Genomic DNA, 1,153,433 nt, shown 5'->3' with positions numbered 1-1,153,433 from the left:
AATGTTCTGATCACCAGGGAATTTCCCTTAATTATGTTTCTTGGTATTGATCCCCAAGCTATATGAATATATGTGTGGAACAGATCACACCATCAATAACCGAGAAAGTTTTGTTGGTAGTTTATCACCTATGAAAAAAGTACAGAATAATAAAATGAGTTGAGTGATACCAGGGTTGGAATGAAGAAGGTGGCAGATGGGCCTGTGGAGAGACTGCCAGTAGAATCTGAGACAGAAAACCATTCAGAAACGTTCCGTCTTTAAATAGGATATGGTAGGAACTTCCGAGGAACTTTATTTAGGACCAGCAGGAAACATTCTTGCCTTGCAACTTCTTCTGCTCGAAGGTCCTAGTATTGTTCAGGTCATCCACCACTTAGCGTTCGCCCAACGTTTGTTGTCTTTTCTCTCTCCCTCTTTGGGTTTTCCTCTGTAAAGGACTTTTCTGACGTTTGGTCAATTTGAAGAATTTCCCTGGCACTGCCATCTTTGCCTTTGCTCTGATGATTTCTGGGCTCCTAGCTTAAAGAGAGACTCCTGGTTTTGTCCGAGTTTTGCCATCCACCCATTCTCTGGAGCATAAGCATTCAAGCATTATAATTTGATTAGCATCAAGGGTTACTGGTATTATATGTTTTATGAATCCTAGCTTTCTTAAAGCTACCACAACTCTACTGTGAGCCGTTCTATCGACTAACCTCCAATTAGTGAACTACATATCTAGCCTAGAAGTTTAGAAGACAGATTGCAGAAGTAGTGTTTTATCTTCTCACTTAAATCCCTTAGTTCATTTTTCCTGGAAAGATTATGATGGTGGTCTATCCCTTGCCATTCACTTACCTGCCTCCACAGAGAGGATTGGTGGAATTTCATCAGACATCTGTCTCAAGTGCTGACTGTGGCAAGCGTTGGCACTATGCCAAGAACACTTGACTATTTATGCTTGAAGAGTGCAGGTTATTTATATCCTAGATTGGCTCCATCAAAGAAAGAAAATAAAGTAGTCAGCTTTCAAAATTATGGCCCTCATTACAACCATGGCAGTGGGTGATAAAGCGGCGGCAATACCTCCAACAAGCCGTGGTAACAAAAATAGAATTATGACCACGGCGGAAACCGCTCAGACAGACACTTTAACACACTGACCGCCATGGCGGTAGCAACAAGCACCATGGCGGTAACCGCCAACAGCCAGGCGGAAGACAATGCACCGCCCACTGCATTATGACCAGCCTATCCGCCAGCATTTCCAGGGCAGTACCAAGGACATCAAAAGCACGGCGGAAACAGAACACAGAAGTCAAAGGACTCACCTCTGGAGACACAGGGAACAACCACGACGCCATGGAGCCCGAGTTGCACATATTTACCATGCTCGTCTCCCTTTTCCTGCATTATGAACACCAACGCCGGCGAAGATGACCACGGTGATTACTACTGCCTAGCCCACATGGGAGGGGGGAGGAAAAAGAAAGTGACACACACACACAACACACAACACCCCCACCCCCAACACCATACATACAATCAGATGCACAAACATTACATATCCACCCGTACCCCTCAGGAATAATGCAAGGACAAAATGATTGGAAGAAAGTGAGTGTAATAGGATTAAAGAACATGAATAAGTGCATTAAATTACAAACGTATATACATATTTACAAATGGAGGGACCCTGCCCCACCTCACTCCTGCAACAACACAGAGAGAACACTGCAGGGGCATCAGGTCTAAAATACACAGGCACCTCAGGGGAACAGGGAACGAGGGGCACCTCAGCCGGAAGATGGTACAACACCACTGGTCCTGGAGGGGGCTACATGCCCTGTGCGATGTCCTGGGGCGTGCAAGGCCACAGTCTCTCTAGTGGGTGGTTTGACCACTGCTTGGTCCTGGGGAGTGCAAAGCCACAGTCTCTCTAATGGGTGGGTTGCCCACTGCTTGGTCCTGGGGAGTGCAAATCCACAGTCTCTCTAGTGAATGGCTTCTTTCACTGGTTCTGGAGGGGGCATTGTGCCCAGTGCGCTTCATCCTGGGAAGGATGAGGTGAGTGGATGGCTTTTCCACTGGTTCTGGAGGGGGCATTGTGCCCAGTGTGCTTCATCCTGGGAAGGATGTGGTGAGTGGATGGCTTCTTCCACTGGTTCTGGAGGGGGCATTGTGCCCAGTGTACTTCGTCCTGGGAAGGATGCGGTGAGTGAATGGCTTCTCCACTGGTTCTGGAGCGGGATTGCGCCCAGTGTGCTTCATCCTGGGAAGGATGCGGTGAGTGGATGGCTTCTTCCACTGGTTCTGGAGGGGACATTGTGCCCAGTGTGCTTCATCCTGGGTAGGATGCGGTGAGTGGATGGCTTTTCCACTGGCTCTGGAGGGGGCATTGTGCACAGTGTGCTTCATCCTGGGAAGGATGAGGTGAGTGGATGGCTTCTCCACTGGTTCTGCAGGGGGCATTGTGCCCTGTGATGCAGATCTTGGGGAGTGCAAGGTCACAGTCTCTCACCTGGGTGTCAGACCCACTGGATTTTCAGGGGCCAGGACACACAACAGCCCATGGAGGCAGGACTACACACTGTCCACCGACGGTGACAGGTGCTCAGTGGTGGCAGTGAGGGTGCTGGTGTCGGTGCTGGCAGTGATGGGGGAGAGGCTCCAGTCCACCCCCTGCAGCCTCGGACTGCTGCCCACTGGGGCTGCTGCTGCTGGCAGTGGTGCTGGTGGCGGTGCTGGCAGTGGTGGGGGAGGCTTCAGCCCATCCCCTGCAGCCTCGGATGGCTGCCCACAGGGGCTGCTGCTGCTGGCAGTGGTGCTGGTGGCGGTGCTGGTAGTGGTGCTGGCAGTGGTGGGGGGAGGCTTCAGCCCATCCCCTGCAGTCTCAGATGACGGAACCACCATGATTGGTGGTGGGGGCTCCGAATGAGTCCCAACACCAGACCTCCTGTCCTTCCTGCCTGCTGGTGCAGGCCCCTTGCCCTTCCCATCAGCAGCTGGGGATTGCCCCTTGCCCTTCACACCTGCAGCTGGGGGTGCCTCCTGGTCCCTCCCTGTAGCAGCAGGGGGTGCATCCTTGCCCTTCCCTGTAGCAGCTGGGGGTGCCTCCTTGCCCTTCCTAATCACAGCTGGTGGTGCCTCCTTGCCCTTCCTTGATGCACCTGGTGCAGGCACCCTGTCAGTGTTGCTGACTGGTGCCCGGGATCCTCTCCCACCTGCAGTAGCTGTCAACACTACTGTGCCCCTGGACTGGGTGACTGAGGTGCTTGTCTGGGTTTTCTTCACCCTGGCCTGATGTGAAGGACAGGGGAGGAGGGGTTGGGAAGAGGTCAATGCTGGAGAGGAAAAGCTTCTTAGGGGCATTGGGGCGAGAAGAGGGCGAAGATTTGGGAGTGGAGGAAGAGGAAGTGGTTGTAGGAGGTGTCTGTCTGCTGTGTTTGGGTGCAGGTGCATGGGCTGGATGCTGTTGTGAGGTGGATGGCTGTTGGGTGTCTGAGTGCTTGCGTTTGTGTACCTTGGAAGGAGGGGGAACAGACACAGTGGGAGAAGGCACAGGGGACGTGTGCATGGAAGTGGGGGTCGTGACTGCCAGTGAGGGGCGTGTAGTGATAGGTGTGATGGTGGTAGTGGATGAGGATGTAGTGCATTCAGGTGTGAGTGTAGACGCTACTGGGAGGGAGGTGGACGAGGAGGAGGAGGAGGACACAGTGGAGGCAGTGGATGTTGGTATGTTGCATCTGGATGGTGTTTGTGTGAGTGCCTGTGTGATGATGTGTGGTGCTTGTGTTTGCTTGTGCTTGTGTTTGCCTGAACCAATCCTGTGTGTTGTCCTGGGTGCATGCTGGTCTGTCTGTGTGCTTGGGATAGGTTGGGGTTGAGGGGAATGGGATTTTGCAGAGGAGGTTGGAGGGGAGAGGCTAGAAACAGGGACAATGGCTGCCATCACAGAGGAGGCCAGAGCCTGGACTGATCTCTGTTGGGCCACCATGCCAGAGTGAATGCCCTCCAGGAATACATTTGTTTGTTGCAAATGGGCTGCCAGCCCCTGGATGGCATTCACAATGGTTGACTGCTCAACAGAGATGGATTCAATGGCCAGACAGGAGGTCAATGGCCTCTTCACTCAGGGCAGCAGGGGTAACTGGAGCAGGGCATGAGGTTCCTGGGGCAAAGGAGATGCCCACCCTTCTGTGGGCACAGGAAACAAGCCGAGGGGCTGCTGGGAGGGCGGTGCTGGTTCGGGGGGTGGCAGTTGTACCTGTAGTTGGGGTGGGCATAGAGGTGTCCGCCACCACCAGGGAGCTTCCATCGGAGGAGGTATGACTGTCAGAACTGTCCCCTCCAGTCTCCGTCGTGGTGCTCCCTTTGCCCTCCATCCCAATGGTGCCCTCACCATCGGTGGATTCGGCCGGTGCCTCTGCTCGTCCGCCAGATGATGCTAATGCACATGAGGGCAGGGTGACAAAATAAAAATGGGGGGATGACACAAAGGATACCCTTGGTCACTGGCAGCAACAACTCCACAGTTGGCGTATACAACACACCCACACACAGGGAACAGCCCTAAGCACTAGGCAATGCACTATCATTCACAATGCTAGTCACCAGCCCATGGACAGGGACACCTAACGCCAATTGCAGCATACCTGAGACCCACAGACCCCTACCCAGTAGTGGGGGCCTACTAGCTTGTTTGGAGGAGGTTGACATCAGTCCCTGCCCAACATGAGCCCTAACCTGCACTGGCTGGCCTGGCCTAGGGGCATCCACAAGCCCACATCCCCCAACCGGATGCCACCCCACCACGCGGAAGTAGTAGATTGGGGCACTGTACTCACCACCTTGTGGCTGCTGTGATGCCCCCAAGTGCCCATCCAGCTCCGGATAGGCCACCGCCAGTATGCAGGCCATCAGGGGGGTCAGGGTTCAACGGGCACCCCTTCCTCGTTGGGAGGCCATCCACAGCTGGGCCTCTGCTGTCTTCCATGCCCAGCGTCTCAGGTCCTCCCACCGTTTGCAACAGTGGGTGCTCTGCCTGCCGTATACCCCCAGTGTGCGCACATCCTTGGCGATGGCACCCCATATACCGTTTTTTTGATGGGCGCTGACCTACAGAGAAGTACACATAGGAAAAGGTATCAGTCAGACCAACCTGCCTGTTACACTCATGGCCCACCACAGCCCCCACATCCCCTTACCCACAGACATTGCCCACCATACATGCAGCACGCTGCCCAGGGCCCTTACCCCAACCCCCCAATACACAAAGCCCTCACACACAGCACTCCATGTATTCATGCCCCATTCATCGTGCTCACAGTGTACTCACCTGTTGGTCTGGAGGCCCATTCAGCATTCGGTACTGGGGTAGGACCCCATCTACCAGTCTCTCCAACCCTGCAGCGGTGAAGGCAGGGGCCCTTTCCCCAGTGACACGAGCCATGGTCAGTTCAGACAGAGGTCACAGCAGCACTTGCAGTGTAGGTCCTCTCCTGTTGAAGGTCAGGTAGCAAGTGGGTGAACAGATAGAAAATGGCGGTCAAGTTCGCGGCGGTGCATACCGTCACCGCCGACGTACATCACCATTGGCCACTGTAACCCAGATGGCCCAATGGGATCCCGTGAGGATTTGCACGGCGGTTTTCGACCGCCTCCCGCAACGGCACACAACGTCAGCAGAATTACCACTTTTCCACCTGTCCCTCCATACAGGACTAGCGGACGCTGTTTGCGGGGGGGAGGCCATGGCACCTAACTGCATCACAGTACACATAGACACCATTTGGGCCTATACAACAATATTGTGTTACAGTCACAACATGCAATGCAGTGTAGTGTTTGGAAATGTGGAATACTGACCAGCTACTCAACGGTTTCCCCCTAGATAGCAACCGCTGCGGATGAATAGGAGATGGAGACATCTCCCTGTGTACAGGCCCCTGGTGGACTTGACAACAATGGATGACAGGCACATTATCCTCACCTATGGACTGGACAGGGCCACAATCACAGAGCTGTGTGCCCAATTGAAACCTGACCTGATATCTGCTGTCCGTCAGCCCACCGGGATCCCCCCTCTTGTGCAAGTCCTATCAGTGCTCCATTTCCTGGCTAGTGGCTCCTTCCAACTGACAGCAGAAATGTCTCAGCCAATGTTCTCAATAGTGCTGACCACTATATTGTCTAGTATTGTCTACCCTGATTAAACACATGCACAGCTACATTGTTTTCCCCCAGGTGGAGGATTTGGCCACAGTGAAAACTGATTTCTATGCTTTGGGACATATCCCCAACATTATTGTAGCTAGTGATGGTACACATATTGCATTTGTCCCCCCCAGAGAAATGAACAGGTGTTCAGAAATTGAAAGAGCTTTCACTCCATGAATGTGCAGATAGTGTGCCTGGCGGACCAGTATTTCTCCCATGTCACTGCAAAGTATTCTGGGTCTGTGCATGATACCTTTAACCTGAGGAATAGCAGCATACCATATGTGATAGCTCAACTCCAGAGGCACCAAATGTGGCTAATAGGTGAGCCCTGGTTCCCACCCAGGGGTTGTTGGTGTATGGGTATGGTGTGGGCCCTAACGGTTAGTATGTGTTTAACAGTTGTCCCTCAATATTTTCAGGTGACTCTGGTTGCCCCAACCTCTCATGGTTACTGACCCCTGTGAGGAGTCCCAGGACAAGGGCAGAGGAACATTACAATGAGGCACATGGGCAAACAAGAAGAAGAATAGAAAGGACATTCGGCCTCCTCAAGGCCAGGTTTCGTTGCCTACTTCTAACAGGTGGATCCCTGTACTACTCACCCAAGAAGGTGTGCCAGATCATCGTGGCATGCTGTATGTTGCAACACGTTGCCTTACGTCGCCAGGTGCCTTTTCTGCAGGAGAATGAGGCTGGAGTTGGGCGTGTGGCAGCAGTGGACCCTGTGGACAGTGAAAATGAAGAGGCAGAGGATGAGGATGAGGACAGCAGAAGTGCTATAATACGACAGTACTTCCAATGACACACAGGTAAGACACTGTAATTACACTTTACATTGACAGTTTTGTATTTGACATTGTCACTGGCCGGCTGATTTTCCCACTTCTATGGCCACTTACGTACCCTTTGGCATCTCTGTTTGCAGATATCTTGCCTCAGTATTGCTCCTGGTGTGTTGACTGCAGCAAACTACAGGTCATTCTTATGTATACATGACTGTACAGTTATATTGCAGTGTTTAAAGCTTGTTACACGAATAGATGGTTAAATGATTTGACAGACTCCATACTTGTATTTATTCAACTGGTGTCTATTTAAGTGCTAATGATTAGAGGGGTATGTGCAATGGGCTGGGGTGATGATGGGAGGAATGTCCAGGATACATTCCAGTCTATTTGTATCACAGGTGCATTGTCCAAGGGGGCATAGGAAGGGGAGCAATGGCAGTTCAAGGTGGACAGAGTGACAGAGTGGGACACAAGGGTGACATTCAGGAGAGTCTTATTTCCTTGTGGGGGTCATGGCATTGTTCTCTGGCTTCCTTCTGGATTGCAGGGACAGTTTGCAGGGTGGTTCTCCTTCTACAGGGGGTGGGGTGCTGGTGGCCTGCTGTTCCTATGGCGGGGCCTCCAGTCCACTAGCAGCAGCGGAGGTGGAGGGCTGTTCATCAGTTTGGCTAGTGTCAGGGGCCCACTGGTGTGTCACTGCCTCCCTCATGGTGTTGGCCATGTCTGCCAGCACCCCTGCAATGGTGACCAGAGTGGTGTGGATGTCCTTCAAGTCCTCCCTGATCCCCAGGTACTTTCCCTCGTGCAGCTGCTGGGTCTCCTGCAACTTGTCCAGTATCTGGCTCATCGTCTCCTTGGAATGGTGGTATGCTCCCAGGATGTTGGTGAGTGCCTCCTGGAGAGTTGGTTCCCTGGGCCTGTCCTCCCCCTGTCGCACAGCAGTCCTCCCAGCTTCCCTGTTGTCCTGTGCCTCTGTCCCCTGAATCGTGTGCCCACTGCCGCTGACCCCAGGTCCCTGATTGTCCTGTGGTTGTGGGGTGGCCTGTGATCCCTGTAGTGGTGGACACACTGCTGATTGGCGTGTCCTGGGGACAGAGGTATGGGCCTGCTGGGTGGGTACTGTGCTGGTGTTTCCTGAGGGGGGAGGATCTGTGATGGTATGGGACTGTGCTTGGGTTACCGACTGTCCGGAGATCCCTGATGGGCCAGGTTGGTCATCCAGATCCAGACATCCAGAGCTGCTGCCATCACTGTGGGTGTCTTCTGGGGGTGGGCTGGAAGTTGCTGGCCCCTCCTCTCTGGTGACCTTGGGTGGGGGACCTGTGGGGACGTAAATGAAGTGTTATTTTTCTGTGTGTGTCATCTTGTGCATGGATGTGTTGCCCTGTATGGTTGTTATTGCCCTGACAGCTTTGCCTTGTGTGAGTAGTGATTTTCTGGGCTAGGTGATTCTCTCTAATGTGCATGCTTTAGTGATTGGTGTCCATGCAGGTCTGTGAGGGGTGTCCATGCATTGGTGTTGCATGCAGGGCTTGGTATTGGGATGAGTGGGTTGTGATGGTGGGGTATGTGGGAGGTGGTGGAGTGATGGTAGTGAGAGTAAGGGTGGGGGTTTGTGATGGCATGCAGGTAGGGGGGTGATAGTAATAGAAAGTTGACTTACAAGAGTCCAGTCACCCTCCTACTCCTGCCAGGCCCTCAGGATGCATGATTGCCAAGACTTGCTCCTCCCATGTTTTTAGTTGTGGGGGAGGAGGTGGGGGTCCACCGCCAGTACTCTGTACAGCTATTTGGTGTCTTGCTGCTGTGGAACGTACCTTCCCCCGTACGTAGTTCCACCTCTTCCTGATGCCATCCCTTGTTCTGGGGTACTGTCCCATGGCGTTGACCCTGTCCGCGATTCTCCGACATAGCTCCACCTTCCTAGCAATGGACGTCTGCTACACCTGTGATCCGATTAGCTGTGGCTCTACCCGGATGATTTCCTCCACCATAACACTTAGCTCCTCCTCAGAGAACCTGGGGTGTTGTTGCGGTGCCATGGGTGTATTGTGAGTGGTGTGGGTGAGGATGTGTGGGGTGCTGTGTTGGGGTGTGTGATGTAGGGTGTGTGGATGGTGTATAGGTGGTGGTGGTGTGTGTCTGTGGTCTTGTCTGTGGTCTTGCTGTCTCTCTTGTGGCACTTGTTTGTAATGGCAAAGGGTTGTGGGTAATGTGGGTGTGTGTTTTATAGTGGTGTGGGTGTGTGGGTGTGTGGGTGTGGTGTGTTTATCAGGTGTGTGTAGTTTGAATTGTCCAATGTGTTGTAATTTTGTTAGGTTGTGTGTATTTTGAGCACGGCGGTGTGCACCACCAATGGTTTAGCACCATTGAAGGTCCTCTGCGGTGATTCGTGGGTCATAATGCGGTGGGAGTAGTTCTGTTGGCGTAACGGTGTGGGTTTTGCTACCGCTAGTTTATCACTGACCTTTGGGCTGGCGGACTTGTGTGTGTGGCTGTATAGTGACGGATTGCTATGTGTGGGTCATAATATGGGTGGCGGTAATCTGCTGCGGCGGCGGTATGTTGGCGGCAGTCAGCATGGTGGTAAGTGGGATTTACCGCCAATGTCATAATGAGGGCCTATATCCCTACTCGAGGGGTCAGATCTCAAACCTCCAAGTGAATGGGGGACTAAGCACCTGTTAGGGGTACCCTATATCTCTAATATTCATCTAGTAACTGCAGGATCATTGCATGTTACTAACCCGTTGTGCTACTTAGTTGAAGCTGGAATTCTCCAAGCATGTTAATAATGTCCTATCCTTGAAAGGATGGCCCTTTTAAGATTTTGTATAAAAAGTTGTATTAATGTGTTCTACCCATGGAAGTGTGAAATGAATTGACTTTCATGTGTAAATTGTATTGATTTTGAAGAAGAATTTCAACATACATCATAATGATTGATTATTATATGTAAATGGAAAGTTAATACCCCTGTATAACCAACCAGCGGTAGTGAGTCGTATTTCAAAGTTGGAGGAGATGTATTAGTCAAGGTTTTGGGGGGCCACAGCAATCAGTGGGTTGAATTCGAACGCTGACTATTTACTCTGTGTGTGATCCGACTTGTAAATTTATTTTACATTTGTTGTTATTCTTCTTTACATATTCGTGGTGGACTATTGTGATCACTTCTTTTCAAAAGTCAGCTTTTCGGGTATATCGTGTTTGCTGTTGTTAAATAGTATTCAAATACTGCAAATAAAAGTATACACCTATACAGTTACAGTTATACAGAACATGAAATTTAGAAGCTCGAAAATGAAAAAATGTGTTTGCATTTTTTTAAAAAATTGAAGCGTAGAGAACATTTTTGCAACCAGGCTTGAACAAAGAATTTCTACTCCTCTTGAAATTTAAAAGGAAAAAGTGACCTTGCACATGTTTTTTAGCTGCAGTGCGCTGTCTTTGACAAATGACACTTGTAAATCAGTGCTAATGTGATGCATCCCAGCTGCCAGATAAAGTGGATGTTCTTCTGATGAGCTTTAATACAGTGCAGTTTAGCAGGGATATATATTTTTGGGTGATTAGACTTCATAAATCTTCTAAAACAGAGGACCTTCTTGCATAGCCACAGTTTAAAGATAAAACACCAATATAATTCAGTAACTTATTAACAACGGGGGAGCCAGCATCATCTTATTTTTAATTTATTTCCTTGCATCCATCCACCTCAGAGCCTCAGACCCCACATCTGCCTATCAACTCTATTACGTACATCATTTCGTTTTCACTATCAAGATTACTGTATCAGGTAATGAACTAGAAAGGTATTGTTTAAAACACAATGAAAGTGTTATAGGTTTTCTATATCTCTTTCAAAAATGCCAATCTATATTAGTCTTCTTGGAATCATCAATATCAATGTTGTTAGATGTAGCCGTTTTCACTGATATGAAGGCTTCTAAAATAATAGTCTTGAGGTACACAGAAAATGCTTAACTTTATACCCGTACCCTTTTGCCTACAAATGGATGTAGATTTGCAACTTTTGGCTAGCCTCAAAACATTCCAGTAGTGGATCAGTAGAGCTGCACCAGTTGCACATATTCCAGGCATAGGCTTGGAACAGTTATGGAACCTTTTGTTACTAGACAATTCCCCAATGATGCATTGGGGAAAGGCAACATAACTTTGAATTTGCATAATATGTCCTGGCTGTAAGCAACCAAGTAGACCAAAGAAGGTATTGTAAGTGTGCATAAACTGATGATTAAACATGCAACTAAAAAGTGCACTGAAATGATGGAGAACTTGGCCGTTCATGACCTGAATGTTGTTGCCCTGGGTGAAGGATGAAACTGAACTCTTTTAACCTGTTGAAAAAAATACATGATCCAATATGTTCTGAAGCAATGAGTAGGTGTTTAAAGCCATTGAGCTTTTATTTTTTCTCATAAAGCTAATCCCGAACATGACATTACAATACAATACATATACATAAAAGATACATTTAATGAACTTCTATACTTACAGAAATTACTTGAAATTGTTGAAGAAGACAATGCATACAAAGCAAAATGGTTAATTGTTGCCAATCGGTATGCAAACTTTGGGTGCGTTCTTCCTGCTATTGGACATTTCGCCGCCTGAACAGCAATGCCTAATTAAATATCACCAGTCGCGGCTCGCCAGGGCTACCGTGGGAGGGGCGGCACACGGGGAGGGTGCGGGGGGGAATGTTAATATATTTTTAAAATTAATAGAAAAAAAACAGACTTCAGCTCCTCCGTCTTGTCAGCAGGCAGGCACAGGCTCCTAGCCTGCCCTGTGGCCAGTTCTGAAGCTGCTCAGAGCAGCGTTAGGATTGGCTGGAAGTGCCCAGCAAGGGTGCTTGCAGGGTGACTGGGAGGCTGAGCCGTCTCTCTTCAGCCCGGCAACACGGTGCAGGGCTGGAGAGAGCACACTGCGCATGTGTGTTTAGCCGGCACGAGACGGCAGGCCAAACAAACATGCACACTGAGGGGAGTGCTGTGTGCACTCCCCTCACTGCTCGTCACCCCTATGGTCCCGCCCCTTTCACAACAAAAGGATAATAAACACAGTTTATCATCCTTTTGTTGTAAAAGGTTTGTAGCTTCTGCTAATGGTGGGTGGCGACGCGCCTCCGCCAAAGCTGAGGAGCTGTCACTGAATATCACTGCAATTGTAGGTGGCGAAAGGCCTATCAAAAGGTTGGGAATGGGGGCAGGGTTTAGAGGGGTGAGGCACCCCTGTTAAAAAAATAGAAAGCAGCAATCAATGCAAGACAAACCCCGGCGTTGAGAGAGAGTCGGTGTTTGCAGTGGAATACTCACAAATCTTAATTTTGTCAATCTGAAGCTGGGAGCACCATGTGTGGCAGAGCTTTGTAGTTAATAGTTATATTTCATGTACAAGTCAGGCCCCTTTGAAAGCATGAGAGCACTAACCCTTTAGAGTTTGTGCATGTCAGTCCTAGGCAGATGCACTGGAATAATGTGATTCTGCAGCTGTGGCGTTTTTGCATAATTATGAATTTGCCGCATTTGCCACATAATCCATCATCTGCTGCATAATGTTCTGATTTTAACAAAAAAAATGTGAAACAGATCAAAAGTTACTAAAAATGCTGTGATGCTTGCTGCTGTGCAGTAGGAGGTGATTGGCAAAGGTTGACTGTACACCTTACAGTTACATATTCCTGTATTTGGGTGTTAAACTAGTATTAATCAGATGAAAACGTCCAGACAATGTTAATGTGTAAAAATGACAAAATAATGAATTGATACTATCACAAAATGTGCTGCGTTATGCTGCATGTTTTGCATGTTCTTGCCGTATAATTTAGTAAACCAGGCTGCATAATATAGCCCTACCTTGCACACAATGCCAGTGAGTCTGGATTTAGGGAATTCTAATAAGAATTTAGCCAATATGATAACCATGAGGCTGATAACATAGATGTAGATATTAGGTAGGGACTAAAATGAATCTAAAGTAGGGATATGTGATGTAAAGTGTTCGAAGTATTTCTAATATTCATTCTATTCTATATAGTGATTCCTGAAATTACAATTTTTCTGCTACATAAGATTTATGAATGATTAATGCATGTGTAATGCTATGTGTATTTAACCATCAACTCCAATTTTGACCGTCGACCATGCTGTGTGAGTGATTTCATTTTGTGTTCTGCTACGGTTGTTAGGCAGCACATATGTTCTTTCACACAAAGCTTGTTTTCCACCCAGAACTTGTTTTTCTCTTCTCATACTGTGCTGGAACATATTATGGGGGATGCGGACTAGATACAAATGTACAAGGCTGAGAATGCTTTCATTAGAGGAATTTACAATTCTGCCTCATAAATAAGCATGGGGAGTCTGGCCAACTCTCTTGCATGTTTTGGATGCTGACAAAGTACAGCCAGCTTTTAATTTCATGACAGAGGGGAGGGGTTTTCTAGACATCTCTCCTTTAACTTGTTTTAAGGTATAAAAGCCAGAGAGACTTGGCATCAAGACATGAACTCACCTGTGGATCGTACACGCTGCCCAGGCTCTATTTGATCCCAATTTGGGGGACTCCTGCCTTTGCTGAGCCTGGGTTCCCCAGTCTGACTGGCGAGGATGATGAACCTACCCCCTATGGTTGCATATATATATATATATATAAATATATATTTATATATATGTCTATATATATATATCTATAGACATATGATAATGTTATGCCGGTGTTTCTTGGCTGCATCCACGTTAATGGGTTGGTGCGATAAGCGGAAGCCAGCCAACGCTTTACAAATGAGAAAAGGGAATCTGGCACCTCCGTCCCGGTACCTGATAAAAAACGCACTCCACAGGCTTGTGATCAGTGATAAGAAAAGTTTTTAATGGCAACTCATTTCGATCTACTAGAGATCTTACTCACAGCCAAACAGTGGAAATGGTACGCAGTACCGGAATGGAGGTGTCAGATTCCTTTTTCTCATATATACATATATATTTGTTTATGGAAAGTGGGATTATGCAAAAACTCTTTATGCAAGAAATTTCTATGAAAAAAAACTGTTTTGGAACAAAGTTTTATGCAAAACGTTTTTATGCTGTAAATCATTCCTTAAGAAATATGCATATCATTAGCATTTCAGGGGATAATATATGTGAACATTGTTGGATTCATATGATTAATTGTACAAAAATTGCACTTTATATCAGAGATTAAATCATCTTGATTATTTTTAGGGTTGGAGATCGACCAACATGCTTATTCAAAGATGGCCGCTGCCTTTATGAATACTAGCGTATAATGGAAACAGATGACGGCTCACTGGTGGCACATTTATAGTGGTGGTCTGTGAGGGGGTAAACATGTCTGGTTGAAGGCGTTTGCCGAAACGCATTGACATTTTTATTGGGTGATAGCGTTTTTCTTGTATATCGTGCTTAATAAAGCAGATGAATTTCTTGGAAACACTTTTTCCTTTTTTAATACGTCGATCGATGGTACGTTGTGATACGGTGCAGCTGGTCTGGTGAGCGGATTTCACCTTTCTGAAGCATATGAATCGCGTTTCCCCTGTACGCGTTACAGCTGGCACACCGAGGAGAGTGCGCATGGACTTACCTTACGGGTGGAACTAAGTTTTGTTGGAGCACGCAGCACTGCATCAAACTGTTGGGAACCATTGGAGTGCTACTGACTTACGGTAGGAGCTATTTTGTTTTCTGGGGGGTCGAAGGGTGCCCATAGTTCACAGAATCCCTACCTGCGGTAACAGGAGTTCTCTCCCTTTACCATTGATGCTGGTCCGGGCGGGGCCCATTTTCTTGACGGCCGAAGCCTGGCGTATCGATTAATATTGAACATTCATACGAATTGGCTTTGTGGTACCATCTTTTGGACTGATTGGCGTCTGCTTTACGGTATGAATGATAAGTGAAAACATACGCTGTCCCCTTCCCCTTCTTCCTTCGCTTCCTTTTCTTCTTGAAATTTCGTTTGGACATTAATCTGTTATCAACAGTTCAACACTTCTTTGGACTCCACTATATTCTCTGCATGTTTGATGCTCTCTAGTCAATACCATCTGTGCTACTGTATCACAAGAGGCACCATTAGAATATTTGGCAATATATAATTTTGTTAATGACATGGCTGAACGCAGGCTGCTATGGGAGCGGGCAGCAGCTGAACTCTTCAATGATACCAATCATGATCCTGATGCCATTAGACCCGCCACTACTAGATTACGCACTAGTGTTAACATCATTAAGGACTTGGAAAAAGCACGTATTTTGGAACTTAAAAAATGGTGGGAAGTGACATCATCAACTAAGTATATAGAAAATGATAGAGTACCAAGAGGGTTGCATATTCTGATATTACCAACCTTAGGGGATATGGATCCTGACCTGTTAGAAGAATGGAGAACTCACACTGCTGCATGCTCCCGCAAGCTAATGGGCACCCTCATTACGCAAGCCAAAAGACGCATGGAGGCACAAATGAACAACATAGAGATTTTGATTAAAGAACTGGAGGGCATTTCCAATCAGCAAGAAGTTCAATTGCTATTGGAGAAAATGGGAGAACGTACCAAAAAGAAGGAAGATGAACTAAAGACACGTAAGGCTCACAAATTTCACAGAGACAAATTGGATTATGAACATGGCAAAATGTATACTTTTGCACATAAATATGACACCTTGAGAACAAAGGACAAGTTGGACACTAGAGAGAATATAAATTTAACGCTCACAGATGTGAGTTCAGATCCAGGCTCCTCGGCTGATGAGGCACCACTCTACCAGTTGGATTTACAGGGGGAGATGCGATTGATGCAAATGGCCACACCATATTCAGGCAAAAGCAGAGGGCGAGGGCGTGGAGGCACAAGTCGAGGCGGGGTAAGAGGAAGAGGCAGAAAACATCAAGATTAAACCAGCCCATTCAATCAGAGAATTTGTCGAATGATTCTAACATTATTGTGAACATTTCAAATACTAGTCTCACACCAAATCAACAACGCATTTTGAATTTAGGACTGAGCTTCTGTCCAACAACAAAGTGGGATTATGTGAAAACACATATCGAACTATACAAATTTGTTCATAAATTACATCTAATGAAACACTTTTCTAGTAAAACCACTACATCTAGTGCAAATTTGGAAATTGTCAGTCCTGAATTGTCAGGTTTTACCATCGAGGATGCACCTGCCTTAGTCTCGATTAATGACTTAGCTGAAGAAACAGCAGAGAATCCTATGACATGCAATAAAGAACGCGTGGATGGAGAGATTCTTAAAATTATGGGCTTTACTACCAATCTGACTTGAAAGAGTATGTTGAGACCGTCTAGTAGATTCAATCCCCAATTACCCAGCGGTAATCTGATTGATGTATTTCATGAACTTAAAGTGGGTGATATAGATACATTTCGCACAAACTGTAAAATCGAGAACACTGGATCTAACAGAGATATCTCCAGTAATTTTACAACTAGAGATTGGAGGGATTTAAACTCCCTAAAAGCTAATAACTCCATTATTATTAAACCCTCTGACAAAGGTGGTAATATTGTCATTATGGATATGGATGATTACATACAGGAGGCGCAGCAACAACTAACCAACAAGAGTCACTATGAGAAGCTACGCACAAACCCAATTGGACAATGTCAGAAGACCTATCATGATTTGTTAGAACATTGGTTTTCCGACAATTTGATTGACCATAATGAATATCTTAATCTAAAAATTGTTTTTCCCAAAACTCCTTGCATCTACTTCCTGCCCAAAATCCATAAAAATGTACAACATCCTCCTGGGCGACCTATTGTGAGCATGACCTTGTCTCTTTTGGAAAACACTCCAAGATATTTGGACCTTTTCTTATGTCCATATGTAACTGAATTACCATCGTATCTGTGTGATACTAATGATTTCTTAGCCAAAATACACAATATTCTGTGGGCGAAAAGTTATTTGATGGTCACTATGGCCGTTGCTTCCATTTATACATAGATAAAGCACGAATATGGCATGGAAGCATGTAGATATTTTCTTAAAACACGTCCCTTAGAATTTCTACAACATAGTGAGAAGCTCATGTCTATGTTATCATTCTGTTTGACACATAATGTTTTTTTGTTCAATAATGAATATTATCTCCAAAAACAAGGTACAGCCATGGGTGCTTCCTTTGCTCCCACATATGCTAATCTCTATATGGGATGGTGGGGAGAAAGAGATAGCCTAGTCAGATGCATATGATACGTTCATGGCAAGGTAGTACTATGGGTACGCTATATTGATGACCTGTTTTTGATATAGGATGATCAAGAAGAATTGTTACATGTTACATTCAGGTTCTTAATAACAACAAGCTGAATATTCGTCTTGAGCGTTCTGGAGCAGAGAGTCCATCAGGTTTTTCGATGTCCAACTGCTTTTAAAAATGATAAATTGGAAACCACTGTATATCGCAAACCTACGGCATGCAATTCTATACTGCATGGCAACAGTGGTCATCCGAAAGCTCTGAAGTGGAGTATACCCTACAGTCAATTCCTGCGGGCGCGCAGGATATGTTCTGAAGATGATGGCTTTGGGGTAGTCATGGAAGATATGATCCAAAGATCTTTGAAGAGGGGTTATCCCCATAAAATTCTTGTTGATGTCTATAATAGGGCCAAAAATAAAAACAGAGATGAATTCCTGAAAATCTAGCTAAGTTGGACAGCCCTGACTCTGACCAATCTCCACCCAGACTGTTTCTGGAATTCAATCAGCAACACATGACCCTAAGAAATATTTTACAGCGCAATTGGCACATTTTACAACAGGATTCTGGAATCAAGGTCAAGATTGGTCAACATCCCCAACATCCCCAGATTACTTTTCGTAAGACCAATTCACTGGGAGACCATCTGACAAGAAGTCTATTTACAACCAAAGATAATAGGTCATGGTTGTCCAGGACAAGTGTAGGATTTTTCAAGTGTGGCCATTGCAAGGCCTGTAACTTTGTACGGAGTACACAAGAGTATCTCACATTTGATGGAAGAAAATGTGACATCAAAGAAAGAATCACATGTGATACTCAATATGTCATATATGTGATTGAATGTGGCTGCCATAAGAAATATGTTGGAAGCACCATTCATAAACTCAAAATAAGTTTTTTACAACATCTCAGAGCCATTAGGAATCAGGATAGAACCTATCCTTTGGCCAAACATTTTTGGGAGGTACATGGAGGTGATTACAGCAAGCTGAGTTTCTATGGCATTAAATCCATCACACTGGGCCCGAGAGCAGGCAATAGACTATCTGAATTAAGACAAACGGAATCAAAGATGATTCTTTTATTGTGATTTTACTGTGATATGTCATAAATGGACATGAAGTTCAGCTGTGGGTGTCAATACACCTGAACAATGGTGTATACTTATTCTGACTATTTGATTGCATTTCCATGTAAACATGCTACTCAGTTCCATATGATTAAGACACTAGACTTATTGATGTTGTACTATGGTGTTCCATCCCATATCCAAAGTGATAATGGATCACATTTTAAAGTTGGTGCAAGACTACTGTTCACAGCACAATATAGAGTTGATTTATCATATTCCATATTAGCCACAATCTGCAGGATTGTTTGAGAAAATTAATAGATTGTTGAAGTCTCAGTTGCGAAAATTATCCTAGGGTTCACTGAAAAATTGGAAAGATCTTTTACATGAAGCATACAACCATATGTAGCGACTAATACTATTATGTATTGGGAGACAAAGACGAGCTCTAGCTCCGTACCAAGCGACACCAGAATCTCCAGGTCTTGATTTGCATGTTCTGAACATGTACAGATTGAAGCCAAGAGATATGGTACTCATTGAAACAGGTGTTGGGATACAGATTCCCCCTGAGCATTTTGGATTGATTGCCCCTCGATTACAGCTGGTACTCAAGGGTATTCAGGTCTTAGGGGGGTAACCGATGCAGATTACCAAGGCAAAACCAAAGTAATATTAATGAACAGTGAAGACGTTGATTTGATAATACAACCTGGAAATCAAATTACCCAAATTATCAATATTCCAGTGTATGGAGGAGGAGTCACAAAGGGAACTGCCCCAGCACTTCTTACAGTGCGTGGGGAGGGAGGCTTTAGCTCCACTGACAAGAATCCCGGTGCTAAGGTGTGGGTAGAATCCCCAAGTCTTCCCCCTGGACCAGTAGAAATCATAGCCAAAGGAAAAGATAACAATCTGATAGACATGAAACCAGGACAAAAAAAATGGGAACATGTACCAGCTGATAAATGTTAATTGCGAGAATAATCATACTTGTCTCTTTTATAGATCATACTATGAGGTGACTTTGTGCTGACTGTGGTCGATGGAATATTTTCGGACATGTCTGAGTGGGTTCGGGAGGGACCGAAAGCCCCCAGCTCTGAAGTGACTAACCAACAGTGCCGATCAACACCTCTTCTGACCCAGCCAGAAAACATCTAGATCTACCTAGCACAAACTGTGCTTAACAGGTCGGATTTCTGCATGACGAATATGAAGAGCACCACTGATGTCATTTTCACCTGCCTAGTTGCCATACCGACTCCTGCCAGTGTTTTGCTGCCAATATTCAACAGTACCAACGCTGACAGGGTGGTGGAAGAAAGTGATGTATTAACTGACCTATCTCCCTATGAGTACTGTCAGTTTTGCCAAGAAACTACAGATGATAAATGGAACACCCTAACACACATTTCTGCTTACAATGTCACCTCAGGCGACGTTTGTTAAAATCAATCAGGTGACACCAAAAAGATCGGGAAGTGTGCTCAAATGCGACTCGAAGCGACAATGGTTCCCCCTCAAGAGATCCTATGGGAACAACAAGTGTTAGGTCAGAGACTAACTGACAAAACCTGCAAAAATTTAAATAATAGCACAACTTGCAAGAATACAGTATCTTTTGCTAGTCATAGTAAGCATGTCAAATTACCTGTTGGATGTTTATTTTCTTGTGGGAATATCACATATACCTATATCCCTGCAAATATCACTGAAGGACCGTGTGCATTCACGCGGTTGGGACTTATGATGTTTCCATTACATTCTGCATTACATACACGAAACACAAGGAAAACCATTCAACTTGGTGAAGATTGTGTCTCTGAAATAGCTCCTTTATCTAAAGCAGAATATCTAAGCTTAAGTCTTTCTATAGTAGGAGTAGCAGGGTTAGTTGTTTATAATACTCAGGTTATTAACAAACTAGCATGTTTAATTGTCAAAAATATTAATCATACATCCGTTGCTTTAGCTGAACTGTTACTAGACATACGTGGTACTAGAAAGGCTGCTCTTCAGAATTGAGCCGCCATTGATTATTTGCTTTTGAAACGCAATAAGGGATGCTCAGAATTTGAAGGAATGTGTTGTTTTAATTTGTCTTATATCGTCAGGTGAGTTCTGTTTATGTACTATCATTGTTCAATACTAGCGAACACTGTACGCCTTTGTGATGACTTTGTGTTGAGTTTACAATATGTATACCTATGTCAGGAAATGTCTACCTACACACTGTTAATACTCAATATCACCTCACGGACATAGTATGGTGGGCTTTACTTAACATTACCTTGAATATCTAAATATAAATACAGTGTTTTACTTACCCCTCCTGATCACTCCTCGTCTCCATCCACCTCTAAACATTTAAAGCTACTGTCCTACTTTACTGAGCATGTTCTCTTCCTCTTGTGACAGGTGTTGGGTCTTGACGCCTGGGTGCACTATGGATGTAAATAGCACATTTTTACACCAGCCACTTGTGCCTTTTTCCTTACCTCTCAGCCCAAGTTTTGGACCGCAGCTTTTTTTCTTTTACTGTTTTCATCCAGCATTCTTCATTCTGGCCCCCTATTGATGCACGTTGCCCTGCAGACTCAACTGCGATATTTTGGGATTTCTTTTCTTTAACTGTTTTTTTTGTGCTAAATTTCATCGGACTTTCTAATACTGACCAGTACGATCTAGTCTCTACTTGGACATTCGTTTTGACACCAATATGGCCCCAATGGTGCCCTCATTCAGTACCATGCCTTCCCTTTACACCATCCCTCTCTGTCAATTTGCCATGTTGGAACCTAATTAAGTCCTCTGGCTATCCGTCCGGCTTGTAGGTCGGACTCCATTTCCTGCATAGACTTGGTCGACATAGACCAGGTATTCCATACTACCCAATGTTATTTTGTGCCCTGTTCACCTCCCTTTTCATTAATACCCACCTCGTTCACCCTGCCACCTCATTTTATGTCACTCTCTTTGGTCCATTTTTGTGGACCATTTAGTCAGACGGTTTAGATTTTTTTGTACTCTTTACATCTAGTTGCCATGTAATTGTAATTTGGTAATTTATAAAGAGCATGGCTGCCCGAAGACTTCCCAGTGCTAATGCAGGTCCAAATTAAGCAGACAAAGCTGGAACCCTATAAAGGAAACAGGAAAGTCTTCAGCAGTTTACGGAAAGAGAGTTCAGAATCTTCTAAGCGAATTTCAGCTGGAAGGGAATTCCATAGCTGGGCTGCCCTAAAAGCAAAAGATCTACCTCCCCATTTTCCCTTCTTAACCCGAGGAGTATTGATCAGGGACGCAGAAGAGGATCTAAGTAGGCGTTGGGGAGTATACAGGGTTAATATTTGTCTAAGTAAGGCCGGACCTCTAATCTATGGAGAGCTCGGTGGACAAAACAAGCAGCTTAAAAGTTAACACGCTTTACAACAGGTAGCCAATGTAGAGAGGCTAGAGCAGGTTTTGCTGAAAAATGTCTGGGAGTGCCTATCAGAAGATGGGCGGACGCGTTCCGTACAACCTGCAACCTCTTCAGAACATATTTAGGGCAACTCATGAATAAAATATTTCCATAGTCCAGCCAAGATAGAACTAGTGCCTGAACAATAAGTCGTTTGGCTGAAAAGGGCAAAAATGTAAAGATTTTCCTACAGGTCCTCAAAATATAGAAACAAGAAGAAGCTAGTTTCTTTGCCTGGCATTCCATTGTAAGTTGTGTGTCCAACCAAAAACCTAGATTTTTAATAGTATCTTTAGGCGGGGGAGATTGTTTAGTCTTGCTGAGGCTAACATAGGGGACTGCATACGCGGAGAGTTCCCTATCAGCAAGACCTCTGTGTTTCATCATTTAATTTCAATTTGCTATCAGCCATCCAACCAGCAAATATCTGACAAGCATGAAGAGAGGACAGCAGATTCCGAATTACTGTCAGTAAAAAAAGAGAATACCAATTGAGCATTGTCAGCATAGGAAATGAGTGATAGCCCATAGGGTTCCACAAACTCTGCCAATGAGGACATATAAATGTTAAAAAGTGTAGGGCTCAGTGACGAGCCCTGTGGAACACCACATGTCAGGGGGAAGATATCTGAGTAATATGTCTGATCCAGGACTTGAAATGTCCTCTGATCAAGAAATGATGACCGCCATTTAAGGCAGATTCCTTCAAAGCCCGTTTGAGTGGTTCTACATAGAAGAGTTTTATAGTCCACAGTATCAAAGCAGCACTCAAATAAAGAAGAATGATGGCTGCATGTCCGCCTGCATCTAAACGGTGTCTAGTGTCTTCTGTGACAGCCAGAAGGGCAGATTCCGTGCTGTGGAGTGGCCTAAAACCCATTTGAGTATTATGAAGAAGATTGTGTTTCTCCAGAAGGCCTATTCACTGCCTCGTTGCATGCTGCACTGGGCCTACTGCTACAGGTCTCAGGAGCTTTCTGGCAGTACTCACCCACCGGCCCTTTTGTTTAGTCTGTCCTTTCTCTCTCAGCCAGGAGTACATTATTTGCTAATGTGCTTTCATTTATGTGGCAGTATTATCCGCCCCTTTCTGACTACACCTCATTTCTCCTAACCTGTTCTGACGCCAGTCTTTTCTTTTTTCTTTTTTACTCTCTTCGCCATAGGAACAAGACTTACAACGGTCTTGGTCAGCAGGGTTTACCCTTCACTTTGTTCATTTTACTATTGAATTACCTTATTTATTTCCCTACTTACTGTGTCATCGCACAAGTGAGTTCCCAATGCATAGTTTCGTCTCTTTTACACTCAACTTACCTATTATTCTGTGGGGCTTTTGATGAAAAAATATTTTTGTCAATTCCCTTCTTTTAACTGAAGTTTAGTTTCTTCCGAGCATGTCTACTTAAGGAGGCACTACCGTCCTACTACTACCCCTTCATACGCATTCATTTTGTTTTTCTGTTAATACGTGGTCTCCCACTAATTGGTCTAATCATGTTTGGGCTTTAAGAGCACATAATTCCCAATTCTCCTGTGATGGTGTTATGGTTTACTCACTTTGTAACAGATATCAGGACACTGCTATGTGGTGGGCACACTCTATGAGGTGGCTCTTGCTAACCTGCGCAGGTTAATCTGGTTAGATTGCCTTCTTTCAAGGCCACTTTGTGCAGATTTGCACGGGCACATCAACACCCGCCCTTCACTTAATTATGGACGCATGCCCCTTTTCAAGTGAATTCACACATGCAATCACTATGCTATCATCCTCTATTTTGATATATTGGACTGGCCAACTACATCTCTATGTATATTTTGCAGCCTTGAAAAAGTCACCTGTTGTGATGAAACACGTGTTAGCTGTATATATGGAACTATGCTCAACTGACTACATGGCTGTATTTCTGGAACAATGCTCAACCGATCTCTTTTGATTCCCTTGGCTACTAATTAAAGGAATCCACTACAACCAACTCAACTGGAAGACATCTTTATTATGAACATTGTTTTGAGTGCTGCGGCATCTGTGCTAAATCTATTGAAAACTATCCGGCTCAACACTTTCGTCCTTTTGGTTGCTCATCCTGAGTCTGTGTACCTACCAAAGAAATCACCTCTGTTCCCTGTGATACCTCCTCAACTCAGTCCACCTTGCACTTTATGCTGCCTTGCACATTGTTTATCATTTCCATTGCCCATCTTGCACTCTTCCAAGAACACAAACTGCAGACCTGCCTTGTTTAACTTTATTTGGTGGTAGCAAATTTTATTCATCACTCTATTAAAATTAGAAGCACTTTGTGATGGGAGAGCGAGGTGGCCCATGTATTTATTAGATGATGTTTCTTAAAGATGCTGAATTCGGCTAGTATTCAGATGTCCTGCCAGAAGTAGGAACATGTTGTTTAGTTTGTTTTTATCAGCTAACTTCGCATAGTGGAGATGTTTATCAATGATGATTTTATGTTTATATTACGACTGGTGCTGTGTTTGAATTGTTTTATGTATCTTTCATGGTAATAAAGAATATTTGAGTGATTGAGTGACATAAATGATGATGACTGAAATTAACATTTACAACATGGAGACAGAATAATCACAGTGCTTATTGAGGCAGACTATAAGATTAATTTTAGGAACTCCAAAATATGCATTTTGAAGGTAATATTTTAAGATATAAATTTTCCAATGAGGGAGAAGACTTGCAGCTAGGTTGTTGGAAAAATGTGTGGGCACGTAACCCTCCCTTTACTCTTAGGAAACTACTAATGTAAATATGTAAATTTTGCACTTGTATAGCGCACTACTCACCCGTTAGGGTCTCAAGGCGCTGTACTCATACCACTATGGAACCCCTCCTGGCTTTTCCCTGTGAGGTGCCCCCAGGGTGAAGCCAGGCATCCAAGCGCAGTTGGGGCCCGTTGTGGAGATTAAGCAAGCTATTGCCCAGAGTTGCAGAGTGGGACCCATTAATTAGATTAGGCACCGAGGAAAGAATTATCTGGTCCGAGGGAATTGAGCCCAAGACCTGCCGAAGCGGGACTTGAACCTTGGTCTTGAGCCAGATCTCTGCTTCAGGGTCTGCCACTCTAACCATTGTGCCACACTTCTCCACTGGGATGCTTGAATTTTGGCAGACCATATTTGAAACACTATGCAGAAAGTATGAAACCCTTGTATCAATTAACACTCCTACAATTACTAGAAAAAACTGGAAGAATGAACATACACACATTTTAGAGAAACAAGCTCACAACGGCACATCTGTAAATTTAAGAAAGTCCATTTTATTTAGTAATCAGTAGGGACACAATCAGTCAGGACATACTTATAGGTCATTTAATGAAGGAAAAACTATATTCAATGCCTGCAAATTACACTTTTATACAACAGCGAAAAGCAATTTGCTCCGATTGAAAAAATACTCACTATAGTGTGCACTGCAATCATTAAAGAATGATACCTAGCCCAAAGAAAGAAATTCATTGTGTTAACAACCATACCTTTCTTGGAAACTGAAATAAATGCAAACATGCCAAATTCCCATGCATTAAAGTTGTATTGAGTGCAGAAGACCGCTAGTCAGTCTCACACGGATGTTACATTTGAATATTACCCTACATTAAGAACATAGGAGTTCTTGTAGTATCAAAAGATAATACCAAACACGGTCTAGAAAATAACTGCACTAATATGTTTGTCCTTTCATGGTCTCTAGAAGATCACCTTGTCCCATTCCTGTTTTAATATAGTAGCTCTTGTTCACCTATGGGCAAAATAAAGGCTGCAGAGGCTCTGATCAGGAAAATACCAAAAGTTCAAAGCTCTCCAGGCCAGATGCAGCTGTCTCTCACAAAAGCTCCCCAAGGCTAAAGGACACCCACAGTGTAATAATGAAGATGAAACTGCAATTTGATGAGTAGGTTCTTTTAATAGGAGTATCTTATCCACAAACAACGAAGACACCATTTGACAGCCAGCTCTTCCTAAGCTCCCCTAGAACCTCGATCTCCAACACTCTAATCTGATGTCATACATGACATCAGCCTCAGGAATGAGATCCCTCACATTCTACCATTTACCACATAAAGCTTGATTGAGGAAGTTAAATAGTTTTAGGGGAGGGCCAAATCAAATCCTCAGCCACAAGGAAAATGCCCTGGTAAGATCGCTCCTTTGTTTGCCATCAAGTCAAAAGGTCTTGTGGATCAAACCTTAGGTGAAGCTTCCAGCTTGGACATAGCTGCAAAAAGTGTGGCGGAGGAGGACTCAGACATGCTTGCTTCAGCCCACGACCCTTTGCTTCCACTGAAGCCTGTAGTCATTATAACTAACAGATTTGCACCCCCTTGCAGACATTGTGGAGGATGATGCCCAAGATGGGACACCACAATGGGCAAATTCCTGGAGAAATTTGGGTGACGCTAATTTCATGAGGGCCTGCAGGGCAGGTGCAAATATGCCTCCCATTAAGATATGCACAGAAGTAGTTTACCAGATGCTGTTATTCACTCTGACCCATGGTCTGTGGGCCTGTAATGGCCGCACCAAATCAGATCTTCAGGCGCACATACCAGTAGGATAGATTACATTCTTGTATCCCTGCCTCTGTGGAGATCAGTGGTATATATGAAGATTATCTTAAGGAAAGATAGTGATCACAACGCTATCCACTGTACGATGGCCAATACTATGCTACATTAGAAACCCAATCCCCTATCTCGTAGTTTTGACATCAGTCTTGCTAACAACAAACGAGACATGAAATGGTCCCAAATTGTTGCCCAGCCCGAGATATTAGATAATAATATGAGGCTTTTCTGTCTGTCTTGGAGGACATAGATAAACTTCCCAATCCGTCAGTAAGAAACCAGGATATCCTTGTCATCCATGGGATTTGTACTCCTTGATCAGCGACCACCTCCAGAATGTACGTAGGAGAGTTAGTTCTAATTGTACTCCCAATGACATCTGGTTTAACAAAGATGGTAGAATAGCAAAAAGGGTTCTATTGACAGCCCTAAGAAGTGGAAATGGTGAACTGATCAAGGATAGCCAGACGAGGTGTAAAGAGATGCAGCAGAAGGTGTCAGGTTAGTCTTAATTTTTCTGCATGAGTGATTGTGAGAAAGTAGCCTCTTTCTAGCCTTGTTACCCCCACTTTTGGCCTGTTTGTGAGTGTATGTCAGGGTGTTTTCACTGTCTCACTGGGATCCTGCTAGACCGGGGCCCAGTGCTCATAGTGAAAACCATATGTTTTCAGTATGTTTGTTATGTGTCACTGGGACCCTGCTAGTCAGGACCCCAGTGCTCATAAGTTTGTGGCCTATATGTATGTGTTCCCTGTGTAGTGCCTAACTGTCTCACTGAGGCTCTGCTAACCAGAACCTCAGTGGTTATGCTCTCTCATTTCTTTCAAAATTGTCACTAACAGGCTAGTGACCAATTTTACCAATTTACATTGGCTTACTGGAACACCCTTATAATTCCCTAGTATATGGTACTGAGGTACCCAGGGTATTGGGGTTCCAGGAGATCCCTATGGGCTGCAGCATTTCTTTTGCCACCCATAGGGAGCTCTGACAATTCTTACACAGGCCTGCCACTGCAGCCTGAGTGAAATAACGTCCACGTTATTTCACAGCCATTTACCACTGCACTTAAGTAACTTATAAGTCACCTATATGTCTAACCTTTACCTGGTAAAGGTTAGGTGCAAAGTTACTTAGTGTGAGGGCACCCTGGCACTAGCCAAGGTGCCCCCACATTGTTCAGAGCCAATTCCCTGAACTTTGTGAGTGCGGGGACACCATTACACACGTGCACTACATATAGGTCACTACCTATATGTAGCTTCACAATGGTAACTCCGAATATGGCCATGTAACATGTCTATGATCATGGAATTGCCCCCTCTATGCCATCCTGGCATAGTTGGCACAATCCCATGATCCCAGTGGTCTGTAGCACAGACCCTGGTACTGCCAAACTGCCCTTCCTGGGGTTTCACTGCAGCTGCTGCTGCTGCCAACCCCTCAGAAAGGCATCTGCCCTCCTGGGGTCCAGCCAGGCCTGGCCCAGGATGGCAGAACAAAGAACTTCCTCTGAGAGAGGGTGTGACACCCTCTTCCTTTGGAAAATGGTGTGAAGGCAGGGGAGGAGTAGCCTCCCCCAGCCTCTGGAAATGCTTTGTTGGGCACAGAGGTGCCCAATTCTGCATAAGCCAGTCTACACCGGTTCAGGGGACCCCTTAGCCCTGCTCTGGCGCGAAACTGGACAAAGGAAAGGGGAGTGACCACTCCCCTGACCTGCACCTCCCCTGGGAGGTGTCCAGAGCTCGTCCAGTGTGCTCCAGACCTCTGCCATCTTGGAAACAGAGGTGCTGCTGGCACACTGGACTGCTCTGAGTGGCCAGTGCCACCAGGTGACGTCAGAGACTCCTTGTGATAGGCTCCTTCAGGCGTTGCTAGACTATCCTCTCTCCTAGGTAGCCAAACCCTCTTTTCTGGCTATTTAGGGTCTCTGTCTCTGGGGAAACTTCAGATAACGAATGCAAGAGCTCATCCGAGTTCCTCTGCATCCCTCTCTTCACCTTCTGCCAAGGAATCGACTGCTGACCGCGCTGGAAGCCTGCAAACCTGCAACATAGTAGCAAAGACGACTACTGCAACTCTGTAACGCTGATCCTGCCGCCTTCTCGACTGTTTTCCTGCTTGTGCATGCTGTGGGGGTAGTCTGCCTCCTCTCTGCACCAGAAGCTCCGAAGAAATCTCCTGTGGGTCGACGGAATCTTCCCCCTGCAACCGCAGGCACCAAAAAGCTGCATTACCGGTCCCTTGGGTCTCCTCTCAGCACGACGAGCGAGGTCCCTCGAATCCAGCGACTCTGTCCAAGTGACCCCCACAGTCCAGTGACTCTTCAGTCCAAGTTTGGTGGAGGTAAGTCCTTGCCTCACCTCGCTGGGCTGCATTGCTGGGAACCGCGACTTTTGCAGCTACTCCGGCCCCTGTGCACTTCCAGCAGAAATCCTTTGTGCACAGCCAAGCCTGGGTCCACGGCACTCTAACCTGCATTGCACGACTTTCTAAGTTGGTCTCCGGCGACGTGGGACTCCTTTGTGAAACTTCGGCGAGCACCGTTTCATGCATCCTCGTAGTGCCTGTTTCTGGCACTTCTCCGGGTGCTACCTGCTTCAGAGAGGGCTCCTTGTCTTGCTCGACGTCTCCTCTCTCTACTGGTCAAATTTGCGACCTCCTGGTCCCTCCTGGGCCTCAGCAGCGTCCAAAAACGCTAACCGCACGATTTGCAGCTAGCAAGGCTTGTTGGCGTTTTTTCGGCGGGAAAACACTTTTGCACGACTCTCCATGGCAAGAGGGATCCGTCCACTAAAGGGGAAGTCTCTAGCCCTTTTCGTTCCTGCAGAAACCTCAGCTTCTTCTGTCCAGTAGAAGCTTCTTTGCACCCGCAGCTGGCATTTCCTGGGCATCTGCCCATCTCCGACTTGCTTGTGACTTTTGGACTTGGTCCCCTTGTTCCACAGGTACCCTAGATTGGAAATCCACAGTTGTTGCATTGCTGGTTTGTGTCTTTCCTGCATTATTCCTCTAACACGACTTCTTTGTCCTTAGGGGAACTTTAGTGCACTTTGCACTCACTTTTCAGGGTCTTGGGGAGGGTTATTTTTCTAACTCTCACTATTTTCTAATAGTCCCAGCGACCCTCTACAAGGTCACATAGGTTTGGGGTCCATTCGTGGTTCGCATTCCACTTTTGGAGTATATGGTTTTTGTTGCCCCTATCCCTATGTTTCCCCATTGCATCCTATTGTAACTATACATTGTTTGCACTGTTTTCTAAGACTATACTGCATATTTTTGCTATTGTGTATATATATCTTGTGTATATTTCCTATCCTCTCACTGAGGGTACACTCTAAGATACTTTGGCATATTGTCATAAAAATAAAGTACCTTTATATTTAGTATAACTGTGTATTGTGTTTTCTTATGATATTGTGCATATGACACTAAGTGGTACTGTAGTAGCTTCACACGTCTCCTAGTTCAGCCTAAGCTGCTCTGCTAAGCTACCATTATCTATCAGCCTAAGCTGCTAGACACCCTATACACTAATAAGGGATAACTGGGCCTGGTGCAAGGTGCAAGTACCCCTTGGTACTCACTACAAGCCAGTCCAGCCTCCTACATTGGTTGTGCAGTGGTGGGATAAGTGCTTTGAGACTACTTACCACTCTTGTCATTGTACTTTTCATGAGAGAAAAATATACAAAACAAGGTCAGTGTATATACACATAGCCAAAAAGTTTTGCATTTCCTCTTTTCACTCTTTTCTAAGTGCTGAAAAGTACTTCTAACTTTCTAAAAAGTTCTAAAAAGTTTTTAAAGTTTTTTTCTCTGTCTTTCTAAAAGCTCTGACAAAGTTTTTATCTTTTACTATCACTTTAACTCTCTCTAAAAATGTCTGGCACAGGCCAAAATGTTGATCTGTCCAAACTTGCATATGACAACCTTAGCTGGAAAAGAGCAAGGAGTCTCTGTATAGAGAGAGGTTTGAGTGTAGGGAAGAATCCTTCCTTGGAACTGTTACTTAACATGCTTAGAGAACAGGATAAGGCCATAGGTGCCTCATCTGTTGAAAAAGTACCTAATAGTTCTCAATCTGATCCAGGGACTCCCCCAGGAAAAGATTCAGGAAAGAAACTTCCTAGCCTGCCCATTACTAGACAGCCTAGCATAGTTGGTAATGATGATGAGCCACACCATACAAATAGTGTTGTCTCACATCATAGCAAAAGCATTTATTCTCACCATACTGGTAGTAATGTTTCAGTTAACCAAGCTGTTAGGGTGGCTTCTGTAAGGGACAGGTCTCCTTCTGTTCATTCCCATCATACCTCTGTATCTAGGAATGTCCCTCCCACCAACCCTGATGACAGAATGTTAGAGAGGGAACTCAATAAGTTGAGGGTGGAACAAACCAGACTGAAGCTTAAAAAGCAACAGCTGGATTTGGATAGACAGTCTTTTGAACTAGAGAAGGAAAGACAGAAGTTGGGTTTAGAAACCCATGGTGGCAGCAGCAGTATTCCCCATAGTCATCCTGCAAAAGAGCATGATTCCAGGAATCTGCACAAGATAGTTCCCCCTTATAAGGAGGGGGATGACATTAAAAAGTGGTTTGCTGCACTTGAGAGGGCCTGTGTTGTACAGGATGTCCCTCAAAGGCAGTGGGCTGCTATCCTATGACTATCATTTAGTGGAAAAGGTAGGGATAGGCTCCTTACTGTGAACGAAAATGATGCTAATAATTTCCAAGTTCTTAAGAATGCACTCCTGGATGGTTATGGCTTAACCACTGAACAGTACAGGATAAAGTTCAGAGAGACCAAAAAGGAGTCTTCACAAGACTGGGTTGATTTCATTGACCATTCAGTGAAGGCCTTGGAGGGGTGGTTACATGGCAGTAAAGTTACTGATTATGAAAGCCTGTATAACACAATCCTGAGAGAGCATATACTTAATAATTGTGTGTCTGATTTGTTGCACCAGTACCTGGTAGACTCTGATCTGACCTCTCCCCAAGAATTGGGAAAGAAGGCAGACAAATGGGTCAGAACAAGGGTGAACAGAAAAGTTCATACAGGGGGTGACAAAGATGGCAATAAGAAGAAAGATGGTGAAAAATCTCAAGATAAGCATGGGGATAAGGGTAAAACCAAAGATCCCACTTCAAATCTTAAACACTCTTCAGAGGGTGGGGATAAAACAAATTCTTCCTCTTCTTCCCAACCTGCACACATTAAAAAGCCTTGGTGCTTTGTGTGTAAAAACAGAGGCCATAGGCCAGGGGATAAGTCCTGTCCAGGTAAACCCCCTGAGCCTACCACCACTAATACATCAAGCTCTAGTGCCCCTAGCAGTAGTGGTACTAGTGGTGGGACTGCTGGCAACAGTCAAGTTAAGGGTGTAGTTGGGTTCACTTTTGGGTCCATAGTAGAAACTGGGGTAGTCAGTCCCAAGACAGTTTCTGTCACACCTAGTGGCATTGGCCTTGCCACACTGGCTGCTTGTCCCCTTACAATGGATAAGTACAGGCAGACAGTTTCAATAAATGGTGTTGAGGCCTTGGCCTACAGGGACACAGGTGCCAGTATCACTTTGGTGACTGAAAACCTAGTGCACCCTGATCAACACATCATTGGACAACAGTATAAGATTATTGATGTCCATAACTCCACTAAGTTTCTTCCCTTAGCTATAATTCAGTTTAGTTGGGGTGGAGTTACTGGCCCTAAGCAGGTGGTGGTATCACCTAGCTTACCTGTAGACTGTCTCTTAGGTAATGACCTAGAGGCCTCAGGTTGGGCTGATGTAGAGTTTTATGCCCATGCAGCCATGCTGGGCATCCCTGAGGAATTGTTCCCTCTCATTTCTACTGAAATGAAAAAGCAAAGGAGAGAAGGCCTGAAAACTCAGGATCCCTCTCCATCAACAGGTAAAAAGGGTATCACAGAATCCCCTAACCACCCTACCATTCAGGATACCAGTCCTGTGGTGGGAGAAACCTCTCCTGGGGTGGCACCTGTTCCAAGGGAATCATCAGCTGGCAAAGCTGGACTCCCTGAGGTAGAAGTACCTCTCTGTGGGATAACTAACATTTGTGACAAAAAGAGCACCATTTTAGTTAACATGGAGCATCCCTCCAACCCTCCCAGAGAAACTTTAGTGCAGAAACCCTGCACTGCCTCACAACACTTAGGACAGCATCCCTGCCCTAGTGTGGAGCTCATAGGACAGCATCCCTGCCCTGCTCCAACTAAAGAGAAACAGCATCCCTGTTCTCTCTTCCAGCCATATGGACAAAGTTTTTGCCCAGCTATGGCTTTATTGAGACAGCATCCCTGTCTGGCATTTCCATCATTACAAATAGGTTCAGTGGACAATTCCCACTGCTCTAAACTAAAACTTACTGATAGAAACTCTGAAAATACATCTTCACATTGTTGCTTAGCTAAAAAACTTCAAACAGGGTGGTTTACATCCCCACAGGGAAGTAACCATATAGTGGATGATAAAGGGAGTAACCAGTCTATTGCAGAGCTACTCTCTACTTATCACCACTTAGACAATAAAGTCTCAACTGGCCAAGGTTAGCCTTATTGTCCTTCGTTTGGGGGGGGGTTGTGTGAGAAAGTAGCCTCTTTCTAGCCTTGTTACCCCCACTTTTGGCCTGTTTGTGAGTGTATGTCAGGGTGTTTTCACTGTCTCACTGGGATCCTGCTAGCCAGGGCCCAGTGCTCATAGTGAAAACCCTATGTTTTCAGTATGTTTGTTATGTGTCACTGGGACCCTGCTAGTCAGGACCCCAGTGCTCATAAGTTTGTGGCCTATATGTATGTGTTCCCTGTGTAGTGCCTAACTGTCTCACTGAGGCTCTGCTAACCAGAACCTCAGTGGTTATGCTCTCTCATTTCTTTCAAAATTGTCACTAACAGGCTAGTGACCAATTTTACCAATTTACATTGGCTTACTGGAACACCCTTATAATTCCCTAGTATATGATACTGAGGTACCCAGGGTATTGGGGTTCCAGGAGATCCCTATGGGCTGCAGCATTTCTTTTGCCACCCATAGGGAGCTCTGACAATTCTTACACAGGCCTGCCACTGCAGCCTGAGTGAAATAACGTCCACGTTATTTCACAGCCATTTTACACTGCACTTAAGTAACTTATAAGTCACCTATATGTCTAACCTTTACCTGGTAAAGGTTAGGTGCAAAGTTACTTAGTGTGAGGGCACCCTGGCACTAGCCAAGGTGCCCCCACATTGTTCAGAGCCAATTCCCTGAACTTTGTGAGTGCGGGGACACCATTACACACGTGCACTACATATAGGTCACTACCTATATGTAGCTTCACAATGGTAACTCCGAATATGGCCATGTAACATGTCTATGATCATGGAATTGCCCCCTCTATGCCATCCTGGCATAGTTGGCACAATCCCATGATCCCAGTGGTCTATAGCACAGACCCTGGTACTGCCAAACTGCCCTTCCTGGGGTTTCACTGCAGCTGCTGCTGCTGCCAACCCCTCAGACAGGCATCTGCCCTCCTGGGGTCCAGCCAGGCCTGGCCCAGGATGGCAGAACAAAGAACTTCCTCTGAGAGAGGGTGTGACACCCTCTCCCTTTGGAAAATGGTGTGAAGGCAGGGGAGGAGTAGCCTCCCTCAGCCTCTGGAAATGCTTTGTTGGGCACAGAGGTGCCCAATTCTGCATAAGCCAGTCTACACCGGTTCAGGGGACCCCTTAGCCCTGCTCTGGCGCGAAACTGGACAAAGGAAAGGGGAGTGACCACTCCCCTGACCTGCACCTCCCCTGGGAGGTGTCCAGAGCTCCTCCAGTGTGCTCCAGACCTCTGCCATCTTGGAAACAGAGGTGCTGCTGGCACACTGGACTGCTCTGAGTGGCCAGTGCCACCAGGTGACGTCAGAGACTCCTTGTGATAGGCTCCTTCAGGTGTTGCTAGCCTATCCTCTCTCCTAGGTAGCCAAACCCTCTTTTCTGGCTATTTAGGGTCTCTGTCTCTGGGGAAACTTCAGATAACGAATGCAAGAGCTCATCCGAGTTCCTCTGCATCTCTCTCTTCACCTTCTGCCAAGGAATCGACTGCTGACCGCGCTGGAAGCCTGCAAACCTGCAACATAGTAGCAAAGACGACTACTGCAACTCTGTAACGCTGATCCTGCCGCCTTCTCGACTGTTTTCCTGCTTGTGCATGCTGTGGGGGTAGTCTGCCTCCTCTCTGCACCAGAAGCTCCGAAGAAATCTCCCGTGGGTCGACGGAATCTTCCCCCTGCAACCGCAGGCACCAAAAAGCTGCATTACCGGTCCCTTGGGTCTCCTCTCAGCACGACGAGCGAGGTCCCTCGAATCCAGCGACTCTGTCCAAGTGACCCCCACAGTCCAGTGACTCTTCAGTCCAAGTTTGGTGGAGGTAAGTCCTTGCCTCACCTCGCTGGGCTGCATTGCTGGGAACCGCGAATTTTGCAGCTACTCCGGCCCCTGTGCCCTTCCGGCGGAAATCCTTTGCGCACAGCCAAGCCTGGGTCCACGGCACTCTAACCTGCATTGCACGACTTTCTAAGTTGGTCTCCGGCGACGTGGGACTCCTTTGTGCAACTTCAGCGAGCACCGTTTCACGCATCCTTGTAGTGCCTGTTTCTGGCACTTCTCCGGGTGCTACCTGCTTCAGAGAGGGCTCCTTGTCTTGCTCGACGTCCCCTCTCTCTGTTGGTCCAATTTGCGACCTCCTGGTCCCTCCTGAGCCTCAGCAGCATCCAAAAACGCTAACCACATAATTTGCAGCTAGCAAGGCTTGTTGGCGTTCTTTCGGCGGGAAAACACTTCTGCACAACTCTCCACGGCGAGAGGGATCCGTCCACCAAAGGGGACGTCTCTAGCCCTTTTCGTTCCTGCAGAAACCTCAGCTTCTTCTGTCCAGTAAAAGCTTCTTTGCACCCGCAGCTGGCATTTCCTGGGCATCTGCCCATCTCCGACTTGCTTGTGACTTTTGGACCTGGTCCCCTTGTTCCACAGGTACCCTAGATTGGAAATCCACAGTTGTTGCATTGCTGGTTTGTGTCTTTCCTGCATTATTCCTCTAACACGACTTCTTTGTCCTTAGGGGAACTTTAGTGCACTTTGCACTCACTTTTCAGGGTCTTGGGGAGGGTTATTTTTCTAACTCTCACTATTTTCTAATAGTCCCAGCGACCCTCTACAAGGTCACATAGGTTTGGGGTCCATTCGTGGTTCGCATTCCACTTTTGGAGTATATGGTTTGTGTTGCCCCTATCCCTATGTTTCCCCATTGCATCCTATTGTAACTATACATTGTTTGCACTGTTTTCTAAGACTATACTGCATATTTTTGCTCTTGTGTATATATATCTTGTGTATATTTCCTATCCTCTCACTGAGGGTACACTCTAAGATACTTTGGCATATTGTCATAAAAATAAAGTACCTTTATTTTTAGTATAACTGTGTATTGTGTTTTCTTATGATATTGTGCATATGACACTAAGTGGTACTGTAGTAGCTTCACACGTCTCCTAGTTCAGCCTAAGCTGCTCTGCTAAGCTACCATTATCTATCAGCCTAAGCTGCTAGACACCCTATACACTAATAAGGGATAACTGGGCCTGGTGCAAGGTGCAAGTACCCCTTGGTACTCACTACAAGCCAGTCCAGCCTCCTACAGTGATAGGATGTCAAGAAGAATGATCCCAATGTCACCCGCTACCTAGGCAGCCCAACAATGGTCAAAGCCACTCAATGCAGACTGGGGGGAGAGGGCTGGGAAGAGAACAAGAAGACACTGGTTCTGCAGCGGTGATGCAGTGTGATTCATGTACCCAATAGTATCCTGTGCATTTTCTCTAAAAAACGTAAAAGGGGAAAGCAAATTAGTGTTCTGTATTAATCAAATTGTGAATAGGCAATACAGTGAAAATAGATATAGGCAACGTGAGATATCTTGTAAACCCCTCTTTTGTCATATGTCACATGAGTATTAGATAGTATGTGTAGAAAGTATTCTAGAAGGAAATACATAAAGTAAGTATGATCATTACAGGAATATGTCTAACTTCCCCAGACTGCATACCTAGTTTTTTGGTAAAGGATGAACAGAAAAATCAAATAATTAAATCCTGCTAATCTGCACAAGTAAAAAACTGACTTTAGAAGAAAATGCCAATAATGAAGGTAAGTGATAACTTAAGAGTTGAACTCAAACCTTTCAATAACACAAGTCGCTCATAATGTACATACAACTCTGGCGGTCGGTGTTAAAGCGGCGGTAATACCAGCAACAGGCGGCGAAAAAAAAAATGGGATTACGACTATGGCGAAAACCACCAACATAGACAGCCACTTTAACACTCCGACCACCACGGCGGTACAAACAAACAGCACGCCGAACACCGCCAACAGACAGGTGGGCGGGAGACAATGTACCGCCCACCCTATCACAACAGGCCTATCCGCCACCTTTTCCGGGGCGGAACCAACGCGAATAAAAACACGGCAGAAACAGTAAACAGAAGGGAAAAGACTCACCTCTCCATACCCCACAAGGAACCAGGACGCCATGGAGCCCGAATTGCAGATACTGCCCACGATGGTCTTCCTGATTCTCTATCAGGAGCTCCAACAACGGCAGCAACAACCACGGTGAGTACTGTACCTACAACACAGGGGAGGAGGGAGGGAAAAGAGAGTGACACACACACGCAACACGCAACACGCAACACCCCCACCCCCACCCTCACCCACAATACCATACACACAAACACATGCTGCAACATTACATATACACCCCCCCCCAACCCCCTGGAAGAACGCAAGGACAAAAGGAAATGATCTGAACGAATGTAATCATGTGAAATATCATTATCAAAATGCAAAATCCATTATATACAATTATGTACACCAAATACACAAGTCCGGATAGTGCACCAATCATTGTCCGTGGACCACTGGCCCCAAAATGCATGGGCGAGGCCCACACTAGATACCTGACTCCAAACGGAGAGAACACTGGAGGGGCATCACATAGAAATTATACAGGCATCTCAGGGGGATGGAGAGGGGGGGCACCTCAGCCTGGGGAACGCATGACCCCACTGCTCCACGAGGGGGCTCCATGCCCACAGTTTGGTCCTGGGGAGTGCAAAGCCACAGTCTTTCAAGTCTTTCCAGTGGGTGATTTGCCCACTGCTTTATCCTGGGGAGTGTAAAGCCACAGTCTCTCAAGTCTTTCCAGTGGGTGGTTTGCCCACTGCTTTATCCTGGGGAGTGCAAAGCCACAGTCTCTCAAGTATTTCCAGTGGGTCGGTTGCCCACTGCTGCATCCTGGGGAGTGCAAAGCCACAGTCTCTCTAGTGGATAACAGTCTCCACTGGTTCTAGAGGGGGCATGGTGCCCAGAGTGTGTCATCCTGCCAAGGACTGAGGTAGCGGATGCATCTCTCCACTGGTTCTGGAGGGGGCATGGTGCCCAGAGTGCTTCATCCTGCCAAGGACTGAGGTAGTGGATGTGATACTCCACTGGTTCTGGAGGGAGCATGGTGCCCAGAGTGCTTCATCCTGCCAAGGACTGAGGTAGTGGATGTGATACCCTACTGGTTCTGGAGGGGGCATGGTGCCCAGAGTGCTTCATCCTGCCAAGGACTGAGGTAGTGGATGTATCTCTCCACTGGTTCTGGAGGGGGCATGGTGCCCAGAGTGCTTCATCCTGCCAAGGACTGAGGTAGTGGATGTGATACTCCACTGGTTCCGGAGGGGGCATGGTGCCCAGAGTGCTTCATCCTGCCAAGGACTGAGGTAGTGGATGTATCTCTCCACTGGTTCTGGAGGGGGCTTGGTGCCAGAGTGCTCCACTTGCAGTGTGGCCAGAACAATACACTTGCCTGAGTGTGTGTGCCACGAGATTGCAGAGGTACAGGTAGCATGATACGCCATGGAGGCACAGACATACCCCACACTGCTGCGGCTTCGCATTCCATATGCAGGTGACAACTGTGATGACAGTGATGCTTCATGGAAGTTGCCCAGGGTCCTGGAACTCACCACCAGCCTCGGACGACTGACCACTGGGGATGGTAGCCATGTCAGCGGTGGTGCCACTGTCTGAGGACGTTGTCGGGCCGCTGGCGGTGCTTGTGGCGGTGCCAGTCGCGGCGGTACTTGCGGCGGGGTCTGTGGCAGCGGTGCTGGCTGCGAGGTCTGTGGCTGCGGTGCTGGCGGCAGGGTCTGTGGTGGCGGTGCTGGCTGCGGGGTCTGTGGCAGCGGTGCTGGCGGCGGGGTCTGTGGAGGCGGTGCTGGCTGTGGGGTCTGTGACGGCAGTGCTGGCAGCGTGGTCTGTGGCAGCGGTGCTGGCTGCGGCGTCTGTGGCGGCGGTGCTGGCAGCGGAGTCTGTGGCGGTGCAGGTTGCGGTGCAGGTGGCGGTGTTCTCTGCCATACAAGTTGGCGTGGACGTGGACAGAAGGTGTGACACTGGTCCCTCAGTCGGTGCCACCATGCACTCTCCTGACATGCCCTTCAGTTTTTGGCCCTTCCCCACCTTTGATGGTGGCGCAGCTGTCTTCCCACTATCCCCTTTTGTTTTCCCTGACCCCTTGGTGGCAGGTGTTTTCGGCTTCTCCCTCCAGGATATGGGCACCTTTTTCACCTTGGCAGGTGGTGGAATGTCCTTGCCCTCGCTCCGTGGCACACTGGTAGCCCTGATGGTTGGCGCACCCCATGACCCCGCAATTGTTGGCACCACTGTGCCTGGGGATGTGGTGGCTGAGGTGCTGGGCTGGGACCTGGAAAGCCTGGCCCTAGGGGAAGGACGGGGGGAGGTGTAGGGAAGAGGTCAATGTTAGCATGGGCTGGAGGCTGTTGTGAGGTGGATGGCTGTTGGGTGGGTGTGTGTCTGCATTTGTGTACTTTGGGAGGAGGGCTCACAGACACACTGGTAGAGGACACTGGGGATGTGTGAATGGTAGTGGGGTGGTGAGTGCACGTGAGCGGTGTGTGGTGATGGGCGTACTGGTGATGGAGGTAGTGGCTGAGGATGTAGTGCATGCAGGTGTGAGTGGAGACGAAACTGGGAGGGTGGATGGAGACGTGGAGGAGGGGGACACAGTGGAGGCAGTGGATTTTGGTATGTGTGCGTGGGTATGATTCTTGTGTGAGTGCCTGTGAGATGTGTGGTGCTTATGTTTGCCTGAGCCACTCTTGTGTGTTGATGTGTGTGCATGCTGGTCTGATGGTGTGCTTGGGATAGGCTGCGGTACAGTGGGTTGGGTCTGGGTGGAGGAAGTTGGAGGGGGGAGGCTGGACACAGGGACAATGGCTGCCATCAGTGCTGAGACCAGAGCCTAAAATGCTCCATGTTTGTCAACACCAGAGCAGTACGCGCTCTATTGGCGACAAAAATGCAAAAACCCAGCACTCTCAAAACAAAGTAATTTATGCATTGTGCTGATATGTTGTGGTTTAACATTTTGCATTGCAGAGTTCAATCCTGAAAACGTATTTTTAATATGCTTACAAATACTTTTTCTTTGCAATGTATTGCTGCAGGTTTTCAGAGTGTGTTAGGGTGTGGCCCCTTTCCAGGGCCTTCCAGAGACTTTCCCTGCAACATGCCTGGGCGTGGTTCTGGGCTGGGCCAAGACTCTATAAAAGAGAGCCAGCCCAACTCCCAGTGCTCACTATTCAGAGGTCCCGGTGCAGAGCAGCAGCTTCTTCCTGAGCTCCTGTCCCGGTGGCCTATTTGGATCTTCCAGTCTTCTGCCCTAATCCTTCATTGGTGATCATTGTTCCAGACAGTAAGACGGTGGTTGGACTGTCCCGACACAGTTATTTAGAATTTTCGTATTCTTGGTTTAAATTTTTAAATGAGTAACAGATTACTTGTGCGCTACCATTTCTTGACATTTATATGGTAGTTTACAAATAGGCAAGACGCGCGATTTATTTCATAAAGGTTTGACTTTGTTATTCATTGCACGCTACCATTTCTTGACATTTACATGGTGGCTTAAGAATCGTCAAGACGCGCAATTCGTTTTATGGTGTTTAAACATTGTTGTCCATTGTGCGCTACTATTTCTTGACATTTACATTATGTTTTACGAATTGGCAAGACGCACAACTCGTTTCATGAGCATTTAACTTTGTTGTTCATTGCGCGCTACCATTTCTTGACATTTTACATGGTGGCTTAAGAATCGGCAAAAGAAGCGCGATTCGTTTTATTGTACTTTGATCTTGTTATTTATTGTGAGCTGTTATTCCTTGACATTTACATCGTGTTTTACGAATCGGCAAGACGCGCGATTCGATTAATGCTGATTTGACTTTGATATTCATTGCGTGCTACCATATCTTGGTATTTTACATGGTAACACTCAAATTGGCAAGACGCACAATTGTCTCCTCGAATTTAATTAATGTTGTTTATTGTATGCTACTATTCTAAGATATTTATTATGTAATATTCGAGTTGACAAGTTATGTGATTTGTTTCCTGAATCCATATTGTGTTATTCATGGTGCACAATCCTTTTATGGTGTTTACTATATATATATATATATATATATATATATATATATGTATATATATATATATATGCAATATGCGCAATTTGTGTTGAAACATTTTAAGAGTACACAGAAGGCCAGAGTTTCTAGATGCAATATTGTATGGTCCTAGTATACATTCTCAAAACAGGATTTATATGACTGGTTTAAAATTTTGTCAGAATGTTTTTTCTGATTCTCATGTAAAGGAAAGTACTTGAATAAGAAAGTTTTCATTTAATTCATCTTGATTCCCCTACAGGTATCCAGCCATCTTGAAACTTAGTCATTTTAAACTTAACTCTTAGATTGTTCATGTTTTCAGAGTGACTAGACTTAGAATCATAGTCTAGTATTGATTTCAGGAGATGTAATTTTCATATTGTGTGTTCTAACCTTTTTCTTACTACAGGGCTCCTTCCCAGCTGTTCCCTTCCTAATCCCCTCTTCCCCTCTTGAACTCTCTCAGTCTCTGTGATTTATCTATCAGAGTCTTGGAGCTGTTCAGTGGTGGACGTGTTGGGAACGTGCACAGACCCCGAGGATCTGGTGACTCTGACAGAATAGTGAGCCCACAAATTATTATCCTCCTGGCTTGTGTATGTTCTCAGCATGGCCACGCTAGACGAGTTAGTCAAGGCTATCACCCAGCTCCAAGCAGAGGTGGTATCATCCAAAGAATTGACAACTAGCTTAACAGAGAGAGTGAGTCAGTTGCAAGATAAGGTAGAGAAGAAGGAACAAAGTCCCACAGGTGTGTCTTGGCCAGCTACTTCTTCTCAGGCTTCTGGAAGTGTAAGAGAATGCATGTAGTCCCTGCATGTTATTACCAGATTATTCTATATTTCTGACTGATACTGCCAGCAAATGTGTTCAGGTTCTGCCTATGTAGATGAATTATTGATGACGTCAATAACTACCCATAATTTTTCTCATTTTCAAGATTTTTAAGATGAAAAATAGAATAAAGTAATATTGAAAGGCAAACCTTAATTGTTATTGACATATTTAGGAATGTGTCTCCTGAATCTGGAAACATTTATGTTTGGTATTCACAAACAAATTCATGTTATAAAAGATTTGCTATACACATAGCAGGGCCAGTATCAATCAAAGATGACATTCAATAAAATTAAATACATATTAATACATAACTGGGTGTTTGAGTTGACATCCTTGGTGTGGTTCCCCTAACTTTTTGCCTCTGCTTCCCAGGTTGTTGATGTGTGCTAGACTCTGTTTTTGCTGTTTTTTTGATACTCTGGGCACTTTACCACTGCTAGCCAGTGCTAAAGTGCAAGTATTCCTATGTAAGCTGTATGTGTGATTGGTTTTTCCCTGACTGGCATATTTGATTTACTAGTTAGTCCCTAGTAAAGTGCATTAGAGGTCCCTAGGGCCTATAAATTAAATGCTACTAGTGGGCCTGCAACATTAGTTGTGCCCCCCACATGAGTAATCCTGCAAACATGGCTCAGACCTGCCACTGCACTGTCTGTGTGTGTAGCTTTAAGCTGCTAATTCAACTTGGCCAGTGTACCCACTTGCCAGGCCATTCTCATACATGTAAGTCACCCCTAAGGTAGGCCCAAGATAGCCCCATGGGCAGGGTGGAGTGTATGTTAAAGGTGGTACATGCTCTGATGTGTGTTACATGTCCTAACAGTGAAATACTGCTAAATTCAGTCTTCACTGTTCCAAGGCCTATCTCTCTCATAGGTTAACATGGGGGCTGCCTTTAAATATTATTACAGTGCAGATTCCATTTGAGAGCAGATGGAAATATGGAGTTTGTGGTCTCTGAACTCACAATTTAAAAATACATCTTTTAGTGAAGTTGTTTTTTAGATTGTTAGTTTGAAAATGCCTCTTTTAGAAAGTAAGCAGTTTCTTGCTCAAGCCATTCTTTGACTCTGCCTGTTTGTGGTTTGCCTGCCTGGGTCAGTTTGAAAGTTGGGATGTTTGTGAATCCCCTCTAGTTAGGCAGGCACCTCAGGGGACATGTGGGGTGGGGGGTTTCTTCTTGGGAGGAGGGTCCTTGGGCTTGGGTTTGGGAGGGGGCGGGTCTTTAACCTTCTGTTTAGAGGTGTGGGCTTGGGGTGGGGGGCCGGAATGCCACCCTTGTGCTCCTTAGTGGAAGGTTTATTTTTTGCGGAGGAACAGGAGTCGACTGGGACCTGGAGGTACTGGGCTGGCAGGGAGGGGACATTCTCTTACGTGCAGGACGGGGAGGGAAGAGGTCAAGGTGGGAAGGGAAAAGCTTCTTAGGACCAACAGGGCAGGGTGTGGGAGGAGGATTGGGAGTGGAGGTAGAGGGAGTGGTTGTAGGAGGAGTAGGTGTGCTGGACTTGGGTGCAGGTGTATCAACAGTGTGCGTGTGTGAGAGGTGGATGGTTGTTGGGTGTCTGAGTGGGAGCGTTTATGTGTAATTGGAGGGGGGCAGCCAGGGTGGGAGAAGACAAACAGGACGTGTGTATGTATGTTGTTGTGGTGTCTGCAAGTGAGGTGGGTGTGCTGCATGAGGTTGTGATGGTGGTGGTGACTGCACATGTGGTGTGTGGGGTGCATGTCTGAATGTCTGCTGTTGTAGGGACTGTGGCAATGCTGTACAGGTGGCAGAATCTGGGATTGATGATACAGTGCATGCAGGTGTGAGTGTTGATGTGACTGTGAGGGAGGAGGAGGGGGAGACAGTGGAGGCAGTCGCTGTTGTAGTATGTGCATCGGTGTGTTGGCTGTGTGTGTGTTTCTGGAGTGAAGTGTGCTGCCTGTGTTTGTCTGTGCGAGTCCTGTGTTGTTTTGGGTGCATGCTTGTCAGATTGTGTGAGTGGGATGGGTTGGGGAGAGGGCTTTGGGACTGGGAACAGGTAGTTGGAGGGGGAACAGAAGAACCGGGACACTGGCTGTCGTCAGAGAGGAGGCCAGAGCCTGAAACGATCTCTGTAGAACAGCCAAGCCACAGTGAATGCCCTCCAGGTAGGCATGGCACTGCTGCATCTGGGATGCCAGCCCTTGGATGGCATTCACTATGCTTGACTGCCCTACAGAGATGGATCTCAGGAGGTCAATAGCCTCCTCACTGAGGGCAGCAGGGCTGACTGGGGCAGGGCCTGAGGTGCCTGGGGTGAAGGAGACGCCCACCCTCCTGCGTGAGCAGGCATGGGCAACTGGGTGGGGGGCTACTAGGAGGGCGGTGCTGGTACCGGGATGGCAGAAGATCTTGTAGCTGGGGTGGTCCCAGAAGGGTCCGCCACCACCAGGGAGCTTCCATCGGAGGAGGAATCTGAGTCTGTAGTCATCACTCCTGTCTCCCCGTGGTGCTTCCCTCACCCTCCAACCCACTGGTCCCCTCGGCGTATGTGCTCTGTGCCTCCTGAGTCCCACGGGCTGCAGCTCCCCCACTCGCCGGTGCCCCTGCTCCTTCGCCAGATGATGCTAATGCACACAAGGACAGGATGAGAAAAGGAGAAAGGGATTGGGGAGAAAGAAAGTGAGCACAGGTTCAATCACAGCAACAACAGCACATATGGCATACACATCACATTCACACATAGGGACTAACACTGTGCAGTATGGACCACAATTACAAACCATTACCTGGGTACAGCATCAGTAAAGAACCCAAACACTACCATCTGCACACCTACTGGGACTCACTAAGCCCTGGCTGCCATGGTATGTTAGCTGCTTACCAATACCAAATATACATACCTCCCTACGTAGCTAAGCAGGACCACACAGGAAAAGCGAAACCGGCATTTTGGGGAACCGACTGACTACAACCTTCAACCAAAACCCATGCTAGGCAAAAGAACAAATAAATACCACACAGTCTGTACTCACACCCTTGTGGCTGCTGTGCTGCCCTCAAGCGCCTATCCAACTCAGGATTGGCCACTGCCAGCATGCGGGCCATTAGGGGGGTCAGGGCCTGACGGGCACCCTTCTCTCGTTGAGAGGCCGTTTCCAGCTAGGCCTCTGTGGTCTTCCGGCGCAGCATCTCAAGCCCTCCCACTATTTCCTGCACTTTGGGTGCTCCGCCGGCTATAGACCCCCACGGTCCGCACGTCCTTGGTGATGGCATGCCACAACCCTTTCTTTTGATGGGCGCTGACCTGCAGAGGAGACACAGACAGAAGGACACCATGAACTTAACTATCCATTCTGTTACACAAATGGCTTACATTCTTCATATGACCCACATTAAGCACACACATGACCCTAACCTCTGCAATCAGATTGTGTGCACCCAAATGACACACTGCCAGCACACACATACATCTTCATGCAGCCATGTCACATCCAGTGAACCCATGATGTACTCACCTGTTGGTCTGGAGGCCCATACAACTGCCCATACAGGGGTAGGACCCCATCCACAAGCTTCTCCAACTCCTCTCATGAGAAGGCTGGGCCCCTTTCCTCTGTAGCACGGGCCATCGCAGATTCCAGACACAGGTCACAGCAGCACATGCAGTGGAGATGTACAACCGTAGAGTCAGGAATCAAGTGAAGTGGTACAGAGAAAATGGCGGTCACGTCTGCGGCGGTGAATACTGTCACCGCTGTACTCCATAGAGCTCCATGTTAGCCAATGAGGAGTTGCACATCGGTGCAGACCGCCTTCCGCCATGACGCAAACGCCAAGGGAGTGAGGTCACTTCCACCTGTCCCTGCATACAGAACAGGTGGTTGCCATTTCCTAATGCTAGTACTCATGTTGATGTGCGTCGTTGGTATCGTTTGTACACACCTAGACTATTCCAGATTTATACATACATACATGCTCTGTGTACTGTGATATTGTGTGTCCATACTTACTGTAGTCACACACATTTTAATTATGGCTCACTTAGATATCAACCACTGCGGAGGATGAGGAGGAGGAGGCAAGCACCCGTGTACTAGTGGACTTGGTTACACTGGAGAACCGGCACATCATACTCACCCATCGTCTGGACAGGGCCACAATTACTGAGCTGTCTGCACAATTGGAGCCTGATCTAATTCCTGCCATCGTAGCACTACAGCAATTCCCCCTGTAGTACAGGTACTCTCAGTGCTCCACTTCTTGGCAAGTGGTTCTTTCCAGGTGACAGTGGGCTTGGCTGCAGTAATGTCATAACCAATGTTTTCAATAGTGCTTGGAAGGGTTTTGATTGCCTTGCTCAAACACATGAGCAGCTCCATCTCATTCCCCCAGAGTGAAGATTTGCCCACGGTGAAGGCTGGATTCTACGCCATGGGACACATACCTCATGTGATTGGGGCCATTGATGGGACCCATATTGCCTTGGTCCCTCCCAGGGAAAATGAACAGGTCTACAGGAATAGGTAGAGTTTCCACTCAATAGAAACTCCAGAGGGTGTGCCTTGCAGATCAATACATCTCCCACGTCAATACCAAGTTTCCTGGATCTGTGCTGATGATTATGTATTGAGGAATAGCAGCGTCCCACAGGTGATGGCACTACTACAGGCACAGAGTGTGGCTCATAGGTGTCATCAATGTATGGCAGTGTATGCCAATTGGAGTTGTACTCCACGCCACTGTAATGTGTAAAGTGTGTCCCTCACTACTTCCAGGTGACTCCGGCTACCCAAACCTGTCCTGGCTGTTGTCCCCTGTTAGGAATCCAAGAACAGGGTCTGAAAATCGATACAATGAGGGATATAGCCATACCAAGAGGGTTGTGGAACGCACATTTGGTCTACTGAAAGGCAGGTTCAGGTTCTTCCATTTAACAGGTGGGTCCCTATGCTACGCCCATAAAAAGGTCTGCTGCATGCTGCACAATTTGGCCCTCAGATGCCATGTGCCCTACCTGCAGGAGGAGGGGGAGACAATACACCTGTGGCAGCAGTGGACACTGAAGACAGTGAGAAGGAAGAAGAGGAGGAGGATGTTGACATCAGGACACACATCATACATCAGTACTTCCAATGACACTCAGGTAAGACTGTAGATCTGATCATATCTCTATTTAAGTTAAGTGCTGTGTGCCAGCTGTGTTGTGCCAATCACTGCCTTTACATTTCAATTGACTGTCACTTATGCCTTCCCTTTTCGCAGTTCGTGGTGTGATCACAACTGTGTACTTATGAGATGATAATACAGTTCATCAAATTGCACATTTCTGTCTGACAAAGCACTATTACTCCAGTTGTGTTCAAGAGTGTTTATTGAAGTGACAATAATGAAGTGATGGTGCAATAGAGTGGGGTGATGGTTGAGGAATACTTCAGTGTAGCCCAGTTGGTTTGTAGCACACGTCCAGTGTCCATGGGGCCATAAGAAGAGGAGCAATGGCAGTCCAAAGTGAACAAGGTGACTCAGTGGAACACAAGGGGGACATTCTTGAGGGGCTCATTTTCTGGCAGTGGTCTTGGTCTTGGCAACAGTCTCTGTTGTCTGTCTGTGTCGCAGAGAACGTTTGCGGGGTGGTTCCTCTGCTGCAGAGGGAGGGGTGCTGGTGGCCTGTGGGTCTTGTGACATGTCCTCCTGTCCACTAGTTGCAGCAGATGTTGATGGCTGGTGTGTGGACTGGCTAAAGGAAGTGGGCCCATGGTGTGCTCTTTTCTCCCGCATGGTGTTGGCCATGTTACCCAGCACCCCTACAATGGAGGCCATGTTGGCAATTAGGCCCTGCAACTGCTGCATGACCTTCTGGTGGTGTACCCCCTACAGCCACTGGTTCTCCTGCATGATGGTGATCACCTGGCCCATCCTGTCCTGGGATTTTTGGTATGGCCCCAGGACATGTGTAAATGCCTCCTGGGCAGTCTGTTCCCTGGGCCTGGCCTCCCCTGGCACACAGCTGGCCTCCCAGTGTCCCTGGCCTCCTGTGCCTGCATCCCCTGAATAGTGTGCCCACTCCCGCTTACATCAGGACCTTCACCATCTTGCCTGTGTGGTGTTGCCCTGTACAGGTGGGCACACTATTGATCAACGTGTCCTGGGGACATGGGTCTGAGGACATTGAGTGACTGCTTAGGTGTTGGAGTCGGGGGCTGTGGTGTTCTGACTGTGGGATGTGGAATCCGACTGACCTGTGGTCCCAGATAGGCCAGGGAGTTCACCCAGCTCGGGACGGCCAGAGTTGCTGTCTTCACTGAGAGCATCTTCTGGTAGAGGACTGGGTTGCCGTGGCACCTGCTCGCCGTTGACGTTAGCTGGGGCACCTGTGGGGATATAAGTGATTTGTTAGGGTGATTGTCAGTCACATTTTCCCCATTTCTACCTTCCTTACTGTTTTGGTGTTGTCCCCCCACCTTTGGTAGTGTATGGTGATGGATTGTGGGATTGGTAGTTCTACATGCTGTCCATGCATTGCTGGTGGGTGTGCATGTAGAGATGGGAGAGGTGTGCTTGCAGTGAGTAGAGCATGCAGGGGTACAGATTTAGGTGTGGTCGTTAGGGTGTGCACTGTGTGGGATGGAGTGGGGTGTAGGGAGTTGGGGTACGGAGGGTGACATGCCATGCTGGTATCGGTGGAGGTAGGTTAGCAATGGTGACTTATCAGTGTCCAGCCCTCCAGTGACTCCAGTGAGGCCCTCAGGATGCAGGATTGCCAAGACTTGCTGCTCCCATACTGTGAACTGTGGGGAGAGGTGGTGGTCCACCGTCAGTCCTCATGATCGTGACCTGGTGCCTTAATGCATTGTAACGCACCTCCCCCATAGGTCGTTCCACCTCTTGTCGTCCCTTGTGCATGGATATTTTCCCACAGAGCTCACACTGTCCACAATCCTCCACCATAGCTCCATCATCCTGGCAATGGAGATCTGCTGAACCTGTGCACCAAACAGCTGTGGCTCTACTCTGACGATTTCCTCCACCATGACCTGCAACTCCCCATCTGTAAAATGGGGATGCTTTTGTGGGGACATGCCTATTGTGTGTTGTGTGTGTTATGCAGAGGGTGTTCAGTGTTGTGGTAGGGTGTGATTTGTGACAGATGTATAGGTGGATGTGGTGTGTGTGATCAGTTCTCTGTGGGATTGGCGTGGCAAGGTGTCGTAGTCTTTTCATGTTTGCAAAGGATTGTGGGTTATGTGGTCCACAATATTTATAGGGCTGTTGGTAGGTGTGTAAGGTGGGTGTAAATGTGTCAGGCGTGGGTTATTTGATCTGGCCAATGTTGGCTTGAAGTGGTGTTGTGTGCCCAATTCTGCCGCAGTGGTGTGCACCACCAATGGCTGACCGCCGTTGAGTGTCCGCTGTAGTGATTTGTGGGTCATAATTTGGAGAACGGTGTATTGCTAGTATAGCAGTGAGGGTGGTAGGTCCGACAGTTTATCGCCTCCGTTGGGTCTGGCGGACTTGTGGTTGTGGCTGGTTTCTGTCGGTTTTCTGTTTGTGTGTCATAATCTGGAGGGCGGATAACCGCCTCCACAGCGGTCTATTGGCTGCCGTCACCACAGCGGTCTTCTGAATAGACTGCCAATGTCATAATGACCACCACAGTCACTGAAAATATTCAGGGAACATTTAAGTCATAGAAAATAATTTAAATGGTAATGAAAAAAGATATTCAATTTCCGAAATGACTTTTTTAATATTATGAAGATGCATTAATAAGTTATAAATATGAACAGAATCAATTCTAAGCTATATTTGCACTAAAAGCTTCTACACACTTGAAATCACACAGAGGTCTTTTGAACCATATTCAAGTTGTGATATTTAAGCTACCCATATCGAGTGATCAGCAGAAAATGCTAAGTAAGTGAGATTTTACGTATACATTAGTTTTAATACAATTCAATATAGGAGTTTAAATTGCTACCTTGTACTGCTTATAAAGGGTATAGTATCACATGGTTACTTCACAGGTTTAAAATGATTCCTATTATAGTTTTGCAACTTGAAGGCCGTATTATGAAAAAAGATGCTGGGTAGCAAACACAGCTGGGAAGTTCATTTTTCAAACATACTTTCAATAGTTAATGCATTATTTTCTAAAGGAACAATCCTTATTTTAAGTTCAAAAAACTGTTCAAACCCTTTGAAAACATCATGTATGTGTAAACAGATAATTGTCTGTACTGAATCAACATAATAAATGCCAACAATATTTGTAACCTGATGGCATTACAGAAAAGAGAAGTCACTAAAATTTGAGAAATAATGAAGGGTAGTTCATTTATTATCAGGTTCGCAGGAAATTGCTGATCACTCAAGGGATGTTATCAAAATTTAGGTAATGAGTGAATAGATTGAGTGTTGGGTTATACATTACACCCATCAACACAGGAAATAGTAACAAGACTTCATTGATCTACTACAAGCAAGCTTGTGTCTGTGATTATTGACAAATTGGCAACCATAATTCTGTTGTCATCAAAATAAGATTTAATTCTAGAATCAGTGAGTTATTATTATCCAGTACCGGTTCCACATAGTGTACATGGTGTAAATTAAACTGTACAGTTACTACAAACAACATATCCAACTTCTAATATTAAAGGTCCAGGAACTATATTTCAATCAATAAATCAGAATTTGTAAAGTGCGACACTGTCACCCTAGGGATATCCGGGGCTGTGTCTCTGTTGAAGGCCCAGGTCTTGTGCCTCTTTTTGAAGTCTGCCAGCGAGAGGGCTGTACGGAGCTGGAGGGTAAGGTTGTTCCAGGTCTTAGCAGAGATGCAGGAGAAGCAGTGGTCACCGCTGCAGCTGCGACAGATGCGGGGGGTTTGTTCAAGGGCGAGTGAAGAGGAGTGCAGGTACCCAGAGGGTTGGTGTTAGTTCATTTGAAAGTTGAAGTAGGCAGGTCCTGGGTCATGGAGGGCTCTGTAGGCATGTGTGAGGACCTTGAACTGGCATCTCTTATGCCGGGGAGCCAGTGGAGGTCTGTCAGGAGGGGAGCAATGTGGGTTCGTTTGGGGAGCTCCAGGAAGAGTCTGGATGAGTTTCATACATTAAACACAACAGATATAATAACATATAAACGCTGCAGGAAAGGGCATGCTAGGGGTAGTCAAGAAAACATCAGGGTCATGGAGAAGGGTGTATACTTTATGGGGGTCATTCTGACCTCCGCGGGCGGCGGAAGCCGCCCGCCTGGCGGGAACCGCCAGAAGACGGTCATTCTGAGTTTCCCGCTGGGCTGGCGGGCGACCGCCAGAAGGCCGCCCGCCAGCCCAGCGGGAAACCCCCTTCCATGAGGATGCCGGCTCCGAATGGAGCCGGCGGAGTGGAAGGGGTGCGACGGGTGCAGTTGCACCCGTCGCGATTTTCAGTGTCTGCTTGGCAGACACTGAAAATCTTGGTGGGGCCCTGTTGGGGGGCCCCACGACACCCGTTCCCGTCAGCCAGGTTCTGGCGGTCAAAACCGCCAGAGCCAGGCTGGCGGTAAGGGGGTCGGAATCCCCATGGCGGCGCTGCCTGCAGCGCCGCCATGGAGGATTCCCTTGGGCAGCGGGAAACCGGCGGGACACCGCCGGTTTCCCGTTTCTGACCGCGGCTGTACCGCCGCGGTCAGAATGCCCATGGGAGCACCGCCAGCCTGTTGGCGGTGCTCCCGCGGTCGTTGGCCCTGGCGGTCCATGACCGCCAGGGTCAGAATGACCCCCTATATTTTTTATACTGGGTGCAATCACATTATTTGCAGTATTTCTGTTGAAGAAATAACGAAACTCAGTAGACTGAAGAAGGTATCAAAGTGTGGGTTTGTTGAATGAAGAACCGGGTTAGCCTTAAACCACAACTCTAAATTTGTGGAGCACTAGGTCATTTCAGACCTGATAGTTGTCCGATGATAAAATGAAGGATACAATTCCCTTATACCACTGAAGGATAACACCATGACGCAATATGGTCTGAAGCACTGAGTAATAGTTTAAACCAGCTGGGCTTTCGTTTTGCTCATTAAGCCAATCCATAACATGACAATACACTACCTTACGTATCCATAAAGAATAGATGTAATAAATAGCGATGTTTACAGAGATTCTTGTAATTGTTAGAGAAGGTAATGCATACAAGATGGGTAAATGGTGTTCAGTTTAATAATTGTTGCACAAGATGGGGGTGTTGTGTGTGGCAGGGCTTTTCAGGTAGCACATACATGTTACATACAAGTCAAGCCTTCGTGTATGACAACATGAAAACATTCACCTTTTAGAGTATGTGTGCATCAGGATTAGGGCATAGAAAACTAATATTTTGAAGGGTGATGTTAACCGCGTGTGCAAGATTGCCATTTTATTATCAGTCATTATTTTCAGTGCTATTAGAAGACATCAGTTGCACTAACAAAACAGAGGACTGAGATTTTCATTTCTCCAAAAGGATTCTTGTGGATCTCCGCCGGTTCTGTATATTTCCCTCGAAGAAATGTGAGGAACAAGCCTGATGTTTAGCCAAAGGTTAACATTTTTGCAGAGTGGGTAAGAAAAGTTAGTCGTTTCCACACAGGCCGAGAACAAGCCTGCCCCAATTCCCAGAGCTTTCAGGTTTGAAGTTAATGTGCAATAATAAGTGGCCTTGTTCTCTATCTAAACTTGTCAATGGTAAATGCAGGGCTGTCTTGTGAAGTCATCTTGCTTGTTATGGTTATTGGAGGCATACAGGCTGCCGTTTTAAACACTGTTATTTTAAATTAATTGAAAAGCACGAGTTGTTATTTTATTTTGATCTTTCACAATAATCATCTCTAGGTCTGGACATAAAAAGATGTAATTCCGCAGTGTTAGAAATGGGGCCTTTGGTTGACAGTCAGGTTACCCCCTGTTCAAGCAAGGACCCTCACTCTAGTCAGGGTAAAAGAGAATCACCCTCAGCTAACCCCTGCTTACCCCCTTGGTAGCTTGGCAGAGCAGTAGGCTTAACCTCAGAGTGCTAGGTGTAAAGTATTTGTACCAACACACACAGTAACTTAATGAAAAACACTACAAAGTGACACAACACCAGTTTAGAAAAATAGGGAATATTTATCTAAACAAAACAAGATCAAAACAACAAAATCCAACATACACAAGTTAAGTTATGAATTTTTAGAGATTAAACTCAAAAATAGCGCTTAGAAACAAAAATGCTTCGATGAGATGTTAACACGGCATCGTGACGGAGTCGTTCCCAACAAGCCGACACCAGCGGCGCCGGACACGGAGTCGTGTAGACCCCCAAGTACAGTACCTTTGGTGGAGAGTGAAAACAAGCCAATGCGCGAAGTCGGGGATCGCGGCGTCTGTGCGAAATGTTGAATCCGTGCACTTCGAGCAGCGTCGGTCACGACGTGGTGCAGCGACTTCCACGGAGTCGCGGACTTCAGCGGGGCTGCAGCGGCGTTGGGCCTGCGAAGAGCGTCGCGTTCCAGCGAAGGTCACGGCGTCGGGTGCAGGCAGCGTCACCGGATTCAGCAGCGGCGTCGGTCCGGAGTCGTCCGAAGTCGATTTCCTTGGATTTACACCAGCTTTCCTTTCAAGGGCCCAGGGACTGGATAGGGCACCCCTTGTCAGAGCAGGAGTCTCTCCAGAGACTCCAGGTGCTGGCAGAGAGAAGTCTTTGCTGTCCCTGAGACTTCAAACAACAGGAGGCAAGCTCTAAATCAAGCCCTTGGAGATTTCTTCACAAGATGGAAGGCACACAAAGTCCAGTCTTTGCCCTCTTACTCTGGCAGAAGCAGCACTGCAGGAAAGCTCCACAAAGTACAGTCACAGGCAGGGCAGCACTTCTTCCTCAGCTATCAGCTCTTCTCCAGGCAGAGGTTCCTCTTGGTTCCAGAAGTGTTTCTCCAGTCTGTAGATTTGGGTGCCCTTCTTATACCCATTTTAGTCTTTGAAGTCACCTTTCTTCAAAGGGGACTCACACCTACTTGTGAAATCCTGCCTTGCCCAGGCAAGGCCTCAGACACACACCAGGGGGTTGGAGTCTGCATTGTCAGAGGCAGGCACAGTCCTTTCAGATGAGAGTGACCACTCCACCCCTCCCTCCTAGCAGTGATGGCTAATCAGGAAATGCAGGTTACACCCCAGCTCCCTTTGTGTCACTTTGTGAAAAACAACCCAACTGTCAAACTGACCCAGACAGGGAATCCACAAACAAGGCAGAGTCACAGAATGGTTTAAGCAAGAAAATGCTCAATTTCTAAAAGTGGCATTTTCAAACGCACAATCTTAAAATCAACTTTACTAAAGATGTATTTTTAAATTGTGAGTTCAGGGACCCCAAACTCCACATGTCCATCTACTCTCTAGGGGAATCTACACTTTTATCATATTGTAAAGGAGCACTTGCACTTTAGCACTGGTTAGCAGTGATAAAGTGCACAGAGTAACAAAAACAGTAAAATCAGAGTCCAGCACACATCAAAAACCTGGGGAACAGAGGCAAAAAGTTAAGGGAGACCACGCCAAGGATGAAAAGTCTAACACGTGTCCCCCCCAGCTAAAAGTGGGGAGCAACTACCCAACCTCATGGGAGTTCTCATCACTAAGGCGGAAGAACCTGGACAGACCATCAGCATTGGCGTGCTCTGTACCAGGACGATGTTCCACCGTAAAGTCCATCCCCTGTAGGGAAATGGACCACCTCAACAGTTTTGGATTCTCACCCCTCATCTGCATTAACCATCTGAGGGGCCTGTGGTCGGTCTGAACTTGGAAGTGAGTCCCAAACAAGTAGGGTCTTAGCTTCTTCAGTGCCCAGACCACAGCAAACGCTTCGCGTTCTATGGCACTCCACCTTCGTTCCCTGGGTAGTAACCTCCTGCTAATGAAGGCTACGGGTTGATCTAGGCCCTCTTCATTAAGCTGTGAGAGTACTGCTCCAATACCATGCTCTGAAGCGTCTGTTTGCACAACAAACTCCTTGGAGTAGTCAGGTGCCTTCAGCACAGGTGCTGTGCACATGGCAGCCTTCAGGGCATCAAAAGCGTTCTGGCAAGCCTCTGTCCAGATCACTTTCTTGGGTTGCTTCTTAGAAGTCAACTCAGTTAAGGGGGTAACAATGGTACCATATCCCTTAACAAACTTCCTGTAATATCCTGTGAGACCTAAAAAGGCTCTCACTTCAGTCTGAGGCTCCCAAGCCAGAATCATGTCAATCTTAGGCTGTAGGGGTGCCACCTGGCCACTCCCCACCTGGTGTCCTAAGTACACCACAGAACCCTGCCCTATTTGGCACTTGCTCACCTTAATAGTGAGGCCTGCCTTCTGCAGGGCCTCTAACACTCTCCAGAGGTGTTGCAGGTGTTCCTCCCATGTGGAACTAAACACAGCAATGTCATCCAGGTAGGCGGCACTGGACTCATCCAGTCCTGCCAACACCTGGTTGACCAACCTCTGAAAGGTGGCAGGGGCATTCTTCATCCCAAAGGGCATCGCATTGAAGTGGAAGTGCCCATCTGGGATAGAGAATGCTGACCTGTCCTTTGCCCCCTCAGTTAAGGCAATCTGCCAGTACCCAGATGTTAAATCAAACGTACTGAGGTTCTTGGCAGCTCCTAACCGATCAATGAGCTCATCAGCTCGGGGGATGGGGTGTGCGTCAGTCTTGCTGACCGCATTGAGACCCCGGTAGTCCACACAGAACCTAAGTTCCGGAGTGGCACCAGGAGCAGCAGCCTTTGGAACCAATACCACTGGGCTGGCCCAAAGACTGCTGGAGTGCTCAATAACCCCTAGGTTTAACATTTTGGAGACTTCCTCCTTAATGCAAGCCCTGACCATGTCAGTCATCCTGTAAACCTTATGTTTAACAGGTGTACTGTCCCCAGTGTCCACATCATGTGTGCACAGGTGTGTGACTCCTGGGATCAGGGAAAACAGCGAGGCGAACTGTCCCAACACGTGGCGACAGTCCCTCTGCTGTTCCTCAGTCAGGGAGGGGGAGAGGATCACTCCCTCCACAGACCCATCTTTCTCTCCTGCAGACAGGAGGTCAGGAAGAGGCTCACTCTCTTCCTCCACCCCGTCATCTGTCGCTAGGAGCATGGATAGCTCAGTTCGCTCAAAGTGTGGTTTGAGGCGGTTGATATGTAGGACCCTCAAAGGGTTCCTGGGGGATTGCAAGTCTACCAGATAGGTGACCTCGCTCTTTCTTTCCACCACCTCAAAAGGCCCAGTCCACTTATCTTGGAGAGCCCTAGGCTCTACTGGCGCCATGACCCACACTTTTTGTCCAGGCTGAAACTCAACCAGAGTGGCATTCTGGTCGTACCACTGTTTCATATCTTCATGGCTTGCTTCCAGGTTCTCCTGAGCGAGACTCCTGAAGCGGGCAGTCTGGTTTCTTAGTGCCAGCATGTAGCTAAATACATCCTGGGGTGGTTTACTAGGAGCTTTCTCCAAAGCCTCCTTCACCAGACTGAGTGGTCCCCTCACAGGGTGGCCATAGATGAGCTCAAAGGGGCTAAAACCAAGTCCCTTTTGAGGCACCTCCCTGTAAGCGAACAGAAGGCATGGCAAGAGGACGTCCCAATTACGCCTCAAGGGCTCTGACAGGCCCTGAATCATGCCTTTCAAGGTGCGGTTGAATCTCTCAACCAGACCATTACTTTGGGGGTGGTAAGGTGTGGTGAACTTGTACGTTACCCCACACACCTTCCACAGAGACTTCATATAAGTGGATATGAAGTTTGTACCTCTATCAGATACCACTTCCTTGGGGAACCCCATGCGGGTGAAAACTCCCATCAAGGCACGTCCCACCACAGGGGCAGTGACCGTCCTTAGAGGAATGGCTTCTGGGTACCGTGTGGCATGGTCCACCAAGACCAGGATGAACCTGTTGCCCATGGCTGTCTTGGGATCCAGAGGCCCCACAATGTCAATTCCTACCCTTTCAAAGGGAGTACTGACTATCGGTAAAGGTTGGAGGGGAGCTTTGCATTTCCCCCCACTCTTGCCACTTGCCTGACAAGTCTGACAAGACCTACAATAAGCAGCTGACTGCTTGTGCATCAAGGGCCAGTAAAAGTGGGAGACAAGCCTCTTATAGGTCTTGTTCTGCCCTAGATGTCCTGCCAAAGGCACATCATGAGCCAAACCCAGTAGGAAGGCCCTGAAGCACTGGGGTACCACCAGCATACGAGCTGACCCTGGCTCAGGAACCTTAGGCTCACTATACAGGAGGCCATCCTCCCAATATAGCTGGTGAGTACCTGGCGCCTCGCCAGCCGCCTGGGCTGCAGCCTGCTGCCGCAGCCCCTCGAGAGTAGGGCCCTCCTTCTGCGCTGTGCAGAATCCTTCCCTGGTGGGTCCCCCTTCCTGCTGCCACTGTGACAGCTCAGGGACCTCCCCCAGTTCAGCCACCTGCTCCCTTGTAGGTTCCGGGGCATCACCCTCAGGCTCCGCCTCCTCCTGGACCGTGGGAACCTCGGGCCGGTTTCCCGCGCCCCCTGCCCTTCCTCTTCTTGGCGGTCCCCTGGGCCACTGTTTCAGGCTCCAGGAGCTCTTGACTACCCTGATTGGCTGCCATAGACCGGGTGGATACGCATACCCACCCAGACAGACCCAACATCTCCAAGTGAGACCTGTGTTCCACCTCCTTCCAAGGGGAATCCTCCAGGTCGTTACCTAGCAAACAATCAACAGGCATGGTTGGACTCACAGCTACTTTCCAAGAACCTGAGACCCCCCCCATTCAAAGGGAACCTGCGCCACTCTGCAGAGGCGCTCAGAGTTGTCTACCACAACTACTTGGTGAAGTACCCGGGAATCAATCTGCTCTTCAGACACCAGGTGACTCCTCACTGTAGTCACACTGGCTCCTGTGTCTCTCAGAGCCTCCACCCTCTGTCCATTGATGGTCACCCATTGCCTGTTCTTCTTAGTGTTATCAGGCACTAGGTTTCTCTGGACCATCTCACTGTCCCCTAGTGAGACAAGGGTCATTTCGGCTGGTTCCCACCCAACTGAAACCAACTCCTCCCCAAGCGCTACACTGGCCAAACCCTGGGACGGTGCACCAGTGGGTGCCGGTGTACTTTTGGGGCATTTGGGGTCCCGCCTCACATGACCCACCTGGTCACATGCATAACACTTACGTGGGGGACCACCTGCCACTGGCTTCCCTTTGGACAACCATGGCTTCTTTTCACTGGGGGGTTGGGAATCCTTACCCTGGGAATCAGTTTGGGGCCCTTTAGAGAGCTCCCCCTGTTTGCCCTTACCACCCCCTTTCTTCTGAGAGGGACCCTGCCCATCCCTGGCGTGGTCTTGCCCCATACCTCTTTTGGACCCTGGTGCTCTCCCAGCAGTCCGCTTCCTGCGCAAGATTCCTGGGGTCAGTCAGCTTGCTGTCAATGAGGTGCTGGCGCAGCTCTGGAAAACATAAACTGTACAAGTGCTCCCAAGCAATTAAATTGTAAAGCCATTCCAGTGCTTCTGGTTGTCACCCAGGCCCTCAGTGCCTTTTTCAGCTCATCCTTCTTGGAAGAGCTCTTAATGGGACAACCAAAATTTTTACAAAACTGCTTTAGCTGAGCCTTGTTATAACTATCCAATTGCTTCAGGTCAAAAACAGCTTCAACTGATGCATCTCCAAGTAGAGACATGATAAAAGGTTAAAACAGTGCAAAGTTCCAAATGCAAAAAAGCAAGTTCTCAAATGAAGTTCCAGAAAAGTCAATAACCGGATCAGCGAAAAAAGAAATTGAATGCAGAGCAAAAACAGTCCAAATAAAAAATATAAAAAATCACAAGACTAGTGGTATGTGGTCACGTAGTGGTCTGAACTCAAACAGTAGTGTACACTAAATCACTGTATGTCAAGTACAAATACAAGTCCAAATCCCAACCGCTGATCACCAATGTTAGAAATGGGGTCTTTGGTTGACAGTCAGGTTACCCCCTGTTCAAGCAAGGACCCTCACTCTAGTCAGGGTAAAAGAGAATCACCCTCAGCTAACCCCTGCTTACCCCCTTGGTAGCTTGGCAGAGCAGTAGGCTTAACCTCAGAGTGCTAGGTGTAAAGTATTTGTACCAACACACAAGATAACTTAATGAAAAACACTACAAAATGACACAACACCAGTTTAGAAAAATAGGAAATATTTATCTAAACAAAACAAGACCAAAACTACAAAAATCCAACATACACAAGTCAAGTTATGAATTTTTAGAGATTAAACTCAAAAATAGCGCTTAGAAACAAAAATGCTTTGATGAGATGTTAACACGGCGTCGTGACGGAGTCGTTCCCAACAAGCCGACACCAGCGGCGCCGGACACGGAGTCGTGTAGACCCCCAAGTACAGTACCTTTGGTGGAGAGTGTATACAAGCCGATGCGCGAAGTCGGGGATCGCGGCGTCTGTGCGAAACGTTGAATCCGTGCACTTCGAGCGGCGTCGGTCACGAAGTGGTGCGGCGACTTTCACGGAGTCGCGGACTTCAGCGGGGCTGCAGCGGCATTGGGCCTGCGAAGAGCGTCACGTTCCAGCGAAGGTCACGGCGTCGGGTGCAGGCGGCGTCACCGGATTCAGCAGCGGCGTCGGTCCGGAGTCGTCCGAAGTCGATATCCTTGGATTTACACCAGCTTTCCTTTCAAAGGCCCAGGGACTGGATAGGGCACCCCTTGTCAGAGCAGGAGTCTCTCCAGAGACTCCAGGTGCTGGCAGAGAGAAGTCTTTGCTGTCCCTGAGACTTCAAACAACAGGAGGCAAGCTCTAAATCAAGCCCTTGGAGATTTCTTCACAAGATGGAAGGCACACAAAGTCCAGTCTTTGCCCTCTTACTCTGGCAGAAGCAGCACTGCAGGAAAGCTCCACAAAGCACAGTCAAAGGCAGGGCAGCACTTCTTCCTCAGCTATCAGCTCTTCTCCAGGCAGAGGTTCCTCTTGGTTCCAGAAGTGTTTCTCCAGTCTGTAGATTTGGGTGCCCTTCTTATACCCATTTTAGTCTTTGAAGTCACCTTTCTTCAAAGGGGACTCACACCTACTTGTGAAATCCTGCCTTGCCCAGGCAAGGCCTCAGACACACACCAGGGGGTTGGAGTCTGCATTGTCAGAGGCAGGCACAGTCCTTTCAGATGAGAGTGACCACTCCACCCCTCCCTCCTAGCAGAGATGGCTAATCAGGAAATTCAGGTTACACCCCCAGCTCCCTTCGTGTCACTGTCTAGTGCGAGGTGAAAAACAACCCAACTGTCAAACTGACCCAGACAGGGAATCCACAAACAAGGCAGAGTCACAGAATGGTTTAAGCAAGAAAATGCTCACTTTCTAAAAGTGGCATTTTCAAACGCACAATCTTAAAATCAACTTTACTAAAAGATGTATTTTTAAATTGTGAGTTCAGGGACCCCAAACTCCACATGTCCATCTACTCTCTAGGGGAATCTACACTTTAATCATATTTAAAGGTAGCCCCCATATTATCCTATGAGAGAGACAGGCCTTGCAACTGTGAAAAACGAAGTTGGCATTATTTCACTGCCAGGACATATAAACCACATTACTATATGTCCTACCTTATCCATACACTGCACCCTGCCCTTGGGGCTACCTAGGGCCCACCTTAGGGGTGCCTTACATGTAAGAAAAGGGAAGCTTTAGGCCTGGCAAGTGGGTACACTTGCCAAGTCGAATTTACAGGGTAAAAATACACACACAGACACTGCAGTGGCAGGTCTGAGACATGATTACAGGGTTACTTGTGTGGGTGGCACAACCAATGCTGCAGGCCCACTAGTAACATTTGATTTACAGGCCCTGGGCACCTCTAGTGCACTTTACTAGGGACTTAACAGTAAAACAAATATGCCAATCATGGAGAACCAATTACATACACATATTGTAAAGGAGCACTTGCACTTTAGCACTGGTTAGCAGTGGTAAAGTGCCCAGAGTAACAAAAACAGTAAAATCAGAGTCCAGCACACATCAACAACCTGGGGAACAGAGGCAAAAAGTTAAGGGAGACCACGCCAAGGATGAAAAGTCTAACACGCCGCCTCGAGTCATTGTGTCTTTATTAAATATAGATTGGGTCATTTTAGTTCTTTCTAAAAACATCCTACCTTTCTTTTTTCCCCATTTTGTGCATCATTTGAGTGTGAGAATAAAAACATGGGATTTTTCAGTGGAGGGTTTCTTCAAGCCCTCATAGCATAACACAACAATACTCTGCAAGTATGGTGCTTCTAAATGTGTTTTACTATAAAGTGGAGACGTAAGTCAGAAGGGTGTTCTGCTCTCCTATTAACTTTTCTGAAATTTTGGGGGAAGAAGATCTATTGATGTGTGCAGTTCTGTATGGCAGTATATGTTCTTCCCATCATGATCGGCTGACTTTTTAAGTAATGTACGTTTATAGTCGTGTTGCAGATATTCGCCTATGAAATGCTGAGATTAACAAAAGCAAATTAAAATTTTCTTCCTAAAGCAATGAAGTATAACAGAACTTTTTCGTTCAAGGTATATCTATCTGGAAAGTTCGCTTTTGCTGACATCGCTACGTGCACCTCGTGCTTTAAACTTTAATTTGACCCTATCTTCCTTGTAGTTGGAGGATCCAAGATCTCCGTTTACTTTAATGTGCCTTTTATTCCTAATGTTTCATTTTCACTTCTTTAGTTTAAGTTTGTGCTAATTTCCCAGTACTCATGCTGTAAGGGGAACCTGCCGAGAGCAAGAGGAGCATCTGGGCTCCAATTAGTCCATGCTATCACCAGTCTTTCTTCACTCTTTAGTTCTTTCTGCTTTAATTGTTGACTGGGCCACTTTCTTGCTCAGGCGTATACATTAAGACCAATGATAGCATGGAAATACCTAAGGTGCATCCAAGGCAAGTTGGTCTGAGCCTGTCCCACACCAGCAGAGCACCGAGTATGGTATGCTGCCTGTTTTCAGACATCTACTCCCACTGGGAGCTCAATGTGATCGAGTCAGGAAGGCCTTTTGAACAAAAAGTATTCCTTTTCCTCCGTGGCAGCCTGTCCATCCTTTCCCTCACCTCCCTTCGCCTTTCGGCAATCACAATGCTCTTTTGTATGTACATTCTCTACACAGACTCAAGAATGAGATTCAAGACGTTTTATATGACAGTAAACTTGACAGTTTTATATTTTTTCCTCCACTAAAACATGGCACTCTGGTTTTTGCAATTGCAAATAGCTTTTCTATTCTTTGTGTCAGCGCTCACATCGTCATGGAGCTGGCGTAGCTATTTTATGCACAGCTTGATTGGCCCCTTCCTCTATCACTCTCCCTCCTTGTGGTTTCTTTGGACCCCTTCTATTTTTTCAACTTGTGCAAACACTTTCTGTTTGATTTATGATCTAATTTTGTAACAATGTTAATTAATTTATTAGACTTTTTCATGCTTAACAGCTGATACATTTAACATTTGGTCATTACAACGTTTTCCAAACAATCCTCTGTTCATCACATATGGCTGGTCATATCTTAGACCACATTTATGCTCAATTAATTACATTAACATCTTGAAGATTATAAACTAGCCTTGGACTGCCCATTAATTGATCTAACTTAGATCCGTAATCTTGGATTTGCATGAAGCATACAAATACCCTTCTTGTCACCAACTGTCAGAGTTCAGCCTTCCTGACAACGGGTGGTGCTCCCGAGGACTCGGTCGAGTCTAAAAAGTATACCAGAATAATTTAATTACACCTGCCATTCCCAACCCCCAAATCACATCCTGGTCCAGGTTTCTAAACCGTCTTCCTGATGCATTGAGGTCCTCGTAGTCCTTTCTGTCTTCAAACCCTGCCCCGGTAATGGCCTGGTGGTGGTGCTCTGTTCTCTCTCTTGATTCCTGGATACAACAGACTTCCTGATCCTTTTATATCTGCCTTTTGGACTTTTTGCTCTCTTGTCTCTGATCCGTACTCTGTTCCTTGCTTTCCTGTTTCCTGACTTGTGCTTCTTGGTTTTGCCGGTCTTTGCCTTCCAAGTGCTAGTTCAGCCTTCCCTTCATTGGTGGTTTCCTGATTCCATGCACTTGGTTTATTTCTTGCACCTTGCTTGCTCCCTGCAACCGGTGTTCATTTCCAGAGCTTCCAGCTGTCTCTGCCATGTGAGCCCAGAGTGCAGAGGCTTGCAACTGACCTTCTTTCTAAGTCTCCTTATACTATGTTGTGATCCTGCAGCTAAATTTCCAGACTTGTTCTTTGGTTTCTGTTTCCATTCTTACTTGATTCCATTTTTCTGTTCTGGCTAGTTATTTGTATCTGTTGTCTCTCTCTTGTTTATGCTGCTTCTCTACCCCTCTCCTGATCTGTCCAGTTATATGGAGACTCCAAGCCTAGTGTTCTGCGTCCCTGTTGGCCTGCATATTTCTGTCCTAATACTGTGTGAGTGCAGAGTTTTCTTAGTCTTGTTTCAATGTTCATAGTTCTGTGTTTCCCAGTCCTGCTCCTCACCTTGATTCCAGTCCTGCTTTTCCTTGACCCTAGTTTCTGTTTTGGTGTTTCTTGTTTGTTCCCTGTTGTTCTGTTTTCTGTTTATATTATAATCTTGATTATCATTGCTTTTCCAAGGGTGCCAGTGTGTCTCTGAGGCCTTGTGCCTCTAGCACAGAGAACCACACAGTGTTCTTTTTCCATAAGAGTTGTGGGTGTCACCCTAAACTCTGTGAGATTAACCTGCTCCTTGCCTTAGTGAAAGATCTTTTTCACCTCACAGAGAGATCACTTCCAAGGGGCAGACAAACTATCACTTATGATAGTTTGTATATTGTTTTCATGTGTTTACCTTTATGTTGTTTATATTTGTGTTATCGTCACAGTTTCCCTTGCAGATTTCACAGTTCCCTATTTACTGTAAATTCCAACCTGCTTCAGAACTCAGCTTGTATCCTGCCTTCCATTCAGTCTTTAGATATTTTAGGCAGCCAATAAACTTCTTTGTAAATGCGCCAAATGGCCTTGAAGGAAATATTTCCTTGTTGGTGACAGGCTGATTCATAAGGCCATGCAAAATGCATACAAAATGACTGCCAATTATATTTTCATAGAATTCTTGACCCCCCATTACAACCAGAAATTGTTTTAAAATTGTTTCTGAGCTTTCCACTCAAGTCTGATACTTCACAAATACCAGCTTCAGTAGATCTGTGTGATAGAGGTCACAGTTTTTTCAAACTAAAAATAATGTAATCTACTGTACTTTTATTTCTGAACACCTGAACATTCTGCCACTCTTCATTCCAGTGATGTCATGATCTTGTCAGCAGGTCTGTATAGTTAACAAGTCTGGGGTTTTCAATGGATTTCCTCCATTCCAAATTTCTTTCTATTTGATCTGGATCCCATTTGCATTGTCGACCAGTAAAAAATCGTAAAAGTGCTGCTGATATCCTCTTGCCTTTACTTCTCAACACGTGCATTCTATACACTGTAAACAGGCATGACACTCTCACATAAAGACTTTGAAGGACAAAAGTGTATTTGACATTAGAACATTGGAATGTTGCGAGCTCCATTGGAGACAATGGAGTGGTCAGGGCTTTTACTGGTTGTTAAAAGTCTGCAGCGTCAATATTACAATGGTCTTTGTTCACAGCGACAGTTGTGAACAAAGGCCTCATGGAGGCAGAGGGGATTTCAATCCCCTCGGGCACCGTGAGGACTTTGTTTTAGTTATTAGAACATTCTGCCCTCTAGTGGCAGAATGTTCTAATAGCCTTAAAGCCTTTCGTAGCTGGGCTATACCAGCATTTAAAGTCCTGCTTACTTAACTTTGGAGCAGGCCTTTAATGGCCGCTATAGCCCGCTACGGTGGGCTCTAAGGCTATATATAATAAACAGCGAGATTCATCTATGCCCTTTATGCTGTCACAAAGTTTTAAACCTTAACATTCGGCATCATGACACCTCCAAGGGTCTAAGAACCACAGGCTTGAACTTGGTTATATTTAACAAGACCATTTACATTATTAAACACTATAGGGGTCATTATGACCCCGGCGGTCGGTGTAAATGTGGCAGTAGTACAGCCAACAGGCTGGCGGTACATACCGCCACATTATGACATTGGCGGGTTGGCTGAAGGCAACCCACCAATGTACCACACAGACTGCCATCTCACATACAATCTCCAACCCGGCGGCCGCTACTGTACCACCGGCGGAATTTTAACCCTGCCTACCGCTATGGTTTTCGTGGTGTTCGTAACGCCACGAAAACCATGGTGGTAGGCCCTACTAGGGACAGGCGTACCTTTTGGTAATAAACTTTAATTCACGGATTATACAACTAACCTGTCCTATTCATTCATTGACCCTCTACAGGTCCTGTGGAAGATTTTTCTACAGCTGACAACTTCCTCCCACACAACAGATGTTCAAGTATTGACCTCCTCACAGCAACACTACAGTAAAGCATTCTCTCTGGGCCTTCCACTCTACCTCATTTGACATATTCAACTTCTCCAAAAAAGGGCCTCTCATTCAGTTCTCAGAATATCTTGTTGATAATCTATAGCTAGACACTTATATGCTCTTGACTGCAGCATTGGAATGGCAGTACTGGGCACTGGGAATTTCCCCAGAAGGCTTGAAGAATGAGGGTTAGTATTTCTTACTGAGGGAAGATTTTGCAGCAGGGCTGCAATATCAGCCCACAATAACTAAATCAGCAGGTCACCAGCAGCAAATCCTGTCGGCTCACTCACTTTCCAGCTTCCCTGGGACAGCGCTTCTTCACACGCGGATTTCACTGCTGCTGTTTTGAAAACATTATAAAATTGAACACTACCCGTAGACTGTGGGTGTCACTCCTAGACTAGGGCTGGTGTTAAATTTGATAACGTTTCAAAACAGCAGCAGTGGTATGAGCTGTTTGCTTTGCTCAAAGGGCCATCAATCTGCAGTGCTGGAAGGCGCTACCCATATCGGCCCTGCTATTACTTACACTGGCCTGCCCTTTGCTCCCCGCCCTCCCTTGTGCCTCGCCTTGTCACCAAGTGAAATGGCGGCACTTCACACAGCCTCGAGTGAGTCCCACTCAGATCTCACTCATTGTCTTTATTGTACAGCAGCTCGAGAGACTAGTACTAGTAGACTAGTAGTACACCACCACCAGCTACTAGTCTGCTATTACTACTACAGCGCCTCATCAGCAGCTACACAGCTACTTTGGTAAGTGGTTATGGGATTGTGGGATGGACACTGTAATCATTATCTTTGCAATTGCGATTAGTCAAGTCCCTCACAAATTATCTTTGTGATTGTGAGTTGTTAAGTACCTCACAATGACCCCAATCCTATAAAATGTTCACCATTTCAGAACGGCATCTTTTTAGGTAGAATTAACCAGTGAAAACATTTCAGTCAACATAAGATTGGTGTATGTGGAGGTCCTGGGCGTTAGTTCCCTATTTCACCACTTTTTAGTGTCTATTGGGAAATTATGACGGCCTGGCGCCTGATAACAAAGATAACTAGATGAGCTAATAACAAAGGGCACTGTTAGACTTGGCATCCTTGGTGTGGTCTTCCCTAATTTTTTGCCTCTGTTTCCAAGTTGTTGATGTGTGATGGACTCTGTTTTTGCTGTTTTTGTTACTCTGGGCACTTTACCACTGCTATCCAGTGCTAAAGTGCAAGTGCTCCTATATAAAATGTGTATGTAATTGGATTTCCATGATTGGCATATTTGATTTACTTATAAGGCCCTAGTACAGTGCACTACAAGTGCCCAGGGCCTGTAAATGAAATGCTACTAGTGGGCCTACAGCACTGGTTGTGCCACCCACATTAGTAGCTCTGTAAACATGGCTCAGACCTGCCACTGCAGTACCCACTTGCCAGGCCTAAACCTTCCCTTTTCTTACATGTGAGACACCCCTAAGGTAGGACATAGGTAGCCCCATGGGCAGTGTGCAGTATATGTTTAAGGTAGGACATATACTAATGTGTTTTATATGTCCTGATAGTGAACTACTACCAAATTTGTTTTTCACTGGTGCAAGGCCTGTCTCTCTCATAGGTTAACATGGGGGCTATCTTTAAATATGATTTAAGTATAGAATCCCTTTGGGAGTATATGGACATGTGGAGTTTGGGGTCTCTGAACTCACAATTTAAAAATGCATCTTTTAGTAAAATTGTTTTTGAGATTGTGTGTTTGAAAATGCCACTTATAGAAGGTAGGCATTTTCTTCCTTAAACCTTTCTGTGACTCTGCCTGTTTGTGGATTCCCTGTCTGGCTTAGTTTGAAAGTTGGGCTGTTTGCACCGCTCTCTAGACCAGTGGTCTCCAAACTTTCTAATGCCGCGCCCCTCCAGTTGGAAAAATAAAAATCATTGGGCCCCCTCAGGATTTTTCACAATTATTTTATAAAGATGGCAATGTTTAAATATGTCTAGGCCTATTTAAACATTGCAGTTCAGTACGGTTACCTTTTAAAAAATGCTGTAACGTGCTTCTGCTTAAAACAAAGGCCTGTTATCTGTGTAATGTTGCTTTTGGCCAGAGTCTGGCAACCCCCCTAGGATCACTTGATGCCCCCCAAGGGGGGCCCGCCCTCCAGTTTGAAGTCCTCTGCTCTAGACAGTGACACAAAGGGAGCTGGGGTGTAGCCTGCATATCCTGATGAGCCATCCTGTCCTAGGAGGGTGGGGAGGAGTGGTCACTTACACCTGAAACAGCTGTTCCTGCCCTCTCACAATGCAGTCTCCAACCCCCTGGTGTGTGTCTGGGGCCTGGCCTGGGCATGGCAGGATTTCACAAACAAGAGAGACTTTCCTTTGAAGTAAGCCTACTTCAAAGACCAAAATGGGTGTAAGAAGAGCACCCAAAACCACAGACTTTTGATCACTTCTGGACATCAAGAGTAACCTCTGCCTGGAGAAGAGCTTAAGAGCTGGGGAGAAGTTCTGCCCTGCCTGTGACTATGCAGTTGCTACTTCTGCCTGGTGAAAGGGTACAAAGACTGGACTTTGTTGTGCATTTCTGCTTGGGAAGAAATCTCAAGGGCTTGTCCTGAGCTTGCCTCCTGTTGCTGAAGTCTCAGGGCCATCAAAGACTTCCCCTGCCATCACCTGGACTCCCTACTGAGAGTCGAGTCCTGCCCTGCCAAGTGGTGCCCTATCCAGTTCCCATGGCCTTAACAGGTGAAGCTGACAGACCAAGATTGAAAATCCATGCACAGACAACCGTGCAGGGAAATTTCTGATGCAACCTCCGTGACGCAGCTGAAGAAACGACGTGCCACCGGCTTTGCGGCTGAAATCGATGCGCTGCCTGCAGCGCGGCTGGAAGATCAACGCACGTGGCTGGAGAAACGACGCGCCACACCGCTAACGTAGGCTGGTAACATCGCAGCCCACACTGTGCGGTTTTGCTGATACCGTGCGGCAGGATTTTCAACGCAAACCTTGCTGAGCATGGAAAAACCATGCAACGCCTTCCTGAACCCGAGTGCTAGCCCGGATCGACACAGCGCTCTCCTGCGGAGACGAAAAACAATGCACGCCTACCCGACTGGAGATGGAGAAACGGTGCACGCTCTCGCTTGCGAGTGAGAAATCGACGCATCGCTAACCGTTTTCAACGCACACTCGCCCGTGCATGTTATTTTGACACTACCCAGGTACTTTTCAACGCTAACAGTGTTTTTACTTTGCTTTTAAAGTTAATAGCTTAACTTGTGTATGTTGGATTTTTGTCATTTTGGTCTTGTTTTGTTTGGATAAGTATTTCCTATTTTTCTAAACCTGTGATGTGTCATTTTATAGTGTTTTCACTGAGTTACTGGGTGTGTTGGTACAAATACTTTACATTTAGACTCTGAAGTTAAGCCTGCCTGCTTGTGCCAAGTTACCAAGGGGGTGAGCGGGGTTAACTGAGGGTGAGTCTCCTTTACCCTGACTAGACTGAGGGTCCTTGCTTGGACAGGAGTTAACCTGACTGCCAACCAAAGACCCCATTTCTGACAGTCACTGATAGTTATTTCTTTATTTATGACCTGCGTTTATTGCCATGAAGAAGTCAGGGTGCTCTGAGGGATAAAGCACCTAGTTATTCGTTAATTATGAACCTGAAAGAGGGAGAACTGCACAGTGTAAGAAACTAGAAATCTCTATTAAAAAAAAACTTGGCACATTTAGACTTTGGACAACACATGCCAAATTTCTTTTTTTCACGCCTTTTGACAATAATCAATAATCAAGAAATCTATGTCTTAACCCAGGTACTCAGTGCCTGCTTACTCTTTTTGCAGTAATTTACAGTCTGTACACACACCTGGCTTAATTCCACAAATATTGAGCCAGTAGGGGTTCTGAGTGCAATGAGGATGAAGATTGAGGTACGTCGCCTTGCAGTCTCTTTTTGCTGTACCTGGAAGCTCTCTGCACCTTTAAACCATGTATGTTATGAATGCAGGCCTTTTTCAGCGCTTTCTGGATTGTATGTAAATTGTATCCATTCTGTGAAGCGTGCTGGTTTCATTCCTCTCCAAAGGATAAAAGGCTGAGTAAGTGCTGTTTCCACTGAATCCATGCCATTCAAATTATACATATTTTTCTGCAAGAGGCGTTAACCTGCTGGGTGTTCCTTATGTCACGTAGAGCAAACGTCCTGCAGGTTGCACAGGTCTCTGCAGCAGGCACATTGACACGGTACCTGAGAAAGAGTGGTATGGAGAGTATATCTGATTCCTTCCAGCCATGTCTTCTTAGGTGATGTCGAGGGCAGCAAGACGAGTGAGTCAACTCTAATGCCCCATATAGGGATTTAGAAAATCTTATGGCAGCTAAGGTCCGCAGTACTATGCAATCTACCAATTCCTTGCCTTCTGGAAAACGGCCCAAGATTCCTGTAAAGTGGTTCGGGATACATTGCAGATTAATCGTCACTACAGTGATCCGGTGTGCACTGTATGCGAAATGCTTTTAAAGTGTTCTGGGTTCATAATAACAGTGGGTTCTAACATGTTTTTGTTAAAGTTCATATTTAGAATTTGTAAAGTGCTTTAAGAGGTAGTGTAGCTGCGAGGCTTCACAGGTTTTCTGAGATCTTTGAGTAGTTTCTAAATTGCCTGACAAACATTTATGGTTGAAACTTATGCAGAGCTCTGTCATACAGTGGTTATATCGGAGGCTTGGTTTTAAAGCGCTTTGTGGTGTAGTTTTCTGTGGGGATTGTAAAGTGTTCAGTGGAGCAGTGCATGATTAGCTTGTAACATGCTTTGGCGTAGCATACAGTGCCTGAGAGGCGTGTGGTGTACTCTAGTTTGCAATTATTAAGTCTCTCTGAGTGCAAGGACCTCAAATGTACTTAAGGACAGGGCAGTTTTAGAGCATGTCATGTGCACTATGCCCCGTTGCACTCTGCAGGCTCCTCGTATTCACTGTACAGAAGATAGTGTTTTTGGCAGGCTTGTAAAGTGTTCAATGATAGAGTGTAATTCACTACAGCCTACAATTACCACAGCATATTAACAGCAACTACCTTTAGTAAGTGGCTATAACAGTGACACATAATCTTACTGTGAGTAAGTAGTAAAACCCTTCACAATAGCCCCTAGCCCATAAAACATGTCTAGGAATACATAGTGCATCATGTGCATTATGCATTGTCTTTGCCTCGCAGTATAATGAACGTAAGTGCTTTATTACAGCACTTTGTCACAATAACAACAGGCACTTTGGCACCAGGAGGGTGTAATGAGATCTATCAAATAGTTTAAGACTTGTCTAAGAAGACAGTCGATGCCTTTCCATGGTGGGCATGCAGTGTTTCCTCATACGAGCTGCCTGGGTGCCGCGTGGCACAAGAGGACAGTATTCACTTACTGTAAGGATGTCTGTGGGTATGACTGGATATCCTGATGCACTGTAAGGTCATCTTTTACTATGCTTTAAAAGTTAATACATTTGAATATATAATGAAAAATGTGTTGTAAAATGCACCATGTTAACCATGTTTTGTGGGGGAGAACCCCACCACCACCGGCCTTGCAAGGGTCAGGTTTGCTCACTGTGCTTGCTCACTACACACACTACTGTATGGGGACTGGTCTGTCTTATTTTTAGTGTTCTCTGTAAGAAGGTCTATGGGTATGATTTGGTATCCTGGTGCACTGTAGGGTCATCATTTACTATATTTTACAAGTTTTTTGTTGTATTTTTTTTTATTGTCATTTAGAACGTTGTTACATACAATATGTCCGGAGCAATGATGGATAAGATCACTGTTGTATTCATTCTGGAATGAGATTCATTCTGGAATGGGGAATTGAGAATCCTGGGGTGGTGGAAGATACAGCAGTTGGGGCGAGAGTCGGACCGGAGAAGACACTGCTGTGTGGATGGGTTGTTATTCGTGTAACTACAGCTTACTTACAACTTACTTGAATAAAGGAGCATTTCTAGAGAATACTGGAATCGTGCTTTATAACACTGGCGACGAGGATGGGATCTAAAGCAACTCCTGGCCCAACACACTCTGATGACGGATCGTATGACAACGCTTATCGCTTGGACGGAGCTACAATCTTTGATTACGGAGCCATAACAACGGACTTCGAACAAGGCAGGAATTGGGGTAAAGTTACCTTTAATTTCCATCTGGCGGCACCCTGACACCTCGAGCACCTCCGTTGTTTGGTTTTTTTTGTGAGAGGGGTTCACTTTCGTGTCATCGCGCGCTGCCTGCCTACCCCACGCGAGCGCTGTGCCTCGAGATAGCGGATGACAGTTTCTACGCTCGCGTGGGCACATATGCGTTACTCTTCGCTCGCTGCTAAGCGACAGCTTACGCTAGCTTTGGCACACGTGCATGCGCTGTTCCTCACACTGTGCCGCTTGAAGGTTTCCAGGCTAGCATTGACATGCGCGCATGCGTGGTTCCTCGCGCTGTGCCACTTGGAGGTTTCCAGGCAACAGCCTGCCTGCGGCTGTTGCCTGCATGTAACGCTACCAGATATCGTGTAGCGGACGCGCCCTTTGGTTGCTGAGCAACATTCAGCGCCCAGTGTAAACTTTCGTTGAAGCTTCTCAATTGATTCCACCAGTTTAAAGAACACCGCCTGCTTAATAAATTAAATTGTTTCTACAACGTGGAGTCCTGGACAATATTCCTCTCATCCTCAACAATTTGGGAAGTATCATCATTATTACAGGGACTGTGTATCACTTTCAAATTCAAGTATTTTACGCTGATACACACAGCTTTACATCCCAGACTTGGTACCATCTAGTTCGGGACTCAATCTAAAGTTTGTTTTACTAGACGTTGATAATGCAAAATGTAACTGCACCTCTGTTTTTTCTATCCTCTCCAGGAGAACCACCCATTAAATGGTCAAAATGGAAAAGGGTTTTTGAGAGGTATGCCAAGGTCTGTGGCACCTCACTAAGTGCTGAACAACACACGGCCTTATTGCTTTGCAGTTTGGGTTCTGAAGGCCAAGACATTTTTGATCACCTTCCAGATATTCCAGACAGTGAAGCAATAAACTTAAATGAATTTGAAATTTGTATGCGCAAATTGGACATGCATAACCTTCCCAAAGTCAGTACTATACTAGAACGTTATTACTTTGGCAAAAGATTACAAATGGATGGTGAATCGGTAGAAAACCATGTAACAGATCTTAGACGTCTCGCGTCTTCATGCAAATTTGGGTTGCTCACTGATGAGAGGATAAGGGACCAATTCATGTTGGGTTGTAATATTGGGAAAATTCGAGAGGAATTATGGCTTAAGGATGAACCTTCTTTGGAAGACATATTGGTGGTTGCAAAGTGGATTGAACACTCGTTAAAATGTGTGGATGTAATTAAGAAAGTTGCCTCTACTTGTGATTATTTGGGGGTGGTGTGTTCCATAGCGGAGAATTTAAAAAAAAATGGCAATACGCAAAAAAAAATGTTGGAAGTTTCATCTACAGTGAGAGACAAACGGTGTTTTCAATGTGACAAAATAGGTCATCTAGCTAACGTAAAAAATGTCCAGCTCTCAAAGTAATCTGTTCTTACTGTAAAAAGCGGGACATTTCTTTTCTGTTTGTAGGGTACGCAAAGCTAAATCATCTGTAAATGAGGTCCACACTGATGCTGGTGAAGATCCTGGTCTTTCTGATTTTGATTGTGGACAAATTGTCCTTCAAGTAGGGAACAATAAAAGGCCCCTTGAGATGATCACAGTAGAAGGTATGCAAACACAAGTTCTATTTGACTCTGGGGCAAAAATCACCATAGTCTCCCGTGATTTCTTTTCTCGTTGCTTGAAAGAGAAGGTTGCTCTGTGTAAACCTGATATAAAACCCTGTGCATATGGGGGTGAGGTAATACCTTTACTTGGCTACTACATAGGTTTAATTGAATTTAGATGCCGTTTTACTTCAGGTCAAATTTATCTCTCAAAAAAAGGCGATAGCATATTTAGCTGGTGGCATCAGAAAGACCTGGGAGTCATGTTAGACCCCAATAGTATGGATCCCATTGTACTAAAAGACATTTCCCAGGTTGAGTCAGTGCCCTCACATCATTTTGATGTGGGCCTTCATCAGACATTATTTCAAGAATTCCCGAGGGTGTTCAGAAGCGAGCTAGGTTGTTTAAAAGACTAGTGCCATGACATTAAAATTGCTCCAGGCTCTGTCCCTTTTTGTAGTAGGGTTAGGAATGTTCCAGTCAATACTAGAGAAGACATGTTGAATGAATTAAATAAATCAAAATCACAAGGCATCAATGAGGAAGTAAAAGGCACCCCTTGGTTGGCCCCAGAAGTCATGGTTAGGAAGCCCAATGGATCTATCAGATTATGTGTGGACCTCAGACAGCTGAACAAATGTGTAATGGTAGACAGATACCCGTTACCAAATATTAGTCAATTGTTAATGATGATAGGAGATGCAAATGTCTTTAGCACTATCGATCTGGCTTCGGCCTACCATCAAATCCGACTCACAGAAGTGTCCATGGACCTCACTGCTTTTATTACACCTTATGGCACTTTCAGATACACCAGATTGCCTTTTGGTCTGATCTCAGCGGCATCCGTTTTCCAGAGGGTCATAGAGAAAATTCTGAAGGATCTAGAAGGTGTCTGTGTGTATCAAGATGATGTACTGGTATATGGAAAGGATCATGCAGAACATAACTACAGAGTCAAGCAAGTGCTAAGGAGAATAGATGATCATAATCTGACGGTCAAGCTAGAGAAATGTAAATTTGGCACTAAAACAATTGAATATCTAGGGCACACCATTACAGGTGAAGGGGTATCTCCAAAGGCTGATTTGGTTAGTACAATTCAGACAACCGTTTCACCTTCTACAAAAGAAGAACTTTTGAGGTTCCTAGGAATGGTGGAATACTACCATAAATTTATCAACATTTTGCAGATATTACCTACAACATGAGAGGTTTGCTCAGAAAGGGTGTTGAATTTGTGTGGAATGAGATGTGTGAGAGAGAGTTCAAGGTGATCAAAGAAAAATTCACATTGGCCCCGTGTCTTAAGAACTTTGATCCTAACAAAAGTTCCATTGTCACCACCGATGCCAGTTTAAAGGGTTTGGGTGTTGTATTACAACAGGGAGGATGTAGTCCCCAGAACACCATCATGTTTCTTTCGAGGAGTCTAAAAGGGGGGGAAAGCAAGTATTCTGTGATAGAGAGGGAGGCACTAGCAGTCCACTGGGCCTTAAAGAAATTGAGGAATTTATTGTGGGGATCCTCATATGTGGTAAGAACAGACCATAAACCTTTATGCAAGGTATTCAATAAGAAAGGGGTCGATGCCATTTCTTCCAGGATATCTAGATGGGTGATTGACCTTCAAGAGTTCAATTTCGAGGTCAGGTATGTCCCTGGAGTTGAAAATGTTATAGCAGATACATTATCCAGCTTGGTTACAGAAGACTCCTCGGTTTCTGTTAAGGAGGACGAGGATACGTTAGATTTGGTTTGTGAGATTAACCAGGCAGCAATATCAGAGGAAAAATGGCGGCAAGAGCTAGCAGAAGATTCCACCCTACAAAAGGTAATTTACCTCATCACAACTGGCTGGAAATTTAAACAGCAAGGTGGTGGGCTATGTAAGGATTATTGGCTGGTAAAAGACCAGTTAGCTACCAGGATGGGCTGTTATTTTGAGGTACAAGACTGGTGCCCCCAACCAATTTGAGAAAAGAGCTGTTAGAAATTGCACATGAAGGACACTCAGGGATTTCTAAGACCAAAGAAAGGTTGAGGTCTAACTACTGGTGGCCGGGCTTAGACATCCAAGTTGAACGTGCAGTGACAGAGTGTGTGCAATGTTCTGTTAGTGAAAAGTGCAACAAACCACAAATCCAGCCCATGTTAATGAGGAATCGACCAGAGACGCCGTGGAAAGACATTGCATTAGACATTCTTGGTCCCATACACGGCAGTGGCCATCAATGGTTCATCATGGTTGTTATTAATATGTTTTCACAATGGCTAGAAATGTATTTCTCTAGAGGGGTTGAAACTGCTTCAGTAATACGCTTTCTCAAAGATTTATTTTTGAGGGAAGGCTTACCTGAAATACTACTCACAGATAATGGCGTCCAATTAGATTCCAAAGAGATGGAAGATTTCCTTCAGTTTTGTGGTTTTAAGCACAAAAAATGTGCCTGGTATCAACCAGAGGCCATTGGGATGGTTGAAAGGTTCAATAGAACATTGAAGGAAACCATAGCATTGGCCAAGAATGATAATAAGGATTGGAAGGAGGAAGTTATTAAAAGAGTTGGTATATATAGACTGACACCACACACAACCACCGGGGTATCTCCTTTTGCTTTATTCCGGGGAAGATGTCCTAACTCAATTCTTGATCCTGGTTGGGTAAACCAATTCTTGGAAAATACAATGAAGGGTAAGAAGGGTGCTTATGAGAAAGTAAGAGAACTGTCCAAGGTTAGGAAGAGCAAGATTCAGTTTGAGCGCAATCATGCCGTTAAGGTGACTAAGGTCAAGGTTGAAGATGTAGGGCCTGATTCCAACTTTGGAGGACGGTGTTAAACCGGCCCAAAAGTGGCGGATATACCACCTACCGTATTACGAGTCCATTATATCCTATGGAACTCGTAATACGGTAGGTGGTATATCCGTCGCTTTTGGGACGGTTTAACACCGTCCTCCAAAGTTGGAATCAGGCCCGTAGTCATGAAAACGTGTCCAGGGTTGTCCTTTGCTGGCAGTAAGCTGTCTAAACCGTTGAGAGTTATTAAGATTTTCACTGATGCTGTCAAAACCTGTGATCATCGGATATGGAACCTCAGCAGAGTAGTTCTATATAAAGGAAGTGCTGCACAGGAACATCAATGTAACAATGAGAATGTGGGAGACAACATGGGGACTGACAACTTGGCTAAAGATGGAGACAGGGAAGATGGTAACAAAATGTTACAGAGGAAATCCACCAGGAAGACTCAGAGTCCAGCCTACCTTCAGGATTATGTATAGACTTTCTCCCTCATGCCAATAGTCGTGATGTTGGTACTTGTTATATCCTTTCTTTCACATTGGTTTTGCATGATCTCTTTTTTATTTGCTTTATACATACGTATATATTAGTGTTTTATTATTGTTGTTTTGTGGTAAAGGGGGAGATGTGTTGTGTTCATTCTGGAATGACATTCATTCTGGAATGGGGAATTGAGAATCCTGGGGTGGTGGAAGATGTGGCAGTTGAGGCGAGAGTCGGACTGGAGAAGACACTGCTGTGTGGATGAGTCGTTATTCGTGTAACTACAGCTTACTTACAACTTACTTTAATAAAGGAGCATTTCTAGAGAATACTGGAATTGTGCTTTATAACAATCACATTATAGTATAGATAACATTCTTTCAAGACATTGTAGTAACTGTTAAACTTTATACTCCCAGTGCGACTCACTTCTTGTATATTAAAGGATGCATCTTCCTTCTGCCTGCGTCCCCGTTAATGTGTGTGTCTTTGGAAGTGCACCTCTTGTTATCTCCACCGTGTGGTTCAGTCATTAGTTGTGTGTAAACTTTGATATATGAAAGTCTAATTAGATCTTATAGGTAGTCTATTAATTAACCGGGGCTAATTGTGGTGTCTTGCTCCTGTGGGTCGAGATGTAATAGTGTTTGGGTCATGGCCACCCAGGCTTTCAGTACCACCTCTGCCCTTGCATCCTTCCTGGTTTTTCTCAAATGTGCCTCCTCTGCACCTGCCCATTCAAGTAAATCCTTTTTTGCGGTCTATAGCTGTCGGGGGGTGAGGGTTGATCAACGTATGGCAATGAGTCCTTTGGCCACCACCAAGCCAAAGATCGTATATCGTCTAGTGATTTTTCTTCTGGGGTTGTACGCAGGTGTCCGTGTATGCAGTCTGTAATAGTTAGGAAACATCCCATCCCATCACCAATTTTAGTTGGGCTAAGATCTGTAACCAAAACTCAGATATTTTTGGGCAGTACAAGACCATATGGACATAATTCACCCCTACAGCGCTGCATGTAGTTCAGGAGACAAGTCTAGAGGGGTAAATTCGGCAGAAGCGTTGACGGGAAAGATATGTCATATGGATAAAAGTATACTGGATTTGTTTAAATCTTGCAGATGTGGCCGTCCTACAGACCCCCTTGTGTATTTTCTTCCAGTTTTGGGGAGAAATCTGTTCCATACTATATAGGTGCAACACCTGCTCAATTCTCAATGCGTTTTTGTGTCTTTCAGTTCGAGGAGCACAATATATGTGTGTAATAAATCGTCTTTCCCCCGCCATATCTAAGAGTGTGGTCAAAGTGCAGGTTGGATCCGGTGCTTTAGGGAATGTAAGCCTTAAATTGGCAGGCCCTGGAGGATATTTTGGCATATTGAAGAAATTGTCCCCTTCCTAAGTGGAAGCTTGTTTGTGCCTCCTGGAAGGATACAAAGTGACCCTCAGGCTATAAATCTGCCAACATTATGCAGCCCTCATCCTGCCATTTATCTGTTGTCATCACTTGGGCTATGCACCCGAACTGAGGGGGTATCCATGTATCTAACTCTAAGTCGAAGGGGACTCGTTTCAGGACTGTTCTGACTATTCATTCACAGATCCAACCCATAAAGCTTATTAAATTTGGGAAGTGCTTAGGTATTCCTGCCCCCAGCAACAAGAGTTCACCTAATTGGAGTCCCTCATGCGATCCTTCAAGGAGGCGTCTCTCCAGTTCCATTTCCCTTCTAACCAAGGAGATAGTATGTTGGAGCTGGGCTGCAAAGTAGTACTGCTCCAAATCCTGGACGTCTAATCTCCCCTCAGCCCATTCTTGCTTTAGGGTGGCCAGGCTGACCCGACATCGCTTACTATGCCGTAAGAACTCTATCAAGATTCTGTCCAGCTCGCGGAACACTCCCCTCGGAATTTCAAAGTAGGAGCCTTGCATTACATAGAGACATCTGGGCAAGATGACCATCTTCATGAGTGCCACTTTCCCCATTAGGGACAACCCGAGGGTGTTCTAAAATATTACAGACAATCGCAGTCCCGTCAATACTCTGGCCATATCATTAGTGTATAATAAATCCTGGGTCTGCGTTATGTACAGGCCTAAGTATTTGACCTTATCTAACTCCCACCTAAGTTTGGTTTTGGGGAGCGCTTCACAGGGCTCCCCTGTCAGCAGTTCAAGGGGAAAAGTGTGGATTTCCTCGCATTGACCTGTAGGCCGCACACCTCTCCAAATTTGTCCATAACGTTTAGCAGTAGATGGAGCGATATATCGGGACGTCGCAGGTCGATCGATGCATCATCCGCATATAAGGAGACTATGGCCCTCATTATGACATTGGCGGTAAATGCCGCTTACCTCCACGCTGACGGCCGCCAACTTACCACAGCAGCGGCAGTTATCCGTTCACCATATTATGACACACACACACCAGTCTGACAGAATTCAGCCACATACACAAATCCGCCAGCCCAAAGGTCAAAGCTAAAGTGGTGGTATCAAAACCCACACCGTTACGCCAACAGAACAATGCTCATCACAATATGACCCACGAATCACCAAGGCGGACATTCAATGGCGGTAAACCATTGGCGGTACATCCCGCCGAACTCACAATGGACACCCACAGACAAAACAACACCACATTGGACAATTTTTTTAAACAACACACACCTGACACCCGTACACACACCACACCCACACCACTATAAAATACAGACCCACATTACCCACAACCCTTTACGATTACAAATCGTTGCTACCAGAGAGACATCAAGACCACTGAGACAACTAGAGCCACACACTACTCACACCTATTCACCACTCACGCACTCTACATCACACACCCCAACACATAACCGAACACACCCTCACCAATGCACCTTACATAACACCCATGGCACCACAAAGACACCCGCGTTTCACAGAGGAGGAGCTAAGGGTCATGGTGGAGGAAATTGTCAGGGTAGACCCACAGCTATTTGGAGCACAGGTGCAGCAAATATCAATAGCCAGGAAGATGGAGCTAAGGCGGAGAATCTTGGACAGGGTCAATGCCGTGGGACAGCACCCCAGGACTAGGGATGACATCAGGAAGAGGTGGAACGATCTACGGGGGAAGGTACGTTCCGTAGCAGCAAGACACCAGCTCGCTGTCCAGAGGACTGTCGGTGGACCCCCACCTCCTCCCGCACAACTCACTGCATCGGAGGAGCAAGTCTTGGCAATACTGCATTCTGAGGGCGTGGGCGGAGTCGGGGGAGGACTGGACTCTGGTAAGTCAACTCTCTACTATTATCAACCCCCATACCTGCATGCCATCACATACCCTCACCCTCACTCCCATCACTCCACTCCATCCCACACACTCCACCATCACATCTCACTTATCCCAATGCCAAGCCCTGCATGCTGTACCAATAGCATGGGCATCTGTGACAGCCCTGCATGGACACTCATCACTAAAGCATGCACAGCATAGAGAACTAACAATCCCACCATACACTAACATACAAAAGTGAAAGCTGGCAGGGCAAATCCAACCATAGAGGGGAAGCCAGGGATGTACAATATGTCATACACATAAACCATAACACATCATTTACATCCCCACAGGTACCCCAGCCAATGTCACCGGAGAGAAGGTGCCAGCACTATCCAGTCCCCCAACAGAAGAGGCCCACAGTGATGACAGAAACTCTGGTCTTCAGGATCTGGACAATCTACCTGGCCCATCAGGGACCACTGGACAGCTGGTTACCCAAGTCCAGTCAAAGACCACCACAGAGCCTTCCCAATCAGGAAACAACACCACAGCACCCTCCCAGCGTGCCCACACCTCTTTCCCCAGGACATGTCTACCTCTACAGGGACCTCAGGCCACACCTCGCACACAAGACAATCACGAACTTGGGGTCAGTGTCAGTGGGCACACGGTTCAGGGGACTGAAGTACAGGCCAACAGGGAAACTGGGAGGAGTGCTGTGCGCCAGGGGGAGGACAGGCCCATGGAGCCAACTCTCCAGGAGGCACTCTCAGAGATCCTGGGAGCCTACCAACATTCCCAGGACACAATGGGGCAGATCCTGGACAATGTGCAGGAGAACAGGTGGCTGCAGGAGGGACACTGGACCAGGGAGGACTTGCAGGCCATCAGCAACACCCTGATCTCCATAGCAGGTGTGCTGGCAGACATGGCCAACATTATGAGGGAGGCAGTCTCACACCAGCGGGCCCCTGCCACTAGCTAGACATCTGAACAGCCTTCCACTTCTGCTGCCGCTAGTGGCCAGGAGGCCCCGCCACAGGACTCACAGGCCACCAGCACCTTGCAGAAGGTGAACCACCCCGCAAACGTTCCCTGCGATCCAGACAGAAGCCAGAGGCACATGCCAAGACCCCCACCAGGAAATACGACTCGCCTGATTGTCCCCCTTGTGTCCCACTCAGTCACCCAGTCCACCTTGAACTGCCATTGCTCCCCTTCCTATGTCCCTTTGGACAATGCACCTGTGCTACAAACAGACTGGAACAATGCCATGGATTTTTCTCCATCATCACCCCATCCCATTGCACTTTTCCCCTATATGTTAGCACTTCAATACCCTTTGGAGTATGTCACGAATATCAAATATGGATTTCTTGTAACAGGTACAAACATTGCAAATGAACTGTACATAGAATGAGCATAGATTGATGACCTGTAGTTGGCTGTAGTGATCACACTAGGAGTATTTGTCAAATCACCAACATGAATTGCCAGAGGGAACAGTAAGTGGGCATAGAAGTGGGAAATATCAGCATGCCATTGCCACACAGATTACAACCAAAGTCATTGAAATGTAAAGTTACACTGTCCTACCTGGACGTACTGGCGGATCACAGATTGGAAGTACTGGAAGTACTGACGGATCACAGATGTTCTGTGGTCCCCGTCCTCATCCTCTGCCTCCTCATCCTCACTGTCCACAACAGGGTCCACTGCTGTCACAGGGGCATCTCCAGTCTCCTCCTCCTGCAGAAAATGGATATGGCATCTGAGGTCCAGGTTTTGCAACATGCAGCATGCCTCTACTATCTGGCAGACCTTCTTGGGTGAGTAGCACAGGGATCTTCGGTGTTAGATGGAGGCACCGGAACCTGGCCTTCAGCAGACCAAAGGTTCTCTCAATTATCCTTCTGGTTCGCCCATGTGCCTCATTATAACGTTCTTATGCCCTTGTTCTGGCATTCCTCACAGAGGTCAGCAGCCATGATAGGTTTGGGTAAGCAGAGTCACCTGCAAATATTGAGGGACATCATTTAGCCGCACACTATCCTATATGGCCACACCATACCCATACACCAACATATATTGGGTGGGAACCAGGGCTCACCTATTAGCCACACCCTGTGCCTCTGTAGTTGGCCCATCACATTTGGGATGCTGCTATTCCTCAGGACAAAGGCATCATGAACCGACCCAGGATACATTGCATTGACGTTGGAGATGTACTGATCCGCCAAGCACACCATCTGAACATTCATGGAGTGGAAACTCTTATGATTCCTGAACACCTGTTCATTTTGGCGGGGGGACAAATGCAATATGTGTACCATCAATCGCCCCAATTATGTTGGGGATATGTCCCATTGCATAAAACTCGGCCTTCACTGTGGCCAAATCCTCAACCTGGGGGAAAACAATGTAGCTGCACGTGTTTTATCAGGGCAGATAACACTCTTGTTAGCATGTTTGAGAATATTGGCTGTGTCATTCCTGCTGCCATGCCCACTGTCACTTGGAAAGAACCAGTTGCCAGGAAATGGAGTACAGATAGCACTTGTACAAGAGGGGGATCCCAGTAGCATGACGGATAGCTGAGATCAGGTCAGGTTCCAACTGGGCCACAGCTCTGTGATTGTGGCCCTGTCCAGTCTATAGGTGAGTATAATGTGCCTGTCCTCCAGTGTAGCCAAGTCCACCAGGGGTCTGTACATGGGGTTATGTCTCCATCTCCTATTCATCCGCAGCGGTAAGTATCTAAGGGACACAAGAGTGAGGAGGCTGTCACAAACTGAATATTGGAACCACAACAGTAGTTTGCATTCTGTAAACATGTAATGGGTCAATGTGATTTGTCCAGCATGTGCCTATTTCTCCTGTGATGCAGCATGATTCCATAGGGCTGCCCCCCAATGAAATGGCGTCTGCCTGTCCTGTGTGGAGGGACAGGTGGAAGTGAGGTAATTCCTCTGACGTTGTGCGCCATGGCAGGAGGTGGTTGGGAACCACCGTGCAAATCTTCGTTGGTTAATATTGGGCCCTATGGGTTACAGTGGCCAATGGTGATCTACGCCGGCGGTGACGGTATGCACCGTCGTGGACGTGACCGTCGTTTTCTGTCTGATTCCTCATTTGCTACCTGACCTTCCATAGGAGAGGACCTACACTGCATGTGCCGCTGTGACCTGCCATGGCCTGTGTGACCGGGGAAGAGCCCCAGCCTTCACTTCGGAGGAGTTGGAGAGACTGGTGTATGGGTCCTACCCTAGTACGGACAGCTGTATGGGCCTTCAGACCAACAGGTAGGTACACTGTGGGCACGATGCATGTGCCATGCATGTATGGAGGTGTGTGACGGCTCCGTGTATGGGGGAGGGATGTCCTGCTGGCTGGGTACACATTGGGTACTGGGCTATGTGTGTTCCAATAGTGCTATAAACGGGTATGGTGGGCCATATGTGTAACTGGCTGGACTGTTTGTCTAATGGTGTTTTCCTGTTTGCCTCTGCAGGTCAGCGCCCATCAAAAGAAGGGTATATGACGTGCCATGGCCAAGGACGTGTGGACCCTAGGGGTCTATGGCAGGCAGAGCACCCACTGTAGCAAACAGTGGGAGGACCTGAGACGCTGGGCACGGAAGACGGCAGAGGTCCAGCTGGGTATGGCCTCCCAATGAGGAAGGGGTGCCCTTCAGACCCTGACCCCCTGATGGCCCGCATACTGGTGGTGGCCTATCCGGAGCTGGACTGGCGCTTGAGGGCACCGCCTGTCTGCAGGCAGCTACTGCCGTGGTGACTGTGGTTTCCATCCTGGCGGTCGGTGTGTACTTTGGCTGTCTTTCGGAGATCTTTCCGCCCATGGTCATAATTTGGCAGTAGTTACCGCCGGCCTGTTGGTAGTATTACCGCCACTTTATCACCTACCCCCAGGGTCATAATGAGGGCCTATGTGTTCTCTCAGACCTACCTGAATACCCCACCCTTGTAGGACGTGGCGGAGACTAAACGCCAGGGATTCCATTGCTATTGCAAATAATAGGGGAGACAGAGGACACCCCTGACTTGTACCTCTTTGTAGTATGATTTAGTCCGAAATATAGCGCCCAGTGCAGACCGTGGCTCAGGGCTGAGAATATAATCTAAAAAGGCTAAGGCGTATTTATCCTGCCAGAGCTGTGGGTCAAGGAGCACGTGTGTGAGTCGACGCAAATTACAGAGGGTGTTTCTGAGTGGAATTAATCTCGACTGGTCTTCATGAATAAGGGTTGGGAGGTGTGGAAGCAGTTGCGTTGCTAGGCTGCTTCTTAGAATCTTTATATTGATATTAAGCATTGATATGGGTTGGTAGGAGCTTGTATCTAGACGATCTTTGCCCTGGTTTAGTTATTACTGTAATGGGCGCTTCTGTCATAGATTGGGGAGGTGTCCAGTTCTATATGCTTCATCATAGACCTCTTCGAGTCTCTCTGCCAAGACTCCTGCAAATGTTTTATAAAATTCCAATGGCAAGCCATCACTTTCAGGTGCCCTGGCAGTCCTCAGGGCTCAGATAGCCAACAAGGCTTCTGGTTTACTAATATAGGCTCCAATGTTTTTACAATGTGTTTCTGAAAGTGTTTTAGGGGTAGAGAATGTAAAGACTTTTGCCTATCTGTCTCATCAATATCTGTGTGTTGTTGGGTATATACCCTCAGTAGGTGGTCCAGGAAAATGCTGTTGATGGCCTGTTGGGTGTAGACCTCCCGGCCCCCTTGGTCTCTTATGGATAGTATGGGCCCAAGTGTTTTTTCTGCCTTGATTAGGTGGGCAAACATCCTCCCTGCCTTCTCCCTTTAGGTACGATTGTTTACGAGCCGCTGTTTTATTGTGTTTATCGAGTTGGAGCCAACATTCATTCAGCGTACATTTTAATTGCTCCCATTTCACCCTGAGCTCTGGGGCATCAGGAGGCCCTGACCCCAGCTTCTCCAGCTCCCGTTCTCTCTCTGTTAGCTCCTTTTTAGGCACTCAACACACACCCACCGAGGTAGCCATACAGACCCCTCGGAGGACCTCTTTCATAGCATCCCATTCAGTAGCTCAATTCCCAGTAGTGTGCTTATTCTCCTTGAAATATTGTGTTAATGTTTACTGGACTGTAGCCTGAAATTCGTGGTCGGTTAGAGTTACCGGCTGTAGTCGCCTTAGGGGCACTTCAGGGGGTTGTCTCTGCAGTGTGTAGGTAGCAAGGAGTACGGAGAGGGCTGAGAGATATCTTTCCAGATAATGTATGTGTGTTATGGAATGTGCAGAGGTCGCTGTAATAAAAATATAGTTCAAAAGACTTTAGGTCGTTATTGGAGGGGAGTAGTATGAGTAGGCTTGTGCGTGTGGGTGATGTTGGTGCCATACATCCACCAACCCAAGTGTATGCGTGATCTGGTAGAGGGAGGCAGTCAAACGAGGCTTAATATTAAATTTAGGGGGTGATCTGTCCATATTATCATTGAGTACATAGTTAAAGTCACCCGCCATAATTAATTCGGTGGTAGGTGGGATCTGAGCCGTCTTCATCAACGAACCCAGGAAGTCACCATTACCAGTATTTGGACCATACACATTAACAATGCAAATATGATGTGCATCTAACGATTCGTCAAGTAGGACATTTCTTCCCTGCTCATCGATCAGTGACCTAAAAACTTTAAAGGGAACTCCAGGGCTACCCAAATGAGCACTCCCCTCGTGCATCCTGAATAGGAAGTGGCAAAGATCTGACCACGCCATCTTCTCTGCAGGTATTTAAGACATTGTCCCCAGAGAGGTGTCTCTTGTAAGAGAGCTATAGCCACCCCATAACGTCTCAGGAAGATGTAGACCCTGTTCCTCTTAGTAGGGTTACTATGGCCCCATACATTCCAAGTCAAAATTTTATAATTTGTTCCTAAGCTCGTCATGTGTAAGGTGGCCAGTAGTGTGTCATGTCTTTTATGTGGGGTACCCAAGGAGGCCGAGGGGACACATCTTTTCCCGGTGGGTATGTTCTCCCCAGTGGACAGGAATTTGTGTTATGTAAACCTGTTTTAGGTTTTGGGGTGGGGTTGGGGGGTGGGGCGTTTTTGGTTTTGGGGAGGGGGTGGGGGGTCACAGGGTTTTAGGTTTTGGGGTGGGGTTGGGGGGGTGGGGTGTTTTTGGTTTTGGGGAGGGGGTGGGGGTCAGGGGGTTTTAGGTTTTGGGGTGGGGTTGGGGGGTGGGGCGTTTTTGGTTTTGGGGAGGGGGTGGGGGGTCACGGGGTTTTAGGTTTTGGGGTGGGGTTGGGGGGGTGGGGTGTTTTTGGTTTTGGGGAGGGTGTGGGGGGTCAGGGGGTTTTAGGTTTTGGGGTGGGGTTGGGGGGTGGGGTGAGGAATGTAGGGTGAATGGTGCCTATTACTAATGCTTTTATCAGGAATGCCTTCACAACGAAATATCGTTGTTAAGGCATTCGTGGTAAAATCATTAGTAGTAAGAACGAGGTCGGTGTTCCGACCTCGTTGTTAAGGCAGTCGTTGTTTTTAAAGTCGGTGTTCCGTCGTACAATCAATGAAAACATATGTCACAACGGTAGGAAGGTGGCTATCTTCTAGCATGGTTATCACCATTTTTGCCTGTTTGTCAGTGTTTGTCAGTGTGTTTTTACTGTCTCACTGAGATCCTGCTAGTCAGGTCCCCTGTGCTCATAGTTTGTGGCCTATATGTCAGTGTGTTTTACTGTGTTGTCAGTATACTTGACTGTGTCACTGGAGTTCTACTAACCAGAACTCCAGTGCTTATGCTCTCTCTACTTACCAAATTAGTCACTACAGTTTAGTGACTCCATATTCAAATTCCAATTGGCACACTGGACCCCCCTTATAAGTCCCGAGTATACGGTGCCTAGGTACCCAGGGCATTGGGGTTCCGGGAGATCCTTATGGGCTGCAGGATTTCTTTTGCCACCCATAAGAAGCTCAGACAAACCTTTCTTCAGAACTGCCACTGCAGCCTGAGTGAAATAGTGCCCACACTATTTACAGCCATTTTCATTGCACCGGGTAACTTATAAGTCACACATATATCTAACCTTCGGTTACTGAAGGCTAGGTGCAAAGTTACTGTGTGAGGGCACCCTTGCACTAGCAAAGGTGCCCCCACGTTGTCCAGGACCAAATTCCCGGACTTCGTGAGTGTGGGGACACCATTATAAGCGTGCACTGCATATATGTCAATACATATATGTAGCTTCACAATGGTAACTCCGAATATGACCATGTGAGGTGTCTAAGATTGTGAAAGTGTACCCCAATCCAATTCTGGTATTAGCGGCCCAATTCCATGCACCTTGGGGGCTCCACCATGGACCCCCAGTACTGCCAAACCAGCTCTCTGAGGTTTCCACTGCAGCCCCAGCTGCTGCCACCTCACGGACAGGTGTCTGCCCTTCTGGGGATTGAGCAGCTCAATCCCAGGAAGGCAGAACAATGCATTTCCTTTAGGAGAGGGGTGTTACACCCTCTCCCTTTGGAAATAGGTGTTACAGGCATGAGAAGGGTATCCTCCCAGAGCCTTTGGAAATGCTTTGAAGGGCACAAATGGTGCCCTCCTTGCATAATCCAATCTACACCGGTCCAGGGACCCCCAGTCCCTGATCTGGCACGAAACTCGACAAAGGAAAGGGGAGTGACCTCTCCCATGTCCATCACCACCCCAGGGATGGTGCCCAGAGCCCCTCCAGAGTGTCCCTGGCATGAGCCATCTTGGATTTCAAGGTGGGGGACCCACTAGGAGCATCTGAGTGGCCAGTGCCAGCAGGTGACGTCAAAGAACCCTCCTGATAGGTGCATACCTGGTTAGGTAGCCAATCCCCCTTCTCAGGGCTATTTAGGGTCTCTCTTCTGGGTGTTTCTTCAGATTCGGTTTGCAAGACTCCACCAGGACTCCTCTGCATCCTCTGCTTCAGCTACTGACCGTCGGATCAACTGCAGACTGCTCCAGGACTGCTGTAACTGCAACAAAGTATCCAGGAAGGTTACTATGACTGTGCAACTTCAGCTCCAGCCAGCTACTGCAACAGTTTCCAGGTTGTGCATGCTCTGAGGACTGCCTGTATTCATTCTGCACCAGAAGGACCGAAGGAATCTCCCATGGAGTGACAGAGTCACTTCCTTGCTTCAGCAGGCATCTTTCTGCAACAACAGCTGATACTCTGGGACTCCTCTCCTGTCGACGAGAGTGATCCCTGTCACACAGGTGGTAGACCAAAGTGATCCTGACTGTCCAAAGGTCCAGCTGCCCAGATTTGGTGGAGGTGAGAGCTTGCCTCCTGTTCCAGACTGTACCTCTGTGCACCGCATGTTCTGCAGCTCCTTGGGCTTCTGTCCACTTCTTCTAAAAGTCCTTTGTGCACAGCGTAGTCCAGGTCCCCAGCGTTCTATCCTGCGATGCACAGCTCCCTGAGTTGTTCTCCGGTGGTGTGGGATCCCTTTGTGTAGTGCTGTGACAACCGCATTCTGCAACTCATTTGTCCCCATGTTCTGGGACTCCTGTGGGTGCTGCCTGGTCTTCTGATGGCTCTCTAAAGTACTGAAAGCCCCCTCTGCCTCCTCAGCCCGAGTTGAGGCACCCAGGTCCCTCCTAGGCCCAGGTAGCACCTTTTCCCCCCAACTGCAACATTTTCGTGAGCCAAGGCTTGTTGGCGGAATCCAGCGATGAAAACCAGCCTGCATCCAACAACTCGACGTGGGACATCTCTTGCACCAAGCAGAAACTCACAGCTGTCTTCTTTGGTGCATTTCTGACTTCTCCATCCAACCGCAGAATCCACTTTTGAACATTCATCTGGGTTAGCAGGGGCTCCTGTTCTTCCTGGACTCTTCATCGACTTCTGGACTTGGTCTCCTCTCTCCGCAGGTCTTCAGGTCCAGGAATCCATTGTTGGTTTCTTGCAGTCTTGCTTGGTTTTTGCATAATCCTTTACCACGGCTCCTAGTGTGTTCTGAGGAAACTTGTTGGACTTTACTCCTGCTTTCCTGGGCTCCGGGGTGGGGTAATTTACTTACCTGTTGTGTTTTCTTACACTCCTGACATTCGCATTCCACTATTTTAGGATATGGTTTATGTTGCCCCTAGGCTCATTGCAACCTATTGTGTTTTTCACTGTTTGCACTATTCTATGACTGTTTACTTACCTGATTTTGGTTACTAGTGTATATATTGTGTATAATACTTACCTCCAGTAGGAGTATTGCCTCTACAATATTGTTGGCCTTGTGTCATTAAAATAAAGTACCTTTATTTTTGGTAACACTGAGTATTGTCTTTTATTGTGTATTAGTACTGTGAGACTATAGTGGTATTGCAAGAGCTTTACATGTCTCCTAATTCAGCCTTGGCTGCTCTGCTACAGTTACCCCTAGACAGCCTCGGCTGCTAGACATTGCCTACATTTCAGGTGGATCACTGGTCCTGGTATAAGGTGTAAGTACCCCTGGTACCCACTACAAACCAGGCCAGGTTCTCACAACAACCCCTAAACAGCCCAGGGAATGGCAACTCCTGCCCCTTGCCCCAGTCCCCCCCACCCACAGGCAGTGGCCGCATAGCCCTCCCGATATACCTGTTACCAAGAGGGTCAGAAACCCCGCCTCACGTATCCCACCAAGAACTTAAAACTTAACTATACAGTATTAGAACTTGTGGTATTGCAAAATCTGTCCAGGACCCCTGGTGACCCTTCATTACAAGCCCACCCGGGGCTCAACAATTCTGGGGTACCCTGGTCCTGAACCATCCAGAAAATTATGAATATCATTCCCTTGCTGCATCTCAGGAATATGTTATGCACCAAATGTCCAAACCAGGTAGAATGACCAAAAAAACAATTTAACCATACCGAAGGAGTGAGGTAAACATGAGGCACTGTCTCCTCTAAGATGACAACCATGTTTCTAATCTAAGTGGGAATAGATGAGCCCCGTATGCACAGGGAGTCCAGTAGTTAGAAGGCCCAACCATCTTTCACACTGTCAGATGGGCGAGCACTCCAAGGTTTGAGTGTCTGCGAGATGAGTCAAGGGGAGGAAGAGGCTGGGGGTTGATTGCAGATCATTCTCTGTGCCAAGTGTTGCGTCTTCTGCCATGTTTACATTGTTGACGCCAGTCGGTGCCGGAGCTCGATTTCCTCCTTTAGAAGTCTGAGAACTGCGGGAAGGTCGTTGTATCTTTCCTCTCTCAGGTTCCCACCAACCAGGAGTATGCTCCCCCTGCGAGAGGCCTTGGGCTTCCATCCAGTCGAACGGAGTCTCAAAGAATTGTACCAACTTTTCATGTTGTATCCTCAGTTTAGCTAGAAAAAGGAGACTGTATTTGATATTGTTGTCTGTCTGCTTCCTTTTGACCCCTAAGAAGTCTGTCCGGAGCTACTGCACTTTTCTTGTGTAGTCTGGAAATATAAGTATAGGTGTACCCTCATAGTTAGGGGAGCCTCGAGATCTCACATGCGGAAGGATTAAGTCCCAATCCCTATAATTAAATAGGTGTGCTATAATTGCATGCGTGGCACGCCAGGTTTCGGGCCAGGCCCAGGGCTCTATGTGCTCCCTCCACATGAAGAATTTAGAGAGACTCACAGGCTGCAGGACTGTAGTAAACCAGTCTTCGAGGAAAAGTTCCATGGATGGTCCCTCCCCCATTCCGGAAACCCCACCAGTCGGAGGTTGTTATGGTGTGATCGGCCTTCGGTGTCTTCCAGTCTCTCCGAGTTTTGGATAGCTACTTTATTGAGTTCTGCCACCATTGTTTGTAACTTTTTAACCGTGGCTTGTGGCGTAGTTACTTCTACCTCATTGTTCGTAACCCTCTCCACCACTTTCCGAAGGTCAAGGCGGAAATGGTTTATGTCCACTGCCATAGTGACCATTTTGGTTTGAAGGGCCTCTCATGTCCCTTCGATTGCCTCAAGTATGTCAGCCATGTCTTCTGAGGGCTGGGTTGGGGGGTTCAGCCCCTCTGCGGCGCCCAGGGTTAATGTACTGCACAATCTTGTTTGTTTGGGCTCCTTTGTTCGTTTTATCTCTGCCCATGTTAGCGCAGCTCGGCCCACAGGTATTATCTTCAACCGGAGTGTCACAGCGTTTATTATTGTTACTTTCGTTGCACTTTGCTAGTTGCTAAGAGGGTTGCAATCATTGCCCTGGCTGTGGACCATTGTCCCCCATTGTTGTGCACAGGCCCCGGAGGACCCTCAATCCGATTGTAGAGTATTATAAGGGAAATGGGGCTTTGGTTGTCTCCCCTGCGAAAGATTCAGCATCACAGTGCAGGGAATATGTGTTTCTAGTCGTGCAGTAGGTTCTACCCTGGAGGTGGAGGGGCTTCTCTATCCCCCTCTCTCCATTATCTGAAGCACTGTCCCAATTTTATGTGAGCTTCGGTTGATGGCAATCTTCACTCACTTTCCCTCCGTCTTCGGAATGTAGACAGGGTTCTGCTGTGTGGTCCCGCCTTGTGCCTTCTCCCGTAAATTTCTGTAGGATCAGGGCCTCGGAGACTTCGATGGTTGCTCCGGGCCCTGTCTCCGCAGGTACGCCACCTTGGTCTATTGTTTCACCTCCATTTAGGCCCTAGAAGGCCCACAGGCTGCCATTGTGCGATTTCCGTCCTTACAAAGCCTTTCAGCAGCCCCGGCTCCTCTCCTCCTCCAGTCGCTGTGGCCGGTTACTGCTGTGCTACATGTAGGGCGGGCATCTCGGTGTTCCTCTGATTTATGTGGGGACACTGCTTCTTCTTCTCCACCGCCTCCAACTTCCTCCTCCGTTGCGTATTGGCCCGTCCGATCACCATCTGCCCGAAGACTCCATCTTCTAATCAAGGGGCGGAGGTGGGGGAGAACAACCCCGTGCCGAGGTAGGGTGGTGGCATGCCCACGTCTTCCATTGTATTTTTGTGGTTTTAGGGGCTGAGGGCTGCAGGATAATGCTGGAGTTTGTAGCTTGGGTCAGGAGCTTTCACAGGACACATTTAGGCGGCCATCTTGTTAAGCCCCACCTCCATGAATCATATTTTACAAGTTAATACATTTTAATATATAATTAAAAATGTGTTGTAAAATGCAATTTTTTTTCCTTTTTTCCACATTTATTTGAGGAGAAAATCCTCCCAAACCCCACTTGCAGGTTCACTACCATGGACATCATTTAGGGGTCACTAGGGGCTGCAGCTGGTTTGCCCCTTGCGACCCCTTGCCTCAGGGGGGCAAGATCAGTGTCTGAAATAGAGCTGCAGTTCTTCCTAATGGATGTTCTTTGGGGCGCAATTCTCCCTGTTTTCTATCAAGTTTTTATTAAACAGTGAAGAAAATTATATTTTTCACTATTATTGTGCGCGGCTTCTCCGGCGAAGGAGCGTCAACCCGCTGGCAGCAGCTGAAAAATCAAACAATATTTCATTTTCCTTTTATTTTTCAGCTGCTAGCTCAGCCTACATGTACAGGGAGGGGCGGGGCTGTGCCATGGGAAGGGTGAGAGGAGAAGGGGTGTGGAGTGCGTGTTTACAGATGAGAGTGTGTAAGTATATATGGAAGTGTATGTGAAAGTGAAGGTCAAAGCGCGTGTGGTGTCACGTCTGCTACCCCATGTATTTTGGTGAACTGACTCCTATGGTCACTACGCACCGTATGGGGACTGGTCTGACAAAATTTGCCAGGACTGCTTTGAGTTCCCAGCCGTCCCTGCTTGACTAGCTACAAAGCTGTGAAAGACTTCTATTCAAAACAATTTGTATCTGCCACAAAACCTTGGCCAATACAGGCATCGCCTTTATGACTGCGATATTCCTCATACATCGGAGGAAGAACTCTTACATATTCTTTCATAAAGCTTGACTTGTCGCAGATTAAACGTGGCAAAACAGGAGGTTGTTTTTACCCTATTTGGATTTAAAATCTGGGAATTGTTTCCCAAACCTGGTCAGAAATCTTCCTAATCGCGCTCCCGTAACAACTTTAAAGCATGTTTATTCATTCGTGCGTTCAGCTAATTTTTCCAGCACACAGGACAGAAGTTTTTACTAACCATTTTGATAGCTGCCTTTGACGAATCTGTCCATTAGGATGTTCAGTTCAGTAAAACAAATAGAAGAGTTCAGAAGTGTACAAACCGTTTTCTCTGATACATGAAACATTTAAATTATGATTGAAGAATCCGCAATGATTGTATTGTTTATCATCTTGCAGTGTTTCATGAATAGCATGTGTCATCTCCTGTACAACTTTGGAAACGCTGCAAGGAATATGTAATTTTGGAGGCATTCATCTGATAAAGCACCCAGCTGGATATGTTTAATGTAACATTATGATTCTGCTAGCGATAAAAACAACAAAAGGCAGTATTTACTGACACTTTCTACAACTCTCTATGATTTCGTTCAACCATTCGCTGCTGTTGAATATTCCATTTTCATAGAGTTTGTCTTTATGCTGGTGAATAGGTATGCAAATGAAAGATTTTTTTTAATAACCAGCTGTTCTTATGGAGTTCTGCCGCTGTTTTACATGGCAAGCAATTCTACTACAATTGGAATCAAATTTGAAAATATGTATTCCAAATACCGGAGCCCAACAACTATTTACTAAAGTATTTGAGATTTATTCAAAGGTTGGAAGGTATCTCACAAAATTCTTCAAATATTAAAACCACTACTTAAGTTTAAATTTTTCCCTTTCAAACATGTATAATGATGAGTCCACTAGGAGACAATTAAGTGTGACAGACAAGATAGAGTTTGGCAAATATCTGGTCAACTAATTTTCAATTCCTAAAAGCAAGAGTAACTAACATTTTACTGTAATCAAACATTTCAGCAGGCCAACATTTAGTATGCATTGCACGCTTAGACGTCGTGATTAAAGTAAATGGTTGAGATGATCAAATAAATCTCAAGAGCAAAATGTGAGCAAAACCAAAAGTGGGACGTCATTCCAATGTAACAGAATGATACCAGTCTGTGTCCAATTATCCATGTCCACTATGATATTGTTGGATCATAGGTATTACAAAGATATTAATGGATTAACACCTTTGCTTATATTTCCTCCTGTCCTTTAAATTCCAATGTTAATAACATCATTTAGAGGGGGTGGGGCGTCTGTAATAAATCAGTGGCTGCACCATTCCACCATCCTCATGATCCCTTTTTCAGAGGTGGGGGGACTGCTTTGTTTTAAAAGATGGGGCCTCAGCTGGCTTTGCTTTCAGAAATGTTTAGCCAGTGGCCCATCCACTTCAGGGCCAATAGCATCTCCGCTTTGGAAGACAAGAAATATTTAAGCCAGGCCTATCTATGCTCCACATGCTGAGAGAATACTCCGAGTGCTTCAAGGCCATTGGTATAACGTTTTTAAGAAACAGACCCTAGTTTGGGGCCTTTCTTCTTAAAAACTAAAATGATGCCAATTGGTCCACCATGACTCGCGGCCCACTAGCCAATACATTTTTGGCAAAAGTGCTCCTGTCACTATGATGTGGGGAACAGTTTAGCAAGAAAAAGTCCCATCATAGTTGCTTTGATCACATAATGCAACTGGTGGGCCGTCATAGGGCTGATGGAGGTGTCACCTCAATTACCCAGCAGTTGGTGAGTTGGGTGAACCACCCAGCAGGCTTTAAATGAGCCTCAAAGTGATTAACTCAATTTTGAAAGGACACGTCATACTGAAAGAATTAGTCAACCAGGTCCTGCAGTGGACAAAGTGGCTGGAAAAATTCACTGAATAAATCTTCACTGCAAATGCAATTCAGCACAATGAGATTCCTTATGAGACTGAAGTAAAAGGGGAAGTGCTTGCTGTGCCGAATCACGAGCAGATATAGCAGGGCAGTCATCTCTCCTAAACCTGCACTCAAGTGTATTTTCTCTGTTTTTGTCTGATCCCCAGGTAAGACTTATTAGCTGGGAATACACATCTATTATATGTAAGACAGACTCTTCCAAGTTAAAGCTTGGCTAAAATGTATTCATTTAAAGAGCTGACACAGATGTGAAAATGTGTGCAATTGTAAAAGATGAGTCACATAAATTGAATAAAGTTTATCACTATTTCACAATATATATATATATTGTTTTAGTGTAACCAGTGGTGGACCCCACAAATCTCAAAGGGGGAGAAAGGGGATAGGGAGTGGAAGGGGGAAAAAAATACCTATCCTCTTGCTGCAGGCCGCCTCGCACCTCTTCTCACTTCACAGCACAGGCTCCCCATGCAATCCTGGTGCTGCTCTCATGCTACACTTAGCATGAGAGCAGTGCCAGGACTGGTCAGAACTGCTTGGTCTGCCACTCAGACAGTGCATTGGAGTCTGTGCTGTTCCTCCAACCCGGCTGTGCAACACAGACAGGTTGGAGAAATCTAAGTTTGCATGTCAGTTTGGCCGACGTAAGACAGTCAGACAAACTAACGTGCACTTAAGTGCACTCCACTCCTCCTCCTCCCTGCCATGACCTAGTCCCATCCCTCCCTGCACGCGCTGGCTGAGCCAGGAGCTGAAAAATAAAGCAATTATAAAATATCATTTTATTTTTCAGCTGCTGGCTCTTAGCCAGTGGGGCGATGCTCCTTTGCCACTGCGGAGGAGATGCCACTGGGTGTAACCTCCTCCTAGACCGGATGTATGAAAGTAAAGATGCCCAAATTAAGCGTGAGACATTGATCCCAGGTATAACTTATAGGGGAACTATGTAATAAATAAATAAGCATCCTAACTGCAGTAATAGCATCAACCAAATTGTTAAGACTACCACTGTATACAGACTGCCAACATGCTCAGCTTATTTATTTGATGATTTGCAGTCCTTTACAGATAGTAAATCTATTGCTTCAAACAAAAGATCCTCGTTGGAGGCTTCAGTCTCCAGTATGAAGACTCCCCTCGAGCCAGAATTTCATTTAAGTCCTTAATGGACTAGACCATATTGGATGTCATAACTTAAATGGAGATCTAATACAAGACAAGGGTTGCAAACTCCATATGATCTGTCTTTGTAACAACTCATCGACACCCCCAGAACCTCACCACAAGCATGGACTTGTCACTATTTCATTCTTATCATAAACCATTTATCCTTATATCCACCAAAACATCAATACAAACCAATTAACCAATGGCTCCAAATTTTCAAGAAATTAGATCCTCCACAGTTCACAGCATTCATTTAAAACCTCCCAAATCGTCTGCATCTCCTAAAATAAAAGAAAATGTCAACAAAAATGCTTTATGACTATGGGGTCTTAGGAATCTGTCTCTATAGTGCATTAAAATGAAGTACACCGTGCAGAGAGTCCAGTGGATCCCCAAAGCTTTGCAGAGGCAGAAAAAGATAGGTCTAATGCTCTATTTGTTGTGGTGTGGGCAAGCAGTTAGGCTTATCAAGGAGTCATGTTAAGCATTTGTAGTACTCACAGAGGCAAAAAGTGAGACACACACTCAAAGAATAAATCTGAGACCAAATTAGAAAAATACATTTTTCTTTTATATATGCTTTGAACTAAAGAACTTTGTTATAAGGTAAGCAGTTTTTAAATTAAAAATACTTTTCAGTTTCAAAAATCGACACAATGCAGTTTTCAGAGTCTTCAATGTTAACCTAAGGGAGGAGCACAAGAGTGCAGTTTTGCAGGTAAGTACTCGACTTACAAATCCAGTCTTCGGGGTTTCAGGTCAACACTAGACAAGGTTCAAATGAGTACCAAGAGTGCACCCACAGCAACACAGGGGCGACTGGGTGCAGAGGTCAAATTCAGGATTGGGTGCCCAATGTTAACCAATGGAGTCTGGGGTGAATGAAGATCCGCTGCTTACAGGTGAGTAAAGCGGTGCCAGGGGTCAATCTCCTGGGGTTAAGGTAAGCACAAGGGGAGCCACAAGGCAGTACCAAACTTACCGCCTCAGGGCATGGAGGTGGCCGGGTGCAGAGTGCCAACACAGCGTCAAGCGCCCAATGTTAACCAGTGGGGGAGATTGGTTTTGGAAAAAGGCTGCAGACTCGGGTCAGGAGGCTGGACAAAAAAAACCACAGCTGCTAATGTAAGTTCTGATGTTGAAGGACTCAGAGACACCATCGGTCCAGCTCCCAAAGGTCCAGAAGCTCCAGATGCACAGGTGTCCTTTGACCTCAGAAACCAGCGTACCGGGTTGTCGTGGTCAGGGGGAGTCTTCAGATGGAGACCGCCGGCTTCAGGACAGGCAGGCAGGAGTCAACCCACGGTGGACTCAGGCTCAGAACTGCTGGGGAACCTTCACAGGACCAGTGGGCCACTCGGACTTGGGCCATGGGTGTCGGGTGCAGTGTGGGTCCAGATGCGATTTTGCAGTAATTCAGGGCAGAGTTTTTTTTCTTTAAAGTTGGTTTCTTCTTGAACAGGTCCACGGTTCTCGGGAGATCTTGATCTTTATTGAAGGTAGACAGTCCGCCCAAGGCTCTGGAGGTCACTGGGCTGCAGGACAGGTCATCTTTTGGTGCAGGATCGGCAAGGGCTGCAGACAGGTCAGTAAGGCTGGGGCCAAGTCAGTTGGTGTCTGCAGTCTTCTCTGCTGATGTGTCTCTGTAGTGTCTGGCTCTTCTTAGGTCGTCAGGAATCTGAGTTCTAAGGTTCAGGGGTGCCACATAAATGCTGAATTTACTGGCGTTATAGGGGTGCCAGGTGGTAGCTAATGGGCTACTCACTTTTAGGGTGACTACACACTTCTTAGGACCACTTCCTTTGGGAAGTGGGCATAGACCTAACCCTATTGGTTTAATTCCTTCCACACAAGGTGGAGGAATTTGAAAGGTAGTGTCCACTTCAGCTCGTCCACCTTAGGGGTGGGACTGGCATGAAGTGGGCACTCCTCCTAATCTGCCTAATTCTCCCGCTAGACCTGCCACCAAAAGTGGGGTCAGGAATGGGGGTCAGCCTTCTCTACCATTTGTAGAGGTCTGGGTCGATTTCAAAGAAGGAAAGGCCTTTGAAGTGCCCCACCCTGGAATGTCCATCCTGCCTGCACGAGGTGCTATCACCTCCGCCCAGATCAGGTCTTTGTTCTGAGCCCTCAAGTGCGTTGGCTCTCACCTCAAGGGGGCCAGACACTGTCTAAGGTGGCTGCACTGGTTTGCACCACTCCGTGACTGTTGGAAAGTTATCTTTTTGTCCTGCTCACCCCAATGTTTGTGGTTGACTGGTGCTGATGGTAACTGACTCTGACTGCGCCCTGGGCTCTGTTAGCCAGACACAGGCCAGTGCTATGTTAAATCACACACATTTACTAGAGTAATCTAGGTATCATGGTACACTTCCAATTGGCCTGACAGATCCTGTAAGTCCCTAGTACAAAACAGGGCAAGGGGGTGCCAACTATAAAACCCTAGTATAATAAGACATTGAAGTAGAGGCCCAGCAGAATTGCTGCACTTTGCATGTTGGCACTGCTGGGGGGTTTCTGTAATTTTCTAATGTAACCTGACTCTGCAGACTGCATTTAAATGGAATGGTGCCCCAATTCCACTTTGGTGCTATGGACACTCAAAAAAGTGATAATCTACCTTATTTTCATATATTAGGAATCCCCAGGGCCTCCCATAGTTGTCCCAGGTGTGGGGGGGTCATGTAACAATAATCAGGGTTCCTATAAAGATGTTTTATAAACCCTGGTGAGGGAACAAACTGCTCATTTCCTTTTTCCCCCCATTGTGGATACCGGGCTGCATAGGCTAACATTGCAATACTATATTGTATTGTAAATATAGGAGTGAAAAGCATAAGCAAGTCATTCCAGGACTTCAAAGATTTGTTTTGATAAATCCAGCAATTTACCATTGGTGAATTTATCATAACTTGTACATAAAATAAGTTATGAGGTTTTTCTTTCTGTAAGCCAAAATCCAGCCTTCTGAAGGTCCCCTCCGATTGGCAAGTGCTAACAAGATTAGCAGAGCTGCTTGATTAACTGATAAGTGGCTATCCACCGGAGAAGCTATCTGGTGAAGAGCAGCTCTGGGGCTACACAGGAATGCAAGATCAGGGGGAGGGGTAATAAAACATACAGCCTCAAAGGAGAGCAGGACAGGCAGGGAATGCCAGATCACCTATCCCCCACCTTCTTGACCCCTCAGCCAGATACCAGGCTTAACCCCTTTGCTGCCAGGCCTTTTCCCCCTCAGGTGCCAGACCTTGTTTTGGCTATTTGGGGCAGGGTGCGCTTAGGCCCTCATAACATTTTGTCCACATAAGCTTTTTCCAACATCCTCGGGATTCTAGATGTACCCAGACTTTGTGGGTTTCCCTGAAGGAGACCAAGAAATTAGCCAAAATACAGTGAAAATTTCATTTTGTTTTAAAAAAATGGGAAAAAAGACTGCAGAAGAAGGCTTGTGGTTTTTTCCCTGAAATTGGCATCAACAAGGGGTTTGCAGTGCTAAAATTACCAGCTTCACGGCTTTCAGGAACAGGCAGACTTGAATCAGAAAACCCAATTTTTCAACACAATTTTGGCATTTTACTGGGACATACCCCATTTTTACGATTTTTTGTGCTTTCAGCCTCCTTCCAGTCAGTGACAGAAATGGGTGTAAAACCAATGCTGGATCCCAGAAACCTAAACATTTCTGAAAAGTAGACAACATTCTGAATTCAGCAATCGGTAATTTGTGTAGATCCTACAAGGGTTTCCTACAGAAAATAACACTGCAATAAAAAAAAAAATGAAATTGAGGTAAAAAAACTGCAATTTTTCTCTACGTTTTACTCTGTAACTTTTTCCTGCAATGTCAGATTTTTTAAAGCAATATACGGTTATGTCTGCTGGAGTCTTCTGGTTGCGGGAATATATAGGGCTTGTAGGTTCATCAAGAACCCTAGGTACCCAGAACCAATAAATGAGCTGCACCTTGCAGTGGGTTTTCATTCTACACCCGGTATACAGCAATTCATTTGCTGAAATATAAAGAGTGAAAAATAGGTATCAAGAAAACCTTTGCATTTCCAAAATGGGCACACAATATGGTGTTGAGGAGCAGTGGTTATTTGCACATCTCTGAATTCTGGGGTGCCCATGCTAGCATGTGAATTACAGAGCATTTCCAAATAGACGTCTTTTTTACTCACTGTCTCATATTTGGAAGGAAAAAATGTAGAGACAGGCAAGGGGTAATAACACTTGTTTTGCTATTCTATGTTCCCCCAAGGCTTCCGATAAAAATGGTACCTCACTTGTGTGGGTAGGCCTAGCGCCCGCAACAGGAAATGCCCCAAAACACAACGTGGACACATCACATTTTCCCAAAGAAAACAAAGGTGTTTTTTGCAAAGTGCCTACCTGTGGATTTTGGCCTCTAGCTAAGCCGGCACCTAGGGAAACCTACCAAACCTGTGCATTTTTGAAAACTAGAGACCTAGGGTAATCTAAGACGGGGTGACTTGTGGGGCTCTCACCAGGTTATTTTACCCAGAATCCTTTGCAAACTTCAAAATTTGGCGAAAAAAACACTTTTTCCTCACATTCGGTGACAGAAAGTTCTGGAATCTGAGAGGAGCCACAAATTTCCTTCCACCCAGCATTCCCCCAAGTCTCCCGATGAAAATGATATCTCACTTGTGTGGGTAGACCTAGTGCCCACGACAGGAAATGCCCCAAAACACAACGTGGACATATCAAATTTTTCCACAGAAAACAGAGGTGTTTTTTGCAAAGTGCCTATCTGTGGATTTTGGCCTCTAACTCAGCCAGCAACGAAACCTGCGCAGTTTTGAAAACTAGAGACCTAGGGTAATCTAAGACGGGGTGACTTGTGGGGCTCTCACCAGGTTATGTTACCCAGAATCCTTTGCAAACGTCACAATTTGGCTAAAAAAACACTTTTTCCTCACATTCGGTGACAGAAAGTTCTGGAATCTGAGAGGAGCCACAAATTTCCTTCCACCCAGCATTCCCCCAAGTCTCCCGATGAAAATGATATCTCACTTGTGTGGGTAGGCCTAGTGCCCACAACAGGAAATGCCCCAAAACACAACGTGGACATATCACATTTTTCCACAGAAAACAGAGGTGTTTTTTGCAAAGTGCCTACCTGTGGATTTTGGCCTCTTACTTAGCCAGCAACGAAACCTGTGCATTTTTTAAAACTAGAGACATAGGTGAATCCAAGATGGGGTGACTTGTGGGGCTCTCACCAGGTTCTGTTATCCAGAATCCTTTGCAAACCTCAAAATTTGGCTAAAAAAACACTTTTTCCTCACATTTCGGTGACAGAAAGTTCTGGAATCTGAGAGGAGCCACATATTTCCTTCCACTCAGCAATCCCCCAAGTCTCCCGATGAAAATGATATCTCACTTATGGGGGTAGGCCTAGTGCCCGCGACAGGAAATGCCCCAAAACACAACGTGGACATATCACATTTTTCCACAGAAAACAGAGGTGTTTTTTGCAAAGTGCCTACCTGTGGATTTTGGCCTCTAACTCAGCCGGCAACGAAACCTGTGCATTTTTTAAAACTAGAGACCTAGGTGAATCTAAGACGGGGTGACTTGTGGGGCTCTCACCAGGTTCTGTTATCCAGAATCCTTTGCAAACCTCAAAATTTGGCTAAAAAACACTTTTTCCTCACATTTCGGTGACAGAAAGTTCTGGAATCTGAGAGGAGCCACAAATTTCCTTCCACCCAGCAATCCCCCAGGTCTCCTGATCAAAATGGTACCTCACTTGTGTGGGTAGGCCTAGTGCCCGCGACAGGAAATGCCCCAAAACACAAAGTGGACACATCACATTTTCTCAAAGAAAACAGAGGTGTTTTTTGCAAAGTGCCTACCTGTGGATTTTGCCCTCTAGCTCAGCCGGCATCTAGGGAAACCTACCAAACCTGTGCTTTTTTTAAAACTAGAGACCTATGGGAATCCAAGACGAGGTGACTTGTGAGCTCTCACCAGGTTCTGTTACCCAGAATCCTTTGCAAACCTCAAAATTTGGCTAAAAAAACACTTTTTCCTCACATTTCGGTGACAGAAAGTTCTGGAATCTGAGAGGAGCCACAAATTTCCTTCCACCCAACGTTCGCCCCCCCTAGTCTCCCGATAAAAATGGTACCTCACTTGTGTGGGTAGGCCTTGTGCTCGCAAAAGGAAATGTCCCAAAACACTATCTGGACAAATCAAAATTATCAAATAGAAAACTACCTGTTTTTGCGGGGGGCACCTGCGTTTTTGGTCCTGGGCTCAGCAGCCATCTAGGGAAACCTACCAAACCCAGACATTTCTGAAAACTAGACACCAGAGGGAGTCAAGTGAGGTGTGACTTGCGTGGTTCCCCCAATGTTTTCTTACCCAGAATTCTCAGCAAACCTCAAATTTAGCAAAGAAATTACATTTTTCCCACATTTCTGTGTGGGATCACCGCACCGGGACAAATGTCCTACCACTCAACGTTCCTCTCAGTCTGCCGGTAAAAATGATACCTCACTTGTGTAGGTGGGCCAAGTGTTTGTGACAGGGAAGAGACAAAAACACGTCGAAATTGAGGGGGAACCAAAGTGGGTCCAAAAGGACATTTTTAGGCTGACAGGTGCAGCAGAAATTTTATCAGTATAGATGAGAGAATACTGGGTGGTAGGAATTTTGTGGATTCCTGCAGATTCCGGAAGGTTCCATCACAAAAATGTGGGAAAAATGTGTGCTTTCCAGCAAAATTGCAGGATTGCAGATCATTGTGGGTAAGGAAATGGTGCGGGTGCATGTGAAGCACGCCACCCTGGAATCAACTGGATGTTTAGTTTTCAGATGTGTCTAGGTCTTGTGAATTTTTCTACATGGCAGCGTCCCAAAGAAATGTGCAGCCCTCACCATTCTAAGTGGGACGATTTTGAGAGTTACCAAGCTCTCATGGCCCAAATGTAAACCAAAAATAATCAAATCTCCTCTTGCTTGCCATGCGATAAGATGTTTTGGTGTGCGGGGAGAGCTGAAAGACTGCTAGCCCCTTCAGTTCGGGTGGGTGCATAACCAGGCCCATATTGGTTGGTAGCCACCACCCCACTATTTTCTTTTATTTATTTTTTTATTCCCTGGCATCTAGTAGACTTTTTGTCCCCTGAGGGTGTGGATCGGGGGTAATTGCCCAATCTGCCCATTGTTGGGCAGAACAACTTTGGCCCCATTTATTTGGGGTGGGGGTATGGCCATACTACCAACCTCTTATTTTGAAAAAAAAATCTTCCTTGGTCTCTGGTGGGCTTTCTGCCCCCCTTGGGGCAGATGGGCCTTCCAAAAATAGGCCAATCTGCCCCCATGGGGGGCAGTTATGGCCAACAGTAATGTGCCCCCATGGGGCACGACCCTTGCCCAAGGGGCTGCCTCCAAACAAAACACACACAGACACACACACCAATCCATGGTGTCTAGAGGTTTCTGCCCCCTTTGGGGGCAGATTGGCCAACAAAAATAGGCCGATCTGCCCCCAAGGGGGGCAGAAATGGCCTAAATATAATTTGCCCACCAGGGGAGTGACCCTTGTCTAAGGGGTTGCTCCCCATACATAAAAACATAAAGTAAATAAAAAAATATATGTATCTCTGGTGTCTAGAGGTTTCTGCCTCTCCGGGGGGGGCAGATCCACCTAATTATATTAGGCCGATCTGCCTCCAGGGGGGGCAGAAAAGGCCTAAAAATATTTTGCCCCCCCCCGGAGTGGCCCTTGCCAAAGGGCCCCCCCCCTTTATTCGTTAGTATAAAAAAAAAGATCCATGGTGTCTTGTGGTTTCTGCGCCCCCTGGGGTCAGATCGGCCTAATTATATTAGGCTGATCTGCCCCCAGGGGGGCAGAAATGGCCTAGAAATAATTTGGCCCCATGGGAGCAACACTTGCCTAAAGGGTCGCGACCCAAACATAAAAAAATAAAAGTGAACAAAAAAAAAATCCATGGTGTCTAGTGGTTTTCTGCCTCCAATGCAGGCAGATCGGCCTAATACTTTTAGGCCGATCTGCCCCCAGGGGGGGCAGAATGGCCTAAAAATAATTTGCCCCCCTGGGGAGTGGCCCTTGCTCAAGGGGTCGCTCCCCAAACATAAAAATAAAAAACAAGAAATTAAACTATCCCTGGTGTCTAGTGGATTTCTGCCCCTGGGGGGCAGAAATGGCCTAGAAATAATTTGCCCCTCGAGAAGCGGCCCTTGCCCAAGGGACCGCTCCCCTTATTTGAAATAAGAAAAAAAAAATCCCTGGTGTCTAGTGGGCATTTCTGCTGCCCAATCGCGATGCAGAATGCTCAGAGAGACATGAAAAGAGAGGAAAGTCCTTTCCTCTCCTTTCATGCCTCTCTGCCCCCTCAACGTGATCGGAGGAGAAATGCTTTTGCATTTCTCCTTCTATTGGGTGCTGGAAGCTGAGCGGGGGGGAAGGCCTCTGATGATATCATCAGATGCCACAGGAGGGTGGGGAGGGGCGGGGTGGAAGGGGATTACCCTTCCATCTCTGCCCAAGGGGAGGGGGGTGGTTGGCCATCTGGGGGAGCGCTAGAAGGAGACCAGCTTGTCCTGGGTGTCCAAGCGGTTAAGGGAGGAATTTGCAGATGTTAGGAGGAGGAGAGCTATGGAAATGAGCCACACTGGGGGTTGGTTTAGTCAGCTGTGACTACTCTGTTAAAATTTCAGCTATCATGGATTTTGGAAGAATGGTACTTTCTGGGACAGGAATATGTCACACTTTGGAGGAAGTGGTCATGCATCTGCATCAGGAGCTGGGAATAAATATGTGAGAGGTGCATAGCCACTCAGATCTGCTGCTTGAAACTACAAGAGGAAGAAGGACTGCCGTACTGGAATCTGGATCTGCACCCTTGGCCTGCACTTCTGAGTGAACTGTGCCTGCTGCACCATCTGATACTACATCCCTCGGGGTGGGACCGTGCTTCAAGAAGGACTCAGAAGTGGACTCCCTGCAGCTACAGGTTAACAGAGCTTCACTTGCATCATATCCAGTAAGAATCCCGAGCCTAGAGTGCATCCAGCGGACGTTTAAGGATTTAGCCAGTTGCATTATGGGAATTGTGGTCCAACTTTCCAAGGGCCATCCAGGAGATTCCACACCCTTGGATTTGTGTTTTAGACTCGTTGAACCTGCAAGGAGGACTTCAGGAAACACCTCTTGAAGTTTGGAGAGGTTTGAAGAATTTTGGTACAGTTGGCGCTTTGTGTTTCTAAGCACTAGAAAATGTTTATTCTTTTAAAATTCATATCTCTTTTTCCATACATTGGATTTTTGTTCTTTTGGTGTCTATTTACTCATAGAAATATAACCTATTTTTATAAATTGGTGTGGGATTTGTATTGTGTTTTGTGTCTCACTTATTTACTGTATTGGCGTTTTTGAATGCTTTACACTCTTGTCTCCTAAGTTAGGCCTGCCTGCTCCAAGATGTGAGCAAGGGGCTAATTTACTGAGACCTTTACTGAACCTATATTTAGTTAGTGGCCTTATTGCCCAGGGTAGGTTCATTCTTACCACCACCAATAACCCACTTTCCAACAGTGACCATGCTAGGGGTTCGTAGGCTTTCATGGGCTCCTCTGAAGTGCCCTTTGTGTGCATGTATTAATAAATCCATCACTGGATTCAGTGAGGGTTTATTAATATGAGATGCTTGATACCAAACATCCCTATCTTCAATGAAGCCATCATGTAGCTGGGAAACTCATAATGACCAGTATCTAGCACATGTACTTACTATGTCCGAAAATCGACAAAGACAAAACAGGGGCATAGCTGCTCATGCAGCTGTGACCACGCATGTAATTTAATGCACTCTGTCTTAGGGCTGTAAATGTATATATTGCATGCAGTATTAGGGGACATGGCACACAGGCTGTGGGCCATGTCATATTTTCATTTTATCGCTGCACCAAGACACACAGTCTGCAATGGCAGCTCTGTGTGTAGTTGGTGAGAGGGTCCTTGAGGGTGGCACAATCTGTGTTGCAGCCCTCAGGGGCCTACTTTAGTGCCGGATACCCTAGGTATCAAGGGTACCCTTACTAGGGACTTACACTGGCAACTAAAGGGTTTGTCAATTGGCAGTTTTGGGGAAAGAGATATGGCACTGGGGACCTGTTTAGCAGGAACCCAGTGTACTTTCAGTTGAAATTGCATTAGAAACCAGGCAAAAAGGGTGGGGTAGCTATGTCACAAGAGGCACTTTCCTACATCACAGCCCCCCTCCAGATGTAAGAGGAAGAAGCTAACCCTTCCCAGGGAAGTCTTCTTCAAAAGTGGAATAACCTGGAAAGCCCATCTGCATTGGCATGGCCAGTCCCAGGTCTGTGGTCCACTGTAAAGTCCATTCCTTGTGGGGAGATGGACCACCTTAACAGTTAGTAGTTTTCACCCTTCATTTTCATTAGCCATCTGAGAGGCCTATGGTCAGTTTGAACAAGGAAGTGAGAGCCAAACAAGTATGGCCCCAGGTTCTTTAAGCACAAGACCCCAGTGAAGGCTTCCCTCTCACTGGCACTCCAACGCTGCTCTTGGGGAGTTAACCTGCTGCTAATGAAAAAAACAGGTTGGCCATGGCCATCATCATTGATCTGGGACAGGACTGCTCCTATCCCATGTTCAGAAGCATCTGTCTGCACAATAAACTGCTTAGAATAATCTGGAGCTTTTAGAACAGGCGCAGAGCACACTGCTTCTTTCAGAGTGTCAAAGACATTTTGACAGCTGATTGTCCAGTTTACCATTTTGGGCATCTTTTTGGATGTGAGTTCTGGGAGGGGTGCCACAATGGTGCTATAGCCCTTCACAAATCTTCTGTAATACCTGGTCAAGCCAATGAATGCCCGGACTTGGGTCTAGGTTATTGGAGCTTTCCAGTCCAGAATAGTCTGGATCTTGGGTTAGAGTGTTTGAACTTGGCCTCCACCAATAAGATGACCCAAGTCAGCCTGACCATGCCCTATCTGGCACTTGCTTGCCTTGATAGTGAGACCTGCCTTTTTCAGAGCCTCAAGAACCTTTCTGAGGTAGATCGGGTGATCCTGCCAGGTAGAGCTGAAGACAGCAATATCATCAATATAAGCTGCACTAAAATCTTCTAATCCAGCCAGTAATGTATTCACCAACCTCTGGAAAGGGGCAGGGGCATTCTTCAGACCAAAGGGCATAACAGTGGCCTGATAATGCCTATCAGGAGTGGAGCATGCTGACTTTCCATTTGCCCTTGGAATCAGGCCTATCTGCCAGTACCCTGATGTGGGATCAAAGGTACTCAAATATTTGGCTGCTCCCACTCTTTCAATGAGTTCATCTGCACTTGGAATTGGGTGGGCATCCGTCTTGGTCACTGTATTAAGACCCATAGGGTACACACAGAACTTCATCTCTTTCTTTCTGCCCAGGGAATAAAGTTTGGGGACTAGCATAACTGGGCTTGCCCAGGAGCTCTCTGAGTGCTTGATGACTCCCAATTCCAACATCCTGCTGACCTCAGCCTTGATGTTCTCCTTGATTGGTCAGATTGTCTGTATATTTTGTTCTTGGCAGGCAAGCTGTCTCCAGTGTCCACGTCATGTGTACACCCAGTGGTTCTATCAGGTGTCAAGGAGAAGAGTTCAGCAAACTGATGTAAGTCTTGCTTAGAATCAGCCTGCTGTTGGTCAGAGAGGGTGTCTGAAAAAACAACTCCTTCAACTGAATCATCCTTGGAATTGCTGGAGAGGAGATGAGGGAGAGGCTCACTGTCAATTTCCTGTCTCTCATCTGTGATCATGAGAATGGTCACTTTAGCTCTGTCATGGTAGAATTTCAGGCGGTTAACATGGATCACCCTCCTGGGGTTCCTGGGATCCCTGAAACTGTCAAAATCCACCAGATAGGTTACTTCCCCTTTTCTCTCTAGGTTGGGTCCACTCCACTCGTCTTGGAGGGTTCTAGGAGCCACAGGATCCAACATCCATAACTTCTGCCTTGGTTGATAAACAACTAATGCAGCTTTTTGGTCAAACCAGAGCTTCTGAAGCTCCTGGCTGGCCTCAAGATTTTTGTTTGCTATTTCCATGTACTTAGCCACTCTGGAACGAAGGCCAGGCACCTAATCCACTATGTCTTGCTCAGGATCTCTGAGCGGTCTCTCCCATCCCTCCTTCTCAAGACAAAGTGCCCCCCTAACAGGATGCCCAAACAAAAGTTCAAGCGGGGAAAACCCTACTCCCTTCTGTGGCACCTCCCTGTAGACAAAAAGCAGGTGAAAGAAAGTGGTACATCCCATCTCCTTCTGAGTTTTTCAGGGAGCCCACCAATCATGCCTTTGAGGGTCTTTGTCAACATCAGGACAGTGCGCGCTAGAGGGCGACGTAATGCAAAAAGCCAATCCTTATGTAATGTAATAATTCATGCATTATGTGTTAATGCAGTATGTTAACCTTTTGCATTGCAGAGATTCATCTTAAAACGTCATTAATGCTGTTTGCAATGTATTGCTCATTTTCAAGACTTTGCTGCAGGATTACAGGGTGTGGTTAGGGTGTGATCCCTATTCTGAGCCTTTCTAGAATCCTTTCCTGCAGTCTGGCTGGGTGTGGCATGTGGGCGGGGCCTGGGTCTATTTAAGGGGCCCAGCCCAACTCCACGTGCCCACTATTCAGAGGTCCTGGTGCAGAGCAGCAGCATTTTCCTGAGCTCCTGTTCTGGAGGACTACCTAGGATTTCCAGGCCCTGTCCTCATTTCCTTGGTGATCTTCAAGCAGGGCAGTAAGGCGGAGGTCGGGTTAGGCACCGACTCCGTTTTCAGAAATACTCAAGTTTTAGGCCTTTTGGTTAAATTGCGTGTGCAATGGTTTTCTTGGCATTTAACTCTTGCAGTTCAGATCGGCAGAGTGCGCGATCGTATCCTGGCATTTAAACCTTGATGGTTGAATCACAGCAGTGGGCACGATTCATTCTTGGCATTTAACTCTTGCAGCTCAGATCGGCAGAGTGCGCGATCGTATCTTGGCATTTAAACCTTAATGGTTGAATCGGCAGCAGTGTGCGCGATTCACTCTTGACAATTAACCCTTGCAGCTCAGATCGGCAGAGTGCGCAATCGTATCTTGGAATTTAAACCTTGATGGTTGAATCAGCAGCAGTGTGCACGATTCATTCTTGGCAATTAACCCTTGCAGCTCAGATCGGCAGAGTGCGCGATCGGATCTTGGCATTTAAACCTTGATGGTTGAATCTGCAGCAGTGTGCGCAATTCATTCTTGGCAATTAACCCTTGCAGCTTGGATCGTCAGAGTGCGCGATCGTATCTTGGCATTTAAACCTTGATGGTTGAATCGGCAACAGTGTGCGCAATTCATTCTTGGCAATTAACCCTTGCAGCTCAGATCGGCAGAGTGCACAATCGTATCTTGCCATTGAAACCTTGATGGTGAAATCGGCAGCAGTGTGCACAATTCATTCTTGGCAATTAAACCTTGCAGCCCAGATCGTCAGAGTGCACAATCGTATCTTGACATTTAAATCCTGATGGTTGAATCAGTAGCAGATTGCGTGATTCATTCTTGGCATTTAACCCTTGTGTTTCAGATCAGCAGAGTGCGCAATCATTTCTAGGCATTAAAATCTTGATGCACAGTTTGATATTAAAGTGTATAATAATTTCTAAGCAATTGAATCCTGAAAGTTAAGACAGAGTGTGTCCTTGCAGTATCATTCATGAGTCTATCGCAGTTTATTCCTGAAAATTAATGTGTTCATTGGTTACTGTTATTATGTAGTTGCTATTCCAAGAGATTTTATTCTACAAAACGCTCATATGGAAGTTTGTATTATCCTTTATTTTCCAGGTACCCAGAGCTAATAAGGTCATGATATAGGAAAGCTCCTGATCATTCATGTTATCAATATATAAATATTAGGAACAAAGCTTATGAAAGTCAATGTGAATAATCTTGCTATTGTGTTCTTAACATTTGCTTCCACAGGTCTCCTTCCCCGCTGTTCCCAACCTAAAACCCCATCCTCCACTTGGCCATTCTTTAACTCTGTGCTATAATAGCTAGTAGAGTTTGGAGCTGCCAAGAGGTGGACATATTGGGAACAGGCGCAAACCCTGAGGATCCGGACTCCCTGACAGTCTTGTTAAATCTCTCAATAAGACTGTGAATGATATGGGGCTGTTAAGTTATAGGTCACACCACAGTCTGCCCACATATGCTTCTGGCAGCCAGACATGAAGTTGGTACTTCTGTCTGACACCACCTATTTAGGAAAGCCCACTCTGGTAAAGATAGCAATGAGGGCCCTAGCTACTGCAAGAGAAGTAGTGGCCTGAAGGGGAATTGCCTCAGGGTACCTAATGGCATGATCCACTTTCACTATTATATATCTGTTCTCTGATGCTGTTTGAAGGTCAAGGGGACCAACAATGTCAGTCCCTACCAATAGGTCCCATGGGTACCACTAACATCACCTTTTTCTTGTGAAGTAGCCTGCTGCCTCAGGCCTTCAAGAGTGGGACAGGATTGCTGTCCCTGGCTCAGATCTTCCCTAGAGGGTCCCTCGGCTCCTAGAAGCCCTGCCGTGTAAGGCCCAAGCTCCTGAGGCTTAGTTCCCTCTGGGGCTATAGGGCCTTCTCCCTGAGGAAAGAGATCCTGCTCTGTGATCTGTGGTGAAGCTGGTCCCCCCGGTCTTCTTGCCTTTTCTCTTGGTAGACTGGGCCGCTAGTCCAGGCTCCAGCTCTACCTTTTCACCCTGTGCTGTGCTCTGTGCTCTGGTTTTGAGGTACACCCACCCAGGGATGCCCAGCATAGCTGCATGGGTCTTTCTTTCTACCGTAGACCAGGCTGAGGACTCCACATCATTCCCCAACAGACATTGGACAGCTATAGCAGGTGATACCACCACCTTCTTTTGGCCAGTAACCTCTCCCCATTTTAAGGACACAATTGCTATGAAATGGGCCTTATCCTGATTGTCAGCACTGAGGTCAGTATATGTCTCTCCAGGAAGATATTGGTCAGAGGACACCAGTTGCTCAGTCACCATGGTGACACTGGCACCAGCGTCTCTCAGTGCTTCAACTTGAAACCCATTTATATGAGTCTGCTGTCTGTATTTCTCCAGACTACTGGGCCAGACTGCCAGGGCAGCTACATCTACCCCACTCTCTGAGACTGAAGTTGCCTCAGTAGGCTCACTGACATGGTCAGAGCATACTTGGAATCCCATCTGGAGACTTACCCCTGAAGGTACTGCATGTGCACTAGAGGCATTCATTTTGTTAGGACAGTTAAGATCTCCAGTTAGGTGCCCATTGATTTTACAAGTGTGGCACCAAGCCATTGTGGATTTCCATTTTTCCCCTTGTACTCACCTGTGGGCTGGGTAGAATCTCAGGGCTGTAATGATATCTGTATTTAACCACTGACACCATCTTGCGCTTAGCTTAGCCACTAGCACACCATCACATTGGCAGCCATCAGTTACAGACTCCATCTTGTGCTTAACTTAGCACCGCCGCCACGTTAAAGGTGCCAGTATTTTTCCGTGCACAACATATTATGCAGTGTGTTTTTCGCTCATGTTTTTACTCTATGTGCCTGCGTGTTCTTTCTCATCCAAGGCATAACATGGGGGAGTCAGAGAGATAAGGATGTGCTAGAATTATGTTTATAGTACGCAAGGAATGGTTTGGTTTTGAAGAAGCACCTTGGGATCTTGGCCAGTTCCAACATGTTCCATTCAAAACTGACCTGACGTAGCCAGCATTTTTGAACAACAACTTACGGAGTTGGAGGAGTTTTCTAGAATTCTCCTCTCTGGCTCATTTAAGGTATATAGGAGACCAAAACCAGATTGATCATGGAGTGAATCAGATCTCTTGCAGGATCAGGACGCTGATGCCTGTCATCTTTCCTGTGAGAGTAGATGGTCTCTCTTCACGGTCGAACCGGGGTTTGGCCGCCTGTTGCTGGAGAAGAGATGAAGCAAATTCAACTGTGCCCCATGGTGATGCATTTTTCATTCTTATTATCTGCTTTGCATGGGCATGAATATATGTGTACACACACACACACACATATATGTATATATATATATTTATATATATATATGCTGTTTACAGATTGAAGTAGAAAATTCTTCGTACATATTTTCAATTCATTGCTGCGAACATTTTTAATCATGCACTTTCAGTTGTACTGACCTTTCTCTATGAGCCTTGCAGAGTGATATAAATGTATTTCTCGGACTAGGATTTGCATTGCAGTAATTCTTTTCAGTGTGTGTGTCTGTGTGTGTGTGTTTCATCTTGGTCCGTAGTGAAGCAAAACAGGTGCCCACCCTCCTGTGTAGGTTTTTGGGGACCTTTAGAAGACTCTTTGTTTTTGTCCTTCTTTTGGTTACCCTCTTTCCTTTGTGGTACTTTTTGGCCTCTTTCCTGTGGTTCCCCCCACAACAGTGGAAGTTTTGGCCACCCTTGTTTTGACCCAGAGGTCAGCCATCTTCCCCAATTCTTGAGGAGAAGGTGGACCTAGGTCTGCCAGGTACTGGTGCAACTGTTACAAAAAAATTACTCTTTCATTACTAAGTTATACAGCCCTTCGTAATCATGCACATAGTTACCTCCTAACTAGTCACCTAGTGTTCTCACTGAGAAGTCCACAAATTAAACCCAGGACTGACTCTGGGTTTTTTGAGTCACCCTGAATTTGATTCTGTACTCCTCAGGAGTCTACCCCCATCTCTCAACCAGGGTAGCCTTCATGAGATCATATAAGGTTGCATCTGACTCATTCAGTGTAAAGAGTCTATCCCTACACTTTCCTGAGAACAGTTCCCAAAGGAGAGTTCCACAGTGCTCTTTTGTAGTCTTCTGGAAACACAGGCCCTCTCATAGGCTGTGGACCATTTGATGATATCAAACCCCCTACTCATATTTGGGGGCAATATCTTTGGGGATTTTAGGATCAAAGTGTTCTACTCTTTCCATAGTTAGAATATTGCTGCCACCATTCATGGGTGCTAACCCCATGTCTTTTCTTTCCCTCCCTGTATCTAGGATCCTGTCCTCCAGGGCAATTCTCCTAGCCAGTTGCTCTATAAGTATCTTCCATTCAGAGAGTCTGTCTGTGGATTTGGGAGAACTTGTACCCTCATCTCTAGAATGGTGTGTCCTGGACCCTCTGGGTGCAGGTTCTACCCTTTCAATTTGAGGGGGATCTGGATCCACTTCTTCTTCACTTTCTTGAGTTATGGGATCAGTGGCCTCCTCAGAGGTATTGGCCAGATCACACTCTGTCAGAAACACTTGGAGTTGTGCACTGGTAGGGTGTGAACCTGTTTTGATCTGATTTGATTTACAGATGGCCCTCAGATCTTTGTGTGAAAGCTGAAGGTAAGGGGTGAGGCTGAGCGCCACAACCCTGACCACTGAGAAACTCATTATTTTACTAAAGTTGGGACATTTTTGTGTAAGAAAAAGAAAATCCTAACACAGGTTTTGCAGTCCTAATCTACAATAAGTTTTTTAAACAGTTTTTAAACACTGTTAAGCTACAGGGACCTAACCAGGGCCCTAACAATTCCTTTTAGGAATTTGGCAAAATGCCCAATCCAAAAAATCCAATCAAACTTAAGGCAAGTTTTGGATTTCTTTGTGTATTCACCTATTGACCAAGTGTTACCAGCAAATGAAAAGCCACAGACCCCACCGCTGTTCTGCCAACTGAAGATTCACTGGACTCTCTGCACAGTGTGCTTCTTTTTAGTACACTATAGAGAGAGACAGCTTCCTACAGGGGTCATTTAGAGTTTTGCACACATGGAGCATGGCCATTGATAGATCTGTTATGCACCTTCCCTGCCAAAATCACAGTTTCTGCATTCTATTTTGAGTTGGGGAAGCACAGGGTTTACATTGGCAGTGCACCAGCATGGTCTGCTGGTGTAATCCCTTGATCTGGTGGCCCGTCTGCCCCTCCAAGGCCAAGGTAAAGTGATGTTCACCCACTGTCTTTACAGTAGGGCTACCATCACTTGTTTTCCCTACCTGGGGCTGAATGTGAGGCATGGTGGCCGTGGGTAGAAAAAACTACCAATGGCACCCATGGGCAGGGAGAAAACTCACTGAGTATCTGGGCCATTGCTTTTTTTCCTGAAAATAAACTCATGTTGTGGAAGTTTGCAGAAAACAAAAACATTTGTTGTGTGGCTGCTTAAAACACAGCACTCACAACAGAGTCAATAGAGTTTAATGGCTTTATTAGGACCAGAGAACCTCACCTTCATGGCGGGGATTTCTAATTATTGCTAGCAGGCTTTTGCCAAGGCAGCAGAGGCCAGAGCCAGGTTTTAAATGAGGGTTTACATGAGCACATACGTCCAATATTTACTATACAGATCAATAACCTAACCCGAAATTAGACAATCATATCAAAGCAACAGAGCAAAACTACTTTTTTATCACGAAAATGGAATCTGTAAAAAGAAAGGCAATGCTCTGGAAAATCTCCTTCCATTGAACCTGGAAAATGATCAACATATTGATTGACATTTTGAGACAGGTCACTATAATTGTTTTAAGTGGGTCATCCCCAAAAACTGTATATGTAAAATGAGCAAGTACAGAATTGTGCTGCCAGAGTATTCACCAAACAATATTTCTATGCCATGTCACCTTCTAATATAGGGTATACAGTAGTAGCTTGTGAGTAGAATCATATTCAAACATATTTAAATCAAACACCAAGAGATTTATTTGGAGCGCGGGTTGGAGCCCACCAGTCTACCATTTCAACAGAGACTGACGGTCTCCATTCCCCTGGTAGAAGACCACATCACATATTTTAAGAGCCCTGACTGGCATATTGGGATTCTGTGCCTTAAGTGGAACCACAGATGCTGTGGCTTCGCTGAACCCACTAATCCTTTGATGAGTGTCATTTGTGATGTGTCACCTCAACAAAGTAGTTTCTAATGCAAGCTGCAGCAGCAGGCTTTTGTTTTCAAAAAACTAAAAAAGCACAAGTCTGAAGGCACAAGGGGTTTTCTCCTTGGGTTATGTGGGCCATTGTGTGTTTTACCTGCCTGTAACTGCCAAACCTTGCTGTAATCTTCACTGTGATATCTAGTGATGGTCAACGTGCCCTTAAAAAGGCAGAGTGACAGTCACTATGGCTTGACAGCCCTGTGACAAAAAGGGCATCATGTTAAGGGTTTATGCCAGCTGAGGCTCCACATGTGTAAACCCAACACTTCCTCCAAGCCTATATACAGCAGTGCTCCCACCCTGCCAAATTCTAAATAACTCCCTAAGCCTTTTGGAGTCCACCACTACATTCCTTTGGGTCTACTACAACCCAGGTTATTTGCCCAAGCTGCATTTACGACTGTCAATAGAGCTGCTCAGTAACCTACCTTGGAGTAACCCTCTGCAATGGCTTATTGTGGGATCTTGAGCAACTTCAAACTATTCAAGAAGAATAGCAAACTATTGTGCTTTAGAAATTGTATAGCTGGTAACTTACTCCACAAACCCTCTAATTAATTTTTAGCAAGATATTTCTGGCATTGTGAGTTTCCTACCTTATGATCCTATTCAGCAAGTGTTCCTTTTCCTTCCTCTTCCTCAACTATTCCACCTTGACATTTGAGCACTCTACAGCAGTCTTTTGTGGGAAAGTACTATTTAAAACTACATACAGTGAAGAATAATAAGCTGAAGGCATTTGTTGTGAGCCATGCTCCCAATAAAGAGGTGGAAGTAGGTCCAAGGGCCCGAGGACCTTGTATATATTCAAAAGGTCATATTTAGTGGCTTAGCATGGCCCAAGTAGGTCATAGCGGGAGCATCCATCACAGAAAGTGCTTAAAGGTTGAGGGCTGTATTTATACTGTTTGACAGCAGAGGGCAGCAAAATCTAGTGTTTTCTGGTTTCTACAGAAAAACATAAATTTACCTTTGGTGGTGTTTGATCGGTTACAATCGGGTTTAGCTGAAAACCAGAAATCCTAACTATAACACTTAGGATGGTGTGAGAAAAATGAAAAAGAGAAGAGGCAGACAAACAAGCTACTACAAAACAACACTGATAGATTTCATTCTTAATGCATTTACTCTCGTTTAAGTACATAAATGTAGAATTAGAATCAGGTTTACCGTGTGATTAATTAAAAATGTTACAATTCTTATAAACCGAATTAGTCAAACACATACAGCCAAGTGCTAAAAAAATATTTTTAGGTAGAGCAGGCCATTGGCAATTATATAAACTACAATAAATACATGTATTAAATATTGGCTTGCCACAGTAGAAACAAGGAATCACCATTATCAAAATGCCCTACTGGAGTCTTTCCAGAAGTACTTTCAGCTTTAATATTGCACATAAGGAAGAAACTTAAGAAGATTGGCCTACCAATTCCCTTTTTATAATCAGCTTAAAAGATAACTTTGAAGGAGGTTACAATTTAAATTCATGAGGAGGATTACAGGTTTTATTTTTTATATATTTGTTTGAATATGGTGTACGTTGCTAATGATTAAAAACCACAAGAACAATACTGTAGTGAGCAGTCATCTCCAGATGGCTGGAGTTAAAAAGTTGCACTTTGAATAAAATAAACTCTCTACGGCCCTGTCTGAGTAGGACTGACCTAGAAAGGTCTGCTTTCCACATGTTAATTAAGGGAGAGATATAAGTGTAACAAGGTGCATCCATGATAGTATGGGTAACAAGGGATTCCCACCTAAATGTAGGTACAGGCAAGCCTTAAAGTGAGAGGCCATGGCACGCCGGCAGCCGCTCTAGCTTGCTTGTACATCAGCTATACACAGTCTGTAGATAACAAGCCAATATACATGTCTGCTCATCAGTGAACTGGGGGCTATTGGAAATTAAGTGAAGCTCCAGCAAACTATCACTAATCTCCCAGTTCCAAAAGTACACTCTGAAAATGAACACTACATGATGAGACCAGTTGGTGCAATTGCTGACTGGTGTTAAATTGTGTATTCACAATGTATTGCAGAAGTAGTATAGACTTGATCAGGCTATATTACAAGTTAGATGTAATCCTACCCACCTCCTAGGCTAAATCACAGAGGTCCTTGGCTTTCAATTGGTTCATAGACAGGTGAGGTACCATCACAGTTGAAGATAGGGGCAGCAAAACAACTTTTGGAAATACTACCAAAACCAAACCTCTTGGGTGATAGTGAATATGGGACCAGCGAACAACCTGACAATAAAAACACGAAACAGAGAGCTGGCGCTCGACTGTTGAAGGATACACAGAGCCATTGAGCCCCATAGAGTAACTTGCTTGTCTGTAAATTCAGGGGGGTTTCTGGATATGAGTCACTGGCTGTACTGTTAGCCTGCAGAGTCCAGATGAATATTATTGCTGGAAGAAAAATCCTTCATGGGAAAGGAAACAATCAAATAGTCCAGAAGAAATAAATGATCCAACCACAAAATAAAATATAAAATAGTTTTTAGGGGTAAGTTCCTTCTCAGACTCTCCTTCCATGGTTGAATGGCCAATCTCCCCACCCACTGGTTCTTTGTTGCCAGTCCGCAAGGAATCTGAACTCAGAGTGGAAAAAGAACGAATGGTTTTACAGTCTCCCTAAAGTTAAATCTGCAAAAAGGCTGGAGTTCAAAATCATAATGAACTGAAATCAGTGGCGGCCATCCCAAATCTCAAGAGGAGGTGAAGGGGTGGAGTGGGGTAATAAGGAAAAAAAAATACCTGCTGTCCTGTTGCTGCTTGCCGCCTTGCTCCACTTCCTACTTCTGAATGTGTCCCAGCCATCCCTGGGACACCAGCACAGTCTCCCCCCACACAATCCTGGTGCTGCTCTCATGCTATATATAGCATGAGCGCTGTGCCAGGATTTTTTCTGAGCGACTTGGTCTGCCACTCAGACAGTGCATTGGAGTCTGTGCTGTTTCTCCAACCTGGCAGTGGCCCAGCCCCTCCCCTCCCTGCACACGCTGGCTGAGCCAGCAGTTGAAAAATAAAACAATAATAAAATATTGTTTTATTTTTTAGCTGCTGGCTCTTTGCCAGTAGGACGACGCTCCTACACCATTGCGGAGGAGCTGCCTCTGACTGAAATACCATCTGAGTTTGCAAAGCTGATTAGAAGTTGTCAGGAATCCCAGGGCTTGCACTCCCCAGAGTGGCACGTATCAGGAAAGTGCTCTCACTTGACCCAAAGTCCACAGCTTAGGCTTACTATAGGCTGGCTTTTGAAATTGTGCCAGATGGGCCACTGGTGGCTGTGGGGTTGAAGGCAGGTGCTAACACAGAAGATTTAATGAAAATTACTAATTAATCTTCGTGTATTTGAGTGTTGGATTTGCCTAGAAAATGTATTAACTTAGAGAAAATAATGCACGTATTTGAAAGTGTGACCATGTGAGTGGCCACCATTGTTCACAAAGTGTACTTATTAATGGCTTATGATTATGAAATGGTGAGTTTATGTTTGATTAATGTAGTAATATGTCATATAAAGGGTTATGAATTATGTATTAGCTGTATTAATTGTAGGCCTTAACTTAGCAGAGGTCTTGGCCTAGTTGCACGGCCTCATGTCAAGCTGTATTCTTAGGCATTTAATGAAAATTGTGATTTTCCACTGTGCTGACCTAATGTGCTCATAGCTAAAAGTCTTTCTCATGAAAACTGATTGCTAGAAGATGCTGTTCTTTCTAATGCAACATTGTAAATGTAAAGTGTGTAAGACTGACTTTCCCAGGAGAGTACAATGAAGACACTGACTGGGGTATAAGCTGCAACAATGACGAGCCGGATGGATGAGACCAGTACGGAAGGGGCCAATCATCGATATGTGAACCGTGAACCAGTAGAAATGTAGATTTTAAGTTTTAGTTTTATTGGACAAAGTGTGAACATGCAATCCCTTGACCAATAGGGGCTTGGGAAGTAGTTTTAGGAAATCTAACTTAGCCAATCTGCACAGAGAGAAGACAGCCCCTTCTTGTTCACTTTCCGCCTTGAGAAGATTTGTGGTTAACTTTATTGCTTAAAGACTTTGCTTATTCTGAACTTTGATGCTGAATCCTGATGCCTCGCTGACCAAACTGATGTCCTGATGACGAGGACTGTCACAGCTTGCTGATCCAAACTGAGGATAGGTATGTTGACTGTGATACTGTTTGCTATGTCTATTTGCTTTTGTTTCCAGGTACCAACCGCGCTGTTTTGATAGAGCCATAGATAGATGTTTTTCCAAATTTGTGTTGACTAAAACTGTTTAGCATGAAGCCCCAACATGCTATTCTAATCTGGTGTTAGTTAGGATCCTCACTAATGAAATTCAATATATGGAGTAACCTGTAATGGCTTTTCTTTGTTGAATCTAAATGTATGTAATATCATTTGCACAGTTATTCTTGCTATTAGTTTGCACTGCAACATTAGAATGTATAGTAGCTCAAGCTTTGATTAGATTGCGATTCTTTCGTCGCTTTGGTCAGCCAGTGTTGTTTCTGTATAGTTATCAATTGATTTTGAGATTATGTTACGTGACATTAGCATTGTTAATATAGGGAAATAAATATTCTAACTTTTACATAAAGGTGTGGTTATTCATGAATGTAAGGTCATGGTGTGGGGCAATTACTGACTCCAATTGATTACTAATTATTGATGACTAATTATTGATTATTGATTTGCATGTGCGGGATATATGGTCGGAACATCTTAAGCACACACTTGTAAGTTTACTCATTAAGGTCAGACACACCAAAACGGCAGGCCACAGGAGCATGTGGGCTATCATTTCCGGGGTAAGAAAGAAACAGTAAGAACAGAGTGATGAACTTCTGAGTCAGTTGGAACAGGGGAAGATTTAAGCACCAGTTACAGCCTTACACTTCACCTGGCAACACTGTTGATGGGTTCGCTACTCAAATACAATTACTTTGCTGACACATTTTTCATTTTAGCCTTCATGGCTCCCCTTACCTTGGCATACTAGGAAAGTTTAGGTTCCATTGTCTTCCTGACCTCCTGCTCTCTTATCCTTCATATGAGGCCTCCAAACTACTGTTGACAGCCTGCATGTCACAAGAATGGAGTTTCACCTCTGACTCTGTAAGTTCAGAGCCTGGTAATAGGTCTGATTCATGATCGAATGATAAGGAAAGGAACAGGATTAACATCCGAATTCAGTGGTCTGCACTCAGCTTAAATTCTAACAGACGTATCACCGTGCAGGCAGAGGAGGAGGCAGCATCTACTCAGATCCCATCCAGCACTGTGACAGTAAACTGAGAAAATGAGGAGCAACCCAGCAAGATCATCCCCTCACCAACGTCCCACCAGCTCGTAAACCATTCAGAAGATTTCTTATTAACCATCATTTGTCAAGTCAATTCATGAGGTTGAAAGAAACTTGTCATGTATGGATGCCATGCTCCATACAGAAAGATCCTACTCAGTGCTTAATTTGTAAATAAAAATGTGCCGGTGCGCAAAGCTCCCCTCTGAAACATGCAGCTAGGGCCGGCTTTAGGGTACTATGACTGCTGCGGCCACAGCAAGTGCTGACTGGATGGGGGGGGGGGGGGGGGGGGGGTGCTGTGTTTAGCAACAACATACGAAACTTGCAAATTAAAAGCACCTGCTGAAAAGTTCCTTGTGATTCCAGTCTTCAGGAAGCAATTAAAATGTCAAGATAACTCTGATTAATTCTTTTGCTTGCGAGAGAGAGAACGGAGTTTTGTCCAGTGGCAGTTTTGACTCGATATAAAGTAGCGCAGAAGGTTAGTATGCCTGCTGTAAAGAACAGAACTATGTTTTATGCTGATAGCTGAGTGGATTAGTAAAGACAGCCTTTACCAGCACTCTAAAACAAATTAAATGTCTATGAGACGGGCTATGGCAAGATGAGGGGTACTTTTGCCTGGTGGCAGTGAGGGGATCCAAGGAGGTGGTCAAGGGGTGGTGACCGTCAAAAAAGGTTGCTGCACGGGGCACCACCAGCATTAAAGCCGGCCCTGCACACAGCTGCTGCAATGAAATGTGTGAGTACAGAATACTGAAGCAGCATAATGCAAAAAACATCCCTGGCCTCTTTAATCCATTCACGGCCATGCCCTTCCCCTTCCTCTCACTCCTGAAGCTTTCTGCTTTCTCTCTTTGTGACACTTTTCCATCTTTCTCTTCCTCCGTTTTTCCTATATGAGTCCTTTGCTCAAAGGAAATGCCTGACGCAGAAAAATAGGTGCTGACCCCCCAAAATAAGTGTCAGTGCCCCTCACGGCAACCACCGGCTCAAATTAAGCACTGATCCTACTAGCTCCCTTGACTATAATGATTATGTGACTCACGCACCTGAATTCAATCCGCTCCAGTTAATTTCACCAGTTTAGACTTAGAAGTTAAACCAATGACATTGCAGGCACAGATTCTGAAAATGTTTTATGAGTTCCTGATGTTTTCATTGGCAAAAAAAACCTCCACCAGTTTCCTTAGATTTAGGGCCAGGCCCTAGTGCCGCCTTGAGCCACACTAGTGTAATTGTTTTGCCGCTAATGTGGCGTTAGGTTGGCAAAAAACGCTGTGCTATATTTACAAAGTGGTGCAATGCACGCATTGCACCACTTTGTAAACCTGCGCCATTCATAATGTGTGCAAAGGGGGCGTTCCGGAGTTAGAAGGCCCAGAAAATCTATGAGATTCCACTGCGCCATTTCTAGCGTCATTTTTAAAATGAGGCTCCCATTGTTTTCAGTGGGCCTCTTGTCACTTTGCAGGATTAGCTTCAATATATTTGGCGCTAATCCTGCAAAGCGCCAAACTAGCATCAAAATTTATAGCACTAGTTCCCTAATGTGCGCTATGGTGCTCTGCATCTTAAATATGGCACACATATGGTGGTGTTAAGGGTGCGCATTAGGGCACAAGAAAAATGATGCATCATGACATGATGCGCCACTTTTCATAAAATTGCCCCTTAAATTTTTGCTGCTCCTCCTACTTGAATTTAGGAAATGGTGGGGTGTACGGCGTGAAAAGACCTTTGATGTTGCATGTGTAAGGATCACCCAAAAACATTTGCTGCCTGGGTTGTTTAGTTGTGATACACTGCTGGATGTAAGATAAATGTAACACAAATGACCTGAATTTGTATTTTTAATGAATGGTATTTGTAATTACACAGAAGCTGTAAGCATCTGCACAGAGTGGAGCGGACCCAAACATGACAACTTGTTTGGTGACGTTTATGAAGATTACACTGGCGTCATTTGTGTTTAATAAGTTTTATGTTGCTATTTCAAATAGGATGAAGTCTTAATTTAATGTTTGGTGTTCTAGTATGAGGGTTTTCTTTATTTATTTTAGTGATATTTGTTTGGTTTTAATTAATCACCAATAACCTAATCAATCAATCAATCTAAAGCCCAATATGGCCTATGCTGAAAATGACCAATAATTGGACAATATATATGAAACTTCTGGCCCCAGGCCAGGAGGGAGTGTGATTGCACCTACTGACGCGGCCAAAAGTCAGAACGTAAAACAATTATTTTCAGAAATTAGTCCACCTTGCTCCAGCCCCTCCCTATCTTCTCACCTCTACTAGTGCTTAGTTCGAACCTGTAGTTTCTGTTCCTGTGCAAACACTTAATTCTCAACAACCTAACTAATGACAGACCATCACATGGGGGCTCTATCTGTCTACTTTGAGATGAGCACCACAACAGTGTATACTGTTATACTTTTAAGTGGCCTGGAATAGTAAGAATTGTCACACTTGTAGGATTGCAATGGTTAATAGGTGTGATGGTACTGTTATTGGCAGTGCTTGCAAGAGGTATAGGTGGTGCAAGCTGCCTCCTGAGAAGGGCCCTGGCACCTACTATGTGGAACATGTTTTTATACAAATTATGGAGTGCCCCATCACACTAAACATATACAGACACTAGCTAGCCGTGAATTCAGATGGTGAGAACTGGCTGGACATGTGTAAGCAGGCAAAGGTCCTCATGTGTATGCCCTGCAGCTGGGAGGGAAGGGGGTATCAGTCTATCAGGCTTGAAGGTAAGAAACAGAGCTGGGACCTATGTTTGCACTGAGGTAGCAGGCCTCTTTGAGGCTTATTGAGAGTGCCACAGAATCTCCAGGAGTCTCCCTGGGTCCCTAGCATGCTCAGGTTGGTGACAGAATCATTGCCTTAGTTGGTAGTGGTGATGGCCCCCTTCTTGCTCTTGAAGACTCAAGAGGCTTGTGAGAAAGGGATTTTGCATGGGCAGATGTTGGCCACCCCAGCTCTCCCAGACAGATCGGAGCTGTGTCTGTCCTGCAGTGATAGGGGAACGTGGTCTGGGGCCATAAAAAATGACAGATGGACTAAGAGACTATAAGGCTGTAGGAGCCCTTGTACTTTTTCTTCAAGGAGATGAACCCTTCCGAGTAAGGCATGGGACCCTTTAAAAAAAAAAAGAAGGCTGTATATTTACATATTTAGGAAAATGCAACATTTTAAGATCATAAATACGAGCGTGCGAAGCTGCGATGAAATAAAACTTGCAAAGCTTAAAAAAAGGAGATAGTTGTTAACCACACAAGATGAGAAGTGCAGGTCTGAAAGAAATTGACACAAATATTTAATGACTGCTTTGTCTCCCTCTCAACAGCGCTCTGCTAATAGTTCTTTGTTTTTAGAGCTACAAAAATATGTGTAATAGATTGAACGATTTTTTTAAACAGAACTGTGAAACGGTCTCAAACACCCGTCTGACTCTTGTTACAGATATTTTGGGCACTGTGGTGTTGTAGTGCTCACATGTAACAAGAAGTTCAAAATTATCCTTCAAAAGTCATAGAAATACTAAACACTGCTTGTATTGCATCTAGCAACGGTTTTGAAGAAACGGTACAGTTGTCCAATTTCATTAGTTATAAAATAATTATAAGGATTGGAAACCAAGCACCAGCTCAAAGAAATCATATTTCACAACTCATTTAACCGCCAAATTAGGCACAGCTAATTTCGTATTATTTCTTTTTAAGGGCAATTGGTCCACAGTCAGCTCTGAAAGTGTGAAATATGAGTTCAGTGTGTTTGTAAATGAAGGAAAAACCTATGTTCATTTTGAAATTTCCACAGTAGAAAGTACGTGTACCAGCACTGGAGTCCGCACCAAAGTCAGATTGAATTGTTTCCCACCCAAGCAGAGTGCCAATGAGTATTACCATCCTTCGGTGATAGGAAGGTACATCTAATCAGATGATCTTTGAGTGGTTTTAAAAAGAACATCTGTTCATGTTAACTGTAAGTGCATGCATGACAAGTTGGAATCTATATACACTCTTTCCAAGACTTTGTGGAGTTATAGAAGTGTCAAATTAATAAAGATACACGGTAGTCAGATTCTAAGTGTACCTTTATCAAGGCTAGGGTGGACTTGCTCTATTACAGATTCTAATACATATTGCTAAAATATATAAATGATACATAGTCAATAAGAGCCAGTTGCTTGGCGAATTAGTAGGTGTTTTCCAATCGTTTATCAAATCATTAATCAGAATAAGATATTTGGCTATATTGGGCATTGATTTATGAAATCAGCAACTAAAGCATAGCAACTGCTTGTCACAAACATTTGTGGCATTATCATTTCTCAAGGTCCTGTCTCACCGCAAATGTACAGACAGTAAGTGTTCCCTTAGAGGCCAGCAGGCCTCTTCACCTTCTGCAGGCTTACTCTGTTTAGTGTCAAAAGATGGACCCTGAACCAAAATGGATTCCACTGGGGCACTGTGGAAGAACATATTTGTGGGCCAGATTCACAAGACCCTGCTTTGAAAAGCTTCATATGTTTGTTTTCCCTCTACATTTTGAGTAGATTTTTTTTTGGGTGGGGGGGAATTCACAAAAATACCCAGGAGTTTTTCTAGAAATCTACCAAAGTTCTGCTGGCGATCACTTTCTCTTGCAAATTTTCATGTATGTGGGAAGTCGGTCTCAGTGAGTCAGAGGGAACGGCGATTTTCTCAATCAAATACTTCCTATTTTGCCTCTACATGCCAACATGTTCTGCCTGTTATGAAACTCTTTTCCTTCAACCCCAAGAAATTGCGGGATGTCCCTCATTCATTATCACATTAGGAAAAAAACTTCTCCAACCTTTAGTACGATTAACTTTAATTGTATGTCTAGGATTGCAAGCTTTTTGTGGATTCCCGCAGACTAATGCATTTGTGAGTGCTTCCTCCATTGTGAATGACTTGGCAATCTAACTTCCATACCCTATTACCATAAACGTACAATGCCACATATCTAAAATTTCATTATTCCTCATTATGTGAATTAGAATACAGTACTAGGGACCACAAACACCTATTTTTGCAAACGGAGGTTTTACTACAGTGCTCAAAATCATTTGTGACTCAAAGGTGAGAAGGTAAACTATAGGTAACAAGGGAAGATGCAGTTTATTTTAGCCATCTATTTTATTTATTGCTTTTGGTAGTACTAGTGCAGCCTTGAGGATGCTTTAGAACTGAGCAGCGAAGAGTTCCAGGAACAGTATAATTGGATAAGCAGCATACACAATGTATTACAGGATCCAGTAGCCCCTGAAGTCAATGTTGTTAGCTGATGTGTAGAACAAAAACTTGATGTAATTTGCATGTCTTCTGGGATTGCCTACATTCTGGATCATTGTTTCTGTGTAAAGGGGTAAAACTAGTGAGATCTAGAAGGAGTCTTCAGCATGAAATGAACGCCACCAAACCTTTGTATCTCTTAGAATGCATGTAGAGTAAGATTTTGACAGCAGACCTGATGCACCTTGTCGACTGGTACCATTTCTGCAATCTATATCCCAGTAGGACAAATCATACGGTAAACTGATAACCCTCTGTGAGAAATAGGGTTAATAGTTGATAGGGGTGTGAGCACTGGTCAAGCCGCAAACGCAATCCTTGTCAAGGTAAGGCACAAGCAAATCCCAAATTAACCTGTGCTCAACCCCCTTGTAGCTTGGCACAGAGCAGTCAGGCTTGACTTAGAGGCTATGTGTAAAATATTTGTGCAACACTTCAAACAGTAAAATAGTGAAAACACCACACAAAAAGATCCCACACCAAGTTAGAGAAACAACAAAAATCGAATCAGTGTAACAGAAGTTATGATTTTTTATAAAATAAAGTGAAAAATAGCACCTAAAGGCACAGAGTGCCAACCGCAGATATCTGGTCGCGCTGGGCCTCACCAAAGTCAAAAGCTCAGGCTGACCGCAATTGAGCGTGGGTCGAATACAGTCCCAGAATAGTCCTGCTGAAGTTTTACCATCTCAAGATTTGTACTAAGAGTCCCGTTTGCATTGGAGTAGGTCGCAGGGAGCGAGGAGAGCGTTGCAGGCGGTGGTCGGCGTGGTGTGAGGAGCAGGTTGGGCATCATGGACAGGAGGACTGGTGCTTTGCATTGGCAGTCCTCTATGGGTGATCAATGCTTGCTGTGTGAAGAGATGGACTAGCGGCAGCTCATGCTGAATTTCGGTGCAAGTGGTGCAGTCTCATTGCAAACTGACACATTTGCGGTCACACTGAGCCCAAAAGCTTGATTTTAAGAACCATAGGCCCAGATTTATACTTTTTGATGCAAAACTGGACTAATGCAGTTTTGCATTAAAAAGTTTAGTGCCGGCTTGCACCTTTTTATGGCGCTAGCCGGGCACCATATTTAAGGAATGGCTCAAGCCGGTGCTAAGCTTGGGTTAGTGTAAAAAAAAAGCCGCTAGCTGGGTTGGGGTGGCAGTATGGGAAAAGGAGGTTGTGCAACCGAAAATGACGCTAGGCTGGTTAGCAGCAAAAATAATGCCGCTAACCAGCCTAGCACCATTTCCTCACGCATAACCACCCATAAATTACTCCTGTTTCAGTAAAGACAGGAACCATAACCACCACTCCAATGGCCATCACAGGGGACCAGTGTCCCCTGTGCATGGCCATTATACCCAGTGCGACACAGGGGGACCATGTAAGGGCCCCCAATGGCACTTAAAATAAAATATAAAAAATACTTACCCTACTCACCTGGGATGGGGTCCCCCATCCTCTGGTGTCCCTCTGGTGTGGGTGGGGTTGTTCCTGGGGATTGGGGTGGGCACCTGTGGGCCCATTCCATGGTGTTTGGCCATGAAAATGGGTCCACAGGTACTTTAACACCTGGTCTGACCGAGCTGTTAATTAATGATGCTAAGCAAGCTTAACGTCATTATTTGGGTCTGCCTCCCACCATGCGTCATTTTACCTCAGGGAGATAAATATGGTGCTAAGACGATAGCATAATTTTTTGGACGGGAACGCCTACCTTGCATCTCATTGACGCAAGGTGGGTTCGCGTATCCACAAAATGATGCAAATTCCAATATTTTGATGCTAGAGGAGTCTAGTGTCAAAATAGAAATAAGGAGTTAGGACTGCGACATTTTATCGTAAAAAAATGACATATAGATATGCCCCTTAGAGCCACACCAACAGTCCAGGACCTGAAAGGCACCACTTGGGGGTCAGGAACTTGCTGCAGTTGGGTTGAGGAGTTTGTTGGGGATCTTTTTCTGTTCCTGAGGCTCAGAACAGGAGGCCAGAAAACTAGCCCTTTGAGTCACTCTGGGGTCCTAGGTTCAAGATAGAGTTGCAGGTCTAGTTTTGATTCCCCAGGCAAGAGGGTAGCAGGCAGCACATCAGCAGGGCAGCATGCCTTTGAAGTGCATAGATGCCCTGCCTTCATGGCCCTGCATCCAGAATAACTAAGGGAGGAATGTAGTCCTTTGTGTGGAGACAGGACACAGCCTATTCAAGTGAAAGTAGGGCTGGGCCCGCTCCTCCCACCCATCCTGCCAGTGATGGCCCATCCAGCCACACTTAAGCTCCCCATTGTGTGTGGCTGTCTAAGAGAAAACATACAAAGTCCAACTGTCAGCTACACCCAGTCATGTGACCCATAGAGAGGCTGCAGGTACAAAATGGCTAAGGCAGGAAAATGCCAACCTTTTAATAGTGGCATTTTCATAACTTCACCATAAGTTAGGATTTTAAATTGTGATTGCAGAGACACTAAACATTAACTGCTTATCTATTTCCATTGGAGGTGTCGTGGGTACACTAGCACATCCAAGAGCTCAATTAGAATAAGATGCTGTTGCTTGCAACATTCAGACTTATTTGAGTATATTCATTACATCCTTGAATATCAAGTTTGCAATAGCCAATGCTTGTTAAATGTCTCCTTTATTATAACCAATGCTTATTGATTATGCACATTGTATTACATCTGTTCCAACTGTAACTGCCAAAACATGTGCTCTTCACAATGTGATCTGTGTTGAACATGTGCCACAATCAGAAGGATAACTGCCCCTTTCCCTAACAAGCAATCAACTGCCAAAAAACACATGTATATACTTGATTATTTAAGGATGCTTGTGAGTCTGATCCATGCTTGGCTTTGTACTTATTCTCTGCTCACCTGTTTCCAGCCAAGTCAAGTTCCTTATCCTCCAGCCTGCCTCCAGTCAAGCTCCAGTTCAAGTCAAGTTCCTTGTTCTCCAGCCTGCCTCCAGACATGTTCCAGTGTTCCTCATTCTCCGACCAGCTTCCAGTCGAGTTCCAGCATTTCTCTTCCTCTGGACAGCCTCCAGTCGAGTTCTGGCGATCCTCACCCCCGGTCGACTTCCTGCAGAGTCCCGACTCTCCCCTTCCATCTTCTGCCGATAATCCCATATCTCCTGTAAAAGAGAGAAAATAAGAAAGGTGAAAAAAAAAACAGTTTGGGTTCTTCTGAAATTTTCAAGAAAGTAACTTAATTTCAAGGCAAAGAAAGATTAAGCGCTTAAATGAAACAAAACAGAGCTCTGACTTTTAAATAATTTATGACAAGAAGAACAAGCATGATTTATCATTTGGATGGAAATCCAAATACCGCTAAAAAGACTTTAAGGAAAGACGTATTTCCTATCACAAGCGCTCCACTGAGAATTAGGAGATTGCAAATAGAGCAAGTTTATCACAACTATTATTAGCAAGACATTATACCAGAACACAAAGAAGCCCTTTAGTCAAGTTGATTGTTTTGAAGTGTGGACATTGCTTCAGAGACTCTGAAATTATTGTAGAAAGAGGAAGAGACTTGTTCAGCTTTACTGTATAGAACCGCATGTACACTGTGCCAACAATAACTGACATTATGCAATAATTAGGCCCAGATTTATGTGGGCCTAGCACTATTCCAACGCCACATTAGTGTCATTTTTAAGACGCTAATGTTGCATTGGAATCTCAAAAACGCAGCACCATATTTACAAAGAGGTGCAATGCTTGGAACCCCTTGTACCACATTATGCCTGCGCCAGGTATAATGTATGCAAGGGGGAGTTCCAGCACTAGGGGGGCTGTAAAAATGGTGCAAAGAGATTTCATTGCATCATTTTTATCAGCATTTGTTAACGGCTGCTAAGACCAGACATTAAAAAGAGGCTCTCATTGTGTTCAATGGGCCTCTGGGTGCTTTGCAGGGTTAGCATCATAATTTTTGACACGCCGGACTAGCGTAAAAAATGATGACGCTATTCCCCCTAACTACCGCCATGGTGCACCGTATTTTAAATTCGGCGCTCACAAGGTGGTGTTAGGGGGTGCTAAGGGGCGCAAGAAAAGTGCTGCTGCCCTAGGTGCAGCACCACTTTTCATAAATCTGCCCCTTAATTTTGCAGTAGTTTATGCAAGTTCAAGGTATGTAATTCTTTTGCAGCCCAGAATCCTAAAAACCAAGAACCCAGTATTTTGGGAAATCAGAAGTCCTGACACCCAACACAACATGTAGTCCAGGGTCCAGCATTCCGATTCTGCAGTCCACATAGCAGAAGCTGGATTTTCTCTTTTTCTCTTCCCAAAACTCTTCCCCTTGAGGACTTGTGGGAGGGCAATGTACTCTACATCGCGGTCACGTTAGTCTTCACCGGGATTGGGAAATTGTAATTGCCTCATCTGAACGCTTGTGATTCTGTTGAGTGGCTCACACAGAACAAGCGGTTTCACTTATATAATGTAAGCATAATAAAATGTTAATATTATCCTATGGGCAAGAAAGCCCTTGCAGTAGTGAAAAACTAATTTAAGATTTTTTCACTACTATGACATGTAAAATTTAAAACGACATTTCCTATTTTTCAAATACATTGTACCCTGCCCTCTTGACTGCCCAGGACCTAACCTGGGATCACTTATGAATATTAAAAAGGAAGGTTCAGGCCTGGCAAAAGGTTGACTTTGCCAGGCCAAAATGGCAGTTTAAAGTTGCACATACACAGGCTGCAGTGACAGGCCTGATACATGTTTAAGGAGCTACTTAAGAGGGTGGCACAACCAGTGCAGTCCCACTTGTAGTATTTCATTTATGGGCCCTGAACATATGTAGTGCTACTTTACTAGGTACTTAAAAGTGAATTAAATATGCCAGTTGTGTGTAAGCCAATGTTACCATGCTTTAGGGAACAACCACAAATTAGTTAGCACTGTTTAGCAGTGGTAAATTGTGCAGAGTCCCACGGCCAGCAGAAACAAAGTCAGCAAAAGCAGGAAGTCTAAAGGCAAAAGTTACGTGGAAACCCATGCGCAGGATGCCAGGTCTAACACCTTTCTCCTGCATCATTTATTGAGAGTACTCTTATTGGGGGCTTGTAAACGGTGGCATTAATTTTCAGGCAAGGTCTATGTCAGAAGCACCAAACAATGTTTCAGTGCTGTGGAGGTCTGTGTATAAGAGTCAGTACATTGGACCTTGCAGCACAGACTTCTAACGGGGGCAGGAATAATCGTGGCTCATGGCCTGTTTCTGCTGTGGGGAACATAAACTGTTTTATGGCAGGACATTGATGAAGTCTAAAACAATATTGGTGCAAATGCCTGTGCAAAATAGCTGCACAAGTGTAAAGTAATCTGGGTCCAGAACTCACATCAATGGTAAATAAGGGCAAATACTTTATAGTATACATGCACACAAGAGATAGCTAAAAATAGGACTATATTTAATTGATTGAGACTGGAAACAAACTATCAACTGTTTCCCCCACAGGAGACATCTACAACCATTTTACAGGAGTTCACAGGCTTGAAGCAAGATGTAAGCAGAAGCTGGTATGTTCATCTGAAATGCAAATGAGACCAAGATACCTCACTTTGTAAGAGATTTAGGCCCTCATTACAACCCTGGCGGGTGGGGGAGAAGTGGCAGTAATACCGCCAACAGGCTGGCGGAAAAAAATGGAATTATGACCATGGCGGTTACTGCCATGGCCATCCGCCACTTCTCCACTCCGACCGCCAGGGCGGTGACGACCGCTGGGCTGGAGACTTCGGTATCCAGCTCAGCGGCCGTCACCAGACCGCCGGCGGTATCAGGACCCTGCATACCGCCATGGATTTCATGTGGTTTGGAACCGCCACGAAATCCATGGCGGTAGACACTATCAGTGCCAGGGAATTCCTTCCCTGGCACTCATAGGGGTCTCCCCCACCCGAGTCCTCCCCCCACACCCCTGACCTACAACCACCCCCAAAGGTGTCAGGACCCCCCTCCCCACCTCCACTCCCAACATCAACATACACCCCCCAACCCCACCCCCAGCATCAACATACACACACTGCTACACGCACACATACACTAATACACATACCCGCACACATACAAACAGACATGCAAACAGACCGACCCGCACACATTTTCCAGACACACAATACGCCCCTGCATGCATACACACACTCACACACCCCCTCTACATACTCACACGCACACCCCCATGCACGCACACAACACACAACACCCCCCCACCCCCGTCCCCTAACGGACGATCACCTTACCTTGTCCAGTGATCCTCCGGGAGGGGACAGGATCCATGGGGGCTGCTCCGCCGCCAGCTCCACGTAACCAGAACACCACCACACCGAATACTGGGTTGGGATTCTGTGGGCGGTGTCCTGATGATGGGCGGTGGAGGTGGAGCAGCCTCCACATCCCCGCCGACCGCCAGTATGACTGCTGGCGACTCTCTGTCCGAAAAAGGACGGAGGGCTGCCAGCAATCATAATTCACTACACGGAAAACCACCTGCACTGGCGGTCTTCAGCACAGCGGTACCTCAGCGGTCTTGGAAAAAGACCGTCAAGGTTGAAATGAGGGCCTTAGATTCTTCAGATTATGACCATGACTCTAGATCATTGATTCCCAACCTTTTGACTTCTGTCGGCCCCCATGTTATCATTACTGGATCCCGGGAACCCCCACTGAATCATCATTGGAATATGGGGACCCACCCCACTGAGTAGGTACTTAAAGCTGGGGATCTAATCTGTTAATCTTATTTAATTTTCTAAGCAGTCGCGGACCCCCTGAGGAGGCTTCACAGACCCCCAGGAGTCCCCGGACCACCAGTTGGGAACCACTGGTCTAGACCAAATCACCCCTACACAAAAAGGCACATTTACAAAATCTTTTAAAGAGCCAATGGTTCTCTGAGGACTTCTGCTTCCCGAAAGGCAGACGAAAAGCAGTAGAGGAGTGGGCTTCAACTTGGGAAAGATACCTTCCTGCTGACCACACAGCATGTCTCATAAATCACAGGTGTTCTGCCATAGAGTGAGGAGCAGCTATAGAAGGTAAACCCTGAGCCACCCCACCTTCAGCCAATTTGCTGGTAGTGAGATACATATCTCAGGAGGCAAGCTTCTATCTCCTTTGAAAATGTCATATTTCTCCTGTAAATTTTTGCAGGATGCTAACAGCCCAACAGGAGGGAACAAGATCGCCTTGAAGAAAACAAAACTAAAAAGGCACCTTGTACGTGTCTGGGGTGTCTGGTAAAACAACAGGAAATGACAGCGTTGTTATGGAGTCCCAAATCTGGAAGTTAGCACAATTGTGAAAGTACAATAAGAATTCTGCTTTCCCTTACCCAGTGGATATTTTACTTAAGGTATGTGTCCTGATTCTTTGAAGGCAGGCTCAGTATTGACAATTTTTAAAACGCATATCTTTGGTACTCAGCTTGAACGCTGAGCAGCAGTGAAAGTTTGTAAGTATATCACCTAACAGCTTCTCACATTTTAGCAAATTGTTTGATGTTGGTGTAGAACTAAAGTGGATTTTATATGTCATGGATTATGACATGGTGTGCTGCATGATGTAGATTGCTGGTGCCTATCAACTGATTTAAGTAGGATCCTCTAAGGGTGCAGTAATTCCAGTTTTTCCATTCTCTCCACTCTCCTGGGGGTGGGGTGTGTGTGTGTGGGGGGCAGGTCCGAAAGGGTTTATAGTTTATATGTCTAGATGGCCCCACTCTGTTTATCACAGTGGCTCCAGGCCCACTACAATCCCCTTGTGATGTGCAAAGCTCAAGGGTTCAATCATTGCCCCCTTTAATTTAAGTGTTGTGGCTGTCTTTCTGGGAATAGATGTTAATATGCATTGTCATGTGTTATTTGCCCAAACGGAGGCTCAATTCTGTATCATACGCTCATGACCGTCTGTCTATATTTCTTTGATTCGTTACTTATGTTTAAGTGGCTGATAAAGAATTTGTCTGCAGTGAGTATATGGTTGTTGTGAACCAACTTAATTACTGATAGATTGATTAATTGATTTGTCACATTGTTTATATTTGTGAGTTGTAGATCTCTCATCCTGAGGGTGGTGTTACCCCAGACTTGTTGCCTTTACCTCCTGTTTTGTTGCTGTATTTGTTTGTTGGCCTTAAGACTCTGAGCACTTTACCACTGCTAGTCAGTGCTAAAGTGCATGTGCTTCTTCCCTTAAACATGGTAACATTGGTGTATCCACAACTGGCATATTTAATTTACCTATAAGTACCATGTACAGTGGTATACCATTTAACCAGGGCCAGTAAAGTAAATTCTACTGGGCCTGCAGCAGTGATTGTGCCACCCACTTAAGTAGTTCTGTAAACATGTCTCAGGCCTACCACTGCAAAGCCTGTGTGCAGTCTCACTGCTACCCTGACTTGGTATATAAAACCTCGTCCCAAGCTCAGAACTCCCCTTATCTTACATATAAGTTACCCCTAAGGTAGGTCCTAGGTAGCCCATAGGGCAGGGTGCCATGTAAGCAAAAGGCAGGACATATACCTTTCAGTTTTCATGTCCTAGTAATGAAAAACTCCTAAAGTCAGTTTTCATTACTGTGAGGCCTGCCCCTCTTTATGCCAGCATTGAGAATTCCCTAAAGATGCTTTAAGCCGTAATTCCTGATCTGAGTGGAGTAGCTGCATCGTGTTAAGTACCATTAGAATGGTAATAATAAAACCTCTTTACTGGTAAAGTCAGATTTATTATTACCATTTTAGAAATGCTACTTGTAGAAAGTGGAACTCTCCGCCCTGTGTGCCTACAGCCTATCTATGGTACACTTCTGGCTTGGGATAGGTGAAAGCCACACTTGTGTGTTCCCTCCAGACACCCACAACACAAGATTCTCAGCTACATCTGCATTCATCTGCATACTGATGGGTCTTTCTGGGGAGGAGGTTAGGAAGGGCTCACACTTACAATCCATATGATAGTGATTAGAGTTCACACAAAGGGGCTGATTACCTCCCACTGGCAGTCTGGAGCCGATACTGACCTGAAGGGGGTACCTGTGCACTTTACAAGAACTGTATTGTAGTCACCCCCACATCAAAGGCACTTGTCAGTATATGTACTGGGTCTCTTGACCCACACAGGCAGTTCGCTCCTGAATCAAGAAGAAACTCTACTGGATTAACAGCTGCTGCGCCATAAGGATTGCCACTTTGCTTTGCCAGAGTGTCCCCAGGGACCTCTGCCCTGCTTTGTGAGCTTCCCTGCTGACCTCTGCCCAGTCCAAGGAACCCTCAAGCTAACTCCAAGGTGACTCCAGGGGATTGCCAGCTAGCTCCTGCTCAAGACTGAAGTCTCAGGAGCAACACCGCACTTGAGACTATGAACTGTTCCCCCGTCAGGCCTGCCTGCATTGCTGTAAAGACCTGCCAAGGTGCAGGCCGTGCTCCATCTTCTGAACAACTGAAAAGCAACTGAACAGAAAACTGGGCAGGAGCTAGAGAGACTGAGATTGTGAGAGACTGAGAGTGAGAGGGACTTACTGTCCTGCCTCCTCATCACTCAAGGTTTTATATTAAAGTCTCAGAAAAAAATCTAAATTGTCTGCCATTGGACAGATACTAGGGTGACTAGGAAAGAACCAGTAAAATCAAAAATGGGTTTTATAATGTAACAGCTTTCTTCGGTGGCATCTTCTCAGGCTTCTACTCTGAAGCAGAGATTTTCACCAACTGCTTCTCACGGTGTTCACAAAGTGCAGACAGTATGCCACTGGCACACTATCAGCTAAGAAAGTTACAAATATGTTGCCGCTAAGGAACATTTCCCATGTGCTGCACGATGCTTTGGGAAAGAATGAGATAGCTTCTTCTCTTCACATCATAAATTCTAAACCTTTTCTACATGTCGAGTTAAACGTGGGTTTCAGCTGAAAGAAAACACGCATTTAAAGTGTGCATTATAAACATTTCATAAGCTATGAACTAAAGCATTTTAATTTCATACATCATTAGTTAATCATTGTACAGAGTTAGTAAAATAAGAAATACATTTCATAGTGTGTTTCTTTCAATAATACATTCATGTAACATTGTGCATTTATTAGTAAAGTGTAGGCTACATTTAAAACCTGTGCTCATGTTATTTCATTTGAGCACTGTTTAAACATATGCAAACTATATAATTAGTCACACAAGTGGTTAACACTAAATTACGCTCTCTCAATCCCTCCTCTGATGACTAAATATGTCATCACAAACGTTACATCAATTCTTATATTAATTCTCATTAGTTTAAAATTAAGTTTTTCTAAAATCTCTATTAATTATTTTATTCATCTTTCTGTCGTTAAGTCTCAAATCATAATCATGTTTGCTTCTCATTTTTTCAAGTCGTATCTCCTCCCTCCTCAGATCATTTCTCGCCCATTTTCTTTTAATAAGTTTGAAAAGATAATAGGATCCTGTAGTACAGATGACACATGCAATCACAATCAAGAATGGGGTCAGTATTTTCCCTTAGATTCCTTTTCCAAGGCTGCTTAGCCAATTTTTCACACTTGTAACACCTTTTCCAATTTTCTCCCAAACCCCAGGCTCTTTCAGATCCTTTAATTCAGTACTTAAATTTGTCAGGTTCTTAATAAGATTCCCAATCCCCTTATTATTGTCAGGGATATATGTACAGAAATGTCCAGATTTTAAAAATTTACAGACTCCGCCTTGCTTCGCTAAAAGGATGTCCAACGCAAGGCGGTTCTCAAGAACCATTGCTCGTACCACGATCATTTCAGTATTTATCAACGTTTCAGCTCCAGTAAGTTTCATCAATATGTTATCCACAATAGTAGACAACTTTCAAATTTTTATGGAATTCTGACAACTCCTACATTTGGAATTATTGCTCCAAATATATCCCCAACTATGCCAGAAGTACTTTCCTTTTTCGATCTTAGTTTCGGGATTTCCTTCAAATTTGGTTTGTCATCTATTTTATCAACCTGATATATCTTTGGGAATACAACTCCCAGGTAACAAGTCCCATACCATCCTTTAGGAAGACAATAAAAGGCATTTTTCCAACAAATATAGTAAACCCCAGGAACAGCTGGATCCTGACCATTAAGCATAAAGTCCCATGTATTTTTAAAAAGGAATAAGTGTCTGCATTCACTCGTTCCAACAAAGTTAGTATCAGTCTTCACGTGTGGTCTAAATATACACAGCTTTCCTATGTGTAGGGCATCTAAAGCAAGTTTCCCTTGTGTTTTGACTTCAGAATAAGCAAATTCATTCTGGTAGGTCCTCAACACTAATCCCTTCTCTATGTTCTCCTTCAATGCTTTTCTCTTGTCGTCAGTGTGATCTAAGAAACCTTTACTACTGGCGAAAGCAAGCATGTTAAGTTGTTGCGATGTGCACAGGCTGCCCCAAATGTTTGCGTCGGCTCAAAGAAACCTCCCACTATACCTATCTTCTCTTTGGCCATTTTACTCAAGTGCGGGATAAGTGGAATATAGGAAAATACTATAGGGGTCATTCCAAGTTTGGCGGGCGGCGGTTGCCGCCTGCCAAACTTCCCCCGTCAAAAGACCGCTCCGCGGTCAGAAGACCACAGGGGCCATTTCGACTTTCCCGCTGGGCCGGCGGGCGCCCGCCAAGGGAGCACCCGCCGGCCCAGCGGGAAAGGCCCTGCAACACAGGAGCCGGCTCCGAATGGAGCCGGCTGTGTTGCAGGGGTGCGACGGGTGCAGTTGCACTCGTCGAGATTTTCACTGTCTGCTAAGCAGACAGTGAAAATCATGCTGGGGCCCTGTTAGGGGGCCCCACGACACCCGTTCCCGCCATCCTGTTCCTGGCGGTAAAAACCGCCAGAAACAGGATGGCGGGAAGGGGGTCAGAATCTCCATGGCGGCACTGCAAGCAGCGCCGCCATGGAAATTCAGCCCAGCCAGGGGTAATCCGGCGGGAAACCGCTGGATCCCCTTTTCTGACCGCGGCTTTACCGCCGCGATCAGAATGGGCAGGAAAGCACCGCCAGCCTGTTGGCGGTGCTTTCCGTCGGTCACGGCCCTGGCGGTTTTTACCGCCAGGGTCGGAATGACCCCCTATATCTAGGTTAGAATAGAAGTACTGAATGTATTCCTGGTTATAGAATCTTGTTAGTAAAAGACTGCAACTAATGCCATACATTAAAGGAAGAATATGGTAGTCATTATGACATTAGCGGTGACTGTTAAAGTGGCAGTAATACCGCCAACAGGCTGGCGGTAATTACCGTCAATTTAAGACCATGGCCGTGATAGCTCCCATAGACAGCCAATGTGCCACACCAACCACCAGGGTGTTAACACCATGCACCATGGTGGTAACCATCAACAGCCTGGCGAAAGACAAGGTACCGCCCACCATATCATGACACAGCAAACCACCACGATTTCCGGGGTGATACCAACGCCATCAAAAGCCAGGCGGAAACAGAACACAGAAGACCAAAGACTCGCCAACAGAGACACAGAGAAGATCAACGCCGCCATGAAACCGGAACTTCAAGTCTTCCCGATGCTCTTCCATGCCATGCTCCACCTGGAACACCAACACCGACAAAGACGACGACGGTGAGTACAGCTACCTAGCACACAAGGGAGGGAGGGAGGAAAAGAAGAGTGACACACACACACACACACAACACACAACATTCACACACACACCATACACACAACCAGCTGCAGATGTAAACCAATGTGACAGGACACACGGCATAATAATACAAGGACCACAGGTCGGCAGTACTGAGATTGTAATTGCATGTCAACAGCCACCATATGAACCAATTGGAAAACAAAGAAATATGAACAATTGTTGAGAAAGGTCCAATGCCCAGTACAAAGTACAAAAGGCCCAAATGGCCACCGGGCACAGTCTAAGCCCCAACTTGATCCTGCCTAACTCAGCACAAAACTGTGCAGGGGCAACATCTCAGAAGTGGACCAGCACCTTAGGCGGAAGGGGGCAGAGGGGCACCTCAGCTGAAGTCGGGAACTTACCCACTGGTTCTGGAGGGGATCCATGCCCATTATCCTTTGCTGGGGAGTGCAAGGTCACAGTCTCTAAGGTGGGGAACTTGCCTACTGATTCTGGAGAGGCCTCCATGCCCATTATCCTTTGCTGGGGAGTACAAGTCCCCAGTCTCTGAGGTGGGGAACTTGCCCTCTGGTTCTGGAAGGGGCTCCATGCCCATTATCCTTTGCTGGGGAGTGCAAGGTCACAGTCTCTGTGACAGGTAACTTGCTCACTGGTTCTGGAGGGGGCTTCATGCCCATTATTCTTTGCTGAGGAGTGCAAGGTCACAGTCTCTGAGGTGGGGAACTTGCCCACTGGTTCTGGAGGGGGCTCCTTGTACATCACTCCCTGGAGGGTGGCCTACATGCCCTCTGCTGGAGGTGAGGGCTGCTGTGTCTCAGCAGGGGATGAGGGCCCGTGCCCACAGGGGGTGATGGTGTTGGTACCCTGCCAGCCTCTGCAGAAGGTGAGGGCTGCTGTGTCTCAGCAAGGCATGAGGGCCCCGTGCCCACTAGTGGTAGTGGTGGTACCCTGCCAGCCTCTGCAGGAGGTGAGGGCTGCTGTGTCTCAGCTGGAGGTGAGGGCTTTTTCCCTTTCCTGGCTGGTGGAGTGGGATGCCTCCCTTTCCTGGCTGGTGGAGTGGGATCCTTCCCTTTCCTGGCTGGTGGAGTGGGATTGTTAGAAATTGGGTTTTTGATTAGCAGTCAGGTTGCCCTCTGTCCAAGCAAGAACCCTCACTCTAGTCAGGGTAAGTCACACACAATCCAAGATTATCCTGTGCCCACCCTCTGGTAGCTTGGCATGAGCAGTCAGGCTTAACTTAGAAGGCAATGTGTAAAGTATTTGTGCAATAAATCATACAATAACAATATAGCACCACAGAGATACACCACACAGTGTTTAGAAAAATATATAATATTTATCAGGATAATTGTAGGTCAAAACGAATAAAGATGCAATGTCAAATTGTAGAGATATCACTGAAAAATGATATAAAGTGTCTTAAGTCTTTAGAAAGCAAACAAAGTCTCTTTCAAGCACAAAGTACCTGGTTTCTGGTGAAAAATCTCCGCACAGGGCCGCAGAAGAAGAGATACGTGGAAAAATGGTGTGTGCGTCGATTTCTCCCCTGCACACACGGACTTGCGTCGTTATATTTCACGCGGGGAAGTCGAGTGTCGTTTTCCGGCGCACGGACAGTCTCTTTCTATGGGTCGCGGGGATTACCAGATGTCCCGGGTCTGTGCGTGGATTCTCCTGCTTGTTTTCCAGCTGCACGTCGTTCCGCGGGGCTGTGCGTCGAAGTTTCGCCCTCACGGCAGGCATTGCGTCGATTCTCCCTCTGGAAGTCGGGCGGCGTTGTCCTTGCGAGGCAGTGCGTCGAAGTTCCGGCCGCCCCGAAGGCGTCACATCGGTCAGCGTCGGTGTGCGGCGTTTTTCTCGCCACGGAACAAGCTGTGCGTAGAATTTTTCGGCGCACGAAGAGTCCAAATTAAAAAGAGAAGGCTTTTTGGCCCTGAGAATTCAGGGAACAGGAGGCAAGCTCTAGCCAAGCCCTTGGAGAGCACTTTTACAGCCAGACAAGAGTTCAGCAAGGCAGCAGGGCAACAGCAAGGCAGCAGTCCTTTGTAGAAAGCAGTCAGGTGAGTCCTTTAGGCAGCCAGGCAGTTCTTCTTGGCAGGGTGCAGGTTCTGGTTCAGGTTTCTTCTCCAGCAAGTGTCTGATGAGGTAGGGCAGAGGCCCTGTTTTATACCCAAATGTGCCTTTGAAGTGGGGGAGACTTCAAAGAGTGGCTAAGAAGTGCACCAGATCCCCTTTCAGTTCAATCCTGTCTGCCAGGGTCCCAGTAGGGGGTGTGGCAGTCCTTTGTGTGAGAGCAGGCCCTCCACCCTCCAAGCTCAGGAAGACCCATTCAAAATGCAGATGTATGCAAGTGAGGCTGAGTACCCTGTGTTTGGGGTGTGTCTGAGTGAATGCACAAGGAGCTGTCAACTAAGCCCAGCCAGACGTGGATTGTAAGGCACAGAAAGATTTAAGTGCAAAGAAATGCTCACTTTCTAAAAGTGGCATTTCTAGAATAGTAATATTAAATCCAACTTCACCAGTCAGCAGGATTTGGTATTACCATTTCTGGTCATACTAAATATGACCTTCCTACTCCTTTCAGATCAGCAGCTACCACTCCAATACTGTATGAGGGCAGCCTATGAAGGGAGCAGGCCTCACAGTAGTGCAAAAACGAATTTGGGAGTTTTACACTACCAGGACATGTAAACTACACAGGTACATGTCCTGCCTTTCACCCACACAGCACCCTGCTCTAGGGGTTACCTAGGGCACACATTAGAGGTGACTTATATGTGGAGAAAGGGGAGGTTTAGGCTTGGCAAGTACTTTTAAATGCCAAGTCGAGGTGACAGTGAAACTGCACCCACAGGCCTTGCAATGACAGGCCTGGGACAAAGTAAAGGGGCTACTTAAGTGGGTGGCACAACCAGTGCTGCAGGCCCACTAGTAGCATTTAATCTACAGGCCCTAGGCACATATAGTGCACATTACTAGGGACTTATAAGTAAATTAAATAGTCCAATCAGGTATGATCCAAGGTTACCATGTTTAAAGGGAGAGAGCATATGCACTTTAGCTCTGGTTAGCAGTGATAAAGTGCGCAGAGTCTAAAAGCCAGCAAAAACAGTGTCCAAGAAGTGGAGGGAGGCAGGCAAAAAGTTAGGGGTGACCACCCTAAGGCTGTCAGGTCTAACATGTGTCCCCCCCCAGCTGAAAGTGGGGAGAGCTACCCGACCTCCTGGGAGCTCTCATCGCTAAGGCGGAAGTATCTGGAGAGACCATCAGCATTGGCGTGGTCAACCCCTGGGCGATGCTCCACCGTAAAGTCCATCCCCTATAGGGAAATGGACCATCTCAAGAGTTTAGGATTTTCCCCCCTCATCTGCATGAGCCATCTGAGGGGCCTGTGGTCTGTCTGAACCCGGAAGTGAGTCCCAAACAGGTAGGGTCTTAGCTTCTTCAGTGCCCAGACCACAGCAAAAGCTTCTCTCTCAATAGCACTCCACCTCTGTTCCCGTGGTAATAGCCTTCTGCTAATAAAGACTACTGGTTGGTCTAGGCCCTCCTCATTTAGCTGTGCTAGGACCGCCCCTATGCCATGCTCTGAAGCGTCTGTCTGCACGATAAATTCCTGGGAGTAGTCAGGGGCCTTGAGCACGGGGGCCGTGCACATGGCTTCCTTTAGAGCGTCAAAGGCTTTCTGACAAGCCTCTTTCCAATTCACCAATCTAGGTTGTTTCTTGGAAGTGAGTTCTGTCAAGGGTGACACAATGGTACCATAGCCCTTGACAAATCTGCGGTAGTATCCGGTGAGGCCTAAAAAGGCTCTCACCTCAGTCTGTGTTCTAGGTGGTTGCCAGGCCTTGATAGTTTCAATCTCGGCCTGGAGTGGCTGCACCTTGCCACCACCCACTAGGTGTCCTAAGTACACCACAGAACCCTGCCCAATCTGGCACTTACTAGCCTTGATGGTCAGGCCTTCCTGTTGCAGGGCCTGAAGCACCTCCTTGAGGTGGAGCAGGTGTTCCTCCCAGCTGGAACTGTAGACAGCTATGTCATCCAGGTAGGCTGCACAGAAGGCATCCTTGCCAGCTAGGACCCCGTTAACCAACCATTGGAAGGTAGCGGGCATTTTTCAATCCAAATGGCATCACTCGGAACTGGTAATGGCCATCAGGGGTTGAAAATGCGGATCTCTCTTTGGCCCCCTCAGTCAGGGCGATCTGCCAGTACCCTGAAGTAAGATCAAACGTACTCAGGAACTTGGCAGCGCCCAGTCTGTCAACGAGCTCATCAGCTCGGGGGATGGGGTGAGCATCAGTCCGTGTGACTGAGTTGAGACCCCGGTAGTCCACACAGAACTGGAGTTCTGGCTTCGCACCTGGGGCAGTAGCCTTAGGGACCAACACCATTGGGCTGGCCCAGGGACTACTGGATTTCTCGATAACCTTTAAAGCTAACATCTTGGAGACCTCCTCCTTGATGCTGGCCTTCACCTTATCCGATGACCTGTAAATCATGTTCTTCACAGGGAGGCTGTCACCTGTGTCAATGTCATGAACACAGAGGTGGGTCAGTCCAGGAGTAAGGGAGAACAGGGGGGAGAACTGCTCCAACAGCTCATAGCAGTCTTCCTTCTGGTTTAGAGTCAGGGAGTCAGAGAGAATGACCCCGTTCACTTACCCATCACCTTCTTGGGCAGAGAGGAGGTCGGGGAGAGGTTCACTCTCCTCTTCCATTCCTTCATCTGTGACCAGAAGCATGTTCACCTCAGACCTCTCAAAATGAGCCTTTAGTCGGTTGACATGGAGCACCCTTAGGGGGTTCCTAGGGGTTTGGAGGTTCACTAGGTAAGTGGCCTCCCCTTTCCGCTCCTTTACTTCAAATGGGCCAGACCAGCGGTCCTGGAGAGCTCTAGGCTCTACTGGCTCCATTACCCACACTTTGTCTCCAGGTTGAAACTCTACCAGGGTGGTCTTCTGGTCATACCAGCGTTTCATTACCTCTTGAATGGCCTCAAGGTTACTTTGGGCCTCTTTCCAGAAGCAGGTCATCTGGTTGCGGAGGGTCAACATGTAGCTGACCACATCCTGAGGGGGTGCCTTTGGAGCTCTCTCCAACCCCTCCTTGACAATGCTTAAGGGTCCCCTGACAGGGTACCCATAGAGAAGCTCAAAGGGACTGAACCCCACCCCCCGCTGGGGGACCTCTCTGTAAGCAAAGAGAAGGCATGGTAAGAGGATGTCCCACTTACGCCTCATGGCCTCAGGGAGGCCACCAATCATGCCTTTCAAGCTCTTGTTGAATCTCTCCACAAGACCATTAGATTGGGGGTGATAGGGTGTGGTGAACTTGTAGGTTACACCACACGCATCCCACAGAGACTTCATGTATGCAGACATGAAGTTAGTGCCTCTGTCAGACACTATCTCCTTTGGGAATCCCACACGGGTAAATATCTCCATCAGAGTTCTGGCCACCACCTGTGAAGTTATGGTCCTCAGAGGGATTACCTCTGGGTAACGGGTGACATGGTCCACCAAAACCAGGATGAGCCTGTTGCCTAGGGCAGTTATGGGGTCCAATGGACCAACAATGTCGATGCCCACCCTTTCAAAGGGGGTGTCAATGACAGGAAGTGGAATCAGGGGGGTTTTAACCCTTTTCCCTGCCTTACCACTGGCCGGGCAGGTAGGACAAGATCTACAGAACTTATCTGAGTTTGTCCTCATTCTGGGCCAATAAAAGTGGGTGACAAGCCTGTCAAAGGTCTTGCCTTGCCCCAAATGTCCTGCCAGGGGAATGTCGTGAGCCAGACCCAGTAGGAAGGTTCGGTAACACTGGGGGACCACCAGCACACGCGCTGACCCAATGGCCGGAACCTTAGGCTCACTGTAGAGGAGATCATTCTCCCAATATAGGTGGTGATCACCAGAGGCTTCACCTGCTGCCTGCTCTGAGGCTTGCTTCCTCAGACCCTCTAGAGTGGGACATTCTTTCTGCGCCTTGCAGAATTCCTCCCTGGTGGGTTCACCCTCAACTTGCCAGCCAGCAAGCTCAGGTAGGTCACCTAGGGTAGCAATGTCTTCCCCAGTTGGCTCGGGGGCCTCCTCCTCAGGAGCCCCGTCAACCACTGCGGGAACTTCTGGGACCGGTTTCCCGCACCCCGTGCCCCTCCTCTTGGCAGTTCTTTGGGCCATTGTTCCAGGCTCCAGACGCCCTTGACTTCCATCTCGGTCAGCCATGGACCGTGTGGTCATGCAGACCCACTCAGGTAACCCTAACATCTCCAGGTGAGATCTGAGCTATACTTCTTTCCAAGCAGTATGCTCAAGGTCATTGCCTAACAGACAATCTACAGGCATGGCAGGACTCACAGCTACTTTCAGAGTACCATAGACCCCCCCCCACTCAAAGGGAACCAGAGGCACCGGTAGGTGACTCTCACGATTGTCAGCGATTATGACCTGGTGGAATGTATTAGGGACTATCTGCTCTGTTGACACCAGCTGACTCTTGATAGTAGTCATACTGGCTCATGTGTCACGCAGAGACTCCACCTTCTGCCCATCAATGGTGACCCACTGCCTGTACTTGGAAGTATTTTGGGGCATGTGGGCTTTGGGCACCATTTCTCCTTCTCTCAGGGACACTAGAGAAATCTCTACCTGTTCCCAAAAGCTATCTGGGTCCATCTCCCCCCCAAGCGCTACACTTGTAAACCCAGGTGTCTGTCCAGTAGTGCCCTCTTGGAGCACTGGCGGTCGCCTTTATAGTGTCCATATTGGTAGCACTCTAAACATTTGGGGTTGGATCTCCCTGATTTGTCATAAGTCCCTGGCTTCTTCCCAAATCTGGAAAAAGAATGGTTGCCACCCCCTCCCTGGGAATTCTTTTGGGGGCCTTTGGAGAGTTCCTTATCTGTAAGTTTATCTCCACCCTCAGCCAATGTTAGCCTATGAGGGGAGCAGGCCTCACAGTAGTGCAAAAACGAATTTGGGAGTTTTACACTACCAGGACATGTAAACTACACAGGTACATGTCCTGCCTTTTACCCACACAGCACCCTGCTCTAGGGGTTACCTAGGGCACACATTAGAGGTGACTTATATGTGGAGAAAGGGGAGGTTTAGGCTTGGCAAGTACTTTTAAATGCCAAGTCGAGGTGACAGTGAAACTGCACCCACAGGCCTTGCAATGACAGGCCTGAGACAAGGTAAAGGGGCTACTTAAGTGGGTGGCACAACCAGTGCTGCAGGCCCACTAGTAGCATTTAATCTACAGGCCCTAGGCACATATAGTGCACATTACTAGGGACTTATAAGTAAATTAAATAGTCCAATCAGTTATGATCCAAGGTTACCATGTTTAAAGGGAGAGAGCATATGCACTTTAGCACTGGTTAGCAGTGATAAAGTGCGCAGAGTCTAAAAGCCAGCAAAAACAGTGTCCAAGAAGTGGAGGGAGGCAGGCAAAAAGTTAGGGGTGACCACCCTAAGGCTGTCAGGTCTAACAGGGATCCTTCACTGTTTTAGCCTCCACAACTAGGAGGTGCCTCCACTGTCCCCGTGGACTGTTTGGCTGAGGTGCTGGGCCGTTGAGACCCTGCTCTTATGGGCAGGATGGGGGGGAGGGAAGAGGTCAAGTTGGGCAAGGAAAAGCTTCTTAGGAACGGTGGGGCGGGATGAGGGAGGAGGGATGGGAGTAGAGGTTGAGGGAGTGGTTGTTGGAGGAGTACGTCTGCTGGACTTGGGTGGAGGTGCATCGGCAGTGTGCTGATGTGAGGTGGATGGCTGTTGGGTGTCTGAGTGCCTACGTTTGTATTCTTTAGGAGGGGAGGACAGACAGGGTGGGAGAGGACACAGGGGACACATGGATGGATGTTGTGGAGGTGTCTGCTAGTGAGATGTGTGTGCTGCTTGGTGTATTGATGCTGGTGGTGGCTGTTGAAGCAGTGCATGCAGGTGTGAATGTGGAAGTGACTGGGTGGGAGGTGGAGGAGGAGGGGGAGACAGTGGAGTCAGTGGATGTGGATGTGTGTGCAACTGTCTGTTGTTTGTGTGAGTGCTTATGGACTGAAGTGTGGTGTCTGTGTTTGACTGTGCTACTCTTGTGTGATGTCTTGTGTTCGTGCTTGTCTGTATGTGTGCATGGGATGGGTTGGGGCTGAGGAGACTGGGAATGGGAAGTGGTAGTTGGAGGGGGGACGGTAGGAACAGGGACAATGGCTGCCATCAGAGAGGAAGCCAGAGCCTGAATAGATCTCTGTTGGGCCACCAATCCACCGTGGATGGCCTCCAGGAGTGCATTACTGCATCTGGGATGCCAGCCCCTGGATGGCATTCACAATGGTTGATTGCCCTACAGAGATGGATCGCAGGAGGTCAATAGCCTCCTCACTCAGGGCAGCAGGGCTGACTGGGGCAGGGCCTGAGGTGCATGGGGCAAAGGAGATGTCCACACTCCTGGGTGAGCGGGCATTGGCAACTCGCTTAGGGGCTACTGGGAGGGCGGTGCTGGTACAGGGGGTGACGGCTGTACCTGCAGCTGGGGTGGTCACAGAGGTGTCCACTACCCCCAGGGAGCTTCCATCGGAGGGGGAATCAAAGTCTGTGTTGTCTCCCCCTCACCCTCCATCCCACTGGTTCCCTCGGCGTCGGTGGGCTCTGCCTCCTGGATCCTGTGGGATGCAGCTCCCTCTGTCGCCGGTGCCCCTGCTCCTCCGCCACATCATGCTAATGCACACATAAACAGGATGACAGAAGAAGAAAGGGGTGGAGGGAGAGAAAGGGAGCACTGGATTAATTACTGCACCAAGACCACAGTTGGCATACAAAGTACTATCACATACAGGGATCAGGATAGAGAACTATGCATTGCACTGTCATTCAATTGGCTATATGCCACAGCAAGATGAGGGCCAACCACTGCCAACTGCACCCCTCCTGGGACCCACAAAGCCCTGACTGACATGGAATGCAACCAAGCTAGGTTACCTGCATTTGCTATGTAGCCATTACCCTTGAGCTGGTTCATGCTGCAATGTCTGTCCTGGCATTAAGGGGCACCCACTAACTCACACCCAACACCCGGATCACATGCCACCTACCAATTATTGTAGTAACGCCCACTGTACTCACCCCCTTGTGGCTGCTGTGATGCTCTGAAGCACCCATCCAGCTCTGGGTAGGCCACCGCCAGTATGCGGGCCATCAGGGGGGTCAGGTTCCGAAAGGCACCCCTTCCTCTTTGAGAGGCCATCCCCGGCTGGGCCTCTGTGGTCTTCCGTGCCCAGCGTCTCAGGTCCTCCCACCGTTTCCTACAGTGGGTGCTCTGCCTGCTGTAGACCCCAGTGTCTGCACATCCTTGGCGATGGCACACCACAACCCCTTCTTTTGAGAGGCGCTGACCTGCAGAGGTAATACAGACAGGAGGACAGCATTACACATACAATCCAGCCTGTCACACATATGCCCACAAATCCTGTTTCCAACTCCACTGGCACACACATCGCCCAGCTCCCACCATGTATACTACCACCAGACATCCCCCCCAAATGACACAATGCCTGCGCACACATCTCCATGCAACCTTCCCACATGCATCGTGCCCAAGGTGTACTCACCTGTTGGTCTGGAAGTCCATGCAGCTGTCCATACTGGGGTAGGACCCCATCCACCAAGCGCTCCAACTCCATTGAAGTGGAGGCAGGGGCCCTTTACCCGGTCATACGAGCCATGGTATGTTCCAGACACAGGTCACAGCTGCACACGCAGTGTAGGTGTTGTCCTGTGGAGAGTCAGGAATCAAGTGAGAATTCAGATAGAAAATGGCGGTCACGTCCGCGGAGGTGTACACCATCACCGACGCCGCTGATCCCCATTGGCCACTGTACTCCATAGAGTCCCATATTAGCCAATGAGGAATTGCGCGGCGGTGCAAGACCGCCTTCTGCCACGACGCCCAACATTGGCGGAGTTACCTCACTTCCACCTGTCCCTAGATACAGGACAGGAGGTCGCCATTTCATGGTGGTGGACAACATTCAGATCTTCCATAACTGCACATACATTGCCATTCCCACTGTCCCATCACATTCATGCTGTATGCACACTGAGGTGGTGGTTCCATTGTTTAAATTGTGACAGCCTTCTCATTCTTCTGTGCCTTAGAGACCTACCACTGCTGACGAATAAAAGGAGGAGACAAACCCCTGTGTACAGACCCATTGTGGACTTGGCTACACTAAAGGACAGGCACTTAATACTCGCATATAGACTGGACAGGGCCACAATCACAGAGCTGTGTGCCCAATTGGAGCCTGACCTGATATCAGCTATCCTTCATCCCACTAAGATCCCCCCTCTTGTGCAGGTTCTATCAGTGCTCCATTTCCTGGCAACTGGTTCTTTCCAAGTGAAAGTGGGCTTGGCAGCAGGAATGTCACAGACAATGTTCTCAATCGTGCTGGCAAAAGCCTTGGTGAAACACATTGATTTCCCCTAGGTGGAAGATTTGGCCACTGTGAAGGCAGGATTCTATGCAATGAGACATATACCCAATATTATGGGGCGATCGACGGTACACATATTGCGTTTGTCCCCCAGCCAGAATGAACAGGTGTTCAGGAATCGGAAGAGTTTCCACTCACTGAATGTGCATATGGTGTGCCTGGCGGACCAGTACATCTCCCACATCACTGCCAAGTATCCTGGATCAGTGCATGACGCCTTTGTTCTGAGAAATAGCAGCATCCCAAATGTGATGGCCCAACTACAGAGGCACAGGGTGTGGCTAATAGGTGAGCCAGAGTCCCCATCCACTATATGTCATTGTACGCCTTTAGGTGTTATCCCCATAGCATTGTCTAAGGCTAATGTATGTCCTTCAATAATGGCAGGTGACTCTGGCTACATAAACCTATTGTGGCTCCTGATCCCTATGAGGAATGACAGGACAGGGGCTGTTATAATGATGCACACAGGCGAACCAGGAGAATAATCAAAAGGACCTTCAGCCTCCTGAAGGCCAGGTTCAGGTGCCTGCATCTGACAGGTCCATACCGAAGTATGGACCTTTCAGATGTCAGATCCCTGTGCTACTCACCCGAGAAGTTCTACCAGATAGTAGTGGCATGCTGCATGTTGCAAACCTGGCCCTCAGACGACACATGCCTTTTCTGTAGGAGGAGGAGACTGGAGATGACCCTATGGCAGCAATGGACCCTGAGGACAGTGAGGATGAGGAGGTAGAGGATGAGGATGTAGATAACAGAACATCAGTTATACGTCAATACTTCCAATGACACACAGGTGAGACAGGGGAACTGACCATTACTCTAACTATTGAATTTATCTGTGTGGCTGTAGCACAAAGGCATTCACTTCCTTTGCCTCTCAACTTATGGCTTCTCATTTTACAGATGGTGGTGATATGACAACAGTGTCCTAATGTGATTACTACAGACAGCTACAGGTCATTACTTGTATGCTATCACAGTGTTCAGATCATTTGCACTAGATGTGACTGTTCCCATAAATGCACATTTACAACACATAAAACAGTTTCACTCAAGTTGTGTTCAAGGGTATTTATTGCAGAGCAAATAATTGAGGGAAAGGTTCAATGGAATGGGGTGATAGTAGAGGAAAGTCCAGGGTATTGTTCCAGTGTGTTTGTAGCACAGGTCTAGTGTCCAAGGGGCAATAAGAAGGGGAGCAAATGCGGTTAAAAGTGGACAAGGTGACAGGGTTGGACACAAGGGGGACAATCAGGAGGGTCTCATTTCCTGGCGATGGTATTGGTCTTGGCAAGTGTCTCTGGCTTCAGTCTGGGTCGCAGGGAATGTTTGCAGGGTGGTTCATCTTCTGCAGAGGAGGGCTGCTAGTGGCCTGTGGGTCCTGTGGCGGGGCCTCCTGCCAACTAGCTACAGCTGAAGTGGAGGGCTGATCAATAGAATGGCTAGTGGTAGTGGCCCGTTGGTGTGCTGTTGATTCCCTCATGATGTTGGTCATGTCTGCCAGCACCCCTGCACCCCTGCTATGGAGATAATGGTGGTGTTGAGAGCCTGCAAGTCCTCCCTGATCTCCTGATGGTGTTCCTCCTGCATGTTGGTAAGGATCTGGCACATCGTGTCCTGGGATTGTTGGTAGGCCCCCAGGATCTTGGTGAGTGCCTCCTGGAGAGTCGATTCCCTGGGCCTGTCCTCCCACTGGCGCACAGAAGTCCTCCCAGTGTCCCCGTTGCCCTGTGCCTGCCCAGGTCCCTGATTGTCTTGGGGGTGAGGTGTGGGCTGGGGTCCCTGTACAGGTGGGCACACTGCTGATTGACATGTCCAGGGGACAGAGGTGTGGGGATGCTGGGTGGGTGCATGTCGTGTTGGATACTGATGGGGGAGGCTCTGTGGTTGACTGGGAGTGGGCTGGGGTGACCGACTGACCAGTGGTCCCTGATGGCCAGGTAGTTCATCCAGATCCAGAAGTCCAGAGTTACTGTCATCACTGGGGGCATCTTCTGTTGGGGGTCTGGTTTGTCGTGGCACCTCCTCTCCGTTGACATTAGCTGGGTGCACCTGTGGGCATGTAAGTGATGTATTATGCTTCATGTCTGTGACATATTGTACATCCCTAGCTTCCCCTCTATTGTTGCTGTTGCCCTTCTACCTTTGTATATGTATGGTGATGTATTGTGGGATTGTTAGTTCCCCTATGCTGTTCATGATTTTGTGATGGTTGTCCATGCAGGGCTGGGAGGGCTGTCCATGCCTTGGTATAGTATGCAGGGCTTGACATTGGGGGTAGTCAGAGGTGTAGGTGCAGTGTGTGGGATGGAGTGGAGTGATGGGAGTGAGAGTGAGGGGGTGAGATGGCATACAGGCATGGGGGGGTGATACATAGTAAATCTTGACTCACCCGTGTCCAGTCCTCCGGCTACTCCAGTGAGTCCCTCAGGATGCAGCATTGCCAAGACTTGCTCCTCCCATGCTGTGAGCTGTGGTGGAGGAGGTGGGGGTCCACCAACAGTCCTCTGTATGGTGTGCTGGTGCCTTGCTGCCACAGAACGTACCTTCCCCATAGGTCGTTCCAGCTCTTCCTGATGTCGTCCCTTGTTCTTGGATGCTGTCCCACGGCGTTCACCCTGTCCACGATTCTCTACCATATCTCCATCTTCCTGGCAATGGATATTTGCTGCACCAGTGCTCCAAACAGCTGTGGCTCTACCATGACTATTTCCTCCACCATGACCCGCAACTCCTCATCTGTGAAACAGGGGTGCCTTTGTGGGGACATGGGTGTTGTGTGTAGGTGTGAGAGTGTTGGGTAATGTGGTTGGGTGTGTGAAGTGGGGTGCGTGAGGGATGTATGGGTGTATGTGGTGTGTGTGTCTAGTGGTCGCAGTGGTCTTGGTGTCAGTCTTGTGGCAATAATTTGTATTCGTAAAGGGTTGTGGGTAATGTGGGTGTGTGTTTCATAGTGCTGTGGGTGAGTGGGTGTGGTGTGTGTATTAGTGTCAGGTGTGTGTTTTTGGTATTGGCCAATTTTGTGTAGATTAGTATTTGGGTGTCCATTCTGAGCGCACCGGAGAGTACCGCCAATGGTTTACCGCCATTGAATGTCTGCTGTGGTGATTCGTAGGTCATGATGTGGTAGGCGTTGTTTTGTTGGTGTAATGGTATGGGTGTTGATACTGACACTTTAACACTGACCTTTGGGCTGGCGGATTTGTATACGTGGCAGTATTCTTTCAGATTGGTATGTGTGTGTCATAATTTGGCGAACGGATGTTCGCCTCCGTGGCGGTATGATGGCGGCCGTCACGGCGGGAAGCGGGAATTACTGCCAATGTTATGATGAGGGCCTATGAAAGGTAACTCCTTCCTGGATAGAAGAAGGAGATTGCGTGCACACATAACACTCTCTCGCATCCATTGTTTTAACATAGTCATACAGCAAGCAATAGAAAACGTTAGAAGAAAGGTCTTCTTGTGAGTTGTTTATGTGTAAGTATTTCTCATCTCTATTAAACTACCCTGTCTTTGAAAGTGTAGTAGTAGTTTCAGTAGGACTAATGTAACTATTCTCTGGTGTGTAATGAACAGTCATACTTACAAGTATTAACAAGCACACTAACACGCACACAATTGCCAATGCAACACACACACATTTACAACATCCTTTAGGTTTTAATTTAATTGGATTGTTATCCATCCTGTAAAAAATCAGAAAGTTGAAGTAATGAAAAGAGAAACATTTATGCTATGCAGCGAAAATCCAAAACAAAAATATCTACTTTGCGAATATTTACAGCTACCAGCTTTTGTTCTTTTCCCTGGCTGTCATCAAAAATCAGTTCAGCAGCTTGTCAAAGTCAGTTCAACTTTCTAAGTCTCTTTCAATAGATCATAGTCTTTCAAACAATTATTTTCATTTGCACCTGCAGCATGTAATGTTCTTCTTGTTCAGCTGGCACTTTAGTTCCAAATTTCAACTCAAAGGCAAAGTCAAGTTCCAAAATCTTGAACTGGAAACTTGCGATCAAAACAAAAAGACAACATTTCTTTTTTTCAACTCATCTATTGTCCAATATGCCCATTCAGGACCAGACTACTTTGAGTTGTAGTTCTCTTCCTTTTCGTTCTTCTGTTCACACGTACTTCTCCGTCATTCAGATCATCGCCTGTATTTGCTCTTGTTGTTGTGTCTGGCTCTTCGCTTATTGTCTGCAGTGCATCTGGAACGTTTTCATTTGTTTGCGACTTAGGCCACTTATCTTCTTTCAGTGATTTGTCAGACAGTGTCTCTTGCAAAGCTGGACTTATTTCTTCGACAGGATTTACATGTTGACTTGATGTACCTGCACCATCCGCCAAATCCGGAGGAGTCAAATCGGCATGACTTTGATCTAACTCAACCCCTTCATCAGCTGCTTCAGGAAACATAATACGTCTCAACTGTTCTTCCCACTCTTCTGCTTCTGGGAGACTTCTCCTCTGACTTCACTTTCCTGCTACATTTGGTGATTCTCCAGCAGCTTCAGGAACCCCTATTTCATCTCTCAGTGGTGTACCTGAATATTCACCAGTTTCCACTGTCTCTGTCTCCGTCTCTATAGTCTCTTTCCTTGCCTTTTGAGACTTCACATCAGTTGTGGGTACTCTCAACAACGCATCTTCCATTTCTTCTAGTGGGTAGGACACTTTTCTCATGTTGCTGGCATGAATCCAGTTCAGGATCCCTGCACGCTTCACAACAGTCATTGTAACAAGGACAACTTGGTGTGGCCCCTTCCACCTAGGTTCCAGACAAGTTTTTCTCATGAGCTTCTTGACCACCACCCAGTCACCTGCCTGCAGACTGTGACACTGGTCGAGGAATGGGGGCACGTTTGCCGCTTCCACCTGATGAGAGAAAGAGCAAAGCACATCAGCTAGGTTCTTGCAGTAATCCAGCACCATATCATCTATTATGTTTATAAGAGCATTTGCGGTGACAGCTGGTAATCTCAAGGCTTGACCCATGAGGACTTCATGGGGAGAAAGTCCTGTTCCCCTGTCAGGGGTGTTTCTCATGCTCATCAGGACCAAGAGCAACGCATCTGGCCATTTCAAATTCGTGGAGGCACACCTCCTCGCCCTCCGTGCTTTTAGTGTACCATGCATTTGCTCTACCAATCCAGATGCTTCAGGTCGGTAGCTACATTGCAGCTTCTGTTCAATGGTCAATGCTGAACACAGCAATTTTATTACTTCACTGTTGAAGTGATTTCCTCTATCTGATTCTAAAGAGGCTGGAAAGCCGAACCTTGGTATCAATTCCCTAAGTAAAATCTTTGCAACCGTGAGACTGTCATTTCTACGTGTAGGGTAAGCTTCAATCCAATGGCTGAACATGCACACAATCAACAACACATATCTCAAGCCACCACACACCGGCATTTCAATGAAATCCATTTGCATTCTGTTATATGGTCCTCCAGCTCTTCCAAGGTGACTTTGACTAATAACTGTCCTTTTCCCTACGTTACTTCTCTGACAAATGATGCACTTATGATAAACTGCTTGAGCTACTTGTCTAAACTTTGGATTAAACCAGTATTGCTTAAAGGTACAAATCATCCCATCTCTACCAATGTGTGCTTGACCATGATAATGTCTCGCCATTTGCGTCAGTAGACTGTTTGGCAAAACCACTTGTCCTTCGTGTGTAACCCATAAATCATCAGCGTCCCTTTGGACTTATTTTAATTTAACCCAACTTTGTTTTTCATCATCAGGCACATTTTCCTGCAAATTTGTAATTTCATCCCATGTGTCAACTGTTGACAGCAGGTAATTTGCATTTTCCTCATTATCCTCAAATTTCTGACATTCTTCAGTAATAGTTATACAGTTCAGGGCACAATGTCTAGCTACTTGATCAGCTTAGGCATTTCCTCTTGAAATGGCATGAGTGGATCTCTGATGTGCACTGCATTTAACTACAGCAATTCTCTCAGGTAACTGTAGGGCTTGTAACAAATCATGAATTCTATCACCATTTTTAACCGGTGAACCAGACGAGGTCATGAAACCTCTCTGTGACCACAGCTGCCCAAAATCATGCACTATTCCGAATCCATATTAGCTGTCAGTGAAAATTGTAACTTTGTGTTGTGTACTGACACAACAGGCTCTTGAGAGGGTTACTAATTCAACAACTTGTGCAGAAGATATTCTTTGAAGCCATGAAGCTTTGAGTCTGCATATACAGCTCTCAGGTCACTTCCGCTATCCCTTAAACAGGAACGATTGACAAACATTATTGGGTCATTCCCTTCTAAAGGGGTGTCTTGAATATCAGGTCTGGGTTTCGTGCATAATTCAGTCACTTCCAAACAATCATGTTTGACTTCTTGCAACTTCTCAGGCTCAACATTTTCAACGGGAAGTAATGTTGCTGGGTTAGGTACTGTATACCTTTTCAGAGTTACATTGGGTGAGCCCAGTATAAGGGACTCATATTTGGTCAACCTAGAATTAGTCAAGTACTGGGTCTTTGTACGTGTCAAGAAAATTTCAACAGAGTGAGGGACCAAAACTGTAATGTGATGTCACATTACTATGCCTTCGCATTGGGACAATGAAACACAAACCACTGCAACAGATTGCAACCAGGTAAAGCTGATGCGACTGGATTCAAAGAAGCAGAAAAATATGCTACGGGCAGTTTACACCACCAGGTGCCTGTACCAGGACAGAAAGTGTGCAAAAATTGTGGTCATGACGAAACAACATAAATGTTTTTGTGTAATCAGGAATTCCCAAAGCTGGTGCTCTGCACAAACTCTTTCTACTCAGTAAAGGCTTTCATGCAAGCTTCATCAAATGGGACCGGTTCTGGGACATCTTTGTGTGTCAATCTTTGCAAAGGCTTCAAAATCATAGAGACATTGGGAACCCACTGGTGACAATAGCTCACCATTCCCAGAAATATCCTGACATTTTGCTGTGTAATCGGGGGATTCATTTGTAAGATGGCTGTAACCCTCTTTTTGGAAAGTTTACTTACATCTTTTTCTATTTGGTGTCCCAAATAATTCACTTCTTTCTGTCAATACTGTATTTTCTCTTGGGACACTTTATGTCCGTTCTCTCCCAAAGGATTCAATAAAGATATTGTATCTTGCCTGCATCATTCTCTCATCTTTGATCAACCAAAAGATCATCAATGTACTGAACTAATGCTGATTGGAAAGGCATTTCCAATGGTTCCAAATTATTTTTCAACACCTGATTAAATATTGACGGTGACTCTGAAAAACCTTGTGGGATCCTGCATCAACTGTAGATTATATTACAGAATTTAAAACTGAAAAGAAATTGGCTATCATCATGAAGAGGCACGTAAAAGAATGCTTGTGAAAGATCCACCACTGTGAACCATTCGGCATCACATGAAATCTGAAACAGATTCACTGCTGTATTAGGTACAACTGCATAACAATTCACTACTATGTCATTAATGTTTCTCAAATCTTGAACAATTCCGAATTCGCCACTTGGTTTTCGCAAACCCATAATAGGCGAATTACATGGGCTGCTCAGCACTTCTCTCAAAACTCCCTATTCTCAAAATCCTCAATTACAGAAGTTACTCCTTCTATTATATCTGGTGCCATGTGATATTGTGGGGTTTGTGGAAAAACTGCACAACTTTGACTGGATCAACTCATTTGATCAGACCCATATCTTTTCCAGATAGGTCTTTCAAATAAACTGTAGCCTGTAAATCAGTCAGCAAATCTTTTACTGTGAAAGCAGGATAGAAACTAATCAGTGGAAATTCTTCATTAACTGAATCATATTCGGTTTGCACAGATGAATCATCCTCATCATCACTATTCATCTGAATAGCAATCCCATCATTTGAACAGGTGATGATATCATTTCATTTTGCAAAATAGATCTCTTCCTAGCAAAGAGACTGGACTTGAGTCACAAACTATAAACTTATGCATTCCCTCAAAATTTCCAATTTTAACAGGGACTGGTTGAGTAATCGGGTTCGTCAGGAACTGATTTTCTACTCCTGCAATCTTGATCGTTTTCTCAGAAAGTGGTACATTCGGAACTTCTGCTGTTCTTACTGTGGAGCGTTTCGCTTCTGTATCAACTAGAAACTACACATTATGACCCATTACCTTTCCGTTAACATAGGGACCTTTCTGATCCACTTCTAATGAAGCTGTCAACACACATTCTTCTTCATCCGAACTCTCACTAATCGTTTCATCATTCAACTCATCCTCACTGTGAAGTGTAAATTGTTGTGCAGTTTGATTTCTGTGATTTAACTTTTGACCCATGTTCTGCTGAGGAAGCATCGTCTGCTTCTGGACTATAGGAGCTTGAGGTATCTGCATTTGCTGCTTTGGTAGCATTTCTACCTGAGGCTTCATTAACTGTGTCTGTGGCATCTGATAGTGTGGCATCTGCATTTGTTGCATCTGTTGGGGACTTTGCATTTGCTGAGGAATCTATATCTGATTACTTTTTACATTAAACTTTTGACACCTCATTGCCAGACCTTTCGAATTTGGGAAAAGATTGCTTTCATGCATCTGTGTAACTACACCATCCTGCACCATCATTGGACATTCACGCTTCCAATTCCCAAAATTTCCGCAACTGTGACAAGGTAACATCCTTTTCATTGCCTGCATATCACCTGCATTGACCATCATTTTCGAATTGACGCGATTACCATCTCCATTTCCACCTCGACCTCTACCTCTTGCCTGATTCTGAAACAACATGTTTCCCTGCTGCTGAAGAAAAATTCCCTGTTGCTGTGGAACATTACCCTGCATCCCTGATTGTGCTGCTTTAATCTGAATAATTTCAATCTCATCACTACAGTATTTGATGAACTGCAACACCTCATCAACCGGTTTTGTTTGCCAACAAATCAAATGACTCTTAAGCATCTGGCCAATTTCAGGTCTGACACCTTCAACAAATCTAAACACAAAGTGAATCATGTCTTTCAGCTCAATTGTCTTGGTTCCACTATAATGTCTAAACGTTTGCAGCAATCTCTCATATTAAGTACGTATGGACTCTTTCACTTCCTGGGCTGTCCTATCGATTCTCTGCCAATCAATGCTCTTGGGGGAAATTCTCATTTTCAGGAAATCAATCACTCTGTAATACAGCTTCATTACCTGAGGCGACGGTGCAACTGTGACTGGATCTCGTGGAGGCTCTTGTGTTGGCCAATCTACACTCCTTTTACATTTGACCCACAGGTCTGCTGAAACAGCAATCTTTAATAATGTATTTAGGTCCTCCCACAGGCACTTTGCAAGTTTCACAAACCTAACTGTTGCTGGTACCACTCCACTGGCTTCTCTCTCAATCTCACGTAGTCATTTGTAAATCACAAAATATCACTTCTGCTCCAAGGACATGTACAAAATTTCCTTCTGGAATTTCTCTCATCGGAAACGCCCTAACTGAATTATTATCTGCTTGTTGTACATTCAAATTCGAGGGTGTATTCGTGCGTACAGGCTCCCCTTTCTTCTTATCGCTCTTCTTCACCCATCTGCCTTCCCATTTATCTAATGCTCCCCATAGTTGGATACATTGAATTAATTCCCTAATATGAATTTTCCTTCCTGTTATTCTCATGTTCTCGAAATCCTTTGAGTCAAATTCTAATCGATAACTTCTCCTCAACTGCTTCGTTTTGTCAAGATCTACATCATATTTCTCTGCCAGGTCTGTTAATTTTCAGTGAGTCAGTCCAGCCCTGTGTGTTATTACTCTGCATGCATAACGTAGTTCATCTTCAGTGTATGTATCTCTCCTATGTACATCAATCCCTCCTTCAATTATTTCATCTAACTCACATTTAAGCATTGTCATGTTCATTAATTTCTCCCTTTCAGTGAGTGTCCTCGTCCTTGTTTCGCTCAACTTTTCTACCCAATCTGTCAATTGTTGGGCTGTCATCCCCTGCAATTAAATGTTATTATTGACTACCCTTCATATATTTTGAGGTGTTAATCTCGGTGTTTCTGGAATCTGTGAAGACCTGGAGCAGCTCAAATCAATCAGTGGATCTGTTCTGTCAAAAGCTTGTCTTGCTGGAGTCTGGATCACAGGCGTCTGGTTCATTGGAGTTGGGCTCTGTAGAGTTATGACTTCTCTATTAACATTCAATCTCTCCATTACTGTGTTCGAAGTGAATATACTCTGTACTCTATTTTGGGTATTTCCCTGGGAAAACAACGGAACAACTGGACCAATGGTTACTGGTACTGCTAATGCTTCTGGACTTGTCTGAGCATTCTCATTTCTTGCGTAAATTATTCCTGAACTCTGGCATTTCAATACTGTAGGAGTTGGTTGTGGATTCATCACATGTGTATAACTCGGAATGTTCTGAACTCGGTCAGGAGATACAGAAATCTGAGCATCTCTCTGAACATTCTGAACCTGTACTGGGGACAGTGATCTAGGTATGGGCTCCATCTGGACTATCACTGGTCTCTGGTAAACATGTGGTTGTATCACAGGTACTGTAATAACTGGCTTATGACTTACAGCCGGAATAGTAGGATAAATCTTAGGCGGCTCCACAGTCTGAATCATAGGTGTCTGGGTAACCGTTATAGCAGGAACATTGGTTGTAACCTGAACTTGGCTCTGAGTACCCTCAAGCAGCAGTGACATTGGGGCACTTGGATTAGTACTAGTACTTGACAGTAGTTCTAGTTCTGCATATCGTGGGGGGCGATTCCTCAGTAACTGTAATATGAACTCCTCATCGTCCGAATATTCATTATAAGGCAATGATTTTCTAGCTTCAGCTGACGTCGACCCCTCATCTTCTGAAGAGTCTCTGTAGTTTGTCTTAGCCCTCTATTCGACACAGCTCCCTGTCTCTTGTGTAATTGCAGGAAACATTTTAATTCCCTGTAAAGTTTCAGTTCTCCAAAATTTTAACTCGTTGTCCCATCTAGCTTCTGTTAAAGTCTTTTCCACTTTTCTCATTCTTCTCTCAAATTTTAATTTCTGTTTTTGTCTGGCCGCTAATTCCCAAATGGCTAAAGCTTCAAATTGTGCTGGTCTCGGCAGAGGTTTTAAATCATACAGCACTTGTCTCAAATCCTGCAATATTCTCAAGTAAAAGGTTCCATGTACAGGAAACGCTAAACTCCCTTCCTTCTCTGTGATTCTGCACCAATGTTTTAACCAAAGACATGCTCTAGTACCTTTCTCCTCAATTATGATGTATGCTGGGGTACCTTGTGGCAGACAGATTTCTCCTACTCTGGTTGGAATATACTCATCTTCTCTAAGTGCACTCTCTAATGCTTTGACAATTTTCATTTTTTGTTCAAATGTGACTCAAAACTACACATTTTAATTTCAAAATAGGAAGTAATTAAATCCCAAAATCCTTTTTGCTTGTCTCCCTAGACCAATAGTCTCTCACAGTTGTCCAACAATCCACTTGAGACTCTTTTCACCAACCAACCGATCTCAGCATGGACATATGTGACGTCACTCACACGGGCATGAGGTGACAAAGTCTTGCGACTTGTCCTCCTGACACTCAAAATCTCACAAAACTAATGCGGAATATTGCGAGCACTAATAAAAATCAACAAACCAATTTGTCTGCTTGCTACAGGTAGGGAACACAATCACCTCGGAAGCCTCACAGAATGTTCAATTGCAGCATTTAGCTCTGACAACTACTTATTCTGAAGCTTTCTCTGACTTGCAAGTAAAATCTGACCAGCAAATTTTACCCTTGACCAATATCAGATCCTCCTTGGGCCTTCAAGAATTACCAATATCAGTCAAACTATCACTCCCTTCAACACTCACAGACTCAGGAATTGTTGTCAACCACGCCTGATTGACCTACTGAAACAGACAAATGACAACAACCAAGTATCTCATATACTTGTAATACTCCTGAGTCTTAGACCATCGCAGGGTCCGTACACCAACAACCACCTGGGCAATTTTTGAGCACAAATCGCCACTCTCAAATGAAGTTCGACAACTTCCCTATACCCAAACTTTGGAGTATGCACACTCTCTAACAAACTACGTTGAAGTATGCAAACTCCCTAATTCTCACAAACATCACAATTCACCTGCAATTTGCTTAAGCTGTGCAAGAGCAAATACTAATCCATTCACAGAATCACAATAGGAACACTGAGAAACATTTCAAAAAAGCATTGGCAAATCCAAATGTCAAAATTTCAAATTTTCAAACAAGCATTGGTAAAACCAACTCTCACCAAGAGAGAACCTTAATCCTCGCACTATAACGACAAAACCGTCCTCTGCTACCAAAACTGCTGCCGCGTCCTTTAGACCTTATATTTCTGTTGATATCTTCTTTTATAAGGGGACACGTTAGGGGAGATCGCATGGACCTTTGAACTTTGACAGTGAGAAAGGGTATGGTCTCAAACAACTCATCAATAAACATTTCAGCAAAAATATAACAAATTTAGATAGGGAATCAATAACTTGAATGCACCATGGCCTATGTGGCCACGAATTACCACACCAGTTTAGTATAGTTTAAACATTTATTTCCCTAGATTAACAATGCTAAGATCATGAAAAATCAAGCACAGAACAATATGATCAAGATACACAAATAACACTGGCTGTCCAAATCTCCTAAAGAAATTCAGCTTCCACAAAACATGTATTGTTAAACACTAAAGAATAATCGTGCAGAATAACAAACCATATCAAATGAATAATTGCAACAGAATACATTGAGTTATGACAGATGAGTCAATAACAATCAGTTTCAAACAACAGTCAAATTTGGAATGTGTGACACCCTAATCTATTACCCTAATCAGATTGCGACTGTTTGGGCTTCATGCAAGAAGAAAAATCAAGCCAAAATATAATTTTAAAAACATCTACATATGGTGCTAATAAAAATCAGCAGTTTGCTTCTAGATGGGAAAACATAAAAACCTGCAAGAAAAACAGATACACATTTGTATACCTGTCCATAATTGGGTTCAGTAGGCATTGAGGATTTTCTTCAGCACAGCATCTTCACAGTCAGCTTCAGATGGGCAGTGAGATAAGGGAAATGGTTCAGTAAAAGTGGGCTTAAAGTACCTGAACCATCAATGGCAGTAAACAAAAGAATAAACATCAGGTAAAGTAGGAAGAAAAAGATTTAAACGCAGTCAAAGAAAGAAAAGCCACTGAACATTAGAAAGGCTGAAAAACAACAGTAAGTAATTGCAGGGTTTTAAAAGATAGAAAGACAACTGGAACAACTGAAAGGCAACTGAACAAAAAGCTGAGCAGGAGCTTGAGAGACTGAGATAGTGAGAGACTGAGAGTGAGAGGGACTGACTATCCTGCCTCCTCATCATTCGAGGTTTTTTATTAAAGTCTCCGAAAATATCTAAATTGTCTGCCATTGGACAGATACTAGGGTGACTAGGAAAGAACCAATAGAATCAAATAAGTTTCATAATGTAACAGCTTTCTTCGGTGGCATTGTCTCAGGCTCCTGTTGTCACGCAGAGATTTTCACCAACTGCTTCTCACGGTGTTCACAAAGTGCAGACTGTATGCCATTGTTCTCCACCATCGCACTATCAGCTAAGAAAGTTACAAATATGTTGCAGCTAAGGAACATTTCTCATGTGCTGCACAATGCTCTGGGAAAGAATGAGATAGCTTCTTCTCTTCACATCATAAATTCTAAACCTTTTCTACGTGTGGAGTTAACTGTGAGCTTCAGGTGAAAGAAAACACGCATTACAAATGTGCATTATAAACATTTCAGAAGCTCTAAACTAAAACATTTTAATTTCATAAATCATTAGTTAATCATTGTGCAGAGTTAGTAGAACACAAACACATTTCATAGTGTGTTTATTTCAGTAATACATTGATGTAATATTGTGCATTTATTGGTAAAGTGTAGGCCACATTTAAAACATGTGCTCATGTTATTTAATTTGTGTACTGTTTAAACATATGCAAACTATATAATTAGTCACACAAGTGGTTAACACTGAATTACGCTCTCTCACTGCGCGAACCTGCAGATCCCTGCCCTGTTTAGAGGAGGGCAAACTTTCGGTGCACAATCATTCACTGTGGTCTGTCCCCTAAGGGGTTGCTACCTTTAATACATTGAGAGCTCCACACTATTTAAGGTGTCCTTCCTAATGCAGATTTTTCCTTCCTAAATCCTCCATGTGAGTTGTGACAAGCTGGGCAGGGAAAATCAGAAATTGCTCCCACGTGTAACGGTCATTGATTATTTTGTTTTTCAGAAATAACTCCCCCGCTCCAATGGTTTGTTTCAGCACATAAAACATTTGTCCCATCAGACATTCATAAATAAACCTCTGCAGTGGTGCTTCACCCTCAAAAGGGCAGATGGTTGAATGGAAGCAGGGTTTCTGCCCACAGTGGTCTAAACAATCCCCTTAGTATTTTCATCTAGGTGCACAAAAGTGTCTATACTGTTACTTCAAACAACATAGCAGGGTGTCCTACAGGACATGCATTAAAATGGCCACCCTTCAGAATCTTCTAGAATTAAAAGATATTTGAAGGGCAAATAATGCAGAGTATTTATGCATCATTGCAAATCAGATGCATAAACCAATATGTGTTATATGTGGGCTGTGGTGCGTATGTACACTACCCGTATATGTGACCAAAAAGCACTGCAGCAGATGGCTCCATTGTGTTCTGACTAGGCTGCAGTTTAAATGCATTGAAGTACTAAAGCCAAAGAAAAGTGCTTTGCCATGTAGGAAAACCTCTTTTTTAGGTCAGCACCACGTTTGGCTTGGCTGTTTTCTATTTAAAAGGGAAACATGCTAGACGTTAAGGAAACTATTTGTCACATTGTATGTAAACTATGTTTTTCTTAAGAAGGCCTAGATATGAATTACCTAATTTATCCAACTTGACTTGTGAACATGAGAGAAGTTTATACACAGCTATTTTCCACTTGTTAATAAGCTGATTTAATGTTGATAGATTTTTGATTAGTTTAGTGTTAAACACTTTTAAAAATTATTTTGTGCTGCCTGTGAGCAAATTGGTTTAGAACCAGTTTGCTAAGTAGTCTGCCCCAGGGACTGGAATACATATTGCAGACTGACTCTTAATAACTAGCCTCTTAAAGGACAAAGAGTTTTCCTCTGGGAGCAGGAAGGCTGAAGCCATGTCAACAGTGACAAGGAAGGAAGACAAGAATAAGACCCTAAACTTTCTCAAAGTGCTTCCAGTAGGAGAGGAAAAACGTTCTACCGCTGACTGGGTAATAGAATACTACGTCTCCACAAAGGAATGGCTGCAAGGGAGTACAAGGGTTCTACATGTGGAGGAAGATTAGGACCCTTTGGGATGAGGGACTCTAGGAAAGCTTTCAGTGAAAGGAAGTGCTAATAAAAAGGAGGGTGGGTTTTCCACAAAACACCAGGATTGGATGTAGGTTATTGTCCAAATGCTAGTTAGTGCACAAGAAAACACTGGCATATCACCACCACCTCCTCAGAATATTCCTGGGAAAAAGCATCAAGAAGGCCAAGCTGTTGCAGAAAGAAGTTCCAAGGGCTCTTTTGCTGGAACTATGAGACTGAAACTACTCTCAAGGGTCAAGAGGCTGGCCTCCTGCTGCTGGAGAGGGACATTAATGGCAGGAGAGCTCCGTGATGAAGGCTCTGGCATACTCTGTGAGCTGGACCCTGAGAGAGTCCTGTGTCAAGAGAGACCTGGACACGTATTATGGATAAAGTAACTGGGTGCAGACCAGGTCAGAGCACCCTAACATAACAACTATAATGCCTCCAACTGCAAACTAGCATCTGATCTGATGGCAGTGCTTTAATCAAAGCTAGACTGGCTGTTTGAAGCCACCGGTGTGCTTTTCACTCTGCAGAAGACAACATTTACTGCTTTTGAAATGAGACTGATGGTATGTACAGTGAATGACTTCACCCATCTACAGGGAGAGAGACGGCTGGGGGGTCCATATAAACCTACATCCCTTTTCAATGGGCACCCTCAGTGCACACTGACTGTGTGCCACCTTTATAAGGTGCATAGTCAGTGCTCCTCCTGATAGCATATTTGAATCAATAATAAGATGCAGGGCATACCACCTTGAGATCATACCGTCGTACATTTGTGCACTGGTGCAACCTGTATTACAGAAGGAACTAAGCAAGCCTCTGCAGCCCCTTCTGTAATAAAGTGCCCCAAGGCACAAAAAGAAGGGACACACTTGTTTTGGTCCATGTTTTCGTCCGTGGCCTTTGAGAGTGTGAATTTTCTAACATGATTAATAATGATTGTAATGAACTAAATGTATGATGCATTAACATGTAAAATGAGTGTGTTTGAAAAGTCCATTATAATTCATTTTCTGTCTCTATCTGAGTAAAATTCGAACTAAATAATGTGCTATTTTCCATGATTCAATGCTTTTATAAAATGTATTTGGAGTTTGAATAGATGTGTCCACAGCTACCCCTAGTGGGTTGCTGCATTATGTCTTACAAGGTCATGTTTTAACCGAGCATTGTATAAGTTGAATGTCTCATTGAGGATGTTACTAATACGTGGTTTTTCCTCGAGGATGGAAGCAGAAAAGTAACTGTAAAAGTTTCTTCCTGAAAAGTGGTGTCCAAACGGAGATGGAACAATGGGGCTACAGATGAGACGGAAGAGGAAGAGATTAACACGAAGAAAATGTTTTAGTTAATGTAGAATTGTCGTATTTTAGGGTATCAGTTATCAGTTTAGTTGTTGATTGGCTAGAGCATAACCACCCTATGGACTGACCAATCATAAGCTTTTAGAGTTTATTATAACAAGTTAGAGAGGTTAGGAAGAGTTAGAGGGAGATTGATGACGAGAGTCAGGTGAAGCAGGAGGCTAACAAGTGTTCCTGTATCAGAGGGTTTAGCTATCGTTAGGCCCGAATTCCGAGGACATAACTGATGGTGTCCACTGGCTGAAGTAGACTGCTTGTTGATGTTACTATTAATTGGGTAACATATAATATTGAGATGTTATGTTTTTTCTATTTGTTTTTCATGTACCAGTTGCAACATGTGACATGAATGCTGCATAACAATATTAATAATAATAATAATATTTTTTTCTTTTATTAATCCAAGTTAAGAGTTTTTCTAAATTTATGTTACTAAATTCTTTTTACATGAAGCCCAACATGTTAATGCTAATTTGTGGTTAGTAATGGTCTGACTTAGAAGGCAAATGATTTTTTTATTGACATCATTTGAGTGTTGTACTAATGAATATTTTACCATTATTACCTGTTTTGGTATTATTATTGAATGTGATTCTCTTGGAAATAATTTGTTTGGTTGTATTAATCAAATTGAGATATAGTAGACATTTTAATCAACCGTTTCTGATTCTTTATATTTTCGTGACATTAGCATTTTTAATATAGGGTAATACATTTTATAATTCTTCTTAATAAACTGGTGTGGTTATTGAATAAGATTCTAATTTTGTTAAATGTTTGATTATTGTTGGTCTTCCCATACCTCATTCATGACATCCCCTCAAACCTATGTCGCTTCCATCCATCGTCCTCTAGCTCAGAATCCACTATTGTTGTGAGCTATAGCTAGGAGTCTGTGGCGCGCTAACAGTTTTTGGTAGCAGATTACGGTTACGTCATTGTTTTGATGATGTCGTAATGTGGTTGTGAGATTCTTTTGGTAAATATAAAATTGAGAAGTGTTGGGTTTTCTTTTCTAAATGATATACGGAGGTAGCAAAATGAGTTGCTAGTTGCCGTAAGTGACTTTCCCAGGTTCCTGGAAACCTCCTAGGTTGAAGGGTATGTTCTTAGCGGTGTTTGAATGTATTGATTAAAAGTGAATTTGCGCTTGCACAGCTTTAGCTAATTTGCAGACAATTAAAGTGAGAGTGAGTTTAGAGGAGTATAAATACTCAAAATAGTTTTAGATGATTAGAGATGAGAGTAGGGAAGCGGCGTTCTTCATTTGAGTGTGGCGCTTGATGCAGGAAAAAACATCCACGTGGTTTTTGATGACAGACCTAAGGAGAGAGGTCTGGGACTCCTGAGTATTTTGACAAGTGTACAGAGACACTTGGTATATGTTGTAATTTGCTCATTTAATAGACCGATCCGGCGTGATTGGTAAGTCGAGTTTGTGAGAATTAGTATGAATGAAACTATACTGAAGACTTGGTGAGTACTAAGGGCACTAGACAATATTCCAAGGAACAGTGGAGAAGTGAAGTTTGCGGGTCGAATTTTACTCACGATTGTGGAAACTATGAAAAAGTGTAGGCGAAAGCAGAAGGTTACTTTGGAAGGTTCTGAAGCAATTGTATTTCCCTACCTGTAGTAACTGAGTAAATTTGTTTTGTTTATGTTGGCTTGCGAATTAATATTGCGTTGATTTTGCGTTTGAGTTGTGAAAGAAATTAGTACGATAGGCTTTGTCAGCGTCTCAGCAAGTGTGCTGAGGAGGGGTGAACGTGATAGTGTGACATAGTTGGTGCCGCGCTGAGATTGGTCGAGAGTAGGATTCGTTAATCGGTCTGAATATGAAAGAACGCGATTGGAAGGTGAGGGGGTCGAAGAGAATTGTGGGATTGTTGTCACTTTTCACGAATGATTGCTCTTTCCTTATTATTGTTTATAATTGTTTTGATTCAATTGAGTTAATTAATTAATTAATTTTGTTGAAATTGTTAAGTTTTGAATAAATTGCAGTCGAAAATGAAGTTTTTCAAACCATTGAGAAGCACGCTGAGAGGTGATGAGTATATTCCGGCACTGGAGGCGGAGGTTTGTCCACCAGAAAATACTCCAGCATATATGGTGTTTGAAGAGAAGGGTGCAGGTGCATGTCTTTGGTTGAAGCATTGGGTCAAAATTACAAAGAAAGAAGGTTGTCTAGCCTTTCCAGGACATGGTACGTTTAATTTGAGAATTTTGGATAATTTGAGGTCAAAGATGTACAGTTTAAAACCCTCACCGAGACCAGCACAATACGAAGCTTTAGCAATATGGGAAAAAGTAGCTAAACAGCAACAGGCATTGAAATTCGAAAAGAGAAAGAGGAGAGTGTGAAAGTCACTAGCAGAAGCTAGATGGGATGAAGAGCAGAAAAGGTGGAGAGTAGAAACATTACAGGGAATTAGATTATGTCCTGTGAGAACGAGGGAGGATGAGACTGAAATAAAAGACGAAAAGAAAAAGAAAAAGGGTTTAGCAGAGACAAAGGAGAAAAACGTGAAAGACTCAAAGCTAGTCATGTTCAATGATGATAATGAGTTGATGGAGAGTGAAATAATTACTCAGATTTTAGAGACCTATCCTCCACCGAGTGCAACTCAAAGGAATGATACTGGACCAAATGTGAGTAGGGTTAGTAATATAATTCCTACTGCACCATCAATTTCAGAGTCATCAGGGAACATTCTGGATAAGGAGAGAGTTCAGATGCAGAGCAGTTTCAATGATTCAGTGAGCAACAGACAGCAATTCAAAATGAACATCTGTGAAATACGTTCAGAAGCTCAAATTGTGAGGTCAACTACTGATTTAGGCCCTCATTCTGACCTTGGCGGGCGGCGGAGGCCGCCCGCCAAAGTCCCGCCGTCAGGTTACTGTTCCGCGGTCGAAAGACCGCGGCGGTAATTCTGACTTTCCCGCTGGGCTGGCGGGCGGTCTCCTTCAGACCGCCAGCCAGCCCAGCGGGAAAGAGGCTTCCACGATGAAGCCGGCTCGGAATCGAGCCGGCGGAGTGGAAGCTGTGCGACGGGTGCAGTTGCACCCGTCGCGTATTTCACTGTCTGCGCAGCAGACAGTGAAATACATGTAGGGGCCCTCTTACGGGGGCCCCTGCAATGCCCATGCCAGTGGCATGGGCACTGCAGGGGCCCCCAGGGGCCCCGCGACCCCCCCTACCGCCATCCGGATCTCGGCGGTCCGACCGCCGGGATCTGGATGGCGGTAGGGGGGGTCAGAATCCCCGCGGCGGTGCAGCAAGCTGCGCCGCCGCGGAGGATTCAATGGGGCCGCGGTACACTGGCGGGACCCCGCCAGTGGTGCCGGTCCGACCGCGGCTTTACCGCCGCGGTCGGAATCCCCATTGGAGCACCGCCGGCTTGTCGGCGGTGCTCCCGCGGTCCTCCGCCCTGGCGGTCAAAGACCGCCAGGGTCAGAATGAGGGCCTTAGTGTTGACACAAGGTAAACAAAGGATGAATTTGAAAGAGCCTGTTCAAATACAGATTCCACAGATGCAGAACATGACTGCAGGACAGATGCAGAGAGTTAGATATTTAACAAGTCCAGATGCAATAACTGTGCTTATTACAATGGGTCTGATAACTCCATTATATACTCATGTAGATAATAGTGGAGTTTGTTCATTAATGAATATGCAGAATAGACAGGGGCCGAGTTTAAATGAGACAAATTCTTTGATTGATTTATCTCCTGATGAGGATTCTGGAACTATGTTTTAGAATGATCAGGGACAGAGAACAACGGTTCCATCACATTGTGTGAGTTCAGGACAAGAACAAGAAACTGGTGCTAACGCGCCTTGTGCTTAGTAAGTAAACTTACAAGGGGACGCGTACAGGTCGATGAATCTTTTGGATCGCATAGAGTATCCTAGTTAACAGTGACCAATGGAGCATCAAGAAACATTATAATCAACAAATAGACACCATTAAGAAACTTTGTCTAACAAGAAAAATACCATAACTCTCAAAAAAGTATAATTCTAATCAAAACCTTTATTCTGATTTTATTGTTAATCAAACTTTATTAGCATCATGAATAGCAATTTCACCAAGTGTTATTGATAAGCGAAAAACAATCATCATCATAAATCAGCAAATCCTTAAACATAGAATAATTCAGCAATGCAAGTCAGTCGGTCACCCATCACCATTAAGTCGCCCTTGTCAGCCTACCAATCTCGAATTACCATCAGCATGTGGGTCTTCATGCAAAAACAATTTAGTCAAAAAGTGTTAATTTGGAAAAATCTATCTAGAGAGAAAAACTTTTAAAAACACAGCGCAGTTGGTACCTAGAAGGAAAAGTAAACATTAGTCAGTCAACATTTTATAGTTACCTATCCAAGATAGATCAGCAACGAGTCAGTCTTCGTCTCCAGGTCATCAGTCATCAGCAAGTATCAGTCTCACAGTGAGTAAACCCAATTATCAGCACTTCGGACAGTGTCTCTCGACGTCATCAACTTTCGCCTCTTATTTCCTTCTTGTGTCATGACTTTTTATTAGGGTCTCTCAGTCCGTCCCACAAATTGCTAATTGGTCAACCTCATCAGGGGTTATGATTCTAACATATAGTTTTTGTTTACCACTTGTTTGCGTCGGTTCAAGCATCAAGTTCCATTAATATGATTGGTCCTTCTGTCGATGAGAACATCATCCGGCTCTTCAGGTAACAAAATTGTTGCCCACAGTCTTTTAGTCAGTGCCTCCATTGTTCAAGTCTTGGGAAATTACATTAATTGTATCCTGAAGGGCAGAATTAGAGCTTAATACGCTGTGCTCTATCATAACCTAGGTAGGAACTAGTCTGTTGACTCTAGTGACAATATTGTAACATTATTTTTATGTTTTATTATCCTTGTCAGAATGATAATCTTGTCATGCAGTACTGTCCTGGTTATTGCAGTCCACACTTTTCTATCTAAGATGCACTCACTTTATTAAAGCATTGTTGAAATATATACTGCCTCTGTTTGTCATTGTGTATGTGAGACTAATGTACCTGAGAGAAATGGATGAGACCTGAGTGACCACGGCTTCCCTGAGAAACCAGTTATGTCATGCGCTCAGCTGCCCAATCACCCCTGCCCTTTGGTAGAGATGAGGCACTGCTAGTTAGCCGGAGGTTCCCCTGGGAAGACATCATCCCCCATACCTGAGCAAAGGCCTGAAGTCTGTGAAGACAGCTGTAGTGAAGCATTCGGCAATCAGCATACAGTCATGGTTTTCTGGCTGGAATCTCCCTCTAACGTGTAAGGGACAGGGAAGTGTTTTTATAATAAAACAGCTGGTGTTCTAAGAAAATGTCCCTACGTAAGGATGTGTATTTTCTATGAATTTCAGAGACTAAACTTATACCACGTTCACCGGCAACCTATTTTGCTGCAGCCTTGAAAGAAACACAGGGTGAGCAAGAATGTCTTGTTTGAGAACAGAGTGCTGGCCTAGGCAAAAACAGTCAGATGGAGAGAAAATAATACAAGGCCGTAAAAGTGGCTACTGTAACAATAATAAAGCAAAGCAGAATAAAATACATCTAAGTTAAAGCACACATCGGCAGGTCTAGTATGTTAAAATAACGTGCATGAAGCTATAACTAAAATGGCTACACAGCAGTACAACCCAAAATTCAGACAAGTAGCGGAGCTGGTTTGCCATAGGTGTGTAATATGCCAGCAGATGAATGTTGGCAAAGGAACGGTAGTCAACATGGGACACGTAGGTATGGCGTGAGGTCCATTCACTAGAATGCAGATGGATTCAATTGAGATGGCCGCATGTGCTAGTTTCAAATATGTGCTGGTGATTGCGTGCATTTTTAGTCAGTGGATTGAGGCATGTCCAACAAGGAGAAATGATAGTCTTACAGTGGCTAAATTGCTTTTGCAAGAACTAATTCCATGTTTTGGTTTCCCGGTTTCGATTGAATCAGATAGGGGAACACATTTCAATAATGAGGTGATAAAATTGCATTTTTCTGCATTAAACATTCAGCAGAGACTACATTGTAGTTGTCGCCCTGAAGCTTCAGGTCTTGTGGAGCAGATGAACGGAACACTAAAATCACAATTGGCAAAAGTATGTGCATCAACAAATCTAAAATGGTCAGATGTTTTACCATTAGTGCTAATGTCAATGAGGAGCACTCCAGATAAGAAAACTGGGTTATCCCCGCATGAAATTTTGATGGGGAGAGCAATGAGGTTGCCAGCAATTCCTGCAAATGCACTTGTTAATATTACAGATGATATGGTGCTAGATTACTGCAAAAGCCTGGCTGATGTGGTTCGGTCTTTTTCCCATCAGGTGGAAGCTGTAACAGTGCAACAAACGCAAGGTCAAGGCCACAGTCTGAGAGCTGGTGACTGGGTGCTTATACAGTGGCACGTGCGAAAGTCTTGCCTAGAACCACGTTGGAAGGGACCTTATCAGATTGTGCTCACTAAGACGACAGCTGTGAATTGTGCTGGTTTGCCAAATTGGGTGCACGCAAGCCATACGAGAAAAGTGCATGATCCAACAGAAAGAGAAACACTGAGAACAAAGATAAGGAAAGTGAGCAGAATGTCGAAAATGTCAGAGATGTGCCTACTCCTATAACAGACAAGAAAAGGCAAAGTACTGAAGAAGTTGAGCAGTCTGTAAAATGGGTGGAGGAGTCAGTCCAAGAAGAGGAGAAGACTGATTCTAATCTGAGGAGGGTGTCCTCGACTGAGAGTAAATTACAAGAGTCACCTGAAGAAAGATCTGCTCAGAGGAGGGTATCCTCAGAGGCAGGTGGTTTGACATACCAAACAGAAGAAAGGACAGACTCCATTGGGAAAGGAATTGAGAATAGTCCTGCCCAAGTGGATTATACTCTTCCTGAACCAGTAGCGGGAACATCAGAAGAGAAAGGTCCGAAGGCAAGTGAAGATTCAATATTGAGAAGATTGTTGACAAGGAAGCCACTGAAAGGAGACAATTGGCCAGAGAAAAGTGTGCAGGGTGGAAGTGTTGATTTAATTCCACCAATACAAAAGGAAAGAGAATTAAACGAAGGAGAACATGCTAGTAGAGAAGAAGGTGAAAGTAGTAGAAGACCGAAAAGGAAACGAGTTGTGAACAGAAGATATGCAGGTTCAGAATGGGCATATTTGAATACAAATGAATATCATAAAGAATTTCTGAATTACTGTTTTGACAGAGACACTGACAGTTTTTATTTTGGTACGTGAAGATTCCAAAGAAAGAATTGGGAAAAATGAAAGTCGTACTGTTGTACTTAAAGAAAGTCGCACTATAAGATTCACTTGAATGAACAAATAAATAACTGAAGCTGCTATACTGAAATTGACAAAGGGACTGTCCAAAGTGAATGAATTTTTGAAAAAAAAAAATAATAAATAAATACATTTAGGAGGGATTGTTTGTTTTGAAATTTTTGAAATTGTGAGAAAATTTTTTCGTAACTCATATAACCAAAATGGTAGGATTAGTTGTTGTAAAGCGTTAAGTATTGGATGAGTAGTGAAAAGTGTGTTGATATGTTTATTATTGTTCGTAGGAGTGACTGTTTATGAGATGGATGGAGTCAATCAGACTACAAGGATTGATAATTCCTTGGATATTACTGATACATCACTAACAAAAGGTAAGTTTAGAATAAATGTCAAATACTTACATGAAGAGAAAGAGCTTTCCTCTGATGTTTTCTATCGCTTATTTCACGTGTATGTTGAGGTGATGCGGGTACATCCAGCTGTAGTGGCATTGGGCAATAACCCCCAGACACCGGAAAAGTATTTCTGCCACAGAGAGAGGGCAGAATGGGGTTTTTATTCCCTTGCTGTCAGCTCATATGTCAAAACTAAACTCTAAAGCATCTAAATATCCTTTAACTCACCATGACGATGGCTACAGTCTTTGTGCGCTAAGCTCCATAGGGGCAGAATGACTGTTTAAACTCCTGTGGTGGGGAGTGTAGCCTGATATCAGAATGGACCAACCCACACCCATTTAAAACAAAAAAAATCCTGGGCCCAAATTACATATCTGATGTTCCGTCCTGTTTGAGCGTTGGTGCACCCTTAATTCAGTGAGCCTACAATGTACCAGTTTACAACAAATGCTCTGACATGTGGTGCCATCATTGAGGAAAGGGCATTAGTGAAACTCCTGGCCAGAGTTGAAACCACAGCACGTTTACAGGAAGTGCAAAAGTCTCTTGTTAAATAGGATGATGTCTGAGGGCCCCCTGGGGCAATGTGTCTCCTGCTCAAGGGGTAACTGAGGACTTTGCACCTCCTCTACGTCCTGCACAGTCAGAGAATATTTTGTCTCTGTGCCCATGTTTGTAATATGGTGCAAGTGCAAAGGCAAAGTGTTCCCTCATTTGCATGGAACCACAACCACATGCTACTGGGGGAGTGATCCCTCATGATGACACCGGCCTCATCCATATTGCAGAAGGGGGTACACAAGCATTTGCGGCCTCTTCCACAGTACCAAATGCCGGTGGGGGAGGGGGGTTGGAGGGGGCTATAAGGACTGGGCACAAACACCTGAAATGCACTCGGCGACTTTCTTTAATATGGCCCATAATATACAGCATCGCGCCTAGAGCGATTTTATCCCACCCCTGTGGGAGTTCAGACTGGGGGTATATTCCCCAATCTGCTGTCACAAGGCAGGGTAGAAATTCTGTAGGGACCTAAGTCGTGGGTTTGCGGCCAGCTATCATGATGGACACAGCCCCACGGATTCTTTTTGTTTAATGTATACCTGTTGTCTAGTGTTCAAGTTTCCCAACTTCACCCAGTTTCACTTGCAGGAAAAGTATCGAATGAAAAAAGTTTCGCTGGAATATCTTCCAGCAAAACTTTTTTTGCAATATCATTCTCCCACTAAAAATTGGATTTTTCTGAATTTTTCTCCTGCAAAATGTATTTAGTGGGATTTGGTGGCTCATTCATTTCATGTAGGTATTATTTCATCAAATTGTCATACTTCTGAATCCTGGCTAGTTCACTCAACCTGTCACTCTCATGAGGATCATCAAATGATGACAACATTAATTATTCAATGGCATCTAGTGAACGAGCACTTTACAGATGCCATGTAAACTGAAGTGTTTCACAGCTCTTTGATTTGGTGAAAGCTTTGTGAAGTTAGTAAGTTTTTAAAAACAAACTTCTTGATATACCGCTCCAATACTCCAGTCACTCCAACTAACAAACTCACATATTCGCAGCTCAAATTAACTCATAATTATACAAAAACTGTACTCATATTTCCCTATACTCATCCACCACTAATTCTTTTTGGGTTCCGGAGTAGCGTGCTACTCGCCGGAAATCGCTTTGACGCCTCATCAGGAGTAGTAAGCGCTATTTGAATACTATTACAATACAATATAATACAATGGATGCAAAAGATTGTTATGTGTGCACGCAGATTCCGACTTAAGTAGAAGAAGGAACTACGTGCCATAATCTTCCCGTAATGTATGCTATAAGTTGTAGGCTTTTGCTAATGCGTTTCTATAATCAAGAATATATTCAATATTTCTATTCAAACTATGACGTGGTATTTTCATTTGCACCTGTCATAGGTTATTTGAACAGAATAGCCAAAGAAAATGATATAGTAATTATGAGAGATTTCTTTGAGCCTACTTTAACTTTTGGTACAGCATTTGCACATCAAAATAATCTAACATATTTACTAACTCCTATAGAAAATATTTTTTTAGATAACACTGAAGATAGAAGAAGGGAAATAAAGATAAGGGAACTATAAGTAGAAAGCCTGGAATAGATTATGCTTATACTGATATTACTAAATAAGGAAAATTAACTATAGATGCTGAACATGTAGGGAAACTTTGTATATACAGGCCCTGGAACAAGAATGATAGAGTGTTTGTTGGAAAGAGTGAATGTAGACATGTTTTTATGTTTAGGAGTAAATGGGATTTTATGATGAATGGACAGGATCCTCCAGTTCCTGGGTTTTATTATATTTGTGGAAGAAATGCATATTACCGTCCTCCAAGAGGATGGTATGGAACATGTTATTTGGGAATAGTCTTTCCAAAAATCTATCAGTTGGAAGACTTGAATAAGATTCCTGAGACAATGAGATTTCAAACGAGACACAAGAGAGAATCAATTTCTGGCATAGTGGGTGACATTTTTGGGGCTATAATTCCTTCAGTGGGAGTAGTTATAAATGCGATTAAAATACAGAATTTGTCTCCTATAGTGGATAACATGTTGACAAGGTATTCTGGAGCTATCATTCTTCTAGATACTGAGTTGGCTGCTACAAGAGCTATGGCACTTCAGAACTGACTTGCATTAGACAATCTTTTAGCAAAAGAGGGCAAAGTTTGTAAATTACTTGGTTCAAATCACTGCTGTTGATTTATACCTGATAATTCAGGTAAAGTTAAAGAACTAATCAAGAACATAACCAATGCTAATAAAGAGAACTTAGAAGAACTAACAGAAACTACAGGTTTGGGAAAAAGCTGGGAAAGGGATTAAAGCTATGGGAAATTGGTTTAGTAATGTGGGAAGAAATATTATGCTGACAATAGCAAAATGGGTGTCAATAACTGTGTTTTGTTTAATTGGGATTTGGGTAATATACAAAATGCTAAAGTGTTTTAAGAGAAAAAAATTGGAAAGGAATAGAAGAAATTTTGAAATTCAAATGAATAATCTCTATAGAGAAAATAAAAGAAGAAAGAAAAATAATATGAAAATAAATGAGACAAGATTTTAAAATTGATGATAATAAATGAATTAATTATGGGAAGATGTGATGACATAAATAGTCATCAGAGGAGGGATTGTGAGAGTGTGAATTTTCTAACATGATTAGTAATGATTTTAATGAACTAAATGTATGATGCATTAACGTGTAAAACAAGTGCCTTTTGAAAAGTCCGTTATAATTCATTTTTTCTGTCTCTAACTGAGTACAATTCTAACTAAATAATGTGTTATTTTCCATGATTCAATGCTTATATAAAATGTATTTGGAGTCTGAATTCATGTGTCCACAGCTACCCCAAGGTCATGGTTTAACCGAGCATTGTATAAGTTTATTGTTTGAGAATGTTACTAATACATGGTTTTTCCTCGAGGATAGAAGCAGAAAAATACCTGCAAAAGTTTCTTCCTGAGAAGTGGTGTCCGAATGGAGATGGAACAATGGGGCTACAGACGAGAAGGAAGAGGAAGAGATTAACATGTTTTAGTTAATGTAGAATTGTCGTATTTTAGGTTATCAGTTTAGTTGTTGATTGGCTAGAGCGTAACCACCCTATGGACTGACCAATCATAAGCTTTTAGAGTTTAGTATAACAAGTTAGAGAGTGTAGGAAGAGATAGAGAAGAGTTAGAGAGAGATTGATGACGAGAGTCAGGTGAAACAGGATGCTAACAAGTGTTCCTGTAGCAGAGGGTTTAGCCCGAATTCGGAGGACATAACTGATGGTGTCCACTGGCTGAAGAAGACTGCTTGTTGATGTTACGATTAATTGGGTAACGTATAATATTGAGATGTTATATGTTTCTATTTGTTTTTCAGGTACCAGCTGCAACATGTGACATGAATGCTGCTTAACAATATTAATAATGATCATATTTTTTACTTTTATTAATCCAAGTTAGGAGTTTTTCTAAATTTATGTTACTAAATTCTTTTCACATGAAGCCCAACATGTTAATGCTAATTTGTGGTTAGTAAGGGTCTGACTTAAAATGCATATGATTTTTTTATTGACATCATTTGAGTGTTGTACTAATGAATATTTTACCATTATTCCCTGTTTTGGTATTATTATTGAATGTGATTATCTTGGAAATAATTTGTTTGGTTGTATTAATCAAATTGAGATACATTAGATGCTTTAATCAACCGTTATTGATTCTTTATGCTTATCATTTGTGTTTGAGAGGTATTTTCGTGACATTAGCATTGTTAATATAGGGTAATAAGTGTTATAATTCTTCTTAATAAACTGGTGTGGTTATTGAATAAGATTCTAATTTTGTTAAATGTTTGATTATTGTTGGCCTTCACATGCCTCATGGATTACATCCCCTCAAACCTATGTTGCTTCGATCCATCGTCCTCTAGCGTAGAACCCACTGTTGGTGTGAGCTATAGCTAGGATTCCGTGGCGCGCTAACAGCCCTTAGTGTAATACGGCACCTGGTGCTTAAAAGCTTTCCCTCAAGCTCTATGGGCTATAGGAGAGACCCTGAGACACTTTTAAAGCAACAAGAATTCTTCAGACTTATTTTTTTTAACCTACAGATGACTGGGACACAGTTTTATGGCTTCCCCAGACAGAAGTGTCTCTTAGAGGTAAATATATCCTAATTAATCATGCTCTGAGCTTGTTGCTCCAAATTAAAAAGCTTTAGCAGTAGTCTTGATGAAGGTATCCAGCCTCAAGGAGCCTTGTCCAGCTATAGCATCAGGGCCTGCAGCACTGAAGAATTTCAAAAAGCAAAACAGTTTCTAATGGGATTCAGAGTTTGGGAGGCAGGGTAATCCAACACTAATGTTGTGGAGTACACTGTCCGCCAAACTATTGGTTTGCATTATCTATTTAGAGTTGGGCTATCTGTCATGTTTTGCCAGTGGACAGCCCTCTGGTTCCACCAGTAGAAACCTTAGACCGACAGCCCCAAGGACATCAGAATATCATTCTAAGTGTGTCTGACCATCTGCTTTATTTATTTATGACTTACTGTTTTTCCTGTTTGGGGCCATGAGGAAAAGCCTGGCAGTCCCATCAAAAAAACTAAAACTGGCCCCTAAACCCTGGGAAAAAACTCCCAGGGTTTCAAAGCCATTAGATTTTTTGAAAGACAAAACAAAATTCAGAATAGTCACATGAAACATGCATGTTGACCAGTCAGCCAACTCACAGTGCCTTCAGAAGAGCCGCTGTGATGGCGATTTTTCAGAAGTTATAGAGATCTCCAACATACAGTGGGGGATTTCTAAATATGGCAGGCAAGTGTAGTTCAGTACGTGCCTCCACTGCTCTGGTGGGCCAGTGTACAGTCTGCCAAACCTTAAATCTCACCACAAGTGCAAAGGTAAAGTGTGGGTGAGACAAAAATCTACTTCAGCAGTTACCTTGGCACCTGTGGAACCCTTTTTTTGGCACTGAGAGCTTTTGGCACCAAAACTGAAGGCTTCAGCAGGAGCTCGACAACAGTGCCTCTGTCTTTGAGGGAAGCTTGCTGGCATCAGAAACCTGCCTTGTTCCACTAAAGGAACTAGAGAATAATGAAATGTCTATCATTCAATGGAATTTTACTATGTTGCATTCTTGTTGGTACAGCTTGAACTTTTTTTGAACCAAATTTTATTAAAAGTGCAAAAAGAGTACAGTGATAGTCATCATGATCAGAGCTTAGTTATCATTGACAAGGTACCGTATGTTGTTAGGATTAACGTCAGGTATACGTGCACAGTAGTCGGTAGGAGTCATTGGTTATCACAAACAATTAAACAGTATGATAACAACCAAGGAGCCAATAACAGTTGTCATGTAACAATGAATTAAGCCCACGTAGACACAATAATGCAACAGCAAATAAGCAGCAAGTACGGGCATAGAGGAATCAAGGCAATGTGGTGAGCATGTGGGTGGTACGGCTCAAACTTAACATGCATTTCTCAAGGGAACTGCCTGCTGCTTGTGCCATTGCCACCAACGGTTGAACAGGAATTCTCTCAGAACTGTGTTGTAACCTAACAACAGTGTGTTTATTAAATTGGTAGGGTTAACTTCCACCTTCCCGAATCTAGAAACCCACTTGCAGACAATGGTTTTTCAAACAAGTACATTTTAAGTTTAAGCAAGCATAAAGGTTTATTAGCAGATTAAGTAAAAACGTTACTGTAAGTCAGTAGGTCTATTTATCCAAAAAGCCTGTATATCTCTGTAAATGTGTATGTTACAAAGAAAAAAATGTCAAATATAATAATGTTGAGCACACAAAGTATAATATAGAGTGCTTCCATAAAGGAATTTCCCTTTTCTATATAAAGCATCAAAAACTAACAAGGAGAAATTGAAAGAGGAAGGTGTCAAGGTTCATGGGGAAAGAAACGGGCATGCAAGCATGAAGCTAAGCACTCAGAGCAGGGAAAATCAGCAGAGTTGATAAAGGTCTTCTCTCAGCGAAGTCAGGACAGGCAGGATCTGTTAAAACTATTCTAAGAGGCACACAATTAACACACAAGAGAAGGTTATGGAAGCTCCGTCCCTCCAACCTCTGTATGGTCCAATCAGAAGATGAGGTTCTCTGGGAGCAGGTACACACCCTAGGTTCCCATCATCGAGAAAGGATTGTGCAGATGTGAGACCTTAAAGTTAGCAAAAGTTTGGTCTGTCTGGTACAGGAGGCTCACTCTCATCACTACAAGCTAGATGTCTATCGCTAAAATTTAATTAGACAAGATCAACCTAACACTTCTCTACAATGAACAATTACCTTATTCTTACTAAAAAAACACTCCACAATAAGGCAACCGTAGAGGAAAAAAAACATGAAACTTGAAAAGCATTTATTTAAGAAATAATTTCAGGGACTGAGGCCTATGCACCTCATGTCATCCATGAGGGAAAAACAGGGCAACCAACTAATACAGTTAGCATGAGAGAATACAATGTTATAATATGGTTATATATGTTGCTCTTACTACTTGTAAATGCAGTCATCTACTGTTAATTGATTAATATGAAGTACACAGATTAACATTGTTATCTTATGTAAATTTGATGCACAATTGCAAGAAACTCTAAATTGCACTGCACCACTACCACACCCTTCCTGGAGGAAATAGAATAGTAATAACATGCTCAAAATTGGATACAAACACCCACTGTGCACATTATTCCCCATTTCCCTGTTCGAAAGACATTAAGAGCCTGATTTATGAAAAGTTAGCGCTGCCTTTGCATCATTTTTTGACGCAAAAGTGGCACAAACTTACAAAATATAATTATATTTTGTAAGTTTGAATACAATATGATTAGCTTTTCTATGCCTTACTCCACATTTGTATACCTCAACAATGTGTATATACATATATATATCTAACTATATATATCTATATATATCTATATATATATAGATATATATATAAAATCACTTTAAAAAACAAAGGTTACAAGGACTTTATAGTTAGGCTCACATTTTAAATGTACAAAACCATAGAAATTCACCTGTTATAGTTATAGTTATCCCGAGGGTGGCCCCACATTTTTCATTCTAATCCCCCAAGCAAGGTGGTGCCCCAGGGCTAAGAGGAGCCCTAAAAGGGGGGCCCTGTGCACCCACTTCTTTATTAAAGCCCCCAATGCCCCCGGGACCTCATGCACCTGGGGGCTATTTATTAGAAAAGGCTAAAAATGCTTTTTAGCCTGGCGGATCCCTCTGGGACCCCAGTACAAAAGCTCAGGTGTCAAGGAGTCCCTAACCTGACCCCTATTCTTTTTTTAAACTTTTTTTTCTAGGACTCAGCTGAAGCCGAGTCCCAAGATGGTTGCCAAATCTTCCTGCTTGAAGTGTTGGCAGCCAATCAGATATCCGCATGATGATATGAGAATATATATCGATATTTTTAAACTCAAATTTCTCCAAAACTACTGAAGAGATTTACACCAAATCACAAACTTACTATCTGGACCAAGACCTAACTTTCTTCGAAATTTGGTGTAATTCCTTTCAGGGGTTCGGGCTGTAGTCGTGTTTAAACATTTTTTAAATCTCATTGACGTAAAATGGTAGAAAACTCTTTTGGGACCCCCCCAACTCGTTTTTCTCGGCATCCGCTTGACAGATCGCCCCAAAAATTTCAACACACCAGCTGAACTGATCAAAGTATAACTTTTGAACATTTTGGGACGATTTGTCAAGCACCTTTGTCAAGCAGTTTTTGGCAAAACAAAAAACACTCTGTCTCTGGAAAAAAAGTGACCTAACTATAAATACCTAATGGCAACTGCCTGTAGGATATATCCATAAATATATATATTGATATCTTCAAAGCACATAGATTTGAAGTTAAGAATATAAATCTATACTTCTTAATATGAACTTACCTTTCGATATTTTGTCCCTCAATATTTGGTCCACGATATTAATGAGCCACAGTACTCTTGTACTTGATATTCCGGGGTACATCTTTTGATGACAATCATTTTCTTTGGCAGTAAAAAAATTGGTTATCGATTACATAGACAAACACAAACTACCTTTACACAAATCCATCATCATAAATTTACACCAATTAGGCTAAATATTTTTTCTGATTTATAATACGTAATTTACGCCTTTTCATAATTTATCTTTGTAAGTGCGTGGAATATATTACTAAACCTCTCGCACGCTTCTTTTCATACTCCCTATGTGCTAGCATTCTGTACAGTGTGTACATTTTGAATGAGCAGAATAAGAAAATGTCAGGTTTTTCTGGTTCATGTGAATATGTTGGTGAGATTAAGCCAGATATGTCATTGTTTATAAGAGACCATAGGTGATTGGGTCCATCGTGTTTGGAGTTAGATAGCACATAGTCGCGCCTAAATCGTTTCTATCCAAACCTTCCTTATTTTAAAACTTTCACTCGTTGATCGAGAGGCGTGAACTAAGAGGTATATTCCACTCAAATATTTAACAAAAAAAGTGAGCCACTGCCAGAGATAACTTACTTACTCAAGTACACTGATTACAGCAGGATCATTCAATCGCAATTTAAATCTGCCGAAAACTGTGTGAAATCCTTCCACAGCATTTTGTGAAATACACCACTCAGTCAGTGCACTCTTTAAGCCTCCTTTTAATGCTCCGGAGAGGAAAAATGTCTAATAAACTGTTTACCAGAAAATGTTTAATCTCGAGTTCTGTAAATAACATGGGAAACCAAACTACAGGGAAGTGTAACACACCACACCGCTTATAGATTTTGCTAGATTTCGCCAGCGTCGCTGACAGACCTTGGCTGCGTTTGGGAAATTTGAGGAGACGACTAGTCGCAATAATGTGCACGTCTTATTCCCTATCATAACATCTGAACATTTTGAAAATACGGGGAAATGACTGTCTGTAAGTTATCTTCCATAAAGCCCAGTAAGTTATACATCAGGGACTAAGTTTAGAACTTGGGTGCTCACGACGTTTGCACAGAGATAGTTTGTCATTCGGAGTTGCCTTCCCACAACCAGATGATAGTGCTGCATTCCCCCCCACCCCGCATCCCATTATTAGTCTTAGGGGGGGCTTTAAAATGATGAGAAGAGGTTATCTGGCAGGTCTTGCACCCTGAAGACCTAAGCAACGAGCCCATCCACGAATTTTCTTTACCAGCCCACTCGGATTCCTGTTTTTGTTCATTTTGGAAGAATTTGAAAGTCAGCACTACTCAAAAGGAGATGGTGTTTGAGAAGGCAGAAGTGTGTTTTTCTAAGCGTTGGAAGCAATCGGAAAGAACCACATTTACATTCCACCTAAATGAGTTTTTGGAGTCTTGACTGAGAATAATTTTTTGCTGAGCAATGCTTGTCACTTCCCCTTCTGTGTTTACATCCTCAAATTAGCACAGAGAAGTTGTTATTTACCAATGCAATCTCACACGTGTAGAATCATACATTGGTTTGCATGAGGTAAAACATTGAATAGAACTATCAGATTGGTTGTTTCCTCATTTTACATATGTGGGTGTGTGTGTGTGTGTGTGTGTGTGTGTGTGTTAGTTAGACCCGGCATCCTTGGCATGGTTGCCCCTGTCTTTTTGTGTTTTGAATGTATGCTGGACTTTGTTTTTTGCTGGTTGTGGTACTCTGGGCATTTTACCACTGCTGACAGTGCTAAAGTACAAGTGCTTTCTGTGTCAACTGTATGTGTAATTGGCTTTTCCATGATTGGCATACAGTATTTGATTTACTAGTAAGTTCCTAGTAAAGTTCACTCAGGGTCTGTAAATCAAGTGTTACCAGCGGGCCAGCAGCACTGATTGTGCCACCCACATGAGTAGCCCTGTAAACATGGCTCAGACCTGCCACTGCAGTGTCTGTGTGTGCAGTTTTAAACTGCCAATTCGACCTGGGAAAGTGTACCCACTTGCCAGGCCCAAACCTTCACTTTTTGTACATGTAAGGCACCCTTAAGGTAGGCCCTAGGTATCCCCATGGGACGGGTGCAGTGTATGTTAAAGGTGGGACATGTACTGATGTGTTTCACATGTCATGACAGCGAAATACTGCCGAATTCGGTTTTCACTGTTGCAAGGCCTATTTCTCTCATAGGATAACATGGTGACTTCCTTTAAATATCTTTTAAGTGCAGTTTCCCAGTGGGAGCAGATGGCGATTTGGAGTTTGGGGTCTCTGAGCTCACAATTTAAAAATGCATCTTTTGGTAAAGTTGGTTTTCAGATTGTCAGTTTGAAAATGCTACTTTTAGAAAGTGGGCATTTTCTTGCTTAACCATTCTGTGCCTCTGCCTGCTTGTGGAATCCACGTCTGGGTCAGTCTGACAGTTGGGTTGTTTGTGAATTCCCTCTAGACAGTGACACAAAGGGAGTTGGGGTATAGCCTTCATATCCTGATGAGTCTCCTGGGCTAGGGTGGGGAGGGAGGAGCTGACACTTACATCTGAAAGGGCTGCACCTGTCCTCACACAATGCAGTCTCCAACCTCCTGGTGTGTGTCTGGGGCCAGGCCTGGGCAGGGCAGGATACTGTGAACAATAGAGACTTTCCTTTGATGTTTGCCTACTTCAAAGGCAGAAAAGGGTATACGTAGTGCACCCAAAACCTCAGGCTTTTAGATTTACTTCTGAATCAAGAGGAACCTCTGCAAAGGAGAAGAACTGTAGAGCAGGAGGATGAGTACTGCCCCTTTGCCTGTGAGTGTGCTTTGCTGGGTTGGCCTGCAGTTGCTGCTTATGCCTTTGAGAGGACAAAGACTGGACTTTGCTGTGTTTTCCTGCTTGTGAAGTGTCTCCAAGGGCTTGGACTGAGCTTGCCCCCAGTTCTGAAGTCTCAGGGCCATCAAGGACTTCCTCTGCCAGCACCTGGACCCTGTTGCTGAGACTCCTAACCTGCCAAGTGGTGCCTAGGCCCTTGAAAGGAGAAGCTGGTGGAAACAAGACTGAAATCCATGCACATCAGCCATACAGGAGAAAACTTGATGCAGCACTTGCTTTGTGGCTGAAAAATCGGCGCACCACCTGCTTCGTGGCTTGAAAATCGATGCAACACCCACCAAACGCAGCTCTTCAACACCATGCACTGGAATTTCGCACGCATCGTTGCTGGGTGTCAAAACCACAGTGAACCTGCGTGTACCCGAGGTGCCCGTGTGGAAATCAACTCATCGCTCTTCTGCGGGGGAGAAAAATGACGCATCGCCTACCTGACCGGAGAAGAAACAATGCACGGCCTCACTTGCGAGTAAGGAATAAACGCATTGCTGACTTTTCTGACGCACACTCGCCCGTGTGGCTTTATTTTTTATTGATTTCTATGGATTAAGACTCTCTTTAAATTAGAAAATCATAACTTTGTTTGTTAATGTTGGATCTTTGTTGTTTTGGTCTCGTTTGATTAGATAAATATTGGCTATTCTACTAAACTGGTGTTGTGTCTCTTTTGTAGTGTTTTCATTGCATTACTGTGTGTGTTGGTACAAATACTTTACACTTTGTCTATGAGATAAGCCTGACTGCTTGTGCCAAGCTACCAAGGGGGTGAGCAGGGGTTGTCTCAGGAATGTAACTCCCTTTCCCAGACTGGAGTGAGGGTCCCTGCTTGGACAGACTGCCAACTAAAGACCCTGTTTCTAACAATATTATGAATATATATATATTTTTTTAAACAAAGGGTTTGACAGTGAATCGCTTTTATCGGTGGTACCATTGTAAGTGTTTAGCTCACATCCAAGTCATTCTGTACCTCAAAGCAATGATAAGGTACTCGGAGGCTGAATTGAGAAATTCCCCTTTATTCCAACAGCAACATTATAATAGACTCCACAATGAGTTTCAACACATAGACCCTCATTTTGAATTTGGCGGCCTTTTTCAAAGACTGCCAAAGCTGTGTGCGCCAGAAGACCTTCCGCCCACCATATTACGAATATTGCTGGACTTCCACCACATTTTGGGTGGAAATCCAGCAGTAGTTGTGCTAGCAGGCGGATGCGCATTGGCAGTTCCACCACCGCCCTCCCCGCCAGAAGGACTCCACCAGCCGTATTACAACCTGTAATGTGGCCTGGTGGTGTCCTGATGGCGGGGCACTGTCAGCGGTGGAAGCGCCCGTTCGCTGCCGGACCACCTCTGTGCCGGATAAGGTAAGTCGGGGTCCGACAGGGGAGGGGGGTGGGAGGGTGTTGTGTGTGCATGTGTGAGTGGGTATTTGTCTGCGTGTGTGTATGTGTGTTTGTCTGCGTGTGTGTATGCATGTTTGCATGTGTGTATGTGTTTGACTGCTTGTGTGTGTATGCATGTGTGTATGCGAGTATGAATGTTGAAGTGAATGCGTGTATGAGTGTTGCAGTGAATGCATGTAGGGATGCATGTGAGTGAATGCATGTATGTCAGTGCTGGTGAATGCGGGGTGCGTGTGGGTGTCTGTGTGCGTGTGCAGATATACGGGGAGGCAGGAGGGGGCGCTGTAACTGGAGATGGGTTGGGAGGAGAGGGGTGCTGTACCTGGGGGGGTGGGGGTGCTGTACTTGGAGGGGGTGGTGGGAAGGAGGGCGCTGTACCTGAAGAGGGGGTGGGAGGGGGGTGCTGTACCCGGAGGAGGGCTAGGGGAGTGGGGACATATTGTGTTCGCTGGTGGGGTGGGGGAGTTTTCTGCCAGTGACAGGGAAGAAATTCCCTGTCACCAGTAGCCTTTCTGCCAGGGTTTTCGTGGTGGTGCTGCCGCTGCGGAAACCCTAGTGGAATGTTGGCTCAAAATACCGCTGGGGGTCTTCTGTGGACCACCGGTTCAGAGATGCTCATCTCGGGCCCAGCGGGTCCAAGCAACCTGGCGGTATGAATGGGGATGTGGCGGGTTAGCCCCTGCCAACCCACCACACTCATAATGTGGCGGTCTTCACCGCCAGCCTGTTGGCAGTGGAACTGCTACCGTGGCCCTGGCGGTCAGAAGACTGTCAGGGTCATTATGAAGGCCATAGTCTTCTTCCAGGTGGTTCCATCCATTAACTTTCATAATTGTTACTGTGTGGTTCTTAATAACTCTCCAAGCATTCTGGGAATTGTAGTCCAACCAAAAATCCATAAGGTCCTCCAAGCCCTCAAACACTGAATAAACACTTAGAGAAGGGCCACAATGGCATCGCATATGCTTATTGAGATTAAAATCACAGTTCAGGAATGGCACGCGGCATCTTTTGAAGTCACAAAAATTATCATAGTATCTATTCGTAAAGTACATATTGCAGGTGATTAGTAGTTCCTTGCCTCCCGAAACAATTTCCAAAGGTCTCACTGATGTCAGATACCATCACTTACACTAATTTTGAAAAAAAGGGTCTGACAGTGATGCCCTTTCATCGATGAGGCCAGCGTATGGGTACTCATGTGATGTGGTTGACCCGAAAAAAAGTAGCTCCAAAAAGGGAGCAGCAAAAGAACACAAGTACTTGGCCCATGCTCCAGAAGAGGGCCAAACACAAGCAGAGGACATGACCCACGCATGCAAACGGGGGCAAAGAAAATTAGATCAATGCTGAAGCTAACCAATGGTAAATTATGGGTGGGCTGTAAGCCCACTGTATGTAAACAAAATGTCTCTCAGAGACAGTGCATGCGCTGTCTAGGTGAAACCTAATAAAGTGAAAAGGAGAGGGGCTATAGCTTAACAGAAAGTGTTAGGAAAACAGGGGAAAAAACAAGAAACTCAGGCCCTCATAACAAACGGCCCAGAGTCATATGCTATAATAATAGTACAACAACAACAAGGTATTTGAAATTTATCGGATGAGATATATTTTTTGCCTATTCCCACTTTGCCTGCAAAAATGGAACATAACTTGTTGAGCTTGGTGCTTGTCACAATAAAATCAGTATGTCCCAGCATTCACTATGTAGTTTTGTGGTTGTGGCTTTTTTCCACAAAACTAGGAATTCCAGTGTGTTCAGTAACAGGGGTTACAACAGGTCCAGGCCAGAACAGTCATTTATCGCATCTAGATATTTCCCCAGGCATTCTGGAGCTACTGAATGCCGGTTTTCTGAAGCTCCACAGCCTCTTGTTGGTGTCTCTGTCACTTTCTTCAGTTCCTGGGAGTTTATTGCAGCAAGCGGTGCAGAAGCATAACCAGAGCTATAGAGAAGGAAGGGAAAAAAGATAGAAGTGAAGAAAGGGGAGCAGAAGAAAAGAGTGAAGTGGAGAGAGTAAAAAAGAGAGGAGAGAGAGAGAGAGAGGCCCAAAGAGTGAATGGATGAAAAAAGAGAGGATGAGAGCTAGCAGGTTAGAACATTTTTGTCAGGACTGCGTCTGTTTCCTAATCCAACTCAGCATTCATATCAGAATTTAACAGTCCACTCATGATTTTTTTTGTTAACATATTTTTTATTGTTTTCAAGGCGATACACACATTACCATTCATTAGACACATTCCAATAGTATTTGTTATGGTATACAAAACAACTTTTCTTTATACATTTGCAGTATTATCATATAAAGGTTCCCAAATGAGTCTTATTTTTATTAACATGTGACAATATTTTTACCCTGTAATTGTAACATTTTCGCCTGTTTCAACTTTAACCATTTAACATTTCTGTTCAACTTTTAACTACTAACTAGACATCCTTGCCAGGTGTTTGTAGGGGTTTCCAGTTACTATGTCATGAGTTATTGCTTTTCATCTTGTCTTATCTTAACATCTTTATGATTTTCAGTTTGTTGGGAGACGTACCAATTCTTTTTCACTTGTTTAGTGATTTAGTTCCCAGCGTGACTTCCTGCTTATCATGGATTATTGGGGCTTGTAGTTGTGCCTTAACCGATAGAGCTTTAGTGTTTGGGATTTCCTATGCTTCTACCTGAGTGTCTTCTTCCTTACTCATTGTCGCAAAGGCATCTATCAGATCATCCCAATCTGGGGCCATAGGGCAGCGTCTCACTCCACTACTCTCTTCCCGTCTAAGGGTGGCTCCCTCTGCCTTCCCCCATTCCAGCACTTCTGTACTCCACTGCGCCACTGTGGGGGCTATTGCAGCTTTCCAGCGTCTTGTCAACAGGCGTTTGGCTAGTATAAGTGCCAGATTTATCAGTCTGAGGAGTATTTTCCTTTTTTATAGGCGTGGGAGAATGCCAAGTATACACACTTCCACTGTATAGTGTATGGTATTGCCTGTTATTTTGCTTAATATGGTAGTTAGTCCCTCCCAGTATTTAGCTATGCCTGGACAGCTTCAAAGCATATGCAGGAGCCCTGCCTCCTCCACCCTGCATCAGGGACACTCCGATGATACTTCTGGATATAGGATATGTAACCTATGTGGTGTGAGATATGCTCTGTTTAGTATGGCATATTGAATAAACTTAAATCTCGTATTACGAGATATTTGGCTAGGGTATTTTAGTACGGTGGCCCAATCTTCATCTGCCAGTTCTTTATTAATGTCTGCTTCCCACTTAGTTTTAAGCGTTGTCAGGGAGTGTGACAAATGGGTTCTGAGTCCCTTGTAGAGCCATTTTATTAAGTGCTTACCTTGGCCTATAGTGTATATAGTAAGTACAAGATCATGCGTAGGGGGTTCCATATTGTCCGGGCCCAATATTTGTTAACATAATGTGTGATATTAGCTTGGAGGAGAAAGCACGAAGATGACAGGCCATATTCGCAGATATAGTCAATGTGATAACAGTCCACTCATGATGTTTGTGATAGCTATAGGTCATTTTATTGTTGCTGCTTTCCACGGTATATATTGTTATGATGGAATTATATTCCTACTGGACACAAGCAGAGCTCCATATCAGAGGCACAAGCCAAGCAGAGGGCCCAGTGAGCTGTGTGCAATGTCCTAACACTGTATTTGAGTGACATGTGTATTGTACACTGGTAGTGCTTTAGGAACACATCGTTTTGTTCTGATTTGTCAGGTAATGGCAGTGCTTAATTTGAGCTGGTGGTTGCCGGTGGGGGGCACTGGCACTTATTTTTGGGTGCCAGCACTTATTTACTTGCATGAGGTTATTTCTGTGAGCAAAAGACAAAAATGTGAATTACGGAGGAAAAGAAATACCATAAAGTGTTACAAAGGGAAAAAGCAGAAAGCTGCGATATGGAGCTGAAGCACAGGTAGTGGCTATGAATGGATTAAAGAAGCACAAGATGGCTTTAGGATTGCTGCCTCGGTATTCGGTGCTCGCACCTTTCATTGCAGTAGCCCAGTGTTTTAAAGGAGAGATTTGGGCAACGTCATGTTTTTCTTTACAAATTAACCACTGGCAATGGCAGTGGCTGCAAATCTCAGGGGGAGGGGCGGGGGGATGGAAACGGCGGGGGTGAAAATAAAAAAATAAATAAACTTAGCCTAACGGATGCCGCTGTCTCCTGCCATCTTGCGCTCTTCTTCCCTCAATGTGGTGTCCCAGCATTTAATGGGACACCAGCACAGGCTTAGACTGTGGCTCAGACACAACCCTGAGGCATGAGCAGCTTCTCCATCCTGCCTGTTAAACACAGCCAGGCTGAAGAAACTTAAGTGCGCATGTGTGTTTGGCCGGCCTGAGACAGCTGGCTAAACACGCATGCACACTCAGGTGCACTCTCCCCTTCTCCCCCACCCACCTCCTGGTGCCCAGCCCGCTCTACCCTTCACATGCTGCTGGCTGAGCCAGCAGCAGAAAAATAAAATAATAGTGAACAAAGGAGCCGCCCTTGGATAATGGCTCCCATCAAAGTCATAATCACAAATAATCAGCTACCTGGGTACTCACTGCTATTATTTAACACCTCATTGCTGGATTTTGTTGGAGCGATAATTACTCCATATGATACTAGGCCACTTTTCATGAGGGCAAAAATGTCTTGCTTTTTAACACTGTTTTTGGCGATCGTTCCTGTTGGGTGATCAACCCTATGCCTTTTTCTTTAAATGCCACTTTGAATCCTAGGCCAGTGAAAAGTTTAGCTCCATCATCACCACCCCAGTGCTTCTCAAATTTAGAAAAGGGCTAAAGACGCACCACTTTAAAGAATACTACATCACTGTGCATTAGCAGTACACTTCTGATACCAGAACCTACCTACTTCTCCTATCATTCGTCAACTACATGCTTGCCTTTACCACAGACTTTTGATTATTATTTATGCTCTACAAATACCAACTACTTACATCAAATCCAAGTATGGCTTACCAAATAGATATAACCCTTAGCACAAGATCATCTTAATAAACTGAGTGATTGTAGGGAAATAAAAGTTGTTTCCCACTTTTCGGAAAGAAATCACATCCGTTATGTCCCTTGCCTTGCCTGAGTCTGTGGAGACTACAGTCTAGCGATGGAATGGTGACAGGTGGACTCACTCACCTTTTCTTGGCACGCACTGGTATCCACAGACCCAAGGACGATGGGACAACATGGGTAGAACAGTGCGTAGCCAGCAGCAACATCCCCTGTGAGCTTGGGTCTCTGTAGAACCTCGCCCTCATGGGAAAATATTTTGCACTGATCAGCAGTTTTCACAGAGCCACTGTCAATGCGGTGCTGGCTCTCTCCACTCTCAATGTGAGAGTGGTGTATGTGGCTTTGGGCTGGAAAGGGGAGGTCTGGCATAGAGAGGTGGGGTGGGTAGCAGGAGGTGCGATAGTTTTTACATTTTTAGGCAAGAGGGTATATGTAAAAGTTGGTGAGGTGGAGGTAGCCAAGTAATTTTTTTAAGTTGGGCTGGCATCCATGTAGAGTGTGGTGAGGGAGAGAGGCGGTAGACAGATATTTGTTTTATAATTTGGGCAAAGTAATGCCACTCAGAACGCTTTGATGAAAAGCAAAGGAACCATGGGCCAGATGTAGGTAAGTATCATTTTGCGACTTGCAATTTGCGAGCCATAGCGACTCGCAAATTGCAACTCGCAAAATGTAATGCAGAAAGGTGTCTCAGACACCTTCTGCGACTCGCTATGGGGTCGCAAAGATCCACCTCATGAATATTAATGAGGTGGGTCGCAGTTTGCAACCCCATAGCAAGTCTAGGCACTCACGGGGATGGTGGCCTGCTGGAGACAGCAGACCACCATGTCCGTGACTGCTTTTAAATAAAGCAGTTTTTTTTTTCTTTTTGCAGCCCGTTTTCCTTAAAGGAAAACGAGCTGCAAAACGAAAAAATTCCAAAACCTTTTTGTTTCGGTTTTTTCAGAGTAGGCAGTGGTCCATTGGACCACTGCCTGCTCTGAAAAAATATTTATTTGGGCATTCACAAAGGGGAAGGGGTCCCATGGGGACCCCTTCCCTTTTGCGAATGTGTTACCATCCACTTCAAGTGGATGGTAACTGCGAGTTGGTTTGCGACCGCATTCGCGGTCACAAAGCAACTCAGCATCGCGATGCGGTCGCAAATAGGAAGGGAACACCCCTTCCTATTTGCGAGTCGGAATCACATTTTGTGAGTCGGTACCGACTTGCAAAATGTGACTCTGCATCGCGTAAGGCCTTTTGCGCCTCGCAAACTGCATTTTTCGCCGTTTGCGAGGCGCAAAAGGCATCCTACATCTGGCCCCATATTCTTTACTGTTACCAATATATAATTATATTTGTTGCATATGGCTTCTGCTGGCAACTTTTAAAGGAGGGTGATCACCTTCCTCCTGCTCATTACAGACATTGTGGTGATAGTATGTTGTATGTAGGATGTTTTGCTACTGTTTTGCTTACACTAAATGAAATAGACTATCATACCTAAAATCAATGATTTGAAGGTAAAAAGGTCAGGACTGAAGACAGTTTCTGTATAGACCTGGACTAAGGTGGATTCCCTACAGCACCATTGATACCAGATTCCAAATCCAGTGATTTACTGCTATTGTAGCACAGCAATAGGAAACAAACATTTTCCCACTGTTGTGATGTCAGAGGGAATACTAAGATGTGCTGGCAGGGCTTTCAGAGAAAATGTCAGCATAGCTGTGGCTTCCAGCTCCAATGGAGAGCAGAGAGCACAATTTAGACTTGAGTGTGGGGGAGGTGCATGGCTAGAAGGAAACCAGGGATTCTTTTTTTATATCTTTGGGTAGGAAGGGTGGTGGGGTGGACGTCAGGACACCAATGATTTCTTTTAAACTCAGACAGGGAGGGTACATGCAGATGGTGGTGAGGCAGGGTATCCGGACATGTTGGAAATTGCCTTTCTGCAGGGTCACAGCCAAACTTTTTGCCTTCCTCCTTTTCTTTTTCTGACCTCATTTTTTCTGGCTTTAGGACTCTGCGCACTTTACCACTGCTAATCAGTGCTGAAGTGCATATGCTCTCTCCTTAAAACATGGTGATATTGGCTCATACCCAATTGGCTTATTTAATTTACTTGTAAGTCCCTAGTCAAGGGCACTACATGGGCCCAGGGTCTGTAAATTAAATGCTACTAGTTGGCTGCAGCACTGGTTGTGCCACCCACATAAGTAGCCCCCTTAACCATGTCTCAGGCCTGCCATTGCATGGCGTGTGTGTGCAGTTTCACTGTCACTTCAACTTGGCATTTGAAAGTACTTGCCAAACCTTAAGCTCCCCTTTTTCTACATATAAATCACCCCTAAGGTAAGCCCTAGGTAGCCCATAGAGCAGGGTGCTATGTAGGTAAAAGGCAGGACAGGAACATGTGGGTGCTATATGTCCTGGTAGTGTAAAACTCCTAAATTCATTTTTACACTGCTGTGAGGCCTGCTCCTTTCATAGGATAGCATTGGGGCTACCCTCATATACTGTTTGAGTGGTAGATCCTGATCTGAAAGGAGTAGCCAGGTCATATTTAGAATGGCCAGAATGGTGATACAAAATCCTGTTAATGGTGAAGCTGGATTTTATATTACTATTGTAGAAATGCTACTTTTAGAAAGTGAGCATTTCTCTACACTTAAATCCTTCTGTGCCTTCCAATCGACGTCTGGCTAGGTTTAGTTGACAGCTCCCTTGTGCATTCACTCAGACACACCCCAAACACAGGATACTCAGCCTCACTTGCATACATCTGCATTTTGAATGGATCTTCCTGGGCTGGGAGGGTGGTGGGCTTGACATACATGTCAAAGGACAGTAGCCTGCCCTCACACAAAGGACTGCCACACCCCCTACTGGGACCCAGTCAGACAGTATGGAACTGAAAGGGGACCTGGTGCACTCCTAAGCCACTCTTTGAAGTCTCCCCACTTCAAAGGCACATTTGGATATTTAAGCAGGGTCTCTGACCCTACCAACTCAGACACTTCTGAGGTAGACACTCTACTTCATCAAGACACTTCCTGGAGAAGAGAACCTGAACCAGAACCCGCATCCTGCCAAGAAGAACTGCCTGGTTGCCCAAAGGACTCACCTGACTGCTTTCTGTGAAGGACTGCTTCCTTGCTGTTTCCCTGCTGCCTTGCTGCTCTCTGGCTGTGGTGAGAACTGCTCTCCAAGGGCTTGGATAGTGCTTGCCTACTGTTCCCTGAAGTCTCAGGACCAAAAAGATTTCATCTCTGCAAGAAGGATTCCTTGTGCAGCAAAAATCGAAGCACAGCCTGCCAGAAAACGACACACAGCGTGCATCGCTGTGAAAAATTCACTGCACGCCGAAACGGAACGATGCAGCCCAACTTCGCAATGAGAAGATCGACGCAGCGCCAGCGTAGCGACCGGAAATTCACTGCACAGGCCACTGGATCGATGCACAGCCGAGCCGGTACGATGCAGCCTGACTTCCAGAGAGGAATCGATGCAGTGCCTGCCGTGCCATAGAAATTTACATGCAATGCCCACCAGATCGACGCAGCCCCTGTGACTTTAACCTGTCAGCGATGGAAATCCACGCATTGACCCCAGGGCGTCTGAAAACCCCACAACCCGAAGAGGATCCAAGACCGAGAACCTGAAAATGACGCACAGCCTTCCCGTTGTGAAAACTAAACGATGCAATGCCGTGTGCGGCCCCGAGAAATCGACGCAGACCTCTGTTTTCCACGCATCTCCTCCTTTGCAGTTCTTTGCAGAGATTTTGAACGCAAACCAGGTACTTTGTGCTGGAAAGAGACATTTATTGTTTTTAAAACACTAAAGACACTTTACAGTGATATCTCAACATATACTTATTGCATTTGTATCGTTTTGACCTGCATTTTATCAGATAAATATTATTATATATTTTTCTAAACACTGTGTGGTGTATTTTTGTGGTTTTCTACTGTATTATTGCATGATTTATTGCACAAATACTTTACACATTGCCTTCTAAGTTAAGCTTGACTGCTCAGTGTCAAGCTACCAGAGGGTGGGAACAGGATAATTTAGATTGTGTGTGACTTACCCTGACTAGAGTGAGGGTCCTTACCTGGACGGGGGTAACCTGACTGCCAACCAAAGACCCCATTTCTAACAGGACACAAGAGATCCTTTTTAAAATTTTGGTGCAGGAGAGGATGGATGGCTAGTGGGTGGTGGAGGTGTATGAGACTTGAGGTTCTGGAAGGCTATTCATCTTTAGCCAATGACCATCACAAACCAAAGAGACTGAAACCCTGAGAGATGTGGCCAAGGCAAACAGTTTGGTGTATTGGATAGTCTTTCTTCCTTCACTGAATAACCTCTGGTTGAGATCCTTTTACTGTTTGTCAAGTTGCTTCATTGAAATCTCCGATTCAGCATTTGTGATTTTATGGATACTTCAATGGAAACAGACTTGAGATGAGGATATTGAGGAACAAATATTCTAAATTGAAGATAACTTTTCCCACACAGTTAAACCTCCAACTCGTGCCCTTGCTGGTTGACATACATTTTTACCAAGTTATGCTATTAATATCCATAACAACACTTTGAATTTTTCTGACTTTATTACTGTTTTCATAGACTTGCATTGCTTACTAGTTAAGTTATGTTATGCAGATTTGTAGAGTGCCCTATCACTTGGGAGGGTATCCTGGCACTGAGCAGGTGCAAACCTAGGCACACCTATGGCCTTGATGGCCTCCTCTAAAAGCTAGGTCTTCAGCTTCTTGCAGAATTCAAGAAGAGAGGAGGAGGTTCTTATTCGTGGTGGCAAGTCGTTCCAAGCTTTAGGAACAACGTAGGAGAAGGCTCAATTGCCGTATCTGGTTTTTTGTATGCATGGGATTTGTGCAAGTAGGATTCCAGATGAGCAGAGATGTCTGGAAGGTTTGTGAAAGCAGATGTGATTGTTGAGGTATGCTGAGCCAGTGTTATGTAGTACCTTGAAAGTGTAGGTGAGGAGTTTGAACTGTGCTCATTTGTAAATCGGGGGCCAGTGGAGCTTCTTCAGTTGTGGTGTGATGTATGTGTGGCATCAGAGGTTGAGAGTGACTCTGGCCGTTGAGTTCTGAATGGTCTGCAGCCTTCTGCTGAGCTTTGTATAGATTCCAGCAGTGGTACCCAAACATTTTCAACCCGCGGCTCCCTTGATCTATTGGCCATTGGCTGCGGCTCCCCATTACGATACTTTTTTTTGGCTGGTGGGGAGATGTAAGCCCGGCCTATTGAATACGTCCATTTTCTCCCTGAAAATAATTGGGGTGAAGCTGATGAAGGTATTGTAATCATAGATAAACAGCAAAATGAAAATCTAACAGTTATTTATTAGAAAACTTTAATTGGTTGAGTCAGACACAATGATATTCACCACTTGGTTCTGCATGCCATATGGAATTTTTTTTAACTATTTTTGTTTTAAAAATTCATTTAGTGTAATGCAGTGTATGCAATTTGCAGGAGGCCTCCCAATTTTAAATATCTGCCTCCCCAACCTTCTGTTACTACTGTTGTATCAAAACATACTCTGTTGTGTTGTGTTTCTGTGGTAAGTACAAAAAAATAATTAATTAGACATCAATCTTTTCTTTCAATTTGAAGACTTTTTAATCCATTTACCGCCACTAGTTTCTTTTCCATTGTGCCACCACTATGAATGACATAATGCTGTTCATTAAAATTATGGCCTACATCATTTGTTTGATGTGTATATGATGCTAAAGGAAACCATCACCAGTTAAAATGGCTTTCTCTGACTGTTTCAATTGAAAATTGGAACTTATGCTGTGTACAGCTATACTTAAAATCTCAGATTGGACAACCCTGTGCTGTAATTAGCTAAGTAGACTATAATCATAGGAAATACCATAAAGGGACCCACAGAGCTGTTCAGAGCTACCATAAAATATAAAAATGATTGTGTGTTGGGTGACACTTCATCACCCAACACACTGCTATGCACTGCATCCCATTACACAATAACCATACCTCAGTGGTCATTAAGCACGATAATGAAACACTTCCCACACAGGATCAAATAAAAAAATAACATCCTTCCAAACACACACCCTACATCGTGTAGCATGCTACTAATGTATGCAAGCGTTTCAGAGCCCCATAGAAGGGTAGTAAGTGCTACATGGATGCTACAATACAATACAATACAATGTGTATTTGCTCTGTTGCACAGTAGGGTGTCATGATCTAAGCTTGTCCAAAGTTGTTTAGGAAGAACAAGGCTGGTTTTGCATAACAGGTGATCTGCAGCAGAAAGTAGAGAAGGTTCAAGATAAACAGGTGTATCAAGCATAGTAGGTTAACTAAAACAATAGAGCATAATTGTCCTAGATGGTTAGAGCTGTCCAGGACTGACGATTGCAACTCTGTTCAGTGATTGAAGGATCTGGAAGTAGCCAAAGTTGATTCCAGTAACTCACACATCAAAATAAATATGTGGAATGGTGAAAATGATAAGAAGCATGAGCTGGAGTCATAGGGCCTGATTACAACTTTGGAGGAGGTGTTAATCCGTCCCAAAAGTGACAGTAAAGTGACGGATATACCACCAGCCGTGTTACGAGTCCATTATATCCTATGGAACTCGTAATACGGCTGGTGGTATATCCTTCACATTTGGGACGGATTAACACCTCCTCCAAAGTTGTAATCAGGCCCAGAGTGTGGCAAAACAAGAGTTTATTACACACAAGAGGTAAGTTCTTGTGCCTGCCTAGTGCAAAGGTTGAAAAAACATTCACCTGCCCATTTTTAAGATTTTATTTATTTTGCATTCAAGGAGCAGAATATGTCAGATTCTGTTTTAATTTTATTATAGCATGACATCACTATTGATGATTTTGCAATGCACATTGTTTACTTTGAGTGCTGCTCTGCCTCCTTTCCATCTGGATACGTGCCTAAAAGCGGTGTTCCAAATATTGTGTTCCCTTAGTTTAAAACGATTCTGTTAAAACAGATTGCACTTCCTATGCAGCTGTAATCATTTTCAAAGCGCTGTTCCTATTCTGCCCTCTTGCGACTACAGCCTGTAACATATTTTCAATTACAAAAAGTAAGTTTTTCGTGAAATAAACATTAGGCTAATAAAAACAGGCCTTGAAGGAGAGAATATCCAATTTTGAAGATGGATTTAAGGACTTTGTAGGCTGGCTTAAAGGAATCCTAAGATTAATAAGCTCATGCATCTTTGTTGATCCTCAGCCAAGCTATGAATGAGAAAGTGCAGCTTTAACTGCTTCCTCAGTGTGAGCAAAGACGGAGTGCTGAGAAATAAAAAATGAATTTTCTACAGGTCCAGTCAGCCATTATTTGATGTGTTAGAGTCAGTGGTTCCCAAACTGTGCGTGGCACCCCTGGCTACTTTTGATGGGGCACCGGGGTGCTGCGATGCCCAGATTGGGAAGCACTTGATTCTGGCATAGAGGGCGTTCCCGTAGTCCAGCTTGCTTGTGACTACGGTGTGAGTGACGGTTTTCTAGGTGCTGATTGAGAGCGATTTTAAAATCTTCCTCAGCCTTTTCACTGTATGGAAGCATGAGGAGGTGATGGCATTGGCTTGGACGGCCATTTCGAGTTTCCTGTTGATTGCCATCCTGAGGTTCTTGGCATGGGTAGTGGGCGTGGATGTCAGTCATAGGCTCTGTTGGCCACCAGGTGAGGTCCCACAGTGATGTGCTCTTCCTGAAGATCACAACTTTGGTCTTGTTGGGGTTCAGCTTTAGACAGTTGGTCTTCATCCAGTGGGAGATTTCAATCATGCAGGCTTTGAACTTGATCCAGATATTGTGCGTCTTGTCCTTAAGGGGAGAACAAGTTGTGTGTTGTTAGCATAGGAGAGGACGTTGATATCCTGGAGGGGTATGATGCTGGCTAGACGGATTATGTGTGCGTTGAAGAGGGTCAGGCGTAGGGAGGATCCTTCCAGAACTCCGCTGATGAGGTCGCAGGCATCTGAGATGTACAGTGCCAGGCTGACTGACTGAGTCCTTCCAGTCCGGAAGGAACCGATCCATGGGAGTGCATGTCCTTTGATTCTGATGTAGGAGTTGGAGGAGGCCCAGTGGAGTGGCAGCCTGTGTCAAATGCTGCAGAGAGGTCCATGAGAATGAGAGCTACCATGTCTCCTATGCCCAGAGTCATGCAGATGTCATCTGTGGGAGTGGTGAGGACTGTTGCCGTGCTGCAGTTGGGTCATTGGCTTCTACTGAAAACAGTTATACACATTTTAGCCCCTCATCTATGGTGGTATTAGATCATATATTTTCACTGATTTAATGTACTAGGCTTGGGATTTACATTCTTCAGTCTTTTAATTTACTGCTTTTTATTTTTTGTTTCCTGACCTCTCTGAAACCTCTTTATGATTAAGAGGATAATTTAGGGTACAGTGGAGAAGAAGAGTGACTGTAAACCCACTGACACAGTCTACCACCTCACCAACATTCAGTTCCCCTTCCTCATTTAAAAGTGGTGAAACCACCAGGTTTTTGACACTGGAGCCTCAGATAGCTTAGCTATTGGCAACCTTTGGCAGACACCCCATCCACCAGGAGACTGATGGTTTGTGTACTACGAAATTGTCAAAAGGCCCAACATAAAGAAACTGACACATATTTTTCCTGCATCGAACCGCAAGGAAAGCCATGATTGACTCTGGAAACAAAGTGAAAAAAATGCCCCCAACACACAGTGAAAAAAACATATAGCTAGGGATATCTGTTTTTGCATTTCAGATTAAAAAAAGTTTGGAGGTTTATTTCTGCAATGTAAATACACACGTCAAGCGGATTTGAATGCTCCTGACTTGTCAGTGAAATTATGTTTATTTAAACTACTTAGCCATGGCTGCACGTAACTCAAAATACAACAGGCAGGAGTTGGTAAAGGCTGGTCCTCTTCCACCCTAACTTTAAATAATCTTCAAAGGCCCCACTACAAGTGATTATTATCACACCTGAAACAGGGACGTGTTTGTATTGTATCTGTTGCAATAATGGTCACATATTGCAAATGTTGCCTTTTAAACGGGACATACATTGTACATTTCGGTGTTTATTGCAAAAACATCTGCGTCTCCCAGTATTTACCAGGCAACCTTTCACCCTTTAAATTCCCCAAAAATTAACAGCAGAATGTACTTCATCGCACAAATTACCAGTTGTAATAAATAACACTCATAATTTTGATTGCACGGGAATCAGGGCTACTACTTGTAATGGGGGTTTGGGGCGGGTGAGGGCTTGCCCAGTCTCCCACCAGGTTGATCAGGCGTCGGTGGTAGAATCCACCACTCGATTTTCAGGGATTGGCTTAATTCAGCGGAAGGGGAGGAATAAGGGGGTGTTTATATATAGGGGCAAAGTGTGGCCAGCCTCTTTGGCCATTTTGTCACACCTAGTATAGGCGTTTTTGAATTGGTACCCTCCCACTTTTTTGTTAAGGTTCTTTATTTTTGAGTTTTCTGCTATTTATTAGTTATTAAAAGTTTTTATTATTTTATATTATTTAGTCGTATTTATTAATATATAGGCCCTCATTACAACTTTGGCGGCTGGCAACCGACGCCCGCCAGGTTGTAACCGCTGTGCGGCCGCCAATGCAGCCGCACTCCCGCGGTGGCCGTTACGACCGAGTTTCCGCCCGCCGGCCCAGCAGGGATGACGGCCGCAACATGGGAGCAGGCTCCAAATGGAGCAGGCGGTGTTGCAGCGGTGCGACGGGTGCAGTTGCACCCGTCGCGCTTTTCACTGTCTGCTATGCAGACAGTGAAAAGGCTTCATGGGGCTGTGCCGGGGGCCCCTGCACTGCCTATGTCTAAGGCATGGACAGTGCAGGGGCCCCCAGGGGCCCCGCGACTCCCCTTTCTGCCAGCCTTTTCATGGCGGTTCCTACCACCATGAAAAGGCTGGCAGGAGGGGGACTCGTAATCCCCTCGGCAGCGCTGCCCTGGGGGATTGAATCTGCCAGGACCAACGTGGCGGAAAACCGCTGGTCCTGGCAGTACGACCGCGCCGCTTCCGCCACATTTGTAATAACCGAGAATTCACCACCAGCCTGTTGGCGGTGTAACCTAAGCTTATGGGTCTCCAGTTTTCGTTAGAGAGGCTGCACTTATAAGTTGTTTTTTAGTAATGGTTTTAATAGGACAGGTCTTACCATTTCTTAGATAATGTTTTTTGCTGTTTCTCATGCTGCTCGTAGGCAGGTCTGGTTTATGCAGGTTTTTCACAGACAGGCTTTGGGGGGGAGGGTATGGATGCACAAAGATGTGATGTCAGGGATTTTTGACAAGGAACAAAAGGGAGGAAAGGCAAGGGTAACTACAGAAGGTGGACAGCAGGACAGCTGGGTACTGGATTGGTTGGGTCAAGGTGAGGATGGGAAGGGGGTATTTATGAGGGGTAAGTTTTTTAGAAGGTAGGGGTGGGGTCTAGGAAGATATATGTATTAGTGATGACTTTAAGTTTTGTATGGCTTGAATGCCAAGGTTATTGTTTTATACCAGACCTGTGCTATTAAAACAGCCTTTTACCCCTAAATGGTGAGTTGTGGTTTATATGCCGTTTTGCCCGATGAGCTTCTTAGTCTTCTGCTTAGTTTAAAGTATGAGCCAAAATACTTAAAAGAAACACTAGGCTCTCCTCTGTAACCATTCCTGGCTCGAGTGTTATTTAAACTGAGATATAGTATGCAGAAATGTTTTAATTGCTTTCTACCCTTGTTTTCGCTTGGGTATTTTACATTTGAAATGTATCAAAGATGACTAACAAAGAAAGGCATACACATACAACAACTTGTGATAACCAATTGTTGTACTGCATGCAATTTGCACCGTGTGGCATTGTAGCACGGTTGTCTTGTGTGCGATCGAATAAAGCAAAGCATGCATGATAAGTCATTGGAGAGGTGGAAGAGCGGGGTCCAACGTGGAACTAGATGTGTGTTACATATTGTAGCAAGGTGGCAGTATGATGTGGTATGACTGGAGGGTCTTACCATGTAATACTAACACATTACCCAGAAGAGGACCTAGGGTTCATATCAGTAAACCTTAACCAATTCTTTGTAGAGTGGCAAAGAGCAGTGCGTAAAGCATTTCACAACACCAACATGGACGATAAGTAATTGACACAACTCAAAAGAAATCCAGCACCAATTTAGAAAACTAAAGCAGATTTTGATCTTAATTTAGACACCAAAATGAACTTGGTATCTTACATGCAACTGGAGTTGTGGATTTTTAAAGCATTTTAAAAATATATGAACGTTTAGTTGTCAAACTGATACTATTGAAGTCAATGGGGGGAAAGCACAGTGTGTAATCAGTCACTTGGGGGGTGAGTTCCGTGGAACCCACCTGGAGTTAGGTTCTTGCTGGTCCTTAAACCAAATCCAAATAGACAGTATCTTGTTACCTTGCCCAGGGAGTCTGGATGAAGAGGTGTTCTGGCTGTCCTTGGTGGTGACGGGATCCGCAGGCGCTGTCAAAATTGCAGCACTTGACAAAAACGCACTTCGAGGTGAATCTACACTCTAACGTCAGACAGTAGAAGGCTCTGGAGTCCCAGGACCTGGATTCCACACCTGGAACTTTACTACCATGTCCGGTGGCTTCAGGTGCAGCCTAGCAACTGTCAATCATGGGAGGGTAGGGATAAGATAATTTGCCACTTGGTCGAAGTCACCTTGTTCAGGATGCAGGACCTCAGCAGTGGGGTCGTTGCTGATGTTGGTCACCATTGCTAAGAGTTGCTCTGAAGTCAGTGATACCTGGGACTGGGTCGGTTACCGGCTGGTGACTGACAAACCTTGGCAGTGGCAAAAGTAATCCACAGGTACTTTGTTGGCTGGAGGTCGACAGGAGTGATGCAGCGTCTCGAAACATGGTGTGAGCCTCACTACAGCTCCTGGGGTGGAGGTCACTGACTTTGACTGGGCTCACACAAGAGGTGCCCCACGGGTTGCACTTCTTAAGACGCAGCATGACGATTTTTCTGCATGGTGCAGATGACTGGTTCCATTTTCAGGGGAGTCTGCATCAGTTTCTGGAGTCCCTCTTGCTGGGAGCAATGAGCTTTTGCCACGGGCACACATTGAACACAGAGTTCGAGTATATGGTCTCCTTAGGGCACTTAAGTGCCCTCTCTTTGCGCTGCGGTGGAGACCAAAGTCCTGTTGTCGATGACAGCATCTTCTCTGTGCCTCTTCACAGATTCAAAGCCAGAACTGAGGTTCTGTTGCCAGAGGATCCCTTTAAATCCTAGTTTTGGGGGTGTTAAGGGTATGAGGGACAGTGGCCAACCGGCTACTGGTCCCTGCGGCTAGTCCGCCCCTGAGGTGATGACTTCTTGTGGGATTACATCACTTTTCTACCCATAATCCTCTAATTTAAAGGTTTGCCAACTTGTCAGAACCTTTCCTTGGCTGTACAGACGAGGTACACACCTCCTGAATAACTAATTTTCCCACCTGTCATCCTGGCCCAGGCAGGAAGGGCTTTGTCCTCGAGAGGGAGACAAGAGATTACATATCAAGGGCGGTAAAAGTCTTTGAGGCTCACCTCCATGATTACTGTTCACACTAGCCATCCTGGGAGGGCGAAGGTGTGACCTCCTCCCTGCCCAGGTCCTTTGTCTTCATCCTGAGGGAAGTGTTAGCACAACCAGCAGGAGTGCAGACTCTTGTCTTGGTGGCAAATGGCTAGGGGGAGCCAGCCAAGGCAAGAGAAAGCTGGCAACTTAGTTGGTATCCTCTAAGGATCCCACCAGGGTACATGCTAGCTAATCCTGAGCATGAGAATCGTGCCAGGGTTAAAAACCATGGCGTTTGACACTAACTACAGGGGAAATTGGTTGGGCCATCATGGATCTGGACATCTGGGGTTTGCCTGGGTGCAAGCCCCTGTTATCCTATGGACCCCCGCTCACTTACGATAGCATCAAGTTTTAAATGCTATCACATCATCACATGTGCTCACTCATAACACAGTGCACCCTGCCTCCTGGGCTATAGGAAGCCTGCCTTACAGGTGACTCACCTGTAGTGTGGGCAGTGAAGGGACTCTGCCTGCACTTAGTGTGGGCAGAGTCAAACTTGAACAGACAGGCTGCCAGTGCAGGCTGACATGACAGCTCTTCGGGCTTTGCTTTTACTTGGGCCAAGCAGGGTAACACAATCAGCACTGCAGCGCTGGTGACCCCTTTACCATTCCTGCCCTGGGTACCACTGGTACCATTACTGGGCCTTACAGGGGTGGTAAAGTCCTTACCAATTGGGTTAACAAAATCACAGTACAATTTAAGGGAAAGAGCACTGGCACTGAGGTCAGATTAGCAGACCTCAGTGCATTTTAAATTAAAAAACAATAGTATCAAGCATCAAAAAGTGAGGGTTGGCCATCCAAAATGGGGACTTTACAACATGTATGAAAAGAGAAGATGTGCTTTGGTTGTATTGCAGTGGACTTAGGGATTTAGTGCTGCATGTTAGCATAGAAGTGGTGGTGCTAGATTGATGTAAGAGCCGTGCCTGATAGTGTGTTCCACTGGGAGAAGTATGGAGTAGTGGATGAAGGCTTGTGATGTGCTCTATTCATGTTGTAGGTTGTGACTGAGGAAGTTGGTTAAAGAATGTGAGGCCCATAGCTATACAGCAGGAATGATAGAGCACCACCTCCACTATCCCAGCAGTGGCTGTTCATCAAACACAGAGGTCCCTGCCATCCTAGAGGAGAATGCTCACCTGAAGTTAATTCACCAACACAGCACTTCACTGAAAACATGAATGCCAGGCAGACCGTTATACCAAAGCTGCCTCATTGGTCTTTTCTTGCACTAGGGAAAAACTCCCTGCACATCATGGACATTTCATTTTGGTTTTTCAGAAGAAACCCCTTGTTTTGGGGTTTGTTTGGAAAAATAAAAACGGGGCCAAGTGAGGTGCCATGACAGGTGGTCTGCCTAACATTGAATTTTCACCGGACGTGCTCCTTTAATTTTGAAAGGAACCCTTTTGGAATGGGGGTTGATATCACATAAGCAGTTTTGCAGCCCAACTGGAAAAATTTAATCTAACCCCTTTGTCTCCAATCCCCTAAAGAGCATTCTGGGCCAGTGGCAATACAAGGTGTTAGAATGCTTTGAAGTGGAAAAGGCTGAAATGTTTTGTAGTGGGTGAAGTTGGAGAGGAACACAGAACCTCTTAGCTACAAATACGCACCCTACCTCGTCTGGATTTTAGTTGACTATTGGAAAATTTTTGAACCACTCACTATAACTACATTATAATGTCATAAAATGTTAGAGAGGCTTTTGGATGTCTTTTAGAGAAAGGTTTTCCATCTCTCAGCAATAGCATGCAAGCTCCCCTTTTAGAAATAAAGTTTAAGGTTTTCAGTTAAAACCTTTGTAATAGACACAACACAACTGAAGGGAATATTTGCTGTACCTTTCCTGCTTTGGCATCTTCTGCTGTCAAGCATTATAAATGTAGCACCTATCTCAAAGTACTTTTCTGTGATGGATGCTCCTCCTCTAACATCCCTCAGGGCATACTAAGCCTCTAATATGCCCTTGTGGCCATCTGAAAGATCGCTCAACCCCTAAGATCTACTCCCACTCCCAATTTGAGAACATATCCCACCAAATATGGCTTCAGCTTACAGTTAATGGAAATTGCTGCATAGTGATTAGCAGGTTTGCAACTGAACCCTATGGAGTTTCTCAGTCTATGGAAAGTAGCACATTCATGATTCTATCCTCTTCATTGAGAGCAGAACACAGCTTTGCTTTCTGAAAGCTTAGCTATCGGGATTGTGACAATAATCACTGTCCATACTTACACCTTAAGACTCAATGTCCTCCCATAAAAAACTACACCAGACACTCCTGTTCTTAGGTTTACCTTGTGATGGTCTAAAACACATGCTTATAGAAACTGGATCCCTTCATAAAGAAGGAATAAGGGCTATATGGACAAGTTCATTTTCCATGCACCAGGCAATGTGTTCCAAACTCCGTCTTTAGAAGGACTGTGCTGCTTTTAGAGCATATACAAATTCAGAAAATGTATGAGTTAGCCTGTAATCTGTTGACAGTAGAACTCAGAAACATGAAGAACAATCACTACTTTGTGTCTCTGAATAATTGCTGCAGGTGGTACAGTTCAGCAAGCAGTGGTATGTGAACCTATTCTGAGCCTAACCACCAATTGTAGATACAGATCCCAAGACCATAAAATTCTAATTTAATTCCCACTGTTTCCATGTGAAATGAAGCTTGGAACATATTGTGCTGAGTGTTGGCAATATTGCCTGTACAAAACACTGTTACCTCATGTTAGGATGAGAATGTTACCTGATTGTGCACAGTTGCGACCCTTGCCATGCCTCCCCAACTTCAACTGTCTGGTTTCCTTATTTTCCGAATTTGGCCCCAGCCTCACACTAATCTAGGATGTGAGCGAAGGCATAAGGCTGCCCTTGACTTACCAATGGTCTTGGACCTTTCCTGGATCTACAGGAATTCAGCAAGGGACCCTCTGTACTGACAGAAGACCCTCTGTACTGACAGGAGAACCATTGTCCCAATTACGAGTTCACACATGTAGCACAGTGGTGACAGTAGTGATTATAGTATGGCGAGGTCTTTTTGCCTGTTTCATCTGAATGAGAGTCTAGGTGCTCCTGCACCTAAAGTTCCGCTGATGATGGTGAACCTAGAAATCTGACACCAAGATTCCATTCACCTGGTTGCTTGCATATATGCCAGTGAAGGTTTCTATACATTACATGAGGATCTGAGGGACACAGGGCAATGATCTCCCCTTTTGAAGACTTTGATCTGTGCATGTCCAAAGAATGTAGTTAAGGTTGCTTTCCCAGACAGTAGAAGTGTATTGCTGACATTCCTTAGACTTGAGGGAAGGGAGTTGGACACGAGGTGGGCAAAGAGAAACCAGGCCTCTACTCAGAAACTCAATTAGGTCCTTACTGATGCAGAGTGAAGCTAAATAGTCTTCCTGAGGCTGCTATTTGGTGAATATCAGGGGTGATGGATGGGACTTAAGTTTCTGTTGTTAGAAGGGAAGCAGCCCTTTGTCTCTCTTTCCGATCACCATAAAATGTGGATGTTGATAGTCAGGTGCAGACTGATCACATCTCTGTGTGCCTCTGATGTGGCAGAAAACCCTGCGATGAAGAGCATCACACAAGACAAAGGCTAAGGCTGAAGAACAACCCGAGAATGACACATGAACAAAGAATCGACCCAAACTGGTTCTGCAAAGACAGAGAATTCGCATCCCCAGTGTGCTAACTTTGAGTAAAAGGAGGAGCTGTTGACCCACTTATTGTTCCAGTTCCAGGTTCTTTGTCACCAAGCAGGGGGTCCAGCACTGAGTTCCCATAGGACTACTGGACAACTAGGGATGCTCTCCTGAGAAAATCACACCCAAGCATCAGATATGTAATGCAGTGTGCAGTATTGTACCGTATGTATAATATAGTACTTGTCTTTCTCAAAAGAGAAGCATCGTTTGGACAATAATCTTTTTTAGCAACCGGGGGCCACAATAACATTCCTGAAAAGCATGTTACTGCGCACCATCGCTAACACTGACAGTCAAGTGCTCAAAAGACTGTACATGCCCCAATTTGCAGAATTATTGTAGGGCAGACCCCAGGACTGTAGAGGCAAATGATCCCAGCCCCACAGGTCCAGTCACCCCTGCCTGCCACGTGGCTCCTAAACAGGGTCTGACACCATATTTAATGGAAACATATTTAGCGTACTTGTTCCCTCCCCAAGGGTGGATAATGCAATGCAACAGAACCCAGAATACAAAGGTGCCTTGCGCAACTATCACAAATCCCCAGCAGGGACAGTCACCACACTGCTCTTAAAAAACAAGGACCTAACCACGTGCTAGTAAAAATCAATGGTGAAAGGTGCTTATAGGTCCTTGCGCTAGTTTTAAAATGAATGCAAAATAGAACAAATATGGCCCAAAAATTTAAAACAAACTTCATTCCCATTATGAACTACACATGCAAATTACCCCAGGTATCCTGCAGGTGTTGAAGCTTTCTTTACTCCCTTAGCTGCTTCTTCATACAGCAGATCAGGTTGCTGTCACCAAAGTTGCTATAGATAACAGAATAGATATTAATTTCTTAGAAAGCTTCTGCTCTATGAAGAGAAATAGGTTCAGATCAACCAGAAAGCAAAAGTCGTATTAGCCTGGTTCTTTCTTGGTATGTATTTCAAGAAAAGAACAGGGCAGAGTGATGCTTGCAATACGTGAGCACTGAGCACAACACTGTGTATATATAGGGGCTCATTTACAAGCCCCTTGCGCCGCCGTAGCGTCATTTTTTCTGATGGGACGGCAGCGCAGAGCAGTCCTCCACCCCGTGCAGTATTTACAAACTGGCGCAATGGGGCCATTGCACCAGTTTGTAAACATTTGTGCCACATTATACCTGTGCCAGGTATAACATATGCCAGGGAGACGTTCCCCTGCAAGGAGCCCCTTAGGAATGGCGCAGTGAAATCTACAAAATTTCACTGCGTCATTCTAGCATCATTTTTTAATGCCTGCTCAGTTCTATGGGCCTCCCCACGGTTTGCTGGAATAGCGGCAAAATGTTTGACACTAGTCCAGAAAAGCGGCACAACAGCGTCAGAAATTCTGACGCAGCTGTGCTAACGAGCACCAGGGTCCACTGAATGGTAAATACAGCGCTACCTTGGTGTCGCTAGGGCGGCACAGGGCAGCGCATTCTTGTAAATGAGGCCCTTAACGCCCTAAACCTTCATTCAGCAAAATGCTGCCATTTGTCTGAAGAACAGAGCAGTAGGGACGTGTGTTAAATGCCCACCACTAGCCTTTTTAGGTTTTTAAATGGAACTTTATTAACATTTAGATTGACATAGCTCTCAATTCTTCTGCACATTACAGTATTTGTCAGTTGCTCTATAGAGTCGACATTTGCTTTTCCATTTTACTAAAAAAATTGAATGGGATTTTGTGACTCTCTGCACTGCAACAATACGTTTTAATGGCATTTAATGTTTTGCCAATGGAAAATGCTGATAAAAACTGATTTTTTTTTAAACGATTGAATGGAAAAGAAAAGGGAGCACAACCGAAACATGGATAAAATCCCTCTCTGCCCTCCCCTCCTATCTGTTTACTGTTAATTGTTTCTTCATAGATTCAGACATATGTGCCACTACATACATTTGTTCTCATTTGTTGGATCTCTTGATACATTTCATTATTCAAACTGATTGACTACTTTTGAGTTGAAAAACCAGACCTTTGGTGATTTGACTCAAACCTGGTGAGAGCCATAGGCTAGCTTCGACTACGTTGTAGCGGTGCATGCCATTGCTGTAGGCAGGTTAACATAAAAGTGCACTCCATGTTCGGGCTGGTCAGTTTACATGACCAATAGGAAGCCGTTTGTTGCTCTGTGTGATATTTTTATCAAGATGTAAGTGCCACTTAGGTGAGTTTTGTAGAAAAAAAGGAATTGGCAGGAAATATGGAATTTCAAACAAATTAACTTTGGCCCTTAGCCATATTATAATTTCCTTTGGATTGGTTGCTTGTAGGCTTTGGCATGCAGTGCAATGTGTCTTTCATGAGCTCCTTCATGAGACCTGTAGCCAGTGGAGTGTCTGACATACCAGACACATTCGGTTTAAAAGCGCAAAGATGCATTATGAGTCTGGTTGCCAAGTTTTTGATCTACTGACATATGCAGAATGGACCTTATAACCACCAGGCGAGAAGAGTTTGTGTAATTCAGCAACTCAAGAAGAGACAATACCATCCTCGGAGTCTGATGGTGGGGAAAGATTTGACCTGATGACGCAGAAAAAGAAGGTCCGACATATATTCATGTATACCGTGTAATCAAATACACATAATGAAGTGTGATTTTAGTAAAAGAAATAATGTACGAGGGAAATTGTGCCCTCGGGGTAGTTCGCCATCATTATAAACGAGCTTTATTAATCACGAAGTATTAAAATTGTACTAATCCGTCATAATCGCAAATGTATGCCATGATTTCTTGTTTGAATACTGTTTTGCTTAGCTTAAATTTAGTACAGGCTTTGGCCTAGTTGCTTGGTTTCAAATTCTAACTGCGTGATTTTTTTTTCCTTGAACTAATGAAACATATATTCTTGCTTGAAGTTGTATTTTTCCAGTAGAAACTGGCTGGTACACTTATCTCCAAGGTTTCGTGCTAGGCCGGTTACATCCCCTTTGATACAAGGTCAGTCTCTGCAGGTGCGGACAATGAAGGTACAGATAGTAAAATAATTGGCAAACCATGATACAAATTGTGTTCCAAGGCTCCAAGGACAGTGTATGCATAAATGGGCGCTAGTAAAAGACAATTTTTGATTGGACAATTTGAAGCCAACCTATGAACCCTCCAATGGAAGACCCTACAGAATTTGGAATGTTTCTTACTTAAACCCACCGGACAAAGAGAAGTCAGCCATTTTCCTCGATGCCAGTTTGAAGCCTGATGCCAGACTCCATTTTGGACGACACCCTGATGCCCTTTTCTCTATCTGAGAGAAAGAGACTTTAAGAATTCTCACCCTAGAGACTTTAACTTTGATTTGCCCCCGTCTTGCCCATGCAGTAACTTTGCCCCATTCTCCTTGCCGCTGCAAGGAAACTTGCCCTTAACTTTGCCCCTTTGAAATTTGACCCATGCTGATCAACCGGTACCTGAAGGACGAAGACTTTTCTTGAATGCTGATTGTATTTGGTAAATATGAAAGGATAAATGTATTATGCATTGTGTTTTTCCTTTTAGGTACCAACGGCTATTTTGATAGGGTCCTAGCAAGTTTTCCAAATTTGTGTTAACTAAATTCGTTTTGCATGAAGTCCCCACATGCCAATGCTAATTAGAGGTTAGTCGAGGTATTCGTTCAATGTATCATGAAGAATTGAAATCTTGTTATGCTGACCGAATGTATGCAATTAGTCAAATACAGTTAGTCACATTGGTGATTTGCATTGCTATAACAGAGTGTATCATTATCCAGATTTTACGTAGATTGCGTTTCTTCCGCCGTTATGGACAGCTAGTAATGTTCATATACATATATCAATTGGTCTTGAGACATATATATATTGTGCTAGCTTTGTTAATATAGGGAAATAAATTCACTAACTTTTAATAAACTGGTGTGGTTATTCATGACTGAAAGGTCATGGTGCGCCGAAATACCAACTGTTATTGATTTCTGATGTGTTATATTGATCTATTAATTGAGTACTGATTACCGATTACAACAGTTATTGATTATTGATCTGAGTGACTCGACTATTGAGGATGAGGAGAGCCCGACTCGGTTAAAAGATTCACCGACCTCCAACGTGTCCAGGTACAGGTAATTTATAAGGGCTGGACGCGTTATCAGACCGATTAGACCAACTAAGGCCCAGATTTATACTTTTTTTTGCGCCGCATTTGCGTCATTTTTTTACGCTAAAGCGGCGCAAACTTACATTTTTTGACGCAAAAGCGGCGCAAACTTACAAAGTACCATTATATATTGTAACTTTGCGCTGCTTTTGCGTCTAAAAAAATGCCGCTAATGCGGCGCAAAAAAGTATAAATATGGGCCTAAGGTGTAGAGGTGAGGTCTGAGTCCAGTGTGACTCACATGCTCTTCACCAAGCAGTCCCCGATCCATTGCCCAAGGCAGAAGTTGTTAGGAAGGAGGCGAATGCCAGAGGTCAGTGTTCCTATCCTGTTGAGATTCGGAGTTAAGAGGGTCTGGGTCATACATTTCCCGACTCTTAGGAGGCGGGTGCTAAGCGTTGGAGTCTGACAAGGTTTGGGGTTCCGGATGGTCTGGGTGCTGTCTGCGTAATCATAGCAGGTAAGCATATAAGATTGCTTCATGAGGGCAATGCGGTCCGATAGCGAACTCTCGCACGACATCACAACTACTCGTTTTTAATACTGAAAATTAAAATCCTGCAGATCAAAAGAAGCATTTATTGTCCAGTGTCCACGCCTTCCCTTCAGTGCTTTTCAAGGCTTTGGTGTTTCTTTTCATTGTCAATTCTAATGACTGCTGTGACAGCTTGTGAAAGAGATAGTGTACAACACACTGACAGACGTCTCTCCAGTGCCTGGCAGCCGAAAGAGCGCATTTCATCCAATTTCCTTTCCCTGCAGACAACCACTCTTCGGATAAAAGAAATGTCATGTTGGAGTCAAGGTCGACATTATCACCTGTGTGGTAACCAACCACTGCAGAGTCTGACTATCAGAAATGGTTATAAATACGGAGAGAGTAATAATGACTTTTTCTGCCACTGTTCGTACAAAACACACTTCTGCCATCTTCCTGGGATTCAGTGTTAAAAACGAATGCATTTCAAATTGTTTTAGCACAAGAACAACATGCATTGGCAAACCCAATAGGTTTCCCCTTTGTTTTTTCTTTTTATCTAACTAGATTACAAAATATTAGAAAAATGTTATAATAATGTTTGTTTTAAATTTGTTAAACCGTTAACAGATGTTTATGTTGTTGTTTATTAATTCAACATAAATCACAACATAAAAAAACTAGCAACGGTTTATCAAATTTAAAACAAATATTATTATTAAAATGTTCTAATATTTATAATCCACTTAGATAGAAAGAAGAAGAAAGAAGACAAAGAAGGTGGCAGTGAAGAAAGAAGAAAGAAGAAGGGCAGTGAAGAAAGAAGACAGCAGACAGCATGCGGTGAAGAAGAAAGAAGACAGCAGCGAAGAAATAAGGCAGAGAAGGCGGCATGCAGGGAAGAAGAAAGAAGAAGGGCAGCAAAGAAAGAAGACAGAGAAGAGGGCATGCATCGAAGAAGAAAGATGACGGCACCGAAGAAAGAAGACAGAGAAGACAGCATGAGGCGAAGAAGAAAGAAGATGACAATGAAGAAAGAAGAAGAGAAGATGGAAGCAAAGAAGGTAGAAGGGCAGCGAACAAAGAAGATAGAGATGACAGCATGAGGTGAAGAAGAAAGAAGGCGGCAGCAATGAAAGAAGACAGAGAAGGCAGCATGCAGCAAAAAAGAAAGAAGAAGGGTAGTGAAGAAAGAAGACAGAGAAGACAGCATGCGTTGAAGAAGACAGAAGAAGGGCGGAGAAGAAAAAAGACAGAGAAGATGGCTACAAAGAAAGAAGACGGCATGCAGAAAGAAAAAAGAAGTACCTTCAGTGTCATAGCTAGAGGAAGGACACTGGCCAGTGTCCAATCGCAAGTGACCGAAAGGAGTACTTGGTCCAGAGGCAACATGACAGCATGAACGGCAAAGAAGACTGCAGGAAGTGAAGCAAACAACGCGCAGCTGACATGCTGGCCAATCAGAAGCACGTAAATTAGAGTGACATTGGGCCAAGCCAATGGTAAGTTCAGGTCAGTAAATTGCACTTTCTAAGCACCTTTTAAAGTTTTTTTTAATCAACAAAAGATTTCGCAAGCACAGCGCGCAAGCGTGCACGTGCAGGCGAAACATAAAAAACAACTGGCATCAAGCCTACATTCAGAGAGAGGGCTATTACAGTATGCAAACTAGGACACATTTAAACAAATTCCATTACCTTATATGCTTCTCCCTTTTGTTTTCATTTCACTGGGTCTGTGTCACAGAAATAAGAATGAAGCTAACAGCGTAGGAATAAGTATAGCTGTATTGCGAATTGCTTGACGTTCGTAAATTCCCAGTTGCAACATTCTTCCCTCCATCCACACTCGTGTCAGTAGCCTTAGTGTGTCACCAATAATGTCACCAATAGTGGGTGCCGAATTAGAAGAAAATGGCTGATAAATTACCTTTATATTTGTAAATTGGGGGTCTGCTACAGCGGTAAAATTATATTTTTCCCTGAGCGCCGATCAGCATGGCTCCATTACCACTCATGCGGTTTATAAGAACGCTCTAAGGTGTACTTTTACACAAAAGAATACTTTTCTCTGTAGACAAACCATTTATCCTACAACCCTATAAAATGAGGCCGTGCTTCCTTTCCCTATGCACATTTGTAATGCACATCTGGGGTTTGCAACAAAACTTTCGTATGTTTTTTTTTATGGCGGGAACCGCACTGGAGAAGAGTTGTAACTATCAACCTTATTTGAACTTTGTGTGAGTTGGCCCGATCCTGCATGCCCCCCCCCCCCCCCCCCCACACACACACACACATACTAGTTTCCCTATCCAGCATTTTACCACCCCTGACCCTAAAGGAAAATGTTCCCCCTCGTAGGCAGTTTTTTTGCATCAGCAGGAGGGTTTTCTCACAGAAATTCTGTCCTCTGAATTAAGATTTCCCTATTGTATGCTGGATTTCTCACAATTGCACCGTAGGCGACATGTGCAACAACTATAAACAAACCTCTGAACAGGTCCCATTTAGGTATTTAAGACTACAATATACAAACTAAACCACGTAGGCTGGGAAACAGCTACAAACAAGCAGGGGCAAAACCAACAAGTCTGGCATTAGATGTTATTCTTTTGGTTTGTCAGTGCTTGTTTTGTTCTGTCAGGTTTTTGTGAACTTATTGTTGGGGGCACTGCTGGGTCCTCATCAACCTAACATAAAAATGGCTGAAAGCAAAATGTTTTTTGTCTCAGAACGCACACATTGCTTGCCACTTAAGGGACTACTTTGTGTGTGGATATGCTCCTTGTGAAAAGTCAGTCTGCCATAACTCAGAGTGAAGTTAATTCAAAGGTTGAATGTGGGCTAACCCATTTCCCCATGGTATATGCTGTAGTGTGGTAAATTACACAATAATAGACCAATGGATGGAGAGGGCTGTCTGGAAGCCCTTATTGGTAAGTATATAATCCATACAATTTAAGTAAAAGACACAAGACCTAAAAACAAGGAGAGCTACAAATAAAGGAGCTGGTAGGAGATGGAGAAAGGTCAGAGGTCATGCTGAGCATAGCATCGAGATAAGTTTTACGATCCTCACTAAAAGTGAGTAGTTAAGATGTCAGGAGCATTTCTGAAACGTAATTAGCTGCACTCCCTGGGCCATATTTATGGCCAGGAGCATTTCTGAAACGTAATTAGCTGCACTCCCTGGGCCATATTTATGGCCAAGTGGTGCAGTGCAGAGCAGCATGTTACCTTGCTGTGCTGCACTGCATCACAGGGAAAGGGCAAGAATCTCAATACAATGCATTCCTGTTCTTTACCCAGTGCTGGAGCACAATGCGGTGCCTAGCTCCAGCTCAGGCACCCTTGCACGATGGTGCAAGGGTGCCTCTGTTGGATGTAGGATTGTTTTTGTGCAGGGAGGGGCACCTTCATGCACAAAAATAATCCACAGAGGCGTTTTCCTCATTCCATGCATGCTTCAGAATGCAGCACACATAGAAAGTGGAGAAAACATGGCATAATTAAGATATTTATCCTTCTTAAACCTCGCTTGGGGAGGTGTAGGTTTTTGGTACATTCTCAGTTCTACCACTTTTGCTAAATCTGGGAATGCGTCAGCATGCATGGATACTGCGTGGCAGACTCATGCAACATCCATGGAATGCCTCCCTGGTGTAGAGTAAGGTAACACAGTGATTTGTACTGCCTTGCTTTTCTTGGGATTTATGAAGCTACTCAGGGCTATGCAAGGTGGCCTTACTTGGCCTCACAAGTGTCATTCTTCAGTTGCATGGTACATGCACCACATTAAGTGGTGCAAGTGCGACACAACGGGGGTCATAAATATGACCCCATATTTTTTACTAGCCTAAGTTTAAAAAAAATATATTTTCATTTTGTTTTATTTAGCCATTTGTTATTAATAAAATCTTACTCAAGAAAACTTAAGAGATATTGGGATCAAGAAGCAACTACAACAAAATGTGAGCTGAATGATGGAGGAAACAATAGCAAAGTAGCTGAATGACTTCTCAGCAAAAAATGAGTGGTTTGAAACCTTGCCTACTTTGCCAAAATCCAGCTGGCCAGAGAGATTACACCATGTAGGGCAACTCTGTTACTCACCCCAAGCCCTGCTGTGAAAAAAACTTTGCCAATTGGGTTCCATTCCTTCAAGTACAGTCAGAAACAGACTACTGAGGTTCAAAATTGGTATGGTAGATAATGCAGATAGTTGGACAGAACCTGGAAAAAAATCATGCATGCATTTTTACAGGTTCTCTTAGGGATTATTTCAGTGGTATTACATTATGCAAGTCATAATCCTTTTAGTTCCTATTCGAACATTAACCATGTTGCTATAAACTGCTGGCAGCTTAACTGAAATGTTTATAGATATGTTTTGTGATGTCAGCATTGATTGTAGCTTCACAATAGTTGTACATGATCAGGACGGAATACTTACTAGTCGGAAACTTGCCAATCACATATTTTCTTTCAACCACATTTCAACGCACTTTAAAAAATACATTCACCAGGCTATCTGAGAAGTGCGACATCTGGATATCAAAAGAAACACTCAGGCTCCAGTAGCATAGCGTTGTGATGATAGATGAGTTTATTCTCTATGTGAGATCACACATAAGCCCTATGCCAGCCTCCAAATCCTTTCCTCCCTTCAACGGTCCTTATCTCCCCATACATTCCAACCTCAGCATTCTGGATCACATCTCTAGAATGCGAACCCAGAACACCTACAACATTGCTTAGATACCACACCACCTCCCCCATACCAACCTTCATGCCTAAGCAAAAATGTATGAGTAAACACTAAAACATCCTCACAGTATCAGACAATTATAATCCTACAATTATAGAAGTAGATTAATACAGGCAAAAACAATCTCGTTTCACATATATAATCGGCATTTGCAAAGCTATATATAGTCCTTCAACTGTGACGGCTTTGTTACATTTCTCTTTGGCCGAGAACTTACAATACTCTGTGATCTCGAGTCAGATAAAGTGTTTTGAGTGTTTTGAGCATCTGCATGGGGCTTGACACACTTTGCCACCCTATTTAAATTCCATATCTTGTGATCACTCGTCTTCACTGCATTCCTAAATACCTTTGTAACCTCAAATGCACCCCTGAATTTAGACAGTTTCTTCTCTTTCCTTGGAGATCTTATTTTTACATAATCTCCCACTCGTACAACAGTTTCCTTCACAGCCTTCCGTATATCATACCATGTCTTCCTTTTGTCTTTATCTCCTCTCGCTCTCTCTCCAACCTTAGATATTATCAACCTGATCATCAATTTCTTTCCTTTTCTCTATTACCCACCGCAGCTCAATCTCCCTACAAGGTACCCTACACTTGAACAGCTGAAATGGAGTCACTCCTGTGGTAGAGTGTGGTATCATTCGATACTCACACACTTTCTTCCTCAACTCACCTTCCCACTTCGCACCAAGAACCTGTGCTAATTATAAACTCTTCTTCAGAACATTTATGAAGCATTTCACAACTCCATTAGACTCTGGATGATACAGAGAAATTCTCTTGTGCACAATGTTTCTTTCTCTTAAGAAAGACTCCATTGATTCAGAGGCAAACTGTACACCATTGTCAGTTAGGATCGAAGAGGGGAAACTCTCCCTCTCGAATAGCTCCTCAAGAAAGTTGATCACATACTTTGACTCAATCGAACTCACAATCTTAATCACAGGCCATCTCAAAAACAAATCAATACACACTAAAACATAGCGATCAACAGACTTTAGCCGGACTATACCCAAAATGTCTAATGCTATGTCGTAACCTCTCTAAGACCTCCCTTTACCTCTCATTATGTTCTTGTAAATCATCCCCAAAGATCAATAGGTCATCCTAGAATACCTTCACTCTCTTTGCACCCTTCAATATTTTTTCTGAAACACTGAGGCAGCTGATGTCAAGCCAAATGGCATCCTGAGAAACTTAAATGTTCCAAAAGGAGTTATTAAGGTAGTAAGTTCTTGAGATGAGCTGTGTAAGTTTATCTGGTGGTAGGCAGAAGTCAAATGAAGTGTAGAGAAGTGTTTTGTGCCATTAAGAGATCACAACATCGCAGTTATATTTGGGAGAGGATAATGATCTGCTATGACTGACTTCAACACAAAGCCTGGCCTCCCCACTGCCCTTCCTTGCCATAACACCAGTACCCCCCATTCCGAAGCTTCCACTTCCTGAATAATCCCATTCATAATGAGTTTGTCAATCTCAACTTTAATTTTGTCTCAAACCATCAACGGGACATTCCTCAACCTTGCTGCCTTGGGTACTGCTCCAGGCTTGAGTCTGATTCTGTGCATATAATTCTTAAGGCAGCCTAACTCTCTGCTCAACACATCTGGAAATCTATTCACCCAACCACTTACAACCTCTACCACAGCTTCAACTGCGGCAGCATATTTAAATCTAACTGGTGGCTCTCCATTTGGGTCTAGCAGGACACGCAGATCACGCTGATCAAACCAACTAATTAAAGAATCTCCCTTCACCGAGATGTATACTTTTGCCGGTATGATGTGTCCTTTAAATCCTATGCTTCCCCAAAAGTAACCTAGCAACTTGATCGGTTGACCACCATAACCTTTCGGTTGCACATCTGGCTTCAACAAGTTAACTTTCCCCTTGAATTGCTGATCATAGAATGACTTCAGTATCAATGTGATCTTTGCCCCAGAATCAAATACAATTTTGATCGGTTTACCATTAACTAAGATTGATTCTACAGGACCATCGAAAGACCCACATCTTGTTTTTATAATTTGCACCTCACCTACTGCCTCTACATTGCTTGTGTCACATTTGCACACTATCTCCCTTACTTTCTTAGTGTTACTCTTTGTCCTGCAACAATTTGCAAGATGACCCATTTTACCACAACTTTTGCAAGTCATCCTCCAATCGGGACACTCTTTGTAGTTGGCCATGTGACCAACACCCCCACACCTAAAATATTTCCCAGCAAAGGGTTTTCTCAATTTCATACATTCATTACCACTTCTACTGTCATTATACATCATTGTGCCGCTCTGTACTGCTTTTACAGTAACGTCTTCTTCCTTTGAAATTGTGTCAGTGCCAGCACTGTCTTTACGAAGTACTTCAACATATTTTCTTGAGTGTTCGCAAGTTTTTGCTACAACCAAAATTTCTTCTAAAGATAGATTGTCCTTTTGCCACATACTCTCCTTTGCCTTCTCTAGTGAGCGGCCTAACATAAACTGATCCCTCAATCGTTCCTCGTAGGAGTTCCCAAACATGCAAGTCAACGCAAGTTTCCGTAGCTCTGTTATAGATTGCTCTGCTGTCTCACTTTGACATTGCATCCTTTTCCCAAACTGGTACCGTTCGAGAACAGTGCTCACTTTAGGCAAGTAATGCAAATCAAGTTTCTTTTATACAGTACATATTTCAAATTCATTGAGCCCTGTTGACTCTCCATCCGATAGGTCTGGCAAATTTTCCAGGTATAATAATAATGTACAAAATTCATAGTGAGCCAGAGATGGATTTCAGGGAATAATACTATATGGTGTGTGTATCACCGCAAGACACACACAGGTGACCCAGGGGTGGATATCAGGGAATAAGACCGTTGGTGTGCATATCACCGTATGAAACGCATACCAAAACCTTTTCCACACAACAAAATAATCACACTGTTGGTGTGCGTATCACCATATGAAACGCACACTGAAATGTTTTTCCACTCATTACTATGGTGTGCATATCATCACAAGACACGCACCGGAGATTGTCTTATCGAGACATCCAAATCTGATGCATCGCGTACTATTTGTTGATCTCCCCTTGTCAAGGAGACCAAGCGTACGTGATGTACAGTTGTAAGTGCTCGTGCCTCCAGAGCCCACGTGCCTGCGTAGCACGCTCGTGCAGAAATGATTTTCTGGTGAGCGCTCTCTGACCCAGAGGAGCTACGTTTAAACATAAATCTAAGAAAACAATGTACCTTTTAAATGTACAAAGTGTTTCTGCAGGCACAATGCTCTTCAAGTCAGCGATTTCCTTTGTTGAGGAATGTTGTGTTGTTAGGGCTTCTCTTCGCTCCTGTCGCCTGCACGTCACTTGTCGCCAATGAGAAGTGGGATATCCGGATATCAAAAGAAACACTCAGGCTCCAGTAGCATAGCGTTGTGATGATAGATGAGTTTATTTTTTATGTGAGATCGCATGTAAGCCCTATGCCAGCCTCCAACTCCGTTCCTCCCTTCAACGGTCCTTATCTCACCGTACATTCCAACTTAATCGTTCTGGATTGCATCTCCAGAATACGAACCCAGAACACCTACGACATTGCTTAGATACCACACCATCACATCAAATCTAGTGAATTAATGCCTTTCATATAGAAAACTATCTGAGATATCCGTTTTTTGCTCAGGTGACATAAATTCTCACTATTGTACCTTTTGTTGGAAGATGCTCACTAAACCCCTCAAATTTGTACCTGCTCTACTTCACTGACCCTCCTTTTCAAAGGCCTGCTTTTTCCCCAGCTTAGTGCCATCTTCCTCATTTTCCTCTTTCATGTCCCATTTTAAGTGTTCAATACATGTTTATTGACACTTTTTAAAAAGCACACAAAATTGACAAACAAGAAAATTGTTTAAGAGGACATACCTCTCACCTTCTCAACCCCACCACCATACTCCACTAGACCAGGCTGCGGTGCGACTGTCACAGGAAGGTGCATATCAAACATCTGCTTTCTCAGAAGGCTTTGTTGATCTTCCAATGGATAAGATTGGCAGTGTTCTCTATGTTCTTGTGGAAATCCCTTCTCTGCAGTCATTAGCAAAATAGTCCAGGAGTGGGGATCATAATATTGATAAGGATCATTCTGTACCTCTGATGGAGGGCATTATTTTTTTCCATGCCAAGAATATTACATAAATGCCAAGAATATTCCATAGTGTGTGGTGCCTCTTGTGTAGGTGGAAGATAGATGCTGTGCCCATTTGGCCTCATCTGATTTGGTGACAGGAGCATAATACTGATCAGTGCAGCGGACCACTTCATGATCACCAGTTTACATTCACAAACCACCCTAGCAAAATTACTTCAGGATCCTCTAGAATCTGTGTCTTCATCTCTTCTATTGCTTCTAAGATTCCTTTCCAATAGTCCCTTAATGTATATGTGTAGCGTGTAATATATTTTTCTTGGCATACCTCATTATTGTCTGCCACTGATTCTTTGTACAAGGCCTAACTCAACACTTATCTACATTTTTCTTAGAATCGCGTCCTCCTTCTCTCTCCATCCTCGTGGAGCAGATTGTAGCTTTTAGGAATTCCGGTAGGCACCGCCATGGAAATGCTGACGGTAAGGGGACTCGGGGTGCCCTTGGGGGCCCCTGCACTGCCCATGCGCTTGGCATGAGCAGTGCAAGGGCCCCCAGGCATAGCCCCATCGTGCATTTCACTGCAACCGCTGCACATCAGCATTGCCGCTGGCTCTATTACGAGCCAGAAGCAATGTTGATGTGACTTTTCTGCTGGCCCAGTGGACGGTAACAATGTTACCGTCCGCTGGCCCAGCAGAAAAGTTGAAATAGGGAGCCAGACATACCGCCAGCAATGGCGGTATTCTGGTGCCCGAAGCCTCAGCGGTCTTCTGGGAAGACCGCTGAGGTTGTAATGAGGGCCTAAGTGTTTAATTGCCCCTTTTTATACATAGCTCCTATCTTCATGCCTTTTACCAGACATCAGCTGAGGAAAGCCTCCTTTCTAGATCTAATGTAAATTTTGGATTACCTGTGATCAAGTGAGCAGCTTGGGATGTGAGCCCCAGCTTGACCCCACTTGATCCCACACTTTCAGAGTTGGACTTGTGATGAGAGAGCCAACATATCGAGGGGTCTGTCTGCCAGGAAAAGCCAAGATATCCTCCAATAGGGGATGCCCTGCCAGTATGTGTTTCGTAGAAATGCTATCCTTGGCTTGGAATTCCACAGGCCTTTTGCTTTCATTCCTCCATTTTGTGTTGAGCTTGTTTTTGTAGGCTTTAAGACTATGTTTTCACAAAAAAGTGCTTTATAGCAGTACATGTACCCAGGCCCTGTAAATGTAGTACATGTACCCAGGCCCTGTAAATTAAGTGCTGCAAATGAGATGCAACACTCATTGTGCCACCCACAAAAGTAGCACAATAAAACATGTCCCAAGCCTGCAACCTGTAGTGTAGGTTTAAACTGCCATTTCAACCATATGAAAATAAACCTTTTGACAGACTTAGAACATGCTTTTTAATGCTTATAGGTCACCCATAAGGTAGTTAATAACCACTCTTATGGTATGGTGCATGGTACTTAGAAACTACAACTTGTGTTTAAGTTTCACATGCCATGACAATGAAAAACTCCTAAAGTTAGTTGTTTTTCACTGTTGTAAGGTTATCTCACCCACAGTATAAGACTGGGTTACCTTATTACTGTTAAGAAGCGATAACTTCAGTTTGGGCCAAGATAGAGAAAAGCTTCTTTCATTCTTTTGAATTGTAATTTATAATCCTCTTTAATGTTAAAATCAGATTTTAAGTTACTATTCTGAAATTTCTTGGCAATGTTCTGCCGGCGCCAAATGGGGCTTTCTGCCACTGTCCAGAATTACATGACTTTGAATCATTGTGCATTCCTTACAGACAAGGAGACAATAGGGACTTGGGTGTGAAGGGATTAGGTCGTCTTGACAGGATCGCTGGGTAGGAGCTATCCGCTGCCTTCATTACACTTCAAAGGACCATGCCTCCAGCACAAACTAAGGAACCTAACACCAGGCCTGGCCCGGCCTTTAGCACGCTAGACAGTTTAGAACCAAACCCTGTGGAAGGAGAAAAACTGACCAGAACCAGTTTGGGCAGAGGGTCAGGGAATTCCCCCGCACAAAGCCTGGCACCAGCTATAAATGTGGCACCTTCAGAACAACTCATCAGAACACTCCAAGACCTGGGGAAGGTTCAGAAGAAGGACAGCCCTGTTGTCTGAAGAAGGAAGAGTGACCATACTTGCCTTAGAAACTGGCTTCTAGAAGTGTTCGAAGGTCATTTGACTGACCTCCTTTTTGAGCTACATGGACACAACAAGCTTCAAGAGGCCTTTCCTGTAACTGGCTAGCTGTCCAGCACCATCTGGACCTGCCTGAGCCCGGCTGCTGGCTTCTTCTGGAGTGATTCCTGATCACCAAGAGGTGCTGCCAGGTTCAGACCCTTGGCTCGCAACAGAGAGTACTACTCCTACCCCACAACTACAAGTCTTGAGTGCCAGGAGACGACCCAGAGGTTTTTAGGCTCTTCGCAACTGCAAGTGGACTCCTTGTGTCACTCAACGACCATCGGTGATACCCACCAACATTAATCTCTACTGATGATTTACTGTTCTTGTCAGCCCCGAAATTCAGCTCCAACAGCATCAGTTCGGATCAACTGCCAAACACAAAGCTTCTGCTATGACTGACTCTTCACCCCAAACAGCAACTGTTTGTAATACCTGACCCCCCCCCCTCATGCCAACATTGTTCTCCTTAGGTCTACCATCAACGCAAAGCCCCACTTCAGCTTCTCATGAGGACATGGACTCAGAGAAGGTAAAACCCTACACCATGATGAATCTGGTCCCTGTGTCTGACCTGCACTACATCGCGGTCGGCGCAAACTTATGACTTTGACTTGATCCAGCATGACTAGATAACCACAATTGACAATTTGTGCTTTTTGGCGCTATTTTCACTAGAAACTTTAAATATTCTTAAGTATGGTTCTACAGATTTGATTTTTGCCATTTTGGTGTTATTTCATTTATTACAATTTACTCTGTCTAAATTTGTTTGGTATTTTACAAGTGTTGTGTTTTCACTCTATTACTGTTTGAGTGCTGAATAAATACTTTACATATTGCCTGCTTTTGTGCCATGCTACCAGACAATTGAGCACAGGTTATTTAGTGACTTTGTGATTCACCCTCACAAAGGACTGTTGTTATTACTTGAGTAGGGCTCTCAACCCCATAGACTAATAATCCAATTTCTAGCAGTGGTCCAAGAAAAACATCAATATTTTATTTTCAATTTCTGTCTTCAACCATTCAAGGTTAGTGGTTAATCTAGTGGATATTGTGATTGGAGTCATACACTCTCAAGAACAAAATGTGTGCATTTATTCTGGTTACATTGTGATGTGTTAATACCAGATAGGTGTGATCATTAGTGGGGACTATGTGGTTTCAGGTGAATGGCTGGTGAGATGGATAGGTTGGTGGATATTAGGGAATGCTGGATTACAGAGATTGAATTTTAAAGAGAAGAGGTTACCTCTAACCTTGGGTTCTGGAGTAGCTTGCCACTTGCCATAAAGCGCTTCAATGCCTCATCAGGGGTAGTAAGCGCTATATAAATACAATTAAAATTTCTGGAGGTGTCTCAGTACTATAAGTACTGTACCTTATGTACAGTAGAAGAATGGGCCCCAGAGCATCCCCTTTCAGGACCAAAGCCAACGCTTGCTAGTACTCTTGACTTTTTCCTCACCCAAAGAAGTCTTTGTAGGTGCTTTGGTATTGTTCTAACAATTGGCTATCGATGGGTTGGAGGCGCACTTGGAAGAGACACAGCAACAAAGGCAATGTCACCATCTCGACAGTTGCAATAATGATGAAGCCACAATAATGTGAGATATCAGCCCTACGCTCCTTAATAAGTGGTGGGAAGATAAAGGCATAGGTCCCCACTATGGACCTGGTAAGCAGGACCCCCAGGTATTTAATTAAAAACAAGAAACATTTGGGACTGAGGAAATAAGAGAGACACTATGCTGTTTCTTTTCAGGATATTGAAGATCCTGAGACAGTGTTAAAATATTGTATCTTACACAGGAGGGGCAGAAAAGATCCCTTGGTGTTGGCCAGGGAGACTAATATTTAATCAGCAAACAATTTATAATTTTAATTAAACTCTCCCCAGTTTCACATCCACACTATCCATCTCATCTCATTGTACAGATGATCAGCGCATGGCATGACAGATGGCCAGTTTCCATAAAGGTAAAGCCAAAGACATAGTCAAGCATTATCTTCTCGATTCTGGAGTGCGACCTATGCATCTATCTGTGCTACTTATGAAAACCATTAGTTCCAATCTTTGGAAATTGTTACTGAGTCCCCCAAATGTTTCACCCGATCTGTCCGTGTACCCATCTAGTATCATATTCCAATCCTCACTAATAACAAGGATCAGCATTACTAAAGTAAGCAATTTGGCATCATTTGCTACAGAAACCCCTCTTAACCTTGGTTGGACACATACACTGCTACAAGGGATACTGTTTGTCCCCTCAAAGATGAATCCGGCTTGCAGGGAGCATAGCTTACCTACCTAATTCTTCAGAATTAGTTTTAGCTGAGGACAAAAATGGCTGGGGAAAAGACCGGGAGCAGTATCCATGCATCACATGCAAGAAGATTAATTTCTTATATGAAACAAAAGTACCATTTCGTGTATTTCAGGGCTGTAAGCATTGCCGATCTTTTGTTAGGTCAACTAGCCATAGTGAAACTCTGAATCCCCCAACTGTAATATGTTAGGAACTTCTGCATCCTTAAACATGTTCCAAGGAGGAAGTGCCAGATCTTTATATGATCTCCCTTCATAATTGCATGAGTACAAGGTCCTTTTTGGTAGTATAAGTAGTCTAAGTAACACCTTGGAAATGATGCCAATCTCCTCCTCTGCACCTTAACTTAGTGTTGTAACTTAGTGTTGTACCACCAGTTCAAAGTGAGCCAGGTTGTCCCTCTCCCAAATTTATGTTCAGTCGCTCAATTTTGAACATTAGTGATCAGCATTGAGAATAGAGCTTGTGTTTGTGCAGTGTCGTGCAGTGATATGGTGTATACTACCATCCCATATCTAAGACTAATTTGAGGAGGAAATTCTCCCTGATTGGCCTCTTTGTTTTTCCATATTCATTCCTACTCCACCTGATTGGCTGTCTCTGTGGCCTCACCTGTAAAGATGGAGCTTAAGGCGGCCAACCTGAAAAGCTACACTGTAGCTGAGCTCAACAAGTTTTTCAAGGAGTGGGTGCTGCCTGCCAAAAGAAACACTAGGAGGCAGAGCTCCAAAAGGCCTTGAGGGCATCTGCAGAGGCCTACCAAGAGCCAGCAGTTGATGAGGAGGGAGAGGATGATGAGGAAGGATCAGAGCAGGGTCAGCAGGAGGATCTTGGAATGCAGCCTGTTGAGATAGTTGGTACCCTACTCCCAGACTTGAAAATTCTTCACTGTGCAGGAAGCAGTGTGTGTTTCAGGGGCTTGACCCCAGGGGAATTGAGGACAGGAAGGAGGAAAGGAAGCTCAAGCTAGAGCTGGGTTAAGTTAAAATTGGAGAAGGATGAGAAGAGGGCTCCTACTGGAACTGGTCCATGAGATCCCCCTAGCAGTACATGTGGGGTAGGACAAGACATTTGACAGGCTTGTCACACACTTTTATTGGCCCCAGATGAGGACAGTTACTGCTGCCTTTTGTAGGACTTGTCTCACCTAGCTAGTCGGAAGACTGGGAAAAAGCTAAAACCTCCACTGACTCCCATGCCTCTTGTTGGCACACCCTTTGAGTGAATTATATTATAGGATCCTTGGACTGTAAGACAACCTTAAGCAATAGGCTTGTCCTAGTCTTGGTGGACCGTGCCACTAGGTACTCAGAGGCTACCCCACTGAAGTCTATTACTGCACCTGTAGTAGCTGGGGCCCTAATCAGGATTATCACCAGAGTGGATCACCTCAAAGAAGTGGTTTCAGACAGGGGGCTAACTTCATTAAGTTTATGTGGAAGGAGTGCAGAGTTACCTTTAAGTTCTCCATGCACTATGTTAAACTTTTCATCATTGGTGTGGTCTCCCTTAACTTTTTGCCTATGTTTCCCAAGTTGTTGATGTGTGATGGACTCTGTTTTTGCTGTTTTTGCTGTTTTTGTTACTCTGGGCACCTTACCACTGCTAACCAGTGCTAAAGTGCAAGTGCTCCTATACAAAACGTGTATGTAATTGGTTCATCCATGATTGGCATATTTGATTTACTAGTAAGTACCTAGTACAGTGCACTAGAGGTAGCCAGGGCCTGTAAATCAAATGCTACTGGTGGGCCTGCAGCACTGGTTGTGCCACCCACATTAGTAGCTCTGTAAACATGGCTCAGATCTGCCACTGCAGTGTCTGTGTTTGCAGTTTTAAACTGTAAATTCGACTTGACAAGTGTACCCACTTGCCAGGCCTAAACCTTCCCTTTTCTTACATGTAAGGCACCCCTAAGGTAGGCCCTAGGTAGCCCCAAGGGCAGGGTGCAGTGTATGGTTAAGGTAGGACATATAGGCCCTCATTTCAACATTGGTTGAACAGCCAAACGGCCGCCTATGCGGCCGCAAACCCACCAGCTGCATTTCAACATACCCGCTGGGCCGGCGGGCGCAAACAGAGTTTCTGCCCGCCGGCCCAGTGGGGATATGGACTGTAACATTGCAGCCGGCTCCAAATGGAGCCGGTGGCAATGTGGCGGTGCAGCGGGTGCAGCAGCACCCGTCGTGCCTTCCACTGTCTGCTTGACAGACAGTGGAAATCGTAATGGGGCTGTGCCTGGGGGCCCCTGCACTGCCCATGCCAAGTGCATGGGCAGTGCAGGGGACCCCATGGGCCCCGCGAGTCCCCTTACCACCAGACTTTCCATGGCGGTGTCTACTGCCATGGACAGGCTGGTGGTAAGGGGAGTCAAAATCCCCAGGGCAGCGCTGCTTGCAGCTCTGCTCTGACCGATTGCGACCGCCAAGACCTCCATGGCGGTAAACCGCCAGTCCCGGCGGTGTGACCGTGGCAGTACCGCCGCAGTCAAAATGTGGCATTTTGTACTGCCTGCCTGTTGGCTGTACGATCGCTACTTCAACCCTGGCGGTCAGTGACCGCCACGGTTGAAATGAGGCCCATAGTAATGTGTTTTATATGTTCTGATAGTGAAATACTGCTAAATTCATTGTTCACTGTTGCAAGGTCTGTCCCTCTCATAGGTTAACATGGGGGCTACCTTTAAATATGATTAAAGTGTAGATTACCTTTGGGAGCGGATAGACATGTGGAGTTTGGGGTCTCTGAGCTCACAACTAAAAAATACATCTTTTTAGTAAAGTTGATTTTAAGATTGTGTGTTTGAAAATGCCACTTTTAGAAAGTGAGCATTTTCTTGCTTAAACCATTTCTGTGACTCTGCCTATTTGTAGATTCCCTGTCTGGGTCAGTTTGACAGTTGGGCTGGTTGCACCTCTCACTAGACAGTGACACAAAGGGAGCTGGGGTGGAGTCTGCATTTCCTGATGGGCCATCTGTGCTAGGAGGGAGGGGAGGAGTGGTCACTCACACCTGAAAGGGTTGTGCCTGCCCTCACACAATGCGGTCCCCAACCTCCTGGTGTGTCTGGGGCCTGGCCTGGGCAAGGGGGGATTTCACAAACAAGAGAGACTTTCCTTTGAAGTAAGCCTACTTCAAAAAGCAAAATGGGTATAAGAAGGGCACCCAAAACCACAGACTTTATAACACTTCTGGAAACCAAGAGGAACCTCTGCCTAGAGAATAGCTGAAGAGCTGAGGAAGAAGAGCTGCCCTGCTTGTGACTGTGCTTTGTGGAGATATCCATCAGTTGCTTCTTCTGCCTGTGCTAGAGGACAAAGACTGGACTTGGTGTGCCTCTCTTCTTGTGAAAAATTCTCCAAGGGCTTGATGTAGAGCTTGCCTCATGTTGTTTGAAGTATAAGGGACAGCAAAGACTTCTCTCTGCCATCACCTGGAGCCTCTGCTGAGACTCCTACTCTGCCAAGTGGTACCCATCCAGTTCCTGGGACCCTGAAAGGAGAAGCTGGCAGGCCAAGTGTGAGATCCACGCACCGACCGCCGTGCGGGTAAAAGATCGACGCAACTCCGATCCATGGCTGAAAAATCGACATGCAGCCGGCTTCGTGGCTGAAAATTCGACACTCGCCTGCAGCGCAGCTGGAAGATCGACACACGCGGCTGGAGAAACGACACGCAGCATCACCGACGGAGGCTGGTGAGATCACAACCCGCGCTGCATGGTTTTTGGATCATAGTGCAGAAGGATTTCCGACGCAAACATCGTTGGGCATGTAAAAACAATGCAAGGCCTGCTTGGACCCGAGAGTGCGGTTCGAATCGACGCACGCCAACTCGACTGAAGGAGAAACGACTCACAGTCTCACTCGCGAGTGATATCGACTCATCGCAAGCCCTTTTTGATGCACACTCGCCCGTGCGAGTTATTTTAGACACGCCCAGGTACATTTCCACGCTAACAGCATTAGCATTGTGTTTAAAAGTACATGAAGACTCTTTGTAGTTTTTAATTGATAACTTGACTTGTGTATTGTGGATTTTTTTCGTTTTGGTCTTGTTTCATTTAGATAAATATTCTCTATTTTTCTAATCTCGTGTTGCGTCATTTTGTAGTGTTTTCATTAAGTTACTGTGTGTGTTGGTACAAATACTTTACACCTAGCACTCTGAAGTTAAACCTGCCTGCTCGTGCCAAGCTACCAAGAGGGAGAGCGGGGTTAGCTGAGGGTGATTCTCTTTTCCCCTGACTAGACTGAGGGTCCTTGCTTGGACAGGGGGTAAGCTGACTGCCAAGCAAAGACCCCATTTCTAACATGCTACCATTCACAAACAAATGGGCTGTTGAACAATTCAACAAGACCCAGAAGGGCATGGTTATGGGCCTGCCTGAGCCCGTGAAGTAGAAATGGACTTCCTCCTACCACGTCTGCTCTTTGCTTACATGAGAGGTGCCACACAAGGAATGGGCTGTAGTTTACTTGAACCTTTGTATGTCCACCCCATAAGAGGACCTCTCAGTCTGGTCAAGGGGTGGTAGAAGCAAGCTCCCAAACCCCCCCACCCCAACATGTGGTAAGCTACATGCTAGCCTTCAGGAACCAGATGGACAAGTTATGGAAAAAAGCTTCTAAGAACTTGGAGGCAAGACAGGAGGTTATGAAGTAGTAGTATGACCAGACAGCCCCCTGTAGTGTTTCATCCTGGACAGAAAGTATTGTGATGACATAAATGGAGCGCAGGGCTCTTTGGGATCACTGGACTGGACCATATGAGGTGTGGAGAAGAAAGGGGAGCTCACATACCTACTGGATCTCATTTCCCACAGGAACCCCTTCAGAGCACACCATCTCAACCACCTCAAACCCACCATGAGAGGTTTGACTTCCCTCTGGTCAAACCTCTCATGCTGGTCACAGATGATAGGGTGAAGCATCCCTGTGATCTCCTATCATCTAAGGAGAAGGATGGGTCAGTGGAAGGTGTCAACCTCTCCCATTCCCTGACCCCAGAGTAGCAGATGGTCTGTTGCTAGTTACTGGCACAGTTTGCTTCACTATTTTCCCTCACTCGTGGGCTTACACACATGGGTACCCATGATGTAGATACTGGGGGCAGCCTGCTTGTCAAAAACAAAATGTACATGCTGTCTGACGAAGTAAGGGCCAACATCAAAGCAGAAGTCCCCAAGATGCTGGAGTAAGGTGTCATTGAGTCCTCCAGTAGTACTTGGTCCAGGCCAGGGGTGCTGGTCCTGAAGACAGCACCACTGGGCCCTGCCCCAGAACTCAGGTTCTGTGTTGATTATCAGGGACTCAATTCAGTCACCAAGCTGATGCACACCCCATCCCCCTGAGCTGAAGACCCCAGGAGTTAGGGGCTGCCAAGTTCCTGAGCACTTTTGATTCGACTTCAGTGTACTGCAAGATTGCCCTTACCGAAGAGGCTAAAGAAAGGTCAGCCTTCTCACTCCCAAGGGTCACTTTCACTTTAAAGCGATGCCCTTTGGACTCAAGAATGCCACTGCCACCTTCCAGAGGCCGGTGTACCAAGTGTTGGCTGGGATGGAGGCCTTCAGTGCTGCCTATTTGGATGACATAGCTGTCTTCAGCAGCACCTGGCAGGAACACCTGTTTCACCTGAAGGAAGTGCTCAGGCCTGCAACACGCAGGCCTGTCTATCAAGGCCAGCAAGTGCCAGATAAGTCAGGGGTCTGTGGTGTACTTAGAATACCTGGTGGATAGGGATAAGGTGTAGCCTCTCCAGGCCAAAACAGAGGCTATCCTGGCCTGGGAACCTGCAAAACTCAAACAGAAGTGAGGGTATTCCTGTGCCTCACTGGGTACTACAGGAGGTTTGTCAAGGGTATGGCACCATTTTTGCCCCATTAACTGAGCTGACCACTAAGAAACAGCCCAGGAAGGTGATCTGCACAGAGGCCTGTCAGAAAGCCTTTTACTCCCTAAAACTGGCCATGTGCACAGCCCCTGAGCTAAAGGCCTGTGTCTTTTCACAGGAGTTTATTGATCAAACAGATGCTTCAAAGCATGGTATAGGGGCAGTCTTATCAGAGCTTAATGAGGAGGACCTGGCTTAACCTATAGCATTCATCTCTAGGGTTTCTGGTTGGTTAGGGTATACACCTAAGCCAGGCAGAACCCACCACCCTAGTCAGGCTACACACCCAAGAAAACCCCTACTCACCCCTTTGGTAGCTTGGCACGAGAAGTCAGGCTTATCCCAGAAGCAATGTAGAAAGCGTTTGCGCAACACACACCCCAGTGACACAATAAATACACAGTAAAAGAGACTCTACACTGTACTATGTAAAATCATAGTATATATTATTCATACGTCATAGGCCACAACCACATAAACAATTATTACTATTCCAGTTCCAACATCATGATGAGTGCAAATACAAGAAACATTTCTACATTGCACATATCATGAAAACACCATCAGTGAGCATGTTATACTATCACACTATATGTTACATGTTTATCCTGGCAAGGCATAAAACCACATATTACAGTGAACACTGAGGGCACTGAGGGCACAAGATGCAATAGTTAGATGCAGGACGTATACACATGGACCTCAACAGCCTTATTCCATTTAATACAGTAAATAGAAATCCACCACGTAGGGCAAAGAGACTATTGCGCACCTACTACCATAATTACAGTAATGTATTTGAATCGGAAAGACCTGGACCTCTGTCGAAGATTCCTCCCCAGCCTGCCAGCTGATCCCTCAGGGCCCCACAAAGGTAGACAGAAATATGGAGGGGAATGGCACACACAACTCTTTCATTGACAGGGAGACCTCACTAGGGCCTCTGCATGTGAAATCATGGGCCGCTGAGACCACTGCAGGTTTCCAAAGTGGAGACCTCCTTCGGTCCTCCCCGCAGTTAGGGCACCGCCACCCTGCAGCCGCTCTCCCTATAGACCAGGGGGCCACAGGGTAAGAGTCTGCACACAGCTCCTGCTGTCAGGCTCCCTACTCACCAGGACTGGCTTCCCACAAGCGGGCAGCACAGCTCCTGACAACCTGCAGCGACCCGCAATATCCATGGCAGACCTCGCTGAGTGTTAGTCAGGGAAATGAGGCGGCCAGGGAGCTCCCTGCGAGGGAGCGTAGTTTAGCTAAGGGTTTCCTCCTGGTGCTCTCCCATGAGCCCTTATGGTACTCTGCACCGAGGGCTGATGGCAGTCCCAGCACGGTCCTCAGTGCTTCTCCATGTGACTCTGTCCGTGCCCACCGGCAGCTCTCCTCCTTATTCTATCTCTCAGGATGACAGCACTTACCACGCACTTCTTCGTGGGGCCAAAATCAAATTCTCTATGAAGCACTCTCCACACACTAACGGCAGGGGAACATTTTGGAAAACAAAAAAAGCAAGGGAGAGGGACTCCAGTAGCTGATGTGGGCTGAGCTCACGAGTCCCATGACCTTGGGTCCAACAACCTGTCCAAGCCCCTCACAAAGACAGGGGGGGGGAGGCAAGCCCACAAAACCCCAGGAGAGCAATGGGGGGCACCAATGCAGGAAAACAAGCAGCAGGCCAGCACATAAGGAAGCAAGGTGAAGCGGCAGTCCCTTCTGAAGCCCAGCAAGTAACAGGCAGAAGACCAGTTCCACGAGTCTAGCAGTCCAGATGGCGGTTCCTTCCTGGCAGCCCAACAGTCCCTGGCAAGGTACGGCATGTAGACCCAGCAGCATCTGGTTACAAGTCCCACACAGTGTCTTAAAACATGGGGATACAGCAGCCTGCTGTACTTATACTCAAAATGTATTTGATCTAGCGGGCACTTCAAAGGAACTTTAGAAGTGCACAGCACCCCCTTTCAAACCGAGCCCTTGCTCCAGACATCAGTAGGGTGTAAATGAGCCCTTTGTGTGAGGGAAGGATACAGCCTATTCAACTGTAATGGTGCCTTGCTTCCCAATCTCCCAGTCCAGGAAGACCATTCATTATGCAGATGTAATCCTGTTACAACTCCACCTCCCTGTGTGATGGCTGCCTAGAAAGTAAGCACAAAACCCAACTGTCACTCTACCCCCGATGTAGATTCGAGTCAGGCTGCTAAGCACAAGACTCATAAGCCCAGTGAAATGCCCACTTTCTAAAAGTGGCATTTCCACAATAGTAATAAAAATTCCACCTACACCAATAAACCAGATTTCTCACTATCATTCCAAACATATTAAACATGCCCACGCTACTCTTCAGAGATTACCACTTAGACATATATAAGGGAATTCCAAATGCAAACCTATGAGAGGGGCAGCACTCACAGCAGTGAGGGCCGACCTTAGGGGTGACTTATCTGTAGTAAAAGGGGAGTTCCAGGCTTGGCAAGTTATTTTAAATGCCAAGCCAATGTGGCAGTAAACTGTGCACGCAGACCCTGCAGTGGCAGGCCTCTGAAAGGTTTGAAAGGCTACTTTTGTAGGTTGCGCAAGCTGTGCTGCAAGCCAACTAGTACAACTTAATTTACAGGCACTGGGTATATGGCATATGGTGTACATGGAACTTATATGTGCCAAACAGGTGTAAGCCAATTGTACTAAGTTTAAAGGAAAGAACATATGCACGTTAGCACTGATCAGCAGTGATAAAGTGCCCAGAGTCCTAAACCCAACAAAAGAGGGTCAGAAAAACAGGAGGAGGGAGGCAAAACATTTGGGAATGGCCCTGGAAAAAGGGCCAGGTCCAACATACCTTATTACAGAGAACTCTCATGGGGTAAAGTAATTCTCCCCTCTTTCAGCTAGCGGCGGGAACATTTGTTAGACCTGTCAGCCTTAGTGTGATCTTCCCCAAAACCTTTTGCCTGCCCTCCTCCATTTTGTTGGCCTTAGGACCACTGCTAACAAGTGCTAAAGTGCTTGAGCTCTCTGCTCAAAACATAGTAGAATTGGCTTACTCAATTGGCATATTTAATTTACTTATACATCCCTAGTAAAGTGCACTACATGTGCCCAGGGCCTGTAAATTAAATGCTACTAATGGCCCCACAACATTGATTGTGCCACCCACTTAAGTACTCCTTTAAACATATATCAATCCTGATGTTGCAGAGCATGTGTTTGCAGTTTTAACCTGCCATTTCGACCTGGCAAAATAATCATTTTGCCAGACTCTAGCTTTCCTTTTTAATACATATTAGTCACCTCTAAGGAAGGCCCTCAACAGCCCCAAGGGCAGGGTATAGTATATTTGAACAGTTGGGCATGTACTTTTAAGTTTTACATGTACTGGTAGTGCAAATTTCTTAAATTCATGTTTCACTACTTCAGGACCTACCTCTCCCCTGGAGTTGCCTTACATGTTATAAGTGTAATTTCCAAATGCAAAGAGATAACAGGCTCATGTTTTGGTGTCTCGTGAATCCTAATTTAAAAGCCTATCTTACGGTGAAGTAGAATTTTAAATTGCAATTCTGAAAACGCCACTTTTAGAAAGTGGGCATTTTCTTGCCTTAGCCACTTGGTACCTGCAGCCTTTCTCTGGTCACATGACTGGGTGTAGTTGGCAGTTGGACTTTGTGTATTTCTCCTGGACAGCCACACACAATGGGAGCTTGGGTGTGACTGGATGTGACATCACTGGCAGGATGGTAGGGAGGTGCTGGGCCCAGCCTCACTTACACCTGAAAAGGCTGTGTCCTGCCTCCACATAAAGCTTAACAACCCTGCATTGTCACTTCAGCCAGCTTAGAGCCAGGGCAGAGGAGGCAGGGAATTCCATGAACTTCAAAGACACTGTCTATAAACAGACCCTTTTGGTTTTCATGGTTAATGTTGGCCAGGAAAGACATTGCTAGGGAGTGGAAGTCGAAGGTCCCCCCTCTTTGACGGTGTGGAAGAAGGGGCTGGACCATTGTATGGGTCTGGAGGTGGCAGTGTATCAGGCTGGGTGATGCCCCCGAAAACATAATAAGATTTGGCAATGTTGGGCAGACAATAGGGGAATCATGCTACAAACCATTTGGCCAATAAACTCTTTACTTAATGCTGAGATTAGAGAATATGGATATGAGGGTACAAACTGAGTCACACACATGTAGAATGAAGTCTAATTTAAATATACATGGGTGTGGTGGGGTGGTAGGGAGGGGCGGTATGAATCTTATGTGCAGTTCTCATGTTTATTGTTATAAAACAGAAAGAGAGAGAGAGAGAGACAGCTAAAGAAAGAAATAAAGCTTTTTTAGCCTTTGGTGAATGATATTCTTAGACTCAGTTATTTTTGCACACAGGTAAAACAAAAATGTAATTGACAATCAAGAAGAAGGAGTTCACCATACTATTACTTACAATTTGTACATTTTCTAGCTGTCCATAATTTAAATGCAGATCCCAAGACTTCAACCCTTAATCCGTCAGAATGAGGAGCTAGGATCAGAACTGCAGGGCCACAGACCACTCTGCACTGCCATCTCCAAAACAGATACATGACATTTGTATCAAACATATGGAAGTGGAGATAGTTCAAAATCCCTCAACTAAGTAGCCATTGCTTTTTGCACCTGTGCTGGTTCCTTCCTGACAATCACCTGCCCACAGTAATCCTATCAGTCCAGTACCCCTAGGTGGGTGCAATTACCCCACAGCCACCCGAACCGGGTGAGTACGCCACCCCGGGAGGCTGTTTGATGCTCTGGCATGGCATGCCGCAATTGGAACAAAATGGTGGCGAGGCGGGATACTTGCTACAAATGATCCCGGCGGCTGCCCCATGACACCTGGCGACTGAGGAGGCTGCACGAAACGGATGCAGAAGGGCGGCTACAACTCGAGTTGCCCGTGTAGCCTTGGAGCAACGTAAAGAGCGGGAATCCCTGGGGCAAAGTACGAGGAGGCACAGCGTCCCAAGATGGAGGCCCCCAGTCGGAGGCTCACTTATTAGCCAGAAGGCCCCAATATTACCGGGACCATAACAGCGGATCGGTGATCTGGCTGCACTGGCCCCTGGGCCTCTGCTGATCCTGATAAGAGGGCTGCACCATCAGCATGGAGCAGGCCTGCGAGCACCCAACAGAGTGCCTTAACTGTATGTTCCCGAGGCCCAGTGCTTAGAAGTGATGTGATCAATGCGGGACCTTGGAATATCTTGGTTGGCCCCACTCGTCACCACAAGACCCAACGAGCCCCTTGAATAGCAGTGGCTGAGACTGCCCACCTGGGACTACAAGGGCAGGGGGCCCTGTTTGCACTACATGAAGGGGGGGTCTGCACTCACTTGCAGCGCCTGTTGTCAGAAGTGAGGCAGGACCGTAACTTTGCACTGCCACCATCACATCGACTTAACCTGGTAGCTGCCTGCACCAGGAACAATGCATGATTGTTGAGAGGAAGCAGCTGCCCGGGGGGTTCTGAAACCTTAAGAAGGGACTGGCTGCAGGGGGAGAATGAACACCTTGAATGGAGCATCAGGGATCTCCAGCCCCCCTTAAAACCCTGTAATGGTGGACTGATGCTGTTGTAGTTGGACTCTTGCTCTAGGCAAGACTGCTAGTTCAAGGATGACAGTACTTATGTTTGGGGGCGACTATGCCAGTCCTACAACAAATTGCAACTGTCGTCCCAACCCTTCCAGCTCACAAGCAGTACCTCACCAAAAACCCAAAACAGTAAAAGGTGATTTGTCGCAGCCTTTACTCATGGACTCAAGAGTGTGACATCTCAGGGAGTGTTGTGGTTAAATGGAGATTACACCTTTCTCACATTAACAACGTGTCTCAATCAAACACAGGCAATGAAGAAGATGCAGCAAAGTGTCAATAGATTTTATTTAGCAAAACTGCAATCTGTATTAAGTTGCATGGGCTGCAATGATTAGGATAATGAACAGTGCAAGAAACAGAATGGTAAAGACAAGAGTCATTAATACAAAGCCCCGCACCGTCTTGCAAGAACATGAGATGACATGAAGTGTGAAATATGTCCAAATACCCTAGCATGATAGGCCTAAACTCTAACCTAAAAGAGAGCTAGGTATGTTAAACCTAATCTGCCAATACCATGTCCAGGAGAAGAGCCTCCAACCCTTGTTACCTTGGAATGAGGTTACTAGCTCAGACTCCGTAGGAACACGAAGACTGGGTCAGCGTCAGGGCGACATACAGCATCGATAGCGGCAATGGCTTCTGGTCGGAATCCCTCTGACTATCTGTTTAAGTGAGGAATATTTATACAGATCTACTTGGACCCCTGACGTAGGTTTGTTCCCAAACAATAGATAACAAGACATGCTTGGGACAGTAATTTATATAAAGAATTCCCTCTAAAGCGTGAAGAGGGAAAGTACCCAAAGTAAACACCTACAGTTTGTTTATCTTTGTCACTTGATATTGATGCCTTAGCACAGTGACACTTATAACGCAAACTAAAACATGGGTATAACTCAAAACAAGGGAGGCATCTTAAAAGATTTAATTAAATAAATGTGCTAAAACAGAGCAAGCTAAGTAGATTAAAAGTCACTAAGTGACCGGGGCATGAGTCTTCAAGCCAAAGGCTGAGAAAACTCCTATAACCCATGAAAAAAAAATAGGATTCACTGCACCCTCCCCATTGCCTTAACAAGTATTTCGCCATAACTTCACGCCACCGAAGGTGAACGAATCCAAATGCTAAAAGTGCTCTGGACTAAAGGCTAAAATCATAAAAACTAGATAAAAAAATCACAATATAACAAGTGTTAAAGTCAATAGCTAAAAAACATATGAAGAGATATAGGCCTCATTATGACATTGGCGGTAAATCCCACTTATCGCCACGCTGACTGCCGCCTACATACCGCCGCCGCAGACATCCGTTCACCATATTATGACACACACACACCAATCCTTTACTATTCAGCCACATACACAATTCCGCCACACCAAAGGTCAGTGATAAACTGGCGGTATCCAAACTCACACCGTTACGCCAACAGAACTACACCCATCCCATTATGACCCACGAATCACCACGGCAGACATTCAATGGCAGTAAACCATTGGCGGTACATACAGCTGCGCTCAAAATACACACACACATACAAAACAACACCACATTGGACAATTCAAACTACACACACTATACACACACATCACACCCACACCACTATAAAACACCCACCCACATTACCCACAACCCTTTACCATTACAAACCATTGGCACCAGACAGACACCACGACCACAGACAAGACCAAAGCCACACACCACCATCACCTATACACCATCCACGCACCCCACATCACACATCCCAACACATCACCCTACACACCCTCACCCACACAACTCACACAACACCCATGGCACCACAAAGACACCCCTGATTCTCAGAGGAGGAGCTGTTTGCACTACATGAAGGGGGGGTCTGCTAAGGGTTAATGGAAATCATCAGAGTAGAGCCACAGCTATTTGGAGCACAGGTAAAGCAGATATCCATTGCTAGGAAGATGGACCTATGGCAAAGGATTTTGGACAGGGTCGACGCCGTGGGACAGCACCCAAGAACTAGGGATGACATCAGGAAGAGGTGACATGACCTATGGGGAAAAATACTCATTGCAGCAAGACACCAACTCATTGTATAGAGGACTGACGGTGGACCCCCACGTCCTCCCCCACAACTAACAACATGGGAGTAGCAAGTCTTAGCAATCATGCATACTGAGGGCCTGACCGGAGTAGCAGGAGGTCTGGACTCTGGTAAATCAACTCCATACTACTATCACCCCCCTACCTGCATGCCATAACATACCCTCACCCTCACTCCCATCACTCCACCACCTCCCACACACCCCGCCATCACATATCACTCATCCCAATGCCAAGCCCTACAGGCACCACCAATGCATGGACACCACTCACAGACCTGCATGGACACCTATCACTAAAGCATGCACACTAGAGAGAATCAGCTAGCCCACCACATACCAACTTACACAAGTGAAATCTGCCAGGGCAAATACAACCAAAGAGGGCAACCCACGGATGCACAATATGTCACACACAGAAACAATAACACTGCATTTACGTCCCCACAGGTACCCCAGCCAATGTCAGTGGCAAAGAGGTGCCAGCACTATCCAGTCCCTTAATAGAAGAGGCAACTCTGGTCACCTGGATTTGGATGACCAACCTCTCTCATCAGGGAGCTCTGGACAGTCGGTTACCCAGGCACAGTCACACACCACCACAGAGCCTCCCCCTCAGGAAACACCACCACAGCACCCATCAAGTGTACCCATACCTCTGTCCCGAGGACACGTCAATCAGCAGTGTGTCCACCACTACATGGACCCCAGAGCACACCTCGCCCCCAAGACAATCTGGGACCTGGGGTTAGGGGCAGTGGGCACACGGTTCAGGGGACAGAGGCACAGGACAACAGAGAAACAGGGAGGAGTGCTCTGCGCCAGGAGGAGAACAGGCCCAGGGAACCGACTCTCCAGGCCACACTAACCAAGATCCTGGAAGAATACCAACATTCCCAGGATACGCTAGGCCAGATCCTGGACAGCATGCAGGAAGAACAGTACGAGGGGATCAGGGAGGACTTGCAGGCCATTAACACCACCCTGGTCTCCATAACAGGGGTGCTGGCAGACATGGGCAACATTATGAGGGAGGAAGTCTCACAACAGCAGGCCCCTGCCACTAGACAGATATCTGAACTGCCTTCCACCTCCGCTGCCACTAGTGGACAGGAGGCCCCCGCCATAGGACCAACAGGCCACCAGCACCCCTCCCCCTGCAGAAGGAGAACCACCTCGCAAACGTTCCCTGCGATACAGGCACAAGCCAGAGACTATTGCCAAGACCCCCACCAGGAAATGAGCCTCTCCTGATTGTCACCCTTGTGTCCCAATCAGTCACCCTGTCCACCTTGAACTGCCATTGCTCCTCTTCCTATGTCCCCATGGGTAATGCACCTGTGCTACATACTGGAACAATACCCTGGACTTTCCTCCACCATCACCCCATCCCATTGCGCCTGCCCCTCTCCATCTTAGCACTTCAATAAAAACCCTTTGAATAAATAAACGTATGGAGTATGTCAAATGATTTAAGTATGTATTCGTTTTACTAGGTTCAAACATTGCAATTCAACTGTACAGTAATGTTCATATATAAAAGACCTGTAGTTGTCTGCAGTGATCACACCAGGAGTGATAGTGGGGCACCAACATCTGCAAAATGAGTTGCCAAAGGGTACAGTGAGTGGGCATAGACGTGGGAAATAACAGCATGCCAGTGACAAAGATAAACCATAAAATGACAATGAAATATGAAGTAACACTGTCTTACCTGTGTGTCATTGGAAGTATTGTCGAATCACTGCAGTTCTGTTGTCCTCATCCTCATCCTCTGCCTCCTCATCCTCACTGTCCAAAGGGTCCACTGCTGCCACACGATCATCTCCAGCCTCTTTCTCCTGCAGAAAAGGCACATGGAGTCTCAGGGCCAGATTGTGCAACTTGCAGCATGCCACTATTATCTGGCAGACCTTCTTGGGTGAGTAGCACAGGGATCCACCTGTTAGATGGAGGCACCAAAACCTGTCCTTCAGGAGGCCAAAGGTACGTTCGATAATCCTTCTTGTTCGCCCATGTCCCTCATTGTAACGTTATTCTGCCCTTGTCCTGGGATTACAAACAGGGGTTGGTAGCCATGATAGGTTTGGGTAACCAGAGTCACCTGCAAATATCGAGGGACATTTAGCCATACACTATCCCATTTGGGCTACACCATACCCATACACCAACAACTACAGGGTGGGAACCAGGGCTCACCTCTTAGCCACACCCTGTGCCTCTGTAGTAGGCCCATCACATTTGGGATGCTGCTATTCCTCAGGATAAAGGCATCATGCACCGACCCAGGATACTTAGCATTGACATGGGAGATGTACTGGTCAGCCAAGCACACCACCTGGACATTCCTCTTTCGATTTCTGAACACCTGTTCATTTTGCTGTGGGGGGGCAAATGCAATATGTGTACCATCAGTTGTCCCAAAGATGTTAGGGATATGTCCCAATGCATAGAAGTCAGCTTTCACTGTGGCCAAATCCTCCACCTGGGGGAAAACAATGTAGCTGCGCATGTGTTTAATCAGGGCAGACAACACTCTGGTCAGCACTATTGAGAACATTGGCTGTGACATTCCTGCTGCCAAGCCCACTGTCACTTGAAAAGAACCAGTTGCCAAGAAATGGAGCACAGATAGGACTTGCACAAGAGGGGGGATCCCAGTGGGGTGACGGATTGCAGATGTCAGGCTCCAATTGGGCACACAGCTCCGTGATTGTGGCTCTGTTAAGTCTATGGGTGAGGATAATGTGCCTGTCCACCATTGTTACCAAGTCCACCAGGGGTTTGTACACGGGGGTATGTCTCCATCTCCTATTCATCTGCAGCGGTAGCAATCTATGGGGCAAAAGAGTGAGGAGCCGGGGACAAACTGTACATCGTAGCCACAACAGTAAAATGCATGATGTTAATTTTTAATGCATAAGTGGCATTTGTCCTGTATGTCCAATTTTGAACTGTGACGCAGTTATTATCCAGGGCCTCCCCCCCCCGAAATGGTGTTTGCCTGTCCTGTGTGGAGGGACAGGTGGAAGTGAGGTAATTCCGCTGACATTGTGCGCCATTGCGGTAGGCGGTCGGGAACCGCTGTGCAGCTCCTCATTGGTTATTATTGGGCCCTATGGGGTACAGTGGCCAATGGTGATGTACGCTGGGGGTGACGGTATGCACCGCCGTGGACATAACCGCCATTTTCTATCTGATCACTCACTTGCTACCTGACCTTCAACAGGAGTGGACCTACACTGCATGTGCTGCTGTGACCTGTGTCTGGAACCTACCATGGCTCGTGTGAATGGGGAAAGGGCCCCTGTCTTCACCTCGGCGGAGTTGGAGCGACTGATGGATGGGATCCTACCCCAGTATGGACTGCTGTATGGGCCTCCAGACCAACAGGTGAGCACACTGTGAGCATGATGCAATGGGCATTAATGCATGGAGTGGTGTGTGTGAAGGCCTCATGTAGAGGGTGTTGTTGTATGTCCCCTGGGCAGTGTGCAGCTTGTGTGCTGGGCCCTGTGTGTGTAAACGCCAGTGTGAAGGGGTATGGTGGGCCATAAGTGTAACAGGCGGAACGGTCTGACTGATACCTTTTCATGTGTGCATTTCTCTGCAGGTCAGTGCCCATCAAAAGAAGGGTATATGGCGTGCCATCGTCAAGGATGTGCGGACCCTGTGTGTCTACGGCAGGCGGAGCACCCACTGTGGGAGGACCTCAGACCCTGGGCAGACAGCGGACGCCCAGCTGGGGATGGCCTCCCCACGAGGAAGGGGTGACCGTCGAACCCTGACCCCCCTGATGGCCCACATTTGGCGGTGGCCTATCCGAAGCTGGATGGGTCCTTGAGGGCATCACAGCAGCCACAAGGGGGTGAGTACAGTTCCCATCATTACAACTTACGCATGGTAAGGGGCTACCTGGGTGGGGTATGTGTGTCAGTGGGTGCCACTAGGCCAGGCCTAGGGGCACCCACCCCTAGGTCCCATGTTGGACAGGGTTCTGAGGTGATAATCCTTCTACCTAGCTTGTAGGCATCCACTACTGGTCAGAGCTGTGTGGGTCCCAGGTGTGCTGCAGTTTGCAATATGTTGCCCTCCCCATGCCCTGGTGGCTAGCATTCCTACTGGTAGTGTACTGCATTGTGCATAGGGCTGTTCCCTGTGTGTGATGGTGGTGTGTACGCCAACGGTGGTGTTGGTGCAGCCATTGACCCAGTGTACTTTTTGTCTCTTCCCCCCCTTTTTGTTTTGTCATCCTGTCCTTATGTGCATTAGCATCATCTGGTGGAGGAGCAGAGGCACCGGTGATGGAGGGAGCTGCATCCCACTGACTAACGGTGAGGGCACCAGTGGGACGGAGGGCGAGGGGAGCACCACAGCAGAGACAGGAGGGGACAGTTTGGACACAGATACCTCCTCCGATGGAAGCTCCCTGGGGGTGGCGGACACTTCAGTGGCTACCCCAGCTACAGGTACAGCCAGCACCCCCGTACCAGCACCGCCCTCCCAGCAGCCCCTCATCGAGTTGCTTGTGCCCGCTCACCCAGGAGGGTGGGCATCTCCTTTGCCCCAGGCACCTCAGGTCCTGCCCCAGTGAGCCCTGCTGCCCTGAGTGAGGAGGCTATTGACCTCCTGCGATCCATCTTTGTAGGGCAGTCAACCATTGTGAATGCCATTCAGGGGCTGGCAGCCCAAATGCAACAGATAAATGTACTCCTGGAGGGCATTCACACTGGCTTGTCGGCCCAACAGAGATCAATCCAGGCTCTGGCCTCCTCTCTGATGGCAGCCATTGTCCCTGTTTCAACCCTCCCCTCTCCAACTTCCCCTTCCCAATCCCATTCCCCTCAACCCCATCCTATCCCAACCTATCCCACGCACACAGGCAGAAGAGCATGCCTACAAAACAAAACACAAGAGTGGCACAGGCAAACACAAGCACCACACATCATCTCACAGGAACTCACACAAACACCATCCAGATGCAGACATACCAACATCCACTGCCTTTACTGTGTCCCCCTCCTCCTCCTCCTTCACCTCCCTCCCAGTTGTGTCAACACTCACACCTGCATGCACTACATCCTCATCCACTACTGCCATCACCACCACACCTAGCAGAACACACACCTCACTGACAGACACCACAACAGCCGTGCACACGTCCCCTCCGACCCCCCCCACTGTGTCTGTCCCCCCCAAGGTACACAAATGCAAGCATCCAGACACCCAACAGCCATCCACCTCACAACAGCATCCAGCCCATGCACCTGTACCCAAACACAGCAGACAGACACCTCCTACAACCACTCCCTCTTCCTCCACTCCCAAACCTTCTCCCTCTCACAGCCCCAATGTCCCTAAGAAGATTTTCCTCTCCACCATTGACCTCTTCCCTACCCCCCCCCCAGCCTTCAGGTCTGGCCCGGGTGACAAAAACCCAGGCAAGCACCTCAGCCACCCAGTCCATGGGTCCAGTAGTCTCCACACCCACTCGTGGTGGAAAAGGGTCCAGGGCACCAGACAGCCTCAAGGAAAGGGTGCCTGCGGCAAGTGCTGCTCGGAAGGGCAAGGAGCCATCCCCAGCTGCTGCCAGGAAGGACAAGGAGCCTCCCCCAGCTGCTGCCAGGAAGGGCAAGGAGCCTGCCCCAAGTGCTGCCTGAAAGGTCAATGAGCCTGCCGTAAGTGCTGCCAGGAAGGAGCCATCCCCACCTGCTGCCAGGAAGGCCAAGGGGCCTGCACCAGCAGGCAGGAAGGAGAAGGAGCCTGGTGCAGGGACTCAGTCAGAGCCCCCACCATCAACCATGGTTGTGCAGCCATCTGAGGCTGCAAGGGATGGGCTGGATCTTTCCCCCACCACCACCACCAGCAGCAGCAGCACCACCACCATCAGTGGGCAGCCGTCAGAGACTGCAGTGGATGGGCAGGAGCTTCCCCCCCCACCACCACCAGCAGCAGCACCACCACCAGCAGTGGGCAGCCGTTCGAGGCTGCAGGGTATGGGCAGGAGCTTTCCCCCACCACCAGCAGCAGCACTACCACCAGCAGTGAGCAGCCGTCCGAGGCTGCAGGGGACGGGCTGGAGCTTCTCCCCACCACCAGCAGCAGCAGCACCACCACCACTGCCAGCAGCCATCCGAGGCTGCAGGGGATGGGCTGGAGCTTCCCCCCACCACCACCAGCAGCAGCACCACCACCACCAGCAGCAGCACCACCACCATCACCAGCAGTGGGCAGCCGTGCGAGGTTGCAGGGGATGGGCAGGAGCCTCCCCCCACCAGCAGCATCAGCAGCACCACCACTAATCAGCCGTCACCGCCAGCAGACAGTCTGTAGTCCTGCCTCCATGGGCTGCTGTGTGGCCTGCCCCCTGCAAATCCTGTGGGAATGACACCCAACTGAGAGACTGTGAACTTGCACTCCTTAGGATCAGAAGCACAGGGCATGATGCCCCCTCCAGAACCAGTGGGTATGACACCCACTCACCCCACCCTCTCCAGGATCAGAAGCACAGGGCACGATGCCCCCTTCAGAACCAGTGGGTATGACACCGACTTGAGAGACTGTGGCCTTGCACTGCCCAGGACCAAGCAAAGGGCATGTTGCCCCTTCCGGAGCCAGTGGGCAACTCACCCACTTGAGAGGATGTGGCCTTGCACTCCCCAGGACCAAGCACCGGGCATGTTGACCCCTCTAGGACCAGTGGTGTTGTTCCATCTGCTGGCTGAGGTGCCCCCCATTCCTCATCCCCCTGAGGTGCCTGCCTATTTTCCAACCGATGCCCCTGCAGTGTTCTCTCCATGTGACATGCGGGGCGTTGGACTTTGGCCTGTGGCCCACGCACATTGAGGACTGGGCAGTGTCCCTTGAACTGTACATATGTATATACCATTAAATTGAATTTTCATATTTTTACTGTATTTATATTATTACACTCACTTTTATCAATTCCTGTTGTCCTTGCATTATTCTTGAGGGGTACGGGGTCAATATGTTTTATTACTGCATCTGATTGTGTGTATGGTGTTGGGGTGTGTGTTGTGCGTGTGTGTCACTCTCTTTTTCCTCCTAGGCGGCTGTACTCACTGTGGTCATCCCTGCCATAGTTGGTTTTCGTGGTGGAGCAGGACATAGAAAATCATTGGGAAGATCTAAAGTTCATGCTCCATGGCGGCGTGGTTGTTCCTGTGTCTCCAAAGGTGAGTCCTTTCCCTTCTGTGTTCTGTTTCCACCAGGGTTTTGATGTCGTTGGTACTGCCCCAGAAAAGGTGGCAGATTCATGTCTCTTAATATGGTGGAACATCGACTTCCGCCTGGCTGTAGGCGGCTACCATCGTGGTGGCTGTTATTTCCGCCCTGGCTGTCAGTGTGGTAAAGTGGTTGTCTATCTGAGTTCTCACCGTCATGGTCATAATTTGGCAGTAGTTACCACCAGCCTGTTGGCGGTATCACCAACCGCTTGGGTTGTAATGAGGGCCATAATGTCGACATAACAAGCAAAGCAGGCCAAAGTAAGGGCAATAAATGTATACTTTGAATTTGGTATAATAAGCCAATCATCAAATTGTTTAACAATAATCATGATCTTGAAGAGCATCTTCGAAGCGATTGAATCGAAAGGACCTCAGGAAAGAGGCCACATCGTCAGATGTTAGATCGATCACAGGATGAGCAGACGGATCCACGGAGCAGTAGTGTGTAGTAGTCTCTTGTGCAGGTCCACCTGCAGTAGTGCCATCGTCCATAGTTCAAAGAGCCAACTTGTTCAGCAAGGAAGGCTCATAGGTGGCCTTGCCAATCAGCTTTAGTCTAAAGGGGCCCGACTGTGAACGAACCTTCATCTAGGACATAAGCAGTTCTTGGTCCACAGGAGGCACTGGCAGAACAGCAAGACACACTGTAGGAAAGTGTTCGAAGAGGCACTATACGCAGCGAAAGACTGGTTGTACACACCATAGGAGTGGTCGGAATGACAATGACCAATCACACTCCAATTCCTCCAGCAAGGAAGCATCGAATACCTGAACCATGCCTTCAAGGCAGAGTTAAGCTGGTGGTAGCGGCCCTATTGCTTTGCATAGCTGGAAAGACACAACCACTGCAAATCAGAAGAAATAGCAGCAGTATTTTGCCAATCAATGCCAAAATTATAGGAAAGCCACCAAATACACTTGACAAGAGTGAATGGATGGCCGATGGGATGACTCCGAAGACAGTCTGGAAGATGGACACAAATCCAGACCCAACACCCTTAAAGAAATGAACAATCCCAGTAGTGCTTGAGGCGTTGAAAATTCTGGATACCAGCTCTCCAAAGTGCTTGGGAAAGTTGGTGTTTAATAGGGATTGTATCTCGGCTGATGATTTCGCCTTCTGGAGAGCTTATGTCTCTCTACCTGATGTCAACGCGACTTGTTTTTGAAACAGTAGCACCTTTAGTCTGCTCAGCTTGTCATAATTTACATTAACAGTATCAATGTGAGGCCACATTTCTGATACTTTTATCTCCCGTGTGGGGGTGGGAACTTGTCCACAACACGTAATGACCTTGGAGACTTAAATTGCGTAGGCAATTTCTGGTTGCATCCCACAACAGCTTTGGACGTTCAACACCTCATAACTTCCATTCGAAAGTACATGAAATGCTGGTCGAATCAAAGAGACTGGAATACCCTTCAGAAAACAGGCCAAGTTCGCGACCCCTGCATTGCAAAAGCTGTGAAGGGACACCTGCTTGCAGATCAAAGAATGACTAACAGTAGTCTCACATTCGCTTCTTCTAAGAAAGACCTCTGTTTCGCCGTTCAGACATTTATGATCAAAGAGCAACTCCCACTCTTCTTTAATATAGCTATTGCCTAGTCGCTTGTACCAGCCCACGGCAAGATGTTTTAGGCATTTTCAAAAACGAAAAGTGGAAATGGGCAGATTAATAATGCCATGTAGGAGCCATACTGTTGAAGGGCTCTCTGCAACTGTGAGAGGCAACTTTTCTAACTTCTCTATTGGAAGCATGGTGAAACTCACTTCCTTTTTAGCCATTGTCTGTTGTTCCCTGGATAAATCAAAGGTGATGAACAATTCACTACCGTTAATGTACTTTCATGAAATTCAGCCATTTTTCAATGTTTGTAACGTCCAAACTAGCTGCATAATGGAACGCAGCTGACTTTGTCCATGGTATAAACAGGACGTGTCTGTTTGAATAATATCCATCGCAGACAACACTATCCTTGTCAGTGAATAAATTCTGCTGGACAGAGTGTTCATGCCATTATCGACAGCTAAGGCCTTTTTTAAGTTCTCCTTATCTATGTGCCTTAAATGCGCAGCAGCTTCTATCTGAGAAAGCTTCCTGATCTCATTATACATAGCATAGATGAATCTTTTCAAGCACGGCTTCCTAGGACCTAACAAAAAGTCCTGCAAGTCTATATCCTCAGAAAGAGTGTTAAGATGTTCTTTAACTGCGGCTAACGTGTTAGACCATACCCATTGTTGGCACCGTTTACCTACACTGTATGTTGTAACTAAACCCGTGTGTTGACCCGAGACAAAGCGAGGGTCTGGCCGGCTACTCTTGAAATGCCCTGAGGAATTTAAAAAAACATGCCTGACATCCATTGGTGTCTATTGGCCAAATTAACCACCCTCCGGGACTGGAAAGTGAAGAATTATAAGTACCAGCCTCAACCTTTGGATCTAGCTCTTCCTCTGTGACATTCAGGAAGAATTGCCAATCATTAAACTTTACTGGTGTGGGGATACTGGGTGTTTTCATTTATTTTATTTTTGCTAACCCCAGACAGCATCTTTGTTGAATTGTGTCATTTAAAAAAATCATTTGCACAGGAATCAGGCATGCTCTACATAAAGCATCCCTACCCTGTATCTGCCAATCTTGTGTTCCCCATACACTCTTTAAATCAACGGTGTTCTTCCAGTATTTGTAAACTTCAACTGTAAGACGGGAAACAAAGGAATCTGAATAAATCAGTTTTGTATCAGTTAGCAAAATGTTCCTAATTTTTGAAGAAGGTAATTTGAAATAGGATGACGCTGAACTTTTTGTGTCATGCCCAGCAAAATAAGTGAACTTATCTAAGCAGCATTTTAGGCTCCCCACTGGTGGTGTTGAACAGTGTTCCCACTGTATGTAGTTAAGTACTGGTCTGTGTCTAGTGGTCCGGTGCAGGTAGTAATGCCCCCAGTTATTGTAACAGAACATTTCCCCATAATTCATTGTATGTATATATACATCCTCACTTTCAAACACCGAATAGTCCTTCATTTTAGTTAACATGGAATCAATTGTCTGGATATCCCAATCATTAGATACAACAACTGGTGTGATTACATCTGTCATAGAAATTTTAAATACATATGGAATTTGAATGACTTCAGTAGGCCCGTATATATCAAATGGAACGTTGTCCCACACAATCCCATCAGGAATTGGCACAGCCAAAATGTTCACAAGGAACAAGTCTCTTCGGACCTTATGTGAGGAATGATATGGAGTTAAGACTTCATCCACAAGCTCAACTGAGGAGTGTTTAGGAAGGTAATGACCATTTATAAGCAAAAAGAAAACCAATCCATAGAAACAATGCAAATGAATGTCAAGCAGAACCATGAATAGTGCCATGGGTGGATTAAATAGGTATTTTTAAGCAATAAATACAGCTTACGTGTCTTTGAAACATTTTCTATTACTGGAGTGGAAGAGTCTGAAGAAAAGTCATCAATGTTGATGAAATGACCAGAATCAGTCTCTCCAAATGCAGGAGCAGGTGCAATTCTGATGGATGGATCCACTTCATGTGGAGGCTTATAGTAGATGGTGCCATCAGTCTGTGTAGTGTTGGTGTAAACAAATATCCACATCTTGGACAGGTGCTGTCGTTGGAGTGGTAATCGGAATCAGTAAGAGCTCATTTTCCGCCCTTCCCACTGTCGGGGAGGTATTTGTAGCATCGTTGGACATTGTTGTGCAGTCCGAAGTAGTGTTGTTAATTCTACTTTGAAGAGGTATGTCCTGTTGGGTAGTGAGAGGGGATTGAGAACTACCCAAGGGACCTCTGGGTCTACTGTGCAGGATCGGCCACATGGTGAACTTTGATGTCATCAATGGAAATTAATCTGTTTGCTCTGGAACCAGGCAGTGGTGGTAAGATGACAGTTCTGGTACCTTGTTCTTCTTGTACTGGGACTGGTGCTCTGTAGGATGGACCAAATTCCTTCTTCATAGAGATCTTCGACTTTAGGAATCCAGCCAGTGGAAGTTGTTGGTAAAATCCCTTATTCCTAAGGTGGCAGCACTGGCAGATGATTTATCATCACAGAATTGCTGAAGCTCCTGTAAAACAGTGAGACATTCATTTATGTCAAAAGGTGTGTCTGCTGCCACAAAATCCGGGCCATCAAGATCTGGGACATACATAGGTATCCCAAAGAGAACCTCATAGGGAGTGCGTCCCCCCAAGGACCATCTTGGCAGATTATTCAGTGCTCTCTGGATCCCAGGTAGGTGATGAAGCCAGCTGCGGCCAGAACCTAATACTCTACCTGTTAAGGACTGCTCTAGATCACGGTTCCGCCTCTCCATGACCGAATTTCCCTCGGGATGGTATGGTGAGGGGTAATGGAGTTCAACACCCATCGTCCCCATGGTGTCCATGAATGCCTTAGAGGCAGATGCAGGGCCCTGCTCAGAGTGGAATGCTGCAACCACATATGTACTGATAAAGATCAGCAAGTCTTTTATAACAGTTCGAGTGTCAACTGACCGCTGAGGCCATACCCACAGGAATCTAGAACAAGAATCTACAGCAACTAAGATGTATTTGTATGCACCATCAGCTTGAAGTGGACCGCAATGGTCCAGGTACACACTTTGTAGTGGCCTACTGGACACTAAGAGGGATGTCTGCGGTGGGCATTTGATATTAAAGCCCTTTATTTGCTGGCAAATGTCACAACAAAGGACGTATTGTTTTGTCTGTTTATATAGACCTGGCCACCAGAAGCGTTTCTGTAAGAGTGTTACTGTGGCTGCAATACCAGAGTGAGCAGAAGCGACACCCTCATGTGCTGCTATTATTAGATCTAATCTCTGGTCTTCGTTGGGGATCGCTCGATCTCCAACCCCAGTAAGTGATGCATAGGCAACATTCTGTGCACTGATGTGGTAAGAATGTTTTGAAGGGTATGCTTTTGGGTGAGACTTGTCCTCAGCCGAAGCTTTCACGGCAGTCAGAATTTCATTATCCAATCTCGTCTGGGAGCAAGTTGCTGTAGCCACAGAAGCCATAGCTACTGCGGATTTGGCTGCTTCGTCGGCCAAAGTGTTGCAGATAACGTGTACTCTTACACGTTGGTGGCCCAGTATATGTAGCTTATCCTTAAAATCAGCCACCCTACCCCACAATGTTTTGGATTTTATGGTGTTCCCCTTGGAATCTCTAAACCTGTTCAGTTTCCAATGATTGAGGTAATCATTGTAGGACTGGACGCAGTAGTATGAGTCACAGACGATTAAAGTCAGCAATCCTGGCTCTGTGTGTTCGAGCGCTAGAAGAAGGGCTTTAAGTTCGGCCAGGTGAGTTATGCAGTACCCTGGGGTCTGCGTGTAGGTATTGTGAGGATGGAAAACTCCATCCTTCCTTACTCCACTCACGGCTGCACAAGCAGCTGACTATTGATGTTTGGTACTTACAGCTGATTGTGCTGAACCATCAGTATAAATTACAGTATGGTATCTGTCAAGTGGCAAAATATATAGAAGAGCAGGGTACTCCTGTTCGTATTTGAGAAATTCTTGTGTCTAAAGTTTTGGATCAAAGATGTAGTCAACATCAGTGGCAGTCAGAGGGGTTGCCCACTGAATCCAGCATGGTTGTAATGCTTTAGCGTTGGGAACACTTGCTTTGGTGACAGCCTCTAAGCCTGGCACCAGGGTAACGACAATGATGCATGTCCCTTGGGCAAGTGGCCTCTCCTTAATGACAGCCATCTGAACTGCAGTTAGAATTTTTTCTGTGGGTGCAAAACGTTGTTCTGCACCGGAAATTATTCTGATGACCAAATTTGTTTTATTGTCACGTGTGTGCAAGTGTTTGGAGTCTAGCATGTCCTGATGCAACTCCCTAAGGATGCATGTGTGTTCAACTGTCCATTGTTTGCTAGAAAAATCTGGGCGTATTAGACTGTAAAGACTGTAGTTTCTTGAGAGTGTTAGGTGGGTGAAGTTGTCAACATTTCTCTAGAAAGTGCGGGACCAGGCTCTTCCTCTCATTTGACAGCTCGTATTCCAGGAACAGTATGCTGAGAAAGGCTATTTTAGTTTTCCTAAAATTGAATTTGTAGCCAAGGGTTGCAAATCCTAAAACAATCCAATTGACCCTGACAAGATGAATGTTGAGGTCGCCATCTGTGAGATAGATGTCATCCACATAGGATAACGCCTCAGGATCAATATCATATAATATTGATTTTACTCAAGCTGAAAACAGCCCTGGGTTGTTCTTGCAGCCCTGGGGCAAACAGCAAAAGCGTTTTTGTGAGCCAAATGAGAATGCACTCAGGTCCCGACTTTTGTGTGCTAAGTTCTGGCAGAAGAACCCGTTGGAAATATCCAACGTTGTTTTGTATTTTATGGGCACTATATTGTTAATTAGTGCTGTGCTATATGAATTTTGGATAGCGTATGTACGTGTATGACTGTTTAAGTCTGTAATCGAAGACTATTCGGGAAGAATGGTCTGGTTTTGCAATGGGGAATAACGGGTTATTAATTGCAGAGACACAGGGCTCAATTACTCCATGGTACTCGAGCTGAGTGAGGATCTCCCTCACTGGAGCTTTTGCTTCGTGTTTAACAGGATAGTGTGGCTGAGGTTGGGGAGTGGACCTGATAGGTATAACATGACAAGGAGAGTCCTTGTCCCAACCTACATGATTGCGGTACAATGCAGGTACCTGCGCCAAAGCCCAATTGACTGCGTAGGCTTGTTTTACCGCTTCTGGAACAAGATCAGAGAAAGAAGGCAAAATGACATCTTCCCCACGTGGGAGCCTATGGGCGTGCTCAGGTGGCCAGTCCCTTTTATCCAGCAGGATATCACAACTAAGTTCATCCCAAAATATCACACCAATGGTGCGCTCTACGTCTCCCTCAATTTGGATTTTAAATCATAAACCCTATCGGGTGGGAGAACATGGCCATCCGCAGTCTCAACTGCAATGAAATCACTAGTTGTTGTCACATCCAGATGATCTTTCAGACTCTGGCAACATATCGTGACCTCTGCTGCACTGTCTAACAGTGTCACTGCCCACGTCTTGTTCTTCAGCAATGTTCTCAAGTGTACTGGCATTTTTAATTGACAGTGCTGCCACCTTTTTCTTTTTAGACTGTGGCTTTTGTTGCAGGGACCTTTCTTTTTTTTTGTCAGAAGACTGTGGTGAGTCTTTCTTCTGTTTGACGTATTCAGGACGTTGATTAGGACGGCCCCCTCTCTCTCTATGTCTATCCGGTGCGACCTGAAAGGAACGAGAGGGACGTGAATCAGTATATCTTTCAAGAGCTTTTATATTTTCTCTATTTCTTAGAGTACATCTCCTGTCGGAGTTCTCCGGATGTGGAGAATCAGCTCTCTGATTTTGTCTATCTTTAAATTGTTTTTCTTTCTCCCAGCGCTTCTTAGGACCCTCCTGTGCTTGTTTACTACCTTCCTTAGGGGTGGTGCTCTGTAATTCTAGCTTCTTCGGCTTGGCTTCCAAGCTATCCCGTCCTATACTAATATAGGTATCGGAAATTATTTTCTGTAGCTCTTTCTCCCGGTCCAAGGGTGGAATCTCTCGGAGGCACTGGCGTATATCCAGTGCTACTGCTTCCCTTTTAATATTACTGAGTAATATTGAGGAGACCACGTCGAAGTTACGCATTAATTTCATCCCCAAATCCAGGGCTGTTTCTGCATTTGTTTTAACACTTCCGACAAATTGGCAAGTGTCGGGATACCATGTGTGGTAGTATATATTGCAGTGAAGACTGTACCCCATGTGATGTAGTATTCCACTGTGGGAACCATCCCGAAGGGCAAGCACATTGTGAGAATTCTATGTTTCTCTTCTGGTCCCGTATGGGGAAACACAGCTTCCAGCTGATTTGTTTTCTGGGCTATCCAGAACAGGATTTTCTCTTGTTCTGTGGGCACCTTTCCCATGATAGTATGCATAGTTTGTGGACTAATCCCAGTAGCCAATTGGTATCCAGCCGGTGCTGGTGGTACTGGGTGGGCTGGTGTTGTGTTCAAAGTTCGCATTGCGAACTGAACAAGTCATCTGTGAAGTGTTACTAATTCAAGACATAAGTTCCACAGGTCTGCTGCCTGCATATTTTGTATACCTGGGTGAGGTGTGTATGTGGCAAACATAGGCCACGTTGGTCCATCGCTACCTAAGGGACCTAATCTCATGGGTTGTATTACATGTGGTAGGGCGCCTTCAAATCAGTTCTGATGCTCCTGATAAGAGAGCGGTATTTCATGATACTGGTATGCTTGCTACCGTATAGTTACGTTTGCAATTCTGTATGTGTGGAATGTGAATGTAGTGTTGTCTTCCTTGGGAAAGTGTACCCAAGAATAAAATGTTTCTGTTTGGTAAGCTTCACTAGCTTCCACTATGAATGTAACATCCCCACCCTCTTCTCTTAAGCCATGCGCTACTAGATGTAAAAGTAATGCATGTCTAGCATTGTCAGGAATGTGTGTGGCGTTAGCCATATTGTATTATGGGTTGAAGAAATGGAACACCAGATGGGGAGTAAAGTCCTTTTATGAGTTCGAGCTCGAACAACCTACAGCCTAATTAGATGCTCTCTGTTCAGCTGAGGAGGATCGTACCCAAGACCACGGACGTCGCTGTATAATGGCTGTTGTCTGGGAGACAGTGATAGTCAGGGTATCCATAAATTAGTGCCTAAACACCATCGTTGGTGGCGCCATGTCGTAGTTGGACTCTTGCTCTAGGCAAGACTGCTGGTTTAAGGATGACAGTACTTATGTTTGTAGGCGACTATGCCAGTCCTACAACAAATCACAACTGTCGTCCCAACCCTTCCGGCTCACAAGCAGTACCTCACCAAAAACCCAAAACAGTAAAAGGTGATTTGTGGCAGCCTTTCCGCATGGACTCAAGAGTGTGGCATCTCAGGGGGTGTCCTGGTTAAACGGAGATTACCCCTTCCTCACATTAACAACATGTCTCAATCAAACACAGGCCATGAAGAAGATGCAGTAAAGTTTCAATAGGTTTTATTAAGCAAAACTGCAATCTGCCATAAGTTACATGGGCTGCAATGATTAGGATAATGAACAGCGCAAGAAACAGAATGGTAAAGACAAGAGTCATTAATACAAAGACCCCCACCGTCTTGCAATAAGATGAGATGACATGAAGTGTGAAACATGTCCTAATACCCTAGCATGATAGGCCTAACCTCTAACCTAAAAGAGAGCTAGGTATGTTAAACCTAATCTGCCAATGCCATGTCCATGAGAAGAGCCCCCAACCCTTGTTACCTTGGAATGAGGTCTCTAGCTCACAGACTCCGGAAGGACACGAAGATTGGGTCAGCTTGCAGGCGACGTGCAGCATCGATAGCGGCGATGGCATTTGGTCAGAATCCCTCTGACTATCTGTTTAAGTGAGGAATATTTATACAAGTCTTCTTGGACCACTGACGTAGGTCTGTTACAAAACAATAGATAACAAGGCATGCTTGGGATGGTAATTTATATAAAGAATTCCCTCGAAAGCATGAAGAGGGAAAGTACCCAAAGTAAACACCTACAGTTTGTTTATCTTTGTCGCTTGATATTGATGCCTTAGCACGGGTGGCACTGAAAACGCAAACTAAAACATGGGTCTAACTAAAAACAAGGCAGGCATCTTAAAAGATTTAATTGAATAAATGCTCTAAAACAGAGCAAGCTAAGTAGGGTAAAAGTCACTAGGTGACGAGGGCACGAGTCTGCAGGCCAAAGGCTGGGCTAAGTCCTGTAACCCATTAAAACAAACTAGGATTCACTACAATGCCTTTAGGAATAGGATGTGTGGTGGACGCAGGCAAAAGTGCACTTGGAAGAAACGCCGGGTGGGATCCATCTGGGCCCACCCTACCTTGGCTACTGACTCTTTGCAGACACAGAAGGCCTGCACCCACCGGGACCGCAGAGAAGTGTGCGGAAGTCTGAGCGGAGGCCTTTTGGGCTAGGGCCCACTGCTGGCTGAGACCTTACCCTCAGGAACAAGGGTGGGGAGAGGCGGCTGAGCACCGATCCAAACATGGCCAGTTGGCATCTCGAGGGAGGCCGTGCTCCCACCGCCCTGAATTGCACGAGTCACAAGCATGCCCAGATGGGTAAGGTGGCCAAGAAATGGGAAATCACTCCCAGCTCTTAGACCCAGAATGAGGTAGCCTAGGATTTGTGGCCTGCAAGCGACGTGCCATTAGGGCCTTCCCTCCAAGATATTTTTCAGGCTGTCACAGCTACCATAGAACTGCTGGAAACAAAAATCAACACGCTGGGAATGGACTTAACCCTTTTGAGAGATGACCACAAGCACCTAATGGACTGTGTGACTACAACAAAACAAACTTTGTGTGACCTCTACCCAGATGTGGGCGAAATGTGTGCCAAAATGACTGCATTGGAGGATTATTGAACCCACGGGTTATTACGTGATCATGACAGGAAGACTAGATGAGTGTGATATCGTTCTGGACAGCATTTACAGCCCGAAAGCTGGCCATCTGGAATTTTTTTAAGAGCTTTCCCCAAAAATCGCTCCACACTTGATGTTATCGGTCCTTCAAGGTGGTGACTATAATTGTGTTGCAGACCTGGAGTTGGACCAAACTCACCCCCCTAATCAGGAGGCGCCAACCACGCGAGTGACCCAGGCATTTGCGAGCTGGCAACAAGAGTGGGGTCTGCTCGACTCCTGGAAGCAACAACACCAGCAGGATTGAGATTATTCATTTTTCACCAGTGTCCACCATCGCCATGTAGGACTGGATGGCCTTCTCTGCACACCAGACGTAAATGTATAGGTGTGCATCACTGAATATTTGCCCAATTCCATTTCTGATTTTAATGGGAGAAATACCAACATAATGCATGCACTCGGACTCCTTGGTCGATCCTGTCTTTAGAGACATGATCAGAACCGGCATAACACAATATTTTGAGGACAACACAGGCAGTGCTTGCTATCTGAATGGGATGCCTTCAAGGTGATGCTTAGGGGACGGTGCATCTCGGAGGCAGTAGGAATCTGACGGACACTGCTTAAGGAGACACTGAAAGCAGAGGAGGACCTCACATAAATGCTTTTAGTATTTTAATGAACTGTTTTTAATGAATTTGAATGATTAATTGAATTTGAATCTGAAACTGTCATTACTAGAAAGTTACGCGCTGCTTTTTTTAATATTCTTCCCACTCACCGCTTGACTATTTTATTCTAAAGGTGCTTCTTTCACCATTTGGGGGACAGTTTTTCTGGAGGGCAGTCGGGAGGAGGCTTATTCCTCTTTCCGGCGGTTTTTACTATTTAGGATTTTTGGGGGCAGGAAGTTGGGCTGACTAGAACCCACTTCCGGTTTGCAGGTCGGCAGAAACCGCGGTGTGCGGTATAGTTGTTCTGCCTCTTCTAGGGGGATAAAATGAGGGCTGAAATGCGGCCGCGCAGCGGGCGCGCCGCTGGCGCGCCAAAGGCAAGCCCGTCTGCGCCCATCCGCGCCGGTACGGGCCTGAGGGCCAGGGACCCTATGTCTTGCACTTCAAAGTACAGGTATACTATTACGGAACTTAAGAATTTGGCAGGCCCCCGATGTATGAACACACTCACTATGGATGTTGGTCATACCTGGAAATGCGCACAGTGTAATTGGAGTGCATTAACTCCTTCTGTGGCGGGAAGGCAGACTACTCAGGGAGTGTGGGGAGGAGGAGGCAACAACATAGTACACGCCTCAGGCAAAAGTACTAGGGACTTTAAATCGACGGGCTCTTTTGCCCTTATTAATGTTAGATCCCTCCCCAAACATAAATTTGAAATTAATGAACTAATTTCCTCCCTGAATATTGACTGCCTTTTCCTGACAGAAACTTGGGCAAGGCCAGACTCTGATCCCGATTTTATTGCGGCGGCCCCCATGGGCTTTTCCTTCTATAGAGTGGATAGGAATACAGGCAGAGGAGGAGGCTTGGCTATAATATGTAGATCTGAGCTCACTTGTACCTGGAATAATGCTAGTCATATGCCGGAGGTCTGTGAAATTATGGCATTTAAACTTTCTTTAGGCAAATCTCTTATTTTTGAAGGCTTGTTAATCTATCGACCCCCCGGCCCCACTTCCAAGTTTCTTTCAATTTGGACTTCCTTATTGGAACCGTTAATGATGGCCTCTAAAGCCATCATTCTAGGGGACTTTAATATTCATTTTGATAATATGACGGATCCGCGGGTGGTGGAATTTCTTAATTTGATGGCGGTCCTGGATTGGGTCCCAAAGAATGGGATGGCCACTCATAGAGCCGGCCATACCCTAGATGGGATTTTTGCCCGCTCTGAGGTTGAAATTAATCTCCTAACATCCCCATTAGAATGGACGGATCACTCTCTTCTGACATTTAAATTTTTGGTCAGGCAGCAGCCGTCGATATCTACTCCCCAGAACAAATGGTTGAGACCATGGAAAAATATTAAATCAGAACCTTTAGCAATCGCATTAAGGCACAATTGGAATGACCCTAAGGTATCCACTCTACCCCCTCTTGCTAGATTTAATCAGGGCATCATTCAGGCAATGGACTCGCTAGCACCGGCGAGGGCTGCGGCTCCTCGCGTTACAAAAAAACGTAATCAACCTTGGTTCTCTAAAGAGCTTAAAATATTACAAAGAAAATACCGGCAGAAAGAGCGCTGCTGGAAACTTAACCCTCGGGATGAGGAGAGAGCGAAACTTAAATCAGCTCTAAAAATTTACAAAGAAGCTTGTTTGACAGCTAAATCGGATTATTTCACACTTAAAATTAGCGAGGCGGCCAATTCCTCTAAGGAACTATTTAAAACCATCAATGCCCTCACCACCCCCCTAGGCACTTCTAAAGGTGAAAATTCCCAAGACTTTTGCAACAAAGTTGCCAATTTTTTCGAACGTAAAATTCGTAACATCTACTCTAGTTTTGAGTCGGACGATGAATATGTTAACCTATCCTTACGGTCAATTGTGCCCCCATGCCAGGGATTGACACCCCATGGGTCGCTGGATGAGCCACATTTATTATCTAGGTTTAAATTGCCATCTAAAGAGGACATGCACAAGCTTTTACTTGAATGCAAATCTGGCTCCCCTATGGATCCTTGTCCTCCTGCTATCCTGCGACTTGTACCCGACTTAGTGGTACCTATGTTGACCCCTATTTTTCAGGAAGTTCTTATAACAGGTGTGTACCCCAAGGCATGGAAAGAAACTACGATCATTCCTTTAAAAAAGAAGGAAACTGGTAAACTTGACGATTTGACTAATCTACGCCCTATAGCCCTTCTTCCCTTTGCGGCTAAAATTTTAGAAAAACATCTCAATAAAGGATTAGTTGATTTCCTGTCAGCCACTAAGGGCTTAGACAGTGCGCAACATGGTTTTCGGAAATTGCATAGCACGGAATCGGCTCTCATTGCATCTTCCGACACCATACGCAGATTGGTTGATGAGGGCCAAGGGGTCTTTTTGGTTTTGCTAGATTTGTCTACAGCATTTGATACCATCGCCCCCCATATTCTATTAGATCGTCTGCACCAGGCTGATGTAAGAGATCAAGCTCTCAAGCTGATTGAATCCTTTCTGTCCGACAGGTGGGCTACGGTTAGTAGTGGTGATTTTAGATCCCCAGCTTATCTGCTGCCGTGTGGGGTCCCTCAGGGCTCGTCACTCAGCCCTACGCTGTTTAATGTGTACGTGGCACCGCTGGCAGAATTAATTCGTACTTTCGGCTTCATTCCCACCTTGTATGCTGATGACACTCAGATCATCATCCCTATCGATAATGATTTGGAAGAAGTGGCTATCCGCTTTAATGCTTGTATGATAGCAGTGAACAATTGGATGAGAGCCAATTGGCTAAAACTCAATTGTGAAAAAACGGAAATCCTGTGTTTCGGGATGAAGAGGGATCTCTGGTCTTCCATGTGGTGGCCGAAAGAATGCGGCACCCTCCCGGAGCCAGGATCCACCTCGAAAAACTTAGGGTTATTGTTTGATGACCAACTGTCATTTAAACCGCAGGTTAATCTGATAGTTAAGTCCTGTATGTGGATGCTGAAGAAATTAAAGAAAGTTTTCCCTTTTATTCCACCCTCCTGTAGAATTGCCGCTACTCTGGCTCTAGTCATTTCTAGATTGGACTATGGAAATGCGCTGCTGCTTAACCTGGATAAAGCATCCCTCAACAAGCTACAGGTGATGCAGAACACCGCGGCTAGGCTTGTATTGAAGTTACCTCGTGGGGCCTCTGCTAAGAGCTCCCTCAGAAGCCTTCATTGGCTTCCGGTAGCCCAGCGGCTTTCTTTCAAGGCACTCTGCATCACTCATAAAGCTGTCCATGGGATTGGGCCCAACGTTTTGACCTCCAAGCTACAATTCTATAGGCCTAATAGGCCGTTGCGGTCTGCTTCTGCCTATCGAATTCAAACCTTCCGTACTAAGAAGGCGAAATGGGGAGATAAAGCGTTTACCATCGCGGCCGCCAAAATCTGGAATTCACTCCCTGTAGGAAGTTGGCTCTGTATGTGCTATTTCAAAGTAAGGAATAGCATGCACAGAGTCCAAGGGTTCCCCTTAGAGGTAAAATAGTGGTAAAAAGAGATAATACTAATGCTCTATTTTGTGGTAGTGTGGTCGAGCAGTAGGTTTATCCAAGGAGTAGTGTTAAGCATTTGTTGTACATACACATAGACAATAAATGAGGTACACACACTCAGAGACAAATCCAGCCAATAGGTTTTTATATAGAAAAATATCTTTTCTTAGTTTATTTTAAGAACCAAAGGTTCAAATTCTACATGTAATATCTCATTCGAAAGGTATTGCAGGTAAGTACTTTAGGAACTTCAAATCATCAAAATTGCATGTATACTTTTCAAGTTATTCACAAATAGCTGTTTTAAAAGTGGACACAGTGCAATTTTCACAGTTCCTAGGGGAGGTAAGTATTTGTTAGGTTAACCAGGTAAGTAAGACACTTACAGGGCTTAGTTCTTGGTCCAAGGTAGCCCACCGTTGGGGGTTCAGAGCAACCCCAAAGTCACCACACCAGCAGCTCAGGGCCGGTCAGGTGCAGAGTTCAAAGTGGTGCCCAAAACACATAGGCTAGAATGGGGAGAAGGGGGTGCCCCGGTTCCGGTCTGCTTGCAGGTAAGTACCCGCGTCTTCGGAGGGCAGACCAGGGGGGTTTTGTAGGGCACCGGGGGGGACACAGGCCCACACAGAAATTTCACCCTCAGCGGCGCGGGGGCGGCCGGGTGCAGTGTAGAAACAAGCGTCGGGTTCGCAATGTTAGTCTATGAGAGATCTCGGGATCTCTTCAGCGCTGCAGGCAGGCAAGGGGGGGATTCCTCAGGGAAACCTCCACTTGGGCAAGGGAGAGGGACTCCTGGGGGTCACTTCTCCAGTGAAAGTCCGGTCCTTCAGGTCCTGGGGGCTGCGGGTGCAGGGTCTCTCCCAGGCGTCGGGACTTTAGGTTCAAGGAGTCACGGTCAGGGGAAGCCTCGGGATTCCCTCTGCAGGCGGCGCTGTGGGGGCTCAGGGGGGACAGGTTTTTGTACTCACAGTATCAGAGTAGTCCTGGGGTCCCTCCTGAGGTGTTGGATCGCCACCAGCCGAGTCGGGGTCGCCGGGTGCAGTGTTGCAAGTCTCACGCTTCTTGCGGGGAGCTTGCAGGGTTCTTTAAAGCTGCTGGAAACAAAGTTGCAGCTTTTCTTGGAGCAGGTCCGCTGTCCTCGGGAGTTTCTTGTCTTTTCGAAGCAGGGGCAGTCCTCAGAGGATGTCGAGGTCGCTGGTCCCTTTGGAAGGCGTCGCTGGAGCAGGATCTTTGGAAGGCAGGAGACAGGCCGGTGAGTTTCTGGAGCCAAGGCAGTTGTCGTCTTCTGGTCTTCCTCTGCAGGGGTTTTCAGCTAGGCAGTCCTTCTTCTTGTAGTTGCAGGAATCTAATTTTCTAGGGTTCAGGGTAGCCCTTAAATACTAAATTTAAGGGCGTGTTTAGGTCTGGGGGGTTAGTAGCCAATGGCTACTAGCCCTGAGGGTGGGTACACCCTCTTTGTGCCTCCTCCCAAGGGGAGGGGGTCACAATCCTAACCCTATTGGGGGAATCCTCCATCTGCAAGATGGAGGATTTCTAAAAGTCAGAGTCACCTCAGCTCAGGACACCTTAGGGGCTGTCCTGACTGGCCAGTGACTCCTCCTTGTTGCTTTCTTTGTTCCCTCCAGCCTTGCCGCCAAAAGTGGGGGCCGTGGCCGGAGGGGGCGGGCAACTCCACTAAGCTGGAGTGCCCTGCTGGGCTGTGACAAAGGGGTGAGCCTTTGAGGCTCACCGCCAGGTGTCACAGCTCCTGCCTGGGGGAGGTGTTAGCATCTCCACCCAGTGCAGGCTTTGTTACTGGCCTCAGAGTGACAAAGGCACTCTCCCCATGGGGCCAGCAACATGTCTCTGGTGTGGCAGGCTGCTGGAACTAGTCAGCCTACACAGACAGTCGGTTAAGTTTCAGGGGGCACCTCTAAGGTGCCCTCTGTGGTGTATTTTACAATAAAATGTACACTGGCATCAGTGTGCATTTATTGTGCTGAGAAGTTTGATACCAAACTTCCCAGTCTTCAGTGTAGCCATTATGGTGCTGTGGAGTTCGTGTAAAACAGACTCCCAGACCATATACTCTTATGGCTACCCTGCACTTACAATGTCTAAGGTTTTGCTTAGACACTGTAGGGGCACAGTGCTCATGCACTGGTACCCTCACCTATGGTATAGTGCACCCTGCCTTAGGGCTGTAAGGCCTGCTAGAGGGGTGTCTTACCTATACTGCATAGGCAGTGAGAGGCTGGCATGGCACCCTGAGGGGAGTGCCATGTCGACTTACTCATTTTGTTCTCACCAGCACACACAGGCTTGTAAGCAGTGTGTCTGTGCTGAGTGAGGGGTCTCTAGGGTGGCATAATACATGCTACAGCCCTTAGAGACCTTCCCTGGCATCAGGGCCCTTGGTACCAGAGGTACCAGTTACAAGGGACTTATCTGGATGCCAGGGTGTGCCAATTGTGGAAACAATGGTACATTTTAGGTGAAAGAACACTGCTGCTGGGGTTTTGTTAGCAGGGTCCCAGCACACTTCTCAGTCAAGTCAGCATCAGTATCAGGCAAAAAGTGGGGGGTAACTGCAACAGGGAGCCATTTCTTTACACAAGCCCCCCCCAGCCCACAGGCCAGGAGACTCAGCCAACGCTGGAAGAGTCTTCCTAGTCTGTCAGGCGAGGAAGAGTAGAGGAAATGGCTGGTTTGTTGCAGGGCCTACTCTGCCTTACATCCTCCTGTTCAGGTCATTCCCTCTGGGGAACTGACCCACTTCCACAGTGATAGGACCTAGTCTGAACTGCCTCTTGTCTGTGCTTTTTATGTCTTCACCCATTCTCTCTATTTTGAGGTTAGAGGTATCCACCTCTGCTAATCTTATCTTAGCCAGGGTCACCCCTAGCTTACCCAAAGAGGTTACCCAGAGCTGGAGTAACCCCACCATGACCAACAGGGTCAGGGGGCCTAACTTGTTATTTGGCATGGGGTCAGACCACCAGGCCAAGGATAGTGCAGCCATAAAGGCTAACACCCAGCAGAGGCCACTGACAGCTGTCAGTGCCCAGAACCACACCTTTAGCTCTTCACCTAAAAGGGAAGGGGCTAAGTTACAGGCTTCTTTGGGTTCAGGTTGCCTGTCTGCTGTATTGGAGTGGGGGGTTACCACATCTTGTAGTAAACACCCTTCTTCCACTCTTGCTTCTGTTAGCTGAGGAGCCACCCACTCAGGTTTAACAGTTGCCTGACTAGCCAGGACTTCTTGTGGGTCAGGTTGGACTTTATCAGGGCCATTTTTGGAGTTCTCCCCTACTGGAGCAGAATCTCCTTGGCTTGCTGTAACCTTGGCTAAAGGTTGTCCACCCTTCCTACTCTGTTTTCTTTTCTTCTTCTTCTGGGGCCTGCTTGCATTTACTGCAGAGGCAGGACTTCCAGAATCCTTGGGAGAGGACTGGCACTGGGCCAGTTCCTCTCTTGAGCTCTGACTAACCTCTGGGTAGTCATTTCCAAGGAGACAATCAAGGGGGAGGTCTGTACTGACTACTACCCTTCTCCAGCTAAGAGTGCCACCCACTTCTATGGGCACTAAAGCCACAGGCCTCTTAGTGACCCTGTCTAGGCTAACTCTTACCCTGGCAGTCTCACCTGGGATGTACTGGTTTGAGAGCACCAGCCTGTCATGCACAATAGTGTGACTGGCACAAGTGTCTCTCAGGGCAGTGGTTGGGATTCCATTCACCAGTAGGTGGTGGAAGTGTCTACTTCCCTCTGGAATCTCCAACTCACCTGTTGGGCCCTGTTTCCAGTTGAAGGCTAGGAAGACCTCCTCATCTGAGGAGTCATCTCCCATGGCTACACTGGTTACCCCTGGAATTTTGTTCTGGGGTTTGTTTTTGGGACAAGAAGTGTCCTTGGTGTGGTGCCCAGACTGTTTACAGTTGTGGCACCATGCCTTAGTGGCATCCCAGTTCTTACCCTGGTACCCACCTTTGTTTTGGGTTGTGTCTTGGGGCCCACCCACCTGTTCTGGTTTTTGGGGGCCTACAGAGGACTCTTTTTCTTTGTTTCTAGTGTCACCCACTTTCTCCTGGGGAGTTTTTGTAACCCCTTTCTTTTGGTCACCCCCAGTGGAAGTTTTGGTTACCCTAGTCTTGACCCAGTGGTCTGCCTTCTTTCCCAATTCTTGGGGAGAAATTGGACCTAGGTCTACCAGATACTGATGCAACTTTTCATTGAAGCAGTTACTTAAAATGTGTTCTTTCATAAACAAATTATAAAGCCCAACATAGTCACACACTTCATTTCCAGTTAACCAACCATCCAGTGTTTTTACTGAGTAGTCTACAAAATCAACCCAGGTCTGGCTCGAGGATTTTTGAGCCCCCCTGAATCTAATTCTATACTCCTCAGTGGAGAATCCAAAGCCCTCAATCAGGGTACCCTTCATGAGGTCATAAGATTCTGCATCTTTTCCAGAGAGTGTGAGGAGTCTATCCCTACACTTTCCAGTGAACATTTCCCAAAGGAGAGCACCCCAGTGAGATCTGTTCACTTTTCTGGTTACACAAGCCCTCTCAAAAGCTGTGAACCATTTGGTGATGTCATCACCATCTTCATATTTTGTTACAATCCCTTTGGGGATTTTTAGGATGTCAGGAGAATCTCTGACCCTATTTAAGTTGCTGCCACCATTGATGGGACCTAGGCCCATCTCTTTTCTTTCCCTTTCTATGGCTAGGAGCTGCTTTTCCAAAGCCAATCTTTTGACCATCCTGGCTAACAGGGGGTCATCTTCACTGAGAGCATCCTCAGTGATTTCAGAAATGCTGGACCCTCCTGTGAGGGAAGCAACATTTCTGACTATCATTTTTGGAGACAGGGCTTGAGAGGCCCTGGTCTCCCTATTTAGGACTGGAAGGGGGGAATTGCCCTCCAAGTCACTAATTTCTTCCTCTGTGAGGTCATCCTCAGAGGGGTTGGCTTTTTCAAACTCTGCCAACAGCTCCTGGAGCTGGATTTTGGTAGGTCTGGAGCCAATGGTTATTTTCTTTATATTACAGAGAGACCTTAACTCCCTCATCTTAAGATGGAGGTAAGGTGTGGTGTCGAGTTCCACCACCTGCATCTCTGTATCAGACATTATTCTGCTAAGAGTTGGAATACTTTTTTAAGAATCTAAAACTGTTTCTAGAATCTAATTCAAACTTTTAACAAACTTTTAAACTCTAAAAAGACAATGCTAAACAGGGACTTAACACACAAGGCCCTAGCAGGACTTTTAAGAATTTAGAAAACTCTTCAAATTGCAAAAATCAATTTCTAATGACAATTTTGGAATTTGTCGTGTGATCAGGTATTGGCTGAGTAGTCCAGCAAATGCAAAGTCTTGTACCCCACCGCTGATCCACCAATGTAGGAAGTTGGCTCTGTATGTGCTATTTCAAAGTAAGGAATAGCATGCACAGAGTCCAAGGGTTCCCCTTAGAGGTAAAATAGTGGTAAAAAGAGATAATACTAATGCTCTATTTTGTGGTAGTGTGGTCGAGCAGTAGGTTTATCCAAGGAGTAGTGTTAAGCATTTGTTGTACATACACATAGACAATAAATGAGGTACACACACTCAGAGACAAATCCAGCCAATAGGTTTTTATATAGAAAAATATCTTTTCTTAGTTTATTTTAAGAACCAAAGGTTCAAATTCTACATGTAATATCTCATTCGAAAGGTATTGCAGGTAAGTACCCGCGTCTTCGGAGGGCAGACCAGGGGGGTTTTGTAGGGCACCGGGGGGGACACAGGCCCACACAGAAATTTCACCCTCAGCGGCGCGGGGGCGGCCGGGTGCAGTGTAGAAACAAGCGTCGGGTTCGCAATGTTAGTCTATGAGAGATCTCGGGATCTCTTCAGCGCTGCAGGCAGGCAAGGGGGGGATTCCTCGGGGAAACCTCCACTTGGGCAAGGGAGAGGGACTCCTGGGGGTCACTTCTCCAGTGAAAGTCCGGTCCTTCAGGTCCTGGGGGCTGCGGGTGCAGGGTCTCTCCCAGGCGTCGGGACTTTAGGTTCAAGGAGTCACGGTCAGGGGAAGCCTCGGGATTCCCTCTGCAGGCGGCGCTGTGGGGGCTCAGGGGGGACAGGTTTTTGTACTCACAGTATCAGAGTAGTCCTGGGGTCCCTCCTGAGGTGTTGGATCGCCACCAGCCGAGTCGGGGTCGCCGGGTGCAGTGTTGCAAGTCTCACGCTTCTTGCGGGGAGCTTGCAGGGTTCTTTAAAGCTGCTGGAAACAAAGTTGCAGCTTTTCTTGGAGCAGGTCCGCTGTCCTCGGGAGTTTCTTGTCTTTTCGAAGCAGGGGCAGTCCTCAGAGGATGTCGAGGTCGCTGGTCCCTTTGGAAGGCGTCGCTGGAGCAGGATCTTTGGAAGGCAGGAGACAGGCCGGTGAGTTTCTGGAGCCAAGGCAGTTGTCGTCTTCTGGTCTTCCTCTGCAGGGGTTTTCAGCTAGGCAGTCCTTCTTCTTGTAGTTGCAGGAATCTAATTTTCTAGGGTTCAGGGTAGCCCTTAAATACTAAATTTAAGGGCGTGTTTAGGTCTGGGGGGTTAGTAGCCAATGGCTACTAGCCCTGAGGGTGGGTACACCCTCTTTGTGCCTCCTCCCAAGGGGAGGGGGTCACAATCCTAACCCTATTGGGGGAATCCTCCATCTGCAAGATGGAGGATTTCTAAAAGTCAGAGTCACCTCAGCTCAGGACACCTTAGGGGCTGTCCTGACTGGCCAGTGACTCCTCCTTGTTGCTTTCTTTGTTCCCTCCAGCCTTGCCGCCAAAAGTGGGGGCCGTGGCCGGAGGGGGCGGGCAACTCCACTAAGCTGGAGTGCCCTGCTGGGCTGTGACAAAGGGGTGAGCCTTTGAGGCTCACCGCCAGGTGTCACAGCTCCTGCCTGGGGGAGGTGTTAGCATCTCCACCCAGTGCAGGCTTTGTTACTGGCCTCAGAGTGACAAAGGCACTCTCCCCATGGGGCCAGCAACATGTCTCTGGTGTGGCAGGCTGCTGGAACTAGTCAGCCTACACAGACAGTCGGTTAAGTTTCAGGGGGCACCTCTAAGGTGCCCTCTGTGGTGTATTTTACAATAAAATGTACACTGGCATCAGTGTGCATTTATTGTGCTGAGAAGTTTGATACCAAACTTCCCAGTCTTCAGTGTAGCCATTATGGTGCTGTGGAGTTCGTGTAAAACAGACTCCCAGACCATATACTCTTATGGCTACCCTGCACTTACAATGTCTAAGGTTTTGCTTAGACACTGTAGGGGCACAGTGCTCATGCACTGGTACCCTCACCTATGGTATAGTGCACCCTGCCTTAGGGCTGTAAGGCCTGCTAGAGGGGTGTCTTACCTATACTGCATAGGCAGTGAGAGGCTGGCATGGCACCCTGAGGGGAGTGCCATGTCGACTTACTCATTTTGTTCTCACCAGCACACACAGGCTTGTAAGCAGTGTGTCTGTGCTGAGTGAGGGGTCTCTAGGGTGGCATAATACATGCTACAGCCCTTAGAGACCTTCCCTGGCATCAGGGCCCTTGGTACCAGAGGTACCAGTTACAAGGGACTTATCTGGATGCCAGGGTGTGCCAATTGTGGAAACAATGGTACATTTTAGGTGAAAGAACACTGCTGCTGGGGTTTTGTTAGCAGGGTCCCAGCACACTTCTCAGTCAAGTCAGCATCAGTATCAGGCAAAAAGTGGGGGGTAACTGCAACAGGGAGCCATTTCTTTACACTCCCGTTGAATCTTAGGCAAGAACATAACCATTTAAGATTTAGGAGATTGGTTAAAACGTGGCTCTTCCCGCAATAACTGGGGAGTCCCTTGGTAAATGGATTCTGCCCCACCTCAGTCAGCGCTTCGATGCCCACGGGTTGGAATGCGCTTTACAAATACTCAATACATACATACATTAACTGGGCATGTGGAAGTCCAACTAGAACTACTTGCAGCATGGAAGGAGGTGGCCGTGAAGGCAGAACAGCTGCAGTGCTTTGATTATTGCAACTATATGATACAGGCACATGCTGAGTGCAACCGCCCTAACCCCTCCTGGCATGGCTCACAAACCCAGCCAAAAATGGGTTGACAATTGTGGAATTAACGGCCGATGACGGCCAAAGGTTGCACTGTCAGGTTGAAATTAACATATATTCCACAACTACTATACTAAACTGCACAGCAGAGCAGTAGAACCGTATGAGGCCCAGCAAGCTGAGCTTCTTAACCCTTTGCGTCATCCGAGTGTAACCTGATCGGACGCAGATGCCCTCAGGGAGATAATCACCACCCAAGAGTCAGAGCAGCTGTAAAGGCCATGGCCTGGAATAAAACGTCTGGGACAGATGGACTACCCGTGGACTTTTATGCTGCTTATGCGGAGATACTGGCCCCTGAATTCGTAGACATGTATAATACCGCCAAAACTATAGGTCTACTCCCACAATCCACTCAGGAAGCCCTGATAGTCCCCTTAATGCCTGGGAAAGAACCTCATGATAAGTGGGCCTATAGGCCGTTATCAATACTGAATACGGACTATAATATATGGAGCCAAATTTTGGCCACGCGCCTTTTGCCGCATATGTCAACTCTCATCCACACGGACCAGGCTGACTTTATTCCAAGGTTCAACACAGCCCATAACATCCAACAGCTGTGCGCGATCCTAGGGCCTAGTACTCTGGAGGGAGGGAAAGCATTGATATTAGCGATAGATATCGAAAAAGCCTTTGATAGCCTGGAGTGGCAATTCCTCTATGGCATCATGGAGTGGATGGGCTTGTGGAGGGGCTTTATAGCATGGATTTGCCTGCTCTATGTTAGCCCAGTGGCTAGAGTTTGCACTGGATAATCGAATTAGGAGAGATGAGTAATAGAGAGGTGACCAGGCAGGGCTGCCCGCTCTCACCATTGCTCTTCCCTCTGGCAATGGAGTCCCTGGCATGTTGGGCCCGCACGGGAACCTTCTACAGTGGCCTCGAATCTGGAGGGCACACCCATCATATGGCCCCGTATGCAGATGACCTGCACCTATTCCTCTGGGATGACCTGGATGACCTAAGGGGACGCTGTGATATGATGGACCACTATGGGTCCCTATAAGGGCTTAAGGTTAATTGGCGCAAGTCTTGCCTGTTTCCGATGCACAACTCGAGGCAACCCCCTCAGGACTTGGGACACTTCCTGTGGGAGCCTGATTACTTCCAATACCTAAGAGTCTGAGTATACCATAATCCAGATCACCTGTTGAAGGGAAGTATAGGTAGAGCAATCAGGTCCCTCAAGGTCATCACTGCTTTCGGGGCGACACCGCCACTCTCAGTTGCCTGCTGAAGATGGTGGCACTGCCCCGCCTGTTATAGTTCTTTACAACACTCCTGAGGTGGATTCCAGCCTGCTACTTTTGCGACATAAACAAGATTCTAATGGGCTCTATCCGGGGATCGGGCCTACGCAGATTGGCCTTGGCCACCCTGCAGCGCCCAGTGATGGAGGGAGAGCTGGTGGACTAAGATTTTGAGGCCTGTTAACTAGTGGCACAGATGCAATGGCTTACCCAATGGGGGGATAGAAAGCAGCCACCAGGCAGGGAAATACTACCATCACCTCCAGAGGTGACTAAGTTGACCCTGGCTCTGCTTGGCCTCCCATCGCCCAGCACCGTGCCGAGTTCCAAGTAGCTCAGCAGTGTTGGACTTGCAGTCTCCATAAGGCACCTTACTCTCTGGATATTCCTCTCAAATTCCTTCAAGAAATGCCTCATGAGGAATGTGGAGCAAGCTGGCAGCTTGGTGGGAGGCAGGAGTAACTACGGTGGGAACCTGTGAAGACACCCCCTCCCCAGTTCCCTCCTTACCTGAGACCTCTGTAGAAATCGCCACTAGACACCCTCTGATCGTCCGTCAAGGGACACACCTAAAAAGCAGTATAACCCGTCCAGCTAATGTCTAGGAGGAGACTCCCGAGGATACAACAAACTTAACAAAGGACTTTCGTTTTCAGGAGGGTCAACCCGGAACACATCGACAGGATGTGAACGCCGAATGGAAGAAAGGGGAATATACAAAGGTCACGAGAAAAAGGGGCAGAGAGACCCAGGAAGGATACCATCGTCGATTGACTGGGAAAAGACTCACGGAGGCCCGGAGGCGGGGGACTACATGAAAAGGGCTCCACTGGTGGAGCCAGAAGACGGGGTTGACATCTATCCTGGGACAAACAGCGGATGCGATCACGAGGAGGAAGAAGATGCTGACCAAAACGCCGAAGAGTAGAATTGTCCGTAGGAGGGGTGGAGCCCGACGACGACGTATAATGCGTCAACGCCCGCCACAACTCAAGGAGAATTGTGGCAACTGCGGTGAGTGGGAAGGGGCCTGCTACCAACAAAGTTGCAGTTTTTCTTTTTTCTTCCCCACCCTTTTTCTTGCACGGATCTGGTGATAAACTGAGAACATATGTCTTGGTGTTGAACCTAAATGTGAGGTCACTATTGGACATTCGATTCGCTATATATTTTTTTTCCCTTGCTCTTCCTTCCACTGCTGTTTTCTCTTTGTACCCTTTCTTGACATCCCTCCCTTTCTCCCCCCCTTTCTCACCACAGAATTTACCTTTTTCTCCTGGGACTGGGGTCTTGATGCTAAATCCCTCCATCCCAAGCAAGCTGAATACCACCTTATGGTGAGATGATGATGGTTTGTCCATTTTAAATAAGAATAACCCATTTACCGCGTTGTGTCTCCTTCCTTCAAGGCTGCTGGTGGGCGATATTTCCAGATTCTGGGGAAAAAAGAGAAAACAGAGAAAATATTCATATCATATGTCCGCTCCAACCTCTCCAAGTGAAAGAAACACAGCCTTTCATGGTTGGGGCAACTAGCCACTGTTAAAATGACACTGTTACCGAAGATCCTTTATGTCGTACAAACGTTGACACTTCGACCCCCCCCCCCCACACGTCCTTCACAAAAAATTAGGACTTCATTGGGGATGGGAAGAAAGTGCTCATGGCGAGGAAGCAGGCATGCTCACATCATTCGGAGGGTGGGCTGGGCATTCCTCAACTGCTATGCTATTTATTATGAGACATCACAGCTGCGTTACATGGTCGAATAGTCTAGGCCTAGCACTGAAATAAATTGGTGCTTCATAAATCAGGCTGTGGCTGGCATCTATTTCACACAGAGCCCTGTTATAGGCAACCCAGATACCCCACCCACCCCCCCTGCTTTCCGCGGATCCACGCTCACACAGTAGCAAGAAGCCAACTGCAAGAGGGTGGGTGACTTCTTTGATGTGGATGGTCTTATGGACTTTACTCAAATTCAATCTGCATATGGTCGCCCACCGACCACCTTTTGACCGTATACTGCTATCTTACAATGGGTCTCCCACCCTCCGGTGTGCTCCTGTGCCGCTAGACCTCTTATGCCTTTTGAAAAATGGCTTCTTTCTTGTTCCTCCAGTAAACGCCTGCTTTCCTACATTTGCACATTCCTCAGTGCCCTTTACATCACCTGCACAGTGCTGATGGGAGGAGGAATGCGAGCGCACTTTTAGCGCTAAAGAATGGAGAGATATCCTCTACAGAGTCTGTGGTTCTGTCCCCAGTGCCTCTGGCAAAGAAATACTTCTTAAAATTGCACACTATTGGTACTATACACCAGCCAGGGTTGCCCAGTGGAAGAGGGGCAATGACAATACTTGTTTGTGGCACTGCGGTCAAATTGGTACTCTTACACACCTCCTTTAGCATTGCTCCAAAATAATTCACTTCTGGAGGGAGGTCTTAGCGGCCATTGATGAAATATATGATACTGGCATCCCTAGATTCCCTAGCTAAATCCTACTGGACCTTCTGATCCCTTAACATACTCCCTAAAATCCACAATGAGGTGCACCATCAGTTTAACGCTTGGAGTCGCCAAGCAACCTCTGCTGTCTCAATGAGGCTCACATAAAATCCTGATGAAAAGTGATTGACTGTGTAAACTATGGAAGCTACTGGGAATGGAGAAATTGACAGTGGTCGTGACTAAGATGCTAACATAGTTTGAATGATATGGAGGCCCTGCATATGGTACATCTCAGACGAATTCAGAGAACTGACTTTCCAATGCATCTGCGTGTACTCCGCCTGACACACTCCAAACACGTGCCTATCTGACTCAGCAATTGTAGGATATCCCGTGTCTTCCTCTCCCTCCCCCTTATTTTGTGACTCGTGCCCAGTGCACTACGATTGTTGACATTCCCTTAGACCAGCCCCACGGACCCCCTCCCTCTCAGACCTCTTCCTTCCCACTCCCCCTTGATTGTTTTTCTTGTTATAGTTAGTTTATTGTTTTCCCATCGGCCACTGGATGTAGGTTGGATGATTGATGTACCTTATGTCTAAAATTAATAAAAAGATTTAAACCATAAAACTGCACACACAGGCTCTGCAACAGCAAGCCTAAGACTTGTTCAGTGAACTGTATAAGTGGGTGGCACAATCAGTGCTTGAGACTGGTTAGTAGCATTCAATTTACAGGCCCTGGGCACAGGTAGTGCCATTTTACTAGGGTCTTATTAATACATTAAATATGTTAATTGTGGATAAGCCTATATTACCATGTTAAGAAGAGTGAGCAGAAGCACTTTAGCACTGGTTAGCAGTGGTAAAGGGTGCAGAGTCCTAATGTCAGCACAAGCAAGGTCAGAAAAAGTGAAGGAGGAAGGCAAAAAGTTAGAGGAATACCACCCTTAAGGCTGACTGGTCTAACAATAGCAAAATATGCCTACTATCATACACTGAAAAGCTTATGTTAAGGAACCAAATTATTGTATTTTCAAATATAAATTTAAAGCAGATATTTGGTCTGAAACCTTAACCATTAGATTTGCATAATCCATCAACTATACAAATCTGTAAGATCTCAGTATGGGCCTATACAAACTGTCTAGCTGCACTGAATGACCGGAGAGTTCAAGATTCTGGGTTCATTTTGTTTTTTCAGTGCCTTCCCTTCAAAGCAGGTTCTCGTTTGCAGCATACAGTTACGAACCTACTTGGGAGGCACAGGTTAGAAACATGAAGGTAAGTGAATTGTAAGTGTATAAATGGTATTTTAAATGATAAACAGCCATAGGTGACTTAGGAGAGGAGCTTCTCCTCCGAATGGACGACATTAAGAAAGCACTAATTTTCCACAAACCATATGTGGCCTACTGTTGATAATACAAAGTTACTGGATAGGCTGGAAAAATGTTCAGTATAGCATGTACTGCTCTGTTCTCTCTCGATCTGCAGGGGAAAAAGGAGGATTTTAAAGAAATGAATCATCCATACCTGTCATGCAGAACCCTCCCACGAGTATCATCTCTAACCTGACCCTTATTTAACATTTGCTGAAGCCCCCAGCACAGCTTCTCCAGCTGTATCAAGTCACTTGCAAATGCACATATATAAAACACAAGTCCACTATCAAGTACCCAACAACCCCAATCATATCACCAAACGTGGATGACATTCTCCACAGGATGAAGGAGAGCTCCTCTGTATTGGATCCAATTAATGAGATCATCGTAGTGGAAGAAATGAAGACTGTGTCACTTTCTCTTCGACTGGGCCCAGCAAAGCTAGATACCTGACGGTACGCTTTGACTCAGAACTATTGTTCACTTCAAGTCAATTAAGTGGTCAAAGGGATCAACTGAACACTCCCCCTGTTTTCTGAAATCCTCCCATTACTTGAAACTGACCACGGATGAAAAGAGCCCTCGCAAGGTCCTTCCTGGACTATTGTAATTTCATCTACTCTAACCTCCCCAAAACACTCATTGTCACTATCTGCCAGTCAAATCCAGAACAAAAATCAAGGTCCTTGGCACAGTCTATAAAGCCTTCCGGGGAAAAGGCTAAAATATCTGCAGAAGTTAGACCAACACTAATTCCCTTCTAGAAATCTCTGCTCAATGGTTGCTAACTTGAAGCAACAACGTTCCTTCAAGTGGATGAATAATGGAGATGGATCCAGTAACGTTAAAGTCCAAGATTATGGAATCGCCTTCACCCCTCCTTGACATCTGAATCCAGTCACATGCTTTTTAGGAAACTTCTTAAAACTAAATTATTCAGACTCACTTTCTGACAGTCCTCTCGGGATCATCAGGGGCTGGAATTGCAGAACATCCGCTAGCTGAAGCTACCCTACCTGACCGCACATTCTCTCCCTCTTTCATCTTCTTTTTTCAATTGAAGACTTTTTTTTTATCTCTCAGCTTGTGTTCTTGAAGTAATTGAAAGCTTACATGCCGTGCTTTATAAAACTTCCTTAAAAATAAATAGCCCTTATGAAATTACATACCCCGCAATGCATGGAGCACCCATGGCTTTTCAACATTATTAAGGGAAATCAGGGTGAAAAATGCAGCAACTTGCCATCTTTGTTCTCAAAATTATTTCAGAGCAGGTGAATCTGCAACACTCTTTGGGAGGGTTGAATTTGCTTGGCACACAACGTAAAGGGACAGAAATATTTCATGAGTGTCCTTTCAGAGTTTCTGATTTTGAGCTAATGTAGGAACAAATCTCAGGACGTCACTGTGCCCTTGGGCATTATAAAATATTGACCCTATATATGTTTTTTTGAATATCCATATCAATTGAGCACTTCGTTCAAGATGCCTGGATGAATACTTCAAAGTTATGTGTTGTTCCAAATGTACCATGTTGTAGGAATCTATAATTATTGTTCACTAGCCAACTCAGACTAGTAAAGGGCATGTGACAGACATCCAACTACTGCATCGTTCGGTTTACAGCACGCTTGGGGTAATAGTTTTCTGTGGTTTATATCATTCATTCATCATGATGCTGTCTTGTGTTTCACATTTTAGAATGATGGATGCACTTATAAAGATCTGCTACCGGTGTACAGAGTATCAACCATACCAGACGTGTTTAAAAATTAGAAGACTCATGTGACCAGTGCTTAATTTGTAAATAAAAACGTGCCGGTGCCCAAAGCACAGAATACTGAGGCAACTTAATCCTAAAGCCATGTCAGGCCTCTTTTAACCATTCACAGCCACTCTTGCCCATTCAGCTCACTCTTGCAGCTTTCTGCATTCTTCCTTTGTGACGCATTTTCGTTTTTCTCTTCTCTTTCCCATATGTGTCTTTTGCTCGCAGCAAATGCTTGAGGCACAAGACTAAGCGCCGGCCCTCAAAAATAAGTGCCGGTGCTCAGCACCGGAAACAACAAGCACAAATTAAGCACTGCATGTGACATGATATAGTGCCCTAAACAAGGTTTACAAAAATATAGCCCCATTTGACATGTACATTTTTAGGCTCAGTTTAAGTAAATGACTAACAGAAGAATGTCAAGCATTACTGTCGGCACAGCTCAATAATACAAGTTCAATACAGTAATTGTAAACCACTAGGTCGACAACTCTATGTGTGGGTCTGCTTGGGTTTCACTGGAACTCCCTTTCCAAGTTTTAAACATACTATGGAGACTTGGCATATATTTTGGAGTAAATCCTCAAATGCATGGCCCTTCCTTTCAGGCTGGGGGCCCTGGTCTTTCAGGGTCACTTCCTTTAAGGGTGCTGTCAATTCCACGCCACCCTTGCCAGGCATGGCAAGGCAGCACCCCCCAAATGTGCTGCGCTGATTTCAGAGAACAACTCTCCACTAATTCAAGAATAAACTAAAACATATTAAGAAGTCCCACAGGTACACTCTCATACATTATAACTCAGCCAAAAACAAGAAAATACTGCCCATGGCAAACACGAACCCCTCCTTTTCAAAGTTACATCGTTTGCTTCCTCCCAGACGCCTAAATAAGAGGCTTCAACACATCATCTTCTGCAGCCTTCAGGTTCTCTGTGTGTATGTGTCTCTCTCACACACGGACACACAGACACACACCAAATGAACCTCAGCCTATTCTTCAGACTGGAATTTGAAATAAAACATAATCAGGGGCGTAGCTTCAGGGGGGATGTTTGGGGTGTTACACCCCCCTAACAATGTATTATATAGTACTTAGTTGGGTACAAGTGCTTTCAGTCGGGTATAGTGAGATGTCAGTTGGAATTCACCTGGGATTTTTACATGCCCACACTAACAAAAACATGCACACACACTTGTTGTGGCTCGCAGAAGTCACTTTTTGAGATGTTCATGTGGCGCTAAGCACAGCGCCGTATTTACAAGGCAGCATTAAGCCACTTTTGGTGGCTTAACGCCACCTTGTAAATTCAGCCCCTTCGCACGCAGCACTGTGCGTGGCAGGGGTTTGTAATGGATGTTGCTGTGGGCGTGCCACAGCAACACCCATTGCATTTTGACACTGTCTCAGATTTATGAAATTTTGTAAATCTGAGGCAGCGCCAAAATCTAACACCACCCCCATACTTCTTCCTCATTTTTTTGCTTTTTGTATGTGTGCTGCATTCTGATGCACGCATAGAAAAAGCAAGATGCCAGAAATGATTGTTTATGTGCGGGAAGGTGTCCCTTCCTGCACATAAACAATCATTCGAAATGACATTTTGGCACGCACACATTGAAGTGTCAAAGCGCCATTAGTGATTGGTTATGTGCACAAGGGACACCTTCCTGCACATAAACAATCACACTCCTCAACACAGACATCCTTGCACGATGGTGCAAGGATGCCTGCGTTGGTGCTGGTAGCTAAATTTAGCTCCAGCGCAGGGGTAAATGCTGGGGTGCACCATAGTCCTTTAAATACGATGCATCCCTGCGTTTCTAAAGTGACGCAGCGCTGCCAATTTTGGCGCAGCACAGCGCTGCGCCACTGTTCTTTAAATCTGGCCCTTAGTTTATTATTCTTTCCTTGTTAAAGGATTTGCAGCGGTTGCTGCTGGCAGGGGGGGCGTCACTCCTTCGCCATAGTGGAGGAGCCACCACTGACACACACACACACACACACACACTCTCCTGTCTGTTTTGAAGGCCTTAAAATTGATTAGTTTGAAAAATATTGTTTTTAAGTACCCCAACAATGCACATTCCTCTCTCTTTTTATTTCACCTGAGGCCCTCCTCATGTCTTGCTGCTCATATAATATATAATGTAATAAGATACCCCAGCGTGCTTGTAGGGAAATCTGAAGCTCACAACCCCAAGTCTTACTGTTAAAGCTACGCGCGTGATTACGTAGTATGCGTAGTTCTGCTATGAACAGTTCTTTTAACAATGTCCCATAAAGATACTGCAAACGCGTTAGTTCTAAACCATTTTTGAAACATAACTTCAATGTAACTTCTTTTTTTAACATCTGCACAACTTTGAAATCAAACAGGGAGCAGCATGTCGGAGCTAGAGTGCCTTTCACAGGCGCACCGCTGTGCACTGAAGTATGCCCGGAGCGCTGTCTAACTGTCTTGTTAGTGCAGACGTGCACAGACCGGTACCTGCTCTTAGAGGTGCACTGCTGAGATGCTGGAAAACTGACAGCTGGATTTGACAAGCGCTACACGACAAGGCTGAGAGTGAAGCTTTTCCCTTATAATTTAATTCAAATGACGGTCTGCGTAGGTTTACCAAGTTAGTCACTGCAGTGTTTTTGGAGAACGGGTCTCCTCCGCATTACCAAACTTTAGGAGTGAACGGTTTAGGCTTCTTCTACCTTACTCTTTCTGGGAAGGGCCGAGCATTTAAGCATTCAAACTTCCAAATGAATTAGTTTCTCTGCAGACGCTCCAAATGGCCGTTGCTGGTTTGGGTGTTGTGGGTTTGGCCTTCATAATGTAGCCTCCTTTTCCCCTGTGGGAGTCTATTTCTGCACAAGTTTACAGAGCAAGAGAGGGACAGAGAGACATATTGCTATATACCCTAAATAGGAGTCAGTGGGTCAACACAGTAAAGGCAGACAGGAGAGAGGAGTCAACCCTGGCCTTGGCAGGTACCTCCCGCAGTGGCAGGCCTCTCCCTTCTGCAATGGCAATCTGCCGGGAACAAGTCCTAAAAAAAGAAAAGGAAGGACCAACCAAGTTAGGCAGTATGCAAATGACATCACACCACGTGGCATCACGGCACTTGACATCACATGTGGCATCACAGGAACCTATGACCTAACTGGAAGTGACATCACAAGAAGTGACATCAGATCTTATGACCACACACACATGTTTTTGCAGGTCTATCATGAGTGCCTTTGAGTACATTACATTATTTAACAAATGAGACTTAAACTCTACCACAAAGAAATTGACAGCAAGGAGAAACGAGGCAGTAAATCTCTTCTACTTAATTGGTTGCAAAGTCTGCTTTTTAAAATATCTTGGGTTAAGACACCTGCTGCAGAGAACACTGTGTGCCCAGTAAATCTCAAGGAATAATAATAATGGTTCTATAACTCTGGAGGTTAACACATTTTCTGTAGAGATTTGTGTCTTGTTTAGTCCCAGTTTTGAATTAAAGTATAATAGAGTGTTAATATATTTCTGCAAAGCACATCCTGTAACATGCTGATGACAGGTTTTTATTTTATGTAGGTAGGTAAGTGGGTTGCTGCTTTTAACACAATGGTCCTTTTGTTACTTGCAATTGGTAAATTGTAATCCTTCTAATATAGAACAGTGAGCTATCAAAGATACGTGACTAATACACCTTGTAACCCTCTCTGTCGCATGTAACACACCATGTACATTGACTTACACAAATCTGATTTATTGTCATATAATGTGTACGTGTGATGTGACGTGCTCTGATATCCTGCGTGGGGATGACCAGCACTACAAAATAAATGAAACAAAATAGTGGTATTTAAATTATTATTTGTATAAATACTGGGACAGATCAACACATCTGACATTCATACAGTGCATGCATATCTATTAGTTACAGGGCCTGAACAAAGTCAAAAGTATGCCTCTCTTAAGTACCTGTGAAGACATAAACTGTATGCCTTTGTTTCCCCTTGTGGCATCTTGGTTTGAGGCTCAAGAAAGCTCCCTGCCAAGAGACTTGAATAAAAGGTTGCCTGATGGCCCCTTAAATGTGGCCTTTTCTTTAGGCCCAGCTGAAATTTAAAATAACAAAACAACCTAGCCACCTGCATTTTGCACTCTGCTGAATGTGTCCACAAATTCAACTTATTTCAGTGGCGCCAACTTCTTGGCATGGTAGATGGCACCCCTCCGTGAAAAGAGTGGGTAGACTCAGCCTATCTGCGTGCACCCCCTAACTTGTGCCCTGGCCGCCTGTATTGGTTTGATTTTGGGACAATCAGCATTGACCAGTGAAGTAATGAAGCCACACACTGAGAGCTTGTGAGAAATAAATAATTGTAGTTTTATTCCAGTAAGGACAAGCGCAATCCTTCCTTCAGCCAGCCACACTCCAACTGACTCAATAAGAACGATCGCAGTTCACCATTCCAATTCTAATGGAATGTTGCCTGCAACCCTTTCAACACAAAACCACTTGCAATAAATATAACACCCCCCTCCTTTCCAGTTTACATATCAACACAACAATAACCCTACAAAGAAAATATATGCATACTACCAATAAACAGAAAACCCAGTAAAATGTATACATGTACGTAATCTTGCAAATAGTAAGGTGGTCTAAGAACTCTCCGACTATGACTGCCACTTGCTTCACCATCCTGGGGAGAATGGTCTGCACTCCTTTGAAAATGGTCTGCACCCCTTACAACAATTTCTCTACCCTGTTTCACCACTCCTTCACACACCTTTCCTTGAGGCCCACCTACCTATTCATCATCAGCCACACTCCCACTGAGGCCTTAGTATAAACTGGGCCAAATCCAAACTCTTCCCTTACATTGATGCCACTAAGCCTGACCCCCTTGAAAGCCCTTTGGTTTGGTGCCAGACTCCACCAAATACCTGGGCATTACCCTCCACATGGAAAAGAAGCAGGTAATCTGGTTCAACTATGGCCCTGCCTTCAACTGGCTGACCACGCAGATTGATCATTGGATAAAACTTCCACTTTCCATGGCAGCTCGAGTGGTGATCATAAAAATGGTCATCCTCCCTCGCTTCCTATATTTTTTTCCCAATTTACAAATCCCACAGACTGAGGCCTTCTTCACTACCATATGCAGTCTTTTACTGCGCCTTATATAGGAAGGACGCAAACCCCGGATTAACTGGGGCACATTGCTGCTCCCATACGAACAGTGTGGTTTTGGTGTGCCATATCTCCGCCTTTTTTACCTTGCAGCACAGTGTCAGTTTGCGTATCATTGGTATCACCCTGATGCCCCGTTCCCTATACCAGGCATAATAACACCCCCAGAGCTAAGCTCTTGTGAAAATTGATTTGCATAAAAGAGTGTTCTTATACCTAACATTGTAGGCATTATACCTATCGTACCCCTGGGCATCATGTTACTGTATACTATTTAAATGCAAAACTGATTGCATTTTTTTTTAAGTCACAAGCAGGGACAACAAAACCCAGGGATGGTCATAAGGAAGCCAGAGTAACAAAGTAAAGAAGGCAAAAGAAAATAGAAAGAGATCCTGAGAAAGTTGAAAGAGGAGAAAAAAGGGCAGAAGGCAGTGGGAGTGTACAAAAAGAGAAGGAGAATGGCAAGGACGGAAGTAGGGGAAAGAGTCGAAATCAGAGGTAAGAAAAGAAGGGCAGGTGTGGAAGCAATATAGAAGAGAGGCAGAATAATTGAGGAAAAAGGATGGAAGTTGTAGAGGAGGATTAGGAAATGAAGAAAAGAAGAGCAGACACAGGGAGAAAAATATTTTGAAAGAGACAGGAAAGACAGGGCATGGAAAGAAAGATGGTAAGAGCAGGGAGGATGGAAGGAAATGTGGAAGAGACAGTGAGGAATATGGAATATGTGTGTGTCCAGAGAAAGGAGGGAAGAAACAGAGAAGTCAGAGTTTCAACAACAATGATCTTCGCAAGGTACACCACACACCAAGCAGTGGCATAGAGTATGGGTGAGACCTACTAGGTTTTCCATCACTTGTTTTCTAACCTGATGCAAGGAGTCCTAAGGAACAAGATGGAGAAGGAATGGGTGGAAGTGGGAAGGAGGATGTGGTGCTGTGGCCAGAGCTGCCTACTGGGGTACTGAGGAAACAAGTTCCAGTCTCGGTATTGTGAGGGCGCCCAGGCTTATCTGTTTAGTTATTGTAACTTATAAGCAGATGCATTCTCAAGGCCGATGAACCTTTGGACTCGTTTAAGATGATCATACCCTAAGTAGCACATAAGTCATCAATATTAGGCAATACAAGTCATTAGAGAGTCAGAAAAGAATGCACCACAACCCATTTGGCCACAAATAACCACACCTTTAATTTCAGTTAAAATATTTATTTCCCTATATTAACAATGCTAAGGTCACGTAAATTAGTCTCAAAACCAAATGGTACATGTAAAGAAATAACATCGGCTGGCCAAATCGCCTAAAGAATCTCAATTTAAACAAAGCAACTAAAACAATGCTTTCAATAGTAAAAACACAACTTATTAGCAACAATATTAGGGCAAGAGTAATAACGTACATTTATTCAACAATAGAATGACATCAAATCATAGGTAATGAAAAAACGCCTTACTAACTCCAGATTAGCATCAGCATGTTGGGCTTAATGCAAACGCTTTATTAACACAAATTTAGAAAACATCTAGCTATGGCTCTATCAAAAGCAGCAGTTGGTACCTGGAAAACAAAAGACAAAAACAACAATGCGCAGTTTATTCATATTACCTATGCTTACGGATCAGCAAAGCAGCTTAAGCATCTTCAGGAGGACATCAGCGTCAGCATCAGGGAAGAGGATTTTGGGACAGTTCAGTATTTGGACTCTAAGATCACTAAACCATCAAATCATTAGTTTAGCATTGAACAGACAAAGTAAACTCAGAGAATAATAAAGTACCAGAATGTCAGTGGACAGGCTGACAAGAGTCAAAATTGGCGAAAGACGAATGACGACGAATGGCCATAAAAGACTGACCAACTCTTCGTACCTAACCGTTAAATTAAAATGATCACACATTTGCTATTGGTCAGAAACATCTTGTGATGTAGATTATCTAAATACAGATTTGCTACACATCAGAACAATATGCTAGACAGACATCTGCACATCGATGATTGTTTTTTTCCAATTGCGTACATCCAGCCGATACAATAAGAATCAACCTGTGGAACCTTCCATCCATTATCAGAGAACTCACTGTTCTTCTTCATTCCTAAATACGCTTCAAATCAACTGTTATAGTGATGTAGAAACATTCTTGGATTACACCATTTCCTCAAAAGAAAATACAATTGTTAATACAAGCTCTGAACAATTTTTGAGATTCAGACAAAGAACTCGTTATACAGCGGACATGAGATCACTTTAAAGTTACTTTTCAAGAACACTGGCAGCTAGATAACTCCTCTTAGTGGCCTTGTGCTGCTTGAGACCTAACAGTCAAATGAGAAAGCTAATAATATTCAGCCATTCATTTGACATAGAAATGCTTTTTAAACAAACAAGATTCTCAATACAGCATTAGTACATTATTTATGAAAGGGCATATGCAGGCCTTACATATGATGGTGGCCAATTTAGTAGGCACATTATGTGCCACACGTCAATTTAATCATTAATACATTTCATATATTAGAACATTAGTATGATTACGTAAAAGATAATTATTAATGTTAATTTCAGTGCTCACAATCCCTCCTCTGATGACTATATATGTCATCACACTTATATTTCAAATAAATTGATTTATTTTGCTACAAAGTTTCTAAAATTTGGTCCCTTGCACATATTTTCATTTCTTCTTTTTCACCTTGAATTTTCCCTAAATGATTTTCCCATTCCAATTTCTACCCTCCTCTAATTCTTTTTAAATCTATTCTTTTTAATCACATTATATAATTTACATATTCCACACATTCCAATAAGACAAATAACAAAAATGAAAATCCCTTGTATTATTTTTGTTAAGATACCTTTCCCCAGGTTGCCAAGCCAGTTTCACACAGAAACAAATCATTTGACAGCTTTTTCCCAAATAGTGGGTTCTGTTAGTTCTTTTAAATCAGTTTTATCTCTGGTTATATTGTTAATAAAGCCTCTAATTGCTTTGCTGTTGTCTGGTATGAATGAACATAAATTTTGCGGACTAAGCAATTTACAAACTCCGCCCTCCTTTGCTAAGAGAATGTCTAACGCAAGGCGGTCCTGAAGAGTCATAGCTCTTACTGTAGCCAATTCAGTGTCCATGAGGACAATGGCTCCTGAAAAACCTGTCAGCATGTTATCCACTACAATAGACAACTATGACATTTTAATGGAATTCAGAACAACTCCCACTGAAGAAATTATTGCTCCAAATATGACACCAACAATGCCAAAAACTGATTCTCGCTTTTTTCTCTTGTGTTGTAATTCAGTCATTTTAGGAACTGTATTCATATCCTCAATTTAGTACATTTTCTGGAAAACTATCCCCAAGTAACATGTGCCACACCATCCTCTAGGAAGACTGTAATATGCATTTGTCCCACAGATGTAATAGATACCAGGCACTGCTGGATCTTGACCATTCAACATAAACGCCCATTAATTCTGAAACAAAAACACATGTTGGCATGCACTCTTTCCCACAAATATTCTATCAACATAAGACTATGGCCTATATATACAAAGCTTAACTACATGTAGTCCATCTACAGCTAATCTCTCTTGCTTAGTGATGTCAGTAAATGCATAATCATTCCCCGGTTTTCGCAAAACTACTCCCTTATTCTTTTTTACCTTTAACGTTCTTTTTCTATCTTCTGTGTGATCTAGAAAACTCTTTTCTACTGGTGTAAGTAAGCATGTGAAGTTATTACGGTGCGCATATGCTGTCCAGAACGTTAATGTAGGCTCAAAGAAACCCTAACTATTTCTTTGTTACTTTCCTTAGCTCAGGTACTTAATTATAGGAACAAAAGAGAACAACATGTCATAGTTGGAGTAGAAATATTGGATATATTCCTAGGTATAGAATCTTGTTAGTAAAAGACTACAACTAATACCATAGCTTAAGGGCAAACTATGATATGTTACTCCCTCCTCAACAGAGGCTGGAATATGTGTACAAACATAATACTCTCTCGCATCCATCATATCAACATACTCCCCCAATGAGTGATAAAAAACATTAGAAGAAAGTTCTCCCTGTACGTCGTCCACATGCAGAATTTTTTCATCTAACCTAAATCTAACTAATTCTGAAAGCGTAGTAGTTGTTTCTATAACTGATGTATGGTTGGCCTCACTCTTTTAAAAAACAAATACACACACAATCAATACCAAGCATATTATCACGCATACAATACCTATGTCTTTACAGCACCTATTCTTTCTACTTTGCTGGTTAATGTTCTTCATGGTCTGTATAGAATCTGAAAGTAAAAGCACTTAAAAAAAGATTATAGCTATACAGCAAAAACTAAAACTTAAAAACAATATAATAATCTTCAAAATCTTCAATCAATAACTTCCATTTTCCATCCTTCCTTATTTTGTGTTTCTTCTCTTTTTTTCTCTTTTCTATTCACAGCTTTATTCACACTTTTAGGGCTCTTTGTCAAAAATCAGTAAAGTTGTCAAAAATCAGTTTCGCAGCTTATCAAAATCAAGTTATGAAAAGTATTTTCCGATTACAATTTTCAACAGTTTCTTTCTTTGTACTTTCTCAGTTTGCAGTTTCCAACGATTCTCGTTCATTGACTTTCTTCAAGTGCCAAATATTGACCTGGAATGCCTCAATCAAAACAAAAACTCAAAAATTATTCTTGCCATTTGTTGGACGTTACATATGCCCAGTCAGCACCTGAGTATCTTCTCTTTACAATTCTCTTTCTTTTCAACTTTTGTTCTTCACTTAATTCACATCACTCAGATCTTCTTTTCTGGTGGTGTCAACTTCTTATTGAATTGGTGGTACCAAGTTTATCTTCTTTGTCTTTGATCTTGTTTCTGACCATTTGTCATCTTTCAATGATTTTTCTGTCAGTGCTCTTTTCATTATTGGACACGAGTTACCTTCTTTTGAGATTCCCGCAACCGGTTGAGGAGGAGTCAAGTCTCATTGGCTTTGATCTGCCTCAACTCCTGTCCTGCTGGGGTCAGTCGTTTCTTTTGGTCAGTCTTTGAAAATCATCTGCTTCTAAGAAAACCCTCCTCTGATCAGGCTTTCCTATTCTTCCAGATGAAATTGGTTCATTTTCATCCTCCTGTACCTCCTCCACTTTGTCTCTCACAGGAGTAGACAAATCTATTGAAGAATGCTCAGGCACCATTTCCAGTTTGGTTCCTCTTTTCTCCAAGCCTAGGGTTTGTCTGGACGTTGTTGGTATTTTCAACAACTCTTCTTCTTCTTCCGTAGGATTGGTACTTTCCGGGTGTGGCTGGTGTGGTTCCACTTCGGAAGTCCAGCACACTTCACAGCCGTGGTAGTGATTAATACCACCTGGTAAGGTCCTTTCCACTGAGGTTCCAAACATAACTTTCTCATGTGCTTTCGGATCACAACCCAATCACCTGCTCTCAAGTTGTGTCCTTGGTCTTGAGATGGTTGCAAAGTGGTAGCCTCCACCTGATGAGAAAAAGAGCGAACCACATCAACCAGACCTTTGCAGTAGTCCAATACCATATCATCTGAATTGTTCACAAGAGCATTTGCAGGAACAGCTGGCAATCTCATGGCTCTTCCCATGAGGAATTCATGTGGCGATAATCCTGTTTTCTTGTCAGGGCTACTTTTCATTGACATCAAAACTAGCTGTAATGCATCAGGCCATTTTAGATTTGTGGATGCACACATTTTTGCCATTCTCGATTTCAAGGTACCATTCATCTGTTCTACAAGTCCTGATGCTTTAGGGCGGCAACTACAATGCAGTTTCTGCTCAATATTTAAGGCTGAACATAGCAATTTGATCACTTCATTGTTGAAGTGGCTTCCCCTATCTGATTCTTAAGAGACTAGAAAACCAAAACGTGGAATTAATTTTCTAAGTGATAACTTTGCTAATGTGAGACTATCATTTCTTCATGTGGGATAAGCCTCAATCCAGTGACTAAAAATGCACACAATCACCAAAACGTATTTCAAACCTCTACACACAGACATCTCAATGAAATCCATGTGTATTCTACTAAATGGTCCTCCAGCCATGCCAATATGGCCCATATTGACCACTGTTCCTTTTCCCACATTCACTGCTGGCATATGATGCACCTGTGGCAAATTGCTTCGGCAACCTGTCTAAATTTTGGATTGAACCAATATTGTTCAAATGTCCTGACCATGGCTTCCCTTCCCACATGAGTCTGACCATGATAGTATCTAGTCATTTGAGTCAGCAGGCTGTTAGGCAGCACAACTTTCCCCTATGCTAGATACTCAAACATCATCATCTCTTTGCATGCATTTACATTTTTGCCAATTTCTATGTTCTTCCTTTGGGACATTATCCTTTAAGGTTTTTAACTGTTCTAATGTGTCAATAATGTGCATTGCATATTTTGCATACATTAAATCATTCTCTGGTAACAATCCCCACTTATCTTTGAATGATATGCCATTCAAGGCACAAAACCTTGCAACTTGATCCACATATTCATTTCCCAATGACATGTAATCCTGTGATCTCTGATGTGCACTGCATTTTACCACAGCAACTTTCCTGGGCAACTGAATTGCTTGTAATAGTTCATGTATTCTTGCACCATTTCTTACTGGTGAGCCAGATGAGGTCAGAAACCCTCTTTGTGCCCACAACTGACCAAAATCATGCACAATGCTGAATCCATATTGGCTATATGTGTAAATAGTAACTCTCAAATGGGTTGAAATATGGGATGCTCTAGTAAGAGCCGCCAATTCTGCCACTTGTGCAGAAAACAATCCTTGAAGCCATGAAGCTTCCAATATGCCAGAGCTGGTACATACTGCGTATCCTGCTCTCAATGCGCCCATGTTATCTCTCAAGCAGAAACCATCAACAAAGACAATCTGGTCATTTTCTTCCAAATAAGTATCTCTAATATCGGCTCTTGGTTTTGTGCACAATTCAGTAATTTCTAGACAATCATGCTCAATGTCATTCATTTTATCAATGTTAATATTTTCAGTTGGAAGCAAAGTTGCTCGATTAAGCACTGCACATCTCTTAATTGTCACATTAGGAGATCCCAGAATTGCAGTCTCATAGCGAGTAAGTCTTGCATTGGTCAAATATTGAGTTTTGGACCTGGTGAGCAAGATTTCAATAGAATGGGGAACCATGATGGTTAGGGGATGACCCTTCACAACACTCTCGCCCTAAGCGAGGCCCTGCTCAACTGCTGCAATGGATCGCAAACAACCTGGTAAGGGTGCTGCAACAGGGTCCAGAGTGGCTGAAAAATACACCACTGGGTGATTCACACCACCATGAGTTTGAGTCAAGACAGACAAAGAACATGCATCACGTTCATGACAGAATAACAGAGAGGGTTTTGTGTGATCAGGCATATCCAAAGCTGGAGTTTGGCACAAACACTCTTTCAGATCGGTAAATGCTTTCACACAGTCCTGATCTAATACTAAAGGATCAGAAACATCCTTATGAGTCAGTCTCTGCGACGGTTTTGAAATGACTGAAGAATTCGGGATCAATTGTCGACAGTAACCCACCATTCCCAGAAACATCCTCACATCTTTCTGGGTAGTTGGGGCTGGCATCTGCAATATGGTTGTAACTCTCTCTCTTGAGATTTTCCTTATTCCTTTCTCAATCAAATGACCCAAGTATTTCACTTCTTTCTGACAGTACTGCAATTTAGCCATGGACACTTTATGACAATTGGCTCCAAAGAATTTTAATAATGCAATTGTATTGTATTTACATCCTTCTCTTGTTTCGGACACGATCAGTAGATCATCAATATACTGCACCAATGTCATTTGGTATGGCATCACTAATGATTCCAAATTCTTTTTCAAGATCTCATTGAAAATGGATGGTGACTCTGAGAACTCTTGTGGAATTCTACACCAACAGTAGGCCTCGTTAAAAAATTTCAAACAAAAGAGATATCTGTTATCCTCATGAAGAGGCACAGAAAAGAGTGCTTGACAGAGCCACCCCAGTGAACCATTCAGCATCGCATGGAATCTGAAACATAATCACAGCTGGATTTGGGACTACTGGGCAACATTTGGCCACAATGTAATTTATTTTCCTCAAATCCTGTAGAATTAGAATTTTCCCACAGGGTTTTCGCAGTCCTATTATTGGTGAATTAGACGGGCTGCTCAACACTTCTTTTAAAATTACTTTCTCCACAAATTCTTTAAACTCTAACTGGTTCTGTAATTGGGTTAATCAAATATTGATTTGCAACTCCTACAACCTGAACTGTCTTCCTTGATAAGGGCAAGTCTGGAACTTCTGCAGTTCTCACTGTAGAGCGCGTGGCTCTAGTGTTGACTAAAAATGAGACTTTGTGGCCATTCACCTTTCCTTTAACATAGGGAACTTTCTGATATACTTCTAATGAAGCAGCTAACACACATTCTTCTTCATCTGAACTCTCATTCAGGCAATCATCATTTACTCCATCCTCACTGTGTAGAGGTTATTGGTGTACAGTAGTATTATTCTGGTTCAATTTTTGACCTGTGACTGTCTGAGAAAGCATCACATGCTGCTGATCCTTAGGGGCTTGAGGTATTTGAATTTGTTGTCGCGGTACCGTTTGCATCTGGGTTGCATCTGCTGTATCTGAGGCACTTGTACCTGCTGATTGGGTTGCTTGGGCTGGAAACCTTGCATCGGATTCACATTATTCTGAAAATTTCGATTTGGACCTCTCATTCTTGGCCCTTATATGTTCTGGAAAGAATTGACATAATTCGCTTGTTGAACATCACCTTCTTGATTTACCATCGGACACTCCTGTTTCCAATGCCTGAAGCCTCTGCAAGCATGACATGGTAACATCCTTTTCATCCCTTGTGCTTCACCTTGCACCACCACTGTATTCAATTCAGTACCATGATTTACACTTCCCATTCCACCACGTCCTCTACCTCTGCCTAGATTCTGAAACAGCATATTTCCCTGCTGCTGTTGCTAAAACAGAAAACTTCCCTGAATCCCTGTCTGTGCAGCCTTGATCTGCATCACCATCGCCTTCTCCTTCAACTTTCTTCGTTTCAACTCAATTTCATCACTACAGTATTTCACATACTGTAATACTTCATCAATCGGCTTAGCTTTCCAGCAAATCAAATGGCTCTTAATCATCTGACTAATTTCTGGTCTAAGTCCTTCAACAAATCTGAACACAAAACGAATCATGTCTTTCGGCTCAATTGTTTCCGTATCACTGTAATGTTTAAATGCCTGCAACAATCTCTCATAATATGTGTGAATTGACTCTTTTGCTTCCTGAGCTGTCCTATCTATGTGCTGACAATCTACGTTCTTGGACGAAATTCTTGTTTAAAAAAATTCTATCACTTTATAGTAATATTTAATTACTTCAGGAGACGGTGCACCTGTTGCTGGATCTCTCTGTGACTAGTCTACGCTTCTTTTGCATTCAATCCATAAAGCTGCTGGAACAACTATCTCAAATAGAGTGTTCAAATCCTCCCACAGGCATTTTGCAAGTTTCACAAACCTATCTGTCTGCTGATACCATTCTACAGGTTTCTACCTCAGCCTGGGGTAATCATTTGTGAATGACAAAATAACACTTCTGCTCCAGGGGTAATGTACAAAATTCCTTCCTGGAATCTCTCTCATTGGTAGAATTTTCACTGGATCCTCAACCTGCTGCATGTTTTCAGGCGGAATAATAGAATCCCCCTTCCCCTTTTCCCGTTTCTTTACCCATCTGCCTTCCCATTTGTCTAATGCTCTCCATGTCTGAATGCTTTGAAGTAACTCTTTAAGATGCGTTTTCATTCCTGCAGTTCTCATATGTTCAAAATATTTTGCATTGAATTCTAACTTTGTCTATGTCTATGTCATATTTCTCTGCTAAATTGGCTAACCATCGATGTACCTCACCTGCTTCTTTTGTAATTTTCGGACACAAGTATCTCAATTCTGCTTCTGTATAGAATTCAAGGCGATTTACACCTATAGTTCCCTCAATGAGTTCACCTGCTTCCATTGAAAGCCTAGAAGAGTTCAAGTAATCTTCTCCCTTGGAAGCACATTGTGGACTGTTCTATTTATCTAACCAATTGGTTAATTGCTGAGCTGTCAAACCTCGTAGTGCAATGTTATTAGGCTGAGCACCTGATAACTGTTGTACAGTCAAGTTCGGAAGTTGTGGAGTCATTAACTTCAAGTTGGGACCAATGTGTGATCCTGTTTCAGCATTCAGAGGATCTCTGAAAGGATTCAAATATAACAATGACCCCATTCCATCAACAATCTGTCCCACCAGAGAGACTATTCTGGCATTTTTATTGATAACTTTTCCCCCTCGATTCTGACTCAGAATTCCCTGACCATTTGTACCAATGCTTTGCTGTACAAAAGATGGTATCTCTGGACCAATAGTCACAGGTACAGACACAGTGTCTGGACTTGGTCTAACACTTGTATTCTGAGAGTGCATCACTCGTGTATTCTGACTCATCAATACAGACCTATCTGTCTGGGTTCCTGTTACAGGAGTGTATTTCGAAATCACTTGTGGCTGCATTTGAGGCAGTAAGAGCGGAGTTGGCTTTGACTGAACCAATGTTCGTTTCTGGTAAACCTGTCCTGTCGGCATTTTTAGGTTTGTTGTTGCATCTATAACAGGCACATCTGGATAAATCCTAGGAATATTCAGTTGTGGCATCTGATTTTGTACTGCAGATGAAGTAGGCAGGTTCAAACTACTGTGCATTGGTACCTGCACTAAATAAGGACTAGTCTGTACTGAGCTCTGTGTCATATCAGGATTAACCTATACAGAACTCTCAGTCATGTTAAAATTGCTCTGTGTAGAATTTTGTGACATGTTAACCAGTGTCGGTGCAGAAGGATTCATACTAGTGCTTGGACCATTCTCTTGTGCCACATATAGTGGTGGACGATTTCTCAATAACTGTAAAATAAACTCATCATCATCCGAATCCTCAACAAGAGATAAGGACTTCTTAGCCTCTTTTAATTTCTGCTCTTTATCCGAAGATGAACTCCCTTTTGATTTCTTGGAAGCCTTCTTTACTTCTTTCTCACTGTCTTCTGAAATCGCAGAAAACATCCTCATACCATGTAAGGTATCTAACATCCATTGCCTGTAGTCATTATCCCAACTAGCTTCTGCTAGTGTTTTCTCTGCTATTCTCCTTTTTCTTTCAAATTTCAATGCTGGCTGTTGTCTGGCTACTAGCTGCCAGCTTGCTAATGCTTCAAACTGAGCTGGTCTCGGTAGAGGTTTTAAACCATACAGTACTTGTCTCAAATTCTTCAAAATTCTCAAATTAAAGGTTCTATTTTCAGGGAACGCTAGGCTCCCTTCCTTTTCTGTAATTTTGCACCAATGTTTTAAATATAGGCATGCTCCGATGCCCTTCTCCTCAATTACGAAATATGCCAGAGTACCTTCTGGCGACCAAACTTCCCCTACCCTAGCTGGAATATATTCATCTCAACTAAAGGCGCTTTTCAAAGCTTTGAAAAACTTCATTTTCAAGACTTTATGTCAAAAATTTATAATCAGGAAATTACTTTTAATCCCACAATCCTCTTCGTCTACCTTCTCAACTAATCACGCTTCACCAATCCGTGCGCGACCCTTCTCACTAGCCAACCTATCGCAGCACGACTAAAATGACATCACACTCGCACACAGTGGCTGACAAAGTCTTGCGGCCTGTCCTCCTAAACTCAGATTCACACTAAACTAATGTAAAGTTATTGCGAGCACTTCAACAAAACTAATAAAACAAATCTGTCTGTTTGCTATAGGTAGGGAATCACAATCGCTTCAGGAACCTTACAGATTTTTCACTGACGGCTTTTGCTCTAGCAGCTATTCTTTCTTTCTCAGTTCCCCAGATTCGCAAGCAAAATTCGACCCGCAAATTTTACTCTCAATCTGATCAATGGGTCTGTCCTGGTGCACATAGGACTCGCCAAATCTCAGTGGAAAATTCTCTCACTCACTTTGACTCTCACTCTGACTTGTCGACCACGCCCAATCGACCTACTAAGCTTGACAGATTACAACAAAAACCCAAGTGTCTCATACACGTTTCAATATACTCCGGAGTCTTAGACCTTGCAGGGCCCATATACCAACAACTACGTAGGCTATTTTTTAGCACAAAGCGCCACACACATGTGAAGTTCACCGACTTCCCTACTCTCACACTTCAGAGTATGCACACTCCTTCTACACCATCATTTGGAGTACGCAAACTCCCTCTCACAAACAACTCAATTCATCTGCGATTAGCAAAATCTGTGCAAGCGCATAACCTACTTCATTCTCTCTCTCAATAGAACGCTGAGAACACTCCCAACAAAACATAGGCAAACTTCAAGGACCAAGGACAGTCACCCTGGGCATTTAGGGACACATCTTCTCTCTATTTTACATCATTGAAATAAAAAAAAATCAACTATGAAGGATGTGCTCTTAAAAAGACATAACCGTCAAACTCTGCTACCAAAAACTGTGAGCGTGCCCAGGCTTATCTGTTTAGTTATAGTAACTTATAAGCAGATGGGTTCTCAAGGACAATAACCCTTTGGACTCGTTTAAGATGATCATAACCTAAGTAGCACATATGTCATCAATATTAGGCAATACAAGTCATTAGAGAGTCAGAAAAGAACGCACCACGACCTATTTGGCCACGAATAACCACACCTTTAATTTCAGTAAAAATATTTATTTCCCTATATTAACAATGCTAAGGTCACGTAAATTAGTCTCAAAATCAAATAGTACATGTAAAGAAACAACACTGGCTAGCCAAATCGCATAAAGAATCTCAATTTAAACAAAGCAACTAAAACAATGCTTTCAGTAGTAAAATCACAAATTATTAGCAACAATATTTGGGCAAGAGTAATAACGTACATTTATTCAACAATAGAATGACATCAAATCATAGGTAATGAGAATACACCTTACTAACTCCAGATTAGCATCAGCATGTTGGGCTTCATGCAAAAGTTTTATTAACACAAACTTAGAAAACATCTATCTATGGCTCTATCAAAATCAACAGTTGATACCTGGAAAACAAATGACAAAAACAACAATGCACATTTTATTCATATTGCCTATCCTTAAGGATCAGCAAAACAGCTTAAGCTTCTTCAGGAGGACATCAGTCTCAGCATCGGGAAAGAGGATTTTTGGAAAGGGGACAGTTCAGTATTTGGACTCTGATGGGCATATTTATACTTGTTTTGCAACAAATTTGTGTCATTTTTTTTACACAAATTCGGTGCAAAACTAACTCCATATTTATACTTTGGCGCTAGACCCATCTAGCGCAAACATTTATGGAGTTCAAATCACGTTTTGAACGTGGAAACCTACTTTGCGTCAATGAGATGCAAAGTAGGCGTTGCCGTGCAAAAAATGACTCTATGGCCTCAGCACCATATTTATCCCCCCATGCTAAAATCACGCACGGGGAGGAGGGGTCAAATAATGGTGCAAAGCTTACTTTGTACCATTATTTAGCGCCTGGGTCAGGGCAGGCGTTAGGGGACCTGTGGGCCTATTTCCATGGTGGAACACCATGGAATGAGCCCACAGGTGCCTTCCCCAGACCCCAGGGACACCCACACCAGAGGGACAGCGGAGGATGGGGGACCCCATCTCAGGGGAGTAAAGGTAAGTAAGGTAAGATTTCTTTTTTTTTTTTAGTGCCACTGGGGGCCATGAAGTAGGCCCCCCTACATGGCAGTGGGTGCAATGGCCATGCCCAGGGGACCCTGGGACCCTGGTCCCCTGTTCTGGCCATTGGGGTGGTGGGCATGACTCCTGTCTTTTAAAAAACAGGAATCATGTGGTATGGGTGGTTTTGCATCAGAAAATGACGCTAGGCTGGTTAGAGTCATTTTTTTTACTCTAACCTGCCTAATGTAATTTTTTGGTGCAAAACCCCCTTCTTCCATACCACCAGCCCCACCCGGCTAAAGTCATCTTTTTGTACGCTAGCCTACCCTTTGCACCGGCTTACACCATTCCATAAATATGGTGCCCGGCTGGTGCTCAGAAATGGTGCAAGCCGGTACTAAACTGTTTGGTGCAAAACTGCGTTGGTGCAGTTTTGCACCAAAAAGTATAAACCAGGGCCAAAGATCACTAAACCATGAAATCATTAGTTCAGCATTGAACAGACAAAGCAAACTCAGAAAATAATAAAGTACCAGAATGTCAGTAGACAGGCTGACATGAGTAAAAATGAGAGATCACCATGAGAGAATGAGCGGCAAAAGACAAATGACGATGAATGATCCTGAATGGCCATGAAAGACTGACCAACTCTCCGTACCTAACCGTTAAATTAAAATTATCACACATTTGCTATTGGTCAGAAACATCTTGCGATGAAGATTGTCCAATTACAGATTTACTTCATATCACAAAAATATGCCAAACAGACATCCGCACTTCGATGATTGGTTCTTCTCCAATTGCGTACATCCAGTCGATACAATAAGAATCAACTTGTGGAACCTTTCGTCTTATATCAGAGAATTCATTGTTCTTCTCCATTCCTAAATACTCTTCGAACCAACAGTAACAGTGATGTAGAAACATTCTTGGATTACACCATTTCCTTACAAGAAAATACAATTGTTAATACAAGCTCTGAACACGTTTTGAGATTCAGGAAAATAATTTGTTATACAGCGGACATGAGATCACTCTAAAGTTACTTTTCTAGAACACTGGCAGTTAGAAAACTCCTTGCAGTGGCCTTGCTCTGCTTGAGGCCTAACAGTCAAACGTGGAAAGCTCATATTATTCAGCCATTAATTTGACATAGAAATGTTTTTTAAACAAACACGATTCTCAATATAGCAGTAGTACATTATTTAAGAAAGGGCATATACAGGCCTTATGTCAACACCAGAGCAATATGCGCTCTATTGGCGACAAAAATGCAAAAACCCAGCACTCTCAAAACAAAGTAATTTATGCATTGTGCTGATATGTTGTGGTTTAACCTTTTGCATTGCAGAGTTCAATCCTGAAAACTTATTTTTAATATGCTTACAAATACTGTTCCTTTGCAATGTATTGCTGCAGGTTTTCAGAGTGTGTTAGGGTGTGGCCCCCTTCCAGGGCTTTCCAGAGACTTTCCCTGCAACATGCCTGGGGCGTGGTTCTGGGCTGAGCCAAGACTGTATAAAAGAGAGCCAGCCCAACTCCCAGTGCTCACTATTCAGGGGTCCCGGTGCAGAGCAGCAGCTTCTTCCTGAGCTCCTGTTCCGGCGGCCTATTTGGATTTTACAGTCTTCTGCCCTTCATCCTTCATTGGTGATTATTGTTCCAGGCGGTAAGACGGTGGTTGGACTGTCCCGACACCGGTATTGAGAATTTTCATATTCTTGGTTTAATTCTTAAATGAGTAACAGATTACTTGCGCACTACCATTTCTTGACATGTATATGGTAGTTTACAAATAGGCAAGACGCATGATTGGTTTCATAAAGGTTTGACTTTGTTATTCATTGCGTGCTACCATTTCTTGACATTGGCATGGTGGCTTAAGAATCAGCAAGACGCGCAATTCGTTTTATGGTGTTTAAACATTGTTGTCCATTGTGCACTACTATTTCTTGACATTTACATGATGTTTTACGAATTGACAAGACGCGCAACTCGTTTCATGAGGATTTAACTTTGTTGTTCATTGTGCGCTACCATTTCTTGACATTTACATGGTGGCTTAAGAATCGGCAAAAGAAGCGCGATTCGTTTCATTGTACTTTGATCTTGTTATTTATTGTGAGCTGTTATTTCTTGACATTTACATCGTGTTTTACGAATCAGCAAGACGCGCGATTCGATTAATGATGATTTGACCTTGATATTCATTGCGTGTTACCATTTCTTGGTATTTTACATGGTGATACTCGAATCGGCAAGACGCACGATTCTCTCCTCAAGTTTATTTCATGTTGTTTATTGTATGCCACTATTCTAAGATATTTATTATGTAATATTCGGGTTGACAAGTTATGTCATTTGTTTCCTGAATCCATATTGTGTTATTCATGGTGCACAATCCTTTTATTGTGTTTTACTATATATATATATATATATATATATATATATATATATATATATATATATCTGCAATATGCGCAATTTGTGTTGAAACATTTTAGGAGTACACAGAAGGCCAGAGTTTCTAGATGCAATATTGTATGGTCCTAGTATACATTTTCAAAACAGGATTTATATGACTGGTTTAAAATTTAGTCAGAATGTTTTTCTGATTCTCATGTAAAGGAAAGTACTTGAATAAGAAAGTTTTCATTTAATTCATCTTGATTCCCCAACAGGTATCCGGCCATCTTGAAACTTAATCATTTTAAACTTAACTCTTAGATTGTTCATGTTTTCAGAGTGACTAGGCTTAGAATCATAGTTTAGTATTGATTTCAGGAGATATAATTTTCATATTGTGTGTTCTTACCTTTTTCTTACTACAGGTCTCCTTCCCAGCTGTACCCTTCCTAATCCCCTCTTCCCCTCTTGAACTCTCTCAGTCTCTGTGATTTATCTATCAGAGTCTTGGAGCTGTTCAGTGGTGGACGTGTTGGGAACGTGCACAGACCCCGAGGATCTGGTGACTCAGACACCTTACATAGGATGGTGGCCAATCAAGTAGGCACATTATGTGTCACATGTTAATTTCATCATGAACACATTTGCTATATTAGAACATAAGTATAATTATGTAAAAGATAATTATGCATGTTAATTTCAGTGCTCACAGTATCAGCCGCTTCATCTCCCCATTCCTTATGTTCTTTATGGAAGAGAATAGGCCAGGTGTACCTCATGGTGTCATTAGTGAGCAAGGAAATACCCCACCTTGTTATCTGCGTTCATTTCCAGAACAGGGCAGTAAGACATCTTCTGAACAAAGTTTGTTTTTGTTAATCAAAGTCTTTATTAATATTAGAACAGCAAATTGCTTTGTTTCATATCTAGTAGTAAAATTATACAGGTTCTACATTCACAGTTAAATCAGTTCAATTTACAAACATGTTTAAAATATAATAAAACTTTTTATGGAATATTTAATTTTTAAAAAACTGAATAAGTACACTAAACTACACAATCAGAGAATTATGATTTAATAGCAACTATGCAATGTTTGTTATAACGCTATACAGGAACAGCCATAAGGAAGATATTTTCAAGTCATATGGCTCCAGGAAGTCAACGGAAATACACCCCAAAATTTAAAGTAAACATTTTCACACAAATATGGAAGAGAAAGTAAACCTTTCAATGCTGTTACAGGTAGTTCGGCTCTTTGACAATTCGATCTACTGCTCCTTCCTTGGCCCGTGATAGTGATTGGTGTCTGGGAAATGCTACGGTCTGCTTGTTTGTTGTACAACTATCAGCAGCAGCAGCAGCCGGCTAGTGCACTGTATCCCTTTTTCTGCACTTTAGTACCTCCTAAACTTAAAATGTTTTCTTTTACGAGCTGAGGCCCACACTTTTAAGAATCAACTCACAGGACTCAGACACCCTACATTCCTCACTGCAACTCAGCAGCACCAAGTTTTAGTCATTATCCTGCAGAAAAACAACTTCTTTAAACAGCATCAGCAGCAATAAAATGCCCTCAATACCAGCTAGGCCATAGGCACTGCCAGATGACCTGTCCCTGCTGTGCCCTGGCCTGCTTTCCCCCATCCCATCCAAAAAAATGGAAATAGGGTCACACTGAAAAAGTGATCTCCCCCCTGTAATTATCCTGACTTTGTCAGCTGCTCTTGAACTTTGAGATGTATCGAGAGGCATGGGCGACCTCAAAATACTTGCCATGGGATGTATCCAACCAGTAGTTAGGTATAAGACTTTCCACCCAACACTATGATATGACATCTGTTGCCACATTGAAGCTTCCTCCATGGAATGATCACACACCAGAAACCCACCTTACACATTTAGACATTCTGACAGTGGGAAGCTAATGTTCTTCACAAAGTACTGCTTATAACTGAAGGCGCAAAATAGCTAATGACATATATATTTATGATTTATTTAGTTATTTTGCCAAAGTGTTTTACACAGACTATTTTTTATCGTTCACTGCTTACCCATGATTGAAAACAACAATAGAAACATATAAACAATACTCACTGAGGAAACATGCCCGATGAAACATGGACGCACATAGTCAAAGGTACCATTATCAAACTATTGTAACTCACTCTCTGCCTATATCAGCAATACTTCACCCTACGGAGATCTGCAGGAAACATTGCAGTGATGCATTGTGCAAAGAACAAACAAACTCTGCATTGCCAGTCCATGATGGAAAACAAAAAGGTTGCTTTGCGCCACACAGAGGCTTGAGCAATGGCACATGTAAGACCCAATGGTGGTAAAATACCACTAGAATTGCAAGCCACTCACAAAGATCTAAGTAACTCGCTATATGTCTTGTTAGTATGAAGTACTTGTAAGTCAGCCCTAGTCTTCCTTTTATACATCAGTCTCTTCAAGGTAAAGGCAAACAATTGGTACCAAGTAACAGGGTTGTTGAAAAGGATCTGAAGCCCAACAAGCCAATCCTCCTCCAGCATAAAATATAATTATATTTGTGTTCACCTTTGAAGGTGAAGTGGGGTTCACCACTTTCCAACCAAATAAAGTGTTATAAGGAACTGGAGCCTAACCTACTGAAAATAACCAACACAACACTAAATCCAACAATAGAAGTACTGTCTCTTAGTGCTAGCAACTCCTACCAGACAGAACCTTCATTTTTTTCATTCAAGAAGTTAGAGGTGAAAGACAATTTTAATGAAACCCTAAGCTGAAGGATGGTGGTTGTCTTGGTATGGAAGGCTTCACTACTGGGCCAGAGAAGAAACAGCCAAAATATCTATTAAAATGGCAGAATAAATTGCTTATGTTATTCAGTGGAAACGGCTAGGAGCGATTTGGGAGTCTGTGATAATTTGTCATTGAAATGCATTTGTAAATGCTATTAATAACTTTCTCTAAAGACTAGTACTGCACGTTTATCATTACCATTGAATTCACTATCCCCGAATACCCTTACTTGAGTTTTCACTTCAGCAATAAACAATTGAGTTGCTTAATGTTATACTATATCTACAAGGGAGACACAATGCACCTAAACTCTTTCATTAACCCACAGTTTACATCATAATCTTTCATGACACTAGTGCTCACCAAAGTTCACAAATTTCTTCCATTGCCATTGGCGAGATGACAGGAGTTAGAAGAAACTGCAGTGACGACAATGTCTTCGAAGAAGAAATAACCAAAATTGAAAGATTATATCAAGAAAGAGGATGTCCCCAAAAGCTACTGGATGAGGTAACATATGAAGTGCATAAAGTTAAAAGGAAAACACCCCTGACTAAGAAAATTTAAAAAAAGTGGTACTGATAAACTGGCCCTCATCACTTCTATTAATACCCAAAGCACTAATATATATATATAACATCCTTTCTAAATACTGCCATAGTGCGATAGTTGGCACAATCAGGGACAGAAATGTAAAATAAAAACATGTATTACATCACAGAGGTAAAACAATCAAAAATCAAATTTGTCATAGTTTCCTAACTCCAAAGGCAGATAATGCCAGCAGGCAGGCACACCTGGTTCCCTAGAGCACTAAAAGGGTTTTACACATGAGGCACTTGTAACGTGCTAATTTGCATTGGACAAAACATTTGAGTTTCAGTAGAATTGTACTGTTACTTATAAAATACAGAATTTCATTAACTGTAATTCCAAATATGTAGTATATCCAATTATGTGTTTCTGTTCCAACGCCTATGCAGACAGTATCGTTTGTCTGCTTATATACTTGATCCCAAATCATGTTGCATCTATATAGAGCTACAATTATAAATATCTTATAGCTAGGTACCACATAAACACACATGGGTTCCATGAACAAATCTCATGCAGATTTCATGGGCTGGCACTAGTGAAACAAAGCAATAATGTTGCGTAGAACTGAAGAAAAATTGATAATGGACTTAGATCAGTAGCTAGAGGTATTAATCATGATTGAGAGCTATATCGCTTTCTCATGAATTGCTATATCACCATTCCAATTTAGCAAAGAAGAAACTATTCTGCAGCTTCTCACAAATATATGACTTGTTTTATTTGTACAATCTTGTTCTTTAACTAACCATCATGTCTACTTTTAAATTGGATATTTACAACATAGTTTATATTCACTTGTTCCATTACCTATTTGGTACTTTAACCTTTCATTGATACTAGGGACTGAATAATGTAGCACTCTGCTTTGTAACTTATACTGAAAACATAAAACTCAGCTCAATTGTACAATACCTACGTATGTTACAATTACTTTATATTCATCTATTTTGTGTCAGTACCATTATTGTTGATGGCATTGACTAACCATGTATTTCTAAATTCAGAACTCATAATTAATATGCTGTTGTGATAATCAACCCAGTAAAACATACAGATTGGGTGATACTTAAAAAATACAACATCTTTACAATGTTGTATTCAATACATATTAAGGTCATCTGATGTTGAATATCACTTTCAATACTGTAATAATATGGCACATGTGTCGGCTTTCTATTACTGGATGCTTTTGTAGAAGATGAATTTTAGATACCCATCTCAGGATACAAACAACCGTTAGCCAGCTCTTCCTGGTAGACAAAAAGGTTTATTTAGAAACAACTAATACATGTACATGGAGACTGAGCAGCATAAATGTAGCATGAACAGTCTGAATAAGGATAAATGGTCTTTTATAATATCAAACCACAAACATAATCGAGCATTTCATTGGTCCTTGACATTGACGTATGATCATTTCTTCACTGTTGCCAAAGGTGCTAAAGTCAATTCTTCATAACGCACCATATATTTTAAATTGAAGCACAGACAAGGAAGTTACCTAATATGTCCTACCTGTCTAATATCGCGTGATACATCTTATGACAGAACTGAGAACAACATGTACACAAATGGTATCTTCAAGAAGGAAGACTGCTTCAGCTAGCATGCAATGACAATGATATTTCATGGTGGCTGTTCTAATGGCAAGCCTTGCAATATAGTGCTTTTCAGGCAATATCAGAAACATATCAGTAAGCATAGTTTGTGTTAGTTGTACATTGTCCCACTGAGATAGGCCCAATTGTCATTGTGTATCACAGGGCCCATTAGGCCCAACTTGGTGAAGAACCCAATGCAATTCCACACTTTCTACAGGGAACCCTCTGTAATATTTAGTGGTTGCTCTTGTGTTTAGTATTTTCAATTAAGATTCTGTTAAAACAGCATAATCATGTACGTACCCCCCATCGTTTTGTTTGATGAGACATACCCTTTTTCTCTATACTCAGAATCACTACATATACCTAAACAACATTGAAACATATACATAACATAACTAATGTATTCATTTCATTACCATTTGATGCCTTATTTGTGAGCACTTTTACAAATGTGTCCCTTCAGTCCTATGAGTTCCGGTGTACACACTACATTAGCATCTACCTTTCTGTTATTCCAACCTACTTTCCACTCTCCAATCAAGTTCACATAAGGTCACTACCGGCCCATTAAATGAACATTTTTAAATTTACCATAATACAGTTTTCCCGTTTAACCATTTCAGCTTCCATTTCTCATAACATGCCTTACCTATGATTGTGATAATACTTTACTGTAATTACTCCTTTCTGATTCCCAAAACATATGTGCACATGTTCACATTTCTAAACAACTATGACAATACTTACTCCTCATATTAGAATCACTCTAAACCAGTGATTCCCAACCTGAGGTCTGAGGGCCCCTGGGGGTCCACAAAGTCTACTCAGAGGGTCCACGATTACTAAGAATATTTAACAATATTAACTGATTAATAAAGTGTATGTAAATAAAGAAGCTAAATGTACAATTTCAAAGTTTAAAATGTTCTGTAAATGTGAAACAATTTGAATTTGGAAGGTAAAAATTAAGTTAGTATCTTCAGATTGATTTGTGAAAGCAGTGCATCATACAGAATGGACGATGAGTGGCCTCATTTGAATGTAGAAACGCTCAAACCCTCCTATTAAAATTTAAATTTTGTTTTTTGTTGTATTTGATTGTGCACTAAATTAATTATTTCATCATTTGTGTATGTGTTTGATTAATGCGTATTGTTCGTGTATCGTTTAGCACTGAGTGACTTTTCATATGAATATTTTTATTTACCCCAATTCTTAAGGCACGCCACCCACACACCAGTCCACCATAATATCCTGGACAGATATTTAGAAATATAAATAATACACATGTTCTGTTACCAGATCTATATATATAATTCACTGTAATGTCTATCAACCTTTTCAACACAAACAACGTTTCTCAGAAAACACTAATTTTGCCAAACCCATTTTTATTAAAGGAACTTATCATTACTCCAACTTATCACAGACCGGATATGAAATACAACACTAAGGGCCAGATGTATCATCACGGCCCTTTGCGAGTCGGAAATTTTAAGAAATCGCTATTTCTGACTCGCAAAGTGCCATGTATCACATTTGCGATTCGGTAATAGCGATTTCTTCAAAATCGCAAATGCCATTGCTGAATCGCAAATTGCGATACCGGCCCCATTCGCAGCTATGGGCCTGTTGGACCGTAGCTGCAAATTTTTTGCATTTCCAAAAATCTGGACCAGAAATCGCAATTTTGGAAATGCAAAAACCCAGGGTGCTGGGGGCCTAAGGCCCCCTCTGCTGCACCCCAAAAATGCTTTGGGGGACATGTAAGGTGCACACATGCCAAAAGGGCATGTGTGCTTTACATGTTCAATTTAAAAATGCATTTTAAATGCATTTTTAAAATTTGCACCAGGTTACCACCTGGTTTCATTTCATGGTACTTTGAATGTGCAAAATTCCATTCTGCGAAAAATCGCAATTTTTGATTTTTTGCAGCATCGCCTTGCGATGTGGATTTTGTGAATCGCAAATTGCTACTCGCAAAACCAGGTCGCAACACAAGAAATTGCATTTCTTATTTGTAGTCATGCATCGCAGACCACTTTTTTGCACTCGCAAACGGCCAAATTTTGTGATTCGCACCGTTTGTGAGTGCAAAAAATGTTCATACATCTGGCCCTAATTTCTGTTCTGCAATTTAAGAGATACTGACAATTCTATGTCGGGACCTGAGGCTTTGGATTAGGCTTTTCCTTCTTTGCTGTTTATTACAAAACAAAACACACCAGTCAATAACATCTCTTAAAATGAAAAAACTACATGTCCCAACATTACATGATGACATTTCCCTGCGTCCATGACGTCCCATAACTGCATCCATATATATATATATATATACATATATATATATATATATAGATATATACAGCCCTCAGCATCATTGTCCTCTTTCTTTGCTGCTGGGCACCAGATAAGTTCCTTTTCATTCACCTATTCATGCTGCGCACTTAGTTTTCACTTAACGCGCGTCCCATTTAACATTACTGTGTTGAAATAATGAGCCGCTGCATATCTAACACCCAACGTGGGTGCAGAGCAGCAGGGAGACGCCACACGCTAGTGCAGGGACGACCCAGTCTATTTTGAGCTCACTGCCCGCATGCACGCCTTCACGTGCCCGAGATTGAGGTGCAAGTTGTAGGAGGCTGGCTCGGTTTGTAGTGGTACCAAGGGGTACTTACACTCTGCACCAGGTCCAGTTATCCCTTATTAGTGTAGAAGAGGTGTCTAGCAGCTTAGGCTGATAGAAAAGGGTAGCTTAGCAGAGCAGCTTAGGCTGATCTAGGAGACGTGTGAAGCTCCTACTATACCACTAGTGTCATATGCACAATATCATAAGAAAACACAATACACAGATATACTAAAAATAAAGGTACTTTATTTTTATGACAATATGCCAAAAGTATCTCAGTGAGTACCCTCAGTATGAGGATAGCAAATATACACAAGATATATGTACACAATACCAAAATTATGCAGTAATAGCAATAGAAAGCAATGCAATCAATGTACAGTCACAATAGATTGCAATGAGAGCACATAGGTATAGGGGCAACACAAACCATATACTCTAGAAGTGGAATGCGAACCACGAATGGACCCCAAACCTATGTGAGCTTGTAGAGGGTCGCTGGGACTGTAAGAAAACAGTGAGGGTTAGAAAAATAGCCCACCCCAAGACCCTGAAAAGTGGGTGCAAAGTGCACCTAAGTTCCCCAGACAGCACAGAAGTCGTGATAGGGGAATTCTGCAAGGAGGACCAACACCAGCAATGCAACAACGATGGATTTCTAGACGAGAGTACCTGTGGAACAAGGGGACCAAGTCCAAAAGTCACGATCAAGTCGGGAGTGGGCAGATGCCCAGGAAATGCCAGCTGTGGGTGCAAAGAAGCTGCCACCGGATGGTAGAAGCGGTGGATTCTGCAAGAACGAAGAGGACTAGGAACTTCCCCTTTGGAGGATGGATGTCCCACGTCGTGAAGAAGCTTGCAGACGTCTTTCCGTGAAGAAAGACTGCAAACAAGCCTTGCTAGCTGCAAGGGTCGCGGTTAGGGTTTTTGAATGCTGCTGTGGCCCAGGAGGGACCAGGATATTGCCAATTGCCTGAGGAGACAGAGGGGGCGTCCAGCAGGACAAAGAGCCCACTCAGAAGCAAGCAACACCCGCAGAAGTGCCAGAACAGGCACTATAAAGAAGAGTGAGCCGGAGCTCACCCGAAGTCACAAAGGAAGGTCCCACGACGCCGGAGGACAACTCAGGAGGTCATGCACTGCAGGTTAGAGTGTCGGGGACCCATGCTTGGCTGTGCACAAAGGAAATCCTGGAAGAGTGCACAGGAGCTGGAGCAGCTGCAAATCACGCGGTACCCAGCAATGCAGTCTAGCGTGGTGAAGCAAGGACTTACCTCCACCAAACTTGGACTGAAGAGTCACTGGACTGTGGGAGACACCTGGACAGAGTTGCTGAGTTCCAGGGACCACGTTCGTCGTGCTGAGAGGGGACTCAGAGGACTGGTGATGCAGTTCTTTGGTGCCTGCGGTTGCAGGGGGAAGATTCCGTCGACCCACGGGAGATTTCTTTGGAGCTTCTAGTGCAGAGAGGAGGCCGACTACCCCCACAGCATGCACCACCAGGAAAACAGTCGAGAAGGCGGCCGGATCAGCGTTACAAGGTCGCAGTAGTCGTCTTTGCTACTTTGTTGCAGTTTTGCAGGCGTCCAGAGCAATCAGCGGTCGATTCCTTGGCAGAAGGTGAAGAGAGAGATGCAGAGGAACTCTGATGAGCTCTTGCATGCGTTATCTAAAGAATTCCCCAAAGCAGAGACCCTAAATAGCCAGAAAAGGAGGTTTGGCTACTTAGGAAGGAGGATAGGTTAGTAACACAGGTAAGAGCCTATCAGAAGGAGTCTCTGACGTCACCTGCTGGCACTGGTCACTCAGAGTAGTCCTGTGTGCCAGCAGCACCTCTGTTTCCAAGATGGCAGAGGTCTGGAGCACACTGGAGGAGCTCTGGGCACCTCCCAGGGGAGGTGCAGGTCAGGGGAGTGGTCACTCCCCTTTCCTTTGTCCAGTTTTGCGCCAGAGCAGGGCTGGGGGATCCCTGAACCGGTGTAGACTGGCTTATGCAGAGATGGGCACCATCTGTGCCCATCAAAGCATTTCCAGAGGCTGGGGGAGGCTACTCCTCCCCAGCCCTGACACCTTTTTCCAAAGGGAGAGGGTGTAACACCCTCTCTCTGAGGAAGTCCTTTGTTATGCCTTCCTGGGCCAAGCCTGGCTGGACCCCAGGAGGGCAGAAACCTGTCTGAGGGGTTGGCAGCAGCAGCAGCTGCAGTGAAACCCCGGGAAAGGTAGTTTGGCAGTACCCGGGTCTGTGCTAGAGACTCAGGGGATCATGGAATTGTCTCCATGATCTTAGACATGTTACATGGCCATGTTCGGAGTTACCATTGTGACGCTATACATATGTGGTGACATATGTAGAGTGCACGCGTGTAATGGTGTCCCCGCACTCACAAAGTCCGGGGAATTTGCCCTGAACAATGTGGGGGCACCTTGGCTAGTGCCAGGGTGCCCACACACTAAGTAACTTAGCACCCAACCTTTACCAGGTAAAGGTTAGACATATAGGTGACTTATAAGTTACTTAAGTGCAGTGGTAAATGGCTGTGAAATAACGTGGACGTTATTTCACTCAGGCTGCAATGGCAAGCCTGTGTAAGAATTAACAGAGCTCCCTATGGGTGGCAAAAGAAATGCTGCCGCCCATAGGGATCTCCTGGAACCCCAATACCCTGGGTACCTCAGTACCATATACTAGGGAATTATAAGGGTGTTCCAGTAAGCCAATGTAAATTGGTGAAATTGGTCACTAGCCTGTTAGTGACAATTTGGAAAGAAATGAGAGAGCATAACCACTGAGGTTCTGGTTAGCAGAGCCTCAGTGAGACAGTTAGTCATAAAACAGGTAACACATACAGGGCACACTTATGAGCACTGGGGCCCTGGTTGGCAGGGTCCCAGTGACACATACAACTAAAACAACATATATACAGTGAAATATGGGGGTAACATGCCAGGCAAGATGGTACTTTCCTACACAATCCCCCCCCCCCCCCAAACGAAGGACAATAAGACTAGCCATGACCTGATGAGTCTTCATTGTCGAAGTGGAAATATCTGGAGAGTCCATCTGCATTGGAGTGGGTACTCCCAGGTCTATGTTCCACTGTATAGTCCATTCCCTGTAGGGATATGGACCACCTCAACAATTTAGGGTTTTCACCTTTCATTTGTTTTAGCCAAAGTAGAGGTTTGTGGTCTGTCTGAACAATGAAGTGAGTGCCAAACAGGTATGGCCTCAACTTCCTCAGTGCCCAGACCACAGCAAAGGCCTCCCTCTCTATGGCAGACCAAGGCTTTTCTCTAGGGGTCAACCTCCTGCTGATAAAAGCAACAGGTTGATCCTGGCCCTCAGAATTAAGTTGTGATAAGACTGTCCCTACCCCTAATTCAGATGCATCAGTTTGGGCAATTAATTTTTGGAGTAACAGGGGCTTTTCAGGACAGGTGCAGAGCACATGGCCTGCTTCAGCTCCTCAAAAGCTTTCTGAAAGTTAGCTGTCCACAATACCTTTTTAGGCATTTTCTTAGATGTGAGGTCATTAAGAGGGGCTGCTATGGAGCCATAGTTCTTTATGAACCTCCTGTAGTACCCAGTGAGGCCTAAGAAGGCTCTCACCTGAGTCTGAGTTGTAGGGGGAACCCAATCTATAATAGTTTGGATTTTCCCCTGAAGTGGTGCAATCTGTTCTCCACCTACAAGGTGTCCCAGATAAACCACTTTCCCCTGCCCTATCTGGCACTTTGAAGCCTTGATAGTGAGGCCTGCCTTGAGCAGGGCCTCCAAAACTTTCCACAGGTGGATCAGGTGATCATCCCAGGTGGAGCTAAAGACAGCTATATCATCTAGATATGCTGCACTAAAAGCCTCCAACCCTTGCAGGACTGTATTCACCAACCTCTGAAAAGTGTCAGGTGCATTTTGCAAACCAAAGGGCATTACTGTGAATGTGTAGTGCCCTCCAATGGTAGAAAATGCAGTTTTTGCTTTAGCATCCTCTGACAACTTGATCTGCCAATACCCTGCAGTCAAATCAAAGGTGCTTTGATACTTGGCAGATGCCAGTGTATCCATTAGCTCATCTGCCCTGGGTATAGGGTGAGCATCAGTTTTAGTTAATTGGTTGAGACCTCTATAATCTACACAAAATCTCATTTCCTTCTTTCCATCTTTGAAATGAGGTTTTGGTACAAGTACCACGGGAGAGGCCCATGGACTTTCAGAGTGCTCAACCACTCCCAGTTGGAGCATTTTCTGAACCTCTTGTTTTATGCAGTCTCTGACATGGTCAGGCTGCCTATAGATCTTACTTTTGACAGGCAAGCTGTCTCCAGTATCTATAGTGTGCTCACACCAAGAAGTGGTGCTTGGCACAGTAGAAAAGAGTTCAGAAAACTGACACAGGAGATTTATGCAGTGGTCTTTCTCCTCAGCAGTAAGACAATCTGCCAGAACTACACCTTCCACAAGAGCATCTTGTTCTGTGGAAGAGAAGAGATCAGGGAGAGGGTTACTCTCTTCTTCCTGTCCTTCATCTGTTGCCATGAGCAGGGTGAGATCAGCCCTGTCATAGTAGGGTTTCAGGCGATTGACATGGAGCACCCTAAGGGGACTCCTGGCAGTGCCTAAGTCAACTGAGTAGGTGGCTTCTCCTTTTTTTTCAACAATAAGGTGGGGTCCACTCCATTTGTCTTGGAGTGCTCTTGGGGCCACAGGCTCCAAGACCCACACTTTCTGCCCTGGTTGGTACTGAATCAGAACAGCCTTCTGGTCATGCCATTGCTTCTAGAGCTCTTGGCTGGCCTGAAGGTTTTTACTGGCCTTTTTCATGTACTCAGCCATTCTAGATCTTAGGCCAAGTACATAGTCCACTATGTCTTGCTTTGGAGCTTTTAAAGGTTGTTCCCAACCCTCCTTCACAAGTGTTAGAGGACCTCTAACAGGGTGTCCAAATAGGAGTTCAAAGGGGCTGAAGCCCACTCCTTTCTGGGGTACCTCCCTGTAAGCAAAAAGGAGGCAAGGTAACAGAACATCCCATCTCCTCTGGAGTTTTTCAGGGAGTCCCATTATCATTCCTTTGAGAGTTTTATTAAACCTCTCAACCAGTCCATTTGTTTGTGGGTGATAGGGTGCGGTGAACTTGTATGTCACACCACATTCCTTCCACATGGCCTTTAAGTAAGCAGACATGAAATTGCTTCCCCTGTCTGATACCACCTCTTTTGGGAAGCCCACCCTGGAAAAGATTCCCAGGAGGGCCTTTACCACTGCAGGAGCTGTAGTGGTCCTTAGAGGAATTGCTTCAGGATATCTGGTGGCATAGTCCACTACCACCAAGATAAACCTATTACCTGAAGCAGTAGGAGGGTCAAGGGGGCCAACTATGTCAACCCCTACCCTTTCAAAGGGAACCCCAACCACAGGCAGTGGAATAAGGGGTGCCTTTGGGGTGCCACCTGTTTTGCCACAGGCTTGACAGTTTTCACAGGATTTACAAAATTCCTTTGTGTCCTCTGACATTCTAGGCCAATGAAACAAGGGAACAAGCCTGTCCCAAGTTTTCATTTGTCCCAAATGTCCAGCCAAGGGAATGTCGTGGACTAGAGTTAGGAGGAACTCTCTGTATTGCAAGAGAATGACCAATCTCCTGGCTGCTCCAGGTTTAGGGTCCCATTGCCTCAGTATACAAGAGGTTGTCCTCTCAGTAAACTCTGTGAGAGTCACTGACATCCCCATTTTGCTGTTTGACAGCTTGCTGTCTTAGACCCTCTAGTGTGGGACAGGTCTGCTGTGCCACACTCAGTTCCTCCCTGACAGGCCCCCCTCCACCCAAAAGCTCAGCAGTGTCTGCTTCCAGCTCCTCTGGTGTAGGTTCTGCACAGGGTGGAAATTCTTCTTCCTCAGAAGTTGAATCCACTGTAGAGGGAGGGATAGTAGGTAGTGTTTTACCTTTACTAACCCTATCTGTAGGGAGCACTTGGTCCATTGTTCCAGGATCCAAGTCACCCTGTCCTTTTTGCTTTTTGGCCTGAGCCCTTGTCAAAGCAAAAATATGCCCAGGAATGCCCAGCATTGCCGCATGAGCCTCCAACTCCACTTCTGCCCAAGCTGATGTCTCTAAATCGTTCCCTAGTAGACAGTCTACAGGTAAATCTGAGGCAACCACAACTTTCTTTGGACCAGTAACCCCCCCCCCGAGTTGAGATTCACAACAGCCATGGGGTGGCTAAGAGTGTTGTTATGAGCATCAGTCACTTGGTACTGGTGACCAAGTAGGTGTTGTTCAGGGTGGACCAATTTCTCTATTACCATGGTAACACTGGCACCTGTGTCCCTGTAGGCCTGAACCTCAACACCATTTATTAGGGGAAGTTGCTTGTACTTATCCATATTAAGGGGACAAGCAACCAAGGTGGCCAAATCAATGGCACCTTCAGAGACTAACACAGCCTCTGTGGTCTCCCTAACAAGACCAACCCCAAATAAATTACCAAAAGTGAGCCCAGCTACTCCCTTGGATTGGCTATTAGTAGGTTTGCTCCCATTGCCACTGCTATTACTAGGGGCACTAGGTGTAGCAGCAGAGGTTGTAGTGGTAGGAGGCTTGGTGCTTTTCTTTGGACAACTGGGATCAGTTGTCTAATAGCCTTTTATTTTACATAAATAGCACCATGGTTTCTTTACTTGATTAGAAGAGGATTTGGGCCCACCACCCCCACCAGAGTGTTTTTGTGGGCCTGATGAAGACTCATTTTTAGATTTGTCCCCACCCTTGTCTGAAGACTTACCATCCTTCTTCTTGCCATCCTTGTCACCCCCTGTATGAACTTTTCTGTTCACTCTTGTTCTGACCCATTTGTCTGCCTTCTTTCCCAATTCTTGGGGAGAGGTCAGATCTGAGTCCACTAGATACTGGTGTAACAAATCAGACACACAATTATTAAGAATATGCTCTCTCAGGATTAAGTTATACAGGCTTTCATAGTCAGAAACTTTACTGCCATGTAACCACCCCTCCAAGGCCTTCACTGAATGGTCAACAAAGTCTACCCAGTCTTGTGAAGACTCCTTTTTGGTTTCTCTGAACTTGATCCTGTACTGTTCAGTGGTTAAGCCATAACCATCTAGGAGTGCATTCTTAAGAACTGTAAAATCATTGGCATCACTTTCCTTAACAGTAAGGAGCCTTTCCCTACCCTTTCCACTGAAAGATAGCCATAGGATAGCAGCCCACTGCCTTTGAGGGACCCCCTGTACAACACAGGCCCTCTCAAGTGCAGCAAACCACTTGTTAATGTCATCACCCTCCTTGTAAGGGGGAACTATCTTGTGCAGATTCCTAGAATCATGCTCTTTTACAGGATTACTATCTGTAATACTGCTGCTGCCACCATGGGGTCCAAACCCCAACCTCTGTATTTATTTTTCTAAGTCAGATGCTTGCCTGTCTAGATCCAGCTGTTGCTTCTTGAGCTTCAGCCTGGACTCTTCCACTCTCAATCTATTGAGTTCCCTTTCCAACACTCTGTCTTCAGGGTGGGTGGGTTGGGCATGCCTTGACACAGAAGAATGGTGAGAATGAACAGAGGGAGACCTGTCCCTAACAGATGGCACTCTAACAACCTGGCCTAAAGGATTAACCTCTATACTATGATGAGAACTCACATCAGTACCAGCCCTGCTAGGTGGCCTGCTAAGGGGCAGGTTGGGAAGGTTCCCTTCTAACACTTTTACTGGGGCTACCCCAGAATCAGAGTGTGAACCATCAGCTAATTTCTCACCAGATGTGCCAGCTAAGGTCTTATCATTTTCAATGAGCATATTAACCAACAATTCTCTAGAGGGATTCTTCCCTACCCCTAAACGTCTATCAATGCAGAGACTCCTTGCACTTTTCCAGCTAAGGTGGTCATAGGCAGTGCTGGTCAGATCCAGAGTTTGACCTGTACCAGACATGATAGAAAAGGTTTAAGGGACAGAAAAAGTTTCAGAACTTTTTAAAGAACAGGAAAAAAAACTTTTTCAACTTTTAAGAACTTTTTGAAAGTTTTAGAGGTACTTTTCAGCACTTAGCAAAAGAGTAAGAGAAGAAAAGCAAAACGTTTTGGTTAGGTGTACATACACTGAACTTGTTTTATATATTTTTCTCTTATGAAAAGTACAAAATGACAAAGTGGTAAGTAGTTGCAAGTACTTATCCCACCGCTGCACAACCAATGTAGGAGGCTGGCCTGGTTTGTAGTGGTACCAAGGGGTACTTACACTCTGCACCAGGTCCAGTTATCCCTTATTAGTGTAGAAGAGGTGTCTAACAGCTTAGGCTGATAGAAAAGGGTAGCTTAGCAGAGCAGCTTAGGCTGATCTAGGAGACGTGTGAAGCTCCTACTATACCACTAGTGTCATATGCACAATATCATAAGAAAACACAATACACAGATATACTAAAAATAAAGGTACTTTATGTTTATGACAATATGCCAAAAGTATCACAGTGAGTACCCTCAGTATGAGGATAGCAAATATACACAAGATATATGTACACAATACCAAAATTATGCAGTAATAGCAATAGAAAGCAATGCAAGCAATGTACAGTCACAATAGATTGCAATGAGAGCACATAGGTATAGGGGCAACCCAAACCATATACTCTAGAAGTGGAATGCGAACCACGAATGGACCCCAAGCCTATGTGAGCTTGTAGAGGGTTGCTGGGACTGTAAGAAAACAGTGAGGGTTAGAAAAATAGCCCACCCCAAGACCCTAAAAAGTGGGTGCAAAGTGCACCTAAGTTCCCCAGAGAGCACAGAAGTTGTGATAGGGGAATTCTGCAAGGAAGACCAACACCAGCAATGCAACAACGATGGATTTCCAGACGAGAGTACCTGTGGAACAAGGGGACCAAGTCCAAAAGTCACGATCAAGTCGGGAGTGGGCAGATGCCCAGGAAATACCAGCTGTGGGTGCAAAGAAGCTGCCACCGGATGGTAGAAGCTCTGGATTCTGCAAGAATGAAGAGGACTAGGAACTTCCCCTTTGGAGGATGGATGTCCCACGTCGTGAAGAAGCTTGCAGAGGTGTTTCTGTGCAAAAAGACCGCAAACAAGCCTTGCTAGCTGCAGGGTTGTGGTTAGGGTTTTTGGATGCTGCTGTGGCCCAGGAGGCATCAGGATGTCACCAATTGCGTGAAGAGACAGAGGGGGCGTCCAGCAGGACAAAGAGCCCACGCAGAAGCAAGCAGAACCCGCAGAAGTGCCGGAACAGGCACTACAGAGAAGAGTGAACCAGAAATCACAAAGGAAATCCCACGACGCCGGAGGACAACTCAGGAGGTCGTGCACTGCAGGTTAGAGTGTCGGGGAGCCATGCTTGGCTGTGCACAAAGGAAATCCTGGAAGAGTGCACAGGAGCCGGAGCAGCTGCAAATCATGCGGTACCCAGCAATGCAGTATAGCGTGGTGAGGCAAGGACTTACCTCCACCAAACTTGGACTGAAGAGTCACTGGACTGTGGGAGTCACTTGGACAGAGTTGCTGAGTTCCAGGGACCATGCTCGACGTGCTGAGAGGGGACCCAGAGGACCAGTGATGCAGTTCTTTGGTGCCTGCGGTTGCAGGGGGAAGATTCCGTCGACCCACGGGAGATTTCTTTGGAGCTTCTAGTGCAGAGAGGAGGCAGACTACCCCCACAGCATGCACCACCAGGAAAACAGTCGAGAAGGCGGCCGGATCAGCGTTACAAGGTCGCAGTAGTCGTCTTTGCTACTTTGTTGCAGTTTTGCAGGCGTCCAGAGCAGTCAGCGGTCGATTCCTTGGCAGAAGGTGAAGAGAGAGATGCAGAGGAACTCTGATGAGCTCTTGCATTCGTTATCTAAAGAATTCCTCAAAGCAGAGACCCTAAATAGCCAGAAAAGGAGGTTTGGCTAGTAACACAGGTAAGAGCCTATCAGAAGGAGTCTCTGATGTCACCTGCTGGCACTGGCCACTCAGAACAGTCCAGTGTGCCAGCAGCACCTCTGTTTCCAAGATGGCAGAGGTCTGGAGCACACTGGAGGAGCTCTGGGCACCTCCCAGGGGAGGTGCAGGTCAGGGGAGTGGTCACTCCCCTTTCCTTTGTCCAGTTTCGCGCCAGAGCAGGGCTGGGGGATCCCTGAACCAGTGTAGACTGGCTTATGCAGAGATGGGCACCATCTGTGCCCATCAAAGCATTTCCAGAGGCTGGGGGAGGCTACTCCTCCCCAGCCCTGACACCTTTTTCCAAAGGGAGAGGGTGTAACACCCTCTCTCTGAGGAAGTCCTTTGTTCTGCCTTCCTGGGCCAAGCCTGGCTGGACGCCAGGAGGGCAGAAACCTGTCTGAGGGGTTGGCAGCAGCAGCAGCTGCAGTGGAACCCCGGCAAAGGTAGTTTGGCAGTACCCGGGTCTGTGCTAGAGACTCGGGGGATCATGGAATTGTCTCCCCAATGCCAGAATGGCATTGGGGTGACAATTCCATGATCTTAGACCTGTTACATGGTCATGTTCGGAGTTATCATTGTGACGCTACACATATGTATAGTGCACGCGTGTAATGGTGTCCCCGCACTCACAAAGTCCGGGGAATTTGCCCTCAACAATGTGGGGGCACCTTGGCTAGTGCCAGGGTGCCCACACACTAAGTAACTTAGCACCCAACCTTTACCAGGTAAAGGTTAGACATATAGGTGACTTATAAGTTACTTAAGTGCAGTGGTAAATGGCTGTGAAATAACGTGGACGTTATTTCACTCAGGCTGCAATGGCAAGCCTGTGTAAGAATTGTCAGAGCTCCCTATGGGTGGCACAAGAAATGCTGCAGCCCATAGGGATCTCCTGGAACCCCAATACCCTGGGTACCTCAGTACCATATACTAGGGAATTATAAGGGTGTTCCAGTATGCCAATGTAAATTGGTGAAATTGGTCACTAGCCTCTTAGTGACAATTTGGAAAAAAATGAGAGAGCATAACCACTGAGGTTCTGGTTAGCAGACCCTCAGTGAGACAGTTAGTCATAACACAGGTAACACATAAAGGGCACACTTATGAGCACTGGGGCCCTGGCTGGCAGGGTCCCAGTGACACATACAACTAAAACAACATATATACAGTGAAATATGGGGGTAACATGCCAGGCAAAATGGTACTTTCCTACACAAGTCAATTTCCCTAGTGGTATCAGGAAAAGTGCACAAGCCTACGCTACCAGCAAGTTGAGCCTGCTGCCTGGAGGCCTCGAAAACGTCAACAATTACCTGAGCCAGAATAAAAAATCGTCTCCCCTCTGCCATTATTAATAATTGGCTACACGATATTCCCACAGTTTCTAACTGTGGTCAGTGGCTTGCCTCCACTACTGCGGCCAATAATGAATTGAAAAATTACCTTAGGGTTGCCCCCCTCTGGATGCCCCACTTCTCGAGAGACTCTCCGAGATGGCAGAACATACTATGCCAACCGACCAGCCCAGTGATCAATAGGGCGGCCTCATGGTGGCCAGTGATATCATCAATGATATTGTCCATGCCCTAGATGCATCGGTCACATCGGTCACAGTCGGTAAATAGAGCACTAGCTTTAGCCCTGCAGCCCATTGCCCACCAACTTAAAAGATACACCCTGTCAGTATCCCCTATGACCCTGCCCCTCTCCCACATGACGAGGATGCTCCCAACACTTCAAACTGGCCACATGCGGCAGCTGTGGCCCGTATATCAAGTGTCATTCTCGGAGCACGCCTACTCAGCCCCCACCCCTTCCACCTCCGACCTTTCTCCCGCTTCCTCTCCCGGCTAAAGAAAGGGACATCTCCCCCTCCAATTTGTCCAACTCAGACAATGACTTTCATCAGGCCCATAAAAAACGTTGCAGCAGCCCCTAAGGTTCGGCTGTGTGCTCCACCCCGACGGCCCCCTCAGACCCCTTCCTGGACTTTGACTTGGACAGTATTGTTCACCCACGCTCTTCAGACTGGGTCCCCCTCCCATCTGTCACAGAATACGCACACAACAGGTTACGCAAACCCTTTGACAGAGAGGTCTGGAACTGACTGAGATCAGAATGTCCACGCCTTGACATCCCCCACAAAGTGGCAGAAACCCCAGAACTGGACAGCAACCTTGGCACTTTCCTCAAAAGATCATCCAAAGGCCCCAAGAAGGGCATTAACAGGTGCTGTAAGGCCTGTCAAGACAAGCTATTAGACCTTTCCGGACCGTTTTGTAAAATCCTTGACCAGGCCGCCACGGCGAAATAAAGCACCACTCTCATTGATCCTGACACACTGGCGGGCTGGGGGCAGAGGGCCTTATGCATTCTAGTGAATGCTGATTGTGCATTGTCTGTAGAGCACAGACGCTCAATTCCAATGCGCATTGATCCAAAGATCCCGGAGCTTGCTAACAAAGAACCCAGGCCACTTGCAAATGGCATGTTTGGCGAGAGATTCGTCAAGGACCTGGGAAACTTCATCCACACTTTCAACGCATTGGATAAGACGCAAAGCTCCATCCAAAGGGTCCTTAATCAATGCCTTTTTTCCAAGGCCGGCCATTATAGAGGGCGAACGTCCGGCCCCATACCTACCAAGGCATCCGGAGGATGTGGCTATGCCATACCAGCCAGACACGCCTTCTACCCTGCCAGAGAGCGAGGGGGTCGACCTTGTTTCACCAGAGGTTCCTTCCGCACCCAGACCGGGTACAAACCCCAGACCTAACATGCAAGGTAAGTCTGCTTTCTCCCGACTCTGTGGTGCTGGGTGGCAGGACTCAGGGGTTATTGGCCAACTGGTCTTCCCTGACATCCGACACATGGACACTAGAGACCTTTATGGGATACAGGCTGGAATTCTTTGGCCAACCACATTAGGCAGTACCCCCTCCCCTTTTCCATTTTTCCCAACAAGATCTGAGTTTTATTCAACAGGAAGTAGACCAGTTGCTTCTGAAGGGCGCAATCGAACCTTGCAATCCAGACCCCTCTGGTTTCTGCAGCAATATCTTCGTAGTAAGCAAGAAGGGTGTGGGCTCCTGCTTGGTCATCAACCTGAGGGATTTCAACAACTGGATCCTATACCGCCACTTCAAGATAGAGAGGATCCACCTCCTCAGAGACATCCTTCGGAAAGGCGACTGGATGGTCCGGCTGGATCTGAAAACCGCTTATCTGTCAATCCCGATCCGGCCCCTTCAGTGAAAATTCCTCCAATTCAGGTGGAAGGGCGGTTGGTTCCTCTTCAAAGTGCTTCCCTTCAGGCTCTCCTCCGCCCTGTGGTGCTTTACCAAACTCATGCACCCAGTAAGGGAGAGCCTCCGATCCAAGGGTGTTTGTCTGATTATCTGGACGACATTCTTCTAAAGCCCAAAACCAACAGACTCTAATGTGTCATCTGGAATGGACCATCCTGCTCCTTCAGAGCCTAGGCTTCATCATAAATGCCAAGAAGTCAGCTCTTGTCCCATCTCAGTGCATAGAATTTCTGGGTTTCCAGATCAATTCAGCCATCTCCCAGTTGCTTCTTCCCTCTCCAAAGTTAAAAGCGATCCAAAAAGAGATTGCTTCCATCCTTCGCAAGACCCATCTCTCTCTCAGATCCTTAGCCAGGATTGTAGGACTCCTGGCTTCCTCAATCCAAGTTATCTTCCTGGCCCCGATTTAGCCCTCCAACGTCTAAAGGTACACCATCTCCAAAGAGGCGTGAGTTACTCGGACCTCTTCACCCTCAACCCAGAGACCAGGTCCGAACTGCAATGGTGGTTAGACCACATGTCCGCCTGGAATGGCAGAGTCATTTTTGGGTCTCAACCAGACATCGTACTGGAGTCAGACACCAGCTGACGGGGTTGAGGCATCAGATGCAGCACCATTACTACCGGGGGCCAGTGGTCTCCGGAGGAGTCTCTTTTGCACATAAGCTGCTTTGAAATCTTAGCCGGTTCCTTTGCCATTCAAGCTCTGGCCCATCATTCCAGATGCTGCATCCTGCTGAGAATGGACAACATCTCTTCAGTCCAATATATAAACAAACTGGCGGGAACAAAATCCAAAATCCTAGCAGAGATTTCTGGCAGTATTGCCTCCAACAGCAGATTTCCGTGACAGCAGAATACCTCCCAGGTCAGTGCAATGTGGTGGCGGACTGGAACTCGAGATTTCTCAGGGATGCCAGTGAATGGAAACACCACAGTTCAGTCTTCCAAACCCTTCAAAGCCGATTGGGTCAGTATCACATAGACGTATTTGCCTCCCGTCTGTCTCACCAACTTCGCCAGTTCTTCTCTTGGAAAGCAGATCCACTAGCCACAGACGCATTCCTCCAACATTCCTCCAAATGCTTACAAGGGTAGCTTCCATCAGAAAGCAGAACTGATCCGTATCACACCCTTGTGGAGAGCTCAACCATGACTCCCTGTTGTTTTGGAGATGTCATGCGAACCTCCACTCCAGATCCCCTCGTCCCCAGATCTATTGTTGGATCCAATGGGGAAGGAACACCCCCTCCTGCTTCAGGGCTCTCTCCAGCTCATGGCTTGGTGCATTTCTGGACACGTTGGTTTATGCCAAACCTTTCAGAGCAAGCTGTTAAAATAATTTCCGCTTCATGGTCAGAGGCTACCCATAAACGATATGCCTCAGCCTGGTGCAAGTGTTTGGGCTGGTGCAACCAACGGGGTGTGGCTCCCTTGGGGGCCCTCATTGCATGAATCATCAACTTCCTAGCGGAAATGGCATCCGGAGGTCTTAGTTATAATTACATCAATAACTACCGATCGGCGATCTCTGCAGGCCACAACCCCATTGAAGGCAGACCAATTGGCGAAGGCCCATTAGTTAGTAGAGTCATGAGAGGGATTTGGTTAACTTCCCCGGCCTCCCAAAATATTCAACCTTGTGGGAATTTAATCTCATCCTCAGATTCCTGCAGAGATGGCCGGCCAATACTGACTTGTCTCGGAAACAATTATCTGCCAAACTGACCATTTTATTATGTCTAGTATCCTGCAGAAGGGTATCTGACATCAAAGCCCTGGAGTTTGCGGATAGGGTGTATTCTCTGGACAGAGTTACCTTTTCCTTGACCAGACGTACCAAGACACTCCCAAGACAGATCACTTACCCCTTTTTCCCAGAAAACCCTAGGTTGTGCATTGTCCAATGTATGAAAGAATATGTGGACCGCACTAGAGAGTTTTGCCAGTCCTCTGGAGGCCAACTCTTAATTGCTCTTCAGAAACCATTCCGACCGGTTTCTTCAGCTACACTAGTGAGCTGGGTAAGGTGGATCTTGTCGAAGCTTGTATAGACACCTCCAAATTTGGCGCTCATTCAGTTAGAGGCGCCATGGCCTCTAAGTCCCTCAAACTAGGTTCACATCTCCAAGATATCATGAGAACAGCAGACTAGTCCACTGATTCCACCTTTAAAACATTTTACTATAAACCAATCATTGATGTTCTTAAATTATCCAACAGCTTTGAACTAGTATAATCCTAAGCCTCGGGTCCTGACATAGAATAGAAAAAGTTCTAGCTATTGAGTAAAAGAATTTTCAGTTGTTTTAAGGACTCGGAAATGAGGATTATCCCACCCATCTATCCTCAATATAATAGAATGTGTCACGGTGTAAAGACTTACATGTATTGTTGTTGACTTGAGATTACGTCCAAGACTATGCATTTTGGTCTTTTATTTTATCTTTTCAGGTTCTGAACATAAAAATGGTTAACAGAAGTCAGGACTTTGGGCGCAAAAAAGACCAGACTGGCCGGTTGCCGGTGTTGCCGGTGTTGAGTTTTAATGACACTAGTTGCAGTGGTTGTTCTACGTTCAGAGCCCATATCGTCAAGAAGTTCAGAAAATGATAAAACGATGAGCCATCAGGCACAGAAAGAGGATGATCACGGAACTGAGGGCTATGTATATATTTGGAGGCACTTATGGGATGTCATGGACACAGGGAAATGTCATCATGTAATGTTGGGACAGGTAGTTTATTTAAATTTAAGAGATGTTATTGGCTGTTGTGTTTTGTGTTGTAATAAACAGCAAAGAAGCATAATCCTCACCTCTGTGCCCTTAATAGAATTGAAAATTATGTTACGCAATAGCTAGACTTTTTTTTATTGTATATCAATACCACTAATTCTATTGTGAGCAATCGCTATCTCTATACCGATAGTATATATATTGCATCCTAGGAGTCTATACTCTTTAATTGCTATACCTGTTCCCTTATCACATTAGTGTCCAGTACTTCCACGTTTTTCAACTTACATTTTCAACAGTTCATAACTAACAGTTGATATACCACAAGGCAAGGCTTTTCTCCTATTTGTAAGCATTTATTTACAATACTCCTAATACCATCAGTTGCAGTAGAGCAATTCAAAGCCCTTTTCCTATATTGTTTTCTCTTACTGACACACAGTTATCTACATAATCATTAGCACAGTGCAACAGGTATTTTTCATGTACTTGCAAGTCACTCTTTTGTGGTTAAAATCCCATTTTCAAGATAGTGGCAGTGTAGATGCACCATTGGTTTCATTAGATCAATTTACGGGTTCCAGGTTGATCGTTTCCACCTCTCTTTCATAACCTGCAGTTTGATATTGGCTTTTACCTCTTTTTAACAACTTTTAGACTGGTATTATCTTCTAGACCCGAGCGCTTTCATGAGCACTCTACACTTCTCAGTGACACTGTTCTTTATTCTTAGTTTACTTCTTTTTCTTTTCTCAAATTCCATTTGTTGGCCAATCCCTAACAGTAACCCAATTTGGCCCAACTATCCATATGCAGCTCCCATGGTATGGTTTTCAGTGTTTTTGGTAAAACCAATGAATTCTAGATTACTCCAGAGGGAACACTGGTGAGCATGATCAAAGGCCTAGGAGAAATCCCAAAAAACACAGTTGAGCTGCACCGCACCCTCAGTCAATGATTTCCTGGCAAGGACTGCAAGTCTTGCTATACTATGTGTTCTGGACATTCCTCCGTTGAAAGTCCGTTGGCATTGGTTTGAAGATGGCGTTTTCGATTATCCACTCAATGCATCCAAAGGACTCCAGCATAGATTTCAGTCAGGTTGAACAGTGGAGGTCACTGATTGGCTAAAAGCTGAACATGGATGGGAGGAGCAAAGAAATAGGAAGTCCCAGATACGAGGAGACAAGGATACAGAGAGACAAATGGAGAGGCATGGGGACCTGGCATAGACTAAACAGAAAAACACAATATTACAGGGAGGCACAAGTAATGTGCAATGATCACAGAGGAAACTGGTACATGAAGTTACACTGTGAGACAGGAAGACATTAACACTAGTGCAGTGGCATTGCACTGCTTGACAGGGAAACAAGGTCAATAGGATAGGAAGGCACAGGCTCTAGGGCAGGAAGTCTGTTACTAGAACAGGGAGGCACAGGCATCAAAACAGAGATACTCTAACACAATAAGGATTCAGACACTAGTAGTGGAAGCCATGAGGTCCACAAAAGGGAGTTTCAGCAGGCACTGAGGTGTGACGAGATGAAATGGAGAATGAGACAGGAAGCTACAGACAGCAATACAGGAGATATTAGCGGGGAGTGGCCAAGATGGTGGCTATGTCGGACGCCTAGTGAATCGCTCCGTCTGGCCCTTACACTTTCCTAACTAATCCTGCCTGTCCAGCATTAGGATCGCTGATAGCAATTACCAGACATCATGCCACACTGAGGAGGCGAGAGTAAGGTGATGCCCACCAGTGGCGAGCAGCAACAATCAAGGTGACGGTGCGGTGATCGAGGCTCTGTGGGCCTAGGGGTGCAGCCTGTGCCGGAGCGTACTGACTTGATCAGGTGGTGTGACTTCGGCTGCACACGAGGACTGATTAGCAACACCCGCTGCCTCCCAAGAAAGGACTCAGCGACTGGAGTCGCAACTCCACTGAGGCGCGTGGGCATCAGAGGCAAGACTCGGGGAGGCGTGTTACTCTGAGGTGCGCTCCCTCGGCCTGAGTGGGAGACTCGGCTGGCGTTGCCCGCAGTAGGAGCGACACAGCGGGCTCGAGGGGAGAAAGGTGCATGGTGGCTCCGTCAGCCTTACCGCTGCGTGTGGGATCTCTGAGCAGAGTTGCAGGGACCTGGAGGAGGGGCCTGCTGGCTAGCATGGTGCCGCTGCTGGATTGAATGCCAGGGTCTCAGCGGTGAGAGAGAGAGAGAGAAGTGGCAGAGAGTCCACTGGGGTCCTAATCGCCCATACATGCTGGAACAGCGAGGGTCGGCGGCGCACACTGCACATTCTGGAAAAGAGGAGCTATCTGTGAGGCACAAGGCCTAGCACCATAAAACAGCAGTGATAGTCGTGGACCACTTGCCCTTGGTGCTCGGGAGGGGCTTGGGGCTGTTAATACTATTTTTATTCTCCAGTGCACGACATTCATACTCGGATAGACTTTTTGTTGGGTACCGTCACTATGGGACATAAGATAGTTAGAGTAAAATACCTTGCCCGCACCTTGTCTGACCAGTGCCCACTGATACTAACACTTCAACAGGAAGCACCGCACCCTAGAATACCTACATGACGCCTACAGGACCGCCCCTTTAGGTCGTAACTCTCACCTGTATTGTACATTACCTGGAACGTAATAGATTTTCAGCAGCCCTCCGTGCCACTGAATGGGATGCTCACAAGGTGGTGGTGAGGGGCCGTCTGTCTATGACATGGGGAGACAAACATACACTACGCAGGTAAGTGATGTCACTGGAGCGCCAGTTGCGCGCACTGGAAAAGATGATCGCAAGCCAAGGGACTGACGCGGCTCAACTTTGTGAACTTCGCAAAATCTACAACAAGGCCGAATCACGCCTCCACACACATGACTATAACTTTCATCTCACTAGACTACATGCGGAAGGCGATCAAGCGAGTGAACTACTGGTCTGGCTTGCCTGCGAGGAACACCATAACATGCACATAGTAGCAATCAAAATTAGTGATAGCACTTTGGCCACTACACAATCTGCTGTCAATGAAGCCTTCTGTGACTACTACCACACACTATATAAAGCATCTCCACACTCCACAATTATACAATTGGAGAAGTTTATGCGTAATGTTCCTACATTCCACCTATCCGTAATGCAGACAGCTACTCTGGAAGAACCCATCCAGATTGAAGAAAGACGCTTAGCTATAGCCCAAATCTTGAAATAAAATACCAGGCACATTTGGCCTATCGATAAATACTACGCATCATACGTAGCCCATCTTGCCCAACCACTACTGGAAGTTTTCCAAGAGACATAGACAAGGGGAGAATTATCTACCTCTCAATGTGAGGTGCTGATAGTGGTACTACCCAAACAGTGACAAGATCCCATGGATATAAGGTCATATAGGCCTTTATCCTTGCTTAATATTGACTGTAAAAAACTGGGAAAAATGTTAACAGACTCCTTCCCCTTGTCAAAACATTGGTCCATAAAGACCAAGCTGGGGTTCAAACCTGGCCGTAGCACTTTTCTCAACATTAGACACCTCTTGTCAGGAATCCCCACGGTGCCTCCTGCGTTATCTGTCAGCATCCCCAGGGATTAGGGTTAAATCATATCTCTGTTCTTGGTTAAACCTTCATGTTTCTAAGTAAACATAATGTGCTGTGTTACACAATTGGTTTTATCAATGCTTGTTTTACTGATGCTTGTTTGCTAATGTGAGCAGGTGTAGACATGTGCTTCTAATTGAGTGTGGTGACTCATCCACATGTGGAAACTCAACTGCTTTCCTGATTGGCTATAAATAGCAGAGTGAAGCATGCCTCCCTGCTTGGCTTTGTTTTGCTTCCTGATCTCAGCATCTGATTTGGCAGCCCAGCCCCTGCTGTCATCCTCGTATTCAGAACTTTTGAAGCAATTCCTTTCTTCGTTCCTATACCAGCTGACACCAGGCATCCCTCCAGCACTCCGGAAAAGACTGCAGCTAAGTGACGAGTATTCTCCAGAGAGTTTGTTTTTTGAGTGCCGCGCTTTCCTAGAACAGCTGGTGTATTTCAGACCTCGTATTTTGGCAGAGTGCTTATCTTGAAGATACAAATGCATTTCTAAACATTCTACATTATTATTGTAGTTACTTGCCTAAACGTGCTTCAGGAAATCGGCTTGAGCTCAAGTACTACAAAAAGTGACAGTGCAATTTTAAAAGAGCATTTATGTGACTTTTCTTTCTCTAATAGCATAACTCTTGGATTTAAATTGTGTCATTCATGCCTGTGTTTTAGGTTTGAGGAATTTGCTTTTGAAGGGTTTTTCACACACATAGTGAAACTAAACCAAACTGTGCCACCCTAACTGTTTAAACTCAGAGTGAACATTTGTATTTCTTGGATTGTTTTTGTTCCTTTTAGTTCAACCCTGTTCATGCAGGAAAGTTATACTTGATATAATGAATGCCCTTCTTTGTATTTCTTATGCATGATAAGTGCAACCACAGTTCTAATTGTAGTGTGCAACAGTGAATCTCTGTGAAGCCAGCCCTAGTGTCGGAGTACTTATTGTTATGGTACTCAGTTTGGGTTTTTGGTAATGCAGTGTTAGTAATTGTGCCAACATTTATTATTATCCAAGAAAAGTGCTGGAGCATCCCGGTGTTCTTCTACTGCTCCCGTGCCCATATCAGAAAGAGAGATTCAGTTTCAAGGAAGTTGAGTGCACTAATTCTACTATCACTCTGTCAACAACGACCTGCCCCCCTGAAGATACAGGGTGCCTGGCTGAACCGGCAAGACGTGGCAGTGTTTTGTCTCTTTCTCTTCTACTCCCCCTTTCCTTTTGGAACACCTGTTGGGTTTATGTGTCCACCAGGAAGTGCCGAGAGGTGTTCCAGCAGGTCAGGGGGCATACCATCGCCCCTGAAGACATTCTGCTTTTCAGGTGAGTGGCCCCGTCTCGACACCTCTTACATGTCATGCAAGAGACCCCCTGAGGAGTACGATTGAGTGGCAGTATCATTGGATATCAAGAAGGCATTTGATACCCCAGCTGGGAGTTCTTGTTTGTGGTCCTTGGGCATATGGGCTTTGGCCACAACTTTTGGAGGTGCATCCACCAAACCCTACTACTAAACCAATGGCCCAGGTGAAAACAGGACAACTTATCTCGAACTGCTTCTCGATTTCCAGGGACACCAGGCAAGGTTGCCCACTGTCGCCTCTGTTATTTGCCCTGGCCATGGAGCCCTTGGTTTTCCACTTGCATGCACATGCTGAAGAATGAGGGATCCCAGATAGGGACAATTATCAAATCGTCTCATTGTATGCAGACGACGCACTGATATATCTTAGAGACATTCACATCTCCTTGATGAACGTGATGGAATTACTGGACACATTTGCGGAACTGGTCAAAGTCATGCTTATTTCCCCTGGTCCCGATTCCGTTACACCTTAGAACCACAGACATGGGGTACCAAATATCCTAGTGCTTCGAATCCATTAAATATTTGGGCATACTAATATACCACAATATGGAGGCTCTCAAAGATGGGAGCCTCGGCCGAGCGCTTCAAGCGATCAGAGGCTCTCTCTCCCCTTTTGGAGTTTCCTACCACTATCGCACATAGGAAGAGTGGGGATTGCTAAGATGTTAATATTACCTACGTTGCTTCATTTCTTTGCCGCCCTTCCTATTTGGCTCCCCAGAAGTTACTTTTGTGAGTTGAATGGTCTGATACTTGAATTGATATGGGGAAAAGGAAGACAGCGGGTGGCATTAACTACCATTCAATGTCCATTCGCAGAGGGAGGTCAGGGAGCTCCAGATTTTGAACTGTTATTATGCTGTGGCACAACTACAGTGGCCCCTACGCTGGCTTAGCGCACTCCCGAACCCGGAGCAAAAATTAGTGGGAGAAAGAATAGGGATACCCCCTTGTATGTGTGGTTGACTGGTAGCACACACCTATCACAAGGGGAAGTGGCATGATAGAGAATGCCCAAAGGTGCTCAGCTCGATTTGTACAAGGAACGTCACACGTTCCACCATACTCACCCTTGATTCCCATTTCTCAGATGCCAGGGAGGCCCCAACTAGCTGCACCACACAACTTGCCACCTTGGACCACAGGGGGATCATAACACTGGGGGATCTTTTTAAAGAAGGGACTATTATGTCCTATGCAGACATTATGGAACTTGGAGATCTGGGACCAGGACATTTCTTGACTTACCATGGCATTCGTCGATTACTACATGAAACATAGAGTATAGGTGAAACGGAACCATCACAGTCACCTGTTCTTCATACTTTGCTTTCAGCTATTGGCCAGAAAAAATAATAACACTGTTATACACAGCACTGCATATTAATACTGGTGCCAGTATGACTGGAGCATTGGCTAGATGGCATGCTGTTCTCCCACAACAACTCACACTACCACAATGGGCAGATGTATTGCATCAGGTAAGGGAGGTCTCCGGAATCCTTGATTCCGGTACATGCAGTTCAACTATATACATCAGGCCTACCTATCCCCATATCGTATTAGTCGCATGTTTCCCGATTCTGCGCCCCACGCCCAAGATATGGGTTACTTCCAGTTGTATTTTAACACATGGTGTGGGAATGTCCCCAAGTGCTAAATGCATGGCAGTCAGTAGCCATTCAGATCATAGAGATAACAGAACACCAGCTGATCCCTACTCCTGAGTCGTGTGTATTGGGAATGCGACCCAAAAACAAGAAAGATAAATATCTCCACAGATTCATTGATCCAGCGTTGGTTCTGTTTAAAAGGCTAATAGCTATGCAATGGAAGGCATCCGCTCCGCTGGACATTAGTAAATGCTCCCATACTGTCCTGTGATGGGCAAGGACAGAGGCAAGAGTTTTGCGCTCGTTGCGAGATAAAGGCCAATCATGCACGGGCAGTGAAGACTGGGATGCACTGGTAGCGAAATGGGAAGCTAAAGACTATACTTATCCGAGAAGGGGATCATATTACATGACAATACATTCTTGGCTACAAACTTCCACTTCTTGGTGGAATATTGTAAAGCACACCATAAGCAAAGACCCCAACAGTATTTATAATTCCACTGCAAAAACTAACCTGACGACTAAGAAGATCACCTTAATTTAGCATACATTATACATGCAACGATTTACTATCTTTGAAGTGCTATGTCCACAGAAATTGAGACAGCTGCATACACTTTTTTTATGTGATTATGATAAGCACTGAATGTTATACATGCATTTTGTTGTGCAAAAGGGGATGCCCCGCTTTCTGTAACCTCACTCCCTCTCCCGGGATACTGTTCTGAAATCTGCGATTGTTCATGTTTGCGGTTCGATACATTAATAAAAAGATTTAAAACAAAAAAGGGATGTACTAGCCTTGGGACACAGACACTCGAGTATGAAGGCAAGAACTGGTAGACATGATTGCAGGAAAACATGAGAAAAACAGGTGGCAAACATGCACACTGGGAGGAATGGGATATATGAACAAAGACATGTGAATCCAAGAGCAGAGATTCACATACCCTAACCTGAAAGCACTTCACCGTGCACACCAAGATAACCTCAATAGCACCCGGCACCGCAAAGCCAAGATATTGGCTGATCTAGAGCATTGCATACAGCATGTAAGTGAAACCGGCAGCAGCGGTTTCTTCTCGAGGGTGGGGGAGCATCGCCCTCACCCAGTCCAAGCTGCACAAGCAAATATAAAATGACAATGACAAGATTTTATTGTCATTTTATTTTTACCACTGCAGCGCCAGTCCTGAGCCTAGAGACATGCTAGGCGTGTCCTTTGCTGCCAATGGGCACCAGAGGAACGAAGCAGGACTGAATGGATGCTCCAAGGTGTGCATATCACTTTGGCAGGCTGTTTTGTGCCAGCCAAAGTGCTATGCACACTGTGAAGCTCTCCACTCAACTGTCTTAAGATACCTGGGTGGAGACCAAGCACAGGCCTCCAGGGCCTGAAGGAGCATCCAGCCAGCCTGCTCCATCAAATTCAGGCACTCCTCTCATGCCAGTTAACAACACCAGAGCAGTGTCTGGATTGGTTAGGAAAGGTCTTCCTCTATCAGACAGCAGAAGAACATGAGGAGGATGTGCAGCCCGTGGGTAAGTGCAGTTTCATTCAATTTCAAATGTGTAATGCATATATGTGTGTAATGCATGTAAGTGTAGTGGTTGTGTTTTATGTTGTAGTTACTGGTATGCTTTAGAGGGGCTTTTGGAGGGAGAGGGTATTTTATTTGGGGCTTTTGGAGGTAGGGGTAGTTTACGTTGGGATTTTGGAGGGAAGGGTGTTTTATTTTTTTATTTTTTTGGGGTAGTGGTGGGGAACTTCATTCACCCCACCACTTTCAAAGGGTATCAGCCGCCCCTGGAAATCAGAAGGCAAAACTAAGAAAATGTGGTTCATAAAACTATGTATTGTCCTCTGCTCCTACCTGAACTCCGCAACAAACAGCTAGCATCTCTGCCCTGAAGGTGAGTTTGGCACTTCAGGAACTTAGAATGGGAGGTAAAACCAGGACTATTATTTATATTCGCTGAAGTTTCATGCATGGAGTAATGAGGCAATTGCTGAGGCTCTCATTTAAACTCCACACCTCTGCAAAGGTCCACCATCAGCCACCTGCCTTATAACTCCATGGGCAGTGGTAAAGGTCGGAATACTACTAAGAAGAAGAGGTTTTCCCTGCGTTTGCTACTGCCAGCGGCCAACCAAACCCCTGCAAATCTAATTTTGCCAGCTGGTTCGGATGTTACCTGGCAGAGTCGTATTTGGATGGTGGTGGAGCCCACATGCTCATAGCTTGCAGTACCATTACCACTTACCCTACTCAGGGTTGAAGAAACCTTTGTGTAATGTTTTTGATATCATGCCCTCGAGGTCCTGGGGGGACTCCAAACAGGAAGTACTTAATTGGATGAGAGGTGTTAAGGTGTAGTTATAAAAGTTATGACGCCATGTGTGAGGAACATCCAATAGTATGTTGAAGAATAAAGACGTCTGTTACAGAGCTGTGTGTGTGGTCTGTTTATTTACAGGCTCTCGGGCAGGGAAGGACGTTGCAACTGGCGACATGTAGGGGATACGTGACCCGAAGAAACAAAGATGCTCTCCGTGAGATTTTGCAAGAGGACAGTAAACTGCTCGTGCATGCCAAGTGTGCCCCAAAATCGATGCAAAGCGGTCTGGGATTGACGTATGTGGAGTCAAAGCCTCACACCAGTGCATACACAGCCATCAAAGAAGTTGAAGACCCTGCAAAGGAGCACATTCGAAAAAGCCCACTAAAACCTGTTGGTAAATCTGAAAGAAGAAATACTGCGCTGCGCCATAACACAGAGCCATCATCAATACGGAGCAAATGCTAAAGAAGGTGACAACCAGGTACAAAAACAGAAATCTACTTACCAGCACCAGAGAGTGAAGTAAAATATTACCTTGAAAATTGGTGTGACAACCAGGCCCAACAATAGAGAGGTTGCCAATCCTGCTTTACAAGACAAACGCTGCCTGAACAGTACGTTGCCCTGGATGGGGACAGAAGAAAATGAAAAGTACAATGAAGTAGCTTCCTTCCTGAAGCCATCACATTTTTTGAGACTGCGAAGGTGGACTGCATGGATCGAAACATTCAATTAATTCAAAAATGTGTAGAAAGTTTCACAAGCTGATGAAACATCATATCAAACGATAAAAGAAGCGTTGGATGACAAGTTCAATCCGATGCCGAATGTCGACTACAAAAGGTACATCTTCAACCAAGCACGACAACAAACTGGTGAAATGATGGATGAATTTGTTGAGAGAATTGATGCACTTCTCAAACACTGTAAGTTCTATGACTTAATGATGAAGAAGCATGAACGTCTGAGTCACTAATGGCTGCCTTTCAGATTCCTTCCTTAGAGAAAATGCTAATGACTGCAAGGGCAGAAGAATGAGTAGATCGACAAGCTCCTGACATGGAAGCAGGAACAGCCCATAATGAATCAGCGTTGATCATGAGAAGCAAGCAAAAGCGCAAAACAGATGTGTACAGGTCGGCGTCTATGAAGAAAAAAAAGTATGCTTCCGACGTGGGTTTTCATTTCCCCATGAAGGTAAATGCCTTGCAAAGGTTGTGGGAAAGAAAACCAATTCCTAATGGTTTTCAAAGTGAAAGAGAAACCAAATGTGTCACTGCAGAAGGAGAAAATGCCAGCCCGAAGGTTCCAGAAGCATTCTCTCCAAGATTACAAGGCCAAAAGGCAACATCAGTTACGACAAGTAGAAACCAAGCACAGCCAATCATCCTCACGTTCATCATATAAAGGCTCTTCAACATCATTATCAAGCACTAGTGAAGAAGACGGATGTGCGCTGCTGATATCGACCAAGAAACAACATGCACATGTAGGGTTGGCTTCTTGCAAGGAAGATCAAACATCAAAAGAAAGTCACAAAAAAAGTGACAAAATTCCTTTGGACATTGTCCTAAAATCACATTAAAAGTGAGTGGTTGCCCCAAAACCTTCTTTATAGACACTGGTGCATTGATTAACATCATGCCAGCTGAAACGTTCAACAACTTGTCACCTGTGCCATGCCTTACTCTGTCAAACACAAAGGTATACACGTGGGCTGTCACAACCGTCAAGGGTCATTTACAGCAACTGTGCAACACAAAACGACTTCAGTGCGAGCACCAATTCATGTCCTTCAAGGAACTTCACCTAGTGCATGGTTGGTTAACTTTGCCACTGCTGCTGACATGGGACTGACATCACTCAGCTACAACATCCATGCTCAGGCTGATATTGTGAGTCAGTTCCCTTTGTTGTTCCATGGCCTATGAAAACTCAAAAAGATGAAAGTGCATTTGTACTGTTGCCCAACTGCACCGCAGGGAAACACTGCTGAAACATCATATCATTGACCACTCCACTGGTCCGACACCGTGGGCTTCACCCATAGTCGTGGTTCTAAAAAACAGACAGTAGAGGTGCAGTACTTATTTGTGTTGACATGCACCAGGCCAACAAAGCAAGACATCCTGACCCCCACATAGCAGACATGATCATGCAGATTAATGGAGTCTTCTCCTGCCTTGACCTGAACAAAGGATATCATCAACTCAAGCTGGAAGAGAACTGCAGGTACATTACTACTTTTTTGACTCATGTTGGTTTGTTCAGATACAAAAGTCTGAGTTTTGGAGTATCTTCAGCTGCAAAGATAGTTCAGGATGTTTTTCGCCAAATTATTCAACTTGTTGCGAAGGCTTTCAATTACAGTGATGACCTACTGGTATTTGGAGCAACACAAAATTACATGAATAGGTTCTTACGCAAGTGTGTCAATTACTTGCTGATGCAGGTCTCACTCTGAAAACATTAAAGTGTGAGTTTCACAAAACAAAACTTAAATTTTAGGGGTACATATTCTCTGATGGGGGAATGGTTCCTGACCTGGCTAAGGTGCAAGGGTATGCCCAGACGTGGGTCCCATGCTCACTGTGCCACTAATTTCAAGCTAGCCTGGCTGATGAAGGGTGATACCCTGAACCCTGTCTCAGGATGCTTTTTTATGGTCCAGGGAGGACACTTGCTTGCCAGTTTGGCCTGGACTGTTCCATGGGGAACAGGGTCAAGATTGATTTGCATATGGCTAGGTTGAAAACTGGGGTAGCATGGTGAACAAAAGAACGATGGATTAAACTCAGTTCTGTGACTGGGGGTAAGTATTTGAAAAGTTCCAGCCCTCGTCCATCATCCTTTCGTGTTGCTAAAGGTGCAAGCACTGTCATGTACCTGCCCCCCACACAATGTAACCATGCTACGATCCTTCCTACCCATGGCCAGTTATTGCTCAAGGTACATTTGTGACTTTGCTTCAGTGAGCGCCCCATTGAAAGACTTAACATAACAGAATGACCCATTTCAATAGTCTCACGAATGTGATCACAGTTTCAAAGAAATAAAACATGTGATTGAGAATGCAACTGAAATGGCCTATTTTGACCCCAAGTTCATACAGAGATCACAGTAGATGTGAGGCTATTGGGACTGGGGGCAATCCTTGCTCAGCACAGTGGCCATCCAAATGCCCAGAGACAGATGCCAGTAGAAGCCTGTCTGAAACAGAACATGCCTACTCTCAGCCGGAGAAGGAGAGTCTGGCTGTAGTGTGGGCCTTCAAACATTTTCATGTGTTTCTAAATAGGAAACACTTCACTATCATCATTGACCACCAGGTGTTGCTCACTATCTTTGGAAACACAAAAACAAAAATGTCCCTTCACATGAAGAGTGACTAAAAGAGTACGACTACATGATTGTGCAGAAGCCGGGTGAAGGACAAAAACTCACCAGATTACTTTTCACGAGAGCTGCTACATCGCCACAGATCGACATCCAAAGAGGCTGAAGAGTATCTCTGTTTCATTGTGAGGTCCAGCACAGCAGCAGCTCTATCCACTGAACAGATTATTGCTGCTACAAGAGCTGATATAGATATGCTCACCCTCAAAGACCTCATTACCACTCAATCTTGGAAGACAAATGTTCAACCTTTTGCTGATGATGTTGTGTTCCAAAAATAAAAAAATATACAAGATTGTAATGAAGATCCAATCCAAAGAAGGTTTAGCAGGTTCTTTATTAGGAGTATCCCAGCCACATCAGAAACGCTTTCAGTCACAGCTCTCCTCCAGTCCAACCGACATCCACAAGAATCTCTCCAGAACTTGCACTTCTAACACTCTAACATGATGTCACTGAGAACTAAGCCCAGCACCTAACATTCTATCCATTCTACTTTCAAGCACACAATCTACCACACACCTTCCCTCTTAAAGAAATTAAAAAAAACATTAGAACAACTAATAATAAATGTAAAATCTACAAATAGGTATGTACAGAAAATCAGTCCCAACTGAAAATTAACTTCATGAAACTTTCTTTGATGCCACCACTCGATTAAGATTCCACACTCTTCCATCTCTGATCTTTACAGCATTTCTAAACAGTTTTATGACTTCAAAAGGACCCATAAATCTGCTTTCACTTTTGCGCAACATTGGTTGATTAATTAAAACTTGGTCACCAACTTTAATATCAATTTCACACGTGTTCTTCTTATCGTCATAATATTTCTTCCTCCTCTGCACACATTTCTTTTCATGCTCATCCCTGTCTCTCATGCCATCCCACAACACACACTCATTCTTTCCCCAACTTACCCATCCTGGTGCTAATAAAGTATTAGCTCTGTGTCCCCTAAACAATTCAAAAGGAACCTTACCAGTTGTAGTGTGGGGAGTAAACCTATATGCATGCAGAAAACATTTAAGACCATCCTTCCAATTTCTGTTAGCTGCAACCTCCAATTGTATGCACTCCTTAACACATCTGTTAAACCTTTCGACCATACCATTACCTTCAGGATGATATAGTGAAGCCTTTTTATGTCAGATTCCTCTTTCTTTAAGATACAATTCCATTTCCCTTGACACGAACTGAGGATCATTATCTGTCACAATAACATTCGGATAACCTTCACGATTGAAAATTTCACTGAGAAAATCAAGTATCTTCCTTGTTTCCATACTGCAACTAATGCATACTTCAGCCCATCTGGAAAATTGATCAACCAATACCAAAATATAATTACAACCACCCTTCATTTGAATGGGTCCAACCACATTGAGGGCCACAATTTCCCATGGTTTATGTGACTCTACTCTAACTCCCATTGGAGGTACTCTAGTCTTATATACTTTATCACTATTGCAACAATCCGAACAATCTCTAATTTTTCTTTCAATCATGAGATCCATCCCTGGACACCAGTAATTAAGACGGAATCTGGCTTTGGTTTTGCCCATTCCCTGGTGCCCTTCATGTCCTAAATCCATTATCCTCTCCCTCAAAATGGATGGAACTACTAATCTTGAGCCTCGCAAAAGCACACCACTATCTATAGATAACTCATCTTTAACTTTTACAAATCCTTCCACTTCTCTCTCACGCTTGGCATTCCCACTCCATCCCTCACAAACATTTTTACATACTCGTTGCAATACATCATCCTCTACAACTGCTTTCTCCCATTCCTCTCGACTTACAATTCCTTCTGTTATACTACACACACTTATTCACTTTCCTGACTCCTTTCTAAACACACCTCTGTCTCAGTACTAAGGACCAGATGTAGGAAGCCTTTTGCAAGTCGCAAACTGCGAAAAACGCAGTTTGCGGCATGTAAAAGGCCGAACGCGATGCACATCCTCAAATTGCGAGTCGGTACCGACTCGCAATTTGAGGATGCGACTCGCAAATAGGAAGGGGTGTTTCCTTCCTATTTGCGACCGCATCGCCATGCTGAGTTGCTTTGTGACCGTGAATGCGATCGCAAACCAACTCGCAGTTACCACCCACTTGAAGTGGGTGGTAACACATTCGCAAACGGGAAGGGTTCCCCATGGGACCCCTTTCCCTTTGTGAATGTCGCCGAAAATATTTTTTCAGAGCAGGCAGTGGTCCAATGGACCACTGCCTACTCTGAAAAAATGAAACCAAATGGTTTCATTATTTTTTTGAATTGCAACTCGTTTTCCTTTAAGGAAAACGGGCTGCAATTAAAAAAAAAACTGCTTTATTAAATAAAGCAGTCACAGACATGGAGGTCTGCTGTCTCCAGCAGGCCACCATCCCTCTGAGCGCAGGGACTCGCTATGGGGTTGCAATTTGCGACCCACCTCATTAATATTCAAGAGGTAGGTCTTTGCGACCCCATAGCAAGTCGCGGAAGGTGTCTGAGACACCTTTCTGCATGCACTTTTGCGAGTTGCAATTTGCGAGTCGGTATGACTCGCAATTTGCAAGTCGCAAAATTTTGTTTTGCTACATCTGGCCCTAAGTCTGGATAAACAGTCAGCCAACCTATTATCAGACCCTGGAACATAAAGTACTTCAAATGCAAAATCCTATAAACCAACAACCCACCTACTGATTCTACTGGAAATCGTATCAAGACCTTTACTCCTGAATACTTCCACCAATGGTTTATGATCAGTGAAGACCAAAAATTGTTTTCCCCACAAAAAATTCCTTAATTTGTGAACAGCCCAAATTACACTTAACGCTTCTCTCTCAATCGTGGAGTATTTTATTTCCGCTCCACACAACGGTCTGGAACAATAAATTATAGGTTTGAGAACCTTCTCATCTGCTTCTTGCAACAACACAGCACCCAAACCACACATGCTTGCATCAGGTCATAATGACACTTTGTTTATCTGGATCAAATGACTTCAAACTTCCAGCATCAGATAGATCCTTCTTTATACTATCAAACTCATTCTTACATTCCCCATTCCAGATAAACTCACAACCCTTCTTAAGTAACTTCCGCATGGTGTCTGTCTTTGAGGCTCAATTTGGTAAAAACTTGGCATGGAATTCTACCATTCCAAGAAATTACAACAATTCTTCTTTTTTTTCTGGATTTCGTAGGTTTAAAATGCTCTTCACTAAACTCTCCTTCGGAGACACTCCTTCTGACGTTATCTTGTGTCCCAAATACTCCACATCAGTTCTGCAGAAAGAACATTTTTTAAGCTTCAAAGTTAAACCCTTTTCCCTCAAAATGGTAAGAACCCTTCTGACTCTCATTTCATGTTCTGCCTTTGTTCATCCATGAATAAGAATGTCATCTTGGAAGCATTTTACTCCTGGCTCCAAACCAAACAAATTGTACATAATGCGTTGGAACACCGCTGCTGCAGACACCAAACCAAATGGCATCCTCTTGTATCTGAAGGTTCCAAACAGTGTGATAAAAGTCGTAAAATTTCTGGAATCATGATCAAGCATGACTTGATGGTAAGCCAACGTTAAATCCAACTTGCTGTAAAATTTTGACCCATGGAGCAACGTGACCATTTCAGTGATATTTGGCAGAGGGAATTGATCACTAACAATACACCTGTTTAAATGTCTTAAATCCACACACAACCTAATCTCTCCTGTAGGCTTGCACGCGACTACAATGGGCGAAACCCACTCAGATGATTCCACTGGTTCAATGATGTCTTCATTACACAATCTATGTACTTCTTTCGCAACATCGTCCTTCATAGAGATGGGAATTTGATGCACTTTTGCCACCACTGGGACTGATCCCTCCTTAATTCTTATGCAATGAACATACTTTTTTAAGCAGCCCAGCTTTTCACTAAATACCTCACTGAACTCTTTAACAAAACCAGGTGCTTTTTCTGCATTTACAGCTTCAATGGTAACTGCAGAATTTTTTTGACACTTTGCAACAAACTCCTCTTTAATCATAACAGGCGTGGTAGAATTAGGACCTAGAATAACATTTAAGTCCCTTTGATGCGGCCAGCTCAACACACTGTCTCCTTTGATAGGAACATAAATCTTTCCAACTACAGTGTTCGTTTTGTATGTGATCTCTGACTCAAAATATCCTCTTAAATCTATGCTTTGACCACCGTAGGCACCAGGAATGACATCCGGATCTTTCAACTCAACCTTATGTCTAAGATGTTCATCAAAAAACTCACTTAACACTAAAGTTAACCACGCTCCTGAGTCAAATAAGACTTCACTTTTGACTCCTAAAATGGTCACTTTATCCTTTGGGTAATTCTTCTTTTGAACATTGGATGAGACGGATAGTACACAATCTTCATCCACTTTCACAGACGCTGGACTTTTAGATGATTTACAGCATTTAGCAAAATGACCCTTTTTGTTACAAAGTCTACAGGTCACATTAATGGCTGGGCATTTCTTATAGGAAGCGTAATGTCCACTGTTGCCGCAGCGAAAACACTTAGCATCTTTGAATTTGGTCCATTGATCTTGACTGATTCTGTTGTCTCCTTTGTCACAATCACTTTCTTTCTTTACATTATCTTTTCCTACAGTAACCTTATTTATCAATAGGTTTCTGCCCCTTTCCAATTCTTCGACACATGCTAAAGTATGTGCAACACTTTTAGCCAACATTATAACTTCATGTAAAGGTGGGTCATCTTTACTCCACAATTCCTGTCTCACTTTATCACTCAAACATTTGAGCACATTCTATCCATTCTACTTTCAAGCACACAATCTACCACAAAGATGAGCAATTCATCACTCAAGAAGGTATCATATTGAGAGGCTTGAGAATTGTCATTCTTGAGAGCCTGAGGCAGAAAGTCTTCGGGCTAGCCCATGAAGGACATCGTGGCATTGCAGCCATCAAAAGAGCCCGAAGAGACTGAGTGTGGTTCCCTCGCCTAGACAAATGAGTTGAGAGAGAGCGAAAAGCATGCCACCTTTGTAACTGTTTATCTCCCAAGGTGACGCAGCATCCAGTGACTAAGTCTGATCTCCCTGCGCATGCAATTGATTTCTTTAGGCCTCTAGAAAATGGATATCATCTCACGTTAGTCATTTATGAATCCTTGTGTTTTCATTTGGTGTAAGACTCATCATCGACAACCCATGATAAAGTAATTGAGTGGCTTGATGGCATCTTTGCAGCGTGGGACACCCTCGCTATTCTCAAATCTGACAAAGGCGTGCTTTTCAATGGCAAAGAAATCAAGGAGTTTCTTGAGCCATTCAATGTTAAGCACAGAAAGAGTACACCTCTCTGGCCCCAATACAATGGTGTTGTTGAGCGATTTATGTGCACCCTCAAGAGGTAATTCAGGGAGCATTGATGGGGGGGAATCAATCTAAATCAAGCCCTGTGCCCAGCACTTTGTGCCTATCAATCAACTCCTTATGGTTATAAAAATTATGACGCAATGCGTGAGGAGTGCACAATAATATGCTTATGAATATGTTTAAGAGTAAAGACATCTTTTACAGAGCTCTGTGTGTGGTGTGTTCATTTACAGGCTCTTGGGCTGGGGAGGACAGTACACCATGGAATATTCCCACCAGCAGTTTTGGCTAGTGTAGGAAAGTACCATCTTGCCTGGCATGTTACCCCCATTTTTCACTGTATATATGTTGTTTTAGTTGTATGTGTCACTGGGACCCTGGTAACCCAGGGCCCCAGTGCTCATAAGTGTGCCTGAATGTGTTACCTGTGTAGTGACTAACTGTCTCACTGAGGCTCTGCTAAACAGAACCTCAGTGGTTATGCTCTCTCATTTCTTTCCAAATTGTCACTAACAGGCTAGTGACCATTTTTACCAATTTACATTGGCTTACTGGAACACCCTTATAATTCCCTAGTATATGGTACTGAGGTACCCAGGGTATTGGGGTTCCAGGAGATCCCTATGGGCTGCAGCATTTCTTTTGCCACCCATAGGGAGCTCTGACAATTCTTACACAGGCCTGCCACTGCAGCCTGAGTGAAATAACGTCCACGTTATTTCACAGCCATTTTACACTGCACTTAAGTAACTTATAAGTCACCTATATGTCTAACCTTTACCTGGTAAAGGTTAGGTGCAAAGTTACTTAGTGTGAGGGCACCCTGGCACTAGCCAAGGTGCCCCCACATTGTTCAGAGCCAATTCCCTGAACTTTGTGAGTGCGGGGACACCATTACACGCGTGCACTACATATAGGTCACTACCTATATGTAGCTTCACAATGGTAACTCCGAATATGGCCATGTAACATGTCTATGATCATGGAATTGCCCCCTCTATGCCATCCTGGCATAGTTGGCACAATCCCATGATCCCAGTGGTCTGTAGCACAGACCCTGGTACTGCCAAACTGCCCTTCCTGGGGTTTCACTGCAGCTGCTGCTGCTGCCAACCCCTCAGACAGGCATCTGCCCTCCTGGGGTCCAGCCAGGCCTGGCCCAGGATGGCAGAACAAAGGACTTCCTCTGAGAGAGGGTGTTACACCCTCTCCCTTTGGAAAATGGTGTGAAGGCAGGGGAGGAGTAGCCTCCCCCAGCCTCTGGAAATGCTTTGTTGGGCACAAATGTGCCCAATTCTGCATAAGCCAGTCTACACCGGTTCAGGGGACCCCTTAGCCCTGCTCTGGTGCGAAACTGGACAAAGGAAAGGGGAGTGACCACTCCCCTGACCTGCACCTCCCCTGGGAGGTGTCCAGAGCTCCTCCAGTGTGCTCCAGACCTCTGCCATCTTGGAAACAGAGGTGCTGCTGGCACACTGGACTGCTCTGAGTGGCCAGTGCCACCAGGTGACGTCAGAGACTCCTTGTGATAGGCTCCTTCAGGTGTTGCTAGCCTATCCTCTCTCCTAGGTAGCCAAACCCTCTTTTCTGGCTATTTAGGGTCTCTGTCTCTGGGGAAACTTTAGATAACGAATGCAAGAGCTCAGCCGAGTTCCTCTGCATCTCTCTCTTCACCTTCTGCCAAGGAATCGACTGCTGACCGCGCTGGAAGCCTGCAAAACTGCAACATAGTAGCAAAGACGACTACTGAAACTCTGTAACGCTGATCCTGCCGCCTTCTCGACTGTTTTCCTGGTGGTGCATGCTGTGGGGGTAGTCTGCCTCCTCTCTGCACTAGAAGCTCCGAAGAAATCTCCCGTGGGTCGACGGAATCTTCCCCCTGCAACCGCAGGCACCAAAAAGCTGCATTACCGGTCCATTGGGTCTCCTCTCAGCACGACGAGCGAGGTCCCTCGAATCCAGCAACTCTGTCCAAGTGGCCCGCACAGTCCAGTGACTCTTCAGTCCAAGTTTGGTGGAGGTAAGTCCTTGCCTCACCTCGCTAGACTGCATTGCTGGGAACCGCGACTTTTGCAGCTACTCCGGCCTCCGTGCACTTCCGGCGGAAATCCTTTGTGCACAGTCCAGCCTGGGTCCACAGCACTCTAACCTGCATTGCACGACCTCCTAAGTTGTTCTCCGGCGACGTGGGACTTCTTTGTGCGACTTCGGGTGAGCACCATTTCACGCATCCTTGTAGTGCCTGTTTCTGGCACTTCTCCGGGTGCTACTTGCTGCTAAGAGGGCTCCTTGTCTTGCTCGACGTCCCCTCTCTCTCCTGGTCCAATTTGCGACCTCCTGGTCCCTCCAGGGCCACAGCAGCGTCCAAAAACGCTAACCACACGATTTGCAGCTAGCAAGGCTTGTTGGCGTTCTTTCGGCGGGAAAACACTTTTGCACGACTCTCCACGGCAAGAAGGATCCGTCCACCAAAGGGGAAGTCTCTAGCCCTTTTCGTTCCTGCAGAAACCGCAGCTTCTTCTGTCCAGTAGAAGCTTCTTTGCACCCGCAGCTGGCATTTCCTGGGCATCTGCCCATCTCCGACTTGCTTGTGACTTTTGGACTTGGTCCCCTTGTTCCACAGGTACCCTAGATTGGAAATCCACAGTTGTTGCATTGTTGGTTTGTGTCTTTCCTGCATTATTCCTCTATCACGACTTCTTTGTCCTTAGGGGAACTTTAGTGCACTTTGCACTCACTTTTCAGGGTCTTGGGGAGGGTTATTTTTCTAACTCTCACTATTTTCTAATAGTACCAGCGACCCTCTACAAGGTCACATAGGTTTGGGGTCCATTCGTGGTTCGCATTCCACTTTTGGAGTATATGGTTTGTGTTGCCCCTATCCCTATGTTTCCCCATTGCATCCTATTGTAACTATACATTGTTTGCACTGTTTTCTAAGACTATACTGCATATTTTTGCTATTGTGTATATATATCTTGTGTATATTTCCTATCCTCTCACTGAGGGTACACACTAAGATACTTTGGCATATTGTCATAAAATTAAAGTACCTTTATTTTTAGTATAACTGTGTATTGTGTTTTCTTATGATATTGTGCATATGACACTAAGTGGTACTGTAGTAGCTTCACACGTCTCCTAGTTCAGCCTAAGCTGCTCTGCTAAGCTACCATTATCTATCAGCCTAAGCTGCTAGACACCCTATACACTAATAAAGGATAACTGGGCCTGGTGCAAGGTGCAAGTACCCCTTGGTATTCACTACAAGCCAGTCCAGCCTCCTACAGCTAGTCATTCAGACCTGCAATAGCAGTTGTGAAGGGGTCAGAGTACATGTGTGGGTGCTTCTTAGCTGTCTTCTAATGCCCACCGTCCATAGACCAACTCTCCCAGTCAAAAAAATGGGGGCTATACAAAAAATATGATATACCAACAAGGAGGGGGGAAGAGGGAAAAAAAGAATCAAGAGAGCATGCACGCAGGAATTATTATTTATTTGCACAAACACTTGCACCGACATCTTTTTAACCGTATGATAAGCACCCTTAGGCACAACCCCACATCCTCCCTCTTGCAGGTAAACAGGATAGAAACAAAAAACTATATACTCACCCGGTCCCTACTTTCTTTTTCACGCGTCCTATTCCTGAGAATCGTCACGAAGAAGCCTACAAGAAAGAAGAGAGAGCGAGAGAAATTAAACAAAAGAAAGAAGAAAACAAATGTCAGACATAGAGAGCAAAGAAGAGACAAAGAGAAGATAAAGAAAGCTAAGAAGCAGTAAAGACTAAGAGGAATAAAGAAGTAAAGATAAGAGCCTATACAGGATTGAAAATCACTCAACTAAGTAAACAAGAGACAAGTACAATATCAATAAAATAAATCAAAAAGTTTATTTAGCAATATCGTGGTTGCAATTCATTTTTCCTGTGCTACGTCGCTATTCTCGACATATACCAGCCACAGTTGACTACATGGAATCACAGTTTTTGGACAAACTGAGTTGGAATTGGGATTTACACAGTTTTAGAATGAAGACCTTCATTGATGCATGCATGTATATGCTATTGATATATGTTTGATGATGTTACATGTGACTCAGGCCTTGCTGCATGTTAAGATGGTCACTGTGCACTGAATTCAATGATATGCTAGACCTAACCCAGGCCAATACTAACATGAGCTTCTTTATTTCATTCCCAGCTTCACTTCTAGCGCAGTCTAACATAATTTCAATATGAAAGCCTGAAAGAGACTTTACTTATCATTACTTACCATTCATTAGCACCCACATCACTCTTGTTTCCTTGCTTCTCATTGGACAGAGCCTCCTCCTTTCCTCAACTTCCTCCTGGAGCTTCACTGCATGTCCCTTTTCGCAGAGTATGGGCCAGGTACAGCTTCCTGTCTGCTGCCAGTGTCTTTCCACATGTCTGCAGTCCCTCCCCATCACCCCTGCCCTCCTCCCACTCTCTGTTGTTTTAACCCACTTCTTGCCTTCCTACTTTTTTCTGTTGTTTTTAAACCACCCTGGGCCTCCTCCCATTCTATGCCGTTGTTTTAATCCTCTCCCACTCTAGTCACGTTCTCCATTATTTTTAACCCACCCCCTCCTCCTGGTCACTGTTGTTTTTAACCCATCACCGCCCTCCTCATACTCTCTGTTGTTTCAACTACCCCCTCCACCTGCTGTCATTTGTTTCACCTCCTCACTTCCTCACCTCCTCACCCTTCACCCACCACCCTGCCCTCGTACCGTTTTTCGTTGTGTTTCCCACCATCTTCCCTCATATTGCTTCACCCTCCCCCCCACCACCACACTATGTTTGGACATCCTGCACAGCAGCGAGAATGCTTTTTATTCTTTTACTTTAAGCCACGTTGTAAAAAAACATTGACAAAGCCAATAGATTTTGCATAGGCGAAACCTTTTGGCTTTGCCAATGCTTGTTTTGAATTCTGTCACAGCTCGGCTGATCCGGGTGTGGCTAAGCAAGTCCAACACTGACCTTGCCAGAGTTCTATGCAGATGAAATGAAAAAGATAAAACAGTAGCTTCTGTGAGCTGCCTAATTGAAGCATACGCTTTTTGGAGTAACAAATGTAGATGTTGGGCATATAGGCTCGCCTCCAGCCCTTGGGCCTTTGCATTAAAACGTTTTACAGCATCCTAACACTTGGGTGTAGCGATCAAATTGACTGGTTGCTGGGAGAGATGATCAGAACTTGGATTTGAGGCCTACTGGCACACAGGTACGAATGGGGGCTACATGACTCATCAAATATTATAATAGAGCACTATATCAACCTGTAAGGCAGCTGAATCTAATACAGGTGGGGAATTATACTGATGGTTTCAGGATGTGTGATGAACAGTATTTAGGGTGTATCTAGCATTCACCTTCATTTCATTTTAGTAGCTGAGATGCAAGCGCGTAGCTTCAGGAGGGTGTCCGGAGTGAAACACCCCAATAAATGTATTTTGTGAGAAATAGGTGCAGGGACTTTCAGTCAGGTAGGGTGAGATGTCTGTCAGATTTCACAAGAAATACTTTTATACACATAGACAAAAACACAAACACACACTTTCCCTCCCTCTGTTTTGAAAGTCCTCATTTTTTTTTGTTATTTTACAAAACATTGTTTTCTCTCACTTACTACTCCTACCAGTCCACACTCCTCTCTCTTTCCACTGCTCCATTGGCCCCTTCAGGACACCCCGCTAGTCTTATAATGTATTTTCACATCATATGCTGCGTGATTGTTGGACAATCTGAAGCTCACCCCCCACCCCAATCTCACTGTCCAAGCTACGCCCTGCTGAGGTGTTTACAATGATCCTTCTCGCTCACTTAATCTATGCGAAAATAGCGCATTACAAATATGAATACCTGATAAAATTCCATTATTTATGAGCATACTAATTCTGTGGTTTGGGGTGGAGCACTGCAGTATCTCCTGCAGCTTTAAGAAATTATCCCAGGAGTGGGGATTGAGAGACACCTGACAGAATTCCACTCATCCAAAAAAGTCACAATTTCCTTTCGTGGATTATGAAATCTCGTTTATCTCCAAAATTCCTGTGGGACACAACATAATAATATTCAATTTACCAAACTCAAATGAATGGAAGGCAGAGTTGGCCCTGCTGGGATTTAAACCTGCAGATCACTAGATGCAAGTGCAAAAAGTTAACTCGGTGAGCCAACCTGCCGTATGTACTGTACAGTACAGAACTTTTACTACCTGTCTACTCAGTGCCACCATTCATTATAATTATTCTATTTACCAGCTTGTATTTTATTGCAGAACATCGGGACAAGCGCTACACATGATTGAAATTCCAACGTAGATAAATTGCAAACACTTGAATTCGGATCTGGGGTACCGTCATTTGCGGCAGGAATCCAATCAACTTCGCCCTTACAAGGTTCCCAAGCAGGGTCTGGAATAAGGGTTTTTCATATATTCTACTTGATTCCCAAAGCATAGAAATAAGGATGCCAACTGAGTTGATGCAGCCTGAGTCAGCTATTGCAGTGGTATAAACTGAGGAGAGTACACCATACAATCAACAGATTAAATATTAAGGAATCTACATAAAGCTCTAACTTTTGAGTGGCTATTTTTTGAGTCTGGACCGAGTTTCAAGTTTATTTAGAATCGCTTAGTTAATGAAAACCTTTGCAACGTGAAACAATAATAAAAAAACGGAAATAGAACCATGCAAATAGCAGTTTCTCCATTTAAGCAAAATGTGTTTTTAAACTGGCAAGGGTGCAAAGTGAATTAGTCACTTAAAGTGCAAAATGGCGGTCCTATGTCTATTAGCCATTAGACAGATTAAAACATAAATGAAATAGTTTAAAATAACTATGCAAGCTGTTGGAAACGAGCAATATGTAAATATGAATAATAAGTTGTTGTAAAATGTTTAATTAAATTACAGGATACAACAACAGATAGTCCGGTATGCGTCAGGGTCATTCCAGCTAGGTGCATGTGATCCGTTCAGGAGGAATTTTCTTTCCTACCTTAGTCAGAAATTTCACGATGTGACAGTTCAGTTGTGTGTCCGTCGACGAGAAACAGGCTAATGCCGCTTGTCTATATGTTCGAATATGTCTTTGATAGAAAAGAGGGCGTAACATGGCACTACGCTAGCCGCTAGCTCCCTGCAGATGCACACTAAGTGAACCATAGCTTATTTTGCCTTACTACACAACCAGCAATCGGAGGCGGTGGTACGTTTCTAGGGCAGATAATGTAGGAGTGACTGTAGTATTCCTAATAGATATCTGAAAATTTTTCTTTTATAGAACTGGAATATCCCGTGTGAAAGAACGGTTATGGCAATACTGTATCATAGCTGTGCAGCACGTGTCAGCCATGGTCTCTGTTTGCCACAACTGCCTTGTTCTCAATAGAGAAGAGCAATTTAATAGTCTCATTGATGACCTTCTTGCAGCTGAGATGCAGAGGATTCCCACTGGTCCTGGAGGCTGAGCTGAATAACTAATTTGTTGAGCTAGGAGAAGTTGGTTCTGTTCATCAGTTCCAGCCGTAGATGTATGTTTCAAGTGTTTAGGTCAGAGTTCCTGATTTTGTGCTAGCATTTGATGTATGCTCCCCTCGTGGCAAGGGTTTGCCTTTGAAGTCCAAACTCCAGATGTATCTGGGCTGGGAAGGTTTATTTGGGGAGATCAGCTGAATTTAAGAACTACTGGCCCATCTCTCTGCTCCCCTATGCAATAAAAGTCCTAAAAAAGCGATCAACCAGCAACTCTAGAAGACCACAACCTCCTGGACCCATCCCAATCAGGATTTCAAGCTAACCACAGCACCGAGACAGCCCTGATTGCAGCCACAGATGACATCAGAGTCCTCCTGGATTGTGGGAAAAGAGCATGCCCTCATCCTCCGAGACCTGTCTGCTGCATTTGACACTATGTTCCACCATATTCTGAACAACAGACTCCACCACATTGGGATTCAAGGAAATGCCCTCAAATGGATCGCCTCATACCTCACTGACAGAACCCAAAGTATTATTCTCCCACCATTCACCTCGGAGCCCAAGAAGATAATCTGTGGAGTCCCTCAAGGATGATCCCTCAGCCCTACCCTCTTCAACACCTACATGACCTGGCCTTCACCATCAGATCACATGGACTCAACATCATCTAATATGCAAACAACACACAGCTTATCCTCTCTCTGTCCAAAGATCCCTCCACCACAGAAGCTAACTTCCACAGATGCATGATGAAAATAGTGGAGTGGATGAAGGACAACTGTCTCAAACTCAATACCGAAAAAACTGAAGTCCTCACCTTTGGGAACAACACATCACCATGGACTGACACATTGTGGCCCGCAGAGCTCAGCACCCCACCCACCCCAACAGACTACACCCACAACCTCAGCATTATCCTGGATAGCAAGCTTTCCATGAAGAAACAAGTCAATGCAGTCTCATCCGCCTACTTCCACACCCTCTGCATACTCCGCAAGATCTTGAGGTGGCTCCGAGCAGATCCAGGAGGACTCTCACACAGGCACTCATCACCAGCAGACTGGACTACAGAAACAGACTCTACATAGGAATCACAGCACTCCTTCTAAAGAGACTCCAGACAACAGCGAACTCAGCAGCAAGACTTGTACTCCACCTCCCAGAAGGACCCACATCACACAACATCTCAAAAAACTACACTGGTTTTCGATTTAGAAGAGATGCCAGTTCAAGATGCTGACCCACATCAACAAATGCCTGACCTTCCACCAACCAACCAGACACATTTGATTAGTTTCACTCCATCTCGCAGACACCCCACGGATCTGTCGAGCCAACAACGGAGGACGCTCCTTCTTGCACCTGGCAGCCAAGGCCTGGAACAACCTCCCCTGCACCTCAGGACTCCACTATCACTCCAGCTATTCAGAAGAGAATTAAAGACCTGGATGTTCAAGTGATCATTCCTTCAAGCAGTAGCATACAGCTCCAGCGCCTCAAGACCCTCATGGGTGATTTGCTACACTCTATAAATGTTTGATTGATTGATTGATTGAGACTGAAGATCATTCTAAAGGATCCTACCATCAAACCATCTAAAGTTGATGTGTCCCTGCAATGCAATGACTCGCTCCCGTAGGTTATTATCAGGATCAATTTTGCTTGTGGGACCTGGAGCAATGGAGTTTAGGTGGGCCCTGCCACTTTCTTCTTGAGGTTACTTAAAGATAGTGCTAGGGTATTCCCTTTCTGTTTCAAGGCCTTTTTATGCCATGTGAATGAACCTTTGTTATCTATGATGACACCTAAATATTTATAATTCGACACTGACTCCAGACGTTGGTTGGCAATGTGCCAGCTTAATGCTTCTCTTCTCCTGCTGTTCAATGACATTGTTTTTGTTTTTTTGAAGTTGATCTTTAGACCTTGTTCTACTGTGTATTCTTGAATGATGTCAAGCAAGTGCTGCAAGCCGATCGGAGTAAGACTTAATAGGAACAGATCATCTTCTTAGAGGAGATTGGAGAGCACTAACCCACCCAAGTTTGGGATGTGGGAACTGAGTCTGAACCAGTTATTGATGAATCTGTGTAAGTCACACACAGTGTGTTTGAGTGGTTCAAATGCAACATTTGAGTGAGTACAGCTGCTCTATTTATTTCAAATATATTATCACTAATTTTCTGTATTTGATGCAGTGTGAATGCAACTAAAAGAAGAAGTTGAAAGTCTAACAGGTCACATGTTTATTGCAGTCAAAGCATCTCAAAGTCTTAAACAATAGGGACCAGATTTACCAGCTTGGCACGCAGCGCAGTGCAGCAGCTGCCTTAGAAGGAAAGAGCAGGAGGGTGACATATTTGCAGAAATATGGCACTCTCCTCCTATCTCCTAACGCCTGCGCAGAAATGTGCTGCTGTGTGCCACGGGCACACCTTTGCACCAAAGTGCAAGGGTGTCTACGTGAGTCTAGCTTAGGTTTTGTACCGAAAGGATTCGCTTCCAGTACGAAATACTATGCTTAGACTAACATTAAACATTTCCCACTTTTTATGTGTGCTGTACAGTGCAGTACGCATGCAAAGTCGGAAAATAAAGGAGAAAAAAAGCATTTCTCCTTCATAGCGCCTATCTAAAATGAGTGCCATTTTCTGATCCTAAACCTTGTCTACTTTTTTAAGTGAATAGGGCTTAGCGTAAGAAACCTTGGGTGGTTGCATGGGAATGCCCATGGACCATCCATGATACGCCCCCTTGGCACTAAGTAATGCAAAACAGTGCTGTCAGCTTCTTTGCGCTACTTTTGAGTGAATTTCCAGCGCTAAACAAGTTTAGCGCTGGAAAGTAAATTAGTGAAAAAAGATTTTGCATTGTTTTGTGACACTTTTGTGATGCAAACACGGTGCTAAAACGTAGTAAATAAACACCTAGGTGTTATTCAAAATATAGAAGCTGATGCATGAAAAACTTAGTACACCAAAGCAACTGGTGGCTTATTGAAAAACCCTAATCAATGTTATCATCAGATTCAGGGGGATAATTTCAGGGAAGGGTGGTGTTTGGGGTGTGTAACCACCCAAATAAATGTATTCTTGGCTAGGTAATTGGGTGTGGGACCCTGAGTCATGTTGCTATCTCTGTGTTGTTTTTTCTCGTTTTGAGTCAAGAAGGAAAGACAGAACAGTGAATGTGAGAGAGAGAGAGACAGAGATCCCCACCTGGTGGAATAATTTCAGAATGTGAAATCAGATAACCTGAAATCAATACCGGTTTTCCTGATTGCCCAAATTGTGTGATCCTAGGCACATATTTAATTTCACAGAGCCTCCTTTTTCCTTATTATCACTTATGAGCTTACTTTTAGATACATTAGTACAGGATGTGGACTGTACAAGCACCTCATATTTGATTTATTAAATTATCAGGTCGCTCTATCTATAATAAGATCTAGACCACGTTTAGGGTTTACATGACTACTGACTTGCTTCTTAGTTGTCGTTTGGGGGCGAGCCATGAATGTTCAATATGATTTGTAATAAATGTCTGTCTATGCAGTGATATAATCTCAGGTACTGAAGTCAAACATGTCTGTTAAAGAAATACACTTTTTCGAATTTTGAAGATATTGTATCATATGTTTACATTATGTTTGTTGCCCAATATACATGCCAAACATTTTCCATTGCCTGACTTGTGCATAGACTCTTAGCGCCAAGCCAGACCCATAGCTCGGCTCTTGCTCAGCTGCCTCTATTTCTTTGCCTGCGCACCGTCCTCTATTTGAGCCTTGTGCTTAGTAAATGGGTCTGTCAATCACTTGATAAAATGATTTGTAAAAAGTGAGGATTAGACACATGGAGGCTTTCCCACATGGGCTTATTTGACAACTTTACCATCAAGGTTTCTTGTAGAAGAGACAAAGAAGAAAGCATGAAGTAAAAATACTTTTAAAATCAGTGAGCCCTAGACAGGAACTCCAATTATGTTGTACATGACCACAGTCATGAATTCCCAGGGAGAAATACCCATCCCAGGTGGAACGGACAGGGGCATAGATAGCTCCAGCAAGTGTGTTTTGGGTGTGACACCCCTCAAACGCTAGACACGTCTACAGCCTGAACTCCTGGACACCAAATATGGCAGAAAGCTAGCTTTTGGTACACAGATTATGCTTTTGCTTATTTGGAGTAAATCCATCAAGTAGAGGATTCGTTGTGACTATTTTGCGGCGTTGGAGAGGTATTCGTGAATGTACGCGACAAAAGCAGTTCTGTGATTGGCTGGCCACAACCTGAGCAGAAAGTTGTGGCTGCCATTTTGTATAATGGGACACGGTGACCGAGGAGGATAGCTCATATAGAAAAAGGAATAAGGGGTCAGAAGAACCCCAGGGCAATTATGTACAATTGTTTCTAGCTAAAGTGATGGTTTTGGATCTTGCTGGATACTGGGGATAGGAAATGATTTTTTCTAGAACATGACAACATTGAAATTAACAGTGTAAGTATTTCAGAATATATCAAAATTAGAAACACAAATGTAAGACAATTTTGTGTTACTTCTGAAGCATATTGGAAACAAATACTTCAATATGATCAAACAAGTCATTACACTAGGTGATGTGATGTAATTTCCACACATTTCCATGCACTATATAGTTTTATTAGTAAAGCTGTATGTCTGTGTGTAAAGAAATGGCTCCCTGTTGCAGTTACCCCCCACTTTTTGCCTGATACTGATGCTGACTTGACTGAGAAGTGTGCTGGGACCCTGCTAACCAGGCCCCAGCACCAGTGTTCTTTCACCTAAAATGTACCATTGTTTCCACAATTGGCACAACCCTGGCACCTAGGTAAGTCCCTTGTAACTGGTACCCCTGGTACCAAGGGCCCTGATGCCAGGGAAGGTCTCTAAGGGCTGCAGCATGTCTTATGCCACCCTAGGGATCCCTCACTCAGCACAGACACACTGCTTGCCAGCTTGTGTGTGCTGATGGGGAGAAAATGACTAAGTCGACATGGCACTCCCCTCAGGGTGCCATGCCAACCTCCCACTGCCTGTGGCATAGGTAAGTCACCCCTCTAGTAGGCCTTACAGCCCTAAGGCAGGGTGCACTATACCACAGGTGAGGGCATATGTGCATGAGCACTATGCCCCTACAGTGTCTAAGCAAAACCTTAGACATTGTAAGTGCAGGGTAGCCATAAGAGTATATGGGCTGGGAGTCTGTCAAAAACGAACTCCACAGCTCCATAATGGCTATACTGAATACTGGGAAGTTTAGTATCAAACTTCTCAGAATAATAAACCCACACCGATGCCAGTGTTGGATTTATTAAAAAATGCACACAGAGGGCATCTTAGAGATACCCCCTGTATTTTACCCAATTGTTCAGTGCAGGACTGACTGGTCTGTGCCAGCCTGCTGCTGAGAGACGAGTGTCTGACCTCATGCGGTGAGAGCCTTTGTGCTCTCTGAGGACAGAAACAAAGCCTGCTCTGGGTGGAGGTGCTTCACACCTCCCCCCTGCAGGAACTGTAACACCTAGCAGTGAGCTTCAAATGCTCAAGCTTCGTGTTACAATGCCCCAGGGCACTCCAGCTAGTGGAGATGCCCGCCTCCTGGACCCAGCCCCCACTTTTGGCGGCAAGTCCAGGAGAGATAATGAGAAAAACAAGGAGGAGTCACTGGCCAGTCAGGACAGCCCCTAAGGTGTCCTGAGCTGAGGTGACTCTAACTTTTAGAAATCCTCCATCTTGCAGATGGAGGATTCCCCCAATAGGATTAGGGATGTGACCCCCTCCCCTTGGGAGGAGGCACAAAGAGGGTGTACCCACCCTCAGGGCTAGTAGCCATTGGCTACTAACCCCCCAGACCTAAACACGCCCTTAAATTTAGTATTTAAGGGCTCTCCCTGAACCTAGAAACTAGATTCCTGCAACAACAACAAGAAGGACTGCCTAGCTGAAAACCCCTGCAGAGGAAGACCAGAAGACAACAACTGCCTTGGCTCCAGAAACTCACCGGCCTGTCTCCTGCCTTCCAAAGAACTCTGCTCCAGCGACGCCTTCCAAAGGGACCAGCGACCTCTGAATCCTCTGAGGACTGCCCTGCTTCGACGACGACAAGAAACTCCCGAGGACAGCGGACCTGCTCCAAAAAGACTGCAACTTTATCCAAAGGAGCAGCTTTAAAGAACCCTGCAATCTCCCCGCAAGAAGCGTGAGACTTGCAACACTGCACCCGACGACCCCGACTCGGCTGGTGGAGAACCAACACCTCAGGGAGGACCCCCGGACTACTCTACGACTGTGAGTACCAAAACCTGTCCCCCCTGAGCCCCCACAGTGCCGCCTGCAGAGGGAATCCCGAGGCTTCCCCTGACCGCGACTCTCTGAAACCTAAGTCCCGACGCCTGGAAAGGACCCTGCACCCGCAGCCCCCAGGACCTGAAGGACCGGACTTTCACTGCAGAAGTGACCCCCAGGAGTCCCTCTCCCTTGCCCAAGTGGAGGTTTCCCTGAGGAAGCCCCCCCTTGCCTGCCTGCAGCGAGGAAGAGATCCCTTGATCTCTCATTGACTTCCATTGCGAACCCGACACTTGTTCTAACACTGCACCCGGCCGCCCCCGCGCCGCTGAGGGTGAAATTTCTGTGTGGGCTTGTGTCCCCCCCGGTGCCCTACAAAACCCCCCTGGTCTGCCCCCCGAAGACGCGGGTACTTACCTGCTGGCAGACTGGAACCGGGGCACCCCCTTCTCTCCATTGGAGCCTATGCGTTTTGGGCACCACTTTGAACTCTGCACCTGACCGGCCCTGAGCTGCTGGTGTGGTAACTTTGGGGTTGCTCTGAACCCCCAACGGTGGGCTACCTTGGACCAAGAACTGAACCCTGTAAGTGTCGTACTTACCTGGTAAAACTAACAAAACCTTACCTCCCCCAGGAACTGTGAAAATTGCACTGTGTCCACTTTTAAAATAGCTATTTGTGAATAACTTGAAAAGTATACATGCAATTGAAATGATTCCTAATGTACTTACCTGCAATACCTTTCAAACAAGATATTACATGTTAAATTTGAACCTGTGGTTCTTAAAATAAACTAAGAAAATATATTTTTCTATACAAAACCTATTGGCTGGATTTGTCTCTGAGTGTGTGTACCTCATTTATTGTCTATGTGTATGTACAACAAATGCTTAACACTACTCCTTGGATAAGCCTACTGCTCGACCACACTACCACAAAATAGAGCATTAGTATTATCTATTTTTACCACTATTTTACCTCTAAGGGGAACCCTTGGATTCTGTGCATGCTATTCCTTACTTTGAAATAGCACATACAGAGCCAACTTCCTACACTGTGCAAATGTAATGGTGATTTCAATTGAAAATGTGTTGTCTATAACAGCAGTGTGCTGCCACACCATGAATACTCCACTCTACACCACTCCACTTTACTCTGCACCACTCCACACCACTGCACTCTACACTGTGCCACTCCACATTACACCACTCCTCTGCACTCTGCACTACTCCACTCTATGCCACTGCACCCTTCATCAGTTCACTCGGCACCTCTCTACTCTATCCTGTACCACTCTACTCTATGCCAGTGCACTCTTCGCAATTCTACTCTACACCACTGCACTCTACACCGCTCCAGTCTATGCCACACCAATCTACCCTGCACAACTCTACTCTATGCCACTATACTCTGGGCCACTCAGCAACACTGCACTCTATGCCACTGCATTCTACAACACTTTACTGTACGCCATTACACTCTACGCAACTGCTCTCTACCCTACACCACTTCATTCTGCTCTGAAACAATCTAATCTAACTCTACTCCACTCTGCGACACAGACCTCTATGCCATTGCACTCTATACCACTCTAGTGTTAACCACTGCACTCCCTGCCAGTGCACTCCACACAATTGCACTCTGTCACTGACCCCCACACCACTGCACTGTACTCTGCATCACTGTACTCTGTGCCACTGCTCTCCATGCCACTCTACTGTACACAACTGCACTCTGACACTCTACTCTGCAACACTGCACTCTCTGCCACTGAAATCTATGCCACTCTACTCTGCACTACTCCACTCAACACTACTCCACTCTACGGCACTATACTCTACTCTGTACCATTCTATGCTATTCTACACTGCACCACTCTATGCCACTGCACTCTATGCCACTCGACTCAACTCTACACTCTACACCACTACACTCTATGCCAGTCGACTCTCCTGTGTGCCACTGTCCTCTGCATCACTCAACTCTATGCCCCTTCACACCACTCTACACTATTGTACTCTGTTCCACTTCACTCTATGCCACTCTTCTCTTCACCATTGCCCTCTGCTCCACTGCCCTCTGCACCACTGCACCCTATGCACCACTCTAATCTATGCCACTCCATTTTACAATGCTGCATTGTATGCTGCTGAATTCCACTGCACTCAGTTCCGCTGCACTCTATGCCACTATACTCTGCAACACTCTACGCCAGCGCCACTCCAGTATATGCCACTCTACACGGACACTCTCTGCCACTCCACTCATTGTCATTCGACTACATGATACTCCACCACACTCGTCTCAGCGCTACTTTTAGCCATGCTGAACAACAGCCACGCGGGGGTAAAACATTGCTAAAACACATTGGCAAAGCCAAAAGCTCTTGCGTAGCCAACACCTATTGGCTATGCTAGTGCTCGTTAGCTAAGAAATTTGAGATTCACACCCACCGTACCTCACTGACAAAGCTACACCCCAAGGGTAGGTCGCTTCCCCTGCCGCTACAGCTCCTCCAGGTTCCTGAGTTCCTGAGACCCACCTCACAGTAAGTACCCCCCCCCCCTCCCAGCCCCTCGCTCTGCCCCGCGCTACTCACCCTCTCTCCTGCTCCTGCTTCTTTTCTTCTTCTCTGTTCTTCTGTTCTTCCTCCTCGCTCCTCGTCTGTAATCTTCTTCTGTACTCTTCTTTCCCCCGTCTTCACTCTTCTTCTCTTCTTCCTCATCTTCTTCTGTGGTCTTCTGCCCTCTGTTCTTCGTTTTTCTGTATCTTCTTCTGTGTTCTTCTGTGTTCTTCTGTGTTCTTCTGTGTTCTTCTATGTTCTTCTATGTTCTTCTGTGTTCTTCCGGTCTTCCTTTCTTCTCTCCTTCCGGTCTTCTGTTCTTCTGTTCTTCTGTTCTTCTTGTCTTCTGTTCTTCTTGTCTTCGGCTCTTCTGCCTCCTCCGTCCTCTTCCCCCCGCACCTGCCCCCCTGCTCCTGCCTCATCCCCCTCTCCCACTCGCATCCCCTCTCTATCTCTCCTATCTAACCCGTTCACTATCTACCTCCCTCACTCCTCCTATCTACCTATCTCTCTATCTCTCTATCCCACTATCTAACTCCCTCACTCTCCACCTCCTCCTATCTTCCTATCTCTCTATCTATTTCCCTATCTATCGATTTCCCTATCTATTTTCTCTATCTATTTCTCTATCTCTCCCCCCCTCCCTCACCCCCTCTATTACCTATCTTCCTATCCTCTCACTCTACCTCTCACCCACCTCTACAACCCCCCCTCCCCTATCTTCTCAACCCTACTCCTATCTTTCTCCCTTATCTCCTAAACCTCCTAACACTCACCCCCCTCCACCCTTAAGCCCCCCTCCCCCAGCTCTTCTCACTCTACCTGTCCCCCCCTCCCTCGCGCTTTCCCGCCGCGACCTCCTGCACGCCCCCCAGCTCCCATTCGCCCCCACCTGACCCCTCCCCCCCCTCCTACCTCATATGGCGGCCGCTGCGCGACAGTGGTAGCGACCCTTGACCCAAGGGTAGGTCGCTCCTCCTGCCGCTACAGCTCCTCCAGGTTCCTGAGTTCCTGAGTTCATGAGACCCACCTCACAGTAAGTACCCCCCCTCCCAGCCCCTCGCTCTGCCCCGCGCTACTCACCCTCTCTCCTGCTCCTGCTTCTTTTCTTCTTCTCTGTTCTTCTGTTCTTCCTCCTCGCTCCTCGTCTGTAATCTTCTTCTGTACTCTTCTTTCCCCCGTCTTCACTCTTCTTCTCTTCTTCCTCATCTTCTTCTGTGGTCTTCTGCCCTCTGTTCTTCATTTTTCTGTATCTTCTTCTGTGTTCTTCTGTGTTCTTCTGTGTTCTTCTGTGTTCTTCTATGTTCTTCTGTGTTCTTCCGGTCTTCCTTTCTTCTCTCCTTCCGGTCTTCTGATCTTCCTTTCTTCTCTCCTTCCGGTCTTCTGTTCTTCTGTTCTTCTGTTCTTCTTGTCTTCTGTTCTTCTTGTCTTCGGCTCTTCTGCCTCCTCCGTCCTCTTCCCCCCGCGCCTGCCCTCCTGCTCCTGCCTCATCCCCCTCCCCCACTCGCATCCCCCTCTCTATCTCTCCTATCTAACCCGTTCACTATCTACCTCCCTCACTCCTCCTATCTACCTATCTCTCTATCCCACTATCTAACTCACTTACTCTCCACCTCCTCCTATCTTCCTATCTCTCTATCTATTTCCCTATCTATCGATTTCCCTATCTATTTTCTCTATCTATTTCTCTATCTCTCCCCCCCTCCCTCACCTCCTCTATTACCTATCTTCCTATCCTCTCACTCTACCTCTCACCCTCACCTACCTCTACAACCCCCCTCCCCTATCTTCTCAACCCTACTCCTATCTTTCTCCCTTATCTCCTAAACCTCCTAACACTCACCCCCCTCCACCCTTAAACCCCCCTCCCCCAGCTCTTCTCACTCTACCTGTCCCCCCCTCCCTCGCGCTTTCCCGCCGCGACCTCCTGCACGCCCCCGCCCCCCAGCTCCCATTCGCCCCCCCTGACCCCTCCCCCCCACTCCTACCTCATATGGCGCCCGTCCGCGCCTGGCCCGCGCCCAGCGCCACGACCCCTGGTCCCCAGCTCTCCCAAGCCCCGCTGACCCGCTACGACCCCACCACCCTCCACGCCCTCAACCCAGGACGCTCCAACACCTGCTTCCAAGCTCACCCCAAACGCACCCATGGACCCTTCGCCTGCAACTCCTGTAAACGCACCTTCCACCACGCAACAAACACGACCACAAGCCCACGCGCCATCAACCACCTCAAGTGCATCCTAGTCAACGCTCGCTCCGTCCACAAACACGCCTTTGAACTCTGGGACCTCCTGGACTCCATAGCACCGGACGTCGCCTTCATCACGGAGACCTGGATGAACGCCTCCTCGGCCCCTGACATCGCCACTGCCATCCCCGAAGGCTACAAGATCTCCAGAAAAGACCGCACCAACCAGGTAGGAGGAGGTATCGCCATCGTCTTCAAAGACTCCATCAGCGTCACCACCTCCACCGAAGACACCCCTCTCACCGCTGAACACCTGCATTTTCAGATTCGCACCGATCCGAGGACCACCCTCAGAGGATCCATCGTCTACCGTCCTCCCGGGCCACGCGCCCCTTTCAGCGACGCCATTGCCGACTTCATCTCCCCGCACGCCCTCGCCTCGCCGGACTACATCCTCCTAGGTGACCTCAACTTCCATCTGGATCAAAACAACGACCCCAACACCACCACCCTGCTCGACAACCTCGCCAACCTCGGCCTCAAACAACTGGTGAACACCGCCACCCACATCGCCGGACACACGCTTGACCCCATCTTCTCCGCCAGCAAACACGTCTTCTTCAGCCACGCCTCCGTCCTACACTGGACCGACCACAGCTGCGTCCACTTCACATTCCGACGCGAGACCCGCCACCTCCGAACCCAACCCATCCCTCGTCGACAGTGGAACAAGATCCCCGAAGAGCAACTCTTCTCCGCACTCGCCGCCAACCAACCCACCCTCACCACCGACCCCAACGACGCAGCCCTCAACCTCACAAACTGGATCTCCAACTGCGCAGACATCCTTGCTCCCCTCAAACGCACGCATCGACAGACCAACACCAAAAAACCTCTCTGGTTCTCTGACACCCTCAAAGAATCAAAGAAAACTTGTCGCGCCCTTGAGAAAGCCTGGCGCAAGGACCGCACCGCTGACAACATGACCGCACTCAAGAACGCTACCCGCGAACACCACCACCTGATCCGCGCTGCCAAAAGGAACTTTTTCACCGACAGACTGGACAAAAACAGACACAACAGCAGAGAACTCTTCAGCATCGTCAAGGAGTTCTCCAACCCCAGCGCCAATGCCAACGCCGTCACGCCCTCACAGGATCTGTGCGAATCCCTCGCCACTTTCTTCCATCGCAAGATTAGCGACCTCCACGACAGCTTCGGACACCAGACCCATCCATACACCACCGAACCGGCATCCACGGCCATCACCCTCAACAACTGGTCCCACATCAACACGGAAGAAACCAAATCCATCATGAACTCTATCCACTCCGGCGCCCCTTCGGACCCCTGCCCGCACTTCATCTTTAACAAAGCCGACGACATCATCGCCCTGCACCTCCAGACCGTCATCAACTCTTCTTTTTCTTCTGCTACCTTCCCCGAATGCTGGAAACACGCCGAAGTCAACGCCCTACTAAAGAAACCTACGGCTGACCCGAGCGACCTAAAAAACTTCCGCCCCATCTCTCTTCTGCCTTTCCCAGCCAAAGTAATAGAGAAGACTGTCAACAAACAGCTGACCACCTTCCTGGAAGACAACAACCTGCTCGACCCCTCACAAACCGGATTCCGAACCAACCACAGCACTGAAACCGCCCTCATCTCAGTCACTGACGACATCAGAACCCTGATGGACAACGGTGAAACAGTCGCCCTCATTCTGCTCGACCTCTCGGCTGCCTTTGACACTGTCTGTCACCGCACCCTAATCACCCGCCTCCGCTCCACCGGGATCCAAGGCCAAGCCCTGGACTGGATCGCCTCCTTCCTCTCAAACCGTTCCCAAAGAGTTTACCTCCCTCCGTTTCGCTCAGAACCCACCGAGATCATCTGCGGCGTACCCCAAGGCTCATCACTCAGCCCGACACTCTTCAATGTCTACATGAGCCCCCTCGCCAACATCGTACGCAAGCACGACATCATCATCACCTCCTACGCCGACGACACCCAACTTATACTCTCCCTCACCAAGGACCCCGCCAGCGCCAAGACCAACCTACAAGAGGGTATGATGGACGTCGCATATTGGATGAGGCTCAGCCGCCTAAAGCTGAACTCTGAAAAAACGGAAGTCCTCATCCTCGGCAACACCCATCCGCCTGGGACAACTCCTGGTGGCCCACGGCCCTCGGCACCGCACCGACCCCCACAGACCACGCCCGCAACCTCGGCTTCATCTTGGACCCTCTTCTCACCATGACCAAGCAAGTCAACGCCGTGTCCTCCGCCTGCTTCCTCACCCTCCGCATGCTCCGCAAGATCTTCCGCTGGATCCCCGCCGACACCAGAAAAACCGTGACCCACGCCCTCGTCACGGGCCGCCTGGACTACGGCAACACCCTCTACGCCGGGACCATAGCCAAATCCAAAATTGCCTTCAACGCATTCAAAACGCCTCGGCCCGCCTCATCCTCGACATACCCCGCAGCAGCCACATCTCCGCACACCTGAGACACCTGCATTGGCTCCCTGTCAGCAAAAGGATCACCTTCCGACTTCTCACCCACGCACACAAAGCCCTCTACGACAAGGGACCGGAATACCTCAACAGACGCCTCAGCTTCTACGTCCCCACCCGCCTCCTCCGCTCCTCTGGCCTCGCACTCGCTGCTGTCCCTCGCATCCGCCGCTCCACGGCAGGTGGGAGATCTTTCTCCTTCCTGGCGGCCAAGACCTGGAACTCCCTCCCCACCAGCCTCAGGACCACCCAGGACCACTCCGCTTTCCGGAGACTCCTAAAGACCTGGCTGTTCGAACAGCGATAACCCCCCCCTTTTTCCCCTAGCGCCTTGAGACCCGCACGGGTGAGTAGCGCGCTTTATAAATGTTAATGATTTGATTTGATTTGATCAGATCTCCTGGCTTCGTTCTGCAAAGAGTTTAGGTATTAAAAGTATAGTTTTACACATTTAGCCCTACGTTCGACGACTGTTACCAATTTATTCTAGGCTCATATTTAATAATTTCAGTAGGATCGTTTTCGCGTTCATTCCTTTTACCTTTAGTGTATTGGCTCTCCCCAGTGGCTAAAATTAGTATATTCAATTTTGTTAAACACCTCAACCCATTCACTCTCCATTTATTTAGATACCGAGGTATCAGTTTTAAATAACATTCTCAGTTAATACAGTTGACACGAGGGGCATGGCTATCTCTTTAAATCCGTTGTTTTGCCGGCTTCAAATAATAGGCGTTTACCCAAAAATATGTAGAATACAGCAGGAACGAACATCATCATCATCAGCTCCTTCCTATTGCACGTAAACCACGGGAGGACACACAAAGCTCACACACAAGAAACATGTAACATGAAGTAGGAATAAGAAAGTCAAGTGATTTCAACATTAGGAAAAAAGGCGTAGGTGAGGTTCTTTCAATGTTACCATTCACTTAAATCTATTTACTCCAGCACGCTAGATTGCACGTTTGTGTTGTATTTAGGTATCTCCGTGACAAGGTATTATGTACACGTAGATGTGCCCGATACACTTTCCCATCAGTGACGTAGCAAAGGTTGTTCCTTTCAAAGAGAAAAATACCGACCATTTGTTGTTGTTGCGAGAGCCTGCGAAGGCCCGGCCAGGATTATAAATAGGTCTGTGGTATTGGTGTATATCGTATATATTTAGCTGTAGCACTTCTTTTCTTCGTTTGTTTCCTTTGATTATTAGTCAGGAGTCGTTAAGGTAGCCCTTAAACACGTTTAGGAGTGCTTTCTATTTATAGTTGTTGTGAAATATGTACAGATAAGAGCTAATAATAGAAGCTCTGGTGATTTTGCTTATTTTTGTACCGGCCTAGGACATTAAAATACCGGAAGTGCCAGTAAAAAAAGGGTTCAAGCGGCAACCCTAGGCGTAGCAAGAGTGCTCTAAGCCCCCGGGTGCAGAGGTCCGCAGCGCTCCTGGGCCCCGGTGTCATGGCAACTGCTGCACTAACGATAGGTACCCCCCACTGCTGTAGAATAACAGAAACACAGCCTCAAAGATCATCGCGCTATAGAACAGAAGAGGCAACACGTATTGGCGTCCTATTTTTCAAACAGTTGCCTGCATAGGTATGTAAGATAATTAATGCCCACATATTTAGGAAAGAAACTCCCCTAACCCTGCCATACACCGCCCCTGCAGAGCACAACAGTGTACGTCTCTCCCCCTTCCTGCCTTTTGGCCAGGCACTAGTAATCCATGCAGCTTTTCTGTTTTCCTTACTTCCAGGAGAATGTGATGTATTTGTGAGGACTTGACCGAAGAACAAATAAGACAAGATTTCTCTGTTGGAATACCCTGATTTATTGCTGAATTCTAGAAGTAAGCTAGGTATTCCTGGCTTAATTCTGGAATTCAGTAGTAAGACCGTGAGAGAGCGTAGCATTTATACTCAATATTAACATGAAATGTTTATGAACTACTGCATAATAATGCCACATAGAAAATGTATTAATGTACTTTTGCTAAAAACGCGCTTGAAATGTGCCCACGGGGAGTGGTCACCAAGGTATACAATGACTAATGAAACTGACTAATAATAATGAAAATAAGATGTTTAATGTATGATTTTACACTAATATTAATTATATGTTAAGGTTTTGCTAATAAATCCTTAGGCTTTAGTTAGCATGAGTCGAGGCCTAGCTGCCCGGTTTTTCATATTAAATGTGTTTTTCTAACGTGCAGTGTGCTGACTTGCTGAAGGACATGTACTCGTATTTTTACAAAGCTAAAGGATGAATGTAACCGTAGTAGATCCGTTCTCATGAAATTCGACTTGCTAGGAGAAACATTTTTGCTAAATGCAACACTGTAGACTAGTAACAGGTACAAGGTCACCTGAACCAGTACAGACAATGGACCTACTGACTGAAGATGCGAGAGGACCATGAGAGTATGAAATCATACCGGACATTCTGCCCGCTGGAGACGTCAATCATAAGAACCAATAAACTATGTGAGAACTGTTATGGGGTGACAATTTTGATGAAATCATTGAAACTCTATTGGATGGAGATAATGGGGTGCCAACACTGACCAATGAAGAATTAGGGGACTGTACAACAGAAAAGGGATAAAAACCTTTGACACGAGGAACCATTAGGAGAGATGCCATTGCAAACTTGGTATGACCCAGACACTTTGTCACTCTGCATAGAGACTTTGCTGTTTGGTTCTTCAAACCATCCTTGCTTTGCCTTGCCCGATATATACTTTTCCTCCTTATGAGGGAAGTGTCCCTTTTTACCCGTCTTGCTGTGTTTCCCTGACCGATGGCGAATCAACTGATGTCCTGAGGACGAAGACGGAATCTGTATGCTGACCCATTACGGAGGGGAACTATATGATGACGAAACTGTTATTGTCTGATTGCCATTCCTTTCTAGGTACCAACTGCTTCTTTTGACAGGGACCATAGTTAGGTGTTTTTCCAAATTCGTGTTACCAAATTGTTTTTCATGAAGCCCAACATGCCAATGCTAATTCGAGGTTAGTTAAGGGGTTCAGTAAACGGACGCAAACAGACAAATGACTGGTTCAATGTTTTGTTGAATAACTCACTAATGATACTCTGCTGAGGTTAACCTATGTTGACGTTGTGCTATGTTCTAATGTTTGTGATTCTCGCCTTATTGAAATCTTATTCGAGTTGCCATATTATGACTATGCTAATGTGTTTCTTGATTTTGAGATTAATAAACTTGCTAGTAGAATTGTAATCAATAGGGAATAAACTTCATATAATCATACTAAACTGGTGTCGTTATTCATGACTGCAAGGTCATGGTGGTTCTTGAGTCTTATTGATGACGTTATTGACTTATTGATTGACATGTTGATCAGCCCTCTCTCTTTATCTCCTCATACAAAGTCTCTCTTTACATCCATCCACTCTCTCTCTCCTCTCGCTATTGTCCCTCTCTGATCAAGTTCTGTATACCTCCACCCCAGCTCGTTCTCTCTCTTGAAGCCTCTTGTGTCTGCTGCAGATAAACTGAGGGAGCTGGAGAAAGTGACAAGGGTACCAAGAGCACCCCTGCCTTACAACAGCTTCCAGGGGCTCCAGACAGCCCACTGGGGAAAGGCCTGTTGTACAAGCACAAACACGTACACATCAACACCCACATCTATACTTCATGATTCCTGTCAGAGCACCAAAACAATCTACACAGTCATTTCCAGATCTCAGAGAGGTCTGAAACTGTGACGCAAAGCACCTGCAATCACTCACAGTGTGACACAGAGCTGCTGTGTGACCTGAGACCTTAGAGTGCCTGGGCTGAGGTCAACCATCCAAACAGCAAGGCCTCACCTTCTACACGCGTCCAGCCAAGAGTGGCCGCACAGTTCCCAACCTGAACACCCGAAGCAGGGCTGCGCCAAACACCCACCAGATTAGCCCTGAGAAAATCCATCACTCCATTACCCAACTGCAGTGGCATTGCCCAGATGCGACTGCAGAGGACGTAAAGTAACTGTTGGCTTGAAGGCAGCCTGGAAGAGGGTGAACAAGCGAGCATCTGAGGAGCAGGGAAGCCTCCCCGGGAGCACCGGCCAATTTTCAGACTGAGTCATTGGGTGAGAATCAGTGAACTGAGTTACAAAGACTGTGCACTAACGCAAGAGTACAGGAGGCAATCTGCACCTGAGCCTAATGACCCTCGGATAGCCACGGGGAAGTAAGTCAGGCATACCCCCAGGGAAGCCAATAACCTCATGGCAATCTAAGCCAATTATTCAAAATAAATGTTAAGAGCCAAGGAAGGAAGTTGAAGATGCCACAAGTCAAACTACGGGGAATGAACGAAGCTCTGCTTGTTTAATTGCACAGAAAGAAAAATAAATATTTAAGAAAAAGTGAAAAAACAGTGTCATATGGCATGATGCATAAAAAAGCCCCAGTATGCTAACTCACTTCTACACGCACTTCTATTGTATGTATGTGGGAAGACTGGAATGGATATAAAATATGAAAGATGATGGGAAGAATACTTGCAAATAGTCTAAACCACTGGCAATCACTCTGGGTAGCATTCCAACCCATCGTACTAAACCCACTGTGCCACTTTAGACATAGTCCCATATTATTCAAATCAGTATTGACTTATGGAAACAGTCCATCTTGAGCTGCCAGGCAAGGCCCTGTCCAGAAAGGAACACAAGGAACCGTGGACCAGTTTCGGCTTTGTTAGGCCACATCAGTGAGGTTCAGCTTGGATCCTGTGTCACAGCGAGGAAAGGGGCCAACATCTGCTCATACCCTTGGTCACTTAGGGCAATACATCAAACACATAAAAGGTGACAGGGTGAATGCTTGAAAAATATTTTAAAACACTGGCAATTGCACTCAGTATCATATCAATCCATCGTTTTTCACCCCCTGTGCCACTCTAAATTGAAGCCTACCTTATGCAAACCCGTATTGACGCTGTGTTATAATTACCATGTTTTTTTCTTTTCTAGGTATCTCCTTTTTAAGTTACACGTGGTAATCGTTTACATATGAATGACAAATAGAGAATGCATGCTTTTTAATGTGACTCTTCCTTGCAACGTGATAATCAAGTCTGCTCAAATATATTCACATTATTTAGTCTCTGCTTCATTCTTTATTCTAAAAAATGATTGCTTAGTTGTGAACAAGGTATCATGAAAACAGATAATTTAATTTCTCACTTACTATTGCAAAAAGGACATGATTTCACAGAATGAAAATAAGCGAAAGAAAAACTGGGCACTTTCTGATAATTGTTTATTCTAAAAGATGCAACAAAGGCCTAATCATGTCATATAAATTAAGCCCTTCGCTGCCAGGTCTTTTCCCCTCAGGTGCCATGCCTTTTTTTGGCTATTTGGGGCAGGTTGCGCTTAGGCCCTCATAACGTTTTGTCCACATAAGCTAACCACGCAAAATTTGCGTCCTTTTTTTGGAACATCCTAGGGATTCTAGAAGTACCCAGCCAAAATACAGCAAAAAAAGTTCATTTAAAAAAAAAAAATGGGAAAAAAGGGCTGCAGAAAAAGGCTTGAGTTTTTTTTTTCCTGAAAATGGTATCAACAAAGGGTTTGTGGTGCTAAAATCACCATCTTCCCAGCTTTCAGGAACAGGCAGACTTGAATCAGAAAAGCACACTTCTCAACACAATTTTGGCATTTTACTGGGACATACCTCATTTTTACTATTGTTTGTGCTTTCAGCCTCCTTTCAACTAGTGACAGAAATGGGTGTGAAACCAATGCTGGATCCCAGAAAGCTAAACATTTCTGAAAAGTAGACAAAATTCTGAATTCAGCAAGGGATAATTTGTGTAGATCCTACAAGGGTATCCTACAGAAAATAACAGCTGAAATGAAAACATATTGGAATGGAGGTGAAAAAAACAGCCATTTTTCTCCACGTTTTACTCTATAACGTTTTTCTGCGATGTCAGGCTTTTTAAAGCAATATACCGTTACATCTGCTGGACTCTTCTGGTTGCGGGGATAAAGAGGGCTTGTAAGTTTATCAAGAATCCTAGGTACCCAGAGCCAATAAATGAGCTGCACCTTGCAATGGGTTTTCATTCTATACCGGGTATACAGCAATTCATTTGTTGAAATATAAAGAGTGAAAAATAGGTATCAAGATAGCCTTTGTATTTCCAAAATGGGCACAAGATAAGGTGTTGAGAAGCAGTGTTTATTTGCACATCTCTGAATTCTGGGGTCCCCATACCAGCATGTGAATTGCAGGGCATTTCTCAAATAGATGTCTTTTTTACACACTGTCTTACATTTGGAAGGACAAAATGCAGAGAAACACAGGGGGCAATAAAACTTGTTTTGCTATTCTGTGTTTCCCCAAGTAGACATAATGCCTGTGACAGGAAACACAACATGGACACATTTTTACATTGAAAACTGATGTGTTTTTTGGAAAGTGCCTACCTGTGGATTTTGATCTCTAGCTCAGCCAGCACCTAGGAAAAGCTACCACACCTATGCATTATTTTAAACTAGACACCTAGGGGAATCCAAGATGGGGTCAGGTTGTGGGGCTCTGACCTGGTTCTGTTACCCAGAATCTTTTGCAAACCTTAAAATGTGGCTAAAAAAATACTTTTTCCTCACAAAGTTCTGGAATCTGAGAGGAGCCACAAATTTCCTTCCACCCTGCGTTCCCCCAAGTCTACCGATCAAAATGGTACTTCACTTGTGTGGGTAGGCCTAGGGCCCGTGACAGGAAATGCCCCAAAACACAACGTGGACACATCACATTTTCCCAAAGAAAACAGACCTGTTTTTTGCAAAGTACCTAGCTGTGAATTTTGGCCTTTAGCTCAGCCGGCACCCAGGGAAACCTGCACATTTTTTAAAACTAGACACCTAGGGGAATCCAAGCTGGGGTGACTTGTGGGGCTCTCATTAGGTTCTGTTATCCAGAATTCTTTGCAAACCTCACAATTTGGCCAAAAAAACACTTTTTCTCACATTTCGGTGACAGAAAGTTCTGGAATCTGAGAGGAGCCACAAATTTCCTTCCACCCAGCTTTGGGTAAGCCTAGCGCCCGTGAGAGGAAATGACCCAAAACACAACATGGACACATCACATTTTCCCAAAGAAAACAGAGCTGTCCTTTGCAAAGTGCCAAGCTGTGGATTTTGGCCTCTAGCTCAGCCGGCACCTAGGGAAACCTACCAAACCTGTGCATTTTTGAAAACTAGACACCTATGGGAATCTAAGATGGGTGACTTGGGGGGCTCACACCAGGTTCTGTTACCCAGAATCCTCTGCAAACCTCAAAATTAGGCATACAAACACCTTTTCCTCACATTTCAGTGACATAAAGGTCTGGAATCTGAGAGGAGCCACAAATTTCCTTCCACTCAGCGTTCCCCCAAGTCTCCTGATAAAAATGGTACCTCAGTTGTGTGGGTAGGCCTACCGCCCGTGACAGGAAATGCCCCAAAACACAACATGGACACATCACATTTTCCCAAAGAAAACAGAGCTGTTTTTTGCAAAGTGCCAAGCTATTGGATTTTGGCCCCTAGCTCAGCCGCCACCTAGGGAAAACTACTGTGAGAAAGTAGCCTCTTTCTAGCCTTGTTACCCCCACTTTTGGCCTGTTTGTGAGTGTATGCCAGGGTGTTTTCACTGTCTCACTGGGATCCTGCTAGCCAGGGCCCAGTGCTCATAGTGAAAACCCTATGTTTTCAGTATGTTTGTTATGTGTCACTGGGACCCTGCTAGTCAGGACCCCAGTGCTCATAAGTTTGTGGCCTATATGTATGTGTTCCCTGTGTGGTGCCTAACTGTCTCACTGAGGCTCTGCTAACCAGAACCTCAGTGGTTATGCTCTCTCTTTACAAATTGTCACTAACAGGCTAGTGACCAATTTTACCAATTTACATTGGCTTACTGGAACACCCTTATAATTCCCTAGTATATGGTACTGAGGTACCCAGGGTATTGGGGTTCCAGGAGATCCCTATGGGCTGCAGCATTTCTTTTGCCACCCATAGGGAGCTCTGACAATTCTTACACAGGCCTGCCACTGCAGCCTGAGTGAAATAACGTCCACGTTATTTCACAGCCATTTTACACTGCACTTAAGTAACTTATAAGTCACCTATATGTCTAACCTTTACCTGGTAAAGGTTAGGTGCAAAGTTACCTAGTGTGAGGGCACCCTGGCACTAGCCAAGGTGCCCCCACATTGTTCAGAGCCAATTCCCTGAACTTTGTGAGTGCGGGGACACCATTACACGCGTGCACTACATATAGGTCACTACCTATATGTAGCTTCACAATGGTAACTCCGAATATGGCCATGTAACATGTCTATGATCATGGAATTGCCCCCTCTATGCCATCCTGGCATAGTTGGCACAATCCCATGATCCCAGTGGTCTGTAGCACAGACCCTGGTACTGCCAAACTGCCCTTCCTGGGGTTTCACTGCAGCTGCTGCTGCTGCCAACCCCTCAGACAGGCATCTGCCCTCCTGGGGTCCAGCCAGGCCTGGCCCAGGATGTCAGAACAAAGAACTTCCTCTGAGAGAGGGTGTGACACCCTCTCCCTTTGGAAAATGGTGTGAAGGCAGGGGAGGAGTAGCCTCCCCCAGCCTCTGGAAATGCTTTCTTGGGCACAAAGGTGCCCAATTCTGCATAAGCCAGTCTACACCGGTTCAGGGACCCCTTAGCCCTGCTCTGGCGCGAAACTGGACAAAGGAAAGGGGAGTGACCACTCCCCTGACCTGCACCTCCCCTGGGAGGTGTCCAGAGCTCCTCCAGTGTGCTCCAGACCTCTGCCATCTTGGAAACAGATGTGCTGCTGGCACACTGGACTGCTCTGAGTGGCCAGTGCCACCAGGTGACGTCAGAGACTCCTTGTGATAGGCTCCTTCAGGTGTTGCTAGCCTATCCTCTCTCCTAGGTAGCCAAACCCTCTTTTCTGGCTATTTAGGGTCTCTGTCTCTGGGGAAACTTTAGATAACGAATGCAAGAGCTCAGCCAAGTTCCTCTGCATCTCTCTCTTCACCTTCTGATAAGGAATCGACTGCTGACCGCGCTGGAAGCCTGCAAAACTGCAACAAAGTAGCTAAGACGACTACTGCAACTCTGTAACGCTGATCCTGCCGCCTTCTCGACTATTTTCCTGTTTGTGCATGCTGTGGGGGTAGTCTGCCTCCTCTCTGCACCAGAAGCTCTGAAGAAATCTCCCGTGGGTCGACGGAATCTTCCCCCTGCAACCGCAGGCACCAAAAAGCTGCATTACCGGTCCCTTGGGTCTCCTCTCAGCACGACGAGCGAGGTCCCTCGAATCCAGCAACTCTGTCCAAGTGACTCCCACAGTCCAGTGACTCTTCAGTCCAAGTTTGGTGGAGGTAAGTCCTTGCCTCACCTCGCTGGGCTGCATTGCTGGGAACCGCGACTTTTGAAGCTACTCCGGCCCCTGTGCACTTCCGGCGGAAATCCTTCGTGCACAGCCAAGCCTGGGTCCACGGCACTCTAACCTGCATTGCACGACTTTCTAAGTTGGTCTCCAGCGACGTGGGACTCCTTTGTGTAACTTCGGGTGAGCACCATTTCACGCATCCTCGTAGTGCCTGTTTCTGGCACTTCTCCGGGTGCTACCTGCTGCTGAGAGGGCTCCTTGTCTTGCTCGACGTCCCCTCTTTCTCCTGGTCCAATTTGCGACCTCCTGGTCCCTCCAGGGCCACAGCAGGGTCCAAAAACACTAACCGCACGATTTGCAGCTAGCAAGGCTTGTTGGCGTTCTTTCGGCGAGAAAACACTTCTGCACAACTCTCCACGGCGAGAGGGATCGGTCCACCAAAGGGGAAGTCTCTAGCCCTTTTCGTTCCTGCAGAAACCTCAGCTTCTTCTGTCCAGTAGAAGCTTCTTTGCACCCGCAGCTGGCATTTCCTGGGCATCTGCCCATCTCTGACTTGCTTGTGACTTTTGGACTTGGTCCCCTTGTTCCACAGGTACCCCAGATTGGAAATCCAGCGTTGTTGCATTGTTGGTTTGTGTCTTTCCTGCATTATTCCTCTAACACGACTTCTTTGTCCTTAGGGGAACTTTAGTGCACTTTGCACTCACTTTTCAGGGTCTTGGGGAGGGTTATTTTTCTAACTCTCACTATTTTCTAATAGTCCCAGCGACCCTCTACAAGGTCACATAGGTTTGGGGTCCATTCGTGGTTCGCATTCCACTTTTGGAGTATATGGTTTGTGTTGCCCCTATCCCTATGTTTCCCCATTGCATCCTATTGTAACTATACATTGTTTGCACTGTTTTCTAAGACTATACTGCATATTTTTGAAATTGTGTATATATATCTTGTGTATATTTCCTATCCTCTCACTGAGGGTACACTCTAAGATACTTTGGCATATTGTCATAAAAATAAAGTACCTTTATTTTTAGTATAACTGTGTATTGTGTTTTCTTATGATATTGTGCAAGTGACACTTGTGGTACTGTAGTAGCTTCACACGTCTCCTAGTTCAGCCTAAGCTGCTCTGCTAAGCTACCATTATCTATCAGCCTAAGCTGCTAGACACCCTATACACTAATAAGGGATAACTGGGCCTGGTGCAAGGTGCAAGTACCCCTAGGTACTCACTACAAACCAGTCCAGCCTCCTACATTGGTTGTGTAGCGGTGGGATAAGTGCTTTGAGACTACTTACCACTCTTGTCATTGTACTTTTCATAAGAGAAAAATATACAAAACAAGGTCAGTGTATATACACATAGCCAAAAAGTTTTGCATTTCCTCTTTTCACTCTTTTCTAAGTGCTGAAAAGTACTTCTAAACTTTCAAAAAGTTCTTAAAAGTTTAAAAAGGTTTTTTTCTGTCTTTCTAAAAAGTTCTGAAAACTTTTTTCTCTTTTTCTATCACTTTAACTCTCTCTAAAAATGTCTGGCACAGGCCAAAATGTTGATCTGTCCAAACTTGCATATGATCACCTTAGCTGGAAAGGAGCAAGGAGTCTCTGCATAGAGAGAGGTTTGAGTGTAGGGAAGAATCCTTCTTTGGAATTATTGCTTAACATGCTTAGAGAACAAGATAAGGCCATAGGGGCCACATCTGTTGAAAAAGTAGCAAATGGTTCCCAATCTGATCCAGGGACTCCCCCAGGAAAAGATTCAGGAAAGAAACTTCCTAGCCTGCCCATTACTAGACAGTCTAGCATAGTTGGTAATGATGGAGAGCCTCACCATACAAATAGTGTTGTCTCACATCATAGCAAAAGCATTTATTCTCACCATACTGGTAGTGATGTTTCTGTTAGCCAAGCTGTTAGGGTGGCTTCTGTAAGGGACAGGTCTCCTTCTGTTCATTCTTCTGTGTCTAAGAATGTCCCTCCCACCAACCCTGATGACAGAATGTTAGAGAGGGAACTCAATAAGTTGAGAGTGGAACAAACCAGACTGAAGCTTAAAAAGCAACAGCTGGATTTGGATAGACAGTCTTTTGAACTAGAGAAAGAAAGACAGAAGTTGGGTTTAGATACCCATGGTGGCAGCAGCAGTATTCCCCATAGTCATCCTGCAAAAGAGCATGATTCCAGGAATCTGCATAAGATAGTTCCCCCTTATAAGGAGGGGATGACATTAACAAGTGGTTTGCTGCACTTGAGAGGGCCTGTGTTGTACAGGATGTCCCTCAAAGGCAGTGGGCTGCTATCCTATGGCTATCATTTAGTGGAAAAGGTAGGGATAGGCTCCTTACTGTGAAAGAAAATGATGCTAATAATTTCCAAGTTCTTAAGAATGCACTCCTGGATGGTTATGGATTAACCACTGAACAGTACAGGATAAAGTTCAGAGAGACCAAAAAGGAGTCTTCACAAGACTGGGTTGATTTCATTGACCATTCAGTGAAGGCCTTGGAGGGGTGGTTACATGGCAGTAACGTTACTGATTATGACAGCCTGTATAACTTGATCCTGAGAGAGCATATTCTTAATAATTGTGTGTCTGATTTGTTGCACCAGTACCTAGTAGACTCTGATCTGACCTCTCCCCAAGAATTGGGAAAGAAGGCAGACAAATGGGTCAGAACAAGGGTGAACAGAAAAGTTCATACAGGGGGTGACAAAGATGGCAATAAGAAGAAAGATGGTGAAAAATCTCAAGATAAGCATGGGGATAAGGGTAAAACCAAAGATCCCACTTCAAATCTTAAACACTCTTCAGAGGGTGGGGATAAAACAAATTCTTCCTCTTCTTCTCAACCCACACACATTAAAAGGCCTTGGTGCTTTGTGTGTAAAAATAGAGGCCATAGGCCAGGGGATAAGTCCTGTCCAGGTAAACCCCCTGAGCCTACCACCACTAATACATCAAGCTCTAGTGCCCCTAGCAGTAGTGGTACTAGTGGTGGGACTGCTGGCAACAGTCAAGCAAAGGGTGTAGTTGGGTTCACTTATGGGTCCATCATAGAAACTGGGGTAGTCAGTCCCAAGACAGTTTCTGTCACACCTAGTGGCATTGGCCTTGCCACACTAGCTGCTTGTCCCCTTACAATGGATAAGTACAGGCAGACAGTTTCAATAAATGGTGTTGATGCCTTGGCCTACAGGGACACAGGTGCCAGTATCACTTTGGTGACTGAAAACCTAGTGCACCCTGATCAACACATCATTGGACAACAGTATAAGATTATTGATGTCCATAACTCCACTAAGTTTCTTCCCTTAGCTATAATTCAGTTTAGTTGGGGTGGAGTTACTGGCCCTAAGCAGGTGGTGGTATCACCTAGCTTACCTGTAGACTGTCTCTTAGGTAATGACCTAGAGGGCTCAGGTTGGGCTGATGTAGAGTTTTATGCCCATGCAGCCATGCTGGGCATCCCTGAGGAATTGTTCCCTCTCATTTCTACTGAAATGAAAAAGCAAAGGAGAGAAGGCCTGAAAACTCAGGATCCCTCTCCATCAACAGGTAAAAAGGGTATCACAGTATCCCCTAACCACCCTGCCATTCAGGATACCATTCCTGTGGTGGGAGAAACCTCTCCTGGGGTGGCACCTGTTCCAAGGGAATCATCAGTTGGCAAAACTGTACTCCCTGAGGTAGAAGTACCTCTCTGTGGGATAACTAACATTGGTGACAAAAAGAGCACCATTTTAGTTAACATGGAGCATCCCTCCAACCCTCCCAGAGAAACTTTAGTGCAGAAACCCTGCACTGCCTCACAACACTTAGGACAGTGTCCCTGCCCTAGTGTGGAGCTCATAGGACAGCATCCCTGCCCTGCTCCAACTCAAGAGAAACAGCATCCCTGTTCTCTCTTCCAGCCATATGGACAAAGTTTTTGCCCAGCCATGGCTTTTCTGAGACATCATCCCTGTCTGGCATTTCCATCACTACAAATAGGTTCAGTGGACAATTCCCACTGCTCTAGACTAAAACTTACTGATAGAAACTCTGAAAATACATCTTCACATTGTTGCTTAGCTAAAAAACTTCAAACAGGGTGGTTTACATCCCCACAGGGAAGTAACCATATAGTGGATGATAAAGGGAGTAACCAGTCTATTGCAGAGCTACTCTCTACTTATCACCACTTAGACAATAAAGTCTCAACTGGCCAAGGTTAGCCTTATTGTCCTTCGTTTGGGGGGGGGTTGTGTGAGAAAGTAGCCTCTTTCTAGCCTTGTTACCCCCACTTTTGGCCTGTTTGTGAGTGTATGCCAGGGTGTTTTCACTGTCTCACTGGGATCCTGCTAGCCAGGGCCCAGTGCTCATAGTGAAAACCCTATGTTTTCAGTATGTTTGTTATGTGTCACTGGGACCCTGCTAGTCAGGACCCCAGTGCTCATAAGTTTGTGGCCTATATGTATGTGCTCCCTGTGTGGTGCCTAACTGTCTCACTGAGGCTCTGCTAACCAGAACCTCAGTGGCTATGCTCTCTCTTTACAAATTGTCACTAACAGGCTAGTGACCAATTTTACCAATTTACATTGGCTTACTGGAACACCCTTATAATTCCCTAGTATATGGTACTGAGGTACCCAGGGTATTGGGGTTCCAGGAGATCCCTATGGGCTGCAGCATTTCTTTTGCCACCCATAGGGAGCTCTGACAATTCTAACACAGGCCTGCCACTGCAGCCTGAGTGAAATAACGTTCACGTTATTTCACAGCCATTTTACACTGCACTTAAGTAACTTATAAGTCACCTATATGTCTAACCTTTACCTGGTAAAGGTTAGGTGCAAAGTTACTTAGTGTGAGGGCACCCTGGCACTAGCCAAGGTGCCCCCACATTGTTCAGAGCCAATTCCCTGAACTTTGTGAGTGTGGGGACACCATTACACGCGTGCACTACATATAGGTCACTACCTATATGTAGCTTCACAATGGTAACTCCGAATATGGCCATGTAACATGTCTATGATCATGGAATTGCCCCCTCTATGCCATCCTGGCATAGTTGGCACAATCCCATGATCCCAGTGGTCTGCAGCACAGACCCTGGTACTGCCAAACTGCCCTTCCTGGGGTTTCACTGCAGCTGCTGCTGCTGCCAACCCCTCAGACAGGCATCTGCCCTCCTGGGGTCCAGCCCGGCCTGGCCCAGGATGGCAGCACAAAGAACTTCCTCTGAGAGAGGGTGTGACACCCTCTCCCTTTGGAAAATGGTGTGAAGGCAGGGGAGGAGTAGCCTCCCCCAGCCTCTGGAAATGCTTTCTTGGGCACAAAGGTGCCCAATTCTGCATAAGCCAGTCTACACCGGTTCAGGGACCCCTTAGCCCTGCTCTGGCGCGAAACTGGACAAAGGAAAGGGGAGTGACCACTCCCCTGACCTGCACCTCCCCTGGGAGGTGTCCAGAGCTCCTCCAGTGTGCTCCAGACCTCTGCCATCTTGGAAACAGAGGTGCTGCTGTCACACTGGACTGCTCTGAGTGGCCAGTGCCACCAGGTGACGTCAGAGACTCCTTGTGATAGGCTCCTTCAGGTGTTGCTAGCCTATCCTCTCTCCTAGGTAGCCAAACCCTCTTTTCTGGCTATTTAGGGTCTCTGTCTCTGGGGAAACTTTAGATAACGAATGCAAGAGCTCAGCCGAGTTCCTCTGCATCTCTCTCTTCACCTTCTGATAAGGAATCGACTGCTGACCGCGCTGGAAGCCTGCAAAACTGCAACAAAGTAGCTAAGACGACTACTGCAACTCTGTAACGCTGATCCTGCCGCCTTCTCAACTGTTTTCCTGTTTGTGCATGCTGTGGGGGTAGTCTGCCTCCTCTCTGCACCAGAAGCTCCGAAGAAATCTCCCGTGGGTCGACGGAATCTTCCCCCTGCAACCGCAGGCACCAAAAAGCTGCATTACCGGTCCCTTGGGTCTCCTCTCAGCACAACGAGCGAGGTCCCTCGAATCCAGCAACTCTGTCCAAGTGACTCCCACAGTCCAGTGACTCTTCAGTCCAAGTTTCGTGGAGGTAAGTCCTTGCCTCACCTCGCTGGGCTGCATTGCTGGGAACCGCGACTTTTGCGGCTACTCCGGCCCCTGTGCACTTCCGGCGGAAATCCTTCGTGCACAGCCAAGCCTGGGTCCACGGCACTCTAACCTGCATTGCACGACTTTCTAAGTTGGTCTCCGGCGACGTGGGACTCCTTTGTGTAACTTCGGGTGAGCACCGTTTCACGCATCCTCGTAGTGCCTGTTTCTGGCACTTCTCCGGGTGCTACCTGCTGCTGAGAGGGCTCCTTGTCTTGCTCGATGTCCCCTCTCTCTCCTGGTCCAATTTGCGACCTCCTGGTCCCTCCAGGGCCACAGCAGCGTCCAAAAACGGTAACCGCACGATTTGCAGCTAGCAAGGCTTGTTGGCGTTCTTTCGGCTCTAGCCCTTTTCGTTCCTGCAGAAACCTCAGCTTCTTCTGTCCAGTAGAAGCTTCTTTGCACCCGCAGCTGGCATTTCCTGGGCATCTGCCCATCTCCGACTTGCTTGTGACTTTTGGACTTGGTCCCCTTGTTCCACAGGTACCCCAGATTGGAAATCCAGCGTTGTTGCATTGTTGGTTTGTGTCTTTCCTGCATTATTCCTCTAACACGACTTCTTTGTCCTTAGGGGAACTTTAGTGCACTTTGCACTCACTTTTCAGGGTCTTGGGGAGGGTTATTTTTCTAACTCTCACTATTTTCTAATAGTCCCAGCGACCCTCTACAAGGTCACATAGGTTTGGGGTCCATTTGTGGTTCGCATTCCACTTTTGGAGTATATGGTTTGTGTTGCCCCTATCCCTATGTTTCCCCATTGCATCCTATTGTAACTATACATTGTTTGCACTGTTTTCTAAGACTATACTGCATATTTTTGCTATTGTGTATATATATCTTGTGTATATTTCCTATCCTCTCACTGAGGGTACACTCTAAGATACTTTGGCATATTGTCATAAAAATAAAGTACCTTTAATTTCAGTATAACTGTGTATTGTGTTTTCTTATGATATTGTGCAAGTGACACTTGTGGTACTGTAGTAGCTTCACACGTCTCCTAGTTCAGCCTAAGCTGCTCTGCTAAGCTACCATTATCTATCAGCCTAAGCTGCTAGACACCCTATACACTAATAAGGGATAACTGGGCCTGGTGCAAGGTGCAAGTACCCCTAGGTACTCACTACAAACCAGTCCAGCCTCCTACAACTACCAAACCTGTGCAGTTTTGAAAACTAGACACCTAGGGGAATCCAAGATGGGTGACTTGTGGGGCTCTCACCAGGTTCTGTTACTCCGAATCCTTTGCAAACCTCAAAATTTGGCCAAAAAAGCACTTTTTCCTCACATTTCGGTGACAGAAAGTTCTGGAATCTGAGAGGAGCCACACATTTCCTTCCACCCAGCATTCCCCCCAAGTCTCCCGATAAACATGGTACCTCACTTGTCTGGGTAGGCCTAATGCCCGCAAAAGGAAATGTCCTAAAACACTATGTGGACACATCAAAATCATCAAATACTAAACTAGCTGTTTTTGCTCAGGGGACCTGCGTTTTTCATCCTAGGCTCGGCAGCCATATAGGGAAACCTACCAAACCCAAACATTTCTGAAAACTAGACACCCAAGAGAATCCAGGGAGGTGTGACTTGCGTGGATCCCCCAATGTTTTCTTACCCAGAATTCTCAGCAAACCTCAAATTTAGCTAAAAAATCTAATTTTTCCCACATTTCTGTGTGGCATCACCGCACCGGGACAAATTTCCTACCACCCAACCCAGGTGGGTCAAATGCCTGTGACAGGGAAGAGCCGAAGACATGCCGAAATTGAGGGGGAACCAAAGCGGGTCCAAAAGGGCAGTTTGAAAAAAAGATTTATCTGTATAGTTGAGACAATGCTGGGTGGTAGGAATTTTGTGTATTCCTGCAGATTCCGGAAGGTTCCATCACAAAAATGTGGGAAAAATGTGTGATTTCAAGCAAAGTTGGAGGTTTGCAGGGCATTGTGGGTAATAAAATGGTGCGGGTGCATGTGAAGCACACCACCCTGGACTCACCCAGATGTTTAGTTTTCAGATGTGTCTAGGTCTTGTGGATTTTTCTACAAGGCAGCATCCCAAGGTCCAAAAGGTGCAACACTCACCATTCCAAGTGGGACGATTTTGAGACTTAGCCAAGCTCTCATGGCCCAAATGTAAAACCAAAGCCCAAAATAATCAAATGTCCTCTTAGTTGCCGTGGGATAAGATGTTTTAGTGTGCGGGGAAAGCTGAAAGACTGTTACCCCCATCAGTTGGGGTGGGGGCATAACCATGCCCATACTGGTTGGTAGCCACCACCACACTATTTTTTGTTTTGTTTTAATTCCCTGGCATCTAGTAGACTTTCTGCCCCCCCTGGGGTGTGGATCGGGGGTAATTGTCCTATCTGCCCACTGGTGGGCAGCACAACTTTGACCCCATTTATTTGGGTGGAGGTATGGCCATACCCCCACCCTCTTATTTTGAAAATAAATCTTCCCTGGTCTCTGGTGGGTTTGGGCCTTCCAAAAATAGGCCGATCTGCCCCCAAGGGAGGCAGATATGGCCAACAGTAATGTGCCCCCAAGTGGAGCGACCCTTGCCCAAGGGGCTGCCCCCCCAAACAAAACACACACATACACACAGGCCAATCCCTGGTGCCTAAGTGGTTTCTGCCCCTCCCCTCGGAGGCAGATCGGCCTAATAAAAATAGGTCGATCTGCCCCCAAAGGGAGAAGAAATGGCCTAAAATAAATTTGCCCCCCAGGGGAGCGACCCAACCCATGTATAAGGGGTCATTCCCCTTGCGTGAAATTGGCGCCAAAAAAAATCCCCAGTGCCTAGTGGTTTCTGCCCCCCTTGGGGGCAGAATTGGCCTAAAATAAATTTGCCCCCAGGGGAATGACCCTTGCCTAAGGGGTCGATCCCCATACATTAAAAAAAAAGTAAACAAAAAAATATATATCCCTGGTGTCTAAGGGTTTCTGCCCCCCTGGGGGCAGATCGGCCTAATTATAATAGGCGAGTGTGGTGCGAGGCCCCCGGGGGGGGGATCGCTAGCGCTTACCCCGAGCGCTTCCCCTATCTGGACGTAACAGTTACGTCCTGGGCACCCGAGCGGTGCTGCCCAGGACGTAACCGTTGCATCCAGGTCACCAAGGGGTTAACAATGCAGTGTTGAGAGCTAGACAGGACCTTTGTGCCAGTAGATGGCACAAAGCAGGCTAGACAGGCCAGGCAGAATTACAACACCTAATTTTGCAGAAGGCTAACAGGATGCCCGTTCAGCTTTCACCTGCTGGAGGCTTGTCAGCCTTCCCTCCTGCAGAGACGAGAATGGCAGACTAAGCTACTATATTGACAAATAACCTCATTATTCAAAACAGGTATGAGAATGTGAATTATCTTTGAAACTTGAATTAGGCTTTTCTTTTTTGGTGCTCAGTTTATCTTAGTAAGCCAATTTTATGAAGGTGAGATTGATTAGCCGATATGCTGGAACATGGTTTGCTGTTTTCATTGCTCGCACACATTGCTACTACAATTCTGTTTGGTTTTATTATAGTTACAGTCCATTACATGCGCACAAGGATAAGATTTTTCTTTTAAAAAATGTGTGACTTTCTATCATGAAAGAGGGTTTGGGTTCCAGTAATTTTCCCCGTGACATTTTGCAGGATTGTTTGTTACCTGAAAAGCTTCTCAATCAAGTACTGCTCAGTGGGTTGTGGGGTGGTTATAGTCCAATTGGCTTTCTGTCTAAGGTTGGCACACTGACAAAGTCCTGATAGTGGTAGAGTATCTAGAAAGCCTAATTTTCAAGCATGTATTCTAGAAAATTTTGAAAATACATCACTTTGGCGCCTAGTGTGGGGCATTCTTCTAGACCTTTGAGTAACTTTAGATGCCACACCCAAGAAACCAATCTTTACAGTTAGCAGTGACATCCCTTGTAATATTGGATGCCTCCTTCAACTTAGATAGCTTCTTCTTTTCTGCTGTGGGTTTGTCAAGTGCTTAGCTTATGAAAGGTTAGTACCCGTTTTGATTTCCATTTTGAATCTGTTTGTTTGATAATGGTGCATGCTGCTTCTGTTCCAATATTGAGTAAATTGCAGGCCACCAATCACACAAAATCCCCTTGCTATGGGTGTCTTTAACACGGGGTTGGGTAACTTTCAATGTAAATGTGCATGCTGTATACATTTTTGAAATATTCTACTCATGGGTAGAGTTTGATGCTGTAGATCCCAATACTGGGATCTTTCATATATATAGAATATTGTGACTTAGAATGCCCATTAGGGCATTAAGAACATCAAGCATGTTTGGTGGACAGTTCCCTATCTAAATCAAAACATTAGGAGGGGGTTCCTTAAGTAAAGGCAGGGCTACCTGGTTTGTATTGGATGGATATACACTATATCACAACACAGCAAATCTGCCAATTGAAGAAGTAAGATAATCACCAAATCAAGCAGTGGCTATTTATTGGTGACTTCAACAGTATGTCCTAAAATCAACTGCTACGGGACCATTCACTCCTTGTCCTGCACAACATGCACATCCTGCCATGCAGGCAGTAAGTCCACAGACTACTAATGTTGTCATGGGCAAAGAGCCTACAAAGCGAGACAGGATTCTGTTCTGGATTACCCATTAAACCAATTTGGAGGTGGCCTACCCTCACATGACGTCTCAGGATAGGAACAGGATCTAACTATGTGTGGTTCATTTCAGATGGCACCACCCATAGAAGATCACTTGGGGAACAATATTTCTGAGTAAATATTCTACTACGCATGGAACGCTCTCATCAGTGATGTTACCAGAGGTGCTAAAGAAGATACAGAATGAACATGGAGCTGCACCTGCTCCTGTGGCAGTCTCAATTTTTGGAGTGTGGCATGTAAGAAGTGTCATTTTAGCAAATCAAAGGCCTTCTCTGTGTCAAAGAGGACGACCGCCGCCAGAACGTCCCTGGAGATTCTGTTCAGTACTAGAACAATGTACACAAATTAAGAGAGGTGGAGCGGTGCGGGATGAACCCTGACTGGAGGAACAATAAAATTGGCTCCAGTAAGAGCAAAAGTTGGGATGCAATGATTTTGGCCAGGATTTTAAGTAAGGACAGGGATCTGTATGACATACAGCATTAAGGGTCTTTGCTGGGTTTCAAAAGCAATATAATAACTGCCTCTCGCAGGATGGGGGCAGGGCCCCAGTTCCAGGGATTCGACATACATAGCCAGTAGGTGTAGTGCAAGTAGGTGTTTATAGGTTTTATAAAAAAAACTCCCACTAAGCCATCCAGGCGGGGGGCCTAACACCCATCCAGGGAGTCGACTACATTTATCACCTCCTCTACAGAGATAAGCTCACTTAGAAACTTCTCCTGTGCTTCCGACAGCCAAACCGTGGCCACCACAGCAACTTAATCAATCAGGTCTGTGTTGCTCTCAGGGGAGCGAGTGGTGGACAAATGTGAATAATAGCAAAGCAGCTCCACTAGGATTGTACAGCTGTCCATTGTCTGCATCCTGTCCTGGAGCAACAATTCAGGAATATAGCTACTGCCCCTTGGTGGATGGAGTAGCCATGCCAGGGTACGGCCAGGCCACTCCCCCTCTCCATAGCGTGGGGCCCTAGCGCACTTCCCCATATACGTCACCTCGCGGGCAACCAAATCCTAAAATTCATCCAGCAGGTTGGTGCGGTGCAGTAGCTGAGGGCCATGTCACTGTTTAGCATCTGCACTATTAATATCTTCCAGCTCCTGCTCAACTCGCGCCAGGGGTCTACCTATATCATGCAGCACTTCTGTACCCTTTGAGGTGCAAATCCCGTGAATGTAGGCCCCCCATAGGTTGGCCTGCGTGGAGATGGATCCCGCGTTTAAGTCAAAATAGTCTACTATAGCTGCACACAGTTCTTCTCGAAACACCTCATCATGTAGGCCTATGCATTATAACCACCAAAAGCGCTCCACTCCTCCGCCGAAGTGTACAGTCAGAGCAATCTGGGCCAGGGAGTGATCAGACAGAGTGCACAGTAATGGGGAAACATTATCAAGCCATAATAGTGTATTGGCTGAAAGTAACCAATAATCTATGTGGGTCCATGTATTGTGTGGAGCAGAATAAAAGGTATAGCATGGGGTCATTGTGTGGCAGAATCTCCAGGTTTGTAAGTGTGTGTGTGTGTGTGTGTGTGTCACATATGTCATGGAGGGCTCAATGGGAGTACGGCTTGCAACTGGGGGATGGGGCGGTCATGTTCAGTCGTGGGTCTGAAATCATGTGGAAATTGCCACCTAGTAAAACGTGGAGAGGGCCTGTAAATCGTGAAAAAATTCCAAAGAGTCAACAATAGGAGCATAAACATTAAGGAACAGGACAACACAACTGGCCAGTAACCCCTAACCACGACATATCTGCTGTTGTCATCAGTATAGCTAGCACTGAGGGGAGAAGGGAATGAATTTGTGAATTAGTATTCAGACTTCTCAGAAATATGTGCCATAAGTAGAGTGATACCTTTATGGGCCCAGGAGGATGCAAAGGTGTGTGTGGTCCTGGGGGGGATGTGTCTCCTACAAATAAGCTATTTTTAGATTATGACGGGTAAGGTATTGCAATACCTGTTTACCTTTGCAAGGGTTGTTAATTCCCCTGATATTTCAGAACAAGATGGACAGCCCGATCCCTGTTTCAGTGGTGTTATGTGGCATTACCATGCAAGACTATGAGTAATGACCTACCATCATGAAAACATAAAAGTGGGCCCTTCCAAAAGACAGACATACAACCATAACTATATTAAGCAGTAACATCCCTGTTCCACTCCCTTCCTGCCCTAGGCTCCTGGAAGCCCAGTAAATCCCTACAAACTGAGCCCAGAAACTAACAACAAAAACACTAATAATAGGTGAAGCGGTGTACACCTCTGGGGGTGAGCAACACTATAGCAACTGTTTCCCAAAGTCAGGATGGAAGTGAGTCCATGTGAACAAGATTAAGGCCAATAGTTAGTGTAAGGTTGTGCATCAGTCAGATTGGCTAGGCAATGTAAAGCTGTGTGGCTAGTGCGGCAGTCAAGCAATGAGTGTGTGGTGGGAGCCGGCTCAAGAGGTGGGCCACTAGGCAGCTCAGTCCGATAGGATGAGATCCAAGCCAGCTGATGCGCGAGATCCAGTTGGGAGCACTCCAACATGCCATGCAGAAGGATGGGTGGTCTTTAGCGTGCTACTTACAGAAAACTTGGGCATCGGCATTTGTGTCAAAAATCCTTGGCTTGCCATTTACGTCAACCCGTAAGCAGTCCTGGGAGAGCATTCTGTACTTCAGGCCCAGCCCTCTAAGCATGTTTTTAGCCTCTGCATACTTGTGGCGCACCTCCTGCACCGTCAGAGTGAAGTCTGGGAAGAAGGAGAGTTTGACTCCCTGATATTGCATCTGACCCTCCTCACACGCCAGGTAATGAGTAGTGTTGCTGTCCCTAAAGTAGAACAGATGGTGAAGCCCCTGGGATCGGCCATGGGCCTAGAGAGCTTTGGGCCCACTACATCTTAAAACATTGGTGTGCAATACTGGTGACCAAACAGGTCCGAAAGTAAGCATTCAATGAACAGATCCATCCTGCCTGTATCTGTGGATTCCGCCATTCCAACTATGCACAGGTTGTTGCAGCGAGACTGGGCCTCTTCATTTTCATTCTTTATGGCCATTTTCTTGAGAAGATGATCCAGTTTGTCCTGCTGCTTTGTGTACTTAAATGCTCCATCCTCTAGTGTTAAAAGGTGTTCCTCAGCTCCATCCAGGCTAACCTTAGGGCAGTACAAGTGCTCCCCATGGCATCCAGTCTACCAGTGAGAGTGACAAACCACCCATCTATAGCATGGAGCCCTGCGCAGATCTCCGCCTTGATGGCCTCCGTGCTGCTCGGCTGCGACAGACCAGAAGGCCTGGTCACACCTCCCTCCATGTCTGCCGGGGCCTCCATTCTGCCAGGGGCTTTTGTGCGGTCAGAGGGTAATTTTCATTGATTAGGATCTCCCCGTCCTATGCTATATAGGCCGTCAGGTGTAAACACACCACTGAGCATATGGCCGTTGAGTGGAGCCCCAGGGGGAACCAGATATATCCATCCGGCCAGTCTCCCACAGAATGCCAGAAGGTCCTAAGGAGCCCGCAGTAAAGTGGAGTATTTCAGGAGGGGCAATGTGATGAGGGGCCGGTAGTGTTTCTTCCTCACAACAGGGTGGGGATGTAGGTAATTAGCAGGCCCACCTATGCCAGCTGTGCACACCAAAAACAGACAGCGATATGCAGGCCCCACCCGCAGGTCCAGGCGTAGTCCACACCATAGGCTGCCATAGTAACAGGTGAGGAGATACTGTGCGCTCCAATGCGGCCCGAGTACGCGAGGATCTAAGCACTGCAATAGGCCCCAACATGCGGCACTTCAGGAGCTCTCACAAGGTCACACAGACAGCCGATACTCTCTGTGTAGCAGCTGAAGGTCCCTGGGAAACTGAGTCCCAGGCACGAGTATCCATTAAGGACAGAGTAGGAATGTTATCCTAGGAGAGCGGTAAGTCTTGCAGTAGTGAAAAATGAATTTTGGTGTTTTTCACTATCAGGACATGTAAAACTTAAAAGTATGTGTCAAATCTTTTAATTATAATGCATCCTTCCCAGTGAGATGCCTAGGGCCTTCCTTAGGGGACACTTATATGCATTAAAAGGAGAGTTTAAAGCTTGGCAAGGGGGCTATTTTGCCAAGTCGAATTGGCAGTTTAAAACTGCATTCAAGCTGCACTGGCAGGCCTGAGACATATTTTAAGAGGCTATTAAAGTTGATGGCACAAATAGTGCTGCAGGCCCAGTATTAGCATTTAATTTACCAACCATGTGTGTATATAGTATACCACTTTACTAGGGATTTAAAAGTAAAATAAATATACAAATTGGATGTAACCCAATTTCCCCAAGTTTTAGGGAGTGTGCACAAGTACTTTAGCGCTGATTAGCAGTGGTAAAGTGTACAGTACAGTGTCCTAAGGCCAACAAAAACAAATCAGGAGGCTGAGGGCTATAAGATTCAAGAAAGACCACCCTAAGGCTAACAGGTGCTCCACCCCCAAAGTAGAAAAGTTAGTTAAGGAAAGAATCCCTGACATAAAAATCTTCAAACCATCATGAGTTAGAAGTATTTCAACAAGTAATTTTGCAGCCACTGCCTGGTGCAGTGCAACGAAATACAAGAAGGTGTCAATTGATCAAAAAGCATTATGTGACTGATTCTGTTCAGTGGAGTCCTATGGACACCAAAGTGCCTCCAGATTACATCAATCCATCATACTCTGAAGGAACTACTCCAAGAAGACAACAGCCATGCTGAAATACCAAACCCCATTCTGGGGATTGAGGAGCCTGCTGTCTCTCCAGCTTTACCCTAAGTGTCAAGTTCAACAAGTGTACCTGATTCTACACATTCAACTATTGCAACCTCTGATGTGATATACTATGAGCCTCCCACGGAACCATAATCAATTGTAATGAAATTACTACAATAAATTCTGCTACATATAAATTACTCTGATGCAGAATTTGAAAGAAGAGACATAATAATCCTTTTTCCAGTCAATTATTACAGATGGCTTCTTGCTTGCTGTTGGTTTTGTGACAGATAAATTTTCCCACCATAGACATACATCTGGATTTTTACTACAGTTTTATTCATTTTAATGTGGATCATAAGGTTTACTATGTTTTTACTCCTTCTGCAATGGGAACTACATCCCTGACAAGACAGTACTATTTCCTGTAGTTCGAAAATTGATGCTGCATTCTTCCTCTCACAGGGCATGTCCGGATCATCATACTGTGGACATCACTGCATATCTTGTGCTGGACGGTGTTGCTTGGGAAAAGATTCCCTATCAGACGATGGGTCCTGCAGAAAGTATTCAAATCCGCTATGTTTTGAAAAATTCCCTAGATTATATTATAATTCCTGTCTCCCCAGACAATGATGATCCTTATTTAAATGCGGAAATAGTCCCAAAAGCTACCAGAAAAGGTTTCCTAATTTCAGTAGCGATGACAGGTCTGGCCCATCTGCTTTTTATTATTCCCAAGAACCAGAGAAACTCAAAAAGATCTTAGTCACCAATCACAGATTCATTTATTCTGCACAGTTCAATGATTCACTTGAAGTTCATGGTTATGCATACTGGAAAGAAAATATGAATGAAAATAGTATTTGGGAACCAGGTTTTGTCAAATTAAATGTGCAGAATCCCTGATTAAAGCAGGCATGATTCTCAGAGCAATTATGTTATTGAACAAAGCAATTCAGCAGACCACATGACTGGGCTTTCCATCTACTAGAGACCAAGAGACTCCATCCATTGCAAAAAGTAATTCAACACAGTTCTCAGATTAGAAGTGTAAGGGAAACATTATTGATGCTGACCTGAATGACAGTGCAAAATGTAATGTATAATTCAACTGCGTTTAATTCACATGGGATTGCTCTGCGGCCAATAGATACTGATGGATGTATAAACAGGTTCTGTTCTAAGTTGTTCGACCATTAGTAAATAGGCCAGATTTTCAATACAGCATGTACTCCCCCATAACAGTAGCCACATATACTTTTGGTACGTTGAGCCAAAGAGATGGCAAACACACTTTAGTTCACATTCTGTAAAAGAATACCTATCAATGATTAGTGAAGATATGATTTGAGTGATTTCCTCTAGGTCCACGCATAATCAAAAAGAAATGGCTCGTATGCACTTTAATATATGCCCCTATAAAAGAAGAACAGGCATATTCAGAAAGGGACAAATTCTGAAAGACAGTGAAACTGACAAGGAAATATTACAAACCACATTAAAAGTCATTGACAATTGCTTTCAGACGCTCTAAAAATTAGTAAATAAAATTTCATCTACAGTTTCTTCCGCCCTAAACCATTTGAAATAAGGTCTACATTTTCTGCCAAAAGGACAAGCTTAGATGCGAGTTAAACACAATTACAACTGGGTATTACAAACTCTGAAAACCATAAAAGTGCCCCGGCAGCTCATAAATGAAAGTGCCAAATCTGACCCTCATAGTTTGATCTCAAAACAGATAACAATGGCTAAAAAAAGAGGCATTCTACGCTCTCTTGTCCAAAAGCTAATGGGTAACCCATTTTCTGTGGAAGATTGCCCTCATGTTATGTTGCACCTACATGGAATAATTTTCTTGCCAATAACTGCCTTCATTTTGGCGATTGCAAGAAACAAATGTCCTTTGGTTGGCACAGAAAAATACACTCTGCCTTCCTTTATCATGCCTGGAAGTTTCTATTTGAATTCCATTGCTGGATAAAATCAATGCTACATTCATAAGAACATTTGTGTGCACCCGCCCACTACGACATTCACTCCTCTGTGACTATCACTCTGCACAGTCCATATTACCCTTTGAATTCCAGTTCTGCACGTAAAATAATTGCAGCACCTGCTCCAGTCATTCCCTCTGATCACACACTCCTTAGAAACGCGTCTTATTCAAGTGGAACACACGAAAGCTGTCATGGGAAAAATCTAGGTTTCACTTTGTGTTCAGAAAACAGTAAAATGTTGTGGTATTACATTGTATCATTCTCAAATGAAATTGTTTGAAAAGGTTTTGTGCAAAAAAAAAAAAGAGACACAGTAAATATACACTTTGATAAGCTAAACAAGCGTGTTGCCATCCTAATGCAGAAAGAGCTGCCTTTAACCTCTGCAGGGAACTTTTGCAGCCTGCATCTGAAATCCAGCAATTACTTCAGACACAATTTTCAAAACATTTTGCTGGCTTAATGGACACTCTTCCATTCATCAAATACAACAGGCATAACTATAAATAGGTCTTTCAAACTATTGGATCTGGCTTATTGATGGCCACTAAGAACGTATTCCTTCATTCTTCAGCTCATGTTTTCAAGTCTGTTTGGAGGAATTTCAGCCACCAGGCGGATAGTTGGTTGTGCAATTCTCATTCTTTCTCCTAGTGAAGAAATATAGTCAACACGAATGTCATTGTGAATGAAAGTAACTTGAACAACGTCACAAGACTATGGCAAGTGAAACGTGGGCCGGGTCCGATACTGTGAATTAATGGAATGACTGCCGCTAATTTCTTTTTACTGTTTTTAAGCTTCCTCTGTTTTTATCTTATGGGGCATACTAGAGCGGGATTGTCAACTGTGAGGCTTATTGCGTGAATTAACTTTCAGATGTCTATACTTTGCTGTGTTGCACTTTACTACCTGGTGTGACTATGGTCCGTGGGGTCTCCTTGCTGGAGGCCCTGCATAGCCTTAGCAGCTGCCATCTTTGGAGGCACTTCTGCTCTTTCCTCTACTGTGGCCTAGTGGCTGGCCTCATCCAGCTCTTTTTAGTTTACCTTCGAATGGCAAAAGTTCAACAGTGTGGAAGCACACCAACTTGTTCCCCCTCCTTAGAAAAAATTGCAGATCCATCAGATTTATTAAACTTTTCTCCCCTACCGCTGCTCCCTTTCTTGGCAAAAATATTCAAAAGTTATTAATCATCAGTTATCCTCATATTTAAAGTCAGACAACATTTTAGACCCCTCGCAGTTGGATTTTAGGGCAGCACACTGAACTTAAACCACTCTCTTAGTGGTAACTGATAAGATTAGCTTGAATCTGGATGGCAGCAAGCCTGAGGCCCTCATTGTACTTGACCTCTCTGGAGCTTTTGATACTATGTCACACACTATTCTGATCAGAAGTCTACATGAGATATGGAGCTATTGTAAAGCGTTGGCTGGGTTTCAGTCTTTCCTGACAGAAAGAACATACGGTATCCATCTCACAGCACTCCAATCTAACGTTGTCCTAACCCAGTGTGGGGTGCCACATGGGTCAGCAGTTATGCCCACAATTTTAAACATTATATGGGCCTGGCAGCTGCCATTTTCAGAGCTTTCGGGTTTGAAATTTGGTCCTATGCTGAGGACCCTCAACGTATCTCTATTGCAGACAATTCTGAGATTACAAGAATTTCCGTCAGTGTCTCATATCTGTGGCAACATGGTTGAGGGCTAATTGTCTCAAACTGAAGAGTGATAAGATCGAGATTATATTCTTCTTTAAAGCAAGTTCCATCTGATTCTCTAAATAGAGGTTGGGGAAGTTAGGCTCCTCCACACCAAAGAAGGTAGCTAGAAATCTGGGGATCGTGACTGACAACGCTCTTACCTTGAAAGAAAAGCGTGAAAGAAAAGATCTCAGTTTGTGGTTCCTGTCGCAGTATCTCCTGCGTATGTTAGGGAATATTTTCAACTAGGTCCCCTTACTTTGAAGGAAAGCATTCATCCAGGCCCTTATCACAGGCCTTCGGGACAACATTCTGTATGCAGGTATTGATAACAATTCACTTTCCTGTCTAAAAACCATTCGAAATACTGCTGCCCGACGACTGTACCGTTTATCTCCTAGGACTGCACCAACTCCCATTTTGAAAGCTTTTCACTGGTTTCCTAGTCACATGCATGTTATCTTCAAACTTTCCTGGCATGTTCAAATAGTTCTCTACACTGGTGGCCTCCTTTATCTTTGCAGCAAGATCATTTTTTACAATTCAGCCAGGGCACTTAGGTCTTATACTTTTGTATCGTTCATTTTCACATCTAGCTACTCTATATTGTATTGTAATCGTATTTATATAGCGCTTACTACCCCTGACGAGGCGTCGAATCGCTTTCCGATGAGTAGCATGCTACTCTGGAACCCAACAAGAATTAGTGATGGATTAGTATCTGGAAATAATGAGTACAGTTTTAGTATTATTATGAGTTAATTTGAGCCGCGGATATGAGAGTTTGTTAGTTACATTGACTGGAGTAATGGAGGTGTGGAGGAGGAAAGAAATCCAGAAGTGTTAATTGGGAGTATATTCTTCATTTACTCAACCCAAAGGCTTGGGATGAGTAAAGGGGGGCGGAGGAGGGAAGAGTATGTGGAAGGTTTAGGGAGAGCATAGTAGCAGGGTGAGATAAATGCGGGAGAATTTAGTTGGGCTGTGTGGGAGGTCACAGTAGTAGAGTGAGGTTTGGCGAGTTAGATGTGGAAGCGGAGGGAAGAGCTTAGGCAGAGTTATTTAGGAGATGAAAGTAGTAGAAGGGATTTGGGATGAGTCAGATTGAGAATGGAGGATAGTTTGATAGAGACATGACATATGATGATGAGTAGATAAGTGTGATAAGATGAGAGCAGGAATTCATAGATATTTAGTATATAACAACCCACCCAGGAGCCATGCAATGATCCACGAACATGCCAAGCACAGAAACAACATATAAACATACATACATACATACATATATATATATATATATATATATACACACACACGCACATGAATACACACACATATGCACATACAATACATAATTAAAACCATGGGTAAAAAATACTTAGTCAAACAGGTTTAAAGAGTGTGTGTGTGTGTGTATTTTATTGTTATGACATAGTAGCGATACATATTTTCTAAAGAAACTATAAATAAATAGAAATATACACATAATCTGAAACAATATTTATCAACATAGGCATATGCAGTTCATAGTTGTTTGAATATGGTGGTTATGAAGGAAAGAGCCAACTCTTGAGTAGTTTTCTGAAGACAAGAAAGTTATCTGTGGCTCTTATAGTTGGGGGTAATGAATTCCATAGTTTGGCTGCTTGGACGGAGAAGAATGTACCACTTATAGTCTTTTTCTTGTATGGTGGTGTTCTAAGGCGGGGTGCCAATCTTGAGCGGAGGGTTCTTTGTTGGATGTATTTGGTCATTTTCTTTCTGATAAAGAGCGGTCCTGTTCCATGTATAGCTTTGTGGGTGATACAAAGCAGCTTGAAAGTGCATCTTCTAGCAACGGGTAACCAGTGTAGTGCTCTCAAGGCAGGGGAGATGTGGGCTTGCGGCTTTACATGTAATAGTAGCCTGGCTGCGGAATTCTGGATACGTTGTCGTTTTTTCATAACAGATAGAGATGATCCATGGTAGAGGCCATTGGCATAATCCAGTTTGGATAGTACAAGCGAGATAGTAGCTTGCACCTTGTGTGGAAATCCAAGGTGGGGGAAGATGCGTCGTAAAGTCTTCAAGGTGATGAAGCTTGTTCATGCTAATTTGTCTACTTGGGCATTCATAGTTAACTTGGAATCCATGGTGATTCCTAGGTTTTTAACTTCCTTGGATAATTGAGGAGGTGGTCCGAGATCGTCAGGCCAGACGCACAGAGGGTCATAATTTTTCCAGTCACCACATATGAGTATTTCTGTTTTGGAGGTATTTAGTTTGAGATGGCTCCAGGTCATCCACTGATCAACGGCACTGAGGCAATTGAAGATTTGTGAGTTTTCAATGTTTTTGGGGCATTCTAATTTAGGTAGTATTTGTGTGTCATCTGCATAGTTGTAGCATGTGAGATGTAAATCATTGATCAGTTCTGGTAAAGATATCATGTAGATGTTGAAAAGCAAAGGTGAGATGATTGACCCTTGGGGGACCCCTGCTTTTGTGAGGTAGGGTTCGGACGAGAAGGGGGGCGAGTGGATGATATTCGATCTTTTTTTAAGATAGGAAGTAATCCAGTCGAGAGCAATCCCTTGTATGCCGGCTTTGTGGAGTCTTTGAGTTAGGGTGCCATGGTCAACCGTATCAAAGGCAGCTGAGAGGTCCAAGAGAAGAAGTGCAGGAACTCCATTTCGGTCGACTGTGTTTTTAAGATCGACCAAGATTGCAATGAGTGCAGATTCAGTGCTTCTTCCTGGGCGGAATCCAGTTTGGAAGTCTGGAAGTATAGAATTGTCTTCAATGAATTGTGACATCTGGGCGAATGCTGCTCTTTCTGTCAATTTGCCCAGGAAAGGTCCATATGTGATTGGTCTGTAGTTGTTGGGGTCTTGCGGGTCTAGGTTTGTTTTCTTTAATAAAGGTTGTATGTATGCCTTTTTCATGTTTACAGGAAAAGTTCCTGAAGTTAAAGAGTTGTTGATGATTCTTACAGGTGTGGCAGCAGAAGTAGACAGAAGAATGTTCTTGAAGATTTGTGGTGGGCAAGGGTCAGAAGGGCAAACCAGAAGGTCTGCTTGCTTTGACCAAATCCATAAATTCGTCCTGGGATATTTGTTTGAAGGACTGTAGAGGTTGGGTTGTTTATTCTTAAAGGGTATTTTAGGAAAGGGGTTGGTGCTGATGGTTTTCTTCTGTTTTAAATAGGAGTCCAATGTGTCTGCCTTGGTTGTGTAGTGAGTTGCCAATTTGTTTGTAAGATATTGAGTAGTGGGATGACTTCCTTCCATGCATGTAGGTTTTCGAAATTCATTGAGAATTTTATCAAATTCCTTGGTTGTAGATTGAGCATTTTGAATTCTGTCTGAGTAGTACCTTTTTTTAGCTTTTTTGATTGATGATTTGTATATCCTGTTAAGTTTGTGTAGCTGCAGTTTGTCTTGACTGTTGTTTGTTTTGAGCCAGGTCCGCTGCAACTTTCTGATTTGTTGCTTTATCTTTTTAAGTTCTGTGTTTCTCCAAGGTGTTGTTTTTCTTTTGTCGTGTTTAGTTTTTCTGAGTGGTATTAGGACATCAAAAGCTTCCTGTAGCCACTCATAAAGTTTTGGTACAGAATTAATTGTATCTAGATCTGTGTTTGCTGTTAGTTGTGTTTCTAAGTGATCCAAATTGAGTTTGCTCCATGGTCGATAGGTGTATGTATGTAAGTAGTTGTGGGGTGTGTTGATTTGTGGAGTTGTATGTCGGAAAGTTATCATATGGTGGTCTGACCAGGTGATTGGCGTGATGCTGTGAATAGTAACTAGTTCAAGCTTAGCAAAAATGACATCTAGGATGTGACCAGCGATGTGTGTGGGATTGTGTACAATCTGATGTAGGTTCAATGCGACTAGGCCAGTGGTGATAGCTTTTGGATGGGGCATATTGGGTTTGTCAAACCAAATGTTTAGATCCCCAAGAATGCATAGATTGGAGTATAGTGTAATGAGATTTGAGACTGTGTCTAGAAAAGCATCTGGGAATGTGGAGTTGTTAGGTGGAGGTCTGTAAAGGAGGAGAAAGCTACAGGAGGAAGTTGGAGTAGGGTGGCATCTGGTCAGGAGGGCGTCACAACCTTGTATGGAGATGTTGTCTGTTTTACTGAGGTTCGTTGCCTGTTTGAATATAATAGCTAGTCCACCTCCTCTCTTGCCTATATGCTTTTGAGCAATGGTTTGACAGCCCGGAGGAACGGCTTTGTGCAACACTGGTGCCATGTCATCTGCCAACCAGGATTCAGTTATGAATAGTAAGTCAGGTTGTGTGTCTGTGAGCAGGTCATAGATGTGGTGCTTGTTTTTTTTAGAGTGATCAAGCATTTATGAGCTGGCAGTTTAGAAAAGGTGTGTTAGTGGTAGTGTTGTTTTGTTTAGGAGAAGGGTAAGTAGTATAATGTGAGCTTGAAGCAGGAGTGTTGCTAGTTGTGATAACTGTTTGAGGGTCACAATAGTCTTGCTTTTCAATATAGTGTTACTCTTCCAGCAGGTTAAGGAGGCATTTTGTTGAGTCTGTGTGTGTGGGTGGTGGACTTGGTGGCTGAGAGAGCCATGAGGAGTGTACTGTTTTTTGTAGGGTAGTTTTATTATGTAACAGACAAGGATGCGAGGTTGCTATGAGTGGCATGTTTTTTATTTTGTTTGCGTTTCTTTAGTGTGGATGGAGTATGGGTTAGGGGTGGTGGAGGAGCATGTGGATCACGATGTAAGGCTCTAAATTGTGCAATGGAGGAGAGGTGAGTGAATGAAAGCTGCTGGGTTGGGGTGCTTGTGGTAGGTGTTTATGAAGAGTGAGAAAGTAGAGGTGGAGTTAGAATGGAATTTGTATTCTTTGTGTAGTCCTGGGGGTGGGAGTGGGTATGACGATAAGTGTAATGTAAGTTTGTGTGGCTTTGATGTGCTGATGTTTGTGGTCGGTATTGTTTTTGTGGAATAGTGAGAGGGGATATTGGTGTAGTTGTTTTTGGTGAGGGATTTGTATGCGAGTTAGTGCTGGTAAGTGGAATTTGAGTGTTAGATGGGTGTTGATGTGTTTTGGGGATGAATGTACGAGGTGTGTAAGAGGTGATGGGTGTGTGTCAGGGGAGTTAGTATTAGTTGCGATGACTGGAAGAGGTAATATATATGGTGGAGTGAAATGTGGGGATTGTATGGTTGTGTGTAATTGGTGAAGAGAGGGGAAGAGTGTTTGTAGATGATGTGTTTGAAGGCAGGGTTTGGGCATTGTTATGATGACAGGTGGTCTGTGTGGAGCAAACAGTGGGTAGTGTTGTTGGTTAGTATGAGCAGAGAGTGTGTATCTGGGAGGCTGAGACTGAGAGAAATGTATGCTGTAGTTTTGTGTTGTGTGGGTGATGGCGGGTTGTGTTAGTGGGAGTGGACAGAGTAGTGTTGGCTGTGAGAATGCAGGTGTTTTACTGTAGTAGTTGTGGGGGATATGTGTATATGTGTTGTATATAGGGTATTGTGTTGGGTGATGGGGCAATGCAATCTGTCTGTGGTCAGTTTGTGATGCATGTGTTGGATGTCTTTGTAGAATATTGGAAAAAACGTCCTGCCTATATGTGCAGAAATGTTTCGACATTTAAAAAGTTACTTGAAACATCGATGTTCTAGCCCAACTCTTTGTAGTTTCATCTGTTTCACCCTGTTTTCTAGTTCTGTTATTTAGTAGGTCGGTTTCTGATTTTGCACCAGGATACCCTTTGCCAAGTGACTTGTTCATAATAAATTAAATAACATAACATAACTCCATGTACTTTCAGCAGTTTCCTTACTGTTTTATTTCACAGTCTTAATTACAGGGAAACATTTGAAAAATAATGGGGCTGTAAGGCATAGGCATCTTGAGTTACAGTTCTTTCCACCCTACTAGATGCTCAACCTCTCACAGGGTTCAGACCCTTTTATTTTTTATTTTTCAGGTTTCGGCCTTGAAGTGCCATGGAACCCCCTATCAGCAGACCTTCGAGAGAAACAGAATGCCAGGTGTCATTTGCAGTAATAAAAATAATCTTTAAAAAAAAAAAAAAAAAAAGGTTTGTTTTGTAGGTCTTTCCTTTACACTATTCTGTGTATGCCTCCTTAATTTGTCTCCCATTCCACTCACAGGATGTAGCTTCCCTCCTTCGCTAGCCAGCGTAACCATTGTGTGCCCCTCCGTGTGCCCAGTGGACTTCACCTTTTCGGGTTACTCCCTACCTCCTTTTCGGTTTGTGATAGGCAACACAATCCGGGGCTTCAATGGATAAGTAATTCAGCCTAATCATTTTAAAGCACATGGGTCAACAACATGGATCGCAAGTGAGGCCCCGTATTTAATGGAGTTCACAAGGTTTACGCAGGCTAGCCCCTTTTCCCGCCACCATTTTGTGTGCGCTTGGCCATGCTTTCGCGAGTACTTGCACCACAAAAAAACTTTCAAAGAAGGACCCAAAAGTGAGAACAGAAAAAAAAACATGTGGCAGAGTACAATTGTGTTAGGGAAATGAATGGGACTACCATCTAGAGACCCACCTGGGAAGCAACTACTCTCTCTTGGTCCAAGGCGGGTCTGTGACTTTCAGAGGTGGCCCTCCTACAGTGCCTCCTTGTCTGGGTTGCAGGTAGTGGTTTTTCTACACCCAGCCTATAGTGAGCATCTCCACTATTCTTCCGGTCAGCGGTGCCATCAGTCACTTCTCTCCTCGCATTTGGTTTCCACTTCCTGGTCTCCTGCTTCCCAGCCAAACGTCCTGAAGTCTTTCTCCTGCGTTTTATAGTAATACCCATGCATGACTGTCGTGTCTTGTCTGTGTTCATATATTTTCTCCTGTATGCTTTCTATGTTGGAGTTTTAGGGTCTTTCTTTCTTTGTTTTCCTTTTCAAACCGAGGGACAGACGAAGCCAGCGAGCGACCGGGTATCTCTGCCATTATAGCAGGTAAGGGCTTTTGACATGGCACTCTACTTTAGAGGAGAATTACTGAACCAGATAATTGCAAAGAAGACTTATTTCGTCGAGGGAGACCTACTTTCTGGCTCATGAACTGTTTTGAAACAATCTATTGGGATGTGCATTGGAACAACAATCGAGAGTATCACATAACATGAGAGAAGTGATTCGATAAGCAAGGTTGCATCAGATAGTTTTGTTGAGCTGTACAAATAATTGATGATAACCTCTAAAGGCAGGTTTGTGTGGCATTTAAGAGCATCGTCATAACGAGTGCCCCATTTGAGCTCCCCTTATTTACAAACAGCTTCGGCAAGTTAAGCCAGTAAACCAAGGTGCAATGGCATTTAGTAATGGGAAGGTGAGCAATATATTTGAATGGGTCGAAAGCCCATCTGTTAACATGGGACTCTGCCATATTAATATTGTTGCCGACACAAGGTGGAGGTGATAAGATTGTAAGCTTTCTAGTGTGGCCTCCTCCTGTAAGGTTTATTTTGTATTTTATTAGAACTGGAAGGACTAGGAGAATGGTAATTCAACTTGAAAGGCACCACGAATTAATCGGTCCAAAGGAAGGTGCGGATTTTTTTATATATTGTAAAAAAATAAGAGTCAGGGGGTGTTCTGCTTCGTGCGAACGCTTTAGTGATAATAATGTATGACCAAGGGTCTCCATTTCTTGGATGAATGGTTCTGCTAAAGAATCGGAAGGAGCTTACTATTGGTGATAAAGGTCGTCTAGTACTATGAAGTTAAGAGTCGTGGAGCACATAAAAAGCAAAAAGAGCCACCAAATCTGTGAAGAAGGCGGTCTTGATGCCTGTGGACTTGTAAATCAAAGCTCCTAATAAAGCCCAGTGCGAGGGAATGTTAAGTTGAAACATTAAGATGTCCGCATCAAGATAGCTAATGTATTGCGATTAAACCCGGCTCGTTAAATGACAGCCCTTCCGCCTCCTGATTTGGAAAAGTGATGTTATGACCTGGGGAAGGGCCAGGGGAGTTCTGGGCTGGGGGCGCTGGTAATAGGGGTGCTTGCGGGAGATCAGAAGGAGCACTATATAGGCCTTTGCATTTTGTCACATTTGCTGTGCATTCAAAGAATATGTTCAAATGTTGGCTTGTCTCGTTTGACAAACTGCTGCTTATTCTCGGAACATGGAGATTGGTGTTGGATTCTCCTTTCCCTGCTGCAAGATGAGGGAAATGTGCCATGTGAGTCGAGTGAAAGAGGGGGTTGTAGGATGTCACAAGTTAACAACAAAAGGTAAATAGTCGTCAATATGCAATACAAATATTTCAGGACAGCAGCAGAAAAGCACAAACTAGTCATTGTGTTTTTGTTTGTTATTGTGAAGTACAATGGAAATAAAGTTATTAATAGGATCCAAACAAACCAAGACACTTTAAACATGTGATAAATATTAACTGAAACCCGATTTACTTTTCGTTTGTGCGTAATACGTATTTAGCAGTAAAACTGCGTGTCTGGTGTAAACGTAGAGGCCGATTAAATAAAAAAAAGTGCTCAAGTGAATGGCAGCACCCCACTTTTACTCCTATATTCGGGACAGTGTGCTCCGAAGTTTCCACTCGCTGAATGGGCGTGGCTTACTTGCTACACTTGTTCTTCGTGTGATTGCTTGATTTTACACCGTCGGATTGACTTCAGCGACATAACATTGATGGCAGGTCTCCCACGCTGAAAAATGTTCCTGCACCACTGCATCAGGGTTGGAACCTGGGTGCTGGCAGGTTTCAGACATAAATAAGACCTCTGGGTTGTAAGAGTTTAACCGGGCCCAGGCTTCTAATTGGTATTTAGACGTGGATAACACTTCTACTCCTTGGGGACCGATCGGCTGGGGCCAGAGATTTGAGCACGAGGTCGGCAGGGCAATTTGTGTAAATTGAATTTGGAGCAGATACCCGAAAAATAACAATTCGGTTTAAGGACGTGTTGACTGGGACAAATCTTACTTTTATGATAGAAAGCAAGAATTTGAGGTGTGTAGGTGACGTGAAATGGCGTATCTCGAAAAGGCTGGCCAGGGTCTGAGGAGAGCGTCTCAATCCGGGCTCAGGCGAGCTTGCCTTTGGTGCGCCTCTGACGTGCAATCACGTCATTTAAAAAAGACGCCATACATTTAGAAAGTTAAAGATAGGGGATTTTTCCTGCCGAGACTAGCCATTTCCTGAAGTCAGTAAAAAAGCAGGGCAACTGAGAAAGCCAGCCCTCTAACGTTCTGCAGATAATGAGAAATATACACAAACTAAAACAATTTAACATTCCTAAAGGAGCCTGAAGTTACTTCACTCCATAAGGGCGGAGGTGCGCTGCCCCTGCCAGCAGCAGCAGCTGCAAACCTTTTCCCCTAAAACTATAATAAACCATGTTTATTATAGTATTGGGGAAAGGGGCGGGGCCACGGGGTGACGAGCAATGAGGAGGATTGCTCAGCACTCCCCCTTACTGCGCCTGTATGTTTGGCTGGTCGTCTCCGGCCGGCCAAACACACATGCACAGAAGGGTCTCTCTAGCCCAGCAACTGTGTTGGGCTGGAGAGACCCTGCACAGGCTCCCAGTCTGCCTGGGAGCACCCTGGCGGGGCGCTCCCCGCCAATCCTGATGCTACTCTGAGCAGTGTCCGGATTGGCCGCAGGACAGGCTGGGAGCCTTTGCTGGAGCGAGACCGAAGAGCAGAGGGGCGGAACGGGAGCAGAGGTAAGTGTTTAAAAAAAAAAAAAAAAAAAAAAAGTTTGATGTTATGTGCCCCTCCTCCCCCCAACCCCCCCCGCGCGCTACCACGTCCCATCTGAGACCCGCGACTGCTGAAGTCACAAATAGGTTCAATTGAAACACGGCATCAAGATACCTTCCCTTCACATTGAGATAATAGTGCTCTTTTTGACAAAATTTATAATATAATTTTAGTTTTTTTTATCTGGTTTATATATCTGGAGAATTTTTTTTGAATCATTGTAAAAAAAAAATGCCTGAATAAACACGAGATTATATAATTTTCCTCTTGGTATATTTAGAATTACAATTGGTGTACACGTTACAAAGATTACTGATGTTGGCCTTCATGTGTATTCTGCCCAAGATGCCACTGTCCGTTTCGACCTTCATACTGGGGCTATTCTTTGTAGCATTGGTAATGTGTATAATTTAGAAAGTAACTCATTTCAGTGCCACGAGCTCATAGGCCAATTTCTGTTTTCATTTATTAATTCATCTTTGCAATGTTATTTATTTCTTTTAAATGAAAATGTAAACATGCATGCACCTTTAGACATTTTTATTTGTGTTTTTACTTTTCTTTATTGCTTTTGCATTTTTAATTATATTGCATATGTCTGAAAAAGAGAAATAAAAAAAATAAAAAAACACAGGGTTGTGAGACTAATTGGCTTTGTCAATTCTCTTTTTTACCAGTGTGTTACTTTGTTGTAAAATATCAAGAGGCTTCTCTAAAAGCAATAGGCACCAATGTATTTCTTAGAAGAAAAATGAGGGAAAAAATTGAAAATTCTGAAAAATAAGAATCAGCTCAGCACGAGGATTAATGACTAATCCAGCGTCAAGTTTCACCTTTGAAGCTGGGCTCCAGCTTAATGAATAAAGAACGAAAAATAAAAGAAAATAATAAGGAAAGGATCTGTTCGGGGAAAACACCTCAGATTCAAATCCAGCGAGTCTCGTTAGAATCCTTTATTGACTAAATAACTTCTCATTACTGCACAACACAAGTACATGAAAAGTGAAATTCTTGATCCCTTTTACACGCAATAAACCTAAATACAAAAACACTTTTTGAAGCTATTTTACTGAAGTAGTTTCAGGTGTGTTTAGTTGTAGGTCATGTATCTAGGTGTTGCACTGAATTTGGCATACGACTTGATGACTTTATTCACAGCTTCAAGGAAGTCCTTCTCGGTGGCCACTTTTCGACGAGCACGAATAGCAAACATTCCTGCCTCTGTACACACACTTCGGATTTCGGCGCCTTTGAAACGGGGAAAAATAAATCAGAAAAACATATTGAGTTTAGTTTGATTCCACATAAATGAAGTGACAGAGAAATTCCTGGGATCATAAAGAAGGCTTACCAGTGCTGTTGGGACACAGTCGTGCCAGCAGCTCAAAGCGAATGTCTCGCTCAACACTCATGGAGCGGGCATGAATCTTGAAGATGTGAGTACGACCCTAAGATACACAAAAACATTTTTTTATGGAACAGTTTATATTCTGTGGTCAAAATGGTTCATACCGGTGCCAATACCACATAAAAACATTTTTTTATAGAAATAAATATATAAGCTTTGTTTCAGACATCACAGCTTAGTAGTAAGCACTATATATATATAAATACTTACATGTCAGTGAAAGTCTCAATGGTATTAGCAAAGCATACAAAAGGGGGGTGCGTAGTGGGTTGGGGGGCACTGGATGGAAAATGTTACTTACCCAGTAGATATCTGTTTATGGCAGCAGCACAGGTGGAAAAGTCTGTCAGATAAGGAGTTGTGCCCAGTAAATGCCAGTTCCACCCCTAAGCTTTTTGATGGAGAAGTGTGGCACAATAGTTAGAGCGGCAGACCCTGATGCAAAGATCTGGTCCGGGACCAGGGTTCAATTCCCACCTCAACAGGTCTTGGGCTCAATTCCCTTGGACCAGATAATTCTCGCCTCAGTGCCTAATCTAATTAATGGGCCCCACTCTGTAACTCTGGGCAATAGCTTGCTTAGTCTCCACAACGGCCCTCACAGCGCTTGGATGCTTGGCTTCACCTTGGGGCTGTCCAGGAGTGGGCTCCTCACAGGGAAAAGCCAGGAGGGGTTCCACAGCAGTATGCGTACAGCGCCTTGAGACCCTAACGGGCGAGTAGTGCACTATACAAGTGCAAGTTTACAGTTTTAAGCTGGATGAGCTGAGTGGACACTACTTTTTAAATTCCTCCATCTTGTTTGAAAGAAATTAGGCCAGTAGGGTTAGGGTTATGTACACTTCATAGCGGAAGTGGTCATAAGAAGAGTAGTCACCATAAAGGTGGTCAAGCCCATTGGCTACCACCTGGCACTCCCTGTAATGCCCCTAAACTGAGTATTTAGGGGGCACCCCTGAACCTCAGAACTCAGATCCTGACTACGTATGAAGACAAGGACACAGAGGAGTCGCACCTGCAGAAGAGGAAACAAAGAAGCAGCTTACTCGGTACCAACCCCACAAGTCTGACTGCTCACCTTGACACACTCTGCCCAAAAAGGCAACTTGTCCTGCAGCTGAGCCTCTATGAAACCCAGGAGGATTGCCTGCCTTCTACAAAGACTCAGATTCCAGTGAGCAGCGGAACTGCGACAAAGTTTTAAAAAAAGAACTCTGCAGCCCCGGGAACGGCAAAGACCCGCCACATCTGCACCAGACGACCACGACCCAAGGTGAAGCCAACCAACGGTGCCAGCCAAGTTCCCCTGCTGTATAGAGTCCGAGTCCACTCAGGTTTCACCCCTCTTGTCCTTACCCAAGTTGGCTGCAGCCTCTGCAAAAAGGCCCCCTCTCCTGCAGCCTTGTGGTGGGAGAAAACCCGATACCTCCAGCAACCACTGCACCTGTTGCAATCTGAGGTGGGTAACCGGTGCCAATGATGTCCCCCAGCTCTCCAGAGCTCAAGTCCACCCAGAGTCCCCCCTTGCAGGACTCCCCAACGACGCCTGAAGCCTCAGCATGACACCTAAGGGCACCCCTGCATCCTTCACCCCTGGGGAAAAGGACTGAAGGTGCACCTGCGTCCCTGAGCACCCAAAGTCTACCTACATGTTTGTTGACCCAAACTGCCTTCCTAGCCAGATCCTGCAGGCTATCTATAGGAGGTCCAACTCCCATAGGAAACCCTTGGGTACCCAATACTATATTGCACCCCTGCACCTGGATGCCCCAGTGCTGCCTGGAGTGATCTGCTGGTGTGGTTCTGATCAGTGCCCAGTACTTACCTTAACTCTCTGAGATTGGCCTCTTAAGTTGTTGTTAAACCAGTGTTTGCGGAACACTGTTTTCTTTCACAGGTTAACATTGAAGAACTCTGAGAATTGCACTAAGTGTTGATCTTTAAATCTAAAAAGTATTTATGCTTGAAAAAGTATTTACCTGATTACGAAGTTCTTGGGTTTGAAACATATATAAACAAAAGTATTTTTTTTCTAAATTGGTGTTGGATCTATTCTTGAGTGTGTGTATTGCCTCGGAGTACAACAAATGCTTAGCAGTACCCTCTGATAAGCCTAACTGCTTGCCCAAACTACCACAAAATAGAGCATTAGTTCTATCTGCTTTTGCCTCTGAAAACCAATTAGGGATCCACTGGACTCTCTGCATAGTGTACTTCTTTCTAGTGCACCATATCGAGAGTCGGCTTCCTACACCTCTGTTACAAGATGCCTATGTGTTTTCCTTCTCATTAGGAATTTCGTTAGAACGTTCTACCTTTAAAGGGTACTGTGTTTTATTGTATTTATTTTCTTATTACCCAACATTTACATAGCACTACCATTTTGACTAGAGGGTATTTCAGATTGCTCGATTAAACATGGACAACTGTGGTTGACTTGGTGGATAACCAATTGATTAACAGAATTATAAATCTGAGGTGTGATTTGGGTACATTTCAACAGGTTTCTGACATCAAATAACCTAGAAGTTGAGGAAGGGTGGGGCATGGTGTATGAAGAAATACAGTTTACTGTACAAGGATAGTGCAGATGGAGGTACGTAAAGGAAAAAAGAGGGTCCATTGCTCAGCCAAGGTATTTGTTGTGTCATCACTTTTCTCAGCTCTTTGAGACATGGATGTGTGCTAGTGATCTAACAAGATTTAGGATGAGGTCAGATTGTTGACTAGGCATGCCATGAGATGGTCTCGAGGCTGTGGTTCCCATGTCTGCATGATGCAGCTCACCTGATTGTTATCCGCTGGCTGGATTGTGAAAGGATCACTAAATCCACTTTAGAGCTTCAGAGCAGATGGTTTAATCCACTCTTTTTAACTTGAAACTAGAAAGTTATGGTTCACAAGATCTGAGAGTAGCAGTATCAAATGACTGCATTCATTTCAGGAAATAAGGGGGTTTTCTGGATTTTGGTCAGTATGGTTTTGTGCCTCACTTCAGTCTAATACCGACCACCATCTGTGAAGGAGGTTGAGGGGTAATTTCACCTTCAAGAACTCTGCTGGAATACAGCAAGTAAGAGCCTGCTTGTTAGGCAGCATTGTAGCAAATACAACTGGTTTGGAGGATTGTTGGATTTTTTCAGAAAGGCTTACAGCAATTGAATGCTTCAGAGACAGAGGACTAGAAAGTTATGGTTCACAAGATCTGAGAGTAGCAGTATCAAATGACTGCATTCATTTCAGGAAATAAGGGGGTTTTCTGGATTTTGGTCAGTATGGTTTTGTGCCTCGCTTCAGTCTAATACCGACCACCATCTGTGAAGGAGGTTGAGGGGTAATTTCACCTTCAAGAACTCTGCTGGAATACAGGAAGTAAGAGCCTGCTTGTTAGGCAGCATTGTAGCAAATACAACTGGTTTGGAGGATTGTTGGATTTTTTCAGAAAGGCTGACAGCAATTGAATGCTTCAGAGACAGAGGACTCTTCCGCCAAGTAAGGAAATATTGCCAAGGTTTAGGTTACCAGTGATAAAAGCTTGGAAGCAAAATGAGTACATGCTCTTTGGGCAGTGCAACTTCATTGTAAAAAGGATGGACAGCTATTAGCTGCACCTCTGCATAGCCAGAGCATGGGCCTGTTTGCCACCATAATATATACTTAATGAGAGGTTATAAATCTACATCTCAAATAAGCTGCCACATGCTTATTATTATTATATATACAGATGTTGTGCTAGCCTATTGGGATGTATTAGTACTCTACATGAACTGTAATTTGCCAGAATGGTATGCTAAATTATTCCTAATTATTCATGTTGAATCTCGCAGCCAACCAACGTGCTTTGCAAATGTCATATAATGACCACCATTTTCCTAAATGTCTTCTGCAGTAATGATTAAATCACTGAATTAAACTGCAGACATTAATACCAGACACTCAAACTCTAAACCCCTTTTGAGTGCTGTAAATCATTCTCAAGGTGTGACTAAGTATAGGGCACATTATTTAAAGTGCGAGTAAAAGTTCACATTCTGACCTCAAGATCAGGCAGGCTAAACTCAATCTTTCTGTCCAGTCGTCCAGGACGCATCAGAGCAGGGTCCAGTGTGTCGGGCCTGTTGGTTGCCATAAGCACTTTAATATTGCCTCTAGGATCAAAGCCATCCAGTTGGTTGATCAGCTCCAGCATAGTGCGCTGCACTTCATTGTCACCACCAGCCCCATCATCGAAACGAGCACCTACATGGGATTACAAGGACTGTTTAATATCAAAATAATTTGATGGTAAGAGTGTAATCATTTCAGATCCAAGACGGAAGAACACGGCAGAACGAGAACATTTACTGTTAAAGTATTTGTATCATGTTATTTATAAGACACTAGATATATATATTTATTTTAAAACATCCTAGGGTATACTGAAAGACATCACCATTCCCACATTTGGTACAACTTCTCAAAGGACTACTATGCGCAAATATCAAGCAGCACTCATATTTGCACATGGCAAATCTGAAAAAACATGGACAGTGACACACTCTAACAAACACTAACACAGTATGGCTCCTTAGGCTCAAGAGTTTTGCACTGTCTTTTGAATTCCACTTCGTGATCCCAGATAATAGTGCTACGTTTAGAATTGGTCTAAGCATAATCTACTGTCAAGAGTATCCACTTTAAGTCCTATACAGACTGTGGTTCTCACACTCACCACTGGGATCGACAACTGTGCCAGTTGTTAAGGGGGTCATTTGTTGATCACAGGATGAGTTTTGTGAAGCAATTGAGCAACAAAAAAAAACACATCAAACCACCAAATCAATCTAATAAAGAATCCACTATCTTTCTGTCAATCAAATTTTGATGCACCTTGATCGGGGTGTGGAATACATCTAGATGTGACTATTAAATGGTGTCTTATTAGAGTAATCCCTTATGCCACTAGAAAAAGACGATAATGGAACAGCTGTGTCTGTCTACACTATTAAGGCTTGGAAGCATATTTCCCCTGTGGAGTGCAACATTCAAGGAAGAGCCGTGGCCACCTTACGTGATATTTGCTTACCTATACTACCACCCTAACCATGTGCTCCATTAAAGGCTGGTTGCTATTTCACAGGGACTAAAACGGCAGTCGTTGCTTGGCAGTCTATAGTACAAAGAAATGAAGAACGACTCCTAATTTAGACATTGGGCTCATTGTCAGCCACCATATTTGATGGCCACAAACCAAAAGCGTGCAGATTCGAAAGCAGAGCAAAGAACCTTTGGTGCAAGCACTGTGTCCCAAAATAATTAGGATTCCGATTGCCTGCATGGCATCAGACAGGATCAATTATTAGCTATTGTTTGTATGAGATAGTCAGGGGGTTGGTGTCCTCCTTGTGTCCCCTAGATGTGGAGTTAGTGGGACTGGAGTAGGTTACCTGTGCTTGTGTACATGATTAATCAGTGTTGCTGTTGTTGTTGCTGCTCTAATTTCTTGTATAAACTGGACGATCATATAAAATTGACATTCATTTTATATCACGCCGTATGTGGATTTATTCAAACATAGAATTGGTCCATGCCTGGATCAGAACATTAAATGCTGATATTCATCTGTATTGAGTTAATTATCAAAACGAGTCCTCCTTGAGCGTGTTACATTAGAATTATAAGTACCCAGTTCTTGGGGGGATATTGGGTTACCCTGTCTATTATGGTAGTTACAAAATAATCAGTGGCAGTAAACAACATAACAATCAATAGTTTGGGGGGTGTTTCAAACAAAGGGCTGCTGGAATACTGAGAAGCAGCAGGCTACACCTTCTAAGGGTATTCCATACGTGGTACAAGTCTAGGGCTATGGTAAGCCTGGTTCAAACCAAAAGAAAGCCGCACAACAAACAGCTAGAACTTGCTGAGACCCATGTTAAGTCTATTGCTAGGAATATCGCTTAACCCACCCTTAAGCTTGTACCTTCTCTCACTGCGTGGTCATTCACTCCTGGATGAAGGGGCACCACTTCAAGGCCAGTGGTGAAAAAAGCAACTTCTTGCTGTTTTTAGAATCCACAATAGCAAAAATCCACAAATCAACTATAAAAATATTGAACATCTATCATATACCATCTCACCCATTCTGTTTACCTCTCTAGAGCAGTGGTTCCGAACCTGTGAACCGGGGACCCCTGGTGTTCCACAAAGCCTATTCAGGGGGTCCGCGACTGCTTTGAAAATTAAATAACATTAACAAATTAATAAAGGGTATATACAATTTAAAAAATCTAAATGTGAACATTTTAAAATGTTCTATAAAATGAAGGAATTTAAAATTAGAGGCTACAAATTAAGTTGGTGCGCTCATTTTGATTTGCATCGAATATAATGTAATAAGAACAACTAGTGGCCTCAGTTTAATTTAGAAAAAGGTCCAACCTCCCCATTAAAATTTTGCTTGTTTTATATTTGTTTGTGAATTAAATGAATGATTAAATATTTTGTGTATTTATTTGATAAATGTTTGTTTCTCTATTTTTTGTGTATTGTTTTGAGGTTCAAATACTTGAAAATGCTTAGGCTGGAGTCTCCTGCTTCAAGTAATGATTCAGTGGAGATCCCCGGATTCCAATAGTAAATCATTGGGGGACCCTGGGTTCCAGTAATGATTAAGTGGGGGTCCAGAGGAGTCAAAAGGTTAAGAACCACTGCCCTAGAGACTTTATTCACTACAGACTGCTCTTATATTCCAATAGGCACAGCCGCTCATGGAGCATGCTAGGGTTCAACCAGGACCCTTTTGCTTCCTGAGATGGCTGCTGTTAGGAGGAGTAAGGTAATCGGGTCCCTCGAGGGCCACTGTCCTGCTCCCACCTAAAACATGAGAGTTTTACTTAATTGAGGGCCAGGGCTAATATTTAACATCCGGGTGGTACTATATGTTTGCACATGAAATGTGTATTAAACTGGAGCAGAAGCAGAACCATTTCAGTCCAGTTAAAAAAGCTAAATCTGTGACTCGGCGGGAACTTTGGTTACATTTTTGGTCGTTTTGCACTCCTTATACTTTGAAAGGCAGTATGTGACACTTCCTAGAGGGCCTGAAAATGGCAAAACCTGGGGCCAGATGTATCAAGCGTCTTTGCATTCGCAAAGGGTGCGAATGCCCGTTTGAGAATGCAAAAATGCCTTTCGGTATGTATGAAAGGCATTCGCTATGCAATTTTAAGGAATCGCTAAAATAGTGATTCCTTAAAAATGCGAGCCCTTTCAAAAATCGCAAATTGCGATTCCCTAAATAAAAAATCGCAAATAAGGAATCCTTATTTGCGATTTCTTAAGCACATGTATTAAGCTTTTCCTTAATGCGAATTGGGCATTAAGGAATCGCAATTACCACCAAGTACAACTTGGTGGTAACCATCTGCAAAATTTAAAAATGCATTTTTGATATTGACATGTAACGTACACATGACCCTTTGGCATTTGTGCGCCATACATGTCCTAAATTATAGTTTTGGGGTGCAGCAGAGGGGGCCTTAGGCCCCCAGCATCTGGGGTTTGCATTTCCCAAACTGCAAATTCCAGTTAGGAATTCGCAATTTGGGAAATGCAAAAAATTCAGGCCAATATGTGCGAATGGGGTCTGTATTGCAATCTGCGGTTCGCTAATAGCATTTGTGATTTTTAATAAATTGCTATTACCGAATCGCAAATATGATGCATACCATTTTGCGACTCAGAAATAGGGAGTTCTTAAAAATCGATATTACCGAATCGCAAAAGGGTTAGATGACTCATCTGGCCCCTACTGCTTACCATTTTAAATGTAGCTGGCTACAAATAAATACAGAGAAACACAAACATGCACACAAACGTGCACCCATACACATACACACTTAACAAATAAGGCCTACAGTAAAACAAAATTCAAGGAGGTGCAGTACAGACAAAAGGACCAACTTCTTCGTGGCTGTGTTACTTGCAACTATTTAAAAGGCATGCAAATTACTAACTGGGGGGAAAGAGCTAAGCAGAGCACAGCCTACCCCCAATGGCATCAATTTCATCGAAGAATATTAGACAGGCTTTCTTTGTTCTGGCCATTTCAAAAAGCTCCCGGACCATCCGTGCTCCCTGCGTGAAAAATTATGAAGAGAAAATCAACTGGGGTAGAAAAGTAATATACTGTACTTTAGAGATTGTATTAAATGGCTTCTTAGTGTACGGAGTTAGAAGAAATGCAATCTGATAGGAATTTCTACAGCAACACGACAACAAGGAAGATTTATTTTCACCCCGAAAAAAGTATTAATTTGCAGCCTACGACTGCAAAATAGTCCTGGAAGCAAACAAGGGACTGGTAATTATCGACTGCTGTGCAGCACCACATAAAACAGAAAAGAAATCTGAGGCAATTTAGCTGAACTGGGGTTGGCTTATTTCCAGAATTAGAAACAATATGACATTACCTCGCCAACATACTTTTGCACCAACTCTGAGCCAATTACTCTGATGAAGCAGGCATCTGTCCTGTTGGCTACAGCACGAGCACACAAAGTTTTTCCTGTACCTGGTGGACCAAACAGCAGAACGCCTTTTGGAGGCTCAATCCCAAGATTGACAAAGCGCTCAGGCTGCAAAGATACAATAAATATAATTAGACAATAAGCAACAACTCACATTTCAACAGATCTGCAGCTGTCCAACTATATCCTGCATATTACAGTTGTCACAAATGACGTGCCTCGAGACCAAGGACACTGGATCCAGTTTTAATGATCTACGCCCATGCAATTAACAGCACATTGCTAATAACACTGCTCAAACTCCACCTTGTGCTTTTAAGTTTTGCTGTCGAGCAACTCTTCCAAGCACCGGAAGATGTGATTCTCATTCAAAGAACATAGGAAGATGTCAAATTCTTTCCACGTACGAGGTTTTTCTTTAAAACAATAATGTATTTGGGAGTAAAGTATAAGGTGATTATGAATTAGGTAAAACATTGCTTAACTACAAGATTTTGGCAGCTCCAGGCTAGTCTAGATTCAACTGGTGTGCATCATCCCATGATCTAGCGGTTAGGTTTGCAAAAGTTTATAGTTAACTTGAATAAGGCATTTTGCGCAGGCACTGATCGCAGGTGGATTCAGTACAAATCATAACGAGGCCAATGAGAATAAGTAGTCCCACACAGAAGATAACATCTTCAAAGTCCGTTTCCCCAGCACTCTGTAATGTGTACAGTTATTGTGCAGTAATGTCACAGATTTGTTTCTTTAGTCCAGAAAGCACATACACTTCTGAATCCACAGCCGAAAATTAATCTAATGATATTGTCCACTATGTAGGGCATTCTTGGTTTCTGATCCATGTCATCATGAATCATGCTGCACCCACTTTTTGTCGACATCTAAAACATTTTATTCAAGTAATCCAAACGCTTTTCCTAGTCCAACCACTAAATGGAGGGCAGATGCAAAGCATGCCAATCTAGAACAGGTTAACACAGCAGACTACTGAAGATACTGTAGCTCCAATACTGGAGACCGCAAAACATTTTTCACTACCACTCAGTCCGTCCTTTATATGTTGGAAAGTAAACATTGTGGACTGAACATGTAACTTACATGAAGCAGAGGAGTTTCGACAACCTCCCTGAGTTTCTCTATCTGTTCTTTGCATCCCCCAACATCGCTGTAAGTGACATCAGGCTTCTCCTCCACCTTTGTGAAAACAAAAGACATATTTCATCAAATGCAAAACTGAACTAAAGCGTTCCTTTCACTGTTCTGACACAAGAAGAAGCTACAGGCACTTACCTGCATCATTGTGACGGTTGGGTCAATCTTCGGAGGAAGCGGTATGTGGATCTGATACTTATTTCTATCTACACTAAAATACAAAAGAAAACAAGGTAAGGAAATGGTTTTCCCTTAAGATGAAACTATTTTAGCGTACTGAAGCTCAGACTCAAAAGGTACAATTTCCAAATTAATACTTATTGTGGCCAAAAGGGATCCAGTATGAAAATCCTGGAGGAAATAAAAGCAATAGTTGCATTCCCTGAACAAGGCTATTAACTATTGAGAATGTGGGTAGCTGTAAGTCGTACGTTTTCAAAACAAACTTTTATTTATCAAATCTTTTTCAAAGACCAACTACCTCCCCAAGAATGCATTTTAGGGGGAACGTGGTACAGAGGCTCTTCTTTAGAATCCGTGAGAGTTGACATGGTGTACAGTAGACATGGCAAAGAAAGACGGGGAAGACAGTAAGATATCTTGGGAAGTGTTAAGCCTCAGATAAGTAACAATCAGGTTCTTCAGCCTGACAAGAGGCCTCTAGGCACCAAAGTTAAATGTGGCAGTACCAGTGAAGAACACGTTACTTACCCTTTAGTAATGCCTTATCTGGTAAAGACTATCTAGCTGCAGATTCCTTATCTTAGAATATTTCCTAGGATTCAGACTGGATCCAGAAACTTTGCTTCGGTAGGTGGTGGTGTTCGGCTCTGTGTGTGGTGGAAGGGACGTGCACAGTGCCTAGACAGGCGTCACCTCTGCGCGCTGACGTCAGTTTCATTTGTTTACTTTTCACACCAAAAGAACACTAATCACTGTTGCACTAAGTTAGGGCCCTTAAAAAAGGAACAACCGTTTACTATAAAACCTGTTTGCAGAGCGGGGAGGATTGGTGGTTTGGTAAGGAATCAACAGCTAGATAGTGTCTCTACTAGATAAGGCATTATTGAAGGTGAGTAACTTGTTCACCTGATCAAGACTTTAGCTACAGGTTCCTTATCTTAGAAAAGATACCCAAGCAGTACCTCCCCAGAGGTGGGGACTGTGGTACGGATTAAACTAATAAGTCCTGTAGGAGCGAACAGGGAAAATGACGATCACGCCGGACCGACTGTCCAGAGGGTACTGCTTTGTAAACATATGCAGGGAAGCCCACGTTGCTGCCCGACAGATATCCAGGACAGAAATTCCACAAGCTAACGCATTGGTCGCAGCCTTGGCTCTGATGGAATGAGCCTGTAAGCCTTCACTATGTTGCCTTTTGGTCAATGCGTAGCAGATCTTGATGCAAAGCACTATCGATCATGAGATGGTCCGTTTCTGCACCTCATTCCCTTTCTTTGCTCCGACGTACCCCATGAAGAGTAGATCGTCCACCCGGGCGTCTGTTGTGTAGTCAAGGTAGAATGACAATGCTCTTTCTGGGTCCAGTTGATGAAGTCTTTCCTCTTCTTTAGTGGGGTGAGGCAAAGCATGAATGGTAGGTAGAGTGTTGGATAGTCCTACATGAAAAAAAGGTTACCACTTTCATAAAAAAAAAAAATAAAAAAAATAATAATAATATGCTCTAGCCCAAAGGACCAGCCTGTCTGGGTACATGTTGACCTACGGATAATGTGCCAACAATGCCTGTAACTCACCTACTCGCAAGGGAGATGTTATTGCTACTAGTAAGGTCAGTTTTATGGTGAAAAGCAGTTGTGTAGTGCTCATAGGGAGCACACATCAAAAGTGTGAGATCTAGGTTGAGGTCCCATTGTGACATAACGAAAGGTGCAGGTGGGAACATATATTGAACACCTTTCAGAAACGTATGTACAATAGGGGATTTGAAAAGGGATGGTTGACCTGGCAACCACATAAATGCAGAGATGGGGGAAAAGAGATCTATTCAGCAAAGTCAAAGCAGAACTGTGCTAAGGTAAGAATATACAGAACTTGGGAAAGGGGTTCAGATAGACGGCCAACATGTTTATCTGTGCACCATGTCACGAACTAGCTCCAAAGACAGACGTATACCATCTTTATGGAAGAACACCTGCTGCTAAGATAACATTGCAGACTTCGGGCAGAAGGGTGAAAGCAGTCAACTGTCTCTGTTCAATCTCCATGTATGAAGGCTAGGTGTTTTCAGGTTCGGGTGCAGAACCCCGCCCTGCTGTGACAGAAGATCCTCCCGAAGAGGCAGCATGATCGGAGGACCAGTGTTTATGCTAAACAGCTCATGTTACCAGGCTCTCTGTGCCCAATCTGGAGCCAAAAGAATAACTTAGGCCCAGTCATTCCTGATCTTTTTGAGAACTCTGGGCAGGAGTAGTATTAGCAGAAAGTCGTACAGGAGGCCGGAAATCTGCTTGAGACGAAAAGCATCTCAGAGCGAGAGCAACCTTGGAAACTCCAGCGTGCAAAACTGCTGACATTGCGCTTTCTCTGCAGAGGCGAACTGATTTAACCAAGGGTCTCCCCACTCTTGGAAGAGATCTTTCGCCACCCAGATGGAAACGCCATTCATGATCTGCTGGAAGGAAGGCTGAGTTTGTCCACTCTGGCATTCAGAGAGCCCGCCAGGTGTTAACCTAGTATTCCAGCCAAGTCCAGAGGCGCAAAGCCTCTAGACAAAGGGTCCATGACCCCACACAGCCCTGTTTGTTGGAATACCACATGGCTGGTTGTTGTCTGTGAACACCTGTACCAGCCTTCCCCTGATCAAAGGAAGAAAGGTTTTCAATGCCAATCGGATCACTTGAATCGCCAACGGTTTGATGTGGAGCCCAAATTCTGCCAGAGACCAGAGTCCTCTGATCTCCACTTCCTCTTTCAGAAGGCCACCCCAGCACAAATTCATCTGTCACTACAATCAGTTATGGATGGGGAAGAAAGAGGGGTCTGTCACTGACCGAATCTCAGTTCGTTAGGCACCAGAGCAGGTCTTCTGCAGTTCCCTTCAAGATTTGGACCATGTTGGAGAGATTATCCTGATGCTGTACCCAATGGAACTTAAGGTCCCACTGCACAGCGTTCCTATGCCATATGTCACAAGCAGGATGCAGAAGGCCATGAGGTCCTGCAACCTCAGAGCCAGTTTCACGGAAATCCAGGACAGAGGCTGAAACATCAATATAATATCCTGAATATCCTGGACTCGCCAATCAGGAGGATAAGCCTGAAACAGCACCATGTCCAGAACAGCTCAGATGAAAGGGAGCGTCTAAGAGGGAGTCAGGTGTGCCTTTGGCACGTTGATAGTGACCCCAGCAAATGCAGAAGGTTCGCTGTAGTCTGGGGGTGGGAGATTACTGCCTGTGGCAAGCCTGCCTTCAACAGCCAATCGTCAAATTCGGAGATGACTGGAACACCCTAACCTCCGGAGGTGAGCGGCGACCAAAGGCCAAAGGGGAGCTCAGAAAACTAAAAGTGCTTTTGGCTGACTGTGAACCACTGGTAATGCCTGTGGGCAGGCAGGACAGCGATGTCAAAATATTGGTACTGAAAGTCCAGCTATATTATAGAGTCTTCTGGGTCCGGGGCAGGAAGGACTTGGCGAGCATCTTGAATGTCTCCCTTTTCAGGAGGAGATTTAGAAGGCACAGATCTAGAATGGAACGAAGGCCTCGCTCATTCTTGGGCACCAGAAAGTAGTGCGAATAGCAACCACACCCTACATCTGATGCTGCCACCTTCTCTGTAGCTCCATTGGCCAAGACAGCTAACACAGTTCCTGACTGTGAGAAAGTAGCCTCTTTCTAGCATGGTTACCCCCACTTTTGGCCTGTTTGTGAGTGTGTGTCAGTGTGTTTTTATTGTGTCACTGGGATCCTGCTAGCCAGGACCCCAGTGCTCATAGATAAAATCCTATATGACAGTGTGTTTTGCTTGTCTCATTGGGATCCTGCTAGCAGTGCTCATAGTTTGTGGCCTAATGTGTGTGTTGTCATTAGTGCTTACCTGTGTCACTGAGGCTCTGCTAACCAGAACCTCAGTCCTTATGCTCTCTCTTAAATTTGTCACTATAGGCTAGTGACTTCATTTACCAATTTCAATTGGCACACTGGGCCCCCCTATAAGTCCCTAGTATATGGTACCTAGGTACCCAGGGCATTGGGGTTCCAGGAGATCCTTATGGGCTGCAGCATTTCTTTTACCACCCGTAAAGAGCTCAGACAAACCCTTTCACAGGACTGCCATTGCAGCCTGCTTGAAATAGTGCACACACTATTTCACAGCCATTTTCACTGCACTTAAGTAACTTATAAGTCACCTTTATGTCTAACCTTCATTTAATGAAGACTACGTGCAAAGTTACTAAGTGTGAGGGCACCATTGCACTACCAAAGGTGCCCCCACATAGTTCAGGGCCAATTCCCGGGACTTTGTGAGTGCGGGGACGCCATTACACGCATGCACTACCTATAGGTCAATACCTATATGTAGTTCACAATGGTAACTCCGAATATGGCCATGTAAGTTGACTAAGATTATGGAATTGTCCCTCCCATTCCAAATCTAGTATTGGGGAGCCAATTCTATGCATCCTGGGGGCTCCACCATGGACCCCCAGTACTGCCAAACCAGCTCTCTGAGGCTTGCAATGCAGCTACAGCTGCTGCCACCTCACAGACAGGGTTCTGCCCTCCTGGGGTCTGAGCAGCGCAGTCCCAGGAAGGCAGAACAAAGCATTTCCTTTGGGAGCAGGGTGTTCACCCTCTCCATTTAGAAATAGATGTTACAGGCTGGGGAGGAGTAGCCTCCCCCAGCCTCTGGAAATGCTTTGAAGGGCACAGATAGTGCCCTGCATGCATAAGCCAGTCTACACTGGTTCAGGGACCCCCCCACCCCCCACAGTCCCAGCTCTGACGCGAAAGTGGACAAATGAAAGGGGAGTGACCACTCCCCTGTCCATCACCACCCCAGGGGTGGTGCCCAGAGCTCCTCCAGTGTGTCCCAGACTTCAGCCATCTCGTTTTCCAAGGTGTGGGGACACTCTGGAGGCCTCTAAGTGGCCAGTGCCAGCAGGTGACGTAGGAGACCCCTCCTGATAGGTCCATGCCTGATAAGGTAGCCAATCCCCTCTCAGGGCTATTTAGGGTCTCCCCTGTGGGTTCTTTTCAGATTCTACTTGCAAGTTTCCAGCAGGAATCCTCTGCAATTACTACTTCATCCTCTGGCCTCGGTTCAACGGCATACTGCTCCAGGAACTGCTGTAACAGCAACAAAGTATCCAGAAGGGCTAGTTTTCCTCTGCAACTTCAGCTCCAGCCAGCAACTGCGACAGTTTCCACGGTGTGCACACTCTGGGGACTCCCGGTCGTCAACCTGCACCAGAAGGACTGCAGAAATCTCCAGTGAAGTGGCGTAGTCACTTCCCTGCTCACGCAGGCACAGTCTAAGTCGACGACTGGTTCTCTTGGACTCCTCTCCTGGCGACAAGCGTGCTCCTTGGAACACAGAGGGTGGACCCCATCGACACAGACAGTCCTGAAGTCCTGAAGTCCTGCTGTCCCAATTAGGAGAAGGTAAGACCTTGCCTTCCCCGAGAACAACAGTACCCCTGTGCACATCATCTTCTTCACCTCCTGAGGCCTCTGTGGACTATTTGCAAAATTCCTATGTGCTCAGCCTGGCCCAGGTCCCCAGCACTCTATACTGCGACGCTCAACTCACTGAGTTGTTCTCCGGCGGCGTGGGACCTTCCTTTGTAGTGCTGCACCAACCGCATTTTGCACCTCCTTTAGCCCAGTGTCCTGGGACTCCCGTGGGTGCTATCTGGTGTCCTGAGGGTTCTATGAAGTGCTGAGAGCCCCCTCTTCCTCCTCACACAGCGTTGAGGCCCCCAGGTCTCTCATGGGTCCAGATACCGCAAATTTGATGCAAAACGCGACTTTGCTGGAACCAAGACTTGTTGGAGAATTCCAGTGCCAAAATTCACCTGCATCCAACTTCTCTTCGTGGGACATCCAGTGCATCACGCAGGAACACTTCCTTGGGTGCATTTCTGCATTCTTCATCCAACCAGGGACTCTTCTTTTGCACCCTCTTCTGGGTTGGCAGGGGCTCCTGTCCTTCCTGGAACTTCTTTCGACTTCTGGACTTGGTCTCCTTCCTTTGAAGGTCTTCAGGTCCAGGAAACCTCCATTTGTTATTTGCAGTCTTGCTTGGTTCTTGGAATAACTCTAATCACAACTCGTAGTGTGTCCTAAGGAAACTTGCAGTACTTTACTCCTGCTTTTCTGAGCTCTGGGGTGGGGTAATTGACTTACTGTTACTGTATTCTTACTCTCCCGGCGATTCTGCACACAGTACACTTGTCTAGGGGGGAATTTGTGATTTGCATTACACTTTCTTAGTATATGGTTTGTGTTGCCGCAGACCTATTTTCTCCCATTGCATTCTATAGCATTTCCTATTTTTTGCACTATCCTATATCTAATTACTTACCTTATTTTGGTGTCTAGTGTATATATTGTGTATAATACTTACCTCCAGAAGGAGTATTGCCTCTAAGATATTTTTGGTACGGTCACCCAAATAAACTACCTTTATTTTTGGTAACACTGAGTATTGTCTTTACTTGTGTATAAGTACTGTGTGACTATAAGTGGTATTGCAGGAGCTTTGCATGTCTCCTAGTTCATCCTAAGCGGCTCTGCTATAGCTACCTCTATCAGCCTAAGCTGCTAGAGCACTACTACATTTCACTAATAAGGGGTAACTGGCCCTGGTGTAAGTACCCATGGTACCGACTACATACCAGGCCAGCCTCCTACACTGAAGGAGCAAGGAGAAGTGATCCTCCGTCAGCTTGTTCTAAGTAGGTGGCATAGGTGGTCACAAAGGGGAGGGAGTAGCCCATCTGGACAAGATGCAAAACCCAATGGTTGGATGTCACTGACCTCTAATAGTACATGTGATGGCTTCCCCTCGCCGTCCCCCCCCCCCTAAACTAAAGGGGTTTAGAAGCAGAGGCAGAGGCTGCTGGGAGGTGGGTGGTGGTGGGAGGGGGGATGGTGAGGACTGTGTCGACTTCTGGCTACCTATCCCATGTTGTCTGTGTAAACCGCATACTTGGTCACAAAAGGATTTTGAAGCTTGCTGGCTGTGGTGAGTGGGAGTGTAGAGACATGGTTAAAAGTCCCAAACGTGGCCACGAAAGAGGCAGAAGGCAGACTGGGGTCAGCAAGGGGCCATGGAAAGGACCTGGCTGTAGCCCTGCTGTCTGTCCTTCAGGCGTTCCAGCGCTGAGTCCGCCTTTTCTCCAAACAGGCAGAAGCCATCAAAGGGCATGTCGATGAGCAAGACCTGGACAGCTCCCGAAAAGCCAGTATTTTTTTTAACCAGGCTACGGTCTATGGGCCACTGACGATGAAACCGTTCTGGTCAGCACGTATGTTGTGTCTAACCCACATCTGGTGATCTACTTGGCTGTTTCCATCCCATCAGCAATTGCTTGAGAGAGTATGGCTCGGGCCTCCTCTGAGACCATGGGCAGCACTTGCACAACTGAGTCCCATATTTTATGGGAGTATCAGCCTAAGAGGCACACAGGGTTTACCTAACGCAGTGCATGGTCGGCTGAAGAGAACATCCTCTTACTGAAGGTATCCAGCCTTCTGGATTCCCTATCTGGTGGAGTGGAAGAGAATGCTCTGCAGTTGATTTTTGAGGTAGAGGCCTGTTCCACCAAGCTCTCTGGGGTGGGGTGCTGTGTGAGAAAACTGGCGTCCCCTGGGGTGGCGTGATGGCAGCAAACAATTGTCCTATGATCTGGAGAGCCTGTGCAGGGCTTGAACCAGACTCCGAGTAAGACGCAGATAAGAAATTCATTAATTGGGAGTACTGGTTCGGCTGGAGTACCTATGTCAAGACGTTTGTCTTGACTGCCACTGAGGGTAGTGTAACTACCAGGACCCTCAGCTGTCCTCCGCAATACCACTTAGAATAAGGCACCCTCCTCCACAGCCAAGGTAGAGGGAGAGACCAGGCCAGTGTCTGTGGAGATGACAAGTCCACTGGTATCTGCCAGATCCTCATACCAGTCACTTCCGGGATCTTATAATGCATGGTATCTATAAGGGTCTACTGATCCCTCCCAATCACCACCCAATCCAGGCCCGTCATAAGAATAAGGCACTTGTTCTGATATGTGGATTCTGCCCTCAGTCAGCACCGGAGCTGTTATTGAACGACTCCCATTAAGCTCCATATCTGAGTAGGGTATGATGATGGGGGCAGCATCACCACTGGGCGCCGGTGGCACCGGGGGACATCGGTAAGACGTCAGGGAAGGGCAAGGTCGTTCAATCAGTGCTGCTCCGGATCCTTCAATGGATCCTCGTGACCTGGCTGATGACCAGGGCAAACCTGTCACCAGAAGAGCAGCAGGGACCCCTCCCTGGCCCGTGGGCACTCCAAAGAGGTAGCGCCACACTAAAATGAGGTACAATTATTTAAGCTGGGTCGGGGTCACTCCGGCTCCTGGAAATTCAGGACGGTGCAGAAACAACCCAGGTGGAGCCTCCACCACACTGCTAGGTCTTGATTGGAGGTGTCCCCACGACTCAACCAAAAACTTGCGTAATGAGGTCAAAGACCTCTTCAACATCTTTGTCTTCTTGTGGGACTTCTCAGACAGCTTGAAGTGAGACGGCGATCGCCGGGTACCATTTCGCAAACGATCTCAGGATCTTCCGGGTGACTGGGAGCTGGAATGTCACAGAGTCGACTGATGCTAGGTGGCGAGGTGCGCTGCCTCACTGCCTTTGGATGCATACCGCGGCAGTCCTCGCAGGTCTTGGCATTGTGGTCTCGCTCAAAACACCAGAGACAAACCAAATGCAGATCAGTCATCGACATCTGTCAGTGACGGACACAGAATGGTTTTAAAACCTGCCATTTGGTGGACATCCTTCACACCAGTAGACAAAGTCTAAAATAATCTTCGACAAAAGGTTGGAAGAGGTCAGTCAAAAAGTGACCAGGGGTAGTTCTTCTCCAGATCTGCGATCACTGGCGTAGAAAAAAAAAAAAAGAACTGATGTCAGTGTGCTGGGGTGGCACCTTTATGGGCACCACGCATGTCACTTTCATTGCAGACGTCGCCCCGCAGAGCTAAGCGATGCCACCTACTAGCTTGCAGGGGTACTGCTTTCTAAAATCTCTGGATCAAATCTAATGCCTGGGGAATATTCTAAGGTAAGCTATTTGTGGCCAGAAGTCTCTATCGGATGTGGATGCCAAGTTCACAAATCACTTCCCTTTCATCAAACATACATAAATCCAGACTGAGCAAGGATAGCTGCTCCTTTACAATGCAAAATAGTGCTTCAGCCTGTCAACATTTTTGAGTAAGGGCAAGTACGTTTTCCTGGTGCTAGAGCTCTGCAAACGATTCACAGAGTCTGACTGCGATTCCAATAATGCCAAAAATGACCTACTATTCTCTATGCACCACAAGGTATCTCGCGCACGTCTGGCCTTCATTCAACACTGACCTCTCATATTTTAAATGTTGGCATTTATTTAAACATAGAAGTAAATAATTAGGAATGCATAACAGCAAGTATTGTGATAGAATAACAATGTAAGTACCCAGATAGTTACATAAACATTTGCCACCAATTGCTAGAGAGAGGCCAGGTATCCCAAAGCTCAAGTTACAAACCTTTAGATAGAAAACAGGCAAAGAGAGCATCATTCAAAGCAGAAGCTCCAGTTTACAACTGCATTATTCACGGCAGCAGAATGCCTCCATGATAAAGGAGAGACTTATTCAAGATACCACCGATTTTTGCCAAACCGCTAAGATGCAATTCAGTGTAGCATAGCTAGGAGTCAACTGCATGCGGACATCTTCGGCTGTTGTTTATTCCAGTATGTCACTAATCCAGTCTTTACATTTTTAGCACAAATCCTCTACAATCCAATTCTTACCCAACTCGCATTCCTTCTTCAATGTCTGTGGGAGCTACTTGATCACTGAGATCCACTACAAACTTGGCAAACTGTTTGACATTGATGATATACTTTGGATCTTCTGAGTCGGCATTGATTATCTTTGTACATCTAAAAGAAGAAAAAAAAAAGTTAAACAAGTAAATTAGAATGTAGCCGAATATTATCTTTTCACATTGTTAATGTAAAAGCAATTTAATAGTCAAATAAAAGAAGAGACGTCTCGGGCAGGGCGGGGGACAGAGGGGAGCTGTCCAGGCTGCATGGAGCTGGAGGGACAGAGGCATCAGGAGATTAGAGGCAGATAAAAGATTGAAGTTGCAAATCCATTATCCCTCTAGATGCTTATCAGTTATCCACAGTGCTGCTGATAAGGGAAAGCAAACTAGAAATGTGGATAGAGGAAAAGCTGTCAATAGGTTAAAAAACAACTAGGAGATGGAGAATATCAGACGTTGTTCTAAAGAAAAGGATTCCAAACTAACAGCCAATGTCTTTTGGGAATTGCAGTTGGATATAAAGGGAATGTGGCAGGAATTTCAGCAAGCTCCAGACTTAAGGGGTCTGAACATGAGTAGGGTGTACAAAAACTAAGGATTTTAAGGTATTTGTAAACACAGTGCGACCAACCAAAGTCTATGCCAGGAGGATAGGGTAGTGGAACACCAAGTTTCCTCTATATTTGTATTACTTTATTTACGGTAGTTTGATCAACAATGAACATTACAGACAAAAAAAGAAGCAGATTCAAAAGCAATGACAACGCACATAATGGATAATGTCCTCCCTTACTCTGGCAAATGAGCCAATGGATATGGGTTTCAGCCACTATTTAAGACAGTCTGACCATGAGGGCATTCACGGACCTCTGACCGCGAGTCAGCACTCATTTCTCACACACATTCCATGGGGGATTCATCCCACTTTCCTACAGGTGTGTCACAGGAGCCAACCACCAGCCAAAATCGTTGTGGTTTGTAGGAAGATGTGGAGACCAAACACATTTGGGTCGGCTGGTAGGAGGTAGCATGGAATAATAGAGGTTCAACTGCTCATCACGGCAGATCAGATTTACTAATCAGCCTTTGATTGTGGGTGAGCCCCCATACACATGCCTTCCTCCTCTTAGCTAACAAGAAGGCCACAGATGCAAGACGATGCATACCCACAGAGAAGAGGCAGTGTACCCCACGAGCCCAGTCAATGGTTAAGGAGGTATATCTAGGTCCAACATAGAGGACATATGCTTGGATATTTCCATCCAGTATGCCTGTGTAGTGGGACAGAGCCAAGCAGGGAGTATAAAGTTATTATGCAGATCATGACAGCTCACACAGGTGGAATCCTAAACCAACCCTCTCCTATGCAAAGGCGCATGTGTGCTATAAAAAGGATGCAAAAATTTGAAGTGAAGTAAAGGTACCCTATTGTTGAAGGAGGTTGCTCCTGTTTGAGCACAACAGTAAAGTTTGGATAATATGTTCCCATTATTCCTTCACGCAGGGTGTCACCATAATCTTTTACAAACTATGCTTTTAACAACTAAGTAATGTCCTGAAAGTTAAGTAGCTTCTTGAAAAAAAGTGAAAGGGACTTATCTAGGAGTAGTGTAAAGCACTTGCAATACCACAGCAGTTACGCAGCAGCTTATCACTCCTCAAAGGAGCCACAGAGTGTTGCAAAAATAAAGGTACTTTATTATCATAACACTGAACTAGATTACTTATAGGCAGTCCCCCGAATGGAGGTAAGCACACACACACACACACATACACACACACACACACACACACTCTGATTAATAGGAATTAGCATATAGAAACAACAAGCAATGGCAAAAAGTAGTGAAAAATAGTTAAGTCCCTACTTTGGGGGTGGGGGGAGCATATACTAAAATAGTGGAATGTGAAGTGAAGGCCCCCACCCAAAAATATGGAGTGGTTAGAAGGGAGTTGTAAGAACGTGGACACCCAAAGGTGAGTAACTAGGTGACCCCCAGTGGCCAGGACAGCAGAGGCAAGTACCTGCTCTTCCTAAGAACTAACAAGGGTCGCCGGGTCGCAGTTGGTCAGTGGACAGGAGGACGACCAACAAGCCTTGGCAAATGCAAGTTGAAGCAAAAAAAGAGTTGCAGAGTAGAAGAGGACCAGCAAGGTCCAGGGGACTTGACCCTTTGAGGGGAGTCCAGGCTGACCCTCGGCAGTCGGGAGAGCCAGCAGAAGCAGTTGCAGCCCCGACAGCCAACCCACTGGCAGCAGGCACAGCAAGTTGCAGTGAGGCCCAGTCAGCACACTTGGAGGAGTCCCACATCGCTGGAGCAGCAAAGGAGAGACCGTCCTTGCAAGGATGAAGTGCTGGAGGCCAGGGCTACCTGAAGATCCCTTGGAGCAGGAGTCAACAAGACTTGGCTGCTCCAAGAGTCGCAGTGCACAGAGGTACTGTCCTGCAAGGAGAGGCAAGGGCTCACTGTCTCCCAAGTTGAACAGCATGTAGAGAGGACTAAGGGGACCACTCATACTCACCTCCTCTGTTGGAGATTCTTCCAGGAGCCAGATGACAGAAGATACCAGCAGCCGGCTGTCGTCGTTTTAGTTGCCTGCGGATGCAGTGGAGTGACTCCTTCACTCCAAGGGAGATTCCTTTTTGTTTCGTTGGTGCAGCAGAAGTCTTGCCGACCCCAGAGGATGCACAGTCATGGAAATGTTGCAATTGCTGGAAGAAGCCAGAGAAACAATGCTGCAAGACGAAGGCCTTTCAGGAGTTGCAGTCTTGTTTGGTTTCTAAAGAGTCCACCAGCGGTTCCGGTGGCCAGGAGCAGAAGAGGTTGTTGCAGAGGAGTCCTAGTGGAGTCTTGCACGCCAAATCTAGAGACCCAACCGGAAGGGAGTCCCTAAATAGCCCCAACAGGGAGATTGGTCACTCTGCAGGGAGACCACCTATCAGACGGCGTCACTGACATTAGTCATCCGTCCTGACAAACTAGATGCTCCCAGGGGCCTCTGAACATCTTATATTCAAGATGGCATAATCGAGTGGCCACCTGGAGGAGCTTTAGGCACCATCCCTGGTCACTCCTCTTTCTTTTGTGTGCTTTTGCACCAGAGCAGGGACAGAGGTCCCTAGACTGGTGCACACCAGATTATATACAAGGAGGGCACCAAATGTGCCCTTCAAAGCAAGCCGGTGGCATGGGGAAGCTTCCCCTCCCAAGCCACGTAACACCTATTTCCAAAGGAGAGTGTTGCCTCCCTCTGCCACAGGAAATCCTTTGTTCTGCCTTCCCCTGGCTTGAGCTGGTCAAGCAGCAGGAGGGCAGAAACCTGTCTAAGAGACTGCAGCAGCGTGGGCTGCCTACAAACCCTGGATGACTGGAAGGAGCAATACTGGGGTGTCCTCAGAGTGCATGGAATCATGCCACCAATACTGGCATTAGTATAGGGGTATGATTTCGACATGTGTGATACCAACCATGCCTAGGTTCGGGGTTACCGTTATGTAGTTGGACCATATGGAGTTGTGGCCAGTGCATGGGTAAAATGTCTTCCCCGCACTTACGAAGTCCAGGGCATTGGAACTAGAGTTCGTAGGAGCCCCTCTGCTCATGCAGGGGTGCCCTCACACATAGGAACTTGCACCCTGCCCTCTGGGCTAGGAGGGCCTCCCTTAGGGGTGACTTACACTGAGCGGGTACAGTGACCAGTAGTGAATAAGTGCATGCACCTTTTCACCCAGGCTGGAACACATTTTACATGGTCTCCTATGGGTGGCATTATACATGCTGCAGACGATGGGAGACCTCTGGTGTACCAATGCCCTGGGTAGCATATACTACATACTTATATGGGTACACCAGTATGCCAATTGTGGGGTGTAAAGGGTGCAAAAGTAACAAATTTAGAGGAGAGAGAGAGCACAATCACTGGGGTCCTGGTTAGCAGGATCCCTGTGAAAAAAGTCTTAGCATGCTGATAGCAGGCACAAAGTGGGGGTAACCATGCCAAAAAGAGGGTACTTTCTTACACCAGGACAAAGATAATATAGTAGAGACATTAACAATTGGTCATTTTCACTCATATGTGAATCCAATGAGTGGCATGATGCTGGAGTGTGGGTTGTATCCATCACTAGAATCTTTTTTTATGATAGGGTTAGACCTCTGCGCAGACATGAAGATGTGGGGCTTATTTTTATAGATGATCTTGAGCTGAACTTGATACAGTATAGCATACTTGATTCCCGCCTGGCACAATTTCTATTTTAACGGCAAGTACTCACATGAAGCCTTTCGTACTGACATTGTAAAATCTGGGTAAAGTGATACTGAGAATCCCTTGTCAGGAATAGTTGCTCTCGTGCCAGACACAGTACTATAGCCCAATCTCTAAAGTTCAGCAGCTGGGATATAATGGGGAAGTGGGCAGCAATGGGAGGTGGTCTGGGCCCCTGGGAAGGGTGCGCTTGTTCAATAGCAAACAGAAGTGAGAACCCAAAAGAGTGCAATAAGGAGTATTTTTAAAGTAGATCATGAGATCGCCTACAAAGGTCGATACCAGGATACAAGATACCAATCTAACATAAATTGCTGCAGCGAGATCGAGGCCCTAGGTCCTAATTTTTTGCCCTGATCACATTGAGGACTGTTAAGAAGCTTCTCCCGCCTGTGGAATGAGTCATCCTCGATTGCTGAGATACTCGTTTCCACTGCTGTGAACGTCCATCTTGCTTTTCCAAGGTGTGTTTAACCTGGCTCACCCTATCTGTTATTAAGTCCAGTTTGGTATCAATAGAAAGCAGACTCTTTTGCATGGTGAACAGAAGAGTCTTAAAGCCCCAAAACTTTATTGGCCCCACTCCCGACTGTGCTGCTTTGCTCTATGACTGAGACAACTGTCTGAAGGCCCATCTGGCATCAAAGGCAATTTTGGACTGCTTAAATTCATGCTTCTCCATATCTGGTTTGGAGTCACTCTCCGTGCTGCACCCTCCCCCAGTGTAGTGCTGGAGCCTCTATGGACGTGAAAGAAGGGCCACGATTAGCAGTTACCAGGATGTATAATGTGCTGCAGACTATGCCATCTAGGTGAGGGGGAGTCTCGCAATTAGGCTGTGCCCCGTTTTATGTATCCCACATGGGTTGGTCCAGCCTCGCGCCAGACGTTCTGTCCAAGCACAGTGGAATCTAGGTGGAGGGTCGCAGAAGTGACAAACAGGGCATGGGAATACGCAGACCGGAGCACCACACATCACCAATGGGACTGAGGTATAACTATAGGTATTCGTCAGTGATGCAAAGTCACTCTTGATGTTCCCCCCTGCAAATGAGTGCCTGACTTGCCAAGGACGTAAAAAAAAGCCAGCAGCCATCACAGTGTAAAGTGTGTAGTAATCTATGCCGTCTTGGTGAGATGTCCAGGAAATATTGGCTCGGTTTCACCTCAGGGTGTCTCACCAGCGCGGGGTGGGCCACAACTCAAGGCCTGCCATCAATCAGAGACCTGAACTAAGTGTGTCAGAAGTGTCTGCGCCCATAACTGGTTGAAGGTGCAGATACAGGGCCTCACCGCTGGCGTTCTCCATATGATGAAATGGGGTGACCTCTGCTGGCTCAATGCTTCTAACCGCCCACATGCATTTCCTCACATTAACAGCAGGGTGTCAAGGACAACGCTGGCAAGTTTGCCGCTCCAGGCTTCAGTCACCAAAGAGCGCTCCAGGGTTCCAACACACCACTCTATCTATCTACCTATCAGGGCCAGGCTCCCGAAGGCTCCAGGCAACAAAGTGAATGTGAAGTCCACCGCAGCATGCAGCCCACCGCCAACCTAGCTGTAACTTTGCACCTGGGTGCAGTGCAGGGGAAGCAGGGCTGTCCGCGATGGGCCTACCACAGCTCGTCACCACTGCCTCAGCAAACCAGCGAGGCCACTCTTTAGGACCCTTGCCCTCCAGTCACTACTGCCCCCCCAGATGATGGTGGATCACATGGAAGCAGGGGTTACTGGAATGTCGTTGGGGGCCACCCATACATGTACTAGTGTAAGACCATCAGATAGGCCTGTCTGAGGCGATGATGGAAGATTTTAAGTCATGGCACAAGAAACCACACAGAAGGGCAGCCATCTTGAAGGCAGGTACTCTGGGTACTCCAACAAGTTTCCTGTTTGTGTGTGTCTCACATCTTTGATCCTGAATTGCTTACCATCTGAGGTTCTCTTTGCCTCAGACCAGTTTGGAAGTGTGAGCTTCCCTTACACAAGAGAGCACTGTAATCAAAGTGAGTTGCTGGGTATGGCCTTATCCAGGAACTCCATTAAGCCAATGAAAGTAATGAAATTTGACTACATCTAATTAGATGTCATTTGTTACATGAAGAAATGTGCCCTAAAAATCTACATGTTCATACTTTCCATCCTGTCATACATTGGCTGTTAACTGGAGTACCAACAATGTGAGCTAAATACTCTGGGGTCCAACGCCCTAGGGACACTGGTATTCCCAGGGTTTTAACAATCTTTTCGTTCGAGCTTTACTATGCAGTTGATCTTCAAACAACAAATGCCCATCATACCAGTAACAGGATGATGAACATGGCAGAGCTCTAGCGTACTGTTTGTAACAGCTTGGCCCCATTCATTCTTACTGTACAAATCTCTGGAGTTTGCCGAGTGTGGGTTTGAGGACTGAGGGACAGCGCAAAGGGATATCAGCAATATTCAACACTTCTTTGCACAGTCTCTCCTCTGCTTTCAACATATATTTGTGTATGCTGCGGACCGTTTTAGTGAGCACTTCTTTATTTAATAAAAACAGCTCATAGCAGAACTAAACGTGCCACCTTGCCACTTATGCTCGACACTGTTCATATCTAATATAATGGCATACCTAGTAATCCTACAAGGGAATCAGATTATAATGTACATAAAAAAAAGACAATGTTCCCTTACAAAAAAACATTTTCAGAGTAAATTTTTATCACAAAAAATAGTAGTTCATAATAGAAGAGAAACCCATGTCATCTCTGCATTTAAAACACATCTCAAGATATCCAATGTCACCTGAAAGTAGTTCATACAGTCCTGCCCTGTTCATGCCATTATCACTCTGAGGTAGATCAATTAAGGTGCTGGGAGCACATCTATGGAACTCATTGCAACCAGATCTCAGGAACCTTCCAAGCCTAGCATCATTCAAGAAAAAAATGAAAACTTGCTTTTTCAAGAGGCACTCCATTGGTTCAGTGGAACAGGTGGTACTAGCTCCCTCTCTCAGCCTCTCTAGAAAAGGAGTTGCAAAGTGCAATGTACTCTGGTGAAGATCGCTCCTGATTTACTCTCCAGGAAATTTCTGTTATGTGTAACTTGGCCCCCATAGAAATGGGACTGTGGACTGGTCATTAGTGTAGATTTGTCCTGTGCAACTGCAGCAGCACTACAAAGTAAGTCAAATAACAAGCAAGTGCTTTACAAAGTAATTAAATAGCTTACATCTGGCATTGGCTGCTGACCTTTGACTTTGCTAATGTTTAGGAATGTTTTTATGAAGCTCTGTGAGGGGACTACTTTTGTGTGAAAGGACATATTGTGCAAGAATAGAATGTCTTCACTCAAAGAATTGTTAGCCAATGGCTGACATGAGCTGACTCACTGCCATGCTGTATTCTGTGGTGGGCGAAACAAGAGCAGGAATCACAACAACCAACAAATGAATAAAGAAAGCTGAGTGGAAGCCTATATATGTGTAATAATACTTTTTTATTAAAATCAAATTGTCTTCCCTAACCCCCAGAACTAAAAATACCAAGCACTGGCAAAGCTAAGAGGTTCAACATGAACCACCAGTATTTTGGCTTTGTCAATACTTGTTTTGCAATCGTTTTTGCAAAACTTTATTGCTTGGGAAACTGCTAGGAACTAATCCGGTAAACAAAGTATTGGCTACAAGAATATATATTGTTTTTGATCTCAAAAAGCACATATTGCTATAGTAATTCAAGGTAACTACTCTGTATGTGGATGTGCTCCTTGTAAAAAAGAAGAATGCTGTCACTCTCAGTTAAATTAGCCAGTGGCTGAAGGAGGCTAACCTACTGCCCATGCTGTACTCTGTAGTGAAAATAAATAAAATGAGAATGACACAAGAATAAGTGAATGGATGAAGAAGACTAGCTGAAAGCTTCTATCAGTAAGCATATTATACATATGCCTTTAGTAAAATTAAAAGGTCATTGCTAATGCCAGACCTAGAAAGGGATGGAAAATCTATATATGATAAATTATGGAAGGCAGCAATGCTGTAATAAGGGGCCCCCTATTAAAGATTTTTTAATTACCCAAATATCATTTAACATTCTTTTAACAATGCCATTATGAGACATAGAAAAATAGTGAAATTGCATAATACCCCTAAATAAACCTGTATTCTACCTAACTCAATCTTGCCCTGCCTTTTACAATATCCCACACCGTTATTCTAACTCTAACCATTTCTTTAAACTCATTAACAAACCTTATCCCTTTTATGACAATAACAAATGCTTATTTTTCAGCACAGTAATGTGTTATATCTCTTTACATATATTTTCCTCGTTATTGGTTTCTTCATTTTCATTTACCCTACTAAAAGAAGACATTGAGCAAGCAAGCATTTGAGTATAAGGAAGTGGGTGCAAATGATGCGAAAATTGGCAGTGGAGGTGAGATCATGGTGCACCACGGAACATCACTCATTTCCTCACCTTGCAACTTGCAACGGCTGTTCACTTTGAAGTGTCTGCTTATCTGCAGCCAAATCCCAGAGTGCCGGCGGTGCCAACCCAGTGTCAGACTCCTTAATTCCTGAAAACAGAAAAACAAGGTAAGGAGAGTACTGTGAAGAAAGAACACAGTCATTTGTTCCCACAAATAAATACCAACATAAGGAAGTATCCAAGTTCATTTTTAGGAGGCGTAATCAAATTGCCTATCCTCTAAAACATGTAATTACAAAAAATAGAATAGAAATCGTTCACAGCTGCCAGAGTAACAAAAGTAATATCTGATTCTCAATAGTGCTGTATCATCAAAGTCAATTTACAGTTAACATATACTCCACTATTAATTGTTTTCGAGGTCAAGAGCCTCTAAGTCATCTTGAATAGCTGCATTCGAGCTGAAAAACCTTTTATATAGTCAGCGGTGAGAAGAAAAACATTTCACATTTCTTAAGGTTTATCAGGACACTAGTCCCCATAAATGACAGCTCTAAGTGGATTTATGTTCAACAGAATTTAATAGGACATAAATGATGACCGGATAGTAAAAAAAAATATATATTATGCTGGTATACCTAAAGCCCTACTGGTGGCATAAAGCAAAGATTCAAAAGTACAACACCTTAATTAGTATCTCTGCATTTAACAAAAAATGGCAGCTTCTCCAAAACTTTTGTGTGAGGTCGGGAATCTGGGCAGAAGGGGACAGAGTGTTGGGAATGATCAATATCGTCACACACGTGTAATAACCGTCTGGCTTCATACCTCACAGTGGACAAGAGCATCAAACCCAACACCGTGCTATCTCTCAGGAGTCCATCATATCCCCTCTCTATCATTCAACATCTACCTAAGCTCATAACCAAAACTGATTAAATCATTCAACCTCACCCGGTACAACTGTGCAGATGACACTATCATCTGTTAACTGGAGAAACTGCTTCTGGGTTGTGAACGTCTGAATCTCACTCACCCTTCTAGCAGATGTCGGCACCAACAGCGTAGCTACCTTCCAGGTAAGGAATTTTAAATCTGCCTTGCGAATTGGTTCAAATGGCAGTTGGATGAGCTGGGAAAGAACAACATTAAGGACATTCTGGTGGAGGAGCTTGGACCGGTAGGAAAACTCGGAAAAGTCCTCTCATGAATTGTATCACTATCCTTGTGAGGCATAGGGATGGAGCTTATGATGAACGTCTAAATCTGGATATTACTGTAAGATGAATTTGCACATACGCATGCACCAAACCTGAATAAGACAGAGAGAGAAGATAAGGCAATTTTTGCTCCGGTGACACTTCCAGCAGATGCAGATAGGATTGTTGACACCATAAACAGGACCGTTTCCATTTCAATCTGTAGGATTTGTTAGTTGATTCTGCCCTTGATCTTGCAAGCATAGCCTTCCACTGTAGAGGAATAATACATTTTTTAAATTAAATGTGTTCAGGAGCCATGCATATAACTGGAGTGCCTGTAATCGGATGTAGAACTTGGCCCTTGTTCATTGTCAGCAGGGTGAGCTTGGTCTGAAGATGAACAGGCCTGGATTCCGACAGCAGGAGGTCCGTGAACCAGTATTGCCTGGAACACTGGGAGCGATTAGATTCAATCGGCACCTCTCCATTCTCACCTTGAGGATGACTATTAGTATCATGGGGATGGGGGGGGGGGGGATTCTCATACGTGGTGAGGAGGTCTAATTGTGGTTTGATCCAAAGTTGAATATTTGTGTTTAGTTCCTCCTGGTTCAGCTCCCATTTGTGGCAGCTCTCTGGCTATCTGCTGAGCGTGTCCACCAAAGTATTGCTTGCTCCTGCTACATGCTCATGTTGTCAGCCAGTGCCATAACTCCTGTGCTTCCTGGGAGCAAGCCAGCAACCTTGCACCTCTTGCTTGTTTACGTAATGCATGCTGATCATATTGTCTGTACATACCAGCAATGAAGATCTCTATATGCGAGGTAATAAAGCCTGAAGTGTGAGAAAAATAGTCTTGAGTTCAAAGCGGTCCATATTCATGGACTTCTGAGTGACAGACCAATTTTTTGGGACTTGCAGGGAGGTGTCCATTGGTAGTAGAGGCCAAAAAAGTGAAGCACTTGGACGTATGTGGAGTGTGGGCCACCACCTCGAAGCTTGGGCCATTCTTTATTTTGATGAGGTCGTCAAACACCCTTCCCTCTGAATCCATTGGTGTTGTAGCTCCACCTGCAAAGTCTCATCTTCAGGAGTGCTAAGGGGACAAGATTTATTGCCGAGGACATCATTCCTCGAAAATACTTTTATAGATGCATTGAAAGAAACTTTCTTTTAAAAATTTTGAGGACCAATAGAATTTCCAGGGAAAGAAATGTTTTGTCTTGCATGGTATCTAGCAGGGCTTGAAAAATCTACTTGTTACTCGCTATGGCAAGTAATATTTTATGAGGTCGAGCTATTTTTACTACCTACTCACCCTCTCTGGCAAGTGGAGAAAGAACAGGCGTTCTGAGTCAGAAACTGAATTAGCAATTAAGATGCCTTTAAATCTTATTCTCGTCACATTTGCTCTGTGTTCAGAGTCAGAGGTCAAAAGTCAGTTTGTCTTCTTGCAAAGCAAATACTTTTCCTTGTGACTACAGAGTTCCAGGATTTTTTAAGGTGAACTGTTTGGCCTGTGTGAAATGAAAGGCTGTCCTACTCGACCTGCAGGTCTAGTAACATTTTAATGATTTTTTTGAGGACTGTCTAGGATTGAGTCTAGAAACATTATCTTTTGCTGTGGAACAAGAGACAACTCAAAGATATAGCGTGAGTCCCTCCTTATGAAACAATGCAATACAAGCTGATGTCGCAAGTGAGGCTTGCATAGGTGTTTGTGCCTTCAGCAGCCAGTCGTCCAGGTAGGGAAATACCTGATGACCTTGTTTGTCTTCTAGTCTTCAGGCACTAGGTCCATCAGTGCACGGATGTCTGACCACATATGCCTATCGTAACGGCCTAAGACAGCTAAAGAATTGGCCACACAAATTGTAATGGCAGATAGAGTGAAGACATGCTTCCTGATGTTATCTAGGCGCCTGCCCTCTCTGTGAGCTGCAGCAGAAATTGGAGTAGAAAGATTCTTCGAGCGTCGTTGGCCACTTGTGAGACCACAGAATCTGCATTTGGGTGCCCTGTATGGTAAGCGCGGGAATCCTCAGGTGCCTTGTATTTTTTGCCAAAGCGTGGAACCACTGATACCATATTCCCAAATATGATCAATTATTGGGAAAACTCAAATAAACTTTCATGTTGGTTCCTTGAAGTCGTAAAGGAAGCAATCTGACAGCTTCACCGAAACAGGTAAGTCAAACCTTACTGCAGTTTAGAAGCTCCCAATGTACTCAGGAGGGGAAACAAATGGATAATGTTGCTTGGCTGCGGATTATAATAATGGCCATAACAGGATTCTTTCCCTTCTTCGTCTGCATGTTTCTATTTAACCTGGAGTTCGGTTTGGCTGTGTGCGGGGCCAAACAGGCCTTCGTCCTCTGAATCCTCCAGATGAAGTAAGTGGCTAAGAGGATATGGCAAAACTTTGCTGGGGGAGGCGTGTTGTGGTCTGAGAAAAGTCTTTGTCACCTTTATGAACGTTGACAGTGTTGTCCAGGGAAGATGAGTTGACGGCAAGGTCGATGTTGGCCTCGTCGACGGCAGACTCGTCAACGATGTTGTTGTTGACATTGGTGTCATCACTGAAGTCTTTGTCAACAACGATATCTTCGTTGACGGGATGGGAGCGTCCATGACCGAGATCGGCATTGATGGTCTCATTGACGAGACAGTGGTGGCCGTGACCATAGTGGTCAGATCTCGTCAACTGTGTTCTCACATGAGTCTTTGGCTTTGTCATTGGCGCCTCTGATGAAGAAGTATGAGGAAAGTCTGAGGACTTAGTAGTTGGAGTAGTAGGCTCAGAAGAAGCAGTTTTTGAGGAGAATTTTACATTTTTCTCCTTTTTCCAAGTATGGTTCAGAGACCCATGATGAGAATTTTTGGGGCATTACTGACTTCTGGTCTTGGGGCCTTTCTCTCTTGCAAGACTTAACAGAGCTGTCACTGTCGTCAGCTGAAGATGGATTATCTTCCGACTTGACTTTTTGTAGCCACAAAGAAGCTTTGCCTCTCTATCCCTCAGCATCTTTGATGAAAAGGTACAACATACCTTGCAATCCTTCATTTTGTGGTGGGTATACAGGCGGTGTGAGTCATCTACATGTAATCTTTTTTTCCCCACATGATTTTCAGAGTCTAAGGAGTCCTCTCCTGGAAGTATTAGACATTTTCTGTTGTTTTTAACTATGGAATGAAGAAAAAAAACTGAGCAGAGCTCAGGGAGTCTCCCTTCAAACAATGTGCGGTAGAAAATGTGAGAGACTGGAGCTTCTATGGTGAGGGTTCTTGATTGGCTGGATGTAAGGAAATGCCTCCTTGGCATGGTTGCCCCCTGACTTTTTGCCTTTGCTGATGCTATGTTTACAATTGAAAGTGTGCTGAGGCCTGCTAACCAGGCCCCAGCACCAGTGTTCTTTCCCTAACCTGTACTTTTGTATCCACAATTGGCAGACCCTGGCATCCAGATAAGTCCCTTGTAACTGGTACTTCTAGTACCAAGGGCCCTGATGCCAAGGAAGGTCTCTAAGGGCTGCAGCATGTCTTATGCCACCCTGGAGACCTCTCACTCAGCACAGACACACTGCTTACCAGCTTGTGTGTGCTAGTGAGGTCAAAACGAGTAAGTCGACATGGCACTCCCCTCAGGGTGCCATGCCAGCCTCTCACTGCCTATGCAGTATAGGTAAGACACCCCTCTAGCAGGCCTTACAGCCCTAAGGCAGGGTGCACTATACCATAGGTGAGGGTACCAGTGCATGAGCATGGTACCCCTACAGTGTCTAAACAAAACCTTAGACATTGTAAGTGCAGGGTAGCCATAAGAGTATATGGTCTGGGAGTCTGTCAAACACGAACTCCACAGCACCATAATGGCTACACTGAAAACTGGGAAGTTTGGTATCAAACTTCTCAGCACAATAAATGCACACTGATGCCAGTGTACATTTTATTGTAAAATACACCACAGAGGGCCCCTTAGAGGTGCCCCCTGAAACTTAACCGACTATCTGTGTAGGCTGACTAGTTTTAGCAGCCTGCCACAAACCGAGACATGTTGCTGGCCCCATGGGGAGAGTGCCTTTGTCACTCTGAGGCCAGTAACAAAGCCTGCACTGGGTGGAGATGCTAACACCTCCCCCAGGCAGGAATTGTCACACCTGGCGGTGAGCCTCAAAGGCTCACCTCCTTTGTGCCAACCCAGCAGGACACTCCAGCTAGTGGAGTTGCCCGCCCCCTCCGGCCAGGCCCCACTTTTGGCGGCAAGGCCGGAGAAAATAATGAGAAAAACAAGGAGGAGTCACTGGCCAGTCAAGACAGCCCCTAAGGTGTCCTGAGCTGAAGTGACTCTAACTTTTAGAAATCCTCCATCTTGCAGATGGAGGATTCCCCCAATAGGGTTAGGATTGTGACCCCCTCCCCTTGGGAGGAGGCACAAAGAGGGTGTACCCACCCTCAGGGCTAGTAGCCATTGGCTACTAACCCCCCAGACCTAAACACGCCCTTAAATTTAGTATTTAAGGGCTACCCTGAACCCTAGAAAATTAGATTCCTGCAACTACAAGAAGAAGGACTGCCTAGCTGAAAACCCCTGCAGAGGAAGACCAGAAGACGACAACTGCCTTGGCTCCAGAAACTCACCGGCCTGTCTCCTGCCTTCCAAAGATCCTGCTCCAGCGACGCCTTCCAAAGGGACCAGCGACCTCGACATCCTCTGAGGACTGCCCCTGCTTCGAAAAGACAAGAAACTCCCGAGGACAGCGGACCTGCTCCAAGAAAAGCTGCAACTTTGTTTCCAGCAGCTTTAAAGAACCCTGCAAGTTCCCCGCAAGAAGCGTGAGACTTGCAACACTGCACCCGGCGACCCCGACTCGGCTGGTGGCGATCCAACACCTCAGGAGGGACCCCAGGACTACTCTAAGACTGTGAGTACAAAAACCTGTCCCCCCTGAGCCCCCACAGCGCCGCCTGCAGAGGGAATCCCGAGGCTTCCCCTGACCGCGACTCTTTGAACCTAAAGTCCCGACGCCTGGGAGAGACCCTGCACCCGCAGCCCCCAGGACCGGAAGGACCGGACTTTCACTGGAGAAGTGACCCCCAGGAGTCCCTCTCCCGTGCCCAAGTGGAGGTTTCCCCGAGGAATCCCCCCCTTGCCTGCCTGCAGCGCTGAAGAGATCCCGAGATCTCTCATAGACTAACATTGCGAACCCGACGCCTGTTTCTACACTGCACCCGGCCGCCCCCGCGCTGCTGAGGGTGAAATTTCTGTGTGGGCTTGTGTCCCCCCCGGTGCCCTACAAAACCCCCCTGGTCTGCCCTCCGAAGACGCGGGTACTTACCTGCAAGCAGACCGGAACCGGGGCACCCCCTTCTCTCCATTCTAGCCTATGTGTTTTGGGCACCACTTTGAACTCTGCACCTGACCGGCCCTGAGCTGCTGGTGTGGTGACTTTGGGGTTGCTCTGAACCCCCAACGGTGGGCTACCTTGGACCAAGAACTAAGCCCTGTAAGTGTCTTACTTACCTGGTTAACCTAACAAATACTTACCTCCCCTAGGAACTGTGAAAATTGCACTAAGTGTCCACTTTTAAAACAGCTATTTGTGAATAACTTGAAAAGTATACATGCAATTTTGATGATTTGAAGTTCCTAAAGTACTTACCTGCAATACCTTTCGAATGAGATATTACATGTAGAATTTGAACCTGTGGTTCTTAAAATAAACTAAGAAAATATATTTTTCTATATAAAAACCTATTGGCTGGATTTGTCTCTGAGTGTGTGTACCTCATTTATTGTCTATGTGTATGTACAACAAATGCTTAACACTACTCCTTGGATAAGCCTACTGCTCGACCACACTACCACAAAATAGAGCATTAGTATTATCTCTTTTTGCCACTATCTTACCTCTAAGGGGAACCCTTGGACTCTGTGCATGCTATTCCTTACTTTGAAATAGCACATACAGAGCCAACTTCCTACACTGGACTTCAGATCTTTTCAAATGACGACAATAGGCTGTAAAAGTGAATGCACTTCAACACTGTTTTATATGTATAATTGATTTATACTGCTACTTAATGTTACTGTGGGACTCCTTCTTCAACAATGGGGAATGATTAAAGCATGTAAATCTATGAATGATTCAATACTGGAGAACCTCTATTCTTAGCCTGATAAAAATCCAACTCCACAGATTATCTCTGTCCAGGCTCCGTTACAGACTCTTGGTATTAGTTCTTGCTTCCTCTTTCCAACATAATAGATCTCTCCCTAGGTTCCGGCTTAGTTCTTTTGGTCAAGAAAGCAGGGGTCTTCGCTCCCCTACGTAAGAAAAAATATCTAGAAAGAGTAGCAGTCAAAAATGTACCCATTACTTTGCTTCCAGCCCAGTGGCGTAACAAACTGAAGGGGTCCACCTGCAAAGAAAATGGAGGCCCCCCCCTCTGGCCAGGTGCTGGCTGAGGTGATCCCCCGTAGCTCCAGCCCCTTCACCGCCATAAGGGGTGCAGGGGCCTTTGTTACGCTAGTGTTCCAGCCCTTGGAAAACTGGATGAATGAATTGTGGACAAAAATTCACCTAATCATCTAAAAACGATAGCAGTCTGGACCCCTGTCCACTCAGCTTTAGACAGGGCAAGATATGGAGACAGCTTTAGTGTGTGTTCTGGACGAAGTAAGACTTATTTTTGATATTTTGACTCCACAGCTCTAATCCTTTTGGATCTTTTGAAGAGCTTTCACACTGTAGACCAGTGGATGTCAAACTTTTTGATGTCCTTCCCCTCATATACATACTACCAGCTTGGACATAAATGACAAAATATGTTATTGATGGCCCATTACAGAGTAGTTTACTGCTGCTCGTTTTGTTCAGCTTAAAACAAAGCCCTGTTAGCAGGATAATGCTTTTTTTGGCCAGAACCTGTTTTCCTCACCATTTAATTACAGGTAAAATGTTGCAGTTTCCCCAAGTCATTTCAAGAAAGGAACGGGTTTCAACTCCCCCCAGTGTTATCAGAACAGAAAGTGCTTCGTTTTACTCTTCCTCTCAAGCTAGAAATGTTACTAAATGTTTCAAGCTCTGCAAGGAGTGATGGGACCGAGTGGATTGGATTTCAGAAATAGACCAGGGAATCAAAAGCATAAAGTGACACTATCATAAATGAGGCCACCCAGATTCCCCAACATGCCGGGCATTCTACATGCCATCTACTCCACAGCCAAGACTAAAAACATGAGGGACAGCGTGCACCCCTGTCGTGTTCCCAGCTCTGGTACCAAACCATGTGATAAGCGCCTCTCAGTCTGAACTCTCATGACCAGTTCAGTATAAAGGAATCTAACCTAGCCAAATAAATTAGGACTAAAACCCTCTGCTTCCATGACTGTCTAGAGGTATTCCCACCCAACTGTATCAAAGGCATGCTTTTATGCTTTTATGCCCAAGTACTCCAGGGTATACTCATTTTTCAAAATAGTGTGGTGTCCCTTCCCAAGCTAAATCCAGATTAATCCACATGGACCACAGTTCCGATCACAGTAGAAATCTCATCGCTAGGGCCTTACTAAGCCACTTCCCATCGACATTTAACATAGACAGAGGTCAATATGCAGGTAACTCCAAGGGATTTTTACTCACCGTGGTGATCAGGGTTTCTCTGAGGAAGTAAAGCAACTTCCCAAATTCTCTGGCTTCCTCAAAGACCCCAATAATGTCTTTAATATTGTAGGAAAGTATCACAGTCTCCCATCACACCCTGATACGGAGACTCCACGAAGCCGGCATCAGAGACAAGGCCCTCGACTGGATCCAAACATTTCTCTCCGGCAGAACTCAACAAGTGAGACTCGCCCCTTCTTCAAAGACCCCAAACCCACCGTGGAGTTCCCCAGGGATCCTCACTCAGCCCCACGCTGTTAAATGCCTAAATGGCCCCACTAGCCACCATCGTCAGAAGCTATGGAATCATCATCATCATCTCCTATGCCGACGACACCCAACTCATCCTCTCCAACAAACCCAACAAAGCCAGACACAACTTCCACGAAGTCATGGAAGCAGTCGCCAACTGGATGAGAAACAGCTACCTTCAACTCAACGCAAACAAGACGCAAGTACTCATCATGGGCCCTCAGCTCAACGTGTGGAACGACTCCTCGTGGCCACTTACCCTCGCAAACCCACCCACCCCCACCAGCCAAGCCCGCAACCTCAGGATCATCCTGGACTCCAATCTCAGCATGAACCATCAAATCAACTCAGTCACCTCCACCTGCTTCTGCACCCGCAGCCTCCTACGCACGTCCTTCAAATGGATCCCCCTCAAACATAGAAAGACCGTGACACACGCCCTCATCACCAGCAGACTGGTCTATGGCAACGCCCTGTATACCAGAAACAACAAGAAACTCATCTGCAAACTACAAAGCATCCAGAAGGCCGCCACCAGACTGGTCCTCGACCTACCTTGACACTGCCTCATCTGTCAACACCTGCATACACTGCACTGGCTTCTCAGAAAAGAATCACCTTCAAGATCCTCACCCCCCACACAAAGCCCTCAACACCAGACCAGCCTACCTGAACCAGCGACTCAATCTCCACGTACCCCACAGGACCCTAAGCTCAGCCCAGCTCTCTCTCGCAGAAGTACCTCGCATCAGGAAAACCAGAACAGGAGGACGCTCCTTTTCCTACCCCGCAGCCACCGCCTGGAATGCCTGTCCTCTCCACATCAGACAAACCACCATCCTCCTCAGCTTCCCCAAGGAACTTAAGACATGGCTTTTTTAAGAACCAACGGTGAATGCTACACTTTTCCCCCCCAGCTCCTTGAGTCCCTAACTGGTGAGTAGTTGCGCTTTACAAGCATTGACTGATTGATTGATTGAACGTAGCATCTTTCTGACATAGTCCTCACGTTCTGCCTGGTTTCAGTGTGTTTAGACTGTAGTGCACTGGGATCCTCCTAATCAGGACCCCAGTGTCAGTGTTCTCTCCTCTAAATTCGGCTGCTGGTAAAACTTTTACAACCACAATTGGTATACTGGTGTACCCACTTAAGACTCTAGTATATGGTGCTTAGGTACCTATCGCATTGGTACACCAGGGGACCACCATGGGCTGCACAATGTTTTGTGCCACCCATTGGGGCCATGCAAACTGTGCGTGCATGCCTGCCCTTGCAGCCTGCATGACATAGTGCACGCACATTTCATTTCAGATGTAAGGCTTGCCTTATATCATGGCCACTGCACTTAAGACGCTGTAAGTCACCCCTCTGGTAGGCCCTCCAGTCCAAGGGCAGGGTGCATGTCTCCAAGCGTGAGGGTACAGAGCTCTGTCAGGTGGCCACTTGATTCTGCAATCTTGAAAATAAGATGTGCAGATGCCCTTGGGAGCATCTGACTGGTCAGGCCAGGTAAATGATGTCTCTAGCCTATTCTGATACGTAGATCACTCCAGAGAGTGACCAACCCCCTTTCAGGGTTACTTAAGGGCTCCCCCAGGGGTGGGTCCTCAGATTCGTCGAGCAAGACACATCAAGTAACTCTCTGCAAGACATCTTCTGGATATGGCCTCCGGAACTGCTGCTGGTCTTCTTCTGGAACTGAAATAAGACTGTATCCAGTTGGGAGGGCTTGCACTGCAACATTGTTTCTCCAGCATGATTTCAACAACATCCATGGCTGTGCATCTCTGTCTGCATCCAAGAAGCTAGAAGGCATCTTCCTTGGAGTGAAGAAGTGCATATCCTCTCCTCTGCATATGCAAGCATTTCAAGACGACGAAGACGACGACTGGCTGGTGGATCTTGTTGCCCCACGGACAACATGCAGGCTCTGCTCACAGGTGGCGATTCTGTGGTGCTCTCTGGGTCCAACTTGTCTTCTGACCAACTTAGTATAGCCACTGGAACAAAACCTCTGCGCATCTCAGCTGTTGTTCTTGCCAAGTCTTGTTGGCTCTTTCTCCAAGAAGATCTTTGAGCTCCTAGAAGCACCAGCCTCCAGGCCTCTGCAACTCCAGATTCAGCTTCCACTCTGCAGCTCCTGCAACGTAGGACTCCTGTTTTGATGCGCTGCTGAGGCCTCCTTGTGACTCCCTGTGCCTACTGCCAGTGGGTCACTTGTGGGGGCTCTGCCAACTCCGGCTGGCTTCCCTTCCCGCTGAAGGCCTGTCCTGACTCCACTCCAAGGGTCGAGTCACTAGGACCTTGCTGGTCCTCCAAAATTTGCAAGCTTCCTTGCAACCGCAATTTGCATTTGCCAAGGCTTGTTGATGGCCCTGCTGGCTACTGAACTTATGCAAGAGGCGACTGACGTGGGACAGCTCGTGGGTGACTCCAAGGATCTCCTGCCTTCCCCTGGACTCTCCAGCTGGACTTCTTTCACCGCCCTGCTGGATCTTCACCACCAAGAGGGTGGGCATTGCCTACCAGCAACGCCTTAACATCTCCGAGTGGCATGGACACTGTCCACTTCTTTTTCAGCTTCTTCGCGTCTGGACTCCACCTTTGTGTTCCACCGTCCTGGTTCACGAGTCGTGACAGCAGCTGGACCACCAAGGCTTCCACTGACTCCAAGGGTTTCCGACAAAACTTCATCTCTATGCACCTAGGTTCCCTGGTGTAGGTTCTCCGGTCTTCTGGTATCCACAGGTCTCTCCAACCTTCTTTGTGCCAACTGGTTTCCTTGGGGTCCTCTGGGAAGGGTCCTGAATACATAAGAATCCAACCGTGACGGTCCTGTGTTAGCCTATGGGACACCCGGCTTGGTAACAGCTCAGCACCCGGGCGCCTGTGGGATTTCTAGTACTTACCTCTGGTGATTTCCTACTCCCCCAACCCCTGGGATCCTAACACACCTACCATGGTTGGGCCCGTCTATTCTTATACCACTTTCATAGTATATGGTTTGGTCCCCATAGGGCTCTATGTATTTTTATGCTTTCGCTGACTGTTACTAAGTGCATATTTCTTGTGTGGAGATATACCAATTAGCTATCATGTTGTAATAAAGAAACCTTTATTTTTGCAACACCAGGTGTGGTTCTTTCTTGGCTTCTGACTATCATGGTATTGCAAGTGCTTTACACGCCTCCTAGATAAGCTTTAGCTGCACACCAATGGTACCCCTAGACAGCTTTTGCTATATGGACACCTAAACACTGTAACTAAGGGTTGCCTGGATTGCGTATAGGGTGACACACCATAGGTGTACATCATAAACTGAGCCAACCTCCTACAAATATTAACTCAGAAAGAACTTTATGAAGGCCAGCAAGCAGACATTCCTTACCTGGTAGGTTATGTTACTGCGTTAATGAAAGGACTCTTTAAAGCTCCTCTATTAATGGGGACCTTGAGCCAGGCTCACTATTCATTTGGTTAGTTTTGTCCCCCGGTTAGTAGTCCAGTATTTCATTCTTAGGTACCATACTAGCTTGAGTATTTCCCATTGCCAATACTGAGCTGTATTTTTCATTCATCTCTGCACAGGAAACACCTTCTACCTCGATTTCAATCTGAGTTTGTTTGTATTCTTTTTTAATAACCAGACTAATTATCCCTCCCTGAATAATCTTTGCCTTTTCTAGGTACAGTCCCTCCCCCTCTCCCGAATGGCCCATGAGTCTTGGAGCTGCTGTTTAACTTCCATTAAAGGGTATTTTTTCTGCAGTTTAAATGCTACTTCTCAGGGCCTAGCCCAGACGGCAGATAGATAGGACGTGCTTCCAAGTCCGTCCATCTCCACCAATGTGAGACCCACCCGCCCGCCAGCCTATCAAGAGCACATGGTTTAGTCAGGTAGCCTCGCCTTGTGCAGTGGCAAGGCCCTTGGAGAGCCACGGTGACCGGAGCGAGGACCTGCGAGCCTTAAAGAAAGGTACCGAACTGCAAGACGGCTGACTCGCGGGTCTAAGATGGCAGCGCCAGTTAGCTGAGAGAGGCGGCCCACGCATCTGCAACCCGAAGCACCGAACTGGAAGGCACACAGACGACACCGTAATTCTGAAGTTACTGGGGGAGACATCACCCTGCAGTGCAGCCCTTCAACGGTGCTAGTAGGAAGTTTGGTCATCTCCGCCGCGCATCTTTATAGTCATGCTGGCCACCGCCCTGTGAGTACAGCAGCTGAGAAGAAGGTTGCACACTCACCCTCTATGTGCAGCAGACCCCAAAGCCACCAGGCACCTTAATGACGGGACCCCCGACCCTGCGAGAGATTCCATAGGAGTGGGGCCCCCACTGCTAAAACTGTTAATACCGGGTTCTGCCTGTCTCGGGCAGCATGCGTCCATTTGTTGGGCCCAGGGACCTCTGGCATGCATGTTACCCCAGGACTCCACATTTTATTTCCACGCCCACAAGAAATATGCCTGACTGGATCATTTTTGGGGGTCTACGGGAATTCAGAATCAGTTTACAGACAGATATCGAGCTAGAGCCTCACTCCCTCTCAGACCACGCCGCAGTCTCTCTTGTACTAGATATCCCGCCCTTACAGTGGTGGTCCAGGCTGTGAAGCATGAGAGAACTCCTTCTCCAGAGGCCGAAGGTAGTGGAATAGATTGCTTAAGCCATCACAAACTACCCGGACCTTAATGACACAGCTGACACTCCTAATGGAGACTCTTAAAAGCAGTGATTCGAGGTGAGCTAATAGTAGTCTCTGCAGCTGATAAACTTAGGTGGGAAAAGAGGGTATAGTTGCAACAGCAAGTGCTGGAGCTGGAAAAAGATACACAAACGCACAGGCACACCTTCCGCCTGGAGACAGTTAGGGGCGGCCAGGACACAACACGCTAGATTGGATGTGGACAAGGTCAAGTATGCATTACTTAGACTTTGTCATTCCTTCTATGTGGGGAGGAACACATGTGGACACCTGCTGGCCAACAGGCTTCGTGCCCCGAAAAGATGGCAGGGGTTGATTCTTTCCTGACGCACGATGGAACTGAAACAGTATAGGATTCCAACATCGCATCAGCCTTCAGTAGCTTTTTACGAGGACCTTTATTATTTTCCGAATCCTCATTGGGAGGGACCAGACTCATATCTCAGAGACACCCACCCGGCATGCCCGACTGTTGCACAGGAAGAATCGCTGGATCGTCCAATCAGGATAGAGGTGGTTATATCAGTCATCGCAAGATTGAAGCCTCTTAAATCACCAGGGCTGGATGTTTTCCCAGCCATATTTTATAAAACGCTATGTCAAATCCTGGCACCCATCTTGACCCGACTATTTAATGTGATAACCTGGTACGATACCATCATCCATGCTGGAGACATCTATTGTGGTCATTACCAAACCTACGGCGAGGTTGACTGACCCCGATAAGGCAGAATTTATCCCACACAGACAGTGTAGTGACAACACCAAACGAATCTTACACCTACTTGATAAAACCAAATGCTCCCAACATGAAATTATGCTTCTGGCCATAGATGCAAAGAAGGCGTTCGACTGAGGTCACTGGTTGTACTTGGAGGCTACCCTAGGACACTTTGGCTTTAGGCCCAGATTTCGAGCCTGGAATATGAGCAACTACAGCCAACCAAGAGAGATCGTACGGGCTAATGGCCTGATTTCGTGTCCATTTCCTATCCGCCGGGGATGATACAGGGGTGCCCACTCTCACCCCTGCTGTTGGCTCCCTACATGGAGCCCTTTGCTCAGCGGGTGCGGGACAACCCGAGCATTTTAGGCATCATTTTTGGATGGGAGAAGCATACCCTTGCCCTCTACGCTGAGGATATTGTAGCATTAGATAACCCTCAAACAACCATTCCTGCATTTGTAGATGAGACCGAGTACTTCGGCTGGGCGGCAGGCTTTCAGATGAATATTCAGAAGTTCCAGGCCCTTAATCTTTTGGGCCACCCAGAGACTGTGACACTCCTTGAATGCCATTATTCGTTACAATGGCAACCAATCGCTAGCTAACACTGGGGCATACAGCTTGCCCCAACTATTCAAGAAAAATCAGCTCTAACTATCAAACTGTTCTCCAGCACACAAAGAGGGACCTGGCACATCAGAAACGTTATCCCCTCTCCTGGCTTGGCCGGATAGCAGAAATAAAGATGACTGCGCTCCCGAGAATTCTATTCCTTTCAGGATGCACCAATCGAAAATCTCCTCACCTCCCCCCCGAATGCTCAAAGCCTTGCAGAGCAAAATACACCGCTTTGTGTGGGCAGAGACGTGACGACGCATGAGCAGGGCATTGAATTATCAGCCACCTCTGGAAGGGGTGCCTTGGAATTCCAAATATCCTACAATACTACCATGCTGCCAACTCCGCCATCTGGTGGAATGGTCCGGGGAGGAATCCAAAAAATGTTGGCTGTTTATCAACCGAGCAATCGTTGGTACTTCCCTCTGGAAGATTCCGTTCCTGACTCGTCTGTGGAGGCCATGGGTCTTTATTCCTCACCGTCACTAGCACAGTTCAGGAAGTATGGGATCAGACTGCACAGCATAGGGACCTCGCCACACTCCCACCCCGCTGGCCCCCACAGTGAGCAATGCAGCTTTTACGCCAGGTCTGAATCAGGCCACATTCCGCCATTGGCTGAACACCGGCTGTCAATCTGCCGGGCAATTCTTCAACAAATATGTACTTCTGGAATAAAAGAGGTTGCGATACCTGCTAGTTTGGCACTGGATGATGGGGGGAAAAAAAGTGTCTAGTGTAGTCGTGCTTATAGGCTACAAATGATTGATCCTGTAGCACTTCAACTCGAAATCGCCAAATCTTCGGACTGACGCAGGTCAAAGTTAAGATGAGGACCAGCAGAGAGTGGTCTGATAAGAATCTGTTCAAATACACAGTGTTTCCAAACACCACCAAGCCTGAAGCATTCCCTAATGTATAGTCAAAATATCTATAGGAGTAGTAGAAGGAAACTGTATCAAGGGTGTTCTTGGTTTTCCACACACCTACCAAGTCAGTCTCTCTCATTATGACTGGCAATGCAGTTTCCATACCTAAATTTGGCACAACTTTGTGGAGGAGGTCTATACCCATGCACTGATTCAAAACACAGTTTAAGTCACCCACCCAAAAATAACTTGCACCCAAATGATGAGATCCGCCCTCATAACATTTTCAGAAAACAATTTGTCATCAACATTTGGAGCAAGACATTTACCAAACAGGTTTCAAATCCCTCCATGAGGTCCAAGACAATAATAAGTATCCACTGGGCATCTGTAACTACTTAAAGCTTCTTTGAAAGGGAACGCTCACAGCAATTCATACCAGACCCCCTCTCCCACCTTAGTAGGGTGATTTGAAGCAAATACATACCCTCATCATTTCCTTCGTAATTTATATATCTCTGGTCCAACAAGGTCTTCTGAAGCATGTCCACTTGGACTTCATGTTGCTTAAGGTAGGTGTAGATTCTATATCGGTTCAAGTATATATTCAGCCCTAGTACATTACAGGACATTAACTTCTGGTACATAACCACCTTCTTTCCAACAATATCTGTCTGACTCATCTGTTTGGCTTCCCCAAAAAACCAACACCTCATTTTGTAAACTAGAATAGCTCACATGTTAGTTTTATGGTGACTTTCCATGAGCTTTCGGAAGGGTGGTGAGGTAGGAGATGGAACTCAGACGAACTCTTGGTTGCAAGATAAGCATTATTGAGACATAGGAGGTCAGGCAGAGATCCACTCTTGAAAGATGTCTGATGGAGGGAGGATAGAATGGGAATGTACTGGAGGCAGGTGGTGGGGGGTTTCATTTGTGAGGTGGGAAAAGGGGGTGGGTAGGCGATGAAAAGGAGATAGAGCATGGAAAATGGAATGCAGCTATGATACCAAGCAACACAAATAATGACAGATTACAGGATGCAGTGGGTATCACAGGAATGAAGAGACCAAAATCTAGGGCAAGAAATAGAGGAGTCACCTTGGCGCATGTTGGGGTTGCTAGCTATTATATTAATCCATTCTACGCATGGTAAAAATAGTCCTTATGTAAAACGCCTTAACATCTCTGTGAAACAATGGGCAGTAATTCACCTCTTGAGAACGTGCCAAAGAGACATATGCCCCCCATAGAAGACATATTTGTTGAGAGAGGATTGGCATGGGATGAAATCAAAGTGATTCCCCAAACAATTCTTTTCCTCACATAGAACAAAAATCAGCAGGCGTGGCGATACTGTGCTGCTGCTCATAAGCTGGCCCTATAAAGCAAGCATTGGTAATGCTAACAGGTCAGGCTTATAAATACATTGTCAAGCCTCACCTAAAAATCGTTATTTGTTAATGATAGCCTCCTCTTATCTATGTTGCTGCCATAAAAACAACATAAATTATCTAGCTATCTAAGTCACTTAAATAGCATTACAAGGGCATGCGTTTTCCCCTTAAAGCTCAAGCTCAGGCAGCTGGATAAATAAACAAAATGTAAACTTTTTTGGCGGGAAAGCACTTTGTTTCCTGTTACAACACAATGCCTTCCCAAAGAAAACAAGTACTGCAGGTTCTCAACATGTGGGCAGACGTAAAGCTCTCACATAACTGTCTGGCGACAGCTGCGCAGTCAAGTCAGATCATAAAAAGACAGTCTCTGATAAAGAACGGAGAATGCTAGGCATAGTTGTCAAAATAACCAAGACTTGGTACATCATAGCTACCCTTTATTCCCTAATAGCAGATAAGAAAGTTTCCACAAATCTATTATCTCAACTTATGATGAGGAAGTGTTAGTGGGGGATGAAGGCTAGTGGTGGGGGCTTAGATGGGAGGACATTCACCTTGCCATGGATGGTCACATGTGCATCTCTCACCATAGATACAACAGGAGGTGGTGGGGTTGGAGTCACCCAGTGCTTGCCTAAGGGAGTGGCTTTGGAAGGCAGGACTAGTAGATGCATGGAGAGCATGGCACGAAGGGGAAATGGACCTCACCCATTATTCCCCCCACACAAATCATACCCTTATATCGGTTATTTTTTCTCAAGGGAGGGCTATCTATATTAAAGCTTTATCTAGTGGTCTCATAGTCCTCTCTGACTACACCCCATTTCCATTTTTATTTGAAAAACCCACGGCATCCGCTGGGCATCTATTCATGAAGGCTCAATGATTTCTTACTACAGAATTCTTTTATGAGGAACAGAAGCATAGAGCCTCAAATAAAATATGGCATGGCATTCTTGCGCTATGCCCCCATGTGAGAGTTCTCGATTTAGATAAGGCAGAAGACACCCTCTTACGGTCCAAAGATTTGAGTCATCTAGTAATAAAGTTGGTAAATCCTTGTCTTTTTATTTGAGACGAAAGCTGCATTGAGAGACAGTAAAAACAATTCTCAATTCGGAGAGTGAAGAGGAGACTGTGGGTAGCACCATAGCAGGCTCATACCCAGAGTACTACCAGACTCTCTACACCAGGGAAGAGCATGGATTTCTATTTACAATCTTATCTTAAGCCAGTGATATCAGAGGAATAGGTGCTTTCTAAAACAGAAACAGTGATCAAAGCAAACACAAAACTTAAACTGGGTAAGGTGCATGTTCCGGATGGGTACACAATCACCATTTTTAAAACATAGTCAAAAACCAGCAACAATCCGGGTCAGACTAATCAATGAATTTGGTTTGTCAGGCGAGGTGCCCCTCGCTATGAGGAAAGCTGCAATCATTTTTCCTAAGCCAGGTAAAAGTCATAAGCAATTATAGTATAAGCAATGATGGACTCCCCAATAGTAAATATTGTTAAAAGAAACCTCTTGTCCGGATTCTTGAAGAGATCACCATCTGTCATAGCACCCCAAAGACCCTAACGGATTACCAGGCATTGCACAGATAAAGTTCACTATGGCAAATGCAACGTTTTGTAGGCATTGAAATGAAGGTTTAGACTAGGTTTTTTGATGAAATATACGGTCACAAAAAAACTGTCTGCAAGCAAATCTGCAAAGGTAAACTCCACTTTCTTCTCCTGTTTTCTTTTTTCCCCTCCTCTCTTTCACGGTGTTGGTTAAGTGACAATTTGGCATAATGCTTTTTAGAAGAGCGCACAAGCAGGCACCAATGCAGAGAGACCCAAGATGGGGTGAGTAGAGAGTTTAGTGCAGGGTGGTTATCAGAACACAAGGTGTACAGGGAAAGCAAAGTGCCAGGAAAAGAGACCTGATGGGCAGACTTGATTTTACGTCAATGAGTCCAAGAGGGAGCAAAGCAGCCGGGCAGGAGCCCTATGACAGCATGAGAAACCCAGGGGGAAAGCAAAGAGCTTTAACATAGGTGCCCAATGCAACATATGGTGTACTAAGAAAGAAGAGTGCCTGGCTAGAAGACAGAGAGGTATCATGTGAGGCCTAAAGTGGGATCTAATGTCTACCAAAGGGATCACAGGGGCCGCCATGTGGGGCCCAGGGAAGCAAAGAGGTCAGGCGGAGACTTAGGGGCAGAAGAGACAAGACAGCCAAAATGTGCAGAAGGTCTAATGCATGCTTGTGCTTAATTATTTTCTCTCACGGTGCACCATGGTGGGCAATGGCAGCAGCCACAGATTTTTTTTACTGTAACAGCCAGCTAATCAGAGTGCAGTGGACTCACAAATCTGCAGCCAGATTCTCATTGGGCAATGTGGGAAAAAGCTCCCATATCCATGTTTTGATGCCTAAACCAGACCAATGTTTAAATACTAATTTCTCAAAAACTAAAGAACAAATTTACACATATCCAAGCAAAGTCACTTTCTTATGTAAAAGTACATTTACATGTTAAGTTTGGTGTAATTCTGACCAGCCATTTGTTCTGTATTGAGGAGCAAACAATTCTATGCAGTTTGATGGGAACTGTCACTTAGGGAGCCCCTCTTTCACCTGCTTTTTTGTGCCCCCTGTTTGATGGATCTACGCCTTGCCATGAAGAACTCAAAGTGAACGAAGGTTTTATCAGAACGTTTCGGACAGATTCATCATCAGCACTAAAGTTATCAAGAAAATAAAAACTGTTCTTTTAATGGAAACTCTGTCCTAACAATAACTACAGAAGCTCTACTGATGTCTCTGTAATTAATATAAAGATAGTTACAAGCACACACAGAGACAAAAATTAATTCATAACGCACAAAATACAGCAAACATAAATCATTAACGACAAACTAAAAATATAAAGTATACCTGTGAGTTCATTGATTTTCTTAAGTAGCTGCTGAATATCATCTTCCACTTGCTTGATCTGTCTTGAATAAGTGCTCTGACCCTAGAACAGAAACAACAAAGTGTGCATTAGCATGTATGTCCACCATGTGGTACCAGTAACCATGCAAGGCCATAATTAACTTCAGGTGTTGTTCTCTTGGACACAGCTGCAAAAATGATAAAATATGGGGTTCTGGAGGATGGCAGGTCTTGAAAATTCTACTCCCTATGGTGAGTCATATTTTATGAGGTTGAGCTATTTTTAAGACCTACAGGACCTACTGGACCCTTCTGGCGAGTTGACAAAGAACATGTGTTTTGTTCAGTCAGAAAGTGAAGGAGGTCTTTTAAATCTTACTCTTGTCACATTTGCTCTCTGCTCAGAGACAGAGGTCAAAAGTCAGTTTATCTTACAATAAATTTTCCTTCTGACTGCAGAGTTCCAGGATTTTGTCCATTTTTTCCTAACACAAAACATTTACATAGCTAAGTCAACTGTACTAACATTTCAAAATATATTTCAGTAGTTGTGAAAACCCATTTGCACTTCTGTGTAATATAAAATATTTTAATAGGATGAAACAAATCAGAGCGCTTGATTTAGTGATGAGCAAAGAATAAATATTTTCTGAAACCAGATTCTCGCAGATTTGTTAATACATTATATAGTTTTATCAGTAAAGTTGCAAGTTACTGGGTAGGTTTTTGGACATTTCATGGACATTTTTCTCTCTCTAAATGGCAGTGTGCGACCACATCACGCGTTAGTCATATTTGTAACAAATTAGTGTTTAATCATAAACCTAGAAACACTCCTGCCCTGTAAGAATGTATAAGGCTAAGATTCCAAAGAGGTGGCACCAGAGCAACCTTCCTCAAGACAGATCATAAAGCAAAGACTAATGGCAGGGGTAGTGAGGTGGGAGTGAACACCATTAGCAGCATCAGCCTCATCTAGAAGAGGTACACAGATCCACAGTGGCAGTGTCTCTTACAGGGTAGATAATAATGAGCAGACCCTCAAGGAACAAGCCGGTCTGCCTCCCCTAGCAGAAATGGTAAATAGTGGGCCCCATAACTAAGGCATTGTATGTATTCACTGCCCCTTTTTTGCAGGGAAGAGTATAAGCCAAACCCCAAAGAGGCACTATCATATATGTTATTTGGCTGCACAGAGAGAAGGGCGTATATCACAAAATAGACAGATGCAACGGCATAGAACATACAATCATTTGAGACTTGCCTGAGAGCAGCCTCAAGGGCATAATCAAGACCATGAATTGGGACTGGACAATAGTTGATTCTTGTTCAGCATGAGGATGCTCTAGTAGGATATCTTCTCGTTCCCTCAACTGTAAGCAGATATAAGTTAGCCAGAGATTTGGTCAAATCTTCCAACAAACTTACTGTTTGTGAGGTCATGATTGAGTAATCTCCTGCTAGCAACACTGATAGCAAAACATGGAGTGACTGAATTTAAAAGAAAGATATGCCTCAAACGTGGAATTCCTCAAGAACTATATCCTAGTTCCTTCTTTTCTGACACTACTACGTGTCTTCTTGAGCCAAATGGTTGAAGCCAGTGTAATAGCTAGCTGAATTCAAACCATCTATCTCAGACTTTGTAAGGAAACTGATCCAGTAGTCAGAGGGTGTCCCAGCAACCACAAACTGTACGGATCATAAGATATAGGAAAACAACTCAAAAATGAAACACCAGATATTGGACCTAGTTGTGATCACACATTTACTCTTTTTGTGGTGACTACAAATGAGTCACTTTTGATATATGTTTTGCCACATTTACATCATGGAAATTTAAATTTAAAAGGCCTTTCTGAATCAGTCCAAAGGTGTGCTGCATTACAGGACTACCTAGAGCAAAGAGAGCACAAACAACCCATACATTTTAATAAATCACAATGGCACATTAAGTCTGGCAAATGTTTTTAAGCATCTTACATATACTACTTCCAACAATGCTGGAAAAAACTGTGCTCCCCTTGCAAATTAATTTATTTAAATTTGACAGACCTTTTCTTTGCCCAATTTTGTGGGCTAGTGAGTGTACATCGTAATACCCAAAAATATATATCATGTCCTTAATTTTGCTTATAAAATATTGTGGATTTTCTATTATTTAATCCCATATAGTCATACTGTTGTAATTGAAATTTTGGACACAATATTTCTGTCAGAGGATATTTTGGTTATGTGATTCAAATACCTCCAACGGACACTCCTTTATATAGATTCTTAATTATTCTGTTTCATAGGCCTATGCAATATCCAGCAGTTCACACAGGAAGAGTTGTTAATCATTAAAGGGTTCATAGCCCACTTTATGTACTTAATCAAATGTTTCATGGTATACCATTTTATTTCTCTAAGAATTAATGTTAAGTGTTTTTCAGGAAATTTTATCTATAACATCCATTCAGATGCATTTTTGGTCAGAAAATTACAGTTTGCAATAGTGACTCTAGTTATGGTTATGCTTCCACAGAAAAGCCTTATTTTGTGTTGCTTATAACTTTGGGGCCATTAAAGGAAGATGAACAAACCTTTCCAATCCAACAGCCAAAGTGACTAATCATCTCCATGTTAAGTTTCATGCTACTCTATCTCAGGGTCTAGCAGTGGGGTTGGTGGGGGAGGGGGAGGGACAAAATGGTGTGTTTTCCGTTTTACTTTCATTAGAAACAGTGATCTCTACTGCACCAAAAATGCAAAAAAAAACTCTCATCAGAAATACTCCACAATGACACAAAACTGGCAGCTTTTTGGTCAGAAAATTACAGTTTGCAATGGTGACTCTAGTTATGTTTCCACAGAAAAGCCTTATTTTGTGTTGCTTATAACTTTGGGGCCATTTAAGGAAGATGCACAAACCTTTCCAATCCAACATCTAAAGTGACCAATCATCTCCATGTCAAGTTTCATGCTACTCTGTCTCAGGGGCTAGGAGCAGAGGAGTGGGGTTGGTGGGGAAGGGAGAGGGACAAAAAATGAAAATGTCACTTACCCAGTGTACATCTGTTCGTGGCATTAGTCGCTGCAGATTCACATGTTTGGCACAGTCCGCTGCCTGGTGTTGGGCTCGGAGTATTACAAGTTGTTTTTCTTCGAAGAAGTCTTTTTGGTCACGGGACCGAAGGACTCCTCCCTCTTTGGCTCCATTGCGCATGGGCGTCGACTCCATCTTAGATTGTTTTCCCCGCAGAGGGTGAGGATGGAGTTGTTTGGTATAAATAGTGCCCATGCAATGGAGTGAATATGTATGTATGATAAGAGTTTCTAAAAATTATTTACAAATGTTCAGATGTTTAAGGTTTATGATCTACTTCTAAACGGCTACAGGCTTCCCGGGGAGGTGGGAGGGTACATGTGAATCTGCAGCGACTAATGCCACGAACAGATGTACACTGGGTAAGTGACATTTTCAGTTCGATGGCATATGTTGCTGCAGATACACATGTTTGGCATAGACTATAAAGCAGTTACCTCCCCTAAAAGCGGTGGTTTAGCCTGTAGGAGTTGAAGTAGTTTGGAATAATGTTCTTAGTACAGCTTGGCCCACTGTAGCTTGTTGTGCATTTAGTACGTCTACACAGTAGTGTTTAGTAAACGTATGAGGCGTAGACCAGGTTGCAGCCTTACATATTTCGCTCATAGGAATGTTTCCTAGAAAGGCCATTGTAGCACCTTTCTTTCTGGTTGAGTGTGCCTTTGGTGTAATAGGCAATTCTCTTTTGGCTTTAAGATAGCATGTTTGAATGCACCTGACTATCCATCTAGCAATGCCTTGTTTAGAGATTGGATTTCCTATGTGTGGTTTTTGAAAAGCTATGAACAGTTGTTTTGTTTTCCTGATTAGCTTTGTTCTGTCAATGTAATACATTAGTGCTCTTTTGATGTCCAATGTATGTAGTGCCCTTTCAGCCACAGAATTTGGTTGTGGGAAGAACACTGGCAATTCTACTGTTTGATTTAAATGGAATGGTGAGATTACTTTTGGCAGAAATTTGGGATTTGTTCTTAGAACTATTTTATTGTTGTGTATTTGAATAAATGGTTCTTGTATGGTAAATGCCTGTATTTCACTTACTCTTCTGAGGGATGTGATTGCAATGAGAAATGCGACCTTCCAGGTTAGATATTGCATTTCACAGGAATGCATGGGTTCGAAAGGGGAACCCATGAGTCTTGTTAAGACGATGTTAAGGTTCCATGAAGGAACTGGTGGTGTTCTTGGTGGTATAATTCTTTTTAGCCCTTCCATGAATGCTTTAATAACTGGTATTCTAAATAGAGACGATGAATGAGTAGTTTGTAGGTAAGCAGATATAGCTGCGAGGTGTATTTTTATAGATGAAAAAGCGAGATTCGCTTTTTGCAAATGTAGTAAGTATCCTACTATGTCTTTAGTAGAGGCATGTAGTGGTTGTATTTGATTGGCATGGCAGTAGTAAACAAATCTTTTCCACTTAGATGCATAGCAGTGTCTAGTGGAAGGTTTTCTAGCTTGTTTTATGACCTCCATGCATTCTTGTGTGAGGTCCAAGTGTCCAAATTCTAGGATTTCAGGAGCCAAATTGCCAGATTCAATGATGCTGGGTTTGGATGTCTGATCTGTTGTTTGTGTTGTGTTAACAGATCTGGCCTGTTGGGTAGTTTGACATGCGGTACTAGTGAAAGGTCTAGTAGAGTTGTATACCAAGGTTGTCTTGCCCATGTGGGTGCTATCAGTATGAGTTTGAGTTGGTTTTGACTCAACTTGTTTACTAGATATGGAAGGAGAGGGAGAGGGGGAAAAGCGTACGCAAATATCCCTGACCAATTCATCCATAGAGCATTGCCTTGTGATTCGCGGTGTGGGTACCTGGATGCGAAGTTTTGGCATTTTGAGTTTTCTCTTGTTGCGAACAAATCTATCTGGGGTGTTCCCCAAATTTGAAAGTACTTGTTCAGAACTTGGGGGTGAATTTCCCATTCGTGGACTTGTTGGTGGTCTCGCGAAAGGTTGTCTGCTAGTTGGTTTTGTATTCCTGGAATAAATTGTGCTATTAGGCGAATGTTGTTGTGAATCGCCCACTGCCAAATTTTTTGTGTTAGGAGGCACAATTGTGTTGAGTGTGTTCCTCCTTGTTTGTTTAGATAATACATTGTTGTCATGTTGTCTGTTTTGACAAGAATGTATTTGTGTGTTATTATGGGTTGGAAGGCTTTTAACGCTAGAAATACTGCCAACAGTTCTAGGTAATTGATATGAAGTTTTGTTTCGTGTATATCCCATTGTCCTTGAATGCTGTGGTGATTGAGGTGTGCTCCCCACCCTGTCATGGAAGCATCTGTTGTTATAACGTATTGAGGCACTGGGTCCTGAAATGTCCGCCCTTTGTTTAAATTTTTGCTGTTCCACCATAGAAGCGAGAGGTATGTTTGGCGGTCTACCAACACCAGATTTTGAAGTTGACCCTGTGCCTGTGACCATTGTGATGCTAGACACTGTTGTAAGGGTCGCATGTGTAGTCTTGCGTTTGGGACAATGGCTATGCATGATGACATCATGCCTAGAAGTTTTAGCACAAATTTTGCTTGTATCTTTTGGTTTGGAAACATAGCACTTATTAGCTTGTGGAATGCTTGCACTCTTTGTGGACTTGGAGTGGCAATTCCTTTTGATGTGTTGATGGTTGCTCCTAGATATTGTTGTGTTTGACACGGTTCTAGGTGTGATTTTGTGTAGTTGATGGAAAACCCCAGTTTGTGAAGGGTTTGTATGACAAAGGTGGTGTCGTTTGCGCATTTTTTTACTGTGTTGGTTTTGATTAGCCAGTCGTCTAGGTAAGGGAACACATGTATCTGTTGTCTCCTGATGTGTGCTGCTACTACTGCTAGACATTTTGTGAACACTCTTGGTGCAGTTGTTATTCCGAATGGCAACACCTTGAATTGGTAATGTATTCCTTTGAATACGAACCGTAGGTACTTTCTGTGAGAAGGGTGTATTGGTATATGAAAGTACGCATCCTTTAGGTCTAATGTGGTCATGTAATCTTGCTGTTTGAGCAGTGGAATGATGTGTTGTAGTGTGACCATGTGAAAATGGTCCGATATGATGTAGGTATTTAGTGTCCTGAGATCTAATATTGGTCTCAATGTTTCGTCTCTTTTTGGAATTAGAAAGTACAGGGAGTAAACTCCTGTGTTTTTTTGTTGTACTGGTACTAATTCTATTGCATCCTTTTGCAGTAGTGCTTGAACTTCTAGTCCTAAAAGTTCTAAATGATGTTGTGACATTTTGCGTGTTTTGGGGGGGATGTTTGGTGGGAAGTTGTGGAATTCTATGCAATAGCCATGTTGGATTATTGCTAATACCCAATTGTCTGTTGTAATCTGTTGCCAAGATTGGTAGAATTGGCTTAGTCTTCCCCCCACTGGTGTTGAGTGAAGGGGTTGCGTGACTTGAAAGTCACTGTTTAGGTGGAGGTGTTTTTGGAGTCTGGAATCTTCCCCTACTCCTTGGGAATTGACCCCCCCGATATCCCCTGAAACCACCCCTTTGGAAGGAACCCTGATATGGTGTGGTTCTTGATTGTTGGCTGGTGGTGTCTGTGGGTTGGCCACGAAACCCCCCTCTAAATGGAGTTTTTCTGAAAGAGCCTCTGCTCTGCGGGGAGTAGAGTGCGCCCATGGCTTTGGCCGTGTCTGTGTCCTTTTTAAGTTTTTCAATGGCTGTATCCACTTCCGAGCCAAACAGTTGTTTCTCGTTGAAGGGCATATTAAGGACAGCCTGCTGGATTTCAGGTTTGAAGCCTGAAGTGCGTAGCCAAGCGTGTCTCCTTATGGTGACAGCAGTGTTGACTGTTCTTGCTGCAGTATCGGCTGCGTCTAGTGAAGAGCGGATTTGATTGTTTGAGATCGTTTGTCCCTCTTCCACTATTTGCTGCGCCCTTTTTTGGTATTCCTGGGGAAGATGGTCTACGAGAAGTTGCATCTCGTCCCAGTGTGCGCGGTCATATCTGGCCAGCAGCGCTTGTGAATTTGCGATGCGCCACTGGTTGGCTGCCTGTGACGCCACTCTTTTCCCTGCCGCGTCAAATTTTCTGCTTTCTTTGTCCGGAGGTGGGGCGTCGCCAGATGTATGTGAATTTGCTCTTTTGCGAGCTGCCCCTACTACCACAGAGTCGGGTGGTAACTGCGAAGTAATAAACACTGGGTCTGTGGGTGGTGGTTTGTATTTCTTATCCACCCTTGGGGTGATGGCTCTTGATTTTACGGGCTCCTCAAAAATTTGTTTTGCGTGCCGTAACATCCCTGGTAGCATTGGGAGACATTGATATTGGCTATGTGTAGCCGAGAGGGTGTTAAATAAGAAATCATCCTCTATAGGATCGGAATGCAGTTGGACATTGTGGAAGTCTGCAGCCCTAGCCACCAGTTGCGAGTATGAGGTACTGTCCTCTGGCGGTGACGGCTTTGTGGGGTATGACTCGGGATCATTGTCCGGCACTGGGGTGTCATACAGGTCCCAAGCGTCTTGATCCTGATCGTCATGACTTATGGTAGTTTGCGCTGGTGAGTGCATTTGTGGCGGTGTTTGTGCCGGCGATGCCTGTGGAGGAGAGGGCGGAGGCGTGACTTTTTTAACCACTTTGGCTTGTGGTTGTGTGTCATCCTTTGGAAGTCCGATCTTTCTTTTCCTCATGATTGGGGGAAGGGTTGATATCTTCCCTGTATCTTGCTGGATGCACAGTCTCTTTTGTGTGTAGTCCGATTCTACACTTTGGAGCTCTTGTCCAAATTTGTGCATTTGGCCACTTAGTCCTTGTTCCTCTGAGTAGGATGAAGGTGTGGTATTTTTCGGCGCCGAGAGCGAATCTTTTTTCGGTTTCGGCACCGACAGAATTTTTGTTCCTTTCGGCATGGATTCTCGGTGCCGATGTCTTTCGGTGCCGGTATCTTGTTTTTGTCTCTCGGAGCCGCTTTCTCGGCTCCGAGGTTGCTCCATGGCGGTCCCTCGACCGGAGTCGGGTGTCTTCGCTATGGGCGTGCCCTTTTTCGGCCCCTTCGACGGGTCGCCTGATTTATGGGTCGAGCCATGGCCTGTTGGCAGTGGCGTCCCCTGGGCTTTTGGTTTGTCGATGGATTTACTTTTCGACGTCTTACTCACAGTTTGTTGCTGTTGTTCGACGTCGGAGTCTCCGGATTCTGATTCCGGAACCGATAATGTTTCCTCTTCGTCGTCGAAACGTTGTTTTGTCGACGTGGACGCCATTTGGTGACGCCTGGCTCTTCGGTCCCGGAGTGTTTTTCTGGACCGGAAGGCTCGACAGGCTTCACAGGTATCCTCCTTGTGCTCGGGGGACAAGCACAAGTTACAGACCAAGTGCTGATCTGTATAAGGATACTTACTGTGACATTTTGGGCAGAAACGAAACGGGGTCCGTTCCATCGGCTTCGATGTCGCACGCGGTCGGGCCGACCAGGCCCCGATGGGGGATCGAAACTGCCCCAAAGTCTTCCGATGATCGGTGTCGATGTACCTAACTATCCCGATACCGAACGGAACAATACCGACGCTTTCTTCCGAGATTCTGACTAACTTTCCGAACCGAAACACGGAGCGAAAAGGAATACGTCCGAACCCGACAGCGGAAAAAAAACAATCTAAGATGGAGTCGACGCCCATGCGCAATGGAGCCAAAGAGGGAGGAGTCCTTCGGTCCCGTGACCAAAAAGACTTCTTCGAAGAAAAACAACTTGTAATACTCCGAGCCCAACACCAGGCAGCGGACTGTGCCAAACATGTGTATCTGCAGCAACATATGCCATCGAACGGTGTGTTATCCGTTTTACTTTCATTAGAAACAGTGATCTCTACTGCACCAAAACATTTAAAAATCCTCTCATCAGAAATACACCACAATGACACAAAACTAGCACTGTATCCCAAGGAGTGACTTTGCTTGATTTTGTGTATATTCATTCAATAGCTTTGAGAAATTTGCGTGGCACAAATGTGTTAGGCAGGCTTTGAAGGTTTACTAAGCAAGGAACTTTATTATATCTTGTCTAATAATTTGCAGATCCTTTGTGGATCTAAATTCTCAAATTTATTGAAGATTACAAATTGAAGAAGCCAAATGGTCTCACGTATCAATGGCATTGCCCACCCTTTTGGCTTTTTGCTCATGCAGTTTTCTAAAATTAGTGTCTGCCAACATGGAACAGCACCGGCAAAAACAAAAACAATCCACCACAACATGACGACAAATACGTACATAGGCATTACCATGCATATGCAACTATGAGCCATAATGCAAAGGGCATTTTTTATTTCTCAACTTTTAATTTACTGTTTCAAGATACCAGATGCCAATCCTGGAGCAGCAAATTAAAAAAGTATGTGCAAAAGCTTAATTGAAGAAAGAAGGAGCGGGCCTCGAAAAATCTACTTGCCCACTCGCTAAGGTAAGTCATATTTTATCTGGTCGAACTATTTTTATGACCTACTCGCCCGTTCAGGAGAGTGGACAAAGAACAGGCAAGTGTTCTGTTCAGTCAGAAAATGAAGAGGGAGTAAAGACATCTTTAAATATTTTTCTTATTTCGTCACATTTGCTCTGTGTTCAAGTACAGAGGTCTAAAGTCAGTTTGTCTTCTTACAATTACTTTTTTTTTCTGCCTATAGAGTTCCAGGATTTTGTAAGGTGAACTGTGTGACCTGCTGTACAAAGAGTGTGAACTGAAAGGCTGTAGGGTGTCAGCTTTTTCCTAATGCACAACATTTAAATAACTATATCAACTGTACAAACGTTTCAAAATGTATTTCAGAAGTTGTGAAAGTCCATTTTTCGTACTACTGTGCGATGAAAACATATTTTAATAGGATGAAAACAAATCAACACACTTTACTTGGTGATGTGCAAATGATAAATATGCATTCTAAAACTCAGTTTTCACTGACTACTGTTAATGCACTGTAAGTTTCATCAGTAAAGCTGCAAGTTAGTAGGAAGGTTTTTGGACATTTCTTGGCAATCTACTGCCTACTGTCAACACCATCATCAGAGGCACCCTGCACACAGACCACCAGGACTGCAAATTGGCCTCAGCAAAGCCATCACTGAATTCATTAACCCTCTCGGCACTGAATCCGAATACTACGTCTTCCTGGGAGACTTCAACTTCAACCTGAAAGACCCCACGGACTTCCAACTTCACCAACTTCCTGGAAAGATTGGACAACATCGGCCTCAAGCAGCTGGTCACAGACCCTACGCACAAAGCTGGACTCATGTTGGACCCCATCTTAACATCAAGCAACAGAATCAGATTCGGCCACAGCTCAGAACTCACCTGGTCGGACCACTCCATTGTACACTTCACCATCGCCGGACCTCCCAGCATTGCCCCCAAGTGCCACAGCACCCCCTTCCGCAATTGGAATAAAGTCACTCAGACACAACGCTTCTACGACCTTAGCACCACATAACCCATTGTCACCACCAACCTGGATTTGGCAGTACAGAACTTTAATTACTGAATCACCAATGCCACCAACCAAGTAGCCTAAACCAAACCAGCCAAGACCCTCCAAATAAGCCAGCTGGTACACCCCAGAACTCAGCATGTCAAAACGCAGGTGCAAACAATTGGAAAGATGATGGCGCACCAGCAGGAACCACATCGACTGATACACCTTCAAATCAGCCCTCAACGACTACCATCACCAGATAAAAAACGCAAAAAAGGAGGCCCTGACCCACTGGATCAAGACCAGCACCAACCAAGCCAGGGAACTCTTCACCATCCTCAGAGAGTTCACCTGCTTGTCAGCCACCAAAAACTCTATCCTCTCGCCACAGTAACGCTGCAATGCCCTTACCGACCACTTCCATAATCAGATAGAAACCATTTATATTAACTTCGACCTCCAACCCCACGGCCTCCACAACATTCCATAAACCACCACCATTGACCACCCACTCACCACATGGGCACAGCGAACACAACCACACTTATGAACTCCATCTACTCAGGAGCACCCACCAACCCCTGCCCCCACGAGCTTTTAATGCCTCGTTAACCACAGCCACCTTTCTCGACACACAGACATCAGCCCTCTCCTTAAGAAACCCTCTGCAGACCCCAATGAGCTCCATAACTACTGCCCAATCTCTCTGCTCCCATTCCCCGCCAAAGTCCTGAAGAAGGCCATCAATCTCCTTCTCACCAAACACCTTGAGAGAAACAACTTACTGGAATTGTCCCAATCGGGATTTAGAGCAGTTACAGAACTGAGACAGCTCAGATCTCTGAAACAGATGACATCTGCACCCTATCCAACAGAGGAGAATCAACCACCCTGATCCTGCTTGACTTCCCCGCAGCCTTGGCACCTTCTCCCACCACACACTCATCGATCGACTACGTTAGATTTGAATCACAGATGATGCGCTCAGATGGATGGCATCCTTTCTCACAAGGCGCTCCCAGAGAGTCCGCTTCCCTCCCTACACTTGCAACCCAAGGACACCATCTGCGGCATCTCCTAAAGCTCATCCCTCAGCCCAAATCCCTTCAATGTCTACATGACACCACTCGCAGACATCGTCTGCTCGCACAACATCATCTCCTACGCTGATGATACACACCTCGTCCTCCCGCCCTCAGCCAACCTCACCTTGACGAAGACCAATTTCTACAACTGTATGAAAAACGTATCTGCCTGGATGAGGGACAACTGCCTGAAGCTTAACACAGACAAAACTGAAGTTCTGATCTCCCGCAGACAGACGACCCTCTGGAACGACGCCTGGTGGCTGAACTCGGATCCACCCTCACACATAAAGATCACGCCCGCAACCTCATCATCATCATCATCCTGGACCGTGAACTCTCCATGAAACGTCAGGTCAACATCATCTCCTCTGTCTGCTTCCACACGCTCTGCAAAGTCTTCAGGTGGCTACCCATTCTGCACCTGGAAGACGGTGACGCAGGCCCCCATCACTAGCTGACTGGATTACGGCAACACACTCTATGCAGACCACCACCCAACTCATGCAAAGACTCCTGCCAATCCAGAACGCAGCCACCAGATTAATTCTCAATGTGCCCAGGAAACCCCACATAACCCAGCAACTAAAGGACCTCCTATGGCTCCTGATCCAGAAGAGATGCCAGATCAAACTCCTGGCCCACACCTAAAGAGCTCTCTATGACCAATGACCCACCTACTTGAACCACCACCTGTATTTCCATCGACCTCCCAGGAATCTCCACTCACCACACCCTTGCACAGACACCTTGCATATGCCGCTGCAGCTCCGGAAGATGCTCCCTCTCCCATTTTGCTGCCAAAGCCTGGAACGCCCTCCACCTCCACCTCTGCACTGCACCCTCGCTGACTCACTTCAGAAAAGGGCTCAAGACCTGGCTCTGCATCTGACACCTGCAGCAAGTGCCTGGATACCCTCTCGGGTCATAAGCCACGCTCTACAAGTACGACCTGAATTATTGATTAATCTCTAAATGACAGTGCTCGACCACATCATGCTTTAGTGATATATTAATTAAAAGTGGGTGTTTAAAAATAAACAAAGAAACACTCTGCCCTGATGGCAATGCTGTTAGTAAACTAAGAGGCAAGTCATGGATCATGTGTACCCTATCTGTGGGCTAAATTATTACACACAGAGAAAACGTTTAGTCTATTTAATCAAACAAGAGGTTTTTTTGGGGGGGGTTTAAACACAGCAGAAATGCCCAACTCACATATGTGAAGGTGCACTTATGTAAGAATGAAGAAAAAGGTGACTGTAAAATAAAATATTTGCCTAGGAGCACACAATGTGAGACCTGTTTACGGGTCACGTACATTACAGTTAAGTCAAATAGATTATTCAAGTTACTCGACCTGCGGGTCTAGTAACATGTTTAAGATTTTTCAAGGCCTAAGCAGTGATCCAGCAGCAAACTGGAGCTGCTTTTTCTCCCCTTTGAAAAACATTAAATTTGAGGAGCTAAGTGATCTGACTGGGAGGCAGCAAATTAAATTTTTCATTGCAGCAGACTTTGCAGAATTTCAGCCACTGCAGTCTGCATCCTGGAAAAAGTGATTGAAAAGGTATGATAGGAACCGACAACTATCCACTGATCTCAGAAATGACAGCAGGGTAGGTGTCTGGGGGGCACATAATGCCGTAAGAGTTTTTTTTATTTTATCTGTGAATTCCACACCAAAACCCAAAAAGCAATTTCAGGTCCTCTGATCTGTGGATTCGGAGGCAGATCCACAATTTGAAGGAAATATATATATAATCAATACAAGTATATATTAATAGCCATTTGTGTGGAATTACGTTTATACTCTTGGATCGTTATTTCTATTGAGGAGAGGCTTCCCTCACCATCATAATATAGGACTGAGAAAAATGGTGCTAAGCGATGTGCGTTTCAGGATCCTGTGCTTTAATGGGTGATGGTCTAGCTGCTGGAACATACCGTAAATTACAACCGTAAATTGTGTTTTTATGTTGTTTTTTTTTATGTGGGTTTTGCTAGCACTATGGTCCAGCTGAATGAAAATTTGCTGAAATACATTGGTCATGTTTTTATACACTTTGCTGGTGTCAATTCAATAAAGAAAAGGAATCTTTCATAACATGGAGTCCACAATGCTGCTCATTTCTCTGTGAGGAGTATCAATAAATCTTTGTGTTACAAATTCTAAAAAAAAGGTAATTATACCAAGAAAAAAGGAATCACTGCAATTATGCATGAGACAAAAAACATGCAGAGTCAGCATTAGGGACCCTGGGACTGGCTTATGGTCGTCTAGCTACAGAGCCTCCAGTACTAGTACATGGCCAAAGGCTGTGCATAGCTGGGTTAGTAGCACAGAACTTGGACAGTGCCTACCTTATGGCCAGGCACTGCTCTCAGAGCCATTAAGCACCTCAGATGACCATCAAAGTGGGTTTAGTGATACAGAGGCTGACACATGGCATGGCTACAGGCCAGGCATTGTGCCCAGAGCATGTTGTGCACTACAGAAGAACATGTGCAGCTTTGATCACTGAACTATGTAATCATTTTGCTGCCTATGATCTACTCAAATATCTTCTTTATGTGTACAGCCTTACTGTATAAAAAGGTTGTGTCAAACAAATGCAATAAAATCAACAACAAAAAATCAATAAAGTACTCCCTTCATGATAAATCATGCAACATCCCCACCTTCTCCCTAGCTTTCTGCACATTTAGAACATTAATGATTGTGTTCCAAAGTCTTTGACGAAAACAAATTGTGGATTTCAAGTACTCCATCATGTTCAGGATACTTACATATGTTTTCAGCAATGCAATATCCCCTTCATCCAGTGCTAAAAAAATAAACAAGAGTACATAAGGACTTGAAAATAGCTGATAGGAAGACAAATTTTGGCTTGGCAGAAGAAGAAATACTATAGACGATAGATCTTAAAGATTCTAATATTAAATCACACAGAAAAGAGCTGACTAGAACTTTAGAGCAATAAACTTTGATGTTATTCCAAAGGCCAACGTGATTGTTATAAGACAAAAAGAGCATTTGTTTTTCCGAAGAAAATGCACTGATACAAACTGGTTTAAAGGTATCGATCCAGAAATTCCTTGGTCCCCCACGGTTGATGTACATGTACCCCAGTATCAGAGTTGAGATCAGTGCCTGGAGGGATCCGAGAACTGAGCAAACACAAAGTTGCTTTTACTTCCCATGAGAAAGAGTTGGTCTTACAGAAAAGTGTGCTTGAAATCTAGATCAGACAGGTCCCATTTAGACAGTCAAAGCTATGGGAAAAAAGTAAGATATGCATGCTGTTTATTCTGGAGCTACCAAGATTATCCCAGAGGGAGAGAGAACCTCTACCTTATTTTTACATCCTCTGCATGGTCTAGTCATGTGTCACCAAGATACAGCGGACTTCCACCACATTATAAGCAGTGAGCATGTAAGAAAGAGATCACTCGAAATCAACAATCATTCAAAACATGGACAAACTGGTGCAGTCTAAACTATTAGAATACAACAGTTAATAGTAGGCACGAACTACCAGACAAAGATAGTAGGAGGGGATATTGGCAACAGTTAAATGATTATAGAAATCATAAAGGAACAGGAGCTGCCAGTGGTAGAGTAAGATGACACGGGTGGTTCTGTGGCAGTAATATCTCTAAACAACAAGAATGACCACCTTAAACTGTATTATCATTGCCTGTCTGAGGAAAAAGAAGTTTTAAGCAAAGTAACAGCAGAAAAACATACGCTGCATTTTGGAGGCTAGTAATAATTAAATGGACCAAGAGATACCATTTGGATGGGTGACACTACCAAGAAATACAACAGACTGACTATGCTTAGCAGTTCAACAAGAGCAGGCTAAACCATGATCTTCAGGACAGAAGGGTACTTGTGAAAGTGGGGCCAGCAAGCAAATAAGCAACAATGGCAAGTCTTTTGTTGCAGACCACAAGAAACATAGGAACCACCAGGTCCAGCTATCCACAGTCCTGGTGAATCCCAGCAAGTCTATCTAGCCTATGGTCTTCATCTGGAACAAAGTGACAGCTAGTGACCACACATTAAAAAAACAATAGAGACATATGTAGTAAGTGTACATGAATTTGCCTTGTACAGTACCATTATATTCTCATTTTATGTGATTGGGGCCAGCTACCAAAGGCAAGTAAAAGTGTATGAAAGAGTATTAATTTACAACTCCAAATGCCTTTGTGAGTAAATTCCCTATATCATAGATCTAGGTTAACTGTTGGATGCACACCCATTAATTGTGATAGACAGGCATCACTATTGCATTTGTTTAGGAAAGAACTGCTTGAAGTTGTTTGTATTCGTTTAACATGGATGCTTTACGTCCTTGACAACATATCATAAGTACTCAACTCTTCTTAAGTGCCAATTTGGCCAAAACAAGGTGCTATTATTCTTCCTGATCAAAGTGTTCTCCAACAAAAACACCCCTGCAAAAAAACAATCCAACAAAAAAATAAAAATACGCACTTCACTTCAGGAAGCACATGGGAACCCAAATGTTACATGACATGGTCTTAAACGAGGAAACTTGATAACTTCCATTGAAAAGGACCTACACTGCTCAAAGAGCATGTGTTGGTGGTTGGGAAAATTAACTATCTCAAGTGTCATTTTTATTTTCATAGACTTGGCCCTAATCCAGAGGGCTAAATTATGATTGCAACATCAATCCTGGTCTAATTAGGTTTAAGGAACTTTAGTATGAACCATAGTGAACACAAAGGTAGTTATTCACTCTACTAAAAAGGTGATCTTCTGATCATGGCAACTTGAGGAAAGCAGTTTATTATATGGTGTAGTTTTGCAACCCCACTGTGTAATAAACTCCCAAACTCATCTTTGGTCCGGTCATGCACGTTTACAAAACTTTGCTCAACTCTGGGTAACTATGGTTTAGAGCAGTCACGTTCTGTCAAAGGAACTAGTGCAACACATTTACAAGTACCGAAACAGTTGAATAAGAAAGAAATGCGACACAAAGAAAACCCAACACCAGTTTATAAAAATAGCTCTTGCGTTCATGAATGTTAGACATCAAAATGAACAAATCCACCAGAGAGTTCTGGAGCTATAACTTATTAAGCAAATAATAAATCACAGTTTTTCATTTGAATTGCAAACAAGCATTGGTAACTACTGTGGTTTCTTGGAAAACTTTGAGAAATTGAGTAGGTCTACTCTGACCTGTTTGGGAAACCAATGCCAGTGGAAAGCGGGTCACAGGGGCTAACTAGACTTGGCGGGACAGCTACCTTAAAGTCAAAGCAGTCTCCAGTCCAGTTCAAGCTCTATGAGAGAACAGTCATACACATTGATGGAGTGGCCCTGATGCAAGGGATACTCGATGCTGATCCGGTGACGGATGTCTTCTTGGGGCCATCCCTTTGTCAATGCACAAGGTAGCAGGACTTTGGCCACAGAGGTCGATTTCCCTCAAAGTCTGGTTGAAGTCCAGCCAAAAACCTGTTGCCACTGGTTTACTGGTCTCCGGTTACAGCGAAACCAGTGATTCCCTTTAACTGAGGCTAGTGTCCATCTTGGGCAACCAAACTGCCCTCAAACGACTCTCTTGGGTCCAAAACACTCGGGTACAACTTTTGAGCATTGAGACTCAGCCTTTCAGGCTGTGCTTACGTTGTCAGTGGAGCGTTAAATGACTGCGGAAACTAACTCACCAAAGCAGGATTCTTCAGCTTTTGTGACCCTCTAGCTGTAACAGAAAGCCAACGGACTCTTAGAGTCACTTCTGTATGGGGCACAGTCTTAGGTGCAGCCTCTATTTGCAGTGTCCAGGGACTAGCAGGGCAGCGCTACTTCGGTCCTCTACACAATGCAGACATGATCAGAAGTCTGGGTACTGGGGTTCTATGTTTATGCCCACAACTTGCCCTCGGGGGATGGGGTACCTACTAGCCAATGGGTTAGGTCCCCTCGCACATGATAAACAGTGGCATCTAGCTATCCCAGGGCAATACTCTGCTCACTCCCCAAGACAGCAGAACCCTTCACTTGGTGTGTGGAGCTTGGCAGCTCACCGTAGAGGTGCGGCTACCTGAGGTCTACGCGCACATGGGAAAACTGGTTTGGCATCGGTTTCCCTCTCTCTGTCCTGGTGGTAACTTGTCTACAGCAACAACAAAAAATGGTCCATCTTGTGCGTTCACCATCTGTCCTTCAAAGGTGGCTTCCACTTTGAAGCTCGCCTTTTGGGCTCACACCCTCTTTGGTCTTTTCTACCAGGGAGAGAGAACACATCTTCCAAAGGTAGGCCCTTTGTGGCCCTTCCGAAGTCATTCACACCACCCCCAAGAAAGAACAAGACTGTCTCATGGCCAGTAATCATAAATGGTCATTGGAAAACTTGGACAACAGAGTGGCAACTTTTGCTCTAAAGTTACATAAATTCGACTTGGGTGAGGCTTCACCACCTAAGAGGGCAGCGTTCTGAACTCGCTCCCATACTGCATTTCAGTGTGCTGTCTGGACAGAAGATGAGGTGAGAGACGGCTGAGGCCTTTCTCGCGAACGGGGAAGGGTGGCCTCCAGACCCCGTTTTGACTGAAATCCTCAGAGTGACACCTATGGGGGCCCTGATGCAGTGATTCAGGAGCACAGCAGTTACCTCTTGCCAGGGCCTACGGCCCCCATTCAATGACTGAGACTTGCAACAGGATTCCCTATACTGGCAATTGTCTGCGTGATATCGCTGGGGGAGGGCAGGCCTGCCTGGGTCCTTGGGCTCGCCTATGCCTGTAGGGCCCACCATGCAGAACACAGCAGCTTGATGCAGGGGGAGCAACTGAACTTGGGGAGATGCTGCAGGGGAGGTGACAGACCGCCATTCCCGACTCTTTCCTCTTGCCCTGGCTTTTTTTTTTTGCTTCCTCTCCCCACCTGCATCTCTAAGCCAGCAGAAAGCCCACTGCCCCCCATTGTTCACTGCCCTATTTGTGCCGCTTATTGAAGACCTGAACAGTGCGAAGGAGACTTCATGCCCCCTCCCCTGTTGCATGCCCCAGGGGGGCCCCCGCTGCCTAGATTCTTTAGAACGCGAGCAGAGGGTGAGGGGGACCAGGGTACACAACAAACAGGTCCCCACTGCTCTACTTGCAACCTGATCGGTGGGGGCTGGTGGGTGCGGACTGGAAGCCTGCCTAACCCCCTCTCGCTCCCCTGCTCCTGGTCACCACGGAGAGTCGGATACACCTGGTGACGGGAGTGGACCTATCACCACATCTATGCAGGGCGCACTGTACCTGCTTGAAGACAGTGGCTGTTCGTGCTGCCAGGTACCAGGCTGCGAGCCACTAGCAGCAACTCGATTGGCACCACGGGCTGTGGACTGACGCCCTGTTGGCCATGTTCATGATAAACCTGTGCTGCAAGTACTGGCCCAGACCACAATGGACCAATACACATAGGGCCTGATTTAGAGTTTGGAAGAGGGGGTTACTCCATCACAAATGTGACAGACATCTGGTCCACCATATTTCGATCCCATGATAGCCTCTGGAGATCATAATTAGGCGGACAGGATATCTGTCACGTTTGTGACAGAGTAACCAGATCACCAAACTCTAAATCAGACCCTAAGTCCGCAGCCAGGAACCGTGGGTCAGCTGCTGTACTTCCTTCCAAGGGTGCACCTACTCCACCTGCAGGCACCATCATCCTCCTTCAGGCTATCAGGGAGTCCAGGTAGGCAGTCGAACACAAGGTGGAGGAAGTCAGTCTGGGTGGACGTCACACTTCTGTTCCAGGACCTTTGTAATGTGGTGGACAAGGCGACTAAAGCCAAAACTAGGGTCACCACAGTGGAAGAGGAACTGACAACCCTTAAAACCTAGGTCTTGAGGGCAAAGGCACGGAGAACTGCTCCCGCAGAAACAACTTGCAGTTTTTCGGCATACCTGAGGGTTTGGAAACTTTGAGGAGTAGCAGCTTCGGTGCTGGATACCTTCCGGTAAGTTATCACAATCCTTTGCGGTGTGGAGGCCCACTGATTCTAGGCCAAAAGACCACCCCCTCGGTGCCCCTCTCAGACCTATCAATGCCCACATTCTAAACCACAGGGATCATGATGCCATTCTGCAGGAGACCTGAAACTGCGACGATCTTAAATACCACAACGACAAAATTATGATCTTCCCAGATTACACCCAGGTAGTTCACGAGTGCTGTTTATCGTTCGACGGGGTCAAACAGAAACTCTGGTCCTTAAACCTCCAATATCTTCTCCTTTCCCCAGTCTGTCATCTTTCAATCTTTGACCTATTTTTTTGATACTCAAGAGCAGGCATGAGAGGGGAGCGAAAGAGCGCCACTACCTCTGGGTCCCGTGTGACAAGGACAGCTCACGGCCCATCGGAGACAAGCCACCCAACCTCACCCCACAGCAAACCAGCAAAGTACCCCAGAGAGTTGAGACACTGTCCACACAAGAAAAAAACCTGGATCTGAGAACAAATGGTCCTCCCCAAGCCCACTGTGTGATGGAACTGTGGCCAGAGTCCTTATGGTAGAGGCCACCCTTTCCAACACACCTGAACTCTTTCAAACCAAGATTGAAGACTACAGACATCCTGCTTGATGAGGGGAGCTTTAAGTTGTGGACAAACAGACCATAGACTAATCCACACTGCTGTGCCACTGAGACTTGTTAGATAAGTTAGGTGGTTGGGGTGCTGCTTGAGGGGTGGAGGAAGGAATGAGGGAATGTCCTTATCGCAAAAGCAAAGCTGTTTCTCATTTTGGTATTTGTGGTCAGGCACTATAATCATTTACATGGGGTGCTTGGGAGCAAATTAGAGATATGGGTGGGGCAACATATACTTTAGGGGTGCAAGTGTGAGGTAGGGAAAAGTTGGGGGGAATTAGTGTTTTGTTTTCCTGTTTATCTGTTAGTCTACATGCAGTCAAAATACTACACACCTTTGTTGCACACCAGAACGATCATACATCACAAGCCTTCAATATTTACCCTAGTGGCCAGCGCAATGGGGCCCTCCCTTGTGAGGGAGCCCACGCAAGGTTCCACCAGACATTCCTAACTTTTTTAAATAATTTCATGGAATGTTAATCGCTTATTAGATCGTATTAAACGATCTGCTGTTTTGAGGTACATGAACCGTCTCCTACCAGAAGTGGTCCTGCGCCAAGAAACTCACTTATTAGGCACACACTTTTCTTTTCTGAAAACAGTATCTGGTCTGCAATCTTGACCAGCCCCTTACGCACGAGGAACTGGAGAGGCATTATCGGACCTCAATATGGCAAGACTCCAGGGACAGACGGCTACCTTATTGAGTTTCTCAAGTGCTACATTTCTGTTCTGCTCCCCGCCTCCTGGCGTTCTGCACAGAGGTGGCAGATTGTTGCTCATTCCCTCCACGATAGGACACTGTCACCATTGTGGTAAAACCCAAAGTGGGGTTACCTCCCGAACAATGTGCCTCATACAGGCCTATCTCCTTGATAAATGCAGACATTAAGGTGTTCACAAAGGCTCTGGCATCCCAGATGATGCAAGCCCTACCTCATCTGATACATTCCCATAAACGTGGGTTCATGCCGAATAGGAGAACTCAGCACTGCAACCATGGAGTACAATTGGAGCTTTCCCAGACACACAAAATTACCCCCCCGATGGCACTACTTTTGACTGATTTTGAGAAGGCGTTTGATGCTGTCGCATGGCCCTTCCTGATGTGGGTTCTGCAGAGGGCAGGCTTAGAACCTCACTTCTGCGGACTGATCAGCCTTCTCTATAATACTCCCATCACCCAAGTGAGGGTGAATGGAGTTTTGCCCCTGCCCTTTCCCATTTGTAGGGGCACCCGGGAGGGATACCCGGTTTCCCCACTCATTCACTCTAGCAACTGAACCCCTGACGAGGCTCATTAGATGCGATGCCAGAGTAATGGGATGGTATTGTGCTCTAAGCTGATAACTCGCTGCTGTTTCTTGCAGACCCACAATCTTCGGCATCACATGCCTAGAGGTTCTCCATCTGCATAGGGAGCCATCGGGACTGCTGGTTAATGAGAGTAAATCCATGTGGGTGCCTATTGAAGGGGAAGTGGAAGGACAAACCTGGTGTTCCACAATTCCAATCCGTCATTTCTCCTTTAAATATCTGGGAGTTTATATCTCCCTCCTCCCGGAGTTGATGTGGATCCTGAAAATTGGCCCAATGGTGGCAGGGCTGAAGAGAAACCTCCAGCGTGGGGAGCGCTTGCCCCTAAACCCCTTGGGGCAGGAGGTGCTATTTAAAATGATCAGCCTCCCAAGCTCCCTATATGTCCTTGCCAACTTTCCCCACTTGATTCCTAGGAGGTGGTTCCATACCATAACATCAAAGACTGTGGCCTTTCTGCAGGAAATTGGCTGCCACATGGTGGCCTTCCTTAACAGACAGAACTCTCCAAACGATGCTGGAATGGGTATGATGGACCTGCATGGCTACTAACTAGGTGCCCACACTGTAACCATAAACGACTGGTTCAATGGCGTTTGGGACGAATCCACTTACTTCATGGAACTACGACAATTGGGCCTAGATGGCCTTCTGGGCCTGCTCTATGGGAATCCAAATACTGGATCTTTCCCGGACATTACCCGGGTGACTTTGCTCAGTTGGACAGCAACACTTCGCCTGACTTCCTGGGATTATAAACGTACTAAAAGAACTCAGTTATGGCAGAGAACATGGCTGCACCAGGTAGCATGGCTGCAGGGTTTTGCCCAGTATGACAAAATAGGAATCTCCTATCTGGAAGACATCTGGCGAGGGAGCACCCTGGTTTCCTTTTGAGATCTTCAAGAGCACTATTGGCTCTCTCCTACACAGTTTTACCGATACCTCCAACCACGCCATGTATTGTCAACACACATTGCCACAGATGCACTTACACCCAACTTCAACCCTGTTTAGGCCAACATTTGGATGGGGATGCTGGGCAAGAGTGCCATCTCTCGCATTTACCGTTCCCCAATCATTAATGCACCTGACCACTTCTCCTCCCCTGCCTGAGGTGAGAGACATCGGTGTGGGAGCTGGATGATGATGACTGGAGCGCTGTTCAGATCGCCCCAGGAGAGCTGGCTCTCTCTGCCCAGTTGATAAAGTTTCAACTCAACTATTTTCATATCACCTACATGACTCCCTAGCGCCTACACCGTGCTGGGAGAGCCTCACATGTCCACTGCGCTAGATTCTCACTACCTGAGGCCAACTTCTTCCACATGGTTTGGGTCTGCCCTATAATCTCCTCCTTTTGGGTTAGGATTCTGAGTGATCTAGCCCCGGTCCAGGAAAATCCAATCTACAACCCACAGAAACAAGATAAAATTTTGAGCAAATTGTGGGAGTATCACCGTTTGAGAATGGACCATGAGTCTATGTGATTGCCGATTAGATGCTGCCTAGTATATTACACCTTGAGGTGGCAGAACTTGACTGTGTAATGTTCAGTTTGAAAACCACTAAAATTTGGTTATTAAAAAAAAAAAAAAAAAATCAGGTTTACTGTAATGATTCTTATAACCCTGTCCTCGCCTTTCTACACCAAAAACAACATTCTGGAGTTTTTGAGGTTAGGACACGTAAAAACAGATGTCCAACTTTTTAATAGACAGCACCCTGCCTTGGAGGTCATCAAGCCTACCTTATGGGTGACATATATATTAAAAAGGAAGGTTTGGACTTTTACATTAATTTAAATAACAAAGTTGAGTTAGCAGTTCAAAAACTGCTCTGCCAACCAGCAATGGCAGACTGTGAGCCATGCTTTGCATTGTCACACTTGTGGCGGCATAAATAGTGTTGCAGGCCACATGGGACACTTTAACTTACATGCCCTCGATACCCCTAGAACAACAGACTAGGGACTCATAAATAAGTTAACATATGCCAATTGTGGGTGAACCAATCAGACATACTCCATTTAAGAGTCAAAGCACTGGCACTAAGGTCAGGTTAGCATGCCTCAATGCACCTTAAGACTCGAAAAACCAGCGTCAGTCCAAAGCATTGGGGGTGATCATGCACACAAAAGTCATTTACCAACATCACTGAAGGTTAATATATCTAAAAAAAATGTTTTAGGGAGATTACCAAACAGTCAACAACTTTAGCTTGTAGCCTTTAAACTGAAAAGATGTCTGAGACATTCCAAGTTTTCACTGATTGCGGAGGTCATTGGAGTACAAGGAGGATGCCTGTGTATAACTAAACCTTTTCATTCATACCTAAAGGTTTATCCCCTTGGTGCTGTATTTTTTTTTTTTTTTTTAATATATGAAACATTTAATTGATTTTCAATACAACAATCATGGCTTTCACAAAACAAGAACATTGTAAACAGAATATCACATGGGTTCCAAACTCCCCATTCAATCTCACAGATATAAAATCCACAGCATTCTCCATTACCTGGATCTGCTGGTCCCATCCAAGCTGTAAAAAAAATACCACCCACTTGTTTCAGACCTTGCCATACTTGCGAAGATACCCGCGTGCAGTTTTGCGCACCAGTCCATACCTCTCTTCCAGGCCGTAATGGATGGAGAACTGGAGGAGTTCCAATGTTTGGCTATGTACTACTTAGCCAGCAACATACTAAACGCCAAGTGTCCTATCCCCACGAGGTCCACCCATATCCTCCAGAATACCTAACAGAGCAATTCTAAGGCTGGCACTGCGTCCAGGTGAGATTCCACCACTTTGGAGAGTGTGGAGAATATACATGACCAGTATTGCCGTACAACAGAGCAGGCCCAGACCGTGTAGGGGAAAAAGTCCCCTCTAGGCTCCAAGCAACGATGGCATGCAGGAGGAGACACTAGGGCACTCCAGTGGCAGTAATGTGTAAGGTATGCTTGGTGAAGATATTTGAAATGGATGAGCGAAGATCACCAACACACAGGGTGCCATACAGGCATCCTGAGTGTCCATCTCATCCAGAGGGCCCACCCAGTCTTCCCATTGTGTTCTCAAGTGACCCATCCAGTCCAGGATTGTACAACCAAGGTTTTGTACATTTGTGAGATTCTCCCTTCCCCCAGGGGACCCCATAAGTATTCCGGGACCCCATAAGTATTCCGGGACCTCTCCGATAGTAGGAGAGAGCGTACAGAGCTCGAGATACCGAAAGAATTGTGATTTATGAAAGCAGAATTCAGGCTGGAGGTCCTGAAAGGAGCGAATATGACAATTGTGCCATATATCTCCTAGATGTGAAATACCAACCTGGTTCCACCCTCGGAACCCCTCGAGATTTGCTACACATGCCCACCCACAGGGGAGTCTCCAGTGTAAGGAGTCCGTGCCAGCCTGTCCAGCGCAATGCCACTTTCCAGACACGAAACACTTTTATGGGGTCAGGGAGCCGTCAGAGACTGGTGTCCCACACAGATGTGTTATATTCTCAAGGCTCATCTTTGATATTTTTCCCCGATATGCTGGATCCTCCTACCCGCCATACAATCAGTCATTTACAACCACAATGTGTTCAGCCCAATAATATAGACGGACATATATGGCAAGTCCTCCATCACATGTAGTACGGACGCATTTACCAAATGCAACTCTGGGCCGGCGGGCGGGGGTGTGAGGGGCAGACGGGGGTGGGGGCTGGTTGGCCCACAGAAACTGCTGTACCAGAGAGACCAGTGTGTTAAACCAGATCTGCAGAATAAGAAGGGTGAATTTTAGAAGGGCGTATACCAGTCAAGCAGGGATTATAATTTTGAACAAAGCCATACTGTCCATAGGGTTAAAGGGCAGCTTACCCCATCTGGTCATGTCCTCTCATTCCCTACGCAGCAGGGAATGGAGATTAAGACGCCATGTGAACTCCGGTTCCCACGATATGTGCACTACCAGGCTAAGACGATGTATGGGATGCCAGACCTCATCCGGATGATCGTCCCGGAAGGGGACCAAGAGAGGCTTATCCCAGTTCACCCTCAGTCCAGAAGCTGAGCCAAAGGTGTTTAAGATGTGGAGTAAGTGCTGTAAATGTATGCTGCTTTGATGGTAAATTGCATCAGGTGCAATCAGTCAACAAATCATTAATCTTCAGAGATAAGAGAACTGACGATTTTAAATAACTCTAAATATAGATTGTCTAGCACATATCTCCTCAATTAATCTTGTTTAGTATGACAGACACCGAAAAATGGATGTGTGTTCTAAAATACAGAATTCTCCATTCTTTACATTTTACTATTAAGTGACGTGCAAACCACTGTGAAAAGGTACAATCTTTATTACTGCAGACATCTTATGTCTGGCTGTGTGTTCTATGTGGAGTGTTTGTTGCATTTTCATTCTATATTATGCAACACATAATATCTGTCAGTTCAAGACTGATTCCCAAGTGCAGTTAGTATTGTATACTTTACGGTTATGTATTGTAGCTACTGTTTTTTTTTTTCAATAAACCTGAGTTGATTCCATTATCTGGAGCCTCATCTGTACATACTGTCAGAAAAAGAAAGACGTTTGTTCCTAATACTGTCTACATTCTCTTAAACCTGCAAAAGAAAAGAGTTGAGCTTCCATTTCAGATTTCTTCAGGAAGTACAATTTCGCAGAAAGTGGGCACATGACCAGAAAAATAATGTTAGAAATCTCTGACTAGTACCTGCTGGTGTCACAGGCCCAGAAATTAGAAGCATGTCAATTCCTGATTTTAAAAAAATCCACTTGCTGATAAACAACAGTACAGCTGAAAACTGACAGGTGTTCCCGTAGTGCAACGGCGTAGACGTGGGTGCAAAATGGTGACAGTTACCATTTTGCTAAACAAATCGTCAATGCTACTATTCACTGACTGTTTATAATGGCCCCAAATGCAAAATAATTGGCAAATATGAACTGACTGTTGTCCAGAGAGGAAATATACAGATAGAGAAAATGATGCATAGGGGCACAACCAACTCACAAAACAGAAGCTGGTGGGAAAAGACTGCCCAATGGGACGAGAAGATATTAGGGAGAGGAGAGCGTTTAGAGAAGTTTTATATGAGTTTATAACATGCAAGAGGGGACTGGTATCGGAGGTTTTAGCACCTGACTCCATTATTCCATATTTCCATACTTCGACCGGAGAAATTCGTTCTATAACTGATTCGAGACAGGTCCTATATAGCTGAAACTAGGCATGCGATCTGGTCCAGTTTCTTTTCCACCCGCTAGTAGAATCCAAGCTTCTCTGATGTCATTCCAGAGTTGGGCGAACAGAAGAAGGCTTATTTCAGGATCTATTCCTTTTGTGGTACTCGAGTTGAAAAATAGGCGGGGATTTGCTTTGGGTGGCGTGGAGTCCCAGGAAGATCGATTTAGCTACGTTTTGGGAACATGTGGCTTTAGAAATAAATGAGCAGGCTGTAAATATGATGACCGTTTTTACAGCAGCCAAGAAATATCTACCGAGATGGTTTATGATGTACTCGTATTTCTGTTTACCTTTTCGTAGACGAGCTGCTGATCTGATGACTACTGAGTGTGTTGAAATGAAGGGGGCTCAGGCAGGTCTGTCAGTAGAGACATACACTCGTCTAGGCGGGATAGTACAAATGCCTGGACTAAGGCTGAGACATTCGTTTTAAATAGGTGTTTTTTTGTTTTTTGAAGGCGGTGGATGGGTGAAACCGGACAGCGTCTTTTAGGCACAGTAAACATGGAGAGAGAGAGGTATGAAGTCACTTTGCTTGGACTAGTAATATCCACCTTGGGTTTGGGCCCCCACCCCCGGGGTCAATTCAGAGGTTTTGTCCCTTCCGTAGCATCGTTTCAATTGCTCAATTACAGAGGTGTAGACAATGCGGTCTGAATAGCCCGATGCGTTAATGATCTTAGTACAACTGGAAAAAACTATTATTACCCAATGATTAAGGATTTTAAGTCGCAAATGGGGCGGAATAGATCGCAGTAATTTGTCCACATAGATGTGCGGATTCACCATTGGTTTTAAGTCAGTGGTAACGTGTCAGTGTTTTTTGTCTGAGCGGTATTAAGAAAGCAATCTAGGTGCACGGCAAAGGAAGAACGTGCGACAGTATCGAATCTCCATATTTATATCATCACAGTTGCGCCCTAAACGAGACGTTTCATCATGAGATGTGCCTTGCCTTTCACTTTGATCAGAATAAGGGTACCACTAACATCAAATGTGCTGGTGCTCGCCTTCACCGCTGACCTGATCAGAGGGGGCAACCCAATACATCATAGGCACCGTTTCCTGCGCTGGTTTTTACTCTGTAAATAACGTGTTTGTCTAATGGAAGAAAACTAAGAGTACAACACATGGAAGTTGCCATCAGAACACCCAAAACTCGAAACAATGAGCGTGATGACGAAGACAGGAGATCACCCTAGTCTCGGTTGTCTTTTCCAAGTAGGCCGACCCTTTCTTCTCGCATAAAATCCTTGACCTCTTACACGAGGACTACTCGTCCAACCCCATGACTTGAATAATTCCACCACAAGGAGAGTACCTCCCCAATCATCTCCTGACTGATCTCGCACTCCCCAACGAAGGCTGCTGCTCATCTGACTAATCCCGCACACGAATCCAAAACCATGTCTTTCCCCTGACCTCGGATGGGCTGATCCTCCTTCTCCTCGTCCTTGGTCTTGCGCTGGTCCTCTCCTAGGTAGTCAGGCATGGTGAAGCTCTGCAGACGGCGGGCGTAGCTCAATACTGTTCGGATTCAGGACTCTGAACTCAGTCACCATAGGATTACACAGCAGCTTCCCACTTCCGGCACAAGCTTCAATCCCAGGGCACCCCGCGCGGGCACTCGCCGGAAGCGTGCACCAGCGAAATCGGCCGACTAGAAACCGTAGACCAAATAGCTTTTCGGTCTGGTCGTTGACAGCCTCGTGACAGAGTGCTCTATTGCTCGCAGCGGTGGCAGGTGCACTGTCGTATAAGCCAACGCATCTGAAGTGGCTCCGCGAATAGCCTTCGCCTCCCTGAAGCCCACTAGTCGCGGAGGGGTGGGTTGTGTACAAAGTCATTATGGGCTGAGACCTGCCTATACTCCTTACCAGGGACCAGACACCTAAAGGGAGCATTCTGTTATTTGCAGACTCTGTCAGCAGTGATTTCCTTTGCGATAATTCGCTGTAAAATTCTTAAAATGGAATCAGCGAGCCAGTAATTAAATACGACATCTTTAAAATCCAGTGGTTTAAGTGCAACAAGGGATGTGAACTGTGATGAAGAACACAAAGGTCTGGGGGTAAGCGTAGTAGCTGCTGCATAATGCATTGAAAAGCTACTAGCCAAACATTTACACTCCCCTGGAACCAAAGGACTTGCTAATGAAACGAACGGCACAATGAGGGGGCTTTGGTCTCAAGATGAAATCCCTTGCAGCCTGCCCCACTTGAAATAACTTCTCTATGTAATATTGAATCAGGGTTTGGAAAAGTTCCCATGCATAGGGAATGCTTGGGTTGTGGTTGTAGTAGGATCCCCCCATATGTTTGCCTGTTTTTTGATGCAACTTTGACAGAAGTGCACAGGGTTTCTGCTAACCAGGTCCCCAGTGCTAGTGTTCCTTCCCCAAAAACATAAACACTGGTCACTTGATCCCCTGTGTATGTCCCTAGTAAGTGGTACCCCTGGCACCTAGGGCATAGGTACTGCAGAGGGTCCCTCAGAGCTGCAGCACAGTTTGTGCCACTCTAAGAGGCCCAGCACCAACCTCATGCAAACTGCCAGGCTACATGACAAGGTGCTCCCAAAAGTGAAAACACAACGTGGCACACAGCCTGTGTGCCATGTCCCCTAAACACTGCATGTAAATATTTGTAAGTCACCCTTACAGCAGGCCTTACAAGCCTAAGGCAGAGTGCATTATGTATTACATGTGTGGACATATCTTCAAGAGCAGATATGCCCCTGCTATGTCTTTGTCGATTCTTAGACATAGTAAGTCAACAGGGAAGCCATTTTAAGTTCATGTGCTGGACACTGGTCAATATGAATTCCCCAGCTACATGATGGCTTCACTAAAGATAGGGATGTTTGGTGTCAAACATCTCGTACTAATAAACCCTTACTGATTCCAGTGATGGATTTATTAATACAAGCACCCAGAGGGCACCTTAGAGCAGTAGCGGCTTGCAGGCCGTGGAAGGGACAGGGAGGTGGGGAGGGAGGGAATAAACATTTAATTTTTTTTTTTTTTTAAATCACTTACCTCCTCTGTCCCTCCACGCACCTCACTGCAGGCACAGGCTCCCAGCATGCCCTGCGCCAATCCTGACTCTGCTCAGAGCAGTGTCAGAATTGGCTGGGAGTGCCCAGCCAGGGCGCTTCCAGGCAGACTGGGAGCCAAGTTGCTGGGCTGGAGAGAGAGCCTAGAGCGCATGTGTGTTTGGCAGGCCCGAGACGGCCGGCCAAACACACATGCGCTGTGAAGGGGAAGTGCTGAGCACTCCCCCGCAGTGCAGGTCACCCATGTGGCCCGCCCCTTTAAAAGGTTTAGCCACTGACTTAGCGATGCCCCCTGTAAACCTACTAACTGCTGGTGTGCTGCCCGACTGGTTCTAGCCAGCCTGCCACCAACATATGAGTTTCTGACCCCCCAGGAGTGAGGGCCTTTGCTTTTGGGAGGTCAGAAACAAAAGCCTGCTGTGGCATGGGTGTTGCACATCCCTCCTAAAAGGATGTCCCACAAATCTGCTTTCCAAGACAGGAAGCTTCAAAGAAGCCCGCCATCTTTGGTTTAGATCTGGCTCACCTCAGAGGAAGATGACGACCTCCATGCTTGTTTCTGGTCCAGGGAGGACCTGGCCTGCAAGTTCGGGCTGGACTGTTCCCATGGGGAACAGGGTCAAGACTGATTTGCATTTGGCTGGGTCCAAACTGGAACGGCATGGCAAGCAAAAAAACAGATGGATTAAACCCAAATCTGTGACTGGGGATGAATGTTTGATTTGTTCTGCATTCCATCCATAATTTGTTGTTTTTGCATCTGTTAGAAAAAGTGGCTGATACATCATAAGGTTTTACCTATTCGGTGTCTGAGGGTTAATGTAAAAAGTATATATTGGCTACGATTGTTATGAGCCAGCCATTACACCAATCAAACAAAGAATTAAACACTGCAAAAATATCACATATGAATTGTAATACTCTCAAATCCTCCACAGTGTATAAAATAATTAGATCAGACCTAAAACATGCTTCCAAACCCTGCACCTTTTATCCAAGCACACAAAACTGAAGGAAGCAAAAAAAGAAGAAACAACAATAGTGTAGTGACATCACTAAACAACAAAACGCAAGCAGAATAATCTTAGACCAGCCTTTCGTGATGCCACTTTGTATAACAAAGGTATATTGTGTTGGGCCCTTCAGGAAGAAATCAAAATGACTCATTCTCAATCACTTTCCTTTCTTTGAATAGCATTTTAGTTTGTGATTGTGCAGGGTTTATATGTTTACACTGATGAGTGCTGTTTCCCTTTCGGGAGGGTTTTATAAATTTTTATACATTTAAACCTAAAACAGGATAGCCTATATACACGTTTGTGGTGGAGATCCTACCCAATAATCTGCTTTGGCACCATTTAACCAGGTCCCTGCTAAGAGATGTCAGCCGAAGAAAATCTTAATAGGGTTGGGTTGGCAACAATGATGATTTGCAAGAAAGCATCCTGGGATTTGGCAACTGAACTACTTGAATGCTATGGACCCCAGTGCAAGAAACATTCAAGGATAGCATATGCACAAGAAAAGGTATGGCAGCCAGAAGGCAATCAAAGGTCACCATATTACAGAAGGGAGCTACAAACACAAATCTTTGGTCGGTAGTTGGAGGGCACCACAGGCAAAAATGCATTTTTGCATGTTGTGTAAATAATCCTCACACCATATCTGGAAACCACCCAGCAGAACAAGTAGAAACTTTACACATCCCTTTATAGGCTAACGTGTACCATGAGGCTGTATGTACCATAATGGAGCCTTGCCTCAGCAATTTTCCCATTTCCCCAGTAATGGTTTTGATGTGGTCCTGGAGCAAAAGTAATACAATTGAGCCTGCACAGAACAGTGCAAGAGGCTCAGAAGAAGCCCTGGCAGAAATCACACATCTAGTGTTCCACAGTTTATCCATGCCTGCACGTGTCTAGTGCTCATGCAGATCCATAAGGTTAAGGAGTACTCTGATGTGTTGTGGCTGATTGAATGGTAGTGACCCCAGTGTTGTGATGGATGAGTTGCTGTTTGCTGTAATGTTTTCAGATAGTGTGTATTGTGTACATATGCATGTAGGTGATTATATCACACAGACCTCTCAGGGAAGCAACAGAATGCTGCTAAAAATGGTGAGAGCCTAACTAACATTTGTGAGAACATTTACAGACAGGCAGAGAGAAGGAGGGTATCTACTGTAATGGGTGAGATGATAGTGCTCTGTGAGTCTTTTCTTTAAACATTGTGATGTTGATGGTGTCGTACATACTAAGTGTGTAGACTGAGAAGGTTTGTCTTCTGGTCTTTTTTCACGTTAGTTCATTTCCAGCCTGGCAAGGCCTTGGCTATCTGATGGTGTCATCCACCTGAGATAGTTTATTGGCCAATTATGCTATGGTGTTGTTTCTATAGAATTTTAGGTGATACAGCTGGGTTTGGAAATGATGCAGGCCTGGATATGGAGCCAGTGAACTTCCTTCAGTACCAAGAGTATGTGGTGAAAATTCTTAGATTATTGAAAAACAAGCCATGGGATGTAGGATGCCTTTGAGGGTTGTTAATGTAGCACCATGGAGGCAACTGAACAATGTGTTGCTTCCAAACAGAACCAAGGCGTGTAGCATTGATATGAAGCCAGTTGCAGGAAGGAACAGTTTATTTTCTTTCACTAAGGTTAGTTGGTGTGTTGATGTAATGTTATCTTGGTTTTCTTAGCCATGTGTTACCTGAAGGTGATGTTTGTGTCGAGCCACTTCTGACTCCCTATCAACTTAGGTTGTCATTGGTGTTCTAATTGTGTAGCTTCAAGCAACAGCTTTCTCCGTGAGTTTCCCGATGAAAGGAAGGTGGGCAATGAGTTGGCGGTTGTTGAGGTCGTCAGTTTAAGCTTTTTCACTTGAGGGAAGATCTGTAATGTTTTGAGGTAATTAGGATATGTTCTGTGGCTAAGAGAGGTAAGGTTTAGGTGTCAGAAAACATATTACAGCCTAAACATTGAATTGGTCTTTGCCCATTTGGTGCCTTGTCAGGTGCCACTGGGCGCATCTTGGGGATGACACACAATACAACAATGTTACTGAACCAGGGTGGCACAATCCATACCTGTTTAGACTCAGCGTAGACTGTTCCACGATGCTCATCAACAAGTTCCAGATTTGTGTTTCAGGAAACAACTCTGGATCCTTTATATACTGCTTCAAGATTGATTGATCGCTTCTTCTTCTTGGTGCTGTATGAGCTCTGTTGTGTAAGCATTTGTTTCTCACTGCTCTGTACCTGACCTCGCTGCTCTATGGATATTTCCTGTTTCTATTAGGTATATTTATTCTGTGTTTTATCTCACCTTCTCTCTTGGTTGTGATAGTGTATATAGAGTGTGGTGATTCCTTTCGTCTGTTCACCAGTTCCGACTACAAGTTCTTGTTGCTGCAGTCCTCAGAGTACACTGATGTGGGTCGATTAATCTGGCATGAGAAGAAGTTGAAGGCTGTCCAGTTGGGATAGAGTAATGCAGGATTGTAAATGGACTGAAAGTTTGCTTTGCGTTGTCAGTGTGCTTCCTAATTATCCTTAACATTTTGGAGAAGAAGGGGCTGATGCCATTGCATATGCCAACTGAATGTAGAATTGAAGTGACTATACAAGGGTTGATGAAATGTCTGACTGCTTTAAGGGGGCTCGGCTTATGTTAGTTGCTTGTTGATAATGGTCCTATAGAAGGTGGATGAGCTTTTTTTTTTTTTAAATGTTATTTTAAAACAGACAGTAACAAAATAAGAGTATAAATATGGCCAGTCAACCAAGATAAGAATAAAACATTCACGTTAAACATTTAGCAATGCACAATGTACGTCACATCGGGATAGATGTTGAACCCCACATCATCTTACATCATCTTTGTTAACCTAGGCAGGTCTAAAGGGTAACTAGGTCAGTGTTCTCCAGTATTTATGGGTTTAAGCACAGTTTTGAACAAGTGTTACACTCACTGGTAACAGGAAGCTTATTAAAATGTCATTGGCTTTGGATGAGCTGACAATGGATCTTCATGATGAGTGAAGCGCTTACAGTAGGATAAGGTTGCTGAGAGCATTCGTTGTCTCAATTTCTCATCTTGTATTTGAATGGTGCATAGGTTCTCAGCAGGGTTTTGCGTGTACCATGCTACAGAGGGCTTTAGCTTACAAGAGACTAAGGGGGTTATTCCAACTTTGGAGGAAGTGGTAATCCGTCCCAAAAGTGACGGTAAAGTGACGGATATACCACCAGCCGTATTACGAGTCCATTATATCCTATGGAACTCGTAATACGGCTGGGGGTAAATCCGTCACATTTGGGACGGATTACCACCTCCTCAAAAGTTGGAATAACCCCCTAAGAGTTTTATTAGTTAAGTAAAGTGCTGATACTAGAGGGGGGGGGGGGGGAGTGAGGTAAGCGAGTTCCCTATGTGTGCCCACTGGAAAATCTTTCAAGGAGTGACAGTTATCTTTTTGGTTGGCTGTCATGGATAGGATAGGTGTGGTGTTGTAGTTGAAGAAGAGGATGACAGTTATCTGAAATAGCCTAATGAAGGGGGGGGCTAGCACTACATTGAGGGTCAGGCTGTCATGATGCGATTGAGGCTGTTGGCTTGCAGTGTGTAGGTTTAATGATGTGCTGCTTAATATCTAATCTTTAGGTATATGTCAATGGATTATTTTATTGTCTTGGTGCTGGAACTGCTGAAGAGTTTAAAATATCTGAGGGGCAAGGTGTGAGAGTGCTATATGGTGGCAGTGGTATCAAGGACAAATATTTCTTTTGCAACGTTCATGTTTGGCCCAAGTGTCTATAGATTCAGTTGATGGAGACAGTGCATGATGCTGACAGTGGGGAATGGCAGGTGAGAAGCTCAAAAGACAACAGTGCAGCTTGGTCTTTTTTTTGTTAATGACATTTAAATGTTTTTAATTTTGTGGAGAAACAACAGGAGGAATTCAATTTCAATTTCAATTAATTTATTTCATGAAGAACTTCTGCAAGGCACCACCATATATAACCTGGAACATATAAAAGAACCATAATACAAAGTAGGCCCCTGCTGCATGTGCAGTGTGTTAGCTTCGGCCCATGCCCAAAGTAGGAGTGTGCAAACCACTGCAGCGTGTTTGGTACTGAAGCGACTTTCCAAGTCATGGCTATTTGTCCCTTAAAGATTACAGAAGCAAGATCTATGAACCGTTGTAGTTGTCTGGGCCCTCTAGCTCTGGGGAGGAGGTCCAACAGGCAGGGTTCAAGAGTAGGTAGCAGTGTGTGCCCTCAAGCGCCGCTGTGGTAGTAGTGATCTCAAGCCATGTCACCTGTAGTGGGGGGCGCTCCCACACCATGTGATAAAAGCCAGCGTCCTGCAACTTACAAAGTGGGCATTCTGTCTCTGAGTTAGGAAACATAGGTTTGATGTGGTGGGGGATAGGTAGGTGTGATGTGTGTAATTAAATTGGGTATATCTAGAGCGGGAGTTCCTAGACACCTCCTTGACCTGCCAGAGTACCTGCGTCCACAATTTAGACGTGAGCGGTAGAGGGAGCACATTATCCCACCTAGCTTTTGCTACCTCCGCAGTGCCCAGCGTTGCAGTCAGTTGTGTGAAATGTAAGGTAGATATGTCATGCTGTAGGTTCCTGCACGTGAGGAGGGTGTGCAGGACAGGTGAAAGTGTAGGTTCCATTTCAGCCGCCCCCAGTTTGTCTGCACCTGTCGACAAATGGAGTAGTACGTCAAAAAGTGTCCCACCCCTAAGCCATATTCTTCTCTAATGTCTTGAAAGGGCATGAGAGCCCCATCATGAAAAGGTTGTCCAATTGGACAGTACCCGCCTCACGCCATGGTGAGAGGTCATGTCTGTGGGCCAGGTGGTGGACACTCAGAAGTTGCTCCAGTGGTATGGAAGGTAAATATGGGGTTTAGGAGTTACCACCACGCACATAGCGCCACCAGCATTTTCGCTCCGTAATCATGTGTCGCGATCTGTAAACCAGGTGTAAGTACCCATTTCACCTAACAGATCACAGACTGCTGCTTGCTCAGGGCTGGGGACCGTATCAGCCAGCACATTGTCCATTGGAGTTGTGCTGCGGCATAATACAATTCAAAGTGGGGGGCGCCCAACCCACCCTCTAATAGCAGCTACTGTGCGATTGCCAGGTGTAGGAAAATGGCCCTTGTTGCAGTTACCCCCACACACTTTTGCCTGATATTGATGCTGAATTGACTGAGAGTATGCTGGGATTCTGCTAACCGGGCCCCAGCACCAGTGTTCTTTCCCTAAAAATGTACCATTGTTTCCACAATTGGCACACCTCTGACTTACAGATAAGTCCCTTGTAAAATGTACCAGTGGTACCAAGGGCTCTGTGAACAGGGAAGATAGCTAAGGGCTGCAGCATGTGTTGTGCCACCCTAAGGGACCCCTCACCTAACACATACACACTGCCATTGCAGATTGTGTGTGCTGGTGGGGAGAAAAAGGCAAAGTCGAAATGGCACCCCCTCAGGGTGCATGCCTACAAAACCCTGCCTGTGGCATAGGTAAGTCACCCATCTAGCAGGCCTTAAAGCCCTAAGGCAGGGTGCACTTTACCACAGGCGAGGGCATAGCAGCATGAGCAATATGCCACTACAGTGTCTAAGTCCATTCTTAGACATTGTAAGTACAGTGTCGCCATATTAAGTATATGGTCTGGGGGTTTGTCAAGACAAACTCCACAGTTCCATAATGGCTACACTGAATACTGGGAACTTTGGTATCAAACCTCTCAGCATAATAAACCCACACTGAAGCCAGCATTGGATTTATTTAAAAAAATGCACACAGAGGGCATCTTAGAGATGTATTTTACCCAATCCTCTAGTGTAGGACTGACTGGTCTATGCCAGCCTGCCACTAAGTGACGAGTTTCTGACCCCTTGGGATGAGAGCCTTTGTGCTCTCTGAGGCCAGAAACAAAGCCTGCTCTGGTTGGAGTTGCTTCACAACCCCGGCAAGAACTTTAACACCTGGTGGTGAGCCTCAAAGGCTCCGGCCTCATGTTACAGTGCCCCAGGGCACTCCAGCTAGTGGAGATGCCTGCCCCCTGGACAAGCCCCCACTTTGGGTGGCCAGGTCAGTGGGAAACTTAAGAAAAACAAGGAGGAGTGACCACTTCAGCTGGGACCAACCCAAAGGTGTCCAGAGCTGAAGTGACCCCCTCCCTGCAGAATCCTCCACCTTGGTTTGTCGGACAGGAACCAACAGGGATAGGAATGTGCCCCCTCCCCAAAGGGAATGTGGACACAAGGAAGTCGTAAAAGAATGCCTAGATATATTGGCTATCTAGGCATCTAAATATACAACTCTGACACAGCCCTCAGGGTGGGCAACATAGGAAGAGTTCTGTGGCAGTGAGATGTGTCTCCTGTAATAGGGCAATGTGTGCTCGCTGACGTTTAAGGTACGCATAAATGAGATACCATATACTGAGAATAGCAGACCGGTTACGTTCTAGGTAAATCGTGTTGTACGTCAGTTAACGGTTATCAATTAGGGTGGCCATGTCTTGTGTTATTGCAAGTTAGCACGGGGTGAGATCTTGTGTCTGGTGATGTCAGGTTCTTGTTGGACCTCGCGGTCTGCGGCAGCTTGCCATCCTTTGTCTCCAGTTTGCCATGCTGTGTCCCCCCATGTGAAAATGTCCGGAGAGTGTATTGCTGTATGCAGAGGCATCCTAATGTCATATGCTAAACAATACAAACAACAGAACAACCAATAACAGCACCCCCCCCAGATAAGGTGAAGGCCATGTGCTCATAATGTCAAACTAATAACCAATGAAACAGTTCAGTAGACAAAACAAGTTCACTTTGGAGCCTCTGTGGGGGCATGGAAGGCATCAATCTAGTAAGTCTATGCCGTGGGCCCAATGCAGGGAGCAGCCCATCCAGCCACCATAGAGTACAGTGGCCTACCTTATTAGCATGCAGCTGCAGTCTGAGGTTTTTAGGTTGCCGGTGTGCGGTCTTGCGGTTTAGGCTGTCCAGTTTCACAAGTCATCTACAGAATGCATGGTGATCACAGGGCCCCGGTAAGATGCCGCCATCGAGGACCCTGAGCCCCCGACTCCGAACCAGAGTCCAAGGGTCGATCCTCTTGTTAGGGGGCAAAGAAGTTAGTGCTAAGCTGCGAGGCCTCCAACACCGCCCTGGCCTGTTTATCCACCACCTGGTCTCTAAAGGTCAGGCTCTACTGACTTTGCATGGCGAGAGCGGGGTGTGAGCCATTTTCCATCATTGGATTCTTTGGTGGAGGCAAGCGCCAGTTCTTTGGCATGGAGCCAAGTCCAGACATCTTCTGGGGTGGAAAAAACACGGACTGTCTCGCCATCCACCACTCACAGTTTCGCTGGAAACAAAAGAGTGTATTTATAGTTCAGTTCTTGCAGTCGATGGTTCACTTTGACATATGCAGTGATTGTGGCGCCTTCATACTGCCAATGGCTTTTGCACAAAATTTTTGGAGCACTAGGTCACGGTCGCAAAAGTTGAGGAGCCAGACGATGATGGGATGGTGCGGGGCACCGGGAATAGGTTGTCTGCCAGGTATCCTGTGTGCCCTCTCCACCGAGAAGAACTTGGGGGCCTTTCTATCCTGCACCGTATCTATCAGCCATGCTTCAACAAATAGTTCTATACTGGGCCCCTCTACTAGCTCAGGGAAACCCAACAGGTGGATGTTGTTGCGTCTGGATCTTCCCTCAGTGTCCTCGGCCCTGCTATGTAGTGAGCTACCTCAGTGCTCAGTAGTTTCATCTGTGTTTGCAGTTCTTGCACTGTGGGATGGAGGGTGGTCAATGCATATTCTGCGTCATCTACCCGGTCAGCCAGTTTGCAACAGAGGAAATTAATATCCAGAAAGATAGTGTCAATTCTGGCTTCTAAAGAAGACTGAGGCCCTCATTACAACCCTGGTGGTCGGTGATAAAGCGGTGGTAATACCGCCAACAGGCTGGTGGTAAATACCGGCAAATTATGACCATGGCGGAATGAGCTCAGACCGACAGCCACTTTACCACACCGACTGCCAGGGCGGAATCAACAGACACCACGGCGGTAGCCGCCAACAGACAGACGGAAGCCAATGTTCTGCCCACTGTATTAAGAAATGCCAATCCACCACCTTTTCTGGGGCGGTACCAACGACATCAAAAGCTTGGCGGAAACACTGCACAGAAGGTAAACGACTCATCATTGGAGACTCATGGAAGAACCAGCCGCCATGGAGCCCGAACTGTAGATCTTCCCCATGATTTTCTACGTCCTACTCCACCACGAACACCAACGACAGCGAAGACAACCACGTGAGTACAGACGCCTAGCACACAGGGGAGGAAGGAAGGAAAAAGAGAGTTACACACACACACGCAACATCCCCACCCCCAACATCAAACACACGACCAGATTCAGTAATAAAACATATTTACCCCGTACCCCTCAGGAATAATGCAAGGACCACAGGAATAGATGAAAGTGAGTGTAATAATATAAGTACATTAGAAATACTCAAATTCAGTCTAACAGTATATAGATATGTACAAACAAGGGACACTGCCCAGTCCTCAATGTGCGTGGGCCACCGGGCCACATTAAAAAGTCCAAGGCCCCACTTGACTCCTGCAACAACACGGAGAGAACACTCCAGGGGCATCAGTTCGAAAATAGGCAGGCACCTCAGGAGGACGGGAAACGAGGGGCACCTCAGCCAGCAGATGGAATAACACCACTGTTCCTGGAGGGGGAAACGTGCCCTGTGCTTGGTCCTGGGGAGTGCAAGGCCAGAGTCCTCAAGTAGGTGACTTGTCCACTGGCTCTGGAGGGGGCATCGTGCCCTGTGATCTTCATCCTAGAGGGGATAGGGTGAGTGGGTGTCTTTACCGCTGGTTCTGGAGGGGACATCGTGTCCTGTGATCTTCATCCTGGAGAGGATGGGGTGAGTGGGTGTCTTTACCACTGGTTTTGGAGGGGGCATCATTTCCTGTGATCTTCATCCTGGAGAGGATGGGGTGAGTTGGTGTCTTTGCCACTAGTTCTGGAAGGGGGCATTGTGCCCTGTGATCTTCATCCTAGAGACGATGGGGTGAGTGGGTGCCATACCCACTGGTTCTGGAGGGGGTATCGTGCCCTGTGATCTTCATTCTGGAGAGGATGGGATGAGTGGGTGTCTACCACTGGTTCTGGAGGGGGCATTGTGCCCTGTGATCCTCATCCTGGAGAGGATGAGGTGAGTGGGTGTCTTTACCACTGGTTCTGGAGGGGGCATTGTGCCCTGTTGTAAGGAAATGGCTCCCTGTTGCAGTTACCCCCCACTTTTTGCCTGATACTGATGCTGACTTGACTGAGAAGTGTGCTGGGACCCTGCTAACCAGGCCCCAGCACCAATGTTCTTTCACCTAAAATGTACCATTGTTTCCACAATTGGCACACCCCTGGCACACAGATAAGTCCCCTGTAAAAGGTACCAGTGGTACCAAGGGCCCTGTGACCAGGGAAGGTCTCTAAGGGCTGCAGAATGTGTTGTGCCACCCTTAAGGACCCCTCACCTAACACATGCACACTGTCATTGCAGATTGTGTGTGTTGGTGGGGAGAAAAAGGCAAAGTCGACATGGCATCCCCCTCAGGGTGCCATGCACACAAAATACTGCCTGTGGCATAGGTAAGTCACCCCTCTAGCAGGCCTTACAGCCCTAAGGTAGGGTGCACTATACCACAGGTCAGGGCATAGATGCATGAGAAATATGCCCCTACAGTGTCTAAGTCTATTCTTAAACATTGTAAGTACAGTGTGGCCCTATTAAGTATATGGTCTGGGAGTTTGTCAAAAACGAACTCCACAGCTCCATAATGGCTACACTGAATGCTGGGAAGTTTGGTATCAAACTTCTCAGAATAATAAACCCACACGGATTCCAGTGTTGGATTTATTAAAAATGCACACAGAGGGCATCTCTAAGATGCCCCCTGTATTTTACCCAATCCTTCAGTGCAGGACAGACTGGTCTGTGCCAGCCTGCTGCTAAGAGACGAGTTTCTGACCCCCTGGGGTGAGAGCCTTTGTGCTCTCTGAGGCCAGAAACAAAAGCCTGCACTGGGTGGAGGTGCTTAACACCTCCTCCCTGCAGGAACTGTAACACCTAGCAGTGAGCCTCAAAGGCTCAAGCTTTGTGTTACAATGCCCCAGGGCACTCCAGCTAGTGGAGATGCCTGCCCCCTGGACACAGCCCCCACTTTTGGCGGCACGTCCAGGGGAGATAATGAGAAAAACAAGGAGGAGTCACCCACCAGTCAGGACAGCCCCTAAGGTGTCCTAAGCTGAGGGGACCCCTGCCTTTAGAAATACTCCATCTTGATTTTGGAGGATTCCCCGAAAAGGGATGTGCCCCCCTCCCCTCAGGGAGGAGGCACAAGGAGGGTGTAGCCATCCTCAGGGACAGTAGCCATTGGCTACTGCCCTCCCAGTCCTAAACACACCCCTAAATTCAGTATTTAGGGGCTCCCCAGAACCTAGGAAACTAGATTCCTGCAGCCTTAACAAGAAGAAGGACTGCTGAACTGAAGCCCTGCAATGAAGACGGAGACGACAACTGCTTTGGCCCCGGCCCTACCGACCTTTCTCCCAACTTCGAAGAAAACTGCAAACAGCGATGCATCCAACAGGGACCAGCGACCTCTGAAGCCTCAGGGGACTGCCCTGCAACCAAGGACCGAGAAACACCCATGAACAGCGGCCCTGTTCAACAATCTGCAACTTTCTTGCAACAAAGAAACAACTTTAAAGACTTCACGTTTCCAGCCGGAAGCGTGAGACTTTCCACTCTGCACCCGACGCCCCCGGCTCGACCTGCAGAAACTCAACACTTCAGGGAGGACTCCCCGGCGACTGCGAGCCCGTGAGTAGCCAGAGACGACCCCCCTGTGCCCCCACAGCGACGCCTGCAGAGGAAATTCAGAGGCTCCCCCTGACAGTGTCTGCCTGTAACAAGGCCCCTACGCCTGGAACCAACACCGCACCCACAACCACCAGGCGACCCTCTGCCTAGCCCGGGTGGTGGCTACCCCAAGGAGCCCCCCCTGTGCCTCCCTGCATCGTTGAAGAGACCCCCGGGTCTCCCCATTACTTCCTATCTAAAACCAGACGCCTGTTTGCACTCTGCACTCGGCCGCCCCTGTGCCGCTGAGGGTGTACTTTCTGTGCCTGCTTGTGTCTCCCCACAGTGCCCTACATAACCCCCCTGGTCTGCCCCCCGAGGACGCGGGTACTTACATGCTGGCAGACTGGAACTGGGGCACCCCTGTTCTCCATTGAAGCCTATGCGTTTTGGGCACCTCTTTGACCTCTGCAACTGACCGGCCCTGAGCTGCTGGTGTGGTAACTGTGGGGTTGCCTTGAACCCCCAACGGTGGGCTATCTTGGACCCAACTTTGAACCCTGTACGTGTTTTACTTACCTGTGAACTTAACATTTACTTACCTCCCCCAGGAACTGTTGATTTTTGCACTGTGTCCACTTTTAAAATAGCTTATTGCCATTGTTGTCAAAGCTGTACATGATATTGTGATTGTTCAAAGTTCATAGAATACCTGAGTGAAATACCTTTCATTTGAAGTATTACTTGTAAATCTTGAACCTGTGGTTCTTAAAATAAACTAAGAAAATATATTTTTCTATATAAAAGCCTATTGGCCTGGAGTAAGTCTTTGAGTGTGTGTTCCTCATTTATTGCCGGTGTGCGTACAACAAAAGCTTAACACTACCCTCTGATAAGCCTACTGCTCGACCACACTACCACAAAATAGAGCATTAGAATTATTTATTTTTGCCACTATCTTACCTCTAAGGGGAACCCTTGGACTCTGTGCAAACTATTTCTTACTTTGAAATAGTATATACAGAGCCAACTTCCTACACCTGTGATCTTCATCCTGGAGAGGATGGGGTGAGTGGGTGCCATACCCACTGGTTCTGGAGGGGGCATTGTGCCCTGTGAACTTCATCCTGGAAAGGATGGGGTGAGTGGGTGTCTTTACCACTGGTTCTGGAGGGGGCATCGTGCCCTGTCATCTTCATCCTGGAGAGGATGGGGTGAGTGGGTATTTTTACCACTAGTTCTGGAGGGGGCATTGAGCCCAGTGATGCAGATCTTGGGGAGTGCAAGGTCACAGTCTCTCATGTGTGTGTCATACCCACAGGATCTGCAGGGGGCAGGCCGCACAATAGCCCATGGACGCAGGACTACAGACTGTCCGCCGGTGGTGACGGTTGCTCCAGCCCATCCCCTGCAGCCTCGGACGGCTGCCCACTGCTGCTGGTGGTGGTGCTGCTGATGCTGCCGCTGTTGGTGGGGGGAGACTCCAGCCCATCCCCTGCAGCCTCGGACGGCTGCCCACTGCTGCTGGTGGTGGTGCTGCTGCTGCTGGTGGTGGTCGTGGGGGGAAGGCTCCAGCCCATCCCCTGCGGGCTCGGACGGCTGCCCACTGCTGGTGGTGGTGCTGCTGCTGCTGGTGGTGATGGGGGGAGGCTTCAGCCCATACCCTGCAGCCTCGGACGGCTGCCCACTGCTGGGGGTGGTGCTGCTGCTGGTGGTTGGTATGTCTGCATCTGAATGGTGTTTGTGTGAGTGCCTGTGGGATGAAGTGTGGCGCTTGTGTTTGCCTGTGCCACTCTTGTGTGTTGTCCTGTGTGCATGCTCGTCTGCCTGTGTGCTTGGGATAGGTTGGGGTGAGGGGAATGGGATTGGGAATGAGATGCCCACCCTTCTGGGTGAGTGGGCACGGGAAACACGCTGAGGGGCTGCTGGGAGGGCGGTGCTGGTACGGGGGTGGCGGCTGTACCTGTAGTTGGGGTGGGCACAGAGGTGTTCGCCACCATCAGGGAGCTTCCATCGGAGGAGGTATCACTATCAGAACTGTCCCCTCCAGTCTCTGCCGTGGTGCTCCCCTCGCCCTCCGTCCCACTGGTGCCCTCACCGTCGCTTGATTCGGCCTCCTGGGCCATGTGGGATGCAGCTCTCCCCGTCGTCGGTGCCCCCGCTCCTCCGCCAGATGATGCTAATGCACATAAGGACAGGATGACAAAACAAAAAGGGGGGGGGCGAGACAAAGGATACCCTTGGCCAATGGCGGCAACAACACCACCATTGGCGTACACAACACACTCACACACAGGGAACAGCCCTACACATTAGTCAAGTGCCCATCCAGCTCCGGATAGGCCACAGCCAGTATGCAGGCCATCAGGGGGGTCAGGGTTCGATGGGCACCCCTTTCTCGTTGGGAGGCCATCCCCAGCTGGGCCTCCTCCGTCTTCCGTGCCCAGCGTCTCAGGTCCTCCCACCGTTTCCACAAAGTGGGTGCTCCGCACGTCCTTGGCGATGGCACGCCATATACCCTTCTTTTGATGGGCGCCGACCTGCAGAGGAAATATACACAGGGAAAGGTATTAGTTAGACTGTCCTGGCTGTTACACTCATGGCCCACTATAGCCCTTCCCATCCCCTTTCGCACAGACATGGCCCAGCATACATGCTGCACGCTGCCCAGGGCCCATCCACCAACCCCCCCCCCACACCAGGCCTTCACACACAGCACTCCATGCATTCATGCCCCAATCATCGTGCACACAGCGTACTCACCTGTTGGTCTGGAGGCCCATACAGCAGTCCGTACTGGGATAGGACCCCATCCACTAGTCTCTCCAACACTGCCGAGTTGAAGGCAGGGGCCCTTTCCCCAGTCACAAGGGCCATGGTAGGTTCCAGACACAGGTTACAGCAGCATCTGCAGTGTAGGTCCTCTCCTGTTGAAGGTCAGGTAGCAAGTGAGTGAACAGATAGAAAATGGCGGTGACGTCCGCGGCGGTGCATACCGTCACCGCCGGCGTACATCACCATTGTCCACTGTACCCAATAGGGCCCAATATTATCCAATGAGGCGTTGCACGGCGCATCCCGACCGCCTGCCACAACGGCACACAATGTCAGTGGAATTACCTCACGTCCACCTGTCCCTCCATACAGGACAGGCGGACGCCATTTCGGGGGTGGTGGGGACAGTGCATGGATCATAGCTGCGTCACAGATCACAACTGTACATACAGGACATATGCCACTAATACATTTATAATTCACATCATGGATTGAACTGTAGTGGCTACAATGTACAGTTTATTACAGGCTCTTCACTCTTTTGCCCCATAGATTGCAACCGCTGAGGATGAATAGGAGATGGAGACATCCCACATGTACAGACCCCTGGTGGACTTGGCAACAATGGAGGACAGGCACATTATCCTCACCTACAGACTTGACAGGGCCACAATCACGGGGCTGTGTGCCCAACTGGAGCCTGACCTGATATCTGCTATCCGTCACCCCACTGGAATCCCCCCTCTTGTGCAAGTCCTATCTGTGCTCCATTTCTTGGCATAAGGACAGGATGACAAAACAAAAAGGGGGGGGACGAGACAAAGGATACCCTTGGCCAATGGCGGCAACAACACCACCATTGGCGTACACAACACACTCACACACAGGGAACAGCCCTACACATTAGGCAATGCACTACCAGTCACAATGCTAGTCACCAGCCCATGGACAGGGACACCTAACGCCAATTGCAGCATACCTGAGACCCACACAGCCCTTCCTAATTTTACATCAGATGTCTGCTCAACATGGAACCTAATCTGCAATGTCAGGCCTGGCCTAGGGGAACCCACAGACACACATCCCTCACCCGGATACCACCCCACCATGCGTAAGTATTAATGATAGGCACTGTACTCACCCCCTTGCGGCTGCCGTGATGCCGTCAAGCGCCCATCCAGCTCTGGATAGGCCACAGCCAGTATGCAGGCCATCAGGGGGGTCAGGGTTCGATGGGCACCCCTTTCTCGTTGGGAGGCCATCCCCAGCTGGGCCTCCTCCGTCTTCCGTGCCCAGCGTCTCAGGTCCTCCCACCGTTTCCACAAAGTGGGTGCTCCGCCTGCCGTAGACCCCCAGGGTCCGCACGTCCTTGGCGATGGCACGCCATATACCCTTCTTTTGATGGGCGCCGACCTGCAGAGGAAATATACACAGGGGAAGGTATTAGTTAGACTGTCCTGGCTGTTACACTCATGGCCCACTATAGCCCTTCCCATCCCCTTTCGCACAGACATGGCCCAGCATACATGCTGCACGCTGCCCAGGGCCCATCCACCAACCCCCCCCCCCCACGCCAGGCCTTCACACACAGCACTCCATGCATTCATGCCCCAATCATCGTGCTCACAGCGTACTCACCTGTTGGTCTGGAGGCCCATACAGCAGTCCGTACTGGGATAGGACCCCATCCACTAGTCTCTCCAACTCTGCTGAGTTGAAGGCAGGGGCCCTTTCCCCAGTCACAAGGGCCATGGTAGGTTCCAGACACAGGTTACAGCAGCATCTGCAGTGTAGGTCCTCTCCTGTTGAAGGTCAGGTAGCAAGTGAGTGAACAGATAGAAAATGGCGGTGACGTCCGCGGCGGTGCATACCGTCACCGCCGGCGTACATCACCATTGTCCACTGTACCCCATAGGGCCCAATATTATCCAATGAGGCGTTGCACTGCGCATCCCGACCGCCTGCCACAACGGCACACAATGTCAGTGGAATTACCTCACGTCCACCTGTCCCTCCATACAGGACAGGCGGACGCCATTTCGGGGGTGGTGGGTGCAGTGCATGGATCATAGCTGCGTCACAGATCACAACTGTACATACAGGACATATGCCACTAATACATTCATAATTCACATCATGGATTGAACTGTAGTGGCTACAATGTACAGTTTATTACAGGCTCTTCACTCTTTTGCCCCATAGATTGCAACCGCTGAGGATGAATAGGAGATGGAGACATCCCACATGTACAGACCCCTGGTGGACTTGGCAACAATGGAGGACAGGCACATTATCCTCACCTACAGACTTGACAGGGCCACAATCACGGGGCTGTGTGCCCAACTGGAGCCTGACCTGATATCTGCTATCCGTCACCCCACTGGAATCCCCCCTATTGTGCAAGTCCTATCTGTGCTCCATTTCTTGGCAACTGGTTCTTTCCAATTGACAGTGGGCTTGGAAGCAGGAATGTCACATCCAATGTTCTCAAGAGTGTTGGCTGCCCTGATTAAACATATGTGCAGCTACTGCTATTGTTTTCGCCCAGGAAGAGGATTTGCCCACAGTGAAGGCTGACTTCTATGCAATAGGACATATCCCCAACATAATTGGGGCAATTTATGGAACACATATAGCATTTGTCCACCCCCCGTCAAAATGAACAGGTCTTCAGAAATCGAAAAAGTTTTCACTCAGTGAATGTGCAGATGGTGTGTTTGGCAGACCAGTACATCTCCCACGTCAATGCAAAGTATCCTGGGGTGGTGCATGATGCCTTTATCTTGAGGAATGGCAGCATCCCAAATGTGATGGGCCAACTACAGAGGCACAGGGTGTGGCTAATAGGTGAACTCTGGTTCTCACCCAGTGGATGTTGGTGTATGGGTATGGTGTGGGCCATAAGGGATAGTGTGTGGGTAACAGTTGTCCAACAATATTTGCAGGTGACTCAGGTTACCCCAACCTATCATGGCTTCTGACCCCTGTATGGGATCCAGGGACAAGGGCTGAGGAATGTTACAATGAGGCACATGGGCAAACAAGAAGGATCATTGAACGTACATTTGGGCTCCTGAAGGCCAGGTTCTGGTGCCTCCATCTGACAGGTGCATCCCTGTGCTACTCACCCAAGAAGGTCTACCAGATAATTGTGGCATGCTGCATGTTGCATAACCTTGCTTTGAGACTCCATGTGCCTTCTCTGCAGGAGGAGGAGGCTGGTGATGGCCGTGTGGCTGCAGTGGACCCTGTGGACAGTGAAGATGAGGAGGCAGAGGATGAGGACAACAGAACTGCAGTGATATGACAATACTTCCAATGAAACACAGGTAAGACAGTGTAACTTCACATTTCATTGTCAGTTTTTTTGTTTCACATTGTAACTTGCAGGCTGTGATTTCCTACTTCTGTGGCCACTCACTGTACCCTTTGGCAACTCTTTTTGCAAATGTTGGTGCCCCACTATTGCTCCTGGTGTATTCACTGCAGCAAACTACAGGTCTTTTCTATGTAAAAATTACTGTACAGTTTAATTGCAATGTTGAAACCTTGTTAAACAAATACATACTGAAATCGTTTGACATACTCCATACTTGTATTTTTTCAAAGTGTGTTTATTGCTGTGCTATGAAGAAAAGGGAGAAGTGCAAGGGGCTGGGGTGATGATGGAGGAAACTAATACTTGGTAGTCGCATAGTCTGACCCTTTTTTGAGCTCGGGAGGCCCCGGCTCTGGGCACAATGAGGTGCACGCACCGTGTCTCACCAGTGGTGTTGAGTGTCTGGCACCTTCAGTGCACTAAGGCGCTTTGCACTTAGTACCAAACTTTCAGCCCGCATCGACCCCAGGTAAGTGCTGGACCTTTTCGGTTTGTTTCGCATGCCAGGCCTGTCCTGGCGCCGGCACCTTCCAGCAGCGCGCTCCGCAGTACAGATAATCTGCGGGTGGAAAATGGGATCGAACTGCAGCACTGCGAAGCGTCTAATGCAGCCGCCTTCTAGGCCATGCCCCGTGCAGCTTGGTCTTTGAGGCTACAGAGCCATGTTGACTTGCTGACTGACGAGTCCTCTTGCTGAATTGTATGTCGTACCGTGCAGGCAAGTATAAGAATGTTAAGGATGTGTGTGAGATGGTTATGAGCCATGTTTCTCTGATAAACGGTGCATCTAAGTTGTGATGGGTGAACGGAACCATGTTTAAATGAGCATTTGTAGTGTGGTTTGCCCCACTGAAATGGGGAATGTTGTGTGCCCTTCTGAAATGGGCAGCTATGGAACTGTTTGCACATTCCTCAAATGGTTGATAGATGTGATGTGTGCCCTTCCAAAAAGGATGATTGTAGTGATTCATGCTGAAGCACTGGTGTGAGCCATATACACCAGGCAAGAAGTGAAGGACATATATATATATAAGCTAATATGGATGTCAGCAATCATCAGATTCATCTATTCATTTCGCTGGCTGTTGATTTTATGGTTTAATAAATGTTTATTTATTTTCAGAAGATACATTCTTTGCAAGTGAACAGGTACCAGAAAATGAATCCACCTCTTCCACAGATGCACAATACACTAATGATTATCCAGCCACATCAAACATTACAAAAAAGAAAAAAAGCCATGGACCCGTTCCTGTGAGACCAGAAATGGGAGGAGTGTAAGTCAGGTTTATTCTTGTGAGAGAGAATCTGTGGCGCTCGCAGAGACCTTGAGCAGGTAGCAGACAGATAATCTTACGCAAGAAGGTTTATTTGCTTTGGTCAATGATTATCAAGCTTGTGTGTTACCTGCAATCTCCTAGGTGGTCTTTTCCATCCATAGGATACAGGCGCGGCTCCTCCATTAGGGGGGTGAAGGTAAAGGTACGTTTTTTTTGTTAAATTATTTTCACACCCCATTTTGATTAATGTGTCTCCAGGTACTGCAATCAGCAAAGCCTAGAAAAGAAATAGGGCCCATTTTAGGATCATCGTTTTTACAGATACTATCCATTCCAGCTGACTGAGTTGCAGCACATAGCATCACAACTGGGCTTGTCTGCTGGAACAAATGAGAAGCTGATAATTTGCTTTCCACAGGGGCTTGATTTTGGGTGTGGTACATATGTACAGGTGTACTATAGTTTACTTGTTCCATCGAGAAGCTGTAGTTTTCTTAAGGCAACGGAGTGATCTTTGCGAGACAGTTAGAGTTAAGGCCTCTAATTTATGCATATTCATCTTAACACCACAGAACCACTGATAAGTGTCCAATTCTTCTAATAGTACTGGCATAGAGGAGGTTTAATTGGTCAAGAAATGATGATATGCACTTGATTTCTTGAGCATTGTACTCTATTGACAGTTGTGCTGAGCACGATTGCCCTGCGTAGCATAATGGTGCATGTGCATTATCTCAATGCCATCATTCTGAAACATGTTTTAAAAAAGGATACCGAGAATCCATGTGCAAACATTATCAGCTTAACCATATCAGATACTAGTCCTACACCATAGATTGTCTCGTTATGTGTACGTTGTGGCCATAGCCCCATACGGTGACTAAAAGCTAGGGGGCAGAGGGCAACCCTGCCTGGTCACCCTCCTGATTTTTTTGTTCCTAGACGGTATGCTTTTAGGCCTAGGTTTTGCGAATGTATCTGGCCCAGGTCATATTTAGAAATGCTTCTGAAAGCTACTGTGTCATGAACTCTGAGTTCTTACCGGAAGTATTTGTTCTGCAGAAGTACCATTAATACGAAGGCTTTCTTTAACTCCCCCAAAGGGCACTCCAGACCCATACAAATTCGACGTGAATCAGAATACCAAAGGGGAAATTGGAAAGGGATTAGAGAGAAAAAATAGGTGTTGCAAGGCTTTCTTCACAACAAATAGATTTTGGGAGCGCAACTGTGTAACTTATCAGTTTTCTTTTGACTACTATCTTAACGTCACTAATGTGACTTGTTTTAAAGCAAACTATTACTTGGTTTAGAAACATCTCTTTCTCAGCTACTCTCCTTAATTTTCTTAAAACATGTAATTGTATCTATTACCAAATAATTCAGTGATTACTTCTTATGCTGGCATCCTATATAGACTGATTAATGAAAATGTATGTTAAATAATTTACCCTACCTCTTACCCTTGCTTGAAAAAAAAAAGTAATAGTATCATAGGAAGTGAGTTAACAGCACTTACATCCTACTAAAGTTCACAAAATATGCAGAAAATTCAGCCTTTTGGTTATAAAATCATTCCCAATTCAGCAATGTCCATTTCATAGGTTGAACAGAGTCACAAACAAATCCTTGCAAGAATTATAAAAGTTCAGGAAAAGACAGTCATGATAATATTACACTCTCCTATTAGACACATAAGACCAGTAGTAGTAGCAAGAGAAGTAGACATCCAAGGCAACATGAAGAACAAATTGTGAGTCCAAAAACTCTAGGGTTTCCACGACTCCAGCAACCAGTTCAGGAATCAATGTAACTCACTTTGCTTTCTTCTTTTATACAGAAGATTCAAGATGCCACTACCATGATATCTCATGAGATGAGATTTCCAGGGTTTGCAATATTTTGATTTAGTTTCGCTTTGTGGAATCTTTGTTCCCAGTAACTGCCATTTTAGATGAGGCATGACTGCAAACAAATCCCTGCAATGGAAGTGTGTTGAGGAATTTTACAGTAAGATTCCATTTCCTTTTACTACGCCCTAAGAGCCCACCGCTGTATTCCTTTTTTACGTTACCCATGATCATGACATGGGCCATAATCTTTGCCCACCTGAAATTCCCATTTCACAATATCAGAGGCTTTTTAGACATGAAGGAAGAGAAGCATTGTCTCTAACTAGAGGTGTGGTGCTGCATCTACAATGTGTACAGCCATTTTTGTAATGTAGCCAATCTATAGCCTACTCATCCCCACAAACCAGGATCGTATTAGTGAAGCAGCTGGGGCAGCACCTCGTTTAGCCTTGTAGCCAAAATGTTAGTGAAAAATCTCAAGTCTACAGTCAGAATTAAAATCAATCTCTGTGACCCACATGCCTCAGACATTCTGTGGTTTAGGAGTAACCAAAATCCATGCATCTGACATGAATTGTGTCACTCGATTTGTATTACCAAATGAATTCACAGCCTGGGCGTGAGGTCCAACAGTAAAGGCGCAAGGTTTTTATAAAATATTGCTATGAAGGCTTCTGCATGGCCGTAGATGCTTCATGGTGTTTATTATTTATTATTTTGTAATTCTTTGGTCCAATGTTCCTTTTGCTCTTATGTTACTTTTTTCAGCTTAGCCTGCTCTACATACAGCGCCAGTGTGTACTTGTCCAGCTGAATATAGCATTGAGTAAAAGCTGCAAAACTGCTCTATTTTATAGTTGTCTTCAATCAGACAAATGCCTTTCTCATCCTTTGTGGCCCCGATTTGCCTCTGGGTATGCTGAGCTTTCAGCCTGGATGTCAGGAATTGCCCTGATTTGCTCCACTTTCACTAATGCATAGACTACCTTATCTCAGTCAAATAGTTGTAAATGAGCCCTTAGAGCTAAGACCTTATGCCATACACTTTGTGAATGAACTTGTTACAGTGGTTTTCGGCCCCTAGAAGTCCCGCTCGCCCAGCCCCCACCCACCCCCCACTCCAAGAAGGGATCCATGGCTAGTGTGCGGAGCCTTTGAATGGTGAATCCTGCTAATAGGAGTGTGTATTGACTCAACTGAGATGTCTCTGTCCCCAAGATTGCCATTCAGCAGCAGCCATCTACTCCTCTTTATCAGAGTATGAAGTCAAGACTGGAAATCCCACATGTGGGGTTAGCAAGAACGCCACTCCTGCTGTCTTGGATTTAGTGGCTGGAAGTATTGGAGTAAGTATGCCTTGAAGCGCAATCTGCATTTAACATTAGATAAAATGTGTGTCTCTTGTAATAGACAAATGTAATCTCCTAAAGTGTTTGTAGGATGATAAGGCATTCAGCCAGTTTGTTTAGCCCTCTAACATTAAATAAGATTACCCTAATGTCTCTTACCATGGTGTTCCCTTTCGTTACTGGTTTGCTAGACCAATTTATCTTGCATGTTGTGATTGGCTGCTGATTTGATCACTTTAACTTATAATTAGCGAGCTCGTCTATTAACGTAAACGCCAGCAACTCATATATCCAGTTAAGATGCTGCTGTACGTGCCTCAGAAATAAACCAAGTGGAATCATAATTTCAGGCAACAGTGAAGAGGACAATCCAATGTTCATGCTGTCTATGACCTTCTGCCACAGATGGACTCGCCTTCCCGGGAAAGAAGATGACCTGTGGCACACCAGTGCATCTGAAAGTGAGGCTAGAGTAGAGTCAATTGCATATTAGACAGAAGCTGATATAGTGATTAGCAGAACTGCCTCTACCCTTCCTTACAGGCCTTTTGGAAACACAACTATTCAAATTCCCAAAATTCCAGTCCGCTTGTAGCTGCTGCAGAGGTCTGGTTGAGGCACAAGAGTAATGTCTGTGGACACATGGTTTATTTAGGATTGTAGGGGACTGGCAAAATGCAAGAGTGCTACTATCAGCTGAGATGCACTGCTAGTTCCACGGAATGGTTTCAGTGGGCCAGCCTACTGTATGCGAGTGTAGTGGATGGGTGTGCGCCAGTCACACTTTTTTTGGTGCAATTCCATTTTAGTCTTATGGTTCTTTAAAGAATACCACAACATCACTCGCTCTTTGTTGTTTTGTATGCAAGAAGCAATCCTCACTTACCATCTAGTTGCTGTTGATTGATGTTCCCAGGCAAATGCTGTTTGCACAATTTCTCAAGAGGCCTAACATGCATAAAAAAACCTTTGACTATACGTCCTTCTTGCTTTATCTTAATTCAAATTAGACAATATACCTTATTTTACCCTTCATTTTCTGGATCACGTTTACAATCAACCCAGCTGACCATACATAGCAGGGGCACTGTAATTATTTGAGAGTTATGAATATTGGCCCCTCCAGCTAAATGTCATTTTTAGGCATATGACTTTCCAAGTGTGTATTTTGCCCACAGAAACACCTGAGAAAGCAATTTGCTCGTGTTCACCCATGTTATGATTTCAACACTTAGTCAGTCCCGAGTTCTCATCCCACAGCACCAAACATGCGGGACATTATAGTTTCATTGTCACATGATATGTTTGGGCCTACACATCTCAGAATGCTTAGTGTTTGCCGAAACCCAAGGGATCACTGAAAAGCTCTATCAATGTATTAGACCAGCTGAGCAAATGTTGATTTAGTCTGCACTAACATATATTGACTACTTCCATATTTTCATGTTGAGTGTGCGAAGGTAATAGGATAACATATTCCGGGGGAGAAGTGGTCTACTAGCTAAGCGAAAAGAAATTAGATACCTGAAGTGCAATGAGAAACATATGCAATGTATTGTACTTCTGTAATTCAAAGATCTAAAGCACCAGTTGATATACACTGTCTCGTATTGTCCATGCACATCTCCGCCCCCCCATTCAAACCCCCCCCCACACACACACACAATGTGTAGTGCTCGGCTACTCCCCAGCAGGCTTTGCTACACATAAACATCAATGGATATATACTTCTGCTGTACATAAACTTAACTGCAGGCATTAACAATGTGAAAGCATTACATGCTAAACTATGCTTTGGGTCCTCACTATGTAAATAACAGAAATGGTAAGGATTAAAAGCAAACATCTGTTGCTGTGTAAGCAGAGTGCACCCTCTAAGTGCACCATTTAACAAGCATTGTCTAAAAAACCTAAATTAAAGATCCTCCACCCACGGGCCAAATGCAACCGATGTCACTGCCAAGTGTTCTTTAAAATGCTCCTTCTGCCATTACACTTTCCAAAAATGTATTTCAAGGATTCTCAAATGCCTGCCACCAAGTGATATTTAAATTAAATCCAACTAACTTTGACCAAGGTTACTTGCCCAAAGTGCTTTAAAAATGCACAGTTTGGTGCAACAATTCTTGGCGTTTACTAGGGAAGAAATCATAGGACCAATATCTACAATTCAGCATCATATCATGTGTGATACCTTAGGCCAGTTTATGTTGTAGCCAAGGGCACACTGCTTTCTAGCACTTGCTGGTGTAATCTTTTTGGATGGATAAGCTATATAACGTAATGTTCGTTGAAGTGAAAGGACAGGTTGAAGGTGCCTACATGCAAACACTCCCAATCTAGGCTGGAGACTTGTGATTTTTGAAGAAAAGAATGGTCCTAATTTAGGTATCCCCTGATTTAAACTGCCTCCACTCCAAAACAACAGGGAAATTAATTCCATATTAGTATGCACCCAGCTGGGGGGCGTGGCCAACTGCAGGAGATGGCGCACGCTTAATCTCCTCGCTCCGGAGGGGCCGCTTTACCTTATACCTGTAAGCGTGCCATCTCCGGGCGGGTCAACGCCAAAAGACTGCTCCTGACCTGGGGGCGGAACCTGGATGCGGCTGGGTTCCCCGCTTTTGATCCGGGACGTGCGGAGGAGCGGGTTCGGCTCGCTGGCTCCGGAGCAGACCTGCGGCCTTTCATCCCGCGGTGAGCCGGGGCCTCGGGTAGGGCCGAGCGTTGCAGCCGAGCGAGTGCGACCGGCCTGGGCCGGTGAGGCGATCCCGCCTGGTGGGGCCCTGGCGCGGCGGACCGGACGCCGGGAACCCCCTTTGCGAAGAAGTGGAGGCGGAGCTGAGCCGCACCCGGTCCCGGGTGAAGCAGCGTGAGATGGAAGCCCCCGGAGGAGGGGGCTCGGAGCCGCCATCTTGCCGGGAGGGCGACCGGAGCTCGGGGGACGCTCCCGCGGGAGCGCAGAGACGACACTGAGCGGCAGGAGGCCCCCTAATGAGACACCACCCCGGGGGCAAGTAAATCACAGGAAAAAAAAAAAAAAAAAAAGGGAAAAAAAAAAAAATAAATAAACACGTGAAAGAACTCTCCCGAAAAAAAAAAAAAAGAAGACAGGGGGGAAAAAAAAGGGTAATTGAGGAGTGGCAGGATCCAAAAAGAAAAGAAAATAATAAAGAAAATAGACGCCGCCCTAAGCAGAGAGAGCGAGTGGCCCTGTGGCTAGAGCCCGCTGGGGGCGATTGCCGGAGTAGCCGAAAACAGAGCCCAACAAAGTACAGAAGGGGTGGACAAACAGGCCCTCTCTGACGCCCATCCGGAGACCGAGACCGGGTCTGCGCCTGCCGGGGCACGAGATCACAGTGGAAAGAGGGCCAGTGAAGAGACTCGGGCCTACACCTTGGGGGTGCGATCTTCCCCACACGGCTTGGCCGATGCCCCCCAGAGCCCGTCACAAGAAGAAGGTCATGGACATGGCGCCCCCTCCAGCACGCAAAGAAATGGAAGAGCAGACCAACCCACAAACTAACGTACAGGAAACCCTGGACAGAATACTGGGGGCGATTGCAGACACAAAGACAACACTACAACACGAAATCAGCCAAGTAGCAGTGGAAGTAGGCCTCCTAAGAGCAGAACACCACAAACTGGCGGATAGAGTCAAGGAAACGGAATCCACATTGGCAATAGTTGAACCGAAACAGAAGGATCTAGCGGCTGAGGTGACTTCCCTGGCTACTAGATTAACACAACTAGAACGAAGGGTTGAGGACGCGGAGGGCAGAAACAGAAGGAACAACGTGCGCGTGGTGGGCCTTCCAGAGGGAGTCGAGGGAACTAACATGGTGAACTACTTGGAGAATTGGTTTAGTACAACGGTGGCACCGGGATGCCTAACGCCCTTTTACACGCTGGAGCGAGCGCACCGAATGCCGTCGAGGCCTCTAGCCCCCGGTAGGCCTCCTCGTGTGGTAATTGCCAAATTGCTGCACTACAAAGACAGAGACACTCTCATACAGAAGGCCAGAGAGATGGGCCCGTTTAAGATAGCGAATGGGGAGGTGACGCTATACCCGGACTACACTTTGGATGTTCAGAACAAGCGAACCTCATTCCTAGCAGTCAAAAGGGCCCTCAGAGACGAAGGGATTCAATATTCATTGCTATATCCGGCCAGACAGAGTGATACTGGAGGGGAAAACCACTTTCCTCCAAACACCGGAGGAAGCATGGGAATGGCTCGAGAAACAAGGACTCCAAGTGGGGCGACCCAATGGTGAGAACACATCTGCGGGCAGGGCTCGCCGAGCTCCAAGGGCGCGAAAACCCGGGATCCGACCGAAGCTGGCGCCAACACAAATGCAAAAGGAAAAAGATAAGAGGGCGGCTCTGGAGGCGGCAGCCCAAGTTGGTGGTGGAGCCTCCCCTCCGGAGGGCTCAGGAGAGGATTCAGACGGTACAATGGTGTCTTCGGCTGGAGACTCGACCTGCTCGACACGTGCTCCCAGGGTGACGCCGCGGTCCGCTGATGAGCTTGGATAAACATTGCAAGAGTTGACCTGGCGATGCGACACAACAGAAGAATATGAGGCCCCTCCGGACCTGACCGCCCCCCGAACCAGTAACTCGCTGGTCTAAGCTAGCCTGGCGAGAACTGTAACTATATGTTTAAATAAGTTGCACTGTTGCGTGATTTTCTGGGCCACCTGCAGGTTGGTAGGCGCCCTGGGGTGGGGGAGTTGGGTTTTGCAGTTATTAGTTAACTTGGCTAAGTGGGTGGCGATATACGATAACAGTAAAGATCTGAACATGGGTAGGAATAGAATTCTACTCTGGGGGCGCCAGGGACACTATTATCAAATTAAATTATTAACATGGCAAACTATAATCTTTTAACATGGAATGTTAGGGGGATGAGCACTCCAACCAAAAGACACAGAATCCTCTCCTACTTGAAGAGAAGAGGGGTGCAGGTGGCAATGCTACAAGAAACCCACTTAATAGCTGGAGAGGTTGAGAAACTGAGACGCAGATGGAGGGGACAGGTGTTTGCCACAGAGTATTCAGCATATGCGAGGGGAGCATTGATATGGGTCAGAGCTGGGGTCCCACTGATAATAGACTCAACTGACATAGATCAAGAGGGCAGATTTGTGGTGATAGAAGGGAGACTACACGGTATCTCTGTTGTTATGAGTTGTATTTATGCTCCCAATCAGGACCAAGTCCCTTTCCTGACCAAATTATCAAGCCACCTCACCCGCCAAAGCACAGGAGAATTAATAGTGGGAGGGGACTTCAATGCAGTATTGGACATTAACAAGGACAGATCGACTCCGCCACTGCAGGGTGCAGGGTCCACTAGAATAGCCAAAAAGCTCTGCGAATGGCTGGACTCCTGGGGGCTAGTGGATGTCTGGCGGGAACAACACCCAACAGACAGTGACTATTCTTATTATTCAGGCCTCCACAGGCTGCACACTAGAATTGACAGAATGACATGCACTGCGGGACTTGCGCGTTATGTAACCCACTCAGAGTATCTTGGCCGCACACTATCAGACCATAACCCCTTGCTGATTACACTGAGTATTATAGAGGACAGACCCCCAATTCCATCGTGGAGACTGTCCCCCACTGCGTTGGAGGATCAGCCGTACTGAGAGGCCCTTCGATGCCATTTGACAGAACATATCAAAATTAACAGTGGATCCGCCACATCCAGAGCCACAGAATGGGAAACGCTTAAGGTGGTAACGAGAGGATTCTGCCTGGGTCAATCAGTGGGGGTGAAACGCACACTTGAAAGGGAATTGACCTCTTTAGAGAAGAAAATACACGAATGGGAAGTGAGACAAGATGTTAGAGCCCAAGAGAATGAGGAATATAAGCGGGCCCGTAGAGAGCATTCCCAGATCGAGTCACAACTTAGGTGCCACAACACACAAAAATACCTGGCATCAGTGCAATCAGAGGAGGGTAGATCGGGAAGGCTTCTAGCTTGGCTGGTACGCCCAAGCGGAGGGGGAGAGCCCATCACAAGTGTACAAGACAAAAAGGGAATATGCAGGCGAAGCCCAGGCCCAATCAACGAAGCTTTTAAGGGATACTACATGCACTTGTATAGGAAACCCCATGACCTGGGGGTGGAGGCCTTCCGAGACTCCCTACAGCGAATCGCTCTCCCGGCCTTGGACCAAGCGGGGAGGGATAGCCTGGGGGGACCTGTAACAGTGGAGGAGATAAGTGAGGCTATATTGCAGTTGGCTCCTGGAAAGACTCCGGGTACCGATGGCCTTCCAATGGACTTTTACAAAAAATATAGGACATTGTTAGTGCCCCAACTGGCTGAGGTATACGCGGAGGCGTTGCACCGAGGAGAGTTACCGGGCACATTACGTGAGGCTTTGGTGATACCACTACCTAAAACAAAAAACAGGGAAGCGCCGGTGACCGACTTCCGCCCATTGTCAATGCTGAATAGTGACTTTAAGATCCTCAGTAAGATCATGGCTAACAGACTGATCCCCCTAATGACAACACTAGTGCACACAGATCAGAATGGTTTCGTCCCTGGTCGCAGCACGTCGTTGAACCTGAGGAGGGTCTTTGCCATCTTACACATGCCAGCAACAGAAAAACCTCCGACAGGGGTTTTATTAGCAGTGGACTTCGAAAAGGCCTTTGACTCGATCAGGTGGGACTACCTTAGGGCTGTGATGCTAAAGATGGGACTAGGTGAAAGCTGGGTGAAGTGGGTGGACCTACTGTACTCCTCCCCAATGGCTAGGGTGAAGACGGGCAGAACGATATCCGACACATATCCGGTGTATCGAGGAACCAGACAGGGATGTCCTCTATCACCGCTGCTATTTGCCCTGGCAATTGAACCTCTAGCGGCCCAAATACGACAGGAAGGAATCGGTAGAGGAATTAACTGGGGTCCTAGCAAGCATATTATTTCCCTATATGCGGACGATATTCTGGTGTATTTGAGAGACGGAACCAGTGGCCTCCCGTGGGTTTTAAAGATCCTGGAGAGCTATGGGGAACTGTCGGGACTTCATCTTAACCGCGGCAAAACATTTGTCTTCCCCATACTACCAAACATAGAGCGCCCTGAAACATGTCCGAAAGATATGAACTGGGCCCCGCGGACTTTCAAATATCTAGGGATCCAAATATTTCATGAGCTGGCCGATCTTCGGGACGGCAACCTGGGTGGGGCGCTCCGGTCCCTGCGCGCCTCAGTTGGGTTTTGGCGGTCGCTGAAACTAACAACAATGGCCAGAGTGGCGTTGTCTAAGATGGTGATGCTGCCCCGCCTCCTCTACTTTTTTGCTAATCTACCGTTATGGGTCCCCCCTGCATGGTTCCGTGAATTAAACACCCTACTTCGGGAATTAATATGGGATGAGGGCCGGAGACGCACAGCATTGACTACTATGTGCAGACCGATGCGAGCGGGTGGATTAGGGGCTCCTGACTTTGAGGCATATTACTTGGCATCCCAGCTGCAGTGGGTGGCAGGCTGGATGGTGGGTAAGGGGCAGTTGGACCTAATTAACCCCCACGGTTCGATGGACATAGATCGAATAATAGCACGCATGATAGAGAAGAAGCTGTCCCCCTTCGGAGACAACCTAATGACTAACACCGCGAAGATGTGCTGGAAAAGATGTGCGAATAGGACTGGAGTTGGTCCACCCTACTCACCGGCGATACCGATTCCGGTGTTGCTCGTGGAACCGAAGGGAACCGGATCTGGGGGCCGGGGATTGGGCCCATGGATGGATGCAGGAGTATTGACGGTGGGGGAGCTCTTCAGGGAAGGTACAATACAGAGTTTCGGCGAATTGGTAGGGAAGGGGGTCCCTCAGGGTCAATTTTTGATGTACAGGAGGCTGGTGCACACTCTGAAAGGCCAGTGGGATACGATTAACGCAGAGCCCGGGACTCACGGAGTGTTGCACCTCCTGCTGACTTCGGGAGAAGAATCCCACTTAATTACAAAAATATATCGAGCCCAGTTAGAAGCTGCATTGGATCCCCTGCACTCACTCAGGGAGAAGTGGGAGAAAACAATTGGACATATGCTATCTGAGGCAGACTGGAACAGAGCTCTGGCTTATCCTCGGAGGACATCGCGTAACACCCGGCTGCAATATATCCAATATAACTACCTGCATAGAACTTATCTTACCCCTCACCGACTGTTCCGAATATATGGGGGAACCCCCAAGATATGCCCCAGATGTGGTGAGGGCGAGGCAGACTTTGACCACATGATGTGGAAATGCACAGTGTTACAAATGGGCTGGAGAGCAGTGATGGAGAGCATGTCAAGATTATATGACACGGAACTGCCGTTCGCCCCCGATGTCTGTCTGTTGGGCCTAAAGACGGATATCCAACTAGGGAAGATTGGGAGTCGCTTCCTGGATCTCGCCCTGGCCCTCTACAAAAGATTAATTATGAGGGGTTGGAAAGCTACTACCCCTCCCTCACTTGTTGAATGGAAAAATGACGTCAAGAGGTGGGCCGGGGCGGAATTGCAGGTCTTAAAAACTGAAGAAGCAAAGGGTATCCGACAGACTCCCGTGGCCCCAGGGTGGGAAGAACTACTGATGAGCTGGGATAGCACAGGGGAAGAACCATTAAATCCTAATACAGCTCAAACAGAAACGGAAACCTAAACAGATACTGTAAGGAGATAAGGAATAAACCCAGGTACACCGCTGGTGAGGGTGAGAAAGAATAAAAATGAAATAGCTAACAGAGAACACTGACAGCTCATAATAAACCACAAGGTGCAGAGTGGAGTGGAGTACAATCATCCACAAGGAGTAATAGGAAAACGCATACAGCAGATGATTATCCCTCCAGATACAGCCCCCTAAGGGATCGATCCTCACTACCTAACACTAAAACCACCCACAAAAAGCCATTAAGTATGTACATAGTTATGTTAAAGTTGAAGCTGCTATGTGAACATGTAAGACAAATGGGTAACAAAGAGACAAGGAATTAGATACTTAAGGAAACAAATATAGAACCCTAGAGCTAACAGGCAACAGAAATCAGATATAGACCTAGATGTGAGTTAAAACACAACATAAGTCATCTGTGAACACATGCAAAGTAAAGTATCCTTTTAAATGGTGTGAATAACTTGGATTATATGTTCCCATAAATGTAACTGTGAAAAGTAAACAGCGACCTATTAATTAATAAAAATATATTAAAAAAAAAAAAAAAAAAAAATAGTATGCACCCAGCTCTCAAGGTATTGTCATATCTCAGGTCCATATAAAATATATAACAGAACACTTGATCAAAATATTCTTTGAGTCAGAATGCCTGTTCAGTTTCCATAAATCTGTTTATTCTTCTTAATTATCTAAACCTCCATTACAAGTCAATATTTATCCAATATAATTAATTGCCAACCGATGTGTTTCATCCCCAATGGGACTTCCTCAAGCCATTTATTATAGTCAAATTACATTCCTTCTTTCTTGCTCATGATACATCAAAATTCCACGTTTTGTTCAGTTTAAAATGTATTGGTTTAACTGTAAGTTGTGTATTACCACCAAGTGTTCGTGGTGTTTCATCCCTGCAGAAGCCATGATAGTTGGAACAAGAAAATTAATGTATCCTGATTTTATCCCTCTAAATCTCCTTCTTAACCGTTCATAATTGGTACAATCCTGTTTGTGCCATCCTATTACAACTTTGCTTGAATGATATTTTACAGTGTCCCAGACCGAACGAGTTGCTTGTTGATTTCACTTTTACTATAGATAACATGAGTAACAAATGTATGTTTTGTCTCAGTCTTGGTGAATACAAGAGTTGTACATAGCCAGCATGTCACTCCAGGGTTGCAGTCTTCGACTTTCTTAACATAACATTAATGTCCTTCCCATCAGTGCTTTAAATGGAAATAAAGATGTGTTAATACTCGCTCTTTAGAGCACCTGCTTGCCCCTGAGAAGAGCCAATACTCTCCCACTGCACTGAAGTGCCAGTACTATTGCTTTTAAATTAAAGAAGTGCAAGTACTGTACCTGCTGATTTAAACTGGCTATTGCATGCACTGAAGCTATTTGTATGATTGCGCAAATAGGACTGCCATTTTGTTCTTCAAACTTTGACAGGTATGTGGATGATTGTTTCTGAAAGAGGCAATAGTTGTGTTGGGTTGTCTTGCTTGAAAAGGACGAACAGTTTGATGTGTGCCCACTAAATTTCACAATATCAAAGTTGTATGAGGACTTCCAGTTCATATTTACACACCTCTCAACTCACTAGACTTTGCCAGATAACCAATTCATAGGAGTACTTACATCGGCCAGCATCCCTTTTTACCCCCCTTGCTATTTTGTGCTACAGTCTGTGACTGCAGCTTTTAGGCTCCAAAAATGCTCTTGGCAGAATGCCAGCTAAAAACATTACAGCCCACAGAAGTCACATAGATGGAAAATAGATTTGCTTTTGTGAACTCGGTGTGTGTAGAACACAGAGTTTATATGTGGTCACAAAGACAAAAAAAAATTCCTTTTGCTGGTTACAAAATAAAACAAGCATTTGCAATGCAATGGGTCTTGCGTTTGCTCGAGTTAGAGCTATTAGCGTTTTAAGTTCCTAACTGGACTTTTCTTGCTACATAAATTGAAAATGAAAAGTAAAACAGCTGAAATAAGGAAGTCAATTCAAAGTGCCGCGGCCACCATGAGCTTGAGCAAGAGTGAAAAAATTTCTAGCTGTCGCATCAAGAATTTTCAGTTCTATTAAGGACATGTAGGCGAGGATTATGTTTCTCTTTCTATGGTTTATTTTCTCAACAGCCAATCAAAAAATATATTTTAAACACTACACTTACCATAAAAAACAATATAGTCAAATGACCAACCTTATAATGTCCCCCCTATAAAACCTAGTGACATCAAAACACTTCCTCTTTCTTTGCAGAAATAGACACAATGAACACACTTCAACTTTAATGTAAGTCCATAATCATAACATGAACCTCAGTACCACAGGAGCAACCTCGGCCAATCCTCAGAACACCATACATGGAACCAAATTGAGAAAACGAAGACACCCTGTTTACCGTCTGTTCGACACCCGTCCAACCATGACCAGAACTGCAGGATCCCTGAAGGAAGCTGTCCACACTCAGCAACCAACAGTAATAGATTGAAGATTTCCAACGACAGAATAACCTTGGTGAAAGCCGCCTCCTCAAGTTTGTTTTTGCTCAGTGCCTAAGGATAAAAAGAAGAGCTGTAAAAACTACTCCATAACGCCTAGACAATATGTCAAATAGGTGGGAAATAAACAATTTGTGCAATCAAAACATTTGAAAAAGCATACTGATACCTTACGAAGTTCAACAACTTATCATCAGGGTGGGATAATCCTCACCTCCATGTCCTCAATATAACTGAAATGTTTTGATGCAACAGCTAGAAATGGTTTCATTCTATGTCAGGACCGGAGGCTCCGATTATCCTTGTTCAAAGTTGTGCCACCACCACTGACGCTACATCCATCACAGGCTTACAATAGAATGACCAATCTGGTGCTTTCATGATATCCTCTAGACGAGACCCTAAAGCAAAGGATTTTTATGCCATATCTTCTCTAGCAGATTGAGCTCCAAAAACTGAGACGTCAAAGCCTGCTTCCGAGAGTAGCCAACCCGTCCATCTAGCCAAAGTCGCAGATGAAACTGGTTTGAAAGGCTTCTGTAATGCAATGAGCAACTGCGCATTAGGGGCCATATGTACGAACACATTTTCCCATTGACACAGAATGGGAAAAACCCTTTGATACATCTGGCCCTAGATCCATTAGATAAATACACTGGTAGCAGTCTCATAAGCGTTGAGACTTTGTACCACACTTAGCTTATAATCATTAGGGAAAGACGGGTAAGATACTAGCCTAGTGTTAGTCTTGGTTCTCCTGAAAATGGATAAACGTATCCCTTCCAGGGAAAACAGACGACCCTTGAAAACCAAAACTTGAACATCAAACTCTTTTGCAAGAGATCAGGCCCAACAACATCGTTAACTTAGTCTATAACTGCTTATGTGACAAGTACTTGTTATCAGGCCAGGAATTCAAAAGCCAAAATTCTATGTTAACGTCCCGCAAAGAACTATATTTAGGTTTGTGGGGGGTAGGGGAGTAAAAGAAACAAATAACCATCAGCAATTGACACACCAACAGATCCTCACCTACAGGTTTACCATTAACAGGAACATGGCCTGCCAAAATAGCGGATCTATAATTGTTCACAGATCTATAAGCTAGTCCATATTCCGCCAAAGAAGACAGGAAATTAATTACGGAACACACATCCGCCTGAGAGGGATCCAAACCCCTTTTGTTACACCAACAAACCCATCTCTGCCATGCAAATCATATCGTTTATGGGTATTACCGGACCAGGCCCGATCAATGTAGGCGGAAGCCTGAGGCGAAATGCCTGCCAATTTCCATCTACTCCTGAAACTCTCCAGGCCACCAATTTCAGCTGATTTGAGATGATCAGTGGATGTGGAAGGGTTGCTGGGTCCAGCAACAGACTCTGGCAATGTGGAATCAGAAGAGGAATGTCGCCTGACATCTCCAGAACCAAATAGAACCAAGGCTGCACCCTCCACAGCAGCATCACTAAGACAGTTTCGGCTTTCTGATGACCTACTTGGGCCAGAACCCTGGGGATCATACTGAATGGAAGGAATGCATACCCCTTGTGGGCAGACCAATGCTCATTTGTTGACAGATCGGATCTGGGCGCCAACTGAAGAAGACAGGGATTTGCTGGTTGAGCCGAGAGGCAGATAGGTCCACTGAACAAGGTCCCCAAATGCGATTCAGCTGTACGAAGATCCTTTGGTACAACCTCCAATCGCTGAAGTCTCGTAGGTGGCAAGAATACCAATCCGCCTCTGAATTCTTCACACCCGGAAGATACTCCGCAATGACCGAAATCTGATGTTGCAGATAATATGCTAAACATCCTTGGCAATTTCTGCCAACATCTGAGATTTCATACCCCCCAGTCTGTTGACATAGCGTACTGCTGAAATATTGTCCATTCTCAGCAGAATGCAACAATCTGACCGGGCAGGGGAAAGGTTCCTGATGGCAGGAACCTGCCAACAACTCCAGACAGTTTATATGAAGTTGAAGTTTAGTCTCCAACCCGTAGAGAGAGTCCTGCACCTGGTGCTCCAACCCCACCTGCTGGCATCTGATTCCAGAATGACATTCGGACTGCTGCCAAAAAGCGCCCTGTCATTCAGGCCTCCATGTGGTTCAACCACAAATTAATTTCCATCCTGGCCTCCGTTGAGAGCTGAATCTGATCTGAACAAGACAACCCCTTCTGCAGGTGTTGTATCTTGAGACATTGAAGGGCCCTGTAATAGAGGGCCCGGGAATAACACCTGAATAGACAAAGCTAAAAGGCCCACAATCCGAGCTACTGACCTCAACAATACTGTCTGGTCTCGCAAGGCAGACCTCAACTCCCTCTTGATAATCTGAATTTTCTGTGAGGGAAGAATTAACTGGGATAACACCAAATCGATCTAAAATCCCAAATATTCCATCCATTGTGAAGGATTCAGACAAGATTTCAGCTGGTTGATGACAAATCCCAACTCCTGTAATAGCTGGATTGTCCAAGAAAGATTGAGAGCAATCATCTTGAGGATCCTAGGCCATCAGAATTAAATTGTCGAGATACAAGATTAACCGGACACTCCTGGCTCAAAGAGCTTCTACCAACTGCTCCAGATTTAGAAGACACCAGATCATTTAACTTGGGGTCAATCAGAATCAATCTCCTCCTTTCAGTGGATATTGCTAGGTTGGCATTAACCAGTTGACAAACAACGTGTTGCACCCAACCAATCAAAATGTCCAGATCAACTGCTATACCAGACTCTTTGGATTGAAAACCAAGTTCCAGCATTTTTGTGAAGGGTTCTGAGATATCAAGTAGTTTGTTTTGGCAGGAACGCCAAGCCCTGTCCAGCCCTTTCTTGGGGTCTCTGGCCCATTTTTTCATAAAATTTACCATGGTGCAATACACCTCAGGTGTATCCAAAACCTTACCAGCCAGATCTGGTCTGGGGCCTTCGGATCTAAGCCTCATCCTGACCTCCTAGTCAAAACCTTGCATAAGGTGGGATTGAACATAACTGGCCATCTTGGGAAGAAGGGTCCAACTGGTCGATTGGGGATGCACAATCTCCACTGGATCAAAGGTAAGAACTTTTGGTGGACTAGGACCGGGATCCGTTCCGCGATAAGGGCACCTTTTCTTGCTAGGCCCAAGAGCGTCATCCTGATCGCTGTCAGATGAACAATTGGAAGAGTCAGAACTTGTAGGATCAGATAGCTTAGAAGACTAATCGGAGGTTGATGTTTGTGGCTGGGAATGACTGTACACACACTCTTCTAAAATTGTCATTGACAATTGTTCAAAGGCTTCGGAATGCCATTGTCTTGCTTTACCTCTGTCATTACCTTCTCCCTCCTTAGTAGGCTGAGATGTTGGTTCTGCAGATGCAGGAAGAGGCGGAAGCCAGCCTTGCTGATGAGCGAAGCCCTTGAGGTTGGAGGTCAGGGGGCCAAGGCCTTGTTACAAGATTATTGTACATTATTATCTAAAGCTTCCACAAAATTATCCTCAAAAGGCTTTTGAAATCCTGCCCTGTCCGTAGGGGTCATATTGGGTCATCGTAAGAGGCATACCGTCCGACACTGCCCGAAGCCTCCTCAGCCGCAGTTGTAATTCATGTGGCGTTATTGCGCGTATGCACACAAGTCCCGAAGGACTGGACTGAAGGATCTCGGCCAACCCAAGATGGCAGCCACATCCCGCCCCCCTCCACAATTTAGGACCCCAAGAGAATCAATTGCATCCTCGGAGGCTGAAGCGTTCTCCTAGAGAGGGAGAAAAAAAGATTAATACATAGCAGACTTCACTGAAATAAACACCAACCAGGTGTGACGCCAGCGCTTGCCCTGTGTTGAGCGAGGTGCAACCCCTGGAGTCTGGAAACAAAGTATTAAGGTAAACTATTGCACGCGTTATCGAAACTGTAAAGAATAGGAGATGCACTTAACTGGCTGCGAAGCAGCAAAGAAGGAGGAAGTGTTTTGATGTCAGTAGGTTTTATGGGGGGGCATTCTATGGTTGGTTTTTATAGGAAGTGTAGCGTTCAAAAATATCTTTTTTGATTGGCTGCTGAGAAAATAAAGCATATAAAGAGAAGCATAATCAGAGCCTCCGGTCCTGACATAGAATTATTGGCTCCCTGCATGAATGTCTAGAAAGGATCGCTGCTGGGATGAAAGGCAAACCGGAGGAGGGGCTATCACACGCTGTAACGAGAGAAAGCGTGTAGTGCGATGGCCAACAAAAATGTTCACTAAGTGAAATCGCCTGGGAGGGAACTCAACACACAAAGGAGGGGCATTTCACAAAATGCACCAATAAAAATGAAGCATTTAAGACACAACAAAGAATGAATAGCAGTAGTGGGTGTTGTTAAAAGCCCACAGAGCGATTACAACAAGCCAGAGCGCTTGCACGCTGGACCTTAAAAAAAATATAAGGACTCATCCTGAAATCTCACCCACCAATTGGATTGCCACCTTTATTAGAAAAATACCAGCTGTTTCCATTTTTGTATTCTAGAGCGCCCAGAAGCTCATGGGTTAAAAAGAATTTGTGTAAAACGGATGTGATTCCTTTGCAACACAGCAATTGTGCTCGTTTGCTAAAACAATAATTCTGAAACGATTTAGACAACTGTCAAATACTTCTTAACTGATTTCCTTACAGGTCTGCTGTTTTACCTCCACGCCTGAGAGGGTGAACACACTGGATTTCACTGTTTTGCCGAATGTTTACCGACCCGAACTTACAAGCCACGTGGCGACCTAGCAACCAGGCTCCTACAAAGGGCTGAGAAATTTACATTTGTTAATTTGAAGTACCGCTCATATTTCTTATACGCGGATCGCCTTTAGTCCATCTAGAATCTGTAAAACCTTCCTCTTTCCGTCCCAGCAGTCAGAGGGCCTGCGACCCTCAGATGCGTTATGGGTAGTAACTCGCGGATGCCTCCTTTACTGCCTGTCACTGGGAGATGGCGCCTGTGTTGCCTGCGTGCGCAGGCGGGCCCTGAGTGCAGCAACCGCTGGCCCCGCCCGGACCTCTGACGCTGCGACACCGGGCCCGGCAGCAGCGCCAGGAAGTGACCTGCGGCTGCACACGCCGGCTGGAGAGGAAGGAGCCGCAGGACACCGCGCGCACCGCCAGCATGTTGCTAGAAGCCCCGGAGGGCCAGCTCAGCGCCGTCGGCAGGGCCCTCTCCGCCGGTACGTGCTGCGCAGTCCTCCCGCCGCGATCCCACCGGCGTCTTCTGAGAGCTGCCTTTTAAAGCACCGGGCGCGTTCGTTCGTTGCGGATCCCCCGGTGCTCAATACCCCCGCAAACGTTACCCCTCTTCTAACCTACGGCTTACTTATCCAACATTAGGGGATACATTGTTTTATGATGTCCACTGTGAATGTTTCTGATGGCATGTTTGAAGGTTTAGTCTTTAGAGGTAGTTTGAGTAGTACGTTTTCTTCCAAAGGCTTGAATGCCTTTGTTGACTGACACTCTTTGAGTGGGTGACTATCTCGGAGGAAAAACGAACGGGCCAATGTTGGTCCATATTTAAAAAAAATAAATTTTGCGTTGAAGGATTGCCATGAGGCTGATGCAGTTTTGTATGGAGCACATTGGATATTATGTAATGCTTCAGTGTTCGTGGGGAAAAAAAACAAGCCGCTGTAGATTTGTTTGACGCCTCATGGGTGCGTTTCTGGAAATAATACTTTTTTGTGCCCCTTTTAGTTTTACGGTGTCCCAATCCGGGTCTCTTGCACCTTATTTTCTCCACAGTAGTAAACATTTGAGGCATCTTAATTTAATTTGTTAGCTTCTTTTTTTGGTTTGGCAGGTGTAGGAAGTTGGCTCTGTATGCACTATTTCAAAGTAAGGAATAGTATGCACAGAGTCCAAGGGTTCCCCTTAGAGGTAAGATAGTGGCAAAAAGAGATAATACTAATGCTCTATTTTGTGGTAGTGTGGTCGAGCTGTAGGCTTATCAAAGGAGTAGTGTTAAGCATTTGTTGTACACACACAGGCAATAAATGAGGAACACACACTCGGAGACAATTCCAGGCCAATAGTTTTTTGTATAGAAAAATATATTTTCTTAGTTTATTTTAAGAACCACAGGTTAAAATTTTACATGTAATACTTTAAATGAAAGGTATTGCAGGTAGGTACTTTAGGAACTTTGAATAATCACAATAGCATATATACTTTTCAAATAAATCACATATAGCTATTTTAAAACTAGACACTTAGTGCAATTTTCACAGTTCCTAGGGGGAGTAAGAGTTTTAGTTCTTGCAGGTAAGTAAACCACCTCCGGGGTTCAAGTTTGGGTCCAAGGGAGCCCACCTTTGGGGGTTCAGAGCAACCCCAAAGTTACCACACCAGCAGCTTAGGGCCGGTGAGGTGCAGAGTTCAAAGTGGTGCCCAAAACGCATAGGCTTCAATGGAGAACGGGGTGCCCCGGTTCCAGTCTGCCAGCAGGTAAGTACCCCCGTTCTTCGGAGGGCAGACCAGGGGGGTTTTGCAGGGCACCGGGGGGGGACACAAGTTAGCACAGGAAGTACACCCTCAGCAGCACGGGGGCGGCCGGGTGCAGTGTGCAAGCACACGTCGGGTTTCCAATGTAAATCAATGGGAGACCAAGGGGTCTCTTCAGCGATGCAAGCAAGGGGGGGGCTCCTCGGGGTAGCCACCACCTGGGCAAGGGAGAGGGCCTCCTGGGGGTCACTCCTGCACTGGAGTTCCGATCTTTCAGGTCCTGGGGGCTGCGGGTGCAGAGTCTTTTCCAGGCGTCGGGATCTGGGAGTCAGGCAGTCGTGGTCAGGGGGAGCCTCGGGATTTCCTCTGCAGGCGTCGCTGTGGGGACTCAGGGGGGGCAACTCTGGCTACTCACAGTCTCGTAGTCGCCGGGGAGTCCTCCCTGAAGTGTTGTTTCTCCACAAGTCGAGCCGGGGGCGTCGGGTGCAGAGTAGCAAGTCTCACGCTTCCGGCGGGAAACGCAGTTGTCTTGAAGTTGCTCCTTTGAAACAAAGTTGCAGTCTTGGGTGAACAGAGCCGCTGTATTCAGGAGTTTCTTGGTCCTTCTAGAGCAGGGCAGTCCTCTGAGGATTCAGAGGTCGCTGGTCCTGGGGAAAGCGTCGCTGGAGCAGTGTCTTTAGAAGTGAGGAGACAGGCCGGTAGAGCTGGGGCCAAAGCAGTTGGTGTCTCCGTCTTCTCTGCAGGGTTTTTCAGCTCAGCAGCCCTCTTCTTCTTAGGTTGCAGGAATCTGAGTTCCTAGGTTCAGGGGAGCCCCTAAATACAGAATTTAGGGGTGTGTTTAGGTCAGGGAGGGCAGTAGCCAATGGCTACTAGCCCTGAGGGTGGCTACACCCTCTTTGTGCCTCCTCCCAAGGGGAGGGGGGTCACATTCCTATCCCTATTGGGGGGATCTTCCATCTGCAAGATGGAGGATTCCTAAAAGTCAGAGTCACTTCAGCTCAGGTTGCCTTAGGGGCTGTCCTGACTGGTCAGTGACTCCTCCTTGTTTTTCTCATTATATCCTCCGGGCTTGCCGCCAAAAGTGGGGCCGTGGCCGGAGGGGGCGGGCAACTCCACTAGCTGGAATGCCCTGTGGCGCTGTAACAAAGGGGGTGAGCCTTTTGAGGCTCACCGCCAGGTGTTACAGCTCCTGCAAGGGGGAGGTTATAAGCATCTCCACCCAGTGCAGGCTTTGTTACTAGCCACAGAGTGACAAAGGCACTCTCCCCATGTGGCCAGCAACATGTCTCGAGTGTGGCAGGCTGCTAAAACCAGTCAGCCTACACCGGTAGTTGGTTAAGGTTTCAGGGGGCACCTCTAAGGTGCCCTCTGGGGTGTGTTTTACAAAAAAATGTACACTGGCATCAGTGTGCTTTTATTGTGCTGAGAAGTTTGATACCAAACTTCCCAGTTTTCAGTGTAGCCATCATGGTGCTGTGGAGTCCGTGTTTGACAGACTCCCAGACCATATACTCTTATGGCTACCCTGCACTTACAATGGCTAAGGTTTTGCTTAGACACTGTAGGGGCACAGTGCTCATGCACTGGTGCCCTCACCTATGGTATAGTGCACCCTGCCTTAGGGCTGTAAGGCCTGCTAGAAGGGTGACTTATCTATACTGCATAGGCAGTGTGAGGTTGGTATGGCACCCTGAGGGGAGTGCCATGTCGACTTACTCGTTTTGTTCTCACCAGCACACACAAGCTGGCAAGCAGTGTGTCTGTGCTGAGTGAGGGGTCCCCAGGGTGGCATAAGATATGCTGCAGCCCTTAGAGACCTTCCCTGGCATCAGGGCCCTTGGTACCAGGGGTACCAGTTACAAGGGACTTACCTGGATGCCAGGGTGGGCCAATTGTGAAAACAAAAGTACAGGTTAGGGAAAGAATGCTGGGGCCTGGTTAGCAGGCCCCAGCACACATTCAAATCAAAACATAGCATCAGCAAAGGCAAAAAGTCAGGGGGTAACCATGCCAAGGAGGCATTTCCTTACAGCAGGCTCTTATTTGAACTATTTTAATTTAATACCCAATTTCGTCTTTACTGTTTAAAATGGCCCAGATTGCTGAATGAGTTAGTAATGTTGCCGTCCGCTACTTCCAATTTGGATTGAGACTCTGGGGTGGTGGGCAGGTTCTTGACAAACTGTTTGTACATCTTGCTAAAGTCTTTCACACTCTATAAAATGTACTAATAATAAAAATGAAAAGCAGGCGATTTCCCTTCTATGTTTGCTTTTTCTTGTAACTTACTTTGTTTACTCTTAAACCCTCAACTTCGCCTGTGATGGTGCATTTTGATGAGCAGTTCTAAGTGCCAATGAGGTTTCAAGGATAATAATAGTAGTATGGGCAAGGTTTTGTGGTGGAAGTTAAAATTTCTAAAAAGGATGCTTACAAGTGAGGGTAAGTTAAATATTGGGGAGCAAGCCAGTGGCACCCTCACAACACCAATCTCTAGTTCAACTGCCACTGCACGCTCCCTTTTATGTTCGCATTCCAGAACCTGTGGTGTCATGTTACCTAGGCTCAGGTAACCTTAGATACCACATTACCATTTCTTAATCATAAGTTATTAGTTAAATAATATAATTATGAGATGTAAGAACTGTTACATGCAAGAAACTCGAACTAATTTTAACGGAATAAATAATATATGCAAGAACTGCACATGCAAGAAGGTGTAGCATCAATAGTAATAGATTTAATACCAACAGAATAAATAAGGAAGGTAGAATTGGTACATGCAGGGTGATGCAAAATGAACAGTTGTGGTACCCAACACTTTTACATGCACCTTCTACTTTTCTCTACCATCTTTGCTGGTGAGAAGGCTGCAGCAGGTTGGGTTGAAGGACACTGCCGTCAAGTTGCTGGAGATGTTTCTAGTCAATAGGGCTATTACAATCAGTTGCAGAGATTTCAGAGACGCACCCTTTCAGCTGCTGTGTGGGCTCCTGCAAGGGTCCTCTCAAAGTCCCACCTTATTTAATCTGTATGTCGCCCCTTTGGCAAAATTGGTGCACTCTTTCAGCTTCCAGGTCTTATCCTATGCGGATGATACCCAGATTATGGTGTCCATCTTTGATGGCTGGGAAGAGGTAGCAGATAGGTTCAGGATATATGTATGGTAGATATCAGCAGATGGATGAGACAATTCCCTGAAAATGGGGGGGGGGAATGGAGATTATGCTGTTCGTTGGGGACAGCTTCATTTGGAATAATCGCTGTTGGCCAGATAACTGTGGGGCGCTACCTGTCCTGGCCAAAAACCTGGGTGTGATGTTTGATAATACCTTGTCTTTTGACACTAAAGTTAACAGAACTGTGAGTTTGTGTCTCTGGATGATTGGAATTTTAAAGAAAATATTGTTTTTCTTTCCTAAAGATCTCAGGGCAGCAGCGATCATTGCTCTGATTTCCTCATGTTTAGATTACTACAATGCCCTAAATGTGAGCCAATTTTCATTAAACAAGCTCCAAATCATCCAGAACATGGCGGCCCGCTTTGTCCTGGGACTACCCAGACACTGCTCGATTAGAGATGGTTTGAGATCTTGCATTGGCTGCCTTTTAAAGAAGAAGGTGCTTTTTAAAGCGCTCTAATTGAAACATAAAGCTCTCTGTGCGGAGGCGCAGGGAGTGCACTATCTTAGGATGGCCCTGAATTGTATGCACCCATGAGGACTTTGAGATCTGTAAGGCAGTTTAAGGTGATGGTGCTGGAAAGCAAGATGGGGTGGAAGTGCCTTTACGGTTGCGGCGGCTAGGCCATGGAACTCCCTTCTTATTCATTACGGGTGTCTGAGTTCACACCTGCTGTTTCGCAAGCAATTTAAAACGTGGCTGTTCACGATATAGTAGTTGCTGGACATGGTACTTTTTTGCTGGTTTATCCGGGTTTAGGCAGCTCCACTTCCCCGAGGTCACCTCCTCCTAGCGCTTTAATGCCTTGCTGGTGTAATGCGCTTTATAAATTACAAATATTTGTAACCGGAGCATGACTAGCTTCAATTCCACTCTTAGTTCCTTCTGTCGCAGTAGGTACTGTGTTCTCAGTGCCTTCTTCATTCTCAACCTCATCCACTCCTTAGAATGAGGTGTGCTTTCTTGCATCCTTTGGTAAATCGATAATTGAGGACTTTATTACATCTGGACATTCTGCAAAAATGCCAAACCATATCATCACATATCAAGGCAGACTTTGTATTAACTTTTATGACTTGCAATGGTTCAGAAAATGTACTACTCCCTTTACTAGTTTAGTGTTCCAATTTCACTCTTACCCTGTCACCAGGTGCTAATTACACATCTTTCCCAACTAGGCTTCTTGTCATAAGTCTTGTACAGCTTCTGCATCTTTAGTTAATTGCTTTTCACCACAGAGGGAGACCCTTTGCTGCAAAGTTTCATATTCTTCCAGGCCATATTATTCTTTGTAAAAGGCTTTGTTCCTCTCCGAATTCTAAATGGGCTAAAACATGTTAACGTGGGTGTTATCTTATCTTATATGTCCAGACTGTGCTATTCAGCTCCTTTACCTAATCCTGATCTGCGTTGATGGCAGCTTGTATACTGCTCATTATCACCCCATTGAAACGTTCCAAAATGCTGTTTACAGCACGGTGCTAAATAGGAGTCCGCTTCTCATTTATTCCATTCCTGATTAAGAACTTTTCATAATTTTAAGGTACACATTTTGGGCCATTGTCACTTAAGATAGACATGTGAATGCCTGCTATTAAAAGTGACTTCTCCAGGAAACAAAATATAGCATTAGTGTCGATCGCTTCAGTCACCCCAACCTCTGGCAATTTGGAATAATGGTCAAGAGTACAATTAGATGTCTGTCTGGACACTCCCCAGTCATCTAAAATGGGTCCTAAAATGTCTATGCCCAGATCTTCCCATGGATTCTCTGGACATTTCTGATCACGCAGTACTGGCCGGAATACTGACTGAGCTTTGTCAGAACTGGCACAAATTTGGCAATTCCTCCCAAATCGCTACATGTCTGTATCTGTGCCTGGCCATCAATACGATGACATTACTATTCTTTTAAGTTTTTATACCAAGATGTCCCCCATGGGCGAGTTCCAGTATTCACTCTCAGTTTTTTCAGGAGTACCAAGCTGTTCGCTCCCTGAGAATACAACCATCATCACTAAGGGACAATTCATCTTTATTTTCCCACAATTTCTTGCATTCTTCATTCAGTTTGCTCTTGTTTGACTAACACTTAACAATGAACTGTTTTACCATCACCAAGGTTTCATCCTCTTCATAACTTGCCATCAATTTATCCTATAATATTGCTTCTTACTATCATCAATCATGGTCACACTGTAATCGTCCTGTTCATTACTGACATACTCACATAAAGGCTAAGGAAAACAGTCTAAATAATCCACCACCCTGTTCTTTCCCCCGGCAAGTACTCAGCCTCATATATAAAATGTAACAATTTCGCTGTCATTCTTGCAATTCGTTGTGTAGCCCTGATTACTCCATTGGATGAAAGACTCTTTACCAACAGATTATGGTCTGTAAGGAGTTTGAACTTTAAGTACTACCTACATTTTCCATGGCCCATACTGCAGCCAACATTTCCTTCTCCATTGCTGAGAATTTTTCTTCTGCTGGGGATGATGAATGGAAGGCGTATGCTACTTTACACTCCCGGTTTCTGAAATTTGAGTTAACACAGCCCCCAGACCTTTCCCGCTGGCTTCCGGTGAACAGTACTGCATGCTCTGACTACAAACCCTTGCAAGTGAACTACAGTGCTTATGTCATGCTTGAGTCTCTCAAAATCAGCTTGTAATTCTTCACTCAAGCTAAAAATGTGCCTTACATTCAACTATTATCTTAGCATGTGTGTCTTCCTGGCAAATATTTGTACAAATTTGAAATAAAATTCAGCGAGGCAGAGGAAAGACCTGAACCCCCTCCATACAAGTTGGGGCTGGAGCATTGCTAAATGCCTCAACAATGTCCTTTTTGGTTGAAATACCATCTCTGCCCACCTTGTGAACAAGATATGTTATAAACTTGCATTTCTTTAGTTCAGCTGTGAGTCCCTTGTTGGCTTATTTCCTTAACATCAACCTTGCATCATGCCCTTTCTTGTCTAGACCCATTACATTGCCCTGGAAGTACCTCACTCCTGCGATACCTTTGAATAGTTTGTGCATCAGACAGTGAAATACCGCAGCCACTGACTCCAGGCCAAATGATATGCATATGAATATATAACACCCAAACGGAGTGACAAACGCTGTTAGACTTCTGCTGAAAGAGTGCAGTTGAAACTTTTGATATGCGAGGTCAAATCTATTGCTGAAAATCACTTGATACCCTTAGTTTGTGATGAGAGCTCTTCAATCTTAGGAAGAGGAAATTTGTCAAAAACAATATTTTTAATTCAAGTTTCTGTTGACACTGCATAACCTTAAACGGCCATTAGATTTCGGAACCACAATTAAAAGGCGAGACAGCCTGCGCTCTTCAAGTTCTGTAATTTCTTCCTTTTCCAGCACATCCAATTCTTCCATAACCCCTTCGCTGCCAGGCCTTTTCCCCCTCCTGTGCCGAGCCTTTTTTTGGCTAATTGGGGCAGTTCGAGCTTAGTCCCTCTTAACCTTTTGTTCACATAAGCTACCCATGCCAAATTTGCGTCCTTTTTTTCCTACATCCTAGGGATTCTAGAGATACCCAGACTTTGTGGGTTCCCCTGAAGAAGCCCAAGAAGTTAGCCAAAACAGTGAAATAAAAACTTTCTTTAAAAAAATGGGAAAAAGGGCTGCAGAAGGCAGCTCGTGATTTTTTCCCTGAAAATGGCATCAACAAAGGGTTTGCTGTGGCAAGATCGCCATCTTCCCAGCTTTCTGAAACAGGCAGACTTGAATTGGAAAACCCAATTTTTCAATACAGTTTTGACATTTTACTGGGACATACCCCATTTTTACTATTTTTTTTTGTGCTTTCAGCCTCCTCCCAGTTAGTGACCAAAATGGGTGAGAAACCATTGCTGGATCCCAGAAAGCTAAACATTTTCCGAAAAGGAGACAACATTCTGAATTCAGTAAGGGGTCATTTGTTTACATCCTACAAGTGTTTCCTACAGAAAATAACAGCTGAAATAAAACAATATTGAAATTGAGGTGAAAAAACAGCAATGTTTCTCCACGTCTTAGTCTGTAACTTTTTATTGCGATGTCCGATTTTTGAAAGCAATATACCGTTACGTCAGCTGGACTCGTCTGGTTGCGGGGATATATAGGGCTTGTAGGTTCATCAAGAATTCTAGGTACCCAGAGCCAATAAATGAGCTGCACCTTGCAATGGCTTTTTATTGTATCCCGGGTATACAGCAATTCATTTGCTGAAATATAAAAATTATTCAAAGGCTCAGAATGCCAATGTTTTGCTTTACCTCTGGCTTTACCTTCTGCCTGCTTAGTAGGCTGAGATGTTGGGTCTGCAGACGCAGGAAGAGGTGGAAGCCAGCCTTGCTGACGCGCGAATCACTTGAGGTGGGAGGTCAGGGGGCCAACGGACTTGTTACAAGATTATTGTACATTATTATCTAAAGCTTCCACAAGATTATCCTCAAAAGAGAGGGAAAATTCATTGTATTTCCCTAGTTTCCCTGAAAATACATTAGGAAACTGTTCCATAAGTTCATCTTCCATCGACACAACCTGTTTGCCAAATAACATTACTTGGTCTTCGCTATTGGGGTCAAGGGTAATACCTAGTGTCCCCTGATCCAGCCACCCTAGTACTGAAGGGCCTTTTACCGGCACATAAATTGAACTGTTCTACCTTTAAATTCAAAGTTGTCACATCTCTATCCTACCATTGGGATCTTTTCACCAGTAAAGGTAACCAGGTGCATTTTGGTTCAGGTGTGCAAATCACTGAAGATGCACACTCCAACAAAGTATAATCCACCCACAGTGCAAGTCATTTCTGATCCATTCCTCAGTTGAGTTCCTTAAACCCTACACACCCCTGAAGTCGCAGCAGTGCGATACTGTACTGCAAGATGGCTTTGACATAGGTGTCAGCGTGCGGCCGTATGCAGCGTAAGGCGTTGCTTGTGCAAGTTCTAGTTCAATGCTGACTTCCTTAAGGATGTTGCCACGCCCTGCCAAACTTGCATATTCTGTCTGTACTGTCGCTAGCATAAGACTAAGTGCGAGCAGTCCTCCCAAAATGCTTGCTCTTGCTGTTAGGCTCACTGCCTCTGCAAAAACTGTGGTGCTCCAAGGCGGCCAATACTCAGTATTGCATCAGTTCACTCCACCACATGACTTTTAGGACTTGGAGGTCGAGCTTTCACCCATCCTTCAGTCAGACTTACACTGATGAAGTAATCCACCTGCTAAAAGTCCTGTGTAGGGCACTGTAAAAGGAGCACACTGGTATTGCAGTGTAATACAGCCCACCCGGTCCCGAATTATCATCAGTGATCTTTATAGTGATTCCAGACATATTGTGGTCAAACTAGATATCGGGGATTGAATTAAAGACTTCAGCCCATCTTGGGGTGGAGGAAGGGAAATCATCATTATGGCATAAGATGATCAGTCACATTTGGGGCATATACATTTAGAAGCCCCATCTATACACCCTCCAGTTAAGAGTATCTACCCTTCTAGTCAGCTAGTGCCTTTGATATCTTGAAGGGAATACCCACACAATCCAAATTAGGACTCCTCCAGCTTGTGTGGAAAAATGGGAATAGTAGTATTGACCCCACTGTTTTTGACTAATATATTATTTTCTGCAGCAGACTGATGCCTCCCAAGAACATCCTATATTTTCCACATGTAATTTAGTATTTACGAATTTTATATTCTGAGACAACTTCACTGACGATAGCCCAGACCTAACACTATCTGGGGGAAAAACTCTGGGATCATATCCCTTCAATTGCATCACCACACCCTTCTGGGAATCGTCTATGCTAAAAAATAAAACAGTTTGAACAAAACTGAACCACGGTTTCTCTTCTGGGTGATATAAATAATCATAAACGAGCACTGCCCAAGAATATCACAGCGTAAAAAATAAACAGTATATCTAAAAACAAAAGAGAGAAATAAATATAGGATTCCTCATATCGCAGGCTGATCCAGGCATCAACACCATGATAAGATGCTGCCATGCAATAGTCTGGACCTTATTATCGTAGTAGGGTGTGAGAGCCTGGAGGGAGGATGTCTCTGATTCTCACTAATCCTGCATTCAAAGCACATGAAGATTCTCTTCATTCTAGGTTCCCTGAAAGCAGACAGCTGAAGCTCTCAAAGTACAGTGTTCATTCTGGGTTCTCCACCAGTACTCCGCCTTTCATTGCTCAAAATCTTTTCATCTGTTCTTGCTAGGTGACTGATTCTGAAACATCTGGAGTTTTTGTTAAGCAATCTCCTGAGGCATCTCTGTTTCTCTCAGGTCTCTGTTTATGTGCATACGTTCTCCACTAGGACTGCAGGTGTTTTCCAACCAGTCTCATGTCAGCCCAGGGGAGCAAGAGAAATGTGTAACCTGCATGGGTCATCTTCAGTTTCACTGGGCGGTGGAGTATGTATCTCTGAGTTTTCACTTCATTCCTTTGAAGGACTTACTCTGTTTCTGGAACAGTTGGTGTGTTACAGGGGAGCACCATTATCTTTGTTTTCTTGAAAGGTGCAAAATTGTTATGTCTTGTTTCTTACTTTATGGCACCACTGTGCCAGAATTTTAGTATACCTGTGATGATCACACAAGGAGTAGCCTTACGTTAGGCTGTCCCAAAATGAAAACTACTTCGACAGATGCAATGGTTACAGTATGTCTCTATCAATTTTCCCGAAAATAGTTCTGCCGATGGACCCTTTTCTTGCTCCGGAAAGCCACAAGTCTGCAGCTATTTCTCCAGGCTCTACCTTTTTGCATCCTCCACCTTTGCTTCAAGTCCCTTGGTTTCCTAACATTTAAGTACAGAGGTTCGCATTTTGGTTAGACCTGGCCTGTCATTGATGCCATTATTGTCTGAGTAGCTGTGTGCAGTCTGCAGTTTTTCAAAGGTCCGTACGAAGAAGAATAATTTCAATGTTTGTTTTTTTGCTACTATCTTTTCCTTTATATCCCCAATAGAGTCCAAGGGCTTTGGCTTGGGTCTGCCATCAGCTTGAGATCCTGGTGTTCTGACTTTCTGTACCTGCAGCTGTTGTAAACAGAACAATTTTTTGTGCTATGTAGCTCTGTTTGGTTTACCTTTAACAGTGCTTTACACTTGATTCATTGCTTTGTATATAATCATTTCTCTTTTCTGTTTTTGAATGCATGGATGCTATATAGGGGAAAGGCAATCAGTTCAGTTCCACATTCAAGTGGAGACTTAAAAAATGGGTCACCAGTCCAAGCTATACCAAGGTAGTCCATGCATTCTGAGCAGCCGTTGCAAGAACAAGACACAGTATATTTCTGGCAACATGTCCTTGTATAGAAGGCCAAGACCACATCTCTTTTCATATATGGACCACTTGCTCACTCCCATTGCTAACTCTGAAAGACCTGAACTTAGTCAGTGAGTGGATCGAGTGGGTGTTAGTGAAATTAGCAGATCTACGCCCCAGGAATTTGAAACTTTCTCTTGTAGAGCCTGCTTTGCAATCACTCCTTTGTACCTTTGTGTCTAAAACGTACGTAAGGCACAACTCTTGATGCAGGGTTCAATCACCAGGGGTGTTGGATTTATTAAAATATGTACTTGTCCATGGGACAGGTTGCTTCTTAACTCTACTTGTCCTGTAAAAAAAAAATCCCCTTGTCCCTTTTTGTGCCATTTACTGCAATGAAAAACTATGGCAGCAATCTCATTATAAAAGATCTTCAATAATATCCTCTTTGATAATGCCAGAGCTAATACTGTATTACTAATAATTTCAAGCTCTACTATAGCAATTTCCTTATTTTGCCACCTTTCCACAGATCTACATACTGGGCCTAGAGGAAACTGTAAGTAATCATTCCAGAGCAGGAATGCCTTTGAGACTGGGCAAACCTACTAACTTGAATGTTTTATGGATTTTCACCAGCCCTTCACTTCTCATTTTCCAAACTTAGAAAGGGTGGAGATTTACTCCTGATAAGGGCAGCAGTAGAAGTTCGAGGGTTGGGGAAAAAAGTGCCTGGAGGGAAAGTGAACTTGTAATTGCTCAATAGATGTACGCATGAGCAAATCTACACATGAATAACTGTTCATGCTAAAACACAGTTCACACATATTTTCTAGAGTACACTTTCCTGATCTACTTCTGTAAATTCTTGCGAATTTATTAAAGCCCCTAAAGCAAACACATACACCATGGGTACACTTTTGTGACTTTCTTTAAGAATTGGGCCCCTTATTAGGCTTGGCGTTAACTAAGACATTTTGTTTTTATTAAAATTCTGTTGCTCTCTCTATCACTCTATTGACTGGCTTTACCGTGAGTGATAGAATTCTGCTCTTTTACAAGGAGCATATTGGTACTCAAAGTAGTTTTGTTCAGTGCCTGGAACTAGTGTGGCAGTGTGTGCTTTTTGAGACCAATTTTGTTTTGCTTTTTGCCAATGTTTGTTACCATGGTGAGGGCCTGGCAGCTCCCACAACAAAGTATTACAAAAACCATGTTAAAACTAGACACGCATTGACAGAACCAAAAGACTGAGCACCGATGTCGGATTGGTTGGCTTTGCCAGTGCTTGTTTATTTTAATTTTTTCCATAATCTTGTTGAAAATCATTACACTGATTTTTTTTTTCATTATGAATATTTTTATAGCATGCATTAGCACATTTTACTAAATAATGCTTCAAATAAATAGTATCTAAAATTTCACAGAAACTTAGAAAAGCATTTTGTCCTAATTGCTTTTTTTTCCTGAAGATTTTATTTTGAAAGCAATCTTGCTTACAAGGTTCTGCAAACATTTGCATATAATCGAAGATCACTCTGGGAACATTATACACCGTATTATATTGTCAGACTTTTCAAATGTGTGTGTGTACACATAATTATAATGGAACCACTGTCAGTGCAGTGTGACCTTGCAATGTTTATTTAGAAGGCCCATCTTAATAATAAAGGCTTTGCATTACCCCCTTCGCTGCCAGGCTTTTTCCCCTCCTGTGCCGAGCCTTTTTTTGGGCTATTTGGGGCAGTTCATGCTTAGGCCCTCATAACTTTTTCTCCACATAAGCTACCCATACCAAATTTGCGTCCTTTTTAACCCAACATCCTAGGGATTCTAGAGGTACCCAGACTTTGCAGGTTCCCCTGAATGGAGACCAAGAAATAAGCCAAAATACAGCAAACATTTTATTTTTTTCAAAACAATGGGGAAAAAAGGGCGGCAGAAGAAGGCTTGTAGTTTTTGCCTGAAAATGGCATCAACAAAGGGTTTGCGGTGGTAAAATCACCATCTTCCCAGCTTTCAGGAACAGGTAGACATGAATTAGAAAACCTAATTTTGACATTTTCCTGGATAATACCCCATTTTTACTATTTGTTGTGCTTTCAGCCTCCTTCCAGTTAGTGACAGAAATTGGTGAGAAACCAATGCTGCATCCCAGAAAGCTAAACATTTCTGACAAGTAGACAAAATTCTGAATTCAGCAAGGGGTCATTTTTGTAGATCCTACAAGTGCTTCCTACAGACAATAACAGCTGAAATAAAAGAATATTGAAATTGAGGTGAAAAAAAAAACAGCCATTTTGCTCCATGTTTTACTCTGTAACCTTTTCCTGTGATGTCAGTTTTTTTTAAAGCAATATACCGTTATGTCTGCTGGACACTTCTGGTTGCGGGGATATATAGGGCTTGTAGGTTTATCAAGAATCCTAGGTCCATAGAGCCAATAAATTAGCTGCACCTTGCAATGGGTTTTCATTTTATACCGGGTATACAGCAATTAATTTGCTGAAATATAAAAAGTGAAAAATAGGTATCAAGAAAACCTTTATATTTCCAAAATGGCCACAAGAGAAGATGTTGAGAAGCGGTAGTTATTTGCACATCTCTGAATTCCGGGGTGCCCATACTAGCATGTGAATTACAGGGCATTTCTGAAATAGGCATCTTTTTTACACACTGTCTTACGTTTTGGAAGAAAAAAATGTAGAGAAAGACAAGGGGCAATAACACTTGTTTTGCTATTCTGTTTCTCCCAAGTCTCCCGATAAAAATGGTGTCTCACTTTTGTGGGTAGGCCTACTGCCCGCGAAAGGAAATGCCCCAAAACACTATCTGGAGACATCAAAATTATCAAATACAAAACTACCTGTTTTTGCGGGGGCACCTGCGTTTTTGGTCCTGGGCTCAGCAGCCATCTAGGGAAATCTACCAAACTCAGAAATTTATGAAAAATAGAACCCGAGGGGGTCCAGGGAGGTGTGACTTTTGTGGATCCCCCAATGTATTCTTACCCAGAATCCTCAGCAAATCTCAAATTTAGCTAAAAAAAATAAAAAAAATCCCACATTTCTGTGTGGGATCGCGACACAGGGAGAAATTTCATGTCACTCAACGTTCCCCTCAGTCTCCCGGTAAAAATGATAACTCATTTGTGTAGGTGGGCCAAGTGCTTGTGACAAGGAAGAGCCAAACACATGTTGAAATTGAGGGGGAACCAAAGCGGGTCCAAAAGGGCAGTTGGAAAAGAAACATTTTTAGGCTGACAAGTGCTGCAGAATTTTTATCGGTATAGATGAGACAATGCTGGGTGGTAGGAATTTTGTGGATTCCTGCAGATTCCGGAAGGTTCCATCACAAAAATGTGTGATTTCCAGCAAAGTTGGAAGTTTGCAGGGCATTGTGGGTAAGAAAATGGTGCGAGTGCATGTGAAGCACGCCACCCTGGACTCACCTAGATGTTTACTTTTCAGATGTGTATAGGTCTTGTAGATTTTTCAACAGTGCAGTGCCCCAAAGTCTAAAAAGTGCAGCCCTCACCATTCCAAGGGGGACGATTTTGAGAGTTAGACAAGCTCTCACGGCCCAGATGTAAAACTAAATCCCAAAATAATCAAATGACCTCTTGCTTGCCATGGAATAAGATGTTTTAGCGTGTGGGAGGAGAGCTGAAAGACTGTTACCCCTTTCAGTTGGGGTGGGGGCATAACCATGCCCATGCTGGCTGGTAGCCACCACCCCACCATTTTTTTATTTTTTTATTCCCTGGAATCTAGTAGGCATTCTGGTGGGCTTTCTGCCCCCCTTGGGGGCAGATGGGTCTTACAAAAATAGGCCGATCTGCCACAAGAGGGGCAGAAATAGCCAACTTTATTGTGCCCCCATCGGGAGCGACCCTTCCCCAAGGGGCTGCCCCCCAAACAAAATACACACACACACACTAACCCCTGGTGCCTAAGTGGTTTCTCTCAGGCTTGATTGCTGCCAAAAGGGAACCAGGGACCAAGCTCTGGGCACTGGTCTGGAATCCCCATTTGATACTTGCCCCGAGCAATGTGCCTTGCATAGAGGAAGGAGAGATAAGGAGCAGGGGCAAGCAATTGTGCCAGGATGGTGGTGGACAGGCCTGGAAAATTCTACTCGCTCACTCGCTATGGCAGTCATATTTTATCAGGTCGAGCTATTTTTAGGACCTATTTGACCCTTCTGGTGAGTTGACAAAGAACAGCAGTTCTATTCAATCAGAAAGTAAAGGAGACCTCTACATTTTATTCTTCTCACATTTGCTCTGTTCAGAGACACAGGTCAAAAGTCAGTTTGACTTACAATTAATTTTCCTTCAGACTGCATATTTTAGTAAGATGAAAACAAATCAGAACACTTTACTTGGTGAGGTGCACAGAATAAATATTTTCTGAAACCCAATTTTCAGAGATTTGTTAATACATATATAGTTTTATCAGTAAAGCTGCAAGTTAGTGGGAAGGTTTTTGGATATTTTATGGAAGTTTTCTCTCTGTAAATGACAGTGTGCAACCACATCATGCTTTAGTAAGATATTTATTAAAAATGACTATTTAACCACAAACCTATAAACACTCTTGCCCTGGTAGCAATGCTATTAGTAAACTAAGGGGCAAGTAATGGATCATGTGTCTCCTATATGTGGGCTGGATTCTTTTTATACATGGAGCAAACGTTTAGTCCATTTATTCAAATAAAAAGTTTTTTTTGTACAGCAGAAATGCTAAGATCACATATTTGAAGGTATGTGTGAATGAATACAGGTAGTTTTGTATTTGATAATTTTGATGTGTCTACATAGTGTTTTGGGAGATTTCCTGTTGCGGGCACTAGTGCCTGTACCTACTGCCTGAGTCAGGAATGGATCACCCCAGGGTCAACAGTTGTTCTCATGTAAGGAATAACATTGACTGTTGTGTAATCCATTCCTGGCAGTAGGCCTACCCACACAAGTGAGGTACCAATTTTTATTGAGAGACCTGGAGGAACACTGGGTAGACAGAGGTTTGTGGCTCCCCTCAGATTCCAAAACTTTGCATCACCGAAATGTGAGGAAAAAGTGTGTGTTTTTTTTTTTTTTTTTTTTTGGGCAAATTTTGAGGTTTGCTAAGGGTTCTGGGTAACCGAACCTGGTGAGAGTGCCACAAGTTACCCCGTCCTGGGTTCCCCTGGGTGTCTAGCTTTCAGAAATGTCCAGGTTTGCTAGTGCCATAGAGGCCAAAATCCACAGCTAGGCACTTTGCAAATAACAGGTCAATTTTCTTTGTGTTTTGGGGCATTTTTTGTTGCGAGCACTAGGCCTACCCACACAAGTGCGGTACTATTTTTATTAGGAGACTTGGGGGAACGCAGGGTTGAAGGAAATTCTGGCTCCTCTGATTCCAGAAATTAGTCACCAAAATGTGAGGAAAAAGTGTGTTTTTTGTTGCCAAATTTTGAGGTTTTCAAAGGATTCTGGGTAACAGAACCTGGTGACAGCCCCATAAGTCACCCCATCTTGGGATTCCCCTAGGTGTCTAGTTTTCAAATATGCACGAGCTTGGTAGGTTTCCCTAGGTGCCGGCCGAGTTAGAGGCCAAAATCCACAGCTAGGCACTTTCCCTCAAACACGTCAGATGTCAATGTAAAAATGTGATGTATCCATGTTCCGTTTCCTGTCGCAGGCATTAGGCCTACCCACCCAAGTGAGGTACCATTTTTCTCGGGAGACTTGAGGTAACGCTGGGTGAAAGGAAATGTGTGGCTCCCCTCAGATTCCAGAACTTTCTATCACCAAAATGTGAGGAAAAAGTGTGTTTTTTTTGTTGCCAGATTTTGAGGTTTTCAAAGGATTCTGGGTAACAGAAACTGGTGAGAACCCCACAAGTCACTCCCTCCTGGATTCCCCCTAGGTGTCTAGTTTTAAAAAATGCCCAGATTTGGTAGGTTTCCCTAGGTGGCGGCTCAGCTAGAGTTGAAAATCTACAGTTAGGCACTTTCCAAAAAACGTGCCAGATTTCAATGTAAAACTGTGATGTGTCCATGTTGCGTTTCCTGTCGCAGGCATTAGGCCTACCCACACAAGTGAGATACCATTTTTATCGGGAGACTTCGGGGAAGTGTTATTGCCCCTTGTCTTTCCCTACATTTTTTCCAAATGTAAGACAGTGTGTAAAAAAGACGTCTATTTGAGAAAAGGCCTGTAATTCACATGCTAGTATGGGCATCCCAGAATTCAGAGATGTGCCAATAACCAGTGCTTCTCAACACCTTATCTTGTGCCCATTTTGGAAATACAAAGGTTTCCTTGAAACCTATTTTTCACTTTTTATATTTCAGCAAATGAATTGGTGTATACCCGGTATAGAATGAAAACACATTGCAAGGTGCAGCTCCTTTATTGGCTCTGGGTACCTAGAGTTCTTGATGAACTTACAAGCCCTATATATCCCCACAACCAGAAGATTCCTGCAGACGTAACAGTTTATTGCTTTTGAAAATCTGACATTGCAGGAAAAGTGTGGAGAGAAATGGCTGTTTTTTCACCTCAGTTTTCTTTATTTCAGCTGTTATTTTCTGTAGGTAAACCTTGTAGGACCCCTTGCTAAATTCAGAATTTTGTCTACTTTTAAGAAATGTTTGGCTGCCCGGGATTTAGCACTGGTATCACACCCATTTCTGTAACTAACTGGAAGGAGGCTAAAAGCACAAAAAATAGTAAAAATGGGGTATGTCCCAGTAAAATGTCAATTGTGTTGAAAAATGTGGATTTCTGATTCAAGGCTGCCTGTTGCTGGTAAGATGGTGATTTTAGCACCGCAAACCCTTTGTTGATGCCATATTCGGGGAGAAAAAAAACACAAGCCTTCTTCTGCAGCCCTTTTTCCCCATTAGTTTAAAAAAAAAAAATGAAATTTTCACTGTCTTTTGGCTAATTTGGTCTCCTTCAGGGGAACCCACAAAGATTGGGTACCTCTAGAATCCCTAGGATGTTGGAAAAAAAGGATGCAAATTTGGCGTGGGTAGCTTATGTGGACAACAAGTTATGAGGGCCTAAGCGCAAGCTGCCCCAAATAGCCAAAAAAGAAGGCCTGGCACCTGAGGGGGGAAAAGGCCTGGCAGCGGAGGGGTTAGTGTATTTCAGTTAACAGGGTGCACCACCCCATTGGTAACCTTTTTATGCATATGGATAGTAGTGACAATCTGTGGTTATACAAATGGATAATATAGTGACATGTAATTCACCATTTTTTTTTGGGATTAATCATTTGTTAAATACAGTAACAAAATGTGCCATTTAACCTGACAAGTTTGCACATTTAAGGCTGCAGAATAGATGTTTGCATAGCCAAAATTTGATTTAGAGAGAGAAGTTTATTTATTTTCTAGTTCAAACATTTTCTAGCCGGAGCTCATTTACAAATGAAATATAGTGTGTAAATTATGCGATACTGAATTCATGATTTTTTACATTGCTGTAAAATGTCTTCCCCCTTCTCAGCGGGGACATCTTTTGTTAATTACTTGTACATTTTGTTGAATACTTTGAGTTATGTCAGTTGTTTCTGCTGTGGTTGGTCTAGGTGCTGAGAATAAGGTTGGTGTGGTCTTTTTCATCATGTAGAGTATTGTAATTTTGACTCCAGTGTGGATGTGAGGCATTTTCCTTGTACTGACTAGGGTTCCACGGTTACTATCTTGTGGATGGAGTAGCAGTGTAATACTAGTCTAATATGTCCAGTAGATTCAGGTGGGGTAAAGTCTATTGATTGGTGTTTGGTGATCTTTCGAGTCAAAAAGCTGCAGAGATAGTGAGCGAGGTCATGAGGCATGGTCATCAATTTTATTGATAAGAAACACATTGTCTCACATGAAGAGTGGATATCTACGTGCCACAGCATTCTCTGATGGGGGATTGGTAGTCTTGCAGAAGATTGTTCATGATTATCTGTTCCAGTTACTGGGTAGAGTCTGATTTTACTCTGATTTTTTTTTTCTTAAGAGGGGTGACAGGCTGCGAAAAAGCTACTCACCCACTAGCTATTGCAGTCATATTTTATCAAGCTGTTTTTAGGACCTTCCCGCCCCTTCTGGCGTGTCGACAAAAAACTGGTATTTCGTTCAGTCAGGAAGTCAAGCAAAAAAGGTAACTTTAAATCTTGTTCTTACCTTGTCACATTTGCTCTGTGTTCAGAGACAGATGTCAAAGCTAAATTTGTCTTCTTTTCTTTCTGACTTCAGAGTTCCAGGATTTTGTAAGGTGAACTGTCTGACCTGCTGTTCAAAGTGTGTGAAATGAAAGGCTGTAGGGTGTCAAGTTTTTCATAACATAAAGTAAATAACTAAGTCAACTGTATAACACTTCAAAATATATTTCAGCAGTTGGGAAAACCCATTTTTTGTACTTGTGTATGATTAAAAAAATATTTATATTTTAGGATGAAAACAAATCAGAACACTTGGTGATGTGCAAATGTTACATATTTTTTCTGAAACCCAATTTTCACGGATTATTGTTAATACACTATATAGTTTTATCAGTAAAGCTGGAAGTTAGTGGGAAGGTTTTTGGATACTTCTTGAGAATTTACTGTCTGTAAATGACAGTGCTCTACCACATCATGCTTTAGTAATATATTTATTAAAAGTGAGTGTTTAAACATAAACAGAGAAACACTCCTGCCCTGTTGGCAATGTTATTAGTGAACTAAGAGGCAAATCGTGGATCACGTGTACCTTATATGTGGCTGGATTCTTATTATACATGGAGCAAACATTATATCCTGTGGAAGTTGTAATACAGCGGACGGGATATATGTCAGGTTTTGATGGAGTAATACCCTCCGCCAAACTTGTAATGAAGCCCTTAGTCTATCTAATCAAACAAAAGTTTTATTTGAACAGCAGAAATGCTTGAACTCACATATTTGATGGTGTACTCAAGTAAGAATGAAAAAAAGGCGACTATGAAATAAAATATTTGCCTAGGATCACACAATTTGAGACCCGTTTACGGGTCAAGTTCTTTACAGTTAGGACAAGTAGATTATTCAGGTTACTCCACCTGCAGGTCTAGTAAAATTTTTATGGTTTCTAGAGGCCTGCGTGATATATCAGAAGTTGAGATCTTCTCGGTCTAATCTGAGGGAGGATTTCCCCTCTGTTGAGAGCATTTTGGAAGGGTCCTTGGCTGAGGGAGAAATTCAGGAAGGAGGCGATGGCTTTTTAAAGATCGTAGGATGGACAATGGTAGAATGCTGTCTTTGTAATAAGTGACTTGGATTGAGATCATGATGTTGGTAGGTTCAGCATGTGGTAGGAGTTTGAAGGAAGAGCACTTGCAGAAAGAGTGATGTAACAGGAGGTAGTGTGGATGTCAGTTTCGACACAAGCCATTGTTTTCTTGGAGAGAATAATGTAGAAACCATGAAGAACCTCTTCCTAAGTACGTGTGTCATTTTTATTCTAACTATTAGAAATATTAGAAAATTATAATTAAATTCCTGTATAATCACAAGTCTTGGTAAACTGATATAAAATACCAAAATAGATGCACGTGGATGATCGAGCACATGGTTATTTCAGTCTGACAATCTGCAGCAGATGGTACTGCTATTGCAGAAGCAGTCATGTCCATCTTCTAATAAAAGTTTTTGATTGAAAATGTGTTTTGGCTAGGCTTACTGGCCTCGTGTTCTTCCTTTCACTAAAGTGGTCAGGGGTCTCTTAAATAGGAGTGTTGCTGCTTCTGCGGATCTGTAAAAATGGAAACTAAAGTATTTCATTTTTTTAATGTCTGGATGTACACATGCATTTAGTAGTACATAAGTAATAATTCACAGTTTACAGAGTTTTTTAAACGGGATACACTTGTCTTTCTGCACTATATAGAAGGCAAGTGTGTGTTATGAGCATCATAATATTTTTCAGAACATGCAGTGAAAAAGATATACTTTATCAACATTTGATCATGACACATCTGAAGCCATGAAATAATCGATTTATTCAGGAGCAAAGTGGAATATGAGCAGATTGAGAGGGGAAGAGAGAATTATTTCTGAAGCACAAAGAGCACATGGTAATACTGTTTTGTAGGAGGAGGCCTGTCCCTAGGTGATGAGGGCAGGATGGACAGTTTATGTTCTATTTCCGAACAATAATTTTTAGTTCTCTAATGTCTACAAATTGCTGATAAAGCAAGTGGAGTCTGGCTGGATGCAAATTAATGCATGTCTCCTTGGCCTGGCTCCATAATCAAAACCTTCCTTAAAATGATTTCCTAATTAAAACTCTTATTTCAGCAAGTTTGGTGCTGCAGTGGGTCTTCCCGTACCCCTCCCAAAACAGACATGGCAACTGCAGATAGCGCAATAGGTTGCACCTCCTTGGCTTAAGATTAACATGATTGTAAAGTTCATGGTGAAGGAAGACTTCCTCCTCTCTTCCAAGTACAGCTTAGTTGCTGCAAGTCCACCTGAGAGATGGAGCGGTGAGTACAAATAGCAATGAAATGGTGCACAAAGAGGAAGATAAGGCAGGGAGATTCCAGTACCCAGTGCCTCCTTGCTGTGGTCCTACAGGTGAGTTCATAGCACTTTTGGTGATTCTCTTCCATTTTAGTTTTACACCAGGATAGTTCACCTTTCAATTTAAGGCAATATATCCATCCACATATATTAGATGAAGTAAAGTTTCGCTGACCTCAAGATCGCAACATAGTGTATATTTTCCTTCTGTCACAAAGGTACCCCAGGCCTCACATTTTATGGCTGTATGTTGTAGCAGCGTTCCACTTCGTATAGTGGTGTGTAGATTATGAATTTATAGTGCAAGTGTGTACAGAACAAAATATGTAGTGTACAATAAGATAGTAAAGTTAAACAATATGTTATCCAGTGGACGTAGTGTTTTCTATATTAGTTTTAATGTTAGTTTTAATGTTGACTTTTGCAGGTAAGCAACAAGAGGCATTTTCTTTCAGCGTTTGTAATCATGCTGCACTAAACTGCAAATTGCTGAAATTTCAAAATTTTGCTTTTCAGTCTCTGTACTTTGTCAAGTTGAACCTGTGGGGCGATGGTTTGAAGCATTTCTTAAGAGGCGAGACAGAAATGTGTCTGCTTCATTCCAGGAGTTGGAGGATGACGAAGAGTTGTCAGAGGAGTCGGATAATGAAGAATTACAGCTGGAAGAGTTTCCTATGCTGAAGACACTTGATCCAAAGGACTGGAAGGTACGGTCCATGGTTTCTCCATTGTTGTTTACGCTGGCAGTACTCTTACTCATTTAAGGTCCGTGTCATGGAACGTGACTATCTTGTAAAGCAGTATTTCTTAAACTTTTGATTACTCTGAATACCCTCTTAATCTTTACTGGTAACCAGAGGCCCCACTAAAATCTCATATTTAGAATCTAGGGACCCCCCCCCCACAGAGTGGTTATTTGAATTTGAATCCATGGATCCCGACCTAAGCAATTGCGATGATTTGAACTGCAAAACAATACGCAAAATTGCAAAAACAAGCATCTGTCAAACAAATGATGAATTATTTTATTTTGTAAAAAAAAAATATTTTAAAAAATCATAATTTTAATGGGAAATTTGGAGCTTTAAATTCAGTTTAAGGCCACCCATTGTTCATATAGTATTCTGTTTGATGTAGCTGCACTCCTCCCTGAGGATACCAACCTACATTTTAGCACCCCCTGCCCCACAATTTCAAATACCTACACAGAACGTTTTTAGTTTGTCAGCTTTACATTTTGTTTTTATTAATGTACACCTTACTGATCTGTTAATATTATTTTATTGTCTAAGCAGTCAGTTTTTCAAGTGGTCAGCCGAATTCGGTCTTTGTAGGGCTGAGTTGTTTATATATTTGTAGATCTTGATCTCTGGTTGGTTTAGCATTTCCCTAGTTTTAAGACTCCAATTGTGTACACAACTTCCTACCTCAGTTTTATAAAAACTTTTTTCAAAATAAAACATAGAATACAACGATTGTACTTCTTGTATCCCCACTAGCCTAAAACATTTACCCTTTACCCTTCAACCTCTGTGGCATTTACCATGTTACCATTGATGCTGACATTGCTTCATCGTCTGTTTTCTCATACAGTGCGTCAGACCCAAAAAACAGACTCCAACCATTTCCCTCATAAAACAGGGCATATGTTCAGTGCTGTCACTTTTTTTTGTCCTGTTATTGCCCCTTTTCCCCTTCAGTAAGGCATTCAAGCTTAGTCATGGATTTAATTTCTCTGGCGATGCTCTACTCTATCTGAAGGAAACTGAGAGCATGCTCAGTGGAGTTTGAAACCGAACATGCTTTTGATTTAAACTCCTCTACTTTAAAGTCCACTGTATAAATGTATCGCCCTTGCTTGGTGTTCTCACTTTTGTAACCGAAGGCGACTGTTGGCTAACCCAGTGAAATGTTATTCCTTTCTAACGATTACTTTTCTTCACTTACTGTAACTATCTTCTCCCAGCTAGCTTGGCTTATCGATTTGTCTTATTTCTTTGCCTCCTTTCAACTACAATTAAATGAGCTTTACTGATCTTCAAGATATCATACTATCCTTTCTGATTCTCCCTCTTCTCTCGCTTATGCCTAATCTCACAAGTTCTCTGTCAGCACTGTTTGTCACTACCACTGAACACTTACCGTTTTACTTGCACCGCAGTTTGAAACTTAGTAGTATTAGAAGTGCTTTTGGAAACCCAGTTTCTGACCCCTTGCCCCTTTCTCGCTTGTATCACTGTTTGCACTATTATTCTCTGTCCAATATGCCTTTCATCCTCACCTCTTGCAGGGAGGGTGGTCTTTGTCACTGCTTGCATTTCACTTAAATATTGCACTATATTAGCTCGTACAGATAGAGACTTGGAAAGATAGTTGGACTTTGTCCATACAACATAAACTTTCTTTCAGTTCAATTCATTAAGGCTACGATCCCACCAGCTACTATGTTCTCTCAATTGTTTGTTTCCATTCAGACTTTATGAATTCTGTTTTCACCTACGTTTACTGCAACACTACTTTAGAAAATCTTTTTTCCACAAATGTATTTTCTAAATTGAGTACTGTGCAACATTTTGGATTTTTAAATATAGTTCTGCCATCGAATATGGAGTGTTCCAACACTTGTTTCAGAGACTGGTAGCCAGACAAGGGGTGTTATGTTTATAGCAGCCTGCGTTGAGAGTGCAAAGTGAGATCTGGCTTGTCTTAACACAGTGCCTTTACCTATCTTGGATGAAGATGCCTCTAATCGTTTTAAATACATGTATTCTATTCTGACATTTAAATTTTCTGTAAAGAGAAAAACGAAGACTCGTACAAAGAGAGCAGTTGATTTTATTCTGTCTGTAACTGTGTTACTTTAATTATACATCGACATTGTCCTGGTCGTTTTATTCCCCACTCAGTGTATTTTAATGCCTTTTAATCTGAAATGAAAGTAATCCGATTTTACCCTTAAGAAGAATATTCTGTATTTAAATTCCAATACTGTTTTTTCCTTAAAAAACAACCTGTTTCCAAACTAACGATGTCCGCTTGGTTGTAGCGCCAGTGCCTTCTCTGTTCTAATTACCTCTTTGGTAGATGTACAGTAAAATGGATTATGTTTGCTCATTTTTGCAAACAGAATTTTAGAGAGGAGCCATATCCTAATCAGATTCTCCCCTTGAATTGTTGCCAAAGAACTGTCTGAGTACATGGCTGAGGGCAAAATGTACAATCGTCATTACTCATGCTCCACAACCAACACAAAATAACGTAAGTATCCATCACAGCAGATGCAGTATGTACTTCAGGATGCCTTTGTGCACAGGCACAGCAGCTCAAGTAACTTCAACCCCTGCACTTTGCTAAACCCTACCCAGTCACGCTTCCTCCTCTTCTTCCTCATAAAAGTGATCAGATCCATTATGAAAAATGCTGCTACTCTGAACATGCAGCTACCAACTGTAGTAAAAGATGTTTACATCTCATCATGAACCCTTAAGAGCCATTTCCTTTTCAAACAAGAACATCCGTGTGTGAATTAGTCTAATTGACGAAGGAAATTAACTAACTCAATTAACGACGTATCTAATATTTTTGATTTACTAACAAACAAAAAAGGCAATGGTTGTTGCCTCAGAGTGTGTGTAGCTCCCAATGCGAGTCTCTGTATTATGTAAGGAAGAGTTTAACAGCCGTCATACGCTGATGGTTCCAAATTCTGTAAGTGCCATGCCCGATGAGGAATACCAGAAAAGGATCCTGTTCTGTTAAATTTGGTTGGGATGTGTTTGTAATGTAAAACATTTTTTGCAAAATAAAAGTGCTCATTTTAAGTAACATAAGCCTTCACTCATTTGAGGACAGTACTAATACATCCGGCATGTACTGCATGGAGACGCTATACACCTCTTCATTCTGATGTAAGTATTCCTTGGGTAAAAGCCACGTTCTTCTACTTCTCGAGGTTAAAATAATAACTGTATTGCATAATTTCTTTAGTATAATCTAGTTAGGACTGCAAAACCTGCCCAAAATTAGATAATGGCCTTGGTACATTAGTTAATAATCTATGACAGTTGGTTTTTTGCATCACCATGCTTCCTGCCAGAGCCCATAAAGTTTTAAGTACACTTTTGCGCAGACAGTAGAAACTACCACCCAAAGAAATTGCATTTGTACAGAAACCTTTCCTGATACTCTAACGGTTTGATCGTTAGCCACAGAAAATCTTTATTTTATGTACTTGTAAGTAGCAACATTACACAGAGTATAATCTCCTGAGAATAGCGGGATAGGTGCATTAATACCTGGGTAGTAAATGGGTAAGACCTGATCTTCACAACAGTATGCTTATTTAAACAGGGTCAGCACAGTGGTCCTTTCTTACCCTCACTTGTGCTGCCCAATTCAATACAATTTTAAAACACTTTTTAAAGATAGATTTTCAACTGTTTTTTCTGTGAATAGTCCAGAAAGGAATATCATGACATTTTTGTTAATCTGGAGTGTGTCCATGGCTGGTTTACCTGCGTGTGAAAGCTGCCCCAGTTACATGGGATCTGCGCAGGATATGAAGAATAGCTTGATTTTTAAGGACCATTGGAGACCAAAGGAGGGTATTGAAAAGCAACTCACATAATGCACACTAAACATGCCCTACACACCTAACGTACATCTGAAATATAGGATTTTCTTGACCCTACAGTGTAAATGTTGCCAACATTTGTGTAGCAAAGGGTCTGCCATCAGTATGGCCTTTGCAGTATGTTTCATTAATGCTTCTGCATCCTAGCCTCTCAGTTTGAGAAAATATATCCTGTTTTCTAGAATCAAGACCACTATGCAGTCCTTGGACTCAGGCTCTTACGGTACAAGGCCACCCCAAAGCAGATCAAAGCTGCTCGTAAGTACCACTCAGATCTACCGCACAACTGCTTTAATTATTTATTTTTGTGTGAGTGTAAATCTTTTTCTTTCACCTATTCATTGTGGCATGCCATTCATTACATTTATGGGCTACCAATTACCTGCCTAAAAGCAAACACATTTCGTATTATTTTCTTGAAAATCATGTTTGAGCCTTGTTGCATCATGTGTATTTTAATTATTCTCTATGGTGCAAAGGTGAACGATTTTGGTACATTTCTGGCGCTGTATGTTTTGCTCTTGAACTTTACCTTTGTGAAGTGAAATAAATGTTACCTTGGTCTAGTCAGGATAACAAGATTTTACAATTTAATCCATGCAAAGTTATTACTTTAGAAGTCGCTGATCTGTTTGCATTCTTTTTCTTATGTGACATAGAACACACTATATAATAAACTGAAATTACTTTTTGCTAGATAAAGCTATGGTTTTGAAACATCATCCTGACAAGCGGAAAGCAGCTGGGGAGCAGATAGTTGAAGGTGACAATGACTACTTTACCTGCATAACTAAAGGTAAGAGAGGACAGAACGTTAGATGGTCATCTGTTACTTTTTTTCCGATGTTTTATATATACTAATTGCTGGTGGCACAGTTTTCTTTTGCAGCAGTTTTTATTTTTGAGCCTGTTTTGAGGTTTCTACTTCAGGTGTTATCATGTAATTTCAAATACTTTTTTGTAATCACACATTGTGCTTTGCTGCCATAGAAGCAAGACATGAACAACAACCCCCCACCCCCGGCTACCATCCAGATCTTAAGAACAATATCGGCCAGGATATATGTTATCAGACTTCTGTGGAAGAAAAAAGGTTACATTTGCAGAAAATAAGAAATATGTACAAAAATGCCCCACCCACCCTTGCCTTTCTGCCACCTCAAACGCCTCTCTGGGTAGCCTCACTAGCCTGATTCTAGGTCCTCCACACTGTAACACATCCCTTCAGCCCACAGATTGCGTGTTTGTCTCTAAGAGCCCACAAATGCTTGCCACATTCGATAATAGTGTAAACTAGAGGGTCTACAGATGTTGCACGAGTTAGTAAATTGGTTTGGTACCTTCTCTGTAAAGACTTATTTGGCAGTTGTCTGTTACCCAACGAACCTCGAAACTCAGTTGACCTGCAGTAACAATATTTTGGTTTAAAAAAAGTAGCTGCTAGCAATGTTGATAATTCTTGTTACTGTTTAGATAGCTCCCACCTTCGCCTATGTCAGGTCGCTTTAACTTATGATGTTTCTCTTGCTTTCTTAAAGCCTCAACAGACAGGTAGCAAGAGAAAGTATGTGGGTAGCTTACAAATTCTTTAAGGAATCTGTGTTTACCTTTCAAAGAAAGATCGACTTGATTAAACTTTTGTCAAGCGAAAGTATTTTAAGATGGTCTTTCAGGACAGGCATGTTAAATAAAGAACTAAAAGACTCATTCACTTATGAGAGCTAGAGGATATGGTAGCCATAATCCAGAGTAAGGCAATCAGAAATGATTGATTTCGTCAATCTTGTTCCTTCTTTAGTCCATATAGAAAACCAAAGTACTAATGGTTTTAATAGGAACAGGTTCTCCAAATATTGCAAGCCTCTTTATAGACAATTGGCGATGAATCGGGTAGACATGACGGGTGTTTTAAGAAAATATTTTACCTCTACCTGTAGGAAGTGACTAGTGGTATAACCCCACAGACCCAGACCAAAAGTAGCAGTAGCCATCCCTCTAGCCTTGTGTATATCTACCATCTGATAAAGGAGTCGGCTACCCAATTTATGGGAGAACCTAAAAGTCCCATAGTAATTTCTGCTCATTTTAGATATGGCATTTTGTACGTGCATGAACCAGGCACCATTTTTTGGGGTATAATCCCATGGTAACAAAGAGTTAACACTAGTTATCCGAGTATTCCAGATGAAGAAAGATCTACTTTTTTCCCACTTGTCATTGCATAGGTGTAGGAAGTTGGCTCTGTATGCACTATTTCAAAGTAAGGAATACTATGCACAGAGTCCAAGGGTTCCCCTTAGAGGTAAGATAGTGGCAAAAAGAGAATTCTAATGCTCTATTTTGTGGTAGTGTGGTCGAGCAGTAGGCTTATCAAAGGAGTAGTGTTAAGCATTTGTTGTACATACACAAGCAATAAATGAGGAACACACACTCAGACAATTCCAGGCCAATAGGTTTTTGTATAGAAAAATATATTTTCTTAGTATATTTTAAGAACCACAGGTTCAAGATTTACATGTAAATACTTTAAATGAAAGGTATTGCACGTAGGTACTTTAGGAACTTTGAATAATCAAATAGCATACACAGTTTTCAAATAAATCACATATAGCTATTTTAAAACTAGACAGTGCAATTTTCAACAGTTCCTGGGGGGAGTAAGAGTTAGTTAGTTTTTGCAGGTAAGTAAACCACCTACGGGTTCAAGTTTGGGTCCAAGGTAGCCCACCGTTGGGGATTCAGAGCAACCCCAAAGTTACCACACCAGCAGCTCAGGGCCGGTCAGGTGCAGAGGTCAAAGTGGTGCCCAAACGCATAGGCTTCAATGGAGAAGGGGGTGCCCCGGTTCCAGTCTGCCAGCAGGTAAGTACCCGCGTCTTCGGAGGACAGACCAGGGGGGTTTTGTAGGGCACCGGGGGGGGGGGACACAAGTTAGCACAGGAAGTACACACTCAGCAGCATGGGGGCGGCCGGGTGCAGTGTGCAAGCACACGTCGGGTTTCCAATGTAAATCAATGGGAGACCAAGGGGTCTCTTCAGCGATGCGGGCAAGGGGGGGGGGCTCCTCTGGTAGCCACCACCTGGGCAAGGGAGAGGGCCTCCTGGGGGTCACTCCTGCACTGGAGTTCCGATCTTTCAGGTCCTGGGGGCTGCGGGTGCAGAGTCTTTTCCAGGCGTCGGGATCTGGGAGTCAGGCAGTCGCGGTCAGGGGGAGCCTCGGGATTCCCTCTGCAGGCGTCGCTGTGGGGGTTCAGGGGGGGGCAACTCTGGTTACTCACAGTCTCGTAGTCGCCGGGGAGTCCTCCCTGAAGTGTTTTCTCCACAAGTCGAGCCGGGGGCGTCTGGTGCAGAGTAGCAAGTCTCACGCTTCCGGCAGGAAACGCAAGTTGTTTTAAAGTTGCTCCTTTGTTACAAAGTTGCAGTCTTGGGTGAACAGAGCCGCTGTCCTCAGGAGTTCTTGGTCCTTCTAGAGCAGGGCAGTCCTCTGAGGATTCAGAGGTCGCTGGTCCCTGGGGAAAGCGTCGCTGGAGCAGTGTCTTTAGAAGTGGGGAGACAGGCCGGTAGAGCTGGGGCCAAAGCAGTTGGTGTCTCCGTCTTCTCTGCAGGGTTTTTCAGCTTAGCAGTCCTCTTCTTCTTAGGTTGCAGGAATCTGAGTTCCTTTGTTCTGGGGAGCCCTTAAATACTAAATTTAAGGGCGTGTTTAGGTCTGGGGGGGTTAGTAGCCAATGGCTACTAGCCCTGAGGGTGGGTACACCCTCTTTGTGCCTCCTCCCAAGGGGAGGGGGTCTCATTCCTATCCCTATTGGGGGAATCCTCCATCTGCAAGATGGAGGACTTCTAAAAGTCAGTCACCTCAGCTCAGGACACCTTAGGGGCTGTCCTGACTGGCCAGTGACTCCTCCTTGGTTTTCTCATTATCTCCTCCGGCCTTGCCGCCAAAAGTGTGGCCGTGGCCAGAGGGGGCGGGCAACTCCACTAGCTGGAGTGCCCTTGGGTGCTGTAACAAAGGGGGAGAGCCTTTGAGGCTCACCGCCAGGTGTTACAGTTCCTGCAGGGAGAGGTGATAAGCATCTCCACCCAGTACAGGCTTTGTTACTAGCCACAGAGTGACAAAGGCACTCTCCCCATGTGGCCAGCAACATGTCTGGAGTGTGGCAGGCTGCTAAAACCAGTCAGCCTACACGGGTAGTCGGTTAAGGTTTCAGGGGGCTCCTCTAAGGTGCCCTCTGGGGTGTATTTTACAATAAAATGTACACTGGCATCAGTGTGCATTTATTGTGCTGAGAAGTTTGATACCAAACTTCCCAGTTTTCAGTGTAGCCATTATGGTGCTGTGGAGTTCGTGTTTGACAGACTCCCAGACCATATACTCTTATGGCTACCCTGCACTTACAATGTCTAAGGTTTTGTTTAGACACTGTAGGGGTACCATGCTCATGCACTGGTACCCTCACCTATGGTATAGTGCACCCTGCCTTAGGGCTGTAAGGCCTGCTAGAGGGGTGTCTTACCTATACTGCATAGGCAGTGAGAGGCTGGCATGGCACCCTGAGGGGAGTGCCATGTCGACTTACTCGTTTTGTCCTCACTAGCACACACAAGCTGGCAAGCAGTGTGTCTGTGCTGAGTGAGAGGTCTCCAGGGTGGCATAAGACATGCTGCAGCCCTTAGAGACCTTCCTTGGCATCAGGGCCCTTGGTACTAGAAGTACCAGTTACAAGGGACTTATCTGGATGCCAGGGTCTGCCAATTGTGGATACAAAAGTACAGGTTAGGGAAAGAACACTGGTGCTGGGGCCTGGTTAGCAGGCCTCAGCACACTTTCAATTGTAAACATAGCATCAGCAAAGGCAAAAAGTCAGGGGGCAACCATGCCAAGGAGGCATTTCCTTACACAACCCCCCCCCCAAACGAAAGAGGATGAGACTAACCTTTCCCAAGAGAGTCTTCATTTTCTAAGTGGAAGAACCTGGAAAGGCCATCTGCATTGGCATGGGCAGTCCCAGGTCTGTGTTCCACTATAAAGTCCATTCCCTGTAGGGAGATGGACCACCTCAACAGTTTAGGATTTTCACCTTTCATTTGCATCAGCCATTTGAGAGGTCTGTGGTCAGTTTGAACTAGGAAGTGAGTCCCAAAGAGGTATGGTCTCAGCTTCTTCAGGGACCAAACCACAGCAAAGGCCTCCCTCTCAATGGCACTCCAACGCTGCTCCCTGGGGAGTAACCTCCTGCTAATGAAAGCAACAGGCTGGTCAAGGCCATCATCATTTGTTTGGGACAAAACTGCCCCTATCCCATGTTCAGAGGCATCTGTCTGCACAATGAACTGCTTAGAATAATCTGCAGCTTTTAGAACTGGTGCTGAGCACATTGCTTGTTTCAGGGTGTCAAAGGCCTGTTGGCATTCCACAGTCCAGTTCACTTTCTTGGGCATTTTCTTGGAGGTGAGTTCAGTGAGGGCTGTCACAATGGATCCATATCCCTTCACAAACCTCCTGTAATACCCAGTCAAGCCAAGGAATGCCCTGACTTGAGTCTGGGTTTTTGGAGCTACCCAGTCCAGAATAGTCTGGATCTTGGGTTGGAGTGGCTGAACTTGGCCTCCACCTACAAGGTGTCCCAAGTAAACCACAGTTCCCTGCCCTATCTGGCATTTGGATGCCTTGATAGAGAGGCCTGCAGATTGCAGAGCCTTCAAAACCTTCTTCAGGTGGACCAGGTGATCCTGCCAGGTGGAGCTAAAGACAGCAATATCATCAAGATAAGCTGTGCTAAAGGACTCCAAGCCAGCAAGGACTTGATTCACCAACCTTTGGAAGGTGGCAGGGGCATTCTTTAAACCAAAGGGCATAACAGTAAACTGATAATGCCCATCAGGTGTGGAGAATGCTGTTTTCTCTTTTGCTCCAGGTGCCATTTTTATTTGCCAGTACCCTGCTGTCAAGTCAAAGGTACTTAAGAATTTGGCAGCACCTAATTTATCTATGAGCTCATCAGCTCTAGGAATTGGATGAGCATCTGTCTTGGTGACAGAATTGAGCCCTCTGTAGTCCACACAAAACCTCATCTCTTTCTTTCCATCTTTGGTGTGAGGTTTGGGGACTAAGACCACTGGGCTAGCCCAGGGGCTGTCAGAGCGCTCAATTACTCCCAATTCCAGCATCTTGTGGACTTCCACCTTGATGCTTTCCTTAACATGGTCAGACTGTCTAAAGATTTTGTTCTTGACAGGCATGCTGTCTCCTGTGTCCACATCATGGGTACACAGGTGTGTCTGACCAGGGGTTAAGGAGAAGAGTTCAGGAAACTGTTGTAGGACTCTCCTACAATCAGCTTGCTGTTGGCCAGAGAGGGTGTCTGAGTAGATCACTCCATCTACTGAGCCATGCTTTGGGTCTGATGACAGAAGATCAGGGAGAGGTTCACTCTCTGCCTCCTGATCCTCATCTGTTACCATCAACAGATTCACATCAGCCCTGTCATGGAAGAGCTTAAGGCAGTTCACATGGATCACCCTCTTGGGGCTCCTGCTTGTGCCCAGGTCCACCAGGTAGGTGACCTGACTCTTCCTTTCTAGCACTGGGTAAGGGCCACTCCATTTGTCCTGGAGTGCCCTGGGAGCCACAGGCTCCAGAACCCAGACTTTCTGCCCTGGTTGGAACTCAACCAGTGCAGCCTTTTGGTCATACCAAAACTTCTGGAGCTGTTGGCTGGCCTCAAGGTTTTTGGTTGCCTTTTCCATGTACTCTGCCATTCTAGAGCGAAGGCCAAGTACATAGTCCACTATGTCTTGTTTAGGCTCATGAAGAGGTCTCTCCCAGCCTTCTTTAACAAGAGCAAGTGGTCCCCTTACAGGATGACCAAACAGAAGTTCAAAGGGTGAGAATCCTACTCCCTTCTGTGGCACCTCTCTGTAAGCAAAAAGCAGACATGGCAAGAGGACATCCCATCTCCTTTTGAGTTTTTCTGGGAGCCCCATGATCATGCCTTTTAATGTCTTGTTGAATCTCTCAACTAAGCCATTAGTTTGTGGATGGTATGGTGTAGTGAATTTGTAAGTCACTCCACACTCATTCCACATGTGTTTTAGGTATGCTGACATGAAGTTGGTACCTCTGTCAGACACCACCTCCTTAGGGAAACCCACTCTGGTAAGGATACCAATGAGGGCCTTGGCTACTGCAGGGGCAGTAGTCGACCTAAGGGGAATAGCTTCAGGATACCTAGTAGCATGATCCACTACTACTAGGATGTACATATTTCCTGAGGCTGTGGGAGGTTCCAGTGGACCAACTATGTCCACACCCACTCTTTCAAAGGGGACCCCCACCACTGGAAGTGGAATGAGGGGGGCCTTTGGGTGCCCACCTGTCTTACCACTGGATTGACAGGTGGGGCAGGAGAGGCAAAACTCCTTAACCTTCTGGGACATATTGGGCCAGTAGAAGTGGTTGACTAACCTCTCCCACGTCTTGGTTTGTCCCAAATGCCCAGCAAGGGGAATATCATGGGCTAAGGTCAGAATAAACTCTCTGAACGACTGAGGCACTACCACTCTCCTAGTGGCACCAGGTTTGGGGTCTCTGGCCTCAGTGTACAGGAGTCCATCTTCCTAATAGACCCTATGTGTTCCATTTTTCTTGCCCTTGGACTCTTCAGCAGCTTGCTGCCTAAGGCCTTCAAGAGAGGGACAGGTTTCTTGTCCCTTACACAGCTCCTCCCTTGAGGGTCCCCCTGGGCCTAAGAGCTCAACCTGATAAGGTTCAAGCTCCAAAGGCTCAGTTCCCTCAGAGGGCAGAACTTCTTCCTGAGAAGAGAGGTTCTCTTTTTCTGACTGTGTTGCAGTTGGTTTCCCAACTGACTTTCCTTTTCTCTTGGTAGGCTGGGCCTTTCTTCCAGACTCCAGCTCTACTTGTTCACCCTGTGCCTTGCATTGTGCTCTTGTTTTTACACACACCAGTTCAGGGATACCCAGCATGGCTGCATGGGTTTTTAGTTCTACCTCAGCCCATGCTGAGGACTCCAGGTCATTTCCAAGCAGACAGTCTACTGGGATGTTTGAGGAGACCACCACCTGTTTCAGGCCATTGACCCCTCCCCATTCTAAAGTTACCATTGCCATGGGATGTGCTTTAGTTTGATCGTCAGCATTGGTGACTGTATACGTTTTTCCAGTCAGGTATTGGCCAGGGGAAACCAGTTTCTCTGTCACCATGGTGACACTGGCACCTGTATCCCTCAGGCCCTCTACACTTGTCCCATTAATAAAGAGCTGCTGCCTGTATTTTTGCATGTTAGGAGGCCAGGCAGCTAGTGTGGCTAAATCCACCCCACCCTCAGAGACTAGAGTAGCTTCAGTGTGGACCCTGATTTGCTCTGGGCACACTGTTGATCCCACTTGGAGACTAGCCATTCCAGTGTTACCTGGATTGGAGTTTGGAGTGGAACTTTTCTTGGGACAGGCCTTGTCTCCAGTTTGGTGTCCAGACTGACTACAGTTTCGACACCAGGCCTTTTTGGGATCAAAGTTTTTACCCTTGTACCCAGGATTGTTTTGTGAAGAGGCTCTGGGCCCACCCTCCTGTGCAGGTTTTTGGGGGCCTTTAGAAGACTCTTGACTATTTTTATTTTTGGCTGTCTCACCACCTTTCCCCTGGGGAGGTTTTGTGACCCCTTTCTTTTGGTCACCCTGTAGGAAGTTGGCTCTGTATGTGCTATTTCAAAGTAAGGAATAGCATGCACAGAGTCCAAGGGTTCCCCTTAGAGGTAAAATAGTGGTAAAAATAGATAATACTAATGCTCTATTTTGTGGTAGTGTGGTCGAGCAGTAGGCTTATCCAAGGAGTAGTGTTAAGCATTTGTTGTACATACACATAGACAATAAATGAGGTACACACACTCAGAGACAAATCCAGCCAATAGGTTTTGTATAGAAAAATATCTTTTCTTAGTTTATTTTAAGAACCACAGGTTAAAATTTTACATGTAATATCTTGTTTGAAAGGTATTGCAGGTAAGTACATTAGGAACTTTGAATCATTTCAATTGCATGTATACTTTTCAAGTTATTCACAAATAGCTATTTTAAAAGTGGACACTTAGTGCAATTTTCACAGTTCCTGGGGGAGGTAAGTTTTTGTTAGTTTTACCAGGTAAGTACGACACTTACAGGGTTCAGTTCTTGGTCCAAGGTAGCCCACCGTTGGGGGTTCAGAGCAACCCCAAAGTTACCACACCAGCAGCTCAGGGCCGGTCAGGTGCAGAGTTCAAAGTGGTGCCCAAAACGCATAGGCTTCAATGGAGAGAAGGGGGTGCCCCGGTTCCAGTCTGCCAGCAGGTAAGTACCCGCGTCTTCGGAGGGCAGACCAGGGGGGTTTTGTAGGGCACCGGGGGGGGCACAAGCCCACACAGAAATTTCACCCTCAGCGGCGCGGGGGCGGCCGGGTGCAGTGTTAGAACAAGCGTCGGGTTCGCAATGGAAGTCAATGAGAGATCAAGGGATCTCTTCAGCGCTGCAGGCAGGCAAGGGGGGAGCTTCCTCGGGGAAACCTCCACTTGGGCAAGGGAGAGGGACTCCTGGGGGTCACTTCTGCAGTGAAAGTCCGGTCCTTCAGGTCCTGGGGGCTGCGGGTGCAGGGTCTTTTCCAGGTGTCGGGACTTAGGTTTCAGAGAGTCGCGGTCAGGGGAGGCCTCGGGATTCCCTCTGCAGGCGGCGCTGTGGGGGCTCAGGAGGGACAGGTTTTGGTACTCACAGTCGTAGAGTAGTCCGGGGGTCCTCCCTGAGGTGTTGGTTCTCCACCAGCCGAGTCAGGGTCGCCGGGTGCAGTGTTGCAAGTCTCACGCTTCTTGCGGGGAGATTGCAGGGGTCTTTAAAGCTGCTCCTTTGGATAAAGTTGCAGTCTTTTTGGAGCAGGTCCGCTGTCCTCAGGAGTTTCTTGTCGTCGTCGAAGTAGGGCAGTCCTCCGAGGATTCAGAGGTCGCTGGTCCCTTTGGAAGGCGTCGCTGGAGCAGAGTTCTTTGGAAGGCAGGAGACAGGCCGGTGAGTTTCTGGAGCCAAGGTAGTTGTTGTCTTCTGGTCTTCCTCTGCAGGGGTTTTCAGCTAGGCAGTCCTTCTTCTTGTTGTTGCAGGAATCTACTTTTCTAGGGTTCAGGGTAGCCCTTAAATACTAAAGTTAAGGGCGTGTTTAGGTCTGGGGGGTTAGTAGCCAATGGCTACTAGCCCTGAGGGTGAGTACACCCTCTTTGTGCCTCCTCCCAAGGGGAGGGGGTCACATTCCTATCCCTATTGGGGGAATCCTCCTTCTACAAGATGGAGGATTTCTAAAAGTCAGAGTCACCTCAGCTCAGGACACCTTAGGGGCTGTCCTGACTGGCTAGTGACTCCTCCTTGTTTTTCTCATTATCTCTCCTGGACTTGCCGCCAAAAGTGGGGGCTGGGTCCAGGAGGCGGGCATCTCCACTAGCTGGAGTGCCCTGGGGCATTGTAACACGAAGCTTGAGCCTTTGAAGCTCACTGCTAGGTGTTACAGTTCCTGCAGGGGGGAGGTGTGAAGCACCTCCACCCAGAGCAGGCTTTGTTTCTGTCCTCAGAGAGCACAAAGGCTCTCACCGCATGAGGTCAGACACTCGTCTCTCAGCAGCAGGCTGGCACAGACCAGTCAGTCCTGCACTGAACAATTGGGTAAAATACAGGGGGTATCTCTAAGATGCCCTCTGTGTGCATTTTTTAATAAATCCAACACTGGCATCAGTGTGGGTTTATTATTCTGAGAAGTTTGATACTAAACTTCCCAGTATTCAGTGTAGCCATTATGGAGCTGTGGAGTTCGTTTTTGACAGACTCCCAGCCCATATACTCTTATGGCTACCCTGTACTTACAATGTCTAAGGTTTTGCTTAGACACTGTAGGGGCATAGTGCTCATGCACATATGCCCTCACCTATGGTATAGTGCACCCTGCCTTAGGGCTGTAAGGCCTACTAGAGGGGTGACTTATCTATACTGCATAGGCAGTGTGAGGTTGGCATGGCACCCTGAGGGGAGTGCCATGTCGACTTACTCGTTTTGTTCTCATCAGCACACACAAGCTGGCAAGCAGTGTGTCTGTGCTGAGTGAGGGGTCCCCAGGGTGGCATAAGATATGCTGCAGCCCTTAGAGACCTTCCCTGGCATCAGGGCCCTTGGTACCAGGGGTACCAGTTACAAGGGACCTACCTGGGTGCCAGGGTTGTGCCAATTGTGGAAACAACTGTACATTTTAGGTGAAAGAACACTGGTGCTGGGGCCTGGTTACCAGGGTCCCAGCACACTTCTCAGTCAAGTCAGCATCAGTATCAGGCAAAAAGTGGGGGGTAACTGCAACAGGGAGCCATTTCTTTACACACCCCCTGTGGAAGTTTTGAACACCCTAGTCTTGACCCAATGGTCCGCCTTCTTTCCCAATTCTTGGGGAGAAATTGGTCCTAGGTCTACCAGATGCTGATGCAGTTTATCATTGAAACAATTACTTAACAGGTGTTCTTTCACAAATAAATTGTACAGCCCATCATAATTACTTACACCACTGCCTTGAATCCAACCATCTAGTGTTTTTACTGAGTAGTTGTAGGAAGTTGGCTCTGTATGCACTATTTCAAAGTGAGGAATAGTATGCACAGAGTCCAAGGGTTCCCCTTAGAGGTAAGATAGTGGCAAAAAGAGATAATACTAATGCTCTATTTTGTGGTAGTGTGGTCGAGCAGTAGGCTTATCCAAGGAGTAGTGTTAAGCATTTGTTGTACATACACATAGACAATAAATGAGGTACACACACTCAGAGACAAATCCAGCCAATAGGTTTTGTATAGAAAAATATATTTTCTTAGTTTATTTTAAGAACCACAGGTTCAAATTCTACATGTAATATCTCATTCGAAAGGTATTGCAGGTAAGTACTTTAGGAACTTCAAATCATCAAAATTGCATGTATACTTTTTAAGTTATTCACAAATAGCTGTTTTAAAAGTGGACACTTAGTGCAATTTTCACAGTTCCTAGGGGAGGTAAGTATTTGTTAGGTTAACCAGGTAAGTAAGACACTTACAGGGCTCAGTTCTTGGTCCAAGGTAGCCCACCGTTGGGGGTTCAGAGCAACCCCAAAGTCACCACACCAGCAGCTCAGGGCCGGTCAGGTGCAGAGTTCAAAGTGGTGCCCAAAACACATAGGCTAGAATGGAGAGAAGGGGGTGCCCCGGTTCCGGTCTGCTTGCAGGTAAGTACCCGCGTGTAAAGAAATGGCTCCCTGTTGCAGTTACCCCCCACTTTTTGCCTGATACTGATGCTGACTTGACTGAGAAGAGTGCTGGGACCCTGCTAACCAGGCCCCAGCACCAGTGTTCCTTCACCTAAAATGTACCATTGTATCCACAATTGGCACACCCTGGCATTCAGATAAGTCCCTTGTAACTGGTACTTCTAGTACCCAGGGCCCTGATGCCAAGGAAGGTCTCTAAGGGCTGCAGCATGTCTTATGCCACCCTAGAGACCCCTCACTCAGCACAGACACACTGCTTACAAGCCTGTGTGTGCTAGTGAGAACAAAATGAGTAAGTCGACATGGCACTCCCCTCAGGGTGCCATGCCAGCCTCTCACTGCCTATGCAGTATAGGTAAGACACCCCTCTAGCAGGCCTTACAGCCCTAAGGCAGGGTGCACTATACCATAGGTGAGGGTACCAGTGCATGAGCATGGTACCCCTACAGTGTCTAAACAAAACCTTAGACATTGTAAGTGCAGGGTAGCCATAAGAGTATATGGTCTGGGAGTCTGTCAAACACGAACTCCACAGCACCATAATGGCTACACTGAAAACTGGGAAGTTTGGTATCAAACTTCTCAGCACAATAAATGCACACTGATGCCAGTGTACATTTTATTGTAAAATACACCACAGAGGGCACCTTAGTGGTGCCCCCTGAAACTTAACCAACTATCTGTGTAGGCTGACTGGTTCCAGCAGCCTGCCACACTAGAGACATGTTGCTGGCCCCATGGGGAGAGTGCCTTTGTCACTCTGAGGCCAGTAACAAAGCCTGCACTGGGTGGAGATGCTAACACCTCCCCCAGGCAGGAGCTGTAACACCTGGCGGTGAGCCTCAAAGGCTCACCCCTTTGTCACAGCCCAGCAGGGCACTCCAGCTTAGTGGAGTTGCCCGCCCCCTCCGGCCACGGCCCCCACTTTTGGCGGCAAGGCTGGAGGGAACAAAGAAAGCAACAAGGAGGAGTCACTGGCCAGTCAGGACAGCCCCTAAGGTGTCCTGAGCTGAAGTGACTCTAACTTTTAGAAATCCTCCATCTTGCAGATGGAGGATTCCCCCAATAGGGTTAGGATTGTGACCCCCTCCCCTTGGGAGGAGGCACAAAGAGGGTGTACCCACCCTCAGGGCTAGTAGCCATTGGCTACTAACCCCCCAGACCTAAACACGCCCTTAAATTTAGTATTTAAGGGCTACCCTGAACCCTAGAAAATCAGATTCCTGCAACTACAAGAAGAAGGACTGCCCAGCTGAAAACCCCTGCAGCGGAAGACCAGAAGACGACAACTGCCTTGGCTCCAGACACTCACCGGCCTGTCTCCTGCCTTCCAAAGATCCTGCTCCAGCGACGCCTTCCGAAGGGACCAGCGACCTCGACATCCGCTGAGGACTGCCCCTGCTTCGAAAAGACAAGAAACTCCCGAGGACAGCGGACCTGCTCCAAGAAAAGCTGCAACTTTGTTTCCAGCAGCTTTAAAGAACCCTGCAAGCTCCCCGCAAGAAGCGTGAGACTTGCAACACTGCACCCGGCGACCCCGACTCGGCTGGTGGCGATCCAACACCTCAGGAGGGACCCCAGGACTACTCTGATACTGTGAGTACCAAAACCTGTCCCCCCTGAGCCCCCACAGCGCCGCCTGCAGAGGGAATCCCGAGGCTTCCCCTGACCGCGACTCTTTGAACCCAAAGTCCCGACGCCTGGGAGAGACCCTGCACCCGCAGCCCCCAGGACCTGAAGGACCGGACTTTCACTGGAGAAGTGACCCCCAGGAGTCCCTCTCCCTTGCCCAAGTGGAGGTTTCCCCGAGGAACCCCCCCCCTTGCCTGCCTGCAGCGCTGAAGAGATCCCGAGATCTCTCATAGACTAACATTGCGAACCCGACGCTGGTTTCTACACTGCACCCGGCCGCCCCCACGCTGCTGAGGGTGAAATTTCTGTGTGGGCTTGTGTCCCCCCCGGTGCCCTACAAAACCCCTCTGGTCTGCCCTCCGAAGACGCGGGTACTTACCTGCAAGCAGACCGGAACCGGGGCACCCCCTTCTCTCCATTCTAGCCTATGTGTTTTGGGCACCACTTTGAACTCTGCACCTGACCGGCCCTGAGCTGCTGGTGTGGTGACTTTGGGGTTGCTCTGAACCCCCGACGGTGGGCTACCTTGGACCAAGAACTGAACCCTGTAAGTGTCCTACTTACCTGGTAAAACTAACAAAAACTTACCTCCCCCAGGAACTGTGAAAATTGCACTAAGTGTCCACTTTTAAAACAGCTATTTGTCAATAACTTGTAAAGTATACATGCAATTTTTATGATTTGAAGTTCCTAAAGTACTTACCTGCAATACCTTTCGAATGAGATATTACATGTAGAATTTGAACCTGTGGTTCTTAAAATAAACTAAGAAAAGATATTTTTCTATATAAAAACCTATTGGCTGGATTTGTCTCTGAGTGTGTGTACCTCATTTATTGTCTTGTGTATGTACAACAAATGCTTAACACTACTCCTTGGATAAGCCTACTGCTCGACCACACTACCACAAAATAGAGCATTAGTATTATCTATTTTTACCACTATTTTACCTCTAAGGGGAACCCTTGGACTCTGTGCATGCTATTCCTTACTTTGAAATAGCACATACAGAGCCAACTTCCTACATTGGTGGATCAGCGGTGGGGTACAAGACTTTGCATTTGCTGGACTACTCAGCCAATACCTGATCACACGACAAATTCCAAAATTGTCATTAGAAATTGATTTTTTGCAATTTGAAAAGTTTTCTAAATTCTTAAAAGACCTGCTAGGGCCTTGTGTTAGATCCTGTTTAGCATTTCTTTTAGAGTTTAAAAGTTTGTAAAAGTTTGAATTAGATTCTAGAACCAGTTGTAGATTCTTAAAAAGTATTCCAACTTTTAGAAGCAAAATGTCTAGCACAGATGTGACTGTGGTGGAACTCGACACCACACCTTACCTCCATCTTAAGATGAGGGAGCTAAGGTCACTCTGTAAAATAAAGAAAATAACAATGGGCCCCAAACCTACCAAAATACAGCTCCAGGAGCTTTTGGCAGAGTTTGAAAAGGCCAATCCCTCTGAGGGTGGCAACTCAGAGGAAGAGGATAGTGACTTGGAGGAAAGTTCCCCCCTACCAGTCCTATCTAGGGAGAACAGGGTCCCTCAAACCCTGACTCCAAAAATAATAGTCAGAGATGCTGGTTCCCTCACAGGAGAGACCAACACCTCTGAAATCACTGAGGATAACTCCAGTGAAGATGACCCCCTGTTAGCCAGGATGGTCAAAAGATTGGCTTTGGAAAAGCAGCTCCTAGCCATAGAAAGGGAAAGAAAAGAGATGGGCCTAGGTCCCATCGATGGTGGCAGCAACTTAAATAGGGTCAGAGATTCTCCTGACATCCTAAAAATCCCCAAAGGGATTGTAACAAAATATGAAGATGGTGATGACATCACCAAATGGTTCACAGCTTTTGAGAGGGCTTGTGTAACCAGAAAAGTAAACAGATCTCACTGGGGTGCTCTCCTTTGGGAAATGTTCACTGGAAAGTGTAGGGATAGACTCCTCACACTCTCTGGAAAAGATGCAGAATCTTATGACCTCATGAAGGGTACCCTGATTGAGGGCTTTGGATTCTCCACTGAGGAGTATAGAATTAGATTCAGGGGGGCTCAAAAATCCTCGAGCCAGACCTGGGTTGATTTTGTAGACTACTCAGTAAAAACACTAGATGGTTGGTTAACTGGAAATGAAGTGTGTGACTATGTTGGGCTTTATAATTTGTTTATGAAAGAACACATTTTAAGTAACTGCTTCAATGAAAAGTTGCATCAGTATCTGGTAGACCTAGGTCCAATTTCTCCCCAAGAATTGGGAAAGAAGGCAGACCACTGGGTCAAGACTAGGGTAACCAAAACTTCCACTGGGGGTGACCAAAAGAAAGGGGTTACAAAAACTCCCCAGGAGAAAGTGGGTGACACTAGAAACAAAGAAAAAGAGTCCTCTGTAGGCCCCCAAAAACCAGAACAGGTGGGTGGGCCCCAAGACACAACCCAAAACAAAGGTGGGTACCAGGGTAAGAACTGGGATGCCACTAAGGCATGGTGCCACAACTGTAAACAGTCTGGGCACCACACCAAGGACACTTGTCCCAAAAACAAACCCCAGAACAAAATTCCAGGGGTAACCAGTGTAGCCATGGGAGATGACTCCTCAGATGAGGAGGTCTTCATAGCCTTCAACTGGAAACAGGGCCCAACAGGTGAGTTGGAGATTCCAGAGGGAAGTAGACACTTCCACCACCTACTGGTGAATGGAATCCCCACCACTGCCCTAAGAGACACTTGTGCCAGTCACACTATTGTGCATGACAGGCTGGTACTCTCAAACCAGTACATCCCAGGTGAGACTGCCAGGGTAAGAGTTAGCCTAGACAAGGTCACTAAGAGGCCTGTGGCTTTAGTACCCATAGAAGTGGGTGGCACTCTTAGCTGGAGAAGGGTAGTAGTCAGTACAGACCTCCCCCTTGATTGTCTCCTTGGAAATGACTACCCAGAGGTTAGTCAGAGCCCAAGAGAGGAACTGGTCCAGTGCCAGTCCTCTCCCAAGGATTCTGGAAGTCCTGCCTCTGCAGTAAATGCAAGCAGGCCCCAGAAGAAGAAGAAAAGAAAACAGAGTAGGAAGGGTGGACAACCTTTAGCCAAGGTTACAGCAAGCCAAGGAGATTCTGCTCCAGTAGGGGAGAACTCCAAAAATGGCCCTGATAAAGTCCAACCTGACCCACAAGAAGTCCTGGCTAGTCAGGCAACTGTTAAACCTGAGTGGGTGGCTCCTCAGCTAACAGAAGAAAGAGTGGAAGAAGGGTGTTTACTACAAGATGTGGTAACCCCCCACTCTAATACAGCAGACAGGCAACCTGAACCCAAAGAGGCCTGTAACTTAGCCCCTTCCCTTTTAGGTGAAGAGCTAAAGGTGTGGTTCTGGGCACTGACAGCTGTCAGTGGCCTCTGCTGGGTGTTAGCCTTTATGGCTGCACTATCCTTAGCATGGTGGTCTGAACCCATGCCAAATAGCAAGTTAGGCCCCCTGACCCTATTGGTCATGGTGGGGTTACTCCAGCTCTGGGTAACCTCTCTGGGTTAGCTAGGGGTAACCCTGGCCAAGATAAGGTTAGCAGAGGTGGATACCTCTAAGACCAAAATAGAAAGAATGGGTGGAGACATTGAAGAGGCAGACAAGAGGCAATTCAGACTAGGTCCTATCACTGTGGAAGTAGGTCAGTTCCCCAAAGGGAATGACCTGAACAGAAGGATGTAAGGCAGAGTAGGCCCTGCAACTAACCAGCCTATTTCTCCTACTCTTCCTCGCCTGACAGACTAGGAAGACTCTCCCAGCTTGGGCTGAGTCTCCTGGCCTGTGGGCTGGGGGGGGCTTGTGTAAAGAAATGGCTCCCTGTTGCAGTTACCCCCCACTTTTTGCCTGATACTGATGCTGACTTGACTGAGAAGAGTGCTGGGACCCTGCTAACCAGGCCCCAGCACCAGTGTTCCTTCACCTAAAATGTACCATTGTATCCACAATTGGCACACCCTGGCATTCAGATAAGTCCCTTGTAACTGGTACTTCTAGTACCCAGGGCCCTGATGCCAAGGAAGGTCTCTAAGGGCTGCAGCATGTCTTATGCCACCCTAGAGACCCCTCACTCAGCACAGACACACTGCTTACAAGCCTGTGTGTGCTAGTGAGAACAAAATGAGTAAGTCGACATGGCACTCCCCTCAGGGTGCCATGCCAGCCTCTCACTGCCTATGCAGTATAGGTAAGACACCCCTCTAGCAGGCCTTACAGCCCTAAGGCAGGGTGCACTATACCATAGGTGAGGGTACCAGTGCATGAGCATGGTACCCCTACAGTGTCTAAACAAAACCTTAGACATTGTAAGTGCAGGGTAGCCATAAGAGTATATGGTCTGGGAGTCTGTCAAACACGAACTCCACAGCACCATAATGGCTACACTGAAAACTGGGAAGTTTGGTATCAAACTTCTCAGCACAATAAATGCACACTGATGCCAGTGTACATTTTATTGTAAAATACACCACAGAGGGCACCTTAGTGGTGCCCCCTGAAACTTAACCAACTATCTGTGTAGGCTGACTGGTTCCAGCAGCCTGCCACACTAGAGACATGTTGCTGGCCCCATGGGGAGAGTGCCTTTGTCACTCTGAGGCCAGTAACAAAGCCTGCACTGGGTGGAGATGCTAACACCTCCCCCAGGCAGGAGCTGTAACACCTGGCGGTGAGCCTCAAAGGCTCACCCCTTTGTCACAGCCCAGCAGGGCACTCCAGCTTAGTGGAGTTGCCCGCCCCCTCCGGCCACGGCCCCCACTTTTGGCGGCAAGGCTGGAGGGAACAAAGAAAGCAACAAGGAGGAGTCACTGGCCAGTCAGGACAGCCCCTAAGGTGTCCTGAGCTGAAGTGACTCTAACTTTTAGAAATCCTCCATCTTGCAGATGGAGGATTCCCCCAATAGGGTTAGGATTGTGACCCCCTCCCCTTGGGAGGAGGCACAAAGAGGGTGTACCCACCCTCAGGGCTAGTAGCCATTGGCTACTAACCCCCCAGACCTAAACACGCCCTTAAATTTAGTATTTAAGGGCTACCCTGAACCCTAGAAAATCAGATTCCTGCAACTACAAGAAGAAGGACTGCCCAGCTGAAAACCCCTGCAGCGGAAGACCAGAAGACGACAACTGCCTTGGCTCCAGACACTCACCGGCCTGTCTCCTGCCTTCCAAAGATCCTGCTCCAGCGACGCCTTCCGAAGGGACCAGCGACCTCGACATCCGCTGAGGACTGCCCCTGCTTCGAAAAGACAAGAAACTCCCGAGGACAGCGGACCTGCTCCAAGAAAAGCTGCAACTTTGTTTCCAGCAGCTTTAAAGAACCCTGCAAGCTCCCCGCAAGAAGCGTGAGACTTGCAACACTGCACCCGGCGACCCCGACTCGGCTGGTGGCGATCCAACACCTCAGGAGGGACCCCAGGACTACTCTGATACTGTGAGTACCAAAACCTGTCCCCCCTGAGCCCCCACAGCGCCGCCTGCAGAGGGAATCCCGAGGCTTCCCCTGACCGCGACTCTTTGAACCCAAAGTCCCGACGCCTGGGAGAGACCCTGCACCCGCAGCCCCCAGGACCTGAAGGACCGGACTTTCACTGGAGAAGTGACCCCCAGGAGTCCCTCTCCCTTGCCCAAGTGGAGGTTTCCCCGAGGAACCCCCCCCTTGCCTGCCTGCAGCGCTGAAGAGATCCCGAGATCTCTCATAGACTAACATTGCGAACCCGACGCTGGTTTCTACACTGCACCCGGCCGCCCCCACGCTGCTGAGGGTGAAATTTCTGTGTGGGCTTGTGTCCCCCCCGGTGCCCTACAAAACCCCTCTGGTCTGCCCTCCGAAGACGCGGGTACTTACCTGCAAGCAGACCGGAACCGGGGCACCCCCTTCTCTCCATTCTAGCCTATGTGTTTTGGGCACCACTTTGAACTCTGCACCTGACCGGCCCTGAGCTGCTGGTGTGGTGACTTTGGGGTTGCTCTGAACCCCCGACGGTGGGCTACCTTGGACCAAGAACTGAACCCTGTAAGTGTCCTACTTACCTGGTAAAACTAACAAAAACTTACCTCCCCCAGGAACTGTGAAAATTGCACTAAGTGTCCACTTTTAAAACAGCTATTTGTCAATAACTTGAAAAGTATACATGCAATTTTGATGATTTGAAGTTCCTAAAGTACTTACCTGCAATACCTTTCGAATGAGATATTACATGTAGAATTTGAACCTGTGGTTCTTAAAATAAACTAAGAAAAGATATTTTTCTATATAAAAACCTATTGGCTGGATTTGTCTCTGAGTGTGTGTACCTCATTTATTGTCTTGTGTATGTACAACAAATGCTTAACACTACTCCTTGGATAAGCCTACTGCTCGACCACACTACCACAAAATAGAGCATTAGTATTATCTATTTTTACCACTATTTTACCTCTAAGGGGAACCCTTGGACTCTGTGCATGCTATTCCTTACTTTGAAATAGCACATACAGAGCCAACTTCCTACACCGCGTCTTCGGAGGGCAGACCAGGGGGGGTTTTGTAGGGCACCGGGGGGGACACAAGTCCACACAGAAATTTCACCCTCAGCAGCGCGGGGGCGGCCGGGTGCAGTGTCGAAACAGGCGTCGGGTTCGCAATGTTAGTCTATGAGAGATCTCGGGATCTCTTCAGCGCTGCAGGCAGGCAAGTGGGGGGTTCCTCCGGGAAACCTCCACTTGGGCAAGGGAGAGGGACTCCTGGGGGTCACTTCTCCAGTGAAAGTCCGGTCCTTCAGGTCCTGGGGGCTGCGGGTGCAGGGTCTCTCCCAGGCGTCGGGACTTTGGATTCAAAGAGTCGCGGTCAGGGGAAGCCTCGGGATTCCCTCTGCAGGCGGCGCTGTGGGGGCTCAGGGGGGACAGGTTTTGGTACTCACAGTATCAGAGTAGTCCTGGGGTCCCTCCTGAGGTGTCGGGTCTCCACCAGCCGAGTCGGGGTCGCCGGGTGCAGTGTTGCAAGTCTCACGCTTCTTGCGGGGAGCTTGCAGGGTTCTTTAAAGCTGCTGGAAACAAAGTTGCAGCCTTTCTTGGAGCAGGTCCGCTGTCCTCAGGAGTTTCTTGTCTTTTCGAAGCAGGGGCAGTCCTCAGAGGATGTCGAGGTCGCTGGTCCCTTCGGAAGGCGTCGCTGGAGCAGGATCTTTGGAAGGCAGGAGACAGGCTGGTGAGTTTCTGGAGCCAAGGCAGTTGTCGTCTTCTGGTCTTCCGCTGCAGGGGTTTTCAGCTGGGCAGTCCTTCTTCTTGTAGTTGCAGGAATCCAATTTTCTAGGGTTCAGGGTAGCCCTTAAATACTAAATTTAAGGGCGTGTTTAGGTCTGGGGGGTTAGTAGCCAATGGCTACTAGCCCTGAGGGTGGGTACACCCTCTTTGTGCCTCCTCCCAAGGGGAGGGGGTCACAATCCTAACCCTATTGGGGGAATCCTCCATCTGCAAGATGGAGGATTTCTAAAAGTCAGAGTCACCTCAGCTCAGGACACCTTAGGGGCTGTCCTGACTGGCCAGTGACTCCTCCTTGTTTTTCTCATTATTTTCTTCGGCCTTGCCGCCAAAAGTGGGGCCTGGCCGGAGGGGGCGGTCAACTCCACTAGCTGGAGTGTCCTGCTGGGTTGGCACAAAGGAGGTGAGCCTTTGAGGCTCACCGCCAGGTGTGACAATTCCTGCCTGGGGGAGGTGTTAGCATCTCCACCCAGTGCAGGCTTTGTTACTGGCCTCAGAGTGACAAAGGCACTCTCCCCATGGGGCCAGCAACATGTCTCGGTTTGTGGCAGGCTGCTAAAACTAGTCAGCCTACACAGATAGTCGGTTTAAGTTTCAGGGGGCACCTCTAAGGTGCCCTCTGGGGTGTATTTTACAATAAAATGTACACTGGCATCAGTGTGCATTTATTGTGCTGAGAAGTTTGATACCAAACTTCCCAGTTTTCAGTGTAGCCATTATGGTGCTGTGGAGTTCGTGTTTGACAGACTCCCAGACCATATACTCTTATGGCTACCCTGCACTTACAATGTCCAAGGGTTTGTTTAGACACTGTAGGGGTACCATGCTCATGCACTGGTACCCTCACCTATGGTATAGTGCACCCTGCCTTAGGGCTGTAAGGCCTGCTAGAGGGGTGTCTTACCTATACTGCATAGGCAGTGAGAGGCTGGCATGGCACCCTGAGGGGAGTGCCATGTCGACTTACTCATTTTGTTCTCACTAGCACACACAGGCTTGTAAGCAGTGTGTCTGTGCTGAGTGAGGGGTCTCTAGGGTGGCATAAGACATGCTGCAGCCCTTAGAGACCTTCCTTGGTATCAGGGCCCTTGGTACTAGAAGTACCAGTTACAAGGGACTTATCTGAATGCCAGGGTGTGCCAATTGTGGATACAATGGTACATTTTAGGTGAAGGAACACTGGTGCTGGGGCCTGGTTAGCAGGGTCCCAGCACTCTTCTTAGTCAAGTCAGCATCAGTATCAGGCAAAAAGTGGGGGGTAACTGCAACAGGGAGCCATTTCTTTACAGTAGTCTACAAAGTCAACCCAGGTCTGGCTCGAGGATTTTTGAGCCCCCCTGAATCTAATCCTATACTCCTCAGTGGAGAATCCAAAGCCCTCAATCAGGGTACCCTTCATGAGGTCATAAGATTCTGCATCTTTTTTAGAGAGTGTGAGGAGTCTATCCCTACACTTTCCTGTGAACATTTCCCAAAGGAGAGCACCCCAGTGAGATCTGTTCACTTTTCTGGTTACACAAGCCCTCTCAAAAGCTGTGAACCATTTGGTGATGTCATCACCATCTTCATATTTAGTTACAATCCCTTTAGGGATTTTCAACATGTCAGGAGAATCTCTGACCCTATTTATGTTGCTGCCACCATTGATGGGTCCTAGGCCCATCTCTTGTCTTTCCCTCTCTATGGCTAGGATCTGTCTTTCCAAAGCCAATCTTTTGGCCATCCTGGCTAACTGGATGTCCTCTTCACTGGAGTTATCCTCAGTGATTTCAGAGGTGTTGGTCTCTCCTGTGAGGGAACCAGCATCTCTGACTATTATTTTTGGAGTCAGGGTTTGAGAGACCCTGTTCTCCCTAAATAGGACTGGTAGGGGGGAATTTTCCTCCAAGTCACTATCCTCTTCCTCTGAGTTGCCACCCTCAGAGGGGTTGGCCTTTTCAAACTCTGCCAAAAGCTCCTGGAGCTGTATTTTGGTAGGTTTGGGGCCTATGGTTATTTTCTTTAGTTTACAGAGTGACCTTAGCTCTCTCATCTGTAGATGGAGGTAAGGTGTGGTGTCGAGTTCCACCACAGTCACATCTGTGCTAGACATTTTGCTTCTAAAAGTTGGAATGCTTTTTAAGAATCTAAAACTGGTTCTAGAATCTAATTTCAAACTTTTACAAACTTTTAAACTCTAAAAGAAATGCTAAACAGGATCTAACACAAGGCCCTAGCAGGTCTTTTAAGAATTTAGAACACTTTTTCAAATTGCAAAAATCAATTTCTAATGACAATTTTTGAATTTGTCGTGTGATCAGGTATTGGCTGAGTAGTCCAGCAAATGCAAAGTCTTGTACCCCACCGCTGATCCACCAATGTAGGAAGTTGGCTCTGTATGTGCTATTTCAAAGTAAGGAATAGCATGCACAGAGTCCAAGGGTTCCCCTTAGAGGTAAAATAGTGGTAAAAATAGATAATACTAATGCTCTATTTTGTGGTAGTGTGGTCGAGCAGTAGGCGTATCCAAGGAGTAGTGTTAAGCATTTGTTGTACATACACATAGACAATAAATGAGGTACACACACTCAGAGACAAATCCAGCCAATAGGTTTTGTATAGAAAAATATCTTTTCTTAGTTTATTTTAAGAACCACAGGTTCAAATTTAACATGTAATATCTTGTTTGAAAGGTATTGCAGGTAAGTACATTAGGAACTTTGAATCATTTCAATTGCATGTATACTTTTCAAGTTATTGACAAATAGCTACTTTAAAAGTGGACACAGTGCAATTTTCACAGTTCCTGGGGGAGGTAAGTTTTTGTTAGTTTTACCAGGTAAGTAAGACACTTACAGGGTTCAGTTCTTGGTCCAAGGTAGCCCACCGTTGGGGGTTCAGAGCAACCCCAAAGTCACCACACCAGCAGCTCAGGGCCGGTCAGGTGCAGAGTTCAAAGTGGTGCCCAAAACGCATAGGCTAGAATGGAGAGAAGGGGGTGCCCCGGTTCCGGTCTGCTTGCAGGTAAGTACCCGCGTCTTCGGAGGGCAGACCAGGGGGGTTTTGTAGGGCACCGGGGGGGACACAAGCCCACACAGAAATTTCACCCTCAGCAGCGCGGGGGCGGCCGGGTGCAGTGTAGAAACAAGCGTCGGGTTTGCAATGTTAGTCTATGAGAGATCAAGGGATCTCTTCAGCGCTGCAGGCAGGCAAGGGGGGGGCTTCCTCGGGGAAACCTCCACTTGGGCAAGGGAGAGGGACTCCTGGGGGTCACTTCTCCAGTGAAAGTCCGGTCCTTCAGGTCCTGGGGGCTGCGGGTGCAGGGTCTTTTCCAGGCGTCGGGACTTAGGTTTCAGAGAATCGCGGTCAGGGGAAGCCTCGGGATTCCCTCTGCAGGCGGCGCTGTGGGGGCTCAGGGGGGACAGGTTTTGGTACTCACAGTCGTAGAGTAGTCCGGGGGTCCTCCCTGAGGTGTTGGTTCTCCACCAGCCGAGTCGGGGTCGCCGGGTGCAGTGTTGCAAGTCTCACGCTTCTTGCGGGGAGTTGCAGGGTTCTTTAAAGCTGCTTCTTGAAACAAAGTTGCAGTCTTTTTGGAGCAGGTCCGCTGTCCTCGGGAGTTTCTTGTCTTTTTCGAAGCAGGGCAGTCCTCAGAGGATTCAGAGGTCGCTGGTCCCTTGGAAGGCGTCGCTGGAGCAGAGTTCTTTGGAAGGCAGGAGACAGGCCAGTGAGTTTCTGGAGCCAAGGCAGTTGTCGTCTTCTGGTCTTCCTCTGCAGGGGTTTTCAGCTAGGCAGTTCTTCTTCTTGTAGTTTGCAGGAATCTAATTTTCTAGGGTTCAGGGTAGCCCTTAAATACTAAATTTAAGGGCGTGTTTAGGTCTGGGGGGTTAGTAGCCAATGGCTACTAGCCCTGAGGGTGGGTACACCCTCTTTGTGCCTCCTCCCAAGGGGAGGGGGTCACAATCCTAACCCTATTGGGGGAATCCTCCATCTGCAAGATGGAGGATTTCTAAAAGTTAGTCACCTCAGCTCAGGACACCTTAGGGGCTGTCCTGACTGGCCAGTGACTCCTCCTTGTTATTCTCATTATTTTCTCCGGCCTTGCCGCCAAAAGTGGGGGCCGGGGCCGGAGGGGGCGGGCAACTCCACTAGCTGGAGTGTCCTGCGGTGCTGTGACAAAGGGGTGAGCCTTTGAGGCTCACCGCCAGGTGTTACAGCTCCTGCCTGGGGGAGGTGTTAGCATCTCCACCCAGTGCAGGCTTTGTTACTGGCCTCAGAGTGACAAAGGCACTCTCCCCATGGGGCCAGCAACATGTCTCTAGTGTGGCAGGCTGCTGGAACTAGTCAGCCTACACAGACAGTCGGTCAAGTTTCAGGGGGCACCTCTAAGGTGCCCTCTGGGGTGTATTTTGCAATAAAATGTACACTGGCATCAGTGTGCATTTATTGTGCTGAGAAGTTTGATACCAAACTTCCCAGTTTTCAGTGTAGCCATTATGGTGCTGTGGAGTTCGTGTTTGACAGACTCCCAGACCATATACTCTTATGGCTACCCTGCACTTACAATGTCTAAGGTTTTGTTTAGACACTGTAGGGGTACCATGCTCATGCACTGGTACCCTCACCTATGGTATAGTGCACCCTGCCTTAGGGCTGTAAGGCCTGCTAGAGGGGTGTCTTACCTATACTGCATAGGCAGTGAGAGGCTGGCATGGCACCCTGAGGGGAGTGCCATGTCGACTTACTCGTTTTGTCCTCACTAGCACACACAAGCTGGCAAGCAGTGTGTCTGTGCTGAGTGAGAGGTCTCCAGGGTGGCATAAGACATGCTGCAGCCCTTAGAGACCTTCCTTGGCATCAGGGCCCTTGGTACTAGAAGTACCAGTTACAAGGGACTTATCTGGATGCCAGGGTCTGCCAATTGTGGATACAAAAGTACAGGTTAGGGAAAGAACACTGGTGCTGGGGCCTGGTTAGCAGGCCTCAGCACACTTTCAATTGTAAACATAGCATCAGCAAAGGCAAAAAGTCAGGGGGCAACCATGCCAAGGAGGCATTTCCTTACAACCATCTTTCTGCAGCCAGGTACCGATCCATATTTTTTCCCCATACGTGATGCTCAATGGTTCTGAATATCCCTATTTCTTTTCAGAATCACTTTTGGCTATTGCTAGTCCTTGATTCACTAGTAATCTGTGATATCTTGATATTCTGTTTCCTCCTAAATTCCTAGCAGTTTTGTTGGTCCTTCAATCTATACTGGCATCTCTATGGTTTCGGCTAGTCTTTCTTTTGTCAATATTCTTTTATTTAGAAATATTCTCACTGGATGTGTATAAAGTTTACCCTCTGCCTGCGTCTTCGTAAAGCATTTACCAGCAATTGTCTTAGTAAACTTACAAAGTTGTACTTTTGTGTGCTATACTGTGCAATGGCTTTAATTAGACTAGTCTAAAACTTTTGTTTATCAATCTTCTCTGTGGAATCTAGTAGCATCTTTCCAATTATGATCTTCCATTTTTTTTCCCCGTCATCTTCCCATTTTTCCCTTAGGGTACCTAGTTATTTCTGGTTATCATTAATGTCCTGTAAAGGAAGTGGCTGTTTCTCATTATTTGTCCCTCTAATAGTCTTCTTTCTAGAGGTAAGACAAATGTAGTGTATCCATCTGCCCTAATAGTGGAGGTTGGTACATGTTTAATTTGTAGATATTAAAAGGTCTGAGACCTGTCCATGTCATCTTCGAACTTTGCAGGAGTACATGGTACCACGCCGTTCACATCAATCACCTCATTTAGTATTGAGATTGTCCCATTTCCTGAAATCCTATAATTGTTTTTACTGCTTTTAATTCCATGCTTACTGTGCCTTTTTTTGGATGGCCATCCCCCACCTTTGCTCTGGGTGCTTTTGGTTATGACTCTAAAAGTGGACTGGAGCCTGCTAACCAGGCCCCACTGCCAGTGCTCTCTCCCTAAATTGGTAAATGTAAATTGATATCCCCAATTGGCAAGTACTTTAACCCCCCCGCCCCCCCTCCTTATAAGTCCCTAATATATGGTTCCAGTGATCCCCAGGGTATGGGCGTTAAAGGGGTCACCAGGGCCTGAAACAACATGTGCCACCTTGATTGACCTGGTAAACTACTAACAGCAGGCCTGCCATTGCAGACTGCAGAAGCAGTGCATATTGCTCAAACTGGACTGTGTCCACATCGTGTGTGGCACAGCGCTAGCACTGTTGGTAATATGTCAGTCACCCCTAAAGTAGGCCTCCTATGCCTTGTAGGCAGGGTGCGTTTATATTAAAGGTGTGGGCTTAGAAGTGCAAGCTCATATGTCCCCATAGTGGCCTTTCTATTAAAGGCTATAACTGAATGATGGTCCATAGGATAACATGGGCTGGCACCCGGGCAAACCCTAGGTCACCAGCTCCATTATAGTACTGCTGAAATGGGTCATGTTTGGTGTCGAGTAACTTGCCTTCTCATCCTTGACACACACATTGTGTCAAGGGTGATGTGGCATGGACCCATGGAGTTACCTCCGTTTTCTTGTGCTCTGACTGCCAGTCCACAGCTGCTGCCTCCAAGACAGGATTCTGTCCTCTTGGGCAGTAGTATGAACACTTCCAGGAGTCAGGACAATGCCATGGATGAGGAAGGGCGTCCCCTCCATCCCTCCCAGGAAGGATAGTGAAGTGGCACATACAGGTGAAGAGCTTTAAAGGGTATACCGCCTCAGATATGCAAGCAGGCTGTCCCCCAGTGGATGAAAAAGCCCTCTCCATGCTCCCGGTACATTTGCACCTTGGCAGAAAATGGGAAAATTACTTAGTCAGGAGGTGCACAGCGCCAGAAGGTTACCCACCTCTAGGTTAGGCTACCTGTTCTGTACAGCAGAGGAAGACTTCTGCCATCTTTAAAAATGCCAAAATAAAGGGTTCTGGTTAAAAAAAGAAAAGAAAAAAAAAGTGAGACAACCCACTGAATGTGGTCACCGCAAGGGTGGCATAGCTGCTGGGGGTAGCAGCTCATTGACTATTTGCATTCACACCCTTAGCTCACCTAAATCCAGGATTTAAGGGACTCCCCTGGCACAGAAACCGATCTGCAACAACTTGCAACAAAAGGACAAGAGAAGACTTGCATTGACCACAGCAGGAACCTGCAATAACAAAAGATGTAATACCTTGAACCTGTGGCAATCTTCCTGGAATGCTCAACTGCGGCTCGTCCTGAACCAAAGACTGCTTCCTTCAGCAAGAGAGAACCATTTCTGAGCCAAAGGCAAGACTAGATTCCCTTGGTCTAGTGGCACTAGTTCCCTGCCCAACAGAGGTCAAAAGCACCTACCGGATCTGAAGAAATACTGGCCATCATGCCCTCTGAGGGATTGCCCAAAGGTAGGTGGTAGAGTGCATTGTGGAAAGTGTAGTCTAGCTTCCTGCCAAGATACAGCTTGCTACCATTTTCCAGTGGACCTCTGGGAGAGGAGATAGCTTCACCTCCACCTTACAATTACCAAGGCTTTTTGGTGGCCAGTCCTGTCATCACTAACTTTATTCACCTCTGCAACCCGGGGGCACACTATAACACCTTCAGCTGACGTCACATGTGGCTCTGTTAAGCTTTTGCATCCGTTCCCTCACCCGTACCATCTCAGTGGTAAAACAAGCAACCACAACTCTGGTTCAGCATCAAGGACAGCCAAGCACACCTCTGCACCAGAGATGCTCAAGCTAGGTGGAATTGTTCTGCCTGGTGACTCCAAGCTTAACCAATAGTGGGCTCCCACGAACCTGACCTGCGAGTGACTCGAGTGAGTGTCACAAGTAGTTTTTTCAGCACTTGTGGCTCCAGTCTTCAGGACCAAGGATAACCAGGACACCTCTGCATCCGGGCCCACGAGCCAGATAAAATTGGTCTGACTGCTGCAGCTTGGTGCTGGGTCCAGCACAACCTTAACTACCGGTGAGTTCCTCTGATCTCACCCCACAAGTGACAGCGTGTCAACAGTGATTTTTTTTTTTTCCCCATTGACCCCAATGGTTAAGTTAAACAGATTGCAAATGTACTGTTTTTATTTTTAGTCTAAAATCCATAACTCCAGTTATACATATCTGATTTACTTTGTTTTGGTGTCTAAAGTTTTATATTTGAAAAAACTGCTTTATTTTTTATAAATTGGTGTCAGATTTCTTTCAAGTCGTGTCAATCACTTATCGTCCATGTTGGTACTCTGAAATGTTTACCACATGTCCATCTAGTAAAGCCTCACTGCTCTTTGCCACAATATTAGGACAGAGCTAAGGATTTATTATTGTGAATCCAAAGGACTATCTTTGGGGTATCATGACTATTTTATATACAGGGAGTGCAGAATTATTAGGCAAATGAGTATTTTGACCACATCATCCTCTTTATGCATGTTGTCTTACTCCAAGCTGTATAGGCTCGAAAGCCTACTACCAATTAAGCATATTAGGTGATGTGCATCTCTGTAATGAGAAGGGGTGTGGTCTAATGACATCAACACCCTATATCAGGTGTGCATAATTATTAGGCAACTTCCTTTCCTTTGGCAAAATGGGTCAAAAGAAGGACTTGACAGGCTCATAAAAGTCAAAAATATTGAGATATCTTGCAGAGGGATGCAGCACTCTTAAAATTGCAAAGCTTCTGAAGCGTGATCATCGAACAATCAAGCGTTTCATTCAAAATAGTCAACAGGGTCGCAAGAAGCGTGTGGAAAAACCAAGGCACAAAATAACTGCCCATGAACTGAGAAAAGTCAAGCGTGCAGCTGCCACGATGCCACTTGCCACCAGTTTGGCCATATTTCAGAGCTGCAACATCACTGGAGTGCCCAAAAGCACAAGGTGTGCAATACTCAGACATGGCCAAGGTAAGAAAGGCTGAAAGACGACCACCACTGAACAAGACACACAAGCTGAAACGTCAAGACTGGGCCAAGAAATATCTCAAGACTGATTTTTCTAAGGTTTTATGGACTGATGAAATGAGAGTGAGTCCTGATGGGCCAGATGGATGGGCCCGTGGCTGGATTGGTAAAGGGCAGAGAGCTCCAGTCCGACTCAGACGCCAGCAAGGTGGAGGTGGAGTACTGGTTTGGGCTGGTATCATCAAAGATGAGCTTGCGGGGCCTTTTTGGGTTGAGGATGGAGTCAAGCTCAACTCCCAGTCCTACTGCCAGTTCCTGGAAGACACCTTCTTCAAGCAGTGGTACAGGAAGAAGTCTGCATCCTTCAAGAAAAACATGATTTTCATGCAGGACAATGCTCCATCACACGCGTCCAAGTACTCCACAGCGTGGCTGGCAAGAAAGGGTATAAAAGAAGGAAATCTAATGACATGGCCTCCTTGTTCACCTGATCTGAACCCCATTGAGAACCTGTGGTCCATCATCAAATGTGAGATTTACAAGGAGGGAAAACAGTACACCTCTCTGAACAGTGTCTGGGAGGCTGTGGTTGCTGCTGCACGCAATGTTGATGGTGAACAGATCAAAACACTGACAGAATCCATGGATGGCAGGCTTTTGAGTGTCCTTGCAAAGAAAGGTGGCTATATTGGTCACTGATTTGTTTTTGTTTTGTTTTTGAATGTCAGAAATGTATATTTGTGAATGTTGAGATGTTATATTGGTTTCACTGGTAATAATAAATAATTGAAATGGGTATATATTTTTTTTTGTTAAGTTGCCTAATAATTATGCACAGTAATAGTCACCTGCACACACAGATATCCCCCTAACATAGATAAAACTAAAAACAAACTAAAAACTACTTCCAAAAATATTCAGCTTTGATATTAATGAGTTTTTTGGGTTCATTGAGAACATGGTTGTTGTTCAATAATAAAATTAATCCTCAAAAATACAACTTGCCTAATAATTCTGCACTCCCTGTAGTGAAGCCTAACTAGAATTGCTGCATAATACTTCACTTTCCTACACCCACCCAAAGCTGTTTTGTGGTCAGTCTGGTTACCCACGCTCAGGTCTCTGTTGATTTTACTCCTCTTTATCATCCATGGGAGTTGCAAGGGGAGCATCATGTGGTTGCGTTTCTCCACAAAGGTATATGCTTGTCCATCTTAAAGGCAGGTTCCTCCAGTTGATAGTATAGCCATTAATTTACTATACAAATCTGAGAGATTCCGTAATATTTAAGGATATTTTTAAGGGCACTGCCTCCTTCAACTATAATGCAATACTCAGAGTTTTACTAGCCCTTTGAAATGTTTTATATTCACTGGAAAAAAAAACCAATGGTTACAGGGACGTTTTAGTTGGGTTCATGTTTTACCCATTCAAAATCATAGAAATTCAGCAGTTATAGTTATACTTCTAATTATACTGATCTAAAGAAACTATAAATCGTGGTCTAAAGTTACTTAATGGCAAAAGTTGTAGTTTATTTAAATAAGTATAACTATAACTGGAATTTCTGTGGTTTTGTATGGGTAAAACATAAACCAAAAGAACCAAACATCTTGTTGGGACATAATAAAAACAAACTGTCACCTGCGCACAGAGTTTGTCTTCAGTACAAAGATTTATAACATGTTCTGTACATCTACACTCCTGTGGTCCATTAGGAGCAGATGTGTTTTGTAAACACCTACTCCCATTAGCTGGACACAGGCCTTACAAAATTAGGTGGACAAGTAATATGGTTCTTACCCGCCGCTATGTAAATAAAAAAAAAAAAAAACTAGCAGTCATTATATGATGCCATCAGAGGTGTTATTTGAGATGTCCTAAATGTTATCATAGAACATGTTATGAGTGATGTCATATTTGAGGTCCTAAGCAATGCTTGGCCGGGGGTGCAGTGCTGCTAACTATAACTGATTAATTTCTTTGTGTGTTTTCAAAACGTTAATGTTGTCATTGACATTTAGCTAACTATAACAGTACTTTAACTTTTTTCTTTTTACAGTGAATATATGTAGGCCACATTGCGCTTAAACCTTCATAACTTTTTCCCACAATAGGTTTCCAGGATGAATTTGTGTCCCTTTTTCCTTAAGTGTTGGAGATTCTAAAGCTGTGTGGAGGGTTTGTGGATTCCCCAGTAGGGACCCAAGAAAATATTTAAAAAATGTTTTTTTTTTCTTTTGAAAAATGGCGAGGTGCTGTGCAGAAAAACTTTTTTTGTTTATTATAAATCGCATCAGCAAATTGCTGTGCTAAAATAACAATTTTCCCAGCTTTCAGAAACGTGCTCCGTTCTAAAGCAAACCTATATATATATATATATATATATATATATATATATATATATTTTTTACCACAGTTTTGGCATTTTCCGAGTGATAGTAAATTGCAGTTTGTGGTTGAAGATGTACAAAACTGGGAAGTTATACATTACTAACAAGTAGAAAAAAATCAGAATTAATCAGTGGGTCATTTGTGTAAATCATTCTTGGTTTTCCCAAAGAAACTAATAGTGAAACAAAAAAATAAAAATAGGAAAAAATAGAAATTTCCCCTTGGGAGGAGGCACAAAGAGGGTGTACCCACTCTCAGGGCTAGTAGCCATTGGCTACTAACCCCCCCAAAACCTAAACACGCCCTTAAATTTAGTATTTAAGGGCTCCCCAGAACCTAGGAACTCAGATTCCTGCAACCTAAGAAGAAGAGGACGGCTGAACTGAAAAACCCTGCAGAGAAGAAGGAGACACCAACTGCTTTGTCCCCAGCTCTACCGGCCTGTCTCCCCACTTCTAAAGACACTGCTCCAGTGACTCTTTCCCCAGGGACCAGCGACCTCTGAATCCTCAGAGGACTGCCCTGCTCTAGAAGGACCAAGAAACTCTCGAGGACAGCGGCTCTGTTCACCCAAGACTGCAACTTTGTTTCCAAAGAAGCAACTTCAAGACAACTGTGTTTCCCGCCGGAAGCGTGAGACTTGCTACTCTGCACCCGACGCCCCCGGCTCGACTTGTGGAGAAACAACACTTCAGGGAGGACTCCCCGGTGACTACGAGACCGTGAGTAGCCATAGTTGCCCCCCCCCTGAGCCCCCACAGCGGCGCCTGCAGAGGGAATCCCGAGGCTCCCCCTGAACACGACTGCCTGACTCCCAGATCCCGACGCCTGGAAAAGACTCTGCACCCGCAGCCCCCAGGACCTGAAAGATCGGAACTCCAGTGCAGGAGTCACCCCCAGGAGGCCCTCTCCCTTGCCCAGGTGGTGGCTACCCCGAGGAGCACCCCCCTTGCCTGACTGCATCGCTGAAGAGACCCCTTGGTCTCCCATTGATTTACATTGGAAACCCGACGTTTGTTTGCACACTGCACCCGGCCGCCCCGTGCTGCTGAGGGTGTACTTTCTGTTCTAATTTGTGTCCCCCCCGGTGCCCTACAAAACCCCCCTGGTCTGACCTCCGAAGACGCGGGTACTTACCTGCTGGCAGACTGGAACCGGGCACCCCCTTCTCCATTGAAGCCTATGCGTTTTGGGCACCACTTTGAACTCTGCACCTGACCGGCCCTGAGCTGCTGGTGTGGTAACTTTGGGGTTGCTCTGAACCCCCAATCGTGGGCTACCTTGGACCCAAACTTGAACCCCATAGGTGGTTTACTTACCTACAAAAACTAACAAATACTTACCTCCCCCAGGAACTGTTGAAAATTGCACTAAGTGTCTAGTTTTAAAATAGCTATATGTGATTTATTTGAAAAGTATATATACTATTGTGATTATTCAAAGTTCCTAAAGTACTTACCTGCAATAGCTTTCATTTGAAGTATTACATGTAAAATTTGAACCTGTGGTTCTTAAAATAAACTAAGAAAATATATTTTTCTATACAAAAACCTATTGGCCTGGAATTGTCTCTGAGTGTGTGTTCCTCATTTATTACCTGTGTGTGTACAACAAATGCTTAACACTACTCCTTTGATAAACCTACTGCTCAACCACACTACCACAAAATAGAGCATTAGTATTATTTCTTTTTGCCACTATCTTACCTCTAAAGGGAACCCTCGGACTCTGTGCATACTATTCCTTACTTTGAAATAGTGCATACAGAGCCAACTTCCTACAATGTGCATTTATTGTGCTGAGAAGTTTGATACCAAACTTCCCAGTTTTCAGTGTAGCCATTATGGTGCTGTGGAGTTCGTGTTTGACAAACTCCCAGACCATATACTCTTATGGCTACCCTGCACTTACAATGTCTAAGGTTTTGCTTAGACACTGTAGGGGCACAGTGCTCATGCACTTATGCCCTCACCTATGGTATAGTGCACCCTGCCTTAGGGCTGTAAGGCCTACAAGAGGGGTGACTTATCTATACTGCATAGGCAGTGTGAGGTTGGCATGGCACCCTGAGGGGAGTGCCATGTCGACTTACTCGTTTTGTCCTCACCAGCACACAAAAGCTGGCAAGCAGTGTGTCTGTGCTGAGTGAGGGGTCCCCAGGGTGGCATAAGACATGCTGCATCCCTTAGAGTCCTTCCCTGGCATCAGAGCCCTTGGTACCAGGGGTACCAGTTACAAGGGACTTACCTGGATGCCAGGGTGTGCCAATTGTGAAAACAAATGTACAGGTTAGGGAAAGAACACTGGTGCTGGGGCCTGGTTAGCAGGCCTCCGCACACTTTCAAATCAAAACTTAGCATCAGCAAAGGCAAAAAGTCAGGGGGTAACCATGCCAAGGAGGCATTTCCTTACATGTGTCCTGAATGGTGAGGGACTTGATTTTTCCCTCAACTGATAAGCTGACATTGACTATCTTTTTAAGTCTGTGTATTGAAAGTATATTATGTCAGCTTTGTTAGATTCGTTTCTTGCATACTAAGCTCCTCATTAATTTGTTGCCTACTCTATTAGCATTCCACGTTAATCATGCCACTTCCCATGTCATGATGTTCTGCTACGTCAGTTTTCCTAAGTTTACCCTGTTGGATATTTGGAATTATGGTTTGCGTTGGTCTTATCTTAAATCAGCAAATCAAATTTACACCAACACCTACCCTTCCTAAATCAGCAAGCAGTGGACTTAAAACTCCCCCACCACATATGCATGATATTCCCTTCACACTAATATTTTAGATTGTTTAACAAATTATTTAATAATCACCTAATTATTGAATGTGCCCCTTGGCTTGAGCTTTGTGACTTCCAACACTTGGACATTTGCAAGGAATTATTTTTACCCTAAAAATAGTGCACTTTTTGTTTTGAAAGCTACATCTCCTGTGTGTTGCATATTATATTATCTGCTGGTAGCATTGTTATCTATCATCTTCTTACGTGTTTGATGGGTTTCCGTAGTGGTGTGAATCAGTGGACTAAGACAGTGGGTAGGTTCTATGTTTGTTCTGCGTATCTCATAGTTGCACTGCAGGAGACTAATCACTTTAGCATTCGCCTTGTTGTCTCCCAAAATATAGTGGTGTCGGGTAATTGATGACTTGAGGAATGTGTTCCAATCTCCTTTCCTCTTGCTGTGGGTCTCTCCATGACCCATGCAGCTTCTGATGTTTCAAAGAAAGAATGCTTTGTCTTCGCTTGAAAGATAATCTTCAGCCTGGGGGGTTTAATACAGGGGAATAAAAAGACTATAACGTGCTTGTAACTTCTGTTTTACACCCACAAAGGATTTTCTCAGTTGCTATACTTCTCTTTGTATGTTCGCCTTTAATGAGATTAATTCTGTTATTGGTTTTAGCTTTTAGAATGTAAGATGATTTGTTAACCTTTTGTAGGAAGTTGGCTCTGTATGTGCTATTTCAAAGTAAGGAATAGCATGCACAGAGTCCAAGGGTTCCCCTTAGAGGTAAAATAGTGGTAAAAATAGATAATACTAATGCTCTATTTTGTGGTAGTGTGGTCGAGCAGTAGGCTTATCCAAGGAGTAGTGTTAAGCATTTGTTGTACATACACATAGACAATAAATGAGGTACACACACTCAGAGACAAATCCAGCCAATAGGTTTTTATATAGAAAAATATCTTTTCTTAGTTTATTTTAAGAACCACAGGTTCAAATTCTACATGTAATATCTCATTCGAAAGGTATTGCAGGTAAGTACTTTAGGAACTTCAAATCATAAAAATTGCATGTATACTTTACAAGTTATTGACAAATAGCTGTTTTAAAAGTGGACACAGTGCAATTTTCACAGTTCCTGGGGGAGGTAAGTTTTTGTTAGTTTTACCAGGTAAGTAGGACACTTACAGGGTTCAGTTCTTGGTCCAAGGTAGCCCACCGTTGGGGGTTCAGAGCAACCCCAAAGTCACCACACCAGCAGCTCGGGGCCGGTCAGGTGCAGAGTTCAAAGTGGTGCCCAAAACACATAGGCTAGGATGGAGAGAAGGGGGTGCCCCGGTTCCGGTCTGCTTGCAGGTAAGTACCCGCGTCTTCGGAGGGCAGACCAGGGGGGTTTTGTAGGGCACCGGGGGGGACACAAGCCCACACAGAAATCTCACCCTCAGCAGCACGGGGGCGGCCGGGTGCAGTGTAGAAACAAGCGTCGGGTTCGCAATGTTTGTCTATGAGAGATCTCGGGATCTCTTCAGCGCTGCAGGCAGGCAAGGGGGGGATTCCTCGGGGAAACCTCCACTTGAGCAAGGGAGAGGGACTCCTGGGGGTCACTTCTCCAGTGAAAGTCCGGTCCTTCAGGTCCTGGGGGCTGCGGGTGCAGGGTCTCTCCCAGGCGTCGGGACTTTAGGTTCAAAGAGTCGCGGTCAGGGGAAGCCTCGGGATTCCCTCTGCAGGCGGCGCTGTGGGGGCTCAGGGGGGACAGGTTTTGGTACTCACAGTATCAGAGTAGTCCTGGGGTCCCTCCTGAGGTGTTGGATCGCCACCAGCCGAGTCGGGGTCGCCGGGTGCAGTGTTGCAAGTCTCACGCTTCTTGCGGGGAGCTTGCAGGGTTCTTTAAAGCTGCTGGAAACGAAGTTGCAGCTTTTCTTGGAGCAGGACCGCTGTCCTCGGGAGTTTCTTGTCTTTTCGAAGCAGGGGCAGTCCTCAGAGGATGTCGAGGTCGCTGGTCCCTTTGGAAGGCGTCGCTGGAGCAGGATCTTTGGAAGGCAGGAGACAGGCCGGTGAGTTTCTGGAGCCAAGGCAGTCGTCGTCTTCTGGTCTTCCGCTGCAGGGGTTTTCAGCTAGGCAGTCCTTCTTCTTGTAGTTGCAGGAATCTAATTTTCTAGGGTTCAGGGTAGCCCTTAAATACTAAATTTAAGGGCGTGTTTAGGTCTGGGGGGTTAGTAGCCAATGGCTACTAGCCCTGAGGGTGGGTACACCCTCTTTGTGCCTCCTCCCAAGGGGAGGGGGTCACAATCCTAACCCTATTGGGGGAATCCTCCATCTGCAAGATGGAGGATTTCTAAAAGTTAGAGTCACTTCAGCTCAGGACACCTTAGGGGCTGTCCTGACTGGCCAGTGACTCCTCCTTGTTGCTTTCTTTGTTCCCTCCAGCCTTGCCGCCAAAAGTGGGGGCCGTGGCCGGAGGGGGCGGGCAACTCCACTAAGCTGGAGTGCCCTGCTGGGCTGTGACAAAGGGGTGAGCCTTTGAGGCTCACCGCCAGGTGTCACAGCTCCTGCCTGGGGGAGGTGTTAGCATCTCCACCCAGTGCAGGCTTTGTTACTGGCCTCAGAGTGACAAAGGCACTCTCCCCATGGGGCCAGCAACATGTCTCTAGTGTGGCAGGCTGCTGGAACCAGTCAGCCTACACAGATAGTTGGTTAAGTTTCAGGGGGCACCTCTAAGGTGCCCTCTGTGGTGTATTTTACAATAAAATGTACACTGGCATCAGTGTGCATTTATTGTGCTGAGAAGTTTGATACCAAACTTCCCAGTTTTCAGTGTAGCCATTATGGTGCTGTGGAGTTCGTGTAAAACAGACTCCCAGACCATATACTCTTATGGCTACCCTGCACTTACAATGTCTAAGGTTTTGTTTAGACACTGTAGGGGCACAGTGCTCATGCACTGGTACCCTCACCTATGGTATAGTGCACCCTGCCTTAGGGCTGTAAGGCCTGCTAGAGGGGTGTCTTACCTATACTGCATAGGCAGTGAGAGGCTGGCATGGCACCCTGAGGGGAGTGCCATGTCGACTTACTCATTTTGTTCTCACTAGCACACACAGGCTTGTAAGCAGTGTGTCTGTGCTGAGTGAGGGGTCTCTAGGGTGGCATAAGACATGCTGCAGCCCTTAGAGACCTTTCTTGGCATCAGGGCCCTTGGTACTAGAAGTACCAGTTACAAGGGACTTATCTGAATGCCAGGGTGTGCCAATTGTGGATACAATGGTACATTTTAGGTGAAGGAACACTGGTGCTGGGGCCTGGTTAGCAGGGTCCCAGCACACTTCTCAGTCAAGTCAGCATCAGTATCAGGCAAAAAGTGGGGGATAACTGCAACAGGGAGCCATTTCTTTACACAAGCCCCCCCCAGCCCACAGGCCAGGAGACTCAGCCCAAGCTGGGAGAGTCTTCCTAGTCTGTCAGGCGAGGAAGAGTAGGAGAAATAGGCTGGTTAGTTGCAGGGCCTACTCTGCCTTACATCCTTCTGTTCAGGTCATTCCCTTTGGGGAACTGACCCACTTCCACAGTGATAGGACCTAGTCTGAATTGCCTCTTGTCTGCCTCTTCAATGTCTCCACCCATTCTTTTTATTTTGGGTTTAGAGGTATCCACCTCTGCTAATCTTATCTTAGCCAGGGTCATCCCTAGCTTACCCAAAGAGGTTACCCAGAGCTGGAGTAACCCCACCATGACCAACAGGGTCAGGGGGCCTAACTTGCTATTTGGCATGGGGTCTGACCACCATGCCAAGGATAGTGCAGCCATAAAGGCTAACACCCAGCAGAGGCCACTGACAGCTGTCAGTGCCCAGAACCACACCTTTAGCTCTTCACCTAAAAGGGAAGGGGCTAAGTTACAGGCCTCTTTGGGTTCAGGTTGCCTGTCTGCTGTATTAGAGTGGGGGGTTACCACATCTTGTAGTAAACACCCTTCTTCCACTCTTTCTTCTGTTAGCTGAGGAGCCACCCACTCAGGTTTAACAGTTGCCTGACTAGCCAGGACTTCTTGTGGGTCAGGTTGGACTTTATCAGGGCCATTTTTGGAGTTCTCCCCTACTGGAGCAGAATCTCCTTGGCTTGCTGTAACCTTGGCTAAAGGTTGTCCACCCTTCCTACTCTGTTTTCTTTTCTTCTTCTTCTGGGGCCTGCTTGCATTTACTGCAGAGGCAGGACTTCCAGAATCCTTGGGAGAGGACTGGCACTGGACCAGTTCCTCTCTTGGGCTCTGACTTACCTCTGGGTAGTCATTTCCAAGGAGACAATCAAGGGGGAGGTCTGTACTGACTACTACCCTTCTCCAGCTAAGAGTGCCACCCACTTCTATGGGTACTAAAGCCACAGGCCTCTTAGTGACCCTGTCTAGGCTAACTCTTACCCTGGCAGTCTCACCTGGGATGTACTGGTTTGAGAGCACCAGCCTGTCATGCACAATAGTGTGACTGGCACAAGTGTCTCTCAGGGCAGTGGTTGGGATTCCATTCACCAGTAGGTGGTGGAAGTGTCTACTTCCCTCTGGAATCTCCAACTCACCTGTTGGGCCCTGTTTCCAGTTGAAGGCTATGAAGACCTCCTCATCTGAGGAGTCATCTCCCATGGCTACACTGGTTACCCCTGGAATTTTGTTCTGGGGTTTGTTTTTGGGACAAGAAGTGTCCTTGGTGTGGTGCCCAGACTGTTTACAGTTGTGGCACCATGCCTTAGTGGCATCCCAGTTCTTACCCTGGCACCCACCTTTGTTTTGGGTTGTGTCTTGGGGCCCACCCACCTGTTCTGGTTTTTGGGGGCCTACAGAGGACTCTTTTTCTTTGTTTCTAGTGTCACCCACTTTCTCCTGGGGAGTTTTTGTAACCCCTTTCTTTTGGTCACCCCCAGTGGAAGTTTTGGTTACCCTAGTCTTGACCCAGTGGTCTGCCTTCTTTCCCAATTCTTGGGGAGAAATTGGACCTAGGTCTACCAGATACTGATGCAACTTTTCATTGAAGCAGTTACTTAAAATGTGTTCTTTCATAAACAAATTATAAAGCCCAACATAGTCACACACTTCATTTCCAGTTAACCAACCATCTAGTGTTTTTACTGAGTAGTCTACAAAATCAACCCAGGTCTGGCTCGAGGATTTTTGAGCCCCCCTGAACCTAATTCTATACTCCTCAGTGGAGAATCCAAAGCCCTCAATCAGGGTACCCTTCATGAGGTCATAAGATTCTGCATCTTTTCCAGAGAGTGTGAGGAGTCTATCCCTACACTTTCCAGTGAACATTTCCCAAAGGAGAGCACCCCAGTGAGATCTGTTCACTTTTCTGGTTACACAAGCCCTCTCAAAAGCTGTGAACCATTTGGTGATGTCATCACCATCTTCATATTTTGTTACAATCCCTTTGGGGATTTTTAGGATGTCAGGAGAATCTCTGACCCTATTTAAGTTGCTGCCACCATTGATGGGACCTAGGCCCATCTCTTTTCTTTCCCTTTCTATGGCTAGGAGCTGCTTTTCCAAAGCCAATCTTTTGGCCATCCTGGCTAACTGGATGTCCTCTTCACTGGGGTTATCCTCAGTGATTTCAGAGGTGTTGGTCTCTCCTGTGAGGGAACCAGCATCTCTGACTATTATTTTTGGAGTCAGGGTTTGAGGGACCCTGTTCTCCCTAGATAGGACTGGTAGGGGGGAATTGTCCTCCAAGTCACTATCCTCTTCCTCTGAGTTGCCACCCTCAGAGGGGTTGGCCTTTTCAAACTCTGCCAAAAGCTCCTGGAGCTGTATTTTGGTAGGTTTGGGGCCCATTGTTATTTTCTTTATTTTACAGAGTGACCTTAGCTCCCTCATCTTAAGATGGAGGTAAGGTGTGGTGTCGAGTTCCACCACAGTCACATCTGTGCTAGACATTTTGCTTCTAAAAGTTGGAATACTTTTTAAGAATCTACAACTGGTTCTAGAATCTAATTCAAACTTTTTCAAACTTTTAAACTCTAAAAGAAATGCTAAACAGGATCTAACACAAGGCCCTAGCAGGTCTTTTAAGAATTTAGAAAACTTTTCAAATTGCAAAAATCAATTTCTAATGACAATTTTGGAATTTGTCGTGTGATCAGGTATTGGCTGAGTAGTCCAGCAAATGCAAAGTCTTGTACCCCACCGCTGATCCACCAATGTAGGAAGTTGGCTCTGTATGTGCTATTTCAAAGTAAGGAATAGCATGCACAGAGTCCAAGGGTTCCCCTTAGAGGTAAAATAGTGGTAAAAATAGATAATACTAATGCTCTATTTTGTGGTAGTGTGGTCGAGCAGTAGGCTTATCCAAGGAGTAGTGTTAAGCATTTGTTGTACATACACATAGACAATAAATGAGGTACACACACTCAGAGACAAATCCAGCCAATAGGTTTTTATATAGAAAAATATCTTTTCTTAGTTTATTTTAAGAACCACAGGTTCAAATTCTACATGTAATATCTCATTCGAAAGGTATTGCAGGTAAGTACTTTAGGAACTTCAAATCATAAAAATTGCATGTATACTTTACAAGTTATTGACAAATAGCTGTTTTAAAAGTGGACACTTAGTGCAATTTTCACAGTTCCTGGGGGAGGTAAGTTTTTGTTAGTTTTACCAGGTAAGTAGGACACTTACAGGGTTCAGTTCTTGGTCCAAGGTAGCCCACCGTTGGGGGTTCAGAGCAACCCCAAAGTCACCACACCAGCAGCTCGGGGCCGGTCAGGTGCAGAGTTCAAAGTGGTGCCCAAAACACATAGGCTAGGATGGAGAGAAGGGGGTGCCCCGGTTCCGGTCTGCTTGCAGGTAAGTACCCGCGTCTTCGGAGGGCAGACCAGGGGGGTTTTGTAGGGCACCGGGGGGGACACAAGCCCACACAGAAATCTCACCCTCAGCAGCACGGGGGCGGCCGGGTGCAGTGTAGAAACAAGCGTCGGGTTCGCAATGTTTGTCTATGAGAGATCTCGGGATCTCTTCAGCGCTGCAGGCAGGCAAGGGGGGGATTCCTCGGGGAAACCTCCACTTGAGCAAGGGAGAGGGACTCCTGGGGGTCACTTCTCCAGTGAAAGTCCGGTCCTTCAGGTCCTGGGGGCTGCGGGTGCAGGGTCTCTCCCAGGCGTCGGGACTTTAGGTTCAAAGAGTCGCGGTCAGGGGAAGCCTCGGGATTCCCTCTGCAGGCGGCGCTGTGGGGGCTCAGGGGGGACAGGTTTTGGTACTCACAGTATCAGAGTAGTCCTGGGGTCCCTCCTGAGGTGTTGGATCGCCACCAGCCGAGTCGGGGTCGCCGGGTGCAGTGTTGCAAGTCTCACGCTTCTTGCGGGGAGCTTGCAGGGTTCTTTAAAGCTGCTGGAAACGAAGTTGCAGCTTTTCTTGGAGCAGGACCGCTGTCCTCGGGAGTTTCTTGTCTTTTCGAAGCAGGGGCAGTCCTCAGAGGATGTCGAGGTCGCTGGTCCCTTTGGAAGGCGTCGCTGGAGCAGGATCTTTGGAAGGCAGGAGACAGGCCGGTGAGTTTCTGGAGCCAAGGCAGTCGTCGTCTTCTGGTCTTCCGCTGCAGGGGTTTTCAGCTAGGCAGTCCTTCTTCTTGTAGTTGCAGGAATCTAATTTTCTAGGGTTCAGGGTAGCCCTTAAATACTAAATTTAAGGGCGTGTTTAGGTCTGGGGGGTTAGTAGCCAATGGCTACTAGCCCTGAGGGTGGGTACACCCTCTTTGTGCCTCCTCCCAAGGGGAGGGGGTCACAATCCTAACCCTATTGGGGGAATCCTCCATCTGCAAGATGGAGGATTTCTAAAAGTTAGAGTCACTTCAGCTCAGGACACCTTAGGGGCTGTCCTGACTGGCCAGTGACTCCTCCTTGTTGCTTTCTTTGTTCCCTCCAGCCTTGCCGCCAAAAGTGGGGGCCGTGGCCGGAGGGGGCGGGCAACTCCACTAAGCTGGAGTGCCCTGCTGGGCTGTGACAAAGGGGTGAGCCTTTGAGGCTCACCGCCAGGTGTCACAGCTCCTGCCTGGGGGAGGTGTTAGCATCTCCACCCAGTGCAGGCTTTGTTACTGGCCTCAGAGTGACAAAGGCACTCTCCCCATGGGGCCAGCAACATGTCTCTAGTGTGGCAGGCTGCTGGAACCAGTCAGCCTACACAGATAGTTGGTTAAGTTTCAGGGGGCACCTCTAAGGTGCCCTCTGTGGTGTATTTTACAATAAAATGTACACTGGCATCAGTGTGCATTTATTGTGCTGAGAAGTTTGATACCAAACTTCCCAGTTTTCAGTGTAGCCATTATGGTGCTGTGGAGTTCGTGTAAAACAGACTCCCAGACCATATACTCTTATGGCTACCCTGCACTTACAATGTCTAAGGTTTTGTTTAGACACTGTAGGGGCACAGTGCTCATGCACTGGTACCCTCACCTATGGTATAGTGCACCCTGCCTTAGGGCTGTAAGGCCTGCTAGAGGGGTGTCTTACCTATACTGCATAGGCAGTGAGAGGCTGGCATGGCACCCTGAGGGGAGTGCCATGTCGACTTACTCATTTTGTTCTCACTAGCACACACAGGCTTGTAAGCAGTGTGTCTGTGCTGAGTGAGGGGTCTCTAGGGTGGCATAAGACATGCTGCAGCCCTTAGAGACCTTTCTTGGCATCAGGGCCCTTGGTACTAGAAGTACCAGTTACAAGGGACTTATCTGAATGCCAGGGTGTGCCAATTGTGGATACAATGGTACATTTTAGGTGAAGGAACACTGGTGCTGGGGCCTGGTTAGCAGGGTCCCAGCACACTTCTCAGTCAAGTCAGCATCAGTATCAGGCAAAAAGTGGGGGATAACTGCAACAGGGAGCCATTTCTTTACACAAGCCCCCCCCAGCCCACAGGCCAGGAGACTCAGCCCAAGCTGGGAGAGTCTTCCTAGTCTGTCAGGCGAGGAAGAGTAGGAGAAATAGGCTGGTTAGTTGCAGGGCCTACTCTGCCTTACATCCTTCTGTTCAGGTCATTCCCTTTGGGGAACTGACCCACTTCCACAGTGATAGGACCTAGTCTGAATTGCCTCTTGTCTGCCTCTTCAATGTCTCCACCCATTCTTTTTATTTTGGGTTTAGAGGTATCCACCTCTGCTAATCTTATCTTAGCCAGGGTCATCCCTAGCTTACCCAAAGAGGTTACCCAGAGCTGGAGTAACCCCACCATGACCAACAGGGTCAGGGGGCCTAACTTGCTATTTGGCATGGGGTCTGACCACCATGCCAAGGATAGTGCAGCCATAAAGGCTAACACCCAGCAGAGGCCACTGACAGCTGTCAGTGCCCAGAACCACACCTTTAGCTCTTCACCTAAAAGGGAAGGGGCTAAGTTACAGGCCTCTTTGGGTTCAGGTTGCCTGTCTGCTGTATTAGAGTGGGGGGTTACCACATCTTGTAGTAAACACCCTTCTTCCACTCTTTCTTCTGTTAGCTGAGGAGCCACCCACTCAGGTTTAACAGTTGCCTGACTAGCCAGGACTTCTTGTGGGTCAGGTTGGACTTTATCAGGGCCATTTTTGGAGTTCTCCCCTACTGGAGCAGAATCTCCTTGGCTTGCTGTAACCTTGGCTAAAGGTTGTCCACCCTTCCTACTCTGTTTTCTTTTCTTCTTCTTCTGGGGCCTGCTTGCATTTACTGCAGAGGCAGGACTTCCAGAATCCTTGGGAGAGGACTGGCACTGGACCAGTTCCTCTCTTGGGCTCTGACTTACCTCTGGGTAGTCATTTCCAAGGAGACAATCAAGGGGGAGGTCTGTACTGACTACTACCCTTCTCCAGCTAAGAGTGCCACCCACTTCTATGGGTACTAAAGCCACAGGCCTCTTAGTGACCCTGTCTAGGCTAACTCTTACCCTGGCAGTCTCACCTGGGATGTACTGGTTTGAGAGCACCAGCCTGTCATGCACAATAGTGTGACTGGCACAAGTGTCTCTCAGGGCAGTGGTTGGGATTCCATTCACCAGTAGGTGGTGGAAGTGTCTACTTCCCTCTGGAATCTCCAACTCACCTGTTGGGCCCTGTTTCCAGTTGAAGGCTATGAAGACCTCCTCATCTGAGGAGTCATCTCCCATGGCTACACTGGTTACCCCTGGAATTTTGTTCTGGGGTTTGTTTTTGGGACAAGAAGTGTCCTTGGTGTGGTGCCCAGACTGTTTACAGTTGTGGCACCATGCCTTAGTGGCATCCCAGTTCTTACCCTGGCACCCACCTTTGTTTTGGGTTGTGTCTTGGGGCCCACCCACCTGTTCTGGTTTTTGGGGGCCTACAGAGGACTCTTTTTCTTTGTTTCTAGTGTCACCCACTTTCTCCTGGGGAGTTTTTGTAACCCCTTTCTTTTGGTCACCCCCAGTGGAAGTTTTGGTTACCCTAGTCTTGACCCAGTGGTCTGCCTTCTTTCCCAATTCTTGGGGAGAAATTGGACCTAGGTCTACCAGATACTGATGCAACTTTTCATTGAAGCAGTTACTTAAAATGTGTTCTTTCATAAACAAATTATAAAGCCCAACATAGTCACACACTTCATTTCCAGTTAACCAACCATCTAGTGTTTTTACTGAGTAGTCTACAAAATCAACCCAGGTCTGGCTCGAGGATTTTTGAGCCCCCCTGAACCTAATTCTATACTCCTCAGTGGAGAATCCAAAGCCCTCAATCAGGGTACCCTTCATGAGGTCATAAGATTCTGCATCTTTTCCAGAGAGTGTGAGGAGTCTATCCCTACACTTTCCAGTGAACATTTCCCAAAGGAGAGCACCCCAGTGAGATCTGTTCACTTTTCTGGTTACACAAGCCCTCTCAAAAGCTGTGAACCATTTGGTGATGTCATCACCATCTTCATATTTTGTTACAATCCCTTTGGGGATTTTTAGGATGTCAGGAGAATCTCTGACCCTATTTAAGTTGCTGCCACCATTGATGGGACCTAGGCCCATCTCTTTTCTTTCCCTTTCTATGGCTAGGAGCTGCTTTTCCAAAGCCAATCTTTTGGCCATCCTGGCTAACTGGATGTCCTCTTCACTGGGGTTATCCTCAGTGATTTCAGAGGTGTTGGTCTCTCCTGTGAGGGAACCAGCATCTCTGACTATTATTTTTGGAGTCAGGGTTTGAGGGACCCTGTTCTCCCTAGATAGGACTGGTAGGGGGGAATTGTCCTCCAAGTCACTATCCTCTTCCTCTGAGTTGCCACCCTCAGAGGGGTTGGCCTTTTCAAACTCTGCCAAAAGCTCCTGGAGCTGTATTTTGGTAGGTTTGGGGCCCATTGTTATTTTCTTTATTTTACAGAGTGACCTTAGCTCCCTCATCTTAAGATGGAGGTAAGGTGTGGTGTCGAGTTCCACCACAGTCACATCTGTGCTAGACATTTTGCTTCTAAAAGTTGGAATACTTTTTAAGAATCTACAACTGGTTCTAGAATCTAATTCAAACTTTTTCAAACTTTTAAACTCTAAAAGAAATGCTAAACAGGATCTAACACAAGGCCCTAGCAGGTCTTTTAAGAATTTAGAAAACTTTTCAAATTGCAAAAATCAATTTCTAATGACAATTTTGGAATTTGTCGTGTGATCAGGTATTGGCTGAGTAGTCCAGCAAATGCAAAGTCTTGTACCCCACCGCTGATCCACCAATGTAGGAAGTTGGCTCTGTATGTGCTATTTCAAAGTAAGGAATAGCATGCACAGAGTCCAAGGGTTCCCCTTAGAGGTAAAATAGTGGTAAAAATAGATAATACTAATGCTCTATTTTGTGGTAGTGTGGTCGAGCAGTAGGCTTATCCAAGGAGTAGTGTTAAGCATTTGTTGTACATACACATAGACAATAAATGAGGTACACACACTCAGAGACAAATCCAGCCAATAGGTTTTTATATAGAAAAATATCTTTTCTTAGTTTATTTTAAGAACCACAGGTTCAAATTCTACATGTAATATCTCATTCGAAAGGTATTGCAGGTAAGTACTTTAGGAACTTCAAATCATAAAAATTGCATGTATACTTTACAAGTTATTGACAAATAGCTGTTTTAAAAGTGGACACTTAGTGCAATTTTCACAGTTCCTGGGGGAGGTAAGTTTTTGTTAGTTTTACCAGGTAAGTAGGACACTTACAGGGTTCAGTTCTTGGTCCAAGGTAGCCCACCGTTGGGGGTTCAGAGCAACCCCAAAGTCACCACACCAGCAGCTCGGGGCCGGTCAGGTGCAGAGTTCAAAGTGGTGCCCAAAACACATAGGCTAGGATGGAGAGAAGGGGGTGCCCCGGTTCCGGTCTGCTTGCAGGTAAGTACCCGCGTCTTCGGAGGGCAGACCAGGGGGGTTTTGTAGGGCACCGGGGGGGACACAAGCCCACACAGAAATCTCACCCTCAGCAGCACGGGGGCGGCCGGGTGCAGTGTAGAAACAAGCGTCGGGTTCGCAATGTTTGTCTATGAGAGATCTCGGGATCTCTTCAGCGCTGCAGGCAGGCAAGGGGGGGATTCCTCGGGGAAACCTCCACTTGGGCAAGGGAGAGGGACTCCTGGGGGTCACTTCTCCAGTGAAAGTCCGGTCCTTCAGGTCCTGGGGGCTGCGGGTGCAGGGTCTCTCCCAGGCGTCGGGACTTTAGGTTCAAAGAGTCGCGGTCAGGGGAAGCCTCGGGATTCCCTCTGCAGGCGGCGCTGTGGGGGCTCAGGGGGGACAGGTTTTGGTACTCACAGTATCAGAGTAGTCCTGGGGTCCCTCCTGAGGTGTTGGATCGCCACCAGCCGAGTCGGGGTCGCCGGGTGCAGTGTTGCAAGTCTCACGCTTCTTGCGGGGAGCTTGCAGGGTTCTTTAAAGCTGCTGGAAACGAAGTTGCAGCTTTTCTTGGAGCAGGTCCGCTGTCCTCGGGAGTTTCTTGTCTTTTCGAAGCAGGGGCAGTCCTCAGAGGATGTCGAGGTCGCTGGTCCCTTTGGAAGGCGTCGCTGGAGCAGGATCTTTGGAAGGCAGGAGACAGGCCGGTGAGTTTCTGGAGCCAAGGCAGTCGTCGTCTTCTGGTCTTCCGCTGCAGGGGTTTTCAGCTAGGCAGTCCTTCTTCTTGTAGTTGCAGGAATCTAATTTTCTAGGGTTCAGGGTAGCCCTTAAATACTAAATTTAAGGGCGTGTTTAGGTCTGGGGGGTTAGTAGCCAATGGCTACTAGCCCTGAGGGTGGGTACACCCTCTTTGTGCCTCCTCCCAAGGGGAGGGGGTCACAATCCTAACCCTATTGGGGGAATCCTCCATCTGCAAGATGGAGGATTTCTAAAAGTTAGAGTCACTTCAGCTCAGGACACCTTAGGGGCTGTCCTGACTGGCCAGTGACTCCTCCTTGTTGCTTTCTTTGTTCCCTCCAGCCTTGCCGCCAAAAGTGGGGGCCGTGGCCGGAGGGGGCGGGCAACTCCACTAAGCTGGAGTGCCCTGCTGGGCTGTGACAAAGGGGTGAGCCTTTGAGGCTCACCGCCAGGTGTCACAGCTCCTGCCTGGGGGAGGTGTTAGCATCTCCACCCAGTGCAGGCTTTGTTACTGGCCTCAGAGTGACAAAGGCACTCTCCCCATGGGGCCAGCAACATGTCTCTAGTGTGGCAGGCTGCTGGAACCAGTCAGCCTACACAGATAGTTGGTTAAGTTTCAGGGGGCACCTCTAAGGTGCCCTCTGTGGTGTATTTTACAATAAAATGTACACTGGCATCAGTGTGCATTTATTGTGCTGAGAAGTTTGATACCAAACTTCCCAGTTTTCAGTGTAGCCATTATGGTGCTGTGGAGTTCGTGTAAAACAGACTCCCAGACCATATACTCTTATGGCTACCCTGCACTTACAATGTCTAAGGTTTTGTTTAGACACTGTAGGGGCACAGTGCTCATGCACTGGTACCCTCACCTATGGTATAGTGCACCCTGCCTTAGGGCTGTAAGGCCTGCTAGAGGGGTGTCTTACCTATACTGCATAGGCAGTGAGAGGCTGGCATGGCACCCTGAGGGGAGTGCCATGTCGACTTACTCATTTTGTTCTCACTAGCACACACAGGCTTGTAAGCAGTGTGTCTGTGCTGAGTGAGGGGTCTCTAGGGTGGCATAAGACATGCTGCAGCCCTTAGAGACCTTTCTTGGCATCAGGGCCCTTGGTACTAGAAGTACCAGTTACAAGGGACTTATCTGAATGCCAGGGTGTGCCAATTGTGGATACAATGGTACATTTTAGGTGAAGGAACACTGGTGCTGGGGCCTGGTTAGCAGGGTCCCAGCACACTTCTCAGTCAAGTCAGCATCAGTATCAGGCAAAAAGTGGGGGGTAACTGCAACAGGGAGCCATTTCTTTACACCTTTCTTTTGTTGGAGGCAACAAATGTGTGATAGAGTTTTTGAGTGTCTTTTTTAATCTTGATTTTGGGTAGTAAGGGAGAAAACGAATGCAGGAAAATAGTGGTGGTTTGGGTGTGTTTCAAACCTTGTTGCCAAATGTGCTGACACTATTATTTCTAAAAAGATGTTGCTACAAGAGGATGTGGTCATATGTTTTCCAACTGAATTACAGCCCAATTGCTGTTATATATAACTGTAACAGAAATAAGGTTCCTGCGCCGCTCGTGCAAAGAGACAAATATTTCATCTTTTTAGATTTGCGATAGTCCTAAGAAGTTAACACACAAATTTAACACAAATTGCTTTATCTCTGAATGTGGTCAAGCTTACAAATTGAATTTAAGTTGAAGTATTTTTTCTCTTTAGAATTACACTATGTTATTTAGACTTCTTTTCATTGTCTCAACCAAGCAGATTAAAAAAAAGTAGAGGATAAAAAATGTATTTTTGTTTCTTACACAGCTTATGAGATTTTGTCTGATCCAGTGAAACGCAGAGCATTTAACAGCATAGATCCTACTTTTGATAACTCTGTACCATCGAAAAGCGAAGCAAAGGAAAATTTCTTTGAAGTGTTTTCTCCTGTATTTGAAAGAAATGCCAGGTAAGATAACTGTAGATTTCATATATTTAGCTATAGCAAGGAACAGTCTGTATTTTAGGAATACAGGAGTTACGGCTAGCATATTGCCATTCAGAGTTTTAGGTGGCCAGCTGGTCTTTTGCATCGGTTCTTATCTTTCTACATACATCAAGCAACATATGCCATTCTTTTTCCCATTTAATGGGCTATTTTTTATTCACTAATTCTTGTAAATCACAGATGAACCAATATATAGCAGCAGTGGAGTGACCACAAACACACATTTGTCAAATCATAGACACTGTTTAAAGCTGATTTGGCAGCAAATATTCAAGGGGAAAAATACCCATCATTTGAACAACTTTAACATTTTATGAACTTTGCACTTTGATTAAAATAGTCTGGGGAATTAGGCTGAGTTGTTTGAGAGAGGATAAACCCTTATCCTGACCAAGGATGGTTTAGTTTATTCATTATTTCTGAGAGAAGTTGCTCACCAGTTTATTTTTAAATGGAGAACCTAGCATGTGGCTTTGATAAATAATAATATACTAGACCAATATTCAAGAAAATGATGATGATGGCATCAGTTCGGGCATTCAAATTTATGTTGTGGGTTGGCAAGTTAGAGGAAAGTTGCATGGTGGTTTAATTGACAAAGACATTGCAGAATAGAAATGGAGCTTAACACTTAATGAAAAAATGTTGAAGTCATTAGGTAGCAATTCATGAGATCTTACTAATGTTTGTGATAGAAAATGTTCAAATGTGAAGTAAAATTGTATGTTATGTTTTTATTGAAAATGTGCATTAGAGATGTGAAAATCAAATACGTTTTGACAGAATTCAGTTATTTGCAAAATACATTATGTAGTATTATTGCAATACACAGTTTTGAGTAATAGGAGCATTTGAAATTAGACAAGAATGACAATTGGGAGACCAGGCACCTGTCTTGGGAGTTACATACGTATAAGTTCCAGGTTTGCTATTTGTTAACTTTTGTAGGGTTGAAAGTCTCTTGCGCAATGGGCACATACCTTCCTGCTTTTTATTATACCATTCTGACCGACCTGGTTTGTTTTCCAATCAGGAGCCCTGTGCCTTGATTTACCTGACATGCTCTACATGTTTTAATTGTTGTTCACCAGCAGACTGCTAGACTTTGTGTCATAAGGGTGCTTTCACAGTAATACTCGTTTTTATCATGGGCTACCACTCTCCCTATGAGCAAGCCAGTTCCAGGAGGTTTGCATGTGGCCTCAGAAGTGAAACAACTAAATAAGCTGTGGCCAGGAGTAGGCCAGCAATGTACACTTACTATAAACAATTTGATGCCTGCCCAACCCAGTACCGTTTGTCATATTTTGCCCATGGTGACAAGGCCATGAAGCAACTTTTGAATGGCCACAGTTGATATGGTTCCAATTTACAAAACCAGAGTGACAGTTCACTTTGATAGCTGGTTTCCACTGAGCTGAAGAGAATGCACTTTTGAATAGTTGGATTATTCCTGAAGTGTTGATGTGTGTGGTCTTTTGGCAGCCGACCTGCCAGTGTTTCTGGATATAAGTTGAGCACTGGAGTTATTCAGCCCTATACTTCCTATTTGGAAAACTCTCTATACCTGTGAAGAGAACGGTTGAGACTAAAAGAAAAAATTACTTGCCTCTGTTAATGCTCTTTCTGGTAGACACTATCTAGCTGCAGATTCCTTACCTTTTGAATACTCTCCCAGGCATCAGACTGGATCTAGAACATTTTCAGCAGTACCCTTGCATGCCGGCAGGTGGCACCAGCTTGATAATGTACCGTGCCAAAAATCGTGTGTGCAGGCATGCAATGATACCGCCCGTGTGCGCTTACAACAGTTGCTTTCTTGGTACTTCCACAGACTCTGGGCCAATCAAATCAGTTGTGACCAGTGTGCAGATTTCTAAATTGATGTCTTTTTGATGCAAAGAGACCAGTTCAAGGAACGCAGAAGTTGGAGGGGTGGTGAGAAATCTGCAGTTAGATAGTCTCTACCAGAAAGAGCGTTACCAAATATAAGTAACTTTTTCTCCTGATAGAGACTTCTAACCACAGATTCCTCATATTTTGAATATATACGCAAGCAGTACCTTCTAGTTGTTCGGTCCATGACTCTGCAGGACCGAGAGGACAAAGTGCCCTTGCTCGTGAACCTGATTTTCCAGGCAGTATTACCTCTTGAAATTATGTAGGGGCACCCATGTAGAAGCATGAAAAATGTTGAGAAACCGCGCTATGCATGCCATTGCAGTGTTGGCAGCCCTGGCTCTGGTAGAATGAGCTTGCAAGCCCTCAGGGGTCTGTTTTTATGCAGTGATAGACCTTAATGCAGAGTACGATCCAGCACACTTATTTGTTTCTGCACTGCCTTGCCTTCCTTGGCTCCAGTGAAACCAATATAGAGCTGATCATTCTCCCGTTGTTATTTAGTCATGTAATGTAAGAGTTTACTGATCAGTTCATTAAAACCTTTACAGTTAAAAGGCATTCATAGCCAGCAGCTAAAAAATACAAATCAGCACATCAGTTCATAAAGTACTGTAATGCAATACATCAGATATAATTATATATAACAGCAAAACTAGTTTTTATCACTGGACAACAGGTAAATCAGTCTGTACTTAGCAACTATAAAAAGTGCGCCATGAGCCATAATTGTTTTCAAAAGTTAAAAAGTCACTCAGTTTTAGAAAGTACTAGATGGAGAAAAAAAAATTAAAAGAAAAAATAATAAAATTTTTACTAGAAGCCAAATAATATCGCATTTTTAAAGCAATATTAAATAGAGCGAAATACTGTCTCTCAAGTGTTAGGGCTAATCCAGAACCAGTGAAATACCAGATTCTGCCTTGTTCTCTATTTGATTCAACCTGATAAATTGTATTAAAAACATTAAGTGCCTTGAATAAACTGCCTCTTCATGCCCAACTACTGTCCCTTGCTCCGTTCCTTATGACAGGCTTTGGAGGTTTGCCTGGATATCATGGTGGCAATACTGTAGTTGTATAGCATGGAATTTCCTAAGTCCCAGAAGTACTTAGGATCATTCAATCTACTTTCACTTGATACTTTACAAGACTGCAGCTAAGTTACATGTCAGTCTTGTTAAAGCAGTCTAAAATTGAAGGCTTGCGACTACGTAGGCATTTCTGATTCCTGATGAGTCAGAGGATAGACTTCCGATCTTCCATATTGACTTTACAAATGCATATCTGATGAATTGGTGTCTCAGTGGCTTGGCCACAAGTCGGCATAAACTGGTCATATTTGTACGGTTCCATAGATTAAGATGTGGGTTTGACGACGACACATCCCATTTGGAATTTCATAAAAGCAGCCTTGAGTTGTGACTGGATAGCTATGCCCAGGTATAGTTGAGGAACTAGTTCTGTGTAAGATGAAAGAGTAAGCCAGGCATGCTATCCCTTTGCAGATAGCTCCTTATCTGCTAATAGTGAGCGGATATTAGCATTATTAATAACTGTTTCATTAGTTTAATGATAAGAACTGGAAAAAAAATCCCATTGGTCCAAAATATCTGGAGGTACCAGGCACCAATTTATTTCTATCCAAAGTGGGGAGCCTAATGTAGCTGCACATAATTTAATAAACGCACCCTCCCTATTGATTGCCTAAACAAACCAAATTCACGGCGGACCTACCCTGGTGACATATTAGCTGATAGAGCCAACAACTATTTAAATAACCTGGTGACAACTTTCTCATAGTGGGGCCCATCACAACCTCTCAAGGTTTCACTGCTATAAGTGATGGTGGAAATTAACTTTGCCTGGATTGTTTTCAGCAAGGGTAAATAGGTCGACAAACGTGGTTTCTTTAATACGCTTAAATGCAGCTGCAAGGGAAAGAGATTTTTGCCATAACTGCTCCTGATGTGGTTTGTAAGTACCCTTACTATCTAGAAAGACCCCTAGGTACATGTATTCCAGCCCATCATCAATTTTTTTCTTTCCAAAGACCAAGCATGATTATAGATTCAGCTTTCTAAAGGACCTAGTTTATGATTGTTTCAAATTGATGGCCAATGCTTTGGCAACGGGGTATTCAGCTGTGATGTTCAAAAGCCTTTGAAGACCAACTTTTGTTTGGCTAAGGAGGATCAGGTGATCTGCATGCATCCGACATGGCAATGGGGTGTTTCCTAGTGTTAGTGCGTGAGAGTTGACTTGTGCTAAGGTGGTCTGTAAATCAGCCAGAAAGGGATTGAAAAGTGTCTGGTCTAACACACACACCTGTAGAAACCTTGAAAAGCTGGAATGTCTCTCGAGAGGCAAGAACCATCCCCCATGTTCCAGTATGAAGAAGAATTATTGCACTCAAAAGATGGCTGGAAATGCCTCCGCTAGCTAATTTGGACCACAGTTTCTCTATCTGCTCGGTCAAATGCATCCTTATAGTTGAAGAATAACAAATAGAGATGTTGCTTCATAATCCTACTGCAATCAAACCTAGGGATATCGCCAATAAATTGGCAGATGTACTAACACCGTTATAAAACCCAGTTTGATTAAACATAATTAAGTTGTTGGTTGATATCCAAGCTGCCTGTTCCTACGGGAGGGAACCTGCAAAAAATGTTAACTCGACATCCAAAAGGGCTATTAGCCGATAGTTGGCTGGATCATTCACTGCACCCCTTTAAATATTGGATAGATTATTGAGTCTTTCCAAGAGTAAGGGATGGGGTTAAATATTACGTTTTCGTAGACTGTTTCCAAACAGGTGGACCCGAGCGCTGTATCCTTCTTTAATAAGGCCTAATGAAATATTGTTGGGTCCCGGGTCTTTATCGCTCCTGCATTTAGTTATGCGCTGTGCAATTTCCTCTGCTCGAATGGGTGACATGCGTTAAGCTATTTTCACAATTTGAATTCCCCTAGCCTTCTGACAAATAAAATCTGTATTTTGAGTTGGTGAGGGCTTGGGCACTTAAATTGCTGAGTTAAGAACTGAAGCCAGGACTCTTCAGAGATGTTTACGTAATCCCTGATTGCTATAGATTATTTAAGCTATTCACTTGCTTCCAAAACCTTGCATATCTGATTCCCTTGAGGTCACTAAGGAGCTTGATCAATAAATTAGCTGCAGCTTCTCTTTTCAAATCCCATAGATGTTTTTTGAACCCTGCCCTTGCCTTGATTAGGTGCTTCCTAAGTGTGACATCAGTAGGATTTCATTGAGATTGTCATAGGGCATAGTTAAAGCCCCGCTTAAGTGACTTGGTGTTCCAGCTTTTGGTGACCCAAGAGGGTCATTATCGTGCCAAAGTTCAACAACCTAACTGGGTGACTTTTTACAAGCTCTTTCACAAATAACTCCCAGGCTGCATGTGCAGAGCTAGCTCTGCTCGGCTACCCACATACATTTTGCCTTCTCGGCTAGGCCAGCTATTGTACCTGTTGACCATTTAAGTTTTTTTTTTTTTCCCATTTATTGTACGAGTTGCACTTTGTAGAGCATCATTTGACTCGTGGCGATTCATGGCCAGGAAAAGGCATAATTCATGCAGTAAGTGGTCACTTTCCCTTTGAACAGTGATTTGAAAACTGGAGATTAGACGTAGTGCCCGCGACAGGAATCACAACACGGACACATCACATTTTTACTTTGAAATCCGACGTGTTTTTTGGGTGGACAAGAGGACCGTGAAGTCAATTAGTGTGTCCGTCTTCTGATTATAAAAGGAACAGGATGGTGGATGATCTGTGGGAAAACAGCCTTTGACAGCTCACAGATTCTTGTGTTCCAGTTAGCCAGTTAGGGATCTACCAAGTTTGTCAGCTCTGTAAGCTTGACTTTTAGCTTGCCAAAAGGCATTCTGAGCCGCCAGGGCTTCTTCATCAAGTTATGTTCACAGCAGGTTCATATTGAGGTTCCCAGCCAGAATTACTTCAAAGGGGGAAGAGCCATCCTGTAACTTGTCAACCTCCTTAGTCAGATGTTCAATAGCCGCCAATCTGAACTCCTCCTTCGGTGGAATGTATATGTTGACAAAAGCTAGATTGAGTCTTCTGGAGCCCCAAATCTTTGAGAGTACCACTGTTTGTAAGTTATTCCAAGTAGTTAGACGCATAGAGTAGGACCCCTGATTAGCACCATAAATATGGGTCACAAGGCACCCGCTTGGGCGGTCGTAATTGCCTCTTTTTAAAGCAGGGCAGAATAGCTGATGTACCCTAGGATCATCGGGCTGTTTCAGCCCATGCTTCCTGCAGCATCCTTATTCAAGAGGAAAGTAGCTAATTTAGTGTATCCTGGGTAGCCAAATTATCAAACAAGCCACTGATATTCCAAGAACAAATGTGGGGCATCTTAAGAGGTCTGGAAGGGACATTTGAAGAATTGGTTATTCATGCTTGCGTTAATGGCTGGTTCAGGATGCTTGCATGCCAACTCCAGTCGTCCGAGTTCAGGAGGCCCCCAACTCCTTGTACTAGTTGGGGGGCACCTTGCAGAAGCAAAGGCTCTGGTGACTTGCTATGTGTGCCTCTTAAGAATGAAATTGGATCATTTTTCGGAGAGATGAGCACCAAGTTAGCTGTTTGCATTACTAGAATGAGGATAGGCCTGCTCAATGATAGAGGTAACCTGGATACCCCAATTTTTTAATACTCCAGCTGCTCCCATATTTTGGGAGTCCAGGTTACCTTAAAGATCTTGTTTTCTTGAGGTTGGCAGGGTGGAAGAAACACAGCCGAAGCTATGTCAACTGTAGACAAGTTTGCAGTCTCCGGTATTTGGTTCAATAGACAAAGGATGTTGCTACGGTTGAGTACATCATGCGGGCCTCTTGACTTGTATTAGAGATGCATTAACCCCATAGATGCTGGGCCTCAAACAGCCCCCCCCCCTCCTCTTCCACCCCAACCCCTATTGCTGAGCCCTTTTTTGGCTATTTGGTGTAGTTCACGCATAGACCGTCATACATTTTTGTACATAACTATCAACGCCAGATTTGCATCCTTTTTGTCCATCATCCTCGGGATTCTAAAGGTACCCAGAGTTTGTGGGTTTCCCTGTAGGTGAGCAAAAATTTGCCAAAATACAGCTAAAATTTCGGTGTGTTTGTTTTCAGAAAAAAATGGAAAAAAGGGCTGCAAAAGAAAGCATGTGTTTTTCCCCCTGAAAATGGCATCAACAAAGGGTTTGCGGTTCTAAAATCACCATCTTCCCAGCTTTCAGAAACAGGCAGACTTGAATCAGAAAACCACATTTTTCAACACAATTTTGGTATTTTACTGGGACATAACCCATTTTTACTATTTTTCTGTGCTTTAAGCCTCCTTCCAGTTAGTGACAGCAATGGGTGTGAAACCATTCCTGGATCCGGATGGCTAAACTTTTCCGAAAATGAGACAAAATTCTGAATTCAGCAAGGGCTCGTTTGTGTGCATCCTTCAAGGGTTTCCGAAAGAAATTAACAGCTGAAATAAAAACGATATTGAAATTGAGGTGAGAATAGCCATTTCTGTCCATGTTTTCTTTAACTTTTTCCGGCTATGGCAGATTATTTAAAGCAATATACCGTTATGTCTGCTATATAGGAATTGTAGGTTCATCAAGAACCCTAGGTACCCAGAGCCAATAAATGAGCTGCGTTTTGCAGTGGCTTTTCATTGTCTACCGGGTATACAGCAATTTATTTGGTGAAATATAAAAAGAGTGAAAAATAGGTATCAAGGAAACCTTTGTATTTCCAAAATGGGCACAAGATAGGGTGTTAGAAACAGTGGTTATTTGCACTTCTCTGAATTCTGGGGCCACCAGACTAGCATTTGAAGTACAGGGTATTTCTCAAATAGACTTCTTTTATACACACTGTCTTACATTTGGAAGGAAAAAATTTAGAGAAAGACAAGGGGCAATAACACTTGTTCTCCTATTCTGTGTTTCCCCCAAGTCTCCCGATAAAAATGGTACCTCACTTGTGTGGGTAGGCCTAGAGCCTGCGACAGGAAACGCAACATGGACACATCATATTTTTACATTGAAATCTAACATGTTTTTTGAAAAGTGCCTAGCTGTGGATTTTGTCTTCTAGCTCAGCTGGCACCTAGGGAAACCTACCAGACGTGCATTTTTTAAAACTAGACACCTATGGGAATCCAGGATGGGGTGACTTGTGGGGCTCACACCAGGTTATGTTACCCGGAATCCTTTGCAAACCTCAATATTTGGCAAAAAACACTTTTTCCTCACATTTTGGTGATAGAAAGTTCTGGAATCTGAGAGGAGCCACACATTTCCTTCCACCCAGCATTCCCCCAAGTCTCCCGATAAGTGGTACCTCACTTTTGTGGGTAGGCCTAGTGCCCCCGACATGAAATGCCCTAAAACACTACATGGACATGTAACATTTTTCCAAAGAAAACTGACCTGTTTTCACTAAATGCCTATCTGTGGGTTTTGGTCTCTAGCTCAGCCAGCACTTCGGGAAACCTAGCAAACCTATACATTTTTCAAAACTAGACACCTGGGGGAATTCAGAATGGGGTGCCTTGTGGGGCTCTCACCAAGTTCTGTTACCTAGAATTCTTTAGAAACCTCAAAATGTGACAAAAAAACACTTTTTCCTCACATTTTGGTGATGGGAAAGTTATGGAATCTGAGAGGAGCCACAAATTTCCTTCCACCCAGAATTTCCCCAAGTCTCCCGATAGAACTTGTACCTCAATTTTGTTGGTAGGCCTAGTGCCCGCAACACAAAATGACCCAAAGCGCAAAATGAGCACATCAAATGTTTACATTGAAAACTAACGTGTGTTTTGGAAAGTGCCTAGCTGTGGATTTTGGTCTCTAGCTCAGCCGGAACCTAGAAAAACCTGCCAAACCTGTGCATTTTCTAAAACTGGATGTAAGGAAATGCCTCCTTGGCATGGTTACCCCCTGACTTTTTGCCTTTGCTGATGCTAAGTTTTGATTTGAAAGTGTGCTGAGGCCTGCTAACCAGGCCCCAGCACAAGTGTTCTTTCCCTAACCTGTACTTTTGTTTCCACAATTGGCACACCCTGGCATCCAGGTAAGTCCCTTGTAACTGGTACCTCTGGTACCAAGGGCCCTGATGCCAAGGAAGGTCTCGTAAGGGCTGCAGCATGTCTTATGCCACCCTGGGGACCCCTCAGCACAGACACACTGCTTGCCAGCTTGTGTGTGCTAGTGAGGACAAAACGAGCAAGTCGACATGGCACTCCCCTCAGGGTGCCATGCCAACCTCACACTGCCTATGCAGTATAGATAAGTCACCCCTCTAGCAGGCCTTACAGCCCTAAGGCAGGGTGCACTCTACCATAGGTGAGGGCACAAGTGCATGAGCACTGTGCCCCTACAGTGTCTAAGCCAAACCTTAGACATTGTAAGTGCAGGGTAGCCATAAGAGTATATGGTCTGGGAGTCTGTCATGCACGAACTCCACAGCACCATAATGGCTACACTGAAAACTGTGAAGTTTGGTATCAAACTTCTCAGCACAATAAATGCACACTAATGCCAGTGTACATTTTATTGTAACATACACCCCAGAGGGCACCTTAGAGGTGCCCCCTGAAACCTTAACCGACTATCCGTGTAGGCTGACTAGTTCTAGCAGCCTGCCACACTAGAGACATGTTGCTGGCCACATGGGGAGAGTGCCTTTGTCACTCTGTGGCTAGTAACAAAGCCTGTACTGGGTGGAGGTGCTTCACACCTCCCCCTGCAGGAACTGTAACACCTGGCAGCGAGCCTCAAAGGCTAACCCCCTTTGTTACAGCACCACAGGGCACTCCAGCTAGTGGAGTTGCCCGCCCCCTCCGGCCACGGCCCCACTTTTGGCGGCAAGGCCGGGGGAGATAATGAGAAAAACAAAGAGGAGTCACTGGCCAGTCAGGACAGCCCCTAAGGTGTCCTGAGCTGAGGTGACTCTGACTTTTAGAAATCCTCCATCTTGCAGATGGATGATTCCCCCAATAGGGATAGGAATGTGACCCCCTCCCCTTGGGAGGAGGCACAAAGAGGGTGTACCCACCCTCCGGGCTAGTAGCCATTGGCTACTAACCCCCCAGACCTAAACACGCCCTTAAATTTAGTATTTTGAGGGCTCCCCAGAACCTAGGAACTCCGATTCCTGCAACCTAAGAAGAAGAGGACTGCTAAGCTGAAAAACCCTGCAGAGAAGACGGAGACACCAACTGCCTTGGCCCCAGCTCTACCGGCCTGTCTCCCCACTTCTAAAGACACTGCTCCAGCGACGCTTTCCCCAGGGACCAGCGACCTCTGAATCCTCAGAGGACTGCCCTGCTCTAGAAGGACCAAGAACTCCCGAGGACAGCGGCTCTGTTCACCCAAGACTGCAATTTTGTAACAAAGGAGCAACTTTAAAACAACCTGCGTTTCCCGCCGTAAGCGTGAGACTTGCTACTCTGCACCCGACGCCCCCGGCTTGACTTGTGGAGAACAAACACTTCCCGGCGACTGCAAGACCGCGAGTAGCCAGAGTTGACCCCCCCTGAGCGAGGCTCCCCCTGACCGCGACTGCCTGCTCTCAGATCCCGACGCTTGGTAAAGACTCTGCACCCGCAGCCCCCAGGACCTGAAGGACCCGAACTCCAGTGCAGGAGTGACCCACAGGAGGCCCTCTCCCTTGCCCAGGTGGTGGCTACCCCGAGAAGCCCCCCCCCCCCCCTTGCCTGCCTGCATCACTGTCTCCCATTAATTTCAATTACAAACCCGACGCTTGTTTGCACACTGCACCCGGCCGCCCCCATGCTGCTGAGGGTGTACTTTCTGTGTGGACTTGTGTTCCCCCCGGTGCCCTACAAAACCCCCCTGGTCTGCCATCCGAAGATGCGGGTACTTACCTGCTGGCAGACTGGAACCGGGGCACCCCCTTCTCCATTGAAGCCTATGCGTTTTGGGCACCACTTTGACCTCTGCATCTGACCGGCCCTGAGCTGCTGGTGTGGTAACTTTGGGGTTGCTCTGAACCCCCAACGGTGGGCTACCTGGACACAAACTTGAACCCCATAGGTGGTTTACTTACCTGCAAAAACTAACAAACTCTTACTGCAATTTTCAACAGTTCCTGGGGGGAGTAAGTGTCTAGTTTTAAAATAGCTATATGTGATTTATGTGAAAACTGTATATGCTATTTTGCTAATTCAAAGTTCCTAAAGTACCTACCTGCAATACCTTTCATTTGAAGTATTACATGTAAATCTTGAACCTGTGGTTCTTAAAATAAACTAAGAAAATATATTTTTCTATACAAAAACCTATTGGCCTGGAATTGTCTTTGAGTGTGTGTTCCTCATTTATTGCTTGTGTATGTACAGCAAATGCTTAACACTACTCATTTGATAAGCCTACTGCTCGACCACACTACCACAAAATAGAGCATTAGTATTATCTCTTTTTGCCACTATCTTACCTCTAAGGGGAACCCTTGAACTCTGCATACTATTCCTTACTTTGAAATAATGCATACAGAGCCAACTTCCTACACTGGACACCTAGGGGAACCCCAGGATAGGGTAACTTGTGGCTATCTCACCAGGTTCTGTTATCCAGAATCCTTTGCAAAACTCAAAATTTGGCAAAAAAATAAACTTTTTCCTCACATTTCGGTGTTAGAAAGTTCTGGAATCTGAGAGGAGCCACAAATTTCCTTCCACCCAGCGTTCCCCCAAGTCTCCTGATAAAAATGGTACCTCACTTGTGTGGGTAGGCCTAGTGCCAGTGTCAGGAATGGATCACACAACAGTCAATGTTACTCCTTACATGAGAACAACTGTTGACCCTGGGGTGATCCATTCCTGACTCTGGCAGTAGGTACAGGCCCTCAAGTGGGGTAGCGTTTTTATCAGGACTGGTGGGAGGAATGTTATGGATCCCAGCATATTCCTGTAGTTTGTGTGACAGAAATGCAAGAAAAAATAGTTTTTTTTATTCAACATTTCACTTTTGCAGGGTATCATGGGTAAGAAAACTTTGGGGAATCTACACAAGCCACACCTCCGTGAACTCTGCCGGGTGTCTAGTTTCCAGAAATGTCTGGGTTTGGTAGGTTTCCCTATGTGCCACGGAGCCAATCCAGGTTGTTTTGTGATAGTTAATTTTAATGTCTCCGCAATACGATTTGGGAGGTGGAATTTGGGGCTGAACTAAATTAGGGCTGATAGCAGCCCCCAGGAAAACAACACACGCATTGACAAAAGTGATATATATATATATATATATATATATATATTTGTGGCCCCCAGGGAAACCATGCAGCTAGTTACAAAAAAAAAAAAAATGCCCTCACAGGAGGTCAGCCCTGCTCACTGGCGACCCCGTCAGTTACATTTTTAAATTGTTCTTTAAAAAAATAATTTTTTTATTCATTTTTAACCCCTCAGGGGTTAAAGCCGGTTGTGGCCCATTTTCATAGAGTACTTCTTGAATAGAGACTCCTATTTCTCGGGGAATATTTTTTTAGAATGTCCAATAGATCTTACAGGGTCTGTGGAAACCTGTTAGGTTGTCATGGTCACTTGGTTTTGAGGTTCTGTTACTGCCACCTCCTGGGGCTGCATTGAGCTGTTAATTGTAAGATTCTTAATACAGGTCTAAGAGTTGTTTTCAGTACAGTCCTTCACTAGCGACTTTTTATTGGCTCGTGTAAGGAAATGCCTCCTTGGCATGGTTGCCCCCTGACTTTTTGCCTTTGCTGATGCTATGTTTACAATTGAAAGTGTGCTGAGGCCTGCTAACCAGGCCCCAGCACCAGTGTTCTTTCCCTAACCTGTACTTTTGTATCCACAATTGGCAGACCCTGGCATCCAGATAAGTCCCTTGTAACTGGTACTTCTAGTACCAAGGGCCCTGATGCCAAGGAAGGTCTCTAAGGGCTGCAGCATGTCTTATGCCACCCTGGAGACCTCTCACTCAGCACAGACACACTGCTTGCCAGCTTGTGTGTGCTAGTGAGGACAAAACGAGTAAGTCGACATGGCACTCCCCTCAGGGTGCCATGCCAGCCTCTCACTGCCTATGCAGTATAGGTAAGCCACCCCTCTAGCAGGCCTTACAGCCCTAAGGCAGGGTGCACTATACCATAGGTGAGGGTACCAGTGCATGAGCATGGTACCCCTACAGTGTCTAAACAAAACCTTAGACATTGTAAGTGCAGGGTAGCCATAAGAGTATATGGTCTGGGAGTTTGTCAAACACGAACTCCACAGCACCATAATGGCTACACTGAAAACTGGGAAGTTTGGTATCAAACTTCTCAGCACAATAAATGCACACTGATGCCAGTGTACATTTTATTGTAAAATACACCCCAGAGGGCACCTTAGAGGTGCCCCCTGAAACTTAACCGACTATCTGTGTAGGCTGACTAGTTTTAGCAGCCTGCCACAAACCGAGACATGTTGCTGGCCCCATGGGGAGAGTGCCTTTGTCACTCTGAGGCCAGTAACAAAGCCTGCACTGGGTGGAGATGCTAACACCTCCCCCAGGCAGGAGCTGTGACACCTGGCGGTGAGCCTCAAAGGCTCACCTCCTTTGTGCCAACCCAGCAGGACACTCCAGCTAGTGGAGTTGCCCGCCCCCTCCGGCCAGGCCCCACTTTTGGCGGCAAGGCCGGAGAAAATAATGAGAAAAACAAGGAGGAGTCACTGGCCAGTCAGGACAGCCCCTAAGGTGTCCTGAGCTGAGGTGACTCTGACTTTTAGAAATCCTCCATCTTGCAGATGGAGGATTCCCCCAATAGGGTTAGGATTGTGACCCCCTCCCCTTGGGAGGAGGCACAACGAGGGTGTACCCACCCTCAGGGCTAGTAGCCATTGGCTACTAACCCCCCAGACCTAAACACGCCCTTAAATTTAGTATTTAAGGGCTACCCTGAACCCTAGAAAATTAGATTCCTGCAACTACAAGAAGAAGGACTGCCTAGCTGAAAACCCCTGCAGCGGAAGACCAGAAGACGACAACTGCCTTGGCTCCAGAAACTCACCGGCCTGTCTCCTGCCTTCCAAAGATCCTGCTCCAGCGACGCCTTCCAAAGGGACCAGCGACCTCGACATCCTCTGAGGACTGCCCCTGCTTCGAAAAGACAAGAAACTCCCGAGGACAGCGGACCTGCTCCAAGAAAAGCTGCAACTTTGTTTCCAGCAGCTTTAAAGAACCCTGCAAGCTCCCCGCAAGAAGCGTGAGACTTGCAACACTGCACCCGGCGACCCCGACTCGGCTGGTGGAGAACCGACACCTCAGGAGGGACCCCAGGACTACTCTGATACTGTGAGTACCAAAACCTGTCCCCCCTGAGCCCCCACAGCGCCGCCTGCAGAGGGAATCCCGAGGCTTCCCCTGACCGCGACTCTTTGAACCTAAAGTCCCGACGCCTGGGAGAGACCCTGCACCCGCAGCCCCCAGGACCTGAAGGACCGGACTTTCACTGGAGAAGTGACCCCCAGGAGTCCCTCTCCCTTGCCCAAGTGGAGGTTTCCCCGAGGAATCCCCCCCTTGCCTGCCTGCAGCGCTGAAGAGATCCCGAGATCTCTCATAGACTAACATTGCGAACCCGACGCCTGTTCCTACACTGCACCCGGCCGCCCCCGCGCTGCTGAGGGTGAAATTTCTGTGTGGACTTGTGTCCCCCCCGGTGCCCTACAAAACCCCCCTGGTCTGCCCTCCGAAAACGCGGGTACTTACCTGCAAGCAGACCGGAACCGGGGCACCCCCTTCTCTCCATTCTAGCCTATGTGTTTTGGGCACCACTTTGAACTCTGCACCTGACCGGCCCTGAGCTGCTGGTGTGGTGACTTTGGGGTTGCTCTGAACCCCCAACGGTGGGCTACCTTGGACCAAGAACTAAGCCCTGTAAGTGTCTTACTTACCTGGTTAACCTAACAAATACTTACCTCCCCTAGGAACTGTGAAAATTGCACTAAGTGTCCACTTTTAAAACAGCTATTTGCGAATAACTTGAAAAGTATACATGCAATTTTGATGATTTGAAGTTCCTAAAGTACTTACCTGCAATACCTTTCGAATGAGATATTACATGTAGAATTTGAACCTGTGGTTCCTAAAATAAACTAAGAAAAGATATTTTTCTATATAAAAACCTATTGGCTGGATTTGTCTCTGAGTGTGTGTACCTCATTTATTGTCTATGTGTATGTACAACAAATGCTTAACACTACTCCTTGGATAAGCCTACTGCTCGACCACACTACCACAAAATAGAGCATTAGTATTATCTCTTTTTACCACTATTTTACCTCTAAGGGGAACCCTTGGACTCTGTCCATGCTATTCCTTACTTTGAAATAGCACATACAGAGCCAACTTCCTACATTGGTGGATCAGCGGTGGGGTACAAGACTTTGCATTTGCTGGACTACTCAGCCAATACCTGATCACACGACAAATTCCAAAATTGTCATTAGAAATTGATTTTTGCAATTTGAAAAGTTTTCTAAATTCTTAAAAGACCTGCTAGGGCCTTGTGTTAGATCCTGTTTAGCATTTCTTTTAGAGTTTAAAAGTTTGTAAAAGTTTGAATTAGATTCTAGAACCAGTTGTAGATTCTTAAAAAGTATTCCAACTTTTAGAAGCAAAATGTCTAGCACAGATGTGACTGTGGTGGAACTCGACACCACACCTTACCTCCATCTTAAGATGAGGGAGCTAAGGTCACTCTGTAAAATAAAGAAAATAACAATGGGCCCCAAACCTACCAAAATACAGCTCCAGGAGCTTTTGGCAGAGTTTGAAAAGGCCAACCCCTCTGAGGGTGGCAACTCAGAGGAAGAGGATAGTGACTTGGAGGACAATTCCCCCCTACCAGTCCTATCTAGGGAGAACAGGGTCCCTCAAACCCTGACTCCTAAAATAATAGTCAGAGATGCTGGTTCCCTCACAGGAGAGACCAACACCTCTGAAATCACTGAGGATAGCCCCAGTGAAGAGGACATCCAGTTAGCCAGGATGGCCAAAAGATTGGCTTTGGAAAGACAGATCCTAGCCATAGAGAGGGAAAGACAAGAGATGGGCCTAGGACCCATCAATGGTGGCAGCAACATAAATAGGGTCAGAGATTCTCCTGACATGTTGAAAATCCCTAAAGGGATTGTAACTAAATATGAAGATGGTGATGACATCACCAAATGGTTCACAGCTTTTGAGAGGGCTTGTGTAACCAGAAAAGTGAACAGATCTCACTGGGGTGCTCTCCTTTGGGAAATGTTCACAGGAAAGTGTAGGGATAGACTCCTCACACTCTCTGGACAAGATGCAGAATCTTATGACCTCATGAAGGGTACCCTGATTGAGGGCTTTGGATTCTCCACTGAGGAGTATAGGATTAGGTTCAGGGGGGCTCAAAAATCCTCGAGCCAGACCTGGGTTGACTTTGTTGACTACTCAGTGAAAACACTAGATGGTTGGATTCAAGGCAGTGGTGTAAGTAATTATGATGGGCTGTACAATTTATTTGTGAAAGAACACCTGTTAAGTAATTGTTTCAATGATAAACTGCATCAGCATCTGGTAGACCTAGGACCAATTTCTCCCCAAGAATTGGGAAAGAAGGCGGACCATTGGGTCAAGACAAGGGTGTCCAAGACTTCAACAGGGGGTGACCAAAAGAAAGGGGTCACAAAGACTCCCCAGGGGAAGGGTGATGAGACAACCAAAACTAAAAATAGTAAAGAGTCTTCTACAGGCCCCCAAAAACCTGCACAGGAGGGTGGGCCCAGAGCCTCTTCACAAAACAATGGGTACAAGGGTAAAAACTTTGATCCCAAAAAGGCCTGGTGTCATAGCTGTAAACAGCATGGACACCAAACTGGAGACAAGGCCTGTCCCAAGAAAGGTTCCACTCCAAACTCCCATCCAGGTAACACTGGTATGGCTAGTCTCCAAGTGGGATCAACAGTGTGCCCAGAGCAAATCAGGGTCCACACTGAAGCTACTCTAGTTTCTGAGGGTGGGGTGGATTTAGCCACACTAGCTGTCTGGCCGCCTAACATGCAAAAATACAGACAGCAACTCTTAATTAATGGGACTAGAATAGAGGGCCTGAGGGATACAGGTGCCAGTGTCACCATGGTGACAGAGAAACTGGTTTCCCCTGGCCAATACCTGACTGGAAAAACTTACACAGTCACCAACGCTGACAATCAGAGAAAAGTACATCCCATGGCAATGGTTACTTTAGAATGGGGAGGGGTCAATGGCCTGAAACAGGTGGTGGTCTCCTCAAATATCCCAGTGGACTGTCTGCTTGGAAATGACCTGGAGTCCTCAGCATGGGCTGAGGTAGAGCTAAAAACCCATGCAGCAATGCTGGGTATCCCTGAACTGGTGTGTGTGAAAACAAGAGCACAATGCAAGGCACAGGGTGAACAAGTAGAGCTGGAGTCTGGAAGAATGGCCCAGCCTACCAAGAGAACAGGAAAGTCAGTTGGGAAACCAACTGCAACACAGCAAAAGAAAGGGAACCTCTCTTCTCAGGAAGAAGTTCTGCCCTCTGAGGGAACTGAGCCTTTGGAGCTTGAACCTTATCAGGTTGAGCTCTTAGGCCCAGGGGGACCCTCAAGGGAGGAGCTGTGTAAGGGACAAGAAACCTGTCCCTCTCTTGAAGGCCTTAGGCAGCAAGCTGCTGAAGAGTCCAAGGGCAAGAAAAATGGAACACATAGGGTCTATTGGGAAGATGGACTCCTGTACACTGAGGCCAGAGACCCCAAACCTGGTGCCACTAGGAGAGTGGTAGTGCCTCAGCTGTTCAGGAAGTTCATCCTAACATTGGCCCATGACATTCCCCTTGCTGGACATTTGGGACAAACCAAGACGTGGGAGAGGTTAGTCAACCACTTCTACTGGCCCAATATGTCCAACATGGTTAAGGAGTTTTGCCTCTCCTGCCCCACCTGTCAAGCCAGTGGTAAGACAGGTGGGCATCCAAAGGCCCCCCTCATTCCACTTCCAGTGGTGGGGGTTCCCTTTGAAAGAGTGGGTGTGGACATAGTTGGTCCACTAGAACCTCCCACAGCCTCAGGAAATATGTATATCCTGGTAGTAGTGGATCATGCTACCAGGTATCCTGAAGCTATTCCCCTTAGGTCGACTACTGCCCCTGCAGTAGCCAAGGCCCTCATTGGTATCTTTACCAGAGTGGGTTTCCCTAAGGAGGTGGTGTCTGACAGAGGTACCAACTTCATGTCAGCATACCTAAAGCACATGTGGAATGAGTGTGGGGTGACTTATAAATTCACTACACCATACCATCCACAAACTAATGGCTTAGTTGAGAGATTCAACAAGACATTAAAGGGCATGATCATGGGGCTCCCAGAAAAACTCAAAAGGAGATGGGATGTCCTCTTGCCATGCCTGCTTTTCGCTTACAGAGAGGTGCCACAGAAGGGAGTAGGATTCTCACCCTTTGAACTTCTGTTTGGTCATCCTGTAAGGGGACCACTTGCCCTTGTTAAAGAAGGCTGGGAGAGACCTCTCCATGAGCCTAAACAGGACATAGTGGACTATGTACTTGGCCTTCGCTCTAGAATGGCAGAGTACATGGAAAAGGCAACCAAAAACCTTGAGGCCAGCCAACAGCTCCAGAAGTTTTGGTATGACCAAAAGGCTGCACTGGTTGAGTTCCAACCAGGGCAGAAAGTCTGGGTTCTGGAGCCTGTGGCTCCCAGGGCACTCCAGGACAAATGGAGTGGCCCTTACCCAGTACTAGAGAGGAAGAGTCAGGTCACCTACTTGGTGGACCTGGGCACAAGCAGGAGCCCCAAGAGGGTGATCCATGTAAACCGCCTTAAGCTCTTCCACGACAGGGCTGATGTCAATCTGTTGATGGTAACAGATGAGGATCAGGAGGCAGAGAGTGAACCTCTCCCTGATCTTCTGTCATCAGACCCAAAAGATGGTACAGTAGATGGAGTGATCTACTCAGACACCCTCTCTGGCCAACAGCAAGCTGATTGTAGGAGAGTCCTACAACAGTTTCCTGAACTCTTCTCCTTAACCCCTGGTCAGACACACCTGTGTACCCATGATGTGGACACAGGAGACAGCATGCCTGTCAAGAACAAAATCTTTAGACAGTCTGACCATGTTAAGGAAAGCATCAAGGTGGAAGTCCACAAGATGCTGGAATTGGGAGTAATTGAGCGCTCTGACAGCCCCTGGGCTAGCCCAGTGGTCTTAGTCCCCAAACCTCACACCAAAGATGGAAAGAAAGAGATGAGGTTTTGTGTGGACTACAGAGGGCTCAATTCTGTCACCAAGACAGATGCCCATCCAATTCCAAGAGCTGATGAGCTCATTGATAAATTAGGTGCTGCCAAATTTCTAAGTACCTTTGACTTGACAGCAGGGTACTGGCAAATAAAAATGGCACCTGGAGCAAAAGAAAAGACAGCATTCTCCACACCTGATGGGCATTATCAGTTTACTGTTATGCCCTTTGGTTTAAAGAATGCCCCTGCCACCTTCCAAAGGTTGGTGAATCAAGTCCTTGCTGGCTTGGAGTCCTTTAGCACAGCTTATCTTGATGATATTGCTGTCTTTAGCTCCACCTGGCAGGATCACCTGGTCCACCTGAGGAAGGTTTTGAAGGCTCTGCAATCTGCAGGCCTCTCTATCAAGGCATCCAAATGCCAGATAGGGCAGGGAACTGTGGTTTACTTGGGACACCTTGTAGGTGGAGGCCAAGTTCAGCCACTCCAACCCAAGATCCAGACTATTCTGGACTGGGTAGCTCCAAAAACCCAGACTCAAGTCAGGGCATTCCTTGGCTTGACTGGATATTACAGGAGGTTTGTGAAGGGATATGGATCCATTGTGACAGCCCTCACTGAACTCACCTCCAAGAAAATGCCCAAGAAAGTGAACTGGACTGTGGAATGCCAACAGGCCTTTGACACCCTGAAACAAGCAATGTGCTCAGCACCAGTTCTAAAAGCTCCAGATTATTCTAAGCAGTTCATTGTGCAGACTGATGCCTCTGAACATGGGATAGGGGCAGTTTTGTCCCAAACAAATGATGATGGCCTTGACCAGCCTGTTGCTTTCATTAGCAGGAGGTTACTCCCCAGGGAGCAGCGTTGGAGTGCCATTGAGAGGGAGGCCTTTGCTGTGGTTTGGTCCCTGAAGAAGCTGAGACCATACCTCTTTGGGACTCACTTCCTAGTTCAAACTGACCACAGACCTCTCAAATGGCTGATGCAAATGAAAGGTGAAAATCCTAAACTGTTGAGGTGGTCCATCTCCCTACAGGGAATGGACTTTATAGTGGAACACAGACCTGGGACTGCCCATGCCAATGCAGATGGCCTTTCCAGGTTCTTCCACTTAGAAAATGAAGACTCTCTTGGGAAAGGTTAGTCTCATCCTCTTTCGTTTGGGGGGGGGTTGTGTAAAGAAATGGCTCCCTGTTGCAGTTACCCCCCACTTTTTGCCTGATACTGATGCTGACTTGACTGAGAAGTGTGCTGGGACCCTGCTAACCAGGCCCCAGCACCAGTGTTCCTTCACCTAAAATGTACCATTGTATCCACAATTGGCACACCCTGGCATTCAGATAAGTCCCTTGTAACTGGTACTTCTAGTACCAAGGGCCCTGATGCCAAGGAAGGTCTCTAAGGGCTGCAGCATGTCTTATGCCACCCTAGAGACCCCTCACTCAGCACAGACACACTGCTTACAAGCCTGTGTGTGCTAGTGAGAACAAAATGAGTAAGTCGACATGGCACTCCCCTCAGGGTGCCATGCCAGCCTCTCACTGCCTATGCAGTATAGGTAAGACACCCCTCTAGCAGGCCTTACAGCCCTAAGGCAGGGTGCACTATACCATAGGTGAGGGTACCAGTGCATGAGCACTGTGCCCCTACAGTGTCTAAACAAAACCTTAGACATTGTAAGTGCAGGGTAGCCATAAGAGTATATGGTCTGGGAGTTTGTCAAACACGAACTCCACAGCACCATAATGGCTACACTGAAAACTGGGAAGTTTGGTATCAAACTTCTCAGCACAATAAATGCACACTGATGCCAGTGTACATTTTATTGTAAAATACACCACAGAGGGCACCTTAGAGGTGCCCCCTGAAACTTAACCAACTAGCTGTGTAGGCTGACTGGTTCCAGCAGCCTGCCACACTAGAGACATGTTGCTGGCCCCATGGGGAGAGTGCCTTTGTCACTCTGAGGCCAGTAACAAAGCCTGCACTGGGTGGAGATGCTAACACCTCCCCCAGGCAGGAGCTGTGACACCTGGCGGTGAGCCTCAAAGGCTCACCCCTTTGTCACAGCCCAGCAGGGCACTCCAGCTTAGTGGAGTTGCCCGCCCCCTCCGGCCACGGCCCCCACTTTTGGCGGCAAGGCTGGAGGGAACAAAGAAAGCAACAAGGAGGAGTCACTGGCCAGTCAGGACAGCCCCTAAGGTGTCCTGAGCTGAAGTGACTCTAACTTTTAGAAATCCTCCATCTTGCCGATGGAGGATTCCCCCAATAGGGTTAGGATTGTGACCCCCTCCCCTTGGGAGGAGGCACAAAGAGGGTGTACCCACCCTCAGGGCTAGTAGCCATTGGCTACTAACCCCCCAGACCTAAACACGCCCTTAAATTTAGTATTTAAGGGCTACCCTGAACCCTAGAAAATCAGATTCCTGCAACTACAAGAAGAAGGACTGCCTAGCTGAAAAACCCCTGCAGAGGAAGACCAGAAGACGACAACTGCCTTGGCTCCAGAAACTCACCGGCCTGTCTCCTGCCTTCCAAAGATCCTGCTCCAGCGACGCCTTCCTAAGGGACCAGCGACCTCGACATCCTCTGAGGACTGCCCCTGCTTCGAAAAGACAAGAAACTCCCGAGGACAGCGGACCTGCTCCAAAGAAAAGCTGCAACTTTGTTTCCAGCAGCTTTAAAGAACCCTGCAAGCTCCCCGCAAAAGGCGTGAGACTTGCAACACTGCACCCGGCGACCCCGACTCGGTTGGTGGCGATCCAACACCTCAGGAGGGACCCCCGGACTACTCTAAGACTGTGAGTACAAAAACCTGTCCCCCCTGAGTCCCCACAGCGCCGCCTGCAGAGGGAATCCCGAGGCTTCCCCTGACCGCGACTCTTTGAAACCAAAGTCCCGACACCTGGGAGAGACCCTACACCCGCAGCCCCCAGGACCTGAAGGACCGGACTTTCACTGGAGGAGTGACCCCCAGGAGTCCCTCTCCCTTGCCCAAGTGGAGGTTTCCCCGAGGAACCCCCCCCTTGCCTGCCTGCAGCGCTGAAGAGATCCCTAGATCTCCCATTGACTTCCATTACAAACCCGACGCTTGTTTCTACACTGCACCCGGCCGCCCCCGCGCTGCTGAGGGTGAAATTTCTGTGTGGGCTTGTGTCCCCCCCGGTGCCCTACAAAACCCCCCTGGTCTGCCCTCCGAAGACGCGGGTACTTACCTGCAAGCAGACCGGAACCGGGGCACCCCCTTCTCTCCATTCTAGCCTATGTGTTTTGGGCACCACTTTGAACTCTGCACCTGACCGGCCCTGAGCTGCTGGTGTGGTGACTTTGGGGTTGCTCTGAACCCCCAACGGTGGGCTACCTTGGACCAAGAACTGAACCCTGTAAGTGTCTTACTTACCTGGTAAAACTAACAAATACTTACCTCCCCTAGGAACTGTGAAAATTGCACTAAGTGTCCACTTTTAAAACAGCTATTTGTGAATAACTTGAAAAGTATACATGCAATTTTGATGATTTGAAGTTCCTAAAGTACTTACCTGCAATACCTTTCGAATGAGATATTACATGTAGAATTTGAACCTGTGGTTCTTAAAATAAACTAAGAAAAGATATTTTTCTATATAAAAACCTATTGGCTGGATTTGTCTCTGAGTGTGTGTACCTCATTTATTGTCTATGTGTATGTACAACAAATGCTTAACACTACTCCTTGGATAAGCCTACTGCTCGACCACACTACCACAAAATAGAGCATTAGTATTATCTATTTTTACCACTATTTTACCTCTAAGGGGAACCCTTGGACTCTGTGCATGCTATTCCTTACTTTGAAATAGCACATACAGAGCCAACTTCCTACATTGGTGGATCAGCGGTGGGGTACAAGACTTTGCATTTGCTGGACTACTCAGCCAATACCTGATCACACGACAAATTCCAAAATTGTCATTAGAAATTGATTTTTGCAATTTGAAAAGTTTTCTAAATTCTTAAAAGACCTGCTAGGGCCTTGTGTTAGATCCTGTTTAGCATTTCTTTTTAGAGTTTAAAAGTTTGTAAAAGTTTGAATTAGATTCTAGAACCAGTTGTAGATTCTTAAAAAGTATTCCAACTTTTAGAAGCAAAATGTCTAGCACAGATGTGACTGTGGTGGAACTCGACACCACACCTTACCTCCATCTTAAGATGAGGGAGCTAAGGTCACTCTGTAAAATAAAGAAAATAACAATGGGCCCCAAACCTACCAAAATACAGCTCCAGGAGCTTTTGGCAGAGTTTGAAAAGGCCAACCCCTCTGAGGGTGGCAACTCAGAGGAAGAGGATAGTGACCAGGAGGAAAATTCCCCCCTACCAGTCCTATCTAGGGAGAACAGGGTCCCTCAAACCCTGACTCCAAAAATAATAGTCAGAGATGCTGGTTCCCTCACAGGAGAGACCAACACCTCTGAAATCACTGAGGATAACTCCAGTGAAGATGACCCCCTGTTAGCCAGGATGGTCAAAAGATTGGCTTTGGAAAAGCAGCTCCTAGCCATAGAAAGGGAAAGAAAAGAGATGGGCCTAGGTCCCATCGATGGTGGCAGCAACTTAAATAGGGTCAGAGATTCTCCTGACATCCTAAAAATCCCCAAAGGGATTGTAACAAAATATGAAGATGGTGATGACATCACCAAATGGTTCACAGCTTTTGAGAGGGCTTGTGTAACCAGAAAAGTGAACAGATCTCACTGGGGTGCTCTCCTTTGGGAAATGTTCACTGGAAAGTGTAGGGATAGACTCCTCACACTCTCTGGAAAAGATGCAGAATCTTATGACCTCATGAAGGGTACCCTGATTGAGGGCTTTGGATTCTCCACTGAGGAGTATAGAATTAGGTTCAGGGGGGCTCAAAAATCCTCGAGCCAGACCTGGGTTGATTTTGTAGACTACTCAGTAAAAACACTAGATGGTTGGTTAACTGGAAATGAAGTGTGTGACTATGTTGGGCTTTATAATTTGTTTATGAAAGAACACATTTTAAGTAACTGCTTCAATGAAAAGTTGCATCAGTATCTGGTAGACCTAGGTCCAATTTCTCCCCAAGAATTGGGAAAGAAGGCAGACCACTGGGTCAAGACTAGGGTAACCAAAACTTCCACTGGGGGTGACCAAAAGAAAGGGGTTACAAAAACTCCCCAGGAGAAAGTGGGTGACACTAGAAACAAAGAAAAAGAGTCCTCTGTAGGCCCCCAAAAACCAGAACAGGTGGGTGGGCCCCAAGACACAACCCAAAACAAAGGTGGGTACCAGGGTAAGAACTGGGATGCCACTAAGGCATGGTGCCACAACTGTAAACAGTCTGGGCACCACACCAAGGACACTTCTTGTCCCAAAAACAAACCCCAGAACAAAATTCCAGGGGTAACCAGTGTAGCCATGGGAGATGACTCCTCAGATGAGGAGGTCTTCCTAGCCTTCAACTGGAAACAGGGCCCAACAGGTGAGTTGGAGATTCCAGAGGGAAGTAGACACTTCCACCACCTACTGGTGAATGGAATCCCAACCACTGCCCTGAGAGACACTTGTGCCAGTCACACTATTGTGCATGACAGGCTGGTGCTCTCAAACCAGTACATCCCAGGTGAGACTGCCAGGGTAAGAGTTAGCCTAGACAGGGTCACTAAGAGGCCTGTGGCTTTAGTGCCCATAGAAGTGGGTGGCACTCTTAGCTGGAGAAGGGTAGTAGTCAGTACAGACCTCCCCCTTGATTGTCTCCTTGGAAATGACTACCCAGAGGTTAGTCAGAGCCCAAGAGAGAAACTGGTCCAGTGCCAGTCCTCTCCCAAGGATTCTGGAAGTCCTGCCTCTGCAGTAAATGCAAGCAGGCCCCAGAAGAAGAAGAAAAGAAAACAGAGTAGGAAGGGTGGACAACCTTTAGCCAAGGTTACAGCAAGCCAAGGAGATTTTGCTCCAGTAGGGGAGAACTCCAAAAATGGCCCTGATAAAGTCCAACCTGACCCACAAGAAGTCCTGGCTAGTCAGGCAACTGTTAAACCTGAGTGGGTGGCTCCTCAGCTAACAGAAGAAAGAGTGGAAGAAGGGTGTTTACTACAAGATGTGGTAACCCCCCACTCTAATACAGCAGACAGGCAACCTGAACCCAAAGAAGCCTGTAACTTAGCCCCTTCCCTTTTAGGTGAAGAGCTAAAGGTGTGGTTCTGGGCACTGACAGCTGTCAGTGGCCTCTGCTGGGTGTTAGCCTTTATGGCTGCACTATCCTTAGCATGGTGGTCTGACCCCATGCCAAATAGCAAGTTAGGCCCCCTGACCCTATTGGTCATGGTGGGGTTACTCCAGCTCTGGGTAACCTCTCTGGGTAAGCTAGGGGTAACCCTGGCCAAGATAAGGTTAGCAGAGGTGGATACCTCTAAGACCAAAATAGAAAGAATGGGTGGAGACATTGAAGAGGCAGACAAGAGGCAATTCAGACTAGGTCCTATCACTGTGGAAGTGGGTCAGTTCCCCAAAGGGAATGACCTGAACAGAAGGATGTAAGGCAGAGTAGGCCCTGCAACTAACCAGCCTATTTCTCCTACTCTTCCTCGCCTGACAGACTAGGAAGACTCTCCCAGCTTGGGCTGAGTCTCCTGGCCTGTAGGCTGGGGGGGGCTTGTGTAAAGAAATGGCTCCCTGTTGCAGTTACCCCCCACTTTTTGCCTGATACTGATGCTGACTTGACTGAGAAGTGTGCTGGGACCCTGCTAACCAGGCCCCAGCACCAGTGTTCCTTCACCTAAAATGTACCATTGTATCCACAATTGGCACACCCTGGCATTCAGATAAGTCCCTTGTAACTGGTACTTCTAGTACCAAGGGCCCTGATGCCAAGGAAGGTCTCTAAGGGCTGCAGCATGTCTTATGCCACCCTAGAGACCCCTCACTCAGCACAGACACACTGCTTACAAGCCTGTGTGTGCTAGTGAGAACAAAATGAGTAAGTCGACATGGCACTCCCCTCAGGGTGCCATGCCAGCCTCTCACTGCCTATGCAGTATAGGTAAGACACCCCTCTAGCAGGCCTTACAGCCCTAAGGCAGGGTGCACTATACCATAGGTGAGGGTACCAGTGCATGAGCACTGTGCCCCTACAGTGTCTAAACAAAACCTTAGACATTGTAAGTGCAGGGTAGCCATAAGAGTATATGGTCTGGGAGTTTGTCAAACACGAACTCCACAGCACCATAATGGCTACACTGAAAACTGGGAAGTTTGGTATCAAACTTCTCAGCACAATAAATGCACACTGATGCCAGTGTACATTTTATTGTAAAATACACCACAGAGGGCACCTTAGAGGTGCCCCCTGAAACTTAACCAACTAGCTGTGTAGGCTGACTGGTTCCAGCAGCCTGCCACACTAGAGACATGTTGCTGGCCCCATGGGGAGAGTGCCTTTGTCACTCTGAGGCCAGTAACAAAGCCTGCACTGGGTGGAGATGCTAACACCTCCCCCAGGCAGGAGCTGTGACACCTGGCGGTGAGCCTCAAAGGCTCACCCCTTTGTCACAGCCCAGCAGGGCACTCCAGCTTAGTGGAGTTGCCCGCCCCCTCCGGCCACGGCCCCCACTTTTGGCGGCAAGGCTGGAGGGAACAAAGAAAGCAACAAGGAGGAGTCACTGGCCAGTCAGGACAGCCCCTAAGGTGTCCTGAGCTGAAGTGACTCTAACTTTTAGAAATCCTCCATCTTGCCGATGGAGGATTCCCCCAATAGGGTTAGGATTGTGACCCCCTCCCCTTGGGAGGAGGCACAAAGAGGGTGTACCCACCCTCAGGGCTAGTAGCCATTGGCTACTAACCCCCCAGACCTAAACACGCCCTTAAATTTAGTATTTAAGGGCTACCCTGAACCCTAGAAAATCAGATTCCTGCAACTACAAGAAGAAGGACTGCCTAGCTGAAAAACCCCTGCAGAGGAAGACCAGAAGACGACAACTGCCTTGGCTCCAGAAACTCACCGGCCTGTCTCCTGCCTTCCAAAGATCCTGCTCCAGCGACGCCTTCCTAAGGGACCAGCGACCTCGACATCCTCTGAGGACTGCCCCTGCTTCGAAAAGACAAGAAACTCCCGAGGACAGCGGACCTGCTCCAAAGAAAAGCTGCAACTTTGTTTCCAGCAGCTTTAAAGAACCCTGCAAGCTCCCCGCAAAAGGCGTGAGACTTGCAACACTGCACCCGGCGACCCCGACTCGGTTGGTGGCGATCCAACACCTCAGGAGGGACCCCCGGACTACTCTAAGACTGTGAGTACAAAAACCTGTCCCCCCTGAGTCCCCACAGCGCCGCCTGCAGAGGGAATCCCGAGGCTTCCCCTGACCGCGACTCTTTGAAACCAAAGTCCCGACACCTGGGAGAGACCCTACACCCGCAGCCCCCAGGACCTGAAGGACCGGACTTTCACTGGAGGAGTGACCCCCAGGAGTCCCTCTCCCTTGCCCAAGTGGAGGTTTCCCCGAGGAACCCCCCCCTTGCCTGCCTGCAGCGCTGAAGAGATCCCTAGATCTCCCATTGACTTCCATTACAAACCCGACGCTTGTTTCTACACTGCACCCGGCCGCCCCCGCGCTGCTGAGGGTGAAATTTCTGTGTGGGCTTGTGTCCCCCCCGGTGCCCTACAAAACCCCCCTGGTCTGCCCTCCGAAGACGCGGGTACTTACCTGCAAGCAGACCGGAACCGGGGCACCCCCTTCTCTCCATTCTAGCCTATGTGTTTTGGGCACCACTTTGAACTCTGCACCTGACCGGCCCTGAGCTGCTGGTGTGGTGACTTTGGGGTTGCTCTGAACCCCCAACGGTGGGCTACCTTGGACCAAGAACTGAACCCTGTAAGTGTCTTACTTACCTGGTAAAACTAACAAATACTTACCTCCCCTAGGAACTGTGAAAATTGCACTAAGTGTCCACTTTTAAAACAGCTATTTGTGAATAACTTGAAAAGTATACATGCAATTTTGATGATTTGAAGTTCCTAAAGTACTTACCTGCAATACCTTTCGAATGAGATATTACATGTAGAATTTGAACCTGTGGTTCTTAAAATAAACTAAGAAAAGATATTTTTCTATATAAAAACCTATTGGCTGGATTTGTCTCTGAGTGTGTGTACCTCATTTATTGTCTATGTGTATGTACAACAAATGCTTAACACTACTCCTTGGATAAGCCTACTGCTCGACCACACTACCACAAAATAGAGCATTAGTATTATCTATTTTTACCACTATTTTACCTCTAAGGGGAACCCTTGGACTCTGTGCATGCTATTCCTTACTTTGAAATAGCACATACAGAGCCAACTTCCTACAGGTTGTGTAAGGAAATGCCTCCTTGGCATGGTTGCCCCCTGACTTTTTGCCTTTGCTGATGCTATGTTTACAATTGAAAGTGTGCTGAGGCCTGCTAACCAGGCCCCAGCACCAGTGTTCTTTCCCTAACCTGTACTTTTGTATCCACAATTGGCAGACCCTGGCATCCAGATAAGTCCCTTGTAACTGGTACTTCTAGTACCAAGGGCCCTGATGCCAAGGAAGGTCTCTAAGGGCTGCAGCATGTCTTATGCCACCCTGGAGACCTCTCACTCAGCACAGACACACTGCTTGCCAGCTTGTGTGTGCTAGTGAGGACAAAACGAGTAAGTCGACATGGCACTCCCCTCAGGGTGCCATGCCAGCCTCTCACTGCCTATGCAGTATAGGTAAGCCACCCCTCTAGCAGGCCTTACAGCCCTAAGGCAGGGTGCACTATACCATAGGTGAGGGTACCAGTGCATGAGCATGGTACCCCTACAGTGTCTAAACAAAACCTTAGACATTGTAAGTGCAGGGTAGCCATAAGAGTATATGGTCTGGGAGTTTGTCAAACACGAACTCCACAGCACCATAATGGCTACACTGAAAACTGGGAAGTTTGGTATCAAACTTCTCAGCACAATAAATGCACACTGATGCCAGTGTACATTTTATTGTAAAATACACCCCAGAGGGCACCTTAGAGGTGCCCCCTGAAACTTAACCGACTATCTGTGTAGGCTGACTAGTTTTAGCAGCCTGCCACAAACCGAGACATGTTGCTGGCCCCATGGGGAGAGTGCCTTTGTCACTCTGAGGCCAGTAACAAAGCCTGCACTGGGTGGAGATGCTAACACCTCCCCCAGGCAGGAGCTGTGACACCTGGCGGTGAGCCTCAAAGGCTCACCTCCTTTGTGCCAACCCAGCAGGACACTCCAGCTAGTGGAGTTGCCCGCCCCCTCCGGCCAGGCCCCACTTTTGGCGGCAAGGCCGGAGAAAATAATGAGAAAAACAAGGAGGAGTCACTGGCCAGTCAGGACAGCCCCTAAGGTGTCCTGAGCTGAGGTGACTCTGACTTTTAGAAATCCTCCATCTTGCAGATGGAGGATTCCCCCAATAGGGTTAGGATTGTGACCCCCTCCCCTTGGGAGGAGGCACAACGAGGGTGTACCCACCCTCAGGGCTAGTAGCCATTGGCTACTAACCCCCCAGACCTAAACACGCCCTTAAATTTAGTATTTAAGGGCTACCCTGAACCCTAGAAAATTAGATTCCTGCAACTACAAGAAGAAGGACTGCCTAGCTGAAAACCCCTGCAGCGGAAGACCAGAAGACGACAACTGCCTTGGCTCCAGAAACTCACCGGCCTGTCTCCTGCCTTCCAAAGATCCTGCTCCAGCGACGCCTTCCAAAGGGACCAGCGACCTCGACATCCTCTGAGGACTGCCCCTGCTTCGAAAAGACAAGAAACTCCCGAGGACAGCGGACCTGCTCCAAGAAAAGCTGCAACTTTGTTTCCAGCAGCTTTAAAGAACCCTGCAAGCTCCCCGCAAGAAGCGTGAGACTTGCAACACTGCACCCGGCGACCCCGACTCGGCTGGTGGAGAACCGACACCTCAGGAGGGACCCCAGGACTACTCTGATACTGTGAGTACCAAAACCTGTCCCCCCTGAACCCCCACAGCGCCGCCTGCAGAGGGAATCCCGAGGCTTCCCCTGACCGCGACTCTTTGAACCTAAAGTCCCGACGCCTGGGAGAGACCCTGCACCCGCAGCCCCCAGGACCTGAAGGACCGGACTTTCACTGGAGAAGTGACCCCCAGGAGTCCCTCTCCCTTGCCCAAGTGGAGGTTTCCCCGAGGAATCCCCCCCTTGCCTGCCTGCAGCGCTGAAGAGATCCCGAGATCTCTCATAGACTAACATTGCGAACCCGACGCCTGTTCCTACACTGCACCCGGCCGCCCCCGCGCTGCTGAGGGTGAAATTTCTGTGTGGACTTGTGTCCCCCCCGGTGCCCTACAAAACCCCCCTGGTCTGCCCTCCGAAAACGCGGGTACTTACCTGCAAGCAGACCGGAACCGGGGCACCCCCTTCTCTCCATTCTAGCCTATGTGTTTTGGGCACCACTTTGAACTCTGCACCTGACCGGCCCTGAGCTGCTGGTGTGGTGACTTTGGGGTTGCTCTGAACCCCCAACGGTGGGCTACCTTGGACCAAGAACTAAGCCCTGTAAGTGTCTTACTTACCTGGTTAACCTAACAAATACTTACCTCCCCTAGGAACTGTGAAAATTGCACTAAGTGTCCACTTTTAAAACAGCTATTTGCGAATAACTTGAAAAGTATACATGCAATTTTGATGATTTGAAGTTCCTAAAGTACTTACCTGCAATACCTTTCGAATGAGATATTACATGTAGAATTTGAACCTGTGGTTCCTAAAATAAACTAAGAAAATATATTTTTCTATATAAAAACCTATTGGCTGGATTTGTCTCTGAGTGTGTGTACCTCATTTATTGTCTATGTGTATGTACAACAAATGCTTAACACTACTCCTTGGATAAGCCTACTGCTCGACCACACTACCACAAAATAGAGCATTAGTATTATCTCTTTTTACCACTATTTTACCTCTAAGGGGAACCCTTGGACTCTGTACATGCTATTCCTTACTTTGAAATAGCACATACAGAGCCAACTTCCTACAGCTCGGTTATGTAATTTAGAGTGGTTACTCTGATTACTGAGAAAGGGGTAAATAGTTATATTCGCTTTGGTTTTAATTCTATGTTTTCGCGCTTTGCGTCAATTGTTTTTTTCTCTCCCCTAGATAACACTTCAGACTGTGGTCTCTGATCTGATACTAAGGTTTGACTTAAGACCGGAAAGCAGTTATTGAGATCACCATCAGGGCCAGGGCTAGGGGACAGAGTGGCGTGAGGGCCTTGAGGCTGTGGTGCTTCTCAGAGGGATTCGACAGAGTGCTGGACGACAGCTAATAACAACGGAGGCTGTGTAACAATCTCTTGGCTCGCTTGAGGTGCAGGTGGAGAGGGACAAGTATTGGCTTCTGTTATGGGATTATTTATCAAAACTGGTAAATTCAGAGAGGTCCTTAGATCTTTAAGTATGCAACCCAGCATGCTAGGAAGAGTTTCCAATGTCGTTAATATAGGGGGGCAGGCACCATGGCCAACTGGTGTCACAATTTCTGCTGCCTTTTGAGCTTTGGTTAAGTTGTTAAGATTGTCAATTTTGGCATCTACGTGAAGCCAGCCAATGTGTGTAACATTTTAATTAAAGTATCCATTATTGTAGATTGGTAATTGAGAGCTTCAACAGTCAGTTGCAAGGTGTTTAATAAGGCTCCAAAACATAACATCTATTGAATGCGGCCCATTAAGATTGTTGATACTTCTATTGGCCTCCTCGATAACACCCTTAGAAGTCTCATCAGGGGGACGCGGAGTAGAATTTGTGTGGATTGGCTAACCCACGCCCTACATCGCAATCATAGCTTCCCACTCTATAGAAGTGAGCGAAGAAGGGTCCTGTAAAGGCCCACTCTGAGAGTACCTGAACAGTTGAACTGCCGAGCGACACACTGTCAGGCGTGCTGTTGCACCGCAACTGGACCATTGTGGTCAGATTTGAGGAGGATTAGTGGTTTCATACTTGTTGTTAGAATGAGGCCCTCCAAAATAGGAGGGAAGAGAGGCCTGTGGGGGATTGTTGAATTTCATTAGGAGGTATCAACAGCTGATGTCATGACTGAGGCACAATAGTTTCTATTAGAATAAGAGCGTCCTCCTTCACATCTTCATCTCTGCCCTCCAACCAGCAGGACAACCTCTCGATCATGTCTGCACTTAAGTGAACTTGTGCGGGAATAGTGGGCACAGATTGAGTATTGGCACTACAGCTTGTAGTACTGCCTGCCTGCGTATTTGAGGAGTACCAATGATGCTCCCCATGTTTTGGGGCCTTGCTCCTTTACTCCAGCACTGATGTTGGCGCAGTCAGGCTGATTGTCGTTGTAGGAAGTTGGCTCTGTATGTGCTATTTCAAAGTAAGGAATAGCATGCACAGAGTCCAAGGGTTCCCCTTAGAGGTAAAATAGTGGTAAAAATAGATAATACTAATGCTCTATCTTGTGGTAGTGTGGTCGAGCAGTAGGCTTATCCAAGGAGTAGTGTTAAGCATTTGTTGTACATACACATAGACAATAAATGAGGTACACACACTCAGAGACAAATCCAGCCAATAGGTTTTGTTATAGAAAAATATCTTTTCTTAGTTTATTTTAAGAACCACAGGTTCAAATTCTACATGTAATATCTCATTCGAAAGGTATTGCAGGTAAGTACTTTAGGAACTTCAAATCATCAAAATTGCATGTATACTTTTCAAGTTATTGACAAATAGCTGTTTTAAAAGTGGACACTTAGTGCAATTTTCACAGTTCCTAGGGGAGGTAAGTTTTTGTTAGTTTTACCAGGTAAGTAGGACACTTACAGGGTTCAGTTCTTGGTCCAAGGTAGCCCACCGTTGGGGGTTCAGAGCAACCCCAAAGTCACCACACCAGCAGCTCAGGGCCGGTCAGGTGCAGAGTTCAAAGTGGTGCCCAAAAACACATAGGCTAGAATGGAGAGAAGGGGGTGCCCCGGTTCCGGTCTGCTTGCAGGTAAGTACCCGCGTCTTCGGAGGGCAGACCAGGGGGGTTTTGTAGGGCACCGGGGGGGACACAAGTCCACACAGAAATTTCACCCTCAGCGGCGCGGGGGCGGCCGGGTGCAGTGTAGAAACAAGCGTTGGGTTCGCAATGTTAGTCTATGAGAGATCTCGGGATCTCTTCAGCGCTGCAGGCAGGCAAGGGGGGGATTCCTCGGGGAAACCTCCACTTGGGCAAGGGAGAGGGACTCCTGGGGGTCACTTCTCCGGTGAAAGTCCGGTCCTTCAGGTCCTGGGGGCTGCAGGTGCAGGGTCTCTCCCAGGCGTCGGGACTTTAGGTTCAAAGAGTCGCGGTCAGGGGAAGCCTCGGGATTCCCTCTGCAGGCGGCGCTGTGGGGGCTCAGGGGGGACAGGTTTTGGTACTCACAGTATCAGAGTAGTCCTGGGGTCCCTCCTGAGGTGTCGGATCTCCACCAGCCGAGTCGGGGTCGCCGGGTGCAGTGTTGCAAGTCTCACGCTTCTTGCGGGGAGCTTGCAGGGTTCTTTAAAGCTGCTGGAAACAAAGTTGCAGCTTTTCTTGGAGCAGGTCCGCTGTCCTCGGGAGTTTCTTGTCTTTTCGAAGCAGGGGCAGTCCTCAGAGGATGTCGAGGTCGCTGGTCCCTTTGGAAGGCGTCGCTGGAGCAGGATCTTTGGAAGGCAGGAGACAGGCCGGTGAGTTTCTGGAGCCAAGGCAGTTGTCGTCTTCTGGTCTTCCGCTGCAGGGGTTTTCAGCTAGGCAGTCCTTCTTCTTGTAGTTGCAGGAATCTAATTTTCTAGGGTTCAGGGTAGCCCTTAAATACTAAATTTAAGGGCGTGTTTAGGTCTGGGGGGTTAGTAGCCAATGGCTACTAGCCCTGAGGGTGGGTACACCCTCGTTGTGCCTCCTCCCAAGGGGAGGGGGTCACAATCCTAACCCTATTGGGGGAATCCTCCATCTGCAAGATGGAGGATTTCTAAAAGTTAGAGTCACCTCAGCTCAGGACACCTTAGGGGCTGTCCTGACTGGCCAGTGACTCCTCCTTGTTATTCTCATTATTTTCTCCGGCCTTGCCGCCAAAAGTGGGGCCTGGCCGGAGGGGGCGGGCAACTCCACTAGCTGGAGTGTCCTGCTGGGTTGGCACAAAGGAGGTGAGCCTTTGAGGCTCACCGCCAGGTGTGACAATTCCTGCCTGGGGGAGGTGTTAGCATCTCCACCCAGTGCAGGCTTTGTTACTGGCCTCAGAGTGACAAAGGCACTCTCCCCATGGGGCCAGCAACATGTCTCGGTTTGTGGCAGGCTGCTAAAACTAGTCAGCCTACACAGATAGTCGGTTAAGTTTCAGGGGGCACCTCTAAGGTGCCCTCTGGGGTGTATTTTACAATAAAATGTACACTGGCATCAGTGTGCATTTATTGTGCTGAGAAGTTTGATACCAAACTTCCCAGTTTTCAGTGTAGCCATTATGGTGCTGTGGAGTTCGTGTTTGACAAACTCCCAGACCATATACTCTTATGGCCACCCTGCACTTACAATGTCTAAGGTTTTGGTTAGACACTGTAGGGGTACCATGCTCATGCACTGGTACCCTCACCTATGGTATAGTGCACCCTGCCTTAGGGCTGTAAGGCCTGCTAGAGGGGTGTCTTACCTATACTGCATAGGCAGTGAGAGGCTGGCATGGCACCCTGAGGGGAGTGCCATGTCGACTTACTCGTTTTGTTCTCACTAGCACACACAAGCTGGCAAGCAGTGTGTCTGTGCTGAGTGAGAGGTCTCCAGGGTGGCATAAGACATGCTGCAGCCCTTAGAGACCTTCCTTGGCATCAGGGCCCTTGGTACTAGAAGTACCAGTTACAAGGGACTTATCTGGATGCCAGGGTCTGCCAATTGTGGATACAAAAGTACAGGTTAGGGAAAGAACACTGGTGCTGGGGCCTGGTTAGCAGGCCTCAGCACACTTTCAATTGTAAACATAGCATCAGCAAAGGCAAAAAGTCAGGGGGCAACCATGCCAAGGAGGCATTTCCTTACAGTCGTCATCTGTTGTAGAAGAGGCAAAATGTATTTTGACTCCAGATGAGACTTGGACAGCTGATGGTGGTACTCTAACCTTTAGCAGCAAAGAGTCATTGCTAGACGAAGAATGCTGCAGTGTCTTGAGCAAGGCTGTAGGCTGCTATTTGATTGATGATCGTCAATTCTAGGGGCAATGGCAAGCCCAGAATATTCACGTTGGAGGTGTAACTAGCAGCTGCTAGGTCCTTGCGAAAGAAGAATTTTGTGTCAATTTTGTGTTGATGATTTTTTTTATTTTTAATAGAAGTTCTTCATAAAAAGTTGATTGAAGCTGCACTAGTGGGCACAAACAGACTTGTGGGCTGGTAGCATTTCACTTGGGATCTCCACTTCGTGATCACTGGGATTCCCCTTGTTGAGCGGCAATTTTTTGTGAGTAGGCGTGTAATGAATCCTAGTTTGTTTTAATGGGATACAGGCGTTAGCTCAACCTTTGGCTTGCAAACTTGTGTCCCCGTCACCTAGTGACTTTTACCCTACTTAGCTTGCTTTGTTTTAGCGCATTTATTTATTTAAATCTTTTACAATGGCTGCCTTGTTTTTACTTAGGCCCATGTTTTAGTTTTGCGGTATCAGTGCCACCGCGCTAAGGCGTCAATATCAAGCGACAAAGATAAACAAACTGTAGGTGTTCACATTAGGTACTTTCCTTCTTCATGCTTTCGAGGGAATTATTTATATAAATTACCATCCCTAGCATGTCTTGTTAGCTATTGTTTGGGAACAGACCTACGTCAAGGGTCCAAGCAGATCTGTATAAAACTCCTCACCTAAACAGATAGTCAGAGGGATTCCTACCAAATGTCATCGCTGCTATTGATGCACGTCGCCCTGACGCTGACCCAGTCTTCGTGTTCCTAGGGAGTCTGAGCTAGAGACCTCATTCCAAGGTAACAAGGGTTGGGGGGGTCTCCTCTCATAGACACAGCATTGGCAGATTAAGTTTATCACACATAGCTTTCTTTTAGGTTGGAGGTTAGGTTCACCTCATTAGGGTATTAGGACATATTACACACTTCACGTCTTCTCATGATATTGCAAGATGGTGGGGGTCTTTGTATTAATGACTTGTCTTTACCATTCTGTTTCTTGCACTGTTCATTATCCTAATCTTTGCAGCCCATGCAGCTTATTGCAGTTTTGTTAGATAAAACCTATTGAAACTTTGCTGCATCTTCTTCATTGCCTGTGTTTGATTGTGACATGGTGTCTGTGAGAAAGGGGTAATCTCCATTTAACCACGACACTCCCTGAAATGTCACACTCTTGAGTCCACTCATAAAGGCTGCCACAAATCCTCTTTTACTGTTTGGGTTTCTGGAGAGGTGCTGCTTGTGAGCCAGGAGTGTTGGGACGACAGTTGCGATTTGTTGTAGGATTGGCATAGTCGCCTACAAACATAAGTACTGTTGTCCTTAAACCAGCAGTCTTGACTATCTTTACTATTGTCAGATCCTTCCTCCAACCCAAGTCCCTAAATAAACAGATTCCACCTTCACAATAGCTATGTGACCAAATTTCCTCTCTTTTGAGGTAAAAATACTTAATATCAAACAGGATTTTAGCCCCAGTTTATCCATACAGACGGACCCACAAAACTTGATCTTTCAGAAAACGGCCTCTCTTCAGGCTTTTCCTAAAATCAGTCTGAGCCATTCCTGCCAGGCAATTTTATCCTGTAAGCCGGGTTCACCTCTCGTCCCTTGTCCAGAGTTCCTTATTCATGAAATGGTAGATATTTTTAACTCAATTGTCAATGAGATTTTAAACTGTTCCCTTCCTACAGCTGAGGTTCCAAGGAAGTGGAAATCTGCAGTGGTCAAACCTCTGCAGAAAAAACAGGTTGCAGATCCTTCCACGCTTTCTAATCTGCTCCCTATTTTGCTTCTTCCGACCCTTGGTAAGATTGTGGAAAAAGTTAACTGTCAGCTGACTGTTTTTGGAAGAAGCTAATATTCTTCATCTTTGTCATTCTGGTTTCCACCCCAGTTATTCTACGGAATCAGCCATTTTGGATGTTTCTGGTAGCCTTAAGCTCACTTTAGATGCTGGAATGAATGTGTTACTAATTCTTTTAGACTTGTAGGCCGCATTTGACACAGACTCTCATGATATTTTACTCCAAACGCATCCAGAATTGCGGCATCTCATCTCACCTTAGCATGGCTTAAATCTTTCCTCTCAGAACGCAAACAGTGGTTTTAGGCTCTTTCTTCTCTGCTGAAAAGGCAATGAAATTAGGAGCCCCTCCGGGCTCATCATTGAGCTCGACTCTCCATAACTTTTCTAATTCTTTCTAACACAGCTTATTCTAGCATTGGATAAAAACTTATCAGTTCTGGAGCCAACTTTAAATTTTGCCTAACTGGATTCCATCTCTGGGTGCAGCATAATTTTAAAATTTAGTGCAGAGAAGCAGAGATTATGCTGCTTAGGAACATAATCTTTTCGATTGTCAGCTTTGGTGGCCTCCATCTGCCCTCCTCCACGTGCTATGATAAATGTAGTTAAGAATTTGAGTGTGTTATTTGATTTATCTTTGTCTTTCTATCCACAAGCACTTGCAGTGGTAGATGTTTTGGATTGATGAAATCCTTGACATTTTTTTTGTTTTATTTTCTTCCTCTAGCAGCAAGAAAAACGTTGGCAGTGGCAATGATATTATCCGCATTGTATTATTGCAACAGTCTGTACGCTGGTGGACAAAACAAGCAATTCAGAGATTAGAGAGATGAGGTGAAGGAAAGAACACTGGAAGGTTATTGTTCTGAACCACATGAAATGGAGTCACTTCTTACGGAAAGAGGGAGGATAGAGTCCACAGAACCCAGCTTATTCTGGTAGAACGTGGGAAAGGGTGGGTTAACAGAAAGGGCCTGGAACTCACTAACCCATTGCGCCAATGTAGCAAAAAAGAAATACTGTCTTGAGGGTAAGAAGCCTGAAAAAAAAACTGTGGAAGGACTTGGAAGGCATGTACATGAGGAATGTGAAGTATAAATTTAAGTCCATTTGGGCATAAACCGAGAATGGGAAACATATGTTGTAAACCTTTGAGCAAACGTATCACAATGGGTGATTTAATTATTGATGGCTGTTCCAGTAACTTTAAGAAGTACAAAAGAGCCAACAGCTACTGTGTAACAGTCCTAAACCTAGGTCTTTTCTGCTAGGGACAAGACAAACAGAGCTTCGGACAGCTTGGCATGGACTTGATCGATCTGTTTAGCATCACAAAAGGCAGACAAATAAGGATTTTGATTGTGGGATACCTTTCTGCCAGGGTGACATTCAAGACTTATGGAGTAAGGTCGAAGGCACTTAACCATCGCCACTCAATCTCCAAGCATGGAGATGAAGGTTGTAAAGATTTGCGTGCAGAACCCTATCCTGCAACATGGGAATCCTACTGAAGAGGCAGCCTGATCGGAAGACAAATACCCATAACCAGGTGTAAGGAAATGCCTCCTTGGCATGGTTACCCCCTGACTTTTTGCCTTTGCTGATGCTATGTTTTGATTTGAAAGTGTGCTGAGGCCTGCTAACCAGGCCCCAACACCAGTGTTCTTTCCCTAACCTGTACTTTTGTTTTCACAATTGGCACACCCTGGCATCCAGGTAAGTCCCTTGTAACTGGTACCCCTGGTACCAAGGGCCCTGATGCCAGGGAAGGTCTCTAAGAACTGCAGCATATCTTATGCCACCCTGGGGACCCCTCACTCAGCACAGACACACTGCTTGCCAGCTTGTGTGGGCTGGTGAGGACAAAACGAGTAAGTCGACATGGCACTCCCCTCAGGGTGCCATGCCAACCTCACACTGCCTATGCAGTATAGATAAGTCACCCCTCTAGCAGGCCTTACAGCCCTAAGGCAGGGTGCACTATACCATAGGTGAGGGCACCAGTGCATGAGCACTGTGCCCCTACAGTGTCTAAGCCAAACCTTAGACATTGTAAGTGGAGGGTAGCCATAAGAGTATATGGTCTGGGAGTCTGTCAAACACGAACTCCACAGCACCATAATGGCTACACTGAAAACTGGGAAGTTTGGTATCAAACTTCTCAGCACAATAAATGCACACTGATGCCAGTGTACATTTTATTGTAACATACACCCCAGAGGGCACCTTAGAGGTGCCCGCAGAAACCTTAACCAACTACCTGTGTAGGCTGACTGGTTTTAGCAGCCTGCCACACTCGAGACATGTTGCTGGCCACATGGGGAGAGTGCCTTTGTCACTCTGTGGCTAGTAACAAAGCCTGCACTGGGTGGAGAGGCTTATCACCTCCCCCTTGCAGGAGCTGTAACACCTGGCGGTGAGCCTCAAAGGCTCACCCCCTTTGTTACAGCACCACAGGGCATTCCAGCTAGTGGAGTTGCCCGCCCCCTCCAACCACGGCCCCACTTTTGGCGGCAAGGCCGGAGGAGATAATGAGAAAAACAAGGAGGAGTCACTGGCCAGTCAGGACAGCCCCTAAGGCAACCTGAGCTGAAGTGACTCTGACTTTTAGGAATCCTCCATCTTGCAGATGGAGAATCCCCCCAATAGGGATAGGAATGTGACCCCCTCCCCTTGGGAGGAGGCACAAAGAGGGTGTAGCCACCCTCAGGGCTAGTAGCCATTGGCTACTGCCCTCCCTGACCTAAACACCCCCCTAAATTCTGTATTTAGGAGCTCCCCTGAACCTAGGAACTCAGATTCCTGCAACCTAAGAAGAAGAGGACTGCTGAGCTGAAAAACCCTGCAGAGAAGACTGAGACACCAACTGCTTTGGCCCCAGCTCTACCGGCCTGTCTCCCCCCCCTTCTGAAGAAACTGCTCCTGCGACGCTTTCCCCAGGACCAGCGACCTCTGAATCCTCAGAGGACTGCCCTGCTCTAAAAGGACCAAGAAACTCCCGAGAACAGCGGCCCTGTTCACCCAAGACTGCAACTTTGTTTCCAAAGAAGTAACTTAAAGACAACTGTGTTTCCCGCCAGAAGCGTGAGACTTGCAACTCTGCACCCGACGCCCCCGGCTCGACTTGTGGAGAACAAACACTTCAGGGAGGACTCCCCGGCGATTAGGAGACCGTGAGTAGCCAGAGTTGCCCCCCCTGAGCCCCCGCAGCGACGCCTGCAGAGGGAATCCCAAGGCTCCCCCTGACCGCGACTGCCTGACTCCCAGATCGCGACGCCTGGAAAAGACCCTGCACCCGCAGCCCCCAGGACCTGAAAGATCGGAACTCCAGTGCAGGAGTGACCCCCAGGAGGCCCTCTCCCTTGCCCAGGTGGTGGCTACCCCGAGGAGCCCCCCCCTTGCCTGCCTGCTTCGCTGAAGAGACCCCTTGGTGTCCCATTGATTTCCATTGGAAACCCGACGTGTTTGCACACTGCACCCGGCCGCCCCCGTGCTGCTGAGGGTGTACCTTCTGTGCTAACTTGTGTCCCCCCCGGTGCCCTACAAAACCCCCCTGGTCTGCCCTCCGAAGACGCGGGTACTTACCTGCTGGCAGACTGGAACCGGGGCACCCCCTTCTCCATTGAAGCCTATGCGTTTTGGGCACCACTTTGAACTCTGCACCTGACCGGCCCTGAGCTGCTGGTGTGGTAACTTTGGGTAATGCTCTGAACCCCCAACGGTGGGCTACCTTGGACCCAAACTTGAACCCCGTAGGTAGTTTACTTACCTACAAAAACTAACAATTACTTACCTCCCCTAGGAACTGTGAAAATTGCACTAAGTGTCTAGTTTTAAAATAGCTATGTGTTTTATTTGAAAAGTATATATGCTATTGTGATTATTCAAAGTTCCTAAAGTACTTACCTGCAATACCTTTCATTCAAAGTATTACATGTAAAATTTTAACCTGTGGTTCTTAAAATAAACTAAGAAAATATATTTTTCTATACAAAAACCTATTGGCCTGGAATTGTCTCTGAGTGTGTGTTCCTCATTTATTGCTTGTGTATGTACAACAAATGCTTAACACTACTCCTTTGATAAGCCTACTGCTCGACCACACTACCACAAAATAGAGCATTAGTATTATCTCTTTTTGACACTCTTACCTCTAAGGGGAACCCTTGGACTCTGTGCATACTATTCCTTACTTTGAAATAGTGCATACAGAGCCAACTTCCTACACCAGGTGTTTGCGATGCCACGCTTTCTATGCCCAGTCTGGGGCCATGAGGATGACTTGGGCTCAGTTAGTCTTGATGTTCTTCAGAATTCTGGGCAGGAGAGATATTGGCAGAAGGTGTAGAAGAGTGCTGAAAACCACTCTTCAGAGTGACTCTCCGCATTGGATGCCAGTGAAACTTCAACTCACAAAAGTACTGACAATGCATGTTCTCGGAAGAGGCAAAAAGATCAAGCTGAGGCTCTGCACCGCCCCATATGTAACTGCCATTTGTGATCAACTGATTTGTTTGTCAGGTCTTTTGTTCAGGGAACCTGCCAGGTGATATCACCAGAAAAAATCCATGGACGTCTAGCAATGTTCAGGGATGCAAAGTCTCCTGACACCAGATCCACAATCCCACCCCGCCTTACTAGTTGCAGTACCACATGGCAGTGGAGTTTCCTGTGAGCACCTGCGCCAGCTTCACTTTGATGGAGAGCAAGAAGGCTTTCAACGCCAAACAGATTCCTCTCCGCTCTAGAAGGTTGATATGGAGCAGGGCCTCCGCAAAAACCTCACACCTCTGATCTCCAACTCCCCCAGATGGCCTCACCCAATCCAGAAGTAATGTAATCAGTCAACACTGAGCTCTGGGTGGGGTAAGAAGGGTCTGCTGCTGACCCAATTGTGGTCCGACAACCATCTTTACAGATATTTTGTAGTCTCCTTCAAAATCTGCATCAGATCAGAAAGATCTCCCTGGTGCTGTAACTCCTGGGACCTCGGATCCCACTGCAGAGCCTGCATATACCATCTGAGTTGCTCGACCAGCAAGATGCAGGAGACCATCAGTCCCAGCAGCTTCAGAGTTATCCTCACTGAGATGCGGACAGAGGTTGAAACATAAGGATCACAGCTTGAATGTCCTGGGCTCTTCACTTCGGGAGATAGGTGCGAAACTGCAAAGTGTCCAGATTGGCTCTGATGAAGGGGAGCACCGGCAAAGGAGTCAGGTGTGACTTTGAATCATTGATAGTGAACCCCAGGTGTGTCAGGAGGTTCGCTGTACTCTGGAAGTGGTTGATGAGTGCCTGGCGCAATCCTTTCGCCAATAACCAGTCAACAAGGTAGGGGGGAAGACTGGAACCCCTGACCTCCAAAGATGTGTTGTGACCACAGCAATCACTTTAGTGAACATCCAAGGTGCAACGGTAACACTTGGAGGGAGTACAGCAAAATAAAATTGCTTCTGGCCTACTGCGAACTGCAGTTAACTCCTGTGACCCTTCAGAAGGGGATATGGAAGTAAGTGTCCTGCAGGTCCAGTGTAACATCCAATCTCCCAGGTTGAGAAGAGACGAGAGCTGGGCCAGGGTGAGCGTCTTGAAGTTGTATTTCTGCATAAAAGCATTGAGGACTAAGGTCTAAAATGGGGTGGAGGCACCCGTCATTTTTTGGCACTAGGAAGTAGTGGGAATAACAGCCACAACCAACTTGAAGTTACTACCTTCTCAGTGGCTCCTTTGCTCAAAATAATCTGCACTTTCTGCAGCAAGAGTGACAGGTGGTTCTCCGTCGCCTGGTCTCGGGATGGTGCCATGTGTGGCGTGGTCTTGTGAAATGGTGAAGAATAACCCCAGTGAACAATTTGCAGAGAACCCACTTGTCTGTTATCACCTGATACCCTGGCAGAAAGTAGAAAGGCTTGGGGTCAGGGCCAGCTGGGAAAAGGGAGCAAAAGAGTGGGCTGCAGGCATGCCTGCCAATGGCCACACTTATGAAAGTTGTGCTGCAGGGGGAGGCAGTGGTATCTGATCCACAGCGGATGGGGAACCGCATCACAGCCATCTTGCATGGCCTGGGAAAGTATGGCTGGGGCTCATGGGAAATAATACTTGGGTCATGGAGTCCCACAAGGCATGAGAGTAGGGGCCAATGAGGCAACTGGCATTAAATGAGTGAAGGGCCAATCTTGTAGAGGGAAGAAATCTGCTTATTAAAAGTCTCTATCCTCTTAGATTCCCTGTCACAGGGAGTAGTGAAAAATCATTTTGGGATAACTCTACTGGCCAAAGCCTGCACGACAAGGCTCTCAGGAGTGGAGTGCCTGGTGAGGAAAGCAGGGTTGCCCGGAGCAAGGTGATGGTGTCTGGCAATCTGCCGATGCATAGGTGGACCTGAGCTGGGTTTGGCCTAGTATCTTACGTAAAAACAGATAAGTAAGAGCTTCATTAAATGGAAGTAGGGGAATTAGAGCTTAACAGGTAACACCTCTATCAGAACATTGAGTTTAACTTTGAGTATGAAGTTGAAGGTTATGAAACCTCCCCTGCCCTTCTCATACCATAGCAAAAGAGGCGTTCTCTTCTGTGGTGGATCTTGGTGGGAAAACTAGTCGTGTGTAGGAAGTTGGCTCTGTATGTGCTATTTCAAAGTAAGGAATAACATGCACAGAGTCCAAGGGTTCCCCTTAGAGGTAAGATAGTGGCAAAAAGAGATAATACTAATGCTCTATTTTGTGGTAGTGTGGTCGAGCAGTAGGCTTATCCAAGGAGTAGTGTTAAGCATTTGTTGTACATACACATAGACAATAAATGAGGTACACACACTCCGAGACAAATCCAGCCAATAGGTTTTGTATAGAAAAATATCTTTTCTTAGTTTATTTTAAGAACCACAGGTTCAAATTCTACATGTAATATCTCATTCGAAAGGTATTGCAGGTAAGTACTTTAGGAACTTCAAATCATCAAAATTGCATGTATACTTTTCAAGTTATTCACAAATAGCTGTTTTAAAAGTGGACACTTAGTGCAATTTTCACAGTTCCTAGGGGAGGTAAGTATTTGTTAGGTTAACCAGGTAAGTAAGACACTTACAGGGCTTAGTTCTTGGTCCAAGGTAGCCCACCGTTGGGGGTTCAGAGCAACCCCAAAGTCACCACACCAGCAGCTCAGGGCCGGTCAGGTGCAGAGTTCAAAGCGGTGCCCAAAACACATAGGCTAGAATGGAGAGAAGGGGGTGCCCCGGTTCCGGTCTGCTTACAGGTAAGTACCCGCGTCTTCGGAGGGCAGACCAGGGGGGTTTTGTAGGGCACCGGAGGGGACACAAGCCCACACAGAAATTTCACCCTCAGCAGCGCGGGGGCGGCCGGGTGCAGTGTAGGAACAGGCGTCGGGTTCGCAATGTTAGTCTATGAGAGATCTCGGGATCTCTTCAGCGCTGCAGGCAGGCAAGGGGGGGATTCCTCGGGGAAACCTCCACTTGGGTAAGGGAGAGGGACTCCTGGGGGTCACTTCTCCAGTGAAAGTCCGGTCCTTCAGGTCCTGGGGGCTGCGGGCGCAGGGTCTCTCCCAGGCGTCGGGACTTTAGGTTCAAAGAGTCGCGGTCAGGGGAAGCCTCGGGATTCCCTCTGCAGGCGGCGCTGTGGGGGCTCAGGGGGGACAGGTCTTGGTACTCACAGTATCAGAGTAGTCCTGGGGTCCCTCCTGAGGTGTTGGATCGCCACCAGCCGAGTCGGGGTCGCCGGGTGCAGTGTTGCAAGTCTCACGCTTCTTGCGGGGAGCTTGCAGGGTTCTTTAAAGCTGCTGGAAACAAAGTTGCAGCTTTTCTTGGAGCAGGTCCGCTGTCCTCGGGAGTTTCTTGTCTTTTCGAAGCAGGGGCAGTCCTCAGAGGATGTCGAGGTCGCTGGTCCCTTTGGAAGGCGTCGCTGGAGCAGGATCTTTGGAAGGCAGGAGACAGGCCGGTGAGTTTCTGGAGCCAAGGCAGTTGTCGTCTTCTGGTCTTCCGCTGCAGGGGTTTTCAGCTGGGCAGTCCTTCTTCTTGTAGTTGCAGGAATCTAATTTTCTAGGGTTCAGGGTAGCCCTTAAATACTAAATTTAAGGGCGTGTTTAGGTCTGGGGGGTTAGTAGCCAATGGCTACTAGCCCTGAGGGTGGGTACACCCTCTTTGTGCCTCCTCCCAAGGGGAGGGGGTCACAATCCTAACCCTATTGGGGGAATCCTCCATCTGCAAGATGGAGGATCTCTAAAAGTCAGAGTCACCTCAGCTCAGGACACCTTAGGGGCTGTCCTGACTGGCCAGTGACTCCTCCTTGTTGCTTTCTTTGTTCCCTCCAGCCTTGCCGCCAAAAGTGGGGGCCGTGGCCGGAGGGGGCGGGCAACTCCACTAAGCTGGAGTGCCCTGCTGGGCTGTGACAAAGGGGTGAGCCTTTGAGGCTCACCGCCAGGTGTTACAGTTCCTGCCTGGGGGAGGTGTTAGCATCTCCACCCAGTGCAGGCTTTGTTACTGGCCTCAGAGTGACAAAGGCACTCTCCCCATGGGGCCAGCAACATGTCCCTGGTGTGGCAGGCTGCTGGAACTAGTCAGCCTACACAGACAGTCGGTTAAGTTTCAGGGGGCACCTCTAAGGTGCCCTCTGTGGTGTATTTTACAATAAAATGTACACTGGCATCAGTGTGCATTTATTGTGCTGAGAAGTTTGATACCAAACTTCCCAGTTTTCAGTGTAGCCATTATGGTGCTGTGGAGTTAGTGTTTGACAGACTCCCAGACCATATACTCTTATGGCTACCCTGCACTTACAATGTCTAAGGTTTTGTTTAGACACTGTAGGGGGTACCATGCTCATGCACTGGTACCCTCACCTATGGTATAGTGCACCCTGCCTTAGGGCTGTAAGGCCTGCTAGAGGGGTGTCTTACCTATACTGCATAGGCAGTGAGAGGCTGGCATGGCACCCTGAGGGGAGTGCCATGTCGACTTACTCGTTTTGTCCTCACTAGCACACACAAGCTGGCAAGCAGTGTGTCTGTGCTGAGTGAGAGGTCTCCAGGGTGGCATAAGACATGCTGCAGCCCTTAGAGACCTTCCTTGGCATCAGGGCCCTTGGTACTAGAAGTACCAGTTACAAGGGACTTATCTGGATGCCAGGGTCTGCCAATTGTGGATACAAAAGTACAGGTTAGGGAAAGAACATTGGTGCTGGGGCCTGGTTAGCAGGCCTCAGCACACTTTCAATTGTAAACATAGCATCAGCAAAGGCAAAAAGTCAGGGGGCAACCATGCCAAGGAGGCATTTCCTTACACAACCCCCCCCCCCCAAACGAAAGAGGATGAGACTAACCTTTCCCAAGAGAGTCTTCATTTTCTAAGTGGAAGAACCTGGAAAGGCCATCTGCATTGGCATGGGCAGTCCCAGGTCTGTGTTCCACTATAAAGTCCATTCCCTGTAGGGAGATGGACCACCTCAACAGTTTAGGATTTTCACCTTTCATTTGCATCAGCCATTTGAGAGGTCTGTGGTCAGTTTGAACTAGGAAGTGAGTCCCAAAGAGGTATGGTCTCAGCTTCTTCAGGGACCAAACCACAGCAAAGGCCTCCCTCTCAATGGCACTCCAACGCTGCTCCCTGGGGAGTAACCTCCTGCTAATGAAAGCAACAGGCTGGTCAAGGCCATCATCATTGGTTTGGGACAAAACTGCCCCTATCCCATGTTCAGAGGCATCAGTCTGCACAATGAACTGCTTAGAATAATCTGGAGCTTTGAGAACTGGTGCTGAGCACATTGCCTGTTTCAGGGTGTCAAAGGCCTGTTGGCATTCCACAGTCCAGTTCACTTTCTTGGGCATTTTCTTGGAGGTGAGTTCAGTGAGGGCTGTCACAATGGATCCATATCCCTTCACAAACCTCCTGTAATACCCAGTCAAGCCAAGGAATGCCCTGACTTGAGTCTGGGTTTTTGGAGCTACCCAGTCCAGAATAGTCTGGATCTTGGGTTGGAGTGGCTGAACTTGGCCTCCACCTACAAGGTGTCCCAAGTAAACCACAGTTCCCTGCCCTATCTGGCATTTGGATGCCTTGATAGAGAGGCCTGCAGATTGCAGAGCCTTCAAAACCTTCCTCAGGTGGACCAGGTGATCCTGCCAGGTGGAGCTAAAGACAGCAATATCATCAAGATAAGCTGTGCTAAAGGACTCCAAGCCAGCAAGGACTTGATTCACCAACCTTTGGAAGGTGGCAGGGGCATTCTTTAAACCAAAGGGCATAACAGTAAACTGATAATGCCCATCAGGTGTGGAGAATGCTGTTTTCTCTTTTGCTCCAGGTGCCATTTTTATTTGCCAGTACCCTGCTGTCAAGTCAAAGGTACTTAGGAATTTGGCAGCACCTAATTTGTCTATGAGCTCATCAGCTCTTGGAATTGGATGAGCATCTGTCTTGGTGACAGAATTGAGCCCTCTGTAGTCCACACAAAACCTCATCTCTTTCTTTCCATCTTTGGTGTGAGGTTTGGGGACTAAGACCACTGGGCTAGCCCAGGGGCTGTCAGAGCGCTCAATTACTCCCAATTCCAGCATCTTGTGGACTTCCACCTTGATGCTTTCCTTAACATGGTCAGATTGTCTAAAGATTTTGTTCTTGACAGGCATGCTGTCTCCTGTGTCCACATCATGGGTACACAGGTGTGTCTGACCAGGGGTTAAGGAGAAGAGTTCAGGAAACTGTTGTAGGACTCTCCTACAATCAGTTTGCTGTTGGCCAGAGAGGGTGTCTGAGTAGATCACTCCATCTACGGTGCCATCTTTTGGGTCTGATGACAGAAGATCAGGGAGAGGTTCACTCTCTGCCTCCTGATCCTCATCTGTTACCATCAACAGATTGACATCAGCCCTGTCGTGGAAGAGCTTAAGGCGGTTTACATGGATCACCCTCTTGGGGCTCCTGCTTGTGCCCAGGTCCACCAGGTAGGTGACCTGACTCTTCCTTTCTAGTACTGGGTAAGGGCCACTCCATTTGTCCTGGAGTGCCCTGGGAGCCACAGGCTCCAGGACCCAGACTTTCTGCCCTGGTTGGAACTCAACCAGTGCAGCCTTTTGGTCATACCAAAACTTCTGGAGCTGTTGGCTGGCCTCAAGGTTTTTGGTTGCCTTTTCCATGTACTCTGCCATTCTAGAGCGAAGGCCAAGTACATAGTCCACTATGTCCTGTTTAGGCTCATGGAGAGGTCTCTCCCAGCCTTCTTTAACAAGGGCAAGTGGTCCCCTTACAGGATGACCAAACAGAAGTTCAAAGGGTGAGAATCCTACTCCCTTCTGTGGCACCTCTCTGTAAGCGAAAAGCAGACATGGCAAGAGGACATCCCATCTCCTTTTGAGCTTTTCTGGGAGCCCCATGATCATGCCTTTTAATGTCTTGTTGAATCTCTCAACCAAGCCATTAGTTTGTGGATGGTATGGTGTAGTGAATTTATAAGTCACTCCACACTCATTCCACATGTGCTTTAGGTATGCTGACATGAAGTTGGTACCTCTGTCAGACACCACCTCCTTAGGGAAACCCACTCTGGTAAAGATACCAATGAGGGCCTTGGCTACTGCAGGGGCAGTAGTCGACCTAAGGGGAATAGCTTCAGGATACCTGGTAGCATGATCCACTACTACCAGGATATACATATTTCCTGAGGCTGTGGGAGGTTCCAGTGGACCAACTATGTCCACACCCACTCTTTCAAAGGGAACCCCCACCACTGGAAGTGGAATGAGGGGGGCCTTTGGATGCCCACCTGTCTTACCACTGGCTTGACAGGTGGGGCAGGAGAGGCAAAACTCCTTAACCATGTTGGACATATTGGGCCAGTAGAAGTGGTTGACTAACCTCTCCCACGTCTTGGTTTGTCCCAAATGTCCAGCAAGGGGAATGTCATGGGCCAATGTTAGGATGAACTTCCTGAACAGCTGAGGCACTACCACTCTCCTAGTGGCACCAGGTTTGGGGTCTCTGGCCTCAGTGTACAGGAGCCCATCTTCCCAATAGACCCTATGCGTTCCATTTTTCTTGCCTTTGGACTCTTCAGCAGCTTGCTGCCTAAGGCCTTCAAGAGAGGGACAGGTTTCTTGTCCCTTACACAGCTCCTCCCTTGAGGGTCCCCCTGGGCCTAAGAGCTCAACCTGATAAGGTTCAAGCTCCAAAGGCTCAGTTCCCTCAGAGGGCAGAACTTCTTCCTGAGAAGAGAGGTTCCCTTTCTTTTGCTGTGTTGCAGTTGGTTTCCCAACTGACTTTCCTTTCCTCTTGGTAGGCTGGGCCATTCTTCCAGACTCCAGCTCTACTTGTTCACCCTGTGCCTTGCATTGTGCTCTTGTTTTCACACACACCAGTTCAGGGATACCCAGCATTGCTGCATGGGTTTTTAGTTCTACCTCAGCCCATGCTGAGGACTCCAGGTCATTTCCAAGCAGACAGTCCACTGGGATATTTGAGGAGACCACCACCTGTTTCAGGCCATTGACCCCTCCCCATTCTAAAGTAACCATTGCCATGGGATGTACTTTTCTCTGATTGTCAGCGTTGGTGACTGTGTAAGTTTTTCCAGTCAGGTATTGGCCAGGGGAAACCAGTTTCTCTGTCACCATGGTGACACTGGCACCTGTATCCCTCAGGCCCTCTATTCTAGTCCCATTAATTAAGAGTTGCTGTCTGTATTTTTGCATGTTAGGCGGCCAGACAGCTAGTGTGGCTAAATCCACCCCACCCTCAGAAACTAGAGTAGCTTCAGTGTGGACCCTGATTTGCTCTGGGCACACTGTTGATCCCACTTGGAGACTAGCCATACCAGTGTTACCTGGATGGGAGTTTGGAGTGGAACCTTTCTTGGGACAGGCCTTGTCTCCAGTTTGGTGTCCATGCTGTTTACAGCTATGACACCAGGCCTTTTTGGGATCAAAGTTTTTACCCTTGTACCCATTGTTTTGTGAAGAGGCTCTGGGCCCACCCTCCTGTGCAGGTTTTTGGGGGCCTGTAGAAGACTCTTTACTATTTTTAGTTTTGGTTGTCTCATCACCCTTCCCCTGGGGAGTCTTTGTGACCCCTTTCTTTTGGTCACCCCCTGTTGAAGTCTTGGACACCCTTGTCTTGACCCAATGGTCCGCCTTCTTTCCCAATTCTTGGGGAGAAATTGGTCCTAGGTCTACCAGATGCTGATGCAGTTTATCATTGAAACAATTACTTAACAGGTGTTCTTTCACAAATAAATTGTACAGCCCATCATAATTACTTACACCACTGCCTTGAATCCAACCATCTAGTGTTTTCACTGAGTAGTCAACAAAGTCAACCCAGGTCTGGCTCGAGGATTTTTGAGCCCCCCTGAATCTAATCCTATACTCCTCAGTGGAGAATCCAAAGCCCTCAATCAGGGTACCCTTCATGAGGTCATAAGATTCTGCATCTTGTCCAGAGAGTGTGAGGAGTCTATCCCTACACTTTCCTGTGAACATTTCCCAAAGGAGAGCACCCCAGTGAGATCTGTTCACTTTTCTGGTTACACAAGCCCTCTCAAAAGCTGTGAACCATTTGGTGATGTCATCACCATCTTCATATTTAGTTACAATCCCTTTAGGGATTTTCAACATGTCAGGAGAATCTCTGACCCTATTTATGTTGCTGCCACCATTGATGGGTCCTAGGCCCATCTCTTGTCTTTCCCTCTCTATGGCTAGGATCTGTCTTTCCAAAGCCAATCTTTTGGCCATCCTGGCTAACTGGATGTCCTCTTCACTGGGGCTATCCTCAGTGATTTCAGAGGTGTTGGTCTCTCCTGTGAGGGAACCAGCATCTCTGACTATTATTTTTGGAGTCAGGGTTTGAGGGACCCTGTTCTCCTTAGATAGGAGTGGTAGGGGGGAATTGTCCTCCAAGTCACTATCCTCTTCCTCTGAGTTGCCACCCTCAGAGGGGTTGGCCTTTTCAAACTCTGCCAAAAGCTCCTGGAGCTGTATTTTGGTAGGTTTGGGGCCCATTGTTATTTTCTTTATTTTACAGAGTGACCTTAGCTCCCTCATCTTAAGATGGAGGTAAGGTGTGGTGTCGAGTTCCACCACAGTCACATCTGTGCTAGACATTTTGCTTCTAAAAGTTGGAATACTTTTTAAGAATCTACAACTGGTTCTAGAATCTAATTCAAACTTTTACAAACTTTTAAACTCTAAAAGAAATGCTAAACAGGATCTAACACAAGGCCCTAGCAGGTCTTAGAGTCCAAGGGTTCCCCTTAGAGGTAAGATAGTGGCAAAAAGAGATAATACTAATGCTCTATTTTGTGGTAGTGTGGTCGAGCAGTAGGCTTATCCAAGGAGTAGTGTTAAGCATTTGTTGTACATACACATAGACAATAAATGAGGTACACACACTCAGAGACAAATCCAGCCAATAGGTTTTGTATAGAAAAATATCTTTTCTTAGTTTATTTTAAGAACCACAGGTTCAAATTCTACATGTAATATCTCATTCGAAAGGTATTGCAGGTAAGTACTTTAGGAACTTCAAATCATCAAAATTGCATGTATACTTTTCAAGTTATTCACAAATAGCTGTTTTAAAAGTGGACACTTAGTGCAATTTTCACAGTTCCTAGGGGAGGTAAGTATTTGTTAGGTTAACCAGGTAAGTAAGACACTTACAGGGCTTAGTTCTTGGTCCAAGGTAGCCCACCGTTGGGGGTTCAGAGCAACCCCAAAGTCACCACACCAGCAGCTCAGGGCCGGTCAGGTGCAGAGTTCAAAGCGGTGCCCAAAACACATAGGCTAGAATGGAGAGAAGGGGGTGCCCCGGTTCCGGTCTGCTTACAGGTAAGTACCCGCGTCTTCGGAGGGCAGACCAGGGGGGTTTTGTAGGGCACCGGAGGGGACACAAGCCCACACAGAAATTTCACCCTCAGCAGCGCGGGGGCGGCCGGGTGCAGTGTAGGAACAGGCGTCGGGTTCGCAATGTTAGTCTATGAGAGATCTCGGGATCTCTTCAGCGCTGCAGGCAGGCAAGGGGGGGATTCCTCGGGGAAACCTCCACTTGGGTAAGGGAGAGGGACTCCTGGGGGTCACTTCTCCAGTGAAAGTCCGGTCCTTCAGGTCCTGGGGGCTGCGGGCGCAGGGTCTCTCCCAGGCGTCGGGACTTTAGGTTCAAAGAGTCGCGGTCAGGGGAAGCCTCGGGATTCCCTCTGCAGGCGGCGCTGTGGGGGCTCAGGGGGGACAGGTCTTGGTACTCACAGTATCAGAGTAGTCCTGGGGTCCCTCCTGAGGTGTTGGATCGCCACCAGCCGAGTCGGGGTCGCCGGGTGCAGTGTTGCAAGTCTCACGCTTCTTGCGGGGAGCTTGCAGGGTTCTTTAAAGCTGCTGGAAACAAAGTTGCAGCTTTTCTTGGAGCAGGTCCGCTGTCCTCGGGAGTTTCTTGTCTTTTCGAAGCAGGGGCAGTCCTCAGAGGATGTCGAGGTCGCTGGTCCCTTTGGAAGGCGTCGCTGGAGCAGGATCTTTGGAAGGCAGGAGACAGGCCGGTGAGTTTCTGGAGCCAAGGCAGTTGTCGTCTTCTGGTCTTCCGCTGCAGGGGTTTTCAGCTGGGCAGTCCTTCTTCTTGTAGTTGCAGGAATCTAATTTTCTAGGGTTCAGGGTAGCCCTTAAATACTAAATTTAAGGGCGTGTTTAGGTCTGGGGGGTTAGTAGCCAATGGCTACTAGCCCTGAGGGTGGGTACACCCTCTTTGTGCCTCCTCCCAAGGGGAGGGGGTCACAATCCTAACCCTATTGGGGGAATCCTCCATCTGCAAGATGGAGGATCTCTAAAAGTCAGAGTCACCTCAGCTCAGGACACCTTAGGGGCTGTCCTGACTGGCCAGTGACTCCTCCTTGTTGCTTTCTTTGTTCCCTCCAGCCTTGCCGCCAAAAGTGGGGGCCGTGGCCGGAGGGGGCGGGCAACTCCACTAAGCTGGAGTGCCCTGCTGGGCTGTGACAAAGGGGTGAGCCTTTGAGGCTCACCGCCAGGTGTTACAGCTCCTGCCTGGGGGAGGTGTTAGCATCTCCACCCAGTGCAGGCTTTGTTACTGGCCTCAGAGTGACAAAGGCACTCTCCCCATGGGGCCAGCAACATGTCCCTGGTGTGGCAGGCTGCTGGAACTAGTCAGCCTACACAGACAGTCGGTTAAGTTTCAGGGGGCACCTCTAAGGTGCCCTCTGTGGTGTATTTTACAATAAAATGTACACTGGCATCAGTGTGCATTTATTGTGCTGAGAAGTTTGATACCAAACTTCCCAGTTTTCAGTGTAGCCATTATGGTGCTGTGGAGTTCGTGTTTGACAGACTCCCAGACCATATACTCTTATGGCTACCCTGCACTTACAATGTCTAAGGTTTTGTTTAGACACTGTAGGGGTACCATGCTCATGCACTGGTACCCTCACCTATGGTATAGTGCACCCTGCCTTAGGGCTGTAAGGCCTGCTAGAGGGGTGTCTTACCTATACTGCATAGGCAGTGAGAGGCTGGCATGGCACCCTGAGGGGAGTGCCATGTCGACTTACTCGTTTTGTCCTCACTAGCACACACAAGCTGGCAAGCAGTGTGTCTGTGCTGAGTGAGAGGTCTCCAGGGTGGCATAAGACATGCTGCAGCCCTTAGAGACCTTCCTTGGCATCAGGGCCCTTGGTACTAGAAGTACCAGTTACAAGGGACTTATCTGGATGCCAGGGTCTGCCAATTGTGGATACAAAAGTACAGGTTAGGGAAAGAACACTGGTGCTGGGGCCTGGTTAGCAGGCCTCAGCACACTTTCAATTGTAAACATAGCATCAGCAAAGGCAAAAAGTCAGGGGGCAACCATGCCAAGGAGGCATTTCCTTACATCGTGTCTAGGTGAGGAATAATGAGTAACTCATGAAGAACATGAGCGATTAACGAAGGCAGTGACACTTTATCGGTATAGAGGTTGAGGTTCAGATAAAGGAACGCTCAGTTGAGGTTGGGGTGGTGCTGTCTTGGCGTCAAACACCACTATAGGTTGACTTTCATCGTCTGGCGCTGGCATTAGTGTCGACAAATTGCGTTCATGTGTGAGTTGAAGCGCCGGGGAGGGAACCGGTACCGCACATGGTCACGTGTGCTCCTTCAATGGGAGGCGAAAGCAACTTTCCTGGTGGTGCCAGGAGGTTGAGGAGGTTCAGTGGGCATGCCCACCTTTACATTTGTATCTATTTTGCCACAATAATTGGTTAAGCTGCTGCAAGCAAAAAGAAAATCATTTTGAAAAGCCCTGAAACGTCTTGTAGTGTCTTGGGCTTGGGATTGTAAGCCAAATCATCAGACTGTTGTCTTCCTGTCTTAAATCTCTCCAAGGCAGCTGCTTTGTCTCTAAACAGATGAGAGCCATCAAAAAGCATGCCCATTAGACTTGTGCAAATCACTGTAGAAGCCGGTAGATCTCAGAGGTTCATTATGTCAAGGCCTGCTCTGTTGATCTGTCTACAGCCATCCTGAATATCCCTCCCCAACTCAGTAAAGTGTCCTGGCAAGATCGGTAACACAATGTCTGCTACCTCTCGCAAATAGTGTTTTTATCTTGCAGGGAGATGAGCTGTGTTCATAGAGCTAAGCTGCCAGCAAAGAAAATATTATTCCCTACTGCGTCCAGCTCTTTGAATTCCTGGTCTGAGGGAACATATGTATTCTGTTTGGTGCAAAATGAAGCCTGCACCACTAACCTTTCCAGTAAAGGGATGGGCAGACAGAAAGGCAGGATCCCCGGATGTTAACATTTAGTGTTGGGCAATCAGTTAATTTATGGCTGGAGAAGAAGCGGGTTTGTCCCAAGCCACATTGATGGAGTTGTTAAATGAAAGTAGCAGCAGCAGCTCTTGCTGACAAAATAACGTTAGTCACCTTTGGCAGAAGTCTGAAAGAGCTTAAATGTTCTTGCTCAATTTCCAGGCAAAAAAGTTGAAGGTTGGAGTGTAGAACCAATCCCTCCAACCGGAAGAGGAGATCAATTCTATGGGAAAGCTGGAGTGAGGGTCAGAATGAGGGAATGTGGACCTCTTAAAACACACACATCTTGAGTTTTAATATTTTTTCCTTTCTGTAGTCCAACAAGGTTCTTCGGAGGCAGTTTAAGGCTACATTTAAGCCCTTTCGGCATTTCTCTGCCTTCTTGATCAGCCTTCATTGTTCAAGTCCCCAATTGTTTTGCATTTTTTAAAGTGCCTTACATATGTTTTATTCTACGCCCTTTGTGATGCCCCCAGTGAGATCTAAATCTGCTTTTAACTTTCTTGATGTAAACCTGTTTTTGGTAGCCATCACTTCAGCACGTCAATATTGCAAATTGCAGGTACTGTGTCTGGCCACGTTTCACCAGTTTTTACATAGACAAACTGGTGTTAAGGATTAAAGTGGCTTTCCTGACCAAGATCATTACCCCATTCCTTATGAGGCAGTGTTACCCCATCCACCTTTTATACTCCAACCCATCCCACCACAGAGTAGGAGAAACTACATCCACTGGACGCTCACTGGGCATGTGGTTTTTTCCTTGACCGGTCAAAGGAGAGGAGGTCTGACAACCAGCTTTTCATTGGTGTATTAGAAGCAATAAGAGGAAGGTGGTCCAGAAGAGTATGTTGTCACTGTGGATTGTCCTGTGCATTAAAATCTATTATTCCCTCGCTAAGAAGGAACCTCCAAAGGGATTCCTTGCTCAGTCCATCAGAGCTAAGGCTTCTGCACTAGCCACGGTTTCTCCCATAGAGTAGAATATTATTTTGGCAACATGCGCTTTCCTTCTCACTTTTGCAGAGCACTGTTGATTGCAATTGAAAGTGAGAGGGGTGGCCTTTTCGATTGTTCCAATTGATTTTATTTTTCTATGCAGCAGGATTTCTGTGTCTGACCATACCTTCAGGTCCCCCCCACGTAGGAGAAGGTGCTTCTGTTGTATCTATATGTTAAGGAATAAGCATGTAGACTTAACCGTCAGAAGAAAAGTTAGTAACCTTTGGTAAGTGTTTCTGGCTGATACACTGTCTACCTTTTTCCTTTAGCATTCTGCCTTTATTTGTAACATTTCATAATAAATACCTCAGGCCTTTAGCTGCCTGAATCCCAAATACCCAGACAGTTTCATGTTCATCTTTTGAAATCGCGCATAATTATCTTTTGCATTGGTTCTGTAGTTATTCTGTCTGAACAGTGACTTTCTTTCTGTCTCTTTTTGGGTGGGAATATGTTTCTTGTAACTCTTTCCCACTCTCGCTTTGTTAGTTCTTGGCTCATGGACACCATTCCAATGTTTTCCATATCTGTTTTATTTTTTATTTTTATGTATTAGTATCCTCTGTCATCCTGTGCCATTCAGTGTCAGAATTGTGTGATTATGATGTCTGCTGAACAATGTGTTTTGGTGTAAACACCAGGCAGCAGTTTGGTTTGGAAAATAGTTGAGTGATGATGTGAGTCACAAGATGGGTAATGGTCAAGGTAGAGAGAGTGCTGGAGGTGAAGAGTGAGTCTACAGTTGTGGCATAATGGGCAGACTTTAACAACACAAAAGGATGATGGACGGAGTGCTGACAATGCAAACACTCACCCCAGTCACAGATCTGGGTTTAATCCATCGTTCTTTTGCTCACCATGCCACCCCAGTTTGGACCCAGCCATATGCAAATCAGTCTTGACCCTGTTCCTCATGGGAACAGTCCAGCCCGAACTGCCAGACCAGGTCCTCCCTGGACTGGAAACAAGCATCCTGGGACCGGTTTCGGGGTTTCACCCCTCATTAGCCAGGCTAGCTTGATTCCAGTGGCACAGTGAGCAAGGGACCCACGTCTGGGCATACCCTTCCCACTTAGGGCAACTTTAACAACACAAAAGGATGATGGACGGAGTGCTGACAATGCAAACACTCACCCCCAGTCACAGATCTGGGTTTAATCCATCGTTCTTTTGCTCACCATGCCACCCCAGTTTGGACCCAGCCATATGCAAATCAGTCTTGACCCTGTTGGCAGAGACTGGGCCGGGAAAATATGAAGACCTATTGACCACATTCTAATGCTAAAGGGAAATCTCTATAGACCAAAAGTAGACAAAATTACATTTAAATTACCTCAAAAATCATCATGGTGCATGACAACTTTGAAGAGAGGGCACAAGTATTTCCCTTTCATGTCATAGCAGCATATAGTCATTGTTTATGAACTCCAGTGGTCAGTGTATTGCAACAGGGGCACGTTATTTGATATTTGTATTTTTACATATGAGTTGTTGCATCCTATTAAGTGCAGAAATCTTTATGCGTATTTAACTTGGGTCACCGATAGGAATGGATACTGTAATACATATTATGGCACCAAAGGTTTCCCGGGCTGCATCAACATTGACCTATTTATCAAAAATGTTGGCATTGTAAGTTTTCAACCAATAAGGAATTCAATAATTTATGCACAAAGTTACCTCAGCAAATTGCAGTGTGACAAATCATGGTTTGAGGGCAAATGTTTTAGAGACAAAGTGAAATTGCCTACCTCAAACATATCAGTCAAATAAAACATCTTCTATGCAAGTTATGCTCTGGTTTCAAAGATAATTGGTTCTGCTATTCAAGACAATGCAGAAAACTCCCCCTTTGGGCTGGTGTGTTCTCTTTAAAGGCATTTCTTTTGCCTATATGTGCTAAGTACTCCAATTTTACAGAGGGTTTCCCAAGGGGGCACACAATCAGCTGCTAATCACCAAGCTGTCAAAATACAGAACTACAACCCTTTTTAGATCGAAGCCTACCAGACAGCACAGCTGTCTGGTTTGCTACAGCCATCTTGGGGACATTCTGAAAGTTTACCTGGGAATGCATTCCACCCAATGCTTGCCATTGGCTGTGTGGTCTGTAACTCACATTTGCTTTCTTTCTGTCTGCTGGCTTTATTGGTTTTAGCCTATCCAGCTTGAATTTGGCCCTTCCTTTGCCCTAATCCTATTTACTGTATTCTTCCATCAGTACTGAATTTCTGTAAACCTGCTTTTAAATCGTGTTCTTGTCATGTTTGCTGTGCATTCAAAGACAGGTCAAGTGGCAGGCTCTGTCTTCGAGGGATCTTGGTGTTTACTTTACTTTCCATGACTTCAAAGTGAGAGAATGTATGGGACAGTCATGCTGGCATCTGTTGACTTGAGGAAGGCTGTACGATTATATTTTTGTTCTTAGCGCACAACAACATTTAAATGCCTGTAAATGAACTTTGTAGATATTTCAGAATATATCAGAATTGGGACAGCACAAACAAAGCACGTTTTGGTAATTCCAAATTTGTGGTAGACACAGATATTTTAATGCGATCAAAACAAATCAGTTCTGTTGATGACATTTCCATACATTATCGTTTGCGCTCTGTATACGTAATGGTCATTTCAACTAGAGATGCATTGGCTTTAATGACAGAGTGCTACCACACAATGCGTACTCCACTTAATTCTTTTCCACTCTACTCCGCACCACTGCACTCTACTGTGCATCCCTCTGCACTACGTCACTCCACATTGCATCACTACTTTCTACTCTGTACCACTCTACGCCTCTCCACTCTGTGCCAATGATCTCTACACCACACTACTATGCACGCGCACTCTTTGCCACTGCACTCTACCCCAGTACAGTCTGCGCCGCTCCAATCTGTGCCACTATAGTCTACACCACTCTCCTCTGCACCAGTTTACCCTGTGACACTGCACTCAAAGACACCATACTCTGCAAGACTGTACTCTCTGCCACTGAAATCAACACCATTTTGCACCACTCAGTTCTACGCCATTCTACTGCACACTGCACTCTACTCTACATCACTGCACTCTACGTCATTCTAATCCATTCTGCACCACTGCATTCCACGCCACTGTACTCTGTGGTGCTTTACTCTTCACCTTTGCTCTCTACCATGCCACGCTCCACTTCACTCAACTCTGAAACAATCTTCACCACTGAACTTCACACCAGTCTGCCCTGCTTTACTCTACTCCACTGCACTCTACGCACTGCAATCCACTGTACGTCACTCTACTCTGTCACTGCACTCCATGCCAGTGCACTGTAAACCACTGTGCTCAATCCCAATGCACTCTACGCCACTGCACTCAACGCCAATCTACTCTGCACCACTGTACTTTACTCCACTTCACTCTGGGCCACTCTACAACACTAAACTCTGACGCTCTAATCTCCTGGACTCTCTGCCACTCCACTCTACAACACTCTATTCTACAACATACTATTCCACTTTGCGCAACCCCACTACTCCAGTTTGTGCCACTCCAGTCTTTGCTACTCCACTCTGCCAGTCCACTCTACAACAATCTACTCTACTCCCCTCAAAACTCTACTCCACTCTATGCAGCACCCTCTACGCCGCTCCACTCTGTTCTGCAACACTCCACAACACTCTCTGCCACTCCACCATGACACTCTACTCTAAGCCATTCAGATCTACTCCGCTCTATACCCTTCCACTCTGCGACTTTATGCTCCCTCCACAACACTCTATGGCACTCTGACACTCCACTCTACACCACTTTATGACCCTCCACGTTACTCTCCTTTACCCCACTAACTTTTAGCCATGCTAAACAGCAGCAGTGCTGTTGTTCAGCAAGGCTAAAACGTATTGGCAAAGCTAATAGTTTTTGCAAAGGTGAGACCTGCTGCCTTTCAAATGCTTGTTTGTTGAAAGGACTTGAGAGGTGACTGTGTCTGACATGTAGCAGAGTAGGTTGGTGGTGTATGAAACACCTACTCTCTTTAGATAGGTGTTCTAGCTGGCTGTAGGGTAGATGTATAGGTGTGTGTCTAGTTCATTAAGTCTTGAAACTGGCAAAACATGCTGGAGTTATAATAGAGGTGCGCTTAACAGGTAAACTTTCATAGCCTCAAGTTTCTTGACCCTATTCTAATGAGTCTCAAAATGTGAAAACGTTAAATTTGTTAATGCTTAACTGGCAAAGGAAAAGGCGACCCTGTCCCTAATCTATTCTATGATTTAAACTTATGATCTGTTTTAAGTTGCCTCAGTGTGTGCTTGCAGTTTGTACCCCCGCTATCTCTTCTGTACTGTTATTTTTCCTGATTTTGGAATTTCTAAAAACGCATTCTGACATCTCGACAAAACTTACTTCAGAAGTGCATATTAAACCTAAGCAGCCAAGACTGATTGTTTTGTAAATCTTAGGAGTGCACACATTTTTCAGAGAGCTAAATGTACTCTTTGTTGTTTGAAAACCTCTAATATTTGAATTGTAAATGACTACCCTTTACAGATGGTCGAAACAAAAACATGTTCCCAAGCTGGGAGATATGAGTTCCTCCTTTGAAGATGTAGATGCGTTTTATTCATTTTGGTAAGTCGATTTCTTCTTGTTATCAAACTTAAAAAGTAGATGTAGTAAGGATGCAAAGCTGTGGGAGCTAAGCACATATTAACTTTTTCTTTCATTTGAATCTTCTGCATCTGGACAAACTACATTGGCTAAAACGTAGCTGAATATTGTGCCAAGTGTAATGTTTAAACAGTGACTAAACTTTCATTTTAATTCTAAATCTACCATCCTTGAATTTTAGGTATAACTTTGATTCCTGGAGAGAGTTCTCTTACCTGGATGAAGAGGAGAAAGAAAAGGCAGAGTGGTACGTACGTCGATTATTTTGGTAACAATTTGTGTTACAAATTGGGTGTAGTTGTGAGACACCTGTATTTAGGACACTGCAAACCAAATCTGTTGAGGATGTGAATCCTCTAATTTCGTGTAATCCCTGTTAAGGGGTGTCAATAACTACTGCCCATGCTGTACAGTGCTGTAAATGTTGCCCCTCAGTGCCTCCAGCCTATTAAATGATGTCAGCTGTTCACTTAAGTATGACTTAAGTAGATGGTTGAGACCGTATAAACACACCTTTACTGTATTATCTGAGAAACTAGAGACAACTGCAGTTTTCAATTTGGAAGTTCCCTGGTGAGGGGATGTATAACTTATTGTTGTATGCCGTAGTTTAAATGCTTAGCACCTCATTTAAATTTAATTTTAATTCATTTTTGTTCAGCATTTTATTAATGCAAGAAACGCTAAATAACCTCAACCTTCCCAGCCCCTGCAATCAACTTACCTCGGACCCTCAAACCCAGTTCTTCTCCGAGCCACCGGACACCGCTGTAGGCTAATGGTTAATCTCCTCTGTTTCCTGACCATACTTATTCATCAATGAATCTATGTGCTTTCGAAAATATTGATTGAAGGAGACATCATACCTCCTTTGCTTTGTAGTGACTAGATTTGTTATGAATATTCAGGACACACAGACCTTTGGGACAATACAGTTTTTTGAATTATTTGCTGAGAGAGCCCAGAAGGGAGATCAGGTGTTTTCTAAAATACTTCTCGCTTCAGCATGCGGTTTTAAACATTTTGTCCATTCCAAGTCCCACTGCATTTTATGAAGCTGTGAAGGGAGAAGCAGGGAGTGACACAAGTATTGCCAAGGTTGCCACCTTCCTGCTGGGAGTGTAAGGGCAGATCGTTTCGGAAGCCCTTCACAGTAGTACAAGTTCTGGACATTCTGCTATTATTAAATCTGGGTCCTTCTCACTTCCCTTCGTCACTTCTCCACAGAATGAAACTAATCGGAGGCAGGACTGTTGGGGCACAGAATGCTGCCGAGTGACCCATAGCACCAAGTGTCTCTGGTGTGTAGTGCCAGTGATATAGAATTTTAAAGAGGGCTTCTCTTCCCACTGCATTGTTTGTAAAGGTGTCCTAATATTTGTTCTAATTTCTTTCTTTAACACATTCTGGAATGGGAGTACCTCTTGTGTGATGGGATTGTTTGAGTGTAAATATAGTATTCAGCATGATCACCATAGTATAATAGGAGCTTTTCATGGGGATGACCTTCTCTGTAGCTCCCCTTTTCTACCTGTGGTTGTTATCCAGTACCGGATTTGTTTATAGATCAACCTTTTTTCCTCCAGTAGTCCAAAAACTTCTTCAGCTTGTTCAAATTTTTCGATTTTTGCTCCATTAAATGTCTCTTACTGTTGAGTGGCCTCCTTCTCACCAAGCACTGTCTGGTGTGACACCTTTGTGGGCCCGTGGAGAGAATGGTGACAGATACATTGTGGGTTCATTTTTGTGGTTATGCTATCACACACCCATAGGGTCACTCTAGTTAGTGGAGAGACATAAAGATTGGAGATCTGTGTGCTTGTGGGAACCTCCAAAAGCAGCTTGCCACTCCGTGTGTGACATATAAAGCTCCGGCTTTCTTTTGTCTCTTCATGTGCCCAGAAGTGAGATACCAGGGTGTAGTCTGGTAATACGTAATCAGGTCCAGGGCTCCCTGTAGTTGTAGGAAACTGGGTTATGGTTGCAGAAGCCCCTCCAAACACCCACACATTTTTTGCCTGGTTTGTGATGCAACTTTGACTGAAGTGCACTGGGTTCCTGCTAACTAGGTCCCCAGTGCTAGTGTTCCTTCCTCAAAACAAGACAGCTGGTCATGTCATCCCCAAATGGCCAGGCTTTTTAGCACCTTTGAAAGTTCCTAGTAAATGGTACCTCGGGTACCTAGGGCATAGGTACTAAAGAGGGTCCCTAAGAGCTGCAGCATAACTTGTGCCACTCTGTGACCCACCACCAAACTCATGCAGATTGACACTGCAAGCTGTGTAACAAGGTGCTTCAAAAACTGAAAACATGATATGGCACACACTAGTGTTTCATGTCTCTAACACTGCCTGTAATATTTGTAAGCCACCCCTACAGCAGGTCTTACAGCCCTAAGGCAGAGTGCATAATATTGCAGGTGAGGGCATATATGCATGAGCAAATATGCCCCTACCAAGTCCTTGTCAATTCTTTGACATAGTAAGTGAACAGGGAACCCATTCTAAGTACATGTGCTGGACACTGGGCAATACGGGTTCCGCAGCTACATGAGGGTTCACTGAAAATAGGGATGTTTGGTATCAAACATCTTGTATTAATAAACCCTCAGTGATTCCTGTTATGGAATTATTAATACATACACCCAGAGGGCACCTTATAGACAGGTGGGAAAACTAGCTATGCAGTAGTCATGTTGCATTTGCAGGCTGGACACACCCCTATGGTGACCAGCCAGAAATTAACACAGCCTCAGAAATTCTGCCATTTTGTGTGTGGTGGAATTAGGAATTCTAAGACAGGGCGATGCCAACTCCCCAAAGGCAGTGGTTATCTAGGGGGCGTAGTGACCCCAAGGGTAAGTAGCCCATTGGCTACTAGCCTTCACTCCCCTTAATGCCGCCTAAATTGAGTATTTAGAGGAACCCCTGATCCCAGGACCTCAGATCTTCACTGGGCACAAAAGAAGGAATGGACAAGAAACCTGCTGACCCGAGAACTGAGGAAAACGACTGACTTGGCGCCAACCCTGCCAGCTTGACTGCTGCACCTGATCCTTGTGGAGCAAGTGACCTGTCCTGCCGCTGCAGCCTCAACCAAACTGGGACAGCTGCCAGTGCTTCGCAGATTGCCAAGAAGAACTTCCTTGGATCAGAGGAGCTGCTTCCCTGCATCTGCAGGCAACCAAAGAAGAACAGTGGGAACAACTACCAAAACCCCAACATCACCACTGTATCAGAGCTGCCTAGCCCGAGCTGAAGTGGGCCAGCGGTGTCAACGTGGTTTCCAGGCCCTCCAGAGATGACGCCCACCTTGAGTTCGCCCACTGTGGACTTTCTGATGGTGCTTGCACCTTATGTCTGCAGGCCCTCCTCAACTGCCTCTGATTGAGACCTGCCTGCCCACTGCACCCAGATTCCCCAAACCGAGGAGAAGAGGACCACTGGTGTCCCTACATCCCCCAGGCTCATGAGCCCCGAGCCCACTTGTTGGTTTGGCTAGACTGGTCCCCCAGTCCATGCCTGCAGCCTGTTTCTGTTGGACCCCTCTACCGCGAAAACCCCCGGTGACAGAAGCACGACCACCAAGTTATCTCTGCACCCAGCCACCCTGAACTGAGGAAAATAGGACAAATGGTGGCATCGCAAGAACTTAACCCCCTTGGTATTTCACCCGTACTGGACTCAGTCCACCCCTGTAGTATCTTTGTGACTGGACCTATCCCCATTGGCTTACACGTGGCACCTGACGCTGAACTGCACCCGTGCACCAGATGCCCCCGTGCTGTATGAGGTGACCTGTTGGTGTGGCCTAGGGCCCTGTACTGTACTCGCCTTATGTCCAGAAGATTGGTCCTGTAAGTTGCTGTGAAGTACCTGTTTACCGTGTAAGGTTTCTCTCCCATAGATTAACATTGCAGCTACAGAAAAATGCTCTGTCGACTTTTGAAAACTTTAAAAATGTTGATCTCAAAAAGTACTCGCCCTATTCCGGTAATCTTGGTATCTAAATTCATATAAAAATGTGTTATTTTTATAAATTGGTGTCAGATTTCTTTGAGTGTGTCACTTACTGCCTATGTGTGGGCCTTACGTGATTAGCACTACCCTCTGATATAGCTAACTGCTTGCCCACACTACCACACAAGACCATTTGGGGTGTCATTTGTACCTCTGTAATTCCCCTGGGGTTTGCTTAGACTCTTTATACAGTGTACCTCTTTTGCTCTGCTAGATAAAGAGCCAGCTTCCTACACTCCCAACCTCTCATGCATCTACCACTTAGCTTTGCCTGATCTACATTTTTATGTCTGCTATAAGAATTCAGACCACCATTACTAGCTATTATCTCCTAATATCTTAATATACATGTAAGGAAATGCCTCCTTGGCATGGTTACCCCCTGACTTTTTGCCTTTGCTGATATGTTTTGAATTGAAAGTGTGCTGAGGCCTGCTAACCAGGCCCCAGCACCAGTGTTCTTTCCCTAACCTGTACTTTTGATTCCACAATTGGCACACCCTGGCATCCAGGTAAGTCCCTTGTAACTGGTACCCCTGGTACCAAGGGCCCTGATGCCAGGTAAGGTCTCTAAGGACTGCAGCATAGCTTATGCCACCCTGGGGACCCCTCACTCAGCACAGACACACTGCTTGCCAGCTTGTGTGTGCTGGTGAGGACAAAATGAGTAAGTCGACATGGCACTCCCCTCAGGGTGCCATGCCAACCTCACACTGCCTATGCAGTATAGATAAGTCACCCCTCTAGCAGGCCTTACAGCCCTAAGGCAGGGTGCACTATACCATAGGTGAGGGCACCAGTGCATGAGCACTGTGCCCCTACAGTGTCTAAGCCAAACCTTAGACATTGTAAGTGCAGGGTAGCCATAAGAGTATATGGTCTGGGAGTCTGTCAAACACGAACTCCACAGCACCATAATGGCTACACTGTAAACTGGGAAGTTTGGTATCAAACTTCTCAGCACAATAAATGCACACTGATGCCAGCGGCCCTGTTCAACAAAGACTGCAACTTTGTTTCCAGAGGAGCAGATTTAAAGACCCCTGCAATCCCCGCAAGAAGCGTGAGACTTGCAACACTGCACCCGGCGACCCCGACTCGACTGGTGGAGAAACAACGCTACAGGGAGGACCCCCCGGCGACTCCGAGACTGTGAGTAACCAAAGTTGTCGCCCCTGAGCCCCCACAGCGACGCCTGCAGAGGGAATCCCGAGGCTCCCCCTGACCGCGACTGTCTGAATCCAAAATCCCGACGCCTGGAAAAGACCCTGCACCCGCAGCCCCCAGGACCTGAAGGATCGGAACTCCAGTGCAGGAGCGACCCCCAGGAGGCCCTCTCCCTTGCCCAGGTGGTGGCTACCCCGAGGAGCCCCTCCCTTGCCTGCCTGCACCGCTGAAGAGACCCCTTGGTCTCCCATTGATTCCTATTACAAACCCGACGCTTGTTTGCACACTGCACCCGGCCGCCCCGCGCTGCTGAGGGTGTACTTTCTGTGTGGACTTGTGTCCCCCCCCGGTGCCCTACAAAACCCCCCTGGTCTGCCCTCCGAAGACGCAGGAACTTACCTGCTGGCAGACTGGAACCGGGGCACCCCCTTCTCCATTGAAGCCTATGTGTTTTGGGCACCACTTTGAACTCTGCACCCGACCGGCCCTGAGCTGCTGGTGTGGTGACTTTGGGGTTGCTCTGAACCCCCAACGGTGGGCTACCTTGGACCCCAATTTGAACCCCGTAGGTGGTTTACTTGCCTGCAAGAACTAACAATAACTTACCTCCCCCAGGAACTGTTGAAAATTGCACTGTGTCCACTTTTGAAATAGCTATATGTGTTTTATGTGAAAAGTATATATGCTATTGTGATTATTCAAAGTTCCTAAAGTACTTACCTGCAATACCTTTCAAATGAGATATTACATGTAGAATTTGAACCTGTGATTCTTAAAATAAACTAAGAAAATATATTTTTCTATAACAAAAACCTATTGGCCTGGAATTGTCTCGGAGTGTGTGTTCCTCATTTATTCCCTGTGTGTATGTACAACAAATGCTTCACACTACTCCTTTGATAAGCCTACTGCTCGACCACACTACCACAAAATAGAGCATTAGTATTATCTCTTTTTGCCACTATCTTACCTCTAAGGGGAACCCTTGGACTCTGTGCATACTATTCCTTACTTTGAAATAGTGCATACAGAGCCAACTTCCTACATTTAGGGAAAGAGGTCTGGCACTGGGGGCATGGTTCGCAGGAACCCAGTACAAATTTAGTCGAAATTGCATCAAATACCAGGCAAAAAGTGGGGGTGACCTTGTCAAAAGGGGCTTTCCTACAAAGCTCCCTTCCAGCATAGGGACAGTAGTTGAACATTTACTACACAAGTTTCCGATTGTATTGCATTGAGTAAGGTCTTGTTAATTGGTAACGTGGAAACACAGTTGAGGTCTGCTTCAGCTTTACCATTATGATTACCATTTTCTTTACCAGAATAAACATTGATAATGGTCTTGAAATCCCTATTTGTTGAACAGGTGTACAGTGTTGGTAGAGTCTACCTCTGTAACATCTCACTTTTCATTTTGCAGTCGAGATGAAAGAAGGTGGATTGAAAAGCAAAACAGAGCAGCTAGAGCACAAAGGAAAAAAGAAGAAATGAATAGAATAAGGACATTAGTTGGTAAGTGCAGAAAAGAGATGTACATCTTGCATTTATAAGGTGTCTGTTCTTATCCTTACACCGCTTCATTTCACTGTTGTCTTTCAATAGACAGTGCATATGCCAGTGACCCTAGAATAAAGAAATTCAAAGAAGAAGAAAAAGCCAGGAAAGAAGGAGAAAAGAAAGCAAAGGCAGATGCCAAACGGAAAGAACAGGAAGCCAAAGAAAAAGTATGTTTTTTTTTTAACCTCGCAGTGTACCTGGATTTGTGCACAGGAAGCAGTGGCATCCAGGAAACTACTTTAGTAGAACACTTTGTGTGGATTTGAATTGTTTAATGCCCCAATTTCAAGGAGTCAGGCCAGTAGGGACTGGAGTATTTTAATCCTAATTATTTAGTATAATAGTCATGCCCCTGGTGAGAATGAGCATCAAAACATTTTGCAGAAATTTAGCGAATGACCAGTAAAAATGCACAGAAGTAAAACTTAAACTGTATTAAACATGCAGAAATGCTCTTTACAGAGCCTGGATGGAATGAGTGTGTTCAGAGTGCCAAAAACCCAGGGTGTCTGAATTTTGGCACTGCAGCTTTAACTTTCAGTTCGTACAGCACAAAAGAGGAGTTTAGATGCTGAGGGCTCCTACCTAAAGAGCTTTTTCAATCTAAACTGCCACCTTTGACTTGACTCGTAGAGGTAATTGAAGATGGGTGCCCTTCACATAAAGTAATGGATATTATGCAATTTGAACAGCTTCTTATGTGCTGACTAGTTCTCGTTTATAGCACAAAGCATAGTAATGCAGTTTGTGTGGTCCCATATTTTAAATACAAAACAACAAAATCCTCAATGTTCGGTGTTGATGTCTGAGGCGAACCGGGCACATTGTTTCAAATGTACAAATACCGCAGTGTATCACGAGAAATATGTCACAAGGTTAAGGAATGGGTGGGATTTTGACTGCGTTTTCATAAGTGCAGTAAAAGTTTGTAACAAAATATGCTTCTAATGTTGGTTTCGATAAGCCATCTTTTTTATTAGGCATTATGTATACTACAAATGAGGTTATCTGTTGTAATTAGAATTAAATGTTACAGTAATTCTCTTTGCAGCAAAAGCAAGCAGAATTGGAAGCAGTACGGATAGCCAAGGAGAAAGAAGACGAGGAAGCTAGACAACAGGCACAGCTTGCAAAGAAGGAAAAAGAAATCCAGAAGAAAGCGATAAAGAAAGAAAGGCAACGATTGCGAACATCCTGCAAGGTAAGCAGTTATTAGGTGTTTGAGTAAACATGTTGGAGAGTGACAACCAAGAATATTTCCACTGTGGCATTTTAATTATTTTTTTATTGTTCATTTGTAATGTGATCATGTAGTTAGAAACAGCCACTTTAGAGTGCATGGGAGGCGGAGGAGGGGCAAGGAAGGGTGGTGGCAATGTCTGTAGAGTAAATAGACAATGTAGAGGGTGTGATGTAGTTTAATGGAGGCGGTAATGGAAAAAATGGAAAGGTAATTTTGAGACTTCCTGAAATTTACAAGATTCTTGTTCATTTGAAAGTGATGTATGAGAGGGGGCTGGGGCCAAGATAAAGTAGCTTAGACTGACTCACCTCTGCCAGTGATATCGTGGGGTTTCATGAGGATAGCGCTCTTAGACATACTGTAGGAAGTTAGCTATCTATGTAGTGTACCGAATGTAAGGGGACACTATGCAGATAGTCCAGGTGACCCCTATTGGTTTGCAGGGTTTAGAATTACAATCCCTAATGTTCTCTCTTGTGGTAGTGTGGGCGAGCAGATTAGGCGGATCAGTAGGTAGTGCTAAACATTTATTTTGTTTAACACACACAGTCAAATGTGACACATTCAAGACGAAACTCAAGACCAATGTTTAAAAAAATATAGTTAATTTTATAGAATGTTTCAACACAAGAAAAACTTCAAAAGAAGGTAAGTGCTGTTGTAGTGTATCAACTTTTGCAAGTAAGTAACAATTCACTCAAATGGACTTACTTTAGATAAAGAACATTTACTGCATTAGGGGTCTTGATTCTCGGGGGTCCTCTTTAGGTCCTAGGATAGGGGGAAAAGGTCACCAGAAACACCTGCAGTTCAGTTTTACCTGCATAGGTCATCGAGGTGCAGAGGTGCTGGATGGTTCGGGTGCCTTGCACACTGCACAGTTGGCTTTGAGGGGGGCCACGTGGAAACTGGCTGCAGAGGGGGAGTTGGGACATGTCTGGGTGCTCCCAAACGGGGGGGGGGCTCGGTCAGTGGGGGATCTTGGAGGCAAGGGGACACCATGGATTTCCGTGGACCCAGGCCGTGGTGCTCAGGTGCAGCGGGTTTTGGTCATCTAGTGTTCTTGTGTCAAGGTGCCTGTAAGGAAATACCTCCTTGGCATGGTTGCCCCCTGACTTTTTGCCTTTGCTGATGCTATGTTTACAATTGAAAGTGTGCTGAGGCCTGCTAACCAGGCCCCAGCACCAGTGTTCTTTCCCTAACCTGTACTTTTGTATCCACAATTGGCAGACCCTGGCATCCAGATAAGTCCCTTGTAACTGGTACTTCTAGTACCAAGGGCCCTGATGCCAAGGAAGGTCTCTAAGGGCTGCAGCATGTCTTATGCCACCCTGGAGACCTCTCACTCAGCACAGACACACTGCTTGCCAGCTTGTGTGTGCTAGTGAGGACAAAACGAGTAAGTCGACATGGCACTCCCCTCAGGGTGCCATGCCAGCCTCTCACTGCCTATGCAGTATAGGTAAGACACCCCTCTAGCAGGCCTTACAGCCCTAAGGCAGGGTGCACTATACCATAGGTGAGGGTACCAGTGCATGAGCACTGTACCCCTACAGTGTCTAAGCAAAACCTTAGACATTGTAAGTGCAGGGTAGCCATAAGAGTATCTGGTCTGGGAGTCTGTTTTACACGAACTCCACAGCACCATAATGGCTACACTGAAAACTGGGAAGTTTGGTATCAAACTTCTCAGCACAATAAATGCACACTGATGCCAGTGTACATTTTATTGCAAAATACACCCCAGAGGGCACCTTAGAGGTGCCCCCTGAAACTTAACCGACTATCTGTGTAGGCTGACTAGTTCCAGCAGCCTGCCACACTAGAGACCTGTTGCTGGCCCCATGGGGAGAGTGCCTTTGTCACTCTGAGGCCAGTAACAAAGCCTGCACTGGGTGGAGATGCTAACACCTCCCCCAGGCAGGAGCTGTAACACCTGGCGGTGAGCCTCAAAGGCTCACCCCTTTGTCACAGCACCGCAGGACACTCCAGCTAGTGGAGTTGCCCGCCCCCGGCCCCCACTTTTGGCGGCAAGGCCGGAGAAAATAATGAGAATAACAAGGAGGAGTCACTGGCCAGTCAGGACAGCCCCTAAGGTGTCCTGAGCTGAGGTGACTCTAACTTTTAGAAATCCTCCATCTTGCAGATGGAGGATTCCCCCAATAGGGTTAGGATTGTGACCCCCTCCCCTTGGGAGGAGGCACAAAGAGGGTGTACCCACCCTCAGGGCTAGTAGCCATTGGCTACTAACCCCCCAGACCTAAACACGCCCTTAAATTTAGTATTTAAGGGCTCTCCCTGAACCTAGAAACTAGATTCCTGCAACAACAAGAAGAAGGACTGCCTAGCTGAAAACCCCTGCAGAGGAAGACCAGAAGACAACAACTGCCTTGGCTCCAGGAACTCACCGGCCTGTCTCCTGCCTTCCAAAGAACTCTGCTCCAGCGACGCCTTCCAAAGGGACCAGAGACCTCTGAATCCTCTGAGGACTGCCCTGCTTCGACGACGACAAGAAACTCCCGAGGACAGCGGACCTGCTCCAAAAAGACTGCAACTTTATCCAAAGAAGCAGCTTTAAAGAACCCTGCAATCTCCCCGCAAGAAGCGTGAGATTTGCAACACTGCACCCGGCGACCCCGACTCGGCTGGTGGAGGACCAACACCTCAGGGAGGACCCCCGGACTACTCTACGAGTGTGAGTACCAAATCCTGTCCCCCCTGAGCCGCCACAGCGCCGCCTGCAGAGGGAATCCCGAGGCTTCCCCTGACCGCGACTCTCTGAAACCTAAGTCCCGACGCCTGGAAAAGACCCTGCACCCGCAGCCCCCAGGACCTGAAGGACCGGACTTTCACTGCAGAAGTGACCCCCAGGAGTCCCTCTCCCTTGCCCAAGTGGAGGTTTCCCCGAGGAAGCCCCCCCTTACCTGCCTGCAGCGCTGAAGAGATCCCTTGATCTCTCATTGACTTCCATTGCGAACCCGACGCTTGTCCTAACACTGCACCCGGCCGCCCCCGCGCCGCTGAGGGTGAAATTTCTGTGTGGGCTTGTGTCCCCCCCGGTGCCCTACAAAACCCCCCTGGTCTGCCCTCCGAAGACGCGGGTACTTACCTGCTGGCAGACTGGAACCGGGGCACCCCCTTCTCTCCATTGAAGCCTATGCGTTTTGGGCACCACTTTGAACTCTGCACCTGACCGGCCCTGAGCTGCTGGTGTGGTAACTTTGGGGTTGCTCTGAACCCCCAACGGTGGGCTACCTTGGACCAAGAACTGAACCCTGTAAGTGTCTTACTTACCTGGTAAAACTAACAACAACTTACCTCCCCCAGGAACTGTGAAAATTGCACTAAGTGTCCACTTTTGAAATAGCTATTTGTGAATAACTTGAAAAGTATACATGCAATTGAAATGATTCAAAGTTCCTAATGTACTTACCTGCAATACCTTTCAAACAAGATATTACATGTTAAATTTGAACCTGTGGTTCTTAAAATAAAGTAGGAAAATATATTTTTCTATACAAAACCTATTGGCTGGATTTGTCTCTGAGTGTGTGTACCTCATTTATTGTCTATGTGTATGTACAACAAATGCTTAACACTACTCCTTGGATAAGCCTACTGCTCGACCACACTACCACAAAATAGAGCATTAGTATTATCTATTTTTACCACTATTTTACCTCTAAGGGGAACCCTTGGACTCTGTGCATGCTATTCCTTACTTTGAAATAGCACATACAGAGCCAACTTCCTACATTGGTGGATCAGCGGTGGGGTACAAGACTTTGCATTTGCTGGACTACTCAGCCAATACCTGATCACACGACAAATTCCAAAATTGTCATTAGAAATTGATTTTTGCAATTTGAAAAGTTTTCTAAATTCTTAAAAAGACCTGCTAGGGCCTTGTGTTAGATCCTGTTTAGCATTTCTTTTAGAGTTTAAAAGTTTGTAAAAGTTTGAATTAGATTCTAGAACCAGTTTTAGATTCTTAAAAAGTATTCCAACTTTTAGAAGCAAAATGTCTAGCACAGATGTGACTGTGGTGGAACTCGACACCACACCTTACCTCCATCTACAGATGAGAGAGCTAAGGTCACTCTGTAAACTAAAGAAAATAGCAATGGGCCCCAAACCTACCAAAGTACAGCTCCAGGAGCTTTTGGCAGAGTTTGAAAAGGCCAACCCCTCTGAGGATGGCAACTCAGAGGATGAAGATAGTGACTTGGAGGGAAATTCCCCCCCCTCCAGTCCTACTTAGGGAGAGCAGGGCTTCTCAAGCCCTGACTCCACAAATAATAGTCAGAGATGCAGGTTCCCTCACAGGAGGGACCAACAACTCTGAAATCACTGAGGATAACTCCAGTGAAGAGGACATCCAGTTACCCAGGATGGCCAAAAGATTGGCTTTGGAAAGACAGATCCTAGCCATAGAGAGGGAAAGACAAGAGATGGGCCTAGGACCCATCAATGGTGGCAGCAACATAAATAGGGTCAGAGATTCTCCTGACATGTTGAAAATCCCTAAAGGGATTGTAACTAAATATGAAGATGGTGATGACATCACCAAATGGTTCACAGCTTTTGAGAGGGCTTGTGTAACCAGAAAAGTGAACAGATCTCACTGGGGTGCTCTCCTTTGGGAAATGTTCACAGGAAAGTGTAGGGATAGACTCCTCACACTCTCTGGACAAGATGCAGAATCTTATGACCTCATGAAGGGTACCCTGATTGAGGGCTTTGGATTCTCCACTGAGGAGTATAGGATTAGATTCAGGGGGGCTCAAAAAACCTCGAGCCAGACCTGGGTTGACTTTGTTGACTACTCTGTAAAAACACTAGATGGTTGGATTCAAGGCAGTGGTGTAAGTAATTATGATGGGCTGTACAATTTATTTGTGAAAGAACACCTGTTAAGTAATTGTTTCAATGATAAACTGCATCAGCATCTGGTGGACCTAGGACCAATTTCTCCCCAAGAATTGGGAAAGAAGGCGGACCATTGGGTCAAGACTAGGGTGTCCAAAACTTCCACAGGGGGTGACCAAAAGAAAGGGGTCACAAAACCTCCCCAGGGGAAAGGTGGTGAGACAGCCAAAAATAAAAATAGTAAAGAGTCTTCTACAGGCCCCCAAAAACCTGCACAGGAGGGTGGGCCCAGAGCCTCTTCACAAAACAATCCTGGGTACAAGGGTAAAAACTTTGATCCCAAAAAGGCCTGGTGTCGTAGCTGTAATCAGCCTGGACACCAAACTGGAGACAAGGCCTGTCCCAAGAAAGGTTCCACTCCAAACTCCAATCCAGGTAACGCTGGAATGGCTAGTCTCCAAGTGGGATCAACAGTGTGCCCAGAGCAAATCAGGGTCCACACTGAAGCTACTCTAGTCTCTGAGGGTGGGGTGGATTTAGCCACACTAGCTGCCTGGCCTCCTAACATGCAAAAATACAGGCAGCAGCTCTTTATTAATGGGACAAGTGTAGAGGGCCTGAGGGATACAGGTGCCAGTGTCACCATGGTGACAGAGAAACTGGTTTCCCCTGGCCAATACCTGACTGGAAAAACCTATACAGTCACCAATGCTGACAATCAGACTAAAGCACATCCCATGGCAATGGTAACTTTAGAATGGGGAGGGGTCAATGGCCTGAAACAGGTGGTGGTCTCCTCAAACATCCCAGTAGACTGTCTGCTTGGAAATGACCTGGAGTCCTCAGCATGGGCTGAGGTAGAACTAAAAACCCATGCAGCCATGCTGGGTATCCCTGAACTGGTGTGTGTAAAAACAAGAGCACAATGCAAGGCACAGGGTGAAAAAGTAGAGCTGGAGTCTGGAAAAATGGCCCAGCCTACCAAGAGAAAAGGAAAGTCAGTTGGGAAACCAACTGCAACACAGTCAGAAAAAGAGAACCTCTCTTCTCAGGAAGAAGTTCTGCCCTCTGAGGGAACTGAGCCTTTGGAGCTTGAACCTTATCAGGTTGAGCTCTTAGGCCCTGGGGGACCCTCAAGGGAGGAGCTGTGTAAGGGACAAGAAACCTGTCCCTCTCTTGAAGGCCTTAGGCAGCAAGCTGCTGAAGAGTCCAAGGGCAAGAAAAATGGAACACATAGGGTCTATTGGGAAGATGGACTCCTGTACACTGAGGCCAGAGACCCCAAACCTGGTGCCACTAGGAGAGTGGTAGTGCCTCAGTCGTTCAGAGAGTTTATTCTGACCTTAGCCCATGATATTCCCCTTGCTGGGCATTTGGGACAAACCAAGACGTGGGAGAGGTTAGTCAACCACTTCTACTGGACCAATATGTCCCAGAAGGTTAAGGAGTTTTGCCTCTCCTGCCCCACCTGTCAATCCAGTGGTAAGACAGGTGGGCACCCAAAGGCCCCCCTCATTCCACTTCCAGTGGTGGGGGTCCCCTTTGAAAGAGTGGGTGTGGACATAGTTGGTCCACTGGAACCTCCCACAGCCTCAGGAAATATGTACATCCTAGTAGTAGTGGATCATGCTACTAGGTATCCTGAAGCTATTCCCCTTAGGTCGACTACTGCCCCTGCAGTAGCCAAGGCCCTCATAGGTATCTTTACCAGAGTGGGTTTCCCTAAGGAGGTGGTGTCTGACAGAGGTACCAACTTCATGTCAGCATACCTAAAACACATGTGGAATGAGTGTGGAGTGACTTACAAATTCACTACACCATACCATCCACAAACTAATGGCTTAGTTGAGAGATTCAACAAGACATTAAAAGGCATGATCAAGGGGCTCCCAGAAAAACTCAAAAGGAGATGGGATGTCCTCTTGCCATGTCTGCTTTTTGCTTACAGAGAGGTGCCACAGAAGGGAGTAGGATTCTCACCCTTTGAACTTCTGTTTGGTCACCCTGTAAGGGGACCACTTGCTCTTGTTAAAGAAGGCTGGGAGAGACCTCTTCATGAGCCTAAACAAGACATAGTGGACTATGTACTTGGCCTTCGCTCTAGAATGGCAGAGTACATGGAAAAGGCAACCAAAAACCTTGAGGCCAGCCAACAGCTCCATAAGTTTTGGTATGACCAAAAGGCTGCACTGGTTGAGTTCCAACCAGGGCAGAAAGTCTGGGTTCTGGAGCCTGTGGCTCCCAGGGCACTCCAGGACAAATGGAGTGGCCCTTACCCAGTGCTAGAAAGGAAGAGTCAGGTCCCCTACCTGGTGGACCTGGGCACAAGCAGGAGCCCCAAGAGGGTGATCCATGTGAACCGCCTTAAGCTCTTCCATGACAGGGCTGATGTAAATCTGTTGATGGTAATAGATGAGGATCAGGAGGCAGAGAGTGAACCTCTCCCTGATCTTCTATCATCAGACCCAAAAGATGGCTCAGTAGATGGGGTGATCTACTCAGACACCCTCTCTGGCCAACAGCAAGCTGATTGTAGGAGAGTCCTACAACAGTTTCCTGAACTCTTCTCCTTAACCCCTGGTCAGACACACCTGTGTACCCATGATGTGGACACAGGAGACAGCATGCCTGTCAAAAACAAAATCTTTAGACAGTCTGACCATGTTAAGGAAAGCATCAAGGTGGAAGTCCCCAAGATGCTGGAATTGGGAGTAATTGAGCGCTCTGACAGCCCCTGGGCTAGCCCAGTGGTCTTAGTCCCCAAACCTCACACCAAAGATGGAAAGAAAGAGATGAGGTTTTGTGTGGACTACAGAGGGCTCAATTCTGTCACCAAGACAGATGCTCATCCAATTCCTAGAGCTGATGAGCTCATAGACAAATTAGGTGCTGCCAAATTCTTAAGTACCTTTGACTTGACAGCAGGGTACTGGCAAATAAAAATGGCACCTGGAGCAAAAGAGAAAACAGCATTCTCCACACCTGATGGGCATTATCAGTTTACTGTTATGCCCTTTGGTTTAAAGAATGCCCCTGCCACCTTCCAAAGGTTGGTGAATCAAGTCCTTGCTGGTTTGGAGGCCTTTAGCACAGCTTATCTTGATGATATTGCTGTCTTTAGCTCCACCTGGCAGGATCACCTGGTCCACCTGAAGAAGGTTTTGAAGGCTCTGCAATCTGCAGGCCTCTCTATCAAGGCATCCAAATGCCAGATAGGGCAGGGAACTGTGGTTTACTTGGGCCACCTTGTAGGTGGAGGCCAAGTTCAGCCACTCCAACCCAAGATCCAGACTATTCTGGACTGGGTAGCTCCAAAAACCCAGACTCAAGTCAGGGCATTCCTTGGCTTGACTGGGTATTACAGGAGGTTTGTGAAGGGATATGGATCCATTGTGACAGCCCTCACTGAACTCACCTCCAAGAAAATGCCCAAGAAAGTGAACTGGACTGTGGAATGCCAACAGGCCTTTGACACCCTGAAACAAGCAATGTGCTCAGCACCAGTTCTAAAAGCTCCAGATTATTCTAAGCAGTTCATTGTGCAGACAGATGCCTCTGAACATGGGATAGGGGCAGTTTTGTCCCAAACAAATGATGATGGCCTTGACCAGCCTGTTGCTTTCATTAGCAGGAGGTTACTCCCCAGGGAGCAGCGTTGGAGTGCCATTGAGAGGGAGGCCTTTGCTGTGGTTTGGTCCCTGAAGAAGCTGAGACCATACCTCTTTGGGACTCACTTCCTAGTTCAAACTGACCACAGACCTCTCAAATGGCTGATGCAAATGAAAGGTGAAAATCCTAAACTGTTGAGGTGGTCCATCTCCCTACAGGGAATGGACTTTATAGTGGAACACAGACCTGGGACTGCCCATGCCAATGCAGATGGCCTTTCCAGGTTCTTCCACTTAGAAAATGAAGACTCTCTTGGGAAAGGTGTAAAGAAATGGCTCCCTGTTGCAGTTACCCCCCACTTTTTGCCTGATACTGATGCTGACTTGACTGAGAAGAGTGCTGGGACCCTGCTAACCAGGCCCCAGCACCAGTGTTCTTTCACCTAAAATGTACCATTGTTTCCACAATTGGCACACCCTGGCATCCAGATAAGTCCCTGGTACCTCTGGTACCAAGGGCCCTGATGCCAGGGAAGGTCTCTAAGGGCTGTAGCATGTATTATGCCACCCTAGAGACCTCTCACTCAGCACAGACACACTGCTTGCCAGCTTGTGTGTGCTAGTGAGAACAAAACGAGTAAGTCGACATGGCACTCCCCTCAGGGTGCCATGCCAGCCTCTCACTGCCTATGCAGTATAGGTAAGACACCCCTCTAGCAGGCCTTACAGCCCTAAGGCAGGGTGCACTATACCATAGGTGAGGGTACCAATGCATGAGCATGGTACCCCTACAGTGTCTAAACAAAACCTTAGACATTGTAAGTGCAGGGTAGCCATAAGAGTATATGGTCTGGGAGTCTGTCAAACACGAACTCCACAGCACCATAATGGCTACACTGAAAACTGGGAAGTTTGGTATCAAACTTCTCAGCACAATAAATGCACACTGATGCCAGTGTACATTTTATTGTAAAATACACCACAGAGGGCACCTTAGAGGTGCCCCCTGAAACTTGACCAACTATCTGTGTAGGCTGACTGGTTCCAGCAGCCTGCCACACTAGAGACATGTTGCTGGCCCCATGGGGAGAGTGCCTTTGTCACTCTGAGGCCAGTAACAAAGCCTGCACTGGGTGGAGATGCTAACACCTCCCCCAGGCAGGAGCTGTGACACCTGGCGGTGAGCCTCAAAGGCTCACCCCTTTGTCACAGCCCAGCAGGGCACTCCAGCTTAGTGGAGTTGCCCGCCCCCTCCGGCCACGGCCCCCACTTTTGGCGGCAAGGCTGGAGGGAACAAAGAAAGCAACAAGGAGGAGTCACTGGCCAGTCAGGACAGCCCCTAAGGTGTCCTGAGCTGAGGTGACTCTAACTTTTAGAAATCCTCCATCTTGCAGATGGAGGATTCCCCCAATAGGGTTAGGATTGTGACCCCCTCCCCTTGGGAGGAGGCACAAAGAGGGTGTACCCACCCTCAGGGCTAGTAGCCATTGGCTACTAACCCCCCAGACCTAAACACGCCCTTAAATTTAGTATTTAAGGGCTCCCCTGAACCCTAGAAAATTAGATTCCTGCAACTACAAGAAGAAGGACTGCCCAGCTGAAAACCCCTGCAGCGGAAGACCAGAAGACGACAACTGCCTTGGCTCCAGAAACTCACCGGCCTGTCTCCTGCCTTCCAAAGATCCTGCTCCAGCGACGCCTTCCAAAGGGACCAGCGACCTCGACATCCTCTGAGGACTGCCCCTGCTTCGAAAAGACAAGAAACTCCCGAGGACAGCGGACCTGCTCCAAGAAAAGCTGCAACTTTGTTTCCAGCAGCTTTAAAGAACCCTGCAAGCTCCCCGCAAGAAGCGTGAGACTTGCCCCACTGCACCCGGCGACCCCGACTCGGCTGGTGGCGATCCAACACCTCAGGAGGGACCCCAGGACTACTCTGATACTGTGAGTACCAAACCCTGTCCCCCCTGAGCCCCCACAGCGCCGCCTGCAGAGGGAATCCCGAGGCTTCCCCTGACCGCGACTCTTTGAACCTAAAGTCCCGACGCCTGGGAGAGACCCTGCACCCGCAGCCCCCAGGACCTGAAGGACCGGACTTTCACTGGAGGAGTGACCCCCAGGAGTCCCTCTCCCTCGCCCAAGTGGAGGTTTCCCCGAGGAATCCCCCCCTTGCCTGCCTGCAGCGCTGAAGAGATCCCGAGATCTCTCATAGACTAACATTGAAAACCCGACGCTTGTTTCTACACTGCACCCGGCCGCCCCCGCGCTGCTGAGGGTGAAATCTCGGTGTGGACTTGTGTCCCCCCCGGTGCCCTACAAAACCCCCCTGGTCTGCCCTCCGAAGACGCGGGTACTTACCTGCAAGCAGACCGGAACCGGGGCACCCCCTTCTCTCCATTCTAGCCTATGTGTTTTGGGCACCACTTTGAACTCTGCACCTGACCGGCCCTGAGCTGCTGGTGTGGTGACTTTGGGGTTGCTCTGAACCCCCAACGGTGGGCTACCTTGGACCAAGAACTGAACCCTGTAAGTGTCCTACTTACCTGGTAAAACTAACAAAAACTTACCTCCCCCAGGAACTGTGAAAATTGCACTAAGTGTCCACTTTTGAAATAGCTATTTGTGAATAACTTGAAAAGTATACATGCAATTGAAATGATTCAAAGTTCCTAATGTACTTACCTGCAATACCTTTCAAACAAGATATTACATGTTAAATTTGAACCTGTGGTTCTTAAAATAAAGTAGGAAAATATATTTTTCTATACAAAACCTATTGGCTGGATTTGTCTCTGAGTGTGTGTACCTCATTTATTGTCTATGTGTATGTACAACAAATGCTTAACACTACTCCTTGGATAAGCCTACTGCTCGACCACACTACCACAAAATAGAGCATTAGTATTATCTATTTTTACCACTATTTTACCTCTAAGGGGAACCCTTGGACTCTGTGCATGCTATTCCTTACTTTGAAATAGCACATACAGAGCCAACTTCCTACATTGGTGGATCAGCGGTGGGGTACAAGACTTTGCATTTGCTGGACTACTCAGCCAATACCTGATCACACGACAAATTCCAAAATTGTCATTAGAAATTGATTTTTGCAATTTGAAAAGTTTTCTAAATTCTTAAAAGACCTGCTAGGGCCTTGTGTTAGATCCTGTTTAGCATTTCTTTTTAGAGTTTAAAAAGTTGTAAAAGTTTGAATTAGATTCTAGAACCAGTTGTAGATTCTTAAAAAGTATTCCAACTTTTAGAAGCAAAATGTCTAGCACAGATGTGACTGTGGTGGAACTCGACACCACACCTTACCTCCATCTTAAGATGAGGGAGCTAAGGTCACTCTGTAAAATAAAGAAAATAACAATGGGCCCCAAACCTACCAAAATACAGCTCCAGGAGCTTTTGGCAGAGTTTGAAAAGGCCAACCCCTCTGAGGGTGGCAACTCAGAGGAAGAGGATAGTGACTTGGAGGAAAATTCCCCCCTACCAGTCCTATCTAGGGAGAACAGGGTCCCTCAAACCCTGACTCCAAAAATAATAGTCAGAGATGCTGGTTCCCTCACAGGAGAGACCAACACCTCTGAAATCACTGAGGATAACTCCAGTGAAGATGACCCCCTGTTAGCCAGGATGGTCAAAAGATTGGCTTTGGAAAAGCAGCTCCTAGCCATAGAAAGGGAAAGAAAAGAGATGGGCCTAGGTCCCATCGATGGTGGCAGCAACTTAAATAGGGTCAGAGATTCTCCTGACATCCTAAAAATCCCCAAAGGGATTGTAACAAAATATGAAGATGGTGATGACATCACCAAATGGTTCACAGCTTTTGAGAGGGCTTGTGTAACCAGAAAAGTAAACAGATCTCACTGGGGTGCTCTCCTTTGGGAAATGTTCACTGGAAAGTGTAGGGATAGACTCCTCACACTCTCTGGAAAAGATGCAGAATCTTATGACCTCATGAAGGGTACCCTGATTGAGGGCTTTGGATTCTCCACTGAGGAGTATAGAATTAGATTCAGGGGGGCTCAAAAATCCTCGAGCCAGACCTGGGTTGATTTTGTAGACTACTCAGTAAAAACACTAGATGGTTGGTTAACTGGAAATGAAGTGTGTGACTATGTTGGGCTTTATAATTTGTTTATGAAAGAACACATTTTAAGTAACTGCTTCAATGAAAAGTTGCATCAGTATCTGGTAGACCTAGGTCCAATTTCTCCCCAAGAATTGGGAAAGAAGGCAGACCACTGGGTCAAGACTAGGGTAACCAAAACTTCCACTGGGGGTGACCAAAAGAAAGGGGTTACAAAAACTCCCCAGGAGAAAGTGGGTAACACTAGAAACCAAGAAAAAGAGTCCTCTGTAGGCCCCCAAAAACCAGAACAGGTGGGTGGGCCCCAGGACACAACCCAAAACAAAGGTGGGTACCAGGGTAAGAACTGGGATGCCACTAAGGCATGGTGCCACAACTGTAAACAGTCTGGGCACCACACCAAGGACACTTCTTGTCCCAAAAACAAACCCCAGAACAAAATTCCTGGGGTAACCAGTGTAGCCATGGGAGATGACTCCTCAGATGAGGAGGTCTTCCTAGCCTTCAACTGGAAACAGGGCCCAACAGGTGAGTTGGAGATTCCAGAGGGAAGCAGACACTTCCACCACCTACTGGTGAATGGAATCCCAACCACTGCCCTGAGAGACACTTGTGCCAGTCACACTATTGTGCATGACAGGCTGGTGCTCTCAAACCAGTACATCCCAGGTGAGACTGCCAGGGTAAGAGTTAGCCTAGACAGGGTCACTAAGAGGCCTGTGGCTTTAGTGCCCATAGAAGTGGGTGGCACTCTTAGCTGGAGAAGGGTGGTAGTCAGTACAGACCTCCCCCTTGATTGTCTCCTTGGAAATGACTACCCAGAGGTTAGTCAGAGCCTAAGAGAAGAACTGGTCCAGGGCCAGTCCTCTCCCAAGGATTCTGGAAGTCCTGCCTCTGCAGTAAATGCAAGCAGGCCCCAGAAGAAGAAGAAAAGAAAACAGAGTAGGAAGGGTGGACAACCTTTAGCCAAGGTTACAGCAAGCCAAGGAGATTCTGCTCCAGTAGGGGAGAACTCCAAAAATGGCCCTGATAAAGTCCAACCTGACCCACAAGAAGTCCTGGCTAGTCAGGCAACTGTTAAACCTGAGTGGGTGGCTCCTCAGCTAACAGAAGAAAGAGTGGAAGAAGGGTGTTTACTACAAGATGTGGTAACCCCCCACTCTAATACAGCAGACAGGCACCCTGAACCCAAAGAAGCCTGTAACTTAGCCCCTTCCCTTGTAGGTGAAGAGCTAAAGGTGTGGTTCTGGGCACTGACAGCTGTCAGTGGCCTCTGCTGGGTGTTAGCCTTTATGGCTGCACTATCCTTGGCATGGTGGTCTGACCCCATGCCAAATAACAAGTTAGGCCCCCTGACCCTGTTGGTCATGGTGGGGTTACTCCAGCTCTGGGTAACCTCTTTGGGTAAGCTAGGGGTGACCCTGGCTAAGATAAGATTAGCAGAGGTGGATACCTCTGACCTCAAAATAGAGAGAATGGGTGAAGACATAAAAAGCACAGACAAGAGGCAGTTCAGACTAGGTCCTATCACTGTGGAAGTGGGTCAGTTCCCCAGAGGGAATGACCTGAACAGGAGGATGTAAGGCAGAGTAGGCCCTGCAACAAACCAGCCATTTCCTCTACTCTTCCTCGCCTGACAGACTAGGAAGACTCTTCCAGCGTTGGCTGAGTCTCCTGGCCTGTGGGCTGGGGGGGGCTTGTGTAAAGAAATGGCTCCCTGTTGCAGTTACCCCCCACTTTTTGCCTGATACTGATGCTGACTTGACTGAGAAGAGTGCTGGGACCCTGCTAACCAGGCCCCAGCACCAGTGTTCTTTCACCTAAAATGTACCATTGTTTCCACAATTGGCACACCCTGGCATCCAGATAAGTCCCTGGTAACTGGTACCTCTGGTACCAAGGGCCCTGATGCCAGGGAAGGTCTCTAAGGGCTGTAGCATGTATTATGCCACCCTAGAGACCTCTCACTCAGCACAGACACACTGCTTGCCAGCTTGTGTGTGCTAGTGAGAACAAAACGAGTAAGTCGACATGGCACTCCCCTCAGGGTGCCATGCCAGCCTCTCACTGCCTATGCAGTATAGGTAAGACACCCCTCTAGCAGGCCTTACAGCCCTAAGGCAGGGTGCACTATACCATAGGTGAGGGTACCAATGCATGAGCATGGTACCCCTACAGTGTCTAAACAAAACCTTAGACATTGTAAGTGCAGGGTAGCCATAAGAGTATATGGTCTGGGAGTCTGTCAAACACGAACTCCACAGCACCATAATGGCTACACTGAAAACTGGGAAGTTTGGTATCAAACTTCTCAGCACAATAAATGCACACTGATGCCAGTGTACATTTTATTGTAAAATACACCACAGAGGGCACCTTAGAGGTGCCCCCTGAAACTTAACCAACTATCTGTGTAGGCTGACTGGTTCCAGCAGCCTGCCACACTAGAGACATGTTGCTGGCCCCATGGGGAGAGTGCCTTTGTCACTCTGAGGCCAGTAACAAAGCCTGCACTGGGTGGAGATGCTAACACCTCCCCCAGGCAGGAGCTGTGACACCTGGCGGTGAGCCTCAAAGGCTCACCCCTTTGTCACATCCCAGCAGGGCACTCCAGCTTAGTGGAGTTGCCCGCCCCCTCCGGCCACGGCCCCCACTTTTGGCGGCAAGGCTGGAGGGAACAAAGAAAGCAACAAGGAGGAGTCACTGGCCAGTCAGGACAGCCCCTAAGGTGTCCTGAGCTGAGGTGACTCTAACTTTTAGAAATCCTCCATCTTGCAGATGGAGGATTCCCCCAATAGGGTTAGGATTGTGACCCCCTCCCCTTGGGAGGAGGCACAAAGAGGGTGTACCCACCCTCAGGGCTAGTAGCCATTGGCTACTAACCCCCCAGACCTAAACACGCCCTTAAATTTAGTATTTAAGGGCTCCCCTGAACCCTAGAAAATTAGATTCCTGCAACTACAAGAAGAAGGACTGCCCAGCTGAAAACCCCTGCAGCGGAAGACCAGAAGACGACAACTGCCTTGGCTCCAGAAACTCACCGGCCTGTCTCCTGCCTTCCAAAGATCCTGCTCCAGCGACGCCTTCCAAAGGGACCAGCGACCTCGACATCCTCTGAGGACTGCCCCTGCTTCGAAAAGACAAGAAACTCCCGAGGACAGCGGACCTGCTCCAAGAAAAGCTGCAACTTTGTTTCCAGCAGCTTTAAAGAACCCTGCAAGCTCCCCGCAAGAAGCGTGAGACTTGCCCCACTGCACCCGGCGACCCCGACTCGGCTGGTGGCGATCCAACACCTCAGGAGGGACCCCAGGACTACTCTGATACTGTGAGTACCAAACCCTGTCCCCCCTGAGCCCCCACAGCGCCGCCTGCAGAGGGAATCCCGAGGCTTCCCCTGACCGCGACTCTTTGAACCTAAAGTCCCGACGCCTGGGAGAGACCCTGCACCCGCAGCCCCCAGGACCTGAAGGACCGGACTTTCACTGGAGGAGTGACCCCCAGGAGTCCCTCTCCCTCGCCCAAGTGGAGGTTTCCCCGAGGAATCCCCCCCTTGCCTGCCTGCAGCGCTGAAGAGATCCCGAGATCTCTCATAGACTAACATTGAAAACCCGACGCTTGTTTCTACACTGCACCCGGCCGCCCCCGCGCTGCTGAGGGTGAAATCTCGGTGTGGACTTGTGTCCCCCCCGGTGCCCTACAAAACCCCCCTGGTCTGCCCTCCGAAGACGCGGGTACTTACCTGCAAGCAGACCGGAACCGGGGCACCCCCTTCTCTCCATTCTAGCCTATGTGTTTTGGGCACCACTTTGAACTCTGCACCTGACCGGCCCTGAGCTGCTGGTGTGGTGACTTTGGGGTTGCTCTGAACCCCCAACGGTGGGCTACCTTGGACCAAGAACTGAACCCTGTAAGTGTCCTACTTACCTGGTAAAACTAACAAAAACTTACCTCCCCCAGGAACTGTGAAAATTGCACTAAGTGTCCACTTTTAAAACAGCTATTTGTCAATAACTTGAAAAGTATACATGCAATTTTGATGATTTGAAGTTCCTAAAGTACTTACCTGCAATACCTTTCGAATGAGATATTACATGTAGAATTTGAACCTGTGGTTCTTAAAATAAACTAAGAAAAGATATTTTTCTATATAAAAACCTATTGGCTGGATTTGTCTCTGAGTGTGTGTACCTCATTTATTGTCTTGTGTATGTACAACAAATGCTTAACACTACTCCTTGGATAAGCCTACTGCTCGACCACACTACCACAAAATAGAGCATTAGTATTATCTATTTTTACCACTATTTTACCTCTAAGGGGAACCCTTGGACTCTGTGCATGCTATTCCTTACTTTGAAATAGCACATACAGAGCCAACTTCCTACAAAAGGTTAGTCTCATCCTCTTTCGTTTGGGGGGGGGGGGTTGTGTAAGGAAATGCCTCCTTGGCATGGTTGCCCCCTGACTTTTTGCCTTTGCTGATGCTATGTTTACAATTGAAAGTGTGCTGAGGCCTGCTAACCAGGCCCCAGCACCAGTGTTCTTTCCCTAACCTGTACTTTTGTATCCACAATTGGCAGACCCTGGCATCCAGATAAGTCCCTTGTAACTGGTACTTCTAGTACCAAGGGCCCTGATGCCAAGGAAGGTCTCTAAGGGCTGCAGCATGTCTTATGCCACCCTGGAGACCTCTCACTCAGCACAGACACACTGCTTGCCAGCTTGTGTGTGCTAGTGAGGACAAAACGAGTAAGTCGACATGGCACTCCCCTCAGGGTGCCATGCCAGCCTCTCACTGCCTATGCAGTATAGGTAAGACACCCCTCTAGCAGGCCTTACAGCCCTAAGGCAGGGTGCACTATACCATAGGTGAGGGTACCAGTGCATGAGCGCTGTACCCCTACAGTGTCTAAGCAAAACCTTAGACATTGTAAGTGCAGGGTAGCCATAAGAGTATATGGTCTGGGAGTCTGTTTTACACGAACTCCACAGCACCATAATGGCTACACTGAAAACTGGGAAGTTTGGTATCAAACTTCTCAGCACAATAAATGCACACTGATGCCAGTGTACATTTTATTGCAAAATACACCCCAGAGGGCACCTTAGAGGTGCCCCCTGAAACTTAACCGACTATCTGTGTAGGCTGACTAGTTCCAGCAGCCTGCCACACTAGAGACATGTTGCTGGCCCCATGGGGAGAGTGCCTTTGTCACTCTGAGGCCAGTAACAAAGCCTGCACTGGGTGGAGATGCTAACACCTCCCCCAGGCAGGAGCTGTAACACCTGGCGGTGAGCCTCAAAGGCTCACCCCTTTGTCACAGCACCGCAGGACACTCCAGCTAGTGGAGTTGCCCGCCCCCTGGACCCAGCCCCCACTTTTGGCGGCAAGGCCGGAGAAAATAATGAGAATAACAAGGAGGAGTCACTGGCCAGTCAGGACAGCCCCTAAGGTGTCCTGAGCTGAGGTGACTCTAACTTTTAGAAATCCTCCATCTTGTAGAAGGAGGATTCCCCCAATAGGGATAGGAATGTGACCCCCTCCCCTTGGGAGGAGGCACAAAGAGGGTGTACCCACCCTCAGGGCTAGTAGCCATTGGCTACTAACCCCCCAGACCTAAACACGCCCTTAAATTTAGTATTTAAGGGCTCTCCCTGAACCTAGAAACTAGATTCCTGCAACAACAAGAAGGACTGCCTAGCTGAAAACCCCTGCAGAGGAAGACCAGAAGACAACAACTGCCTTGGCTCCAGAAACTCACCGGCCTGTCTCCTGCCTTCCAAAGAACTCTGCTCCAGCGACACCTTCCAAAGGGACCAGCGACCTCTGCATCCTCTGAGGACTGCCCTGCTTCGACGACGACAAGAAACTCCAGAGGACAGCGGACCTGCTCCAAAAAGACTGCAACTTTATCCAAAGAAGCAGCTTTAAAGAACCCTGCAACTCCCCGCAAGAAGCGTGAGACTTGCAACACTGCACCCGGCGACCCCGACTCGGCTGGTGGAGAACCAACACCTCAGGGAGGACCCCCGGACTACTCTACGACTGTGAGTACCAAAACCTGTCCCCCCTGAGCCCCCACAGCGCCGCCTGCAGAGGGAATCCCGAGGCTTCCCCTGACCACGACTCTCTGAAACCTAAGTCCGGACGCCTGGAAAAGACCCTGCACCCGCAGCCCCCAGGACCTGAAGGACCGGACTTTCACTGCAGAAGTGACCCCCAGGAGTCCCTCTCCCTTGCCCAAGTGGAGGTTTCCCCGAGGAAGCCCCCCTTTTGCCTGCCTGCAGCGCTGAAGAGATCCCTTGATCTCTCATTGACTTACATTGCGAACCCGACGCTTGTTCTAACACTGCACCCGGCCGCCCCTGTGCCGCTGAGGGTGAAATTTCTGTGTGGGCTTGTGTCCCCCCCCGGTGCCCTACAAAAACCCCTGGTCTGCCCTCCGAAGACGCGGGTACTTACCTGCTGGCAGACTGGAACCGGGGCACCCCCTTCTCTCCATTGAAGCCTATGCGTTTTGGGCACCACTTTGAACTCTGCACCTGACCGGCCCTGAGCTGCTGGTGTGGTAACTTTGGGGTTGCTCTGAACCCCCAACGGTGGGCTACCTTGGATCAAGAACTGAACCCTGTAAGTGTCTTACTTACCTGGTAAAACTAACAACAACTTACCTCCCCCAGGAACTGTGAAAATTGCACTAAGTGTCCACTTTTGAAATAGCTATTTGTCAATAACTTGAAAAGTATACATGCAATTGAAATGATTCAAAGTTCCTAATGTACTTACCTGCAATACCTTTCAAACAAGATATTACATGTTAAATTTGAACCTGTGGTTCTTAAAATAAAGTAAGAAAAGATATTTTTCTATAACAAAACCTATTGGCTGGATTTGTCTCTGAGTGTGTGTACCTCATTTATTGTCTATGTGTATGTACAACAAATGCTTAACACTACTCCTTGGATAAGCCTACTGCTCGACCACACTACCACAAAATAGAGCATTAGTATTATCTATTTTTACCACTATTTTACCTCTAAGGGGAACCCTTGGACTCTGTGCATGCTATTCCTTACTTTGAAATAGCACATACAGAGCCAACTTCCTACAGTAGCCAATGGGCTACTTACCCCTGGGGTGACTACACCCCCTATGTGACCACTTCCTGTAGAAAGAGGGTATAACCCTGTCCCAAAGTTTCTAGTTCCACCAAAAACAAGGTGGTGAAACCCTTCTTTCGTGGAGAACATCAGACTGCCCACCTTAGGGGTGTGACTAGCCTGGTAGTGCACCATGCGTACCTGCATAGCTAATTTCCTGCCTGTCCTGGTGCCAAATGAGCCTCCGGGCAGGGGGTGCTAACTCCTAGGTCTGGGGGAAAACAGGGTTGCATACCAAAGGCAGCAGGGTCTTTGAAGTCCCTGGCCTTGGTATGCAGATTCACTAGCCGTCCTGCTGGAGGAGGTGATAACACTTTCCTCTTGAACAAGTATTAATTTTGGCCTCTTGAGAGCGCTGGCTCTCACTTTGAGGGGGTCAGAAACATGTCTGTGGTGGCAGACTGGTCGGTACCAATCAGCCAGCACTCTAGACGGCTAGTAGATTTTAGAGGGGACCTCTAAGGTGCCCTCTGGGTGCATTTCATATTAAATCCAAGACTGGTATCAGTCTGGATTTATTAAGACGAGGCGTTTGATACCAAACACTGTAGGTTTCAGTAAAGCCATTATGTAGCTTAGTAACTTGTTGATTAGCACCCATTACATACCTTAAGATGGCTTATCGGCTCGCTTGCAGTGTCTAAGTAATTAAACTGAACATCACAGGGGCATAGCTGATCATCCAGATATGTCCTCATATCAAACATAATGCACCCTGTCTTAGGGCTCCAGGGCCTGCTGTAGGGGTGACTTAAATATATTTAGATACAGTGACTGGGGTGGGGGGGGTTTAATAGGGACATACAGAGGTACTAGAGTAGGTGCCAATTGTGAACAATTAGACCTTTTACTGTGTTTTTGGGAAAGAGCACTGGCACTGGGGACCTGTTTAACAGGAACCCAGTGCACCTCAGTCGAAAACCTCAATATGAATGGCAGAAAGTGGGAGTGACCTTGTTCAAAAAGGGGGAACTTTCCTACACATATCACTTCTCAGTGGCATACGTTTGGTGATCTAGGGTTTGATATAGGAATTGGCTTTATAAAGGGCTCTGCGCATGATGCAGAGGGATTGAAAAATGATATTGGGCTAGACAGAACCCCGTTTGCCATCTCCCCCCCCCCCCCAGCGCCTTGAGACCCTCACGGGTGAGTAGTGCGCTTTACAAATTCCTGATTGATTGATCCATTGACAGCCTGTGTACTGCAATTAAGGCTGTGTATATTCAGAGGTGGAGTCTTTCCATTGATTTAAAAAAAATATATATCATTACCAGAAGTCATTTTGTGCTTGCTGTAGTCTCAAAACAAAGACTTTGAAGAACAACAACCTGCAGTGTTTGGACCCTAGCACTTCATGACAGGCTAATAGATAACAGAATGTGAAGCGACAAGATTACAACTTAGGTAAAGGGAGACATTTACCTGTCGCTATTCAGTCATCTTTGGGTCCTGTGTGTCTTTTCCTCCTTTAACGAGTTCCAGCTAGGAAGTGACCCTGATGCAGGAAGCTGAAGATGCTGCAGAGCTGCTATGAGTATTCCTGAGGCCACCCTTGTATCCACAAGCGTCAGGGGTTGTGACTGACTTTAGGTCTCAGTCTCTGTCGAGGGGGGTATGGGGATTAGGGGGAGGAGTGGGGCTCGGGAGTCTAGTTCAGGTCCCGTTACCACTGGGCAACGAGTCTCCTGGGTCCAATTGTATTCAGCTGTTACCTGTTTGTGAGCGCTTATTTCCTGGAGGTCAACCAGAGTCCACTTCGATGTTGACCACGTGTCCCATGTATTTGGGGACACCTCGGGTAGGTCAGGCACTTTTTCATCCAGCGGCAGACAGGATTTCCTGGTAGCTGGACTTTCGACAAGTACAGGTTCCTTTTAACTTTTGGCTAGCTACCTAGCCCTTGAACTGACTTCTTCAGTCTTCGTACAATAGAGCTCTGTTCTATAAGTGGGCACAGTAGGAACAGAGCTCTTTGCGGGTTCCTCATGGGCAGTCTTTGCTGGGTCTAGGGTACAGGAGGAGCAGTTCTTCTGTTTTCTTTCCAATCCAGTAGCGATCTGAGGACTGCGAGTCTTGGGTGCCACTTTCATGCCATTGACTTCTTTGTGGTAAGTCAGGACGCACTAGCCAATGGGGCAGTAACTCTCACAAGGCTTCTCTTCCCATTTTACACCTCTGTGGGCTTTGTATCCAAACAATCCCAGGATACCCCTCTTTACCTGAACTCAAGACGGTGCAAGCCTTCGTCCACTGTGAGGAGCCCTGGGCACACCCCTGAGGTGTACCCAGCATAATCGCCCACTCCTCCTGGTCAACCAGTTTTACAACCGGTTTCCCCCTCTGGAGGAGATGCCAGCCTGTCTGCCTACACAAACAGCAGGCAGGTGAATGTGTGATCACCATTTGCTTCATTAAGACAGTATCTTCTTTGAAGCTGTGCCGTCTGTGATCACTACCCAGTAGTCATTGTGCTGCAGGAGGAAACACTTCCTCCCTTCAGCAGTTGTCTTTGCTCCTGTCCTTGGAGTGCTGGACTCGTCCTATCAGGGTAAGCAGCATGTTGTCTTGTGTGTGCAGCTAGGCAGGAAAGATCACATAAGATTTGGGCAACAAAGTGGCGACTTTCTAAAATCCAAACAAATTAGAGAGGTACCCCTTCAAATCCCAAAAGGACAAGGTTAAAATATATGCACAAACAAAAGAATTTTCCCTTTGGGAATTGTTACAAGCCCATTTAGATTAAAATGTGTTACTGGCAACTCATTTGTAGCCGTACTAACCCATCACAAATTAAATACCCTAGTTGGACCACAACATATAATCATTTTTTGTATTTATTTTCAATGCATATACATAATACCTCTGTATTAGATATTACATCCAAATTCTATAAAAATATTTTTCATCCAATTACATTAAAACCATGCAAATCCCCACTTAAAAAAACTACATTCCTCATACAATCTAAAATACCATCTCATACACACATTCAAAAAAAGACTGTCAACGCAGCGTTTCGGTGGTTTTCAATTGGTTCACACCATCTTCTTAAGGACAAGTTCATTACTAAACCGTTCTCTCACAAGATTAACTGAAAATATATACAAATCAATTTTAAAAATGTCCTAGTGTTCAACTGAAAGGATTTAACAACGGCAGTGTTTTATATCTACTACCATTGTTTCCTCATATTTTTCCACTTCTCATTCTTTTCCCAATAAAATCAAAATTACTCCCATGTATAAGCATTTCTGTACATTAATATTTTCACCATTATTAAAAAAAAAACATTTCTACATTTCTTAGTGCATTATATCCTGTACCAGCCTCAGACATTTTAAAATACTGTAAATAAAACATTTTGACCAATTTTGGCCTCTTTATGTCCTTCCAGATTGATGTGCTCCTTTTTATATTTAATCTTTAGTTCTTACCCAGGCTCCAATCAACTATAGGGAATTTTTCGGTGATTATAGACTATTTTAAATATCTTTAGGCATTTTAAATCCCTTTTTGAGCCATGCTCACCTACTGAGTCCCCCTTCTCTAGGAATGGATTTCAGTCTCACTTTTTTAGCTATTGCGCCTCCGTATTTCAATTGGCGTGTAACGCAATGGGAGCTTCACTTTCTCCTGACTCTAGGAAAAATGTAAATCCCCATTTTAAATCAAACTGTCAGGCCCTTTTATATTCATAAATCTCTCCAACACCATCACCTTGCTCACCTCTTGGGTCCACGTTCTATTCAGTGGGTCCTATCCCGTTTTTTGTGACTATTGCGTCTCCGTTTATAAATTGGCGCATATAAAGCGTAGTTTACCTTATGGGAGCCTCGTTGTATCCCTAGTATAAAAGAAAATTGGTTTTTAATCCCCTGTCTTTTAGAGTCAAACTATCCAGTCATTTGACAAGTTCTATTTAAATAAATCGCCCTTTGCCATGCTCACCTGTTCAATGGCGTCCCTCCTCTTATTTCTCACTGGAATCACCGCCCGCCACCTTGATAATTATGTATAGGCATCATGATATCCCCATACGTGCTATTCTTGCTTTTCGTTTTGTCCTTTCTTTTTTTTCTTTTTTCGCCTAGGGCGCTGCCATATTAAAATCAGGATAACTTCGCTCACTTCTGTTCCAGTGTCTTAAGCCTTGCATTCATAACCATCGGGCCCTTTCCCAGGGGCAATCATATATATATTTTCTATATCTTACCCGGGTTAGTTTTAAACATTTAATCGGAATTGAGTTTCTGTCATCCTTTTTACTTTAGTTTCTCACTACTGACATGTTGACAATCCTCGATTGTTACTGTCTCGTCACTGTATTTATATCGAATTGTACGAGTGTCGCCATCTTTGGATCAGACTGATGCTCAACTCTGGTGTAGTGTTCTCAAACTTGCACAAACCCCTAAAACCCTATCTCTATGTGAAAGCCTATATGTTATTTAGGTGTCTTTGCCAAATTAATTTGGCATTTAATCAGGATCGAATTTCTATCATCATTTTAATTCTATTTCAAACTTATTATGCTTATCATTATTTAAGTTATATAAAATCACATGGAATTATACTTCCCTCTTACCAAAAACCTTACTTTTAAATTCTCATTTTATTAAAGATTCCCATTCCTCTCTTTTATTCAACCTTCCTTAAACGTTCTAAATTTGCACATGTAAAAAACCCTCTGTTTGCTTTTCTTGTACATGTCACCCCCTCGTCTTGTTCCCTTAATCTTCTCTAATATACACCATCTCAAGTCATCTTCATTATGATTGTTTCATAAAGTGTTCAATTAAAGGGGCATTTTTCTTCTTGGTTCGTATAGCTGATCTATGTTCATTTAACCTAAATCTAATCCCTCTGCCTGTCTCTCCTATATATCCTTTATTACATTGTTATTTAATGTTTTGTCCTGAAGTTTACCATGTCTTTTAGGAATTGATTCACCCCATTTAGTTCCACTACTTCTCCCCTCATAATGGAATTACAATTACAACAGATACCACCTGTAAATTTTCCTCTTAATTTACTTCCATCCCTTATATCTCTTTGCTGGACCCTCTTTGGTTCTCTATAGGTATGTACTAGATGGTTTCTTATTGTCTTATTTCTTCTAAAGGCAAACAGGTTTTTTTTTTTTTAATCACCCCCTTTGCTTCCATTTAAAAGTGTCCAATTTTGTTAATCAAATTTATCTTATTGCTAATACTGGTATAGTTAGTAATGCATCCAATTCTACTATTATCCTGCACTTTGTGTCTCCCTTCTAAAAGAATGTCCCTGTTTTAATATTTTGCTCTCTTGTATGCTTTCCTAATTAATTTTTGGGGATTACCATGAGCCAGTAATTTTCTTTCCAGTGTTTTTGTATGTATCTCCAAATACTCCCTATTTGTGCAATTTCGTCTAAGACTAAGAAATTGGCCAAATTGTCTGTTATCTTTCTGAAACCTTGGGTGGCTACTAGTGTAATGCGATAGGGTGTTTCTGTCAGTTGGCCTTGTATATAACACTACCTCTAACTTCATCTACACTGCTTTGATCTTTATAGCTAAAAAAAAAAAATCACATTCCAACGGACTCACCGTTGACGTAAATTTAAGGTTCGGATCTCCACAGTTTAACCAGAGAATAAAGGAATCTAAGTCTTCTTTATTGCCTTGCCTAATGAAAAAATATGGTGTCTATGAAGTGTAACCAATTTCTCTTACATTCTCATAGAATGGAGCCATCTCATTATGTATATGTTTTTCCTCCAATTAACCTACATAAAGACAGGTTAAACTTGGATCACCAGTGGGTCCCATGCTGGTCCCCTTTACCTCACAAAAAATGTCATCATTAAATTAAAAAATATTGTTTTTCAATAGAATCTCAACCCACTCTAACTCTGCATGGGGGGAAATATTGCCTCCTTCATCACATAGCCTCTGCTTAAGCATTTTTACTGTAGCTTCCTGTGGAATATTAGTATACAGGGCTTCAGTGTCTAGTGTTACAAGCCATTCCCTGTTGGTATCAAAGCATATTCTCTCTATTTTGGAAATCGTATCAGTTGTATCCTTAATATACAAGGGTTGTTGAGATACTAATGGTTTTGAAAAACAGTCCACATATTTACTCAGAGAGCTTGAGATAATCAGCTTCATAGGTGGATCACTTAAATTCTTATGAATTTTAGGTAGGCCGTATAAAGCTGGTATCATAGGATGTTCATTATATAGGAAGTCATACTCCTCTTTACAAATCAAATCATCCCCTTTTGCTAGATGTGGAGCTTCCTTTATTTTTATTCCCAACGCTGACCATACTTCTCTACTGGATTTCCTAGAGTGTTGTGCTACCTGAAGTAGATCATTCATCCTTTTGATATAGTCCTCTGTATTCATAATCACTATTACCTCGTTTATCACCTGGTTTTATCGTAATATCATCACAATTCTCTAACCCCTTTAATGCTTCTCCTTGTTCTTTGTCAGATTGTTTTAGTTCGAAAATCCTTTGGTAAATAGATCCACCATCCTTTTTCTACTACTCTTTCAAATGGTTCTGCCTCTTTACTCACCATCTGTCAAGAGGGTGTCCACAATGATGGTTGCTTTAACCCTGATTTGATTTCCTTTGGCGCTAAATCGATGCCCTCAAATAATTTTTTTTTTTTTATCTAATTTTTCAAAAAAGATCTCTAATATCACTTTCTATTGCATATTTATCTGGGGGAGAAGGGGGGAGCAAATCCTACACCCATTCCTAAAACATCCCTTTCATCTATACTCAGAAACCTTGAAGACAGGTTGATTATAGGTGCTTGAATTTCTTCTACTGCCACTCCTCCTGGCTTCATGTTTTCAAGTATTGCTTCCTGGGGCCTGAATTGTGATATTGATAGGATCCTCGTTCACTTCCCCTGCCTCCGGGATTTTGAAGAAACCTCCTCTGATCTTAAAAAAAAAAAAATATATATATATATATTATTAAATTAGGGTTATCTTTACTAGGTCCTGCCATTCCCTCTATGTGGTTCTCCTCCATTCAGAAATATTTTCTTCTTCCAATTCAGTACTGTATCGGAAAATGTCACATGCTTTTTAGAACCTCTTGTTTTGTTCTGTGCCCATTTTGTATTATATCCATCTCTGTTCTGATGGCCAGGTTCGGAGTTACCATTATGTAGCTGGACATAGGTAGTGACCTATGTCCAGTATATGTGTAAAATGGCGTCCTGCACTCACAAAGTCCAGGAAAATGGGCCTTGAGTTTGTGGGGGCACCTCTGCTAGTGCAGGGGTTCCCTCACACATGTACTTGCACCCTGCCCTCTGGGCTGAGAGGGCCTACCATAGGGGTGACTTGTAATGACCTGTAGTGTAGTGACCTGTAGTGAAAACAGGTGCATACACCTGTTTCACGCAGACTGCAATGGCAGCCCCCCATGGGCTCCCCATGGGTGTTAGAACAACTGCTGCAGCTCATAGGGATCTCCTGTTACCACAGTGCCCTGGATACCTAAGTACCATATACTAGGGACTTACATGGGGGGACCAGTGTGCCAATTGTGGGAAGAAGAAGGTACAGTTACCAATTTAGAAGGGAAAGAGCATAGTCGCTGGAATCCTGGTTAGCAGGATCCCAGTGAACACAGTCAAACACACTGGCAATCAGGCAGAAAATTGGGGTAACCATGCCAAGTAAGAGGGCACTTTCCAACAGGGTATGATAAGCAGAAAAGGAACATTCAGTTCTTTTTTTAATATGAAGCACTCTGCTGGGTGGGCTACCAAGGCCTTCCCTAGGGATGCCTTATTAGTATTAAACAGGAAGGATTTGATGTGGCAGAAAGGTTTATTTTGAGTTGGCAGTTTAAAGCTGTAAGGAAATGCCTCCTTGGCATGGTTGCCCCCTGACTTTTTGCCTTTGCTGATGCTATGTTTACAATTGAAAGTGTGCTGAGGCCTGCTAACCAGGCCCCAGCACCAGTGTTCTTTCCCTAACCTGTACTTTTGTATCCACAATTGGCAGACCCTGGCATCCAGATAAGTCCCTTGTAACTGGTACTTCTAGTACCAAGGGCCCTGGTGCCAAGGAAGGTCTCTAAGGGCTGCAGCATGTCTTATGCCACCCTGGAGACCTCTCACTCAGCACAGACACACTGCTTACCAGCTTGTGTGTGCTAGTGAGAACAAAACGAGTAAGTCGACATGGCACTCCCCTCAGGGTGCCATGCCAGCCTCTCACTGCCTATGCAAGTATAGGTCAGTCACCCCTCTAGCAGGCCTTACAGCCCTAAGGCAGGGTGCACTATACCATAGGTGAGGGTACCAGTGCATGAGCATGGTACCCCCTACAGTGTCTAAACAAAACCTTAGACATTGTAAGTGCAGGGTAGCCATAAGAGTATATGGTCTGGGAGTTTGTCAAACACGAACTCCACAGCACCATAATGGCTACACTGAAAACTGGGAAGTTTGGTATCAAACTTCTCAGCACAATAAATGCACACTGATACCAGTGTACATTTTATTGCAAAATACACCCCAGAGGGCACCTTAGAGGTGCCCCCTGAAACTTAACCGACTGTCTGTGTAGGCTGACTAGTTCCAGCAGCCTGCCACACTAGAGACATGTTGCTGGCCCCATGGGGAGAGTGCCTTTGTCACTCTGAGGCCAGTAACAAAGCCTGCACTGGGTGGAGATGCTAACACCTCCCCCAGGCAGGAGCTGTAACACCTGGCGGTGAGCCTCAAAGGCTCACCCCTTTGTCACAGCACCGCAGGACACTCCAGCTAGTGGAGTTGCCCGCCCCCTCCGGCCCCCACTTTTGGCGGCAAGGCCGGAGAAAATAATGAGAATAACAAGGAGGAGTCACTGGCCAGTCAGGACAGCCCCTAAGGTGTCCTGAGCTGAGGTGACTCTAACTTTTAGAAATCCTCCATCTTGCAGATGGAGGATTCCCCCAATAGGGTTAGGATTGTGACCCCCTCCCCTTGGGAGGAGGCACAAAGAGGGTGTACCCACCCTCAGGGCTAGTAGCCATTGGCTACTAACCCCCCAGACCTAAACACGCCCTTAAATTTAGTATTTAAGGGCTACCCTGAACCCTAGAAAATTAGATTCCTGCAACAACAAGAAGGACTGCCCAGCTGAAAACCCCTGCAGAGGAAGACCAGAAGACAACAACTGCCTTGGCTCCAGAAACTCACCGGCCTGTCTCCTGCCTTCCAAAGAACTCTGCTCCAGCGACGCCTTCCAAAGGGACCAGCGACCTCTGAATCCTCTGAGGACTGCCCTGCTTCGACGACGACAAGAAACTCCAGAGGACAGCGGACCTGCTCCAAAAAGACTGCAACTTTATCCAAAGAAGCAGCTTTAAAGAACCCTGCAATCTCCCCGCAAGAAGCGTGAGACGTGCAACACCGCACCCGGCGACCCCGACTCGGCTGGTGGAGAACCAACACCTCAGGGAAGGACCCCCGGACTACTCTACGACTGTGAGTACCAAAACCTGTCCCCCCTGAGCCCCCACAGCGCCGCCTGCAGAGGGAATCCCGAGGCTTCCCCTGACCGCGACTCTCTGAAACCTAAGTCCCGACGCCTGGAAAAGACCCTGCACCCGCAGCCCCAGGACCTGAAGGACCGGACTTTCACTGCAGAAGTGACCCCCAGGAGTCCCTCTCCCTTGCCCAAGTGGAGGTTTCCCCGAGGAAGCCCCCCCTTGCCTGCCTGCAGCGCTGAAGAGATCCCTTGATCTCTCATTGACTTCCATTGCGAACCCGACGCTTGTTCTAACACTGCACCCGGCTGCCCCCGCGCCGCTGAGGGTGAAATTTCTGTGTGGGCTTGTGTGTCCCCCGGTGCCCTACAAAACCCCCCTGGTCTGCCCTCCGAAGACGCGGGTACTTACCTGCTGGCAGACTGAAACCGGGGCACCCCCTTCTCTTCATTGAAGCCTATGCGTTTTGGGCACCACTTTGAACTCTGCACCTGACCGGCCCTGAGCTGCTGGTGTGGTAACTTTGGGGTTGCTCTGAACCCCCAACGGTGGGCTACCTTGGACCAAGAACTGAACCCTGTAAGTGTCTTACTTACCTGGTAAAACTAACAAAAACTTACCTCCCCCAGGAACTGTGAAAATTGCACTGTCCACTTTTGAAATAGCTATTTGTGAATAACTTGAGAAGTATACATGCAATTGAAATGATTCAAAGTTCCTAATGTACTTACCTGCAATACCTTTCAAACAAGATATTACATGTTAAATTTGAACCTGTGGTTCTTAAAATAAACTAAGAAAAGAATTTTCTATACAAAACCTATTGGCTGGATTTGTCTCTGAGTGTGTGTACCTCATTTATTGTCTATGTGTATGTACAACAAATGCTTAACACTACTCCTTGGATAAGCCTACTGCTCGACCACACTACCACAAAATAGAGCATTAGTATTATCTCTTTTTACCACTATTTTACCTCTAAGGGGAACCCTGGGACTCTGTGCCTGCTATTCCTTACTTTGAAATAGCACATACAGAGCCAACTTCCTACAAAAGCTGACTGCCATGGCTGCAGCCGCAGGCATAGACTCTTGTTTTCACCTTGTCACAATAGTGGTGGCAAAATTAAGTGCTGCAGCCCACTAGTGACATTTAACTACCCCTGGTACCTCTTGTACCATTTACTTGGTTCTGATATGTAGGTTAAATTAGCCATTTGGTTTTAGCCAATTGTACACGTACCTTGGTGATCAGAGCACATGTACTGCGGCCTGGACAGCAGCTCCCCGTGTACCACAGAGTTGAAAAACGAGCAGCATCAGTTACAAAACATGGGGGGTGATCATACAGAAAGAGGTCCTTTCCTCCAATTAGTAATACAAGAGCTTGCACATTTGTGTTTACTTATGACCATCTGTCGGAGACAATTAAATTTTTTCTTTTGAAAGTACAATAACCAGATTTACTAACTAGAGTTAGAAGGATACCAAGTTAAGCCTTTACTGCATTTTATCAACATAATGGTACTAGAGTGACAACTCATTTGCTTTCTCGCTCATCACAAGACTGTGGTGGTGTTTGGCCTCCAGCTCATCTGAAGGCTGGAGAGAGGCTCCAAATTGCCTATTTTTTGTTCCAGCCTCCTTACTCCAGCTCTGGCACCTCACCCTTTTGTGATGTAGCTGGCAAGCCTGTTTAGTTTGAAAGACTACCAGTTAGGTAATTCTGTACTGCTCCTGCATACCAGGAGCGAGAGGTTCTGTTTTCAGCCTGAATTGAGCCTACAGGACAGGAAAGCCGCCTGGACTAGTTTAATTTCTGACAGGTTGCAGAGGAGGCTGCATTGACCGCTCCCAGTACAGCGAGTCTCTGGTTCCGTGGCACAGCAGTAAACGGCGCAGGTGAAACAAGTGAACTAGCACTCTTCGTATGGTAATACCATGGGCAGTCTAGATCAACCTTCCTAACGGTGTCTACCACCACAATATCTTTGCAATCCATAGTGGATGCAGCCTGTGCTGCAATTGAGGACACATGCTTCTGGTAGATTTATTTCCAGCAGCCTCCTCACCTCCACAATTATTTTTCCAGGCTTCAGACTGGTCCTGCAAGCTTTTCCCTAGAAATAGTTCTCCATGCCAAACCGCTCCAACTGCGTCTTCGGACATGCTGCCGCAGGAGGATTTTGGGTGCCAGGAGGCATTCTGTTTTTTTCTGCTCTTCATTGATGTGGGTCCAGAGCACTCTGGTTAGGTCACCAATAAACTTCCTTTGCGACTCAAGTAACTTTTTCTTTTAAAGAATATCATAGATCCTCTTATGACTAATCCACTATAAATAATTGTAGAATGCAGATTTCGTCCCCATCATATTGCCAGGTAGTGGCAAGTTCAGCATTTCTTAAACCTAGCCCAGAATTTGTGTTCTTTCTTTTATTTTATTAACACGTTTAACACATTTAAGTCATGCAACATATATACTCTAAAGTCTCAGGTGAGGTGGCAGTGCACAGGATGTATTGCTATTTCATTGTCAAATTTTGTTCTGTATTTGCTTGTGTTTTGTCTGCAGAACTGGAATTATTTTTCGGATAATGAAGCTGAAAGCGTTAAAATGATGGAAGAAGTGGAAAAGCTGTGTGATCGTCTTGAGCTTATTAGGTATGTTCCTGTACCTCTGTATAGTTTGAATAGTGTGAGTGTTCTGTTATTTGTGCATAACGTTTGCTAATATTGAGGGTTATTGTGGTTTGTGCATGCATTGTGTGGTGAAGAAAGGTTTTTTGTCTACATATATTTGTGCATTCAGTTGTACTTCTCATTGGCACAGCCACAAGCTGATCATGCTTCAGCTGTTGGAAACTACACACAGCGCATAACTTTGTCCGTCAACCAATCTAAGCTGTGATTTCTGAAACTAAGGACTCACTGCTGTTAGAGAGCTCTTGATGTCCAGAGGCTTTAAACTACGATTACAATCAGCAATGGACACCGCTAAGGTGAATGTTCACTGGGACAGACTTATGACAAGACCAGAACAAAGAACAGATTACTACCCTCCCTCTCCCCTTGACTCCCCCCCCCCCCTTTCTTTTTTATTGGTCCTGTGTGTCACGCATATCATAGCAAATTGTACCACTTCTCATTCCTAATCTTTCCCCTCCATCAGGGTGTATAGACATTGCCTGCATAACCTCCAGTGGAGCTAATTTTCTGATGAGGAGACCTGACTTTACCGATATTTTGAAAGATTTCTTCTCAGCTGAACCAATAAACTGAAGTGAAATATAATGTTGCATTCCAGCACTTATTCTCTGGAAAAGCATGGCAAGTAAAGCTTCCCACCTTCACAACAGTAAAACTTAAAAATGAAAATCACTTTAATCATATAAAAGGATTTGTGCATCCCGAAAAACAAATAGGGTTAGAAATATATATATATGTGTGTGTGTGTGTGTGTGTATGTATATATATATATATATATATATGTTCGATGGCATGTGTAGCTGCAGATGCATATATATATAAATATATATATATATATATAGATATAGATATATATATATATATATATATAGATATGTTCGTCTTCTTTAAAAGTAAGGAAAACATTTTTGAGGGGGATGGGGTTCAGCTGTTTTTTTTTATTGTAGTTTTCACAGAGCACAAACAGAGCCGTAGCATCAGCAGAGCTCTGCACATAGGACCATGGATTTAATGCTTAGTGTGGATGGAAGAATGCAAAGAGAGAAGAATCCATTGGATAGATACAGCTGTATGTTTGAATGTGGATTACACCCTGAAGAGATAGAAGAAATACTGAGATATTAGGCATGACTATGAGCCACCTGGGCTTAGCTGGGCTCAGGAAAAACCCTTCTGTATTGCAGAAAGGTGGTTTGCCAGACTGACAGATAGATGTAATTTGACTTGCTCGAAGGATTTTTCTTCATAAAGTTTTTTGGGCCAAAGCCATGGGCGCGCTCTACTCCCCACATAGCAGAGGCACTTTTAAGAAGCCGCAGTTTAGAGGGGGGTTTCGGGGCCAGACCACAGAACCTTCCACCTCACAAGTCAGACCCACATATCAGGGTCAATATCAAAGAGGAGGCTTTCGAGGACAATATAGGGGTTGGGCAGTTCCCTAAACCAAGAGGGAAATTCCAGAGCCCAAAAACCCCACAAACTAAACAGTGACTTCAATGTCACAAACCCCCACCACACAACACCAGTGGGAGGGAGACTGACAGATTTTTACAACATCTGGGAACACATAACTACGGACGCATGGGTCCTAGCCATTATCCAATATGGTTATTGCATAGAATTCCTACATTTGCCACCAGATGTGCCTCCAAGAGCACACAATATGTCCAAACAACACTTAGACCTGTTACAAATAGAAGTCCAAGCACCGTTACAAAAAGAAGCAATAGAACTGGTACCCAACCATCAAAAAGGAACAGGGATTTACTCCCTGTATTTCCTAATCCCAAAAAGGACAAAACACTGAGACCCATATTAGACCTCAGAACACTGAATCTTTACATCAAATCAGACCACTTTCACATGGTGACACTTCAAGACGTGATTCCCTTGCTGAAACACCAAGACTACATGGCAACATTAGATCTCAAGGATGCTTATTTCCACATACCCATACATCCTTCACACAGGAAATACTTAAGGTTTGTAATCCAAGGAGTGCATTACCAATTCAAGGTATTACCATTCGGCATAACCACAGCCCCAAGGGTATTCACAAAATGCCTTGCAGTAGTAGCTGCTCACATCAGGAGACCGCATATGCACGTATTCCCTTACTTAGACGACTGGCTAATAAAAACCAGCACTCAGCAACAGTGTTTTCAACACACACAATATGTCATAAAAACACTACACAAACTAGGGTTCTCCCTAAACTACCAAAAATCACATCTACAACTGTGCCAAATACAACAATACTTAGGAACAACAATCAACACACAAAAGGGGATTGCCACTCCAAGCCCACAAAGGGTACAAGCCTTCCAAAATGCAATATTAAACATGTACCCAAACCAACACTATCAAGTGAGGTTTGTAATGAAACACCTAGGCATGATGTCTTCATGCATAGCCATTGTCCTAAACGCAAGACTACACATGTGGCCCTTACAACAGTGCCTAGCAACACAATGGACACAAGCACAGGGTCAACTTCAAGATCTAGTGTTGATAGACCGCCAGACACACTCCTCGCTTCAATGGTGGAACCCTATAAATTTAAACCAAGAGCGGCCATTCCAAGACCCAGTGCCTCAATACGTGATCACAACAGATGCTTCCATGATGGGGTGGGGAGCACACCTCAACCAGCACAGTATACAAGGACAATGGGACGTTCACCAAAAACAGCTCCACATAAATCATTTAGAACTGTTAGCAGTGTTTCTAGCATTGAAAGCATTTCTCCCACTAATAGCCCACAAACACATTCTTGTCAAAATAGACAACATGACAACAATGTATTACCTAAACAAGGAGGGACACACTCATCACAACTGTCTCTTAGCACAAAAGATTTGTCATTGGGCGATTCACAATCACATTCGCCTAATAGCACAGTATATCCCAGAGATTCAAAACCAGTTGGCCGACAATCTCAGTCGAGATCACCAACAAACACACGAATGGGAGATTCATCCCCAGTGTAAAGAAATGGCTCCCTGTTGCAGTTACCCCCCACTTTTTGCCTGATACTGATGCTGACTTGACGGAGAAGTGTGCTGGGACCCTGCTAACCAGCCCCCAGCACCAGTGTTTTCACCTAAAATGTACCATTGTCTCCACAATTGGCACAACCCTGGCACCCAGGTAAGTCCCTTGTAACTGGTACCCCTGGTACCAAGGGCCCTGATGCCAGAGAAGGTCTCTAAGGGCTGCAGCATGTCTTATGCCACCCTAGGGACCCCTCACTCAGCACAGACACACTGCTTTCCAGCTTGTGTGTGCTGGTGGGGAGAAAATGACTGTCGACATGGCACTCCCCTCAGGGTGCCATGCCAACCTCACACTGCCTGTGGCATAGTTATTCACCCCTCTAGCAGGCCTCACAGCCCTAAGGCAGGGTGCACTATACCACAGGTGAGGGCATAGGTGCATGAGCACTATACCCCTACAGTGTCTAAGCAAAACCTTAGACATTGTAAGTGCAGGGTAGCCATAAGAGAATATGGTCTGGGAGTCTGTCAAAAACGAACTCCACAGCTCCAGAATGGCTACACTGAATACTGGGAAGTTTGGTACCAAACTTCTTAGAATAATAAACCCACACTGATGCCAGTGTTGGATTTATAAAAAAATGCACACAGAGGGCATCTTAGAGATACCCCCTGTATTTTACCCAATTGTTCAGTGCAGGACTGACTGGTCTGTGCCAGCCTGCTGCTGAGAGACGAGTTTCTGACCCCATGTGGTGAGGGCCTTTGTGCTCTGTGAGGACAGAAACCAAAGCCTGCTCTGGGTGGAGGTGCTTAACTCCTCCCCACTGCAGGAACTGTAACACCTAGCAGTGAGCCTCAAAGGCTCAGGCTTTGTGTTACAATGCCCCAGGGCACTCCAGCTAGTGGAGATGCCCGCCCCCTGGACACAGCCCCCACTTTTGGCAGCAAGTCCAGGAGAGATAATGAGAAAAACAAGGAGTCGTCACTGGCCAGTCAGGACAGCCCCTAAGGTGTCCTGAGCTGAGGTGACTCTGACTTTTAGAAATCCTCCATCTTGCAGATGGAGGATTCCCCCAATAGCAATAGGGATGTGCCCCCCTCCCCTCAGGGAGGAGGCACAAAGAGGGTGTAGCCACCGTCAAGGACAGTAGCCATTGGCTACTGCCCTCCCAGACCTAAACACACCCCTAAATCGAGTATTTAGGGTCTCCCAGAACCAAGCAAGATAGATTCCCGCAAGCTAAGAAGAAGAGGACTGCTAAGCTGAAAAACCCTGCAGAGAAGACGGAGACACCAACTGCTTTGGCCCCAGCTCTACCGGCCTGTCTCCCCCCTTCTAAAGACACTGCTCCAGCGACGCTCTCCCCAGGGACCAGCGACCTCTGAAGCCTCAGAGGACTGCCCTGCATCTAGAAGGACCAAGAACTCCTGAGGACAGCGGCTCTATTCACCCAAGACCGCAACTTTGTAACAAAGGAGCAACTTTAAAACAACTTGCGTTTCCCGCCGGAAGCGTGAGACTTGCTACTCTGCACCCGACGCCCCCGGCTCGACTTCTGGAGAACAATCACTTCAGGGAGGACTCCCCGGGGACTGCGAGACCGTGAGTAGCCAGAGTTGCCCCCACTTAGCCCCCACAGCGACGCCTGCAGAGGGAATCCCGAGGCTCCCCCGACTGCGACTGCCTGCTCCTCTGATCCCGACGCCTGGTAAAGACTCTGCACCCACAGCCCCCAGGACCTGAAGGATCCGGACTCTAGTGCAGTAGTGACCCTCAGATGGCCCTCTCCCTTGCCCAGGTGGTGGCTACCCCGAGGAGCCATTACCCCCCCCCCCCCCCCCCCCCCCCCCTTGCCTGCCTGCATCGCTGAAGAGACCCCTTGGTCTCCCATTGATTCCTATTACAAACCCGACGCGTGTTTGCACACTGCACCCGGCCGCCCCGTGCCGCTGAGGGTGTACTTTCTGTGTGGACTTGTGCCCCTCCCCGGTGCCCTACAAAACCCCCCTGGTCTGCCCTCCGAAGACGCGGGTACTTACCTGCTGGCAGACTGGAACCGGGGCACCCCCTTCTCCATTGAAACCTATGCGTTTTGGGCACCACTTTGACCTCTGTACCTGACCGGCCCTGAGCTGCTGGTGTGGTAACTTTGGGGTTGCTCTGAACCCCCAACGGTGGGCTACCTTGGACCCAAACTTGAACCCCGTAGGTGGTTTACTTACCTATAAAAACTAACAAACTCTTACTCCCCCCAGGAACTGTTGAAAATTGTACTGTCTAGTTTTAAAATAGCTATATGTGATTTATGTGAAAACTGTATATGCTATTTTGCTAACTCAAAGTTCCCAAAGTACCTACCTGCAATACCTTTCATTTGAAGTATTACATGTAAAATTTGAACCTGTGGTTCTTAAAATAAATTAACCAAAAACCTATTGGCCTGGAATTGTCTCGAAGTGTGTGTTCCTCATTTATTGCTTGTGTGTGTACAACAAATGCTTAACACTACTCCTTTGATAAGCCTACTGCTCGACCACACTACCACAAAATAGAGCATTAGTATTATCTCTTTTTGCCACTATCTTACCTCTAAGGGGAACCCTTGGACTCTGTGCATACTATTCCTTACTTTGAAATAGTGCATACAGAGCCAACTTCCTAAACCACCTCCCTCTGATCCTTATTACATAAATCAGCAAATCCCTCCAGATGCGGTTGTAGTAAGCCCTGCCAGAAAAAGGGCAAACTCAGTCATCAGGTGATGCACCCCCACCAGACAAAGAAAACAGGAAGTTTGATGCTGCAGGGAAGAGGGTTGCATCCCAGGCAGCGAATCGGTGGAGGATAGCCAACTCACAGTCGTTTTTAGTTAGATATGACAGGGCCCATTGGGATGAGATGCAAGACCTAATTCAGCATCTCCCCAAAGAACATCAAAAAAGGGCGGAGAAAATAGTGGAGGAAGGGTAAGTCATCACCAATAATCAAATTAGGTCTGCCCTAGACGCAGCAGACACAGCTGCGAGGAGTGTCAACACTGCTGTCACAATAAGGAGGCATGCATGGCTCAGGTCCTCAGGTTTTAAACCAGAAATCCAGCAAGCAGTGTTAAATATGGCGTTCAATAAAAACAACTTTTTGGCCCAGAAGATGACACTGCAATTGAGAAATTACGCAAAGACTCAGACACCGCAAAAGCAGTGGGTGCACTATACACCACACCATTCAGGGGATCCTTTCGGAAACCTCGGTTTAGAGGTGGATTTAGAGCTCAAACAGCAGAGGCATCCACATTGCAGGCAAAACCAACCTACCAATCAGTATCCTAAAAATAGTGGGAAGTTTAAAACTTCCAAACAAACTCTGCTGCACCCTAAGCAGTGTCTTGGCTTATCCCCTTCCACTCCACACCTCTCCTGTGGGGGGAAGACTGCAACAGTTCCACACCACTTGGCAAAACATTACCACAGACAATTGGGTACTATCAATTATCCACAGTCATTATTGCCTAGAAATGATACAAACTCCCCCCAAACATTCCACCAAAACAACACAAACTATCCACAGAACACATCCATCTGTTACAGGAAGAAGTCAAATCTCTGTGTTCGATGGCATCTGTCGCTGTAGATACACATGTTCTGCATAGCTCGCCATCTGGTGTTGGGTCGGAGTGTTACAAGTTGTTTTTCTTCGAAGAAGTCTTTCGAGTCACGGGACCGAGTGACTTCTCCTTCTGTCTCCATTGTGCATGGGCATCGACTCCATCTTCGATTGTTTTCTTTCTGCCATCGGGTTCGGACGTGTTCCTGTCGCTCCGAGTTTCGGAACGGAAAATTAGTTAGTATCGGAAGATTTTCGTCAGTATTGTTGCGTTCGGGATCGGTGTAGTTAGAGTCAACACTGCATCGAAGATCGACGTGCTCCGGTGCCCTTCGGGGTAGTTTCGATCCCCCGTCGGGGCCTGGTCGGCCCGACTGCGTGTCGAACAACGTCGATGGAACGGACCCCGTTCCGTTTTTGTCCCAAATGCCACAACAAATACCCGTATACAGACCAACATTTGGTCTGTAACCTGTGCCTGTCGCCTGAGCACAGTGAAGACTTGCGAGGCCTGTCGTGCATTCCGGTCCCGAAAGACACTCCGTGACCGTCGAGCCAGGAGACTTCAGATGGCGTCCACGCCGACAGCGCACCGAGAGTTCGAGGAACAAGAGGAAGAAGAAACCTTTTCGATCCACGAATCGGACTCCGAGGAATTCGACGATCAAAGAACCGTGAGTAAGACATCGAAAACAACACAGAAGAAAAGTGACAAGGCCCAGGGGACGCCACTGCCACCAGGCCATGGCTCCACCCATCAATTCGGTGACCGACCATCGGGACCGAAAAAGGCCAAAACAGTGCCGAGATCGTCCGACTCCGGTCGAGACACCGGCACGCAGCCTTCTCGGGATCGAGAAAGTGCTGGAGAAAAGCAACGACACCGAGATAGCGGTGTAGAAGCGGCTCGACGCCGAGACAGCGGCACCGACGAAGATCGACGCCGAGTGGTTTCGAGGCCAAAAAAGAAAAAAGCCACCTCGGAGCCGAAAAGAGATACAGGCAGGGTTTCGGTGCCGAAACAACCCGTAACCGACCCAGGTCCAGGCTCTTATACAGAGGAACAATCACTGTCCTCTCAGATGCGAAAGCATAGGTTTGAGGAAGAGCTGCAGTCCACCGAAGTGGACCATACGCAAAAACGTATTTTCATACAGCAGGGAACGGGAAGAATAAGCACCCTTCCCACTATTAGGAGAAAAAGGAGACTGGAGTTTCAAACAGACCAGGCGCCACAAACAAAAATGGTGAAAAAGGTGACTCCGCCACCCTCTCCTCCACCTGTAATTAACGTCTCACCAGCGCAAACTCCGTCACATTCCCCGGCTCACACCACCATGAGCCAAGGTGACCAGGATCAAGACGCTTGTGACTTATATGACGCCCCGGTGTCGGACAACAGTCCGGAGGCATATCCAACAAAGCCCTCACCACCAGAAGACAGCTCAGCATACTCTCAAGTGGTGGCTAGAGCAGCACAATTCCACAACGTAAACCTCCACTCAGAACAAGTCGAGGATGACTTTTTATTCAACACCCTCTCCTCCACCCACAGCTCCTACCAAAGCCTGCCTATGCTGCCAGGTATGCTTCGGCACGCAAAGGAAATATTCAAGGAGCCGGTCAAAAGTAGGGCAATAACGCCAAGGGTGGAAAAGAAGTATAAGGCACCTCCTACAGACCCTGTTTTCATCACCACACAGCTGCCACCAGATTCCGTCGTAGTAGGAGCAGCTCGGAAAAGAGCCAACTCCCACACATCTGGGGATGCACCACCCTCGGATAAAGAGAGCCGCAAGTTCGATGCAGCTGGGAAAAGAGTCGCAGTACAAGCTGCAAACCAGTGGCGCATCGCTAACTCTCAAGCACTACTTGCGCGCAATGACAGAGCCCATTGGGATGAGATGCAACACCTCATCGAGCATCTTCCCAAGGAACTACAAAAGAGGGCAAAGCAGGTGGTTGAGGAAGGGCAGAACATATCAAATAACCAGATACGTTCTTCTATGGACCCAGCAGACACAGCTGCAAGAACAATTAATACATCTGTGACCATTAGAAGGCACGCATGGCTAAGAACGTCTGGGTTCAAACCAGAGATACAGCAGGCAGTGCTCAATATGCCATTCAACGAAAAACAACTGTTCGGACCAGAAGTGGACACGGCAATCGAAAAACTTAAAAAAGACACTGACACTGCTAAAGCCATGGGCGCACTCTACTCCCCGCAGAGCAGAGGAACCTACAGCACCTTCCGCAAGACACACTTTAGAGGGGGGTTTCGGGGTCAGGCCACACAAGCCAGCACCTCGCAGGCAACACCGTCCAGCTACCAGGGACAGTACAGGGGAGGCTTTCGGGGCCAATACAGAGGAGGGCAATTCCCTAGGAATAGAGGAAAATTTCAAAGCCCAAAAACCCCTACAACCAAGCAGTGACTCAGATGTCACACACCCCCTCCACACAACACCAGTGGGGGGAAGAATAGGTCATTATTACAAAGCATGGGAGGAAATAACTACAGACACTTGGGTCTTAGCAATTATCCAACATGGTTATTGCATAGAATTCCTACAATTCCCTCCAAACATACCACCAAAAGCACAGAATTTATCAAAACAACATTCCGAACTCCTGGAAATAGAAGCTCAAGCACTATTGCAAAAGAATGCAATTGAATTAGTACCAAACACACAAACAAACACAGGAGTCTATTCACTGTACTTCTTAATACCAAAAAAGGACAAAACACTGAGACCAATCCTAGACCTCAGAATACTAAACACCTACATCAAATCAGACCACTTTCACATGGTCACGCTACAAGAAGTGTTACCATTGCTAAAACTACAGGACTACATGACAACCTTAGACCTCAAAGACGCGTATTTCCATATACCAATACATCCGTCGCACAGGAAATACCTACGGTTCGTATTCAAAGGAATACATTACCAATTCAAAGTATTGCCTTTTGGTTTAACAACCGCACCAAGAGTCTTTACAAAATGTCTAGCAGTAGTGGCTGCACACATCAGAAGGCAGCAAATACATGTATTCCCGTATCTAGACGACTGGCTAATCAAAACCAATTCACTAACAAAGTGCTTACAACACACAAATCAAATCATACAAACCCTTTACAAACTAGGGTTCACCGTCAACTTTGCAAAATCCAACATTTTGCCTTGCAAAGTACAACAATACCTGGGAGCCATAATAGACACAACAAAAGGAGTAGCCACTCCAAGTCCACAAAGAATTCAAAATTTCAACAAGATCATACAACGCATGTATCCAACACAAACAATACAAGCAAAGATGATATTACAACTCCTAGGCATGATGTCTTCATGCATAGCCATTGTCCCGAACGCAAGACTACACATGAGGCCCTTACAACAGTGCCTAGCATCACAATGGTCACAAGCACAGGGTCACCTTCTAGATCTGGTGGTAATAGACCGCCAAACTTACCTCTCGCTTCTATGGTGGAACAGTATAAATTTAAACAAAGGGCGGCCATTCCAAGACCCAGTGCCACAATGCGTAATAACAACAGATGCTTCCATGACAGGGTGGGGGAGCACACCTCGATCAACACAGCATACAAGGACAATGGAACGTACATCAAACAAAGCTGCATATAAATCACCTAGAAATGCTAGCAGTTTTTCAAGCATTAAGGGCTTTCCAACCAATTATAACTCACAAATACATTCTTGTCAAAACAGACAACATGACAACAATGTATTATCTAAACAAACAGGGGGGGGGACACTCAACGCAGTTGAGCCTTCTAGCACAGAAGATATGGCGATGGGCAATTCACAACCACATTCGCCTAATAGCGCAGTTTATTCCAGGGATCCAGAATCAACTTGCAGACAATCTCTCTCGAGATCACCAACAGGTCCACGAATGGGAAATTCACCCCCAAATTCTAAACACTTACTTCAGACTCTGGGGAACACCTCAAATAGACTTGTTTGCAACAAGAGAGAACGCAAAATGCCAAAACTTCGCATCCAGATACCCACACAGGCAGTCCCAAGGCAATGCCCTATGGATGAACTGGTCAGGGATATTTGCCTACGCTTTTCCTCCTCTCCCTCTCCTTCCTTATCTGGTAAACAAATTGAGTCAAAACAAACCCAAACTCATTTTAATAGCACCAACTTGGGCAAGGCAACCCTGGTACACAACACTGCTAGACCTATCAGTAATACCCCACATCAAATTGCCCAACAGGCCGGATCTGTTAACACAACACAACCAACAGATCAGACATCCAGATCCAGCATCGCTGAATCTAGCAATCTGGCTCCTGAAATCCTAGAATTCGGACACTTACAACTTACCCAAGAATGTATGGACGTCATAAAGCAAGCCAGAAGGCCGTCCACTAGGCACTGCTATGCAAGTAAATGGAAGAGGTTTGTCTGCTACTGCCATCATAATCAGATCCAACCTTTACACGCAACTCCAAAGGACGTAGTGGGTTACTTGCTTCACTTACAAAAATCTAACCTAGCTGTAAGGAAATGCCTCCTTGGCATGGTTGCCCCCTGACTTTTTGCCTTTGCTGATGCTATGTTTACAATTGAAAGTGTGCTGAGGCCTGCTAACCAGGCCCCAGCACCAGTGTTCTTTCCCTAACCTGTACTTTTGTATCCACAATTGGCAGACCCTGGCATCCAGATAAGTCCCTTGTAACTGGTACTTCTAGTACCAAGGGCCCTGATGCCAAGGAAGGTCTCTAAGGGCTGCAGCATGTCTTATGCCACCCTGGAGACCTCTCACTCAGCACAGACACACTGCTTGCCAGCTTGTGTGTGCTAGTGAGGACAAAACGAGTAAGCCGACATGGCACTCCCCTCAGGGTGCCATGCCAGCCTCTCACTGCCTATGCAGTATAGGTAAGACACCCCTCTAGCAGGCCTTACAGCCCTAAGGCAGGGTGCACTATACCATAGGTGAGGGTACCAGTGCATGAGCATGGTACCCCTACAGTGTCTAAACAAAACCTTAGACATTGTAAGTGCAGGGTAGCCATAAGAGTATATGGTCTGGGAGTCTGTCAAACACGAACTCCACAGCACCATAATGGCTACACTGAAAACTGGGAAGTTTGGTATCAAACTTCTCAGCACAATAAATGCACACTGATGCCAGTGTACATTTTATTGCAAAATACACCCCAGAGGGCACCTTAGAGGTGCCCCCTGAAACTTAACCGACTGTCTGTGTAGGCTGACTAGTTCCAGCAGCCTGCCACACTAGAGACATGTTGCTGGCCCCATGGTGAGAGTGCCTTTGTCACTCTGAGGCCAGTAACAAAGCCTGCACTGGGTGGAGATGCTAACACCTCCCCCAGGCAGGAGCTGTAACACCTGGCGGTGAGCCTCAAAGGCTCACCCCTTTGTCACAGCCCAGCAGGGCACTCCAGCTTAGTGGAGTTGCCCGCCCCCTCCGGCCACGGCCCCCACTTTTGGCGGCAAGGCTGGAGGGAACAAAGAAAGCAACAAGGAGGAGTCACTGGCCAGTCAGGACAGCCCCTAAGGTGTCCTGAGCTGAGGTGACTCTAACTTTTAGAAATCCTCCATCTTGCAGATGGAGGATTCCCCCAATAGGGTTAGGATTGTGACCCCCTCCCCTTGGGAGGAGGCACAAAGAGGGTGTACCCACCCTCAGGGCTAGTAGCCATTGGCTACTAACCCCCCAGACCTAAACACACCCTTAAATTTAGTATTTAAGGGCTACCCTGAACCCTAGAAAATCAGATTCCTGCAACAACAAGAAGGACTGCCTAGCTGAAAACCCCTGCAGAGGAAGACCAGAAGACAACAACTGCCTTGGCTCCAGAAACTCACCAGCCTGTCTCCTGCCTTCCAAAGAACTCTGCTCCAGCGACGCCTTCCAAAGGGACCAGCGACCTCTGAATCCTCTGAGGACTGCCCTGCTTCGACGACGACAAGAAACTCCCGAGGACAGCGGACCTGCTCCAAAAAGACTGCAACTTTATCCAAAGGAGCAGCTTTAAAGAACCCTGCAATCTCCCCGCAAGAAGTGTGAGACTTGCAACACTGCACCCGGCGACCCCAACTCGGTTGGTGGAGAACCAACACCTCAGGGAGGAGCCCCGGACTACTCTACGACTGTGAGTACCAAAACCTGTCCCCCCTGAGCCCCCACAGCGCCGCCTGCAGAGGGAATCCCGAGGCTTCCCCTGACCGCGACTCTGAAACCTAAATCCCGACGCCTGGAAAAGACCCTGCACCCGCAGCCCCCAGGACCTGAAGGACCGGACTTTCACTGGAGAAGTGACCCCCAGGAGTCCCTCTCCCTTGCCCAAGTGGAGGTTTCCCCGAGGAAGCCCCCCCTTGCCTGCCTGCAGCGCTAAAGAGATCCCCTGATCTCTCATAGACTAACATTGAAAACCCGACGCTTGTTTCTACACTGCACCCGGCCGCCCCCGCGCTGCTGAGGGTGAAATTTCTGTGTGGGCTTGTGTCCCCCCCGGTGCCCTACAAAACCCCCCTGGTCTGCCCTCCGAAGACGCGGGTACTTACCTGCAAGCAGACCGGAACCGGGGCACCCCCTTCTCTCCATTCTAGCCTATGCGTTTTGGGCACCACTTTGAACTCTGCACCTGACCGGCCCTGAGCTGCTGGTGTGGTGACTTTGGGGTTGCTCTGAACCCCCAACGGTGGGCTACCTTGGACCAAGAACTGAACCCTGTAAGTGTCTTACTTACCTGGTAAAACTAACAAAAACTTACCTCCCCCAGGAACTTTGAAAATTGCACTAAGTGTCCACTTTTAAAACAGCTATTTGTGAATAACTTGAAAAGTATACATGCAATTGTAATGATTCAAAGTTCCTGATGTACTTACCTGCAATACCTTTCAAACAAGATATTACATGTTAAATTTGAACCTGTGGTTCTTAAAATAAACTAAGAAAAGATATTTTTCTATAACAACTATTGGCTGGATTTGTCTCTGAGTGTGTGTACCTCATTTATTGTCTATGTGTATGTACAACAAATGCTTAACACTACTCCTTGGATAAGCCTACTGCTCGACCACACTACCACAAAATAGAGCATTAGTATTATCTATTTTTACCACTATTTTACCTCTAAGGGGAACCCTTGGACTCTGTGCATGCTATTCCTTACTTTGAAATAGCACATACAGAGCCAACTTCCTACATTGGTGGATCAGCGGTGGGGTACAAGACTTTGCATTTGCTGGACTACTCAGCCAATACCTGATCACACGACAAATTCCAAAATTGTCATTAGAAATTGATTTTTGCAATTTGAAAAGTTTTCTAAATTCTTAAAAGACCTGCGAGGGCCTTGTGTTAGATCCTGTTTAGCATTTCTTTTAGAGTTTAAAAGTTTGTAAAAGGATGAATTAGAACCTAGAACTAGTTGTAGATTCTTAAAAAGTATTCCAACTTTTAGAAGCAAAATGTCTAGCACAGATGTGACTGTGGTGGAACTCGACACCACACCTTACCTCCATCTACAAATGAGAGAGCTAAGGTCACTGTAAACTAAAGAAAATAACAATGGGCCCCAAACCTACCAAAATACAGCTCCAGGAGCTTTTGGCAGAGTTTGAAAAGGCCAACCCCTCTGAGGGTGGCAACTCAGAGGATGAAGATAGTGACTTGGAGGGAAATTCCCCCCCTCCAGTCCTACTTAGGGAGAGCAGGGCTACTCAAGCCCGGACTCCACAAATAATAGTCAGAGATGCTGGTTCCCTCACAGGAGGGACCAACAACTCTGAAATCACTGAGGATAACCCCAGTGAAGAGGACATCCAGTTAGCCAGGATGGCCAAAAGATTGGCTTTGGAAAGACAAGAGATGGGCCTAGGACCCATCAATGGTGGCAGCAACATAAATAGGGTCAGAGATTCTCCTGACATGTTGAAAATCCCCAAAGGGATTGTAACTAAATATGAAGATGGTGATGACATCACCAAATGGTTCACAGCTTTTGAGAGGGCTTGTGTAACCAGAAAAGTGAACAGATCTCACTGGGGTGCTCTCCTTTGGGAAATGTTCACACGAAAGTGTAGGGATAGACTCCTCACACTCTCTGGAAAAGATGCAGAATCTTATGACCTCATGAAGGGTACCCTGATTGAGGGCTTTGGATTCTCCACTGAGGAGTATAGGATTAGATTCAGGGGGGCTCAAAAATCCTCGAGCCAGACCTGGGTTGACTTTGTAGACTACTCAGTAAAAACACTAGATGGTTGGATTCAAGGCAGTGGTGTAAGTAATTATGATGGGCTGTACAATTTATTTGTGAAAGAACACCTGTTAAGTAATTGTTTCAATGATAAACTGCATCAGCATCTGGTAGACCTAGGACCAATTTCTCCCCAAGAATTGGGAAAGAAGGCGGACCATTGGGTCAAGACTAGGGTGTCCAAAACTTCCACAGGGGGTGACCAAAAGAAAGGGGTCACAAAACCTCCCCAGGGAAAAGGTGGTGAGACAGCCAAAACTAAAAATAGTAAAGAGTCTTCTACAGGCCCCCAAAAACCTGCACAGGAGGGTGGGCCCAGAGCCTCTTCACAAAACAATCCTGGGTACAAGGGTAAAAACTTTGATCCCAAAAAGGCCTGGTGTCGAAACTGTAGTCAGTCTGGACACCAAACTGGAGACAAGGCCTGTCCCAAGAAAAGTTCCACTCCAAACTCCAATCCAGGTAACACTGGAATGGCTAGTCTCCAAGTGGGATCAACAGTGTGCCCAGAGCAAATCAGGGTCCACACTGAAGCTACTCTAGTCTCTGAGGGTGGGGTGGATTTAGCCACACTTAGCTGCCTGGCCTCCTAACATGCAAAAATACAGGCAGCAGCTCTTTATTAATGGGACAAGTGTAGAGGGCCTGAAGGATACAGGTGCCAGTGTCACCATGGTAACAGAGAAACTGGTTTCCCCTGGCCAATACCTGACTGGAAAAACGTATACCGTCACCAATGCTGACAATCAAACTAAAGCACATCCCATGGCAATGGTAACTTTAGAATGGGGAGGGGTCAATGGCCTGAAACAGGTGGTGGTCTCCTCAAACATCCCAGTAGACTGTCTGCTTGGAAATGACCTGGAGTCCTCAGCATGGGCTGAGGTAGAACTAAAAACCCATGCAGCCATGCTGGGTATCCCTGAACTGGTGTGTGTAAAAACAAGAGCACAATGCAAGGCACAGGGTGAAAAAGTAGAGCTGGAGTCTGGAAAAATGGCCCAGCCTACCAAGAGAAAAGGAAAGCCAGTTGGGAAACCAACTGCAACACAGTCAGAAAAAGAGAACCTCTCTTCTCAGGAAGAAGTTCTGCCCTCTGAGGGAACTGAGCCTTTGGAGCTTGAACCTTATCAGGTTGAGCTATTAGGCCCAGGGGGACCCTCAAGGGAGGAGCTGTGTAAGGGACAAGAAACCTGTCCCTCTCTTGAAGGCCTTAGGCAGCAAGCTGCTGAAGAGTCCAAGGGCAAGAAAAATGGAACACATAGGGTCTATTGGGAAGATGGACTCCTGTACACTGAGCCCAGAGACCCCAAACCTGGTACCACTAGGAGAGTGGTAGTGCCTCAGTCGTTCAGAGAGTTTATTCTGACCTTAGCCCATGATATTCCCCTTGCTGGGCATTTGGGACAAACCAAGACGTGGGAGAGGTTAGTCAACCACTTCTACTGGCCCAATGTGTCCCAGAAGGTTAAGGAGTTTTGCCTCTCCTGCCCCACCTGTCAATCCAGTGGTAAGACAGGTGGGCACCCAAAGGCCCCCCTCATTCCACTTCCAGTGGTGGGGGTCCCCTTTGAAAGAGTGGGTGTGGACATAGTTGGTCCACTGGAACCTCCCACAGCCTCAGGAAATATGTACATCCTAGTAGTAGTGGATCATGCTACTAGGTATCCTGAAGCTATTCCCCTTAGGTCGACTACTGCCCCCGCAGTAGCCAAGGCCCTCATTGGTATCTTTACCAGAGTGGGTTTCCCTAAGGAGGTGGTGTCTGACAGAGGTACCAACTTCATGTCAGCATACCTAAAACACATGTGGAATGAGTGTGGAGTGACTTACAAATTCACTACACCATACCATCCACAAACTAATGGCTTAGTTGAGAGATTCAACAAGACATTAAAAGGCATGATCATGGGGCTCCCAGAAAAGCTCAAAAGGAGATGGGATGTCCTCTTGCCATGTCTGCTTTTCGCTTACAGAGAGGTGCCACAGAAGGGAGTAGGATTCTCACCCTTTGAACTTCTGTTTGGTCACCCTGTAAGGGGACCACTTGCTCTTGTTAAAGAAGGCTGGGAGAGACCTCTTCATGAGCCTAAACAAGACATAGTGGACTATGTACTTGGCCTTCGCTCTAGAATGGCAGAGTACATGGAAAAGGCAACCAAAAACCTTGAGGCCAGCCAACAGCTCCAGAAGTTTTGGTATGACCAAAAGGCTGCACTGGTTGAGTTCCAACCAGGGCAGAAAGTCTGGGTTCTGGAGCCTGTGGCTCCCAGGGCACTCCAGGACAAATGGAGTGGCCCTTACCCAGTGCTAGAAAGGAAGAGTCAGGTCACCTACCTGGTGGACCTGGGCACAAGCAGGAGCCCCAAGAGGGTGATCCATGTGAACCGCCTTAAGCTCTTCCATGACAGAGCTGATGTAAATCTGTTGATGGTAACAGATGAGGATCAGGAGGCAGAGAGTGAACCTCTCCCTGATCTTCTATCATCAGACCCAAAAGATGGCTCAGTAGATGGAGTGATCTACTCAGACACCCTCTCTGGCCAACAGCAAGCTGATTGTAGGAGAGTCCTACAACAGTTTCCTGAACTCTTCTCCTTAACCCCTGGTCAGACACACCTGTGTACCCATGATGTGGACACAGGAGACAGCATGCCTGTCAAAAACAAAATCTTTAGACAGTCTGACCATGTTAAGGAAAGCATCAAGGTGGAAGTCCACAAGATGCTGGAATTGGGAGTAATTGAGCGCTCTGACAGCCCCTGGGCTAGCCCAGTGGTCTTAGTCCCCAAACCTCACACCAAAGATGGAAAGAAAGAGATGAGGTTTTGTGTGGACTACAGAGGGCTCAATTCGGTCACCAAGACAGATGCTCATCCAATTCCTAGAGCTGATGAGCTCATAGATAAATTAGGTGCTGCCAAATTCTTAAGTACCTTTGACTTGACAGCAGGGTACTGGCAAATAAAAATGGCACCTGGAGCAAAAGAGAAAACAGCATTCTCCACACCTGATGGGCATTATCAGTTTACTGTTATGCCCTTTGGTTTAAAGAATGCCCCTGCCACCTTCCAAAGGTTGGTGAATCAAGTCCTTGCTGGCTTGGAGTCCTTTAGCACAGCTTATCTTGATGATATTGCTGTCTTCAGCTCCACCTGGCAGGATCACCTGGTCCACCTGAAGAAGGTTTTGAAGGCCCTGCAATCTGCAGGCCTCTCTATCAAGGCATCCAAATGCCAGATAGGGCAGGTGTAGGAAGTTGGCTCTGTATGTGCTATTTCAAAGTAAGGAATAGCATGCACAGAGTCCAAGGGTTCCCCTTAGAGGTAAAATAGTGGTAAAAAGAGATAATACTAATGCTCTATTTTGTGGTAGTGTGGTCGAGCAGTAGGCTTATCCAAGGAGTAGTGTTAAGCATTTGTTGTACATACACATAGACAATAAATGAGGTACACACACTCAGAGACAAATCCAGCCAATAGGTTTTGTTATAGAAAAATATCTTTTCTTAGTTTATTTTAAGAACCACCGGTTCAAATTCTACATGTAATATCTCATTTGAAAGGTATTGCAGGTAAGTACTTTAGGAACTTTAAATCATAAAAATTGCATGTATACTTTTCAAGTTATTGACAAATAGCTGTTTTAAAAGTGGACACTTAGTGCAATTTTCACAGTTCCTAGGGGAGGTAAGTTTTGGTTAGTTTTACCAGGTAAGTAAGACACTTACAGGGTTCAGTTCTTTGTCCAAGGTAGCCCACCGTTGGGGGTTCAGAGCAACCCTAAAGTCACCACACCAGCAGCTCAGGGCCGGTCAGGTGCAGAGTTCAAAGTGGTGCCCAAACCACATAGGCTAGAATGGAGAGAAGGGGGTGCCCCGGTTCCGGTCTGCTTGCAGGTAAGTACCCGCGTCTTCGGAGGGCAGACCAGGGGGGTTTTGTAGGGCACCGGGGGGGACACAAGCCCACACAGAAATTTCACCCTCAGCACCACGGGGGCGGCCGGGTGCAGTGTAGAAACAAGCGTCGGGTTCGCAATGTTAGTCTATGAGAGATCTCGGGATCTCTTCAGCGCTGCAGGCAGGCAAGGGGAGGGTTCCTCGGGGAAACCTCCACTTGGGCAAGGGAGAGGGACTCCTGGGGGTCACTTCTCCAGTGAAAGTCCGGTCCTGCAGGTCCTGGGGGCTGCGGGTGCAGGGTCTCTCCCAGGCGTCGGGACTTTGGATTCAAAGAGTCGCGGTCAGGGGAAGCCTCGGGATTCCCTCTGCAGGCGGCGCTGTGGGGGCTCAGGGGGGCCTTTGGAAGGCGTCGCTGGAGCAGAGTTCTTTGGAAGGCAGGAGACAGGCCGGTGAGTTTCTGGAGCCAAGGCAGTTGTTGTCTTCTGGTCTTCCTCTGCAGGGGTTTTCAGCTAGGCAGTCCTTCTTCTTGTTGTTGCAGGAATCTAATTTTCTAGGGTTCAGGGTAGCCCTTAAATACTAAATTTAAGGGCGTGTTTAGGTCTGGGGGGTTGGTAGCCAATGGCTACTAGCCCTGAGGGTGGGTACACCCTCTTTGTGTCTCCTCCCAAGGGGAGGGGGTCACAATCCTAACCCTATTGGGGGAATCCTCCATCTGCAAGATGGAGGATTTCTAAAAGTTAGTCACCTCAGCTCAGGACACCTTAGGGGCTGTCCTGACTGGCCAGTGACTCCTCCTTGTTATTCTCATTATTTTCTCCGGCCTTGCCGCCAAAAGTGGGGGCCGGGCCGGAGGGGGCGGGCAACTCCACTAGCTGGAGTGTCCTGCGGTGCTGTGACAAAGGGGTGAGCCTTTGAGGCTCACCGCCAGGTGTTACAGCTCCTGCCTTGGGGAGGTGTTAGCATCTCCACCCAGTGCAGGCTTTGTTACTGGCCTCAGAGTGACAAAGGCACTCTCCCCATGGGGCCAGCAACATGTCTCTAGTGTGGCAGGCTGCTGGAACTAGTCAGCCTACACAGATAGTCGGTTAAGTTTCAGGGGGCACCTCTAAGGTGCCCTCTGTGGTGTATTTTACAATAAAATGTACACTGGCATCAGTGTGCATTTATTGTGCTGAGAAGTTTGATACCAAACTTCCCAGTTTTCAGTGTAGCCATTATGGTGCTGTGGAGTTCGTGTTTGACAGACTCCCAGACCATATACTCTTATGGCTACCCTGCACTTACAATGTCTAAGGTTTTGTTTAGACACTGTAGGGGTACCATGCTCATGCACTGGTACCCTCACCTATGGTATAGTGCACCCTGCCTTAGGGCTGTAAGGCCTGCTAGAGGGGTGTCTTACCTATACTGCATAGGCAGTGAGAGGCTGGCATGGCACCCTGAGGGGAGTGCCATGTTGACTTACTCGTTTTGTCCTCACTAGCACACACAAGCTGGCAAGCAGTGTGTCTGTGCTGAGTGAGAGGTGTCCAGGGTGGCATAAGACATGCTGCAGCCCTTAGAGACCTTCCTTGGCATCAGGGCCCTTGGTACTAGAAGTACCAGTTACAAGGGACTTATCTGGATGCCAGGGTCTGCCAATTGTGGATACAAAAGTACAGGTTAGGGAAAGAACACTGGTGCTGGGGCCTAGTTAGCAGGCCTCAGCACACTTTCAATTGTAAACATAGCATCAGCAAAGGCAAAAAGTCAGGGGGCAACCATGCCAAGGAGGCATTTCCTTACACCTGGTAAAACTAACAAATACTTACCTCCCCCAGGAACTGTGAAAATTGCACTAAGTGTCCACTTTTAAAACAGCTATTTGTGAATAACTTGAAAAGTATACATGCAATTGAAATGATTCAAATTTCCTAATGTACTTACCTGCAATACCTTTCAAACAAGATATTACATGTTAAATTTGAACCTGTGGTTCTTAAAATAAACTAAGAAAAGATATTTTTCTATAACAAAACCTATTGGCTGGATTTGTCTCTGAGTGTGTGTACCTCATTTATTGTCTATGTGTATGTACAACAAATGCTTAACACTACTCCTTGGATAAGCCTACTGCTCGACCACACTACCACAAAATAGAGCATTAGTATTATCTATTTTTACCACTATTTTACCTCTAAGGGGAACCCTTGGACTCTGTGCATGCTATTCCTTACTTTGAAATAGCACATACAGAGCCAACTTCCTACATTGGTGGATCAGCGGTGGGGTACAAGACTTTGCATTTGCTGGACTACTCAGCCAATACCTGATCACACGACAAATTCCAAAATTGTCATTAGAAATTGATTTTTGCAATTTGAAAAGTTTTCTAAATTCTTAAAAGACCTGCGAGGGCCTTGTGTTAGATCCTGTTTAGCATTTCTTTTAGAGTTTAAAAGTTTGTAAAAGGATGAATTAGAACCTAGAACTAGTTGTAGATTCTTAAAAAGTATTCCAACTTTTAGAAGCAAAATGTCTAGCACAGATGTGACTGTGGTGGAACTCGACACCACACCTTACCTCCATCTACAGATGAGAGAGCTAAGGTCACTCTGTAAACTAAAGAAAATAACAATGGGCCCCAAACCTACCAAAATACAGCTCCAGGAGCTTTTGGCAGAGTTTGAAAAGGCCAACCCCTCTGAGGGTGGCAACTCAGAGGATGAAGATAGTGACTTGGAGGGAAATTCCCCCCCTCCAGTCCTACTTAGGGAGAGCAGGGCTACTCAAGCCCTGACTCCACAAATAATAGTCAGAGATGCTGGTTCCCTCACAGGAGGGACCAACAACTCTGAAATCACTGAGGATAACCCCAGTGAAGAGGACATCCAGTTAGCCAGGATGGCCAAAAGATTGGCTTTGGAAAGACAGATCCTAGCCATAGAGAGGGAAAGACAAGAGATGGGCCTAGGACCCATCAATGGTGGCAGCAACATAAATAGGGTCAGAGATTCTCCTGACATGTTGAAAATCCCCAAAGGGATTGTAACTAAATATGAAGATGGTGATGACATCACCAAATGGTTCACAGCTTTTGAGAGGGCTTGTGTAACCAGAAAAGTGAACAGATCTCACTGGGGTGCTCTCCTTTGGAAAATGTTCACACGAAAGTGTAGGGATAGACTCCTCACACTCTCTGGAAAAGATGCAGAATCTTATGACCTCATGAAGGGTACCCTGATTGAGGGCTTTGGATTCTCCACTGAGGAGTATAGGATTAGATTCAGGGGGGCTCAAAAATCCTCGAGCCAGACCTGGGTTGACTTTGTAGACTACTCAGTAAAAACACTAGATGGTTGGATTCAAGGCAGTGGTGTAAGTAATTATGATGGGCTGTACAATTTATTTGTGAAAGAACACCTGTTAAGTAATTGTTTCAATGATAAACTGCATCAGCATCTGGTAGACCTAGGACCAATTTCTCCCCAAGAATTGGGAAAGAAGGCGGACCATTGGGTCAAGACTAGGGTGTCCAAAACTTCCACAGGGGGTGACCAAAAGAAAGGGGTCACAAAACCTCCCCAGGGAAAAGGTGGTGAGACAGCCAAAACTAAAAATAGTAAAGAGTCTTCTACAGGCCCCCAAAAACCTGCACAGGAGGGTGGGCCCAGAGCCTCTTCACAAAACAATCCTGGGTACAAGGGTAAAAACTTTGATCCCAAAAAGGCCTGGTGTCGAAACTGTAGTCAGTCTGGACACCAAACTGGAGACAAGGCCTGTCCCAAGAAAAGTTCCACTCCAAACTCCAATCCAGGTAACGCTGGAATGGCTAGTCTCCAAGTGGGATCAACAGTGTGCCCAGAGCAAATCAGGGTCCACACTGAAGCTACTCTAGTCTCTGAGGGTGGGGTGGATTTAGCCACACTAGCTGCCTGGCCTCCTAACATGCAAAAATACAGGCAGCAGCTCTTTATTAATGGGACAAGTGTAGAGGGCCTGAGGGATACAGGTGCCAGTGTCACCATGGTAACAGAGAAACTGGTTTCCCCTGGCCAATACCTGACTGGAAAAACATATACCGTCACCAATGCTGACAATCAAACTAAAGCACATCCCATGGCAATGGTAACTTTAGAATGGGGAGGGGTCAATGGCCTGAAACAGGTGGTGGTCTCCTCAAACATCCCAGTAGACTGTCTGCTTGGAAATGACCTGGAGTCCTCAGCATGGGCTGAGGTAGAACTAAAAACCCATGCAGCCATGCTGGGTATCCCTGAACTGGTGTGTGTAAAAACAAGAGCACAATGCAAGGCACAGGGTGAAAAAGTAGAGCTGGAGTCTGGAAAAATGGCCCAGCCTACCAAGAGAAAAGGAAAGCCAGTTGGGAAACCAACTGCAACACAGTCAGAAAAAGAGAACCTCTCTTCTCAGGAAGAAGTTCTGCCCTCTGAGGGAACTGAGCCTTTGGAGCTTGAACCTTATCAGGTTGAGCTCTTAGGCCCAGGGGGACCCTCAAGGGAGGAGCTGTGTAAGGGACAAGAAACCTGTCCCTCTCTTGAAGGCCTTAGGCAGCAAGCTGCTGAAGAGTCCAAGGGCAAGAAAAATGGAACACATAGGGTCTATTGGGAAGATGGACTCCTGTACACTGAGGCCAGAGACCCCAAACCTGGTACCACTAGGAGAGTGGTAGTGCCTCAGTCGTTCAGAGAGTTTATTCTGACCTTAGCCCATGATATTCCCCTTGCTGGGCATTTGGGACAAACCAAGACGTGGGAGAGGTTAGTCAACCACTTCTACTGGCCCAATGTGTCCCAGAAGGTTAAGGAGTTTTGCCTCTCCTGCCCCACCTGTCAATCCAGTGGTAAGACAGGTGGGCACCCAAAGGCCCCCCTCATTCCACTTCCAGTGGTGGGGGTCCCCTTTGAAAGAGTGGGTGTGGACATAGTTGGTCCACTGGAACCTCCCACAGCCTCAGGAAATATGTACATCCTAGTAGTAGTGGATCATGCTACTAGGTATCCTGAAGCTATTCCCCTTAGGTCGACTACTGCCCCCGCAGTAGCCAAGGCCCTCATTGGTATCTTTACCAGAGTGGGTTTCCCTAAGGAGGTGGTGTCTGACAGAGGTACCAACTTCATGTCAGCATACCTAAAACACATGTGGAATGAGTGTGGAGTGACTTAAAAATTCACTACACCATACCATCCACAAACTAATGGCTTAGTTGAGAGATTCAACAAGACATTAAAAGGCATGATCATGGGGCTCCCAGAAAAGCTCAAAAGGAGATGGGATGTCCTCTTGCCATGTCTGCTTTTCGCTTACAGAGAGGTGCCACAGAAGGGAGTAGGATTCTCACCCTTTGAACTTCTGTTTGGTCACCCTGTAAGGGGACCACTTGCTCTTGTTAAAGAAGGCTGGGAGAGACCTCTTCATGAGCCTAAACAAGACATAGTGGACTATGTACTTGGCCTTCGCTCTAGAATGGCAGAGTACATGGAAAAGGCAACCAAAAACCTTGAGGCCAGCCAACAGCTCCAGAAGTTTTGGTATGACCAAAAGGCTGCACTGGTTGAGTTCCAACCAGGGCAGAAAGTCTGGGTTCTGGAGCCTGTGGCTCCCAGGGCACTCCAGGACAAATGGAGTGGCCCTTACCCAGTGCTAGAAAGGAAGAGTCAGGTCACCTACCTGGTGGACCTGGGCACAAGCAGGAGCCCCAAGAGGGTGATCCATGTGAACCGCCTTAAGCTCTTCCATGACAGAGCTGATGTAAATCTGTTGATGGTAACAGATGAGGATCAGGAGGCAGAGAGTGAACCTCTCCCTGATCTTCTATCATCAGACCCAAAAGATGGCTCAGTAGATGGAGTGATCTACTCAGACACCCTCTCTGGCCAACAGCAAGCTGATTGTAGGAGAGTCCTACAACAGTTTCCTGAACTCTTCTCCTTAACCCCTGGTCAGACACACCTGTGTACCCATGATGTGGACACAGGAGACAGCATGCCTGTCAAAAACAAAATCTTTAGACAGTCTGACCATGTTAAGGAAAGCATCAAGGTGGAAGTCCACAAGATGCTGGAATTGGGAGTAATTGAGCGCTCTGACAGCCCCTGGGCTAGCCCAGTGGTCTTAGTCCCCAAACCTCACACCAAAGATGGAAAGAAAGAGATGAGGTTTTGTGTGGACTACAGAGGGCTCAATTCGGTCACCAAGACAGATGCTCATCCAATTCCTAGAGCTGATGAGCTCATAGATAAATTAGGTGCTGCCAAATTCTTAAGTACCTTTGACTTGACAGCAGGGTACTGGCAAATAAAAATGGCACCTGGAGCAAAAGAGAAAACAGCATTCTCCACACCTGATGGGCATTATCAGTTTACTGTTATGCCCTTTGGTTTAAAGAATGCCCCTGCCACCTTCCAAAGGTTGGTGAATCAAGTCCTTGCTGGCTTGGAGTCCTTTAGCACAGCTTATCTTGATGATATTGCTGTCTTCAGCTCCACCTGGCAGGATCACCTGGTCCACCTGAAGAAGGTTTTGAAGGCCCTGCAATCTGCAGGCCTCTCTATCAAGGCATCCAAATGCCAGATAGGGCAGGGAACTGTGGTTTACTTGGGCCACCTTGTAGGTGGAGGCCAAGTGCAGCCACTCCAACCCAAGATCCAGACTATTCTGGACTGGGTAGCTCCAAAAACCCAGACTCAAGTCAGGACATTCCTTGGCTTGACTGGGTATTACAGGAGGTTTGTGAAGGGATATGGATCCATTGTGACAGCCCTCACTGAACTCACCTCCAAGAAAATGCCCAAGAAAGTGAACTGGACTGTGGAATGCCAACAGGCCTTTGACACCCTGAAACAAGCAATGTGCTCAGCACCAGTTCTAAAAGCTCCAGATTATTCTAAGCAGTTCATTGTGCAGACAGATGCCTCTGAACATGGGATAGGGGCAGTTTTGTCCCAAACAAATGATGATGGCCTTGACCAGCCTGTTGCTTTCATTAGCAGGAGGTTACTCCCCAGGGAGCAGCGTTGGAGTGCCATTGAGAGGGAGGCCTTTGCTGTGGTTTGGTCCCTGAAGAAGCTGAGACCATACCTCTTTGGGACTCACTTCCTAGTTCAAACTGACCACAGACCTCTCAAATGGCTGATGCAAATGAAAGGTGAAAATCCTAAACTGTTGAGGTGGTCCATCTCCCTACAGGGAATGGACTTTATAGTGGAACACAGACCTGGGACTGCCCATGCCAATGCAGATGGCCTTTCCAGGTTCTTCCACTTAGAAAATGAAGACTCTCTTGGGAAAGGTTAGTCTCATCCTCTTTCGTTTGGGGGGGGTTGTGTAAGGAAATGCCTCCTTGGCATGGTTGCCCCCTGACTTTTTGCCTTTGCTGATGCTATGTTTACAATTGAAAGTGTGCTGAGGCCTGCTAACCAGGCCCCAGCACCAGTGTTCTTTCCCTAACCTGTACTTTTGTATCCACAATTGGCAGACCCTGGCATGCAGATAAGTCCCTTGTAACTGGTACTTCTAGTACCAAGGGCCCTGATGCCAAGGAAGGTCTCTAAGGGCTGCAGCATGTCTTATGCCACCCTGGAGACCTCTCACTCAGCACAGACACACTGCTTGCCAGCTTGTGTGTGCTAGTGAGGACAAAACGAGTAAGTCGACATGGCACTCCCCTCAGGGTGCCATGCCAGCCTCTCACTGCCTATGCAGTATAGGTAAGACACCCCTCTAGCAGGCCTTACAGCCCTAAGGCAGGGTGCACTATACCATAGGTGAGGGTACCAGTGCATGAGCATGGTACCCCTACAGTGTCTAAACAAAACCTTAGACATTGTAAGTGCAGGGTAGCCATAAGAGTATATGGTCTGGGAGTCTGTCAAACACGAACTCCACAGCACCATAATGGCTACACTGAAAACTGGGAAGTTTGGTATCAAACTTCTCAGCACAATAAATGCACACTGATGCCAGTGTACAGTTTATTGCAAAATACACCCCAGAGGGCACCTTAGAGGTGCCCCCTGAAACTTAACCGATTGTCTGTGTAGGCTGACTAGTTCCAGCAGCCTGCCACACTAGAGACATGTTGCTGGCCCCATGGTGAGAGTGCCTTTGTCACTCTGAGGCCAGTAACAAAGCCTGCACTGGGTGGAGATGCTAACACCTCCCCCAGGCAGGAGCTGTAACACCTGGCGGTGAGCCTCAAAGGCTCACCCCTTTGTCACAGCCCAGCAGGGCACTCCAGCTTAGTGGAGTTGCCCGCCCCCTCCGGCCACGGCCCCCACTTTTGGCGGCAAGGCTGGAGGGAACAAAGAAAGCAACAAGGAGGAGTCACTGGCCAGTCAGGACAGCCCCTAAGGTGTCCTGAGCTGAGGTGACTCTAACTTTTAGAAATCCTCCATCTTGCAGATGGAGGATTCCCCCAATAGGGTTAGGATTGTGACCCCCTCCCCTTGGGAGGAGGCACAAAGAGGGTGTACCCACCCTCAGGGCTAGTAGCCATTGGCTACTAACCCCCCAGACCTAAACACACCCTTAAATTTAGTATTTAAGGGCTACCCTGAACCCTAGAAAATCAGATTCCTGCAACAACAAGAAGAAGGACTGCCTAGCTGAAAACCCCTGCTGAGGAAGACCAGAAGACAACAACTGCCTTGGCTCCAGAAACTCACCAGCCTGTCTCCTGCCTTCCAAAGAACTCTGCTCCAGCGACGCCTTCCAAAGGGACCAGCGACCTCTGAATCCTCTGAGGACTGCCCTGCTTCGACGACGACAAGAAACTCCCGAGGACAGCGGGCCTGCTCCAAAAAGACTGCAACTTTATCCAAAGGAGCAGCTTTAAAGAACCCTGCAATCTCCCCGCAAGAAGTGTGAGACTTGCAACACTGCACCCGGCGACCCCGACTCGGCTGGTGGAGAACCAACACCTCAGGGAGGACCCCCGGACTACTCTACGACTGAGTACCAAAACCTGAGCCCCACAGCGCCGCCTGCAGAGGGAATCCCGAGGCTTCCCCTGACCGCGACTCTGAAACCTAAATCCCGACTGTAAAGAAATGGCTCCCTGTTGCAGTTACCCCCCACTTTTTGCCTGATACTGATGCTGACTTGACTGAGAAGAGTGCTGGGACCCTGCTAACCAGGCCCCAGCACCAGTGTTCCTTCACCTAAAATGTACCATTGTATCCACAATTGGCACACCCTGGCATTCAGATAAGTCCCTTGTAACTGGTACTTCTAGTACCAAGGGCCCTGATGCCAAGGAAGGTCTCTAAGGGCTGCAGCATGTCTTATGCCACCCTAGAGACCCCTCACTCAGCACAGACACACTGCTTCCAAGCCTGTGTGTGCTAGTGAGAACAAAATGAGTAAGTCGACATGGCACTCCCCTCAGGGTGCCATGCCAGCCTCTCACTGCCTATGCAGTATAGGTAAGACACCCCTCTAGCAGGCCTTACAGCCCTAAGGCAGGGTGCACTATACCATAGGTGAGGGTACCAGTGCATGAGCATGGTACCCCTACAGTGTCTAAACAAAACCTTAGACATTGTAAGTGCAGGGTAGCCATAAGAGTATATGGTCTGGGAGCCTGTCAAACACGAACTCCACAGCACCATAATGGCTACACTGAAAACTGGGAAGTTTGGTATCAAACTTCTCAGCACAATAAATGCACACTGATGCCAGTGTACATTTTATTGCAAAATACACCACAGAGGGCACCTTAGAGGTGCCCCCTGAAACGTAACCGACTGTCTGTGTAGGCTGACTAGTTCCAGCAGCCTGCCACACCAGAGACATGTTGCTGGCCCCATGGGGAGAGTGCCTTTGTCACTCTGAGGCCAGTAACAAAGCCTGCACTGGGTGGAGATGCTAACACCTCCCCCAGGCAGGAGCTGTGACACCTGGCGGTGAGCCTCAAAGGCTCACCCCTTTGTCGCAGCCCAGCAGGGCACTCCAGCTTAGTGGAGTTGCCCGCCCCCTCCGGCCACGGCCCCCACTTTTGGCGGCAAGGTCGGAGAAAATAATGAGAAAAACAAGGAGGAGTCACTGGCCAGTCAGGACAGCCCCTAAGGTGTCCTGAGCTGAGGTGACTCTAACTTTTAGAAATCCTCCATCTTGCAGATGGAGGATTCCCCCAATAGGGTTAGGATTGTGACCCCCTCCCCTTGGGAGGAGGCACAAAGAGGGTGTACCCACCCTCAGGGCTAGTAGCCATTGGCTACTAACCCCCCAGACCTAAACACGCCCTTAAATTTAGTATTTAAGGGCTACCCTGAACCCTAGAAAATTAGATTCCTGCAACTACAAGAAGAAGGACTGCCCAGCTGAAAACCCCTGCAGCGGAAGACCAGAAGACGACAACTGCCTTGGCTCCAGAAACTCACCGGCCTGTCTCCTGCCTTCCAAAGATCCTGCTCCAGCGACGCCTTCCAAAGGGACCAGCGACCTCGACATCCTCTGAGGACTGCCCCTGCTTCGAAAAGACAAGAAACTCCCGAGGACAGCGGACCTGCTCCAAGAAAGGCTGCGACTCTGTTTCCAGCAGCTTTAAAGAACCCTGCAAGCTCCCCGCAAGAAGCGTGAGACTTGCAACACTGCACCCGGCGACCCCGACTCGGCTGGTGGCGATCCAACACCTCAGGAGGGACCCCAGGACTACTCTGATACTGTGAGTACCAAAACCTGTCCCCCCCGAGCCCCCACAGCGCCGCCTGCAGAGGGAATCCCGAGGCTTCCCCTGACCGCGACTCTTTGAACCTAAAGTCCCGACGCCTGGGAGAGACCCTGCACCCGCAGCCCCCAGGACCTGAAGGACCGGACTTTCACTGGAGAAGTGACCCCCAGGAGTCCCTCTCCCTTACCCAAGTGGAGGTTTCCCCGAGGAATCCCCCCCTTGCCTGCCTGCAGCGCTGAAGAGATCCCGAGATCTCTCATAGACTAACATTGCGAACCCAACGCCTGTTCCTACACTGCACCCGGCCGCCCCCGCGCTGCTGAGGGTGAAATTTCTGTGTGGACTTGTGTCCCCCCCCGGTGCCCTACAAAACCCCCCTGGTCTGCCCTCCGAAGACGCGGGTACTTACCTGCAAGTAGACCGGAACCGGGGCACCCCCCTTCTCTCCATTCTAGCCTATGTGTTTTGGGCACCACTTTGAACTCTGCACCTGACCGGCCCTGAGCTGCTGGTGTGGTGACTTTGGGGTTGCTCTGAACCCCCAACGGTGGGCTACCTTGGACCAAGAACTAAGCCCTGTAAGTGTCTTACTTACCTGGTTAACCTAACAAATACTTACCTCCCCTAGGAACTGTGAAAATTGCACTAAGTGTCCACTTTTAAACCAGCTATTTGTGAATAACTTGAAAAGTATACATGCAATTTTGATGATTTGAAGTTCCTAAAGTACTTACCTGCAATACCTTTCGAATGAGATATTACATGTAGAATTTGAACCTGTGGTTCTTAAAATAAACTAAGAAAAGATATGTTTCTATACAAAAACCTATTGGCTGGATTTGTCTCTGAGTGTGTGTACCTCATTTATTGTCTATGTGTATGTACAACAAATGCTTAACACTACTCCTTGGATAAGCCTACTGCTCGACCACACTACCACAAAATAGAGCATTAGTATTATCTCTTTTTGCCACTATCTTACCTCTAAGGGGAACCCTTGGACTCTGTGCATGCTATTCCTTACTTTGAAATAGCATACAGAGCCAACTTCCTACACCGACGCCTGGAAAAGACCCTGCACCCGCAGCCCCCAGGACCTGAAGGACCGGACTTTCACTGGAGAAGTGACCCCCAGGAGTCCCTCTCCCTTGCCCAAGTGGAGGTTTCCCCGAGGAAGCCCCCCCTTGCCTGCCTGCAGCGCTAAAGAGATCCCCTGATCTCTCATAGACTAACATTGAAAACCCGACGCTTGTTTCTACACTGCACCCGGCCGCCCCCGCGCTGCTGAGGGTGAAATTTCTGTGTGGGCTTGTGTCCCCCCCCGGTGCCCTACAAAACCCCCCTGGTCTGCCCTCCGAAGACGCGGGTACTTACCTGCAAGCAGACCGGAACCGGGGCACCCCCTTCTCTCCATTCTAGCCTATGCGTTTTGGGCACCACTTTGAACTCTGCACCTGACCGGCCCTGAGCTGCTGGTGTGGTGACTTTGGGGTTGCTCTGAACCCCCAACGGTGGGCTACCTTGGACCAAGAACTGAACCCTGTAAGTGTCTTACTTACCTGGTAAAACTAACAAAAACTTACCTCCCCCAGGAACTGTGAAAATTGCACTAAGTGTCCACTTTTAAAACAGCTATTTGTGAATAACTTGAAAAGTATACATGCAATTGAAATGATTCAAAGTTCCTAATGTACTTCCCTGCAATACCTTTCAAACAAGATATTACATGTTAAATTTGAACCTGTGGTTCTTAAAATAAAGTAAGAAAAGATATTTTTCTATAACAAAACCTATTGGCTGGATTTGTCTCTGAGTGTGTGTACCTCATTTATTGTCTATGTGTATGTACAACAAATGCTTAACACTACTCCTTGGATAAGCCTACTGCTCGACCACACTACCACAAAATAGAGCATTAGTATTATCTATTTTTACCACTATTTTACCTCTAAGGGGAACCCTTGGACTCTGTGCATGCTATTCTTTACTTTGAAATAGCACATACAGAGCCAACTTCCTACACTAGCCTTCTCTTCCATTAAAATACACCTTGTGGCAATATCTGCATACCTGCAGACTACCTATTCAACTTCCCTATATAGGATACCAGTCATTAAAGCATTCATGTAAGGCCTTAAAAGAATTATACCACCAAGAACACCACCTGTTCCTTCATGGAACTTGAATGTTGTCTTAACAAGACTCATGGGTCCACCTTTTGAACCCATGCACTCTTGCGAAATACAGTTCCTAACCTGGAAGGTTGCATTTCTCATCGCCATTACATCTCTAAGAAGAGTAAGCGAAATTCAGGCGTTTACAATACAAGAACCTTTTATACAACTACACAAAAATAAAGTCGTCCTAAGGACTAATCCCAAATTTTTACCAAAGGTTGTTTCACCGTTCCACCTAAATCAAACAGTGGAACTACCAGTGTTCTTCCCACAGCCAGATTCCGTAGCTGAGAGGGCACTACATACATTAGATGTCAAAAGAGCATTAATGTACTACATTGACAGAACGAAAAACATCAGAAAGACTAAACAACTATTGTAGGAAGTTGGCTCTGTATGTGCTATTTCAAAGTAAGGAATAGCATGCACAGAGTCCAAGGGTTCCCCTTAGAGGTAAAATAGTGGTAAAAATAGATAATACTAATGCTCTATTTTGTGGTAGTGTGGTCGAGCAGTAGGCTTATCCAAGGAGTAGTGTTAAGCATTTGTTGTACATACACATAGACAATAAATGAGGTACACACACTCAGAGACAAATCCAGCCAATAGGTTTTGTTATAGAAAAATATCTTTTCTTAGTTTATTTTAAGCACCACAGGTTCAAATTTAACATGTAATATCTTGTTTGAAAGGTATTGCAGGTAAGTACATTAGGAAATTTGAATCATTTCAATTGCATGTATACTTTTCAAGTTATTGACAAATAGCTATTTCAAAAGTGGACACTTAGTGCAATTTTCACAGTTCCTGGGGGAGGTAAGTTTTTGTTAGTTTTACCAGGTAAGTAAGACACTTACAGGGTTCAGTTCTTGGTCCAAGGTAGCCCACCGTTGGGGGTTCAGAGCAACCCCAAAGTCACCACACCAGCAGCTCAGGGCCGGTCAGGTGCAGAGTTCAAAGTGGTGCCCAAAACGCATAGGCTAGAATGGAGAGAAGGGGGTGCCCCGGTTCCGGTCTGCTTGCAGGTAAGTACCCGCGTCTTCGGAGGGCAGACCAGGGGGGTTTTGTAGGGCACCGGGGGGGACACAAGCCCACACAGAAATTTCACCCTCAGCAGCGCGGGGGCGGCCGGGTGCAGTGTAGAAACAAGCGTCGGGTTCGCAATGTTAGTCTATGAGAGATCAACGGATCTCTTCAGCGCTGCAGGCAGGCAAGGGGGGGCTTCCTCGGGGAAACCTCCACTTGGGCAAGGGAGAGGGACTCCTGGGGGTCACTTCTCCAGTGAAAGTCCGGTCCTTCAGGTCCTGGGGGCTGCGGGTGCAGGGTCTTTTCCAGGCGTCGGGACTTAGGTTTCAGAGAGTCGCGGTCAGGGGAAGCCTCGGGATTCCCTCTGCAGGCGGCGCTGTGGGGGCTCAGGGGGGACAGGTTTTGGTACTCACAGTCGTAGAGTAGTCCGGGGGTCCTCCCTGAGGTGTTGGTTCTCCACCAGCCGAGTCGGGGTCGCCGGGTGCAGTGTTGCAAGTCTCACGCTTCTTGCGGGGAGATTGCAGGGTCTTTAAAGCTGCTCCTTGAAACAAAGTTGCAGTCTTTTTGGAGCAGGTCCGCTGTCCTCGGGAGTTTCTTGTCTTTTTCGAAGCAGGGCAGTCCTCAGAGGATTCAGAGGTCGCTGGTCCCTTGGAAGGCGTTGCTGGAGCAGAGTTCTTTGGAAGGCAGGAGACAGGCCGGTGAGTTTCTGGAGCCAAGGCAGTTGTTGTCTTCTGGTCTTCCTCTGCAGGGGTTTTCAGCTAGGCAGTCCTTCTTCTTGTAGTTTGCAGGAATCTAATCTTCTAGGGTTCAGGGTAGCCCTTAAATACTAAATTTAAGGGCGTGTTTAGGTCTGGGGGGTTAGTAGCCAATGGCTACTAGCTCTGAGGGTGGGTACACCCTCTTTGTGCCTCCTCCCAAGGGGAGGGGGTCACATTCCTATCCCTATTGGGGGAATCCTCCTTCTACAAGATGGAGGATTTCTAAAAGTCAGAGTCACCTCAGCTCAGGACACCTTAGGGGCTGTCCTGACTGGCCAGTGACTCCTCCTTGTTTTTCTCATTATCTCTCCTGGACTTGCCGCCAAAAGTGGGGGCTGGGTCCAGGAGGCGGGCATCTCCACTAGCTGGAGTGCCCTGGGGCATTGTAACACGAAGCTTGAGCCTTTGAAGCTCACTGCTAGGTGTTACAGTTCCTGCAGGGGGGAGGTGTGAAGCACCTCCACCCAGAGCAGGCTTTGTTTCTGTCCTCAGAGAGCACAAAGGCTCTCACCGCATGAGGTCAGACACTCGTCTCTCAGCAGCAGGCTGGCACAGACCAGTCAGTCCTGCACTGAACAATTGGGTAAAATACAGGGGGTATCTCTAAGATGCCCTCTGTGTGCATTTTTTAATAAATCCAACACTGGCATCAGTGTGGGTTTATTATTCTGAGAAGTTTGATACTAAACTTCCCAGTATTCAGTGTAGCCATTATGGAGCTGTGGAGTTCGTTTTTGACAGACTCCCAGCCCATATACTCTTATGGCTACCCTGTACTTACAATGTCTAAGGTTTTGCTTAGACACTGTAGGGGCATAGTGCTCATGCACATATGCCCTCACCTATGGTATAGTGCACCCTGCCTTAGGGCTGTAAGGCCTACTAGAGGGGTGACTTATCTATACTGCATAGGCAGTGTGAGGTTGGCATGGCACCCTGAGGGGAGTGCCATGTCGACTTACTCGTTTTGTTCTCATCAGCACACACAAGCTGGCAAGCAGTGTGTCTGTGCTGAGTGAGGGGTCCCCAGGGTGGCATAAGATATGCTGCAGCCCTTAGAGACCTTCCCTGGCATCAGGGCCCTTGGTACCAGGGGTACCAGTTACAAGGGACTTACCTGAGTGCCAGGGTTGTGCCAATTGTGGAAACAACTGTACATTTTAGGTGAAAGAACACTGGTGCTGGGGCCTGGTTAGCAGGGTCCCAGCACACTTCTCAGTCAAGTCAGCATCAGTATCAGGCAAAAAGTGGGGGGTAACTGCAACAGGGAGCCATTTCTTTACAACTATTTATTGCATTCCAAAAACCTCATGCAGGAAACCCAATATCAAAACAAGGTATAGCCAGATGGATAGTTAAATGCATCCAAATCTGCTACCTTAAAGCAAAACAACAACTGCCCATTACACCAAGGGCACACTCAACCAGAAAAAAAGGTGCTACCATGGCCTTTCTAGGAAACATCCCAATGCAAGAAATATGTAAGGCAGCCACATGGTCTACGCCACACACGTTCACTAAGCACTACTGTGTAGACGTGTTATCGGCACAGCAAGCCACAGTAGGTCAAGCCGTGTTAAGAACATTATTTCAAACCACTTCCATTCCTACAGGCTGAGCCACCGCTTTTGGGGAGATAACTGCTTACTAGTCTATGCAGAACATGTGTATCTACAGCGACAGATGCCATCGAACTGAAAATGTCACTTACCCAGTGTACATCTGTTCGTGGCATCAGTCGCTGGAGATTCACATGTGCCCACCCACCTCCCCGGGAGCCTGTAGCAGTTTGGAAGTTAGCTTCAACTTTGTACATTTGTGTATATATATTATTTTAACCTTAAATAGGTACATACTTAGTCACTCCATTGCATGGGCACTATTACTACAACACAACTCCTACCTCACCCTCTGCGGGGAAAACAATCGAAGATGGAGTCGACGCCCATGCGCAATGGAGACAGAAGGAGGAGTCACTCAGTCCCGTGACTCGAAAGACTTCTTCGAAGAAAAACAACTTGTAACACTCCGACCCAACACCAGGTGGCGAGCTATGCAGAACATGTGAATCTCCAGCGACTGATGCCACGAACAGATGTACACTGGGTAAGTGACATTTTCATACTCAAACAAGCAATAGAGCCCATCCCATAAGATCAAGTAGGGACAGGAGTTTTTTCCCTATACTTTTTGATTCCCAAAAAAGATGGCACCCTCAGACCAATATTAGATCTCAGGACCCTCAATCTTTACATCCTGTCAAAACATGTTCACATGGTAACTCTTCAAGATGTTATACCACTACTCCAAAAACACGATTTTATGGCAACATTAGACCTCAAGGATGCGTATTTTCATATACCCATCCATCCTGCGCACAGAAAATATCTCCGGTTTGTCATTCAAGGAAAGCACGATCAGTTCAAAGTGTTGCCCTTTGGAATAACAGCAGCACCCAGGGTATTCTCAAAGTGCCTAGTGTTAGTCGCAGTCTACCTAAGACAACATATACTTGTCTTTCCATAGCTCAACGATTGGCTAATAAAATCAAACAGTCATACGCAGTGTCAAAACCATAAGCATTACGTTATACAAACCCTGCACACGATAGGGTTCTCAATAAATTACCAAAAATCGCATCTGCAACCTGCACAAATACAACTGTATCTGGGTGCAATACTAAACACTCAAAAAGCGCTAGCATGTCCAAATATGCAAAGAATACAAGCATTCCAGGACATAATCATACAGATACAGACAAATCAACAGTACATTGTCAGATTTGTCATGAAAATTTTAGGCATAATGGCACCATGTATTGCAATTGTTCCACACGCAAGACTAAACATGCGGCCCTTATAACAGTGCCTTGCACAACAATGGTCACAAGCACATGGTCAACTTCAAGATCTACTGTTGATAAACCGCCAAACATGCATGTCCTTCAGTGGTGAAATTCCACAAATCTAAACAAAGGGCGGCGATTTCAAGACCCTGTGCCTCAGACCATAATTACAACAGATGCATCGATGATTGGTTGGGGAGCTCACCTCAACAATCACAACATTCAAGGACAATAGAATGCAAAACACAAACATCTACACATAAATCACTTGGAATTGTTAGCTGTCTTCCTACCACTCAAAGCTTTTTAGCCTCTTCTCACACAGAAGAATGTCCTTATCAAAACAGACAATATGACAACCATTGTAAGGAAATGCCTCCTTGGCATGGTTGCCCCCTGACTTTTTGCCTTTGCTGATGCTATGTTTACAATTGAAAGTGTGCTGAGGCCTGCTAACCAGGCCCCAGCACCAGTGTTCTTTCCCTAACCTGTACTTTTGTATCCACAATTGGCAGACCCTGGCATCCAGATAAGTCCCTTGTAACTGGTACTTCTAGTACCAAGGGCCCTGATGCCAAGGAAGGTCTCTAAGGGCTGCAGCATGTCTTATGCCACCCTGGAGACCTCTCACTCAGCACAGACACTCTGCTTGCCAGCTTGTGTGTGCTAGTGAGGACAAAACGAGTAAGTCGACATGGCACTCCCCTCAGGGTGCCATGCCAGCCTCTCACTGCCTATGCAGTATAGGTAAGACACCCCTCTAGCAGGCCTTACAGCCCTAAGGCAGGGTGCACTATACCATAGGTGAGGGTACCAGTGCATGAGCATGGTACCCCTACAGTGTCTAAACAAAACCTTAGACATTGTAAGTGCAGGGTAGCCATAAGAGTATATGGTCTGGGAGTCCGTCAAACACGAACTCCACAGCACCATAATGGCTACACTGAAAACTGGGAAGTTTGGTATCAAACTTCTCAGCACAATAAATGCACACTGATGCCAGTGTACATTTTATTGTAAAATACACCCCAGAGGGCACCTTAGAGGTGCCCCCTGAAACTTAACCGACTATCTGTGTAGGCTGACTAGTTTTAGCAGCCTGCCACAAACCGAGACATGTTGCTGGCCCCATGGGGAGAGTGCCTTTGTCACTCTGAGGCCAGTAACAAAGCCTGCACTGGGTGGAGATGCCAACACCTCCCCCAGGCAGGAATTGTCACACCTGGCGGTGAGCCTCAAAGGCTCACCTCCTTTGTGCCAACCCAGCAGGACACTCCAGCTAGTGGAGTTGCCCGCCCCCTCCGGCCAGGCCCCACTTTTGGCGGCAAGGCCGGAGAAAATAATGAGAAAAACAAGGAGGAGTCACTGGCCAGTCAGGACAGCCCCTAAGGTGTCCTGAGCTGAAGTGACTCTAACTTTTAGAAATCCTCCATCTTGCAGATGGAGGATTCCCCCAATAGGGTTAGGATTGTGACCCCCTCCCCTTGGGAGGAGGCACAAAGAGGGTGTACCCACCCTCAGGGCTAGTAGCCATTGGCTACTAACCCCCCAGACCTAAACACGCCCTTAAATTTAGTATTTAAGGGCTACCCTGAACCCTAGAAAATTAGATTCCTGCAACTACAAGAAGAAGGACTGCCTAGCTGAAAACCCCTGCAGAGGAAGACCAGAAGACGACAACTGCCTTGGCTCCAGAAACTCACCGGCCTGTCTCCTGCCTTCCAAAGATCCTGCTCCAGCGACGCCTTCCAAAGGGACCAGCGACCTCGACATCCTCTGAGGACTGCCCCTGCTTCGAAAAGACAAGAAACTCCCGAGGACAGCGGACCTGCTCCAAGAAAAGCTGCAACTTTGTTTCCAGCAGCTTTAAAGAACCCTGCAAGCTCCCCGCAAGAAGCGTGAGACTTGCAACACTGCACCCGGCGACCCCGACTCGGCTGGTGGCGATCCAACACCTCAGGAGGGACCCCAGGACTACTCTGATACTGTGAGTACCAAAACCTGTCCCCCCTGAGCCCCCACAGCGCCGCCTGCAGAGGGAATCCCGAGGCTTCCCCTGACCGCGACTCTTTGAATCCTAAGTCCCGACACCTGGGAGGGACCCTGCACCCGCAGCCCCCAGGACCTGAAGGACCGGACTTTCACTGGAGGAGTGACCCCCAGGAGTCCCTCTCCCTTGCCCAAGTGGAGGTTTCCCCGAGGAACCCCCCCCTTGCCTGCCTGCAGCGCTGAAGAGATCCCGAGATCTCTCATAGACTAACATTGCGAACCCGACGCCTGTTTCTACACTGCACCCGGCCGCCCCCGCGCTGCTGAGGGTGAAATTTCTGTGTGGGCTTGTGTCCCCCCCGGTGCCCTACAAAACCCCCCTGGTCTGCCCTCCGAAGACGCGGGTACTTACCTGCAAGCAGACCGGAACCGGGGCACCCCCTTCTCTCCATTCTAGCCTATGCGTTTTGGGCACCACTTTGAACTCTGCACCTGACCGGCCCTGAGCTGCTGGTGTGGTGACTTTGGGGTTGCTCTGAACCCCCAACGGTGGGCTACCTTGGACCAAGAACTAAGCCCTGTAAGTGTCTTACTTACCTGGTTAACCTAACAAATACTTACCTCCCCTAGGAACTGTGAAAATTGCACTAAGTGTCCACTTTTAAAACAGCTATTTGTGAATAACTTGAAAAGTATACATGCAATTTTGATGATTTGAAGTTCCTAAAGTACTTACCTGCAATACCTTTCGAATGAGATATTACATGTAGAATTTGAACCTGTGGTTCTTAAAATAAACTAAGAAAAGATATTTTTCTATACAAAAACCTATTGGCTGGATTTGTCTCTGAGTGTGTGTACCTCATTTATTGTCTATGTGTATGTACAACAAATGCTTAACACTACTCCTTGGATAAGCCTACTGCTCGACCACACTACCACAAAATAGAGCATTAGTATTATCTATTTTTACCACTATTTTACCTCTAAGGGGAACCCTTGGACTCTGTGCATGCTATTCCTTACTTTGAAATAGCACATACAGAGCCAACTTCCTACAACCATGTATTACCTTAACAAACAAGGAGGGACACATTCGTCCCAACTCTCCCTTCTAGCCCAGAAAATTTGGAAATGGGCAATCCACAACCAAATTCACCTGGTAGCACAATACATTCCCAGGATACACAAACAATTGGCAGATGTTCTCAGCAGAAATCATCAGCAGACGCACGAGTGGGGAAATTCACCCTCAAGTACTTTAGAAATACGTTTAACAGTGGGTAACACCAAACATAGACCTGTTCGCCACAAGCGAAAACGCAAATTGCCAAAACTTTGCATCCAGACACCCAGATCCCCTGTCCAAGGGCAATGCTCTGTGGATCAATTGGTCAGGGATATTTGCTTACGCTTTTCACCCTCTCCCACTCATTCCGTTTGTAGTCAACAAATTGCGTCAAACCGCACTCATAATGTTACTCATAGCACCAACGTGGGTCCGTCAACCATGGCACACAACATTGTTAGACCTGTCAGTAGTACCACACTCCAAACTCCCAACCAGGCCAGACCTGTTGACACAAAACAAAGGACAAATCAGGCACCCAAATCCTAACACACTCAATCTGGCGATTTGGCTCCTGAGGTCATAGTTTGGATATTTACAACTGCCATTAGAACGTATGGACATTTTTAAACATGCAAGAAAACCCACTACTAGAAAGTGCTATGCTAACAAATGGAAAAGATTTGTATATTACTGTCAATCTAAACAGATTGACCCTCTTACAGCCTCAATACAAGATATTGTATACTATTTACTTCATTTACTGAAATCAAATTTAGCATTCTCTTCCTTAAAAATACATCTTACTGCAATTTCAGCATATTTACAAAATATACAGCACAGCTCCTTATTTAGAGTTCCTGTTATTAAAGCTTTCATGGAAGGCTTAAAACGCATCATTCCACCCAGGACACCACCAGTTCCCTCTTAGAATTTAAAGATAGTGCTTAAGCGACTTATGGGCCCTCCATTCGAACCTATGCACTCATGCCAAATGCAATTCTTACATTGGAAGGTTGCTTTCCTAGTCACAATTACATCATTGCGAAGAGCCAGTGAAATTCAGGCATTCACTATTGAAGAACCGTTCATACAAGTTCACAAACATAAAGTTGTACTAAGAACAAACCCCAAATTTCTTCCAAAGGTATTATCGCCTTTTCATATAAATCAAACAGGGGAACTACCAGTCTTCTTCTCACAGCCAGATTCTGTGGCAGAAAGAGCTCTACATACATTACATTAAAAGAGCACCAATGTGCTATATAGACAGAACAAAAACATTCAGAAAAACAAAACAGCTGTTTGTAGCTTTTCAAAAACCTCATACAGGTAACCCCATTTCAAAACAAGGATTAGCAAGATGGATTGTAAGATGCATCCAAACATGCTACATTAAAGCCAAAAGACAACTTTTAGTTACTCCTAAAGCACATTCTACAAAGAAAAAAGGTGGTACAATGGCTTTTTAGGAAATATACCAATGGCTGAAATACGTAAAGCAGCTACTTGGTCAACACCACATACATTCACTCAACCCTACTGTGTAGATGTTTTAGCAACACAACAAGCCACAGTAGGTCAAGCTGTACTCAGAACATTATTTCAAACCACTTCAACTCCTACAGGCTAACCACCGCTTTTATGGGAGGACAAACTGCTTTGTAGTCTATGCACAGCATGTGTATCTGCAGCTACGCATGCCACCGAACGGAAAATGTCACTTACCCAGTGTACATCTGTTCGTGGCATGTGTAGCTGCAGATACACATGCTGTGCATTATCCTGCCATTTAGTGTTGGGCTCGGAGTGTTACAAGTTGTTTTTCTTCTAAGAAGTCTTTTCAAGTCACAAGACCAAGTGACTCCTCAAATATTTTACCCAACCTTTATATGGATAGCCATGTTTTGTATGTGCATGTATTCTCTTTTTTTCAGGTTATTGTTGTTTGTGCGAGTCAAGTTACTTGTTTGAAATGTGTGAACTGTATTTCTATATAAGAAGTGTTTAATTCAGTTCTCACTTTGGTGTTTTGGTGAAGTGTTGAAGTTCCATACATTCGGACCCTTGCAGTGTCTCACTTAATTTCAGTTTACCTCTCAGGAAAGTAGACCTGCTTTTTATTGAAAATACGATTCTTATATAATGTGTTTTCTTTATGTAATTTAATGATGTTTCTCGTCTTTTTTTTTTTTTTAGTTTGCAGTCATTAAATGAGGAACTCTCATCTTGTTCAAAAGATGACGGCAAGTCTGCTGTCGAAAGACAGGTAAAATAGAAGTAGACAATACTTTTCAATGTATTACATGCATGTTTGTCTTCCTGTTCCACCCACTCACTTTATCAAAACAATTGACAGGCAAGAATATTCATTCAGCCTTTTAATGAGGGTAGTCAGTTGTAGGAAGTTGGCTCTGTATATACTATTTCAAAGTAAGAAATAGTGTGCACAGAGTCCAAGGGTTCCGCTAAGAGGTAAGATAGTGGCAAAAGTAGATCATTCTAATGCTCTATTTTGTGGTAGTGTGGTCGAGCAGTAGGCTTATCAGAGGGTAGTGTTAAGCATTTGTTGTACACACACAGGCAATAAATGAGGAACACACACTCAAAGACTTACTCCAGGCCAATAGGTTTATATATTAAAAAATATATGTTCGATGGCATCTGTCGCTGTAGATACGCATTTTTTGCATAGCTCGCCATCTGGTGTTGGGTCGGAGTGTTACAAGTTGTTTTTCTTCGAAGAAGTCTTTCGAGTCACGGGACCGAGTGACTCTTCCTTTTGTCTCCATTGCGCATGGGCGTTGACTCCATCTTCGATTGTTTTTTTTCCGCCATCGGGTTCGGACGTGTTCCTGTCGCTCCGAGTTTCGGAATGGAAAAACAGCTAAATTTCGGAAGATTTTCGTCGGTATTGTTGCGTTCGGCGTAGTTAGAATCAACACCGCATCGAAGATCGAAGAGCTCCGGAGCCCTTCGGGGTAGTTTTCGATCCCCCGTCGGGGCCTACTCGGCCCGACCGCGTGTAGAAGAACGCCGATGGAACGGACCCCGTTCCGTTTCTGTCCCAAATGCCACAACAAATACCCCTATACAGACCAACACTTGGTCTGTAACCTGTGCCTGTCACCTGAGCACAGTGAAGACACTTGCGAGGCCTGTCGTGCGTTCCGGTCCCGAAAAACACTCCGAGACCGTCGAGCCAGAAGACTTCAAATGGCGTCCACGCCGACAGCCCACCGAGAGTTCGAGATACAAGAAGAGGAAGAAACCTTTTCGATACACGAATCGGACTCCGAGGAATTCGACGATCCACGAACCGTGAGTAAGACGTCGAAAACCACTCATAAGAAGATTGTTAAGGCCCAGGGGACGCCACTGCCACCAGGCCATGGCTCCACCCATAAATTCGGTGACCGACCGTCGGCACCGAAAAAGGCCCAAACAGTGCCGAGACCGTCCGACTCCGGTCGAGACACCGGCACGCAGCCTTCTCGGGACCGAGAAAGTGCTGGAGACATACATCGACACCGAGATAGCGGTGTAGACACGTCTCGACGCCGAGACAGCGGCACCGACGAAGATCGACGCCGAGATGTTTCGACTCCGAAAAAGAAAAAAGTCACCTCGGAGCCGAAAAAAGATGCAGACAGGGTTTCGGTGCCAAAACAACCTGCAACCGACCCTGTTTCAGGCTCTTATACAGAAGAGCAATCAATGACCTCCCAAATGCGAAAGCATAGGTTTGAGGAAGACCTGCAATCCACCGATGTAGACCATACGCAGAAACGTATTTTTATACAGCAGGGGACAGGAAAGATAAGCACCCTTCCCTCTATTAGGAGAAAGAGAAGACTGGAATTTCAAACTGACCAAACACCACAAACAAAAATGGTGAAAAAGGTTACTCCGCCACCCTCTCCTCCACCTATAATTCACGTCTCACCAGCACAAACTCCATCACATTCCCCGGCTCACACCACCATGAGCCAAGGTGACCAGGATCAGGACGCATGGGACTTATACGACGCCCCTGTGTCAGATAACAGTCCGGAGGCATACCCTACAAAGCCATCACCACCAGAAGACAGTACTGCATATTCTCAGGTGGTGGCTAGAGCAGCACAATTCCACAATGTAAGCCTCCACTCAGAACAAGTCGAGGATGACTTTCTATTCAACACCCTCTCCGCCACCCACAGCTCCTACCAAAGCCTGCCTATGCTCCCTGGTATGCTTCGGCACGCAAAAGACATCTTTAAGGAGTCGGTCAAAAGTAGGGCAATCACACCAAGGGTGGAAAAAAAGTATAAAGCGCCTCCTACAGACCCTATTTTCATCACTACACAGCTGCCACCAGATTCTGTCGTTGTAGGAGCAGCTAGGAAAAGGGCCAACTCCCACACATCTGGGGATGCACCACCCCCAGATAAGGAAAGCCGCAAGTTCGATGCAGCTGGAAAGAGTCGCAGCACAAGCTGCAAACCAGTGGCGCATCGCTAACTCTCAGGCACTACTTGCGCGCTATGACAGAGCCCATTGGGATGAGATGCAACATCTCATTGAACATCTACCCAAAGACCTACAAAAGAGGGCAAAGCAAGTGGTTGATGAAGGACAGAACATTTCAAACAACCAGATACGCTCCTCCATGGATGCAGCAGACACAGCTGCAAGAACAATAAATACATCTGTGACCATCAGAAGCCATGCATGGCTCCGAACGTCTGGGTTTAAACCAGAGATTCAGCAGGCAGTTCTCAATATGCCATTCAACGAAAAAGAACGGTTCGGTCCAGAAGTGGACACGGCGATTGAGAAACTTAAAAAAAGACACGGACACTGCTAAAGCCATGGGCGCACTCTACTCCCCGCAGAGCAGAGGAAATTACAGCACCTTCCGCAAAACACCCTTTAGAGGGGGGTTTCGGGGTCAAGCCACACAAGCCAGTACCTCACAGGCAACAACATCCAGTTACCAGGGACAGTACAGGGGAGGCTTTCGGGGCCAATATAGAGGAGGGCAATTCCCTATGAATAGGGGAAAATTTCAAAGCCCCAAAACCCCTACAACTAAGCAGTGACTCACATGTCACTCACCCCCTCCACACAACACCAGTGGGGGGAAGAATAGGTCATTATTACAAAGCATGGGAGGAGATCACTACAGACACTTGGGTTCTAGCAATTATCCAAAATGGTTATTGCATAGAATTTCTACAATTCCCTCCAAACATACCACCGAGAGCACAAAATTTATCAAAACATCATTCCGAGCTCCTGGAGATAGAAGTTCAAGCACTATTGCAAAAGAATGCAATCGAGTTAGTACCAAACACACAAATAAACACAGGAGTTTATTCACTGTACTTCTTAATACCAAAGAAGGACAAAACGCTAAGACCAATCCTAGACCTAAGAATACTAAACACATACATCAAATCAGACCACTTTCACATGGTCACACTACAAGAAGTGTTACCATTGCTGAAACTACACGACTACATGACAACATTAGACCTCAAAGACGCGTATTTCCATATACCAATACATCCATAGCACAGGAAATACCTAAGGTTTGTATTCAAAGGAATACACTACCAATTCAAGGTACTGCCTTTCGGTTTAACAACCGCACCAAGAGTCTTTACCAAATGTCTAGCAGTAGTCGCTGCACACATCAGAAGGCAGCAAATACATGTATTCCCGTATCTAGACGACTGGCTAATCAAGACCCATTTGTTAATAACGTGCTCACACCACACAAATCAAATCATACAAACCCTCTACAAACTAGGGTTCACAGTCAACTTCGCAAAATCCAACATTCTGCCATGCAAGGTACAACAATACCTAGGAGCCATAATAAACACAACAATAGGAGTGGCCACTCCAAGTCCACAAAGAATTCAAAATTTCAACAACATCATACAACGCATGTATCCAACACAAAGAATACAAGCAAAGATGATATTACAACTCCTAGGCATGATGTCTTCATGCATAGCCATTGTCCCAAACGCAAGACTTCACATGAGGCCCTTACAACAGTGCCTAGCATCACAGTGGTCACAAGCACAGGGTCACCTTTTAGATCTGGTGTTAATAGACCGCCAAACTTACCTCTCGCTTCTATGGTGGAACAATATAAATTTAAACAAAGGGCGGCCTTTCCAAGACCCAGTGCCACAATACGTAATAACAGATGCTTCCATGACAGGGTGGGGAGCACACCTCGATCAACACAGCATACAAGGACAATGGAACGTACATCAAACAAAACTGCATATAAATCACCTAGAACTGCTAGCAGTTTTTCAAGCACTAAAGGCTTTTCAACCAATAATAGTTCACAAATACATTCTCGTCAAAACAGACAACATGACAACAATGTATTATCTAAACAAACAAGGGGGAACGCCCTCAACGCAATTGAGCCTGCTGGCACAAAAGATATGGCGTTGGGCAATTCACAACAAAATTCGCCTAATAGCACAATTTATCCCAGGGATTCAGAATCAACTCGCAGACAATCTCTCTCGAGATCACCAAAAGGGTCCACGAATGGGAAATTCACCCCAAAATTCTGAACATTTACTTCACGCTCTGGGGAACACCTCAAATAGACTTGTTTGCGACAAAAGAGAACGCAAAATGCCAAAACTTCGCATCCAGATACCCACACAGGCAGTCCCACGGCAATGCCCTATGGATGAACTGGTCAGGGATATTTGCCTACGCTTTTCCTCCTCTCCCTCTCCTTCCTTATCTGGTAAACAAACTCAGTCAAAACAAACTCAAACTCATATTAATAGCACCAACTTGGGCAAGGCAACCCTGGTACACAACGCTGCTAGACCTATCAGTAGTACCCCACATCAAACTGCCCAACAGGCCGGATCTGTTAACACAACACAACCAAAAGATCAGACACCCAGATCCAGCATCGCTGAATCTAGCAATCTGGCTCCTGAAATCCTAGAATTCGGACACTTACAACTTACACAAGAGTGTATGGAAGTCATAAAGCAAGCCAGAAGGCCATCCACCAGGCACTGCTATGCAAGTAAATGGAAGAGGTTTGTTTGCTACTGCCATATTAATCAAATCCAACCATTACACGCAACTCCAAAAGATGTAGTGGGTTACTTGCTTCACTTACAAAAATCTAACCTAGCTTTCTCTTCCATTAAAATACACCTTGCAGCAATATCTGCATACCTGCAGCCTACCTATTCAACTTCCCTATATAGGATACCAGTCATTAAAGCATTCATGGAGGGCCTTAAAAGAATTATTCCACCAAGAACACCACCTGTTCCTTCATGGAACCTAAATGTTGTCCTAACTAGACTTATGGGTCCACCTTTTGAACCCATGCACTCCTGCGAAATACAGTTCCTAACCTGGAAGGTTGCATTCCTCGTCGCCATTACTTCCCTAAGAAGAGTAAGCGAGATTCAGGCGTTTACAATACAAGAACCTTTTATACAACTACACAAGAATAAGGTCGTCCTAAGGACTAATCCTAAATTTTTACCAAAGGTTATTTCACCGTTCCATCTAAATCAAACAGTGGAACTTCCAGTGTTCTTCCCACAGCCAGATTCCGTAGCTGAGAGGGCACTACATACATTAGATGTCAAAAGAGCCTTAATGTATTACATTGACAGAACTAAAAACATCAGAAAGACTAAACAACTATTTATTGCATTCCAAAAACCTCATGCAGGAAACCCAATATCAAAACAAGGTATAGCCAGATGGATAGTTAAATGCATCCAAATCTGCTACCTTAAAGCTAAACGACAGCTGCCCATTACACCAAGGGCACACTCAACCAGAAAGAAAGGTGCTACCATGGCCTTTCTAGGAAACATCCCAATGCAAGAAATATGTAAGGCAGCCACATGGTCTACGCCTCACACATTCACCAAGCACTACTGTGTAGACGTGTTATCCGCACAACAAGCCACAGTAGGGCAAGCCGTATTAAGAACATTGTTTCAGACTACTTCCACTCCTACAGGCTGAGCCACCGCTTTTGGGGAGATAACTGCTTACTAGTCTATGCAAAACATGCGTATCTACAGCGACAGATGCCATCGAACTGAAAATGTCACTTACCCAGTGTACATCTGTTCGTGGCATCAGTCGCTGTAGATTCGCATGTGCCCACCCGCCTCCCCGGGAGCCTGTAGCAGTTCGGAAGTTACCTTCAACTATTTGTATATATATCATTTCAACCTTATATAGGTACATACTTAGTCACTCCATTGCATGGGCACTATTACTACAATACAACTCCTACCTCACCCTCTGCGGGGAAAAACAATCGAGGATAGAGTCGACGCCCATGCGCAATGGACACAAAAGGAGGAGTCACTCGGTCCCGTGACTCGAAAGACTTCTTCGAAGAAAAACAACTTGTAACACTCCGACCCAACACCAGATGGCGAGGTATTGCAAAACATGCGAATCTACAGCGACTGATGCCACGAACAGATGTACACTGGGTAAGTGACATTTTCATTTCTTAGTTTATTTTAAGAACCACAGGTTCAAATTTTACATGTAATACTTTAAATGAAAGGTATTGCAGGTAGGTACTTTAGGAACTTTGAATAATCAAAATAGCATACACAGTTTTCAAGTAAATCACATATAGCTATTTTAAAACTAGACACTTAGTGCAATTTTCACAGTTCCTAGGGGGATTAAGAGTTTGTTAGTTCTTGCAGGTAAGTAAACCACCTACGGGGTTCAAGTTTGGGTCCAAGGTAGCCCACCGTTGGGGGTTCAGAGCAACCCCAAAGTTACAACACCAGCAGCTCAGGGCCGGTCAGGTGCAGAGTTCAAAGTGGTGCCCAAAACGCATAAGTTTCAATGGAGAAGGGGGTGCCCTGGTTCCAGTCTGCCAGCAGGTAAGTACCCGCGTCTTCGGAGGGCAGACCAGGGGGGTTTTGTAGGGCACCGGGGGGGACACAAGTTGGCACAGAAAGTACACCCTCAGCAGCACGGGGCTGCTGGGTGCAGTGTGCAAACACACGTCGGGTTTGTAATAGGAATCAATGGGAGACCAAGGGGTCTCTTCAGCGATGCAGGCAAGGGGGGGGCTCCTCGGGGTAGCCACCACCTGGGCAAGGGAGAGGGCCTCCTGGGGGTCACTCCTGCACTGGAGTTCCGATCTTTCAGGTCCTAGGGGCTGCGGGTGCAGAGTCTTTACCAGGCGTCGGGATCTGGGAAGCAGGCAGTCGCGGTCAGGGGGAGCCTCGGGATTCCCTCTGCAGGCGTCGCTGTGGGGGCTCAGGGGGGCCAATGGCTACGAGCCCTGAGGGTGGGTACACCCTCTTTGTGCCTCCTCCCAAGGGGAGGGGGGGTCACATTCCTATCCCTATTGGGGGAATCCTCCATCTGCAAGATGGAGGATTTCTAAAAGTCAGTCACCTCAGCTCAGGACACCTTAGGGGCTGTCCTGACTGGCCAGTGACTCCTCCTTGTTATTCTCATTATCTCCTCTGGCCTTGCCGCCAAAAGTGGGGCTGTGGCCTGAGGGGGCGGGCAACTCCACTAGCTGGAGTGCCCTGTGGTGCTGTGACAAAGGGGGTGAGCCTTTGAGGCTCACCGCCAGGTGTTACAGTTCCTGCAGGGGGAGGTGTGAAGCACCTCCACCCAGTACAGGCTTTGTTACTAGCCACAGAGTGACAAAGGCACTCTCCCCATGTGGCCAGCAACATGGGGAGTGTGGCAGGCTGCTAAAACCAGTCAGCCTACACGGGTAGTTGGTTAAGGTTTCAGGGGGCACCTCTAATGTGTCCTCTGGGGTGTATGTTACAATAAAATGTTCACTGGAATCAGTGTGCATTTATTGTGCTGAGAAGTTTGATACCAAATGTAGGAAGTTGGCTCTGTATGTGCTATTTCAAAGTAAGGAATAGCATGCACAGAGTCCAAGGGTTCCCCTTAGAGGTAAAATAGTGGTAAAAAGAGATAATACTAATGCTCTATTTTGTGGTAGTGTGGTCGAGCAGTAGGCTTATCCAAGGAGTAGTGTTAAGCATTTGTTGTACATACACATAGACAATAAATGAGGTACACACACTCAGAGACAAATCCAGCCAATAGGTTTTTATATAGAAAAATATCTTTTCTTAGTTTATTTTAGGAACCACAGGTTCAAATTCTACATGTAATATCTCATTCGAAAGGTATTGCAGGTAAGTACTTTAGGAACTTCAAATCATCAAAATTGCATGTATACTTTTCAAGTTATTCGCAAATAGCTGTTTTAAAAGTGGACACTTAGTGCAATTTTCACAGTTCCTAGGGGAGGTAAGTATTTGTTAGGTTAACCAGGTAAGTAAGACACTTACAGGGCTTAGTTCTTGGTCCAAGGTAGCCCACCGTTGGGGGTTCAGAGCAACCCCAAAGTCACCACACCAGCAGCTCAGGGCCGGTCAGGTGCAGAGTTCAAAGTGGTGCCCAAAACACATAGGCTAGAACGGAGAGAAGGGGGTGCCCCGGTTCCGGTCTGCTTGCAGGTAAGTACCCGCGTTTTCGGAGGGCAGACCAGGGGGGTTTTGTAGGGCACTGGGGGGGACACAAGTCCACACAGAAATTTCACCCTCAGCAGCGCGGGGGCGGCCGGGTGCAGTGTAGGAACAGGCGTCGGGTTCGCAATGTTAGTCTATGAGAGATCTCGGGATCTCTTCAGCGCTGCAGGCAGGCAAGGGGGGGATTCCTCGGGGAAACCTCCACTTGGGCAAGGGAGAGGGACTCCTGGGGGTCACTTCTCCAGTGAAAGTCCGGTCCTTCAGGTCCTGGGGGCTGCGGGTGCAGGGTCTCTCCCAGGCGTCGGGACTTTAGGTTCAAAGAGTCGCGGTCAGGGGAAGCCTCGGGATTCCCTCTGCAGGCGGCGCTGTGGGGGCTCAGGGGGGATAGGTTTTGGTACTCACAGTATCAGAGTAGTCCTGGGGTCCCTCCTGAGGTGTCGGTTCTCCACCAGCCGAGTCGGGGTCGCCGGGTGCAGTGTTGCAAGTCTCACGCTTCTTGCGGGGAGCTTGCAGGGTTCTTTAAAGCTGCTGGAAACAAAGTTGCAGCTTTTCTTGGAGCAGGTCCGCTGTCCTCGGGAGTTTCTTGTCTTTTCGAAGCAGGGGCAGTCCTCAGAGGATGTCGAGGTCGCTGGTCCCTTTGGAAGGCGTCGCTGGAGCAGGATCTTTGGAAGGCAGGAGACAGGCCGGTGAGTTTCTGGAGCCAAGGCAGTTGTCGTCTTCTGGTCTTCCGCTGCAGGGGTTTTCAGCTAGGCAGTCCTTCTTCTTGTAGTTGCAGGAATCTGATTTTCTAGGGTTCAGGGTAGCCCTTAAATACTAAATTTAAGGGCGTGTTTAGGTCTGGGGGGTTAGTAGCCAATGGCTACTAGCCCTGAGGGTGGGTACACCCTCTTTGTGCCTCCTCCCAAGGGGAGGGGGTCACAATCCTAACCCTATTGGGGGAATCCTCCATCTGCAAGATGGAGGATTTCTAAAAGTTAGAGTCACTTCAGCTCAGGACACCTTAGGGGCTGTCCTGACTGGCCAGTGACTCCTCCTTGTTGCTTTCTTTGTTCCCTCCAGCCTTGCCGCCAAAAGTGGGGGCCGTGGCCGGAGGGGGCGGGCAACTCCACTAAGCTGGAGTGCCCTGCTGGGCTGTGACAAAGGGGTGAGCCTTTGAGGCTCACCGCCAGGTGTCACAGCTCCTGCCTGGGGGAGGTGTTAGCATCTCCACCCAGTGCAGGCTTTGTTACTGGCCTCAGAGTGACAAAGGCACTCTCCCCATGGGGCCAGCAACATGTCTCTGGTGTGGCAGGCTGCTGGAACTAGTCAGCCTACACAGACAGTCGGTTAAGTTTCAGGGGGCACCTCTAAGGTGCCCTCTGTGGTGTATTTTACAATAAAATGTACACTGGCATCAGTGTGCATTTATTGTGCTGAGAAGTTTGATACCAAACTTCCCAGTTTTCAGTGTAGCCATTATGGTGCTGTGGAGTTCGTGTTTGACAGACTCCCAGACCATATACTCTTATGGCTACCCTGCACTTACAATGTCTAAGGTTTTGTTTAGACACTGTAGGGGTACCATGCTCATGCACTGGTACCCTCACCTATGGTATAGTGCACCCTGCCTTAGGGCTGTAAGGCCTGCTAGAGGGGTGTCTTACCTATACTGCATAGGCAGTGAGAGGCTGGCATGGTACCCTGAGGGGAGTGCCATGTCGACTTACTCATTTTGTTCTCACTAGCACACACAGGCTTGTAAGCAGTGTGTCTGTGCTGAGTGAGGGGTCTCTAGGGGGGCATAAGACATGCTGCAGCCCTTAGAGACCTTCCTTGGCATCAGGGCCCTTGGTACTAGAAGTACCAGTTACAAGGGACTTATCTGAATGCCAGGGTGTGCCAATTGTGGATACAATGGTACATTTTAGGTGAAGGAACACTGGTGCTGGGGCCTGGTTAGCAGGGTCCCAGCACTCTTCTCAGTCAAGTCAGCATCAGTATCAGGCAAAAAGTGGGGGGTAACTGCAACAGGGAGCCATTTCTTTACACAAGCCCCCCCCAGCCCACAGGCCAGGAGACTCAGCCCAAGCTGGGAGAGTCTTCCTAGTCTGTCAGGCGAGGAAGAGTAGGAGAAATAGGCTGGTTAGTTGCAGGGCCTACTCTGCCTTACATCCTTCTGTTCAGGTCATTCCCTTTGGGGAACTGACCTACTTCCACAGTGATAGGACCTAGTCTGAATTGCCTCTTGTCTGCCTCTTCAATGTATCCACCCATTCTTTCTATTTTGGTCTTAGAGGTATCCACCTCTGCTAACCTTATCTTGGCCAGGGTTACCCCTAGCTTACCCAGAGAGGTTACCCAGAGCTGGAGTAACCCCACCATGACCAATAGGGTCAGGGGGCCTAACTTGCTATTTGGCATGGGGTCAGACCACCATGCTAAGGATAGTGCAGCCATAAAGGCTAACACCCAGCAGAGGCCACTGACAGCTGTCAGTGCCCAGAACCACACCTTTAGCTCTTCACCTAAAAGGGAAGGGGCTAAGTTACAGGCCTCTTTGGGTTCAGGTTGCCTGTCTGCTGTATTAGAGTGGGGGGTTACCACATCTTGTAGTAAACACCCTTCTTCCACTCTTTCTTCTGTTAGCTGAGGAGCCACCCACTCAGGTTTAACAGTTGCCTGTCTAGCCAGGACTTCTTGTGGGTCAGGTTGGACTTTATCAGGGCCATTTTTGGAGTTCTCCCCTACTGGAGCAGAATCTCCTTGGCTTGCTGTAACCTTGGCTAAAGGTTGTCCACCCTTCCTACTATGTTTTCTTTTCTTCTTCTTCTGGGGCCTGCTTGCATTTACTGCAGAGGCAGGACTTCCAGAATCCTTGGGAGAGGACTGGCACTGGACCAGTTTCTCTCTTGGGCTCTGACTAACCTCTGGGTAGTCATTTCCAAGGAGACAATCAAGGGGGAGGTCTGTACTGACTACTACCCTTCTCCAGCTAAGAGTGCCACCCACTTCTATGGGCACTAAAGCCACAGGCCTCTTAGTGACCCTGTCTAGGCTAACTCTTACCCTGGCAGTCTCACCTGGGATGTACTGGTTTGAGAGCACCAGCCTGTCATGCACAATAGTGTGACTGGCACAAGTGTCTCTCAGGGCAGTGGTTGGGATTCCATTCACCAGTAGGTGGTGGAAGTGTCTACTTCCCTCTGGAATCTTCAACTCACCTGTTGGGCCCTGTTTCCAGTTGAAGGCTATGAAGACCTCCTCATCTGAGGAGTCATCTCCCATGGCTACACTGGTTACCCCTGGAATTTTGTTCTGGGGTTTGTTTTTGGGACAAGAAGTGTCCTTGGTGTGGTGCCCATACTGTTTACAGTTGTGGCACCATGCCTTAGTGGCATCCCAGTTCTTACCCTGGTACCCACCTTTGTTTTGGGTTGTGTCTTGGGGCCCACCCACCTGTTCTGGTTTTTGGGGGCCTACAGAGGACTCTTTTTCTTTGTTTCTAGTGTCACCCACTTTCTCCTGGGGAGTTTTTGTAACCCCTTTCTTTTGGTCACCCCCAGTGGAAGTTTTGGTTACCCTAGTCTTGACCCAGTGGTCTGCCTTCTTTCCCAATTGTTGGGGAGAAATTGGACCTAGGTCTACCAGATACTGATGCAACTTTTCATTGAAGCAGTTACTTAAAATGTGTTCTTTCATAAACAAATTATAAAGCCCAACATAGTCATGCACTTCATTTCCAGTTAACCAACCATCTAGTGTTTTTACTGAGTAGTCTACAAAATCAACCCAGGTCTGGCTCGAGGATTTTTGAGCCCCCCTGAATCTAATTCTATACTCCTCAGTGGAGAATCCAAAGCCCTCAATCAGGGTACCCTTCATGAGGTCATAAGATTCTGCATCTTTTCCAGAGAGTGTGAGGAGTCTATCCCTACACTTTCCAGTGAACATTTCCCAAAGGAGAGCACCCCAGTGAGATCTGTTTACTTTTCTGGTTACACAAGCCCTCTCAAAAGCTGTGAACCATTTGGTGATGTCATCACCATCTTCATATTTTGTTACAATCCCTTTGGGGATTTTTAGGATGTCAGGAGAATCTCTGACCCTATTTAAGTTGCTGCCACCATCGATGGGACCTAGGCCCATCTCTTTTCTTTCCCTTTCTATGGCTAGGAGCTGCTTTTCCAAAGCCAATCTTTTGACCATCCTGGCTAACAGGGGGTCATCTTCACTGAGAGCATCCTCAGTGATTTCAGAAATGCTGGACCCTCCTGTGAGGGAAGCAACATTTCTGACTATCATTTTTGGAGACAGGGCTTGAGAGGCCCTGGTCTCCCTATTTAGGACTGGAAGGGGGGAATTGCCCTCCAAGTCACTAATTTCTTCCTCTGTGAAGTCATCCTCAGAGGGGTTGGCTTTTTCAAACTCTGCCAACAGCTCCTGGAGCTGAATTTTGGTAGGTCTGGAGCCAATGGTTATTTTCTTTATTTTACAGAGTGACCTTAGCTCCCTCATCTTAAGATGGAGGTAAGGTGTGGTGTCGAGTTCCACCACAGTCACATCTGTGCTAGACATTTTGTTTCTAAAAGTTGGAATACTTTTTAAGGATCTATAACTGGTTCTAGAATCTAATTCAAACTTTTACAAACTTTTAAACTCTAAAAGAAATGCTAAACAGGATCTAACACAAGGCCCTAGCAGGTCTTTTAAGAATTTAGAAAACTTTTCAAATTGCAAAAATCAATTTCTAATGACAATTTTGGAATTTGTCGTGTGATCAGGTATTGGCTGAGTAGTCCAGCAAATGCAAAGTCTTGTACCCCACCGCTGATCCACCAATGTAGGAAGTTGGCTCTGTATGTGCTATTTCAAAGTAAGGAATAGCATGCACAGAGTCCAAGGGTTCACCTTAGAGGTAAAATAGTGGTAAAAAGAGATAATACTAATGCTCTATTTTGTGGTAGTGTGGTCGAGCAGTAGGCTTATCCAAGGAGTAGTGTTAAGCATTTGTTGTACATACACATAGACAATAAATGAGGTACACACACTCAGAGACAAATCCAGCCAATAGGTTTTTATATAGAAAAATATCTTTTCTTAGTTTATTTTAGGAACCACAGGTTCAAATTCTACATGTAATATCTCATTCGAAAGGTATTGCAGGTAAGTACTTTAGGAACTTCAAATCATCAAAATTGCATGTATACTTTTCAAGTTATTCGCAAATAGCTGTTTTAAAAGTGGACACTTAGTGCAATTTTCACAGTTCCTAGGGGAGGTAAGTATTTGTTAGGTTAACCAGGTAAGTAAGACACTTACAGGGCTTAGTTCTTGGTCCAAGGTAGCCCACCGTTGGGGGTTCAGAGCAACCCCAAAGTCACCACACCAGCAGCTCAGGGCCGGTCAGGTGCAGAGTTCAAAGTGGTGCCCAAAACACATAGGCTAGAACGGAGAGAAGGGGGTGCCCCGGTTCCGGTCTGCTTGCAGGTAAGTACCCGCGTTTTCGGAGGGCAGACCAGGGGGGTTTTGTAGGGCACCGGGGGGGACACAAGTCCACACAGAAATTTCACCCTCAGCAGCGCGGGGGCGGCCGGGTGCAGTGTAGGAACAGGCGTCGGGTTCGCAATGTTAGTCTATGAGAGATCTCGGGATCTCTTCAGCGCTGCAGGCAGGCAAGGGGGGGATTCCTCGGGGAAACCTCCACTTGGGCAAGGGAGAGGGACTCCTGGGGGTCACTTCTCCAGTGAAAGTCCGGTCCTTCAGGTCCTGGGGGCTGCGGGTGCAGGGTCTCTCCCAGGCGTCGGGACTTTAGGTTCAAAGAGTCGCGGTCAGGGGAAGCCTCGGGATTCCCTCTGCAGGCGGCGCTGTGGGGGCTCAGGGGGGACAGGTTTTGGTACTCACAGTATCAGAGTAGTCCTGGGGTCCCTCCTGAGGTGTCGGTTCTCCACCAGCCGAGTCGGGGTCGCCGGGTGCAGTGTTGCAAGTCTCACGCTTCTTGCGGGGAGCTTGCAGGGTTCTTTAAAGCTGCTGGAAACAAAGTTGCAGCTTTTCTTGGAGCAGGTCCGCTGTCCTCGGGAGTTTCTTGTCTTTTCGAAGCAGGGGCAGTCCTCAGAGGATGTCGAGGTCGCTGGTCCCTTTGGAAGGCGTCGCTGGAGCAGGATCTTTGGAAGGCAGGAGACAGGCCGGTGAGTTTCTGGAGCCAAGGCAGTTGTCGTCTTCTGGTCTTCCGCTGCAGGGGTTTTCAGCTAGGCAGTCCTTCTTCTTGTAGTTGCAGGAATCTGATTTTCTAGGGTTCAGGGTAGCCCTTAAATACTAAATTTAAGGGCGTGTTTAGGTCTGGGGGGTTAGTAGCCAATGGCTACTAGCCCTGAGGGTGGGTACACCCTCTTTGTGCCTCCTCCCAAGGGGAGGGGGTCACAATCCTAACCCTATTGGGGGAATCCTCCATCTGCAAGATGGAGGATTTCTAAAAGTTAGAGTCACTTCAGCTCAGGACACCTTAGGGGCTGTCCTGACTGGCCAGTGACTCCTCCTTGTTGCTTTCTTTGTTCCCTCCAGCCTTGCCGCCAAAAGTGGGGGCCGTGGCCGGAGGGGGCGGGCAACTCCACTAAGCTGGAGTGCCCTGCTGGGCTGTGACAAAGGGGTGAGCCTTTGAGGCTCACCGCCAGGTGTCACAGCTCCTGCCTGGGGGAGGTGTTAGCATCTCCACCCAGTGCAGGCTTTGTTACTGGCCTCAGAGTGACAAAGGCACTCTCCCCATGGGGCCAGCAACATGTCTCTGGTGTGGCAGGCTGCTGGAACTAGTCAGCCTACACAGACAGTCGGTTAAGTTTCAGGGGGCACCTCTAAGGTGCCCTCTGTGGTGTATTTTACAATAAAATGTACACTGGCATCAGTGTGCATTTATTGTGCTGAGAAGTTTGATACCAAACTTCCCAGTTTTCAGTGTAGCCATTATGGTGCTGTGGAGTTCGTGTTTGACAGACTCCCAGACCATATACTCTTATGGCTACCCTGCACTTACAATGTCTAAGGTTTTGTTTAGACACTGTAGGGGTACCATGCTCATGCACTGGTACCCTCACCTATGGTATAGTGCACCCTGCCTTAGGGCTGTAAGGCCTGCTAGAGGGGTGTCTTACCTATACTGCATAGGCAGTGAGAGGCTGGCACCCTGAGGGGAGTGCCATGTCGACTTACTCATTTTGTTCTCACTAGCACACACAGGCTTGTAAGCAGTGTGTCTGTGCTGAGTGAGGGGTCTCTAGGGGGGCATAAGACATGCTGCAGCCCTTAGAGACCTTCCTTGGCATCAGGGCCCTTGGTACTAGAAGTACCAGTTACAAGGGACTTATCTGAATGCCAGGGTGTGCCAATTGTGGATACAATGGTACATTTTAGGTGAAGGAACACTGGTGCTGGGGCCTGGTTAGCAGGGTCCCAGCACTCTTCTCAGTCAAGTCAGCATCAGTATCAGGCAAAAAGTGGGGGGTAACTGCAACAGGGAGCCATTTCTTTACACCAAACTTCCCAGTTTTCAGTGTAGCCATTATGGTGCTGTGGAGTTCATGTTTGACAGACTCCCAGACCATATACTCTTATGGCTACCCTGCACTTACAATGGCTAAGGTTTTGCTTAGACACTGTAGGGGCACAGTGCTCATGCACTTGTGCCCTCACCTATGGTATAGTGCACCCTGCCTTAGGGCTGTAAGGCCTGCTAGAGGGGTGACTTATCTATACTGCATAGGCAGTGTGAGGTTGGAATGGCACCCTGAGGGGAGTGCCATGTCGACTTGCTCGTTTTGTCCTCACTAGCACACACAAGCTGGCAAGCAGTGTGTCTGTGCTGAGGGATCCCCAGGGTGGCATAAGACATGCTGCAGCCCTTAGAGACCTTCCCTGGCATGAGGGCCCTTGGTACCAGGGGTACTAGTTACAAGGGACTTACCTGGATGCCAGGGTGTGCCAATTGTGGAAACAAAAGTACAGGTTAGGGAAAGAACACGGGTGCTGGGGCCTGGTTAGCAGGCCTCAGCACACTTTCAAATCAAAACTTAGCATCAGCTAAGGCAAAAAGTCAGGGGTAACCATGCCAAGGAGGCATTTCCTTACACAACCCCCCCCCCCCCCAAACGAAAGAGGATGAGACTAACCTTTCCCAAGAGAGTCTTAATTTTCTAAGTGGAAGAACCTGGAAAGGCCATCTGCATTGGCATGGGCAGTCCCAGGTCTGTGTTCCACTATAAAGTCCATTCCCTGTAGGGAGATGGACCACCTCAACAGTTTTGGATTTTCACCTTTCATTTGCATCAGCCATCTGAGAGGTCTGTGGTCAGTTTGAACTAAAAAGTGAGTACCAAAGAGGTATGGTCTCAGCTTCTTCAGGGACCAAACCACAGCAAGGGCCTCCCTCTCAATGGCACTCCAACGCTGCTCCCTGGGAGTAACCTCCGGCTAATGAAAGCAACAGGCTGGTCAAGGCCATTATCATTTGTTTGGGACAAAACTGCCCCTATCCCATGTTCAGAGGCATTTGTCTGCACAATGAACCGCTTGGAGTAATCTGGAGCTTTTAGAACTGGTGCTGTGCACATTGCTTGTTTCAGGGTGTCAAAGGCCTGTTGGCATTCTACAGTCCAGTTTACCTTCTTGGGCATTTTCGTGGAGGTAAGTTCTGTGAGGGCTGTCACTATTGATCCATATCCCTTCACAAACCTCCTGTAATACCCAGTGAAGCCAAGGAATGCCCGGACTTGAGTCTGGGTTTTTGGAGCTGCCCAGTCCAGAATAGTCTGGATCTTAGGCTGGAGTGGCTGAACTTGGCCTCCACCTACAAGGTGTCCCAAGTAAACAACAGTTCCCTGCCCTATCTGGCATTTGGATGCCTTGATAGAGAGGCCTGCTGATTGCAGAGCCTTCAAAACCTTCTTCAGGTGGACCAGGTGATCCTGCCAGCTAGAGCTAAAGACAGCAATATCGTCAAGATAAGCTGCACTAAAGGACTCCAGACCAGCAAGGACTTGATTCACCAACCTTTGGAAGGTGGCAGGGGCATTCTTTAAGCCAAAGGGCATAACAGTAAACTGATAATGCCCATCAGGTGTGGAGAATGCTGTCTTTTCTTTTGCTCCTGGTGCCATTTTGATTTGCCAGTACCCTGCTGTTAAGTCAAAGGTACTTAAGAATTTGGCAGCACCTAATTTATCAATCAGCTCATCAGCCCTTGGAATGGTATGGGCATCTGTCTTGGTGACAGAATTAAGTCCTCTGTAGTCCACACAAAACCTCATCTCTCTCTTTCCATCTTTGGTGTGAGGTTTGGGGACTAAGACCACTGGGCTAGCCCAGGGGCTGTCAGAGTGCTCAATTACTCCCAATTCCAGCATCTTGTGGACTTCCACCTTGATGCTTTCCTTAACTTGGTCCGACTGTCTGAATATTTTGTTTTTGACAGGCATGCTGTCTCCTGTGTCCACATCATGGGTACACAGGTGTCTGACCAGCGGTTAGGGAAAAGAGCTCAGCAAACTGTTGCAGGGCCTTCCTACAATCAGATTGCTGTTGGCTAGAGAGGGTGTCTGATTAGATCACTCCATCTACTGAACCATCTTTAGGGTTTGATGAGAGGAGATCAGGGAGAGGTTCACTCTCAGCTTCCTGGTCCTCATCTGTTACCATCAACAGATTCACATCAGCCCTATCAGGGAAGAGCTTAAGGCGGTTCACATGGATCACCCTCTTGGAGCTCCTGCTAGTGCCTAGGTCCACCAGGTAGGTGACCTGACTCTTCTTCTCTAGCACTGGGTAAGGGCCACTCCATTTGTCCTGAAGTGCCCTGGGAGCCACAGGCTCCAGAACCCAGACTTTCTGCCCTGGTTGAAATTCAACCATTGCAGCCTTTTGGTCATACCAAAACTGCTGGAGCTGTTGGCTGGCCTCAAGGTTTTTACTTGCCTTTTCCATGTACTCTGCCATCCTTGAACGTAGGCCAAGTACATAGTCCACTATGTCTTGTTTAGGCTCATGAAGAGGTCTCTCCCAGCCTTCTTTCACAAGAGCTAGTGGTCTCCTTACAGGGTGGCCAAACAGAAGTTCAAAGGGTGAGAACCCTACTCCCTTCTGAGGCACCTCTCTGTAAGCGAAAAGCAGACATGGCAAGAGGACATCCCATCTCCTTTTGAGTTTCTCAGGGAGCCCCATGATCATGCCTTTTAATGTCTTGTTGAATCTCTCAACAAGGCCATTAGTTTGTGGATGGTACGGTGTAGTGAATTTATAAGTCACTCCACACTCATTCCACATGTGTTTCAGATATGCTGACATGAAGTTGGTACCTCTGTCAGACACCACCTCGTTAGGAAAACCCACTCTGGTAAAGATACCAATGAGGGCCTTGGCTACTGCAGGGGCAGTAGGCGACCTAAGGGGAATAGCTTCAGGGTATCTAGTAGCATGATCCACTACTACTAGTATGTACATGTTCCCTGAGGCTGTGGGAGGTTCCAGTGGACCCACTATGTCCACACCCACTCTTTCAAAGGGGACCCCCACCACTGGAAGTGGAATGAGGGGGGCCTTTGGGTGTCCACCTGTCTTACCACTGGCTTGACAGGTGGTACAGGAGACACAAAACTCCTTGACTTTCTGGGACATGTTGGGCCAATAGAAGTGGTCGACTAGTCTCTCCCACGTCTTGGTTTGTCCCAAATGCCCAGCAAGAGGAATATCATGGGCTAAGGTCAGTATGAACTTCCTAAACTCCTGAGGCACTACCACTCTCCTAGTGGCACCAGGTTTGGGATATCTTGCCTCAGTGTACAGGAGTCCATCTTCCCAATAGACCCTATGTGTTCCAGTTTTCTTGCCATTGGACTCTTCAGCAGCTTGCTGCCTAGGGCCTTCAAGAGAGGGACAGGTTTCTTGCCCCTTACACAACTGCTCCCTTGAGGGTCCCCCTGGGCCTAAGAGCTCAACCTGATAAGGTTTTAACTCCATAGGCTCAGTTCCCTCAGAGGGCAGAACTTCTTCCTGAGAAGAGAGGTTCTCTTTTTGTTGGTGTTGCAGCTGGTTTCCCAGTTGTCTTTCCTTTTCTCTTGGTAGGCTGGGCCCTTATTCCAGGCTCCAGCTCTACTTTTTCACCCTGAGCCTTGCACTGTGCCCTTGTCTTGACACACACCAGTTCAGGGATACCCAGCATGGCTGCGTGGGTTTTCAGTTCTACCTCAGCCCATGCTGAGGACACCAGGTCATTTCCAAGCAAACAGTCTACTGGGATATCTGAGGAGACCACCACCTGTTTCAGGCCATTGACCCCTCCCCACTCTAAAGTTACCATAGCCATGGGATGCACTTTAGTCTGATTGTCAGCGTTGGTGACTGGATAAGTTTGTCCAGCCAGGTATTTACCAGGGGAAACCAGTGTTCGGTGGCATGTGTAGCTGCAGATACACATGCTGTGCATAGTCCGGCGTCTGGTGTTGGGTCGGAGTGTTACAAGTTGTTTTTCTTCGAAGATGTCTTTTCGAGTCACGAGACCGAGGGACTCCTCCTACTTTGGTTCCATTGCGCATGGGCGTCGACTCCATGTTAGATTGTTTTTCCGCCATCGGGTTCGGACGTGTTCCTTTTCGCTCCGTGTTTCGGGTCGGAAAGTTAGTCAGAATCAACGGAAAATTTGTCGGTATTGTTTCGTTCGGTATCGGGTTAGATTAGAATCGACACCGAATCTTGAAGAGCTCCGGTAGCCCTTCGGGGTAATTTCGATCCCCCGTCGGGGCCTGGTCGGTCCGACCGCGTGCAACATCGAGACTGATGGAACGGACCCCGTTCCGATTCGGTCCTAAATGCCACAGTAAATATCCCTATACAGACCAACATTTGGTCTGCAACTTGTGCCTGTCACCCGAGCACAAAGAAGAAACGTGTGAGGCCTGTCGAGTGTTTCGGTCGAGAAAAACTCTCCGAGACCGAAGAGCCAGAAGGTTGCAGATGGCATCCACGCCAACAGGACAACAACGGTTTGAGGAAGAGGGAGAAGAAGAAACATTCTCCATCCACGAATCGGATTCCGAAGAATTCGACGTCGAAGAAACCGTGAGTAAGACGTCGAAACAAGCATCACACAGAAAAACAGACAAAGCCCAGGGGACGCCACTGCCGACAGGCCATGGCTCAACCCATAAAGTAGGTGACCGTCCATCGGCACAGAAAAAGGGCGAGCTGGTGCCGAGATCGTCCGACTCAGGTCGAGACACAGGCACGCAGCAATCTCGGGACCGAGAAACTGCAGCAGAAAAGGGTCGACACCGAGACAGCGGCACCGAAGCTGCTCGGCACAGAGATAGCGTTACCGAAGATGGTTGACGCCAAGAAGGTACGACACCGAAAAAGAGGAAAATCTCTTCGGAGCCGAAAACAACAAAAGACACGGTTTCGGTGCCAAAACGCCCAGCAACCGAACCGAAAGCCAGTTCCTACTCAGAGGAATAATCACTGTCCTCCCAACTTCAAAAACACAGATTTGAGGAGGAATTACAAACAACAGCTGTAGATCACACGCAAAAGCGGATCTTTATACAAAGTGGTACAGGGAAGATCAGCACCCTTCCCCCAATCAGAAGAAAAAGGAAACTAGATTTCCAACAACAAGAAAAAACACCACAAGCAAAAGGGGTAAAGAAGGTAACTCCGCCACCCTCTCCACCACCGGCAACTCATATATCACCGGCACAGACTCCGTCACAATCACCAGCTCATACCACCATGAGCCAAGATGACCAGGACGCATGGGATCTCTGACGCCCCAGTATCGGACAATAGCCCTGAGTCGTACCCCACTAAGCCCTCACCACCTGAGGACAGTACAGCGTATGCTCAGGTGGTAGCTAGGGCAGCAGAGTTTCATAACGTATCGCTACATTCAGAGCCTATCGAGGATGACTTCCTTTTTAACACCCTGTCCTCCACCCATAGCAATTATCAAAGCCTTCCTATGCTCCCAGGAATGCTAAGGCACGCTAAACAAATCTTTAAGGAGCCAGTTAAAAGCAGAGCAATAACCCTAAGGGTGGAGAAGAAATACAAGGCACCACCCACAGACCCTGCTTTTATTACATCACAACTGACACCAGATTCAGTTGTCGTAGGAGCAGCTCGTAAAAGAGCCAACTCGCACACATCAGGCGACGCACCACCTCCAGACAAGGAGAGCCGAAAGTTTGATGCAGCCGGGAAAAGGGTTGCAGTACAAGCTGCAAAAAAGTGGCGCATCGCCAACTCGCAGGCACTCCTAGCGCGATATGACAGAGCCCATTGGGACGAGATGCAGCATCTCATCGAGCACCTCCCCAAAGAATTCCAAAAACGGGCAAAACAAGTGGTTGAAGAGGGACAAAACATATCCAACAACCAAATCCGTTCTTCTATGGATGCAGCAGATACAGCTGCAAGAACTATAAATACTGCTGTAACGATAAGGAGGCACGCATGGCTGCGCACATCCGGCTTGAAACCTGAGATACAACAGGCAGTGCTCAATATGCCGTTCAATGAACAACAATTGTTTGGACCAGAAGTGGACACTGCAATTGAAAAATTAAAGAAAGACACTGACACAGCTAAAGCCATGGGCGCACTCTATTCCCCGCAGGGCAGAGGCACATTTGGCACATTTCGCAAAACTACTTTCAGAGGAGGGTTTCGAGGTCAAGCCACACAAGCCAGCACCTCACAAACAACACCGTCTACCTACCAGGGACAGTATCAAAGGAGAGGCTTTCGGGGCCAATACAGAGGGGGCCAATTCCCAAGAAACCGGGGAAAATTTCAAGGGCCCAAAACCCCTCAAAACAAGCAGTGACTGTAAGGAAATGCCTCCTTGGCATGGTTACCCCCTGACTTTTTGCCTTTGCTGATGCTATGTTTTGAATTGAAAGTGTGCTGAGGCCTGCTAACCAGGCCCCAGCACCAGTGTTCTTTCCCTAAATCTGTACTTTTGATTCCACAATTGGCACACCCTGGCATCCAGATAAGTCCCTTGTAACTGGTACCTCTGGTACCCAGGGCCCTGATGCCAGGGAAGGTCTCTAAGGGATGCAGCATGTATTATGCCACCCTAGAGACCCCTCACCCAGCACAGACACACTGCTTACCAGCTTGTGTGTACTAGTGAGAACAAAATGAGTAAGTCGACATGGCACTCCCCTCAGGGTGCCATGCCAGCCTCTCACTGCCTATGCAGTATAGGTAAGACACCCCTCTAGCAGGCCTTACAGCCCTAAGGCAGGGTGCACTATACCATAGGTGAGGGTACCAGTGCATGAGCACTGTGCCCCTACAGTGTCTAAGCAAAACCTTAGACATTGTAAGTGCAGGGTAGCCATAAGAGTATATGGTCTGGGAGTCTGTTTTGCACGAACTCCACAGCACCATAATGGCTACACTGAAAACTGGGAAGTTTGGTATCAAACTTCTCAGCACAATAAATGCACACTGATGCCAGTGTACATTTTATTGCAAAATACACCCCAAAGGGCACCTTGGAGGTGCCCCCTGAAACTTAACCGACTGTCTGTGTAGGCTGACTAGTTCCAGCAGCCTGCCACACTAGAGACATGTTGCTGGCCCCATGGGGAGAGTGCCTTTGTCACTCTGAGGCCAGTAACAAAGCCTGCACTGGGTGGAGATGCTAACACCTCCCCCAGGCAGGAGCTGTAACACCTGGCGGTGAGCCTCAAAGGCTCCCCCCTTTGTCACAGCACCGCAGGACACTCCAGCTAGTGGAGTTGCCCGCCCCCTCCGGCCCCGGCCCCCACTTTTGGCGGCAAGGCCGGAGGAAATAATGAGAATAACAAGGAGGAGTCACTGGCCAGTCAGGACAGCCCCTAAGGTGTCCTGAGCTGAGGTGACTCTAACTTTTAGAAATCCTCCATCTTGCAGATGGAGGATTCCCCCAATAGGGTTAGGATTGTGACCCCCTCCCCTTGGGAGGAGGCACAAAGAGGGTGTACCCACCCTCAGGGCTAGTAGCCATTGGCTACTAACCCCCCAGACCTAAACACGCCCTTAAATTTAGTATTTAAGGGCTACCCTGAACCCTAGAAAATTAGATTCCTGCAACAACAAGAAGAAGGACTGCCTAGCTGAGAACCCCTGCAGAGGAACACCAGAAGACAACAACTGCCTTGGCTCCAGAAACTCACCGGCCTGTCTCCTGCCTTCCAAAGAACTCTGCTCCAGCGACGCCTTCCAAAGGGACCAGCGACCTCTGAATCCTCTGAGGACTGCCCTGCTTCGACGACGACAAGAAACTCCCGAGGACAGTGGACCTGCTCCAAAAAGACTGCAACTTTATCCAAAGGAGCAGCTTTAAAGAACCCTGCAATCTCCCCGCAAGAAGCGTGAGACTTGCAACACTGCACCCGGCGACCCCGACTCGGCTGGTGGAGAACCAACACCTCAGGGAGGACCCCCGGACTACTCTACGACTGTGAGTACCAAAACCTGTCCCCCCTGAGCCCCCACAGCGCCGCCTGCAGAGGGAATCCCGAGGCTTCCCCTGACCGCGACTCTCTGAAACCTAAGTCCCGACGCCTGGAAAAGACCCTGCACCCGCAGCCCCCAGGACCTGAAGGACCGGACTTTCACTGCAGAAGTGACCCCCAGGAGTCCCTCTCCCTTGCCAAGTGGAGGTTTCCCCGAGGAAGCCCCCCCTTGCCTGCCTGCAGCGCTGAAGAGATCCCTTGATCTCTCATTGACTTCCATTGCGAACCCGACGCTTGTTCTAACACTGCACCCGGCCGCCCCCGCGCCGCTGAGGGTGAAATTTCTGTGTGGGCTTGTGTCCCCCCCCGGTGCCCTACAAAACCCCCCTGGTCTGCCCTCCGAAGACGCGGGTACTTACCTGCTGGCAGACTGGAACCGGGGCACCCACTTCTCTCCATTGAAGCCTATGCGTTTTGGGCACCACTTTGAACTCTGCACCTGACCGGCCCTTGCTGCTGGTGTGGTAACTTTGGGGTTGCTCTGAACCCCCAACGGTGGGCTACTGTGGACCAAGAACTGAACCCTGTAAGTGCCTTACTTACCTGGTAAAACTAACAAAAACTTACCTCCCCCAGGAACTGTGAAAATTGCACTAAGTGTCCACTTTTAAAATAGCTATTTGTGAATAACTTGAAAAGTATACATGCAATTGAAATGATTCAAAGTTCCTAATGTACTTACCTGCAATACCTTTCAAACAAGATCTTACATGTTAAATTTGAACCTGTGGTTCCTAAAATAAACTAAGAAAATATATTTTTCTATACAAAACCTATTGGCTGGATTTGTCTCTGAGTGTGTGTACCTCATTTATTGTCTATGTGTATGTAAGACAAATGCTTAACACTACTCCTTGGATAAGCCTACTGCTCGACCACACTACCACAAAATAGAGCATTAGTATTATCTATTTTTACCACTATTTTACCTCTAAGGGGAACCCTTGGACTCTGTGCATGCTATTCCTTACTTTGAAATAGCACATACAGAGCCAACTTCCTACAGTGACTCACAAGTCACTCAACCCCTTCACACAACACCAGTGGGGGGAAGACTAAGCCAGTTCTACAAATCTTGGGAGGAGATAACAGACACTTGGGTCTTAGCAATTATCCAACATGGTTATTGCATAGAATTTCTCCAACTCCCTCCAAACGTCCCCCCGAAAACACAAAATATGTCAAAACAGCATTTAGACCTTCTACAACTAGAAGTTCAAGCATTACTGCAAAAAGACGCAATAGAATTAGTACCAGGTCCACAAAAGAACACAGGAGTTTACTCACTGTACTTTCTAATACCAAAAAAGGACAAAACTCTGAGACCGATATTAGATCTCAGAACATTAAACACCTTCATCAAATCAGAACACTTTCACATGGTCACGTTACAAGACGTAATACCACTACTGAAACAGCAGGACTACATGACAACCTTAGATCTAAAAGACGCGTATTTCCATATACCGATACATCCCTCGCACAGGAAATACCTACGGTTCGTATTCAAAGGAATACACTACCAATTCAAAGTGTTGCCATTCGGAATAACAACCGCAGCAAGAGTCTTTACGAAATGTCTAGCAGTAGTAGCTGCACATATCAGAAGGCAGCAAATACACGTGTTCCCGTACCTAGACGATTGGTTAATAAAAACCAACTCGCTAACAAAGTGTTCACACCACACAGATTATGTTATACAAACCCTTTGCAAACTGGGTTTCTCCATCAACTATGCAAAGTCACACATTCTGCCGTGTCAAACACAGCAATACTTAGGAGCGACAATCAACACAACAAAGGGGATAGCCACTCCAAGTCCACAAAGGGTTCACAATTTTCACAAGGTGATACAAGCTATGTATCCAACACAAAAAGTACATGCAAAGATGGTATTAAAACTCCTAGGCATGATGTCCTCATGCATAGCCATTGTCCCAAACGCTAGATTGCACATGAGGCCTTTACAACAGTGCCTAGCATCACAATGGTCACACGCACAGGGTCAACTTCTAGATCTGGTGTTGAAAGACCGCCAAACATATATCTCGCTTCTATGGTGGAACAGTACAAATTTAAACAAAGGGCGGCCTTTCCAAGACCCAGTGCCACAATACGTGATAACAACAGATGCTTCCATGACAGGGTGGGGGGCACACCTCAATCAACGAAGCATACAAGGACAATGGGACGTACATCAAAGAAAGTTTCATATCAATCACTGTAGGAAGTTGGCTCTGTATGTGCTATTTCAAAGTAAGGAATAGCATGCAGAGTCCAAGAGTTCCCCTTAGAGGTAAGATAGTGGCAAAAAGAGATAATACTAATGCTCTATTTTGTGGTAGTGTGGTCGAGCAGTAGGCTTATCCAAGGAGTAGTGTTAAGCATTTGTTGTACATACACATAGACAATAAATGAGGTACACACACTCAGAGACAAATCCAGCCAATAGGTTTTTATATAGAAAAATATCTTTTCTTAGTTTATTTTAGGAACCACAGGTTCAAATTCTACATGTAATATCTCATTCGAAAGGTATTGCAGGTAAGTACTTTAGGAACTTCAAATCATCAAAATTGCATGTATACTTTTCAAGTTATTCGCAAATAGCTGTTTTAAAAGTGGACACTTAGTGCAATTTTCACAGTTCCTAGGGGAGGTAAGTATTTGTTAGGTTAACCAGGTAAGTAAGACACTTACAGGGCTTAGTTCTTGGTCCAAGGTAGCCCACCGTTGGGGGTTCAGAGCAACCCCAAAGTCACCACACCAGCAGCTCAGGGCCGGTCAGGTGCAGAGTTCAAAGTGGTGCCCAAAACACATAGGCTAGAACGGAGAGAAGGGGGTGCCCCGGTTCCGGTCTGCTTGCAGGTAAGTACCCGCGTTTTCGGAGGGCAGACCAGGGGGGTTTTGTAGGGCACCGGGGGGGACACAAGTCCACACAGAAATTTCACCCTCAGCAGCGCGGGGGCGGCCGGGTGCAGTGTAGGAACAGGCGTCGGGTTCGCAATGTTAGTCTATGAGAGATCTCGGGATCTCTTCAGCGCTGCAGGCAGGCAAGGGGGGGATTCCTCGGGGAAACCTCCACTTGGGCAAGGGAGAGGGACTCCTGGGGGTCACTTCTCCAGTGAAAGTCCGGTCCTTCAGGTCCTGGGGGCTGCGGGTGCAGGGTCTCTCCCAGGCGTCGGGACTTTAGGTTCAAAGAGTCGCGGTCAGGGGAAGCCTCGGGATTCCCTCTGCAGGCGGCGCTGTGGGGGCTCAGGGGGGACAGGTTTTGGTACTCACAGTATTAGAGTAGTCCTGGGGTCCCTCCTGAGGTGTCGGTTCTCCACCAGCCGAGTCGGGGTCGCCGGGTGCAGTGTTGCAAGTCTCACGCTTCTTGCGGGGAGCTTGCAGGGTTCTTTAAAGCTGCTGGAAACAAAGTTGCAGCTTTTCTTGGAGCAGGTCCGCTGTCCTCGGGAGTTTCTTGTCTTTTCGAAGCAGGGGCAGTCCTCAGAGGATGTCGAGGTCGCTGGTCCCTTTGGAAGGCGTCGCTGGAGCAGGATCTTTGGAAGGCAGGAGACAGGCCGGTGAGTTTCTGGAGCCAAGGCAGTTGTCGTCTTCTGGTCTTCCTCTGCAGGGGTTTTTCAGCTAGGCAGTCCTTCTTCTTGTAGTTGCAGGAATCTAATTTTCTAGGGTTCAGGGTAGCCCTTAAATACTAAATTTAAGGGCGTGTTTAGGTCTGGGGGGTTAGTAGCCAATGGCTACTAGCCCTGAGGGTGGGTACACCCTCTTTGTGCCTCCTCCCAAGGGGAGGGGGTCACAATCCTAACCCTATTGGGGGAATCCTCCATCTGCAAGATGGAGGATTTCTAAAAGTCAGAGTCACCTCAGCTCAGGACACCTTAGGGGCTGTCCTGACTGGCCAGTGACTCCTCCTTGTTGCTTTCTTTGTTCCCTCCAGCCTTGCCGCCAAAAGTGGGGGCCGTGGCCGGAGGGGGCGGGCAACTCCACTAAGCTGGAGTGCCCTGCTGGGCTGTGACAAAGGGGTGAGCCTTTGAGGCTCACCGCCAGGTGTTACAGCTCCTGCCTGGGGGAGGTGTTAGCATCTCCACCCAGTGCAGGCTTTGTTACTGGCCTCAGAGTGACAAAGGCACTCTCCCCATGGGGCCAGCAACATGTCTCTGGTGTGGCAGGCTGCTGGAACTAGTCAGCCTACACAGACAGTCGGTTAAGTTTCAGGGGGCACCTCTAAGGTGCCCTCTGTGGTGTATTTTACAATAAACTGTACACTGGCATCAGTGTGCATTTATTGTGCTGAGAAGTTTGATACCAAACTTCCCAGTTTTCAGTGTAGCCATTATGGTGCTGTGGAGTTCGTGTTTGACAGACTCCCAGACCATATACTCTTATGGCTACCCTGCACTTACAATGTCTAAGGTTTTGTTTAGACACTGTAGGGGTACCATGCTCATGCACTGGTACCCACACCTATGGTATAGTGCACCCTGCCTTAGGGCTGTAAGGCCTGCTAGAGGGGTGTCTTACCTATACTGCATAGGCAGTGAGAGGCTGGCATGGCACCCTGAGGGGAGTGCCATGTCGACTTACTCGTTTTGTCCTCACTAGCACACACAAGCTGGCAAGCAGTGTGTCTGTGCTGAGTGAGAGGTCTCCAGGGTGGCATAAGACATGCTGCAGCCCTTAGAGACCTTCCTTGGCATCAGGGCCCTTGGTACTAGAAGTACCAGTTACAAGGGACTTATCTGGATGCCAGGGTCTGCCAATTGTGGATACAAAAGTACAGGTTAGGGAAAGAACACTGGTGCTGGGGCCTGGTTAGCAGGCCTCAGCACACTTTCAATTGTAAACATAGCATCAGCAAAGGCAAAAAGTCAGGGGGCAACCATGCCAAGGAGGCATTTCCTTACAATCACCTCGAATTGTTAGCAGTATTTCTAGCGTTGAAAGCATTCCAACCCATAATAACCCACAAATACATTCTGGTCAAAACAGACAACATGACAACAATGTATTATTTAAACAAACAGGGGGGGGGACACTCAACACAGTTGTGTCTCCTAACACAAAAAATATGGCATTGGGCAATTCACAACCACATTCGCCTAATAGCACAGTTTATTCCAGGGATCCAGAACCAGCTAGCAGACAGTCTCTCTCGGGATCACCAACAGGTCCACGAATGGGAGATTCACACCCAAATCCTGAACACTTACTTCCAAATTTGGGGAACACCTCAAATAGATCTATTTGCAACAAAAGAAAACGCAAAATGCCAAAACTTCGCATCCAGGTACCCACACCGGCAATCTCAAGGCAATGCTCTATGGATGAATTGGTCAGGGATATTTGCATACGCTTTTCCCCCTCTCCCTCTCCTTCCATATCTAGTAAACAGATTGAGTCAAAACAAACTCAAACTCATTCTAATAGCACCAACATGGGCAAGACAACCTTGGTATACAACACTACTAGACCTGTCAGTAGTACCTCATGTCAAACTACCCAACAGGCCAGATCTGTTAACACAACACAAGCAACAAATCAGGCATCCAAACCCAGCATCGCTGAATCTAGCAATTTGGCTCCTGAAATCCTAGAATTTGGACACTTAAACCTCACACAGGAATGTATGGAGGTCATAAGACAAGCTAGAAGGCCATCCACTAGACACTACTATGCAAGTAAATGGAAAAGATTTGTTTGCTACTGCCATAATAATCAAGTTCAACCATTGCATGCATCTCCGAAAGATGTTGTAGGGTATTTACTACATTTGCAAAAGTCAAATCTAGCTTTCTCTTCCATAAAGATATATCTCGCAGCAATATCTGCATACCTGCAAATTACTCATTCAACTTCCCTATTTAGAATACCTGTCATTAAAGCATATATGGAAGGCCTAAAAAGAATTATACCACCAAGGACACCACCTGTTCCTTCATGGAACCTCAATATTGTCTTAACAAGACTCATGGGTCCACCTTTCGAACCCATGCATTCTTGCGAAATGCAATATCTAACGTGGAAAGTTGCATTTCTCATTGCCATTACATCTCTAAGAAGAGTAAGTGAAATTCAGGCATTTACTATACAAGAACCATTTATTCAAATACACAAAAATAAGGTAGTTCTAAGAACCAACCCAAAAGTCTTACCAAAGGTCATCTCACCGTTCCACTTAAATCAAACAGTAGAATTGCCAGTGTTCTTTCCACAGCCAGACTCAATAGCTGAAAGAGCACTACATACATTAGACATCAAAAGAGCACTAATGTACTACATTGACAGAACAAAACTAATTAGGAAAACAAAACAACTATTTATTGCATTTCAAAAACCTCATACAGGAAATCCAATATCAAAACAAGGTATAGCTAGATGGATAGTTAGGTGCATCCAAACCTGCTATCTTAAAGCAAAGAGACAGCTGCCTATTACACCAAAGGCACACTCAACCAGAAAGAAAGGTGCTACCATGGCCTTTCTAGGAAATATTCCAATAAACGAAATATGTAAGGCAGCAACATGGTCTACGCCTCACACATTTATTAAGCACTACTGTGTAGACGTGTTATCTGCACAACAAGCCACGGTAGGTCAAGCTGTACTAAGAACTTTATTTCAAACTACTTCCACTCCTACAGGCTGAACCACCGCTTTTGGGGAGATAACTGCTTACTAGTCTATGCACAGCATGTGTATCTGCAGCTACACATGCCACCGAACGGAAAATGTCACTTACCCAGTGTACATCTGTTCATGGCATTAGTCGCTGCAGATTCACATGCGCCCACCCGCCTCCCCGGGAGCCTGTAGCCGTTTGGAAGTAATCTTCAACATTTGTACATTTGTAAATATATTACTTTAACCTTAATTTTGTACATACTTATTCATTCCATTGCATGGGCACTATTACTAACATACACAACTCCTACCTCTCCCTCTGCGGGGAAAACAATCTAACATGGAGTCGACGCCCATGCGCAATGGAACCAAAGTAGGAGGAGTCCCTCGGTCTCGTGACTCGAAAAGACTTCTTCGAAGAAAAACAACTTGTAACACTCCGACCCAACACCAGATGGCGGACTATGCACAGCATGTGAATCTGCAGCGACTAATGCCACGAACAGATGTACACTGGGTAAGTGACATTTTCCTTCTCTGTCACCATGGTGACACTGGCACCTGTATCCCACAGGCCTTCTACACTTGTCTGTAGGAAGTTGGCTCTGTATGCACTAGGATGCACAGAGTCCAAGGGTTCCCCTTAGAGGTAAGATAGTGGCAAAAAGAGAATACTAATGCTCTATTTTGTGGTAGTGTGGTCGAGCAGTAGGCTTATCAAAGGAGTAGTGTTAAGCATTTGTTGTACACACACAGGCAATAAATGAGGAACACACACTCAAAGACAATTCCAGGCCAATAGGTTTTTGTATCGAAAAATATATTTTCTTAGTTTATTTTAAGAACCACAGGTTCAAATTTTACATGTAATACTTTAAATGAAAGGTATTGCAGGTAGGTACTTTAGGAACTTTGAATAATCACAATAGCGCATATACTTTTCAAATAATTCACATATAGCTATTTTAAAACTAGACACAGTGCAATTTTCACAGTTCCTAGGGGGAGTAAGAGTTTGTTAGTTTTTGCAGGTAAGAAAACCACCTACGGGGTTCAAGTTTGGGTCCAAGGTAGCCCACCGTTGGGGGTTCAGAGCAACCCCAAAGTTACCACACCAGCAGCTCAGGGCCGGTCAGGTGCAGAGGTCAAAGTGGTGCCCAAAACGCATGGGCTTCAATGGAGAAGGGGGTGCCCCGGTTCCAGTCTGCCAGCAGGTAAGTACCCGCGTCTTCGGAGGGCAGACCAGGGGGGTTTTGTAGGGCACCGGGGGGGACACAAGTTAGCACAGGAAGTACACCCTCAGCAGCACGGGGGCGGCCAGGTGCAGTGTGCAAACACACATCGGGTTTCCAATGTAAATCAATGGGAGACCAAGGGGTATCTTCAGCGATGCAGGCAAGGGGGGGCCTCCTGGGGGTCACCCCTGCACTGGAGTTCCGATCTTTCAGGTCCTGGGGGCTGCGGGTGCAGAGTCTTTACCAGGCGTCGGGATCTGGGAAGCAGGCAGTCGCGGTCAGGGGGAGCCTCGGGATTCCCTCTGCAGGCGTCGCTGTGGGGGCTCAGGGGGGGCAACTCTGGTTACTCACAGTCTCGTAGTCGCCGGGGAGTCCTCCCTGAAGTGTTGTTTCTCCACAAGGCGAGCCAGGGGCATCGGGTGCAGAGTAGCAAGTCTCACGCTTCCGGCGGGAAACGCAGTTGTCTTGAAGTTGCTTCTTTGGAAACAAAGTTGCAGTCTTGGGTGAACAGAGCCGCTGTCTTCAGGAGTTTCTTGGTCCTTCTAGAGCAGGTCAGTCCTCTGAGGATTCAGAGGTCGCTGGTCCTGGGGAAAGCGTCGCTGGAGCAGTGTCTTTAGAAGTGGGGAGACAGGCCGGTAGAGCTGGGGCCAAAGCAGTTGGTGTCTCCGTCTTCTCTGCAGGGTTTTTCAGTTCAGCAGTCCTCTTCTTCTTAGGTTGCAGGAATCTGAGTTCCTAGGTTCTGGGGAGCCCTTAAATACAAAATTTAAGGGTGTGTTTAGGTCTGGGGGGTTAGTAGCCAATGGCTACTAGCCCTGAGGGTGGGTACACCCTCTTTGTGCCTCCTCCCAAGGGGAGGGGGTCACATTCCTATCCCTATTGGGGGAATCCTCCATTCGCAAGATGGAGGATTTCTAAAAGTCAGTCACCTCAGCTCAGGACACCTTAGGGGCTGTCCTGACTGGCCAGTGACTCCTCCTTGTTATTCTCATTATCTCCTCTGGCCTTGCCGCCAAAAGTGGGGCCGTGGCCGGAGGGGGCGGGCAACTCCACTAGCTGGAGTGCCCTTTGGTGCTGTAACAAAGGGGGTGAGCCTTTGAGGCTCACTGCCAGGTGTTACAGTTCCTGCAGGGGGAGGTGTGAAGCACCTCCACCCAGTACAGGCTTTACTAGCCACAGAGTGACAAAGGCACTCTCACCATGTGGCCAGCAACATGTCTCGAGTGTGGCAGGCTGCTAAAACCGGTCAGCCTACACGGGTAGTTGGTTAAGGTTTCAGGGGCACCTCTAAGGTGCCCTCTGGGGTGTATGTTACAATAAAATGTACACTGGAATCAGTGTGCATTTATTGTGCTGGGAAGTTTGATACCTGTAGGAAGTTGGCTCTGTATGTGCTATTTCAAAGTAAGGAATAGCATGCACAGAGTCCAAGGGTTCCCCTTAGAGGTAAAATAGTGGTAAAAATAGATAATACTAATGCTCTATTTTGTGGTAGTGTGGTCGAGCAGTAGGCTTATCCAAGGAGTAGTGTTAAGCATTTGTTGTACATACACATAGACAATAAATGAGGTACACACACTCAGAGACAAATCCAGCCAATAGGTTTTGTTATAGAAAAATATCTTTTCTTACTTTATTTTAAGAACCACAGGTTCAAATTTAACATGTAATATCTTGTTTGAAAGGTATTGCAGGTAAGTACATTAGGAACTTTGAATCATTTCAATTGCATGTATACTTTTCAAGTTATTCACAAATAGCTATTTCAAAAGTGGACACTTAGTGCAATTTTCACAGTTCCTGGGGGAGGTAAGTTTTTGTTAGTTTTACCAGGTAAGTAAGACACTTACAGGGTTCAGTTCTCAGTCCAAGGTAGCCCACCGTTGGGGGTTCAGAGCAACCCCAAAGTTACCACACCAGCAGCTCAGGGCCGGTCAGGTGCAGAGTTCAAAGTGGTGCCCAAAACGCATAGGCTATAATGGAGAGAAGGGGGTGCCCCGGTTCCGGTCTGCTTGCAGGTAAGTACCCGCGTCTTCGGAGGGCAGACCAGGGGGGTTTTGTAGGGCACCGGGGGGGACACAAGCCCACACAGAAATTTCACCCTCAGCAGCGCGGGGGCGGCCGGGTGCAGTGTAGAAACAAGCGTCGGGTTTTCAATGTTAGTCTATGAGAGATCAACGGACCTCTTCAGCGCTGCAGGCAGGCAAGGGGGGGCTTCCTCGGGGAAACCTCCACTTGGGCAAGGGAGAGGGACTCCTGGGGGTCACTTCTCCAGTGAAAGTCCGGTCCTTCAGGTCCTGGGGGCTGCGGGTGCAGGGTCTCTTCCAGGCGTCGGGACTTAGGTTTCAGAGAGTCGCGGTCAGGGGAAGCCTCGGGATTCCCTCTGCAGGCGGCGCTGTGGGGGCTCAGGGGGGACAGGTTTTGGTACTCACAGTCGTAGAGTAGTCCGGGGGTCCTCCCTGAGGTGTTGGTTCTCCACCAGCCGAGTCGGGGTCGCCGGGTGCAGTGTTGCAAGTCTCACGCTTCTTGCGGGGAGTTGCAGGGTCTTTAAAGCTGCTCCTTGAAACAAAGTTGCAGTCTTTTTGGAACAGGTCCGCTGTCCTCAGGAGTTTCTTGTCGTCGTCGAAGCAGGGCAGTCCTCAGAGGATTCAGAGGTCGCTGGTCCCTTGGAAGGCGTCGCTGGAGCAGAGTTCTTTGGAAGGCAGGAGACAGGCCGGTGAGTTTCTGGAGCCAAGGCAGTTGTCGTCTTCTGGTCTTCCTCTGCAGGGGTTTTCAGCTAGGCAGTCCTCCTTCTTGTAGTTTGCAGGAATCTAATTTTCTAGGGTTCAGGGTAGCCCTTAAATACTAAATTTAAGGGCGTGTTTAGGTCTGGGGGGTTAGTAGCCAATGGCTACTAGCCCTGAGGGTGGGTACACCCTCTTTGTGCCTCCTCCCAAGGGGAGGGGGTCACAATCCTAACCCTATTGGGGGAATCCTCCATCTGCAAGATGGAGGATTTCTAAAAGTTAGAGTCACTTCAGCTCAGGACACCTTAGGGGCTGTCCTGACTGGCCAGTGACTCCTCCTTGTTGCTTTCTTTGTTCCCTCCAGCCTTGCCGCCAAAAGTGGGGGCCGTGGCCGGAGGGGGCGGGCAACTCCACTAAGCTGGAGTGCCCTGCTGGGCTGTGACAAACGGGTGAGCCTTTGAGGCTCACCGCCAGGTGTTACAGCTCCTGCCTGGGGGAGGTGTTAGCATCTCCACCCAGTGCAGGCTTTGTTACTGGCCTCAGAGTGACAAAGGCACTCTCCCCATGGGGCCAACAACATGTCTCTAGTGTGGCAGGCTGCTGGAACTAGTCAGCCTACACAGACAGTCGGTTAAGTTTCAGGGGGCACCTCTAAGGTGCCCTCTGGGGTGTATTTTGCAATAAAATGTACACTGGCATCAGTGTGCATTTATTGTGCTGAGAAGTTTGATACCAAACTTCCCAGTTTTCAGTGTAGCCATTATGGTGCTGTGGAGTTCGTGTTTGACAAACTCCCAGACCATATACTCTTATGGCTACCCTGCACTTACAATGTCTAAGGTTTTGTTTAGACACTGTAGGGGTACCATGCTCATGCACTGGTACCCTCACCTATGGTATAGTGCACCCTGCCTTAGGGCTGTAAGGCCTGCTAGAGGGGTGTCTTACCTATACTGCATAGGCAGTGAGAGGCTGGCATGGCACCCTGAGGGGAGTGCCATGTCGACTTACTCGTTTTGTCCTCACTAGAACACACAAGCTGGCAAGCAGTGTGTCTGTGCTGAGTGAGAGGTCTCCAGGGTGGCACAAGACATGCTGCAGCCCTTAGAGACCTTCCTTGGCATCAGGGCCCTTGGTACTAGAAGTACCAGTTACAAGGGACTTATCTGGATGCCAGGGTCTGCCAATTGTGGATACAAAAGTACAGGTTAGGGAAAGAACACTGGTGCTGGGGCCTGGTTAGCAGGCCTCAGCACACTTTCAATTGTAAACATAGCATCAGCAAAGGCAAAAAGTCAGGGGTCAACCATGCCAAGGAGGCATTTCCTTACAATACCAAACTTCCCAGTTTTCAGTGTAGCCATTATGGTGCTGTGGAGTTAGTGTTTGACAGACTCCCAGACCATATACTCTTATGGCTACCCTGCACTTACAATGTCTAAGGTTTTGCTTAGACACTGTAGGGGCACAGTGCTCATGCACTGGTGCCCTCACCTATGGTATAGTGCACCCTGCCTTAGGGCTGTAAGGCCTGCTAGAGGGGTGACTTATCTATACTGCATAGGCAGTGTGAGGTTGGCATGGCACCCTGAGGGGAGTGCCATGTCGACTTACTCGTTTTGTCCTCACCAGCACACACAAGCTGGCAAGCAGTGTGTTTGTGCTGAGTGAGGGGTCCCCAGGGTGGCATAAGACATGCTGCATCCCTTAGAGACCTTCCCTGGCATCAGGGCTCTTGGTACCAGGGGTACCAGTTACAAGGGACTTACCTGGATGCCAGGGTGTGCCAATTGTGAAAACAACAGTACAGGTTAGGGAAAGAACACTGGTGCTGGGGCCTGGTTAGCAGGCCTCAAGCACACTTTCAAATCAAAACTTAGCATCAGCAAAGGCAAAAAGTCGGGGTAACCATGCCAAGGAGGCATTTCCTTACATAAGAGGAATTGCATATGATAGTACAAAACACCACAAACACATAAGAGTAAGACAATTTCAGTTAAAACAATATACATTAAAATCTACTACAGCTGTCCTACTGCCAGAACAGGCTGAAATGTATTTCAGTCCAGCCTTGGAATAAGTGGAACACTGCACATGGCCAACCACTTGTACTGCAACACTTCCATAAAAATTAGTAGGGGCGGTAACTAACATTAACACAGAGGGAAATATCTCAAATAAATTACATAACATTTTAAAAAATTCTTTAGTTTTGTTTTTAGAATTGTTCATAATAAAATTTCTAAATGTTATTGTTTATAAATAGACAATGTTAATACAGTATATGAAAGATTTTTTTTAAAATGTAAATCACCTGAAAAATACTTAATTTGCATCCATGTTTCTGACATACTCAGCACAAATGATAATAACAGGGCGAGGGGGGAATTAACACTTTCATTACTTTGGGGGAAAAAAGCGTTCAAATTCATTAATATGAAGTTTTTGTGTAGCTCTTTTGGCCTTTGTTACTGTGGTAATGCTCAGTGAATAGGAGCCATAGAAATTTGTGTTTATTATTTTTAATTTAAAGCAAAACGTTTTAAAATCAATTTTAAATTCCCCAATACTCTCTACAGAGATATCTCTCCTGTCTTCTCCCAGCATGCCCTTGTTGTAGCAATCTCCAAAAAGTCAGAAATTTACTGAGAGTAACTTTACACTTTTAAATTCAGTCATAGTAGTCTTCACCTCCTCATTTGAAGGAGTGGAGACCTGTAAATCTACATCTAGTTGCAAGTATACATGTGGAAACGTTGACTTGCACCAAAGTGGATATTAACACCTCAGTACAAAAGTGGTTCTACACATGCATACTTAACTTTGTGTCTAGGGCCTCTATCTTTTTAGAAACTAAAACTGTAACTATGTCTACCAGAGAGATGATTCGCATGGAGCAACCAGGGTGCTCAGTACAGTTACAACAAATTTGGACACTGGTCTGCAGCATGATTAATCATGTTTCCTGATAACCTCCACTGTTGTGGGTTTTAAACACAGTCATCTTATCAATGTATGCCCCCTCTTAAATCCAGGTAAGTGGGTCACCATTCCGAAAGTAGGTCTGATAAAAACTTTGCCCGTTGTTTTGTGAATGGCCCTGCTTTACCATTAATACAGATTCAAGTCTGTTATTCTTATTCTAAGTAGAGAATTGATGCTTTAGGGTCAGAGGGGATTCTTTGTTAATTTAACTACTCTACATTTGTCCCTTTAGTTGGAGAGCTACTTTGTATAAGCTTTCTACAAAATATACAAACAGTGTAAGTAATCGATTCTTATTAGCAAGTAAAGTATGCCCTTTACATTAGAAATTATGCCCGCTAAATTAGAAAGCATGCACATCTGACAGTCTTGTGTTTGACTGTCTCTTGGGAAAAGAAACAAGTATTAATATTTCAGAACTGTTGGACATTTTCACATACTGAATATCTTGGATTATCCTTTTCAGATCCAAGAAGTAAACGCACAGATAAAGAAAGAGAAGGAGGAGGCAGAGGCTCGTATGCGCCAGGCATCAAAGAGCTCTGAGCAGTCATCTGGAGGAGGGGGAGGTGGGTCTAAACACTACCCAGAAGACGACTTGCAGTTATTAATCAAAGCTGTGAACCTCTTCCCAGCTGGGACAAATGCAAGGTATTATCTTCACTGTAATTATGTATCACGTTAAAGCAACATATGGGGTGTAGCCAAACAGCCATAAAGTCTTTTGTACCTGAAAACCAATGTATTCTGTAGTTTACAATTTAAAGAGCCTAACAGGTCAATGTAATAAACTAGAATGTTTTGTCACTTTTGTTTCCTCTATTATGTTTATTGGATGAGAATTTATGTATAATGTTTGAGACTATAGATGAATAATTTTCATTTGCATTGAAAATACTTGCTCAGGTTCTCAGTAACTGCTGTTTTAATACCATTACAGTCACAACTGGATGTGCTAAGTTTGTACTGTAGGAAAAACAACTTTATTATTGAAATTGAGAAGGGACGTTATGCAATTGGAAGAAAAAAGTTTACTTTTATTTGGTTTTTAGATATGTTAAATTTCAAAGATTATTTTCTTATAAATATCCAGGGGTCAGTGTATTGAAAACATGTCTTTTAAAGAGCATGACGGTTATCGATAATACCTCTGTTAAAGGAATTATAGGAGCAGAGAGAGGTAGCCTTTTTGTACTTTAGACAGAATTGATGGTGAGAACCAAAATCATCACACCTTGCTCTAAGTTCTTGATAGGTAGGAAATGCTCTGCAGATTACTATGAAGGCCTCTGTGAGACCAAGGCTGTTACCTGCAGTTGCAGCCGGTCTCCCAGGGATGAGGGGACATCACCTGAAGCCTGTGGAGCTTGCTGGAGAAGCAGTTGGTCTGTGTAGGGAAATGCCTCCTTGGCATCGTTACCCCCTGACTTTTTGCCTTTGCTGATGCTATGTTTTGAATTGAAAGTGTGCTGAGGCCTGCTAACCAGGCCCCAGCACCAGTGTTCTTTCCCTAACCTGTACTTTTGTATCCACAATTGGCACACCCTGGCATCCAGGTAAGTCCCTTGTAACTGGTACCTCTGGTACCAAGGGCCCTGATGCCAGGGAAGGTCTCTAAGGGCTGCAGCATGACTTATGCCACCCTGGAGACCCCTCACTCAGCACAGACACACTGCTTGCCAGCTTGTGTGTGCTGGTGAGAACAAAATGAGTAAGTCGACATGGCACTCCCCTCAGGGTGCCATGCCAGCCTCTCACTGCCTATGCAAGTATAGATAAGTCACCCCTCTAGCAGGCCTTACAGCCCTAAGGCAGGGTGCACTATACCATAGGTGAGGGCACCAGTGCATGAGCACTGTGCCCCTACAGTGTCTAAGCCAAACCTTAGACATTGTAAGTGCAGGGTAGCCATAAGAGTATATGGTCTGGGAGTTTGTCAAACACGAACTCCACAGCACCATAATGGCTACACTGAAAACTGAGAAGTTTGGTATCAAACTTCTCAGCACAATAAATGCACACTGATGCCAGTGTACATTTTATTGTGAAACACACCCAAGAGGGCACCTTAGAGGTGCCCCCTGAAACTGTATCCAACTATCTGTGTAGGCTGACTGGTTCCAGCAGCCTGCCACGCTAGAGACATGTTGCTGGCCCCATGGGGAGAGTGCCTTTGTCACTCTGAGGCCAGTAACAAAGCCTGCACTGGGTGGAGATGCTAACACCTCCCCCAGGCAGGAGCTGTAACACCTGGCGGTGAGCCTCAAAGGCTCACCCCTTTGTTCCAGCCCCGCAGGACACTCCAGCTAGTGGAGTTGCCCGCCCGCTCTGGCCACGGCCCCCACTTTTGGCGGCAAGGCCGGAGGAAATAATGAGAATAACAAGGAGGAGTCACTGGCCAGTCAGGACAGCCCCATAGGTGTCCTGAGCTGAAGTGACTCTAACTTTTAGAAATCCTCCATCTTGCAGATGGAGGATTCCCCCAATAGGATTAGGGATGTGACCCCCCTCCCCTTGGGAGGGGCCACAAAGAGGGTGTACCCACCCTCAGGGCTAGTAGCCGTTGGCTACTAACCCCCCAGACCTAAACACGCCCTTAAATTTAGTATTTAAGGGCTTCCCTGAACCTAAGAATTTAGATTCCTGAAACTACAAGAAGAGGACTGCTGAGCTGAAAGACCCCTGCAGAAGAAGAAAAGAAGACACCAACTGCTTTGGCCCCAGACCTACCGGCCTGTCTCCTGCCTTCTAAAGAAACCTGCTCCAGCGACACTTTCCCCAGGACCAGCGACCTCTGAATCCTCTGAGGACTGCCCTGCTTCAAGAAAGACAAGAAACTCCCGAGGACAGCGGGCCTGCTCCAAAAAGACTGCAACTTTGTTACAGAGGAGCAGATTTAAAGACCCCTGCAAATCCCCGCAAGAAGCGTGAGACTTGCAACACTGCACCCGGCGACCCCGACTCGACTGGTGGAGAACCAACACCTCAGGGAGGACCCTCCGGCGACTCCGAGACTGTGAGTAACCAAAGGTTCGATGGCATGTGAAGCTGCAGATACACATGTTGTGCATAGCCCGCCATCTGGTGTTGGGTCGGAGTGTTACAAGTTGTTTTTCTTCGAAGAAGTCTTTCGAGTCACGAGACCGAGGGACTCCTCCTCTTTTGCTTCCATTGCGCATGGGCGTCGACTCCATCTTCAATTGTTTTCTTTCCGCCATCGGGTTCGGACGTGTTCCTTTTCGCTCCGGGTTTCGGAACGGAAAGATAGTTAAAAACTCGGAAAATGACGTCGGTATTGTTGCGTTCGGGATCGGGTTAGATAGAATCGACATCGAATCGTGAAGAGCTCCGGTAGCCCTTCAGGGTAATTTCTATCCCCCGTCGGGGCCTGGTCGGCCCGACCGCGTGTAACATCGAGGCTGATGGAACGGACCCCGTTCCGATTCTGTCCTAAATGCCACAACAAATACCCATATACAGACCAACATTTGGTCTGTAACCTGTGCCTGTCGCCCGAGCACAAGGAAGAAACTTGTGAGGCCTGTCGTGCGTTTCGATCCCGAAAAACGCTCCGTGACCGGCGAGCCAGAAGATTACACATGGCGTCCACGCCGACAGGACACCGAGAGTTCGAGGAACAAGGAGAAGAAGAGGAAGCCTTCTCTATCCATGAATCGGACTCGGAGGAATTAGACGTCCAAGAAACAGTGAGTAAGACGTCGAAGCCAGCACACAAGAAAACAGACAAGGCCCAGGGGACGCCACTGCCAACAGGCCATGGCTCAACCCATAAAATCGGTGACCGCCCATCGGCACCGAAAACGGCCGAACTAGTGCCGAGGTCGTCCGACTCTGGTCGAGACACAGGCACGCAGCAATCTCGGGACCGAGAAAGTGCTGCCGACAAAGATCGACGCTGAGACAGCGGAGCCGAAGCTGCTCGACGCAGAGACAGCGGCACCGAGGAGGATCGACGCCGAGAAGTTTCGACTCCAAAAAAGAGAAAAGTCGCCTCGGAGCCGAAAACGAGTAAGGACATAGTTTCGGTGCCGAAACGACCGGCAACCGAGCCAACTACCAGCTCATATTCAGAGGAGCAGTCACTGTCCTCTCAATTGCGCAAACACAGATTCGAGGAAGAGTTACAGTCCGCTGAAGTAGACCACACTCAAAAGCGGATCTTCATACAGAGTGGAACAGGGAAGATCAGCACCCTTCCCCCTATTAGGAGAAAAAGGAGGACTTGAGTTCCAAACACAGGAACAAGCACCACAAACAAAAGTGGTGAAGAAGGTAACTCCGCCACCCTCTCCTCCACCTGTAACTCACATATCACCGGCACAGACTCCGTCCCACTCACCGGCTCACACCACCATGAGCCAAGATGACCAGGACGCTTGGGACCTATACGACGCACCAGTGTCAGACAACAGTCCGGAGGCGTATCCTACCAAGCCCTCACCACCAGAGGACAGCACAGCCTATTCACAAGTGGTAGCTAGGGCAGCAGAGTTCCATAACGTGTCGCTACACTCTGAACCTGTCGAGGATGACTTCCTTTTCAACACCCTCTCCTCCACCCATAGCACCTACCAGAGCCTGCCTATGCTCCCAGGAATGCTAAGGCACGCAAAGCAAATCTTCAAAGAGCCTGTCAAGAGTAGGGCAATAACACCAAGGGTGGAAAAAAATATAAAGCACCGCCCACAGACCCTGCTTTCATCACCTCACAGCTGCCACCAGATTCAGTTGTAGTAGGGGCAGCTCGCAAGAGAGCCAACTCTCACACATCAGGCGATGCACCACCCCCGGATAAAGAAAGCCGCAAGTTCGACGCAGCCGTAAAAAGGGTCGCAGTACAAGCTGCAAACCAGTGGCGCATCACAAACTCACAAGCGCTGCTAGCGCGATACGACAGAGCCCACTGGGATGAGATGCAGCATCTCATTGAACATCTCCCAAAAGATCTACAAAAAAGAGCAAAACAGGTTGTTGAGGAGGGTCAAAACATCTCCAACAATCAAATACGCTCCTCTATGGATGCAGCAGACACAGCCGCAAGGACCATTAATACGTCGGTTACCATACGTAGGCACGCATGGCTCAGAACGTCTGGATTCAAGCCAGAAATTCAGCAGGCAGTACTTAACATGCCAGTAAACGAAAAACTTCTGTTCGGTCCGGAGGTCGACACAGCCATAGAAAAGCTCAAAAAGGACACTGACACTGCCAAGGCCATGGGCGCACTCTACTCCCCGCAGAGCAGAGGATCTTATACCACCTTCCGCAAAACATCTTTTAGAGGAGGGTTTCGGGGTCAGGCCACACAAGCCAGTACCTCACAGTCCGCACCGTCCACCTACCAGGGACAATACAGGGGAGGCTTTCGGGGCCAGTATAGAGGAGGGCAATTCCCTAGGAATAGAGGAAGATTTCAAAGCCCCAAAACCACTACCAACAAGCAGTGACTCACACGTCACTCACCCCCCCCCCCCCCCCCCCCCCCCCCCCACACACACACAACACCAGTGGGGGGAAGGATAGGTCAATATTACGAAGCATGGGAGGAAATAACTACAGACACATGGGTCCTAGCAATTATCCAACATGGTTATTGCATAGAATTCCTGCAATTCCCTCCAAACATACCACCAAAATCACAAAATTTATCAAAACACCATTCACATCTTCTAGAGATAGAAGTTCAAGCACTACTGCAAAAAGATGCAATAGAATTAGTACCAAGCACACAAATAAACACAGAAGTTTATTCACTGTACTTCTTGATACCAAAAAAGGACAAAACACTGAGACCAATTCTAGACCTCAGAGTAGTAAACACATTCATCAAATCAGACCACTTTCACATGGTCACACTACAAGAAGTGTTACCATTGCTCAAAAAACACAACTACATGACAACCCTAGACCTCAAAGACGCATATTTCCATATACCAATACATCAATCACACAGAAAATATCTAAGGTTTGTATTCAAAGGAATACATTACCAATTCAAAGTATTGCCTTTCGGTTTAACAACCGCTCCAAGGGTATTCACAAAATGCCTAGCAGTAGTCGCTGCACACATCAGAAGACAGCAAATACATGTATTCCCGTATCTAGACGACTGGCTAATCAAAACCAGTTCGCTCACACAATGTTCAAACCACACAAATCAAGTCATACAAACCCTCTACAAACTAGGGTTCACCGTCAACTTTGCAAAATCCAACATTCAGCCAAGCAAAGTACAGCAATATCTAGGAGCCATAATAGACACGACAAAAGGAGTAGCAACGCCAACTCCACAAAGAATTCACAATTTCAACAGTCATTCAACACATGTCTCCAAATCAAACAATACAAACAAGAACAATACTACAGCTCCTAGGCATGATGTCCTCATGCATAGCCATTGTCCCAAACGCAAGACTGCACATGAGGCCCTTACAACAGTGCCTAGCCTCACAGTGGTCTCAAGCACAGGGTCACCTTCTAGATCTGGTGTTAATAGACCGCCAAACTTACCTCTCGCTTCTATGGTGGAACAGTATAAATTTAAACAAAGGGCGGCCTTTCCAAGACCCAGTGCCACAGTACATAATAACAACAGATGCTTCCATGACAGGGTGGGGAGCACATCTCAATCAACACAACATAAGAGGACAATGGAACATACATCAAACAAAACTGCATATAAATCATCTAGAATTATTAGCAGTTTTTCAAGCACTAAAAGCTTTCCAACCAATCATAACCCACAAATACATCCTTGTCAAAACAGACAACATGACAACGATGTATTATCTAAACAAACAAGGAGGAACACATTCAACGCAGTTAAGCTTATTAGCTCAAAACATATGGAAGTGGGCAATCCACCATCAAATTCGCCTAATAGCACAGTTTATTCCAGGGATCCAGAATCAACTGGCAGACAATCTCTCTCGAGATCACCAGCAAGTCCACGAATGGGAAATCCACCCACAAATTCTGAACACCTACTTCACACTCTGGGGAACACCTCAAATAGACTTATTTGCAACAAAAGAGAACGCAAAATGCCAAAACTTCGCGTCCAGATACCCACACAAGCAATCCCAAGGCAATGCCCTATGGATGAACTGGTCAGGAATATTTGCTTACGCTTTTCCTCCTCTCCCTCTCCTCCCTTATCTAGTAAACAAATTGAGTCAAAACAAACTCATTTTAATAGCACCAACGTGGGCAAGACAACCCTGGTACACAACACTGCTAGATCTATCTGTAGTACCCCACATCAAACTGCCCAACAAACCAGATCTGTTAACGCAACACAACCAACAGATCAGACACCCAGATCCAGCATCGCTGAATCTAGCAATCTGGCTCCTGAAATCATAGAATTCGGACACTTACAACTTAACCAAGAGTGTATGGAAGTCTTAAAGCAGGCCAGAAGGCCATCCACTAGACACTGCTACGCAAGTAAGTGGAAAAGATTTGTTTGTTACTGCCATCATAATCCGATACAACCACTAGACGCAACTCCAAAACATATAGTAAATTACTTGCTCCATTTACAAAAAGCAAAGCTAGCCTTCTCTTCTATTAAAATACACCTTGCAGCAATATCTGCATACCTGCAGACTACCTATTCAACTTCCTTGTATAGGATACCAGTCATCAAAGCATTCATAGAAGGTCTTAAAAGAATTATACCACCAAGAACACCACCTGTTCCTTCATGGAACCTAAACGTGGTCCTAACAAGACTCATGGGCCCACCTTTCGAACCCATGCACTCTTGCGGAATACAATTCCTAACCTGGAAAGTTGCCTTTCTCATCGCCATTACATCTCTGAGAAGAGTAAGTGAAATTCAAGCGTTCACAACACAGGAACTGTAGGAAGTTGGCTCTGTATGTGCTATTTCAAAGTAAGGAATAGCATGCACAGAGTCCAAGGGTTCCCCTTAGAGGTAAAATAGTGGTAAAAAATAGATAATACTAATGCTCTATTTTGTGGTAGTGTGGTCGAGCAGTAGGCTTATCCAAGGAGTAGTGTTAAGCATTTGTTGTACATACACATAGGCAATAAATGAGGTACACACACTCAGAGACAAATCCAGCCAATAGGTTTTTATATAGAAAAATATCTTTTCTTAGTTTATTTTAAGAACCACAGGTTCAAATTCTACATGTAATATCTCATTCGAAAGGTATTGCAGGTAAGTACTTTAGGAACTTCAAATCATCAAAATTGCATGTATACTTTTCAAGTTATTCACAAATAGCTGTTTTAAAAGTGGACACTTAGTGCAATTTTCACAGTTCCTAGGGGAGGTAAGTATTTGTTAGGTTAACCAGGTAAGTAAGACACTTACAGGGCTTAGTTCTTGGTCCAAGGTAGCCCACCGTTGGGGGTTCAGAGCAACCCCAAAGTCACCACACCAGCAGCTCAGGGCCGGTCAGGTGCAGAGTTCAAAGTGGTGCCCAAAACACATAGGCTAGAATGGAGAGAAGGGGGTGCCCCGGTTCCGGTCTGCTTGCAGGTAAGTACCCGCGTCTTCGGAGGGCAGACCAGGGGGGTTTTGTAGGGCACCGGGGGGGACACAAGCCCACACAGAAATTTCACCCTCAGCGGCGCGGGGGCGGCCGGGTGCAGTGTAGAAACAAGCGTCGGGTTCGCAATGTTAGTCTATGAGAGATCTCGGGATCTCTCCAGGGCTGCAGGCAGGCAAGGGGGGGGTTCCTCGGGGAAACCTCCACTTGGGCAAGGGAGAGGGACTCCTGGGGGTCACTCCTCCAGTGAAAGTCCGGTCCTTCAGGTCCTGGGGGCTGCGGGTGCAGGGTCTCTCCCAGGTGTCGGGACTTTGGATTCAAAGAGTCGCGGTCAGGGGAAGCCTCGGGATTCCCTCTGCAGGCGGCGCTGTGGGGGCTCAGGGGGGACAGGTTTTTGTACTCACAGTCTTAGAGTAGTCCTGGGGTCCCTCCTGAGGTGTTGGATCGCCACCAGCCGAGTCGGGGTCGCCGGGTGCAGTGTTGCAAGTCTCACGCTTCTTGCGGGGAGCTTGCAGGGATCTTTAAAGCTGCTGGAAACAAAGTTGCAGCTTTTCTTGGAGCAGGTCCGCTGTCCTCGGGAGTTTCTTGTCTTTTCGAAGCAGGGGCAGTCCTCAGAGGATGTCGAGGTCGCTGGTCCCTTTGGAAGGCGTCGCTGGAGCAGGATCTTTGGAAGGCAGGAGACAGGCCGGTGAGTTTCTGGAGCCAAGGCAGTTGTCGTCTTCTGGTCTTCCGCTGCAGGGGTTTTCAGCTAGGCAGTCCTTCTTGTAGTTGCAGGAATCTAATTTTCTAGGGTTCAGGGTAGCCCTTAAATACTAAATTTAAGGGCGTGTTTAGGTCTGGGGGGTTAGTAGCCAATGGCTACTAGCCCTGAGGGTGGGTACACCCTCTTTGTGCCTCCTCCCAAGGGGAGGGGGTCACAATCCTAACCCTATTGGGGGAATCCTCCATCTGCAAGATGGAGGATTTCTAAAAGTCAGAGTCACCTCAGCTCAGGACACCTTAGGGGCTGTCCTGACTGGCCAGTGACTCCTCCTTGTTTTTCTCATTATCTTCTCCGGCCTTGCCGCCAAAAGTGGGGCCTGGCCGGAGGGGGCGGGCAACTCCACTAGCTGGAGTGTCCTGCTGGGTTGGCACAAAGGAGGGAGCCTTTGAGGCTCACTGCCAGGTGTGACAATTCCTGCCTGGGGGAGGTGTTAGCATCTCCACCCAGTGCAGGCTTTGTTACTGGCCTCAGAGTGACAAAGGCACTCTCCCCATGGGGCCAGCAACATGTCTCGGTTTGTGGCAGGCTGCTAAAACTAGTCAGCCTACACAGATAGTCGGTTAAGTTTCAGGGGGAACCTCTAAGGTGCCCTCTGGGGTGTATTTTACAATAAAATGTACACTGGCATCAGTGTGCATTTATTGTGCTGAGAAGTTTGATACCAAACTTCCCAGTTTTCAGTGTAGCCATTATGGTGCTGTGGAGTTCGTGTTTGACAAACTCCCAGACCATATACTCTTATGGCTACCCTGCACTTACAATGTCTAAGGTTTTGTTTAGACACTGTAGGGGTACCATGCTCATGCACTGGTACCCTCACCTATGGTATAGTGCACCCTGCCTTAGGGCTGTAAGGCCTGCTAGAGGGGTGTCTTACCTATACTGCATAGGCAGTGAGAGGCTGGCATGGCACCCTGAGGGGAGTGCCATGTCGACTTACTCGTTTTGTCCTCACTAGCACACACAAGCTGGCAAGCAGTGTGTCTGTGCTGAGTGAGAGGTCTCCAGGGTGGCATAAGACATGCTGCAGCCCTTAGAGACCTTCCTTGGCATCAGGGCCCTTGGTACTAGAAGCACCAGTTACAAGGGACTTATCTGGATGCCAGGGTCTGCCAATTGTGGATACAAAAGTACAGGTTAGGGAAAGAACACTGGTGCTGGGGCCTGGTTAGCAGGCCTCAGCACACTTTCAATTGTAAACATAGCATCAGCAAAGGCAAAAAGTCAGGGGGCAACCATGCCAAGGAGGCATTTCCTTACACAACCCCCCCCCCCCCAAACGAAAGAGGATGAGACTAACCTTTCCCAAGAGAGTCTTCATTTTCTAAGTGGAAGAACCTGGAAAGGCCATCTGCATTGGCATGGGCAGTCCCAGGTCTGTGTTCCACTATAAAGTCCATTCCCTGTAGGGAGATGGACCACCTCAACAGTTTAGGATTTTCACCTTTCATTTGCATCAGCCATTTGAGAGGTCTGTGGTCAGTTTGAACTAGGAAGTGAGTCCCAAAGAGGTATGGTCTCAGCTTCTTCAGGGACCAAACCACAGCAAAGGCCTCCCTCTCAATGGCACTCCAACGCTGCTCCCTGGGGAGTAACCTCCTGCTAATGAAAGCAACAGGCTGGTCAAGGCCATCATCATTTGTTTGGGACAAAACTGCCCCTATCCCATGTTCAGAGGCATCAGTCTGCACAATGAACTGCTTAGAATAATCTGGAGCTTTTAGAACTGGTGCTGAGCACATTGCTTGTTTCAGGGTGTCAAAGGCCTGTTGGCATTCCACAGTCCAGTTCACTTTCTTGGGCATTTTCTTGGAGGTGAGTTCAGTGAGGGCTGTCACAATGGATCCATATCCCTTCACAAACCTCCTATAGTACCCAGTCAAGCCAAGGAATGCCCTGACTTGAGTCTGGGTTTTTGGAGCTACCCAGTCCAGAATAGTCTGGATCTTGGGTTGGAGTGGCTGGACTTGGCCTCCACCTACAAGGTGGCCCAAGTAAACCACTGTTCCCTGCCCTATCTGGCATTTGGATGCCTTGATAGAGAGGCCTGCAGATTGCAGAGCCTTCAAAACCTTCTTCAGGTGGACCAGGTGATCCTGCCAGGTGGAGCTAAAGACAGCAATATCATCAAGATAAGCTGTGCTAAAGGACTCCAAGCCAGCAAGGACTTGATTCACCAACCTTTGGAAGGTGGCAGGGGCATTCTTTAAACCAAAGGGCATAACAGTAAACTGATAATGCCCATCAGGTGTGGAGAATGCTGTTTTCTCTTTTGCTCCAGGTGCCATTTTTATTTGCCAGTACCCTGCTGTCAAGTCAAAGGTACTTAAGAATTTGGCAGCACCTAATTTGTCTATGAGCTCATCAGCTCTTGGAATTGGGTGAGCATCTGTCTTGGTGACAGAATTGAGCCCTCTGTAGTCCACACAAAACCTCATCTCTTTCTTTCCATCTTTGGTGTGAGGTTTGGGGACTAAGACCACTGGGCTAGCCCAGGGGCTGTCAGAGCGCTCAATTACTCCCAATTCCAGCATCTTGTGGACTTCTACCTTGATGCTTTCTTTAACATGGTCAGATTGTCTAAAGATTTTGTTCTTGACAGGCATGCTGTCTCCTGTGTCCACATCATGGGTACACAGGTGTGTCTGACCAGGGGTTAAGGAGAAGAGTTCAGGAAACTGTTGTAGGACTCTCCTACAATCAGCTTGCTGTTGGCCAGAGAGGGTGTCTGAGTAGATCACTCCATCGACTGTGCCATCTTTTGGGTCTGATGACAGAAGATCAGGGAGAGGTTCACTCTCTGCCTCCTGATCCTCATCTGTTACCATCAACAGATTCACATCAGCCCTGTCATGGAAGAGCTTAAGGCGGTTCACATGGATCACCCTCTTGGGGCTCCTGCTTGTGCCCAGGTCCACCAGGTAGGTGACCTGACTCTTCCTTTCTAGCACTGGGTAAGGGCCACTCCATTTGTCCTGGAGTGCCCTGGGAGCCACAGGCTCCAGAACCCAGACTTTCTGCCCTGGTTGGAACTCAACCAGTGCAGCCTTTTGGTCATACCAAAACTTCTGGAGCTGTTGGCTGGCCTCAAGGTTTTTGGTTGCCTTTTCCATGTACTCTGCCATTCTAGAGCGAAGGCCAAGTACATAGTCCACTATGTCCTGTTTAGGCTCATGGAGAGGTCTCTCCCAGCCTTCTTTAACAAGGGCAAGTGGTCCCCTTACAGGATGACCAAACAGAAGTTCAAAGGGTGAGAATCCTACTCCCTTCTGTGGCACCTCTCTGTAAGCGAAAAGCAGACATGGCAAGAGGACATCCCATCTCCTTTTGAGTTTTTCTGGGAGCCCCATGATCATGCCTTTTAATGTCTTGTTGAATCTCTCAACCAAGCCATTAGTTTGTGCATGGTATGGTGTAGTGAATTTATAAGTCACTCCACACTCATTCCACATGTGCTTTAGGTATGCTGACATGAAGTTGGTACCTCTGTCAGACACCACCTCCTTAGGGAAACCCACTCTGGTAAAGATACCAATGAGGGCCTTGGCTACTGCAGGGGCAGTAGTCGACCTAAGGGGAATAGCTTCAGGATACCTGGTAGCATGATCCACTACTACCAGGATATACATATTTCCTGAGGCTGTGGGAGGTTCCAGTGGACCAACTATGTCCACACCCACTCTTTCAAAGGGGACCCCCACCACTGGAAGTGGAATGAGGGGGGCCTTTGGATGTCCACCTGTCTTACCACTGGCTTGACAGGTGGGGCAGGAGAGGCAAAACTCCTTAACCATGTTGGACATATTGGGCCAGTAGAAGTGGTTGACTAACCTCTCCCACGTCTTGGTTTGTCCCAAATGTCCAGCAAGGGGAATGTCATGGGCCAATGTTAGGATGAACTTCCTGAACAGCTGAGGCACTACCACTCTCCTAGTGGCACCAGGTTTGGGGTCTCTGGCCTCAGTGTACAGGAGTCCATCTTCCCAATAGACCCTATGCGTTCCATTTTTCTTGCCTTTGGACTCTTCAGCAGCTTGCTGCCTAAGGCCTTCAAGAGAGGGACAGGTTTCTTGTCCCTTACACAGCTCCTCCCTTGAGGGTCCCCCTGGGCCTAAGAGCTCAACCTGATAAGGTTCAAGCTCCAAAGGCTCAGTTCCCTCAGAGGGCAGAACTTCTTCCTGAGAAGAGAGGTTCCCTTTCTTTTGCTGTGTTGTAGTTGGTTTCCCAACTGACTTTCCTGTTCTCTTGGTAGGCTGGGCCATTCTTCCAGACTCCAGCTCTACTTGTTCCCCCTGTGCCTTGCACTGTGCTCTTGTTTTCACACACACCAGTTCAGGGATACCCAGCATTGCTGCATGGGTTTTTAGTTCTACCTCAGCCCATGCTGAGGACTCCAGGTCATTTCCAAGCAGACAGTCCACTGGGATATTTGAGGAGACCACCACCTGTTTCAGGCCATTGACCCCTCCCCATTCTAAAGTAACCATTGCCATGGGATGTACTTTTCTCTGATTGTCAGCGTTGGTGACTGTGTAAGTTTTTCCAGTCAGGTATTGGCCAGGGGAAACCAGTTTCTCTGTCACCATGGTGACACTGGCACCTGTATCCCTCAGGCCCTCTATTCTAGTCCCATTAATTAAGAGTTGCTGTCTGTATTTTTGCATGTTAGGCGGCCAGACAGCTAGTGTGGCTAAATCCACCCCACCCTCAGAAACTAGAATAGCTTCAGTGTGGACCCTGATTTGCTCTGGGCACACTGTTGATCCCACTTGGAGACTAGCCATACCAGTGTTACCTGGATGGGAGTTTGGAGTGGAACCTTTCTTGGGACAGGCCTTGTCTCCAGTTTGGTGTCCATGCTGTTTACAGCTATGACACCAGGCCTTTTTGGGATCAAAGTTTTTACCCTTGTACCCATTGTTTTGTGAAGAGGCTCTGGGCCCACCCTCCTGTGCAGGTTTTTGGGGGCCTGTAGAAGACTCTTTACTATTTTTAGTTTTGGTTGTCTCATCACCCTTCCCCTGGGGAGTCTTTGTGACCCCTTTCTTTTGGTCACCCCCTGTTGAAGTCTTGGACACCCTTGTCTTGACCCAATGGTCCGCCTTCTTTCCCAATTCTTGGGGAGAAATTGGTCCTAGGTCTACCAGATGCTGATGCAGTTTATCATTGAAACAATTACTTAAAAGGTGTTCTTTCACAAATAAATTGTACAGCCCATCATAATTACTTACACCACTGCCTTGAATCCAACCATCTAGTGTTTTCACTGAGTAGTCAACAAAGTCAACCCAGGTCTGGCTCGAGGATTTTTGAGCCCCCCTGAACCTAATCCTGTACTCCTCAGTGGAGAATCCAAAGCCCTCAATCAGGGTACCCTTCATGAGGTCATAAGATTCTGCATCTTTTCCAGAGAGTGTGAGGAGTCTATCCCTACTCTTTCCAGTGAACATTTCCCAAAGGAGAGCACCCCAGTGAGATCTGTTCACTTTTCTGGTTACACAAGCCCTCTCAAAAGCTGTGAACCACTTGGTGATGTCATCACCATCTTCAAATTTTGTCACAATCCCTTTGGGGATTTTTAACATGTCAGGAGAATCTCTGACCCTATTTATATTGCTGCCACCATTGATTGGTCCTAGGCCCATCTCTTGTCTTTCCCTTTCTATGACTAGGAGCTGTCTCTCTAAAGCCAATCTTTTGGCCATCCTGGCTAACAGGAGGTCATCTTCACTGAGAGCATCCTCAGTGATTTCAGAAATGTGGGACCCTCCTGTGAGGGACTCACTATTTCTGACTAACACAGTTGGAGACAGGACTTGAGGGGTCCTGTTCTCCCTATTTAGGACTGGAGGAGGGACATTGGCCTCCAAGTCACTAATTTCTTCCTCTGTGATGTCATCATCAGAGGGGTTGGCTTTTTCAAACTCTGCCAACAGCTCCTGGAGCTGAATTTTGGTAGGTCTGGAGCCAATGGTTATTTTCTTTATATTACAGAGAGACCTTAGCTCCCTCATCTTAAGATGGAGGTAAGGTGTGGTGTCGAGTTCCACCACCTGCATCTCTGTATCAGACATTATTCTGCTAAGAGTTGGAATACTTTTTTAAGAATCTAAAACTGTTTCTAGAGTCTAATTCAAACTTTTAACAAACTTTTTAAACTCTAAAAGACAATGCTAAACAGGGACTTAACACACAAGGCCCTAGCAGGACTTTTAAGAATTTAGAAAACTTTCAAATTGCAAAAATGAATTTCTAATGACAATTTTGGAATTTGTCGTGTGATCAGGTATTGGCTGAGTAGTCCAGCAAATGCAAAGTCTTGTACCCCACCGCTGATCCACCAATGTAGGAAGTTGGCTCTGTATGTGCTATTTCAAAGTAAGGAATAGCATGCACAGAGTCCAAGGGTTCCCCTTAGAGGTAAAATAGTGGTAAAAAATAGATAATACTAATGCTCTATTTTGTGGTAGTGTGGTCGAGCAGTAGGCTTATCCAAGGAGTAGTGTTAAGCATTTGTTGTACATACACATAGGCAATAAATGAGGTACACACACTCAGAGACAAATCCAGCCAATAGGTTTTTATATAGAAAAATATCTTTTCTTAGTTTATTTTAAGAACCACAGGTTCAAATTCTACATGTAATATCTCATTCGAAAGGTATTGCAGGTAAGTACTTTAGGAACTTCAAATCATCAAAATTGCATGTATACTTTTCAAGTTATTCACAAATAGCTGTTTTAAAAGTGGACACTTAGTGCAATTTTCACAGTTCCTAGGGGAGGTAAGTATTTGTTAGGTTAACCAGGTAAGTAAGACACTTACAGGGCTTAGTTCTTGGTCCAAGGTAGCCCACCGTTGGGGGTTCAGAGCAACCCCAAAGTCACCACACCAGCAGCTCAGGGCCGGTCAGGTGCAGAGTTCAAAGTGGTGCCCAAAACACATAGGCTAGAATGGAGAGAAGGGGGTGCCCCGGTTCCGGTCTGCTTGCAGGTAAGTACCCGCGTCTTCGGAGGGCAGACCAGGGGGGTTTTGTAGGGCACCGGGGGGGACACAAGCCCACACAGAAATTTCACCCTCAGCGGCGCGGGGGCGGCCGGGTGCAGTGTAGAAACAAGCGTCGGGTTCGCAATGTTAGTCTATGAGAGATCTCGGGATCTCTCCAGGGCTGCAGGCAGGCAAGGGGGGGGTTCCTCTGGGAAACCTCCACTTGGGCAAGGGAGAGGGACTCCTGGGGGTCACTCCTCCAGTGAAAGTCCGGTCCTTCAGGTCCTGGGGGCTGCGGGTGCAGGGTCTCTCCCAGGTGTCGGGACTTTGGATTCAAAGAGTCGCGGTCAGGGGAAGCCTCGGGATTCCCTCTGCAGGCGGCGCTGTGGGGGCTCAGGGGGGACAGGTTTTTGTACTCACAGTCTTAGAGTAGTCCTGGGGTCCCTCCTGAGGTGTTGGATCGCCACCAGCCGAGTCGGGGTCGCCGGGTGCAGTGTTGCAAGTCTCACGCTTCTTGCGGGGAGCTTGCAGGGATCTTTAAAGCTGCTGGAAACAAAGTTGCAGCTTTTCTTGGAGCAGGTCCGCTGTCCTCGGGAGTTTCTTGTCTTTTCGAAGCAGGGGCAGTCCTCAGAGGATGTCGAGGTCGCTGGTCCCTTTGGAAGGCGTCGCTGGAGCAAGATCTTTGGAAGGCAGGAGACAGGCCGGTGAGTTTCTGGAGCCAAGGCAGTTGTCGTCTTCTGGTCTTCCGCTGCAGGGGTTTTCAGCTAGGCAGTCCTTCTTGTAGTTGCAGGAATCTAATGTTCGATGGCATCTGTCGCTGTAGATACGCATGTTCTGCAATAGCTCGCCATCTGGTGTTGGGCCGGAGTGTTACAAGTTGTTTTTCTTCGAAGAAGTCTTTCGAGTCACGGGACCGAGTGACTCCTCCTTTTGTCTCCATTGCGCATGGGCGTCGACTCTATCCTCGATTGTTTTTTTTCCGCCATCGGGTTCGGACGTGTTCCTGTCGCTCCGAGTTTCGGAACGGACAATTAGCTAATTTCGGAAGATTTTCGTCGGTATTGTTGCGTTCGGGATCGGCGTACTTACATTCAACACCGCATCGAAGATCGAAGAGCTCCGGTGCCCTTCGGGGTAGTTTTTTCGATCCTCCGTCGGGGCCTGGTCGGCCCGACCGCGTGCTGAAGAACGCCGATGGAACGGACCCCGTTTCGTTTCTGCCCCAAATGCCACAATAAATACCCCTACACAGACCAACACTTGGTCTGCAACCTGTGCCTGTCACCTGAGCACAGCGAAGACACCTGCGAGGCCTGTCGTGCGTTCCGGTCCCGAAAAACACTCCGAGACCGTCGAGCCAGAAGACTTCAGATGGCGTCCGCACCGACAGCCCAACGGGAGTTCGAGGAACAGGAAGAGGAAGGTACCTTCTCGATCCAAGACTCCGACTCCGAAGGATTCGACGATACACAAACCGTGAGTAAGACGTCGAAAACCACACAGAGACACATTTACAAGGCCCAGGGGACGCCACTGCCACCAGGCCATGGCTCGACCCATAAATTCGGTGACCGACCATCGGCACCGAAAAAGGCCCAAACAGTGCCGAGATCGTCCGACTCCGGTCGAGACACCGGCACGCAGCCTTCTCGGGACCGAGAAAGTGCTGGAGACAAGCCTCGACACCGAGATGCCGGTGCCGACACGGCTCGACGCCGAGACAGCGGCACCGAAACAGATCGACGCCGAGAGGTTTCGGCCCCGAAAAAGAAAAGAGTCACCTCGGAGCCGAAAAAACACGCAGACAGGGTTTCGATGCCGAAACAAACTGCAAGCGACCCAGCTTCAGGCTCTTATACAGAAGAGCACTCGCTAACCTCCCAAATGCAGAAGCATAGGTTTGAGGAAGAGCTGCAAGCAACTGATGTGGACCATACGCAAAAGCGTATCTTCATACAGCAGGGGACAGGAAAAATAAGCACCCTTCCCCCCATTAGGAGAAAGAGAAGGTTGGAGTTCCAGACGGAACAGACACCACAACCAAAAGTGGTGAAAAGAGTTACACCACCACCCTCACCTCCGCCCGTGATTGACGTTTCACCAGCACAAACTCCATCACACTCCCCAGCTCACACCACCATGAGCCAGGGTGACCAAGATCAGGACGCATGGGACCTATACGACGCCCCAGTGTCAGATAACAGTCCGGAGGCATACCCTGCGAAGCCATCTCCACCAGAAGACAGCACCGCGTACTCTCAAGTGGTGGCTAGAGCAGCACAATTTCACCACGTAAGCCTCCACTCAGAACAGGTTGAGGATGATTTCTTATTCAACACACTCTCCTCCACCCACAGCTCATACCAAAGCCTGCCTATGCTCCCTGGTATGCTCCGCCACGCAAAAGACATCTTTAAGGAGCCGGTTAAAAGTAGGGCAATCACACCAAGGGTAGAAAAAAAGTATAAGCCGCCTCCTACGGACCCGGTTTTCATCACTACACAGCTGCCACCAGACTCTGTCGTTGTAGGAGCAGCTAGGAAAAGGGCCAACTCTCACACATCTGGAGATGCACCACCCCCAGATAAAGAAAGCCGCAAGTTTGATGCAGCTGGTAAAAGAGTCGCAGCACAAGCTGCAAACCAGTGGCGCATCGCGAACTCCCAGGCACTACTTGCGCGCTATGACAGAGCCCACTGGGACGAGATGCAACATCTCATTGAACATCTGCCCAAGGACTTACAAAATAGGGCAAAACAAGTGGTTGAGGAGGGACAGGCCATCTCCAACAACCAGATCCGCTCCTCCATGGACGCTGCAGATACAGCTGCACGGACAATTAATACATCTGTAACTATCAGAAGGCATGCATGGCTCCGAACGTCTGGATTTAAACCAGAGATTCAACAAGCAGTTCTCAATATGCCTTTTAATGAAAAAGAACTGTTCGGTCCAGAAGTGGACACAGCGATTGAGAAACTCAAAAAAGATACGGACACTGCCAAAGCCATGGGCGCACTCTACTCCCCGCAGAGCAGAGGGAATTACAGCTCATTCCGTAAAACGCCCTTTCGAGGGGGGTTTCGGGGTCAAAGCACACAAGCCAGCACCTCACAAGCCACACCGTCCAGTTACCAAGGACAGTATAGAGGAGGTTTTCGGGGACAATATAGAGGAGGGCAATTCCCTAGAAATAGAGGAAGATTCCAAAGCCCCAAAACCCCTACTACTAAACAGTGACTCACATGTCACTCACCCCCTCCACACAACACCAGTGGGGGGACGAATAGGTCATTATTACAGAGCATGGGAGAAAATCACTACAGACACTTGGGTTCTAGCAATTATCCAACATGGTTATTGCATAGAATTTCTACAATTCCCTCCAAACATACCACCAAAAGCACAAAATTTAACAACACACCATTCCAATCTCCTGGAGATAGAAGTGCAGGCACTATTGCAAAAGAATGCAATCGAATTAGTGCCAAACACACAAATAAACACAGGAGTTTACTCACTGTACTTTCTGATACCAAAGAAGGACAAAACACTGAGACCAATCCTAGACCTCAGAGTAGTGAACACTTTCATCAAGTCAGACCACTTCCACATGGTCACACTACAAGAAGTATTGCCATTGCTAAAGCTGCACGACTACATGGCAACTTTAGACCTCAAGGATGCTTATTTCCATATACCAATACACCCATCGCACAGGAAATACCTAAGGTTTGTATTCAAAGGAATACATTACCAATTCAAGGTACTGCCTTTCGGATTAACAACCGCACCAAGAGTCTTTACCAAATGTCTAGCGGTAGTCGCAGCACACATAAGAAGGCAGCAGATACATGTGTTCCCATATCTAGACGACTGGCTAATCAAGGCCCATTCGTTAATAGAGTGCTCAAATCACACAAATCATATCATACAAACCCTCTTCAAACTAGGGTTCACCGTCAATTTCACAAAATCCAAAATTCTGCCACGCAAGGTACAACAATACCTGGGAGCCATAATAGACACATCAAAAGGAGTAGCCACTCCAAGTCCACAAAGAATTCAAAATTTCAACACCATCATACAACGCATGTATCCAACACAAAAGATACAAGCAAAGATGGTATTACAACTCCTAGGCATGATGTCATCATGCATAGTGTAAAGAAATGGCTCCCTGTTGCAGTTACCCCCCACTTTTTGCCTGATACTGATGCTGACTTGACTGAGAAGTGTGCTGGGACCCTGCTAACCAGGCCCCAGCACCAGTGTTCCTTCACCTAAAATGTACCATTGTATCCACAATTGGCACACCCTGGCATTCAGATAAGTCCCTTGTAACTGGTACTTCTAGTACCAAGGGCCCTGATGCCAAGGAAGGTCTCTAAGGGCTGCAGCATGTCTTGTGCCACCCTGGAGACCTCTCACTCAGCACAGACACACTGCTTGCCAGCTTGTGTGTGCTAGTGAGGACAAAACGAGTAAGTCGACATGGCACTCCCCTCAGGGTGCCATGCCAGCCTCTCACTGCCTATGCAGTATAGGTAAGACACCCCTCTAGCAGGCCTTACAGCCCTAAGGCAGGGTGCACTATACCATAGGTGAGGGTACCAGTGCATGAGCATGGTACCCCTACAGTGTCTAAATAAAACCTTAGACATTGTAAGTGCAGGGTAGCCATAAGAGTATATGGTCTGGGAGTCTGTTTTACACGAACTCCACAGCACCATAATGGCTACACTGAAAACTGGGAAGTTTGGTATCAAACTTCTCAGCACAATAAATGCACACTGATGCCAGTGCACATTTTATTGTAAAATACACCACAGAGGGCACCTTAGAGGTGCCCCCTGAAACTTAACCAACTATCTGTGTAGGCTGACTGGTTCCAGCAGCCTGCCACACTAGAGACATGTTGCTGGCCCCATGGGGAGAGTGCCTTTGTCACTCTGAGGCCAGTAACAAAGCCTGCACTGGGTGGAGATGCTAACACCTCCCCCAGGCAGGAGCTGTAACACCTGGCGGTGAGCCTCAAAGGCTCACCCCTTTGTCACAGCCCAGCAGGGCACTCCAGCTTAGTGGAGTTGCCCGCCCCCTCCGGCCACGGCCCCCACTTTTGGCGGCAAGGCTGGAGGGAACAAAGAAAGCAACAAGGAGGAGTCACTGGCCAGTCAGGACAGCCCCTAAGGTGTCCTGAGCTGAAGTGACTCTAACTTTTAGAAATCCTCCATCTTGCAGATGGAGGATTCCCCCAATAGGGTTAGGACTGTGACCCCCTCCCCTTGGGAGGAGGCACAAAGAGGGTGTACCCACCCTCAGGGCTAGTAGCCATTGGCTACTAACCCCCCAGACCTAAAACACGCCCTTAAATTTAGTATTTAAGGGCTACCCTGAACCCTAGAAAATTAGATTCCTGCAACTACAAGAAGAAGGACTGCCTAGCTGAAAACCCCTGCAGAGGAAGACCAGAAGACGACAACTGCCTTGGCTCCAGAAACTCACCGGCCTGTCTCCTGCCTTCCAAAGATCCTGCTCCAGCGACGCCTTCCAAAGGGACCAGCGACCTCGACATCCTCTGAGGACTGCCCCTGCTTCGAAAAGACAAGAAACTCCCGAGGACAGCGGACCTGCTCCAAGAAAAGCTGCAACTTTGTTTCCAGCAGCTTTAAAGAACCCTGCAACCTCCCCGCAAGAAGCGTGCGACTTGCAACACTGCACCCGGCGACCCCGACTCGGCTGGTGGCGATCCAACACCTCAGGAGGGACCCCAGGACTACTCTAAGACTGTGAGTACAAAAACCTGTCCCCCCTGAGCCCCCACAGCGCCGCCTGCAGAGGGAATCCCGAGGCTTCACCTGACCGCGACTCTTTGAATCCTAAGTCCCGACACCTGGGAGAGACCCTGCACCCGCAGCCCCCAGGACCTGAAGGACCGGACTTTCACTGGAGGAGTGACCCCCAGGAGTCCCTCTCCCTTGACCAAGTGGAGGTTTCCCCGAGGAACCCCCCCCTTGCCTGCCTGCAGCGCTGAAGAGATCCCTAGATCTCCCATTGACTTCCATTACAAACCCGACGCTTGTTTCTACACTGCACCCGGCCGCCCCCGCGCTGCTGAGGGTGAAATTTCTGTGTGGGCTTGTGTCCCCCCCGGTGCCCTACAAAACCCCCCTGGTCTGCCCTCCGAAGACGCGGGTACTTACCTGCAAGCAGACCGGAACCGGGGCACCCCCTTCTCTCCATTCTAGCCTATGTGTTTTGGGCACCACTTTGAACTCTGCACCTGACCGGCCCTGAGCTGCTGGTGTGGTGACTTTGGGGTTGCTCTGAACCCCCAACGGTGGGCTACCTTGGACCAAGAACTAAGCCCTGTAAGTGTCTTACTTACCTGGTTAACCTAACAAATACTTACCTCCCCTAGGAACTGTGAAAATTGCACTAAGTGTCCACTTTTAAAACAGCTATTTGTGAATAACTTGAAAAGTATACATGCAATTTTGATGATTTGAAGTTCCTAAAGTACTTACCTGCAATACCTTTCGAATGAGATATTACATGTAGAATTTGAACCTGTGGTTCTTAAAATAAACTAAGAAAAGATATTTTTCTATACAAAAACCTATTGGCTGGATTTGTCTCTGAGTGTGTGTACCTCATTTATTGTCTATGTGTATGTACAACAAATGCTTAACACTACTCCTTGGATAAGCCTACTGCTCGACCACACTACCACAAAATAGAGCATTAGTATTATCTATTTTTACCACTATTTTACCTCTAAGGGGAACCCTTGGACTCTGTGCATGCTATTCCTTACTTTGAAATAGCACATACAGAGCCAACTTCCTACATTGGTGGATCAGCGGTGGGGTACAAGACTTTGCATTTGCTGGACTACTCAGCCAATACCTGATCACACGACAAATTCCAAAATTGTCATTAGAAATTGATTTTTGCAATTTGAAAAGTTTTCTAAATTCTTAAAAGACCTGCTAGGGCCTTGTGTTAGATCCTGTTTAGCATTTCTTTTAGAGTTTAAAAGTTTGTAAAAGTTTGAATTAGATTCTAGAACCAGTTTTAGTTTCTTAAAAAGTATTCCAACTTTTAGAAGCATAATGTCTAGCACAGATGTGAATGTGGTGGAACTCGACACCACACCTTACCTCCATCTTAAGATGAGAGAGCTAAGGTCACTCTGTAAAATAAAGAAAATAACAATGGGCCCCAAACCTACCAAAATACAGCTCCAGGAGCTTTTGGCAGAGTTTGAAAAGGCCAACCCCTCTGAGGGTGGCAACTCAGAGGAAGAGGATAGTGACTTGGAGGACAATTCCCCCCTACCAGTCCTATCTAGGGAGAACAGGGTCCCTCAAACCCTGACTCCAAAAATAATAGTCAGAGATGCTGGTTCCCTCACAGGAGAGACCAACACCTCTGAAATCACTGAGGATAACCCCAGTGAAGAGGACATCCAGTTAGCCAGGATGGCCAAAAGATTGGCTTTGGAAAAGCAGCTCCTAGCCATAGAAAGGGAAAGAAAAGAGATGGGCCTAGGTCCCATCAATGGTGGCAGCAACTTAAATAGGGTCAGAGATTCTCCTGACATCCTAAAAATCCCCAAAGGGATTGTAACAAAATATGAAGATGGTGATGACATCACCAAATGGTTCACAGCTTTTGAGAGGGCTTGTGTAACCAGAAAAGTAAACAGATCTCACTGGGGTGCTCTCCTTTGGGAAATGTTCACTGGAAAGTGTAGGGATAGACTCCTCACACTCTCTGGAAAAGATGCAGAATCTTATGACCTCATGAAGGGTACCCTGATTGAGGGCTTTGGATTCTCCACTGAGGAGTATAGAATTAGATTCAGGGGGGCTCAAAAATCCTCGAGCCAGACCTGGGTTGATTTTGTAGACTACTCAGTCAAAACACTGGATGGTTGGTTAACTGGAAATGAAGTGTGTAACTATGTTGGGCTTTATAATTTGTTTATGAAAGAACACATTTTAAGTAACTGCTTCAATGAAAAGTTGCATCAGTATCTGGTAGACCTAGGTCCAATTTCTCCCCAAGAATTGGGAAAGAAGGCAGACCACTGGGTCAAGACTAGGGTAACCAAAACTTCCACTGGGGGTGACCAAAAGAAAGGGGTTACAAAAACTCCCCAGGAGAAAGTGGGTGACACTAGAAACAAAGAAAAAGAGTCCTCTGTAGGCCCCCAAAAACCAGAACAGGTGGGTGGGCCCCAAGACACAACCCAAAACAAAGGTGGGTACCAGGGTAAGAACTGGGATGCCACTAAGGCATGGTGCCACAACTGTAAACAGTCTGGGCACCACACCAAGGACGCTTCTTGTCCCAAAAACAAACCCCAGAACAAGATTCCAGGGGTAACCAGTGTAGCCATGGGAGAGGACTCCTCAGATGAGGAGGTCTTCATAGCCTTCAACTGGAAACAGGGCCCAACAGGTGAGTTGGAGATTCCAGAGGGAAGTAGACACTTCCACCACCTACTGGTGAATGGAATCCCAACCACTGCCCTGAGAGACACTTGTGCCAGTCACACTATTGTGCATGACAGGCTGGTGCTCTCAAACCAGTACATCCCAGGTGAGACTGCCAGGGTAAGAGTTAGCCTAGACAGGGTCACTAAGAGACCTGTGGCTTTAGTGCCCATAGAAGTGGGTGGCACTCTTAGCTGGAGAAGGGTAGTAGTCAGTACAGACCTCCCCCTTGATTGTCTCCTTGGAAATGACTACCCAGAGGTTAGTCAGAGCCCAAGAGAGGAACTGGTCCAGTGCCAGTCCTCTCCCAAGGATTCTGGAAGTCCTGCCTCTGCAGTAAATGCAAGCAGACCCCAGAAGAAGAAGAAAAGAAAACAGAGTAGGAAGGGTGGACAACCTTTAGCCAAGGTTACAGCAAGCCAAGGAGATTCTGCTCCAGTAGGGGAGAACTCCAAAAATGGCCCTGATAAAGTCCAACCTGACCCACAAGAAGTCCTGGCTAGTCAGGCAACTGTTAAACCTGAGTGGGTGGCTCCTCAGCTAACAGAAGAAAGAGTGGAAGAAGGGTGTTTACTACAAGATGTGGTAACCCCCCACTCTAATACAGCAGACAGGCAACCTGAACCCAAAGAAGCCTGTAACTTAGCCCCTTCCCTTTTAGGTGAAGAGCTAAAGGTGTGGTTCTGGGCACTGACAGCTGTCAGTGGCCTCTGCTGGGTGTTAGCCTTTATGGCTGCACTATCCTTGGCATGGTGGTCTGACCCCATGCCAAATAACAAGTTAGGCCCCCTGACCCTGTTGGTCATGGTGGGGTTACTCCAGCTCTGGGTAACCTCTTTGGGTAAGCTAGGGGTGACCCTGGCTAAGATAAGATTAGCAGAGGTGGATACCTCTGACCTCAAAATAGAGAGAATGGGTGAAGACATAAAAAGCACAGACAAGAGGCAGTTCAGACTAGGTCCTATCACTGTGGAAGTGGGTCAGTTCCCCAGAGGGAATGACCTGAACAGGAGGATGTAAGGCAGAGTAGGCCCTGCAACAAACCAGCCATTTCCTCTACTCTTCCTCGCCTGACAGACTAGGAAGACTCTTCCAGCGTTGGCTGAGTCTCCTGGCCTGTGGGCTGGGGGGGGCTTGTGTAAAGAAATGGCTCCCTGTTGCAGTTACCCCCCACTTTTTGCCTGATACTGATGCTGACTTGACTGAGAAGTGTGCTGGGACCCTGCTAACCAGGCCCCAGCACCAGTGTTCCTTCACCTAAAATGTACCATTGTATCCACAATTGGCACACCCTGGCATTCAGATAAGTCCCTTGTAACTGGTACTTCTAGTACCAAGGGCCCTGATGCCAAGGAAGGTCTCTAAGGGCTGCAGCATGTCTTGTGCCACCCTGGAGACCTCTCACTCAGCACAGACACACTGCTTGCCAGCTTGTGTGTGCTAGTGAGGACAAAACGAGTAAGTCGACATGGCACTCCCCTCAGGGTGCCATGCCAGCCTCTCACTGCCTATGCAGTATAGGTAAGACACCCCTCTAGCAGGCCTTACAGCCCTAAGGCAGGGTGCACTATACCATAGGTGAGGGTACCAGTGCATGAGCATGGTACCCCTACAGTGTCTAAATAAAACCTTAGACATTGTAAGTGCAGGGTAGCCATAAGAGTATATGGTCTGGGAGTCTGTTTTACACGAACTCCACAGCACCATAATGGCTACACTGAAAACTGGGAAGTTTGGTATCAAACTTCTCAGCACAATAAATGCACACTGATGCCAGTGCACATTTTATTGTAAAATACACCACAGAGGGCACCTTAGAGGTGCCCCCTGAAACTTAACCAACTATCTGTGTAGGCTGACTGGTTCCAGCAGCCTGCCACACTAGAGACATGTTGCTGGCCCCATGGGGAGAGTGCCTTTGTCACTCTGAGGCCAGTAACAAAGCCTGCACTGGGTGGAGATGCTAACACCTCCCCCAGGCAGGAGCTGTAACACCTGGCGGTGAGCCTCAAAGGCTCACCCCTTTGTCACAGCCCAGCAGGGCACTCCAGCTTAGTGGAGTTGCCCGCCCCCTCCGGCCACGGCCCCCACTTTTGGCGGCAAGGCTGGAGGGAACAAAGAAAGCAACAAGGAGGAGTCACTGGCCAGTCAGGACAGCCCCTAAGGTGTCCTGAGCTGAAGTGACTCTAACTTTTAGAAATCCTCCATCTTGCAGATGGAGGATTCCCCCAATAGGGTTAGGACTGTGACCCCCTCCCCTTGGGAGGAGGCACAAAGAGGGTGTACCCACCCTCAGGGCTAGTAGCCATTGGCTACTAACCCCCCAGACCTAAAACACGCCCTTAAATTTAGTATTTAAGGGCTACCCTGAACCCTAGAAAATTAGATTCCTGCAACTACAAGAAGAAGGACTGCCTAGCTGAAAACCCCTGCAGAGGAAGACCAGAAGACGACAACTGCCTTGGCTCCAGAAACTCACCGGCCTGTCTCCTGCCTTCCAAAGATCCTGCTCCAGCGACGCCTTCCAAAGGGACCAGCGACCTCGACATCCTCTGAGGACTGCCCCTGCTTCGAAAAGACAAGAAACTCCCGAGGACAGCGGACCTGCTCCAAGAAAAGCTGCAACTTTGTTTCCAGCAGCTTTAAAGAACCCTGCAACCTCCCCGCAAGAAGCGTGCGACTTGCAACACTGCACCCGGCGACCCCGACTCGGCTGGTGGCGATCCAACACCTCAGGAGGGACCCCAGGACTACTCTAAGACTGTGAGTACAAAAACCTGTCCCCCCTGAGCCCCCACAGCGCCGCCTGCAGAGGGAATCCCGAGGCTTCACCTGACCGCGACTCTTTGAATCCTAAGTCCCGACACCTGGGAGAGACCCTGCACCCGCAGCCCCCAGGACCTGAAGGACCGGACTTTCACTGGAGGAGTGACCCCCAGGAGTCCCTCTCCCTTGACCAAGTGGAGGTTTCCCCGAGGAACCCCCCCCTTGCCTGCCTGCAGCGCTGAAGAGATCCCTAGATCTCCCATTGACTTCCATTACAAACCCGACGCTTGTTTCTACACTGCACCCGGCCGCCCCCGCGCTGCTGAGGGTGAAATTTCTGTGTGGGCTTGTGTCCCCCCCGGTGCCCTACAAAACCCCCCTGGTCTGCCCTCCGAAGACGCGGGTACTTACCTGCAAGCAGACCGGAACCGGGGCACCCCCTTCTCTCCATTCTAGCCTATGTGTTTTGGGCACCACTTTGAACTCTGCACCTGACCGGCCCTGAGCTGCTGGTGTGGTGACTTTGGGGTTGCTCTGAACCCCCAACGGTGGGCTACCTTGGACCAAGAACTAAGCCCTGTAAGTGTCTTACTTACCTGGTTAACCTAACAAATACTTACCTCCCCTAGGAACTGTGAAAATTGCACTAAGTGTCCACTTTTAAAACAGCTATTTGTGAATAACTTGAAAAGTATACATGCAATTTTGATGATTTGAAGTTCCTAAAGTACTTACCTGCAATACCTTTCGAATGAGATATTACATGTAGAATTTGAACCTGTGGTTCTTAAAATAAACTAAGAAAAGATATTTTTCTATACAAAAACCTATTGGCTGGATTTGTCTCTGAGTGTGTGTACCTCATTTATTGTCTATGTGTATGTACAACAAATGCTTAACACTACTCCTTGGATAAGCCTACTGCTCGACCACACTACCACAAAATAGAGCATTAGTATTATCTATTTTTACCACTATTTTACCTCTAAGGGGAACCCTTGGACTCTGTGCATGCTATTCCTTACTTTGAAATAGCACATACAGAGCCAACTTCCTACACATAGCCATTGTCCCAAACGCAAGACTGCACATGAGGCCCTTACAACAATGCCTAGCATCACAGTGGTCTCAAGCACAGGGTCACCTTCTAGATCTGGTGTTAATAGACCGCCAAACTTACCTCTCGCTTCTGTGGTGGAACAACATAAATTTAAACAAGGGGCGGCCTTTCCAAGACCCAGTGCCACAATACGTAATAACAACAGATGCTTCCATGACAGGGTGGGGAGCACACCTCGATCAACACAGCATACAAGGACAATGGAACGTACATCAAACAAAACTGCATATCAATCACCTAGAACTTCTAGCAGTTTTTCAAGCACTAAAAGCTTTCCAACCAATAATAGTTCACAAATACATTCTCGTCAAAACAGACAACATGACAACAATGTATTATCTAAACAAGCAGGGGGGGACGCACTCCACGCAGTTAAGCCTGCTAGCACAAAAAATTTGGCATTGGGCAATTCACAACCAAATTCGCCTAATTGCACAGTTTATACCAGGGATACAAAATCAACTCGCAGACAATCTCTCTCGAGATCACCAACAGGTCCACGAATGGGAAATTCACCCCCAAATTCTGAACACTTATTTCAAACTCTGGGGAACACCTCAGATAGACTTGTTTGCGACAAGGGAGAACGCAAAATGCCAAAACTTCGCATCCAGATACCCACACAAACAATCCCAAGGCAATGCCCTATGGATGAACTGGTCAGGGATATTTGCTTACGCTTTTCCTCCTCTCCCTCTCCTTCCTTACCTGGTAAACAAACTCAGTCAAAGCAAACTCAAACTCATATTGATAGCACCAACTTGGGCAAGGCAACCCTGGTACACAACGCTGCTAGACCTATCAGTGGTACCCTGCATCAAATTGCCCAACAGGCCAGATCTGTTGACACAGCACAACCAAAAGATCAGACACCCAGATCCAGCATCGCTGAATCTAGCAATCTGGCTCCTGAAATCCTAGAATTCGGGCACTTACAACTTACCCAAGAATGTATGGAAGTCATAAAACAAGCCAGAAGGCCATCCACCAGGCACTGCTATGCAAGTAAATGGAAGAGGTTTGTTTGCTACTGCCATATTAATCAAATACAACCATTACACACAACTCCAGAACAGGTAGTGGGTTACTTGCTTCACTTACAAAAATCTAACCTAGCTTTCTCTTCCATTAAGATTCACCTTGCAGCAATATCTGCATACCTGCAAACTACCTATTCAACTTCCCTACATAGGATACCAGTCATTAAAGCATTCATGGAGGGCCTTAGGAGAATTATACCACCAAGAACACCACCTGTTCCTTCATGGAACCTAAATGTTGTCCTAACTAGACTTATGGGTCCACCTTTTGAACCCATGCACTCCTGCGACATACAGTTCCTAACCTGGAAGGTGGCATTTCTCATCGCCATTACTTCCCTAAGAAGAGTAAGCGAGATTCAGGCGTTTACTATACAGGAACCTTTTATACAACTACACAAAAATAAAGTCGTCCTAAGAACCAATCCTAAATTTTTGCCAAAGGTTATTTCACCGTTCCATCTAAATCAAACAGTGGAACTTCCAGTGTTCTTTCCACAGCCAGATACCGTAGCTGAAAGGGCACTACATACATTAGATGTCAAAAGAGCATTAATGTATTACATTGACAGAACAAAAAACATCAGAAAGACTAAACAACTCTTTATTGCATTTCAAAAACCTCACGCAGGAAACCCAATTTCAAAACAAGGTATAGCCAGATGGATAGTTAAATGCATCCAAATCTGCTACCTTAAAGCTAAACGACAGCTGCCCATTACACCAAGGGCACACTCAACCAGAAAGAAAGGGGCTACCATGGCCTTTCTAGGAAACATCCCAATGCAAGAAATATGTAAGGCAGCCACATGGTCTACGCCTCACACATTCACCAAGCACTACTGTGTAGACGTGTTATCCGCACAACAAGCCACAGTAGGTCAAGCCGTATTAAGGACATTATTTCAGACTACTTCCACTCCTACAGGCTGATCCACCGCTTTTGGGGAAATAACTGCTTACTAGTCTATGCAGAACATGCGTATCTACAGCGACAGATGCCATCGAACTGAAAATGTCACTTACCCAGTGTACATCTGTTCGTGGCATCAGTCGCAGTAGATTCGCATGTGCCCACCCGCCTCCCCGGGAGCCTGTAGCAGTTTAGAAGTTACCTTCAATTATTTATATATGTATCATCTCAACCTTAAATAGGTGCATACTTAGTCACTCCATTGCATGGGCACTATTACTACAATTCAACTCCTACCTCACCCTCTGCGGGGAAAAACAATCGAGGATAGAGTCGACGCCCATGCGCAATGGAGACAAAAGGAGGAGTCACTCGGTCCCGTGACTCGAAAGACTTCTTCGAAGAAAAACAACTTGTAACACTCCGGCCCAACACCAGATGGCGAGCTATTGCAGAACATGCGAATCTACTGCGACTGATGCCACGAACAGATGTACACTGGGTAAGTGACATTTTCATTTCTAGGGTTCAGGGTAGCCCTTAAATACTAAATTTAAGGGCGTGTTTAGGTCTGGGGGGTTAGTAGCCAATGGCTACTAGCCCTGAGGGTGGGTACACCCTCTTTGTGCCTCCTCCCAAGGGGAGGGGGTCACAATCCTAACCCTATTGGGGGAATCCTCCATCTGCAAGATGGAGGATTTCTAAAAGTCAGAGTCACCTCAGCTCAGGACACCTTAGGGGCTGTCCTGACTGGCCAGTGACTCCTCCTTGTTTTTCTCATTATCTTCTCCGGCCTTGCCGCCAAAAGTGGGGCCTGGCCGGAGGGGGCGGGCAACTCCACTAGCTGGAGTGTCCTGCTGGGTTGGCACAAAGGAGGTGAGCCTTTGAGGCTCACCGCCAGGTGTGACAATTCCTGCCTGGGGGAGGTGTTAGCATCTCCACCCAGTGCAGGCTTTGTTACTGGCCTCAGAGTGACAAAGGCACTCTCCCCATGGGGCCAGCAACATGTCTCGGTTTGTGGCAGGCTGCTAAAACTAGTCAGCCTACACAGATAGTCGGTTAAGTTTCAGGGGGCACCTCTAAGGTGCCCTCTGGGGTGTATTTTACAATAAAATGTACACTGGCATCAGTGTGCATTTATTGTGCTGAGAAGTTTGATACCAAACTTCCCAGTTTTCAGTGTAGCCATTATGGTGCTGTGGAGTTCGTGTTTGACAAACTCCCAGACCATATACTCTTATGGCTACCCTGCACTTACAATGTCTAAGGTTTTGTTTAGACACTGTAGGGGTACCATGCTCATGCACTTGTACCCTCACCTATGGTATAGTGCACCCTGCCTTAGGGCTGTAAGGCCTGCTAGAGGGGTGTCTTACCTATACTGCATAGGCAGTGAGAGGCTGGCATGGCTCCCTGAGGGGAGTGCCATGTCGACTTACTCGTTTTGTCCTCACTAGCACACACAAGCTGGCAAGCAGTGTGTCTGTGCTGAGTGAGAGGTCTCCAGGGTGGCATAAGACATGCTGCAGCCCTTAGAGACCTTCCTTGGCATCAGGGCCCTTGGTACTAGAAGCACCAGTTACAAGGGACTTATCTGGATGCCAGGGTCTGCCAATTGTGGATACAAAAGTACAGGTTAGGGAAAGAACACTGGTGCTGGGGCCTGGTTAGCAGGCCTCAGCACACTTTCAATTGTAAACATAGCATCAGCAAAGGCAAAAAGTCAGGGGGCAACCATGCCAAGGAGGCATTTCCTTACAGGAACCTTTTATACAAATACATAAAAATAAGGTCGTCCTACGACCTAATCCAAAATTTTTACCAAAAGTTATTTCACCGTTCCATCTAAATCAAACGGTAGAACTACCAGTTTTTTTCCCACAGCCAGATTCTGTGGCTGAAAGAGCACTACATACATTAGATGTAAAAAGAGCATTAATGTACTACATTGACAGAACGAAGAACATCAGAAAGACTAAACAGCTATTTATTGCATTCCAAAAACCTCATGCAGGTAACCCAATATCAAAACAAGGTATAGCCAGATGGATTGTTAAATGCATCCAAATCTGCTACCTTAAAGCAAAAAGACAACTGCCCATTACTCCCAGGGCACATTCAACAAGGAAAAAAGGTGCTTCAATGGCCTTTTTAGGAAACATCCCAATGCATGAAATATGTAAGGCAGCCACATGGTCTACGCCTCACACATTCACCAAACACTACTGTATAGATGTGCTATCCGCACAACAAGCTGCAGTAGGTCAAGCTGTATTAAGAACTCTATTTCAGACAACTTCTACTCCTACAGGCTAAACCACCGCTTATGGGGAAATAACTGCTTACTAGTCTATGCAGACCATGTGTATCTACAGCGACAGATGCCATCGAACTGAAAATGTCACTTACCCAGTGTACATCTGTTCGTGGCATCAGTCGCTGAGATTCACATGGGCCCACCCACCTCCCCGGAAGCCTGTAGCAGTTCAAAAGTTACCTTCAATTTTGTACATTTGTATATATATTATTTAAACCTTTAATAGGTACATACTTACACATTTCATTGCGCGGGCACTATTACTATAGTACAACTCCTACCTCACCCTCTGCGGGGAAAACAATCGAAGATGGAGTCGACGCCCATGCGCAATACGCACACAAGGAGGAGTCACTCGGTCCAGTGACTCGAAAACACTTCTTCGAAGAAAAACAACTTGTAACACTCCGACCCAACACCAGATGGCGAGCTATGCAGACCATGTGAATCTCAGCAACTGATGCCACGAACAGATGTACACTGGGTAAGTGACATTTTCATTATCATTTGCCACTATGAACTCTTACGGTCATGAACTGATTGAACTACAAATTACCTGACTTTGTAATAACTTACGGAACTCATATCTATTCCAAATCTTTGCCTATGACTTTATCTTTAGTAAATACCAGAGAAACTGACACTCTAAAATTGGCATAGGGCACAGTAGATGTAGTGATTAACTAGACAACGTACCTGAACCCACCACCAGACTATGTAGTATTTCACATTCTTCTAACATTAAAGTACTTTCCTTTCACTAACCAAAGCACTGGTTGGTACAGTGAAATATTGTCTGTTTGACAGTTTGAGGTTGACGTATCTGCTACTCACACTGCCTCTCTGGGAAGCTTTGGACTGCTCACCCTTGCTACCTCAAAATTAAGTTGCTGGGAATTTACTACTACTCGACGTCGAGGAGGCAGAAACGGAGAAGGATCTATTCTTCATCGGCATCGCACCATTCCAGAGATGTCTCTCCTTCTCTGGTGCTTCTTCTGTCGTTGCCTTCTCACACACCTCCTCTGCCGGCTGCTACGCCTCTTCCTCAACCTTCACCTCAAAGTCTGATTCCGCTGCAGCTGGCTGCTCCGGTTTGCCAGGCACCCGTATCACTTCCGGTGCCTCAAGTGCCTAGCACCGCCCCCGCTCACAGACAGCGCTCAAGATCACACCACCATTCTCGTCATGGCCATCAGTCATCTGGCCGTTCAAGACATTCCCACCACAGATCTCATTCTCCACCAGAAACTATTCCCCCACACTAGCAAATTCACCTCAACCTCGCTCCTCACCGGTTGACTAAATCAACACCTTTAATGAAGTTCTAGTATGAGGTGCTGCAAAACTGAACATTCCTATAGCTGTCCCAAACCCATCTACTTCGATCATATTCAAGACTCTCCAGCAGTGCATAGCTGTCAGACCTTTGCTACCACTAGTGCCTGGTCTTCTGGAACTCGCCATGGAAGTTTTCCTTACGCTGGCTACGACTAAGTCTGCTCCCTCCAGACTCCTAAAAAAGTATCGTCCTCCTTAACAAGACCCTTTGTTTCTGCACTCCAATCCTCCACCTGATTCCGTGGTAATACTGTCTGCCAGCAAATGTCACGCTACATCTCAGTCTACTACCTCGCCTCCTGACGGAGACTAAAAAGGTGGCTTCGACAGACCGTAGTCTGTCCGCAGTCTGCAGTTTGGCTGCAACCTTCATGAAGGCGGCAAACGCAACAGCCCTCTTGGGCAGATAAGATAGAGCTCTGTGGGACTCCCTACTTTAATTTGCTGACCACCCTCCAAGACATCAGAAGGAGGATTTTTTTAGAGCTCGTCCAACAAGGTGCCAAGGTCTCTAACCAGGTCATTAGTGCAGCTGCAGACTAATCCTTGCTCTCTGTACATATATCCTGTCATGGGGTAACGCTAAGGAGACATTCCTGGCTGCGTCTAATATCACTGAAACCAGATGCTCAGCAACGCATTCAGAACTTGCCATTTTCAGGCTCCACTCTGTTCAGCTCTCACGCCGACAAAAAAATTGCAAGGATGAAGGCTGAGGTAGACATATTGAAGGTAGTAGGCCTTGAAAAACCCAAAAAGCAACAAAGACCTTTCCAATGTCACTATTGTACTCCGAGTTCAACCCCCCCAGTGGCTGCCTGGAAGAACTCTGCAGCAATTCCAAAGAGCTTACCAGCCTCAGCGGAAACAACAAAGATGACAATTTGACAACCTTCAGCCTCAAAACCCGGAAAGCTTTCTTCCCCAGTGTCCATTACCAATTTTGGTGGGGGGAAGCATCACCAATTTCCTGACAAAGTGGCAACCAATTAGAAGAGACGCTTGGATCTTGAACTTTGTACAAAATGGGTATTGTCTCAGGTTTTCCACCCCACCACCAAGTGTTCTGTCGAAGTCGACCACTTCTTATCTTAGCCTTCTAAAGGCAGAAGTTTCCATTCTGCTAGAAAAGAAAGCAGTGGAAACTGTTCCCCTCAACCAGCGGGGAAAAGGCATTTACTCAAGGTACTTCCTTGTTCCAAAAAAGGACAAGAAAGAGTTCAGACCTATTCCAGACCTGAAGATTGCCAGCAAATGGGTCAGAAAGGAAAAGTTCAGGATGGTAGCCTTACACCAAACATACCTCCAGATTCACCAAGGGGACTGGCTTTGCTCAGTAGACCGACATGCTGCCTACTTTCATATCCCCATAGTAAAAAAGTTCCTGGGATTTGTTGTGGGACAAGATCACTTCCAATACACCATCCTACCATTTGGTCTCAAGTCAGCACCCAGGACTTTCTCCAAGTGCATGGCTGTGGTGGCAGCACATCTTCGAAGGCACCTAATTATCATCTACCCATATCTGGATGACAGGCTAATCGAGTCATCCACCTGATCAGAAGCCCAACTACATTTCAAATGGAAATGCAATCTCCATTATCGGCTAGGGCTTCATGTCAACTTTCTCAAGTCCACGACAGTCCCTGTCCAGAAATCGCACTACTTAGGAGCTACCATAGACACACTACAGGCAAAAGTGTGTCCTTCAGAGGAACAACGCTTATGCATTCTCCAGAAGTGTTGTGTCCAACAGTGCACACAGTCTCCTCTCTTCTAGGCTCCATGGTCTCATGCATCTTTGTGACACCCAACGCTTGCCTCCACATGCGACCCCTTCAGGAGTGCCTGGAGGGCCAATGGAATCAACTGTCTGGAAACTTCGAAGACAGAATCTTTCTGTCCACTCACGCAATCAGATCCCTCAGTTGCTGGTGTTCTCCAACCAATCTCCTGCAAGGGTTGCCTTTTCGTCTACAGCCTCCATCACAGACTATTGTGACAGATGCCTCTTTCCTCGGATGGGGACCCCGTATGGGTCACCTACAAACACAAGGCCTCTGGTCTCCCAAGGAGACGTCATACCACATCAATCTCCTTGAACTCCATGCGGTGCACCTAGCTCTCAAGGCATTTCTCCTGTCCTTCAACAACGATACCCTGCTTGTCCAGACAGACAATACAATCACCATGTATTACCTGAACAAGCAGGGGAGAACCAGTTCCAGAGTCTTATCTCAAGAGGCCCAGACGATAAGGCACTGGCTCCTGGTCAGGAGATTGCAGATAGAATCAAGTCACCTTCCTGGCGCTCAGGATGTACAAGCGGATGCCCTCAGCAGAGTTCTCGAAGACAACCACGAGTGGGTGCTGAACGAAGATGTCGTTCAAGATATCTTCCGTTTGTGGGGCACACCTTCTATCGACCTTTTCGCCACAACTGAAAACCGAAAATGCTGCAATTTTGCCGGCAGGTTTTACCATCCAGAATTGTTTGGGAATGCTCTGTGTTTAGACTGGTCCAACACATTTTTGTACTCCTTTCCACCAATTCCCTCATCCCAGCAGTGCGTCTAAAAACTCTCAATGACTTCAGCCAGAATGATCTTCATTGCACCAGAATGGCTAAGGCAGTGGTGGTTCCCGGACCTCCTTCACCGATCGCTCCTACCACATCTCAGGCTGCCATGCAGGACAGACCTCCTAACGAAATTCTTTCCTCCTTGAGTTTGGCATCATGGCTCCTAAGTTAGTGCAGTATGGGTACATAAATCTTCCACCGGATTGTATGGAAATCCTAAGAGGCACAACGGCCATCCGCCTGTATAGTGTATTCCTTCAAATGGAAGAGATTCTGCATCTGGTGTTCCTCCAAAATGATAGACCCTACATCTTGCCAGGAAGATGTCAGTCAGTCAGTCAAAAGATCTTTATTCAGCATTTTGCCATAAAAGCACATATACGCTACATAAAATATAAATAACTATTAAAATACAATCCTTATAAATTAAGACAAAATACAAACATCTTCATCCGACTAAAATGACAAGGCTAATTATCAAAGCATATCAAAAAGTGTCCCACAAACCTTCTAAATGAGAAGATAATAATTTACAAACATTAAAATCCCAATCAACAAAATAAAATCACAAATAATCAGAGTTATATTAATAAACGGGTACATCGACCAGTTCGTATCTTCCTAATAGCAATGGCTGATTTAATAAAACTTAAAACTGAACTACACATTTGTTTGGATGAAAGTCTATGAATACCAATCAGTGCCTACTTATGGAAAATAGTATGTAGTTTGTGCAGGACTGGCAATATAAAAGTTTTCCTAGGAACTGAGTAAAGTGAGCGAAATTAGAACAAAGTGGCAAGAGCTTTGTTTGGAAAATTGTCACAAGGACAAGGCTGTAGCATTTTTTGCCACATACATTTCTTTGGAAAAGCCACCCTAAAATGGATCATATTTAATCTAAAAAGAACACGTAGAGAGTACAAAGAAGCAATTGGGAACCAGATGAAATATGGTTCTATCAAAGTTGAAGTTGAAATCTGCACATATAATTCAAATGTTTTCAATTTCTCTGCCACTTGATATCTATGTTTCATAATATACTCTATACATCGAATTTTAACCATTTCCTTAGCATTTGCAGGCATAAGCTCTGGTTTAAGATACATAATCTCTAAGTCCAATTTCCGAAAAGAGTTATGTACAAAAGTAAGCCATGGAATCTTACTATGATTGGCTAGTTGGATGCAATTGATTACAGTCTTGAACTAGTCTAGCCGCAGGATTTAACCATACTTTTATTCGTAGCAGGAGTGGGGCGATCTCAATCAAATCCTTAATGTACCTTATTCCCAACTCCTCATGGCAAATAATATTTGCTACATTCTTAGGTACCAGAAGCAGCCGGTGGAGAAATGTATTCTCTCTACGTTGTAAGATGGTTGAGTTAGTATATCCCCAAAGGCGCAAACCTATAGATTGCTGCAGAAACACATTTAGATTTATAGAGCATAATAATCTGGTGGACTGGTCTGTGTCCTAATTTACGGTCAAAGCGAAAAATCGCTTCCATGTTTCTCGCCATTTGTTGGGCCTTTAAGTTAAGATGGGGGTTCCACGACAAGGAAGAGCTTAAATGCAGTCCTAGATAACAAAAATCTTTCACCTTTGTTAAAATGTCCCCCCCATATTAAAGCGTTTAGTTCACGTATTTCTAGGTCCACAAATCATAACGTGACTTTTTAAAGTTAACTTTCAAATCAACTCTTGCGTAAAAGTTAAAAAAAGGTCCAATAGATTCTGTAAACCGTTTGCTGTACGAGCAATTAAAACACCGTCCACAGCGTACAGTAAAATCAGAGGTTGTCTAAGACCCATCCTAGGAAAATCCTTGCCATTTTTTACTAGAAAGATATAAAGACCATTAATATATAACAGAAATAAAAAAGGTGCTAAAGTACAGCCCTGTCTAACCCCCCGCTTAAATGGGAGGGGATGGGACCTTTCACCAAGCTGGCCTTATTGTACTGAAATAGTAAGATCAGTATATAATCGTTTAATCAGCTCCAGCAGATCCTGATCAACCCCCATTGCATCCATGAGTGACCACAATTTCTCTCTATTCACCAGATCAAACGCACTAGATAGATCAATAAAAGCTAAATGAATAGATTCTCTCTTGGCAATAACATATTTGCTAAGAATGAGGTGCAAATTTAAGGCCTGGTCCACTGTGCCTAGTCCAGGCCTAAAGCCATATTGAATTGGGGAAATTATTTTTGTCCTTGTCACCCAGTCCTCAAGCCGATTCAAAATAACACTCCCCAGAATCTTTGCCATAGAATCAATAAGAGAAATTGGTCTATAGCAGGTGGGGTCAAGCCTGTTGCCCTTTTTAAAAATCGGAACAATTATTGCCGTTTGCCATGGGGAAGGAATAGAACTTTTAACTGCGCTAATCAAAACATTTGTGATTAACGGCCCCCCAAATCAGGTAAGGATTTAAATAAATCCACTGGAACCCCATCCGGGCCGGGGGCTTGGCCTGATTTCATTTGTTTAATGGCTGTAATTACCTCGTCTACCTCAAATGATAGCCCACTCATATTCAGTTTTGGGGTAGCCAGTACCGGATAGCCACATTCCTCTTTTCCATGATTAGGGTCATTTACAGATTGAAATACTGTTGTAAAATGTTTCACCCAGGACTCCTCAGGTATCGGACAATCATCCTCCTTATTGTCATGTTCTGAGAAATAGGGATGATTGACCAATTGTGCAGGATCCCTCAATTCCGTAGCTGCCAAAAGATCTTCCCATGCTCTAGATCTAACTTCATTCTTTCTGTCCTAACAGGGCTAACTTGTATCGGCCCCTAGCATGTTTCACTAATTCACGCCTAAATGGGACAGTTTTAATAGCTGATTTTAAGTCTTTATGGGCAGCTGTACAGGCTGAGTTAAACCAGCGTTGGGGTTTTAATCCCTGAGTAGACTTACTGCACACTAATGCCTCAGAAATAGCGCAGCTTAAAAGTTCATAAGCAGCTACGAGATGGGCGTAAATAGGTTGCGGCGACAAACATTTATTAATGTAATCCTTATTTTGCTCTATAATATCCTCATGAAAAGTTTTAATATCCACTCTATCCCACTTCATACGGATGCCAAAATTTCTTTTAAAGACTGCTTTCCCCCTACATTCTATTCTGGATGAGACTAACCTATTTTTAAAGGCTAATTTTATACCCAAAAGGTTGTGATCACTAGCACAATTTGATATTATCTTAAAATCCAGAATTAGATGGGAAAGTGAGGAGCCAATAAGAATAAAATCAATTATACTACCTTTCGTGCTCCCTGTGTAGGTGGGTGTCTTTTGCTTATGTCTAGTTGCCCTATCCCTTGCATAAACAAGATCGAATTTATAAATAAGGGTGTTTAGAGCTTCGCCTTGGTTATAATGGATAAAGCGTGTAGATGACTCTCTGCCTTCAATAAAGGCACCACACATGTGAGGAAGTTCCTGAATACATAACAGAACGTTAGTCTCCAGCCCATATCATTTCTAGCTCCCTGTCCTGGAGCTTCCCAGAGGAGTCAAGGAAATCGGTTAGCTTTTCAAGACTTTCTAGCATGGCATTACACAGGATATTATTGTAAAAATTCAAAAGCAAAAAGTCCTCATTCCCTTCCATTGATAATTGGACCACCATGAAGAATACAGAGGACCAAATCAAGGACGCCTCGATTTTCAAACGTTGTAAGGATACAAGGACCAGGAGCCCCCCACTGGCCCATCCCGCTAGGGAGGGGAGTGCTGGCTGAAACACAGAGTAGTACCCATCCAAATGGAAGGGGTCCATGGTCCATGTCTCCTTGAGACAAATAACATAAGTGGATATAAACTCCAACCATTATAAGTTTCTGACCTTGGACCGAAGCCCTGCAATATTCCAGCTAATCAAAGATAAAGATTTGTTACTTTTCGGAATCCTATTCATTGGCTCCTTATTTATGGCGGCATCTATTATATTTTGAGGTAAAATAACTGCCTCATCAAACCCTGTCAATAATGCCGGAGGCATATGCCCAACTTCCATCTCAGCCTTCTGAAGGGTGCCTATCATAAACCCAGTCTCTGCCACTTGTCAATCATTCACGTCGAGAGATGTCAAATTCTGATAGCGATCAGGGGCAGAAATATGGTCCTGTAAAAATGTCCTTGACGATTCTACATTAGATCCACAGGGAACATTGATAGAGGAGGCTAATAAAATAGTTGGATCATAAAAAAAGCTTAGAGGGTAAATTTGGATCCCACCCTTCCCCTTAACACAGCATGAAGAAGCCATCAGCAAGTATTTAACCAAACAAAGATTAACAAAATTAATCGCAATACAATCCCCTTCATATGCTTTTTTGGATAAACCTACCCACTTCACCCTTCGTGCCATAAGAATTTTACTATTTAAATCATCTTGATGTCTAAGCTTTAGCCTCAGCCAATGTCCACATTTCCTTTTTAAAGACTGAGTATCTTCCTTCTGGATGGAATCGAGAGGGGGCACGTTATCTAAGACCAGAATATACAGCATGCAGTCCGGCGGGAGTTGCAGAACCTCCTTTTGAGCAATAGGAACTATAGACTTAGGAACTGTTTCACATTCCAAAGGGGTGTCCATACCGCCAGTCAAGGTTGATAGAGTTTTTATGGGTAGATTTCCATGAGTTCCATTAGTGGATGTAAAGTGGACCGGGGTTGATCCTGGTCAGTTAATAAATTAGCTTGCCGTGCATCTTTATGTTTAAGCGTGGTTTCATAAGTGTGACTAACAGCAGTTTTTACACCAGTTTTTAGGGAAGATATTTTGGTCAACGATTTGGAGATGATATCCTGAAGTTGCTCAAATTTAGTATTTATTAATGTTATTAATTTCTCCTCTAAAGCTGAAAAAAGAGGTTTGAGCATAGAATCCAAATTAGATAAATAGCCATCATAAGGGGGTCTCGAGCCTCTGATATCAGAGCCTAACATGACTGGTGATGGTCCTACCGTTAACAGAGGATCTGCTGGGAAATCCGATAATGGAGGGGTGTTTCCCTTTACCCTCGGCACCTGTTTTAAAGTCTTGGAATGTTTACGACCGCCTCCCTCTTTCCTTTTTTTTTGGTGGTGGAGGAATCGCAACAAAGTTGTCCACAGTGTCTTCATTAGGTACATTTAAAAGTTGCGGAGATTGCAAGTCAGGTATTCTCCAGAAATACTTTCACATTCACAACAATAAATGCCAAAACGTTTTACTCATTGAGCTTGAAGCGCTTTACTTAATAATACCAGGAAGCGCTTTTACTCAAGTAGCCTGACTCACTAAGATTGTTGTGCCAAGAACCTTTTACTCCTGTGAACTGAAGCGCTTTGATTGTCGTGCCGAGCGCTTTAAACCTGAGGACTGAAGCGCTTGAATTGCCATGCCAAGAGCGCTTTACATCTGTGAACTGAAACACTTTGAATTGTTGTGCTAAGAGCGCTTAACATCTGTGAACTGAAGCGCCTGAATTGTCGTGCCAAGAGCGCTTTACATCTGTGAACTGAAGCGCTCGAATTGCCGTGCCAAGAGCTTTTTACATCTATGAATTGAAGGGCCTGAATTGTCGTGCCAAGAGCGCTTTACATCTGTGAACTGAAACGCTTTGATTTGTTGTGCAAAAGAGCGCTTTACATCTATGAACTGAAGCACCTGAATTGTCGTGCCAAGAGCGCTTTACATCTGTGAACTGAAACGCTTTGGAATGTTATGCAAAAGAGCGCTTAACATCTGTGCTCTGAAATGCCTTTAATCGTTGCGCTAAGGCCGTTGTACTCTAGAAACTGGAAAACGCTTTGCTCGTTATTCTAAGGGGCGCTTTACCTTTTGGAAGTAATGATTTCCTCCAAACTCTGATTCAGCAATTAACGCTATGAGTAAGACCTACTGGTTTTTTAATGCACCATGGTAACAAGGATACTTTGGTTAGACAACTCTCTGCCATTCAGGAACACTGCTCTTCTCCAGAGAAACCCCCAACGAGGTCTGGCTGCATCGAAGTCTTCAACATAGTGAGCAACATGCTTGGGCGTGGCTGGGCTTTATAGGCCTGCCATACCCCAAGATGGCTGCTGCCTCTAAAAACATGGGAATTGTAGTCTCTTCATAGAATAGCACTGATAAGTGCATCTTGTCCACCAATGTCCTGAACCTGCAGCTCTATGAGCTTTGCCACAGGGCAGACGACGCTGATGGTCACCTTTGGAACAAGAGGGGATGACAAGTGGTGCGCATAAAGCACCGCAGAGTCGCGCAGCGGAGTATCGGGTGAGACATGGACCGCGCATGGCCTTATTCCTGACAACTGCGTACAAAAAAAGGTCCTTCGCAAACCTCTTTCTTTAGGATACCAGTCATCAAAGATTTCCTAGAAGGGTTAAAGAAGGTCTTTCCTCCAATTAGGCTCCCTTCACCACCACGGGAGCTTAATATGGTCCTTTTGAGCCTCATGCAAAATCCATTTGAGCCCATACACAAGGCATCTCTCAAATACCTAACTTGGAAAACGGCTTTCCTTGTGGCAATTAAATCAACACGCAGGGTTGGCGAGATTCAGGCTCTGTGCTCACGAGCCTTGCTCAGTATTCCCCTCTTCCAAGGTAGTGATGCGAACACATCCTAAATTTCTGCCCAAGGTTATCTGACTTTCATGTCAACCAGTCGATTTCCTTGCCAACTTTATTTCAAAACCCATCCACTCCAGCAGAGAGGGCTCTCCACTCTCTAGATGTAAAGGGGGGTTTTAAAATTCTAGTTAGATCTAACCAGATATATTAGAAAATGTCCACAATTGTTTGTTAATTATGGTCCAGTTCACACTGGTCTGGCCACCTCCAAACAATCTCTAAATGGATTGTCTCCTGCATTCTATTTTGCTACCAACTAGCTAACAAAACCCTAGCTGGCAGACCAAGAACACATTCTACCAGAGGTTAGTCTGCCACGACTGCCTGGATGATGAATGTTCCCTTAGCAGACATCTGTAGAGCTGCGACCTGGAGGTCTGTCCACACGTTCACTAAACATTACGGTCTTGACTTTGATACCAGGACAGATGCTGAAGTAGGACAGGCTTCTCTCAGCAACCTCTTTGCTTGATATTGTATTTCATTTATGTTCTGTCTACTCCACCGCTGTTTATGGGATAGGCTTGCTGTTCTATTCAGCGCTTATGACCGACTATACATGGAAATCCCCTGCGAGAGAAGGAATAGTTTCTTACCTGTAACTCCAGTTCTCTCGTATGGATATTTCCATGATAGTCATAAGCAACCCTCCATCTTCACTGGTGGAGTAGACAAAAATAATATTGCAGGTATATCATTACTCTCAGCTAGGACTGCCTACAAAAAGAACTGATGTAACTGTCTCTTTCTAGGCATGATGGGATACTGGAGGACTGGCTGTTCTTAAAGTCACATTCTCCTTTTTCTTCATTTATAATGGCAGCCTAAGAGCTAAACTGCCCTGTACTCCTTCATCGTTTTGCATTACAAGAAGGTTTGTGAAGGATTTTCTTCTGCTAAATTGTCAACTCATTCATGCATTTGAATGGATGGCCTTTTTTAAAGTGCATTTTTTAAAGCAAATTGGATGAAGAATTTTGGACACTGTAGCCTTTCCTTTAGGCTGCATATTTACATTCTTAAGTGACTTTGCAGGCCTTCCTGAAGTAAGGCGAACATGAACACTTAAGAAGTTATATTGGGAAAAAGTGCTCCGGGGTCCCCACAGGCGGACGGAACAATTCAACGCTTATGACTATCATGAAAATACCCCTACAAGATAACTGGAGTTACAGGTAAGAAACTATTCCTTCTAATATATTTGAGTATGTGAACTACTGACCTTGTAAACTTTAGCTTATCACCTTTAGGACTAATAGTATTGTGTTATAAGAGTACACTTGAAACAAGTTATTTTTCATTTTTTGATACAGGTGTAATACGTCTGTAAAACCGTAATGTGTGTAGGCAATGGATTTTACTAATATTTTAGTTTACCAGTTTCCTTCATCTCTTCTTTTTCATATCTTTTTATTGTGCATTTATTTACAAACAAACAATACTTGGTCTTCTAATACTCTGGTCTATTTGTTATCTATTTTCTCATCGTAGATGGGAAGTCATTGCCAATTACATGAACTTACATTCAACCTCTGGAATAAAAAGGAATTCGAAAGATGTCATAAGTAAAGCAAAGAGCCTTCAGAGACTAGGTAATTATGCCACCTTAGTTTGATTCTAACATTGTGCTCAGAATATAAAACAAGCTTTGTAACTTAAACTCAAAGAATTCGAAATAGGTTTAGGTGTGAGTTGTAGGGATTTAGTTTGAAAGCAGAGGTTTGATATCAGAAATTGAAGTCGTTTGGGGAGATGAAAGATAGAAGATGATTACTATTGAAGGCATGGGCCATTAAGGCAGACCTGCACATGCTTCACAACAATCCAGTGCCGGAGTGGAAGGTTATAGGTCTGCGAAGGATAATAATGCCAAAGGTAAGTGGTACTTAACCTTATGACGTCTGCAACTATGAGTGGTAATTCTGTGGCTAAGGTGATGATGTAGCTGTTAAATAGTTCTGTAGATAAGTGAGACAGAATTTGCTGCTATAAAGGCTCCTACATGTTGAACTTGATAAGATAGCCCCCCCAGCCCCCCAGAAAGTTACGATTTCAGTATTTTGACAGTGCTGTGAATGAAGAGAATGTAAACTAGATTAAAAATGTGTTTGAGGTATGCCATAGGTGCTCAGCATGCTTGTCTATTAGTGGTATAGACCTATTAGGCAGAGGTGACATTTGGCTGCATTTAAGAGACTAGATTTAAGCCAGCTTATCCTAGCATATGAATTAATGAGATCCTCTAGGTTTAAATTTTTTACAGGCTAGAATAAACTTCATCCTGCCAGGAAAGTATTTGCCATATCCGTTGATTTCAAAGGGGATTTTGGCACTTCATTAGTTCATATTTTGCACAATGCTTATTAGACATTGTTCCAAACAAAATGGAGTTTGTATCCAAACTTGCATTGTAGAGGGAGATGATTTGTGTAGGTGTGGTTGTTTCTAATCTACGGCTGAAATGGTGCACAGTGAAAAAAGTGTTTTGTGGTGATGAATTGGACAGCATTGTAAACAATTGCATTGAATAAATGCAACAGCTTGAAAATATGCAGACATTTGTAAATGAAAGTTGGTTTTGCAGTAGTTCAAAGTAGGTGACAAAATCAAAGTGACATATTAATGCAATTTAAAGGTTGTACTGGGCTGAAAAAAAAGCTTTTGACTAAAGCATATTAAACATACAGACACTACAAGTATTGATTTTTTTTTTTCTCCCATTTTAAGGTATGGTAGCTACTGTTTACCTACTCAAAGTACTACAGTCATTGACAGTGTGCTGGCATTAGGTAATGCTGTAAACACACCTAATGCTAACACTATTAAAACTTAACTCTGCAAGTACCAGAGTAGGAACCATTTGAAAAGTCATGTTTCAGACTTTGTCAAAGTCACGGCAATTACAAGTTTAAAAAAAAAAAAAAAAACTGGGTCTGCAGCTCTTTTGTAAAATAAAGGTTTTGAAAGCTTAGACTTTTTTGTGATAAAATGTGAATTACATTGGATAAAAGTTAACTCATTGTGGTCAATTTAGTGAACTACAAAGTGTCCTTTCAAGAATTTGTTTTCTGCTAGTTACTATCTGTAGGAAGTTGGCTCTGTATGCACTATTTCAAAGTAAGGAATAGTATGCACAGAGTCCAAGGGTTACTGTAGGAAGTTGGCTCTGTATGTGCTATTTCAAAGTAAGGAATAGCATGCACAGAGTCCAAGGGTTCCCCTAAGAGGTAAGATAGTGGCAAAAAGAGATAATACTAATGCTCTATTTTGTGGTAGTGTGGTCGAGCAGTAGGCTTATCAAAGGAGTAGTGTTAAGCATTTGTTGTACATACACACAGGCAATAAATGAGGAACACACACTCAGAGACAATTCCAGCCAATAGGTTTTGTTATAGAAAAATATATTTTCTTAGTTTATTTTAAGAACCACAGGTTCAAATTCTACATGTAATATCTCATTTGAAAGGTATTGCAGGTAAGTACTTTAGGAACTTTGAATAATTACAGTAGCATATATACTTTTCACATAAAACACAAATAGCTGTTTTAAAAGTGGACACAGTGCAATTTTCACAGTTCCTGGGGGAGGTAAAGTATTGTTATTTTTAGCAGGTAAGTAAATCACTTACAGGTCACAGTTTTGGGTCCAAGGTAGCCCACCGTTGGGGGTTCAGGGCAACCCCAAAGTTACCACACCAGCAGCTCAGGGCCGGTCAGGTGCAGAGGTCAAAGAGGTGCCCAAAACACATAGGCTTCAATGGAGAGAAGGGGGTGTCCCGTCTCCAGTCTGCCAGCAGGTAAGTACCCGCGTCTTCGGAGGGCAGACCAGGGGGGTTTTGTAGGGCACTGGGGGGGACACAAGTCAGCACAAAAAGTACACCCTCAGCAGCGCGGGGGCGGCCGGGTGCAGTGTGTAAACAAGCGTCGGGTTCTCTGTAGGTTTCGATGGGAGACCAAGGGGTCTCTTCAGCGGTGCAGGCAGGCAAGGGGTTGGTTCCTCAGGGTAGCCACCACCTGGGCAAGGGAGAGGGCCTCCTGGGGGTCACTCCTGCACTGAAGTTCCGATCCTCCAGGTGCTGGGGGCTGCGGGTGCAGGGTCTTTTCCAGCCGTCGGGATTTTAGAGTCAGGCTGTCGCGGTCAGGGGGAGCCTGAGGATTCCCTCTGCAGGCGTCGCTGTGGGGGCTCAGGGGGGACAACTTTGGTTACTCAGTCTCGGAGTCGCCGGAGGGTCCTCCCTGAGGTGTTGGTTCTCCACCAGTCGAGTCGGGGTCGCCGGGTGCAGTGTTGCAAGTCTCACGCTTCTTGCGGGTATTTGCAGGGGTCTTTAAATCTGCTCCTCTGTAACAAAGTTGCAGTTCTTTTGGAGCAGTGCCGCTGTCCTCGGGAGTTTCTTGTCTTTCTTGAAGCAGGGAAGTCCTCTGAGGATTCAGAGGTCGCTGGTCCTTTTGGAAAGCGTCGCTGGAGCAGGTTTCTTTGGAAGGCAGGAGACAGGCCGGTTAGACTGGGGCCAAAGCAGTTGGTGTCTTCTGTTCTTCTTCTGCAGGGGCTTTTCAGTTCAGCAGTCCTCTTCTTCTTGTAGTTTCAGGAATCTAAATTCTTAGGTTCAGGGACGCCCTTAAATACAAAATTTAAGGGCGTGTTTAGGTCTGGGGGGTTAGTAGCCAATGGCTACTAGCCCTGAGGGTGGGTACACCCTCTTTGTGCCTCCTCCCAAGGGGAGGGGGTCACATCCCTAATCCTATTGGGGGAATCCTCCATCTGCAAGATGGAGGATTTCTAAAAGTTACAGTCACTTCAGCTCAGGACACCTTAGGGGCTGTCCTGACTGGCCAGTGACTCCTCCTTGTTATTCTCATTATTTCCTCCGGCCTTGCCGCCGAAAGTGGGGGCCGTGGCCGGAGGGGGCGGGCAACTCCACTAGCTGGAGTGTCCTGCGGTGCTGGAACAAAGGGGTGAGGCTCACCGCCAGGTGTTACAACTCCTGCCTGGGGGAGGTGTTAGCATCTCCACCCAGTGCAGGCTTTGTTACTGGCCTCAGAGTGACAAAGGCACTCTCCCCATGGGGCCAGCAACATGTCTCTGGTGTGGCAGGCTGCTGGAACCAGTCAGCCTACACAGATAGTTGGATACAGTTTCAGGGGGCACCTCTAAGGTGCCCTCTGGGGTGTGTTTCACAATAAAATGTACACTGGCATCAGTGTGCATTTATTGTGCTGAGAAGTTTGATACCAAACTTCTCGGTTTTCAGTGTAGCCATTCTGGTGCTGTGGAGTTCGTGTTTGACAAACTCCCAGACCATATACTCTTATGGCTACCCTGCACTTACAATGTCTAAGGTTTGGCTTAGACACTGTAGGGGCACAGTGCTCATGCACTGGTGCCCTCACCTATGGTATAGTGCACCCTGCCTTAGGGCTGTAAGGCCTGCTAGAGGGGTGACTTATCTATACTTGCATAGGCAGTGAGAGGCTGGCATGGCACCCTGAGGGGAGTGCCATGTCGACTTACTCATTTTGTTCTCACCAGCACACACAAGCTGGCAAGCAGTGTGTCTGTGCTGAGTGAGGGGTCTCCAGGGTGGCATAAGTCATGCTGCAGCCCTTAGAGACCTTCCCTGGCATCAGGGCCCTTGGTACCCGAGGTACCAGTTACAAGGGACTTACCTGGATGCCAGGGTGTGCCAATTTTGGATACAAAAGTACAGGTTAGGGAAAGAACACTGGTGCTGGGGCCTGGTTAGCAGGCCTCAGCACACTTTCAATTCAAAACATAGCATCAGCAAAGGCAAAAAGTCAGGGGGTAACCATGCCAAGGAGGCATTTCCTTACAGTTACCCTTAGAGGTAAGATAGTGGCAAAAAGAGATTAAACTAATGCTCTATTTTGTGGTAGGATGGTCGAGCAGTAGGCTTATCAAAGGAGTAGTGTTAAGCATTTGTTGTACACACACAGGCAATAAATGAGGAACACACACTGACAATTCCAGGCCAATAGGTTTTTGTATAGAAAAATATATTTTCTTAGTTTATTTTAAGAACCACAGGTTCAAATTTTACATGTAATACTTTAAATGAAAGGTATTGCAGGTAGGTACTTTAGGAACTTTGAATAATCAAAATAGCATATACAGTCTTCACATAAATCACATATAGCTATTTTAAAACTAGACACTTAGTGCAATTTTCAACAGTTCCTGGGGGGAGTAAGAGTTAGTTAGTTTTTGCAGGTAAGTAAACCACCTACGAGGTTCAAGTTTGGGTCCAAGGTAGCCCACCGTTGGGGGTTCAGAGCAACCCCAAAGTTACCACACCAGCAGCTCAGGGCCAGTCAGGTGCAGAGGTCAAAGTGGTGCCCAAAACGCGTAGGCTTCAATGGAGAAGGGAGTGCCCCGGTTCCAGTCTGCCATCAGGTAAGTACCCGCGTCTTCGGAGGGCAGACCAGGGGGGTTTTGTAGGGCACCGGGGGGGGGGACACAAGTTAGCACAGAAAGTACACCCTCAGCAGCATGGGGCGTCCGGGTGCAGTGTGCAAACACGCGTCGGGTTAGCAATAGAAATCAATGGGAGACCAAGGGGTCTCTACAGTGATGCAGGCAGGCAAGGGGGGGGGCTCCTCGGGGTAGCCACCACCTGGGCAAGGGAGAGGGCCTCCTGGGGGTCACTCCTGCACTGGAGTTCGGATTCTTCAGGTCCTGGGGGCTGCGGGTGCAGAGTCTTTTCCAGGCGTCGGGATCTGAGGAACAGGCAGTCACGGTCAGGGGGAGCCTTGGGATTCCCTCTGCAGGCGTCGCTGTAGGGGTTCAGGGGGGGCAACTCTGGCTACTCGTGGTCTCGCAGTCGCCGGGGAGTCCTCCCTGAAGTGATTGTTCTCCACAAGTCGAGCCGGGGGCGTCGGGTGCAGAGTAGCAAGTCTCACGCTTCCGGCGGGAAACGCAAGTTGGTTTAAAGTTGCTCCTTTGAAACAAAGTTGCAGTCTTGGGTGAACAGAGCCGCTGTCCTCGGGAGTTCTTGGTACTTCTAGAGCAGGGCAGTCCTCTGAGGATTGAGGTCGCTGGTCCCTGGGGAAAGCGTCGCTGGAGCAGTCTCTTCAAAAGGAGGGGAGACAGGCCGGTAGAGCTGGGGCCAAAGCAGTTGGTGTCTCCGTCTTCTCTGCAGGGTTTTTCAGCTCAGCAGTCCTCTTCTTCTTAGGTTGCAGGAATCTGAGTTCCTAGGTTCTGGGGAGCCCTTAAATACTAAATTTAAGGGAGTGTTTAGGTCTTGGGGGGGGGTTAGTAGCCAATGGCTACTAGCCCTGAGGGTGGGTACACCCTCTTTGTGCCTCCTCCCAAGGGGAGGGGGTCACATTCCTATCCCTATTGGGGGAATCCTCCATCTGGAAGATGGAGGATTTCTAAAAGTTAGTCACCTCCGCTCCGGACACCTTAGGGGCTGTCCTGACTGGCCAGTGACTCCTCCCTGTTATTCTCATTATTTCCTCCGGCCTTGCCGCCAAAGTGGGGCAGTGGCCGGAGGGGGCGGGCAACTCCACTAGCTGGAGTGCCCTGTGGTGCAGTAACATAGGGGGTGAGCCTTTGAGGCTCACCGCCAGGTGTTACAGTTCCTGCAGGGGGAGGTGTGAAGCACCTCCACCCAGTACAGGCTTGTAGGAAGTTGGCTCTGTATGCACTATTTCAAAGTAAGGAATAGTATGCACAGAGTCCAAGGGTTCCCCTTAGAGGTAGGATAGTGGCAAAAAGAGATAATACTAATGCTCTATTTTGTGGTAGTGTGGTCGAGCAGTAGGCTTATCAAAGGAGTAGTGTTAAGCATTTGTTGTACATACACACAGGCAATAAATGAGGAACACACACTCAGACAAATCCAGCCAATAGGTTTTGTTATAGAAGAATATATTTTCTTAGTTTATTTTAAGAACCACAGGTTCAGATTCTACATGTAATATCTCATTTGAAAGGTATTGCAGGTAAGTACTTTAGGAACTTTGAATAATCACAGTAGCATATATACTTTTTACATAAAACACAATAAGCTGTTTTAAAAGTGGACACAGTGCAATTTTCACAGTTCCTGGGGGAGGTAAAGTATTATTATTTTTAGCAGGTAAGTAAATCACTTACAGGTCTCAGTTTTGGGTCCAAGGTAGCCCACCGTTGGGGGTTCAGAGCAACCCCAAAGTTACCACACCAGCAGCTCAGGGCCGGTCAGGTGCAGAGGTCAAAGAGGTGCCCAAAACACATAGGCTTCAAAGGAGAGAAGGGGGTGCCCCGGTTCCAGTCTGCCAGCAGGTAAGTACCCGCGTCTTCGGAGGGCAGACCAGGGGCGGTTTGTAGGGCACCGGGGGGGGGACACAAGTCAGCACAAAAAGTACACCCTGAGCAGCGCGGGGGCGGCCGGGTGCAGTGTGTAAACAAGCGTCGGGTTCTCTGTAGATTTCAATGGGAGACCAAGGGTTCTCTTCAGCGGTGCAGGCAGGCAAGGGGGGGGGGCTCCTCGGGGTAGCAACTACCTGGGCAAGGGAGAGGGCCTCCTGGGGGTCACTCCTGCACAGAAGTTCCGTTCCTTCAGGTGCTGGGGGCTGCGGGTGCAGGGTCTTTTCCAGCTGTCGGGACTTTAGGTTCAGGCAGTCGCGGTCAGGGAGAGCCTCGGGATTCCCTCTGCAGGAGTCGCTGTGGGGGCTCAGGGGGGACAACTTTGGTTACTCACGGACTCGGAGTCGCCGGAGGGTCCTCCCTGAGGTGTTGGTTCTCCACCAGTCGAGTCGGGGTCGCCGGGTGCAGTGTTGCAAGTCTCACACTTCTTGCGGGGAGTTGCAGGGGTCTTTAAATCTGCTCCTTTGAAACAAAGTTGTAGTTCTGTTGGAGCAGTGCCGCTGTCCTCAGGAGTTTCTTGTCTTTCTTGAAGTAGGGCAGTCCTCTGAGGATTCAGTGGTCGCTGGTCCTTTGGAAAGCGTCGCTGGAGCAGGTTTCTTTAGAAGTCAGGAGACAGGCCGGTAGGACTGGGGCCAAAGCAGTTGGTGTCTTCTTTCTTCTTCTGCAGGGGTTTTCAGCTCAGCAGTCTTCTTCGGTAAGTTGCAGGAATCTAAATTCTTAGGTTCAGGGGAGCCCTTAAATACTAAATTTAAGGGCGTGTTTAGGTCTGGGGGGTTAGTAGCCAATGGCTACTAGCCCTGAGGGTGGATACACCCTCTATGTGCCTCCTCCCAAGGGGAGGGGGTCACATCCCTAATCCTATTGGGGGAATCCTCCATCTGCAAGATGGAGGATTTCTAAAAGTTAGTCACTTCAGCTCAGGACACCTTAGGGGCTGTCCTGACTGGCCAGTGACTCCTCCTTGTTATTCTCATTATTTCCCCCGGCCTTGCCGCCAAAAGTGGGGCCGGAGGGGGCGGGCAACTCCACTAGCTGGAGTGCCCTTTGGTGCTGGAACAAAGGGGGTGAGCCTTTGAGGCTCACCGCCAGGTGTTACAGCTCCTGCCTGGGGGAGGTGTTAGCATCTCCACCCAGTGCAGGCTTTGTTACTGGCCTCAGAGTGACAAAGGCACTCTCCCCATGGGGCCAGCAACATGTCTCGGTCGTGGCAGGCTGCTGGAACCAGTCAGCCTACCCAGATAGTCGGTTAAGGTTTCAGGGGGCACCTCCAAGGTGCCCTCTGGGGTGTATTTTACAATAAAATGTACACTGGCATCAGTGTGCATTTATTGTGCTGAGAAGTTTGATACCAAACTTCCCAGTTTTCAGTGTAGCCAATATGGTGCTGTGGAGTTAGTGTTTGACAGACTCCCAGACCATATACTCTTATGGCTACCCTGCACTTACAATGTCTAAGGTTTTGCTTAGACACTGTAGGGGCACAGTGCTCATGCACTGGTGCCCTCACCTATGGTATAGTGCACCCTGCCTTAGGGCTGTAAGGCCTGCTAGAGGGGTGACTTATCTATACCTGCATAGGCAGTGAGAGGCTGGCATGGCACCCTGAGGGGAGTGCCATGTCGACTTACTCGTTTTGTTCTCACCAGCACACACAAGCTGGCAAGCAGTGTGTCTGTGCTGAGTGAGGGGTCTCCAGGGTGGCATAAGTCATGCTGCAGCCCTTAGAGACCTTCCTTGGCATCAGGGCCCTTGGTACCAGGGGTACCATTTACAAGGGACTTATCTGGATGCCAGGGTGTGCCAATTGTGGATACAAAAGTACAGGTTAGGGAAAGAACACTGGTGCTGGGGCCTGGTTAGCAGGCCTCGGCACACTTTCAATTCAAAACATAGCATCAGCAAAGGCAAAAAGTCAGGGGGTAACCATGCCAAGGAGGTATTTCCTTACAAGGCTTTACTAGCCACAGAGTGATAAAGGCACTCTCCCCATGTGGCCAGCAACATGTCTCGAGTGTGGCAGGCTGCTAAAACCAGTCAGCCTACACGGGTAGTTGGTTAAGGTTTCAGGGGGCACCTCTAAGGTGCCCTCTGGGGTGTATGTTACAATAAAATGGTTGGTTACCCCCACTTTCTGCCTGCTATCAGTGTGCTTAGACTGTTCACTGGGAGCCTGCTAACCAGGACCCCAGTGATTGTGCTCCCTCCCTCTAAATTTGGTTGCCTAGGACTATTGTGCATGCCACAATTAGCATTCTGGTGCCCCCTTGTAAGTCCCTAGTATATGGTACTTGGGTACCCAGGGCATTGGGGCACCAGGGGTTCTCCATGGGCTGCAGCATGTATTGTGCCACCCATGGGGGCCCATGCAAAATGTGTCTGCAGGCCTGCCATTGTAGTCTGCGTAAAAAGGTGCATGCACCCTTTCACCACAGGCCACTGCACCAAGTCACTGTACGTCACCCCTATGGTAGGCCCTCCTAGCCCAAAGAGTGCAGGTCCCTGTGTGTGAGGGCACCCCTGAATGAGAATAGGTGCCCCTGCAAACTACAGTTCTATTGCACTGGACTTTGTAAGTGAGGAGAAGCCATTTTACCTGTGTATTGTACACAGGTCACTGCCTGTGTCCAGCTACATAATGGTAACTCCGAACCTGGGCATGTTGGGTATCAAGCATGTCAGAATCCTACCCCAATACTGTCTACACTGTTGGTTATATGATTCCATGCACTTTGGGGGCTCTTTAGAGGACCCCCAGTATTTCTCCAACCAGCTCACGCTGCTGCCACCTCTCATACAGGTCTCGGACCTCCTGCTGATTGACCAGCTCAGGCAGACAAAGGCAGAACAAAGGATTTCCTGTGGGAGAGGGAGGCAACACCCTCTCCCTTGGAAGTAGGTGTTACAAGGCTTGGGAGGGGTAGCCTCCCCCAGGCTAACAGTTTTCTTAGAAGAGCACATTTGGTGCCCTCTTTGCATCAACCGTTTTGCACCAGCTCAAGGACCCCGGTCCCTGCTGTGGCGTGAAACTTGACAAAGGACAGGGGAGTGACCACTCCCTTGTCCATCACCACCCCAGGGGTGGTTCCCAGAGCCCCTCCAGGTGGCCGCTCGATTCTGCCATCTTGAAACGAAGATGTTCAGGGGCCCCTGGGAGGATCTGAGTGTCTGGGTCAGGCAGGTGACGTCACATACCATTCCTGATAGCTGGTCACCTTGCTAGGTGACCAATCACCTTTGTAGGGCAATTTAGGGACTCCCTTGCAGATGGGTTCCCAGATTCAACATGCAAGACTCCTCTGAATTGTTTACTCCGACTTCTGGACACAGGAACCGCAACTGGACTCTTCAGGAACTGACAAGACTGCAACTCCGGCAATGACTTTGCTTTGCAACATTGTTTCTCCGGCTACTTCCAGCAACTGCAATATTTCCTTGCCTGTGCATCCTCTAGGGTCGATGAGACTTAAGCCTGCACCAAGAAGCAAGAAGGAATCTCCCTTGGGGTGATGGAGTCACTCCCCTGCATCTGCAGGCACCTACAGCAACAACGTCCGGCTACGTGGATCTGCTGCCCTCTGGAACCTGCATCACAGGTGGTGGTCTGAAGTGGTCCCCTTGCTCCTCTCTGACAGCTGTCCAACATGGAAGGCGGTGAGCCCTTGCCTCTCCTTGCAGGACAGTACCCCTGTGCACTGCGATTCTTGCAGCTACCAAGGCTTGTTGTCTCCTGCTCCAAGGGATCTTCAGGCATTGAGTATGAGTAGCCCGGCCCCCAGCACTTCTCACTGCCAAGCACAGTCTCCTCTCTGCTGCTCCAGCGACGTGGGACTCCTCGCCTGGTGTGCTGACTGGGCGTCACTGCGACTTACTGTGGCTGTTGCCAGTGGGTTGCCTGCGGGAGCTGACACTACTTCTGTTGGCTCTCCTGACTGCTGAGGGTCACCTTGGACTCCCCTCCAAGGGTCGGGTCACCTGGGCCTTGCTGGTCCTCTTGAGCCTTTCAACTCTTCTTTTGCTCCTCTTGCATTTGCCAATGCTTGTTGGTTGTACTCCAACACCACTGACCAACTACAACCTACATAGGGCACCATCTGCACTGCTCAAAGGACTCCTCTCTAGCTCCTGGGCTCCACAGCTGGTCTTTTTCTTTACCCATCGACCTGGGTCTTCATCCACAGAAGGGTGGGTAGTAGCTCCTGCCCCCACTGGATACTCCCATCGTTGACTGGACTCTTTCCCCTTCTTTTGCAGGTCCTCTTCTTTCTGAATCCACCATTGGTTTCTTCTAGACTGGTCCTGTGCTTGCACAATTCCTTTCTAAGTCCTCTTGTTAGTCCTGGGGAAGTTCAGGTACTTACCTCTGCTCTCCTGGTCGCTGGGGTCACTCAGGTTCTCACCTCTTGGGGTTTCTAGTTCTTCCAGCTCCCCTCTAACAACTCCATATCTTTGGGTGGTGGACTTCACTTCACATTCCACTTTCTTAGCATATGATTTGGCCCTCTCCTAATGCCCTTACTATTTTCACTAAGTATTGGCAATGCTTGTTGTTTCTATGCTAATTTATGATTGCTATTGTGTATATAACTAGTGTGTACTTACCTCCAGTAGGGGAGACTGCCTATAAGTGTGCGTTACTATAGTAAAGTATCTTTATGTTCGATGGCATCTGTCGCTGTAGATACACATGGTCTGCATAGCTCGCCATCTGGTGTTGGGTCGGAGTGTTACAAGTTGTTTTTCTTCGAAGAAGTGTTTTCGAGTCACTGGACCGAGTGACTCCTCCTTCTGTGCTCATTGCGCATGGGCGTCGACTCCATCTTCGATTGTTTTCTTTCCGCCATCGGGTTCGGACGTGTTCCTGTCGCTCCGAGTTTCGGAACGGAAAGATAGCTGAAAACGGAAGATTTTCGACGGTATCGTTGCGATCCGGTTCGAGATAAACACATACGACGACGCATTGAACATCGAAGCGCTTCGGTGCCCTTCGGGGTAGATTTCGGCACACCGTCGGGGCCTAGTCGGCCCGACTGCGTGGAGAACAACGCCGATGGAACGGACCCCGTTTCGATTCTGCCCTGAATGCCACAACAAATATCCCTATACGGACCAACACTCGGTCTGTAACCTGTGCCTGTCACCCGAGCACAGCGAAGAATCCTGTGAGGCCTGTCGGGCGTTCCGGTCCCGAAAAACTCTGCGCGACCGTCGAGCGAGAAGACTGCAGATGGCGTCCACGCCAAAGGAGCATCGGCAGTTCGAGACAGAAGAGGAACAGGAGGAATCCTTTTCCATCCAGGATTCAGACTCCGACGAACTCGACAATACAAAAACTGTGAGTAAGACGTCGAGATCAGAAATTAAAAAAGGCAAAAAGGCCCAGGGGACGCCACTGCCAACCGGCCATGGCTCAACCCAAATTCACGGTGACCAACAATCGGCACCGAAAAAGGCCCATTCAGTGTCGAGATCGTCCGACTCCGGTCGAGACACCGGCACGCAGCCTCCTCGGGACCGAGAGAGTGCTAAAGAGAAGCATCGACACCGAGAGTTCGGTGTCGACACGGATCGACGCCGAGACAGTGGCGCCGAAGACCATAGAGGCCAAGATTTTTCGGCACAGAAGAAGAGGAAGGTTACCTCGGAGCCGAAAAAACAAACAACAGGGTTTTCGGAGCCGAAAAAAGCACCAACAGACCCAGTTTCAGGCTCCTATACTGAAGAACATTCTATGTCTTCACAAATGAAAAGACACAGATTCGAACAAGAACTGCAATCCACTGAAGTGGATCACACGCAAAAGCGTATCTTTATTCAGCAGGGGACAGGGAAGATCAGTACCCTTCCACCTGTAAAAAGAAAGAGAACACTTCAGTTTGGAACACGAGAGGCTCCTCAGCAACAAACAGCAAAGACGGTAACACCTCCTCCCTCGCCTCCACCTGTAACTCCGGCTTCGCCAACTTACACCCCGTCACATTCGCCAGCTCACACCGCCATGAGCCACGACGACCAAGATCAAGACGCGTGGGACTTGTACGATGCACCAGTGTCTGATAACAGCCCAGACACATACCCAACTAGGCCATCACCACCTGAGGACAGCACAGCCTATTCACAAGTGGTGGCTAGAGCAGCTCAGTTCCATAATGTGGAACTACACTCTGAACAAGTAGAGGATGACTTTTTATTTAACACCCTCTCCTCCACCCACAGCTCCTACCAAAGCCTGCCTATGCTCCCAGGCATGCTACGCCATGCAAAGGAGATCTTCAAGGAGCCAGTTAAAAGTAGGGCAGTAACGCCTAGAGTGGACAAAAAGTATAAGGCGCCTCCTACGGACCCTGTATTCATCACCTCTCCGCTGCCACCAGATTCTGTGGTGGTAGGGGCTGCCAGAAAACGGGCAAATTCACACACTTCTGGGGATGCACCTCCCCCAGATAAAGAAAGCAGAAAGTTCGATGCAGCCGGGAAGAGGGTCGCTGTCCAGGCAGCAAACCAGTGGCGCATCGCAAACTCACAAGCGCTGCTAGCGCGATACGACAGAGCCCACTGGGATGAGATGCAGCATCTCATTGAACATCTCCCAAAAGATCTACAAAAAAGAGCAAAACAGGTTGTTGAGGGTCAAAACATCTCCAACAATCAAATACGCTCCTCTATGGATGCAGCAGACACAGCCGCAAGGACCATTAATACGTCGGTTACCATCCGTAGGCACGCATGGCTCGAACGTCTGGATTCAAGCCAGAAATTCAGCAGGCAGTACTTAACATGCCAGTAAACGAAAAACTTCTGTTCGGTCCGGAGGTCGACACAGCCATAGAAAAGCTCAAAAAGGACACTGCCAAGGCCATGGGCGCACTCTACTCCCCGCAGAGCAGAGGATCTTATACCACCTTCCGCAAAACACCTTTAAGAGGAGGGTTTCGGGGTCAGGCCACACAAGCCAGTACCTCACAGTCCGCACCGTCCACCTACCAGGGACAGTACAGGGGAGGCTTTCGGGGCCAGTATAGAGGAGGGCAATTCCCTAGGAATAGAGGAAGATTTCAAAGCCCCAAAACCACTACCAACAAGCAGTGACTCACACGTCACTCACCCCCCCCCCCCCCACACAACACCAGTGGGGGGAAGGATAGGTCAATATTACAAAGCATGGGAGGAAATAACTACGGACACATGGGTCCTAGCAATTATCCAACATGGTTATTGCATAGAATTCCTGCAATTCCCTCCAGACATACCACCAAAATCACAAAATTTATCAAAACACCATTCACAGCTTCTAGAGATAGAAGTTCAAGCACTACTGCAAAAAGATGCAATAGAATTAGTACCAAGCACACAAATAAACACAGGAGTTTATTCACTGTACTTCTTGATACCAAAAAAGGACAAAACACTGAGACCAATTCTAGACCTCAGAGTAGTAAACCCATTCATCAAATCAGACCACTTTCACATGGTCACACTACAAGAAGTGTTACCATTGCTCAAAAAACACAACTACATGACAACCCTAGACCTCAAAGACGCATATTTCCATATACCAATACATCAATCACACAGAAAATATCTAAGGTTTGTATTCAAAGGAATACATTACCAATTCAAAGTATTGCCTTTCGGTTTAACAACCGCTCCAAGGGTATTCACAAAATGCCTAGCAGTAGTCGCTGCACACATCAGAAGGCAGCAAATACATGTATTCCCGTATCTAGACGACTGGCTAACCAAAACCAGTTCGCTCATACAATGCTCAAACCACACAAATCAAGTCATACAAACCCTCTACAAACTAGGGTTCACCGTCAACTTTGCAAAATCCAACATTCAGCCAAGCAAAGTACAGCAATATCTAGGAGCCATAATAGACACGACAAAAGGAGTAGCAACGCCAACTCCACAAAGAATTCACAATTTCAACAGAGTCATTCAACACATGTCTCCAAATCAAACAATACAAGCAAGAACAATACTACAGCTCCTAGGCATGATGTCCTCATGCATAGCCATTGTCCCAAACGCAAGACTGCACATGAGGCCCTTACAACAGTGCCTAGCCTCACAGTGGTCTCAAGCACAGGGTCACCTTCTAGATCTGGTGTTAATAGACTGCCAAACTTACCTCTCGCTTCTATGGTGGAACAGTATAAATTTAAACAAAGGGCGGCCTTTCCAAGACCCAGTGCCACAGTACATAATAACAACAGATGCTTCCATGACAGGGTGGGGAGCACATCTCAATCAACACAACATAAGAGGACAATGGAACATACATCAAACAAAACTGCATATAAATCATCTAGAATTATTAGCAGTTTTTCAAGCACTAAAAGCTTTCCAACTAATCATAACCCACAAATACATCCTTGTCAAAACAGACAACATGACAACGATGTATTATCTAAACAAACAAGGAGGAACACATTCAACGCAGTTAAGCTTATTAGCTCAAAACATATGGAAGTGGGCAATCCACCATCAAATTCGCCTAGTAGCACAGTTTATTCCAGGGATCCAGAATCAACTGGCAGACAATCTCTCTCGAGATCACCAGCAAGTCCACGAATGGGAAATCCACCCACAAATTCTGAACACCTACTTCACACTCTGGGGAACACCTCAAATAGACTTATTTGCAACAAAAGAGAACGCAAAATGCCAAAACTTCGCGTCCAGATACCCACACAAGCAATCCCAAGGCAATGCCCTATGGATGAACTGGTCAGGAATATTTGCTTACGCTTTTCCTCCTCTCCCTCTCCTCCCTTATCTAGTAAACAAATTGAGTCAAAACAAACTCATTTTAATAGCACCAACGTGGGCAAGACAACCCTGGTACACAACACTGCTAGATCTATCTGTAGTACCCCACATCAAACTGCCCAACAAACCAGATCTGTTAACGCAACACAACCAACAGATCAGACACCCAGATCCAGCATCGCTGAATCTAGCAATCTGGCTCCTGAAATCATAGAATTCGGACACTTACAACTTAACCAAGAGTGTATGGAAGTCTTAAAGCAGGCCAGAAGGCCATCCACTAGACACTGCTACGCAAGTAAGTGGAAAAGATTTGTTTGTTACTGCCATCATAATCAGATACAACCACTAGACGCAACTCCAAAACATATAGTAAATTACTTGCTCCATTTACAAAAAGCAAAGCTAGCCTTCTCTTCTATTAAAATACACCTTGCAGCAATATCTGCACACCTGCAGACTACCTATTCAACTTCCTTGTATAGGATACCAGTCATCAAAGCATTCATAGAAGGTCTTAAAAGAATTATACCACCAAGAACACCACCTGTTCCTTCATGGAACCTAAACGTGGTCCTAACAAGACTCATGGGCCCACATTTCGAACCCATGCACTCTTGCGGAATACAATTCCTAACCTGAAAAGTTGCCTTTCTCATCGCCATTACATCTCTGAGAAGAGTAAGTGAAATTCAAGCGTTCACAACACAGGAACCTTTTATACAAATACATAAAAATAAGGTCGTCCTACGACCTAATCCAAAATTTTTACCAAAAGTTATTTCACCGTTCCATCTAAATCAAACGGTAGAACTACCAGTTTTTTTCCCACAGCCAGATTCTGTGGCTGAAAGAGCACTACATACATTAGATGTCAAAAGAGCATTAATGTACTACATTGACAGAACGAAGAACATCAGAAAGACTAAACAGCTATTTATTGCATTCCAAAAACCTCATGCAGGTAACCCAATATCAAAACAAGGTATAGCCAGATGGATTGTTAAATGCATCCAAATCTGCTACCTTAAAGCAAAAAGACAACTGCCCATTACTCCCAGGGCACATTCAACAAGGAAAAAAGGTGCTTCAATGGCCTTTTTAGGAAACATCCCAATGCATGAAATATGTAAGGCAGCCACATGGTCTACGCCTCACACATTCACCAAACACTACTGTATAGATGTGCTATCCGCACAACAAGCTGCAGTAGGTCAAGCTGTATTAAGAACTCTATTTCAGACAACTTCTACTCCTACAGGCTAAACCACCGCTTATGGGGAAATAACTGCTTACTAGTCTATGCAGACCATGTGTATCTACAGCGACAGATGCCATCGAACTGAAAATGTCACTTACCCAGTGTACATCTGTTCGTGGCATCAGTCGCTGAGATTCACATGGGCCCACCCACCTCCCCGGAAGCCTGTAGCAGTTCAGAAGTTACCTTCAATTTTGTACATTTGTATATATATTATTTAAACCTTTAATAGGTACATACTTACACATTTCATTGCGCGGGCACTATTACTATAGTACAACTCCTACCTCACCCTCTGCGGGGAAAACAATCGAAGATGGAGTCGACGCCCATGCGCAATGAGCACAGAAGGAGGAGTCACTCGGTCCAGTGACTCAAACACTTCTTCGAAGAAAAACAACTTGTAACACTCCGACCCAACACCAGATGGCGATCTATGCAGACCATGTGAATCTCAGCGACTGATGCCACGAACAGATGTACACTGGGTAAGTGACATTTTCATTTTGTAACACTGTGTGGTTCCTTCATGTGTGACAGGTTACTGTGTGGCTATAATGGTATTGCATAACTTTGCATGTCTCTTAGATAAGACTTGGCTGCTTATTCACAGCTACCTCTAGAGAATCCTGGCTTCCTAGACACTGTCTACACTCCACCAACAGTAGTTGCCTGGACCTGGTATAAGGTGCCAACACAATAGGTGTCCACCATGCCAGACGCACATTCAGTAACAGCCTGCACCAACCTCGACCCTGCAGAGCTAAAACCTCCTTGTCCTTAGGGGAGGAAGAGAGAGAATTCCAGCCCCTATCGCCAACAGTTAACCGCAGAACAAAATACAGAGTGGCCCAGTGCGTCACAAACCAACTGATGTATAAAAAGGTGAAGCAGTTGCACACCACCTCATCCCCTTCTGTAAAGTACCCGGCAGCTCGTACCATACATAACTGGTCCGAAGAGAGGCAGGCTGTGGGTCTGCAACTGGCGAAGTCCAGCTGACCCCCTCTGGGTCGCCTTACCGCCTGCAAAATACACATAACTACTGGAAGACACTCAGTTTTGCTGCTCCAATTGAGACCTGGTAAGGGAACATCGCAGGGCTCTCCGCACTCTGACACCAACAGGCAGCTTGGCCCCAGCTGTCAGCTGTGGAGTGGGGTAACTGGCCCTCTGAGCAGTGGAAGATTGCGCTGAAACCAGTGTGGAGGCTGATAAAGGAGTGAAGGAAGCATCAGAGAGCTTAAAATGTACCTATCCGTAATCCACCAACACCTAAGAAACACCACACAGTTACCAAAGTAGAAAACAGGGTCTCTCAATTGGGAGATATGGTTAAATCACATGACACCTGCCTCTGAGTCCTACATCGTTAGGTTAACCTCCTGGAGGCCTGCATGGTGGATGCAGATGGAAGATCCTGCTGCAACAACCTTCGCATCGTGGGCAACCCTGAGGGACTAGAATTGTCCTCACCCCCGCCCTTCCTCACAATTTTTTTTAAAAGCTGGATGCCTGAGACTGCTCTCTCGAACTGCTTCATGGTGGAGCGGGCTCACCATGCTCTGACGGCAAAGCCCCCTGTGGGGGTCCCTCCCCAACCCTTTTTCGCCAGGATGTTGAATTTTGCAGACGGTGACTCAGTCATCCGAGTGGTGAGAGAAGCTGGTTCCCTGAAGTCAGCCGGCCCGATCTTCCCCGACTTCATTAAAAGTCCAACGACGACAATCCTTCCTGGAGGTGAAAAGAAAGCTTGAAGCTATGAATGTGAAATATATGCTGCTCTTCCCTTCAAGACTAAGTCCTTTTTCAACATAAGACCACCTTCTTTGACTCACTGGAAGCATCTTGTAAATGTAAATTAGCACTTGTATAGCGCACTACTCACCCGTTAGGGTCTCAAGGCGCTGTACTCATACCGCTATGGAACCCCTCCTGGCTTTTCCCTGTGAGGCGCCCACTCCTGAGCACCCCCAGGGTGAAGCCAGACATCCAAGCGCTGTTGGGGCCGTTGTGGAGATTGAGCAAGCTATTGCCCAGAGTTGCAGAGTGGGACCCATGAATTAGATTAGGCACCGAGGCGAGAATTATCTGGTCAAGGGGAATTGAGCCCAAGACCTGCCGAAGCGGGACTTGAACCCTGGTCTTGAGCCAGATCTCTGCTTCAGGGTCTGCCGCTCTAACCATTGAGCCACACTTCTCCACCATCTTGGGAATGGATGGAGGAGCGCTCCAACCTCCGTAACGCAAGGGCCATGGCAGAGAGAGCGGAGATGAGAAGGAAAGGTAGGGAGGCAGGAGGATGTCTGAGAGACCTGACTGCGGGCTGGCGAGCAAATCCTAAAAAGTAGCAGCGTCGCAGAGACAGAAGGGCCCGATCCCTGGATCCAATAGGGAGCCCTGGGAGAGACAATGCTTCTTTGGTTCTTGATGTCACACTTGATCCATAGGCTGTGCCCCGACCTGGTCCTCCTAACCACATATAGACGTTAAGACATGCATGTTCTAGGTTAAAAGTTTAGTTCCAGTTTATGGTGGGAGGGAGGCCTGGGGGGAAGAGAAGCAACACCCTGAAGACACACGACGGGTACTTCTCTTTGACACGGTTGCGAGGAGATTTCATAGTGAGACTGTTTCATACAACCACACTTTGACCTAAAAAATGGGGCACTTCACAGATTAACACTTCCCCGCACTGGCCTAAACTCCTCGCCCCACACAACACATGACACCATCCATGGAGGAAAGCCCTGACAGGAAACAGCTGCATTCTGTATCATTCCTTTTCTGGAATGTGAACGGCCTGCTCGATAGACTGAGGGGCAGCGCTCAAATGACCCCATCACCATGGGTCATATCACCCTTGTGTTGCAAGAGACAGACTTAATGGGCAATAAATGCCCTTTCTTGGCCTGTCAGGAGATATAACTAGGTCTACCATGCAGGATTCCATAGAGGATCAGGATGGGGGGTGGGTAGGGGAGGGGTTTGGGGGGGCTATCCTGATCCTGGCTGATACAAGGTGACTTTAACGGGGTATGCTGTCCCAACCTGGATCGATTCGGCCGAATGCAAGGAGATAACCCACCCTGCTATCGTGCTTCCTGCTCCATATAATGGCAATAGACGTCTGGAGAGCTCACCGTCCTCAAGAAAGGGGGTATACATTCTACTCTGGGGCACACCGTTCCTTTTCTGCGGTGGACTACTTCATTACTCCTCAACAGAAGGGCCATTGCATAAGAAGCACACGTGTGCTGCCACAAGGCCTCTCAGATCATTCACCTCTTCTGATAGAGATGGAATGGGGGTACCCAGCATGCAGCCACAGGATGGAAGCTAAATGGGTGTAGGATGAGGAGTTCAAGGAGGAATGCAGGGATATGGATCAGGAATTCTCAGAGTTTTGTTTTGGGATCTGTGGACTACACTGGAGCCATCTGGGAGGCACAGAAAGCCACCGTACGAGAAGGCATCATTAGTTTCTGAAAGGGACAGCAAACCCGCCTCTGACAGAAAATTGAGGACCTCGAAACAAGGGTGCTCGATCAGGGAAAAAGAATACCTTAGTTCACAGCCAGACGAGCTACTGCAAGTTTCCCTAAATGCACAATTGATCCTCAAACAGGAACTCACCCATGTGGCAAGAGAGGCGTGGATGGGCCACAAGGAGTGGCTTATACCAATGGGGCGATAAATCTAGAAAAATGCTACCTTGACTTTGCACTGCCCGACAGTCCAGTTTCCCGGTGGTATTCCTGAAAAGGGAAGAAGGCACCCGCATCACAGTTAGTGGTAAGATTGCAGAGGAGTTTGCGAATTTCTACTGCAGACTCGATGCCTCCAAGCTGGACGGGTCCACACAAAGACCTAGATCAGTTTGTTGCCGGTGTGCCATTGCCCCAATTGTCACCCGATGTTTGCAACTCCCTAGAAATGGAAGTAACCGAGGAGGAGCTAAGGGGGGTTGTAGGGGGTGCGCCACACAGGGAAAACGCCTGAGTCCAACGGATTCCCCCCAGAATTCTAGCATATGGTTTGGCCTACCTCTGGGCCCCTGATGCTAAACATGTTCAAAGAAGCTTTGGAGCGTGGGGAACTGCCCCCTGACATATGCACAGCAGAGATAGTGGTCATACCAAAGCCGGGCCTTTCGGGTACCTGCTGCAAAGAATTTAGACCAATCTCCATTATAAACTCGGAGGCGAAGATATAGGCCAAATTACTGGCAGACAGGTTGGCAATGGTGATCCAACATGTAGCCCACCCAGACCAATCTGGCTTCATGACCCACAGAGCCACTAGACACACTATCCAGAGGGTGTATAATGCCCTGGAGATGTGTACGTGCATACCATGTCATCAGGCTCTCCTGTTGGTGAATTTTCGGAAGCCGTTCAACACAGTTGAATGGGACGACCTTTTTGTCCTGCTCCGTTGATATGGTTTTGGCCCTCGCTTCTTAAGCTCCATCTGGCTTCTGTACACCCACTTGAGAGCTCAAGTGTGAGTCAGGGATCAGTGCCTGATTGGTTCAGGGTTGAGTGTGGAACTCGCCAGGGATTCACTCCTATTCGTGCTGGCCATTGAACCCTTGGTGGCGGTGGGAGTGGATGCATTATACCGCGGCCTCCAGTGGTCCAAAGGAGTGGTGGACAAAGTCTTGATGTTCATGGATGACCCAGATTCGACAGGCTCACGGACCCTCCAGATTATACAGATTTTCGGAACCTACTCTGGACTCCACTTGAACAAAGCCAAATCACCAATCTACCTTGTAGGTGACTGCCCTCGCCTGGCACCCTGCTCTTTTGAGATCACAGTGCTCCCAGAGGGGTTTAAATACTTTTTATCACCCCACAGAAAAACACCACGTACAAACACAATCTGACCCATGCGATTCAGACACTGGGCAAAGATGTAAAGTACTGGTGCTCTGTCACTGACCCTGATGGGTTGATGAGTCATTTTCAAAATGGTGGCCCTCCCTAGACTGCTTTATCAACCCTAAAACTTTCCATTTCCAATTAACTGATCCTTCTTTACATAGGCCAACACAATGCTACGAACACTGCTTTGTAATGGGGGAACCCCGCAAGTCTCTTTAGACAGATGCTTACGACCTGGGTTGTGGGAGGCCTCGCCATACCTGACATACTTTCCTACTACAGGGCGGCACACCTACTAGTTATAAACGACTGGTGGTGGTGGCTTTGACAACCCGGCTTAGGTCTTGTAGAGCAGGATTCTAGGATGCAGTAAATTCCCCCACCTGCTCTATGGAGGAACCGCCCCATAACAGACACCTTCAGCCACTACTACAGTGCTCAGGTGTGGAAAGAAACAGTGCAAGTCATGGATTTGGCCTCCAAGCTTAAACTTGAGACCCCTTCATGGCATGGAACCAGACTTCTCCAGGTTGCATCCCTGAAAGGATGTTCAGCCTGGGATACTGTAGGGGTGTCAACACTCGGACATGTCCTGCAAGATGGGGGTATTGAAATCCTTTACAGACCTTCAGAATGAATACCATCTCCACCGCTCTCAATTCTTATGATACCTTCAATTACGCCATTCCATACCACAATAACTTCCTCCTGATGGAGACATTCCTATGTACTCCCATCTAGAAGTTAAAATACTTCTAACCATCATAAAAGAGCATAAACTGTCAGATAGCTGTAGAATACTGACCCGTAACTCAAACAACTGTATTATTAGAGTGATGGAAGACTGGGAAGCAGACTTAGGGCCGCAAGATGACAAAAAACTATGATAAGCACTGGCCGCCCCATGCGAAACATCGATTGCCTTATGATTTAGGCTCACTCAATTTTTAAATCTTACATAGAATACAATACACACGTACCAGGCTCCACAAAATAGGTCTGATCCCAGCGGACCAATGTCTAACATGCAAGCAGGTAGTGGGACGACTTACCAGACCTACTGGTTGCTCGTTGGACACACTGAAAGCGGTGCTGGATCGGCCAGTTCCCAAAGATTCCAAGTTGATTCAATTGCACATCTCGCTGACACTGAGGGTAACAGATACCAAAAAGCACTATTGTAATTGTATTGTAATAGTATTTATATAGCGCTTACTACCCCTGACGAGGCGTCGAAGCGCTTTTCAATGAGTAGCACCCTACTCTGGAACCCAACAAGAATTAGTGATGGATTAGTATCGGGAAATAATGAGTACAGTTTTAGTATTATTATGAGTTAATTTGAGCCGCGGATATGAGAGTTTGTTAGTTAGATTGACTGGAGTAATGGAGGGGTGGAGGAGGAAAGAAATCCAGAAGTGTTAATTGGGAGTGTATCCCTCATTTACTGAATCCAAAGGCTTGGGATGAGTAAAGGGGGATGGAGGAGGGAAGAGTCTGTGGAAGGGTTAGGGAGAGCATAGTAGCAAGGTGAGATAAATGAGGTAGAATTTAGTAGGTTTGTGTGGGAGGTCATGGTAGTAGAGTGAGGTTTGGTGAGTTAGATGTGGAAGTGGAGGGAAGAGCTTAGGCAGAGTTATTTAGGAGATGAAAGTAGTAGAAATGATTTGGGATGAGTCGGAGTGGGAATGGAGGATAGTTTGATAGAGACATGACATATAATGATGGGTAGATAAGTGTGATAAGATGAGAGCAGGGATTCATAGATATCTAGTATAACAACCTACCCAGGAGCCATGCAATGACCCACGAACATGCCAAGCACAGAAACATATACACATACATACATATATATACATGCACACACACACACATACAAACACACATGAATACACACATATATGTACATACACTACATTATTAAAACCATGGGTAAATATATAAGGGATAAGGTGTAGGTACGTAGGGTACCCACTACAAACCAGGCCAGCCTCCTACAACAGTACCTTCCGTTCGGTTCACAAAAGGCTACCTAGAACACAGTTTTAGACAGAGGTTTAGTGATCTTAGTTTAGAGTTTATGGAGTGCTTAAATATCAACTCCTGGCAAAAGATTTCAAAATTACAGCACATGGTGTGAGGTAGCAAATTTAGACATGCGTACAGTTTACAGGACGGATGTGTAGAAGTGTGCAGATTATATTGGCAGTTCTCACATTTACAAGAGGCTCAGGAGACTGGAAAGCCTGATCAAATACCTCATACTAGATTATCAGTATTCCCCTTAGATTTTTAATGTGGCTACCCATTCAAGTTGTCGGCTTCAGCTTCTGGTAAGACTTGTGTAGACCAGAGTGACCTCAATCAGTTTAGTGCCAACATTTGCCCTAGTCATTCATTCATATACGCTGCAGTTTTCTATCATGCAGACAAGACTTAAATTGGGGGGCGTGGGTCAAATAGCTTTACACAGAACGTAATTACAAATGAGAACCAACACATCAAAACGTTGGACTATTTTCTTTTATAAGGCCATTTCCATGGCTCTATATAGACTTATCACAGGTTACTACAGAAGTAACTGATATTTTGATCCTCTTTAGAAGATTTTGAAGAAATTCTTTTGGCACACACTCAGGCAAGGGTTGTCAAAGTGTTCTTTTCATTTGGAAGGCTGTATCTCAGTAAGGAGAATACAATATGTTCAGTTTACCCAAGGCTAACATATAGACTCATAATGCTCTGGGCTGCCACTTGTGTGAGATGGATCCGGGTGTGGAATTTTATAAAATATTTGCTTGTCCACTGGACACGTTGCTTCATAATCTACTTGACCTGTAAACAAAAAATCCACTTGTCCGCTTGGTGCCATGTATTGCGGTGAAATATTATGGCAGCAATCTCATTATACAACAGCTCTGAATGATAGCCTCTCCGATTATGGCAGGGCTCATATGTTTGTAAGGTTTGAATACTAGCAACTCCCTTATTTTGCCACCTTTCAACAGATCTACATACCGGGGCAGAAGATGGTGGTGAGTGTAAGGAAATGGCTCCCTGTTGCAGTTACGCCCCACTTTTTGCCTGATATTGATGCTGACTTGACTGACAAGTGTGCTGGGACCCTGCTAACCAGGCCCCAGCACCAGTGTTCTTTCACTAAAAATGTACCATTGTTTCCACAATTGGCACAGCCTTGGCACACAGATAAGTCCCTTGTAAAAGGTACCAGTGGTACCAAGGGCCCTGTGACCAGGGAATGTCCTTAAGGGCTGCAGCATATGTTGTGCCACCCTAAGGGACCCTTACACATAACCTAACACATGCACACCTAACACATGCACAGTGCAATTGTAGTTTGTGTGTGTTGGTGGAGAGAAAAAGGCAAAGTCGACATGGCATCCCCCTCAGGATGCCATGCCCACAAAATACTGCCTGTGGCATAGGTAAGTCACCCCTCTAGCAGGCCTTAAAGCCCTAAGGCAGGGTGCACTATACCACAGGTGAGGGCATAGCTGCATGAGCAATATGCCCCTACAGTGTCTATGTCTATTCTTAGACATTGTAAGTACAGTGTTGCCATATTAAGTATGTGGTCTGGGAGTTTGTCAAAACGAACTCCACAGTTCCATAATGGCTACACTTAAAACTGGGAAGTGTAGTATCAAACTTCTCAGAATAATAAACCCACACTGATGCCAGTGTTGGATTTATTAAAAAATGCACACAGAGAGCATCTTGGAGATGCCCCGTGTATTTTACCCAATCCTTTGGTGCAGGACTGACTGGTGTGTGACAGCCAGCTGCTGAGACACACGTTTCTGACCCCCTGGGGTGAGAGTCTTTGTGCTCTCTGAGGCCAGAAACAAAGCCTGCACTGGGTGGAGATGCTTAACACCTCCCCCCTGCAGGAACTGTAATACCTAGCAGTGAGCCTCAAAGGCTCAAGCTTCGTGTTACAATGCCCCAGGGCACTTCAGCTAGTGGAGATGCCCGCCCCCTGGACACAGCCCCCACTTTTGGCGGCAAGTCCAGGGAAGATAATGAGAAAAACAAAGAGGAGTCACCCACCAGTCAGGACAGCCCCTAAGGTGTCCTGAGCTGAAGTGACCCCTGCCTTTAGAATTCCTTCATCTTGATTTTGGAGGACTGCCCCAATAGGATTAGGGATGTGTCCCCCTCCCCACAAGGAGGAGGCACAAAGGACAGTAACCATTGGCTATTGCCCTCCCAGACCTAAACACACCCCTAAATTCAGTATTTAGGGGCACCCCAGAACCTAGGAAACTAGATTCCTTCAACCTGAAGAAACAAGAAGGACTGCTGACCTACAAGCCTGCAGAGTAGGAGGAAGACGACAACTGATTTGGCACCAGCCCTACCGGCCTGTCTCCAACTTCGAAAACCTGCTCCAGCGACGCATCAAACAGGGACCAGCGACCTCTGAAGCCTCAGAGGACTGCCCTGGACTACAGGACCAAGAAACTCCCGTGTTCTGCGGCCCTGTTTAAAACCAGCTACTTCTTTTCAACAAAGAAGCAACTTCCAAGGACTTCGCATTTACCGCCGGAAGTGTGAGACTCTACACTCTGCACCCGACACCCCCGGCTCGACCTGCAGAAAACCAACACCTCAGGGAGGACTCCCCGGCGACTGCGAGCCTGTGAGTAACCAGAGATGACCCCCCTAAAGCCTCCACAGCGACGCCTGCAGAGAAAATCCAGAGGCTCCCCTTGACCGCGACTGCCTGTAACAAGGGACCCGACGCCTGGAACCAACACTGCACCCGCACCCCCCAGGACCTGAAGGAACCGAACTTCGACGCAGGAGTGACCCCCAGGTGACCCTCTGCTTTGCCCAGGTGGTGGCTGTCCCGAGAAGCCCCCCCCTGTGCCTGCCTGCACTGCTAGAGTGACCCCCGGGTCCCTCCATTGAAACCTATACAAAACCCGACGCCTACTTTGCACACTGCACCCGGCCGCCCCTGTGCCGCTGAGGGTGTGTTTTGTGTGCCTACTTGTGTCCCCCCCAGTGCTCTACAAAACCCTCCCTGGTCTGCCCCCGAGGACGCAGGTACTTACCTGCTGGCAGACTGGAACCAGAGCACCCCTGTTCTCCATAGGAGCCTGTGTGTTTTGGGCACCTCTTTGACCACTGCACCTGACCGGCCCTGAGCTGCTGGTGTGGTAACTTTGGGGTTGCCTTGAACCCCCAACAGTGGGCTGCCTATGCCCCAGAACTGCGACTTGTAAGTGTTTTACTTACCTCCCAATCTAACCTTTACTTACCTCCCCCAGGAACTGTTGATTTTTGCACTGTGTCCACTTTGAAAATAGCTTATTGCCATTTTTACAAAGACTGTACATGATATTGTTTTCATTCAAAGTTCCTAAAGTATCTAAGTGAAGTACCTTACATTTAAAGTATTAACTGTAAATCTTGAACCTGTGGTTCTTAAAATAAACTAAGAAAATATATTTTTCAATATAAAAACCTATTGGCCTGGAGTCTTTGAGTGTGTGTTCCTCATTTATTGCCTGTGTGTGTACAACAAATGCTTAACACTACCCTCTGATAAGCCTACTGCTCGACCACACTACCACAAAATAGAGCACTAGAATTATCTCCTTTTCCCACTATCTTACCTCTAAGGGGAACTCTTGGACTTTGTGCACACTATTTCTTACTTTGAAATAGTATATACAGAGCCAACTTCCTACATATGGTTACCTAGGGCCTGATTATGACCTTGGCGGATGGGACACTCCCCCACAAACGTGACAGAAATCTTGCCCGCTGTCTTACAAGTTCCATAGGATATAATGAAACCTGTAACACAGCGGCCTTGACACCTGCCACGTCTGTCACGGAGCATCCCATCCGCCAAGGTCGCAATCAGGCCCCTAGATTTTGGAAATGCCCAGTGTTGGTAGTGTTCCTTGGGTATCAGCTGGCCTAGAGCCTGAATACTGCTACATTTCCCATGGCAAGTTAGAAGAAATTGGGATTTCATTTGGCATAGTTGTGGCATATATGGATTGGCAAAGTGGACATAAACACCCATTCTAACGTCACCTGAAAGTACAAATACTATCCAGTGCTCAGGGCTTGGACAAAATTCCTTTGTAGTTCAGTGCCCCACCTCATTCCATTTCCCATTTTTTTGGTAGGTTTAGTAATAGCTAAGAGAGACAATATCCAAAACTGGAAAACGTCTTCTGACCCGCCGTCCACCAAATGTGCTACCAGCATGGACCACTGTATGGCCCTTCAGAGGCCGATATACTGAGGGTGAGGGTGCCCCCCAAAACATGGGCAGGGATGGGCTGACTATAGAGGCATTACATTAGATCCCTGCCCAGCTCCGCCTTGGGTTTTGCATGTACAACTACAGGTAAACACAGGGAAATCTAACCAACGACAAAATTGGAACAGATTCCACATTTGGTCTCGGCGCACCCCAAATTTCCAAGGCAGTCATCAACTCCACTGCAGATAGCGGGTTAAGGAGGCTTGCTCTTTATTTGATTTATCAAAATGAGATGTATCGTGCAAAGAGTCCAAGGTTTCCCTTACCAGTGGACAGGGCTTGCTATACAAACCCAAAGCACTCTCTTAGGAGGTAGTGTGGGCAAGCACCCTTAGGCTTAATACACAGAGGAGTGTGAGACACTTGCAAATACAGAGTCAATAAATGAGACGCGTGACTCAAGGAGGAGATCCCACACCATTTACAAAAAAAAAAAGTATCTTCATGTATATTTTAGCACCAGAATCGGTTCATTCAGGTAAGTACGTTTTGCAAGAAAAATCTTTATAGTTTTGAAAAGTAGACGGTGTAGTTTTTGAAAGCTGCAATGCAATTGTATGGAGGAAATCTACGATGGCAATTCAGGCACCGTACAGCTACTTACGAGGCCAATCTCCTGAACTTTAGGTAAGTACTGGGCAAGGGTCAGGACCACACCGACGGGTCACACCGGGCGGCCAGGTGCAGAGATGAAGGACGACGTCAGGAGCCCAATGTTACTCTGGGGGATCGGTCCCATCCAAAAAATGCTGCAGGTGAGGACTAAGGATTGGGGTAACCAACAAGAGGGTTTCAATCTTGGGATGTCCGAGTATGTGGGGACACCTTCAGTCCGTTTCTCCATTGGTCAGGGTTGATGTGTGCAGAGGTGTCCTGAGGCATCAGGGTTTTTTTCCACTGGGGCACTTGCGGTTGAGCGGGTCTGCATGCACAGGCTGCAGGTGTTTTCTGAGGTTCCTCGGTGGTCAAGTCTGGGGTGGACTTCGTCTCTGGAGGGCTGGGGAACCACTCTGGCGCCGTTGGTCCACTTCAACTCAGGCTGTGTGGCACTGGTGCAATGGTGCTTCCAGGGGTCATGTTTTTGGTGGTCCGGATTCCTTGCAGGTTATCTTGGGATGCCTGCAGGTACGGGGAAGCAGCTTTGCTGCTCCACAGGAGTTCTTGGGCCTTTAAAAGTAAGCAGGCAGTCCTCCCAGGTTCAAGGGCACAGCAGCTGCAGAACAAGACGACTGGCTCAGTTCGACAGGAGCAGCAGAGTGGCTGGCAGAGCTTGGTCCAGGCCAGGTGCTTCTTCCTTTCCTTTTACGGCTTTTGAGTGCTGTCCTTCTTGGTCAGCAAGAATCTGATCTCCTGGTGCCAGGGGCTCCCCTAAATACTGGATTTAGGGGCGTTTCGAGGATAGTTAGTTACTACCCAATGCACCACTTACCCCTGGGGACATTTTCCTTTGGAAAGTGGGCATAAACCTGTCCCAGAGTTTCTAAATCTGCCAACTCCAAGATGGCAGATTTTTAAAAGTTGTGTCCACTTCAGGCAGTGCACCTTAGGGATGGGACTGACCTGAGGGATGGACACACCTCCCTGAATACTAAATTTACCACTTGTCCAGCTGCCAAATGGGCCCAGGGGCAAGGGGGTTGGCATCTTCCTTGTGAGGGAAGCCGGATCTGAAAACCAAGGGTTCCGGGCCCTTTTGAAGCAGTTTTGCAGGTCATCCTGTTTGGTGGGGTGTATAACACCTCTCCCAGAGCAGGCTTTGTGGTTGACTGCCTGAGAGCAAAGGCCCTCCCCATAGCTGTTCAGACTCTGGTCTAGTGGAGCCAGGCTGGCTCAAACTAGTCAGTCTGCACACAGGTAGATGGTAAGGTTCCACGGGGCACCTCTGAGTGCATGTATTAATAAATCTGTCACTGGCATCAGTGAGGGCTTATTAATACAAGATGTTTGATACCGAACATCCCTAGATTCACTGAGGAGATCATGTAGCTGTGGAACTCCATAATGACCAGTGTCCAGTACATGTATTAAAAAGGGCCTCCCTGTTTGCTTACTGTGTCTATGAATCCACAAAGACAAAGCAGGGGCATATTTCGTGCAGATATACCCTTGTGTGCAATATAATGCACCTGGCCTTAGGGCTGGAAGGACTGCTGTAGGGGTTACTTACGTTTGATGGCATGTGTAGCTGCAGATACACATGCTGTGCACATCCCGCCATGTGGTGTTGGGCTCGGAGTGTTACAAGTTGTTTTTCTTCGAAGAAGTCTTTTCGAGTCACGAGACCGAGGGACTCCTCCCATTTCGACTCCATTGCGCATGGGCGTCGACTCCATCTTAGATTTTTTTTTTTTCCGCCATCGGGTTCGGACGTGTTCCTTTTCGCTCCGTGTTTCGGGTCGGAAAGTTAGTTAGAATCTCGATAAAATCGTCGGTATTGTTTGCGTTCGGTATCGGGTTAGTTACAACAGATCAACACCGAATTAAGAAGAGCTCTGGTGGCCCTTCGGGGTTTTCTTCCATCCCCGTCGGGGCCTGGTCGGCCCGGCCACGTGTCTCTTCAAGGCTGATGGAACGGACCCCATTCCGCTTCTGTCCAGAATGCCATAACAAGTATCCATATACAGATCAATATCTGGTCTGTAACTTGTGTTTGTCACCAGAACACAAGGAGGATACTTGTGAGGCCTGTCGAGCGTTTCGGTCCAGGAAGACACTCAGGGACCGAAGAGCAAGAAGACTGCAAATGGCGTCGGCGCCGACAGGACAAGAGCGTTTCGAGGAGGAGGAAGAAACATTCTCCACCCAGGAGTTGGACTCTGAGGAGATCGATCCTGAGGAAACGCCGAAAACTGTGAGTAAGACGTCGAAAACAAAAACTCACGAGAAAAGCGCTAAAGCCCATGGGATGTGTAGGAAGTTGGCTCTGTATGTGCTATTTCAAAGTAAGGAATATCATGCACAGAGTCCAAGGGTTCCCCTTAGAGGTAAGATAGTGGCAAAAAGAGATAATACTAATGCTCTATTTTATGGTAGTGTGGTCGAGCAGTAGGCTTATCAAAGGAGTAGTGTTAAGCATTTGTTGTACATACACACAGGCAATAAATGAGGAACACACACTCGGAGACAAATCCAGCCAATAGGTTTTGTTATAGAAAAATATCTTTTCTTAGTTTATTTTAAGAACCACAGGTTCAAATTCTACATGGAATATCTCATTTGAAATGTATTGCAGATAAGTACTTTAGGAACTTTGAATCATTACATTAGCATGTATACTTTTCACATAAAACACAATAAGCTGTTTTAAAAGTGGACACAGTGCAATTTTCACAGTTCCTGGGGGAGGTAAAGTATTGTTAGTTTTGTCAGGTAAGTAACTCACTTACAAGTCTCAGGTTTGGGTCCAAAGTAGCCCACCGTTGGGGGTTCAGAGCAACCCCAAAGTTACCACACCAGCAGCTCAGGGCCGGTCAGGTGCAGAGGTCAAAGAGGTGCCCAAAACGTATAGGCTTCAATGGAGAGAAGGGGGTGCCCCGGTTCCGGTCTGCCAGCAGGTAAGTACCCGTGTCTTCGGAGGGCAGACCAGGGGGGTTTTGTAGGGCACCGGGGGGGGACACAAGTTCACACAAAAAGTACACCCTCAGCGGCACTGGGGCGGCCGGGTGCAGTGTAGCAACAAGCATCGGGTTTTCAATGTAAATCAATGAGAGATCAAGGGATCTCTTCAGCGTTGCAGGCAGGCAAGGGGGGGGCTCCTCGGGGTAGCCACCACCTGGGCAAGGGAGAGGGCCTCCTGGGGGTCACTCCTGCACAGGAGTTCCGTTCCTTTCGGTGCTGGGGGCTGCGGGTGCAGAGTCTTTTCCAGCCGTCGGGGAATGGAGTTCAGGCAGTCGCGGTCAGGGGGAGCCTCGGGATTCCCTCTGCAGGCGTCGCTGTGGGGGCTCAGGGGGGACAACTTTGATTACTCACTGTAGGAAGTTGGCTCTGTATGTGCTATTTCAAAGTAAGGAATAGCATGCACAGAGTCCAAGGGTTCCCCTTAGAGGTAAAATAGTGGTAAAAAGAGATAATACTAATGCTCTATTTTGTGGTAGTGTGGTCGAGCAGTAGGCTTATCCAAGGAGTAGTGTTAAGCATTTGTTGTACATACACATAGACAATAAATGAGGTACACACACTCGGAGACAAATCCAGCCAATAGGTTTTGTATAGAAAAATATCTTTTCTTAGTTTATTTTAAGAACCACAGGTTCAAATTTAACATGTAATATCTTGTTTGAAAGGTATTGCAGGTAAGTACATTAGGAACTTTGAATCATTTCAATTGCATGTATACTTTTCAAGTTATTCACAAATAGCTATTTTAAAAGTGGACACTTAGTGCAATTTTCACAGTTCCTGGGGGAGGTAAGTTTTTGTTAGTTTTACCAGGTGTAGGAAGTTGGCTCTGTATGTGCTATTTCAAAGTAAGGAATAGCATGCACAGAGTCCAAGGGTTCCCCTTAGAGGTAAAATAGTGGTAAAAATAGATAATACTAATGCTCTATTTTGTGGTAGTGTGGTCGAGCAGTAGGCTTATCCAAGGAGTAGTGTTAAGCATTTGTTGTACATACACATAGACAATAAATGAGGTACACACACTCAGAGACAAATCCAGCCAATAGGTTTTGTTATAGAAAAATATCTTTTCTTAGTTTATTTTAAGAACCACAGGTTCGAATTTAACATGTAATATCTTGTTTGAAAGGTATTGCAGGTAAGTACATTAGGAACTTTGAATCATTTCAATTGCATGTATACTTTTCAAGTTATTGACAAATAGCTACTTTAAAAGTGGACACTTAGTGCAATTTTCATAGTTCCTGGGGGAGGTAAGTTTTTGTTAGTTTTACCAGGTAAGTAAGACACTTACAGGGTTCAGTTCTTGGTCCAAGGTAGCCCACCGTTGGGGGTTCAGAGCAACCCCAAAGTCACCACACCAGCAGCTCAGGGCCGGTCAGGTGCAGAGTTCAAAGTGGTGCCCAAAACGCATAGGCTAGAATGGAGAGAAGGGGGTGCCCCGGTTCCGGTCTGCTTGCAGGTAAGTACCCGCGTCTTCGGAGGGCAGACCAGGGGGGTTTTGTAGGGCACCGGGGGGGACACAAGCCCAGACAGAAATTTCACCCTCAGCAGCGCGGGGGCGGCCGGGTGCAGTGTAGAAACAAGCGTCGGGTTCGCAATGTTAGTCTATGAGAGATCAACGGATCTCTTCAGCGCTGCAGGCAGGCAAGGGGGGGCTTCCTCGGGGAAACTTCCACTTGGGCAAGGGAGAGGGACTCCTGGGGGTCACTTCTCCAGTGAAAGTCCGGTCCTTCAGGTCCTGGGGGCTGCGGGTGCAGGGTCCTTTCCAGGCGTCGGGACTTAGGTTTCAGAGAGTCGCGGTCAGGGGAAGCCTCGGGATTCCCTCTGCAGGCGGCGCTGTGGGGGCTCAGGGGGGACAGGTTTTGGTACTCACAGTCTGAGAGTAGTCCGGGGGTCCTCCCTGAGGTGTTGGTTCTCCACCAGCCGAGTCGGGGTCGCCGGGTGCAGTGTTGCAAGTCTCACGCTTCTTGCGGGGAGATTGCAGGGTCTTTAAAGCTGCTCCTTGAAACAAAGTTGCAGTCTTTTTGGAGCAGGTCCGCTGTCCTCTGGAGTTTCTGGTCGTCGTCGAAGCAGGGCAGTCCTCAGAGGATTCAGAGGTCGCTGGTCCCTTTGGAAGGCGTCGCTGGAGCAGAGTTCTTTGGAAGGCAGGAGACAGGCCGGTGAGTTTCTGGAGCCAAGGCAGTTGTTGTCTTCTGGTCTTCCTCTGCAGGGGTTTTCAGCTGGGCAGTCCTTCTTCTTGTTGTCGCAGGAATCTGATTTTCTAGGGTTCAGGGTAGCCCTTAAATACTAAATTTAAGGGCGTGTTTAGGTCTGGGGGGTTAGTAGCCAATGGCTACTAGCCCTGAGGGTTGGTACACCCTCTTTGTGTCTCCTCCCAAGGGGAGGGGGTCACAATCCTAACCCTATTGGGGGAATCCTCCATCTGCAAGATGGAGGATTTCTAAAAGTTAGAGTCACCTCAGCTCAGGACACCTTAGGGGCTGTCCTGACTGGCCAGTGACTCCTCCTTGTTATTCTCATTATTTTCTCCGGCCTTGCCGCCAAAAGTGGGGGCCGGGCCGGAGGGGGCGGGCAACTCCACTAGCTGGAGTGTCCTGCGGTGCTGTGACAAAGGGGTGAGCCTTTGAGGCTCACCGCCAGGTGTCACAGCTCCTGCCTGGGGGAGGTGTTAGCATCTCCACCCAGTGCAGGCTTTGTTACTGGCCTCAGAGTGACAAAGGCACTCTCCCCATGGGGCCAGCAACATGTCTCTAGTGTGGCAGGCTGCTGGAACTAGTCAGCCTACACAGATAGTCGGTTAAGTTTCAGGGGGCACCTCTAAGGTGCCCTCTGGGGTGTATTTTGCAATAAAATGTACACTGGCATCAGTGTGCATTTATTGTGCTGAGAAGTTTGATACCAAACTTCCCAGTTTTCAGTGTAGCCATTATGGTGCTGTGGAGTTCGTGTTTGACAGACTCCCAGACCATATACTCTTATGGCTACCCTGCACTTACAATGTCTAAGGTTTTGTTTAGACACTGTAGGGGTACCATGCTCATGCACTGGTACCCTCACCTATGGTATAGTGCACCCTGCCTTAGGGCTGTAAGGCCTGCTAGAGGGGTGTCTTACCTATACTGCATAGGCAGTGAGAGGCTGGCATGGCACCTTGAGGGGAGTGCCATGTCGACTTACTCGTTTTGTCCTCACTAGCACACACAAGCTGGCAAGCAGTGTGTCTGTGCTGAGTGAGAGGTCTCCAGGGTGGCATAAGACATGCTGCAGCCCTTAGAGACCTTCCTTGGCATCAGGGCCCTTGGTACTAGAAGTACCAGGTTCGATGGCATATGTTGCTGCAGATACACATGTGTGGCACAGTCCGCTGCCTGGTGTTGGGCTCGGAGTATTACAAGTTGTTTTTCTTCGAAGAAGTCTTTTTGGTCACGGGACCGAAGGACTCCTCCCTCCTCGGCTCCATTGCGCATGGGCGTCGACTCCATCTTAGATTGTTTTTTTCCGCTGTCGGGTTCGGACGTATTCCTTTTCGCTCCGTGTTTCGGTTCGGAAAGTTAGTCAGAATCTCGGAAGAAAGCGTCGGTATTGTTCCGTTCGGTATCGGGATAGTTAGGTACATCGACACCGATCATCGGAAGACTTTGGGGTAGTTTCGATCCCCCACCGGGGCCTGGTCGGCCCGACCGCGTGCGACATCGAAGCCGATGGAACGGACCCCGTTTCGTTTCTGCCCAAAATGTCACAGTAAGTATCCTTATACAGATCAGCACTTGGTCTGTAACTTGTGCTTGTCCCCCGAGCACAAGGAGGATACCTGTGAAGCCTGTCGAGCCTTCCGGTCCAGAAAAACACTCCGGGACCGAAGAGCCAGGCGTCAACAAATGGCGTCCACGTCGACAAAACAACGTTTCGACGAGGAAGAGGAAACATTCTCGGTTCCGGAATCAGAATCCGGAGACTCCGACGTCGAACAACAGCAACAAACTGTGAGTAAGACGTCGAAAAGTAAATCCATCGACAAACCGAAAGCCCAGGGGACGCCACTGCCAACAGGCCATGGCTCGACCCATAAAACAGGCGACCCGTCGAAGGCGCCGAAAAAGGGCACGCCCATAGCGAAGACACCCGACTCCGGTCGAGGGACCGCCATGGAGCAACCTCGGAGCCGAGAAAGCGGCTCCGAGAGACAAAACAAGATACCGGCACCAAAAAACATCGGCACCGAGAATCCATGCCGAAAGGAACAAAAATTCTGTCGGTGCCGAAACCGAAAAAAGATTCTCTCTCGGCGCCGAAAAATACCACACCTTCATCCTACTCAGAGGAACAAGGAATAAGTGGCCAAATGCACAGATTTGGACAAGAGCTCCAAAGTGTAGAATCGGACTACACACAAAAGAGACTGTACATCCAGCACGACACAGGGAAGATATCAACCCTTCCCCCAATCATGAGGAAAAGAAGGATCGAACTTCCAAAGGATGACGCACAACCACAAGTCAAAGTGGTTAAAAAAGTCACGCCTCCGCCCTCTCCACCACAGGCATCGCCGGCACAAACACCGCCACAAATGCACTCACCAGCGCAAACTACCATAAGTCATGACGATCAGGATCAAGACGCTTGGGACCTGTATGACACCCCAGTGCCGGACAATGATCCCGAGTCATACCCCACAAAGCCGTCACCGCCAGAGGACAGTACCTCATACTCGCAACTGGTGGCTAGGGCAGCAGAATTCCACAATGTCCAACTGCATTCCGATCCTATAGAGGATGATTTTTTATTTAACACCCTCTCGGCTACACACAGCCAATATCAATGTCTCCCAATGCTACCAGGGATGTTACGGCACGCAAAACAAATTTTTGAAGAGCCCGTAAAATCAAGAGCCATCACCCCAAGGGTGGATAAGAAATACAAACCACCACCCACAGACCCAGTGTTTATTACTTCGCAGTTACCACCTGACTCCGTGGTAGTAGGGGCAGCTCGCAAGAGAGCAAATTCACATACATCTGGCGACGCCCCACCTCCGGACAAAGAAAGCCGAAAATTTGATGCGGCAGGGAAAAGAGTAGCATCACAGGCAGCCAACCAGTGGCGCATCGCAAATTCACAAGCGCTGCTTGCCAGATATGACCGAGCACACTGGGACGAGATGCAACTTCTCGTAGACCATCTTCCCCAGGAATACCAAAAAAGGGCGCAGCAAATAGTGGAAGAGGGACAAACGATCTCAAACAATCAAATCCGCTCTTCACTAGACGCAGCCGATACTGCAGCAAGAACAGTCAACACTGCTGTCACCATAAGGAGACACGCTTGGCTACGCACTTCAGGCTTCAAACCTGAAATCCAGCAGGCTGTCCTTAATATGCCCTTCAACGAGAAACAACTTTTTGGCTCTGAAGTGGATACAGCCATTGAAAAACTTAAAAAGGACACAGACACGGCCAAGGCCATGGGCGCACTCTACTCCCCGCAGAGCAGAGGCTCTTTCAGAAAAACTCCATTTAGAGGGGGGTTTCGTGGCCAACCCACAGACACCACCAGCCAACAAACAAGAACCACACCATATCAGGGTTCCTTCCAAAGGGGAGGTTTCAGGGGATATCGGGGGGGTCAATTCCCAAGGAGTAGGGGGAAGATTCCAGACTCCAAAAACACCTCCACCTAAACAGTGACTTTCAAGTCACGCAACCCCTTCACTCAACACCAGTGGGGGGAAGACTAAGCCAATTCTACCAATCTTGGCAACAGATTACAACAGACAATTGGGTATTAGCAATAATCCAACATGGCTATTGCATAGAATTCCACAACTTCCCACCAAACATCCCCCCCAAAACACGCAAAATGTCACCACAACATTTAGAACTTTTAGGACTAGAAGTTCAAGCACTACTGCAAAAGGATGCAATAGAGTTAGTACCACTACAACAAAAAAACACAGGAGTTTACTCCCTGTACTTTCTAATTCCAAAAAAAGACAAAACATTAAGACCAATATTAGATCTCAGGACACTAAATACCTACATCATATCGGACCATTTTCACATGGTCACACTACAAGACATCATTCCACTGCTCAAACAGCAAGATTACATGACCACATTAGACCTAAAGGATGCGTACTTTCATATACCAATACACCCTTCTCACAGAAAGTACCTACGGTTCGTATTCAAAGGAATACATTACCAATTCAAGGTGTTGCCATTCGGAATAACAACTGCACCAAGAGTGTTCACAAAATGTCTAGCAGTAGTAGCAGCACACATCAGGAGACAACAGATACATGTGTTCCCTTACCTAGACGATTGGCTAATCAAGACCAACACAGTAAAAAAATGCGCAAACGACACCACATTTGTCATACAAACCCTTCACAAACTGGGGTTTTCCATCAACTATACAAAATCACACCTAGAACCGTGTCAAACACAACAATATCTAGGAGCAACCATCAACACATCAAAAGGAATTGCCACTCCAAGTCCACAAAGAGTGCAGGCATTCCACAAGGTAATAAGTGCTATGTTTCCAAACCAAAACATACAAGCAAAACATGTGCTAAAACTTCTAGGCATGATGTCATCATGCATAGCCATTGTCCCAAACGCAAGACTACACATGCGACCCTTACAACAGTGTCTAGCATCACAATGGTCACAGGCACAGGGTCAACTTCAAAATCTGGTGTTGGTAGACCGCCAAACATACCTCTCGCTTCTATGGTGGAACAGCAAAAATTTAAACAAAGGGCGAACATTTCAGGACCCAGTGCCTCAATACGTTATAACAACAGATGCTTCCATGACAGGGTGGGGAGCACACCTCAATCACCACAGCATTCAAGGACAATGGGATATACACGAAACAAAATTTCATATCAATTACCTAGAACTGTTAGCAGTATTTCTAGCGTTAAAAGCCTTCCAACCCATAATAACACACAAATACATTCTTGTCAAAACAGACAACATGACAACAATGTATTATTTAAACAAACAAGGAGGAACACACTCAACACAATTGTGCCTCCTAACACAAAGAATTTGGCAGTGGGCGATTCACAACAACATTCGCCTAATAGCACAATTTATTCCAGGAATACAAAACCAACTAGCAGACAACCTTTCGCGAGACCACCAACAAGTCCACGAATGGGAAATTCACCCCCAAGTTCTGAACAAGTACTTTCAAATTTGGGGAACACCCCAGATAGATTTGTTCGCAACAAAAGAAAACTCAAAATGCCAAAACTTCGCATCCAGGTACCCACACCGCGAATCACAAGGCAATGCTCTATGGATGAGTTGGTCAGGGATATTTGCGTACGCTTTTCCCCCTCTCCCTCTCCTTCCATATCTAGTAAACAAGTTGAGTCAAAACCAACTCAAACTCATACTGATAGCACCCACATGGGCAAGACAACCTTGGTATACAACTCTACTAGACCTTTCACTAGTACCGCATGTCAAACTACCCAACAGGCCAGATCTGTTAACACAACACAAACAACAGATCAGGCATCCAAACCCAGCATCATTGAATCTGGCAATTTGGCTCCTGAAATCCTAGAATTCGGACACTTAGACCTCACACAAGAATGCATGGAGGTCATAAAACAAGCTAGAAAACCTTCCACTAGACACTGCTATGCATCTAAGTGGAAAAGATTTGTTTACTACTGCCATTCCAATCAAATACAACCATTACATGCCTCTACTAAAGACATAGTAGGATACTTACTACATTTGCAAAAAGCAAATCTCGCTTTTTCATCTATAAAAATACACCTCGCAGCAATATCTGCTTACCTACAAACTACTCATTCATCGTCTCTATTTAGAATACCAGTTATTAAAGCATTCATGGAAGGGCTAAAAAGAATTATACCACCAAGAACACCACCAGTTCCTTCATGGAATCTTAACACCGTCTTAACAAGACTCATGGGTCCACCTTTCGAACCCATGCATTCCTGTGAAATGCAATATCTAACCTGGAAGGTCGCATTTCTCATTGCAATCACATCCCTCAGAAGAGTAAGTGAAATACAGGCATTTACCATTCAAGAACCATTTATTCAAATACACAACAATAAAATAGTTCGAAGAACAAACCCAAAATTTCTGCCAAAAGTAATCTCACCATTCCATTTAAATCAAACAGTAGAATTGCCAGTGTTCTTCCCACAACCAAATTCTGTGGCTGAAAGGGCACTACATACATTAGACATCAAAAGAGCACTAATGTATTACATTGACAGAACAAAGCTAATCAGGAAAACAAAACAACTGTTCATAGCTTTTCAAAAACCACACATAGGAAATCCAATCTCTAAACAAGGCATTGCTAGATGGATAGTCAGATGCATTCAAACATGCTATCTTAAAGCCAAAAGAGAATTGCCTATTACACCAAAGGCACACTCAACCAGAAAGAAAGGTGCTACAATGGCCTTTCTAGGAAACATTCCTATGAGCGAAATATGTAAGGCTGCAACCTGGTCTACGCCTCACACGTTTACTAAACACTACTGTGTAGACGTACTAAATGCACAACAAGCTACAGTGGGCCAAGCTGTACTAAGAACATTATTCCAAACTACTTCAACTCCTACAGGCTAAACCACCGCTTTTAGGGGAGGTAACTGCTTTATAATCTATGCCACACATGTGTATCTGCAGCAACATATGCCATCGAACTGAAAATGTCACTTACCCAGTGTACATCTGTTCGTGGCATTAGTCGCTGCAGATTCACATGTACCCTCCCACCTCCCCGGGAAGCCTGTAGCCGTTTAGAAGTATATCATAAATCTTAAACATCTGAACATTTGTAAATAATTATTAGAAACTCTTAACGTACATACATATTCACTCCATTGCATGGGCACTATTTATACCAAACAACTCCATCCTCACCCTCTGCGGGGAAAACAATCTAAGATGGAGTCGACGCCCATGCGCAATGGAGCCGAGGAGGGAGGAGTCCTTCGGTCCCGTGACCAAAAAGACTTCTTCGAAGAAAAACAACTTGTAATACTCCGAGCCCAACACCAGGCAGCGGACTGTGCCACACATGTGAATCTGCAGCGACTAATGCCACGAACAGATGTACACTGGGTAAGTGACATTTTCATTACAAGGGACTTATCTGGATGCCAGGGTCTGCCAATTGTGGATACAAAAGTACAGGTTAGGGAAAGAACACTGGTGCTGGGGCCTGGTTAGCAGGCCTCAGCACACTTTCAATTGTAAACATAGCATCAGCAAAGGCAAAAAGTCAGGGGGCAACCTTGCCAAGGAGGCATTTCCTTACACCAGGTAAGTAAGACACTTACAGGGTTCAGTTCTTGGTCCAAGGTAGCCCACCGTTGGGGGTTCAGAGCAACCCCAAAGTTACCACACCAGCAGCTCAGGGCCGGTCAGGTGCAGAGTTCAAAGTGGTGCCCAAAACGCATAGGCTCCAATGGAGAGAAGGGGGTGCCCCGGTTCCAGTCTGCCAGCAGGTAAGTACCCGCGTCTTCGGAGGGCAGACCAGGGGGGTTTTGTAGGGCACCGGGGGGGACACAAGCCCACACAGAAATTTCACCCTCAGCGGCGCAGGGGCGGCCGGGTGCAGTGTTAGAACAAGCGTCGGGTTCGCAATGGAAGTCAATGAGAGATCAAGGGATCTCTTCAGCGCTGCAGGCAGGCAAGGGGGGGCTTCCTCGGGGAAACCTCCACTTGGGCAAGGGAGAGGGACTCCTGGGGGTCACTTCTGCAGTGAAAGCCCGGTCCTTCAGGTCCTGGGGGCTGCGGGTGCAGGGTCTTTTCCAGGCGTCGGGACTTAGGTTTCAGAGAGTCGCGGTCAGGGGAAGCCTCGGGATTCCCTCTGCAGGCGGCGCTGTGGGGGCTCAGGGGGGACAGGTTTTGGTACTCTCAGTCGTAGAGTAGTCCGGGGGTCCTCCCTGAGGTGTTGGTTCTCCACCAGCCGAGTCGGGGTCGCCGGGTGCAGTGTTGCAAGTCTCACGCTTCTTGCGGGGAGATTGCAGGGTTCTTTAAAGCTGCTCCTTTGGATAAAGTTGCAGTCTTTTTGGAGCAGGTCCGCTGTCCTCGGGAGTTTCTGGTCGTCGTCAAAGCAGGGCAGTCCTCAGAGGATGCAGAGGTCGCTGGTCCCTTTGGAAGGCGTCGCTGGAGCAGAGTTCTTTGGAAGGCAGGAGACAGGACGGTGAGTTTCTGGAGCCAAGGCAGTTGTTGTCTTCTGGTCTTCCTCTGCAGGGGTTTTCAGCTAGGCAGTCCTTCTTCTTGTTGTTGCAGGAATCTAATTTTCTAGGGTTCAGGGTAGCCCTTAAATACTAAATTTAAGGGCGTGTTTAGGTCTGGGGGGTTAGTAGCCAATGGCTACTAGCCCTGTGAGGGTGGGTACACCCACTTTGTGCCTCCTCCCAAGGGGAGGGGGTCACAATCCTAACCCTATTGGGGGAATCCTCCATCTGCAAGATGGAGGATTTCTAAAAGTTAGTCACCTCAGCTCAGGACACCTTAGGGGCTGTCCTGACTGGCCAGTGACTCCTCCTTGTTATTCTCATTATTTCCTCTGGCCTTGCCGCCAAAAGTGGGGGCCGGGGCCGGAGGGGGCGGGCAACTCCACTAGCTGGAGTGTCCTGCGGTGCTGTGACAAAGGGGTGAACCTTTGAGGCTCACCGCCAGGTGTTACAGCTCCTGCCTGGGGGAGGTGTTAGCATCTCCACCCAGTGTAGGCTTTGTTACTGGCCTCAGAGTGACAAAGGCACTCTCCCCATGGGGCCAGCAACATGTCTCTAGTGTGGCAGGCTGCTGGAACTAGTCAGCCTACACAGACAGTCGGTTAAGTTTCAGGGGGCACCTCTAAGGTGCCCTCTGGGGTGTATTTTGCAATAAAATGTACACTGGCATCAGTGTGCATTTATTGTGCTGAGAAGTTTGATACCAAACTTCCCAGTTTTCAGTGTAGCCATTATGGTGCTGTGGAGTTCGTGCAAAACAGACTCCCAGACCATATACTCTTATGGCTACCCTGCACTTACAATGTCTAAGGTTTTGCTTAGACACTGTAGGGGCACGGTGCTCATGCACTGGTACCCTCACCTATGGTATAGTGCACCCTGCCTTAGGGCTGTAAGGCCTGCTAGAGGGGTGTCTTACCTATACTGCATAGGCAGTGAGAGGCTGGCATGGCACCCTGAGGGGAGTGCCGTGTCGACTTACTCATTTTGTTCTCACTAGCACACACAAGCTGGTAAGCAGTGTGTCTGTGCTGGGTGAGGGGTCTCTAGGGTGGCATAATACATGCTGCAGCCCTTAGAGACCTTCCCTGGCATCAGGGCCCTGGGTACCAGAGGTACCAGTTACAAGGGACTTATCTGGATGCCAGGGTGTGCCAATTGTGGAATCAAAAGTACAGGTTAGGGAAAGAACACTGGTGCTGGGGCCTGGTTAGCAGGCCTCAGCACACTTTCAATTCAAAACATAGCATCAGCAAAGGCAAAAAGTCAGGGGGTAACCATGCCAAGGAGGCATTTCCTTACACTCAGTCTTGGAGTCGCCGGAGGGTCCTCCCTGAGGTGTTGGTTCTCCACCAGTCGAGTCGGGGTCGCCGGGTGCAGTGTTGCAAGTCTCACGCTTCTTGCGGGGAGTTGCAGGGGTCTTTAAATCTGCTCCTTGAAACAAAGTTGCAGTTCTTTTGGAGCAGTGCCGCTGTCCTCAGGAGTTTCTTGTCTTTCTTGAAGCAGGACAGTCCTCAGAGGATTCAGAGGTCGCTGGTCCCTTGGAAAGCGTCGCTGGAGCAGGTTTCTTTGGAAGGCAGGAGACTGGGGCCAAAGCAGTTGGTGTCTTCTGTTCTTCCTCTGCAGGGGTTTTTCAGCTCGGCAGTCTTCTTCTTCTTGTAGTTTCAGGAATCTAAATTCTTAGGTTCAGGGGAGCCCTTAAATACTAAATTTAAGGGCGTGTTTAGGTCTGGGGGGTTAGTAGCCAATGGCTACTAGCCCTGAGGGTGGGTACACCCTCTTTGTGCCTCCTCCCAAGGGGAGGGGGTCACATTCCTATCCCTATTGAGGAATCCACCTTCTACAAGATGGAGGATTCCTAAAAGTCAGAGTCACCTCAGCTCAGGACACCTTAGGGGCTGTCCTGACTGGCCAGTGACTCCTCCTTGTTATTCTCATTATTTCTCCTGGACTTGCCGCCAAAAGTGGGGGCTGTGTCCAGGGGGTGGGCATTGTAACACGAAGCTTGAGCCTTTGAAGCTCACTGCTAGGTGTTACAGTTCCTGCAGGGGGGAGGTGTGAAGCACCTCCAGCCAGAGCAGGCTTTGTTTCTGTCCTCAGAGAGCACAAAGGCTCTCCCCGCATGAGGTCAGACACTCGTCTCTCAGCAGCAGGCTGGCACAGACCAGTCAGTCCTGCACTGAACAATTGGGTAAAATACAGGGGGTATCTCTAAGATGCCCTCTGTGTGCATTTTTTAATAAATCCAACACTGGCATCAGTGTGGGTTTATTATTCTGAGAGGTTTGATACCAAACTTCCCAGTATTCAGTGTAGCCATTATGGAGCTGTGGAGTTCGTTTTTGACAGACTCCCAGACCATATACTCTTATGGCTACCCTGCACTTACAATGTCTAAGGTTTTGCTTAGACACTGTAGGGGCATAGTGCTCATGCACTGGTGCCCTCACCTATGGTATAGTGCACCCTGCCTTAGGGCTGTAAGGCCTACTAGAGGGGTGACTTATCTATACTGCATAGGCAGTGTGAGGTTAGCATGGCACCCTGAGGGGAGTGCCATGTCGACTTACTCGTTTTGTTCTCATCAACACACACAAGCTGGCAAGCAGTGTGTCTGTGCTGAGTGAGGGGTCCCCAGGGTGGCATAAGATATGCTGCAGCCCTTCGAGACCTTCCCTGGCATCAGGGCCCTTGGTACCAGGGGTACCAGTTACAAGGGACTTACCTGGATGCCAGGGTGTGCCAATTGTGGAATCAAAAGTACATTTTAGGTGAAAGAACACTGGTGCTGGGGCCTGGTTAGCAGGGTCCCAGCACACTTCTCAGTCAAGTCAGCATCAGTATCAGGCAAAAAGTGGGGGGTAACTGCAACAGGGAGCCATTTCTTTACAGGATGCCACCGCCAACAGGCCATTGCTTAACCCAAAAAAGCGGTGACTGAGCCAAGGCACCGAAAAAGGGCACGCTGGTGTCGAAGTCATCCGACTCCAGTCGAGATACCGCCACACAGCAATCTCGGACCCGAGACATCGGCTCTGAGAAATCTCGGCACCGTGACAGCGGCACCGAGACACCACCACGCCGAAAATTACACAGGTTTCTTCGGAGCCTAAAAAGACCTCCGAAAAAGTTTCGGTTCCGAAACATCCAGCCTCGGAGCCGGGAACAGGTTCCTATACAGAGGAACAAGGATTAGCCTCACAAATGAAAAAACATAGATTCGGAGAGGAACTTCAAGCTGTAGAGCCAGACTATACTCAAAGGAGGCTCCACATTCATCAAGACACAGGGAAGATAAACACTCTTCCTCCAATTAAAACAAAAAGAAAACTTGCCTTTTACGAAAAGGACAAGGAGCCACAGGCAAAGGTGGCAAAGAAAACAACTCCACCACCTTCTCCACCACCATCAGTGCACACATCACCAGTAGCAACTCCTCCACTGATGCACTCACCGACTCATACTGCCATGAGTCAAGATGATCCCGATGCATGGGACCTTTACGATGCTCCAGTATCGGACAACAGCCCAGACTCGTACCCTACCAGGCCGTCCCCTCCTGAGGACAGTACATCTTACACACAGGTGATCGCAAGGGCAGCTGCTTTCCATAACGTCACCTTGCATTCAGAACCAATTGAGGATGACTTCTTGTTTAACACGCTAACCTCCACTCATAGCCAGTACCAAAGACTACCTATGCTCCCAGGAATGCTAAAAAATTCAAAACAAATCTTTCAGGATCCTGTTAAAGGCCGAGCCATAACTCCAAGGGGGGAGAAAAAGTACAAGCCACCGCCAACAGATCCTGTTTATATTACAACGCAGTTAACTCCAGACTCAGTAGTTGTCGGGGCAGCTCGTAAGAGAGCAAACTCTCATACCTCGGGAGACGCACCACCTCCAGACAAAGAGAGTCGCAAATTTGATGCTGCCGGCAAAAGGGTTGCAGCACAAGCAGCAAACCAATGGCGCATTGCCAATTCACAAGCGCTTTTGGCAAGATATGACAGAGCTCACTGGGATGAGATGCAACATTTGATAGAACACTTAACCAAGGAGTTCCAAAAAAGAGCACAACAAGTGGTGGAAGAAGGACAAAGTATCTCTAATAATCGGATACGGTCTTCAATGGATGCAGCAGATACGGCTGCAAGGACAGTAAATACTGCAATAACAATAAGAAGGTACGCATGGCTCCGCACGTCAGGTTTCAAGCCGGAAATTCAACAAGCCGTGCTAAATATGCCATTTAATGAACAGCAGTTGTTTGGGCCGGAAGTCGACACTGCTATTGAGAAACTCAAAAAGACACTGATACGGCAAAAGCCATGGGCGCACTCTACTCCCCGCAGAGCAGAGGCACCTTTCGCAAAACACCTTTTAGGGGAGGGTTTCGAGGACAACCTACAGAAACCACAACATCACAAACAAGGCCCACTTACCAAAGCCAATGTCAGCGGGGAAGTTTTCGGGGGCAATATAGAGGGGGACAATTCCAAAGAAGTAGAGGAAAATTCCAAAGCCCCAAAAGTCCTCAAAATAGGCAGTGACTCACAAGTCACACATCCCCATCACATAACACCTGTGGGGGGAAGATTAAGCCAATTTTACAAACATTGGGAGGAGATAACAACAGATACTTGGGTACTAGCAATTATCCAGCATGGTTATTGCATAGAATTTCGCGAATTCCCTCCAACAGTCCCACCGAAAACACACAGTATGTCGAAACAACATATAAATCTTCTAGGATTAGAAGTTCAAGCATTGCTCCAAAAAGAAGCAATAGAATTAGTACCAAAACAAGAACTAAACACAGGAGTTTACTCACTGTACTTTCTGATACCCAAAAAAGACAAAACACTAAGACCTATACTAGATCTCAGAATATTAAATACATACATCAAATCAGACCATTTTCACATGGTTACATTACAAGAAGTAATCCCACTGCTCAAACAACAAGACTACATGACAACACTGGATCTAAAGGATGCATATTTCCATATACCAATACATCCTTCACACAGGAAGTACCTAAGGTTTGTATTCCAAGGGATACATTACCAATTCAAAGTGTTGCCATTCGGAATAACAACTGCGCCAAGAGTTTTTACAAAATGTCTAGCAGTAGTAGCTGCACATATCAGAAGGCAGCAAATACATGTGTTCCCGTACCTAGATGATTGGTTAATCAAAACCAACACGCAAAAACAGTGTTCACAACACACAAATTACGTCATAGAAACCCTACACAAACTAGGTTTCTCAATCAATTACTCAAAGTCACACCTTCTGCCGTGTCAAACACAGCAATACCTAGGAGCAACAATCAACACAGTAAAAGGAATTGCCACTCCAAGTCCACAAAGAGTCCAAACATTCCAAAATGTCATACAAGCCATGTATCCAAACCAAAAGATACAGGTCAAATTAGTAATGAAACTCCTAGGCATGATGTCCGCATGCATAGCCATTGTCCCAAACGCAAGGTTGCACATGCGGCCCTTACAACAGTGCCTAGCATCACAGTGGTCACAGGCACAGGGTCAACTTCGGGATCTGGTGTTGATAGACCGCCAAACATACATCTTGCTTCAATGGTGGAACAGTATAAATTTAAACCAAGGGCGGCCTTTTCAAGACCCAGTGCCACAATACGTAATAACGACAGATGCATCAATGACAGGTTGGGGAGCACACCTCAATCAGCACAGCATCCAAGGACAATGGGACATTCAGCAAAAACAGTTTCATATAAACCACTTAGAACTGTTAGCGGTATTTCTAGCTCTGAAACCATTTCAACCCATAATAACCCACAAATACACTCTTGTCAAAACAGACAACATGACAACAATGTATTACCTAAACAAACAGGGAGGAACACACTCGACACAGTTGTGTCTCCTAACACAAAAAATATGGCATTGGGCGATTCACAACCACATTCGCCTAATAGCACAATTTATTCCAGGGATTCAGAATCAGTTAGCAGACAATCCCTCTCGGGATCACCAACAGATCCACGAATGGGAAATTCACCCCCAAATACTGAACACTTACTTCAGAATGTGGGGAACGCGACAAATAGATATATTTGCAACAACAGAAAACTCAAAATGCCAAAACTTCGCATCCAGGTACCCACAACATCAGTCTCAGGGCAATGCACTATGGATGAACTGGTCAGGGATATTTGCGCACGCTTTTCCCCCTCTCCCACTTCTTCCATATCTAGTAAACAAGTTGAGTCAAAACAAACTCAAACTCATACTAATAGCACCAACATGGGCAAGGCAACCTTGGAACACAACACTACTAGACCTTTCAGTAGTACCTCATATCAAACTGCCAAACAGACCAGATCTGTTAACACAACACAAACAACAGATCAGACATCCAAATCCAGCATCGCTGAATCTAGCAATTTGGCTCCTGAAATCCTAGAATTCGGGCACTTAGACCTCACACAGGAATGTATGGAGGTCATAAAACAGGCTAGAAAACCTACCACTAGACACTGTTATGCAAATAAGTGGAAAAGATTTGTTTATTACTGCCATAATAATCAAATTCAACCTTTACACGCATCTGCAAAAGAGATAGTAGGATACTTACTACATTTGCAGAAATCTAAACTAGCTTTCTCTTCCATTAAAATACATCTTACGGCAATTTCAGCTTACCTGCAAATTACGCACTCAACTTCATTATTTAGGATACCAGTCATAAAAGCGTTTATGGAAGGCCTAAAGAGAATTATACCACCAAGAACACCACCGGTTCCTTCATGGAACCTCAACATTGTCTTAACACGACTCGTGGGTCCACCTTTTGAGCCCATGCCCTCTTGTGAAATGCAATACTTAACGTGGAAAGTTGCATTTTTAATTGCCATCACATCTCTAAGAAGAGTGAGTGAAATTCAAGCATTCACCATTCAAGAACCATTTATTCAAATACACAAAAATAAAGTTGTTCTACGGACCAATCCTACATTTTTACCAAAAGTAATCTCACTTGAATCAAACGGTAGAATTACCAGTGTTCTTCCCACAGCCAGATTCTGTAGCTGAAAGAGCACTACATACATTAGACATTAAAAGAGCACTAATGTACTACATTGACAGAACAAAACTAATTCGAAAGACAAAACAACTATTTATCACCTTTCAAAAACCTCATACAGGAAATCCAATTTCAAAACAAGGCATTGCTAGATGGATAGTTAAGTGCATTCAAACATGCTATCTTAAAGCTAAAAGAGAACTGCCTATTACACCAAAGGCACACTCAACCAGAAAGAAAGGTGCTATCATGGCCTTTCTAGGAAATATTCCAATGAACGAAATATGTAAGGCAGCAACATGGTCTACGCCTCATACATTTACCAAGCACTACTGTGTAGATGTGTTAACTGCACAACAAGCAACAGTAGGTCAAGCTGTACTAAGAACATTATTTCAAACTACTTCAACTCCTACAGGCTGAACCACCGCATTTGGGGAGATAACTGCCTATTAGTCTATGCACAGCATGTGTATCTGCAGCTACACATGCCATTGAACGGAAAATGTCACTTACCCAGTGTATATCTGTTCGTGGCATTAGTCGCTGCAGATTCACATGCGCCCACCCGCCTCCCCGGGAGCCTGTAGCCGTTTAGAAGTAGATCTTAAACATTTGTAAATATATTACTTTAAACTTCATTATGTACATACGCATTCACTCCATTGCATGGGCACTATTACTAGCATACACAACTCCTACCTCACCCTCTGCGGGGAAAACAATCTAAGATGGAGTCGACGCCCATGCGTAATGGAGTCGAAATGGGAGGAGTCCCTCGGTCTCGTGACTCGAAAAGACTTCTTCGAAGAAAAACAACTTGTAACACTCAGAGCCCAACACCAGATGGCGGGATGTGCACAGCATGTGAATCTGCAGCGACTAATGCCACGAACAGATGTACACTGGGTAAGTGACATTTTCCAAATATTGCACACAGTGGTAGGGGACATGGCACACAGGCTTTGTTCTATGTTGTGTTTTCACTTTTAGCTGCACCAAGACACGCAGCCTGCAGTGGCAGTCTGCATGTGCTAGGTGATGGGTCCCTGAGGATGGCACAAATATGCTGCAGCCTTTGGGGACCCTCTTTGATACCCATGCCGTAGGTACCAAGGGTACCATTTACTAGCTGACTTAAAGGGGGGCAAGGATATTGCCAATAGGGGAACAATTATACAGTTTTAGGGAAAGAGATCTGGCACTGGGGCCTGGATAGCAGGAACCCATTGCATTTTCAGTCGAAATTGCATTATGTATCGGGCAAAAAGTGGGGGTGACCATGTCAAAAAGGGGCACTTTGCTACAGCTGTCTTCAAGGAGGTCATGCACCGGATGTTTTGGTGTGATTCCAGCTCCTTCCTGCATACCTTTAGGCTCCACATGGCTACAGGGGTCTCCAGTTGATGTCGCTTGCAGGTCTACCCCCTGGAGGCCCGCTACCAGGTCTGTCCCAACTTGGTTCAGACGTCCATTGCAGTTCCCGCCACATTAACACTAACTTATGGCAGCACCAGTAGAAGACCTTGTGCCAGCCTCTACACAATCTAGACTTATGCTGCGCTATAAAATTACAAAGCCCAGATAGTTTGCTCTAATCCGAGATCTCTGCCTCCATGTTATTACAGCAGAGACTGAATTCTTTTTTTGATTCCGATCCCGATCCACCACAAGAGGCACATATGACCACTCTGCACACTGATTTTTTTTAAAAAATCTCTTTATTAATGTGGATAACACTGCATCATTTACATCTGAGCATGAATCGCTGCTCATATCATTATTTATGACATATAATCCACTTTTATGATAAAACATTGAACGTGATAGAGAGGAAAGAATGAAGAGAGGAAAACAAGTACTATATGTGCAACAATATGGGGTGTCCCATTGGGTGTTCCAAGTGAGGCTGGCGGATCACGAGACAGTTAATATCCCGTTGAGATAAGCTTGATTCATGTGCTGGTGGGTGAGAGGAGAGTGAGTCCGCGCCGAGGCAGGGAAGAGAGGAAAAAGTCAATGGGGGAACACGTGCTGTGTAGTACGTGATGATTGATGTGGGAGTTAGGGTAAAAACGTGGTGTGTGTCTCTAGATCACCGGGACCAGTTGAATCATGATCCATGTTAGATATAGTCATGACAACCACTGTCGTCCATGTTATCATGGTGGGCGGTGTCATCTTTAGCTTCGAGTGATGTAACCAAAGTGTCCCATTCATCTATTCCCTTGATCTGTGTCCCTCTATCTTGAAGAGAGTGCAGTGCTTGAGCCTCCGCCCTCACCCAATTCAGCATGTCTTTCAGCCAGTGTTGAGTGTCTGGCACAGCTGGTGCCTTCCAGCGCATTGCTATTAGGTGCTTGAATAATCTATATGCTAATTCTATGCATTTCTGTACCTGTTTCTTCCCCTTCATACGTGGTCTGATGCCCAGCAAGCATGTAGCAGGTGTGGGAGAGAGCGGACGCCCAACCAGCTCATCAGTCAGAGCAGTTATGTCTTGCCAGGCACACAGTAGCGGAGGGCATTCCCACGTCATGTGGAAAAAGGATGCATCCGCCTCTCCACATCGTGGGCACTCTTGAGAAGACTGGGGGAACATACGTTTTAGTAGGTATGGAGATAAGTAGGTCTGGTGTAGGTAATTAAACTGGATGAAGCGAAATCTAGAGTGCCGTGTTCCAGTCTCGCTGGTTCAACGGGACTGAGAGAACCCCATCCCACCTTGCCTTCGCCTTAGGCTGAGCCACTTCCGGTTTGCTCATGAGAACTTTATATATCTGGGATATACTACAGTGTCCCCCCACATTTGAAAGCAGCTCGTGCAGCGTGTGTGATGATGGAGGTTCCCCATCTCCGCATTGCCGTGTACGACGTGTGAATTGTTGTAAAGCACAGTATGTCAGGAACCAACTCCGGTCCATATCATATCTCGAGGAAAGTTCAGCATATGACATCATGCAGCCCTCTGAAAAAAATGTCTCCAATTTTTGGATGCCTCTCTTGGGCCACTGCCGCAACTTGTGTTGCTTAGTTATTTTAGTGATCCCTGGGATAGATAGTGCGATTCGGGATGAATATGGGGGAGTCTGGTTCCCATCAAGTATATAGCGGCGCCAGCACCAGTGAGCTGTGCGTATCAGGATATTACTTTGCCCAATCAGGCTTCAGCGGTCCAGCAGCCATTATAAAATGCCTGTGCTACCTAGTGTAGCATACACTAGTCTCGCCTCTGAGTTCGGGGGGTCTTGCAACCAGTGCCAGTCCCAGGGTATTTGCAATGAGGCATAGTATAGCTCGTAGTGCGGTCTGCCAAGCTCTCCCAAATCTAGTGGTAACTGCGTAATAGTCAACGCTACCCGTCTGCGGCCTCCACCCCATATTAAGTCCATCGTAAGACTGTTTAGTGATGAGAAAAAGTCACAAGGAATCATTAGCGGTAGGGCCATAAAATGGTAGAGCATTTGTGGTAAAATTATTATTTTAGCAATTGCTACTCTGCCCATCGTTGATATCAGAAGTGAACCCTAGAAAGGCAGAGATCCCTTTATCAAACGGAGCATCCGCCCAAGGTTTCCCTCCCTCAAGTCAGTGACACCATGATATATCTGTATGCCTAAGTACTTGAAGGTTGTGTGCACCCATGGTAGTGCGTATGTCCGGAGCACTGGGTCGCAGTTCCTCCAGTGTCGGCGCTAGTGGGAATAGGCATGATTTAGACCAATTTACCCCGCAGGCCTGATATGTCACCGAAACGGTCCAATAATTGGAAAATACCCGGGAGCGAGGCAGAGTGATCCCGCAGATATATCAGCGTATCGTCTGCGTATAATGAGATGATCTGATATCTGTCCCCGCATGGTATGCCCCATTCCTGCGCCCTCCTACGGAGATGCGCGACAAGTGGTTCTATAGCCAAAGCGAATAAAAGTGGGGACAAAGGACATCCTTGTCTTGTGCCTCTGCCTATCGGGAACCTGCCTGAGATTGTTCTGCCCGTTTTAACCTGAGCGACAGGGTCTGTGTACAGGATCCCTATCCATTTCAGGAAGACTCCCAACCTGGACAACGTCTCCAACAGGATAGGCCAGCCCAGCGTGTCGAACGCCTTCTCGATGTCCAGAGAAACCGCTACTCGGTCGTGATCAGACTCTGGCGTTTTACTTATGGTGTGCAGTAAGCGTCTAATGTTCATGAAGGTATTGTGTCCCGGGATGAAGCCCAACTGGTCCTCATGGACCAGGAATGGCATCAGCGGGAGTAAGCGGTTCGCTCGGATCTTACCTATCAGCTTACAATCCAGATTTAGGGGAGAGAGGGGCCTTTATGAGCGGACATCTAATAGATCCCGCCCTGATTTTGGCAGGACTACTATTACTGCCTCTCGTCGTGACTCGGATTTCCTACCTTTCTCAAGCGCTTCATGCATCATTTATGTGTACGGCTGAATTAATTGTCCTGAGCTTGCGCAGTAATACTCTGCTGGAAGACCATCACTACCCGGTGCTTTATTACCAGCCAACTGCTCCAATGTCAGCTGAACCTCTGCTTCGGCAATAGGCACATCTGTGTCGCAGACAAGCGGGTCAGAGGAAGTGTATCAAAGAACTCTATTAGTTGTTGCGTGGATGGAGGGGGTTGTGCTGTGTATAAGGTACTATAGTATTGTTGGACTGCATTGTTGATTCCCGCTTGGGTATTAATCACTGCTCCTCAGCCTAGTCTTATTGCTCCTATTGGTCTGTGATGCTGTTCCCCTCGTGCCAGCCAAGCCAGTAGTCTACCTGATAGGTCTCCTTCAGAATGAGCTCTGGCTACATAATGGCGATAGTCATATCTGTGCAGGCGCATGTCGACCTCATTTGTTCGTGCTCGGAGCACCTGTAAGTCCTCCAGGGCCGCAGTACCCGTCGCCACACCCTTCTCCGCTTCACAGAGCTCTACCTCTCCCGCAGCTGATGTACAGAGACCCCAGACCACCACCTTATGGGCATCCCATTTCATGGTTTGAGTCGATGCTGTCCCGTGATTGAGTGTAAAGTATGTTGAGATATGCTCCGATAGCTTGCGTCGGAACGGTGGATCTAACAGCAAGCTTGGTTGAAGCCGCCAGGTGGGGATACACGCCATTGCTCTGCCCCAACAAGCGGTGCCTAGCAGTGGACAGTGGTCCGATATCATTTTGTCGAGATAGGAAGTTCCTGTGAAATTTCTAACTAGTTCAGTCGAGCAGAGCAGCAGGTCTATGCGGGTGTGGAGGCTGTGAACCGAGGAGAAGAAAGAGTATTCCCTAGCTAAAGGATGTAGCGTGCACCATAGGTCTGCTGTAAGGAAATGGCTCCCTGTTGCAATTACCCACCACTTTTTGCCTGATACTGATGCTGACTTGACTGAGAAGTGTGAGGGGACCCTGCTAACCAGGCCCCAGTGTTCTTTCACCTAAAATGTACCATTGTTTCCACAATTGGCACAACCCTGGCACCCAGGTAAGTCCCTTGTAACTGGTACCCCTGGTACCAAGGGCCCTGATGCCAGGGAAGGTCTCTAAGGGCTGCAGCAAGTCTTATGCCACCCTAGGGACCCCTCACTCAGCACAGACACACTGCTTGCCAGCTTGTGTGTGCTGGTGGGGAGAAAATTACTAAGTCGACATTGCACTCCCCTCAGGGTGCCATGCCAACCTCACACTGCCTATGGCATAGGTAAGTCACCCCTCTAACAGGCCTTACGGCCCTAAGGCAGGGTGCACTATACCACAGGTGAGGGCATAGGTGCATGAGCACTATGCCCCTACAGTGTCTAAGCAAAACCTTAGACATTGTAAGTGCAGGGTAGCCATAAGAGTATATGGTCTGGGAGTCTGTCAAAAACGAACTCCACAGCTCCATAATGGCTACACTGAATACTGGGAAGTTTGGTATCAAACTTCTCAGAATAATAAACCCACACTGATGCCAGTGTTGGATTTATTCAAAAATGCACACAGAGGATGCCCCCTGTATTTTACCCAATTGTTCAGTGTGGTTGTGTAAGGAAATGCCTCCTTGGCATGGTTACCCCCTGACTTTTTGCCTTTGCTGATGCTATGTTTTGAATTGAAAGTGTGCTGAGGCCTGCTAACCAGGCCCCAGCACCAGTGTTCTTTCCCTAACCTGTACTTTTGTTTTCACAATTGGCACACCCTGGCATCCAGGTAAGTCCCTTGTAACTGGTACCCCAGGTACCAAGGGCCCTGATGCCAGGGAAGGTCTCTAAGGGCTGCAGCATATCTTATGCCACCCTGGGGACCCCTCACGCAGCACAGACACACTGCTTGCCAGCTTGTGTGTGCTGGTGAGGACAAAACGAGTAAGTCGACATGGCACTCCCCTCAGGGTGCCATGCCAACCTCACACTGCCTATGCAGTATAGATAAGTCACCCCTCTAGCAGGCCTTACAGCCATAAGGCAGGGTGCACTATACCATAGGTGAGGGCACCAGTGCATGAGCACTGTGCCCCTACAGTGTCTAAGCCAAACCTTAGACATTGTAAGTGCAGGGTAGCCATAAGAGTATTTGGTCTGGGAGTCTGTCAAACACGAACTCCACAGCACGATAATGGCTTCACTGAAAACTGGGAAGTTTGGTATCAAACTTCTCAGCACAATAAATGCACACTGATGCCAGTGTACATTTTATTGTGAAATACACCCCAGAGGGCACCTTAGAGGTGCCCCCTGAAACCTTAACCAACTACCTGTGTAGGCTGACTGGTTTTAGCAGCCTGCCGCACTCGAGACATGTTGCTGGCCACATGGGGAGAGTGCCTTTGTCACTCTGTGGCTAGTAACAAAGCCTGCACTGGGTGGAAATGCTATCACCTCCCCCAGGCAGGAGCTGTAACACCTGGCGGTGAGCCTCAAAGGCTCACCCCCTTTGTTCCAGCACCACAGGGCATTCCAGCTAGTGGAGTTGCCCGCCCATCCGGCCACGGCCCCACTTTTGGCAGCAAGGCCGGAGGAGATAATGAGAAAAACAAGGAGTCACTGACCAGTCAGGACAAGCCCCTAAGGCAACCTGAGCTGAAGTGACTCTGACTATTAGGAATCCTCCATCTTGCAGATGGAGGATCCACCCAATAGGGATAGGAATGTGACCCCCTCCCCTTGGGAGGAGGCACAAAGAGGGAGTAGCCACCCTCAGGGCTAGTAGCCATTGGCTACTGCCCTCCCTGACCTAAACACACCCCTAAATTCTGTATTTAGGGGCTCCCCTGAACCTAGGAAATCAGATTCCTGCAACTTACGAAGAAGAGGACTGCTGAGCTGAAAAACCCCTGCAGAGAAGACGGAGACACCAACTGCTTTGGCCCCAGCCCTACTGGCCTGTCTCCCTCCTACAGAAGAAAACTGCTCCAGCGACGCTTTCCCCAGGACCAGCGACCTCTGAATCCTCAGAGGACTGCCCTGCTCCCAAAGGACTAAGAAACTCCTGAGAACAGCGGCCCTGTTCAACAAAGACTGCAACTTTGTTTCCAGAGGAGCAGATTTAAAGACCCCTGCAATCCCCGCAAGAAGCGTGAGACTTGCAACACTGCACCCGGCGACCCCGACTCAACTGGTGGAGAAACAACGCTACAGGGAGGACCCCCCGCGACTCCGAGACTGTGAGTAACCAAAGTTGTCCCCCCTGAGCCCCCACAGCGACGCCTGCAGAGGGAATCCTGAGGCTCCCCCTGACCTCGACTGTCTGAATCCAAAATCCCGACGCCTGGAAAAGACCCTGCACCCGCAGCCCCCAGGACCTGAAGGATCGGAACTCCAGTGTAGGAGTGACCCCCAGGAGGCCCTCTCCCTTCCCCAGGTGGTGGCTACTCTGATGAGCCCCCCCCTTGCCTGCCTGCATCGCTAGAGAGACCCCTTGGTCTCCCCTTGAAACCTATTGACAACCCGACGCTTGTTTGCACACTGCACCCGGCCGCCCCAGTGCCGCTGAGGGTGTACTTTCTGTGCTGACTTGTGTTCCCCCCCCCTCCCCCCCCCCCCCCCCCCCCCCCCCCTCCCCCCAGTGCCCTACAAAACCCCCCTGGTCTGCCCTCCGAAGACGCGGGTACTTACCTGCTGGCAGACTGGAACCGGGGCACCCCCTTCTCCATTGAAGCCTGTGTTTTGGGCACCACTGTGACCTCTGCACCTGACCGGCCCTGAGCTGCTGGTGTTGTGACTTTGGGGTTGCCCTGAAACCCCAACGGTGGGCTACCTTGGACCCAAACTGTGACCTGTAAGTGATTTACTTACCTGCTAAAAATAACAATACTTTACCTCCCCCAGGAACTGTGAAAATTGCACTGTCCACTTTTAAAACAGCTATTTGTGTTTTATGTGAAAAGTATATATGCTACTGTAATTATTCAAAGTTCCTAAAGTACTTACCTGCAATACCTTTCAAATGAGATATTACATGTAGAATTTGAACCTGTGGTTCTTAAAATAAACTAAGAAAAGATATTTTTCGATAACAAAACCTATTGGCTGGATTTGTCTCTGAGTGTGTGTTCCTCATTTATTGCCTGTGTGTATGTACAACAAATGCTTAACACTACTCCTTTGATAAGCCTACTGCTCGACCACACTACCACAAAATACAGCATTAGTATTATCTCTTTTTGCCACTATCTTACCTCTAAGGGGAACCCTTGGACTCTGTGCATACTATTCCTTACTTTGAAATAGTGCATACAGAGCCAACTTCCTACATTGGTGGATCAGCGGTGGGGTACAAGACTTTGCATTTGCTGGACTACTCAGCCAATACCTGATCACACGACAAATTCCAAAAATTGTTATTAGAAATTGATTTTTTGCAATTTTAAATTTTTCTAAATTCTTTAAAGTCCTGCTAGGGCCTTGTGTTAGTCCCTGTTAGCATTGTTTTTAGAGTTTAAAAGTTTGGTAAAAGTTTGAATTAGATTCTAGAACTAGTTTTAGATTCTTAAAAAGTATTCCAACTTTTAGAAGCATAATGCCAAGTACAGATGTGAATGTGGTGGAACTCGACACCACACCTTACCTCCATCTTAAGATGAGGGAGCTAAGGTCACTCTGTAAAATAAAGAAAATAGTAATGGGCCCCAGACCTTCCAAACTACAGCTCCAGGAGCTGTTGGCAGAGTTTGAAAAGGCCAACCCCTCTGAGGATGGCAACTCAGAGGATGATGATAGTGACTTGGAGGGTGATTCCCCCCCTACCAGTCCTATCCAGGGAGGACAGGGCCTCTCAAGCCCTGACTCCAAGCATAATAGTCAGAGATGCTGGCTCCCTCACAGGAGGGACCAACCTCTCTGAAATCACTGAGGATAACTCCAGTGAAGAGGACATCCAGTTAGCCAGGATGGCCAAAAGATTGGCTTTGGAAAGACAGATCCTAGCCATAGAAAGGGAAAGACAAGAGATGGGCCTAGGACCCATCAATGGTGGCAGCAACATAAATAGGGTCAGAGATTCTCCTGACATGTTGAAAATCCCTAAAGGGATTGTAACTAAATATGAAGATGGTGATGACATCACCAAATGGTTCACAGCTTTTGAGAGGGGTTGTGTAACCAGAAAAGTGAACAAATCTCACTGGGGTGCTCTCCTTTGGGAAATGTTCACAGGAAAGTGTAGGGATAGACTCCTCACACTCTCTGGAAAAGATGCAGAATCTTATGACCTCATGAAGGGAACCCTGATTGAGGGCTTTGGATTCTCCACTGAGGAGTATAGGATTAGATTCAGGGGGGCTCAAAAAACCTCGAGCCAGACCTGGGTTGATTTTGTGGACATCTCAGTGAAAACACTGGATGGTTGGATTCAAGGCAGTGGTGTAAATAATTATGATGGGCTGTACAATTTATTTGTGAAAGAACACCTATTAAGTAATTGTTCAAATGATAAACTGCATCAGCATCTGGTAGACCTAGGACCAATTTCTCCCCAAGAATTGGGAAAGAAGGCGGACCATTGGGTCAAGACTAGGGTGACCAAGACTTCCACAGGGGGTGACCAAAAGAAAGGGGTCACAAAGCCTCCCCAGGGGAAGAGTGTTGAGATATCCAAAAACAAAAATAGTAAAGAGTCTTCTTCAGGCCCCCAAAAACCTGCACAGGAGGGTGGGCCCAGAGCCTCTTCACAAAACAATTTTGGGTACAAGGGTAAAAACTTTGATCCCAAAAAGGCCTGGTGTCGTAGCTGTAATCAGCCCGGACACCAAACTGGAGACAAGGCCTGTCCCAAGAAAAGTACCACTTCTAACTCCACTCCAGCTAACACTGGAATGGCTAGCCTCCAAGTGGGATCAACAGTGTGCCCAGAGCAAATCAGGTGTCACACTTAAGCTACATTAGTCTCTGAGGGTGGGGTGGATTTAGCCACACTGGCTGCCTGGCCTCCTAATATGCAAAAATACAGGCAGCAGCTCTTAATTAAGGGGACAAGTGTAGAAAGCCTGAGGGATACAGGTGCCAGTGTCACCATGGTGACAGAGAAACTGGTTTCCCCTGGTCAATACCTGGCTGGACAAACTTATCCAGTCACCAATGCTGACAATCAAACTAAAGTACATCCCATGGCTATGGTAACTTTAGAGTGGGGAGGGGTCAATAGCCTGAAACAGGTGGTGGTCTCCTCAAATATCCCAGTAGACTGTTTGCTTGGAAACGACCTGGAGTCCTCAGCATGGGCTGAGGTAGAACTGAAAACCCATGCAGCCATGCTGGGTATCCCTGAACTGGTGTGTGTCAAGACAAGGGCACAGTGCAAGGCTCAGGGTGAAAAAGTAGAGCTGGAGTCTGGGAAAAGGGCCCAGCCTACCAAGAGGAAAGGAAAGTCAGCTGGGAAACCAGCTGCAACACAACAACAAAAAGAGAACCTCTCTTCTCAGGAAGAAGTTCTGCCCTCTGAGGGAACTGAGCCTTTTTAGCTGGAACCTTACCAGGTTGAGCTCTTAGGCCCAGGGGGACCCTCAAGGGAGCAGTTGTGTAAGGGGCAAGAAACCTGTCCCTCTCTTGAAGGCCTTAGGCAGCAAGCTGCTGAAGAGTCCAATGGCAAGAAAACTGGAACACATAGGGTCTATTGGGAAGATGGGCTCCTGTACACTGAGGCAAGAGATCCCAAACCTGGTGCCACTAGGAGAGTGGTAGTGCCTCAGGAGTTCAGAGAGTTCATACTGACCTTAGCCCATGATATTCCCCTTGCTGGGCATTTGGGACAAACCAAGACGTGGGAGAGACTAGTCAACCACTTCTACTGGCCCAACATGTCCCAGAAAGTTAAGGAGTTTTGTGTCTCCTGTACCACCTGTCAAGCCAGTGGAAAGACAGGTGGACATCCAAAGGCCCCCCTCATTCCACTTCCAGTGGTGGGGGTCCCCTTTGAAAGAGTGGGTGTGGACATAGTGGGTCCACTTGAACCTCCCACAGCCTCAGGAAATATGTACATACTAGTAGTAGTGGATCATGCTACTAGGTATCCTGAAGCTATTCCCCTTAGGTCGACTACTGCCCCTGCAGTAGCCAAGGCCCTCATTGGTATCTTTACCAGCGTGGGCTTCCCTAAGGAGGTGGTGTCTGACAAGGACTGACTGGTCTGTGCCAGCCTGCTGCTGAGAGACGAGTTTCTGACCCCATGTGGTGAGAGCCTTTGTGCTCTCTGAGGACAGAAACAAAACCTGCTCTGGGTGGAGGTGCTTCACACCTCCCCCCTGCAGGAATTCTAACATCTAGCAGTGAGCCTCAAAGGCTCAGGCTACTTGTTACAATGCCCCAGGGCACTCCAGCTATTAGAGATGCCCGCCCCCTGGACACAGCCCCCACTTTTGGCGGCAAGTCCATGGCAGATAATGAGTAAAACAAGGAGGAGTCACTGGCCAGTCAGGACAGCCCCTAAGGTGTCCTGAGCTGAGGTGACTCTGACTTTTAGAAATCCTCCATCTTGCAGATGGAGGATTCCCCCAATAGGATTAGGGATGTGCCCCTCTCCCCTCAGGGAGGAGGCACAAAGAGGGTGTAGCCCCCCTCAGGGCTAGTAGCCATTGGCTACTAACCCCCCAGACCTAAACACACCCCTAAATTTAGTATTTAGGGGCTCCCCAGAACCTAGGAACTCAGATTCCTGCAACCTAAGAAGAAGAGGACTGCTGAACTGAAAAACCTGCAGAGAAGATGGAGACGCCAACTGCTTTGGCCCCAGCTCTACCGGCCTGTCTCCCCACTTCTAAAGACACTGCTCCAGCAACGCGTTCCCAGGGTCCAGCAACCTCTGAAGCCTCAGAGGACTACCCTGCATCTAGAAGGACCAAGAACTCCCGAGGACAGCGGCTCTGTTCACCAAAGACTGCAACTTTGCAACAAAGAAGCAACTTTGAAACAACACACGTTTCCCGCCGGAAGCGTGAGACTTTGCACTCTTCACCCAACGCCCCCGGCTCGACTTGTGGAGAACAAACACCACAGGGAGGGCTCCCCGGCGACTACGAGACCTTGAGTAGCCAGAGTTGACCCCACTAAGCCCCCACAGCGATGCCTGCAGAGGGAATCCCGAGGCTCCCCCTGACCGCGACTGCCTGCTTCAAAGACCCGACGCCTGGTAAAGACTCTGCACCCGCAGCCCCCAGGACCTGAAGGATCCGACCTCCAGTGCAGGAGCGACCCCCAGGTGGCCCTCTCCCTTGCCCAGGTGGTGGCTACCCCGAGGAGCCCCCCCTTGCCTGCCTGCATCGCTTAAGAGACCCCTTGGTCTCCCATTGATTTCTTTTGCGAACCCGACGCTTGTTTGCACACTGCACCCGGCCTCCCCCGTGCCGCTGAGGGTGTACTTTCTGTGTGGACTTGTCCCCCCCGGTGCCCTACAAAACCCCCCTGGTCTGCCCTCCGAAGACGAGGGTACTTACCTGCTGGCATACTGGAACCGGGGCACCCCCTTCTCCATTGAAGCCTATGCGTTTTGGGCACCACTGTGACCTCTGCACCTGACCGGCCCTGAGCTGCTGGTGTGGTAACTTTGGGGTGGCTTTGAACCCCCAACGGTGGGCTACCTTGGACCCAAACTTGAACCCCGTAGGTGATTTACTTACCTGCAAAAACTAACAAACACTTACCTCCCCCAGGAACTGTTGAAAATTGCACAGTCTAGTTTTAAAATAGCTATATGTCATTTATGTGAAAACTGTATATGCTATTTTGCTAATTCGAAGTATTATACCTTTCATTTGAAGTATTACTTGTAAATCTTGAACCTGTGGTTGTTAAAATAAACTAAGAAAATATATTTTTCTATACAAAAACCTATTGGCCTGGAATTGTCTGAGTGTGTGTTCCTCATTTATTGCCTGTGTGTGTACAACAAATGCTTAACACTACTCCTCTGATAAGCCTACTGCTCGACCACACTACCACAAAATAGAGCATTAGAATTATCTCTTTTTGCCACTATCTTACCTCTAAGGGGAACTCTTGGACTCTGTGCATACTATTGCTTACTTTGAAATAGTGCATACAGAGCCAACTTCCTACATCTGCTAATCTGTGTTCTGAGATCCAGGCCTGAAACACCTGAGAGGTCTTCCTGTAAGGGGCTCCCTCCAACAGGGGGGGTATGATCTATTATTGATAATATCAAGTACACAGTTCCAGTCACCACCCCATATATAGTGCGATGTAGGATCCAGGAATAATTGGGGAGTGAGCGACTAGAGAAATCTAGGGCACATATATACCAGTTATAATGAGCAGGTTACCATCCAGGGAACCCTCTAGCTGCATGGTTTGGCCATCTGCATCTACTTTGTGGTGGTCTACTGTGTAGGGTACTTCTGGAGCGATCCATATTAGTACTCCCTTAGCATATGCAGAAAAAGAGGTACCATAAGCAAGGCCTCGCCATTTATGTTGTAAATTGCGTAACTCCTCTGTTTTTAAGTGTGTTTCTTGTAGTATAGTGACATGTATTTTGTGCCGTTTAAGATATGCATTAATTCTGTTGCGCTTAACAGGACCAGCTATGCCTCGCACATTCCAAGTCAATATATTATAGGTAGACATATTTGCGGAGAGGGTAGTGTGAAGACTGATATCTGCCAGGTGGCAGATCTCAAGCCAAGTGTCGCTGTTTCCCATGCCCCCACCCCACTGATGCCCCCGATTCCCCAAACCACACCACCTGTCGCAGATAGAGAAAATAAAGGAAAGGAAAAAAGGATAGAGAAGAACTAAGAAAAGGTTTAATAAATGAAGCCCAACTTTCAACACTGAGGCACTACCGGTGTCTAGTGTGATAACTGTCATGAAAGGGTCCTTCAGGTGTCTCCTCTGGATATGGGGGGACGTCGGCATCATCGCAATGCGTCCCTCCGCGGTGGTCCCAATCGAGTGTGCATCGCCCTCCGCCATGCCCCCGGTGCCCCGCCGCTTCCTGCATCCCGAGTATCTCCGTGTCCGAACAGGAAGGAGCCCCGTAGTTATGACATATGCTTGAATGTGATGATCCACTGGTGCATCTGATGGAACTCAGCGCCATATTCCGTCGTCGTGCACCGCGACTTGGAGTTTAGATGTCATCAGCTGTGCGTGGTATCAGCTCCGGGCCCAATACTGAGGGGGGGAGGAGCCGCTAGACCGATCTACTGTGAAATCAGAATTTGCCTTTTCTGGGTCTCGATATGGCTGGTGTCGTGATAATGCAAACAGATTGGCCCCCATCAGAGCCTGCTCCTGACTTTCCGCGGCTTGTGCCCTGGATGGGTGCGCCCCCGGTTTCAATTTCTTCCGTCGTCGAGGTTGAGGAGTTAGCCAGGTCTCCCGCCCGACGTCGTCTTGTGTGAGTTGGGCCATACCCTTGGCGTGTAGCCATGTCCAGGCCTCCTCAGGGGACGAGAAGATGTGTTTTTCCCCATTTATGACACGGAGTCATGCCGGGAATAACAGGGAGTAGGGAAGATTGTTGTCCCGCAACAATTGTTTCACTCTCGTAAAGGACGCTCTCCTACGTTGTACTTTCACTGTGTAGTCTGGATACGCCGTTATCTCATTGTTGTCCATCTTTATGAGGTCTTGAGTCCTAAATCTTTGTAGGATCAAATCTCTATCCCGGAAGTTTAGGAGGCATGCTATCAAGGGCCGAGGGGGTGCACCTGGTCGCGGTGGGCCAACTGGAATTCGATGAGCGTGTTCCACCGCGAACGTTGGTGATGACGCGTCTGTCATGACTTTATCCAGAAGTCACTTTTCCAGGAAATGTTCAGTGTTCGGCGACTCTGTTCGCTCCGGAAATTCTATGAATCTAATGTTGTTTCTCCTCGAACATCCTTCTGCGTCCTCCGCTCTCCCCTGCAGCTGACTGATCTCTGTTTCCATGCGCTGTAACTGATCGCGCAATTCTTTGACTTCAGGTTGAGTTACTGCAAGCACATGTTCAGTGTCCTTGACCCCATCTACTAATTTGCGGTGGTCGGCTCTAAACAGATTTACTTTGATTACTAGAGAGTCTATTTTCACCTCTAATGTGGTTTTCGTGTCTAGTACTGCTTGTAGTAGTTTGTCAAACTGCGCTGTGTGCTTGCAGTGTCAGATTCATTTGTTGCAGTGCAGCGGCTTGTGTTCCTGCTAGGTCAGTAGAGTTCGGGCCCTCAGGGTCCGCCATTGGCTGCGGCCTAGGTGGCTTTGGCTTGACCATATTTGGCGAGGACACTTGTGTTGCAAATAAAGATTTCAGGTCTTCTAGGTCGCTGAAGTAGCCAAGCCGAACTCTAGTTCGGCTCGGAGTGAAAGAGACCTCGCTGGTCAGATATGGCTCCAGGCACAGTGCAGAAGCAAGAGAGAAGAGACTATCGCATTTAGTCTGTGCTCCTACAACGGGACCCCACTGTGTTGAACACAGCTCCGCACTCCGTCTGGCTGCATTAAGTGTGATCATTGCGACGTCTCATCACAATCTCGATGTTATTCGCTTCCGATGTGGGCCACCATTTGTGCAGTCAGGAGGTATGCGGTGGCCACAGGGGGTCGCTTCCTAGTGACTACTCCTCAGTTATGGTCATAGGTCGGGGCCAGTGAGTTTCTAATAGGGAGCAGTTGAAACCTCCGCGGGTCAGAAACTTATGCAGCAGATTAATGTCGGCTGTTAGTGCCAAGGGGACATGTCCATGCACCGTTGGTCAGCCCATGATGCAATCGGGGAGTTTTGCACTCCGGGGAGTGTGTATGACAATGCGCATGTACCTTCTCCGATCTTTTAATCAAAATGGGTCGCGTAGCAATCTTCTGAGCTCTAAATATTGGGGTCGCTGCCAGTGCGCCCGCCTGTCCCTCCAACGGGCTTTGTGTACCCCGCTGTCCCGGTGACTGCTGGAGCCGTCTTCTCGTCGCCTTGCTCGCTTTGGTCCGGGCTGTCCGTTAGATCTCCCTTACTTCTCTGCGAGCCACACCGTTGCACGAAATCTCCTTCCTCCTCCCTTCTGCTGCTTCCCCTCGGCCTCCACACCTATCCCCCTGTTCCATCCGGACCCTTGAGCCTCGCCGCCTGTATTTATCCTCAGCTGCAGCTCCTCACCTCTGTGTCTAGTCGTCAGGGCCCCGACGCTGTTAGGGAGAGGCACCGCTCTGATTTTCACCTCTGTCGCATCGCACCCAGGGCCTCATCCGCCCTGCGCTGTGCCGGTCCCAGTCCCGTGCACTCCTCCACGCCCAATCGGGACCAGCCGGGCGAGCTATGGACTCCGCAGCCCCTCCCGGCCCGCACAGTTAGGGGGCAGATACCAAGGACGTGCGGAAGGGGGAAATTAAAGGATTAATGTTTGAGCCAAGAGTGGAGCTTTTCAAGGAGCGTCTGCAGTAGCCGCCATCTTGGACACGCCCCCACCACTCAGTACACTGATGGTGGTGGGGATTGATTTCTCCCCCTCATCAAAATAATGGTGCACTATAGATAGACCTGCAGACTGAGAGTGGGCTTAGATACAGCTTCTGAAAACGATCTCGACTCGCCAGAAGGATCACTAACAGAAAAAAATGCCTTGTTTACATTGGTAATAGAGAGGGCACTTGAGACACTACAACTTAAGTTTCCCACCACTGAGGCTAAAACAAGCTCTCTAAGGTTCTCCAACCAGAGCCCTCTTCATCTGTGCCAATACTGCCATTTAATCAAACCTGTACTGATGCCCTTATGGCTGCAAGGTACAAATCATTTTCATTTCCACTAGTCAGTCAACCTGTGGCTCAGCAAGATAGTCCTGTTTTCCTGATGGTCAGGATTTTCTTACTACCCATCCTACACCTTAAAGCCTGATTGTGCAGCCCGCAACAGGTAAGGTCAATCCAAATTATTTTCCAACCAACCCCTGTATAGGGCCTTCAAGAGAATTGATGCTTTCTGGGGAAGATTGTTTTCAACTGCAAGCCTTGTCCTTAGATCAATAAATGGGGCTTGATTATTAGGCACGTACACAAATCTGCTATGTGTCAGTGTGTACTTTCAAGAAACAGTACTGCTTTGGCTGACAAATATGGTGGGAAAGTCATATATATATATATATATATATATATATATATATATAGCATGTGTTGGCTGCAGATAAACATTCTTTGCATACTCCTGCCATGTAGTGTTGGGCCTGTACTTTGCAAGTTGTTTTACTTTAAGAAGTTTTATATTTGACGTTGTATTTCCTTTTCGAGGTATTGTGCATGTTCAACAGCTCCTTCGTTAGCTTATTTTTTCCACCATCAGGCTTGGACGTTCTGCATCAGAGCTCTTCAGTTTCGATGCACACGTGACCTTTGGAAGAAAAAGATCGACAAAGAAAAACGGTGTATGGCTCTGATACACACTGAAACAGTGTACACATCAAGCGCACACACAAGATTCCCACAAAGTCGACATCTACACATGTTGAGAATCTCCAGGTAATGGAGGCAAGAAAAAAAGGCCTATTTAGACGGTGCCCTCAGTTCAGGGCAAATACTCCTACTAGGATACTCACTCGGTCTGTAATTTGTGCTTATCACCAGAATACAAGGAACAGGACTGCTAAGCATACACCCTTTTCAAAATCAAGAAAATGCTGCGAAGTAGAAGAGATCAGCACCTAGCGCACAACATGGAGATGGCAGCCAAGGCAGAGTTCTTGCATGAAGAATCGCACAGCGCGGGTGAGATCAACACCAGTTTACCTTTTCAAAGTGGGGCCATCATCGCAAGCCCCCACTGGACGAATCCAGAGCCGGGGGTGCAGGTAGAGGAGCCCATGCAGAAGACTGGTACCTAAACCGGGACCAAAGACGATGCCAAGGGCTGTATGTACGGGTGACCCACCCAGATTGAAGGAAATATTACACACACCTCCGCCTTCACACTGCACCACAACCCTCTGGTTCTGGTGACCCTGCGAGCACACGTCGGAGCCAAGACGGGACGAGAATGTCCTCAATCCCGATCGGGTAACAAGGCCAAAACATGAGGATGGAACCAACACCAATTTGGTAGAAAAGCACACGTCAACAGCGACACATTCATTGGCCCCAAACAAGACGAAACCGGTTTTGACACCAGAAGTCATCAAATCAGAACTAAAGCTCAAACTTCTAACCACTCTGAATCCAGGTACCCATCAGCATCAACAAAAGAAAAACAGCAAGGTCTCTCTTAAATCGCCAAAGAAAACCCATGCTATAACTGTGGCATAGACATGCGCCTTCTTTGGCCACAATAACAGAGACAGAGAAGCAGGCAAAAACATCACAAAAGCAAGTGCCACTAGAAGAGGAACGCAATGTTTTTGAATGACTGCACAAAAATACGCAAAAGAAAAAACATAAAAGGCACTTCCAAAAGACAAGCACATTGGAAGTCAGACTCCCACCACCAAAGAGAGTGGCTTTTGACCACAGCCATAAGCCCTATTACATTTGAACAACTTCATTCCCCACAACCTATATCGCCTTTACCTACACAAATAGAAGTGGGCGGGAATACTCCTCAGCGGGACTTTGATTTGCTGGAAGATACCCACATCAGCCTAGACCTAAGGGTCGATTGACGTGGTTCTGCCCAACACTGATATGGAACCACCAATTCCTGCAAAACACTCACCACCTAATGACACTCCATCATACCATAGTGTCATGCAGAGAGCTGCAGAATATCAGAAACCCCTATATAAAGTACTAAAGAAGAAACAGATTTTTACTAGAAACACTTTTGAGCACTGAGCACACAGTGCAGCATTTTCCTATAATTGGTTCTATGTTAAACGTCTCAAAGGACATCTTTAAGGATCCATTGAAATCCATGGTACTTACTCCACGAACTGAAAGAAAATCCAGGCCTTCACCTTCAGACCCAATATATATATATGTCAGCGGTCACCCTACAGCAGACTCCCTAGTAGTAACAACAACAAGGAAAAGAACAGCATCCCAGGGCACTGGGAAAGCTCCACCTCCTGACAAGGAAAGTAAGTGCAGGTAAAAGGATGGCTACAGGTTACACCTACCAGTGGTGAATCGCACATTCAGTGGGGTTACTGTCAAGATTCACCAGGGCAACTCGGGATGAAATGTAAGACTTAATACAGCATCTCCCAGAACAGTATGGAAGGGGGGGGAGAGAGAGACTTAGTGGGTGAAGGTAAACTAATCTCCAGCGCAACCATGAGGTGTGCACTGGATAGTGCAGGCACTGCAGCAAAAGGCATTAATTATTCTGTTATGCTACATAGGCATGCATATGCCTACGTACATCATGCTTTATGCCAGAAGTGCAACACCACATTCGTAATATTCCTTTTGATGGAGAACATCTCTTTGGACCAGAAGTGGACAAGCAATTATAAGAGATTGAAAAAGACAGACCCAGCAAAATCAATGGGTGCTTTGCAAACGCCATCACAAAAGCAGCAGCCCTATCGCCACTACCAAGGGAGAGCAGCCTCAAAAACTACTACCACAGAGACCCCTGTTTATTGATGATAACAACAATACCACAAACAAGTAGGATGAGGGTACTATAGAGGTGGATACAAATCTAGAGTAAAGGGCAGAGGCACACCCTCGAATGGAGCCTTACCCACTAAACAATGACTCCCCAACACTTCAACCTGACCAAAAATCAGTTGTGGCCAGAGATATCAGATTGACGTCCGGGATATTGCCTGGAATTAAAACCACCACCACCACCAAAGAGGCACATACTAAATCCACAGCATCTACGTCTGCTAAAGGAAGAAGTAAAAGCCTTGTTACAAAAAGGGGCAATAGAAACCTGTACGATTCAAATATCGCAACTAAGGGGTATACTCCCTATGTTTCTTAATACCGAAAAAGGATGGCTCATTACGTCCGATGCTGGACGTACGCCCTCTCAAGCTGTACATTATACCCGAAAACGTCCACATGGTAACGCTGCAAGCTGTAAAATCATTTCTCCTGCTAGGCAACTTCATTAGATCTGAAGGACGCATACTTTCATATTCTAATCCACCTGGCACATCGCTAACATTTCCGGTTTGTGGTAAGTGGACATCACTATCAATTCACAGTACTACCATTCAGGGCAACAGCAGTCCTGAAGGTATTCACAAAATGTCTAACTGTAGTAGCTGCAAGAAGGGAAAACATACATATATGTTCGATGGCATGTGTAGCTGCAGATACACATGCTGTGCACATCCCGCCATCTGGTGTTGGGCTCGGAGTGTTACAGGTTGTTTTTCTTCGAAGAAGTCTTTTTTCGAGTCACGAGACCGAGGGACTCCTCCCATTTCGACTCCATTGCGCATGGGTGTCGACTCCATCTTAGATTGTTTTTTTTCCGCCATCGGGTTCGGACGTGTTCCTTTTCGCTCCGTGTTTCGGGTCGGAAAGTTAGTTAGAATCTCGGAAAAATCGTCGGTATTGTTTGCGTTCGGTATCGGGTTAGTTACAACAGATCGACACTGCATTAAGAAGAGCTCCGGTGGCCCTTTTTTTTCCATCCCCGTCGGGGCCTGGTCGGCCCGGCCATGTGTCTCTTCAAGGCTGATGGAACGGACCCCATTCCGCTTCTGTCCAAAATGCCATAACAAGTATCCATATACAGATCAACATCTGGTCTGTAACTTGTGTTTGTCACCAGAACACAAGGAGGATACTTGTGAGGCCTGTCGAGCGTTTCGGTCCAGAAAGACACTCAGGGACCAAAGAGCAAGAAGACTGCAAATGGCGTCGGCGCCGACAGGACAAGAGCGTTTCGAGGAGGAGGAAGAAACATTCTCCACCCAGGAGTCGGACTCTGAGGAGATCGATCCTGAAGAAACGCCTAAAACCGTGAGTAAGACGTTGAAACCAAGAACTCACGAGAAAAGCGCTAAAGCCCAGGGGACGCCACCGCCAACAGGCCATGGCTTAACCCGAAAAGTAGGTGACCGTTCATCGGCACCGAAAAAGGGCGAGCTGGTGTCGAAGTCATCCGACTCCGGTCGAGATACCAGCACACAGCAATCTCGGGCCTGAGATAGTGGCTCAGAGAAGATTCGGCACCGAGACAGCGGCACCGAAACGGGTCGGCACCGAGAGAACACGACACCGAAAGTAAAAAAGGTTTCGTCGGAGCCGAAAAAAGCAGCCAAAAAGGTTTCGGTACCAAAATATCCGGCCTCGGAACCGAAAACAAGTTCCTACACTGAGGAACAAGGACTGTCCACACAAATGAAGACACATAGATTTGGACAGGAATTACAGGCAATAGAGCCAGATCACACACAAAGACTGCTCTTTATTCAAAAAGATACAGGGAAGATCAGCACTCTTCCTCCAGTCAAAATGAAACGCAAGCTTGCCTTCCAAGACAAGGACAAACAGCCACACGCAAAGGTGGCTAAACAAGTAACACCGCCACCATCCCCACATCACTCTCCGCAACCATCACCGGTAGCCACTCCACCAATGATGCAATCCCCAACTCATACAGGAATGAGTCAAGATGACCCTGACGCATGGGACCTTTATGACTCACCAGTGTCAGATAATAGTCCAGAATGCTATCCAGCTAAACCATCGCCACCAGAGGATAGTACAGGCTATGCACAGGTGGTGTCAAGAGCAGCGGCATTTCATAATGTCAGCCTTCATTCAGAGCCCATTGAAGACGACTTTCTTTGTAATACACTGTCGTCCACACACAGCCAATTTCGGAGTCTTCCTATGCTACCTGGAATGCTAAAACACTCCAAACAAGTGTTTGAGGAGCCTGTTAAAGGGAGAGCCATTACTCCAAGAGTAGATAAAAAATATAAACCGCCACCAACAGACCCAGTGTACATTACACAACAGCTAACACCAGACTCTGTTGTAGTGGGAGCAGCGCGCAAAAGAGCCAACTCTCATACTTCAGGAGATGCACCACCTCCAGATATAGAAAGTCGAAAATTCGATGCTGCAGGCAAAAGGGTGGCGGCACAGGCAGCAAACCAGTGGCGTATTGCAAATTCGCAAGCTTTGCTAGCCAGATATGATAGGGCCCATTGGGATGAGATGCAACACCTTATTGAACATTTACCCAAGGAGTTCCAAAAAAGAGCGCAGCAAGTAGTAGAAAAAGGACAGGGTATCTCCAATAATCAGATACGGTCAGCAATGGATGCTGCAGACACAGCTGCTAGAACTGTCCACACAGCAGTAACAATAAGGAGACATGCATGGCTGCGTACATCAGGATTTAAACCAGAGATACAGCAAGCTGTGCTGAATATGCCATTCAACGGACAGCAGTTGTTTGGGCCGGAGGTGGACACTGCGATCGAAAAACTTAAGAAAGACACTGACACGGCCAAAGCCATGGGCGCACTCTACTCCCCACTGAGCAGAGGCACATTTCGAAAGACACAATTTCGAGGGGGGTTTCGAGGGCAAACCACAGAAGTCACAACCTCACAAACAAAGCCCACTTACCAGAGCCAGTATCAGCGGGGAGGTTTTCGGGGACAATATAGAGGGGGACAATTTCAAAAGAATAGAGGAAAGTTCCAAAGTCCCAAAACTCCTCCAAACAAGCAGTGACTTCAAGGTCACAAATCCCCAACACAACACCTGTGGGGGGGAGACTAACCAAGTTTTACAAACATTGGGAGGAAATAACAACAGACACTTGGGTCTTTGTAATTATCCAGCATGGTTAATGCATAGAATTTCTCAAATTCCCTCCAAACATCCCACAGAAAACACACAATATGTCAAAACAACATATAGATCTTCTAGGACTAGAAGTTCAGGCATTGCTACAAAAAGAAGCAATAGAGTTAGTACCAAAACAACAAATAAACACAGGAGTTTACTCCCTGTACTTTCTGATACCCAAAAAAGACAAGAGTCTGAGACCTATACTAGATATCAGAACATTAAATACCTACATCAAATCAGATCACTTTCACATGGTTACATTACAAGACGTAATCCCACTGCTCAAACAACAAGACTACATGACAACACTAGACCTAAAGGATGCATATTTCCATATACCAATCCATCCTTCACACAGAAAGTACCTAAGGTTTGTATTCCAAGGGATACATTACCAATTCAAAGTGTTGCCATTCGGAATAACAACTGCACCAAGAGTTTTCACAAAATGCCTAGCAGTAGTAGCTGCACATATCAGAAGGCAGCAAATACATGTGTTCCCGTACCTAGACGATTGGTTAATCAAAACCAACACGCTAAGACGGTGTTCACAACACACAAAATATGTCATAGAAATCCTCCACAAACTAGGTTTCTCAATCAACTACACAAAGTCACACCTTCTGCCGTGTCAAACACAGCAATACTTAGGAGCAACAATCAACACAGCAAAACGGATTGCCACTCCAAGTCCACAAAGAGTTCACACATTTCACAATGTGATACACACCATGTATCCAAATCAAAAGATACAAGTCAAACTGGTGATGAAACTACTAGGCATGATGTTTTCATGCATAGCCATTGCCCCAAACGCAAGGTTGCACATGCGGCCCTTACAACAGTGCCTAGCATCACAACGGTCACAAGCACAGGGTCAGCTTCTAGATCTGGTGTTGATAGACCGCCAAACATACATCTCGCTTCAATGGTGGAACAGTATAAATTTAAACCAAGGGTGCCCTTTCCAAGACCCAGTGCCACAATAGGTAATAACAACAGATGCTTCCATGATAGGGTGGGGAGCACACCTCAATCAACACAGCATCCAAGGACAATGGGACATACAGCAAAAACAGTTTCACATAAATCACTTAGAACTGTTAGCGGTATTTCTAGCGCTCAAAGCATTTCAACCCATAATAAGACACAAACACATTCTTGTCAAAACAGACAACATGACAACAATGTATTACCTAAACAAACAGGGAGGCACACACTCGACACAGTTGTGTCTCCTAACACAGAAAATATGGCATTGGGCGATTCACAACCACATTCGCCTAATAGCACAATTTATTCCAGGAATTCAGAACCAGTTAGCAGACTGTAGGAAGTTGGCTCTGTATGCACTATTTCAAAGTAAGGAATAGTATGCACAGAGTCCAAGGGTTCCCCTTAGAGGTAAGATAGTGGCAAAAAGAGATAATACCAATGCTCTATTTTGTGGTAGTGTGGTCGAGCAGTAGGCTTATCAAAGGAGTAGTGTTAAGCATTTGTTGTACATACACACAGGCAATAAATGAGGAACACACACTCAGAGACAAATCCAGCCAATAGGTTTTGTTATAGAAAAATATCTTTTCTTAGTTTATTTTAAGAACCACAGGTTCAAATTCTACATGTAATATCTCATTTGAAAGGTATTGCAGGTAAGTACTTTAGGAACTTTGAATCATTACATTAGCATGTATACTTTTTACATAAAACACAATAAGCTGTTTTAAAAGTGGACACAGTGCAATTTTCACAGTTCCTGGGGGAGGTAAAGTAATGTTAGTTTTAACAGGTAAGTAAGTCACTTACAGGTTTCAGTTTTTGGTCCAAGGTAGCCCACCGTTGGGGGTTCAGAGCAACCCCAAAGTTATCACACCAGCAGCTCAGGGCCGGTCAGGTGCAAAGGTCAAAGAGGTGCCCAAAACACATAGGCTATAATGGAGAGAAGGGGGTGCCCCGGTTCCAGTCTGCCAGCAGGTAAGTACCCGCGTCTTTGGAGGGCAGACCAGGGGGGTTTTGTAGGGCACCAGGGGGGACACAAGTCCCCACAAAAAGTACACCCTCAGCGGCACTGGGGCGGCCGGGTGCAGTGTAGAAACAAGCATCGGGTTTTCAATGGAAATCAATGAGAGATCAAGGGATCTCTTCAGCGTTGCAGGCAGGCAGGGGGGGGGGCTCCTCGGGGTAGCCACCACCTGGGCAAGGGAGAGGGCCTCCTGGGGGTCACTCCTGCACAGAAGTTCCGATCCTTCAGGTGCTGGGGGCTGCGGGTGCAGGGTCTTTTCCAGCAGTCGGGAAATGGAGTTTAGACAGTCGCGGTCAGGGGGAGCCTGGGGATTCCCTATGCAGGCGTCGCTGTGGGGGCTCAGGGGGAACAACTTTGGTTACTCACAGTCGTAGAGTCGCCGGAGGGTCCTCCCTGAAGCGTTGTTTCTCCACCAGTCGAGTCGGGGCGCCGGGTGCAGTGTTGCAAGTCTCACGCTACTTGCGGGGAGTTGCAGGGGTCTTTAAATCTGCTACTTGAAACAAAGTTGCAGTTCTTTTGGAGCAGTGCCGCTGTCCTCGGGAGTTTCTTGGTCTCTTGGAAGCAGGGCAGTCCTCTGAGGATTCAGAGGTCGCTGGTCCTGGAGAAAGCGTCGCTGGAGCAGGGTTCTTTAGAAGGCAGGAGACAGGCCGGTAGGACTGGGGCCAAAGCAGTTGGTGTCTTCTTTCTTCTTCTGCAGGGGTTTTCAGCTCAGCAGTCTTCTTCTTCGGTAAGTTGCAGGACTCTAAAGTTTTAGGTTCAGGGAAGCCCTTAAATACTAAATTTAAGGGCGTGTTTAGGTCTGGGGGGTTAGTAGCCAATGGCTACTAGCCCTGAGGGTGGGTACACCCTCTTTGTGCCTCCTCCCAAAGGGAGGAGGTCACATCCCTAATCCTATTGGGGGAATCCTCCTTCTACAAGATGGAGGATTTCTAAAAGTCAGTCACCTCAGCTCAGGACACCTTAGGGGCTGTCCTGACTGGCCAGTGACTCCTCCTTGTTTTTCTCATTATCTCTCCTGGACTTGCCGCCAAAAGTGGGGGCTGTGTCCAGGGGGCGGGCATCTCCACTAGCTGGAGTGCCCTGGGGCATTGTAACACGAAGCTTGAGCCTTTGAAGCTCACTGCTAGGTGTTACAGTTCCTGCAGGGGGGAGGTGTGAAGCACCTCCACCCAGAGCAGGCTTTGTTTCTGTCCTCAGAGAGCACAAAGGCTCTCACCGCATGAGGTCAGACACTCGTCTCTCAGCAGCAGGCTGGCACAGACCAGTCAGTCCTGCACTGAACAATTGGGTAAAATACAGGGGGCATCTCTAAGATGCACTCTGTGTGCATTTTTTAATAAATCAGTGTGGGTTTATTATTCTGAGAAGTTTGATACTAAACTTCCCAGTATTCAGTGTAGCTATTATGGTGCTGTGGAGTTCGTGTTTGACAGACTCCCAGGCCATATACTCTTATGGCTACCCTGCACTTACAATGTCTAAGGTTTTGTTTAGACACTGTAGGGGCATAGTGCTCATGCACATAGGCCCTCACCTGTGGTATAGTGCACCCTGCCTTAGGGCTGTAAGACCTGCTAGAGGGGTGACTTACCTATGCCACAGGCAGTGTGAGGTTTGCATGGCACCCTGAGGGGAGTGCCATGTCGACTTAGTCGTTTTCTCCCCACCAGCACACGCAAGCTGTCAAGCAGTGTGTCTGTGCTGAGTGAGGGGTCCCTAGGGTGGCATAAGACATGCTGCAGCCCTTAGAGACCTTCCCTGGCATCAGGGCCCTTGGTACCAGGGGTACCAGTTACAAGGGACTTATCTGGGTGTCAGGGTTGTGCCAATTGTGGAGACAATGGTACATTTTAGGTGAAGGAACACTGGTGCTGGGGCCTGGTTAGCAGGGTCCCAGCACACTTCTCAGTCAAGTCAGTATCAGGCAAAAAGTGGGGGGTAACTGCAACAGGGAGCCATTTCTTTACACACTCCATCTATCTTCTCTACAATCTCTCCACAACCAGTATTTCATTTTCAGTAATTGCTGTTTCTGAGAAAATAATGCAGTATTGATGGCAGATATTATTGCCTTATAACCAATTTACTTAACGTTAATTTCTCCTTTGCTTAAGAAGTGCTTCATACTCATAGCCACACCCTCCACTCCTACAGCTATTCAACCCCCCTTGACTCTTACCTATCTGATCTCTCTTTGCCCCACTTCATCTTTCTCCCTCAGTATACCTCTACCTACTGCTTCTTGAGTACTTGTCCCTCCTCCCTTTAGCCTTCAACTTCATTAGTCTGACCTTCCTTCCCTTTCCTCATTCTTTTTCATGTTACATCACTGTAAGGAAATGCCTCCTTGGCATGGTTACCCCCTGACTTTTTGCCTTTGCTGATGCTATGTTTTGAATTGAAAGTGTGCTGAGGCCTGCTAACCAGGCCCCAGCACCAGTGTTCTTTCCCTAACCTGTACTTTTGATTCCACAATTGGCACACCCTGGCATCCAGATAAGTCCCTTGTAACTGGTACCTCTGGTACCAAGGGCCCTGATGCCAGGGAAGGTCTCTAAGGGCTGCAGCATGTATTATGCCACTCTAGAGACCCCTCACTCAGCACAGACACACTGCTTACCAGCTTGTGTGTGCTAGTGAGAACAAAATGAGTAAGTCAACATGGCACTCCCCTCAGGGTGCCATGCCAGCCTCTCACTGCCTATGCAGTATAGGTAAGACACCCCTCTAGCAGGCCTTACAGCCCTAAGGCAGGGTGCACTATACCATAGGTGAGGGTACCAGTGCATGAGCACTGTGCCCCTACAGTGTCTAAGCAAAACCTTAGACATTGTAAGTGCAGGGTAGCCATAAGAGTATATGGTCTGGGAGTCTGTTTTACACGAACTCCACAGCACCATAATGGCTACACTGAAAACTGGGAAGTTTGGTATCAAACTTCTCAGCACAATAAATGCACACTGATGCCAGTGTACATTTTATTGTAAAATACACCACAGAGGGCACCTTGGAGGTGCCCCCTGAAACGTAACAGACTATCTGTGTAGGCTGACTGGTTCCAGCAGCCTGCCACACTAGAGACATGTTGCTGCCCCCATGGGGAGAGTGCCTTTGTCACTCTGAGGCCAGTAACAAAGCCTGCACTGGGTGGAGATGCTAACACCTCCCCCAGGCAGGAGCTGTAACACCTGGCGGTGAGCCTCAAAGGCTCACCCCTTTGTCACAGCACCGCAGGACACTCCAGCTAGTGGAGTTGTCCGGCCCCGGCCCCCACTTTTGGCGGCAAGGCCGGAGAAAATAATGAGAATAACAAGGAGTCGTCACTGGCCAGTCAGGACAGCCCCTAAGGTGTCCTGAGCTGAGGTGACTCTGACTTTTAGAAATCCTCCATCTTGCAGATGGAGGATTCCCCCAATAGGATTAGGGATGTGACCCCCTCCCCTTGGGAGGAGGCACAAAGAGGGTGTACCCACCCTCAGGGCTAGTAGCCATTGGCTACTAACCCCCCAGACCTAAACACGCCCTTAAATTTAGTATTTAAGGGCTTCCCTGAACCTAAGATTTTAGATTCCTGCAACTACAAGAAGGACTGCTGAGCTGAAAGACCCCTGCAGAGGAAGACCAGAAGACACCAACTGCCTTGGCCCCAGACTTACCGGCCTGTCTCCTGCCTTCCAAAGAACCCTGCTCCAGCGACGCTTTCCAAGGGACCAGCGACCTCTGAATCCTCCGAGGACTGCCCTGCTTCGAAAAAGACAAGAAACTCCTGAGGACAGCGGCACTGCTCCAAAAGAACTGCAACTTTGTTACAAGGAGCAGATTTAAAGACCCCTGCAACTCCCCGCAAGAAGCGTGAGACTTGCAACACTGCACCCGGCGACCCCGACTCGACTGGTGGAGAACAACCAACTCAGGGAGGACCCTCCGGCGACTCTACGACTGTGAGTAACCAAAGTTGTCCCCCCTGAGCCCCCACAGCAACGCCTGCAGAGGGAATCCCCAGGCTCCCCCTGACCGCGACTGTCTGAACTCCATTTCCCGACGGCTGGAAAAGACCCTGCGCCCGCAGCCCCCAGCCCCTAAAGAAACGGAACTTCTGTGCAGGAGTGACCCCCAGGAGGCCCTCTCCCTTGCCCAGGTGGTGGCTACCCCGAGGAGCCCCCCCCTTGCCTGCCTGCGACGCTGAAGAGATCCCTTGATCTCTCATTGACTTCCATTGAAAACCCGACGCGTGTTTGCACACTGCACCTGGCCGCCCCCGCGCTGCTGAGGGTGTACTTTCTGTGCTGACTTGTGTCCCCCCCCCCGGTGCCCTACAAAACCCCCCTGGTCTGCCCTCCGAAGACGCGGGTACTTACCTGCTGGCAGACTGGAACCGGGGCACCCCCTTCTCTCCATTGAAGCCTATGTGTTTTGGGCACCTCTTTGACCTTTGCACCTGACCGGCCCTGAGCTGCTGGTGTGATAACTTTGGGGTTGCTCTGAACCCCCAACGGTGGGCTACCTTGGACCAAAAACTGAAAACTGTAAGTGACTTACTTACCTGTGAAAACTAACAATAACTTACCTCCCCCAGGAACTGTGAAAATTGCACTGTCCACTTTTAAAACAGCTTATTGTGTTTTATGTGAAAAGTATACATGCTAAAGTAATGATTCAAAGTTCCTAGAGTACTTACCTGCAATACCTTTCAAATGAGCTATTACATGTAAAATTTGAACCTGTGGTTCTTAAAATAAACTAAGAAAAGATATTTTTCTATAACAAAACCTATTGGCTGGATTTGTCTCTGAGTGTGTGTACCTCATTTATTGCCTATGTGTATGTACAACAAATGCTTAACACTACTCCTTGGATAAGCCTACTGCTCGACCACACTACCACAAAATAGAGCATTAGTATTATCTCTTTTTACCACTATTTTACCTCTAAGGGGAACCCTTGGACTCTGTGCATGCTATTCCTTACTTTGAAATAGCACATACAGAGCCAACTTCCTACAATCACTCTTCTAACCTGCCTTTTCTTCTTTCAGCTCCCTTTCTTCATTTTTTTGTTTCCCTCAAATGCACTTCTCACATCCTCTCTATATTCCTCAAAACACCTGTAGGAAGTTGGCTCTGTATGCACTATTTCAAAGTAAGGAATAGTATGCACAGAGTCCAAGGGTTCCCCTTAGAGGTAAGATAGTGGCAAAAAGAGATACTAATGCTCTATTTTGTGGTAGTGTGGTCGAGCAGTAGGCTTATCAAAGGAGTAGTGTTAAGCATTTGTTGTACACACACAGGCAATACATGAGGAACACACACTCCGAGACAATTCCAGGCCAATAGGTTTTTGTATAGAAAAATATATTTTCTTAGTTTATTTTAAGAACCACAGGTTCAAGATTTACATGTAATACTTCAAATGAAAGGTATTGCAGGTAGGTACTTTAGGAACTTTGAATTAGCAAAATAGCATATACAGTTGTCACATAAATCACATATAGCTATTATAAAACTAGACACTTAGTGCAATTTTCAACAGTTCCTAGGGGGAGTAAGAGTTTGTTAGTTTTTGCAGGTAAGTAAACCACCTACGGGGTTCAAATTTGGGTCCAAGGTAGCCCACCGTTGGGGGTTCAGAGCAACCCCAAAGTTACCACACCAGCAGCTCAGGGCCGGTTAGGTGCAGAGGTCAAAGAGGTGCCCAAAACGCATAGGCTTAAATATAGAAGGGGGTGCCCCGGTTCCAGTCTGCCAGCAGGTAAGTACCCGCGTCTTCGGAGGGCAGACCAGTGGGGTTTTGTAGGGCACCGGGGGGGGGCATAAGTCAGCACAGAAAGTACACCTTCAGCAGCCCGGGGGCGGCCGGGTGCAGTGTGCAAACACGCGTCGGGTTTCCAATATGTTTCAATGGGAGACCAAGGGGTCTCTTCAGCGATGCAGGCAAGGCGGGGACTCCTCAGGGTAGCCACCACCAGGGCAAGGGAGAGGGCCTCCTGGGGGTCACTCCTGCACTGGAGTTCGGATCCTTCAGGTCCTGGGGGCTGCGGGTGCAGAGTCTTTATCAGGCGTCGGGATCTGAGGAACAGGCAGTCGTGGTCAGGGGGAGCCTCGGGATTCCCTCTGCAGGTGTCGCTGTGGTGGCTCAGGGGGGGCAACTCTGGCTACTCACGGTCTCGCAGTCGCCGGGGAGTCCTCCCTGAAGTGATTGTTCTCCACAAGTCGAGCCGGGGGCGTCGGGTGCTGTGTGTCAAGTCTCACGCTTCCGGCAGGAAACGCAAGTTGTTTTAAAGTTGCTCCTTTGAAACAAAGTTGCAGTCTTGGGTGAAGAGAGCCGCTGTCCTCAGGAGTTTCTTGGTCCTTCTAGAGCAGGGCAGTCCTCTGAGGATTCAGAGGTCGCTGGTCCCTGGGGAAAGCGTCGCTGGAGCAGTGTCTTTAGAAGGGGGGGGGGGGAGGGGACAAGGCCGGTAGAGCTGGGGCCAAAGCAGTTGGTGTCTCCGTCTTCTCTGCAGGGTTTTTCAGCTTAGCAGTCCTCTTCTTAGGTTGCAGGAATCTGAGTTCCTAGGTTCTGGGGAGCCCTTAAATACTAAATTTAAGGGTGTGTTTTAGGTCTGGGGGGTTAGTAGCCAATGGCTACTAGCCCTGAGGGTGGGTACACCCTCTTTGTGCCTCCTCCCAAGGGGAGGGGGGGTCACATTCCTATCCCTATTGGGGGAATACTCCATCTGCAAGATGGAGGATTTCTAAAAGTCAGTCACCTCAGCTCAGGACACCTTAGGGGCTGTCCTGACTGGCCAGTGACTCCTCCTTGTTATTCTCATTATCTCCTCCGGCCTTGCCGCCAAAAGTGGGGCCGTGGCCGGAGGGGATGGGAAACTCCACTAGCTGGAGTGCCCTGTGGTGCTGTAACAAAGGGGATGAGCCTTTGAGGCTCACCGCCAGGTGTTACAGTTCCTGCAGGGGGAGGTGTGAAGCACCTCCACCCAGTACAGGCTTTGTTACTAGGACTGCTAAGCTGCAGAGAAGACGGAGACACCAACTGCTTTGGCCCCAGCTCTCCGGCCTGTCTCCCCACTTCTGAAGAAACTGCTCCAGCGACGCTTTCCCCAGGACCAGCGACCTCAGAGGACTGCCCTGCTCTAGAAGGACCAAGAAACTCCCGAGTACAGCGGCTCTGTTCACCCAAGACTGCAACTTTGTTTCCAAAGAAGCAACTTCAAGACCACTGCGTTTCCCGCCGGAAGCGTGAGACTTGCTACTATGCACCCGACGCCCCCGGCTCGACTTGTGGAGAAACAACACTTCAGGGAGGACTCCCCGGCGACTACGAGACTGTGAGTAGCCAGAGTTGCCCCCCCCCCCCCTGAGTCCCCAAAGCGACGCCTGCAGAGGGAATCCCGAGGCTCCCCCTGACCGCGCCTGCCTACTTCCCAGATCCCGACGCCTGGTAAAGACTCTGCACCCGCAGCCCCCAGGACCTGAAGGATCGGAACTCCAGTGCAGGAGTGACCCCCAGGAGGCCCTCTCCCTTGCCCAGGTGGTGGCTACCCCGAGGAGCCCCCCCCTTGCCTGCCTGCATCGCTGAAGAGACCCCTTGGTCTCCCATTGATTTACATTGGAAACCCGACGTGTGTTTTCACACTGCACCCGGCCGCCCCCGTGCTGCTGAGGGTGTACTTTCTGTGCTAACTTGTGTCCCCCCCCCCCCCCCCCGGTGCCCTACAAAACCCCCCTGGTCTGCCCTCCGAAGACGCGGGTACTTACCTGCTGGCAGACTGGAACCGGGGCACCCCGTTCTCCATTGAAGCCTATGCGTTTTGGGCACCACTTTAAACTCTGCACCTGACCGGCCCTGAGCTGCTGGTGTGGTAACTTTGGGGTTGCTCTGAACCCCCAACGGTGGGCTACCTTGGACCCAAACTTGAACCCCGTAGGTGGTTTACTTACCTGCAAAAACTAACAAACTCTTACTCCCCCTAGGAACTGTGAAAATTGCACTGTCTAGTTTTAAAATAGCTATATGTGAATTATTTGAAAAGTATATATGCTATTGTGATTATTCAAAGTTCCTAAAGTACCTACCTGCAATACCTTTCATTTAAAGTATTACATGTAAAATTTGAACCTGTGGTTCTTAAAATAAACTAAGAAAATATATTTTTCTATACAAAAACCTATTGGCCTGGAATTGTCTTTGAGTGTGTGTTCCTCCATTTATTGCTTGTGTGTGTACAACAAATGCTTAACACTACTCCTTTGATAAGCCTACTGCTCGACCACACTACCACAAAATAGAACATTAGTATTATCTCTTTTTGCCACTATCTTACCTCTAAGGGGAACTCTTGGACTCTGTGCATACTATTCCTTACTTTGAAATAGTGCATACAGAGCCAACTTCTTACATGGGCTTTTCGCATAGTTTGTTCTCCCAGCTACTTTCAGTCTGTTGGCCACCTTTACACTTTTGTTCTCTTCAAAATGACCTTGTTCAGAAGTACAGTATGTCTGGTTGAGTCAAGTTCTGTACCAAAAATACAAAATAAAGGTTTTGTTTTTTTCATTTAGATCCTCATCAAAAGGACGACATCAACAAGAAAGCATTTGACAAATTTAAAAAGGAACACGGTATAGTTCCACAGGTGGTGGATAACGCAGCCCCTTCAGAGCGCTTTGATGGTAAAGCTCTTATTATGAGTTGATTATTTTGTTCTATCTTGATATGGATCCGAGGCCAGGTAATATGTTTTGGAATTATGCATAGCCTATATTTATCATTCAGTTTCTGTACTCAAACCTTTCACAGTCTGTTGTTTATCCACAGCCTCTATTGTATAGTGGTTGCTTACTCTTTTTTTGGTCTACATCCTATCATGACGGTTGGGAACACCATGCAGGACCTGAAAAAAGGTTCAATAAAAAGATGAGTCTTTCCTCCTGCTAGTAGAACAAACAAGGGCCGCTTTTCTGGGTGCTTGCCTCATTTCTTTTTCTTTTTTTTTTTTTACTCTCCGCAGTTTTTTTTCTATTCATATTGTTAAAAAAGAACCATTAGCCTCCTTCCACAACTCTTGCTGTTTACGAAGAGGCCTCTGGCAATTCAAAGATGCTGTTAGCAAAAAATCATTACTTACCTTTACAAGATATTTGCCTCTTGGTTGAAAACTACCACCTATTGAGGTTCTGCATATTTTGGGCTGGTTTTCAGCCAAGTCACAGAGAAGCACCTCCTGTTACTACATGCAAAAAGGGTCAGGGGTAGAGGAGTACCCCATGAGGGTATTGCAGGAGAGAAGCTTGTTTACTTGCGTTAGGAGGATCAGGAATGAACACAGTCTATCTACAGTCAACAAAGCTTGTTGGTTTTAAGGGGAGGGTGGGCTGATAGCCTTGTTCCAAGACCATCAACCACCAACTCAAATGTAGCTCTCTCTGGGGATATTAACTTGCATTTACCATTTAGTTGCAAAGCACCAAGCAGCACCACCATAGTCACTGAAGTTCTGCAGATAAACCCTCCCAGAAGTACTTCACCACAATACTCCAACATCAAGGACCCATAAAAAAACTTTCCAGCATCCAGACCAGAAGGAGAACATAGCAGAAATCTCACACGAAACCATGCCAATCTTCATGTAATTTCAAAAGATTTTTATTTTTCCTTCCTTTGTATATTGCATATCTTAATATTTGATTCTTTCAATTGGAACAATATTAGTTCAGAGTTCAATGTTTCACCTTTTTTAGGAACATTTCTCCCTAGTCATTAACTCCTACGGCTACAAGGAAGGAGAGAAGTAGATACAAAATAATTGCCTCCATGGTTCTAGATTACCAATTAATAAACTGTTAGAGTGAGTTCCTACCCTAAAAAGCTGACAATCTTCTCCTTTCAGACTTGCATCAACTATAGACACTCCCTGTCACACTACAACAAAAGACCAGTAAAAGATGTGGTCCCTGGCAGATCTCTCTAGTTTTATAAGGATTATAGCGATCCCACATAACTTTTAAACCTATTACTGTCCATTCTTGGCTTCTTACACCCACTTCATCTTGGACGTTGTGAGAAAGTGCCTTGTTTGACATAGTTAGCCCCCCTTTTTTTGCCTGGAAAATGATGTAGTTTTGATTGTAGTGCAGAGTCCCTGCCAACCAGGTCCCCTGTGCTAGTGCTTCTTCCCTATAACTGTACCAAACAACTCCTCTCAATGAACCCACACTGATGGCAGTGTTGGATTTATTGAAATATGTACTCAGAGGTGCCTCCTGAGAACTTAACAACCCTGGTGTGGACCCTGACTAGTTTTAGCCAGCCTGCCATGACCAGACATGTTTCTGGACCGATGGGGTGAGAATGCTTGCTCTCTGAGGCCAGAAACAAAGCCTATCATTGGCGGATGTGTCACACCTCCATCCCCCAGGAAGGCCCAGTGCTCGAGAGGGAAGCTTCAAAGGCCTGCCACCTTTGTAATGCGACCCCAGCATCTGCTGCTAGCAGCAGATGGCCGCCCCAGGTTCCAACCCCCTACTTTTGGCACGAGAACCAAGTCAGAATAGGAGGTGTGCCCACCTTTGCCAACTCCACCCCTCAGGTGCTGGAGGTGAGGTTAAGCACATTTTCAGTGGCCACCATCTTGAAGATGGTGGGACTAACCCAATAAGGGCTAGAGCTATGCCCCCTCCTACAGGAGGGTGGCATAATAGTGGGTGTAGATACCCCAGGTAAGGTACCCGTGGGCCCTACCTGTTACTCGTCTGTAACTCCCTTATAACTAGTATTTAGGTGGCCTTCCAAGATCCTGAAAGCAGATTCCTGACGACCTAAGAAGAGCAAGACATTACAGAGTCACACCAGCAGGGAAAACTGCAAAAATCAGCTATTGTGGCCCCAGCCCTATCGGCTTGTCTGCAGCCCTCGACTATCCTGCATCAAAAGACGACCCGTCCTGCAACCCAGTGACCTCTAAAGCCTTGGGAGGACTGCCTTCCTTCGACAAAGATGAAGGTTTCCATGGACAAGCGGACCTGTCCAGAAGAAACCAACTTTATAGAACAACAAACTCTGCTCTGAAAGATCGCAAAATCACTGCCGGGACCCACCTTTGTACCCGGGGCCCGAGTCCAAGTGGCCGACTGATCCTGTGAAGGTTCCCGGGCACTTCTGAGCAAGAGTCCACTGGGGGTGATCCCTGCCGGACTCTACATCGACACCTGCAGCCACAACCCAAAGACACACCCCAACCGCGACCTGCCCTGTAGGACTTTTTCGACATGTAAGGACACCCCTGCACCCGAAGCCCCTGGGCCTTGGGGAGCATGACCAACGGTGTCCGTACATCCCTCAGCATCTCTACTTACCTGGGCAGCTGTGGGTTGTCTTTGCTCAGCCTCCTGGCAAGACTCTTCATTCTGGGTCTCTTTGATTACACCCTTTCTCCATTGGATAACATTGGCACCAGATTCATAGTTTGAACCCTGCACCCAGCCAGCCTGAGGTGCCCGAAGTGCAGATTTGCTACATAACTGAACCTTGCCTGGTGCCGATTCTTCATCCTGAAAACCAAGATTGTAAGTTGTATACTTACCTGCAAAACCACATTCTTGCTTTCCTTCCATAGGTTAACATTGCTGAACTGAAAATTGCACTGTCCACCTTTTTAAGTGAAAAGTATTTTTCTTGAAAAACGTACTTACCTTTTTTTATGTATTTCTTGGTCTTAAGATAAACCTTGAAAAAAAGCTTATTTGACTAAAATGGACGTGGACCTACTTTTTGAGCTGTCATTTATTGGTCACTGTGTGTATAAGTGTTGCACTCCTCTGTGTTAGGCCTAAGACTGCTAGACCACACTCCCAAAATAGAGCACTTTGGGTTTACATTGAGCCCTGTACACCTCTGGGGGAACCTCTGGACTCTTTGCACAATATAACCACCTAGTGGTAAATCATATGAAGAGCCAGATTTCTACAGAAGTATTGCATTTGAATCCTCAGTCTGTCTTTATTGCAAGTAGACTCTGACCTACACTAGTAAATCCTGCTCACATTTTATAAGCGAAGGGTTCCATCCCCTTCTTGCTCAGTAAGTATTTCATTTCTCTGGTATAACCTCCCACTCTATTTACAAGTTGCAATGAGCTAAATGACTATGGGGCTGCAAATTAGTGGCAGCCATTTTGAAGTTCCGAAGCTCTTTACAAAATCAGCGACTATCAATAACATGAACCATTGTGTATCAGTAAAGATCAATTTAAGATAATTATCCAAAAATAGACTAAATGGGTTATCGGGAAATCCAGTTCACAGGTTTGAAAATTCCTAAATTCAAGATAAACTAGTGTCACAGATTAAACAAGAGGAACATATTACTTGTAAACATCAGATCATAGCATCTAGTGCTGTATTCAAATGCAGACCTGTCAACTTCCCAAAACATCCCATAGTGTAAGGAGGGGGTGTGGCCTTGGAGGGGGCTTGGCCTAGTGCCGAGAAGTACCTAAGGGGCACTTTTGCCCCCACCTCGGCCCCAAATCCCCTCCTCTAACAAACAAAAGCTTGCCGAGGCTGCTGCCAATGACCTGGTGGGTGTTTTCACGCCCATTAATGGGCATTGGCAGTTAAAAGACTCAGAAAACGAGCTGAAAACCACTGTTTGCAGTGGTTTTCAGCTTGTTTTCCCTGCCACCGTATAATATTGGTTCCTCATTGGGAGACCGTGTGAAGGGAGCCAATATCGTGTGTCACAAGGTGGCTCCATGTGATTTGGTAGGTCTGCAAATGCTCTGCATACTCCTTATATTTAGTATTGGGCTCAGAAGTTACTTTTCTTCAAAGAAAGTCTTTCAAGTCATGAGATGCACTGTAACTCCTCCTGTAGTTGACAGTGTGCATGAGCACAAACTCCATGTTAGATTGTTTTTCGCACAGTGGGTGTTAATAGTATGGAGTAGTGACTAAAGAAGTATGGTGGACGTGCATTGGGAAAGGAAGATATTTATTAAAGGATGAGGTCTGTGATGAGCTACACGCTTCTGGGGAGGAGGGTGGGTACGTGAATCTGCAGCACTTCATGCTACAAACAGATGCTTATAGGGTAGGTAACATCTTCAATGGCATGTGTGGCTGTAGATACATATGCTGTACATACTGCTGCCATCTAGTGTTGGGTCCGGAGTGGTGCAAATTGTTCTTCAAAGAGGCATTTTCGACTTGCAGGATCGAGTGACTCCTCTCGGTGATAGTGCGCATGGGCATCAACTCCTTTGTTAGATAGTTTTCTCTCCGCTATGCTCTAAAAAATCTTTTTTCTATCTTACCCTCTTTCGATGGTATTGTTTTCCGATTGTGGTTCTTGAACCCTAGCATTTTGAATCATCAGTCCAGGCACCGAGTGTGTGCTCTTCGGGGCATCTTACACGCTGCACTGACAGGGTTGCTGACTTGATGGAACAGACTCCATTCTGTTTCTGCCCTAAGTACCATGCAAACTTTCCACATACAGACCAACATCTGGTGTGTAATCTCTGCCTCTCTCCTGATCATCAAGAGGCTACTTGTGACCCATGCAAATAGTTCCTATTGAAGAAGATGCTTTGAGATTGAAGAGCACATCGTTTGGCAGTGGAGCACAGGACTCCAGACGACACTCCGGACATCTTTGAGGAGGAGCACGCACAGGAGAAGCCCCAGCAGGATGAAGAGGCTCTTTCCATCGACTCCAACGTTCAATTGGACATCGAGAGCCATGAGATTACCTCGGTGTAACCTGTGAGTAAAGTTGCCCCTTCTGCCCAAACCACGGCCCTCAAAAAGCCCCTGCTCGAGGTCGCCGGTCTGCCACTAGGCCACGGACGGAATCGTAAGGATACTTTTGCTGCCCCACCTTTGGGCTCAGCACTGAAAACCGCTACTAAGACCAAGCCATCGGCTTCAGCCTCCTCATTAGACTGAGAGATTGTCTCCATCTCTATTCGAGCTTCAGCCCCGAGCCGAAGACCTTCAGCCTCCACTTCGGGGCCGAGCAAGATGCACCAACCAAAATCTACGGTGCTGAAACACACGGAGCCACAATCATTGGCACCGAAGGGCTCAAGCCAGTTTTCTGCTACTCCTCCAAAAGAGCCCATATTGGAGACTGGATGCTTGTCAGCGCTGACTCCAAATCTAGGAGGGTACAGTTCTTATCATTGCCTCTCTTCCTGTGCTTCTAAAAGGGAAGCTTACCTTCCAGGAAGCTTTGGGCACTTCTCTACCTCAGAAGAAGATGAGCAAGGATAAGGCCACTAGTCCACCACAAAGGGCTTCTCCATCACCTCTTCCTCCACCTCCTCCTTCCCCTCCACCTCCCTTTCCTTCGCATTCTCCTACTGCTCCTATTCCGTGGGCTCCCCTTTATCACCTGGGGGTGGGCTTAGGTGGGCCAACCCATGACCCAGAACCTTCTGATACCTATGATCCTATCACTGCTAGTGATGCAGATCTCTACCCTGCACGCCTCTTTCCACCAGAAGATACCACTTCATACGAGCAAGTTTTGGCACCAACATGTGCATTTCATAATGTAGAGCTACATAAAGACACTATCGAGCAAGAATTTCGATACCATTATTTCCACAAATAGGGATATTCAGTTTCTAGCAATGCTCTCTGGTATGCTTTGTGATGATTACATTTTTAAGGAGCCCATCCACTTCAGAGTTATCACTCCTAGAGTCGATAAAGTACAAATCTGCTCCTTCTGACCCAATATATATTAGGTCTCAGTCCCTCCTGACTCAGTTGTCACTACCAAAGCACAAACAATGTGCCAACAGCCAGGCTACTGGGGACTCTTCTCCTCCTGAGAATGAGAGCAAGAAAATTGATGCTGCGGGCAAAAGAGTTGCCACACAGGCAGCCAGTTATTGGCGCATCGCCAATTCACAAACACTATTGGCCAGATACAACCGGGCTCACTGGGATGAAATGGAGGAGCTCCTCCAGTTCTTACCAGATGAGTACAGAAAAAGAGGACAACAAATAGTTGGAGAAAGGCAAACCATCTCAAATAACTCAATTTGCTGTGCCTTAGACCCCGCTGACACAGCTGCACTCGACATTAACACTAGTGTTTTACTCCAAGCTCGTTTAGCTGCACTGTTCAGTTTTCAAGCCTGAAGTTCAGCAAGCAGTCTTATATTATGCCCTTCAATAAGGAGCATCTGTTTGGACCTCTAGTGGACGCTACCCTTAAAGCTAAAAAAAAAAAAAAAAAAAAGCCGGCGGAAACAGAAAAGGCTATTGGTGCCCTTCATTCCCACCAACACACACTTTTTTTCTCTCTCTCTCACCTATCCCCCCACCCCCCACCGCCCCCTGCTGCCCTGGTTTTATAGTCTCCTTCAAAACCACCCCATCTGAAATGTCTGCATTGAATTCCAGGCAGCCTCAAACCACCTACTCAAGGGGCTTCTACAGAGGCTCCTTAAAGAGGTACCACCAATAATGTACTAGGTAAGAGCTCTGCCTCTGGCTGCTCTTCCTCCACTGCAAAGCAGTTACTGCCTCCGGCTGCCCCCAACACATTCAACACCTGTCAACGGAAAGCTTCAACACTTTCACTCACAATGGGTCAACATTACTGTGGACCAATGGGTCCTTTTGATTATCCAACATGGTTATCCCAGGAACACCTCACCCTTCAAGTGGTCCAATCCCTTCTTCTCAAAGGGGCCATGGAGCCATTTCTGCTGCAACACCAAGGGACAGGAGTATACTTCATATAATTCCTAATTCCCAAAAAGGACGGTTCTCTCAGACCATTTTAAAACTACATACTGTCAGAACACTTTCAAATAGTTGCCCTTCAGGATGTTATTCAACGTCTACAGCAGGATGACTTAATAACAGCTCTAGATCTAAAGGACTGCTACTTCCATATTCCCATCCACTCTGCACACCAGAAATACCCAAGGTTCATCTCTGCAGGCAAACATTACGTGTTCAAGGTAATGCCTTCCTAAGTGTTTAGCAGTAGTTGCCGCACGCCTCAGAAGACAGAAGATCCATGTGTTCCCCTATTTAGATGACTGGCTCATAAAAGTCAGTACCTTACAACAGTGCCAACATCATACCCAGTTGACTGTGGATCTCCTTTACACGCTGTGTTTCCCTTTAAACTTCTCCAAGTCCCACATTCAGCCTCATCAGATGCAGCCTTATCTAGAGGCTACCCTAAATGCAGAGTTTGGCTTGGCATACCCCATTCTGGCCTGTATCCAGAGTTTCCTGTGTCTCCTCTCTCATTTTCAGGAGAATCTTACACGAGTCATGACCATTTTGAGACTGTTAGGGATGATGGCGTCTTGTATTGCCATCATTACCCATCCCAGACTACATATGCGTCCCCTACAGCAGTGTCTCTCATATCAGTTGTCTGTCACAGGGTCACTTCGAGGATCTAGTGTTGTCAGACCGCCAAACTCACTGCTCTCTGTAATGGTGGAACACCATCAACCTGCAAAAGGGGAGGCTTTTTTGGGCACTATGCCATAAGGTTATTCTGACCACAGATGCATCACTAACGGGCAGGGGCGCTCACCTTCACGACCTCACCATACAGGGACTCTGGGATCCCAGTCACCAATACCTACAAATCAGTTACCTAGAGCTACAGGGAGTCTCTCTAGCTTTCTAAGCCTTCCTTCACCAATCTCACAAGTTTGTCTTGCTCTGAAAAAACATGACAGCTGTATATTATCTGCAGAAAGAGGTAGAAACACGGCGTCCCTATTGTCACAACTCTCTCAAACAATATATAAGTAGGCCATTCACCACCACATTCACCTGGTGGCAGAGTATCTCCCAGGTACGGACAACTTTGCATACTCCGTAGGTTGCAGCAACAAGTCCACGAATAGGAACTCCATCCACAGGTCCTTCAACCATACTTTGCAGTATGGGGAGCTCTTCACATAGACCTTTGCGCCACAGAAGAAAACGCAGAATGTCCAAGCTTATCCTCCAGGTGTTGGTCCTTGCCCTATTTGCAAGGTTATCCCCAAACCTTTTGCCTTCTTCCTTCTTTTTTTCTGACCTGTTTTTGTTGGCTTTAGGACTCTGGGCACTTTATTACTGCTAATCAGTGCTGAACTGCATATGCTCCCTTTCTAAAATGTATTGGTGATTAGGTTATCCATGATTGGAATATCTGATTTACTAGTAAGTCCCTAGTGTAGTGCACCATGTGTGCCCAGGGTCTGTAAATCACATGCCATTAGTGGGCCTGCAGCACTGATTGTGACACCAACATGTCTCAGACCTGCCACTGCAGTTTGTCTGCAGTTTTAACTGCCAGTTCGTCCTGGCAAGTGCACCCACTTGTGAGGCCCAAACCTTCCCTTTTGCTACATGTAAGTCACCCCTAAGGAAGCCCCGAGGCACCCCCATGGGCAGCATGCAGTGCATTTAAAAGATAGGATGTTGACTGGTGTGGTTTACATGTCCTGATAGTGAAATACTGCTGAAGTCTGTTTTCGCTCTTGCAAGGACTCGCTCTCTCCCACAGGGTAGCATGGGGATTGCCTTGAAATATCTTAACTGTAATTTCCCATTGGGAGCAGACAGAGATATGAGGTTTGGGGGTCTTTGAACTCCCAATTTAAAAAATGCATCTTTTGGTAAAGTTGGTTTTGGGATTGTAAGTTTGAAAATGGCACTTTTAGAAAGTGGGCATTTTCTTGCTTAACCATTCTGTGCCTTTGCCTGTCTGTGGAATACACGTCCAGGTCATGATGGAAGTTGGGCTGATTGTGCATTCACTCTAGACAGTCACACAAAGGGAGTTAAGGTGTGCCCTGCATATCCTGATGGGTCTTCTTGAGCAAGAGTGGTGGGAGGAACTGACACTTGCACCTGAATAGGGCTGTGCCTGTCCATGCACAAAGCAGTCTCCAGCCCCCTGGGGTATGTCTGGGGCTAGGGCAGGAAAGGCAGGGTCTTCTGCACTAAAATGACTTCTCTTTGAAGTTTGCCTACTTCAAAGACAGAAACATATATAAGTACTGGACCTCTGACACCAAATAGAACACTTCTGGACTATGGACATTCTGCCAAGAAAAGAGCTGGATGGAAGAGGGACTGCTGCTCTGCCTGTTGCATTGTTGTGCTGATAACTGAAATAAGATGCACTGTTCCAAAAGAATGGACTCCATTCCACCAACTAGGTAGGGGGTCTTTTCAGTCACCACATGCATTAGTCGTACAGGAACAGTAGCCACACTCACCACGGGGTGACATGCTTCATCATCGGGCCATGCTCCTCGTCCGGTCTGCACTGCAATGCTCTCATCGCTCGAGAAGTTAAAAGAACACTCATTGACAGAACCAATAAGTTTAGGAAAACTAAACAGCTCTTTGTAGCTTTTTCACTAACTCACAAAGGCAGTCCAATATTCAAAACTGGCATAGCTGGGTGGATAGTTAAGTGCATAAAGACTTATTATGCTGCAGTAAAGAGGCCATTGCCTGAGCAGATTATACTAGGATAAAGGTGCTACTATGGCCTTTCTTGGAAGTATTCCTACACACATTCACAAAACACTACTGAGTGGATGTGCTAGCACGTTAGCAAGCCAATGTTGGCTCAGGCTGTGCTACACTTTTCTAGTCAACTGCAACTCCTACAGGCTAGCCACCGCTTTTATGGAGGAACTGCTGTACAGTCTATGCAGGGCATGTGTATCTACAGCCACACATACCATTGAACAGAAATTGTTACTTACCCTGTTCGTGGCATGTGGTGCTGTAGATTCACATGCAGCCTCCCTCCTCCCCGGACACTGTGACTGCTACAATATATTTGTACATATGTAGTTCGATTTGCAGGGACATTTTTCTTTACACTTTTCTTTGCTTATACTCCTTTCTTACCCACCTGTGAGAAAACAATCTAACAAAGGAGTCGATGCCCATGCGCACTATCACAGTGGAGTCACTCGATCCTGTGACTGTTAACACTTTTTCGAAGAAAAACAACTTGCACCACTTTGGATCCAAAACTAGATGGCAGGAGTATGCAGAGCTTGTGAATCTACAGCATTACATGCCACAAACAAATGCTTATGGGTAAGTAACATTTTACTTTCTGTTGTCGCATGTGTTGCTACACATGCTCTGAATAGATTGCAAAGCAGTATCCTTCTTCAAGCAGTAGCTAGTGTGTCGACGATGGAGCTATCTGAGGAGATTAGTAGGTTGGAGGCACACGTTTAAAAGTAGTCACAGCAATGAAAGGAAAATATATCAAAGTGATTCTCAATTACAATGTACACAGCAAATACATGTGATAATATTATAGCATAACTTCAAAGCAAAGAATAAAAGTCAAAATTCATCACCATAGGTCCTATCACTGCTCTTTCTCATGCCAGCAAGTTGATGACTCCTGTTCAACTGCGAGAAAGATTTTTCACCCTTACAGGACAGGTCAGGCAGCTGACGTCCGCTCCTGACTTAAGTCTCGGAAAATTCCCCTCGCTGCTGCCAAGTGACACCTTTTATAGATTGAATAACGAAAAAGCCTGCTAAAAGGCCCTTCCCTCAAATAGTCAAAACATGCGGGCTACTGTAGGTCAGAGTTGGAAGAAACAAGTGTTGAAAGTTGGCCAAGTTTTCAAGGCTGTCTTTCCAAAGGCTGCACTAGAGAAAAACACAAAATATGCGCTTCCTTATCTTGCTAGAGTTCGGTGAGAGTATCTACGAAAAACACAAGCTTGGTTTACCATGTGGAAAAAACTCAGCTCATTTGCAATGTCTCAACTGCAATGTCTAACGCCACGATAAAGCCAATAGGCAGCTAAACTGAATACAAAATGTCCTATGCCACGTTAAAGCCAATAGGCAGCTAAACCAAATACAAAATGTAATGTGCTACTGGTGAACATTGAACAACTAATATGCACAGTGGTGAAACACAAAGTCAGTGGTCAAACATACTTAATTTCTTTACATATGGCCACAAGAAAAGCTACCTTCCCGGAAAGGCACTGGTGAGGACAAGAATACAAAGTCTTAAAAGAAGGGTCCATGGAGTCTTGTGAGAATTATATTGAGGTTCCAGACCAGTGCGGAGGGGCAGGAGGCATGACTCTTTTGAGGCCATTGCTGATGGCTCTAGCTAATGGTATGCAGACAAAAGGAGTGTTCCTTATTTCCCATGGAAAGGAGTGTTCCTTGTTTCCCATGTAAGCGGCTCTGGTGGCTGTATGGAAGTGTAGGCGAGACTTAAACATGGGATTTAGGGGATCCAGGTGTTGTTGGGATGCAAACATGAACAACTCTTTTCCATTTCACTGCATAGTAGACTTGTGTGGTAGGCCTGCAGAACTCTACGACATCAAGTGCTAGATTGAGTTGTTTGGGGCCTTGATGTCTGCTTTGGCTTTGACTCCTGATGAGAAGGACTGGCCTGTTCATGTTGGGTAGCTTCTCACAAGAGTTGACTGACATCTCAAGGAGTGCTAAGTATGTGGACTGTGTGGCCAATGTGGGGACTACAAGGATGAGGGCCTTGGAGATTTGCTGGACCTTCCATACGACGAATGGAAGGAGTGAGAGAGACAAGTGATGTGGTATCCCTGGTGATAACGAGCCCATACTGCTTCTAAGGTGTCATGTGATTGAGATGCCCTCCCCCAGCCTGCTTGAGAGGCATCCTTGGTGATGGTAAAGTGTGGGATGGGATCTTGGAAGGGCCTGCTCTGCAGTAGATTGTCGTTGTTCCACCACTGCAAAAAGCGATGGGCACTGGTGCTTACCAACACCATCTCTTCCCATTGACCTTCAGCTTGTGACCATTAAGCTGAGAAGCATTCCTGTAGCGGATTAATGTGGAGCAGAGTGTGGGATTGGCAATGCAGCTACTCATACTGCCCAGTAGATCCATAAAAGTTCTGACTGAGAGTTGACTGGCTGAAAGAGAGGTATGAGCTACTGGAAGGCCAACATCTTCTGGAGTGCTGTAGGCTTTGCCTGTAACTGAGTTTAGTTTTGCCCTTAAACGTTTTGAGATGGACTTGAAGGGGTTGTAGATGACACTTGGTGGTATTCATTGTGAACCTGAGTCTGTGTAGGAGTGAGATGGTAGCCTGGGCACCTGCTAGGCACTGGTGGTTGCCTGTGCTCTTGATCATCATATCTTCAAGGGAGGGAGAAACGTGGATGTCCCCTCTGTTGGGGATTTTTTGTTTACTTTATTTCCTGCTCCTGTCCAGGGAAGCTTCCCTTATCATTTGCAGAGCATTCTTCTTCTGAGCTTAGCTGTAAACAAGGTTATAAATCAGGCTGTTATCTTTGGCGCATTTGGGATTTGTTGGCTCTCTGCACCCTCTCTCAGCTGCCTGGCTCCCGCCCTTCCTTGGCATGTATTTTCTTCACCAAGTGTGCCTGCCTGTGTTCTGAGAGCAAGGGCAGAGAATCGCTTGTAATTGCTTATAGCCTAGGCACCCAGCTCTACCAGGGCTCTGCAATCCTTAGAGACAGTGCCCCCTTCTGCCCCATACTGAAATCCCACTCACCGCTCCATCAGTGGACCTAAGTTCACACACTCCAAGCCCCCCCACACACGCTGTCTGCCAGAGCACCCCAGTTCTTAGTCAGTACACACTGCTGTTCCAGTACTGGAATCTCGGGCACAGCTCTATTAGTGAACCTCAGTTCACACACTCCAAGCCCTCAGCCCTGCCCATGCTGAACCTCACACACGCCGTTTGCCAGAGCACCTCAGTTCTTACAGACCGTACACTCTGCTGTTCCAGGACTAGGACCTTGGGCGCAGCTCCATCAGTGAACCTCAGTTCTACCCCGGCGAGGTCACTTCCTATCCTATACTGGGACCCCGCTCAGATACAGTTCCATTACAGCAGCTCAGTTTTAATATTCCGTCCCACTGCCAAGCCAATACTGGACCCAAAAGAGCAAAACACAGCTCAGCCAGTGAACCTCAAGTGTAACATCCAAAGCCACTGTTGATGGGAACCACCACAGCTCTGCCAGAATCAATCACTTCTAATATTCATTGCACATTTCTTCTCAGTACTAAGATTCACACACACACCCTTCAGGATTCCATGCTTCTGTGGTTCAGAGGCAATGCCACTCCCATACTGGGCTCCACTCGCAGCTTCACCAGGGCACCTCCAGGCTAACACTCAACAACACTGGCACCCCAATAGTAGGGTCCACACACAGCTCCATTTACATACCTCACTTCAGACTTTGTGTGCCCGTTACTATTCCAGTACTGCAGCCCACACACAACTCTGTCAGTGCACCGCAACCCTAACCTGCAGCAACCGATTACTCCAGTACCAGGAATTACAGTGCTCAGTTTCTCATTCCTCACCCGCTGCCTTTGTTATTCCAGCACTGGGCCCGGACACAGCTCTGTATATAACCCCAATCCTGATCGGAAGCGCCACAATATTGCTATATTGGGGTTCACATACAACTCTGCTAATGCACCTCCTGCCGTTCTGCAGTGCCCCCTGCTGTTCCACATTCTGACTTCTATTTGAGGACATGGGAGGAGCCAATTAAATCTGTTCTTAGCTGCTATCTTTATTACGGAGGGTCTGTTTCACCTGTCTCACTTTGTTCTTTCCCTTACTCTGTTTTCTTTCGCCCCCACTTTTCTCTTTCCAGCTCTTAAAATCCACACGTTAAGTTTTGCTCTTTATTTCAACTGTTTATTTATACTCCTATTTTTTCTTATTTCCCTATTCCTCTTGCTACCTCCTCTTTCAAACTCGCAAAAACTTATGTTATTTGTTTCGTTCCTCTTTTTTCTTCATCAGGCATTCATTCTTTCACTATTTTTTTCTCTTCCCCTCATTCTTTCTTTCTTTTATTTGCTCTTTCCTTTGACTCTGTATGCGTCCTTTCACTTTTTTTTTTTAGATCTTGCTTCCTTCCTTTCTCGGGTGTTTTTCTTATCTTTATCTGTCAATTCACGTTTTACTATAAATCCCTCTATTTCCCATCTGTATGTGGAAACCACAAGTTAATTGTCGGGAATCAAAGGGGTTTTCCCATTCTGTGGGAAATGTGCAGTATATACATGCCCTGATGGTTCTTTTGCTGCTTGTTTCTCTCACATTTCTTTTTTTTCTCTAATGTTCACTTTTCTTTCTTTTCACACTTTATTTTTCCTCTTTATTTTTCGCTTGCTAGCTTCCTTCCCTTTTTTCTTTAGTCTCATGACTAGGAAAGCACGTTCTGTGTTGTAGCGCGGTCAGCAGCCTATGGATTTCAATAGCATTAAATTCTCCAGTGAGGTTTAACAGCAGTAATAATCTGATTTATAGTCAGTAAGTAGATGTTCTTGTTTGTATATTGTGGAAAATATTTTGGAGATGGCATTTTAATGAGTTAACCAGCTAGGGTGAAGGCCAGTATTGTATTGTTTGTGGTATGGTATTTGCAGCAAGTACTGCTGTAAATCCCATTCTTTGTACAATTTGTTTTTCATCGATGTAAAGGTTTCAAGATGACTGGTGATAACCTCACATGAATCAATGCACCAGGTTTTTGTATTGTGCTTAATACCTTCATGTCTAGCACTTGTGTAAGTGTGGTTGGAAGAGTGTTATCTCTGCTTTGAGCCAACGTGAGAAGTGTTTCCATGTCCTGATGACCACCGATGTGCACTTCATGTGTCATGGTTCCTAACGTTTAGCGGTGGGAGATGCATATTTTCAAAATGTTATGATGCAGCTCTGAATAGCTCTGCAGGTCTCTTCGTTGTATTGATAGTTTCTTCCATTTTCTCAATCTGATTTCTTATGCTGGTTGTTACTCTGTGATTTTATAGATCCATGAGAGGCAACAGGTGTGAGCTGGGAATTAGAGATCTACTTACATAGACTGTGTTAGTCCTCTTTTATATGATTGTAATTGAGATGTCATTTGAAGAGATTTACCAAAGCGGGCTGTGTTCTAATCATCCTTATGTAATTATAGGATGTAAAGAAAATGTAACTATTTTGGACTTGGAGGGTGGGCTATTTTATAGTCCTGATGACCAGCATTTCTCTCCAGTCTTGGCAGGTCTGTCTGGTTATTATTGAGAAGTTATTTAAGGAGGCTGGTATAGCCTGTATCTGTACCATCCAGTTGCCAGCAAGGTTCCACAGGTCCTTTCATATAACTTATGGCAGTCCTGTTGATGAGGGATCAGGTAATGAATCGGTATATGATAGGATGTATGGTGACATGGATTATAATCAAACTGTGAGGACTGTCATGCTAGAGAAATGGGCTTCCACCTTGTGGTTAGAGTTAGCATAGTTTACTAGGTCTGCAAAGAGTGTGTTGGAGGGAATGGTTAGAGTTTATCTCATACGGCATATTGCTGTTCTTAAAGTGCAGACTGGCAGATAGTACCACTAGCATCGATTGGAGAGGCATGTCTTAAGGTTGGGAAGAGGTAGTTAAATTGTATCTGTATGTCGAGGTTATGTCGAGCGGAGCTCCTCAATTTGTGACGAATAATTATCCTCTTGCACTGTGTGCTGGTCAGGACTGTTTCATAGTTCTTGACCCTTCTTATACTGGTGGTAGGGTTATCATTCTGGATTGTGTCCCGGGGAATCTATCTGAATTATCCTCAGAACAACCATATTTTCCTTTATCTTCTGAACATGTAATACTCCTGGATGCTTCTAAGCTCGGCTGGCAATGAATTCCTGAGATTAGAGTCTTGTATTGAAGAAGCAGATCCTTATATTACCTTAATGTGGGATCACTATCTGTGGTACTAGCTTTGAGTGCACAGTCTTACGCTTGTTGTATTTAATTTGTTGTTATAGTGATCCTTTTACATGAAAGGTTCTGTAAATTATGCAAGGTGCTTTGAACATTCTCTAGCTACAGGCATCCAGTGAAATACTTTGTGCTCTTTCGGTGAAGGTGTAGGAGGCATCTTGCTGTAGAGTTTTTGATTAGTTGAATTTTGTGTTTGAAGAAGCAGGGGACACCAAGGGATAGGTTAATTGGTATAGTTGAGCTGGGAGATCCCAAAAGTAACTATAGTTCACTTGGTATTCAAGGTATAGATGCATCACAGTGTTTTCATTGCGGAGGTGCTGCTTTTGAGATCACTGGAATTTTAAATCAGACATATGAGTCCATTAGTAGGCAGAAAGAAACCCTGGCCCATTTTATACTTTTTTTGCGCCGCTTTTTGACACAAAAAGAGCACAAACTTAACGTTTGTGGCGCTTTTGCGTCAAAAAGTGGCGCTAAAAAAGTATAAATATGGGCCCAAGTTTCTTGGGCTATACAGCTGTAGCTAGTGTATGTGTGCTCCATTTCCCATAGGTCATAAGGTTGGTCTTTGTGAAGTTGAGTTTTATATGGCTAGTCATAACCCATGCATCTAAAGCATGGCGGCAACTGCAAAGTCTTGACTTGTAGAGATATTATGGGGCATATATGTTTAGAAAGATGTGTATCATCTGCATATTTGAAACGTATAAAGATGAATGAGCTGAACAAGTCCAGTAAATGGGTTCGGTAGATGTTGAAGAGGAGAGATTAATGTACCACCAACAGACTCCACAGTGTTTGTTTTAAGGGGCAGTTATGAAAGTTGGTCTAAAACCATCTGTCTTAGAGGTATGAGGTAATCCATTTTGGGAAATATTCAGAGATTAAATCTGTGTAGTAGTCTGGTGGTGAACACTCAGATGCTGCTGATAAGTCCAGAATAAGTAAGGCAGCCATAATTTCTTGTCCACTGCATGTTCTATATGATTCCTCTACGGAAACTGCCTCTCTGGTCTGAATCCAGTTTGTTGATCCAACATAGATATTTTCCTCAGTAAAACTGAAGAGTGGAATGAAAACTGCTCTTTTGAATGTCTTACCTGGGAACAGGCCATTGGAGAGTGGCTTGTACTTAGCTGGACTGGATGGGTCAAGATTATTACTGTATAGCACAATTCTGCTATAATCTTGTAGAGTTGCTTTGATGGCCAGTCAGCTTCAGCTATGGGTGTGGAGTAGTATTTTTCAGTATGAAATTTGCTAGAATGTTGGGATCTAGGTTTAATTATTTCAAGCTTGGGTAGAGCTGGGAAAGAGAGCCTGGGCAAAGCATTACTTTTCATCAGCCCAAGGCATTTTCAAAGAGGTGAAAATGTAGACTATCTTCATGGATGTTTGTGTGTTTGAACTGCTTCATTTATTTGGCGATGTTTGAGGTGAAAGGGATAGGTGTTTGTTTGAGAAAACATAGTCTAAATGACAGAGGTTTTGCAATATTTGTCCGTGGTTGGAATAGGTTGAGAATTACCCTGAATTAATTTGGTATTTGCTGTCAGTGTATTCACATTGTATCTATTCCCCCCCCCCCCGCCCCCCCACATTGCTTTGCACTTACAGAAGAAGGGTGAATGGCCTTATTTTTGGAACACAATTCTCCTGTTATCCTTCAGTCAAGACCTCCCATTCTTAGCCTGTTAGTACTAACCACCTAAAGGCAGCTGAATCCCAGCATAGCAAGCACCTCGATGAGCTGTGATTTGGCTGTTTGGATAGTGGTGTCCACATACATGGCTTGCTTCGTAGCTGGATTCAGTACAAAAAAAGAAGCTTGAAACCCACATATGAGGTGCATGCACATCTTACTCCTTAGGAGAATTGGAGAGGATGTGTCCGCTAGGTTGTATACATATGACAATATTAGTAGCAGCCCACACTGTCTTTCACAAACCCCTTACAAAAAACACAAAATGGAGATTCTTGTCAACGCATGGTCATTTGGTGTCTAGTACTAAACATACTGTCAAGGTTCCTAATAATTACTTGTGCAAATCAATTTGGAAAAAATGGGCATACCGTTGACACCCTTATTGAGAATTCACAAAGTGAGTATTCTGTTTTAGGGCCAGATGCTCTTGCATGGACAACAGATGAGCAGAAACTTTTAGAACAGGCGTTGAAGACGTACCCTGTAAATACTCCAGAAAGATGGGAGAAAATAGCTTTGGCAGTTCCTGGCAGGTCTAAAAAGGATTGCATGAAGAGGTACAAGGTAAGGAACGAATGCTCACTTGCTCTATAAACAACTGAAGTAATGTATAATACATCCAGTTATTCCAAATATGGTCTTTTCTTAAAGTTTATACAATGTAAAGGTCCACACCATGGTATAACATTAGAAATACCTGCCTCAAATTAAATGGACTAGACCTAGTGCTGAAAGGCAAAAACAAACTGCAAACCTTTAAACAATGAATGATTAGCCACCCTGCTAAAATAAAACCAATATGCTGGTTTATTTGATTATATTTTACATCACAAAAATTAACGTGATAGGATACTTTACTCATTTACAAAATTTTATTCTTGTGTAACTTTTTTTGGTTGCATCACGTTTATATAATTCAAGCATACATGAACTGTACAGAACTGGCTGGCAAACACTATATTTTCACTAATAACATCGTAACTAATAGTTCTTTCATTTTCTAGGAACTTGTTGAAATGGTGAAGGCAAAAAAAGCTGCCCAAGAACAAGTGCTGAATGCTGCTAAAGCAAAGAAATAAAACTAAATTAAATATTTGTTGTTTATTTTATAATAAAATCTGTGAATTTTTTCTGTGTAGTTTTTTCTCCCACACATGAAAATGCTGCTACTGTCTTCGAATAGCTTCCCCTTTTGCTGGAAGAGTTATGCTCATTTAATTTTCATTACATCATAAAATGTGCTCAGCTACGCAGCCAGTACATCCCGCTACGTATTCTCCTATAATGTGGGAGTTGTTCAATGGGACCTATGAATAAAAAGAAAAATGTGTTAATGAAGCTAAGGTTTTAGACAATTAAATTTGCTATTAGGCAAGAAAGTTAACGTAGGACGAGGTCAGTGGATCTAGATAAAACCTTTATACTGCAAGACATTTCAAAAAGTTAGTTTACGGGGTAAATCGCTTTCCTTGGTATTTAGATTGCTGTGAGCTATACGCAAGTCCTCATTTTGAATACTCACTAAATTCGAAGTTTCATATTTACCTACCCTTAGGTTTAATAGCAAACTGGGAACCTGAGGAAGCCAAAACGTTTGCTGATCTATGGGGTGGATTTATGAAAACATTGTGCCAGTCTTGATGTGGTATTTACTTTCCAGCATAACTATTTTTTTGCTACGAAGATACCCGTTTGTAACGCAAATATTGCATTGTGCTACTTTGTATAAAGGGGGTGTTCCATGGCAACCACCAATGTTTTTGTATGCAAAGCTCCCGCTTCTAAAATTGTCAAATCTGGCTTTGCATCAAAACCAACCTTCTTGAAGCACACTAGAAAGGTTTTTAATTCTCCTTACATTTCAAACATTGCATGCATTGTACAGAACACCTTACAGAACACCTTAATGAGTGGAATTATTTAGACATAGGATTTTTGCTGGAAGGGTAGACTTGTGCTAGACAGCATGCACACACTTCTGCTAAGGTATGCACATGGGGCCAGGCAAACAGAGCGTCAGGGGAAGAGAGCAGCAGGCCATATTTGATTCCTCACCTATTGAATTATCCCAGGTGTCAGATTGGATTCGGACACAGAAGCTTTATAGCACCTGCCCCAGCGCAATGGTATAAGTTCCCTTTTTCTGCACCTCAGATTTAGATTATGATCTCGCTCATTTCAGAGTTTGTTTTGCACTCTAGCACTTTAATATTCAGCTGTTAGTGCACTGTTAGGATGTCTCCTAGTGTGTTTGAGCTTTAAGATCTGTAGAGAATACGAGGGGCCAGTTTTGCAGCGTGAATCTTTTCTGGATTCACATGGTGTGCATTCTTCTGGCATTCAGGGGTTGGGTGCGGAATTCTCGACTATCTTGTAGTCTTTCTTTTGTTTTAACTTTTTTCTAATCGGGTAATGCCAGCAGTTCCATTTGGTGTCCCCTATGACATTGTCCCACTTCCTCTGGAAGTTCCCACCTTTGGTCGCCATCTTCAGATTCTTTTTTTCTGCAGTTGGGCCTGGAAGCATACTGAAGGATCTCCAATACAGAGAGAAGTTACGATGAAGAAGTTGCCAGTAAGTTCACAGAGTTAGTTTTAAATCACTGAGTGAGAACTTCAAGAGGAGAATAGGTCACAGCCTGGGAGAAAATCGAAGAATGCCGATTCAGTGGGCTCCCCGAAGTGCCTCGATGGAGAAAACACCTTTTCAGTTTTCTCACAACTGCCATCACACGTTTTCCCAAAAAGACAAATATCCAGTCTGCAATCTGTCTCCCTGACAAACACCAGAGTGAAGATTGCAACGCCTGCTCCGCCTTCACATTGATGACACTGAGGGTAAGGGAGAGATGGGTACATCACAGTATGCACAGCCAGCAGACAACCCCATTCCTGAGGGACTTGCGCCTCTCCAATGAGAAGAAAGATAATGTCACTGAAGAAGCAGGAGGAGAGACGTCGAACAAGCGATGTAAAAGAGGAGGCAAGAGAAACATCTGTCTTGAAAAAATCATCCTGCAAATTCTAAAATAACATCTACAGCCAGGAAGAGGGCTCCCTCAACCTCATGCCCGCCACCAGATAAGGAGAGTAAGCGAATGGAGATCATGGGTCACAGAGGAGAACGTAGTGCTGCAAACCAATGGAGAATGGCAAACTCTAATGCGCTGCTACGTAGACATGCGCACCAGCATTGGGAAGAGATGGGGAACCTTATGAAACATAACCACGAACAGCATCGTAAGAGGGCAGGACATCTTGCTGAAAGTGGCAAAAACATTGCCAACACCTGCCTAAAATTGGCTTTGGATGCTGCAGACACATCCAGTCAACAACTAATGATGGGAATAACCTTTAGGTGCACTATTCATGGCTAAAAAATTCTGGATTCAAGCAGGAAGTCCAAGCAGACATTTTAAACGCACCCCTTTAACGGGGAGCGTTTATTTGGGAGCGCCGTAAATGAAAGTCTGAGCCAATGGAAAGAAGAAAGACAATAAGACAGCAAAGTCTATGGGTGCACTGCAATTCGAGGGGTGGCATGCGAAGGGGCACCTTTGCAACAAGATCTGCTCCCAGAGGAGGTTTCAAAGGTGGAACTTCACACCAAACATTTCAAAGCAGAAATCAGTATGCATTGTCTCAACAAAGCTGACTATATCCACAGCAGGGATGACAGCCCTTTTGAGGAAGCAGCAAGGGAAGAGGGCAAAGATTCAAGCCCTTGAAACAAGTGCCTCTTCAAAAATACCAAGAGTTTCACAAATAACATCTCTGAAAATCACAGACAAGCAGTTCAAACGTCTACACACACCACCTGTGGGTGGAAGAGTAAAAAAAAAAAAAAAAAAAAAAAAAAACTTTCTCCAGGGTTGGAGAAAGAGGACTTCCGAGAAATGAGTACTAAACCTGATTCAATTTAGTTACAGCACAGAATTTACAAAAATCCTACTGACTAGGTCCAAAGTGTAGGAAGCTGGCCTAGTGAGCACCAATGGTGTTATCACCTTCACCAGGTCCAGGTATCCCCTATTAGTGAAGTGTAGGCAGTGTCTAGGAAGCCAGGGCTCTCTTTAGGTAGCTGTGGATGACCAGACTTATCTAGGTGACAAGCAAAGCTTATGCAATCACACTGTAGTCACACACCAGTATCGCCCATGAAAGAACCACAGTGTTACAAAAATAAATGTACTTTATTATGACAATTCAAATACTAGAATACTAATAGGCAGTCCCCCCCCAACTGGAGGTAAGTAAGCATAATAGCAATCGGTGAGGAGCATAAAAACTACAAGCATTGGCAAAAGTATTAGAAATTAGTGAGGGCCAAATATACTAAGAAAGAAGAATGTGAGATACAGTCCCCAAACCAAGGATGTGGGGTTGTTAGAGGGGAGCTGGAGGAACTAGGAACACCAAGGGGTAAGTACCAGAATGCCTGCCCCAACCCCCCCCCCCCCCCCCCCCCCTAACCTCCAACTAGGAGAGAAGAGGCAAGTACTTGGTTTTCCCCAAAACTAACAGGAGGACTTAGGAAAAGGATTGTGCAGGACCTAGACAGGAAGAACCCAAAGGTGGATTCTGACAGAAAAGGACCTGCAAAGGTAGGGGACCAAGTCCAGTTTGTGATGGAGTTGTCCGGTCGTGGCATGATCCACTACCCAGCTTTCTGTGGATGCAGGACCAGGTTGTCAGAGGAAGAAGACTACCAGCTGTACAGCACAGGAGATGAAGAGGTCTGAAGTGATGCAAATGGTGTCCCATGTCGGCTTGCAGTGGGCCCGGAGAACCACCAACAAGCCTTTGCAAAGGAAGAAAATGACAAGTTGCAAGGCTGAAGAGGACCAGCAAGGCCCAGGGGACACGATCCAAGGAGAGGAGTCCAGGGTGACCCTCAGCAGTCAGGAGAGTCACCAGAAGCAGTTGCAGCCCCCACAGGCAACCAGCACAGTAATGCCCAGTCAGCACAACTGAAAAGGAGTCCCATGTCGCTGGAGCAGCAGAGAGGAGACTGTGCTTGGCAGGAATAAGTGCTGGGGGCCAGGGCTACACAGAACCTGAAGAGCCCTTGGAGCAGGAGCAAACAAGCCTTGGTAACTGCAAGACTCGCATGCGTAGGAGTACTCTCCTGCAAGGAGAGGCCAGAGCTTACAGTCCCCCAAGTAGGACAGCTGGCAAAGAGGACCACGGGGAATACTCCAAACCACCACCTGTGATGCAGGAGCCACGCAGTTCCAGAGGAGAGCAGGTCCACGCAGCCGGTCATCATTGAAGTTGGCATCTGCAGATGCGGGGGGGAGTGACTCCTTCACTCCAAGGGAGATTCCTTCTTACTTCTTGGTGCAGACTGACGTCTCTCCAACCTCAGAGAATGCACAGCGGGGAAATGTTGCAGTTGCTGGAAGGAGCCGGAGAAATAATGTTGCAAAGCAGAGTCCAGTTGCAGTTCCATTAGCCAGAAGATGAAGTAAACGATGCAGAGGAGTCCTGGTGGAATCTTGCACGTTGAATCTGAGGACCCACCCAAGTGGAAGACCCTAAATAGCCCAGGAAGGGGGATTGGTCACCTGCCTGACCTGGCAACTCAGATGCTCCCAGGGGCCTATGCCCATCTTGATTTCAAGATGGCAGAATCAAGTGGCCACCTGGAGGAGCTCTGGGGACCACCCCTGTCGTGCTGATGAACAGTTAAGTGGTCACTTCCCTTTGTCCAGTTTCACGCCAGAGCAGGGACCAGGGGTCCCTCAACTGGTGCAAACCAGTTTATGCAAGGAGGGCACCAAATGTGCCCTTCAAAGCATACTGGTGACTTGGGGAGGCTACCCCTCCCAAACCATGTAACACCTATTTCCAAGGGGAGAGGGTTTTGTCTCTCTCTCACAGGAAACCCTTTGTTGGGCATTCCCCTACTTGAGCTGGTCAAGCAACAGGTGGGCAGAACCCCGTCTGTGTGGTGTCCGCAGCATAGGCTGCCCGGCAACCCCCAGGAGAGAGGTAGGAGCAATACTTGGGGTCCTCTAATGAGCCCCCAAGTTCATGTAATCATACAACTAACACTGGAACAGTATTGGGGCATGATTCTGACAGGTTTGATCCCAAACATGCTTAGGTTCGGAGTTATCATTATGTAGCTGGACACCTGTGTGCAGTACACAAGTAAAATGGCTTTCCTGCACTTACGTGTGCCCGCACACATAGGTACCTGCACCCTGCCCTCTGGGCTAAGAGGGCCTACCATAGAGGTGACTTGCAGTGACCTGTGGTGAAAGGGAGCTTGCACCTTTTCACACAGACTGCAATAGCAGGCCTTCAGATACATTTTACATGGGCTCCCGCGGGTGGCCCAATGCCCTAGGTACCTTAGTACCATATTCTAGGGACTTATATGGGGGAACTAGTATACCAATTGTGGGGTGGGCAAAGCCGAAGAAACCAAATTTAGAGAGAGAGAACATAATCACTGGAGTCCTGGTTAGCAAGATCCCAGTGAAAACAGTCCAAGCATACTGACAGCAGGCAAAAAGTGTGTGGGTGGGTGGTTCTAACCATGCCAAAAAGAGAGCATCTTCCTACACAAAGCCCATTCCAAAGAAGAAACAGACGGTCCTTTCAAGGAAGTTCAAGAACTTCTGGACGGGCAAGCAATAGAACAGGTTCCAAGACAAGAAATCAACAAGGGAAACCACTCGACATATTTCTTAAACCAAAAGTTGGACAATGTATTACGTTCAAAACTGGATCACAGGTTTATAAAACAAGTTTATAAAAACTCAAATTCAAGATGACAACCTTACAGGAAGTTATACAACAGCTACAGCAAGATTAATTGGCAACAATAGACTTAAAAGATGCCTATGTGCACATTCCAATTAAGGTCACAAGAAAAACCTGAGGTTTGTGATAAACAAAGCAAATTATCAGTTCACCGTACTGGTATTAAAGATAAAATCAGCACCCAGGGTGTTTACAAAGTGACTGGTGGCAGTACCAGCACACTTGAGAAGGAGGGGAATACATGTTTACCCGTACCTCGACTAGTTGGTAAGAGTAAACTCATATACCAAATGCAAACAGGACATCCATGAAGTAATGGAGGCTCTTTATGCACTGGGTTTCTCTTTGAATTTAGAGAAGTCCTCTCCTAAGTCAGAACAGGAAAAGGTGTTCTTGGGAGCAAGGATCATCTGCATTTAAGGGAAATTTTACCCCGAGAAGAGAACTCCATCCCTACTTAAAGAAATTCACCACTACCAGAGGGGACAAGCTGTGACAGCTAGGGAAGATGGCTTCATGAATCCCTTTAATTGCATATGCAAGACTTCACATGAGACCATTCCAGGAATGGCTTCAAAATCAATGGTTACAGGCAACGGTGACTTGGGAAGATGTAGTGGTTGTCACACAAAGGGTAGAACAGGAAATGGTGTGGTGGAACAAAGCACACATTACACAGGGGAGAACTTTTGCACAGCCAACTCCAACTGTGATGATAACCACAGATGCATAGCATATGGGATGGGGAGCTCACGTGAGGTCTCTTAAGGTACAAGGAATATGGAAGGAACAGGAAGTAGTGCAACATCAATGTACTGGACCTAAAGACAGTATTCTTAGCTCTAAAGGGGTTTCAAAGACAACTTTTAACAAAGACAGTATTGATTCAAACAGATAGTGACCCAGTCACCACCCTTATTAAAGATAGCACAAGAAATATGGAAATGGGCTATACAGAGGAAGATGGAACTACAAGCCATACATCTTCCAGAGAAGGACAATGTCGAGGCAGACAAGTGTCATGCTCCCATTAATGGGAATTGGCCCATTGTGTTGTGGACAAAACTTTTCAAAGATGGAATGCTCTAACAATAGACCTATTTTGTGTTCTGCTGAGTTGCAAATGGCAAAACCTTGCCTACAGGCAACCACACCTTTCAATCCCTAGGGAATGCACTGTTGATAAATTGCTCAGGGACTTTTGCATATGCCCCCCTCCTAAAAAAACAATTCCACTGTTACACACAGTAATCATCAAATGAAGAAGGAGCCGAATAACCTTAATCGTCCCACAGTGGGCAAGATGAACTGCATTCTCAAAACTGGCACACAGAAACTATCAATCGTTAGCAAGAATCCAGGATCTGTTGTCAATGGAGAGGGGAAGAGTAATTCATCGAGAACCTTTCAGTCTAACAGCATAGCTCCTGACGACTTAAAATGTGGTATTTTAAAACTGCTAAAGAAGACAATGGTGGTGATGTGTGAGGCAAGAGGGCCAACTACAAGGAAATGTTACATAGCCAAATGAAAGAGATACTCTTTATGGTGTATAAGAAAGGGCTTGATGGACAAGAACACACGGGGAAAAACAGTATTGTAAGGAAATGCCTCCTTGGCATGGTTGCCCCCTGACTTTTTGCCTTTGCTGATGCTATGTTTACAATTGAAAGTGTGCTGAGGCCTGCTAACCAGGCCCCAGCACCAGTGTTCTTTCCCTAACCTGTACTTTTGTATCCACAATTGGCAGACCCTGGCATCCAGATAAGTCCCTTGTAACTGGTACTTCTAGTACCAAGGGCCCTGATGCCAAGGAAGGTCTCTAAGGGCTGCAGCATGTCTTATGCCACCCTGGAGACCTCTCACTCAGCACAGACACACTGCTTGCCAGCTTGTGTGTGCTAGTGAGGACAAAACGAGTAAGTCGACATGGCACTCCCCTCAGGGTGCCATGCCAGCCTCTCACTGCCTATGCAGTATAGGTAAGACACCCCTCTAGCAGGCCTTACAGCCCTAAGGCAGGGTGCACTATACCATAGGTGAGGGTACCAGTGCATGAGCATGGTACCCCTACAGTGTCTAAACAAAACCTTAGACATTGTAAGTGCAGGGTAGCCATAAGAGTATATGGTCTGGGAGTCTGTCAAACACGAACTCCACAGCACCATAATGGCTACACTGAAAACTGGGAAGTTTGGTATCAAACTTCTCAGCACAATAAATGCACACTGATGCCAGTGTACATTTTATTGTAAAATACACCACAGAGGGCACCTTAGAGGTGCCCCCTGAAACTTAACCGACTATCTGTGTAGGCTGACTAGTTTTAGCAGCCTGCCACAAACCGAGACATGTTGCTGGCCCCATGGGGAGAGTGCCTTTGTCACTCTGAGGCCAGTAACAAAGCCTGCACTGGGTGGAGATGCTAACACCTCCCCCAGGCAGGACTTGTCACACCTGGCGGTGAGCCTCAAAGGCTCACCTCCTTTGTGCCAACCCAGCAGGACACTCCAGCTAGTGGAGTTGCCCGCCCCCTCCGGCCCCCACTTTTGGCGGCAAGGCCGGAGAAAATAATGAGAATAACAAGGAGGAGTCACTGGCCAGTCAGGACAGCCCCTAAGGTGTCCTGAGCTGAGGTGACTCTAACTTTTAGAAATCCTCCATCTTGCAGATGGAGGATTCCCCCAATAGGGTTAGGATTGTGAGCCCCTCCCCTTGGGAGGAGGCACAAAGAGGGTGTACCCACCCTCAGGGCTAGTAGCCATTGGCTACTAACCCCCCAGACCTAAACACGCCCTTAAATTTAGTATTTAAGGGCTACCCTGAACCCTAGAAAATTAGATTCCTGCAACTACAAGAAGAAGGACTGCCTAGCTGAAAACCCCTGCAGAGGAAGACCAGAAGACGACAACTGCCTTGGCTCCAGAAACTCACCGGCCTGTCTCCTGCCTTCCAAAGATCCTGTTCCAGCGACGCCTTCCAAAGGGACCAGCGACCTCGACATCCTCTGAGGACTGCCCCTGCTTCGAAAAGACAAGAAACTCCCGAGGACAGCGGACCTGCTCCAAGAAAAGCTGCAACTTTGTTTCCAGCAACTTTAAAGAACCCTGCAAGCTCCCCGCAAGAAGCGTGAGACTTGCAACACTGCACCCGGCGACCCCGACTCGGCTGGTGGCGATCCAACACCTCAGGAGGGACCCCAGGACTACTCTGCTACTGTGAGTACCAAAACCTGTCCCCCCTGAGCCCCCACAGCGCCGCCTGCAGAGGGAATCCCGAGGCTTCCCCTGACCGCGACTCTTTGAATCCTAAGTCCCGACACCTGGGAGAGACCCTGCACCCGCAGCCCCCAGGACCTGAAGGACCGAACTTTCACTGGAGGAGTGACCCCCAGGAGTCCCTCTCCCTTGACCAAGTGGAGGTTTCCCCGAGGAACCCCCCCCTTGCCTGCCTGCAGCGCTGAAGAGATCCCGAGATCTCTCATAGACTAACATTGAAAACCCGACGCTTGTTTCTACACTGCACCCGGCCGCCCCCGCGCCGCTGAGGGTGAAATTTCTGTGTGGACTTGTGTCCCCCCCGGTGCCCTACAAAACCCCCCTGGTCTGCCCTCTGAAGACGCGGGTACTTACCTGCAAACAGACCGGAACCGGGGCACCCCCTTCTCTCCATTCTAGCCTATGTGTTTTGGGCACCACTTCGAACTCTGCACCTGACCGGCCCTGAGCTGCTGGTGTGGTGACTTTGGGGTTGCTCTGAACCCCCAACGGTGGGCTACCTTGGACCAAGAACTAAGCCCTGTAAGTGTCTTACTTACCTGGTAAAACTAACAAAAACTTACCTCCCCCAGGAACTGTGAAAATTGCACTAAGTGTCCACTTTTAAAACAGCTATTTGTGAATAACTTGAAAAGTATACATGCAATTTTGATGATTTGAAGTTCCTAAAGTACTTACCTGCAATACCTTTCGAATGAGATATTACATGTAGAATTTGAACCTGTGGTTCTTAAAATAAACTAAGAAAAGATATTTTTCTATATAAAAACCTATTGGCTGGATTTGTCTCTTGAGTGTGTGTACCTCATTTATTGTCTATGTGTATGTACAACAAATGCTTAACACTACTCCTTGGATAAGCCTACTGCTCGACCACACTACCACAAAATAGAGCATTAGTATTATCTATTTTTACCACTATTTTACCTCTAAGGGGAACCCTTGGACTCTGTGCATGCTATTCCTTACTTTGAAATAGCACATACAGAGCCAACTTCCTACAAGTATTGAAATAATTAACTTACCTTCTTGAACGAGGATTGACTTATGCATCACTAAGAGTCCACCTGGCAGCGATAGTGGTGTATAAGGGAGGACATATTGGGGAGAAGTTTGTTCACATTACCAGTAATCAAAAGCTTCTTTGAAGGAGTGAAGAGTATAGCACCACCAAGGAAGGTACCAGCCCCAACATGGCATTTATATATAGTTCTCACTCAAATAATGAAAAATACATGTGAACTTTTGCACAAATCAAAGTCACAGATACTAACTTTAAAGACAGCCTTTTTGGTGGCCATCACGTATGCAGAGTGAGTTACAGGCACTCGCAATTTAAGAACCCTACTTGCAAATTAAAGACAGAATTGCAATAAGAACAGACCCTCAGTTCTTACTAAAAGTCCTTATACAGTTTCACATGAATCAAACTATAGAAATTCCAAGAGCCACAAAATGACACAGAACGAGCATTAGATGCAAGACAGGCCATAATGTACTACTTGGAAAGGATAAAGACTGTCAGAAAGACTCCACAGCTATTTGTATCATTTGCAGGTAGTTGATGACAGTAAATAAAAACACTATTGCAAGATGGATTCGTGCAGACAATTCAGCTGTGTCACGCTTATGCGGGAGAAACTTTGACTGTGGCACCAAAGGTGTTAATGAAGAAGGGAGCAACAGTTGTCTTTCTGACAAATACACCATTGCAAGACATTTGCTTGGCAGCAAATTAGTCATCAATACATTTTTACAAAACATTACTGCATCGACATAAAGGTGCTTACCCCCCTTCGCTGCCAGGCCTTTTTCCCTTCAGGTGCCTGGCTTTTATTTGGGACATTTTGCACTTAGGCCCTCATAAATTTTTGTCCACATAAGCTACCCACTACATTTTCGTCCTTTTTTCCCCAACATCCTAGGGATTCTAGAGGTACCCAGAGTTTTGTTTTTTTAAATGGGGAAAAAAGAGCTGCAGATGAAGGCTTGTGGTTCTTTTTCATGAAAATGGCATCAAATAAGGGTTTGCAGAGCTAAAATCACCATCTTCCCAGCGTTCAGGAACAGGCAGGCTTGAATCAGAAAACCACATTGTTCAACACAATTTTGGCATTTTACTGGGACATAACCCATTTTTACTTTTTTTTTTTGCTTTTAGCCTCCTTCAAGTTAGTGACAGAAATGGGTGTGAAACCAATGTTGGATCCAGGACAGCTAAACATTTCTAAAAAGTAGACAAAACTCTGAATTCAGCAAGGGGTAATTTGTGTAGATCCTACAAGGTTTTCCTACAGAAAATAACAGCTGAAATAAAATAAATATTGAAATTGAGGTGTGTAAAGAAATGGCTCCCTGTTGCAGTTACCCCCCACTTTTTGCCTGATACTGATGCTGACTTGACTGAGAAGTGTGCTGGGACCCTGCTAACCAGGCCCCAGCACCAGTGTTCCTTCACCTAAAATGTACCATTGTATCCACAATTGGCACACCCTGGCATTCAGATAAGTCCCTTGTAACTGGTACTTCTAGTACCAAGGGCCCTGATGCCAAGGAAGGTCTCTAAGGGCTGCAGCATGTCTTATGCCACCCTAGAGACCCCTCACTCAGCACAGACACACTGCTTACAAGCCTGTGTGTGCTAGTGAGAACAAAATGAGTAAGTTGACATGGCACTCCCCTCAGGGTGCCATGCCAGCCTCTCACTGCCTATGCAGTATAGGTAAGACACCCCTCTAGCAGGCCTTACAGCCCTAAGGCAGGGTGCACTATACCATAGGTGAGGGTACCAGTGCATGAGCACTGTGCCCCTACAGTGTCTAAACAAAACCTTAGACATTGTAAGTGCAGGGTAGCCATAAGAGTATATGGTCTGGGAGTCTGTTTTACACGAACTCCACAGCACCATAATGGCTACACTGAAAACTGGGAAGTTTGGTATCAAACTTCTCAGCACAATAAATGCACACTGATGCCAGTGTACATTTTATTGTAAAATACACCACAGAGGGCACCTTAGAGGTGCCCCCTGAAACTTAACCAACTAGCTGTGTAGGCTGACTGGTTCCAGCAGCCTGCCACACTAGAGACATGTTGCTGGCCCCATGGGGAGAGTGCCTTTGTCACTCTGAGGCCAGTAACAAAGCCTGCACTGGGTGGAGATGCTAACACCTCCCCCAGGCAGGAGCTGTGACACCTGGCGGTGAGCCTCAAAGGCTCACCCCTTTGTCACAGCCCAGCAGGGCACTCCAGCTTAGTGGAGTTGCCCGCCCCCTCCGGCCACGGCCCCCACTTTTGGCGGCAAGGCTGGAGGGAACAAAGAAAGCAACAAGGAGGAGTCACTGGCCAGTCAGGACAGCCCCTAAGGTGTCCTGAGCTGAAGTGACTCTAACTTTTAGAAATCCTCCATCTTGCAGATTGAGGATTCCCCCAATAGGATTAGGGATGTGACCCCCTCCCCTTGGGAGGAGGCACAAAGAGGGTGTACCCACCCTCAGGGCTAGTAGCCATTGGCTACTAACCCCCCAGACCTAAACACGCCCTTAAATTTAGTATTTAAGGGCTCTCCCTGAACCTAGAAACTAGATTCCTGCAACTACAAGAAGAAGGACTGCCCAGCTGAAAACCCCTGCAGCGGAAGACCAGAAGACGACAACTGCCTTGGCTCCAGAAACTCACCGGCCTGTCTCCTGCCTTCCAAAGATCCTGCTCCAGCGACGCCTTCCAAAGGGACCAGCGACCTCGACATCCTCTGAGGACTGCCCCTGCTTCGAAAAGACAAGAAACTCCCGAGGACAGCGGACCTGCTCCAAGAAAAGCTGCAACTTTGTTTCCAGCAACTTTAAAGAACCCTGCAAGCGCCCCGCAAGAAGCGTGAGACTTGCAACACTGCACCCGGCGACCCCGACTCGGCTGGTGGCGATCCAACACCTCAGGAGGGACCCCAGGACTACTCTGATACTGTGAGTACCAAAACCTGTCCCCCCTGAGCCCCCACAGCGCCGCCTGCAGAGGGAATCCCGAGGCTTCCCCTGACCGCGACTCTTTGAACCTAAAGTCCCGACGCCTGGGAGAGACCCTGCACCCGCAGCCCCCAGGACCTGAAGGACCGGACTTTCACTGGAGAAGTGACCCCCAGGAGTCCCTCTCCCTTGCCCAAGTGGAGGTTTCCCTGAGGAATCCCCCCCTTGCCTGCCTGCAGCGCTGAAGAGATCCCGAGATCTCTCATAGACTACCATTGAAAACCCGACGCTTGTTTCTACACTGCACCCGGCCGCCCCCGCGCTGCTGAGGGTGAAATTTCTGTGTGGACTTGTGTCCCCCCCGGTGCCCTACAAAACCCCCCTGGTCTGCCCTCCGAAGACGCGGGTACTTACCTGCAAGCAGACCGGAACCGGGGCACCCCCTTCTCTCCATTCTAGCCTATGTGTTTTGGGCACCACTTTGAACTCTGCACCTGACCGGCCCTGAGCTGCTGGTGTGGTGACTTTGGGGCTGCTCTGAACCCCCAACGGTGGGCTACCTTGGACCAAGAACTAAGCCCTGTAAGTGTCTTACTTACCTGGTTAACCTAACAAATACTTACCTCCCCTAGGAACTATGAAAATTGCACTAAGTGTCCACTTTTAAAACAGCTATTTGTGAATAACTTGAAAAGTATACATGCAATTTTGATGATTTGAAGTTCCTAAAGTACTTACCTGCAATACCTTTCGAATGAGATATTACATGTAGAATTTGAACCTGTGGTTCTTAAAATAAACTAAGAAAAGATATTTTTCTATATAAAAACTTATTGGCTGGATTTGTCTCTGAGTGTGTGTACCTCATTTATTGTCTTGTGTATGTGCAACAAATGCTTAACACTACTCCTTGGATAAGCCTATTGCTCGACCACACTACCACAAAATAGAGCATTAGTATTATCTATTTTTACCACTATTTTACCTCTAAGGGGAACCCTTGAACTCTGTGCATGCTATTCCTTACTTTGAAATAGCACATACAGAGCCAACTTCCTACAAGGTGAAAACAAATCAGCCATTTTTTCTCCCCATGTTTTACTCTAAAGTTTTCCTGTGATGTCAGATTTTTGAAAGCAATAAACTGTTACATCTGCTGGACTCTTCCGGTTGTGGGGATATATAGGGCTTGTAGGTTCATCAAGTACTCTATATACCCAGAGCCAATAAAGGAGCTGCACCTTGCAGTCGTTTTTCATTTTATACCGGGCATAGGGCAATTCATTTGGTGAAATGTAAAGAGTGAAAAATAGGTATCAAGTAAACCTTTGTATTTCCAAAATGGGCACAAGATAAGGTGTTGAGAAGTAGTGGTTATTTGCACATCTCTGAATTCTGGGGTCCCCATACTAGCATGTGAATTACAGGACATTTCTCAAATAGACGTATTTTTATTTTTTACACACAGTCTTACATTTGCAAGGAACAAGTGTAAAGAAAGACAAAGGGCAATAATACTTGTTCTGCTATTCTGTATTCCCCCAAGTCTACTGATCAAAATGGTACCTCACTTGTGTGGGTAGGTCTAGTGCCTGCAACAGGAAACGCAACATGGACACATCACAGTTTTACGTTGCAATCTGACACATTTTTTGGAAAGTGCCTAGCTGTAGAGTTTCACCTCTAGCTCAGCCACCACCTAGGGAAAACTACCAAACCTGTGCATTTTTTAAAACTAGACACCTAGGGGAATCCAGGATGGGGTGACTGGTGGGGTTCTCACCAGGTTCTCTTACCCAGAATCATTTGCACACCTCAGAATTTGGCAAAAAACACCTTTTTCTCACATCTCGGTGCTGCAAATTTCCAGAATCTGAGGGGAGCCACAAACTTCCATCTACCAAGCATTCCCCCAGGTCTCTCAATAACAATGGTACCTCACTTGTATGGGTAGGCCTAGTGCCCATAACAGGAAATGCCCCAAAACACAATGTGGACACATCACATGTTCCCAAAGAAGCACCACCTCCATTTTTGGTCCTGGGCTCAGCAGCCATCTACGGAAACCTACCAAACCCAAACATTTCTGAAAACTAGGCACCCAAGGGAGTCCAGGGAGGTGTGACTTGGGTAGATCGCCCAGTGTTTTCTTGGCCAGAATCCTCAGCAAACCTCCAATTTAGCTAAACAATCACATTTTTCCCACATTTCTGTGTTAGATCAGCGCACCAGCACAAATTTCCTACCACCCAACGTTCCCCTCAGTCTCCTGGTACAAATGACACCTCACTTGTGTAGGTGGGCCAAGTGCCTGTGACAGAGAAAAGCCCAAAACATGTTGAAAATGAGGGGGAACCAAAGCAGGTCCAAAAGGGCAGTTTGTAGGGAAACCAAAAAAAAAAAACGTTTTTAGACTGACAAGTGAGGCGGAATTTTTATCTGTATAGATGCGACAATGCTGGGTGGCAGGAATTTTATGGATTCCTGCAGATTCGGGAAGAATACAGCACAAAAATGTGTGATTTCAAGCAAAGTTCGAGGTTTGCAGGGCGTTGTGGGTAAGAAAATGGTGCGGGTGGCATGTGAAGCACACCACTCTGGACTCACCCAGAAGTTTAGTTTTCAGATGTGTCTAGGTCTCGTAGATTTTTCTACACGGCAGCGTCCAAAAAGTGCAGCCCTCACCATTCCAAGTGAGATGATTTTGAGAGTTAGACAAGCTCTCATGGCTCAAATGTAAAACCAAAACCCGAAATAATCAAATGACCTCTTGCTTGCCGTGGGTTAAGATGTTTTAGTGTGCGGGGGGAGAGCTGAAAGACTTACCCCCTCAGTTGCCCATACTGGTTGGTAACCACCACTACCCCACTATTTATTTTTTTATTAAATTCCCTGGCATCTAGTAGGCTTTCTGCCCCCACTGGGGAGTGGATCGGGGGTAATTGCCCCATCTGCCCACTGGAAGGCAGAACAACTTTGTGCCCATTTATTTGGGGGGGTTGGGGGGGGAGGGGGGTAATGGCCATATCCCTACCCTCTGTTTTTTGAAGAAAAAAACCCTCCCCTGGTGGGATTTTGTCCCCCCTTTGGGGCAAACAGGCTTTACAAAAATAGGCCGGTCTGCCCCAAGGGGACTACCACCTCAATAGACTTTAGTTATTTGCTCTTGATAACCCCACAAAAAGTCGATTGTCCATGCAATAGTCCTTGGCGTGGTCTTTGAGGAATCCTAAAGCTCTTTCAGGGTCCAACCCCCTGGAGTCTCTTCTCTTTTGAGGTGCAGCAAAAAAGTAGTGGTAGAGTGATGGATGACCCAGAGTTTAAAGCAGTCAAGTTTTGGTAAGAAGCCCACCCTACTCCTCAGCACCAGTATGTCCAGGAAAAAAAGCATGTAAGGTTTTTGCAGTCCTTTCCTGGAGTCCACTTGCGCAACAGGCTGAGGCAATCATATAGAGGTCATGAGACAAAGCAAGCTGCTATGCATCATCTAGAAGGCATACACATAAAGAATGTCAAAATCAAGTAAAAATTCCAGTGTAGCATCACAAGCAGCAATTGTTGGGTTGGGGGAGGGGGGGGGGGGGGATTGGGGGAATACGTGTAAAACTTAATGAACCTCATCACAACAGCTGATTTGAACAAGGGCTGGCAACTAACCTTTACAGTACATACTGCAGGCCTTGCTGGGCATAAAACAAAACAAATAAAAGGACATCAAACATCTTTGCTGTTAAGGGGTCTGTATTTCAGGCAGCACACCAGGTCACAAATGTGTCCCAGCGTTGTGGAGGAACACCTGGCTGCTAGCAGGATATCCACCACTTCAGACAGCAAATCAAATGCAGTCAATTGCTACTGCTCAGTCGCCACACATGTAGATTCATATGGAAGACTCTGCCCTGTTGTGGAGACAGGAGGGCCTCTCAGACTAGCAGCCTGATCAGAGGATGCTCATGAGTTCTGGTTACTGCATTCTTCTGGCCCAATCCAGAGCCACCAGAGTGAGTTGGACTCAGTAATTCCTGATCTTTAGAACTCATGGCAGGAGAGGAAGGGGCATGAAGATGTACAAGGTTTCCCTCATTCAATTTCAGCTGGAATGTGTCACTTTACAAATGTACTTGCGGTACCTCCAACACACAAAACTGTTGACCATGCATGTTCTCAACAGTCTTGAAAAGTTCTAGCCAAGGTTCTTGCCAGTGGTGGAAGACATCCTGTGCCATCTCTGGACATAGCTGTCACTCTGATCCACCAGACATCTATTTGGTTCATCTGCCCTTCTATTCAGGGACCCTGCCAGGTGATTTGTCATCAGGATGACACTCTGACACTGCAACCACCTCCAGCGAGGCAAGGGCTTTGCAAAAGACCTGGGATCACCCTTGCCCTACTAGTTGCAGTACCAAACGGCAGTGGCATTGCCCATGAGAACCTGCACCCTTGGTGGACGGCCTTCAGAACCAAAAGTATGACCCACATCTCTAGCAGACTGATGTGAATTTGGCCCTCCACCAGAGTCCACAGACCTGATCTCCACCTTCACCAACTCAGCCGTAATGCTTCTGTCACTGCTCAGTGGGGAAGGGAGAGAGGCCTGCAGCTGGACAGATTGTTGTGGATCATCCACGACTGCAGATCCCGAGCGGTCTCTGACAAGATATAGATGGTGATGGAAAGGCAGCCTCCATGCTGGGCCCACTTGGATTTCAGTTTCCACTGCAGGGGTATTATAGCAACACAACTGATGAGGGGTGATACCCCACCAAACCGGTCTCAGGATGCTTGTTTCTGGTCCAAGGAGGACCTATCCTGGCCGTTCTGGTTAAAATATTCCCATGGGAAGCAGGATCAAGATTGATTTGCATATGGCTGGGTTCAAACTGGGGTGGTGTAGAGAGCAAAAAAAAAACAATGGATTTAACCCAGATCTGTGACTAGGCCTGAATGTTTGATAATATTCAGTATTGTTTTGTGTTGCTATTCACTGCAGGGATCCCATGTGCCTTAGTGTAGTCAACAAGGAGGCTGCAAGAAGCCTCATAGCCTCCCTCACCCAGATCCAAGAATTGAACATCTGGATCATAGCTCAAATCTCCTGGACTTGCTGCTCCAGAAGGAAAGCCCTAAACTGCACCCTGCACAGGATTACCCAAGTGAATGGAAACCTTTGAGAAGGAATCTGTTAGTTTATAGTGAAATCCAACGATGTTAGGAATTGTTCTGTCACCCGGTTGTTGTCTACAACAGAGGCAAATCTGCCTTCAGCAGTCAGTCTGCGGTATGGGAATCACTATTGTGAACACCTGAGGGATGTTGAAGCTGAAGGAGAGCACAGTAAACTGTAAATGCTCCAGTTCTAACTTGAACTGCAGGGGATGCCTGTGTGACTGCAGGACAGGTATACAAAAATGTAAGTCCACTGACAGCATCCGTCGTCTGTGTTCAAAACACAGAGGATCTGGGCCAACATGGCCATCTTGAATCTGTCCTTCCAGAGGAATGCACTGAGGACAGTGATCCAATATAGCCCCGTGGCCCCCAGCCTTTTTCAGAACAAGGAAATAACGAAGAGTAACAACCCCTACCTCTGTCAGAGTGTAAGGAAATGCCTCCTTGGCATGGTTACCCCCCTGACTTTTTGCCTTTGCTGATGCTACGTTTTGAATTGAAAGTGTGCTGAGGCCTGCTAACCAGGCCCCAGCACCAGTGTTCTTTCCCTAACCTGTACTTTTGTATCCACAATTGGCACACCCTGGCATCCAGGTAAGTCCCTTGTAACTGGTACCTCTGGTACCAAGGACCCTGATGCCAGGGAAGGTCTCTAAGGGCTGCAGCATGACTTATGCCACCCTGGAGACCCCTCACTCAGCACAGACACACTGCTTGCCAGCTTGTGTGTGCTGGTGAGAACAAAATGAGTAAGTCGACATGGCACTCCCCTCAGGGTGCCATGCCAGCCTCTCACTGCCTATGCAAGTATAGATAAGTCACCCCTCTAGCAGGCCTTACAGCCCTAAGGCAGGGTGCACTATACCATAGGTGAGGGCACCAGTGCATGAGCACTGTGCCCCTACAGTGTCTAAGCCAAACCTTAGACATTGTAAGTGCAGGGTAGCCATAAGAGTATATGGTCTGGGAGTTTGTCAAACACGAACTCCACAGCACCATAATGGCTACACTGAAAACTGAGAAGTTTGGTATCAAACTTCTCAGCACAATGAATGCACACTGATGCCAGTGTACATTTTATTGTGAAACACACCCCAGAGGGCACCTTAGAGGTGCCCCCTGAAACTGTATACAACTATCTGTGTAGGCTGACTGGTTCCAGCAGCCTGCCACACTAGAGACATGTTGCTGGCCCCATGGGGAGAGTGCCTTTGACACTCTGAGGCCAATAACAAAGCCTGCACTGGGTGGAGATGCTAACACCTCCCCCAGGCAGGAGCTGTAACACCTGGCGGTGAGCCTCAAAGGCTCACCCCTTTGTTCCAGCACCGCAGGACACTCCAGCTAGTGGAGTTGCCCGCCCCCTCCGGCCACGGCCCCCACTTTTGGCGGCAAGGCCGGAGGAAATAATGAGAATAACAAGGAGGAGTCACTGGCCAGTCAGGACAGCCCCTAAGGTGTCCTGAGCTGAAGTGACTAACTTTTAGAAATCCTCCATCTTGCCGATGGAGGATTCCCCCAATAGGGATAGGAATGTGACCCCCCTCCCCTTGGGAGGAGGCACAAAGAGGGTGTACCCACCCTCAGGGCTAGTAGCCATTGGCTACTAACCCCCCCCCCAGACCTAAACACGCCCTTAAATTTAGTATTTAAGGGCTTCCCTGAACCTAAAGATTTAGATTCCTGCAACTTACCGAAGAAGAAGACTGCTGAGCGGAAAACCCCCGCACAAGAAGAAAGAAGACACCAACTGCTTTGGCCCCAGTCCTACCGGCCTATCTCCTGCCTTCTAAAGAAACCTGCTCCAGCGACGCTTTCTCCAGGACCAGCGACCTTTGAATCCTCAGAGGACTGCCCTGCTTCAAGAGGAACAAGAAACTCCCGAGGACAGCGGCCCTGTTCCAAAAAGACTGCAACTTTGTTTCAGAGGAGCAGATTTAAAGACCCCTGCAATCCCCGCAAGAAGCGTGAGACTTGCAACACTGCACCCGGCGACCCCGACTCGTAGAGAACCAACACCTCAGGGAGGACCCTCCGGTGACTCCGAGACTGTGAGTAAACAAAGTTGTCCCCCCTGAGCCCCCACAGCGACGCCTGCAGAGGGAATCCCCAGGCTCCCCCTGACCGCGACTGCCTGACTCTAAAATCCCGACGGCTGGAAAAGACCCTGCACCCGCAGCCCCCAGCACCTGAAGGATCGGAACTTCAGTGCAGGGGTGACCCCCAGGAGGCCCTCTCCCTTGCCCAGGTGGTGGCTACCCCGAGGAGCCCCCCCCCCCCCCCTTGCCTGCATCGCTGAAGAGACCCCTTGGTCTCCCATTGAAAACCCGACGCGTGTTTGCACACTGCACCCGGCCGCCCCAGTGCCGCTGAGGGTGTACTTTTTGTGTGAGCTTGTGTCCCCCCCGGTGCCCTACAAAACCCCCCGGTCTGCCCTCCGAAGACGCGGGTACTTACCTGCTGGCAGACTGGAACTGGGGCACCCCCTTCTCTCCATTGAAGCCTATGTGTTTTGGGCACCTCTTTGACCTCTGCACCTGACCGGCCCTGAGCTGCTGGTGTGGTACCTTTGGGGTTGCTCTGAACCCCCAACGGTGGGCTACCTTGGACCCAAATCTGACACTTGTAGGTGATTTACTTACCTGCTAAAACTAACAATACTTTACCTCCCCCAGGAACTGTGAAAATTGCACTGTGTCCACTTTTAAAACAGCTATTTGAGTTTTATGTGCAAAGTATATATGCTACTGTAATTATTCAAAGTTCCTAAAGTACTTAGCTGCAATACCTTTCAAATTAGATATTACATGTAGAATTTGAACCTGTGGTTCTTAAAATAAACTAAGAAAAGATATTTTTATATAACAAAACCTATTGGCCTGGATTTGTCTCTGAGTGTGTGTTTCTCATTTATTGCCTGTGTGTATGTACAACAAATGCTTAACACTCCTCCTTTGATAAGCCTACTGCTCGACCACACTACCACAAAATAGTGGCAAAAAGAGATAATACTAATGCTCTATCTTACCTCTAAGGGGAACCCTTGGACTCTGTGCATACTATTCCTTACTTTGAAATAGTGCATACAGAGCCAACTTCCTACACAGAGTCTTGGACCTTCTCTATATATGAACTTTTAAATGCCTTTTTTTTATGCAATTCTTTTATTTGTAAGGAATAGACCGAAGATGTATAAAAATGTTCACTGCTATTTAAAACTGGCCATTCCTTCTATATCAGGAAATGTGTGTAGCAACCATATGAATATTCCAAGTTCAATGGGTCTCATGAAAAACTATTTTGATACAACTACCCCTGCCTTTCTCAGAGTCTGGGTCTTTCTCCATGGCACCCTTGCAGAGCAACGGGTGCACCCCCTGAAAGATGATGGACAGATTCTCCTCTGAAATCCCTTTTGGTATGGAGGTATATTGGGCGACGAGAAAAGAAAAGGTAGGGCATAACAGTTAGCAAGACTCATTTGTTGTATGTGAGGAATTGCCAACCTGGGAGGAAATGCCAATCGTGCCTCCCACTGTGTGGACAAAAGCTGCTAAGACAAAAGAATGGTTTGTTGGCCAATGTATCAGGGAAGGAAGAGTTGGAAAAACTGGTGCCCTGCTGGTACACCATCCCCGAAATGACGGGGTTGTCTTATACATCACTGGTTGTGAAGGATGTCTCTGTCTATACTCCAGCTATCTGGAACAGCCACTAAATTTATTAAACTGGGGCAGGAATTATTTTTGCAGGGGCAACATCCCGAAGGAACGTTTAGTAGCTCGGTCTTTAAAACAGTCCAAAGCAGAGTCCACCTCCTCATAGAAATGGCCCATCAAAGGACATGACCATCTGTGAAACCCGCACATCTCTGGGTTAGAGTTAGTTAGCATGAAGTCTGGTTGCACTTTCATTATTTCATAGTGCAACAGCAGTCAAGTTCAGGCAGATGTCATTTCAGGATCAGACATAGGTGTCAGCACTGAGTCTTCCTCTGGCACAGGCATTGGGGTGGCGGGAACTGCGTGGAATCTGGGGCTGGTGTGGAAGTCTGACCCAGTTGTGAGTCCTAAGAGGAGAGGCGGTGCTGGTGAAATGACCCACTGTGGAACCACACTAGAGACCTCTATAGTTCATTGGGGGCTGCAGGCCTGCTGTATAAGCCAGAAGCGCACTGAAAATGTGATGCATGGCCTCTTTGAAGGCCTTGATCTATGGTGTCAAGATAGTCTGGGAAATTAAGAACTCAGCTAGGTGTCTGTTGACCTCAAAAGGGTGAGACACGCAGCTCAAATCCCTCCAGTCTTGTCTTTGGAGTCTGAGTGGTAGGTGGGCATTGCTTTTTATGCTAGTTTTGGACCTGAACTTACCAGAAGACAAAGCGGGAAGTGGAATGGTCACAGGAACAGCAGCATGGTCGTGATGGACTCAGGAGCCCTTAAATCCTGGCCCTTATTCAAGTCGGCAGGTTCCTGGCAGCATGAAAAGAAAGTAGGACTGCCAAGCTGAACCCCCAGCAGAGAAGAAGAAAGACGCAAACTGAGTTGGCCCAGGCCTACCGGCCTGTCTCCTGCTTCAAAGAACCTGCAACAAGAAAGCAATGCATTCTGCTGGACCAGCAACTTCTGCCAAGCTCCAGAGGACTGCCCTGCATCACCAAGGACCAAGAGCTCCCCTGGACAGCGGCCCTGTCCAATAAGAAACTACAACTAAGGACTTAAAAGCCTCCCCAGATCTGCCAGTCCTGACCACTCTGCACCAGACGCCTGTGTCCAGATGGCCCAACCGGTTAAAGAAGATCATCAGGCAATTCAGAGCAAGTGCCCACCCTGGGCTGACCTCTCCTGCCCCTCACAATGGCGCCTGCAGTGTGAATCCAGAGGACCCCTCTGACCCCCGTAAGCGCCTGACGAAGATATCAGACACTTCAAGGCCTAGGGGCTAAGGGTGCAGTGTACCTTTGAGAACCCGACCACCAGTGCAGCAACGTTCAGCAGGCGGCCCTCCTACTTCTCCAGCATGTGGTTTTCCCGAACTGACCCCCTGGACTCAGCCTGCAGCATCCAAGTGACCCACGGGTCCCCTCACAGAAAAGCAATGGGAGCCAGACGCTCTGCTTGCACCATGCACCAGCCCGCCCCTGTGCACCGAGTGTGTGTGTGTTTGGGGTCTACTTGTAGCCCCCCGATGCTCCTCTAAACCCCCCAGGTCTGCCCTCTGAAGATACTGGTATTTACCTGCCAGCAGGTCTGAAACAGAGTGCCCCTAAACCTTATAAGAGCCCATGTTAAATTTGCCTCAACTTTGACCTCTGCACCGGGCTGGCCCCGTCTTGCTGGTGGTGTGTGTTTGGGGTTAGCTTTAACCCCAACCTATAGACGTCCTAACCCTCGGAGACTGGAACTGTAAGTCCAGTACTAACCTGTAAATTGTACTAACTTTTCTTACCCCCCATAAAGTGTTTCTGAAAATTGCAGTCAACAGATTATTGCCATTTATTCTTAAACTGTATAACTCACTGATTAAAAAGTCAAATTTATATGTGAAATACATATTTATTAATGTACTTACCTGAAACTTGAATCTTGTGGTTCTAGAACTAAATTAAGAAAATGTATTTTTGCTCTATAAAAACCATTGTCTGTGTGTGTTCAACAAACGCTTTGCAATACCCTCTGATAGACCTAACTGCTTGACCACACTACCACAAAAGAGAGCATTAGTATTATCTACTTTAGCCTCTGGGGAACCCCTGGACACTGTGCACACTATATCTCATTTTTATATAGTATATATAGAGCCAGCTTCCTACATCAAGGAATAGCAAAAGATCAACCCTGACAAATGGATTATAAAATTATCTGGAATGGTTATTGTATAGAACTGCTAAGAGCAACCCCAAACATAAAACCAAAGACAAAAGATTATGGTTACTATAGTAGGTAGAGGACACCCTAAAAAACATGCCATAGACTCAGGAAAACCAAGCAGTGTACTCAGCCTACTTCCTAATTCCAAAGCTGAACAATAGTCTTAAACGCATCAAAAATCTGCACACCTTAAACAAATTAATAAAAATGCAAAAGTTCAAAATGACCACGCTACAAGTGGTCATCCATAGCCAGCAGAAATTAGACTAAGTGGCAACCATAAACTCTCAAGACAGCCATTCTAACCGCTGTGATTTCTTTATGTAACGTTAGTGAGCTGCAAGCAATGACAACACAGGAACCATACTAAAGAGGGTGGCTATAAGGACAAACCCACAGATTTTTCCAAAGGTTATCTCACATATTAATGTCACCCAAACATTGAAGTACCAACCATCTTCCAAAACGCTAAGATATAAACAGAATCATTCTGATAGATGCTTCTAACTACAGAATCCTCATCTTTCAAAAATGACCAGGGCTGAGGCTGGAATCTGAGGTTTTTCTAGCAAAACTCCCCTGCCCGCTAGTTGGTGCAGTGCGACTCTGCATTGATTCTATACTGCCACCGAATTGATGGAGTTGAGCCACATATAATTAACACCACTGAGCACTGATGTCAGTTCCTTTTTTTGTGCCTTCCAATGGAAATCCAGAACTCCCCTCTCACCGACCGCTCCCAAAATGAAATATAGTGCGAAAGTGAGCAATGCTCCCTCCTAAATCCACAGGCTGCAAATCATGCTATGACTACAGTAAACAAATGTCATTCATAATGCTGCACGAGGAGTGTCTTGGGTGTTTGGGCTCAGGGTATGACTTCAGTTGCATAATGTGTCTCTCCCCCATGTACCTGAAGGCGATCCGTTTGTTGGAGTCCTCCCTACAGTCCATCAAGCAGAGACTGGTGTTGGTTCTCACGGACAATAATATTGACCTGGAGTAGTGCAGGAATTTGGCTCTTCATATGATATATCAAAAAGAGTTATATTGTGCAAAAAGTTCATGGGTTCCCTTACTAGAGAACAAGGGCTTGCTCTAGCAATCCCAAAGTGCTCTTTTAGGGGGTAGTGTAGCCGAGCAGCCTTACACTTAACAGAGAGGAGTGTTAAACATTTACCATAGGCACACAGTCAATAAATGAGACACATGACTCAAGATGGAGATCCACACCAATTTACAAAAATAAGTATCTTTATAAATGTTTAGGCACCAGAATCAATACGATCAAGTAAGTATGTTTTGCAGTAGAAATACTTTCAGGTTTCAAAAGTCCACGCTTAGTGCATATTTCAGATGCAGCAATGGTGTCCTAAGAAGGGAAGACAAGTACTGCGTACAGGAATAGTACAACTTACAGGACCAATCTCCTAGACTTAAGGTAAGTATGGAGCAAGGTCCAAGGCCACACCAACAGTTAACACGGGGCAGCCGGGTGCAGAACAGTGTTGGGTGCCCAATGTTAGTCTATGGGGATCAGTCCAGTTACAAAGAGGCTGCAGGTTTGGACTGGGAGGCCAGTCAGGATGAAGCAACAAGTGGGCTCAGCTTTCACAATTTTCGAGGACGTGGGGACACCTTAGGTCCTCTTCTTTACTGGCCATGGGTGACGGGTGCAGAGGTGCGAGGTGTCAGGCTTTTGTCTCAGGGAGCACTCGTGGTTGAGGCAGTCGGTGGGCAGAGGCTACAGGCTGCATCAGCGGATCCACAGTGGGTAAATCCAAGGTGGGCTTTGTCTCTGGAGGGCCGGTGGACCACGCTGGCACTGTTGGTCCACTTCAACTCGGTCTAGGCAGCAGGGGTGCAGTGGTGCTTTCAGGTGTCAGTTTTCAGAGGTCCGGAGTACTGGCAGTTCTCTATGGGTGCCTGCAAGATGCAGGGAAGGAGCTCCACGAGTTCCTAGGTCTTTGTTGAAGGCAGGCAGTCGTCCCAGGCTTTTGGAAGCACAACAGCTTGCAAGAGGAGATGGCTTTGGCGCAATTCGAAAGGGCAGCAGACGGACGACAGGGCTGGGTTTCTTACTCAGTCTTTGTTATTGCAGCTCTTGGTGTTTTCCTTCATAGGTCAGCAGAAATCTGTTTTCGTATTGCCATGGGCTCCCCTAAATACTGAATTTTAGGACACTTAGGGGAATGTAGGGTATCAGCCAATGGGCTACCCACCCTTTGGCTTACTACACCTCCTATATGACCACTTCCTGTGGGAAGTGGGCATAGCCCAGCCCTACAGTTCCTAGTTCTGCCTTCACCAACATGGCAGACTTTCCAAAGTTGTGTTCACAAAAGGCAGTTCACTATAGGGGTGTGACTGGCCTGAGAGTTGGGCACGCATCTGACTACTAATTTTCCTGCCTGTCCAGATGCCAAATGGGTCCTGGAGCAGGGGGATCTGCCTTTTTCCTTTGAGAGGAGCCAGATCTGCATACCAAGGGTGGTAGGGACTTTGAAGTCCCCTGCCTTGTAATGCAGATTTGCAGGTCATCCCAGGTCGGGTGTGTAAACACCTAACAGAGCAGGTTTTGTTCCTGACTGCCCGGGCGGAAAGGCTCTCATCCTTGGGGTCAGAAGCATATCTGGTGCTGGCAGGCTGGCTAATACTAGTCAGTCAGCACACCAGTAGTTGCCAAATTGTCATGGGGAACCGCTAAGGGGTCCTCTGGGTGCACGTATTAATAAATCCATTACTGGAATCAGTTAGGGTTTATTAATATGATTAGTTTGATACCAAAGATCCCTATTTTCACTCACTATATTTAAGAATCAACAAAGACCTAGCAGGGTCATATCTGCTCTTGTAGATATGCCCTCACATGTAATATAATGCACCCTGCTTAGGGCTGGAAAGCCTTCTTAAGGGGTAACTTACACATGTTGCACACAGTGTTAGGGGACAAGGCACACAGGCTGTGTGCGATGTCGTGTTTTCATTTTTAGCTGCATCAAGACATGTAGCCTGCATGTGCTAGGTGAGGGGTCCCCAAGGGTGGCACAATACACGTTGCAGACTTTTGGGACCCTCTTTGGTACCCATCGCCTAGGTGCCAGGGGTACCATTACTAGGGACTAACGGGGGCAAAGGGCTTGCCAATTGGAGAACAATTGCACAGTTTCAGGGAAAGAGATCTGGCACTGCTGACCTGGTTAGCAGGAACCCAGTGCACTTTCAATCAAAACTGCATCAATTAGCAGGCAAAAAGTGGGGGTTACTATGTCAAAAAGGGGCACTTTCCTACAAGTGCTGTAGCAAACCGGGCAGAGTGGGGTCCTGTGCCACGTGGCCATTGGTCTCTGAGATTCGTGGTGTGCCAGGGCATTTCCCTGATCAAACACCACCTAGTAGAAACCTTAAATGCCAGGGTGGATAAGCTCAGACACGAACGTCTAGTGGCTCTCACATGGCATCTAAATCCCAAGATTGAGCAGGGCATCTTCTGGCAGTGGGGAGAACTCTGGCAAGATCTTCATGGCAGGGCAGAGAACTAACTGCCAGGGTCAACACTATTGCACATTGGAGTTTCTGCGAAGAAGCTCACTTAGAGATGGATTCGGGGTGGAATGGAACACGGGACTCTTGTACGCCTTCCTCCTCAGAGTTCTAATAAAAAATCAGGCACAACCAGGCAAAGTCATTCTTGTGGCCTTGAAGCCAAAACCTGGGTGGCTTTTGGGCATGATCTTCTCAAAACAATAATAAAAAAAGATTTTAGCCAATGATAATTCAGGTATCATTGTTGATAGATTGAGTCGATATATCCTATCCCTGACAGGCCACCCAGCAGTTGTTGTGGCCTCTTTTTACCATCTCAAAAGGCACCAAGATAGAGCTGCACACTGGTACTGACAGTTGGGTATGCTCGGACATTAGTACATAGAAATGGCTCTTCTATGCAATTCTGCTTTGTCACTTCCAGGTTGGTACAGAGCAAACACATGTTCCATAGCACTACCTTGCAGCAAGCAGAAATATTGCTACAAAAACCTTTGTATCAAATCTGGTCCCTGGTGAATATTCTAAAGATGAGAATTCTGCAGCCAGATCTCCATTAGAAAAAGCATTACCAAAAGTAACTAACTTGCTCATCATGGACATGTCTGGATGCACCAACAAACCTTGCACATCAGATTAAGGAACGTAAAATGGTTCCAGGCTTAGACAGCAGGCCACAATCATTAGAGAAGGGTGGGGAACAATAAAGACATTCAAGGCAAAGCACATGAAAATTAGTTAACAGTCCCGATTAACATTTTTCATCAGTAGTGCACCCTACTTGACCAACATAAACTAAGTACCGGGGGTTTTGTTTCAGCCAAGTCCAAAAACTGACACAAATGAATGAGCTATCTTGTGAACTGAAGTAAAAAACTGGATATGTTGTCAAGGACACAAACACAGAAGAAATGCTGTGGTGTAATGCAGTTCAACAAGTGGGACTTAAAACAGAGCAAAGTTCATATGATTAAGTTACAAAAGCAAGTTATATTGGAGGGTGTGTGTTGACCAAGACCTCATAGTTTAAGAGCACACCTCAATCCTGTTCTTTTTTTGATCATGTGAGGTTTGAAAAAAAGGGCAAGAACAACCCTAAGGACTTTCATGATCAAGTTACCACTGTGCTCATTCAAATGTGCCTAATGCACTTTCTGTTTTACAAATAAGGGTTTGCTATTGAATCAAGTAAATAAACATAAAATATTTGTTACGAAAGTGCAGTTATCTTTATCATCGGATCATGAATATCTTCCTGGATAGCAATGCCCGTCTAGAAAACACTGCACTATTGAGCAATGGACTATCGACCACCTAGCTTCAAAGACATACAGCTAAGTCCCTCAGCAGACCCCACCCACACACAAGATATTACAAAGATCTATAGCTAGACCAAACTCATTTTAATTTCAAAGGAACCTCCTCAAGCCACTGCTACACATTTAACAAAACTCTTCTAACCGATACACAACCAAATGGTGGAATCCCAGAACAGCACAAAAATGTGTGCAGATTAAGAAGGCTCTACTGGTGTTAAACGCAGCTATGCAAATGCTGCTAATATATTTTACTTAATGTGAAATTTAACTTACGGTGCAAAGGAATTTAAAAGAGAAATTGGATGGGGGTAGTTTGCTGCTGTCAAATAAATTTACCTGAGACTCAATAGTTCATATTTGGCAGATATACTTTGTATGCACAGTGATATTATTTGATGACGAATATCTATCAGTTGTTCTGTTTTCTTAAATTAATAAAGGCATTTAAAAAGCAGTACGATTACATAGTTAAAGACTGATGATTTCAAGCAGAAGATAATCTTACCAACGGCAGCAATGGCCGGGCTCTTGTCGTATATATATTTTGTGCACACATCACGTATGGTTTTTGCATCAATTACCTGAAAAAAATAACATTAAATACATACATTCATTCTTCAGTTACCTTTTGGTTTTGTAACAAAACAGAGGTAGAAAAAGAGATTTAAGTGATGTGTGAAAATAAGTCCAAAGCAAATGGTGACCCACTATGCACTGGCATAACTACCCCAGCAGGTATTACTAGCTCCCACTAGTTTGCTTTACATGAAAGTTCTTTGTGACCTTGATTATTTTTACTGTTCACCATGGATTGTGCATGCATCCCATGCACAGGAGGGGTATTTTATCAGGGTGTTTAGTCTAATATTCACTAGTGCATGTCCCATCAAGCCCTATGTGCAGGACCAGATGATCAAAGGTGGAAAGCCATAACTACCAGCGTCACTCCTTCAGATGTCTTCTTCAGGGCAAATATTAAAGGGGCTTCTCAGTGGCTTACATTCTTGCAGCATAGTATGCATTTCTCTATAATGAATTGGTCAATAATTGCGTTTCTACTACGGTACACAACAAACAGATGATTCTAACTTCCATTTCGTAATTGTGCCTATACTTTGAAACTATTGTAACTTCAAAGGGGGAAATATGTTCTATAGTTATTATATCAGAATGTGGTGATTTCATACCCAGCTACTTCCAGAGAACCCTGTCCCAAGCATCAGCTGGAAAATTGTAAGTCTGTTTTTTTGTTGGTTTTCGGATTTTTTTTTTTTAAGTGCATAGCTGTGTTATTTTTAGGACACACCTAAGACAGTGCATGTGCTGTCTTTTGCGAGACATTGTTAGCTGACAGTGGGCTTAGAGCCCACCCATTACTTAACAATGGTTAGCTTTACTGTCACTCTCATTTGCTTGTTTCTTATTCAGCAGCTTCCATTGTCTTTACTTTTTCTTCTGGTGTTTTTCCCTTTCATGGAGCATGGGCCCATCACTTGTATACTTTTACAGCTCCGTTTTCAGGCGCTACAGTTTTTTTTCTTCTTTTATGTAAGCACTGTATGAGATAGCATGTTTTTTCCAGTGTTTTCCAGTGTCTGCCTTGTGTGCTTCGTATTTGTCATTCTCGTACGTGTGCTTTTTCCCACCATCCCTCCCTCAGTTGCTCTTCTTAGTTGCCCACATGTCCATAAAATGACAAGATGGCTGCATCATAGCGCTTTTTTTAATAACATTATTTTCATCACGCTGTTTACAGCAGGGCAAAAAATCCTTGTTAAAACCAATAGGCCTCAAGGCGCAATCTACTGGGTTTGCCAATGCTGGATTGCTGTGCCAGGGTTTCTCTTCAATCATTGTTTTATCTTTTTTTGTATTTAAAGGGAAAAGCTTTTAGCTGATGAGATTTTAAATACATGTACTTTTACAATGTGATCGCTAGCCCAAGAAGTTATCTAATATGGTTCCTTGTAATTCTTGCTTAGTTTGGAGAGACAAAGATTTTAGTTCAAAATGTTGCAAGTCCCTTAAGCGCTTAATAATGATGTAAACTATCATAACTGTAAGGCATCATAAGTTAATTACTGCTCCTTCCATCTAGTAGGTGTAGGACTTTCACTCTCCTAAAGTTTTCAGACACCTCAAATCTTCTGTACGCGAAAACACGTTACCTGAGTACATTTTAGTTAAAATTATATGAAACTGTGTTCTGTATTTTGACATATATGTCTTGTAGGACCTACCCCAATATTATACCTTTGCTTTGTTGCTCATGAAGGTCTCTGGCCATATAATTCGTTATTCATTTTCAATAGTTGATGCATTTATTTTCATTTCTGTGCACTTGTGTGTTAAATTTGAGGGTTCTAATGGAATGCATCTAGTTAAATACGTATTTCAATTCGGACAGCTTTTTATTTTTTTATTTTTAGAAAAGGTATAGCGCTATAGTCTTCAACACAGATTGCAAGTGAATTCTCGGGTCATTTCTCCCAACAGACATCATGCTGATGAGGTTTACTGTTCTCACAATAGATTATTTGAGTGGTATAAAATGGCCGTTCACAGCCCTCTCCATGGGAGAGGCCAGACTTCGAAGACAATTCCATGACAGCAGAGCAGCACCACTCCTAACAAACCGAGCCACATCAAAGTCACGATCTCTTAACAGTTGTTCTGCAGAGACATAATTTATTCGCCTTCCAGACAGGCTTCAAATTGGAATAAAAAACAATGAAGTTCCACATGTGTGTTGACTTCGAGCCCTCCTGATGGTACACCCTGGATGCCAATTATTAGATATAAAAGGGTCCATAAGAAGGCACCATATAACGTGTGATCTACTTTCATGATATTTACATTTTATGTTTGGTAATGCCTACAATGTTTTTGATTTCTGCAATTAAATGTTTGCATTTATTCTGCACTAAAATTCGCTTGAAATAAAGCCTTTAAAAATGACAGTGTGGATTTCTTATTTCTTCCGGGAGCTGGAATTCATGCTTGGGGAACTAATCTGAGATGACGCATAGCCCCTAGTAAATTAAAGCTGGCGGTGGGATGGGGAGAACGGAGATTCCCCTCGTTCGAATCGTATACCTTGCGGCCAAAACTGAGTGGGTATTTCACAGGCTTGTGGGTAAAATTCTATTTGAAACCAGCATGGGCGACCAGCCCTCGTCCCTCGACAACTTCAGTCAGCTCCTATTGCCCACTATTAAAATGCAGCGCTCCTGGTCGCTGCATGTATGGGTAGCCTGTAAATGCCTCACCTGCATGTTCTAACTGTCATGCCTTGTCCAACCATATGCTCTCACGATTCCCCTCCGGGACCTACCAAGATTCCTTGGGTTCTTTACGGCTAAAGACCTTATCTACATGGCGCGATAACTCCATTGACGCAGTGGGCAACGGATTTCAAGACCATCGTCTATTAACCTTTGACCAGTTTTAACAAGACTATGAAATACACCTCCGCCTCGCACCCCATTACTTTTTTTTACGGACAGCATGCCAACTCTTATGGGGCACAGTAAACAAAGAACCCCCCCATGCAGTCATACACACCCTGTACACCATAGGCGCCAGGCGCTATTTAATCACATATATGTATAAAGCCATCAGGGAACATGTGGGGGTCTCTTTGACATCCCACCGGCGAACATCGGAAAATGACTTTGCACTCCCCTTACACAATTCTGAATATAACACAGCTCTAAAGCCCCCACATATTGTCACTAGTAATGCATGGTTTAAAAACATACATGATACTTCATAGGTTCTACCTAACACCTTTCAGGCTGAACCGCATATTCCCAGTGGCACACCTCACCTGCCCTAGATGTCAGTCCAAAGCAGCCAATCTCCAACACAAGCGATGGACATTCCCACCCTAGCTCATTATTGGCATGTCTTACACATGACGCCCTTGGCACTATCACCGAGCTCACTATCTTGAACACATGGGAAGGAACTGTCCTGGAAATCTACAAATGGAGGGGAAAAAAATCACAAAGCACGATTCACAAACCTAGCCCTTTTGTTAGCTAAACAGACCCTCAAACTACAATGGAGAGCCAACCAACCCCCATCGGCCTCACTGACACAAAGGGGCTCCATTGGGTGGAAGTAGAGAGTTTCACCTTAAATTATGAGGAAGCCTGACACCTCCGTAAAAGACATAGCGGCGGAATGGCACACCATGCTCACTCAATTTTGAGAACTGGTGTGTGAGGATACCCTCATGAAAAACTAGTGATAGACTATCATTTTGCCCTACACCTGGTTCACAGGCCTGATCGCAGATGAACCACACACACATCAGGTTTGGAATATTATCATATAAGTGGCAAGACCGGAGCCATGCTCTTCAAATTCCCAAGTAGGTCTTCATAGAAAAGACTCATAGGCATTAGGTGCCTCAAGGCGGGTGGATAAGTTTCCCTGTGACACTTCCAGTAATAGCTGAATGAGAGTTGCCATTTATCACAAAACTGGCAGTGTGTGGTTGTCTCAAGATCATTATATTTACAAGATGGATTTGATCAGCCACTGAATGATTAAAATCACTGAATCATACAATCATTATTAATACTTTTCTCCGTTGACCTAGGCAGTACGAGTTTTAATTGTGTTTTCTAGTTGTTATTCAGGGCATATATAGCGGGAACGGCTCTATGATTAAAGGTTCTATGATGAAGTTGGGACTCAAAACTGGATTTTTCATCAGCATGGATTGCATTCACGATGTTTGGATGTGATACACTGTATTCTGTGGTTGCCCTTTACCTCTTGAAGATAGGTTCTAAAGCAAGTATGAAGAGTTGGCAAGACAGGAAACAGCCTTGTCGGACCAACCCAAGGAGGAGGAATCTTCTGCATGTTCTTCCATCAAAAAGGAGGCAAGCTTTATGGTCCACATAAAGAAATGTGATGAGTGCAATGCATTTCCTCTGTAAACCATGTCTTTTTAGTACATGGACGAGATATGTTCATTGCACACTACTGAAGACATTCTCTGCATCTAGGCAGCACTGCACCATTTCTGCCAGTACTTCTTTTAGGTTATACCCTCATGTCTGGCAGAAGTGTTGTAGGAAGTTGGCTCTGTATGTGCTATTTCAAAGTAAGGAATAGCATGCACAGAGTCCAAGGGTTCCCCTTAGAGGTAAAATAGTGGTAAAAATAGATAATACTAATGCTCTATTTTGTGGTAGTGTGGTCGAGCAGTAGGCTTATCCAAAGAGTAGTGTTAAGCATTTGTTGTACATACACAAGACAATAAATGAGGTACACACACTCAGAGACAAATCCAGCCAATAGGTTTTTATATAGAAAAATATCTTTTCTTAGTTTATTTTAAGAACCACAGGTTCAAATTCTACATGTAATATCTCATTCGAAAGGTATTGCAGGTAAGTACTTTAGGAACTTCAAATCATCAAAATTGCATGTATACTTTTCAAGTTATTCACAAATAGCTGTTTTAAAAGTGGACACTTAGTGCAATTTTCACAGTTCCTAGGGGAGGTAAGTTTTGGTTAGTTTTACCAGGTAAGTAAGACACTTACAGGGTTCAGTTCTTGGTCCAAGGTAGCCCACCGTTGGGGGTTCAGAGCAACCCCAAAGTCACCACACCAGCAGCGCAGGGCCGGTCAGGTGCAGAGTTCAAAGTGGTGCCCAAAACGCATAGGCTAGAATGGAGAGAAGGGGGTGCCCCGGTTCCGGTCTGCTTGCAGGTAAGTACCCGCGTCTTCGGAGGGCAGACCAGGGGGGTTTTGTAGGGCACCGGGGGGGACACAAGTCCACACAGAAATTTCACCCTCAGCAGCGCGGGGGCGGCCGGGTGCAGTGTAGAAACAAGCGTCGGGTTTGTAATGGAAGTCAATGGGAGATCTAGGGATCTCTTCAGCGCTGCAGGCAGGCAAGGGGGGGGTTCCTCGGGGAAACCTCCACTTGGGCAAGGGAGAGGGACTCCTGGGGGTCACTTCTCCAGTGAAAGTCCGGTCCTTCAGGTCCTGGGGGCTGCGGGTGCAGGGTCTCTCCCAGGCGTCGGGACTTTAGGTTCAAAGAGTCGCGGTCAGGGGAAGCCTCGGGATTCCCCTCTGCAGGCGGCGCTGTGGGGGCTCCGGGGGGACAGGTTTTGGTACTCACAGTATCAGAGTAGTCCTGGGGTCCCTCCTGAGGTGTCGGGTCTCCACCAGCCGAGTCAGGGTCGCCGGGTGCAGTGTTGCAAGCCTCACGCTTCTTGCGGGGAGCTTGCAGGGTTCTTTAAAGCTGCTGGAAACAAAGTTGCAGCCTTTCTTGGAGCAGGTCCGCTGTCCTCGGGAGTTTCTTGTCTTTTCGAAGCAGGGGCAGTCCTCAGAGGATGTCGAGGTCGCTGGTCCCTTTGGAAGTCGTCGCTGGAGCAGGATCTTTGGAAGGCAGGAGACAGGCCGGTGAGTTTCTGGAGCCAAGGCAGTTGTCGTCTTCTGGTCTTCCGCTGCAGGGGTTTTCAGCTGGGCAGTCCTTCTTCTTGTAGTTGCAGGAATCTAATTTTCTAGGGTTCAGGGTAGCCCTTAAATACTAAATTTAAGGGCGTGTTTAGGTCTGGGGGGTTAGTAGCCAATGGCTACTAGCCCTGAGGGTGGGTACACCCTCTTTGTGCCTCCTCCCAAGGGGAGGGGGTCACAATCCTAACCCTATTGGGGGAATCCTCCATCTGCAAGATGGAGGATTTCTAAAAGTTAGAGTCACTTCAGCTCAGGACACCTTAGGGGCTGTCCTGACTGGCCAGTGACTCCTCCTTGTTGCTTTCTTTGTTCCCTCCAGCCTTGCCGCCAAAAGTGGGGGCCGTGGCCGGAGGGGGCGGGCAACTCCACTAAGCTGGAGTGCCCTGCTGGGCTGTGACAAAGGGGTGAGCCTTTGAGGCTCACCGCCAGGTGTCACAGCTCCTGCCTGGGGGAGGTGTTAGCATCTCCACCCAGTGCAGGCTTTGTTACTGGCCTCAGAGTGACAAAGGCACTCTCCCCATGGGGCCAGCAACATGTCTCTAGTGTGGCAGGCTGCTGGAACCAGTCAGCCTACACAGATAGTTGGTTAAGTTTCAGGGGGCACCTCTAAGGTGCCCTCTGTGGTGTATTTTACAATAAAATGTACACTGGCATCAGTGTGCATTTATTGTGCTGAGAAGTTTGATACCAAACTTCCCAGTTTTCAGTGTAGCCATTATGGTGCTGTGGAGTTCGTGTAAAACAGACTCCCAGACCATATACTCTTATGGCTACCCTGCACTTACAATGTCTAAGGTTTTGTTTAGACACTGTAGGGGCACAGTGCTCATGCACTGGTACCCTCACCTATGGTATAGTGCACCCTGCCTTAGGGCTGTAAGGCCTGCTAGAGGGGTGTCTTACCTATACTGCATAGGCAGTGAGAGGCTGGCATGGCACCCTGAGGGGAGTGCCATGTCGACTTACTCATTTTGTTCTCACTAGCACACACAGGCTTGTAAGCAGTGTGTCTGTGCTGAGTGAGGGGTCTCTAGGGTGGCATAAGACATGCTGCAGCCCTTAGAGACCTTTCTTGGCATCAGGGCCCTTGGTACTAGAAGTACCAGTTACAAGGGACTTATCTGAATGCCAGGGTGTGCCAATTGTGGATACAATGGTACATTTTAGGTGAAGGAACACTGGTGCTGGGGCCTGGTTAGCAGGGTCCCAGCACACTTCTCAGTCAAGTCAGCATCAGTATCAGGCAAAAAGTGGGGGGTAACTGCAACAGGGAGCCATTTCTTTACACAAGCCCCCCCCAGCCCACAGGCCAGGAGACTCAGCCCAAGCTGGGAGAGTCTTCCTAGTCTGTCAGGCGAGGAAGAGTAGGAGAAATAGGCTGGTTAGTTGCAGGGCCTACTCTGCCTTACATCCTTCTGTTCAGGTCATTCCCTTTGGGGAACTGACCCACTTCCACAGTGATAGGACCTAGTCTGAATTGCCTCTTGTCTGCCTCTTCAATGTCTCCACCCATTCTTTTTATTTTGGGTTTAGAGGTATCCACCTCTGCTAATCTTATCTTAGCCAGGGTCATCCCTAGCTTACCCAAAGAGGTTACCCAGAGCTGGAGTAACCCCACCATGACCAACAGGGTCAGGGGGCCTAACTTGCTATTTGGCATGGGGTCTGACCACCATGCCAAGGATAGTGCAGCCATAAAGGCTAACACCCAGCAGAGGCCACTGACAGCTGTCAGTGCCCAGAACCACACCTTTAGCTCTTCACCTAAAAGGGAAGGGGCTAAGTTACAGGCCTCTTTGGGTTCAGGTTGCCTGTCTGCTGTATTAGAGTGGGGGGTTACCACATCTTGTAGTAAACACCCTTCTTCCACTCTTTCTTCTGTTAGCTGAGGAGCCACCCACTCAGGTTTAACAGTTGCCTGACTAGCCAGGACTTCTTGTGGGTCAGGTTGGACTTTATCAGGGCCATTTTTGGAGTTCTCCCCTACTGGAGCAGAATCTCCTTGGCTTGCTGTAACCTTGGCTAAAGGTTGTCCACCCTTCCTACTCTGTTTTCTTTTCTTCTTCTTCTGGGGCCTGCTTGCATTTACTGCAGAGGCAGGACTTCCAGAATCCTTGGGAGAGGACTGGCACTGGACCAGTTCCTCTCTTGGGCTCTGACTAACCTCTGGGTAGTCATTTCCAAGGAGACAATCAAGGGGGAGGTCTGTACTGACTACTACCCTTCTCCAGCTAAGAGTGCCACCCACTTCTATGGGTACTAAAGCCACAGGCCTCTTAGTGACCCTGTCTAGGCTAACTCTTACCCTGGCAGTCTCACCTGGGATGTACTGGTTTGAGAGCACCAGCCTGTCATGCACAATAGTGTGACTGGCACAAGTGTCTCTCAGGGCAGTGGTTGGGATTCCATTCACCAGTAGGTGGTGGAAGTGTCTACTTCCCTCTGGAATCTCCAACTCACCTGTTGGGCCCTGTTTCCAGTTGAAGGCTATGAAGACCTCCTCATCTGAGGAGTCATCTCCCATGGCTACACTGGTTACCCCTGGAATTTTGTTCTGGGGTTTGTTTTTGGGACAAGAAGTGTCCTTGGTGTGGTGCCCAGACTGTTTACAGTTGTGGCACCATGCCTTAGTGGCATCCCAGTTCTTACCCTGGTACCCACCTTTGTTTTGGGTTGTGTCTCGGGGCCCACCCACCTGTTCTGGTTTTTGGGGGCCTACAGAGGACTCTTTTTCTTTGTTTCTAGTGTCACCCACTTTCTCCTGGGGAGTTTTTGTAACCCCTTTCTTTTGGTCACCCCCAGTGGAAGTTTTGGTTACCCTAGTCTTGACCCAGTGGTCTGCCTTCTTTCCCAATTCTTGGGGAGAAATTGGACCTAGGTCTACCAGATACTGATGCAACTTTTCATTGAAGCAGTTACTTAAAATGTGTTCTTTCATAAACAAATTATAAAGCCCAACATAGTCACACACTTCATTTCCAGTTAACCAACCATCTAGTGTTTTTACTGAGTAGTCTACAAAATCAACCCAGGTCTGGCTCGAGGATTTTTGAGCCCCCCTGAATCTAATTCTATACTCCTCAGTGGAGAATCCAAAGCCCTCAATCAGGGTACCCTTCATGAGGTCATAAGATTCTGCATCTTTTCCAGAGAGTGTGAGGAGTCTATCCCTACACTTTCCAGTGAACATTTCCCAAAGGAGAGCACCCCAGTGAGATCTGTTAACTTTTCTGGTTACACAAGCCCTCTCAAAAGCTGTGAACCATTTGGTGATGTCATCACCATCTTCATATTTTGTTACAATCCCTTTGGGGATTTTTAGGATGTCAGGAGAATCTCTGACCCTATTTAAGTTGCTGCCACCATCGATGGGACCTAGGCCCATCTCTTTTCTTTCCCTTTCTATGGCTAGGAGCTGCTTTTCCAAAGCCAATCTTTTGACCATCCTGGCTAACAGGGGGTCATCTTCACTGGAGTTATCCTCAGTGATTTCAGAGGTGTTGGTCTCTCCTGTGAGGGAACCAGCATCTCTGACTATTATTTTTGGAGTCAGGGTTTGAGGGACCCTGTTCTCCCTAGATAGGACTGGTAGGGGGGAATTTTCCTCCAAGTCACTATCCTCTTCTTCTGAGTTGCCACCCTCAGAGGGGTTGGCCTTTTCAAACTCTGCCAAAAGCTCCTGGAGCTGTATTTTGGTAGGTTTGGGGCCCATTGTTATTTTCTTTATTTTACAGAGTGACCTTAGCTCCCTCATCTTAAGATGGAGGTAAGGTGTGGTGTCGAGTTCCACCACAGTCACATCTGTGCTAGACATTTTGCTTCTAAAAGTTGGAATACTTTTTAAAAATCTAAAACTGGTTCTAGAATCTAATTCAAACTTTTACAAACTTTTAAACTCTAAAAGAAATGCTAAACAGGATCTAACACAAGGCCCTAGCAGGTCTTTTAAGAATTTAGAAAACTTTTCAAATTGCAAAAATCGATTTCTAATGACAATTTTGGAATTTGTCGTGTGATCAGGTATTGGCTGAGTAGTCCAGCAAATGCAAAGTCTTGTACCCCACCGCTGATCCACCAATGTAGGAAGTTGGCTCTGTATGTGCTATTTCAAAGTAAGGAATAGCATGCACAGAGTCCAAGGGTTCCCCTTAGAGGTAAAATAGTGGTAAAAATAGATAATACTAATGCTCTATTTTGTGGTAGTGTGGTCGAGCAGTAGGCTTATCCAAAGAGTAGTGTTAAGCATTTGTTGTACATACACAAGACAATAAATGAGGTACACACACTCAAGAGACAAATCCAGCCAATAGGTTTTTATATAGAAAAATATCTTTTCTTAGTTTATTTTAAGAACCACAGGTTCAAATTCTACATGTAATATCTCATTCGAAAGGTATTGCAGGTAAGTACTTTAGGAACTTCAAATCATCAAAATTGCATGTATACTTTTCAAGTTATTCACAAATAGCTGTTTTAAAAGTGGACACTTAGTGCAATTTTCACAGTTCCTAGGGGAGGTAAGTTTTGGTTAGTTTTACCAGGTAAGTAAGACACTTACAGGGTTCAGTTCTTGGTCCAAGGTAGCCCACCGTTGGGGGTTCAGAGCAACCCCAAAGTCACCACACCAGCAGCGCAGGGCCGGTCAGGTGCAGAGTTCAAAGTGGTGCCCAAAACGCATAGGCTAGAATGGAGAGAAGGGGGTGCCCCGGTTCCGGTCTGCTTGCAGGTAAGTACCCGCGTCTTCGGAGGGCAGACCAGGGGGGTTTTGTAGGGCACCGGGGGGGACACAAGTCCACACAGAAATTTCACCCTCAGCAGCGCGGGGGCGGCCGGGTGCAGTGTAGAAACAAGCGTCGGGTTTGTAATGGAAGTCAATGGGAGATCTAGGGATCTCTTCAGCGCTGCAGGCAGGCAAGGGGGGGGTTCCTCGGGGAAACCTCCACTTGGGCAAGGGAGAGGGACTCCTGGGGGTCACTTCTCCAGTGAAAGTCCGGTCCTTCAGGTCCTGGGGGCTGCGGGTGCAGGGTCTCTCCCAGGCGTCGGGACTTTAGGTTCAAAGAGTCGCGGTCAGGGGAAGCCTCGGGATTCCCCTCTGCAGGCGGCGCTGTGGGGGCTCCGGGGGGACAGGTTTTGGTACTCACAGTATCAGAGTAGTCCTGGGGTCCCTCCTGAGGTGTCGGGTCTCCACCAGCCGAGTCAGGGTCGCCGGGTGCAGTGTTGCAAGCCTCACGCTTCTTGCGGGGGGCTTGCAGGGTTCTTTAAAGCTGCTGGAAACAAAGTTGCAGCCTTTCTTGGAGCAGGTCCGCTGTCCTCGGGAGTTTCTTGTCTTTTCGAAGCAGGGGCAGTCCTCAGAGGATGTCGAGGTCGCTGGTCCCTTTGGAAGTCGTCGCTGGAGCATGATCTTTGGAAGGCAGGAGACAGGCCGGTGAGTTTCTGGAGCCAAGGCAGTTGTCGTCTTCTGGTCTTCCGCTGCAGGGGTTTTCAGCTGGGCAGTCCTTCTTCTTGTAGTTGCAGGAATCTAATTTTCTAGGGTTCAGGGTAGCCCTTAAATACTAAATTTAAGGGCGTGTTTAGGTCTGGGGGGTTAGTAGCCAATGGCTACTAGCCCTGAGGGTGGGTACACCCTCTTTGTGCCTCCTCCCAAGGGGAGGGGGTCACAATCCTAACCCTATTGGGGGAATCCTCCATCTGCAAGATGGAGGATTTCTAAAAGTTAGAGTCACTTCAGCTCAGGACACCTTAGGGGCTGTCCTGACTGGCCAGTGACTCCTCCTTGTTGCTTTCTTTGTTCCCTCCAGCCTTGCCGCCAAAAGTGGGGGCCGTGGCCGGAGGGGGCGGGCAACTCCACTAAGCTGGAGTGCCCTGCTGGGCTGTGACAAAGGGGTGAGCCTTTGAGGCTCACCGCCAGGTGTCACAGCTCCTGCCTGGGGGAGGTGTTAGCATCTCCACCCAGTGCAGGCTTTGTTACTGGCCTCAGAGTGACAAAGGCACTCTCCCCATGGGGCCAGCAACATGTCTCTAGTGTGGCAGGCTGCTGGAACCAGTCAGCCTACACAGATAGTTGGTTAAGTTTCAGGGGGCACCTCTAAGGTGCCCTCTGTGGTGTATTTTACAATAAAATGTACACTGGCATCAGTGTGCATTTATTGTGCTGAGAAGTTTGATACCAAACTTCCCAGTTTTCAGTGTAGCCATTATGGTGCTGTGGAGTTCGTGTAAAACAGACTCCCAGACCATATACTCTTATGGCTACCCTGCACTTACAATGTCTAAGGTTTTGTTTAGACACTGTAGGGGCACAGTGCTCATGCACTGGTACCCTCACCTATGGTATAGTGCACCCTGCCTTAGGGCTGTAAGGCCTGCTAGAGGGGTGTCTTACCTATACTGCATAGGCAGTGAGAGGCTGGCATGGCACCCTGAGGGGAGTGCCATGTCGACTTACTCATTTTGTTCTCACTAGCACACACAGGCTTGTAAGCAGTGTGTCTGTGCTGAGTGAGGGGTCTCTAGGGTGGCATAAGACATGCTGCAGCCCTTAGAGACCTTTCTTGGCATCAGGGCCCTTGGTACTAGAAGTACCAGTTACAAGGGACTTATCTGAATGCCAGGGTGTGCCAATTGTGGATACAATGGTACATTTTAGGTGAAGGAACACTGGTGCTGGGGCCTGGTTAGCAGGGTCCCAGCACACTTCTCAGTCAAGTCAGCATCAGTATCAGGCAAAAAGTGGGGGGTAACTGCAACAGGGAGCCATTTCTTTACAAGTGTCATGTCAAAAGTGGATACTCTTTAACAGAACCTGATTGGTCTGGGCGTATCACATCGTAAAACTGGATCAAAGCGGATGGCTACTATAGTTGCTGGAATTCTAATGTGTATACCAGAGATATGGAATGGACATTTTTGTTGCATATAATTGCCTTGCTGTTGCAGGAGTGCACTGTTGAGTTAAAAAAAGATTCTGGTGGTGCATGTAAGGTAAATAAGTTTTAGTGTCTGTTAGAACTGGGGTTTCTAATTGGCAGTGGTTTGCACCCTTTCCAAGTAGGGACCCTCACTCCAGTCAGGATAAGGGAGCCACACAGCTAAAATAAACCCTGCTCACCCCTTTGGTAAAGCAGTCAGACTTATCTCAGAGGCAATGAGTAAAGTATTTGTGTGTGTATAACCCACCAACACACACACACATGCACACAAGTTCAGAAAATAGCCCATATTTACCTGAGTAAACAAAAAAGACCAAAAACAACACAAATCCAACATACACAAGTAAAGATATGAATTTTCAAAGATTAAATCTTAGTACAGCTCCAACTAGGGCTCTCAAGGCATCTTGACGGAGTTGCTCTAAACAGTCCGACACCACTCGTGAGGGAGTGCGGGCCGGTCACAGAGTCACACGGACCCCCAGGTAAAGTACCTTGGGAAACTCCATTTCTCCATCTACTCCCAATGGGAAATTATATTTAAAAGATATTTCAAGACAATCCCCATGTTACCGTATGGGAGAGGTCATCCTTGCAGTAGTGAAAAACTAATTTAGTAGTATTTCACAATCAGGACACGTAAACCACACCAGTACATGTCCTACCTTTTAAATACACTCCACCCTGCCCAGGGGGCTGCTTGGGCCTACCTTATTGGTGACTTACACAGAGTAAAAGAGATGGTTTGGGCCTGGCAAGTGGGTGCCCTTGCAAGGTTGAAATGGCAGTTTAAAACTGCTGACAGACACTGCAGCGGCAGGTCTGGGGCATGTTTACAGGGCTACTCATGTGGGTGGCACAATCAGTGCTGCAGGCCCACTGGTGGCATTTTATTTACAGGCCCTGGGCACACATGGTGTACTATACTAGGGACTTACTAGTAAATCAGATATGCCAATCGTGGATAAACCAATCACCAATACATTTTAGACAGAAAGCATACACTTTAGTACTGGTTAGCAGTGGTAAGGTGTCCAGAGTCCTAAAGCCAACAAAAAAAATATATCAGAAAAAAAGGAGGAAGAAAGCAAAAGGTTTGGGGATAACCCTGCACAAAGTACCAGGTCCAACAGTGTCCATGATTTCTAAAAGCATTATTAAAATTCCATCAGAGGGGACTATCAGGTCGTTGTGCTTTGACAATGTCATCCTCTGTGAAATCAGCTTCAAAGCTTGATAAGACCTTTGTGGCACTTGTCTTTGGTGTAGTAGGGTTAAGGCTTGTCTCATGCTATTCTTTTCCTAGTTCAAAGAAATTCTACATTAGCTATGTATCGTATTCTTTTGAACCACAAAAAACCCAACTACAGAAGCAGACAAACATCCTTTTCATGAGGAAACCTGCTGCATGCTTCTAAGAGCTTACAAACTCCTGCCCTAGCTCAAACCTTCAGTAGGCAAGAATGAAAGCACAAACCACAAGAACAAGTGAAATCCTAACTCAACTCCATGACTTCAGGTCTCAGACCCACTAACCTGTCGGAAACAGAAGAAAACAGACTCACCTATTTTGCTGAGAAACAGCCAGCAGCTCTACCCTCCTCGAACTATCATCTAGAATAGATGAAAGAATTTGACTTACCCTCTTTCCTAATTGAATGTGTGTGGCAGAAACTGCTTAGTAACAGTTTAAAACACTTCTACACAAACCAGTCAGTATTTGTGGTGGATTTAAGAGACCTCTCTAATTTGCTATCACATACAGGGTGGCCTAGGGCTTTCACTGCTACCATTTAGCCATAACATGTTGCCCTTGGCCAAGCATCACCCACAATTTGTGAGAATTAAACTAATCCATCTTGAGAGAACTGGTGACCCAGTTAATAACATGAATAACTGGATCATTTGTGTATCTGTATGAAAGCAAGCCAACTATGGCTGACCAGAGATAAAGCAGAGATAAAGGTAGTGAGCACCTTCAAAAACGCCCTTTCCAAAATGCATAAAGAATCCCAGAGGCTAAGCGATAAGCATATGCGTCATTTTCTATGACAAGGTACGCTTTATGTGTAATGCTATTACTAATTTTATCTTGACCACTGACTCCATGTTGTGCTTAGCTTAACTTCAAATGCTGTCACATCAGTGGCGCAGGTATTTTTCCACGCACAGCTTTGTTTCTACATTGAACTTATTTTCACTCTTCTCACCAGAGCAGGGAACATATCATGTGGGATGCAGAGGTGATAAGAGTGTACCAGGATGAGAATATTTAAAACAGAGAAAGGTACGGCTCTGTCTTGGGAATGCACATTCATGTCTGGCCAATTCTTATGTGTGCTTTCAACACAGACCAAGTACAGCCAGTGCTTGAATTTCACAACTTACTCGAAGGGAGGGGGAAGGTTACCAGAACCTTCCTTTTAGGCATGGTTAAGGTATATAAGGTGGGGGAAGCTTGGCGCTGAGGTGGAAGGAACTTATTTTGAGTGTGGACGCACTCCTCGAAAAACAGAGTCCCACTGGGGAATATTTACTCCTGTCTCAGCTCTCCAGGGTTCCATAGCTTGACAGTGGCGAGGGCAAGGATGATGTTGGATTCGATCCCCATGGTTATGCATTTTTAATTCTTAATTATCTAGCATTGCTGTGTGAGTGCATAAATATATACATATATATTTACTGGATACATATTCATTGCCGATGTATTGCACTTTGTCTGCCTATTATTATTCAACTGCTGTGATTATTTTAGTATCTGCATTGTTTTGCTGCATTCAAGTTAAATGCTCACGTTAATATTTTTGTATGCCCTCGATTGAGATCTGGGAAGTGCCTCAATAAATTCATTACTCAGGCTAAGATTGCTGCATTCTTTAGCATCATTCCCTCTTAGCTTGAAGCTAAGCAGAACAATATGTTAACACTTTATTCAAGAGGGAACATTTCCAAATGGACATGCTCTTGAATGTGCTCCCAATTCGTCAAATCAACTACCTTGCAGAACAAATCAGGATACCAGCACCCACCTTCTTGAAACAGGCTAGGTCACCTACATAGTGACCTGACTGTTAGCAATCAACACACACCCTATTATCCCAAAACTTTTTACATCCAGAGCATCCAGAGTCCCCCTGCTTGTCAGAAGCAAGGAGGGATGGTTTCTAGGCTTTTTTTTTTTTTTTTTATAGGGATCTAGGGTTCTGAGGGAGTTTCTTTTGTGGCCTTACCACCTCCGTCCTCTGACTTTTGTGGGCCTGATTTCCCCCCCCTATTAAGAGTCACCCCAACCCCGGACATTTTGGGTACTCTTGTCCTTACCCACTTATCAGCTTTCTTAGCCAGCTCCCTGGGACTAGAAAGAGATGAATCTACCAGATACTGGTGTAACTTGTTTGGTGTACAGTTTTCAAAATGTGTTCTTTCATAATCAAATTATGAAGCCCATCATAATCCTGCACCTTGTTACCTTTTATCCAGCCACCTAGTGTTTTGACTGAGAAGTCAACAAGATCCACCCAGGACTGACTTGAGGTTTTGTGAGTTTCCCTGAACCTCATTCTGTAATCCTCAGTGGTGAGTCCAAAGCCCTCAATCAGGGTATCCTTCATGTGGTCAGAGAACACAGCGTCTTACTCATTAAGTGTCAGGAGTCTATCCCTGCACTTGTCTGAGAAAAGCTCCCAGAGAAGAGAGGCCCAATACATTTGATTGAGCTTTCTCATTTTACAAACCCGCTCAAAGACTGTAAACCATTGTCATATCATTACCTTCAACATATTTTGGGACAATCACTTTGGGGATTTTAGGTCAAAGATTCCTTTCTCTCCCTACTTGTTTTGTTGCTGCATTCATGGGTAATAGACACAACTCAGCCCTTTCTTCTTCTATGATCGGGATTTTGGCCTCAATGGCTACTCTTTTGGTTAGTCTCTCCAGCTCTTGGTCTGGATCTTCTAGTCATCTATGAGCCTAGAGGGGCCTGGTCAACCTTCAGATACAGTTTTAGGGAGCAGGTTTCTATGGTTTTCCTCTTTTTCTGGCGGATTGGAAGGAAAGCATTGTTGACAGTCTCATTTACACTGACTGGGTCTTCCTCAATATTGTAGGTGTTTTCTTCTCTTGCCTGGGCTTTGTCAAACTCGGCAAGCAACTCCTGGAGCTGTGCCGTAGTTGGTACCGGTTCAGCTTGAAGTCTTCAAGCCTTACAGAGGTCCTTTAACTGCTTCAAACTAACTAGCAGGTAAGGTGCCATGTTGAGTTCCTCGACTCTCTCCTCTGAGGTTGACATATTTAAAGTAGTTGGTAACTTTAAAAAAATAGATAAATTGTACAACAGACTTTTAAGGCCTAACTAATTGAAACACTTTTTAAATTTATATTAGTTTGACTGGTGGACTTATCTCAAGGCCCTAACAGTTCATATGGGGGGGGGGGGGGGGGGAGAATTGAGAATCAAAAGAAATTACTTTTGACTTAAGTCCATTGTTTATTCCTTAATGGAAACAATTATCTCACCTCTGTGCCACCAAATGTAGGAATTGGCTCTCTATATAGTTTACCAAAATGAGGTGCACTTGGCAGAGTCCAGGTATCCCAAATCAGCGCACAAGGCTTGCTTTAACAATCCTAAGGTGCTCTATTTTTGGAAGTATGGTTGAGCAGCTTTAGGATTATCAGAGGGGAGTGTTGGGCATTTGTTTGCACACACACTCAATAGGGAAATCCTACACCAATTTAGAAAAATAAGGAATAGTTTCTTACCTGTAACTCAGGTTCTCTCGTAGGGGAATTTCAATATTAAGTCATAAGCACTGAATAGTCCCGCCAACATGTGGGGACCTCGGAGCACTTTTTCACACTATATCTTCTTAAAAACAAATATTAGCCTTTGGGAAGGCCTGTAGAGTCACCTAAGAGATAAAAATCCTTATACAGCCTATAGGAACAGGCTACAATGGCCACATTACTCATCTTGCGCTTAAAAGGGGTCAGGAGATTAAATATGAATATTATTTCATGTTTTTGCAAAAATGGCATAAATGTCTTTCACAAACCCTTTTATGGTAGAGTGGAGAGATGAAGTAAGGCAGGGCAGTGTAGCCCCATAGGCTGCAATTATATGAGTTAAAATAAGGGCTGTACCTTTAGCAACTCAGAGACCATCAGTATGCCATCATGCTGAGCAGGTGGCAGTTGCTTCAGTTCTTTTTGTGGCGACTTGTGTTATTAGTCTACTGGTGGACCTCTGTCTCTTCCTCCCGGGAGGAGGGACGTTGCTTATGACTTATGGAAATTCTCCTATGAGACAACTGGAGTTACAGGTAAGAAACTGTTCCTTCTCTCATAAGGATAGATATGGAAAATGTCACTTACCCAGTGTACATCTGTTCGTGGCATTAGTCGCTGCAGATTCACATGCTGTGCACATCCTGCCATCTGGTGTTGGGCTCGGAGTGTTACAAGTTGTTTTTCTTCGAAGAAGTCTTTGAGTCAAGAGACCGAGGGACTCCTCCCATTTCGACTCCATTGCGCATGGGCGTCGACTCCATCTTAGATTGTTTTCCCCGCAGAGGGTGAGGTAGGAGTTGTGTATGCTAGTAATAGTGCCCATGCAATGGAGTGAATACGTATGTACATAATGAAGTTTAAAGTAATATATTTACAAATTTACAAATGTTCAAGATCAACTTCTAAACGGCTACAGGCTCCTGGGGAGGCGGGTGGGCGCATGTGAATCTGCAGCGACTAATGCCACGAACAGATGTACACTGGGTAAGTGAAATTTTCCGTTCAATGGCATGTGTAGCTGCAGATACACATGCTGTACATAGACTAGTAAGCAGTTATCTCCCCAAAAGCGGTGGTTTAGCCTGTAGGAGTTGAAGTTGTTTGAAATAATGTTCGTAGTACAGCTTGACCTACTGTGGCCTGTTGTGCAGTTAACACATCTACACAGTAGTGTTTGGTAAATGTATGAGGCGTAGACCATGTTGCTGCCTTACATATTTCGTTCATTGGAATATTTCCTAGAAAGGCCATGGTAGCACCTTTCTTTCTGGTTGAGTGTGCCTTGTTTTGAAATTGGATTTCCTGTATGAGGTTTTTGGAAAGCAATAAATAGTTGTTTTGTTTTTAGAATTAGTTTTGTTCTGTCAATGTAGTACATTAGCGCTCTTTTGATGTCTAATGTATGCAGTGCTCTTTCAGCTACAGAATCTGGCTTTGGGAAGAACACTGGTAATTCTACCGTTTGATTCAAGTGGAACGGTGAGATCACTTTTGGTAAAACTTTTGGATTTGTCCGTAGAACTACTTTATGCTTGTGTATTTGAATAAATGGTTCTTGTATGGTAAATGCTTGAATTTCACTCACTCTTCTTAGAGATGTGATGGCAATCAAAAATGCAACTTTCCATGTTAAGTATTGCATTTCACAAGAGTGCATGGGCTCAAAAGGTGGACCCATGAGTCGTGTTAAGACAATGTTGAGGTTCCATGAAGGAACTGGTGGTGTTCTTGGTGGTATAATTCTCTTTAGGCCTTCCATAAATGCTTTTATGACTGGTATCCTAAATAATGAAGTTGAGTGCGTAATTTGCAGGTAAGCTGAAATTGCGGTAAGATGTATCTTTATTGAAGAGAAAGCTAGCTTTGACTTTTGCAATTGTAGTAAGTATCCTACTATATCTTTGGCAGATGCGTGTAAGGGTTGAATTTGATTATTATGGCAGTAATAAACAAATCTTTTCCACTTATTTGCATAGCAGTGTCTAGTGGTAGGTTTCCTAGCTTGTCTTATGACCTCCATACATTCTTGTGTGAGGTCTAAGTGTCCGAATTCGAGGATTTCAGGAGCCAAATTGCTAGATTCAGCGATGCTGGATTTGGATGTCTGATCTGTTGTTTGTGTTGTGTTAACAGATCTGGTCTGTTTGGTAGTTTGACAAGAGGTACTACTGAGAGGTCTAGTAGTGTTGTGTACCAAGGTTGTCTTGCCCATGTCGGTGCTATTAGTATGAGTTTGAGTTTGTTTTGACTCAATTTGTTTACTAGATATGGAAGGAGTGGGAGAGGGGGAAAAGCGTAAGCAAATATCCCTGACCAGCTCATCCATAACGCATTGCCCTGAGCCTGATCTTGTGGGTACCTGGATGCGAAGTTTTGGCATTTTGAGTTTTCCTTTGTTGCAAATAGATCTATTTGTGGTGTTCCCCAAATTTGGAAGTAAGTGTTTAGTATTTGGGGGTGAATCTCCCATTCGTGGATCTGTTGGTGATCCCGAGAGAGATTGTCTGCTAACTGGTTCTGAATTCCTGGAATAAATTGTGCTATTAGGCGAATGTGGTTGTGAATCGCCCAATGCCATATTTTCTGTGTTAGGAGACACAACTGTGCCGAGTGTGTCCCTCCCTGTTTGTTTAGGTAATACATTGTTGTCATGTTGTCTGTTTTGACAAGAATGTGTTTGTGGCTTATTATGGGTTGAAATGCTTTGAGCGCTAGAAATACCGCTAACAGTTCTAAGTGATTTATGTGAAACTGTCTTTCCTGTATGTCCCATTGTCCTTGGATGCTGTGTTGATTGAGGTGTGCTCCCCACCCTATCATGGAAGCATCTGTTGTTATTACGTATTGTGGCACTGGGTCTTGGAAAGGCCGCCCTTGGTTTAAATTTATACTGTTCCACCATTGAAGCGAGATGTATGTTTGGCGGTCTATCAACACCAGATCTAGAAGCTGACCCTGTGCTTGTGACCATTGTGATGCTAGGCACTGTTGTAAGGGCCGCATGTGCAACCTTGCGTTTGGGACAATGGCTATGCATGAAGCCATCATGCCTAGTAGTTTCATCACCAGTTTGACTTGTATCTTTTGTTTTGGATACATGGTCTGTATTACATTGTGAAATGTGTGAACTCTTTGTGGACTTGGAGTGGCAATCCCTTTTGCTGTGTTGATTGTCGCTCCCAAGTATTGCAGTGTTTGACACGGCAGAAGGTGTGACTTTGTGTAGTTGATTGAGAAACCTAGTTTGTGGAGGATTTCTATGACATATTTTGTGTGTTGTGAACACTGTCTTAGCGTGTTGGTTTTGATTAACCAATCGTCTAGGTACGGGAACACATGTATTTGCTGCCTTCTGATATGTGCAGCTACTACTGCCAGGCATTTTGTAAAAACTCTTGGTGCAGTTGTTATTCCGAATGGCAACACTTTGAATTGGTAATGTATCCCTTGGAATACAAACCTTAGGTACTTTCTGTGTGAAGGATGTATTGGTATATACATCCTTTAGGTCTAGTGTTGTCATGTAGTCTTGTTGTTTGAGCAGTGGGATTACGTCTTGTAATGTAACCATGTGAAAGTGATCTGATTTGATGTAGGTATTTAATGTTCTTTGGGTATCAGAAAGTACAGGGAGTAAACTCCTGTGTTTATTTGTTGTTTTGGTACTAATTCTATTGCTTCTTTCTGTAGCAATGCCTGAACTTCTAGTCCTAGAAGATCTATATGTTGTTTTGACATATTGTGTGTTTTCGGTGGGACGTATGGAGGGAATTTGAAAAATTCTATGCAATAACCATGCTGGATAATTGCTAAGACCCAAGTGTCTGTTGTTATTTCCTCCCAATGTTTGTAAAACTTGGTTAGTCTCCCCCCAACAGGTGTTATGTGTTGGAGATTTGTGACCTTGAAGTCACTGCTTGTTTGGAGGAGTTTTGGGACTTTGGAACTTTCCTCTATTCCTTTGAAATTGTCCCCCTCTATATTGTCCCCGAAAACCTCCCTGCTGATACTGGCTCTGGTAAGTGGGCTTTGTTTGTGAGGTTGTGGCTTCTGTGGTTTGCCCTCAAAACCCTCCTCAAAATTGTGTCTTTCGAAATGTGCCTCTGCTCAGTGGGGAGTAGAGTGCGCCCATGGCTTTGGCCGTGTCAGTGTCTTTCTTAAGTTTTTCGATCGCAGTGTCCACCTCCGGCCCAAACAACTGCTGTCCGTTGAATGGCATATTCAGCACAGCTTGCTGTATCTCTGGTTTAAATCCTGATGTACGCAGCCATGCATGTCTCCTTATTGTTACTGCTGTGTTGACAGTTCTAGCAGCTGTGTCTGCAGCATCCATTGCTGACCGTATCTGATTATTGGAGATACTCTGTCCTTCTTCTACTACTTGCTGCGCTCTTTTTTGGAACTCCTTGGGTAAATGTTCAATAAAGTGTTGCATCTCATCCCAATGGGCCCTATCATATCTGGCAAACAAAGCTTGCGAATTTGCAATACGCCACTGGTTTGCTGCCTGTGCCGCCACCCTTTTGCCTGCAGCATCGAATTTTCGACTTTCTTTATCTGGAGGTGGTGCATCTCCTGAAGTATGAGAGTTGGCTCTTTTGCGCGCTGCTCCCACCACAACAGAGTCTGGTGTTAGCTGTTGTGTAATGTACACTGGGTCTGTTGGTGGCGGTTTATATTTTTTCTCTACTCTTGGAGTAATGGCTCTCCCTTTAACAGGCTCTTCAAACACTTGTTTGGAGTGTTTTAGTATTCCGGGTAGCATAGGAAGACTCGGATATTGGCTGTGTGTGGACGACAGTGTATTAAAAAGAAAGTCGTCTTCAATGGGCTCTGAATGAAGGCTGACATTATGAAATGCCGCTGCTCTTGACACCACCTGTGCGTAGCCTGTACTATCCTCTGGTGGCGATGGTCTAGCTGGATAGCATTCCGGACTATTATCTGACACTGGTGAGTCATAAAGGTCCCATGCGTCAGGGTCATCTTGACTCATTCCTGTATGAGTTGGGGATTGCAACATTGGTGGAATGGCTACCGGTGATGGTTGCGGAGAGTGATGTGGGGATGGTGGCGATGTTACTTGTTTAGCCACCTTTGCGTGTGGCTGTTTGTCCTGGTCTTGGAAGGCAAGCTTGCGTTTCATTTTGACTGGAGGAAGAGTGCTGATCTTCCCTGTATCTTTTTGAATAAAGAGCCGTCTCTCTTGTGTGATCTGGCTCTATTGTCTCTAATTCCTGTCCAAATCTATGTGTCTTCATTTGTGTGGACAGTCCTTGTTCCTCAGTGTAGGAACTTGTTTTCGGTTCCGAGGCCGGCTGTTTCGGTACCAAAACTTTTTCGGCTGCTTTTTTCGGCTCCGACGAAACCTTCTTTACTTTCAGCGTCGTGCTCTCTCGGTGCCGACCCGTTTCGGTGCCGCTGTCTCGGTGCCGAATCTTCTCTGAGCCACTATCTCGGGCCCGAGATTGCTGTGTGCCGGTATCGCAACCGGAGTCGGATGACTTCGACACCAGCTCGCCCTTTTTCGGTGCCGATGAACGGTCCCCTATTTTTCGGGTTAAGGCATGGCCTGTTGGCGGTGGCGTCCCCTGGGCTTTAGCGGTCTTCTCGTGAGTTCTTTGTTTCGACGTCTTACTCACGGTTTTCGGCGTTTCCTCGAGATCGATCTCCTCAGAGTCCGAATCCTGGGTGGAGAATGTTTCTTCCTCCTCCTCGAAACGCCCTTGTCCTGTCGGCGCCGACACCATTTGCAGTCTTCTTGCTCTTCGGTCCCTGAGTGTCTTCCTGGAACGAAACGCTCGACAGGCCTCACAAGTATCCTCCTTGTGTTCTGGTGACAAACACAAGTTACAGACCAGATGTTGATCTGTAGATGGATACTTGTTATGGCATTTTGGACAGAAGCGGAATGGGGTCCGTTCCATCAGCCTTGAAGAGACACGTGGCCCCGACGGGGATCGAAAAAACCCCGAAGGGCCACCGGAGCTCTTCTTAATTCGGTGTCGATCTGTTGTAACTAACCCGATACCGAACGCAAACAATACCGACGATTTTTCCGAGATTCTAACTAACTTTCCGACCTGAAACACGGAGCGAAAAGGAACACGTCCGAACCCGATGGCGGAAAAAAACCAATCTAAGATGGAGTCGACGCCCATGCGCAATGGAGTCGAAATGGGAGGAGTCCCTCGGTCTCGAGACTCGAAAAGACTTCTTCGAAGAAAAACAACTTGTAACACTCCGAGCCCAACACCAGATGGCGGGATGTGCACAGCATGTGTATCTGCAGCTACACATGCCATCAAACATATATATATATCTATATATATCACTGAATAGAATAGAAAGCCCATCCCTACACAGTGCGGAGGAGGAGATAGAGGATGGACTGGTCAATTTAAACAAATAGGTTTCTGAGGGAAGCCTGCCCTACTTGAGCATCTGCTCTAGCATCCAAATCTAGGCAGTAATGCTTAGTGAATGTATGAACTGATTTCCAGGTTGCTTCGCAAATCTCTGGAATAGGAATATTGCGCAGTAAAGTGGTAGTAGTCATTTTTCCTCTGGTAGAGTGCGCTTTTGGTCTAGCAGAGAGTGTTTTGTTAGCCTTTCGATAGCACAGGTAAATATATGAGACTATCTATCGTAAAATCGATCGCTTAAAGGTAGCAAAGCCTGTACCAATGGGACAACAGTTGATAAACACGAATGCCCTTTGTTTTGTCAAACTAGAATTTCAGAACTCGTCTTACATCCAGGGAATGGAGGGTTCTTTCCGCTGGAGTAATACGGATTCTGAAACAATGTTGGCAAAGAGATTGCCTGCTTGACATGGAAGTCCAAAACCACCTAAGGGTGGAATTTCGGGTGAGTCCTCATGAGCACTTTGCTAGAATGAAATATGGTGTATGGTTCATGCGAATAGAGTCCATAGATCTTGCTAACCCTGCGGCAGCTGTGAGCGCCACAAGGAAAGCGGTTTTCCAAGACAGGTGTTGAAGAGAGGCCTTGTGTATGGGTTCAAAGTGTTTCTGCATGAAGCGTGAAAGGACTACATTGAGCCCCGGCCCCATGGATTAGAAGGGCACCTAATGGGAGGAAAATGCTTTTTGAGACCCTCTAGAAAATCCTTGATGGCTGGGATTCTGAAAAAAGAGGTTTGTGAAGGACATTTTCTGTAGACAGTAAGAGCTGCCAGGTGAACCTTTATAGAAGAGAATTACATGCCAGATTATGCCAAATGGAGTATGTATGGAAGAATGACATCTTCCCGGCAAGTGGTAGGGACCTCGTTCTTAGATAAACACCATATGCAAAACCTCTTCCATTTGAAGGCATATGCAGAGCGTGTGGAAGGCTGCTTTGTCTCTGAAGATCTCCATGCAGTCTTGCAGCAGATTTGAATGTCCATATTACAGTAGCTCAGGAGCCATGCTTCCAAATTCAAAGAGGAGATGTTGGGGTGCACCATCTGGCCTCCAAATTTCATCAGTAGATCTGGTCTGCATGGGAGCTTGAGATGTGACGGAATGACAAGTGGGAAGGAGGTCTGTGAACCAACATGGTTTTGGCCACACCAGAGCTATGAGTATCATCTTGGCTCTCGAGTGGGACAGCTGGATGAGGAATGCCGAGATTAGGGGAGTCTGAGGAAAAGCGCAGAGAAATGTGCCGGACCAATTGATCCATAGGACATTCCCCAGTGTCCCTGGTTGGAAGTACCCCGATGTGAAGCTTTGGCATTTGCTGTTTTCTACGGTGGCAACCAAGTCGATGGCTGGGGTTCCCCACCGTTGAAAGATGTCTTGAATGACAGTCTTTTAAGACCCATTTAGGGTTTTCTTGGAGGAGTTTGCTGAGAAAATTGGGTAGAGCGTTTTGCACCCCTGGAAGGTGAGTCGCAGTGATTGAGAGGTCTCTAGCCAGAAGCCATTTCCAGTTTGTTTGGGCTTTGTGAGTTAAGGGCCTGACCCTTATCCTTCCCTGTTTGTTGAGGTAGTACATGATTATTGTATTGTCCGTCTGATCAAGTAGGGAGTCAAAGTTGAATGATGGATCAAACGCCTTCAGTGGCAGATGGACTGCTCACAGCTCTAGGAGACTAATGTGATATGTTGATTCTCTCTGCGACCGCTTGCCCTGAATTTTGAGGTGGTCCATCTGGGCTCCCTATCCTACTAGAGAGACACATGTGACTATGGTCTGGGATGGAATCTCCTGGTGGAATAGTGTACCTCGCAGGAGATTGGTCGGAGAGCCCTCCCCATTTCAAGGACAGCTTTGCGTGATGGGATAGCTAAATGTTGTCGTTCCACATGCCTGTCAGTTGATCCCACTGGTCCTCAAGGCATTCCTGTAGGGGGGGGGGTCTCATGTGGAAAGGAGCATTCGGTGTGAGAATTATGCAGGAGGCCATCAAGCTGAGGAGAGAAGATACTGTTCCTACTGTTGGATGTGAAGTTTTCATGAGCGCTTGATCTTTCCGAATGATTGATAAGCATCTCTCTGAAGGAGGAAACACGCTTGCTTGGAGGGTGTTGATGGAGGCCCCCAGATAGTGTATGAGTTGTACTGGGACAGAAGTGGACTTTGCATGGTTGACATGGAGGCCTAGATGTTGTAGGAGCTCGCAAGTCCAACTGTAGAGACGCTGAGCGTCCTGATACGTGGACGTCTTGATTAGCCAATCGTCTAGATATGGGTAGATGAATACTTTGTGTGTTCGCAGATGGGCAGTGATTATTGCCATGCATTTGGCAAATGTCCTGGGTGCTGATTTCAGGCCAAATGGAAGCACTTGGTACTTAATGGTTGTGCCCCAATGTGAACCTCAAGAACTTTCAATACTTTCTGCCTACTGGTATATGAAAGTATGCGTCTTGAAGGTCGATGGAGCAGAGCCAGTCCCCTTGGTGTAGTTGGGGATAAACCTAATGTAATGCCAGCATCCGGAACATTTCTCGACGAATCCATTTGTTGGCGGTTTTGAGGTCGAGAATGAGTCTGAATTTGTTCCAGTCTTTCTTTTTGACAAGAAAGTACCTGGAACAGATTCACGTTTCTCGTTGGTGAGGAGGAACAGGCTCCACTGCCTGCTTCTGTAAGAAGATGTCTACCTCCGCTTGTAATTGGGGAAGTTGGAATCTTGATGGTTTGGGAGGAACTGACAGTGGAGGACTGCTTAATATGAGACAGTATCCATTGCGAACAATATTTAGAAACCAGGCGTCTTGTGTGATGTTGTTTTGCCACTCTTTCAGATAATGTTGGATGCTTCCCCCTACCGGAGTGGATAACAGAAGAAGGGAAAGAAATGATTCAGTGTTTTGATCCTGGTTGTTTGCCTCCCTGAGCAGATCGCTGACTTGAACTTCTCCTCTAGCCTACTTTTTCTCATAGCGCTGGTAGGAACGTTGGTAATGTTGGGAGTGTGTACCAGATTGTTGGCAACCCTGATACCAACGAGGGGTTTGAACTCTCTGTGAAGAGAAACCGTGTTGGAATCGTCTGAAAGATTTTTTTTGGCTCTTTAGGTTTCTCTAGGCCAACAGCTTTTAGCGTCTCCATCTCCACCTTCGTCCTCGTCATCTCATCATCAGTAAGAAAAGAGTGGACAGGAAGACGGTAAAATAAGGATTCTCTGTTGTGATTCAGGCTTAAGAGGGTAAGACGAAGCCAAGAATGCCTTCCAAGAGAGACGCTGTGGCAGTATTTGTGCACCAACAGTAAAGAGGAATCCACTGTTGCACTAAGGACTTGATTGGAAACCATTAGTCCTTCCGTGAGGAAGTCCTCTCTCGTCTCTGGGGAGGTGCTTGGTGAATTGTTGAAGTGATTCCCAGAGGGCTCTGCTAGATCTGCCTAATAAGGCAGTGGCGCTTGCAGCCTTCATTGTGGTGGCTGCAGAATTGCAGACCTTCCGACCCACAGAGTCTAGTTTGCAACTCTCTTTGTCCAGTGGAACTGTGGAATTAGGAGTAGGGTCATGTTGCTTCTTTGCAGCCACTACAATAACAGAGTCTGGCGGTGGGTCTGTAAATAGGAAGGCCAGGTCCTGGTCTGGTGGACCGTACTTCTTCTGAAGTCTTGATGGAGCTGGCTTGACGATGATGGGGTTAAGAAGAGGTCCATCTCAGTTTCTAAGAGACCTGGCAGTAGAGGTAGCCAAGGAAATAAGGCTGCCCTATGTTGCATGGTCTCGAAGATGACCAATGTTGTAGGTGTTAGAGTGGACATCGGAATGTTTAATTTGTTAGCACCCCTGACCGGAACTTGTTCAAAGGTAGAAATGTCATCCACCGGTGAAATGCATAGAGATGGGAAGTCTGAGAGGGTTGTGAATATCTCCTAGTACTTGTAGTGGAGGTCTCAATGGTGTGCCAGGTTCAAGACCTTCCTGAATTGGGCTGATGGTGTGAGCATCTTAACAATGCAGATGAGCACCTTGAACTGTGTTGACGGTGTTTGGAGCAGTGACATGATTGATAATGAGAACAGAAACAAGATCTGGGGCTTAGCAGAAGGTAGAGGCACTGGTGGCAGTGAAGCAGGCATCCTGGGATTTGGTGCTGTAGGTGGTGGAGGCAGAGCAGGCTGTGGAGGAGAAAGCAGAGATGGTGCTGTCAGAGGATCAGCTGGTGCATCCTGTGCCGGGAAATAGGTGCCAGAATACTCAGTCTGGCAAACTGTAGATCAGTCTCTTTTTTATGCACACTTTCTGAAACCTGGAGGAGGCGGAAATAGTTCTCAATGTCGATCATCCACGCTCCGTCAACATTGATCTTCCCCTTGATGGCGAACAATATGGATGTCTCAATGTCAGTGTCTGCCTTGACAGCAACCAAGAGTGTCTCCACGTCTATCTTGATGTCGCCATTGATCGACGGTGATGTGTCAATGCCGATAAAGATCTCGATTGGCAAACGGCGAGGTGACCTTAGGTTCCTCAATGTCAAACAATGTCTGTGGGTTGACTGTGTTGTCATCAGCGTTGGTGCCCACTGTCTTGACGTCAATCTGCAATGCTTCCCCAATGTCGATCCATGGATAGACGGTGAACACGTCAGCGCTGTATCTCTTCTCGACGTTGATGTTCTTGACGTCTACCAATGACGTTTTTCAGTCCTTTTCTGTTTGGCACGCCCTCCAGAGACAGATGACGGAGCCCAGGTACAGGACTGACCCTCTCTCAGCCTGAGGCCCCACCTACAGATTGCATCTTCTGCTTTCCCCACTCCTCTGAAACCCTGAAGGCAAATATTCTCCCTGTAGCGAAGGGTGCAGCTTGAAAAGTTCCTGCAAATATGGCAAGTGTCAGGAACACGAGTATCTGGAAGACAGAGAATACATACTATGTGAGTATCTGTCTTGTCCTTTTTCCTCCCAGTCTGGGCACTTATCAAAAAGAGATGGCATTTTTTAGGACAAAAATGCAAATTCCGGTCAGAAATTGACAGTGAAAGGTAGGGAGAGACCAAAGTCGTCAAATGTATCTGTTGTCACTAAAATTCAGAGGTGCATTTTCTTGAAGAAGAAAAAAGCCAAAAATTGGCTGAGCTCAATGCTCCAGGATCCTGTCAGGAGGAGCCAGAAAAAAAGAACTGAAGCAACTGCCACCTGCTCAGCATGATGGGATACTGATGGTCTCCGAGTTCTTAAAGGTACAGCCTCTATTTCAACTCCTATAAAGGCAGCCTTTTGAGCTACACAGCCCTGCCTTACTTCATCTCTCCACTCTTTCATGTGAAAGACATGTATGCTGTTTTTGCAAAAATATGAAATTATATACATATTTAATCTCCTGTCCCCTTTTCTTTAAGTGCAAGATGAGTAGTTGAGCCACTGTAGCCTGTTCCTATAGGCTGCATAATAATTTTAATCTCTAAAGTGACTCTGCAGGCCTTCCCGACGAAAGGCGAACATCTGCACTTAAGAAGATATATAGTGAAAAAGTGCTCCGGGGCCCCCGCACATTTGGCGGGACTATTAAGGGCTTAGGACTATACATGGAAATCCCCTACTTTAGAACACAGATTTTTATATTAATTTAGACACCAAAATCTTCAGGATCAGGCAAGTACTTTGAGTTAGCGATTTTCAGAAACACAGAAAATACAGCGGTCAGATTAGAGGCATGAGCCTTAAACACGGGTAAGTTATCCTTTGGGAGAAACATACACTGCATAGGGTCACCTGCAAACGACTTACAGGACTGTTCTTCTGGACTTAATATAAGTAGGTGCCAAGGTCGCAGAAACCACCAACAGTTTGGGTTGACCTGTCCTGGTGTGTCCGGCTGCAGAGGGACTTCCAACAGTGGTAGCCTCGGACGCTACATGCTAAAATCACATTGGAAAAGTACCTGTAGGAAAGAGGCTGCAAACAAGGACTGGGTGACCAGTATGGCAGAACCCAAAGAGGGGCGCAGCTTGTGAGGGTCTCAGGACCACAGAGACACCATCGACTTACATGAGCCTGGGCTGGGGAGCTCGGGTGCAGAGGTGTTTTGTCCCGCCGGTCGGTAAGTTTGAGGCTTTCACAGTTCTCAGTGCACTTACTGAAGAAGGGGAAGAAACATAGCAAGATGACTTCTGTTGTGGAGCTGGCCTCTCTGAAAGTCCCTCGCCATGCAGGTAAATTTTGGTGGCGTGGTGTTCTGGCTGAACACAAACAAGCCTTGGTGTTCACAACTGGTTATGGTACCCCGGGGTATTGTTGCAGGGAGGTTCCAGGCAGGTTCAGAGTCTCAAAAACTGGATAGGTCAATGGGGCTGCACTCCTGGACAGATGGGATTCTCTTCCTGGTGAGTTGCTCCCTCAGTGGACTCCATGGTCAGCAAAACAGAGAACCGGGCAGTCGTAGTTGTTGTCTGCTGATGCAGGGAAGGGGCTCCTCCACTCCAAGGGAGATGCTGTCTAGTGGGCGAAGTGCTCGCAGTTCTCCAAGGCTCTGGGCGAATGCACAGCTGCAGGACAACTGGGTCTTTACAAGTGTTGGGACAGGAGCAGGCAGGGTTTTGTGCTAAGTCCACAGCTGGTCCATAGTTCTTGCTTCTTCAGCTTGTTTGTCCTTTTTGTAGTAAGGCGAATCTGAATTCCTGGTATCAAGGGTTCACCTGAATATTGAATTTAGGGGAGTGTAGGCTAGTAGCCAATGGGCTACTTACCCCTGGGGTGACTACACCCTCTATATGACAACTTCGTGTGGGAAGTGGGCATTACCCTGTCCCAGAATTCCTAGTTTCACAAAAAACAAGATGGTGGAACCCTTCTTTTGTGGAGCACATCAGGCAGCGCACCGTAAGGGTGTGACTAGCCCAGAGGTGCAACATGCCTACTGCATAGCTAATTTCCTGCACGTCATGGTGCCAAATGGGCCTCAGAGCAGGGGGTGGCATTCTCCAGGACTAGAGGAAGCTGGAGTTGCATATCAAAGTTGGCAGGGGCTTTGAAGTCCCTGGCCTTGGTATGCAGATTTACAAGCCATCCTGTTGGAGGAGGTGAGAACACCTTCTCTGGAGCAGGCATTGCTTCCTGACCTCAGAGGGCACTGGCTCCCATCTACAGAGGGTCAGAAACTTGTGGAAAAGACCAGCCAGCCAGCACACTAAAAGACTAGTAGGTTTCAGGGGCCCTTCTAAGGTTCCCTCTCGGTGGATGTCATAATAAATCCAATACTGGCATCAGTATGGATTTATTAAGATGAGATGGTTGATACCAAATACCATAGGTTTCAGTAAAGCCATCATGTAGCTGGGGGACTCGTAATGACCAGTGCCCAGTACATATATTTAAGATGGCTTCTCCCTGTTCACTTGTACCATCTAGTAATGGAGCTGGCCCTCACAGGGGCATATCTGCTCATGCAGATATGCCCTCACATGTAATATAATGCACCCTGCCTTAGGGCTATATGGCCTGCTGTAGGGGTGATTTACATATATTATATGCGGTGACTTCGGCATGGAACACAGTGAGTGTACCATGCAATGACAGTCTGTGTGTAATTTGCGGGGAGCTCCCTTAGGGTGGCATAATAGATGCTATAGCCCTTAGGGACTCTCTTTAGTACCCATGCCCTAAGTACCAGAGGTACAGTTTACTAGGGACTCAGGTCTGCTGAAGTGTGTGCCAATTCTACACAATTAGACCATTTTTTTCTTTTAGTGGAAAGAACACTGGCACTGGGCCCTGGTTAGCAGGGACCCAGTCCACAGTTGGAGTCGAACACCAGCATCTCATAGTTCAGATGGGGGCAAAACGTGGGGGGACAACCTATAAAAAGCCTGGTTTCCGACAGTTCTTAAACCAAAGAAGTAGTCTACATGTGTGTCCCTTTCTTCCAAATCATTTGGAGTCATGACCAACAACTGCTCATGGTTTTTACATAAAAATGTTCAGACGTGCTACAAGGCAAAACCTGGTGCTCTATAACCAATGACTAAGAGCTTTCAGCCATATTTGTGACCCATTGGATCTGTCACAGCATATGATATTAGAGTGATTATTCTGTCATTTAGAATTACTAGATTCCACTAATTGCTCAATAGTGAGAGATGCTGTGGTTTCCGACCTACTTTCTGTAAATGGAATTTCTGTCTGGCAGAGCTCATCTCCCATACCGCCTTGACGAAAAGTTGAACTGTTCCACCATACATAATTCTCTGCAATGCTTAAAATAAATGTACTACCTGAAAGACTGCAATGAGCAAAGCTATTGTGCATTTCTGTCCAACACTGTTCAAAAGAACAGGATATTATGTAGCCGTTCTAGAACAGTAGGTGTAATAATGACTAATGTTAGTCATGTGGACTCACTTCAATCCTTGCTTCAAGTTCAGGAAGTGGAATTCTGCGGTTATAACACAGCATCTGCCTACCAATGTCCTCACAGATAGGGGTAGAGCCTGAAAAAAGAAACAAGCCACATTTGAACCTTAAAGTTAATTACCACTATACATGTTTGCCATTCAAAAAGTCAAAGTTACCATCAAGCTGGAGAAGCATGTTTGTCTTTAATAGATTCTTAGCTCGAGCAACTTCACTTTCAGAAATGTTGGTGCAGAGTCGGATCCTAAAAAAGAAAAGGAAAATTATAGGAGAATTGAACATATTAATCAAATTTGGTACTTAGGGTGGGTGGGAACGGGAAAAGGAGAAGGTGTGGCGTGGCTACGTGGTGGACACAAGAAAGTGAGTTCCCAATCTGGGCTCGATCATTATCCACCTACATCGGCCGAGCCAGTGTTCATGGGGCGACGGCTGAAGCGACACCTGCATGGATAGCGAGTAAGCTGAGTGAGCATGGAACAAAGGCGGGTCACCTGTTAGAGTTAAGTTCTGCTGCCAAAAAATGGATACCATGGACTAACACTGCAGTTCAGCTGCACTTGAGGCCACCCCATTTAGAGGCAGGCCACCACTGGATCAAAGAGCCCCCATCTGCTTGTAGTTTAGTTCCACAGAAGGACTGCCTGTTGAGGCGGTTGGTTATGTGGGTGGCCCTCCTACCTCCTTCCCTACCTTCCTCCTCTCCCCCTTCTGCACATCTACCACTCCCAGGAGTGAAAGCACTCTGAGACCTCCCCCTTCCCAAAATCTTCCCCTTTACAGCAGTCCTGGCCTGCTGGGAGTCTATGGAGCATGGGACGGCTCAGCAGGATAGCTGGCAAGTTTGACCTAAGCGGTGGGTTCTTGGGGTATGCTCCTCATCCTGGGGTGCTGTGAATTTCTAGAGGGCTCAGGGGGACGCTGCAGCACCCAAACTCCCCCCGCCCACCTCCCCTGACTACCGTAGTACTGACAACTAGTGAGGCCTTGAGATCTTGCCCCTGTTAGTCTAAGTTAGCCCTCTGGAAGCATCACAAACAACAATCACTCCACCAGGCCTTACCTCTACCCTTACTTAGACCTGTAGATGATACTAGCTGTTCGTACCCTCAAGACTAAATAGTCACGTACATCCATGCTGGATGAGGTAGTTGCTGTGCAAGCGAGGCTGGCTGGCTCATCCTGCCCTCTAGTGGGTTCTGACATTCTGCTCTACAAGACGTGTGCTTGGAGGGTGTCTTGAAAGGACTTTCAAACTGATTGAAAATAGAAGTGAGACTGGGGGACACCTCTGCCCTTCCCCCCAAAATAACCATCTGAATATCCTGCCCGAAAGGGCAAGGCTAGGATCAGCAACAAACGCTCCTCATTGGGAACCCCAGCACTGATAGAGCAAAGAGGTGGCACTATATTGGTGTCTAGGGGGCATACTAGAGATGGCGCAGACACTATGGGGCTTGATAAGGATTCCTGCACCAGACTACATCTTTAGAAAGTGCTCAGCATTAGCCAGATTCTAGTTATTCCCTGTGGTCTGGTTTCAATATGTAATTTTCCAGTTATTGCGCCCAAGAGCACATTCAGTTTTAGCAAAAGCTTTCTTGTTAAGTTAACAGTAGTATATGAGACATGAGTCTGGCCAAGCTGCCCTAGAATATCTTTCTTTACAGGGTCATCTGGTACATATACGAGATATAACAGTGATGTGTGCACATCGGTGACGCTGTTAGAGGATACTGTTTCTTGATGGAAGTTCCCATTACATTACTGTTCTGCTGGTCACCAACAGTCAGAATAGGCAGTGGTCATTTTATTATACAATCACTGGAATGGGACCTCTCAAGTTCGAGAGGTGTCCATAGAAACATGAGATTCCAGAGCACCAGCTGCTGTCCTGCACAGACCCACAGTTGGAGTCATGGAGTTCGAACTGAGTTTGGCTGAAATATGATGCAAAGCAACAATTGTAGCATTTTCCCCACAGGAAACATTAGATAACTTTTACAGTCTTAGAGTAGTGGTTACAGAGTGATAAGGTTGGTTGTAGGAGTAAGGGAATCTAGTGCAGTGAACCAAGATATAAATATTTATTCTGTTCACTCTCATACTCACTGTGATAACAGCAATCTGCTTTTATATGTTCTTTGGTCCTGGTGTATGTACTAATTCAAAGACTATTGTAATAAATGCTTCAAAAACATACCGAGTCATTAGGACAGATGTTTGAGTATGACATTCGAACGAACAAAAGGTAAGTTTTTCTGACTACCACAGTTTCAGAGGAAGGAACTGGTTTGTTGACCACAGTGCACACCCTTCCCTGTAAAACTGGTCTGAAAACCAGAGAGTTATAGAATATCAACAAAAAAATACAAATTTACTGCAGGCAATTGTTAAGATCAGGGCTTTGCTGGAGGGGACAGTAGATAATTGTAATGATGTGGCTATAAAGCTCAGACTCCTACAAGAAGAGCAGCATACAATGTCAGAAAGGGTCCAAAAAAAAACATTGCAATCTAAGAATGGCATCATCATGCAAGAGTTCATGGACAAACTAGGTTACCGGAAGGGTATAGCTCTAAGAAACCGAACGTGACATTCAACATTGGCCTCAGACTTTTTTGGGGGCGGGGTGGGGAGGCCTGAGTAGTCTTGGATGATCACAGTGAAAAGAACCAACATTGCAAATTCAGAGCAATGTCTGCTCCAATCATGGCTAAACCTCCTTCAGATAAAATAGGGAATTCCCTATGCCTTCTGTAGGTTTGTCCAGTTTGACTCTTAAAAGGTAAAATTCCCATCTGTGGTGTCCAAATTTTTGATTCTTATTGGTTTAATCTAGTCTTTTGCGATCTCAAAATGGCAACTTCTGCTGCGATACAAGCTAATTATAGAGAAACGGTTACGCTGCATCCCCAAACAAGAGTTCACAATCTGGGCTGGGGGAGGGCAGTTACTTTTATGATAGCTGCACATGCAGCATATGCATGTGAAAAACTTTACTCTTGGGTGGAGATTGAGGAAACTAATGTTAATACAGGGCACCAGCATATCCACCAGCAGTGATACCTACTCAATGTAGAGCATACCAATACTTAGAGATACCTCTTACATATCATGATCAAAATTGGTTTTCAGGTTCTGGCTGTATATATATATATATATATATATATATATATATATATATGGAAAAAGATACCCAATCTACAGCCGTTCATGGCATGTAGTGTTGCATATTCACATGCTGTGCATATATTACAAGTTTTTTTTCCTTCAAAGAAGCCTTTTTTTTCGAGTCACAGGATCAAGTGACTCGGTGATAGTGCGCATGGGCATTGACTCCTTTGTTAGATTGTTTTCCCGCAGGAGGGTGAAGTAAGGAGTGAAGAATTGTGTATGTACAAATATATATATAGAAAGTAAAGAAGATGTCCATGCAAGGTATATACACATTTATATAATTAGGTACGAGGATGACTAAAGGCTTCCTGGGAGGAGGGAGGGGGCATGTGAATCTGCAGCACTACATGCCACGAACATATGTACACTGGGTAAATGACCTTTTCCATTTGGTGGCATTTGTAGCTGCAGATACACATGCTGTGCATAGACTGAAAAGCAGTTCTCCTCCTGAGTAATCAGTGGTTAGCCCGTAGGAGGTGAAGTAGTTTGAAATAATATTTTAAGCACTGCTTGACCAACATTTGCTTGTTGAGATAACAAATCCACACAGTATTGTTTAGTAAATGTGTGTGGTGTGGACCATATGGCTGCTTTGCATAGGTCTTCCATTGGTATATTACTAAGAATGCCATTGAGGCACCCTTTTGTCTAGTGGAATGTGCTTTTGAAGTTACTAATTGTTCGGAAATAAGATTACCTTTATGAGGTTGTTGGAAAGCAACAAAAAGTTGTTTCTTTTTTCTAAAGTCTTTAATACTGTCTACATAATACATTAGAGCTCTTTTGAGATCAAGAGGATGGAGGGCTCTTTCAGCAACAGAATCTAACTGTGGAAAGAAGACTGGCAATTTGACTGACTAATTAATGCGAAAGGGTGAAACCACTTTAGGTAAAAAAAAAAAAAAAAATGGATTTGTCCGAAGTACTACTTTGTGTTTGTGTACTTGGAAGAAGGGCTCTTCTAAAGTAAATGCTTGAATTTCACTTACTCTTCTTAAGGAAGTAATTGCTACCAAGAAAGCAACCTTCCATGAGAGAAATTGAATAGCGCAAGTGTAAGGAAATGCCTCCTTGGCATGGTTACCCCCTGACTTTTTGCCTTTGCTGATGCTAAGTTTTGATTTGAAAGTGTGCGGAGGCCTGCTAACCAGGCCCCAGCACCAGTGTTCTTTCCCTAACCTGTACTTTTGTTTCCACAATTGGCACACCCTGGCATCCAGGTAAGTCCCTTGTAACTGGTACCCCTGGTACCAAGGGCCCTGATGCCAGGGAAGGTCTCTAAGGACTGCAGCATATCTTATGCCACCCTGGGGACCCTTCACTCAGCACAGACACACTGCTTGCCAGCTTGTGTGTGCTAGTGGGGATAAAAAGAGTAAGTCGACATGGCACTCCCCTCAGGGTGCCATGCCAACCTCACACTGCCTATGTAGTATAGATAAGTCACCCCTCTAGCAGGGCTTGCAGCCCTAAGGCAGGGTGCACTATACCATAGGTGAGGGCATAAGTGCATGAGCACTATGCCCCTACAGTGTCTAAGCAAAACCTTAGACATTGTAAGTGCAGGGTAGCCATAAGAGTATATGGTCTGGGAGTCTGTCATGCACGAACTCCACAGCATCATAATGGCTACACTGAAAGCTGTGAAGTTTGGTATCAAACTTCTCAGCACAATAAATGCACACTGATGCCAGTGTACATTTTATTGTAACATACACCCCAGAGGGCACCTTAGAGGTGCCCCCTGAAACCTTAACCGACTATCCGTGTAGGCTGACTAGTTTTAGCAGCCTGCCACACACCAGACATGTTGCTGGCCACATGGGGAGAGTGCCTTTGTCACTCCGTGGCTAGTAACAAAGCCTGTACTGGGTGGAGGTGCTTCAAACCTCCCCCTGCAGGAACTGTAACACATGGCGGTGAGCCTCAAAGGCTCACCCCCTTTGTTACAGCACCACAGGGCACTCCAGCTAGTGGAGTTGCCCGTCCCCTCCGGCCACGGGCCCACTTTTGGCGGCAAGGCCGGAGGAGATAATAAGAAAAACAAGGAGGAGTCACTGGCCAGTCAGGACAGCCCCTAAGGTGTCCTGAGCTGAGGTGACTAACTTTTAGAAAAATGATGGAGGATTCCCCCAATTGGATTAGGGATGTGCCCCCTCCCCTCAGGGAGGAGGCACAAAGAGGGTGTAGCCACCTTCAGGGCTAGTAGCCATTGGCTACTAACCCCCAGACCTAAACATGCCCTTAAATTTAGTATTTAAGGGCTCCCCAGAACCTAGGAAACTAGATTCCTGCAACCTAAGAAGAAGAGGACTGCTGAGCTGAAAAACCCTGCAGAGAAGACGGAGACACCAACTGCTTTGGCCCCAGCTCTACCGGCCTGTCTCCCCACTTCTAAGGACACTGCTCCAGCGACGCTTTCCACAGGGACCAGCGACCTCTGAATCCTCAGAGGACTGCCCTGCATCTAGAAGGACCCTGAACTCCCGAGGACAGCGGCTCTGTTCACCAAAGACTGCAACTTTGAAACAAAGAAGCAAACTTTGCAACAACTTGCGTTTCCCGCCGGAAGCGTGAGACTTGACACTGCACCCGAAGCCCCCGGCTCGACTTGTGGAGAACCAACACTTCAGGGAGGACTCTCCGGCGACTGCCAGACCGTGAGTAGCCAGAGTTGACCCCCCCTGAGCCCCCACAGCGACGCCTGCAGAGGGAATCCTGTGGCTCCCCCTGACCGCGACTGCCTGCTTCTAAGATCCGACGCCTGGTAAAGACTCTGCACCCGCAGCCCCCAGGGCCTGAAGGATCCGACCTCCAGTGCAGGAGCGACCCCCAGGTGGCCCTCTCCCTTGCCCAGGTGGTGGCTACCCCGAGGAGCCCCCCCCTTGCCTGCATCGCTGAAGAGAACCCTTGGTCTCCCATTGATTCCTATTACAAACCCGACGCTTGTTTGCACACTGCACCCGGCCGCTGAGGGTGTACTTTCTGTGTGGACTTGTGTCCCTCCCCGGTGCCCTACAAAACCCCCCTGGTCTGCCCTCCGAAGACGCGGGTACTTACCTGCTGGCAGACTGGAACCGGGGCACCCCCTTCTCCATTGAAGCCTATGGGTTTTGGGCACCACTTTGACCTCTGCACCTGACCGGCCCTGAGCTGCTGGTGTGGTAACTTTGGGGTTGCTCTGAACCCCCAACGGTGGGCTACCTTGGACCCAAATTTGAACCCCATAGGTGGTTTACTTACCTGCAAAAACTAACAAACTTTTACTCCCCCCAGGAACTGTTGAAAATTGCACTGTGTCTAGTTTTTAAATAGCTATATTTGATTTATGTGAAAACTGTATATGCTATTTTGCTAATTCAAAGTTCCTAAAGTACCTACCTGCAATACCTTTCATTTGAAGTATTACATGTAAATCTTGAACCTGTGGTTCTTAAAATAAACTAAGAAAATATATTTTTCTATACAAAAACCTATTGGCCTGGAATTGTCTCCGAGTGTGTTCTCCTCATTTATTGCCTGTGTATGTACAACAAATGCTTAACACTACTCCTTTGATAAGCCTACTGCTCGACCACACTAACACAAAATAGAGCATTAGTATTATCTCTTTTTGCCACTATCTTACCTCTAAGGGGAACCCTTGGACGCTGTGCATACTATTCCTTACTTTGAAATAGTGCATACAGAGCCAACTTCCTACAGCAAGAGTGCATGGGTTAAAATGGTGGACCCATAAGTCTTGTAAGCACAATGTTGAGATTCCAGGCAGGAGCTGGTGGTAATCTAGGTGGAATAACTCGTCCAAGCCCTTCCATAAATGCTTTTATGACGGGAATTCTAAACAGAAAGGTATGTTGTCTGTTTTGGAGGTAGTCTGATATTGCTGTTAAGTGAATTTTAATAGATGAATATGCCAGATTTACTTTTTACAATGAAGGAAATAACACACAATATCATGTACTGATGCTTTAAGTGGATCAATGTTTTTAGGCTGGCCATAATATACAAAACGCTTCCATTTATTAGTGTAGCACTGCCTGGTTGTACGTTTACGTCCTTGTTTTAGAATGTACATACATTCTGATGGAAGCTGTAGGTATCCAAATGCTATGACCTCAGGAGCCAAATTGCCAGGTTGACCATACTGGGATTGGGATGTCTGATTTGACCTTTGTTTTGAATCGACAGGCCTGATCTGTTTGGAAGCTTGTGATGTGGTACTACTGAGAGTTCCAATAGTGTTGTTTACCAGTGTTGACGTGCCAATGTGGGAGCTATGAGAATCATAGTGAGGGACGTGTATTGCATTTTGTTGACCAGAAACAGAATTAACAGGAGGGGTGTGGGGGAAGCATAAAGGAAATATCCCTGACCAGTTGATCCATAGAGCATTGCCCTTGGATTGAGGGTGTGGCTATCTGGATGCTAAGTTTTGGCATTTTGCATTTTCGCTTGTTGCAAAAAGGTCTATGTTTGGTGTTCCCCACATTTGAAAGTAATACTGAGTTACTTGCGAGTGAATTTTCCATTTGTGTATTTGTTGCTGCGTCCTGCTTAAGAGGTCCGCAAGCTGGTTATAGATCCCTGGGATGTATTCCGCTAGTAGCTGAATGTGATTCTGAATTGCCCATTTCCATAATGTCTGTGCTAGAAGGAACAATTGGGATGAGTGTGTCTTACCCTCCGCCCCCGATTTTGCAGATAATACATTGTTGTCATGTTGTGTGTCCTCATTAAGGCTGCTTTGTGTTTGATCAGTGGTTGGAATGCTTTGATGGCTATGAACACTGCCAGTAATTCCAAGTGGTTTATGTAGTAAATTTGCTGGATTGATTTCCATTCCCCTTTTATTTTAAGACTGCTGAGATGGGCCCCCCCAACCTGTAAGTGATGCATCTGTTGGGATTATGGTCTGTGGCACAGGGTCCTGAAATGGCCACCCTTTTGATAACTTGGTGAGATTCCACAATTTGAGAGATTTGTAAGATTGGCGGTCCAACAACACTAGATCCTGCAGTGCCTGAGACCATTGCTGCGAGAGACACTTTTGCAGTGGCCTCATGTTTAGATGTGCATTGGGCACTACAGCTATGCATGATGCCATCATTCCCAATATTCTCATGACAAACCTTACTGTGTAAGCTTGGTTGGCCTGCAATTGGGATATGCGAGTGTGAAACGCTTGTATTCGTTGTGGATTTGGGTAGGCTAATGCTGACTGAGTGTTCAGAATTGCTCCTAGAAAAGGTTGAATTTGTGCTGGTTCAAGGTGAGATTTCTGGTAATTGATTGTGAACCCTAATTTGTGTAGGGTATTTATTGTGTATTGTGTGGGCTGTTGACAGTTTTGAATGGAGCTGGCTTTTAATAACCAGTAGTCTAGATAAGGGAAGACATGTATGTGCTGTCTTTTGAGGTATGCTGCAACTACAGCAAGACATTTTGTGAAAATTCTTGGTGCTGTTATTACTCCAAAGGGCAGTACTTTGATTTGATAGTGCTTCCTGCTATCACAAACCTTAAATACTTGCGGTGAGCTAGATGTATTGGAATGCGGAAGTAAGCGTCTTTTAGGTCTAACGTCATGTAATCTTGTTTTTGTAGCAAGGGAATGACATCCTGCAGAGTGACTATGTAAAAATGATATGACAGGATATATAGATTTAGAGGCCTTAGATCGAGAATGGGTCTGCGAGTACCACCCTTTTTTGGTATAAGGAAGTATGGGGAATATACTCCTGTTCCTTCCTGAGTGATAGGAACTATTTCTATTGCTTCCTTTAATAGTAGAGATTGTACCTCTTGTTTGAGCAGAGTTGTGTGTTCTAGAGAGAACCTGTGAGAACTGGGTGGAATGTTTGGTGGAGTAGAGATGAGCTCTAGGCAATAAGCATTGTGAATGAGAGTACCCAGTGATCTGTAGTATTTGTTGCCAGTGAGAATGGAATTGATGCAGTCTTCCTCCCAGAGGATGTAGAAGCACCCTTTGAGGCAGGGAATTTACCCCTGGACCTGAAATGATGTCCTCCGTAAGAGCCCCTGTGTAATACTGCTGTCCTTGTTTTGAGTGGGAGGTGGAAGCCTCTCTAGTTTGGGTTTTAAATCCTCCTCTAAATTGTGGTTTTCGAAAGGAACCCCGAAATGGTGCAGTATAAAGGGCTCCCATGGCTTTTGCTGTGTCTGAATCTTTTTAAAGTTTTCTATAGTTGTGTCCACCTCTGGTCCAAAAAGCTGTTGTTTGTTAAATGGCATATTAGGGACCTCCTGCTGTAACTCAGGTTTGAAACCGGAGGACCTCAACCAAGCATGTCGCCTAATGATAATGCTGGTATTGATTCCTCTAGTTGCAGTATCAGCTGCATCTAGGCCAGACCTAACTTGTTTGTGATGGCCTGACCTTCCTCTACAGTACGCTGCGCCCTTTTTTGTGTTCTTTGGGGAGATATTGCAAGAATTCTTGCATCTCATCCCAATGTGCCCTGTTGTATCTTGCTAACAGGCTGCACTGATCACAATAGAGTCTGGCGGTCACTGCTGCGAAACGTAAATTGGGTCTGTTGGTGCAGGCTTATATTTTTTTGTCAATTCTTGGTGTTAGAACTATGGCTTTAACTGGCTCTTTGAAAATATCTTCTACATGTTTAAGCATACCAGGAAGCATTGGTATACACTGGTATTGCTTATGAGTTGAGGATAGGGTATTGAAAACTAAGTCCTCCTCTAAAGGTTCTGCATGCATTTGCACTCCATGGTATGCAGCTGCTCTCGAAAACTTGGTTGCATGCTGTCTTATCCTCAGGTGGAGATGGTCTGTTGGGATACACATCCGGATCGTTAGATGGGACTGGATCTGAATCGTAGATATCCCATGGATCTAAGGTGTAGCTAGAATCACCCCTTTGTTTGTCTTGTGAGGAAGTGTGAGAGTGTGTGGGTGAAGGTGATGGAGTAAGAGATTGTGGTGAAAAGGAAAGATGCAGTGAATGTGGTGGAGAAAGCTCAACAAGTTTTAGCTTTTCCTTTTGCTTGTAGATTTTTGTCGGTGGTGGGGCAGTATCCAGAGTTTCCTGGAATGCTAACTTCCTTTTAGTATGTGGAGGCAGGGAAGTAATTTTTCCAGTCTCTTTCTGGATTTGAATTCTACTTTGTTTGCTGTCCATAACTTCCAGAATGGGTTGAATGTCTGATTCCTCCATTTGATGTTCCGAGCATGTTTTGTGCTTTTAGAGGAATGTAAATTTCTTGGGCACATGCTTCATTCAAGTCAAAAGCCCAGTTTCTTCTGTGCAAGTTGATTTTTTCAGCTCCAAAGTTGGACCGAGGTGTTTAGGCTACGAAGCTGTTATCCAAGGTTTCAGCTCTGATGCAGAGAGTGCTTGTTTCGGATCCGATGCTGTGGGACATAGACTCTTTTCGGAGGCGGAGGCTTGCATTTTGCGGCTCGACACTGAAACAGGTGCGGTAGCCTGTTGAGGGAGTGCCCTGGCCTTTATTGACGCCGAACCCAAGGGTCGATCGATGATTAATTGTTTTCGGGTGGAACCATGGCTAAAAAGCAGTGATGCACCCAAGGCCTCGCCTTATTTTTTAGTTGTTGGGGCACGTGTACTCAAGTACTCTGCCGCCGATATTGCCTGGCTGTCCTCCTCTGAATCCTGCTCGGAGTCGGAGTCTGGAATCAAAACCGCTGTTTGTACCTGCTCTTCACCAAGGACGTCAGTGGTGGGCTCTGTGGGTTTCAAAGCCATCTCCAATCTTCTTGCCCTTCGATCATGCAATATTTTCTTCGATCGAAAAGACTGGCACACCTCACAGCTTTGTTCTAGATGTTCTGGAGAAAGGCAGTGATTACATACCAAGTGCTGGTCGGTGTATGGAAACTTGGCTTGTCACAGAGGACAGAATTGGAATGGAGTCCGATCCATGAGCCTAGGATGCAGTAGACCTGAACAGGCCCGAGGAGGGCACAGGCGCCCGAAAGGGCATTTATTTGAGCCCAACTGTACTATCGGATAGAGTGCGGAAGGAAACCGCGTTCAAAACAATACCGATGGTATGAGAAAAAGGTAGAAAGTTCAGAGAATTTCCGAACCGAAAATCCCAGAGCGGGAGGGAACACGTCCGAACCCGACGGCGGAAAGAAAACAATTTAACAAAGGAGTCAATGCCCATGCTCACTATCGCCGAGAGAAGGAGTCACCCGATCATGTGACTCGAAAAAAAGGCTTCTTTGAAGAAAAACAACTTGTAATATATGCACAGCATGTGTATCTGCAACTACACATGCCACTGAACATATATACATATATACATACATAAAACCAAAGAGACACTGCACTCCTGGGGGCTTCGATTTCCAAATCAATTTATTGATCTCAGCATTACACCAACGAGTTTCAACCTTTGCCGATCCTGATCACGGTGGCTGAGTCTATTTTGAATGCGATATCTGATGTCATGCCTTTTATACCCACACAGGCATTCTGGTCTTGCTATTTCATAACATACTTTCACACCAAGGTGCCAATTTATCCACTCTATTACATCATAGTCTGCAAAGTTCTTAACTATAGTTGTTATTTAGAGGAGTATGCACATCAATGTTGCTGGCACAGTGCTTTTACTTTCATATTTCAGCGTCTAAATTCCCCATATCTCTCGTAAAATCACAAGAAGCAGTCTATGCCTTCCACCTGGATCCTTTAACATGCACCCATTTCATTCAAAATAAAATATTACCAAAATGCTAATTTTCTCTCCCTGGCAATCGCAGCTGTTCCAAAACGCAGTTAATTCACAAAGCCCCCAGGCCCTCTCCATTCCGATGGTCGCATCGGAGTGAAAGAACATTCACCCAGGACAATGCTCACTGTCTCCTGTGAGGCTGTTCCTGGCATTTATTTGCAGAGTTTAACAAGCGAAATGAAGTCCAGGCCATTCCAGGCTTTCACCGTCTTCATGTGTATAGTACACAGGGCGAGATTAGTATCTCAATTGTTCCCTTCTGCAATAATTCAGAGTTTCAAAGTTTCTTACACGCCGGGCGCAGCCGTTACTAACCATTCCAAAACGGCGCACTCTTGCTGCTGGTGCAGTGAAGGGATATGAATATATATATATATAAAAATCAAATTGGGGCACTGTAACCGGGAGCCCTGCAACGTCCAGCATGGCAGCCAAAGAAGGATCCCCAGGTTAGCATTCTAATCGCACAGCCCTGTGGAGACGACTGGAAACGGCCGTGTGCAACGGGATATCAAAGGGCCATAATGGAGGAGCGTGCTGCAACAAATGACACCAGAGGCATATCGGCAGGAGGAGAGCATTTGGAGGCAGCTTTACAGGCAGTTTAGGAGGACTGAGCGAGAGTGAACTATGGAGGAGGAGGAGCCAGACGCAGGAAGGTGTGCAGCAGAGTCGACAGGAGGAACCAGTGAAAACAGTAAGACCCCGAGGGAGAAACACCTGTGTTACAGGGTCGTGGCCTCAGGCAAGTTAGCGTGTGCTATTATACTATGTGGTACAGACTCTAGTCCGCAGGGAGTCACACCACCCTAAAGTTGATGGCAGAAAGAGAAAGTGGGCCGATTGCATTTCAGCACTATATTTCCACCACAAACCTCCAGTTAGATATGAACGTTCTGTAAAACACATTGTGAAAGTTACGATTAAAGCCATTTTTGTATTTTAAGAGACTCTGTATCTTTTTGTTTGTTCTGTGTTCTCCTGAGGGACTCCTCACAAGAGTCACAAAGCCAATGATGACAAGTGGAACCAGGGCCAGGCCACAAGCAAGGCAATCTTCGTGGCATACTGCTGCATATTTGTGACTGTAAAAGGTGAGTATTAAACAAATAAAAGACTTATCTCAAACCGAGTACAAAATGAGTCGTGTCTAACCGCTACAGACATTTGAGTAACGAAGGAGCTACCTGGCCAATTTTGGCAGGATATACACCATATACAAATGCAGGTGCATTAAATGCAGCAGAAGTAATAACATTACTGAATAATTTAGCCGGGATGTATAGATGACTTTTACAATTTGTCTTAGGAGCATTAAATACCAGACAAGCGCCAGTAGGACCTATTGCACAAGGACAAGTTGCCATTCTGGCAATTAGCCAATGGGCATTAAATGCCAACATGGTTGAAATACCAAGGGAGTGTGACAAAATAGCCTTCTAGTTTCCTTGCAAGACAAACCAGTTCGAAGGGTCTAGCTTCACATAACACCCCAATACAAATATAGAACTTTTACTATGTGTTTACCCTTAGTAATGGTGCCACCCATAGGTAGAGGAGTGCAATACCTGGGGTAGTTTTTTTGCATGTATCAACACCACAACACGTGGTACACCTTCACTGGTACTACTCCCAGAAATGATTAAACAGGTACAAAATGAACAAAGAGATGCACCAGCCCTGGAGGAAGGAATTAAATTAAATGGAACTGTGACTATGGTGTCCTCCACAATCTTAAGGAATATTCATGGGAAATCATCAGCAATGGTTATACCTTTGCGATTGGAGGCTGTTACAGCACAGGTTGAAGAATAAGAGCTACCTAAAATCAGAGGTGAGACCTACACCTCTGTGGGACGTGATACCTTACAGAGAGTAAAGATTTATATTAAGAGCTAAAATGAAACTGAGGATAATAGGTAAAGACAAACCAGCACCTGAAACTAAAAAGAAGCAAAAGAGGAGAGAGAAAGGGAAACAAGGATTGACATAGCCAATCGGTCTCGGCAATGGGAGGCTTGATTAGGGCTAGGCAAGAAGCATTTCTTTATTGACACTACTTGAGTTTGCCCTGTAAAAATTGTTCACTGCATAAAGCGCTGCACATTGGTGTCACTTCATTTATGAAAAGTGTCTTTTTATGCCAACAAATATGTTCAAACATTGGCTGCTATAATACTCACTTTGAAGTAAATGGCTTCAAAGCCCAGGGCTGAAGAATGGCGGCTTAGGTGAAGTATAGTCAACAGGCAACTTTAAACAAACAGACCCCGATCCCCTCAACAGAAGAGGCAGACTTCAAAGCACTATTCTGTTGTGGGAGTGTCGCTGCTTTACTAGCAGGCTTAAAGGACGCAGCACGTGAGTGAAGGAAAGGTAATGCAGCAGTCCCCTGAGAACCTGTCTAGTGCTGCCTACATGCCAGGGTGAGTGAGTGAATGAATGAAAGAATGAGTGCATGAATGGATGAAAGCAGTGCGTCCAGGTGGCATCACAGCCTTTAGAAGAGCACAGAGTAGCATGCACAGACTATTTACCTACACACAGCACTGGTAGGGTTGGTGCAGACAGCCACTTATGGGGCGATGTCTCAGGGAGGCTGCTTGGCCTGGGGCCCTGGCGCCCCTTTTCAGATACAGTCCAGGCATTCTTCCTGCCCCACAACAGCTTGGTTGCCACTATGTGCTTTGCAGACATGTATAGCTATTTAGCTGGTAACTTAAAATAGACACCCAAAAACAGATACAGGCAGCAACTGAGAACCAGAAAGGAGCTGCTGAGGCATAGCGTCTCGAAGCAGAGCGCCACCATTCAGCAGGCCAGGATGAGCTGCAGCAAGCCAAGTGACAGCAGCGGCCTTTCTGCAAGCATCCCTGAGAAGGCACGGTGCTAGTACGATGGGAGGGGGCAGCACTGGACCCTGCAGGTCCTATCCAGCACAGGAGGAGGAAGCAGTGGCTGCAGCCACTGTGGGCACAGCCACTGGGCAACAGGAGCTAGGCTGGATTTAAAAATATTAAAATGCCACTTGTCGCTGACACCAGCGCTCCTAATGTGTGGCAGGATGGTCACCCATTTAAAAGTAAAAATGTAGCCCTGAAACAGTGAATGAAAATAGCCGCTGCACATGTTCAAATGTAGTAGGTCTGTGCTCTCAGGGAGGGCTAAACAACGGAAGAGGCATGACGTATGCATTCCCTTAACAAATGGGGAGAAACTAATAATTGAGTGACAATAGTGCCAGCAAATGGGAAGCCTAGGGAGGGCTGTAATCCCACAAAGTAGATACAGCATGTCTGTTTGAGACAGCACATAGGCGCAGTCTAGAGCAGAGATCTAAAAAAAGGATTGGATCTCCGGCAGATCAGGTGTTGAGTAGTAGTGGTTATAATTTGAAGGACCACAACAAAATAAAAAAAATAATAAACAGATTGCTATCAGTATTCTAATGGCTGTTCTTCATGTTCTTTTCAGATCTCTGACGACAGAAGAACAGACAGAGTGAAACAAAGTGATTATGGACGTAGAGATCACTATCCGAGTCTCTCCAGCAGTATACCGAAATTAAGCAGGGTCAGATAAAGACAATTCCTCACTTCATTCCCTTAAGGAGTGAGCCTCAAGTCCAGACTCAATGCCCAATAAAAATAAAAGCTAGGAGTGACATAAAAGAAGTTACAATGCTAAGGTATAATAGCTTCTTGCAACTTCCCAATAAACAATCTTCTGTTTCTTGTATCCAAAATGGATGGAACATACCATACAGTATTGGAATTTAAATGCACAAAAGCACATACGTTGTGAAAAATCAGCACAATACACATCTCATTACAAACCTGGTGTAAACAAAATAAGAAACAACTTTGGATATAGCAAACAGATTTTTCAGTCAAAATATAGCACCTGAAAGCAGCCATCTAACTGCATTTACCACATTTTGAGCTCAATATTCTTGGCAAAGATTGCCCATGAGTTATAAGAATAGTCAGGTCTGTTTTCAGTCTGAATTATAGCGATGTTAAAAAAAGATTCTGCAATAACGTGGTATGAACTGGAGGGGAGACGCCCACCTACCAATTTTGCCCCTTCTTCCCTGTGTGCCATGTACTGTTGATGATGATCCGATTTGTAGTCTACGACTGGAAATGATAATTCACAAAGCTTTTAAATGATATTTGTATCTGTACCACAAAAACTTTAACCCCTTCGCTGCCAGGCCTTTTCCCCTTCTGTGCCGAGCCTTTTTTTGGCTATTTGGGGCAGTTCGCGCTTAGGCCCTCATAATTTTTTGTCCACATAAGCTACCCACGCCAAATTTGTGCCTTTTTTCCCCAACATCCTAGGGATTCTAGAGGTACCCAGACTTTGTGGGTTACACTGAAGGAGACCAAGACATTAGCCAAAATACAGCAAAAATTTTGATGGAAAAAAATGGGGAAAAAGGGCTGCAGAAGAAGGCTTGTGTTTTTTCCCCTGAAAATGGCATTAGCAAAGGGTTTGCGGTGCTAAAATCACCATCTTCCCAGCTCTCAGGAACAGGCAGACTTGAATCAGAAAAGCCAATTTTTCAACACAATTTTGGCATTTTACTGGGACATACCCCATTTTTACTATTTTTTGTGCTTTCAGCCTCCTTCCAGTTAGTGACAGAAATGGGTGTGACACCAATGCTGGATCCCAGAAAGCTAAACATTTCTGAAAAGTAGATTTCAGAATTCTGAATTCAGCAAGGAGAAATTTGTGTAGACCCCACAATGGTTTCCTACACAAAATAACAGCTGAAATAAAAATATATTGAAATTGAGGTGAAAAAAACAGCCATTTTTCTCCACATTTTACTCTAACTTTTTCCTGCGATGTCAGATTTTTTAAAGCAATATACGGTTACGTCTGCCGGACTCCTCTAGTTGCGGAGATATATAGGGCTTGTAGGTTCATCAAGAACCCTAGGTAACCAAAGTCAATAAATGAGCTGCACCTTGCAATGGTTTTCATTCTATACCAGGTATACAGCAATTCATTTGCTGAAATATAAAAAGTGAAAAATAGGTATCAAGAAAACCTTTGTATTTCCACAATAGGCACAAGATAAGGTGATGAGAAGCAGTGGTTATTTGCACATCTCTGAATTTCGGGGTGTCCGTACTAGGGGCAATAACACTTGTTTTGCTATTCTGTGTTCCCAAGTCTCCCAATAAAAATGGTACTTCACTTGCGTGGGTAGGCCTTATGCTCGCGACAGGAAACATAACATGGACACATCACATTTTTACATTGAAATCGGACATGTTTTTTGCAAAGTGCCTAGCTGTGGATTTTGGCCTCTAGCTCAGCCGGCACCCAGGGAAACCTACCAAACCTGCGCATTTTTGAAAACTAGACAGCTAGGGGAATCCAAGATGGGGTGACTTGAGGGGCTCTGACCAGGTTTTGTTACCCAGAATCCTTTGCAAACCTCCAAATTTAGCCAAAAAAACACTTTTTGCTCTCATTTCGGTGACAGAAAGTTCTGGAATCTGAGAGAAGCCACAAATTTCCTTCCACCCAGCGTTCCCCCAAGTCTCCTGATAAAAATGGTACCTCACTTATGTGGTTAGGCCTAGTGCTCGTGAAAGGAAATGCCCCAAAACACTATCTGGACACATAAAAATGATCAAATACAAAACGACCTGTTTTTTGTTGGGGGGACACCTGCATTTTTGGTCCTGGGCTCAGCAGCCATCTACGGAAACCTAGCAAACCCAGACATTTCTGAAAACTAGACACCCGAGGGAGTCCAGGGAGGTGTGACTTGCGTGGATCCCCCAATGTTTTCTTAACCAGAATCCTCAGCAAACCTCAAATTTAGCTAAAACAATCACTTTTTTCCCACATTTCTGTGTGGGATCACTGCACCGGGACAAATTTCCTACCACCCAACGTTCCCCTCAGTCTCGCAGTAAAAATGGTACCTCACTTGTGTAGGTGGGCCAAGTGCCTGTGACAGGGAGGAACCAAAAACATGTCAAAATTGAGGGGGAACCTAAGCGGGTCCAAAAGGGCAGTTTGAAGAAAAAAAAAAAACATTTTTAGGCTGACAAGTCCAGCAGAATTGTTATCAGTATAGATGAGAAAATGTTGGGTGGTATGAATTGTATGGATTCCTGCAGATTCCGGAAGGTTCCATCACAAAAATGTGGGAAAAATGTGTGCTTTCCAGCAAAGTTGGAGGTTTGCAGGGCATTGTGGGTAAGAAAATGGTGCGGGTGCATGTGAAGCACACCACCCTGGAATCAACCAAATGTTGAGTTTTCAGATGTGTCTAGGTCTTGTGGATTTTTCTACATGGCAGCTTCCCAAAGTCAAAAAAGTGCAGCCCTCACCATTCCAAGTGGGACGATTTTGAGAGTTACCAAGCTCTCATGGCCCAAATGTAAAACCAAAACCCCAAATAATCAAATGCCCTCTTGCTTGCCGTGGGATAAGATGTTTTAGTGTGTGGGGGGAGAGCTGAAAGACTGTTACCCCGTCCAGTTGGGGTGGGGGCATAACAAGGCCCATACTGGTTGGAAGCCACCACCCCACTGTTTTTTTTTGTTTTTTGTTTTTTGAATTCTATGGCATCTAGTAGACTTTCTGCCTCCACCCCCACGGGGTGTAGATCAAGGGTAATTTCCCCATCTTCCCACGGGTGGGCAGAACGACTTTTGCCCCATTTATTTGGGGTGGGGGTATGGCCATACCCCCACCCTCTTATTTTGAAAAAAAAAAACTCCCTGGTCTCTGGTGGGCTTTCTGTCCCCCCTTGGGGGCAGATGGGCCTTCCAAAAATAGGGCTTTCCAAAAATAGGGGGGGGGGGGGTGGGCAGATATGGCCAACAGTAATGGGCAGCACCCCCAAACAAAACACACACACACACCTTATCCCTGGTGTCTAGTGGATGCTGCCCCCCTTAGGGGTAGATTAGCCTAACACAAATAGGCCGATCTGCCCCCAAGAGGCAAGGGGCCGCTCCCCTTATTCATAAGGATAGTAAAAAATAAAAATAACTCCCTGGTGTCTAGTGGTTTCTGCACCCCCCCCCCCCCCCCATCCCCCTGGGGGCAGATCTGCCTAATTTTATTGGCCGAAAAACAATTTGGCCCCCCAGGAAGCGACCCTTGCCTAAGGTATCTCCCCACACATAAAATATATATATTTTTTTATCCCTGCTGCCCTGGGGGCAGAAATGGCATAAAAATTATTTGGTCCCCTGGGGAGCGACCCTTGCCTAAGGGGCCGCTCCCCTCATGTCCATTTCACACAAAAAAAAAATCCCTGGTGTCTAGGGGCATTTCTTGTGCCCGATCGCATCGCAATCGGGCAGCAGAAATGCTTGCAGAGACATGAAAGGAAAGGAAAGGCCTTTACTTTCCTTTCATGCCTCGGCTGGCCCCCTCCTCCTGAGCGGAAGAGAAATGCCAAGCATTTCTCTTCTGCATCGCGCTGGAAGCATGGTTCCAGCGGGATGGGAGGTGACCTCTGATGAGGTCAGCATGCGATCACGTGCTGAAGTCATCAGATGTAACTGGTGGGGGTCGGGGTGGAAAGGGAAGCAAATCCCCTTCCAGCCCTGCCATGGGGGTTAGGGGAGAAGCCCACACTCCCTCTGAGCTCCGGTGCCGGGACGTAATGGTTACGTCCCCGGCACAGGAGCACTGGGCCAGCGGATGTAATTAGTCCCCGGCACAGAAGGGGTTAATGAAGAAAGTTTAAAAAAAAATTCTGAAGCTTTAGCCAACACAGATATTTACATCATGGATTCTGATTTAGATACACAATTAACTAGGGTTGACCGGATAGTGACCACATTGTCGTGACACAGTTACAAAATAAACTTCAGAAAATCTAAAATAGCTTACTTAAATGTAGCCTTCCTGGGTTGCGACCTATTCAGCGAAGGAAAAGGACTAGTGCACAATTTTCTTCAGAAATTTGCAACTTTGCAACTCCCAAATGCGCTCAGAAAGTCGCAAGCCTTGTTGGAATTCTTCCACATCCAAGAGCCTATTTGCCACATTATGCTGAGTAAGTTGACACGTTGTACAGTTTAATACCTCCCATGTTTTTTTCCGATGTATTGTATGGAAGAACCGATTTTGCATTCACTCCAAACACACACGTTAGAATCAAAATATTTACAAAATAGGAATTAAAAAAAACTTAGAGCACATTCGGGTACATTTATACCATTCCTAATGAGGGGCAACTGGATCTCATAGCATACAAATCAAATCTGTACTCCAATACAGAATCACGTTTTGCATCCAGTGAGCAAATACTTGCAGCTCTACAAACAGCTAGCTTGAAAGAGCATCTATTGGCAGAGGGAAAGATAATAATTGTATCCCCTATATCAGCCAGGGAGGCTGGCACAAAAGCAAGGGTTCCAAACGCTTAAGCACTACATCCTAGGTGGACTTAATGGGCCGCATCTTTGAATGCAGCAGATGTGCAGTTTCAATATTACCTTACACTAAGAACACAATTACAATAAAAACAAAAACTGTCAGGGACTCCAGAAAGGTTACTGATTGAGAAAGCAGAAATATTCAGCAGGTTGTGCACTGGTACAAGGAATATTTAAAGACAGTAAATTTGAACTGCGACACACGTCACCCAAACATTAGGTAACAGTACTGCACAGGTTGTAGAGATACATGCCTGGTTGCATGCAAGTCGAAGGACTGAGACTAAACCTCACACACTAATAATGTCTCACTTTTCTTTCTGTGTGCAAGCCTAAAATATGGATTTGCCACAATGGAGAATGAATATAGCCACAGACTCAAAAAGGAAACCAATTACAAACACACAGCTCTGGGGAAAGGACGGCATCTTAAAAGATGTGCTTCCACACGAGGTACACATAAGGGCACCAGCGCCATTGAATTTATGCTTTTGAGAACTCTGCAGCTAACTTTGCATCTAAAGCCACAGTACAGACTGTAAAAATAGCTGCAGCGACCGGATCTTAACAAGGACCCACTGGCTACAATGGAAGCAACCACAAAGGATGAAGCACCTCCAGAACGATTTCCTCGTAAATAATCCTACACCCCTAATTCTGAAAACACTCGAGTGGTGTATCCAGAAGCAGTGGGAGGAAGAATAATACATAATAAGCTATTCATATCAGATTTAATTAAGGCAGCCCATGAGGGTTTAGCATCCATACATGCTGTAATGGGAGCCACAATTTCCCTATTTCAGCAAAGGTATTCGTGGCCTGGTTTACTTAAAGAAACTAAGGATTACATAAAGAAATGTGGCATTTGACAGCAGATTAAAAAAAAATGTCATTGTCAAGAGGCCAGACCAACTCCTTTGTTGATTGCTAAATAAACCATTCCAAATTTTGGCTGTACCACCGTGGTCCCTTACAATCAGATAAAAACTTTAAATACATTTTATTAATGGTCGATTCATGTTCTCATTTCCAATGGGTTTGGGCGGAAAGATACCTTAATGCTCGAACCATTATAAAAGGATTTGTGGTGTTTCGTTGCCACAGGCAGGGTAAATATTTCATTCGTACAATGGTCCCGCGTTTGCACCAAAGACTTACAAAGATGCCACGAGTTTGATGGAGGGGTTTCTCCATTTCAGTATTCCATTCAAAAGTAACACGAAAGGGTTAACAGAACCCACGAACTACAAACTTAAGCAAGCCCTTATGGCCTGGGTGTTAAGTACGTACGTGTTTAGATGGGTCCATCATATGTATGGCATACAGAGAGCATTAATAACAGAACAGTGCCTGCTCCTGCCAAGGCTCTTGAAAAACATGTTAACCAAGAGCTAACAGGCTATCTGCTCACCTGTGGTTGTTTGGACCCTTCTCTACATGGGTTCAGGAAAAATGATAGCACTGAATACGCACTTGTTGCAACCAGACACACCATCCGTAGGCAGGTAGACTACGGGGGTGCTGCTATCCTTGTATTACTGGACTTATCAGCAGTATTTGATACCATCTCACCGCAGCTCATGGAGCAACGATTGTATCAGGCATGACTGAGGGATACAACTCATAGAATACTCAAGGCATTCCTTTTTGGTAGATTAGTCATGGTTAGCTGCGTTGACTTGAGATCAGCCCCGTTTCAGCTTTCTTTTGGAGTCCCCCAAGGATCGTCCCTCAGCCCGACCCTTTTCAATTTGAACGTGGCCCTCCTGGCAAAACTGGTTTGCTCTTTTGGGTTCCAGGTGTCATTGTACGCAGACAACACTCAGCTTATCGTTTCCATTAGAGACAACTGAGAAACAGTGGCAGACAAGTTCCAACCTTGCACAAGGGAAGTTAGTCAATGGATGGCTCAGAACTGGCTGAAAATGAGCAGGGATAAAACAGATTTTGATATTTGGGACAAATACCTCTGTCTGGAGCAACCGTTGGTGGCTTGAGTCCTGCAGGACATTGCCCATCCCCATTACAGCAGCTAATAATCTGTGGCTCATGTTCGACTCTTCTGACTTTTGACACACAGGTCAACAGAACTGCAAGTGCATGTTTCTGGTAGGTTAAGATTTTAAAAAAGGTTTTGCCTTTTATATCCCTAGAATTCAGAGTGATGGTGGTCCTGGCACTTATTTTATCTAGACTGGACTACCGTAACACATTGTACTTCAATATAAATCAATCCTCTTTGTATAAGCTTCAGTTTATTCAGAATGCGGCTGCCCGTTGCTCGGTTTGCCAAACTTTGCATCCGTTGAGAAGGGCCTCGAAAAGCTGCAATGGCTGCCTGTTAGGAAACTTATCTTCTTGAAAGCTCTGTGCCTGACCCATAAAGCCCTTCATTCCCCGGGTTCAGGATATTTGCAAGGTGTTCTTAAGTGGTATTCTCCAGGCCATCCTTTAAGGTCTGCAGACCTCAGGTTAGCACTGGAACCTAGTTGTAAGTAAAATGGGGCGATCGGCCCTTCTCGGTGGCTGCGGCTAAGCACTGAAACCCTTTACCAGCTCAGATTAGAGGAATTAATTTACTTCAATTGTTTCGAAAGCAACTAAAAACAAGGCTGTTTTCACAGTAGTTTTTGGCTGATTGTGTCTGCGTCTCTTACTCCGTTTAGCGCTTCGATACCTCTGGTCTGAATGTGTTTTAAAAGTACCAAAATACAAATACTTCATACAAGGTACTCTTCGGCATACCTATGCATATGCCTCACCCACACAACTCTGGAAAAGCGGCAGATAAGAATCCCTTTGACCTAGACTAAAGTTTGACAGTTACAGATGGGTGAATCCCCAACCTAGGAGATATGGCTCGAGAAAAGATTTCAGTCAAACAAGTGTTTGGACCTGCATATCGACCATCTGTACCTGTGTTGGGAATGAAAGGCATAAGAACTGTAGCTTTGCCGCCGCTGCCTGGCTCATGAAAGAACAGACAAGTATCAATTGATTACGTTAGAAAGCATCATGTGGCCAATCCTCTACAGTCGTCCCACAAAGAAAAAAACAAAGGAGGAATCAAGTTAGAACCCCCCTTCCTCCCCCTATCCTGCAACAGATTGCTCTTAATAAACTGAATGCCCAAGAACGTCTACATTCCCTGATGAGAACTACCGGGACCAGACACGCTCTACATGCACTGATCTCCACGGAGAAGTCTGGCACCTTATTTCTCCAACAACAAAGGCTCAATCGAATGTTGTGGTAAAATATTTCAACCCCCCTATAGAGACAACATCTATTGAGATGCTGTCCATCTGATTTAGACCTATTGGTAAGACTGAATCCGGACACGTTGAAACTGATCACTCCCCAAATTTTTCAAGCACAGCACATCTGAAAATCTTTGCATTGTAGCATTGGTTTCTTAACAGATATTTGATACCACCACGATCCTAGGTTTGGATTGCTACAGGAGCATTTTATTATGTGGTTTGTGGTGATTACTATTGTACTGTTAGTGGTAAATGGACACTATATTACAGTCAAACTTGTGCAACAAATAGTGGAAAAATTATTACAACCGCATATTTCTTCCCACAGAGTTCAAAGAGACTTGTATGCCGTGAACATTACGGCTTATCCTGTAGTGGATGCTATGGTTTAGGAAAAGGTTTCTTTCCAGATTATGGAACCTACTTAAAATTTGCAATTACCATTCGTTATAAAACATTTATATGAATGATATTATAATTCCTGGTTCCATTTCAGATGAATGTGATGCACAAACTGTAAAACATGATGTCTGACTTAGAAGCATATGCTACGCTTCAAAAAGAAGATCCATATTTGAATGCTTATAATTATTAAGACATTTATTTTTATCATCACTATGTGCATTATTACTTACACAGAACAAGTGTCACTCGTGAAATATACAACTTTTTTTTAATCTTTATTTTTGCAAGTTTAACACATAACAGCAGTCGTGGTACAATCGAGTACAACATCACTTCCTACATCTCTTGAACATGAGTGGGCATTTTCAATATGGATAAACTGTAGTGTGTTCCTGCCATAGATCTGCATGGCGTGTGCCCTTTTAGTTACTAGTGTCCGTTGTGTCATCTGTATCTGCCGAGGATCAATCTTCTGTACTAGTGGTGGTGTCTGGGTCTAAAAACAAAGGTCACACAGGTCTCGCCAACTTATGAGTGCCTCATTTACCTGGTCATCCCACCAACTCACTTTCATGTGGATCTCCTCCGCCAATGTCATTCTACTATGTCTTTATGCCAATGCGTTGGTTCTGGGTTACATCTCCCCATCCATGTGACGCATGATCGCTTTTTGCGTAAATTTGTACACTATCTTTTTCCCCTTACATTTTGAAATGATGCCCAACAAACAACAGCACAGAGTGGGATCCAAGCACAGGTGAGTGGCACCTTACTGCACTGCACTCCCAGGCTAAATGAAGAAAACATGTGCTGCCCATACACAGCTCGACCAGGTATCTAGCCTAGTTGGTGTCATTTGTTTGAGTCCACTGGGGATTCGATAAATTTGATCTAGATAGTTATAATGGACTAACCCACACCTTGCACTGCATCTCCCAGTATATCGCAGCTACTATCTTTCCAGGCCTGGATTGGCATTAGAATCCACAACAGAGACTCTCAATGGAAGAGAGCCGCTGAAGGATTGACTTAACAAATCGCTGCAAGATTTTTGCTGTTTGTCTTAACCAGGCCTCAAAAAATCTACTTGCTACGCCGCGTCAGATTATATCAGGTCGAGCTAAATTTACGACCTACTCGCCAGTTGTGGCGAGTTGATCAAGAACATGTGCTCTGTGTTCTGCTCACTCTGAAAGTGAAGAAGCAATAAAATGCCTTTAAATTGTCTTTTTATCTTATCACATTTGCTCTGTGTTCAGAGAAAGAGGTCATACGCCAGTTGACTTCTCTGACTGCAGAGTTCAAGGATTTTATAAAGTGAACTGTCTGACTTTCTGTACAAAGAGTATGAAATGAGAGGATGAAGGGTATACGATTTTTCCTAACACACATTTAAATAACTATGTCAACTGTATAACCATTTCAAAGTATATTTTAGTAGTTGTGAAAGCCCATTTTTTGTACTTCTATCGGATGAAAAAAATATTTTAATAGGAGGAATACAAATCGGAACACTACTTGGTGATCTGCACATGATAAATGTTTTCTGAATGTTTTCACAGATTAATTTTAATACACTATAGTTTATCAGTAAAGCTGCAAGTTGGTGGGGACGTTTTTGGCCATTCCAATGGGAAATTTACTGTCTGTCAATGACTGTGTGCTACCACATTATGCTTTAGTAATGTATTTATTAAAAGTGAGTGTTTAAACATGAACTGAGAAATACTCCTGCCCCTGCCCTGGGGGCAATGCTATTAGTAAACCAAGAGGCAAATCAGGGATTATGTGTACCCTATATGTGGGCTAGATTATTATTATACATGGGACAAACGTTTAGTCTATTTTATCAAACAAAAGAGTTTTTGTACAGCAGAAATGCTGAACTCACATATTTGAAGGTCTACTTATATGTGAGAATGAAGAAAAAGGCAGCTCTGTAAAATAAAATATTTGCCTAGGATTACACAATTACAGATTAGTTTATGGGTCAAGTACATTTCAGTTAGGTCAAGCAGATTATTCAAGTTACTCGACCGGCAGATCTAGTAAAATTTTTATGATTTTTCTAGGTCTGGTACCACATAGGGCAAGTACATCAACACCCTCGCCTGCTCCATCAACAATGCCGGGAGTCTATCCGCTTCCACCAGACCAGGTAACAGCCTTTTTCCCCAACTAACTGCTTCATCTAACCATATAGCTGCATGTTGCAGCTGAGCGGTGTAATGGTACAAATCAAATCTGGGCACCTCCAACCCTCTTCCTCATAAATTGTGTAATGGTGGCCATGGCCACCCTAGCTGCCCTGCCAATGACTCCAGTTGGCAAAACACTCGGACGGGATGAGGCACAAGTTTTCAGAATGTAGAGACAGCAGGGTAACATTATCATTTTTGAGGTGGCCAGTCTACCCATCAGGGATAGGGGGAGTGCATTCCAGAAAGCTATGAATGATCTATGGGAGTCCAACACCCTACCCATTTTCAGCCACAATAATGCAGCCACTGAGTGAGCCACCATCAACCCTAAGTATCTAAAATGTTTTTTTCCCCACAGTAGACCAGTCCCTCAGCACCAGTACCGGCCAAAGACCCTAATGGAAACAATAATCACTTTGCTCTATTTATTCCAAGACCAGAAATGTCTTCAAAGTCATCTAGGATCCTCAGGAGGCTCGGGATAGGATAGGTAGAAGAGTGAGTCATCCGCATATAGCGATATCACATGGCTTACCTCTCCCAGTCATATGCCCCATTACTTAAGTTCTCAATGCATTTGGGCTGCCAGCAGTTACAAGGCCAGCGCAAACAGCAGTGAAGAAAACAGGCAGTCCTGTCTCGTTCCCTGCTCTAGTATCTATGCCTCAAAGCGTTGCCTATCTATCCATACCCTGGCGCCAGGACTCATGTACAATAATTTAATCCAACCACAGAAGTGTGGTTCAAAGCCATACCCCTTCAACACCTCAAGGAGATAGCCCAAGTCCATGGTATGGAATGCTTTTTCTAAATCAATGGAGGCTAGGACCATTTCCTCGTCTCGACCCTCCACTTCGTGCATCACTTGGGCTAAACGCTTTAAGTTCATAGCCGTAATTCTGCCAGGAATGAACCCGCACTGATCTTCATGTACCAGTTTGGACAAGTGAGGGCCTAATCTGTTAGCCAGTGTTTTACAGAGTATTTTTATATTTGTGTTGATCATGGTAATGGACCTATAAGCAGCAGAGTCAGCCACAACCCACCCCTGGTTTAAAAAACAGGCATATCTCTCCATCTCTCATAGTTTGTGTAATTTCCCTACTTTCCAAGCCTCCCTGAGCACCTCTAATAGGCACTGGGTGGTCTCTGGCGAGAACAATCAATATAATTCTACTGGAAACTAACCCCCCCCCTCCCCCACCCCTCCAACTGCCTTGGCCTTCAGCAGCACGCCCAGCGCCACCTGCAATTCCTCCAGTTCCCTACACCTTACACCAGGTCCAGGTATCCCCTCTTAGTGAAGTGTAGGCAGTGTCTAGAAGTCAGGCTCTCAAGAGGTAGCTGGGGATGAGCAGCCAAGGCTAATCTAGGAGACATGCAAAGCTCATGCAAAACCACTGTAGTCACATAGCACTAACACCCATGAAAGAAAACACAAAGTTGTACAAAAATAAAGGGACTTTATTTTTGGAACACAATACCTCAAAATACTAGAGAGGCAACCCTCCACTAGGAGGTAAGTAATACACTAAAATCATACATTAGTAAACAGCAATAGGCATAGAAAAGGTCAGAAAACAGTGCAAATAGCAATAACCAATAGTGACCCTAGGGGAAGCACAAAACATATACTAAACAAAATGGAATGCGAACACAGGACCCCCCCACCTAGGTAAGTCGAATGTGTAGAGTGGAGCTGGGAGTACTAGAAAACCACAGAGGTAAGTAACACAGTAAAACCCCCCCCCTTCCCCCTTCCCCCCCCCAGCGACCAGGAAAGCAGGAGTAAATCACAGGAATTTCCCCAAAACACCCAAAAGCAAGGAAAAGAAGAAAAGAAGACACCCAGACAAGAATGCAAGAAACCAGAGGTGGATTCCAGGAGAAGACCTGTGGAGAGAGGGGACCAAGTCCAACAGTGTCAGTGGAGTTCAGGAGGAGTAGGAGGTACTACCCACCCAGCTGTACTTGCAGGAGTTGGTCGACGGTGAGGAAGAACAGGTCAGCACTGCACCCCTGGAGCCAGAGAAGAGTTCCTGATGGATGAAAAAGATGTCCCACGCTGGAGTGAAGATTGCAGACAGGTGTTGGTGCAGGAATTCCACTAACAAGCCTCAGCAAAGGCAAATTTGCGGTTAGTAGAAAAGTGGTGCTGCCGGGGACCACCAAGGCCCAGGAGGACTCAACCCAGGAGGGCGAGTCAGAGGGGGCCGTCAGCGACACAGAGGGCACATGCACAGAAGCAGAGGCCGCACCCACAGGAGTCCCACAGGATGGGGGACGCAGAAGGAGCCCAAGCAGCACTATGGAAAGGGATTCCATGCTGCAGGAGAACCACACAGAGGGCTGTGCATCGCAGGAAGGAGTGCTGAGGGCTGGAGCTGCACGTAGCCTGAAGTTTCCTTGGAGAGGATGCAAACAAGCCTTGGCAGCTGCAAGAGACGCAGTGCACGGGGGTACTGTCCTGCTTGGGAAGGCAAGGGATTACATCCACCAAAGTTGGATAGCTGGCAGGGAGGACCAAGAGGACTACTCTGGACCACCACCCATGATGCAGGATCCACGCAGCTCAGGATGAGAGGAGATCCACACAACCAGTCGTCGTTGCTGTAGGTGCCTGCGGATGCAGGGGAGTGACTTCTTCACTCGAAGGGAAATTCCTTCTTCCTTCTAGTGCAGACTGAAGTCTTGCCGCCCTCAGAGGGAGCACAGCCAGGGAAATGTTGCAGAAGTTGGAAGGAGCCGTGGAAACAATGTTGCAAGAAGAGTCTTCTTTGTGGCTGCAGATTGTTGATTCCTGGATGGTCCAGTAACTGTTCCAGTGGCTAGAAGTTGAAGTGGAGGCTGCAGAGGAGTCCTGCTAGAATCTTGCAATCCGAAGCTAATGACCCACCCCAGAGAAAGACCCTAAACAGCCCTAGTAGTGTACTTGATCACATAGCCAGGTGACTATCAGGAGGTCAATTTCAAAAAAGGAGGGGCAGAACGGGAGATTTGGAGAAAAAACGAATATCTCCTGGTCCAGTGTGTATTTCTCCCAATTATATACTCCACAAAGTTTACACACAGTTCCAAAATCAGAGAAAAAAAGAGATCGAGGGTTATAGTTGGTTCACCTGTGAGCCGTCTCCTTCCCCGGAACCCTTCCGGGGAAGGAGACGGCTCACAGGTGAACCAACTTTTGTGGTTCGATATCAATTCATAATGGAATTTAGAGCCTGCCACCTCCCTGAGGGAGCCCACCAGTAATACTTGGAGGGTTTTGAATAAATTAATGCAAAAAAGCAGTTTTCATAAAGGATTAGGTACGTAAATAGGTCCTGATGAATCGCATGAGATCAATTTCAACTCAATATAGCGAGAAACATGTTGACCCCTTGATTGAGTATCACAGTGATTCTGTATACTCTTTTTTGTACCCTTTTTTTACTTGAATTTCTAGTGAAAATTGTTATAATTTCGAGGGATTGTATACATTAACTTACTATATCCCTAAAACGATGTTTTTAACTATGCCAGGGGTTTAAATATCTGAATAAATAAATTTTTTACCCCTAGTCATTTTTAATCTCTTCCATACCAATCCTCTTTCTTCTTTTTTTCATCTGACCGGCTCTACACCAACTGCCTAAAAGATCTCCGGCAAAGAGCCCCTTTGTGGGGCCCGTCAGGCATTGCAGTGCCGGCCTGACGAGGAGCATAGCCCTATGATGAAGCATGTCACCGGACGGTGAGTGAGGGCTCTTGCTTCAAGCATATTGCTTCCCCCCCTTTTTTTGTCTCTGGAAACCTGTCTTTACCACTATAACCCTCGATCTCTTTTTTTCTCTGATTTTGGAACTGTGTGTAAACTTTGTGGAGACTATCAGGAGGTGCCTCAGACGTCAACTGCTTGGCCTGGCCACTCAGATGCTCCCAGAGTTCCCTGCTAACCTTGGGACCAGGATGGCAGAACCCAGGGACCCTCTGGAGGAGCTCTGAGCACCACCCCTGTTTTGCGCCAGAGCTGGGGGTCCCTGAACCGATATGGACTTGTTTATGCATGGTGGGCACCAAATGTGCCCTTCAAAGCATACCAGTGGCTTGGGGAGGCTAAGCCTCCAAGGCAAGGCACACCTATTTCCAAAGGGACAGGGTGTGACCTCCCTCTCCTAAAGGAAATTCTTTGTTCGGCTTTCCTGGGCTCAAACGTATCAAGCAGCAGTAGGGCAGAAACTTGTCTGTGGAGTGGCAGCAGCTTGGTCTGCCCGGAAAACCCTGCAAGACTGGTGGTAGCAATGCTAGTGGTCCTCTAAGGAGCCCCCAGAGTGCATGGAATCATACTTCCAATACTGGCAACAGTATTGGGGTATGATTCAACATGTTTGATACCAAACATGCCTAGGTTCGGAGTTACCATTATGTAGCTGGACATAGGTAGTGACCTATGTCCAGTACACGCGTAAAATGGCATCCCTGCACTCACGAAGTCCAGGAGAATGGAGCTGGAGTTCGTGGGGGCATCTCTGGGCTAGGAAGGCCTGCCATAGGGGTGAATTTACAGTGACCTGGTAGTGTAAGGGTGCATACACCCTTTCACGCAGGCTGCAATGGGAGGTCTGCATAACACTTTGCATGGGCTACCTGTGGGTGGCATAATACATGCCGCAGCCCGTAGGGATCCCACGGTACCCCCAATGCCCTGGGTACCTAGGTACCATACACTAGGGACTTACATGGGGGCACCAGTATGTCAAATGTGGGGTGAAAAAGGTTCCAGCCATCAAGTTTAAAAGGATAGAGCATAATCACTGGATTCCTGGTTAGCAGGATACCAGTGAACTCAGTCAAAAACACTGACAAATGGGCAAAAAGTGGGGGTAACCAAGCTAGAAAAGGCTACTTTTGTACAATGTCCTTCTGAAGTTCTCAGGTGCGTCATGTGTGGGGGGGCCTGTTCATACAGAGTATCCAGGCAAGTAGCCGCCCTGATTTGTCACGCTCTTGATGTAATCTTTGTCTAAATTGCGTTTGGCTAAACTTATTTAGAAAATCCCAGATATCTGCTATGCACCTGCACATCCTAGGTTCCCTTTCACCTGCACCCTCTAATGTTCCTGCTTCCGCTTGTATAGCTGCTAGATCGATTTCTTCCTTTACTAAGTCTGACTGGAGATGTCGTCTCATTCCGCATGTCAGGCCCATGAGGGTCCCTTGCAACACTGCCTTTAAGGCATTCCACTCCGCTGCTCTACGTGCAGTCGTTCCCCCAGTTCAGTGATATATAGTCCATCAGGGCCTGTGAGAGTGCTTCTTTGCCCACCACATCCGTCATTACCTTAACTGACATTCTTCAGGTATGTTCTTTTGTCCCCTGGTGGTCCCAGTTAATTGTACAGCTAACAGGGGAATGATCTGACAGGAAACATGCCATGTGACACTTCCATATCCCTCCTTTCTGGATACCTGTCACTAATATTCTGTCCAGTATACTGTAAGTATTAAGTGTCGGGGAATGGCATGTATAAACTTGGTCGATGGAATGTTTCTCTCGCCATATGTCAAAAATCCCCAGGTTCTGCATGGCCTGACCCAAGGCTATCATTTGTTCCTGTCCTGGACAGTGACCTATCCAGGCAACCGTTCATCACAAAACTGAAGATACCTAACCATATGAGGGGGAGCCCACATCCTGTAGCACTAGGTCCTGTAGACCTGTGAAGGTGGTATTGTCCATGTTAAGTGCATAGTTTAGTATCGTCAGCGACTTCCCGTTCAACATACCCTGCATACCTCCCACCTACATCAGCCTCCATGTATGTAAGCGAGAAAGGCAGGCCTGCGGCCATCATATCAGCGTACTCTTAGCATAGGTGGAGTATGATGAGTGATATGTCTGACCCCTCCATTTTTTAGCTAGTCGTGTTGCCCCTGTGTTATCCAAATGAGTCTCCTCCAGGCACGCAATACTAACGTTATGTCTTTTTAGAAAGGATAGCACTCTAGAGTGCTTGACATAGGTATGTAGGCCTTTAACGTTTCAGGTCATTAGCCTGTATTCCACCCCCCCCAATATACTCTATATGGTGGGTGCATGATCCCATCTGCCATGTTACATGAGACTCTCTTCCTCAACTGCTGATCAATAACAATAAACAAACTAACATAATTGAACTATCCCTTCCCCTCCCTCAGGCAAACATAGCACAACCAGTTGTCTAATGATGCCCACACTTTGCTTGTGCTGGGACTGGCACAGCATTCCTGCTTGTCCAACTGGGACCAATAAATATAACAAAACTTCCCCCAATTTAGGTATCTGGCCAGCCTCACGGACTGGCTCTCCCACACCTCATGCAAGTGTCCCATTATGTTGGTGGTAAATAGTTCCACATCACCTCGTTGGTCCTACCTTGCGCTCTGTGCGTCTCCCAGTTTATGCTAAGCCTCCATCTCTTATCAACTCTCACCACCTGTCCATAGTTTTCTGTTCCCCCTCCCCCCGCCACGGGGATGGGGAAGGCACCCCATCAATCCACATCTCGGGCACCGGGAGCTGACATAAGAGTGTCCGGGACATCATCCTTCTGCCGATCTCGTGTCCCATCTCCCATTTCAATTGTTTGCTGCTGGCTCTCGCTGTTGGTTGTCATTTTCTGGGCTTCCGATGCAATTAGCTGCATCTCTCCATCCTCACTGATCATGATTTTCTCGGGGTGATCGGGCCACAGTAGAAGATCCCTCGGTTGCCGGCTGTAGTGGTCTGGCTGCTCCTTTTGGACGAGGGCCTTGATTTTGTCTGCAGCCAGTTCCCTGGCTGATCACTGGTGTTTTGTCTCACTATTCCAGCCACTCCCAGACTACTTCAGCTAGAACGCAGAAGTGCATTTTCCCTTAATGCATGACTTTCAGATGGGCTGGGTAGAGCAGCATGTAATGTAGCTGCAGGGCTTTCAGTTTGTGTTTAACTTCCACAAAGGATTTCCATGGGTACTATACTTTCCTTGTATAGCCTGGGAAGATCGCTATCTGTGCATTTCCATACTGTGTTACAGTTTGCTCCCTGGCCGCTCGCAGTATGCCATCTCTATTCCAATAGTTGAGGATATTAGGCATTGGAGTCTGTGGAGAGAGGGCCTCTGGTGAGGGAGGGGGCACAAGTGCCCCATGTGACCTTTCAACTACAAGGGATTCTGACAGGCCCTTCGGTTTGAGTTCAGTCCGCACCCAGTCCTAAAGAAAAGTTTATGTCGCATTTCCTTCCACTAGTTCAGGGAACCCCAGATCCCTAATGTTACTCCGTGAGAGTGGCACCCACAACTTCACGAAAGTATTTTAGTTCCCCGGGATATCTGGCGCTTGAGTGTGGCTACCTCTCCCTTCAGGTCCTCAACATTATGCTGAGCATCCTTGTCTATGTCCGCCACCTTCCACAGGTCTGCCTGCAGCAGGTTAACATCTATTGAGACGGTCTCAATGTTATGCTCTAGCGCAGTCCTTGCTCTCTGTATTGCAGCTAACAGTTTGTTCCTTGTTGGCTTCTTCGACTCCCCTGGTGTGTCTTCTGCATCCTCCGCACCACTCTGGATTGTGATCCTTTGAGTCTGTTGGCGTGGGGTGGTAGACTGTATAATGGTGTTTGACGAACGCAGCGCCCTGTCCTTGACAATGATTGCATCTCTGGCAGGGCGTCATGTTTTACTTCCTATATACAACAGTGCGCCTTTGACACTTATGCTGGTCACCCCTTTTTCATGGCTCCCCATCTAGATGAAGATGCAGCGTTTTCAGTGCACTCCGCCAGGTGAACGCCTCTGGAGGCACCACTCCACTGTATCCCTGCATGTTGCGCTGCTCGCCCCAGTTACCAGTCTGAACTTTCGCTCACATAGCACTCCAGCTGTCACTGGTTTGGCGGACTTGTCTCGTCTGCTGAGTCCACCAAGCTACAATGATTCTCAAAAGCTCTCTGTTATCTTTTGGTCCACAGTGTGGGCCAACTGGCCAATGCTGGTATGAACTTCTCCCAGGGGCAATAGGCTTTTCATCTATGCCAGTCTCCTGGTTTTACTATCTTTTCACTGCCCCCACCACAATCCTAGGGTCTCTGCTACTTCGGACTCTCCTTGCAGGGCTTGTAGTGTCTTTGTGGTCCCTTCTCAGAGTAGGGTGTAAGTCCCTGCTGCAGATGGAAGGCATGCCGGCAGCCCTTCAATAACACAGCACCCACAGTGGTGAGTCACCAACAGGTTTCTCACTATGTCTAATGGTGCTTCCCCCACCTCCAGGCCTCATCTTTGATGCACGCGGGGCCTGTTCCTTTGTCCCTGCACCAGTCCGTGACAAAGTACAGTCTCCTGCACCCAGGGCCACCCTCACTGCATCCTGGTATGCCATATCTGTGTAGTTGCCCGGCTCCTCTGTGAGCGTTCCTCACCCTAATGTGGGCCAACCGTACTGCAGGACCATGCGGCTGCTATCCTTGCTCACTGCCAGCATCGGAGGGGGGGGAAGGGGGAGGATGGGGCTGATGCTGACCTGCTTCTCTCCATGGCATTGCTCGCCACCCTGGCGGCCTTCTTCGAGACAACACCAGAGGCTGCTCACCTCCCAACTGCGTCTGTCTATTCTGTCAGCATGCCTCAGGGCATCAACAGCTGCTCCAACCTCAAGAGCACGATCTCAACGGTCGCAGGCTGCTCCTCATCCGCAGGTCCAGGGATGACCCCGTAGGAAAGTACCCTCTTTCTGGTATGGTTACCCCCACTTTTTGCCTGTTGTCCGTGTGATTGACTGTGTTCACTGAGATCCTGCTAAACAAGACCCCAGTGACTGTGCTCTCTCGCTTTAAATTTGGTTGCTTGGACCACACACACCCCACATTTGGCATACTAGTGCCCCCTTTCTAAGTCCCCACTATATGATGCCCAGGGAATTGGGGCACCAGGGGTCCTTCATGGGCTGCAGCATGCATTATGCCACCCATCGGGAGCCCATGCAAACTGGTCCAGCAGGCCTGCCATTGCAGCCTGTGTGAAATGGTGCATGCACCCTTTTTCACGACAGGTCACTGCACCAGGTCGCTAAGTCACCCCTATGGTAGGCCCTTCTAGCCCAGAGGGCAGGGTGCAAGTACCTCCGTGTGAGGGCACCCTTGCATGAGCACAGGTGTCCCCACGAACTCATGCTCCATTTTCATGGACTTCGTGAGTGCGGGGACGCCATTTTATGCGTGTACTGGACATAGGTCATACCTATGTCCAACTACATAATGGTAACTCCGAACCTAGGCATGTTTGGTATTAAACATGTCAGAATCATACCCCAATACTGTTGCCAGTATTGGAAGTATGATTGCATGCATTCTGGTGGCTCCTTAGAGTAACCCCAGCATTTCTCCTACCAGCCTTCTGGGGTTTTCCTGGCGTCACAAGCTGCTGCCATCCCTCAGACAGGTGTCTGCCCTCCTGCTGCTTGATCAGCTCAAGATCAGGAAGGCAGAACTGGGAGCCTCCCCAAGTCACTGGTATGCTTTGAAGGGCACGTTTGGTGCCCTCCTTGCATAAACCAGTCTGCACTGGTTCAGGGACCCCAAGTCCCTGCTCTGGCGTGAAACTGGACAATGGAAACGTTGTGACCACTCCCATGTCCATCACCATCCCAGGGGTGGTGCCCAGAGCTCCTCCAGACGGTACCTTGATTCTGCCATCTTTAATCCAAGGTGGGAAGAGGCCTCTGGGAGCATCTGAGTGGCAAGGCCAGGCAGGTGACGTCAGAGCCCCCTCCTGATAGATGGTCACCTGGCTAGGTGACCAATTACCCTTCCAGGGCTATTTAGGGTCTCTCCCTCAGGTGGGTCCACAGATTCAGCTTGCAAGATTCCAGCAGGACTGCTCTACAACCTCTACTTCGGGCCACTGGAACTGCAACTGGACCCTCCAGAAGCAGACAATCTGCATCCACGACGAAGACTTTGCTTGCAACATTGTTTCCACGGCTCCTTCCAGCTTCTGCAACATTTCCCCAGCTGTGCATTCTCGGAGGACAACAAGTCTTCAGCCTGCACGAGAAGGAAGAAGGAATCTCCTTTGGAGTGAAGGAGACACTCCTCTGCATCCGCAGGCACCAACTGCAACAACGACCGCCTGCGTGGATCTCCTCTCATCCTGAGCTGCGTGGATCCTGCATCACGGGTGGGTGGTCTGGAGTGGTCCCCTCGGTCCTCTCTACCAACTGTCCAACTTTGGTGACGGTAAACCCTTGCCTTCCCATGCAGGACAGTACCCCCGTGCACCACGTCTCGTGAAGCTACCAAATCTTGTTGGCATCTCCTCCAAGGGATGTTCAGGCTCCGTGTAGCCCCAGCCCTGAGCACTCTTTCCTGCGACGCACAGCCTTCTGAGTGATCCTCCTGCGACGTGGGACCCTTCTTCAGTTGTACTGCGTGGGCTCTTCAGCGACTCCTGGTTCCTCATCCAGTGGATCTCCTGTGGGGGCTGTCTTTTCTTCTGTGGACTCTCTGCCTTGCTGAGGGTCCCCCTCAGAAGTCCTCCTGTGGGCTGAATCCTCCTGGACCTTGCTGGTGCCCGGCAACTTCACTTTTGCTTATCGCAACTTCTGCCTTTGCCAAGGTTTGTTGGTGGCTTTTCCACACCACTGAACGACTCCAATCTTCCATCTCGCGTGGGATGTTTACTGCATCATGCAGGAGCTCTTCTCCGACTCCAGGACTGCATTGCTGACCGTCTTCGTCCTACTGACGACCAACTCCTGCAAATACAGATGGGTGGGTAGTGGCTCCTGCCCCCACCAGACACTTCTGTGACTTCTGGACTTGGTCCCCTTTTTCCATAGGTTTTCCTTTCCAGGAATCCACCGCTGGTTTCTTGCAGTCTTGTCTGGGTGCTGCATTATCTTGTTTTGCGTCCTTTTGGGTGGTTTGGGAAAAATCCAGTAATTTACTCTTTTCTTCCTGGTTGCTGGGGGCACTATGGTACTTTCCTTTGGGATTGTCTAGTTCCCCCAGCTCCCCTCTACACATTCCACTTACATAGGTGGCGGTCCGTGGGTGGCAGTCCTGCATTCGCATTCTATTTATTTAGTATATGGTTTAGGCTCCTCCTAGGGTCACTACTGTCTACTGCTATTTGCACTGTTTTCTATTGCTATTTATGCCCATTTCTGATTACTAGTGTACATATCTAGTGTGTTACTTACCTCCTATTGGAGGGTTGCCTATAGTACTTTTTGTTAATTATGTCACTAAAATAAAATACCATTATTTTTGTAACAGTGAGTGTTTTCTTTCATGTGTGTGACTGCAGTCGCATTGCATGAGCTTTGCATGTCTCCTAGATAAGCCTTGGCTACTCATCCACAGCTACCTCTAGAGAGCCTGGCTTCTAGACACTGCCTACACTACACTAATAGGGACCTGGTATAAGGTGTAAGTACCTTAGGTACCCACCACACACCAGGCCAGCTCTCTATACCCACTGCACGCCGCTTCAGTTCTGTGGAGCCTGTTTCCTTCGTCCCAACCTCTGGCTCGCCGGCACTCCGGACCGTTATCCGGAGACACCGTTTGTTATGCAGTCTGTACCACCACACGGCCCTGACTAGGGCCCTGCCATCAGCCGTGTCTATTGGAGTTTTAGCTTCCCGGGACAGCCACCACCTGGGCTAGGCAGAGGGTTGTCTGGGGGTCACTCCTGCATTGAAGTTCGGTTCCGTCAGGTCCTGGGGGCTGCGGGTGCAGTGTTGGTTCCAGGTGTCGGGTCCCTTGTTACAGGCAGTCACGGTCAGGGGGAGCCTCTGGATTCTCTCTGCAGGGTCGCTGTGGGGGTTCATGGGGGTCGTCTCTGGTTACTCACGGGCTCAGAGTCGCTGGGGAGTCCTCCCTGAGGTGTTTGTTTTATGCAGGTCGAGCCGGGGCATCGGGTGCAGAGTGTGAAGTCTCACGCTTCCGGCGGGAAAACGTGCAGTCTTTGAAAGTTGCTTCTCTGTTGCAAAGAGGCAGCTGGTTTTGAACAGGGCCGCTGTTCACAGGAGTTTCTTGGTCCTGTAGTCCAGGGCAGCCCTCTGAGGATTCAGAGGTCACTGGTCCCTGTCGGATGCGTCGCTGGTTGCAGGTTTTCGAAGTTGGAGACAGGCCGGTATGGCTGGGGCCAAAGCAGTTGTCGTCTTCCTCCTTCTCTGCAGGCTTGTAGGTCAGCAGTCCTCCTTGTTTCTTCAGGTTGCAGGAATCTGGTTTCCTAGGTTCTGGGGAGCCCCTAAATACTGAATTTAGGGGTGTTTTTAGGTCTGGGAGGGCAGTAGCCAATGGCTACTGTCCTTGAGGGTGGCTACGCCCTCTTTGTGCCTCCTCCCTGTGGGGAGGGGAGGCACATCCCTAATCCTATTGGGGGAGTCCTCCAAAACTAAGATGGAGGATTTCTAAAGGCAGGGGTCACCTCAGCTCAGGACACCTTAGGGGCTGTCCTGACTGTTGGGTGACTCCTCCTTGTTTTTCTCATTATCTCCCCTGGCCTTGCCGCCAAAAGTGGGGGCTGTGTCCAGGGGGCGGGCATCTCCAGTAGCTGGAGTGCCCTGGGGCATTTTAACACGAAGCCTGAGCCTTTGAGGCTCACTGCTAGGTGTTACAGTTTCTGCAGGGGGGAAGTGTTAAGCACCTCCACCCAGTGCAGGCTTTGTTTCCGACCACAGAGTGCACAAAGGCTCTCACCTCAGGGGGCCAGAAACTCATCTCTCAGCAGCAGGCTGGCACAGACCAGTCAGTCCTGCACTGAAGGATTGGGTAAAATACAGGGGGCATCTCTAAGATGCCCTCTGTGCATTTTTTTATAAATCCAACACTGGCATCAGTGTGGGTTTATTATTCTGAGAAGTTTGATACCAAACTTCCCAGTATTCTTTGTAGCCATTATGGAGCTGTGGAGTTCATTTTTGACAAACTCCCAGACCATATACTTAATATGGCCACACTGTACTTTCAATGTCTAAGAATAGACTTCGACACTGTAGGGGCATATTGCTCATGCAGCTATGCCCTCACCTGTGGTATGGTGCACCCTGCCTTAGGGCTGTAAGGCATGCTAGACGGGTGACATACCTATGCCACAGGGAGTATTTTGTGTGTATGGCACCCTGAGGGGGATGCTATGTCGACTTTGCCTTTTTCGCCCCACCAACACACACAATCTGCAATGGCAGTGTGCATGTGTTAGGTGAGGGGTCCTTAAGGGTGGCACAACACATGCTGCAGCCCTTAGAGACCTTTTCCTGGTCACAGGGCCCTTGGTACCACTGGTACCTTTTACAAGGGACTTATCTGTGTGCCAGGGGTGTGCCAACTGTGGAAACAATGGTACATTTTAGGTGAAAGAACACTGGTGCTAGGGCCTGGTTAGCAGGGTCCCAGCACACTTCTCAGTCAAGTCAGCATCAGTACCAGGCAAAAAGTGGGGGGGGGGGTAACTGCAACAGGGTGCCATTTCCTTACAGTCTTCTTTAATCGAAAAGATCGACAGGCCTCACAATCTTCCTCCTGATGGTCCAGAGAAAGACACAAATTACAAACCAAGTGTTGGTCCGTATAGGGGTACTTCGCGTGGCACAGAGGGCAGAATCGGAATGGAGTCCGATCCATCTGGCTTACCACTCGGTAGGCCCAAACAGGCCAGAGTCGGACACACGCGCCCCGAAGGGTGAAAAATGAAGGTTCCGACGGTACTACCGGTTCAATTCTTGATGGGAAACGCGATTGAAACAATACCGATGAATAATAAGGTTTTTAGAGGTTTTCCCAATCTAAATCTCGGAGCGAGAGGAAACACGTCCGAACCAGACCGTGGAGGGAAAACTAACAATGGAGTCGATGCCCATGTGCAATGGAACTGAGAGGAGGAGACACTCGATCCCAAGACTCCGAAAAGACTTCTTGGAAGAAAAACAACTTGTAACACTCTGAGCCCAACACTAGTTGTAGGAAGAGCTATGCATAGCATGTGTATCTGAAGCTACACGTGCCATCGAACATACACACACACACATATATATGTATACAAGTCTTATCTTGTGGAGATAAAGAAAAAGGAACCTTCTAATATTTTTTTTTTTTTTTTTTTTACCTTATAGCTTCAGGTACAAACATCCTCAAGCATGCTTACAATTCATTTTTCAACTACCTGAAAAGCCAACTTATTTTCCTGCCATATAAAAACACATACATACAGCTGCATTTATTATAAACAATGTTAAATTTATGCAAATAATACAAAATGCACGCACTATTTTAATAGGTGTACATTTCATTAACTACACACAAAAAACAGACTGCTTTAGCTAATTTATCATTACTTTCTTACCACTCTTTTTGAACAAAGTGCATCATGTCTTCGACGGTATTCGGCTCACACACCATGTATAATCCCCAGAGTCCGGTGTCTGTATAACAGGTATTGAAGGACTGGAAGCTGTGGCATAGATTTCCGTGGCATGTGATCTGGGCAAGTTTACTAGATAAATTCTGAAAAGGAAGAACAACATGGCAAGTCAAATTTAATGGTCCCAGCAAGTTTCAAATGCAACTTCAACTCCAATGATGGTGGCAATTCCATAGTATACCACAATGACAAGACTTGGGGCCTGATTTAGATCTTGGTGGAGGGGAATACTCCATCACACGTGACAGATAAACAGTCTGCCGTATTACTATCTCATTTTATCCTATAGAGATCATATTACAATGGAGGGGGATATCCATCACGTTTGTGACAGAGTATTCCATCAGCTGAGATCTGAATCAGGCATATAATCATTAAAGTTTATATGCACAAATGGAAACATGGGATGATATTCAGTGATGCTGACAAACATCTAAGAAACATGGTTTTATAATAGTTATAATGAGTACCTCATGGTTCTCAGATGTAAATTCATTGTTTTCCTCCTTTGTCACTCAGGTGTCCATTCACTAGGGCTATTACAGAATGTAGAAGTACCTTACACTGAAAATTCTAGTCTCAATTTTTTCGAAACATTTTCAATAATTTCTCCTTCACTAGCACATATTGAATGGTCTGTACAGTGCATTTCATGCAGCCTGGGAACTATGTGAGTTCTCACGAGTGGGAAATAAATGCATGAGAGTTAATCCAGTCCTGCCAACTCTTTCCAATGAATACTTCATTCTGACAGCCTTTCAGAAGCATTCCATCTGAAACATTTCCTTTTTAGAGTAACCACTGGACAGTCATGGATAGGGCACATGCACTGTATTCCAGTAAGGAGGTGCAGGCAGTTTAAAATGATACTGTGCCTGATCTTCTTTGCATGCACCCAATTCTTGGAAGTAGTTTGTGTGTGAGGACAGTGCTTTCTCTTCCTGTCCTCCTACAAAGGCCTGCCCCGATTGCATCAGATGGCTTTACTTGATCCAAGCTGAAGACAGTTAGGCTGCATACAGAGCGGCACACATGCACCACAGTGGCTGTGTACAAATTCTGCCGTATCTTGTTAATGAGACCCCAGTAACATAAACAAGGGATTTATGTAGAAGTGGCAGTGAAATGGGAATGTTACTGACATATGTTCCTCAAACACAGGCTTTGCAAATGATCATGAGCATTTCACAGATTTCTATGAGAAAATACTCTTCATTATGGAATCTATGGCATGTGTCCTGTAGAGTGTGCACTGCCTCCTACACCTGGGGAATGCATGCTGAGACACAGAACTACTAGCCACCTTGTGTGACATTTTACACGCCTCTGGTTGACACCTGTATATTTGGCCCTAGAGGGCCTGGTCTGTCTTTGATAAAAACCATCACCACAACACTACCTGTGGGCCTAAACTTCCACCTGTGCTCATACCTCACACCACAAGAACCTTTGGTTGCACTGCTGCACCTCAACTACACATGCTTTGTTTGCTGATTGTTATGGGTTTCACTCATCAAAACCGCATAGAGATGTTCTTTGACCCTCATCGACTGTGGGAGACCAACCTGCAGGAAAATCAACTGGACTGCGTTTTCGTCTGTGTCTTTACCCTCTCAGCGATCACCCATCTAATAAAGTATCTATAAAGGTAGTTCTTGAATCCGTTTGTCAATTCTGCTGACCCCACAGTTGACAAGACAGTTATTCTTTTCAGCACTGACATCAAGCATGGCTAAAGAACCAGATGTCACAGTGAAAATTCAAATGAAGGAAATCAGCAAATGGGAAACTGGAAACAATGAATACGGAAATGCCTATAGAGCTCAGGTCTATCCACTCAGACTCTGCAGTCTTCCATACTCATTTTGATTAAGCAAAAGGCCGGCTTAATGATGTAGAGAGGAGACTGGGGCCATCCCTAAATGTAATTTGCGACCTAGAGCACAAAATAACTGATAGGGAGGATCATTCTTGCAGCAATATTGTCAGACTATGATATCCCGGAATGGGAGGAAGCAGGACCACATAGTCACTTACATACCACCCTTCTACCCGTGTCTGTTGCATTTCACATATGCAGAACCTCTGCAACTTCAAAAGTCACACAGACAACACCCAAGGGGACAGCCCAGGTCTGCCATTCAATGACCGATGATAGTGCACTTCGTCAACATCAACATGCCAGATCAATATTGCAGGCAGCCACACAGAAGAAAGGCTTTTTGGTGCCTGGTCTTTCTGACTGTTGGTTGCACAAAACATTGTCGTTTTTTTCAGTGGACACGAATGCAACACTAAGATGCTTTCTCGCTCGTTACCCTTATCTCAAATGCTTGGGCATCAAGTAAAGCTTCTTTAAACCAGCTGTGATGGTTGTCCCTACTGATGAAAGAACAAAGAAATATGATAAGCCTGATGATATCAAAAAGTTCCCAGATGCCTTTTAATGATTCCTCCATTGGCCTTTCAGTGTCCCCTGCCACAGACTCACAGGAAAACACTGCAACATGGCTGAAACCTCCCTGGTAGAGGGTGCCCCAAATGAAGTTTGGCTGCTGGCGCTCACACAGAGACAGCCTTGCACAAGATTGTAGATTCAATATTTAAGGATTGGGACAAAACTAGATCGTTATTCAAAAGTTTCTCTGCTTCAACACCCACTGTGATCCTTCAGTTCAGCATCAATTACATTTACTTGCTTTTAGGAATGGCACTGACCATCATCCTGTGCTGGCAGCATACCGGAGTCTGGGCTCTGATTCCCCAGAGAATCTATGATATACATTGCTTACTTGCCACAGAATGGTTGCATGTTAATGGTCGGACTTTTTCTTGTTGCTTTTCATGTTATTCTTTCCCACACACAGTGAAACTGCTGTACTGATGGATGTTTGAATAATTCAGCTGCAGTGTAACCCTGCTCGTGTCTTTTTAATCCTTTATAGGGATTTTGGTTTCTGTGTGGGGTGGGGGTCTTTTGTTTCGCTCGATCATACAAGCCTGTACTTGTACTGTCCCACCTTCTAACTTGGACACTTACCATGGAGCGTTACCTCGCTTAAAGAGACAAGATGTTCTTTCAGGACCCACTCACTAACATATACATTGTCCTTTTGCAACAGGCTACCAAATCCCCAGATCCTTCATTGTTTCAAAAACAATGACAGAGCCTTGGGGCATCTGCTCTCAGAACAGCGATCCAGACTGCGATCACAGCCACCTCCTTAACATCCTTGAAGTCTCCTTGCTCGCAGGAGGTGAGATAAAGCTTACTGGATGAATGGCATCTCCTTAATCTTAGGAACAGGCGTTTTATGTTACTCTACAATGCAAATGATACATCATTGCATATAAACGACTTCCTGTTTTAGAAGCAGCTATTGAACTGCGACATCTGTTATTCTCTGGATGGTGGTTCTCTGGACCACTTTCCAGTATAAATATGGCTTTCTGTGTGCTCCGCCCCTTCTAGGAGAGTTTATGCCATCTACTGACACAACCCATGGATTTCGCCAAAGCCTTTGCCTTGTATTATGAGGACATTTATAGCTCCCTGTCCCTGGATAGGACTCTTGCTGAAGTTGAGTTTTTAGCCCCACTTCTCCCAGCACTGTCCAGAGGGTCGACAACTGTTGGAGGGAGAAATTACACTGGAGGAAACCTCAGAGGTGATTTCCACCCTCTTCATATGTTGAGAGGCCGGATTCTCAAGGGAATTTCACAAAACCAGCACTGGCACAGTGGTTTACAATTCCTGAGAGGTAGTGGATGCCTTTGCGGATTACGACTGAGGACTTTACAGTTCTCACCCACCAATGGCGCTGGCAACCCAACACCCAACCATAGGCGATTTAATAGTTCCCAGTCTCATTAATGAGCAAGATTGCCAATTACTGCTGAGTAACTCCTTTTATAGCCACACAGGTTATGTCCTCAGGCCAAGCACTCAGTCCTAATTTCTACCCAATAGACTTTTTTCAGATCTTTGCCTCCAACATATTCCCTTACATGGTGAAAATGTTCAAAGAGGTCCTTGAGACCAGAACCCTCCCTCCTGACTTACTGAACACCACAGTGGTGGTGCTTCCTAAGCCTAATAAATAGTTGACAGAATGCGCCTCATTTAGACTGATCGCACTGATTAACGTTGAGGCCAAGATACTGGCAAAGGCACTCGCAATGTGGTTGGAGAAATTGATTCTCTCCCCAATCTTCCCAACTATGACCAGAATGGCTTCATGAAGCAAGGTGAACCAAGACATAGCATTGTCAGACTTCACAGTATTCTAGAAAGGGCCAACGAGATCCTAGATCTGACAATAATAGCCCAGCTAGACTTAGAGAAAGTCTTCAACTCGGTCACGGCCTGGAACATATGAACTTAGGAACATACTTCTTAAAGTGCATCTGATTAATATGATTTGATTAATATGTGGTTAACCTTGGGCGAGGGTAAGAGTTACTGGCACACTATCCCATAGGTTTCGAATCCAGACAGGTACCAGACAGGGTTATCCCCTTTCTCTGGACGCATTTGCCCTTGTGGCCAAACCACTGCTCAATTGTGGGGTCTGAAGTGGGTGGATGCTGCAGAGTACTGCATATCCCTCTACGTAGATGATGTCCTAATCTTATTGTATAAGCTGGAGGCCTCAAACACCCAATAAATACATAAGTTGCAGGTATATGTGGACGTATCGGGACTCAGGATCATTTGGGGGAAAATCAAGACTGATCCCCTTGACTACTACCCTTGCCAGAGAACCATGCCAATACCTTGATACTCGTCAGGAGCAGGGCTTGTTCACTTACTTGGGGAAACGCATCAAATTACCACTGGGCATGCTTGGACTTAAAACAAAGCAATCCTTGAGAACAAAGACAGGAACCACGTCATGATGGAGTTCCAGTCTCCTCTACCTCCTGGAACGCTTTGCACTATTCAAAATGTTTGCGCTTCTCCACTTGCTGTATATCCTTCATAATTACCCACACAGGATACCACCCAAGTGGCTTAGTAGACTGCAATCTTAGATAGCTATATCTGGGGAATCTCCTCTCCAAGGGTGGCGCAAGCCGAGTGTAATCAGTCGCCATTCGATGGGGCAGTGGGGGCGGCAGCACAAATGGTTCAAGTCAATGATTGGGTTTTTGACGACAGAGGAGACCCAGCCATCAGACTGGAGGTGGCGAGTTTCCGAGATTCTGACCTGTGGTCCTGGCTGTATGGCACAAATATTCTCCCATCGGTGTCTTCTACCACAGCTGTCCCTGTTGAGTGTTGGCACAGAGCCTGAAACGGATGGGGTGGAACAGGAAACTTACTAGGGAGATGCCAGTGTGGCAGCGTAATTGGCTTGCGCAGAAACCACATCTCCAAGGGTTTCACAAATGGGATAAGATAGGTATCTCCAAACTAAGGGATGTGTGGTGCACCAAAGCACATGCTTTCCTTTGAACAACTGACCTCAGAATATGACCTACACCGACCACATGTCTTTCAATACCTGTAACTGAGACACGTCTTTCAACAAGTGGGGAACGAATCCAATCCACAAACTGAATAGAATTCCCTATGCAGCAAAAGCTGGCCTTTGCTCCAATAGAGCCCTTGGTAGACAGAAATATGCCAACCTAGCTACTGCTACTGAATAAAATGAGGCAGCAGTCGCTTTTCACAGGTCTGTCCCTGGCTGGCTGTATCAAGGCAGCGACTTGCCCCTGAGCATACATTTCCCCTGAATCACCCACAACTTCGCTACAAGCGGTCTGATGGGGAGGAGCGGGGTTTTGATGTGTGGTGGCAGGGGGTGACACAGAGATGGGAGGCCATAGTAGGGGGTTAATAGAGTGCTAAAAACAGCGACTGCAGCACGTTAACAATGATTAAAAGCACTTTAAACATGATAAATGGAGCCAAGGTAGAAGACGTTGCTGTTTGCAGGACCTTTATGCACACATTTCTTTTTACCCCTCTAAAGATTGGTGCCCTGGGCCTGGGCCCATCTCATTCATGCAAAAAAGCCAGCCCCTGTCTAGAACCCAAACTCATGATGGAAGACATAGGTGGGCAAGGGCATTTCCTAATTATACAGAGCCCTTGTGAATAATACGCCCAACACTATAACTGCCCTGAGAGACAAATGGGCCACTAACATTAGGGAGCTGGACAAGGAAGACTGGGTTGAAGCTAAAATGACAGTCAGGCAGGCAGCTGGTGATTCCAGCACACCTAAGGAAAATCCAATTAAAATTCTTTCATATTGTCTACTTTACACCCCACAGGTTATGACAGATGTGTAAGGTCCGGATATCTGAGTGCCTTCGATGTGAAGCCCCAACTGGGGACTGGATACACAGCGTGTGAAAATGCTCAATCATACATAAATACTGTGATAAAACATTTTCCAACCCAAGGAAGCTGATGGGCTTACCAATAGAGTGAGATCCAAAATGCGTGTACTAGGAATACTCCTGGGATGGGATGACCTCCGACATGGGATGACCTCAGGGAACAGTGGACAAGTGCAGGAATTGGATGTGTACCAGCCAAACGAGAACTAGCCAAGCACTGGTAACCAGTGGCACCCCCATCAGCAGTTTATAGATCTCAAGGCTGCCCAAACAAACACACTAAAATATGGAGATCCTGAATCGGCCACCTCCAGAATTCAGGTGAAGGGGGTGAAAGACTGATTAGGCCTTTAGGAGGATGGGCTACAGGGATATCAAGCAGAGCTTTGGGTGTGGGAGGGGGTTTTAAAAATGATACAAATATGGTTTTGTTATACTGTCTTGAAGCAGATTACATCTATAATCCAGAAAATGTGTACCGGTACAGTTGCCTGTTTTGTTATCTTCAGAATAAAATAGAAAATGTATACTTTTCTGGATTCACACATGAATTTTGCACTTGTTTCCACCACAAACTGCTAATTTTGCTACTGCTTGAAAAAATACAAAAATTCATTTTATGTAAAAGCTTTGGTTTTTTTTTTTCGTTTACAACTCAGAAAATCAATATATGCACTATTTTGCACAGCAGCTTTTCCCAGTTTTCAGAACAAAAAGTCATTTTGGCTGTTCTCAGGGGAATCCACAAACCTTAGATACCTCTAGAATCCCCAACATGTGGGGAGAAATATAAATATGAAGTCTTAAACGTGAAGTGCCCAAAACATTTAAAAAAACTTTTTTTTAAAACACACTGCATTGGAGGTAAGGCCTCAGTAGATAAGGAGCTTATGTCATCATCCAATGTCATTAACAGTCTCTTAGGTATTCTTACAGGCACCAGGCTCAACATGTAGTTGAAATTTGTTCTTGCATCCATCTTCATCAGTAGTATCTTGCCAAACAAAGGGAGGTCTTGGTCGCATCATCTATTAAAGTTAGCCACCATCCTCAGAATGAGGAGAAGTGTGCTCTTGTGGACTTTCCATCTAAATACAGACTCGGAAATAATGGTGTGGCCCAAAAAAAACGTAAGTATATAGTTTTTTTCAACAGTTACTATAATATTGAAGATGTTCCAGTAATGTAGATTTTCTGGATTGTTGGTGGGTAGTTTTTGTTTAATTTTAAAACAGTTGTTTATAAATATTTTTTTACAGAAATGTTGATATTGTTTAATGATTGTGTGGAATATTGGGGGAATCTAGGTAGTTATTTAAAGCATTAATAATGTATTTGTAATTACATTTAAATAAGAATTGTTTTAAAAAGAAATTTAGCTTTGCATGTTTTATGTTGTTTATGGGGGATCCGTTTATTTAAAAAATGTTTAATAGTGGTTTTAACAATTCTGTTACTTTTTGTACATTTGGGTTGAATTTTGCCTCAATTTTAAGGTATTTTAATGATTTTTAAATTTTACTCGAATTAGAATAGTAACGTTGACACCCCTTGTGTATGCACTTTCCCCGATGTTTCTTAGAATGGAGTTCAATAGCAAACCAGATTTCCCCCAATGCATGTACTTTCCCTTACGCTGTGTTAGACTATAAATAAAATAGTAAATTGGACACCCCTCTCAACACTGTAATTTTTACTGAACTGGTGCTAAAGTAGTTAGTCCGACTCCCAATGTATGTATGTTTTTTAGAATTCGTTAGATTGGAGTTGTAACATTATTTCTTTTAAAAGTAGATGTTTAAAAAAAATATTTAATGCTTTTATTTTTTATTTTTTTTACATTATTTCCTACTTTTTATGCAAATCAGTATTTAAAAATGTTTGTTTTGGTTACATGTTTACAACATTTATTGTTAATGGATTGATACATGCAAGACACGCTTATATATATATTTTTAAATTATTAATTATAAGCATTGATATTGCTCTAGTAGTTCATATAGATTAATATATTGTTAAAGATTATATTTGGTTAAAAATTAATTTCTCATTTAATTTTAACCCCTTCTGTGCCGCGGACGTAATGGTTACGTCCCGCGGCACAGTGCTCGTGTGCCGAGGACGTAACCATTATGTCCTTGGCACAGATCCCTCTGGGGGCTTCCCTCCCACCCCCCCCCCCCCCCAAGGCAGGGATGGATGGGGAAGCCCTTCCCCTTCCACCCCCTGCCCCCCGCCCCCTCCAGTGACGTCTGATGACGTCAGCGCGCATTTGCGCGCTGACCTCATCAGAGGCTGCTTCCAGTGTGATGGGAAGAGAAATGCAAAGCATTTCTCTTCCGATCATGTTATGGGGGGCCTGAGAGGCTTCAAAGGGAAGGAAAGGAATTTCCTTCCCTTTTGAAGTCTCTTATTTGAAGTCTAAAGCGATCCAGCTTTTGAAATGCCCACTAGAAACCAGGGATTTCTTTTTGTATGAAACTGGCATGAGGGGAGGGACCCCTTGGGCAAGGGTCGCTACCCAGGGGGTCAATATTTTTCAAGGCCTTTTCTGCCCCGAGGAGGGGGGGGGGGGCAGAATCCATTAGGTGCCAGGGATCTTTTTTTTTTTTTTGTTGGGGTGCGACCCCTTAGGCAAGGGTCGCTCCCTAGGGGGAAATTATATTTTGCCCATTTCTGCCCCACCTGGGGGCAGATCGGCCTAGTGTTATTGGGCCGATCTGCCCCCGGGGGGGGGGGGGGGGTCTGGGGAGGTGTCAGAAACCTCTAGTTATTGGGCTGTTCTGCCCCCGGGGGGCAGAAACCTCTAGGGGCCAGGGCTAATTTTTTTTGTGTGTTTTTTTTTCTTTGTTTTTTTAGAGATGGGGAGCGACCCCTTAGGTAAGGGTCGCACCCCTGGGGGGCAAATTGTATTTAGACCATTTCTGCCCCCCTTGGGGGCAGATCGACCGATTTTTGGCAGAAACCACTAGGCACCGGGCACTTTTTTTTGTGCCAATTTCACGCAAGGGGAGTGACTCCTTAGGCAAGAGTTGCTTCCCCGGGGGGAGGGGGGATGCTCATTTATTTAAGGCCATTTCTGCCCTCCCCCCCTCCCCCCGGGCAGATCGGCCTATTGTTACCTCAAGGCGCCACGGAAATAATTTTTTAGGGTTTTGTTTTTTAGCGGCGGGGAGCGACCCCTTAGGCAAGGGTCGCTCCCCTGGGGGGGACAATTTTGTATTTAGACCATTTCTGACCCCGTTGGGGAAAGATTGGCCGATTTTTGTTAGGCCAATCTGCCCCCAAGGGGGGGCAGAAACCACTTAGGCACCAGGGATTGGTGTGTGTATTTGTGTGTTTTCATTAGGGGGGCAGCCCCTTGGGTAAGGGTCGCTCCCCATGAGGCACATTACTGTTGGCCATATCTTCCCCCCCTCGGGGGCAGATGGGCCTATTTTTGGAAGGCCATTCTGCCCCCAAGCGGGGGGGCAGAAAGCCCACCAGAGGCCAGGGAAGTTTTTTGTTTTTTTCAAAATAAGAGGGTGGGGGTATGGCCATACCCCCAACCCAAATAAATGGGGCCAAAGTTGTTCGGCCCACCACCACAATTACCCCTGATCCACACACCGGGGCGCAGAAAGTCTACTAGTTGCCAGGGAATTTTAAAAAAACTAAAAATATTGGGGTGGTGGCTACCAGCCAGTATGGGCCTGGTTATGCCCCCTTCCCAACTGAAGGGGGTAACAGTCTTTCAGCTCTCTCCCGCACTCTAAAACATCTTATCCCACAGCAAGCAAAAAGACATTTGATTATTTGGGGTTTTAGTTTTACATTTGGGCCATGAGAGCTTGGGTAACACTCAAAATCATCCCACTTGGAATGGTGAGGGCTGCACTTTATAGACTTTGGGGCGTTGCCATGTAGAAAAATCCACAAGACCTGGACACATCTGAAAACTAAACATCTGGGTGATTCCAGGGCGATGTGTTTCACATGCACCCTGCAGCATTTTTGTACCCACAATCCCCTGCAAACCTCCAACTTTGCTGGAAGTCACACTTTTTTCCCACGTTTTTGTGATGGAACCTTCCGGAATCTGCAGGAATTCACAAAATTCCTACCACCCAGCACTGTCTCATCTATACCAGTAAAAATTCTGATGCATTTGTCAGCCTAAAAAATTTTTTTTTTGCAAACTGCCCTTTTGGACCCCCTTTGGTTCCCCCTCAAAATCGACATGTTTTTGGCTCTTCCCTTTCACAAGCACTTGGCCCACCTACACAAATGAGGTTTCATTTTTACCGGGAGACTGAGGGGAACATTGGGTGGTATGAAATTTGTCCCAGTGCGGTGATTTTTTAGCTAAATTTGAGGTTTGCTTAGGATTCTGGGTAAGAAAACATTGGGGGATGCACGTAAGTCACACCTCACTGGACTCCCTCAGGTGTCTAGTTTTCAGAAATGTCTGGGTTTAGTAAGTTTCCCTAGAAGGCTGCTGAGCCCAGGACCAAAAACGCAGCTGCCCCCCTCCCCCCCCAAAAACAGGTAGTTTTGTATTTGATAATTTTGATGTGTCCAGATAGTGTTTTGGGGCATTTCCTTTCACAGGCAGTAAGCCCACCCACAAAAGTGAGGTACCTTTTTTATCGGGAGACTTGGGGGAACACTGGGTGGAAGGAAATTTGTGGCTCCTCTCGGATTCCAGAACTTTCTGTCACCAAAGAGAGAGGAAAAGGTGTTTTTTTGGCCAAATATTGAGGTTTGCAAAGGATTCTGGGTATCAGAACCTGGTCAGACCCCCACAAGTCACCCCATCATTGATTCCCCTAGGTGTCTAGTTTTCAAAACTGCACAGATTTGCTAGGTTTCCCTAGGTGCCTGCTGAGCTAGATGCCAAAATCCACAGCTAGGCACTTTGCAAAAAACAGTTCTGTTTTCTTTGTGAAATTGTGATGTGTCCATGTTGTGTTTTGGAGATGTTCCTGTCACGGGCGCTAGGCCTACCCACGCAAGTGAGGTACCATTTTTTGATCGGCAGACATGGGTGAAAACATAATAGCAAAACAAGTGGTATTGCTCCTTGTCTTTTTCTACATGTTTTCCTTCCAAATGTAAGACTGTGTGTAAAAAAGACGTCTATTTGAGAAATGCCCTGTAATTCACATGCTAGTATGGGCACCCTGGAATTCAGAGATGTGCAAATAACCACTGCTTCTCAACACCTTATCTTATGGCCATTTTGGAAATACATAGGTTTTCTTGATACCTATTTTAATCTTTTTATATTTCAGCAAAGGAATTGCTGTATACCTGGTATAGAATGAAAACCCATTGCAAGGTGCAGCTCATTTATTGGCTCTGGGTACCTAGGGTTCTTGATGAACCTACAAGCCCTATATATCCCCGCAACCAGACGAGTCCAGCTGAGTTAACAGTATATTGCTTAAAAAAAATTGATATTGCAGGAAAAAGTTACAGAGTAAAACGTGGAGAAAAAGGGCTGGGTTTTTTTCACCTCAATTTCAATATTCTTTTATTTCAGCTGTTATTTTCTGTAGGAAACACTTGTAGGATTTACACAAATGACCCCTTGCTGAATTTTGTCTACTTTTCAGAACTGTTTAGCTTTCTGGGATCCAGCATTGGTTTCTCACTTATGTCTGTCACTAACTGGAAGGAGGCTGAAAGCACAAAAAATAGTAAAAATGGGGTATGTCCCAGTAAAATGTCAAAATTGTGTTGAAAAATGGGGTTGTCTAATTCAAGTCTGCCTGTTCCTGAAAGCTAGGAAGATGGTGATTTTACCACCGCAAACCCTTTGTTGATGCCATTTTCAGGGGAAAAAAACACGAGCCTTCTTCTGCAGCCCTTTTTTCCCCATTGTTTTTAAAAAAACGAAATGTTTGCTGTATTTTGGCTAATTTCTTTGTCTCCTTCAGGGGAACCCACAAAGTCTGGGTACCTCTAGAATCCCTAGGATGTTGGAAAAAAAGGACGCACATTTGGCGTGGGTAGCTTATGTGAACAAAAAGTTATGAGGGTCTAAGCGCAAACTGCCCCAAATAGCCAAAAAAAAGGCTTGGCACAGTAGGGGAAAAGGCCTGGCAGCGAAGGGGTTAAATTGTTACATTTATTTTAAAGTTACACTTCTTTTAAGAATTATATTTTATAAAGTTAATAAATTGTTTGTGTTATTTTTAAATCAATATTTTAGTTGTTGTAATTTTGAAGTTGATATTTCATTGTGCAACTGCTGTTGAGGACCAAGCATTTAAGTCCTTCATTCATCAATATGCCCACGTACCTAGCAACACACATGTATTGGTCATTTGCAATCACAGTTGTTTTCATTGCACACGCAAAAGGAAATATTAACTCTTCAACCAGTTTATCATGTGTACAGGAAAGGCTGTGAATTCTGAGACTGCATTTAAAGGGACAGGTTAAATTGGAATATCATTTCTGTGCTACAAGATTTTCAGTTCACATTTACTATGTTTAAGACTGTGTATAGTGGTCAGCACAGTAGAATATTAAAGCCTACAGGACCAGCTGTGTTAGATTCTGTGTCAGCATTGTGCAATGTTAAGTCAGTGTTGTGTGATCTTGCATGATTAAGTAATACTTACTTGGTCGGCGACAGGCAATACTGTGCCAGTACCATGTCTTGATTCAGCACTATGTGACTGTGATTCAGTGATGCTGGATGCTAACTGTGATTATGACCCATAAGTATGTGATTTTGGCTGACCTCTGCATGATGTTGGTCAAGCATTGCATGATCTTGGGCTAGAGACTAGTTGATTATGGCCCTACAGTGTGTAATACTGGATTCAGCACTGAATGATCTTAACCCATGGTGTATGGTCTTTGACCAGTAATGTGTAGACTCTGCTCAACACTGTGATTGCAAGCCAGCCTTGTGTGATCTTGTGCCATTGCTGTGATTTAGAGTTAAACAACAAGGAACCCAAAAAAATACACAGGGACCTTGGGTATTAATCAATATACTGCACATAGAGGTCCCTTATAAGACCAATTAATACCAATAAATACATAGAATTATAATGAATCCTATGGAAAAAATTGTTTTGAATAAGACATAATAATATTTAATACATCATATGTAAATTCCAATCAAAACAATCAAAGAAGAATTATATTTGTCAGACTGGCTGATTTTCAATCAAATACCGTATCATATCCAATAAAACGTTTCGAAAATCGAAGAATAATCACAATGGTGACATCATAAATAGCACAGGTTAAGTCGAGACACAGCTATATTCCATAGATTGAGTCAATGAAATAGTACCAATGCTCACACAAAAGAATTCTTATAAAGAGTCACGGGACAATTGTAGTCGACGTAACATTTCAATCCCTGAGGCAACGTTAAACAGGACGAAGGAATCCAACCTGAGTGTAAATATTTAAATTACATGCCTGAATGTGGCAACACGGCCTGTCACCAAGAAATGACGGTCATTTGGGTGAATAATGCCAGTACTGTGGGGTCTTGGATAAAGTCCTTTCTGAACTTGGCTCATTAATTTCAGATCTTGGCTCAGTGCTGTGTTCCCCAGAGAACAGACTATGACAAGATCAGGGTGAGCTCACAAACAGCACTTGACTTAGGTGAGAGACATTTAGCTTAAAATAATATTTTATCTTTCTCCTGAGTTCTCCTTCAATCTCATCAAATTTAACAGCAAAATACCGTTCCTGAAACTAACTCTTGGGTACTCCCATTATGTTGTAATGTGTCCAAGGGGGTCAGTAACCTGTGAAGTCATGGTCTTTCCCACCTGGCTTCCCTACAATGGAAAAAAAGATGAGGAAGCAGCTCTTGCGTAGCAGCTTCTACACATTCACTCACACATCACTGCTCAATATATGTGCAGTGCGCCTTAGTTTTCAAGTAATCCCCATTTAAAGGGCTTCATCCTCGTTTTCTCAAACACACAATAGGCATATTCATGCAGTCTATTGTTGTTATATGTATTGACCAAGCCAGAGAATGTCAAAGTATCATCAAAACGAGTTTGACAGATTACAAGCTGTGCACATTTGTCATCACTGTGTGTGATGTTAGACCTCCAGTTTTGTAGGTCAGCATTTTGTGATCTCAGCACTATTAAATATTGGGCACTGGTAGAATGGTATGTGAAGTTGGACCACTGCTGAATATTGGACGACGTCTGTGTCATATTGGGGCTGCGCTTCAGATACTAGGCAACGTTTGCCAATACTACCACAAAATTGTGCAATCTTGGCCTACCACTGTGTATTCAGATTGACTGTGCCAGCCATGTATATTGTGGCAAGTGTTTCAAATGCACCCACATTATTTACAGGGAGTTTACCACACATCTCATTAAATGTTTCCAAGATTGCCGAGAAGGGCCAATTTGATTATGTGCACAACTTTGGCCTATATAAAGAGAAAACTAGCTCTTTAACACTTAACTCCAAATGTGAGAGACTTTTAACTAACCTCTGGGCACATTTCCTATTCATTGATTTACTATAGGCAACATTTTATGAAACATTTCAGTCCATCACTGTATACAGCGTGTACATAGTGAGGTAAATAAGTTACTCTTGCACCAAGTGTAGTGATATACGTATCCACCTGACATAAAAGCTTTTCACAGTTAACCAGATATACAGATTGTGACAGTCGTTGTTCTGAAGTTAGTGTAATTGGCATAATGCTGACTTAGTTTACTAAATTAACTGAAAATGCAAATCTGGTCACGAAATTTGAAAGCACGGAATAGGAGTGAACCAAAATGTTTTAAGAGGCTCAGACTGGATGTACCTGCACAATACAGGTAAGGGCTGAAGGAGTGCTCCCTTCTTTACAAAGTAACATGGAGAAGTCTTTATCTGCAAATATGCTAATACAGAGGGGTGTTAAAACTTGCAGTTAAGGGACCTTAAACCAGACAGGAATGTGTCTCTAAATCTGGAGTACACCCACACTTAAATGGTAATAGCACTAGTGCGTTGGTGATCAATATACCCACACTTCTGCCCCCAAATCACCATCCCCCCGCCCCCAATCGGCATCTGGTGAGACATGGAATAGCAACACTAATAATGACTTCTACAACACTTGCAGCACTTACCAAAATACATGTGTTAATATAAACTGACAGATTAATTTGTTATAAAAAAATGAAGGCCAAACACAATGTTATGCTAGCAGTTCTAGATTTTGTGGTATCTGCAGCTTCTTGATGCCGCATTGTTCTTATTTGTTTGCACTGGGTACAACTGTCGTACATTCTCACTTACACAAGCACATATAAAGAATTTCACACATTTCCTTTCCCAGAATACCCTCTGGGAAGTGCCCTCCCTCTCTTGCTGCCTAGCTTCCTCTCTCCCCCCCCCACTTCCCCCCCCCCCCCCCCCCCCCCACACACACACACACACACACTTGCACAACAGGCTCAAACAGTAGTAAAGACTCATCTTTCTGGCTCTGTGTGGGCTGCATCGATTTCCAGTGTTTGCACAACTGTACACAGACAGGGTGATTGTGATTTACAGTGCTGGGCCTGGTTTGACCTTGCTCTGTTAATCACAGCCTGTCACAGATTTCTAGCACCTAGACATCCCGGACATAACGCAAATGAGCAGCTGCTGAATAATTCAGCAGCGGATCAACTGAGGGCTACATTAGATGTCAGAATAGTATACAGACCGGCTCCACTTATATAGCCTTATCCTCAACCGCACTAGCCCCACTGAGCCTACCAGTCATGAATACAGGTACTCTCCTTAGCAGTAGAGAAGTGCTGGTGCTCGGGGGGGATAACAATAAGAATTGCTGGTACTCAGTACCTTTGAGTATCGGCCCATTTAAATCACTGAATGTAAGTCAGTATGAATCCCGTCAAGAACCAAGCCAACCATCCCTATACTCTGTCCACATACCTGGTTGAAAGGTAAAGAAGAGTCTATACTTGAGCAATGCAGTCAAAAACATCAAAGGAAAGGGAAGCAGTTTGTAACAACAGTGCCTGCCCGTGTCACAGTTATTGGAAACATCATTATGGAGAGACACCCAGGGCACCAAAGACTCAAACGTCTCGGATCAACCTAGGTTTGTCCATATCCCTGAAACTCTCTTCATCAGTGACCCGGTCTTTACCAGACCAACAATTTGTGATGCACTGTCGACAAGTCAAGATTGGTTGTTGCAGAGTTCATTGAAGTAGGTTTTAGGGAATTAAAAAATGTCTCAAAGTCTTCAGTTCTATGACATTTCTGCTGCTTTCCTGTGCATATCATTTGATTAAAACTGCATTAGGCTCCAATTTTGTATCCAAGGTTTCAGAAGCCAAAAATGTCATGCGTTTCATATCAGCGACTTGCGAGCAGTCTACAGAGGTATATTATCTGGTTCTTGTACATGAATAAGCCATTTGCCTTCTCTGGAGTGATTATCAGTCTGGAAGTGTTCCTGCTACGTGGTGTGCCATGATATTTTGCAGTACACCCTTTAAAACTCCAGAGGAAGGTCAAAGGTTTGCTTCACAAAGTCTAGTACAAAGGACACCAACTTTGACTTCGTATCATCATGTTCTTCCCATTCTGGAAATCCTCAAGTTGCCTTGTCGATTTCTATCCTGGAGGTCTTCTGTCTTTTTTATCCAGTTTCCACAATATTTCTCATCCAGGTGGCCTTCCACGGTTTAAATTTTCTGTTCAGTTGTATCCATACTGATCTGAAAACAGGTGATGTCAATTGACTTTAGCTGCTGTTTTAGATGTACTGCTCTTCACAAAGTCCTGCGTTGATTTGATAGAGGTCAGTTCATTCATTGGGGTGCTGTCAGTATGGTGCCCAGTGTTATTTTGGTAGACAACGGTGCATGTGGCTTACCTTTACAAGCCACTGTGTAGGAAAGTACCTCTTTTTGACGTGGTTGTCTCCCACATTTTGCCTGGTACATGTGATTTCGAATGAAAGTGCTTTGGGTTCCTGCTAACCAGGTCCCCAGTGCCAGAGCTCTTTCACAAAACTGCACAATTTTTTTCCCCAATCGGCAAATTCTTTAGCACCTTATGTAAGTGCCTAGTAAATGGTAAGCCTAGTACCTAGGGTACTAAAGGAGGTCCCTAAGGGCTGCAGCACGAATTGTGCCACACTAAGGCACCCCTCCATCAAGCACATGGCAGGCTGCATGTCTTAGTGTAGGCAAAAGTGAAAAGATGACATGGCACAGTGCCTGTGTGCCATGTCCCCCCAACACTGCATGCAATATATCTAAGTCACCCCTTTAGCAGGCCTTGCAGCCCTTAGGCGGGGTACATTATGTTACATGTGAGGGCATATCTGTACGAGCAGATATGCCCGGCTATGTCTTTGTCAATTCTCAGCTATACAGGGAGTGCAGAATTATTAGGCAAATGAGTATTTTGACCACATCATCCTCTTTATGCATGTTGTCTTACTCCAAGCTGTATAGGCTCGAAAGCCTACTACCAATTAAGCATATTAGGTGATGTGCATCTCTGTAATGAGAAGGGGTGTGGTCTAATGACATCAACACCCTATATCAGGTGTGCATAATTATTAGGCAACTTCCTTTCCTTTGGCAAAATGGGTCAAAAGAAGGACTTGACAGGCTCAGAAAAGTCAAAAATAGTGAGATATCTTGCAGAGGGATGCAGCACTCTTAAAATTGCAAAGCTTCTGAAGCATGATCATCGAACAATCAAGCGTTTCATTCAAAATAGTCAATAGGGTCGCAAGAAGCGTGTGGAAAAACCAAGGCGCAAAATAACTGCCCATGAACTGAGAAAAGTCAAGCGTGCAGCTGCCACGATGCCACTTGCCACCAGTTTGGCCATATTTCAGAGCTGCAACATCACTGGAGTGCCCAAAAGCACAAGGTGTGCAATACTCAGAGACATGGCCAAGGTAAGAAAGGCTGAAAGACGACCACCACTGAACAAGACACACAAGCTGAAACGTCAAGACTGGGCCAATAAATATCTCAAGACTGATTTTTCTAAGGTTTTATGGACTGATGAAATGAGAGTGAGTCTTGATGGGCCAGATGGATGGGCCCGTGGCTGGATTGGTAAAGGGCAGAGAGCTCCAGTCCTACTCAGACGCCAGCAAGGTGGAGGTGGAGTACTGGTTTGGGCTGGTATCATCAAAGATGAGCTTGTGGGTCCTTTTCGGGTTGAGGATGGAGTCAAGCTCAACTCCCAGTCCTACTGCCAGTTCCTGGAAGACACCTTCTTCAAGCAGTGGTACAGGAAGAAGTCTGCATCCTTCAAGAAAAACATGATTTTCATGCAGGACAATGCTCCATCACACGCGTCCAAGTACTCCACAGCGTGGCTGGCAAGAAAGGGTATAAAAGAAGGAAATCTAATGACATGGCCTCCTTGTTCACCTGATCTGAACCCCATTGAGAACCTGTGGTCCATCATCAAATGTGAGATTTACAAGGAGGGAAAACAGTACACCTCTCTGAACAGTGTCTGGGAGGCTGTGGTTGCTGCTGCACGCAATGTTGATGGTGAACAGATCAAAACACTGACAGAATCCATGGATGGCAGGCTTTTGAGTGTCCTTGCAAAGAAAGGTGGCTATATTGGTCACCGATTTGTTTTTGTTTTGTTTTTGAATGTCAGAAATGTATATTTGTGAATGTTGAGATGTTATATTGGTTTCACTGGTAATAATAAATAATTGAAATGGGTATATATATATTTTTTGTTAAGTTGCCTAATAATTATGCACAGTAATAGTCACCTGCACACACAGATATCCCCCTAACATAGCTAAAACTAAAAACAAACTAAAAACTACTTCCAAAAATATTCAGCTTTGATATTAATTAGTTTTTTGGGTTCATTGAGAACATGGTTGTTGTTCAATAATAACATTAATCCTCAAAAATACAACTTGCCTAATAATTCTGCACTCCCTGTAGAAAGTGACCAGGGAAGCCATTTTAAATGCATGTGCTGGACCCTGTCACTATGAGCTCTGCAGTTACATGATGGCTTTACTGAAGACAGGGATGTTTGGTATCAAACATCTAGTATTGGTGAGCCTGTCACGTAGGCTCTCATCATTCTAATGAGACTATTGGATTTGAGTGGCAGATTCACTTGCACTGGGGGGGACTGAGTCTATCCCACTACAGTGACACCTGTCGGCTTAATCTGGGTTTTGCTCCAGCTAGGTAGTAGTGCCTCATATCCATCCAAGAGCATGGATGATTGGGCAGGCGAGCGCATGACACAATTGACTCCTCAGGGACATCGTGATCACTCAGATTGCATCAGTTTCTCTCATTTACATTTGTCTCACATATACAAGGACAATCAGAGGCAGCATATGTTTCAATAAGGGTTTAATGAAGCAACTGCATCTTAAATAATAAAGCATGTACTGCAATAACCAGGACGATGAAGCATGACAGGATTAAAATTGTGACAATGAGAGTAAAGCATAAAAAGAACGCTACCATGTTGTCACTAGAATCATTAAAATAATTCCTACCTAACACACAGCATGTTAAGCTCTAGGTCTTCCCTTCAGGTTCCCCTGGAAAGACATCATCCCTCATACCGGAGTAAGAGGCCTGTAGTCTACATAAGCAGCTGTAGCGATGGGTTCAGCAATCAGCATACAGTCATGGTCATCTGGCTGGAATCTCCCTCCAACGTGTATGGGACAGAGAAGTGTTTTTATAATAAAACAGCTGATGTTCTGAGAAAATGTCCCTACGTAAGGATGTGTATGTTTCTAGGAACACTACAGACAAAGCGTTACCACGTTTACCAGCAACCTATCTTACTGCAGCCTTGAGAAAAGCACAGAGTGAAAGAAATGTCTTGTTTAAGAACGCAGTGCTGACCTAGGCAAAGCACAGCTAGAGAGAGAGAAATAAAACAAGACCGCAAATGTGGCTATTTTTAAAATAATAAACAAAGCTGAATAAAATATATCTAGGTTTAAGTGCATAGCGGCATGCCTAGTTTGCTAAAGTAACGTATATGAAGCTGTAACTAAAATGGCTACACAAAAAGCCCACACTGATGACAGTGTTGGATTTACCAGTACTTGCACACAGAGGGCACCTTAGATGCGTCTCCGGAAACCCTGCCAGCCTCTGGTGTTCTCACTGACTGGTTTCTACCAGCCTGCTACCCAGGACATCATTCTGGACCCCTGGGGTGAGAGCCCTCTGCTCTCAGGAGGCTCAGAACAAAAGTATTTCTGGGAAGAAGGTGTAACACCCACCTCCCCTGGGATGCCACCTTTGAAATCCGAATCTGGCTCACCTTACAGGACAGGAAGCCCCCCCGTCCAAAGCCCATTTGGTACCTGACCTAGACAGGCAGGAAACTAACTAGGTATGCCACCTCCAGGCTACTACCACCCCTAAGGTGGGCTACTGTCAGAGGTAGGCATCTTTGAGATGGCACAACTAGGAATTCTGGGACAGGGTTATGCCCACTTCCCACTGGAAGTGGTCATATATGGGGCACAGTGACCCCAAGGGTCAGTAGCCCATTGGCTACTACCCTACACCCCCCTAACATCCCTAAATTCAGTATTTAGGGGAACCCCTAGTAACAGAGAAGCAGATCCCTGCTGACCTGAAGAAGGACACTCCAGAGACGCAAAACGCAAGAACTGAAGATCCATGACAGACTCAGCGCCAACACTGCTAGCCTACCTTTGGACTTCGACAGTTGCAAGAAAGACACATCATACTCCAAGTGCTGAAACTTCCAAAAGCCCATGAAGCCTTCACCCCATTACAAGGAATGTCTGTGCAGTAGCGGAGCTGTTCCCCTGCATCCCTACAGGCACACAAGAACCGCTGAAGAAGACTCCCGACCTCCAAACCCACCCCGGACAGCATCACTGCAGCAGAGCCTTGCAGCCTGTGTGGAAGTGGGCCAGCAGCACCAATCTGGTCCCCAGACACTCCAGAGATAAAGTCCATCGTGGGTTTCCCCACTGCGGCCTTCAATCGGAGGCCTTCAGTCTCTCTGTGCAAGTCCCCCTCAGCCGTGTTCTCCTCCAGTGATGGCGACCCAGACAACCCTCGGCACCCGAACACCCCAGACTGAGGAGAAGAGGACCACTGGTGTCTCTGTGTCCCCCAGGCTCATGAGACTTGAGCCCACCTGTTGGTACACCCAGACTGGTTCCCCAGTCCACATCTGCAGCCTGTTCTGTGGGACCCCCTCCAACGCAACTGCCACTGGTGACGGACACCCGAAATTCCAAGAACCCTCTGCACCCGGATGACTTGGACAGAGGGAGAAGAGGACCACTCGTGTCCCTACGTCCCCGAGCATCGCAAGACCTGAGCCCATTTAGGTGCTCACCCAAATTGGATACCTAGTCCTAGCCTGCAGCCTCTTTTTTCAGCGACAGATCTCCACAGAAATGCATTGGGCACCCAACACTGTTAAGAACTCTGCTCCTGTCCACCCCCATGCTGCTATGGGTGTACTGTTGGTGTTGCCTTGAACCCGGCCCACTACTCGCCTTATCCCCCGGAGATTGGTCTCTTAAGTCACTATACTGTACTTGTTTGCAGAACTTTTTTTCCTCCCATACGATGACATTGCAGAACTCAGAAATTGCCCTCTATCCACTTTTTAAAGTGAAAGTAAGTCCTATATAAAAACGTACTTACCTGAATGATTTTTCTCTGATGCCTTAACATATATAAAGATACTTGCTTTTTTTAATAAATTGGTGTGGATCTCTTTCTTGAGTCGTGTGCTTAATTTAAGGACTATTCTGTGTATTTGTAGAGGTCTTGCACTCCTCTGTGTTGAGCCTAAGGCTGCTCAACCACACTACGTCAGAAACCCACTCAGAATGCAATGGGGAAGAGGGATCTACAGGGCCCAAACCGAGGAGGTTGAGGACTTTTACTTCTAATGTTCGAGGGTCAGGCCTACTATGGAACCTGAGCAACTAGGCCCCCTTTCAACACTTGATTCTCAGTGGTTGCACAGGTAGAGCTGTCCAAGGCTCATCAGTGGAAGGTAGATACAGGGTAATGAACACAGGCTCACAACTCAAAATACTTTCAGAAGCAGCAGCAATAAATGATTGTGCAGTAAAATACTTGCTTTTATGAAACCAGGAGTAGTTAAATAGAAACCCATAGCAAAATACAGCATTCACCAACAATACACAGTCCCCTGATGTCAGGGCTCTAGTGTTTGATAGCCATGTCCCGGAGTCACATTCCTCTCTTGCTGGTGGTAGAGGTTATTCCTTATTCACTAAAGACGACATTCAGTTTAAGCCCCACTAGTAGTCCGAGTTTCATTCAGAGGCACACATACACCAAGTACATGCACAAAATATCTTCCATGTATTGCACATTTTCACAGGCGCACATCCACCCTTCACATGCCTATAACATACATGCACTGCACTATCACTGTATAGTATAGTTCACTGGCATACATACACCCAACACATGTATAACACACATGCACTGTGCTGCACTATACTGCTACCCGATGCAGGTCAGGGGTGACTTAAAAATACAGCAGCGAAACTCTGAAAAAGTGAGCCTGTAGGACTCACTCCAGTGACATAGGTAAAAATGCCTGTTCATGCCTAATGACAGGATACATGGTATGTCACCACCACCACACTTGTGCTTCTTAACGCCTGGCAAAGACAGTAGCCTTTAACCAGTATGAAGGTACTGCGTTGGGCAGCCCAGACAGTCAAAAAAGACAGCAATCGGGAGACCGGCCTTTGTTATGGCACACAAGTATGATACGTTTTCGCACATGATAAAAAAAAAAAGAAAAAAAAAAAAAAAGAAAATCAGCATCAGGGAGCCACACATCATTACAGTCGGAGCACCAGGGCAACGGATACATGTATATCACCACGCAAAGGATGTTTACGTACCAACATGTACACAGAGGTCAGAAGAAGGATTCAGAATAGGAAGCCATCAACAGGCTTCTAGCATCAACAGGCTTCTAGCATCAACAGTCCTCAACAATGCTATGGGCACACTGTCACTGTGTAGGATATGATACGCAAAATCCAAAAGTTCTGCTCTAAAAGTATTCCTTTGGTAAGTTCCAATGTAGCAACACAATGAACCACATTTCAAGATGGCTGCTATTTTAGACCTGCATCTGAAACGGTCCTATTTTTTGCGTCCCCAATCACATCGCTGGCAGACATATAGCTTGTCAGATTAATGAGGGCACTAGACATACATTCATATAGCACATACTTGAAGAGAAGGAAAGAGCGCCTGCCCACTGTGGGAAGCTGGCGCTCTATATAGTGTACCAAAATGAGGTACACTGTGCAGAGAATCCAGGTATCTCCACTAATGTACAGGGGCTTCCTTTAACAATCCCAAGGTGCTCTAATCGTGGTAGTGTGATCGAGCAGTCTTAGGCTTTTCAAAGAAGAGTGTTAGGCAGTGTAAGGAATTACAACACCAATTTAGGAAAATAACAGATTTGTATATTAATTTAGACACCAAGATCTTCAGGAACAGGTAAGTACTTTGAGTTAGCAATTTTTTAAAATACAGAAAATGCAGCTGTCAGATTTGAGGCAGGAGCCTTGAACGCGGTTATGTTATCCTATGGGAGAAACATATGCTGCATAGGGTCACTTGCAAATGACTTACAGGACTGTTCTTCTGGGCTTATGGTAAATAGTAGCCATGGTCCTTAGCCTGATAGCTTTGGACACTAAATGCTAAAGTGAATGTGGGAAAAGTATCTGTAAGAAAAAAGCTGCGATTGAGGACTGGGGGACCAGTCCAGCAGAACCCAAAAGGGGGCTCAGCTCCTGAGGGTCTCAGGTCCAAAGAGACACTGTCGGTTTCAATGGGGTGAATTTGAGGCTCTCACAGTTCAGTGCACCTGCCGAATAGGGGAAAGAAACATAGCGAGATGACTTTTAGCATGGAGCTGGCCTCTCTTGAAGCCCTACACGTGCAGGTAAATTTTGGCGGCGGTGGTGTTCAAACTGAACACAAACAAGCCTTATTGCTTGCAACAGGCTTCAGCAACCCGGGTATTGGGGCAGGGCACCTCTGGGGTGGATCAGTGTCTCAAAAGACTGGATTGATCAATGGGTTGACCTCCTGGACACACAGTGACCTCCTCTTGGGCAGCTGCTGCTTTATTGGGGACCCGGTGGTCAGCAGATCGGTGAACCAGGCAGTGCGGTCAAAGCCTGCAGGCAAGTGGCTCCTCCACGTCAAGGGAGATGCTGGCTGGTTGGTGAAATGCTGGCAGTCCTCCAAGGATAAAGGTGGATGCACAGCTGCAGAACAAGTTGAGTTGGGTCTTTGCAATTGTCGAGCCAGGAGCAGGCAGGCAGGATCTGGCCCAAGGTCACAGCTAGTCCACAATTCTTGCACCTTGCTCTTCTTTGTCTTTCTTCTTGCAGTCAGGCAAATCTGGATTCCTGGTACTGAATTTAGGGACGTTAAAAGGAGTGAAGGGTGGTAGCCAATGGGCTACCTACTCCTGGGGTCACTACGCCCCCTAAATGACCACTTCCTGTGGGAAGTGGGCATAATCCTGTCCCAGAGGTCCTAATTCCACCAAAAACAAGATGGGGAAACCCTTCTTCCTTTAAGAACAACCGGCACCCACCTTAGGGATGTGACTAGCCTGGAGGTACAACACGACAACTGCATAGTTAATTTTTCACCTGTTCTGGTGCCAGGTCTGGGGGAAGCTAGGGTTGCATATCAAAGGGCCGCAGATGTTTTGAAACCTCCAGCCCAGATATGCTAATTTACTAGCCATCCTGCTAGAGGAGGTGACAACACTTTCCTCTGGTGAAGGCATTGTTTCTGGCCTCTGTGAGTGTGGGCTCTCACCTCCATGGGGTCAGAAACTTGCCTGTGGTGGCAGGCTGACACATACCAGTCAGCAAGCACACTGAATGTCATAATAAATCTCATACTGGCATAAGCATGGGTTTATTAAGACGAGGTATTTGATACCAAACACCATAGATTTCACTCCCCTCTGCCTTTAAGGTGCCCCACAAAAGTGAAACTGGGATATCTGGTGTGTTATTGGATTCTAAAAAACTTTTTATTGCCTTGGTTATATGCTGTATCACTTCAGGCTTGTGTAATAGAGTATCATGCATTCGTCAGGGTTGATGTGCATGTCTCATGAAGGCAGTGCTAAGTCCACTAATACGGCGGAGTGGTCTGACAGGGAGTGTGGTCCATTGAAGTAACCAGATTCTGTACCTTCCTCGTACCTAGAAAGTAGTCTAGCCATGCATATCTTTCATAGGCGTGTGAGTAGAAGGTAAAAGGTGTACTCCCTAGTGTCAGGGTTAAGTTCCCTCCAGATATCCTTCAACCCCAACTCGTCTAACCAATGGACTCCCTCTTTGGATAATTCTCCAGTGCCTCCCATGCATTGAACCGAGTGGTCTTTCTCATTACAGAAGACCGTATTCATGTCCCCCACAAGGAGTAACAGTCTGTCACCTGTCAATATCACCTCTCTGATTGACTGATACAAAAAAGTAGTCCTGGCCCTCGTTAGGTGGAATCACGGTGCTTAGGGCCTAACTTTCCCTTAAGTGAGTGAGAGATCAGTATAGCCACGCTTGCATTCTTAGTTGGTGCTGAAGAAAAGGATTGGTGTGGGAAGGTATGAGATTTCATACAGTGCCAGTCCCCTGCTATTAAGTGTGTCTCCTGAAGGAGGCAGATATCCGCCAATGACTGTTCCAGATACGTCAGGATAGTCCGCATTTTATCCGGGTTATTTAACGCATTAAGGGTAAGCATCCGTAGGACATCATGTGGGATGCTGAATGTTGGTAGCTGCTATCATAGTTTCTATTTCTATGAGGTACTTAAGATTTCTCTCTGACTGGGCTGTACTAACCGCCCATCCCTAGAAGTTGCAGGCTCTGTTAGAGGTCCCAAGATGCACTGATCCGAGCCTAAGGCATCCCAAAAGAAACTTGGTTAGGGAGGTCCATGGCCTGCCACCAGTTATCATCTGCCGTTTCTAACATGGTCGTCCCTTCTCCTTGGGTCGGTCGACTCCCCCCCTGTGTGGTCCAGTCTCTTCATAGCGTGAACCAGGACCCTTGCTGGTCATTTATCTTGGATCCCGGATAGAGTCTCCAAGACGACCCGTCTATCCTGGGCAATGGTGTCCAGATCAGGATGCAGAGTCCTGGACAAGATTGGAGTGCATTGCCAACGAGAGCTTTTTGGGGCTCTCCTCTCTCTCATGCACTGGAGGGAACAAACCATTGTGTCCATTTCTCTATTAATCTCCAGCAGTTCGCAGGCCTCTCCCACATAGCGGAATTGGTGCAACTTCCCGTCCCATAGGCAGGTAAGGTGAAATGGATGACCCTATGAGTACAAAATGCCCTTACTGCAGAGGAAGGAGGTCACAGAGAGAATGTTTTTTCGCTTTTGGAAGGTCAGCTTTGAGAGATCTTGACAAAGCAGCAGTGTGTGTCTTTTAAACTGAAGGAGGTGTTTTTCTCTTGCCTTTCGTAGGATTTGTTTTATCCACCTGAAAATTGTAGACTCAAGCCAAAATATCTGCAGGACGCTGAGTCCCACCCTATATACTCAGTTTAGCTAAATGAATATGTCCGCAGGGGATTCCAGTATCTGGGCGAACAGTGCTTGCACATAGGCTGCGGTGTTTCCCTCCTCCCCTGCAGTCGGGCTCTCCTTATGATTATGTTGCTGTGCCTAGGTCCTGTCTGTGTGCTTGGCGGTCTATGTGCTGTTCCTTTAGGCAGATTACAACTTGCTGGAGCTGATTGAGCTCCTCCCTTCTGCTAGTCTCCTGATTCTCTAGGTCAGATACTCGTTCTCTTAGGATGGCGACCTCCTGGCACACCGTCTTCTGTTCTTGAGAAAGGTTTCTCTTGACCGTCTGGAGGTTCTCCCCGAGGGACACCAACAGCACCTCCATAAAGGAATGTGTCACTTGGCCATCGGCCGCCTCTCCTTCTGTCGGTGCCTCCTGGCTCGGTGTTGGGGAACAGTCGCCCACAAACTCCCCAGAGGGTTTTGTCAACATTTCTATAAGGCTCCGGCCTTTTTTAGTGAAAGCAGTTGCCATGGTCTGCCATCCATCTAAAGTCCCACCTATGGATGTGAAGGAAGCTGGGGTTCAAGTGCCCCACTAGAAACTAGGTTAAGTGTATGCATGTTTGTATGCCATAAGGGGAGGATTTTGTACATCGAAATGCTATATTATTTACTTAGACTGTAGCACCTTGTCAAGAGAATTGCACAGCAGCCAGTCTACAACTGAAAAACAGATGAAAGTAATAACTACAGAAGACTTCAACTCTAGAAAGTCTAAGTTGTTTTAAATTGTGGTTATTTTTAATTATGAGCCTTGTTCTTTGCCTGTTCATGTCTATAAAATGCAATGCTCAAATACAAGTAAATCAACAGTTTGCATGCAATCCTTTGCAATGTGATGAAATCGTTTGTGAACAAGTAACTCAATTTCTTAGTTTTTTCACGTTTAGTCATTTTTACAGATGGGAAGCACCACCTTCCACATGAATTCAGGAAACAAACAGCCGCATTGGACGAACATCATGAAAATGCCATGAGGAAAGGCAGCATGAAGGCTCTCTTCACTGCTTCCTGTGCTAGAAAAGGATGCCATTTTACATTGTCAATAAAAGCATGAAAAGGTCAAAGACAGGCTTATTCCTTAGGTGAGGCCACCTTAGGCTCAAACATATTAACCAGATATGTCTTATTTATCAACACACTGTGTATACAAGCCTACACCAGCATTAAAGTCCTTTCCTATTCTGCACTCTAAAGAAATTGCATACTTTGTAAAAGACAAATTAGGGGAAACATATCTGCCAACTCACCACGCCTCCACCAAAGGAACGATCCCAGTTGCCAATTAAAGTATTTGCAACCATGAGTGGAAAAGTGTCTGGATGAGACCAGCCAACTGCTTCAACAGCTATTGCAATGTGAGCCAGCGGCATTTTGTCGTCTCTCACACGGATCTGATGAAGATAAAAAACAGAATTCCTTACATGAACTGCATGCATTGTCATTATAACTTAGAAAACACATGTATCAGGTTGGCTTGCAGAAGGCAGGTGGATGCACAATTTCTGGTCAAACCATAAAATCCAGATGGTCTGAATATGACATGCATACAAGCATTGCTTGCTGAACAGCCTTACCATACACACCTTACAAACTCTTCTTCCAGTTCCTCACACACGAAGCCCCCTTTAGATCTACTTTTCTTCCTCGAAGATACCACAGGGTCTCTCATGTTGAGGAATACTGTATAAAGGAGCTAGAAATGTGACCATCTTCTGTTTGAAACACACACTTCATCTTATTCCAGTAAATCTTCTACAAAGTCCATCATGACTTCAAACATCCACAACAAACTCACCCCATCTATCTGGCAATTCTTAGCCCTGCTCCCCCCAGATGACAGCACTTATCTTCTTGCTAATCAATGCACACTCGATTACTTCCCATATTCTTATGCCTATTTATATTCATTTCTTTGAGCCTTGGTCCAATGCAATGTAGAAGAAAAACAGTGCACCAATCAAAAGAATTTGAAGCAAAGAACCAAGATTCAAAGTTATAGGAGATACGAAATAGCGAGCAGGTTTTTTAACCTCTTTTAGGAGCCAAACGAAAAGAAGTGTCTAAGGTATGTCAAAAGTAAAGAAAAAAAGGAAGAAACCAATCAATGCAAGAAATCGACACATGTAAAATGAGGTCACCGGCAGCAGTGAAAATTACACTATTACCCCAAATCCTATTTATTATGCAGACTCTGCCCCTCCAGCCTTCACCTCACTATATACCTAAACTACAACACCTGAGAGTTTCATATGGGACATTAAGAAACCAGGCATGGTGTGGACGAGAGCCTTTTTGCCAGTAGCAGAAGGGGTCCTAGGCATACCACACCTTACCAACTACTACCTCACCAAGTAGCTGAGATATATTCAAGACCTCTCACTGAAAAACACTTTTTTGTTTTAAATCAAGCAGTAGTGGAGATCCATCGATGGAAAATAATCTTGCTCCCCCCCAAAAAAACAGACCTTCAGGGGGTCTACATCTCGCCAGTGGTGACAGCCAAAGCCTGGGACACAGTAATCACCAATAAAGGGCTCCCCTTAGACCCCTCCCGACGTATGCCCCTCATAGGGAACCCCGAATTCCCACCCACCCGGACTAGCAAAGAATGTCAAGCATGCAGCTAACTGCAAATGAATCCGTGATCTCTGATCGCACATGCCTCATGGCCTTTACTCAAGTGCAATTCTATAACAATCATATTGAGAAACGCTGATGACATTTTAACACCAAAATCCAGCGTGTTCTGAGCTCCATCATACTGGGACTTCCCAACATGCTGACCTCCCAATGGGCCCTTATAAGAAAGGCTATGGCACTATCCCTATGCACAGCTATACAAGCTATTACATCAAAATAGGGAACGGACAACACCAAATCATACAGAATGGCTACATAAGTTGCGAGACCCCTGCGTGCAATTTCTGATACAAGAATTCAGAGAACTCACATGCCCCTTATACCTATGTGTATTGATGCTCACTACTGACGAAGCCACTTCAGCTGTATAAGGATGCTCGTCTGTCTCCCTAACCACGATACCCTGTAGGTAATCTTGAACTCTAAAATCATGGCGGCATCCCCCTCCGCTATAACCTCTCCCACTTCACCTTACCTGGCTCCCCCCCTTCTAGTTTAGCCCCATCCATTTCCCCTCATCGTCCTCTGCAAATAGTTGAGTGTATGGGTTAATTGATAAAACAAATGAAAAGATTTGAACATAAAATGAAGACACTTAGGTGAACAATACATATAAATACAAAAACACTAATATAGAGGAGCAAGCAAATAAATACATTTAAATGGAAGATAAACAAAATGTGAACAAAAGTGAATACGGAGGCATTGCAGTTGTAACGGGAGGAGAATTTAGTAAAACAACAAATAAAAAAAGGGGATTACTTCACGCACTGCCTGGATCTGGCATCGGAATAAAAAAAAAAAATATATTAATCAACAGCCAAGGGGCACAATTATATTTTGAAGCTTCATAACTTTTATTGGGAAAAGCAGAATCAGCTATAGAAGGCTTGTCAGAACAATAAAAGGGCGACATTCCCACAGGTGAAATAAACCCTCTAAAACAGCTTCATATTTACATGTTTAAGGCATCCTATTTAGGCTCTCGGTTTTCCAGACATCGGTCACAGAACATATCTAAAGCCATGGGGACAGGAGTAGAACACAGAGAGGGATAAAACAGAATCAACTCAGTACCAGAGCAAATATTCTAGGATTAGCCGCTCTAGTCTTTAAACTGGATAGTAAAGCATCAAGCTGTCTGTAATCTTGAAAACTAATCTTCACTAATTTATACAGGAATTGTAGCGAACACTACAACAAGTTAGCTCTGTTTACAGGAGCTGAGGAACTCCATGGTTGCCTCAGGAAGAGTAATGAAAAATGTCATCCTGCCTTGTTTCAACCTTAGCTTAGTTGGAAACAGTAATAAAGCTTTACAAACCCTCACAATTAGGTCTTTCTAGATTTTCTGCATCTCCTGACTCAACTGTACCCTGAGATTCAGATCTGGAAAGACATGCATTTTTTCTCATTTCCACTGTAAGTCTAATTTATTTGCCACCACTTTTAGTACTTCTGCCTTGTGGCTTGGGTGCACCAAATCCACCAGAAAAGTACCATTGTCCTGCTCTAGTCCTTGTGGACCCCTAGCCCTGGCCTGGAGCCTAATGCCTCCCTTGCCCCAGAGTGCTATTTGAAAGCCAGCATCTGCTCTCTGACTAATGCAGAGTCCAATACATAGTTCTCAGAACACAAGACGGAAGCCCCTCACATAAAGGTGATTGGACTACCTTCCTCTATGTTTCACTACAAAGGTGGTAGACGTGTGGATTTAAACCTGAACTTGTCAAAGTGAGAACATTTCCAACAAACATGTATTTTTTAAATGTATTTATTTATTTTTACAAACTTTAGAACATCTTCCTAGAATGATCTTTCTCGTCACCTGGTCATAATTATTTTCTTAAATAATAAACTACTTTCTCAGTCTCTTCAGCAACATCAGTTGTGCCTCACTGACTTAAAGTCACCACACAACTACAGCCCCATCAGCTGGGATCACCTTTCACGTTTTGAACAATGCTTTATATATTCCCCATATTCACCCTTGATTGTCACAGTGAGTCTCAGGGCCTTTACGCACAAGCCACAGAATCTCAATGAACTATTAAGCCAGTGTCATTCAACTCTAATTAAGAGTGCCATTAGTCAATGATATGCAATGCCTGGGAGCCTGTCTGCATTGCATCTCAACCTGGATTTCCGTTAACTATCTCAAACTCAACTTTGCCAAAACATCCTTGTCCTCTTCGTTAGAAATTACATAAAGACTAAAAGTAAATGCCCTCAGACCTGCACATCAACAGCTTCCCTTCCACCCCACCTTAGCAATGCACAAAGTCTTCCAGTTACATATGGACTCATAAGTGATCAAACCCTCAACAAAAATACATTCTCCCTAAATAATTATTACATGGACAGGGGAAGCCTCCTACTTGACCTACCTTTTCAGGTACTTAGTCCAATTGACGAGCTCTTCGTTGAAGCACCTGCGTGCCAGTGAGTGGTACTGAAACCTGAGAGGACTTTTGGCAGCATTTCCAGAACCCCAGAGATAAACCTGCTGCTCTCTGCTGATAAAGGGCTAAACCAAGAAACGTGTGTCCAGAGATGTATAGCTCTAGCTGCACCTACTAAGGTGAAAAACTACAGCCTACTTAATGAAGTAAGAGCAAACCTGTACTTCATTTACCATGATGCAATGGGGCTGACTGCATGTTGGAGTGTGAGGCAGGGTGCTCCCAACTGTTTCCTATCTAAAAAGGCTCCCTGGAGCTCTTTCTGTAGCACCTGCGTGCCAGTGAGGGGTACTGAGACCTGAGAGGGATTTTGGCAGCATTTCCAGCAACCCGAGAGATAGACCTGCTGCTCTCTGCTGATTAAGAGCTAAACTATTTTTCTCCAGCAGAAACACTGAAATCGAAAGTTAGGCTCTTACTGAAAAAAAAAAACATTATTCTAGGACATCACAATATGGAATGACAACAGGCTCCAAATAACGCTTGCTTAGCAAACTGAAAACCAGATACAGCAACTCAGACCAAAGAGTAAGAAAACAGTTGCTCTGGCCCAACTGACACTCACGGGCATCTGAAGACTGCTCTGAAGCCTAAAGCCCTCCCCCTTCCCTGCTCTCATACATATTATCTCAGAATTAGGACTGAGCTTACAGAACAACTAAATCATGAAATCCAGTCATGTATTCAGAACAGCCAAAGGTGAATATCACCCCCATTCATAGCCTGCCTCATACATATTCATTGTGGACAACCTGAAAACCTTGCTGTATTTTACCGTTCATCAGCTCAAAGAACAAATACCTACTCTGAATCATACTCCCTTTATTTTCTGATGCACAGAACCTTGTTTTTCTATTACCAAGCTCTGCCTACAGTACACAAGTGCTTATGACCGCTAGATCTGGTATCCCTAAATATCTATAAATAAAATAAATGTCTATGTTAATTTAGCAAAAATAGGTCTTAAAAGGATTTTTCAATAGACACAAGAGGGCCTCTCACCAGCCCTCCTGTGCACCAAAATTGCAGAAGAGATAAATGTTAGCTCACAACCTTCAACTTACCTCACTACCTGTGAACCTGCAAGATGGCAGGGCTGGTGTTTCTCCTTCGCACGTAGAGGGCAAGTTACCAAAGTGATACTTTGCTAAATCAAGAAGCTCATTGTGGGACACACCTTAAAAGACACAAACAGAATTATTGTAGTTTGTCTATTGACATAAGAAATGAGAGGATGAGCCAATGTGGTTTAAAGTATTGTTCTTTTTAGCCTTTGAGTGAATAATATGTATCACTCTACTTAACTGATTTTTTTTTTAATTTATCAAAACTGATTGAGGACACACTACACAAAAGGAAGGGTCTTGACATAAATGCCAAGATACATCACACAGGCCCATAAAAAAAACACAAAGCTGCGAACAGTTCAACAAAGTTTTGTCAGTAGAATAGTGATGCGGCAACATATATGAACAGGACTATGGTCACCATTACTTTTGGTCACACTGGTTGAGACAAAGGCCCAGAAAACAAATCTGCAAATACTAACCTCCAGCAGCAGCCAAAACAATCCTGGGCCCTTTATAATGAGTTGTTATGTACTCCACCAAGTCATTACGGTTTATTGATCTGTAAACAGTGCAGGGAAAGTGACAGATTAGGAAATAACAATGTATACACTTGCAGAACAAAATATCTAAGAAAACATATGACAGCTATGCCACCGTAAATTGGTGCAAGACTGTTTTCATACAGGAAGGGCTGGCAGACCACTATGTTGCATCAACGGCAGCTCATTACTTCAGCCTCAGATCACTCAACAGAGAACGCTTCAAATTGTTTTCTTAGCCTCCTCACCACTTATGAAAATAAGACAGATTGTTTACAGGACCATAACTAAGTGACAATCACATATTTTATACTGCTTTTGAAATCGCACATTAATATGTGATATAAAAGTAGTGTGGATTTTTTTAAAAATATTTGACATGAACAACTTTTAATGGTTTTGGCTCCTGATCATCCCCAGGTATAAATCAGTCGAAACAACGATGATCAAATAAGCAATTTTGTGACTTAAGCAACACTTTATCATTTTGCTCCCGTAACCATAATTGAAAAGGTGAAGAGTTTTGACCACCCCGAGACCCAATGCTATCTGTCTGTTCTGCTCTACTTCAAACTGAGAGGAAACGAAATGAAAGGAATGCCAAGAATGAAGCACTCTTAGTCTGAGTAATGAATTTATTAAGCCACTTCCCAAGTTTCATATACGGAAAGAATCACGTGAGCTTCCACTTCAAATGCAGCAACACACGTGCAATTCTAAAAATAATCAGAGCAGTAGAATAATAATGATCACAAAAACAAAAAGATTGTAATACTTCGACAATGGATATAATATAACACACATGTACATATACATATTACATATTCATGCATGCACAACCCAAAGCTAAAAATAAGAATAAAAAATGCATCACCATGGGGATTGACACCAACATCATCCCTTAGTCTCCCAACTTCAGGTCGTGGAACTCTGGCAACCGAGGCAGAGGGAGAACACTACCCACAATGGGACTATCTTCTGAGCATGGCGTTCCCCCCTCAGAATGAATTCCTTCTAGTCCCGGGTATGAAGCTTCCTACCTTTATATACTCTAAACAAACTGGAGAGGAGAATTCTAGAAACCGCCCCTCCCATTGAGCCAGTTGTTGCTTAAACGCTGGTTGTACCAGGTCAATGTTGAAAAGAACACGCTAGAGACTGGCCAACTCTCACAGTGTTTCAAGACCAAGCTGTTCCCTGCTTTACTATACACATTCTCAGCCTGGTACATTTTATCATCTCTACTCGCCCATATCGTGTGCCCGTCTTCAGTGAGAATGAGCCAAATCACGTTGCACAAGCTGTGCGAGGAAAAATACCTGCACCACCAATGTGATGGTGTGTGAAGATAAACTGAGCACCAAAATAGAGTCAGTGGTCAAGATGGAGCTGGTAGTTCCATAGATAGTATTATACCATCACGAGTCTCACAACAGAGTATAAGACTCCTGTAAAAGGTATGCATTTGGATGCAGGGGACTGCTCATAAAGCTGAAAAGTCACAATCTTGTAAAGAACTGGAACATTTAGCATCATCCTGCACTCAAGTAATCGTGTCGTGGGTTCATTTTAGAACATTCCTTGGGCACACATATTTTAGCTTAGCTTAGGCTTGTGTTTTTCTACCAAGATACATGCTGTAGTTTCATTTATTCGTTTTTAGATGATCCTGCTTTTCAGCAGGGATAGTTATTTTCCTAATCAGCTACTATTTTATGAAAGCATTATTATTTTTCAATCCACGACATTTCACTATGTACTTCTGCCCAAGGCTAACAAGAAAGGTATGTAGGAAGTTGGCTCTGTATGCACTATTTCAAAGTAAGGAATAGTATGCACAGAGTCCAAGGGTTCCCCTTGGAGGTAAGATAGTGGCAAAGAGAGATAATACTAATGCTCTATTTTGTGGTAGTGTGGTCGAGCAGTAGGCTTATCAAAGGAGTAGTGTTAAGCATTTGTTGTACATACACACAGGCAATAAATGAGGAACACACACTCAGAGACAATTTCAGGCCAATAGGTTTTGTTATAGAAAAATATATTTTCTTAGTTTATTTTAAGAACCACAGGTTCAAATTCTACATGTAATATCTCATTTGAAAGGTATTGCAGGTAAGTACTTTAGGAACTTTGAATAATCACAATAGCATATATACTTTTTACATAAAACACATATAGCTATTTCAAAAGTGGACACACTGCAATTTTCGCAGTTCCTGGGGGAGGTAAAGTAATGTTAGTTCTTGCAGGTAAGTAAACCACCTACGGGGTTCAAATTGGGGTCCAAGGTAGCCCACCGTTGGGGGTTCAGAGCAACCCCAAAGTCACCACACCAGCAGCTCAGGGCCGGTCAGGTGCAGAGTTCAAAGTGGTGCCCAAAACGCATAGGCTTCAATGGAGAGAAGGGGGTGCCCCGGTTCCAGTCTGTCAGCAGGTAAGTACCCGCGTCTTCGGAGGGCAGACCAGGGGGGTTTTGTAGGGCACCGGTGGGGACACAAGTCCACACAGAAAATACACCCTCAGCAGCGCGGGGGCGGCCGGGTGCAGTGTGCAAACAAGCGTCTGGTTTCCAATGGATTTCAATGAGAGACCAAGGGGTCTCTTCAGCGATGCAGGCAGGCAAGGGGGGGGGCTCCTCGGGGTAGCCACCACCTGGGCAAGGGAGAGGGCCTGCTGGGGGTCACTCCTGCACTGGAGTTCCGATCCTTCAGGGGCTGGGGGCTGCGGGTGCAGGGTCTTTTCCAGCCGTCGGGATTTTAGAGTCAGGCAGTCGCGGTCAGGGGGAGCCTGGGGATTCCCTCTGCAGGTGTCGCTGTGGGGGCTCAGGGGGGGACAACTTTGGTTACTCACAGTCTCGGAGTCGCTGGAGGGTCCTCCCTGAGGTGTTGGTTCTCCACCAGTCGAGTCGGGTCGCCGGGTGCAGTGTTGCAAGTCTCACGCTTCTTGCGGGGATTGCAGGGGTCTTTAAATCTGCTCCTCTGGATACAAAGTTGCAGTCTTTGTTGAACAGAGCCGCTGTTCTCGGGAGTTTTTTGGTCTCTTGGAAGCAGGGCAGTCCTCTGAGGATTCAGAGGTCGCTGGTCCCAGGGAAAGCGTCGCTGGAGCAGTTTTCTTCTGAAGGAGGGAGACAGGCCGGTAGGGCTGGGGCCAAAGCAGTTGGTGTCTTCTTCTTCTCTGCAGGGGTTTTTCAGCTCAGCAGTCCTCTTCTTCGTAAGTTGCAGGAATCCGAGCTCCTAGGGAGCCCCTAAATACTGAATTTAGGGGTGTGTTTAGGTCTGGGAGGGCAGTAGCCAATGGCTACTGTCCTTGAGGGTGGGTACACCCTCTTTGTGCCTCCTCCCTGAGGGGAGGGGGACCCATCCCTATTCCTATTGGGGGAATCCTCCTTCTACAAGATGGAAGATTTCTAAAAGTCAGAGTCACCTCAGCTCAGGACACCTTAGGGGCTGTCCTGACTGGCCAGCGACTCCTCCTTGTTTTTCTCATTATCTCTCCTGGACTTGCCGCCAAAAGTGGGGGCTGGGTCCAGGGGGCGGGAATCTCCACTAGCTGGAGTGCCCTGGGGCATTGTAACACGAAGCTTGAGCCTTTGAAGCTCACTGCTAGGTGTTACAGTTCCTGCAGGGGGGAGGTGTGAAGCACCTCCACCCAGAGCAGGCTTTGTTTCTGTCCTCAGAGAGCACAAAGGCTCTCACCGCATGGGGTCAGAAACTCGTCTCTCAGCAGCAGGCTGGCACAGACCAGTCAGTCCTGCACTGAACAATAGGGTAAAATACAGGGGGTATCTCTAAGATGCCCTCTGTGTGCATTTTTTAATAAATCCAACACTGGCATCAGTGTGGGTTTATTATTCTGAGAAGTTTGATACTAAACTTCCCAATATTCAGTGTAGCCATTATGGAGCTGTGGAGTTCGTTTTTGACAGACTCCCAGCCCATATACTCTTATGGCTACCCTGCACTTACAATGTCTAACGTTTTGCTTAGACACTGTAGGGGCATAGTGCTCATGCACATATGCCCTCACCTGTGGTATAGTGCACCCTGCCTTAGGGCTGTAAGGCCTGCTAGAGAGTTGACTTACCTATGTCACAGGCAGTGTGATGTGGGCATGGCACCCTGAGGGGAGTGCCATGTCGACTTAGTCATTTTCTCCCCACCAGCACACACAAGCTGGCAAGCAGTGTGTCTGCTGAGTGAGGGGTCCCTAGGGTGGCATAAGTCATGCTGCAGCCCTTAGAGACCTTCCCTGGCATCAGGGCCGTTGGTACCAGGGGTACCAGTTACAAGGGACTTACCTGGGTGCCAGGGTTGTGCCAATTGTGGAGACAATGGTACATTTTAGGTGAAAGAACACTGGTGCTGGGGCCTGGTTAGCAGGGTCCCAGCACACTTCTCAGTCAAGTCAGCATCAGTATCAGGCAAAAAGTGGGGGGTAACTGCAACAGGGAGCCATTTCTTTACACAAGCCCCCCCCAGCCCACAGGCCAGGAGACTCAGCCAAAGCTGGGAGAGTCTTCCTAGTCTGTCAGGCGAGGAAGAGTAGAGGAAATAGGCTGGTTTGTTGCAGGGCCTACTCTGCCTTACATCCTCCTGTTCAGGTCATTACCTCTGGGGAACTGACCCACTTCCACAGTGATAGGACCTAGTCTGAATTGCCTATTGTCTGGGTCTTTAATGTCTCCACCCATTCTCTCTATTTTGGGGTTAGAGGTATCCAACTCTGCTAATCTTATCTTAGCCAGGGTCACCCCTAGCTTACCTAAAGAGGTTACCCAGAGCTGGAGTAACCCCACCATGACCAATAGGGTCAGGGGGTCTAACTTGCTATTTGGCATGGGGTCAGACCACCATGCCAAGGATAGTGCAGCCATAAAGGCTAACACCCAGCAGAGGCCACTGACAGCTGTCAGTGCCCAGAACCACACCTTTAGCTCTTCACCTACAAGGGAAGGGGCTAAGTTACAGGCTTCTTTGGGTTCAGGGTGCCTGTCTGCTGTATTAGAGTGGGGGGTTACCACATCTTGTAGTAAACACCCTTCTTCCACTCTTTCTTCTGTTAGCTGAGGAACCACCCACTCAGGCTTAACAGTTGCCTGACTAGCCAGGACTTCTTGTGGGTCAGGTTGGACGTTACCAGTGCCACTTGTGGAGTTCTCCCCTACTGGAGCAGAATCTCCTTGGCTTGCTGGAACCTTGGCTAAAGGTTGTCCACCCTTCCTACACGGTTTTCTTTTCTTTTTCTTCTGGGGCCTACTTGCAGTTACTGCAGGGGCAGGACCTCCAGAATCCTTGGGAGAGGACTGGCACTGGACCAGTTCCTCTCTTGGGCTCTGACTAACCTCTGGGTAGTCATTTACAAGGAGACAATCAAGGGGGAGGTCTGTACTGACTACCACCCTCCTCCAGCTAAAAGTCCCACCCACTTCTATGGGCACAAAAGCCACAGGCCTATCAGTGACCCTGTCTGGTCTAACTCTTACTCTGGCCATCTCACCTGGGATGTACTGGTTTGAGAACACCAGCCTGTCATGCACAATAGTGTGACTGGCACAAGTGTCTCTCAGGGCAGTGGCTGGGATTCCATTCACCAGTAGGTGGTGGAAGTGTCTACTTCCCTATGGAATCTCCAACTCACCTGTTGGGCCCTTTTTCCAGTTGAAGGCTATGAAGATCTCCTCATCTGAGGCGTCATTCCCAATGGCTACACTGGTCACCCCTGGGATTTTGCTAGGGGATTTATTTTTGGGACAAGAAGTGTCCTTGGTGTGGTGCCCTGTCTGTCTACAATTGTGGCACCATGCTTTAGTGGCATCCCAGTTCTTACCCTGGTACCCACCTTTGTTTTGGGTTGTGTCTCGGGGCCCACCCACCTGGTCTGGTGTTTGGGGGCCTACAGAGGACTCTTTTTCTTTGTTTCTAGTGTCACCCACTTTCTCCTGGGGAGGCTTTGTAACCCCTTTCTTTTGGTCACCCCCAGTGGAAGTTTTGGTTACCCTAGTCTTGACCCAGTGGTCTGCCTTCTTTCCCAATTCTTGGGGAGAAATTGGACCTAGGTCTACCAGATACTGATGTAACTTTTCATTGAAGCAGTTACTTAAAATGTGTTCTTTCATAAACAAATTATAAAGCCCAATATAGTCATGCACTTCATTTCCAGTTACCCAACCATCCAGTGTTTTCACTGAGTAGTCTACAAAATCAACCCAGGTCTGGCTCGAGGATTTTTGAGCCCCCCTGAACCTAATCCTGTACTCCTCAGTGGAGAATCCAAAGCCCTCAATCAGGGTTCCCTTCATGAGGTCATAAGATTCTGCATCTTTTCCAGAGAGTGTGAGGAGTCTATCCCTACACTTTCCAGTGAACATTTCCCAAAGGAGAGCACCCCAGCGAGATCTGTTTACTTTTCTGGTTGCACAAGCCCTCTCAAAAGCTGTGAACCATTTGGTGATGTCATCACCATCTTCATATTTAGTCACAATCCCTTTAGGGATTTTCAACATGTCAGGAGAATCTCTGACCCTATTTAAGTTGCTGCCACCATTGATGGGACCTAGGCCCATCTCTTGTCTTTCCCTTTCTATGGCTAGGATCGGTCTTTCCAAAGCCAATCTTTTGGCCATATTGGCTAACTGGATGTCCTCTTCACTGGGATTATCCTCAGTGATTTCAGAGAGGTTGGTCCCTCCTGTGAGGGAACCAGCATCTCTATTATGTTTGGAGACAGGGCTTGAGAGGCCCTGTTCTCCCTAGTTAAGACTGGTAGGGGGGAATTTTCCTCCAAGTCACTATCTTCATCCTCTGTGTTGCCATCCTCAGAGGGGTTGGCCTTTTCAAACTCCGCCAAAAGCTCCTGGAGCTGTAGTTTGGAAGGTCTGGGGCCCATTGTTATTTTCTTTATTTTACAGAGTGACCTTAGCTCCCTCATCTTAAGATGGAGGTAAGGGGTGGTGTCGAGTTCCATCACATTCATCTCTGTACTAGACATTATGCTTCTAAAAGTTGGAATACTTTTTAAGAATCTAAAACTAGTTCTAGGTTCTAATTCAAACTTTCACAAATCTTTTAAACTCTAAAAGGAATGCTAAACAGGGACTAACACAAGGCCCTAGCAGGACTTTTAAGAATTTAGAAAAATAGTTCAAATTGCAAAAATCAATTTCTAATGACATTTTTGGGAATTTGTCGTGTGATCAGGTATTGGCTGAGTAGTCCAGCAAATGCAAAGTCTTGTACCCCACCGCTGATCCACCAATGTAGGAAGTTGGCTCTGTATGCACTATTTCAAAGTAAGGAATAGTATGCACAGAGTCCAAGGGTTCCCCTTAGAGGTAAGATAGTAGCAAAGAGAGATAATACTAATGCTCTATTTTGTGGTAGTGTGGTCTAGCAGTAGGCTTATCAAAGGAGTAGTGTTAAGCATTTGTTGTACATAAACACAGGCAATAAATGAGGAACACACACTCAGAGACAATTCCAGGCCAATAGGTTTTGTTACAGAAAAATATCTTTTCTTAGTTTATTTTAAGAACCACAGGTTCAACTTCTACATGTAATATCTCATTTGAAAGGTATTGCAGGTAAGTACTTTAGGAACTTTGAATAATCACAATAGCATATATACTTTTTACATAAAACACATATAGCTATTTCAAAAGTGGACACAGTGCAATTTTCGCAGTTCCTGGGGAGGTAAAGTAATGTTAGTTCTTGCAGGTAAGTAAACCACCTACGGGGTTCAAATTGGGGTCCAAGGTAGCCCACCTTTGGGGGTTCAGAGCAACCCCAAAGTCACCACACCAGCAGCTCAGGGCCGGTCAGGTGCAGAGTTCAAAGTGGTGCCCAAAACGCATAGGCTTCAATGGAGAGAAGGGGGTGCCCCGGTTCCAGTCTATCAGCAGGTAAGTACCCGCGTCTTCGGAGGGCAGACCAGGGGGGTTTTGTAGGGCACCGGGGGGGGGGACACAAGTCCACACAGAAAGTACACCCTCAGCAGCGCGGGGCGGCCGGGTGCAGTGTGCAAACAAGCGTCGGGTTTCCAATGGATTTCAATGAGAGACCAAGGGGTCTCTTCAGCGATGCAGGCAGGTAAGGGGGGGCTCCTCGGGGTAGCCACCACCTGGGCAAGGGAGAGGGCCTCCTGGGGGTCACTCCTGCACTGGAGTTCCGATAGTTCAGGGGCTGCGGGTGCAGGGTCTTTTCCAGCCGTCAGGATTTTAGAGTCTGGCAGTCGCGGTCAGGGGGAGCCTGGGGATTCCCTCTGCAGGCGTCGCTGTGGGGGATCAGGGGGGACAACTTTGGTTACTCACAGTCTCGGAGTCGCCGGAGGGTCCTCCCTGAGGTGTTGGTTCTCCACCAGTCGAGTCGGGGTCGCCGGGTGCAGTGTTGCAAGTCTCACGCTTCTTGCGGGGATTGCAGGGGTCTTTAAATCTGCTCCTCTGGATACAAAGTTGCAGTCTTTGTTGAACAGAGCCGCTGTTCTCGTGAGTTTCTTGGTCTCTTGGAAGCAGGGCAGTCCTCTGAGGATTCAGAGGTCGCTGGTCCCAGGGAAAGCGTCGCTGGAGCAGTTTTCTTCTGAAGGAGGGAGACAGGCCGGTAGGGCTGGGGCCAAAGCAGTTGGTGTCGTCTTCTTCTCTGCAGGGGTTTTTCAGCTCAGCAGTCCTCTTCTTCATAAGTTGCAGGAATCCGAGTTCCTAGGTTCTAGGGAGCCCCTAAATACTGAATTTAGGGGTGTGTTTAGGTCTGGGAGGGCAGTAGCCAATGGCTACTGTCCTTGAGGGTGGGTACACCCTCTTTGTGCCTCCTCCCTGAGGGGAGGGGGACACATCCCTATTCCTATTGGGGGAATCCTCCTTCTACAAGATGGAGGATTTCTAAAAGTCAGAGTCACCTCAGCTCAGGACACCTTAGGGGCTGTCCTGACTGGCCAGCGGCGACTCCTTGTTTTTCTCATTATCTCTCCTGGACTTGCCGCCAAAAGTGGGGGCTGGGTCCAGGGGGCGGGAATCTCCACTAGCTGGAGTGCCCTGGGGCATTGTAACACGAAGCTTGAGCCTTTGAAGCTCACTGCTAGGTGTTACAGTTCCTGCAGGGGGGAGGTGTGAAGCACCTCCACCCAGAGCAGGCTTTGTTTCTGTCCTCAGAGAGCACAAAGGCTCTCACCGCATGGGGTCAGAAACTCGTCTCTCAGCAGCAGGCTGGCACAGACCAGTCAGTCCTGCACTGAACAATTGGGTAAAATACAGGGGGCATCTCTAAGATGCCCTCTGTGTGCATTTTTTAATAAATCCAACACTGGCATCAGTGTGGGTTTATTATTCTGAGAAGTTTGATACTAAACTTCCCAGTATTCAGTGTAGCCATTATGGAGCTGTGGAGTTCGTTTTTGACAGACTCCCAGACCATATACTCTTATGGCTACTCTGCACTTACAATGTCTAAGGTTTTGCTTAGACACTGTAGGGGCATAGTGCTCATGCACACATGCCCTCACCTGTGGTATAGTGCACCCTGCCTTAGGGCTGTAAGGCCTGCTAGAGGGGTGACTTACCTATGCCACAGGCAGTGTGAGTTTGGCATGGCACCCTGAGGGGAGTGCCATGTCGACTTAGTCATTTTCTCCCCACCAGCACACACAAGCTGGCAAGCAATGTGTCTGTGCTGAGTGAGGGGTCCCTAGGGTGGCATAAGTCATGCTGCAGCCCTTAGAGACCTTCCCTGGCATCAGGGCCCTTGGTACCAGGGGTACCAGTTACAAGGGACTTACCTGGGTGCCAGGGTTGTGCCAATTGTGGAGACAATGGTACATTTTAGGTGAAAGAACACTGGTGCTGGGGCCTGGTTAGCAGGGTCCCAGCACACTTCTCAGTCAAGTCAGCATCAGTATCAGGCAAAAAGTGGGGGGTAACTGCAACAGGGAGCCATTTCTTTACAAGGTATATGACAATTTATATAGTATTACCACCAGTGGAGTGGGCAGACAGCCCAGCACTTAAGACACAAGAGCACATCAGTCCTGTTTCTCAGAACACAAACATGTTTTATTATAAAAACATCACACGGGCCAAAGAAGGTTAGAGAGATCATTCCAGCCAGCAGATCCATCCACCATGTATGCCATTTCACTGCTACTTTGCTGTCCTCAGCCCTGTGTCTGCAACCAGCCACAGAGAAAGAGGGCAGACCTTTTCAGGTAATGGGGGTGGGTGTTCATTCCATGGACTAAGTACTGGCAGATATAGGCTATCATCGCATGCTCTCGCTTAGAGGCTAGGTGTTTGGGAGGATTCCCATGCACATGTTTACTCCAGTATGCTTGGGTTGTTTTATTTATTTTTTACTGACTGTAACAATCCTACTAGATGTACTATATCTTATCTTCCTAATAATTGCGTCTCATATTTTATCATAGATTGAAAACTATCTGGCATCTCTTCCTTTTGCCTAGGGGTGTGTGTACGAGACCTTTGCTAACGAGAGAAAAAGGTAAGATTTGTCGACTATGACTTCTCTGAGGGGGTCACAGAGTGCCATGTGTCAGGCTGTCACAAATCACCTTTGCTTTTTATGTTTGGGTGAGGTGCTGCTAGCTAGCCAAAAGGGTTAGGCCAACAGCTACCAAATAGTGTGGAATTGACTAAGTCACCCACAAGCGGGGGTGCTGACATCCAAATCCAGCAGTCTTGTTCCAATAACAAGAGTCCTATGACTGTTGTTATGCTGCTCTCACGAGTGCCACTGCATCCAGATGACCATTACATCAACATAGCCTTTATCTCGATCATCCATGGAGCTAAACCCATCAGCTATGCTACTGAAACTCCTGTTCTACCAATTTTAGTGCAACAGTCATGTTGGCATCATTGCAAGTTAAAACATTCCTCACACTGGTAGTATTTTTGTGTGATGCAGTTGATGTTGAGGGGATGCATTCCTAGCACTTTTGTTTTCAATTGGTATTTTCTTCTATTAATGTAAACTGGCAAAAACATCAAGCTGGCATCCAAAGCAGTGAAATTTAGAGATGGAAGATTTACACAGAGATGGTCATTACATTTAGAACTACTAACCCACAATCCAAGATTTATTTACCCAAGTTCACAGAGCCCTCTACAGAGAATGTGCATGCTTGAATCCAATGTATTTGGTTTTTTTTTTTTTTTTGGGGGGGGGGGGGGGGAATATGTTTTTTTTTTTTATAAAACATACAGATTAAACATTGACTAAACAATATTAGTTCCTTGACCATGTCGAAGTTCAAATCAGGCTCAGAATATTTATGAAACAGAGTACCCACATTGTTACCCCCTGCCCATACATTCATTCCCTTACCCCATCATTCCAACTCATGTTATGTTCATACATGTCTTTCGTGTAGGCTCACTCATCCTCCCAGCAATATTGTTGGTGTGCGTGTCCTGCTCACCCAAGTTTTTCATCACTACCCGTTCCCAAGTTATCCCAAATTTCCCCAAATTTCTTTAGGCAGCCTCATCCCTCACAGACATCACACTCCATCACCCTGCAATATTCCATTCCCATCTCCCAGTCATGTAGTTGTGGGGGAGTCCCAGATCCGAACCTTTTTGCAATGTCATGCTTTGCTCACAAAAATTCCAGGTTTACCAACATTTTCTGATAGAGCCATTGGTCCCCATGTACCCAGGTGTGCTAGCCAGGGATGTTACTCAAGTGACTTCCCCATTGCCCCTTTTAGGGATCATCTCACTGCCTCCACATAGGTGCAGCTCCAGAGTGTGTGGAAGAATGTGCCTTCCAGCCCACATCCACGAAGGAAGCTTAAATCCTCCACACTGCCAATCTTGTGCAGAACTGTGCATGTGTAATAAACTACACTGTGTAAACCTTTATCTGCATTAGGTGAAAACTAGCATTAACAGCCACCTCCGCTGGGAACCGCAGAGCCGCCCGCCAGTCTTACTCTTCAAGATTGCCAATATCCCTCTCCCATGTACCTAACAATTTCTACAGAGGGGGTTCAGTATTGCACGTGATGGTGCCACTTGTCAGCGAGATCAGTTTCTTATTTATCCGCTCTTCAAGCAGTCTCCTTTATCATGGGGTATCTTCGTATGTAACCTCCTCTAGAGGCACAGACTGTTAGAGGGCGTGATTCAATTGCTCATATCTAAACTACTGAGACTCTGGCATGCTATGGTCTGTTCACAGGAAGGCAAAGGGCACCATTACACTTATGTCCCACACATCCGCTACTGTGGAGAGGCCGATGTTGCCCAAACCTGGATCAAATGTAATTTAAACAACCTTTCATCATTCTCAGGTGAAGAAAATAAGTACTCTTGTAATGTGTAATAATTTACATTTTAGAAAACCTACAAGGCAAGTGGATTTGTAGAGTCCAAGTACACAAGGTCAAAACTGTTCTAAAAGTACAAAGAATACATCTTACAGAATAGATAAGTTACCTAATATCAAAACGTGAGCAACAAAATGTTTTTTTCTCAACAAGGGGGATGGTGATGTTAACTTAATAGTAACTTATCTTTGTGTTAACAACTTAATCTCACAAGTATTCAAGAACAAAAAATGTGAATCCTACAAAGCAAACCTTTTAAAACAAACAAATTAACATCTTAAATCTTCTTTATTTTTTAAAGACTCTGATAAACTTACTTGATGTTTTCAGTAGGACCAAGGATGGTTCGCCCAAGTGCTGTGCTGTGATAAGCTGTAGCATGGAGATAATCAAAAACAACTTCCTGTAGGTTTGTTTCCACTTCTTGCATTTCCCTAAGGATAACACCTCTCTCACGCTCGATCTCTGCTTCTCCCAATGTGCTGTTTTGAGTAATATCTGCGAGAATCTCTACAGCTAGAGGGAAATGCAAAGAGTTTAACATTTTGCAAACACATTTTTACTGTGCATTTCGAAAAAATATTTTTCTGGTGATGCTTCCTGTGCTCAGTTGACCCTGGACAGTAATTTCTGCTCATACATGCGCGAAGGCAGTGAGTGTTCCAACTTCCTTCTTCCAGAGGCTGGCTGTTAATCACTCGAAGTGTCTCCAACCAGCTAATCGCGAGCTACCAGTAAAAACTAGGCACCTTCAGAGTATCTCCCAGGCTTGAGGTAATTTTTAAACTATCACTTGTTCTCCTTTTTCCTTCTAAAGTAAAGGGAAGGCTGTTTTTACTTTACATTATTATCATTAGGCTGCAGATAGCAGGGCCTGATAACAAGAAGTGCTCAGTCACGTTGATGGGCCAGGTAAGGGCACAGAAGAACTGAAGCACTAAAGTTTTTAACTGGTAAATAAAAGTCCTTGTTGACTTAATACTGGAGTGGGAGAATAAAATGATGTTTCTGAATGCATTCCAATAGGAGAACATAAAAATGAACAGTTACATTTATGATTAACTCTCCATTTTAATTTTCTCACAGTTCAAAGTGTTACATTTACAAGCAGCAGGCCTTTTGCTCCCAGTGGACACTGTGCCACATTTATAACTGAAAATAGTATTTTTTTAAATCGGAGAAATTTAAAGTGAAGAAAACATTTTCTGTGAAGCATCAAGTCTTCATGTCTTTCCCCAATTTTACTTAATCCAATTATATCTTAATGTTTCATGAAGCATGTTTCTTCTCTTAAAATTCCTCCCATTTAAACAAATGTATTTTTCGGTTATAAATATGGCACCATGTCTGCAGGCCACTGGGGAGCAAGATGCCTAGTGTTCGTAAGTGTGACATTTGGAAATTAGAGGAAATGTAAATGATGAGTTTTATGGAAAATTAACTCTTTAGTTTAATTTTCTCAACAAGGTGGAATTTTTATAAGAGAAAAATACAGCCATTATTTTAAGCAGAAGACATTTAAAGTGCAGAAAAAAAGTTTCATATTCTGAACATGTTTGCACATTTTTCTGTACTTTAAGTTTCTCCCATAAAAAAAAAAAAAAAAAAATGTTTGTATGTTTGTGTTATACATTAACAGTGCCACATATGGCGAAAGGTATGTCCTGAGCCACAACTATATACACACAGTCTCTCATTCACCTGTACACATATATCCCATTCATATCCATGTATGTTCATACATCCCCTTAGACCATGCTTTTACTGGCACACGTTAGTCCTGTTATAGTGCCTCTAGCAAAAATATTTTGTTCAAACCATCTGGCTCTGTGAACATGAGGCTTAAAGTCAATTAAGCTGGGTGTGGGGTTTCTGATAACAATGTAGAATTTGCTTAACCTCTAGTCACTCACAATGACTTTCACAGATCAGAAGTAGCTCTCACTACAGGGAGTGCAGAATTATTAGGCAAGTTGTATTTTTGAGGATTAATTTTATTATTGAACAACAACCATGTTCTCAATGAACCCAAAAAACTCATTAATAGCAAAGCTGAATATTTTTGGAAGTAGTTTTTATTTTGTTTTTAGTTTTAGCTATGTTAGGGGGATATCTGTGTGTGCAGGTGACTATTACTGTGCATAATTATTAGGCAACTTAACAAAAAAATATATATACCCATTTCAATTATTTATTATTACCAGTGAAACCAATATAACATCTCAACATTCACAAATATACATTTCTGACATTCAAAAACAAAACAAAATCAGTGACCAATATAGCCACCTTTCTTTGCAAGGACACTCAAAAGCCTGCCATCCATGGATTCTGTCAGTGTTTTGATCTGTTCACCATCAACATTGCGTGCAGCAGCAACCACAGCCTCCCAGACACTGTTCAGAGAGGTGTACTGTTTTCCCTCCTTGTAAATCTCACATTTGATGATGGACCACAGGTTCTCAATGGGGTTCAGATCAGGTGAACAAGGAGGCCATGTCATTAGATTTCCTTCTTTTATACCCTTTCTTGCCAGCCACGCTGTGGAGTACTTGGACGCATGTGATGGAGCATTGTCCTGCATGAAAATCATGTTTTTCTTGAAGGATGCAGGCTTCTTCCTGTACCACTGCTTGAAGAAGGTGTCTTCCAGGAACTGGCAGTAGGACTGGGAGTTGAGCTTGACTCCATCCTCAACCCGAAAAGGCCCCACAAGCTCATCTTTGATGATACCAGCCCAAACCAGTACTCCACCTCCACCTTGCTGGCGTCTGAGTCGGACTGGAGCTCTCTGCCCTTTACCAATCCAGCCACGGGCCCATCCATCTGGCCCATCAAGACTCACTCTCATTTCATCAGTCCATAAAACCTTAGAAAAATCAGTCTTGAGATATTTCTTGGCCCAGTCTTGACGTTTCAGCTTGTGTGTCTTGTTCAGTGGTGGTCGTCTTTCAGCCTTTCTTACCTTGGCCATGTCTTTGAGTATTGCACTCCAGTGATGTTGCAGCTCTGAAATATGGCCAAACTGGTGGCAAGTGGCATCGTGGCAGCTGCACGCTTGACTTTTCTCAGTTCATGGGCAGTTATTTTGCGCCTTGGTTTTTCCACACGCTTCTTGCGACCCTGTTGACTATTTTGAATGAAACGCTTGATTGTTCGATGATCACGCTTCAGAAGCTTTGCAATTTTAAGAGTGCTGCATCCCTCTGCAAGATCTCTCACTATTTTTGACTTTTCTGAGCCTGTCAAGTCCTTCTTTTGACCCATTTTGCCAAAGGAAAGGAAGTTGCCTAATAATTATGCACACCTGATATAGGGTGTTGATGTCATTAGACCACACCCCTTCTCATTACAGAGATGCACATCACCTAATATGCTTAATTGGTAGTAGGCTTTCGAGCCTATACAGCTTAGAGTAAGACAACATGCATAAAGAGGATGATGTGGTCAAAATACTAATTTGCCTAATAATTCTGCACTCCCTGTACAGAAAGGTTGGAGACCCCTAGTCCAAGAACTAGTGACTGTGGCACATAAAAAATCTGGGATATAAATACACTGAGGAACAAAACAACACAAATGGCTGCTGAAGTGACATCATACAACCCCCTTGCACCCTAATGGACAACATCACAGAAAGTGAGGTCGCATACCATTTGGCCCTGTTGACATCCGGAACAAGTGGCATTTCTGAAATTAAACATTACTGTCAGAGCATAATTATTAACCAAAATGCTAATAAAGCTGATGAGTGTAGTTTATTTACCACCCAAGTACTATGTGGGTTGATATATATTTTAATTAAACAAATCTATTAATATAAATGTGTCAAAAATTGGTTGATTACCTCTTGGTAAGTCTTTAGAGAACGACTTTGCATAGTACACAGTCTGTTCTCTCGATGTGTAGGCATTGAGGTGGGCTCCCATGTTCTCAATCTCAAGTTCCAAGTCTAACTGGGACCTCTTTTTGGTGCCCTGGTAGGAGCAAAAAATATTTTAGCAACAGACATAGCACAAAATTATTTTTTAACACTTGTACATCCATTTGTATTGTTTCCACTTATTGCATTAATACCACACAGTAAAACACAGATAGAGCCACAAAAAACACTCCTGCATCACCCATTGATGAATTTATAATGATTACAAGTAAATTATGTAGAAAAAGCCAACATATTTATGACCCTGTAAAATATTATTGCAGAACAAGAATAACTGAAACATGTACAGGCCAATAAAGTCAACGTTTGAGTGATTTAAACCTTTTTTACTTAATTTCCTACTTTCTGTTCTACAGCAAACAGCACACATTAAGAGTGCTACTCATACTAGGTTTTCATGTGATTTTGTGTATTTGGCTTGTTTTTTTTTTTTAAACACTTTTATAAATCACTGAGGGATGATTAGAAGGAGAAAGGTTTCGTCCACATGAGTGCTGCAAAAAGCTTTAGGATAACAAATGCAGAACAACAAAGTGCATTGAACTGCAAAAAAAGACATGGAAAGTCAGAGATGAACATTATTTAATATGCATACAATGTTTTAGTCAATCTTTTTTTAGAGTATCATGCTCAGTTTTTGGTACAACATATGAAAAGGGCTGTTAATGAATTTGAAAACATTCAAAGAGACAGCCAAATTTATTAAAGTGATTAAAGGCTTGGATTATAAGGAGAGGCGGCTCAAATAGAGAATAGTTTCCTTAGAACAAGGGTGATTAAGAGAACATTTGAATATGATGTACGTGAAAAAAAGGCGCATTATTGGGGATTAGGAAGGAAAGCACATAGGATAGAAGAACAGGGGGAATGTGCAGCTTTTTACTATCACTGGAAAGAAAATCTTAATTGATTTAAAGGACTGATGACCCTATTGAATTTAATTGCTTTAGAGGAGTTCTGGCAGCCTCCTCATTATTTTCGAGTACAGAATTAAGTCCTGAAAGAGGCTAGGCTCTGATATTTATTGTTTTCTAGAATTAGTTAAAATGACTAGTAAAGACTTGTATGATATTTGTGAGGAAAAAAAATGGCCACTTAGCAGAAACCATCTCTCTTTACCCGTCTGCTTATATGCAAATGAGGTAGGTCACAAACAGTAAGTGAAAAAACATGGTTTGAGAGCACTGACAAACTCGCAGTGCAATACTGGAGAATCTGTCAATATACAAGAGGTAGAAGGAACAGATTGTGATGGAGGGTATGTCGGCCATACTCTCAGTGAAGGTATGAGTGAATATTTATTAAGGTATTTGAGGTGTATTCACAAATGACACAGATTAAGATCTTGGAGATTAATAAATTTAACAACATACATGTGGGAGATGCTTTGTTATCAGTGAGTGCTAGTGATTTTTTTGTAATACTGTGAGGTATGAATGGAACCGAATGTGGAACTGGTGGGGGGAGAGAGGGGTAGGACATTGAAGACTCATGGGCAGAGGTGACTGACGAGTCAAGAAAAGACTACTACAGATTACAATGCTAAAATTGATCAATAAATTAATATAGCTGTTACACAAATACATGTGTAATCTGAAAATCCCAGGATATTACCCAATCTACCATTCAAACTTTGATAAAAGCATGACAAACATTGTATTACAAACATTATTAGAGTTTCATCAGTGGGTAAATAACAGCTGTCCAAAGAGGCTGAAGACTACCCATGATGTAATAAAATGCTCAGCAAGTCAAAGTGAAAACTTCTGCAGTGAACAGTTGTAGTGCTCACCTTGAAAGCCATGTGCTCAAGAAAGTGTGCAGTTCCATTGTTCAACTGGTTTTCATATCTGCTTCCAGCATCTATCCAAAGCCCAACCTAGAAAAACAAAAAGTAGACATCAAAAATGGAAAATGTACAACTGTTAGGAGCCACTTATCCCTGCTCCATTTCTTGTTATTATTTATGTCCATACAGGTGTATAACTCCACTACATCTTCAAGTTTGGCTTTCCAATGATTTCTCTCAAAGTTCGAAGGTGCCAGTTAATATTAAGACATATAGTATACCCAATCACAGCAGATATTCTTGCTTGAGTCCAGTTTCACAGCAAATCAAATACATGAAAAAATTACAAAGGAAGCAGTGAAGACCCTGCATATGGTGCTTTAAAAACATTTATTTAAATCTCTGACAAACATAATATTCCATTTAATAGGTGCATTCTGAAACGAGATAAAAGGTTACAGCGGTAGAATACTCCAAAGGCTTGACAGTTACTTAGGCTTCACTGTCGCAATGATGGAGTAACCTCACATCACCAAGTAGACCATAACACAGACTTTCAATTGTAAACTGTTCAGGTTTCATATGCCTGAGGGGAAGGTGTGAAAAAGTCTGAAAAGTTGAGGATGCGGTGTAGGAAGTTGGCTATCTATGTAGTGTAGCAATGTAGGGGTACACTATGCAGATATTACAGGGGACCCTTACTGGCTGACAGGGGTTAAAATAATAATTCTAAATACTCTCTTTATGTAGTAGTGTGGGAGAGCAGTTTAGGCTTAGAGGTTAGTGTTAGGCATTTATGCAGACACAGCCAGTAAGCTAGACACACAAAAAAAAGAAATCCAACACCAATTTATAAAAATAAATATTTTTATATAAATGTAGATACCAAGATCATTGTAATCGGGTAAGTACTTTTTGAGTTATACATTTTTAATTCACAATAAAATACACTTGTATCGATTCCAAGGAAGTATCATTACCCTATGAGAAAAAGGCAAATACACTTCAAACGGATACTTGGCAGTGACTTACATGACCAATCTTCTGGAACTAAGGTAAGTATGGGGCCAGGTCCAAGGCAGGACCAACAGGTCACCTCGGCTGGCTCTGTGGCATCTGGGTGCAGAGGTGCTTTTCAGCGTCAGGTGCCTTAAGTTTAAACTATGGAAAAATAAATATATACTGCATTCGAGCATTTAGCAACAACGTATAGGACTGTTCTTCTGGAGTTAAGGTAAGTATGGGGCAAGGTCCAAGGCAGCACCAACAGGTCACTTCGGGAGGACCTGGATCAACAGGGAGCAGAGGTGCTTTACAGCGTCAGGTGTCCTGTTCACTTTACAGGGAAATGGTCCTGGGTAAAAAGATGATGCAAGTGTGGACTGGGTGACCAGTCAGGCTGAACTCAAAGGTGAAGTTCAGGTCTCAAGGGTCTTGAGCACATAAAGCCACCATCGGTCCACAGCAACTCAGGCTGGGGCACATGTGCAGTGGTGCTTTGTCCGGTAGGGTCACGTTGTGAAGACTCAGCAGTTCTTGGTTACTACACATAAGAGGCTGCAGGTAGTGACTGTGGGACCAATCTGGCCAAACCCAAGGTGAGGCTCTGGAAGGTCTCAGCACCTCGTTGGCTCACTTCAACTCGGGCTTTGGGGGCTTAGTGAAGTGGCACTTTTTGCTTTTGGGTTTTCCACGGGCAGCAGCTCTCAAGGTTCTTCTTGGGTATCTGCGGGGTATTTGGGGAGGGAACAACCTCATCAAATCCATGGGAGATGCTGGTAGTTCCTTGAAGTGCTGGCAGTTCTCCCAGGTTTTTGCAGGCAGAGCAACTGTAGGAAGAGTTGACTTTGGCAGACCTGTCGAGGACGGGTTAAGGCCAAGTCAGTTGCTGCTCCTCAGTTCTTGCTTTTCACATTTCTTCTGTGTCCTTCTTTGTTGGTCCAACAAATCGGAGTTTCTGGTCTCAGGGGGGGTGAGGGGGGGGGGGGGGGCTCCAAGGTACTGAATTTAGGGGTTTAAAGAGGAGTGAACGGTAGTAGTCAATGGGCTACTTATGATCGCTGTTGAAATGGCCCTTTTTGCAGGGTTATCCCCAAACTTTTGCCTTCTTCCTCCTATTTTTTTAGGTCTGTCTTTGCTGGTTTATTGTCTCTGTGCACTTTACCACTGGTAATCAGTGCTAAAGTGCAAGTGCTCCCTATAAAAATTGTACTGTTGATTGAGTTATCCATGATTGGCATATTTGATTTACTAGTTAAGTGCACTAGAGGTGCCCAGGGTCTGTAAATCAAATGCTACTAGTGGGCCTGCAGCACTGGTTATGCCACCCACATTAGCAGCCCTGTAAACATGGCTCAGACCTGCCACTGCAGTGTCTGTGTGTGCAGTTTTAAACTGCCAATTCGACTTGGCAAGTGTACCCACTTGCCAGGCCTCAACCTTCCCTTTTACTACATGTAAGGCACCCCTACGTTAGGCCCAAAGTAGCCCCATGGGCAGGGTGCAGTGTATGTTTAAGGTAGGACATATACTAGTATGTTTTATATGTCCTAACAGTAAAAAACTGCCAAATTAGTTTTTCACTGTGCAAGGCCTCTCTCTCTTATAGGTTAACATGGGGGCTGCCTTTAAATATCCTTAAAGCGCAGATTCCCTTTGAGAGCAGATAAAAATCTGGAGTTTAGGGTCTCTGAACTTGGTTTTTAAATTATCTGTTTGAAAATGACACTTTTAGAAAGTAGGCATTTTCTTGCTTATACCATTCTGTGACTGTCTGTTTGTGGATTGTCTATCTGGGTCAGTTTGACAGTTGGGCTGTTCACACCTCTCCCCTAGACAGTGACACAAAGGGGGGTGGGGTGTAGCCTGCATATCTTGATTAGCCATCTGTGCTGGAGGGGAGGAGTGGTCACCCACACCTTAAAGGACTGTGCCTGCCCTCACACTATGCCGTCTCTGACCCCCTGGCTAGTGTCTGGGGCCTGGCCTAGACAAGGAAGGATCTTGCAAACACTTGAGACTTTGCTTTGAAGTTTGCCAACTTCAAAGGCAGAACTGGGTATAAGAAGAAGACCCAAAACCCCAGACATTTAGAATCTTTCTGGAATCAAGAGGAACCTCTGCCCAGGAGAAGAGCTGAAGGATGACCCTTTTCTGTGTTGCTTTGCTGGACTGGCCTGCAGTTGCTACTTCTGAGTACAAAGGGTGAACTTTGCTATGTGTCCTGCTTGAGAAAATTCTCCATGGGCTTGGAGTAGAGCTTGCCTCCTGTTGGAAGTCTCAGGGACACCAAAGACGTCGGTTTCCTCGATCTGCAGCACTGGGAACTGTGTGTTTTGTGCTGTTCAAGAGGAGAACAGGTATTATAATGAACCCTGCCTTAGGGCTCTTAAAACCTGCTGTAAGGGTGACTTACATATAATACATGCAGTGACTTTCACATGGCACACATGGAAAGCACTGGCACTGAGGTCTGATTGGCAGGCCTCAGTGCAAAGTCAGAGTTGAAAACAAGAATCTAATAGTCATAAAGGGGGCTAAACATGGGGGGACATCTGCAAAGAAGTCCAGTTTCCTACATGGGGCAGGGAAGTGCCAGGGGGAAGGGGCTGAGGGAGTCTAAACTGGGGGAATACACCATCAATAATACTGCTGGAATTTCAACTGGATCAGACCATTGCTAATAATATAGTGCTATATTTCCTAAAATGGAAAATATAAATTAAAACAATTTGCAAAAAAAATTTAACTGTTCAGGTTTAATGAGTTTGTAAACCTTAGTGAGGCTTTTATGAGGATACTCTGGCAGCCTAAAGTGACTCCAATGTAAATAATAGTATGAAGCTCCATACCTGTACTAATGTTTGGGAAAAGATGCCCGTTAAACAATCATCTTATTGCTGCAACTAGAAAAGACTTTACAATGTATTCATTCACAAATGATGGCACCTGCAGGGTTCTTTTTGCAATTTGAGTCACAATGACCGAATGTTCAAAATCCGTTTGATTTCAATGTAACCAAACTTCATGTCAGAACAGCCCATTTGAGAAACCGTCCCTCCTTTTTAGGAAGGTTAAGCAACGTGTGTAATAAGCATTCTTATAACTAATACAACTTTTCGTTTGCCAAAAGAATGTTCTTTGAATTGAGTAGCAAGCTATACTACAGTTAAAAGTGGTGAGAAAGTAAGACAAGACCACGAGAAAGGCTTTTCCCGGAGAAAGGCTTCCCCTCCCCTTTTTGCAGACTGCCCTGATTGCCGAATCCAGCAGACAAAGCCCACTTAAATTATGTACAGAACTCTGTGCTGCAGATTTACAAATATACTGCAAAGTAATATTGTACAAGAGGACTAAAGATGAATTCTTCCCTTGAACAACAGGAAATAGTTTATACGTTTACTTCTCATTCAGCTGCAATATATAAGCCTTTGTTCAAACCTTATGTATGTAGAGCCTGCAAATCAGTTGACTGAATGGGCCCATAAATTTAAACAGAATATCAAACTTCTACGGAACTAAATACATCTTTTTAATGACATCTATATCAATTACACACAAGATTCTTGAACAGTGAAAAGTTAGTAGACTCTCTACAATAATGAGATAAACAATGTTGTACCATTATTGATAGCACATACTTATCTCTTCTACATCTCAAAAATGTAGTCCACTGCACAGTAAAAGTGTTGCACTTCCCTTGATGGGCAATCAGGTTTTTAATCTGCATCTGAATCCCTATTGCCTTCCTTTAAACTATCAAATCAAAGGGAACAAGTCATCCTACTAGTTCCAAGTAATGTGTATTTGAAATTTGGCAAAAAAATAAAATTAAAAGTTCGGGAAAGGTTGCACTCTAGAAAGGATTTTGCACAAAGGCATTTGGAAGAACAGAGTAGTACTACTGAACTTTTACGTATTCTTGTATGCTTTTGTGAATTGTCCCCAAAATATCTAAAATTGGAATAGAATAGAGTACTCAAAACTATTCATATGCAGTGAATACAAACAGGAAAAATGTGCCCTCTTTGCACTTTCACTAACAGGGGGTTGGACATTCCAGGGTCAATACACAAAGACATCTAAGAGTTATTAGAACATTGGAATGTTGGGAACCCCATTGCAGACAATGGAGTGCTCTGGGCTTTTACTGGCTGGTAAAAGCCTGGAGTGTCAACATTCCAATGTTCTCTTTATTCACAGCAACAGCTGTGAACAAAGCCTTATGGAGCCTGAGGGGATTGTAATCCCCTCCAGCGTCCTGAGGAATTTGTTTTATATGATAGAACATTCTGCCCTCTAGTGGCAGAATGTTCTAATAGCCTTAGAACCCGTCGTAGCGGGCTCTACCGGACATTAAATCCTGCTCCCGCGTTAAAGGTCCAAGCCGATTTTAAACATTTTTGCACACTCCAAAATTATTTTGTGATTCAGCCCTGTGTGTTACTTGTGCTTAATCCTTCCATACCGAGCTCACCAATTTACAGCCCTGCAGCCATCTCATCAACATATGTACCACGTTGACTAGCAATATGCAGAAACATATCATGTACAATTGACTCTACACTCTCGCCCAGGATGACATTTTGGAATGAAGGAAATACATGGTTGAACATATGTAATGTTTTATTGGCAAAAGCAGGCGTTTTTTACGACTTTTCATTTCCTTTCAAGCTTGTCATTTTTCTATTCCTGCAGTACAGATAAAAGAGTAATATTTGTATCAGCTATTGTCACCCGCTCCTCAGACTTATGATGAGATATCTATTCAAAATATACTACTGCAGAGTGAAAAATGCTACTACCTTTGGTTATGTACTATCTTCCTAATGAAGGCATGGCAAACAAGCCAAAGAAGCTAATGGCATAGCAGGCACTTTTCTGCATCATCCAGGCCCTGTACAGGCACTTATCCTGCTTCTTTGGGTTATCTTAGGACTGTCACTAATTGTTGGTACCGAGGGAGAACCCCCTGTCCAGTGGATGATTGCCGGCCCTTTCCAAGCAGGCTAATTGAACTGGATTGTCTGCTGTGTCGAAAGTAAGAGGACGGCAAGGAAAGCCAGAGGCAGGTGCAGAAGAACGGACTGCAGCTTCCTGACTGCCAAAGCGCCTTGGAGGACTAGGTACTCCATGCTGGTGGAGCTTCTGATTGTGGCCCGTCCAACCTCTGAGTGCAACTGCTGCAGATGATGCTGCGGAGCCTTCTGAAGGCTGAAAGCCCTGCAGAGGTAGGAATGTCTGTGTACAGTGCCTGTAGCACCTGTAGTGAGTGGAGGAGGCACCCATATTACAGGCAGCATGCCCTACTTTGGGTCCTTGCGTAGCCATCTGGCTCTTCTGCTTACTGGGGACTGAGCCACCTGCACCCTGATCCGAAACTTCATGTCGGAGCAGGACTATTGCTATGAGTGGTGTGCCTGTGGTTCCCAAGCACAGCTGCAAGGCAAGAGGCCCACTACTTGGACAGCAAGAGATGGCTATAGTACTGTAAGAGTAGTTGAATTGATCCGGAAGAACAAACAACATTTAGGCTGAGGTGGTCCTCTTGCCCCACTGAGCCGGGAAGTCCAGAAGATGTCAGCTCGACATAGGACCACTGGGGTACAGCGACAAGCTTTAGGGGAACAGGGACATCGCTGGATCGCAGACCAACTAGCGATCTGATAGATTCACCAGTGGCTGTGCTACCTTCAGACCTGTAGGAAGGAACCCTCTTTCTTGGCATGGTTACCCCCATTTTCTGCCTGTTATCGGTGTGTTTGACTGCATTCACTGGGATACTGCTCTCTCCCTTTTAACTTGGTAACTTGTACCATTTTTTCACCCCACATTTGGCATACTGGTACCCCCATGTAAGTCCCTAGTATGTGGTACATAGGTACCCAGGGCATTGTGGTACCAGGGGGATCCCCTATGGGCTGCACCAAGTATTATGCCATCCATGTTCTGAAGGCCTGCCACTGCAGACTGCGTGAAAAGGTGCATGCACCCTTTCACTACCAGGTAACTGCCCCAGGTCACTGAAAGCCACCCCTATCGCAGGCCCTCCTAACCCAGAGGGCAGGGTGCAAGTACATGTGTGTGAGGGCACCTCTGCACTAGCAGAGATGCCCCCACAAACTCCAGCTCCATTTTTCTGGACTTTGTGAGTGCGGGAACTCCCTTTTAAGTGTGAACTGGACATATGTCACTACATATGTCCAGCTACATAATGGTAACTCCGAACTTTGGTATCACAAAATGTCAGAATCATATCCCAATACTGTTGCAAGAATTGGAAGTGTGAGTCCATGCACTATGGGGGCTCCTTAGAGGGCACCCAGCATTGCTACCACCATTCTTTCATGAATTTCTGGGAAGCCCAAACTGCTGCCACCCCTCACATAGGTTTCTGCCCTCCTGCGGCTTGATCTGATCAAGCCCAGGAAGGCAGAACAAAGGATTTCCTTTGGGAGAGAGAGGTAACACCCTTTCCCTTTGGAAATAAGTGTAAATGGCTTGGGAGGGGTAGCCTCCCCAAGCCACTGGTATGCTTTGAAGGGGAACATTCGCTGCCCTCTGTGCATAAACCAGTCCACACCAGTTCAGGGACCTCCAGTCCCTGCTCTGGCATGAAATTGGACAATAGAAAGGGGAGTGACCACTCCCCCGTCCATCACCACCCCAGGGGTGGTGCTCAGAGCTCCTACAGATGGTCCCTGGGTTCTGCCATCTTGTTTCAAAGGTTGGCAGGGAACTCTGGGAGCATCTGAGTGGCCAGGCCAAGCTGGTGACATCAGAGCCCCCTCCTGATAGGTGCTTACCTGGCTAGGTGACCAATCCCCCATTCAGGGCTATTTAGGGTCTCTCTCTTGGGTGGGTCCTCAGATTCGGCTTGCAAGATTCCATCAGGATTCCTCTGCAACCTTCACTTTAACTTCTGGCCTCTGGAACTGTGAATGGAGCCTCCAGGACCCGACAATCTGCCTCCAAGAAGAAGAACTCTTCTTCAACATTGTTTCCAAGGCTCCCGTCAGCAACTGCAACATTTCCACGGAATCATCCTTGGAGTGAAGGAGTCACTCCCCTGCATCCGTGGGCACCTGCTGCAACAACAACTGGCTGCATGGCTCTCCCCTCATCTTGAGCGGATCCTGCCTCACGGGTGGTGGTGGTCCAGGGTAGTCCTCTTGGTCCTCTCTGCCAGCTGTCTAACTTTGGTGGAGGTAAACCTTTGCCTTCTCAAGCAGGACAGTACCCCTGTGCACTGCGTCTCTTGCAGCTTCCAAGGCTTGTCTCCCTCTCCACCAAGGGATCTTCAGGGGATGTGTAGCTACAGTCCCCAGCACTTCTTCCTGTGATGCAAAGCCCTCTGCGTGTTCTCCTGCCGCGTGGGATCCCTTTCCATAGTGCTGCGTGGGTTCCTTCTGAGACTTCTGTGTCCCCATCCTGTGGTACTGCTGTGGGTGCTGCCTCCGCTCCTGTGGGTCCTCTGTGTCGCTAGGGGTTCCCTGTGACTCGTCCTCCTGGGGCTTGCTGGTCCCCGGCAGCACCACTTTTCCACTAACCGTGAATTTGCCTTTGCCAAGGCTTGTTGTTGGAATCCCTGCACCTACACTCGTCTGCAATCTTCACTCCAGCGTGGGACATCTTCTGCATCCATCAGGAACTCTTCTCCGGCTCCAGGGCTGCAGTGCTGACCTGTTCATCCTTACCGTCGACCAACTCTTGCAAGCACAGCTGGGTGGGTTAGCTCCTACTCCTTCTGGACTCCACTGACACTTTGGACTTGGTCTCCTCTCTCCAAAGGTCTTCTTCTCCAGGAGTCCACTGCTGGTTTCTTGAAGTCTTTTCTGGGTGTCTTCTTTCCTTCTTTTCCTTCCTTTTGGGTGGTTTGGGGAAATTCCAGTGGTTTACTCCTTGCTTTCTTGGTTGCTGGGGGGTACTGTATTACTTACCTCTGTGGTTTTCTAGTACTTCCAGCTCCCCTCTACACATTCCACTTACCTAGGTGGGGGTCCTGTGTTTGCATTCTATTTTTTAAGTATATGGTTTGGGCTCCACCTAGGGTCACAATTGGTTATTTACATTTGCACTCTTTTATAACCTTCTCTATGCCTATTGCTGTTTACTAGTGTATATAATTAGTGTTTTACTTACCTCCTATTGGAGGGTTGCCATTCTAGGATTTCGTGGTATTGTGTGACCAAAAATAAAGTACCTTTATTTTTGTACAACTGAGTTTTTTCTTTCATGTGTTCAAGTGCTGTGTGACTACAGTGGTTTTGCATGAGCTTTGCATGTCTCCTAGATAAGCCTTGGCTGCTCATCCAAAGCTACCTCTAAGGAGCCGGGCTTCCAGACATTGCCTACACTTTCATAATATGGGATAACTGGATCTGGTATAAGGTGTAAGTACCTTGGGTACCCACCACACACCAGGCCAGCTTCCTACAAGGCCGCTATCCCATTCACATTAAATTTGACGATTTCATCAGGGAGCCATTGGTACCACTGGTACCTTTTACAAGGGACTTAGCTGTGTGCTAACTGTGGAGACAACACTACAGTTTAGGGAAAGAACACTGGTGCTGGAGCCTTGTTAGCAGGATCCTAGCACACACTCAGTCAAGTTAGCATCAGATATCATGCAAATAGTTGGGGGGAAGGTGGATACTGCAAACAAGGGACCAGTTTCCGACATTCTCCAACTTATTTGGAAAAAGACAGAAACCCTACACAGAGCTAGACTCATTTAATTATAATGATTGTTTTTACTACTAACATCAGTTTTGAATTCGGATTAGGCACATGTGCACCCGGACTGTTAGTCTGCCACTTGCCTGTGGCTGCCAGTTACTGCTTGTTCCAGACTGATCCAGTGACACCGCAGCTGTCTGACTTTTCCCACTCACTGTTCTTCCCGCCAACAGAAACACCATTGACTTCAAGACCTACTTAATGTATGCCACAGCGTGACCACGCAGCCGGGCATGCTGTCAAATGCAAGCCCGTCTGCACTCTGCCACACCTGGACTGCACCCAGCGCCACAACCGCTGGTCCTCCGTCCCCACAGAGATACACTATCGCTGGGCGCTACACCCTCAACCCTGGACGCCGCAACAAACACTTCCACCGCACTGATTCATGCTCCACATTAGGACCATTCACCTGCACCCACTGACACTTCACCTGCCACAGCACACACATCAGCCCACCTACCAGCCCCACCCCAAACACACAACAGACACCACCTGAAGAAAAACAACTTGCATGTGCTTTTCTCAACACACGCTCACTATGCAAGAACTCCACTGAATTATAGGACCTCACTGCCACCCTCGCACCCAACATAGTCTTTGTAGGAAGTTGGCTCTGTATGTGCTATTTCAAAGTAAGGAATAGCATGCACAGAGTCCAAGGGTTCCCCTTAGAGGTAAGATAGTGGCAAAAGGAGATAATACTAATGCTCTATTTTGTGGTAGTGTGGTCGAGCAGTAGGCTTATCAAAGGAGTAGTGTTAAGCATTTGTTGTACATACACACAGGCAATAAATGAGGAACACACACTCGGAGACAAATCCAGCCAATAGGTTTTGTTATAGAAAAATATATTTTCTTAGTTTATTGTAAGAACCACAGGTTCAATTTCTACATGTAATATCTCATTTGAAAGGTATTGCAGGTAAGTACTTTAGGAACTTTGAATAATTACAGTAGCATATATACTGTTCACATAAAACACAAATAGCTGTTTTCAAAGTGGACACAGTGCAATTTTCACAGTTCCTGGGGGAGGTAAAGTATTGTTAGTTTTTGCAGGTAAGTAACCCACCTACAGGGTTCAGTTTTGGGTCCAAGGTAGCCCACCGTTGGGGGTTCAGAGCTACCTCAAAGTTACCACACCAGCAGCTCAGGGCCGGTCCGGTGCAGAGGTCAAAGAGGTGCCCAAAACACATAGGCTTCAATGGAGAGAAGGGGGTGCCCCGGTTCCAGTCTGCCAGCAGGTAAGTACCCGCGTCTTCGGAGGGCAGACCAGAGGGGTTTTGTAGGGCACCGGGGGGGTCACAAGTCCACACAGAAAGTACACCCTCAGCAGCACGAGGGCGGCCGGGTGCAGTGTGCAAACTAGCGTCGTGTTTCCAATGGGAGTCAATGGGAGACCAAGGGGTCTCTTCAGCGGTGCAGGCAGGCAAGGGGGGGCTCCTCGGGGTAGCCACCACCTGGGCAAGGGAGAGGGCCTCCTGGGGGTCACTCCTGCACTGAAGTTCCGTTCCTTCAGGTGCTGGGGGCTGCGGGTGCAGGGTCTTTTCCAGCCGTCGGGATTTTAGAGTCAAGCAGTCGCGGTCAGGGGGAGCCTCGGGATTCCCTCTGCAGGCGTCGCTGTGGGGGCTCAGGGGGGGACAACTTTGGTTACTCACAGTCTTGGAGTCGCCGGAGGGTCCTCCCTGAGGTGTTGGTTCTCCACCAGTCGAGTCGGGGTCGCCGGGTGCAGTGTTGCAAGTCTCACGCTTCTTGCGGGGATTGCAGGGGTCTTTATATCTGCTCCTCTGTAACAAAGTTGCAGTCTTTTTGGAACAGGGCCGCTGTCCTCGGGAGTTCCTAGTCTTTCTTGAAGCAGGGCAGTCCTCTGAGGATTCAGAGGTCGCCGGTCCTTTCGAAAGCGTCGCTGGAGCAGGTTTCTTTAGAAGGCAGGAGACAGGCCGGTAGGTCTGGGGCCGAAGCAGTTGGTGTCTTCTTTTCTTCTTCTGCAGGGGTCTTTCAGCTCAGCAGTCCTCTTCTTCTTGTAGTTGCAGGAATCTAAATTCTTAGGTTCAGGGGAGCCCTTAAATACTAAATTTAAGGGCGTGTTTAGGTCTGGGGGGTTAGTAGAGAAGGCTACTAGCCCTGAGGGTGGGTACACCCTCTTTGTGCCTCCTCCCAAGGGGAGGGGGTGACAATCCTATCCCTATTGGGGGAATCCTCCATCTGCAAGATGGAGGATTTCTAAAAGTTAGAGTCACTTCAGCTCAGGACACCTTAGGGGCTGTCCTCACTGGCCAGTGACGACTCCTTGTTATTCTCATTATCTCCTCCGGCCTTGCCGCCAAAAGTGGGGCCGTGACCAGAGGGGGCGGGCAACTCCACTAGCTGGAGTGCCCTGCGGTGCTGGAACAAAGGGGGTGAGCCTTTGAGGCTCACCGCCAGGTGTTACAGCTCCTGCCTGGGGGAGGTGTTAGCATCTCCACCCAGTGCAGGCTTTGTTACTGGCCTCAGAGTGACAAAGGCACTCTCCCCATGGGGCCAGCAACAGGTCTCGGTTGTGGCAGGCTGCTGGAACCAGTCAGCCTACACAGATAGTCGGTTAAGGTTTCAGGGGGCACCTCTAAGGTGCCCTCTGGGGTGTATTTCACAATAAAATGTACACTGGCATCAGTGTGCTTTTATTGTGCTGAGAAGTTTGATACTAAACTTCCCAGTTTTCAGTGTAGCCATTATGGTGCTGTGGAGTCCGTGTTTGACAGACTCCCAGACCATATACTCTTATGGCTACCCTGCACTTACAATGTCTAAGGTTTTGCTAAGACACTGTAGGGGCACAGTGCTCATGCACTGGTGCCCTCACCTATGGTATAGTGCACCCTGCCTTAGGGCTGTAAGGCCTGCTAGAGGGGTGACTTATCTATACTGCATAGGCAGTGTGAGGTTGGCATGGCACCCTGAGGGGAGTGCCATGTCGGCTTACTCGTTTTGTCCTCACCAGCACACAAAAGCTGGCAAGCAGTGTGTCTGTGCTGAGTGAGGGGTCCCCAGGGTGGCATAAGATATGCTGCAGCCCTTAGAGACCTTCCCTGGCATCAGGGCCCTTGGTACCAGGGGTACCAGTTACAAGGGACTTATCTGGATGCCAGGGTGTGCCAATTGTGGATACAAAAGTACAGGTTAGGGAAAGAACACTGGTGCTGTGGCCTGGTTAGCAGGCCTCAGCACACTTTCAAATCAAAACATAGCATCAGCAAAGGCAAAACGTCAGGGGGTAACCATGCCAAGGAGGCATTTCCTTACAGTCTTCCTCACCGAGACCTATCTCAACCTTACATCCACCCCAGACATTGTCACAGCAATCCCTGATGGATATAACATCACTCACCAGGACAGCACCAACAAACCGAGAGGAGGAACAGCCACCATCCACAAACAGACCATACAGTGCACCACAACGACAACACCACCACCCCCATGGAACATCTTAACTTCGAGCTCCACACGGGCGACAAAACAACCATGAGAGGCACCCTTGCATACCGACCCCCAGGTCCGCACTCCAGCTTCTGCAACACCATCATAGACTTCATTGCATCCCTAGTCTTAGACTCCAAGGACTACATCTTCCTTGGTGACCTAAATTTCCACATTGACAACCCCAACGACAACAACACTGCACAACTCCTCAACAGTAGGAGCAGCCTCGGACTGACCCACACCACCCATGACCCGTGACCCTACACACAGCGCAGGACATGCTGGATCCCATTTCACAGCCACAGAACTCACTTAAGCATTCCAGCCCCCACACCATCAACCCCAAGATGACCAGCGCCCTCCACCAGAGGTGGAACAAAGTCCCAGAGACCAGCTGGGCAGATGCCCTCAGCACCTCCAAACCTGCTACTACCACCAAATTTGAACAGAGAGTGCAAAAACCTCAGGGCCTGGATCACCAATTGCGCCTACAGCATCATACTCATGAACAACCAGAGAAAATCCTCCAAAAAGGCCAGCTGGTACACCCAAGAACTCAGAACAGCAAAACAAGGCAGCAAACAGCTGGAGAGGAGATGGCACGCCAGCAAGAATGCCTCCGACAGAGCAGCCTTCAAGACATCCCTCAACCTCTACAACCGCCTGCTGAGGGCAACAAAGAAGATATCCCTTGCTGCACGTATCGAAACCAACACCAACAATGCAAAGGAAGTTTTCAACCTTGTTAAGGAATTCTCCAACCCGGCTGCCAATAAAAAAACATCACACCCTCAGAGGAGCTGTATGACAACCTTGCGCACTTCCTCCACAACAAGATCGCCACCATATACAGAAACTTCAAACCCTAACCCACACCTATGGACTTCCTCAACAGACACACCACCACCGACTGACAAACCACACGGAACATCCTCTCCACCGACGACATCCCCTCCACCATGAATTCCATCCACTCTGGAGCTCCCACAGACCCATGCCTGCACCACAACTTAATCCCTGGAAACCAAAGGATCGGCCTGGAACTCACCACCCTGTTCAACATCTTTATCACCCCCGGAACATTTCCTGACGCCTGGAAACACGGCTAAGTCAGACCTCTACTAAAAAAAAACTACGCTGACCTCAGCGAACTGAGAAACTACTGGCCAATCCCCCTGCTCCCATTCCTAGCGAAGGTATTGGAAAAGATCATGAACAAGAAACTCATGACATACCCGGAGCAGAACCAGATACTCGAAACCTCCCAATCCGGCTTCCGCAGCAATCACAGCACCGAAACTGCCCTGATCGCAACCACTGATGACCTCTGAAACCTACTCAACAGAGGATAAACAGCAGCTTTGATCCTCCTCGACCTCTCGGCAGCCTTCGACACAGTTTCCCACTACATGCTGATCGAAAGACTCCTCCTCATTAGTATCCAAGGGGACACGCTCAGATGGATCATCTCCTTCCTCACCGGAAGAACCCAGAGGATCCACCTCTCACTTTTCACCTCTGAACCCAAGGAAATCACCTGTGGTGTCCCCCAGGGCTCATCCCTCAGCTCCATGGTCTTCAATGCATATATGACCCCGCTGGCCAACATCATCAGATCCCACGGTCTCAACATAATTTCCTACGCAGATGACACCCAACTCATCCTCTCACTCACTGATGACCCCTCCACCACCAGAACCAACTTCCACAGATGCATGACAAGCTTCGCTGACTGGATGAAGAACAACTGCCTGCAGCTGAACACAGACAAGACGGTAGTACTGATCTTTGGCAAAAGCAACAACACATGGAACGACTCCTGGTGGCCATCAGACCTAGGACCCGCACCCACTCACTCCGACCATGCCAGAAACATCTGAATCAATCGACAACAAGCTTACCATGAAATCACAGATAAACACCGTTTCCTCCACTTGCTTACTCACTTCATGCATGCTATGTAAGATCTTCATGTGACTATCCCTACACACAAGACGCACCGTGACACAGGCCCTCATCACCAGCTGACTGGACTATGGCAACGCCTCTACATAAGCATCACTGCACACCTCCTACAGAGACTTCAGACCATAGAGAATGCTGCAGCCAAACTCATCCTTGGTCTTAACTGACAAACCCACATCACACCCCACCTCAGGCAACTCCACTGGCTCCCAGTGCAGAAGAGATGCCAATTCAAGCTGCTGACCTACACACATAGGTGCAACACTACCAAGGACCCATGTACATTAACCACCGCCAGAACTTCCACCAACCGTTAAGACTACGCTCTGCCTCCCTTTCACTTTCCCATACTTCCAGCATCTACTGAAGCAGAAGTGTAGGACGTGCCTTCTCTCACATCGCAGCAAAAACCTGGAGTGGCCTCCCCACACACCTCCATACCAACACCTCACTTCCGCAATTCCGAATGGCCCTCAAGACCTGGCTGTTCGAATAAGCCTCTGAGACCTGTAAGCGCCTGGATACCCTATTAGATGATTAGTCACGCTTTATAAATCCTGATTGCTTCTTTGATTAACTATTCAGGTCCAAAAGACAAAGACAGTCATAATGAGAGATTACAGCTAACAAGCTTCAGTGGAAAGAACCCTCGTGTTTTTGCCACTGGGCTTTGACACTAAACGCGAGCTGGTGCTTCTGGTTTCCGCTTATCATCATTCATCAGACATACAATCTATATTGCAAACTTTTAGGCTACCAAGAAATTATACAATTTGTGGTCACTGCAGACTTTCCGGGAGGTGATACATGATGTTAAGATGCAAAGGATGCATGGGGAGGCTGTCCCCATTTCAGGACCTGTAATGGCTGCTACAACTGTCCATGATGCAACATCAGACCGATTCAACAGGAGTGACAAGGATGAACCCTCAGGAGAAACCACTTTAAGTCAAGCAGCTCAACCAAAAAGTAATGATTTTGCCTAAAATAACAATCACTTCTTTCTCCTAAATCGCCCATCCCCAAGCTATGAAGGACGACTTAATTCCATTTTCAAACTTTCAAAGATCACACCATCACTGAATTTCAAAAGACCAAGTCTAAAGTTACCCTACAATTCATCAAAAAGCCCCATTACATACATCCTTACAGACATTGCCGCTTCCCCACTGGTGACATGTGGAGCAAGGAACTCAATTTATTAGAGCAAAACACTATCCTAGAGGTTCCCATAAGGTAGAGAATGCTCAGAGACATTCTTTGTGCTACTTCATGATAAAGGATTCTGAAATGCACCACAGATCCAGAAGTTTTTTCCGTATAAATAGTAGCTGAAAAGGGAGGAGTGTACATCACCCTTCAAACCACTGTGACAGCTCGTCAAAGGATATCTTCTGGGATCACTAAATCTTTAAGCCACCTGCTTTCACATTCTATTGCATAATGTACATTTAACGGACCACAGGTAAATGGTAACGTGATGCAAAGTCTTCTCCAGACATAGCTATGGTTGTAAAAACTGTGCTTTTGCACCAGTTTAGGTAGAAAAGAAAAGGATTACCAAAAAGTGTTGCTATTGTTAGGGACTGCACAGCAGAATTCTATGTCAGGACCGGAGGGGAGGCTCATGCCTAAAGCTTTCTTTACTTTGTTTACAGCAGACATTTAATTGTATCTCCAACAAAATCCATTTCCCATGAAACACTGGGGATTGGTAAAGATGGACAATGTGGTTCAACCAATCCACAAGTGGCCGGTACTGAGGTAGCATCCCCTTCATAGTCCTTCGTCTTTGTCCTTAGTGCCTCTTTCTTCGCAGCCAGATAAGTTTCATTATTGTTTCTCCTGATAATTCTGTGTAGTACTCAGTCTTTTATACTGTGTGAGTGTTTTCAGCTTGGGTCGCTGGTCCACTTTTGCCCTCCTATGCGACCATATACTGTATCCTAGTGACTGCAGAGTGCGGAGGGCGTCCTCTCTCAACTAGGTAGCGCCATTGTTTTTGTTTCTATGGCTGGCTTCACCTGATTTTGGAATTCCGCTAACAGAAGCCAAAATGGCGCCTCTCGGGGGTGGGGACAGCGGGTGGAGACCTCAGACGTAGCGCTGCGCAATTGCAAGATAGCCTTAGACACTCTACCTGCTTTTCCCTGGGATAAGGGCCATGGAAGAGGACAATGATGTCCAATATGAAGGGGACACCTTGGCTTCCCTACAATGGGTCAGAGATTTATATGGCTTGGTGGATGAGTCAATATACCAGGCTGTGGAGGAGGTCATGACTCCTATCGAGTAGTGCTTATTGCAGCAAATGCCACGCAAGTGCACAAAGATGTCCAAACTCCAGGGCCATACTGCCCCAATCCCTAAACGCCTGCCCAGCCTGCAGATGCTGAGCCAGTCCTGGCGAAATGCCCTCGTGAGACAGGGGTTGACCATTACACCTTTGCATACTTTAAACGGGAATTTCTGGCTCAAGCCCAGGCTTCTCCTATGCCTGTGGAATCCCTGGATCTAGCCAAAGGGTCTACAGACCCGTCATCTCCCTCCCTCCCCCAAATGCTGATGCCCATAAGGACACTGATGATGACGCAGGCTCTTCCTAATCATGGCGTCCCTCCCCTACATCCCCTGCCACTGGGCTCAGATGACGGGTCATTCATACTTAACCAGAAGGAACTCCTCCACCCCCGTTCATCTGAGTGGGGTCTCTTTCATGAAGGTGGTGAATTAAGTGGCTGCCAGAATTAGAGCCCTTCTGGGGAAAGAAGCTCAAAATTGCCATCTTTGGGCAGACAATAGCCCTGACCCCTGAACAGGATTACAGAATGGCTCCCTTCTTAGCCAAATTCATTAAAGGCCCCAAAAAGGGCATCAATAGGTCCTGGCAGGCGTGCCAGGATAAACTTGTGGACGCCCTTAGCCCACAAACCAAGATTCTAGATATGGGCGAGGATGCCAAGGCTTCAGGATCCCTCAGTTTCCCAGAGGTTCTATCAGGGATGGGCACAGGGCGCAATTGCCTTCATGAGCTACGCTAATTGTACACTCTCCACAGAGCAGAGACAGTCCTTTCTCCTAAAGGTGGACCCCCAAACTTGGAGACCTGGTGGAATCCGAAGCAGGAGCAGTGGTGGAAGGGGGACTATTTGGGAAGCCCTTTATGAAGGAGTTTGGGAAATTTGTTAATCCTTTCATGTCACTAGACAAAGCCCAGCCCTCAATAAAAAGGGTTTTCCCCTTTCCAGGTTTTTTGTGCGGCTGACCCAGGTGGCGGCCGATCAGCGCGCCAGTCCTACTCTCAGTATCCTAGAGGGCAAGGGTCCAGGCAAGGCCAATACCAGGACCATGTCCGTTTTGGAAACCTCTATCCAACCCGTGGCCGGCACTTCGGAGGAAGAAGACATAAGGGTTTCGATGCTCCCTCCACTTCCGGTGAGTGTTCAGCCTTCTTCTCTCATAAAAGTAGGGGACCATCTGGTGATTTATTTTCCAGGAGTGTCTGATAATCACAAGTGATGTGTGGTTCCTGCAGACGGTTCAAGGGTTCCACACAGAATTCTACAGGTCCCCCGCATCAAGTTGCATGCCCAGACCACTTCAGTTCTCACTTCAAGAGGCAGATTTGGTGGATGCAGAGGTTACCTGTCTGCTCGAAAAAGGGGCTCTTTGCCCAGCTACCCCTCATCCACAGGGCTTCATAAGCAATCTTTTTTTCATAGACAAGGCAGACAACGGTGATAAACTTATGCAAGTTCAACAAGTGTCTTGTGTACAGTTGTTTCACAATGGAGGGAATCCACCTCTTTCGCAATGTTTTACAACATGCAGACTGGATGGTCCGCCTGGACCTGAAAGATGCATATTTGGCCATAGCAAACTTTCCACCCCACAGTTGGTTCTTCCAGTTTTTTTTGGAGGCAAAAGACGTTTCAGTTTTCAACCCTGCCCTTCGGACTCTTCTGCGCCCCTTGGTGCTTCACGAAAGCTCTAAAGCCGGTGGTGGAACACTTACAGGCTCAGCAGATACGATTCCTTGTTTGTCTTGATGATATGTTCCTTCTGGCACAGGATCCATAGCATAGTCGGACCAGCTACAACTAGCTGTCAATCTGCTTCAGAGCTTCAGCTTTGTCATAAACGAAAAGTCGTTGCTTCTCATTCCCGCTCAAAAAGCATTTTTTCTGGGTTTGCCATAGACTCTACGGAGGCTACCCTGAGGCTCCCCTCCTGGAAGGTGACCAAGATTCAACAAGCGCTGAAGAGAACATTAGCTGGGCAAAGGCTGTCCTTGTGACAGCTTGCCAGCCTGGTGGGTCTCTTATCGTCATCCATCCAGGCCATATTTCCAACGCCCTGGCACTACCAGGCCCTTCAGCGATTCAAAGTAGTTCACCTGTGAAAAGGCCTCACTTATTCCTAGCTGGTCACCCTCTCGGAGGATGCAATGGAGGGGATACGTTGATGGTTTTCCCATATGAAAGCATGGACCTGGAAAATGATTTTTGATTTAGAGCATCTGTCCCGGGTCCTTTGCGGTCCGCTGCTGGACCGGGACAAGATTCAGTCAGGTGTCCTACTGAAGATGGGCAACATTTCGGCCGTAAGGTATAGAACTCACCTAGGAAGCACCCGATCCAGGGTACTCTCAGACCTATCAACCAGTTTGTGGCAACTCTGCCGAGCCCATCACGATCTCTGTCACGGCAGAATACCTTCCCAGTCAGGAGGACAGAGTAGCGGATTGGCAAACCCATCACTTCTGGAACACAAGCCTTTGGAAGCTCAATCTGTAAGTCTTTGCCAGCATGCAGACCAAATAGGGACTAGTTTTTCAGTGGGCTTTTTCGCCTCCAGATTGGATTACCAACTTCCCAAGTTCCTCAGTTGGAGCCCGGATCCCCTGCCGGCCACAACAGATGCATTCCTGCAGGATTGGAAATAAGAGACGGGGTATGCATTTCCCCCGTTTGCAATGATTACACGGGCGTCAGCTCAGATCAGGCGTCTGTGGGCGGTCGTAGTGTTGGTCACCCCAATCTGTTTCCATGTGTCAAGTGTGGTTTCCGGTTCTTCTGGAATTTTATTGGGATTTCCCAATCCCTCTACTCCGATTTCTGACTCTCCTTCTCAATCCGGACCAGATTCCACACAGAGGGTGCTCCAGGGTTCCTTCTGCCTAATGGCGTGGGGGATTACAGGGGTACATGGTCCCTCCTGGGACATTTGACACAGGAGGACCGCTTGTCAAAAGCCCCGTCAGCTGGTACCATCAAGCGATAATGGTCGGCTTGGATGAGATGTTGTCATTGGAGTGTGCAACAGGGTTGCGATCCTGTGGGTCCAGACGTAGTGCAGGTTCAGAATTTTCTGGCTAGTCTAGCCCAAAAGGGGATGGTGTACGCTAAATCAATTCCTTCCCTTCAGTCATCTCAGCAGGACATGTGCCCGTGGAAAGGTCCCCTGTTGGGGGAACATCCATTTAGTATGTCGCCTATTACGAGGCATCAGATACTCAACTCTTTGGGACGTTAATAAGGTGCTCAATCTTTTCTTGTTATGGCAGCCAAATAGATTCCTGTTGAGGGAGGAACTCTCAGTGAAGCTGGCACTGCTGCGCTGCATGGTATCATGAAGGTGGGTCTCAGACGTCCAGGCTTTGGATTTTACTAGAAGGCCTTTCTCCCCCTCTTGGGTGTCTTTGATGCTCAATGGGCATACGAAAACCAATACTAGGTGTAAGGAAATGCCTCCTTGGCATGGTTGCCCCCTGACTTTTTGCCTTTGCTGATGCTATGTTTACAATTGAAAGTGTGCTGAGGCCTGCTAACCAGGCCCCAGCACCAGTGTTCTTTCCCTAACCTGTACTTTTGTATCCACAATTGGCAGACCCTGGCATCCAGATAAGTCCCTTGTAACTGGTACTTCTAGTACCAAGGGCCCTGATGCCAAGGAAGGTCTCTAAGGGCTGCAGCATGTCTTATGCCACCCTGGAGACCTCTCACTCAGCACAGACACCCTGCTTGCCAGCTTGTGTGTGCTAGTGAGGACAAAACGAGTAAGTCGACATGGCACTCCCCTCAGGGTGCCATGCCAGCCTCTCACTGCCTATGCAGTATAGGTAAGACACCCCTCTAGCAGGCCTTACAGCCCTAAGGCAGGGTGCACTATACCATAGGTGAGGGTACCAGTGCATGAGCATGGTACCCCTACAGTGTCTAAACAAAACCTTAGACATTGTAAGTGCAGGGTAGCCATAAGAGTATATGGTCTGGGAGTCTGTCAAACACGAACTCCACAGCACCATAATGGCTACACTGAAAACTGGGAAGTTTGGTATCAAACTTCTCAGCACAATAAATGCACACTGATGCCAGTGTACATTTTATTGTAAAATACACCACAGAGGGCACCTTAGAGGTGCCCCCTGAAACTTAACCGACTATCTGTGTAGGCTGACTAGTTTTAGCAGCCTGCCACAAACCGAGACATGTTGCTGGCCCCATGGGGAGAGTGCCTTTGTCACTCTGAGGCCAGTAACAAAGCCTGCACTGGGTGGAGATGCTAACACCTCCCCCAGGCAGGAATTGTCACACCTGGCGGTGAGCCTCAAAGGCTCACCTCCTTTGTGCCAACCCAGCAGGACACTCCAGCTAGTGGAGTTGCCCGCCCCCTCCGGCCAGGCCCCACTTTTGGCGGCAAGGCCGGAGAAAATAATGAGAAAAACAAGGAGGAGTCACTGGCCAGTCAGGACAGCCCCTAAGGTGTCCTGAGCTGAAGTGACTCTAACTTTTAGAAATCCTCCATCTTGCAGATGGAGGATTCCCCCAATAGGGTTAGGATTGTGACCCCCTCCCCTTGGGAGGAGGCACAAAGAGGGTGTACCCACCCTCAGGGCTAGTAGCCATTGGCTACTAACCCCCCAGACCTAAACACGCCCTTAAATTTAGTATTTAAGGGCTACCCTGAACCCTAGAAAATTAGATTCCTGCAACTACAAGAAGAAGGACTGCCCAGCTGAAAACCCCTGCAGCGGAAGACCAGAAGACGACAACTGCCTTGGCTCCAGAAACTCACCGGCCTGTCTCCTGCCTTCCAAAGATCCTGCTCCAGCGACGCCTTCCGAAGGGACCAGCGACCTCGACATCCTCTGAGGACTGCCCCTGCTTCGAAAAGACAAGAAACTCCCGAGGACAGCGGACCTGCTCCAAGAAAAGCTGCAACTTTGTTTCCAGCAGCTTTAAAGAACCCTGCAAGCTCCCCGCAAGAAGCGTGAGACTTGCAACACTGCACCCGGCGACCCCGACTCGGCTGGTGGCGATCCAACCCCTCAGGAGGGACCCCAGGACTACTCTGATACTGTGAGTACCAAAACCTGTCCCCCCTGAGCCCCCACAGCGCCGCCTGCAGAGGGAATCCCGAGGCTTCCCCTGACCGCGACTCTTTGAACCTAAAAGTCCCGACGCCTGAGAGAGACCCTGCACCCGCAGCCCCCAGGACCTGAAGGACCGGACTTTCACTGGAGAAGTGATCCCCAGGAGTCCCTCTCCCTTACCCAAGTGGAGGTTTCCCCGAGGAATCCCCCCCTTGCCTGCCTGCAGCGCTGAAGAGATCCCGAGATCTCTCATAGACTAACATTGCGAACCCGACGCTTGTTTCTACACTGCACCCGGCCGCCCCCGCGCTGCTGAGGGTGAAATTTCTGTGTGGGCTTGTGTCCCCCCCGGTGCCCTACAAAACCCCTCTGGTCTGCCCTCCGAAGACGCGGGTACTTACCTGCAAGCAGACCGGAATCGGGGCACCCCCTCTCTCCATTCTAGCCTATGTGTTTTGGGCACCACTTTGAACTCTGCACCTGACCGGCCCTGAGCTGCTGGTGTGGTGACTTTGGGGTTGCTCTGAACCCCCAACGGTGGGCTACCTTGGACCAAGAACTGAACCCTGTAAGTGTCTTACTTACCTGGTAAAACTAACAAAAACTTACCTCCCCTAGGAACGGTGAAAATTGCACTAAGTGTCCACTTTTAAACCAGCTATTTGTCAATAACTTGTAAAGTATACATGCAATTTTTATGATTTAAAGTTCCTAAAGTACTTACCTGCAATACCTTTCAAATGAGATATTACATGTAGAATTTGAACCTGTGGTTCTTAAAATAAACTAAGAAAAGATATTTTTCTATACAAAAACCTATTGGCTGGATTTGTCTCTGAGTGTGTGTACCTCATTTATTGTCTGTGTGTATGTACAACAAATGCTTAACACTACTCCTTGGATAAGCCTACTGCTCGACCACACTACCACAAAATAGAGCATTAGTATTATCTCTTTTTGCCACTATCTTACATCTAAGGGGAACCCTTGGACTCTGTGCATACTATTCCTTACTTTGAAATAGTGCATACAGAGCCAACTTCCTACATTGGTGGATCAGCGGTGGGGTACAAGACTTTGCATTTGCTGGACTACTCAGCCAATACCTGATCACACGACAAATTCCAAAATTGTCATTAGAAATTCATTTTTGCAATTTGAAATTTTTCTAAATTCTTAAAAGTCCTGCTAGGGCCTTGTGTGTTAAGTCCCTGTTTAGCATTGTCTTTTAGAGGTTAAAAGTTTGTTAAAAGTTTGAAATTAGATTCTAGAAACAGTTTTAGATTCTTTAAAAAGTCTTCCAACTCTTAGCAAAATAATGTCTGATACAGAGATGCAGGTGGTGGAACTCGACACCACACCTTACCTCCATCTTAAGATGAGGGAGCTAAGGTCTCTCTGTAATATAAAGAAAATAACCATTGGCTCCAGACCTACCAAAATTCAGCTCCAGGAGCTGTTGGCAGAGTTTGAAAAAGCCAACCCCTCTGATGATGACCTCACAGAGGAAGAAATTAGTGACTTGGAGGCCAATATCCCTCCTCCAGTCCTAAATAGGGAGAACAGGACCCCTCAAGTCCTGTCTCCAACTGTGTTAGTCAGAAATAGTGAGTCCCTCACAGGAGGGTCCCACATTTCTGAAATCACTGAGGATGCTCTCAGTGAAGATGACCTCCTGTTAGCCAGGATGGCCAAAAGATTGGCTTTAGAGAGACAGCTCCTAGCCATAGAAAGGGAAAGACAAGAGATGGGCCTAGGACCCATCAATGGTGGCAGCAATATAAATAGGGTCAGAGATTCTCCTGACATGTTAAAAATCCCCAAAGGGATTGTGACAAAATTTGAAGATGGTGATGACATCACCAAGTGGTTCACAGCTTTTGAGAGGGCTTGTGTAACCAGAAAAGTGAACAGATCTCACTGGGGTGCTCTCCTTTGGGAAATGTTCACTGGAAAGTGTAGGGATAGACTCCTCACACTCTCTGGAAAAGATGCAGAATCTTATGACCTCATGAAGGGTACCCTGATTGAGGGCTTTGGATTCTCCACTGAGGAGTACAGGATTAGGTTCAGGGGGGCTCAAAAATCCTCGAGCCAGACCTGGGTTGACTTTGTTGACTACTCAGTGAAAACACTAGATGGTTGGATTCAAGGCAGTGGTGTAAGTAATTATGATGGGCTGTACAATTTATTTGTGAAAGAACACCTGTTAAGTAATTGTTTCAATGATAAACTGCATCAGCATCTGGTAGACCTAGGACCAATTTCTCCCCAAGAATTGGGAAAGAAGGCGGACCATTGGGTCAAGACAAGGGTGTCCAAGACTTCAACAGGGGGTGACCAAAAGAAAGGGGTCACAAAGACTCCCCAGGGGAAGGGTGATGAGACAACCAAAACTAAAAATAGTAAAGAGTCTTCTACAGGCCCCCAAAAACCTGCTCAGGAGGGTGGGCCCAGAGCCTCTTCACAAAACAATGGGTACAAGGGTAAAAACTTTGATCCCAAAAAGGCCTGGTGTCATAGCTGTAAACAGCATGGACACCAAACTGAAGACAAGGCCTGTCCCAAGAAAGGTTCCACTCCAAACTCCCATCCAGGTAACACTGGTATGGCTAGTCTCCAAGTGGGATCAACAGTGTGCCCAGAGCAAATCAGGGTCCACACTGAAGCTACTCTAGTTTCTGAGGGTGGGGTGGATTTAGCCACACTAGCTGTCTGGCCGCCTAACATGCAAAAATACAGACAGCAACTCTTCATTAATGGGACTAGAATAGAGGGCCTGAGGGATACAGGTGCCAGTGTCACCATGGTGACAGAGAAACTGGTTTCCCCTGGCCAATACCTGACTGGAAAAACTTACACAGTCACCAACGCTGACAATCAGAGAAAAGTACATCCCATGGCAATGGTTACTTTAGAATGGGGAGGGGTCAATGGCCTGAAACAGGTGGTGGTCTCCTCAAATATCCCAGTGGACTGTCTGCTTGGAAATGACCTGGAGTCCTCAGCATGGGCTGAGGTAGAACTAAAAACCCATGCAGCAATGCTGGGTATCCCTGAACTGGTGTGTGTGAAAACAAGAGCACAATGCAAGGCACAGGGTGAACAAGTAGAGCTGGAGTCTGGAAGAATGGCCCAGCCTACCAAGAGAACAGGAAAGTCAGTTGGGAAACCAACTGCAACACAGCAAAAGAAAGGGAACCTCTCTTCTCAGGAAGAAGTTCTGCCCTCTGAGGGAACTGAGCCTTGGGAGCTTGAACCTTACCAGGTTGAGCTCTTAGGCCCAGGGGGACCCTCAAGGGAGGAGCTGTGTAAGGGACAAGAAACCTGTCCCTCTCTTGAAGGCCTTAGGCAGCAAGCTGCTGAAGAGTCCAAAGGCAAGAAAAATGGAACGCATAGGGTCTATTGGGAAGATGGACTCCTGTACACTGAGGCCAGAGACCCCAAACCTGGTGCCACTAGGAGAGTGGTAGTGCCTCAGCTGTTCAGAGAGTTCATCCTAACATTGGCCCATGACATTCCCCTTGCTGGACATTTGGGACAAACCAAGACGTGGGAGAGGTTAGTCAACCACTTCTACTGGCCCAATATGTCCAACATGGTTAAGGAGTTTTGCCTCTCCTGCCCCACCTGTCAAGCCAGTGGTAAGACAGGTGGGCATCCAAAGGCCCCCCTCATTCCACTTCCAGTGGTGGGGGTTCCCTTTGAAAGAGTGGGTGTGGACATAGTTGGTCCACTAGAACCTCCCACAGCCTCAGGAAATATGTATATCCTGGTAGTAGTGGATCATGCTACCAGGTATCCTGAAGCTATTCCCCTTAGGTCGACTACTGCCCCTGCAGTAGCCAAGGCCCTCATTGGTATCTTTACCCGAGTGGGTTTCCCTAAGGAGGTGGTGTCTGACAGAGGTACCAACTTCATGTCAGCATACCTAAAGCACATGTGGAATGAGTGTGGAGTGACTTATAAATTCACTACACCATACCATCCACAAACTAATGGCTTGGTTGAGAGATTCAACAAGACATTAAAAGGCATGATCATGGGGCTCCCAGAAAAACTCAAAAGGAGATGGGATGTCCTCCTGCCATGTCTGCTTTTCGCTTACAGGGAGGTACCACAGAAGGGAGTAGGGTTCTCACCCTTTGAACTTCTGTTTGGTCATCCTGTAAGGGGACCACTTGCCCTTGTTAAAGAAGGCTGGGAGAGACCTCTCCATGAGCCTAAACAGGACATAGTGGACTATGTACTTGGCCTTCGCTCTAGAATGGCAGAGTACATGGAAAAGGCAACCAAAAACCTTGAGGCCAGCCAACAGCTCCAGAAGTTTTGGTATGACCAAAAGGCTGCACTGGTTGAGTTCCAACCAGGGCAGAAAGTCTGGGTTCTGGAGCCTGTGGCTCCCAGGGCACTCCAGGACAAATGGAGTGGCCCTTACCCAGTGCTAGAAAGGAAGAGTCAGGTCACCTACCTGGTGGACCTGGGCACAAGCAGGAGCCCCAAGAGGGTGATCCATGTGAACCGCCTTAAGCTCTTCCATGACAGGGCTGATGTGAATCTGTTGATGGTAACAGATGAGGATCAAGAGGCAGAGAGTGAACCTCTCCCTGATCTTCTGTCATCAGACCCAAAAGATGGCACAGTAGATGGAGTGATCTACTCAGACACCCTCTCTGGCCAACAGCAAGCTGATTGTAGGAGAGTCCTACAACAGTTTCCTGAACTCTTCTCCTTAACCCCTGGTCAGACACACCTGTGTACCCATGATGTGGACACAGGAGACAGCATGCCTGTCAAAAACAAAATCTTTAGACAGTCTGACCATGTTAAGGAAAGCATCAAGGTGGAAGTCCACAAGATGCTGGAATTGGGAGTAATTGAGCGCTCTGACAGCCCCTGGGCTAGCCCAGTGGTCTTAGTCCCCAAACCTCACACCAAAGATGGAAAGAAAGAGATGAGGTTTTGTGTGGACTACAGAGGGCTCAATTCTGTCACCAAGACAGATGCTCATCCAATTCCAAGAGCTGATGAGCTCATAGACAAATTAGGTGCTGCCAAATTCCTAAGTACCTTTGACTTGACAGCAGGGTACTGGCAAATAAAAATGGCACCTGGAGCAAAAGAGAAAACAGCATTCTCCACACCTGATGGGCATTATCAGTTTACTGTTATGCCCTTTGGTTTAAAGAATGCCCCTGCCACCTTCCTAAGGTTGGTGAATCAAGTCCTTGCTGGCTTGGAGTCCTTTAGCACAGCTTGTCTTGATGATATTGCTGTCTTTAGCTCCACCTGGCAGGATCACCTGGTCCACCTGAAGAAGGTTTTGAAGGCTCTGCAATCTGCAGGCCTCTCTATCAAGGCATCCAAATGCCAGATAGGGCAGGGAACTGTGGTTTACTTGGGCCACCTTGTAGGTGGAGGCCAAGTTCAGCCACTCCAACCCAAGATCCAGACTATTCTGGACTGGGTAGCTCCAAAAACCCAGACTCAAGTCAGGGCATTCCTTGGCTTGACTGGGTATTACAGGAGGTTTGTGAAGGGATATGGATCCATTGTGACAGCCCTCACTGAACTCACCTCCAAGAAAATGCCCAAGAAAGTGAACTGGACTGTGGAATGCCAACAGGCCTTTGACACCCTGAAACAAGCAATGTGCTCAGCACCAGTTCTAAAAGCTCCAGATTATTCTAAGCAGTTCATTGTGCAGACGGATGCCTCTGAACATGGGATAGGGGCAGTTTTGTCCCAAACAAATGATGATGGCCTTGACCAGCCTGTTGCTTTCATTAGCAGGAGGTTACTCCCCAGGGAGCAGCGTTGGAGTGCCATTGAGAGGGAGGCCTTTGCTGTGGTTTGGTCCCTGAAGAAGCTGAGACCATACCTCTTTGGGACTCACTTCCTAGTTCAAACTGACCACAGACCTCTCAAATGGCTGATGCAAATGAAAGGTGAAAATCCTAAACTGTTGAGGTGGTCCATCTCCCTACAGGGAATGGACTTTATAGTGGAACACAGACCTGGGACTGCCCATGCCAATGCAGATGGCCTTTCCAGGTTCTTCCACTTAGAAAATGAAGACTCTCTTGGGAAAGGTTAGTCTCATCCTCTTTCGTTTGGGGGGGGGGGGTTGTGTAAGGAAATGCCTCCTTGGCATGGTTGCCCCCTGACTTTTTGCCTTTGCTGATGCTATGTTTACAATTGAAAGTGTGCTGAGGCCTGCTAACCAGGCCCCAGCACCAGTGTTCTTTCCCTAACCTGTACTTTTGTATCCACAATTGGCAGACCCTGGCATCCAGATAAGTCCCTTGTAACTGGTACTTCTAGTACCAAGGGCCCTGATGCCAAGGAAGGTCTCTAAGGGCTGCAGCATGTCTTATGCCACCCTGGAGACCTCTCACTCAGCACAGACACCCTGCTTGCCAGCTTGTGTGTGCTAGTGAGGACAAAACGAGTAAGTCGACATGGCACTCCCCTCAGGGTGCCATGCCAGCCTCTCACTGCCTATGCAGTATAGGTAAGACACCCCTCTAGCAGGCCTTACAGCCCTAAGGCAGGGTGCACTATACCATAGGTGAGGGTACCAGTGCATGAGCATGGTACCCCTACAGTGTCTAAACAAAACCTTAGACATTGTAAGTGCAGGGTAGCCATAAGAGTATATGGTCTGGGAGTCTGTCAAACACGAACTCCACAGCACCATAATGGCTACACTGAAAACTGGGAAGTTTGGTATCAAACTTCTCAGCACAATAAATGCACACTGATGCCAGTGTACATTTTATTGTAAAATACACCACAGAGGGCACCTTAGAGGTGCCCCCTGAAACTTAACCGACTATCTGTGTAGGCTGACTAGTTTTAGCAGCCTGCCACAAACCGAGACATGTTGCTGGCCCCATGGGGAGAGTGCCTTTGTCACTCTGAGGCCAGTAACAAAGCCTGCACTGGGTGGAGATGCTAACACCTCCCCCAGGCAGGAATTGTCACACCTGGCGGTGAGGCTCAAAGGCTCACCTCCTTTGTGCCAACCCAGCAGGACACTCCAGCTAGTGGAGTTGCCCGCCCCCTCCGGCCAGGCCCCACTTTTGGCGGCAAGGCCGGAGAAAATAATGAGAAAAACAAGGAGGAGTCACTGGCCAGTCAGGACAGCCCCTAAGGTGTCCTGAGCTGAAGTGACTCTAACTTTTAGAAATCCTCCATCTTGCAGATGGAGGATTCCCCCAATAGGGTTAGGATTGTGACCCCCTCCCCTTGGGAGGAGGCACAAAGAGGGTGTACCCACCCTCAGGGCTAGTAGCCATTGGCTACTAACCCCCCAGACCTAAACACGCCCTTAAATTTAGTATTTAAGGGCTACCCTGAACCCTAGAAAATTAGATTCCTGCAACTACAAGAAGAAGGACTGCCCAGCTGAAAACCCCTGCAGCGGAAGACCAGAAGACGACAACTGCCTTGGCTCCAGAAACTCACCGGCCTGTCTCCTGCCTTCCAAAGATCCTGCTCCAGCGACGCCTTCCGAAGGGACCAGCGACCTCGACATCCTCTGAGGACTGCCCCTGCTTCGAAAAGACAAGAAACTCCCGAGGACAGCGGACCTGCTCCAAGAAAAGCTGCAACTTTGTTTCCAGCAGCTTTAAAGAACCCTGCAAGCTCCCCGCAAGAAGCGTGAGACTTGCAACACTGCACCCGGCGACCCCGACTCGGCTGGTGGCGATCCAACACCTCAGGAGGGACCCCAGGACTACTCTGATACTGTGAGTACCAAAACCTGTCCCCCCTGAGCCCCCACAGCGCCGCCTGCAGAGGGAATCCCGAGGCTTCCCCTGACCGCGACTCTTTGAACCTAAAAGTCCCGACGCCTGGGAGAGACCCTGCACCCGCAGCCCCCAGGACCTGAAGGACCGGACTTTCACTGGAGAAGTGATCCCCAGGAGTCCCTCTCCCTTACCCAAGTGGAGGTTTCCCCGAGGAATCCCCCCCTTGCCTGCCTGCAGCGCTGAAGAGATCCCGAGATCTCTCATAGACTAACATTGCGAACCCGACGCTTGTTTCTACACTGCACCCGGCCGCCCCCGCGCTGCTGAGGGTGAAATTTCTGTGTGGGCTTGTGTCCCCCCCGGTGCCCTACAAAACCCCTCTGGTCTGCCCTCCGAAGACGCGGGTACTTACCTGCAAGCAGACCGGAATCGGGGCACCCCCCTCTCTCCATTCTAGCCTATGTGTTTTGGGCACCACTTTGAACTCTGCACCTGACCGGCCCTGAGCTGCTGGTGTGGTGACTTTGGGGTTGCTCTGAACCCCCAACGGTGGGCTACCTTGGACCAAGAACTGAACCCTGTAAGTGTCTTACTTACCTGGTAAAACTAACAAAAACTTACCTCCCCTAGGAACGGTGAAAATTGCACTAAGTGTCCACTTTTAAACCAGCTATTTGTCAATAACTTGTAAAGTATACATGCAATTTTTATGATTTAAAGTTCCTAAAGTACTTACCTGCAATACCTTTCAAATGAGATATTACATGTAGAATTTGAACCTGTGGTTCTTAAAATAAACTAAGAAAAGATATTTTTCTATACAAAAACCTATTGGCTGGATTTGTCTCCGAGTGTGTGTACCTCATTTATTGTCTGTGTGTATGTACAACAAATGCTTAACACTACTCCTTGGATAAGCCTACTGCTCGACCACACTACCACAAAATAGAGCATTAGTATTATCTCTTTTTGCCACTATCTTACCTCTAAGGGGAACCCTTGGACTCTGTGCATACTATTCCTTACTTTGAAATAGTGCATACAGAGCCAACTTCCTACACTAGGTTCATAGAATACCCAGCTTTTCTGGACTTTCTTAAGTTGTGTGCAATTCGATGTCTGAAGGTCTATGAGAAAATGCTGGTGCAACTGAGGCCTCCGGGGGAGCAGAAACTGTTAATAGCCCTCTGGAAGCTGCTTAAGGTGGTGTCCTCCCCCACCATAGCCTGCTGGGTCCTGCAGGAAGCTGCAGTGGATCTAAAAAAAATTGGTGCACACTCCACTCGAGGTGCATTCAGTTTGGGTGCCCGCCTGGAAGATATTATGAATGCGTCCGTCTGGCCCTCGGATTCTACCTTTAACAGGTTTTATTTTAAGCCAGTGTTACATATGGCTGAGATGGTGATAAGTAAGCTTTAAACTAGAATAATCCTCGCCTCCGATCCCTGACGTAGGCTGAAAGATGTCCTATCTCTTGTAAAGGACACTTTCAATTTTATTTCCTGGCTCGGAAGCGAGGATTATCCCACCGCTGCATTCTCTGGGAATTTCCATTGGTAATTTGATTTCTTCTTCCAGGAACAGAGACTGGGAAACAGGATTCGTGAGAAAAGGGCCATGGCATGACTCGCACAATGACAGAGGCACTAAGGATAGAGCAAGGACTAGGAAGGGAATGCTACCTCCGGATTGCCAGCGGTGGCAGTGGTGAGGAATTTAATAAAATATCTACTTGTCCAAGGGACAGGTTGCTTCATAAATCTACTTTTCCTGTAAAAAAAAACAACTAAAAATACTAATCTACTTGTCCCTTTGGTGCCATGTAGTGCGCCAACAAATTATGGCACCAGTCTCACTATATAAGAGCTCCGACAATAGCCTCTGATTATGCCAAGGCTGATACTATAGTAGGGCTTGAATACTAGCAGTTTCCTTATTTTTCCACCTTTCTGTAGATCTATATAGTATTTTCTCTAATCTCTTCCTATACTGAGAAAGGCTGGAAATTTATTCCTGACAGAAGTAGAAGTTCTCCCAGTGTTGGGAAAAAAGTGGTTGGAAGAAAAATGAACTTGAAACGATCAATAAATATCTACATGAGCAAATCTACATGTGCACATGCTAAAATGCAGTTCACAAACATTTTCTAGGAGTACGATTTCCCAAACTTCTTCTGTAAATTCAATAAAGCCACAATGCTGCACTAATGCAAAGACATATACCACGAGTGCACTTTTGTGACTTTCCTTATGAATTGGGCCCCTACACAGGTCTGGCATTAACAAAGACCTTTTGTTTTTATTACAATTCTATTTCTTTATCAGTCTATCGTCTGGCTTTACTGGGAGTGATAGATAATATTCCACTCTTTCACAAAGGCCATATTGGCACACAAAGTAGTTTTGTTCAGTTACAGGAATTAATGTGGCAATGTGTGCTTTTTGAGAAAAAGCTAAACTTTTTTTTTTGCTTTTGCCAATGCTTGTTACAATGGTGTGAGCTTGGCAGCTCCCACAAAGTTTTACAAAAGCCATGTCAAAACAAGACAGGCATTGACAAAACCAAAAGACTGACCACCAATGTTGAATCGGTTGGATTTGCAAATACTTATTTATTTTCATGTTTCCGATAATCTTGTTGAATTGGTTACGCTTGTTTTCCATTATGAATATTTTTGGGAAATACTCGGATGCATCAACAAGTTACTAAATGATGCTTCAAAAAATTGGTACTTAAAATTTTTCAGTAATTTAGCATTCTTTTTCTGAACATTTTATTTTGAAAGCAAATAATCAGCAATGTTGATTAGAAACTTCTGCAAACATTTGCATCTAATCAGAGGGCATTCTGGAAGCATTATACCCAGCCTCATATTGTTACACTTTTCAAACAAGTGAGTACATTTTGTTACTGAAACCACTGTCAGTAGTGAAGTCTGAGCTTACCACATGTATTTAACGCGCTCATCCTAATAATAAAGGCTTTGTATTAAATGAACCATAAATGCAAGTTTTAACAGAATTAGCACATGGACATACATATTACCTCAACTGCAGACAGTTACCTTCCCTTTAAACTGGCAGCCTAAGAGTTTGTGCTGCAGAGGGTTGGGCCTTCTTGTCCCTAGAACAAAATAAACATGAACACTTGTTGCCCTTGACCTTAATCATTATCTACCGGGAGTCAGGCTATAGGAATCAAAATATTTCTAGCTTACGCGTCAAGAATTTTCAAATCTATTAAGGGCACAGAGGCAAGGATTATGCTTATCTCTATCTTTACTTAAACACACAGCACCCAATACAAACAATAAAAACAGAAAACTACATTTCCCATAAACACAAGCCTCGTAATGACCCTCCAATCAGGCTCCACTATCTCGTATGTAGCACAAAGCATGCAAAGTCCGTCCTCTTTCTTTGCACGTCCATGGCAAGAGAACCTGAAACAAACCCATCTTCGTGAAACTGAGTCCAACAACAACATCTTCCTGAATCAGGAACCTGGAACAAATTTCACAACGGTGCAGGTACAAAACCACCTCCTCCAGCGCTTAGAAGACTGTTCAATCATCTATCAGGTCAGTTTCTCCTCTATAGAGAAGAAGAGTAAAGCGGTAACATCGTAACGTATCATACCATATAATCAATACAGGGTGGGACAACATACATTTTGAATTTATATAAAAGGTAATGAGTATGTTAATAATCAAATACTCCCGGGCGGGATAATCCTCGCCTCGGTGTCCTTAACAGAATTGAAAATTCTTGTCGCATAAGCAAGAAAATGTTTTATTCTATGTCCGGACTGGAGGCTTCGGATTATGCTTGTTTAAAGCTGAGCGATCACACCAGAAGCAACATCAACAACTGGCTTATGATAGAACAATTTACACGTAGCGTCTGATGACCAGTCAGCTGCTGTCATTATATCTTCCAATCTGGATCCTGAATTGAAAGCTTTAGAAGCCATAGCTCCACGAACAGAATGAGCTCCAGAAATGAAGACATTTTTTCCTGCTTCTTGCAACAACAACCATCTGACACATCTTGATCGCGAGAGTCGCCGAGGAAACTGGGACAAAACGTTTCGGCAAGGAAATTAACAATTGCCCATTTACATCTCTTCGCAATTCTCTAGTAACATCCTCATAGACTTTTAGACAATTTACCACACATAGTTTGGAATTATCTCTGAAAGCTGGATATAGCTAATACATTTAGAATTTGATTTCGTACGTTTAGAGATGCGAAAAGATACTCCCGTAGGAGTAAAAACTACCTGTAATGTCCAAGGCTTCGACATCCAAAACTCTTCTGCATGAAATTAAACAAAGCAGCATAGTCAACTTTGCTGACAACTGTTTTCTTGAAATACCTTCATTGGCCGGCCAAGCCACCAAGAATCTTAATATAACGTTGACATCCCAAAGAGATGAAGATTTTGGAAGAGGAGGACGAAGCATACGAACGCCGTGCAATAACTAACAAATTAACAGGTTTTCACCCACAGTTTTACCCTTTGTGGGAGGATGTTTAGCCGAAATGGCGGATCTAAAATTATTCACTGTCCTGTATGCCAGTTCTTGAGCTGCAACATAAGACAAAAAAATTGCTATCATTTGCACTGAGGCCCCCAAGATATCAACACTACTTTGACTGCCCCAATCCAACCATCTTCTCCAAGTGGAGGCATATCTTTTATGCGAACTAGGTGCTGAGGATTGGGAAAGGAAGAATCTAGTGTCTTCTGAAAATTCAGGACCCTGAGAGGGTCCCCAGATATCCTCCAGGCCATGAGTAATAATTGCTCCTCCAGAATCAGAGGATGTGGATTCCCCATGGGATCCATTAATAGGTCCCTTGAAGGGAAGATTTGAATTGGAGCAGCACAACATAAGGTCAGTGCCACCAGAAACCAAGACTGAGCCTTCCAACACGGGGTTACCAGAACCAATTCCGCTCTCTGATGAATTACTTGCGAGAGAACTCGGTGGATGATGGAAAACGGGGGAAATGCGTAGTACACATCCCCCGTCCAGTCCTGGAGAAAGGCATCTGAGCTGAGGGCATTCGGATCCAGTCTCCAACTGAATAAAAGCGGGAGATGAGTATTCATCCGGGAGGCAAACAGGTCTATCTTGCATGGGCCCCAGAGATGGTTCAGCAATTGAAATACCCTGGGATGGAGACGCCAATCGCTGGCGTCTCTCAGATGCCTGGAATTCCAGTCCCCTACTATATTCACTTTCCCCGGAATATATCCTGCTGAAACAGAAATCTGATGGGCTAGACAAAAATGCCAGAAGTCCTCGGCAATCTCTGCCAACATCCTGGACTGGGTTTCCCCCAATTTGTTGATGTATCGAACTGCTGAAATATTGTCCATTTTCAGGAGAATACAACATTTTGATTTGGAGGGGGACAACGTCTTCACTGCAAAAGACCCCGCCAGAGGTTCTAAGCAATTGATGTGCATCTGAAGCTCCTCCGGGGACCAACGACCCCCCCCCCTCTCACCCTGTCTCTATCTGGCCACACCTGGCACCCCAGCCCCATCTGCTGGCATCTGATTCTATGACCACTACCGGAATCGAGGCGAAAATCGCCCTGCCATTCCAAGCGTCCATATGATTCTGCCACCATTGAAGCTCCGTCCGGGCTTTGGAATAAGGAATTCAGAATAAGTCAGACCTTTGCGAAGGTGAAGAATCTTTAACCTTTGAAGAGCACGATAGTGTAGGGGTCCCGGAAAAATAGCCTGAATAGATGATGCTAGGAGGCCCACCAGACGGGCAAGTACCCTCAAGGAAATCGAAAGAGCAGACAAAGCTTTCTTCAACTCTTCCTTTATAGCAAGTCTTTTGGTTAATGGCAGTTTCAACAGAGTTGCGATGGAGTCTATCCTGAACCCTAAAAATTCTATGTTCTGTACTGGTTGTAGCTGAGATTTCTCTACATTGATTATGAACCCTAGATCTTGTAGGAGCTGCACTGTCCATGAGAGATGGAGACGAGCAAGACGCTCCTCTTGGGCCATAATGAGAATTTCGTCTAGATAAATTATCAAGCAAACCCCTTTTTCCCTCAACCACTGCATCACCGGTCGCATTACCTTTGTGAAGCACCAAGGGGACGGAGAAAGGCCGAAAGGTAGGGCAGAAAACTCGTAACGTCAGTTTCTCCAAAGAAATTGGAGGAATCTGCGATGTGGGGCAAATATTGGAATGGTCAAATACGAGTTCTTGAGATCCAGACGGACCATCCAATCTCCTTCCCGTAAAAGATCCCTGCGAAGATGGATACCTTCCATCTTCAAGTGTCGATAAACTATCCAGGAGTTGAAATGTCTCAGGTTGAGAACTAAACGAGACCTCTCTCCCTTCTTCTGAACCAGAAATATCTTATAAAACCTCTTGGGTGAGGATAGGATTCAACAATCGCGCCTTTTTGGGGAAGGTCTCTAATTCCTGATCTATGAAAAGTGTCTCTTGTTGGGAAAAACTGAGAGGAGGCGGTATCTCGGTTTGAAGAGGCTCTGAATAAAACTCTAGGTGATAGCCTGAAATTGTGTTTAACACCCAAGCGTCTTGAGTAATCAAAAGCCAATTTTGAACAAATAGACTCGCTCTTTCCCCCAAAACAACGTCCTTGTAAGATATTAGATTTATCTGCTTGAGAGGTATTCTGGCCATAATATCCTTCTCTGTGAGGTCCTCTGGGGTTACGACCCCTGTAACCACAACTTCTGTTTGGGTAGAAGTTGGAATTGGATTGGTAATTGGATTCTCCACGGTTTCTCTGATAGGGACGAGAGGTCTGGGAGGAGAAACGGCCTGACGAACGACCTCTGAAAAGTCCCGCCCTATGAAATAAGCCACTGTTAAACACTTTTTAAATTGAAGTGTGGGCCTTGTCCAATGCTGAAAAGGTAGTGACATATTTGCCAAGGTCCTTGACAAACCTGTCACCGAACAAAAGGCCTTAAGCAGCCGGCCCAGCATCCGCTGAAGCCAGTTCTGCAAGTTTTGGGTCAATGCGTAGTAAAGACTTCCTGCGTTCAGTGGACATTGAACAATTAGCATTGCCCAGCAGGCAAATGGCTCTTTGAGCCCATTCCAGCAAAGTGTTTGGGTCAATGGGCTCTTGCTATTCTTTGGCCTGTACTGCTTGGTCCAGGATTTTGGTTAGAGGACCAGAGATATCCAGAAGTTTATCCTGGCATCCACGGCAGGCCCTGTCAATAACCTTGTTACAGCGGGTTTGGTGGTATGAAGGACTCTGAGACTCGAATGGGTGGAGGTGATAATTTATTTGGGAGTTCTGTACAATATCAAATTGGTGCGTTCTTCTCCCGTAATGTCTCTCTTGTTGTTCCTCCTAGGCTCCCTTCTTGACTGGCGATGATTCTCTGGTAGACTCCCCAAAGCGTACCGAAAAAGGAACGAAAGGGAAGTTAAGTCAGGGGATGGAGGTATGGGAGAGGGGGAGAGGGGGAGAGGGAGAGAGATGGGGAGAGAGAGGGGGGGAGAGAGGGGGGGAGAGAGGGGGGGAGAGAGGGGGAGAGGCAGAGAGATGAGAATGTATCAGGTGGTGTTTACTCAGTCACCCTTTTTTTGTGCTTCCCAAGTAGAGCGTCTTGAACCTACAAACTCCAAAGGGTATTGCTAGGATTAAAGGCTTCTTTTATTTTGAGTATCCTTTTCCCGGTTTCTCCCTTGACCTTCCCGTTTCCTCTCAGCTACTCCCCTCTCAACCCCTCCCAGCTGCTCCCCTCTCAACCCCTCCTCACCGTCCCTGCCCTCCTCCCCTCTGTCCCAGCTCTTCTGGGTTTCGCCACGCTGTCCTTTAAAAACCTTGTCCAGCCACGCCCCTCCTGGGACGTGACGTGTTTGTGCGTCTCCTCGTTGCTTTCCTCCTGCACGGGATCCGTTGTCTCGCTGGGAACGTCGGAGTTCCCAGGCCTTCCTTCTGGTTGTTCTGCTCCGGTGTCCGCCGTCTCCTTTGCTTCCTTTGCGTCCTCGTCGTTCTCCTCCTCCCCTTCCTGTGGTCCGTTGTCCATTTTTACTCTCCCCTTGATCCGGAAGTCCGGGGTCATGGGGCAGGCGCCAGCCCCCCGGTTGCCATAAGAACGGCAGTCTCTTTCCTCCGACGCGCGCGAACAGCGCCAGTCGGAGGAGTCCATAGCCGCGTTCGAAGATAACCGGCTACAAACCTTCTTCGGGTCTTTGGGGGAATTTCTTAAGAAATGTCATCATATGTGGGTCTAATTCAGGAGTCTCCGCTACCTCTCCCTCGAGAGATGGACGAGGGCACTCTGAACGCAGAGTACTACGAATGTCTTTTTCAAAACTCTTCCTGAGTCTGGATTGTACATAAGCAGCCACTTCCGGACACAGAGTCCATTCTGATGATTTGGGATGAATGATACTGTCTGGATCAAAAAGCAGGTTCTTCGCCAGGGGGGGGGGGGGGGGGGGGGGGGGGGGTAGTCAGATTTTTCATAATGGCGCTTTTTGCCTTTGCGCTTATCAGAAAAGAACTTATTCTCAGAATCAGATGTGGAAGAGGCGTCCGAGGAATTGCGTACTGATTGCGTTGTTGGATCAGTTCCCTGATCGAAAAAGGCGCCATATTCGTGATCATTTAACACTGTGTTAATAGTGTGCTCAAAGGGGTCCAAATCAGACTGGCAAGGCTCATTTATTTCGACCACATTTGGGGTGGGGTTCCCCGAGCCTGCGCCAAAACACCTGCGGCCAAAATTAAATATAGGCTGAGCAAAAGGGCGCAAGGCCTTCACCAAGACCTTATTTACAGAGTCTTGCACATGATAATCAAGAGCCTAAACCAGGCGTTCCTCCATGTGTTGGTCTTCTGTATACTCTCCATAATATTCATCTTGATGTGCCATGATGGCAAATTGAAGCAAATATCAAGGAGAGGTCCCAATTATAGTGCTGTAAAAAAAATAAAAAATAAGTCAGCAAGGGCAAGGGGGGGGAACCCTGGTGTCAAAAGGTCTAACAGACCTTTGCCAGTTAAATGAAGCCAAATTGGTAGCAATTAGAGGAGAGGGGGCCTGGCACTTTAAACCCCCATGAGCAAAGCTCTCACTGTATTGTTGCAGCCCCCAATGGGCGTAGGAAGAGGATTGCGGAGTCAGCAGGCTTCCACCTCCCAAGGCTGCCGATCGCGCGCTGGCAAACCCGAAAGATTCGAGTTTTGCACAAGCGCAAACGCAGCAACAGAAAGCGGACTGTTCTGCAGAGGCCGCACTTCCCCAGAGGCCCCCACTGGCTGTTTCTGAAGCGGTCTGAAAGACCATTTCCTTGGCAACGCGGCAATGCCGATAGAAGGAAAAACCACAACGGCACTTGAAGGCAATCAGCCACGCTGGATAGAAGCACAAAGTCAACACTATAAAAAAATAGTGAAATACACAAAATACACAGAAAAAGGCACTTATCTCTAGTGCGAAGCAGCAAAGAAAGAGGACAGGCTTTTCGTGCTTTGTGCTGTATACGAGATAGTGGAGCCTGATTGGAGGGTCATTACGAGGCTTGTGTTTATGGCGAATGTAGTTTTTAGTTTTTATTGTTTGTATTGGTTGCTGTGTGTTGATAGAGATACGCATAATCAGAAGCCTCCCGTCCTGACATAGAATTCCACACCCATGTGTGGACTTATTGGACTGCATTGTCTGTTGTTTGTTTTTACTATTTCCCAGTGTTTCATGGGAAATGTGGTTTGTTGGAGGTACAATTAAATGGCTGTTGTAATGTAAGTGAAGAAAGGGTTAAGCAAAATCCTCGCCTCTGACTCCTAAATAGAACTGAAACTTTCCTTTACAATAGGAAGGATCTTTTTCATTACACAACATATACATAAATAGGGTTAATTCAAGCTGGGTGGAGGGTGGCTGTTACAAGCAATTGCCATTTCATTTTAGGTTTGGTAAGTGTACAGGTCATGTATAATATTGCTGCAGAATCCAATGACAACAAGGAAACGGTTTGCCTCAACCTCTCTGTGGTACTGACATTTGCACTGTTCAACTGAATGGTGAATAAAGACACTGAATAACCTGATGGAGCTGCAATTCTATGAACAGAAATTACAGAGAATGCTGCTCCAAGAGCATACTGCATGCAACATTAGACAATGGATTCTGAAGTTGACATTAATGTACAATGGATGCTAGAGTCCAGTGACCAACGTCACTTTGGTTAGCGCCTACAGTAGAGTTCAAATGTGTTATTTTAATCTCAGATTAAAATATATATATATATATATATATACACATACATACATACATACATACATATACATACACACACATTTTTTTCAAGAAAAAAAAAAACAAGAGTGAGCTCCTGTGTCATCAACCCTAAACCCTTCCTAGCAACCTCCAAAATATTTGTAAACCTAGATCTATGATCAAATTAAAATGAGGACTGCCAGAAAGTGCCATCTTTTTTGGCATTGTTACCCCCATTTTCTGCCGTTGTCAGTGTGTTTGACTGTGTTCACTGGGATCCTGCAAACCAGGATCCCAGCGATTATGCTCTCGTTTTTTAAACATGGGTACTTGAACCACATACACCCCACATTTGGCATACTGGTGCCCCCATGTAAGTCCCTAGTATATGGTACCCATGGCATTGGGGTACCAGGGGATCCCCATGGGCTGCAGCATGTATTATGCCACTCCTGGGGAGCCCATCCAAAGTTTATCTGCAGGCCGGCTATTGCAGCTTGTGTGGAAGGGTGCATGCACCCTTTTCACTACAGGTCACTGCAAGTCACCCCCTATGGTAGGCCCTCCTAGCCCAGCGGGCAGGGTGCAAGTACCTGTGTGTGAGGGCACCCCATGCACTAGCAGAGATGCCCCCCACGAACTCCAGTTCCATTTTCCTGGACTTTGTGAGTGCAGGGATGCCATTTTGTGTGTGTACTGGACATAGGTCACTACCTATGTCCAGCAACATAATGGTAACTCTGAACTTAGGCATGTTTGCAATCAAACTTGTTGGAATCATACACCAATATTGTTGCTAGTATTAGAAGTATGATTACAGGATCCCCAGTACTGCTCCTACCAACCTTCTGGGGTTTTTCAGGCAGCCCAAGCTGCTGCCAACCCTCAAAAAAGCTTCTGCCCTCCTGCTGCTTGAACAGCTCAAGCATAGGAAGACAGAACAAAGGATTTCCTTTGGGAGAGGGGGGTAACACCCTCTCCCTTTGGAAATAGGTGTTACATGGTTGTGAGGGGTAGCATCCCCAAGCCACTGTTATGCTTTGAAGGGCACCTTTGGTTCCCTCTTTGCATAAAACCAGTCTACACCAGTTCAGGGACCCTCTGACCCTGTTCTGGAGCGAAACTGGACAATGGCAAGGGGAATGACCACTTCCCTATCCCTCACCACCCCAGGGTTGGTGCCCAGAGCTCCTCCAGAGAGTCCTGGGTTCTGTCAACTTGAATCCAAGGTGGGGAGGAGCCTCTTGGAGCATATGAGTGGCCTGGGTGGTTTGGGGAAATCCAGTATTACTCCTTTCTTCCTGTTCGCTGGGGGGCACTGTGGTACTTCCCTTTGGATTTTCCTAGTTCCCCTCTACACATTCCACTTACCTAGGTGGGGCTCCTGCATTTGCATTCCATTATTTTAGTATATGGTTTGGGCTCCCCCTAGGGTCACTATTGGCTATTGCTATTTGGACTGTTTTCTATTGCTATTTATGCCTATTGCTGATTACTAGGGTACATATCTAGTGTGTTACTTACCTCCTACTGGAGGGTTGCCTCTCTAGTACTTGTTGGTAATTGTGTCACTAAAATAAAGTACCTTTATTTTTGTAACACTGAGTGTTTTTTCATGTGTGTAAGTGCTGTGTAACTATAGTGGTATTGCAAGAGCTTTGCATGTCTCCTAGATAAGACTTGGCTGCTTATCCACAGCTACCTCTAGAGAGCCTGGCTTCTAGAAACTGCATACACTACACTAATAGGAGTTACCTAGACCTGGTATAAGTAGTAAGTACGTTAGGTACCCACCACATACCAGGCCAGCTTCCTACAAGGACGGTTCTCAGTTATCGGCCATTCATAGCCCCATTCAGTTCAAGACAAATGCCTCCCCGCAGAGTGACACTGATTTACAAGCCTAATAAAGCCTCATCGTTTGGATAGATGCCCATGTCAACTTTGACATCCTTAATTAAATCCTTCTTAACAAAGGTCTTAATTCTCTGCAGAGGTTGCCAGAGGTCCGGTTCCAGCCTTGCATGGTAAATCATATGGCCATAGAGGTAGCTGAATGACACAACTAGTGGACCTGTGAAAAGATCCATCAGCAAAATTGAGCATGACTTTAAACTAACATTACGCCACCCTTATTGTGCATTGGCTATAAATTGACCATACACACGTTGGACTTGTAGTGCAACCCAAATTCTCTGTAGAAGCAGTTAGGTGAGTATTTGTCTAGCCAAATTCATACACGGGATACTTTGTTTCACTGTCTGGCAATGCAGTTCCAAGTATTTCATAATACAGATTATATGGACAAAAAAGTAGAAGATTGTGAATTTTAAGATTTAGGGCCAGAGTTAGATTTTGGCAGATAGGTCACTCACTCACAATGGTGACCAATGTGATTTATATTTCAGGATATCTGTGGGCAGGATATTTGTCACCGTTGTGATGAAGTGATCCATCTGCCAAAATCTAAATCAGCCCCTTAGAGGGGTGTGGCCAAAATGGTGGGCAAGTAGGACGCGTTTACAGTCCTCTCTCTAACTCCAGCAGGCCTGGACTCAATCCCCCCCTCACATAGCAGCCAAAACGGGTCCTCCACAAGCCAGACTGCCCGTGAGTGAACTCCTGACCACTGAGGCCTTGGGACTGCTGCATGCAATCCGGAGATAATCCGCTGGAGCAGCAGATGGTGGTCTCAAGATGGCGAGAGCAGCGCACCTATAGTGAAGCTCGTTCAGCACTGCTTGTAACGCCATCACCGTGGGTGTCAGAGCAGCTTGACCGGCCCTCTTTTCAGGGGGGGACATCCGAAGACTGGGGCAGCAAAGAGTCTCCTCAAACCCATTGCCTGCGGCATCAGCCCAGAGGGAGGTGCGGGTGGGATCACAGTGGAGAAGGCACTACAGGGGGTGGACTAGCAGCTGCGATCAGGCCTACACTTGACCCTCACTGAAAGAACATAGGTGAGCCAGGCGCTGCGATCCCCTCATAACTGATAAGCCTCAGGCACCCGCCTCCCTATGGTGACAGCAAAGAATTAGCACAGCACCAGCAGCTACAACCCTGACCCACGGGGCAGGATGGCCTCCCTGCTTGCCCCAGATGACACGGGGTCCCCCTGTTTGCTGGCCTCCCTCCCTGGAGAGCAGATGGTTGGGGCTTGGCAGATTAGTGTCCCTGGTGATCTTAAAAGCCAACAGAGACTAGTGGGTGATCAACTGAGCAGAGGCATCAGGGAGACAAAGAGGCGGACGGTGGCCCTTTCCTGGGACAGTCCCGATGAAGGAAGGAGAGACTTATTTCAAAGCCCACCTGAAGAGCTGAGTGCTGTGGGCCACACCATTACACAGCAAACCGCCCTGCGCTGCCTTTTCCAGTGCGCATTCCCACATAGTACCTCACAACACAATTTGCACCACACACTCTATCTAGGCCAGAGGACCCTTCAGCCTCAAGCCGGACTCATGAGATCAATAAATATTGCGGCTCCATAGCAGGGTATGACATGCGTGCAACGCGCTGCACTTATTTATCAGCTCATCTGCCATATTAATCACCCCTGGAGTAAATCTCTGAGACACCACAGGAAAACCGAAAGCCATAGGAGCCAGGGCTGCCCTACCCTCTGCACATAACTGGTACAGATTTCCCAAAGTACGCACACTTCTACATTCTTGAAATGAAAGGGTCCTAGCCTTTGGGCTCTTGGCCCCCAAATTTGACCACAGAAATTTCAACAGTGGCCCACAGACTGGACTAACCACCTGTGTAGTCTTGAGAAAGGGAAAACACTAGCTATGGGTACTAAATAGGAGTAAAGGACAACCTCAAGTAGGCGCACCTATCATAGCAAGCAACTCTTCATCAGAATACAGCCACCAGTCTACAGGCTCTGAGCGCATCCGGAGCAGCTCCACTACAGAGACACGTACACAACCCAGGTGCCCAATCTCTCAACAAACACGCCCCCTTCTCAGAGACCAATCCAAGAAAGTGTTAACAACCTTATCCGCTGTTTAGCCCACGAATAAGCACAAGCCCTGAGCATGGCAGATGTGCAAAGTAAAAAAGACTAGACCCTTAAAGACATGCTGGTGAAACCGACAATGGGTCCCAGCGGTTATCGACCCCTAGCCAAGATAGACCACCAGAAAGCGAGGAAATTGAAGGCCCCGTCACCCAGTCCTTCCTTGAAGAACTTTTTGCACCCCTCAGGGATGACCTTTAAACAGTCAAAAATATCTTCTCTCAAGACTTGAGAACAGTCCTCAAAGGCAATGTCAAACTTGGGGAATGATTATCACATTTGGAGGACTAAGATACAAGCAAAAGTGAGGAGAGTGAACAATTACAGCAAGAAATCCTCCGTCTAAGAGACCACCAAATAGACTTACAAGCACATGCAGAAGACCTGGAGAACAGGTCTAGGGAAAAAAACATCCGCATTAGAGGACCTCCAACCGGAACAGGGGAAGAGAACGTTGAAGCATACATCAAAGCCCTCTTCGCTCAAATCTTACAGGCATCACCAGACACTACCATTCAACTGGACCACAAGCATAGGGTTGGCCTCCCACGATCCGGGAATGCCCATCCAGCTGACATGCTAACCTGCGTGCATGAATTCCCATTGAAAGAACAGATCTTACAATAAGCTCAGGATCAGCATCCCCTTCGATTTTGAGGTCATACTGATGCTTTACCAAGATCTCTCGGCCTCGATACTACAAAAGCGCAAAGACTTCCATCCTGCAAACCCTGTTCTGAGAGACCAAAATGTCTCCTACTCGTGGGGAAACTCCTTCTGACGGGACAGGAAGCTCCACCAGATTTGCTCTCCCACAGCCGCACAAGAACTCTTGGGGCTCACACAGACGGAACAGCCTCACCTATCCTTGGGAATACAGGTCCTGCAAAACGTTCCAGATGGAGGAGAGGGACCACCTCTTCTTGGAATCTCTGACCCGATCTGTAGACCGTCACTCAGAGGGGAGAGAAAATAGCACAAGAATCCAACAATTGAGGTCTCATATGGGCCTTACCCGACAACATAGGCTGGGGGGGACTGGAGTGAGGGAGGGTGGGCGGGGGGGGGGGGAGGGGGCACCAACCGAAGAGGCAAGACTATGATTGAACGACACCAGACGGACAACCCATATTCCCAGAGATTCCACTGCACACCCAGTAGCTCTAACCCGGGCTCCTGGTCTACTAGGGTTACTACTATTGTTATTATGTTGGTCAGACAGTGCTTTGTTATCGGAGGATACTCATGCCTTCGACTGGGTCTAATACCTAGATTAACACTTGTATTATCTGGTAACAGCATCTTGAGGCTTTACCTAGGACTCCACAGGGGCTCCAAGAGACACATGATTCCCATTACTTACATACATTATGAATTCCTCTCTTGATAAATAGCAAATTATTTCCATCACCTAAATGAGCTATACAACCCAGTAAAAAGGAAGGCATTCCTACTATATCTAGAGCAGACAGGGGCTTAGATATGCTTACTCTAAGAAACTCACTTAGCATCTAGCAATTCGCACCGCCTCAATCCAGATTATTTCACAACCATTCATGGCCCCACTAAGAAGGCAGGAGTGGAGATATTAATCTCAAGTAAATTCTGTGGGGTTATTGGTGCTAAGCGGAAATCAGAAGAAGACTCTTAGCATATCATGTAGAAGTTGGAGATCAGGCTTTTGTAGTGGGCTCCATATATGCCCTCACCAAAGGCCAGGAATCCTTCCTTTGTAGATCGATAGCAGAAGCAATGAACTCTAAATGCAAGATGGTCTTGCTAGGAGGAGACTTTAATATTGTCATCAACAACAAGATTGACCGTTTCGCACAGAGGCATGGAAATGGCTGTCTAAGGAGACAGTGAAATGGCTGTCTGACTTAGACCTAAGGGAACTCTGGAGAACAGGCAACCCAAACACTTGAATCTACACGTTCTACTCACATGCACATAAAACATATGCATGATTGGGCCATTTCCTAGGGACAAAGAAATACTGGACATGATTAGCTCAGTGAACATAGAGCCCTGACTGCTGTCGGATCATGCTGCACTGGTGGTGGAACTAGCCCTGCTCCCTACGTGTACTGCATATCAACCCTGGAGCCTGAGTACACCACTTCTGCATAGACCTGAAGTAGTACGGTAGAATCAGAAAGCACTCACAACCTATATAGCAGTCAATGACACGGCGGATACACACAGTATTATAGGCTACGTTGAAAGTAGTAACCCGGGGGGGAATTCATAACCATATCTTCAGAAGACAATAAAACCTGCAGGGGAAAAAACAGGGGTATTACGGGCCCAGGTGAGGGAGCTGGAGTGGGTTCACTAAGGTACAGACGCCCCAGGGGTTTGGTGACAGCTGGAAGCAGCAAGAGAACACCTAGCAGGACTAGATATGGATAGAGCCAAATATGCTCTCCTACACCTAAAGCACACCTTTTACTTGGGAAGCAATGAATGCAGGAGACTTCTAGCTAACCGACTCTGAGCCAAACAACAGGTCACCAAAGTAGAGGCCCACGAGGAAGAAAATGGGAGAAAACTGTCACGAAAGGTAGTTACTCAGCAGTACACTTTAAGAGGTTCTATGCAGATTTATAAGAGGCACAATCCCTCCCAGAGCACACCTCCGCCCAGTATCTCCAAGGGGTGACAACATCCTTGCTTACCATAGACCAGGCAACTGAACTGGCTATAGCACAACTGAAGCCTCATAAATCTCCTAGCAGAGACAGGCTTCCGACTTAATTCTACAAAACCTTCTGCACACTTCTGGCCCCGATTCAGACTAGCTGTTTAACTCTTTTACAAACCCTGCATCAATCATGCAGGAGATGACTGAAGCCTCTATTACAGTTCTTCCTAAGTCAGGCAAGAATAGGAGTCAATAAAGGTCTTACAGATCCATCTTCCTCCTGAACTTTGACTTCAATTTCTTCACGAGCATCCTAGCGGCTCGCCTGAACCTGCTTATGCCAGGCCTGGTAAGATTCCGACCAAACTGGTTTTGTACTCCATAGGCAATGCAGTGACAATACTAATACTCCTCCATCTACTAGGTAAAGCACACCGTTTCGCCCGACACATCATGCTCTTAGCCACAGATGCCAAAAGGCGTTTGAGCGCGTACACTAGCCATACCTGATGGTGACTCTAGACCACTTTGGCTTCAGGGAACAGTTTTGCTCCTGGATATTAAGTTGTTACAGCTATCCCAGGGATTTAACACTCATAATTCCTCCACATTCCCAATCAATCGGGGCACAAGACAGGGCTGCCCCTTGTCTCTCCTATTGTTTGCGCTTTATATGGAGCCATTTGCTGAAAGGATACGCAACAATTCAGACATCACTGGAGATCGCTTTGGAGGGGAAGAACACATCATTAGTCTTTACGCAGAAGATGTAACAATAGCCACTGATAACCCCCTTGATAACCCCCTTACGTCTCTCCCGGCCTTTTTCAGGGAAGAGTCTTCGGAGATACAGCTGGCTTCCGCATCAACATTCACAAATCACAGGTCCTCAACCTCACAGTCCCACATGACAACGAAGTGCAGTTCTCTCGCTGCTTTCCCATACAATGGTCAGAGAAATCGATCATATACCTAGGCATTCAACTGGCAAAATCAGTAGCCACTACTGCGGCACTCATCTATGGGCAGCTTTTCCAAAAAGTCGTCAAGGACTTAGCCCAATGGCACCCTTCCCACTTTTCCTGGTTGGGTAGAATAGCCACCGTCAAAATGACAATCCTCCCGAGAATTCTGTTCTTTTTCCAGATCCTCCCAGTGGCTCTGCCCACAGGAACCCTTCAGTCCCTGTAGAGGACCCTTTACAACTTTGTGTGGGCCGATAAGTGCTCCCAGATGACCAGGGACCTGAGCCACCGACCACCGCTAGAGGGGGCTCTGGGGATCCAGAATCTTCAAATCTACTATCAGGCACCACAACTCTGTGTAGTGAAATATGTGTTTTTGACCACTGACTTTGTGTTGCACCACTTTGCACATGGACTAGCTGTCTAGTGTTCACCAGTTGCAGACTACATTATGTATTCAGTTTTTGCTGCCTATTGACTTTATAGTATCATTAGACATAGACACTGCCAAGTTAAATGTGTTCGTATGATTTCACATTGTAAGCTGTGCTTGTTTTCGTATTCTTTCTCACCGAAGAGCTAGGACATAATATGGAGGAGGTAGGTAGTCAGCACGATAAAAATGTACCAGACTGATGTTTTTTTGTGCAGGCAGGGAACGGTTTGGGCTTGGGACAGAATCTGGGAAACTGGTCAGTTCCAACCTGTTTCTTTCAACTGTGACCTCCATTAGCCAGCATGTTTGAATATTTCTTTTTTATGGGACTTTTTTTTTCCCAGAAAGCCCTTCTCCGGTTCTTTAAGATGCAAAAAGATGGCCCTGCTCAGTAGCGGTGAATTCCGAGACCTAGGTCAGGATTAGACGTCAAATGCCCAACACTTGTCCCGTGAGGGTGGAGATCTCTTTCTCGCAGTTGAACGGGGTCATCTTCTTGCTGGCATGAGAAGGATGAAGCATCTGACAGGCCCTACGGTGATTAATTTTTACTTCATTCTTTGCTTTGCATAATCATAACTACGTATATTTGCTGTGTACATTGCAGTTGAAAATCATTTTGGTATATTTTCCTTTTATTGCTATGACTATTTTTAAGCGTGTGCTTTCAGTCTACTAAACTCCTTTTTTAGGAACCTCAGGGTAAAATAATAATAAATGTCTTCTTTGAACTGAGAAGTGCATTCCAGAGATTTTTGTCAGCTCGGTCATCAGTGAAAGCAAAACACTCCATGACATGATAGATTTGTCACTGCGGGAATGAGAAAACCACTGTCTTTTTATGGACCAGGCTATTGTGAGCATGCATCTTTGTAAGGTCCCATTCCTGGAGAGACTGCAAAGGCCCAGGTGCCTCTACTCCTCCCCCACAAAGAATTGGTGCTTCATGTGTAGGATACAACAGCCACACGGAAGGGCCTAACCACATTTCCTTCACCTCTCACAGCAAAACACAGACTTCACCCAGGGTATGGACCAAATCACATTTTGCCCGTGGCAGGAAGTCGGCTGCTGGTCGATGGGCCACATTTTTTGATGAAGGAGGAACCATTCCTTTTGACCGCCTGGGAGGATCTTACGGCCTATCAAAGACACAACGCCTACTCTATATGCAGATGCGGCATTGGCTCACTAACCCCATCAAGCAGGCCACTGCAGGTCGTCTATTGACGACCTATGAGTGATGGCTTGTAACAAAATCTAGCGATAAGCACCTCATAAATGAACCCTATGGCATTCTTCCGCATGCCTTCCCAGCTCCAAAAGCCTCCAACCAAACACAACGGGAATTAGAAATTTGCAGACAGCTCTCACCTAAGGGATAGAGTGAGATATGTTACACAGTGCATCACATGGCTAGCTACACAGTGAGCATAGAGACAGCTACTAAAATCACCTCTTAGTGGTAGCTCACACTCATTCAATTACACAAGGGCAACCCCACACGCAGTCCACACAGCTGGCATCAATGCGGCCAACCGGGCACCCTTCTCCATATACTAAACAACGGACCTAAAATCACACACTTTTTGGAAGCTGTGCTGAATGACAGATACCACTTTACCTCGATTCCCAGTATACACGATCTTGGGACTTCCACATCACTCAAATCTCGCAGGGGCCATCAAATTAGCATTGTTCCGGGGAGTAGCTCAACAGACGGTCCTGGCTCAGTGGGGAACAGAGAGAATCCCTAAACACTTACCATGGCTTCAACGACTATGGCACGTCCTGGGAATGCAGCAGCTATCCTTAATGTTAACATCTCAAGGAGACTCCTATCAGGATCTATAGAAACTATACCAACACTCCTGTCCAAAGACTTCAGGGAATTGACTTGCCCTAAAAAACTGTGAATTCTCAGTGTTTCTAGAAGAGTAATTCCGAACCCCACTGACACTGGTACTTTGACAGCAACAACAGACACAGCTTGAGCACTGACCACAAGCGGCATGAGTCCCTAGGAGGTGGGGGCATGTGGAAGGAGGGGAGAGGTTTCATCGGGTGCTGCTTTGTCTTTTGTTGTTTTATATCTCTTTCCCCCCCCCCCTTCTATAGCTCTTCTTGTAGCACCCCACTGGCCGCTGGTTGTAGGCAGGTGTATATGTATTTGACTAAACTACTTAAACTATACATCAGGTCTTAGATGCCTGAATAAATGTCAAAAGTTATCTACCCCATTATACTCTGGTTGGAACCCAGATGTGAGATTTTTTGTAGTTTTGTAGTGGACCACTTCACTGCAGTTATATCCTTAGTGAGGCACCACCAGAACATTCACCTGTACACGTTAAAGGAACTGGGCAAGAGAAAGGTGGGGTCTGGGGGTGAAGGAATGTTGTGCTCTTGCTCTACTATCAAACTACACAAGTATTTGTAATGCTATAAGTCTTGCATTTTCATTGAGTTCGAGCTATTGGCATTGTAAATTTATAACTGGACTTTTCTTGCCACATAAACTGGTCAACCCGACTCATAATTTTGTCTTTTTCTGCCATGTTTTGGTGGTCATTGACAGCCACTGACATCAAAAATCACAAGCCTTTGAGGAGAGATGCACTACCTCGTGCTCTGTAAACGTCTGAACAGAAATTGGAAAATAAGGCTGGAAAAGTATTTTCTTTATTATTTTAACAGAATGAAAGGTCTTGCAAGCCCTCTCATTTTAACAAAGCTCTAATGAAGTTAAGAATAGCAGAGCAGCCTAAGAAGATTTATGGCCCCATAAGGGAGATAAGTAATGCCCAGTGTGCGATATTGTCAGTGCTGGCAGGGAGGGGTCCTGGAGAGAAATGCAAGGCTAAGCAAGTTTCACATCATTGCTTCTAGGTTTAGCTACATTCTACAAGAAAGGGCATATTGTGGCTTTCATGAGCAGTGAGCTAAACGACTGGGTGTTTCTTTTGTAAAATAAGCTTATTTTAGGAGCCAGAGGTAAATGGAAGCAGCACTAGAATAAAGCCAAAACTAATGTCAGGGACATGGGAGGAGGTGGGAGGAATGGTGCAATAAAAAAGCAGCCAGTTACCAGCCTAAGACACCCACAGTGAAAAGGGAGCACCAAAGTAATAACAAAAATAGTCCGTCACAGCAACAGATAAAGAAACCACAGTGGAATAATACAGTAGTTGGTCACTGCTCTGAAACAGAAAAAGGAGGCAGAACTGAACACTACCGAGCAAGAATTTTTAAAGGACATTGCAACCAACAAATGAAATAGCTTTAAGCCATAAGAAGTATACTAAAAGTATACACAGGGTTGAACACTTATGCCCTACCCAAAAATACATATTTAACCCTGGGATCCAAAAGTCTAGAAGAGGTCTGATAGAGGATATAGTCACATAATGAACAAAATAAAGACAGTAAACAGTATACTAACATGAAAACACTCCTATCTGCTACATCAAAGCACAATGAGTAAATGACTTGCTCTTCAATAACTGCACAAGAAATGCAAGTAAAGGTTAAGCCATTCAGATACATACATAAATGAACAATTAGCTTGGGACTTACTGTGCATGTTGAAAGACCAGAGTCTTCAGAGGCGACTCGTAAGCCATTCCGTAGTGTGGTTACCTTTGTCTCAGGAACATTTACAGATACCTGAGCTTCTGCTACATGGGTGGCCCTGAATCTGCTTGATCCAAGTTTGAATGGCTGAAAAAAAAAAAAAAAAAAAAACATTTTTGACAAAGCTGAGTTTCTGTTTGCACACCCGCATTAAAAACTTAGAATTAACAAGGGTCACCAGTCACGGATAAAGATCAACAACATATCGGTCATGCCTCAAGAGTATGATTGGCCAAAAGCTCAGAGATGAGATTGTTTGTTTAGTTGAAAGCCAGTAGAATGCAAATGCACTGTCTACGTAGAATCATGTGTCAGTTAAAGAATCAGAGTGGTCCATGAGCTTTCAGCTGGGCTAATGTTGAAGTATTTAGACAGGGAAAGCATTGTCTAAGTAGGCAGCAGTTGGGCACTGTGGAGCTCAACCAAAGGAAAGCAGGTTTCAGACTAATGTGACCTAGGAAATGCTGGATTCAAGTCAGGAAAGGCGTGATCCAGTTAGGGATGGAAATTTAAGGTAAAATAAGAACAGACATGTTTTACAAGAATTACAGTGACACAGAAAAGAGCTCTTTGTAGAGGACTTTTTGTGGTGTCATACGCAGACATCTGGCAGCTACTGCCATGTCATTTTATGAGTAACGTTGCTCAAAAATATCTCTCTCCTGCCTAGCAGAGAAATGCACTTTAACTGCCCCAGTGAAGTTACTAGTGGAGCAAAGGGCTGCCCTGAAATAAACTTACCTTGAAAAATATACTCTCTGATTTAGTGAAGAGGAATTTAAGAAACTCCTTCTAACACCACTTCTTCTCTCCTGTGCCAGCTTCTATGTTAGGTGTTTGGGCCGGATAGCACCCTGAAATTAAGGTAACTATGCTTTATGCCTCTGAGCAATAAGTGTCCAGGCCTGAAACTGTTAGGAGCACTTTACTGACCCCCCCCCCCCCCACAAGCCATCAGTTAGCCTCACTTGAAGGGAATGTTTCTCAGTTATTAAAGTCACTGCTACATGAGTACAGGAAAGTGCGCTCTGTACACGCTGCTGAAGATACATTTTGAGTTCATACTAAGAAGTGGTACACATTACCACAAATAAAGTAATCTTAGAATGCACTGTTGGTGTTCAGGAAGCATGACATTTAGGTCTGCGTCCACGGTCACATAAGGTCTTACAAATACTGCAAAATCTGTGCCTGTTTCTGTCCTCAAACGGTATGCGGGAAAACGCCATGCCTTGTTCAAAACCTAGGCAGATCACTACTGAAAGATAATTTTTTTTAGCATCTTTAAAACTAAAGTATATAAAAAAAAAAAAGGCTTTTGGGCAGTGATAGGCCGGGTACCCGATTCCCCTAAGCTAGTCAACATACTAATGATCACAAGCATGAATGGGTCACCTACATCACTGCTCTGAATGTACATTAAATACCTTTTCAGTGCTTACACTTATAATGTACACCCTTCTGCCCAAGAAAAAACTAGCAGGGTAAAAAAACAGTCTAGCTTGTCTTGTGCATGAGGGCTTTAGTGTAGTTCCCTGCATGACCAGAAAACCCATTTAGAATTTTGAGTAGATGTCATATTCCACTTGTTATAATCCGCTTCTGCAACTATGCTCATTTACAAGAAGGCGAGGCATAATAATCCCGATTGGCAATATCTGCTCTCTAACCGACCAGCAAGTAGAGGTCCCTTCTTGTACTTTGACAATAAAAAGACAAACCACATTCCACTGAGACAGGTGGGTTGCAGTTGATCCTATTCCATAAATACAATTGTAGTGATTTTACTGTAAAATATACCAAAATATATTTTTTCCAGAAAGTTTTTACTAAATCATAAATACACTGATTTTAAAGAGGTCCATTCAGACTGAATTATTTCTTTCAGCTAGTAGTATTTAACTTCAGTATTGTACTAAAACTACTAGGTAAGAATGAGATTGCATGCAATGATGATCTTTTAAAATTGTTGAGCATCCAACCGCCTAAAGCAAAGCGGCATTTTAGGGAGTCTCAGTTTGTACACAAACATTCCAAAATTCTCAAAATAGTCAAATTGTGTTCCTTAAAAAAATAGCTCCAGCTCAAATACAAGCTGTATGTTATGTGGCTGACAGTTATATTTGAGTATGGTTCTTCAGATAAGAAAAATTCTGTTATCAACACTACAAATAGACTGTAAAAACAATGACGACTCAAAGGCTATGATATTTTAGCTGACCAAGAAAAGGAATCCTAGGTCTACATGCAGTTAGGACAATCATATCAATGGCATGTTACCTGAATCTACCAAAATAGGAATGACATTTGTCAAGAATAATCTAACATCCTAGATTTGAAGTTTTCCACTAGCAGCTACATAAGGCATAAAAGTGGTAATGTTTAGTAAGCAATTAAAAATGCTACTCGTAATTTGCCTTCCTTAAAGAACTTTGTTCTAAGCTTAACAACAATGGTCACCACTAATGTCAGTGATAGAATTATCATTCCTGGTCCCTATTAATGGTATCAAGGAACTAAGTATGTAATCACCTTTGCATCCAGAGCACTAACCCAAGTGAACTCACAGTTAACTGTTAGAAGGTATATGGGAATTATTTTACACAAACTGGAAAACTTTGTCCACAAGTCCCTCACTTCTTTTCCAGTTAGCTATGGAGGGCTAGGCCCACAGCAAGAATAGGGAGGTCATCCATGTGACTTAAAAGATTCATTTATTCATTGGAGTAGATGCAAGGAGTTATGAAAGCTGTAGCAGATTTCCTACCCAGAATGCCTGCTGCTCAGTTTCCAAGAAATCAGAGCACAAGGGAGATGAACACCTAGTTGCAAGGTTAGTGGTAGCTATTACCTGGTGTTACTAAGGAAGGGTGCGCAAAGAGGTACAAACAAGTCAGCACTTTTAAGTCTTTCAAGTCGGTGGCATCTAGCGTTCTAGCTTACTAGACGAGAAAACACTGTGGTGGAGGAAAGCAAGAGACCATTCTGGGAACTATCAATGGAAGTGAATTTCTTCTACATTGGGCAAGTGTGTCCCACTGAGGGGAAAACATAGGATTGTGCAACTAAACTGAGTTGCCTGCCTCTTGGAATCATTAACAATGATGCTTTTCAAGCATGGGTTTTGGTGGACTGGCAAGTACGATCAGGCAGAAAGAGCAGACAGAATCTTTATTGTTACCCAAAATAGAGAAAAGACTTAAGTGATATTGAGAATTATCACAATTCCTGTGGAGACGATCTGCCCTTCCTGTAAAATAGTGTCAGGATCAATGAACGAGATTGGCAGAGTGACAGCATATATTCTGCTCATGATTAACTGTAGGAATTACCTTCAGAACTTAACTTTTGTGCTTAAATCCGATCACAGGTGTTGGAAGATTTTATACGTAAAGAATTCATTAAAAGTAGTACAGCCACATTAGCGGACGTACAGCCAAAGCTTTGTATAGCATCATGCTTTGTAACGTCAACAATGCTAGTCCTCAGAGTCAGGCCCTACCCTGAGTCACCTATGCCAAGAAACTGAGCCTAAGAAGTGGCTTGACTTGCAAGCAAATCTGACAGCGTGGTTCCAGCAAAAGCATGTAGAGCTACTTAAGGCAATGGTCATGCCAGTATCTGCTGATGGCATGCCACAAATCACAAGTAGCTGCATCATTACAGCTATCAGCGCGTGTACACAGACCATTAAATGTGTCTGAATCCCTATGATATTTGCAGAAAGAATAAAAACAAGCATTTGCAATGCAACGGGTCTCGCATTTCTCTGAGTTAGAGCTAGTAGCAGCTGTAAACTCCCAACTGGACTTTTCTTGCCACATTAACTGGGGGGGGGGGGGAAAGAGCGCAAATGCGCTGCTACAGTTCACTCGTAGTGAAACCTATCGGCAAAAGTGCAATTAACTATGTAACAGGGTCGATGTCATGCAAAGCTCTCGACTTCTGCCAAGCGAGATCGCGCTGCGAAAAAAGATAAAAAGTAGTCCACAAACCGGACGGAAAACAGCAAGCCTCGTATGTTTTCAGTACTTGGTCGCTGCGCTCGAGGAGGGCTAACCATCAGAAAAGGCATGACGTATGCATGCCTTCCACTAATGAAAGCAAGCACATTTTAAAAGGCAAGCCCACAAACCAATGAAAGACACTGATGTGACATGGATGGGGCTCTGAGCCCTTTTCTAACTACTAAAGCGTCTCGTAAGCAATACGCATGCGCAAGCGACGCAGGCTGGACCCTAAAAAGGAAACATTGTGGCACTCTCACAAGTGTCATTCCTCTGCACTTTTAACAGTGTTTACATTTTCTATTTATCTCTCTGTATTTCTACCAAGAACGATAAAAACACTTCAGTGAAATGTTATCTGTATTAAATGAAAGGAAATTACTGTATTGATAACGGATTAATATTTTACTGTTAAATGAGGACTGAAGTGGGAACTGCACATCTAAAAAGACCCGCCAAAAATGAAAAAATTAAATACCAAAAACGGTATTTATATCTCTCATGAAGTTTGCAAGGGATATTAAAACCACACAAACAGTGCTACACTTTCACAACGGTCTCTCTCACACCTAAAATGCAAGATGCAAGGACTGCATTTAGTACACTGCTGAGGGCCTCACTGAAATCTCACACCTGTGATAGATGCTGGGCTGCTTTTCCTAAGAGATACCACAATTTGTGTGAACGGCTTTGAGACTTATGGCTTCCCCAAGGGTTTGCTCGCTTGCTGTAAATGGTGTTTGAGAATTTTACCATTTTAATTGTTGTGCATCATGCAAAAAACGCACCACCTAAAAAGACAAACATCACAAAGCCATTAAGTTACATCAGTGAAAATTGAAGAGTAGTATATAAATGAACAATAACTGCATTGAAGCCACATAACACTAGGAGGTCTTAATGAAAATACAAATATGAATGCTTTGTGCTGCTTTTTCTAAGTGCTAACTAAAGCTATGTTTATGTCTCAGAAAGTTTGCCATTACTCATTATATACTCGGCTACACTTCCTCAGCTTAAAGACTGCTTAAAATGTATCAGGTCTTACCAAAAGACTACAAGCAAAAACCATATGAAAATAAATCCATCGATCTTAAATTGGGGGCACATGATTAAAAAATATGATCCAACTATCTCTTGGCCAAAGGAGAATGGATCACCCCCTACCACAATGATAGAAATAAAGAACTTAAGGAGATTCCAAAATCATAAGCTATACACAGGTCAACAATGTGACAAAAAGCTCCTTCCGCATTTTGAGAATTTTACAATGGATTATCACCTGCCTAGATTACCCTCATAGGGTCCAAGCATCAACAGCCCCAGAGCCACCACATGCATACAGTCACAACAGATTATAGTTGCCGCTTATAAAAACCTGATCAACAAACTTTAATTAATACAGAACGTAACCGGCCGACAAGTTCTAAGGCTGAAACTATTTGATCATGATGCCTCTGCCCTAAAGGCCTACACTGGTAATCTGTTGGAAGAAGAATACAATTAAAGTGTTCTGTGTCACAAATAGGGTAATCCACAGCATTGGATCAATTTGTCTCCAACCCTAAGTTAAACTCTTCAGTAAAAAAGGAATCTTTCAATCAAAATAGCACCACTACTTATTATACCTCCTTGGAACAGAAACAACAGAGCTGGAAGATTCTTCTTGCTACACATTTGCAACTATGGAACACCCTGCACAAGATAATAAGGATGATCACCTACTAGCTAGAATTCACAAAAGAAATTGAAATGTTAGTTTTGCAGAAAAGCATGACAAGCAACACAAGAATTAAAAATGCATCACCATGGAGCTTGATTACAACATCATCCCTTGTCTGCCAACTTCAGGTTGTGGAACCCTGACAACCGAAAAACAAAAGAGAACCACTCTAATGGGATTATTCTCTGGGCAATGTGTCCATTCCAGGAGATTAGTTCCTTCTGTTTCCGCTGTCAAACTTCCCCGACTTTATTTTCTTTAACCAAACTTAAAAGGAAGGTTCTAGAAACCCCCTCCTTTTGAGTAAGTTGTGAAATTAATGTGTTGGTGTTATCAGGTCAGTGTTGAGAAAACACGCATCAGACTGGCCAAATCTTGCAGTGTTTTTCCAAGACAGGGATGTACCCTGCTCTTCTACAAACATTCTCAGCCTGGTACCTTCTTATCTCCATTTCTCCCCCATGTTTTGTTCATTTCCCTGGTGAGAAGAGCGAAAACGGGTTAACAAGCCATGCACAGAAAAATACTTGCACAAGCAATGTGACGTCATTTGAAGCTAGGCTAAGCACAAAATGGAGTCAGTGGTCAAGATGGAGCTGGTGGTTAAATACAGATAGCATTACTGTATCCCAGGAACCCAATAAATAGTAGAGCCCCTTATGACATGTCAGGGCCAAGATTTGCAATATAAGTTAAACATAGGCAGGAGCTACTTAATCAACTATCGAGAAAGTAGCTTTAGGGCTTTTAAGGGGTTGGAAAGTGCCATATGAATAACACTGTACAACAACAAAAGTGTTACTTATCAAGCTGGTCTAAAAGAGAGACAAATGTCTTAAAGGACCCAGGAGTAGCCCACACCTTCAAGATCAACGTGCCAACTGCATGAGACAGCCTTTACCAACACCGCAGTTGAACACTCACATTTTTATTGCTAATGGGTGTGGTTTAAGAGTACCGTATTGCACCGCCCAGACAACTAATAACTGTCCCAAGTCTAAACTAATTTAAGGATTTGTTTTATTCCATCACAGTGAAAGAAATTCTCCTGTGGGAAACTCTTGGGTTTTTCAGTCTGCATATTCATAAACATGTACACACACCAGGATCATTTGCAAGGGAATAAAAGTACTGGTTTGTTAGAGAGGAGCTCAGCTTGTGAGTTGCCATTCCCAGGTCACCCACCTTCAATCTCTAGTGCATAGGTAGAAATGGCCAATTGGGTCACACAATATTATACTGTGACTGAGCTAATATTAGTGAACAACTCACACAACCAAGAATGACATATGAATGAATGTATTGCTTACTAGAGTAATGTTGCTTAAAAAGGTGTTAAGATGGCATATAGTACAGCAGATAGCAAAAGAACTAAACAAGTTCTACAGATTATATAAGTAAGCTCTGAAAGATAAGGGTCACATAAAATAGGTGGGCTCCGAAAATGAAATGTACTAGTATGTTGGCCATCTGACTACACATCATCATGGTCTGTACTTTTCTAGTCCTGGCTTTCAGTGCAACAATAACCTATTACACACCTCTTAACTCATTATCATCATTTGGAGGACATTACCTGCTTTGGAATAATTTAATCTTACCAAGAACTACAACGCCTCAGCATTCAGCAGCATCACAGGCCCTGCAAATCTTCACCGTACTCCAATAAAACAGTTTAACTCATTGAACTTCAATGTGGTCACCCACCTCAAACACCCAACAACCCCCTCTTTGGCGACTCAAACTGAGAAGAATAATCAATGCATTTTTGGTAAAGAGTAATAAAATCAATACAGGGATTTGTAAGTGAAACCCCCATAATTTGAAAAATTTTGTGCATTATAATATGAAGTGTGGGTCAATGCTGCTATCAAATGACGTGATGGTGCGTTACATTCTTTCAGCCAGTCCAGGTTTTTTAACCAACGCTATGTTCAGTTTTATGATGTGTAGTTTTGTTTTTGCAACCCAAAAACCCCACTATTCAATCATTCTCAAGGAGTACATGGTGATTCAGTTCCATTGGAACATTGTGTTTCCAGTACTGGGTTTTAATGAAACAAACGTGTCATTTTTTTTTTTTTTTGTGTTGTCTAGGTTTATGAAGTAAGCCAATAAACAATGCTTTGTGAACAAAGGTCCAAGATTGGAAAAGATGTGCACCATGACATGCAGTTATAATATGATATATCAATAGGTTGGTTAAAAACTTGTAACCACGTGAATATGTTACACATGATAGCGGACCACTGAGCAATTAAAATATTAAATCCTTTAAGTGTCCCACGACAATTACATATGACGGCCAACTGAACTATTTCAGTAGGTCTGTCACCTTTTCCGATGTGTGCCCTGTGTCTTGCACTCATTTTGTGCAGGAAACCAAACGCCCCGCTTTTCATGATTTAAGAAACTGGAACCTGCTCATGAATCACACAGCTATATTAATCTGTAAAATAACATTTCTCAGTTGTCTGAGACAAAGACAGAACACCTGGAATGTTGTCCGAGGCCCCGTGGAATGCCCTTTCTGCCCAGAACGCAGTGAACACGTGCTGAGGTAACCATCAAGGAGCAGTGTTTTATTACAATATACATTCGTTTTATCTATATTAGTTTTTTACAATATAGGATGAGTCACTTCATATTTTCGAAGTCAAATATGATTTTAAGCTCAGCTGCTGCCAATTAAGCGGTTATAAGTCTTAGATTGAATTAATTTGTCTGCGCACAGGCTTAAACTCTGAATGACAGACTTCTTGTCTCACATTTTAGAACATTAAGCCCTCACACAACCAGAGGGCGTTTACATTACTGTCAGGCAGGTACTGTTATTTAAATTGGGCACATATACAGATTTCTTCTTCAATTGATCAAATCTAATGTGACTATCTTTACAAAAACTTTTGACTTTACGACTGAAACACTTCCCATTAACTAAATACAATAAACTACTAATTTTAATGAAGCCCAACACTAGCCCTACAGAGTTAACAGCCAGTCAATGCCACAATACAACTTGCATAATAATTCAGGGTAAAAAGTACTAATCTCTAGGTTTACCCACTAAAATGTGGTACAGGGAGAAAGTTATGCAACTTGCAGCAGGTAGTCTGGTGTTGTCATCTCGGTTCTACTTAACCAAACTGTTTGATGTTAGAAACTGGATCTCTAGTTTGCAGAGGTATGCACCCTGTCCACGTAGGGACCACAATTCTAGTCCGGGAAGGTTAAAATACACAACCTAAATTAACCTCTGCTCACCATCTGGTAGCTTGGCAAGGAGCACGCAGGCTTAACTTAGAAGGCAATGTATAAAGTATTTGTGCAACAAACACACAGTTATCGCAGGAAGCACACCACAGAAAGACTACACAAAAGTGTCAAAAATGAATGCTTGTTTAACTGTATAAATCAGATCAGAACGACAGAAATCCAATCTGTTAATTATTAGTTAATCACTTTTTTAGGGCTAAGCAAAACAAGGCTGATGTATGGCTATGGGATAAAGCTGTGGTACCGGGGACTCCTCAGCACGAGTGCACACTGTCTCCACAGACTACAGTAATGTCCGGGAAGTTTTCTTCTTCAAAGAGCGGCTGAGTTTAGGTAGGTTTTCCCCAGCATGGTAACAAGGATACCGGTGGGGATAGCAGGAGAACTGCGAGACTGAGGCCAGCAGCACCAGGAGGAAATCACTGCTGCGGTGTCCCAGGCCTGGAAGGTCAGAGCAAGGAGTAAAGTGGACAAAGCCACTCAAGCCTTTGATGAAAGCGGACGGCCAAGTTCAGCAGAGCCGTTCGAGGCCATTGATGAAACGTGGATGGCAAAGTACAGCAAAGCCACTCAAGGTTGATGATGAAAGCGGGCGGCAAAGTACAGCAAAGCCGCTCTGTGTTGTTGAAGAAATTGGGCCGCAAAGTACAGCAAGCCTGCTCTGAGTCACTCTGGGGCAACTGGATGAGTCCTGGGCTACTGGGCGGAGGTCACCAGCAGCAGGGCAGCACAGCAAGGTAACAGTTCCTGGGAACAGTCAATCCTGGCAGAGTGGCAATCCTGACACACACCAGTCTTTACTCCAGCATCTTTCCTTGTTTCCAGAAGTGTACTGATTTGAGTGGGTTATAGACCCAGTACTTAAACTAGAAAATTCCTTTGATGTGGGGGATAACTTCAAAAGTTTTCTGTGAAGAGCAAAGGTCTCCCTTTCAGCTCAGCCCTGGCTTCAGACTATCAACGGGAGGTAATCAGCCCCTTTGTAAGGACCCTTGCCACTACCCTTTGAGATGTAAGTGGGAACCCTTCCCAACCTCCGCACCAGAAGACCCATCAGTATGCAGATGAATGCAGCTGAGTATCCTGTGTTGTGGGTGTCCAAAGTGAAAGCACAAGTGTAGCTATCACATAACCCAAGCCAGACGTGTACACAGAGCAGTTAGAGCAAAGAAATGCCCACTTTCTAAGAGTGGCATTTCTAAAATAGTAATGATAAATCCGCCTTTACCAGTAGAAAGTATTTATTATCAACATTCCAATGGTACTAAATATGAGGCAGCTGCGCCTCTCAGATCAGGACTTACTGCTTAAAAGTATTATAAGGAATTTCCAATGCTGGCCTATGAGAGAGGCAGGCCTCCTATTAATGAAAAACAACTTGGGAGTTTTTTTTATTACCAGGACATGAAAAACTTAAAAGTACATGTCCTGCCATTCACTTATACCACCCACTGCCCTATGGGCTACCCAGGGCCTACTTTAGGGGTGATCTGCATGTGAAAAAAAAAAAAAAGGGGGGGGAGTTTAGGGCTTGGCAAGGGGTTTTAAATTCCAAGTCGGGTGGCAGTGAGACTGCACACACAGGCTCTGCAGCGGCAGGCCTGAGTGATGTTTATGGGGCTACTTAAGTGGGTGGCACAATCAGTGCTGCAGGCCCACTAGTAGCATTTAATTTACAGGCCCTGTGTATAACACCTTACAAGGGACTTACATGTTAATTAAATATGCCAATTATCGACACAGCAATGTAACCATGTTTAGGGGAGAAGCACATGCATGCACTTTAGCACTGGTTAGCAGTGGTAAAGTGCTCAGAGTCCTAAGGCCAACAAGAAGATGGTCAGCAAAAAGCTTTCAATTAATTCTGCAGTGCTAGACAATGAAGTTTCAGTTCCTGAAATCAGAGAGAGTAACATTAGTCAAACTGATTTCTATCCTTAACAAATAGTCTGAGCTTTTTTAATTGGGTTCCAGTCTATTTTTATTATCACACACATTTGAAATCAGCTCTAAGTCTAATCTTTTCAAAAACCCAAACAGAGAAGAAGTTTATAAAGTGACTGCCTAAGACAGTTTGATCACATGGGGAGGCCAGGATTGCAAACTAGGTCTACTGATTCCAAGTTTCCAATTATACCACAACTAGGGCTTGGGGAATCCTAATGGCATGGTAAAAGAAAGGATGAATTTGTGCCACATCATTAGAATACTCCTAACATTAGAGTTACAAGGCCAAAGATATTATTTGATTCTAACTACATAGCTTTGTTATTTTAACAATTGACTCTGCAAGGACTGCAATCATGAACTTTATTAAGTGGAAGAAAGATTAGAACTGACTAGATAAGGTCAACATCCAATCACATCTAAACATGTATTTAATACATATAGGTCCCAGGGACCTGCCTTAGAAGAGATTGGTACAGTATAAAATCACCAAATGCGTGCTACACATTAGCACACAAAACAGACATCTTCTGATGGCTCTGGACACAGTGTCTCCACCCGTACAGTCCTTTAAAGTACTTAACGGAAATTTGGCCACTCCACAATTGTCCTTCTAGTGCACTCATGCATGCCAAAACTTACAATTAGGTAGGATCGTACTGATTTTTTTAGGTAGAACGCGCTCCTTATCGACGGGTTGTAATCTAGTCTGTGGGCTTTAACCACGCCCATCACTTTCATCCGTTCCTGTGCCTGCCTTTCAAAAAATCCTTCATTTCGTTGGTAAATGCTTTATGTTTGTCCTGCCTTGAGGTTCTTATGTTACACCTTGCAGACTGACCCTTTTACATGGACAAGTTCACTTCCAGCCATTTAATTCACTTCAGGTGCACTACTATTTTCTTTTTACTCAGCTCGCCCTGCCGTTCCCAAGCACCTCCCCCAGTCCCTGAGTTTCCAGTTCGTGTTTGCCCATACCCCCCCCCCCACATTGTTGCTTGTTTTATACAGTGCTTAATATCAACGTTTTTAAGCACCACTGATGGCAGAGGTGCAGTGAAATCAAGTGAGATGACAAGGATCACAGCTTTCGGCCATTTGAGACTTGCTTCTCGCAAGGTCACAGTGATGGCACATTAGGGAATCAAGCAGTCGCTCTCTTTCTCTTTTCTTTCGCTTCATGCATTTTATATTCACTTTGTCACATGATAACATGTCGCTGTTTAAACAGCCAGCCAGTCAGCCACCTTGTTTTCTCTTTCCTCTGTGTTTTTTGGGCCTATTACAAACAGATGCTGGTCTTTCATGAACAAAGGCATTTAAATGAGTGAACACTGAATGCTAAAGCAGCGTAATTCTTCAGTTACGTTGGGCCTTTTTCATGTATTTATATCCACTTCCTGCTTCTTTAGCTCCTTCTTGCAGCTTTTTGCTTTATCAATTTGTGATGCTTTTTTTCAACTTTCTCTTTGCCTGCCTATCCCATATTTGTCTTTTGCTCGCAATAAATGCCTAATGCAGAACACTAAGTGCCAGCTCTCACAAACAAGTGTTGACAAAGCCAATAGATGTTGCCTCATCAAAATCTATTTGTTTTGTCAATTTCTTTTAGACATGTTACATAACAGCACTGGCAACTATGGAGCATTGTAAAGTAAAACATAATGCAGTATGAGACAGTCAACGCTGTCCGCATCATAGCTTTTTTTTTTTTTAACTTTAAACCATGCTGCACAACAGCTAGTGGCACTGTGTCACATGTCTATGCATTGACAGTTACATACTATCTTTCTGTTAACTTTAAAACATGCTGCACAATAACTAAAGCCGCAGTGAAACATATCTAAAAAGCATTGATAAAACAAGTGTTCTCAGAGGTGAAACCTATTGGCTTTGCGAATGCTTGTTTTGTATGGTTTCCTCCAACATTTTGGACTGATGTTGCTGTTTTTTTTCCAATGCTGAGTGTGCACTGAGGCCTGCTAACCAGCCGTCGGTGCCTGTGCCCCAACCTTAAAGTATGTAGGTTTTGACTGGCTTATATTTCACTTGTAACTTGCAACTCATATTGATGTGCTTAAAACTTCCTGCTTGTCTTGTATGTGTGTTTTAGTCCAAATTGCTTTTTTAACACTGTTGCTATTTTTATTTTATTTTTCGTATTTTGCCAATAAACTCTACTGTCTATGTTTTTTTAGGATTTAAGTGTTTCATGAATAAGACGTTTTATAAAGTAAAGCACTTTGTTGTTGAATTCCAAAGGAAAATAAACAAGCTTTTTTGTCTGTGTTGGCGCCACTGTAGCATAGTACATTATGTGGCCAAAAGAGGTCCCAAGGAACAACTAGGGGTAGCCTCTGGTATTGCACCCTTTCCCAGCTTTTTGCAGCCAGCATAATACATGTAAAAAAAGTTCATGTAAACATGTTGCTCTTGCTTACGTTTCACATGCTTTACTTAATCTTGCATTCTCTATGAGTGTTTGCTTTTTCCAGGATGTTACTTATTTTTTTTTCACAGCTAGCATATTACTCTTGTCTACCCTCCCGCTTAACCTTTCCCATTATCTGGTTCTCCAGCACCACAAGGTAATACGAATAGCAATACCGCTATGCAAATATCAGCATTACACTGCATACAAAAAAAAAAAAATACGAGCAAAAAAAAAAAAAAAAAAACACAACTTTTTTCAATGTAAATACCTCCAACTTTCGCAAATGCGATATCTAATGCACTGCAAATATTTGTTTTAAGTAAAAAAAAATAGCTGCATTTAAACGTTCTACTACTTAAAACTTACTCCACTTTAATAGAGGCCAATGAGGAAATAAAATCCCCCTTTTGGTCAACTCTCCCTTTTTTATGCGATACTAAATGTTGGCTAGTCAACTGGACCCTGCCAGGAAACCCTCACGAGTAACACGCAGCGCTCTACAAATCTAGAGATTGAATGGTTTCTAGATGTGTTTGAATGCTTTAGATTTCTGCAAACGAGACTGACGAGAACAGATGAAAAGAACGGCTTCTGTGATGTGAGCAGCATACTGCATCCCTACTTTTAAAACTATTTCCTCTCTTTCTCTCGCTCTCTCTCTTTGCGAGGTGCTCACTACTGTTTCAACCAGGCAGCCCGAGAAGTAGACACGGTTCATACCTGTTTCTGTAGCCGCCGATTGATCACGTTTCGGGAGAACACCTTACCAGCCCAGCTGGGAATCCTCAGCATGGACGCCGCCATGACAATTACAAAATAGACCGGGAACGTCACTTCGCAGGGTCATAAATACTTCTATAGCATCATAGGTCCTCTCTGGAGTAGCGCTGGCGCGGCGGCCATCTTGAAATGTCTCTTCTGTCCACTGCTGTAAACCCACACAGTTGAGGCAACTCATGCTTATTATACTAACCAATAGCTGGCACAGAGTAATTTAGAAATAAATATGTGAGCGATAGACTGTATTCAAGTAATACGGTTCAAAATAAGATGCCAAAGATTTATTGCCCTGATAAAATACATAAAGGTTGCTGTAGTTGGGAGAAAAATATCTTCTGGCACTTTATAGTGACAGCTGTGGCAATGAGAACCTCCAATACAGACATCTACATCGCACTTTGTGTACTTGAGCATCGTTATTCGTTGACTGTCAAGCACACAGAGTAAGTAAGCTGTGACTTGCGAGTCTGCCACCAATTAGTGTTCACTGTCACTTACCGGCCCTAACGTTCGAATCATCCGATTTTATCATATCACTTACGTGCCTTTACTATGGCACCAAGAGGCGCACACAAACCGACATTTTAGCATTTTAGAGCAGGTAAGCGGGAGAGTTTAAAAAAATAGTCGGGATATGCATTTTCCTCGTTGACATATTTGAGCAGAGGCAATCTGCCTACATCGGGTTTCTTGGCATGTATGAAGAAAAACAATCAGCATTTCATTTTTGGCAGTTTTATAACTTAGAAAAGCAAAAGCCGACTTCTGCACTTTAGTAAAACTGCCAAAAATAAAATGTGGAGGACTGTCAAATGTTCTAATCTCTCCTCCAAGAATTAAGCATAAAGCGTTAACCTATGATGTCAGATATAATTCTTAGAGGGGAAGATGGGAGCCTGCGTGATTGGCATCATCATTTCACTTTTGCCTTCTTTCCAGGAAATTATGATTCAGCAATCCGTATCATTTTTCTTAACACATTTTTATCCATTGTGCTATACAAAAAACATTCTTGTTTGCAATTATTTTTAAGCAGTCATTCGGTTCATTGATTAAATGTTGAAAGGCGGAGTTAAAAGCTCTGGGACCTGAGCTTCCAAAATGCAGTTTACACTCTGGTCTCAATCGCATATTTGGCTATCCTACCGTTTTAGTAGAGGCAGGCAGTAGTGGACTTGCCTTCTAGGCACTCTGCTGGATAGGCCGGATTGAAAGCTAGTGTCCGTGGGCTGTGTTTTTTGGTTGAGCCTAGGCAGCTTGCATGCTCTGTCTACAAGACATGTTGTATTCAGTCTATGGCTTTTAACCACACCCACTATTGCCATTCGTTCTTTGTTGTGCTTGTCTTAAATGCTTCCTTTCTATTGGTGCACTTTTCTAAATGTCCCTCCTTTCTGTGTTTAGTTCCCTCCAAGGTGATTTCACTAACTGAACATTTCTGTTGGCCATCACACTACATGCACGCTTCCACTTGTTACAGCATGAGTGGCCCCTCCTTCATCCTCCTGTCTGGGCATTGCAGCCTTAGTGTTCTTTTGGTTGTCCAAAGCACCAATCAATCAATCAGAAATTTGTACAGAACTGCTTATCACCCATGGGGTCTCAAGGTGCTGTCATGGGGGTGCCGATCAGTCAAAGAGCCAGGTCCTTCTTGAACTGATTCTGCGAGGGGGCCTGCCTGAGGTAGATTTGTAGCGTGTTACAGGTCTGTGCTGCAAGGTAGGAGAAGGATCTGCCTCCCACTGTGTTCTTCCTGATTCTAGGGTTGGCAGCGAGGGCAAGTAGAGAAGATCAGAGTTGTCTGGTGGGGGTGTAGAAAGATAGGCGGTGGTTGAGGTAGGCCGGTCCGATATTGTGCAGGGCCTTGTAGGCATGTGTGAGGAGCTTGAAGGTGATGCGTTTGTTGATGGGAAGCCAGTGCAGATCTCTAAGGTGGGCGGAGACGTGGCTGTGGCGGGGTAAGTCTAGGCTGCGTCTGGCTTCTGCGTTTTGAATACTCTGGAGTCTTGCTTGGAGCTTCATCGTGATGCTGGCATAGAGAGCGTTGCCGAGGTCGAGTTTGTTGCTGACAAGTGCATGGGTGACCAGCCTTCTTGCCTCAGTAGGGATCCACTTGGTCTTCCAGAGGAGGCAGAGAGTGTGGAAGCATGACGACGAGACGACGTTGACTTGGCAGGACATGGACAGCGTGGAGTCCAGGAGGATGCCCAGGTTGCGTGCATGGTCAGTGGGTAGGGGGACGCTTCCAAGTGTAGCTGGCCACAAGGAGTCATCCAAGGCAGTGGAAGTAGGGCCCAGGATGAGGATCTCTCTTGTCCGAGTTGAGCTTGAGGCAGCTGTTTTTCATCCAGTCGGTGACTGCTCACATTTCGTGGTGGAATTTGGTTGTTGATGGTTCGTCGGCGAGGGAGAGAATTAGCTGTGTGTCATCAGAGACTATGTTGAGGCTGTGTGGCAATTTTGGCAAGCAGAGCCATGTAGATATTGAAGAGGGTTGGATCAGGGAGGAGCCCTGGGGTACTCCACCGCAGGTTTTTGTTGGTTCCAAGAAGAACAGTGGGAGACTGACTCTCTGGGTCCTTCGAGTGAGGAAGTAGCAGATCCACTCCAAGGCCTTGCCACGGATGCCGGCGTTGTGAAGTCTGGTACATAGGGTGGTGTGGGATACTGTGTTGAAAACACGGAGAGGTCGAGGAGGATGAGGGCAGCCGTGTCTCTGTCGTCCAATATGGTGTGGATGTCATCCGTGGCTCCGAGGAGGGCAGTTTTGGTGCTGTGGTTGCTCCTGAAACCAGATTAGGAGCAGTCCAGGATGTGGTTTAACTTGAGGGATTTAGTGAGCTGCGTGTTGATAGCCTTTTTGGTTACCTTGGCTGGGAAGGGGAGAAAAGAGATGGGTATGTCGTTTTTCATATCTCTATGATTGGCAGAGTGTTTCTTTAGGAGCGGGATGAACTCTGTGTGCTTCCAGTCATTCGGAAAGGTGGCGTTTTCGATGGAGCAGTTGATTGTCCGGCACAGTTTGGGGGCAAATGTGGTGCTGGCTCGGTTGAAGATGTGATGTGGGCACGGGTCCGAGGGTGCCCCTGAGTGGATAGAGTTCATGAGCTTTCAGGTGTCTTCTGTGGAGATGAGGGTCCATTGGTTCAGTGTCTGCTGGTGGGTGGGGTCTGTGGTGGTGCTGGTGAGCAGTGGAGGTGGGATTTGGCTCTAGAACTCCTCATATGTATCCTGTACTTTATAGTGGAAAAATGTGACAAGGTTGTCGCAGTTGTCTGGGGGGGGCATCTATGGTGTCTGTGCCAGGGTTTGTGTATTCCTTGACAATGTTAAAAAACTCCTTGCTGTTGTGTATGTTGGTGCTGATGCATTCATTGGTGGCAGCCTTTCTCTAGGCGCTGGTGCATTGGTGGTGTGTGGTGACCTGGTCTATGTATGCTGCGCCATCTGCCATGTTTCTGCTGTGCCTCCATTTTCATTTGAGTCGCCTGCGGGTGCATTTAGAATCTTGGAGATCAGTTGTGAACCTGCTGGGTTTCTTGTGGTGCTGGTTTTCAGCAGGTTTTCTTAGGGGGGCTACTGTGTTTGCACAGTCGATGATCCAGAGGTGGTGGTTGCGAGCTGAGTTGTTTGCATCTGTGGTCTCAGGTGGAAGTGGAGTGGCTGAGTGCATGGGTGAGCTGGGCTTTGGTGAGCTTTGGTGACCTTGCTACAGTTTCTGAAGGCGAGCGGGAGAGTGATGCGTATGGTGGTCTTGGTGAATGTGAAGTGGACACAGTGGTGGTCGGTCCAGAGGTGTTCAGAGGTGTGAGAGGCAGGGGTCAAGGGTGTGTCCTGCTGAGTGGGTGGGGAGGTTGACCAGTTGTTTGAGTCCTAGGGTGGCAAGGATGTCCAGGAGGAATGTGGAGTTTGGGTCGTTGCGGTTTTCAAGGTGAAAGTTGAGGTCTACAAGGTGGAGGATGTAGCCGGTAGAGGCAAGGGCATGGGGGTCAATGAGGTCGGCAAGAGGTCGGCATGGCTTCGCTGAACTGGGGGCAGGGTCCAGGAGGTCTGTAGACAAGGCTGCTGCAGAGAGAGGTGTTTGAGTAGCCTGGATTTGAAAGTGTAGGTGTAGGTGTTCAGTGGCAGTTGTATCGGTCTGGGGCTCTGTGATGGTCGTAAAGCTGAGTGTGTTCCTGTAGGTGCTGGCACTGCAATGATGGATCATGCAGGGACCAGGGTCCGTGGCACTGGGCACGGTCTTGGCGCGGACGGGCACACACGGGCTTGCCTTTGACGTGCCTTTGGCGCACTAGCGGCACGCCGGCCGCACGCGGTCTGCACAGGAGCCGCCATTAAAAAGGGGAGGGAGTTGGGAGGAGTTGGCCAGCTGGGCGGCAGGAGGACAGAAAAGCATGTCACAAGCAGGGGGGCTGGGCTGCAGGGGCAGCGGCAGCAGGGAACAAACGCGGGAAGAAGCAAAATTAACAAAAAGAAGGGAAAAGAGACAAAAGAGAGGAGAAGAGTAAAAATGGCAGAAAAAAGGAGAGAGGGGCAGAAAGGCAGCAGAGACGGATAGAAGGCCACTAGCGATGAGGTGCAGGCTGGAGGAGTGCCTCGAGCTAGGAGCCAGGCAGGCTTACACTCGTAAGGCAGCAGCAGCAACAGGTGGTGCTGCGTGGTGGGAGCGACACAAACGCTGACCAAAGGTCAGTGTAAGTCGCCCCTTTCACTGCACAGTGGCTGCCATTAAGAAGGGGAGGGAGGTGGGAGAGGCCAGTCAGCTGGGTGGGGGAGGGCAGGAAAGCACATCACAAGGAGGAGGTTGGGGCGCAGGGGCAGCAGCGGCAGGGACAAGCACGGGACACGGGAAGCGGCAAAACGAACAAAAAAAAGGTGAGAAGAGTAAAAAATGGCAGAATAAACAGAGAGAGGCAGAAAGACAGGAGAAACAGACAGAAGACCACCACTAGGCCACCAGGGATGAGGAGCAGGCGGGTAGAGAAGGGCATCGATCTAGAAGCCAGGCAGGCTCACACTCGCAGGTCAGCAGCAGCTACAGGTGGTACTGTGCGGAGGAAGCAACACAAACTCTGGCCACACACTGTGAAAACACAGTGTTTCAGGTTTCATTTGTGATGGCTCTCCCGTCTGCCTCACCTGGTCCGATGCTTGTTTTGGTTTTGCCTTCATGCAGCATTTGTAAACATGATTTTTAGACCAACCAATGATTATGTATTGCTTATTTCTGCCTGACTGTGTCCTAGACCAGGAGCTATTCTGCTTCAGTGCAGCACCATTCACCGTAAAGCTACTCGGACTCGAAATGGCATAGAAAGCAGCAGGGAGAGACACCTAAAAGAAATCATATTCGGCTTCACAATATTTTCACAGCTTTTCATTTTTCTACGTTTCAATGCTGTGCTATTTTTTGTATGATACAAAAACAAAAACGCAGGATCCTGCTGCAATTTTGTGTTCTTTCATGTCATTTCAAATCAACAAGATGCCCTCGTCCTTCATTTGGAAGGGGCTTTCCTGGAAGCATTTAGGGCAGCGTTTAAAGCTATTGATGCCTTAGTGTAAAATTAATTATTGTGTTTGTACATACAAGCAACAATTAGATGCATAAACTACGCGCTACTCTGTGTGATTAAATATGTTTAGACCTCTGTGATAAACGTAAAACTGGCAATCTTTCAGCACGCTTTCTACTGTCGGGGCACTCAACTCTGTAAAATGTATCTATTCAGCGCACAGCTCCTTGATGCCCTTTCTAGAGAGTTTTACCGCTAGACTCAAGACAGGACAGAAATTGTAATCACGTGGAAGGCCCCACTCTTCCTAAAACGAAAACGGATGTATTTCCATCCTAACACTGAAAACATTGATAAAAATTACTTAAGGAAGACTTTAGCGGACACGACCCAGGCTTATTTTACAGCACATAAAAACAATATATTTTTTGTAGTATTAATTTGTGGTGTTTTATAAATAATGACCGCGCTTACAAACACCCTCACCCTCCGTCCCTAGCTCCTGTAGGAGAGGGCTATTTATATGAAAGAAAAACTGAAAACAGAGAGATGAAAAGCTGTCATCTGCCTGTGCTCCCTGACTCACCCCACTCGTGGTTTTGGGGGTGCATTTGACTTCACTAACTGGCCTTGTTTTATTCCTCGCCTGTCTTTACACCCCAGTGGCAAATGAGTTTATATTTCAACAGACTCCTCGCCTCCTGATTGGACTTAATCTTAACACACTCCCAAAACCATCACTGAAACGCTTTAAATGGGCAATAGGGTCGGCCCTGCATAGGACAATAAAAGCCCTCCTCTGGCAGCTTGCCCTTTCGAATCGATCTTAAATGTACTTTAAATTGCGCTTCATAAAACCATCCACCCACACTCATTTTTTTTAAAACCATCTCAAAAGGCCTAGTTTGTATTCTAAACTCCTTTATTAAGACGTAGCTTTTCATTCCCTTTCATATCAGAATACTTCACCTGTCATCTTTCCACACGGCTGTAATTATTATTAATTATGTTAATTACTTTTACCCAGAAAGCTTTTTTTTCTATCTGTAATATAATATCAGTAGTAAACCTGTTAACCTGGATGTCTGTAATCCAGTTTTATTTAACAGAAGAACCCACCCGTTAACACCTTGTCTTACTGCCAAAGCGTAAAGGAGCCGAAAGAAACAAGTGATTCTTAACCATTTGTGCTCTGTGCTTGGTGTGTTTGATAGAATAAATTAGCATATGCTGTGTGTTGCACTTTTTAAAAAAAGGAAACCGTAATAAGACTAGGCAAATAGAGTCTCTGTAATCAATAACGCCTATTTGAAAACATCTAAACACCAGAAAAAGAACCACTTTTATGGTATACTTAGGTATGGCTCCGCATTAAATAACACATTCTCACTTTTCTTTATTTGGTCGTTCTGTAGCACCTACCAAGTAAAAATGAATCACTCCTAGGCAGTTCTTGGTATCAAGTAAATCCAGCTACAGGTAGACCCATGAGAAGCCCTATGCCTTTGGTTTCCCATGTGCAGCTACAAATGATGACATCACACTGGTGAGTAGCGCTCGGGAGCACACAACTCTTTCTTGGCGCTCAAGAGGTGGAGACAGACGAGGGTCGTGCAATGAAAGGTGAGTTATATATAGAAACACCACAGTGAAGGTAAGTAACCCGTAGGGAACCCTAGGAGAGGCCACCCTTTCTCATTTTAGGCTCCTCCCCTTTATTAGTTTGAACCAAGGCAGCACGCAGGCACTGTCTCTCGACATGTTGTAATCTACTTCTGTGGGCTTTCACCTCGCCTATCTCATGCCCATCACTTTCATTCATTCCTTGGCCTGCCTTTCAAATTTCCCTTGATTTCGTAGGTAAAGGCTTAACACTTGTCCCGCCTTGAGGCTGCTTTGTTACTTCCTCGGGGTTTGGAGGGACCCCAAAATAATAATATAAAAAAAATAATAAATAAGGGCAATATTTTCGTTTTTTCCTGCAAATGGAGGAAGAAAGTCAATGGAAGTGTTTTAGTTATATGCAGGGCCACTGGAATTATGTGGCAGAGAGGACTAAATTATGCGGCTGGGTTGACCAATTTATGTGGCAAGGAAAATCCAGTTAAGCATTTACAACACCAATAGCTCTAAGTCAAGCAAATGCGAGACCTATTGCATTGCAAAAGCTTGTTCTTTTATCCCGCCTTGACCCACAGACAGATTAGCCTAATTTCTCAGAAAAAAACACCAGCAATTTGTTTACATTATACTATTCTGGAACAGTCATTGACAGGTAGGCAAAAAATAATTTGTATAAAATTGATAGGAATATTTCGGAACATGACAGTTATGCCTGTGTTGGCTTGGGCAGGAATGTTCCCATTGGAGTAGTGTCAAAATTGATTTGCAGATGGCTGTGTCCAAACAGAGATGGCATGGAGTGCCAAATAATGATGGATTGGGATATGGCCCTGAGTAACTACGAGTGGTTGAGATTAATTCAGGCATTCCATACCTCACTTTTATAAATAGTTTTGTATGTTACCCTAAGTGGGACTGGTATGCCCAGACATGGGTATCATGAACATTGTAGGCCTGATTCCTAAAGGGCCTCTGCACTCATATCTGAGGCCTCGCAGTCATGGCCGGGGCTCCGCAGTCTTGGCAGGGGCCCCACTCTTGTGGCCGGACCCCTGTTATGGGTACCAGCAGTGTTGAGTACCATGATTGAGGGTCCCTCGCCAAGACTGCGGTGCCTCCTCCATGAGGGCCTTTGTGAATTTGGCCCTGTGTCACTGGAACCAAGCTATACCTGGCTGATGACTTAACTAGAGTGAAACTGATTCTAGGTTGGATGTGTTCTGGTTCAGAAAGGACTTGGCCTGGCAGTTAAGACTGGACTATTCCCATTGGAGCAGCATTAAGAGTGATTTGCATATGGCTGGGAAAGCCCCAGACCATTTTAGGCTCATAGAGAGGGCAGAAACATGTTGGTGAGAGTAGACACTTAGGGTAATTAGGCCCTGGTTACTGCCCTAGAGTGTTTTAATCATATCCTTGGCACCACCAATAAAGGTGGACGACGACGGTAGTCCAGGAGGTATTTTTAACTCTGATCTAGATCCCTGACTTTATCCAGTAGTTTTTATATAAGAACTCCCTCTAGTGTAGGTTTTACCAAGAGGTTGAGTTACCCCTGGTGGCATTATCCTACCAGGGAGGGGAGAGGTGGTCAAGGATGAAGCATGACACTATTAGTGTGTGAGACCTCCTCTTCCATTAAGAAAATATTCAGGTTGCCAGATTAGTGCCACATTCTCGAGATGTCCTACAGATGCGATAAATGGTTTTGCTTATCAGAAGTAGACAAAATGCCATACTTTGAGTTCTATGCCACCACACTATTTGTGATTATTATTATAATTATTTTTTGGGGGAGGACGTGTGGTGTGCCTTCCTCTCTTTCTCCCTTTGTGTGTTATTTATGGTCTTTATACCTTCTGAGCTGTGTGAATATTCATGGTGACATGTCTGTGCACAGCCAGTGTGATATGTGCATCCATGCAAAAAGTGTAGTGAGTGCACATGTGTGTTAATGTGCCACCTGGTCAGTAGGTGTAGCTTGTTTACTAGCTGTGTACACAGATGACTCGATAATACAAGCATTTGTTAGAGGTATGTGCCTGCAACACAATGTTGTTTGTGGGCTTCAAATAGCCAGAAAAATCACATCCTGAAGGCTGCTGGTGACCCATGCACTCCTTTAGGGATGAAGGAGACCCCCACAGATGTGCAACAAAAACACTCTAGGGTATACATCAGTGTTTGTCTCCCTGTGCTCTCACTGTCATGGGTTGTGCACACAAGCAGTGTAGTGTGTGTGTGCTAGTGTTGGTAAGTGTGAGCACATCCAGAGTCTTTCTGGTTCAATACATTTTGTGTGCATTTCCCGTAACGTCATATGTGTAATTGTAAAACACAGTGAACTGAATTTCTTCCTCAGAAAAATAAACACAAAGCATTGCCTGAGAAATAAAATGGGAGAGAGAAAGGGAACCCATCTGGGGCCAGATGTAGCAAAGTGTTTGCGCCTCGCAAACAGCGAAAATCGCCGTTTGCGAGGCGCAAAAGCCACTTTGCTATTCAGAAATGCATATTGCGAGTCGGGACCGACTCGCAATATGCATTTCCGACTCGCAAATAGGAAGGGGTGTTCCCTTCCTATTTGCGAGTCTGAGTGGGATGCAATACCATTTGCGACCGCGTACGCGGTCGCAAATCGTATCGCAGTTACCATCCACTTCAAGTGGATGGTAACCCACTCGCAAATTGGAAGGGGTCCCCATGGGACCCCTTCCAGTTTGTGAATGGACCCAAAAATTTTTTTTCAGGGCAGGTAGTGGTCCAAGGGACCACTGCCTGCCCTGAAAAAAAACAGAAACTAAAGGTTTCGGTTTTTTTTTAAGTGCAGCTCGTTTTCCTTTAAGGAAAACGGGCTACACTTAAAAAAAAAAACTGCTTTATTTAAAGCAGTCACGAACACGGAGGTCTGCTGACTACAGCAGGCCTCCATGTTTGCGAGTGCCTTGACTCGCTATGGGGCCGCAATTTGCGACCCACCTCATGAATATTCATGAGGTGGGTCATTGCGACCCCATAGCGAGTCGCAGTCGGTGTCTGAGACACCGTACTGCATAACATTTTGCGAGTTGCAAATAGCGAGTCGCTATGACTCGCTATTAGCAAGTCGCAAAATGTTTAGTTGCTACATCTGGCCCCTAGTGCCTTAATTGCACAATGTGAAACAAGGAAACATGATCAATTCATACTGTGTGATCATAGTGCCCACTTTTTCTTCACCACATTTATGAATGCCTTCAATTACATATTTACATTTTGTGCACTGCATAAAAACCTGAATAGTATTTGGTTTAATAGTCTGTAAAGTTGTCCATCATTAATAACAACCAAGGCATGTGATGATGCAGGGATTCTTGTATCTCAGTCTTCAGGTGTAATCATTAAATAACCTCTGCCACTGTTCATTTCGGCCTTTGTTCGTCAACAAGGAGAACTGAGAAGGAGTAATCATTACATCAAACCTTCATTAACAACAAAGTTGAAGTTGGGCATTATAAGTGTCAATAAATATAATTTGTGTGAGTTAAAGGGTATGATTGTCCTATTCAGTACATATTAATCTTTTAGTCACATTATTATTAATTCAAATAATTATTTACTCGGTATTTCAAAACAAGGTAGCATATCAAGCTAGTGAATATTACAAATAAAATAGAAATAATACAGCAAGTGTGTTCAATAAAGAAATGATCTTATCTAAATTAGGCTTAAGAATAGCAATTTCTTAATTAAGTCAAGAAAATGTGCCAGTTCAGAAACCAAATAAATGTTTCTGATTAGAGAATAAAGGGCCAGATGTATCATCTGATTTTGCACTCGCAAACAGCGAAATCGGCCGTTTGCGAGTGCAAAATCGGGGTCTGCAATGCATCAACTGCATTGAAAAATGAAAATCGCAAATTGCGATTTTTCGCAGAATGGTATTTTGCACTTGCAAAATACCATGACCTGCAACCAGGTGGTAACCTGGTGCAAAATTTAAAAATGCAGTACAACTGCATTTTTAAATTAGATATGTAAAGCACACATGCCCTTTTGGCATGTGTGTACTTTACATGTGCAAAAAACAAAACAAATGGGGTGCAGGAGAGGGGGCCTTAGGCCCCCAGCACCCTGGCCCTTTGCTTTTCCCAAATTGCGATTTCTGTTTCAGAAATCGCAATTTGCGAAATGCAAAAAATTCGCAGTTATGGGCCAACAGGCCCATAGCTGCGAATGGGGCCAGTATCGCAATTTGCGATTCGGTAATTGCATTTGCGATTCGGTAATTGCATTTGCGATTTTAAAGAAATCGCAATTACTGAATCGCAAATGTGATACATGGCCCTTTGCGAGTCGGTAATTGCGATTTCTTAAAAATCGCAATTACCGAATCGCAATGGGCCAGATTCATACATCTGGCCCAAAATGCATAAGCATTAAGCCTTCTCACTTAAGCAATAAATAATTTTTCAAGCTGAAAAGTATTCTCAGCAACAAATCAGCAGACATCTTCTGAAAAGGAAAGGGCTCAAAATGGGAACCCTCCTTAAGAGAGGAAAAGCTAAGCATCTCAGAAAGAGAGAAAACAGAAGACAGAGAGAGAACAATAACTATTCTAGGAGCACACGCTAATATAAATGTGTTAAAACACAGGTTGAAACAATTGATGCAATCCCCGTACTTAGTATTGTCTCGGATTTCAGCAGACTCATGGGAGCAGGTAAAACCCCAAGTTCCTCACCGCTTCACAATAGGCCACAGAATCAAGTCCTTGAAAAGATACTTTTTTTATTTTTAAACTGTTTTTATTAAGTTTTAAGAAGTTGAAACCACCAAAAACATACAGTCCAGTGCAGGTTACAACAAGACAATACATCATCATTACATAAGTGTTCCAGAGGGCCATGCACACAAGAGTTCAAGTCAAGAGAGAGTCACAACCACTGTACAGATCTTACCCTCCATCCCACCTCCCCAACCCAGAGCATTATTTGACCATGCTTTAAACAATTTATGCATATAGGAGCATATCAAAACCACAGTTGGTCGCTACTTATAAAGAGGGCGAGGTGTGTGTCCCCACCCCCTTCATCCTCCTCGTTGCTTATAGAGCTTATGTCCTCGCCACCAGTAAACCGTTCCAACAATGTTCCCCAAGCCTCTACATCAGCAAGTGCCCTCTCATCTCTTCGTTTTAAAGTGCATATGCTGCTCCTCGGCCGCCCCATTCCGGTAAATCCCGTAGCCAGCTGAAGATCATCGGGTTCTGGGCACGCTCA

The 1,153,433-nt window shown here is 46.1% G+C and overlaps 3 protein-coding genes across 4 annotated transcripts; 1 reads left to right on the top strand and 2 right to left on the bottom strand.

Annotated features, from left to right (window-relative positions):
• Positions 1-398,666: 398,666 nt before the first annotated feature.
• On the bottom strand, positions 398,667-516,449 carry PSMC2 (proteasome 26S subunit, ATPase 2). Of its 2 annotated transcripts, none has more exons than XM_069229691.1 (12): positions 516,388-516,449; positions 462,308-462,345; positions 447,929-448,010; positions 427,604-427,703; positions 418,849-418,980; positions 408,940-409,012; positions 408,748-408,843; positions 407,590-407,754; positions 407,167-407,254; positions 403,173-403,375; positions 399,080-399,176; positions 398,667-398,976 (listed from the first exon to the last, which is right to left on the bottom strand). In XM_069229691.1, the coding sequence occupies exons 1-12, from the start codon at positions 516,392-516,394 to the stop codon at positions 398,819-398,821; spliced, it is 1,239 nt and encodes a 412-aa protein (XP_069085792.1). In that variant the 5' UTR covers positions 516,395-516,449; the 3' UTR covers positions 398,667-398,818. The 2 variants fall into 2 exon arrangements, with proteins under 2 accessions (XP_069085792.1, XP_069085791.1); XM_069229690.1 differs by lacking the exon at positions 516,388-516,449 and adding an exon at positions 476,162-476,351.
• An 82-nt stretch (positions 516,450-516,531) lies between these two features.
• On the top strand, positions 516,532-920,326 carry DNAJC2 (DnaJ heat shock protein family (Hsp40) member C2). Its single transcript, XM_069229688.1, has 17 exons — positions 516,532-516,771; positions 539,571-539,761; positions 543,870-543,945; positions 544,385-544,483; positions 593,721-593,862; positions 654,431-654,511; positions 654,732-654,797; positions 661,157-661,248; positions 661,339-661,460; positions 662,345-662,494; positions 694,334-694,422; positions 735,976-736,045; positions 773,887-774,071; positions 818,444-818,544; positions 901,253-901,363; positions 919,612-919,760; positions 920,201-920,326. The coding sequence occupies exons 1-17, from the start codon at positions 516,714-516,716 to the stop codon at positions 920,273-920,275; spliced, it is 1,857 nt and encodes a 618-aa protein (XP_069085789.1). The 5' UTR covers positions 516,532-516,713; the 3' UTR covers positions 920,276-920,326.
• PMPCB (peptidase, mitochondrial processing subunit beta) lies at positions 919,981-1,141,101 on the bottom strand. Its single transcript, XM_069229689.1, has 13 exons — positions 1,140,974-1,141,101; positions 1,126,810-1,126,953; positions 1,074,608-1,074,694; positions 1,072,720-1,072,849; positions 1,069,190-1,069,388; positions 1,056,477-1,056,556; positions 1,055,992-1,056,104; positions 1,051,073-1,051,216; positions 1,022,734-1,022,894; positions 982,315-982,400; positions 982,145-982,233; positions 949,622-949,697; positions 919,981-920,503 (listed from the first exon to the last, which is right to left on the bottom strand). The coding sequence occupies exons 1-13, from the start codon at positions 1,141,055-1,141,057 to the stop codon at positions 920,439-920,441; spliced, it is 1,458 nt and encodes a 485-aa protein (XP_069085790.1). The 5' UTR covers positions 1,141,058-1,141,101; the 3' UTR covers positions 919,981-920,438.
• Between the last annotated feature and the right edge of the window lie 12,332 nt (positions 1,141,102-1,153,433).

Source organism: Pleurodeles waltl, chromosome 4_1 (genome assembly GCF_031143425.1).
Source record: "Pleurodeles waltl isolate 20211129_DDA chromosome 4_1, aPleWal1.hap1.20221129, whole genome shotgun sequence".
NCBI classification, from domain to species: domain Eukaryota; kingdom Metazoa; phylum Chordata; class Amphibia; order Caudata; family Salamandridae; genus Pleurodeles; species Pleurodeles waltl.
This window is presented reverse-complemented; position numbering and strand designations above follow the sequence as displayed.

Coding starts and splice junctions, on each gene's coding strand:
- PMPCB (XM_069229689.1), bottom strand. CDS start 1,141,057: ATGGCGGCGTCCATGCTGAGGATTCCCAGCTGGGCTGGTAAGGTGTTC. Junction 1,072,850..1,074,607: donor TTGAGCACATGGCTTTCAAG/GTGAGCACTACA, acceptor TGCTCCTACCAG/GGCACCAAAAAGAGGTCCCA. Junction 982,234..982,314: donor CATGCTTCTCCAGCTTGATG/GTAACTTTGACT, acceptor TTCTTTTTTCAG/GCTCTACCCCTATCTGTGAG.
- DNAJC2 (XM_069229688.1), top strand. CDS start 516,714: ATGTTGCTAGAAGCCCCGGAGGGCCAGCTCAGCGCCGTCGGCAGGGCC. Junction 774,072..818,443: donor CCAGCTGGGACAAATGCAAG/GTATTATCTTCA, acceptor TTCTCATCGTAG/ATGGGAAGTCATTGCCAATT. Junction 919,761..920,200: donor ATTGCATGAAGAGGTACAAG/GTAAGGAACGAA, acceptor TTCATTTTCTAG/GAACTTGTTGAAATGGTGAA.
- PSMC2 (XM_069229690.1), bottom strand. CDS start 476,231: ATGCCTGACTACCTAGGAGAGGACCAGCGCAAGACCAAGGACGAGGAG. Junction 448,011..462,307: donor TTGCATTGCTGAAAACATAT/GTAAGTATCCTG, acceptor TTTCTGTTCTAG/GGTCAGAGCACTTATTCAAG. Junction 407,255..407,589: donor TGCAAAAGTATGTTGGCGAG/GTAATGTCATAT, acceptor TTTTTCACGCAG/GGAGCACGGATGGTCCGGGA.